General features: G+C 46.4%; 8 protein-coding genes and 2 long non-coding RNA genes across 26 annotated transcripts; 4 read left to right on the forward strand and 6 right to left on the reverse strand.

The window, feature by feature from the left end:
• Positions 1-5,759: 5,759 nt before the first annotated feature.
• mrpl27 (mitochondrial ribosomal protein L27) lies at positions 5,760-24,558 on the reverse strand. Its single transcript, XM_041217062.1, has 4 exons — positions 24,244-24,558; positions 16,805-16,930; positions 11,762-11,829; positions 5,760-6,026 (listed from the first exon to the last, which is right to left on the reverse strand). The coding sequence occupies exons 1-4, from the start codon at positions 24,284-24,286 to the stop codon at positions 5,820-5,822; spliced, it is 444 nt and encodes a 147-aa protein (XP_041072996.1). The 5' UTR covers positions 24,287-24,558; the 3' UTR covers positions 5,760-5,819.
• Positions 24,559-25,018: 460 nt separating this feature from the next.
• On the forward strand, positions 25,019-56,427 carry eme1 (essential meiotic structure-specific endonuclease 1). Its single transcript, XM_041216577.1, has 9 exons — positions 25,019-25,236; positions 28,959-29,871; positions 31,426-31,562; positions 34,320-34,409; positions 36,637-36,758; positions 41,483-41,600; positions 42,367-42,482; positions 44,229-44,418; positions 54,430-56,427. Exons 2-9 carry the CDS (start codon positions 28,998-29,000, stop codon positions 54,595-54,597), a joined length of 1,815 nt encoding a protein of 604 aa, XP_041072511.1. The 5' UTR covers positions 25,019-25,236; positions 28,959-28,997; the 3' UTR covers positions 54,598-56,427.
• A 3,581-nt stretch (positions 56,428-60,008) lies between these two features.
• On the reverse strand, positions 60,009-94,180 carry lrrc59 (leucine rich repeat containing 59). Of its 3 annotated transcripts, none has more exons than XM_041217375.1 (7): positions 93,937-94,180; positions 92,940-92,999; positions 90,413-90,571; positions 72,868-72,972; positions 64,567-64,639; positions 63,587-63,757; positions 60,009-60,399 (listed from the first exon to the last, which is right to left on the reverse strand). In XM_041217375.1, the coding sequence occupies exons 1-7, from the start codon at positions 94,063-94,065 to the stop codon at positions 60,158-60,160; spliced, it is 939 nt and encodes a 312-aa protein (XP_041073309.1). In that variant the 5' UTR covers positions 94,066-94,180; the 3' UTR covers positions 60,009-60,157. The 3 variants fall into 3 exon arrangements, with proteins under 3 accessions (XP_041073309.1, XP_041073310.1, XP_041073311.1); XM_041217376.1 differs by having other exon boundaries at positions 63,599-63,757; positions 93,937-94,174; XM_041217377.1 differs by lacking the exon at positions 72,868-72,972 and having other exon boundaries at positions 93,937-94,174.
• On the forward strand, positions 65,295-93,534 carry LOC121293909. Its single transcript, XR_005946638.1, has 3 exons — positions 65,295-65,478; positions 68,024-68,136; positions 93,368-93,534. It is a non-coding gene; the product is annotated as an uncharacterized LOC121293909 (long non-coding RNA).
• Positions 94,181-122,476: 28,296 nt separating the features above from the next.
• On the forward strand, positions 122,477-367,524 carry acsf2 (acyl-CoA synthetase family member 2). Its single transcript, XM_041216824.1, has 16 exons — positions 122,477-122,697; positions 170,236-170,434; positions 183,056-183,184; positions 191,041-191,094; positions 207,574-207,692; positions 218,985-219,147; positions 232,804-232,899; positions 236,048-236,196; positions 246,210-246,301; positions 254,561-254,637; positions 348,629-348,736; positions 352,350-352,501; positions 354,285-354,426; positions 360,295-360,405; positions 362,555-362,623; positions 365,438-367,524. The coding sequence occupies exons 1-16, from the start codon at positions 122,477-122,479 to the stop codon at positions 365,495-365,497; spliced, it is 1,941 nt and encodes a 646-aa protein (XP_041072758.1). The 3' UTR covers positions 365,498-367,524.
• On the reverse strand, positions 262,437-287,080 carry chad (chondroadherin). Of its 2 annotated transcripts, none has more exons than XM_041217373.1 (4): positions 286,202-287,080; positions 273,809-273,972; positions 267,561-267,703; positions 262,437-265,736 (listed from the first exon to the last, which is right to left on the reverse strand). In XM_041217373.1, exons 1-3 carry the CDS (start codon positions 286,970-286,972, stop codon positions 267,565-267,567), a joined length of 1,074 nt encoding a protein of 357 aa, XP_041073307.1. In that variant the 5' UTR covers positions 286,973-287,080; the 3' UTR covers positions 262,437-265,736; positions 267,561-267,564. The 2 variants fall into 2 exon arrangements, with proteins under 2 accessions (XP_041073307.1, XP_041073308.1); XM_041217374.1 differs by having other exon boundaries at positions 262,437-265,739.
• Positions 367,525-377,339: 9,815 nt separating the features above from the next.
• LOC121293972 lies at positions 377,340-397,699 on the reverse strand. Its single transcript, XR_005946660.1, has 3 exons — positions 397,546-397,699; positions 382,804-382,870; positions 377,340-377,871 (listed from the first exon to the last, which is right to left on the reverse strand). It is a non-coding gene; the product is annotated as an uncharacterized LOC121293972 (long non-coding RNA).
• On the forward strand, positions 379,690-599,186 carry rsad1 (radical S-adenosyl methionine domain containing 1). Of its 10 annotated transcripts, XM_041217466.1 has the most exons (11): positions 379,690-379,864; positions 384,661-384,818; positions 422,732-422,864; positions 429,642-429,716; positions 431,654-431,858; positions 574,784-575,149; positions 577,972-578,035; positions 581,533-581,680; positions 591,774-591,828; positions 596,535-596,638; positions 598,256-599,186. In XM_041217466.1, exons 3-11 carry the CDS (start codon positions 422,812-422,814, stop codon positions 598,416-598,418), a joined length of 1,233 nt encoding a protein of 410 aa, XP_041073400.1. In that variant the 5' UTR covers positions 379,690-379,864; positions 384,661-384,818; positions 422,732-422,811; the 3' UTR covers positions 598,419-599,186. The 10 variants fall into 10 exon arrangements, with proteins under 10 accessions (XP_041073400.1, XP_041073399.1, XP_041073397.1 ...); XM_041217465.1 differs by lacking the exon at positions 384,661-384,818; XM_041217463.1 differs by lacking the exons at positions 379,690-379,864; positions 384,661-384,818; positions 422,732-422,864 and adding an exon at positions 426,297-426,547 and having other exon boundaries at positions 429,583-429,716.
• Positions 599,187-607,106: 7,920 nt separating this feature from the next.
• On the reverse strand, positions 607,107-736,745 carry LOC121293974 (phosphoinositide 3-kinase regulatory subunit 6-like). 5 transcript variants are annotated; one of them, XM_041217475.1, is made up of 21 exons: positions 736,675-736,745; positions 696,350-696,514; positions 693,015-693,107; positions 688,826-688,933; positions 685,676-685,767; positions 683,868-683,933; positions 681,372-681,504; positions 677,418-677,487; positions 665,443-665,626; positions 661,002-661,158; positions 656,216-656,302; positions 631,234-631,693; positions 630,041-630,143; positions 629,450-629,572; positions 619,440-619,550; positions 618,846-618,936; positions 615,925-615,989; positions 613,044-613,134; positions 611,310-611,380; positions 608,850-608,968; positions 607,107-607,929 (listed from the first exon to the last, which is right to left on the reverse strand). In XM_041217475.1, exons 2-21 carry the CDS (start codon positions 696,360-696,362, stop codon positions 607,776-607,778), a joined length of 2,391 nt encoding a protein of 796 aa, XP_041073409.1. In that variant the 5' UTR covers positions 696,363-696,514; positions 736,675-736,745; the 3' UTR covers positions 607,107-607,775. The 5 variants fall into 5 exon arrangements, 4 of the variants coding, with proteins under 4 accessions (XP_041073409.1, XP_041073410.1, XP_041073411.1 ...); XM_041217476.1 differs by lacking the exon at positions 736,675-736,745 and adding an exon at positions 698,601-698,622; XR_005946661.1 differs by lacking the exon at positions 607,107-607,929 and adding an exon at positions 612,681-612,860 and having other exon boundaries at positions 608,900-608,968.
• Positions 736,746-789,359: 52,614 nt separating this feature from the next.
• Positions 789,360-896,699, reverse strand: pik3r5 (phosphoinositide-3-kinase, regulatory subunit 5). Its single transcript, XM_041216624.1, has 19 exons — positions 896,512-896,699; positions 869,054-869,160; positions 862,035-862,135; positions 854,455-854,523; positions 852,346-852,484; positions 832,823-832,892; positions 829,051-829,225; positions 827,423-827,576; positions 811,452-811,535; positions 810,646-811,354; positions 807,839-807,983; positions 802,413-802,544; positions 799,845-799,973; positions 798,150-798,243; positions 797,000-797,076; positions 795,308-795,401; positions 793,502-793,584; positions 792,293-792,408; positions 789,360-791,120 (listed from the first exon to the last, which is right to left on the reverse strand). The coding sequence occupies exons 2-19, from the start codon at positions 869,145-869,147 to the stop codon at positions 790,973-790,975; spliced, it is 2,613 nt and encodes an 870-aa protein (XP_041072558.1). The 5' UTR covers positions 869,148-869,160; positions 896,512-896,699; the 3' UTR covers positions 789,360-790,972.
• Positions 896,700-929,736: the final 33,037 nt, after the last annotated feature.

Here is a 929,736-nt window from a genome sequence, read left to right on the forward strand (position 1 = left end):
TCCCAGCTTTTATACTCAATACCCCTGCCAATGAAGGCAAGCATGCCATATGCCTTCCTGACTACCTTATCTACCTGCGTTGCCACTTTCAGTGACCTCTGGACCTGTACACCCAGATCCCTCTGTCCGTTGATGCACTTAAGGGTTCTGCCATTTACTGTATAATTCCTACCTGTACTAGACATTCCAAAATGCATTACCTCGCATTTGTCCGGATTAAACTCCATCTGCCATTCCTTCACCCAAGTCTCCAAATGATCTATATCCTGTTGTATCCTTTGATAATCCTCTTCACTATCTGCAACTCCTCCAACCTTAGTGTCGTCTGTAAACTTACTAATTAGCCCAGTTACATTTTCCTCCAAATCATTTACGTATACTACAAACAGCAAAGGTCCCAGTACTGATATCTATTCAGAAAAGCACCCTTCCACTGCTACCCTCTGTCTTCTATGACCAAGCCAATTCTATATCCATCTTGCCAGCTCACCTCTGATCCCGTGCGACTTTACCTTCTGTACCAGTCTGCCATGAGGGACCTTGTCAAAGGCCTTACTGAAATCCATGTAGATAACATCCACTGCCCTTCCATCGAATATCATTGTTGTCACTTCCTCGAAAAACTGGATCAAGTTAGTGAGACACAACCTCCCCTTCACAAAACCATGCTGCCTCTCACTATTACGCCATTTCCTTCCAAATGGTAGTAAATCCTGTCACGAAGAATCTTCTCCAATAATTTCCCTACCACTGATGTAAGGCTCACCGGCCTGTAATTTCCTGGATTATCCCTGCTACCCTTCTTAAACAATGGAACAACGTTGGCCATTCTCCAGTCCTCTGGGACCTCACCTGTAGTCAGTGAGAACACAAAAATTTCTGTCAAGGCCCCAGCAATCTCCTCCCTTGCCTCCCTCTGCACTCTGGGGTAGATCCCATCTGGCCCTGGGGACATATCCACCTTAATATTCTTCAAGACGCCTAACACCTCCTCTTTTGATCTCAACATGATCCAGGCTATCTACACACTCTTCCCTAGACAAATTGACCGCTATATCCGTCTCTTTGGTGAATATTGATGAGAAGTACTCATTTAGTATCTCTCCCATTTCTTCTGGCTCCACACACAGATTCCCACTTCTGTCCCTGAGTACCCTTTCCCTGGCTACCCTCTTGCTTTTTACATATGTATGAAAGGCCTTGGGATTTTCCTTAATCCTGGTTGCCAATGACTTTTCATGACCCCTTTTAACCCTCGTGACTCCTTAAGTTTCTTCCTACTTTCTCTATATTCTCCACGAGCTTTATCTGTTCCCAGCTCTCTAGCCCTTATGAATGCTTCTCTTTTTGACTAATCTCACAATCTCACGTTATCCAAGGTTCCTGAAACTTGCCATACTTATCCTTCATCCTAGCAGGAATATGCTGGTCCTGAATGCTTATCAATTGATGTTTGAAAGCCCCCCACATGTCAGTTGTTCTCCTTGGAACAAATAAGATTGAGAGAAGATTAGATAGAGGTGTACAAGATTATGGATTAGGTAGACAAGGAAAAATTCTTCCCATTAGCTGATGGTAGGAGGACTAGGGGACACATTTAAGATTTTGGGCAAGAGATGCAAGGGGAAATGTGAGGAAGAACATTTTTACGCAGCGAGTGGTAATGACCTTGCACTCACTGTTCATGAGGGTGATGCAAGCGAAAACAATCAAATGATTTCTAAAGGAAGTTGGATGGGCATTTGAAGGAAATTAACTTGCCAGGGCTATGGGGATTGAGCAGGGGAGTGGGACTAACTGGGGATTGCTCCATAGGGAGCCAACATGGGCTCTATGGGTCAACTGCCCTTCTTCTGTGCTGTAAATGACTCTATCCTCCTCCCACTCCACTGATCAGTGCTTTGGCCTTCTGGGAGGATTTTGGCTTCCCTCCAACATCAAGGACTGAGTGGGCCCTGTCTCCTGTGAGCCCTGACTTGCTCACATCCTGGGATGGGTATGGGGACACTGCCTGAAAGGACAAAACTCTGGAAGCTCTTTAGGAGTTTGTCTAGCTTGGGGACACAGTGCCATGCCCTCCAAAGGGTAGGTTTCAGTAGTGAGAGTCTTTGCCTGCTCTGTTGTACTACCCATAGGGGCAGCCTTGAGGGGACTACTCATATGGAACCCTATTAGACCTACAGGGTTCCCTTGCAATCTCCAGCATTTGGGTCTGGAATGGCCTGTTTTGTTGCAATGGGAACACACCAGTCTTCTTTTGGGCTGCAGGAGGGCTTCTCGCACCCTTCTTTGTGCTTTCTTTCTGGGTTGGTGGGGGGCGGGGGGCAAGAACCTCCTGCTTATCTTTCCAATGTTCATGGGAATGGTTTGGAAAGGGTCTTCCTGAGTTTCCAGGCCTATGGGTGATATTGTAGCTGTCTACTGTGACTGTGGCATCCCTGGCTGTGAGGATTCTCTGCTCTTCTAAGTGCATCTGCATGTTGGAGGGCAAGCAATTTTTGAATTCCTCCAACAATACCAATGCATGGAACCCCTCATAGATGCATGGGATTCTTAGGAATCCTACCCAACTGTCGAATGCAATTTGCTTCAGCCATTTGAACTTGATGTCGGTTTGTGTGGGCTCCTTACAAACATTCTGGAATTGCTGTCAATATGCCTCCAGGAGTAACTTGTAGGCACTTAGGATGGTAGACTTGCTGCTCATAATTCATGGACACATCAAGAGACAGCATGGAGTAGACCTCTTGGGCTCTCCCTGACAGCTGCCCTTGAATTAAAAAGGTCCAGATATCTGATGGCCATTTTAGCTGAAGTGGGAATTTGGGAGTGAATCTAGCATACTTGAGGGCCTCAGGGTAATTCTGGGTTAGGGAGATAGGAAGTACTACCTGGCAGAGAGAGATTTTCCCTCGCAGCTTCCAGCCGTTTGGTCTCTCTCTCCTTTTGAACTGTTAGCTCCATTTCCAATTTTTGGAGCTGGAATTCTCTTTCCCTTTCTTGTTTCCTCTCATGATCCTCTCTTTCTCTCTCTCGCTCTTTTCCTCTCAAATTCTAGCTGAATTCTGAGCTTTGCCAGCTTGAATTTAGCTAGAGGAAGGGATTTAGAGTCATGGTGTGCTCTATATCTAACTGCTCCATTGGTAACATGGGGTCCAAACGTTCAACCAACAACTAGATCAGTTCCCTTCTCTTCACTTTACTGTGTAACATTAACCATTACCTCATAGCTACAGTTTTAAATTGCTCAGCAAGTGCTGACCAATCACGAAATCACATCTAACAGCAGACGTTTTGTTTTGGGTTTCGACTTCAATGTTAGAAATGGCCTACACCTCAATTACCCAACCAGTGCAAAGAATTCATTTGATCTGCAATAGATAACCAGTAGCCCTGTGGTCCCAGGTTTCTTGCTTCGCATTGCTTATAACAAATGAATGGAACAACAGGAGCTGATCACCAGTATAACATCCAGTGAGTCAGTCAAAAGCTATAGAGAACTGAGAATCTCACTTATTTTTTTGTTTTGAAACAATTTATATTTTCTATGAGCATTGTATTAGTCTTTTTAATGCGTCTTACTGTTCCTGTGTAATCATCTTACTCGTACCCAACTCTTGTTAGCTTTAACTTGAACATAATGGTTTGTCCGCAACAGTCTTTAATGCCTTTCGGAGGAGACAGAAGCTTATGGTGGGTATTTAATGCAATGTTTCATGGTTAAGGAGTCATTAGACTCTAGCATTACCACACTCGCAGCTTCCATCAGGGTGCGGGTTTTACTGCATCAGAGACTCTGGCTGCTTATGAATATGCTTATAATTGAGAGAGAGGTGGGGGGGGGGGGCGGGGGGGGTAGTGGCAGCGGTAGAGAGAGGCCAAACACATCATGGACACTGAACAGCTTGCTGGGCTGGGCTCACAGTTGAAGAACACACAGTGGAACAAAGCTTGCTGACATATCTGCAACCCAACATGAATCAGCGCTTTCAGGAGAGGAGAAAATTGGGGTGGCGGAAAGGAGGGAGGGGCGGGGAACTTATTTTAAAAAAAGCAATACGCATACTTACAAGGAAAGTGGACCACTGCTTCAGTTTATACAAGGAACATATATATATATATATATATATATACACACACACACACACACACACACACACAGAATAGACGGTTCCAAGTTCAATTGCCAGTCATTGTCAAGTTAACTTATTTCAGTCAGGGATCCTAATTATAGTTAGAATTTCCATTCCTGATTGCCACCAGGCCAAAAAGTGAGCTTGTTGATGTCAGATGAGGGCTGGATTGGGCCAGACTGTAATCCCATCTGTTAGGGGAAAATTAAAAATGCTATAGGAGAACACTAAGAATTTACTGAAGAACACTTAAAATCCCAGGCAGACATGGCTGCCAAGCATATTAAGAGTTGACGATTACCAGATGAACATTGCACAGCCTTGAGAGTCAGACTAGAAACACAAGTAAGGACATAAATTAGATTAGATGTACTCCTGTCTCACATAGGGAAGGGGCAGATGGTTTTAGCTTAGGTATGGGAAGATATACAATGGAGAAAGAGGGGGCTTTGATGAAACACAAACAGTCGAGCTGTGAGAATCAAGGTCTTTGCGTACGTGTTTTAATTTTGATTGGATAATATAATTATGTATACACCTTTAGAATAATTGGTTAGCAAAATCACATGTTTATGTACTCAATAGGATAGTTTTAACATGGTACCTGTGTCAGTTACCGATTGGATGTACTCTAATGTATTATGATAAGAAAAAGTACAAAGTAATGAAATGTAATCAATCAGGGAGCTGGGTCTTCATTCTTAGGAATGATTGCAGCTCCCTTGCATATGCTTGAATAAAACCGGTTAAAGGAAGCCCTGGTGTCTGTGGTCGCTGTGTGATCGGGGATTGTAATTTCTCCTCTTCAACTGGCCTATGTGGTAGTTTTTGGATTGGAGGGAGTACCTTCTTCACCATCTAAGAAATCAAGTAATCTGCTGACTAAAAATGAGAACATATGTAGGAATATGGGGTAAGGACAGGGGAGTGGGACTAATTGGAAAGCTCTGTCAAAGAGCCAGCACAAGCATGATAGGCCTCCTTCTGTTATGCAAGATTCTACCACATCCTCAGGGCAGGCTCACAAATGAAGAGTGACCTGGGGAGGTGCACTAGAGAATATCAGGTCCTTGTCGATCTGTACCCTAGCCAGTGTCAATGCTTGACTAAGAGTGAGGAAACTTGGCCTAAAACAATGGATACACACTTGCAAACAAGTTGATAACACCTCTGTGCTGATGTCCGGATGTTGTGTGCGAGTATCCTCTCCAATGGCATTTCAGATAATGGGGATAAAAATATGAACCAATGTAATTCTAGTTACAATTAGAATATTACACAAAAATGGTTCAGAACAGGAATCTTGCCCTACTATAACTGAAGCTGAAATACAATGGCTGAGATTTTCCAGTCCTGTCAAGGCAGGACCAACCGCGTGAAAGTCCATTGACTTTTGGGCGGGGCTGGATGATCCCAGCAGTGGGCAGGGTGGGAAATTCCCATCCACTGTATACTGTTCCACTGCCCTGTACCACGTGGAAAACAATACTATCACTACCAAGAAAACAGATGTTACTGACAAAAAGTGTTACAGCATCAATCTATCACAGATGATCATTCAACATCACCAGAAGGAACCTGTTAAAATCTTATGGAATTCGTGGAATTCAAATAAAGTTGCTGTCAGGAGTTCATTGGTCATTTAATGGCCAACAATCTGTTATACAAGAAAACCATTCCACAGGATCAAAGCATATCCACCAGCTTAAAGCAACCTTCCTGCCTGTTGGGGATCACATTGATAAATGTCTTGTAAAGAACTGCCCCCTTTGGGAGGCGAGAGATCACTTTCATAGTCTCCAAGCTGCGGGGTGGTGTGATGTAGATCTCCTTAGTATAACGGACAATGCCATCCTCAAGAGCAACGAGAGTCTTGTTCCGACCTATTGCTACCTGTAATAAGAAGACTTCATGTAAATGTTCACATGTAAAGGTATTGCAAGATTAATATTGAACCATACACATCAGCAAGCGCTATGTTCAATTAGCTGGGAAGCTGGGATAACTGAAGAGAAAACAAGCCACAACTTTGATCTCTCAGTGATCTTTGCTGGAGGGTGAATGTGTATGGATATCAGGCGACGATTAGATTGGGCTCTGCTGTGATGTCTTGCTTGATCAAGAGCCTCCCAGTTCCCAACATCCAGACTCACATATCAAGAACAGTCTCTTGGGACAAAGACCTGGAACAGCTGGCACACAGCACCTTAAAGATTACCCCAGCAAGAGCCAGTGCCTTTAGATGAGGGGAGAATACGGGACCAAACAAGTGTCTGGTAACAAACAAGAAACTTACATTTATATAACATATTTCATGTCCTCAGGATGTCAAAAGCACTTATGGCCAATTATTGTTGAAATCCAATCACTGTTTTAATCCAGGCAAATGCAGTCAGCCAATCAGCACACAGCATTGTTAAAATGACCACATAATCTGTTTTAACTTTGCTGATTGAGGATTAAATATTGGCCAGGACGCGGAGAACTCCACTGCACTTTTCTAAATAGTGCCATTGGACTGCTTATGCCTGCCTGATAGAGCCTCAGTTTAAAGACAGAACATCTGATGGTGCAGCATCCCCTCGGTTCACCAAGGAGCCTTATCCCCAAAACAATCCACACAGGTTGTCAAAGCAGTTTACAAAAATAGAAAGGAATTTATAATTCTTTTTCTTCATAGTAATGAAATGGGAGCAAAGGTTGATTTCATCCATAGCCCTAACCCAGTTCAAGAACATCATATGGACTCATTCCACCTTTGGCTGATTTGGGGGAAACACATGGCTCACAGTGGCAAGGACTCTCTGGATTCTCCTCTTTACAAGTTGCTCCTCTACATTAACCTCAATGGCCTGAGAGTTCAAGCACCTTCTTTCAGTTAGAAATCTCACTCACTGTCAGCTGCCATTCATTCTCAGAATTGGTAGCCTTCCTTTTAAATAACAAATGAATGGAACTGCAGCTGTTTCAGCTGCAGTTCCTCTGGTGTAGGTACACCCACAGTGCTGTTAAGGAGGAAGTTCCAGGATTTTGACCCAATGACAGTGAAGAAACAGCAATATAGTTCAAATTCAGGATGGTGCATGCATGGGGATGGTCCCCTTGGAGGGGAATTTGCAGGTGGTGGTGTTCCCATAAGTTTACCACCTACAAGAGCAAAGGTGACAGAGGGTTTGGAAGGTGCTGTTATAGGAGACAATAGTACATTGTTGCAGAGCATCTTGTATATGGTACACATTGCTGTCACTGTACACCAGTGGTGGAAGGAGTGTTTAAGGTGGTGCATGGGTGCTGATCATGTGGGCTGCTTTGTCCTAGATGATGTTGAGCTTCTTAAGTATTGTTGGAGTAGGATTTATCTAGGCAAGTGGAGAGTATTCCATCACACTCCTGGCTTATGCCTTGCAGATGGTGAAAAGGCTTTGGGGAGTCAGGAGCTGAATTACCAGCTTCTGACCTGCTCTTGTGGCCAGTGTTTAGATGGCTACTTCAAATAAGTTCCTCGTTAAAGATTGTTAGTGGGAGATTCAGCAATGATAATGCCATTGAACATAAAGGGGAGACGGTCGGATTCTCTCTTTTTGGAGATGGTCATTACCTATCACTTATGTGGCGTGAGGTGTGAATGTTACTTGCCACTTATCTGCCTAAGCCTGAATGTTATCCAGGTCTTGCTGCATATGGACACAGACTACTTCAGTATCTGAGGTGTTGCAAATGGCACTGAACATTGCGCAATCATCAGCTAACATCCCCACTCCTGACTGTATGATTGAGGGAAAGTCATTGACGGAGGAGCTGAATGGTACATTCACAACATTACCAAAGAGGTTGATTATCAGCCTTTAAATCCTTCCAATAATGCTGATGGCAGGCGGTAAGAGTTGGGGAGCTTCCTGGTCAGCCATCTACAGAAGGAAATGATAAACCACTGCAGTACCTTGCCAAGCATAATCATAGACCAACACAGAAGTCTGTGGTTGCCAATGCCCTTTCAGGGCATGGTACCTGAAAAGCGAGAGGGCTCCTTGAGGCCACACTTAGCCAAATGCTGCCTTGATGTTAAGGGCAGTTGCTCTCAGGTCACCTCGAGTTCAACATTTTTTGTCCATGCTTGGACCAAGACTGTAATGATGATTGGAACTAAGTGGTCCCGGCAGAACTCAAACGGGGCACTGGTGAACAAGCTCATGCTGAGTACATGTCACTTGATAGCACTGTCAATGACATCTTCCATCACTTTGCTAATGATTGAGACTAAACTGATGGGGTAGTAACTGGCCGGATTAGATTTGTCTTGCTTTGTCGGGTATTATGCCCAGTGAAAGCAATTCGTATTTATAACTTAAAACATGGATGGTGTTCCTGAGGAAGCTTCTGGAACTGTCTTTTAAAACTTAAAAATGGACACCACAAGGTGGCTAAGATCGCTGTCAAGAATCAGGTGACTTTTGCTTATTTAGCACAAACTACCTCAAGCTTCTGGAAAGTTCTAATTGAATCACCATGGGTGGAAGCCTTCCTCTGGAATGGGCATACCAAGAAGAATGCTACCTGTGGTATTTACAGATGTTACTGTCTCGTCAATTGATCTCTGGACTTCTTGTCTCCAAGGTCATTGCTTCACAGAAGAGAGCTGAAGACATCAATTATCCACAGGATAATACTCCTATCCATCTCCTATTGTATATCAATACGTTTAGATTTAAACCAATCTGGATGCACAATGGTCATTGATCATGTGACTGAAACTGGCCTCCAATACTAAAATCCTTTTTCATCCCAAGACCCAGGAAAAGACTACAGCAGTCTGCAGAAAACACTAAAAGAGACAGCAGCTACAGAAAAGGCAGTGTCATCTTTGCCATTTAAGAACCTGGAGCCTTTGAAAGTCTCCCAGCATGATTCCAAGACTCTAAGTCCATCTGTAAAGAAATCTGACCTTCTGATATGAAAACAACAAGTGCCTAGTTTTGCAACCTGCTGAATATTCATCTCTTTGAGGGAATCCTGCAGCAATCTGGATATCTGACTTCAGCTATTTGAACCCATCTGAACTACAATCCAAGAGTGGAAAAGGACCCCTTTCTCTACCCAGCCCAAAATGATTGATCTCCTACAACAAGCCTGTGAGCTGTTAACCATTCTTTTGGTTTAACATTTATAGCAGTCACTTGGGTAGCATAGTACTCGAGTTTGCTGACTAAAACGGACATGATGTGAAGTTTTTCGCCTAGCACTCAACCCCAGGTTAGATGCAAGAATGCCAAATTTCAAAGGGAACAAAAATTTAAACTGCATGAGAAAAGGGGTGCTTACTGGGTAAGATGTTGCCATGGAAAATGTGAATGCACTAGGGAGCTATTATTCCCCAATAAACAAAATAAATTGAAGCGTGGGCTTTTGAATAAAAGCTCCCTAATGCATTCACCATGGCAACGTCTCAAACAATCTGAGCTGACTTGCCAACCAATCTGAGCCGACTTGCCAACCAATCAACACTCCTTTTCTCATGTAGTATAAATTGTTGTTCCCTTTGAAATTTGGCATTCTTGCATCTGTCCTGAGTGCAAGACAAAAAGCTTTCTCAGCACGTCTCCTTTTACAGCAACACTCATAGAAGTGCACCATCTTCTTTAATTGTATCTTTATTTTGTGTGTGATGTGCGACTAACATAGCATTTAGACTTTACTTTTACTTTTTAAACCTACAAATGTCTACTGATGGTTCTTTAAATTGACCACAAGCTAAATGGGGTTTAGAAACATACATGTCTACCTTTCCAAAACAACCACACTGACTGAAGACAGTGAGGGAAAGGAATTGGGTGTTTCCGTATTTTTTCTCCTACCCTGTCTTTAACAGTGGACAGGATACCTGGCCAATTTTCCATATTGTCAGATAGATGCCATTATTATAACTGTACTGCCACTCTTAGTGCTTCTTCAAAGTGGTGTTCAACATAGAGGAACACTGATTCAACAGCTGAGGGAGGGCAGTAGATGGTTGATTACAGGAGGTTTCCTTGCCTATATTTGATCTGATGCTGAGACCTCATTGGGTACGGAATCAATGTTGACTCCCAGGGCCACTCCCTCCCAACTGCATACCACAATGCTGCTGCCTCAGCTTTGTCTGTTCTGCTAGTGAGACAGGACATAGGAGGGATGGTGATGGAGGTGTCTGGCATCTGTATGTTATGATTTGGTAAGTATGACTGTTTCAGTCTGTTGCTTGACTAATCTGTGGGACAGCTCTTCCAATTTTGGCACTAGTCCCCAGATGTTGGTGAGGAGGACTTTGCTGGATCAGCTGAGCACGATGTGCCTCATTTGATTCTATTGCCAACGTCAATGCCAGATAGTCTGTCCAATTTTCTTCTTGAATTTTTCTGTAGCAGTTTGAGGTTTGATACAATGGAATGGCTCACTCGGCCAGTTCACAGGGCAATTAAGAGTCAACTACATTGCTGTGGATCTGGCGTCACATATGGGTCAGGACAGCAGGTTCCCTCTCCCAAAGGACATTAAGAACTAAATTGTTTTTTTAAAAAAACGACAATCCAGTAGTTTCATGATCATTATTGAGACAAGCATGTTATTCCAGATTTATTAATTATTTGAATTTAAAATTCTCCCCACTGACATAGTAGAATTTGAACTCATGTCTCTGGAGCATCAGCCCTGGCCTCTGGATTACTAATCCAGTAACATTACCAGTGCGTTACCATTCCCCTCCTGCTTTGCCAATCCCATCATCTCTTAACACAGCACTCCATCTGCCTGTGCTACCCACCCTGTTCTCAGTCACCTGGTTTGTTCTCTGCCAGCCTGTGCTGCTGTTTGATCCCCATGACCCAGAACTGCTAGATGCCAATTTCCTGTTCTCGACACTAAGATAACCCTGACTGCTCAGACTCCAGTAATATCCCACATTTCCCTCTCCCCACACCAAATGCACTGTCCTGCTCCCAGTTTAAACAGCTTTACAAGTACTCCAGTTCATTCCTGGTCTAATCCTTCATACTTGAATTAAAAAAAGTGGGTCTAAATTAACAAACTAACACTCCAGACAGCATTCCAATTGTTAAGAATCCCCATGATTTCTTCCACCCTCCGGCACGACTGGCCATTAAGAATGACTGCCATTAAAGGTGAGAGAAAGAGAAAATGTGGGGGGAAAAAAACGGCATAAAAAGTCTGTTATCTGGAAGGATCCGAAAATGAAATGAGTTAGAGTCATTTTGGCACAGAAGGAAGCCATTTGGCCCATTGAGTACCAAGTCTTTACCACTTGTTGCATTAAAAAAGTTCCTCCTCACATTCCCCCTGAATCTCTTGCCCAAAACCTTAAAACTGTGTTTGTTGGTCCTTGTTACATAAGCAAATGAGAACAGTTTTACTTTGTCTACCTTATCCAAATCGGTTATAATATTATACACCTCTATCAAATCTCTCCTCAATCTCCTTTGCTCCAAACAACCTTGCAACTAAAATCCTTCATCCCTGGAACCAATCTAGTAAACCTGCTCTGCACACTATCAGGACGTTTAAAATCGTTCACAAAAATAACATATATGAACCGTCTCCATTACGTTGCCCTAAAGGCTGGTACATTAGTAACTTACATTGGCTCCTGGATGCCATCGAATCAGGCGCTGAGTTGCCAGAATGTTTCCAGTATGAACAAAATCCCCTATAAGAATAAAGGCAAATAGTCAGTCATTACTCCAGCTCAAGGGGAGGCTGATAACAGCAGTGCTCCAGTAAGGGAGCAAAGTAGTCTATTCCCCATAGCTAAAGCCATTAAATATCTGTAACAGGCTCCAGCTTGCTCTCATTAATATTACTAGATTGCACTTCAGGTGTTCCAGTTGGTCTGGGAACCTGAAGCAGGGAAAAGGGAAAAAATAATCAGTCAGTATTTCTAGTCCTGATGACTATCTAGTATCTTTACTGGACAGTGTGTGAGAAACAACTGTGCGATCCTCCACAGTTGAACAGCCCAACGTTCATAGCAAGCTAGAAAAGTGGCAAAAAGTTAATATTTTAAAATTAAATTTAGTTGAAGAATTTTCCCAACAGCATTTAGTTTAAAAGCAGATTTTAAAGACATAGAAAATATCACAGAATCTCACAGTGCAAAAGAGGCCCTTCGGCCCATCGAGTCTGTACCAGCACGTGAGAAACACCTGACCTACCTACCTAATCCCATTGACCAGCACTTGGCACATAGCCTTGAATGTTATGACGTGCCAAGTGCTCATCCAGGTACTTTTTCAAGGATATGAGACAACCCGCCTCCACCACCTTCTTAGGCAGCGCATTCCAGACTGTCACCACCTTCTGGGTAAAAATGTTTTTCCTCACATCCCCCCTAAACCTCCTGCCCCTCACCTTGAACTTGTTTCCCCTCATGACTGACCCTTCAACTAAGGGGAACAGCTGCTCCCTATCCACCCTATGTCCATGCCCCATGTTGCACACCTCGATCAGGTCACTCCTCAGTCTTTTCTGCTCCAATGAAAACAACCCAAGTCTATCCAACCTTTCTTCATATCTTAAATGTTTCATCCCAGGCAACATCCTGGTGAATCTCTTCTGCACCTCCTCCAGTGCAATCACATCCTTCCTCTAATGTGGTGACCGGAACTGCATACAGGACTCCAGCTGTGGCCTCACTAAGGTTCTATACAACTCCAACAATCAGCTAGGTAAATGTGGCTGAGTGACACGACACTGTCCTTTCTGGCTCTTGTAAAGACCTTCATGTTAGAAAGAACATGTGTTTATGCAGAACTTTACAACAATGTTCCAGATGTTCCAATACGATTCACATTGAATGATTTTTGACAGCTGAGTAAAAACAGCCACAAAGACTGTATTGTATTATGCTGCAGATAAGTTCAGCAATAACAAGTTACTGCTGTTCTTTCACGGGATGTGGGTGTCATTGGCTGGGCAAGCATTTTTATTGCCCATCCCTAACTGCCCTTGAGAAGGTGATGGTGAATTGCCTTAATGAACCGCTGCAGTCCCTGTAGTATAGGTACATCCACAGTACTGTTAGGGAGGGAGTTCCAGGATTTTGACCCAGTGACAGTGAAGGAATGGTGATACAGTTCCAAGTCAGGATGGTGTGTGGCTTGGAGGGGAACTTTCAGGTGGTGGTGTTCCCATGCAATTGCTGCCCTTGTCCTTCTAGGTGGTAGAGGTCATAGGTTTGGCAGGTGCTCTCAAAGAAGTCTTGATGAGTTGCTGCAGTGCATCTTGCATATGGTATACACTGCTGCCACTGTGCATCGGTGGAGGAGAGAATGAATGTTGAAAGTGGTGGATGGAGTGGCAATTAAGTGGGCTGCTTTGTCCTGGATGACATCGAGCTTGAGTGTTGTTGGAACTGTACTCATCCAGGCATGTGCTAAGTATTCCAGCACACTCCTGACTTGTGCCTTTTAGATGGTGGATAGGCTTTGGTGGACAGGGCCTGGGACACTACCCTGAGGAACTCCTAAAGTGATGTCCTGGAACTGAGATGATTGATCTCCAACAACCACACCATCTTCTTTTGTGATAGGCATGAGTCTTCCTCCCAATTCCCATTGACTCCAGTTTTGCTAGGGTTTGTTGATGCTACACTCAGTTAAATACATGTCAAGGGCAGTCACTCTCACCTCACCTCTTGAGTTCAGCTCTTTTGTCCATGTTTGGAATAAGGCTGTAATGAGGTTAGGAAGCCAGGGGCCCTGGTGGACCCAAACTGAGTGTCAGTGAGCAGGTTATCACTGAGTAAAAATCACTTTAAAGCACACTGGATTGTACAGATAGCACTGTACAATTAGTGTAAAATCACCAGTCTGTCCTGATGCTAGGGAAGGCCACGGTGAATTAGTAAGAGCAGAAGTGCACTGATGGCCACAGAAAGAATGTGGTGAATCATTAGCCCAACTGTGGCTAAAGCCAACAGAGTAGACTCACTTATATTCATATTTACTGCTACCATTGCACAGCAATTTCCTTCTATAGGGCTATCAGATATATGAATCACTCCACAGTCAGAACTGAGCTGCTCAGATGAGCATATCATGCCCTTCTCTTGCTGATAGTCCCTAAAGAAACATCTTTGACATTATTAGATGTTGATACAAACATTGAAACAGAAGTCACAGAGGATTAAGCTTTGTTACCAGACAAAATTATGCTTGCAATATTCACCTTTCCCCAGTAAAGGTACCCATGTTTAGTCAATGACTATTAGTGATGCTTCAAGTATTTTTCAGGAAAGGGATTCAGTTTCTTGGCCTATTGGGAACAGTTCTACTGTAAAAGGGATGGGTTGCACTTCAACAGGACCAGTACCAGTGTCCTCAACAAGCTGACTAGTGTGGTTGGGGTTGGTTTAAATCAAACCGGCAGAGGAGTGGGCACCAGCATATAGAAGTAGAAGGAGGAGTAAGGTGCATGAAGGAGTGAGAGTGTTGGAAGTTGGGGGTGGAGAAAGTAGTAGTATACTAGAAGCAGACCGAGAAGGACCATGAGGAATACAAAGACAGATTTACAGAGCATGTATGTAAATGCACAAATTGTGGCAAATAAGGCTGGTGAGTTACAAGTATATACAACTGTGTGGGAAAATGATGTAGTGGCTGAAAAATGGTGAGGACTGTGCACTTAATATTCAAGGATAAGACAGAGAAGTGAAAAAAGGGCAGTTGGTGGCAGCACTGCTTAGGGAAGTGGTTGGAGTGTTGGAAAGAGAGTATTTCTTTGAGAGAGCAAGGGCAGAATCCAACTGGTTAGAATCGAGGAGCAAAAAAGGATATGATCACATAGCTGGGGTTATTCCATAGACCTCCATGTAGTGAGAGAGAGAGAAACAGACAAGAAAATCTGCAAGGAAATGACAGATGTGCAAAAACTATAGAATGGCAGCATCGGGAGTCTTTAATTACCCAAATATCGATAGGGATAATGTCAGAGTAAAGGGTAAGGTGGGGAAGGAATTTCTGAAATATAATTTCTGAAGTTCAGAAGAACTTCCTTGACCAGTATGTTTTTGGGCCAGTTAGGAAGAAGGCATGGCTGGATCAGGTGATGGGGAATGAGGTGGGCCAAGTGTCTGTGGGGGAATGCTTGGGTAAGAGTGATCAAAGTATCTTTGTATTCCTCCTTTTTCTTATTAGTCTGCTCCCATCTAATATGGTACTACTTCCTACTCTAGTATTATTGAATACTCTCCTCTTTTATGCACCTTATTCCTCTTTTCCACTTCTATATGCTGGTGCCCATCCCCCTGCTAACTTAGATAAACCCTCCCCTACCTGTCCTTGTATCCTTTCTTGAATAAGAACATTTGCCACTGTCCAATCCTCTGGCACCTCTTCATTACCTCGGGTCCTTCCTCTATCCTCACTCCCACTTCCTTTAGCAACCTGGAAATGCAAGCCATCTGGACCAGGTGACTTATCCGCTCTAAATTCCTAATAACTACAGTTTCTATTCAACCTCAATGGGGGTAACATTTTAGAGACAATGGGCAGAATTTAGCCCTTGACTGGCGGGCAGGCCCCACCGGCTCGGCAGTGGGCGGGCAGCCGAACCCCGCCGCCATTTTGAGTGGGCGGGCCAATTAAGGCCCGCCCAGCAGCCTGCCCGACAGGAAGCACTATGCGCTTCCTATTCCAGGAAGGAGAGGGAATCCCCAACCGTCAAAGTGCGCTTTGTGCATGTGCCGAAAGAGCACACTGCTCCCTGAGGCAAGTCCTGTCTCAGGGAGTTTAGTGAAAGGTAAGTAAAGTCAATAAATAGAGACATTTTAAAATTATTAACATGTCCCCCTCATGTGATGTCTCATAAAATATATTAAAAAGATGGTAATGGAACTTCATCCCGCCAGTGGATGAAGTTTCATTAATAATCTACAGGCCGCTGGGGCTCCTGGCCTGCCCGCCAGCCTTAAGGTTGGCCAGGCAGGGCATTTAACTATCTTAATGAGCCTGTCAACGGCCTTAATTGGCCATTGACAGGTCATCCGGCAGACAGCTGATTTCGCTGTCTGCCCGCCTTCCTTAAGATTTAAATGGCCCGGGATGATGTCGGGAATTCCTCCTGACATCGTCCGGCATCTTTTTCCCCTCGGTGAGTGGGCCCCGCCCCCAAATCGCCGAGGGGAAAATCCTGGCCAATAATCAGGAGACACTTGGAAAGGCTTGAGTTAATTAGTGAGAACAATCACTGATTTGTAAAAGGCAGAATGAGCTCGACTAATTTAATTGTTCTTTATAGGAAGTAACACAGATAATGAAAGGAATGCAATGGTTGGTGTCTATTTGGATTTTAAGAAAGCCTTTGATAAAGTACTACATAAAAAGGCTTATTATTAAATTAACAAAATTAGGCAATGGAATAGGAGGCCCAATGTCAACTTAGATAATAAAAAATAATTTGGCTTAAAGGCAACAAACTGCTGTTTTTCCATGCTGGAGGATGTTAGGCAGTGGTGTGCCCCAGGGATCTACTAAGGCTACTGTTTTTGATATTTCGGAGGTGTGATTTTTAGCTCTCAATGAAACCAGGTTTTAAACTCAATGATAGTTCCTGCCACCATTGCCAAGTATGCAGCATCATTCAGCTCCCATGGAAAAACATTGCCAGTCAAGGTCAATATATACCATCTGCCTTCTTCCATCCGTAACGTTGACCTGGGCTCTTGCCACCCAGATTTTTGGAACTGCCTCCTGCCTTTTTGGATGCATATCTCAACGTAATAAATGCCGGCTGTGGAAAAGCCAAAAATCCTATGGGAATATTAAAAGGAGAAAGCATGTTACTATAACAAAACTATTACATTAGAAGATTAAAAATATTCAAAGGGAAATTTCATTTGGAAATTCTTTAGATTGATCTATTGTTTCTAATTTACATATCTTTAGTGGAGACAGTGGTGTAGTGGTAATGTCACTGGAATAAAAATACAGGGGCCCAGGCTAATGTTCTGGGTTCAAATCCCACCACGGTAGCTGGTGGAATTTAAATTCAATTAATAATCTGGAATTGAAAGCTAATCTCAGTAATAGTGACCATGAAACCATTGTTGATTGTCGTAAAAACCCATCTGGTTCACAAATCCCTTTAGGGAAGGAAATCTGACATCTTTACCAGGTCTGGCCTACATGCGACTCCACAGAGACATAGGAAAGTTACGTCACAGTAAGAGGCCATTCAGCACATCGTGTCTGCACCAGTCAAAAAAAAAGAAACTAGCCGCTCATTTTAATCTTACTTTCCAGCACCTGGTCCGTAGCCTTGCAGGTTAAAGCTCCTCAGGTGCAGATCCAGGTACCTTTTAAATGAGTCGAGCGTTTCAGCCTCAACCACCAATTCAGGCAGTGAATTCAAGATGCCCACCTCCCTCTGGGTGAAAAACCTTTTCCTCAAGTCTGCTCTAATCCTTCTGACAATCCCCTTAAGTCTACGCCCTCTGGTAATTGACCCCTCAGGTAAGGAAAACCAGTCTTTCCCATCTATCCTATCTAGGCCCTTCATAATTTTGTACATCTCAATTAGGTCACCCCTTAGTCTCTATCCAATAGCCTATCCAAAATAAAAACATAAAATGCTGGAAAAATTCAGCAGGCCTGGCAGCATCTGTGGAGAGAGAAACAGAGCTAACATTTCGAGTCTATATGACTCTTCTTCAGAGCTAAAGAGAAGCAGAAATGTGATGTGATGGATTTTATACTGTCTAAGAGGGGGTGGAGCAGGTGAAGCAAGATAGAAGGTCAGGGATAGATGGGAGAAAAGGAGAGATTGACAAAGATGTTATGGGTGCAAGACAAAGGGAGTGTTAATGGTAGTAATAAGGACTAAAGAAGATACTAATAGTGGCAGAATGTGTTAATAGCAGAACAAGGGTGAGCACTCTGTGAAAGCACAAAATAGAAACAAGTGACATATGGCCCTGTGGGGGTTGGGGGAAAAAAGATTTTAAAAAATTATGAATAAATAAAAAATACATTTTTAAAAAATTAAAGTAAATATTAAAAATTGAAATATATTTTTTAAATTGGATTAAAAAAGGAGGAAAGTGTTCATGGTCTGAAGTTGTTGAACTCAATGTTAAGTTCAGAAGGCTGTAAAGTGCCTAATCAGAAGATGAGATGCTGTCCCTCCAGTTTGCGTTGGGTTTCAGTGGAACACTGCAGAAGGCGAAGGATGGATATGTGGGCATGAGAGCAGGATGGTGTGTTGAAATGGCAAGGTACAGGGAGATCTGGATCATGCTTGCAGACAGAGCAAAGTGTTCTGCAAAGCAATCACCCAGTCTGCGTTTAGTCTCCCCAGTGGACCAAATTGAAGGAGGTGCAAGTGAAACGCTGCTTCACCTTCAACAGCATCCACAGTATTTTGCTTTCATCCTAGCCTATCCAATCTTTCCTCATAGTTGCAATTTTCAAGCCCTGGCAACATTCTTATAAATCCCCTCTGTATTCTGTCCAAAGCAATTATGTCCTTCCTGTAATATGGTGACCAGAATTGTACACAAAATTCTAGCTGTGAATTATACAGTTCCAACATTACATCCCTGCTTCTGTAGTCAATACCTCGTCCAATAAAGCATTTCATATGCTTTGCCACCTTATCCACCTGTCCTGCCGCCTTCAGGGGTCTGTCGACATGCACTCCAAGGTCTCTCACTTCCTCTCAATATCCTCCCATTCACTGAGAATTCCCTTAATTTGTTTGCCCTCCCCAAATGCATTACCTCACACTTCTCTGGATTGAATTCCATTTGCCACTTTTCCGCCCAGTCAACCAAGCCATTGATATCCTTCCAGAGACAACAGCTATCCTCTTCACTATCAACTACATGGCCAATTTTTGTGCCATCTGCAAATTTCCCAATCATGCCTCCCACATTTAAGTCCAAATTGTTAATATATACAACAAACAGCAAGGGCCCCAACACTGAGCCCTGTGGAATGCCACTGGAAACCATTTCCCACTCGCAAATACTTCCATCAACCATTTCATTCCTGTTGCTAGATTCAACTTGCCACTTCCCCTGTATCCCAGGGGATTTCATTTTTTTCACCAGTCTACCATGTGGGACCTTGTTAAATGCTTTACTAAAATCCATCTAGACAACATTCGCTGCATTATCCTTATCAATCCTCCTTGTTATTCCTCAAAAAATTTGATTGTTATTAAGACATTATCTTTCTCCAACAAAACCGTGTTGACTGCCCCTGATCAATCTGTGCCTAATTGACAGTTTATCATGTGTTTCAGAATTGATTCCAATAATTTGTCCACCAAAATCAGACTGACTAGCCTTTCATTATCTAGCCTATCCTTCGCATTCCTTTTAAATATTAGTACAACCTTCGCAGACCTCCAATACTCTGGTACCTCACCTGTATCCAGTTAGGATTGGAAAATGATCCTCCAGGCCTCCGCTATTTCCTCCCTTGCTTCTTTTAACAGCCTGGGAGACAATTAATCCAGTCCTGGTGAATTATCCAAGAATGTCAGTCCCTCCAGTGCTTCTTCTCTCATTATGCTTATTGCATCTAAAATTTCACACTCCTCTTTAACTAGAATGTCTGCATCTTTAACTGGAATCTCTCTCCTTAATGAAGGTAGAGACAAAGTACTCATTGAGAACCTTGCCCACAAATTCTGCATCAACGCATAGGTTACCATGTACATCTCTGATAGGTCCTACCCTTTCCATAGTTATTCTTGTGCTCTTAATGCATGGGTAAAATATCTTCGGGTTTTCTTTGATTTTACCTGCCAATATTTTCTCGTAACCTCTTTGCTTTTCTAGTTTCTTTTTTTACTTCACCCCTGTACTTTCTATACTCCTCTCGGCTTTCTACAGCATTAAGCTTTTTATGACTGTCATAAGCTCTCTTTCTGCTTTATGCTTCTGGATAACCAGGGGCCTCTAGATTTGGCAGTACCACCCTTCTTTGTTGGGACATGTCTATACAGTACCTGTAGAATCTCGCTTTGAATGCCTCCCACTGGACTGTCACTGATTTCCCTTCAAGTAGCTGTATCCAGTCCACTTTTGCCAGTTCACCCCATAGCTTTGTAAAGTTTGTCTTTCCCCAACTTAGAACTTGTTCTATCTTGTCATTTTCCATAATGATGCTAAATCTAACTGTATTATGGTCACTATCTCCAAAATGGTCCTCCACTGCTACTTCATCCACTTGCCCAGCTTCATTTCCTAAGACTAAATCTAGAATTACGCCCACTCTCATTGGGCTTGTTACGTGCTGACTGAAAAGGTTTTCTTGAGTGCAGTTCAAGAATTTTGTGCCCTTCACACTGTTTGTATCTCAACTGATATTAGGGTATTTGAAATCTCCAACAATTACTGCCCTATTGTTTTTGAACTCAGAAATGTGCCTACATATTTGGTCTTCTAACTCCTTTCCATTATTTTGGGGTCTATAGGACACTCCTAACAGTGTGGCTGCCCCTTTTTTATTCCTGAGCTCAACCCATATGACATTATTTGATGCGTCATTTAATATATCATTCCTCCTGACAGAAGTAATTGATTCTTTAACCAATACTCCTACACCCCCAACTTTTTTATCCCCCTCTCTATCCTGCCTGAAAACTATATCCAGGGATGCTGAGCTGCCATTTTTGCCCCTCTTTACGCCAATTTTCCATTATAGCAATGATATCAGACTGCATGTGTCTATCTGTGCCCTCAGTTCATCGGCTTTATTTGCTTATACACCTTGCGTTTACATATATACCTTTTAATGATGTCAAATTCCTGTGCTGTACACTTTTTAAACTTGTGCTTTTTCAGTCTTTCAGAGTCACTAATTTTCCATCTCCTGTTCCTGACTCCAGACCCACAGCAATGTGGTCGACTTTTAACTGCCCTCTGAAATGACCTAGCAAGCCACTGAGTTCAAAGGCAATTACGGGTGGGAACAAATGGTGGCCTTGCCAGTGATGCTCACATCCCATGAAAGAATAAATTTTTTAAAAATTGTAAGAACCAGAAACACAACGCAAATTAGGAAATGACACCAGACCAAGAGAAGAATGGAGTTAAAATAAGCAGCTCAAAATTGGAGACTGAGTTGGATAACATGAAAAGAATGACAGGGGAACTTTTACTGTGGACAAGTGATGATAGGCATGAAGGAAATTTGGATGATACATGTACACCATAAATAACATTGGAATAGCCTAGGATCAAGTTGAAAGTGTGTCCAAATAAGCTCAACATGCCTAATCAATGCAGAGAAACATGAAGAAAGCAGTCAGCACAATGCTTGACACATTTCGCTCCTTTAAAGATACAATATAAATGCATTTTGTTATTTGATCCCATTCCCTGTTATTCCACTTCAACATATAACTCTAGTAATATTCTGGATTTTCCAGGTCCATTTCACCTTATATAGTTTCAGAAGATGTAAAAGGCAGAGGGGCAAGAGTTCCAACAATGTGTTCAGGAAAATTTATACAGCAGTATGTTTCCAGTTCAATGAGAAAGACCTGGTTCTTGGAATGAGTTGAGCAAAGTGACAGTAGGGGAACATTTAGGAGATAGTGATTGTTGTATCATAAGGTTTAGATTAGCTATGGAACATTCCAGAGAAAGAATAATTAACTGTGGAAAAGCCAACTTCAGTGGTTTAAGAATGGATCAGACCTAGATAAATTGGAATCAAAGGTTGGCAAGCAAAACCATAATTGAATAATGAGCTGCCTTTAAAGAGACAGCTCAGACACAGTCAAGGTATATTTCCTCAAGGGAAACAAATCCACAGCTCCCCGGATAACAAAAGAGATAAAGAATGGGAAGAAGAAAAAAAGTGCTTATGACAGATATCAGCTGGCTAATATATCTGACAGCCAGTTTGAATATAGAAGGGTCAAAAGGAATTTGAAAAAGCAAAGGAGAGAAACAAGGAGAATGTACGAAAGGCAACTGGCAGCTAACATAGAAGGGAATCCAAAAGTCTTTTATAAACATACAAATAGTAAAAAAGGTGGTAAAGAGAGGAGTGGGGCTAATTAGGGATCAAAAAGGGGACACATGGAGGCAGGGAGCATAGCTGAGGTTTTAAATGAATACTTTGCATCTGTCTTTACTAAGGAAGATGATTCTGCACAGGTCATGGTGAAAAAGGTAATTCAGACACTAGAGTTTAAATTCGATATGGAGATGGTATTGGATCCGCTGTCTGTACATAAAATTGATCAGGTATCAGGACCAGATGAGATGCATCCAAGGGTACTGAGGGAAGGGAGAGTGGAAATTGCAGAGGCACTGGCCATAATTTTCCAATTTTCTTTCAACTTGGGTGTGGTGCCACAGGACTAAAGTATTGCAAATGTTACACACTTGTTCAAAAAAGGTGCAAAGATAATCCCAGCATCTACAAGCCAGTCTGTTTAATCTCGGTGGTTGGGAAGCTTTTAGAAACAATAATTTGAGACAAAATGAATTGTCACTTGGACAAATGTGGGTTAATTAAGGAAAGTAAGCACAATTTGTTGACAGCAAATTGTGTTTAACTAACTTGTTTGAGATTTGTGATGAGGTAACAGAGTGGGTTGATGAGGATAATGCTGTTGACGGTTTGCGAAGATTAACCGCAGCTTCTCCAGCCTTGGACCAGGGAGATGAGCACAGCCATCTTACAGACCCAGCGGGCTGCACTGGCTCAACAACGTTGCGAAGTGCAAGTGTTAAAGCTGTTCCAACGGCGCATTCCCTTTAAGCTTCCCTCACAAGAATAATAGATATTTTTCTATTGATGTGATGTACATGGACTTCTAAAAGATATTTGATAAATTTTGCACAACACTTGAGCAAAGTTAGAGCTCATGGAATAAAAGGGACAGTAGCCACATATGGCCAAGTGACAAGAAACAGAGTTGTGGTTAACGGCTGTTCTCAGATTGGAGGAAGATTTATTTTGGAGTTTCCCAGGGTGTTAGAACACCCTCTATTCCTGGCACATATTAATGACCTAGACCTTGGTAGACGAGGACAATTTCAAAAGTTGTGAGCAAGACAAAACTTGGAAGTTTCTGTGAACTGTGAGGATAGCGTAGAACTTCAAAAACATATAGACAATTTAGTGGAATGGGCAGACATGTGGCAGATTAAATTTAATGCAGAGAAGTGTGTAGTGATCCATTTTGGTAGAAAGAACATGTAGAGGCAATATAAAATAAAGGGCACAATTCTAAAGATGGTGCATGACAGAGGGACCGAAGTGTCTATGTGGCAGGACATGTTGAGAGAGCAGTCCAGGCTTTGTCAAAAGGCGCAGAGAATCCAAACGGAAGAAAGTTATGGTAAACCAGTTCTGATGAAGAGTCATATGGACTCGAAACGTTAACTGTATTCCTCTCCACAGATGCTGTCGGACCTGCTGAGTTTTTACAGCTATTTTTATTTTTGTATCAAACACTGGTTTGGCTTCAACATGAGTGCTGCGTACAGTTCTGGGACACCTTAGGAAGGATGTGAAATCATTAGACAGGGTACCAAAAGGTTCATGAGAACGATTCCAGGAATGAAGAAATGCAGTTATATAGATAGAATGGAGAGGTTAGGACTGTTCTTCTTGAACAGAAGGTTAAGAGATTTTATTGATATTCAAAATCATGAAAAGCCTGGACAGAGCAGTAAGGGAAAAACTGTTCCCATTGGTGGGAGGATCAAGAACCAAAGGGCACAGATTTAAGGCAACTGGCAAAAGAAAAAAAGGGACATGAGGAAAAGCTCTTTCATACAGCAAGTGATTAGGATCTGGAATGCACTGCCTGAGTGTGTGGCGGAGGCTGGTTCAATCAAGGCATTCAAGAAGGAATTGGATTATTAGCTGAAAATGAAGGAGGTGAAGGCTACAGGGAGAAGGCGGGGAATGACACTAGGTGAATTACACTTCCAGATGGCTAGCATAGATACGATGGGCCGATTGGCTTCCTTTAAGGCTGTACCCATTCTATGATTCTAAATTTATACGATTAACTGCAGTTTCTCCAGCCTGGGACTACTTCCCAGTCTCTGGGACAAGTAAGTCGTGTGTGTGCAGCGTTAACTCACCGCTTTGAGCATAGGCTCTGACCAAGGAGATGAGCACCGCCATCTTATTGACCTCTGACCCGGCTGGGCTGCACTGGTTCAACAACGCTGCGAAGTGCAAGGGTTAAAGACCATTCCAACGGCGCATTCCCTTTAAACTTCCTTCACAAGAATAATAGATATTTTTCTAACTTTACAAGAAAAGTAAATATTTTTGTGCGAGTTTTTCTCCTCTCAGCCAATGCAAAAGAAAAAAATTTCAAACTCAGCATTGGATTTTGGCTCGGCTGCTGAGAATGTGCGCGACCCCTTTAACAGGCACTTCCTCTGAGCTCACACAAGCGCGAGGCCGCCGGCTGGTTATGCTGCGCATGCGTTAGTTTGACAGGCGCTGAAAAAGTAAGAAACCGAATTTAGAGCAGCGAGTGGCTGTTGTGTCTTTGGAGGTGATCAACAGGTCTAACTAATTGGATATAATTTTGTGATTGGGATATTAAGTATTCAAAATTCCTAGCAACAAAATTCGACATTGCTTTAAAAAGACACGTCATCCTTCACCTATAAATATTTCTAACAAGTCTTTATTTCAATTTATACCTTGAAGCACTTTCTGGCCATACGGGTATGAATATGGTTTCCTGAATGGTCATCTAGACTGACCTTCAAATCAGTCCTGCATTTCTATTGGATTGTACTAATCGGATTTTAGACTGAGCTGATTGGATGATGGGGCTTGTTCCTGAGCCACTGGGTGGCGAGTAGGTGGGGCTTATTATGCGCAGTGGCGGTTTGGAGAGGAGCGCGCGCCCATCTGCCCGCACGCCGGCGGGAGCAGCGGTACTTGAGGACCTTGCCCCAGGCGGATCCCCACTCTCCCAGATCCGTGCCCCTGGTGGACACACAACCCCTCCCCCCCACCACCACCGGTCCCTCGCCCACACCTGCAGTCGTTCACTGGGTCCACTTAGGAGTGGCCGAGTCGGGGTTTTGCCTCATTCTGTGATGGCGGCCCAGGTAGGATCAGCCTTTAGTTAATTACTTCAGTACCCCAATATCATCCCCTACACACTCTTTATCATTATACATAAATGTACAGTTAGTTTATATTTTACCACGCTTTACACATATATTCACCTCAACGCAGATTTATATATGCATGCGTTTATAAGGCACATAATAAAATTCATGGTTCCTTTATTGCTGCAACTATCTTACTTTAGGCCAGGCATGATTCCTTCCACTTGAGTTAAAAGCAAATTGTGTTTAACTAATTTGCTTGAGTTTTTGTTGAGGTATCAGAGCGGGTAGATGAGGGTAATTCGATTAATGTGGTTGGTGTACATGGCCTGCCAAATCTATTTGATCAAGTACTGCATAACAGGCTTGTGAGCAAAGTTGAAGCCCATGGAAATAAAAGGGACAGTGTTAGCATAGCTGTCTTGAAACAGAATAGTGAGGAACAGTTGTTTTTCAGACTGGAGTGAGTTATAAAGTGGGGTTCCTCAAAGGACCACTGTTTTTCAAAAGGGAATTAGATAAGTGAAGAGAGAAAATTTGTTAGGTGTTATGAATGCAAGGCTTTGTAAGATGATTGTTTTGGGACAAGGTAAAATGGGGTAGTGAAGAGAGTCATGTGATCTGTTCCAAGTTCTACCTGACAACTAGCCTGGATGACTTGGTCATATGATGACAGGAGGTCCATGGTGAGACCTACTAGGAGCAAAGTATAAAACGTTTACACTTAAAAACAAAGGCAAGAGCAGCTATGGTGACTAGATAGACTTTCAGTCTCCGAACCTTTCGGACTGAAAAGGAGAGAAATGTCTGACTCAAAAGCTGTGTGGTCAGCGGAGAGAATAAGGCTGTGTGTTCTCTCAGAGCTAACAATCAAAAATGTAGGAGGAAGGACGGTCAAAAAAACATAAACCGAGGCAATCTAAGAAATCTGGATGATTCACCCTGATGTGGCCGGTTGGAGGAGGAGGATTGTGGGGAAGGATCGCTGGAGTGGGCCTTATTGCTGGTACTTGGTTTGAGACTTCTCTAAAAACTGAGCAATGTGAGAGAAATGCCTTATGAAGGTCATTCAAGGCTATGACTTGGCAAAACATGGAGAAGCAAACCCATCGGAATTTGGGAGTGATGTTGGACTGGTTCCTGTAAAAACTGCAATTCTGTGGAGGGCAGATAGTGAAGGATAACTGGTGTGGGGTTTTCAGTTGTTTAAAAAGTTAAAAATGGGATATTTTTTCTGTACTTTAGAGTAAATAAGTAGGGTTTAGTCAATGTTGTTTGTTTTGTAACAGTAGAAGCCTTAATTTGAAATCTTGTCATGTAATCCTTTTAAGTTGGTCACTGGGAATCCAAAAGTTCTCAGTCTCTACAGGATCGTAACAAGGTTACAGGGAAAGGACAGGGGAGGGCCATTTGTTGAGTTCTTGCAGAGAGCTGGCATGGACACAACATGCATAACAGGGGAGGTGATGGCATAGTGGTATTGTTACTGGACCAGTAATCCAGAGACCCCAGGGTAATGCTCCGGGGGTCCTTGATTGCTCTTGACTCCTGCCATGGCAGATGGTGGAATTTGAATTCAATAAAAATCTGGAACTAAAAGCCTAATGATGACCATTAAGCCATTGTCGATTGTTGTAAAAACACACCTGGTTCACTAATGTCCATTAGGGAAGGAAATCTACTGTCCTACACGTGACTCCAGACATACAGCAATGTGGTTGACTCTTAAATGCCCTCTAAACAAGAGCAGTTAGGGATGGGCAATAAATTCTGGCCTAGCCAATGATGCCCACATCCCATGAATGAACTAAAAAAAAAAGCTGAATGGACTCCATGATTCTTGTTGCCTCCGGTGCTATAATTTCCATATTTCAATGCCAGTTATATTAAGCAAAGGCTGCTTTTAGTTACTTGTGACTTTTCAATTCACCTGAAATTTTTCTGAATGGACCTTTTATTTGACACATTCGTTCATATACTTAAAGATTAGTTAGAAAATTGTTCACTCCATTCCAATACACTAAAGGAAATGCTTTTTAGTAATCAGTCAGCATCTTTGTGAGGTACCAGAAAACTGAGCAGCAAAGAGCCTCTTCCTACAGCCTCCAACTCTAATTCGTTCTTTCTGGGGACATCATAATAGATTCCCACCTTCCTATAAGCTTCCAGTTTTTGCATGCACTTTAGCATTACCTGATTACTATTTCCTTGCTTAGTTCTCCTTGGAAATGCCCTGCAATAAGGGACATTTTTTAAAAACTTAATTTTTAAAAAAGCTGCTAAATGTAGATTGCTGCTGTTTTACTCCCAGCCCAAGACAGGATTAATGGATAACCACAGAACTGGTCCTCCTTCCTCCAGGTTCCACCAGAATGAATTGCTGTCCTACTTAACGATCTCCGTCAAGACCAATAACTTTTAAAGAGAGAGGAATTTTCCCAGTGACCAACTTCAAGGATTGCATAGCAAAATTTCACATTGTAAGACTTTTACTGTAGCCAACATTAAAATCGACATGGACTAAACATTACTTAGTAGGGAGCTAATACAATAAACTACAGAAAAGAAATTTGTTTGTAACAACGCAATCAGAAACTCCATGCTGCATTTATACGTTACACTACATTCTCTGTGGACATGTAGTCTGAGTTAAAAGCCCAAAGCGTTTCTTGGTTCTAACATGATCTCTTCTCCCTGCATCACCAGGGTGAATCTTCCAGTGTCTTTTTAAACAAAATCCCCTTCGCTCAACCCTATGAGGATAATCACATTGACCTCCTATTGTGAGGTACTTTCTGGGATTCTGTGGTCTTTAACTCTTCATAATTCTTGTTTCCTTGAACATGGGATCCCTCCCCACTAGCCCCATGCTTGGTGGTTACCCCAAAAGCAGTTCTTTTCTTCTGCTTAACATAGCAGCACTGGTTTGGGTCTTCCTCCCCGAACTCTTGGCTTGACTCAGTCTGGCAACAGTAAGGTCAGCTGCCCCTTCCTTTGTGTCCAGGTGTTAAAGCTGGCACCTTAGTCAATAATTTTTGGCCTGGGCCCTTGTCCCCATGGCAATCAGACCACATGGCCTGGTCTCTTGGCAGAACTAGTATGAAGTCATATGGGTTTGTCTCTGGGCAGAACTAGTAAGAAATCACACCCCCTGTTCTTCAAAATACTCCATTTTACCTTAAAATAACATAACCATCTTATAAAATCCAGCAGTCATAACACCCTAACTAGGCCCTCTGTGACTTTGAATGTACGAGTATTGCTTATAAATATCAATGGCTAAGCTCCTCTCTCAAACCAAGTTTCTGATCATTCATTTGTACATCTTATGGCTGCTTCTAAATGCAATTTTTGATGTTCTCTGCAAGACTTTTAATCATGATGGCTCATGGTGACCTTTTCATCTTTGAGCCTTGGGTGTGTTAGATGGACTAACCAACAAATTACTCTCTTCGGTTAATTCAGAATGCAGGAAGGGAGTGTTGAGGAAGAGAATCTGCTGAAGCTGAGCTGTGTTGTTAGGGTAGAGTGCCTGACTGTGTGCCTCTAATCTATGCTGTATTTGACCTGGAAGTGCTAGATACAGATACTGGATGTCTGTAGTGGGAAGTATTCTATTCCTCAGCACAAGCATTTTTCACCTTGAGCAGCACAAAATGCACCAAAAGGTCTGTAGAACCCTCTATTTATGCCACTTTCATATTTTTTTTCTATTTGAGGTTTGATAGCTTGGAGTTAACCGGGGATGCTGTGGTGTGATGATGGAAGAAGAAGCTAGTGACACTGACGTAAATAATGATTCACTCGAGCTGCCTGTTTTCAGCTTCACTGGCCTTCGAAGCCACACAGCCTATGATGGCATGCTGGATTCAGTTGTCATAGAAGACTCAGTCCCTGAAAGCTGTGACCCTCTGTTGGCCAAAACTAGATGTTCTCAGCGGAATCTCAGTCATTCTGTTAAGTGCTTGCCTAAGGAAGTAGTAACAGTTGTGAGTAGCGAGAGTGATGGTGATGAGGATCTAATTATTCCTTTATATGATAGACTGAGGACAAAGCTCACTGGGAACCAAGATGTTGAGAAACCTGATCACTCAATTTCTAAATTTAGTCAGGAAAATTCCAGCCATAATTCTGTGCTTGGGGCTTCAATTCCCAATAACCCTCAACTTAACCAAATCGATCCTGAAATTAAGAAGACTGATGTTGTGCTCAATAAGGACCAATCCACGGGAACTACATTCATTAGACAAAGAGCTTTTGCTTCACGCTCAACATGGGACATTTCAGACTCAGATGAGGGAGATCAAGTGTGCATGTTGCAACCAACAAAATTACATGATCCTCATTTAAATTCAGCTCAACTGAGTGTTAGGAATGCGCCATCTTCCAAGGATGTGGCATCAGATCAGTCCCACCCACAGAAAAAAATTAAACGGAATGTAGCAGAAATAGAAAAGGCTCAACAGGAGGCACTGAGAAAACGTCAAGAACGAGAGCAGCAGCGAGCAGAGAAGGAAATTATTCGTCGGCAACGGGAAGAAGAAAAAGTGATGAGAAAGGAGTTAGCTGGCATTGAGAAGATGTTGAGACCAGGGGAATGTCTGAAACACATGTTGATCTCCATTGATCCAGGTGAGTGGTTTTTAAAAAAAAAAGTTTGGATGTAATGAGAAAGCAATGATAGTTATTAGATCAGAGCTTAAGTTAGCCTTTGTTAAAAAGACTTATGCCATTTAATAACAATGCAAATACATTTTGAAGCACTTGATTATAGAGTAGTTACAGCGCAGAAGATCATTCAGCCCATTGTATGTGCCAGCTCTCTGCAAGAGCAACTCAGCTAGTGCCACTCCCCCACTCTGCTAGTGCCACTCTGTAACCCTTCAAGTTTTTTTCAGATAATTGTCCAATTTCCTTTTGAAAGCCATAGTTGAATCTGCCTTCACATTCTTGGGCAGTGCATTCCAGATCCTAATCACTCATTGTGAAAGTAAGTTTTTCCTCATGTGGCCATTGCTGCTTTTGCCACTTGCCTTAAATTGGTGTCATCTGGTTCTCGATCCTTCTGCCATCGAGGGCAGTTTCTCCCTATCTACTCTTGTCCGCACCCATGGTGATTTTGGTCACCCTGTATTCATGTTTCCACTTCAGCTCGGCTTCTCTAGCCCTTATCTGGTTGGTTTCTTGAGCTTCATCCTACCTAAGCTCCAACTCATTCAAACCTCAGCCACCTGCATCGTATGAAATTGCTGTAATATGAAGTGCCTCTTGGCTTCTACTAACCCTCTGTCTTTGATGCATGTCCTTCAGTCACTCCTGAATTTAAGTTCAAATGCTTTGTTCGTATTCAGAAGTTCCTCTGTGGACTCATCTCACCTTACCTTCTATTCCTTAACTTATCTTTGAGCCATTGTGTGTTGGCTGCAACTCTGGCCTTTCAATTCCAGTCTGTTAAATATTCTCCCACCACTGCCTCTTCCATGTCACTACTGGTGGCCAAGCCATAAAATCATCAACCCTCTGCATATGGCATTCTTTTCCTAACCCCTTTCAGCTTGTTATAATCTCTCCCCACCTTCAAAAATCTCAATGCTCCTTCAATCACTTCCCCTAAATTCTTACTGCTGCTCCAGTTCAGTTCTACCTCATCCTCAGGCTTATGCTTTGGGGTATTTCACTATCTTAGAAATGCTGTATACATACAAGTTGTTAGATTTAATGCTATGCATATAGTGTTGTTAATCATCATGTACAGTGTATCTAGTATGGATGCTACTACATCCCTAAAGGCTATTCCAGAATCCAGAGTAGGACACAGACACTTTTTTTTTTGTTTTTCTTCCCATCTACCGCTCTGACCTAGTTAGGACCACACTTTCCTCCTGGGCCAAAATGTTGAAATCCTGTCTAAGACTTGACCATGGCACTGCTGCATTGTCTTGCCATCCATCATTTGAGATGTAGAACTGAGGACCATTTGCCTGATCCTAGTTAACAACAATCACATACTACTCTAAAAGTAATTTAGGAGAAGGTTTCTTAAAATTACATTTAAGTTTAACATTTTTGAAGTTGTTAATTGGTGACAGGAGTGCAATACCCAGCATTTTTTTCCCAATATCTTGATGAAACCTGACAATTGCTGCTGCACATGTGAGCATGATGTGTATCTGTTTCACTGCACAGGGCTGCTTCAGGTAGAAGGAGGTGGACAATTGCTGAGTACTCTACAGGCCATGGAGGTTAGCTGTGTAATAGAAAATCAGACTATTCCCCACAGTGTGACCTGGAGGAGACAAATTCGCATTGTAGGTCAGCAGATGGTATGTGATATTTGTGTGTTCTGCATGTTGGGGTTGGAAAAACTGAAGTTAACTGATGAATTATTCTCTATATCCAGAATATGTAATGGACTTAGGAATTCCTGTTAAAAATTAGAAAATATCACGTTGAAAATTCTGTCTGCTATCTATGAAGCCTTACATCGATCAAGATGTAGGGATGCTGCAATTGTCCACACCTCATCAGTGAGAGGAGAACAGTTTAGCTGGGGTTCTGCTCCTGACTACACTATCCAGTGGCTTGTGCATTTTGGATAAAGACTGATTGGGTTCAATTATGATGTTGCAGTATCACGACCACAGTGGAAAACCGGTCGCTATTCATGATTTAACTTGTGCTCAGTTGCATGTGAGTGGAGGACAGTCAGAACACTTGGAGGCATGATCAAAACATAACTTGAGGAAACTTTTGCTTCTGTGTCTCTGATCCTTTGGTAGTTCACCCTTTATTCTCCTGGTTTAAGTACTGGCTCAGTGTCATAGGAAATAGGAGCAGGAGTAGGCCATTTGGCCTGTTGAGCCTGCTCTCCCATTCAAACAGATCATGGCTGATCATTTACTTCTTCACCATTTTTCTTCACTATCCCCATATCCCTTGATGTCATAAGTATCCATGAATTTGTCGATTTTTGTCTTGAACATGTTCAGTGATTGAGCTTCCACCGCCCTCTGGGGTAGAGAATCCCAAAGGTCCATTCACCCTCTGAATGAAGAACTTCAGATGGGAAGAATGTCTTTTTGGCTTGACAGCAGCATCCTGTCACACAAATGAGTAATATGGTATGTGAATTTCAGTGCTGGCGTGATGGCACATATGTGGGCCATACGCCCTAACAACTGGTGGATCGTATCAAACATCACGTCCCTTCGGTTGTTCGCAACAAAGTACAAACCATTTCCAACCACCCACCCCGTGCTTGCAAAACTCAAAGAAGTGTCCAGTTAGATGTGATTCCATGATTAGGCAACAGTTGCTAAACAATCCTCATTGTGCTAAGAATTAGACTGAAAATCAGTTTAAGATTATCAGTGGGGCTCACAGTGTGACTCACTTACCAAGCTACATATATTCCCACACAGGGCCCTGTCCTTTGCAGACAGGTGGAGTATGTCCACACATTGTGCCTTTTTCAGCTAAACAGAAGCTTGGGCGACAGCCATTCCCTCATTCATTCCCCATGGCAGTGCCTTGACCTGCCTGGTTTGAAATTGAACAAAAACTTGGCAGTTAACTGTTCCCTGGTGCATTCGCCATGGCAATACCTCTATTAATGAGCCCATTTGCCAACCAACCAGTACCCTCTTCTCATGCAGCATAAATTGTTGTTCCCTTTACTTTGGTATTCTTGTGAAAATGTCCTGAGGAGTGCAAGATGAAAAGCTTCAACAGTATGTCTCTTTTCTCTGCAATGCTCAAATTCTGTACTTCCAAACAACTTTTATCTAGGTATGCAACTTCACATTTAATTACTTTTGAGTTTATTGGATCCATTTCCCCTGCATCTCCAGATGCTGGTTTAATCTATTTTCTTTGTTTAAGACCCTGACTGCTGCACATTATTGTAGCTCTGCAAATTGCATAACTGTGTTCTCCAAGTGACATAAACAGAAGGTGGAGCCCAGCACACATCTCTGAGGGATTCCACTCATTGGGCCCTGTTAGGAAAGGTCCCACTTTAAAGCACCCTTTTTCTGATACTCCTTCAGTTAACTTGTGATCTGTCTTTCAATATTTCCCTTCATACCTACTTGAAATCATGTGTTTGTCTTGCAGGAATTTCACCATCTAAAACAAAAATTGTGTCCAATCTTATTGGATCTCCAGGTCTAGTGGCCACCACCACTGCTGTTAGACCTACATGGATGTTCAGTGTCCTGGGATTGCTGCCTGTCGCACCCAATCCTTTTTAATTGCATTTATATAATTGCTTTTATTCTCCTATCCAAGCATCACTCCCATTTGGGGTCCTCAGTTCTCCATCCACCTTTTTCTATTGATGTAACCCCATTTTTCCCCCAGAAGATGAGGCCTAGAGGGCTCCTTACTGCCCTGCTTTCTCCTCTTACAATCTTCAAGCTTTTAAAACCTCGATAATTTGGTGCTTTACCTTGCATTCTCGTTTTTTTTCATTTGAACCTTGATGTCTTGCCCTTTGGCTTCGACACTTTACCATAATGAAAAATTGCTGAGAAAAGAAACGTGTCTAAACTTTCCGTCTTCCACTAATCAGGGCACTCACAGGAATACCAATATAAGGGGAAAACAACAATTTATACTGTGTGAAGAGTATGTTGATTGGTTAGCAAGTGGTGTTGCCATGGAGAATGCACCACTGGTGACTGATGGTTAACTGCCAAGCTGCCTGATTTAAATTTAAAAAAATGCTTGACAGTTAACTGTCAGTCACCATCAGTGGTGCATTCTCTATGGCAACACCACTTGCTAACCAATCAACACACTCTTCACACAGTATAATTTTTTTTTCCCTTATATTGGTATTCCTCTGAGTGGCCTGATGAGTGCAAGACGAAAAGCTTAGACATGTCTTTTTTTCCAGCAATACTCAAGCTCTGTACTACTAAACGACTATAATGAAAAATAAAAATCTCAGTTCAACAGTTGATGTATCTGCAGCCTGTGCAATGGTCTCACAGGCTGGCTCAACACCAGCCAGACAATTCCATTTTGTAACTTGTTTCTATACTTTGATAAAATGTGTCCTGGAAACTATCTTACAGAATGAAAAGACAGACTGGGTGGATGAGCTTCATGTTCTGATCTACATTCCACTGGAGGAGTTTGTTTCTATGGTTCACAACTATAAACAGGTAACATTACACATTAAAATTGTATAAATTTTCATGTGTTTCAGCCCTCTGACACCTAGAATGGCCAAAGTCAGGTACTCAAATGCTTCTCATAGTTTGGTTGTTTTCTAGAATTCACTTTTTTTTTAATAGTCATAGAGGTCTACAGCACAGAAAAAGGCCATTCAGCTCATCGAGTCTCTGCTGGTCAAACAAGTACCGAACTATTCTAATCCCATTTTCTAGCACTAGGCCCATAGCCTTGTATGCCATGGCATCACAAGTGCACATCCAAATACTTCTTAAATGTTATGAGGGTTTCTGTCTCTACCACCCTTTCAGGCAGTGAGTTCCAGATTCCCACCACCCTCTGGGTGAAAAAATTCTTCCTCACGTCCTCTCTAAATCTCCTGTCCCTTACCTTAAATCTATGCCCCCTGGTTTTGATCCCTCCACCAAGGGGAAATGTTCCTTCCTGTCTAACATATCTATGCCCCTCATAATTTTATACACCTCAATCATGTCCCCCTCAATCTCCTCTGCTCCAGGGAAAATAACCCCAGTCTATCCAATCTCTCCTCAACTAAAACTCTCCAGCCCAGGCAGCTTCCTGGTAAATCTCCTCTGCACTCTCTCTCGTGCAATCACATCCTTCCTATACAGATTCCAGAACTGCACGCAGTACTCTAGCTGTGGCCTAACTGGCGTTTTATACAGTTCCAGCATAACCTCCCTGCTCTTATATTCCACGCCTCAGCTAATAAAGGCAAGGATCCCATACGCCTCCTTAACCACCTTATCTACCTGTCCTGCTACCTTAAGGGATCAGTGGACACCAAGGTCTCTCTGATCCTCGGTACTTCCCAGGGTCCTACCATTCCTGCGCCTTGTTTGTCCTGCCCAAGTGCATCACCTCACACTTAATGTTGAGAATCAATTTTATTAGTAATTTCTGTCTTGACCAGAAACCCCAGAAATCAATTCTTCATTTAAAATCATGCCGGTTAGATTTGGTTTCTTCACCTGCAATTTCTAGCTAACAGGGCTGGCAAAAACTTTCCAGATGGCCCGGTGAGAATACAAGATCTTGGGTTTGATTCCTGCTCTCTATCAAGACAGCTAATTTTAGCTACAAAATCAGGTGTCCCCAAGGCTAATGAGGGAAAAAAAATCAACTCTGGCGCGCTCTCCCTATTTATAACTAGTGACTGCTGGTAAGGAGCATGTTTGAGCACCAAGTGAAGATTAGATTAGGCTGTGATGCCCTAAATGGATGAATAGCCTATTAACACTTTCTGGCTAGGCTCATGCCTGAAGAATGGCCAATTGGTGATACGCCTTCACCTGAGTCAATGAGGTAAGAAGCCTGATCCTAGCCTCCGGCCAGGCAAGGTCATAGTGAACCTCTTGCAGCAATGGCAGATTCAGGTTTTAGTTTTTCTTGGGAAAAATATCTAAACGATGTTAACTTCATTTGATGCATTAAGATTACGTGCAAAACACTGAGGAACAAAAAGAATTGCTGAATACATTTTCCAAAACACTAATACAAATCCTACAGTCTAATGTAATAAAAGCAGAATTCGATGGGAAGAAATAGCTGTTAGTTTCTGCTTTCAGATGGAATACGTGCCATAAAACACCATTAAAATTCTTGGAATTCCATGTAATTAAGCAACTTAATGGTCCCTGTTGGAACTAAAATAGCCTGGCGATAAAGGATCGAACACTGGAACCTAGTGTTTAACCAAGTTAAACCTTCCCTCTAAAGTGGACATAAAAGATCCCACAGCGCAATTTGACAGAATGACAGGGAAGATATCTCCAGCTAATATTTACCCATTGATTTACGTTACAAAAATGAATTACTTTGCCATTATCACATTGCAGTTTGTGGGAGGGTGGTGTGTGCAAATTGGCTGTTACATTTCCAACATTACAACAGTGACTACACGCCAAAAGTACTTCATTGGCTGTAAAGTGCTTTGGGATGTTCTGAGACTGTGAAAGTTGTGTTGTCGTCTTCATAAACATTTATCTATAGAGACACACATTGTATATTGTGCACCTCCAACCAGCAGCTGCACTTTGTGCCTGCTCCAAATTGTATTATATACAAATGTGTATATAGATATATGTAAGTATACCTACACAAGTCCCCAGTGAGTACCCAACACCTGACCACAATTAACAGTCCTGGTTATAATACTCATTAAACTGGCACACTTCCCTATTATTTCCCATCCAGGAAGTGCAAGGTGCTGTTACTGAAGGCCAGGTGACATTACAGAGTTTTGCTCTTGATATCCTCCAGAAAAGTGTTCAGAGAGTTCCATGTTTGGTTGTTGTGGATTTGGAAAAGTACTTCAGGTGAGAACTGCACTGAATCTTTTTTGAAGTGTAATACCCTAAAGCAGCCTTTGTGTGCTGCAGCTCTGCCATCCTTTCAGACTGAGGAAAATAGTTGTATTTTTGAGGAGTAGATCCATAGTTAATGTGGTTAATGGAGATTGAAGTCTGATTTAAAAAGTAACCCAGTTGTTTTTAAATGATGCCCGCCCTGAGGCTGAGCCAGGAGATATTCCTTGAGATCAGTTACTTCTTACTGGTCCACTGTCAGTGGCTGACTTCAAAAGCAACAATGCGTGCTCCTCTGCACTGAAACACAGGAACTGTCATAAAACCAAATGTTACCCCCTACACCAGGATCTTTTATTTTCTGCAATAACCTTTGATGTGGCACCTTATAAAATGCCTTCTGGACATCTAAGTATGGTACATCCGTTGGTTCCCCTTTAAGCACAGCACATGTGACTCCTTCAAAGAACTCCAGCAAATTGGTTAAACATGAATTCCTTTTCACACACCCATATTGACTCTGCCTGATTGCCACAAATTTTTCTAAGTGCCCTGCCTTAAAATCTTTAATAACTTCTGACATTTTCTCTACAACAGATGTTAAGCTGACTGGCCTGTGGTTTCCTGATCAGATTATTTCGCACACTATATCTCACAAACTCATGAACGGGCCTAAGGCTGTAACTTTTCACAGAATCTCACAGTGCAGAAGAGGCCCTTCGGCCCATCGAGTCTGCACCGACACATGAGACACACCTGACTTACCTACCTACCTAATCCCATTTACCAGCACTTGGCTCATAGCCTTGAATGTTATGATGTGCCAAGTGCTCATCCAGGTATTTTTAAAGGATGTGAGGCAACCCGTGTTCACCACCCTCCCAGGCAGTGCATTCCAGACTGTCACCATCCTCTGGGTAAAAAAGTTTTTCCTCACATCCCCCCTAAACCTCCTGCCCCTCACCTTGAACTTATGCCCCCTTGTGACTGACCTTTCAACTAAGGGGAACAGCTGCTCCCTATCCACCCTGTCCATGCCCCTCATAATCTTGTACACCTCGATCAGGTCACCCCTCAGTCTTCTCTGCTCCAACGAAAACAACCCAAGTCTATCCAACCTCTCTTCATAATTTAAATGTTTCATCCCAGGCAACATCCTGGTGAATCTCTTCTGCACCCGCTCCAGTACCATCACATCCTTCCTATAATGTGGTGACCAGAACTGCACACAGTACTCCAGCTGTGGTCTGACCAAGGTTCTATACAACTCCAACATGACCCCTCTACTTTGGTAATCTATGCCTCGATTGATAAAGGCAAGTGTCCCATATGCCTTTTTCACCACCCCACTAACATGCCCCTCCACTTTCAGGGATCTATGGACACGCATGCCAAGGTCACTTTTGTTCCTCAGAACTTCCTTGTGTCATGCCGTTCATTGAATACTTCCTTGTCAAATTACTCCTTCCAAAGTGTATCACCTCACTTTTCAGGGTTAAGTTCCATCTGCCACTTATCTGCCCATTTGACCACCCTGTCCATATCTTCCTGTAGCCCAAGACACTCAACCTCACTGTTAACCGCCCAGACAATCTTTGTGTCATCCGCAAACTTACTAATCCTATCCCCCACATAGTCATCGATGTCGTTTATATAAATGACAAATAATAGGGGACTGAGCACAGATCCCTGTGATACGCCACTGGACACTGGCTTCCAGTCACTAAAGCATCCCTCTGTCATCACCTTCTGTCTCCTGCAACTAAGCTAATTTTAAATCCACCTTATCAAATAACCCTGTATCCCATGGGACCTTGTCAAAGGCTTTTCTGAAATCCATATAAACTACATCAACTGCACTACCCTCATCTACACACCTGGTCACCTCCTCAAAAAATTCAATCAAATTTGTTAGGCATGACCTCCCTCTGACAAAGCCATGCTGACTATCCCTGATCAAACCTGAAAGGTGCCCAGTCTACTTCAGATTACCTTGGAAGGGCAAGGTATCTGAAAAATTTGATCAACAAGTGAAGTTTCACGCTGCTGCTTGCAATAGCAACGAGTGATACTTGCCACTAACAGGATGTTACCGTCAAGCCAAAAAGATGTTCTGCCTATCTCTCAAATGAGTAATGTGGTATGTGAACTTCATTGCCGGTGTGATGCTAAGTATTTAAGCCGTACATCCTGAAGACTGGCGGATCATATCAAACAGCATGTCTAAGCCGCTGCACGCAATGGGCAAGTTACAGACCGTACCCAACCAGCCTTTGCTTGCTAAACTCAAGCACATCCAACATTAGATGTGATTCTGCAATTGGACAATATTTGCTAAATAATCCTCAGTGTGGTAACAAATGCAGTGGCAACTAATTTGATTCAGTCAGGCTCGCAGTGTACTGGAACAGTGTACAGTATATGCTCAGAGTTGTGGGAGGAACTTGCAGTGAGGAGGTGGGGGAGAAGGATTCAGTCCCATGTATGTACCAATGGCATAGATAAGACTAGGAAAGGGGTCCTGCATTGTTATTGAGGAGCTAGGCACCAAATTAAGCAGAACCTCAAAGGTAATAATCTCTGCATTTGGTAGTACAGAACTTGGATATTGCTGAAAAAGAAAGACATGTCAAAGCTTTTTGTCTTGCATTCATCAGGACACTTTGAAAGAATACCAATATAAGGAGAAAACAACAATTTATACTGTATATTAAGAGAGTGCTGATTGCTTGGCAGGTGGACTCTGATCGATAGAGGTGTTGCCATGGAGACTGCACCAGTGATGGGGACTGACAGTTAATTGCCAAGCATTGTTTGAAATTTAAACCAGGCAACTTGGACCTGATTGGTCAAGGCATTGCCCTGAAGAATAAGTCAGCGAATGACCGTCACTTATTTTGTTTAGCTGAAACAGGCGTAATGTGCTTACATGATCTTTCTCTCTGCAAGGAACAGAGTCCTGTGATTAATATATATAGCTTCCAATACACGCAATTGACTCATTCCTCAGGGCAATGCCTTGACCGATCAGGTCCAAGTGGCCTGGTTTAAATTTCAAACAATGCTTGGCAATTAACTGTCAGTCCCCATCACTGTTGTAGTCTCCATGGCAACATCTCTACCGATCAGAGTCCACCTGCCAAGCAATCAGTACTCCATATACAGTATAAATTGTTGTTTTCTCCTTATATTGGTATTCTTGCAAAGTGTCCTGATGAGTGCAAGACAAAAAGCTTTGACATGTCTTTTTTTTTCAGCAATATCCAAGTTATGTACTACCAAATGCAGAGATTATTACCTTTGAGGTTCTGCTTAATTTGGTGCCTAGCTCCTCATTGACTATGCAGGACCCCTCCTAGTCTTACCTATGCCATTGGTATGTACATGGACCTGGATGACTGAATCCTTCCTCTCCATCCCTCACTGCAAATTCCTCCCCAACCCTGAGCAGATGTCTCAAACCCTGGCACCAGGCAGGCAACACAGCCTTTTGTATTCTTGCTGCAGGGAACAGTGTAAATTCACCTTGCTATACTGTCCCCTATTGTACCAATACATTCCTTTTTGTTCCCCCCACTTGAAAGGCTTCCTGTACCATGGTGCCATGACCGGTCGGCTCATCCATCCTGCAGCCTCCACTCTCATCCAAACAAGTTGAAAGAACCTTAAACCTGTGGATGGAAACAAAGGCGGAGGCTCCTGCCCTCTTGAGTCCCCTTACATGCCTCACTCACAGTCACACTCCCCTGCCCCTGACCAAATCATAAGATCCTGTCCTAAGAGGTGTGCAAAGTATTCAGTTTCCCCCTCCCTGATGTCTGCGCAGCTCAGCCTGCAGCTCAATGACTGAGTCGAAGCTCCTCAAGCCGCAAACACTTATGCGGACGTGTTTGCCCTGAATCACGCTGGCATCCAGGAGCTCCCACATGCTGTAGCTGACACATTGCCTGCCCTGCCATTCTTAATGTGTTTTTATTAACTACTAAAATTATTGTACTCAATTCTTTTCCTTTTACCAGTTTGTATTCTTTTCAAACTTTAGGACTAGGATAGACCTTAACCACTCACCAAATATAAACAGCTAGCTTCTACCCCTGTAGTAGAGCAAGAACCAATTCCTACAGGGTGAAAAAGTTACATAAGGCAAAAGAGCCCCTGCTTCCCTTCCTCACCTAACTCCCTTAAACGCCCAACTCCAGCATTCCATGCTAAGTCACACTAAAATGTCTGTTTATATATCCTTCTGAAATTAAGGAGTTAGCTAACCCTAGTTAAAAGCTGGTTTAGGCTACTTTCCTTAATTAGCTAACTTTGCTGCTCTTTTAGTAGAGCCCTGAAAACCTGCTTAAGGCTGGGAAATTCAGAATTTAGACAGTAAATTTCAGTTAAATGCTCAATACAAACAAAATTAGACTTTCACAAAGAGACTAACACTCCTTTACTCATCCAATCTGTCAGCAATCAATTTCAGCTAGGCCAGCAACTGTGACTTGACTGATGGTCTCAGCACCCCTGGGCTAAAAAGAAGCAAAACCACTGATCGCTATTCAGTGACCTGTGCTGGTATTTGTACATGACTGGATGCAGATACTGTAGGATTTAGCTGTGATGTTATCTAAGATTGAATAGTTTGCTGATAATTGCTGGGAATACATGTTAGGAATTGAATGACATCTAGCTTTTAGCTAGAGCAGGAGAAATGGAAAATGAAAACATTTTCTCTTTTGTTTCTGCAGGCCACAGAAGAAGCACAGGTCACAGCAGACAGCGTCCAGTGAAGAACGAGACAAGCAGAGAAAGGCAAAGGGCTTTGATCAGCATATGCCGCTGATATCACGAGTGGATGTAGAAGTAGTGAGTTTTCACTGGCTTCAGGGACAAGCTGTTGCTTTGATTTCACAAAGCATCAATGTAGTAGCTCAGCAGAGATTACACAAACTATATCATTAGGAAGCAAAAGTCTATGGTGAGAAACTGAAACAAAAACCATAAACTCAGCAAACAATCATGGATCAGGCAGCATCTGTGGGGAGCACAGGGGAGTTAGCACTAGGTATGGGCGCTTTGTCTTGAGCATTATCCTATCTGTTGTCTCCACACACATGCTTCCTGAACTGCTTAGTGTTTCCAGTATCTTGTGTTTTTTTTGTTAATGGTATATTTATTTCCATTCAGTACCTCACTAGTGATGGGAAGTATTGGTAGGCTATTTGACCGTGGAGTCCATCTTTGCTTAGTCTGGTTCTGTCTTTGAGATGTTTTATGTTAAAGCTGCTATATAATACAGGCTATTGTTGTCCCTGCATGCTGAGATTAGCTAGTTCACTAGAGCCCAGGGGAATATCCACGAAAAAAAACCAGTTAGGCCCAATTGCAGTTCACTTTGGACAGTACACATGTATTTTCAATTGGGTCAGCAGGGCTCAGGCATTAGATTTGCTGCTGTCAAATAGCCTATTGGTCGAGACAAATTACCCGAAACCTGTGGAACTTTTTGTGTGGAAATAAATATCCTTCAGGATAGGAGAAATAGGGTTTAAAAAAAATTCTATTGTATATCGTTTAGCCTGATTTAAAATCATTGTGTAGAATTTTTACTTGCTTTTCCTCCTTGTCTCAGGCTCTCGTGCATTTGCAGCTGTCTGTCGGGGCTCAGCTCCAATTGTTGGAGACTTGGAAGGAGTTTGCAGATTTTATCAGCATGTTCACCAAAGCTGTGGCTGAGGCCCCGTTCAAGTAGGTGCTGAGCTTGAGCAGAATTTCAGCAACAAAAATGTGTTCTCTGAAATAAGTTTGACAGCACCAAATCAATTCATATTATGTACGATCAGACAGCATAAAACTTCCCTCACTTAGAAACTAAATTTGCATTCCCTCTCCAAGCATCTTCAGGGTGGCTGGTGTGGGAAGTGGAAAAGGGCACGATGATGAGATAATGGGCTCCCTCCTGAAACAGAATAAGGATGTGGGTTGATGGACATGATTGCTATGGTGGAATAGTTTGCTAATGCTTATGAAGATAGCTAAAGGCTCCCTGCACCCTTGGAACAGTGTCCCATAGTCAGAGCCTTAAGGGGAAAAAACAAACCAGAGCAGTTGTTGTGATATTTGCTTGTAACATGACTGTCTAATAAGCTTTTTAATTGAGTGCCGTAAATGATTTTTTGGATCTTTCTCAAAAAACAATAGCAGTGGCACACATCAATTAGTTAGCTATGGGGCACTTCACAGGATATTGGTCCAAATCCTCCGCTTTCTGGATTGTTGGAAATGGAACGCACGTCAGGACCCTGCGTAAGTCCTGATGCTTGACATATGTGGAAATTGCCTGGGATGTTCCGCAAATGTCACCAAACCTGAGCTTAGGATATTTGGACCACACACGCGGGCCTTAGCTGAATACTTGCCCCAACCCTAACTTGAACCGACTACCCCCCACCAGACCAGTCATGACAACCCACCCCCTGAACACCCAGTTACCTCCTCCAACCAGCTGACTACCCCCCTACCCACCAATCACACGCCTACAAGGACTGGATCTTGTAAAACTTCTGCCTTAATATGGCAACTCTGGTCATTTTTTTTTAAAATGGCGTGTCTTTTCCTTCCCTGGCTCCTTTGACTTGCCCTGGAGTACCTGCCCTGACCATTCTTGCTTCGGCCAGGATTGGAAGACCCTGGAAGAAAATGGGTGTTATTGTTGGGTCAGAAAGAACATGACATCAGCAGTACTTGCCATTGACCGGAACATCTAGGCCATTGTTAGTTGGGCCCTCATTCCTCCTTTGAAACAAGCAGAACTGAATAAAAAATTCAGTGCATTGCAAGGCCTATGGTATAGCAAGTACCTAAAACCACTTTAATTCTTGCACACTCCACACCCAACTCTGAGAATTCAACAACCATTTTAAGGAATGGCTGGTTTGAGTGATTTTAGTACATATATAGCTGAATCGTCCTGCTTTGTATAGGATCATTCCCAATGGCCATTAGTCAGGATTGCAAAGTATGATTTTTTATAAAGGCTATATTGCTTACTGATTCTACTATAATGTGTATTGTGACAGCATTTACACAACAACTTCGTGTCTGTATTCTTTATACAGTGCCTGTATTTTAAAATAAATTAATTGGCTGTAAAACACTTGAGGATATTGAGGTCCTAAAAGGTGTTATACAAGTACAAGCCTTTCCTTTTAATCTGAAGTAGATCAGAGATAAAAATACTAGAGAAACACAGCAGCTGTTTGAGCATCTCATCAGAGGTGAAAGATTAGATGCTGATGACCAACTGTGTATTTCAAGCTGTATTTTTTCTGCATGCTATAAACCTAAAAATAATTTTGCTTAAAATAACAGTCTGTTTTGCAAATTGGTTGGGGGAAGAAGTGACTCCATTTCTTTCAGTTAGTTTATACATAGTTGAATTTAGAGACAAACTGACACAACAGGGTGTTGATGAAATATTTGCTGTCTTGCCAGGAGAGGACGGGAGAACAAGGGATTCTCCGTCTACTTGGAGGGTGATGGGTCCAGAGGGATGAAGGCAGATCGTTCAGGGAAAGGTCTCCTGAGCATTTGGAAGAAACAGATCCAGCAATTAAACAGAGTTAGCTCTGAGATGGCAAATGCCATAGTGTCTGCCTATCAATCACCATGGTTACTTACTCAGGTACAAATTGTCATGATTACCTTTTCAGTGAACTAGTACTGTTATTAAAGTTAATGGTAATTGGTTGGAAGGTAGGAGATGGTAAGTAAGGATAGATGTGCGTGTTAATTCCAATAATTGTGTTGAGGAAGAATGAACCTGACTAGCCTGTCCCAAAAAATGGGTTTATTTTCAAGACAGCAAAGTACAGTCACAAACTCTCCCAATTCCTCCCAGATACCTAGAGTGAACTGGTTTATGTACTCTTGCAATGATTCTCTAATCCCTCCCCAATTGGGGACAGCTGTGCTTAATTACCAACTTAAAGCATGAATTCTATTGCAGCACAATTTCAACATTAACAGATTAGAAAAAAGACACGAGTGCATTTCCTCTTCAGAAAAAAATAAAAAGCGAAGATAGAAAAATAAATCATCCATTTTCAAAAGAAAAATTTAGTTGTCCTTCTAATACCCCTGACAATTTTTCACTGCAAGCACTCCTTTTGGTGAAACAGTATGATAACTGATGGCTTGTATCAATCCACTGGAGCTTCGCGATTTCCTTTTCCTCCACCATTTGTTTTAGACTTGCATTATCAATTCATAATCTTTTTTACACTCCACAGTGAGAATCCAAAGGGACCAATTGTAAATATAATATTCTATTGGGGTATTTCACTCGTTTCCCCCGTGTAGTATTTTCCCTAACATTTTAGATAAAAAGAATGCCATGTGAACTGCCTCTCCTAGTGCAAAAGTCTCTGAAGCCAGGATGCTTTTTACTCCTTGCCTTATTTTCTTTGCTTCCCAAGTCAAGGGACAACAGTTCTCGTTTTCACCCACAAGAAATATTATAAAACCTGCTGCATTTGAAAACCCATCAACAGGTTTGCGTGAGAGGCATCACTGAACACAATCAAGTTTATGTTCTTAGGGTCATCCAAAGATGGAAACTTGAGTACACATTTCTCCATATTTAACTCAATATTTTGTTCGCCTTTAGATATGCTGGACCTTGATGTTTCATTATAGTACTCTCAATTCAAGAACATCAAAACTCGTCCGAGTGCCCAGCCAGACTTTGCAGTTGCTCTGTCTCATCCTTGGAAGCATCAGAATCTTGTTGTGACTAACATTTTCTAAATGTGATTGCTGATGCTAAGTAACCTCAGACCTATACTGTTTTATTTCTAATCTATTTATAGGCCCCGTTAGCTTGACTCCCAACCTTAAGTTATGTCCTAATTTCGTCTATAACTGTCTTGAAACTCACTGGTGCCACCCCATAGGCAGTCATCAACATGCATCAAGAAGATGCCTGCCAGTTTCCTGCTATCGTATCAGTAAGACATGGCAGGCTCTGTCTTCAGTTGGAGTCAACCCAACTTCAACAACACCAACTGAACTGGTGTCATTGAAATCCTATGCACTTACTCAGGCTAATGTCAGTCTAATGGCCCAGCATATCTCTCAATTTACCATTACCATCAAGCCAGGGGATCAACCCTATTTCAATGAAGAGTGCAGGAGGGCATGCCAGGAGCAGCACCAGGCACACCTAAAAATGAGGTATCAACCTGGTGAAGCTACAACACACAGGGCTACTTGCATGCCCCAGCAGAAGCAGCAAGTGATAGAGCTAAGCGATCCCACAACCAACGGATCAGATCTAAGATCTGCAGTCCTGCCATATCCAGCTGTGAATGGCGGTGGACAATTAAACAACTCACTGGAGGAGGTGGCTCCACGAATATCCCCATCCTCAATAATGGACGGTTCCAGCACATCAGTGCAAAAGATAAGGCTGAAGCATTTGCTGCAATCTTTAGCCAGAAGTGCCAAGTGGATGATCCATTTCGGCCTCCTCCGGGGTTCCCCAGCATCACAGATGCCACTCTACAGCCAACTTGTTTCACTCCTCGTGATATCAAGAAATGGCTGAAAGCACTGGATAGTGCAAAGGCTTTGGGGCCTGACAATATTCCAGCAATAGTACTGAAGACTTGTTCTCCAGAACTTGCCTCGCCTCTAGCCAAACTGTTCCAGTACAGCTAAAACACTGGCATCTACCTGGCTATGTGGAAAGTTGTCCAGATATGTCCCGTACACAAAAAGCAGGACAAATCCAACCCGGCCAGTTACGCCCCATCAGTCTACTCTCGATCATCGGTAAAGTAATGGAAGGAGGTCATCAACAGCGCTATCAAGCAGTACTTGCTTAGCAATAACCTGCTCACTGATGCACAGTTTAGGTTCAGCTCTTGACCTCATTACAGCCTTGGTTCAATCATGGACAAAAGAGCTGAACTCCCGAGGTGAGAGTGACTGCCCTTGACATCAAGGCAGCGTTTGACCGAGTGTGGCATCAAGGATTCCTAACAAAACGGGAGTCAGTGGGAATCATGGTGGTTGGGGGGGGTGGGATCTCTCCACTGGATGGAGTCATACCTAGCACAAAGGAAGATGGTTGTGGTTGTTGAAAGTCAGTCATCTAGGTTCCTGGACATCACTGCAGGTGTTCCTCAGGGTAGTGCCCTCAGCCCAACCATCTTCAGCTGTTTCATCAATGACTTTCCTTCCATTGTAAGGTCAAAAGTGGCGATTTGCAATCAGCGAACAGTGTTCAGCACTATTCGTGACTCCTCAGATACTGAAGCAGTCCATGTCCAAATGCAGCAAGATCTGGATAATATCCAGTTGGGACTGACAAGTGGCAAGTAACATTCTCGCCACACAAGTGCCAGGCAATCACCATCTCCCAACAAGAGAGAATCTAACCATTGCCCCTAGATGTTCAATGGCATTACCATTACTGAATCCCCCATTATCAACATCCTGGGAGTTACCATTGATCAGAAACTGAACTAGACTAGCCATATACATACTGTGGCTACAAGAGCAGGTCAGAGGCCAGGAATGCTGAGAATTCTCCTGACTCCCCAAAGCCTGTCCACAAGGCACAAGTCAGGAGTGTGATGGAATACTCTCCACTTGCCTGGATGCATGCAGCTCCCACAACACTCAAAAACTTGACACCACCCTGGAAAAGCATTCCGCTTGTTTGGCACCCCATCTACAAACATTCACTCCTTCCACCACCGACGCACACTAGCAGCAATCTATGCCATCTCCAGGTTGAACTGCAGGAATTCACCAAGGCTCCTTAGACAGCACCTAACAAACCCACACTAGAAGGACAAGGGCAGCAGATAGATGGGAGCAGCACCACCTGGAAGCTCCGTCCAAGTCACTCACCAAACTGACTTGGAAGTATATTGTTGATCCTTCACTGTCGCTGGGTCAAAATCCTGGAACACACTCCCTAACAGCAATGTGGGTTTACCTACACCACATGGACTGCAGTGGTTCAAGAAGGCAGCTCACCAGCACCTTCTCAAGGGCAACTAGGGATGAGCAGTAAATGCTGGCTCAATGAAGTGTGGGATTCAGCAAACCCCACATCCTGTGAATGAATAAAAAAAACTTGCAAAGTTTTCCCTCCACTTCTGGTGACTCCTTAGGAGGTTTGAGAAACACTTCCCTCTGGAAGTGGGGATCACCCTGCCTTGTCCTTCTAGCGGGTAGTGGTCGTGGGTTTGTTAGATGCTGTCTAAGGAGCCTTGGTGAATTCCTGCAGTTCAACCTGGAGATGGTACAGATTGCTGCTAGTGTAGTTTATATCTAGTGACTTACATTCCCACGAAAACATCACCAAAAAGGACAATTTTTCAAAATTACCGTCCCTGCTGTGGGTGAGTCCATCCTGATTTCTTTTTCTGTTAAGCATTCTTCAAATCCCTGGGCCATTGACCTAGCCTTGGTCTTATAAGTGCCATCTGGTAGGACCTTTTCTGTGCAGGCCCACCTACCTGATAACGCTGGCTGACCCCTATTTGAGACTTGTGAATACACACCAATCTCCCTCGAACTGTCCAACTACCTCTGTTTAGCCTCCTGTATAGCTTTATTCCCTAACTTGTCAGCTGTTACAAAAACCCCTTGGTTGTAGGGACTCCTGCTTCTGCTACTTTGTGGTAATGATTCAACATTCTCCACTTTACTATGTCGTCTAGTCAGGCCGTGACTCCTACTTGCCTGTTTGCCTTTTCAGGCTCCGACTGTCAGACCCCCTGCTTACTCCATCAGAGGCCCTATCCAATATACATGAACACTTTCTGCCCCAGGATTCAACACCTGATCCAATACTGCAGCTTCGGCCATGCTTCCTCCTTTTCCATTTCTCGCACTCAGTTTTCCCAGTCTATGGCCTTCACTACTTGTCCATCATCCTGGACATTCAGCCAATTCTTATATTTTCGAGTAGATTTTCTTGCCTATCCACTATTGTTGCATCCCTCCAGTTATCCAACCCATCCCTCCAGTTATCCAACCCTTCTGGATGATGATACCTGGGAACCCACGTCGGGCAGCTGACCTCTGAACAAAATAGCCCCTTCCTGTTTACCACAATCTGATGCTCTACTGATATCTAATTCCCGATCCATTATATCTTGTCCCTCTGGCTGTGCCACATGATGAGTATGCGACACACATGGTGCTTTGTCATCTTCTATCACGTCATTATTTGCAAATTCATAATTCATTCCAATTGTGAAGAACGGGCCTCTATTGTTTGATTCCCATGTTGAATACTCAGTTTTCCCTTCAAGTCCTAAAACTTCCCCTGGGCGTTTTCATTCCCTTTACAAATCCCCCTCTCAATAATAAACCAGATAACTTGGATTCGACCTCAAACAGTCTGATGTGGTGTTGTAATTCTTTCTCGTAATTCTTTCTGAAACCTTTGCTTTGATGAAAGCTTGCCTGCAAACGTAGCATTCAAGTGGGTAGATAAAACAGTTCCTTCAAGAGCAGGGAGAGCATCCGCTAGCACTGAAGGCAACTTGGGATTTCTTCCGTATACCAACTGGTACGGACTAAACCCCTCAACCCAATCATTTGCAAAGAATTCTTTGCATGTACTGTCCAAGCCAACGGCGTTTGCAACTTGCAATCTGGCTGTTTAGCCAGTATCTTATGCGACATGCCATCTATCCTGCTCTCTCTCACCATTGCCAAATGGGCTCTCAGCCACAGTATGCATGACTATAACATTCAAATTTTCATGTCCTGAAATTCATCATTCGCAAATTCCCATCCATTATCCATCAGGAATTTTGTTGGTCTCCCTAATTCAGTACCCACCCATTTCTCCATGACCTGATTGACAAGTTTGTCCTTTTAAGTCCATTGCCAGTACATCATTAAATTCCCTGGCCAGTGGAAGACTCACAACAGGATGTGGCAGTGTCCTTTGATATTTAACACAAATGTCACATTGAGCATGACTTGCTCAATAAGGTTGTTGTATTTTTTACATTCCACAGTAGAGCTTTCAACTCATGTAATGCTGGGTGTGCAAATTGTCTACGCAACTTCCAAATAATCATCTGTCCACAAAACTTTTATCCCCAGAAGTTAACAAAACTGCTTGAACTCTGACGAAAAATATCTGGCTTCCTTAATGAGCAGGCAGTAATGGCCTGACTGAGTAAAATGTAGATCCATTGTTTCCCCGAACACCATCACCCCTGTCATTCTCCATGTCTATGCTTCTTTCATCGAAGACCTGCTCAACTATAGAGGTATCTCGCTAGACACCACATCAATACTGATGAAAAGATTGATCCCAGCTATCTTACAGGGGAGGATTACTCTTTTGGACGACATTAGTGTGTTATCATCCCCAACCTAAAGCAGGTGGAGCTTCCATAGTCCTTAACCGTCTGCCGATCAGTCTCAATGAGAGATTCCTGGTAGCAGTTAAGCCAATCCACCCCGCACAGTGGAAGTACAACCGCTATCTAAAACTGCACAATTGAATAAATCGGCCATGAAAATACTCATCATGGGATTCAAATTCCCAGTAAGCAACACAATTCCTTCACGGCAGTCACCTTCTTCGTTTTCAGCCTCCGAATTATCTGTTTCATGCATTATTTCAAAAACGTGATTCTTTTGCTGTGGCCGGTTTGTAATCACACCGACTAACCATTTCTCAGGTTCAAGCACCTACAGTCGCCATCCCATACCCGTTTTTTGTCTCGACTCCCAAATGGCCTAAAATTTGACTGCCGAATGGCAGCCCAGTCTTTGTACTGGAATCTGCGTTAAATATTTTGGCCATCTCATAATTCGACCACCATGGAATCATCCATCCGTTACTTTACCACAGAGTTGCCTGTATTTGATAGAAAAGTGGCTAGATATGCCTGTTTTTCGAAAACTTTTTTAGGGCAGCAGCCATTTGATCTGGGAGAGAATCTTTCCTATGGAATTGAATTCTCATTAATGCCAAAGGTCTAGCGACATGAGAAATGCGTGCACAATTGATTAACTTAAATGCCAATACAGACTCTGGGATTTCAAGGTTAAAGTTTTTCTTACTCTTATACCACTTATCAAAGTCCATACTATACTCCTCCATGAACTGATCATCTGTTTCCTTAAATCTATCAAAGATCAACCATGCTTCATATGCTTCCAACAAATCATTCTGTAACTGAGTTTATTAGCAGCAGGTTGCTTTTTTTTGAGGATAGAGATGGAAAACTTCTTATTCAGCAATCAATCATCAAAGCTTAATGTTCATCTTCTGCTACCATTTTGATACCAATAATTGTATGTTGAGGAAGAATGAGTCTGAAGCTAACCTTACCTTTAAAATGGGTTTATTTCCAAGGCAGCAAAGTCACAGGCTCTCCCAGTTCCTCCTAGACACCCAGAGTGAATTAGTTTATGTACTCTTGCAACGATTTCCTAATCCACCCCCAGTTGAGAACTGCCATGCTTAATTACCAACTTAAAGGGCATGTATTCTTTTCAGCACAATTTCAACACTAACAGTGCATATTCTCGCAAATGTGAAGGGTAGTGTTCCCCAGGGACTTACTGAGGTAATAATATAGAAGCAAAATACTGTAAATGCTGGAGATCTGAAATAAAAACTGCTGAGAAGACTCAGCAGGTCTGGCAGCATCTGTGGAGAGAGAAACAGTTGATGTTTTGATAGAGCAGATGAATGCATGGCTAGAGAGATGGTGCAGGAACAAGGGCTTTAGATTCGTGGGACATTGGGACAGGTTATTGGGGCGGTGGGATCTATACAGATCAGGCAGATTGCACCTTGACCCAAGATCAATGCCCACTTAGGGTGCTTTGCCAGTGCTGCTGGAGAGAGTTTAAACTAACCTGATGGGGATGGGAACTAGGATGTAGCATTAGAACAGAAACAAGGTGTACTTAAGGATTGGGAGAGACAGGTAACACTAGAGTAAGAGCTAAGCCCCAGGAGGGATCAAAGAGCAAATACAATGTATTTATCTAAATTAGGTTTGCAGTGCATGAATGTAAATGCACAAAGCTTGGTAAATAAGGCTGGCGGGTTCCAGACAAGAACATTGACTGACCTGTACCCACCAGTACTATACCCCAGTGTTATGCAGTGACAGACCCATACCCACCAGGACTGAACCCCAGTAAGTTCATTCCAGACACCAACCAAGTTTGGACGGATGCAATGTATATTTGTGCTACTGGGTGTTTTTTCACATTCAAGTGAGCACGGTGTCAAAATTTCACGTAACTGTTCGTACGCCATGAAATGCTTTAAGGTATTTCTAAGAAAGGTGATTAAAGCTGCTACGTGTATAGACCATAAGACATAGGAGCAGAAATTAGGCCATTCGGCCCATCGAGTCTGCTCTGCCATTCAATCATGGCTGATAAGTTTTTCAACCCCATTCTCCCGCCTTCTCCCCGTAACCTTTGATTCCCTTACCAATCAAGAACCTATCTATCTTGGTCTTAAGTACACTCAATGACCTGGCCTCCACAGCCTCCTGTGGCAATGAATTCCATAGATTCATCACTCTCTAGCTAAAGAAGTTTCTCCTCATCTCTGGTCTAAAAGGTCTTCCCTTTACTCTGAGGCTGTACCCTCTGGTCCTAGACTCTCCTACTAACGGAAACATCTTCTCCACGTCCACTCTATCCAGGCCTTTCAGTATTCTGTAAATTTCAATCAGATCCCCCCCTCATCCTTCTAAATTCCATCAAGCATAGACCCAGAGTCCTCAAACATTCCTCATATGTTAAGCCTTTCATTCCTGGGATCATTCTCGTGAATCTCTTCTGGACCAGAGCCTTATAAAGCCTCAGCAGCACATCCCTGCTTTTATATTCTAGTCCTCTCGAAATAAATGCTAACATTGCATTTGCCTTCCTAACTACTGACTCAACCTGCAAGTTAACCTTAAGAGAATCCTGGACTAGGACTCCCAAGTCCTTTGCACTCCAGATTTTTGAATTCTCTCCCCATTTAGAAAATAGTCTATGCCTCTATTCTTCCTACCAAAGTGCATGACCTCACACTTCCCCATGTTATATTCCATCTGCCACTTCTTTGCCCATTCTCCTAACCTGTCCAAATCCTTCTGCAGCCTTCCCGCCTCCTCAATACTACCTGTCCCTCCACCTATCTTTGTATCATCTGCAAACTTAGCCAGGATGCCCCCAGTTCCTTCATCTAGATCATTAATGTATAAAGTGAAAATTTCTGGTCCCAACACTGACGCCTGCAGAATTCCACTAGTCACCGGCCGTCATCCTGAGAAGGACTCCCTTATCCCCACTCTCTGCCTCCTGCCAGACAGCCAATCTTCTATCCATGCTAGTATCTTGCCTCTAACACCGTAGGCTCTTATCTTACTGAGCAGCCTCCTGTGCGGCACCTTGTCAAAGGTCTTCTGGAAGTCCAAGTAGATAACATCCATTGGCTCTCCTTTGTCTAACCTACTCGTTACCTCCTCAAAGAATTCTAACAGATTTGTCAGGCATGACTGATGAAACCATGCTGACTTTGCCCTATTTTATCATGCACTTCCAAGAATTCTGAAATCTCATCCTTAATAATGGACTCTAAAATCTTACCAACAACCGAGGTCAGGCTAATCGGCCTGTAATTTCCTGTCTTTTGCCTCACTCCCTTCTTTAACAGGGAGGTTACATTAGCAATTTTCCAGTCCTCTGGGACCCTCCCTGACTCCAGTGATTCTTGAAAGATCACCACTAACGCCTCCATTATCTCTTCAGCGATCTCCTTCAGAACTCTGGGGTGGAATCCATCTGGTCCAGGTGATTTATCCACCTTCAGAGCTTTCAGTTTTCCTAGCACCTTCTCCTTGGTAATGGCCACCATATTCACCTCTGCCCCCCGACTCTCTTGAACTTTGGGGATGTTACTCGGGAATTCCACTGTGAAGTCTGACGCAAAGTACCTATTCAGTTCCTCCGCCATTTCTTTGTTCCCCACTACTATTTCTCCAGCATCATTTTCCAGCAGCCCAATGTCCACTTTTGCCTCTCTCTTACCCTTTATATATCTAAAAAAACACTCTTGCAATCTACTTTTATATTACTGGCTAGTTTACCCTCATATTTAATCTTCTCCCTCCTTATTTATTTTTTAGTTGTCCTCTGTTGGTCTTTGTAGGCATCCCAATCCCCTGGTTTCCCACTGCTCTTCGCCACATTCCGTGCTTTCTCTTTAGCTTTTATGCTGTCCCTGACTTCCCTTGTCAGCCATGGTTGCCTCGTCCTCCCTTTAGTATGCTTTTTCTTCCTAGGGATGAATTTTTGCTGTGTCTCCCAAATTACTCCCAGAAACGCCTGCCGTTGCTGTTCCACTGTCTTTGCTGCTAGGCTGATCTCCCAGTCAATTCTGGTCAGCTCCTCCCTCATGTCTCTGTAGTTGCCTTTATTCAACTGTAATACCGTTACATCTATTACCATTGATGCATCCGTATACAAGTTGATATTCTCTTTTTAGTAATATTTATATATTTTCCCATAGAATGCATCTGAGGCACAATATTACTGAAGTTGATTCTTCTCGTATATACGTTGTATATGGGTGAAATATTGATGCATTACATATATTAGGTCAGTTGCTTGTTTTTTCTCTGGTTAGGCATACCGAATGTGCAGTTCTGAACAAGAAAAGGAGAATCTGCTTGCTGATATCCCCGTTCGACGTGGAGAGGGAGTAACCTCAACGACACGAAGGATTGGACCAGAGCTGTCAAAACGGATCTATTTTCTGATGACTTCCACGGAATCTGAAATTTTTCTTGACTAACAGAGTAGCGACTTCTTCCCAGGACTTAGTGCAGAAGCATCTGGAATCATTTAGCTTTTTGATTCCTTTCCATTGAATATCAGCATTTCCCTTCCCTTCAATGACTGAGTCATTACTAAATAAGCTGATGGCAGATCAATGGTCTTGAGAATTGGTTTGTAGTTTCACAGTAGGAGCATATAGAAACCAATTGCCACAGCTTAAGTTACCACCATAGCAGTAGTATAGTCTCAGTACATAGCAAATTTACAATTCCACTTTGATTTAGTTTTCATTGGTGGGTTTTAGTTCTCATACACACATATGTTAGGACATTTACCTCCATCTTTCATAATCCAGGTGTGCTGGCTGCTGAGCATTTGAAAATGAGACTTGCTCTTTTTGTGCTTTGTGCCACTTGTTTCCCTGGGCTCCTCACCAAAGTTGTCATAAAGCCAGGAGTTTGGAGAGGCATGAGTGACCTCTCTACAGAGACATTGTAAAGAACAGTCAGTGCACACCTACTTTTGTACTCTAGCACAGTGATCCAACTTATGTATCACTTTGAGACTGTTTGACAAATTTGAAGGCTGGCTTGTTCCCTGATTGGCTGATGGGTAAAGACGCTGCCTTGTGTGGTACTGAACCACATAAATCACAAAGTCTCAGCTTTGGTTGATAGTTTGTGCTGGTGGAACTAATCTCAGCTAGGGCAGCATTTGGAACACCCGAGTCCTTCAGCTGAGGAAAAGGTTGCCCAGGGATCCACACTCTGTCCAGTGACCCTTGTGTGGACGTCGGGTGAGGATGAGATCAGGCTGTACTTTGATGCCTTCACATCTGTCATTCAATTATTCTTTTACTTTTCAGTTTCCAATTATAAAGCGTTTTTTTGGGTGAGTTACTGGGACAATTATGAACTGAACCCAGCAAGAGTCAGAGTTTTAAGGGGAGAAGAAAATGTGCGTTTCTTCATCGCATTCAGGATGAAAGAGTAGATTTTTTATAAAAGATAGTGATTAAGAGTAAATGTGTTGGTAAAGCTTTTGATCATTTTCTGCATTAAACTTCATGATCATTTCATAGAATCTTAGAGTCAGAGATATTAGAGCATAGAAAGAGGCCATTCAGTTATCAAGGCTCTCTAGAGAAACCCAGTTAGTCCCATTCCCCAGCTCTAGGCCCTAGCCCTTCATGATTTTCCTCAAATGCCCATCCAATTTTGAAATCATTGATCATCTCTGCTTCCACCACCCTCGTGTGTAGTGAGTTCCAGGTTATTACCACTCACTGCATAAAAAAAGTTATTCCTCACATTCCCCTGCATCTCTTGCCCAAAATCTTAAAATTTGTGTCCCCTAGGCTAGTACTATCTGCTAATGGGAACAGCTTTTCTTTGTCTATCTTATCTAAACCTGTCATAATCTTGTACTGAGGCTCCAGAAACAGAATTATCCCTTATCGTTCCTGCTCCCCATCTTACAAATGTGATGTCTTGTTATTCAATAGCATCCATATCCACCTCTCGCTTTACATGCCACGAATTTTGCCACTCTATCAAATACTGCATGGCTAAGAATTAAGATCTTTCTGCAGTATTCCATCATACACTCCCACAGTGGATTTAACGTGGGTTAAATACAGAACCAAGTTTTTTTTTAAACCCCTCTTATTCGTTCATGAAATGTGGATACCTGTGGTAAGATCTGCATATATTGTCCATCCCCAATTGCCCTTGGGAAGGTTGCTCTGAGCTGCCTTGAACCATCCTAGGCACAGCCACAATGCTGATGGGGAGGGAGATTCAGGATTTTGACAGTGACAATTACCAGAAGAGTGAGATATTTCCGAGGCAGGATGCTTTGTGAGTGGGCGGGGGGTGGGGGGGAGGGGTGGTTGTGCCGATTTTGCAGATGATGGTGTTCACAACCATATGCAGCCGTTGTCCTTCTAGGTGGTAGAGGTTGCAGTTTGGAAGGTGCTGTGAAAAAACATTGGCAAGTTTGCAGTACATCTTGTAGGTGGTACACACTACTGATTTTGTGCATTGGTGTCCTTGGAGCTCAGGTGATTTGACTTCCAACAATCACAGCTGTCATTCTTTGTGCTAGGTATGACTCCAACCAGTAGAAAGATTTTGCCCGATTCCTATTGATTTCAATTTTGCAAGGCTTCTTGATGCCACACTCTGCCGAATGCTGCTTTGATTTCAAGGCTGTCATTTCTCGCTTCACCCCTGGACGTCAACTCTTTTGGCCATGTTTGGACCAAGGCTGTAATGAGATCTGGAGCCAAGTGGCCCTGGCACAACCCAAACTGAGCATCGGTGAGCAGGTTATTGTTGAGTAAATACTGTTTAATAGCACTGTCTGTCAATGACACCTTCTGTCATTTTGCTGATGATTGATAATAGACTGATGGGATGCTAATTGACCCGATTGGATTTGACCTTTTTGTGGACAGGACATACCTTCGTAATTTTCCACATTGTCGGGTATGTGCCAATGGTGAGCTGTGCTGGATCGGCACAAGTCTTAGTATTACAGTCAAGATGCTGTCAGGGCCCATATCCTTGACTCTTTATATTGCCTCCAGCCGCTTCTTAATAAATGTGGAGTGCATTGAATTAGATGAAGACTGGGATCAGTGATGGTGGACAACTCTGGACAAGGCCAAGATGGATCATCCACCCAAAACAATCTTCAGCCAGAAGTGCCAAATGCTTCCTTGTCTTTTGAAGTCAATTTCAGTGGGGTGAGAATGGATCTGTCCTAGGTAGATTAAAATCAAAAATTCTCACACCTGGAGTACTGTATACACTTATGATTTCCTTATTTAAGGAAGGATATACTTGCATTGGAAGCAGCTCAGAGAAGGTTCATTCAGCTGATCCCTGGGGTAAAGGAGTTGTCTTATGAGGAAAGGTTGGGCATATACTCATTGGTGTTTAAAAGGATGAGAAGTGATATTGAAATGTTAGACCCTGGGGGAAATGAAAACAAGGCGGAAAAAACTCAGGTCTAGCAGCGTCTGTGGAGAGCGAAACCGAGTTAATATCCCAGAAGCATTGTTGCTGACCTATCAACGGACACCCACTGTATCTGTGTCTATAACCACAATGCACAAAGGCCTTCAAAACAAGCACTCATGAGTTTTGCAGCCTTACAAACCATCTAGTCATTAGATTTAACATCTGGCTAATATCAACTGTTGCATTGAAATAAATAGATGGCTTGTTATAAATTGCATCTCAACATCCTTTTCTTTCATTTAATGTGACACAAGTTTATTTCAAAATATCATCCAGTGAGCCCCAAGTGCTAGTCCATTCTTTTGAGCCCACACTTTCTACAAGGTGTTATCCCCCTGCCTTTGGTTCATGTGGAGCTTGGATGCTGCCTTTCTTACTCTAGTGTATTAAATAGCTGTAGTCTGGGCCTCAGGTTACCCACACCCACCTGGGGCCCAGCACAGTTCAGGCCATTTGCATCTTTGCAGGTGCTGCCTCATCCAAGAGCAGGGTCCAGTTTTTGCGTTAATGTCAAAAGGGCTGAGAATATGTCTTCAGCTGTGGAAGTGCCCTGAGAGGAGCTCCCATTGCTTGAAGCCTGTCCCTCCTCTGCTCTTTGAGGCCTCACATTAAATCCTGTGGTCACCTGGAGTGGTTGAGCTGGCAATGGTGAGATACATGGATGAGGCCATGATGTAGATGTCCACTCACAAGCTCCACATCCAGTTTGTACTATGCCACATCTGTCTTTCCATTAGGATTGCCTCTTTCTCAATGGAGGAAGCTGTGTGCTAATAAACCAGAGATATGGCACCACTCATGTCATGAATGGATTCCCCCATCGTTTGCACATAGAACTTCACTGCCTCTAGAAAATCTGACAGATCCTCACGCATTTGATGCACCAGCTCAATCCTGTGCTGCTTTGATGGTAACACCTCAAGTCTACTCTACCACAGAATGGTGATATCTGCATGGAGTTGAGCATTGCTGGGGCTTTTCTCATTCCTCAGGGAAATGGCTACAGCTGTCACTGCCTCTGCTATCTGTGAAATGCTCATCAGATTGTACTACCCATTCTACTTGTACAACAGACCCTACCATCAGTGCATCTGTGCTGGTGGGGAGTGCACAGGAATAAAGTGTCTTCAGATGGTGCTGCATCCTGTGAGCTGGCTGTCTCATTGGTCTGTTCCTAATATCCTGCTGGACCTGGTGGAGATAAAATATTAAAATGAAACATGTTCCTTCAACCAAGGCTTCTTGCTTCACCGCCTTGGTGGTGGTAAAGGCCCACACCCATGCCAAACAAGGTGTAGAGAATTTTGGATGGAACTGTATACCCTCTCCATTCCCCCTACACCTGACTTGCCCTCAGCAGCAGACTCACAAGCAGTGACCCATCTGATCTGCATCGCTTTCTATCCCACTGGTGTCACCAGTGATAACAGCAACTCCACCTCTGGCCTGTTGGCACACCCTGGCATTCTGAGCACACTCCTGCAAGCACGAACATTGGCAGTAAGTACTATCTTCTAGCACCTATGTGCTTGTCACTGAGCCAATGTAAATGTGCAGCACCATGCTGCTGCAATGGCATGGTGTATTTCAGCCATCTCAATGCAGCATTCACCCATACCTAAGCATGGGTCTCGGCTGTATGATAATTGGAAGCCTGAACTTTAACATTGGCACCTGCTGCTGCTCCTGGAATCAGATTTCATCGCTGTGCTTCCTGTTACCAGCTGTTAACACAACTCATCTTTCCAGACTGCAGCAGGTCAATAAATCTGTTGCTCCACTAGATCCATGTTCTGGCACCTCAGCTGCTCACAATGTCTGCCTCTTCTATCTGTGCCTTCTTGGTGACACTTCCTGGCCTCCTTACTTTTGTTGGGCCAACAGCCCAAGAATGATATAGTTCATCAATAGGATTGTCAAATTATGTGTCCAGTCTCCTCCTCAACTTTTCACCTTTTACAAGCCCAGGGTCAATGGCAGCTTTTACTGGCATCTCACAGTTACCTCAGTACAAACCAAGGATTAAATCTTCTGATCTGCTAAGAACAAAAAAGTACAGTACAGGAACAGTCCCTTCAGCCCTCCAAGCCTGCACCGATCATATTGCCTGTCAAACTAAAACATTTTGCACTTCCAGGGTCCGTATCTCTCTATTCCCATCCTATTCATGTCAAGCTGCCTCTTAAACACCACTATCGTACCTGCTTCCACCACCACCTCTGGCAGCGAATTCCAGACATTCACTACCCTCTGCGTAAAAAACTTGCCCCACACATCATCTCTAAAGTTTTCTCCTCTCACCTTAAATCTATGTCCCCTAGTAATTGACTCTTCCACCAAGTCAATTGGGAATTTAAAGCAGAACATTTAAAAGGCAATACAAGCACTGAAGACAAAAAACTGGCGAATGCAAAATAATTTTTATTGTGTAGAATTTAGGTAGGGCAAGTGAGTGGCATACTCGCCCTTTTAAGGGTTTATGTGCTATATAAGAACACACAAATTAATCAATTCCATAGGAATTTCACTGACTCTTCAACTGGCGATTGGTCATGGAAATGGGATGCTACGTAGAATCCTCTGGAGAACCTCGTTTCCCCGAAGTGCATGAAGTGTGTCTTCGTACAGATGGTTCACAGCGCTACACAGCTGCTCAGGTGGGAGTTCTGTTCTCCTGCACATCACCACAGTGATTACTGTGCATAGCAGCAGAAAGAGCAGCACCTTCAGCAGCACTTGGTGGAATAAGTGTCCCTTTTGAGAAGCTGACGGACCGGCAGAAGAAACTGGTTCTAAAAGGGATTATGGGATGGAGAAAAAGCAATGATTTAATGAACACGTGTATACTTGAACATAGTTCCCAACCAATAACTTTCTACTGTTTTGATTGAGAAATTGTGATAGCACAAGGCATGGCCCAAAAAAACACAGGCGATGATCTAGTATTAAGAACTAGGCACAATTCTTCTCCATGGTTAGGCTCTGTCTTCACTACAGAGGGAGTAGCTGGAAAGCCATTTTACAGACTGCTCAGATTTGACAGCTTTTGTTTACTCTTTCATGTGATCTGGGTGTTGCTGGTCAAGGCCAGCATTTATTGCCCATCAATAACTGTCCAAACAAGGAGCCTTCCTGAGCTGCTGCAAACCAACTGGTCTAGGTGCACCCACAGTGCTGTTAGGAAGGGAGTTCCAGGATTTTGATCCGGTGACAGCAAACAACTCATATTTCCAACTCAGGATGGTGTGGGGCTTGAGGGAGAACTTGCAGGTGATGGTGTTCTCATTTGTCTGCTGCTCTTGTCCTTCAAGGTAGTGGCGGTCATGGGTTTGGAAGATGCTGTCAGAAGCTTAGCAAGTGCATCTTGTAGATGGTACACATTGCTGCCTCTGTGCATTGCTGGTGGAGGGAGTGTATGTTTAAGATGGTGGATGGAGTACCGATCAAGTGGTTGACTTTGTTCTGGATGGCATTGAGCTTCATGAATGTCGGCAGAGGTGCACTCATCCAGGCAAGTGGAGAGCATTCCATCACACTCCTGACTTGTACCTTGTAGGTGGTGGACAGGCTTTGGGGAGTCAGGTGGTGAGTTATTTGCTACAGATCATTGATGAAACAGTGGAAGATGATTAAACAAGAGTTGGGAGGTACCCCCCAGGCAGGATGGTACCACCTATTATTCCCCCGAGTGAAGGTGCCTTAGCCACACCAAGCATAACTTTAAGACTGACCAGAGTTAAACCAACATATTCCCTGCTGTGGTATCCAATGTTAGTGTTCCAGCAATCCCCATCACTGGCACCAACATTATTCCTTTTGTTTTGTTTATCAATGAGAGATTTGTCCTTCCAATTTGCACCTTTCTTACGGAAACATTGGCCTAGCAAATGTGCATTGGTGTTTTTATTGCCATGAACCATCTCATCTTCTCACTCTCTTGCCCACTACCCATACCATTTAAGATCCATTTTTAAGCAAATATCTACTTCCCTTTCAAAATAAATTGTGGATTTTGCTTCAGGAGAGGGTTGCAGCAGAGAATTCCATGGTCTCACCAGCTTCCATGTAAAGAGGTTTTTCTCGATTCCTCTAATTTCTTTTGTGATCATCATAAAGGCATGCACTCTGCTGACCAATGAAAATCATCTGATCGTATCAGCAAATTAGAGTCCATGGAATAAAAGAACAGTAGCAGCATGGACACAAAATTGGCTAAGTGACAGGAAAACTAAGTAGTTGTAACCAGTTGTTTTTTTGGATTAGGGGAAGTTATATAGTGGGGCTCCCCAGAGGTCAGTATTAGGATCCTGTTTTTTTTGATATATTACAAGTAACCTAGACTTAGACATGCGGGGCACAATTTCAAAATTTGCAGATTACACAAAATTTGGAAGTATTGTGAATTGTGAGGAGGATAGTGATAAAATTCAAGAGGGCATAAACAGGCTGGTGGGACACAACAATAAGTGGCAGATGAAATTTAATGCAGAGAAGGGTGAAGTGATTCATTTTGGTAGGAGGAACTGAAAGAGGCAATATAAAATAAAGGTACAATTCTAAAAGGGTGCAAGATTAGAGGGACCTCGGGATGTATGCAGATAAATCATTGAAAGTGGCAGGGCAGGTTGAGAAAGTCGTTAAACAAAGCTTATAGTATCTTAGGATTTATGATAACCCTATATAAAATACTGGTTCAGCCTAAACTGCAGTATTTTGTCCAGTTCTGGGGTCACACTTTTAAGAAGGATGTGAAGGCATTAGAGGATGCGTAAAAAATTCATGAGAATAGTTCTAGGGATGAGGAACTTTGGTTACATGGATAAATTAGAGAAGTTGAGGCTGTTCTCCTTCGAAGGATTAAAAGAAGCAAAAAGAGTGCTGGAAATTATCAGCAGCCTGGCAGTTTCTGTGGCGAGAGAAACATTTCAAGTCAAATATGACTCTTCTTCAGAATGTCTGAGTATTTCTAGTACTTTTCAATTTTGTTTCAGATTTCCAGCATCGGCAGTATTTTGCTTTTATTTAAGATTAAAAAGGAGATTTAATCAATGTGTTCAAAATCATGAAGGGTCTGGACAGAGTAGATAGGGAGAAACTGTTCCTGTTGGCAGAAGGGTCAAGAGGCAGAGGACACCAATTGAAAGTGATTGGCAAAAGAAGCAATGGAGATATGAGGAAAATCTTTTTCATGCAGCAGTTAGAAATGCACTGCCTGGAATGCGGTGAAGTCAAATTCAATTCTGGCTTTTAAAAGAGACTGGGATTATTATCTGACAGGGGAATGGAACTAGGTGAGTTGCTCTTGCAGAGAGCTGGCAAAGACATGACAGGCCAAATGGCCTCCTGCTATGCTATAACCATTAAAATTTTATGATCGTATGCTATTTAGCTCCAGCTTTTCAGATCTTTCTTCATATTATGCCTAAAATGTTTAGAATAGAATGCCCAGCCACACAGGCCAGACAGCTAAGCTCAAATCTGTGACTGAGTTTGCCAGTTATACAGCAGGCACACTATGGCATGCTAAGACTAGCAAGGAGGAAGGAAACAAACAACATGAACTGGTCTTCCTATTGCTGCTTGCCATCCACTGATTCCTGCATGTGTGGACACAGTCAGGACAGGTCAGGCTGAGCTTTTAAAGGCTTCGGCAATCGAGAACCTGTTAAAATGCATTCTTAGCTCCAATGGAACAACTATTGTAGTGGAGATGTCTGGTACCCATGAAACACACATCCAGCAAGTGATCAAGCCTTCAGGAGGACAGGGAACAGCAATGCTAAATTGGGGAAGGAAAATTATTATTTAAGCAAGTGATTTCAATTTTCAGGAGCTTACTGAGAGAATGATGAACTTGCTTTGACCTGCCCATTTCTAGTAGTTTGCATGGCTCATGGAGCAGATGCAATTCTGAGCAAGATGCAGTTTGCAGTTCTGCAGGAACTTACACAGCTCACCTACTTCCCACCTTTCACTTACTTTCCAACATACCAGTAGGTTTCTCCTCCTTTGGCTCGTTGAATCTCTGTAATTTCTGTGCATCATACTCCTTCCTGCGCCTCTCCTTCTCCTCCATTTTCTCTCGTTTACGCAGCTCTCGTTCCCTTGCTTCTTTAGCCTTTAATTCTGCTTCACGTCTTTTCTCCAACTCTGCAACAACAGACATTTAGCTGTAAAGTGGCAGTTAAAGCTTTTGGATGCTTTCTGGTATTGTTTGTCATTTGTTCTATGATACAGTGCTACACTCTTGCCTCCAAGTCAGAAAGTTGCGAATTCAAGTCCACTCTAGACTTGAGTACATAATTCAAGCCGATATTCCGGTGTGTTACTGGGGAGTAAAGCACTGCTGGAGGTGCCATCTTTAAGAGGAGATGCCAAACCAGGGCCCATGTGTGTGTTCATATTGATGTAAAAGACCTCCACAGCATTAGACAGAAGGAATTCCTGCACTGTCATGGCTAGCATCTATTCCTGAGCTAATATCACCAAAACTGATCCTTTATTCAATTTGCTGCTGGCGTAGTGCTCAAGCTGGCTGCAGAATTGCCCTACATTATAACAATGAGTACACTTCAAAAACCGTTCAATGTCTGTAAAGCATTTTGAGTAATCCTGAGGACATGAAAGTTGCTACATAAATGCAACTTTATAAGCATGGGCCTGTGTGATATAGCATCTCTGTAATCAGTGACGTCAAAATCAGCGATGCAATCACAATGCTCTGAATGGATCAGCTGCCAGCAGCTTTTCCCAAGCCAGGTACCGAGCAACAGATTTCCCATTCTCACATTGTGTTCTTGTTTAATCATCCTGACCAATGGCATGGAAGATCTAGTAAATGACTTCGACCTCAAGCTGCTGCACTAGTTTATTTTGTTCATAACAATAAATAACGTTACGTCCCAAAAATCTTCTCTCTGCTACTTTTTTGTACCTTTCTCGCTGAACAATAAGCTTACCCCTTTCAACCTGCAGCCGCCGCTGTTTCTCACGATCTTGTTCAGATTGAATGGTTTTCATATACCGCAGTACCTGTAGTGTCAAAGAGTGAAAACAAAGTTAACAATGGATTTTCATGAACTGAATCATTACCCACTGTAGATTTGCACACCAGATTCCTGCAAATTAACTCTTGAACAGTGCACATTGTGTAAAAGAAATACTAGTTTAAAATATCCTCTTTCACTAAAATTACTGCCCTAACACTATTAGTGGCAGACCAGCACACAGTACTCCACTGTTAACAGTGACAGAACTGCACCCATTAGTACTGTACTCCAGTGCATGACAAGCACTGGACTTTACAAGGTTATGTTTTAAAATGTTTAATTTAAAGTCTTGGATAGGGGGAATGGTGATCATTCTAAACTTCTATCTGGAGACAGGCCCATTTGATCTGGTTGTCATGGGGAAAGAAACCAAAACCTATTGAAAAAGTGATAATTTTCGCACCTTGAAACAGGAAAAGGGACAGCTGTTTTTGGGAGATAAACACAGAAACATGGGCAGGGGAGAGGAAATGGGACGGGAGAGAGACAGAGAAAAGCGCAAAGCAGCTACCGCTATGAAAAGCGAGGTGAACAGTTTTTGTGTTAACAACTAAGCAGAATGCTTGTAAAGGTTGATTCTCTATTTGAAAGGAAAAGGACAAGACCGACAGAATCTTTGGAGATTTAAGGAACAAGTGGTCACCAAGGTGGGCCTTCCTGATGCAATTCAGTTCTAGAATACTCAGGTTGAGTACAACAATTTTCAAAGGACACTAGAAGATTCAACATGAAGATTCAACACCTGAAGTGAGCCCCCTGGAAAGCTGGAAGTAACTTGGGACTTAATCTTGTATTGCTTCAGAACCTTCAGCAAAAGCAGATGTAAGATGCACCTCAATTAGATTAATTTGTTAATGCAGAAACACTTTTACTTTAGTTTGGTGTATTGGTTGCATGGTTAAGTAATGTTTGATCTATGTTGATTTTAATTTGTTAGTTATAGTATAAGTATTCAAACTGAATAGACAAGATTTCAAGTTATTTACATCGGTTGCCAGGAAATTTGTCTTTTGGAAAAAGTTGATGATCTTTACAGGGTTCATAACAAGTGTTATACAGTGACAGACCTGTGCCCACATTACTGTACCCAAATTATACAGTGACGGACCGGTAATCACTAGTACTGTGCCCATGTTATACAGTGGCAGACCTGTACCCACCAGAACTGTACAATGTTACAGTGACAAATGTGCTCCCACCAGTACTGTTCTCCAGTGTTGCACAATGACAGACCTGAATCCACAATATACTGTACCCATGTCAGTGACAGACCTGTACCCACCAGGACTGTATCCCAGTATTATACAGTGACAGACCTATCAGACCTATACCTGCCAGTATTGTACCAATGTTATACAATGACAGAACTGTACCAGCCAGTACTACCTGTGTTACATTGAGACCTTTACCTAGTGAGTGCTGTAACCCAATGTTGTATACTGACAGAGCTGAACCCAGCAGTACTGTACCCAATGTTACAGTGACAGGCCTGTACCCATTAGGACTGTAGCCCAGTGTTAGGTGAGACCTATACACACCAATGTAGTATCCCAGTGTTATACAACGATAGTCCTGTACTCGCCAGTACGGTACCCATGTTATATTGAGACCTTTACCCATCAGTACTGTAACCCAGCGTTCTACAGTGACAAAGCTGAACCCATCAGTACTGCACCCCAGTATTTTACTGCAACAGAACTGTATCCACTGTAACCCTGTATTTTACAGTGACACCCACCAGTACTGTACCCTAATGTTATAAAGTAACAGACTTCTACCCAACAATGCTCCACTCCAGTGTTATTCAGTGACAGACCTGTCCCCATCAGTCTCTCTCCGCCCCCCACACACACACCTTAAACCAGCTTATATTTCAACTCTTTCTTGGACTCGAACTCAAGTTCTGTCGAAGGGTCATGAGGACTCGAAATGTCAACTCTTTTCTTCTCCGCCGATGCTGCCAGACCTGCTGAGTTTTTCCAGGTAATTCTGTTTTTGTTTTTGTTACCCCAGATTTATACCATTTATATCCTGTTTTTGGATACAGCCCAAGTTTAAGGACTATATCTAGAGGAATACAGCTGGTAGTTTTCAGAGTTCTAAAAGTGTCCTGTCTGTGCTTTTCTGGGATCATTTTGTGACTGGATACAATTTCAGCTTAACTAACAATGCTGTCCATTTGTCACCTAGGTTGTCAAAGATAGAAATATAGATTTAGAGTAAACTAGCAAGAGGCATAAAAACAATTAATGGTTATGTAAAAAGAGTAGTGAAAGTAAAAATGGCTCTTTCAGAGAGTGACAGGAGAAATTGTAATGGGCAATAAGGAAATGGTAGAGATGTTGAATACTTTGTATCTGTCTTCACAGTAGCAGACACAAAAAACATTCTGGAAATAGTGGGGAACCAAAGGTCCAGTGAGATTGAGGAACTTTAAGAAATCAGTATAAGTAAATAAATATTCTTCAGAAATTAGCTGATAAATCCCATGGACCTAATGGCCTAAACCTAGGGTTTTAATAATAATAAAAACAAAAAAAAAACTGCGGATGCTGGGAATCCAAAACAAAAACAGAATTACCTGGAAAAACTCAGCAGGTCTGGCAGCATCGGCGGAGAAGAAAAGAGTTGACGTTTCGAGTCCTCATGACCCTTCGACAGAACTTGAGTTCGAGTCCAAGAAAGAGTAGAAATATAAGCTGGTTTTAGGTGTGTGTGTGTGTGTGTGTGTGGGGGGGGGGGGGGGGGGGGGGGGGTGGAGAGAGAGAGGGGGGGTGTGGTTGTAGGGACAAACAAGCAGTGATAGAAGCAGATCATCAAAAGATGTCAACAACAATAGAACACATAGGTGTTAAGGTTGGTGATATTATCTAAACGAATGTGCTAATTAAGATTATTTTTAAATAACTTAAAATCTTTTACGCTCTCCCCACCCCCACTAGAGCTATACCTTGAGTGCCATACCATCCATTCTTAATTAGCACATTCGTTTAGATAATATCACCAACTTTAACACCTATGTGTTCCATTGTTGTTGACATATTTTTATGATCTGCTTCTATCACTGCTTGTTTGTCCCAACAACCACACCCCCCCTCCACTTCTCTCTCTCTCTCTCTCCGCCCCCCCCACACATTAAAACAGCTTATATTTCAACTCTTTCTTGGACTCGAACTCAAGTTCTGTCGAAGGGTCATGAGGACTCGAAACATTAACTCTTTTCTTCTCCGCCAATGCTGCCAGACCTGCTGAGTTTTTCCAGGTAATTCTGTTTTTGTCTAGGGTTTTAATAGCTGTGGTAACAGAGAGAGTGTGAGCACTGGCTCTGATTTCTAAAATCACCTGGATTCTCAAATTATCCTTGCAGACTGGAAGAGAGCAAATGTAACCTCGCTATTGAAGAAAGAAGGGAAAGAGAAAACTACAAAAGGCTTGTTAGCCTGATGTCAATAGCAATGGAAATGCTACTTTATTGACAAGGTAAGGGGTACTTTGAAAACCATAGGACTGTGCAGAGTCAACATAGATTTAGGGAAGGATTTGACAAATCTGTTTTTTGAGGTTGCAATTAGCAGGGTAGATAAGGGGGGAAACCAGTGGATGTAGTGTATTTGGATTTTCAAGAAGCATTCAATAAGGTGTTACACAAGAGTTAATACACAAAATTAGGGCTCATGGAATTGGGAGTAATACATTAGCATAGATTGAGGGCTTGTTAACAGATTTAAAAGGGGAGTAAATTAGGTCATTTTTGGCAACAATAAAAAGCTAGGTGAAAAAGCTGTGAAGTCACAAAGAGACTGCAAAGGGACATTGACAGCGTAAGTATGTGGGCAAGAACATGGTAAATGAAATATGTTGAAAAATGTGAAGTTATGCACTTCTGTAGGAAAAATAGAGTCATGGAATCATATAGTCATTACAGCACAGGAGGAGGCCATTTGGCCAAGGAGTCCATGCTGGCTCTGTAAAGCAATTCTTTCAGTCCCATTCTCCAGCTATATACCTGTAACCCTGCAAGTTTATTTCATCGAGTGACTATGCAATTTCTTTTGAAACCATTGATCGTCTCTGCTTCCACCACCCAGTGACAGGCAGGTTATTACTGAATAAAATAAACAAACTCAAAGAGGATAAAATCCCTTTCCCAATGGATTGCATTCACATATCTTAAAAGAATCTAGTGGAGCTAGCAGAAGCATTACTACATTTATCAAATACAGGTACAGGACCCCTTATCCAGTGTCCTAAAATCAGGTCCTGCCCTGGAAACTACAATCCACATCAGGCATTGCTGTCCATCATAGCTGGGTGGCAACGTGGTGATCCCCTGTTCTTTGGGTCTGGGATTAATGGCAGAAGCTGCCTGGTTCACCCTTCGCCCTCAATTTCCCCGTCCCAGCTGGGTGCAGCTCGACAGAGAAATCAGCCCAGCTTCAGTTATCCCAATCCCCACCACCACACCCTGCCCCAAGTCCAAAATCCAGAAAATCCCCATAATTGGTACATATCCAGTAACAAGCTTCCTGGACATGGGGTCCGGTCTCTGTAAATCATTAGAAAAAGATGTATTGCCAGAAGACTAGCTGACAGCTAGTGTAATTCCTGTATTTATAAAGGGAGACGGAACATACCCAGGAAACTACAGACCAGTCAGTTTAACATTGGTGTTAGGAAAAATAATAGAATCCCTACTAAAGGAAAGAATAGAAGAGCATTTAGAAAAGAAAAATATAATAAACAGTCATCTTGGTTTCAAAAGGGAAAATCTTGCTTGATCAAACTCACTGAATTTTTTGAGCTGGTAACAGAGTAATGCAGTGGTGGTAACTTATCTGGATTTTTTTTTAAAGACCTTCAATAAGGCTCCCCATAAGGGACTAATGAACAAGACTAGAGAATGTGGAATCAGGGGACAAGTGGCAGAACGGATTGGCAGCTGGCTTGAAGACAGAAAGCAGAAAGTGGGATTGGTCACTTGGTAGCACAGAAGTATAGCTGAAAAAAAAGCACCTCGAGTGCCTGAGCAGGGTCATTTTCCAGTCATTAACCCAACCCCTGCCATCACCCTTGAACTCCTCCCACCAATTGAAATTAGAGCTCGGTGGGAAACAGCTCTTAAGTAGTCTTTAATTGGTTACTTAGGGGCCTAAATGGGGCGGGCGGGGGGGGGAGGTGGGGGCAGCCTAGGCCTCTCACATCCCACCGTAAGATTGCCCAGAGGTCAGGGGCTGACATGAGCCCAGTGGGAAGGTCATCTGGAGATTTTTATGGCCACCCCACCAGCGGGAGAATGTAAAATTCTGCCCGTAAAATTCGTCAGGAGATTGGCATGAGAAATGCTAAGAGGAATTTTCCCCTGGCTAGGAGTCTGGAGCGGGAGGTTACAGTCTCAAAATAAGGCATTGGCCATGCAGGACCAAGATGAGAAATTTCTTCAAAGGGTTTTGAATCTTTGGAATTCGCTACACTAGGAGCTCAGTATCTTCAAGACTGAGGTTGACAAGATTATTGGGATCGGGGAGCAAGGGGATGTGAAAATAGAGCGGATAGTTGGAATTCAGGTAAACAATCAGCCATGCTAGCATTAAACAGCAGAGCAGGTTCGAACAACAAAGGTCCCAAAGCACTTCACAGGAGTGTTATAAAGGATGATTTGACAACAAGCCACATAAGGTGGCATTAGGGCAGATGGCCAAAGAGGTTAGTTTTAATGCATATCTTAAAGAAAAGGACAAAGAGGAAGAGAGGCTGAGAAGTGTCCAGAGTTTGGGGCCCAGACAATTTAAGTCACAGCCATCTATAGTGGAGCAATTAAAATTGGGAATGCTCAAATAGCTCCACGGGTTTTGGGACTGGAGGAGATTATAGCGATTGAGGGGTGAGGTCATTGAGCAACTTGAAAACGAGGGTAAGAATTTTAAAGCGACAGGGAGCCAATGTAGGTTAGTGACCACTGGGATGATGGGTGAACAGGAGTCCTGCGGAGGTCCCAGGCATCACAGATGCCAGTCTTCAGCCAATTCGATTCACTCCAATGTGATATCAAGAAATGGCTGAAGGCACTGGATACTGCAAAGGCTACGGGCCCAGACAATATTCCAGCAATAGTACTGAAGACTTGTGCTCCTGCAATTGCCACAGCCCTAGCCAAGCTGTTCCAGTACAGCTACAACACTGGCATTTACCCGACAATATGGAAAATTGCCAGGTATGTTCTGTACACAAAAAGCAGGGCAAATCCAACACGGTCAATTACCACCCCATCAGTCTACTCTTGATCATCAGTTAAGTAATGGAAGGGGTCATCATCAGTGCTATCAAGCCGCACTTGCTTAGCAATAACCTGCTCACTGACGCTCAGTTTGGGTTCCGGCAGGGTCACTCAGTACCTGACCTTGTTACAGCCTTGGTTCAAACATGGACAAAACAGCTGAACTCCGGAGGTAAGAGTGACTGCCCTTGACACCAAGATGGCATTTGACCCAGTGTGGCATCAAGGAGCCCTGGCAAAACTAGAATCAATGGGAATCAGGGGGAAAGCTCTCCGCTGTTTGGAATCAATACCTATCACAACGAAAAATGTGTGTGGTTGTTGGAGGTCAATCATCTCAGTTCCAGGACATCACTGCAAGATTCCCCAGGGTAGTGTCCTAGGCTAAAACATCTTCAGCTGCTTCATCAATGACCTTCCTTCCATCATAAAATCAGAAGTGGGGATGATTGCACAAGGCTCAGCACTATTCCTGACTCCTTAGATACTGAAGCAGTCCATGTCCAAATACAAGACCTGGATAATATGCTGGCTTGGGATGACAAGTGACAAGTAACAAGTCACACAAGTGCCAGGCAATGATCATCTCCAACAAGAGAGAATCTAACCATTGCCTCTTGATATTCAATGGCATTACCATCCTGAATCCCGCACTAAAAACCTCCTGGGGGGGTTACCATTGACCAGAAACTGAACTGGGCTAGCCACATTAATACCGTGGTGACAAGAACAGGTTAGAGGCTAGGAATCCTGCAGTGAGTAACTCACCTCCTGACTCCCCAAAGCTTGTCCATCATCTACAGGGCACACATCAGGAGTGTGATGGAGTACTCCTCACTTGCCTGGATGAGTGCAGCTCCTACAACATTCAAGCAGCTCAACAACTTCCAGGATGACGCAGCCCGCTTGACTGGCATCCACAAACATTCACTCCCTCCAGCACTGAGAACAGCAATATCTACACGATGTACTGCAGGAGCTCACCAAGCCTCCTCGGACAGCACCTTCCAAACCCACGATCGCTAACATCTAGAAGGACAAAGGCACCAGATAGATGGGAACACCACCACCTGGAAATCCCCTCCAAGTCCCTCAACATCCTGATTTGGAAATATATTGCTGTTCCTTCACTGTAAAAATCCTGGAACTCCCTTCCTAACAGCACTGTGGGTGCACCCACACCACATGGACAGCAGCGGTTCAAGGAGGCAGCTCACCACCACCTTCTCAAGGGCAACTAAGGATGGGCAATAAATGCTGGCCTAGCCAGCGACACCCACGTCCCATGAATGAATAAAAGAACTTCAGTGGGAGCAAGGGTACAGACAGCAGAGTTTTGGATGACATGTTTATGGAAGGTAGAATGAGAGAGGCTAGCCAGGAACACCGGAATGCTCAAGTCAGAAAAATTTAGCAGATGAGCTGATGCAGGGCTGTGCTGGGCTATGCTAGCGATGGAACTAGTCGATCTTAGTGATGGCACGAATATGTGGTCAGAAATAGATTTCAGGGTCAAACATGAAACCACGTCTGGTTCCGTCTCAGCCAGCTGCAGTTTGAAAGGCCAAATGCCTACTCCTGCTCCTATTTTTTCTGTTTTCATGTCATGCTTTGACAGCTTGAAAACCAGTTGCAGAAAGGGTTACTTCAAACAAGGTGAATTACATTTGTGCAGCTGACGACAAGTTAAAAATATGAGAATGCTGTTTTAGCGGAGTAGGCTTACTGCTGGTCCTAGTTTGTGCATTCATAATGACTTCACAAATAGAGTTGTGCACAGCTGTGCACCCTTCCCCAAATGACCAAATAGCCTCTTCCAATTTGGGCAGTGGTTGTCTTAGCGATCCACAACTTGGAAATAAAACAGCTAGTTGTATGGTGCCAAATGCTGAAACTGTGATTATGTTATCTTTGTGAGGATAAATCCTGAGGCTTACATTGGCTGCACTCTGTTTGCACTGCTTCTCATCCAGGCAGTCACCTGCCACCTTCTCAAGCAATGGATCAAGTGGATTGCCTTTTAAATCCAACCATTTCAAGTTCTGTAGAGAGAAAGGGGAATCAGTTAGCCTCATTGCTATCTGTGGGAAATTGCTGTCTGCATATTAACTACCACATTTCAAAAATTACCACAGTGACTGCACTTCAAAAGTATTTCATTGGTTGTAAAATGCTTTGTAATGCCGAAGTGGGGAAAGGTGCTATATAAATGCAAGGTCTTTGCTTTCATGATAAATGCTGCCCTTAATCCTTTCACCACAATAAAGTGTTCCCCATCTTCCCTGGGGCTTGACAGAACTAGATCCATGTGTTGGTAACATGTGAGGTAATACATTTCAGCAGCAACATAAAAACTCTCAGTACAATGCCAGGTTTTCATCGTCATAGATTTTTTTGCTCCCGAATTTTAATTACTGCTAATTATTAAGGTGAGTGAGATGGCACGATCCAACGGCCTTTTCCCTCAGGGAAAACCACCAAATTCCCACTCAGAAACCACACAATAGCTGGTGCAAAATATGGAAAACTCTTACACAAGCATGTAGGGAATGATTTACTGATGTTTACCAAGTTAGATTGCTGGAAGAGATGGAGCTTTACTGTTCACGGAATCATCACGTCTCCTCACAAATTCCCCAGGGTTCTATCCCAGTGACAAAAACCAGGTATTTGTGCTGAAACTTTAGTACTTGCTCCTTTGTCACAGTAGAGGAGTAGTCAATCACTACTAATCTCCCTAGTGCATATTAATCACCTTGATCTTGCCATTTCACATGGCCTACTCCCATTGTTTCAATCATAGATAAGGTCATCTTTGATCATTTTATATCACTCGCCATCCACACCCCACCTCTCCCCTCAAACCTACTTCCACCTGTGAACTGTCCAGCGAAAAAAAAATACCCCAATTCACTTACAACTACACTTTCAAAATCCCAACTGTTCTCCACAATATTTCTGCAGCTGCTGATTTCTTCAACCAAAAAGCTGACCGCCATCTTCTATAACCTAGTCCCAAATGCAATCATTTCTCCCTCTCACCCTAAGTATTGCCCCTGCACAGCCCACATCCCCACTGCCTTAAGTTCAACGAATGCTGATTTGAAAGGATATGGCAGACAACTGGTTTAGCCATTCCATGATAATCCTGGAATGCAAAGATAACCCGCCAGCTTCTTTTCTCTGCTACACACTGCCTTCTTAAATGTCACTCCCCGTCCTCCAGCCTCAGCTCCAACATGTGTGAAGAGCTCACCGACTTTGTAATTAAGATCGACACCACCTTATCAGCTGCTTCTGTCCCTTCCCTCCTTCCCCTAGCGCAATGTGCCAAACATCTTCCAAGGCTCTCCAGTCCTAGAGTTGTATCTCTCTCTAGTTTCTCTATCTCACCTCTTTCTCTCTGAGCTCATCTTGTCCACCAGATCCACCTCCTGATCCTTCAAACTTATTTTCACTAACCTGCTGACCACCTAACTTCTCTTCCTGGTCCCCATATTGGTTGATATTATTAATGGTTCTCTCTCAAGTACTGCCCCCCTCTCCTTCAAAACTATCATCACCCCTCTATTCAAATAAGCAACAGCAATAGGTCTTGCAAATCCATCTCCAATCTCCCTTTCTGCTTCAAAGTTCTTGAACGTGTTGTCACTTCCTAAAGTCTTGCTCATCAGTCCCAGAACTCCATGATTGAATCCTTCCAATCAGGTTTCCTCCCCAGCCAAAGTACCAAAACAGCTCTCATCAAAATCACAAATGACATCTTATGTGTATGTGACAAAGGAACATTTTCTCTCCTAGTCCTTCTCGACCTGTCAGTAGCTTTTGATACAGTTGACGACACCATCCTCCTCCAATGGGTGGGACGGTTCTGACCTGTTCCGTTCTTACCTATCTAGTCCAGCCAGAGAATCACTTACAATGGCCTCTCTTCTTGCTCCTACACCATTTCCTCCAGTGTCTCCCAAAGATCTGTCCTTGCACCTCCCCCCACTTTGCTCCTTTATCTCATCTACATGCTGCCCCTCAAATATATAATCCAAAGACATGTTAATTTATACATGTACACTGACAACACCGAGCTCTACCTCACCATCATCTGTCACAGCCCCTCCACTGTCTCTGAACCATCAGAATGCTTGTCTTCGCCCACCTCCCTCGCCATCCCATGCCCATAACAAATGACCAGAAACTTCTTCCAGTTAAATATTAAGAGGACTGAGGTACTGTCTTTAGTTCCTGCCAAAACCTCCACTCCCTAGCCACCAACTCCATGCCTCTTCCTGTCTGTTCACAACCTTGGTGCCACATGTGACCCCCAAAGTCAGCTTCTGACCATGTGTCCAAATGCAGCAAGACTGGACAATATCCAGGCTCGGGCTGAAAAGTGGCAAGTAACATTTGCACCACACAAGTTGAATGTGATCATTAAAAACAAAAACAGAATTACCTGGAAAAACTCAGCAGGTCTGGCAGCATCAGCGGAGAAGAAAAGAGTTGACGTTTCGAGTCCTCATGACCCTTCAACAGAACTGAGTGAATATAAGAAGAGGGGTGAAATATAAGCTGGTTTGGGGGGGGGGGGGTGGTTGTAGGGACAAGCAAGCTATGATAGGAGCTGATAATCAAAAAATGTCACAGACAAAAGAACAGAGGTGTTGAAGGTGGTGATATTATCTAAACGAATGTGCTAATTAAGAATGGATGGTAAGGCACTCAAGGTACAGCTCTAGTGGGGATGGATCCCCACCAGCTTTCTGTTTCTTCCACCTTCCTTTTGTTTTTTCCAATAATTTATATAGATTTTTCTTTTCCCACCTATTTCCATTATTTTTAAATCTTTTATGCCCTGCTAGTCTTTCCACCCCACCCCCATTAGAGCTGTACCTTGAGTGCCCTACCATCCATTCTTAATTAGCATATTCGTTTGGATAATATCACCACCTTCAACACCTCTTTGTTCTTTTGTCTGTGACATCTTTTGATTATCTGCTCCTATCACTGCTTGCTTGTCCCTACAACCACAACACCACCCCCCCACCCCTTAAACCAGCTTATATTTCACCCCTCTTCTTATATTCACTCAGTTCTGTTGAAGGGTCATGAGGACTCGAAACGTCAACTCTTTTCTTCTCCACCGATGCTGCCAGACCTGCTAAGTTTTTCCAGGTAATTCTGTTTTTGTTTTGGATTTCCAGCATCTGCAGTTTTTTGTTTTTATTTGAATGTGATCATTGCTTGACATAAGAGAGAATCCAACCATCACCCCTTGATGTTCAATGGCATTACCATCACTGAATCCCCTACTATCAACATCCTTGACCAGAAACTGAACTGGACTAGCCAAATAATATTCTGGCTACAAGAGCAGTTCAGAGACTAGGAATGGTGCGACAAGTAACTCACCTCCTGACTCCCCAGAGCCTGTCCACCATCTCTACAAGGTCCAAGTAAGGAGTGTGTTGGAATATTCCCCACTTGCCTGGATGAACTCAGCTCCCACAACACTGAAAAAGCTGGACACCATCCAGCAGCCCGCTTGACATCCGCACACATCCACTCCCTCTACCCTGATGCACAATAGCACTTTCAAACCCACGACCACTACCACCTAGAAGGGCAAGGGCAACAGAAACCACCACCTGGAGGTTCCCCTCCAAGTCACTCACCATTCTGATTTGGAAATATATCACCGTTCCTTCACTATTGCTGGGTCAAAATCCTGGAGCTCCCATCCTAGCAGCGCTGTGGGTGTACCTATAATACATGGACTGCAGCAGTCCAAGAAGGCAGCTCACCACTACCTTCTCAAGGGCAACTAGGGATGGGCAGTAAATGGTGGCCCAGCCAGTGAAGCCCACATCCTGTGAATGAATAAAAAAATTTTTTTCCATGTCAACACTAAGGTTGCCAATTTCCATCTCCAGAACATTGCCAAACTCCACCCTTGCCTCAGCTCATCTGCTATTTAAACTTTCATTCATGCCTTTGTTATCTCTAGACTTAACCATTCCAATGGACTCCTGGCCAGCCTGCCATATTCTAAAACAAAAACAGAATTACCTGGAAAAACTCAGCGGGTCTGGCAGCATCGGCGGAGAAGAAAAGAGTTGACGTTTCGAGTTCTCATGACCCTTCAACAGAACTAGGTGAATCCAAGGAAGGGGTGAAATATAAGCTGGTTTAAGGTGTGTGTGTGGTGGGGGGGGGGTGGTTTGGGTGGGGGGAGAGAAGTGGAGGGGGGTGGTGTGGTTGTAGGGACAAACAAGCAGTGATAGAAGCAGATCATCAAAAGATGTCACAGACAACAGAACAAAAGAACACATGAAAGAATACATGTTGTCTGTGACATCTTTTGATGAACTGCTTCTATCACTGCTTGTTTGTCCCTACAACCACACCACCCCCCTCCACTTCTCCCCCCCCCACCTCCCCCCACCCCACCACACACACAGACACCTTAAACCAGCTTATATTTCACCCCTTCCTTGGATTCACCTAATCCTGTTGAAGGGTCATGAGGACTCGAAACGTCAACTCTTTTCTTTTCCGCCGATGCTGCCAAACCCGCTGAGTTTTTCCAGGTAATTCTGTTTTTGTTTTGGATTTCCAGCATCCGCAGTTTTTTCATTTTTATCTCTGTGTTTAACTGACTGCCACTGCTCTTCAAGAAATGCCTTCCTTGAAGAAGTTTTGTTCGTCTCTGCGACAAAATTTCCGTATCTCTCTTTTGCCCTGCTCACCTTCATTGCTTTCCATTTCTCTCCTGGTGTTTGACAAGGTGTTTACTAAAACACCGCTTTCACAGCCATATCTCCTTTCTCAGTGACTGTCTCCGTCTCCGACTTACCCAACGTGGATTTCAACAGAAATTCCACCCCACATGTTTCGAACCCACCCAGGATTACAGGTATCTCCGGGACATAAAGCGTTCCTCGGACTGCTGTTCCCGTCACATTCTGAGATCCACACTCAGTGCCATGCGCCGCCATATGAACACACTCGACCTCTCCCTCCAGCAGCACCGCCGTACCCTTTTTCAAAGCTGCGCATGCCCGTTTCATTTTATTCTTCGCCCCAAGAAGAAACTTTTTCTCTTTCTCTGAAGTGCTAAGGAACGCAAGCTCCAACAATTCATCGACACCAACACCCATCTAGGACCCTCCACCCCTGCCTGTCCCTCCGTCCCCACCCCATCTTCCGATCCCAGCCCCAGCCGTGTATTCACTATACCCCCTGACCTTCCCCTCTCCGATACTGAACGTTCAGTGCTCAGCAAAGGACTTAGTTTCATACCCCTACACCCTCACCTCAATGAATTTCGGGCTCGGCATGATGCTAAACTCTTCTTCCGCCGTCTTCGTCTCCGGGCTCACTTCTTTGGGCAGGAGTCCTCTCCCCATTCAACGGATCCTTTCACCCACTTCCAATATTCTCCCTCCACCTGGACCCCTCCCTCTGGATTCTTACCTTCTCTTGATCTTTTCATTGAGAACTGCCGGCGCGACATTAGTCTCAATTTCTCTGCTCCTCTCACCCATTCTAATCTCTCTCTCTCTCTGAACTTACTGCACTCCATTCTCTCAGGTCCAACCCTGACATTGTCATCAAACCCGCTGACAAGGGTGGTGCTGTTGTTGTCTGGCGCACGGACCTCTACCTCGCGGAGGCTGAGCGTCAACTCGCAGACACTTCGTCCTACCTCTCCCTGGACCATGACCCCACCACTGAACATCAAGCCATTGTTTCCAGGACTGTCACTGACCTCATCTCCTCTGGGGATCTTCCTCCCACAGCTTCCAACCTGATGGTCACCCAACCTCGGACGGCCCACTTCTACCTCCTACCCAAAATCCACAAACAGAACTGTCCCGGTAGACCGATCGTGTCAGCTTGCTCCTGCCCCACAGAACTCATTTCTCGTTATCTTGACTCCCTTCTCTCTCTCCCCTTGTCCAGTCCCTTCCCACCTACATCCGTGATTCCTCTGACACCTTACATCACATCAACAATTTCCAGTTCCCTGGCCCCAACCGCTTCCTCTTCACCATGGACGTCCAATCCCAATACACCTCCATCCCCCACCAGGATGGACTGAGGGCCCTTAGCTTCTTCCTCGAACAGAGACCCGAACAATCCCCATTCACCACTACTCTCCTCCATCTGGGTGAACTTGTTCTCACACTGAACAATTTCTCCTTCAACTCCTCTCACTTCCTCCAAATAAAAGGTGTGGCTATGGGTACCCGCAAGGGCCCCAGCTATGCCTGTCTCTTTATGGGGAATGTGGAACATTCCTTGTTCCAGTCCTACTCCGGCCCCCTTCCACAACTCTTTCTCCGGTACATCGATGATTACTTCGGTGCTGCTTCATGCTCTCGTCGGGACTTGGAAAAATTTATTAATTTTGCTTCCAATCTCCACCCCTCCATCATTTTCACGTGGTCCATCTCTGACACTTCCCTTCCCTTCCTTGACCTCTCTGTCTCAATCTCTGGTCATAGACTGTCCACCAATATCCATTACAAACCTACCAACTCCCACAGCTACCTTGACTACAGCTCCTCACACCCCGCTTCCTGTAAGGACTCCATCCCATTCTCTCAGTTCCTTCGCCTCCGTTGCATCTGTTCCAATGATGCTACCTTCAAAAACAGTTCCTCTGACATGTCCTCCTTCTTCCTTAACCGAGGTTTTCCACCCACGGTCATTGACAGGGCCCTCAACCGTGTCCGGCCCATCTCCCGCGTATCTGCCCTCACGCCTTCTCCTCCCTCCCAGAAACATGATAGGGTCCCCCTTGTCCTCACTTATCACCCCACCAGCCTCCGCATTCAAAGGATCATCCTCCGCCATTTCCGCCAACTCCAGCATGATGCCACCACGAAACACATCTTCCCTTCAGCCCCCCTGTCGGCATTCCGTAGGGATCGTTCCCTCCGGGACACCCTGGTCCACTCTTCCATCACCCCCTACTCCTCAACCCCCTCCTATGGCACCACCCCATGCCCACGCAAAAGATGTAACTCCTGCCCCTTCACCTCCTCTCTCCTCACCGTCCAAGGGCCCAAACACTCCTTTCAAGTGAAGCAGCATTTCACTTGCATTTCCCCCAACTTAGTCTACTGCATTCGTTGCTCCCAATGTGGTCTCCTCTACATTGGAGAGACCAAACGTAAACTGGGTGACTGCTTTGCAGAACACCTGCGGTCTGTCTGCAAGAATGACCCAAACCTCCCTGTCGCTTGCCATTTTAACAATCCACCCTGCTCTCTTGCCCACATGTCTGTCCTTGGCTTGCTGCATTGTTCCAGTGAAGCCCAACGCAAACTGGAGGAACAACACCTCATCTTCCGACTAGGCACTTTACAGCCTTCCGGACTGAATACTGAATTCAACAACTTTAGGTCTTGAGCTCCCTCCTCCATCCCCACCCTCTTTCTGTTTCTTCCCCCTTCCTTTTGTTTTTTCCAATAAATTATTTAGATTTTTCTTTTCCCACCTATTTCCATTATTTTTAAATATTTTTAAATGTTTTATGCTCCCTCCACCCCCACTAGAGCTATACCTTGAGTGCCCTACCATCCATTCTTAATTAGCACATTCGTTTAGATAATATCACCAACTTCAACACCTATGTGTTCTTTTGTCTGTGACATCTTTTGGATGATCTGCTATATTTCAACTCTTTCTTGGACTCGAACTCAAGTTCTGTCGAAGGGTCATGAGGACTCGAAACGTCAACTCTTTTCTTCTCCGCCGATGCTGCCAGACCTGCTGAGTTTTTCCAGGTAATTCTGTTTTTGTTTTTGCTTCTATCACTGCTTGTTTGTCCCTACAACCACACCACCCCCCTCCGCTTCTCTCCCCCCATCCAAACCCCCCCCGCCCCCACACACTTTAAACCAGCTTATATTTCACCCCTTCCTCGGATTCACCTAGTTCTGTTGAAGGGTCATGAGGACTCGAAATGTCAACTCTTCTCCGCTGATGCTGCCAGACCCGCTGAGTTTTTCCATGTAATTCTGTTTTTGTTTTGGATTTCCAGCATCCGCAGTTTTTTTGTTTTTATCTCTGCCATATTCTACCCTTGATAAACTTGACGCCAACTAGAACTATGTTGCAGTGTCCTAATTCACAGAGTTCCATTTTCCCATCATTCCTATCCATGCTGATCATTCATATCCGTGCTGATCCACACTGGCAACCGGTTAAGCGTCACCTTGATTTTAAAATTCTCATCCTTGTTTTGAAATCCCTCAACAGTGTCACCCTTCCCCATCTCTGGAATCTCCTCTAGTCCCATCATCTTCTGAGATCTCTGCACTCCCCTAATTCTGGCCTCTTGACCATCCCAGAGTTTAATCGCATCACAATTAGTGGCCACACATTCAGCTGCCAGGGGCCTAAGATCTGAAATTCCTCCCTAAACCCCTCCCCATCTCTTTCCTCCTTTTAGACACTTCTTAAAACCCAAGTCTTTGACCAAGCTTTTGATTACTGGCCCTAATATCTCCTTAGGTGGTTTGGCATCATGTTCTGTTTACAAGTCCTTATGAAGCACCATAGGCTGTTTTATTACATGACAGGAGTTATACAACTGTTGAATCACAGCAAATATATCCAGTTTCACTCGAACAGTTGGCTAGTTCATTGAAAGAGGAGCTAAGTTATTCAGTTCAAATACAAGCATGTGTGTCTGACTGATCATGTTTTTAAAGATTTAACAGACCATTATTCAAATACTATTTAGCTCTCGTTCCTGTTTCATAGTGACTGGTTTGGTCTAGAGTTTAGGCAAGATTTTGACTGGAACTGCTGAAGAAAGTAAGATAAACTAGACACTTTATATCAGTGACATGGGAAAGATTTTAAAAAGTAATGGTTTGATAGAATATACATAGCTTGTCACTTGGGTGGAGACCAAAACCATGGCCATAAACAAAAGACAGTCATCAAGAAATCCAATAAGGAACTCAGAGAAACCTCATTACTCCGAGAGTGGTTAGAATGTGGAACTTGCTACCACAGGAAATGGCTGAGGAGAATGCAGATAACTTTAAGGAAAAGCTAGGTAAAGAAAGAAAACAGAAGATTTGTTGATATGGTGGGTGGAAGCTCACATGAAGCAAAAAATGTCAGCATCATTCAAGTGAGACAAGTGGCCTGTTCTCCACAGAACCATAGAAAAGTTACAGCGCAGAAAGAGTTAATTCAGCCCATTGTGTCTGCACAGGCCAAAAGAAAAAAAAAAGCGCTCATTTTTAATCCCACTTTCCAGCACATGGTCCGTAGCCTTGCAGATTACAGCACTTCAGACGCAAATTTTATTTTTTAAACATTCATGGGGTGTGGGCTTCACTGGCTGGGCCACCATTTATTGCCCATCCCTAGTTACCCTTGAGAAGGTGGTGGTGGTGAGCTGCCTTCTTGAACCGCTGCAGTCCATGTGGTGTAGGTACACCCACAGTGCTGTTAGGAAGGGAGTTCCAGGATTTTGACCCAGTGACAGTGAGGGAACAGCGATATTTTTCCAAGTCAGGATGGTGAGTGACTTGGAGGGGAACTTCCAGGTGGTGGTGTTCCCATGTGTCCGCTGCCCTTGTCCTTCTAGATGGTAGTGGTTGTGGGTTTGGAAGGTGCTGTCTAAAGAGCCTTGGTGAATTCCTACAGTGCATCTTGTAGATGGTACATACTGCTGCTACTGTGCATTGGTGAGGGAGGGAGTGAATGTTTGTGGATGTGGTGCCAATCAAACGGATTGCCTTGTTCTGGACGGTGTCCAGCTTCTTCAGTGTTGTAGGAGCTGCACTCATCCAGGCAAGTGGGGAGTATTCCATCACACTCCTGACTTGTACTTTGTAGATGGTGGACAGGCTTTGGGGAGTCAGGAGGCGAGTTACTCATCACACAATTCCTAGCCTCTGACCTGCTCTTGTAGCCACAGTATTTATATGGCTGGTCCTGTTCTGTTTCTAGTCAATGGTAACCCTTAAAGTGTTGAAAGTGAGGGATTAAGTGATGGTAATTCCATTGAACATCAAGGAGTGATGGTCGGATTCTCTCTTGTTGGTCATTGCCTGACACTTGCGTGGCACGAATGTTACTTGCCACTTGTCAGCCCAAGCCTGGATATTGTCCAGGTCTTGCTGCATTTGGACATGGGCTACTTCAGTATCTGAGCAGTTGCGAATGGTGCTGAACATTGTGCAATAATCAGCGAACGTCCCTTCTGACCTTATGGATGGAAGGAAGGTCATTGATGAAGCAGCTGAAGATGGTTGGGCCTATGACGCTACCTGAGGAACTCCTGCAGTGATGTCCTGGAGCTGAGATGACTGACCTCCAACAACCACAGCCATCTTTCTTTGTGCTAGGTTCCCCTGATTCCTATTGACACCAGGGCTCCTTAATGCCACACTCAGTCAAATGCTGCCTTGATGTCAAGGGCAGTCACTCTCACCTCACCTTGAGAGTTCATCTCTTTTGTCCATGTTTGAACCAAGGCTGTAACGAGGTCAGGAATTGAGTGGCCCTGGCGGAACCCAAACAGGGCATCAGTGAACAGGTTATTGCTAAGCAAGTGCCACTTGATAGCACTGTTGATGACCCCGTCCATTACTTTACTGATGATCGAGAGTAGACTGATGGGGCATTAATTGGTCAGGTTGAATTTGTCCTGCTTTTTGTGTGCAGGACATACTTGGGCAATTTACCACAGAGCCGGGTTGAGCTGGACTGGAATAGCTTGGCTAGGGACGCAGCAAGTTCTGGAGCACATTGCCGGAATGTTGTCTGGGTCCATAGCCTTTGCAGTATCCAGTGCCTTCAGCTGTTTCTTGACATCATGTGGAATGAATGGAATTGGCTGAAGACTGGCATCTGTGATGCTGGGGGCCTCCGGAGGAGGCCGAGATGGATCATCCACTTGGCAATTCTGGCTGAAGATTGTCGCAAATGCTTCAGCCTTATCTTTTGCACTGCTGTGCTGGGCTCCTCCATCATTGAGGATGGGGTTATTTGTGCAGCTAACTCCTCCAGTGAGTTGTTTAATTGTCCACCACCATTCACGACTGGGTGTGGCAGGACGGCAGAGCTTAGATCTGATTTATTGGTTGTGGGATCACTTAGCTCTGTCTATCACTTGCTGCTTATGCTGTTTGGCACACAAATAGTTGTAGCTTCACCAGCTTGACACCTCATTTTTAGGTGTGCCTGGTGCTGCTTCTGGCATGTCCTCCTGCACTCTTCACTGAACCAGGGTTGATCCCCTGGCTTGATGGTAATGGTAGAGCAGGGGGATATGCTGGGCCATGAGGTTATAGATTGTGGTTGAGTACAATTCTGCTGTTGCTGACAGCCCACAGTCCCTTGTGGATGCCCAGTCTTGAGTTGCTAGATCTGTTCGAAATCTATCCCATTTAGCATGGTGGTAGTGCCACACAACACGATGGAGGGAATCCTCAATGAGAAGATGGGACTTCGTCTCCACAATGACTGTGCAGTAGTCACTCCTACCGATACTGTCATGGGTAGATGCACCTGCGGCAGGCAGGTTGCTAAGGATGAGGTCAAGTGTGTTTTTCCCTCTTGTTGGTTCCCTCACCACCTGCTGCAGACCCAGTCTTGCATCTATGTCATTTAGGGCTTGGCCAGCTCGGTCAGTGGTGGTACTACCGAGCCACTCTTGGTGATGGACATTGAAGTCCCCCACCTAGAGAACATTCTGCACCCATGCCACCCTCAGTGCTTCCTCCAAGTGATGTTTAACATGAAGGAGCACTGATTCATCAGCTGAGGGAGGGCGGTACGTGGTAATTAACAGGAGGTTTCCTTGCCCATGTTTGGCCTGATGCCATAAGACTTCATGAGGTCCGGAGTCGATGTTGAGGACTCCCAGGGCAATTCCCTCCTAACTGTATGCCACTGTGCCACCACCTCTGCTGGGTCTGTCCTGCCGGTGGGATAGGACATACCCAGGGATGGTGAGGAGGAGTCTGGGACATTATCTGTCAGGTATGATTCCGTGAAGATGATTATGTCAGGCTGATGCTTGACTAGTCTGTGAGACAACTTTCCCAACTTTGGCACTAGCCCCCAGATGTTAGTAAGGAGGACTTTGCAGGGTTGACAGGGCTGAGAGTGCCGTTGTCGTTTCTGGTGCCTAAGTCGATGCCGGGTGGTCCGTCCGGTTTCATTCCTTTTTTTGTGTCTTTGTAGCGGTTTGTTACAACTGAGTGGCTTGCTAGGCCATTTCAGAAGGCATTTAAGGGCCAACCACATTGATGTGGGTCTGGAATCACATGTAGGCCAGACAGGGTAAGGACGACAAATTTCCTACCCTAAAAGACATTAGTGAACCAGATGGGTTTTTACTACAATTGACAATGGATTTTTAATTCCACCTGCCATGGTGGGATTCGAACCCGGGTTACTAGTGCAGCGACAATACTACTACGCTATCGCCTCCCCGATCCAGGTACCTTTTAAATGAGTTGAATGTTTCAGCCTCAACCACCAAGTCGGGCAGTGAATTCCAGATACCCATCACCCTTTGGGTAAAAGAGCTTTTCCTCATGTCCCTTCTAATCCTTCTACCAATATAACCTTAAATCTATGCCCGCAGCTAGGGGAAACAGGTCTATCCTGTTTAAAAACAAAAAAATAAAGACAAAAACAAAAAACTGTGGATGCTGGAAATCCAAAACAAAAACAGAAATACCTGGAAAAACTCAGCAGGTCTGGCAGCATCGGCGGAGAAGAACAAAGTTGACATTTCGAGTCCTCATGACCCTTCAATAGAACTAAGTAAAAATAGAAGTGGGGTGAAATATAAGCTTGTTTTAGGTTGGGGGGGAGGGGGAGCCCCATCTTAAACCAGCTTATATTTCACCCCTCTCCTATTTTTTACTTAGTTCTATTGAAGGGTCATGAGGACTCGAAACGTCAACTTTGTTCTTCTCCACCGATGCTGCCAGACCTGCTGAGTTTTTCCAGGTCTCTCCTGTTTACCCTATCTAGGCTCCTCATAATTTTGTACACCTCATTTGGTCACCCATCAGCCTCCTCTGTTCTAATGAAAAAAACCCTAGCCTATCCAATCTCTCCTCATAGCTGAAATTTTCAAGCCCTGACAACATTTTTCTAGATTTCCTCTGCACTCTCTCCAGAGCAATTATGTCCTTCCTGTAATGTGGTAACCAGAACTGTACACCAAATTCTAGCTGTGGCCTAACCAGCATTTTATACAGTTCCAGCATTACATCCTTTCTTTTGTATTCATTACCTTGTCCAATATAGGAAAGCAATCCATATGCTTTCTTTACCACTTTATCCACCTGTCCTGTCACCTCCAGAGATCTGTAGGCATGCACTCCAAGGTCTCTCACTACCTCAGCCCCTCTCAATATTCTCCCGTTTATTGAGCATTCCCTTGCTTTGTTTGCCCTCCCCAAATACATTACCTCACACTTTTCCAGATTGAATTCCATTTGTTACTTTTCTGCCCACTCAACCAAACCATTGATATCTTTCTAGAAACAACAGCTATTTCCTTCACTATCAACCACATGGCCAATGTTTGTGTCATCTGCAAATTTCCCAATCATGCCTCCCACATTGAAGTCCAAATCATTAATATATACAACAAACAGCAATGGCCAACGTTGAGCCCTTGGAACACCACTGGAAACTCCTTTCCATTCTCAAAAACATCCATCGACCATAACCCTTTATTTCCTGTCACTGAGCCAATTTTGGATCCAACTCGCCACCTTCCCCTATTTCCCATGGGATCTCACTTTTCTGACCAGTCTATGTGGCCTTGTCAAATGGCTTACTAAAATCCATGTAGACAACATCCACTGCACTACCCTCATCAATCCTCATTACTTCCTCAAAAAACTCGATTAAGTTAGTAAAACGCAATCTTCCCCTAACAAAACCAAGTTGACTATCCCTGATCAATCTGTGCCTTTCTAGGTGATAGTTTTTCCTGTGTCTCAGAATTGCTTCCAATAATTTGCTCACTACCAAAGTCAGACTGACTGGCCTATAATTTTCTGGCCTATTCCTCGCACCTTTAAATATTGGTAGAATATTCACAGACCTCCAATCCTCTGGTACCTCATCTGTATCTAGTGAGGATTGGAAAATGATCCTCAGAGCATCCACTATTTCCTCCCTGGCTTCCTTTAACAAGCTGGGATACAATCCATCTGGCCCCGGTGATTTATCCAACTTCAAAGATGCCAGTCCCTCCAGTACACCCTCTCTCACTATGCTTACTGTATCGAATATTTCACACTCCTCCTCAACTAGAATGCCTGCATCATCCCTCTCCTTAGTGGAGACAGAGACAAAGTACTCATTCTTGTGCTATAAATTAACAATAGTGTAGCTAACTATTTTATACTATGCCTGGAGATAGCACAGTGCAGTGCAAGAAAGCCACAGATTAATCAAAGACAGTCAGCATGGATTGTTTAAGGAAAGCAGGTCTGGTAAAGCAGGTCTGAGTTTCACCAGCACTTTCTATTTTTATTTCAGATCTCCAGCATCTGCAGTATTTTGCTTTTATTTGTTAAGGAAAGGTCAGGTCTGACTAACAAGAATTTTTTGAGGAGTAACAAGGAGAGTTGATGAGGTTAGTGCATTTGATGTGGAGTTTAGTTAAGGTCTTTGATAAGGTCCCATATGGCAGCTTGGTCATGAAAGTAAAAGCTCGTGGAATCAAAGGCAAATTGGTAAGTTGGATCCAAAATTGACAGAGGCAGTAAGCAAATGTCGATGGGTGTTTTTGTGACTGAAAGGCCGTTTCCAATGGGCTTCCACAGGACTCAGTGCTTTGTCTACTACCTTTTGTGGTATATATCAATGATTTGAACTTGAATGATTAAGAGTTTGCAGATGATACAAAAATTGACCTTGTGGTTGATAATGAAGAAAGCTGTAGACTGCAGGAAGATACCAATGGACCAGTCCGGTAGGCAGGACAGTGACAAATGGAGTTCAATCCGGGGAAGGTAAACAAGGCAAGGGAATACACAATAAATACACTAATATACTGAGAACATTGGCATGCATGTCCACAGACCTTGAAGATGGCTGGGCAGATAGATAAAAGTGGTCAAAGAAGGCATTAGGGATACTTGTCTTGATGATCTGAGGCATAGAATACAAGAGCTGGAAGGTTATGCTGGAACTGTATAAAACACTAATTAGGCCACAGCTATAGTACTGCATGCAGTTCTGGTCACTGTACTATAGGAAAAGTGTGACCACACATGAGAGGATGCAGAAAAGATTCACAAGGATGCTCCTTGGACTGAAGAATTTTATGAGGAAGGCTGGAAAAGAGGAGGCTAAGAGGAGATCTAATTGAAGTGTATAAAATTATGAGGGGTCTATATAGTGTGGATTGGTTATTCCACTTGGTTAAGGGGTCCCATAACTAGGGAACATAGATTTAGTGTAAGAGGTAGGAGCTTTAGAGAGGATTTGAGGTTAAAATCTTTCACCTAAATAGTAGCAAGGATCTGGAACTCACTGCTTGAAAAGGCAGCAAAGGCAGAATTCCTCATAGAATTTTTAAAAATACTTAGATATGCACTTGAAGTACTGTAACTTAAAAGGCTACAGACCAAGAATAGGAAAGTGGGATTAGACTGGGTGGCTACTTGTTGGCCAGCGTACATATGGTGGGCCGAATGTCCTCCTTCCATACTGTGAACTTATGATTCTATGTTTTCTAAGGGTTGTTGCAAATGAACAGTCGACTTATTGCTATTAATCTGTTATTCTATTACTTTTTAATAAATTACCACCTTCCAAATGAGATGTTAATTACAGGCCCCATCTGCCTTCTCAAGTGTACAGAAAAGATCCCATATCAGTATTATAGCAGTTTTCCCGTGTTTTGGCCAAGATTTACTCCTCAATCAATATCACAAAGAGAGATTACTTGGTCATCGTTACATTACTGTCTGTGTGCAAGTTGGCTGCAGAGTTTCCTACATTAATTACAACAATGACTACAGCCAATGAAGTACTTTTGATGTGTAAAGTACTCTGAAGAGCTACCAGTGATCATGAAAGAAGCTATAGAAACGCAAGTTTTTATCAAAAGCACAAAAGGCAGCCTAACTTAAAGTCAATCAACCACTTTGGAAGATGAGGAACCTTCAACATAGGCACTGAAGCAGAGTCAGTGGCTGAAGGAATCTAAAAAACAGCCCTCTATTTAATATGCCTGCTTCATCAATCTTATATGGATATCAGAGCAAGTGAGAACATTAACTAGGACACAGAGCACTAGAGTTGACCGACATGCAGTCAAAAAAAACACAAAACCATCTGGAACAGGAGGAGTAGAAGAAACCAAAATGTAGCAATCCCTTCTTATCCATTGCCTATGCATTGACCAGCTTTAGCTGGTTGGTTATTGATTGTAAGATTATCAGACTACCCATTCAATTCCAGCACTAGATAAATTCCTACAGGTCTACTGTGGAAAAATGCAAAAAATAATTCTGGTTCCTGTTAGTGTCTCTGACTGAGTCCTTCAGCCTCCCTCACTGAAGAACTGTGACACTCTGCTGGATAGTGAACTGAGCTAAACTCCACATCAAGTTCATTGCCTGGACTATCTTGTTCTACCTCCAGAATACAGACTGATCTGAGTCTTCATTGCACTGAATGTTTAAACCCTTAATTACACTGAAGATCAATTTCTGAAATGCTTTTGTCACCAGCCTCAACTCCACCCTACTAAACCTTCAGTGAGTCAGAAATTTGTGGTTTGAGTTCTCTCCTACACACAGTTTCAACACCACCTCAAACTTCATAGGCTCTTCGAGAAATTGTTCAAGATCCTTTGAGGAATAAATGAACAAAATCTTGATAAATCAAAGTTTAGAAACAGAAGACGTGAGCTCAAGCTTGAAAACTGCAGAGTTTAGGTTTAGCTTTTTGCTGAAGCTGTGGATTGGATATCACAGGGAGTGGATGGAGCAAAGAGTTTAGGACAAGTAAAGAAAGAATTGGACAATGATTCGAGGGAGTTTGTGATTGATCGGTGTTAGTTTTTGACAATGTATAAAAGGAGCTTCTGGACTCCTGTAAGCATGAATTTTAACAGAATGCTGATTATAGGAGGAAGGTAGTATTGATACTCTGAGAAAGAATGTGTTAAGAGTATGAGGCCAGGTGATTATTTTGGATTTCGACACAGCAAGTCTGAGGGGAGAGAAAAAAAACACGTCCAACAAGGCATTGTAGGTCAGACAGAACAAGAGAGGAAAGTTAGCAGCATTGGCCAAAATAGTGAAAACAAACACTACAATGATTCTCTTCCCCAATGCATGACCTGGGTTGGTACTGATAAAATGTGAATAGTGTGATTGGAGGCAGAAGGGGAGACAAATCGGCAAACTGAAAACAAGTTTTTCTCTCTTGCCTGAGGTATTAGAGCAGGCTCCCTACCTTGAGCTGAGCAAAACTGACAGGCAAGTTAGTCAGTTTGTTGTTGTACAGGTCCAAATGCTGCAGGTTATGGAGACGCCCGAAATCTGAAGGAAGCTCCTGCAATTTATTCTTGCTGAGGTCGAGTTTGATGAGGTGAATCAGGCTGCAGAATTCTGGCTGCATTTGACGAAAGCAAGGTGTTTCAAAATTGAGGAATAAAACAAAAAAAAAAATCACTAAAACACAACAGTGGCTCTGGGGAAATCCCATAGGGGGCTTGGATACCAGTAAAACCGGTTTCATTTGAGCTGCACACCCCAGTCATTGATACTCTCACATTCTTCTCATACAAAATCCTACACTCAGCTTCCCACCACAATGCTCAAGGGAGACAAACCATCACCTGTATTGCACCAAACTAACCAGCCATCAGGGAGTGGGACACCGCAGTCAGCCAAAGTGTCCCTGAGCTGAGAAATGAATATGAAAAGTCAGCCAGGATTCCTGCTCCTGATCGTTAGCTACAATGTGCATGTGGACCTTAAGTGAGGATGGGATTAGAATCAGCTATGTTTCCCTCCATGGTCAAAGAGAAAAAGAACCTGCAATTATATCACATTGTTTATAACATTAGGAGTACATTTTAAAATGTGGTCACTGAGTAATGTAGGAAGTGCAACAGCCAATTTAAGTGCAGCAAACTCTCATGAACAGCAATCAGATAAAAATTGGTCAGGACACCAAGAGGATTTTTCTGCTATTCTTTGAGTTACTGGCCACATGATCTTTTATGTGTACCCGAGAGGGCAGACAGGGCTTTGGTTTAACTTTTTATCCAAAAAAAGCCACATTTGACAGTGCAGCACTCCTCCAGCACTGCAATGGCAGTTTCAGCCTAAATTTCATGCAAGTGTCTGAAGTGTGACTTCAGCTCACAACCTTCTGACTCAGAGCTGAGACAGTCCTGCACACTACACCATGGCAGACAGCTGCAGCATGCTGATTGCCTAGACTCAGGCATGAATATTGGGTTAAACCACAGATCACAAAAAGAGTCATAAAGCCCGTATCAATGTAATCAGAAGGAAGAAAACAAGCAAAAAAGTGTTCATCCACAAGGAATGTGATGGGACAGTGTAGTGGGAGCCTTACTCTGTAGTTAACCTGTACTGTCCCTGCCCCAGGAGAGAGAGTGCCTTGGCTTGATTCACATACAATGAAACAACTCTTTGATGAGGTGCTGGAGGTCACCACAATCTAAAGAACTCTAAAACAGTAGGATTGAGCTCCTTCAATGTGGTAGGGTCAAAAAAGAAAACGTAAAAACTAGAGAAAGCTGACAACATTTTGTGTGCAACAAGAATTGAAAAGTAGAGAAGTTTAACTAAACTTATATTGAATCTTGGTTAGAAACCATGTGGAATACTGTAAACAGTTTTGGTCACCATATTAAAGGATGTAGGGGCACAACAGTGAGTGCAACAAAGATTCACAAGGATGATACTAGAAATACCCTCAGGAAAAAAAGTGCTGTTCCCATTAGCTGATGGTACAAAAATTACAGACACAGCTTTTGGGCAAGAAATGCAGTGCGGGAGGGGACGCGGGGAGGTGGGAAATGTGAGGAAGAACTTTTTTTTGCACAGCAAGTGGTTATAGTCTGGAACTCGCTGTTTATGAGGATGGTGGAAGTGGAGATGATCAATGATTTCAAAAAGAAATTCATGGGTACTTGAAGGTCATAAACACGCACAACTATGGGGATTAACTGGGGAAATGGGACTGACTGGATTGCTCTGCAGAGAGCTGGGAACAGACACAATGGCTGAACATCCTCCTTCTGTGCTGTCAAATACTTTGAGAGTATTTAAATGTAAGCTGCATGAACACGAGGGAGAAATGAGGAGAATGCTGATAGAGTTAGTTGAAAAGGGCTGGGAGAAGGCTGAAATGGAGTATGAACACTAGCACGGACTGGTTGCGCCGAATTGTTAGTTTCTATGTAATTTCTACATATACCAGAAGATGCCTTCTGAACATACTATATATGTGCTGTAATCTGACTGCTTTGTTGTTTTTGTAAAAGCTGAGTTTTCATAAACATGGAGTCTCCAAGCTGTATCCCATGACAATCACACAAGGGTATTGTCACTCCCTGCAATTTATTTTAAGCCAATATTCTTTCTCCCTCTCCTGAAGGTGTTTTTCTGAGTGAGGGCTTTTTAGTTAGATCCAATTCTCCTTCCTCCTTCCCCAATTCCCTCCAGCTCAAGAATGTTTTTGCAAACATCTCGATATCCCAGAGCTTTCCCATTATGATTGCTGAGCTACAAAATGCCCCCTCCCCTGACAACAGTAAAGTTGTTGTTCCGAGAATTCATGCCATGCCTCACTGAACTAATTGCTACCTTCTCCTTCACCCTTTGTCCCACAGCCCCACAACGCACATAACACATGCGCACACTTTGCAAGCACTGATAACCACCCACAGATGCAACTGCCCCACAATGCACATGCATAAAATGCATCTTTTATAAAGCCTTACCGGCAACATGACAATACAATTACAGGACAGATCCAGGATGGTGGCCTTGGGCAGGGCTGCCTGCAAAAACAAGACATTACTGCATATTGAGATTTGACAGAATTACAACACAGCTGCTGCACAAACAGGAAACGAACTCGGGATCTTCATGGACTTGAATAAAATATAAAACAGATAATCATTTCATAAATACACACCAATCAACTTGGCTGCAACTCCCTCAATTTATCCAGTCATAGGTCTTCTGTAGCAATATGAGGGAGTGGGGCCTTACTGTAAGCCTAACCATAACATTTGATGGGGATAGTGTAGAGGGAGCTTTACACTGCTTCTGACTTAAAGCTGTACTTGCCCTGAGAGTGTTTTGAGGGGATAGTGTAGGAGCAGCTTTATTTTGGATCTAACCCTGTGCTATATTTGTCTCCCAGGTCAGTGTAGGAGAGCACTGTGATTGATGTGGATCCCGGGTTTACAAACGCAAAAGAAATAAACATCCTTCGCCTTGATGAACACGGTAATAAGAGATTTTAAAAGACACTACTGGCCGGCTCAGTGCAGACAAGCACTTTTTTGTTATTTTAAATAAGAATATTCTGCATTTACCAAATTGTTAACTTGTTAAAACAATGTAAATACTGTTATTGCGACTGAGACCTTTCGGCCAGCACTGAGACACAGCTTGTTCTAGTGTGGTTCTCTGCATACAAATGCTGGGATTCCAGTCAGCTGGGCACTGGAGCTAACTTCAGGCCAGGCACCAGCCTCAGGAACCCGGGCTGTACTTTTATCATCCTCAACCTCCCCTCGCCAGGCAGTGAACACTAACTGGGCCGCGGTACCCAGAAAATACATCCCAGGCCCTTCTTCAAGGATGAGCACAGAGTCGGCAAGCTGACAGACTACAGGAGGCATCACATATGCCAGCCCTGTCCTCGCCCAGACTCTGCACCAGGGTCGCTCTTTATTGCGGGTTTGCCCCCTCCCCAGCCGCACTCACCAGCTCCCGAGTCGGGACCTCACTCAGGCCGCTCAAGCTCAGGTCCAGTTCGTTTCCATCCAGCCGCTCCCGGAGGCTCGGGTTCGGGTTCGGATTCGGCTTCAGCTGCTTCCCGCTGTTCTTTGGCATCTCCTCTCCTGGGCGCCGAAAACCCGGCTCCTGCCTGAGATTAGCGCCAATTCCCGGGCCCTCCGCTCCTTCCACAGCGGCGGCTACACGTCACACCAAACCCTCGGGGACAGACAAGGAAATCGTGTGGAAACAGGAGGAGCCACTTGAGCCCAACTCAGTCCACAGCGCCCCGGTCATCCGGAAGGAGCAGTGAGAAACTGCAAACCCCAACGACACCACTATACCCTCCTCCAAACTTGGATATAAACATCAATCTCCTATCCCCTCCTAATATAAACCAAATATAAACTTATCTCCAAGCTCAAATACAACCCATTCTCCAAACTTAAATATAAACATAAATGTCTATTCAATTCAGCCCCACATCTCCTATCCTATCCCAATCGCCAAACTCAAATATGAACTCCAATTTCTAAGCCAAATATTCTAAACCCCAATCTCCTGTCCATATAAAATAATAATCAAAAAAATGACAGAGAACTGTTGTCGCACAGCAGCAATGTGATAATTACCAGTTAATCTGATTTTGTGAAGTTGACTTGGGGATAAATGTTGGCCACAACACAGGAGGGACCTCCCCTACTCATTTGAAAATGTTGCCATACTATATGTTCACCTAAGAAGGCTTATAAAATCATGAGAAATATAAGCAAAAGTAGGTCATTCAGCACCGATCCTTCTCAGCCATTCAATAAGATCATAAGTGATCTAATTGTGGCCTTAACCTTTGACTTCCTTGTAGATCAAAAATTTATCCGACTTAGTTTGATGGGACAGTGTACAGGGAACTTTACACTGTATGTAACCCTGTGCTGTACCTGCCCTGGGACAGTGTAGAGGGAGCTTCATTGTGTATCTAACTCATGTTGTACCTGCCCTGGGAGTGTTTGATGGGACAATGTAGAGGGAGTTTTACTCTGTAATTCATCCATGTCATACCTGCCATTGCGACATGTTTGATGGGACAGTTGCATAAACACTGAACTTTACAAGATCATTGTGTTTTAAAATGTCCCCTTTATAAACACCTCAATTTAGACATAGGCCTATGTGAAACAAAAACAGAATTACCTGGAAAAACTCAGCAAGTCTGGCAGCATCGGCGGAGAAGAAAAGAGTTGACGTTTCGAGTCCTCATGACCCTTCGACAGAACTTGAGTTCGAGTCCAAGAAAGAGTTGAAATATAAGCTGGTTTAAGATGTGGGGTTGGGGGGAGAGAGAGAGAGAGAGAGAGAGAGAGAAGTGGAGGGGGGTGGTGTGGTTGTAGGGACAAACAACAAACAAGCAGTGATAGAAGCAGATCATCAAAAGATGACACCAACAATAGAACAAAAGAACACATAGGTGTTAAAGTTGGTGATATTATCTAAATGAATGTGCTAATTAAGAATGGATGGTAGGGCACTCAAGGTATAGCCCTAGTGGGGGTGGGGAGAGCATAAAATATTTTAAAATACTTAAAAATAATGGAAATAGGTGGGAAAAGAAAAATCTATATAATTTATTGGAAAAAAAACAAAAGGAAGGGGGAAACAGAAAGGGGGTGGGGATGGAGGAGGGAGCTCAAGACCTAAAGTTGTTGAATTCAATATGCAGTCCGGAAGGCTGTAAAGTGCCTAGTCAGAAGATGAGGTGTTGTTCCTCCAGTTTGCATTGGGCTTCACTGGAACAATGCAGCAAGCCAAGGACAGACATGTGGGCAAGAGAGCAGGGTGGAGTGTTAAAATGGCAAGCGACAGGGAGGTTTGGGTCATTCTTGCAGACAGACCGCAAGTGTTCTGCAAAGCGGTCGCCCAGTTTCCGTTTGGTCTCTCCAATGTAGAGGAGACCACATTGGGAGCAACGAATGCAGTAGACTAAGTTGGGGGAAATGCAAGTGAAATGCTGCTTCACTTGAAAGGAGTGTTTGGGCCCTTGGACGGTGAGGAGAGAGGAAGTGAAGGGGCAGGTGTTGCACCTTTTGCGTGGGCATGGGGTGGTGCCATAGGAGGGGGTTGAGGAGTAGGGGGTGATGGAGGAGTGGACCAGGGTGTCCCGGAGGGAGTGATCCCTACGGAATGCCAATATGGGGGTGAAGGGAAGATGTGTTTGGTGGTGGCATCATGCTGGAGTTGGCGGAAATGGCGAAGGATGATCCTTTGAATGCGGAGGCTGGTGGGGTGATAAGTGAGGACAAGGGGGACCCTATCATGTTTCTGGGAAGGAGGAGAAGGCATAAGGGCGGATGCACGGGAGATGGGCCGGACACGGTTGAGGGCCCTGTCAACGACCGTGGATGGAAAACCTTGGTTAAGGAAGAAGGAGGACATGTCAGAGGAACTGTTTTTGAAGGTAGCATTATCGGAACAGATGCGACGGAGGCGAAGGAACTGAGAGAATGGGATGGAGTCCTTACAGGAAGCGGGGTGTGAGGAGCTGTAGTCGAGGTAGCTGTGGGAGTCACCCACTTTCACCCTGCTTTTTGTTTTGATTATAGGTCTTCACTGTTCTGTATGAAATATTGGAGGGCAGCAGCAAAGCTCTCAATGGGGATAATAGTTTTACCAGAGCTGACTAAACTGTTTAAAGGGGTCAGAAAGGGGAATCTCTGGAATTCTGTATCTTCCAGACTGAGAGAAACCTGACCTGAGGGAGAGGGTAACCTTGTTGAGATGCACCTTGCTGGTGATAATTGTATCCGTAAAAACTCAGGCGAGTGGTACAGTTGCTGAAGCACACTGCAAGTTTCAATATCACATGGCAGGGTGAGGTGACTGGAGAATTGGGAGTTACTTTGAGATGGTTCCTTTAATGCAAGATATCTGCCAGAAGTGGCATTGAGTAAAAGCATTTTGGTTGTGTTAGTGAATGCAAAACTTACCTTTTTCTTTAGTCTGATGTACTAGTTGATGGTTAGTTAACGTTTGATATATGTTGATTTTAGTTTGTTCATCACAGTAAGAGTCTTAAAAAGTGAAATCTTGTCCATCGATTTACTTCTGTTTGTTGTTTGGTAAATTCATCTGTTAAGAGATATGGGCCTCCACCCAGGATTGTAACAGTGTAGCGCAGTCTTGCCCAGGCTTTTCATGGTTGGGGGGGGGGTGTGTGGTGTGATGTGTGTTTTTCATTTTTTCTCATTCGAAGTGCCAATAAACAATTTTCAGAAAGTTAAGGTTTGGCACAAAATTAAACATGAATTTCATAAAAAAGGTGAGGTATGAAGAATTGCTGAGCAAAAATTAAGCAACGCCAAAGCAATAAAATGATAATTTTAAAAAGAAGTAATGAATGAAGATGACCATTAGATAGCAAGGAGGTCAGAACGATTGTCTCCGGTTCACTACCATTCTCAGGGTGCTCATTCTTGCACTCACATAGTAGGTGAGAGTGTGTTACTGAGGTTGAGTGAGAACCCTCAGACTGGACAGTGAGCCAGACGCACACATTCTCACGTAGACATTCACTCTCCCTCTCTCACACATGCACACACATTCTTTCTCTCTCACACACACACACGCATTTTCTCTCTCATGAACACACACATTCTTTCTCACACACAAATTCTCTCTCCCACACATACACACGTGTTCTCTCTCTCACACGCACAAACATGCGTTCCCTCTCTCTCACACACACACACACACACACACACACACACACGTTCTTTCACTCATACAAACACACATTCTCTCACTCACACACACATTCTCTCTCACACACATCCATTTTCTCTCTCTCACATACACACACAAACACATTCTCCCTCTCTCTCTCACAAACACACTCTCTCTTCTCACATACACACTCTTCTCACACACACATTCTTTCTCTCTCACACACACACTCTTTATCTCTCTCTCACACACAGACACACATTCTCTCTCTCTCATACACACACAAACTCTCTCTCACACACACATTCTCTCTCACACACACATTCTTTATCTCTTACACACACATCCATTCTCTGTCACTCTCACACACAAACACAATCTCTCACACACATTCCCGCTCTCTCTCTCACACATTCTCTCTCTCATGCATACACACACCTCTCTTTCTCACACACACATACATTCTCTTTCACACACAAACATGTTCTCTCTCACACACATGTTCTCTCCCTCTCACATATGCATATTCTCTCTCTCACAGACACATTCTTCCTCTCTCACAGACAGATTCTCTCTCTCAGACATACACACTCTATCACAGCACTCTCTCATACACACACACATTCTCTCTCACACACACAGATGCACACAATCTCTCTCATACACACACATACACACACATATCTCTCTCACATACACACATCTCTCTGTCTCACACACACAATCTCGGTCTCACACACATTCTCTCTTACACACACACAAACTCTCTCACACATATTCTCTCTCTCTCATACACACACATTCTCTCTCTCTCTCACATACACAAAAACCCTCTCTCTCACGCATGCACATTCTCTCTCCCACACACACACGTGTTCTCTCTCTCACACACAAACATGCGTTCCCTCCCTCACACACACACACATACACGTGCTCTTTCACTCACACAAACACACATTCTCTCACTCACACACACATTCTCTCTCACACACATCCATTTCCCCTCTCTCTCACACACAACAAACACATTCTCCCTCTCTCTCTCACAAACACACTCTCTCTTCTCACATACACACTCTTCTCGCACACACGTTCTTTATCTCTCTCACACGCACACAGACGTGCATTCTCTCTCTCTCACATACACACACATTCTCTCTCACACACACACACTCTCACACAAACATTCTCTCTCACATGCACATTCTCTCTCACACACTCATTCTTTATCTCTCACACAGACATCCATTCTCTGTCTCTCTCACACACACAAAAACACAATCTCTCACACACATTCCTGCTCTCTCTCTCTCGCACACACATTCTCTCTCTCTCTAACGCATACACACACACCTCTCTCTCTCTCACACACATGCACATTCTCTCTCACACACACACATACATTCTCTCTCACACGCACATTCTCTCTCACACACACATTCTTTATCTCTCACACACACATCCATTCTCTGTCTCTCTCACACACACACAAACACAATCTCTCACACACATTCCCGCTCTCTCTCTCACACACACATTCTCTCTCTCTCACACATACACACACACACCTCTCTCTCTCTCACATGCACATTCTCTCTCACACACACATACATTCTCTCTCACACACAAACATATTCTCTTTCACACATATGTTCTCTCCCTCTCTCTCACACACGCATTCTCTCTCTCTCACATATGCATATTCTCTCTCTCACACACATTCTTCCTCTCTCACACACATTCTCTCTCTCTCAGACACACACACTCTATCACAGCACTCACATACACACATTCTCTCTCACACACACAGATGCACACATTCTCTCTCTCACACACTCACATTCTCTCTCTCACACACACACTCAATCACACCACCCCATACACACACACTCTCTCTCAGACACACACACTCAATCACACCTCTCTCTCATACACACACACTGTCTCTCTCAGAAACACACAATCTAACACACCGCTCTCTCATACACACACATTCTCTCTCTCACACACACACATCTATCTGTCTCACACACACAATCTCTCTGTCTCACATACACACACTCTCTCTTACACACACACACACATACACACACAATCTCTCTCACACATATTCCCTCTCTCTCTTACACAAACACACATTCTCTCTCTCACACACACACATATCTGTCTCACACACACTCTCTCTCTTTCTCTCACATTCTCTCTCACAGACACATTCTCTCTCACACACACACTCTCTCTCTCACACACTCACTCTCTTTCTCTCACATTCTCTCTCATATACACATTCTCTCTCACACACACACGTTCTCTCTCTCACACAAACATTCTCCCTGTCTCACACACACACTCTCTCTCCCACACACACATACACACAATCTCTCTCTCACACATTTCCTCTCTCACACACACACACGTGTTCTCTCTCTCACACACACAAACATGCTTTCCCTCCCTCACACACACACAAGCATTCTTTCACTCACACAAACACACATTCTCTCACTCACATACACACATTCTCTCTCACACACATCCATTTTCTCTCTCTCACACACGCACACAAATATATTCTCCCTCTCTCTCTCAGAAACACTTTCTTCTCACATACACACTCTTCTCACACACGCATTCTCTCTCACTCACACACACATTCTTTATCTCTCTCACACGCACTCAGACCACATTGTCTCTCTCTCTCTCACACACACACATTCTCTCCCACACACATACATTCTCCGTCTCACACACACATTGTCTCATTGTCTCTCACATTCACATATCCATTCTCTCTCTCACACACTCTCTCTCACACACACATTCTCTCTCACATGCGAATTCTCTCTCACACACATTCTTTATCGCTCACACACATCCATTCTCTTCCTCTCTCACACACACACAAACACAATCTCTCACACACATTCCCGCTCTCTCTCTCACACACACCTTCTCTCTCTCTCTCACGCATACACACACACCTCTCTCTCACACATACAGATTCTCTCTCTCACACATACATACATTCGCTCTCACACACGTTTTCTCCCTTTTTCTCACACACGCATTCTCTCTCTCTCTCACATACGCATATTCTCTCTCTCACACACACATTCTTCCTCTCTCACACACATTTTCTCTCTCTCAGACACACACTCTATCACAGCACTCTCTCATACACACACATTCTCTCTCACACACACAGATGCACACATTCTCACACACTCACACACATTCAGTCTCTCTCACACACACACACTCAATCACACCTCTTTCATACACACACACTCTCTCTCTCAGACACACACACTCAATCACACCTCTCTCTCATACACACACACTATCTGTCTCAGAAACACACACTGTCTCTCTCAGAAACACACAATCTAACACACCACTCTCTCATACACACACATTCTCTCTCTCACACACACACATCTATCTGTCTCACACACACAATCTCTCTGTCTCACATACACACACTCTCTCTCACACACACTCTCTCTTACATACACACACACACACAATCTCTCTCACACATATTCCCTCTCTCTCACACACACACACACACATTCTCTCTCTCTCACATATACACCTCTCTCTCACACACACACATTCTCTCTCTCTCACACACACACACATTCTCTCTGGCTCACACACACACACTCTCTCTCTTTTTCTCACACATTATCTCTCATAGACACATTCTCTCTCTCTCTCTCACACACACACTCTCTTTCTCACACACACACACATTCTCTCTCACACACATACATTCTCTCTCTCACACACACATTCTCCCTGTCTCACACACACACTCTCTCTCTCATACACACACACACAAGCACACACAATCTCTCTCACACACATTCCCTCTCTTACACGCATACATTCTCTCTTACATACACAAAAACCCTCTCTCTCACGCATGCACATTCTCTCTCCCACACACACACCCGTGTTCTCTCTCTCACACACAATCATGCATTCCCTCCCTCACACGCACGCACACACACACACACACATGTTCTTTCACTCATATAACCACACATTCTCTCACTCACACACACATTCTCTCACACACATCCATTTTCTCTCTCACACACACATACACAAACACATTCACCCTCTCTCTCACACAAACACACTCTCTCTTCTCACATACACACACTTCTCGCGCACACATTCTTTCTCTCTCACACACACATTCTTTATCTTTCTCACACGCACACAGACACACATTCTCTCTCTCTCATTCACACACTCTCTCTCTCACACACACACATTCTCTCTCACACACACACATTCTCTCTCACACACACATTCTCTTTCTCATACACAGACGCACATTTACTCTCTCACACACACACACACACACACACACACACACACACACACTCAGTCACACCACAGGTTAGCGTGGGGGGGGGGGGGTGGATTCAACTTCATGGAAAATTATGAAAAAAACTGAAAAGTAAGGAGAGCCCAGGAGAGGCTATTAAAGTCTCCAGAACACAAAATAGGACAGAGTGTTTGGAAAGGGCTAGGAATCTAACTTCAAGCACATCAGATAAAGGGACGACAATGAGAAAGGGGACGGGAAATACAGGACTGAAGTTGTTGAATCTGAATGCACGTAGTATACAAAATAAGGTTAAATGAGCTTGTGGCGCAGATTGAAATTGGCAGGTATGACGTGGTGGGCATTACAGGGACATTGCCACAAGGGGATCAGGACTGGGAGCTAAATATCCAAGGATACACATCCTATTGAAAAGATAGGCAGGTTGGCAGAGGGGGTGAAATTAAATCGATAGCAAGAAATGATGTAGGGTCAGATGATGTAGAATCTGTGTGGGTAGAGTTGAGGAAACACAAAGGTAAAAAAACCACGGTGGGTGTTATGTATAGGCCTCCGAACAGTAGTCAGGATGTGGGGCACAAGATACACCAGGAGATAGAAAAGGTGTGTAAGAAAGGCAAGGTTACAGTGATCATGGGGATTTCAATATGCAGGTAGACTGGGAAAATCAGGTTGGTAGTGGATCCCAAGAAATGGAATTTGTGGAATGTCTACGAGATGGTTTTTTGGAGCACCTTGTGGTGGAGCCCACTAGGGAACAGGCAATTCTAGATTTAGTGATGTGTAATGAGGCAGATTTGATAAGGGAGCTTAAGGTGAAGGAACCCTTAGGAGGAAGTGACCATAATATAATAAAATTTGCCCTGCAATTTGAGAGGAAAAAGCTGTAATCAGATGTAACGGTATTACAGTTGAATAAAGGCAACTACAGAGGCGTGAGGGAGGAGCTGGCCAGAATTGACTGGGAAATGAGCCTAGCAGGAAAGACAGTGGAACAGTAATGGCAGGAGTTTCTGGGAGTAATTTGGGAGACACAGCAAAAATTCATCCCTAGGAAGAAGAAGCATACTAAAGGGAGGACGAGGCAACCATGGCTGACAAAGGACAGGGACAGCATAAAAGCTAAAGAGAAAGCATACAATGCAGCGAAGAGCAGTGGGAAACCAGGGGATTGGGAAGCCTACAAAGACCAACAGAGGACAACTAAAAAAGAAATAAGGAGGGAGAAGATTAAATATGAGGGTAAGCTAGCCAGTAATATTAAAGAAGATAGCAAGAGTTTTTTTAGATATATAAAGGGTAAGAGAGAGGCAAAAGTGGACATTGGGCTGCTGGAAAATGCACTAGAGAAGTAGTAGTGGGGAACAAAGAAATGGCGGAGGAACTGAATAGGTACTTTGCGTCAGTCTTCACGGTGGAAGACATGAGTAACATCCCCAAAGTTCAAGAGAGTTGGGGGGCAGAGGTGAGTATGGTGGCCATTACCAAGGAGAAGGTGCTAGGAAAACTGAAAGCTCTGAAGGTGGATAAGTCACCTGGACCAGATGGATTCCACCCCAGAGTTCTGAAGAAGATAGCTGAAGAGGAGTTAGTGGTGATCTTTCAGGAATCACTGGAGTCAGGGAGAGTCCCAGGGTACTGGAAAATTGCTAATGTAACCTGTCGGTTTAAGAAGGGAGTGAGGCAAAAGACAGGAAATTACAGGCCAACTAGCTTGACCTCGGTCGTTGGTAAGATTTTAGAGTCCATTATTAAGGATGAGATTTCAGAATACTTGGAATTGCATGGTAAAATCGGGCAAAGTCAGCATGGTTTCATCAAGGGGAAGTCATGCCTGACAAATCTGTTAGAATTCTTTGAGGAGGTAACGAGTAGGTTAGACAAAGGAGAGCCAATGGATGTTATCTACTTGGACTTCCAGAAGGCCTTTGACAAGGTGCCGCACAGGAGGCTGCTCAGTAAGATAAGAGCCCACGGTGTTAGAGGCAAGGTACTGGCATGGATAGAAGATTGACTGTCTGGCAGGAGGCAGAGAGTGGGGATAAGGGGGTCCTTCTCAGGATGGCGGCCGGTGACAAGTGGAGTTCCACAGGGGGTCAGTGTTGGGACCAGAACTTTTCACTTTATACATTAATGATCTAGTTGAAGGAACTGAGGGCACCCTGGCTAAGTTTGCAGATGATACAAAGATAGGTGGAGGGACAGGTAGTATTGAGGAGGCGGGGAGGCTGCAGAAGGATTTGGACAGGTTAGGAGAATGGGCAAAGAAGTGGCAGATGGTATACAATGTGGGGAAGTGTGAGGTCATGCACTTTGGTAGGAAGAATAGAGGAATAGACTATTTTCTAAATGGGGAGAGAATTCAGAAATCTGGAGTGCAAAGGGGCTTGGGAGTCCTGGTCCAGGATTCTCTTAAGGTTAACTTGTAGGCTGAGTCGGTAGTTAGGAAGGCAAATGCAATGTTGGCATTTATTTCGAGAGGACGAATATAAAAGCAGGGATATGCTGCTGAGGCTTTATAAGGCTCTGGTCTGACCACATTTAGAGTACTGTGAGCAATTTTGGGCCCCGTATCTCAGGAAGGATGTTCTGGCTCTGGAGAGGGTCCAGAGGAGGTTCACGAGAACAATCCCAGGAATGAAAGGCCTAACATCTGAGGAACGTTTGAGGACTCTGGGTCTATACTCGATGGAGTTTCGAAGGATGAGGGTGTATCTGATTGAAAGTTACAAAATACTGAAAGGCTTGGATAGAGTGGACGTGGGGAAGATATTTCCATTAGTAGGAGAGACTAGGACCCGAGGGCACAGCCTCATAGTAAAGGGGAGACCTTTTAGAACAGAGATGAGGAGAAATTTCTTTAGCCAGAGAGTGGTGAATCTATGGAATTCCATTGCCACAGAAGGCTGTGGAGCCAGGTCACTGAGTGTATTTAAGACCGAGATAGATAGGTTCTTGATTGGTAAGGGGATCAAAGGTTAGGGGGAGAAGGCGGGAGAATGGGATTGAGAAACTTATCAGCCATGATTGAATGGCGGAGCAGACTCGATGGGCCGGATGGCCTAATTTCTGCTCCTATATCTTATGATCTTATGGTCTCTCTCTTATACACACACACTCTCTCTCTTAGACACACACACTCTCTCACACCACTCTCTCATACACACACATACACACACATTCTCTCTCTCACACATACATATCTCACTGTCTCACACACACAATCTCTCTGTTTCACACACACAAATTCTCTCTCACACCCACACAATCTCTCTGTCTCACACACACAAATACTCTCTCACACACACAATCTCTGTCTCACACACACAAATTCTCTCTCACACACACAATCTCTCTCACACATATTCCTTCTCTCTCACACACACATTCTCTCTCTCTCACATACACACCTCTCTCTCACACACACACATTCTCTCTGACTCACACACACACACACTCTCTCTCTTTCTCTCACACATTCTCTCTCACAGACACATTCTCTCTCTCTCATACATACATTATCTTAGTCACACACACACATTCTCTCTCACACACACATTTTCTCTCTCACACACACATTCTCCCTGCCTCACACACACACTCTCTCTGTCACACACATGCACACACAATCTCTCTCACACACATTCCCTCTCTTACACACATACAATCTCTCTCCCTCTCTTACATACACAAAAACCCTCTCTCTCATGCATGCACATTCTCTCTCTCACACACACACACTCTCACACACAAACATTCTTTATCTCTCACACACACATCCATTCTCTCTCTCACACACGCACACACATAAACACAATCTCTCACATGCATTCTCTCTCTCACACATGCAAATTCTCTCTCACACAAACAAGTACGTTCTCTCTCTCTCACGCACATGTTCTCTTCCTCTCTCTCACACATGCATTCTCTCTCACACACATTTTCTCTCTCACACACACCTTCTCTCTCTCACACACATGCACATTCTCTCCCACACACACATATTCTCTCTCACACACATGTTCTCTCCCTCTCTCTCATACATGCATTCTCTCTCACACAAACAAGTACATTCTCTCTTTCTTACACACATGTTATCTTCCTCTCTCTCACACGTTCATTCTCTCTCACACACATTCTCTCTCTCTCTCACACATACACACACACCTCTCTCTCTCACATATGCATATTCTATCTCTCAAACACACATTCGCCCTCTATCATAAACACATTCTCTCTCTCTCGGACACACACTCTATCACACCACTCTCTCACACACACATATACACACACAATCTCTCTCTCACACACACACTCTGTCTCACACACACACCACTCTCTGTCTCACACATACATTCCCTCTGTCTCACACACACACGCTCTCGCTAACACACACACACAATCTCTCACACACATATTCTCTCTATCACACACACATTCTCTCTCTCTCTCACATACACACACACCTCTCTCTCACACACACACATTCTCTCTGTCTCACACACACACTCTCTCTTTCTCTCACACATTCTCTCTCACAGACATATTCTCTCTCTCACACACAGACATTCTCTCTCACACACATACATTCTGTCTCTCACACACACACATTCTCCCTGCCTCACACACACAATCTCTTTCTCACACACACACACACTATCTCTCTCACACACATACATTCTGTCTCTCACACACACACATTCTCTCTCTCTCATACACAAAAACCCTCTCTCACGCATGCACATTCTCTCTCTCTCACACACACACACTCTCACACACTTTTCCGCTCTCTCACACATACACACACCGTCTCTCTCTCTCACACATGCACATTCTCTCTCACACACACACACATATTCTCTCTCACACAAACATTCTCTCACACACAAACATGTTCTCTCCCTCTCTCTCACACGTGCATTCTCTCTCCATCAGACACATTCTCTCTCTCCCTCTCATGCACACACACACTCTATCACACCTCTCGCTCATACAAACACACACATTCTCTTTCACACACACACATATTCTCTCTGTTTCTCACACACACACAGTCAATCACACCTCTCTCTCTCACACACACACTCTATCACACCACTCTCTCATACACACACAATCTCTCTCACACACATTCTCTCTCTCATACACAAAAACCCTCTCACGCAAGCACATTCTCTCTCTCACACACACATTCTTTATCTCACACACACACATCCATTCTCTCTCTCTCTCACACACATACACACACACCTTCTCTCTCTCTCATACATGCACATTCTCTCTCATACACACACATATTCTCTCTCACACATATGTTCTTTCCGTCTCTCTCACACACACATTCTCTCTCTCACACGTTCTCTCTCTCTCACACTCAAGTACATTCTCTCTCCCTCACACACATGTTCTCTCCCTCTCTCTCACACATGCTTTCTCTCTATCTCAGACACATTCTCTCTCTCCCTCTTATGCACACACACTCTCTATCACACCTCCCTCATACACACACACACATTTTCTCTCACACACACATATTCTCTCTGTTTCACACACACACAGTCAATCACAACTCTCTCTCTCACATATACATTCTCTCACAGACACACACACTCTATCGCACCACTCTCTCACACACACACAAATTCGCTGTCTCACACACATTCTATCTCTCACACACACACATATCCAGTCTCTCTCTCACACACAAACACTCTCTCTTACACGCACATTCTCTATCACACACATATTCTTTACCCCTCACATCCACATCCATTCTCTGTCTCTCTTTCACACACACAAACACAATCTCTCACACACATTCCCGCTCTCTCTCTCTTACACACATATTCTCTCTCTCATTCATACACACACACCTGTCTCTCTCACACACATGCACATTGTCTCTCTCACACACATACATTCTCTCTCACACACAAACATATTCTCTCTCACACACATGTTCTCTTCCTCTCTCTCACACACACATTCACTCTCTCACACACATGTACATTCTCTCTCTCACACAAACAAGTACATTCTCTCTCTCTTATGCACATGTTCTCTTCCTCTCTCTCACATGTGCATTCTCTCTCACACACATTCTCTCTCTCTCACACATACACACACACCATCTCTCTCTCTCTCACACATGCACATTCTCTCACACACACACATATTCTCTCTCACACACATGTTCTCTCCCTCTCTCTCACACACGCATTCTCTCTCTCTCACATATGCATATTCTCTCTCTCACACACACATTCTCCCTCTCTCACAGACACATTCTCTCTCTCAGACACAAACACTCTATCACACCACTCTCTCATACACACATATCCACACACAATTTCTCTCTCATACACACATCTCTCTGTCTCACACACACATTCTCTCTGTCTCACACACACATTCTCTCTCTCACTCACATACACACACTCTGTCTGACACTCACACATTCTCTCTCACACACATACATTCTCTCTCTCACACACATATACTCTCTCTCACACACACATTCTTTATCTCACACACATCCATTCTCTCTCTCACACACACACACACACCATCTCTCTCTCTCATACATGCACATTCTCTCTCACACACACACACACATTCTCTCGCACACACATGTTCTTTCCCCCTCTCTCACACACACATTCTCTCTCTCACACATTCTGTCTCTCTCACACACATGTTCTCTCCCTCTCTCTCACACATGCTTTCTCTCTTTCTCAGACACATTCTCTCTCTCCCTCTTATGCACACACACACTCTATCACACCTCTCTCATACACACACACATTCTCGCTCACACACACACATATTCTCTTTATTTCACACACACACAGTCAATCACACCTTTCTCTCTCACACGTACATTCTCTCTCTCAGACACACACACTCTATCACACCACTCTCTCGTACACACACACATATTCTCTGTCACACACACATTCTCTGTTTCTCCCACACATTCTCTCTCACACACACACATATCCAGTCTCTCTCTCACACACACAGACTCTCTCTTACACGCACATTCTCTCTCACACACACGTTCTTTATCTCTCACACACACATCCATTCTCTGTCTCCCTCTCACACACACAAACACCATCTCTCACGCACATTCCCGCTCTCTCTCTCTCACACATGCACATTCTCACTCTCACACACACATACATTCTGTCTCACACACAAACATATTCTCTCTCACACACATGTTCTCTTCCTCTCTCTCACACATGCATTCTCTCTCACACACATTCTCTCTCTCTCACACATATACACACACCTCTCTCTCTCATACATGCACATTCTCTCTCTCACACACACACACACACATTCTCTTGCACACACATGTTCTTTCCCCCTCTCTCACACATACATTCTCTCTCTCACACGTTCTCTCTCTCTCACGCACAAGTACATTCTCTCTCTCTCACACACATGTTCTCTCCCTCTCTCTCATACATGCTTTCTCTCTTTCTCAGACACATTCTCTCTCTCCCTCTTATGCACACACACTCTATCACACCTCTCTCATACACACACACATTCTCTCTCACACACACACACATATTCTCTCTGTTTCACACACACACAGTCAATCACACCTCTCTCTCTCACACATACATTCTCTCTCTCAGACACACACACTCTATTGCACCACTCTCTCATACACACACACATATTCTCTGTCTCTCACACACATTCTCTCTCACACACACACATATCCAGTCTCTCTCACACACACACACACACTCTCTCTTACATGCACATTCTCTCTCACACACACATTCTTTATCTCTCACACACACATCCATTCTCTGTCTCCCTCTCACACACACAAACACCATCTCTCACACACATTCCCGCTCTCTCTCTCAAACATGCACATTCTCTCTCTCACACACACACATTCTCTCTCTCTCACACATACACACACACCTTCTCTCTCTCTCACACATGCACATTCTCTCTCACACAAACAAGTACATTCTCTCTCTCTTATGCACATGTTCTCTTCCTGTCTCTCACACGTGCATTCTCTCTCACACACACACATTCTCTCTCTCTCACACATACACACACACCATCTCTCTCTCTCACACATGCACATTCTCTCACACACACATATTCTCTCTCACACACATCTTCTCTCCCTCTTTCTCACACACGCATTCTCTCTCGCTCACATATGCATATTCTCTCTCTCACACACACATTCTCCCTCTCTCACAGACACATTCTCTCTCTCTCAGACACACACACTCTATCACACTACTCTCATACACACATTTACACACACAATCACTCTCTCACACACACATCTCTCTGTCTCACACACACATTCTCTCTTTCTCACACACACACGCTCTCTCTCTCTCACACACATACACACAATCTCTCTCACACATATTCACTCTCTCTCACACACACACATTCTCTCTCTCTCACATACACACACTCTCTGTCTCATACACACATTCTCTCTCACACACATACATTCTGTCTCTCAAACACAACATTTTCCCTGTCTCACACACACACTCTCTCTCACACACACAATCTCTCTCACACACATTCCCGCTCTCTCTCTTACACACACATTCTCTCTCTCATTCATACACACACACCTCTCTCTCTTTCACACATGCACATTTTCTCTCTCTCACACACACACATACATTCTCTCTCACACACAAAAATATTCTCACTGTTTCACACACACACAGTCAATCACACCTCTCTCTGTCACACATACATTCTCTCTCTCAGACACACACACTCTAGCGCACCACTCTCTCATACACACACACATATGCTCTCTTACGCACACACATTCTCTGTCTCACACACAAATTCTCTCTCACACACACATATCCATTCTCTCTCTCACACACACACACACTTACACACTCTCTTACACGCACATTCTCTATCACACACACATTCTTTATCTCTCGCACACACATCCGTTCTCTTTCTCTCTCTCACACACAAACACAATCTCTCACACACATTCCCGCTCTCTCTCTTACACGCACATTTTCCCTCTCTCTCATTCATACACACACACCTCTCTCTCTCACACATGCACATTCTCTCTCTCACACACACACATACATTCTCTCTCACAGACATGTTCTCTTTCTCTCTCACACACACACATTCTGTCACTCTCTCACACACACACTCTCTGTCTCACACACAGACATTCTCTCTCACACACATACATTCTGTGTCTCACACACACATTCTCCCTGTCTCACACACACACTCTTTCTCCTCTCACACACACAATCTCTCTCACAAACATTCCCTCTCTCATACACAAAAACCCTCTCTCTCACGCATGCACATTCTCTCTCTCACATACACATTCTTTATCTCACACACACATCCTTTCTCTCTCTCTCTCACACACATGCATACACACCATCTTTCTCTCTCATACATGCACATTCTCTCTCACACACACACATATTCTCTCTCACACATATGCTCTTTCCCTCTCTCTCACACACACATTATCTCTCTCACACACACATTCTCTCTCTCACACACAAGTACACTTTCTCTCTCACACACACAGATGTTCTCTCCCTCTCTCTCACACATGCTTTCTCTCTTTCTCAGACACATTCTCTCTCTCCCTCTTATGCACACACACACTTTATCACACCTGTCTCATACACACACACATTCTCTCTCACACACACATATTCTCTCTGTTTCACACACACACAGTCAATCACACCTCTCTCTCTCACACATACATTCTCTGTCAGACACACAAACACTATCGCACCACTCTCTCATACACCCACGCACATTCTCTCCCACACACACATTCTTTATCTCTCACACACACATCCATTCTCTGTCTCTCTCTCCCACACACAAACACAATCTCTCACACACATTCCCGCTCTCTCTCTCTTACACAGATTCTCTCTCTCATTCATACACACATACCTCTCTCTCTCACACATGCACATTCTCTCTGGCACACACACACACACATTCTCTCTGTCACACACATGCACATTCTGTCTTTCACACAAACAAGTACATTCTCTCTCTCTTATGCACATTTTCTCTTCCTCTCTCTCACACATGCATTCTCTCTCACACACATGCTCTCTCGCTAACACATACACACACACCTCTCTCTCACACATGCACATTCTCTCACACACACACACACATATTCTCTCTCACACACATGTTCTCTCCCTCTCTCTCACACACGCATTTTCTCTCACATATGCATATTCTCTCTCTCACACACACATTCTCCCTCTCTCACAGACACAGTCTTTCTCTCTCAGACACACACACTCTATCACACCACTCTCTCATACACACATATACACACACTATCTCTCTCTCACACACACATCTCTCTGTCTCACACACACATTCTCTCTGTCTCAAACACACACACTCTTTCTCTCTCACACACACACACACAATCTCTCACACATATTCACTCTCTCTCACACACACACATTCTCTCTCTCACATACACACACTCTCTGTCTCACACACACACACACAATCTCTCTCACACATATTCCCTCTCTCTCACACACACATTCTCTCTCTCATACACAAAAACCCTCTCTCTCATGCACGCACATTCTCTCTCTCACACACACTTTCTTTATCTCACACACGCATCCATTCTTTCTCTCTCTCATACACATACACACACACCATCTCTCTCTCTCATACATGCACATTCTCTCACACACACATATTCTCTCTCACACATTTGCTCTTTCCCTCTCTCTCACACACACATTCTCTCTCTTACATGTTCTCTTTCGCTCACACATAAGTACATTCTCTCTCCCTCACACACATGTTCTCTCCCTCTCTCTCACACATGCTTTCTCTCTTTCTCAGACACATTCTCTCTCTCCCTGTTATGCACACACACACTCTATCACACCTCTGTCATACATACACACATTTTCTCTCACACACACACATATTGTCTCTGTTTCACACACACACAGTCAATCATACCTCTCTCTCTCACACACACATTCTCCCTCTCTCACAGACACATTCTCTCTCTCTCAGACACACACACTCTATCACACCACTCTCTCATACACACATATACACACACAATCTCTCTCTCACACACACATTTCTCTGTCTCACACACACATTCTCTCTTTCTCACACACACATGCTCTCTCTCTCTCACACACACACATACACAATCTCTCTCACACATATTCACTCTCTCACACACACACGTTCTCTCTCTCTCACATACACACACTCTCTGTCTCACACACACATTCTCTCTCACACACATACATTCTGTCTCTCAAACACACGCATTTTCCCTGTCTCACACACACACTCTCTCTCACACACACAATCTTTCTCATACACATTCCCGCTCTCTCTCTTACACACACATTCTCTCTCTCATTCATACACACACGCCTCTCTCTCTCACACATGCACATTCTCTCTCTCACGCACACACACATACATTCTCTCTCACACACAAAAATATTCCCTCTGTTTCACACACACACAGTCAATCACACCTCTCTCTCACACATACATTCTCTCTCTCAGACACACACACTCTATCGCACCACTCTCTCATACACACACACATATTCTGTCTTACGCACACACATTCTCTGTCTCACACACACATTCTCTCTCACACACACATATCCATTCTCTCTCTCACACACACACTTACACACTCTCTTACACGCACATTCTCTATCACACACACATCCTTTATCTCTCACACACACATCCGTTCTCTTTCTCTCTCTCACACACAAACACAATCTCTCCCACACATTCCCGCTCTCTCTTACACACACATTTTCCCTCTCTCTCATTCATACACACACACCTCTCATTCACACATGCACATTCTCTCTCTCACACACACACATATTCTCTCTCACACACATGTTCTCTCCCTCTCTCTCACACACGCATTCTCTCTCTCTCACATATACATGTTCTCTCTCTCACACACACATTCTCCCTTTCTCACAGACACATTCTCTCTCTCAGACACACACACTCTATCACACCACTCTCTCATACACACATATACACACACAATCTCTCTCTCACACACACATCTCTCTGTCTCACACACACATTCTCTCTGACTCACACACACACACTCTCTCTCTCTCTCACACACATACACACACACACACATAATCTGTCACACATATTCACTCTCTCTCACACACACACATTCTCTCACTCTCTCACACACACACACACACTCTCTGTCTCACACACACACATTCTCTCTCACACACATACATTCTGTCTCTCACACACACACATTCTCCCTGTCTCACACACACACTCTTTCTCCCTCTCACACACACAATCTCTCTCACAAACATTCCCTCTCTCACACACACACATTCTCTCTCACATACACAAAAACCCTCTCTCTCACGCATGCACATTCTCTCTCTCACACGCACATTCTTTATCTCACACACATACCTTCTCTCTCTCTCACATACACACACTCTGTCACACACACACACTTTCTCTCTCACACACATACATTCTGTCTCTCACACACACACATTCTCCCTGTCTCACACACATACTCTCTCTTTCACACACACACAATTTCTCTCACACACATTCCCTCTCTCACACACACACATTCTCTCTCTCTCATACACAAAAACCCTCTCTCTCACGCATGCACATTCCCTCTCTCACGCACACAAACTCTCTCTCACACACACATTCTTTATCTCACACACACATCCAATCTCTCTCTCTCTCACACACACTCTCTCTCACACACATTCCCGCTCTCTCTCTCTCTCTCACACATACACACACATGTTCTCTCCCTCTCTCTCCCACACACATTCTCTCTCTCACACACACATTCTCTCTCACACACAAGTACATTCTCTTTCTCACACACACATGTTCTCTCTCTCTTACACGTGCTTTCTCTCTTTGTCAGACACATTCTCTCTCTCCCTCTCATGCACACACACACTCTATCACACCTCTCTCATACACACACACATTCTCTCTCACACACACATATTCTCTCTGTTTCACACACCCACAGTCAATCACACCTCTCTCTCTCTCACACGTACATTCTCTCTCTCAGACACACACAATCTATTGCGCCACTCTCTCATACACACACACATATTCTCTCTCACACACACACTCTCTCTTACACGCACATTCTCTCTCACACATACATTCTTTATCTCTCACACACACATCCATTCTCTGTCTCTCTCTCACACACAAAAACACAATCTCTCACACACATTCCCGGTCTCTCTCTCACACACACATTCTCTCTCTCTCACACATACACACACACCTCTCTCTCTCACACATGCACATTCTCTCTCACGCACACACATACATTCTCTCTCACACAAAAACGTATTCTCTCTCACACACATGTTCTCTCCCTCTCTCTCACACATGCATTCTCTCTCTCTCATATATGCATATTCTCTCTCTCACACAGACACATTCTCTCTCTCTCAGACACACACTCTATCACAGCACTCTCTCATACACACACATTCCCTCTCTCACACACAGACGCACACATTCTCTCTCTCACACACACACACACACACACACTCAATCACACCTCTCTCTCATACACACACATCCTCTCTCTCTCTCACGCATACACACACACCTCTCTCTCTCACACATGCACATTTTCTCTCATGCACACACATACATTTTCTCTCACACACAAACATTTTCTCTCTCACACACATGTTCTTTACCTCTCTCTCACACACGCATTCTCTCTCTCACATGCGTATTCTCTCTTTGACAGACACATTCTCCCTCTCTCACAGACACATTCTCTCACTCTCAGACACACACTCTATCACAGCACTCTCATACACACACATTCTCTCTCTCACACACAGACGCACACATTCTCTCTCTCCCACACACATACACACACACACACACACAAACTCAATCACACCTCTCTCACACACATTCTCTCTCTCACACACATTCTCTCTCTCACATACTCACATTCTTATACACACATCTGTTCTCTCTCTCTCTCACACACACACACTTTCTCACACACATTCCCGCCCTCTCTCTCACACACACATTGTCTATCTCTGTCACACGTACAAAGACACCTTCTCTCTCTCTCACACATGCACATTCTCTCTCATACAGACATATTCTCTCTCACACACAAGTTGTCTCCCTCTCTTTCACACATGCAATCCCTCTTTCACACACGCATACTCTCTCACATATGCATATTCTCTCTCTCACATATACATTCTCCCTCTCTCACAGACACATTCTCACTCTCTCAGACACACACACTCTATCACAGCACTCTCTCATACACACATATACACACACAATCTCTCTCTCACACATACATTCTGTCTCACACACACATCTCTTTGTCTCACACACACATTCTCTCTGTCTCACACACATGCTCTCTCTCACACACACATACACACACTCACACACAATCTCTCACAGACATTTTCTCTCTCTCTCACACACACTCTCACTCTCAAACATACACATTCTCTCTCACACACATACATTCTGTCTCTCTCACACACACATTCTCTGTCTCACACACACATTCTCTCTCTCACACACACATATCCATTTTCTCTCTCTCACACACACACTCTCTTTCTCTCACATATTCTCTCACACGCACATTCCTGCTCTCTCTCTCACACACACATTCTCTTTCTCTCTCTCAAACATACACACACACCTCTCTCTCTCACACATGCACATTCTCTCTCATGCACACACATACATTCTCTCGCACACACAAACATTTTCTCTCTCACACACATGTTCTCTCCCTCTCTCTCACACACGCATTCTCTCTCTCACGTGCATATTCTCTCTTTGACAGACACATTCTCCCTCTCTCACAGACACATTCTCTCACTCTCAGACACACACTCTATCACAGCACTCTCATACACACACCTTCTCCCTCTCACACACAGACACACACACACACACTCAATCACACCTCTCTCACACACATTCTCTCTCTCACACACACATTCTTATACACACATCCGTTCTCTCTCTCTCTCTCACACACACACACACTTTCACACACACATTCCCGCCCTCTCTCTCTCACACACACACATTGTCTCTCTCTGTCACACATACAAAGACACCTTCTCTCTCTCTCACACATGCACATTCTCTCTCATGCACACACATACATTCTCTCTCACACAAAAACATTTTCTCTCTCACACACATGTTCTCTCCTCTCTCACACACGCATTCTCTCTCTCACCTGCATATTCTCTATTTGACAGACACATTCCCCCTCTCTCACAGACACATTCTCTCTCTCTCATACACACACATTCTCCCTCTCACACACAGACACACACATTCTCTCTCTCTCTCACACACACACACACACACACTCAATCGCATCTCTCTCACACACAAACACTGTCTCTCTCACACACACACATTCTCTCTCTCCCACACACATTCTCCCTGCCTCACACACACACACACTCTCTCTCTCACACACACACACACACACACACACACACGATCTCTCTCACACAAATTCCCTCTCTCACACACACACATTCTCTCTCTCTCACATACACAAAAACCCTCTCTCTCACACATGTACATTCTCTCTCACACACACAAACACACACACACACATTCTTTATCTCTCACATACACATCCATTTTCTCTCTCTCACACGCACACACACACACATAAACACAATCTCTCACACGCATTCTCTCTCTCACACATACACACACACCTTCTCTCTCTCACACACATGCACATTCTCTCTCACACAAACAAGTACATTCTCTCACACGCATGTTCTCTTCCTCTCTCTCACACATGCATTCTCTCACACACACACACACACCTTCTCTCTCTCTCACACATGCACATTCTCTCTCACACACACATACATATTCTCTCTCACACACATGTTCTCTCCCTCTCTCTCACACATACATTCTCTCTCTCTCACATATGCATATTCTCTCTCTCACACACATTCTTCCTCTCTCACAGACACATTCTCTCTCTCTCAGACACACAATCTATCACACCACTCTCTCATTCACACATTTACACACACAATCTCTCTCTCACACACACATCTTTCTGTCTCACACACACATTCTCTCTGTCTCACACATACACGCTCTCTCTCTCACACACACACAATCTCTCTCACACATATTTACTCTCTCTCTTACACATACATTCTCTCTCTCTCTCACATACACACACTCTGTCACACACACACACACACTTTCTCACACACATACATTCTGTCTCTCATCCACACACATTCTCCCTGTCTCACACACATACTCTCTCTTTCACACACACACACATACTCTCTCACACACACACATTCTCTCTCTCGCTCATACACAAAAACCCTCTCTCTCACGCATGCACATTCTCTCTCTCACGCACACATACTCTCTCTCACACACACATTCTTTATCTCACACACACATCCAATCTCTCTCTCTCTCACACACACTGTCTCTCACACACATTCCCGCTCTCTCTCTCTCACACATACACACACATGTTCTCTCCCTCTCTCTCCCACACACATTCTCTCTCTCACACACACATTCTCTTTCACACACAAGTACATTCTCTTTCTCACACACACATGTTCTCTCCCTCTCTCTTACATATGCTTTCTCTCTTTGTCAGACACATTCTCTCTCTCCCTCTCATGCACACACACACTCTATCACACTTCTCTCATACACACATATTCTCTCTGTTTCACACACCCACAGTCAATCACACCTCTCTCTCTCACACGTACGTTCTCTCTCTCAGACACACACACTCTATTGCACCACTCATACACACATATTCTCTCTCACACACACATTCTCTGTCTCTCACACACATATTCTCTTACACACACACAAATCCATTCTCTCTCTCTCACACACACTCTCTCTTACACGCACATTTTCTCTCACACACACATTCTTTATCTCTCACACACACATCCATTCTCTGTCTTTCTCTCACACACACAAACACAATTTCTCACACACATTCCTGCTCTCTCTCTCACACACACATTCTCTCTTTCTCACGCACACACATACATTGTCTCTCACACAATAACATATTCTCTCTCACACACATATTCTCTCCCTTTCTCTCACACAATCATTCTCTCTCTCTCATATATGCATTTTCTCTCTCTCACACAGACACATTCTCCCTCTCTCACAGACACATTCTCTCTCTCTCAGACACACAGTCTATCACAGCATTCTCTCATACACACACATTCCCTCTCTCACACACACACACACACACACACTCAATCACACCTCTCTCTCATACACACACAATCTCTCTCTCATACACACTCAATCTCTCTCTCACACATATTCCCTCTCTCTCACACACACACGTTCTCTCTCTCGATCACATACACACATCTCTCTCACACACACATTCCCTCTGTCTCACACCCACATTCTCTCTCTCCCACACACACATTCCCTTTCTCTCTCACACACACGTTCTCTGTCTCACACACACATACACACACAGATTCTCTCTCATACACACGCGCACTTATTCTATCTCTCTCACACACACACATTCCCTCTGTCTCACACACGCATTCTCTCCCACTCCCACACAAATGCACACATACGTTCTCCCTCTCTCTCACACACACATATACACACATACACACATATTTTCTCTCTCTTACATGCACACACTCATTTTTCTTCTCTCACACACACATGCACACACATTCTCTCTCCCCCACACACACCTACCTTTTCTCTCTGTCTCTCACACGCACAGGCACGCATGAACACACACGCATTCTCTCTCAGACACTTGCACACTTATTCTCTTTCTCTCACACACATACACACACATTCTCTCTCTTACACACACACATATTCTCTCTCTGACACACACATATTCTACCTCTCACACACATACACAGTCTCCCTCTCTCACACATGCACATATACACAGATTCTCTCTCTCTTTCACACACAAACTCATTCTCTTTCTCTCACACAAATGCACACACATTCTCTCTCATACACACACGTCCTCTCCCTCTCTCTCTCGCATACGTATTCTGTCTCTCACACACTCATTCTCTCTCTCTCACACACACATAAATGTGCTTTTACACAGTCTCCCTCTCTCATACACACATATACACACACAGATTCTCTCTCTCTCTCACACACACACTCATTCTCTTTTTCTCACACACATCCACACAAGTTCTCTCTCACTCACACACATTCTCTCCCTCTCACAAATTCTCTCTCACACACACACACATGTTCTCTCCCTCTCTCACACATGCATTCTGTTTCACACACACACACCTCTCTCGCTTTCTTGCACACACACACATTCTCTCTCACATGCACATTCTCTCTCTCTCACACACACACTCATTCTCTCTCACCCACAATGTCATGAAGCTATTAAAGCATATAATGTTTTTTGAAATTAGTTTTTTAAAGAATAGAGGTTTAGTCTGTGACTGTGTCTGTTTTAATTGGATTAAAGCCATCTAGTCTGGGTGCTTTGATGTTTAGTAGTTTTGAGGTACATTTGCATTTTTTTGACTAGAGCATTCACGGGTGGGAGTGAAACCTTGCACCTAGCTAGGACAGACCACACAATGTTTATATTCCTAATAAAATTGGTATTATGAAAGGAGTTCAAAGGTGATACAATGAGAATTTACATTCAAAGTGAAGTGCTGGGAATAACCTGAGAGGAGTTTGTGTGTGAAAGGTAGAGGAATGTAACATCAAAGACTGTAAGCCTACAACTGTCTGCAAAGGAAGCAAAGTGGAAGGAACCTCATTTTGAATTTGTAAGGTAAAAATGTTTTGTCTGGTTAAAGTCTATGGGTTGTTGTTACCTTAGTGGAGATCAGTTTGGAAATTTGTTAAAAGTTATGATTGTAGTAATTGTAGCCATGTGTATATGTTTAAATTGTTGTAAAATAATAAATGTCTAACTTAGTTTGATATAAAACCTCTCGAGAACTGGTGGTCTTATTCCTGAATTCAGAGCTGCATCTCAAACATACCAGTTGAAAATATAGGTTATGACAGTTGTTTAAAGTTCCCCCCTGGGATTTTAAATTGCTCAGCCTTTAAAACCTGCTGCGTCATAACACACACTCATTCTTTCTATCTCACACACTCTCTGTCATTCATTCGCTCTGTCACACACGTTCTCCCGCTCTCTAGTGATCCTATGAACAGCAAAGGCAGGAGGGGAACGTCCTAGGTTTGCAGGAGCAGTTCCTTTCAGAATTTTCCACTTCAGTTCCCAGCATTTTAAAAACTGGCGCCGGGGGGGACACACATAGAGAGGCATGGTGAGCCGCGTCCGGCCATTTTGGACAGGCCTGGTGAGGGAGCTTCACTCTTTAGCTAACCCCTTATTTTACCTGCCCTGTGATATTTGATGGGAAGGGTGTATGAACAGTTGAATTACTATCAGTCCAGGCTGAACGGTATGGGTTAGTGAAGTTAGGAAGTTACGCAGATTAACAAACTCGTAACCGCGCTTGGGACATCTTTAAAAAACAGATAAGAGGCAATTGGGACTCTTATTTTTTCCTCTAACTGTCTCTACTTGTGTCTTACTTGTGAGTTTACCACTTATTTTAGTGGCCGTGGCAGCCTGTTTGTATACTCAGAATCTAAATTGGATAGCTCTTTCAATGAGCTGGCGCAGGCACGATGGGCCAAATGGTCTTCTTTGGCAAAAAGCAAAAATCTGCGGATGCTGGAAATCCAAAACAAAATCAAAAATACCTGGAAAAACTCAGCAGGTCTGACAGCATCTGTGGGGAGGAACATAGTTAACGTTTCGAGTCCGAATGACCCTTCAACAGAACTAAGTAAAAATAGAAGAGGGGTGAAGGGTCATTTGGTCTTCTTTGGCACTGTGGTGACTGATTCTGGAAATCAATCTCAGTGCTGCGGTATAGTTGGAGCAAGAGGCTATGGAGGGAGTTTTTCTGCTGTGGAAGGACTGTGGTGTGCTGCACCGTCCTTCCTCGGCCGACATTCTGGAATTCCAGCTGCTGCTAGCTGCTTTGCCCTTTCCTATCGAGTTTAAGGAGGCTGGACCCTGCCTGTGGCCAAAGAGCAAAGGTCAAAGCTGTTTGAGTGGTCTTCAAAGTGGCGTCACAATCACACCTCCTGATTTGCAGCAAGGCTTTCATTCAGGGGCATGTGTTCCATGCCTGTTGGTTTCTCTCCGCACGCCCTGCTGGCAGCTGCCAAACCCTGAATGGTCCGCACAACTGTCAATCTTTCATGATCACAAACTGGTTTGAACCCTATAACTTTGTGCTGCTGGGAACTGGGAGTTTCCCGGGCTCGTTTCACTGCGGCTGTGGAATGATGGCTGTCGCGTTTATGTTCAGGAACTTCCCGCGGAGAAGCGACCCTCGCTCTTGGAGTCACAGCTGGCGGCTTCTCCGGGAGGATTTCTGGAAAAGCAACAGTTGGGCCAGGAGGACAGTAAACATGAAAAGGTAGAGAGAGCAACTGGCCGCGGGCATGTCACTCAGTTTGAAATGCAGGGCGCTTGTCTGATATCCATCTCTAACCACTTTCTGACTCACTAATTCACTGCGTATGACAAATTCATTCTGCTGTACAGGCAACTTTGTTGTCAGACTCCTGGTAGCCCCAGTTTTTGGAAGACCCATTTGGCTGATCTCCGGGTAAGTGGTTGTGTTTTGAGGATAGTGGCTGAAGTACTGGAATTGCTCAACATGTTTCAGGGTCTCTCCTTCAACATATGTGGAATATTTGGCTGATCAAGTGTCAATTGATTGAGTTTTGTTTTGACAACATTCAAGGAAAGATTTCTTCTGTACAGAATTGAAGAGATCAAGTGGCTTGCAAAAGGTGCAGAGTGGGTAGAATACTGCATTCATCCGCAAACTACAGATCATATATACCCATGTTGGTCATATTGTACAGAGGAATTGTTGTTACCACACCCCTGTACTGCAGTCAGACCTGGACTGTGTATCAGTGACATTATGATTGACTACCCTCAGAGAAGAAATTCCATCAGCAATGTCTTTGTTGCTTCCGTCGGATTTAATGGGAGGACCAACAAATGCTGGTGTCTTTCTTGGAGTCAGGTTCACAAGCATTTGGGCAAAAGTCCTGCAAAATCAACTTTGATAGACTGGCCACTGTATCCTGTCATGAAGCCACTAATATATATGTTATTGGAAAATATTTTTCTTTTAAAATACAGGTTTAGTCTGTGGGTGTGTCTTAATTGCATTAAAGCCAGCTAGCCTGCGTGCTTTGATGTGTACTAGTTTTGAGATGTAAGAGAGTAAAGTGCATTTGCATTTTTTTTAATACAGCATTCAAGAAGTGGGGTGAAATCTGGCACTGAGCGAGCAGAGGCCGAGCAATGTTTATATTACTAATAAAATTGGAACTATGAAAGGGGTTTTATTGTTAGAAAAGGTGGAGTTCAAAGAGGCTGGCGATAAGACAACCATAAGAAGTAGGAGCAGAAGTAGCTCATTTGGCCCATTGAGTCAGCTCCGCCATTCAATGAGATCTTGACTGATCTGATAATCCTCAACTCCCACTTTCCTGCCCAATCTCCATAACCCTTGATTCTCTTGCTGATTAAAAATCTATCTCAGCCTTGAATATACTTAGCGACGCAGCCTCCACAGCTCTCCGTGGGAAAGAATTCCACAGATTGACTGCCCTCAGAGAAGAAATTCCTCCTCATCTCTGTTTTAAGTGGGCGCCCCCTTACTCTGAGATTATGCCCTCTGGTCCTAGACTCTCCCACAAGGGGAAATAACCTCTCACTATCTACCCTGTCAAGCCCCCTAAGAATCTTATATGTTTCAATAAAGTCACTTCTCATTCTTCTAAACTCCAATAAGTACAGGTCCAACCAACTCAACCTCTCCTCATAAGAAAATCCTTCCATCCCCAGGATCAATCCAGTGAACCTTCTCTGGACTGCCTCCAATGCCAGTATATCTTTCCTTAGATAAGGGGACTAAAATTGTTCACAGTATTCTAGGTGTGGTCTAACTGGTGACTTGTATAGTTTTAGCAAGACTTCCCTACTTTTATACTCCATTCCCTTTGAAGTAAAGGTCAACATTCCATTTGCCTGACCTATTACCTGTTGAACGTGTATGCTAGCTTTTTGGGATTTATGCACGATGATCCCCAAATCCCTCTGTGCTGCAACTTTCTGCAGTCTTTCTCCATTTAAATAATATTCAGCTCCTCTATTCTTCCTGGCAAAGTGCAGAACCTCACATTTTCCCACATTGTATTCCATCTGCCACATTTTTGCCCACTCACCTAACCTGTCTATATCACGGAAGCAGAGTATAATCCAGCATAATCACGTGAAGAGATTCAGATACCCTTCAGATATCCCTCCCATCGACCCCCTGCACCCCCTCCCTCCTCTTGTGCCCCCTTCCCCTCATCTTGCCTCCCCATGGAATGTGCTGCCTGAAAAAAACATGGATGCAGATTCAGTAGCAACTTTCAAAAAAAGACTTGCCTTTATGTAGTGTTTTTCACAACACCATATGTCTCAAAGTGCTTTATAGCCAATGAAGTATTTTTTAAGTGCTGTCACTGTTGTATGCAGGAGTTGTATAAATACTTGAAGGGTAGATATATACAGGGCAATGGGGACAGAGCCGACAGTGGGATTAATCCGACACCTCTAGCTTCTGTGTTGTTTCATTCTGTTCTGTAATTTCATGTGTTGTTCCAGGCATCTCTTTTGGGTATTGTGCAACAAAACCTTTCAGTTAACTTGCACATTGAGTTCCGCCTAAGTCTGTTGTTCCTCTCTATTGGATCCCTTTTGCCATATTACCTCATATGGTATCTCCCCTTTATTCCTGAAATTGCCTTTTGTCATGAGGATTTCCTGTCTTTGTACTGCAATGAGATGAATTTTCTCGAACCTTCATTCTCCTTTCTGTGGTTCAACTCTCCTTTTTTACTTTAAATGTACATAATTAATCAGAAATTTAATCTATTCTTTCCTTTCAACTGCCCTTCTACCTCTCATTATTCTTTTGTACCATCTTGGTTATCAGATTCTCATTTCTCAAGGCTTTTACTTTTTGGGTATTATATAGTTGCCATGCCATGATCAATGCTATAATTACTATTGCCAATTGAGTAACTACTCCTCCTATTTAGACCAGTCAAGCCTAGGGATTAATTCCTTACACTAATTCCCTCTGTTCACAGTTTCCTAATTCCTTGTTCTACCTGTTTATTATTTTGTAGCATGTGCACAACATGCTTTTGTGAGGCTCTTGTTGTTATGACCGATGCAGTTGGTAAAGCAGAATTATTCAAAAATCCCAGAGGGAAACTTTAAACAACTGTCGTAACCTATCAGTTTGAGTGTTATGTTTGAGATACGATGCTAAATTCAGGAATCAGACCACCAGTTCTTGAGGTTTTACATTAAGCTAAAGGAAACATTTTATTAATTTGCACAGGGTAAAATATATGTACACATGGCTACAAATTACTACTATCATAACTTTTAACAAATTCCCAAAATGATCTCCATTAAGGTAACAGCAACCCATAGACTTAACCAAACACCAGGCAAAGCATTTTCACCTTATGAAATCAAAATGAGGCTCTTTCATTTTGGATGCTGTGGAGCCAGTTGGAGGTTTGCAGCTGCCTTTTGATCTCACATTACATCTCCTCTGCACACCTGAAAACTACTGAAGTTATACCTACCACCACTGATTGAATTCAAATTCTCATTGTCTCACCAGTCTCTGTGAACTTCATCTTTTAACAATTTTCTTAGTACCAATTTTATTAGTAATACAAACATTTGGCTTGGTATGTGCTAGCTAGGCATCAAGTTTTCATCCCAGTTCTTGAATGGTCAATTCAAAAAAAGCAAATGCAGGCTATCTCTCTTCCATATCAAAACCAGTACCCATCAAAGCACCCAGAATAGCTGGCTTTAATCCAATTAAGACACAGCCACAGACTAAACCTCTATTTTAAAAGAAAATATTTTCCAAAATATATACATTGCTTCATGACACTTGTTCTATGGATTTTAGCACATGGATAGACAGGATAGACATTGGGTCGTAACTTCCGAGATCCAGGGCAGTTTATCTGGGGGATATTCCAGAGCTGTGCTGGGGAACTCCCCCACCACCCCCTGCTTTACTGGAAGTTCCCAGGGAAGTTCAAACTTCCTTTGGGCAATTGCCCTGCACTGGGAACCATCCGTAAATGCAATTTAAACCAGTTCAGATGGTTCCAACTGTCATACAAAAATAGTTACCCAGAGAGAGTTTAAAAAATTAAAGCCACTTCTAGCTTCTGGGTAACTACTGAACTGACCTCCCCCACACCGCGCCCCCCAACATGGGACTTTCCCCACGCCTTCACTACCACCACCCGGCAATCTCCGCAACCCCTATGGGACTACACGCCCCCTCTGTCCGCACCCCCAAAGCCTGACCTGAACACCCTAGTCCTGAGCTGAATCCACCCCGCCCGCTCCAAAATCCTATCCACTTACCTTCTCCCTGGCTTGTCAAAGACCTTTAAACTTGGCTGGACCTTTTAAACCTACCTGGTTATGGCAACTAGTGCCTTAAAAAGGGGATGTGGCTTACTTACCTGTGACTGAGCTGCCTATGTCTGTAGGCCTCAGAAACCTGCTGCGCTGCACAGACCTTGCCCTGTCTGAGTGGGAAAGTTGGGTGAGATAGGATCGCCTGGGTTTCAGGTAAGTAATTTTGAGTGGAGTGGCAATCTGATTCAATTGCTACTCCACCGGAAGTTATAGCCCATTGTTTACCTAATGACTGATTCTGAGAGATGGTTTGGATCACCTCATTCTCCAAGGGCAGCTTCACTTGGAAGTGGGTTACATTGTGCTGGTGCATCAACACCAGTATTTTGTCACCAATTTGCATTTTTTCAGTTGGGCCACGTTGTGTTGATGTTTTGACATGGAGTACCTTGTTGGATCCAATTGTCATAAAGGTAGTTATGCTGGTCACTCAGTATTTTCCCATGCCTTTATAGGCTATATTTATCTGTTCCTCCTTCCAGAGTCATAGACACATCTTATAATTGGATGATACCTCATTAACAATAACATTTTAATATAGCATCTTTAACGTAGTAAAGTGCCCCAAGGTGCTTCACGGGAGTGTTTTTAAACAAAATTTGACACTGAGCTGCATTAGAGGTATTAGGGAAGATAACAAAAAGTTCAGTCAGAGGTAGATTTTAGTGAGTGACTTTGAAAGAGGGAAGAGAAGAAGAGAGGGAATTGGGGCTTGGCAGCCTAAGGTAGGGCCATCAACAGTGGAGCAATTCAAATTAGGAGAGCTCAAAAGACCAGATTTGGAGGAGCACAGATACCTTGGAGGGCTGAAGGAGATTAGAGATGGGGAAAGGTGAGGCCGAGATTAGAGATGGGGAGGGGTGAGGCTGTGGAGAGATTTGGAAATGTGTACGGGGATTTAAAATCAAGGCATCGCTTAACTGAGAGTCAACACAGGTCAGTGAGCACTGGGATGATGGGTCAACAAGGCTTGGCCCGTTAGGAAATGGATAAAAGAGTTTTGAATAATATCAAGTTTACAGACGGTGGAAATTGGGAGGCCAGCAGGGAGTGGAATGTTGCTGTATCACATGCCCCCAGATCCAAGTTGTTCTGTTTATGGCACAGCATTCTATGCCCGGTCCTACCCAAGTTCTGTCATTCTTTGTCAGAGGGGCTGAATCTACTGGTTGTATATTGGGCCTATTCCAGACCTCTAATTAGTTCAGTAGACTCTGCCTTCTACACTTTCCAACACTGGCTTCCATTTTGTGTTCTTAAAGATAATGCTAGTACCACAGGATGATGATTGTCATTACTCTCTTTGCTCGGAGCTAACAGTGCCATCCCCAATTGGCACATCAGATCATAATCAGTGTTGTCATTTCCACCAAACCACTTCTTTAATTGCTCTTCATGGATAGAGGAGGGGATACAGTTGTTTTCCATAACAACAACATATTTATATCACACCTTTAATGTAACTCTTTCGAGTACAAACACGTTTTCCATCTGTTCCTATTCAGATGAAGTTACGTTGTTTCATAGTTTGCCATTGTGAGATTTGAACTCTTGATCTTGGGGTTACAAGCCCAGTACCATAACCACTTGGCTATTTAGGCCAAGCACCACACCTTTAATGTAATCAAACATCCCAGTGTGCTTCTTTGATTATATTAATTGCAATGCTGCATACAAACTGCATGTGATGCCTCTAGTAGGTGTTGGTTCTGGTGGAGCTTGTTGTTTGCCTGTATTATTCATCATATAGAATCATAGTTCCAAGCATAGAAGGAGGCTATTCATGTTGTCAAGTCAGTACCAACTCTGCTAGTCCCACATAATGTCTCTCTCTTCACACTCACCAGAGGGTGATTTGTTTGTTTCTCACCTTCACCTTACAATGTGGCCTTGCCTTTTTTTTAAGCAATTTTCTCTGTCTCATTTCAAATTGCAAAATTTTCAAACAGTTAAAATATCATATTTTCAAAAATAAAGGGTCATAGCCTTGTGACAGGCACAACCTCCAAGCTTTTCCCTTGGTGCTGGTAAGAACAGAGATCATATTAGTCACACAGATAATCTCCAATTTCTCATGCAAAGCTTTAGAAACATAGAAAACATACAGCACATAAGGAAGCCATTAGGCCTATTGTGTCTGTTTCGATTTAAAGAGTTACCTAAATAATGTTTTCAAGAAGTTTGACTGAGTCCACAAGTGACGTGAGATAGATGGTATAGTTTTGATAAAAAGTGACGTCAGCACAAAGGTGAGAACTAATTGGTGAGTAGTGGGTAAGTTTTTTTTTTCTCCAGTTCAAAATAGATTAAGCTAAGGAAAGGTAAGGTTCTAGTTTTTGTTTAGAGTACATAAATAATTTAACTCTTTTTACTGTATTTAACTGAAAGTAAGGGTTTTTTTCAACTAGAGACATGGCAGGGCAGCTCACTCCCATGTTTTGTACCGCCTGCAACATGTGGGAAGCCCTAGGCGCGTCTTACGCTGTGCCCGACCATGTGTGCAGGAAGCGCCACCAGCTGCAGCTACTTGAGCTCTGAGTTGTGGAGCTTGAGCGGTAACTGGAGGCACTGAGGCTGAGAGTTTTGTGGATAGCATGTTTTTAGATGCGGTCGCTCCACAGAATCACAGTGCAGAAGAGGCCTTTCAAGTCTGCACCGACACATGAGAAACTCCTGGTCTTATTAAATTTCTATAAACTTTTATTTCTCTACATTTTAAATAGATAGTCCTAAGCTGTCATTTTACTGAAATTTATTCAAGTTGGGAGTTCAAGGTTCAGATGGGAATTCTGAAGAGCACTTTGGATTTACCAGCGCTTGGCCCATAGTCTTGAATGTTATGACATGCCAAGTGCTCATCCAGGTACTTTTTAAAGGATGTGAGGCAACCCGCTTCCACCACCCTCCCAGGCAGTGCTTTCCAGACTGTTACCATCCTCTGGGTAAAAAAGGTTTTCCTCACATCCTCTCCTGCCTCTCACCTTGAACTTATGCCCCCTCGTGACTGACCCTTCAACTAAGGGGAACAGCTGCTCCCTATCCAACCTGTCCATGCCCCTCATAATCTTGCACACCTCGATCTGGTCGCCTCTCAGTCTTCTCTGCTCCAGTGAAAACAACCCAAGTCTATGCAAGCTCTCTTCATAACTTAAATGTTTCATCCCAGGCAACATCCTGGTGAATCTCCTCTGCACCCTCTCCAGTGCAATCACATCCTTCCTATAATATGGCGACCAGAACTGCACACAGTGCTCCAACTGTGGCCTCACCAAGGTTCTATACAACTCCAACATGACCTCCCTACTTTTGTAATCTATGCCTCGAATGATAAAGGCAAGTGTCCCATATGCCTTTTTCACCACCCCACTAACATGCCCCTCCGCCTTCAGAGATCTATGGACACACGCCAAAGTCCCTTTATTCCTCAGAACTTCCTAGTGCCATGCCGTTCATTGAATATTTCCTTGTCAAATTACTCTTTCCAAAGTGTATCACCTCACACTTTTCAGGGTTAAATTCCATCTGCCACTTATCTGCCCGTTTGACCATCACCTCTATATCTTCCTGTAGCCCAAGACACTCCACCTCACTGTTAACCATCCGGCCAATCTTTGTATCATCCGCAAACTTACTAATCCTGCCCCCCCAGAGTCATCTATGCCATTTATATAAATGACAAATAATAGGGGACTGAGCACAGATCCCTGTGGTACACCACTGGACCCTGGCTTCCAGTCACTAAAGCATCCTTCTGTCATTACCCTCTGCATCCCATCACTAAGCCAATTTTGAATCCACCTTATCAAATTACCCTGTATCCCATGTGCCTTTGCCTTCTTTATAAGTCTCCCATGTGGGACCTTGTCAAAGGCTTTGCTGAAATCTATATAAACTACATCAACTGCACTACCCTCATCAACACACCTGGTCACCTCCTCAAAAAATTCAATCAAATGTGTTAGGCATGAACTCCCTCTGACAAAGCCATGCTGACTATCCCTGATCAAACCTTGCCTCTCCAAGTGGTGATAGGTTCTCTCCTTCAGAATTTTCTCCAATAGTTTCCCTACCACAGACGTGAGACTCACTGGCCTGTCGTTCCCTGGCTTATCTCTACAACCCTTCTTAAATAGCGGGACCACATTAGCTGTTTTCCAGTCCTCCGGCACCTTCCCCGGTGGCCAGAGAGGAATTAAAAATTTAGGTCAGAGCCCCTGCGATCTCCTCCCTTGCCTCCCTCAGCAGTCTGGGACACAAATCATCTGGACCTGGAGATTTATCCACTTTTAAGCCTGCCAACAGCTCCAATACCTTGTCACTCCCTATATCAATTTGCTTAAGAGCCTTGCAGTCTCTCTGCCCGAGTTCAATACCTTCATCCTCATTCTCTTGGGCGAAGATGGATGTGAAGTATTCATTCAACACTCTAGTGATGTCCTCTGGCTTCACCCACAGATTGCCCCCTTGGTCCCTTATGGGCCCTACTGTTTCCCTGGTTATCCTCTTCCCGTGGATATACTTATAGAATATCTTGGGATTTTCCCTACTTTTACCAGCAAGAACTCTCATATCCCCTCTTTGCTCTCCTAATTGCTTTCTTAAGCTCCACCCTGCACTGTCTGTACTCCACTAATGCCTGTGCTGATTTGCTTCCCTTGTACCTGTTAAAAGGCTCTCTTTTCCTTCCCATCGTAACCTGAATATCTCTGGTCATCCATGGCTCTGTGGGTTTGTTACTCCTTCCTATCATCCTAGAGGGAACATGTTGAGCCTGTACCCTCCCCACTTCCTTTTTGAACACCCCCACTGTTCCTCTGTAGATTTCCCCACAAGTATCTGTTCTCAGTCTACCTTGGCCAGATCACAGCTTATGGAAGTGCAGACAGAGAGGGAATAGGTGACCACCAACCAGAAGAAAGGTGTCAGGCAGGTAGTCCGGAAATCCACAGGGTGCATCTTGCTCGAGAACCGTTTTCCTGTGTTTGAAAATGGTGAGAGTGATGGTTCCTTTGGGGAGTGCAGCCATGCTCATGGCACTGTGAGTGACTCAGCTGCACAGTGGGGGAGGAAAAAGAGGGAAAGAGCAATAGTGGTAGGAGACTCGATAGGAAGGGGAACAGACAGGTGTTACTGTGGCTGTAGATGTGGCTCCAGGATGGTATGTTGCCTCCCTGGTTCCAGGGTCAAGGATGTCATTGAATGGCTGCAGGGCATTCTGAAGGGGGAGGGCAAACAGGGTACATATCGGTACCAACAACAGAGGTAGAAAGAGGGATGAGGTCCTGCAAACAGAATTTAGGGAGCGAGGAAACAGATTAAAAAACAGGACCTCAGAGGTAGTAATCTCTGGATTACTTCTGGTGCCACGTGCTAGTGAGTAAAGAAATAGGTTAGTCCAGATGAATGTGTGACTGGAGAGATGGTGCCGGAGGGTGGGCTTTAGATTTCTGGGACATTGGGACAGTTTCTGGGGACGGTGGGATCTGTACAAGGTGGACGGTTTGCACCTGAACCGGAATGGGACCAGCATCCTTGCGGGGAGGTTTGCTAGTGCTAATGGGGAGAGTTTAAACTAACTTGGAAGGGGGATGGGATCCTGAGAGGAGGTTCAGCAGGGGGAGACGCACAGCCAAAATTAGAAGTGAGAGGAAGTGAGCCTGGAAGGGATAGAAATTATAGGCCAGTTAAGGCACAGGGGAGTTTGGCAAGGTTGGATGGTGTTTATTTTAATGCAAGGCGTCTGACAAATAAGGCAGCTGAGTTGAGGGCACAAATTAACACATGGGAGTATGATGTCATTGCGGTCACAGAGACTAGGTTGAGAGAGGGGCAGGATTGGCAGCTCAATATTCCAGGATATAGGGTCTTCAGGCGAGACAGGAAAGGAGGTAAAAGGGAAGGGGGTATCGCAATATTGATCAAGGAATCGATTACAGCAGTAAGGAGGGATGACATCATGGAAGGCTCCTCAGATGAAGCCATATGGGTAGAACTGAAAAACAAAAAAGGAGCAACCACATTGCTGGGAGTGTACTATAGGCCTCCAAACAGTCAGAGAGAAATAGAAGAGCAGTTATGTAGGCAAATTTCAGACAAGTATAAAAACAATAGGGTAGTAATAGTGGGGGATTTCAATTACCCCAATATTAATTGGGTTAGCCATTGTGTGATAGGTTTAGAGGGAGCAGAATTCTTAAAATGCATCCAGGAGAGCTTTTTAAGCCAGTATGTAGAAAGTCCTACAAGAGAGGGGGCGGTCCTGGACTTAATTTTAGGGAATGAAGCCAGGCAAGTGGTAGAGTGGGGGAGCATTTTGAAGATAGTGTTCATAACTCTGTTAGATTCAAGGTTGTTTTGGAAAAGGAAAGGATGGGCCGGAAATCAGAGTTCTAAATTGAGGGAAGGCCGATTTTAATGACACCAGATATGATTTGGCCAGAGTGGACTGGGAGAAGCCACTTTTAGGTAAACCTGCGTCAGAGCAGTGGGACTCATTTAAGAAGGAAATAGGGAGGGTACATGGCCAACATATTCCAGTAAAGACAAAGGGTGGGACCAACAAATCGAGGGACCCCTGGATGTCGAGGGATACAGGATTGCATAAAGAGAAAAAGGGAGGCTTATGGCAGATACCGAGGGCTCAAAACAGCGGAAGCCCTAGAGGAGTATAGAATGTGTAGGGGGGAGCTTAAGAAGGAAATTAGGAAAGCAAAAGGGGGCATGAAAAAACATTGGCAGGTAAAATCAAGGAAAATCCAAAGTTATTTTACAAGTACATTAAGAGTAAGAGGATAACTAGGGTAAGAGTAGGGCCTATTAAGGACCATAATGGTAATTTTTGTGTGGAGCCAGAAGACGTAGGTAGGGTTTCAAATGAATACTTTGTATCGGTGTTCACAAGTTAGAGGGACAACGTGGGTATGGAAATCAGGTAGAAGGACTGTGATATAATTAAAGAAATTAGCATAGATAGGCAGGAGGTTCTAAGTGGTCTGGCAGGCTTAAAAGTAGATAAATCTCCAGGCCTGGATGAAATGTATCCCAGGCTGTTGAGTGAGACAAGGGAGGAGATAGCAGGGGCGCTGGCAATAATTTTCAATGCCTCTCTGGCCACTGGAGAGGGCCAGAGGACTGGAGGACAGCCAATGTGGTACCGTTATTCACAAGGGGAGTAAGTGATAAGCCAAGGAATTACAGGCAAGTCAGTCTAACCTCAGTGGTGGGGAAACTATTGGAAGCAATTCTGAGGGACAGAATTAATCTACACTTGGAGAGGCAGGGATTAATCAAGGACAGTCAGCATGGTTTTGTTAAGGGGAGGTCATGTGTGTCCAATTTGATTGAATTTTTTGAAGAGGACACCAGGTGTGTAGATGAGGGCAGTGCATTTGCCATAGTCTACTTGGACTTCGGCAAGGCTTTTGATAAGGTCCTGCATGGGAGACTGATAGAGAAGGTAAGAGCCCATGGGATCCAAGGCAGTTTGGCAAATTGGACCCAGAATTGGCTGAGGGGCAGGAAGCAGAGGGTGATGGTCAAGGGGTATTTTTGTAATTGGATGCCTGTGTCCAGTGGGGTTCCACAGGGATTGGCGTTGAGTCCCTTGCTGTTTGTGGTATATATAAACTATTCAGACTTGAGTGCAGGAGGGTTGATCAGTAAGTTCGCCGATGACATGAAAATTGGTGGGGTGGTAAATAGTGAGGAGGATAGCCTTAGATTACAGGAGGATATAGATGGGCTGATCAGTGGCAAATGGAATTTAATCCAGATAAGTGTGAGGTGATGCACTTGGGCGGGACAAACCAGGCACATGAATGCATGAAGAATGGTAGGACCCTGGGAAGTACCGAGGATCAGAGGGACCTTGGTGTGCATGTCCACCGGTCCCTTAAGGTAGTGGGACAGGTACATAAGGAGGTTAAGAAGGCATATGGGATACTTGCCTTTATTAGCTGAGGCATAGAATATAAGAGCAGGGGAGTAATGCTGGAACTGTATAAAATGCTGGTTAGGCCAGTTCTAGAGTATTGCGTGCAGTTCTGGTATCTGCATTATAGGAAGGATGTGATTGTGCTAGAGAGAGTGCAGAGGAGATTTACTAGGATGTTGCCTGGGCTGGAGAGTTTTAGTTATGAGGAGAGATTGGATTGACTGGGGTTATTTTCCCTAGAGCAGAGGAGATTGAGGGGAGACATGATTGAGGTGTATAAAATTGTGGGGAGTATAGATAGGGTAGGCAGGAAGGGACTTTTCCCCTTGGTGGAGGGATCATTAACCAGGGGGCATAGATTTAAGGTCAGGGCAGGAGGTTTAGAGGGGATGTGAGGAAGAATTTTTTTCACCCAGAGGGTGGTGGGAATCTGGAACTCTGCCTGAAAGGGTGGTAGAGGCAGAAACCCTGATAACATTTAAGAAGTATTTGGATGTGCACTTGCGATGCCATGGCATACAAGGCTATGGGCCTAGTGCTGGAAAATGGGATTAGAATAGTTAGGTACTTGTTTGACCGGTGCAGACCCGATGGGCCAAAGGGCCGTTTTCTGTGCAGTCGACCTCTATGACTCTATTTACAAGGCATAATAGCATATTTTTCAGGGACACTAATACTCTGTGTCCCTGAGAAATTCTCTCTTGAAGCCCCTGATGTCACTCTTACATCATTAATATCATATGGCTTTATTAATATAACCATTAACCTCTACATCTCCCCAAGTATAATCTCAAAGCTGTTCAATTATTTTTAAGTTATTTACATTCCAGCCATAATCCCCCAAAGTCATAACGTTGCTGGCTGAGCCTGCCAGTTGCTTTGACAACTTTCCCTGATCTTGCCTTGAGTATCCTTGGCTGTGCAAAAAGGAAATGGTGGAAAAACTCAGCAGGTCTGGCAGCATCTGAGGAGAGAGAAACAGAGCTGGAGAAACATCATTCGGACTCGAAACATTAACAGTATTTCTCTCTCCACAGATGCTGCCAAACCTGCTGAATGCTCCCAGCATTTTATGTTTCTATTTCAGATTTCCAGCATCTGCTGTATTTTGCTTTTATCCTTGGGTATATGTGTTTCCTGGACCTGAGTGTCATTGCAGGGGGTGTTTGCGGTAGAGACCGTGTCATCAGTGTTGTCATGATGAAATTGGAAAGATTGGCTGCTTGTAGCATGTAGGGGAATCACACCTGTTCCTTCTGAGATCCCAAGTGATGTGTTGAAAAAGTTCGACTGTGGGTGCTGTGTGATTGTACCTGGAACTTGACAGTGTCTGATCCAGACCTTTTGCCCTGATTCTAATGTGGTCGTGCACTTTGTCGGCAGTCATATCAATTTGACTGCCTCTCTTTGAGCATTTGCTCATGTCAACTTACACGGCCATGATCTCATAAACTGACATTGGGACTGAGTTGTGTTGGAGTGAAGGAAGCTGGGTTTTCAGCCTTCTGCCTATCAGTAATTCAGCTGGCGAAAAGCCATTCGTTATTGGCGTGGCTCTGTAGTTGAGCAAGGCTAGTTGTAGGTCGTTGTTATTTTCATCAACATTTTGATGGTTTTGACCCCATATTCTGCTTCAGAGCTTTTACTACCACTTCCCCGGTTGTGATATAGTCTGCTGATTTCCAGCCAGTGAGAGTAATAGTCGATAACTAGAAGATAGACTTTTCCTCTGAAGTCAAAGAGATCCATGCCAAGTCTTTGCCAAGGCCTGGAGGGAAATGGCGAAGGTAACAACAGTTTGGTTGGTTATTGGCTGTTCATAGTGCAAGTATGGCACTTTGAAGTAAATGTTTTGAAAGATTTGGAAATTCCAGGTCACCATACCGATTGTTGTGCCCATGCACTTCATTTGCCAATGTCCAAGTAACCAGTGTGGAGTTTATGAGCCTTTCATTAAAGACAAGGAAATCATCGACAATCATGAGATGCCTGTTTGTGGTATTGTCTTAATGCCTGATTGCTAGGGGTATATTCAGGCCAACCTTCATGGCAGTATGTCAGATCTAGCTGCATTCCAGGCTTTTTAGCTGGACTTTCCTGATCTCCTGGAATCTGCTTAGAGGCCGTAGGGTGCCTGTAATCTGAAGAATATGCTTCCATCTTGGAGATGAGTGTCAAGTGATATACTGTAGCTCTCGACAGCGTGTTGGCTGTAATCTGACTTTTTGCCTGGTCTGTACTCCATGGTGTAGTCATAGCACATTAGTCTCAGCTGGAAATGCCTTGGTAGCATCTTACCAATCTCCTTGGATTTCAGAAGAGTGACCAGAGGTTTATGGCCCACCTCAATCCTAAATTGCAACCCCATTAAGTAATCGGAAATTTTCTTACAGGCCCACATCATAGCTGACGCCTCCTGTCCAATTGTTGCATACCGCTGTTCTCTTTCTGTTAACCATCGAGAAGCATGATAAACCGGTTTTCTCCTGCCATCCTTCTGGATCTGCAGCAGAACTGTTCCAAGCTCCATCATTGATGCATCAGCTGCCATTGTCATAAGATGCTACCAAGGCATTTCCAGCTGAGACTAATGTGCTACAACTATACCATGGAGTACATGCCAGGCAAAAAGTCAGATTACAGCCAACACGCTGTCGAGAGCTACAGTATATCACTTGACACTCATCTCCAAGGTGGAAGCATATTCTTCACTGATTACAGGCACCCTACAGCCTCTAAGCAGATTCCAGGAGATCAGGAAAGTCCAGCTAAAAAGCCTGGAATGCAGCTAGATCTGACATACTGCCATGAAGGTTGGCCTGAATATACCCCTAGCAATCAGGCTTTAAGACAATCCAACAAACAGGCATCTCATGATTGTCGATTATCACTGGCAGTTTTGGGTTGTAATGTGTGAGCACTTTGGAAGAAACTAGCAGCTCCTTGATCTTGAGAAAGGCGTTCTTCTGCTTGACTCCCCAATATCACTATTGCTCTTCCCTCAGCAGGTCTCTTACAGATTCATTCACGGCAGACAGGTTTGGGATAAATTTGCCCTGAATGACCATGCCTAAAAATTGCTGGATGTCAACAATACTCTTGAGCTGTGGAAACTCTTTAATTACCTTGGTCTTTTGGGGATCCACCGTTATCCCTTTTTGGTGGATGATGTGACCTAAAATCTAATGGTGGTCTTCCCGAATTCACACTTTATCATTCAGAGTGAGGCATGCTTGTTGAAGCACTTTTAAATGCACCACCCCCCACAAACTCAATGGTTGTGTTCTTTTTTAGTAGTACCATGTATGAATAAATCATCCATGTGGTAAATAATGCCTTCTTTGCATTTGAGGATGTTGGACATATTGCAATGAAAGATTTCAGTGCAGAGGATCTGCTGAAGGGAAGGGGATTGAAACAAAAGCGACCAAAGGGAGAAATAAATCTATTTAACAACCTTGATTCTTTGTCATTGGGAATCTGCCAAAACCCACTGTTGACATCCACCTTCGTAAAAAGGACACTTTTGGGCAACTTCAAACTGTCATCAACAAAGGACATCGGGGTATCTCCCTTTGGACAGCTTTATTTAGTTGTGTCAGGTGAACACAGAGCCTGATGTCGCTGCTAGGCTTAGGGATGGTAACTAAAACTGAACGTCACTTTCACAGAATCACACAGTGCAGAAGAGGCCCTTCGGCCCATCGAGTCTGAACTGACATGTCAGAAACACCTGACCTACCTAATCCCTTTTACCAGCACTTGGCCCATAGCCTTGAATGTTATGACGTGCCAAGTCCTCATTCAGGTACTTTTTAAAGGATGTGAGGCAACCCACCTCCACCACCCTCCCAGGCAGTGCATTCCAGACCATCACCACTCTGGGTAAATAAGTTTTTCCTCACATTCCCCCTTAAACCTTCTGTCTCTCACCTTGAACTTATGTCCCTTCGTGACTGACCCTTCAACTTGTAGGCACTGTAACAGGAGAGAGAACTCATTGATGCAGCATCTTGTCGATTTGCTCTTTGACTTGCCGGATCAGCGGATGTGGCACCCTCCTAGGAGTTAATAGAGAGATGGGTTTGGCATTTGGGAGCAGAGCAATATGATACTCACTTTTGACCTTTCCTTGTCCATGGAACAACCCAGGAAATTCATTCCTAACAAAAGATCCATTGCTCAGTCGTGTTACCTCTTTGAACCTTTGTACCAGACCAAGGCCTGAACACACTGCTCTGCTGAATGGGGAAAGTTGCTGATTCTGCAAAAGAGAAAGAGTTTCATTAGTTTGCCTCTATGTTTAAGGCTCATGGTGATCCTTCATTTTAAGGTCTGTGCCTCCTGGCCCTTGTAGTTTTATTTTTGATGGCTGAATATCCACATTATTAAGCCAGTCCAGTTACGATCTTATCAATCAAACTGCAGTCCCTGTGTCCAGCTTAAATTCTATACTATCACCCTTTGGCATCCAGTTCTACAGAGTAGAACTGCTTATTTTTTTTTAAATTCATTCAAGGGATGTGGGCTTCATTGGCTGGGCCAGCATTTATTGCCCATCCCTATTTGCCCTTGAGAAGGTGGTGGTGAGCTGCCTTCTTGAACTGCTGTAGTCCATGTGCTGTAGCTACACCCACAGTGCTGTTAGGGAGGGAGTTCCAAGATTTTGACCCAGCGACACGGAAGGAATGGCAATATATTTCCAAGTCAGAATGGTGAGTAACTCGGAAGGGAACTTCCAGGTAGTGGTGTTCCCATGTGTCTGCTGCACTTGTCCTTCTAGATGGTAGTGGTCATAGGTTTGGAAGGTACTGCCTCAGGAGCCTTAATGAGTTCCTGCAGTACATCTTGTAGATGGTACACACTGCTGCTCCTGTGCGTCAGTAGTGGAGGGAGTGAATGTTTGTGGATGTGGTGCCAATCAAGCGGGCTGCTTTGTCCTGGATGGTTTCAAGCTTCTTGAGTGTTGTGGGGGCTGCATTCATCTAGGTAAGTGGGGAGTATTCCATCACACTCCTGACATGTGCCTTGTAGATGATGAACAGGCTTTGGGGAGTCAGGAGGTGAGTTACTTGTCGCAGGGTTCCTAGCCTCTGACCTGCTGTTGTGGCCACAGTATTTATATGGCTAGCCCAGGAGATTGATAGTAGGGGATTCAGTGATGGTAATGCCATTGAATGTCAAGAGCAATAGTTAGATTCTCTCTTGTTGGAGATGGTCATTGCCTGGCACTTGTGTGGCATGAATGTTGCTTGCCACTTTTCAGCCCAAGCCTGGATATTGTCCAGGTCTTGCTGCACTTGGACATGGACCCCTTCAGTGACTGAGGAGTCACAAATAGTGCTGACATTGTGCAAGCATCAGCGAACGCCCCCACTTTTGATCTTATGGTGTAAAAAGGTCATTGATGTAGCAGCTGAAGATGGTTGGGCCGAGGACACTACCCTGAGGAGCACCTGCAGTGATGTCCTGCAGCTGACATGATTAACCTCCAACAACCACAACCATCTTCCTTTGTGTTCGGTATGACTCCAACCAGTGGAGAGTTTTCTCCCTGATTCCCATTGACTCCAGTTTTGCCAGTGCTGCTTGATGACGTGCTTGGTCAAATGCTGCCTTGATGTCAAGGGCAGTCACTCTCACCTCACCTTGGGAGTTTAGCTCTTTTGCCCAATTTTGAACCAGGGCTGTAATGAGGTCAGGAGTTGAGTGGTCCCAGCGGAACCTAACCTGGGCATCAGTGAGCAGATTATTGCTAAGCAAGTGCCACTTGAAAGCACTGTTGATGACCCCTTCCATTACTTCACTGGAGGAGGAGGCTCCATAAATATCCCCAACCTCAATGATGGGGGAGCCCAGCATGTCAGTTTACTGATGATTGAGAGTGGACTGATGAGGTGGTAATTGGTTGGTTTGGATTTGTCCTGCTTTTTGTGTACAGGGCATACCTGGGCAATTTTCCACATAGCTGGGTAGATGCCAGTGTTTTAGCTGTACTGGAGCAGCTTGGCTAGGGGCGTGGCAAGTTGTGAAGCCCAAGTCTTCAGTACTTATGCTGGAATATTGTCAGGGCTCATAGTGCAAAGGCTATCTACTGCCTTTAGCCGTTTCTTGAAATCATGTGGAGTGAATCGAACTGGCTGAGGACTGCGTTGCTGGGGACCTCCAGAGGAGGCCGAGATGGATCATCCACTCAGCACTTCTGGCTGAAGATTGTAGCAAATGCTTCAGCCTTAATTTTTCCACTGACATCATTGAGGATGGTGATATTTGTGGAACTGCCTCCTCTTCCAGTGTGTTGTTTAATGGTCCACCACTATTCATGACCGGATTTGGCAGGACTGCAGAGCTTAGATCTGATCCATTGGTTGTGGGATTGCTTAGCTCTGTCTATCATTTGCTGCTTATGCTGTTTGGCATGCAAATAGTCCTGTGTTATAGCTTCACCAGATTGACACCTCATTTTTAGGTATGCCTAATGCTGCTCCTGCATGTCTTCCTGCACTCTTCGTTGAAGCAGGGTTGACGCCCTGGCTTGATGGTAATGGTAGAATGAGGGATATGTCAGGCCATGAGGTTACAGATTGTGTTCGAGTACAATTCTGCAACATGGAACAAGTAACAGATCACCCTGTAGGGAATGGGGTGGGGGGAGGGGCAGTGGCGGGGGGAAAAAAGGATAGAAAATGGGATAAAAAAGGGGATAAAACCATGGATAAATGAGTAAAAATAAGATATAAAATAAAAATGAACTCTCTCCTCCATCTTCACCCCCTTTTAAATCCCCTTTTTTCGACTTTCATTTTTATTTTTTATCCCCATCCCTTACAGGCTCATCTGTTGCTTGTTCCATGTTGTTCTTTCGCTCAAAGCTACTCTTGTTCTGCTATAATCACATCTTGTATTCTCACCTTTGTGCCACTATTAGCACTTCTTTTAGCATTAACCACTAGCCTTAACATTCCCTTTGTTCTTTAGTTCATGACATCTTTGTCAGTTCCTCTTTTGTCTCCACTTATTGCTGGCTTTCTATCAGCTCCACCTGCCCCAACCCCCTTAAACAGTATAAATTGCATTACATTTCCACTTCGCTTCAGCTCTGAAGAAGGGTCACACGGACTCGAAACATTAACTCTGTTTCCCTCTCCATTAATGCTGCTAGACCTGCTGAGTTTTCCCAGCATTTTCTGTTTTTGTTTTGGAATCACAAACAGTTCTTTAACATCAAGGCATCATTCTGAGGATAGGGACAGTGTAGGGGGTTCTCAACTTTTTATGCTTGTGTGGGCTCCCTGCTAAATTTAAAAAATTCCACAGACTCCCTGTAAGGCAACTATTTTTCGAAGTGTGGCTCCTGTTATATAGTTTAAAAACTCAGCAAATTCACACACACAAAATCAGATGGATCACCATATATGACGTGAACTAAACTCCAGGCTCACTCCCCAAGATAAAAGGGCAGCTTTAAGGCTGCCTGCACCTAGTATGAGTGACACCCCTGGCACTTGGACCTGTGCCGTGCATTGATCTGTAAACAGCTGCCAAGATATCCAGCGGTCAGCCGAATGGAATGATAGGTGACATCAGCTGAAAGTTCACAGACATTCTCTGATCAATTCTTAGCCCATTTATCCCACAAAATAGGCATCAAAGCCCTCTGAGCTTACCAGGTGTGCACTGCACTGTCTGCTGGAAAATGAACCTGCGGTCCACAACAGGAGGAGGAGAGGGGGCAGAGTGCCCTCTCTTCCAACAATATCCTTTGGCCAGCCAGAAACTGGAAATGACTGAACATACCACAAGTGTGAAAACCAGAAGAGCTGCAAGAAGCAGGAAAGCATGCAACGATCTTCAAATCTCAAATAAGTTTTAAAAAAAGTTCTTTCACAGGATGTGGGCATTGCTGACTAGGCCAATATTATTGCCCTAATGGTCTTGAGATGGTGGTGGTGGTGAGCCACCTTCTTGAATCGCTGCATTTCATGTGGTGTAGGCACACCCACAGAGTTGTTAGGATGGAAGTTCCAGGTTTTTGACCCAGTGACCTATTTCCAAGTCAGGATGATGTGTGGCTTGGAGGGACACTTGCAGGTTCTGATGTTCCCATGAATCTGCTATCCTTGTCCTTCTAGGTGGTAGAGCTCGTGGGTTTGGAAGGTGCTGTTGTTTGGGCCTTGGTGAATTGCTGTAGTGCATCTTGTAGATGGTACACACTGCTGCCACTGTGTGTTGGTGGTGGATGGGTGCCAATCAAGTAGGCTACTTTGTCCTGGTGGTGTCAAGCTTCTTGAGTGCTGTTGGAGCTACACTCATCCAGGCAAGTGGAGCGTATTCCATTAAACTCCTACCTTGAAGATGGTGGACAGGCTTTGAAGAGTCAAGAGGTGAGTTAACTACCACAGGATTCCTAGTCTCTGACCTGGTCATGTGCACACAGTATTTACATGGTTGGTCCAGTTCAATTGTTGGTCAATGGTAGCTCTCAGGCTATTGAAAACAGGGGATTCAGCGATGGTAATGCCATTGAATCTCAAGGGGAGATGGTTAGATTCTCTCTTGTTGGAAATGGCCATTGCCTGGCACTTGTGTGGTGGAAATGTTACTTGGCACTTGTCAGCCTAAATATAAATGTTGTCCATGCCTTGCTGCATAAGGACATGAGTATCTGAGGAGTCACGAATGGTGCTGAACATTGTGCATTCATCAGCAAACATCCCCACTTCTGGTCTTATGATGGAAGGAAGGTCATTCATGAAGCAGCCGAAGATGGTTTGGCCTCCGACAATACCCTGAGAAACTCCTGCATTGATGTCCTGGGACTGAGATGATTGACCTCCAACAACCGCAACTAATCATCCTTTGTGCTAGGTGCGACTCTAACCAGTAGAGAGCTTTCCCCCTGATTCCCATTGACTCCAGTTTTGCTCAGGATCCTTGATGTCACACTCGGTCAAATGCTGCCTTACATACAAATTATGAATTAGGATTAGGAGCAGGAGTAGGCCACTTGGCCCCTCAAGCCTGCTCCGCCATTCAATAAAATCATGGCTGACCTGATTGTAACCTCAACTCCACATTCCCACCTACCTCAATAACCTTTCACCTCCTTACTTATCAAGAATCTACCTACCTCTGCCTTAAAAATATTCAAAGACTTTGCTTCCACTGCCTTTTGAGGAAGAGAGTCCAAAGACTCATGACCCTCAGAGAAAAAATTTCTCCTCATCTGTCTTAAATGGGTGACCCTTTATTTTTAAACAGTGACCCCCTTGTTCTAGATTCTCCCACAAGAGGAAACATCCTCTCCATACCCACCCTGTCTAGATCTCTCAGGTACTTGTATGTTTCAATCAAGTCACTTCTTACTCTTCTAAACTTCAGCAGATACACCCCTAACCTTCCCGATCTTTCCTCATAAAACAACCTGCCCATTCCAGGTATTAGTCTAGTAAACCTTCTCTGAAATGCTTCCAGCGCATTTATACCCTTCTTAAATAAGGAGCCCAATACTGTACACAGTACTCTAGATGCCCTCTCACCAATACCCTGTATAATTGAAGCATAACATCCATACTTTTGTATTCTATTCCCCTTGCAATAAACAAAACCTTTCCTAATTACTTGCGGTACTTGCATACTAATCATTTGCGATTCGTGCACTCGGACAGCCATATTCCTCTGCATCTCAGAGCTCTAATCTCTCACCATTTAGATAATACGTTACTTTCTTATTCTTGCTGCCAAAATGGACATTTTTACATTTGCTAGATCTTTGTCTGCTCTCTTAACCTATCTATATCCCTTTGTAGTCTCCTTGTATGCTCTTTACAGCTTAATTTCTTACCTATCTTTGTGTCATCAGCAAATTTGGCAACCATACCTTCGGTCCCTTCATCCAAGTTATTTGTATAAATTGTTAAAAGTTGAGGACCCAGCACTGATCTCTGTGGCATACCACTCATTACATCTTGCCAACCAGAAAATGACCCATTTATGCCCACTCTCTGTTTCCCGTTAGCTAGCCAATCTTCTCTCCATGCCATATGTTACCCCTACACTATGAGCTTTTATTTTCTGCAATAACCTTTGATATAGCACCTTATCAAATGCTTTCTGCAAATCTAAGTACAGTACATCCACCGGTTCCCCTTTATCCACAGTACGTGTTACTACTTCAAAGAACTCCAATACATTGGTTAAATATGATTTCCCTTATACAAAACCATGTTAACTCCGCATGATTATTATGAATTTTTCTAAGTGCTCTGTTATAACGAGTTTAATAATAGCTTCTAGCATTTTCCCTATGACAGACGATAAGCTAACGGGCCTGTCGTTTTCTGTATTTTTAACAAAGGAGTTATATTCGCTATTTTCCAATCTAATGGAACCTTCCCTGAATGTAGGGAATTTTGGAAAATTAAAACCAACGCATCAACTAACACACGAGCGACTTATTTTAAGATCCTAGGATAAAGTCCATCAGAACTTGGAGATTTGTCAGCCGACAACTCCAACAATTTGCTAAGTACCACCTCCCTGGAGATTGTAATTTTCCCCGTGTTCCTCCCTGCCTTCCAATTCCTGATTTACAGAATTTCTGGGATGTTACTTGTATTGTCTTTAGTGAAGACTGATGCAAATTAGCTGTTAAATTAATCTATCAAAACCTTATTTTCCATTATTAGTTCTTCAGACTCACTTCCTATCAGACCAGCGCTGACTTTAACTTTTTATTTAAATATCTGTAGACACTTATTATCTCTTTATATTTCTAGCTAGCTTTCTCTTGTACTCTAATATTTCCCTCCTTATTCATCTTTTAGTCTTTCTTTGCTGTTCTTTATATTCTGTCCAGTCTTCTGACCTGCTACCAATCTTTGTGCAATTATATGCTTTTTCTTTAACTTTTTTAGCTAACCACGGATAGCAGGTCCTCCCCTTGGAATATTTCCTTTTTGTTGGAATGTACCTATTCTGTGTATTCGGAAATGCCCCTTTAAGTGCCTGCCATTGCACCTCTATTTACCTATCCCTTAACCTCATTTACCATTTCACTTTAGTAAGATCGGCTTTCATGCTCTCATAACTGCCAAGTTGAAAATACTAGTCTTGGAAACACTTTTCTCTCCCTCAAACTGAATGTAAAATTCAATCATATTATGATTGCTGCTATGTAGGGACGCCTTCACCATAAAATCATTAATTAATCCTGACTCATTGCATAATAACAGGTCTAGTATAACCTGTTCTCTGGTTGGCTCCAGAACATGCTGTTCTAAGAAACTACCCTGAAAACATTCTATGAATTCCTTATCTAGGCTACCTTTGCCCATCTGATTTTTCTAGTCTATATGTAGATTAAAATCCCCCATGATTATCACTGTACCTTTCTGAAAAGCTCCCATTATTTTTTTTCTTTATACCCTGTCCTACTGTTTGGTTACTGTTAGGGCCTGTACATATCTCCCACAAGTGACTTCTTGCATTTACCATTTCTCACCTCTACCCAAACCGTTTCTACATCCTGATTTCCTGAACTTAGGTCATCCGTCTCTATTGTGCTAATGTTGTCATTAATTAACAGATTAACGTCCACCACATTAATCACCCATCACCTTTTCCTACCTTTCTGTCCTTCCTAAATATCATAGACTCTTCAATATTCAGGTCCCAATCTGTCATCCTGCCGCCATGTCTCTGTTATAGCTTTCAGATCATACTAATTTATTTCTATTTGCGCTATGAGTTATCTGTTTTGTTTCAAATGCCACGTGCATTCGGATACAGAGCCTTTAGTTTTGTCCTTTTATTATTTTTGTAACCTTTAGCCAATCTGCTGATTTACTCTTAGATCTATACTCTTTGTCTCTTCCGGTCATGGTCTGTTTACCCTTTACCATATTAATACCTTTCTCTTATGCCTTATCTCTACTCTTTGATCTGCCACATCTTCTCAAATTTGATCCCTTTCTGCCAATATTTAGTTTAAAACTCTCATTATTATCATTAAAACCCTGGTCATGTGGCTTGCTAGAACTGATCCTAGGATAGCTCAGGTGTCGCCCATCTAAAAGTTCAGCCGCCACTTTCTCCAGTACTGGTGCTAGAGCCCCATAAGCTGGAACCTACTTCTCCCACACCAGTCCTTAAGCCATGCATTCACCTCTGTAATTTTATTTACCCTACGCCAATTTGTATGTGGCTTTTTGAAGTTCTGCTTTTTAATTTAGTGCCTAGCTGCTCATACTGTCTATGCGAGATCTCTTTCCTAGTCTTACCTATGTCGCTGGTACCTACATAGACCATGACTACTGGATCCTCCTCTTCCCACTGTAATTTCCTCTCCAGCCTTGAGCAGATATCCCAAATTCTGGCAGTGGACAGGCAACACAGTCTTCTGGACTCTCGCTCTTTGCTGCAGTGTCAATTCCCACCACTATTCCCACCCCTAGTACCACTACATCACTTTGTGCTCCCCCTGCCTGAACAACTTCCAGTACCATGGTGCCATGGCTTGTCTGCTTAGCCACCTTGCAGACCTCGCTTTTGTCCACACAGGTTGCAAGCATCTCAAACCTGCTTGACAACTGCAAAGTCTGAGGCTCTTCTACTACTGTCTGCTCAGTCCCTTTACCTGCCTCACTCATGGTCACATCCTCCTGTCCCTCACCGCTGACCAAAACAGACAACTCTATTTTAAGAGGTGTGACCATCTTCTGGAACGAAGTATCCAGATATTTCTCCCCTTCCCTGATGTTATGTAGTGTCTGCACTTTGGCTTCCAGATCAACAATCCTGATTGAGAATTCCTCTAGCTGTGCACATTTTCTGCAGATGTGTTTGTCCTAGATTGCCTTAGCGTCCAGCAGCACCCACATTCCACAGCTACAATACACCTGTCCTGCTATTGGTACTTATGTTATTTAGTTAATTTAATTTAATTACTTTCTTAATTAACTTGGAATAATTTCTACGTATACTACAATGTACTGTGCTTATTAAATGCTAGTACTGCCTACAGCTAACAGTTATACATTTCTTAATTACACAGGTATGTGTTTTAGGAATTTATCTAAATTGTTTTACTTCATTTAATTTTAAAGTTTTAGTTTTTATTTAGTGTTATTTATTTTTTACTATAAGGTATAGATCTACCTTAACTTCAACGAGGTCTGTGAGGTGGATAAGCAGGCTGGCCATGACACCATGGTACAGGAAGTTGTTTGGGCAGGGTGAGCACAAAGTGATGTAGTGGTACTAGGGGACAGTATAGTGATGGAAATTGACACTGTACCCTGCAGCAAAGAGTGGGAGTCCAGAAAGCTGTGTTGCCTGTCTGGTGCCTGAATTTGGGATATCTGTTCAAAGCTGGAGAGGAAATTATAGTGGGAAGGGGAGGATACAGTAGTCATGGTCTATGTAGGTACCAGCGAGCTATTAGCACACTGTCCCTTACATCAAGTGCCTACCGGCCAATCAACTTAGTAGTTTCCTGTGATGGCAGTTTTTGTTTTACTCAGTTTCTTCAAGTCTCTCTCTTGATTTCGCTCTCTTTCCCTCCTCTGTGCAGCTTTGTGGGCTCTTTCTCTCTCCAAACTCTACACTACTTTATGGTCTCTCTGTCTCTCTCTCAACTCTGCCTCATGGATGCCCAGTCTTGAGTTGCTAGATCTGTTCAAAATCCATCCTATTTAACATGGTGCTAGTGACGTACAACATGATAGAAGGTACCCTCAATGCGAAGACAGGCAGTTATTTTCCCAAGGACTGTGTGGTGGTCACTCCTACCAATACTTTCATGGACAGATGCATCTGTGGCAGGCAGGCTGGTGAGGATGAGGTCAAGTATGTTTGTCCCTCTTGTTGGTTCTCTCACCACCTGCCGCAGACCCAGTCTTGCAACTATGTCCTTTCGGACTCAGCCAGCTCGGTCAGTGGTGGTGCTACTGGATCACTCTAGTGATGGACATTGAAGTCCCTCACCCAGAGTACATTCTAAGCCCTCAGTGTTTCCTCCAAGTGGTATTCAACATGGAGGAGCACTGATTCATCAGCTGAGGGAGGGTGGTACGTGGTAATCAGCAGAAGGTTTCTTTGCCCACATTTGACCTGATGCCATGAGACCTCATGGGGTCGAGAGTCAATGCTGAGGACTCCCAGGGACTCCCTCCCGACTGTATACCACTCTGCTGCCACCTCTGCAGGGTCTGTCCTGCCGGTGGGACAGCACATACCCAGGGATGGTGATGGTGATTGCCTGTAAGTTATGATTTGGTGAGTATGACTATGTCAGGCTGTTGCTTGACTAGTCTGTGGGGCAGCTCTCCCAATTTTGGCACAAGGGCCCCAGATTTTAGTAAGTAGGATTTAGCAGGGTTGACAGGGCTTTGTGTGCCGTTGTTGTTTCTGGTACTTAGGCTGATGTCAGGTGGTTCATCCGGTTTCAGTCCTTATCAGTTGCGTGCCACAGCTTAACAGAACTTGTCTGCCACCTCCCCTCAGCACTGAATGGCACTACCTCTACAAGTGTGGCTTCCAGTTGTGGACACCACTGTCAACTTAACCAGCTGATTCCTTAGATGGAAGGCAAGGAGCAGATAAAATGGATGGGGCCTCAACAGAGCTGAAAACCCAGACATTTGAAGGAAACTGCTGGGATGCCAGGATACTGAGGTTGACCAGATATCCTGGTTTGACCGGGACCATCCGGCTTTTTCACTATCTAAGTGGCGTTATTCTAGAATTACATTGCTTAAAATCTAAACCAATACATTCAAAAGCCCCATAAGCCTGACTCCGAATCTTAAATTCCACTTTAGTCTTATTAATAACATACTTCTCAAGGGCTGATTTTACAGTTTCTGGCGGGAGGTGGCACAAGAGGTGTGCAGTCCGCTCGCTCTCGTCTTCGCCTTTTCGAATGAAGCACTGGCTGGCCAATTAATGGTCGGCCGGCGAGAGTGCAGCTCAATTATGTTATGAAGGGGAGCTCCGTGCCCAATCGGGCACCTATGGTGGGACGTCCAGCGGGAGAGGTGTTAGACCATGAACCGGAGGTCGGTTCTCACCACCAATTTAAAAGCCCAATTCTCTGTCACACTCTTCTTAATTATTACGACCGCCAATAAAATCTACTAACAGCCAAAAGCTGCTACCTTCAACTGCAGACTGTGCTGCTGCTTTCAGCCCTTTTCATCTGCCCTTATGCCGTCTCCTCATACTTGGCATAACTCACTCCCAATGTATTTCCTGCATAACAAATGAAAAAGTGGTCAACAAAAAATTGCAGTTGATTTAGCTTTTTAACAAGCTCAATAGCTTGTTAATTGTTAGGCGGGCAGGCTTCCGATTACAGCCCTTCTGTGGTAAAGAATTCCACAGATTGACTACCCTGTGAGAGAAAAAATTCTTCCTTATCTTTGTTTTAAATGGGTGCCCCCTTACTCTGAGATTATGCCCTCTGCTCCTAGACTCACCCACAAGGGGAAACAACCTCTCAGTATCTACACTGTCAAGCCCACTAAGGATCTTATATGTTTCAATAAGGTTGCCTGTCATTCTTCTAAACTCCAATAACTACAGGCCCAACCTACTCAACCTCTCCTCATAAGAAAATCCCTCCATCCCTGGGGTCAACCTAGTGAATCTTCTCTGGACTGCCTTCAAAGCCAATATATCTTTCCTTAGATAAGAGGACCAAAATTGTTCACAGTATTCTAGGTGTGGTCCAACTAGAGCCTTGAATAGTTTTAGCAAGATTTCCCTATTTTTATACTCCATTCCCTTTCAAATAAAGGTCAACATTTAATTTGCCTTCCCTATTACCTGTTGAACTTGTATGTTAGCGTTTTGGGATTCATGTGCGAGGACTCCTAAATCCCTCTGTGCTACAGCCTTCTGCAGTCTTTCTCAATTTAAATAATATTCAGCTCCCCTATTCTTCCTGCCAGAGTTCACAACCTCACATTTTCCCACATTATGTTCCATCTGCCAAGTTTTTTGCCTACTCACTTAACCTGTTTATATCCCTCTGTAGACTCTTTGTGTCATCCTTACCACTTGCCTTCCCACTTGTTTTTGTGTCATCCGCAAACTTGGTGATAGCACATTCACTTCCCTCATCTAAGTCATTAAAATATATTGTAAATAATTGAGGCCCCAGCACTGACCCCTGTGGCACTCCACTAGTTAAAGGTTGCCATCCCAACTCTGTCTTCTATTAGTTAGCCAATCATCTATCCATGCTAATATACTACCCCCAACACCATGGGCTCTTATCTTATTAAGTAGCCTGATGTGTGGTACCTTATCAAACGCCTTTTGGAAATCCAAATATATTACATCTACTGGTTTCCTTTTATCTATCCTGCTTGTTACCTCCTCAAAGAATTGTAATAAATTTGTATGGCATGATTCCCCTTCATGAACCCATGCTGACTCTGCTTGATTAGATTATGTATTTCTAAATGCTCTGCTATTACATCCTTTAAAATAAACTCCAACATTTTCCCAATGACAGATGTTAAGCTAACTGGCCTATAGATACTTGTTTTTTGTCTCCCTCCCTTTTTGAATAAGGATGTTCCATTGGCCATTCTCCAATCTCTGGGACTTTTCCAGAATCTAAGGATTCTACCAGTGCATCCACTTTCTCTTTAGCTACTTCCTTTAATATCCTAGGATGCAACCCATCAGGCCCAGGGGATTTATCGGCCTTTAACCCCATTAGTTGCCCTAGTACTTTTTCTCTAGTGATAGTTATTGTATTTTTTTTCCTCCCCACCCCCTCCCAAATCCCTTTTGCCCCTTGATTATTTAGTATTTTTGGAACGCTATTAGTATCTTGTACTGTGATGCAAAGTATTTATTCCTCTGCCATTTCCTGGTTTCCCATTATTATTTTCTCAGCCTCATTCTCAAAGGGGCCTATGTTCACTTCGGCCTGTCTCTTCCTTTTTATATATTTACAGAAGCTCTTATTGTCTGTTTTTAAAATACTTGCTAGTTTACCCTCAAAGTTTATTTTCTCCCTCTTTATTATTTTTTTTGGTCATATTTTGTTGGGTTTTAAAACTTTCCCAATCCTCTGGCTTACCACTAATCTTTGCTAAATTGTATGTTTTTTCTTTCAGTTTGATACTGTTCTTAACTTCCTTGGTTAACCATGGTTGGTTTATCCCCTTCCTTGATTCCTTCTTCCTCACTGGGATATATCTTTTTTGTGAGTCATGAACTATTTTCTTAAACATCTGCCATTGTTCATCAACTGCTTTTTCTGCTAAAACGCTTTTCCAGTCTACTGTAGCCAATTCTGCCCTCATTCCATTGTAATTACTCTTATCTAAGTTTAGCACAGATGTTTCCCAACTAAGTTTCTCACTCTCAAACTGAGTGCTAAATTCTACCACATTATGGTCACTGTTTACTAGGGGGGGTCTTTTACTCTGAGATCATTTATTCGACCTGCCTCATTACACATCACCAGATCCAAAATAGCCTGGTCCCTGGTTGGATTCACAACATAATGTTCTAAGAAACTGTCCCGAATATACTCAATAAATCCTTGCTTGTGTCTACCTCTGCTAATTTGATTATCCCAATCTACATGAAGATTAAAGTCACCCATGATTAATGTACTGTCTTTTTTACATGCCCTCATCTCCTGATTTATATTCTGTCCTACAGTATAGCTACTGTCAGGGGCCTATAGACTAATCCTACCAGTTTTCCCCCTTTTTATTTCTTACCTCCACCCATATGGATTCTACATCTTCCGATCCAAGATCCTTTCTTGCTTTCGTACATATTCCAACTCATACTAACAAAGTTACCCCATCACCATTTCCTTTCTGCCTGTCCTTTCAAAAAGTTACATACTCCTGAATATTTAGTTCCCAGCTTTGACCTCCTTGTAACCACGTCTCCATAATGGCTATAAGATCATACCCATTAGCCTTTATTTGTGTCGTTAATTCATTTATTTTGTTCCCCAGTCAGTCTAACCTTGGTGGTGGGAAAGTTACCAGAAAGAATTCTGAGGGACAGAATGTATCTGCATTTGGCGAGACATAGATTAATCAGGGATATTCAGCATGGATTTAAGAGAAGGTCACGTTTGACAACTTTGATTGAATTTTTTGAGGAGGTAAGCAGGAGTGTTGATGAAGGTAATATATTTGATGTGGTCTACATGGACTTTAGCAAGGCTTTTGATAAGGTCCTTCATGGCAGACTGACAAAGAAAGTGAGAGTCCATAGGATCCAAGGCAAAGTGGCACCTTGGAGCCAAAAGAGGCAGGAATCAGAGGGTGATGGTAGAGGGATGTTTCTGTGACTGGAAGTTTGTTTCCAGTGGGGTTCTGCAGGGCCTAGTCCTGGGGCCCTTGCTGTTTGTGGGGCACATAAATGATTTGGACTTAAATGTAGGGGGTATGATCAAGAAGTTCACGGATGATGCAAAAATTGGTAGGGCGTTAATAGTGAGGCGGAAAGCTGTAAACTGCAGGAGGATATTAAAGGACTGGCCAAGTGGGCAGAGCAGTGGCAAATGGAATTCAACCCGGAAAAGTGTGAGGCAATGCACTTGGGGAGGGCTAACAAGGCAAGGGATTACACTATGGAGGGTAGGATCCTGGAAAGTATTGGAGATCAGAGGGACCTTGGTAAGCATATCCACAGATCTCTGAAGGTAGCAGGGCAGGTCGATAAGGTGATTAAGAAGGCATATGGGATACTTGTCTTTATTAGCCGCAGCACACAATACACAAGCAGGATATGCTGGAACTATATAAAAACTCTGGTTATGCCACAACTGGAGTACTGCATGCAGTTTTGATCACCACGTTATAGGAAGGATGTGACTGCACTGGAGAGGGTGCAGAGGAGATTTACCAGGATGTTGCCTGGGCTGGAGGATCTGAGCTATAAGGAAAGATTGGATAGGCTGGTGTTATTTTCCTCGGAGCAGCGAAGGTTGAGAGGGGACCTGATAGATGTGTATAAAATTTTGAGGGGCATAGATGGGGTGAATAGGAAGGCACTTTTTCCATTAGTAGAGGGGTCAATAACCAGGGGGCATAGATTTAAGGTAAGAGGTAGAAGGATAAGAAAGAGTTGAGAAAATTTTTCATCCAGAGGGTGGTGGGGGTCTGGAACTCACTGCCTGAAAGCGTGATTGAGTCAGAATTTCTTGTAACAATTAAGAAGTATTTAGATTTTCACTTGCGTTGCCATAGCCTCCAGGGCTATAGGCCGCGCTGGAAAATGGGATTAGTGTAGTCAGATCTTTGTTGACCGGTGTGGACGCGATGGGCCGAATGGCCTCCTTCTGTGCTGTAAACATCTGAGTCTGAGTCTAAATCAGCTATTGCCTTACTGCCTTTTCATTCCCCATGACCCTGTCTTTTATAATACAGGTACACTGCCTCAAAACCTTGGGACTGATTCCCATGCCAACGTATGGATTTTGCTGGTCTTTGGGTTGGGCGGTTAGGTTCGGGTGGGTCAGATTGGGTCAAGGGTCACTCAGACCACTCAGATCGCAGGAAAAGACAGGCGCATGAAAACTAGTTAGTATGTCACCGCACCAGTGCAGCACCTAGCCAAACCTACCAATAAGTTATCTTACTCCTGTTAATTAAAATTATGTACAGCAAGTTAAATAATGGCTGGACTTGAGACAGTGTACCATGCACCAAATCTTCTGAATTAAATTGTGCCTGAGATGGTCTTATATGTTGCCTCAGTGCTCTCTAAATCTTTTCTGAGACCCCAACTTGATGAAGCTTGTCCCCCAGCATGGAAAACATTCAAATGTACAGAAAAAGAAATAACTGTCATGCATTCTAGAACAGAATGACTATCACACAGCATAGAAGACAACTTGGTCCTTCACTCAGACTAATTGATTAATCCTCCAAACACCTGGATTGAATTCTTTGTATGAACCACCCATGCTAGGCCGGTTAATTTTCAGGCTGGCTGACCAGCTAAAATTTTATGCAGCATTTCGTTGATCACCGCTGATTACTTTCACAGAGTCCATTGTTGGAAATGACTTTCAACTGGAATATTCACGCACTGATGTTCATGTTTTCCCACATGTCTCTAATCTAGTCATTGGTAAATCCACTCCATTATCAGTAGGAAACTTCACTGGTTTCTTCATGGTTTTGTCTATATTAAGCCTTTTGTCCTTACTAAGTATTATTGTAGAAAGACAATCTACAAAATGTAGAATGAGAATATTTGTCATTGTCCCAGACCTTTAAATCCTTGTAACTACCTTATTAAAGTCTTGTGTCAATGAAAGGCATACAATAGAACATAGGAGTGTCCTCTACTTACCTTTTATAACAGATTTCACACTTCTCACTAATCTCTTCTGTTAGCCTTATATACTTTTCAGCAGCCACACCTACATCCTTTAGCAGGATTTTCAATCTTTGCCAAGTCGGATGAACAAATTGTAACTTTACGACAATTTGCTTTATTCCTTTCTGATTCTTAATGCTATTGATACTTGCCTAGCACTCTGAGAAAAGTCAGGTTTTGTTATGGGGATAAATAATGGTTTGACTGGCTAAATTGCAGATCAACTGACATTCCAAAAAAAGCCTTATCAAGCTCCATGTCAAGTTTCGTTTGTGCCCATAGAAGGTTTACTCAACAGCATAAGTATCTCATTGGGGACTACATCAGTACTTATAAAATGGCATACACCAACAATTTTGCATGGTAATACAAATCTCGTTAGTGATTTCAATATGCCATAATCACCAAATGTAAAACAAGTCATACTTTTATATTCCTTAGCTTTGTCTATCCTCACTACTAAATGAATCAAGGTAACATTTTAACTAATCTGTTCATCCAATGTCAAAGTGCAAGCATTACCTAGCACTGCACAGTTATACAACTCTGTGACTGACACATTCATTACAGGACTAAAACTCTGTCACCAGTGTAATTTGTTTGGCTTGATCATTATTTTCATTTCCTTCCTCAAATTTTCTACAATTGTGTCATTTGGAGGACCCTACCCCTCTCTGCTTTGGGCAGTTCACAGAGATGCTTTGAATCATGCATGAAGGCTTATGGTATACAAAACCATGCAGAAATGAATAGGAACCAGACTTGGGAACCAGTGAAGTTTCTTACTGAAAATGGAGTAAATTTACCAACAACTAGATTAGGGATATATGCAAAAACATGAAGATCAGTTCACGAATATTACAGTTGAAAATCATTTCAGCAATGGGCTCCGTAAAAGGAACCATGCTGTAATCAATGAAATGCTGCATAACATTTTAGCTGATCAGCCAGCCTAAAAATGAGGTATCAACCTGGTGAAGCTACAACTCAGGGTAACTTGTGTGCCAAAGAGCGTAAGCAGCATGCAATACACAGAGCTAAGCGATCCGACAACTAACCGTTCAGATCTATGATCTGCAGTCCTGCCACGTTCAGTCATGAATGGTGGTGGACAATTAAACAGCTCACTGGAGGAGGAGGCTGCACAAATATCCCCATTCTCAGTGCAAAAAGATAAGGCTGAAGCAGCCAGAAGTGCCGAGTGGATGATCCATCCCAGTCTCCTCAGATGGTGCCCAGGATCACAGATGCCTGTCTTCAGCCAATTGAATTCACTCCACTTGATATCAAGAAACGGGTGAAGGCACTGGATACTGCAAAGCTATGTCCCTGACAATATTCCGGCAATAGTACTAAAGACTTGTGCTCCAAAACTTGCCTCGCCCCTAGCCAAGCTGTTCCAGTACAGCTACAACACTGGCATGTACCCGACTATGTGGAAATTTGCCCAGGTATGTCCTATAACAAAAGGCAGGGCAAATTCAACCCGGCCAATTATCACCCCATCAGACTACTCTCGATCATCAGTAAAGTGATGGAAGGGGTCATCAACAGTGCTATCAAGCAGCACTTGCTTAGCAATAATCTGCTCACTGATGCTCAGTTTGGGTTCTGCCAGGGCCACTCAGCTCCTGACCACATTACAGCCTTGGTTCAAACATGAACAAAAGAGCTGAACTCCAGAGGTGACATGAGAGTGACTGCCCTTGACATCAAGGCTGCATTTGACAGAGTGGCATCAAGGACCCCTAGCAAACTGGAGTCAGTGGGAATCGGGGGTTGGGGGGGGAACTCTCTGCTGGTTGAAGTCATATCTAGCACAAAGGAAGATGTTTGTGGTTGTTGGAGGTCAGTCATCTCAGTTCCAGGACATCACTGCAGGAGTTCTGCAGGGTAGGGTCCTAGGCCCAATCACCTTCTGCTGCTTTATCAATGACCTTCCTTCCATCATATGGTCAGAAGTGGGGCTGTTTGCTCATTATTACACAATTTTCTGCACTATTTGCAACTCCTCCGATACTGAAGCAGTCCATGTCCAAATGCAGCAATACTTGGCCAATATGCAGGCTTGGGCTGACAAGTGGCAAGTAACATTTGCACCACACAAGTTCCAGGCAATGACCATCTCCAACAAGAGAGAATCCAACCACCGCCCTTGATATTCATTGGCATAAACATCACTGAATCCCTGGGGGGTTACCATTGGCCAGAAACTGACCTGGACTCGCCATATAAATTCAATGGCCACAAGATCAGGTCAGAGGCTAGGAGTCCTGCAGTGAGTAACTCATCTCCTGACTCCCCAAAGACTGTCCATCTATAAGGCACAAGTCAGGAGTGTGATTGAAAACCCTCCCCTTGCCTGGATGAGTGCAGCTCCAACAACGCTCAAGAAGCTTCACACCATCCAGGACAAAGCAGCTTACTCAATAGGCACATCATCTACCACCTTAAACATTCACTCCCTTTGCCACCAACTCACAGTAGCAGTAGTGTATACCCTCTACGAATGTACTGCAGCAACTCACCACCACTCCTTTGACAGGCAATGGCTGGTATTTAACAAAGTATTATATGGTTTACAACAAATATACATTCCTCTAAGACATAAAAACCCAACATGAAAGGTGAATCAACCTTGACTAACAAAGGAAGGTAGATATTGCATTAGATCAAAGGAAGTGGCTTACAAGGTTGCTAGAAAAAGTGGTAAGCCTGAGGATTGGGAGCAGTTAACAAGCCGGCAAAGGAGGGCCAAGAAACTGCTAAAGAAAGGGAAAAGAGAATATGAATGCAAGCTGGTGAGAAACATAAAGGCAGACTGTAAAAGCTTCTTTAGGTATGTGAAAAAGAAAGGACAAATTGCAGGCGGAGGCAGGAGAATTTATAATGGAGAATAGGGAAATGGTGGGGAAACTAAACAAGTACTTTGTGTCTGTCTTCCCAGAAAATCTCCCAGAAATATTAGGAAACCAAGGAGCTTGTGAAAATGAGGAAATGAAAGAAATTAGTATCTATTTAGAGGTAGTACTCGAAAAATAAATTGGATTGAAGGTTTATAAATTTACTGGACCAGATGTTGAAGGAGGTGGTTATAGAGAGTAAAGGTTGCATTGGTGATTATCTTTCAACATTTTATAGCAGGGGTGGGGAACCTTTTTCTTATTGTGGGCCACACACACATATAAAAATCAACAGTGTGGGTGGAGCTTTAGTACATAAAACTGCATTGTCAATCCTGTAATCTGCTGATTTGAGCCGTTCCCTCAGAACAGCAACCATAGTCAATAATAGTTCTCAGCATTCCTGCTGTCGTTCTTTTGTTTAAATTAGACGTCAAGTTTCCCCACCCAAAAGTCTGATGCTGCTTAAAGTTCACCTGGGCTTAATTGTTTTCATGCGCCATCGTGGTCAGTAACGGAGACGAACGAGCCCTGACAGAGTGTTGCAGACTGGCACATTCCAAAGTCCAGGACTACGTGCTGAGGGATGCACTAAAGCTTGGGGCAGCTGCCGCAAAGGCGCAATGGGGAAAGGTCGCTGTTTAAGACCTTTCTGCCACTGTGCACCGAGGGACTGGGAATTGATGAGAGCCCCTTGGGCTGTACATCTCAAAATGAATGTATGCAGTGAATACTAAGTGCATTATAAATGTATTGAAGCACCTCAAAGTGCAAAATGATGAATGTTGATAACTCCAATACCATTGTCTGATTGTCTGCATTGACCATATTGAAATGATTGTAATCATTGATTGTATTGATGCACCTTGTGATACATGTGTAAAAGTTGAATCTGATTGTACTTAAGTGATGGTGATTTTGAAATGTTTTGGAATATTCTTCCAGATATTTTATGAATAAAGTATATTTTTCAAAAAAAATGAGCAGTCGTGCTGTCAGGATGAGTTCGTACAGATCTCACTAAAAGAATGAGACAGCAAGAAAGCCCAAAATCAGTTAGGCAATAGAAACATCTAGGACTGTATTTAGACTCTGCACAAGACATCTGAGCTAATTTTAATTTTTAGCAATCTTGCTGCGGGCCAAATGAAATTGAGCAATATGCCCCTTCCGGCCCACAGTTGTAGGTTCCTTTCCCCTGTTCTGTTGATTCTGGAAAGTTCTTCCAGACTGGAAAGTAGCAAGTGTAACCTCACTATTTAAGAAGGGAAGGAGAGAAAATGGAGAACTTATCTGTTAGTTTTGATGTCAGTAGTAGGGAAAATGCTAGAATCTATTATGAAGCATATGATAACTGGACACTTAGAAAATAATGATATGATTAAGCAGAGTCAGCATGGAAATCATGTTTTACTAATCTGTTGGAATTTTTTGGGATGCTATTTGCAGTCGATAAGAGGGAACCAGTGGATGTGGTGTATTTGAATTTTCAAAAGACTTTTGATAAGGTCCCACAGAGGAGGTTAGTAAACAAAATTAGAGAACACGAGATGGTGGTAATATACTGGTATGGTTTGAGAATTGGTTAACAGACAGAAACAGAAAGTAGGAATAAATGGGTCATTCTGCAAGGGTTAGTACTGAGGCCACAGCTGTTCACAAACTATATAAATGGTTTGGATGTGGGGACCAAATGTAATATTTCGAAATTTACTAATGAGACGAAACTAGGTGGAAATACAAGTTGTGAGGAGGATGCAAGGAGGCTCCAAAGAGATTTTGTCAGGCTGTGAGTGGGCAAGAACATGGCAGATGGAATATAATGTGAGTAAATGTGAAGTTATCCACTTTGGTAGAAAAAAAAAATGCAAAGTATTTCTTAAATGGTGAGAGGTTGGGAAGTGTTGATGTCCAAAGGGATCTGGAAGTCCTTGTTCATGAGTTACTAAAAGCCAGCATTCAGGTGCAGCAAGCAATTAGGAAGGCAAATGGCTTTCATCACAAGGGGACGAGCACAGAAATAAAGATGTCTTGCTGCAATTGTGTAGAGCCTTGGTGAGACTGCATCTTTGGTATTGCAGACAGTTTTGGTCATCTTCTCTAGGGAAGGATATGCATGCTATAGATGGAGTGTAACGAAGGATCACCCTGGGAAGGCAGGACTGTCTTGTAAGGTGAGATTGAGAAAACTGGGCCTGTATTCTCTAGAGTTTCGAAAAGCGAGAGGTGACCTAATTGAGACTTACAAAATTCTTGCAGGGCGTGACAGGGTAGATGTAGATGGGATGTTTCCTCTAGCTGTGAGTCTAAAACCAGAGGACACAGTCTCAGAATAAGGGGCAGGTCTTTTAAGATGAGGATTTTTTTTTCACTCAGAGTGGTGACTCTTTGCAATTCTATACCCCTGAGGGCTGTGGAAACTCAATCATTGAGCATGTTCAAGACAGAAATTGATAGATTTCTGGATACCAATGACATCAAGGAATATGGGGACAGTGGGGAAAAAATGGCAGAAAAATAGATGATCAGCCATGATTTGTTTGAATGGGGAAGCAGTCTCGATGGGTCAAATGGCCTTCTCCTGCTCCTATGTTCCTATAAAATGCTATTATATACTTCATCAGAACTGGGCGACTATATTGTATGTTCCCTTTTGAGGCATTTTCTTTGCAAATTTTAGTACCTCTGCCCATCTGTTAATTTGTTTCTTCAGGCGTGTTCTTCCCAGTGATGTTTACTCTTTTCACATTTTTGCCCAGTATTTAATCCTCACTGATTTCCCTGAGGGCTTTGAGTGGCCTAATTTTTATTCTTAAAGGTCACCTTCAAAAGTGAATTATTTGATTCTTGATCAGAGTTGTGTATGCAGTTTAGGTTACAGGCTGAGGTCCCATTGCACTTGTAGTATAACTTTGTTTTCCTATGTCACAGTCAAAATCAGTGGATTTCAGCATTCACAGGGAAAATAATCTGAGTTGTGGAATGCGATTCCCAAAATATTAATAAGCTTGGAATTTAACTGATTATCACATCGAGCTTTGGTCTCACATCTTAGGGTGATCTGATTTGTTTGTTTATTTACATTGTCCACCTTTCTAGCAAGCTTTATGGGTTTGACATCAATGAACTTCCATTGTCTAGCTTCAGTTCTCAGCACCCAGAGAATGCAGCTGAGTTGCCGGGATGGTTTGTATTAGCAAACTGGCCCTTCATTTTCTTACAAGTTGGCAGCTTGAACAAAGTTAGGATTTTGGGGTACAAGTAAACTTGCAATTTGCCATTCTTTTTGGTTATTAATGAGTTTCTGCTTTTGCCGTTTTTCATTTTAGTGCTATTTTATATGTTTGCCAGACTTCCAGGGCATTTCATCGCATTGATCAATTACCAGGATAAATAATCTTGATCCAGTGTTCCCTCGAAATAAACCCATGTATTACTGTGTTCTTGATCCTGTGTTACTTTGGCCATTTACTTTCAGCTCTCCTTTCACTAGATTGAGTTCCCACATGTCTAAATTTAGCTGCACTTCATTTAACACCATTGCTAATCAGTGTACCTATGTATGATACTGGGAGGACTCTACCCTTTCCTGGGGTATCCAACCACTCATTATAGCTAACTGCAGTTTAGGTTGCAATCTGGTCTGAAGAAAGGGGGGAGGCAGTAGTGTAGTGGTATTATCGCTAGACCAGTAATCCAGAGACACGGGTTCAAAACCCACCAATATAAATCTGGAATTAAAAGTCCAACAATGACCACGAAACCATTGTTGATTATCGTAAAAACCCATCTGGTTCACAGGTTTCCTTCCCTAAGATTACCTGGTCTGACCTACATGTGACTCCAAACCCAAAGCAATGTGGTTGATTCTTACCTGCCCTCTGAAATGGCCTAGCAAGCCATTTAGTTGTATCAATATGCTAAAAAGGAATGGAACCAGATGTACCACCTGACCTAGGCACCAGAAATGATAATGGTAAACTCAGCCCTGTTGACCCTGCAAAGTCGTCCTTACTAACATCTGGGACTAGTACTAAAATTGGGAGAGCTGTCATAGAGACTAGTCAAGTCTGTCTCACAGACTAGAATTGCCTAACATAGTCATACTAATGGAATCATACCTTAAAAGCAATGTCCCAGACACCACCATCATCATCCCTGGATATGTCCTGTCTCACCATCAGGACAGACTCAGAAGAGACAGTGGCACAGTGGTTTACAGTTGGGAAGGAGTTGCCCTGGGAGCCCTGAATATCGACTCTGGCCCCCATGAAGTCTCATGGCGTCAGGTCAAACATAGGCAAGGAAACCTGCTGCTGTTTACCACGTACTGTCCCCCCTCAGCTGATGAATCATTACTCCTCCATGTTGAACACCACTTGGAGGAAGCACTGAGGGTGGCAAGGGTGCATAATGTATTCTGGGTGGAGGACCTAAATGTCCATCACCAAGAGTGGCTTGGTAGCACCAGTACTCACTGGGCTGGCCGAGTCCTATAGTGGGTCTGTGGCAGATGGTGAGGGAACCAACAAGAGAGAAAAACATACTTGACCTCATCCTCATCAACCTACCTGCCACAGATGCATCTGTCCATGATAACATCGGCAAGAGTGACTACCACACAGTCCTTGAGGATACCCTCCATCGTATTGTGTGGTGCTACCACCGTGCTAAATGGGAAAGATTATGAACAGATTTAGCAACTCAAGACTGGAGGTGCTGTGGACCATCAGCAGCAGCAGAACTGTACTCGAACACAATCTGTAACCTCATGGGCCAGCATATCATCCACTCTACCATTACCATCAAGCCAGGGGATCAACCCTGGTTCAATGAAGAGTGCAGGAGGGTAAGCCAGGAGCAGCACCAGGCTTACCTAAAAATGAGACAACACAGGACTGCTTGCCAAACAGCATAAGCAGCAAGTGATAGACAGAGTTCAGTGATTCCACAATCAATGGATCAGATCTAAGTTCTGCAGTCCTGCTACACCCAGTTGTGAATGGTAGTGGACAATTAAATCACTGGAGGAGGAGGCTCCACAGATACCCCTATCCTCAATGATGGAGGAGCCCAACACATCAGTGCAAAAGATAAGGCTGAAGCATTCGCAACAATCTTCGGCAAGAAGTGCCGAGTGGATGACCCACTCGGCCTCCTCCGGGGCCTCCAGCATCACAGATGCCAATCTTCAGCCAATTCAATTCACTGCACATGATATCAAGAAATGACTGAAGGTGCTGGATACTGCAAAGGCTCTGGGCCCTGACAACATTCCGACAATAGTACTGAAGACTTGTGCTCCAAGACTTGCCACGGCCCTAGCCAAGCTGTTCCAATACATCTACAACACTGACATCTGCCCGGCAATGTGGAAAATTGCCTAGACATGTCGTGTACACAAAAAGCAGAACAAATCCAACCTGGCCAGTTAGCGCCCATCAGTCAACTCTTGATCGTCAGCAAGTGATGAGAGGGGCCATCAACAGTGCCATCAAGTGACACTTGCTTAGCAATAACCTGCTCACTGATGCTCAGTTTGGGTTCCACCAGGGCCATTCAGTTTCTGACCTCGTTAAGCCTTGGTTCAAACAAAGAGCTGGACAAAAGAGCTAAACTCCCAAGGTGAGGTGAGAGTGACTGCTCTTGAAATCAAGGCAGCATTTGATCAAGTGTGGCATCAAGGCATCCTAACAAAACTGGAGTCAGTTGGGCATCGGGGGGAAAACTGTCTGCTGGTTGGAGTCATACCTAGCATAAAGGAAGACGGTTGTGGTTGTTGAAAGACAATCATCTCAGTTCCAGGACATCACTGCAGGAATTCCTCAGGGTAGTGTCCTAGGCCCAACCATCTTCAGCTTTGTCATCAATGACCTTCCTTCCATCATAAGGTCAGAAGTGGGGATGTTCGCTGATGATTGCCCAGTGTTCAGCACCGTTCATGACTCCTCAGATACTGAAGCAGTCCATGGCCAAATACAGCAATATTCAGGCTTGGCCTGATAAGTGGCAAATAATATTTATGCCACACAAGTGCCAGGCAATGACCATCTCCTACAAAAGAGAATCTAACCATCTCCCCTTGACATTATCCTCAATGACTCCTCCCCCCCACCCCCCCCCCCCCCCCCCCCCCCCCCCCCCGCCTCTCTCTCTCTCTCTCTCTCTCACTCTTCCCCCCACCCCCCCCACCCAAACAACATCCTGGTATTACCATTGACCAGAAACTGAACTGGACTAGCCACATAAATACTGTCAGTGTTGTAGCTGTACTGGCACAACTTAGCTTGGCAAGTTCTGGAGCACAAGCCTTCAATATTATTGTTACATGAGCATGTCAGAGCTTAGGAATCCTGCGGCGAGTAACTCACTTCCTGACTCTGGAAAGCCTGTCCACCAGCTGCAAAGCAGAAGTCAGGAGTGTGATGGAATACTCTCCACTTACCTGGATGAGTGCAGCTTGAATAACACTCAAGAAGCTTGACACCATCCAGGACAAAGCAGCTCGCTTGATTGGCACCACATCCACAAACATTCACTCCCTGCACCACCAATGCACAGTAGCAGCAGTGTGTACCATCTACAAGATGCACTGCAGGAGCTCACCAAGGCTCCTTAGACAGCACCTTCCAAACCCACGACCACTGCCATCTATGCTTTTGATTGCAAGGCCCATGAGCCAAGGGCGATTCTCAGGAACACCAAGTGCGGTTCCCCGACTCCATTTTGGTAAATTAATGGGGCCTCTAATCTTGTTGAGTGCCACGAGATTAGTTTTAATGTTGTTTCCTGTATGGCTGATCCCACTTTGGAGCAGCCTCTCGCCGATCCCCAACCTCTGGGTTGCAATCTACCCCCCCACTCCCTTGAGTTGTGTCCTGTTTCACTGTCCCTGATCCAACCTCACACTTCCTGACTCACCCTCTCGCCTCTTCCCTTTCCCCGACCTGCATTTCCATTCAAGATCCAGATCCGATCTGAAGCCAGAGCTCCAGCATTGTGGAAGTATGTGCCCCAATAGTGAGAAGTATCAAGCTGGGGCTGTTATCATCTATGTCTTTTTTCAAATGACTGCTGAAGCTGCTCTACCTTGCTCACAGTGAAGCTTCAGGAGAGGGAAGCAGCAAGTGGAAGCATTTAAAACAAAACATGGATTGTAGCAGCCCCAGCTCAGTGCCTCTCCACCATCAGCATTCGCATTTCCACAGTGTTGTAGCTCTGACTTTGATCGGATCAGGTTCTTAAATGGGAACGCAAGTCCTGGAAAGGGAAGCAGCAAGAGGGTGAATCAGGGTTGGGAGGTACTGCGAGAGGGTGGGTCAGAGAAGGAGAAGTGGCAATAACTGGAAGTTTGAGTAAGGGGAGAGACCCCAAAACTGAGGGTTGTGGGGGAGGAGGAGCAAGGAGCAGGAGTTTCAGGAAGCAGGATTGGTAGCAGGCAGGAGATGCTGTAATGGAAAGTTACATTTTTCTTTTTAAAATAAAATAAGTTTAAAAATATGATAGTTATTTAATTTACCAATGTAGGAATTTAGCTCTTCCAGTTTTGCATTATTCAGCTTTTAAATGTTTACTTGTATAGATGCATTTTTAATTCCTTAGATTTTCCTGGTTATTGTTTATAAATACTATATATTTTTAAAGTGTACATGTGTATTTATTTTGAAGTTTTTTTTGTTATGTGCGTCGCTCTGTAACATTACACCATGATGGAATAGTAAGCAATGACAATTTAGTCAATGTGGCTCCCACATTACAGGTTTTTTGCTGCAGTGACCCTTGCTTGAAAAATAGTGAAGATCACTGACCTAGAAGGACAAGGGCAGCAGATAGATGGAATCATCACCACTTGGAAGTTTCCCTTCAAGCCACTCACCATCCTGACTTGGAAATATTCCTTCACTGTTGCTGGGTCAAAATCCTGGAACTCCCTCCCTAATAGCACTGTAGGTGTACCTACACCACATGGACTGCAGCGGTTCAAGAAGGCAGCTCACAACAACCTTCTCAAGAGCAACTAGGGATGGGCAATAAATGCTGGCCCAGCCAGCAACACTCGCATCGTATGAATGAATATAAAAAAAACCTGAAAGTTAACTCTTTGCTGTCTCCACAGTTCCTGAGTATTTCCAGCATTTTCTGTTTAGTTTCAGATTTCCAGCATCTGCAGTGTTTTGCTTTTGTTTCAAGATTTTATAATTGGGAAACATCTTGTTTGGGACCCTTCACCAGAAGGGTTTGATTTGATGATACTATCTTGCCATTTTCCATGCTGAAACTACTTAAAAATATGACTTATAGTCACTTCTTTTTACTCCCCTCTACGAAGGAAATGCCCAACCACCTCCCATGTGGTTTATGGCATCGATGTGAGCTGGATTTGTCTGTGAATGTAAGATTTGTTGCGTCCAGATAAACACTCAACTTTGCGTGGAAACAACTATCAGCTTTAAATTTGCAGGCCCCCTAGAGTAAAATGAGACCTTGGAGTGCAATTTCTAAAATGTGCTTACTCCCATCAGGGGACTACCTTGCTCAGGTAATGATATGTTAGCCCCATACATACTGAGTACACCAATGGTTGAGATCACTCGCAGTGTGGGTTATAAAATATACCAGTTCACAAGTTAACATGAATGTAGCTGATGTTTGATTTCCAATGAGAGGAATGGGGTTGATGCTGTAATCAGGATGGAAACTGAGGGATTTAACAGGTGGATATTGAGCTTGTAAGTGATGACATGTTCAAGAATTTGGCGAGGAGAGGAAAGGCAAATCAGAGACAGGAAGAGTGATGGATCGAGGGTGATTTTTTTTTTAAGGAGAGGAATAATGACCACGGTTTTAAACTGGATAAGGACAATACTCAGGAAAGGGAACTCCTTTACGTGGGGGGCCAAGACAGCAAGTTAAGTGGGAAGGGGATTGTTATGAATAACAGTGAATGTTATGAGTAAAAGGAGCAAGGAGAAGGATTTAGAAATATGGACTTAAAACTGCAAAGATTAGGGCTTCAGTAGGTGGAATAAGGAATTTCTGGCTGGGAACCAGAAATTCCTGTTTGTTGGGAAGTCTCACATTAACTGAACATAGATGAGATATGTTTGTTCAATACTTTATGTAGACTTGTTTTTAACTTTTGTGGTAGTCGTGTAATGGGCAAATGTGCTACTGTTCATAAACATCTGCGACCTTAGACTTAAAATAGTGCTCAGTTCCATTCAGTATTCCTGGCGGAACATGGAGTTGGTTCACTTTAGCTGAATTTTTGGTGTGGCCCACACCAGTAATGTATGACCTGTTCCTTTTGGTTAATAAAGAAATCTCATTTGCAGGATTTTACGGTCTGTTTACCGTTGAATCTGTGGCTTATCGATAAAGTGTGTTAAAAAAGATTATGTTGTGGAATGTTTTCATTGAGAGTTCTGTTCCACATTAATGACAAGTCTCATAAATCAGTCAAACAAGGGGGAGGTAGTGGCATTTCCGTGGATGATCTCAATCCTGGAGACTTCAAAATCCATGAATGCTTCACACTTATCGTTCCAAATGAGTGTGGAGGGGTGGAGAAGAGGAACCTTGAGTTTGCTCTGCCCTCCAGGATGATCCTGGGTAGCAGGTGGCTTTGGTTAGTGCAAGTAAGAACACAATAATACTTAATAAAGTCAAGCCAGGTCTTGCAATGGATGACAGACTGGACATGAACCAGTTATACGCAAGTTTCTGCCCCATGAGTTGCGGGAACAAAGATGGTAACTAAACCAAGGGAATAGCATGGGTAGCAAATGGGGAATGATTTCAGAAGAGCAAGGCTGTCAAAGAGAGGCTCAGAGAAGATGAAGATTGAATTGGTGTAGAAGTTGGGGAAATCTTTTACAAACAGATGTTAATGAGAGTAAGGCAATGTGGGTAGTAAGGGACATGAGGAAGTTGTCTAAGGTAATCTTGCTGGTGATTGAGATCTTGTGATTTTGAGGGATAATGAAGTTGAGCTTGTGGCAGTGAATATGTGAAGAGCGATTGAGAGTTGTCCAGGAGTGTTTTGAGATCATAAAGGAACTTCACTTCAAAGCTAAGGAGACAAGGGAGGACTACCTCATGTTGTCAATATCTAGTTCATGGTTCATGTTAATATTTTAGAGGTAATTTTTAGTTCTGGGAAGATTGAAGTTGTAAAAGGCATGGTAATTAAAATGCTGGGTTTTAGAGATTGCAAAACCATATCAAGAAGTGGCAGGTCAAAAGGTGAATCATGTTCGTTTGATAAAGTCAGAATAGAAGAAAGACTTATAAAGCAGCTGGTGGACTTATTTAGCTGAAGAACTGGAGACGTGTTTTCTAGACTGCTTGCAAAGAAGTGCAGTCCACAGAGATGTTTTTGCTTTGGGAGCTAAATGATTTTAAGAGCATTTAGTGAACCCTGAAAGGTTATAAAACCTATTTAATCAGATCAAAAATAAATTGTAAATAAGGGATAATTAACTTAAAGGTCAGTTTGAGGACAGCCCAATGCAAGCTATGTTGCCATGCAGATGGGTGAAATTTAGGAATGTTCTCTGGTTTCAATTTATCTGGGTGTTTGCTTGAAAAGTTCGTTGCAGCTTGGAACTGGTGTGTGCAGTTTGCAGTTCACAGAAAAGTTAGCCAAAGTAGGTGACAGTTTTTTAGACCCACATTGTCAGCAGAGCAAACCACTAACTTCATCATTGACCACATGGAAGGCAGGTGTCTCAGTTTGAATTTTGTAAGGGAACAGAAACTGGAAGATTGCCTAGTTTGAAGCTAGGTGAATCTACAGTGGGCCTCAGTGTCTTATTCCAAAGGAATTAATCAGCAGATTAGCTTGGAAGTATTGGAAAAGTAACCAGGACAAGGGGCTAAGTAAGGTATCCACAGTTGAGAGTGTAAATTAAAGTTTGAACTCTGAGAATGGCTGGAGCTGAGGAGTATTAAAGATAGTTCCTAGAGGACTGTGGCATACTTATGGGTGGTTGTTTACAGAAGTAAATAATGTTAAGATTTGATCGGGCTCTACAAGGTTGGAAGGATGTTCCCTTTGACTGGGGCACCTAGAACCAGGGGGCATAGTCTCAGAATAAGAGGTAGGCCATTTAGGACCAAGATGAAGAGGAATTTCTTCACTCAGAGCATGGTAAATCTTTTGAATTCTCTATCACAGATGGATGTGGAAGCTCAGTCATTGAGTTCAAGACAGAGATCGATGGATTTCTAAATAGTGGAGACATCAAGGGATAGGGGGATAGTGCGGGAGAATGGGGTTGAGGTAAAAGATCAGGCATGCTCTAATTTTGAATGGCGGAGCAGGATTGTGGGACCAAATAGCTCGCTCTTGCTCCTATGTTCCTATGATTTACAAGCAAATTCTTGGGGGAAGTAAGAAGTAAACCCGAGTGCATAACATACACAGTTATAAATCATATTATTAGTGGTTGTTTTATTTAATCCTGTTATATACAATAAAGTTTGTGTTTTGTCAAAATGAAGTGAAATCTTATGGTGTAGTTCTATTGGTTAAACTTAGGTGCTGGGATTTTTATTTAAATATTAACTGTCCATAAACTCTCTTTCACTGAGGAAGTCTGCATGGCTATGGTGGGCAGCACATGATGAGAATTTTGAGTAAGGTGAGAGGATTGGAACAGGATGAGGTGATTGAGGAAGGAGAAACTGTCAGAGGGAAGATAGTTGATTTGAGTGACAGGGAGCACTGTTCTGGGAGAGGTAGTGACTGGTGGACATGATGGAGGATAGTGAGGAAAGAAGAAAGGAAGGCTGCAGATCATTCAAAAGGAATTCAAGCTTGGTGATAAGAGAGAAGGAAGCTGGGAAGCATAATTGAGGGAACCAAGATGCTGAGAATAGCATGGAATGAGTAATGGAGGAAAATAGGACTGAGAAGTAGCTACAAAAATTAGAGCAGAGGTTGGGGTCTCTGGTCTTGAATGGAAGTGGAAATGTGAATGCCAGTAGACACTGTCCGATAACAATGAAATAATCTGTTTGGGATGTTGTTGTGGGGCAAATATTGGTCAGGACACCCCAGTACTTTTTCGAATAGTACTGCTGGGGATCTTTTATTTTCACCTGTGAGACCGGCAGGTCCTGGGTTTAACGTCTTATCTAAATGCATTGTAACATGATTGAATGCCCTGTGTTAATATCTCAATTTTCCTTTCTTTGTTAGAACACATCATTATTCAGATGTTGTCCCAATGAAGCCGATTCTCACCACCAGTTACATTCATGGTGCCATGGATATGCCACTCAGCCCCAAAAGCATTGGTCAGTGTCTTGAAGACATAGTCAATAAGTACCCTGATAAAGAAGCACTGGTGTTTCTGGAGGATGGAGTCAGGAAAACGTTTGGACAGTTGAAGCAGGAGGTGAGAACACTGCTTCTACTTAATGGTTCTTCATATTTTTCTTCCCTCCTTGTGTTTAACCCCATTTGGACCATTTTAAGGTTTGTACCTCCTCCTGAATACTTTTTGCTGTTCCAGTACACAGTGCGGCGGTTAAACATAGTTTAACATGGCAAAAGGAGAGGAATGTTGCTCTACAGGGATAAATGATTTGGACTCTGGAATTGGAAGTATAGTTTAAAAATTATGGACAACTCCAAATTGGAGTATAGAGATATACAGAGGAGGACTGTGCCAAAATACAAGACATTCATAAACTTCCTATGTGGGCATAGAAATGAAGTTCAACAACAGCAACAACTTATATAGCGCCTTCAACACAATGAAATGTCCCAAGGTGCTTCACAAGAGCATTATAAAATGAAGTATGACACTGAGCCATAGAAGGAGCCAAATTAGATCTGATGACTGAAAGCTTGATCAAATAAGTTGGTTTTAAGAAGTGTCTTAAAGGAGGAAAGGGCGCTGGAGAGGCAGAGAGGTGTCGGGAGTAAATTCCAGAACTTGTGGATTAGGTAATTGAAGGCATGGTCACCAAAGATGAAACAATTATAATTTGGAATACACAAGAGGCCAGAATTAGATGAATACAGATGTCTTGAACAGTTGTGGGGCTAGAGGAGAATATAGAGAAAGGGAGGAGCAGGGTCATGGAGGGATTTGAAAATGAGGCTGAGAATTTTAAAATCAAGACATTGCTTGATCAGGAATTGATGTCAGTCAGTGAGAACAGGGGTGATAGGTGAACAAGGCTTGCTGCAGGTTAAGACCTAGGCAGCAGAGTTTTGGATGATCTCAACTTTACAGAGGGTGGAATGTGGGTGACGAGCCAGAAGTGCATTTGAATAGTCAAGTCTAGAAGAAACAAAGGCAAGGATGAGGGTTTCAGCAGCAGATGAACTGAGTCAGGACAAAATCGAGCGATGTGGAAAGGAGGTGGAAAGAGGCGGTCTTAGTGATGGTTCGAATATGAAATTGGAAGCTCATCTCAACATAAAATGATACACCAAGGTTTCAAACAGACTGACTTCATCTCAGACTATTGACAGGGAGAAGGATGGAATTGTAGCTAGGGAATGGGAAGTGAAACCATTGCAAGTGATTTTCTGGCTACAATTAGATAAGAATGGAACCAGGTGAGAGCAATCCCAGACAGATCGGGAAAGGTGAGGAGTGAAAGTTTACCTTTGTCACAGTCACATAGGATGTCATTTTGACTGTGCAAAAGCTCTGTTTTGGTACTGTGGCAGGGGTTCAAACGTAGAATTCTGGGAAAAATGGGAATAGATTTGGGAGGGACAACACATTTAAGGATTTGGAGTGAAAAGGGAGTTTGGAGATGGGATTTGGGGATGGGAGTTTGCAAGGATAGAGGGGAGGGATGATGGTTTTTTGAGGGGAGGGATGATGGTTTTTTGAGGGGAGGCGATGACGACAGCAGATTTAAGGGAGAGGGGGACACCACCTGAAGAGAGAGAATTTCAATATAGATAAGTACGAAAATGGTACATTTTGGTTCGAAGAATAAACAGGCCGCCCACTCCTTGGAAAATTACTGTCTAAATGGTGTGGAGGAACTGTAGGTCCCTTACGGTCAGAAACAGGGGAATTTATAATGGGGAACAAAGAAATGGCTGACCAACTAAATACATACTTTGGTTCCGTCTTCACAAAGGAGGACACTAATAACATACCAGAAATGTTGGGGAACACAGGGTTTAGTGAGAGGGAGGAACTGAAAGAAATCAGTATTAGTAGGGAAATGGTGTTGGGGAAATTGATGGGATTGAAGGCGGATAAACCCCAGGGCCTGATAATCTACATCCCAGAGCGCTTAAGGAAGTGGCCCTAGAAATAGTGAATGCATTGGTGGTCATCTTCCAAGATTCTATAGACTCTGGAACAGTTCCTACAAATTGGAGGGTAGCTAATGTAATCCCACTATTTAAAAAGGGAGGCAGAGAGAAAACAGGGAATTATAGGCCAGTCAGCCTGATGTCAGTAGTGGGAAAAATTCTAGAATCCATTATAAAAGATTTAATAGCTGACATGTGGAAAACAGTGGCAGAATTGGACGGAGTCAGCATGGATTTATGAAAGGGAAATCATGCTTGACAAATCTATTGGAATTTTTCGAGAATGTAACTAGTAGAGTTGATGAGGGGGAGCCAGTGGATGTGGTTTATTTGGATTTTCAACAAAGTCCCACATAAGAGATTGGCATATAAAATTAAAGTGCATGGGATTGGGGGTAGTGTATTGAGATGGATAGAAAACTGGTTGGCAGACAGGAAACAAAGAGTGGGAATAAACGGGTCTTTTTCCAAATGGCAGGCAGTAACTAGTGGGGTACCGCAGGGATCGGTTATTCCGCAGGGATCCCAGTTATTCACAATATATATTAATGAATTACATGAGGGAATTAAATGTAATATCTCCAAATTTGCAGATGACACAAAGCTGGGTAGGAGGGTGAGCTGTGAGGAGGATGCAGAGATGCTTCAGTGTGATTTGGACAAGCTGAATGAGTGGGTAAATGCATGGCAGATGCAGCATAATGTGGATAAATGTGAAGTTATCCATTTTGGTAGCAAAAACAGGAAGGCCGATTATTATCCAAATGGCTATAAATTGAGAGAGACCTGGGTGCCCTAGTACACCAGTTGCTGAAGGTAAGCATGCAGGTGCAGCAGGCGGTAAAGAAGGCAAATGGTATGTTGGCCTTCATAACCAGAGGATTCGAGTACAGGAAGAGGGAAGTCTTGCTGCAATTGTGCAGGGCCTTGGTGAGACCACACCTGGAATATTGTGTGCAGTTTTGGTCTCCTTATCTGAGAAAGGATGTACTTGCTATAGAGGGAGTGCATCGAAGGTTTACCCGACTGATTCCTGGGATGGCGAGACTGACATATGAGGAGAGATTGAGTTGATTAGGATTATATTCGCTGGAGTTCAGAAGAATGAGGGGGGATCTTGGAGAAATCTATAAAATTCTAACAGGACTAGTTTTGATATGTAAGAGAGACAGAGTGCATTTGCATTTTTTTGAATAGAGCATTGAAGAAGTGGGGTGATTTCTGGCACAGCGAGCAGAAGCCAAGCAACATGTTTATATTGCCAATAAAATTGGTGCCTAAAAAGGGGTTTTACTGTTAGAAGGAGCTGGTGATACAATGAGAACTTACATTCAATGGGCTGTGCTAGGTATAACAAGGCAACTGTTTTGTGTGCGTAGACCAGAGGCAATGTAAGATCAAAGCAGCTGTAAGCCTCCAAATGTCTCCACAGGAACCAAAGTGAGAAGAATCTCGTTTTGAATTTGTAAGGTGAAAGTGCTTTGCCTGGTGTCTGGTTAAGTCTATGGCTGGTGTGCAGCTTTACCAACTGCTCGGTCAAAAGAATGTGGCTGGTTCAGTTCAGTTTCTGGTCAATGGTAACCCTGTTGATAGAGGGGGATTCACTGATGGTAATGCCATTGAATGTCAAGGGGAAGTGGTTAGGCTCTCTTTTTTTATTATTCATTCTCGGGATGTGGACTTTGCCGGCTAGGCCAGCATTTATTGCCCATCTCTAGTTGCCCTTGAGAAGGTGGTGGTGAGCTGCCTTCTTGAACCACTACTGTCCATGTGTGTAGGTATATTCACAGTGCTGTTAGGAAGGGAGTTCCAGGGTATTGACCCAGTGACAAAGAAGGAATGGCGATATATTTCCAAGTCAGGATGGTGAGTGACTTGGAGGGGAACTTCCAGGTGGTGGTGTTCCCATCTATTTGCTGCCCTTGTCCTTCCAGATGGTAGTGATTGTGGATTTGGAAGGTGCTGTCGAAGAAACCTTGGTGAATTCCTGTAGTGCACCTTGTAGATGGTACGCACTGCTGCTACTGTGTGTTGGTGGTGGAGGGACTGAATGTTCATGGAAGAGGTGCCGATCAAGCGGGCTGCTTTGTCCTGGATGGTGTCAAGCTTCTTGAGTCTTGTGAGAGCTGCACTCATGCAGGCAAGTGGGGAGTATTCCATCACACTCCTGACTTGTGCTTTGTAGGTGGTAGACAGGCTTTGGGGAGTCAGGAGGTGAGTTACTTGCTGCACGATTCCTAACCTCTGATGTGCTCTTGTAGCCACAGTATTTATATGGCTAGTCTAGTTCAGTTTCTGGTCAATGGTAACCCCGAGGATGTTGATAGTGGGAGATTCAGTGATGGTAATGCCATTGAACATCAAGGAGCGATGGTTGGATTCTCTTTTATTGGAGATGGTTATTGCCTGACACTTGTGTGGTGCAAATGTTACTTACCACTTGTCCAGGTCTTGCTGCATTTGTACATGGACAGTTTCAGTACCTGAGGAGTCACAAATGGTGCTGAACATTGTGCAATCATCAGCGAACATTTGACCTTATGATGAAATGAAGGTCATTGATGAAGCAGCTGAAGATGGATGGGCCAAGGACACTACCCTGAGGAACTCATGCAGTGATTTCCTGGAGCTGAGATGACTGATCTCCAACAACCACAACCATCTTGCTTTGTGCTCGGTATGACTCCAACCAGTGGAGAGTTTTCCCCCTGATTCCCATTGACTTCAGTTTTGCTAGGGCTGCTTGATGCCACACTCGGTCAAATGCTGCCATGATGTCAAGGGCAGTCACTCTCACCTCACCTTGGGGGTTCAGCTCTTTTGTCCATGTTTGAAACGAGGCTGTAATCAGGTCAGGAGCTGAGTGGCCTTGGCGGAACCCAAACTGGGCATCATTGAGCAGCTTATTGCTAAGCAAGTGCCGCTTGATAGCATTGTTGATGACCCCGTTCATTGCTTTACTGAAGATCGAGAGTAGACTGATGGGGTAGTAATTGGCTGGATTGGGTTTGTTCTACTCTGTGTACAGAACATACCTGGGCAATGTCCCACATAGTCGGGTAGATGCCAGTGTTGTAGATGTACTGGAACAGCTTGGCTAGGAGCGCGGCAAGTTCTGGAGTATCAGTCTCCAGTACTTTTGCCGGAATGTTTTCAGGACCCAGAGCCTTTGCAGTATCCAGCACCTTCAGCCGTTTCTTGATGATATGTGGAGTGAATTGAATTGGCTGAAGACTGGCATCTGTGCTGCTGGGGACCTCCAGAGGAGGCCGAGATGGATCATCCACTCAGCACTTCTGGCTGAAGATTGTAGCAAATGCTTCAGCTTTATCTTTTGCACTGATGTGCTGGGCTCCTCCATCATTGACGATGGGGATATTTACGGAGTCTCCTCCTCCAGTGAGTTGTTTAATTGTCCACCACCATTCCCAACTAGATGTGGCAGGACTGCAGAGCTTAGATCTGATCCATTGGTTGTGGGACCACTTAGCTCTGTCTATTGCTTGCTGCTTATGCTGTTAAAGCTTTACCAGATTGACACCTTATTTTTAGGTGTGCCTGGTGCTGTGCCTGGCATGCCCTCCTGCACTCTTCATTGAACCAGGGTTGATCCCCTGGCTTGATGGTAATGGTAGAGTGGGGGATATCCCAGACCATGAGGTTACAGATTGTGTTTGAGTACAATCCTGCTGCTGCTAATGGCCCACAGCGCCTCATAGATGCCCAGTCTTGAGTTGCTAGATCTGTTTGAAATCCATCCCATTTAGCATGGTGGTAGTGCCGCACAACACGATGGAGGAAGGGACTTGGTCTCCACAAGGACTGTGCGGTGGTCACTCCTCTCGATACTGCCATGGACAGATGTATCTGTAGCAGGCAGGTTGGTAGGGATGAGGGCAAGCGTGTTTTTCCCTCTTGTTGGTTCCCTCACCAACTGCTGCAGACCCAGTCTAGCAGCTACGTCCTTTAGGACTTAGCCAGCTCGGTCAGCAGTGGTGCAACCGAGCCACTCTTGGTAATAGACATCGGAGTCCCCCACCCAGAGTTTATTCTGTGCCCTTGTCACTCTCAGTGCTTCCTCCAAATGGTGTTCATCATGGAGGAGCACTGATTCATCAGCTGAGGGTGGGCGGTACGTGGTAATCAGCTGGAGGTTTCCTTGCCCATGTTTGACCTGATGCCATGAGACTTCATGAAGAGCAGACCTGCATGAGAAAGGCAGCGGCAGCAGGAGATTAAAACTGGCAGCAGAGAGCTCCTTCAACCTGTTTCTACCTGTCAGAGCTGAAGTCTGACGTGAAAGAAAAACGGATAGCTGATTGGTGGGTTTCTCTTCCATGTCTCTTTTGATTGGCCAAGTGGTTTAAATCAGGAGACGTTATTACAGCTGATGAGTACAGTTAAGAAATTCACTTTTAACATCCAAGTTAACTATTTAAATAGAATAGAGATGGCTGGGCAGGTGATGTGTTGCAGCTGTAGTATGTGGGAGCTGGTGGTAAGTCAAAGCTTAAGGGTCTTTATCTGAATGCATGCAGCATTTGTAACAAGATAGATGAGTTGACGGCACAAATAGAAATAAATGAATATGACTTGATAACTATTACAGAGACATGGTTGCAGGGTGACCAAGCCTGGGAACTCAATATTCAAGAATATTCCTGAACAACAGGCAAAAAGGAAAAGGAGGTGGGGTAGCTTCGTTAATAAAGGAAGGTATCAGTGCGGTGCAATAGATTGTGATGTGGAATCAGTTTGGGTGGAAATAAGAAATAGCAAGGGGAAGAAGTCATGGGTGGGAGTCATCCATAGGCCCCTGAAGAATTGCCTCACTGTAGGACAAAGTAAAATTGGGAAATAACTGAGGCATGTAAGAAGTCCGCTGTAATTGTCATGGGTGATTTTAATCTGCATATTGGCTGGACAAATCAGATTGGCCGGGGTAACATGGAAGACGAATTTGTAGAGTGCATCAGGGATTGTTTCCTAGGGCAGACCCTCCCTGGGAACAGGCTATTTTAGGTTTAGTAAGGTGTAATGAGGCGGGATTAATAAGAGATAACATAGTTAAGGATCCTCTAGGGAGTGGTGATCACAACATGGTAGAATTTCAAATTCAGTTTTGAGGGCGAGCAACTGGGGTCTCATACCGGTGTCCTCAACTTAAATAAGGGCAATTACAGAAGTATGAAGGCAGTTGTCTAAAGCTGGCTGGGAAAATGGACTAAGGGGATGGTCAGTGGAGGAGCAGTGGAGACAGTTAAGCAGATATTTCATAACGCTTAGCAAAAATTTATCCTGGTCAAAAAGAAGGACTCGTTGAGAAGTATGAACCACCTGTGGTTAACAAAGGTGGTCAAGGAGAGTTTCCAATCAAAAACTAAGGCATACAAAGCAGTGAAAACTAGTGGTAGGCCAAAGGTTTGGAAAAATTTTAGGAACCAGCAGCGGATGACGAAAAAGCTAATAAAGAGGAAGAAAATTGACTAAGAAAGTTAATTGGCAAGAAAAATAAAAACAAATAGCAAGAGCTTCCACGGGTATATAAAAAGAAAGAGAGTGGCTAAAGTGAGCGTGGGACCCTTGGAGGATGCGACTGGAGAATTGGTAACAGGGGACAGGGAAATGGCAGATAATTTAAACCTATATTTTGCATTAGTCTTCATGGTGGAGGACACTATAAACATCCCAAAGATATCAGATAAGCAAGGAGCTAATGGGAGGAAAGACCTTGTAATAGTCTGTATCACGAGGGACAAACTAATGGGACTAAAGACAGGCAAGTCGTCAGGACCTGATGGCCTGCATCCAAGGGTTTTAAAGGAAGTGGCCTTTAGGTTTAGTACGGTGTAATGAGGTGGGATTAATAAGAGATAACGTAGTTAAGGATCCTCTAGGGAGTGGTGATCACAACATGGTAGAATTTCAAATTCAGTTTTGAGGGCTGATAGTGGAGGCACTGGTTGAAATATTCCAGTACTCACTGGATTCCGCTAATGTGATACCCCTGTTCAAGAAAGGAGGAAGACAAAAATCAGGAAACTATAGGCCAGTCAGCCTAACATCTGTCGCTGGGAAAATGCTAGAGTCCATTATTAAGGAAGAAATAGGACATTTAGAAAAGCTTAACGTAATCAAACAGAGTCAACATGGTTTTGTGAAAGGGAAGTCATGTTTGACAAATTTGCTAGAGCTCTTTGAGGATATTACATGCAGAGTTGATAAAAGGAAACTGGTAGGTGTAGTGTATTTAGATCTCCAGAAGGCATTCGATAAGGTGCCACATGAAAGGTTACTGCACAAGGTAGGAGCTCACGGTATTGGGGGTAATGTATTAGCATGGATTGGAGATTGGTGAACAAACAGAAGACAGAGTCAGGATTAATGGGCCTTTTTCAGATGGAGTGCCTCAAGGGTCAGACCTAGGGCCTCAATTAATTGCTATCTATGTTAATGACTTGGAGGAGAGGGCAGAGTGTAATGTATCCAAATTTGCTGATGATACAAAAATAGGTGGGAGTATATTAGGAATCTGCAAGGGGATATATACAGATTGAGTGAGTGAGCAAAAACTTGGCAGATAGAGTTTAATGTAGGAAAGTGTGAGGTCATGCACTTTGGTAGGAAGATTCAAAAGGCAGACTATTATTTAAATGGAGAGAGACTCCAAAAAAGTGCAGCACAGAGGGATCTGGGTGTTCTTGTGCATGAAACACAAAAAGTTAGCATGCAGGTGCAGTAAGTAATTAAGAAGGCAAATAGAATTTTGACCTTTATTGGTAGGGGGTTGGAGTTTAAAAATAGGAAAGTCTTGTTACAAGTGTATGACCTTATTGAAATGTACAAGATTCTGAGGGGGCTTGACAGAGTAGATCTTGAGAAGATGTTTCCACTAGTGGAGGAATCTCGAACGGGGGACATAGTTATAGAATAAGGGGACACTCATTTAATACTGAGATGCAAAAGAATTTCTTTTCTCAGAGAAGGTAGTAAATGTCAGAAATTCTCTACCCTAGAGATTTGTGGAGGCTAGATCACTGAAAGTAGTTAAAGAGGAGGTAGATAGATATTTGAAATATCAGGGAGTTGCGGGCTATGAGGAACTGACACGAAAGAGGAGCTGAGGCCTGGGGCAGATCAGCCATGATCTTATTGAATGGCAGGGTAGGTTTGAGGAGCCGAACGGCCTACCCCTGCTCTTGTTTCTTATGTTCTTATGACACTTAAGAGTTCCCAAGCACTGTTTTCTATAGTTTTGAATGCATAATAGCACTTATTCCATAGGAGAAGCACCCTAATGCATCTCAGCATTTACACAGTGCTGATCCATGAAATGGTCAACTTACCTTTGCAAAATGAAATTCAATCATTGCAGAAAAAACTCATCTAACTTAAATGACAGCATGGACAGTGACATTTGAAGCTGTCAAATAATTTAACATGTACCTCTAAGAAGGTTCCCAACACCTCAGTAAGGTTCCCCCAAGGTTCACAACAAAGTGGGTTTTCAGATACCTTCCAAAATCCATCTGACCCAATGAAAATTCTGAGGGATAGGAGAAATAAATTACCCTTCGGGCTTTCAGTGATGACCCCAGCATCAAAGTTTTTGCCATTCCTTAACCCATTCTCGCTCCCACAAGGCGATGAAATCTGGCCCAACATTTCAGATCTGTGATCTGTCATTAGAACTCAGGTCATTTACCTCGAATGTTTACTCTGTTTCTCTTTCCACCAATGCTGCCAGCCATGATGAGCATTTCCAACATTTTCTCTCTTTTCTTAGGGCTGAACGCTGATCTCTGTGATAGTGGGGATCTGAGGAGGAAGCCACAAATGATCATACATTCAAGCACTCATGGCTGAAGATGCTTGCAAACACTTCACATGTGTCTGGAATCCACCATAATTGTGGATGCGATACTCATAGAGCCACCTCCTTCAGCTAGTTGATTAATTATCCATTTCACACTGGATTGCAGTTCTCATCTGATCACAGAATCTCACAGTGCAGACGAGTCCCTTTGGCCCATCGAGTCTGCACTGACAAGTGAGAAACACTTGACCTACCTACCTAATCCCATTTACCAGCACTTGGCCCATAGCCTTGAATGTTATGACGTGCCAAGTGCTCATCCAGGTACTTTTTAAAGGATGTGAGGCAACCCGCCTCCACCACACTCCCAGGCTGTGCATTCCAGACCGTTACCACCCTCTGCATAAAAAAGTTTTTTCCCGCATCCCCTGTAAACCTCCTGCCCCTCACCTTGAACTTGTGTCCCCTCATGACTGACCCTTCAACTAAGAGGAACAGCTGGTCCCTATCCGCCCTGTCCATGCCCCTCAATCAGGTCGCCCCTCTCTTCTCTGCTCCAACGAAAATAACCCAAGTCTATGCAACCTCTCTTCATAACTTAAATGTTTCATCCCAGGCAACATCATGATGAATCTCCTCTGGGTGCCCCTCCAGTGCAATCACTTCCTATAATGTGGCAACCAGAACTGCACACAGTACTCCAGCTGTGGTGTCACCAAGGTTCTATACAACTCCAACATGACCTCCCTACTTTTGTAATCTATGCCTCGATTGATAAAGGCAAGTGTCCCATATGCCTTTTTCACCACCCCACTAACATGCCCCTCTGCCTTCAGAGATCTATGGACACACGCACCAAGGTCCCTTTGTTTCTCAGAACTTCCTAGTGTTATGCTGTTCATTGAATATTTCCTTGTCAAATTACTCCTTACGCTTTTCAGGGTTAAATTCCATTTGCCACTTATCTGCCCATTTGACCATTCCGTCTATATCTTCCTGTCGCCCAAGACACTCAACCTCACTGTTAACCACCCGGCCAATCTTTGTGTCATCTGCAAACTTACTAATCCTAACCCCCATGTCATTTATATAAATGACAAATAATGGGCCCAGCACAGATCCCTGTGGTACGCCACTGGACACTGGCTTCCAGTCACTAAAGCATCCCTCTGTCATCACCCTCTGTCTTCTACAACTAAGTCAATTTTGAATCTACCTTATCAAATTACCCTGTATCCCATGTGCATTTGCCTTCTTTATAAATTTCCCATGTGGGACCTTATCAAAGGCTTTGCTGAAATCCATATAAACTACATCAACTGCACTACCCTCATCTACACACCTGGTCACCTCCTCAAAAAATTAAATCAAATTTGTTAGGCATGACCTCCCTCTGACAAAGCCATGCTGAATTTCCCTGATCAACCTTGCCTCTCCAAGTGCTGATAGATACTCTCCTTCAGAATTTTCTCCAATAGTTTCCCTACCACTGACGTGAGACTCACTGGCCTGTAGTTCCCTGGCTTATCTCTACAACCCTTCTTAAATAGCGGAACCACATTAGCTGTTCTCCAGTCCTCTGGCACCTCCCCCGTGGCCAGAAAGGAATTAAAATTTTGGGTCAGAGCCCCTGTGATTTCCATTATGTGTTTGCTTAGAGATCTGTTTATAGAATATTGCTTCCACTGTTGTGCATATGTGTGAGTCTTGTGTGGTGGCTTCAATAGGCTGAACTTGACAAAGTACTGTGTGTAACCTGTGGGGGAATTTGCAGATGGTGGTGTTCCCATGCACCTGCTGCCTTTGTCCTTCAAACTGGTAGAGATTCCAGGTTTGGAAGGTGCTATGAAGGAGACTCTCCAAAGCCTGTCCACCATCTAAAAGACACAAGTCACGTGTGTGATGGGATACTCCCCACTTGCTTGGATGAGTGCAGCTCCCACAACACTCAAAAAGCCAGACACCATTCGGGACAAAGCAGCCTGCTTGGTTGGCACCACATCCACAGTATTCACTCCCTCCACCATTGGCGCACAGTAGCAGCAGTGTGTACCATCTACAAGTTGCACTGCAGCAAGTCATCAAGGCACCTTAGACAGCACCATCCAAACCTATGACCTCTATCATCTAGAAGGACAAGAGCAGCAGATAGATGGGAATACCACCACCTCGATGTTCCCCTCCAAACCACTCACCGTCCTGACTTGGAAATATATCGCCGTTCCTTCACTGTCGCTGGGGCAGAATCCTGGAGCTCCCTTCCTAACAGCGATGTGGGTGTACCTACATCCCATGGACTACAGTGGTTCAAGAAGGCAGCTCACCACCATCTTCTCAAGGGCAAATAGGGATGGGCAATAAATGCTGTCCCAGCCAGCGAACCCCACATCCCGTGAATGATTTAAAAAAAGGAGCCTTGGTGAGTTGCTGCAGTCCATCTTGTAGATGGAACACACTGCTGCCACTGTGTGCTGGTGGTGGAGGGGGTGCATGTTTAAGATTGTGGATGAGGTGCCAATCAAGTGGGCTGCTTTGTCCTGGATGATGTAAACCGTCTTAAGTGTTGTAGCTGCACTCATCCAGGCAAGTGAAGAATATTCCAAAACTCCTGACATGTGCCTTGTAGATGGTAGACAGCCTTTGGGGAGTCAGGAGGCCAGTTAGTCACTGCAGAACTCTTGACCTCTGACCTGCCCTTGTAGCCACAGTATTTATATGGCTAGTCCAGTTCAATTTCTGGTCAGTAGTAACTCCCAGGATGTTGATAGTGGGGGATTCAGCAAATTCAATAGACCAGCAAGAATAATTAATTGCAGCCAGTCTCTAAATTGGCATGGACTGACTGAATCACTACTCCAGTTCCTTTCCAGTCCCTCTGAATTCTGATGATGTAACATTTGGTTTTCACAGGTCGACCAACTGGCTGCAGGACTGCTCGCCGTCGGACTGGAGAAAGGAGACCGACTGGCCATGTGGGCACCAAACATGTATGAGTGGGTGTTGATACAGTTTGCAACAGCGCAAGCTGGCATCATAATGGTAAGTAATAAAAGGTTCAATAATGCAGGCATGGGCCAGGCAATGCTCATGATGCCAGCTGCTCAATGTAAAATGTAAATAGGATTTTTCTAAGCAGTGTCCCTATCTCCTGAGGTGCTGCCTTCATTCATGGGGTTGCAGGCCAGAAAGGGGAAGATTGTCAGAGCAATGTCTGCACTATTAGTCACCCTAATAAAGCCTCCGTAAATAGCCATCAAAGTTCTCTGAGGAAATGTGTACAGTAACAGAAATCTGGAGAGAATTACAGCAGTTACCTTGTTTTTATAGTAAATAAATTGCTTGTCTCCAGGATTGGTATAATTTGCTTTACTGAACAGCAGTAGGTAAAGGGCAAAAGAGGGGGCACTGACCATGGTCATGGTGCTGAGAGAGGGAGTCAAGAAAGGTTACAGTGGGGAGAGTGTCAGATCGATCAAGTGGGTGCATACACATTGTATGCTTTGGATGCCAGAAAAAAAAATACGTGTTGGTTTATTGAATGATGACAAAGTACAAACAGCTTTATGAGGGAATCGTAGCATAGGTTTCATACAAACTACTTGTTTGGTGGGTATCACTGCTTCTGGGAAGGAGCACAGTCTGTTCAATAGGGACCTTGTATACCGTTGAGACCAGGGCAATGGAGCAGTAGCTGTTTGGAGTCACATGGTTTCCATGGCTTGACAGTGGCTACTATCTTGGATTGGCCCCAGAGGTTGATCGACAAGGGAGTGGAGGGTTATGGAGGGCAGAAAGCAAAGTGGATTTGAGGCCACAATCAGGTCAGCCATGATGTCACCGAATGGCAGACCAGGCGCGAAGGGCCGAATGGCCTATTCCTGCTCTTATTTCTTGTGTGTGGAATGCTGCCTGTGCTGTGGATGTTGGTATACAGGTTTGCTAGCCACTTCCTTCCCCGTGATCCAATGTTTTTCAGGAATTCTGGGTAAGTTCCATCATTCCTGCAAGGTCAAAACAAGAGTGAATCACACACACAAACTAGCGAGTACTACCTGGGACAGCAGAGCCAACACAATACGTACTGCTTACTTGCCATGGTCTACCCAGTGGCTGAGTACTGCTCCTCAACCAGGAGCTGCCACCCAAGGGTGGTAGATAAACACCTCCGGAAAGTTGTGAGGATTATTTCTGGAACAGAATCACAGAATGCAGAAGAGGCCCTTTGGCCATCGAGTCTGCACTGACAAGTGAGAAACACCTGACCTACCTACCTAATCTCATTTACCAGCACTTGGCCCATAGCCTTGAATGTTATGAAGTGCCAAGTGGTCATCCAGGTACTTTTTAAAGGTTGTGAGGCAACCCTCCTCCACCACCCTCCCAGGTAGTGTATTCCAGATCATCACCACACACTGGGTAAACACGTTTTTCCTCACTTCCCCGCTAAACCTCCTGCCCCTCACCTTGAACTTATGTCCCCTTGTGACTGACCCTTCAACTGAGGGGTACAGCTGTTCCCTATCCACCCTGTCCATGCCTCTCATAATCTTGTACACCTCGATCAAGTCACCCCTCAGTCTTCTCTGCTCCAACAAAAATAACCCAAGTCTATCCAACCTCTCTTCATAACTTAAATGTTTCATCCCAGGCAACATCCTGATGAATCTCCTCTGCACCTCCTCCAGTGCAATCAAATCCTTCCTATAATGTGGCGACCAGAACTGCACAAAGTACTCCAGCTGTGGCTTCACTAAGGTTCTATGCAACTCCAACATGACCTCCCTACTTTTGTAACCTATGTCTCGATTGATAGAGGCAAGTGTCCCATATGCCTTTTTCACCACCCCACTAACTTGCCCCTCTGCCTTCAGCGATCTATGGACACACGCCAAGGTCCCATTGTTCCTCAGAACTTCCTAGTGTCATGCTGTTCATTGAATACTTCCTTATCAAATTACTCATTCCAAAGTGTATCACCTCACACTTTTCAGGGTTAAATTCCATCTGCCACTTATCTGCCCATTTGACCATCCCGTCTATATCTTCCTCCTATAGTCCAAGACGCTCAACCTCATTTAACCACCCGGCCAATCTTTGTGTCATCCGCAAACTTACTAATCCTACCCCCCACATAATCATTTATGTCGTTTATATAAATGACAAATAATAGGGGACCGAGCACAGATCTCTGTGGTATGCCACTGGACACTGGCTTCCAGTCATTAAAGCATCCCTTTGTCATCACCCTCTGCTTCCTACAACTAAGTCAATTTTGAATCCACCTTATCAAATTACCCTGCATCCCATGTGCATTTGCCTTCTTTATAAGTCTCCCATGTGGGATCTCGTCAAAGGCTTTGCTGAAATCCATATAAACTATATCAACTGCACTACCCTCACCTACACACCTGGTGACTTCCTCAAAAAGTTCAATCAAATTTGTTAGGCATGACCTCCCTCTGACAAAGCTATGTTGACTATCCCTGATCAAACCTTGCCTCTCCAAGTGGAGATAGATTCTCTCCTTCAAAACTTTATCCAATAGTTTCCCTACCACTGATGTAGTTCCCTGGCTTATCTCTACAACCCTTCTTAAATAGCGGAACCACATTAGCTGTTCTCCAGTCCTCTGGCACCTCTCCCGTGGCCAGAGAGGAATTAAAATTTTGGCTCAGAGCCCCTGCGATCTCCCTTCTTGCCTCCCTCAGCAGTCTGGGACATAAATCATCCGGACCTGGAGATTTGTCCACTTTTAAGCCTGCCAACACCTCCAATACCTTGGGACATTGAAACCAACACAGCTCGAGTGGCTTCTTGTGATCTGTTCAATTGAACCTCCTGATTTCTGCAGGGAAAATATCCTCCTCAATTGCCCATTTGCTACCGAAGCATTCCCATTGAAACTTGGCTGTAAAAAAAAAAAATAAATAAAACCCACACACCCATCTCAAATCCCATAGCCCCCACTGGAACACATTCCGCACCTTACAAACTAACGACAGTCCCATCTCCCGAAGGCACACCTCCTAGTCGACTGCAAACATCATCATCTACACCATCCAGGTCAGTTACCAGATTGAAGTCTCAGGCTTCAAACTTCCAGGGAATATCCAGTGAACTGTCAACCGCTTGTGGATGGGTCAGGGAAGATGTGGATCATGAGGAGCAGCTCAAATTGTGAATGTGGCCATCCAAGTCAGACCATTGCCCACATACTGAACTTCTGCTCTTAGAGATCCATTCCTGGTGGCATCACAACCATTCACATTGCATCCGCTGAAGCTGTTGGATGGATTGTTAACCTTGACATTGAACTATAACTGCTTCCCTAGCCAGATGAATAAACAAAAAGCATAGTTGCTGGGCCAGTAATTCGAAGCTCTGGACTAATGATCCAGAGACATGAATTCAAATTCCACCACATCAGCTGGAGTATTTAAATTCAACTAATTAATTAAATCTTGAATTACAAAAAACATTAGTCTCAATAATGGTGACCGTCAAACTACCGGAATGTCATATAAATCCATCTGGTTCACAAATGCCCTTTAAAGAAGGAAATCTACTGTCCTTATCCAACCTGGCTATATGTGATTCAACACCCACAGCAATGTGGTTGACTCTTAATTGCCCTTTGAAATGGCCTAGCAAGCCACTCTATTGTATCAAACCACTACAGAAAATATAATAAAAATAAAGTTAGATGGACCACCTGGGATCAACCTAGGCACTGGAACTAAGAAAGACAAACCCTGCCTGTCGATCTTGTGAACTTGTACCATAATTGGGAGAGTTGTCTCGCCGACTAGTCAAGCAACAGCCTGACAGTTGTACCCACTGAATCATATCTTACAACCAATGTCCCAGACTGCCCCATCACCATCCTTGGGTTCAGTCCTTTTCCAGCAACAGGACAAAACCACCAGAGGTGGTGGCACAGTCGGGAGGGAATGCCCGAGAGTTTTAATTGACTCCAGATCCCATGAATTCTCATGGCATCAGGTCAAACATAGGCAAGGAAACTTTCTGTTGATTACCACTTACAGCTCTTCATCAACTGGTGAATCCATACTCCTCCATGTTGAACATCACTTGGAAGAAGCACTGAGGGTAGCAAGGGCACAAAATGTACTTTGGATGGGAGTCTTCAATGTCCATCACCAAGATCGGCAGATTGCACTACTACTGATCGAGCTGGCTGATCCCTAAAGGAACATTTGCTAGACTGGCCTGCAGCAGGTGGTGAGAGAACCACAAGGAGGAAAACCTACTTGACCTCACCCTCACCAAGCTTCTTGTCACGATACATCTGTCCATGACCGTTTTGGCAGGAGTGACCACCTTGCAGAGACCAAATCCCAACTTCACACTGAGGACATCCTCCATTGTGTTATGTGACAATACTACTAAATGGGATAGATTCAGAACAGACTTAGCAGCTAAAAACTGGGCATCCATGAGGTGCTGTGGGCCATCAGCAGCAGCAGAATTGTATTCTTGGAGTGCAGAAGACATCTCTGGGGATAATGGTGGATCTCAGGTCTCGTGTTCACACACATCCCCAAACTCTGAGATGGTTGTGCCATCAATGGAAAATTGAGGAGAGGGTAATTCAGCAAAGAGAAAGTCACGGATGTGCTGTCTGATCCGAAAATGGGAAGATTTTTGATGCAGGGATGCAGAGGATGAAAGGGGATTGAAGGAAATGAACTCTTAGAACCATAGAAAAGTTACAGCACAGAAGGAGGCCAAACGGCCCATCTTGTCCATGCCAGCCCAAGGATACCCAGGTGCCCTTTCTAATCCCACCTTCCTCCACCCGGCCCATAGCCCTGCAGCTTACAGCACTTAAGGTGCAGACCAGGTACTTTTTAAAAGAGTTTAGAGTTCTGCCTCTACCACCAACTTGGGCAGCGAATTCCAGACACCCACTACCCTCTGCGTAAAAAAGTTCTTCCTCATGTCCCCCCTACACCTTCTGCCACTTATCTTGAATCAATGTCCCCTGGTTCAAGAATTCTCCACCAAGGGAAAAGATTTTATCCTGTCCACTCTATCCATTCCCCTCATAATTTTGTATTCCTCAATCAAGTCACCTCTCAGCCTTTTTTGTGCTAAGGAAAATAACCCCAACCTATCCAATCTCTCCTTGTAGCTACACTTTTCTAACCCTGGCAACATTCTTGTAAACCTTCTCTGCACTCTCTCCAGAGCTATTACGTCCTTCCTGTAATGTGGTGACCAGAACTGCACACAATACTCCAGTTGTGGCTTCACCAGTGTTTTATACAATTCCAACATTATATCCTTACTTTTATATTCTATACCTCTGCCAATGAAGGAGAGCATTCCATATGCCTTCTTTACAACCTTGTCCATTTGAACTGCTGCCTTCAGGGACCTGTGTACTTGTACGCCAAGATCTCTCACTTCATCTACTCCTCTTAGTATATTCCCATTTATTGTGTAATCCCTGTAACTGTTTGACCTCCCTAAATGTATGACCTCACACTTCTTTATGTTAAAATTCATCTGCCACTTTACTGCCCACTCCACCAGCCCATCTATATCGTTTTGGAGATTATGGCTATCCTCTACACCATCCACTACTCGGCCAATCTTTGTGTCATCTGCATCTTGCCCTACCATTCCCCAGTCAGCTGCATGGAGTGAGTGCACTGTCTCCAGAATCATGATTCAAAATAGCTGGTGGAGAAAGAAAGAAATCTGAGCATTTTAGTGCAGGCACACCGAAAGGTTCATGAGCAATGCTATGAAGCAATAGCTGGAGTGAATATGGTGTTAAGGTGCATCATAGAAAAGAAAAAAAAATAAAGACTTGCATTCACAATCATCAGATGTCCCAAAGAGACTCTCAGCCAATTGAATACTTTTGCAGCGTAGCACTGTTGTAGGAAACATGGCAGTCAAGTCGCACACAACATGCTCCCACAAACAGCAATATGATAACCACCAAATAATCTATTTTTGTGATGTTGATTAAGAGGAAAATATTCACCAGGATACTGGGCAGAACGTCCCGACTCTTCGAAATGGTGCCATGGGATCTTATTACTTCTACCCGAGAAGCCAGAAGAGACTTCGGTTTGACGTCTCATCCAAAAGATGGAATATCCAAGAGCACAACACTCCCTCAGAACTGCACTGGAGTGTCAACCTTGATTTTTGTGCTCAAATTTGTGGAGTGGGACTTGAATCCGGAACTTTGTTACTCAGAGGTGAAAGTGTTGACTGATCCAATGTTGACTTCTGCTTCTGGTTTTCTTCTGAGACTGTTCTGTGGCCTTTGTTTGATTGTCTAATCTGTTCAAGCTATGGCCTGTATTTGCACTTTTATATCTGTCAGGACTATTTCTGTGAGATTGCCCTTTTACACTATTGGGGGTTCCTTCACCAGGATGTAATTGTTTTCTGATGCAAGAGTCGTCGGTCCTTCATTGTCACCAGGTCAAAATCCTGAAATTCCCTTCCTAACAGCACTGTGGGTGTACCTACAGCACATGGACTGCAGCGGTTCAAGAAGGCAGCTCACCACCACCTTCTCAAGGACAACTAGGGATGGGCAATAAATGCTGGCCCAGCCAGTGAAGCCCACACACTGTGAATGAATAAAAAAAAAGTTACTCCAGGACTCACTGTCATTACTCACACTGCACTTTCTTACTCTGCATTCTTTCATTCCATTCTGTCAGTCCATGGATCTCACTTCTTGGCCATCATCCTGATCATTCAACCAATATTTAATATAAAATAAAAGCAAAATACTGCGGATGCTGTAAATCTGAAATAAAAACGGAAAATGCTGAAAATACTCAGCAGGCCTGATAGCATCTGTGGAGAGAGAAACAGAGTTAATGTTTTGAGTCTGTATGACCCTTCTTCAGAGCAATATTTAAACTTATCAGTAGCTTTTCTTGCAAGTCCCACAGTTGCTGCATTCCTCTGTTCACTGAAGCCCTCTGGAATATATGTCACTCATGGATTAAATCAACAGTTGCAATGAGACAAGGAAACTGATTAAATTAATCTAGTTGTGTAAACATTGATGAGTCTTGCACTAAAAGGTAATATTGGAGGAATCTCCTTATGTGGCAAGAATTTGAACAATTTCTGTTTTACTGGTATTATTGATGTAGCAATAGCTAGAACAGGTTTGCAAAAACTGATTAATAATAATTTGGAGAACCTTAACCATTCTTCTGGTTAGGATCTTGGGTCTTATTTCCCAACTGCTAGCCTTGTTGATCGTTTTAGCCCTTCCCTGACTGCCATTCCATGCCCCACTTCCATCCACTTACCCACATTCCAAAGACTGTTCCTGGTGGTGACTTGCCACCTGAAATCCTGCTCCTGCCTGCCAGCCAGTTATAATTTCTTGCTGGGATCAGATGAGAGGCTCACTGCAGGTACGCTGATAAGGTCCAAGAGTTAAATCTCCCAGGGCCCGTGCTGCCAGAGAGGATGGGCCCTGTAACCTGTTTCTACCCTGGTCCACCTGATCCACAGCCTTAATTGAAATTATTACTTTTCTTTCAATCACGCTTGATGCCTGATTGTGAGCTTAGTGACAATGTTCCCTGACTTTAGTGGTCACTGGGTAAAAATGAGTAGTAATTTTTTTCTTTAAAAGGCTAGCAGATTTTAAAGTTCCCAACTAATTCCGAGACTGAATGGTGAAGAATTGATTTTTAAACTCTCATTGCACCAACTGATGGGCAGCCAAGTTGACCAAATGGATTCTTGCTATAGAATGATACCCTGTAAATCAAATCAAGATGCTGAGGTTGCTTAGCACTGTAAATTTGACCTCCAGTATATAGATTCTGTTAAATCTTGCTTTTTCTTAACTCCAATCTCCTCTCCTTTTGTTACAGGCTAACATTAATCCAGCCTATCAGGCTCGTGAGGTGGAGTTTGTTCTGAGGAAGGTAAGCTGGGTTTGATAGTCTGCTGACTATAGGAATCCTTCACAGAGAGTTTATCTTTCTGGTGTCTCATTAGGTGAATGCACCTCACTAATTTCTGGGGCTTGTGCCAAAATTGGGAGAGCTGTCCCACAAAATTAGTCAAATAACAGCCTGACACAATCATATTCACCAATTCATACTTTACAGCCTATGTCCTAGCCTCCTCCATCATCCATTTCCTGTCCCACTGGCAGGACAGGTGAGAGGTGGAAGTACAGTGGGTATACAGTCTGGAGGGAGTTGTGCTGGGAGTTCTCAACATTGACTCCAGAGCCCATGAAATGTCATGGCATCAGGTCAAACATAGGCAAGGAAACCTCCTGCAGATTGCCACGTACTGTCCTCCCTCAGCTGATGAATCAGTGCTCCTCCATGTTGAATACCACTTGGAAGAAGCACTGATATTAACAAAAGCACACTATGTACTCTGGGTGGGACATTTCAGTGCCCATTACCAGAGTAACTGAGTAGCACACCTAATGACTGAGCTGGCCTAGTCCTGAAGGATACATGTGCAAGACTGGGCCTGTGGCAGGTGGTGAGGGAACCAAGAAGAGGGAAAAACCTACTTGACCTCACCCTCACCAAACTGCCTGTCACAGATGGATCTGTCCATGTCAGCATTACCACACAGTCCTCGAGGAGACAAAGTCCTGTCTTCGTACTGAGGATACCGTCCATTATGTTGTATTGCACCACAACTGTGCAAACTGCGATAGATTCAGGACAGATCCAACAGCTCAAACTTGGGCGTCCAAGAGGTGCTGTGGGCCATCAGCAGTAGCAGAATTGTGTTCAGCAACAGTCTGTAATCTCATGGCTCTATCCCTCACTCTACTATTACCATCAAGCCAGGAGATCAACCGTGGTTCAATGAGGACTGATGGGGATTGTGCCAGGAGAAGTACCAGGCAGAACTAAAAATGAGGTGCTAATCTGGTGAAGCTACACCCAGGACTACTTCCTTGCATGCTAAACAGCAGAAGAAGCATGCGATAGACAGAGCTAAGCAATCCCACAACCAGCAGATCAGATTAAAGCTCTGCAGTTCTGCCATATCCAGTAGTAAATGGAAAATTAAGCAACTAACTGGAGTAGGAGACTCTACAAATATCCCCACCCTCAATGATTGGGGAGCCCAGCACACCAGTGCAAAAGATAAGGCTGAAGCATTTGCAACAAACTTCAGTCAGATGTGCAGAGTGGGTGATCCATCTCGGCCTCCTCCTGAGGTCCCCAGCATCACAAATGTCAGTCTTCAACTAATTTGATTCACTCCACGTGATATCAAGAAATGGCTGAAGGCACTGGATACTGCAAAGGCTGTGCACCCTGACAATATTCTGGCAATAGTACTGAAGACTTGTGCTCTAGAGCTTACCATGCCCCTAGCTAAGCTGTTCCAGTACAGCTATAACATTGGCATCTACCCAGCTATGTAGAGAATTGCCCAGGCATGTCCTGTCCACAAAAAGCAGGACAAATCCGAACCAACCAATCATCACTCACTACCAATCATCAGCAAAGTGATGGAAGTTTTTGTTGACAGTGTTATAAAGAACACGATCATAAATAAAGCAGCAGGTATAGACCATAAGGCCCATTGAACCTGCTTCATCAATCAATATGACCATGACCGATCTTGGGCTTCAACTCCATTTTCCCACCCGTTCCCAGCCTTAAATATATTCAATGATGGAGCATTCACAACCCTCTAGGGTAAAGAATTCCAAAGATTCACAACCCTTTGAGTGAAGTAATTTCTCCTTATCTCAATCCTTAATGATCTGCCCCTTATTTTGAGACTGTGCCCCCATGTTTTAGGTTACCCGACCAGCAGAAATAATCTCTCAGCATCTACCCTATCAAACACCTACTGAATTTTGTAGGTTTCAGTGAGGTCACCTCTTATGCTTCTAAACTCCAGAGAACATAAGCCCACTTTACTCAGCCTCATCATAGGAAACACCGTCTCATGCCAGGAACCAATTTGATAAACCTTTGCTGTACCCTTTTCAATGCATGGATATCCTTTCTTAAATGTGGAGATCAAAACTGCACACAAAAACCTGTACAATTGTAGCAAGACATTCCTATATACATGGTTTGTAATTTTGTTCCAACTTTAAATACTATTTGGATCTCTCTTGGGTAATTTGTGGCTTGTTCTGGTTTGGGAAGGTTTCCCACTATCTATGAGTGATTTTGGTCTAACTCCAATATGTTTCTTTAATAACTCATCTATTTATACCATTGTCCATTCTAAGTTTCTCATTAAGCACATCTCTCTCTTGTATAGTGGTGATCCAAGGTGCAGCTTTAAGAGAATGTGAGCAGATTGACCATGTGACAGTATTACCCAAATGCTGTGTAGTGTGGGCTACAATGTTAATCAGTAACAAAAACAGAATTACTTGGAAAAACTCAGCAGGTCTGGCAGCATCGGCGGAGAAGAAAAGAGTTGACGTTTCGAGTCCTCATGACCCTTCAACAGAACTTGAGTTCGAGTCCAAGAAAGAGTTGAAATATGCAGGTCTGGCAGCATCAGCGGAGAAGAAAAGAGTTGACGTTTCAAGTCCTCATGACCCTTCGACAGAACTTGAGTTCTGCCAGACCTGCTGAGTTTTTCCAGGTAATTCTGTTTGAGTTTAGAATAGGGTCTGGTTGGAGAAGCGCACATGCATTAGTGCTCTGTGACTTGTGTTAATAAACAGTATGTGCTTCATCATACATTGGTTTCTGTGTCTGCAGTATCTTGTTTGCCAACTCACTCACTAGTAGTGCAATCGTATTCACTGAGCAAAGCGACCCGACAGAAGGAACATAGCATATACTGGTGATGAGGCAAAAAAATGACCAGTCGACACCAAAGAAAGCCATAAAAATTAAACAGAAGTAAATCAGCCGTACCTTGCACGGCGATTATAAGTACAGCCTTCATCATAGTCGCCGAAGATATCTCCCTCCAGTATGCCACAGTTTGGCCGTATCGAATATTTTGATCACACCACTGATGACTGGTCACATTATATTCTTTCGTTTTCTTTTTGGCCAACAACGTATCGGGGGAGCAGAAGTGGTAAGTGACCCTCTTATCGATACGTGGCAGTAAAACATACAGCCTAATTCGTAGTCTAATGGCACCCAACGCCCCAGATTCAAAGAGCTTTGATGAGTTGGTGAATAATGTGAAAAGCCACTTTTAGCTGAAACTGTCGGTAATAATGCAGAGTCTTAAGTTTAATTCAGAGTGTCGCGCCCCTGGAGAGACAGTCTCTTGCTATGTAGCAGCCTTAAAACAATTGACAGAGCACTGAGAGTTTGGGACACCGATTAGTGGCATGTTAAGAGACCTATTAGAATGTGGGATTAATGAAGACACCATTCAAAAACGTTATCAGAAATGAATTTAGACTTCAGCAAGGTGCTGGAGTTGACACTTGCAATGGAGAATGCAGTCAGGGACTCAGAAGCAATCAAGGGAGTACAAAATGGCACTGTCCTTTCCATCAAGAGGGAAGCACCAGTTAGAAATGGCACAGAAACGCAGGACTCCACGTAAAGGCAAGAAACAGCCACCATTAACAGACCAGCAAAAAGCAATGGTTTAACAGAGAAAACCGACAATAATAACGGCAGAAATGGAACCTGACAGCCTGCAAGCGAACAACAATTTAAAAGAATCGAGTGTTTCTACTGCCATCATAATGGCACATCATATGATATTGTAAAGACAGATTAAGACAAAACTTTAAACAGAAAAGTAGATATCGTGAAATCCGCATAATAGAGGAACCAGAAGAAACAGAGTCAGATATTTACTCACTACACAACTTAAAAATGGGTAACACAGAGCCAATCTATGTGACAGTGAAAGTCAATGGGAAACCCGTCCAAATGGAGTTGAGTACAGAGGCATGCACGACAGTTATAGGGCTACATAGGTTCATATATCTGAATGGAGGAAACCACTCACTAAATCTGGAAAATTCAGATGCTAAATTAAAGACGTATATTGGTGAAGATACACAAATAAGAGGTATATGCAAGGTTCCAGTACAACATGGAAATCAGCCTGTTAACTTATCCTGACAATGACAGCAGGAGAGGGTCCAAGTCTACTTGGTCGGAACTGGCTTAAGGAAATAAAGTTGGAGTGGACCGAGATTGTTCAGCTCAGAATGAAGGATCTGCAAGAATTATTATAGAAATATGCCTCCATTTTCAGAGAGGAGCTTGGAAAAATTCAGGGGCTGTAAGCTAAATTCCACGTGGATCCTGGGACAACTTCCAGATTCTTGAAGGCGAGGCCAGTCCCCTATGCATTACGAGAAAAAGTTGGCGCTGAATTAGACAGATTGGAAAGATTGGGAGCCTTACAACCTGTACAATTTTCTGAATGGGCAGCGCCCATAGTTCCAGCACAATAGCCTGACCAGAGGTGTGGATATGCGGGGACTACAAGTTGACCGTTAAGTGGCCAGACTCGACAGGCATTCTACATCGAAAATTGATGAATTGTACTGCAAGATGGCAGGGGGATCTGTATATACGAAGCTTGACATGAGCCATGCTTACAGCAAGCCAACCTAGAAAAGGCCTCTTGGGATTTTGTGACTATCAACACACATAGGGTAACCTGGTATATTGGTAAATCCCTTCAGAGTCTCATCAGCTTGTGCCATTTCCCAACGGACAATGGAAAATTTACTTCAAAATTTGCCCTATGGTGTGGTTTATCTCAATGATGTCCTAACTGATGTAGAACACCTAGCTAACCTGGAAGAGGTATTGAAGTGTTTCTCACAAGCCAGAGTACACTTGAAAAGAGAATGTATCTTCCAAGCAAAAGAGGTGATTTACCTGGGTCATAGGATTGGCTTGCAGGGCCTTCACCTAGTAGAAGAAAAGGTGCGATCTATTCGTGAGGCACCATAGAACTCAAGCCCTTCTTGGGAATGATTAACTATTTTGGCCGTTTTCTCCCAAATTTGTCAACAGTATTGGCTCCATTATATGGTTTGCTCAAGAAAAACCACAGGTGAACTTGGCAAGCTCCACAAGAGGCTTTTACAACAGATGCTACATTCATCAGCCCTGTTCAACCCAAAGAAAGAATTTTGACCTTATGAAATAGGGGCAGTAGTCTCTCACCAGATAGCGGATGGCTCCAAATGGCCCGTTGGTTATATCCTAAGAACACTCGGTGTTGCAGAACGAAGATACTCGCAAATAGAGAAAGAAGGCTTATCCATCGTAGTTGGTGTGAAGAAGTTCCACCAATACATTCATGGTTGCCACTTCACCATTGTATCCAACCAGAAGCCACTACTAGGCTTGTTTGGGGAAGAGAAGGCAACACCACCATTGCCTCTGCATGTACCCAAAGGTGGGCACTGATTCTAGCTGCTTATGAATATACTTTTATCCATTGGCCGGGTAGCCTGATTGCAAATGCCGATGCACTGAGCCGATTGCCTCTAAAAGACAGCACTGTGAACGTCCCAATTCCTCAAGAACTTGTCGTGTTATTAAACCTTCTGGATTCATCACCAGTACATGACAAGCAAATAAGAGAATGGACAGACTTACAGGGATGGTCTAACGAGCCAAACCCTTGACAAAATGAAGCCCTATTTTCATCGGAGATATGAGCTCACCTGTCAGGATGGCATCTTGCTGTGGGGAACGAGAGTCATTGTGCCTCTGAGAAGAAGAAAGCCATTTTTGACCAAATTGCATAGTGCTCATCTCGACACCTCTAGAATGAAAATGTTGGTGCGCAGCTACTTATGACAGCCAGGGATGGATCCAAAAATCAAAAACTTAGTCAAGAGCTGCGTACAGTGCCAACAGAAACAGAAATTGTCCCCTTCTGCTCCATTGCATCCCCAGGAATGGCCAGGAAGGCCATGGGTCCGCCTCCACGTGAACTATGTGGGGCTTTTTTTGGGCACAATGTACCTCTTGATTATAGACGTTCAACCTAAGTGGATGGATGTATACAACGTGAGATCAGCCACATCTGCCACCATAGTCGGATTGCGTCAGAGTTTTGCGATACATGGGTTACCAGAGATAATAGTGTCTGATAATGGAACGGCATTCACCAGCGGGGAATTCCAAAAATTTACAAGTCTCAATGGCGTAACGCGTGTTAAGGCCTCAGCATACCACCCTGCATCCAATGGTTTGGCCGAGAGGGCAGTCCAGACCTTCAAGTCTGGAATGAAAAAACTGGACGGAGACTCTATTGCAACTAGATTATCATGTTTCCTACTCAGCTATAAGACTACGCCGCACACGACCACCAGTATTGCCCCCCCAGAGTTATTAATGAAGAGACGTCTCCGGACATGTTTAAGTTTCATAAAGCTGAACTTAGGGGGGAGGGTAGAGAAGTCAGGAGACCCAGAAAAATGGACACGATTACCACAGTTGTAAAAGAAACGTCACTGTTGGAGACACAGTTTTTACAAAGAACTTTGGAGATGGGCCCAAATGGCTATCAGGTGAAGTTAGTGCTATGACAGGGCCCCTTTCCTATCACATATTGGTCGAAGGTCAGATAATTAGTAGATCACCTCAGGAGAAGGGAAACAGATCTACAAGAAAAGATGCGCCATGCATTCCCGTTGGAGTCTACACCACATGCGGAAGGAACTCCACTTGGTGTGGAAGTGCCTGTAGGATCCATTTAGCCTGAGAGAGTTGAAGAAACAAACTTAGAAGTTCCTACTGGAGAGCCTAGTGGATAGATAACTCCTGAGAGGGAGGCCTCAGATAAATCATCCGAATCCGTGGAACTACAATGTTCAACACATTTGAAGAAGCCTCTAGAGAGGCTGAATATGTAAATAGTTTGTTTATGTAAATAGTTGATATATTGTAAAGATTGTAAATTGTACTTTCGAGTAAAGGGGGAGGGATGTGGTAATCTGAGGTGCAATATACCTTTAAGAGAATGTGAACAGATTGACCACGTGACTATGTATTATCCAATTGCTGTTTAGCGTGGGCTACAATGTTAATCAGTAATTTAGAATAAGATAAGCACACGCATGTTAGTTCTCTGTGACTTGTGTTAATAAACAGCATGTGCTTCATCATACATTGGTTTCTTACATTGGTCATCTGCAGTACCTTGTTTACCAACACCAGTAGATAGGTGTGCAACCGTGTTCACTGAGCAAGGTGACCCGGCAGAAGGAACACAACATACAGACTATTCCATCTCCTCTTAGTTTCTTGCCCATGTCTGCTGATGTCACTGTTACATCAAGATATACACAACTATCTCATTACCACAACTATTAATGCATTGTTCTAATTCCCCCCAAGTATAATCTCCCCTAAAATCTGAACTTCACAGGTTAAGCATTTGCAGTGCTATCATAACTCTCTCTGATCTTGTTCTTGTCACAGTTAATTGAGGATGATCCTTAATCGGTTCGCTGACTGGATCACCATTTTGAGGTGATTGATGTAGTCTTTGTTTCATCATCCCAGAGCTTGTGATATTCAAATTCATTTGTTATTTCAGCCTCTAATAATGTTGGAACAGTTCTGAACGTACCAAATGGAGTTTGAACAAGATAGGAATGTGGTTGGTCTGTTTGTTTAGACTTCCAATCTTCAGACTTTCAATCTCTAATCCATACTTTCTGACCTGGTACTAACGTTCGCTCTCTGCCTAGGGTTGTACCAGTTCTTCTGTTCTTCTCTTTGATCATTCTCTATATTTCTTACTGTCTTATGATCGTCTGATGTTACATTCAGTTTTAAGTTCTGTTTCACAGAATCATACAGTGCGGAAGAGGCCCTTCGGCCCATCAAGTCTGCACCGACACGTGAGAAACACCTGACCTACCTACCTAATCCCATTTACCAGCACTTGGCCCATAGCCTTGAATGTTATGACGTGCCGAGTGCTCATCCAGGTACTTTTTAAAGGATGTGAGGCAACCCGCCTCTACCACCCTCCCAGGCAGTGCATTCCAGACCGTCACCACCCTCCGGGTAAAAAAGTTTTTCCTCACATCCCCGCTAAACCTCCTGCCCCTCATCTTGAACTTGTGCCCCCTTGTGACTGACCCTTCAGGGGAACAGCTGCTTCCTATCCACCCTGTCCATGCCCCTCATAATCTTGTACACCTTGATCAGGTCGCCCCTCAGTCTTTGCTCCAACGAAAATAACCCAAGTCTATCCAACCACTCTTCATAACTTAAATGTTTCATCCCAGGCAACATCCTGGTGAATCTCCTCTGCACCACTAATGGAATTTATGCTTTTAACCTTCGGCCCATAAGCAACTGTGCTGGTGAAAAGCCATTAGTTAAGGGTGTTGCTCTATAATTCAGCGAGGCTAAATGCCAATCGTTATTCTTAGTCATTAGCATCTTAATGGTTTTCACTGCTCTCTCAGCCTCTCCACTCACCTGTGGATGAGGGGGAGAACTAGTAATGTGACTGATTCCACAGCTTTTTGAAAATTTCTTGAAGTATTTGTTCATGAACTGTGGGCCATTGTCCAGTAACCCATGCATTGAAAAGATATTCTTCAGTGCTCTTATAACAGTCTCAGCCATGTGGAGCCTGGTAGCTTCTAATCACCGTCAATAATAATTCACTGTGATAAGGTACACTTTTGATCTAAAGTTAAAGAGATCCAGTCCCAATCTTTTCTAAGGCTGTCTGGAAAACTGGACAGTAATAAAGGTTCTATTGGTGTTTGGGCATTTGTTGCACAAGTATGGCATGACTTTCTGTCATATTGACTTCTTGAAATGCTTTTGAAATTACTGGCCACCACACAGATTGATTTGCATGAGCTCTACACTTTGATGTATCCAAGTGACCACCATGGATTCTATGAAGAATCTTCTCCCTCATTCATAGGCTTGGGTATTATTAGTCTATGGTTAGATACTAGAAGATCATCACTAGTTTCTCCTGTTCGTGGTACTTAAGTAAGAGCTGATAGTTTGGACTATATTGTGACAAAAGTTCTTGGCAAAATTTCTTAACCTGGATGCACGCCGTATCTTCCTTTTGTGCTTTCCTGATTTTGTGTAGTTTTTTTCTCAGAGGTGGGTGGAGAATTGGTTATGATTGATTAAAATGCTTCCACCCCAGAATTAAGCGCTGAGTACCGCTTGATCAACCGTAGCTCTATATAATGTACGTGGAAAAACTCAGCAGGTCTGGCAGCATCGGCGGAGAAGAAAAGAGTTGACGTTTCGAGTCCTCATGACCCTTCGACAGAACTTGAGTTCGAGTCCAAGAAAGAGTTGAAATATAAGCTGGTTTAAGGTGTGTGTGTGGGGGGGCGGAGAGATAGAGAGAGAGAGAGAGAGGTGGAGGGGTGGGGGGGGGTGTGGTTGTAGGGACAAACAAGCAGTGATAGAAGCAGATCATCAAAAGATGTCAACGACAATAGTACAATAGAACACATAGGTGCTGAAGTTGGTGATATTATCTAAACGAATGTGCTAATTAAGAATGGATGGTAGGGCACACAAGGTATAGCTCTAGTGGGGTTTTTTTTAAAAATAATGGAAATAGGTGGGAAAAGGAAAATCTTTCTAATTTATTGGAATAAAAAGGAAGGGGGAAACAGAAAGGGGGTGGGGATGGGGGAGGGAGCTCACGACCTAAAGTTGTTGAATTCAATATTCAGTCCGGAAGGCTGTAAAGTGCCTAGTCGGAAGATGAGGTGTTGTTCCTCCAGTTTGCGTTGGGCTTCACTGGAACAATGCAGCAAGCCAAGGACAGACATGTGGGCAAGAGAGCAGGGTGGAGTGTTAAAATGGCAAGCGACAGGGAGGTTTGGGTCATTCTTGCAGACAGACCGCAGGTGTTCTGCAAAGCGGTCACCCAGTTTACGTTTGGTCTCTCCAATGTAGAGGAGACCACATTGGGAGCAACGAATGCAGTAGACTAAGTTGGGGGAAATGCAAGTGAAATGCTGCTTCACTTGAAAGGAGTGTTTGGGTCCTTGGACGGTGAGGAGAGAGGAAGTGAAGGGGCAGGTGTTGCATCTTTTGCGTGGGCAGGGGGTGGTGCCATAGGAGGGGGTTGAGGAGTAGGGGGTGATGGAGGAGTGGACCAGGGTGTCCCGGAGGGAGTGATCCCTACGGAATGCCGATAAGGGGGGTGAAGGGAAGATTTGATTGGTGGTGGCATCATGCTGGAGTTGGCGGAAATGGCGGAGGATGATCCTTTGAATGCGGAGGCTGGTGGGGTGATAAATGAGGACAAGGGGGACCCAATCATGTTTCTGGGAGGGAGGAGAAGGCGTGAGGGCGGATGCGCGGGAGATGGGCCGGACACGGTTGAGGGCCCTGTCAACGACCGTGGGTGGAAAACCTCGGTTAAGGAAGGAGGACATGTCAGAGGAACTGTTTTTGAATGTAGCATCATCGGAACAGATGCGACGGAGGCGAAGGAACTGAGAGAATGGAATGGAGTCCTTACAGGAAGCGGGGTGTGAGGAGCTGTAGTCGAGATAGCTGTGGGAGTTGGTGGGTTTGTAATGGATATTGGTGGACAGTCTATCACCAGAGATTGAGACAGAGAGGTCAAGGAAGGGAAGGGAAGTGTCAGAGATGGACCACGTGAAAATGATGGAGGGGTGGAGTTTGGAAGCAAAATTAATAAATTTTTCCAAGTCCCGACGAGAGCATGAAGCGGCACCGAAGTAATCATCGATGTACCGGAGAAAGAGTTGTGGAAGGGGGCCGGAGTAGGACTGCAACAAGGAATGTTCCACATACCCCATAAAGAGACAGGCATAGCTGGGGCCCATGCGGGTACCCATAGCCACACCTTTTATTTGGAGGAAGTGAGAGGAGATGAAGGAGAAATTGTTCAGTGTGAGAACAAATTCAGCCAGACGGAGGAGAGTAGTGGTGGATGGGGATTGCTCGGGCCTCTGTTCGAGGAAGAAGCTAAGGGCCCTCAGACCATCCTGGTGGGGGATGGAGGTGTAGAGGGATTGGACATCCATGGTGAAGAGGAAGCGGTTGGGGCCAGGGAACTGGAAATTGTTGATGTGACATAAGGTGTCAGAGGAATCACGGATGTAGGTGGGAAGGGACTGGACAAGGGGAAAGAGAAGGGAGTCAAGATAACGAGAAATGAGTTCTGTGGGGCAGGAGCAAGCTGAGACGATCGGTCTACCGGGGCAGTTCTGTTTGTGGATTTTGGGTAGGAGATAGAAGCGGGCCGTCCGAGGTTGGGCGACTATCAGGTTGGAAGCTGTGGGAGGGAGATCCCCAGAGGAGATGAGGTCAGTGACAGTCCTGGAAACAATGGCTTGATGTTCAGTGGTGGGGTCATGGTCCAGGGAGAGGTAGGAGGAAGTGTCTGCGAGTTGACGCTTAGCCTCCGCGAGGTAGAGGTCAGTGCGCCCGACAACAACAGCACCACCCTTGTCAGCGGGTTTGATGACAATGTCAGGTTTGGACCTGAGAGAATGGAGTGCAGTAAGTTCAGAGAGAGACAGGTTAGAATGGGTGAGAGGAGCAGAGAAATTGAGACGACTAATGTCGCGCCGACAGTTCTCAATGAAAAGATCGAGAGAAGGTAAGAATCCAGAGGGAGGGGTACAGGTGGAGGGAGAATATTGGAGATGGGTAAAAGGATCCGTTGAACTGGGAGAGGACTCCTGCCCAAAGAAGTGAGCCCGGAGACGAAGACGGCGGAAGAAGAGTTCAGTATCATGCCGAGCCCGAAATTCATTGAGGTGAGGGCGTAAGGGTATGAAAATAAGTCCTTTGCTGAGCACTGAACGTTCAGCATCGGAGAGGGGCAGGTCAGGGGGTATAGTGAATACACGGCTGGGGTTGGGATTGGAAGAAAGGGTGGGGACGGAGGGACAGGCAGGGGTGGAGGGTCCTAGATGGGTGTTGGTGTCGATGAGTTGTTGGAGCTTGCGTTCCTTAGCACTTGAGAGAAAGAGAAAAAGTTTCTTGTTGAGGCGTCGGATGAGCCGAAGGATAAAATGAAACTGGGGGCACGCGCAGATTTGAAAAAGGGTACGGCGGTGCTGCTGGAGGGAGAGGTCGAGTGTATTCATATGGCGGCGCATGGCATTGAGTGTGGATTTCAGAATGTGACGGGAACAGCAGTCCGAGAAACGTTTTATGTCCCGGAGATACCTGTAATCCTGGGTGGGTTCGAAACATGAGGGGTGGAATTTCAGTTGAAATCCACGTGGGGTAAGTCGGAGACGGAGACAGTCACTGAGAAAGGAGATATGGCTGTGAAAGTGGGCTTTAGTAAACACCTTGTCAAACACCAGGAGTACGCTTCCTGTAAGGACTCCATCCCATTCTCTCAGTTCCTTCGCCTCCGTCGCATCTGTTCCGATGATGCTACATTCAAAAACAGTTCCTCTGACATGTCCTCCTTCTTCCTTAACCAAGGTTTTCCACCCACGGTCGTTGACAGGGCCCTCAACCGTGTCCGGCCCATCTCCCGCGCATCCGCCCTCACGCCTTCTCCTCCCTCCCAGAAACATGATAGGGTCCCCCTTGTCCTCATTTATCACCCCACCAGCCTCCGCATTCAAAGGATCATCCTCCGCCATTTCCGCCAACTCCAGCATGATGCCACCACCAAACACATCTTCCCTTCACCCCCCTTATCGGCATTCCGTTGGGATCACTCCCTCCGGGACACCCTGGTCCACTCCTCCATCACCCCCTACTCCTCAACCCCCTCCTATGGCACCACCCCATGCCCACGCAAAAGATGCAACACCTGCCCCTTCACTTCCTCTCTCCTCACCGTCCAAGGACCCAAACACTCCTTTCAAGTGAAGCAGCATTTCACTTGCATTTCCCCTAACTTAGTCTACTGCATTCGTTGCTCCCAATGTGGTCTCCTCTACATTGGAGAGACCAAACGTAAACTGGGTGACCGCTTTGCAGAACACTTGCGGTCTGTCTGCAAGAATGACCCAAACCTCCCTGTCGCTTGCCATTTTAACACTCCACCCTGCTCTCTTGCCCACATGTCTGTCCTTGGCTTGCTGCATTGTTCCAGTGAAGCCCAACGCAAACTGGAGGAACAACACCTCATCTTCCAACTAGGCACTTTACAGCCTTCCGGACTGAATATTGAATTCAACAACTTTAGGTCGTGAGCTCCCTCCCCCATCCCCACCCCCTTTCTGTTTCCCCCTTCCTTTTTATTCCAATAACTTAGAAAGATTTTCCTTTTCCCACCTATTTCCATTATTTAAAAAAAAAAACCCCACTAGAGCTATACCTTGTGTGCCCTACCATCCATTCTTAATTAGCACATTCGTTTAGATAATATCACCAACTTTAACTTTAACACCTATGTGTTCTATTGTACTATTGTCGTTGACATGTTTTGATGATCTGCTTCTATCACTGCTTGTTTGTCCCTACAACCACACCCCCCCCCTCCACCTCTCTCTCTCTCTATCTCTCCGCCCCCCACACACACACCTTAAACCAGCTTATATTTCAACTCTTTCTTGGACTCGAACTCAAGTTCTGTCGAAGGGTCATGAGGACTCGAAACGTCAACTCTTTTCTTCTCCGCCGATGCTGCCAGACCTGCTGAGTTTTTCCAGGTAATTCTGTTTTTTGTTTTGGATTTCCAGCATCCGCAGTTTTTTTGTTTTTAGCTCTATATAATGTGTCTGCTGTGATCTGCGTTTTGGCACATCGGCACATGCACAGCTGGAAAATAATGTATCAGCCTAAGTCTGAAACGTTACATGCGTAGAGGCATTTTGACATTTTCTATGGAATTCAGAAGGGTGAACAACAGTTTATGGTCTGTCTCAATTTGAAATTTGCAACCTTAGTCTCTTGCACTGTTACATCATGTTACACATCATTATCTCATTACCATAACTATTAACCCATTATTCCTGTACTCTAATCCCCTTGCAATAAATTTGTTTTTGCAATGTTGTCAAGTCCTGAGTGGGACTTGAATTCACAACCTTCTGACCCTGTGGCAAGATTGCTACCAACTGAGCCATTTGTCTTCCTAATTGCTTGCTGCACCTGCGTTCCTTGTATGAGCACACCCAAGTCTCTTTGAACATCACCACCATCTTTTGAGTGGCCCTTACACATCAATAACCTGCTCACCAGCGCTCAGTTTGGATTCTGCCAGGGCCATTTAGCTCCTGACCTTATTACAACTTTAGTCCAAACATAGACAAAAGAGCTGAATTCCAGCCATGAGGTGAGAGTGACTGCCCTTAACATCATGGCAGCATCTGACTGTAGCATTAAGGAGCCAAAGGAAAATTGAAATCAATGGGAATGAGGGGGAATACTTGAAGTCATGTCTAGCTCAAAGAACGATGGTTGTGGTTGTTGGAAGCCAATCACAGCAGTCCCTGAAGTCACTGCAAGAGTTCCTTAGGGCACTGAACTCAGCCCAACCATCTTCATCTGCTTCATCAATGACCGTCCCTCCATCATAAGGTCAGAAGTGAGGATGTTTGCCAATGATTGAACAAAGTTTAGCACCATTTGCGACTCCTCAGATACTGAAGCAGTCCGTGTCCATATGCAGCGAGATCTGGACAGCATTCAGGTTTGGGCTGATATATGACAAGTAATATTCATGCTACACAAGTGCTAGACAGTGACCATTGCCAACAGGAGAGAATCTAACCATCTCCCTTTGGCATTCAATGGCATTATCCATATCATTAACATCCTTATGGTTACCATTGACCAGAAACTTAACTGGACCAGTCATATAAGTACTGTGGTTACAAGAGCAGGTCAGAGACTAGGAATTCTGCAGCAAGTAACTCACCTCCTGACTCCACAAAGCCTCAGTAAGAGAAGTACCATAAACAAGGAGCACAGTGTTAGTTATATGTGTGGAGATCAGATGCAAGATTCTTATTCAACAGGATACATTTTGGATGTGGTTTGCCACCTCTTTTTGCTCTGTCTCAGGGTATTTAGTAACCAGTTATATAGCTTTGAAACTGTTCCTTCATGGTACAATGGAAGATTCATCTCTTCAAATTCAAAACCTCATTTCTTTCACTTGCATTTTCTAACCTGGTCTCCATTCAGGTCTAACTGGAAAATCCCTGGATGACTTGTCCTGGTGGCTGAGACTCAGGGTGGGGAAGTGAAGGTGGAGACAGTGACTGTGGTTGGGGTCTTTTTTTATTTGTTCCTGGGATGTGGGTGTCACTGGCTGGGCCAACATTTATTGCCCATCTCTAACTGTTCTCATTCAGAGGGCATTTTTAAGAAGTAACCACATTACCGTGGGTCTGGAGTCACATGTAGGCCAGACCAGGTAAGGAGATGGTGACTGAGAACGGGATTGTGGTGGGGACGGTGACTGTGGTCAGGGTTATGGTGGGGACGGTGACTGTGGTCGTGGTTGGGTGAAGACGGTGACTGTGGTCGGGGTTGTGGTGGAGACGGTGACTGTGGTCATGGTTGTGGTGGACACGGTGACTGTGGTCGGGGTTGTGGTGGACACGGTGACTGTGGTCGGGGTTGTGGACACGGTGACTGTGGTCGGGGTTGGGTGAAGACGGTGACTGTGGTCGGGGTTGTGGTGGGGACAGTGACTGTGGTCTGGGTTGTGGTGGGGACGGTGACTGTGGTCGGGGTTGTGGTGGAGACGGTGACTGTGGTCGGGATTGTGATGGACACAGTGACTGTGGTCGGGATTGTGGTGGGGACGGTGACTGTGGTCGGGGTTGTGGTGGGGACGGTGACTGTGGTCGGGGTTGTGGACACGGTGACTGTGGTCGGGGTTGGGTGAAGACGGTGACTGTGGTCGGGGTTGTGGGGACAGTGACTGTGGTCTGGGTTGTGGTGGGGACGGTGACTGTGGTCGGGGTTGTGGTGGAGACGGTGACTGTGGTCGGGATTGTGGTGGAGACGGTGACTGTGGTCGGGATTGTGGTGGGGACGGTGACTGTGGTCGGGGTTGTGGTGGGGACGGTGACTGTGGTCGGGGTTGTGGTGGGGACGGTGACTGTGGTCGGGGTTGTGGTGGGCCGGTGGCTGTGGTCGGGGTTGTGGTGGGTCGGTGACTGTGGTCGGGTTTGTGGTGGGTCGGTGACTGTGGTCGGGTTTGTGGTGGAGACGGTGACTGTGGTCGGGGTTGTGGTGGGCCGGTGACTGTGGTTGGGGTTGTGGTGGGGACGGTGACTGTGGTCGGGGTTGTGGTGGGACGGTGACTGTGGTCGGGGTTGTGGTGGGGACGGTGACTGTGGTCGGGGTTGTGGTGGGGACGGTGACTGGTCGGGGTTGGGTGGAGAAGGTGAGTGTGGGGAAGTTGTGTGGAGGTAGCAATGAGGGTGGCAGGGTCGTGTGGGGGCTGTTGTGGAGTTGGTAACTTGGTATTCTGACAATTTGAAATGCTCTTGAGTAATTTTACATGTTCATTTCTCTTTCCAGATTGGCTGTAAGGCTTTGGTCTGTACCACAAAGTTTAAGACCCAAGTATACTATGACATCATTAAGCAGTGTTGTCCAGAGCTGGACAAAGCCACTCCAGGGAATCTGAGGAGCAAAAGGTACACGCTGCTCATCAGACACAGAAGCTTCAATTTAACTCGGAGCAAGAACCAGATAGGAGCCAGCTGTTCTCTGCCCCACAAGGACAGGTTCAACAAGAAACTGACCTGCCTGAGCCTCTTCTGACCCCAATTCCTCTTCCCCTTGTCTTCAACTGATGGAAAACTCATAGCGCCTCCTCTGTTCGAACAAACAGCTTGAGTTACGGGCGAGGCCAGATGATGTCATCAGGACCCAATCTGTATAATTAAAGAAGGATCATGTGGCTTTGAGACAGCGGGACCAAAGTTGGCATTGGCAATTGAGCCAATAGAGTCATTTATGGTATAAGTGACGGCCATTCTACCCGTCGAGTGCATGCAGGCTCTTTGCAGAGCAATCAAGTCAGTCCCACTCCCACAGTCGTTCCTTGTAGTCCTCTGTGTCCATCCAATTTCCTTTTAAAATCATTGATTGTTTCCATTTCCACCACGCTCGTGGACAGTGATTTCTATGTCATTACTACTTGCTATGTAAAAAGGATCCTCCTCACAATCCTCCTGCATTTCTTGCCCACAGTCTAAATCTGTGACCCCTGGTCCTTGTGCTGTTAGCTAATGGGGAGAGTTTTTTTTGTCTACCTTATCCAAGCTTGTCATGATCTTGTACACCTCCATCAAGTCTCCCCTCAATCTTTTTTGCTCCAGGAAGAACAAGCCCAGTTTCTCCAATCCTAATCCTGCAGCTAAATTTCCTCATCCTTGGAATCATTCTGGTAAATCTCCTCTGCATCCTCTCAAGGACCTTCACCCTAAAGTGTGGTCACCAGAACTAGATACAGTAATCTAGTTGGAGCTTTATAAAGGTTCAGCATAACTCCCCTGCTTTTGTACTCAACGCCTCTATTTATGAAGCCCAAGATTCCATATGCTTTGCTAACCACTCTCGCAATATGTCCTGCCACCTTCAAAGATCTATGCACGAGCACCAGGTTCCCCTTTTCCCGCACACTTTTTAGAATTATGCCATTAAGTCTATATTGAGCCTCCCTATCCCTTCTGCCAAAATGCATCACATCTCTGCATTAATTCCTACTGCCATTTGTCTGCCCACTTTACTAGTTTGTGCCGTGCTGCAGTAATTTGTAGCATTCTCACTGTTTGCCATTCCTCCAAGTTTAATATCTTTGGCAAATTTTGAAACCCTATTCTTGTCAATTCCAAGTCATTTATATATAGCAAAAAAAGCAGTGCTCCTAGTACTGACCATTGGGGAACACCATTGTCTACCATCCTCCTGTCCATAAAACAAATACCTACCATAAAAACATAGAAAATAGGAGCAGGAATACGTCATTCAGTCCTTCAAGCCTGCTCTGCCATTCAGTATGACCATGGCTGATTCTCTATCTCAATGCAGTACTCCCACTCTCTCCCCATACCCCTTGATGCCTTTAGAGTCCAGAAATCTATCCATTTCCTTCTTAAATATATTCAGTAACTTGGCCTCCACAGCCCTCAGTGATAGAGAATTCCTCAAGTTCACCACCCTCTAAGTGAAGAAGTTTCTCCTCAACTCAGTCCTAAATGGTCTACGCCGTATCCTGAGACTGTGACTCCTTGTTCTAGGTTCCCCAGCCAGAGGAAACACCATCCCTGCATCCAGTCTGTTCATCCCTATCAGAATTTTATATGTTTCAATGAGATCTCCTCTCATTCTTTTAAACTCCATGTCTCACTGCTTTCTGTCCTTAAACCAATTTTTTTCCCCAATTACACATTGGCCATCTTATTCTATAAGACTCAATTATGTTAACCAGCCTTTTATGTGGTATCTTGTCAATTGCTTTCTTAAAATCCATATAGACAACAATCCCTTCATCAACCTTCTCTGTTACTTCATTAAAATATTCAGTTAGATTTGTCAAGTGCAATCTGCGTTTTACAAATCCATGCTGGCTATCCTTAATTAACTTGGACCTGTATAAGCGCCTGTTGATTTTTTTTCCTGATTAAGGATTCCCATCATTACCCATCACTGACATTAGACTAACTTGCCTGTAGTTGCTAGGACTGTCATTGCACCCCCTCTTGAATAAGGGTGTCATATTTGTGACTCCAATGCCCTGGCACCTCCCCCATATCTAGGGTAGCATGAAAAATTAAGGCATGCCCTTCCGTTACCTCCACCCTGGACCAGATGACGTATCCACTCTGAGCATAGCCAGTCTTTCCAGTACCTCTTCCCTCTCAATTTTCACACCATCCATTGTCACCACTATCTCCATTTCTACTGATACTTTGTCAGATTCGTCTTTCTTAATAAACGCAGGTATAAATAACTTATTAAGTATTCTAGCCTTATCCTGCACCTCTTAGCCAAATCACCATTTTTGTCCATAATAAGACCCACTCTACCTCTTACTACCGACTTTCTATTTACATGTTGGCAGACAATTTTTGGGTTCCGTTTTATGTAGACTCCCATTCTATTCTCATATTCTCTTTTTGCCATTCTTATTTTCTTCTTCACCTCCCCTTTCAACCATTGTATTTGACCTGGTTTTCACTTGAAGAAGTCACCTGACATGCATCACACATCCTCCATTTTTGTTTCATCATAGTCACTTCCTTGTCATCCATGGAGTGCTGCTTATTGCTGGCCTACCTTTTGCCCTTGATGGAATGTACTTGGCCTCTACCTGAAGCATCTCTTTCTTAAAGACCACCCATTATTCCTTTGCAGTATTTCCTGTCAGTCTGTGGTTCCATTTTACCCTGGCTAGATTCCTTATCACATTGAAATTAGTCCTCTTCCAGTTTAGAAGATCTATATTGGATGTGCTTCTCCATTACTAAGCTAAAGCTTATAATATGGGGGAGACAGTGGTATTGTCACTGTTCTGGTATTCCAGAGACCCAGGGTAATGCTCTGGGGACCCAGGTTCAAATCCCACCATGGTTGATGGTAAAACTTGAATTCAGTAAAAAAAAATCTGGATGACCACAAAACCATTGTTGAACAAGGGCAATTAGGGATGGGCAATAAATGCTGACCTAGCCAGCGATGCCCACATCCCATGAACAAATTTTAAAAAAACCAACTCTTACCCAAATGCTCCCCCATAGACGCTTGGCCCACCTCATTCCCCTTCACCTTCCAGTTTGACTGAGAACTATCACCACTCTTTAACTCTTGCACATCTCTGTGATTTCCCTGACAAATTGTTCTTCTAAATCTCATTATTTGGAATACCCTATAGAATACCCAAAGTAGCTTCACAACTCTAAATGAACTCTGTCCATGTCACCTCAAGGAAATCCTCTCATTCCGATACTACAGTTGCCGATTAATCTTAACTGCTTGCCAGCCCAATTTCTATCAGGTGAACAGGGTTCAAATTGTCCCAGATATCCAATGCCAATTGTCTTGCATGTTCTAACATCCTCATTTATCTTACATTGACAGTACTGGTGCCAGAAGCAGCACTGTAAAATAAGCAAAGGATTCAGTTTTGGGCACTACACCTCAGGAAGGATATATTGGCCTTGGAAGGGGTGCAGTGGAGCTTCAGCACTCAGAAAGATACCAGGGAGTTTAATTGCAAGGACAGTTGCATAGATTATACTTGTATTCCCTTGAATATAGAAGATAAAGGCTCATCTAACCAAATTATTTGAAATGATAAAGGGATATAACAGAGAAACTGTAACAAGGGACCATAACTTTAAAATTAGAGCTAGGTCATTCAAGGGTGATATCAGGAAGCACTTCTTCACATAAGGGGTAGTCGAAATTAGGAACTATCTCCCCCAAAAGCAATGGATGCTGGGTTCAATCAATCTTTTTCAAACTGAGATGGGTAGATTTTTGTTGAATGAGGTGTAAAGGGATGTGCTGTAAAGGCAGCTAAATCGAGATGAGATACAGCTCAACCATAATCTAATACAGCGGTGTAACCAGCATGAAGGCTCAGTAGCTAATGCGCAGCGTAGCTGGAAGCATCAGGATACCCTCAGAAGGGGATCTCGCCAGGTGTGCTGACTGTAGGATATTGGTAGCAGAGCATACTAGACTGCTTACCCAGAGGCCTGGGCTGTGACTTCAGATCCCTTCATGGCAGCTGGTGGAACTCAAATTCAATAAATTAACAAATCTGTAATAAAATACTAGTCTCAGTAATGATGATCATGAAACTACCAGACTGTCATAAAAGCCCATCTGACTGACTAATGTCCTTTAGGGAAGGAAATCTGCCACCCTTACGCTGCCTGGCTACATTTGACTCCAGATGCTCGGCAATGTGGTTGACTCTTAACTGCCCTTTGAAATGGTTTAGTAAGCCACTCAATTGTATCAAACCACATGAAGGCAGCATTTGAACAATTGTAGTTGTTGGAGGCCAATCATTTTAGCCCCAGGACATCACTGCAGGAGTTCCTTGGCCATCCATCCTCAGCTGCTTTGTCAATGACCTTCCCTCCATCATAAGGTCAGAAAGGGGATTTTTTTGACGATGGCACAATGTTCAGTATCATTCACAGCTCTTCAGGTACTGAAACAGTCTGGGTCTATATGCAGCAAGACCTGGATAGCATTCAGGCTTGGGCTGACAAGTGGCAAGTAACATTTGCACACAAGTGCCAGGCAATGACCATCCCCAGCAAGACAGAATCTAACCATAGCCCCTTGACATTCAGTAGTATTACCATCTACAACCCCCACCATCAAATTCTTTGGAATTCCCATTGACCAAAAACTTAACTGGACCAGCGATACAAATACTATGGCTATAAGAGCAGGTCAGCGGCTGAGATATCTGAATAACTCATATACTGACTCCCAAAGCCTGTCCACCACCCTCAAGGCCCAAGCCAGGAGTGTGTGGAATACTCTATTTTTCTGGATAAGTTCTGCTCCAACAACACTCAAGGAGCTTGACACCATCTGAGTCAAAGCAGTCCCCTTGATCGGCACCCCATCCATCACCATAGACGTTCACTCCCTCCACCACTGACAGCAGTGTGTACCATCTACAAGAAGCACTGCAGTGACTTGCCATGCCTCCTTCGACAGCATCTTCCAAACAATCTAGAAAAACAAGGACAGGTCATCCAGCATGAGGACACAATAAAGTTCTCCTTCAAGCCACACATCACCCTGTCTTGGAACTACATTGCCGTTCCTTCACTTGTCACTGGGTCAAAAACCTGGAACTTCTTCCCCACAGCACATGGATTGCAACAGTTCAAGAGGGTGGCTTAGCACTCTCTTCTTGAGGGCAATAAGAGATGGACAACAAATTGCCTTGCCAGCAACATTCATATCCCATGAATGAATAATTAAGAAAAATCTATTCATTACAGCAAAAAAAGACATTGCTCCATCTGTGGGCAGACTGTATGTAGAATTGGCCATATATGGCATTACCCTGACATCAGGAGAAAATCCCACCCACTCTGGCCATCAGTGCAACCATTATTAGTCCTGCCTTTGTGAGGTTTCCACACATGCAACAATTAACTGTATCAAGATGGTGTCTTTAAGACTCATCGACGTTCACAGCACAGAAGGAGGTCATTCAGCCCATCGTGTCCGCACCGATCAACAAAGATCTGACTACACTAATCCCATTATCCAGCGCTTGGCCCATAGCCCTGGAGGCTATGGCAACGCGAATGAATATCTAAATACTTCTTAATTGTTCTGAGAGTTTCTGATTCAACCACCCTTTCAGGCAGTGAGTACCAGACTCCCATCACCCTCTGGATGAAAATTTTTTTCCTCAACTCCCCTCTTACCTTCTACTACTTATCTTAAATCTATGCCCCCTGGTTATTGACACCTCTACTAATGGAAAAAGTGCCTTCCTATCCACCCTATCTATGCCCATCATAATCTTATACACCTCTATCAGGTCCCTTCTCAACCTTCGCTGCTCCAGGGAAAACAACCCCAGCCTGTCCAATCTTTCCTCATAGCTCAGACCCTCCAGCCCAGGCAGCATCCTGGTAAATCTCCTCTGCAGCCTCTCCAGTGCAATCACATCCTTCCTATAATGTGGTGAGTAGAACTGAACGCAGTACTCCAGTTGTGGTTTAACCAGGGTTTTATGCAGTTCCAGCATAACCTCCCTGCTCTTCTATTCTATGCCTCAGGTAATAAAGACAAGTATCCCATACGCCTTCTTAAGCACCTTATCTACCTGCCCTGCTACCTCAGGGATCTGTGGATATGTACACCAAAGTGCCTCTGATCATCAGCACTTTCCAGGGTTCTACCATTAATAGTGTAATCCCTTGCCTTGTTAGCCCCCACCAAGTGCATTACCTCACATTTTTCTGGTTGAATTCCATTTGCCACTGCTCTGCCCACCTGACCAGTCCATTGATATCCTCCTGCAGTTTATGGCTATCTTCCTCACGATTTACCAACCTACTAATTTTCATGTCATCCATGAACTTCTTGATTATACCCCCTACATTGAAGTCCAAATCATTAATGTACACCACAAACAGCAAGGACTCCAGCACTGAGCCCTGCAGAACCCCACTGGAAACAGACTTCCAGTCACAGAAACATCCCTCTACCATCACCCTCTGATTCCTGCCTCTCAGCCAATTTTGGCTTCAAGGTGCCACTTTGCCTTGGATCCCATGGGCTGTTACTTTCTTGACCAGTCTGCCATGAGGGACCTTATCAAAAGCCTTGCTAAAGTCCATGTAGACCACATCAAATGCATTACCCTCATCGACACTTCTGCTTACCTCCTCAAAAAATTCAACCAAATTTGTCAAACACGACCTTCCCTTAAAAATCCATGTTGACTATCCCTGATTAATTTGTGTCTCTCCAAGTGCAGGTACATTCTGTCCCACAGAATTATTTCTGGTAACTTCTGGTCCCCATCACCGAGGTTAGACTGACTGGCTTGTAATTTCCTGGTCTATCCCTTCCTCCCTTTTTTAATAATGGGTCAACATTAGCAGTCTTCCAGTCCTCTGGCACCTCACCTGTGGCCAGAGAGGATTTGAAAATTACTGCCAGGGCCCCTGATATCGCTTCCCTTGCCTCCCCCAACAGCCTGGGATACATCTCATCTGAGCCTGCGGTTATATGTACTTTTAACGCCACTAAATCCGCCCCTCTCTCTGTGTTAGTTTCCTGTAATATTTCACAGTCCTCCACTCTGATGTCTATACCTGCGTCGTCCTTTTCCATTGTGAAGATCGATGCAAAGTATTCATTGAGGGCTGTACCCAAATCTTCCAGGTCCACACACACATTACTTCCATGGTCCCTAATTGGCCCTACTCTTTCCCTAGCTATTCTCTTGCTCTTTATATATTTAAGAAACCCCTTTGGGTTTTCCTTTTATTCTACCCACCAATGCTTTCTCATGCACCCTCTTAGCTTTCCTAATTTCCTTTTTAGGTTCCCCTCTGCACTTTTTATACTCTTCTAAGGACTCTGCCGTATTGAGACCTCGATATCTGCCATAAGTTTCTCTTTTTTTCTTAATCCTAACATTTATGTCCCTCGACATCTCGATCCCCCCTTTGTTTATACGGGAACATATTTGCCCTGTACTCTTGCTATTCCCTCCTTGAATGCCTCTCACTGCTCTGACACAGTTTTATCTTCAATTAACTGCTCCCCGTCCACTTGGGCCAAATTGTATCTCACCTTAGTGAAATTAGTCTTTCCGCAGTTTAGAACTTTTAATCCCGGCCCAACCTTCTGCTTTTCCATAACTATCCTAAATCTAACTGAGTTATGGTCACTATCTCCAAAATTCTCCCCTACTGATACGCCTTCCACCTGCCTGGCCTCATTTCCGAATATTAGGTGCAGAACTGCCCTCTCCCTTGTTGGGCTTTCTACGTACTGGCTAAAAAAGTTCCTGGATGCAACTTAAGAATTTTGCTCCCTCCCTACCTTGCACACTAAAACTAGCCCAGTTAATATTTGGATAGTTAAAATCTCCTACTATTACTGCCTTATTATTCTTACATTGCTCTGAAATTTGATTACATATTTGATCCTCTATCTCTTCCTGACTGTTTGGGGGCCTATAGTACACACACAATAGCGTGTTTACTCCTTTTATGTTTTTTACTTCTACCCATATGGCCTCATTTGATGATCCTTCCAGGATATCATCCCTCCTCACTGCTATAATTGATTCCTTGATCAATATTGTGACCTCCCCCATCTATCCCCCTTTCTATCTTGTCTGAAAACCCGATTACCAGATAGGTTGAGCTGCCAATCCTGGTCTTCTTTTAGCCAAACTCGGTCATAACTATGATATCATACTCTCACGTTCCTATCTGTGCCCTCAGCTCATCTTGTCTTATTCCTCAGGCTCCTTGCATTAAAATATATTCCATTTAGTCTTGCAGAACTCACTCCTTTCTTATGTAGCCTATGTTTCCTCTGCCTTTCAGACTCACTAGCGTTTTAACTTCTAATTCCATCTCAGCATCTCTCCCCTCTGAACTGCTTTTCAGGATTCCATCCCCCTGCTAGTTTAATTTAAATCCACCCAACAGCATTAGCAAACCTCCCTGTGAGGATGTTGGTCCTGTTCCTGTTCAGATGTAACCCGTCCAATTTGTACAGGTCCCACACCCTCCAGTAATGGTCCCAATGCCCCAGGAATCTAAAGCCCTCCCTCCTGTACCATCTGTCCAGTCATGCATTCATGACTCTATCCTTCTGTTCCTATACTCACAACTGCGTGGCACCGGGAGTAATCCAGAGATTACTACCTTTGAAGTCCTGCTTTTCAATTTCCTACCTAACTCCCCAAAGTCTGCTTGCAGGACCTCATTTCTCTTTCTTCCTATGTCATTGGTCCCAACATAGACCAGGACCTCTGGCTGTTCATCCTCCCCCTTCAGAATGACCTACAGCCGTTCCATGACATCCTTGACCCTGGCACCCAGGAGGCAACACAACATCCTAGAGTCATGTCTACAGCCGCAGAAACACTGATCTACTCCCCTCACTAACAAATCCCCTCCCACTATTGCCCTTCCACACTACTTCCTCCCCACCGGAGCAGCTGAGCCACCCACAGTGCCATGGCCTTGGCTCTGGTTGGCTTCCACAGAGGGCGAAAAATGGTTTGCGAGCGAGATGCACTCGGAGGGATACCCTCACTACCTGCCTGGTCCCCTTTTTCTGTCTGGCGGTCACCCATTCCCTCTCTGCTTGCACTTCCTTAAGCTGCAGGGTGACTATGTCCTGAACCGTGCTACCCACAAACCTCTCAGCCTCGTGAATACACCGTAGTGCCCCCAGCTGCCGCTCAAGCTCCAAAACCCGGTGCTCCAGTTGGAGGCACCTCCTGCACACTTGGTCATCCAGACCGCCAGGAGCATCTAGGATTTCCCACGTAGGGCAGGATGTGAAAATCACAGGACTGAACTCCCCAGACATATCTTAACTAAATAGAATATGGATCCTTGCTTTTATTTTACCCTTACTCCTCCTTGTGTATAGACTAGATGTTAGATCCTCTAGGTGCTGCTGACTGCCTGTCCCCGGGGTCCTTCTCTCGCACATTCCTCTAGGTGCTGCTGACTGGTTTATTTGTAGGAAACAGAGGGTGATGACAGAAGGATGCTTCAGTGACTGGAAGCCAGTGTCTAGTGGCGTACCACAGGGATCTGTGCAGGGTTCCCTGTTATTTGTCATTTATATAAACAACATAGATGACTGTGTGGAGGGTAGGATTAGTAAGTTTGCAGATGACACAAAGATTGACTGGGTGGTTAACAGTGAGGTTGAGTGTCTTGGGCTACAGGAAGATATAGACGGGATGGGCAAATGGACAGATAAGTGGCAGATGGAATTTAACTCTGATAAATGAGGTGATACACTTTGGAAGGAGTAATTTGACAAGGAAGTATTCAATGAACAGCATGACACTAGGAAGTTCTGAGGAACAAGGGGACCTTGGTGTGTGTGTCCATAGATCTCTGAAGGCAAAGGGGCATGTTAGTGGGGTGGTGAAAAAGACATATGGGACACTTGCCTTTATCAATCGAGGCATAGATTATAAAAGTAGGGAAGTCATGTTGGAGTTTGCATAGAACCTTGGTGAGGCCACAGCTGGAGCACTGTGTGCAGTTCTGGTCGCCACATTATAGGAAGGATTTGATTGCACTGGAGGAGGTGCAGAGGAGATTCGCCAGGATGTTGCCTGGGATGAAACATTTAAGTTATGAAGAGAGGTTGGATAGACTTGGGTTATTTTTGTTGGAGCAGAGAAGACTGAGGGGTGATCTGATCGAGGTGTACAAGATTATGAGGGGCATGGACAGGGTGGATAGGGAGCAGCTGTTCCCCTTAGTTGAAGGGTCAGTCACGAGGGGGCATAAGTTCAAGGTGAGGGGCAGGAGGTTTAGGGGGGATGTGAGGAAAAGCTTTTTTATGCAGAGGGTGGTGACGGTCTGGAATGCACTGCCTGGGAGGGTGGTGGAGGTGGATTGCCTCACATCCTTTAAAAAATACCTGGATGTGCACTTGGCACATCATAACATTCAAGGCTATGGGCCAGGTGCGGGTAAATGGGGCTGAGGTAGGTAGGTCAGGTGTTTCTCATGTGTCGGTGCAGACTAGATGGGCTGAAGGGCCAGTTCTGCACTGTGTGATTCCGTGATTCTGTGACTGCCTGCCCAGGGGTCCTCCTTTCGCACTCTCCTCTTGGTGCTGTTAACTGCTTGTCCCAGGGGTCCTCCCCTCGCACTCTCCTCTAGGTGCTGCTGACTGCCTGTCCCAGGGTCTTCCTTGGGTGTTGAATGTATGGTGGTTTACATTTCAGGCACCCAGTGTGAGAATCAAACATTCTCAGTGCAGGTACAGCATGGGGTAAGATACAGAGTAAAACTCCCTTTTGACTGTTCCCATCAAACACTAAGGGCAGGTACAGCATGGGTTAGATAGAGTAAAGCCCAGTATATTCTGCTTCATTAATGTGTCTTGGCTCAACCTCAGAATAATGCTGTTTATATCTATTTACCATTCCAGCTAAGGTAGTGTGGAATTAAAGGTGAATCAGTGCTCTTAGCCCATGTTCACTGTGATTGGATTGACTATATGGATTCACTTGGTAGGTTACGGTCAGCAGAGACTTTCATCATATGAATGCAAAAGAGGTTTGAAAGGGCAGTGTCCATCTCCTGAATCTCTCAGTGTGTACTACAGCTACTGCTGTGAAAACTTGTAGTCAGTGTTGGAGAACTCCTCAGAGGCTGTGTGATATGAACACTGCTGATTGTTTTTGGGTTGTGTTTGTTCAGTCTCCCAGATCTTAGGACGATCATCATGATTGGCGGTAAGCTTCCAGGAACATACAGCTTTCAAGAGATCTTTGAAGCAGCTTCAAGCAGCCACCATGAGCAACTACTGGACTTGCAAAAGAAAATCTCATTTGATGATCCAGTAAACATCCAGTTTACCTCGGTAAACCAGTTTTACTTTCATCCCTTCAGTTAGACAAGACGATTTTTGAAAAGTTATGATAATGTTCTAATACTGTTTGCAGTCAGAGTAATGCGACAATAAGAATTGGGAAAAAATGCACTCTAAGTGGTAACATTCTGAATGAAGTAAAGGAACAAAGGCAACTTGGTGACTCAGGTTTTCAATGGTGACAATGCAAATTGATTAGGTCACAAAAAGGCAATTCCAATCCTTGGTTTTGTACTTGAAAGCATAGAATACAAAAGCAAGGAGATAATTTCGACTTGTATTAAACCTTAGTGAGGCTGCAATTTTTAATACATTTCCATGATGTGGACCTTGCTGATAAGGCCAGCAGATTTTGTCTATCCTTACTTTGCCTGAGAAGGTGGTGGTGTGCTGCTGCCTTATACTACTGGGATTTTTTCTTTCTAGTAATTTTGAGTGGATTGCTAGGCTGCTTCAGAGGACAGTTAAGGGCATGTAGGCCAGGTCGGGTAAGGATAGAAGATTTCTCTCTGTAAATGGAAATAGTTGGGTTTTTACAACAATGACAGTGACCTGGATACCTTTACTGACTTTCAAAAAGAAACCAAGTTGAAATTCTCAAACTACAATGGTGTGATTTAAACTCTTGTTTTTGGATTCCAGGCCTCTAAATTACTGACCCAGTAACATAAGCACCACCATGTTCCTGTACTGTCATGCTCACCAAGTGACCTTCGACATCATCTTCCACACCTGTGACCTCTACCACCTAGAGGACAAAGGCAGCAGATGTATGGGAACATCAGCACCTGCAATTTCCCCTGAAGCCAAACTCTACCCTGACTTTGAACTATATCGCTGTTCCTTCACTGTCATTGGGTCAAAATCCTGCAACTCCCTCCCTGAGAGCACTGTGGGTGTACCTATTACCAGTGGTTCAAGAAGGTGGCTCACCACCACCTTTTCAAGGGCAATTAAGGATGGCCTTGCTAGCGATGTTCATATCCCAAGAACAAATTAAAAGAAAGCCCTGCCTTGCATCGAATTTTGGGCACAGAATTGAAGGAAAGATAAAATCACTGGAAAAGAGTCAGAGTAGATTCACAGGTTAGTTAACCAGAGGTGATGGATTCCAGTTGTAGAGAGAGACTGGGGATGTTGGGCTTTCTTTACTTGAGCTGAGAAGGCTGAAGGCTGACCTGAGGGAGAATCCTTCAAGGTTCTGAAGTGTTCTAGTAAAGTAGATAGTGAGATTACCAACCACGATTGGATCCCACTGATCTTTGAAATCCTGAGAAGCTGGCACAATTTGAAGGTAATCACAAAGAATTAAAAGTGACTTTAAAAACAATTCAGAATGTTGCTTGAAATGAAAATTCTCTGTTGAAACCTGTGATTGAGGGAGTTTGGCATTGAACTTTGAAATCTAAAGAATAGGGGGTTTGTTAAACACTCAGGAATCAAGGGCTCCAGCTGGTTAGTTTAGACTCTTGCTTTCAATTCAGCCAATGGCAAGAAAATTCCCCAAGGAAAGAATGTTAGCTCAGCTTAACCTGCCTCTGGCACACATTTGACCTGAGATGATGTCTCTATTGACTTTGTCCAATTGATTAATGGATGGTCAGGATAGGTCTGACTGTACATTGTTCCAATTATGAAGTTTATAACGTTATTATGTTTTGGGAATGTGTATTTAAATTTAGGGTAAAAATGAAGGGGATCATGTGATCCTTGCTAATGTTGGCCTGCCAACAGGTCCGTCTGATGGGGCTGCTAAAGATTACTGGGAAAGCTTACTGTTTTAATGGGAAAAGATGCATGGTATTCATATTTGCAGATGTTATGATCTCCGGAGAGACCGGTAACTTTTAAAGTGAAGTTCGAATCTCCAGTTAACATCTGAAAGAATAACACATCAGGACTTCACGTTTTACAACTTTTATTGTATCAGATGACTAAGAACACTACTGACTAAACACTACTCACTTTTATAGGTGATTTGTACTTTAAACAATAGAGCGAAATTGTTCTAGAATTGCACAAAGTGTGGTAGCGGGCAAGAAAACAGTCGTTTTACTCGCCGGCTGCAATGGCAGGTTTTCACGTCGTATTGTCCCATTTCTGCCTCATTAATTATGCAGCTACTGAAAACACGCTTTCTCGCTGGTGTCGGCCTCTGATTTGCCTGCCACACCCTTACCTCACCACTTCCTTTCCCAGGGTGCCATATTTAAATTTGCAGCTGCATGCACACCTCTCAATGCTTGCAGCACAGGACTGTTCTGGTAAAAACATGGCCCCAAAAGCCAAGAAGAGTGCAGCTCCCCGATACAATGACACATCCCTGGGACCTTCTGGATGCCGGGGAGGCCCTCCATGATGTCCCTTACCTTTGCTCTGGCCACAGGAGGCCCATCAGTCTCATCACTCTGGCTTGGGAGGCGGTGACAGTGGTGGTTGGTGCCAACGCTGCACAGAAGAGGTTGGCCATCCCGTGCAGAAAATGGATAAATGATCTCATCCGTGCCTTCAGGATAAGGCAACCATCTTATCACTCTAAACTCTCACACTCACAAGGCCATCACACATTCACTGGCATCTCACTCGCTGCCAGCTCAAGGGACATCACCACTCACTCTCTCACACATACCCTCACATCTCCATCTGGCCTCATCTCCTCTTGAGGCTGCCTCCTCAGCCCTCACCATTTTGAGGTCACTTGCATAGATCAACATGTGCCCCCACACACACCCTAAGATACCCCCCTTCCCCAGTACAACGCTTGCACTGCAGCCTTTTCCCTTGCCTGAGACCACTTCTCCCCCTTCCCCAAGCAAGCCCTAGCACTGTAGCTGTTCAAAAGCCTGATGGCTGGTCTGGTAGAGAGCTTCCCATTAGCCCCCACAAAAGTGATGTGATTCTGCCTGCAAAACCTGGCGCTGATGACTGTGAGCATTGCCCAAAGCAAGGTAGGCAAACAAACCTTGAGGTCCTGTGCCTAATGCAGCTCGCCAGGTGCATACCGCTTATAGTTGCGAAACACGTCGACATACAATCACACAAACGTGTCCCGAAGATCCAGTGTCGGGGGATGATTCCGGCGAGCAGGGCTTATAATGAGGTGCTAAGGTATTGAAATTAGGATCCTAATGTGCGGTGGTGGGAATCGTGGCCTGCCATTGACAGGTGGAGTGGACAATCACAAACCAGTTTCATGATAGTGTGAAACTGATTTTTGGCCTTCTCACCATATTGTCATCTGCCTACCCGCCAAGACGCTCGATGACAATGGGACCAGAATCTTCCGGCCATAGAAATAAACTGTTCCTTTTTACTTATCACACATTGCACTCGCCGTGGAACTACTGTTCTCATTGCAAACAGTGCACAGCTGCACCCAGCATCCAATGACTTGTTCCCTTTTTAAGATTGCCAGCTGGGTTTATCCTAATCCCAGAACTATCTCTCACAGGGTGTACTTTGAACTGTCCATTTGACTCTAGGTAGTCTAGAGTTGGGGTCTAAAGAATAGCTAATCGGAATTTCTGCCTTGGTACAAGACCCATGTTATTTAAGTCGTCATGGGGAAGGATGCAGAGGAAACCATTGCAAAGAATGGGTTACAGATTTTCCTAAATTATCACTGGATATCACAGACACAGTTAGCCTGCTGGGCCCGGGAGAGGGATAGAAGCAAGAGACTGAAAATCTCTATGGCTCATTGTGTCAGAATGTGGGTGGATGCCCATGCTCAGATTAAAAAGACCAAACTTGTGAGGAATTAAAACAAGGCTGGAAGATTCACCTAGCTTAGCTAGAGGGAGGATCTCCTGTAACACTCTGTGTGAAAGAAAGTTCTAGAGTTAAAAGTTACTAGACTGTAAAAGGAAAGTAACAGATGTAAGCCCTCGGGACCAAAGACTCACTCTGAGCTGACTTGGGGGGACTGAATATCTACTTAAAGGACAGTGTAACATATAAGTCTAAAGTTTGTTTTTTCAGTTGTGTTAAAAATACAAGGAGGTATTCTTTTCTGTGATTTAAAGTATTAATTGCCTACTGTCCTTTAAGTAGACATTCAGTCCCCCCAAGTCAGCTCAGAGTGATTCTTAGGTCCCGAGGGCTTATATCTGTTATTTTCCTGCAAAGGTAGTATTTAGTCAGTCTAGTTTTTAGTATTTTGTTACAGTAAACGTCTTAAAACATAAAATCTTAATATGTCATTCTTCCAGCTATTAACTGGAAGTTTTTTTTTAAAGTTATTTGTCTCCACGGGGATTGTAACATCATGTTTATCAACAAAGTGTCTCAAGATTTAGTGGATAATGATGCCAGGCTTGGAGACCCAGGATAATACTCTAGGGAACTTCTACAGTTCAGTTCCCAATCTCTGCTGAGTGAACTGACCGCAGCAAGCAACAGCAGTTGGGATGTTACAATTGGCCTCAGTCTCCTGTGCCCAAGGAAGGAGTCGATCCAGGTTTCTGCTTCTGGTCACTGTGGGCCTATCCCTGTTAGAAGGTGTGTGTATGGATGGCCATTACACAGACTCATCTGTGACAGTCAAATATCCTGCCGGCTTCAACAGGAAAAATTGTCAGCCACACTTGAAAGAGCCACCAGTGGTGAAGCTCTACTTGTGGAATGGTAACCCAGTAGGTGTCAGGACCTTAAGTGATTTAGCATAACTTCCTAGTTAATTATATAAATTAAAGTTATAGTGAGGGGCGGCACTCATTCGATAATTTCTTTTGCACATATAAAGAGACATGCTCTGAAGAAGGATTGTAGACACTCGAAATGTCAACTCTGTCTCTCTCTCTGCAGATGCTGCCAGACCTGCTGAGTTTTTCCAGCATTTTCTGTTTTAGATTCAGCTTTCCAGCATCCATAGTATTTTGTTTTTACCCGAGAGCATTATCCTGGGTCTCCAGTGACAATACCACTAAGCCAACACCTCTCCATGGGGAACTTCAATCTATACACAGACTTGGCAAACCTCATTAGCAGTAATGCTGTAGAGGACGAATTCCTGCAATGTATATGAGATGATTTTCTAGAGCAGTCTGTTCAGGAACCAACTAGAGAGTGGGCTATTTTAGGTCCAGTATTGTGCAATGAGACAAGGCTAATTAATTATCACATTGTAAAAGAGCCTTTCGGGAAGAGTGACCATGATATGATAGGATTTTAGTTTAAGTTTGAAAGTGATGTAGTTCAACCTGAAACTAGGGTCTCAAATGTATAGTGTATGCTGGAAATAAAGAATTGTTCACTTTATTGCAGCTATAGTTTCAGCTTGTGATTTTGCTTGTCTTTGCCATATTGCCAATGAACACTGCAGCAGACTTTGACTCATTCTTCTAAATGCCAGAGAATAAAGACCCATTCTATTTAATCCTCCCACATAGGACAATCCCTCCATCCCAGGAGTTAATTTAGAGAACATTTGTTGCACTCCCTCTATGGCAAGTATGTCCTTCCTTAGGCAAGGAGACCAAAACTGCCTACAGTACTCCAGGTACGGTCTCTCCAAGGCCCTATACAATTGCAGCAAGACGTGTTGGCTCCTGTGCTCTAGCTGGTTTGAAACAGGCCAAATAAATGCACCACAGAAGCCCCAAACATAAAATGGATCTGTAAATTTTAGGGATTTACGGCCCAATTGCTCAGAAATAATTTTGATTTTATTCATTGTTTTTAATGTTTTGATTCAGCATTAAAAAGGTTAACTCCATGAGATACCAAATATTTAGCCAAACATTTAGAGCCAGTTGGAATGCTATTTGAAGCCAATGGGAAGTGACTGAGTACATTTCCTAAGGGTTCACATGCTGTTGATGGTTCTAAATGGATTGGAAGATAACGCAGCCACTATAGACTTTTTAAAAATATTCATTTATGGGATGTGGGCTTCGCTGGCTAGGCCAGCATTTATTGTCCACCCTTAATTGCCCTTGAGAAGGTGGTGGTGAGCTGTCTTCTTGAACTGCTGCAGTCCTGTGATGTAGATACACCCACAGTGCTGTTAGAGAGGGAGTTCCAGGATTTTGACCTGGTGACAGTGAAAGAACAGCGATATATTTCCAAGTCAGAGTGGTGAGTGACTTGGAGGGGAATTTCCAGGTGGTGGTGTTCCCATCTATCTGCTGCCCTTGTCCTTCCAGATGGAGCATTCAAGGGTTTGGAAGATGCTGCCTAAGGAGCCTTGGTGAGTTTCTGCAGTGCTTCTTGTAGATGGTACACACTGCTGCTACTGTTTGTCGGTGGTGGAGGGAGTGAATGTTTGTGGATGTGGTGCCAATCAAGCAGGCTGCTTTGTCCTGGATGGTGTCAAGCTTCTTCAGTGTTGGAGCTGCACTCATCCAAGCAAGTGGAGAGTGTTCCATCACACTCCTGACTTGTGCCTTGTAGATAGTGGACAGACTTTGGGAGTCAGAGGGTGAGTTACTTATTGCAGGATTCCTAGCCTCTGTCCTGCTTTTGTAGCCACGGTATTTATATGGCTAGTCCAGTTCAGTTTCTGGTTACTTTTTCATGTTGCATCAGATTTGAGACTGTGAGGTTGTCAAGACCTGGCACTAGGCACTCCTTGCTAGGAGAATAGAACAGGATTTCATTCTGTGTATTCAGCAGGAGGCTTGACTGTACAGGGTATAAAGCTGCCATGGGCCCCATAATTAAGGGGGCTACATTTTATTCAAGAAGGCAGTTTTAATGACTCAACAGGTCATTCATTAAGGATAAGCAAATAATCTTTTATGTACTTCATTGCTTACTTCACTCTCTTCCTTGCTGTGCCCTGTGCTCACTGGCTGACTGTTGAGAGACTGAAAGGTTTGGGCCTAGGTATGAATGCACAAAGCTTCTACCACAGGAAACTGGAGCAGTCAGCTTAACTGATTTGCAAAGTTTCTGTTAATCATAGTGGCTAGAACTTGTAATTTTATGTCATGGGGAGTGGTTACAGAGAGATGTATTTTGGTGGAAAACTGGACTCTGTTCCTTTATGTTGTCTTCTTCTTGAGCCCTCTACCTGTAGGCAGGTCAGACCCACAGTGCCACAACATCTACCTTGGGTGGGGCAAGGAGGCAGGTCCCGAATCCACCCCAGCCAGAATGAGGATCAAACCCTGTGTTGTTGGTACTAGTCTGATCCACACCGGCCATCCAGCCAACTGAACCATCCTGCCCCCAAGGAGTCTGGGTTACTATGGCCGCTTCCAACTTTACATGTATATTGTAGCCTGGAGTTATGGTAAGTGATGGCAGAGGTTCCAGTTTCTTTCCAGCAAATGGCTGACCGGGAATCTCTTCCACTCTTCCACGTCAGCATATGTTGGAAGGATTTACAACTTGATACTCAGCCTGTTTGGGCGCTTTATGAACACATCTTCCTTGGCCATCAAGTCCTGGAGTGGGATTTAAACTCAGAGACAGGCATATTACCCAATACACTCTCCTTTTTATTCATGTATCTTATGAATTTTGCTTTAATTGGTTAGTTTACAGTCAGCCTTTTCTCAATATGTAGTGTTTTCCTGCCTGCCTTCCAAAGGGACAGAGAATGTACGTGATGGCAAGTGCGAGATGTGTCACATGTAGTAATTATAGTTTTGGAAAATATTGGACTTTAAGAATAATCCTGTGCTGTAAGATCACATGATCTGTTTAAACCGATGAGTTAGCAGTGCGGGGAACCTCTGCAGAGAGAGCACTTCTTTAGTCATGGAGTTTGATACACATGTGTAGTTGCTACTGTTGTCTTGTAAATAAAGTTAAATGTTTCCACTAAGAAAAGTTGTCTGAAGATCAACTCTATAACTGACTGGCGATGAGAATAAATCAGAATTGGTGCTGTACCTTGCCCAGCGATTGTGAGTATCCAAGTTCATTAAAAACAACAGAAGATATACTCATCTGAAATACCACAGTTTGGCAGAATCGATCCCCTTGAGCCAGCCACAGTCTCAGTGTATTGAAAGCCTTGCATTCTTCTTTCAAGCAAACAAAAAAAGTGGGGAAGAGAAGAAGAAAGCGATCCTCCTGAGTATTTGTGGGAGCATAACTTACAGTATGATTCAAAGCTTGACACCCCCAGTGCCCCAGATTCCAGGATTTTCAGTGAATTAGTAAATCTGTTAAGGGACATTTTCAACCCAAGTCCTCAGTCTCAATGCAGAGGTTCAGGTTCAATTCATAGAATAGAGAGACAGTTGCTACCAACATGGTGAAATTAAAACAACTAATGGAATATTATGATTTTGGTGAAACCCTGAATGAAATGTGCAGAGATTGTTTAGTATGTGATGTGCAGGAAGACATTATTCAGCGAAGATTGCTGGCTCAAAGTGAATCTTGCTTTTAAGAAAGGATTAGAAATAGCGCTGGTGATGGAAAACAATGTAAGGGATTCACAAGCAATTCAAAGGGGTGCAAAATGGCGTCATTCTCCAGATCAGACAGAAACGGTCAGCTGAAAGTAGCGTGAAAAGCCGGGAGTCCATCACGAAGCGGGAAACAGCCCCCGCTAACTGAAAGATGAGAGGAAACAGCTTAGCTAATCAAAAAATAACTTTCAGCAACCTGGAAACAATGATTTTTCTAGTGATTGGCAATATAAAAAAGTAGAATGTTATTTTTGTCACAGGAGTGGATGCAACGAGACAGCGCAAAGCAAGATTTAAACAGGCTTCCAAACAACAAACAAAGTCCAATGAACTCTGTAGTGTAAAAGAGTCTGAAACAACAAATTCTGACATTTATTCATTATTCAACATGAAAGTTGGGAAGCCAGCCAATATTTGTTATAGTGCAAATGAATGGTAAACCATTAAAAATGGAAGTAGACACGGTAGCTTCCACCAGTGTAACAGGAGAATACACTTTCAGATATTTAAATAAAGATGATCAACAATTAAAATTGGAACAAATATCTGCTAAGCTGGGAATGTGCAGAGGTGAAGAAATCCAAGTAAAAGGTAGCAACAGAGCAACTGATCATTATAGAAACTAATCAGTACAGCTACCAGTGATGGTGGTAGGAGGTGAGGGGCCAAGCCTTCTAGGGCAAGATTGGTTACAGGAGATTAAAGTAAGCTGGTTTGAAATTTTCAGTTGCGAACAGGTGGGCTAAAAGAGCTGCTAGAAAAATGACAGATTTTAAGGATGAACTGGGAAAAATCCAAAGCCTACAGGCCAAGATTTACGTGAATCCAGAAGTAACCCCTTCTTTTTGAAAGCAAGACCAATGTCATGTGCCCTGAGAGAGAAACATAGAAAATAGGAGCAGGAGTAGGCCATTCGGCCCTTTGAGCCTGCTCCGCCATTTATTATGATCATGGCTGATCATCCAACTCAATAGCCTGCTCCCGCTTTCTCCCCATACCCTTTGATCCCTTTCGCCCCAAGAGCTATATCTAACTCCTTCTTGAAAACATACAATGTTTTGGTCTCAACTACTTTCTGTGGTAACGAATTCCACAGGCTCACCACTCTCTGGGTGAAGAAATTTCTCCTCATCTCAGTCCCAAATGGTCTACCCCGTATCCTCAGACTGTGACCCCTGGTTCTGGACTCCCCCACCATCAGGAACATCCTTCCTGCATCTACCATGTCTAGTCCTGTTAGAATTTTATAGGTTTCTATGAGATCCCCCCTCATTTTTCTGAACTCCAGCGAATATAATCCTAATCGACTCAATCTCTCCTCATATGTCAATCCCGCCATCCCAGGAATCAGTCGGTTAAACCTTGCACTCCTTCTGTAGAGAGTACATCCTTCCTCAGATAAGGAGACCAAAACTGCACAAAACATTCCAGGTATGGTCTCACCAAGGGCCTGTACAATTGCAGCAAGACATCTCAATACACTACCCCCAATCCCATGCACTTTAATTTCACATGCCAATCTCTTACGTGGGACTTTGTCAAAAGCCTTCTGAAAGTCCAAATAAACCACATCCACTGGCTCCCCCTCATCAACTCTACCACTTACATCCTCAAAAAATTCCGGTAGATTTGTCAAGCATGATTTCATAAATCCATGCTGACTCTGTCCAATTCTGGCACTGTTTACTACGTGCTTAGCTATTAAATCTTTTATAATGGATTCTAGAATTTTCCCCACTACCAACATCAGGCTGACTGGTCTATAATTCCCTGTTCTCTGTCTTTATATCCCTTTTTAAATAGTGGGGTTATATTAGCTACCCTCCAAACTGTAGGAACTGTTCCAGAGTCTATAGAATCTCGGAAGATGACCACCAATGCATCCACTATTTCTAGGGCCACTTCCTTAAGTACTTTGGGATGTAGATCATCAGGCCTCGGGGATTTATCCGCCTTCAATCCCATCAATTTCCCCAACACCATTTCCCTACTAATACTGATTTCTTTCAGTTCCTCCCTCTCACTAAACCCTGTGTTCCCCAACATTTCTGGTATTTTATTAATGTCCTCCTTTGTGAAGACAGAACCAAAGTATGTATTTAGTTGGTCAGCCATTTCTTTGTTCACCATTACTAATTCCGCTGTTTCTGACTGTAAGGGACCTACATTTGTCTTCACCAATCTTTTTCTCCAGTTAGAGAGACTGGATGTCATAAAAGCGGTTCAGTTCTCAAGAATGGGCTGCACCCAGAGTCCCTGTCTTTAAACCAGAGCAGACCATTCGGCTGTGTGGGGACAATAAACTAATGCTCAACAGAGCAGCCAAACTGGACAGGTACCCTATTCCCAAGATTGAAGATCTATATGCCAAACTAGCAGGGGAGGCAACATATACAAAACTTGACATGAGTCATGCATATTGGCAATTGTAGCTGGACGATGCCTCCTGGGAATTCATCACCATAAATACCCACAAAGAACCTTTTACCGATATACACGCCTGCCCTTTGGTGTTTCCTCAGCCTGTGCCATTTTTCAGAGGGCAATGAAGAGCTTACTACAAGGACTACCTCAGGTTGTAGTCTACCTGGACGATGTACTGATAACTGGATTTACAGAAAAGGAACACTTAGCTAACCTAGAGGAAGTCCTGAAATGATTTTTTACAGCAGCAATGCGCCCGAAGAAGGAAAAATGCACTTTTCAAGCAAATTGAGTGATCTATTTGGGCCACCGGGTAGATGCTCAAGGGTTACACCCAGCTGAAGAGAAGATTAAAGCAGTAAGAGAGGCCCTGCACTCAAGAACACCTCTGAACTTAGATCATTTTTAGGGATGATAAATTATGTGCAATTTCTACCAAACTTATCCACAGTTCTGGCCCCTCTGCATTCACTGCTAAGAAAGAACCAGCATTGATTTTGGGAGGCACCCCAAAAAGAAGCCTTCATGAAAGTTAAACAGCTCTTACACTCTTCAAATTTGTTAGTGGGTTATGACCAGACGAAGGAATTGGTGCTAACCTGCAAGGCCTACCCCTATGGAGAGGGAATGGTACTATCTCACAAAATGGATGACAGCAAGAGAGGTCAATAAGCTATGTATCTAGGACACTTACCACAGCTGAGAAAGGATATTCTCAGATTGAAATGGAAGGTCTGTCGATTGTTTCTGGTGTAAAAAATTTCCTCCAATACGTGCATGGGCAATATTTCACTGTTGTACCAGACCACAAACCACCTTTGGGTCTGTTTAGCAAGGAAAAGGCTATAATCGCATAGCCCCTGCAAGAATACAAAGATGGGTCCTAATTTTGGCAGCAAATGAATACACTTTTTTATATGCCGATGTCCTGAGTCACCTGCCTTTGCAAGAGAATGATGAACGTGTCCCAGTTCCACAGGAACTTGTATTAATGATGAATTTTCTAGATTCCTTGCCAGTCTGTGCCATACAGATAAGAAACTGGATGACTCGTGATCCAGTCCTGTCTCGAGTGAGAGACCAAGTGTTACATGGTTGATCCCAGGAACCAGTCTCCAATGAATTGAAGCCGTTCTTCAACTGAAGACACAAGAAGGGCAGTCAAGAAGATATTCTATCATGGATTGCACAGATAGCAATTCTTCCACAGGGAAGGGAACTACTTTTACTTGAGCTACAGAGTGCCCATCCAGGGATCTCCCAAATGAAGACCATAGTACGAAGTTATCTATGGTGGCTGGGGATGGATGGATGGAGATATTGAAAATGTCATAAAACACTGTTTGCAATGTCAGCAGCTACAAAAGTTGCCGGTGGCAGCCCCATTGCACCCATGGGAGCGGCCTGGCAGACCCTGGGTGCGATTGCACATTGACTACATTGATCCTTTCCTTGGAATCATGTTTCTACTGATTATAGATGCTCATGCCAAGTGGTTAGACATTGGATGTAAAGTCACCAATGTCGGGCAATACTATAGAAAAACTATGCCAGAACATCGCCATCCATGGATTGTCAGAGGTAATCGTCATAGATAATGGCACTGCATCTACGAGCGCTGAGTTCCAGCGGTACTCAACGGTATCAATCATGTGAAGACCACTGTACCATCCGTCATCAAACAGACTGGCAGAAAGGGCAGTACAAACTTTTAAGGCGTGGATGAAAACGTTAACAGGTGATTTGACGGAGACCACATTTTCTCATTTTCTATTTCATTACAGAACAATCCCCCACACTACGACAAGAGCAACACCGGCAGAATTGCTGATGCGGCGCTGTCTTCGGACAAGACCTAGCCTAATACTTCCCAGTTTGGAGGGGAAAGTGGAAAAAAGTCAAGGGAGCCAAAAAACGACTCATAATTTGCATAGTCATGAGTGACAATTTACTGTTGGAGAAGCAGTATGTGTAAAGAATTTTCATGGCGGACCAAAGTGGTTACCTGGTAAAGTGAGCTGTGTGATTGGACCATTGTCGTACCACATGGAAATGGAGGGCCATATCACCCGTAAGCATGTGGATCACTTAAGAAAAAGAGAAATACCGTAACAAGATATTGTTCTATCTGTAATCATTACAGAACCACTGGTTCTTGTTAAAGATGCTCAACCAAGGACAGACATGCCTGATGTCTCTATCGGAGTGGAAGACACTGAACTGCATGTGCCTAATGAGGTACCTGATGTTAATGTGATTCCAGAGAATGTGTTTCCTACAAAAGAATTTGAAGGCGTGGAGCTGCGATGTTCCACACGGATCAGGAAAGCACCTGAAAGTTTGAACTTGTAATTTCATGACCTGTGTAAGTATTGTAATGTCATGAGATAAATATCCTTGTAAATACAAAATGTACAGAAAAGTTAAAGGGGGAGGAATTTAGTAATTATAGTTTTGGGAAATGTTGGACTGTATCTTTAAGGATAATCCTGTGTTGTAAGATCACATGATCTGTGTAAGCCAATGTGTTAGCAGCACGGGGAACCTCTACAGAGAGAACATGTCTTTAATTATGGAGTTTGATGCATATGTGTAGTTGCTACTGCTGTCTTGTAAATAAAGTCAAATGTTTCCACTAAGTAAAGCTGTCTGAAGATCAACTGTATAACACACATGTAACAAGGTGTATATTATGATCACAGAAACACAATGCCATTTAACTAGATGTTGAGCAGTAAAATTGTGTTCCAGAACATAAAGGACAAGAGGTCTACTTATGGTATCGACGAGTAACAACTCTGCATAAATAAATGTCTCCAATATATGTTTAACCAAGCACGTGTGTTTTCTCTAGGGTACCACAGGAACTCCCAAAGGAGTTGTCCTTAGCCACCATAATGTTGTCAACAATGCCCGGTTCATAGGATACAGGATGGGCTACAATTGGCGGGTGAGTTCATAGATCCTAGTTGCATTAAATTTCCTTCACTGATAATGTCTCATTTACAAACCTTTTTATTAACCTCTTTGGTAGCACACTTGTGAACTAATTTTAAACCTAACCACCACCACAGTTCTTGCTTTAAAATTTTATTTTTAAATTCATGAAACCTCAAAAAGTAGCTTGTTCCTGAAGTATGAGGACATACCAAATCATGGGTGAGGGAGGATTTAGAATATGTTGAAACGTGGGCTATCACATCCTCCTGTGGCTTTGTTTAATTGCCTTAAGGAGCTAGAGAGGAATTAGTGAAAAGCACGGTATTTCTTGCCCTTAACTGAGCAGTTTACTTGGCTACTTCAGAGGGCAGTTATGAGTCAACCACATTGGTGTGGGAGTGGAGTCACACACAGACATAGGGAAGAATTTTCCCACTGTCGGGGAAGTGCAGGAGCAGCCGTGGGCGGGTGCGCCTCTGATCGGCACCCCCGATTGGGGGCGCGCTGCCATTTTACATGAGTTGGGACCTGTCCATCACTTAAACTCAAGCCTTTATTAAAAATTTAAAAACCCTCATGAAACCTCATCCCACCCGTGGATGAGGTTTCATGCTTTTTCTGAAGCCCACCAGGGCTCCCGGCCTGCCCGCCAACCCTAAGGTTGGACGGGCAGGTCCATTAAAGAGGTTAATGGCTTTGTCAATGGCCTCAATAGGCTGTTGACAGGTCGGTGGGTGCACAGCTGATTCCGCTGCACCCTCGCCAACCTGAAAATGGAAATGAGGCGGGGGTGACGTCAAGAGTTCCGCCCGATATCATCCCGTGTCATTTTATGCGTCGGCGAGTGGGCCCCGCTCCCTGCTCGCCGACCTCAAGACCCTGCCCATAGACTAGATAAGGACAGCAGGCTTCATTACTGAAACAGTTGGGGTGTATTTTAAGAAAAAGCAAAATACTGCGGATACTGGAAATCTGAAATAAAAACAGAAAATGCTGGAAAAACTCAGCAGGTCTGACAGCATCTGTAGAAAGACAGAAACAGAGTTAATGTCTTGATAAAAGCAAATAAAAACAGAAAATATTATTAATATTTTGAGTCTGGTGTGACTCTTCAAAGCTAAAGTAGAAATGAAATAGAATTTATACTGCTGGAGGGGTGTGAAGCAGGTAAAGCAGAATAGAAGGCCAGGGCAAAGGAGAGATTGAAAAAGTGTCATGGACACAAGACAAAGGGAGTTTAATAGTAATGGTGAAAACTAAAGAAGGTGCTGTTAGTGGCATAGTGGTGAGAGAGCAGAATATGTTAATGGAAGTACAAATGTCAGTACTTTGTGAAAGAACAGATTGAACAAGTGACAGTTGTCCCTGTTGTGGGGAGAGTGGTGGTGGGGGTGGTGGTTGGGGAAAAGAATAAAAAAGGGATAAAAAAGGCATTTTAAAAAGGGATAAAATGAATAAAGGTAGAAAGAAATATATTATAAATAAAGTTAATACCACCACTCCCTCTCCCACCCCTCCAACAGGGCCATCTGTCACTTGTTCAATCTGTTCTTTCACAGAGTGCTGACCCTTGTACTTTCATTAACATATTCTGCTTTCTCACCTTTATGCCACTATCAGCACCTTCTTTAGTTTTCACCATTACCATTAACACTCCCTTTGTCTAGTGTCCATGACATCTTTGAGAATCTCACCTTAGCTCCCATATATTGCTGACCTTCTATCCTGCTTTACCTGCTCCAACCCCTCTCATTTCTACTCCTCTTTAGCTCTGAAGAAGTCATATGAACTCAAAACCTTAACTCTGTTTCTCTCTTCACAGATGCTGTCAGACCTTCTGAGTTTTTCCATTATTTTCTGTCTTTATTTGTTTTTTTTTACTGTTCCCGCCTTTTTATTTAAGAGTTTTTAAAAAATGGAATTGAAATTCTCAAACCTCCATGATAGGAGTTTTGCACAGCTTCTCTAGGTTATTAGACTCTGGATTATTAGTCTCCTAATATGACGCTACTGTTTCCCAGTTTTTCTTAAATTGGCCGCGGATTTGTCTAATTTTTGTAGCTCTTGGGAGATAGAAATTGATTGCTGATTGATATATGAGGTTGCACAATTGACTGATGGGTTGGGCCTGATTGATCTGATGATCAGGTCACAAGCTTCTGTAACTCTATACTGATGTCCTTCTCTCTTAGCCTTAGCATGAAGTAATTCCTTTAATTCCTTATCTTCCATGTTTTCAACTATACATGGTTTCCCAGCACTGTCATCACCAATGTTTCTGCCCTTCTGTCATCCTTGAATCTCACCCTTTATATAAATTCTTTCATTAACATGGCTTCCGTGACTGGAGCACAGTTTTTATTCTGGTTTCACCTGATTTGACCCCTTCAATTTAAATTTGTGACTTCAGTTCTTTTAAAAATCAGTGTTGGTAATCTACCCCCTCTGAGGTTGTTGACATCCCTGGGTGGAGTTGGTTCTGATATCCCTCCGAGGTTGATGATGATGGTCTCTGGGTAGGGTTGGCTGAGTTATTTAGGAATTCCAGTAACCTATTCCAAGCAGGATTTCTAGCATGAGGAGGCTTTATATTTTATGCAACATTTTTCTATAAAGTCCATTTGCCCTTCCTTATCCCAGCCACTTCTTCTGTCTCTGAATGCTGTACATGCATTGGGACTATTCTGTGTTCAGGCTGCCAACTCCTACGTCCCTGCATTCTTTTTACTGGTTCCCTTTGTGTTCTCGGTAGTCTAACATGTGCCAGAGTAAAAAAAGCTCCTCCAATGGCTAAAATAGTTTAAGCACAAATACGAGTTTAAGGGTCACTCCCTATTCCATCGTAAGATAGCTAATCTCTACCTAGGTCAAATGGGAAGCTGCAATTGGCGGTTCTGTAGGGATGCTGCCATTGGTTTCTGCCCATGGGCTAGAGGACAAACTATTAATTTCCAAGTTATCTGCTTAAATGTTTACAAATGTGATGTACCCTCAGGTGCATGCACACACTCACTGTGTCAGCTGCAAGAATGGTTGTTTGGGTGAAGTATGGTTGGTTTTCAGTGAACATGGAGTCACAAGAGGTGAGAGGAGAAGAGAACATTGGCAGAAAATAATATATTAACAAATTCTCTTGTTTCTTCCTCTGTTATTTTTAGAACGCTCGGTTGTGTGTTCCAGTTCCACTCTTTCACTCCTTTGGTTGTGTGGGAGGTACTCTGACCATGGTCATGTATGGGTGCCTGGCAGTTTTTTCCTCTCGAAGTTTTGATGGCCGGGCCGCTCTTCAGGCAATCCGGACTGAAAGGTATAACTGCAGTTACTGTCAGACAGAAAAGCAACAGTAAAGAGAGCCCTGCTGTAACTAGGCACCAGGCTCTCACTGGACATGATGAACACCACAACATAGACCAATGGCCAACTTCTTGGAGCCTGGTGGTTGCCATAGGGATGATGTTGTATTCAGGTATCAATAAGCTGATCATAGATCTCCCACTAAACCGTAATCTCACTTACACAGGTGGAAGGTTGATGTGGGAAAATGGAAAAAAACTGCTTTACTCTTACTACTTGGAGTTAAAGCATGCTGATGAAGGCAGTGTAGAGGGAGCTTTACTCTGTATCTAACCCTGTGCTGTAAATGCCCGGCAAATGTTTGATGGGGACAGTGTAGAGACCAATAACTTTAAAAAAAAATTTGAACTTCCAGCTGAAAGGATGACACAACAAGATTTCATGTTTTAAGTCTTTTACTGTAACAACCAGACTAAAAACACTGACTAAACACTATTTTTGTTAGGAACTTATACTTTTAACTACAGAATGGAACTTTCTCCTTTTACTTTTAACACACCTAAAAACCCACCTCACAAGTATACTTTACACTGACCCTTAGGTAGCCATTCGATTTTCCTGGATCTAGTCCAAAGCTCCTGAGAGTTTGCTTCCCTTCCTTTCCTTCCCAACCTTTTAAACCCAGAAATATCTTTTGCTTTGAGGGCTAGGTGAGTCTTCCACCTTCAGATGAATCGTCATGAGTTTGGTCTTTTCAATTTGAGCATGAGCTTCTACCTGTATTCCTGCTCGGTGAACCAGACTTTCGGCCTCTAGCTGTTCCCCCATCCAGATCCTGACAGACTCCCCGTGCCTGAGTTTCAGGGATATCTTAGAAACCATTCCCTCTCAGTCCATTTCGCTGACAATGTGAATGACTCGGGCCTTGTATCCAGGTAGAAATGCTGATTAAAAGCAAAATACCGCAGATGCTAGAAATCTGAAACAAAAAAAGAAAATGCTGGAAAAACCCTGAACAGGTCTAGCAGGTTTCTCTCGTGAAGAGAGAAACAGAGTTAACATTTCGAGTCTGTATGACCCTTCTTCAGAGCTTCTTCCAGCTTTGAAGGGTCATACGGACTCGGAACGTTAACTGTTTCTCTCTCCACAGATGCTGTTAGTCCTGCCGAGTTTCTCTAGCCTTTTCTGTGTTTGTTTTAGAAATGCTGCTTAGCTATCCTTGAGGCCACCAACTCTCTTATCTTGAAAGAAAAAGGACAGTTCAAAGTATAATTGTTTATAACACAACATTTGCCACACCTCCCTGGGACTTTGAAGACTACCAGTCAAACCACTGTAAACACGGGTGCTGCTGCCTTTGGGTCCAAAAGTGAATGCCTTATACCTTCTTTCCAGCAAAAGAACCTCCCTTTAATCTTTAGCAGCCGTATCAACAAGGCCTGCCATTAGGCAGACTTCAGAAAAGGCCACGACCCCCCTTCACCTTATCCTAAATTAAAGACAGTTTCAAAAACTTAATTTTATAAACTGCATAGGTTAGATACCCTGTTAAAAATAGGTTGTACCTATCCTGAGTGTGTTTGATGGGACAGAGGAGGGGAGTTTTACTTTGTATCTAACCTATGCTGTACCTGCCCTGGGAGTATTTGATGCTGGCACTAGGTTCCTCAATTTGACGAGCACAAAACAACACAAGTAAATTGTATACTTCAACAAAGTATTTACATAAGAAATAGGAGCAGGAGTAGGCCATTCGGTCCCTCAAGCCTGCCCTGCCATTCAATAAGATCATGGCTGATCAGCCCAGGCCTCAACTCTTCTTGTGCCAGCTCCTCGTAGCCCTCAACTCCCCATTATTTCAAAAATCTATCTACCTCCTCTTTAAATATTTTCAGTGACCTAGCCTCCATAGCTCTCTGGCATTGAGAATTCCAGACATTTATTACCCTCTGAGAGAAGAAATTCCATCACATCTGTTTTAAATGAGTGCTCCTTATTCTGTAACTGTGTCCCCTAATTCAAGGTTTCTCCCACTCATGGAAACGTCTTCTCAACATCTACCCTGTCAAGCCCCCTCAGAATCTTGTATGTTTCAATAAGATCACCCCTCAATCTTCTAGACTCCAGTGAATAAAGGCTTAACCTGTTTAGCCGTTCTTGATAAGTCAACCTCTTCATCCCAGGAATCAGCCTAGTGAATCTCTTTTGAACTGCCTCCAATGCCAGAATATCCTTCCTTAAATAAGGGGACCAAAACTGTACACAGTACTCCAGGTGCGGCCTCACCAACACCCTGTACAGTTGTAACAAGACTTCCCTATTTTTGAACTCCATCCCCCTACCAATACAGGCTAAAATTCCATTTGCCTTCTTAATTACTTGCTGCACCTGCATGCTAACTTTGTGTTTCATGCACAAGAACACCCAGATCCCCCTGTGCTGCACTTTTTTGGGGTCTCTCTCCATTTAAATAATAGTCTGCCTTTTGATTCTTCCTACTAATGTGCATGACCTCACACTTTCCTACATTTAATTCTATCTGCCCAGTTTTTTCCCACTCACTCAACATGTCTATATCCCCTTGCAGGTTCCTTACATCCACAGCACAATATGCCTTCCCACCTATTTTTGTATCATCAGCAAATTTGGATACATTACACTTTGCCCCCCTCCTCCAAGTCACTAATATAGATAGTAAATAATTGAAGCCCTAGGACTGATCCTTGTGGCGCTCCACTAGTTACGTCTTCCCAACCTAAAAAAGACCCATTAATCCCAACTCTGTCTTCTGTGTGTTAACCAATCCATGCTAATACATTACTCCCAATACCGTGAGCTCCTATCTTGTTCAGTAACTTTTTATGTGGCACCTTATTGAATGCCTTCTGGAAATCCAAATACACTACATCTACTGATCCCCCTTTGTCAACTCTGCTTATTATATCCTCAAAGAACTCTAGCAAATTTGTCAAACATGATTTCCCTTTCGCAAAACTATGTTGACTCTGTTTGATTGTGTTAAGCTTTTTGTCCCACTATTTCTTCCTTAATAATGGACTCTAGCATTTTCCCAACGACAGATGTTAGACTGACTGGCTTATAGTTTCCTGCTTTTTGTCTCCCTCCCTTCTTGAACAGGGGCATCACATTAGTGATTTTCTAATCCACTGGGACCCTCCCGGAATCCAGTGAATTCTGAAATATTTCGACCAATGCCTCCACTATCTCTATAGCCACATGCTTTAAAACCCTTGGATGCAGGTCATCAGGTCCTGGCGACTTGTCTGCCAATAGTCTCATTAGTTTGCCAAATACTATATCCCTCATGATAGAGACTGTTACAAGATCTTTCCTTCCATTAGCTCCTTGCTTATCTGATATCTTTAGGGTGTTTATAGTGTTTTAGTCACAGAGGATATTAATTAAGGCCATTCCAATATTGTGGGAATGATGGAAATGTGAATCAAACAAATTTGGGAGGTGGCATGATCAAAGATCTTGACAGAAAAGAAAGGTTGGTGTTGGAGTTGTAGTTTTCAAGAGCAGAAAGGTCAAGAATTAGTTTTTTTTTGAGGAGAGGGTGATGATGGCAGATGAAGATGAGGAACGAGGATAGGGAACCATTATAATATTGACTAACATGGGGACCAGGAGTGTAAATGTGGTGGTCAGCATTTTAATGGGAATATGGTCAAGATAGCAGATTGAGCTGGGTCTCGTGGCCTAGCAAGCCACTCAGTTGTATCAAACCTGCCAAAAAGTTGAAAAGGAATGGAATCGGACAGATGAACTAGCATTGACCAGGCACCAGAAACGATAATGGTAATTCAGCCCTGTTGACCCTGCAAAGTCCTCTTTATTTCTGGGGGCTCATGCCAAAATTGGGAGAGCCGTCACAGACTAGTCAAGCAACAGACCGACATAGTCATCCTCACAGAATCATACCTACAGATAATGTTCCAGACACCACTATCACCATCCCTGGGTATGTCCTGTCCCACCAGCAGGACAGACCCAGCAGAGGCGGGTATACAGGCACAGTGGTATACTGCTTGAGGGAGTTGCCCTGGGAGTCCTCAATATTGACTCTGGATCCCATGAAGTCTCATGGCATCAGGTCAAACATGGGAAAAGAAACCTCTTGCTGATTATCATGTACCGCCCTCCCTCAGCTGATGAATCAGCGCACCTCAATATTGAAACCACTTGGAGGAAGCACTGAGGGTGGCAAGGGCGCAGAATATATCTGGGTGAGGGACTTCAATGTCCATTACCAAGAGTGGCTCAATAACTCTGACCAAGCTGGCCGAGTCCTAAAGGACATAGCTGCTAGACTGGGTCTGTGGCAGGTGGTAAGGAAACCAAGGAGAAGGAAGAACATACTTGACCTCATCCTCATCAACCTGCATGCCACAGATGCATCTGTCCATGACAGTATTGGTAGGAGTGACCACCGCACAGTCATTGTGGAGGTGAAGTCCCGTCTTCACATTGAGGATACCCTCCATAGAGTTGTGGCACAACCACCATGCTAAATGGTATAGATTTTGAACAGATCTAGCAACTAAAAACTGGGCAACCATAAGGCGCTGTGGACCATCAGCAGCAGCGGAATTGTACTCGACCACAATCTTTAACCTCATGGCCTGGCATATCCTCCCAGTACCGCCAAGCCAAGGAATCAACCCTGGTTCAATAGAGAGTGCAGGAGGGCATATCTAAAAATGAGGTGTCGACCTTGTGAAGCTACAACACGGGACTACCTGCGTGCCAAACAGCATAAGTAGCAAGTGATAGACAGAGCAAAGCAATTCCACAACCAACGGATCAGATCCAAGCTCTGCAGTCCCGCCACATCCAGTGAGTCAATGGTGGACAATTAAGCAACTCACTGGAGGAGGAGGCTGCACAAATATCTCCAATGATGGGGAGCCCAGCACATCAGTACAAAAGATAAGGCAGAAACATTTGTGACAATCTTCAGCCTGAAGTGCCGAGTAGATGATCCATCTCATCTTTCTCCAGGGGTCCACAGCATCACAGATGCCAGTCTTCACCTAATTCGATTTGCTCCATGTGATATCAAAAAATGGCTGAAGGCACTGGATACTGCAAAGGCTATGGGCTGTGACAATATTCCAGCAATAGTACTGAAAACTTGTGCTCCAGAACTTGCCTTGCCCCTGACCAAGCTGTTCCAGTGCAGCTACAACACTGGCATCTACCCAGCAATATGGAAAATACAAAGAAGCAGGACAAATCCAACCCGGTCAATTACTACCCCATCAGTCTACTGTCGGTCATCAGTAAAGGGATCATTAACAGTGCTATCAAGCAGAACTTGCTTAGCAATAACCTGCCCACTGAGGCTTAATTTAGGTCCCACCAGGGCCACCCAGCTCCTGACCTCATTATATCTTGGTTCAAAAATGGATAAAAGAGCTGAACCCAAGTGGTGAGGTGAGGGTGACTGCCCTTGACATCAAGGCAGCATTTGACAGAGTGTGGCATCAAGGAGCCCTAGCAAAACTGGAGTCAGTGAGAATCTGGGAAAACTCCCTGTTGGTTGGAGTCTTACCTAGCACAAAAGAAGATGGTTGTGGTTGTTGGAGGTCAATCATCTCAGTTCCAGATGCAGGAGTTCCTCAGGATCGTGTCCGAGGCCCAACCATCTTCTGCTGCTTCATCAATGACCTTCCTTCCATCATAAGGTCAGAAGTGGGGATATTTGCTGATGATTGCGCAGTGTTCAGCATGACTCAGATACTGAAGCAGTCCATGTCCAAATGCAGCAAGATCTGGACAAGTGGCAAGTAACATTCACGCCACACAAGTGCCAGGCAATGACCATCTCCAACAAGAAAGAATCTTAATCTTTGCTCCTTGACAATCAATGGCATTAACATTGCTGAATTCCCCACCTCTTAACATCCTGGGGGTTACCATTGACCAAAAGTGGAACTAGACTAGCTATTTAAATACTATGGCTACAAGAGCAGGTCAGAGGCTAGGAATCCTGCAGTGAGTAACTTGCCTCCTGACTCCCTAAAGCCTGTCCACTATCTACAAGGCACAAGTCAGGCGTGTGACGGAATACTCCCCACTTGTCTGGATGAGTGCAGCTCCAACAACACTTGAGAAGCTCAACACCATCCAGGACAAAGCAGCTCACTTGATTGACACCAAATACACAAACATTCACTCCCTTCACCACCAATGCACAGTGGCAGCAGTGTGTACCATCTACAAGATGCACTGCAAGAACTCACCAAGCCTCCTTGGGTAGCACCTTGCAAGCTGACAACCATTACCATCTAGAAGGACAAAGGTAGCAGATACCTGGGAACACCGCCATCTGGAAGTTCCCCTCAAAGCCGCACACCATCCTGACTTGGAAATATATCACCACTTCTTCACTGTTGCTGGGTCAAAATCCTGGAACTCCCTTCCTAACAGCACTGTGAGTGCACCTACACTGCTTGGACTGCAGCGGTTCAAGAAGGCAGCTCACCACCACCTTCTCAAGGGCAATTAGGGATGGGCAATAAATGCTGGCCGAGCCAGCAACACCCACATCCCAAGAATGGGTAAAAAAAAAACGGAGGGGAGACGGGAGATAAACTGAAGAAAGGTGCAAGTTCAGGGTTAGGGTAGGGGTGGGAAGTTTGCCCTGGTGTGTAGTGGTGTCAATTCTATATCAATTGGGGGTTAATCATATTCAGGTAGTTGGCATTCAGTATATGAGCAGGCTTAAATAGTGATTGGTGGATTTGAAGTGCATGATTTATAATATGTCTCCCTGTGAATAAAAGCTTGTAAGTGTATAAAAACTATGCTCCAGTTCACACTCGCTATCTGAGTTATAACAATGGGAGAAGCAGCAGAGACAGCTTGATGAATGCCCTGCACTTTGATAACAAGTCCATGAGCTCCTTGCACTTTTGGAGGTTAGCGGGGAGCAGGGGATTAAGGTTAGTGGTGGTGAACTGAAGTCGGGTTAACAATGCTCTCCAGGATGATTATGGAGTATTCAGAATTTTAAGCAAAGGAGAGTGAGGTCCCATGGTGCTCGATGCGGTCAGACCAAATACAGTGAAGGATGGATTAAGTAGTTTTGTGCCAGTTACAATCCAGTCTGTCCTCCCTTGGACTTGAGGGAATGAAGATGGGGTTCATATCAGAGCCACAATCAGGGTGAGAAAGGCTAACTTTTACTGGGGCAGGAAAATCAGAAGTGTTGGTGAGAGTGTGATTGCAAGTGTCTGTGGAATGCAAGATGTTGATGCAATCATCCATTGGTTTATGGACAGCAAATACCTTATTCGTGAGTGAACAGACATGCTGGAGTATGTAGAGAGGGAGGGAAGTTTTGAGATTAACCCCTAGCTGAGTGAGAAGGTTGTTGCGAGATGAGGCTGTGGCAATTGGGGTTATTGCTGATATCGGTGGCAGTGATTGGTGCCTCACTGGACCCTTTGGAGAATGTACAGAGGGTAGCTGTGGGTTTTCCTGAGCGGGATTCAAGTCTGGGATAGCAGCAGGGCATGAATAATGTTTGGGATTATAGTGGTAACAGGGTTAAATACCTAAGAGGGAGAATTAAAAGGTAACATGATTGGGTGACAAGAAGGAGAGGAGACCGGAGATGAACTGACAGCAAAAGGAAGAAGGAATAATGGGCTGGAATGTGAACCAGCATCTAGAATGGACACATAGGCTGAATTTTCACCGAGTTGGGATGACTCGGGAGTCTTTTAAAAATTGCAGGCCAGTCCCAATTCCGGGATTCCCGATTCCACTCCCAGGCTGTCTGATTTTCAGGAGAATCTTGAAAGGGTGTAGTCTGATTCCTGTCAAATGCACGCATTTCATTTATGGACCTCATGCCCTCAATGCCCACTTCTGCCCTTCCTCCCGTCCCCCATGGCCCCTCATTCACTGTATAGAACCAATGAACCTATATTGACAGTAGGATGGGTTAATAAAAAGCTTTAAAAACATAATTCATTCATAATCTGCTACCATATTTTTTAAAAGTAAATTCACTAGAAGGCAATAAAAGTGTCAGTCATCCAGACCCTTTAAAGCATCAATAACAAAAACAGCAAGCCCTTGAAACCACTTAACCCTGTGTAAATAAACAATGTGAAATTGACCTCAGAAATCAAAGAGCCTGAGCTCTCAATCAAGCAATGGCTTCCCTGGGGCCTCCGTGTTTCAACATGAGTAATGGTTGTCAGGGCTCTCATTATGCATGCTTGGCTGAGAGCCCAGACAACCTCCAATCATAACCATCTTTCTTTATGCTAGGCATGACTCCAACCAATGGAGAGTTTTCCCCCTGATTCTTATTGACTCCAGTTTTGCTAGGGCTTCTTCATGCCACACTCAGCCAAATGCTGCCATGATGTCAAGGACAGTCACTCTCAACTCATCCCCTAAGTTCAGCTCTTCTGTCCATGAATGGAGCAAGACTGTAATGAGGTCAGGAGCTGAATGGCCCTGGCAGAACCCAAACTGAGCAAAAGTGTCAGGTTATTGCGGAATAAGTGCCACTTGATAGTACTGCCATCGACACCTTCCATCTCTTTGCTGATGATTGAGAGTGGACTGATGAAGTGGTAATTGGCCAGGTTGGATTTATCCTGCTTCTTGTGTACAGGACATACCTGGGCAATTCTCCACATTACTGGGTAGATGCCAGTTTTTTAGCTATACTGGAGCAGTTTGGCTAGGGGCATGGCTATTTCTGGAGCACAAGTCTTCATTGCTATTGCCAGAATGTTATCAAGGCCCATAGCTTTTGCAGAATCTAGTGCCTGCAGCCCTTTCTTGGTATCATGTGGAGTGAATCGAATTGGCTGAAAACTAGCATCTATGATGCTGGGGATCTCTGGAGGAGGCCAAGATGGATCATTCACTCAGCATTCACTCGGATTGTTGCAAATGCTTCAGCCTTGTCTTTTGCACTGGTGTGCTGCGCTCCCCCATCATTAAGGGTGGGGATATTTGTGGACCCTCCTCCTCCAGTTAGTTGTTTAATTGTCCACCACCATTCACGGCTGGACGTGGCAGGACTGCAGGGCTTAGATCTGGTCCATTGGTTATGGGATTGCTTAGCTCTGTCTATCACATGCTGCTTTTGCTGTTTGGCATGCAAGTAGTCATGTGTTGTGGTTTCACTGGATTGACGGCTCATTTTCAGGTATGCCTGATGCTGCTCCTGGCATGCCCTCCTGTACAAGTTCCTTTGCCTCCTGTGATGGCTGACTATTTCCTCCTCAAGCTCAAAATTTCTTTGCTCAGTCGATGAGCTAATGCTTGGTGTGGATCTCAAAGAGCTCAGGTCCTACATGTTATACATGCGACCAGATGAGCAACAGCATCTGCTAAATGTGAGTTTATTTTTTGGGTAGCATTCACCTGTCCAAACTATCCTTGTAAAATAATCTTCCTTGTACGCTGACAAGACCCCAATACTGAGGACATGGAGTTCCACAGAGTAAGAATAAGTTAGAGGGTTCAGTGTGATGTGAACACTGAGGACCACAGAAAGGGGTGAGGACCACAAGAAGGGGAAGTAAGATAGATGAGTTGAAGCTGAGAGGAGAGGAGAAGAGAAAAAGGTTCAGAGAAATGTTGAGCAGAATTGCACTACCAAAATAAATAGACCAGAATGGGAAAGAAAGAGATTGACATTTAGTAGGATTCAGCTGAAGAGGCATAGAAATGCAAAGAATTGTAAAATAAATTGTAATTGTAAAGTAGTTCCCTGGTGCATTTGCCATGGCAGCATCACAGCCAATCAGATGCGACCTACCAACCAATCAGCACCTTTTTCCCGTACAGTTTAATTGTTGCCCCTTTTGTAATTTGGTATTTTTGCATCTGTCCTGATGAGTGCAAGATGAAAAGCTTCAACAGCATGACTTTTTTCAGCAATTCTCAAGTTCTATATTACTAAATGACTAATTGTAGAATTGTACCGTGTTCTGACACTCTTGTGTGCTCTGCTTGTTTTCCTAGATGTACGGTCCTATATGGGACACCAACAATGTACCTTGACATGTTGGGCCAGAATGACTTCTCTGCTTTTGACCTCTCAACGCTGGAAGCAGGTAAGATGAAAGCTCCTGTATTTGAAAGGGAAGATATTTTGCCCCTTTCTCTTTTCAGGAACACAGTGTATTGCATGTATATTGGGGTTGGCCATTGGGTAGTTTGCTTTTAGACCTCTGACCTTGAATGGGGGTGTAGAGCTGTGTGCTACAACCCACATGTGGGATTTTTCGATGCAGCTCGGACTGATGAGGCAGAAGACTTTGTATGTTGGCTGCAAGGATTAGATGTGAAATGAGTTGTGCCGTCTCAACCAGTACAAAACTAGCAAATTACAATATTGCACAAAGACAAACAGGTGGCTATTGAGTAAAATGTAAAAATTCTCAGATAGAGCAAAGGGGGGTGATCTGAGTTGCCCTAAGTTCTGCTATTGCTAAATATGGGAAGCCTTCTCATCTAACATTGACACCCAGTAGTAGAGAGTCCTAAATGGACTCAAATTTGGAGGGGCTGGGGAGGAACTGAGGGAAGCGTTATACCTTTTCATCGATGCCCTGATGATCAGTCTTGTGGAAGTTGACAGAACCTCAAGGGAGCCTCACCATTGCACAGACTCTGCCCCAACTAACTTCCAATGTTTTACTCACTCGGGAGCTAATTCTGATTGTGTCATATCTGCTCGACTCATCCATTATTGGGCACTCTCCATATCAGATAAACTCCAACTGTTTTTCTGACTACTTGGATTAATGTCAAATTTTTGTTTAAAGAACATTGAGTAACATTGTGAGTCAGTTGGATTAACGTCAATGAAGATACATTCAGGAACATAGTGTAATGTGGGGAGAGGAGTTACTGAGTGACAGTGTGGGAAAGTTGGAACAACATCAGTAGAGAAACAGTAGTAATATGGGGCCCGGAGAAAAAGAGTTGCCGAGTGACAGTTTGACTACTGTGTTGTGAACTGTGAGGTGGATAGTGATAGGCAACTTCAAGGACATAAACAGGCTGGTGGAATGGATGGACATGTGGCAGATAAATATAATGCGGAGAAGTATGAAGTGATAGCAGGAACAAGGAGAGACAATATAAACAAGAGGATACAGTGCTAAGGAGATTCAGTTACAGAGAGACCTGGGGGTACATGTGCACAAATCATTGTAAGTGGCAGGTTAGGTTGAGAAAATCGTTAAAAAGGCTTTAGGTATCCTGGGTTTTATCATAAAAGGCATGGAGTACAAAAGCAAAGGAATTATGATGAACCTTATAAAACACAGGCTCAACCTCAATTGGAGTATTGTGGACCTACGTTAGAAAGGATGTGAAAGGTTGGAAAGGTGCAGAAAAGATTGAGGAATGGTTCTGGGGGGAAGGGCTTCAGTTATATGGATAGATTGGAGAAGCTGGGACTGTGCTCTGGCAGAAGAAAAGGCTGAGAGGAGATTTGATGGAGCTGCTTAAAATCATGAGGGGGCTAGACAGAGTTGATAGGAAGAAACTGTTCCCATTGGCAGAAAGGTCAAGAACCAGTGGACAGTGATTTAAGGCGAATGGTGAAAGAACCAAAGGAGGGTACAAAAGTTTTTTTAAAATCAGCGAGTGGTTAGAATCTGGAATGCACTGCCTGAGAGTGCAATAGAAGCAGATTCAATAGTGATTTTCAAAAGAGAATTGGAAAAGTACTTGAACAGAAAAAAACTTGCAGGGCTCTGGGACAGGGGGAATGGGACTAGCTGAATTGCTCTTGCACAGAGCCAGCATGGACACGACAGGCTGAATGACCTCATTCTTTGCTGTATGGATTCTGTGATTAACATCAGGGGAGATACAGATACATCAGAGGATAGGGGAGGGAGTTACTAGGTGACAGTGTGAGGAAACTGGATCTCAGTACCAGGGATCTGTGTAAGATATTGATTTCATTATCGAACACAAAACCCTGATCCAAATTTTATAATTCCAGGGCCATAAGGAACCTCAAGTTCCAGAGAGCTAGAATCGAGAATTTGTGCTTCGCTAGAAGTGGCACCATGAGGACCCATGCTCTAGATGCCACTGGGACCCATCACGTAAACCAGGGTTATTTGTGTCTGCCCTCAAGTGCTGCTTTGGGCTGCATTGGAGTGCTTCAGTTGGAGTTTGGTGAGAGAGGGGCTTTTAAGGGTTAATTTCTATCAAGAAAAACTCAGCAGCTCTGGCAGCATCGGCGGAGAAGAAAAGAGTTGACGTTTCGAGTCCTCATGACCCTTCAACAGAACTAGGTGAATCCAGGGAAGGGATGAAATATAAGCTGGTTTAAGGTGTGTCTGGGGTGGGGTGGAGGGGATTTGGTGGGGGGAGAGAAGTGGAGGGGGGGTGGTGTGGTTGTAGGGACAAGCAAGCAGTGATAGGAGCAGATAATCAAAAGATGTCACAGACAACAGAACAAAAGAACACATAGGTGTTGAAGTTGGTGATATTATCTAAACGAATGTGCTAATTAAGAATGGATGGTAGAGCACTCAAGGTATAGCTCTAGTGGGGTAGTGGGGGTGGAGGGAGCATAAAAGATTTAAAAATATTTAAAAATAATGGAAATAGGTGGGAAAAGAAAAATCTATATAATTTATTGGAAAAAACAAAAGGAAGGGGGAAGAAACAGAAAGGGGGTGGGGATGGAGGAGGGAGCTCAAGACCTAAAGTTGTTGGATTCAATATTCAGTCCGGAAGGCTGTAAAGTGCCCAGTCGGAAGATGAGGTGTTGTTCCTCCAGTTTGCGTTGGGCTTCACTGGAACAATGCAGCAAGCCAAGGACAGACATGTGGGCAAGAGAGCAGAGCGGAGTGTTAAAATGGCAAGCGACAGAGAGGTTTGGGTCATTCTTGTGGACAGACCGCAGGTGTTCTGCAAAGCGGTCGCCCAGTTTACGTTTGGTCTCTCCAATGTAGAGGAGACCACATTGGGAGCAATGAACGCAGTAGACTAAGTTGGGGGAAATGCAAGTGAAATGCTGCTTCACTTGAAAGGAGTGTTTGGGCCCTTGGACGGTGAGGACAGAGGAGGTGAAGGGGCAGGTGTTACATCTTTTGCGTGGGCATGGGGTGGTGCCATAGGAGGGGGTTGAGGAGTAGGGGGTGATGGAGGAGTGGACCAGGGTGTCCCGGAGGGAACGATCCCTACGGAATGCCAACAGGGGGGGTGAAGGGAAGATGTGTTTCGTGGTGGCATCATGCTGGAGTTGGCGGAAATGGCGGAGGATGATCCTTTGAATGCGGAGGCTGGTGGGGTGATAAGTGAGGACAAGGGGGCACTATCATGTTTCTGGGAGGGAGGAGAAGGCGTGAGGGCGGATGTGCGGGAGATGGGCCGGACACGGTGAGGGCCCTGTCAATGACCGTGGGTGGAAAACCTCGGTTAAGGAAGAAGGAGGACATGTCAGAGGAACTGTTTTAGAAGGTAGCATCATCGGAACAGATGCGATGGCGGCGAAGGAACTGAGAGAATGCGATGGAGTCCTTACAGGAAGCGGAGTGTGAGGAGCTGTAGTTGAGGTAGCTGTGGGAGTCGGTAGGCTTGTAATGGATATTGGTGGACAGTCTATCACCAGAGATTGAGACAGAGAGGTCAAGGAAGGGAAGGGAAGTGTCAGAGATGGACCACGTGAAAATGATGGAGGGGTGGAGATTGGAAGCAAAATTAATAAATTTTTCCAAGTCCCAACGAGAGCATGAAGCAGCAACAAAGTAATCATCGATGTACCGGAGAAAGAGTTGTGGAAGGGGGCCGGAGAAGGACTGGAACAAGGAATGTTCCACATACCCCATAAAGAGACAGGCATAGCTGGGGCCCATGCGGGTACCCATAGCCACACCTTTTATTTGGAGGAAGTGAGAGGAGTTGAAGGAGAAATTGTTCAGTGTGAGAACAAGTTCAGCCTGACGGAGGAGAGTAGTGGTGGATGGGGATTATTCGGGCCTCTGTTTGAGGAAGAAGCTAAGGGCCCTCAGACCATCTTGGTGGGGGATGGAGGTGTAGAGGGATTGGACGTCCAGGGTGAAGAGGAAGCGGTTGCGGCCAGGGAACTGGAAATTGTTGATGTGACGTAAGGTGTCAGAGGAATCACGGATGTAGGTGGGAAGGGACTGGACAAGGGGAGAGAGAGAAGGGAGTCAAGATAACGAGAAATGAGTTCTGTGGGGCAGGAGCAAGCTGACACGATCGGTCTACCGAGACAGTTCTGTTTGTGGATTTTGGGCAGAAGCGGGCCGTCCGAGGTTAGGTGACTATCAGGTTGGAAGCTGTGGGAGGAAGATCCCCAGAGGAGATGAGGTCAGTGACAGTCCTGGAAACAATGGCTTGATGTTCAGTGGTGGGGTCATGGTCCAGGGAGAGGTAGGAGGAAGTGTCTGCGAGTTGACGCTCAGCTTCCGCGAGGTAGAGGTCAGTGCGCCAGACAACAACAGCACCACCCTTGTCAGCGGGTTTGATGACAATGTCAGGGTTGGACCTGAGAGAATGGAGTGCAGTAAGTTCAGAGAGAGAGAGATTAGAATGGGTGAGAGGAGCAGAGAAATTGAGACGACTAATGTCGCGCCGACAGTTCTCAATGAAAAGATCAAGAGAAGGTAAGAATCCAGAGGGAGGGGTCCAGGTGGAGGGAGAATATTGGAGGTGGGTGAAAGGATCCGTTGAATGGGGAGAGGACTCCTGCCCAAAGAAGTGAGCCCGGAGACGAAGACGGCAGAAGAAGAGTTCAGCATCGTGCTGAGCCCAAAATTCATTGAGGTGAGGGCGTAAGGGTATGAAACTAAGTCCTTTGCTGAGCACTGAATGTTCAGCATCGGAGAGGGGAAGGTCAGGGGGTATAGTGAATATACGGCTGGGGCTGGGATTGGCAGATGGGGTGGGGACGGAGGGACAGGCAGGGGTGGAGGGTCCTAGATGGGTGTTGGTGTCGATGAGTTATTGGAGCTTGCATTCCTTAGCACTTGAGAGAAAGAGAAAAAGTTTCTTGTTGAAGCGTCGGATGAGACAAAGAATAAAATGAAACAGGGGGCATGCGCAGCTTTGAAAAAGGGTACGGCGGTGCTGCTGGAGGGAGAGGTCGAGTGTGTTCATATGGCGGCGCATGGCACTGAGTGTGGATCTCAGAATGTGATGGGAACACCAGTCCGAGAAACGTTTTATGTCCCGGAGATACCTGTAATCCTGGGTGGGTTCGAAACATGAGGGGTGGAATTTCAGTTGAAATCCACGTGGGGTAAGTCGGAGACGGAGACAGTCACTGAGAAAGGATATATGGATGTGAAAGCGGGTTTTAGTAAACACGTGTTTCAAAGCTGATGATCTGCTTCTATCACTGATGATCTGCTTCTATCACTGCTTGTTTGTCCCTACAACCACACCACCCCCCCTCCACTTCTCCCACCCCACACACACACACACACACACCTTAAACCAGCTTATATTTCACCCCTTCCTTGGATTCACCTAATTCTGTTGAAGGGTCATGAGGACTCGAAACGTCAACTCTTTTCTTCTCCGCCGATGCTACCAGACCTGCTGAGTTTTTCCAGGTAATTCTGTTTTCGTTTTGGATTTCCAGCATCTGCGGTTTTTTTGTTTTTAATTTCTATCAAGTCTAATTTCTTTCTTTAATTTAGCAACAAACTAAAAGCCGCTGTTTGGGTTGAGGGAAGGTGAGTTTTAGTCCAGGTTTAGAACAGGAGTTATGCAGGCTATGCTTGGAGTTACACCTAGTAAATTCATTAACTGGCGTAAACAAGTTTTCAGAAGCTAGATTCAGCAAGCCTTCTACAGTGAATGTAGAATGAATGTTTGCATTGCAAAAGTTATATATTCCTTTCTGGTGCAAAAACACAACAGGATAAGCGGCCCAGCCATGGGCTAACAAAAGAAATTAAGGATAGGATGCGATCCAAACAGGAGTCACAGAGGACAGAATTTTATGGCTGACATGTGGGTGGCAGAGCCTGCACATCAGCGCTTAAAATGCCGCACGCTGATGTCGGGCGAGTGTCCCGATGTCAGTGCGCAGCATCGCGATATTTAGCTAGGCGGGCACTATGAAGCGCAACGCATACCTGCCATTAATTAAAGGCCTTGTTAAGGCCCTTAACTCGGCAATCGATGCCGATTTTGAGGAGCCTGTGCGATCTTCACCTCGGCGTACCGGCCCAACGGGCAGGCGGGTGACTGATTTTTTAACAAATCTCATCTACGGGCGGGATATGTGGGCTCAGAGGGGTTGTTAATGTTTTATCTTAAGTATTTATTGCAGAAAGTGTTTTAAACTTGCCTGTGTGATTGTTAGCAGTTCAGATCGATTTCCAATAGCTTTCTAGATTAGGGAATGTTTCATTATCTGCGTCAGAGCGACATTTGTTGTTTATTTTGGTGGCAATAATGTCCACATTTATGACCATGGCTAAAGGCGTTTCCTTTATGCTGCATTTGTATGGTTCACAGACATATCACGAGTGTTTGAGTGGACATTGATGTTTCTGTACAAGGTCCTTAGTTGCAGCTGTTAAGGTGGAAGTGGTAGCACCTAAGTGCCACGTGTGGAAGCACCAGGCAAGGCTGGTCCTGCTGATCCATGTGTGTGGAGCTAGCTGAAGGTTTATTGGATTAAAGTGTCCCGGGTGTCCCTGCCTCCTTGGTGTAGTAGCGGGTCGGCGTGCTGCCCCTCATCATCACCCTGTGCTTCCTCATCCTCTGAGCCACTGCTGGATTCGTCATGTGCAGCCTCATCCACTGCGTCAAGGGCTTCATCGCCAACTGCATTCCCCCTTTCCAGCACAAGATTGTGCAGAGCGCAGCATGCTACCACTATCACAGAGACATGATCTGGAGAGTACTGGAGTACTTGTCTTTCAGTCAACTTTATATCCTGGCTATCACTGTCCCTTTTATTCCATGAGCTTGATCTTTACTGAAATTGGTGTTGCATCTTCAGAAGAGGCAAAGCAATTGCAAAGCTTGATTACTCAGTTGAACGCTTGGGTACTCACACTATACCAGATGTTAATTTTGATATTTTGGAGTTAAGTACTATGAGGAAACATACTGAAGTAGCGATGTTTTAAGAGCAAATAAAATATTAAAAACAATTAAATCTGGAGAAATGCATAATTAGGTTTCCATCCTTGGGTGATCCAGTGAACATGAAACCAGTCATTTTTAGTGATGCTTCACTTGCTCATCCTTCTGATTGGTATTTTAGTGCAGTTGGTTTCATAATATTTCTGACTGGTGGAAATGAGAAATGTTGTCCTCTTTACCTTGTTATGAACCCGGTGGAGTCCAACAAACCAAAAGAATCGAACTTTACCAAACGACCCAACAAAAAGCATTTGGACAAGATTTCACTTTTTATAATTTTATTATGAATCATACATTAAATAACAAATACAACAAAGATAGATTTCACAGATTCACTGGACAGTCTACAAATTTTAGCCATAAAGTCCTTCAAAGCTTTGCACTTTCTCAGGCAGAATTCCAGCTTATTTTCTTCAAAGGTTTAGCCATCAATTCTCATCCGACAGCTGCTCCCAGCCAACCCGAGTTCCAAGGGCACAGTCTTCGCCACAATGGCTCACTTCTGCAGAACCTCCCTCATGACAGCCTTGATAGCATGGATCCACCAGCATTACACCCTTTATCTGAACTCTCAGTGACAACTCTGTGCACTGTTTAGATGAGTCTGGGCAGTCAATTACTTTAAGTAACAGAAACAGTTGCAGGAACCCTGTAAGTTGTTTGTTGCTAGCTCCTGGATCCAGCTTTCGTTTTCTTCAGCCTGCCTGCACTGCACCACAGGGGTTATCTGAACTCAGATGACTGTGTCTTTCATTTGGTTTCAGCCAGCTTCAGTTTATTTTAATTTCCCTAGAAACCTGAAGGTTCAGTTCCCTTTAATGTTAGGGTCTGACCAGGGTCAGTGAATCTAACAGAACATTTGACAAGTCATGTGTTCAGACAACATGCTGCTCCTTTGGTCCCGCAAACCACGGATTCCATCACAATTGCTATTATATTTAAATATTTATGGCTAATGAAATCTTTGCAACTGATTAACAGGACAAGAGATGAATTTTTGTGATGTGTTTGTGAAATTCCAGGTCCAGTTCAGGATGTTGTGTCTCTTCAAACCTAACAGACAGAGCCTTGATAGGGAGCACTATGATCAGATGAGTTTGGGGAGGCTGACAGTGAATGAGGAATGATTAGCCTGGTTATTTTGGTTCACTTTTAGCCTCACTTTGCCAACCTATCAATTGCTGAACATCTCTTTTCCCCTTCTCTGGCAGCAATTGTAGCTGGCTCTCCATGCCCCATTGAAGTGGCCAAGAAAATCAGGGAGGAAATGAACGTCCCTGAACTTATCGTGAGTACCTTTAAGTTTCTGCTTCTACCTATTTTCTTGTTGTTTGACTTGACCAAGCTCTGGAACTGGGAAGGTTGCCTGACCTGAGCCCCGCTTAGACCCTCCCATTTTGAATGTTTTGGAGAGGCTGTTGATTGTTTCCTGGTGACAGTAATCATGCTACTTCTCTATAACCTCACTGAGAGTTGTCAAGTACTTGAACAGGATTTTGAGCATAGGAGTTGCTGGGTGAAAAAGGCCAAGGTCCAACTAATGCACCATCTATCACCCAGGTAGTCACATGATGCAGTAGTAATGGAGTTGTTAACTAATCAAAACAATTAGACTACAACAGACCCAGACATGAGGTGAGCAAAACCCCAATGTAGGAGAGCTTTAGGAAGCATAAATCCAAAGTAACCTGTTCCTCCCTAACGCTTAAGCAAGGAGTCAGGAGGGCTAAAAGGGGTCATGAAAACTCATTGGCAACCAGGATTAAGGAAAATCCCAAGGCCTTTTATACATAAGTAAAAAGCAAGAGGGTAGCCAGCGAAAGGATAGGCCCACTCAGGGATAGAGGTGGGAAGCTGTGTGTGGAGCCAGAAGAAATGGGAGAGATACTAAATGAGTACTTCTCATCAGTATTCACCAAAGAGAAGGACTGAGCGGTCGATTTGTCTAGGGAAGAGTATGTAGATAGCCTGGATCATGTTGAGATCAAAAAAGAGGAGGTGTTAGGCATCTTGAAGAATATTAAGGTGGATAAGTCCCCAGGGCCAGATGGGATCTACCCCAGAGTACTGAGGGAGGCAAGGGAGGAGATTGCTGGGGCCTTGTCAGAAATCTATATATCCTCACTGGCTACAGGTGAGGTCCCAGAGGACTGGAGAATGGCCAATGTTGTTCCATTGTTTAAGAAGGGTAGCAGGGATAATCCAGGAAATTACAGGCCGGTGAGCCTTACGCAGTGGTAGGGAAATTATTGGAGAAGATTCTTCGTGACAGGATTTACTACCATTTGGACGCAAATAGGCGTATTAGTGAGAGACAGCATGGTTTTGTGAAGGGGAGGCCATGTCTCACTAACCTGATCGAGTTTTTTGAGGAAGTGACAAAGATGATTGACGATGGAAGGACAGTGGATGTTATCTACATGGATTTCAGTAAGGCCTTTGACAAGGTCCCTCATGGCAGACTGGTACAGAAGGTAAAGTCGCATGGGATCAGAGGTGAGCTGGCAAGATGGATACAGAATTGGCTTGGTCGTGGAAGACAGAGGGTAGCAGTGGAAGGGTGCTTTTCTGAATGGAGAGCTGTGACTCTCCACAGGGATCAGTGCTGGGACCTTTACTGTTTGTAGTATACATAAATGATTTAGAGGAAAATGTAATTGGGCTAATTAGTAAGTTTGGAGGAGTTGCAGATAATGAAGAGGATTGTTAAAGGATACAACGGGATATAGATCGGTTGGAGACTTGGGTGGAGAAATGGCAGATGGAGTTTAATCCGGACAAATGCAAGGTAATGCATTTTGGAAGGTCTAATAAAGGTAGGAATTATACAGTAAATGGCAGAACCCTTAAGTGCATTGACGGGCAAAGGGATCTGGGTGTACATGTCCACAGGTCACTGAAAGTGGCAACGCAGGTGGATAAGGTAGTCAGGAAGGCAGGGGTATTGAGTATAAAAGCAGGGAGGTCATGCTGCAGCTGTATAGAACCTTGGTTAGGCCACACTGGAATATTGCATGCAATTTTGGTCACCACATTACCAGAAGGATATAGAGCGATGGAGATTGAGGGGCGACTTGATAGATGTTTACAAAATTATGAGTGGCATGGACAGAGTAGATAGTCAGAAGCTTTTTCCCAGGGTGGAAGAGTCAATTACTAGGGGACATAGATTTAAAGTGAGAGGAGAAAACTTTAGACGAGATGTGTGGGGCAAGTTTTTTATGCAGAGGGTAGTTAGTGTCTAGAATTTACTGCCAGAGGAGGTGGTGGAAGCAGGTATGATAGTGGTGTTTAAGAGACAGCTTGCCAAATACATGAATAGAATGGGAATAGAGGGATACGGACCCCGGAAGTGCAAAATGTTTTAGTTTGACAGGCAATATGATCGGCGCAGACTTGGAGGGCCGAAGGGCCTGTTCCTGTGCTGTACTTTTCTTTGTTCTTTGTTGTTTTCTTTGCTTAGCATATCTCAAATTACTGATGTACTTTATCCCAAATTTTATTCTCTGGAAAAAATCCATCTAATTCGATTGGATCAATCCCGACTGCCTCCACTATCTCCATAAGGAGCCTGTTCCAAAGATTTTTGCTCATGGAAGTTTTTAATTTTAGTTGGAGAGCTCAATGGACAGGATTTAGATGCTGAATTGAAAAGTTTGGTATCCTGACCATCAGTGTTTGAAGAGTTGGACAGGCTTCTCAACCTGGTTTTGTCTTAATTACTAGCAGAAAGAATTGGTCTTTGTGTAATTAATGGCCTTTCAGTTGAATTCATTTGCCTCAGACCCTGCAGGAAATTGCAAGCTCATTTGTAGCCAGATTTATCGACAATGCAAAGATGGGTAGGAAAGCAAGTTGTGAGGAGGTTAACTGACTGGGCAAAAAGTTGGCAAATAGACTATAATGTTGGAAAATGTGAAGTTGTCCACTTTGGCAGAAGGAATATTATTTAAATGGAGAAAGACTGCAGACTGTTGAGGTACAGAAGGATTTGGGTATCCTTGTGCATGAATCACAAAAAGTCAGCATGCATGTGTAGCAAGTAACTAGGAAGGCAAATGGAAAGTTGGCCGTTGTTGCAAGGGGGATAGAATATAAAAGTAGGAAAGTCCTGCTACAACTGTACAGGGCATTTTGTGAGACTACGCCTAGAGTACTGTGCCTCCTTATTTACGGATGAATATGCTTGCATTAGCGACAGTTCAGAGAAAGTCCACTAGGTTGATTTTTGTAATGAGGAGTTGTCTTACAAAGAAAGTTTGAGTTTAGAAGAATGAGAGGTGATCTTATTGAAATGTATAAGATTCTGAGGGGATGTTTCCATCGTAGGGGACTCGTGAACTAGAGGGCACAATTTCAAGTTAAGGGATCTCACATTTAAAACAAAGAAGGGGAATTTCTTCCCTCAGAGGTCTGTTAGTCTTTGGAATTCTCCAACCCCAGAGAGCTGTGGTGGTTGGGTCATTGGATATATTTAAAGCTGAGCTAGACAGATTTTTAATCTACAAGGAATTCAAGGCTAATGAGGCTGTCAGAAAAGTGGAGATAAGGTCACAATCAAATAATCCATAATTTTGTTGACTGGGGGGGACAGATTCAAATGGCCAAATTTTTCTTTATTCATTCATGGATGTGGGCTTCGCTGGCTGGGCAAGTATTTATTTCCCATCCCTAGTTGCCCTCAAGAAAGTGATGATGAGCTGCCTTCTTGAACCACTGCAGTCCATGTGGTGTAGGTACACCCTCAGTGCTGTTAGGAAGGGAGTTCCAGGATTTTGACCCAGTGACAGTGAAGGAACAGTGATATATTTCCAAGTCAGGATGGTAAGTGACTTGGAGGGGAACTTCCAGGTGATGATGTTCCCATCTATCTGCTGCCCTTGTCCTTCTAGCTGGTAGTTGTCACGGGTTTGGAAGGTGCTATCCAAGGAGCCTTGGAGAATTCCTGCAGTGCATCTTGTAGATAGTAGAAACTGCTGTTTCTGTGCGTCGGTGATGTAGGGAGTGAATGTTTGTGGATGTGGTGCCAATCAAGCGGACTGCTTTGTCCTGGATGATGTCAAACTTCTTGAGCGTTGTGGGAGCTGCACTCAACCAGGCAAGTGGAGAGTATTGTATCACACTCCTGACTTGTGCCTTGTAGATGGTGGACAGGCTTTGGGGAGTCAGGAGGTGAGTTACTTGTCGCAGGATTCCTAGCTTCTGACCTGCTCTTGTAGCTATAATATTTATATGGTTAGTCCAGTTCAGTTTCTGGTCAATGGTAACCCCCAGGATGTTGATAGTGGGGGATTCAGCTTTTTGTGTACAGGTCATACCGGGACAATTTTCCACATAGCCGGGAATATGCCAGTGCTGTAGCTGTACTGGAAAAGCTTGGCTAGGGGCGTGGCAAGTTCTGGAGCACAAGTCTTCAGTACTATTGCCAGAAAATTGTTAGGGCCTTTAGCTTTGCAGTATCCAGTGCCTTTAACCGTTTCTTGATATCACGTGCAATGAATCGAATTGGTATCTGTGATGCTGGAGACCTCCGGAGGACGCCAAGATGGATCATCCACTCCAAATGGCCTACTGCTGCTCTTATTTCTTATGCTAGGTGTAGCAGAGCCAAACACTGAGATGGGGGAGTTAGTGTTTGAGGATGAACCAACATTTAATTTGAAGGACAATGATAAATACAAACCTTTTATGGTTGCATCCATTTTCTGGCAAGATTTTGTGTTGATTATTTCTTTAGCATTATCTGTTCCAGGTGATGAAGCTTTTAAAGGAATTGCTTCTCTCCAGGCTGCACACTCTAGGCCTGGTAGAACACCTTTCAGTATCATTTTAGTGAGATCAGTGCCGTCTGAAACTGGGGTGAGTGAAGGCAGAGCAGAGCCGGGGCTGGATTAGAATCACATCTGAAGGTAGGACTGCAGGTTTTTAGGTTGGTGGACAGTGGGGAGGCCAGAAATTGACATTAATTTGAAAGCATAAAGATGAAAGTGAACAATATTTTTGCAGTTCCTAATTGATACAGGGACAGTCTCCAGAAAGGAGGTTGTGATTCTGGCTGTAGTCTCAGGTTGTGTAGGCTCTGAACCTGATATTGTGAAATGTCCTTTTCTGAAATTTCATTGTGCATCTGCAGGCATGATTTTTTAAAAAAATTCTTTCATGGGATATGGTCATCGCTGGCTAGGCCAGCCTTTGTTGCCCATCTCAAATTGCCCTTGAGAAGGTGATTTGTGAGCCACCTTCTTCAACTGCTGCAGTCCATGTGGCGTATACTCACAATGCTCTAAGGAAGGGAGTTCCAGGATTTTAATCTGGTGACAGTGAAGGAACGGCAATATAGTTCCAAGTTAGATGGTGTCTGACTTGGAAGTGGAGGTGTTCCCATGCATCTGCTGCCCTTGTCCTTCTTAGTGGTAGAGATCACTGGTTAGGAAGGTGCTGTCAAAAGCTTGGTGAATTGCTGCAGTGAATTATGTGTAAGGTATACACTGCTGCCACGATGTCCTGGTGTTGGAGGGCATGAATGTTTAAGGTGGTGGATGGGATGCCGATCAAGCGATGCTGCGTTTCCTGGAAGGTGTTCAGCTTCTTGAGTGTTGTGGGAGCTGCACTCATCCAGGCAAGTGGAGAGTATTCCATCTCACTCCTGACTTGTGCCTTGTAGGTGGACAGACTTTGGGGAGACAAGCAGTGAGTTACTCATTGCAGAATTCCCACCCTCTGACCTGTTCTGACACGTTAGGGGAATGGCTAGACAGGCATTACACAGAATTTACTTTTGCATGGAAGAAACTAAGAATGGGTGTACAGACTCAATGGAAACACACTGAGCAGGGGCTGGGTCAAAGACATTCCTGAAGGTGTTAGTGAAAACCAAGGAAGCCATAGAAAGGGAAGGATTATCTAAATGGGACACAGAGCGCCAGAAGAAAGAGATAATGATAGAAGTTTTAAATAGATTGGTTAGGCCACAGTTCGGATATTATCTGCCATATTAGGCACCTCATGAAGAAGGGACATTAAAACTGGAGAGATTGTAGATTCGCCAGGAAAATTCCAGGGTGGTAGTAGTAATGAGGTGATGGTAGAACTGTTTCCACTGGAGCAGAGAAGGGTAAGAGGAGATATAATTTGAGGAGTTTTAATTACTGAGTGCTTTGACTGACTGAATAGTGAAGAGAGGGTTGGTGATTAACCAGGGACAAAGATCCTGGAATCAGGATTGGAGAAAAGGTCCTGGTACTGGTGAGATTTGGAGAGGAACCAGGTGCCGTCCAGTGGAGATAAGAATAATGGTGCTAGAGTGCAGGAGGAGGCTAGTCCAGTGGACAGCCAGACATGGTAAATTGAAGAAATCTTTTAGGAGCAGGGCTTCAGGAAGAGGTGTGGAGACAAGGCAACTGAAGAAAACACTGTAAACCAGGAGGGTGGAGAGAAAATCAAGGGAGGCAAGGCATGGCAAGCTTGTACTAGGAACCAGGGGGGATTAAAATATTTGTTTGCTGAGGGTCAGAGGTTAGGAAATGAAAAAGGGAAGTGTGACAGGAAGTAGATGAAGGAAGAACAGCTAGGAGTACCGGAAGTCACAAGGGAGGAAGCAGCCAATACAGAGCAAGGTTTTTAGATTATTCTAGTTTACAGATTGGGAAATTTAAACTATGCAAGAGGAGGAATAGAGGAAATATTGGGCAGATCATCTTTCTCCAGGGAGTAGTGAGCCTCTGGAATGTTTCCTGCTGCTGTGGCAGGTGCTGACTCCGCATCACCTTCAAGAGAGAACTAGACTGGTTCCTGACTGGAACAGAGATTGGCATCATGGAGGATGTTGGTTTATTTATAGATCAGGCTTGATCCATGTGATCTCCTAAACTGATTTCCACTGCCGGGGGACAGGGTGTCAAGAGGCATTGTCCAAAGTATCCTCCCTTATTGACCTGAATTTGTTGTTTTGCCTGACTCAGGAGACTACTGTATACCCAGTGCCTAGTTATAATGCTTCAGCCATCATTGTGTGGGGCAGTCTTAATTGACCAGCAGGTCTTTACCCGCCCATCATTTTCATAAACAAGTTGATGCAGTATAAGGGTGCTTGGGTTAATGTGGGACTGGGGAAACAGTACCACCCACATTAGAATGTAGAGAATCACATGATGGTAGATTGTGTGTAGGGGGAGTCTGAGAGAAGTCAGCATGAAGGTAGTAGTTAGTTAGGGCTATATCTGTGTGTTAACAATAAATGGTTTATGTTCAACCACACAAACCTCTAGACCTCTTACTGAGACACCAGACAATCTTACAACAGTTGAAACCTTGATTTGTAATGTCACAAAGTGATTCTGTGTATGGGAAAATGTGGCAAAGCTGTGATAATAGAAAGCAAGCGTGATAACAAATGTGCAACAGTGCAAGACTTCCAATTGATTGATGTGTTTTGTCATATTTATTTAGGCTGAAATATTAACAATGACTTGGGAAATGCTTTGTTGCTAGATAACTCATTGTAAACAATGAGGACCCACTGCCCTGCACGGCTGAGTATCACACACTGACCCATTCATCCCAGGATTGAGCTGTGGGCTGCTGGGCTTACTTTTCTACTTCCTTTAGGTAAAATATAGACTTGGAAACAACCAAAACTAAACCTTCATCTAAATCTAAACCAAGCCTGTTGCATTAAGCTGCCTCAAAGCCACTTCAAGAGCTTGTTTGTTAATGGAATCTTCTCACTGAAGTAACCAGTCAGAGCCAGGGCAACAGTGTGGATGGTTACAATTTGCTCTGTTGCCCCTGAGCTAGGGAAGGGCAAGATCAAGGCAGGCTTTTGGTCATTGACCATTGCTAAAAGTTGTGGGCAACAGGTGAGGTTAGGATTGGATTGTGACACTCGTCTCCCTTAACTTCTCTTCTCCCTCCCTCCCCAAGCTGTTCATTTAGACAACCAAAACTTGCCTCTCATCTCAGTTTATCACATGAAAAATGGTCAGTCAGTTACTGGTGTACATGGTATCCCAGTGGGACTTAACTCCTTCAAGACAGGGAGTGTGAGGAAGCTATTGAAAAGTAAAATATGAGAAGTTTCCCTTTGAGTGATATTAAAAATATGTTTTTATTGATAGATTTGCAGCAAGTAAAGTGCAGAAGAGTTGCTCAGCAATTCACACTTACTGGAGATGAGAATGTCAGCTTGGCAGCAGAAATTATTCCCGAGACATCCTTTTAAGGCCCGTAATCTCTCTTGGGCTTTGTTAAGAGTGACCTGCACTAAGGTTCTACTAACCTTTTATATACAATGGTTTCAGCATGAAGATAAAATATTGCAGCAACCCCTCGCAGCAAGCGACACGCCATGAGATGGTAATTGCTCTGCTTCTCCACGATACTTCCCTCACCAACAAGGGTTTCTTTTAAAATAGATAAAATTGTGAACCTTCTCAATTGTTATTGCAGAGGAGAGGGTGCTCTGTGTCTGGTCGTGAGCTAATTGAAGGTTCTGTGTGCTCATGAACTTGGCCTGGAATTTCTTTCTTTAAGATGCCTCTGAGCTAGGTAAGAGAGTAGCAATATCAGAGTTAACTGGGACAGGTTTAGTCCATCTTTATGTTACAATGTAGATTTTGAACCATCTCAACTGAAGGATTTGTATGAAATAAAATTGGAGGTGGTGTTTTGGTGTTCAGTGTTGCCATCTCTGATGTTGCTGCTGTAGCTGCTCAATCAATTGCCCTGTTGTCATATTTTATCTTCATTCCTGGGATGTGAGCATTGTTAGCAAAGCAAACATTCTTTGTCCTTCTCTAACTGTGGTAGTGAGCCATCCTTGAACTACTGCAGTCCATGTGGTGTAGGTACACCCACAGGGTTGGTAGGGAGGGAGTTCCAAGATTTTGACCCAGTGACAGTGAAAGAACGGCGATATATTTCCAAGTCAGAATGTTGTGTGGCTTGGAGGGGAACTTGCATATGGTGGTGTTCAAATATGTCTGCTGCCCTTATTCTTTCAGGTGATGATCATGATGGGTTTGGAAGGTGCTGTTGTATGTTTAGGATGGCATACTTTTCCTTTCACTTTGAAGACACAGAAACAACTTAGGGCTCTCCTCTGTTTCTCTGTTATCTTGCATTTTTTTTCCTTTGAGTTCATGCAAACTTGCCTAGGTGCAGGGCCCATCAGACTGAAATCCAATGGACAAGGGGAAAGGTGAAATGGGGCACCTGAGATTCATACTTGGGACTTTTGGAGAGTCTGCCATCGAGAAGACAACTGAAGTAATGCTGAATGTAATAGACTGGGATCAGTACATCCTCTTGTAGGTCTGTACACTGACCCTGCAGAACCAGGTGTATAAATCTCTTCTTGTTAATTTGAAGTCACCATAAGTTGCTGTCAATATGTTGATTTAGGCTTTATCCGCAATGAGGCAACAACTCTTTCCCAATCTCCCAAAATACAAATTCCAAACAGAACGCATCATCCAATAAGAAATATAAAAATGCCAGAGCTCCAAAGGCTGGATTACTGGATGCCAAAGACTATAGGTTGGACATGATACTGTACATTGCCTAGCAATGCAGTAAGGACCTAGCCCACAATGCTCACTGTCATTTCTTTAAAGTAAATTCAAAGAGTGAGCTCATAACTTGTGATGTGGCCATGAATATGCTAAATAAATTGTTGAAATTAATTCATTAAGTTTTAAACCCGCAGATACATTAGGATTGTCCAGTCAATGTACCGGGACTTCAAGGTGTTTAAAGATGATGGTTACAATGTTCTGTTAACTCCTTGTGTCTGGTCTCCCTCACAGGTACAGGCTCATTGATCTCTCTGAAGAGGAGAGATTGACAATTCCGGTCATCCTGAAATCTCAAACCCTTTCAGCACGATGTTGGGAATCTGGCCAGGGCTTCCTCCTTATTATAAAAGTCACAGAGTCATAGAGGTCTACAGCACAGAAAAAGGGCCTTAGGTCCATTACTAGGGATACAGAGGGTCTTGAATAACCTGTGCAAACCAGACAGGCTTGAGGATGGACATTTGAGAATTTCACATTTAGTCACTTGGAGTAGGTGCATTTTGACCAGAGTTGATTGTGACTTGCTGTGGGGTTCTGATTAGATTGATTGGTGAGCACTCTAGATCCTGCCCTGCAATGCACAGTTGCACTAATCTCATATTCCCCACCAAGCTACCTGATAAGTATGCCACTCCATAAAGAAGAATGTTAAAGAAATACAATGATGGACTTTGTGATTATCAGGATAAGGGACTTTCATACTGAGTAATGAATCCCAGCATTGGGATCAAGTTATGACTCCATCTGGCTTTAATGCAGAGTAAAAATTTCCATTTCCAGTCTCCCTGGGCTTATCTGAGTGATATTGCCAACTAAGGACAGTTTTGTGCAGTAGGTCTTGTATACTGTCCAAACTCATTTCATATAGGACTCTTTTACAGGACAGGCAAGAGAAGCCAGGTGCACAAATGCTTCACCAGAGTGCATCCCTCCCTCGTACCCCACTTTGGGGGTAAATATAATGTTGCAACATTGGTGGTGCATTAGTGCAGACAACTCAAAAATCTTTGCTTCCTAACTCATTATATTTTGCATCTTTAAAAATACCATGGACCCACACTGAATCTAGTTTCAATTGGGTACCAGCTAATAAGAGGAGATCCTATGCAAGTTAAAAACTCGAGGATTGGGAATGGGAATGAGAGGGGAAATGAAGCAAATCTATCTCCCCCTGGACAGTAATTTGCTGAATAATTTGGAAGAACAGGCACTGGAAGCAGACAATTTGACATAGTTTCAAGAGGCAATTGAATGTATTTGTCAGACTAAGTTTTGGAATCATAAGAGCCACTGGACCCAAAGCACCTGTGCCTTTCCAAACAGATACTTCTATGGAGGAATAGGGTGTAGATTGAACTGGCACAGCAAGGGGGTGAGGGATGGAGGGAAGGAAGAGCATCCAACAGAGTATCTAGGTCCCAAGAAATGTCCTATATGAGTACATAAATATATATGTGAATATATATATATTAATACAGTAATCTTGACAAAGCCTGTGTACATCTACTTGAAGAGATACTTCTAGTTAGAAGCATGTTTGCCCCTTTTTTGTTTAAACTACTCGATTTCCTTTGCTGTTTTTAAGCGCTGAGATTTTTGAGTGAACACACTTGGACTGTGAAGAGGTATTGCTGCGCTGAAGCTGCATTCCATTACGTGCTCTTCAAAGCTATGAGGAATTTGTAGCTGATTCACGATTGCTGTGGAGAGTGACTGAGAAATTCCTTCTGTGTGCGCGGGAAGTGGCTGTGAGGAGTCAGCAGTTGGCATTGTCAAACGAGGAGTCAGTCTCCAGGACGGACATTCCCATCACCTACTGGACAAACAAAGCTTGTCAGAGTTAAGGCCTGGAGGAAGAGCTCTCAATCCCCCCACCTTAGTGCCACTTTTACCCTCATAAAGAAACAGCAGTAGGCCATTCATCTCCTCAAGCCTGATCTACCATTCAATTAGATCATGGATGGTCTGTAACTTAAGCTTGTTTACTCATCTTTGTTCCATATCCCTTGCTACCCTGACCCAACAAAAAATTATTGATCTCTGTCTTGATTGCCCCAATTGCCCCCTCTCAGCATCTACAGGCTTTTGGAGGAGAGAGTTCCAAATTTCCACTACCCTTTGTGTGAAGACATGCTTTCTGATTTCATTCCTGAATGGCTCACCTCTCTTGCTAAGGTTATGCCCCCTTGCCTGGAATTCCACCCCCACCCCCGCAAAGAAAATAATATATTTTTATCTATCCTATCAATTCCTTTTATCATCTTAAATACTTTTTCCAGATTACCCCTCAATCTTCCAAACTCAAGGGAATACGAGTTAAGTTGCTGAAGGTGCTGTAGGTACAGCTTCCTCAGGCCACAACAACCCACCAGAACCTCACCCAGCTGATAATACTTCGTGTATCAGCCCAGATGGTCAGGTTTAGCAAGCTATTGACTGTTGAGAACATGACAGGTTAGGCTGACCCAGACCCCACCTAGGTTGACCCCATTCCCTACCCAGGCTGGTCCAACCTCTACCCAGGCTGGTCCAATCTCTAGCAAGGCTGGTCCAATCTCCAGCCAGGCACAGGTTTACCTCTTCAGTACCCTGTAGCTAGAGCTCAGTGCAACAGAAATGCAAGATTGCAAATACAGGAACAGGCGGCTCACTATGTCTCCTCTCTTACCTAAAGCAGTTTGGAATAAGCACTCCCACCTCTCCTGACTTTTTGAAAAAAAGACTTGCATTTATATAGCTATTTTCATGACCACCAGATAGCCCATGATGCTAAATAGCTAAGTAAGTACTTTTGAAATGCAATTATTGTTGTAATCTAGGTAATGCAGCAGCAAATTTGTGCACAACAACCTCCCACAGTGTTGTGATATTGGTTGAGGGATAAATATTAATCAGGACACGAGGGATAACTCCCCTCTTCTTCTTCTCTGAAATAGGGCCATGAGATCTTTCACATCCACCACTTAGGGCCTCAATTTGATATCTCAATTGAGAGACTCCCTCAGTTTTGCACAGGAAAGACAGCCTGGATTGTTGTGCTCAAGTCCTGGAATGGGACTTAATTCACAACCCTCTGATTCAGAGGCAAGACACACAAGAGGACACTACTTCCCTATGATGTCATACCTGCACTTTCCAAGCATGGGCCATTGGGTGTTGACCCTAGCCGGACCTCCAGCTAATTTTCCATCTCCGGTTACAGCGTCACTTCTGCCACCCCACCAAAGATTGACTAACTCAAAATGAATGTGGAGTCAATGCTGAGTTTTCCCATATAGTTCAGTTACAAAGCATCCATTCTATTGGTGTTGACCCAGTCCCTTGCGTACCTGCTCAGAGTATGTTCTTTCTGTTGACCCAGTCCCTCGTGTACCTGCTCAGAGTGTGTTCTTTCTGTTGACCCAGTCCCTCATGTACCTGGTCAGAGTGTGTTCTTTCTGTTGACCCAGTCCCTCGTGTACTTGCTCAGCATGTGTTCTTTCTGTTGACCCAGTCCCTCGTGTACCTGCTCAGAGTGTGTGCTTTCTGTCGACCCAGTCCCTTGTGTACCTGCTCAGAGTGTGTTCTTTCTGTTGACCCAGTCCCTCGTATACCTGTTCAGAGTATGTTCTTTCTGTTGACCCAGTCCCTCATATACCTGCTCAGAGGGCGTTCTTTCTATTACGCTTTGCACGTCTTGGGCAAGTTCTGAAGGCAGAGGTTTCCCGGATCTGCTGACCATGGTACTGGGTTGGAGAAGCACAGGCTCCATCTGGACGATTCCTGCTGGTGTCCATCCATCTGTACGTAGGGAACAGGGAAGAGCAATTCATTATCCCTGACTTGTTCTTTTATAAAAGGACAGTGGTCTAAACAAAGATGAATAAGGGTGTCCAGGCAGATCATAGTATATGAATGAAGCTATAGCTGAGGGGTAATCAATAGCATTAAGGTACAGATCTATATGTATTAACACACATAATGAAAGAGGTGTCTGTGTGAAGTAACAGAACATAATGTTGTAGAAATTGCAGGATAACAGGAGGTAATTCAATCCAGTATGCCAGTACCCATACTAGCTCTTCCACTGGATCACTTTACTCGAACCTGTTCGAGTATCTATCCAAAATCTTTTAAATGGTGCTATTTTTCCTGATTCTATTGTCTCCTTGGAGTGAAACATTCCCTGTTGTAATAAACTTCTGTGTGAAAACATTTCTAACTTCCCTCTTCATTCTTCATGTGATAATCCTCATTCTATCCCCTTGTTTCCAATTCACCAACCCATAGAAATAACCCTTCGCTACTTACCCTTTTGAAACCATTCAGAATTTTGAAAACTTCTATTTGATCTTCCCCTAAACTCTTCTGTACCATTGAAAAAGCTCCAATTCTTTGAATCTACATAAGCTACCAACCCTGCATCACTGTCGCAATGTCTGCTGCACCTTTCTCACAATGACATGTCCAGAGTCACATGCCATGCTCCTAACTGTGCCTAACCAATGTTTTGTATACAAGCATCATTTCCTTCCTTTTACTTCCTTCCTTTATATTCAGTGACCCATGCATGAAATTCAAAAACTCTCTCCCCTTTTATAGCCTTTGCAATCTGCAATCTTACTTTGTAAAGACAAACACCAATATTCCTCTGTTCCTCATTTTACTTTGTTCTTTCCCCTCAAAATTAAGTATTTTCACGAAAGCTGCATCTGCAACATAATTTCCCATTCCACTGACCTTCCTGTGTCCACCTGCAGATTCCTGTATCTTCCTCACAGTTTGCTATGCCCCCTACTTTGGTTTCATTAGGAAACTTCAGCATCAGTCCTCTTGTGCATATGTCCAGGTTTTCTATTATAAAAAGAAACAACCCACCACCACCCGCATCTTACAATCTCAGGAACTTGCTGACCCTTTGCTTTCAGTGCCCAGGTCATATTTATATCCAGTGACTATATTTTCTTCAATATAGGAAAATAGACCCAACCATCTTCAGCTGCTTCATCAATGACCTTCCTTCCATCATCAGAAGTGGTGATGTTCGCTGATGATTGCACAAGTGTTCAGCACCATACACGACTCCTCAGACATTGAAGCAGCCCATGTTCAAATGCAGCAAGACCTGGACAATATCCAGGCTTGGGCTGACAGGTGGCAAGTAACATTCACGCCACACAAGTGCCAGGCAATGACCATCTCCAACAAGAGACAATCCAACCATATCCCCTTGACATTCAATGGCATTACCATCGCTGAATCCCCACTATCAACATCCTGGGGGTAACCATTGACTAGAAATTGAACTGGACTAGTCATGTAAATACTGTGGCTACAAGAGCTGGTCAGAGGTTAGGAATCCTGTGGCGAGTAACTCACCCCCTGACTCCCCAAAGTGTGTCCACCATCTACAAGACACAAGTCAGGTGTGTGATGGAATACTCCACTTGCCTGGCTAAGTGCAGCTCCAACAACACTCAAGAAGCTCAACACCATCCAAGACAAAGCAGCCTGATTAATTGGCACCTCTTCCACAAACGCTCACTCCCTCTACCACTGACACACAGCAGCAGCAGCGTGTACCATCTACAAGCTGCACCGCAGAAACTCACCAAGGCTTCTTAGACAGCGCCTTCCGAACCCATGAGCTCTACCGTCTAGAAGGACAACGGCAGCAGGTAGATGGGAACACCACCATCTGGAAGTTCCCCTCCAAGTCACTCACCATCCTGACTTTGAAATATATCGCTGTTCCTTCACTGTCATTGGCTCAAAATCCTAGAGCTCTGTCCCTAACAGCACTGTAGGTACTTACACCACATGGACTGCAGCAGTTCAAGAAGGCAGTTCACCACAACCTTCTCAAGGGCAATTAAGGTTGGGCAATAAATGCTGGCCTAGCTAGCGATGCCCCCATCCTGTAAATTAATTTTTTAAAAAGGAGCAGGAGTAGGCCATTCGGCCCCTCGACCCTGCTGCGGCTTCAAATTAGATCATGGGTGATTGTCTACCTCAATGCCATTTTCCCCCACTATCCCCATATCCCCTGGTATTATTAGTATCTAAAAAACTATTGATCTCTGTCTTGAACATACTCAATGACTGAGCTTCCACAACCCTCTTGGGTAGAGGATTCCAAAGATTCACTACCCTCTGAGTGAAGAAATTCTTCCTCATCTGAGTCCTAATTGGCTTGCTCCTTGTCCCTTGGTTCTAGACCCCACAGATGTGGGAAACATCCTTTCTGTATCTCCCTGTCTAACCTCTTAAGAATCTTGTAAGTTTCAATAAATTCACCTCTCACCTAAACTCTAGCGAATACAGGCCCAGTCTCCACAGTCTTTCTTCACAGACCAATCCCGCCATCCCAGGAATCAGTCTGGTGAACCCCCGCTACACTTTCTCTATGGCAAGTACATCCTTCCCTCATTAAGGGAACCAAAGCTGTACACAATGCTCCACATGTGGTCTCACCAAGGTTCTATACAATTGAAGCAAGACACCTTTATTCCTGTACTCAAATCTTCTTGCAATAAAGGCCAAGATACCATTTGCTTTCCTAATTGTTTGCTACATCTGCATTTTAGCTTCTGAACATTTAGCTCATGAACAGGAACACCCAGGTCTCTTTGGACATTAACACTTCCCAGTCCTTCACCATTTAAGAAATACTCTGCACTACTGTTCCTCTTACCAAAGTGGGTAATCTCACACTTATCTACATTATATCCCATCTGCCATGTTGTTGCCTACTCACTAAGCCTGTCCGAATCCCCTTGGAGCCTCTTTACATCATTCTCACAAAACATTCCTCCTAATTTTGTATCATCCACAAAGAACAAAGAAAAGTACAGCACAGGAACAGGCCCTTCGGCCCTCCAAGTCTGCGCCGATAATATTGCCCGTCAACTAAAACATTTTGCACTTCCGGGGTCAGTATCCCTCTATTCCCATCCTATTTATGTATTTGTCAAGCTGCCTCTTCAACACCACTATCGTACATGCTTCCACCACCACCTCTGGCAGTGAATTCCAGACACACTACCCTCTGCATAAAAAACTTGCCCCGCACATCTCCACTATACTTTTCTCCTCTCACCTTAAATCTATTTCCCCTAGTAATTGACTCTTCCACCCTGGGAAAAAGCTTCTGACTATCTACTCTGTCCATGCCACTCATAATTTTGTAAACTTCTATCAAGTCGCCCCTCAATCTCCATCACTCTAGTGAGCACAATCCGAGTTTCTCCAACCTCTCCTCATAGCTAATAACCTCCAGACCAGGCAGCATCCTGGTAAACCTCCTCTGCACCCTCTCCAACGCCTCAATATCCTTCTGGTAATGTGGTGACCAGAATTGCACACAATATTCCAAGTGTGGCCTATACAGCTGCAGCATGACTTCCCAGCTTTTATACTCAATACCCCTGCCAATGAAGGCAAGCATGCCATATGCCTTCCTGACTACCTTATCCACCTGCGTTGCCACTTTCAGTGACCTGTGGACCTGTACACCCAGATCCCTCTGCCCGTCGATGCACTTAAGGGTTCTGCTATTTACTGTATAATTCCTGCCTGTATTAGACTTTCCAAAATGCATTACCTCGCATTTGTCCGGATTAAACTCCATCTGCCATTTCTCCGCCCAAGTCTCCAACCGATCTATATCCCATTGTATCCTTTGACAATCCTCTTCACCATCTGCAAATCCTCCAACCTTAGTGTTGTCTGCAAACTTACTAATTAGCCCATTTACATTTTCCTCCAAATCATTTATGTATACTACAAACAGCAAAGGTCCCAGCACTTATCCCTGTGGAACTCCACTGGTCACAGCTCTCCACTCAGAAAGGCACCCTTCCACTGCTACCCTCTGTCTTCTATGACCAAGCCAATTCTGTATCCATCTTGCCAGCTCACCTCTGATCCCATGCGACTTTACCTTCTGTACCAGTCTGCCATGAGGGACATTGTCAAAGGCCTTACTGAAATCTATGTATATAACATCCACTGCCCTTCCATTGTCGATCATCTTTGTCACTTCCTCGAAAAACTCGATCAAGTTAGTGAGACATGACCTCCCCTTCACAAAACCATGCTGCCTCTCACTAGTACGCCCCTTTGCTTCCAAACTTGGAAATTTTACATTTTGTCCCCACATTCAATTTATTGATATAGATTGTGAACAGCTGGGGTCTAAATATTGATCCTTGCAGTACCCAACTGGTCTCAGCTTGCCAACCTGAGAATGACCTGTTTATTCCTGCTCTCTGTTTTCTGTCTGTTAGCCAATCATTAATACTTGCTATTATATTACCACCAATCCCATATGCTGTAAATTTGTTTGCTAACCTGGATGGGACCTTATCAAAAGCCTTCCAAAAATCCAATTACACCACGTCCACTGGTTCCCCCTTATCTGTGCTGCTGGAACATCCTCAAAAAAACTCCAGCAAATAAGTCCATGTTGACTCTGCCCAATCAGATCAGTATTTTCTAATTGTCCAATCAGCGCATCCTTTATAATAGATTCCAGTATTTTCCCTACTCCTGATATCAGGCTATCAGGTCTGTAGTTCCTCCTGCCTTCATTTTTTTAGAGCCACCTTATCTGTTGCCTTCTGAATGAAGTACTTTTGTGATAACTGTTGTTTTGTAGGCAAACATAGCAGTCAATGTGCACAGTAAGTTTCCACAAATAGCACAAGATAATGATCAATGAGTTTGTCAATAATATGGGTTAACTGATAAACATTGGCCAGAATACCAATGAAAATCCCATGCTCTTCTTCAAAATAGTGCCTTGGAATCTTCCATATCCACCTAAGAGGACGACAGCTCCTTGGTTTAGCATCTCATCTGACAGATAATACTTTCAACAGTGCAACACTCCCTCAGTACTACACTGGAATGTCAATCCAGATTGTGTGCTGAAGTTCTGGAGTGGAACCTGAAATCCTGACCTTCTAACTCAGAGACGTGTGTGCTACCAACTGATCAAAGTCTACATTTGATATGTCAAAGACAATATTTTTCCAATGCGTCGACTGGGGCTATGTTCCCTTCATCCCACTGAAATTAGCTCATTTTAAACTTTCTCTTTCACACCTCTTTTGTAGTTTCAGTGCGAACATAATTAGGTTCTGGGACCAATTTCCCAAGTATTGCATTAGTTGGCTTGCTTTATTATGCTGAATCAGATCTAATGATGCATCCTTCCTACCAGACATGGTGCATTTTAAGAACCCCTCTCCTTTTTGAGCTCAAACATTTCTACAAGTTTCAGCTTGGCGTAGTCAACATATTCCATAATCACAACGGTGTTACATGAAGGTAATTATTATGAATAGGAAACTGTGGTGATGGATAGGCAAGGCAAAACAAATGTAAAATCAAAGCTGAAATGGTAGCACTCTGCAGTGGACTGGAAGAGTGGCAATTGCTGGAGAGATATGGGAGTTGGCAGAGCAAAGAGTGTGAATGGTGAAGCCTTGTAGAATCATAGAATCCTAGAATGGTTGCAACATTTATTGTCCCAACTTTGAGCTCAGGTTCATTTGATTGAAAATTGGAGCCTTGACCATTTAGAAGTTTGCAAACTGGTCTACTATGTTTCTACAAACTGAGGCTTAATTAGGGACTTAAATGGGAGGAACCATGGGTCAGATGACATAGAGAGTCTGAGACAATGAAGGGCCCAAATTCTTGGGTGATAAGATTGTATTAAGTAAGGAGGTTAATGATCAGATTAAATATAGGCTAAAATTAAATAAAGCTTCTTAGAGAAAGTAGGTATCTATGGGAAACAATAATTACCACCTGGTCACCTTCAATCCTGTATTGTGAACAGTTCTATATTAAATAAAGAGAGGCAGGATTTGGTGCTGAACTCAGTAAATACTGTACCTTCGCACTGCAGCAAGTGAGCAGGTGCACTGCCAGCGATTATTGGAGAGAGTCATGTTCCTCATTTTGGTCAGGATGAGGCTTGAAGGTAGAGTCTCCAATTTGTTGTCATCCAGATGGAGGGCTGAGAGGGCGGTGACACCATTGAATGCTCCATCTGAAAACTAAACACAACAGTTTAGCTAGACCTAGTTTAATTCCACAGATTTTTCTAAAATGTGTATCTTGTATAAAATAGTTTCAAATTCAACAAACCAATCAAATGGTTTAAAGTCTCAAACTGCTGCTATCCCCAGAGGAATGGCAATCTGCCTACTCCACTCACTTTTGCAAGCTTTCAGTTTAACCACTAATAGAACAGTCATTGCCTGATTGATGGAATGATTAATGCTGAAGTGATGAGGAATTGGTCAGATGGTATTGTAATGTTTGATGGTGAAAAGATAGTGATGGGAATGGCATCAGTAATATATGGTATACGATTCAACATGGATTAGTAAAGGTCATGGAAGACCAAAGCTGAGGTGGTGGCAATGGCTGAAGAAGATCTACCCACTATATATTCTAAATCATAAGTGGGGGGTTGGGGGGGTTGCTATTCAGAAAAATTCATGGCAGGGTGACCAACAGTTTGTTGAAGGCCCAACCAGTGTTTTGACTGATGACCAGTCTCAGATAGCTGCAACACACTGTGGTAGGACATGGGCTTGTGCCTGATTACCCACAAATGGTGAGCTCCCAATTACAGCCATCTCACATTGTGCAGATACCAAGCAAAGTCTAGACATTCACAAGAGGAACAGAGAGGTAATAAAGGACCAATAATCCCATTCAGATATTTAATTTGAATAAGACCATTTCACTCCTCTGCAGATTCTGAGAGCACTCCATCTTCCTTGCCACCTTTGAGAGTGGAAATTCCAACTTGGTCCATTGGCCATGAGTGGAGGCAAGGAGGCCGATGGAGCAGTAAGTCAGCTGAGGACCATAGGTAAGCAGGACACAATGACCTGATGCCTTATTCTGAACACCACTGAATACCAGTGTCCTCTCTGGCTTCAATCTAGTCAATTATCACATTAACAGGAGCTCTTGAATGGATTGTAGAATTGGAATTTACTTACAGCCAATATGTGTAGGAATTCCTAATATGAAGTAAGTCTTCACTAAGTAGACTCTGCCATGTCATTCCTGCTATCCCATTGGACACCAAAAGGATGGAGCACTGTGATGTTCACTACCAGTTCTGACAACTATCATCAGTATAGAAACACAAGCAAAACTAAATGAAATTTCTCAAATGTTCACAGTGTGTAATATTTATTATGATTAAAGACAAACCTCAATGTTTAGCTGGTGGTTAGAGATTTTGATTTAGAATCCCCTCCAAGGGTTTGAGTTTTTGTTCTTTGCTGGGTGGCATACTTAGCAGCCATAGAGATTTGAGGGGGATGTGGAAGTCTAGAGATCCCAGCCTCTGTCAGTTGATTAAAGTGCAATTAGACTGTGACACTGAGCCTACCAGCATTTCAGTGCTAGTAGTAAGAGGAGGAGAAGACAGGGTAACTAATGGTACCAGGTGGACCATTTTAAATTAGTTATTTTCCACTCCTTTGTAATTCTCAGGGCATTGAGTCACCTGGAGGTCAGACCAGATAGCGGGAGGGTGGTGACTTTTCTCCTGAAGAACATTGGTGAGCCAGTTAACTTTTATAACATGTACTCATTCCAATTACAGGGCCTCGAAAGAGTCCTGTATTGTTATTTTTCATCACTACCTCCCCGAGTCGGGAGTGGGTAATTTGTGCGCCTGCTGCCTTCCTTGGATGTGGTAGCCGTTTCTCAGGCTCCCTCTCCAGAATCGAACCCTGATTCCCTGTTTTTCCAGGTAATTCTGTTTTTGTTTTAACTTTTATAACAGTTTGGCAGTTTCCATTATTCTATGCTTTTTGAACCCTGGGTTACAAGTACAGGGCCATAACTATGAGGTTACTCATTAAAGAGGTTGGAGTAGGGAAAACTGACTTATGTTAATTCGGAAAGAACAACAATTTCTAAATGAGCATTAATTTTGACATTTATTAATTATGCAGGTGAGGTTCTGATGAAAGCTCCGAGCTGGTACTAATCCACATATGTCAGCAGACTGCCAGCTTTAACTCCAGTCTGTGCTGACTGAGCTGATTTGAACGAGGCCAGTAGTTGACCTCTAATTGATCTCCACGTCTGAGCTAGAGAGAAGAAAAGAGTAGCCAGGGCTCCAACTCTGACCCATTACTGAGGCAAATGTGGATATTAAGTGAAAGGGTTCTCCTGTGGAGTTCCCTGTAGTTAAATCGTCTACCAGTATCCCCTGTCTAGACTTGGACTTGACCATGTTGACAAGGTACCTGAGAATACCAGCAATTTTACAATTGTCCCCAGAATCTTCAAATGAGAAAAACTGAAATTATATGCATGGATCTATCATGCTCATAGATGGAAGAATGTTCAGATTATATAGAGTTAATATACGGACCTCAGTAACTCTTCTGTCTTCAAATTTCAGTTTGGCAAAACTTGAACCTGGAAATCTGAAAACAATTTTCTCATCTGTTTTCAGTCTTGGCTGCGACTGCTGCCTGCGATCACTGACTATATTCTCGCACCAAAGATATAAAAATTGCCCTTCAGCGTGAAGTCACAGACACCATAGCAGCAGTTGGCTGTTTGTACAGGATACACATGGTTGCCTCCACAGCTAAACAAGTGGAAATTTCCACTGGAACTCCATCTTTGATGGCTGTTGTAGGTAGAGGGACATGAGGATGTGTCTTGATTGCAAAATCTAATTCTAACAACGAAAAGCATATCTTCAAATGTTTTGACAATGGCCTGTCTCTACAGTGGCAGAAGGGGAGATATAGGGTCAAACCCTAACTCTGCTGAGTTCCCTTTCTCAGCTACTGTAGTAAGGGTCAGGCTGTAACTGTGAGCTGGTGGCCCGCCTAATATCATGGATGGAGGTACCTAAACTCACAAGGCCAGAGTAAGGGAGGAAAACAGTTGGAACAAGAGGAAGAAATCAAGGAATAAAATTGGCTGGTGCAGACACAATGCACCAATGGCCTCCTTATGCACAGTAAAAATTCTGTGATAATTTCTGATATCTGATTTCTGCCAGATCAGCAGTAATGCATACTGTTACCTTAAGCCATTCATAGGGAGGTTAAGGCAAAATTAACAATGAGCTGGGCTTCTAATTGCCACCAATTAAAGACTACGGACTTCTGAGCTTGAGAAACACCAGAGAGAATTACAGTCAGTTGGTAGCATGTTCACTCCTGATTCAGAGAGTCACTGGTTCAATTCTCAATCCAAAGTTTGAGCCCATAATCCAGGCTGACGTTCCAGTGTAGGGCTGAGGGAGCGCTGCGTTGTTAGAAGGTCAGTACTGAGGGAGCGCTGCACTGTTGAAGGGTCACTACTGAGGGAGCGCTGCACTGTCGAAGGGTCAGTACTGAGGGAGCGTTGCACTGCCGGAGGGCCAGTGCTGAGGGAGCACTGCACTGTCGGAGGGTCACTACTGAGGGAACGCTGCAATGTCAGAGAGACGGTAATGAGTGTGCACACACTATCAGAGCATCAGTACTAATAAGTGATGCACCATCATATGGGTAGTACCGAGGCAGTGCTGCACTGTCAGAGCAGCTGTACTAAGGGAGTGCTGCACTGTCAGAGCAGTGTTCAGGGAGTGCCGCACTATCAGAGGAGCATTCCTGAAGCAGCGCCGCACTGTGGGAGGGACAGTATTAAGGAAGCACGTGCTGTCAGAGGGTCAGTGCTAAGGGAGTGACATACTTTCAAAGTATTAATATTAAGGGAGTGATACAATGTCAAAGGGTCAGGACTAAGAGGGCGACAATACTGAGGGAAACCACCTGATTTCATACTCCACTTCAAAGGGCATTAGGAATCAGCCAAGTAGCGTGGGATTGGAGACATGTAGGCCAGACTAGGTAGTGGTGACAGGTTCCCCTTCCTGAAGGACCTAAGTGAACCTTTTGGGTTTTGCCCCCAATCTAACAGCTTCATGCTCATGATCCCAGCCCACAAAATGCCAGATTATGGAATTCAATTTCCCAACTAGCCATGGAAGGATTTGAATTTATAATCTCTGGATCGTTAATCCAGGATCAGAAACACTAATCTGCAGCCCAGGTAGGCCGGGGTTATCCCTCATTATGTACTAATCTCTCGCAGGATGGGACCTCTTAGAAAATTGGCCTCAGTGCATTGGCTTAGAGAAGGGCAAGTAAGCATGTGTGTGTGTCTTTTTGTATACATCAAGTGATTGAATTTCCTCTGGTATCCTCCCCACATTCTGGCATTCATTGTCTGGGCTCACACGTGATGAATGGCCACGTAGATAAGTTACCAAAGGGAAGTAAGCCCACGGACTGGTACCCCAGCCCAAAGAGGCAACATTTTTGAACCTATGGCTCCCTAAGCTCAAGTCATGTCATGTGTAGCTGTTTGTAGACCAATTGCCAGAGATTGATTGTTGCAATTCGTTAACAATTCTATGATCATTGTATCATGTGACCACCAGGATTTTTGAAATTCATTCTCAGGGTATGTGAGTCACTTCCAAGGCCAGCATTTATTTCTCATCCTCAATTATCCTTGAAAAGATAGCGGTACAATGTGCTGCCTTCTTGAACCGTTGCAGTCTGTGTGGTGAAGATAGTCCTACAGTGCTGTTAAGTAGACAGTGTCGGGATTTGACCCAGTAATGATGAACAAACGGCAGTATATTTCCAAGTCAAGATGGTGAAGGAAACCGTCACCTATCTTTCATTTACATTCTTATGCATTACAGGCAGAGGAAAAATACTGAGCACAAATGAGAAGGGTGAAATAAAAAGAAATGGAGGAAGGAGTAAATTTTGATGGTTTGGTTGAAATGTAATGAAGTTATCGCCCTACGCTAAGAAAAAGACGAGTTGATCTCCCTTCCCTTCTCTGTTCTGTACACTTGAAGATGACGCAGAATTGTTCTCTATGGTCAAACCTCTGGAGCTAATACTTCAAAAGACTCCATGTCAGTTAGTCACCCTCTTGTAGACTGTGGTTATATTGCATTTGATGTGAGCTTGAAGTAATTGTGATGGACATTCCTGGAAGTGTTCTCACAGCTCAGAACTTTAATGTTTTTGGTGTCTTGAGTCATATTGCTATGTTCAAACAAATAATGCACCTGAAACCAGGTCTCTGATGTAAAAGTGGCAAGATAACTGAATTCCTAGACTCATGAATGAAGCTATTTGCCCATAGCTGGCAGTTTGGTTCATGAGTGCCAGGGCGTGTCCACATGCGAGTGGGCCTGTACAATGCATGTCTGGGGATCAAACCTCCTCTGTGTTCTTCTGAAGCTTTAGCCTGGGGTTTCGAGGGATCCAGTTTCTGTGTATTGTCATGACGAAGCACAGTTGAGGACTTGTGGATGGAGAGTCTATGTACTGACACGGACAGGCTTACACATTTGGCTCTCTTGTTCACATTGCTGCTAGCCAGCAATATGGGCGGTAAATGAAAAGCAAATTAGCACACAAAGGCCAAAAGTATGCTAACTCTCTTCACCACACACTAGACGCATCACATCGACCTGTAGGACACAAAATTATCATAAAAATTTGTTACGATTTCCGTCAGAATAGACAAAGCTGGCCAGTACTGGGATGGAACCCACAACTTTAGCGTTATTAGTGTCACACTATAACAATCTGAGCTTACCAGCTGATTGCCTTGTGGATCCCTCAGGAGAGTTTAAAGCTAAGGGAGTAAACCCTGACTAAAATCTAGATCAGAGTCGAAAGGTGGACTGGCATCTAAATATGTCACCTTTTGACAACGCATGCAAGCAAGCTGATGCCAAACATAGTGCTTTGCATTCCTTTCAACTCAACTGGGGCGGTCGAGAGGAGGACCCTGACATTTGGGCAGCCCAGGTTCTGCATAAATGTTGCCCAGGCTTGTGCTCTCGAGGGAACAGTCCAGTTCCACTGCAGAGCATTAACACAACAGTGGACAGAAGTTACGAGTGATGAGCCCAGCTCAGTTGGTGTAGACAACAGATGCTATGTGCTCCAGACGGTGGGAGGGACCATCATGTCCCACTGGCCAGCCCCATCCAACTGAAGCCGGGCAGCCCCCAACTAGTAAGGTGCTGACACATCAAATCCATCTGCTTCAATGGGTACTCGGAGCTTGGAGTCTCTGCTCAAAAAAGTGGATGGGATCCATTGCACCAGGCAAACAAAGAAAATCAAAAAGAAAGAAGATGCCAATTCTTGGATTGGCACGTGGGAAGGTCAGGACCATATGCACAGGAATGATGGCTGACTTGCAGCTGGTCGATAACGTGCACAAGACAGCTGTGATCAACACGGAACTTGATAGGCTGAACATTGATATAGCATCACTACAAGAGACCAGGCTCGCCAAGAGTGAATCACTGAAAGAAAAACATTACACGTTATATTAAAACATTACATCTAGCTGGGGAAGAGTTCAGAGGAAACCAGTGAGTGAGGTGTAGGCTCTGCTGTAAGGAACTTGCTACCCTCAACGATAGAACCCTGCATAAATGGTTCAAAACATGTTCTCTCCAACCACCTCTCAACTCAAATAGGGCTAGTTAACCTCATGAGTATCTATGCTCCACTACAGAGGTGAAAGACTAGCTCTATGAGGAGCTTGACACTGCTATCAGAAAAATCCCTACATCAGATTATCTTTACTTATGGGGGGGGTTTCAATGCAGAAGTGGGCATGGAGCTGGGACTTGGCCCTCCTGCCTTAGCTATCATGGCCTGGGAAAGATAAATGAGGCAGAGGCTACTTGAGCTTTGCTGCTACCTCACATTTTGTCTAATTAATACCTTTCAGAACAAACCATGCCACAAGGTGTCCAAGATCAGTGCATTGGCACCTGCTGGATCTGATCGTCAGGCGTGACTCTGAAAGGCATTCTCAACACATGTAGCTTGGCGCTGACTGTGATACTGATAACTCCATGCTGTGCACTAGGGTGAGGATGCAACCCTTGAAGCTTTTTCATTCAAAGCAGAAATGGCATCCGTGTATCAACATCAGTCATACTACCGACCCATATAAAAACCAACCAAAAAATCAACTCAATTGAACGGATGCTATCCGGCATTCCCACAAAGAATCAGGACAGAACAGATCATCTATAATAACATGCTCCCAACATTCGGGAAGCAAGAAAAAATACTGACTGGTTTGAGGCTAACATCACTGTGATGGAACCTGTCATTTAAACCAGGGGGTCTGCACTCATTAATTACAAGAGAGATCTGAGCGACAAGACTCTGAATGCACTAACAGCTGCTCAAAGTAAAGTCCAACGGACTGCTTGATGTGCGTTGATGATTATTAGCCACCGCTGTGCCTGAATATCCAGATGTCCTTTGACACAGGGAATGTCAGGATATGTATGAAGGGACCAAAAAGGCCCATCAGCAAAGGTAACGACTCCATTGAAAAAAAAGGCAAGGAGGTCATCACTGACAGCAATAAACAGTGGGAGAGATAGGTGGAATACTATCTTGTGCTGTTTTCAAGGGTGAACACTGTCACTGAGGAAGCTCTAGATATCATAGAAAGCGTGCCTGTCGTAGCAGAGCTGGATATTGAATCCATAGGGGAGGAGACCAGCCATGGACCAACCTATAGACTCGCTTGCCATGGACAAAGCTCCAGGTGCTAATGCTTTACTGCCTGAGCTCATCAAACATGCAACATCTGCATGAACTTCTCTGTTTCAGCTGGAGGAAGGGAGCAGTGCCCCAGGATATATGTCATACAAAGATTGTGACTCTGTACAAGAGCAAGGATGATCACAGCGATAGCAACAACTATCGAAGCACCTCTCTGCTGATCATCATGGGAAAAGTATTTTCCTATGTCGTTCTTGTCAAACTGCAGACCTTAGCAGAATGCATCTATTCCGAATCCCAGTTTGGTTTCAGAAATGGAAGATCTATAATTTACATGATTTTCGCAGTCCGGCAGCTGCAAGAGAAATGCCATGATCAAAGGAGACTATTATATATTACTTTCATTGATCTCAGCAGGGTATTTGACCATCTGAGCAGAAGCGGTAAATGTGAGTTGCTGGAGAAAATTGGTTGCCACCGAAGCTGTGCATTGTGTTCTCTTCCTGTGACTACATGATGGGTAAGGTCAGCTATATGGGGCAACTTTGGAATCTGAGTATTGTTGAAAATAGAGAAATTTTTTTGTTGAAGCTTTTTATCTTGCACTCATCAGGGCAAGTTGCAAGAAAATACCAAAATACATTGATATTTTCTTGCAAATTGTCCTGATACGTGCAAGAAGCTTCAACAAAAAATGTCTTTTTTCTGCAATACTGAAGTCCTGTATTACCAAACACCTATTAACATTGGAATCCTTTGCAATCCGCAGAGGGGTCAAACAGCGTTGTGTTTTGGCACCAACACTCTTTGACATATTCTTCTCTTTGCTGCTGTCATTTGTCATCTGCAGAGGGCATCTACTTACACACCAAAACTGATGGAAAGCTGTTCAGCCTTATCTGCCTGATGTCCAAGATAAAGGTGCACCACATCCTCTTTGGAGAGTTGCTCTACTCTGACAATGTTGCACTAACATTCCATACTGAGGAACACCTGCAGTTGCAAATAGATAGACTCTTTAAAGCCTGTAAAGAATTTGGCTTGAGCATCAGCATCAGGAAGACAAATGTCATAAAAACAAAAAAACTGCGGATGCTGGAAATCCAAAACAAAAACAAAAACAGAATTACCTGGAAATGTCATAGTTCAGGATGTTGCCATACTGCTATCTCTAAGCAATGACAATATGACCCTGGAGGTTGTTGATAACTTCACATATCTAGGCTCTACAATCACTAGTAATCTGTCACTTGACGCTGAAATTAACACTCATCGCAAAAGCTGCCTCTGTTATCTCCAAGTTCAGTAAGAGAGAGTTGGAATAATAGTAATAATAATAGACTGAGAACTGCGAGTCTATCAAGCCTACATCCTCAGCGCACTCCTCCACAGTGGTGAGACATGGACAACATTTGCTAGGCAGGAGAAAATGCTGTAGAGTTTTCACTTTCATTGTCTCAGATGTATCCTCAGCATCTCTTAGCAGGATAAAGTCACCAACTCAGAGGTCCTGGAGCATGCTAATTCCATCAGCATACACTCATTGATAAACCAATGACTTTCTGCACTAGTTTGGCCACAATGGCTATATGCCCAAAGACCTTATGTATGGTGAATTGGCCACTGGGTTAGGAGCTCCTGGGTATCCATACCTCCTCTACAAGGACACCTGCAAGTGAGATATGAAGGTGGCAGACATTGACACTGATAACTGGGAGATGGTTGCTGACAGCTGTGGCCTCTGGGGGCTGACTGTTTGGAAGGGCTTTGGAAGAGGTGAACAGAAAAAAATCAGCTGACTGAGAAGAGGGCACAGAGAAAACAGAGGCCAGTGAATCCCACACCTTCTCAGCCCACTGTCTTCAAGTTCAGCAGAGACTGCCATGCCAAAGTGGGGCCACTGAGTCACACCAGATGATGCTTAACACAGAGGTGACCACCATGGCATAAACTAACATCTTACAAGATGGAAGGCTGCCACAGACTCATGAGCCCCAGTTTGCTACTCTTACACTTGTCTGTGTGCCCACTTACTAAAATGGGTGGAAAATAATGGGCAGGTAAAAGCAGAAGTGGTTCTTTGCCTCTGTACCTGTACTGAACTCAGTCTGAATGTAGTCTGGAACAGTGTTAATGCCATTCACAGAGCAAATCATGCTTGCATGCTCTAGTAAACCTAGAATACTTCAAATAAACTCTGTCACTCTGCCTGGCAGTACATCTCCACCTCCGCATGGAGAAACAACATCTGAATGTTGTCTTTCTTTTAGGAGCACACACCAGTCAATGGCGAGCTTGTTATAGACCCCAATGGACACTTATGAAGCTGCATAGAGCTGGGCTTGTGTTTGAAGGGTCACTATAATCCATGCAGTCTCCTAAAAGGCACTTCTTTGGCTTTGGAGAAATATTTGTTTGTTTAGTTTGAAATATTTATGATAAATTAGGAGAAAAAAACTTTGGCAATTCACAGTTGTGCAGTTTTGTTAAACCTGTGTGGCCAGCCTGATGGATGTCAATTGGCTGTTCTGAGGGCACAATTGCTACCTGCCAGTTTGCCCTCTTGGATAAATGTCAAGGATCCCATGGCACTATTTTGAAGAAGAGAAGATGAGTTGTTGGCTTCCTCCTGAGATCCACACATCACCGATGTTAGCCTTCAGACAATTTGATTCACTCCACGTGATATCAAGAATGACTGAAGGTGCTGGGTGCAAAAAGGCAATGGGCCCTGATAACATCCTGCTGTAGTACTGAAGACTTGCTCCAGAATAAGCTGCGCACTGAATCAAGCTGTTACAATATGACTACAACACTGGCATCAATCTGAAAATGTAGAAAATTGGCCACTTAAAGCTAGAAAAATCCAACCCAGTTAATTACCCCTCCATCAGACTACTCTCAATCATCACCAAGTGATCCAAGGTGTCATCAAAAGTGCTATCAAGTTGCACTTACATAGCAATAACCTGCTCACTGACGCTCAGTTTGGCTTCTGCCAGGGCTGCTCAACTCCAGACCTCATTACAGCCTAGGTTCAATCAGGGACAAAAGAGGTGAGATTGACTATTCTTGACATCAAAGAAGTATTTCACCAAGTGTGGCACCAAGAAGCCCTAACAAGACTGAAACCCTGGGGAATCAGGGGAAAAGCTCTCCACTGGTTGGAGTCAAACCTAGCACAAAGGAAGATGGTTCTGGGTGTTGAAGGTCAATCATCTCAGTCCTGGGACACCACTGCAGGAGTTCCTCAGGGTATTGTCCAAACATTTTCAGCTGCTTCATCAATGACTTTCCCTCCAATATAAGATCAGAAGGGGGGATATTTGCTAATGATTTGCATAATGTCCAATGCCATTTGCAACTCCTCAAACAGCCTGCATGCAGCATGACATGGACAACATTCAGGATTGGTTTGAAAAGTGGCAAGCAATATTCACGCTACACCAGTGCCAGGCAATGATTTTCCCCAACAAAAGAAAATCTAACCATCTTCCCTTGGCATTCAATGGCATTACCATTCCTGAATCCTCCACTGTCAACATCCTGGGGGTTGCCATTGACCAGAAACTGAACTGGATCACCATATAAACACTGTGACTACAAGAGCAGGTTAGATGCTGGGAATTTTGCAGCAAGTAACTCACCTCCTGACTCCCCAAATCCTGTCTACCATCTACAAGACCCAAGTCAGGAGTATGATGGAATACTCTCCACTTGCCTGGACGAGTGCAGCTCCAAAGAAGCTCGACACCAAAGCAGCCTGTTTGATTGGCATCACCTTAAACATTCACTCCCTCCACCACTGACACACAGTGGCAGCAGTATGTACCATCAGTGTACAAGATGCACTGTGGCAACTCACCAAGGCTCCTTCGACAGCACCTTCCAAACCGTCGACCTCTACCATCTAGATGGACAAGGACGGCAGATGCACAAAGGCAACAATGCATGGGAACCCCACCACCTGGAAGTTTCCCTCCAAGTCACATACCATCCTGGTTTGGAAATATATTGCCGTTCCTTCACTGTCACTGGAACTCCCTTCCTAACAGCACTGTGGGTGCACCTACACCACATGGACTGCCATGGTTCAAGAAGGCAGCTCACCACCACTTTCTCAAGGGCAATAAATGCTGGCCTTACTGGAGATGCTTGCATCCCAAGAACAAAAAACATGTTGCTGCTACAAACTATGAATGTAAATGGAGAAGCTTTACATAGCAAAACACAGCACAGAGATACCACAGTCTGCCACCTAAATATGTGAAACCAGGAAAGCCAGGTAAGCCTGTAGTCTCAAAGCCAGTTCCTGACCTACCCTAGGAGTACAAGTCCTCTGGAGTGTTTGATTATTCAGTCTGCAATATCCTATCCTGTCGCTAACCAGCTATTATTACATTTCCTTTTCACTACTTCCGAGTTGTGTGTCTCGTTCCCCAGCACTACCTGAATCAAATAGTGAACATTGATTTGATAGGCTTGTCTCCTCAATCCCTGACAGGGCAGCTTCACTACACTTCTTTAAACAAATTAGAAGACATTAGTCAGTAAAATCAGAAACTGGGCTTGAAATATGGCAGCTGAGAGCTGACTCTGAGCAGACCAAACGGGATGTCAATGCAACCAGAACGATCTCGCACTGTACCAGGTAACAAGTGAATCTTACCCTCTCCAGCCCCATGTTATTGAGCCATAGGCGCTCGACATATCTCCCAAATGAGCGGAATGCGTTGTCAGGGATGGTCCGGATGGTGTTGAAGGAAAGCTTCAGTTCCTCCACCACCCTGAGTTTGCTGAGTGCTGCTGCCGGGTACGTACTCAGTTTGTTCTTATCCAGGTGAAGAGTTGCTAAATTCTCTACATCATCCAGGGCCCCGGGCAGAATGGAGGTCATGTCATTGCCACTCAGATGGAGCCATCTCAGTTCCTTGGCCCCGGCGAAACTCCCGGGTCTGATCTGGTGCATCCTGTTGTTGTTAAGCTGCAGCAGGAACAAGCTCTTCAAAGGTGTCAGAAGCCCTTTGGCGAGCTCGCTAATTCTGTTGTTGTCCAGGTAGAGGTAGGTTAATTGTGAAAGATCCTGGAAGGCCCCTGGCCTGATGGTATTGATCTCATTGTTGGACAGGTAGAGATAGACCAGTTTCTTGAGTCCACGGAAAGCATTGGGTGAAATCTCTCGAATGTGACAATCCTGAAGGTGAAGTGAAACCAGACTCTTCATGGAGCTGAATCCACTGGAAGGAAGGATGGGATAATTGTTCTGCTGCAGACTCAGGAGGCGGACTTTGTTGGGAACTCTTGGGATCTTTTTCAGTCCCCTGTTTTCACACACCACATGAAGCAGATCCCCGAGACAGTGACAACCACTGGGGCAGCGAGGAGCTGCAGTCACCATGGCCAGCAGCGGGGCCATCAAGAGCCAGCTGAGTTGCTGCATTGTCGGGGCTGGAGACTCACACCGAGGGGAGGGAGGGAGTGTGTGAGGGAGTTTGGACCCTGCAGCTCCGAACTAACCCGGCAACCCAGAGAACCGCTATTTATAACCTGCAAGCCTCTCTATGGAGAAAGGCGGGGACAGGCAGACAATTCCTTTAACATTGCAAACGCTGGCGGGAATTTCTACTTCTTATGTGTATAAGTAAGACAAGGCGTTGGTGATACCGCCGGACCAAACCTTGGAAAACTGAAACAGCCAGCCAAACTCTTGAGTTAAATCCATCGCCAGAAAATCTCGAGCAGATGATATCGGAATGTGCCACGATATCAGCCTGGCTCCCAAATCATCCCCATTTCAATACTAGAGAGCTATAGCAGAAAGATGGAAACAGAAGCTAGGGAAAAACTCAATTCCAAAAGCAAAATACTGCAGATGCTGAAAATCTGAAATAAAAATAGAAAATGCTGGAAGTACTCAGCAGATCCAGGCAACATCACCGAGAGAAACAGATTAACGCTTTAGGTCGAAGACTCTTGGTCAGAACTCTGAAAGTTCATCCACCTGAAATATGAACTCTGTTTTTCTCTCTCTGCACAGGGGGGACTCTTTTCAGTGTACGGCTCATTATCAAGCATTGATTCATGGCCAGTGCAGAGAGCTTCCATCCCTTAAGAAAGCTGGAATTATAAGACCAGCACCAAGAGCTATGCTGTGTTTTCTGGAAGTGGCTTTTAATTTAAACAAAACATTCACAAAAATAGTAAAAAATTATTTCCCTTCAAGTTTTCCTCTCTTTAAAATGTGAGGAAAAAGACTGTGACTGTCAGAGATTTGGCAGAGTTTGTGCATCGACCTTCTGCTGCTGGATCTGTGCCTTTCCTTCATATTTATGCAATCTGTGAAATGGCTTATTAATCCTCCAGATCTTAAAATGTACTGAAAAAAACGACTGCCCCATTCCAAAATAGTTTGCAAAGGCAAAGAAAGAACACATTTTACAGACAGAAAAAAACACATTTTTGCAAAGTTAGCTCACACTTATATAACCAATGTGGAATTCAAGCTTTCCTTGAAATGTGCCTTGCCAGGTTTATTTTCATGTTACCTTTTAAAAGATTTATTTAAAACTTTTCCCTTTATCTCCCGTCTCATTTATCTCGCTACTTCTTCACTAGTGTGATGGAATTTTGTCCATCAAGTGGTCACTAAGCAGAGTCACTGAACATTTGGTCAAATCTGAGCTGATCAAAGAGAGAGCCAGCAGGGATTTGTGAAGGGCAAGTCGTGTTGAAGGGACTTATTAATATTTTTGAGGAATGTGATAGGTAAGGGAATGTTTATGAATGTTATTTATATGGATTTCCAGAAAGCATTCAATAAGATTCTGCATAAAAGATTGTTAACAAACATGACAGCATATAGAATTGGAGGCAAGCTATTGGCCTGGATGGGAAATGGGTGGAGGGAGGAGGCAGCGAGTGGGGATACAGGGTATGTGCTTGAATAGACAGGATGTCATTAGTGGTGTCCCTGGGGGTCTGTACTGGGGCTGCAGTTTTTCACTACAATTGTATTACACTTAGATGGAGGAAGAGAGCCATACACCTGAGCTTACTGACAGCACTAAGTTAGATAACACAGTAAATAGTATATATGGGAGCAGAAGGTTGCAAAGGGACATTGATGGATTGGGTGAGAAAAACTGTGGAGGATAGAGTTGATATTAGTATACTTTCCATATGTGGAATGCCTCCTGGATTTCTGCAATATTGGCATGAAGGAAGAAAATCTATGTTACAGCTGACACTAATCAATCTCTACATGAAATTATAGCTTTGAACATGTTATTAGGCAGGCAAGCACAGCAGCATAGCAAGATCCCACAAAGCACAATGTAATGAAGGACCAATTAATCTGTTTTCAATGGAGTTGGCCAAAGGATAATTGTTAGGCAAACCCCAGGAGAATTCTTCAAATAACACCATGGAATCTGTAACAGCCATCTGAACAGATAGGTTTAAGTCTGAAAGATAGCACAGGTAGATTTTTGAGCTTTTATGCTAGATATGTAATTTGGGGTGGTTATTTGTTGGCCACTCCTACAAGTGGATCAGAATTCTCCTTTGAACTGGAATTTGCTTTTACCTGTCCAATACCCAGGGAAATGTAGCAAGGACCAGGAATTCAACAGTTAACTCTGACTACTCTATACCAACCTACTGGAATACATCATGCACTGTCATGTGGCCTTATCTTCAATAGGCAGATCAAACATGTACCCTAATAGATCAAGGCTTGATCTGTGAATTGGCATATGAATTTATTTAACACTAAACAGGTAACTGTGCAATTGATACAGTATATTTACAGTCATTAGAAACTTTGCTTTCCCAAATTGTCAGAACAATAAAGATGCTCCTGCTCTACACAACTCCTCTTAGAAACATTCACCTGTTGATGAATCATTCCCACAGAGCGCCCGTTTAATTGACAACAGAATGATTGTTGAGCTGACTGAAAGAAGTAATGGTCAGAAGCTCCTGGCCATAGAATTAACCAACAATGTTGCCCATGTTCCTCTCACTGGTCCAATGCACACCTTCATCCCAGACACAGCTGTTAATCACTGCTACCCCATGATGACAGCTACCTTGGATGTATGGAATTGATTGGGGTGGCTTGATTCATTGATCTGCAGCAAATACTATGAATAGACTACTGAATGGCCCCATGCAAGTATAGTGTAAACAATCAAATCATCGATACCAGACATTTCCCTACACATGGCTATACATAACAACCAGATGTAACAAGGGCCTTCACCAGAGGTGTGAGTATTAGCCAGACCATAAGAAACACAGAAAGAAGCCCAGAAATTGAACAAATGAAAGTGTGGAGTCTCAATCCTTGAAATTGTGAATTGTTTTCAGAGATCTAAAAAAGAAGTCAACTTTTTCCTTACTTTTCCATTCTGCCTCTTTTCTCTCTCTCAATCCAATCTTTCTTTCCCTCTCTTTATTTCTTTTCCTGTTCCTGATTTATCTCCTTCTCAGCCTTTCCGCTCTTTATTTCCAGTTCTTTAATTTCATTGGTTAAGGATATAATATTTGTCCTGTTGCTTGCCCAGTTGTTCAGTTTGGTCCTAGATATCCAGTTGTCCTCACTGCATCATTATCATCTTACACTTCCAACAAGCTGCGAGCGAAAATGTTTAAACCTGAAAGTGCAATTGTAACCGCTACTCATGGAGCATGCCGTGAGTTGCCCCCTTCCATCAAAATCTAGCCTGAAGTGTTGGAGGCTCTTCCAGCTCAGGAGTAAAAGTTGCAGTGAATGAGTTAAAGTTTTGCTGTGGTCTGTATTCCCAGTTGGAAGGCCTGTTTTTGAACTTGAATATCTCCATTGTGCCACTGTTCTGGATGAACTTGGCCAGCGGCTACAATCTTCCGTTCACTCACGATATTTCACATCTGACTATAAATGAGTACCAGCCTTTCAGCCCGAGTATTGCACCAATGCACCATACAATGTGAACTGGGAGTTATGTAACGTGCCTGTGGTTTGTGTCCACAGCTCACCTTTAAATTCAACACTGTGGGCAAACATTGCAGATTATTTATTGGTGGTGCAATTTACGTTGGAGAGTTGACTGTCTGGGAAAGTGAAAAACAAGGCTGAGTCTCCCAGTGCTGACTCACTAAGTAGGTTGAAACCTGTCCTTGCATTGGAGCCCGTGTGCATATGAAAGGGGGTCACACTGCCGGTGGTGGCATGGATGGCAAAATCTAGAACATACGGCATGCAGTTTTTGTATTGCAATTGTTGGGAAATGATACGCGGCCTGTTCCTGAATTCCCAGCAGATGGTGCTTTCTCTGCAATTCCAAAGTTGGGATTTTACCCAACAAGTCATTGTTAATGGACTGTGATCAGCAAGGTCCCCTACTTTCACCTCCATAATATTGGCCAGACCTTTTTGTCTCCAGATGGTTGTAACCCGGACGTTTCCCGGAGGATGCGATATGGGTGGGACCCCTCCGAAGTTCCAATGCAAGGAGTCGCAGGAATTGCCCAGGAAGTTTCAGCTTCCGATGGGCAATTCCCCTGCTCCCCGTGACCCCATGAAAAAGTCTCTGACTCTGAGAGTTAGAATCGGAGACTTCGGACAGTTCCGACTTAGTTACCTGGATCGTTACCAGGAAATGTTAGACTGCAAAAAACCAGATCTAACTCCTGAGTAACTATACAACTGACCACCACCCCTCTCATTCCCCCGCCTCAACACCTGCCACCACTCCACCTCGACCCTAACCCTCTGACGCCCCCTGATCTTTCAACCCCTCACTCAATCCCCTGACCCTCCCACAACTCCCCCCTGAAACTCCCCCGATCTTCCAACTCCCCACTGATCCCCCAACTCCCCTGTGACTCTCCAACACACACACGCACACACCAACACCACCCCCCCATCCCGGAGTTGATTCGACCTCACCACCCATCCTGCCACCCTACTCAGCTGGCACACTACCAGCTCTGTCACTCCACCCACCCTGCCACCCCACCCACCCTACCTTGCTGCCACTCTGCCACCCACCCCACCCTGTCACCTACCACTCTGCCACCCTACTCACCTGGCCACCTGCCACCATACCGACCATGCCATCTACCCCTATCCACCTATTCACTTACCCATATACCTCACTCACACTCATTCCCTAACAAACGGATAAGCTATTTAAATGTCCCAAAGCTTCTCATTGTGTCAGTGAATGAAGACTGATCAGAATATGGCAGCTAGTGCCGTAAAAAAAGCAGTATGGCTTGGCTTCCCTGACAATCCTGCACTGTGAAGGAGGATTTCCAGAACAGGTGTGCTGTGTATTTTTGAAGAGGTCCAGGTTAGAAGCCCAGCCAGAAATGCGAAGTTCCACCTTAGTGTAAGTAAAATAGGAGCAGTGTGGCAGTCCGACGATGGTTACCACTCCTCAGAAGATTCATCTGTCTCCATCCTGCCTCAGCTTATTTGCTGCTAAAACCCTCAAACTTGCCATTGTTACCTCTGGACTGAGCTAACTATTCCAGTGCTCACCTGATTGCTTCCCATGTTTTGCCCCTTTGTAAATTTGAGTTCATCCAAAATTCTGCTGCCCATATTATAACTCATACCAAGCCCGATTTCCCTATCTTCCCTGTTCTCGCTGACCTACATTGGCTCCAGTTAAGCAATGTTTTGATTTTTACAGTTATCATCCTTGTTTTCAAATCCTTCCATATATTTGTAATCTCCACCAACTCTCTGAGGCTTCTGTGACCCTCTAATTCTGGCCTTTTACACATCCCAATTTATATCACTCCAACATTGATGGCCTGTGCCTCCAGCCCTAAACTGTAGAATTCCCTGCTCTCCACCTCGCTACCTTTTTCTCCTTTAAGACCCTTCTTAGAATCTACCTCCTTTACTGAGCTTCTGGTCCTTTTCTGATATCTTCTTACATGGCTCGGTATCAAATTTTGTTTTATTGCACTCCTGTGAAGCACTTTAGGATATTCTAATACATTAAAGGGGCTATATTAATGCAAGTTGTTGTTTGGCATTGGTTGAGCATTAGACAAGGGCAGACATTTCAAAGTGTCTCACAATTAATGGGTTACTTCTGCAGTCCAGCCACTGTTGTTATATTGGCGTTTGTGTATTTTTTAATCAATACTTCTAAAATTCCCAATTAATCCCAATGATGTTTTTCTATGTTAAAGCCATTATATAAATGGACATTGTAGCTGTTAATTAGTGCATGGTCAAAAATCATAAATGGTTTTTGTCTCTCTAAGGCCTTGGCAGATTAAACAAGTGGGCAAAGGTGTGGTTAGATGGAGTTTTAATGTGGGCAAATTGTAATGGCATAGCTGATGGTAAATGCTGAGCTGCCCAAATCCCAAAGGGAAACTTGAAACTACTGCCACAACTGTTTTGCAATTTGTATAAATTTCAAGATGTGTGCCTTGATTTCAGTCGTAAAAAGACCACTGAGTCTTATAGGTTTCTTACAAAACTGAATTAAAGTTTTATTCATAGAAGAAATGATTTTAGGTACACACATAGACCTACAAATTACTACTGTGATAACTTTTAAATTCCCTAGTTGATCTAACTCCCAGTTACTCTTTTGTTAAGGCAACAGTAAGACACACAGATTTTAAAAGACCCAGGCAAAGTAACACACAATAACCTGAACAGCCGAATTCAAAGTAACTTTTCTTAACTTCAGTTCTTTATAGACAGCAGCTTGAGGCTTAGATGCTGCAGGCTTTTCACATTTGTTAGATTTTAGAATTCCTTCCGTTGCACACAGCCTTTTCTCCTTTATCCATATTTTCCCCTTTGAATGCAAATTCCCATTGTTTCACTATGTCTTTGGACTTTACCCATCTAATAATAAAAATCTCTCAGTACCAATTTTACCAGTAATCTTTGGGAAAAATAAACACACTGTTTCTTAACTTCTTCTGGCTAGGTGAAACATTTCACCCCTCCTTTGAAATCAATCTAGTCTGGTTCATTTAGAAATGCAAATGTTCCCTTTACGCCTATGTTTACCTACTTAACGTTTCAAATCTCGCTTATCTTCTGATACATTAAAGCCTTCAGACCAGCTGCTTTAATTCAATTAAGTCGCATACATGCACTCGCGCACACACACACGTACACACACACACACGTAGACACAGACCCCACTATTACTTTAAAATAAATTCCAATAACATTATGAAAATTATTATATCTTCCTGACAAAGTGTGAATCATCTGCTTTAGACCTAGCAAGGGAGATCACAGTATTTTCTAAATGGTGAGAAGCTGCTAAACTGTTAAAGAACAAAGAGATTTTGAAAAGTGCGCAAATCATGAAAAAGTGAGTGGACAGGAAAAAAAATAATTAAAGAAACAAATGGAATGTTGGCTCAAGGATGCTGGAATACAGAGAAGTGGAAGTTATGTTACAGCTGTGTACAGAACTCTGATTAAACCCTGTCTGGACACTACAACTGAGGAAGGATACGTTGCCTTTAGAGGGTACAGTATAGATTCACCAGGTTAACACCTAGGCTTAGAAGGTAAAATTGTAAGCACAGGTTGCCTGAATTTAGTTTAGAACCATAGAAAAGATACAGTGCAGAAAGATGCCATTCAGCCCATTGTGTTGCACCATAAAAAGAGAAAAAAAAAGCTAGCCGCTCATTTTAATCCCACTTTCCAGCCTCTGATCCGTAGCCTTGTGGGTTACAGTACTGCAGATACCTTATAAATGAGTTGAGCGAACTTAGCCAGTGAACTTCAGATACCCACCAGCCTCTGGGTGAAAATGTTTTTCCTCATGTCCCCTCTAATCCTTCCTCCAATCACCTTAAATCAATGCCCCCAGTAATTGACCTCTCAGCAAGAGGAAACAAGTTTTTCTGTCTATGCCATCTAGGCCCCTCATAATTTTGTACAACTCAATTAAGTCACCCCTCAGCCTTCTCTGTTCTAAGGAAAACAACCCTAGCCTATCCAATATTTCCTCTTGGCTGCAATTTTTAAGTCCTGGCAACATTCTTGTAAATCTCCTCTGCACTCTCTCCAGAGCAATTATGTCCTTATTGTAAGTGGTGACCAGAACTGTACACAAAATTCCAGCTGTGGCCTAGACAGCGTTTTATACAGTTCCATCATTACATCCCTGCTTTTATATTCAATACTTTGCCCAAAAAAGGAAAGCATTCCATATGGTTCCTTGACCGCCTTGTCCACCTGTCCTGCCACTTTCAAGGACCTGTGGACATGCACTCCACGGTCTCTCACTTCCTCAACCCCTTTCATTAACATCCCACTTATTGAATATCCCTTTGCTTTGTTTGCCCTCCCCAAATGCATTACCTCGCACTTTTCCAGATTGAATTCCATTTACCACTTTTTCGCCCACTCAACCAAACCATTGATATCATTCTGGAGTCGATAGCTATCTTCTTTAATATCAACTATACGGCCAATTTTTGTCATCTGCAAATTTTCCAATCATGCCTCCCACATTTAAGTCTAAATCATTAATATATACAACAAACAGCAATGGCCTCAACCCTGAGCCCTGTAGAATGCCACTGGAAGCCACAGTATCACGGTATCTTTACAGTGCAGAAGAAGGCCATTAAGCCCATAGAGTCTGCACTGGCTCACTGAAAGAGCATTCTACCTAATCTCACCCTCTTGCCTTATACCCGTAACCTTGCTGTCTTTTCAGGTAGCAATCTAATTCCCTTTTGAATACCTTGATTGAATACCTGCCTCTAGCACCCTTTCAGGAAGTTCGTTCCAGACTCAAACCACCCTCTGGGTGAAAAATGTTTTACTCCTTTTGTCAGTTATTTTGAATCTGTGCCCTCTAGTTCTTGATGTTCTCTTGAGTGGGAACAGCTTATCACTATTTGCCCTGTCCGTACACCTCAGGATCTTGAATACCTCTATCAAGTCTCCCCTCAGTCTTCTTTTCTCTAAGGAAAATAGTCCCAACCTCTCCAGTCTATTCTCAAAGCTACAGTTCCTCATCCCAGTAATCATTCTTGTGAATCTCCCTTGTACTCTCACCAATGCCTTCTCATCCATCCTCAAGTATGGCACCCAGAACTGGACGCGGTACTCCAGATGAGGCCTAACTACAAGTTCAACATGACCTCCTTACTCTTGTACTCAATGCCCCTATTAATAAAACCTAAGATAATATACGCTTTATCTCTCAACATGCCTTGCTACCTTCAATGACCTATGTACTAAACACAGAGGTCCCTCTGTTCCTGCACCTCCTTTAGAGGTTCTCCCATTATTTTATACTGTCTCACCATATCTTGCCTGCCAAAACAAATCACTTCACTCTTCTCTGCATTGAACTCCATCCGCCACTTGTCTGCCCAATCCACCAGCATGTCTATGTCCTTTTGAAGTTCAAGGCTATCCCCATCACTGTTGACAACATTTCCAATCTTAGTATCATATGCAAATTTTGAAATCATGTCCTGCACACCACAGTGTAGATCATTAATATATATCACAGAATCACAGAATTTTAACAACACAGAAGGAGACCATTTGGCCCATTGTGTCTGCACTGGTTCTCCAAATGAGCATTATGACCTAGTGCCATTGCCCTGCCTTTTCCTTGTACCCTTGCACATTGTTTCTATTCAAAAACTCATTTAGCGTCCTCTTGAATGCCTCGATTGAACCTGCCTCCACTGCACTTCCAGGCAATGCATTCCAGACCCAAACCACTCGCTGTGTGAAAAAAAATTTTCTCACGTTACATTTGCTTCTTTTGCAAATCACTTTAAATCTGTGCCTTCTTGTTCTTGATCATTTTATGAGCGGAGGCAGCTTCTCACTTTCTACTCTGTTGAGCCCCTTCATAATTTTGAACATCTCTATCAAATCTCCTCTTAGACTTCTCTCCATGGAAAACAGTCCCAACCTCTCCAATCTATCTTCGTAACTGAAGTTTCTCATCCCTGGAAACATTCTTGTAAACCTCTTCTGCACTCTCTCCAGTGTGTTCATATCCTTCCTATAATGTGGCACCCAGAACTGTACACAATACTCCAGCTGAGGTCTAACGAGTGTCTTATATAAATTCAGCATAACCTCCTTGCTTATGTTGAATTTATATAAGACACTTGTCCTATAACAGGAAGAGCAAGGGTCCCAACACTGATCTCTGAGGAACTCTTACCCTGTCGGAAAAACAACCATTTATCACTATTCTCTGTTTCGTGTCACTCTGCCAATTTCTTATCCAAGTGCCTACTTTCCCTTTTATTCCATGACCTAGAATTTTGCTTATAATCTGTTGTGTGACACTGTATCTAATGCCTTTTGAAAACCCATGTACACCACATCAACAGCATTTCCTTTATCAACCTTCTTTGTTACCTTCTCAAAAAACTCCAGCAAGTTTGTTAAACATGATTTTCCCTTGATGAATCCATGCTGGCTCTCCTTAATTATCCTGCACTTGTCTAGGTGATTATTGATTTTATCCCATGCTATAGTTTCCAGAAGTTTCCCTACCACTGATGTCAAACTGACTGGTCTGTAGCTGCCAGCTTTATCCTTGCACCCCTTTTTGAACAAGAGTGTAACATTTGCAGTTCTCCAGTCCTTTGGCATTTCTCCTGTGTCTAAGGAAGACTGGAAGATTATCACAGAATCACACAGTGCAGAAGAGGCCCTTCGTCCCATCAAGTCTGCATCGACACGTGAGAAACACCTGACCTACCTACCTCATCCCATTTACCAGCACTTGGCCCGTAGCCTTGAATGTTATGACATGCCAAGTGCTTATCCAGGTACTTTTTAAAGGATGTGAGGCAACCCGCCTCCACCACCCTCCCAGGCAGTGCATTCCAGACCGTCACCACCCTCTGGGTAAAAAACTTTTTCCTCACATCCCCTCTAAACCTTGAACTTGTGTCCCCTCGTGTCTGACCCTTCAGCTAAGGGGAACAGCTGCTCCCTATCCACTAGTTTATCTCTATTATCACTAGTGCCTCTGCAATTTCCACTCTCACTTCCCTCAGTACCCTTGGGATGCATCTCATCTGGTCCTGGTACCTTGTCTATATTAAGTAAAGATAACTTTTCCAACACCTCCTTCCTCTGAATTGTAAGTTCCTCTAGTGCACCAGTTATCTCCTCTCTCACCTCAGCCTGGGTAGCAAGTTCTTCTTTTGTAGAGACAGATGCAAAGTACTCATTCAACATCTCTGCTATTTCTCCAGTCTCCACATGCAAGCCCCATTTTTTGTCTCTAATTAGCTCTACTCTTTCTTTTATTACCCTTTTATTATTTACATGCTAATAGAAGACCTTGGGATTCCCTTTTATGTTCGCTGCCAGCCTCTTTCCATGCTCTCTCCTTGCTTTTCTTATTAGTTTCTTCACTTCCCCTCTGGCCCTTCTGTATTCAGCCTGATTCTCCATTGTATTTTCTACCTGATATCTGTTGTACACACACTTCTTCCTTTTCAACTTTACCTCTATCTCTCTCGTCAAACCATTTTCCATTTGCAAGAACATCCATCGGCCATTGCCCTTTGTTTCCTGTCACTGAGCCAATTTTGGATCCAACCTGCCACCTACCCCTGTATCCCATGAGATCTCACTTTCCTGACTAGTCTGCCATGTGGGACCTCGTCAAATGCCTTACTGAAATACATGTAGATAACATCCACTACACTACCTTCATCAGTCCTCCTTGTTACTCTTGTGTAAAAGATTTGATGGTGAGCTGCTGGTTTCAGATGAGAAAGCGATTCAATTCGGTCAACACAGAGAAATGTTTTCATCTGCTGAGAAATCCAAACCATGAGGATATGTTACATTTTGTTTTGTAATGGTCCTGTGAAATGTTTGGCGCATTTAAATATGTTCAAAGGACTATACAAATGTAAGTTTTGTATAATCTTAAAACCATAAAATTAGAACCAGGCCATTTGGGAGTGAAATCAGAAAGTTTTTCACAGACAGACTAATAGAAAAACAGAAAATTTACAGCACAGAGGTGGCCATTCAGCCTGTCATGTCTGTGTTGTTCAAAAAAATACCTATTCAGCTTAATCGCACTTTTCAGTTCTTGGTCAGTAGCCCTGTAGGTTACAGTGCTTAAAGTGCATATCCAAGCACTTTTTAAACGTTATGAGAGCTTCTGCCTCAACCACTTTTTCAGACAGTTCTCCTCAGCTCCCCTCTAACCCTACTACCAATTACTTTAAATCTATGTCCCCTGGTTATTGACCTCTCTGCTAACAAAAATGGCCCTTATATCCTATCTATCTTGAGCCTCATAATTTTATAAACCTCAACTAAATCTTCCCTCATTCTCCTCTATTCCAAAGAAAATAAGCCCAGCCTATCCAGCCTTTCCTCATAGATAAAATTCTCCATTCCTCATAAACCTCCTCACTACTCTCTCTAGTGCAGTCACATCCTTCCTGTAATGTGGTGACCAGAACTGCATGCAGTACTTTAGCTGAGGTCTAACTAGTATTTTGTATAGTTTTAGCTAAATCTCCCTACACTTATACTCTATGTCTTGGCTAATAAAGAAAAGTGTTCCTTCTGCATTCTTAATCAACTTATCTACTTGTCCTGCTACCTTCAGGGATCTGTGGACATACACTTCAAGCCCCCTCTGTTCCTTTACAGTTCTCAGTATCCTATCATTTATTGTGTATTCCCTTACTTTATTTATCCTCCTCAAATCCATTTGCCACATTTCTACACATCTGATCAGTTCATTGATATCTTCCTGTAATCTACAGCTTCCTTCCTCACTATCAACCATACGGGCCAATTTTCATATCATCTTCAAACTTCTCAATCATGACTCCTACAATAAACCTAAATCATTGATACATAGCAAGAACAGTGAAGGATCTATTACTGAGTCCCGCGGAACATCACTGGAAAAAGCCTTCTGGTTACAAAAATACCTATCGACCATCACCCTTTGCTGCCTGACTTTGAGCCAAATTTGGATCCAACTTGTCACTTTCCCTTAGATCCCAGAGCTGCTGTCATCGTCCCTCCTTGATACCACCTCAACAACTTAAATTGATTTAATCAGATACCTCCCCTTAACAAACCCACACTGACAGCCTTTGCTTAATCTTAAATGACAATTTATACTATCTCTCAGAATATTTTTCAAAAATGTTTCCACCACTGAGTTTTGACTGGCTGGTCTGTAATTCTTTCCTCCCTTTTTAAACAATGGTACAACAGTAGTAGCCCTCCAGTCCACCTGCACCACACCTGCAGTCAGATAGAATTGGATATCTGGAACTCTTTCCCCTCAAAGCTGTGGACACTAGGGGACAATTGGAGCTTTCAAAAGTGAGATTAAGGGACTTTTGTTAAGTAAGGATATTAAGGCATTTGGAGTGAAGGTGGAGAACTGCAGTTGAGATACAGGTCAGTGATGAAGAGCTGAATGGCCTAATTCTAATTATTCCAATCCTATGCAATTAAAAAAAAATTCTCAGGTTCTGGATATCAATCGCAAGGCTGTCATTTATTGTCCATCCTTTGTTACCCATAAGAAAGTGGTCATAAGTCACCTTCTTGAACCACTGCTTTCCATGCGGTGTAGGTAGACCCACAATGCCCACAGGGAAGGAGTTTCAGGATTTTGACCCATTGTCAATGGAGCATTGGCGATGTAGTTCCAAGTCAGGATGGTATATTCATGGGGTTCGGATGTTGTACATCACACAGCACCTATAAGCGTGGTGTCAGTGTGAAAGTTCAGCTCTGAATTCAGCACCGCACTCAGACGACACAGGTTATTTATCAATGCCTAGGTTTATGTTGGAGAGCAACTTGTCTGGGAAAGTGAAAAACAAAGTCAAGTCTCCCAGAGCAAAGTCACAGAAAGGGTCTTTACAGACACTATGGAGATTTCATTTCAAGAAACAAAATCCATTCGTAAGCACAGATCAAAATTCAGGCAGTGGGTGGTATTATGGCTTTGGAACAAGTGGGCATGATGCCATGATTCCACTCAGATTGCTCCAAACCTGGCTGACAATTTCACTTTCTTTCTGTTTTTTGATATTTTACTCACCATGTCTTTCTATATTATTGATTTCTTTCAATGTGTCCTGCCCTCCCCTGTGGTAGGCAATAGGGCTCATGGCCGTTACATTTTTGTGTTCATCATGGGACGTGAGTATCACTGGAAAGGCCAGAATATGTTGTCCATCCCTATTCGCTCTTGAGAAGTTGGTGGTGAGCCACCTTTTTGAACCGCTGCAGTCCATGTGGCGCAGAAGGCCTCAAGTGTATCAGTGAACACTGAATGTTCCCTCTCCAGGGACACCCAGGTGCATGGACCTGTTTATGGCCGCCTTGTTCTGGACTATGTGCTCAAGGTACTGAATCAATCAAGTCCCTCTACCAGTATATCCTTAACATTAATAATGCATTTAACATATTATTAAAGTGATGCAGCTGAAATGGTAGGATCTAGAATGCTACCCTGAGGAACTCCTGCACCAATGCCCTGGGGCATTTTCCCTTGACAACTATCTTCCCTTGTGCTAGATCTGACTCCCAACCAGTTTTGCTGGAGATCCTTCATGTTACACTTGGTCAAATGCTGCCTTGATTTCAAGGGCAGACACTTTAGTCTCAACTCTGGAATTTAGCTCTGTTCTCCATGTTTGGATCAAGGAGGAAGTCTGGAGCCTAGTGGACCTGGGCAGCCCAAATTGAGCGTTGGTTAGCAGCCATGTAAGTGCTGCTTGATAGCACTGCTCGATTACTGATGACTGAGAGTAGAATGAGGGGTGATAATTGGCCAGTTTGGATTTGTCTTGCTTTTTGTGACAGGATAAACCTAGGAAATTTTCCACTTTGCCCATTGATGCCAGTGTTGTAACTAAACTGAAACAGGTTGGCTAAGGGCGCAGCTAATTCTTGAGCACAAGTCTTCAGTGCTACGGCTGGGATGTGACATGACCCACAGCCTTTCCTGTATCCAGGGCATTCAGCCATTTCTTGATATCATTAGAATGAATCTAATTGGCTGTTGTCAGGAATCTTAAGAGGAAATGTAGACCAAAGGCGGCCATTCAACACATCAAATCCCTGCTGGTCAAAGAAGACATGTCTAGTTATTCAGTCTAATCCCACTTTCCAACTGTTGTTCTGTAGCCTTGTAGGTTATGGCACTTCAAGTGCATATTCAAGTACTTTTGAACGCAGTGAGGGTTTATGTCTCTAACATTCTTTCAGGCAGGAGTGCCAGAGCCCCACCTCCTTCTGAGTGAAAATATTCCTCCTCAAGTGCCCTCTACTCCTTCTGCTGCTTACTTTAAATCTATGTTCCCTGATTATTGACTTCTAATTTTTTTCTTGTTTTTATGCATTTATGGGATGTGGGCATCGCTGGCTGGACCAGCATTTATTGCCCATCCCTAGTTGCCCTTGAGAAGGTGATGGTGAACTGCCTTCTTAAACTGCTGCAGTCCATGTGGTGTAGGTACACCCACAGTGCTGTTAGGGAGAGAGTTCCAGGACTTTGACCCAGCGATAGTGAAGGAACGATGATATATTTCCAATTCAGGATGGTGAGTGACTTGGAGGGGAACTTCCAGATGGTGATGTTCCCATCTATCTGCAGCCCTTGTCCTTCTAGCTGGTAGCAGCCATGGGTTTGGAAGATGCTGCCTAAGGAGCCTTGGTGAATTTCTGTAGTGCATCTTGTAGATGGAACACACTGCTGCCACTGTTCATCAGTGGTGGAGGGAGTGAATTTTCGTGGAAGGGGTGCCAATCAAGTGGGTTGCTTTGTCCTGGATGGTGTTGAGCTCCTTGAGTGTATTTGGAGATGCACTCATCTAAGTGCGTGGTGTGTATTCCATCACACTCCTGACTTGTGCCTTCTAGACAGTGGACAGGCTTTGGGAAGTCAGGAGGTGAGTTATCTTGCTGCACGATTCCTAGTCTCTGACCTGCTCTGTAGCCACAGTATTTATGTGGCTAGTCCAGTTCAATTTCTGCTCAATGGTAACCCGCAGGATGTTGATAGTGGGGGATTCAGCAATGGTAATGCCATTGAATGTCAAGGGACGATGGTTGGATTCTCTCTTGCTGAAGATGGTCATTGCCTGGCATTTGTGTGGCGTGAATGTTACTTGCCACTTGCCAGCCCAAGCCTGGATATTCTCCAGGTCTTGCTGCATTTGGACATGGACTGCTTCAGTACCTGAGTCATCATGAATGATGCGGAACATTGTGCAATCATAAGCGAACATCTCCACTTCTGACCTTATGATGAAGCAGATGAAGCTGGTGGGGCTGAGGACACTACCCTGAGGAACTCTTGCAGTGAAGAAGAGTCGTATAGGCTTGAAACATTAACTTTTTTTTTCTCCACAAATGCTTTTAGACCCGCTGAGTTTTTCCAGCATTTTCTGTTTTTGTTTTGGATTTCCAGCATCCGCAGTATTTTGCTTTTATCCTGCAGTGATATCCTGGGGCTGAGATGCTGACTTCCAACAACCACAGTCATCTTCCTTTGTGCTAGATATGACTCTAACCAGCAGAGAGTTTTCCCCTGATTCCCATTGACTCCAGCTTTGCGAGGGCTACTTAATGCCACACTCGGTCAATTACTGCCTTGAAGTAAAGGGCAGTGACTGGTCACCCTCACCTAACCTCTGGAGTTCAACACTTTTGTCCATGTTTGAACCAAAGCTGTTTGGAGGTCAGGAGCTGAGTGACCCTGACAGAATCCAAACTGAGCGTCATTGAGCAGGTTCTTGCTAAGAAAGTACCGCTTGATAACACTGTTGATGACCCTTTCCTGACAATGGAGAGTAGAGTGATGCGGCGGTAATTGGTTGGGTTGGATTTGTCCTGCTTTTCGTGTATAGGCCATACCTGAGACACGTTCTTCCTATCCACGCTATCTGTACCTTTTTAGTGTGAACACATCCTTTCTATAATGTGGTGACCAGAACTATATGCAGTATTCTAGCTGTCGTCTAACTGGTGTTTTAAACAGCTCTAACATAACACTCTTATACTCTATACTACAATCAATAATAAAGGAAGATATCACATATGCTTTCTTAACCACCTTATTTATCTGTCATGCTACCTTCAGGGATCTGCAAACATACACTCTAAGGTACCTGTGTTGCTCTATACTCTCAGAATTCTACCATTTATTCTATATTCCCTTGCTTTGTCACTTCTCTCACTTCTCTGGATTAAATTCCATTTGCCACTTTTCTGTCCACCTACCCTACCCAAACAGTTTGACCTTACTTTTGCACTCAAATGTGCTCAAAAATGATCATAGGTCATTTGACATCAAATCTTCCAACTTCGAATGAGTTTTGCATTCAGCATTTTGCCATCATGTGTTGGTGCAGATTCGATGGGCTGAAGGGCCTCCTCTGCACTGATTCTGTGTGATCTTTGACATCAAATGCGATCAAATGGCAAAAGGCACTCAAAGGCATTGGGTGCGTTCCAAGCTATCAAATACACTCAAAGTTATCAAATGTGCTCAAAGGTGGCAAATGCGCTCAGCAAACTGCATTGAAAAATACAAGGAAATTAGTGATGTAAATAATATCTGAATTTATTCAGCTTTTTCATTTAATCCAAAAATCTTTCCACTATACAGTACATGCATGAAAGCTCCATCAGATCCCCATCAATTCTTAATTCATTATAAGGCTGGCATTTGAGGCCCCACCTGCCACTGGGATCATTCGGTCCCACCGAAAGTCAGTGGACTTTTGGCTGGGCCGCTGACTCTCCTGTGGTGGATCCCGCCATGAGGGGGTTGGAAAATCCTAGCCTTAGTCTTAGGGTCTATACTTTCCACACACACACCCCCCACCACCCACCCCCAGTCTCAGCGTCTAAACTCTACCTGCCCCACCATTCACCCCTATCGCAGGGTTGAAACTGTACCCCTTCCCTGTCTCAGGATCTAAACTCTCCCAAACCCCCACCCCACCAGTGCCAGGGTCTAAACTCTTACCCCCCGCCCCCAAGTCTCAGGACCTAAATTCTTTCTCCACTCCCGCTTCCCTCCAGTATCCGGGCTCTGGGCCCCACCAACACCAAACTCCAGGCTTTCCCCAGCCAAACTGTGGCAGCACCCCCCTGTCCCCTGGTGAACTCCAGTCCCCCTGGTCCCTCTGCTGAATTTCACTTCCCCCGCTGAACTTCAGGCTCTTTCTCCACCAACATCCCCACCAAACTTTGTGCCGCCTACCCAACCACTCTCTCTGTTTCCTCGCCTGACTTCTTGCTGCCATTGCTGCTCTCACGCTGTCTGGAAAACTGCAGCAGAGCTGGCTTCACCATCACTTCCAGTTCTGGCCAGTCCTGCAACCTGAGCTCTCTGGTTGTTTGGGAGGGGAAGAGAAGGGAGGAGAGAAGAGAGAGAGAGGAAGGAGGGATGGGGGAGAGAGGGAAGGAGTGGGGGAGAGAGAGGGGGAGGGGGTGGAGAGTGACGGGTAGGAGAGAGAGGGGTGACAGAGAGTGGGTGAGAGGGTGGGAGAGAGAGGGAGGGGATAGAGGAGGGAGAGGGTGGAGGGAAAGAGAGAGGAAGAAAACTGGCAATCTGAGGGTGGATGGTGGGTTTCAGAAGCGGGGGGTGGTAGAAAAAAATTGCTCTGAGGCTGGGTGGGGGGGAAGAAAACTGCTGCAACCCGGCTGGGTGGGGGGAGGGGAGGTGGTTGCAGTGACATGCTGCATTAATTATGAAAATGATGGCCTGGTTCTTCCCATGCTTGCCTTATTAGCCTGGGATAGATTTCATCTGGGTCTGGTAAATTATCCATTTTCAGGGATGCCAAAACACCTTAATATTTCCAGCTCTCAATGTTTCCTTTATCCAATGGGCATGATTTAATGCTTTTCCTGGAGGCAGGCTGGAATTGGGGGGTACCATATAATGGGCTGGGAAAGGTGCAAAGTGGAGATCCTGCTGCCTTCCCAACTCCCCCCAATTTAAATCTGGGGCTGGAAGGGTTGAGGATAGCCCCCACCTGGACATTGGGGCCTTAAAGTGGCCACTTAAGGGCCTCCATCCCACTCCTGCTGGTGTTCAACCAGCAACACACTGGGGCCATACCATGTGGGCATTTGGGGGTTGGGGGGGGGGGGGGGGGGGGGTGGGGGGGTGGGGGGGTTCTCTCCATTTTGAGCATTTGTGCCCAACAGAGGGACCTACCAGTGGCAAGGCAGGGACTTGACCCCTGCCCTTTACAATGAACCTCCTACCGCTTCACCACCTCCCCCCACCCCCCACACCCGCTTCCCCCTCATCAGGACCTCCCGACTGGCCCAAATGATCCTGCCCCACTCACCTTCATCTGGGCTTCCAAGGACGATCTCCATCCTCTGGCCAGTTTTCTGACAAGGTAGTGAACCCAGGACTTTCATGGCAACATTTATCACTGCCTTTGATCCACAAAATTTGTTGAGCTTCATTGAGCTCCTTTATAATTTTGAAGGAGTTTGACAGGGTGGAGGTGGAGAAATTGTTTCCATTTGTGAATGAGTCCAGGACAAGGGGGAATAATTAACAAATCAAATAAAGAGTTAGGAGGTAAAAGCAAAATACTGCGAATGCTGGAAATCTGAAACAAAAACAAAAATTGCTGGAAAACTCAGCAGGTCTGACAGCATCTGTGGAGAGAAACAGAGTTAACATTTTGAGTCCGTATGACTCTTCTTCAGAACTACTTCTTCAGAAAGAGCTAGGAGGAATTCCTTCATACAGTGAGTGGTGAGGATGTGATAATCACTGCCACAAGAAGTGGATGAAACTGAAAGCAATGCCTTCAGCTCTGAAGAGTCATATGGACTCAAAACTCTGTTTCTCTCTGCAGAAATTCTGCATTTTTCCAGCATTTTCTGTTTTTATTCGTTATTTAAGAATGTTCAATGCATGCATGCGGGAGAAGAGGTATACAGGGGCAGGGTGGGAAGAAATAATTAGAGCAGGAGGAGGCTCACATGGCGTATAAAACAGGGTTCCCGCCGGTCATGGAAAACTTGGAAAAGTCACAGAATTTGTAAATAATTTTTCCAAGGATGAGACTTTTCTGACTTTGGGTGGAACTCCAACTTTTTCCAGTGTCTACTTCCCCCTCTCTGTAATCATTTGGCTTACTTTACAGGTAAATAGACTCGTGATCCCATAAGCACTTTTCGAGCCACACAAAACTTCTACAGAACAAGATAATCTTGTGAGAAATTTAGGTTATTGGACAACGGACACACAATGCAAGGTTCCAATGCTGGTGTCAAGCTACAAGCACCAGACTTCGTGATGTATTTGAAAGAAAAAGTGGTTCTGAAATATTTCAATTCAGTTATGGAGAAGTCTTGGAATTTTATTTTACTGAAGGTGCAGGAACCCTGGTATGGACCGAATGGATCTAATGTCCTAGTTTTGGTGTCATAGATTCTGTATAAGTCTGTTGTGTGTCTTTTTATCACCTAGAAAACTGTGTAGGATTAGAAAGAACATACAGCTCAGTCATTCAGCTAACCAGACCACATCAGCATTTATAACAAAAACAGAATTACCTGGAAAAACTCAGCAGGTCTGGAAGCATTGGCGGAGAAGAAAAGAGTTGACGTTTCGAGTCCTCATGACCCTTCAAGGGACATGAGGACTCGAAACATCAACTCTTTTCTTCTCCGCTGATGCTGCCAGACCTGCTGAGTTTTTCCAGGTAATTCTATTTTTGTTTTGGATTTCCAGCATCCGCAGTTTTTTGTTTTTTATCTCAGCATTTAAACTCCATTCAAACCTCCTCCAACCCTTACTCATCTAAATCTACCACTATAACTCTCAATTCCCTTCTCCCTTGTATATTTGTCTAATTTCCCCTGAAGTGTATCAATACTAATCGCTTCAACCACTGCCTTTGGTAGCGAGTTCCATATTCTCACCACTCTCTGGGTAAAGAAGTTTCTTCTGAATTCCCTATTGGATTTCTTAGTGACTATCTTATATTGGTGGCCTTTAGTTATGCTTTTCCCCACAAGAGGGAACATTCTCTCTGTATACACATTTTTGAAAACCTTCAGTGGAATAAAACTCTTCTGAACCTAAACTTAGGCTGTGAACCCAAGTAAATTAGTCAGAATAAGCAGTGGTGGAACTGAAGAGGCAAAACACTGTCACACTGCAAACTTCATAATAATTAGCCCAGCAAAAGAGAAGGTTCTGCCTTGTATCTTTAATCATTTTTATTGAATACAGTGTGCAGCCATCTCACATTCACCCCAAACCTATGCCCTATATCTCAACCATCATAAGTATTGAACAACCAACACCTCATCATTCACTGTCTACTGTATCTTGGTCGAGTCTGGATAAACATGTCGCTAAACTAAGGATAATTCCAATTCAAACATAGAATTCCAACTTCCTAAACCACATCCCAGGCTAAGGATTCTTGATCCAAACATAACATTTAATTTAAAGAAAAACTTGGTCCGGGAATGAAATGTTCCCAGTTTCTCATTACTTAATCCTCAGTTCACTAAATATAGCTCTGAATTTGGGACAACAGCACATTTGAGAAGCCCAGTGCCTTTGTGTATGATGTGTGTTTGCAGAGAGCCTGCTCCAAACTCGTGGAAAGTTTTAAATCTTCGCTCTGTGAGACTCCATTATTGTAAACATTAACAGTGAATCCATTAGACTTTGTAAGTCGTTCTCTGTGTATAACCTCTTCTGATAAACATGCAAGAAACTTGTGGGAAAGTAGCTATTGAATGAAAGGAGAAGTACTCAGCCAGGCTCTGAGAGGGAAGCAGAGAGTGTCAATATTTGATTCATTCTTGGGGTATGGGCATCGTGGAAAGGCCCATTATTGTCTGTCCCTAATTGCCCTTGATATGCCAGCAGTCATGGAGTTACAGGGCTGAATGTTACGGGGGGTGGGTGTTCTTCTCGTGCCCCCGGAAAAAATGTCAGTTGCAAATTGACTGACATTAAATAAGGCCGCCACACAGTCATAGCATGTTTGGGCGGCCTTAAGGGGTGAGGGTGGGGCATCTGCCCCTCATTGGGTGGAAGTCCCACCCTCAAAAGCTGCCAGCCAAATCTGATTTGCCGGCAGCTTTAGCAGTCCCAGCAGTGCCAGAACTCAGTCATGGGTACTGCTGGGACTGCAAGAGAGAAGGAAGAAGCCTGCCGGTTGAAGACAACAATGGATCCCTGAGGACCCAGACTCAGGTAAGTCCAGGGTTTTGGACAGGTAAGGGTTGGGGAGCCTAGGGAGGAGGTGAAGGGGTTGGGGGTGTCGGGTTTTGGTGGCCAGGCGAGAAGTGACAAGGGGGGGTTGATGCACAGACCTGCTTTTTATCCAGTTGCGTTAAAATAATAGCCTTCCCACTCCCGTCTGCCTGCCCAAGCCAACTATATTATGACATGGACAATATAATATTTGAAGCAATTGGCTTGTTAACGAGCTTAATAATTCCTATTAATAATTTTTTTAAATGGTCGCCAGGCTGCCGATTTTGGCAGCCATCCATCTACAGTTTTATGGGGAACAGTCTGGGGGTGAGTGGGAAGGTGTTAGGCGAGCCATCTGTCATACTTTACATAATGACCCCCCCCCCCCCCCCCCCCCCCCCCCCCCCCCCACCCAAGCAGAAAACACACTGGGCTTAATGCCGTAAAATTCAGCCCATAGAGTCATTTTATGGCAGAAGTAGAGGCCATTCAGCCCATCAAGTCCATTTGGCTTTCTGTGGAGAATTCCAGATCAATCCCATTCCCCTGCTGTAGTACTGCAGCTTATTTCCTTCAAATGCCCATTCCGTTTCCTTTTGAAATCATTCATTATCTCTGTTTCTACCACCCTTGTAGGCAGTAAGCTCCAGGTGATTACCACTCGCTGTGTAAAAAGATTCTTCCTCATGTCCCTCCTGTATCCCTTGTCCAAAACCTTAAATCTGTGTCCCATAGTCCTTGTACAATCAGCTAATGGGACCAGTTTTTCCTTGTTTACCCTATCCAAACCTATCAAAATCTTGTACACCTCTATCAAATCCTCCCTCAATCTCCTTTACTTCAAGGAGAACAAACCCAGCTTCTCCAACTTAACCTTGTAGCTAAAATTCCCAAGGCCTGAAACTATTTTGGTATATCTCCTCTGCACCCTCTCAGAGACCCTCATATCCTTCTTAAAGTTTGGTGACCAGAACTAGACATGTTTAGTTTAGAACTGGATTAGTTGTGGCCTAATCAGGGCTCTAAAAAGGTTCAGCATAATTTCCCTGCTTTTGTACAACATGCCTTTACTTATGAAGCCCAAGGTCCCATATGCATTGCTTACCACTCTCTCAATGTGCCCTGCCATTTTTAAAGATTTATATACATGACACCCGAGCTCCCTCTGTCCCTGCACACTCTTTAGAACTGTGCCATTAAGTTTAGATTGCCTCTCCCTATCCTTTCTGCCAAAATGCATCATCTCACACTTTTCTGTATTAACACCCACTGCCTCCCTATTCTGCTAGCCTTTCTATATCATGTTGCAGGTGATTAGTATCATCCTCACTGTCTATCACTCCTCCAAGTTTAGTATCATTGTCAAATTTTGAAATTTTACTTTGCATCCCAATGCTCAAGTCGTTTATATAGATGAGAAAAAGCAGTGGTCCTAGCACTGACCCTTGGGGAATACCACTGTCTACCACCCTCCAGTCTGAAAAATAACTAATTACCACAACTTGCTGCTTCCTGCCCTTAAACAAGTTCTTTCATCTAAATTAACACTGATCCTCCTATTCCATGAGCCATAATTTTGTTAACTAGCTCATTATGTGCTATTTTGTCAAATGCTTTATTAAAATCCATATATAAAGCATCCATTGCTTTTCCTTCATCAACCTTCTCTGTTACTTCATCAAAAATTTCAATTAGATTAGTCACGCACTATCTGCCTTTTACAAATCCGTGCTGGCTTTCCTTAATTAACTCAAACCTCTCCATGTGCCTGTTGATTTTTCCCTGATTGTTGTTCCTAAAATCTTTACCCACCACTGATGTTAAACTTTGTGCTCTGCAGTTGCTTGGACTGTCCTTACATCCTTTCTTGAACATTTGCTCTCTCCAATTCTCTAGAACCTCCGAAAACTGAAAGATTAAAGCAAGCCATCCAGACCAGATAACTTATCCATTCGGAGTCAACCTTTCCAGTATTTCCTGACTCTCACCCTATTTTCACCCCATCCATTATATCTACAATCCCTGCTTCTGCCGATGTTTCCTCAGATTCTTTTTCCTTAGTAAACACTGATACAAACTACTCATTCAGTGTGATTTGGACAAGTTGAGTGAGTGGGTAAATGCATGGCAGATGCAATATAATATGGATAAATGTGAGGTTATCCACTTTGGCAGCAAAAACGGAAAGACAGATTATTATCTGAATGGCTATAAATTGAGAGGGGAATGTACAACGAGACCTAGGTGTCCTCACACGTCAGTCGCTGAAGGTAAGCATGCAGGTGCAGCAGGTGGTAAAGAAGGCAAATTGTATTTTGGCCTTCATAGCGAGAGGATTCGAGTACAGGAACAGGGATGCCTTGCTGCAATTAAACAGGGCCTTGGTGAGACCACACCTGGAATATTGTGTGCAGTTTTGGTCTCCTTATGAGGAAGGATGTTCTTGCTATAGAGGGAGTGCAGCGAAGGTTTACCAGACTGATTCCTGGGATGGCGGAACTGACATATGAGGAGAGATTGAGTCGATTAAGATTATATTCGCTGAGTTCAGAAGAATGAGGGGATCTCAGAGAAACCTATAAAATTCTAACTGGACTAGACAGGGTGGATGCAGGAAGAATGTTCCCGATGGTGGGGGAGTCCAGAACCAGGGGTCACAGTCTGAGGATACGGGGTAGACCATTTAGGACTGAGATGAGGAGAAATTTCTTCACCCAGAGAGTGGTGAGCCTGTAGAATTTGCTACCACAGAAAGTAGTTGAGGCCAATAAATTGTATGTTTTCAAGAAGGAGTTATACGTAGCTCTTGGGGTGGAAGGGATCAAAGGATATGGGGGAAAGCAAGAGCAGCTCGAAAGGCCGAATGGCTACTCCTGTTCCTATTTTCTATGTTTCTATTCTATCTTGCAAGCATATATCACCTTCTTTGTCTCTAATAGGACACATCCCACCTCTTCCCTTTAAATAAACAGCCATTCTATTTTCAAATGCTCTTTACCAGTCTTATTTTCTTCTTTCACTTCTCCTCTGAACCTTCTGTATTTGACCTGGTTCTTGCTTGAAGAATTCACCTGACGTGCATCATAACTCTTTTTGTTTCATCATATTCTCTATCTTCCTGGCCATTCAAGGAAACCTGGTTTTGGTTCCCCTACATTTTGCTGTTGTTGAAATATACCTAGCCTGTACCTAAAGCACCTCCTCCTTAATAATCACCCATTGTTCCATTACAGTTTTTCCTGTCTGACTTTGGTTCCATCTTACCCTGACTAGATCCCTTCTCATCCCATTGAACTTAGCCCTCTTCCAATTTAGATGTTCTACATTAGATTGTTTCTTGCTCGTCTGCATTAATATTCTAAATCTTATGAAACTGTGATCGCTCTTACACAAGTTTTCCCCAGACACTTGGTCTACTTGGTCCACCTCATTCCCCAGTACCAGATCCAGCAATGCCTCCTTTCTAATTAGACCAAGAACAAGGAAGATCTCCTGAATGCATTTCAGAAATTCCTCCCCTTCATTACTTTTTACTCTAACACTATTACAATTGATATTTGGGTAATTAAGTTTCCCCAATAAGACCACCAAATGAATTCTGTACTTTTCCCATCAAGGGCATCCCCTCTTTCCAACATTGCAATGTCTTCCCTAATCAGAATTACTGCCCTACCTCCCTATTTCCTTCCCTATCTTTTGTGAACACTTCATATCCTCACCATTTTTAAGCCATGTTTCCATTATTAACAGCTATTTCTTCGCGCATTTACATAAATGCATAATAAACCTATCTTTGTATTCCTCATAGTCTTTCTTAATCTGCTCCTCTCTAATATGGTAGTACCCCTTCTTGAGTACTGTTCAACACACTCACTTTAAGCACCTTATTTCTCCTTTCTATTTCTGCTGCCTATCCTCCTAATTTAGTTTAAACTCTCCCCAATCACACAAGTGAACCTCCCTGCGGGTCATTGCTCCCAGCCCTGTTGAGGTGCAAACCATCCCTTTTGAAAAGCTGACCCTGCCCTGGAACTGATTGCAATGCCCCAAGAATCTGAAGCCTCTGTCCTGCACCATGCCTCAAGCTACACACTGATCCTCTCTATCTTTTACTCTCTCTAGCGTGTAGCCCTGAGACTAATATAGGGATTGCTACCTTTGAGATCCAACTTTTTAATTTCATCCCTAGCTCCTCAAAATCTGATTGTAGGGACCTCAATATCTGCCCTCTCTATGTTGTTGGTACTAATGTGTACCACAACTCCTGCCTCACACCCTTCCCCTACAGAACCTTCTGCATCCTCTCCATGATGTTCTTTAAGTTAGCACTAGGGAGGCAACACACCATGCAGGGTTCACAATGATGGTTACAGAAATGCTTGCCTGTCCCCCTAATTGTGGCATTTCTCTTTGCTGTTCCATCCTGTGCAGTCTGTTGCCTATTAGTACCACGGTCTGGACTTCACTCCTTCAAAATGTCATCATTCCCAGTAGTCTCCAATGCTGAGTTCCAGTTTGAGTGTAACACACACACTGAAGACTCCTGTATTTTCTGTCTCTTCCTGATGGTTGCCCATCTATTATCCTGAACTCTTGCTACTTATGGGTGCCCACATCCTGGAACGTATGATCCAGCAAATACTCAAAATCCCTGATGACTGGCTCCAGCTGCCCCTTAAGCTTGGAAACCCTGAGCTCAGGCTAAAAATGCAGAGTGGTAATGTCACTCGTAATTCAGAGACCCAGGAATTTAAATTCAATTCATAAAAATCTGGAATTGAACACTAGCCTCAGTGATGGTGACCATGAAACCATCATCAATTGTTGTGAAAACTAATGCCCTTTAGGGAAGGAATTCAGCTGCCTTTACCTGGTCCAGCCTAATGTGACTCCAGACCTGCAGTAATGTGGTTGACTCTTAACTGCCCTCTGAAATGGCCTAGCAAGTCACTCAGTTCAAGGGCAAATAGGGATGGGCAACAAATGTTGGCCTTGCCAGGGTCACTCACAGCCCAAGAAAGAATAATTTTAATAAAGGCATTTCTTACACATATGGTTCCTCAAGACTCAAGAAGTGCCCTGATGTTCCCACATGGCGCAGGAATTGCAAGTAACAGAATGTTACACACCGACAGAGCTGTTTGGGTCTGTGTCATTGATAGGGATAGGGCACATCAGAGAGATACAGGACTTGCTGCCCAGTGTTGGTCAATGCAGAATCATCCAACAAGTCACCCTCATTAACATTTACCTGTTCCTCATAATTCTGGAAGTTTTGCCTCCAGAAGTTTATTCCACTTCTGTCAAGGAGAACTTTCTGGTCTTAACCATAGGTTTGGCTTTTGCAAGTGTCTTCTTGTTATACTCAGTTTAATTTGACGAGTTCAATTACACCTTTGTACTATTTACCAAGTTATCACTTCTTAAAGGAAATCCAGTAGATATCATCTACTTGGACTTTCAGCAAACTTTTGATAATGTACCAGACTCTTGGTTATTCCACAAGATGGAATATGTGTATCAGTCAGAATTTAACTTATTAAGAATTGGCTCTAATCCAGTAGCCTGAAGGTTGCAGCTTACAGATGCGGAGCAGCCTGGAAACAGGTTAGTAGTGATGCCCCCCAGTAATCAGCCTCTTCATTGGTCTCTTTACTGTGTTTATCAGTGACCTCGATAGCAGTGAGGTGAGAGTGATGCCCTTGCCATCAAGACAGCATTTGACCAAGTATGGTTTCAAGGAGCCCAAGCAAAACTGGAGTCAATGGGAATCAGAGAAAACTCTCTGTTGGTTGGAGCCATTCCTAGCACAAAGGAAGACGGTTGTGGTTGTGGGAGGTCAGTCACCTCAGCTCCAGGGCCTCACTGCAGGAGTTCCTCAGGGTAGTATCCTAGGCCCAACCATCTTCAGCTGCTTCATCATAAGGTCAGAAGTGGAGATGTTTGCTGATGATTGCACAATGTTCAGCAACATTCGTAGCTCCTCAGATACTGATGCAGTCCATGTCCAAATGCAGCAAGACCTGGACAATATCCAAGCTTGGGCTGACAAGTGGTGAGTAACATTCGCGTCACACAAGTGCCAGGCAATGACCATCTCCAACAAGAGAGTATCCAACCATCACTCCTTGATGTTCAATGGCATTACCATCACTGAAACCCCCAATATCAACATCCTGGACGTTACCATTGACCATAAGCTGAACTAGACTAGCCATTTTAATACTATGGCTTCAAGAGCAGGTCAGAGGCTGGGAATTGTGCAACAAGTAACTCACCTCCTGACTCCCCAAAGCTTGCCCACCATCTACAAGGCACAAGTCGGGAGTATGATAGAATACTCCCCATTTGCCTAATGAGTGCAGCTCCAACAACACTGAAGAAGCTGGACACTGTCCAGGACAAAGCAGTCCACTTGATTGGCATCACATCCACAAATATTCACTCCCTCCATCACCGACACACAGTAGCAGTAGTGTGTACCATGTACATGATGCACTGCAGGAATTCACCAAGGTTCCTTAGACAGTAGCCTCCAAACCCATGACCACTACCAGCTAGAAGACAAGGACAGCAGATAGATGGGAACACCATTACCTGGAAGTTCCCCTCCAAGTCACTCACCATCCTGACTTGGAAATATATCGCCATTCTTTCACTGTCACTGGGTCAAAATCCTGGAACTCCCTCCCTAATAGCACTGTGGATGTACCTACACCACATGGACTGCAGCAGGTCAAGAAGACAGCTCACCACCACCTTCTCAAGGACAACTAGGGATGGGAAATAAATGCTGGCCCAGCCATTGAAGTCCACACCCCGTGAATGAATTTTAAAAAAGAAATGGGAATCCTGTCAATATGATTAATGAGAACAGTAGCAGAGTGGTGCTGTTCTGGACCAATAATCCAGAGGCCTGGACTAATGCTGTGGAAACATAAGTTCAAATCCCACCCGTAGGAATGTTAATTCAATTAATTAAATAAAAATGGAATAAAAAGCTTTTCTCAATAATGGTGGCCATGAAACTACTGGATTAAAAACTCATCTAGTTCGGTAAAGTTCTTTTGAGCAGAAAATTTTACTAGGTACGGCTTAATTTTAACTTCAGAACCATATCAATGTAGTTGACTCTCAACTGCCCTTTGAAATGGCTTAGAAGTCACTCATTTGTATCAAACAGCTACAGAAAAATAAAGCAAGCATAAAACTGGATAGACCACCCGCCATCGACCTAGGCCTCGGATATAGCAAGGTGTACCCTGTCCAGTCAACCCTGCAAAGTCCTCCTCACTAACATCTTGGAGTGTGTGCCAAAATTTGGAGAGCTGTCCCACAGACTAGTCAAGCAAGAGCCTGACATAATTATACTCCCGGTCGATGGCCCAGAGGAGGTGACACAGTAATATCTGGTCAAGAGGGAACGGCTTTGAGAGTCCTGAACATTGTCTCCGGGTAACATGAAAACTCATGGGGCAGAATTTTCTGCCTGTCCGGCGGGCGGGTCCGACCCAATCTCCAGCGGGCAAGGAGCCAATCCCCGCTGGAGAAGCGGGCCCCGCTGCCATTTTACAAGGACGGGCCAATTAAGGCCCACCCAGCGTGACATCCGACGGGTAGTGCTATGCGCTTCCTGTGCAGGCAGGGGGGATTCCCCAAAAGCGAGAGTGCACTTTTTCGCGCATGCGCACGAAAGAGCACACATCTCCCTGAGGCTAAGTGCTGCCTCAGGGAGATCGCTGACACTTTAAAAACTATTAAAAATAGAAAAAAAAATCCTTAACATGTCCCCCTCATGTAACAATGTCACATGAGATGGGACATGTTCATAATTTACATAATAAGTTTATTAAACTTTTTTAAACTCTACATGAAACCTCATCCCGCCAGTGGATGAGGTTTCATGTTATTTCTATTGCCCGCCGGGGCTCCTGGCCCGTCAACCAGCCTTAAGAGATACTAAATTTGTACTTCTCATCAGCATTCACCAAAGAGAAGGACTTAGTGGTTGATTTATCTAGGGAAGAGTGTGTAGATAGCCTGGATCATGTTGAGATCAAAAAAGAGGAGGTGTTAGGCGCCTTGAAGAATATTAAGGTGGATAAGTCTCCAGGGCCAGATGGGATCTACCCCAGAGTACTGAGGGAGGCAGGGGAGGAGATTGCTGGGGCCTTGACAGAAATCTTTGTATCCTCACTGTTTAGGGGTGAGGTCCCAGAGGACTGGAGAATGGCCAAATGAAAAAAAAAAGTTTAAGGTGAGAGGAGAAAATTATAAAGATGTGTGGGGCATGTTTTTTTACGCAGAGGCAAGTGAGTATCTGGAATTCGCTGCCAGAGGAGGTGGTGGAAGCAGGTACGATAGTGGTGTTTAAGAGACAGCTTGACAAATACATGAATAGGATGGGAATAGAGGGATATGGACACTGGAAGTGCAAAATGTTTTAGTTTTGTCAGGCAATATGATCGGCACAGGCTTGGAGGGCCGAAGGGCCTGTTCCTGTGCTGTACTTTTCTTTGTTCTTTGATTGTATAATTGATCCTGTCAATGGCCTCAGTTGGCCATTGACAGGTCGGCGGGCGGACAGCTGATTTTGCTGCGGTCCTGCGTTCCTGAAAATTTAAATGGCCTGGAATGACGTCGGGGGTTCCCCCAATGTCATCCTGCATCATTTTACACGTCGGCAAGTGGGCCCTGCCCCCTGCTCGCCAACGGCAAAATTCTGCCCATGCTATCAGGTCAAACATTGGCCAGAAAACGTCCTGCTGATTACCACCAGTGCCCCTCCCTCACCTGTTTCCCCCATGTTGAACACCACTTGGAGGAAGCACTGAGGGTAGCAAAGGCACAGAATGCACCCTGGGTGGGGGAATTCAGTGTCCACCACCAAGAGTGGCTTGGTAGCACCACTACTGATTGAGCTGAAGGTGTCAGCTGCCAGCCTGGTGAGAGAACCAGTATAATGGAAAAATCTACTTGAACTCATCCTCACAGATTTACCAGTTGCAGATGTCTTTAAAATTATGAAAGGTTTCAATTGAGTGGATACAGAGAAAATTTTTGCTCTAGTGGTTTAGAGCATTAACGTAAAACCGTCACCAAGAGATCTAAAAGGGAATTTAGAAGAAACTTCTTTTACCTAAAGAATGGTGAGAATATGGAACTCACTGCCACAGGGAATGGTTCAAGTGAATATGTGGACATATTTAAGGTTAAGCTAGATAAGTAAATGGGGGAGAAGGGAATAGAGGGTTACAATGGTATATTTAGATGAGAAAAAATAGGAGGAGGCTCAAGTAGAAATGATGTGAGGAAACATTTTTTCACCCAGAGGTTGGTTGGAGTCTGGAACGAACTTCCTGAGAGAGTGGTGGAGGCAGGTTTGATCGAGGTAATCAGAAAGGAATTGGATGCTATCTGAAGAGAGAGGATGTGCAAGGTAATGGGGATAAGGTAGGAGGTGAGATTAGGCAAAATGCTCTTTCAGAGAGCCAGTGCAGACTCTTTGGGTTGAATTGCCTCCTTCTGCACTGTAAAGATTCTGTGATTCTGATTGGAGCATAATTGTGGGGATGGACTGGTTGTGCCGGAGGGCATGTTTCTGTGCTGTCCTGTGTTCTATCCTGTGGACTTATATTTAGATGCATTTGTCCATGACTCTATTAGCAGGAGTGACCACAAGTCCTTGTGGAAACAGTTTCTTCTTCACACCCTCCATTGTGTTGTGGACACTACCCACTGTGCTAAATATATTAGATTCAGCAGCTCAAAATTGGGCATCCTGCGGGAAATCAGCAGTAGCAGAATTCTATTCAACCTCATGGCCTGGCATACCTCCCACTCTACCGTAGCTATCAAGCTAGGGGATCAAGCCTGATCTAACGAAGAGTGCAGAAGAGCATGCCAGGAGCAGCACCAGGCATACCTAAAAATGAGGTGTCAACCTGGGGAAGCTACAAAAAGGGACTACATGCATGCTAAACAGCAGAAGCCGCATGTGATAGACAGAGCCAGGCAACCTCAGAACCAACCGATCAGATCAAAGTTCTGCATCATCCAGTCACAATTAGTGGTGAACAGTGAGACAACAAACCAGAGGAGGCTCCAAAATCAGCCCCATCCTCAATGATGGGGGAGTCCAGCTCACTTGTGTAAAAAACTAAGGCTGAAGCATCTGCAACCATCTTCAGCCATAAGCACCCAGTAGATGATCAATCTCAGCCTCGTCCTAAGGTTGCCAGCACCACAGTTGCCAATCTTCAGCCAATTCAATTCATTTCATTTATTTACAGCAGAGAAGGGGACCATTCAGCCCATCAAGTCCATGCCGGCCATGGAAACAATGCAGTGAGCCCCACGCCTCCCCTCAGCCCCCATAGCCCTTCAGTTTGAGTTTATTTCCTTTGAGTGCCCATCCAATTTCTTTTTGAAATCATTGATTATTTCCACTTCCACCACCCACAAGGGAGTTCCAGATCATTACTACTCACTGTAAAAAAAGTTCTTCCTCGCATTCCCCTGCACCTCTTGCCCAAAGCCTTAAATCTGATGTCAAGAAAGGACAAAACACACTGGAAGACAGCAAAGACAGTGGAACCTGATAATATCCAAGATTTAGTACTAAAAACTTGTTGCTCTAGAATTAGCCACACCCCTAGCCAAGCTGTTCCAATGCAACTACAACACTGGCATCTACCCGTCAATGTGGAAAAATGCCTAAATATGCCCAATCCACAAAAAGCAGGACAATCCAATGTAGCCAACTACTGCCTCATCGGTCTGATCTTCATCACAGCAAAAAGATGAATGGTATCATCAATAGTGTTATCAAGCAGCACTTATTCAGCAATAAGCTACTCACTGGTGCTCAGTTTGGGTTCCACTAGGGCCACTTGGCCCCAGAGCTCATTATAGCCTTGGTCCGAACATGGGCAAAACAGCTAAACTAAAAAAGCATTAGGTGAGAGTGGCTATCCTTGATATCAAGGCAGCATTTGGTCAAGTGTGGTATCAAGGAAACCCAGCAAAATTGAAGTCAATGGGAACCTGAGGGAAATGTCTCCACTAGTTGGAATCATACCTAGCACAAAGGAAGATGAAACAAAAACAGAAAATGCTGGAAAAACTCAGCAGGCCTAACAGCATTTGTGGAGAGAGAAAAACACAGAGTTAACATTTCGAGTCCTTCGGACTCTTCTTCAGAGCTAAAGAGAAGTAAAAATGTGATGAAATTTTTATTGTTTAAGTGGAGTGGAGCAGATGAAGCTGGATAGAAGGCCAGTGATAGGTGGAGGCAAAGGAAAATTGCTAGGGATGTCATGGACAAATGGACAATCATTAACACCCCTTTGTCCTTTTGTCCATGACATTTCTGGCAATCTCTCCTTTGTTCTTGGGGCGAAAGGGATCAAAGGGTATGGGGAGAAAGCAGGAGCAGGCTTTGAGTTGGATGATCAGCTATGATCATAATGAATGGCGGAGCAGGCTCGAAGGGCTGAATGGCCTACTCCTGCTCCTAGTTTCTATGTTTCTATGTCACTGAGCGGCTGCAGGACATTCTTCTTGGGGGAGGGTGAACAGCCAGATGTCATGGTCCATGTTAGTACCAATGATTTAGGCAGGAAAGAGAATGAGGTCCTGAAGGCAGATTTTAGGGAGCCAGGAAGGAGATTGAAAAGCAGGACCTCGAAAGCAATAATCTCAGGAATACTCCCAGTCCCACATGCAAGTGAGTATATAAATAGGGGAATTGAGTGATTGAACATGTGGCTGGAAAGCTGGTGTAGAAGGGAGGACATCTGATTTCTGTGGCATTTGGACTGGTTCTGGGGAAGATGGGATCTGTACAAACTGGACGGTCTACACCTGAACAGGACTGGGATGAAGATCCTCACAAGAGAAATTTGCTAGTGGCGTTGCAGGGGGTGAGGGGGTGTGGTGATTTAAGCTATGATGGCAGGGGATGGGAACCTGAGGGCAAATTCAGGGCAGGGAATGGGAGGTGGAGAATTAATGAGTGACCCTGAAAGACAAAAGAAGCACAGGTTAAAAAATGCACAGCAGAAGAATTTGACAGTGTTCAAAGGTATATATGTAAATGCAAAGAGTATAGCAAATAAAGCTGGTGAGCTGTGGGCACAGATACACATGGCAGCATGATATCATTGGCATAATGGAAAGTTGGCTTAAAGAGGGGCAAACATGGCAGCTCAATATCCATGGATGTAGACTTTTAGGAGAGGGGGAATAAAAAAAGATGGAGGTGTGGCATTATTGGTTAAAAAATCAATTACAGCTGTAAGGAAGGATGATAAACTAAATGAAGCACCAAATGAGACCGTATGGGTTTAACTCAGGAATAAAAAGGGGCAGCCACACTGCTAGAAGTGTATGATAGACCCCCAAATAGTGGAAGGGAGTTAGAAGAGTAGATATGTTGGCAAATTTCTGAGTGCAAAAACAATAGGGCAGTAACAGTTGGAGACTTCAACTACCTCAATATCAGTAAACAGTGTAAAGGATACAGAGAGCACAAAATTCTTGAACTGCATTCAAGAGAACTTTTCCAGCCAGCACATAACAAGAGGGGGCACAATCCTAGATTTAGTCTTGGGAAATGAAGCTAGCCAAGTGGATGAAGTAGCAGTGGGGGGATTATTTTGGAGATATTGACCATAATACAGTTAGATTTAGCATCATTATGGAAAAAGACAAAGATAGAACAGGAGTAAAAGTTCTAAATTGGGGGAAGGCAAAATTTACAAAACTGAGAGGTGAACTGGCAGAAGTGGACTGGATACAGCTACAAGAAGGGAAAACAGTGTCCAATCAGTGGGAGGTATTCAAAAGTGAGATTCTACAGGCACCGTATAGACATGTCCCACAAAGAGAAAGGATGGTACTGCCAAATCTAGAGCCTTCTGGTTTTCCAGAAGCATACAGGGTAAGATAAAGCAGAAAAAGAGAGCTTATGACAGTCACAAAAAGCTTAATACTGTATAAAGCTTAGAGGAGTATAGAAAGTACAGGGGTGAATTAGAAAGAAAATTAGGAAAGCAAATAGAGGATATGAAAAAATATTGGCAGGTAAAATCAAAGAAAATCCAGAAATGTTTTACCAATACATTAAGAGCAAGAGAATACTAAGGAAAGGCTAGGACCCATCAGAGATGTACATGGTAACTTGTGCTCTGATGCTGAAGATGTGGGCAATGAGTTCCAGGTTCTGCTGAATCCACATTCTAACGCAGTGAATGGTAATTACTCATATTCTCCCAGCATCTCTTGCCCAAAACCTTAAATCAGTGTCCTGTAATTCTTGTACCATGAGATAATGGCAACAGTTTTACCTTGTCTACCGTGTCCAAACCTGTCATAATCTTATACACCCCTATCAAATCTCCCCTCAATCTTCTTTGCTCCAAGGAGAACTAACCTAGCTTCTCCAGCCTAACCTTGTAGCTAAAATTCCCCATGCCTGGAACCATTCTAGTATATCTCCTCTGCATCCTCTCGAGGATCCTCACATCCTTTCTAAAGTTTGGTGACCAGGACTGGATGCAATGCCCTAGTTGTGGCTTTACCAGGGCTTTATAAAGGTTTAGCATAACTTCCCTGCTTTGGTATTCTACTTATGAAGCCCAAGATCCCATATGCTTTTCTAACCACTCTCTCAATATGTCCTGCCACCCTTAAAGTTCCATTCACATGCACCCCCGGTTCCTCCATCCTTGGACTCTTGTTAGCTCTGCTGTTAAGCCTTATTACAACCAGGTTAGGAGGGGTGAGCTGACTTCTCTCTTTGTCCCACTCCTGGGTTGGTTATAACAGAGAAATAAAAACAAAAACGCTGGAAAAACTCAGCAGATCTGGCAGCATCTGTGGAGAGAGAAACAGAGTTAATGTTTAAGTCTGAAGAAAAGTCGTGCCAACTGAAAACGTTAACTCTGTTTCTCTCTCCACGGATGCTGCCAGGCCTGCTGAGTTTCTCCAGGATTTTCTGTTTTTATTTCAGATTTCCAGCATCCGCAGTATCATCTTTCATCTTGGCTATAACAGAGTTTGAATTTAAAAATAATACTATACTGCCAATTAAATATGTACTTCATTGCATGTAGCTTAGTATAAGAATTAAGCCAGCCAGATTCCTTGAGTTAACAAGTAAGGAGTTAATTTTATTATAAAACTCACTCAGCTAAAGATACCGAAATTATTAACAAAAAGGTTTATAATGTATGAATATGTCCAACTTCCCACTAATGCAAAACACACACACACACACACACACACACCCCTTCCCCAGGCATGCACAAAAAATAAATTAAACTTTAAAGAGTATCAGATGTTAAATCCTGGCCAAGCAAAAAAAGTAAAGTCAGAAAAATTATTTACGGATTGTCTGAATGCTTGTTCACAGCTAGAGAGTTACTTTCCATATTGCAGTCATGGCTGGTTAATTATCTTTTCTCTTGAAAACTGTAGTGTTGAGTTGGAATCTTCTTTTAAGAACTCTCAGTTTACAGCAATGAGATTTTTTGGTGGGTTTTCAAATCACATACAGGGATCAGCTTTACTGAAAGAGGTTTCGGAGAGAGAGGGGATAAGGTTGTTGCCGCTACTGCCCCTGTAGCTGTCTCTGTCTCTGTCTGTCTGTCTGTTTCAAATCCAGTATACCCAATTTTATACCCAAGAGCTGGGTTACATGACTTCTCTCTGCCTTCAATCTGAGGCTTATCTTAACCATTGTCTCTGAGAGCTCCATAAATTTTGTGTCTCCTTAAAGTGGTTTTTAACATTCACAGATGCAACTTAGTAGCTGCTGTAGGCCAGTGTCCTCTATTCAGTTCAAAATGTTATTTTCAAAGAGTTGAATATATACCCAGGAGATGACATTACAAATTCTACATAGCACTTCTTTATAACATCCGATATGCTTTGCTAACTGCTTTCTCAATATGCCCCCCACCTTCAAAGATCTATGCACATGCACCCCTGGTCCCTCTGTCCCTGCACACTCTTTAGAACTGTGCCATTAAGCCGATATTGCCTCTGCCTATCCTTTCTCTCAAAATGCATCACCTCACACTTCTCTGTATGAAATTCCATCCATTACATGTCTGCCCATTCTGCTAGCCTGCCTATGTCTTCTTGTACTCCATTTGTATAATCTTCATTGTTCGCTACTCCTCCAAGTTTGGTATAATCAACAAATTTTGAAATTTTACTCCATATGTCCAATATCCAAGTCATTTCCATGTATGAAAAAAAGCAGTGGTCCAAGCTGTGGTGAACATCACTGTCCACAATTCCCCAGTCTGATAAATAACCACATCATAACTCGCTGTTTTCTGTCTTTAAATCACTTTTTTGTTCATATTGCCATCGACCCTCCAATTCCATGAGTCACAGTTTTGTTAACCAGCCTTTTATGTGGGACTTTGGATTTAAAAAAGATAGAACAGTGTATTTTCTTCCTCTGTATCATCAGCAAATTTCATTACAATGTACTTAGCCCCTTCATCCAAGTCATTACTATAGATTGTAAATCGATGAGGCCCTGGCACTACTCCCTGTAGCATCCGGCTATTTACAATTTTCTAACCTGAAAATGACTCATTTATCCTAACTTTCTGTTTCTTGTTAGTTAGCCAAACCTCTATCCATGCTAATGCATCACCCCCAACACAATGAGCTCTTATCTTATGCAGAAATCTTTTATGTGGAATCTTAGTAAATGTCTTTTGGAAATATACTCTGGGCGGACTTTTCTGTGCCCGCTGGCGTTGGGCATGTTCGGTGGCGTGAGCGGCCAAAAATCAGTTTTGAAACCAGTTTGCAATCATCCACTCAGCCCATCTATGGAGGGCTGCACTTCCCATCATCAGACTTCGGGAACCTCATTGTAATACATCTGCATATCATTATAAGGCCAACCCACCGGAATGAAGTCCCCCCTCAACCCTTGCTGGATCTTCCTTCCACGTTGGTGGGAAAACATGCCAGTGCAGAACTCGTCTTGACAAATGTGACATGTAGAAGTTACTGCCAGAGCCATGCTCATATCACGGACATCTGAGGAGCAGAAGGTGCTGGAGCCTGACAGCAACAGGAGGCTGGAGGAATGTCAATTGTGTGCCGGGTGGATCCTCATGGACATGGCTCTGCTTTGAAGCAGCTCATGGAAGTTGGAAAGTCACCGTTGAGGGTCTGCTCACAACGGGTGATGGTCGAGGTGGTGTAGAGGAAGGCCCAGCGGTATTGGGAAACAAAAGTGCACCGGGGGGTGGGAGATGAAGATCTAGGATCGACTGGGAGAGGAAGAGGTGTCAGGGGGTTGAGGTTGGGAGGGGAGGAAATTAAGGTGCCAGGATGGGGTGTGGAGTGAGGTTGGGAAGGGGGAATAAAGGTGTCAGGATGGGGAGGTTGCGAGTGAGTACAAGGGAAGGAGGGGGTAACAGGGGAGAAGATAACAACTGTGGAGGTAGGTGCACAGATTGTGGAAGGTGCAAGGGAAGCATTTCAGAAGGGGAAAGGAGTGTGGAGAGCGGATGGAGTCCGGGGAGAGGAAGGAGTGTGGAGAGGGGAGGGATTAAGGCTGGAGGAAGAAGTAAGGTTGGAGGAACGAGTCGAGAAGGGAAAGGACTACAAGTGGAGAAAGAAGTAAGGGTGTCTGACGGAGTCAGGAAGGGGGAAGGACTAAGCAGGGGTGCAGTCCGGGGGTGGGAGGACTAATGGAGAGGTGTGCGGGGGGGGTGAGGTGGGGTTCCAGTGGGGGGGAGGGGTCCAGGGAGGGATGTCCAGGTGAACGTGCAGGAGAGGGCCCTGATTAGTCTATGACTGCCTCCTGGAGAGTGAACTGAGGGTGGGCATCATACGAGGGAATGGTGAGAATGACCAAGGGCAGAGTAAGGTAGGAGGGTGAGGGTTCAACGGTAGTGGTAGAAGGGATGGCAAGGGTGGCTGGTGGGGTCTCGGAGGCAGACATGGACCCTGGGGGTGGGAAGGAGGAGGTCAGGGAGGTGAATGTGGATGGGGGGTGGGATTTTCAGGAAGGAAGGAAATGTGTACATTCACCTGGACATCCACCAAGGAAAAGGGTTGTGGCTGGTAGGTCAAGAAGAGGAGGTGGATGGTGATGCCAGGGGAGTCACAGTGATGGGGGAAAGGAAATGGGTGACTGGGGGAGGGGAAAATATGGCGGAGTACAGGAAAAAACCAAATCCAGACCATGCTGTCAAAGTCAAAAGTGAATGACAGTCATGAGACTGTCAGGTGCTGCATGGGGTGTGATCATTGGGTGGGTGGAGGTGCAGGTCCGCTCAGATGGGCAACTGAAAGTGAACCTCAGCAAGCAGCACTGAAAATGCTCAGGACATTGAGGTGAGTGTGTTACAGGAAGAATCTGTGTGTGTAGGAGAGTGCTTGCACGAGGCTCTGCAAGGCCCTGCCTCACACACACACACACACTTCTCCCTCCAGAATCACTCATGAGCCAGTTGCTCCCTCTGTGGTGACTGAGGATGAAGTTGAGGGGGTCACACGCAAAGATGACTCGGAGGGAGAGGGAGCCTCTGAGATTCCTGAATGGATGGCCCAGGGGTGTCCAGCTGGCTGCTCCTCCTCCCTTCGGGTACCCAGAGGCCTTAACCTGATTCTTTGAGGGGAAGGAGCACCTGGAGGTACGTCAAGATGCCCTATTTCCCTCTCACGTTGCCACTGTAGGAACCCACCCATGACTACCGCGATGGAGTGCAGGTCTGTATGCATCTGCTGACCAGGGCCTCCATGGTGCCCGCCATCCTCCCCATGGAGACCTCCATATACGCACATGTGAGCACCACTTCATCAAGGAGCAGGCAGACACACTCCTCTGACTCGTGTGCCACTCTGTTGAGGGCTTCCAACAGCTCTGTGTGATATTCCCCCACCTTCTGCTGACTCTCCAGGATGAGTTGAAAGGCCAAATCCAGAGGCTCATCATCTGATTTGGACTCACAGATGCCTCTTCCCCAGCAGGCCTCAGAGTGCCAGAGAGCTCGGCTGAACCTGCCTCCTCCTGCTGCGAACCTGTGTCCATGTGGTGACCATCAGATTGTGACTCCGAGCCTGCTGTAGGTCTAGGACCCACTGAGGTGTGTTTCTCTGCGCTGGTGGAAGGTGTGGGCAAGTGCTATGATGGGTCTTCCAGGCTGCTTATTTCCAGTTCTTCAATGGAGGAGGTGTCCTCTTGGCCGGAGGTGAGGATGTGGATGGAGCTGAGGGTCTGGCTGGTTGAGGGTGTCGGTTACTTGGCAGAGCTCCCTGTGAAAATAGAGATAATTAGTGCATGGCAGGAGAGTCAAAAGCAGGAGAGAGAGCACTCACATTTATATTGAGAGAGGGATGATGTGTTGCAGGATCCTTACGAGGGGGTTCACTGCCAACCTCACCTCACTGCAGGCAGGGCCCATGTCACCAGTCAGATGGCCCACTCCTCAAAGTGAGTGAAGGGCCTAATGTGGGCCACTCCACCCCTGGTCTGTGATCTCTCCCTGCTGATGTGAGCAGGCTTCTCCTGCATGAAAACAGATGGAGAGTGTGTGAGCAGGACACATGGCACTGCATGGAATGTTTGTGTAGTGAGCGGAGCCATGGACAGAAATGAGGATGTGAGCTCGAGAGGATATGAGCCTGATGGAGATGTAAGGGTGTGTGTGAGAGTTAGTGGTGTTGTCCCTTGAGGTTTGAGATCCCTGTGGATGTGTGATGGGTTTGTGAGTGTGAGAGTTGAGAGTGATGAGAAGAGTGAGTTACTCTGGCAGAACGAATGTGACCATTCATCCTGTAGTGGCACTGGGTGGTTGTCCTCTTGCAGGGCATTGGTGCTGACCACTGCTGCCACCACCTGCCATGTTGGATTGGTGAGGCAGCTGCCCATCCTGTGGCCAGAGCGGGAATAGAGGACATCATGGCAGGCCGCCACAGTGTTCAAAAGGTGCTCGAGGGACATGTCACTGAAACTGGGAGGCTGCAGTCTTTTTGCTTTTCGGGCCCATCCTGTCTTCCAGGCGGCAGTCCTGGGCTGGAAGCCTTGAGAGGTGTGCACCCAGCTGCATTTTAAATGAGGCGCCCAGCGTGATGCAGCAGCGAGGTAATGGCGTGGCGGGCAAATGAGAGCCAAGGAAACAACGTATTTCCCGGGAATGCATAATTAATTCGATGGATTTGGGACAATTCAGCGTGAGAAGCCATCATTGCGGCCAGCGGACAAAACGTCGTTTTATCCACCCGCTGCCACACTTAGTGTTTATCTGGGACAATTCCACCCTCTGGCTGGGATTTTCCAAATTCCTGCCCAAAGTCTTTTGGCTGCTTTCCAAATTTCCCAGTCCCACCCATGCCAATTCCTGCCACGGGCGGGACCGGAAAACCCCAGCCTACGTCTACTGGTTCCCCTTTATCCACCTTGCTTATTACATCCTCAAAGAACTCTAATAAATTTGTCAAACACAGTTGCCCTTTCATAAAATTATGTTGACTCTGATTAATTGTAATATGATTTTCTAAATGTCCTGCTATTAGCTCCTTAATAATAGTTTCCAGCATTCTCCCAATGACACACATTAGGCTAACTGGACTATTGCCTTCTGGCTCCCTCTTTTCTTGAATCGTGCTGTTACATTAGCAGTTTTCCAATCCACTGGGACCTTTCCAGAATTGAGGGAATTTGGAAGATCACAACCAATACGTCCACTATCTCTGCAGTTGCTTCTTTTTAGACTCCAGAATACAGGTTATGATGTCCAGGGGATATGTTAACCTTTCATCTCATTAGCTAGCCTAGTACATTTTCTCTCATGATAGTGATTGTTTTAAGTTCCACACAGCTTCCACCCCCCACACACCTGATTTCCAATGATTATTGAGATGCTTTTAGTGTTTTCTACTACAAAGATAAATACAAAATATTTGTTTGAAGTCCATTTCCTTGTTTTCCATGATTAGTTCCCCAATCTCATCCTGTAAGAGGACATGATGCCAGAATAAGTTGTATCTGATTTAAGGCAGAGTTGAGGAGGAATTTTTTTCTCTCAGAGCATCATGAATCTTTAGAATTCTCTACTTCAGAGAGCAGTGGAGGCCGAGTCATTGAATATATTCAAGGCTGAGTTCAACAGATTTTTGAGCTATAGAGTAGTCAAGAATTCTGGGAAACCAGCAGTAAAGTGGAGTTGAGCCAAGATCAGAAATGTAGAAACATAGAAAATAGAAGCAGGAGTAGGTCATTCAGCCCTTTGAGCCCGCTCCACCATTCAATATCATCATGGCTGATCCTTTATCTCAACGCCATACTCCCGCTCTCTCCCTATACCCCCTTGATGCCTTTAGCGTCTAGAAATCTATCTACTTCCTTCTTAAATGTATTCAGTGACTTGGCCTCTGCAGCCTTCTATGGTAGAGAATTCCAGATGCTCACCACCCTCTGAGTGAAGAAGTTTCTCTTTATCTCAGTCCTAAATGGTCTACCCCGTATCCTCAGATTGTAACCCCTTGCTCTAAACCCACCAGCTAGAGGAAACATCATCCCTACATCCAGTCTGTCCATCCCTATCAGAATTTTATATGTTTCAATGAGATTTATTGAATGGTGGAGAGGCTTGAAGGCCAAATAGCCAACTCCTGCTCCTACTCCTTATGTTCTTAGGGTGATAAAAGTCAGGATGGTGTATGATTTGGAGTGGAATTTTCAGGTAGTGGTGCTGTAATGTGCCTGATGCACTTGTCCTTGTAGGTGGTAGAGGTCGGGTTTAAGGGATACTGTTAGAGAAGCCCTGACGAGTTGATGCAGTGCATATTGTAGATCCTCAATGATGGGAGAACCCAGAACATCAGTGTCAAAGACCAAGCTGAACAGTTTACAACCATCTCCAGTCAGAGGTGCTGAGTGCTGAGCAGATAATCTATCGTGACCTCTCCCTGAAGTCTTCAGCTTCAGAGGAGCCTCTCAACAGCCAAGAAATCACTTAAGTCTCTGGATGAAGCAAAGACATTGGTTTCAACAACTCCAGACTGCAGTACTGAAGACTGGTGCTCCAGAACTAGCTGCGCCCCTAGCCAAGCTGCTCCAGTACAGCTGCAACACTAGCATCTACCCAACAATGTGCAAAATTGCTGGGGTATGTCCTACACACAAAAAACAGAAAAAATCCAATCCGGCCAATTAGTACCCCACCAGTCTACTCAGTCAGCAGCAAAATGTTGGAAGGTGTCATTGACAAAGCTATCACAGCAATAACCTGCTCACTGATGTTCAGTTTGGTTTTCGCCAGGACCACTTGACTTCTAACCTCATTATAGCCCTAGTCCAATCCTGGACATAAATGTTGAGTTGAAGTGTTGAGGTGAGAGGGGCTTTTCTTGACAGCAAGGCAGCATTTGATTGAGTGTGGCCTCAAGGAGGCTAGGTAAAACTGAAGCTAATGGGAATCAGGGGGAAAATTCTCCACTAGTTGGAATCGTACCCAGCACAAAGGAAGATGGTTGTAGTTGTTGAAGGCCAATCACCTCAGATCCAGCACATTGCTGCGGAAGTGCCTTAGTGTAGTGTCCTCGGCCCGACCATCTTCGGCGGCTTCATCATAAGGTCAGAGTGGGGATGTTTACTGATGATTGCAGTGTTCAGTACCATTCTTGACAGTTCAGATAGTGAAGCAGTCCATGTACCCTGACCCGGACAACACTTAGGCTTGGGCTGATAAGTGGCAAGGCTTGGCCTAAGTTCTAAATTACATTTTTGTCACGCAAATTACAGGTTATGAAAGTTGTGGACGTCTCCACTGACATTTAATGGCATTACCATTGCTGAATCCCTACTATTAACATCCTAGGGGGTTAGCATTGACCAGAAACTGGGTCACCCAAATAAATGCCATGGTTGCAAGAGCAGATCAGAGACTGGGAGACCTGTAGCGAGTAATACATTTTCTGACTCCCCAGAGCCAGACCACCATCCACAAGGGGCAAGTCAGGAGTGTGATGGAATACTCTCCATTGACTGGATGAGTGTAGCTGCAACAACACTCAAGAAGCTCAATACCATCCAGAATAAAGCAGCCCACTTAACTGGCACCCTATTCACTACCATAGACTTTCACTCCTTCCACTACCAAAACAGTGGCAGTAGTGTGTACCATCTACAGATGCACTGCAGCAACTCACCAAACCTTCAACACTACCTTCCAAACCCACAACTCTATCACCGAAAAAGATAAGGGCGGCAGATACATGGGAACAAAATTGTCTATGGTTCTGTCCTACTGATGAGAAAGAACATAACCAGAGTTGGTGATGGCAAATATTTAGATATTGGCTGAGAGGTATAATTCTGTTAAGTATGATTGTTTCTAGATGAATCTGTGGGGCAGCTTTCACAGATGTTAGTGAGGAGGACTTTAAAGTGTTGACTTGGCTGAACGTGTCTGGAGCTTAGTTTGTGTATTATAATGTGTTTTGATAAAACTGACTAGCTTGGTATCCATTTTAGATGGCAGTTAAGAGTCAATCACATTGCTGTGGGTCTGGACTCAACTATATGTCAGATGGGAAATTTTCACCATTAATGCAAGCCTGCTTGCATTTTATTCTGGATTTACTTAATTAAATTTAAATTCCCAATAGCCATCATGAGATTGGAGTTCGTGCCTCCAGGCACCAGGTAATTTGTACAGTATCATAACCATTATGCTGCATGCCATTATATGTGCATGTGTTCCGGCATGAATGCATGCGTTTCTGTGTGTTTGCCTGTGCACATGCATGTGTTAGTGTGCACACATGTTCCTGTGCTCGTGTGTGTGTTTGCACGTGTGTATGTTCATCAGTGCCCACACGAGTGTGCATGGGTGTGTTTATGTGTGCACATGCACGAATGCGTACCTCTGCAGATGTGTATGCACATGTTCATGTGCAAATGTGCAGGAGAGGAGGAATAGGTGCACACATGCATGAGTGGTATACGTTTATGTGAGCATGTTCACTTGCGTGCTTGTGTGTTGTGTATGGATATTTGCTTTGGTGATTCACTACTTGACCGAATGCCCTGACTGCACTCAGTCTCTGATCATGTAAAACGAACATTAGGGTGAAGACCTGAAGGTTCTCATGGAACAGTACCATGGCCAGAGTTAGAAGAGGAAGGGTTAACAGAAGAGAAACTTGGCAAAAACAAGTTAACTTGAAACAGAATGAATCACCATGAGGACTAAACATATCACGTTGATAGTTGGCTAAAGAAATAAGTCAAATCTTACAGGTGGGAATGAAAAGGCCGTGATGTAGAATGAAGATGGCTGCGGTTGACTCTTATGAAAGACCACTTTGTGGGAAGTTGGGAGTCTCCCAATAATGTGAGCGTTGAATAGTGCCTGGCATTCTGTGCAGAATAAGTGATAGTGTAATCCTTAGTCTGCAAAGGGGCTGGAAATTCTTGCCCATCTCACACTGGCATTCACCTCCTTTTCCATTTCTGCTTGATGAGCAAAATGGAAAATTCCAGCAAAACATTTTAACAAACAATGAATCAAGCTTTATTTCAAATGGCACCAAAGCAGTGGAAATAGCCTTAAAGAAACATTTTCATTTGCCTATTCTACCTCAAGAAGTCACAAAGGGGCCATGTGATCATGTGAGGTTGGCAGGTCAGAGTCTGGAGCATTAAAAGAATGGTGCTCTATCTAACCCGCGTTGTGCCTGCCCTGTGAGTGTTTGATGTGACAGGGTAGAATGAGCTTTACTCTGTTTCTAACCCTTGCTGTAACTGCCCTGGAGGAGGGAAAGGTGAGAGAGAAAATAGGGAACCACCGGCCAGTTAGCCTGACATCAATCATCAGGAAAACGCTGGAATCTGTTCTTAAGAAAATCATAACAATGCATGTAGAAAATCATAGTATGATCGGTCAAAGTCAATATGGTTTTACAAGAGGGAAATCATGTTTGACAAATTTATTAGAATTTTTTGAGGATGTCAGTTGTAGGATAGATAAAGGGCAACCCGTAGATATTGTATACTTAGATTTCTAAAAGCCATTTGATAAGGTACCACACTAAAGGTACACACACAGGATAAGGATGCAAGGAGTTGGGGTAATATATTAGCATGGATGGAGGAGTCGTTAACAGACAGGAAGCAAAGAGTCGGGATATATGGGGTATTTTCAAGTTGGCAGGCTGTAACTAGTGGAATGTCGCAAGGATCAGTGCTAGGGCCTCAGCTATTTACAATCTATATTAATGACTTAGATGAAGAGACAGAGAGTAATGTATCTAAGTTTGCTGACAATACAAATCTGGGTGGAAATACAAGCTGTGAGGTGGACACAGAGTCTGGAAAGAGATAGGGACAGTTTAAGTGAGTGAGCAACATGTGACAGATGGAATATGATGTGGGAAGGTATGAGGTTAATCACTTTGGTAATAAGAATAGAAAAACAGAATATTTTAGAAGGTGTGAAAGTTGTAAATGTTGATGTTCAGAGGGACTTGGGTGGTACCCGTACAAGGAACACAAAAAGTTAGCATGCACAAACAGCAAGCATTTAGGCAGACCAATGGCATGTTGGCTTTTATTGCAAGGGGACTGAAGTGTAAGAATAAAGAAGACTTGCTACAATTGTGCAAGGGTTTGGTGAGAGCATACCTTAGAGTGCTGTCTGCAGTTTTTGTCTCCATATCTAAGGATGTACATGCATTGGAGGATATATAACCAAGGTTCACTGGGGTGTTCACTGGGATGAGAGGGTTGACCTATGTTGACAGGCTGAGTAAATTGGGCCCCATACTCTCTAGTGATTTCACTGAAACATACAACATCCTGAAGTGGCTTGTCAGGGCAGGCATTGACAGGCCGTTTCCCCTGGCTGGTACTCTAAAACCCATGGACGCAACCTCAGGGTAAGGGCATGACCACTTAGGACTGAAATGGGAAGAAATTTCTTCACCTAAAGTGTTGTGAATCTTTGGACTTACCTACCCCAGAGAATTGCTGATACTCCATCCTTGAATATATTTGAGGCTAAGACGAGATTTTTGGTCTCAGAGAATCAAGGGATTATGGGGAGCAGGGGTAGAAAGTGGAGTTGAGAAAAAGGATCAGCCATAGTTGTGTTGAATGGGAAGCAGGCTCGATGGGCCATATGGCTTACTCCTGCTCCTATTTCTTATGGGCTGGATTCTCAGCTCGCCATGTGGGCACACGCCCGACATGCACGAGAGTGAAATAGCGTGCGATGGTATCGGGTGAGCCTCCCAATGTCATCACGCACTCACGCAATATTTCATATGCGGAAGTTGGCAGCACGTCCGCTGACAATTAAGAGGGCTGTTAAGCCTATTAATAAATTAATTAAAGTGAATTTTTCCCTGCCTGTCCAACCTTACAGTTGGTGGGTGGGTGAAAAGGCCAAGCAGCCTTTGGATTTTTGAGGAAACCTCATCCACGGAAGGGATGAGGTTTCCATTGTTAACTAAGAATAAAATAAAAAATTTTAAATCTAACTTTTAACATGTCCCTGCTCATGTGACAGAGTGTCATGGGGGACATGTTTACCTTAATTTTAAAATCTTTATTTTTAATGTTAGAAATCTTCAGCTCCCTGAGGCAGCTTTGTGCCTTCAGGGAGCTTTCACTGAGCGCTCGCTCTACTCCCACCCGGCCCTTCACCTCCCACCCCCCCTAACCCAGGCAGCACTGAGTGTATCAGTGCATGTTCCACGCTGGCTGGCTGCTAATTGGCCAGCCAGTGTGAAATCGCGACCAAGGCCCGATGGCGAGTGGTTGTCAGTTTTGCGGCCATTCCCGGGCCTGCCTGTCACGCCCGCCTGAAGTAAAAATCCTGTCCTATGTGCTTATGGGAGTTTTTGATGGGACAATGTAGAGGGATCTTTACTCTGTACCTAAACCATGCTGAGATGATTGGCCTCTGACAAGTACAACAGTTATGGCTTCAGGCAATGGAAGTTTTCATCTTTGACTTCAGGGCTAGGGCTTCTTTGTCTCAAACTCAATCAAATTCTGTTTTGATGTCGAGTGCAGATGTTTGATCAACTCTGGTTCAATAAGGTTTGCAGGAAAGTATATTACGAGCAGCACCAGGCATACCTAAAAATGAGGCAACCTGAAGCTACAACACAGGACCGCATGCATGCTAATCAGCAGAAGCAGCATGCTATAGACGGAGCTATGTGACCCCACAACCAACAGATCAGATTGATGCTCTGATTTGTTGGGTTCTGCCATCACTGAGGATCTACAAGATGTACTGCAGCAACTCTTCGAGGTTTCTTCAATAGCGCCTTCCAAACTTGTGACCTCTACCACCTTAGAAGGACAAGGGTAACAAATGCATGGGAACACCACCATCCGCAAGTTCCCCTCAAAGCTACACACCATCCTGACTTGGAAATATATTGCCCTTCCTTCACTGTGGCTGGGTCCACTTCCTGCAACTTTGTTCCTAACAGCATTATGGGTGTACCTACAACACATGGACTGCAACAGTTCAAGAAGGTGGCTCACCACCACCTTCTCAAGGGAAATTTAGATATGGGCAATAAATGCTTCCGCAGCCAGTGATGCTCACATCCCATGACCAAATTTAAAAAAAGAAATTTGAGACTTTGGAATAGAACTGTTATCAGGAGCCTGAGTTCCAAACTTGGCTCAGTAATGTTTCAGAATAAGTAGTAGGTCTATCAGTTCGCAACGTAAATCAGGATCTAATTTTCAACACTAATACTTTACTTCTGCTGGTTTTTAGGCAGAATACCTGGCCTCTTGTCAACCAACTCACCCATAGTCTCATCTTCCCAGTCCTTCAGCCAGGCTTCTAGATCTTAAGATCTAGACCTTAAACTTCTATCTGTCTTCTCACTAATGTGTTCTTATGGCTATTATCATCATGTCTACCTCTTCCAGAATATCCTATTAACAAATTGCTCTGGTTTATGGCCAGTGGAGCTGTTCTTTAGGAATTGTCTGCAGTTTTTCTCTGGTACAGTTGTTTCTTTCATTTTGCTGGTTCTTTGATCTACTCCAGTGACTAATGTTATTCTGGCTTCAAGTTTCAAATCTCTCTCTTCCCTTTCTGCCAGATCTGGCAGTTTGGTTTGCTTCAATCATTCTTACTGTCTGCTAATTCCCAGAACATTCTGAAAATTATAAATGGTATCTTGATAGGCCTGATGAATCTGGAGCCAACATATCCTTGCTCAGAACATCTGTAAATGATAGCTGCCAAACCTAACTTAACTAGAAAAAAGACACTACTTCCTGACTGTAATAAAAAACATTCTCTTTTTGATGCCTATTCAAACTTGTCTGATCACTGAGCTCCATTCTTCTTGGATATAAATCTCCTAGATCTCCTATAAGGAATGCTGAGCCTTTGGATTCATTATTTCACCTTTAATTCTAAACTTGATCACCCTGATAAAGACTGTCCCTCTGTACTGTTCAATTATTCTGGCCAACATCAGGTTTTGACTTCATTTGTTGGATTCTTCATACTCTTGACATCCAATAAAGTCTGTAATCCTGAGGGTATTCTTCGAAGCATATGAGAAAATGAGCCTTTCACTAAATACCTGGAAAACTAAGGTCCTCTTCCAAGTAGCTACCACACCTCCCCCAATCAATAAAAATAATTGGCAAGATCCTGGAAAATTTGGATCATTTTCCACATCTTGGGAGCCTCCTATCAATGAAGGCAGTCATAATCATTAATTATCAACTGCAATCTGCCAGCTCACAGCCTTCAGCCAACTGAGAAAAGTAGCATTTGAGGACCAGGATCTTAAATCTGAAACTATGGTCATGATTTACCGGGCAGCAGTGATCCCCACAACCTAGATGCTTTAGAGGCTCGGACAACCTAAAACAGGCATTTAAAAGCACTGGAGAAGTACCACCAGTGGTACCTTCTCAAGACCCTCTAAATCCTTGACAAGAAAGGTGGTCCAAGAGCAGTGTCCTCTCCCAAGCCAACATGCCTAGCATCAAGATGCTAATCATTCAAAACCTGCTCAGCTGGGTAAGACATGTCATGTGTATGCCTGACACCAGACTCCTGAAGCAGCTGCTCTACTTGGTACTCAGTCACAGCAGGAGACTCCACAGGAGGAATGCAGAAATGGTTTAGGGACACCCTCAAAGCATTCTTAAGAGGTCAAACATCCCCATCAACTCATGGGAGTCCTTGGCCTGTGACTGAATGAAATAGAGAAGGTATATTCAGGAAGGCACTGAACACAATAAAAGACTTAGTCGAGAACACACAAATGCAAAGTCGAGCTGTCGGAGACACTGCACAAATCTCCAAACAACTCATCTACCTTCAACCATCAATGCAAATTGCACATTGGACTTATCAACCATTGAACCAGAGTGGAAGCAAGTCTTCCTTGATCTCGAGGGACTGCCCAAGAAGAATAAACATCCTCAGATGCATTTGCCTAAACTTACCCCACTATATGCAGTATCTTAAATCACTTGTGCTCCTAGTCCTTCTTGGAAATGTGCTTATGTTCAGTCCATGTCTAAGAAAGGTAATCCCTCTCATCCTTCTCAGTCCTGCCCAATTGCCCTTATATTTGTTTTCTCTAAAGCGATAGAAACTGTCCTTGACATTATCTCAGCTTATCCATCCCCAATAGAGGCAAAGTAGGAGATGGTAAGAGAGGTGACAAAAGCTTGGCCACGAGAAGGGTTTTAAAGAGAATTTTAAAGGAGGAGAAGGCAGGGTGAGAAGTCACATGGATTAGCATGGGAATTTCAAAGCCGGGGACCTAGGCAGCTGAAGGCCCAGTTGCCAATGATGGAAAACAGGGTGGAGATACACAAGCATTGCGTTAGCTTCTGCAAATTTAACAAGCAGAATTCATCCCTTGGTCTGTTTACTCTAAGTCTTTTCACATTCTCCTTTGGTTTCAAATAGAACTCCCATATTTCCTCCATTGTTAAAGCTGTGTCATAAGATCAAAAGAAGTAGGAGTGGGCCATATGGCCCATCAAACTTGCTTCACCATTCAATAAAATCATGGCTGATCTGATTGTAGCCTTATCTCCACTTTCCCGCCTGCCCCTCATGACCCTTGACTCTCCTGTAGATCTAAAACCTGTCTAACGTAGCCTTGACCCAGCCTTCATTGCTCTTTGTGAAAGACAATTCCGAAGACTAACGACCCTCTGAGAGAAGAAATTTCTTGTTATCTCTGGCTTAAATAGGAGACTCCTTATTTTTAAACTATGCCCTCTTTCTTGATTTCCTCCATGAGGGGAAACATTCTCTCAGCATCTACCCTGTCAAGCCCCCTCAGAATCTTATATGTTTCAATAAGACCACCTCTTTCAGCCTTCTGAACTTCAATGATTAAAGGGCCAAGCTGCTCAATCAGGAATCAACCTAATGAATCTTCTCTGAACTACTCCTAATGCAAATATATTCCAACTTAAGAATGGAGACTAAAACTGTACTCTAGGTGTGGTCTCAACAATACCCTGGACAGTTGTAGCAAGACTCCCTTCCTTCTGGCCAACATTCCATTTGCCGTCCTAATTATTTGCTGTACCTGCAGGCTAACATTTTGTGATTCATGTACAAGGACACCCAGATCCCTCTGTACCTCAACATTGTGCAGTTTCTCCCTATTTAAATAATATTCTACTTTTGTATTCTTCCTGCCAAAGTGGTCAATTTCACATTTTCTAACATTATACTCCATTTGCCAAATTTTTGCCCATTGACTTAACCTATCCATATCCCTTTGCAGACTCGTTATTACCTCCTCACAACTTGCTTTCCTACTTATCTTTCTATTGCCAGCAAATTTGGCTAAAATATAGTCGGTACCTTCATTCACGTCATTAATATAGATTGTAAGTTGTTGTGGCTCCAGCACTGATCCCTGCGGCCTCCACTATTACAGTTTGCCATTCAGAAAATGACCCATTTATCCTGAGTCTCTGTTTCCTTTTAGTTAGCCATTCCTCTATCATGCTAATATGCCACCCACAACACCATCTTATGCAGTAACCTTTTATGTGGTACCTTATCAAATGTTTTTTTGGAAAGCCAAATATGCCATATCTACTGGTTCCACTTTATCCACTCAGTCACATCCCCAGTGAACTCTAATAAATTAGTCAAACACGATTTCCCTTTCACAAAACCATGTTGAATCTGTCTGATTTTATTATGATTTTCTAAATATCCTGCTACTACCTCCTTAATGTTGATTCTAGCAATTTCCCAATGACTGATGTTAGGCTAACTGGCCTATAGTTTCCTGCTTTAGTCCTCCCTCCTTTCTTAAATAAAGATGTAAGATATGCGGTTTTCCAATCCGTTGGGACCTTTCCAGAATTTAGTGAATTTTGGAAGATTACAGTCAATACATCTATAATCTCTGCAGATACCTCTTTTCAAACCCTAGGATGCAGGCCATCAGATGCAGGGGACTTGTCAGACTTTGTTTCCATTAGTTTTCTCATTACTTTTTCTCTGGTGATTATTTTAAGTTCCTTACTCCCCTTAGCCTATTGATTTTCTATTATTCTCGGGATGCATTTTGTGTCTTTTACTGTGAAGACAGATACAAAATACTTGATCGATGTCTCTACCATTGCTTTGTTTTCCATTATTAATTCCCCAGTTTCAGTGAGACTGCTCATTTTAGCTGCTCTTTTCCTTTTCATATACTTGTAGAAGCTTTTACTATCTGCTTTTATATTTCTTGCTAGTTTTCTCTCATACTCAAATTTCTCTCACTTTATTATTTTTTTAGTCATCCTTTGTTGGTTTCAAAAATTTTCCCAATCTTCTGGCCATCTTCGCAGCATCATATACTTTTTATTTCAATTTGATACTACCCTTAACTTCCTTATTTAGCCACAGATGGTGCATCTTTCTGGATATAAATGCAAGAATTTCTTTTTCTTTTATAAATTTTATAAATGGTGATCAGGTAGAACAAAGCCTAACTTGTAAAGACCTGATTTTAACGCTGTGTAAGTAGTAAGAATGGGGTGTTAAAATCAGGGCAGCATCCAGTTCACAAGATATATGTCCACTTTACTTCACGCAATGGCCAGAATCTTCTGAGCAGCGGCAATGATCATCAGATTGCAGCTTCACTAGTAAATTCCCCCCCAACTCGACGCTACTCCACATTTCTTGGAGGGGGGAGATGATAGTGTTGTGACCAATGCAGTTGGTAAAGCGGAGTTATTTTAAAAATCCCAGAGGGAAACTTTGAACAACTGTCATAACCTATAATTTTAAGTGTTATGTTTAAGATGCGACCTTAAATTCAGGAATCAGACCATCAGTTCTCGAGGCTTTACATTAAATTAATTAAAACATTTTACTAATTTACACAGGTTTAAGTGTATATACACATGGCTACAAATCACTACTATCACAGCTTTTAACAAATTCCCAAACTTGTCTCCATTAAGGCAACAACAACCCATAGACTTACCAAACACCAGGCAAAGCATTTTCACCTTACGAATTCAAAATTAGGTTCTTTCCACTGTGGAGCCAGTTGGAGGTTTGCAGCTGCCTTTTGATCTTACATTACCTCTCCCCAGCACACCCAAAAACTACTGAAGTTATACCTACCACCACTGATTGAATTCAAATTCTCATTGTCTCACCAGTCTCTTTGAACTTTACCTTTTAACAATGAAACCCCATTCATTGTACCAATTTTATTAATAATATAAACATAAGGCTTGGTGGCTGCTAGATAGGTGTCAAGCTTTGACACCACTTCTTGAATGCTGTATTCAAAAAATGCAAATACATTCTATCTCTCTGTTTACATCTCAAACTAGTACATATCAAAGCACCCAGACTAGCTCACTTTAATCCAATTAAGACACACCTGCAGAATAAACCTCTATTTTAAAAGAAAAATATTTTCCAAAATATTATATACATTAATAGCTTCTTAACAGTGGTCAGACAGGTCGGGGGACTAGTCAGGAGTAGTCAGGTCCAGGGGGTTGACAGGTCAGATCGGGGGGTAATCAGGTCAGGTTAGCAGATAAGTTGGGTTGGGAGTTCAGTCAAGTTGGGGTTCAGTCGGGTCGGGGGTTTATTCGGGTCAGGTGGGGTTGCAGTCAGGTTGGGGGTTTGGTTGGGTCAGGGTTCAGCCGGCTCGGGGGTTCAGCCATGTCGGGGTTCAGTCGGGTCGGGGGTTCAGTCGGGTTGGGGGTTCAGTTGGGTTGGGGGTTTATTCGGGTCAGGTGGTGTTCAGTCAGATTGGGGGTTTAGTTGGGTCAGGGTTCAGCCGGGTCGGGGGTTCAGCCATGTCGGGGTTCAGTCGGGTCGGGGATTCAGTCGGGTCGGGGGTTCAGTCGGGTCGGAGGTTTATTTGGGTCGGGTGGGGGTTCAGTCAGGTTGGGGGTTTAGTTGGGTCAGGGTTCACCGGGTCGGGGTTCAGGCGGGCTGGGGGTTCAGCCGGGTCGGATTCAGTCGGATCGGGGGTTCAGTCGGCTAGGGGCTCAGTCGGGTCGGGGTTCAGTGAGGTCAGGGTTCAGTCGGATTGGGGCTCAGTTGGGTCAGGGGTTTATTTGGGTCGGGTGGGGGTTCAGTTGGGTCGGGGGTTTAGTCGGGTCGGGGTTCAGTCAGGTCGAGGTTCAATTGAGTCAGGGGTTTATTCGGGTCGGGGTTCAGTCGGGTTAAGGTTCAGTCGGTCCGGGGTTCAGTCAGGTTGAGGTTCAATTGGGTCGGAGGTTTATTTGGATTGGGCTTCAGTCAGGTCGGGGTTCAGTCGGGTCAAGGTTCAGTCGGGTCGGGGTTCAGTTGGGTCGAGGTTCATTTGGGTCAGGGGTTTATTCGGGTTGGTGTTCAGTCAGGTCGGGGTTCAGTCGGGTCAAGGTTCAGTCGGGTCGGGATTCAGTCGGGTCGGGGGTTTATTCGGGTCGAGTGGGGCTTCAGTTGGGTCGAGCTTCAGCTGGGTCGAGGGTTTATTCGGGTCGGGGTTCAGTCAGGTCGGGGTTCAGTCAGGTCAGTGTTCAGTCGGGTCAAGGTTCAGTCAGGTCAGGGTTCAGTCGGGTCGGGATTTATTCGGGTCGGGTGGGGGTTCAGTTGGGTCGAGGTTCATTTGGGTCGGGGGTTTATTCGGGTCAGGGTTCAGCCAGGTCGGGGTTCAGTCAGGTTGGGGTTCATCAGGTCAAGGTTCAGTTGGGTCAGGGTTCACTCAGACTGGGGATCAGTCGAGTCGATGTTCAGTTGGGTCGGGTGTTTATTTGGGTCGGGGTTCAGTCAGGTCGGGGTTCTGTCGGGTCAAGGTTCAGTCAGGTCAGTGGTTTATTCGGGTTGGGTGGGGGTTCAGTTGGGTCGAGGTTCAGTCGAGTCGGGGGTTTATGCGGGTTGGGTGTTTTGTCGGGTCAGGGGCTCAGTCGGGTCGGGGTTCAAGTCAGCTCGGAGTTCAGTTGGGTTGGGATTCAGTCGGGTCGGGGTTCAGTCGGGGGTCAGGCGGGTCGGTGTTCAGTCGGGTCGGGGGTCAGTCGGGTCGGTGTTCAGTCGGGTCGGGGGGTCAGTCGGGTCGGGGTTCAGTCGTGTCAGGGTTTTAGTTGTGTCTGGGTTCAGTTGGGTTGGGATTTAGCCTTTTAGGTGTTTAGCCGGGTTGGGGGTTCACCAGGTCAGGTTGTGATTAGTTGGGTCAGGGGTTAGCCAGGTCTAGTTGGGCCAGGGGTTGGTCGGGTCATGGGTTAGTGAGGTCAAATCGGGGTTAGTCGGGTCAGGGGTTAGTCTGGTCGGGGGTTAGTGGGGTCGGGGATTAATGAGGCCGATGCTTAGTGGTATTGCGCGTTAATGGAGTCAGCGGTTAGCCAGGTTGGGAGTTAGTCAGGTCAAGCCAGGTCCAGGATTAGGCTGGTTGGATTGGGAAGGGAGTTACATCAGGCCACTTGGGTTAGTTGGGCTGTGTCAGTGGAGGTGTTCGGGGGTTTGGGTGTTAGTCAGGTGTTCCAGGTAGTCAAGTCAACTGGCTCGTCAGGTTGAATCTGGGGGCGGATAGTCTGTTTGGGCCTGGGAGGGTAGTCATGTCAGGCCTGTGGATTAGCTAGGTCAGGGAGAGTAGTCCTGTGGCTAGGAGGTTAGTTTGGTCAGAGGTTAGTGGGTTTTTGGGGGTGTGGTTTGGTTGGGTGTTGGTGGATAGTCGGGATGTCGGGGTAATTGGGGAGTTGGGCGAAGCTGGTGGTAGGGTGGTGGGGTGCTTCATGGGGGTGGTCAGTGGGGTGTTAATTGGTGGATCAGTTGTGTAGATACACAGTTTTTGAATTGGTTTTAACCTGTCTAATATTTCCTGGGTAACTATCTAGGATCAGCCTAAAGTCTGAGTTAAGAGTCAGAGACATTTATGAAAGGATCTGGGGAGCAGGGCGATTATCCCAGAAAGTAAAACATCCTGGGCAAGTCGCATGGAGGTCTTTCACAGGGTCCCAACGTGCATCTTCGATCATACATCAGGTCTCAGACGATCAGGAGGCCAGAAGATTTGGCCCATAATTTCGCAGGGCTTTTTTACCCAGCAAAGGAGGCCTCACTGACATAGAAAAGTTAAGCTCTGATAATGTCATTCAAACCCAGAGGCTAAATAACCCTGAGCCAAATGCACACACTGCAAGTTGTACCTGGGGTAGCATGTGAGAATGCTTCAGCAGCACAAGGGCCCTAGGTAAACAGGTGAAAGTTTACCTCATGGAACAGAAGGGATAGGAGTGATCCCACAAGTACCTGGAGGAATCCTTGGGCCTCAGCTGCCCTGGGATTCCTTCCTGCTTCCCTCTTAATGCATCTTGGACTTCACCCATCCCATCGATAGGCTTCTCCTAGGAACTGTTTCCTTGGGTCCTTATAGTGATCTGTAGCCATTTGATTTCCCACTACTGCCTTCAAAATCTTTCCAGTTTCCAGTGCGAGTCAAGCCTGGACACCAATAGACACCAAGATATAACCTGGCCAGGTTCTCGCATTGGCAGGTCTTAATGCAAATTCCCATGCATGGGTTTTAACGTCAGTGCTTACCAACCTGAAAATTGAAAAAATTGGAAATGTGAGTTTGGAATCCAGGGAAAGAGTGAAACAGAGTCGGCCAGAGTGATGAGTCTTTCATTCAATAGAGCAAGGATGCAGAGGAAGAGTATGTGAGACAATGAACTTAGTTTCTAATGCCACAAACACATTTGTGGCTTGTTCATTCTGTTTAATTTCAGCTCAGTCTAGGACTCTTTGTATCTAGGTCAGATTTCAAATAGAAACAAAACGGATAGTGGAAGAATATCAGATGTAGCTGATCCAGAGTAATAGGATTACCAGATATTGCATAAGCAGTTAGGCCAGATCTCTCTATAATGGGAATGTAGTGAATTGGGTTATTAGAATGTTGAGCTTTGATCTGTATTTTTCTGTAATGTGAGTAACACATTGGAATGTTATCTTTGGAAGGGATTTCTACACAATCCCACTGAATGGGAATAATTTATTAGAATGTTTTGCTTGGATCTGATTGGGATTTCTGTTGACTCCTGGCTGACAGTGGTGGTGTTGGGTATCAGCTGTTGAAGCAGACTGCAGCTGCTGTTTGTTAAAATTTATTTTACATCCCTTTGTATGGTAGAAATTATAGAGTATGAAACTCATGCCTGCTGCCTGTGTGATTCATACCACAGATGTTTATTGTGTGATACTTGGTATCCAATGGCACAAAACTCATTCAAAACTCTGCTGCCTATGTCCTAACTCCCATCATATCTTATTCACTCTTGCACCCTTTGCTCAAGGATCTATAATGGCCCCAGTCTGTCACCTTGATTTTGAAATTTTTATCCTTGCTTTAATATATCTCCTTTGTCCCTGTGTCTGTAACCATCTCCATTAGATTCAAGGTTGTTGTGGAAAAGGACAAGGATGGGCCAGAAAACAGTTCTGAATTGGGGGAAGGCCGATTTTAGTAAGATCAGATATGATTTGGCCGGGGTGGACTGGGAGCAGCTACTTTTAGGTAAATCTGCGTCAGAGCAGTGGGACTCATTCAAGAAGGAAATAGGGAGAGTACAAGGCCAACATATTCCAGTAGAAACAAAGGTTGGGACCAACAAATCCAGGGAACGCTGGATGTCGAGGGACATACAGGATTGGATAAAGAGAAAAAGGGAGGCTTATGGCAGATACCGAGGGTTCAAAACAGCGGCAGCCCTAGAGGAGTATAGAATGTGTAGGGGGAAACTTAAAAAGGAAATTAGGAGAGCAAAAAGAGGGCATGAAAATGCATTAGCTGGTAAAATCAAGGAAAATCCAAAGTTATTTTACAAGTACATTAAGAGTAAGAGGATAACTAGGGAAAGAGTAGGTCCCATTAAGGACCATAATGGTAATTTGTGTGTGGGGCTGGAAGACGTAGGTAGGGTTCTAAATAAATACTTTGTGTCAGTGCTCACAAGTGAGAGGGACGACTTGGGTATAGAAATCAGGCAGAAGGACTGTGGTATAATTAAAGAAATTAGCATAGAAAGGGAGGAGGTACTAAGTGGTCTGGCAGGCTTAAAAGTAGGTAAATCTCCAGGCTTGGATGAAATGTATCCCAGACTGTTGAGTGAGGTAAGAGAGGAGATAGCAGGGGCACTGGCAATAATTTTCAATACCTCTCTGGCCACAGGAGAGGTGCTAGACTGGAGGACAGCCAATGTGGTACCATTATTCTCGAGGGGAGGAAGGGATAAACCAGGGAACTACAGGCTAGTCAGTCTAACCTCAGTGGTGGGGAAACTATTGAAAGCAATTCTGAGGGACAGAATTAATCTACACTTGGAGCGACAGGGATTAAACAAGGACAGTCAGCATGGTTTTGTTAAGGGGAGGTCATTTCTGACCAGGTGTGTAGATGAGGGCAGTGCATTTGACATAGTCTACTTGGACTTCAGCAAGGCTTTTGATAAAGTCCCACATGGGAGACTGATTACAAAGGTAAGAGCCCATGGGATCCAAGGTAATTTGGCAAATTGGACCCAGAATTGGCTAAGTGGCAGGAAGCAGAGGGTGATGGCCGAGGGGTATTTTTGTGACTGGATGCCTGTGTCCAGTGGGATTCCACAGGGATCGGTGTTGGGTCCCTTGCTTTTTGTGGTATATATAAATGATTTAGACTTGAATTTAGGAGGGTTGATCAGTAAGTTCACGGATGATACGAAAATTGTTGGGGTGGTAAATAGTGAAGAGGATAGCTTTAGATTACAGGAGGATATAGACGGGCTGGTCAGATGGACTGACCAGTGACAAATGGAATTTAATCTGGATAAGTGTGAAGTGATGCACTTGGGCAGGACAAACAAGGCAAGGGAATACACGATGAATGGTAGGACCCTGGGAGGTACCGAGGATCAGAGGGATCTTGGTGTGTATGTCCACCGGTCCCTTAAGGTAGCAGGACAGGTAGATAAGGTGGTTAAGAAGGCATATGGGATACTTGCCTTTATTAGCTGAGACATAGAATATAAGAGCAGGGAGGTAATGCTGGAACTATATAAAACACTGGTTAGGCCACAGCTAGAGTATTGCATGTAGTTCTGGAATCTGCATTATAGGAAGGATGTGATTGCACTAGACTGAGTGCAGAGGAGATTTACCAAGAGGTTGCCTGGGTGGAGAGTTTTAGTTATGAGGAGAAATTGGGTAGACTGGGGTTATTTTCCCTGGAGCAGAGGAGATTGAGGGGAGACATGACTGAAGTGTATAAAATTATGAGGGGCATAGATAGGGTAGACAGGAAGGAACTTTTCCCCTTGGTGGAGGGATCAATAACCAGGGGGCATAGATTTAAGGTAAGGGGCAGGAGGTTTAGAGGGGATGTGAGGAAGAATTTTTTCACCCAGAGGGTGGTGGGAATCTGTGATCACTGCCTGAAAGGGTGGTAGAGGCAGAAACCCTCATAACATTTAAGAAGTATTTGGATGTGCACTTGCAATGCCATGGGCCTAGTGCTGGAAAATGGGATTACAATAATTAGGTACTTGTTTGACCAGCGCAGACTCAATGGGCTGAAAGGCCTTTTTCTGAGCTGTAGATCTCTGTGACTATGACCTCCATTGCCACAATGTCTGAGATCTCTTGTGCTCTTCCAATTCTGGGGTCTTGCACATCTCCAATTTTCACTGCTCTGCCATTGGCTATCTTGCCTTTAACTATCAGCTCTAAGTGCGGGATTCCCCACCTCTGCCTCTCAGAAACCACAACAACTTGCCCTTCCCCTGGGTTCCTACACTATGGGGCTGGAATCAGCCCCAGGGCAGTTATGAGTCTGAGCCATTCCATTGGGACCCTGTGGATCAGCCCTTCCCCTGGGGCCCTGCTGCTGCATTTCCTGATACTGGAAATGCTTTACAGCTAGTGAAGTACTTTTGAACTATAGTTACTGTTGTAATTTAGAAATTGCAGCAGCCAATTTACACACAGCAACCTCCCACAAACAGCAATGTGATGATCTGTTTTTGTGATGTTGATTCAGGAATAAATATTGGCCGGGACATTGGGGAGAACTCCTCTGCTCTTCTTTGAAATAGTGCCATGGGATCTTTTATGTCCAGCTGAGAGAGCAGACCAGAGAGAGAGAGTTGGTTTAATGTCTCAAATGAAAGACGGCACCTGCAACAGTGCAGCACTCCCTCAGTATTGCACTGGAGTGTCAGTCTTCATTATGTACTCAAGAGACTAAGGCCATGATGTTCTGGCCTTAGCACAACAGGTCCCATCATGGCAGATGAGCCAGCCGAAGGTCCATTGACTTTGGCGGGACTGGAAGATCCCACTAGCAGAAGGGGCCTGAAAATTCCAGCCTAATATAGGCAAGCTTGAAGACCAAGTATGCTGCAGGGGCATTCCCCTTTCCCTCAACCACTTTGGGTGGATCCATTCCATTCCCAGTTGCAGAACAGCTCTGCCTTCATCTCATTGCCTCCTTTATCAGCTTTTCATGATCATGTTGCTGGAGAGTCTATCACTGGTTGTCCTGAGAAGCTGGTGATGAGCTGCCCGCTTGAGCTACTGCTTTAGTACAGCTGAGCAGTTTGCTTGGCCACTTCAGAGGGAAATTAAGAGTCAACCACGCTGGTGTGGGACTGGAGTTACATGTAGACACAGACTGGGTAAAAATAGCAGGTTTCCTTCCCTAAAGGACATTAGTAAACCATTTGGGTTTATACAACAATCCAACAGATCCATGGTGACTTTTACTGATCCTGGCTTTTTATCTGGATTATTTCTAAACTCAATTCTCAAACAACCACTGTGGGATATGAAGTTATGTTTCTGGATTATTAGTCCATTGACATAGTCACTACACTAACATAGCCACTGAAACACAACTGAATGGCAATACAGAAAACCCGATTGTCTGGGTGGCTTTAGGGTAATTTTTGAACTTGTCACACCCAGCCACTAAGACCTAATGGGAAAATTCAATGTGATGTTCATAACTTTCCAACTTTTCTAACTTGTCTGTTACTAGTGCCAGTCACTGAGCAAGTGACATCCCTGGACAATGCAAAGGATAGCCCAGTTTCCAAAAGTCACAGGCTCGTACTTTCCACAGGAGGCCTGTCCTGATTATTCCATTTCCTCCCCCCCGCCCCCCCACCATTCCGTAACTTCAGTGTAACACCAGAGTTCACCTCAGAACTCATTCAATGAATCCATGTAGTGATGGGTCAGTGAACATGAGGCCATCACAGTCTAAACCAATGCCTACATCAGCAGAAAGATGGTTCTGTTATTGTGAATAACGGTGACATTCTGTTTTAACAGGGAGCATATGGGACAACAGAGAACAGTCCAGTTACATTTCAGGGATTCCCAATGGATGAACTGACCCGGAAAATAGAAACAGTTGGTTATGTTTCACCTCACGTTGAGGTAAGAATGTTCAGTTAGTTCCTGATGAACCGTATAAGTCAGATTGGCATGGGTTCACTTCTCTCTTCTCTCTCTCTCCATATACTCTTATCTTCTACCTCTTTTTTCTCTCTCTCTCCTATTCTCTGCTTTTGTCTTCTTACTCTTTTCCTTTGCTCTTTTCCACTCTTGTTCTTCTCCCTTCTTGTTCTCTCCCACTTTTGCTCTTTCACCCTTTCTGCACTTCTTTTATCACTGTTTCATTCCCTCTCTCCATCTTCTCTCATTTCTCTCCCTCTCACTTCTTATTCTTCTCTTTTTCTCCTTTTCTCGCTTTCATTTTTCTTCTGGTGCTCTCTCTCTCTCTCTATATATATGTCCTTATCACTACTTACTATCTCTCCATCATTTTCTTCTCTGATTGGTTTTATATTACATCGGACAACTCTGCCCACAGTATTGATGAAGCCTATTGCCCTGGCTCTTGGTTGTGAATGAGGCACCAATTCACTTCCTCAGGTCCTGTCCAGCTCTCTCACCAATCAAAAGTTGAGCTCAGCTTTGACCCAGTGCCACAGTCCCCATTGGCTGTGGCTCGCCTTGCTAGGATGTAGTGTTGTATCAAAGATCATGTAAAGCAGATTGCTGCAGTTATTCTTTCTTCCTGGTTGGTCACACCGATATCAATCCTTACTAAATGGCCATTTGCTTGCAGAAATCTCAATGGCTTGTATCGACCAGGGTTGCCAACTCAGCTTGGATAGATTTTATCAAATGACATTCCACCCCATACTCCAGTCATTGGGCATCCGGCATGCCAGTCTTCACAGGCGATGCTTTCTTGGGCCAATGGGAAAGCAAACCTACTCAGTCAAACAGCCTTTTCTTTCCAATTTTAATATTTTTATAGCTAACATAGGTGATTTTAATCTGCATATTGACTGGACAAATCAGATTGGCATGGAAGACAAATTGGTTAAGTGCATCAGGGATTGTTTCTTAGAGCAAATCGTTGCAGAACCTACCCAGGAACAGGCTATTTTAGATCTAGTAATGTGTAATGAGGTGGGATTAATAAGAGATATTGTAGTTAAGGATCCGCTAGGGGGTAGCGATCACAACATGGTAGAATTTCAAATATAGTTTGAGGGCGAGCAACTTGGATCTCAAACCAGTGTCCTCAACTTAAATAAGGGCAATTACAGGGGTATGAAGAAAGAGTTATTTAAAGTGGGCTGGGAAAATAGACTGAAGGGAAGGTCAGTGGATGAGCAGTGGCAGACATTTAAGTAGATATTTCATGTCATACAGCAAAAATTTATCCTGGTCAAAAAGAAGGACTCGATAAGAAGGATGAGCCCCCCATGGTTAACAAGACGTGGTCGAGGAAAGCATCCAATCAAAAACAAAGGCATACAAAGCGGCAAAAACTAGTGGTAGGCCAGAGGATTGGGAATTCTTTTAGGAACCAGCAGCGGATGACTAGAAAGCTAATAAAGAGGGAGAAAATTGATTATGAAAATAAATTGGTAAGAAATATAAAAACAAATAGCAAGAGCTTATACGGGTATATAAAAGGAAAGAGAGTAGCTAAAGTGAGTGTGGGACCCTTGGAGAATTGATAACGGGGAACAGGGAAATGGCACATAATTTAAACCGATATTTAGCATCAGTCTTCACGGTGGAGGACACTATAAACATCCCCGAGATATCAGATAAGCAAGGAGCTAATGGGAGGAAAGATCTTGTAACAGTGTCTATCTTGAGGGACAAAGTATTTGACAAACTAATGGGACTAAAGGCAGACAAGTCACCAGGACCTAATGGCCTACATCCAAGGGTTTTAAAGGAAGTGGCTGCAGACATAGTGGAGGCATTGGTCGAAATATTCCAGAACTCACTAGATTCCGGGAGGGTTCCAGCGGATTGGAAAACCGCTAATGTGATGCCTCAAGAAGGGAGGGAGACAAAAAGTAGAAAACTATAGGCCAGTCAGCCTAACATCTGACGTTGGGAAAATGCTAGAGTCCATTATTAAGGAAGAAATAGGACATTTAGAAAAGCTTAACCCAATCAAACAGAGTCAACATGGTTTTGTGAAAGGGAAATCATGTTTGACAAATTTGCTAGTGTTCTTTGAGGATATAACAAACAGAGTTGATAAAGGGGGACCAGTAGGTGTAGCGTATTTGGATTTCAAAAAGGCACTTGATAAGATGTCACATTAAAAGGTTGTTCCACAAGATAGGAGCTCACGGTATTGGGGTTAATGTATTAGTATGGATTGAGGATTGGGTAACACACAGAAGAAAGAGAGTCAAGATTAATGGGTCTTTTTCAGGTTGGAAAGACATAACTCATGGAGTACCACAAGGATCAGTCCTAGGGCTCCAATTATTTACTATCTATGTTAATGACTTGGAGGAGGGGGCAGAGTGTAATGCATCCAAATTTGCTGAAGATATAAAAATAGGTGGCAAGGCATGTTGTGATGAGGACATAAGGAATCTGCAAGGGGATATAGTCAGGTTGAGTGAGTGGGAAAAAAACTTGGCAGATGGAGTTTAATGTAAGAAAGTGTGAGGTTATGCACTTGATGGGAAAAATCAAAAGACAGACTATTATTTAAATGGAGAGAGACCCCAAAAAAGTGCAGCACAGAGGGATCTGGGTGTTCTTGTGCATGAAACACAAAGTTAGCATGCAGTTGCAGCAAGTAATTAAGAAGGCAAATAGAATTTTGGCCTGTATTGCTAGGGGGTTGGAATTCAAAAATAGGGAAGTCTTGTTACAACTGTACAGGGTGTTGGTGAGGCCGCACCTGCAGTACTGTGTACAGTTTTGGTCCCCATATTTAAGAAAGGATATTCTGGCATTGGAGGCAGTTCAAAAGAGATTCACTAGGCTGATTCCTGGGATGAAAGGTTTGACTTACCAAGAACGGCTAAAAAGATTAAGCCTTTATTCATTAGAATTTAGATGAATGAGGGGTGATTTTATTGAAACGTACAAGATTCTGAGGGGACTTGACAGAGTAGATGTTGAGAAGATGTTTCCACTACTGGGGGAACCTCGAACTAGGGGACATAGTTACAGAATAAGGGGATACTCATTTAAAACTGAGATGCGAAGGAATTTCTTTTCTCAGAGGGTAGTGAATGTCTGGAACTCTCTACCTCAGAGAGTTGTGGAGGCTAGATCACTGAAAGTATTTAAAGAGGAGGTAGATAGATTTTTGAAATAATGGGGAGTTGAGGACAATGAGGAATTGGCATGAAAGAGGAGTTGAGGCCTGGGGCAGATCAGCCATGATCTTATTGAATGGCAGGGCAGGCTTGAGGGGTCAAATGGCCTACTCCTGTTCCTATTTCTTATGTTTTTAACATACAAAAGGATGAAAAGGGAAACAAAAATTTCTTTGTGATTGCTCGCAGCTGTGTCCTAGAGATTAATCTTCAATTCCTTAAATGTCCAGCCCAATCCTAGAAGATTGGCAACACAAGGATTTAGGCAATGCATGAAAGCAAATTCCTTGCTCTAAAAAACACATGTGAAATTCAGATATTCATTTAGGGGAGATTGCCACATACTACTCCTCTGGCCTTATATCATGGCATTCTAACCTGTGTTACAGGCTAAAGTTGTGAATCCCCAAACTGAGGAACTCCTTCCTTTGAACACACCGGGGGAGCTGTGGATCCGCGGATACAACGTTATGTTGGGATACTGGGATGAACCAGAAAAGACAAAAGAATGTATCACAGCCAACGGCTGGTATAAAACAGGGTGAGTCAATTCTGCCTGGCTTGCAGTAGGTATTGAGAGTTCCTGGATGGTTGAATGAACAGTCAGCCAGCCTGTTGTGATACCAAGTTATTCAGACCAGGTTAATCACAGAGTTCATGTTTAGTCTCGGTCTTGGCCTATAATGCTTGATATCCAGGACTTTGGACAGAGGTGGACACTGGGTAACAACAACCATAACCTGTCTATATAAAGCACTTTGAACATGATGGGCAGAATTTTGCCCCTGCCCTGGGCAGGCCTCACTGGCTTGGCGGCGGGCAGGCAGCCAATCGCCGCCACCGAAATGGGCCCCGCCGCCATTTTAAGTGGCAGGGCCAATTAAGGCTATACACTTCCTGTACAGTGGGGGGGGGGGGGGGGGGGGGGGGAGGAATTCCCCAACTGTCAGAGTGCGCTCTCTCACGCATGCACGCGAAAGAGCGCACATCTCTCTGAGACTAAGTGCTGCCTCAGGGAGATCACTAACAGTGTTCCAAACTTCAAAAATAGAACAATAAAAAAATTATTAACATGTCCCCCTTATGTGACAATGTCACACGAGATGGGACATGTTAATAAATATCACTAAAACTTTATTAAAGTTTTTTAAAACAGACATGAAACCTCATTCCGCCGCCAGTGGATGAGGTTTCATGTTTTTTCAGAAGCCCGCTGGGGCTCCTGGCCTGCCCGCCAGCCTTAAGGTTTGACGGACAGGGCCTTTAATTATCTTAATTATCCTGTCAATGGCCTTAATTGGCTATTGACAGGTTGGCGGGCGGACAGCTGATCGCACTGTCCGCCTGCCTTCCTGAATATTTAAATGGGGCGGGATGACACCGGGGGTTCCTCCCAACGTCATCCATGTCATTTTCACATCGGTGAGTGGGCCCCGCCCCCAGCTCGCCGACGGAAAAGTTCTGTCCAATAAAATAGGGGCTTTATCAAGCAAAACCCAGCAACAGAGAAATGTATGTTGAGATGAATGTGGAGAAGCAGATTGAGCTAATTTATTCCAAGTGCAGAGTCTTCTGGAATATAGGCTAAGCAAGAATCTGCATATGTACATACATGCGCTCAACACCAGTAACTGAGAGCTGGGGAGCAGTGAGTATGTGTGCAGTCCTTGACTTGTAAATAAAGTGTGCATTTGGAACATACCCTCTCATCACCATCATTGCAAGTGCCAGAGATAGAAACCCTGTCATAGAGTCATAGAGTTATACAGCGCAGAAACAGGCCCTTCGGCCCATTGTGTCTATGCCAGCCATCAAGCACCTATCTATTCTAATCCTATTTTCCAGCACTTGGCCCGTATGCTATGGCATTTCAAGTGCTCATCTAAACACTTATTAAATGTTGTGATATCATTTATGATATTACCCAAAACCCTCATTTAGATTCCAGCCTGTAACTTAGTCCCAGATATTTGATGATCTCTGGTTATCCACTAACCTTGTTATTGTCATTTCCCCCTGCATCATTTATTTAATTAAGACATTGACCTCTACTGAGATGTCCCTTTAGGAATACTGAAGTCAGTTGTAGCATTAGTAAACTCACCATGGCTGAGAACAGTCAACTGAGCCCTGACCAAGAAGTAAAGCTGAGGCATCATGTTCCATGTGACTCAAACACACATTGACTTTACCAAGGGAAAGACAATAGCCCCCACTCTCCTGTAGTTCATTGCCCCACAGAAAGCCAGCAGTCAAACTGATTGCTGATGATTTTAGGTCAGATTTGGATAAGCAATGTTAACTAAATGGTTCTGTACTTCCAGTGATATTGCCACACTCGACCCATATGGTTACTGTCGGATTGTCGGTCGATGCAAAGACATGATCATCCGTGGAGGAGAGAACATTTACCCCACAGAAGTAGAAGAATTTCTGCACACACATCCCAAAGTACATGAAGTCCAGGTAAGTGACTGGAACTACAGACTGTACTAATGGAGGCATTGTATACCCACTGGCAGCAACTCTCACAGGTTGGGCCACTGACTATATGAGTGGAGGAGTAGTATTATCAATGGGACAAAATTAATTACCTCATGGAAAACATGGTTTAAAAACTGAGAACCAGCAGGGATGTATTAAAGGCAAATTGTGTTTAACTAACATGATTGAGTTCTTTGATTAAACATTAGAGTGTTGATAAAGGCAGTGTGGTTGGTGTTGTTTGTATGGACTTTAAAAACGCATTAAATAAAGTACTACAGAATAGACTTGTTAAAATTGAAGTTCATGGAATTAAAAGGACGGTGGAAGTGTGGATACAAAATTGGCTAAGTGACAGGAAACAGTGTAGTGGTGCATGGTTGTCTTTCAGACTGGAGGAAAGTATACAGTGGTGTTCCCAGGATTTGGTATTTGTATCACTGATCTTTTTTAAATATATTAATGATCTGGACTTGGGTACGGGGGGCTCATTTCAAAGTTTACAGCCGACACAAAGCTTGGAAACGTAGCAAACAATGAGGTGGATAGTAAATTAGGTGAGGCCTGACCAACCTGTGATAGTCAGGGGAACATAAGCAGGCTGGTAAAATAGGCAGACAAGTAGCAAATGAAAGTTAATGCAGAGCACTGTTTTTGTATACATTCATGGGATGTGAGCATCACTGCTAAGGCCAGCATTTATTGCCCAGCCCTAATTGCCCTTGAGGAAGTGGTGTTAAACTGCCTTCTTGAGCTGCTACAGCATTTAGTGTAGGTACACCGCAGTCCTGTTAGGGAGGGTGTTCCAGGTTCTTGACCCAGTGACAATGAAGAAACAGTGATAAAGCTCCAAATCAGGATGGTGTGTGAGTTGGAAGGGAACTTGCAGGTAGTGGTGTTCTCGTGCACTGCTGCCCTATTAGGTGGTAGAGGCTTGCAGGTTTGGAAGGTCCTGTAGTACATCTTGTAGACAGTACACACTGTAGCCACTGTGCGTTAGTGGTGGAGGGTGTGAATGTTTAAGGAGGTGGGTGGGGTCCTGATCATGTGGGCTGCTTTGTTCTGGATGGTGTCAAGCTCCTTGAGTTTTGTTGGAGCTACACTCATCCAGGCAAGTGGAAAGTATTCCATCACACTCCTGACTTGTGCCCTGTAGATGATCAAAGTGATGCACTTTGGCAAGAAGAATGAGGAGAGGAGGGGCAATATGAACTGAATGGTACATTTTTAAAGGGGTACAGGAACAGAGAGATCTAGGGGTTCACAGACAAGCTGTTAAAAAGCATTTGGGATCATGGCTTGATGAATAGAGACAAAGTACAAAGCAAGGAATTTGTGTTAAAACTTTCTAATTTATTGATTGGGCCTTAGTTAGAGTATTGTGTCAATTTTAGGCACCATACTTCAGGAAGGCTGGAGGTTTACTGGAGTGGTACTAGGTATAAAGTTAAATAGAGAGACTAGAGAAAGTTCTTTTGAACTGTTCCTTTAGATTGAAAAATTGCACTTGTTACTTTGCTGTTTAAGAAATTTAACCAGGGTATTATAGACCAGTTAGCCTAATATCTGTAGTTGGGAAATTGGGAGAGTCTGTAATTAAGATTAGGATAACGAACACCTTAAAAATTTTCAGCCGATCAGAGAGAGCAGGCATTGATTTGTGATGGTTAGGTCAGGCCTGACCAACCTGTGAGCATTTTGAAGAGGCTAACGAGAGGAATGTCTATGGATGTTCAGATGGACTTCCAGAAGGCATTTCATAAAATCCTTCATAACATACTGTTCGCTAAACTTAAAGCTCATGGAATTGATGGTAAATTATTGACCTGGTTAGAATATTGCCTGAGCAGCAGGAGAGCAAGTAGGGATAATGGGAAGGTATTCTCTTAGGCAGCATGTGAATAGTAGAATTCCACAACGATCTATGTTGGGACCTCAACTATTTATCATGTTCATTAATGAGCTAAATAATGGGATCAAAAGTGCATATCCAAATTTGGTCCAGACACATAGGTCATTAAAATGTCAAGAACAGGCACAGAAGATAATCGAAAAGATTAATTGGAATGCTGGCCTCTATATCTGGAGGACTAGAATACAAGGGGGTAGAAGTCATGCTTCAGCTGTACAAAGTCCTGCTTAGCCCCCACCTAGAGTTCTATGCGCAGTTCTGGGCACCACATCTTAGGAAGGATATATTGGCCTTAGAATGATAGCTGCTCACTGAGAGTTAAATTATGAGGAGAAATTACACAAACTATGGAATCATAGAATGGTTACAGGACAGAAGGAAGCCATTCAGCTTGTCATGTCTATACTGGCTCTCTGCAAAGTCAACAAAGATCTTGTGTAGACCCACTTCGCTACCTCTTGCCCATAACTCTACAAACTTTCTTATCTTCAGATAATTATCCAGATCACTTTTGAAATCCATGATTGAATCTGCCCCCATTGCAATCTCAGGCAGTGTATTCTAAATCCTAAACACTTGCTGTGCTTTTTCCTCATGTTGCCATTCCTTCTTCTGCCAATCACCTTAAATCGGTGCCCTCTTTCTAGAGGAGTCTAACCATATGGATTTTGTCCTTATCCCTCAAGGACGTCCTTTCTTTCCAATACTACAATTTTGCCCTAATCAGTACTGCTACCCCACCTCCCTTTTTTTCATCCCTATCTTTTATGAACACTTGTATCCTTATTGTCACCATTTTTAAGCCATATTTCATTACTGCCATGACATTGTAGTCCCACTTCGCTATTTTCCTTGTAGCTCCCCAATCTTCTTCACTACACTTTGTGTGTTGGCATACATGCATTCTAAACCTGTCTTTGTATTCCTTGGTAGTCCTTCTCAGCCTGCTCCCATCTAATATAGCGCTACTCCCTTCTCGAGTACTATTCAACACCTTCCTCCTCTTTTCTCCTCAATGTGCTGATTCCCATCCCACTGCTAATTTAGTTTAAATCCTCGCAAACCACACTGGTGAGGACATTGGTCCTAGTCCTGTTGACGTGCAACCCTTCCCTTTTAATAGGTGCCTCCTGCCCTAGAACATATCCCAATGTCCAAAGATCTGAAGCCCTCCTTCCTGCACCATGCCTCAAGCCTTACATTTATCCTTCCTGTATTCCTATTTCTACTCTCATTGGCAGGTGGAACTTGGGGAAAAATTTTCCCCTTATGGGCGGGGGGTGGAGGTGTGGGAGCGGATGCAGGCGGGGGCACATTGCCATTTTACATGGGCAGGCCAATTAAGGCCTGCCCAGCGTGACATCTGCCAGGAAGCGCTATGCGTCCCCTGTGCAGGCTGGGCAGGGATTCCCTCAGCCGGGAGTGCGCTCTTTTGTGCATGTGCGTGAAAGAGCGCACTGATCTCCCTGAGGCTAAGAGCTGCCTCAGGGAGATCAGCTCTGAATTAAAATTTGCAATAAAAATGATAGGAAAATTTCCATGACATGTCCTCTCATGTGACACTGTTACATGAGTTGGAACATGTCCATAACTTTAACTGAAACCTTTATTAAAAATTTAAATACCCTCATGAAACCTCATCCTGCCCATGGATGAGGTTTGATGCTTTTTCTGAAGCCCGCCAGTGCTCCCGGCCTGCCCGCCAACCTTAAGGTTGGATGGGCAGGTCCATTAATGATTTTAATTAGTTTCTCAATGGCCTCAATAGGGGCCATCATCCTGCGTCATTTTATGCGTCAGCAAGCCCCCACTCGCCAACCTGAAGATCCTGCCATTGAAGAGAGATTACTACCTTTGTGGGCCTAATTTTTAACTTCCTCCCTGCCTCCTGAAAGCCTGACCGTAGGAACTCAATACCTACCCTCTCTATTTTGTCGTGACTGACATATACCACAATTTCTAGCTCCTTCTCTTCCCACTGCAGAACATTCTGCACCCTCTCCACTATGGCCTTTACATCAGGGAAGTAACACACCATGCAGGACTCCCAATGACGGTTATAGAAAAATCTGTCAGACTATAACTGTGGCATCTCCTATAACAACTGTATTTCTATGCTTTGCTATTCCCTTCTCTGCAGTCCCTTGCCCATTGGTGCCATGGCCTGGATTGCACTCTTTCAAGGTGTTGTCATTCCCACCAGTCTGCAATGCTGAGTACGGGTTTGAGAGCAGTACACACCCTGAAGACTCCTGTACTTCCTTCTCTTCCGGATGGCCACCCATTTCCTATCCGGAACTCTCACTACCTGTGGGGTAGCCACCTCCTGGAACGTATGAATCAAGAACCTCTTTGATTCCCCACCGTGCCACTCAAGCTTGGAAACTCTGAGCTCGAGCGCAAGCACGTGGAGGCGCTTCCTACACATGTGATCCCCAAGACACATGACGTGTCCTGAAGTTCCTTTATGGTACATGAATTGCAAGCAACAGATCTCAACTGCACACCCACTTTAAGGTTACAGTTAAGTTAAATGCTAAATGCAAAACTTAACTAAATTTCAGAAAGAGATCAATCTTTAATATCCTTAAAATTCTTGCGCTCACCATGGAATTGGACTCCATGTTACTTAAAAGGAGCTTAATTCTGTATTGAGCCCATGTTGTACCTTCCCAGGAATGCTTGATGGGACAGTGCACTATCTTTATTCCTCTAGACTTTCTGCAGTATTGAACTATTGACATCTGACATAAGCGTTCGTTTTTGCCTATCTCTGTGTGCCCCTGTGTGCTCTCTGACATCCAGGGGAGGTCTAGACTTCTGAGTTTCACCTCTTTTCTGAGTTGTTCTGCACTATCCTTGAATGCCTCCCACTGTTTTACCTTCAAGTCGCTGTTTGCAGTCCACTTTTGTCAAATAACATTTCAGCTTAGTAAAATTGGCCTTTCACCAATTTCAAACTTTTACTCTTTGGGCAGAATATTCCATTAATCGTGTGGGTGCACGCCTGACACGCCGGAATATTAAATGATGTGCAATGACGTTGGGCGTGCATCCTGACGTCATCATGAAGTTGCATGTTATTTCATTCAGCGGGCATGCACCAAAGTCAACTGCGCACCCGCCAATAATTGATAGGCCCTATTAAGGCTATTAACCAGGTAATTAGCCAGAATTTTATACTTACAGTTGGCGGGCAGGTGAAAAGGCCAAGCTTTAGGAAACCTCATCCACGAGCGGGATGAAGTTTCCTAAAGCTTTTACAAATTAAATAAAAACCTTTTTTTTGAGAAATGAAAACATGTCCCATCTCATGTGACACAGTCACGTGAAGGGACATGTTTCATTAAATTTTTATTGTATTTTTTTTTTAAAAAGTGCTTCAGTCTCCCTGAGGCAGCTTCATGACTCAGGGAGATTGAAGTGCTCTTTTGCACACATATGTGAAAGAGCGCTGGACCCGACTCTCCCTCCTTCCCTCGCCCACACAGGTAGCGCTACACAGGGTGGGCCTTAATTGGCCTGCCCGTGTGAAATTGCGGTGCAGAGCCGATCACAGGCGGCAGTCGGATCTGCGACTGCCCCCGCCCCCTCCTGCCGAGCCCACCCAACGGTTGGAAAATCCTGGCCTTAGTTTCTTCATCCTTTCTCATAACTACTCTCAATTGAACTTAATTATGATCATTACTACTAAAATACTCCACCACCGATACCCCTTCCACCTGTCCACGTTCATTCCCTAAATCTTTAAGTCCAGAACCTTTTGTTGGGTTTGCTACACACTGGCTAAAAAATGTTCTCTTGAATACATTTTAATAATTCTTCTCAAGTTCTTCTTGCTCAGAATGAGTCGATGGCAAGGATGCAGGGTGGGCTGGGGAGTGTGGGGTGGAGTTGTGATGGTCTGATGAGGGCTAACTCCCATATTCTGTTGGCAGGTGATTGGAGTTCATGACAACAAGATGGGTGAGGAGCTCTGTGCCTGTGTGAAAGTGACAGATGGGATGAACTGCACAGCTGAGGAGCTTAAAGCTTACTGTAAAGGACAGGTACATGACTTTGTGGATCAAAATAATGTATCAGATTAACATTATAGAGAATGGCCTGTGCAACATCTTTTAGGACTATATTTACAATGGACATAGAGGCCTGGATTTTCATCCTGGAAGCAGGTACTGGGAGTCAGGGAAATTCCTGGCTTAGCCTGCCCGCTTTGGGAGAACGTGCCTGCAAAGGCCCAGGGACAGGTGCGGGCTGAAGTCTGGCCAGCTGAGCTGGGAAAAGGTTTGGAGGCAGCCATAGGGGCTGCCGGGTGTGGAAGCAGGCTGTTCAAAAAGCCGCCTTGGTGTAATGGGATTTAGTTAAAATAAGAACAGAAAAGCCCTCCAGCCCTCATCCCTCACCCCCTCACCCCCTCACCCTCCACACGTTCTCTCTCCACCTTCATGCCTCCCACACACCCATCCCTATGGCCTCTCATGGCCCGTATGCCAAGTTTTGCTCTTCCACTCACCCACTATGGCCCCTTATGCTCCCTATGCCAAGCTCATGTGGGGGGCATGAAAATCCAGGCAAGAGAGTTATTAGAGTAGATTTTGTGAGACTGTATTACTGCTGAGAGTCTCGTCAGTGGGAGAGCAGGTCAGAGAGTCTGGCATGTAGGTCAAGGTACTGAAGACACTTTGGGTGGAATTTAATCCAGCTTGTTGAGGCAGGAAATATGGTGGCCGGGCCAACTTGATCATAGGAGAGGCTGTGTGTCAGCTCCCAGTGGTGGGAAAACCTGCTGTGGCTAAGTCGCAGGGAATTTGGATATTTATGATAGCTGTGAGGAACTGAACTGGACCAGGCCAAATCATTTCTACTGAGTTCGCTGATCATCTCCAGAGTGCTGGGAGAGGACTGGTGCTACAATTGGCCTCAGTGCCAAGATGTGATCTCACTGCCCTATGATTCGTTACACACCCACCACAAGAAACTACATGTGGGGAACTCGTTCACTCTTGTCAGGATGTCATTAATGAGCCATTTGAGATCAGTTATCCTTGAGCTCTTCAGAATTTAGTGGTGGCTTAAGGGTTAAATCAGAGCTGGGAGACTTTCTCGTGCCTCTCTGTCAATTTTTCCAGCAGCCTGCTAGTCAGTACCTCATTGCCAGGCACTTTGTGCTCAATAGAGGGTTCTGGCTTCATGAAGGTGGGGACGGTGAAACCTACCCTTTGCCCTAGCCTCCAACCTCTCCTGTCCCCATGACCTTCCCTCCTGTCACCCCTGGTCCTCCCCACCACCCCACCCCACCCTCATAAATCTGAGGCCATGGATCCAGCAACATGAAATCCCTGCAGCATTACTGGCAGCAGCTAGCACCACTCCTGGTGGCGCTGCTGGCAATGGAGAGCTGCTAGCCTCTGATTGGCTGGCAGCTCTTGGTGGGTGGGATTTCTGTCATCAGTCCTAAATCGCAGAGAAGGCCCAGTACTGGCCCATTGAGTGTCTGAGAGGCACCAAATTCGGTCCGGCCTCCCCTGTGGAAGCGATGTGGGTTTCCCATCAGTTCAGCAACTGGTAAGCAGGAACCGCATCAGGAACATTAAATTCTGCACACTTTTACAGCAACTAAAATTGGTAAGTAGGAAACCAAAATCACCCTAAATTCTCCGATTGATTTTGCAAACAGAGAGATTGCAGCTGGCTGTGTGTCTCAGGGAATTTATCACATTCCTTTTCAAATTTGCAAAACATTTGGTCCCCTATAAAGTTAGAAGCCACCTCCTCAGAAAAGCTTTGGATGGTTTGGATCTCGTTCTATTCTTTGGGATGGAGTTGTAAATCACCAACTGATCACATCTTTACACAGAGAGTCAACGTTAATCCAGCAAACAGCAGAGCAGGAGTTTGCAGATTGTGGGATTAAAAAAACAATGCTTGAAAAACTCAGCAGGTCTGGTAGCATCCATGGAGAGAGAAACACAGTTAACATTTCGAGCCCATATGACTCTTCTTCAGATTTCCAGCATCTGCAGTATTTTGCTTTAATTATTGTAGATCGTGGGCACAAGCTGATGACCTAGTGTGCTGAGCATTTAGGTGAGAGTGAATGAGAAGGGATTGGTGTCTTGCGATTGGAGTGAATGAGAAGAACAGAGAGAAAAATTTAAGTAACATTTTGAAACTGTTCAATCTCTTTGCTCCTAACAGATCTCCCACTTCAAGATTCCGCGGTATGTAGTGTTTTTGGATGAATTCCCTCAGACCCCCAGTGGGAAGGTATGTACAATAGCGGTAAACCTGAAAAAGCAACATTAGTTTCTGATAATTGAAAGTGTAAAAGAGGAATACTTTATATCATCATCAGGACATAGAAAACATTTACCTGTGTTCGGGCTTCTAAAATTAATGTGAAGATTCCAAGGCTGATGCTGTAATTTCATTCCATGATATACTAATGGGTGGAACTAAAATACTTTTGTTGCATTTATTATGGAGTTACTTTTCAGCTCAGAAGCAGTATTTTCAGCTCTGAGCCAGAAGGTGAAGGCTCCAGATTTTGCTAGTAACACTGGTAGTTCTGAATACTGACATTCGGGTGGGCTGCTGGGTCCAATTGATATAAGTGCCCCCGTCCTTCCTTCTGCATTGTTAAGGGTAGGAGAGCCACTTTAAACTTCTGGGACGCATGACAGAAGGTACTTTATGAGAGCAACAATAGGAAGGCAACCTTGAATATGGCCCAAGCATCTTATATGTCAAACTTGAATTTAGACCTTCCCTGGGAACAGAACAGAACATGACGGATTTTTACAATAGCTCAGGCTGTGAGGAACTGAACTTGACCAGGTCTGATCATCTCTACTGAGTTCACTGATCATTTCCAGGGTGCTAAGAGAGGACAGGAGCTACAATTGGATTCAGTGCCAAAGTTGTGATGATACTGTTTCCCACTGCCCTATGATTCGCTATACACCCGCCACAAGAAACCACACTCAAAAGCCCTGCAAAACCAAAAAACCCAACACAATGCCCCACTCTAGAATCCAGTGCTCAAACCCCAACACAATGCCCCACCCTGGGACCCAGTTCTTAAACCTCAAAACAGCCTCACACCCTGACAGACCCAGTGCTTAAACCCCATCTCAATGTCCCAACCTGGGACCCAGTGTTAAAACCCCAACACAATTTCCCAATCTGAGCCCAGTGCTCGAAACCTAACACAATGTCCCACTCTAAGATAACCAGTGTTCAAACCTCGACACAGTGCCCCATTCTGGGACCCAGTGTTCAAACCCCAACACAATGTCCCATTCTGGGACCCAGTGTTCAAACCCCAACACAATGTCCCATTCTGGGACCCAGTGTTCAAACCCCAACACAATGTCCCATTCTGGGACCCAGTGTTCAAACCCCAACACAATGTCCCATTCTGGGACCCAGTGTTCAAACCTCAACACAATGTCCCATTCTGGGACCCAGTGTTCAAACCCCAACACAATGTTCCACTCTGGGACCTAGTGTTCAAACCCCAACGCCATGCCCCACTCTGGAATCCAGTGCGCAAATCCCATCACAGTGCCCCACCCTGAGAGACCAAGAGGTCAAACCCCAACACATTGTCCCACTCTGAGAGACCCAGTGCTCAAACCCCAACACAATGTCCCACCCTGGGACCCAGTGCACAAACCCAACACAATGTCCCATTCTAGAACCCAGTGCTCAAACCCCAACACAATGTACCACTCTGGAATCCAGTACTCAAACCCCAACACAATGTACCACTCTGGAATCCAGTACTCAAACCTCAACAAAATGCCCCACTCTGGGACCCAGTGTTCAAACCCCATCACAATGTCCCACTCTGCGACCCAGTGTTCAAACCCCAACACAATGTCCCACTCTGGGACCCAGTGTTCAAACCCCAACACAATGTCCCATTCTGGGACCCAGTGTTCAAACCCCAACACAATGTCCCATTCTGGGACCCAGTGTTCAAACCCCAACACAATGTCCCATTCTGGGACCCAGTGTTCAAACCCCAACACAATGTCCCATTCTGGGACCCAGTGTTCAAACCGCAACACAATTTCCCAATCTGAGCCCAGTGCTCGAAACCTAACACAATGTCCCACTCTGAGATAACCAGTGTTCAAACCCCAACACAATGCCCCACTCTGGGACCCAGTGTTCAAACCCCATCGCAATGTCCCACTCTGCGACCCAGTGTCCAAACCCCAACACAATATCCCACTCTGGGACCCAGTGTTCAAACCCCAACACAATGTACCACTCTGGAATCCAGTGCGCAAACCTCATCACAATGCCCCACCCTGAGAGACCCAGAGGTCAAACCCCAACACAATGTCCCACTCTGGAATCCAGTACTGAAACCTCAACACAATGTCCCACCCTGGGACCCAGTGCACAAACCCAACACAATGTCCCACTCTAGAACCCAGTGCTCAAACCCCAACACAGTGTCTGATCCTGGAACCCAGTGCTCAGACCCCAACACAATATCCCACTCTGAGAGACTCAGTGTTCAAACCCCAACACAATGTCACACTCTGGGACCCAGTATTCAAACCCCAACACAATGTCCCACTCTGGGACCCAGTATTCAAACCCCAACACAATGTCCTAATCTGAGAGACCCAGTGCTCAAACCCCAATACAATGTCTCACTCTGGAACTCAATGCTCAAAGCCCAATACAATGTCCCAATCTGAGTGACCCAGTGCTCAAACCCCAATACAGTGTCCCACTGTGGGACCCAGTGCTCAAACCCCAACACAATGTCCCACTCTGGAACTCAGTGCTCAAACCCCAACACAATGTGCCACTCCTGCACAGTGATTTAAGAGACATGTTGGGAAGATGAGTTATGAGGGTAAATGTGGGATTGAGGGAAATTGGGAGAAGTTGGGTGCTGGTTGTGCGTTATGGGGACAAGATGCGGTTGGGGATTATGGATCAAAGGTTGGTGGGTGTAATTGCTCTGTGGAAAGTGATATGCTTGTTAGCTCCAATTGAATTGTTCCTTTCTGGAGAATATCTTATTTGAATTAATATTTTTTTCTGTTCTTACAGATTCAAAAAAACAAACTGAAAGAGATACTGGAAAAAGAACTGGGACTTGCGCCTAAGTGAGGGATGCTCACACCATTGTCACTGAGGAAAACCAGAGCACACCATTCGTCCTTAAAACACTTTGATCCTACTGACCCAGAAACATTGCCTATCATAGATTACCCTCCCCTATCATAGACAAGCCTCCCTTATCATAGACAAGCCTCCCTTATCATAGACCACTCCCCTATCATAGGCTACCCTCACTTATAATAGAACACCCTCCCCTATCAGACCACCCCTCCCTATCACAGACTACCCTCCCCTATCGTGGACTAATCTCCCCTATCATAGACCACCCTCCCCTATCATAGACTATCCTCCCCTACTGTAGGCCATTCCCCCCATCGTAGACCATCTTCCCCTTTGGTATTCCGTCCTCCACTTTTATAGACTACCCTTCCCATCATAGACTACCCTCCCATATTGTAGACTAACGTCAGCTTTCATAGACTATCCTCCCCTATAACAGACTACCCTCCCCATCATAGACCATCCTCCCTATCGTAGACCACCTTCCCCTATTAAAGACCATCCTCCCCGATTATATTCTGCCCTCCCCTTTCATAGACTACCCTCCCATCATAGACTACCCTCCCCTATTGTCGACTAACCTCAGCTATCATTGACACCCTTCCATATTACAGACTACCCTCCCCATGATAGACTGTCCTCCCCCCATTATAGACCACCCTCCTACATCATAGACAATATTCCCCTATCATAGACCACCCTCCCCTGTCATAGACCACCCTTACTACCCTGCCCTATCATAGACCACCCTCCCTTATTATAGACCATCCTCCCCTGTCAAAGACAATCCTCCCCTGTCATAGATCACACTCCCCTGTTATTGACCCCCCTCCACTGTCATAGAGCACCGTCCCCATCATTGACAACTCTCCCCTGTCATAGACCACTCTCCCCTGTCATAAACAACTCTCCCCTGTCATAGACCACTCTCCCCTGTCATAAGCAACTCTCCCCTGTCATAGACCACTCTCCTCTGTCATAAACAACTCTCCCCTGTCATGAACAACTCTCCCCTGTCATAAACAACTCTCTCCTGTCATAGACCACTCTCCCTTGTCATAAACAACTCTCCCCTGTCATAGACCACTCTCCCCTGTCATAGACCACTCTCCCCTGTCATAGACAATTCTCCCCTGTCATACCCTCCCATCCCCTACCCTGGGTTCTTCTCCATTGTGGGCCCTACTTCATCATGGGCCCCACTGCAGCTTGGGCTCTACGCAATCCTTTGTCTAAACTCTCCCTGATTTCCAATGCCCCTCTGCAGAGTATTCATCCCTTCATCATCCAATTTCCAATATTCAATCCTTAGCCTGTCATCTGTCATATCAGCTCTCCAACGCCATTATTTGACATGTCATTTAAATGGTTGTTTGGTAGTGCAGAACTTGAGCATCACTGAAAGAAAACGCATATCGAAGATTTTCATCTTACACTCATTAGGACTTTTGCAAGATGTGAAGAAAGTATAAATTGTTGTTCCCTTTACATTAGGGGCAGAATTCTATGCCTCGCGGGCGGGCTCATGGCCAACCCGATAGGGCATAAAATAGCGCAAGAAAATGTCAGGCGAGCATCCCGACATCATTCCGCATGTGCGCAATCTTCAGGTTGGCGGGCACGCCCGGGTGTCAGAGCCGCGCCAGCCAACAATTAAAAGGCCACTAGAAACCAAATTGATCCCGATTTTACATTGCCCATGCGATCTTGCGCTAATTGCACGGACAAAACGGGCAGGCGAGCAGCCAACATTTTGCAAAATCTCATCCAAGGGCACGATAAAAAGGGTCTTCACCATTGCCAGTGTGAGTAGTGAGGAGTTTAGGAGATGTTTTGCTGCTGGTTGCCTATTTGAACTTGAGCTTCATCCCTGTTCTGAGCATCATCCGTAGCATTTCTAGGCTTCATTTCAGGACTCATTGGTGTCTCCAAGACCCCCAGAGCATTTTGACCATGTGGACTCTTCCAGGTATCTGACAGCTTTCTGTTACCCTGGGAATGGGCATTGTGGTCTCCGCTGGAGGCATCTCCTCTGAGGAGGAAGAGAGGGGCAGAGGGGAAAGGAGGCCAGGTGTCTCTATGCAGCTTCCAGGGTAGCGACCTGTGAGAGGAGAGACGCAGGCACAAGGGGCGCAGGGCCAGCAGGGAGTCCAAGGCGGAAGGGGCTACAAAAGATGCCACTATCCTGCTGCCAGGATTTACAGGCGGCGATGCAGCTACCTCAATATGTCTGAGGTGCAATGCTGAAGGAGGCTCCGCCTCTCCAGGGAGACCGTGACCTCCATTTGTCAGATGATTGGACCTAAGATCAGCTCCGACTGTGTGGGTGGACACCCCTTAGCAGTGACACTGAGAGTCACAGTGGCCCTCAACTTCTATGCCTCTGGCTCTTTCCAGGGGTCAGTGGGGGATCTTTGTGGAGTCTCCCAATCAGCTGCCCACAGTTGCATCAAGCTGGTGACAGAAGCTTTGTCCAGGTGGGCATCAGGGGTGGCTCTTTGGGTCCTGCGAATGAGTGCCTGCTGGTGAATCTAAGGGCGAAGAAGGAGATGTCATTAGTTTAAGTCATCACACTGTCACTATGCATTCCAGGCACCCTGGTGAGACAATGGAGATCTGCATAATTGTGCCATCATCTTTCAATGATCAATGGAGACCCCATGTTTTGAGGCTCCCATCAATGAAGAGACTACATAAGAATATTTGCACCATCGAAAACTCTCACCTGTGTGCACTGTACTCTTACCTTCATCTGACACCCCAGCCTGGGTTGACCGAGGTAAGATCTGCTTCCACCTCATGCCAAGGCTGCCACCTCCATCCACAATGTCTGAAATGACCCTTTCATTTGAACCCACTCAGTGCCTGTGCAATAAAGTTTAGAGCCAATCACGTCCGGCATTACATACTGGCGTACTCTGCACCAAAAAAAAGGTGAAGCATACTCAAGTCATTACAACAAAAACAAAATTTATGTAATTTTCACAATCAAAACAAATTAACATAACCTTCTCTGGTATTCAATTCCACACCAGTAAATATACAGAAAACATTGCAGATCAGATCACCCATGACCAGTCCCTCTTGTGCTCATGGTGCTTTAAACTTACATTGACAAGTACTATGTCTTGGTGCCTCCCCACCACCCCCAGCCTCTCCAGATCCAAGGCGTCATGCTAGAATCTTGTAAGGATTAGGAGGTTTGGGGTCCTCCGCCTGTCCGTGACCCCTCAATGTTGTTATGGCTTGTCTTCTCCTGAAAGGACAGAGGAGCATTGATTAGTCTACTCTCTACCTGCAGCACCATTGCAGCCTGGCCAACCCCAGCTGAGGAACACCCTGCAGGGCACATCCGAGTCATGACCCTCGAGCCGCAAGGCACTCAGTCCAAGCAGCCAGGGTTCAACCCTTTGGCCACCTCCAGCATCATTGACAGTTGGCACTCAGACTCTAACACCCCTGAGCTCCATGGTGGGGACGGCCAGCCCTCAACACTTCACCAAACTGATCCATGCCAACACGGTACTCACCCTTCCTGAGTGCAGCAGGTCGTTAAACCTTTTATGGCATTGCACCCATGTGCACGGCACAAAGTCATGGCTGCTGACCTGGGCTACCACCTCTTTAAAACAGAACCTTTTCACACACCTCTTACCTATAAATAAAGATTGATTAAATGAAATCAGTGTATTACAAAGATGTGATTCATTTTATTGTGTTGGGCTTGTATGACTAATACATATTTGATGTGGCCTCAACTCCTTGAAATGATCTGCTAAAAACTATAATAATTTGTTCTTGCTAATGTGTATTGTTCTGTGTTTTGGAGTAAATTATATAGCTTCACATCCCACAATCATTTATGAGATTGAATTTATATAAAATAAAAATTGATCCAATAGCTCCCATCTGTTCAGGTGTATTTTCTAATCTAAATATATAATGATATTTCTATTAAACTTCACTGCAGCAATGCAGTGTCTGGGCCATATTCAATGGACGCTCTGTATACTGACCCAGCTGACTACAACCAGCACACGGTTTTGAGGACAACTGCATCTGTAACCACTGATGCTGTGCTCCAGCTCCTTAAGGGCTCAGTCACTCTCTCCTCCATCTTCTTCGCTCTCCATAGGCCATCAGGCATACAACTAGGTCACCAGGATCTATGGTTCTGATGTGGTCCTCCTGTGGCATGAAAGAGAGAGAGAGACGTGGTTATCATGGCTGTACTTATCACCTTTCCTGACCCTGTGTGACCGCCCTTTAATGCTTCCCGGAGAGTGCTGGTCACCCCTGGGATGGCCAAAGATGAGTGCGTTGCATGGCTGCCCTGCCAACCTGCAACATGGGGGATACTGTTCCTATCCGGGACGCTGAGATTGCGAGGGGCTGTGAGCATCTCCAGCAGTGACTGCTACATGGCCAGTGTTGGCAAGGTGATTGTACACTGTGTGCAGTCCAAATGCTCCATGGTCCAGTAAAGTGGTCGCAGATGCTGGGATTGTGGGGGGGTAAGGTATGCAGCGCTTGGTGGTGCCTTGGTGCTTCCGTGTTGCTTGCATGGGTGGGCAGCCTCGGAGGCCGACTCCAATCAAATCACTGTGGCTGCACCTGAACACCTCGATTTCCTGTACACGGGGTCCAAGGCCAAGGCAGCAGTCCCCCCCACCCCCGGCAACAAGAATTGCCTCCCCGGCTGGGCAGCAGTTGCTCCCAGACACCCAGCCCCAACAACAATCACCTCTGAGACTGAACAGCAGTAGTCTCCAGACACCCCCGCCCAATAACAGTCGCCTCTGTGGCAGGGCAGCCCCCTAGCACCCCCAAAACCTGCAAAGCAACAAAACCTGGTGAGCTCTGCAGAATGATGCTGTTCACTCACCTCCAGTTCCCCTAAAGTGAAGGCCGCCGAGTGCATGTTGCTTGTGTGCTGTTGTGAAACATGTCGAACTGCTTTCCCACCGACGTGGACGAATGATCTAGCGGGGGTCCAAGAGCCTGGTGGGATGGTCTTTAATGATATCCTGATATATTACAATGAGCTGAAAGCAAAATACTGCAGATACTGCAAATCTGAAACAAAAACAAAAATTGCTGGAAAAACTCAGCAGGTCTGACAGCGTCTGTGGAAAGGAAGACAGTTAATGTTTCGAGTTTGTATGACTCTTCATCAGAACTGATCATCAGTTCTGATGAAGAGTCATTCGGACTCAAAACGTTAACTCTGTCTTCCTTTCCACAGACGCTGTCAGACCTGCAACTCAGCAAAACTCATTTCCAGCAATTTTTGTTTTTATTACAATGAGCTCCCTGACAACCGTTGGTGGGAAATATGGCCAGCCATTGGCAGGCTGAGCGGACGTTCGCAACCAACCTTCCCAACGTCGTGAAACCAATCACGCCACATTGTCCGTGCATGTCACTTATCACGCCCGCTGCCAGCATGCACAGAAAACTGAAAATGTGGTAAAACACTGTTTGCAACGTCAGCAGCTACAACAGTTGCCGGTGGCAGCCCCATTGCACCCATGGGAGCGGCCTGGCAGACCCTGGGTGCAATTGCACATTGACTACATCGGTCCTTTCCTTGGAATCATGTTTCTGCTGATTATAGATGCTTATGCCAAGTGGTTAGACATTTATGAGGTAAAGTCGCCAATGCCCAGCGCTACTATAGAAAAACTACACCAGAGCTTCGCCACCCATGGATTGCCAAAGGTAATCAATTGTCTTGGCTTTTTTAAAAATTCATTCACGGGGTGTGGGCTTTGTTGGCTGGACCATCATTTATTGCCCATCCCTAGTTGTTCTTGAGAAGATGGTGGTGAGCTGCCTTCTTGAATCACTGCAGTCCATGTGGTGTAGGTACATCCACAGTGCTGTTAGGGAGAGTGTTCCAGGAGTCCAGCAACAGTGAAGGAACAGTGATATATTTCCAAGTCAGGATGATAAGTGACTTGGAGGGGAACTTCCAGGTGGTGCTGTTCCCATACATCTGCTTCCCTTGCCCTTCTAGATGGTAGAGGCCATGTGTTTGGAAGGTGCTGTTTAAGCAGCCTTAGTGAATTCCTGCAGTGCATCTTGTAGATGGTACACACTGCTATTACTGTGCGTCAGTGGTGGATGGAGTGAAAGTTTGTGAATGTGATGCCAATCAAGCGGGCTGCTTTATCCTGGATGGTGTCCAGCTTCTTCAGTGTTGTGGGAGCTGCGCTCATCCAGGCAAGTGGGGAGTATTCCATCACATTCCTGACTTGTACCTTGTAGATGGTGGACAGACTTTGGGGAGTCAGGAGGTGACTTAATCATCACATGATTCCTAGCTTCTGACCTCCTCTTGTAGCCATAGTATTTATATGGCAAATCCAGTTCAGTTTCGGGTCAATGGTAACCCCCAGAATGTTGATAGTGGGGGATTCAGTGATGGTGATGCCATTGAACTTCAAGGGAAAATGGTTAGATTCTCTCTTGTTGAAGGTGGCCATTGCCTGATACTTGTGTGTTTCAAATATTGTCGGATATTGTCCAGGTCTTGCTGCATTTGGACATGGACTGCTTCAGTATCTGAGGAATCGTGAATGGTGCTGAACATTGCACACTCATCAGCAAACATCCCCACTTTTGACCTTATGATGGAATGAAGGTCATTGATGAAGCAGCTGAAGATGTTTGGGCCGAGGACACTACCCTGAGGAACTCCTGCAGTGATGTCCTGGAGCTGAGATGACTGATCTCCAACAACCACAACCATCTTCTTTTGTGCTAGGTATGACTCCAACCAGTGGATTTTTCCATTGACTCCAGTTTTGCTGGAGCTCCTTGATACCACATTCGGTCAAATGCTGCCTTGATGCCAAGGGCAGTCACCCTCACCTCACCTCTGGAGTTCAGCTCTTTTGTCCATGTTTGAACCAAGGCTGTAATGAAGTCAGGAGCTGAGTGGCGCTGGTGGAACCCAAACTGGGCATCAGTGAGCAGGTTATTGCTAAACAAGTGCTGCTTGGTAGCACTGTTGATGACCCCTTCCATTACTTTGCTGATGATCGAGAGTAGACTGATCGGGAGGTAATTGGCTGGATTGGATTTGTCCTGCTTTTTGTGCACAGGACATACCTGGGCAATTTTCCACATAGCCGGGTAGATGCCAGCATTGTAGCTGTACTGGAACAGCTTGGCTAGGTGCACGGCAAGTTCTAGAGCACAAAACTTCATACTATTGTCGGAATATTGCCAGGGCCCAGAGCCTTTACAGTATCCAGTGTCTTCAGCCATTTCTTGATATCACATAGTGTGAAACGAATTGGCTGAAGACTGGCATCTGTGATGCTGGGGACCTCCGGAGGAGGCCGAGATGGATCATCCACTCAGCACTTTTGGCTGAAGATTGTTGCAAATGCTTCAACCTTATCTTTTGCACTGATGTGCTGGGCTCCTCCATCATTGAGGATGAGGATATTTGTGGAGCCTCCTCCTCCAGTGAGTTGCTTAATTGTCCACCACTATTCACGACTGGATGTGGCAGGACTGCAGAGCTTAGATCTGATCCATTGGTTGTGGGATCATTTAACTCTGTCTATCACTTGCTGCTTGGCACGCAAATAGTCCTGTGTTATAGCTTCACCAGGTTGACACCTTATTTTTAGATATGCCTGATGCTGCTCCTGGCATGCCCTCCTGCAATCTTCATTAAACCAGGGTTGATCCCCTGGCTTGGTGGTAATGGTGGGGGATATACTGGGCCATGAGGTTACAGGTTGTGTTTGAGTACAATTCTGCTGCTGCTAATGGCCCACAGCATCTCATGGATGCCCAGTCTTGAGTTGCTAGATCTGTTTGAAATCTATCCCATTTTGCACGGCGGCAGTGCCACACAACACGATGGAGGGTATCCTCAATGTAAAGGCGAGACTTTGCCTCCACAGTGACTGTGCGGTGGTCCCTCCTACCGATACTGTCATGGACAGATGCATCTGTGGCAGGTTGGTGAGGATGAGATCAAGTATGTTTTTCCCTCTTGCTGGTTCCCTCATCACTTGCCGCAGACCCAGTCTAGCAGCTATGTCCTTCAGAACTTGGCCAGCTCAGTCAGTAGTGGTGCTACCGAGCCATTTGGTGATGGGCATTGAAGTCTCCCACCCAGAGTACATTCTGCGCCCTTGCCACCCTCAGTGCTTCCTTCCAGTGATGTTCAACATGGAGCAGCAGTGACTCATCAGCTGAGGGAGGGCGGTACGTGGTACCTCAGCAGGAGGTCTCCTTACCCAAGTTTGACTTGATGCCAAGAGGCTTCATGTGGTCCGGAGTTGATGTTGAGGACTCCCAGGGCAATTCTCTCCCGACTGTTTACCACTGTGTCACCACCTCTGCTGGGTCTGTCCTGCGTGTGGGACAGGACATACCCAGGGATAGTGATGGTGGAGTCTGGGCCATTATCTGAAAGGTATGATTCCATGAGGTTGACTATGTCAGGCTGTGGCTTGACTAGTGTGTGAGACAGCTCTACACATTTTGCCACTAGCCCCACAATGTTAGTAAGGAGGACTTTGCAAGGTCGACAGGGCTGAGATTGCTGTTGTCATTTCCAGTGCCTAGGCGGATACCGGGTGGTCCATCCAGTTTCAATTCTTTTTTGCACTTTGTTACAACTGAGTGGCATGGCTTGCTAGGCCATTTCAGAGGGCATTTAAGAGTCAACTACATTGCTGTGGGTCTGGAGTCACATGTAGGCCAGACCACAACAATTGACAATGTTTTCATGGTCATCATTAGACTTTTAATTGAAGATTTTTATTTTCGTCTGCTGTGGCGGGATTCAAACCCAGGTGCCCACAGCGCCACTACTCCATCGCCTCCCCTGGATAGCATTGCATTTACGAGCATTTACTGAATTCCAACGATTTATTAGCCTTAACGGTGTCAATCACGTGAAGACTACACTGTGCCATCCATCATCAAACGGACCAGCAGAAAGGGCAGTACAAACTTTTAAGGTGGGAATGAAAAGTTAACAGGTGATTCGTTGGAGACCAAACATGCTTGTTTTCTACTTCATTACAGAACAATCCCCCACACTACGACAGGAGCAACACCTGCAGAATTACTGATGAGGCGCCGTCTCCGTACAAGACCTAGCCTAATACTTCCCAGTTTGGAGGGGAACATGGAGAAAATTCAAGGGAACCAAAAAGCGACTCATGATTTGCATAGTCGTGAGTGACAATTTACTGTTGGAGAAGCAGTATGTGTAAAGAATTTCGATGGAGGACCAAAGTGGTTACCTGGTAAAGTGAGCTCTGTGATTGGACCATTGTCATACCACGTGGAAATGGAGCGCCGGGTGACCCATAAGCTTGTTGATCATTTAAGAAAAAGAGAGATGCCACAACACGATGATGTTCTACCTGTAACCCTTACGGAACCACTGGTTCTTGTTGAAGATGTCATCCAAGGACAGACATGCCCAACATCTCTGCTGGAGTGGAAGACACTGAACTGCATGTGCCTAATGAGGTACCTGATATTAATGTGGTTCCAGAGAATGTGTTTCTCACAAAAGAATTTGAAGGCGTGGAGCTGCGACGTTCCACACGGATCAGGAAATCGCCTGAAAGTCTGAACTTGTAATTTCATGACCTGTGTAAATATTGTAATGTCATGAGATAAATATCCTTGTAAATACAAAATGTACAGAAAAGTTAAAAGGGGAGGAATGTAAGTATAGTTTTGGGAAATGTAGGACTATACCTTTAAGAATAATCCTGTGTTGTAAGATCACATGATCTGTGCAAACCAATGTGTTAACAGCATGGGGAACCTCTATGAGAGAGTTCTTATTTAGTTATGAGTTACATGCTCGTGGCTGCTGCTGCTGTCTTGTAAATAAAGTTAAATGTGTCCACCTAGAAAAGTTGCCTGGAAAATCAACTCTATAATAATGGGCTTGTGAAAAGTTTGCAGATTATGTTCTTCATCTTCACTTCAAGACAGAGACAGACCACAAACCCTTATTGGCATTCTTAAATTCTAAGAAGTTAGCAAAAGTGCTTGTGAGTACAGTGATTCAGACTGAGGATGATAAGATTTGTTCCAGTAAAACAGCAGATGCATTGTCCCATATCTCAGGAATAATGTGATGTAGCCCTTTGCATTGACAACAACCACAATTCCACCAGCAACAATTCAGCAACTAAATGAAATCAGAGATGCACCGAAATCTGATGAATGTGCTCGGGTCAGAGAGTACTGTGTCAAAGGATGGCCAGCACACATGCTAAGCAATCCCATTCTCAGACAGTACTATGAACAGAGTGGATGTCTCAATGTAGTTGATGATTTACTCACCTATGACATGAGATTGGTCATTCTGAGAGTTCTGAGATTTGATATACTGGAACAATTGTACACAGGACATTTGGGCATCACAAAATGTCGAGCTAGAGCAAGATATTCTGTTTGGTGGCCAGCTTTCGCAAGCTTGCTGGAAGAGATTATATCAGACAGTATTACTAGTGCTATCCATCGTCATATGTCATATTCCTTTCCTTCAAGACCAGTGTCTGTCAGGGGAAGACCTTGGGATGGACCTCCTTGATCACAGAGGTAATATTATAATAACTAGATTGGTTGAATAGGATCTTCTCATATTTTCTTTCCCCATTTTGGCCTTGATTTTTACCTGGATTTTGTGCCTCCCCTAGGTGATCATGTGATTTATTTATTGAATACCAGGGGTATTTATTGTGATACACAAGGTATGGCAATTGTGTGGGACAGTCCGGATGGCTGAGAAGGTTTCTCCCTATCCACCATTGCTCATATGTCCATATGTTTTGTATTTTTAGTTGCTGCTCTCTGTTTGACTGGCAGCTTCAGAAATGGGTGACACTGTTGCAAACAGCAATTCTAATCAGGTTGGGGCCCAATTAACCTTTCTGCTCTCTGATCCCTCAATATTTATGAAGACCCTGCATCGCCCCTTACAATTGCTGGTCTGAGCTGAATCGGCAGAGCTTAGTCAGTTCAGCAGTTGGGAGGCCGAAGTTGGCCTGGGAAACAGAAGCAAAACCAGTCAGGCTCAGGAGCCAGTCACATCTGTGGGGAAAATGATGGTGATTGAATGGCAGTTGAGAATGGCCTGAACTGTGATGCCCTTGTGGTGGAATAGTGTACCAGGATGAGTGCCCAAACCTCAGCAAGGGGAGAACACCGGTGATGGAACATGGAGTTAATTAAAATTCCAGAAGCTGAGGATTTCCTTGAGGCTGATCCTCTTCTCCCACCCTAATGGTTACAACAGTGGAACTAGAATAGCTTGGATGGAATTCCAGACATAGACTCAATTTTAATGTCTTCAATGTTACTCAAATCCACTAAAAAAAAATTTTCAAATTTAATGCAACATCATGTTTATTATGTTAACGTCACAATATGTCCCACCAGCCACAAATTGTAAGGAAGAATCTTTTCACAGGCAAGCTAAATATACTTTCCTAACCATGCTCCACACTGGGCTGGACAGCCCATTGTCACACCATTCATAGCAGAAGCTACTAAAAAATTATGTAAGCTCCCAAATTGTCATCTGTCAGTTCAATATCGAGCTCCAATAATATCTATTCCAAAACAAAGTTTCAATTCGGTGATTTTTCCTTGCACTGTTCCTGCCTGAACAAAGTACCAAGGCAAACAAAAACAAAAATACCTGGAAAACTCAGCAGGTCTGACAGCATCTGCAGAGAGTAATACAGTTAACGTTTCGAGTCCGTATGACTCTTCATCAGAGTTCTGGTGAAGAGTCATACGGACTCGAAACATTAACTGTGCTCCTCTCCGCAGATGCTGTCAGACCTGCTGAGTTTTTCCAGGTATTTTTGTTTGTGTTTTGGATTTCCAGCATCTGCAGTATTTTGCTTTTATCAAAGTACTAAGGCAAGTGAGCACAGAAAGGACAACTGTCAGGGTGGAGTTGAATAGAAATAGAAATCCTAGAGTTTTATTCAATTATTATTAGAGATCAGAGAGTTTATATTTATATATATATTTTTATATATAGAAGTTTCCCACAAGAGATTAAATGGCTGCGTATAGTCCATGGGAGTATATCTGAACTTTGGGAGGAGATACTTTAATGCGATTGATACTTTGCTTGATGTTTTTTTCTGCTTCTTCTGTCCTGATGTTCTGATCAGCCGGGCTTCTTTTGATCTGGGAATGTGTACAAGTGAATGTTTTGGAGCTCTGAAGACATTGTTTGCGAATTGAACTTGACAAACGAACTTGTAAAGATGCCATGAAGCCAGGTGCCTCCTACCCATGGAAGTAGAGAGTGAATAAATTGTAATTTAGTTCTCCAAGTGATCCTGCAAAAAATGACAGCACTATTTAGAAATCTTTTTCTTTTACAGATAGAAAGAAAAAGTCAGCTAATCTTACAACTTCACCAGATTAACCTCCAAATTTACACGATAAACACCCTGTTCAACCTGAGTGTTAGCCAATCCCATACATATCCACCCAAAATCACTGGCACTGGGGAATATTCATTACTTCTAACAATCAAAATTTTCAGTCAAAATTTTAACCAGGGACAATCTCCTCACTGTCCCCAATTCACTCAGCAAGAGACCACTGTGTAAAAGATATGGCCAATGGAACAGCACCACATTGAAACAAGAGTGTGGGGGAAGGGGGTTGGTGGGGTGCGAGTGATCATATGAGATTAATATTGAGGCACATGTAGAGGGAGCTTTACCCACCCAGGGTAAAGGATCCCATGATTCAATTCAAACAAGAGCAGGGATTTCTCCTGGCCAATATTTATCCCTTAATCAACATTATTAATGAGATTATCTGGTGTTTAAAAAACACAACTACACTCCTGATACATCTTCCATTTTCCTCAGCTGAGGATTCTCCCCCACTGTGGTTGGCAGGGCCCTCAGCTGTGTTCAACCCATTTCCCAGACATCTACCCTCATTCCTTCCCCTCCCTCCCAGGACCATGATAGGGTTCCTCTTGTCATCACTTTCCAGCCCGTCTATCTCCACATTCAAAAGGTCATCTTCCACCATTTCACCCATCTCCAGCATAATTCCACCACCAAACACATTTCCCCTCCTCTCCCCTGTCAGCATTCTGAAGGGACTGTTCCCTCCAACCTCGTCTCTCCACAATCACCCCCAACACGCTTCCCTTGCAATCGCAAGAGGTTTAACACCTGCCTTTTTACTTCCTCTCTCCTCACTGTCTAGGACCCCAAACACTCCTTCCAGGTGAAGCAGTGATTTACTTGTTCTTCTTTCAATTTAATATACTGTGTTTGCTGTTCAAAATGTGGTCTCCTCTACATTGGGAAGACCAAATGCATATTGGGTGACAGCTTTGCAGAACACCTCTGCTCAGTCCACAAGCATGATCCTGAGCCTCCAGTTGCTTGCCATTTTAATTCCCCATCATGCTGTCACACTCACATTTCTGTCCTTGGTTTGCTGCACTGTTCCAGTGAAGTTCAACACAAGCTTGAGGAACAGCACCTCATCTTCTCATTAGGCACTTTACAGTCTTCTGGACTTAACATTGAGTTCAGCAATTTCAATCCATGAACCTTGTGAATTTTGATTCTGCTTTTTCCCATGTGCCAATCTGATTCTTGTCTTTGACATTTATGTTTGTGGACAGAGCTGCTCATTATTCTGCCTTTCACACTCACTCTGGATAAATGCTTTGTTTCTTTAGCACACCCTTTGCTTTTTGATCCATTACATCTTTGGCATTTAAGCTCTCCCACCCTCAAACCTATCCCAGACCTTCCTTTTTGTTCTTCCTCCCCTTCCCTCTTTCAACAACACAAAACTCATTGCATTTCTACCTTTCCTCATTTCTAAAGATGAGTCATATTTGACTGAAAACCTTAACTCTGTTTCTCTCTTCACAAATGCTGCCAGACCTGCTGAGTGTTTCCAGCACTTTCTGTTTTTATTTCAGATTTCCAGCATCTGCAGTATTTTGCTTTTGCTTTAGGAGGAATTTCTGAAACGTGTTCAGGAGAAATTACTCGATCAGCATGTTCCTGGCCCAACTAGAAAGGAGATATTGCTGGATCTAGTGCTGGGAAATGAGGTGGGCCAAATGTACCAAGTGTTTGTGGGGAACATTTGCGTAAGAACTATCGTTGTAGCATAAGGTTTAGATTAGTAATGGAGAAGAGAAAGAAGCAATCTAATGTCTAAATTAGAAGAGAGCTATCTTCAATAGACTGAGAAGAGATCTTGCCATAGTAAAAGGAAACCAAAGACTGACAGGAAAAAACTGCAACGGAGTAATGGGAGATCTTTAAAGAAGAGATGATTCAGGTACAAGCTCGATACTTTCCAACAAGGGCAAAAGATAGGAGAACCAAAGTGTTAGATGTCACCACATTTGTGTAACTAATAAGGCTTAAGTTATCAAATTGTACTACACATTGGCTTTGTGATGAAAAGTCTTAATTTGTATGCATGATTAGGATAATTTGTGAGTTTTGTAATATGTTGTAAGAAGTTTTAGAGTTGGTGTGTCTTTAAATGCCAAATACAGTTGATGTAGCTTTGAGAAAAAAAGAGTGAAGTTATGGTCAGGAAAGTGGTCACAGCCACTTTTAAAGTTAAGCTGAATGATTTTTAAAAATGAAATTAGACTAACTTTGGCATTTATATTGTATGAATGTAAGAGATGTAATTTAATAGTATAATCAGTTTTGAAATGAAATCAAAAATGAAATGACTCACTTAACATTTGTATTGGAATTCCATTTGTTGGAAGAGAGCTAGGAGTGGGTACTTGCTAAGAAGTTAGCACCAGCAAAGAACATTAGTGGTCAACAGTTATTTGTCCCAATTTGAGGGGTTGCCATAAGAACCCAGAAGTGACTAAAGTAATTGTCACAGATTGAGGATTGTTACAAGAATCCAGTATACAGATAAGTTTTAGGATCTAGTATTAAGGCTAAAGTAATTGCTTTTAAGAGAGAGTTGAATAGTCTTTGTTAGAAAACTGTCTTTATCAGAAAGGGAGAGAGAGAGGGAAACATTCAGCAGGCAGCTGTCAAGTGTGTAGCTTCAGCAATTAAGGTGGACTGGAAGATTTAGCAGCTAAGGTTGGGAAGTAGTGGGTTGAAAAAGAATCCACTACAATTGAAGTCTTGGAGTTGCAAAAGGATTTGTATGTAAGAGTTAAGTTGGCTAAGCTAAAATCGTGAAGGACGCCATGAGTCAAGAGACCAGGTTCAAAGAACCAAGAAGGGAAGACCCTAGAAATCCCGGTGTCTACAAGAAAGACAAACCGACACAGGTTGAACTTGTTTATCGTGCTATGCCTCAACTAGTGAAATGTTAAGTATCAAAATTTATTGTCCAATAAACCTTGTTAGTTTGCATTCTAAATTAGTGATTGTCCCTTTTGCCAATATGGTTATTCCTTGAAAAGAATTTTCTTACTCTGGGGTTTAGTATAAATTACTAATCCCTACTAAAGCCAGGGGTGACAAGGGAGATAAAGAATATGACTGGTGAGGAGAGAGTATGAGAATAGAAAGGCAGTAAACATAAAAGGCAACTCAGAAATCTTCTAAGGGCATGTAAGTAGTAAGAAAGTAGAAGGAGGTGGAGTTGCCTCCAGAGGATGATATATGCTTTAATGTACAGTGCAAAGCTACAAGATTTTGCATCAATCTTTACTGTGGACGAAGAATCTGACAAAATATCTGCAGAAGCAGACATTGTAGAGATAATGCATGAAGTATTGGCAAGGTTGGCTATGTTTAAGAGTAGATAAATCACCTAGTCCAGATGGCTTGCATCCCAAACTGCTAAAGAAGTGGGAATGGAGATGGTGATAGGGCTTGCCATACTGTTCCAACCTTCCCTAAACTAATCTAATTGAGTATTTTGATGAAGAGGGAGTTGATAAAGGGAATGCAATGGATGTTTTTTAAATGGATTTAAGAAAGCATTTGACAAGGTACCACTTAAGAGGCTGGTTAACAAAATTGAGGCTCATGGAATGGGAGGATCAAATTGGATAATAAATTGGCTTAAGGACAGAAAACAGTGTGTTGTGGCAAATGGTTATTTTTCAAACTAGAGGACACTAGATGGTGGTAATATCAAGGTTCATTGTTAGGACCACTGTTTATTTGCAAGATCTGTAAATGACTTGGATATTGGAATACAGAGTGAAATTTCAAAATTTTCTGATTACACCGAGCTTGGAGGAGAGGTGTGGCAAGCAATGAGGAGTATATTAATCAATTGCAACTGAAGTATAGATAGACTGGTAGAATGGACAGACAAGTGGCAGAGGGAATTAATACAGAGAAGTGTGATGTGATGCATTTTGGAAGAAGAAATAGGGAGAGAGAATATAGGCTTAATGGTATTGTTCTAAAGAGAGCAGGGACAGAGAGAACTGGTAGTACATGTGGATAAGCCTTTGAAAGTGGCAGGACATATTGAAAGAGCGGTGAGCAAAGCATATGAGAACTTGGGCTTCATAAATATAGGCCAAGAATACAAAAGCAGGGGATTTATGCTGAACCTTTATAAAACACTGCATTAGGCCACAACCTCCAAGATATCTGCCCTCATACAACTGTGGCCTCTTGAACATTCCCAATTTTAATCACAATTGCTGGCTCTGACTTCAGCTGCCAAGGTCCTAAGTTCTAGAATTCCCCCTGTAAACTTATCCTTCTCTCTTCCCCTCTTTCCTCTTTTAAGAACTCCTTAACAAATGTATTTAACTTAGCTTTTGGTCATCTACCCTAAGATCTGCTTATGTGGTTTGGTATCAAATTTTGTTTGGAAGAGTTCCTATGGGTTATTTTACCATGTTGATGGTGCTATATAGATGCAAGCTGTTGTTGTATCAAACCTGTGCTGTACCTGCCTTGAGAGTGTTTGATATTGACACAGTGTGATTGAGATGACTCTAATTTGGACCTTGAACATGGTAAAATATCCTGCAGTTCTTCATGAAATAACAAGGACAGTGTCAAAGGAATAGGTGCAAGTGACTAAATGGCTGTTGGAAGGATAAGTCTCGAAGAAGTTTTTGGAGATGGGGATGGAAGTTGATCGAAGGATGAAAACAAGTGTGTTCCATGATGGCTGAAGACTGACATCATTGTTGAACAAGAGGGAAGAGGCAAAATATTCAAAAGCATTAACATCCTCAGCTTAAACCCAAAATTCATTATAAAGGAAAAGATGGGTTTTTTGTGGGAATATGCAAAATAAGGGAAGTAGATCCATACCATGTGGAAGAATAGCACAGTTTCTTTGCTTGCAAGCTTTGTTGGTTACCTCATGTGATGGAGTTATCTGAAAGAACAAAATGCAACTTAATTTAAGAGGAGTTTAGTTGGTCCATAAATCCATCTCCTTCCACAATTCTAATCATAGACACATTTAATCTGCTGCTACAAACCTTGCACGTTCTCCTATCATGGATTCTACCTGCACCCAACCCCATTTCTGATGTTGGAAGAAATGAGTTGGAAGAAATGAGTTGAATGATATTTCTAAACTTAATTAATTAAATAAGACACAATAAAGATGGCAGGGGAGCTGATGTGTTGCAGCTGTCGGACATCTATAAGAGCCACAACAACCACATTTGCAGTAAGTTTCTAAAGCTTACGGAACTTCGGCACAGATTTGATGAGCTGGAGTCTGAGTTTCAGACGCTGCAATGCATCATGGGGAGAAAGTTACCTGGACTCGTTGTTTCAGGAGGCATTTACACCGCTTAGGCTGGGTACTTTGAATTTGGTTCACGGGCAGGGTCCCAAGGGTGTGACTGTGAATCACGCAGGTATGGGGATCCAGTCAATAACACTGGAGGAGCCTCAGTCTTTGTAATTGTCCAACAGGTTTGAAGTTCCTGCAGCTTGTGTAGCTGAGAGCAGGAACTGAAGGAGGATGAGCAGACTGACTACAACACCGTGATGCAGGAAACCATTCAAATGGGGGGAAGTTAAAAGGAATGTAGTTGTAGTATGGGGCAGTATAGTTAGGGAGATGGCTACAGTTCTCTGAAGCTGAAAGCGTGAGTCCTGAAGGCTGTGTTGCCTGGCTGTTGCCAGAGTTAAGGACACCTCCTCGGGACTGGAATGGTAGGGGAAAAATCTTTGAGCCAAAGACTGGTGTGGGAGAAATGGGTTTTGATCCATGGGGTACTGACACCAGTACTGGGGACAGAGAGAGCTGTACCATTGGGATGGCCTTCATCTAAATGAACGTCCTGGTGAATTGTATAAACAGGACTGTAAAGAGGGCTTTAAACTTTGGCCTGAATTTCACCCAAGTTGGCGGGGGTGGAAGCGGCTGTGGAATCCACCCCCAGCTGCAGTCACATTACAAACACGATTTCATGCTGGATGGCCAATTAAGGTCCGCCCAGTGTGAAACACGTCTTCTCAATGGTCGGGAAGGGCCGGGAGGGGGCGGGGGCCTGTCAGGCGCTGGGTCCAATGGCGACCCAACAGGCTCTTTAAAACCGCCAAAGGCAGCTCCCTGAAGGCTGCCAGGGGAGAATCTTTAGAGTCCATCTGGAGACTGGAACGATGGCCCCACCAGCAGTAGGAAACATCAAGCAGGTGGGTAAGCTGGGTGGGCATTTGGCCCCCTGTCTTTCGGACGAGTGCCTCGCGGTCCTCGTGGAGGAGGCCAGTGTCAGGTGCGACACTCTTGTACCCAGGGATGGCAGGAGGAGGCCATCAGACCTGAACAAAAAAGCCTGGGAGGAGGTGGCAGCCGAGGTCAGCGGCCACGATGTTGTGCAGCGTACATGGGCGCAGTACCACAAAAGGTTCAACGACCTGCTGCGATTGGTAAGAGTGAGTACTGAGTTGGCATGGATCAGTGTGGAGAAGTGTTAAGGACTGGCTGTCCCCCTGCCATGGAGCTCAGGGGTGTTAAATTCTGAGTGGCAATTGTCAATGACCGGAGTTGGCCAAGGGGGTGAGCCCTGGCTGCTTGGCCTGAGTTCCTGCGGGTCGAGGGCCATGACTCGGATGTGCCCTGCAAAGTGCTCCACAGATCAGGTTGGCCAGACTGCAATGGTGCTTCAGACAGAGAGTGGACTAATCAATGCTCATCTGTCCTTTCAGGAGAAGAGAAGCCATAACACCATCGAGAGGTCAAGGACAGGCAGAGGACCCCCCCAAATCTCTTAATTTTGATGAGGTACAAAATGGATGCCTTGGAGCTGGAGTGCCACTACCCACCTTAGTCAGCCCGTTGTGGAGAGGGAAGGTCTCTGGAGAAGGTAAGAGTGCAATGCACAGAGGTGAGAGTGTTGGATTGTGCAAACATTCTTGTGTAGTCTCATCATTAATGGGAGCCTCAAACCCTTTGATCATTGGAAGACAAGGGCACCATGATGCAGATGTCCATTGTCTCACCAGGGCGCCTGGCATGCACACGGTGTGATGACTTAAACTAATGACATGTCGCTCCCTGCTAGAATTGCCAGCTCGCCCCTGAACGCAGGGCCCCAAAGAGCCGCCCTTGATGCCAGAGGACCCCGTGCCTTTAGATGCACCTTTGTCACACACCTTCTCTGCACCAAGCACAAGCATAGATACCAGCACCTCGGTAAGCATTAGATCATCGGCTAGATTGTTGGTGCATAGCAGTGAGGACACTTCACACTTGCTTGAGGAGCGGGTGGAGGCAGAGAGTGACCAGGGTGCCGGCAGTTGAGGGACTGCTGGAGACCAGGACAATGCAGAATCGAAGGCAGATGACGAGAGTCAGGATTCGTCCATTAGATGGCAGATGCTGGATGTCTTGCGGGATGTGCAGGAGGATCTGGGAAGATCCATGAAGGTCTGCATGCCATGATCTGTGTTGTGGAGGAGTCCATGCGGAGCATGAGCACTGCGTTGACTGTCATGGTTGAGTGCACTGCCTCCTCCATTGAGAGAGTGGCGACTCTCATGGAGAGGCAGCTCCAGGGACAGAATCGGGGGTTCCTGGGGTTACACCCAGACTTGCAAGCCCCCACACAGGCATTGATTTTGGGAGATGAAGGAGGCACCCAGTATTCCAGCTAGGTGCCCATCCATCAATGGTGAGCAGGGAGGTCCAGAGTTACCTCATGTTGGCACATGAACTGCCTGTCTTCTCTGCGGGCTCCTTTCAGGACGCTCTGGTTGATGGCAGCAGCTCCTCTGCCCCTCTGCCAGTGACAGTGGCATCTGAGGTTGTGGTGGCTAGGGAGATGCCAGCTGTTGCACAGGCCGCCCCCTCCCTGGCGGGGCCAGCACAGGCTGCACTGGCCAGAGGATGACCAAGGTAATCAAGGTCAACAGGATAGCACAGTCAGCAGGCTGTCTCCAATGCCATTGCCAGCAAGTTGGGGGGCAACAAGACGCTGCACACACAAACGTAAGTTTAAGGCACTGTGAGCACAGAGGGATTGTTCACAAATGATTTTCTGTTCTGCCACATTTTGTTAATATGTTTACTGGTATGACCTTTAACACCATATATTGTTGTGTTCATTCAATGTGAGTACCAACATGATATAAATTTTGTTTGTGTCTTAATGGCCTGAGTATGCTTCACTTGTTTTGTAGGCGCAGGGTATACCAGTATCTCATGCTGGACGTGAGTGACTCTAAACTTTATTGCACAGGCGCTGAGTGGACTTTCGGTTCAAAAAGGGTGGAGGCGGCAGCCCTGCCATGAGGTGGAAACAGATCTTTGGCAGTATAGCTGAAGGAACATTGGATCAAGGTGTGCCTGGTGTCTCTGCCTCCCTGAAGGATCCAGAGGTCTGCACCGCACCCTCAGCGTTCTCCTCACTGTGCTCCTCTTCCGACTCACCACTGGATTCATCCTCTGTGTCCTGTGGAGCTGCCTCAAGATCCTCTTCCTCCAGTGGGTTCCCCTTGCCAGAGCCAGATTGTGGAAAATGCAGCATGCAACCACTGTCAGTGACACCCGCCTGGAGGGTATTGTAGTGCACCCCCTGAATGGTTCAGGCATTGGACGCGCATTTTCAGAAGACCTATGAAGACCATCCTTGTGGAGGCATGACTACTATTATAATGCTGCTCTGCCTCTGTCCTTGGGTGGTGGAGAGCATCATAAGCCATCTTTTCAGTAAATAGCCCTTGTCACCCAGCAGCTATCCATCTATTCGAGCTGCAGCACAGAATAGCCTTGAAGCTGCATCTTGTGGTCGCAACTATTTGGATATTCATCAAATGGAATCCCTTCCTGTTGACAAAGGCACCTGGCTGACACACTGGTGCCTTGATGGCCACATGCATGCAGTCAATGGCACCCTGGATGTGGGGGAACCCAGCAATCGCTGCAAACTCTCTGGCTTGCTCAGCCTGGCTGGCCTCGTCCATACAGAAATGAATAAATGTCAGTATCCGCCTGAACAGATTTTCTGTTACCAGCTTAATGCAACTGTGGACAGCTGATTGCGAGACTCCACAAAGACCCTCACTGACCCCTGGAAAGACCCAGAGGCAAAGAAGTTGAGGGCCACTGTAACCTTCAGGGCCACAGGCATGGGGTGTCCACCTGTACTGTTGGGGGTGATTTTAGACCCAATCATCTACCAAGTGGAGGTCATAGTCTCCCTAGAGAGGCAGAGCCTCCTTCAGCATTTCACTTTAGACATACTGAGGTAGCTGCATCACCGCCTGTAAACCCTGGCAGCAGGATAGCAGCATCTTCTGCAGTCCTTCTGCCTTGGACCACCTGCTAGTCCCTGTGCCCTTTGTGCCTGCACCTCTCCTCCCACAGGTCGCTCCCTGGAAGCTTCATAGAGACACCTGGTCTCCTCCCCCTTCTGCCCCTCTCTTCCTCCTCAGAGGAGGTGCCTCCAGTGGAGAGCGCAATCCCCATTACCAGGGTAACGGAAGGCTGCCTGATACCTGGAAGGGTCCACATGGTCAAAATCCTCTGGGAGCTTTGGAAATACCAATGAGTCCTGAAATGAAGCCTAGAAATGCTAAGGATGAAGCTCAGAACTGAGATGAAGCTGTCAAGTTCAAATAAGCAATGAGCAGCAAACTATCTCCTCAACTCCTCATTGACCACAATGGCAATGCTGCTGACCCTTTTTATCCTGCCCTTGAATGAGGTTTTGTTAAAAGTGGGCTGCTTGCCTGCCCATTTTGCCCATGTGACGAGCACAAAATTGCACAGGCAACGTATAATCACAAATAATTACCTTTTTAATAGCCTTAAGTGGCCTTTTAATTGTTGGCAGGCACAGCTCTGACATCTGTGTGTGCCCACCGACCTGAGGATTGCTCGGATGTGAGATGACGTTGGGATGCTCGCCTGACATCATCTCACGTTATTTCACATCTGTTCTGGTCGGGCGTGCGCCTGCCCATGAGACATAAAATTCTGCTGTATGTTGTGGGGAGGGTGGAAGGTTTACATGAGGGGCAATTCAGAACGTTAAAGAGAAGGGATAAGACAACAGTGCAGGGTAATGATACAGGTGATGATAACCAGAATGTGGATAGGAATGAACAGAGCAAATAAACTTAAGTGCGCACCAGCAAATAAGGTCAAAATAAGCAATCATGGTAAAAAGACAGAATTAAAGGCTTTTTAAAGGCTTGCAGCATTCATAACAAGATAGATGAATTGATAGCATAAATAGAAATAAACACATATGATATAATAGCCATTACAAAGACGTGGTTGCAATGTGCTGAAGGCTGGGTTCTGAATATTCAAAGGTTTCTGACATTTCCAAATGACAGGAAGAAAGGAAAGGAGGCGGGGTAGTTCTCTTAATGAAGGATGAGACCAGCACGTTAATGAAAAACGATCTTGTTTCAAAAAATCAAAATGTAAAACCAGCTTGGTTAGAGATAAGAAATAACAAAGGAAAGAAGTCACTGGTGGGAGTAGTTTAAAGGCCCCCTAAAGTTGCTACAGGTTACTATATATCAAGAAATAATCGGGGCTTTTAAGAAAGGTACTGTGATAATCATGGGTGATTTTAATCTTCACATCAGTTGGACAAATCAAATTGGCAACAGAAGTCTGGAGGATGAGTTTGTAGAGCATATCCGAGACAGTTTCTTGTAATAGTACAGGCTGGAACCTACCAGGGACCAGGCTATTTTGGGCCTGGTAATGTGTAATGAGACAGGATTAATTAAGGATGTCATAGGAAAGGATCATCTAGGCAAGAGTGACCATAATATGATGGAATTTCACATTCAGTTTGAGAGTGAGAAATGTGGGTCCATAATTAGCATCTTAAAATTAAATAAAGGCAATTACATAGGTCTGAAGGCGAACGTGGCTAAAGTGGACTAAGACAACAGGTTAACTGGTAAGACGGTGGAGATGAAGTGGCAGACCTTTAAGGAGATATTTCATAACAATCAGCGAAGATATATTCCATTGAGGAAGAACAACTCTACCAGAAAGATGCTCCACCTGTGGATAACTAAGGAAGTTAAGTGTGGTATCAAATTGAAAGGAAAGGTGTATAATGCCCCAAAAATTAGTGGTAGGGAAGATGATTGGGAAGGCTTTAAAAACCAGTAAATGAAGACTAAAAAATAATTTTTTAACTGGAGAAACTGGTGTATGAGCAAAAACTATCAAGATATATAAAAACAGACAATTAAAGCTTCTACAAGTATACAGAAAAGCAAAGAGAGCTAAGGTGAGCATTGCTGTTTAAAGGGTGAGGCTGAGGAATTAATGATGGGAAACAAGGAAATGACAGATGCTTTGAACAAATTTTATAACTATCTTCACAGTAGGAGACGCAAGATGATCCCAAAAATAGTTGGAAATCAAGAGGTAAAAGGGAGGTGGGAACTTAGAACAATCACTAACACTAGAGAAAAAGTAACGGAAATACTAATGGGACTTAAGGCTGACAAGTCCCCTGGGTCTGGTGACCTGCGTTATAGGGTCTTAAAAGAAGTGGTTGCAGAGATAGTGGACTCATTGGTTGTAATCTTCCAAAATTCCCTGGATTCTGGAAAGGTCCCAGTGGTTTGGAAAATCACAAATGTAACACATCTGTTTAAGAAAAGAGGCAGACAGAAAACAGGGAGCTATTGGCCAGTTAGCCTAACATCTGTAATGCGGAAATTGCTAGAATCCATTATTAAGGAGGTTATAGCAGAATACTTAATAAATCATAATACAATCAGCCAGAGTCAACATGGTTTTGTGAAATGGAAATTGTGTTTGACAAAAATACTAGAGTTCTTTGAGGATGTAACAAACAGGGTGGATGAATGAGAACCAGTAGACTTCAAAAGGCATTTGATACGGTGCCGCATAAATAGTAAGATACACAAGAGAAGAGCATATAGTTTTGGGGGTGATATATTAGCATAGTTAGAGGACTAGCTAACTAACAGGAAACAGAGAGTCAGCATAAATGAGTCATTTTTTGTTTGGCAAACTGTAACTCGTGGAGTGTCAGAGGGATCAATGCTGGGGCCTCAACTACTTACAATTTATATTAATGACTTGGACAAAGAGACTGACTGTATTGTAGCCAAATTTGCTGATGATACAAAGATAGGAAGGAAAGCAAGCTGTGAGGTGGATGCAAAGAATCTGTCAAGGGATATAGATAGGGTAAGTGAGTGGGCAAAAAATTGGCATATGGAGTATAATGTGGGAAAATGTGTGGTTGTCCACTTTGGCAAGAAGCATAGAAAAGTAGAATATTATTTAATGGAGAGAGACTACAGAATGCTGTAGTACAAAGGGATCTGGGTATCCTTGTACATGAATCACAAAAAGTCAGCATGCAGGTACAGCAAGTAATTAAGAAGGCAAGTGGAATGTTGACCTTTATTGCAAGGGGGATGAAGTTAAAAAGGAAGAAAGTCTTGGTACAACTGTACAGGGCATTGGTGAGACTACACCTAGAATGAGAGGTGATCTTATTGAAACATCTAAGATTCTGAAGGGGCTTGACAGGGTAGATAGAGAAGATGTTTCCAATAATGGGGGAATCAAGAACTAGGGTACACAGTTTCAAAATAAGGGGTCTCCCATTTAAGATGGATATGAGTCTTGGATAGACTTGGCTTGTTTCATTGGAGCAGGGAAGACTGAGGGGCAACCTGATTGAGGTGTACAAGATTATGAGGGGCATGGACAGGGTGGATAGGGAGCAGCTGTTTCCCTTAGTTGAAAGTTCAGACACGTGGGGACACATGTTCAAGGTGAGGGGCAGGAGGTTTAGGGGGGATGTGAGGAAAATCTTTTTTACCCAGAGGGTGATGACAGTCTGGAATGCGCTGCCTGGGAGGGTGGTGGAGGTGGGTTGCCTCACATCCTATAAAAAGTACCTGGATGAGCACTTGGCACATCATAACATTCAAGGCTACGGACCAAGTGCTGGTAAATGGGATTAGGTAGGTAGGTCAGGTGTTTCTCACGTGTCGGTGCAGACTCGATGGGCCGAAGGGCCTCTTCCGAACTATGAGATTTTGTGATTCTGTGATGAGGAGGAATTTCTTCTCTCAGAGGGCTGTTAGTGATTGGAATTCTCTCACCTAGCGAGCAATACAGGCTGGATCATTGAATATATTCAAGGCTGAGGTAGACAGACGTTTTGATTGGCAAAGGAGTTATGGGGGACAGACCAGAAAGTACAATTAAGGTTACATCAGATCAGTCATGATCTTATTGACTGGTGGAGCAGGCTTGAGGGGCTGAATGGCCTATTCCCGCTCCTATTTTTTATGTTTTACAACTCAGCATCTGGGTTGTTCCACACCAAACCTCTCACTCTATGCTCACAATCCTAGTAAAATAGACTACTCCATTTCATTTTATACCTTCCTCTAATGTCCTTAAAGCTCTCACACCCTTCTCATTGTTCAGGGTACTTGATATATCTGATCAGAGGAAGGTTAGTGATTATTTGGCTCAGTGTTTCACTATGATGCTCTCTGCTTTTGACCATTGCACTGCTTGTCTTGAATAAGTGTTCCAATCACTAACTCAACTACGATTATGCACTTGCTATCTAACTGCCCATATTCATCCACTCCTCCAGTACCGCACCAACATATGCCAACTAGTATAAATAGATTTTGTCTTATCAAACAAGCCCTCATGGTTTTGAACACTTCAGATCTCCCCTGGCCTTCTCCAGTGAAAAGAGGCCAAAAGGCTTTAGTCTCTCCTGAGATTTAAAAGCCTCTTGTCCTTAGGATCACTTTAGAAAGTCTCTTCTGAGCCCTCACCATGGCTGATGTCCAAAGTAAAATCCAAAACTGGACACTATATTCCATCTGCAGCTTAGTGAATCACTTGTATAATTTGACATCGCCTGTTTCCCTTTGTCTAAAACACTCTTTTTAGACTAGGACCCAATTGTGCTTTTCTTTATACAGTTTCAAAACCTTGTCCTCTCAATGGTAAAGAATTGTGAACCCATGGTACACCCAATTTTAACTCTATGCAAATGAGAAGGTTTTGACCTAGTTAAAATCAGTCTTTCTGCTCCTCTGCTGCTTTTAAAGTTTCATCATTTAGTATCTGCTTCTGCTCATGCAAAGAAATTGTATTACCTCACATTTCTCTAGAAGCTATCTGCCCAATGTCCTAATCTGTTTCTTCCTGGAGTCTCTTACATTCCTCTTCACACAGCATCTGTCACCTACCTGAACAACAACAATAGTCCTAATGACTGTGAAAATGCTGAGAGGTTACAGCTTTCAGTGGGAGGATGTGGCTTAACACAGAATAAACTAGTGCACAGATAAACTTGGTTATTAAGGAATGGATGTCTTCAACCAGTACAGGAGGTGGATACTCTATAGAGATTAGCAACTTGGCATGTTGGGCAGGCTAGAGGACCCTTCAAGGTAAAGATGATTGTAGACTCTTAAACGTCTACAGCACAGAGGAGACCATTCAGCCCATCATGTCTGCACTGATCAACAAAGATCTGACTACACTAAACCCATTTTCCAGCGCTTGGCCCATAGCCCTGGAGGTTATGGCAACGCAAGTGAATATCTAAGTGCTTCTTAAATGTTACGAGAGTTTCTGACTCAACCACCCTTTCAGGCAGTGAGTTCCAGACTCCCACCACTCCCTGGGTGAAAACATTTCTCCTCAACTCTCCTCTTATCCTTCTACCTCTTACCTTAAATCTATGCCCCCTGGTTACTGACCTCTCTACTTGTGGAAAAAGTGTCTTCCTATCCACCCTATCTATGCCCCTCATAATCTTATACACCTCTATCAGGTCCCTTCTCAACCTTCGCTGCTCCAGGGAAAACAACCCCAGCCTGTCCAATCTTCCCTCATAGCTCAGACCCTCCAGCCCAGGCAGCATCCTGGTAAATCTCCTCTGCAGCCTCTCCAGTGCAATCACATCCTTCCTATAATGTGGTGAGTAGAACTGCACATAGTACTCCACGTGGCCTAACCAGCGTTTTATACAGTTCCAGCATAACCACCCTGCTCTTGTATTCTGTGCCTCAGCTAATAAAGACAAGTAACCCATGTGCCTTCTTAAGCACCTTATCTACCTGCCCAGCTACCTTCAGGGATCTGTGGATATGTACACCAAGGTCCCTCTGATCTTCAGCACTTTCCAGGGTTCTACCATTAATAGTGTAATCCCTTGCCTTGTTAGCCCCCACCAAGTGCATTACCTCACACTTTTCTGGGTTGAATTCCATTTGCCACTGCTCTGCCCACCTGACCAGTCCATTGATATCCTCCTGCAGTTTACGACTATCCTCCTCACGGTTTACCACCCTACCAATTTTTGTGTCATCCACGAACATCTTGGTCATATCCCCTACATTTAAGTCCAAATCATTTATGTACACCACAAACAGCAAGGGCCCCAGGACTAGGCCCTACTGAACCCCACCAGAAACAGACTTCCTGTCACAAAAACATCCCTCTACCATCACCCTCTGCTTCCTGCCTCTCAGCCAATTTTGCATCCAATGTGCCACTTTGCTTTGGATCCCATGGGCACTTACTTTCTTGACCAGTCTGCCATGAGGGACCTTATCAAAAGCCTTACTAAAGTCCATGTAGACCACATCAAATGCATTACCCCCATCAGCACTCCTGGTTACCTCCTCAAAACATTCAGTCAAATTTGTCAAACATGACATTCCCTTAACAAATCCATGCTGACTATCCATGATTAATCTGTGTCTCTCCAAGTGCAGATGTATTCTGTCCCCCAGAATTCTTTCTAGTAACTTCCCCATCACCGAGGTTAGACCGACTGGCCTGTGATTTCCTGGTCTATCCCTTCCTCCTTTTTTTGATAATGAGATAATGTTAACAGTCCTCCAGTCCTCTGGCACCTCACCTGTGGCCAGAGAGGATTTGAAAATTACTGCCAGAGCCCCTGATATCTCTTCCCTTGCCTCCCCCAACAGCCTGGGATACATCTCATCCTGGCCTGCAGATTTATGTACTTTTAAGGCCGTTAAAACCACTAGTATCCCCTCTGTCTCTATGTTAACTTCCTCTAATATTTCACAGTCCTCCATCCTGTTGTCTATATCTGCAGACACGATGGGCTGAATGGCCTCCTTCTGTGCTGTAGATGTCTGAGTCTACAATCACCTTTACCTTGAAGGGTCCTCTAGTCTGCCCAACATGTCAAGTTGCTAATCTCTATAGACTTTAATAACCAAGTTTATCTGTACAGTAGTCTATTCTGTGTTAAGCCACATCCTCCCACTGAAAGCAGTAATCTCTCAGCATTTTCAGTCATTAAAACCATTGTGAAGACTAACGCAAAGTATTAATTGAGGACCGCACCCATGTCTTCCGGGTCCACACACATATATATTTAAAAAATCCCTTTGGTTTTTCCTTTATTCTACCCACCAATGCATTCTCATATACTCTCTTAGCTTTCCTAATTTCCTTTTTAAGATCCCCTCCTGCACTTTTTATATTCCTCTAAGGACTCTGCCATATTGAGCCCTCGGTATCTGCCATAAGCTTCTCTTTTTTTCTTAATCCTAACTTTTATGTCCCTTGACATTCAGGGTTCGCTGGACTTGATCCCCTCCTTTGACTTTATGGGAACATATTTGCCCTGTACTCACACTATCCCCTCCTTGAATGCCTCCCACTGCTCTGACACAGTTTTATCTGCAAGTAGCTGCTTCCAGTCCACTTAGGCCAAATCGCATCTCATCTTAGTAAAATTAGCCTTTCCCCAGTTTAGAACTTTTATTCTCAGCCCAACTTTATCCTTTTCCATAATTACCTGGAAAAACTCAGCAGGTCTGGCAGCATCGGCGGAGAAGAAAAGCATTGACATTTCGAGTCCTCATGACCCTTCCACAGAACTGAGTGAATCTAAAGACAGGGGTGAAATATAAGCTGCTTTAAGGTGGGGGGTGGTGGAGAAGTGGGGGGGTGGGGCGGTGTGGTTGTAGGGACAAGCAGGCAGTGATAGGAGCAAATAATCAAAAGATGTCACAGACAAAAGAACAAAAGAACACAGAGGTGTTGAGGGTGGTGATATTATCTAAACGAATGTGCTAATTAAGAATGGATGGTAGGGCACACAAGGTACAGCTCTAGTGGGGGTGGGGTGGAAAGGCTAGCAGGGCATAAAAGATTTAAAAATAATGGAAATAGGTGGTAAAAGAAAAATCTATATAAATTATTGGAAAAAACAAAAGGAAGGGGGGAAGAAACAGAAAGGGGTGGGGATGGAGGAGTGAGGTCAAGATCTAAAATTGTTGAATTCAATATTCGGCCTGGAAGGCTGTAAAGTGCCTAGTCAGAAGATGAGGCGTTGTTCCTCCAGTTTGCGTTGGGCTTCACTGGAACAATGCAGCAAGCCAAGGACAGACATGTGGGCAAGAGAGCAGGGTGGAGTGTTAAAATGGCAAGCGACAGCGAGGTTTGGGTCATTCTTGCAGACAGACCGCAAGTGTTCTGCAAAGCGGTCGCCCAGTTTACGTTTGGTCTCTCCAATGTAGAGGAGACCACATTGGGAGCAACGAATGCAGTAGACTAAGTTGGGGGAAATGCAAGTGAAATGCTGCTTCACTTGAAAGGAGTGTTTGGGCCCTTGGACGGTGAGGAGAGAGGAAGTGAGGGGACAGGAGTTGCATCTTTTGCGTGGGCATGGGGAGGTGCCATAGGTGGGGTTGAGGAGTAGGGGGTGATGGAGGAGTGGACCAGGGTGTCCCGGAGGGAATGATCCCTACGGAATGCCGCTGGGGTGGGGGGGGGGTGAAGGGAAGATGTGTTTGGTGGTGGCATCATGCTGGAGTTGGCGGAAAATGGCGGAGGATAATCCTTTGAATGCAGAGGCTGGTGGGGTGATAAGTGAGGACAAGGGGGACCCTATCATGTTTCTGGGAGGGAGGAGAAGGCGTGAGGGCGGATACGTGGGAGATGGGCCGGACACGGTTGAGGGCCCTGTCAACGACCGTGGGTGGAAAACCTCGATTAAGGAAGAAGGAGGACATGTCAGAGGAACTGTTTTTGAAGGTAGCATCATCAGAACAGATATGACGGAGGCGAAGGAACTGAGAGAATGGGATGGAGTCCTTCCAGGAAGCGGGGTGTGAGGAGCTGTAGTCGAGGTAGCTGTGGGAGTCGGTAGGCTTGTAATGGATATTGGTGGAGAGTCTATCACCGGAGATTGAGACAGAGGTCAAGGAAGGGAAGGGAAGTGTCAGAGATGGACCACGTGAAAATGATGGAGGGGTGGAAATTGGAAGCAAAATTAATAAATTTTTCCAAGTCCCGACGAGAGCATGAAGCAGCACCGAAGTAATCATCGAATGTTCCACATACCCCATTAAGAGACAGGCATAGCTGGGGCCCATGCGGGTACCCATAGCCACACCTTTTATTTGGAGGCAGTGAGAGGAGTTGAAGGAGAAATTGTTCAGTGTGAGAACAAGTTCAGCCAGACGGAGGAGAGTAGTGGTGGATGGGGATTGTTCAGGCCTCTGTTCGAGGCAGAAGCTAAGGTCCCTCATATCATCCTGGTGGGGGATGGAGGTGTAGAGAGGTTGGACGTCCAGGGTGAAGAGGAAGCGGTTGGGGCCAGGGAACTGGAAATTGTTGATGTGACGTAAGGTGTCAGAGGAATCACAGATGTAGGTGGGAAGGGACTGGACAAGGGGAGAGAGAAGGGAGTCAAGATAACGAGAGATGAGTTCTGTGGGGCAGGAGCAAGCTGACACGATCGGTCTACCGGGACAGTTCTGTTTGTGGATTTTGGGTAGGAGGTTGAAGCGGGCCGTCCGAGGTTGGGCGACTATCAAGTTGGAAGCTGTGGGAGGAAGATCCCCAGAGGAGATGAGGTCAGTGACAGTCCTGGAAACAATGGCTTGATGTTTAGTGGTGGGGTCATGGTCCAGGGAGAGGTAGGAGGAAGTATCTGCGAGTTGACGCTCAGCCTCCGCGAGGTAGAGGTCAGTGCGCCAGACAACAACAGCACCACCCTTGTCAGCGGGTTTGATGACAATGTTGGGGTTGGATCTGAGAGAACGGAGTGCAGTAAGTTCAGAGAGAGAGATTAGAATGGGTGAGAGGAGCAGAGAAATTGAGATGACTAATGTCGCGCCGACAGTTCTCAATGAAAAGATCAAGAGAAGGTAAGAATCCAGAGAGAGGGGTCCAGGTGGAGGGAGAATATTGGAGGTGGGTGAAAGGATCCGTTGAACGGGGTGAGGACTCCTGCCCAAAGAAGTGAGCCCGGAGACGAAGACGGCGGAAGAAGAGTTCAGCATCGTGCCGAGCCCTTATTGATGATCCTTCCAGGATATCATCCCTCATCACTGCTATAATTGATTCCTTGATCAGTATTGCTACCCACCCAACTTCCTCTTCTATCCCCCTCTCTATCTCGTCTAAATACCCTGTAACCATTGTACTTACTACCTGGCCAGAGCACCAAACACTGGGAGAGTTAAGAGCATCGCTCAAACATTCAAGAAGAACACGAAGTAACATTTCAACAAACAAATAGAAACACTATTCATTCTTACCTCAAATGGACTCATGATCAATGACAGTGATTCGCACACAATAAGTCAGCAGAGCAATGGCTCTATCAGAAGCCTTGATACCAGCAGATACAGAGCTGGTGAAGAAGGAGCAATCTGAATTACTGCATAGATGGTCTTTTAAAAGAGAGCATTCACACATAGCTGGAAATTCCAAGAAGGAAAACTACATAGTTCCTCCCTCAAATGGATTCGTCATTATTAGCACGTTAAAACTTTAGATTCCAAAAGTGATTGCGAAATTACTTAACCAAGATATGTTCAAATTTCCTGAAACAAGATTGTGCAATTCCTGGAAAGAAACAGTAAAATTCAGCAAGATATATTCAGAATCCAAACTGCGCTTGCTGTTAAAACATGGGGCTGAATATCACACTGGAGCTTGATGAGTGGGGGAGCTCAAAATCTAACGGGTGGCCTGCCAACCGCCAAACCATTAAAATCACTGACCAGTGAACAATTGGCACAGGGCGCAGGGAACACGGTGCCCTATAAAATAGAGCCCTTGGATTCCTTCATTCCCCATCTCAAATCCCTCATATGTGTATACGTTAACCTGAAGGTGACAAAATGCACAATGCAACTTTCAAGGATCATGTTTTGACTCCCTGAAGCAGAACCATGAATACATGCCCTGAAACAGGACCATGTACACACTCCCCGAAACAGAACCATGTGTACACTCCCTGAAACAGGACCATATACACACTCCCTGAAACAGGACCATGTGTACACTCCCTGAAACAGGACCATATACACAATCCCCGAAACAGAACCATGTGTACACTCCCTGAAACAGGACCATGTACACATTCCCTGAAACTGGATCATATACACACTCCCTGAACCATGACCATGTGCAAACTCCCTGAAACAGAACCATGTATACAATGATAAAAGCAAAAACTGCAGATGCTGGAAATCCAAAACAAAAACAAAAATACCTGGAAAAACTCAGCAAACCTGACAGCATCTGTGGAGAGGAGCACAGTTAACATTTCGAGTTCAAATGACCCTTCAACAGAACTAAGTAAAAATAGAAAAGAGGTGAAATATAAGCTGGTTTAAGGGAGGGTGGGACAAGTAGAGCCAGTGATAGGTGGAGATAACCAAAAGATGTCACAGACAAAAGGACAAAGAGGTGTTGAAGGTGGTGATATTATCGAAGGAATGTGCTAATTAAGGGTAGAAAGCAGGACAAGCAAGGTACAGATAGCCCTAGTGGGGGTGGGGTGGGGTGAAGGAATCGAAAAAGGCTAAAATGTAGATATAAAACAATGGATGGAAATACATTTAAAAATAATGGAAATAGGTGGAAGAAGAAAAATCTATATAAATTATTGGGAAAAAAGTGGGGTGATTGGAAAGGGGGTGGGGATGGAGGACAGAGTTCATGATCTAAAATTGTTGAACTCAATATTCAGTCCGGAAGGCTGTAAAGTGCCTAGTCGGAAGATGAGGTGCTGTTCCTCCAGTTTTTGTTGAGCTTCACTGGAACAATGCAGCAGGTCAAGGATGGACATGTGGGCATGAGAGCAGGGTGGAGTGTTGAAATGGCAAGTGACGGGGAAGTCTGGGTAATACTTGCGGACAGACTGAAGATATTCTGCAAAGCGGTCACCCAGTCTACGTTTGGTCTCACCAATGTAGAGGAGACTGCATTGGGAGTAACAAATGCAGCTGACTAAATTGAGGGAAGTGCAAGTGAAATGCTGCTTCACTTGAAAGGAGTGTTTGGGCCCTTGGACTGTGAGGAGAAAGGAAGTAGAGGGGCAGGTGTTGCACCTTCTGCGGTTGCATGGCAAGGTGCCTTGGGAGAGGGTTGAGGTGTAGGGCGTGATGGAGGAGTGGACCAGGGTGTCCCGGAGGGAACAATCCCTGCGGAATGCCACCGGGGGGGTGAAGGGAAGATGTGTTTGGTGGTGGCATCATGCTGGAGTTGGCAGAAATGGCGGACAATGATCCTTCGAATGCGGAGGCTGGTGGGGTGACAAGTGAGGACAAGGGGGACCCTATCATGTTTCTAGGAGGGAGAGGAAGGTGTGAGGGTGGATGCGTGGGAGATGGGCCGGACACGGTTGAGGGCCCTGTCAACTACCGTGGTTGGAAAACCTCGGTTAAGGAAGAAGGAAGACATCTCAGAGTAACTGTTTTTGAAAGTGGCATCATCAGAACAGATGCGATGGAGGCGAAGGAACTGAGAGAATGGAATGGAGTCCTTACAGGAAGCGGGGTGTGAGGAGCTGTAGTCGAGGTAGCCATGGGAGTCAGTAGGCTTGAAATGGATATTGGTGGACAGTCTATCACCAGAAATTGAGACAGAGAGGTCAAGGAAGGGGAGGGAAGTGTCAGAGATGGACCATTTGAAAATGATGGAGGGGTGGAAATTGGAAGCAAAATTAATAAATTTTTCCAGTACATCGATGATTACTTCGCTGCTGCTTCATGCTCTCATCTGATACAGGACCATGAACGTACTCCCTGAAACAGGACCATGTACACACTCCCTGAAGCAGGGCCATGTACACATTCCCTGAAATGGGACCATATACACACTCAATGAGACAGGGCCATGTATACACTCCCCGAGATAGGACCATGCACACACTTGCTGAAACATAGCCTTTTACTCACTCCACGAAGGAGGACCATACACACTCACCCTGACAATGGACCATGTACACACTCCCCAAAAGTTGACCATGTATAAACTCCCTGAAACAGAAACATGTAGTCACTCCCTGAAACAGAACCATGTGCACACTCCCTGAAACAGGATCATGTACACTCTCCCTGAAATAGAAACATGTACGCACTCCCTGAAACAGGACCATGTATACATGCCCCGAAGCAGGACTATGTACACACTGCCTGAAACAGGACCATGTACACACCCGCCGAAACAGGACTAAGTACACACTCCCTGAAGCAAGTCCATGTACACAGTCTCTGAAACATGATCATATACACACTCAATGAAACAGGACCATGTATACAATCTCCAAGATAGGGCCATGTACACACTCACTGAAACATGACCATGTACTCACTCCATGAAGAAGGAACATGTACACTCACCCTGACACAGGAACCATGTACACACTCCCCAAAAGTTGACCGTGTATATACACTCCCTGAAACAGGAACATGTAGTCACTCCCTGAAACAGAACCATGTGCACACTCCCTGAAACAGGATCATGTACACTCTCCCCGAAATAGAAACATGTACACACTCACTGACACAAGACAATGTACACACTCCCTGAAACAGGACCATGTGCACACTCCCTGAAACAGGACCATGTACACATTCCCTGAAAGAGGGCCACATATACACTCCCTGAAACAGGACCATGTATACATTCCCTGAAATAGGACCATGTACATACTGCATGAAACAGGACCATGTACACACTCTGTGAAACAGGATTATGTACAGACCTCCCGAAATTGGACCATGCACAAATTCCCTGAAAGTGGACCATGAACAAACTATCTGAAACAGGACCATGTACCCAATCCCTGAAACGAACATATACACACTCCCTGATACAGAACCATATATACACTCCCTGAAACTGGACCATGTACACACTCCACGAATGAGGACCATGTACACTCACCCTGACACAGAACCATGTACACACTGCCCAAAAGTGGACTATGTATACATTCCCTGAAACAGGATTATGTACGCTCTCCCCGAAATAGAAACATGTACACACTTCCTGACACAGGACCATGTACTTACTTTCTGTTTCAGGGCCATGTATGCATGCCCCAAAGCAGGACTATGTACACACTGCCTGAAACAAGACCATGTATATTCTCCCTGAAACAGGACCATGTACACACTCCCTGAAGCAGGTCCATGTACACACTCCCTGAAACAGGACCATATATACACTCCCTGAAACATGACCGTGCACTCACTCCCTGAAACAGGAACATGTGCACACTCCCTGAAACAGGACCATATATACACTCCCTGAAACAGGACCATGTATACACTCTCTGAAACAGGACCATGTATACACTCCCTGAAACAGGACCATGTACACACTCCCTGAAACAGGATTATGTACAGAATCCCCAAATCTGGATCATGCACAAATTCCTTGAAAGAGGACCATGAACAAACTATCTGAAACAGGACCATGTACACCCCCCCTTAAAACAGCAACATGTACACACTCCCTGAAACAGGACCATATATACACTCCCCTGAAACAGGACCATGTACCCACTCCCTGAAACAGGAACATGTGCACACTCTCTGAAAAAGGACCATGTACACACACCATGAATCAGGACCATATCCATACTCCCTGAAAGGGGATCATGTTCACACTCCCTGAAATAGGACCTTGTACATACCCTCCGAAACAGGACCATGTACAAATTCCCTGAAACAAGACCATGTCCACACTCCCTGAAACATGACCATGTACTCACTCCCTGAAACAGGAACATGTGCACACTCTCTGAAAAAGGACCATGTACACACACCATGAATCAGGACCATATCCATACTCCCTGAAAGGGGATCATGTTCACACTCCCTGAAATAGGACCTTGTACATACTCGCCACAACAGGATCATGTACACACTCCCTAAAACAAGACCATGTACACACTCCCTGAAACAGGACCATATATACACTCCCTGAAACAGGACCATGTACACTCACCCTGACAGAGGAACGATGTACACACTCCACAAAAGTTGACCATGTATATATTCCCTGAAATAGGAACATGTAGTCACTCCCTGAAATAGAACCATGTACACACTCCCTAAAAGGGGACCACGTTCACACTCCCTGAAATAGGATCTTGTACATACTTGCCAAAACAGGACCTTGTACACACTCCCTGAAATGGAACCATGTACAAATTCCCTGTAACAGGATCTTGTACACACTCCCTAAAATAGGACCATGTTCACACTCCCTGAAACAGGACCATATATACACTCCCTGAAACAGGACCATGTATACACTCTCTGAAACAGGACCATGTATACACTCCCTGAAACAGGACCATGTACACACTCCCTGAAACAGGATTATGTACAGAACCCCCAAATCTGGATCATGCACAAATTCCTTGAAAGAGGACCATGAACAAACTATCTGAAACAGGACCATGTACACCCCCCCTTAAAACAGCAACATGTACACACTCCCTGAAACAGGACCATATATACACTCCCCTGAAACAGGACCATGTACCCACTCCCTGAAACAGGAACATGTGCACACTCTTTGAAAAAGGACCATGTACACACACCATGAATCAGGACCATATCCATACTCCCTGAAAGGGGATCATGTTCACACTCCCTGAAATAGGACCTTGTACATACTCGCCGCAACAGGACCATGTACACACTCCCTGAAACGGAACCTTGTACGAATTCCCTGAAACCGGACCATGTATACACTCCCTGATACAGGGCCATGTACATACTCCCTGCAACAGGATCATGTACACACTCCCTAAAACAAGACCATGTACACACTCCCTGAACCAGGAATATATACACTGCCTGAAACAGGACCATGTACACACTCCCTGAAACAGGACCATGTACACACTCCCTGAAACAGGACCATGTATACACTCCCTGATACAGGACCATATACACACTAAGATAACAGCAAAACACTGTGGATGCTGGAAATCCAAAACAAAAACAAAAATACCTGGAAAAACTCAGCAGGTCTGACAGCATCTGCGGAGAGGAGCACAGTTAACATTTCAAGTCTGAATGACTCTTCAACAGAACTAAGGAAAAATAGAAAAGGGGTGAAATATAAGCTGGTTTAAGGCGGGTTGGGGGGGGGACAAGAACAGCTGGATAGAGGGCCAGTGATAGGTGGAGATGACCAAAAGATGTCATAGACAAAATGACAAAGAGGTGTTGAAGGTTGTGATATTATCTAAAGGAATGTGCTAATTAAGGGTAGAAAGCAGGACAGACAAGGTACAGATAGCCCTTTTGGGGGTGGGGTGGGGAGAAGGAACCAAAGAAGGTTAAAAGGTAGATATAAAACAATGGATGGAAGTACATTTAAAAATAATGGAAATAGGTGGGAAAAGAAAAATCTATATAAATTATTGGAAAAAATGGGGGGCGATCGGAAAGGGGGTGGGGATGGAGGAAAGAGTTCATGATCTAAAGTTGTTGAACTCAATATTCAGTCCGGAGGGCTGTAAGGTGCCTAGTCGGAAGATGAGGTGCTGTTCCTTCAGTTTGTTTTGAGCTTCACTGGAACAATGCAGCAGGCTAAGAACGGACATGTGGGCATGAGAGCAGGGTGGTATGTTGTAATGGCAAGCGACAGGGAAGTCTGGGTCATGCTTGCGGACAGACCGAAGGTGTTCTGCAAAGCGGTCACCCAGTCTGCGTTTGGTCTCTCCAATGCAGAGGAGACTGCATTGGGAGCAACGAATGCATAGACTAAATTGATGGAAGTGCAAGTGAAATGCTGCTTCACTTGAAAGGAGTGTTTAGGCCCTTGGATGGTGAGGAGAGAGGAAGTAAAGGGGCAGGTGTTGCACCTTCTGCGGTTGCATGGGAAAGTGCAGTGGGAGGGAGTTGAGGTGTAGGGGGTGATGGAGTAATGGACTGGGGTGTCCCAGAGGGAACAATCCCTCAGAATGCCGCCGGGTGGGGTGAAGGGAAAATGTGTTTGGTGGTGGCATCATGCTGGAGTTGGCGGAAATGGCGGACGATGATCCTTTGAATGCGGAGGCTGCTGGGTATATATACACACTCCCTGAAACAGGGAGGGAGTCGCTGGCCCACAGGAGCACGGCCAAAGCAAGCCGAGGTCTCAAGGCCTCGGCTCTCCGGAGAACGCATGCCAATGCCATCAGAGGCAGCAAGGTGAACCATTGCACAGGCTGTCTCCACCCTTCCTTGGATGTCAGGGCAGTTCCTAGAAGAATTGGAAGCCTAGAAAATTTTAGGAATTCTGATCACAAGTGTTTGAACGTGTGAACAAATATTGTCACTTTATAATCTGAAAATATATTCACTTTCACTGAATAATGTATAATGTTGTCTTTCAGCTCAACTTACAGGCTTCACGAGTCCTCCCCCTTCATAGTCCCCCACTAACAGTTCAGCTGCATCAGCCGGATCAGGAGTGATTCTGGAGAGAGAAGTGTCTGTGTGTGGCAGGGCCTTTCTGAGCCTTATGCAGGCATTCGCCCACGTTCATGGTGCCTTCGTCCATCACAGTCATCTCAATTTCCCAAACATTTTTAATGCTGCCTGCTGGGGTTCTCTTTCAGTTGTCCATCTGAGCTGACCTGCATCTCCGCCTTCCCACTGATCACACTCCCATGAAGCACCTGTGCCCATCCAACACGAGGCTCTGCTCACTTTCAATTTTGACAAGGATATTGTCAGCTCCCCCATCCTTTCCCTTCCCCCAATCACTGTTGATCCTCCCGGCATCACCTTCCACCTCCCCACCGTCACCTACCAACGAGAGCCCTTTTCTTTCCAGGATGTCTAGGTGAACATGCATGTTCCATACCCCATCCCAATCCACAGTGACCTCCCCCGGCCTCCTCCTTCCACTCCCTGGATCCATGTCTGCCTTCGAGCCCCCACCAGCCACTCTTGCCATCCCTTTGACGGTTGCTGACGTACCCTCACCTCTCACTGTTCCAGCTCGCTTTGCCCCTGTCATATTCATCATTGCCTCGTACCATGTCCACCCTCAGTTCACTCCCCAGTGGCAGTCATCAACTTCACAGACCCCTCTCTTACATGTCCTCCTTGACATTCCCCCCCTTACTCCTTCCTCCTCCCTTACTCCCCACTCCACCCTTACTCTTTCACCCCTCCAAACTCCTTACTCAACCTGAAGTCCTTCCTCCCATTCCAAAATCCTTCCCCCTCCAAAATCCTTATTCCCCCGACGTCCTTTCCCCCTTCAAACTCCTTCCCCCCTCTGACCTTCTTCCCTTACACCTACCTCCCCATGTACTGCATTCTCCCCCATTGCACCCCCTCCCTCTGTATTCCCTCGTCCCCCTCCCAACCTTAATCCCCTGACACTTTCATCCCTCCCTCCCAACCTCACCCACCCCAACACATTTGTTACCCCACCCCATCCCCAACCTCACCACCCATACCTTTGTCTCCCAGTCAAACCTAGACCCTCCTCTCCCATCGTCATCCCCCCCACCCCCATTAGTACACCTTCTTCTCCTCCCCCTTGCTGATCATCCGTAGCAGCCATGGCCAAGGCCATGATGTTTCGAAGCAGACCCGAGACATCAACAGAGACCTCTCACCTTCCATGAGCTGCCTTGCAGCGGAGCCATGTCCATGAGAATCCCCCCAGCATGTGATGCTCATGTTCCTCCAGGGTCCGGTAGCTATAGGGTTCAAGCATCCTGTTCTCCTTGGACGTCCATGATCTGTGCAGCCCCTAATGGTAAGTCCCAACTTCTGCATATCCCACTTGTCCAGATGTGTTCTGGGCCTGTGTGTTTTCCCGCCAGCGTCATGGTAAATCTGGTGCGGGGAGATGATTCCAGTCAGGCTTTACTTTGTTTCTCATTTGTGGGAAAAAATGGGTTCATGCCAGCCTGCAGTTGGATTGGCGTTCTGCCATGGCAGACACCATTGAATGATCCCTCTGTGCTTTCACACCGGCGTGAAACCGATTTTTGGCGTTCTTGCCATATTGTCCCTCCCTCGGCCCAACATGACACCCGACTCCATTGGGGCCGGAAAATTCCTGCCTAAGTCTTTGATCAAGGATGTGGCACTGGTGTATTTCTCAAACTGATAAGTGCAGAATCAAGCAGCACGTCTTTGAATTATTTCAATCTTTTTTATATCTCTCGCATTATAAGAATGCCACACACAGCCTGCTTACTCCAGGATTGAGCAAACAAATGTTTGGTAAACTCTGATTTTTTTTTGCAAAACCAAAGATTCCTCCTCAGAAATCCAAGAACTCTGTTTACTTTGCATGTTATGGCATGGTTGGAGAATTTGATTACAGAACTTGAAGTAATCTGTTGGTGGATCTTTTTTTTGATGATGCACACCACATATTTTGGCCTTTAATTCCATCTCCCATTGGCCCTGCCATTTTTGAAATTCCATTGCAGTTGATTAGTATCCTCCTCATTGTTTACTATTCCTCCAAACTTGGTATTAACGGCAAATCTGAAAGTTTACTCTGCATTCCAAAATCCAAATCATTTATACATGGTAAGATTAACAGTGGTCCTAGCACTGACCCTTTGGGGACATCACCAGGAACTACCATCCTCCAGTCTGAAAAATAACCATTTAGCACAACTTACTGTTTTCTGTCATTATGCCAAATTTTTTTATCCAAGCTGATATTGACCTTCCTATTCCATGAACTTCAATTTTGTTAGTCAACCTTATGTGTGATACTTTGTGAAATGCTTTCTTAAAATCCATTTAAACAACATCCATTGCATTCTCTTTATCAGTTATCCATCACTTCATCAAAAAAAGATTAGACAAAAAGATTAAATAAAGCATTTTACAAATCCATGCTGGATTAACCTTTAATTAACTCAAACTTCTTCAATTGTCTGTTGGTTCCCCGATTATTATTTCCAAAACCTTCCATTGATATGAAACTGACCATCCTGCACTAACCAGGAATGTCCTTACAAACTTTTTCGAATAAGCCACTCTATAATCCTCTGGCAACTCCCCTGTATCTAGTGAAGATTATGCCAAGTCCTTCTGCTATCCCCACCCCCACTTCCTTTAGCAACCTGGGTGCAAGCCAAACAGACCAGATGACTTATCCACTCTAACCATAGTCAGCCTTTCCAGTAGGAAAAAGTGGTGGAAGCAGAGTCTTTGAATATTTTTAAGGCAGAGGTGGATATATTCTTGGTAAGCAAGGGGCTGGTAGGTTATCAGGGGTAGGTGGGATGCAGATTTCAGGTTACTATCAGATCAGCCAGGATCTTATTAAATGGCAGAGCAGGTTCAAAGGGCTGAATGGCCTATTCCTGCTCCTTGTTCATATGTTTGTATTCATCCTGCCTATCAATTTTCACCCCATCCATAAACTGCCATTTCTGCTTCTACCAATGTATTGTCAGCATCCTCTTACTAAACAGCTGATACAAGGTTCTCATTAAACATTCTAGCCTTTTCCTGCTTACTATTTACATGCCGGTAGAAGATTTTTGTGTTCCCTTATTTGTTAACTGCCGTTCTATTCTCAGATTCTCTCTACACTTGCCCTCTCAACTTATTGTTATTGGCCTGGCTCTCATTTCAAGAGTTCACTAGACATGTAGCATATGCCTTTTTTTTCTGTTTCATTATATTCAGAATCACAGAATCGTTACAGTGTAGAAGAAGGCCATTCAGCCCATCGTGTCTGCACCGGCTCTCTGAGCATTTTAACTTAGTACCAATCTCCTGCCTTTTCCCTGTAACCCTGCACATTGTTTCTATTTAAATAATCATCTAATACCCTCTTGAATGCCTCAAATAAACCTGCCTTCACTACACTTCCAGACAGTGCATTCCAAACCCTAACTGCTCACTGTGTGAAAAAGTTTTTTCTCACCTTGCATTTGCTTCTTTTGCAAAACACTTTAAAACTGTGCCCTCTGGTTCTCGATCCATTTATGAGCAGGAACAGTTTCTCCCTATCTACTCTGTCCAGGCCCCTCATGATTTTGAAAACTTCCATCAAGTCTCCTCCTAGTCTTCTCCTCTCCAAGGAAAACAGTCCCAACTTCTCCAATCTTTCCTCATAACTGAATTGTCTCATCCCTGGAGCCATTCTCATAAACCTCTTCTGCACTCTCTCCAATGTGTTCACATCCTTCCTATAGTGTGGCACCCAGAACTGTACACAATACTCCAGCTGAGGTCTAACTACTGTCTTATATAAGTTCATCATAACCTCCCTGCTCTTGTACTCTATGCCTCTATTAAGGAAGCCTAGAATACTGCTTTAGAAACAGCTTTCTCTCCCGTCCTGCCACCTTTAATGATTTACGTGCATATACACCCAGGTCTCTCTACTCCTATATGCCCTATAGAATAGCATCCTTTATTTTATACTGTGTCTCCATGTTCTTTGTATCGAAGTGTATCACCTCACACTTCTCCCCATTGAGCTTCATCTGCCACCTATCTGCCCAATCCACCAATGTGTCAATGTCATTTTGCAGTTCTACTTTGTCCTCCTCACAGTTTACATTCTCTCAAGTTTTGTGTCGTCTGCAAACTTTGAAATTTTCTCCTGCACACGAAGATCTAGATCATTTATATATATATCAGGAAGAGCAAGGGTCCCAATACCGACACCTGGGGAACTCCACTACAAACTTTCTTCCAGCCCAAAAAATACCCATTAACCATTACCCTCTGTTCCCAGTCCCTCAGCTAATTTTGTATCCACGTTGCTACTGTCCCTTTTATTCCATGACCCATAACTTTCCTCACAAGCCTGTTGTGTGGCACTGTATCAAATGCCTTTTGGAAGTCCATATACACCACATCAACAGCCTTTCCCTGATCAACCATCTCTATTACCTCTTCAAAAAACTCCAGCAAGTTAGTTAGACATAATTTTCCTTTAACAAATCCATGCTGACTCTTCTGAATCAATCCCAATTTTTCCATGTGACTATTAATTCTATCCCAAATAATTGTTTCTAGAAGTTTCCCCACCACCAAAGTTAAACTGACTGGTCTGTAATTGCAGGGCAGATTTTTGCAACCTCTTTTGAACAAGAGCGTAATGTTTGCAATTCTCCAGTCCTCCAGCACTTCCCCTGAATCCAGGGAACATTGAAAGATTATTCCCAGTGCCTCTGCAATTTCCACTCTCACTTTTTTCAACATTTTTGGATGCATCTCAGCTGGTCTCACTGCCTTATTAACTTTAAGTAGTGACAGCTCATCCAATATCTCCTCCTTATCAATTTTAAACACTTCTAGTGACTGAGTTTCCTCCTCTGTCACCATGGCCCGGGCAGCATTTACCTCATAGGTAAAGACCGATGCAAAGTATTCATTTAATACCTCAGCCATGCCTCTTGCCTCTATGTGTAAATCCCCTTTTTGGATCTCTATCTCCCTGGTCATCCAAAGAGCCCTGCTTTTAGTTTTCCTGCTTTTCCCTCTTTTTGGAATGTATCTACCCTGTACCTGAAACAACTCTTCCTTAAAGGTCCCATTACAGTTTTTCCTGTCAGTGTCTGGTTCCATTTTACCTGGGCCAGGTCCTCTCTGACCCCATTGAAGTTAGCCCTCTTCCAATTTAGAACTTCTACTTTAGATTATTCCTTGCTCTTCTCCATTACTAATCTAAACCTTATGATACAATTATCTTATCCAAGAGTTCCCCCACAGACATGTGGTCCACATTCCCCAGCATCAGATCCAGAAATGCTTCCTTCCTAGTTTGACTGAGAACATGCAGGTTAAGGAAATCCTCCAGAACAGATTTCAGAAATTCCTCCCCCTCTTCACCCTTTACTCTAACATTAACCCAATCAATATTTGAGTAATTAAAGTCCCCAGTATCGCCACTCTATAATTCTTGCACATCTGTGTGATTTCCCTGCCAATTTGTTTCTCTATCCCTGTCTGTGGGTCTCTCTCCATCTCTCACTCACTTTCTCTCTCTCTCTCTCTCTTTTTCTCACTATTTGGAGATCTACAGAATACCCAACGTAGCGTAATCACCCCTTTCTTACTTCTCAGCTCTAACTAAATAGATCCTGCCCTTGTCCCCTCAGACATCCTCTCTTTCTAACACTATAATGACTTCCCTAATCAACACTGTCAACCCAGCTCCAATTTTTGCTTCCTCTGTAACACCACCCAACTCCTCTGTGCTCTGCCTCAGCCTATCTGTGTCTGAAATACTCACCCATGCTTTTGCTACTTCTGGACTTGACTATCTCGATGCTCTCCTGGCCCGCCACATGTCTTCAACACTCTGTAAACTTCAGCTCATCTAAAATTAAGCTTCCTGTAACCTTCTCACCCTGTTTTCAAATCCCTCCAAGATCTGGCCTCTCTTCTTCTGCTTCAGCTCCACAACCCCACAAGACATTTGCACTTTTCCAATTCTGGTCCCTTGTCCATCTCTGATTTCCATCACTAACCATTGACAGCTATGCCTTCAGAAGCTTGGGCCTAAGCTCTGGAATTCCATCCCTAAATTTTTCTGTACCTCTATTGCTCTCTCCTACTTTAAGATTCCCCTACCTAGCAGCAGACACACAGGAACAACACCACCTAAAAGGTCCCCTCCAAGCCACACACCATCCTGACTTGGAACTATACCGCCATTCCTTCACTGTCACTGGATCAAAATCTGGGAACCCCCTTCCTAACAGCACTGTGGGTGTCCCTACAGCACAGGGACTGCAGTGGTTCAAGAAGGTAGGTTCACCACCACTTTCTCAAGGACAATTAGGAATGGGCAATAAATGCTGGCCTAGCCAGTGATGCTCACATCCCATGAATGAATAAATTTTAAAAACGCTCCCAGAATTTCATAGTGAACTTTGTTACACTTCCAGTTCCTGTTTTAGCTGTTATTAATACTAACATCTGGCATCATAAGCATGATGACTAAAACCACAAAATCTTAAAGGAAATACGTAACACTCAGCTACCAGGAAAATGTCACTCAGTCACTCAGAATAGCTGGTAAACTACTTTGTACGGTTCAGTGCCTGAACATTGTGCACATAAGGTCAAGAGGAGGCCTTCAAGGTTGTTCCATTATTCAGTGAGATCAATGCTGACCTGTGACCAAACTCCAAATGCATGCCTTTGCCTAATATCCCTCAATAGCTTTGGTTAATAAAAATCTATCAATCTCAGAATTAAATTTAACAATTGATCCAGTATTAATTGCTGTTCTAATCTTCAAACACCATTTGTGTGAAGCTTTTCTTAAATTCACTCATGAAAGATCAGGTTTTAATTTAAACTATGGCCCCGAGTCCTAGACTCCCCAACCGATTGGAATAGTTTTTCTCTATCTGTATTAACTGTTCCCCTTAATTTTTTGAAAACTTTGATCAAACTACCCTTCTAATTAACAATCTAAATTCCTGGAATACAATCCAGGTTTGTGTAACTCAGAAAGCAAACTACTGTGGATGCTGTATATTTGAAATAAAAACAGATAAAGCTGGAAATATACAACAGCTAGGGCAGCTTCTGTGGAGAGAGAAAGAGTTAACATTTCAAGCTGATGATCTTTCATCAGAATTGGAAAAGATTAGAAATGTAATAGGTTTTAAACTATAGAACTATAGAACCATAGAAAAGTTACAGCACAGAAGGAGGCCATTCGGCCCATCTTGTCCATGCTAGCCCAAGGACACCCAGGTGCCCTTTCTAATCCCATCCTCCTACACCCTGCCCATAGCCCTGCAGCTTACAGCACTTTAGATGCAGATCCAGATATTTTTAAAAAGAGATTAATGTTTCTGCCTCTACCACCAACTTGGGCAGCGAATTCCAGACATCCACTACCCTCTGCGTAAAAAAGTTCTTTCTCATGTCCCCCCTATACCTTCTGCCACTTATCTTGAATCTTTGTTCCCTGGTTCTAGAATTCTCCATCAAGGGAAACAATTTTATCCTGTCCACTCTATCTATTCCCCTCATAATTTTGTACACCTCAATCAAGTCACCTCTCAGCCTTCTTTGTTCCAAGGAAAATAACCCCAACCTATCCAAGCTCTCCTCATAGCTACACTTTTCTAACCCTGGCAACATTCTTGTAAACTTCCTCTGCACTCTCTCCAGAGCTATTACGTCCTTCCTGTAATGTGGTGACCAGAACTGCACACAATACTCCAGTTGAGGCCTCAAGTGAAAATTAACAAGTGAAAAGGGGGAGAGTTGGATAAAGAACAAAGGGGAAAATCTGTAATAGGTTGGAGGGCAGAAGTGAATAAATGAAAAATGTTAGGTGGTGCAAGTCCAACCAGGGTGCCAATAAGTCTAAAACTGCGAAGAAAAGGAAACAAAATAGCAGCAGAGGTTATGGTCTGAAATTGTTGAATTCCCAATGTTGAGTCTGGAAGACCAGCAGGCTAAAATGCCCACTTCTGTTTACTGGGACATTGGTCCAGTAGTAGTGATGAACATTTGGCCTTCAAACCCTCACTCCTCAGCTGCCCATCAACCTCCCACTACCCCCCTCACATGACCCCCCCATCCATTTTTTCTCTAAATGAAAGCTACAGACCCATTTTTCAAATTTAAAGGGAAGTGCACATTTAAGTAATTTCAGATAATTCCATTTTGAATACATAATAGCACTTTTCCAATGGGAAAAGTACTCTAATGCATCTCAACATCCCAACACTTACACAATGATGATTAATGTAATGGTTGACTTACATTTGCAAGACAGAGCCTTACAATCAATCACTGCAGTAAAAGCATCTAACTTATAATACCGCATCTAACTATTGAAACTGAGAATGCAGATTGTTTTATACATTCCAAAGCCTGTGAAAGATTCCAGGAGAAGGTAACTTTTTTTTTGGTTCCTTACTTGTAACAGGGATTCCCCTGTAGTTCATAATTCCTCTGAGGTGCCCCCATGTCTACTTACGTTTGGGGCATATCTCCATGAAAATTGTGGGGGTGGGGGGGGGTGGGGGGGAGTTGGGGAGTTTGAACTGGACACCTCTGCAATGGAATCAGCAAGAGCAGAAGTGCTATATGTGTGACAGGCTACCCATACCCTTAGCCTGCACCAGAGAAAAATGTTGGAAACAAGAATGGGAATGGGAATCACAGAATTGGGTCCTGTTTGCCATTTTTAAAGGGCTCCTAAGTCAGCTCGACTTGAAAATCTGGACTGTTAACTCTGTTTCTCTCTCCGTGGACGCTGCTTAACTGGCTGAGTATTTCCAGCATTTTCTGTTTTATTTTATTATCTTCTTTTCTGTAATTCCACTCCTCATAATTTAATCCTTGAAGTCCAGAGATCAGTCTGGTAAATCTAGGCTACAGTCTCTCCAAGACCAACATATCCTTCCTAAGGTGTGGTGCCCAGAACTGTTCACATTACTTCAGGTGTGGTCTAACCAGGGCGTTTAGAGGTGAAGGATAATATATACCCCCTTGTATTCTAGTCCTTCAGACACAAATGCCAGAATTCCATTAACTTTTTGTACCATTCATTACATTTTTCTGATCTGTGTATGTGGAACCACCACCCTAAGATTTCTTTGGACCTCCACTGTTTCTAGATTTTCACCAATTAGAAAGTACTATGTTCTATTGTTTTTAGGTCTGAAGTGCAATCTTCTCTTTCAGTGTCAATAGTTAAATGCTATATTACAAATTAGATGCTTTTACTGCAGTGATTGATTATAAGGCTTTGTCTTGCAAAGGCAAGTTAACCATTACATTAATCATCATTGTGTAAGTATTGAGATGTTGAATTGCATTAGAGTACTTTTCCTATTGGAAAAGTTCTATTATGTATTCAAAATGGAATTACCTGTCATTATCTGAAGTGATTTAAATGTGCACTTCCCTTTAAATTTGAAAAACGGGTCTGTAGCTTTCATTTAGAGAAAAAAATGGAATTGGGGGATCATGTGAGGGGGCTTGTGGGAGATTAAGGGTCAGCTGAGGAGTGTGGGTTTGAAGGCCTGATGTTTGCCTATATTGAAATTAATTTGTTACAGTTTAGTGTCATTGGCAATATGTGACTCCCCATCCCCTCCCTGCCAATAATGATGTTATGATCCCTGTGGAAGCCAACAAACTAAAAGAGCTGAATTTATTAAATGACCCAAATGAAAAACCAATGGATAAGATTGCACTTTTTATAACTTGTATTTTAACAATCAAATCCAAATCGACTTAACTTAGTCGTGAAGTAACAGACAAATTGTAGTCAATATAAATTATAAATTACACTTTTAATAGCAGATGCAACAAAGATAGATCTCACTGATTTACTAGGCAGTGCACTTAACACATATGGCATCAATTCCAGCCACAAAGCCCTTCAAAGCTCTGAACTTCCTCCAGTAAAATTCCAGCTCCTTTCCTTCCAAGCTGGAGCCACCGATTCCAGTCCGACAACAACTTCACTCCCCTTGTGTTGTACAGGTATAATTTTCACCCAAAGACATACTTTCCAGCTCAGCTCTCAGCTGATCCAGCCTTCTTGGTCACCTTTTTCAGTTGTGCCATGAACTTCTTCTGAACCTGGCAACATGTTTTCACAGCGCATATGGGCGAAAGGAGGCAGTGGCATAGTCAAAGACTGGTATTCCAATCATTCCAGGGTGATCCTCTGGGGACCTGGGTTCAAATCCTGCCATGGCAGATGGTGAAATTTGAATTCAGTAAAAAAATCTGGAATTAAAAGTCTGATGATGACCATGAAACTATTGTGGATTGTTGTAAAAACCCATCTGGTTCACTAGAGAACCTTTAGAGAAAGAAATTTGCCATCCTCACCTGGTCTAGCCTACATGTGATTCTAAACGCACAGCAATGTGGTTAACTCTTAAATGCCCTCTGACCAAGGGCAATAACTGCTGACGCGGTCGTGAATTTTAATGTGCAGAGCTTGGATATTGTTCCTTCTCCTGAAAAGGTTTTCCAGTGCTGAGATTTCTCCTCAAGAACCAGGCAGTGGTATGTATCAGAATTTTCCCACTATTATCTCCCGAATAAACATGGCCATATTCCCGAATGCCGAGAGCTGCTACCCATGCATGTTTTTTTAAATTAATTCACGTGGTGTGGACATCAGTTGGTTAGGCCAGCATTTATTGCCCATCCCTAATGTGCACTGGCTGTTCACTCTGAGTCCACGTTAAATGGCATCACTTCCAATGAATACAGTAAGTAGTTGAGGCTCTAACAGCAGATCCTCGCAGGACACCAGGAGCTGAATTTTCAACTGCCAGTGGGGGTGGCAATGGGGTGTCTGTGCAATTTGAAAATCACATTCCCAGAGGGTGGCACTGGATCCTGCTGCCTCCAGAATGCAATGAAATTTTTGAAGGGATGGTGGGGTACATCATGCATCAATGCCTGTTAAACTCCTTGTGGAGCCAATTAAATCAGTTTGGGATTTTCAGTCAGCAGGCATGGGGAACACACAGTCTCTGAGCCATGTCTGAATGAACCTGGCATGTACAAAGCCAGGAGCCATCAGGACTATCACGCTCAGCTGCTCAACCAGTGACACCGAGTCACCACCGCTGGTGCTGAGGGGCTTGTATTTCTCAACAGTGAGAGGTTAAAGTCTTGAGTGGGGTGTAAGGCTGCTGGAATGACCAGCACAGAAGAGGTTTGAAGAGGAAGCCCCTGATGCTCAAACCATCGGCAGCTCAGGGACTGGAGATGGGAACAGGTCTGGGGCAGAGCAGTGAGGAGGAGCCTCAGCAAAGGCATTCTTCTGGTCAGGAGGAGGCACAGGAGCATAGAGAGGAGCTGCAAAGCTGAAGACGATGCTACCTAAGACATGGGGTGTACTGCCCACGAGTCAGTTACCTGAAAACGATAGAGCACCAGTGCGGAAGGAGAGTGCATTTATAGAGGCAGTTGGTCTCGGACATTTCTGCTCTGGTTGACAATGACGTCAAGCCTTGCAGCCCCCATGGGCCACCCCTTACCTAAAGCCATCAAGATCACCCTGGTTCAGAAGTTTTATTTATCCAGGGATCAGCCTGAGCCTGACATGAGTGGCATCTCGTAGTCACAGCTAATCACACCATCAGCTCCTATTCCACAGGGAGTGGGAATACAGAGGATTCGTGTACAGGAACAGAGATGTCTTGCTGCAATTGAAATGGGCCTTGGTGAGACCACACCTGGAATATTGTGTGTACTTTTGGTCTCCTTATCTGAGGAAGGATGTTCTTGCTATAGAGGGAGAGTAGTGAAGGTTTACCCGACCGATTCCTGGGATGGCGGGACTGACGTATGAGGAGAGATTGAGTCGATTAGGATTATATTCGCTGGAGTTCAGAAGAATGAGGGGGATCTCATAGAAAGCTATAAAATTCTAACAGAACTAGAAAGGGTAGATGTAGGAAGGATGTTCCCAATGGTGGGAGAGTCCAGAACCAGGGGTCACAGGCCGAGGATATGGGGTAGACCATTTAGAACTGAGATGAGGAGAAATTTCTTCACCCAGAGAGTGGTGAGCCTGTGGAATTCGTTACCACAGAAAGTAGTTGAGACCAAAACATTGTATGCTTTCAAGAAGGAGTTAGATACAGCTCTTGGAGCGAAAGGGATCAAGGGTATGGGAAGAAAGCGGGAGCAGGCTATTGAGTTGGATGATCAGCCATGATCATAATGAATGGCGGAGCAGGCCCTTTGGGCCTGCTCCTGCTCCCAGTTTCTATGTTTCTATCCATTTTGACAAGGATGGGTCAGGACAGGCACGGAGGCCATTGAGGATTGCTGCCATCAGTGTATCCCCTTAGGTCCAGTGGGTCATTGATTGTACCCACATAGCCATTAGGGCACCGATGGACCAGCCAACCAGATTCTTGAAGCAAAAAGGTTACTGCTCACTGAATGCCCAATTAGTCTGTGACCATACACAACATATCTCACAGGTCTATGCTCAGTTCCCGGGCAGTTATCATGATTCCTTCATCCTGCGAGGGTCCCAAGTGCCATAGCTCTTCAGGCCAATATCCAAACTTTGTGAGTGGCTTCAGGGGGAATAAGTGTTATCCTCTTATGAGGTGGCTCTTGACACCTGTTTGGTACCCAAACATGGAGCCAGAGAGGCACTACAATAAAAATCATCTACAACATGTACCTGGACCTAGCGGACAATCGGCATATTGATGATGTGTTTCTGTTGCCTTGAGCAGTCACGTGGTGCCCTCCAGTTCAAGCTAACCAAGGTGTCGTATTATGATTGTCTGCTGTGTGCTGCACAACATGTCTATTCGAAGAGGCCTGGTGCTGAATGACAAAAAGGGAATGATACGCTACTCTTACTTGGGGGATGATGGGGAGGAGGAAGAGGAGGGTGAAGCTCTGGAGAGAGGGTGCCAACACCATGTCAGTTCCCTCAGCAATCGGCAGGCTGGCATGGCTGCAAAGACCACATTGATTCCATAGAATCATTGAACCATAGAACACTACAGCACAGAAAACAGGCCATTCGGCCCTCCTAGTCTGTGCCGAAATATTATTCTACTAGTCCCATTGACCTGCACCCAGTCCATAACCCTCCAGACCTCTCCCATCCATGTATCTATCCAATTTATTCTTAAAACTTAAGAGTGAGCCCGCATTTACCACGTCAGATGGTAGCTCGTTCCACGCTCTCACCACTCTCTGAGTGAAGAAGTTCCCCCTAATGTTCCCCCTAAACCTTTCCCCTTTCACTCTAAAGCCATGTCCTCTCATGTTTATTTCTCCTAATCTAAGTGGAAAGAGCCTACTCGCATTTATTCTGTCTATACCCCTCATAATTTTGTAAACTTCTATCATATCTCCCCTCATTCTTCTACGCTCCAAGGAATAAAGTCCTAACCTGTTTAATCTTTCCCTGTAACTCAACTCCTCAAGACCTGGCAACATCCTAGTAAATCTTCTCTGCACTCTCTCAATCTTACTGATATCCTTCCTGTAGTTAGGCGACCAGAACTGCACACAATACTCCAAAGTTGGCCTCACCAATGTCTTATACAACCTCACCATAATATCCCAACTCCTATACTCAATACTTTGATTTATGAAAGCCAGTATGCTAAAAGCTTTCTTTACAACCTTGTCTACCTGTGACGCCACTTTCAGGGAACTATGTATCTGAACTCCCAGATCCCTTTGTTCCTCCAGACTCCTCAGTGCCCTACCATTTACTGTGTATGTCCTACCTTGGTTTGACCTTCCAAAATGTAACACCTCACACTTTTCTGCATTAAATTCTATCTGCCATTTTCTGGCCCATTTTTCCAGTTGGTCCAGATCTCTCTGCAAGCTTTGAAAGCCTTCCTTGCTGTCCACAATGCCTCCAATCTTAGTGTCATCAGCAAACTTGCTGATCCAATTCACCACATTATCATCCAAATCATTGATATAGACAACAAACAGCAATGGTCCCAGCACAGATCCCTGACGCACGCCACTAGTCACAGACCTCCAGTCTGAGAAGCAATCATCCACTACCACTCTCTGTCTTCTCCCACACAGCCAATTTTGAATCCAGTTTACAACCTCTCCATGGATACCAAGTGTCTGAACCTTCTGAACTAACCTCCCATGTGGGACATTGTCAAAGGCCTTACTAAAGTCCATGTAGACAACATCCACAGCCTTTCCTTCATCTACTTTCTTGGTAACCTCCTCGAAAAACTCTACAAGGTTCATTAAACACGACCTACCACGAACAAAGCCATGCTGACTATCCTTAATTAGCCCTTGGCTGTCCAAATAATTATATATCTGATCTCTCAGAAATTCATCCATCCTTTAACTGAGGGGCTCCGTGGCCCATGGCAGATGACTTCCAATCTCAACTTGCACCACAGGGACAAGTTTTCCAGCCAGCATATGGATAATCTCAGTGTCATCCACAAACATGGAGCCTGGGCTCTCCACCACCACCACTCCCCACCTCACAGACCTCGCACCTGCACCAAGCCCTGGACGTCCCCCTCACCCCTACCTCCCCTTAATCTTCTTTTCAGTCTCTACGACAAGCCATGAACAACAGAATTTGGAAAATATCAAAAAATATTATTATAACAACATAACTCAAATGAGAAAGGAACAAATAGAGCAAACATTACCCAGGTGATCCATCAAGTGTAGCTAACAGGTTGGTGCCTTGCACACGTGCCCAGTCCTACGGGTTACTTCCCCAATGGCTGAGAATGAGCAGGAGGCAGGCTTCTCCATTGTACTTACTTCAGGCTCAGTTCCCAAGGCTTCAGTCCTCATCTTGGACGTGGCCGTGGAGATCTTCCACAGGCTGCTGCACCTGCCTCATTGGAGGGGCAGCCTCTGTCACAGTGCCTGCAGCAGGTTTGTGTCCTAAGTCGGCAGGACTGAGAGACGATGCCTGAGGGGTGGCCTCATCATCCTCTTCGATTGCCTCAGCCCTTTTATGGCACCCTTGTTGGATGCAGCTGGCATCTACACCTCACATCTCTGGCCCACCAGCAACACCGAGTAATTAATGCTACAGAAAGACTCACTCTTCCTGCGCATGTCACGTGCTCCTGCACCCACTCTGAGTGGTTATGCATATGACTCTCCATGAGGGTGGCCACTCACTTAATGGAGGAGCTCATGTGCTCAAATCCCTGAGCGCAGGTGCTGCATGGTTATCCTTCATTCAACTTAAAAGCAAAATCCTCAGTTCTGATGAAGAGTCATCCTTGACTTGAAACGTTAACTCTGCTTCTCTCCACACATGTTATGGACTGGCTGAGTGTTTCCAGCATTTCCTGTTTTTACTTTGAACTCCTCCACTGACTGCCCATGGCTCTTTATCCCTGGTTCTCCAGGTATTTGATATGTGAGGTCCAGCATCTTCAGCATTCCGAGCATGGCTGTGTCTATTCTCCATCTCCTGAAGGGGACTGCCCACAGCTGACTCTGCCTCACTCTCCTCCTCCTGCTCTTTGGTAATGTGCTGCTCACCCAGCGCCTCCCATCATAACCTCGATTGTATCCGTACTGGTGGTTGGTGTGGAGTTAGGATGTGATGTTGTTGGCGTTGTGGAGTCTTCACATGTCAAGGAGACCAGTGATGTTCACGTTGGCCACCTTTGTGTGACCCAGGCTGTAGGCCCTGCAGGAGATAAAAGAAGAAGAAGGTATTGATAAGAATTCACCAACTCAGCAGGTGCATCAGCACAACCAAGCTCATAGCTAACAGCAGTCGGAGAGGCACAGTGTACAGGAGTCAGGAGTCTTTCCCATTCCCTTCACATGAAGATAAAGCTATCAAATTACTCTACTATTTTTGGCTCCCAGTCTTGCCATTGCTGATGTCCTGCTGCAATGGCACCCACGCATTGTCCAGCGCTGCCTCCATAGCTGTGAGTTGGTGCAAGTCAGGCACTCCTTTGCACATCATCTCTCAGGTATTGTGAGCTCTCTTCTCCTTCAGGGTGAGGGGAGAATGAGGTTTTAATAGATTGCCTCCCTCACCTCTCACTGTAAGGCGTTGACACGAGCTGTTACACTCAGCGGTGGTTCCTTCTCATTCTCGCCCCGCATGTCGGGGTGGCTGACAGCTTCAGTGATGCAACTGGGCACTCACACTGATAATGCTAGGGAGCACTATGGGCTCACAGTTTGCTGAGCTCTTGTGCAAGCTGCTGTATACAGAGTTAGCGGCCTGTCACCTGGGTGTCATTTATCAGTCATCTTATGAGGTCATTGAACCTCTTGTGGTACTGGACCCACATTCTCCTGGTCACACCATGACTGCTTATTTCTCTGCTGCCACTTCGAAACAGACCCTTTTGTATGCCTGGGGGTGGGATTTCTCCTGCCAGAGGCCAGAAGATAATTTCTCATCTCTCAGTGACAGCCTCCCTCAGACCTCCAAGGAGGCACCTGAAAATTGTGGGGTCAGCCAAAGTTGTTTACCCCTGCCAGCCCTGGGTTGCCCTCTCCCTGCACAGCCATGTCCTCAGCAAGCAGCAGGCCCAGTCATGGCTGCTGCTCACCCTAGGTCTGCTTCTGGTCCACAGTCCACCTCCAGCCCTCTCTCAGCGCCGTGGATTAGGAATTAATCCCGCGTCAATTAGATAATTTCCATTTGAAGATCACACTGACATGATGTGGGGTCAGCCAGAACTGATCTGGCAGCCAGGTTCCCAATCCCAGATTGAAAATTCAGGCCCATTGGCCACATTTTACCAATGAGAGTAAGAGATTCCCCTCAGCAATGAGTTCAGACTTGTTGAACCATGCAAAGGGGACAGGCTAATATCTCTGCTCATTGTTATGGAGTAGTCTCTGCCTCAGTACCTCAATCTCACACCAAGTGCAGGAATCATTAGAGCAGGAATGGGCTATTCAGCCCCTTGAGACTTTTCTTCCATTCAGTTATATCATGGGTATTATCAACCATTTCCAAATAGCTGCTGAACTTAATTGTGGCCTTTTGCTCAAGTGGGAGTGACAGGAAGTGTGTTCAGTGTAACTGTTACTGAGGCCCGCTTTCAATTCCATATTTTATTAATTGAATTTAAATTCCAACAGCTGCTGTGGTGGAATTTGAACCCGTGTCCCTAGAACATTAGGCTGGGCCTCTGGATTACTAGCCCAGTGACACTATGCCACTGCCCAATTTAATCAGAGAAGTGTAAGGCGTTGCAATAAAAATTGAAAGTGCTGGAAATACTCAGCAAGCCTGGCAGCATTTGTGGAGAGAGAAACAAGAGTTAACATTTCAAATCAACTATGATTCATTTTCAGAACTGAAGGAAGTTCTGGGGGAAGTAGTCACAGCCACAGATTTTCAGGGTCAGGTTGCTCATTGGCTGGAGGTTGGGTTGGGTGGCAAGCAGGAGCCATGAGGGCAATATTGAGGTGGGGCTGTGAAGGTGCAGTTTTCATTGAAACATACCAGGGCAGCTATTAATATGGCTGAAGGAAATGATGTAGCAGTGATCAAAGAAGACAGCTAGAGAGCCAGCACTTAGAGCAGTGCTGCCCCTAGTTTCTCTTACACTAATCTAGAGGTCCTCTTGGAGGCAGTGAGGTAGAGGTAGGCAGCCCTTCTTCCAGAGGGTGGCACAGCCACCCTCCCACACAAAGCTGGCATGGTTGCAGATGGCTGAGAATTGTGGCCAGGAGGAATTGGGTTAAGTATTGGAAAAATATCTACTTATTCATTCTGGCAATGTAAGCGTAAGGCCAGACCCTGATGACAGGCCTGTGGATATTCAACTTCCATTAGATCTGAGGAGCCTCATGGTACAAGCTGCTCCTGAACATGGGAAAAATGTGTTCCCAGGGTATTTACTGACTCCTCACAAGGTTCATAGCCACAGTGCTATTGAGGACCTTTCAGCACTGATACATGCAGCTTCCAATCTCAATGAGCCACTGGTATCAGCCACAGAGGCCAGTAGTGCCTTATGTCTCTCTTTTGTCCTTGCAGGAAACACGGTCACATAATACCCAAGAAAAGACCAACAGGAGGAGGGGTGGAGTGTACCTCCACATGGAGTCATCTGTCAGATGGTCCCCAGGAAAAAGTCAAGGAAAGAGAGATGGGGATTCCTGGTGTGGAGGTGAATGCAATCTGTAAATGAACAAGATGAAGTGTGTTATATAATGGGGACAATCAGAGACTTGGGGGGAAATGTAGTGTAAGGGGTGAATTCTAACTGTGTGATATGCTAATGGATACTATATACATTATCACAGGAAGTGATGCAATGTTCATGATCTCACTTGCTCTTGTTGACCACATGGAAAGATGAAGTCACCGTAAGATGTTTCTTAATAAAATTAACATTTTCCTTACCTCAGCAGACTCTGTAAATATTCTGTGTTAGCACAATGAGACCAAGAATATTATAGAGTGCACAGTAATGACAGTAACCAAAGGGTGGAATCATCCCAGATTTGTATTAAGTGTGGTCGCAGGTGGGAAAAGGGATGTTTTACTCACCAGCCGCAATGGTGGGATTTTGCACCATATCATCCCAATCCTGCCTCATTAATATGCATTCCCAGGAAACATGCCGTTTTGCTGGTGGGTGCCCTTCAATTCACCTGCCATGTCATCACCTCGCAGCTTCCTCATGCCAAACGCCATATTTAACGTGTAGCCGCGTGCACACCTCTCAGTGCTTCCAGCCTAGGACTGCTGCATAGAAGACATGGTTCCAAAAGGCAGGAAGTCTGCAGCCTCCCAATTCAGTGATGCATCCCTGGGATTCCTTCTGGACACTGTTGGAGCTTGCTGTGATGTCCTCTACCCCCGCTCTGGCCGTAGGAGGCCAATCAGTGTCACCACTCCGGCTTGGTTGGCAATGGCAATGGCGGACACACAGAAGAGGGGTTCACCATCCAGTGCAGAAAGGGCATGAATGATCTCATCTTTGGCGCCAGGGTAAGACAACCATCTCCTCACTCTAAACTCACACACTCACAAGCCCATCACACATTCACTGACATCATCACTCACTCTCTCACACACATACCTTCACATCTCCGTCTGGACTCATTTCCTCTGGAGACTGCCTCCTCAGCCCTCACCATCTTGAGGCTTATGATGATTTGTAGATGTATTATAATGAAGTTCTCCACATCCAACGGTGGGAAATGTGGTCCACCATTGACGGACGACTGCATGATGTCGTGAAACTGATTTTTGGCCTTCTCGCCATATTGTCAGCCCATGCTGCCAAACATGCCCGCCACCAGTGGGCATGGAAAATTCCGCCCAAAGACTCAGCTGCTTTGGAAAGCCTCAGAAGTTTCCAATCTCCATGATCTCTTCTTGTGTTTCCCACAGATTCTGACATAGAAGGGGAAGGACAGAATCCTGTGCCTGCACTGAGGAAAGTGCTGGATTACAAAAGTTGGAAGGTCATGTTGGAGCCTTGGTGAGGCAACAGCTGGAGTACTGTGTGCAGTTCTGGTTGTCACATTATAGGAAGGATGTGATTGCACTGGAGGGGGTGCAGAGGAGATTCATCAGGATGTTGCCTGGGATGAAACATTTAAGTTATGAAGAGAGGTTGGATAGACTTGGGTTGTTTTCGCTGGAGCAGTGAAGACTGAGTTGGCCACCTGATCGAGGTGTACAAGATTATGAGGGGCATGGACAGGGTGGATAGGGAGCAGCTGTTTCCCTTAGTTGAAGAGTCAGTCACAAGGGGGCATAAGTTCACAGTGAGGGGCAGGAGGTTTAGGGGGGATGTGAAGAAAAAGGGTGATGACGGTCTGGAATGTGCTGCGTGGGAGTGTGGTGGAGGCAGGTTGCCTCACATTCTTTAGAAAATACCTGGATGAGCACTTGGCATGTCATAACATTCAAGGCTATGGGCCAAATGCTGGTAAGTGGGATTAGGTAGGTAGGTCAGGTGTTTCTCATGTGTTGGTGCAGACTCGATGGGCTGAAGGGCCTCTTCTGCACTGTGATTCTGTGGAACTGTGCATTAGAGCAGACACTGTCACATCTTACCATCTCACCCTCAGACCCACTCACCTTGGTAGGTGGCCGTGCAATAGGGTGGAGAGCACTTCATGAGTAAGCAGGAGGAGGTGAGAGAGACAGAGGCAGCCTCTTTTAGAGGATAGAGAACACACACAGCCCTGCTCAGCTGGACGCAGATGTAGGGCAGGAATCACAAGAAAGGAGTTTCTCTTTAGATCAACAACAGCAAATTTGTTCCCACATGTCAGAGTTCCCTGAGGCAGTGCATCTGGCTCATGTGCACCACAATTGGGTGAGGTCATGTGCACATGAGCTCCACCAATGGGTGAGTGGCCAACCTCATAGAGAGTCATATGCCTGAGCTAGATGAGTCCTGACATTAATGGCATCCTGAAGAGACTAAGTTAAAGTGCTCAATGAGATGGTGCAGACATGATGGGTAGAATGGGCCTCCTTCTACACCATTAGAATTCTGGGATTCTGTGATGCAGGAACAGCACACTGACCTGCATAGAATCAATGCCACGGTTTTTAACATGGACCAGCCAGTGATGCTGGTGGTGTAGAAATGTATGGAGGGGATGCTAGTTGCATCCCCAGCTTGGGGCTCCCCTCCAGGCATCCGGAGTGCCCAGCAACAACTAAGGCAGTCACCAAGGAGGATGATGAAGCAACCCCTCTTGGGGCTCCTTCGTCATTATTGACTTCCTTGACCCTTCTGAGTGAAGGGTCCAGTGACAGAGGCCGCTTCTACAATGACGCTGGAACTGCAGCCTCTGGAGATGTCCCCGTGATCAACTCCATGATGAGGCAACGACAATGGGCATCTCAGCCATAAGCTGAGCAGACTGCCTCCTACACATTCGAGACCATAAGGGGAGAATGGCATAGAAGTGGCCAAGAGTGGAGGTCCCTGTGTTGGGTAGAGCACTGAGTGGTTTACCGGGATTTACCTCACCTGTAAATATGCACTTTTTTTTTCAACACAATATAAATATTGACACATGACCCCAGACATGAGAGCTTCCATTCTTTAATGGTGAGACAGAAAAAGAGGGAAGAGGTGGTGAGGCGAAGCAAAGGTCTTTGAAGGGGAGCTGCATTAAAACCACTGGACAGACATGGATCATTCATTGGTGGTAAGAGTTTACATGTTCAGGCTGAGCCTTTAATCGAAGTGTTAAAACAGGCAGATAAAGTGCCTTCAGTTAGAGGGGCTCAGTTGGAACATGCCTGAATCAGATGAGTCCTGACATTAATAGCGTCCTGAAGAGACCCTCGTGCCCCTTGACTCCTCCCTGTGCAGCCTGTTTTGTAACAGAATAGTAGGATTAGCCTGGGTGGAATAGTAAATGCTTTGTTATCGGGACTGAGCAGCAGAATGGAATTAAACTGGATGGGATATTAAAGAGTATGGGAGATATATCACTCTATGGTAACTGCAGCCAAGGATGTTCAGGTTGCTATGCTACTCCAGGGCAGTAGGTGGTGGTGTAGGGAGTGACTGGATTTGTTTGCTCATTGCCTGACCCCTCTCTGAGCTACCGTCTCTTCAGCTGCAGTTACATGGTGAAGGAGTGTTAGAGAGTTACTGAGCATGGGGGAGAGAATGGGCTGAGCGTGATTGCAGTTAATGGGGCAGATATGCTGCCTCCTGGCACAGCTGCTGCTCTGTGTCAGCCTCTGCAACGGGCTGTAAACCGCTTTGTGTCTCCACCATTGGTCAGGGGATTAGCTGGGGAGCAGGCACCAGGCCAGAGATACCTGGATGAGACCACTTTACATCAAGCTGCATTGTATATTCATGTGAGTAATGAAAGGGAGTGCGGTACCAGGCTTATGCTGAAAAACATAGAAATAAATGGCACAGAAGGAGGCCATCTGGCCAAGTGTCTCTGGCAGAACAGTTACCTAGCTTAATCCCATTTTCCTGCACTTGATCCATAGCCTTGTGGGTTACAGCAGCTCAAGTGCATTTCCAAGTGATTTTTAAAATGTTATGAGGGTTTCTGCCTCACCAAACTGTACTCACTAGCAAGTGACACTGAGTAATCTGGAGGTCACAACATGCTGTTCAATCTCTCCTAGAACCCTAAACTCTGCCTGCAGGACCTCAGCGCTCTTTCTACCTATGTCATTGGTACTGAAGAGGAGATGTTACACTCTCCCGATCTCGCAACGACCACACGAGACTCAGGCTTCCTTTAACTGGTTTTATTCAAAAATATGCAAGGGAGCCGCAATCATTCCTAAGAATGAAGACCCTGATTGATTACATTTCATTACTTTTGTACTTTTTCTTATCTTAACACATTTGAGTACATTTGAATGCATCCAATTGGTAACTGACACACCAGTGCCATTATCTCTATCCTATTGAGTACATAAACATGTGATTTTGCTAACCAATTATTCTAAAGGCTGTATACATAATTATATTATCCAATCAAAATTAAAACACACACAAAGACCTTGGTTCTTTCAACTCAAGACTGTTTGTGTTTCATCAAAGCCCCCTCTTCGCCCCTTGTTCATCTTCCCATATCTAAGCTAAAACCGTCCGCCCCTTCCCTATCTGAGGGGAGTACACTTAATCTAATTTATGTCATACCTTTGTCCAATCTGACTCTCAAGGCTGTGCATTGTTCATCTGGTAATCTTCAACTCTTATATCTTTAGCTCATTTGCTGTTCACCCCTCATCCCCTCCACCTCTCTGAATGTCCTAAAGACAATCAGTGACATCCTTGACTCTTGCACCAGGGAAGTAACATACCGTCCTGGAATCACATTTCCCTCTCTACCCACCCATCCACACGCTCCCTACCCACCCGTCCACGAGCTCTCTACCGTCCCGTCCACGTGCTCTCTACCGTCCCGTCCACGTGCTCTCTACCCACCCGTGCACACACTCTCTACCGTCCCGTCCATGCGCTCTCTACCCACCCGTCCACACACTCTCTACCATCCCGTCCACAAGCTCTCTACCCACCCGTCCACACGCTCTCTACCCACCCGTCCACACGCTCTCTACCCACCCATCCACGTGCTCTCTACCCACCCGTCCACACACTCTCTACCGTCCCGTCCACGCGCTCTCTACCCACCCGTCCACGTGCTCTCTACCCACCCGTCCACACGCTCACTACCCACCCGTCCACACGCTCTCTACCGTCCCGTCCACATGCTCTCTACCCACCCGTCCACGTGCTCTCTACCCACCCGTCCACGCACTCTCTACCCACCCATCCACACGCTCTCTACCCACCCGTCGACACACTCTCTACCGTCCCGTCCACACGCTCTCTACCCACCCGTCCACACGCTCACTACCCACCCGTCCACACGCTCACTACCCACCCGTCCACGCGCTCTCTACCCACGCGTCCACAGGCTCTCTACCCACCTGTCCACACGCTCTCTACCGTCCCGTCCACGCGCTCTCTCCCCACCCGTCCACACGCTCTCTGCCCACCCGTCCACGCGCTCTCTACCCACCCGTCCACACGCTCTCTACCCACCCGTCCACACGCTCTCTACCCACCCGTCCACGCGCTCTCTACCCACCCGTCCACACGCTCTCTACCCACCCGTCCACGCGCTCTCTACCCACCCGTCCACGCCCTCTCTACAGTCCCGTCCACGCGCTCTCTACCCACCCGTCCACACGCTCTCTACCCACCCGTCCACACGCTCACTACCCACCCGTCCACACGCTCACTACCCACCCGTCCACGCGCTCACTACCCACCCGTCCACAGGCTCTCTACCCACCTGTCCACACGCTCTCTACCGTCCCGTCCACGCGCTCTCTACCCACCCGTCCACACGCTCTCTGCCCACCCGTCCACATGCTCTCTACCCACCCGTCCACACGCTCTCTGCCCACCCGTCCACACGCTCTCTACCCACCCGTCCACGCGCTCTCTACCCACCCGTCCACACCCTCTCTACCCACCCGTCCACACACTCTCTACCGTCCCGTCCACGCGCTCTCTACCCACCTGTCCACACGCTCTCTACCCACCCGTCCACACGCTCTCTACCCACCCATCCACGCGCTCTCTACCCACCCGTCCACGCGCTCTCTACCGTCCCGTCCACACGCTCTCTACCCACCCGTCCGCGCGCTCTCTACCCACCCATCCACACGCTCTCTGTTCGCCCGTCCACGCGCTCTTTGCCCACTCATCCGCGTGCTCTCTGTGCGCCGTCTGTGTGCTCTCTGCCCGTCTGTGCGCTCTCTGCCCACCCACCCATGTGCTCTCTGCCCACCCATCTGCGCGCTCTCTGCCCACCCATCTGCGCACTCTCTGCCCACCCCGTTGTGTGCTCTCTTGCTCTCTGCCCACCCATCCGTGTGCTCTCTGCCCACCCATCTGCGCGCTCTCTGCCCACCCATCCGTGTGCTCTCTGCCCACCCATCTGTGTGCTCTCTGCCCGCCCATCGCATGCTGTTGCTCAATCTCTATATCCCGCATTTGTACACCTGAGCTATTGTAGCAGGAGGCAGTAAAAGATCAAGAGCAGGACTCCTGCCTGATTTCCAACCCCCTCACCCCGGTCCCTAACCTAGGGGCACTGCGGTCATTAGTGGCCTGAGTGTCACTGGCTTTGACCAGTTAGCTGGACTCGGGACCTCTCTGGTCTGTGTGAATCAGGCACCACACATGGTGTTGCATTTACCCAGTGAGCTGTGGGGGGAGATCAGCCCCTTCCATGGCTGATTGAGGAGTGGGAGAGTGAGCTCTGTCCATCTTCTCTGATGGGAATAGTCTGGGCCAGAGACACAATTGCAGTGAAGTGTTTTCATATATAACTTACATGTGTTTTGCCTTTCAGTGGCCGTACTGTGAGAGGAGGTGTATATACTGTAACTTTAACAAATACATCTCCCCCAGTGTCGATCATGATGCCATGAGGGATGGCCTGATACGAGAGACTGAAACGTTGCTCAGTAACAGCCGAGTGAAGGAGTAAGTTGTACGTGGGGACGGGGCTAGTGGATCATGGGGTGAGACATAGGACAGGCCTGCACGACCAGGCTGAAAGAGTGATGGAGAGGCGTATAGAAATTGAGAAGAGGTAATTAGATGCAAGTCAATAACTGTGGGACAGATTTACCCTGGCTCAGTTGGTTGCAACTCTCACCTCAGAGTCAGGAGATTGAGTTCAAGCCTGGGAGTGCTGCACTTTTCACTGTCCCATCAAACACTCCCAGGACAGGTACAATACAGGGTTAGATACAGAGTAAAGCTCCCTCTACACTGTCCCATCAAACACTCCCAGGACAGGTACAATACGGGGTTAGATACAGAGTAAAGCTCCCTCTACACTGTCCCCATCAAACACTCCCAGGACAGGTACAATACAGGGTTAGATACAGAGTAAAGCTCCCTCTACACTGTCCCATCAAACACTCCCAGGACAGGTACAATACAGGGTTAGATACAGAGTAAAGCTCCCTCTACACTGTCCCATCAAACACTCCCAGGACAGGTACGATACAGGGTTAGATACAGAGTAAAGCTCCCTCTACACTGTCCCATCAAACACTCCCAGGACAGGTACGATACAGGGTTAGATACAGAGTAAAGCTCCCTCTACACTGTCCCATCAAACACTCCCAGGACAGGTACAATACAGGGTTAGATACAGAGTAAAGCTCCCTCTACACTGTCCCATCAAACACTCCCAGGACAGGTACAATACAGGGTTAGATACAGAGTAAAGCTCCCTCTACACTGTCCCATCAAACACTCCCAGGACAGGTACAATACAGGGTTAGATACAGAGTAAAGCTCCCTCTACACTGTCCCATCAAACACTCCCAGGACAGGTACAGCACGGGGTTAGATACAGAGTAAAGCTCCCTCTACACTGTCCCATCAAACACTCCCAGGACAGGTACAATACAGGGTTAGATACAGAGTAAAGCTCCCTCTACACTGTCCCATCAAACACTCCCAGGACAGGTACAATACAGGGTTAGATACAGAGTAAAGCTCCCTCTACACTGTCCCATCAAACACTCCCAGGACAGGTACAATACAGGGTTAGATACAGAGTAAAGCTCCCTCTACACTGTCCCATCAAACACTCCCAGGGCTGATACAGTACAAGGTTATACACAGAATAATGCTCCCTCCACAATGACCCATCAAACATTCCCAGGATAGATACAGCACAGGTTAGATACAGAGTAAAGCTCCATCTACACTGTCCCATCAAACAGTCCCAGGGCAGGTACAATACAGGGTTATACACAGAATAAAGTTCCCTCCACATTGACCCATCTAACACTCCCAGGACAGATAACAGCATAGGTTAGATACAGAGTAGAGCTTCCTTATGTCGATATGTGGTTCAATATTAGACCATTTATGGTTCTTTCATTATTGCTGACATACTTACTGTTTGAGTTGTATAAGGTTTATTACTAGCATGAATCCATAGTGTTCTCTTGATTTTCTGCCCCCCACTGCACTCTCCTGTCACTAACCCTCCCACTGGACACACTCCAGCGGTCCAGAAACTGATCTAAACACATCAGGTTCATTCCTGGCTGCACTGTGTTCACTGATGTTAGCCAGGCTGACTGTAGGGCTTCATAATTGGCCTCAATGCCCCTGTAGTATGGAGCGTAAAGAGTTCCCATCATTGATCACAATCCAGTGTTTGGAGCACCCACTTGCTCGGCAGCTTCAAATCATCTGTCAGCATTCACTGCTGGAATCCTTACCTGCTGCCTGGGCCTTGCTGTGACTGATCAGGTGGCTGAGGGATTGAACCATGAGGGAGTGAGCAGGATATGAGAAGCAAAGCAGCCAGTTGGTACACAGTACAATGGCTATAAAGACTGGACCCCGTTCCCCCATGAGGTGCCGTTGTGCTCACTGTGATTTACTTTCAGGATCACTTCAGTATTCATCGGTGGGGGGACACCAAGCCTAGCCCGACCATCCACCATCGCCAGCATCTTGGAGACTGTTGCCAGAGCAACCCACTTCCCTCACAACTTGGAGATCAGCATGGAGGCCAATCCCACATCAGCTGCAGCTTCCAGGCTGGCTGAGTTCAAGGCAGCCGGGATAACACGACTTTCCCTTGGGATCCAGGTGAGGTTGGACCATGTGTCTGAACATTGGAAGGAGACAGGGACAGGATTGGATCTCTGTGCTTTTCTCTCACTCTGTCCTAAAGATTTGGACTCTTGTGGTTGGGTTTCCTGCAGCCCTCTACTCGCAGCTGAATGTTTTGACAGTGTAGGCTGAGGTCCACCATTTGCAGTTTCTGTGCTATGTGGGAACACCAGGATGCTTCACTGGGATAGCCATGTGTTAGGAAGTGCGTCTGATTACTCCAAGTCAAGTTCAGGGTTTCTAAGCTTGTGGAGCAGTTAGTGTCACTGTGGGGCTTACAGGAGGCTGAGAAGTTCCTAGAGTACAGGTTCCAGGAGGTGGTCACTCTGCAGTTACACAGGATTCAGCAGGATATTAGTTGGATGACAATCTGACAGGGCAGGAAGAGACAGGCAGTGCAGGAATCCTCAGAGAGTGTGGCGTTTTAAACAGACTTTCAGTGCTGGACACTAGTGAAGGTAATGACATCTTGGGGGGAGCGCAGTCACAAACACTGCACAGCTGTATGGGACAAAGGACTGCGCAATGGGACCAAGCAAATGAGAGAACAGGCATAGGTGGTTTTTATAGAGGAGTGGGGTGGCTAGATAGGTGTTTCTGCAACTGTTTCAGGTTGGCAGGCTGTATCTAGTGTGGTGACACATGGATCAGTGCTGGGGCCTCAACTATTTACAATCTATATCAAAGACTTAGATGAAGGAACGGAACGTATGGTAGTTAAATTTGCCACTGACACCTAGGTAGGTAAGTAAGTTGTTAAGCGGAGGTAGAGATTCTGCAAAGGGATATAGATAGGTTAAATGAGTGGGCAAAAATTTTGCTGTTAGAATATAATGTGGGAAAATGTGAACTTGTCAACTTTGGCAGGAAGAATAGAAAAGCAGTAAACTATTTAAATGGAGAGAGATTGCAGAACTCGACAGTACAGAGGAATCTGGATGTCCTGGTACATGAATCACAAAAAATTAGTATGCAGGTGCGACAAGTGAGGAAGGAAGGCAAATGGAAGGTTGGTGTTTATTGCCAGGGGAATGGAATATAAAAGTAGGTTAGTTTTACTGCAGCTGTATAGGGCATTAGTGAGACCACATCTGGAGTACTGTACAGTTTTGGCCTCCTTATTTGGAAAGGATATAATTGTTGAAAGCAGTTCAGAAAAAGTTCACTTGACTCATCTCTGGGATGACATAGTTATCTTATGAAGAAATGTTTCACCTATATTCACCGAAGGTTAGAAGAATGAGAGGTGATTTTATTGAAACATAGAAGATCCTAAGGGGACTTGATAGGGTGGAGACCGGGACGATGTTTCCTCTTGTGGGGGAGACTAGAACTAGGGGAAACATTTTAAGAATAAGAGGCCTTCCTTTTAAGGCTGAGATGAGAATTTTTTTTCTTGGGGGGTCATTAGTCTGTGGAATTCTCTTCCCCAGGAAATAGTGGAGGCTGGCTCATTGCCTATGTTCAAGGCTGAGTTAGATTTTTGATAGACAAGAAAGTCAAGGGTTATGGGGGAAGATGGGAAAGTGGAATTGAGACTGCATTCATATCAGAAATGATCTTATCGAATGGTGGAGCAGGCTCAAAAGGCTGAATGACCTACTCCTGCCCCTAAATTCTATTTTCCCATGATGTAAATCTTTCAGAGTTTGCGAGAGGGAAGTAATTCACTGAGAGGGTGCAGAAACTGTCGTCCATATAGGAAGCAATGACCCTGGAAGGAAACGGGTTGAGGCCCTGCAGTCAGAGTTTCAGGAGCTTGGGAGGAAATTAAAAAGCAGGACTCAAAGATCTGGATTACTGCCAGCCTTTTGTGCTAATGAATTTGGGAATAGCAGGATAAAATAGGGAAAGACTTGGTTGGAGAAATTGTGCAAGACTTCAGATTCAAGGGCATTTGGAGAAATTCTGGGACAGGAAGGGCCTGTTCAAGAGGGACAGGTGGCACCTCTCCAGACGGGCAGGAAGACTGATAAGTGCTGTGGGAGAGGGCACAAGGATGAAACATTAGAGAGGAGAAACAGGGTGCACAGCAGACTGGGAGAAACAGGGTGCACAGCAGACTGGGAGAGGCAAATAACACTAAAGAATACTTCAGAATTAGGAGCGATCAGACAGGGAGCAAATGCAAAGCAGTGTAGAATGGGTTTGGAGGGCATGTTTGTAAGTGCAAGGGAACATGGTAAGTAAGGTTGATGAGCTGCATTAAGTCACCACATAGACTATGATATAGCAGCCCAAATCTTCAGAGGTGGGGAGAGGTCTCCAACTTAACTTATGTCACTGATAAGCATTTGGACCCTGAGGAAATCCCAATGTGCACACAACCGAGGTACTTACGTGGGAAGTTCAAACTTTCATTGCCAGTTTTACCCAACCCGGATTGCTCTGTGATTCCAACGACAGTGGGATGAGATGGTGAGAACCACGGAGACATGGGCCTCCCCCTTCCCGGCAGTGTTCACCGCCCCATCCCCTTCCCGGCAGTGCTCACCGCCCCATCCCCTTCCCGGCAGTGTTCACCGCCCCATCCCCTTCCCGGCAGTGTTCGCCGCCCCTCCCCTTACCAGCGGTGTTCACCGCCCCTCCCCTTCCCAGCAGTGTTCACCGTGCTCCCCCCATTCCCGGCAGTGTTCACCGTGCTCCCGCCGTTCCCGGCAGTGTTCACCGTGCTCCCCCCGTTCCCGGCAGTGTTCACCATGCTCCCCCCCTTCCCGGCAGTGTTCACCGTGCTCCCCCCGTTCCCGGCAGTGTTCACCGTGCTCCCCCCGTTCCCGGCAGTGTTCGCCGCCCCTCCCCTTACCAGCGGTGTTCGCCGCCCCTCCCCTTACCAGCGGTGTTCACCGCCCCTCCCCTTACCAGCGGTGTTCACCGCCCCTCCCCTTCCCGGCAGTGTTCACCGTGCTCCCCCCGTTCCCGGCAGTGTTCACCGTGCTCCCCCCCGTTCCCGGCAGTGTTCACCGCTCCTCCCCCTTCCCGGCAGTGTTCACCGCTCCTCCCCCTTCCCGGCAGTGTTCACCGTGCTCCCCCCGTTCCCGGCAGTGTTCACCGCTCCTCCCCCTTCCCGGCAGTGTTCACCGCTCCTCCCCCTTCCCGGCAGTGTTCACCGCTCCTCCCCCTTCCCGGCAGTGTTCACCGCTCCTCCCCCTTCCCGGCAGTGTTCACCGCTCCTCCCCCTTCCCGGCAGTGTTCACCATGCTCCCCCCCTTCCCGGCAGTGTTCACCGTGCTCCCCCCCTTCCCGGCAGTGTTCACCATGCTCCCCCCCTTCCCGGCAGTGTTCACCATGCTCCCCCCCTTCCCGGCAGTGTTCACCGTGCTCCCCCCGTTCCCGGCAGTGTTCACCATGCTCCCCCCGTTCCCGGCAGTGTTCACCATGCTCCCCCCCTTCCCGGCAGTGTTCACCGTGCTCCCCCCGTTCCCGGCAGTGTTCACCGCTCCTCCCCCTTCCCGGCAGTGTTCACCGCTCCTCCCCCTTCCCGGCAGTGTTCACCGCTCCTCCCCCTTCCCGGCAGTGTTCACCATGCTCCCCCCCTTCCCGGCAGTGTTCACCATGCTCCCCCCCTTCCCGGCAGTGTTCACCATGCTCCCCCCCTTCCCGGCAGTGTTCACCGTGCTCCCCCCGTTCCCGGCAGTGTTCACCGTGCTCCCCCCGTTCCCGGCAGTGTTCACCGCCCCTCCCCTTCCCAGCAGTGTTCACCGTGCTCCCCCCGTTCCCGGCAGTGTTCACCGCTCCTCCCCCTTCCCGGCAGTGTTCACCGCTCCTCCCCCTTCCCGGCAGTGTTCACCGCTCCTCCCCCTTCCCGGCAGTGTTCACCGTGCTCCCCCCCGTTCCCGGCAGTGTTCACCATGCTCCCCCCCTTCCCGGCAGTGTTCACCATGCTCCCCCCCTTCCCGGCAGTGTTCACCGTGCTCACTCCGTTCCCGGCAGTGTTCACCGTGCTCCCCCCGTTCCCGGCAGTGTTCACCATGCTCCCCCCCTTCCCGGCAGTGTTCACCGTGCTCACTCCGTTCCCGGCAGTGTTCACCGTGCTCCCCCTTCCCGGCAGTGTTCACCGTGCTCCCCCCCGTTCCCGGCAGTGTTCACCGTGCTCCCCCCGTTCCCGGCAGTGTTCACCGCTCCTCCCCCTTCCCGGCAGTGTTCACCGCTCCTCCCCCTTCCCGGCAGTGTTCACCGCTCCTCCCCCTTCCCGGCAGTGTTCACCGTGCTCCCGCCGTTCCCGGCAGTGTTCACCGTGCTCCCGCCGTTCCCGGCAGTGTTCACCATGCTCCCCCCCTTCCCGGCAGTGTTCACCATGCTCCCCCCGTTCCCGGCAGTGTTCACCATGCTCCCCCCCTTCCCGGCAGTGTTCACCGTGCTCCCGCCGTTCCCGGCAGTGTTCACCGCTCCTCCCCCTTCCCGGCAGTGTTCACCGTGCTCCCCCCGTTCCCGGCAGTGTTCACCGTGCTCCCGCCGTTCCCGGCAGTGTTCACCGTGCTCCCCGCCGTTCCCGGCAGTGTTCACCATGCTCCCTCCGTTCCCGGCAGTGTTCACCGTGCTCCCGCCGTTCCCGGCAGTGTTCACCGTGCTCCCGCCGTTCCCGGCAGTGTTCACCGTGCTCCCCCCCTTCCCGGCAGTGTTCACCGTGCTCCCGCCGTTCCCGGCAGTGTTCACCGTGCTCCCGCCGTTCCCGGCAGTGTTCACCGTGCTCCCCCCCTTCCCGGCAGTGTTCACCGCCCCTCCCCTTACCAGCGGTGTTCACCGCCCCATCCCCTTCCCGGCAGTGTTCACCGTGCTCCCCCCGTTCCCGGCAGTGTTCACCGTGCTCCCCCCGTTCCCGGCAGTGTTCACCGTGCTCCCCCCGTTCCCGGCAGTGTTCACCGCCCCATCCCCTTCCCGGCAGTGTTCACCGTGCTCCCGCCGTTCCCGGCAGTGTTCACCGTGCTCCCCCCGTTCCCGGCAGTGTTCACCGCCCCATCCCCTTCCCGGCAGTGTTCACCGTGCTCCCGCCGTTCCCGGCAGTGTTCACCGTGCTCCCCCCGTTCCCGGCAGTGTTCACCGTGCTCCCGCCGTTCCCGGCAGTGTTCACCGTGCTCCCCCCGTTCCCGGCAGTGTTCACCGTGCTCCCCCCCGTTCCCGGCAGTGTTCACCGCTCCTCCCCCTTCCCGGCAGTGTTCACCGTGCTCCCCCCGTTCCCGGCAGTGTTCACCGCTCCTCCCCCGTTCCCGGCAGTGTTCACCGTGCTCCCCCCCCTTCCCGGCAGTGTTCACTGTGCTCCCCCCGCTCCCGGCAGTTTTCACCGTGCTCCCGCCGTTCCCGGCAGTGTTCACCGTGCTCCCCGCCGTTCCCGGCAGTGTTCACCGTGCTCCCCCCGTTCCCGGCAGTGTTCACCGCCCCTCCCCCTTCCCGGCAGTGTTCACCGTGCTCCCCCCGTTCCCGGCAGTGTTCACCGTGCTCCCCCCCGTTCCCGGCAGTGTTCACCGCTCCTCCCCCTTCCCGGCAGTGTTCACCGCTCCTCCCCCTTCCCGGCAGTGTTCACCGTGCTCCCGCCGTTCCCGGCAGTGTTCACCGTGCTCCCCCCCGTTCCCGGCAGTGTTCACCGTGCTCCCCCCGTTCCCGGCAGTGTTCACCGCTCCTCCCCCTTCCCGGCAGTGTTCACCGCTCCTCCCCCTTCCCGGCAGTGTTCACCGCTCCTCCCCCTTCCCGGCAGTGTTCACCGCTCCTCCCCCTTCCCGGCAGTGTTCACCGCTCCTCCCCCTTCCCGGCAGTGTTCACCGCTCCTCCCCCTTCCCGGCAGTGTTCACCATGCTCCCCCCCTTCCCGGCAGTGTTCACCATGCTCCCCCCCTTCCCGGCAGTGTTCACCGTGCTCCCCCCGTTCCCGGCAGTGTTCACCGTGCTCCCGCCGTTCCCGGCAGTGTTCACCGCTCCTCCCCCTTCCCGGCAGTGTTCACCGCTCCTCCCCCTTCCCGGCAGTGTTCACCGTGCTCCCGCCGTTCCCGGCAGTGTTCACCGTGCTCCCCCCCGTTCCCGGCAGTGTTCACCATGCTCCCCCCCTTCCCGGCAGTGTTCACCGTGCTCCCCCCGTTCCCGGCAGTGTTCACCATGCTCCCCCCCTTCCCGGCAGTGTTCACCGTGCTCCCCCCGTTCCCGGCAGTGTTCACCGCTCCTCCCCCTTCCCGGCAGTGTTCACCGCTCCTCCCCCTTCCCGGCAGTGTTCACCGCTCCTCCCCCTTCCCGGCAGTGTTCACCATGCTCCCCCCCTTCCCGGCAGTGTTCACCATGCTCCCCCCCTTCCCGGCAGTGTTCACCATGCTCCCCCCCTTCCCGGCAGTGTTCACCGTGCTCCCCCCGTTCCCGGCAGTGTTCACCGTGCTCCCCCCCTTCCCGGCAGTGTTCACCGTGCTCCCTCCGTTCCCGGCAGTGTTCACCGTGCTCCCCCCGTTCCCGGCAGTGTTCACCGCCCCTCCCCTTCCCAGCAGTGTTCACCGTGCTCCCCCCGTTCCCGGCAGTGTTCACCGCTCCTCCCCCTTCCCGGCAGTGTTCACCGCTCCTCCCCCTTCCCGGCAGTGTTCACCGCTCCTCCCCCTTCCCGGCAGTGTTCACCGTGCTCCCCCCCGTTCCCGGCAGTGTTCACCATGCTCCCCCCCTTCCCGGCAGTGTTCACCATGCTCCCCCCCTTCCCGGCAGTGTTCACCGTGCTCACTCCGTTCCCGGCAGTGTTCACCGTGCTCCCCCCGTTCCCGGCAGTGTTCACCGTGCTCACTCCGTTCCCGGCAGTGTTCACCGTGCTCCCCCTTCCCGGCAGTGTTCACCGTGCTCCCCCCCGTTCCCGGCAGTGTTCACCGTGCTCCCCCCGTTCCCGGCAGTGTTCACCGCTCCTCCCCCTTCCCGGCAGTGTTCACCGCTCCTCCCCCTTCCCGGCAGTGTTCACCGCTCCTCCCCCTTCCCGGCAGTGTTCACCGTGCTCCCGCCGTTCCCGGCAGTGTTCACCGTGCTCCCGCCGTTCCCGGCAGTGTTCACCATGCTCCCCCCCTTCCCGGCAGTGTTCACCATGCTCCCCCCGTTCCCGGCAGTGTTCACCATGCTCCCCCCCTTCCCGGCAGTGTTCACCGTGCTCCCGCCGTTCCCGGCAGTGTTCACCGTGCTCCCCCCGTTCCCGGCAGTGTTCACCGCTCCTCCCCCTTCCCGGCAGTGTTCACCGTGCTCCCCCCGTTCCCGGCAGTGTTCACCGTGCTCCCGCCGTTCCCGGCAGTGTTCACCGTGCTCCCCGCCGTTCCCGGCAGTGTTCACCATGCTCCCTCCGTTCCCGGCAGTGTTCACCGTGCTCCCGCCGTTCCCGGCAGTGTTCACCGTGCTCCCGCCGTTCCCGGCAGTGTTCACCGTGCTCCCCCCCTTCCCGGCAGTGTTCACCGTGCTCCCGCCGTTCCCGGCAGTGTTCACCGTGCTCCCGCCGTTCCCGGCAGTGTTCACCGTGCTCCCCCCCTTCCCGGCAGTGTTCACCGCCCCATCCCCTTCCCGGCAGTGTTCACCGTGCTCCCCCCGTTCCCGGCAGTGTTCACCATGCTCCCCCCCTTCCCGGCAGTGTTCACCGTGCTCCCCCCGTTCCCGGCAGTGTTCACCGCCCCATCCCCTTCCCGGCAGTGTTCACCGTGCTCCCGCCGTTCCCGGCAGTGTTCACCGTGCTCCCCCCGTTCCCGGCAGTGTTCACCGTGCTCCCCCCCGTTCCCGGCAGTGTTCACCGTGCTCCCCCCCGTTCCCGGCAGTGTTCACCGCTCCTCCCCCTTCCCGGCAGTGTTCACCGTGCTCCCCCCGTTCCCGGCAGTGTTCACCGCTCCTCCCCCGTTCCCGGCAGTGTTCACCGTGCTCCCCCCCGTTCCCGGCAGTGTTCACCGCTCCTCCCCCTTCCCGGCAGTGTTCACCGTGCTCCCGCCGTTCCCGGCAGTGTTCACCGTGCTCCCCCCGTTCCCGGCAGTGTTCACCATGCTCCCTCCGTTCCCGGCAGTGTTCACCGTGCTCCCCCCGTTCCCGGCAGTGTTCACCGTGCTCCCCCCGTTCCCGGCAGTGTTCACCGTGCTCCCCCTTCCCGGCAGTGTTCACCGCCCCATCCCCTTCCCGGCAGTGTTCACCGCCCCTCCCCTTACCAGCGGTGTTCACCGCCCCATCCCCTTCCCGGCAGTGTTCACCGTGCTCCCCCCGTTCCCGGCAGTGTTCACCGCCCCTCCCCCTTCCCGGCAGTGTTCACCGCCCCTCCCCCTTCCCGGCAGTGTTCACCGTGCTCCCGCCGTTCCCGGCAGTGTTCACCGCCCCTCCCCCTTCCCGGCAGTGTTCACCGTGCTCCCCCCCGTTCCCGGCAGTGTTCACCGTGCTCCCCCCGTTCCCGGCAGTGTTCACCGTGCTCCCCCCCTTCCCGGCAGTGTGCACCGCTCCTCCCCTTCCCAGCAGTGTTCACCGTGCTCCCCCTTCCCGGCAGTGTTCACCGCTCCTCCCCCTTCCCGGCAGTGTTCACCGCTCCTCCCCCTTCCCGGCAGTGTTCACCGTGCTCCCGCCGTTCCCGGCAGTGTTCACCGCTCCTCCCCCTTCCCGGCAGTGTTCACCGTGCTCCCCCCCGTTCCCGGCAGTGTTCACCGCTCCTCCCCCTTCCCGGCAGTGTTCACCGTGCTCCCGCCGTTCCCGGCAGTGTTCACCGTGCTCCCCCCGTTCCCGGCAGTGTTCACCGCTCCTCCCCCTTCCCGGCAGTGTTCACCGTGCTCCCCCCATTCCCGGCAGTGTTCACCGTGCTCCCCCCGTTCCCGGCAGTGTTCACCGTGCTCCCCCCTGTTCCCGGCAGTGTTCACCGTGCTCCCCCCGTTCCCGGCAGTGTTCACCGTGCTCCCCCCCGTTCCCGGCAGTGTTCACCGTGCTCCCCCCGTTCCCGGCAGTGTTCACCGCTCCTCCCCCTTCCCGGCAGTGTTCACCGTGCTCCCTCCGTTCCCGGCAGTGTTCACCGTGCTCCCGCCGTTCCCGGCAGTGTTCACCGCTCCTCCCCCTTCCCGGCAGTGTTCACCGTGCTCCCTCCGTTCCCGGCAGTGTTCACCGTGCTCCTCCCCCTTCCCGGCAGTGTTCACCGTGCTCCCTCCGTTCCCGGCAGTGTTCACCGTGCTCCCCCCGTTCCCGGCAGTGTTCACCGCCCCATCCCCTTCCCGGCAGTGTTCACCGTGCTCCCCCCGTTCCCGGCAGTGTTCACCGCCCCTCCCCCCGTTCCCGGCAGTGTTCACCGTGCTCCCCCCGTTCCCGGCAGTGTTCACCGTGCTCCCCCCCGTTCCCGGCAGTGTTCACCGCCCCTCCCCCTTCCCGGCAGTGTTCACCGCCCCTCCCCCTTCCCGGCAGTGTTCACCGTGCTCCCGCCGTTCCCGGCAGTGTTCACCGTGCTCCCGCCGTTCCCGGCAGTGTTCACCGCCCCTCCCCCTTCCCGGCAGTGTTCACCGTGCTCCCGCCGTTCCCGGCAGTGTTCACCGTGCTCCCCCCGTTCCCGGCAGTGTTCACCGCTCCTCCCCCTTCCCGGCAGTGTTCACCGTGCTCCCCCCGTTCCCGGCAGTGTTCACCGTGCTCCCCCCGTTCCCGGCAGTGTTCACCGTGCTCCCCCCGTTCCCGGCAGTGTTCACCGCCCCTCCCCCTTCCCGGCAGTGTTCACCGTGCTCCCGCCGTTCCCGGCAGTGTTCACCGTGCTCCCTCCGTTCCCGGCAGTGTTCACCGTGCTCACTCCGTTCCCGGCAGTGTTCACCGTGCTCCCCCCGTTCCCGGCAGTGTTCACCGCCCCTCCCCCTTCCCGGCAGTGTTCACCGTGCTCCCGCCGTTCCCGGCAGTGTTCACCGTGCTCACTCCGTTCCCGGCAGTGTTCACCGCTCCTCCCCCTTCCCGGCAGTGTTCACCGTGCTCCCCCCATTCCCGGCAGTGTTCACCGTGCTCCCGCCGTTCCCGGCAGTGTTCACCGTGCTCCCGCCGTTCCCGGCAGTGTTCACCGTGCTCCCCCCGTTCCCGGCAGTGTTCACCGCCCCTCCCCCTTCCCGGCAGTGTTCACCGTGCTCCCCCCATTCCTGGCAGTGTTCACCGTGCTCCCCCCGTTCCCGGCAGTGTTCACCGCCCCTCCCCCTTCCCGGCAGTGTTCACCGTGCTCCCGCCGTTCCCGGCAGTGTTCACCGTGCTCCCGCCGTTCCCGGCAGTGTTCACCGCCCCTCCCCCTTCCCGGCAGTGTTCACCGTGCTCCCGCCGTTCCCGGCAGTGTTCACCGTGCTCCCGCCGTTCCCGGCAGTGTTCACCGTGCTCCCCCCGTTCCCCGCAGTGTTCACCGCCCCTCCCCCCGTTCCCGGCAGTGTTCACCGTGCTCCCCCCGTTCCCGGCAGTGTTCACCGTGCTCCCCCCCGTTCCCGGCAGTGTTCACCGCCCCTCCCCCTTCCCGGCAGTGTTCACCGCCCCTCCCCCTTCCCGGCAGTGTTCACCGTGCTCCCGCCGTTCCCGGCAGTGTTCACCGTGCTCCCGCCGTTCCCGGCAGTGTTCACCGCCCCTCCCCCTTCCCGGCAGTGTTCACCGTGCTCCCGCCGTTCCCGGCAGTGTTCACCGCCCCTCCCCCTTCCCGGCAGTGTTCACCGTGCTCCCCCCATTCCTGGCAGTGTTCACCGTGCTCCCCCCGTTCCCGGCAGTGTTCACCGCCCCTCCCCGTTCCCGGCAGTGTTCACCATGCTCCCGCCGTTCCCGGCAGTGTTCACCGTGCTCCCGCCGTTCCCGGCAGTGTTCACCGCCCCTCCCCCTTCCCGGCAGTGTTCACCGTGCTCCCGCCGTTCCCGGCAGTGTTCACCGTGCTCCCCCCGTTCCCGGCAGTGTTCACCGCTCCTCCCCCTTCCCGGCAGTGTTCACCGTGCTCCCCCCGTTCCCGGCAGTGTTCACCGTGCTCCCGCCGTTCCCGGCAGTGTTCACCGCCCCTCCCCCTTCCCGGCAGTGTTCACCGTGCTCCCGCCGTTCCCGGCAGTGTTCACCGTGCTCCCCCCGTTCCCGGCAGTGTTCACCGCTCCTCCCCCTTCCCGGCAGTGTTCACCGTGCTCCCCCCGTTCCCGGCAGTGTTCACCGTGCTCCCCCCGTTCCCGGCAGTGTTCACCGTGCTCCCCCCATTCCTGGCAGTGTTCACCGTGCTCCCCCCGTTCCCGGCAGTGTTCACCGCCCCTCCCCCTTCCCGGCAGTGTTCACCGTGCTCCCGCCGTTCCCGGCAGTGTTCACCGTGCTCCCCCCGTTCCCGGCAGTGTTCACCGCTCCTCCCCCTTCCCGGCAGTGTTCACCGTGCTCCCCCCGTTCCCGGCAGTGTTCACCGTGCTCCCCCCGTTCCCGGCAGTGTTCACCGTGCTCCCCCCGTTCCCGGCAGTGTTCACCGCTCCTCCCCCTTCCCGGCAGTGTTCACCGTGCTCCCCCCGTTCCCGGCAGTGTTCACCGTGCTCCCCCCGTTCCCGGCAGTGTTCACCGTGCTCCCCCCTGTTCCCGGCAGTGTTCACCGCCCCTCCCCCTTCCCGGCAGTGTTCACCGTGCTCCCCCCTGTTCCCGGCAGTGTTCACCGTGCTCCCTCCGTTCCCGGCAGTGTTCACCGTGCTCCCCCCGTTCCCGGCAGTGTTCACCGCTCCTCCCCCTTCCCGGCAGTGTTCACCGTGCTCCCCCCGTTCCCGGCAGTGTTCACCGCTCCTCCCCCTTCCCGGCAGTGTTCACCGTGCTCCCCCCCTTCCCGGCAGTGTTCACCGTGCTCCCGCCGTTCCCGGCAGTGTTCACCGTGCTCCCCCCCTTCCCGGCAGTGTTCACCGTGCTCCCGCCGTTCCCGGCAGTGTTCACCGTGCTCCCCCCCGTTCCCGGCAGTGTTCACCGTGCTCCCCCCCTTCCCGGCAGTGTTCACCGCCCCATCCCCTTCCCGGCAGTGTTCACCGTGCTCCCTCCGTTCCCGGCAGTGTTCACCGTGCTCCCCCCGTTCCCGGCAGTGTTCACCGTGCTCCCCCCATTCCTGGCAGTGCGGATGTGATGCCAAGCAAGTGGGCTGCTTTGTCCTGGATGGTATTGAGCTTCTTGATTGTTGTTGGAGCTGCACTCATCCAGGCAAGTGGGGAGTATTCCATCACACTCCTGACTAGTGCCTTGTAGATGCTCGACTATCTGGGGTGGGAGGAGGGTGAACACTGCCGGGAACAGGGGGGAGCACGGTGAACACTGCTGGGAACGGGGGGAGCACGGTGAACACTGCCGGGAACGGGGGGAGCACGGTGAACACTGCCGGGAACGGGGGGAGCACGGTGAACACTGCCGGGAAGGGGGAGGGGCGGTGAACACTGCCGGGAACGGCGGGAGCACGGTGAACACTGCCGGGAACGGCGGGAGCACGGTGAACACTGCCGGGAACGGCGGGAGCACGGTGAACACTGCCGGGAACGGGGGGAGCACGGTGAACACTGCCGGGAATGGCGGGAGCACGGTGAACACTGCCGGGAACGGCGGGAGCACGGTGAACACTGCCGGGAACGGGGAGAGCGCGGTGAACACTGCCGGGAAGGGGGAGCACGGTGAACACTGCCGGGAACGGGGGGAGCACGGTGAACACTGCCGGGAACGGAGTGAGCACGGTGAACACTGCCGGGAACGGCGGGAGCACGGTGAACACTGCCGGGAACGGGGGGAGCACGGTGAACACTGCCGGGAATGGCGGGAGCACGGTGAACACTGCCGGGAACGGGGGGAGCACGGTGAACACTGCCGGGAACGGCGGGAGCACGGTGAACACTGCCGGGAACGGCGGGAGCACGGTGAACACTGCCGGGAACGGGGGGAGCACGGTGAACACTGCCGGGAACGGCGGGAGCACGGTGAACACTGCCGGGAACGGCGGGAGCACGGTGAACACTGCCGGGAACGGGGGGAGCACGGTGAACACTGCCGGGAACGGAGGGAGCACGGTGAACACTGCCGGGAACGGCGGGAGCACGGTGAACACTGCCGGGAACGGGGGGAGCACGGTGAACACTGCCGGGAACGGCGGGAGCACGGTGAACACTGCCGGGAACGGGGGGAGCATGGTGAACACTGCCGGGAACGGCGGGAGCACGGTGAACAGTGCCGGGAACGGCGGGAGCACGGTGAACACTGCTGGGAAGGGGAGGGGCGGTGAACACTGCCGGGAACGGCGGGAGCACGGTGAACACTGCCGGGAACGGGGGGAGCACGGTGAACACTGCCGGGAAGGGGGAGGAGCGGTGAACACTGCCGGGAACGGCGGGAGCACGGTGAACACTGCCGGGAAGGGGGAGGGGCGGTGAACACTGCCGGGAACGGGGAGAGCGCGGTGAACACTGCCGGGAAGGGGGAGGAGCGGTGAACACTGCCGGGAACGGAGGGAGCATGGTGAACACTGCCGGGAACGGCGGGAGCACGGTGAACACTGCCGGGAACGGCGGGAGCACGGTGAACACTGCCGGGAACGGCGGGAGCACGGTGAACACTGCCGGGAACGGAGGGAGCACGGTGAACACTGCCGGGAACGGGGGGAGGGGCGGTGAACACTGCCGGGAACGGGGGGAGCGCGGTGAACACTGCCGGGAACGGCGGGAGCACGGTGAACACTGCCGGGAACGGGGGGAGCACGGTGAACACTGCCGGGAACGGAGTGAGCACGGTGAACACTGCCGGGAACGGCGGGAGCACGGTGAACACTGCCGGGAACGGGGGGAGCACGGTGAACACTGCCGGGAACGGCGGGAGCACGGTGAACACTGCCGGGAACGGCGGGAGCACGGTGAACACTGCCGGGAACGGGGGGAGCACGGTGAACACTGCCGGGAACGGAGGGAGCACGGTGAACACTGCCGGGAACGGCGGGAGCACGGTGAACACTGCGGGGAACGGGGGGAGCACGGTGAACACTGCCGGGAACGGCGGGAGCACGGTGAACACTGCCGGGAACGGGGGGAGCATGGTGAACACTGCCGGGAACGGGGGGAGCACGGTGAACACTGCCGGGAACGGAGGGAGCATGGTGAACACTGCCGGGAACGGGGGGAGCACGGTGAACACTGCCGGGAACGGGAGGAGCACGGTGAACACTGCCGGGAACGGCGGGAGCACGGTGAACACTGCCGGGAACGGAGGGAGCACGGTGAACACTGCCGGGAACGGGGGGTGCACGGTGAACACTGCCGGGAAGGGGGAGGGGCGGTGAACACTGCCGGGAACGGGGAGAGCGCGGTGAGCACTGCCGGGAACGGGGAGAGCACGGTGAACACTGCCGGGAACGGCGGGAGCACGGTGAACACTGCCGGGAACGGGGGGAGCATGGTGAACACTGCCGGGAACGGGGGGAGCACGGTGAACACTGCCGGGAAGGGGGAGGGGCGGTGAACACTGCCGGGAAGGGGGAGGGGCGGTGAGCACTGCCGGGAACGGCGGGGAGCACGGTGAACACTGCCGGGAACGGGGGGAGCACGGTGAACACTGCCGGGAAGGGGGAGGGGCGGTGAACACTGCCGGGAACGGGGAGAGCGCGGTGAGCACTGCCGGGAACGGCGGGGAGCACGGTGAACACTGCCGGGAACGGGGGGAGCACGGTGAACACTGCCGGGAACGGCGGGGAGCACGGTGAACACTGCCGGGAAGGGGGAGGGGCGGTGAACACTGCCGGGAACGGCGGGAGCACGGTGAACACTGCCGGGAAGGGGGAGGGGCGGTGAACACTGCCGGGAAGGGGGAGGGGCGGTGAACACTGCCGGGAACGGCGGGGAGCACGGTGAACACTGCCGGGAACGGCGGGAGCACGGTGAACACTGCCGGGAAGGGGGAGGGGCGGTGAACACTGCCGGGAACGGGGAGAGCGCGGTGAGCACTGCCGGGAACGGCGGGGAGCACGGTGAACACTGCCGGGAACGGGGGGAGCACGGTGAACACTGCCGGGAACATCAAGAGGCAATGGTTGGATTCCACATTGCTGGGGTCTGGAGTCAAGTGTAGGCCAGACCAGGTAAGGACAACAGATTTCCTTCCCTGAAGGACATTAGTGAACCAGTTGGTTTTTACAACAATCAACAATGGTTTCATGGTCATCATTAGACGTTTAATTTCAGATTTTTATTGTATTCAAATTCCGCCATTACCCGTGGATTGTGGGGGGGTGAGGAAGGGGGTGAACACTGCCATCCCCTTCCCTCCTGGCAGTGTTCACTCTCCCACCAACCTCTTGCCAGCACTCATCGGCCACTATCCCTGCCCCACCTCCCACCAACAGTCCTCATCTTGGCAGTGCTCCCCCTCCTCCCACCCCAGACAGTGCTCAGCCTTTCCCACACTCCTCCCTCCGGAGTCACTTTCTAGAATCCCCGGTTTCTGTCCTGTCAAGGTCAGATTGGCGGGGAGTGAGGGGGAAGAGTTAAGTATTTTCATGGCATATTGGAGCTGAGAGAGGCTTAACACTGTGCGAGGAACACCGATGGAGGGTAAGGGAGGGGTGAACACTGTCGGGGCTGAGGAAAGGGGTAAATACTGTTGGGGGGGTAAACACTGTTGGGGGGTGAATACTGTCGGTGGATGAGGAAGAGGGTCAACCCTGCCCCCTCTGAGGGGATGAACACTGTCGAGGGGTGAGGATGGGGTAAACGCTATCAGGGGGCTATGGAAGGGGGTGAACACCATTGGCAGGTGAGGAAAGGGTAAGCACTGTCATGGGCTGAGGAAAGGCGTGAATACTGTTGGAGTGAGGGGAATGAACATTGTCGGGGGTGAACACTGTCCGAGAATGAGGCTAACACTGGCGAGGGTGAGGAGGATGGTGCACACTGGCAGGGGTGAGGGGGTTGAACACTGTCGAGGGGTGAGGAAGCGGGTAAATACTTGGTTTGGGGAGTGAGGGATGAGTGAACACTGTTGTCAGGGTGGGGGATGGCTGATCACTATTGAGGGTGAGGAAGTGGGTGAAAACTATTGCTGCGCTGCAGAAGAGGGTAAACACTGTCAGTGGGTGACGGGGATATGTACTGTCAGGTGTGAGAAAGGGAGTGAACACTGCAGGGGGTGAGGGGAGTGAACAGTGTTGGGGGGATGAGGAAGGTAAGTGAACATTGTTGGGTGAGGGGCGTGGTGAACACTTTCTGGGGTGAGGGGATGAACACTGTCGGGGGCTGTGAGGGAGGGGATAAGCACTGTCAGAAGATGAGGAGGGTGAACACTGTTGGAAGTGAAGGAAGGGAACACTGTCGGGGGTTGAGGGGGGTGAACATTGTTGGGGAGGTTGAGGAAGGGGTGAACACTGGGGTCGAGGAACAGGTGTACACTTTGGGGTGTGTGGAATGGGAAAGCACTGGGGGGTGTGAAAGACGGTGAACACTGTTAGGCGGTGAGGGCTGGTGAACACTGTCGGGGGGATGAGGAAGGGGCTGAACACAGAGGTGGTAAGGATGGTGAACACTGTTGGGGGGTGAGGAAGGGGGTGGACATCGTTAGGGGGTGAGGGAGCGGGTGAACGTTTCCTGAGGATGAGGGGGGTGACCACTGTCGGGGGTATGGAAGGGGGTGAACATTGTGGTGGTTGATGAAGGTGTTGAAGAAGGATGAGGGGTAAGGAAAGAGGTGAATACTTGGGGGGTCAGGAAGGAAGTAAACACTGTCGGGGGTGAGGAAGGGGGTGAACATTGTCAGGGGCTGAGGAAGGGGATGAACACTGTCGGGGATGAGGAAGGGGATGAACACTTGGGGCTGAGGAAGGGGATGAACACTGTCGGGGGTGAGGAAGAGGGTGAACACTGAGGTGGTGAGGAAGGGGGTGAACACTGTCGGGGGGTGAGGAAGGGGGTGAACACTGTCGGGGGGTGAGGAAGGGGGTGAACACTGTCGGGGGGTGAGAAAGGGGGTGAACACTGTCGGGGGGGTGAGGAAGGGGGTGAACACTGTCGTGGGGTGAGGAAGGGGGTGAACACGGTCGGGGTTGAGGAAGGGGGTGAACATTGTCGGGGGTGAGGAAGGGGGTGAACATTGTCGGGGGTGAGTAAGGGGGTGAACACTGTCGGGGGTGAGGAAGAGGGTGAACACTGTCAGGGGTGAGGAAGGGGGTGAACACTGTCGGGGGTGAGGAAGAGGGTGAACACTGTCAGGGGTGAGGAAGGGGGTGAACACTGTCGGGGGGTGAGGAAGGGGGTGAACACTGTCGGGTGGTGAGGAAGGGGGTGAACATTGTCGGGGTTCAGGAAGGGGGTGAACACTGTCGGGGTTGAGGAAGGAGGTGAACATTGTCGGGGTTGAGGAAGGGGGTGAACATTGTCGGGGGTGAGGAAGGGGGTGAACATTGGCGGGGTTGAGGAAGGGGGTGAACATTGTCGGGGTTGAGGAAGGGGGTGAACACTGTCGGAGGGTGAAGAAGGGGTTGAACATTCTTTGGAGTGAGGAAGGGGTTGAACACTGTCGGGGGTGAGAAAGGAGGTGAACACTGTCGGGGTGAGGAAGTGGGTGAACACTGTCGGTAGTGAGGAAGGAGGTGAACAGTGTCGGGGGCCGAGGAAGGGGGTGAACACTGTCGGGGTGAGGAAGTGGGTGAACACTGTCGGGGTGAGGAGGGGGTGAACACTGTCGGCGGGTGAGGAGGGGGTGAACACTGTCGGGGGTGAGAAAGGAGCTGAACACTGTCGGGGTGAGGAAGTGGGTGAACACTGTCGGGGTGAGGAAGGGGGTGAACACTGTCGGGGGGTGAGGAGGGGGTGAACACTGTCGGGGGTGAGAAAGGAGCTGAACACTGTCGGGGTGAGGAAGTGGGTGAACACTGTCGGTAGTGAGGAATGGGGTGAACACTGTCGGGGGTGAGGAATGGGGTGAACACTGTTGGGGTGAGGAAGTGGGTGAACACTGTCTGGATTGAGGAAGAGGGTGAACACTGTCAGGGGTGAGGAAGGGGTTGAAAACTGTCGGGGGTGAGGAAGAGGGTGAACACTGTCAGGGGTGAGGAAGGGGGTGAACACTGTCGGGGGGTGAACACTGTCGGGTGGTGAGGAGGGGGTGAACACTGTCGGGTGGTGAGGAAGGGGGTGAACACTGTTGGAGTTGAGGAAGTGGGCGAACATTGTCGGGGTTGAGGAAGGGAGTGAACATTGTCGGGGGTGAGGAAGAGGGTGAACACTGTCGGGATTGAGGAAGGGGGTGAACATTGTCGGGGTTGAGGAAGGGGGTGAACATTGTCGGGGGTGAGGAAGGGGGTGAACACTGTCGGGGGTGAGGAAGGGGGTGAACGCTGTCGGGGGTGAGGAAGGGGGTGAACACTGTCGGGGGTGAGGAAGGGGGTGAACACTGTCGGGGGTGAGGAAGGCGGTGAACACTGTCGGGAGTGAGGAAGGGGGTGAACACTGTCGGGGGTGAGGAAGAAGGTGAACATTGTCAGGGTTGAGGAAAGGGCTGAAAACTGTCGTGGTGTGAGGAAGAGGGTGAACGCTGTCAGGGGTGAGGAAGGGGTTGAAAACTGTCAGGGGTGATGAAGGGGGTGGATGCTGTCGGGGGTGATGAAGGGGGTGAACACTGTTGGGGGTGTAGAAGTGAGTGAACACTGTCGGGGGGTGAGGAAGCGGGTTAACACTTTTGGGGGTGAGGAAGGGGGTGAACACTGTCGAGGGTGAGGAAGGGGTTGAACATTCTTTGGAGTGAGGAAGGGGTTGAACACGTTCGGGGAATGAGGATGGGAGTGAACAGTGTCCGGGGTGAGGAAGTGGGTGAACACTCGGGGGTGAGGTAGGGGTTGAACACTGTCGGTGAGTGAGGAAGGGGTTGAAAATTGTCGGGGGTGAGGAAGCGGGTTAACACTGTCGGGGGTGAGGAAGCGGGTTAACACTGTCGGGGGTGAGGAAGGGGGTGAACACTGTCGAGGGTGAGGAAGGGGTTGAACATTCTTTGGAGTGAGGAAGGGGTTGAACACGTTCGGGGAATGAGGATGGGAGTGAACAGTGTCCGGGGTGAGGAAGGGGTTGAACACTGTCGGGGAGTGAGGAAGGGGTTGAGAATTGTCGGGGGTGAGGAAGGGGGTAAACACTGTTGGGGGTGAGGAAGGGGGTAAACACTGTCAGGGGTGAGGAAGGGGTTGAAAACTGTCGGGGCTGAGGAAGGGGGTGGATACTGTCGGGGGTGAGGAAGGGGGTGGACACTGTCGGGGGTGAGGAAGGGGGTGAACACTGTCGGGGGTGAGGAAGGGGGTGAACACTGTCGGTGGTGAGGAAGGGGTTGGACACTGTCGGGGGTGAGGAAGTGGGTGAACACTCGGGGGTGAGGAAGAGGTTGAACACTGTCGGGGGTGAGGAAGGGGTTGAAAATTGTCGGGGGTGAAGAAAGAGGTGAACTCTGTCGGGGGTGAGGAAGGGGGTGAACACTGTCGGGGGTGAGGAAGGGGTTGAAAACTGTCGGGGCTGAGGAAGGGGGTGAACACTGTCGGGGGTGAGGAAGTGGGTGAACACTGTCGGGGGTGAGGAAGGGGGTGAACACTGTCGGGGGTGAGGAAGGGGGTGAACACTGTCGGAGGTGAGGAAGGGGGTGAACACTGTCGGGGACGAGGAAGCGGGTTAACACTCGGGGGTGAGGAAGGGGATGAACACTGTCGTGGATGAGGAAGTGGGTGAACAATGTCGGTAGTGAGGAAGGAGGTGAACACTGTCGGGGGTGAGAAAGGAGGTGAACACTGTCGGGGTGAGGAAGTGGGTGAACACTGTCGGTAGTGAGGAAGGGGGTGAACACTGTCGGGGTGAGGAAGGGGGTGAACACTGTCGGGTGAGGAAGTGGGTGAACACTGTCGGCGGGTGAGGAGGGGGTGAACACTGTCGGGGGTGAGAAAGGAGGTGAACACTGTTGGGGTGAGGAAGTGGGTGAACACTGTCGGTAGTGAGGAAGGGGGTGAACACTGTCGGAGGGTGAGTAAGGGGGTGAACACTGTTGTGGGGTGAGGAAGGGGGTGAACACGGTTGGAGTTGAGGAAGGGGGTGAACACTGTCGGGGTTGAGGAAGGGGGTGAACATTGTCGGGGGTGAGGAAGGGGGTGAACACTGTCGGGGGGTGAGTAAGGGGGTGAACACTGTCTGGACTGAGGAAGAGGGTGAACATTGTCGGGGGTGAGGAAGTGGATGAACACTGTCGGGGGTGAGGAGGGGGGTGAACACTGTCGGGGGTGAGGAGGGGGGTGAAAACTGTCGGGGTGTGAGGAAGAGGGTGAACTCTGTCAGGGATGATGAAGGGGGTGGACGCTGTCGGGGGTGATGAAGGGGGTGAACAGTGTCAGGGGTGAGGAATGGGGTGAACACTGTCGGGGGGTGAACACTGTCGGGGGTGAGGAAGGGGGTGAACACTGTCGGGGTTGAGGAAGGGGGTGAACATTGTCGGGGGTGAGGCAGGGGGTGAACACTGTCGGAGTTGAGGAAGGGGGTGAACATTGTCGGGGTTGAGGAAGGGGTGAACATTGTCGGGCGTGAGGAAGGGGGTGAACACTGTCGGGGGTGAGGAAGGGGGTGAACATTGTCGGGGGTGAGGAAGGGGGTGAACACTGTCGGGGGTGAGGAAGGGGGTGAACATTGTCGGGGGTGAGGAAGGGGGTGAACACTGTCGGGGGTGAGGAAGAAGGTGAACATTGTCAGGGATGAGGAAAAGGCTGAAAACTGTCAGGGGTGATGAAGGGGTGGACGCTGTCGGGGGTGATGAAGGGAGTGAACACTGTCGGGGATGAGGAAGTGAGTGAACACTGTTGGGGGGTGAGGAAGCGGGTTAACACTGTCGGGGGTGAGGAAGCGGGTTAACACTGTCGGGGGTGAGGAAGGGGGTGAACACTGTCGAGGGTGAGGAAGGGGTTGAACATTCTTTGGAGTGAGGAAGGGGTTGAACACGTTCGGGGAATGAGGATGGGAATGAACAGTGTCCGGGGTGAGGAAGGGGTTGAACACTGTCGGGGAGTGAGCAAGGGGTTGAGAATTGTCGGGGGTGAGGAAGGGGGTAAACACTGTTGGGGGTGAGGAAGGGGGTAAACACTGTCAGGGGTGAGGAAGGGGTTGAAAACTGTCGGGGCTGAGGAAGGGGGTGGATACTGTCGGGGGTGAGGAAGGGGGTGGACACAGTCGGGGGTGAGGAAGGGGGTGAACACTGTCGGGGGTGAGGAAGGGGGTGAACACTGTCGGTGGTGAGGAAGGGGGTGGACACTGTCGGGGGTGAGGAAGGGGGTGAACACTCGGGGGTGAGGTAGGGGTTGAACACTGTCGGGGGTGAGGAAGGGGTTGAAAATTGTCGGGGGTGAAGAAGGAGGTGAACTCTGTCGGGGGTGAGGAAGTGGGTGAACACTGTCGGGGGTGAGGAAGGGGTTGAAAACTGTCGGAGCTGAGGAAGGGGGTGAACACTGTCGGGGGTGAGGAAGTGGGTGAACACTGTCGGGGGTGAGGAAGTGGGTGAACACTGTCGGGGGTGAGGAAGGGGGTGAACACTGTCGGGGGTGAGGAAGGGGGTGAACACTGTCGGGGGTGAGGAAGGGGGTGAACACTGTCGGGGACGAGGAAGCGGTTTAACACTCGGGGGTGAGGAAGGGGATGAACACTGTCGTGGATGAGGAAGTGGGTGAACACTGTCGGGGGTGAGAAAGGAGGTGAACACTGTTGGGGTGAGGAAGTGGGTGAACACTGTCGGTAGTGAGGAAGGGGGTGAACACTGTCGGGGGGTGAGTAAGGGGGTGAACACTGTTGTGGGGTGAGGAAGGGGGTGAACACGGTCGGAGTTGAGGAAGGGGGTGAACACTGTCGGGGTTGAGGAAGGGGATGAACATTGTCGGGGGTGAGGAAGGGGGTGAACACTGTCGGGGGGTGAGTAAGGGGGTGAACACTGTCTGGACTGAGGAAGAGGGTGAACATTGTCGGGGGTGAGGAAGGGAATGAACACTGTCGGGGGTGAGGAGGGGGTGAACACTGTCGGGGGTGAGAAAGGAGGTGAACACTGTTGGGGTGAGGAAGTGGGTGAACACTGTCGGTAGTGAGGAAGGGGGTGAACACTGTCGGAGGGTGAGTAAGGGGGTGAACACTGTTGTGGGGTGAGGAAGGGGGTGAACACGGTTGGAGTTGAGGAAGGGGGTGAACACTGTCGGGGTTGAGGAAGGGGGTGAACATTGTCGGGGGTGAGGAAGGGGGTGAACACTGTCGGGGGGTGAGTAAGGGGGTGAACACTGTCTGGACTGAGGAAGAGGGTGAACATTGTCGGGGGTGAGGAAGGGGATGAACACTGTCGGGGGTGAGGAGGGGGGTGAACACTGTCGGGGGTGAGGAGGGGGGTGAAAACTGTCGGGGTGTGAGGAAGAGGGTGAACTCTGTCAGGGATGATGAAGGGGGTGGACGCTGTCGGGGGTGATGAAGGGGGTGAACAGTGTCAGGGGTGAGGAATGGGGTGAACACTGTCGGGGGGTGAACACTGTCGGGGGTGAGGAAGGGGGTGAACACTGTCGGGGTTGAGGAAGGGGGTGAACATTGTCGGGGGTGAGGCAGGGGGTGAACACTGTCGGAGTTGAGGAAGGGGGTGAACATTGTCGGGGTTGAGGAAGGGGTGAACATTGTCGGGCGTGAGGAAGGGGGTGAACACTGTCGGGGGTGAGGAAGGGGGTGAACATTGTCGGGGGTGAGGAAGGGGGTGAACACTGTCGGGGGTGAGGAAGGGGGTGAACATTGTCGGGGGTGAGGAAGGGGGTGAACACTGTCGGGGGTGAGGAAGAAGGTGAACATTGTCAGGGATGAGGAAAAGGCTGAAAACTGTCAGGGGTGATGAAGGGGTGGACGCTGTCGGGGGTGATGAAGGGGGTGAACACTGTCGGGGGTGAGGAAGTGAGTGAACACTGTTGGGGGGTGAGGAAGCGGGTTAACACTGTCGGGGGTGAGGAAGCGGGTTAACACTGTCGGGGGTGAGGAAGGGGGTGAACACTGTCGAGGGTGAGGAAGGGGTTGAACATTCTTTGGAGTGAGGAAGGGGTTGAACACGTTCGGGGAATGAGGATGGGAGTGAACAGTGTCCGGGGTGAGGAAGGGGTTGAACACTGTCGGGGAGTGAGGAAGGGGTTGAGAATTGTCGGGGGTGAGGAAGGGGGTAAACACTGTTGGGGGTGAGGAAGGGGGGTAAACACTGTCAGGGGTGAGGAAGGGGTTGAAAACTGTCGGGGCTGAGGAAGGGGGTGGATACTGTCGGGGGTGAGGAAGGGGGTGGACACAGTCGGGGGTGAGGAAGGGGGTGAACACTGTCGGGGGTGAGGAAGGGGGTGAACACTGTCGGTGGTGAGGAAGGGGTTGGACACTGTCGGGGGTGAGGAAGGGGGTGAACACTCGGGGGTGAGGTAGGGGTTGGACACTGTCGGGGGTGAGGAAGGGGTTGAAAATTGTCGGCGGTGAAGAAGGAGGTGAACTCTGTCGGGAGTGAGGAAGGGGGTGAACACTGTCGGGGGTGAGGAAGGGGTTGAAAATTGTCGGAGCTGAGGAAGGGGGTGAACACTGTCGGGGGTGAGGAAGTGGGTGAACACTGTCGGGGGTGAGGAAGGGGGTGAACACTGTCGGGGGTGAGGAAGGGGGTGAACACTGTCGGGGGTGAGGAAGCGGTTTAACACTCGGGGGTGAGGAAGGGGATGAACACTGTCGTGGATGAGGAAGTGGGTGAACACTGTCGGTAGTGAGGAAGGAGGTGAACACTGTCGGGGGTGAGAAAGGAGGTGAACACTGTCGGGGTGAGGAAGTGGGTGAACACTGTCGGTAGTGAGGAAGGGGGTGAACACTGTCGGGGTGAGGAAGGGGGTGAACACTGTCGGGGGGTGAGGAGGGGTGAACACTGTCGGGGGTGAGAAAGGAGGTGAACACTGTTGGGGTGAGGAAGTGGGTGAACACTGTCGGTAGTGAGGAAGGGGGTGAACACTGTCGGGGGGTGAGTAAGGGGGTGAACACTGTTGTGGGGTGAGGAAGGGGGTGAACACGGTCGGAGTTGAGGAAGGGGGTGAACACTGTCGGGGTTGAGGAAGGGGATGAACATTGTCGGGGGTGAGGAAGGGGGTGAACACTGTCGGGGGGTGAGTAAGGGGGTGAACACTGTCTGGACTGAGGAAGAGGGTGAACATTGTCGGGGGTGAGGAAGGGGATGAACACTGTCGGGGGTGAGGAGGGGGGTGAACACTGTCGGGGGTGAGGAGGGGGGTGAAAACTGTCGGGGTGTGAGGAAGAGGGTGAACTCTGTCAGGGATGATGAAGGGGGTGGACGCTGTCGGGGGTGATGAAGGGGGTGAACACTGTCAGGGGTGAGGAATGGGGTGAACACTGTCGGGGGGTGAACACTGACGGGGGTGAGGAAGGGGGTGAACACTGTCGGGGTTGAGGAAGGGGGTGAACATTGTCGGGGGTGAGGATGGGGGTGAACACTGTCGGGGGTGAGGAGGGGGGTGAACACTGTCGGGGGTGAGGAGGGGGGTGAAAACTGTCGGGGTGTGAGGAAGAGGGTGAACACTGTCGGGGTTGAGGAAGGGGGTGAACATTGTCGGGGGTGAGGAAGGGGATGAACACTGTCGGGGGTGGGGGGGGTTGAACACTGTCGGGGGTGAGGAGGGGGGTGAAAACTGTCTGGGTGTGAGGAAGAGGGTGAACTCTGTCAGGGATGATGAAGGGGGTGGACACTGTCGGGGTGATGAAGGGGGTGAACACTGTCGGGGGTGAGGAAGTGAGTGAACACTGTCGGGGGGTGAGGAAGGGGTTGAACATTCTTTGGAGTGAGGAAGGGGGTGAACACTTTCGGGGTTGAGGAAGGGGGTGAACATTGTCGGGGTGAGGAAGGGGGTGAACACTGTCAGGGGTGAGGAAGGGGTTGAAAACTGTCGGGGGTGAGGAAGAGGGTGAACACTGTCAGGGGTGAGGAAGGGGGTGAACACTGTCGGGGGGTGAACACTGTCGGGTGGTGAGGAAGGGGGTGAACACTGTTAGAGGGTGAGGAAGTGGGTGAACACTGTCGGGGGGTGAGTAAGGGGGTGAACACTGTTGTGGGGTGAGGAAGGGGGTGAACACTGTCGGAGTTGAGGAAAGGGGTGAACATTGTTGGGGTTGAGGAAGGGGGTGAACATTGTCGGGGGTGAGGAAGGGGGTGAACACTGTCAGGGGTGAGGAAGGGGTTGAAAACTGTCGGGGGTGAGGAAGAGGGTGAACACTGTCAGGGGTGAGGAAGGGGGTGAACACTGTCGGGGGGTGAACACTGTCGGGTGGTGAGGAAGGGGGTGAACACTGTTGGGGGGTGAGGAAGTGGGTGAACACTGTCGGGGGGTGAGTAAGGGGGTGAACACTGTTGTGGGGTGAGGAAGGGGGTGAACACTGTCGGAGTTGAGGAAAGGGGTGAACATTGTCGGGGTTGAGGAAGGGGGTGAACATTGTCGGGGGTGAGGAAGGGGGTGAACACTGTCGGGGGTGAGGAAGGGGGTGAACATTGTCGGGGGTGAGGAAGGGGGTGAACACTGTCGGAGGTGAGGAAGGGGGTGAACATTGTCGGGGGTGAGGGAGGGGGTGAACACTGTCGGGGGTGAGGAAGAAGGTGAACATTGTCAGGGATGAGGAAAGGGCTGAAAACTGTCAGGGGTGATGAAGGGGTGGACGCTGTCGGGGGTGATGAAGGGGGTGAACACTGTCGGGGGTGAGGAAGTGAGTGAACACTGTTGGGGGGTGAGGAAGCGGGTTAACACTGTCGGGGGTGAGGAAGCGGGTTAACACTGTCGGGGGTGAGGAAGGGGGTGAACACTGTCGAGGGTGAGGACGGGGTTGAACATTCTTTGGAGTGAGGAAGGGGTTGAACACGTTTGGGGAATGAGGATGGGAGTGAACAGTGACCGGGGTGAGGAAGGGGTTGAACACTGTCGGGGAGTGAGGAAGGGGTTGAGAATTGTCGGGGGTGAGGAAGGGGGTAAACACTGTTGGGGGTGAGGAAGGGGGTAAACACTGTCAGGGGTGAGGAAGGGGTTGAAAACTGTCGGGGCTGAGGAAGGGGGTGGATACTGTCGGGGGTGAGGAAGGGGGTGGACACTGTCGGGGGTGAGGAAGGGGGTGAACACTGTCGGGGGTGAGGAAAGGGGTGAACACTGTCGGGTGTGAGGAAGGGGGTGGACACTCTCGGGGGTGAGGAAGGGGGTGAACACTGTCGGGGGTGAGGAAGGGGGTGGACACTGTCGGGGGTGAGGAAGGGGGTGAACACTGTCGGGGGTGAGAAAGGAGGTGAACACTGTTGGGGTGAGGAAGGAGGTGAACAGTGTCGGGGGCCGAGGAAGGGGGTGAACACTGTCGGGGTGAGGAAGGGGGTGAACACTGTCGGGGTGAGGAAGTGGGTGAAAACTGTCGGGGGTTGAGGAAGGGGGTGAACACTGTCGGGGGTGAGAAATGAGGTGAACAGTTTCGGGGTGAGGAAGGGTGTGAACATTGTCCGGGGTGAGGAAGTGGGTGAACAATGTCGGAGGTTGAGGAAGGGGTTGAACACTGTCGGCGGTGAGGAAGGGGGTGAACACTGTCGGGGTTGAGGAAGGGGGTGAACACTGTCGGGGGTGAGGAATGGGGTGAACATTGTCGGGGTGTGAGAAAGAGGGTGAACACTGTCAGAGGTGAGGAAGGGGTTGAAAACTGTCGGGGCTGAGGAAGGGGGTGGACACTGTCGGGGGGTGAGGAAGGGGGTGAACACTGTTGGGGACGAGGAAGCGGGTTAACACTCTCGGGGGTGAGGAAGGGGGTGAACAGTTTCGTGGTGAGGAAGTGGATGAACACTGTCGAGCGTGAGGAAGGGGGTGAACACTGTCGGGGGTGAGAAAGGAGGTGAACAGTGTCGGGGTTGAGGAAGGGGATAAACACTGTTGGGGATGAGGAAGCGGGTTAACACTCTTGGGGGTGAGGAAGTGGGTGAACACCATCGGTGGGTGTGGAAGGGAGTGAACGCTGTCGGGGCTGAGGAAGGGAGTGAACACCCTCGGGGGTGCGGAAGAGGGTAAACACCATCGGGGGTGAGGAAGGGGTGAACACTGTCGGGGTTGAGGAAGGGGGTGAACACTGTCCGGGTGTGAGGAAGGGGGTGAACACTGTCAGTAGTGAGGAAGGGGGTGAACACTGTCGGAGGGTGAGGAAGATGTTGCACACTGTCAGGGGTTGAGGAAGGGGGTGAACACTGTTGGGAGTGAGGAACGGGGTGAGCACTATCGGGGATGAGGAAGGGGTTGAGGAAGGAGATGAACACTGTCGGGGGTGCGGAAGAGGGTAAACACTGTCGGGGCTGAGGATGAGGATGAACAGTGTCGGGGGTGAGGAAGGGGGTGAACACTGTCAGGAGTGAGGAAGAGGGTGAACACTGTCGGAGGGTGAGGAAGGGGGTGAACACTGTCAGGAGTGAGGAAGGGGGTGAACACTGTCTTTAGTGAGGAAGGGGGTGAACACTGTCTTGGGGTGAGGAAGGGGGTGAACACTGTCTTGGGGTGAGGAAGGGGGTGAACACGGTCGGGGTAGAGGAAAGGGGTGAACATTGTCAGGGGTGGGGAAGAGGGTGAACACTGTCGGGGTTGAGGAAGGGGGTGAACATTGTCGGGGTTGAGGAAGGGGGTGAACATTTTCGGGGGTGAGGAAAAAGGTGAACATTGTCAGGGTTGAGGAAAGGGCTGAAAACTGTCGGCGTGTGAGGAAGAGGGTGAACTCTGTCAGGGGTGAGGAAGGGGTTGAAAACTGTCGGGGCTGAGGAAGGGGGTGGACGCTGTCGGGGTGATGAAGGGGGTGAACACTGTCGGGGGGTGAACACTGTCGGGTGGTGAGGAAGGTTGTGAACACTGTCAGGGGGTGAACACTGTCGGGTGGTGAGGAAGGTTGTGAACACTGTCGGGGGGTGAGGAAGTGGATGAACACTGTCGGGGGGTGAGTAAGTGGGTGAACACTGTCGGGGTTGAGGAAGGGGGTGAACACTGTCGGGGTTGAGGAAGGGGGTGAACATTGTCGGGGTTGAGGAAGGGGTGAACACTGTCGGGGTTGAGGAAGGGGGTGAACATTGTCGGGGTTGAGGAAGGGGGTGAACATTGTCGAGGCTGGGGAAGGGGGTGAACACTGTCGGGGGTGAGGAAGGGGGTGAACACTTTCGGGGGTGAGGAAGAAGGTGAACATTGTCAGGGTTGAGGAAAGGGCTGAAAACTGTCGGGGTGTGAGGAAGAGGGTGAACTCCTAGGGGTGAGGAAGGGGTTATAAACTGTCGGGGCTGAGGAAGGGGGTGAACACTGTCGGGTGAGTAAGGGGGTGGACGCTGTCAGGGGTGATGAAGGGGGTGAACACTGTCGGGGGTGAGGAAGTGAGTGAACACTGTCGGGGGGTGAGGAAGCGGGTTAACACTGTCGGGGGTGAGGAAGGGGGTGAACACTGTCGAGGGTGATGAAGGGGCTGAACACTTGGGGACGAGGAAGGGGGTGAACACTGTCGAGGGTGAGGAAGGGGTTGAACATTCTTTGGAGTGAGGAAGGGGTTGAACACGTTCGGGGAATGAGGATGGGAGTGAACAGTGTCGGGGGTGAAGAAGTGGGTGAACACTCGGGGGTGATGTAGGGGTTGAAAATTGACGGGGGTGAGGAAGGGGTTGAAAATTGTCGGAGGTGAGGAGGGGGGTGAACACTGTCAGGGGTGAGGAAGGGGTTGAAAACTGTCGGGGCTGAGGAAGGGGGTGGACACTGTCAGGGGTGAGGATGGGGGTGAACACTCGGGGGTGAGGAAGGGGGTGAACACTGTCGGGGGTGAGAAAGGAGGTGAACACTGTCGGGGTGAGGAAGTGGGTGAACACTGTCGGGGGTGAGGAATGGGGTGAAAACTGTCGGGGTGAGGAAGTGGGTGAACACTTTCGGGGGGTGAGGAGGGGGTGAACACTGTCGGGGGTGAGAAAGGAGGTGAACACTGTCGGGGTGAGGAATGGGGTGAACACTGTCGGGGGTGAGGAATGGGGTGAAAACTGTCGGGGTGAGGAAGTGGGTGAACACTTTCGGGGGTTGAGGAAGGGGATGAACACTGTTGGGGGTGAGAAATGAGGTGAACAGTTTAGGGGTGAGGAAGTGGGTGAACAATGTCGGAGGTTGAGGGGTGAGGAAGGGGGTGAACACTGTTGGGGACGAGGAAGCGGGTTAACACTCTCGGGGGTGAGGAAGGGGGTGAACAGTTTCGTGGTGAGGAAGTGGATGAACGCTGTCGGTAGTGAGGAGGGGGGTGAACACTGTCGTGGGTGAGGAAGGAGGTGAACACTGTCGGGGGTGAGGAAGGAGGTGAACAGTGTCGGGGGTGAGGAAGGGGGTGAACACTGTCGGGGGTGTGAGTAAGAGGTTGATCACTGTCGGGGGTGAACACTGTCGTGGGTGAGGAAGGGAGTGAATACTGTCGGGGGATGAGGAAGCGGGTTAACACTCTTGGGGGTGAGGAAGTGGGTGAATATTGTCGGGGCTGAGGAAGGGGGTGAACACTTTCGGGGCTGAGGAAGGGGGTGAACACCCTCGGGGGTGCGGAAGAGGGTAAACACCGTCGGGGGTGAGGAAGGGGGTGAACAGTGTCGGGGGTGAGGAAGGGGGTGAACACTGCCGGGGGTGAGGAAGAGGCTGAAAACTGTCGGGGCTGAGGAAGGGGGTGAACACTGTCGGGGGGTGAGGAAGGGGCTGAACACTGTCGGGGGTTGAGGAAGGGTGTGAACACTGTTGGGGGTGGGGAAGGGGGTGAGCACTATCGGGGATGAGGAAGGGGTTGAGGAAGGAGATGAACACTGTCGGGGGTGCGGAAGAGGGTAAACACTGTCGGGGGTGAGGACGAGGATGAACAGTGTCGGGGGTGAGGAAGGGGGTGAGCACTGTCAGGAGTGAGGAAGGGGGTGAACACTGTCGGCGGGTGAGGAAGGGGGTGAACACTGTCAGGATTGAGGAAGGGGGTGAACACTGTCATTAGTGAGGAAGGGGGTGAACACTGTCGGAGGGTGAGGAAGGGGTTGAACACTGTCGGAGAATGAGGAAGGGGGTGAACACTGTCGGAGGATGAAGAAGGGGGTGAACACTGTCGGAGGGTGAGGAAGGGGGTGAACACTGTCGGTGGGTGAGGAAGGTGTTGAACACTGTCGGAGGGTGAGGAAGGGGGTGAACACTGTCGGGGGGTGAGGAAGTGGGTGAACACTGTCGGGGGGTGAGTAAGTTGGTGAACACTGTTGTGGGGTGAGGAAGGGGGTGAACACTGTCGGGGTTGAGGAAGGGGGTGAACATTGTCGGGGTTGAGGAAGGGGGTGAACATTGTCGGGGTTGAGGAAGGGGGTGAACACTGTCGGGTTTGAGGAAGGGGGTGAACATTGTCGGGGTTGAGGAAGGGTGTGAACATTGTCGGGGGTGAGGAAGGGGGTGAACACTGTCGGGGGTGAGGAAGGGGGTGAACACTTTTGGGGGTGAGGAAGAAGGTGAACACTGTCAGGGTTGAGGAAAGGGCTGAAAACTGTCGGGGTGTGAGGAAGAGGGTGAACTCTGTCAGGGGTGAGGAAGGGGTTGAAAACTGTCGGGGCTGAGGAAGGGGGTGAACACTGTCGAGGGTGAGGAAGGGGTTGAACATTCTTTGGAGTGAGGAAGGGGTTGAACACGTTCGGGGAATGAGGATGGGAGTGAACAGTGTCCGGGGTGAGGAAGTGGGTGAACACTCGGGGGTGAGGTAGGGGTTGAAAATTGACGGGGGTGAGGAAGGGGTTGAAAATATTCGGGGGTGAGGAAGGGGGTGAACACTGTCGGGGAGTGAGGAAGGGGTTGAACTCTGTCGGGGTGTGAGAAAGAGGGTGAACACTGTCAGGGGTGAGGAAGGGGTTGAAAACTGTCGGGGCTGAGGAAGGGGGTGGACACTGTCGGGGGTGAGGAAGGGGGTGAACACTGTCGGGGGTGAGGAAGGGGGTGAACACTGTCGGGGGTGAGGATGGGGGTGAACACTGTCGGGTGTGAGGAAGGGGGTGAACACTGTTGGGGACGATGAAGCGGGTTAACACTCGGGGGTGAGGAAGGGGGTGAGCACTGTCGGGGGTGAGAAAGGAGGTGAACACTGTCGGGGTGAGGAAGTGGGTGAACACTGTCGGTAGTGAGGAAGGAGGTGAACAGTGTTGGGGGCCGAGGAAGGGGGTGAACATTGTCGGGGTGTAGGAAGGGGGTGAACACTGTCGGGGGTGAGGAAGGGGGTGAACATTGTCGGGGTGTGAGAAAGAGGGTGAACACTGTCAGAGGTGAGGAAGGGGTTGAAAACTGTCGGGGCTGAGGAAGGGGGTGGACACTGTCGGGGGGTGAGGAAGGGGGTGAACACTGTTGGGGACGAGGAAGCGGGTTAACACTCTCGGGGGTGAGGAAGGGGGTGAACACTGTCGGGGGTGAGGAATGGGGTGAACACTGTCGGGGTGAGGAAGTGGGTGAACACTGTCGGGGGTTGTGGAAGGGGATGAACACTGTTGGGGGTGAGAAATGAGGTGAACAGTTTCGGGGTGAGGAAGTGGGTGAACAATGTCGGAGGTTGAGGAAGGGGGTGAACACTGTCGGCGGTGAGGAAGGGGGTGAACACTGTCGGGGTTGAGGAAGGGGGTGAACATTGTCGGGGTGTGAGAAAGAGGGTGAACACTGTCAGGGGTGAGGAAGGGGTTGAAAACTGTCGGGGCTGAGGAAGGGGGTGGACACTGTTGGGGACGAGGAAGCGGGTTAACACTCTCGGGGGTGAGGAAGGGGGTGAACACTGTTGGGGACGAGGAAGCGGGTTAACACTCTCGGGGGTGAGGAAGGGGGTGAACAGTTTCAGGGTGAGGAAGTGGATGAACACTGTCGGTAGTGAGGAAGGCGGTGAACACTGTCGGGGGTGAGGCAGGGGGTGAACACTGTCGTGGGTGTGAGTAAGGGGTTGATCACTGTCGGGGGTGAACACTGTCATGGATGAGGAAGGGAGTGAATACTGTCGGGGGATGAGGAAGCGGGTTAACACTCTTGGGGGTGAGGAAGTGGGTGAAAACCGTCGGTGGGTGAGGAAGGGAGTGAACACTGTCGGGGCTGAGGAAGGGGGTGAACACCCTCGGGGGTGCGGAAGAGGGTAAACACCGTCGGGGGTGAGGAAGGGGGTGAACAGTGTCGGGGGGTGAGGAGGGGGGTGAACATTGTCGGGGGTGAGGAAGGGGGTGAACACTGTCGGAGGGTGAGAAAGGGGCTGAACACTGTCAGTAGTGAGGAAGGGGGTGAACACTGTCGGAGGGTGAGGAAGGGGTTGAACACTGTCGCGGGTTGAGGAAGGGTGTGAATACTGTTGGGGGTGAGGAAGGGGGTGAGCACTATCGGGGAGGAGGAAGGGGTTGAGGAAGGAGATGAACACTGTCGGGGGTGCGGAAGAGGGTAAACACTGTCGGGGGTGAGGACGAGGATGAACAGTGTCGGGGGTGAGGAAGGGGGTGAACACTGTCAGGAGTGAGGAAGGGGGTGAACACTGTCGGAGGGTGAGGAAGGTGGTGAACACTGTCAGGATTGAGGAAGGGGGTGAACACTGTCATTAGTGAGGAAGGGGGTCAACACTGTCGGGGGTGAGGAAGGGGGTGAACACTGTCGGTGGGTGAGGAAGGGCTGTCGGAGGAGGGTGAGGAAGGGGTGGGTGAACCACATGAGGAGGTGGGGAAGTCGTGGGTCGGGGGAGGAGTGGTGGGATGGGAGGGTGAGGAAGGGGTGGGGGAAACTGTGGAAGGGGAGGAGGTGGAGGAGGAGGGGGGGGGGTGAACGGGGGGAGGGGGGGAGGAACAGTGGGGGGTGAGGAAGGGGTTGTGGGAGGGGAAGGGGGGGGTGAGGAAGGGGTGGAAGGTGAATACACAGGTGGAGGGGAAGGAGGAGGGGTGGGGAAGGAGGAGGGGTGACGGGAGGTGAGGAGAGGGTGAGGAGGAGGTAGGGGTGAGGGAGGGTGGGAGGAGAGGTGAGGGGAGGGAGGAGGGTGAGGGAAGAACGGGGAGGAGGAACACTGGGGTCGGGGGGAGGAGGAGGAGGAGGGGGGAACACTGAAGGGGGAGGGTGGGAGGGGGAAGGGGGGAAAGGGAGGTGGGGGGTGAACACTGTCGGAGGGTGAGGAAGGGGTTGAACACAGTCAGGAGTGAGGAAGGGGTTGAACACTGTCGGAGGGTGAGGAAGTGGGTGAACGCTGTCAGGATGAGGAAGGGGGTGAACACTGTCGGTGGGTGAGGAAGGGGGTGAACACTGTCGGAGAGTGAGGAAGGGGTTGAACACTGTCGGAGGGTGAGGAAGGGGGTGAACACTGTCGGAGGGTGAGGAAGGGGTTGAACACTGTCGGAGGGTGAGGAAGGGGGTGAACACTGTCGGAGGGTGAGGAAGGGGGTGAACACTGTCCGAGGGTGAGGAAGGGGGTGAACACTGTCGGAGGGTGAGGAAGGTGTTGAACACTGTCGGAGGGTGAGGAAGGGGGTGAACACTGTCGGAGGGTGAGGAAGGTGTTGAACACTGTCGGGGGTTGAGGAAGGGGGTGAACACTGTTGGGGGTGAGCACTATCGGGTGTGAGGAAGGGGCTGAGGAAGGGGATGAACACTGTCGGGGGATGAGGAAAGGGTGAACACTGTCGGGGAGAGAGGAAAGGGGTGAACACTGTGGGGGGTGAGGAAGGGGGTGAACACTGTCGAGGAGAGAGGAAAGGGGTGAACACTGTGGGGGGTGAGGAAGGGGGTGAACACTGTCACGCTTGAGGAAGAGGATGAAGACTGTCGGGGGGTGCTTAAGGGGGTGAACACTTTCGTTGATGAGGAAGGGTGTGAACACTGTCGGGGATGAGGAAGGGGGTGAACAATGTCGGGGGATGAGGAAGGGGGTGAACACTGTTTGGGGGTGAGGAAGGGGGCGAACACTGTCGGGTGGTGAGGAAGGGGGTGAACACTGTCGGGGGTTGAAGGGGGTGAACACTGTCGGGAGTTGAGGAAGGTGGTGAACACTGACGTGGGGTGAAGAAGAGGGTGAACTCTGTTGGGGGGTGAGGTAGAGGGTGAACACTGTCGGGGGTGAGGAAGGGGGTGAACACTGTAGGGGCTGAGGAAGGGGGTGAACACTGTCTGGTGGTGAGGAAGCGGGTGAAGATTGTCAGGGGTGAGGAAGTGGGTGAACACCATCGGTGGGTGAGGAAGGCGGTGAACACTGTTGGGGGTGAGGAAGGGGGTGAACACCGTCGGGGCTGAGGAAGGGGGTGAACACCGTCGGGGGTGTGAGTAAGGGGTTGATCACTGTCGGGGGTGAACACTGTCGTGGGTGAGGAAGGGAGTGAATACTGTCGGGGGCTGAGGAAGGGGGTGAACATCCTCGGGGGTGCGGAAGAGGGTGAACACCGTCGGTGGGTGAGGAAGGGAGTGAACATTGTCGAGGGTGCGGAAGAGGGTGAACACCGTCGGGGGTGAGAAAGAGGATGAACAGTGTCGGGGGGGTGAGGAAAGGGCTGAACACTGTCAGGAGTGAGGAAGGCGGTGAACACTGTCGGGGGGTGAGGAAGGGGGTGAACACTGTCGGGGTTGAGGAAGGGGGTGAACACTGTCGGGGTTGAGGAAGGGGGTGAACATTGTCGGGGTGTGAGAAAGAGGGTGAACACTGTCAGGGGTGAAGAAGGGGTTGAAAACTGTCGGGGCTGAGGAAGGGGGTGGACACTGTCGGGGGGTGAGGAAGGGGGTGAACACTGTTGGGGACGAGGAAGCGGGTTAACACTCTCGGGGGTGAGGAAGGGGGTGAACAGTTTCGTGGTGAGGAAGTGGATGAACACTGTTGGTAGTGAGGAAGGGGGTGAACACTGTCAGGGGTGAGGAATGGGGAGAACACTCTTGGGGTGAGGAAGTGGGTGAACACTGTCGGGTGTTGAGGAAGGGGGTGAACACTGTCGGGCGTTGAGGAAGGGGGTGAACACTGTCGGGGGTGAGAAATGAGGTGAACAGTTTCGGGGTGAGGAAGTGGGTGAACACTGTCGGGGTGAGAAAGGAGGTGGACACTGTCGGGGTGAGGAAGTGGGTGAACAATGCGGGGGGGAATGAGGAATGGGGTGAAAACTTTCGGGGGGTGAGGAAGGGGGTGAACACTGTCGGGGGTTGAGGATGGGGTTGAACACGGTCAGGAGGTGAGGAAGGGGGTGAACACTGTCCGGTGTGAGGAACGGGGTGCACATTGTCGGGGGGTGAGGAAGGGGGTGAACGCTGTCGGGGGTGAGGAAGGGGGTGAACACTGTCGGGGGTGAGGGAGTGGGTGAACACTGTCGGGGGTGAGGATGGGGGTGAACACTGTCGGGGGTGAGGAAGTGGGTGAACACTGTCGGGGGTGAGGAAGGGGGTGAACAGTGTTGGGGTCTGAGGAAGGGGGTGAACACTCTTGGGGGTGAGGAACAGGGTGAACACTGTCAGGGGTGAGGAAGGGGGTGAACAATGTCGGGGGTAAGGAAGGTGTTGAAAACTGTCAGGGCAGATGACGGGGGTGAGTAATGTCTGGGCTGAGGAAGGTGGTGAACTCGGTCGGCGGTGAGGAAGGGGGTGAACACTGTCGGGGCTGAGGAAGGGGGTGAACACTCGGGGGTGAGGAAGGGGGTGAACACTGTCGGGGGCTGAGAAAGGGGGTGAACGCTGTCAGGGGTGAGGAAGGGGGTGAACACTGTCAGGGGTGAGGAAGGGGGTGAACACTGTCGGGTGCGAGGAAGGGGGTGAACACTGTCAGGCGTGAGGAAGGGGGTGAACATTGTCGGAGGGTAAGGAACGGGGTGAACTCCGTCGGGGGTGATGAAGGGGGCGAACACTGTCAGGCGTGAGGAAGGGGGTGAGGAAGGAGGTGAACAGTGTCGGGGCTGAGGAAGAGGATAAACACGGGGGGTAAGGAAGGTGGTGAACAGTGTCGGTGCTGAGGAAGAGGATGAACACTGTCGGGGGGTGAGGAAGGGGGTGAACACTGTCGGGGGTGAGGAAGGGGGTGAACACTGTCGGGGGTGAAGAAGGGGGTGAACACTGTCGGGGGGTGAGGAAGTGGGTGAACACTGTCGGGGGGTGAGGAAGGGGGTGAACACTGTCGAGGGGTGAGGAAGGGGCTGAACATTGTCGGGGGGTGAGGAAGGTGGTGAACACTGTCGTGGGTGAGGAAGGGAGTGAACATTGTCGGGGGGTGAGGAAGGGGGTGAACACTGTCGTGGGTGAGGACAGCGGTGAACATTGTCAGGGGTTAAGGAAGGGGGTGAACATTGTCGGGGGTTAAGGAAGGGGGTGAACACTGTCGAGGGGTGAGGAAGGGGCTGAGCATTGTCGGGGGGTGAGGAAGGTGGTGAACACTGTCGTGGTTGAGGAAGGGAGTGAACATTGTCGGGGGGTGAGGAAGAGGGTGAACACTGTCGGGGGTGAGGAAGGTGGTGAACACTGTCGTGGGTGAGGAAGGGGGTGAACATTGTCGGGGGGTGAGGAAGGGGGTGAACATTGTCGGGGGGTGAGGAAGAGGGTGAACACTGTCGTGGGTGAGGAAGGGGGTGAACACTGTCGTGGGTGAGGAAGGCGGTGAACATTGTCGGTGGTTAAGGAAGGGGTTGATCACTGTCGTGGGGTAAGGAAGAGGGTGAACACTGTCGTGGGTGAGGAAGGGGGTGAACACTGTCGCGGGGTGAGGAAGGGGGTGAACACTGTCGGGGGGTGAGGAAGGGGGTGAACACTGTCGAGGGGTGAGGAAGGTGGTGAACACTGTCGTGGGGTGAGGATGGTGGTGAACACTGTCGTGGGTGAGGAATGGGGTGAACATTGTCGGGGGGTGAGGAAGGGGGTGAACACTGTCGTGGGTGAGGAAGGGGGTGAACATTGTCGGGGGGTGAGGAAGGTGGTGAACATTGTCGGGGGGTGAGGAAGGTGGTGAACACTGTCGTGGGTGAGGAAGGGAGTGAACATTGTCGGGGGGTGAGGAAGAGGGTGAACACTGTCGGGGGTGAGGAAGGTGGTGAACACTGTCGTGGGTGAGGAAGGGGGTGAACATTGTCGGGGGGTGAGGAAGGGGGTGAACATTGTCGGGGGGTGAGGAAGAGGGTGAACACTGTCGTGGGTGAGGAAGGGGCTGAACACTGTCGTGGGTGAGGAAGGCGGTGAACATTGTCGGTGGTTAAGGAAGGGGTTGATCACTGTCGTGGGGTAAGGAAGAGGGTGAACACTGTCGTGGGTGAGGAAGGGGGTGAACACTGTCGCAGGGTGAGGAAGGGGGTGAACACTGTCGGGAGGTGAGGAAGGGGGTGAACACTGTCGTGGGGTGAGGATGGTGGTGAACACTGTCGTGGGTGAGGAATGGGGTGAACATTGTCGGGGGGTGAGGAAGGGGGTGAACACTGTCGTGGGTGAGGAAGGGGGTGAACATTGTCGGGGGGTGAGGAAGGTGGTGAACATTGTCGGGGGGTGAGGAAGGTGGTGAACAATGTCGGGGGTAAGGAAGGTGTTGAAAACTGTCAGGGCAGATGACGGGGGTGAGTAATGTCTGGGCTGAGGAAGGTGGTGAACTCGGTCGGCGGTGAGGAAGGGGGTGAACACTGTCGGGGCTGAGGAAGGGGGTGAACACTCGGGGGCGAGGAAGAGGATGAACACTGTCGGGGGGTGAGGAAGGGGTGAACGCTGTCGGGTGAGGAAGGTGGTGAACACTGTCGGGGGGTGAGTAAGGGGGTGAACACTGTCGGGAGGTGAGGAAGAGGGTGAACACTGTCGGGAGGTGAGGAAGAGGGTGAACACTGTCGGGGGTGAGGAATTGGGTGAACACTGTCGGGGGTGAGGAAGGGGATGAACACTGTCGGGGGCTGAGAAAGGGGGTGAACGCTGTCAGGGGTGAGGAAGGGGGTGAACACTGTCAGGGGTGAGGAAGGGGGTGAACACTGTCGGGTGCGAGGAAGGGGGTGAACACTGTCAGGCGTGAGGAAGGGGGTGAACATTGTCGGAGGGTAAGGAACGGGGTGAACTCCGTCGGGGGTGATGAAGGGGGCGAACACTGTCAGGCGTGAGGAAGGGGGTGAGGAAGGAGGTGAACAGTGTCGGGGCTGAGGAAGAGGATAAACACGGGGGGTAAGGAAGGTGGTGAACAGTGTCGGTGCTGAGGAAGAGGATGAACACTGTCGGGGGGTGAGGAAGGGGGTGAACACTGTCGGGGGTGAGGAAGGGGGTGAACACTGTCGGGGGGTGAGGAAGGGGGTGAACACTGTCGAGGGGTGAGGAAGGGGCTGAACATTGTCGGGGGGTGAGGAATGTGGTGAACACTGTTGTGGGTGAGGAAGGGAGTGAACATTGTCGGGGGGTGAGGAAGGGGGTGAACACTGTCGTGGGTGAGGAAGGGAGTGAACATTGTCGGGGGGGTGAGGAAGAGGGTGAACACTGTCGGGGGTGAGGAAGGTGGTGAACACTGTCGTGGGTGAGGAAGGGGGTGAACATTGTCGGGGGGTGAGGAAGGGGGTGAACATTGTCGGGGGGTGAGGAAGAGGGTGAACACTGTCGTGGGTGAGGAAGGGGGTGAACACTGTCGTGGGTGAGGAAGGCGGTGAACATTGTCGGTGGTTAAGGAAGGGGTTGATCACTGTCGTGGGGTAAGGAAGAGGGTGAACACTGTCGTGGGTGAGGAAGGGGGTGAACACTGTCGCGGGGTGAGGAAGGGGGTGAACACTGTCGGGTGGTGAGGAAGGGGGTGAACACTGTCGAGGGGTGAGGGAGGTGGTGAACACTGTCGTGGGGTGAGGATGGTGGTGAACACTGTCGTGGGTGAGGAATGGGGTGAACATTGTCGGGGGGTGAGGAAGGGGGTGAACACTGTCGTGGGTGAGGAAGGGGGTGAACATTGTCGGGGGGTGAGGAAGGTGGTGAACATTGTCGGGGGGTGAGGAAGGTGGTGAACACTGTCGTGGGTGAGGAAGGGAGTGAACATTGTCGGGGGGTGAGGAAGAGGGTGAACACTGTCGGGGGTGAGGAAGGTGGTGAACACTGTCGTGGGTGAGGAAGGGGGTGAACATTGTCGGGGGGTGAGGAAGGGGGTGAACATTGTCGGGGGGTGAGGAAGAGGGTGAACACTGTCGTGGGTGAGGAAGGGGCTGAACACTGTCGTGGGTGAGGAAGGCGGTGAACATTGTCGGTGGTTAAGGAAGGGGTTGATCACTGTCGTGGGGTAAGGAAGAGGGTGAACACTGTCGTGGGTGAGGAAGGGGGTGAACACTGTCGCAGGGTGAGGAAGGGGGTGAACACTGTCGGGGGGTGAGGAAGGGGTGAACACTGTCGAGGGGTGAGGAAGGTGGTGAACACTGTCGTGGGGTGAGGATGGTGGTGAACACTGTCGTGGGTGAGGAATGGGGTGAACATTGTCGGGGGGTGAGGAAGGGGGTGAACACTGTCGTGGGTGAGGAAGGGGGTGAACATTGTCGGGGGGTGAGGAAGGTGGTGAACATTGTCGGGGGGTGAGGAAGGTGGTGAACACTGTCGTGGGTGAGGAAGGGAGTGAACATTGTCGGGGGGTGAGGAAGAGGGTGAACACTGTCGGGGGTGAGGAAGGTGGTGAACACTGTCGTGGGTGAGGAAGGGGGTGAACATTGTCGGGGGGTGAGGAAGGGGGTGAACATTGTCGGGGGGTGAGGAAGAGGGTGAACACTGTCGTGGGTGAGGAAGGGGCTGAACACTGTCGTGGGTGAGGAAGGCGGTGAACATTGTCGGTGGTTAAGGAAGGGGTTGATCACTGTCGTGGGGTAAGGAAGAGGGTGAACACTGTCGTGGGTGAGGAAGGGGGTGAACACTGTCGCAGGGTGAGGAAGGGGGTGAACACTGTCGGGGGGTGAGGAAGGGGGTGAACACTGTCGAGGGGTGAGGAAGGTGGTGAACACTGTCGTGGGGTGAGGATGGTGGTGAACACTGTTGTGGGTGAGGAATGGGGTGAACATTGTCGGGGGGTGAGGAAGGGGGTGAACACTGTCGTGGGTGAGGAAGGCGGTGAACATTGTCGGGGGTTAAGGAAGGGGGTGAACACTGTCGGTGGTGATGAAGGGGGTGAACACTGTCGGGGGCTGAGGAAAGGGTGAACACTGTCGGGGGGTGAGGAAGAGGCTGAATGCTGTCGGGGTTGAGGAAGTTAGTGAACAGTGTTGTGGGGTGAGGAAGGTGGTGAACGCTGTCGAGGGTTGAGGAAGGGGGTGAACACTGTCAAGGGTGCGGAAGGGATTGAACATTGTCGGGGATGAGGAACGGGGTGAACACTGTCGGGTGAGGAAGGGGGTGAACACTGTCGGGGTGAGGAAGGGGGTGAACACTGTCGGGGGTGAGGAAGGGGATGAACACTGTCGAGGGTCAGGAAGGGGTTGAACACTCTCGGGCGTGAGGAAGGGGGTGAACACTGTCCAGGATGAGGAAGGGTGAACACTGTTGGGAGGTGAGGAATGTGGTGAACTCTGTCGGGGGTGAGGAAGGGGGTGAACAATTTCGGGGGTGAGGAAGGGCTTGAAAACTGTCGGGGTGGATGAAGTGGGTGAACACTGTCTGGGCTGAGGAACGTGGTGAACTCTGTCGGGGGTGTGAAAGTGGGTGAACACTGTCAGGGGTTAGGAAGGGGTTGAACACTGTCTGGACTGCGTAAGAGGGCGAACACTGTTGGGGGGATGAGGAAAGGGGTGAACACTCAGTGGTGAGGAAGGGGTTGAAAACTGTCGGGGCTGATGAAGGTGGTGAACACAGTCAGGGGTGAGGAAGGGGGTGAACACTGTTGGGGGGTGAGGAAGGGGGTGAGCACTGTCCGGGATGAGGAAGTGGGTGAACACTGTCGGGGATGAGGGGAAGTGGGTGAACAATGTCGGCGGTGAGGAAGGTGTTGAAAACTGTCGGGGCAGATGAAGGGGGTGAGTAATGTCTGGGCTGTGGAAGATGGTGAACTCGGTCGGCGGTGAGGAAGGGGGTGAACACTGTCAGGAGTGAGGAAGTGGGTGAACAATGTCGGGGGTGAGGAAGGGGGCGAACACTGTCGGGGGTGAGGAAGGGGGTGAACACTGTCGGGGGTGAGGAAGGGGGTGAACACTGTCGGGGGTGAGGAAGGGGGCGAACACTGTCGGGGGTAAGGAAGAAAGATGAACACTGTCGGTGGGTGAAGAAGGGGGTGAACACTGTCGGGAGCTGAGGAAGGGGGTGAACACTGTCGGGGGTGAAGAAGAGGGTGAACACTGTCGGGAGGTGAGGAAGGGGGTGAACACTGTCGGGGGTGAGGAAGGGGGCGAACACTGTCGGGTCGTGAGGAAGGGGGTGAACACTGTCGGGGGTGAAGAAGAGGGTGAACACTGTCGGGAGGTGAGGAAGAGGGTGAACACTGTCGGGGGTGAGGAAGAGGGGGAACACTGTCGGGAGGTGAGGAAGGGGGTGAACACTGTCGGGGGTGAGGAAGGGGGCGAACACTGTCGGGGGTGAGGAAGGGGATGAGCACAGTCGGGGGTGAGGAAGGGGATGAACACTGTCGGGGGCTGAGAAAGGGGATGAACACTGTCGGGGGTGAGGAAGGGGATGAACACTGTCGGGGGCTGAGAAAGGGGATGAACACTGTCGGGGTTTGAGGCAGTGGGTGAACTCTGTCGGCGGGTGAGGAAGGGGTGAACACTGTCGTGGGGTGAGGACAGGGGCGAACACTTGGAGGGTAAGGAAGGGGGTGAACACTGTCAGGCGTGAGGAAGGGGGTGAACACTGTCAGGCTTAAGGAAGGGGGTGAACTCTGTCAGGCGTGGGGAAGGGGGTGAACACTGTTGTAGGGTAAGGAACGGGGTGAATATTGTCAGGCATGAGGAACAGGGTGAACTCTGTCGGGGGTGATGAAGGGGGTGAACACTGTCAGGCGTGAGGAAGGGGGTGAACACTGTCGGGGCTGAGGAAGAGGGTGAACACTGTCGGGGCTGAGGAAGGGGCTGAACACTGTCGGGGGGTGAGGAATGGGGTGAACACTGTCGGGGGGTGACGAATGGGGTGAACACTGTCAGGGGGTGAGGAATGTGGTGTACACTGTCGGGGTTTGAGGATGGGGTTGAACACGGTCGGGAGGTGAGGATGGGTTTGAACACTGTCGGGGGGTGAGGAAGGGGGTGAACACTGTCAGGGTTGAGAAAATGGGTGAACACCGTCGGGGTGTGAGGAAAGGGGTGAACACTGTCGGGGGCTGAGGAAGGGGGTGAACACTGTCAGGGGGGTGAGCAAGGGGTTGAACACTCGGGAGTGAGGAAGAGGATGAACACTGCCGGGGAGTGAGGAAGGGGGTGAACAACGTCGGGGGTAAGGAAGGTGTTGAAAGCTGTCGGGGTAGATTAAGGGGGTGAATAATGTCTGGGCTGAGGAAGATGGTGAACTCGGTCGCCGGTGAGGAAGGGGGTGAACACTGTCGGGAGTGAGGAAGGGGGCGAACAATGTCGGGGGTGAGGAAGGTGTTGAAAACTGTCGGGGTGTGAGGAAGGGGGTGAACACTGTCGGGGGTGAGGAAGGGGATGAACACTGTCGGGGGCTGAGAAAGCGGGTGAACACTGTCGGGGGTTGAGGAAGGGGGTGAACTCTGTTGGGGTTGAGGAAGGGGGTGAACACTGTCAGGGGGTGAGGAATGTGGTGTACACTGTCGGGGTTTGAGGATGGGGTTGAACACGGTCGGGAGGTGAGGAAAGGGGTGAACACTGTCGGGGTTTGTGGAAGAGGATGAACACTCGGGGGTGAGGAAGAGAGTGAGCAGTGTTGGGGGGTGAGGAAGGTGGTGAACACTGTCGGGGCTGAGGAAGTGGTTGAACACTGTCGGCGATGAAGAAGGGTGTGAGGAAGGAGGTGAACAGTGTCGGGGCTGAGGAAGCGGGTGAACATTGTCGGGGGTTAAGGAAGGGGGTGAACACTGTCGGTGGTGATGAAAGGGGTGAACACTGTCGGAGGGTGAGGAAGAGGCTGAATGCTGTCGGCGTTGAGGAAGTGGGTGAACAGTGTTGTGGGGTGAGGAAGGTGGTGAACACTGTCGAGGAAGGGGGTGAACACTGTCAAGGGTGCGGAAGGGATTGAACATTGTCGGGGATGAGGAACGGGGTGAACACTTGGGTGAGGAAGGGGGTGAACACTGTCGGTGGGTGAGAAAGGAGGTGAACACTGTCGGGTGGTGAGGAAGGTGTGGAACAGTGTCGGGGGGTAAGGAAGGGGGTGAACACTGTCGGGGGGGTAAGGTAGGGGGTGAACACTGTCGGGGTTTGAGGAAGAGGATGAACACTGTCAGGCGGTGAGGAAGGGGGTGAACACTGTCGGGGGTGAGGAAGGGGGTGAACATTGTCGGGGGGTGAGGAAGGGGGTGAACACTGTCGTGGGTGAGGAAGGGGGTGAACATTGTCGGGGGGTGAGGAAGGTGGTGAACATTGTCGGGGGGTGAGGAAGGTGGTGAACAATGTCGGGGGTAAGGAAGGTGTTGAAAACTGTCAGGGCAGATGACGGGGGTGAGTAATGTCTGGGCTGAGGAAGGTGGTGAACTCGGTCGGCGGTGAGGAAGGGGGTGAACACTGTCGGGGCTGAGGAAGGGGGTGAACACTCGGGGGCGAGGAAGAGGATGAACACTGTCGGGGGGTGAGGAAGGGGTGAACGCTGTCGGGTGAGGAAGGTGGTGAACACTGTCGGGGGGTGAGTAAGGGGGTGAACACTGTCGGGAGGTGAGGAAGAGGGTGAACACTGTCGGGAGGTGAGGAAGAGGGTGAACACTGTCGGGGGTGAGGAATTGGGTGAACACTGTCGGGGGTGAGGAAGGGGATGAACACTGTCGGGGGCTGAGAAAGGGGGTGAACGCTGTCAGGGGTGAGGAAGGGGGTGAACACTGTCAGGGGTGAGGAAGGGGGTGAACACTGTCGGGTGCGAGGAAGGGGGTGAACACTGTCAGGCGTGAGGAAGGGGGTGAACATTGTCGGAGGGTAAGGAACGGGGTGAACTCCGTCGGGGGTGATGAAGGGGGCGAACACTGTCAGGCGTGAGGAAGGGGGTGAGGAAGGAGGTGAACAGTGTCGGGGCTGAGGAAGAGGATAAACACGGGGGGTAAGGAAGGTGGTGAACAGTGTCGGTGCTGAGGAAGAGGATGAACACTGTCGGGGGGTGAGGAAGGGGGTGAACACTGTCGGGGGTGAGGAAGGGGGTGAACACTGTCGGGGGTGAGGAAGGGGGTGAACACTGTCGGGGGGTGAGGAAGTGGGTGAACACTGTCGGGGGGTGAGGAAGGGGGTGAACACTGTCGAGGGGTGAGGAAGGGGCTGAACATTGTCGGGGGGTGAGGAATGTGGTGAACACTGTTGTGGGTGAGGAAGGGAGTGAACATTGTCGGGGGGTGAGGAAGGGGGTGAACACTGTCGTGGGTGAGGAAGGGAGTGAACATTGTCGGGGGGGTGAGGAAGAGGGTGAACACTGTCGGGGGTGAGGAAGGTGGTGAACACTGTCGTGGGTGAGGAAGGGGGTGAACATTGTCGGGGGGTGAGGAAGGGGGTGAACATTGTCGGGGGGTGAGGAAGAGGGTGAACACTGTCGTGGGTGAGGAAGGGGGTGAACACTGTCGTGGGTGAGGAAGGCGGTGAACATTGTCGGTGGTTAAGGAAGGGGTTGATCACTGTCGTGGGGTAAGGAAGAGGGTGAACACTGTCGTGGGTGAGGAAGGGGGTGAACACTGTCGCGGGGTGAGGAAGGGGGTGAACACTGTCGGGTGGTGAGGAAGGGGGTGAACACTGTCGAGGGGTGAGGGAGGTGGTGAACACTGTCGTGGGGTGAGGATGGTGGTGAACACTGTCGTGGGTGAGGAATGGGGTGAACATTGTCGGGGGGTGAGGAAGGGGGTGAACACTGTCGTGGGTGAGGAAGGGGGTGAACATTGTCGGGGGGTGAGGAAGGTGGTGAACATTGTCGGGGGGTGAGGAAGGTGGTGAACACTGTCGTGGGTGAGGAAGGGAGTGAACATTGTCGGGGGGTGAGGAAGAGGGTGAACACTGTCGGGGGTGAGGAAGGTGGTGAACACTGTCGTGGGTGAGGAAGGGGGTGAACATTGTCGGGGGGTGAGGAAGGGGGTGAACATTGTCGGGGGGTGAGGAAGAGGGTGAACACTGTCGTGGGTGAGGAAGGGGCTGAACACTGTCGTGGGTGAGGAAGGCGGTGAACATTGTCGGTGGTTAAGGAAGGGGTTGATCACTGTCGTGGGGTAAGGAAGAGGGTGAACACTGTCGTGGGTGAGGAAGGGGGTGAACACTGTCGCAGGGTGAGGAAGGGGGTGAACACTGTCGGGGGGTGAGGAAGGGGTGAACACTGTCGAGGGGTGAGGAAGGTGGTGAACACTGTCGTGGGGTGAGGATGGTGGTGAACACTGTCGTGGGTGAGGAATGGGGTGAACATTGTCGGGGGGTGAGGAAGGGGGTGAACACTGTCGTGGGTGAGGAAGGGGGTGAACATTGTCGGGGGGTGAGGAAGGTGGTGAACATTGTCGGGGGGTGAGGAAGGTGGTGAACACTGTCGTGGGTGAGGAAGGGAGTGAACATTGTCGGGGGGTGAGGAAGAGGGTGAACACTGTCGGGGGTGAGGAAGGTGGTGAACACTGTCGTGGGTGAGGAAGGGGGTGAACATTGTCGGGGGGTGAGGAAGGGGGTGAACATTGTCGGGGGGTGAGGAAGAGGGTGAACACTGTCGTGGGTGAGGAAGGGGCTGAACACTGTCGTGGGTGAGGAAGGCGGTGAACATTGTCGGTGGTTAAGGAAGGGGTTGATCACTGTCGTGGGGTAAGGAAGAGGGTGAACACTGTCGTGGGTGAGGAAGGGGGTGAACACTGTCGCAGGGTGAGGAAGGGGGTGAACACTGTCGGGGGGTGAGGAAGGGGGTGAACACTGTCGAGGGGTGAGGAAGGTGGTGAACACTGTCGTGGGGTGAGGATGGTGGTGAACACTGTTGTGGGTGAGGAATGGGGTGAACATTGTCGGGGGGTGAGGAAGGGGGTGAACACTGTCGTGGGTGAGGAAGGCGGTGAACATTGTCGGGGGTTAAGGAAGGGGGTGAACACTGTCGGTGGTGATGAAGGGGGTGAACACTGTCGGGGGCTGAGGAAAGGGTGAACACTGTCGGGGGGTGAGGAAGAGGCTGAATGCTGTCGGGGTTGAGGAAGTTAGTGAACAGTGTTGTGGGGTGAGGAAGGTGGTGAACGCTGTCGAGGGTTGAGGAAGGGGGTGAACACTGTCAAGGGTGCGGAAGGGATTGAACATTGTCGGGGATGAGGAACGGGGTGAACACTGTCGGGTGAGGAAGGGGGTGAACACTGTCGGGGTGAGGAAGGGGGTGAACACTGTCGGGGGTGAGGAAGGGGATGAACACTGTCGAGGGTCAGGAAGGGGTTGAACACTCTCGGGCGTGAGGAAGGGGGTGAACACTGTCCAGGATGAGGAAGGGTGAACACTGTTGGGAGGTGAGGAATGTGGTGAACTCTGTCGGGGGTGAGGAAGGGGGTGAACAATTTCGGGGGTGAGGAAGGGCTTGAAAACTGTCGGGGTGGATGAAGTGGGTGAACACTGTCTGGGCTGAGGAACGTGGTGAACTCTGTCGGGGGTGTGAAAGTGGGTGAACACTGTCAGGGGTTAGGAAGGGGTTGAACACTGTCTGGACTGCGTAAGAGGGCGAACACTGTTGGGGGGATGAGGAAAGGGGTGAACACTCAGTGGTGAGGAAGGGGTTGAAAACTGTCGGGGCTGATGAAGGTGGTGAACACAGTCAGGGGTGAGGAAGGGGGTGAACACTGTTGGGGGGTGAGGAAGGGGGTGAGCACTGTCCGGGATGAGGAAGTGGGTGAACACTGTCGGGGATGAGGGGAAGTGGGTGAACAATGTCGGCGGTGAGGAAGGTGTTGAAAACTGTCGGGGCAGATGAAGGGGGTGAGTAATGTCTGGGCTGTGGAAGATGGTGAACTCGGTCGGCGGTGAGGAAGGGGGTGAACACTGTCAGGAGTGAGGAAGTGGGTGAACAATGTCGGGGGTGAGGAAGGGGGCGAACACTGTCGGGGGTGAGGAAGGGGGTGAACACTGTCGGGGGTGAGGAAGGGGGTGAACACTGTCGGGGGTGAGGAAGGGGGCGAACACTGTCGGGGGTAAGGAAGAAAGATGAACACTGTCGGTGGGTGAAGAAGGGGGTGAACACTGTCGGGAGCTGAGGAAGGGGGTGAACACTGTCGGGGGTGAAGAAGAGGGTGAACACTGTCGGGAGGTGAGGAAGGGGGTGAACACTGTCGGGGGTGAGGAAGGGGGCGAACACTGTCGGGTCGTGAGGAAGGGGGTGAACACTGTCGGGGGTGAAGAAGAGGGTGAACACTGTCGGGAGGTGAGGAAGAGGGTGAACACTGTCGGGGGTGAGGAAGAGGGGGAACACTGTCGGGAGGTGAGGAAGGGGGTGAACACTGTCGGGGGTGAGGAAGGGGGCGAACACTGTCGGGGGTGAGGAAGGGGATGAGCACAGTCGGGGGTGAGGAAGGGGATGAACACTGTCGGGGGCTGAGAAAGGGGATGAACACTGTCGGGGGTGAGGAAGGGGATGAACACTGTCGGGGGCTGAGAAAGGGGATGAACACTGTCGGGGTTTGAGGCAGTGGGTGAACTCTGTCGGCGGGTGAGGAAGGGGTGAACACTGTCGTGGGGTGAGGACAGGGGCGAACACTTGGAGGGTAAGGAAGGGGGTGAACACTGTCAGGCGTGAGGAAGGGGGTGAACACTGTCAGGCTTAAGGAAGGGGGTGAACTCTGTCAGGCGTGGGGAAGGGGGTGAACACTGTTGTAGGGTAAGGAACGGGGTGAATATTGTCAGGCATGAGGAACAGGGTGAACTCTGTCGGGGGTGATGAAGGGGGTGAACACTGTCAGGCGTGAGGAAGGGGGTGAACACTGTCGGGGCTGAGGAAGAGGGTGAACACTGTCGGGGCTGAGGAAGGGGCTGAACACTGTCGGGGGGTGAGGAATGGGGTGAACACTGTCGGGGGGTGACGAATGGGGTGAACACTGTCAGGGGGTGAGGAATGTGGTGTACACTGTCGGGGTTTGAGGATGGGGTTGAACACGGTCGGGAGGTGAGGATGGGTTTGAACACTGTCGGGGGGTGAGGAAGGGGGTGAACACTGTCAGGGTTGAGAAAATGGGTGAACACCGTCGGGGTGTGAGGAAAGGGGTGAACACTGTCGGGGGCTGAGGAAGGGGGTGAACACTGTCAGGGGGGTGAGCAAGGGGTTGAACACTCGGGAGTGAGGAAGAGGATGAACACTGCCGGGGAGTGAGGAAGGGGGTGAACAACGTCGGGGGTAAGGAAGGTGTTGAAAGCTGTCGGGGTAGATTAAGGGGGTGAATAATGTCTGGGCTGAGGAAGATGGTGAACTCGGTCGCCGGTGAGGAAGGGGGTGAACACTGTCGGGAGTGAGGAAGGGGGCGAACAATGTCGGGGGTGAGGAAGGTGTTGAAAACTGTCGGGGTGTGAGGAAGGGGGTGAACACTGTCGGGGGTGAGGAAGGGGATGAACACTGTCGGGGGCTGAGAAAGCGGGTGAACACTGTCGGGGGTTGAGGAAGGGGGTGAACTCTGTTGGGGTTGAGGAAGGGGGTGAACACTGTCAGGGGGTGAGGAATGTGGTGTACACTGTCGGGGTTTGAGGATGGGGTTGAACACGGTCGGGAGGTGAGGAAAGGGGTGAACACTGTCGGGGTTTGTGGAAGAGGATGAACACTCGGGGGTGAGGAAGAGAGTGAGCAGTGTTGGGGGGTGAGGAAGGTGGTGAACACTGTCGGGGCTGAGGAAGTGGTTGAACACTGTCGGCGATGAAGAAGGGTGTGAGGAAGGAGGTGAACAGTGTCGGGGCTGAGGAAGCGGGTGAACATTGTCGGGGGTTAAGGAAGGGGGTGAACACTGTCGGTGGTGATGAAAGGGGTGAACACTGTCGGAGGGTGAGGAAGAGGCTGAATGCTGTCGGCGTTGAGGAAGTGGGTGAACAGTGTTGTGGGGTGAGGAAGGTGGTGAACACTGTCGAGGAAGGGGGTGAACACTGTCAAGGGTGCGGAAGGGATTGAACATTGTCGGGGATGAGGAACGGGGTGAACACTTGGGTGAGGAAGGGGGTGAACACTGTCGGTGGGTGAGAAAGGAGGTGAACACTGTCGGGTGGTGAGGAAGGTGTGGAACAGTGTCGGGGGGTAAGGAAGGGGGTGAACACTGTCGGGGGGGTAAGGTAGGGGGTGAACACTGTCGGGGTTTGAGGAAGAGGATGAACACTGTCAGGCGGTGAGGAAGGGGGTGAACACTGTCGGGGGGTAATGAAGAGAGTGAATACAGTCGGGGGTGAGGAAGTGGGTGAACAATGTCGGGTGGTGAGGAAGGGGGTGACCACTGCCAAGGGTGTGGAAGGGGTTGAACATTGTCGGGGATGAGGAAGGGGGTGAACACTGTCGTGGGGTGAGGAAGGGGGTGACCACTACCAAGGGTGCGGAAGGGGTTGAATATTGTCGGGGATGAGGAAGGGGGTGAACACTGTCGGAGGGTGAGGAAGGGGTTGAACATTGTCGGGGATGAGGAAGGGGGTGAACACTGTCGGGGATGAGGAAGGGGGTGAACACTGTCGGAGGGTGAGGAAGGGGTTGAACATTGTCGGGGATGAGGAAGGGGGTGAACACTTTCGTGGGGTGAGGAAGAGTGTGAACGCTGTCAGGTGGTGAGGTAGGGAGTGAACACTGTCGGGGTTTGAGGAAGAGGATGAACACTGTCAGGCGGTGAGGAAGGGGGTGAACACTGTCGGTGGTGAGGAAGAGTGTGAACACTGTTGGGGGGTGATGAAGAGGGTGAACACTGTCGGGGGGTGAGGAAGAGGGTGAATACAGTCGGGGGTGAGGAAGGGGGTGAATACAGTCGGCGGTGAGGAAGTAGGTGAACAGTGTTGTGGGGTGAGGAAGGTGTTGAACACTGTCGAGGAGTGAGGAAGGGGGTGAACACTGTCGGGTGGTGAGGAAGGGGGTGACCATTGTCGGGGGGTGAGGAAGGGGGTGGACACCCTCGGGGGTGAGGAAGGGGGTGAACACTGTTGGGTGTTGAGGAAGGGGGTGAACACTGTCGGACGGTGAGGAAGGGGGTGAACACTGTCGGGAGTGAGGAAGGGGGTGAACACTGTCACGGGTGAGGAAGGCGGTGAACGCTGTAAGGGGTGAGGAAACGGGTGAACACTGTCAGGGGGTAAGGAAGGGGATGAACACTGTCGGGTGAGGAAGGGGGTGAACACTGTCGTGCGGTGAGGAAGGGGTGAACAATTTCTGGGCTGTTGAGGGGTTGAACTCTGTCGGGGTGAGGAAGAGGGTGAACACTGTCAGTGGGTGAGAAAGGGGGTGAACACTGTCGGGGTTGTGGAAGTGGGTGAACACTGTCGGGTGGTGAGGAAGGTGTGGAACCGTGTCGGGGGGTAAGGAAAGGGGTGAACACTGTCGGGGGCTGAGGAAGGGGGTGAACACTGTCAGGGGTGAGGAAGGCGGTGAAAACTGTCAGGGGTGAGGAAAGGGATGAACACTGTCGGGGGTGAGGAAGGGGTGAACACTGTCAGGGGTGAGGAAAGGGATGAACACTGTCGGGGGTGAGGAAGGGGGTGAACACTGTCAGGGGGTGAGGAAGAGGATGAACACTGTCGGGTGAGGAAGGGGGTGAACACTGTCGTGCGGTGAGGAAGGGGTGAACAATTTCTGGGCTGAGGAGGGGTTGAACTCTGTCGGGGTGAGGAAGAGGGTGAACACTGTCAGGAGTGAGGAAGGGGGTGAACACTGTCGGTGGGTGAGAAAGGGGGTGAACACTGTCGGGGTTGTGGAAGTGGGTGAACACTGCCGGGGGGTGCGGAAGGGGGTGAACGCTGTTGGGGGGTGAGGAAGAAGGTGAACACTGTCGGTTGGTGAGGAAGGGTGTGAACACTGTCGGGTGGTGAGGAAGGGGGTGCCCACTGCCAAGCGTGTGGAAGGGGTTGAACATTGTCGGGGATGAGGAAGGGGGTGAACACTGTCGTGGGGTGAGGAAGGGGGTGACCACTACCAAGGGTGTGGAAGGGGTTGAACACTGTCGGGGATGAGGAAGGGGGTGAACGCTGTCGGAGGGTGAAGAAGGGGTTGAACATTGTCGCGGATGAGGAAGGGTGTGAACGCTGTCGGGTGGTGAGGTAGGGGGTGAACACTGTCGGGGTTTGAGGAAGAGGATGAACACTGTCAGGCGGTGAGGAAGAGTGTGAACTCTGTCGGGGGGTGATGAAGAGGGTGAACACTGTCGGGGGGTGAGGAAGAGGGTGAATACAGTCGGGGGTGAGGAAGTAGGTGAACAGTGTTGTGGGGTGAGGAAGGTGGTGAACACTGTCGGGGGGTGAGGAAGGGTGTGAACATTGTCGGGGGTAAGGAAGGGGGTGAACACTGTCGGGGGGTGAGGAAGGGGGTGGACACCCTCGGGGGTGAGGAACGGGGTGAACACTTGGGTGTTGAGGAAGGGGGTGAACACTGTCGGGGGTGAGGAAGGGGTCGAACACTGTCGGGGGTGAGGAAGGGGGCGAACACTGTCAGGAGTGAGGAAGGGGGTGAACACTGTCGGGTGAGGAAGGGGGTGAACACTGTCAGGGGTGAGGAAGGCGGTGAAAACTGTCAGGGGTGAGGAAAGGGATGAACACTGTCGGGGGTGAGGAAGGGGTGAACACTGTCAGGGGTGAGGAAAGGGATGAACACTGTCAGGGGTGAGGAAGGGGGTGAACACTGTCAGGGGGTGAGGAAGAGGATGAACACTGTCGGGTGAGGAAGGGGGTGAACACTGTCGTGCGGTGAGGAAGGGGTGAACAATTTCTGGGCTGAGGAGGGGTTGAACTCTGTCGGGGTGAGGAAGAGGGTGAACACTGTCAGGAGTGAGGAAGGGGGTGAACACTGTCGGTGGGTGAGAAAGGGGGTGAACACTGTCGGGGTTGTGGAAGTGGGTGAACACTGTCGGGGGGTGCGGAAGGGGGTGAACGCTGTTGGGGGGTGAGGAAGAAGGTGAACACTGTCGGTTGGTGAGGAAGGGTGTGAACACTGTCGGGTGGTGAGGTAGGGGGTGAACACTGTCGGGGTTTGAGGAAGAGGATGAACACTGTCAGGTGGTGAGGAAGGGGGTGAACACTGTCAGCGGGTGAGGATGGGGGTGAACACTGTCGGGGGGTGAGGAAGGGGGTGGACACCCTCGGGGGTGAGGAAGGGGGCGAACACTGTCGGGTGTTGAGGAAGGGTGTGAACACTGTCGGGAGTGAGGAAGGGGATGAACACTGTCGGGGGGTGAGGAAGGGGATGAACACTGTCGGGTGAGGAAGGGGATGAACACTGTCGGGTGAGGAAGGGAGTGAACACTGTCGTGCGGTGAGGAAGGGGTGAACAATGTCTGGGCTGAGGAGGGGGTGAACTCTGTCGGGGTGAGGAAGGGGGTGAACACTGTCGGGAGATGAAGATGGGAGTGAACACTTTTGGGGGTGAGGAAGTGGGTGGACACTGTCCAGGATGAGGAAGGACTTGAACACTGTCTGGGGTGAGGAATGTGGTAAACAATGTCGGGGGCGAGGAAGGCGTTGAACAATTTTGGGGGTGAGGAAGGGCTTGAAAACTGTCGGGGTGGATGAAGTGGGTGAACACTGTCATGGCTGAGGAACGTGGTGAACTCTGTCGGGGGTGTGAAAGGGGGTGAACACTGTCAGGGGTTAGGAAGGGGGCGAACACTGTCAGGAATGAGGAAGGGACTAAACACTGTCAAGGGTGAGGAAGGGGGTGAACACTGTCGGGGGGTAAGGAAAATAGTGAATACAGTCGGGGGTGAGGAAGTGGGTGAACATTGTTGGGGATGAGGAAGGGGGTGAACATTGTTGGGGATGAGGAAGGGGGTGAACACTGTCAAGTGTGTGGAAGGGGTTGAACATTGTCGGGGTTGAGGAAGGGGGTGAACACTGTCGGGAGTGAGGAAGGGGATGAACACTGTCGGGGGGTGAGGAAGGGGATGAACACTGTCGGGGGTGAGGAAGGGGGCGAACACTGTCAGGGGTGAGGAAGCGGTTGAACACTCTTGGGCGTGAGGAAGGGGTTGATCACTGCCGGGGGGTGAGGAAAGGGATGAACACTGTCGGGGGGTGAGGAAGGGGATGAACACTGTCGGGTGAGGAAGGGGATGAACACTGTCGGGTGAGGAAGGGGGTGAACACTGTCGTGCGGTGAGGAAGGGGTGAACAATGTCTGGGCTGAGGAGGGGGTGAACTCTGTCGGGGTGAGGAAGGGGGTGAACACTGTCGGGAGATGAAGATGGGAGTGAACACTGTTGGGGGTGAGGAAGTGGGCGGACACTGTCCAGGATGAGGAAGGGGATGAACACTGTCTGGGGTGAGGAATGTGGTAAACAATGTCGGGGGCGAGGAAGGCGTTGAATAATTTCGGGGGTGAGGAAGGGCTTGAAAAGTGTCGGGGTGGATGAAGTGGGTGAACACTGTCAGGGCTGAGGAACGTGGTGAACTCTGTCGGGGGTGTGAAAGGGGGTGAACACTGTCAGGGGTTAGGAAGGGGTCGAACACTGTCTGGACTGCGGACGAGGGCGAACACTGTTGGGGGGAAGAGGAAAGGGGTGAACACTGTCGGGTGTGATGAAGGGGGTGAACACTATCGGGGTGAGGAAGGGGTTGAAAACTGTCGGGGCTGATGAAGGGAGTGAACACTGATGGGGGTGAGGAAGTGGGTGAACACTCGGTGGTGAGGAAGGGTATGAACACTGTCGTGTTCTTGAGGACGGGGATGAACACTGTCGGGGGTGAGGAAGAGGGTGAACACTGTGGGGGGGATGAGGAATGGGGTTAACACTGTCGGGGGTGAGGAAGGGGGTGAACACTGTCGGGGGTGAGGAAGTGGGTGAACACTCGGTGGTGAGGAAAGGGATGAACACTATCGTGGTGTTGAGGATGGTAATGAACACTGTCGGGTGTGAGGAAGAGGGTGAACACTGTGTGGGGGATGAGGAATGGGGTGAACACTGTCGGGGGGTGAGGAATGGGGTGAACACTGTCGGGGGGTGAGGAAGGTGGTGAACACGGTCGGGGGTTGAGGATGGGGTTGAACACGGTCTGGAGGTGCGGAAGGGGGTGAACACTGTCGGGGGGTGAGGAATGGGGTGAACGCTGTCGGGGGGTGAGGAAGGGGGTGAACACTGTCTAGGGGTGAGGAAGGTGGTGAACACGGTCGGGGGTTGAGGATGGGGTTGAACACGGTCGGGAGTTGAGGAAGGGGGTGAACACTGTCTGGGGGTGAGGAATGGGGTGAACACTGTCGGGGGCTGAGGAAGGGGGTGAACACTGTCAGTTGTGAGGAAGGGGGTGCACATTGTCGGGGCTGAGGAAGGGGCTGAATGTTGTTGGGGGTTGAGGAAGGGGCTGAATGTTGTTGGGGGGTGAGGAAGGGGATGAACACTGTCGGGGGTGAGGAAGGCGGTCGAACACTGTCGGGGGTGAGGAAGGGGGTGAACACTGTCGGGGATGAGGAAGGGCGTGAACACTGTCGGGGGTGAGGAATGGGGTGAACACTGTCGGGGGTGAGGAAGGGGGTGAACACTGTCGGGGGTGAGGAAGGGGGTGAACACTGTCGGGGATGAGGAAGGGCGTGAACACTGTCGGGAGTGAGGAAGGGGGTGAACACTGTCAGGAGTGAGGAAGGGGGTGAACACTGTCGGGTGAGGAAGGGGCTGAACACTGTCAGGGGTGAGGAAGGCGGTGAAAACTGTCAGGGGTGAGGAAAGGGATGAACACTGTCGGGGGTGAGGAAGGGGTGAACACTGTCAGGGGTGAGGAAAGGGATGAACACTGTCGGGGGTGAGGAAGGGGGTGAACACTGTCAGGGGGTGAGGAAGAGGATGAACACTGTCGGGTGAGGAAGGGGGTGAACACTGTCGTGCGGTGAGGAAGGGGTGAACAATTTCTGGGCTGAGGAGGGGTTGAACTCTGTCGGGGTGAGGAAGAGGGTGAACACTGTCAGGAGTGAGGAAGGGGGTGAACACTGTCGGTGGGTGAGAAAGAGGGTGAATACAGTCGGGGGTGAGGAAGGGGGTGAATACAGTCGGCGGTGAGGAAGTAGGTGAACAGTGTTGTGGGGTGAGGAAGGTGTTGAACACTGTCGAGGAGTGAGGAAGGGGGTGAACACTGTCGGGTGGTGAGGAAGGGGGTGACCATTGTCGGGGGGTGAGGAAGGGGGTGGACACCCTCGGGGGTGAGGAAGGGGGTGAACACTGTTGGGTGTTGAGGAAGGGGGTGAACACTGTCGGACGGTGAGGAAGGGGGTGAACACTGTCGGGAGTGAGGAAGGGGGTGAACACTGTCACGGGTGAGGAAGGCGGTGAACGCTGTAAGGGGTGAGGAAACGGGTGAACACTGTCAGGGGGTAAGGAAGGGGATGAACACTGTCGGGTGAGGAAGGGGGTGAACACTGTCGTGCGGTGAGGAAGGGGTGAACAATTTCTGGGCTGTTGAGGGGTTGAACTCTGTCGGGGTGAGGAAGAGGGTGAACACTGTCAGTGGGTGAGAAAGGGGGTGAACACTGTCGGGGTTGTGGAAGTGGGTGAACACTGTCGGGTGGTGAGGAAGGTGTGGAACCGTGTCGGGGGGTAAGGAAAGGGGTGAACACTGTCGGGGGCTGAGGAAGGGGGTGAACACTGTCGGGGGGTGAGGAAGGGGGTGAACACTGTCGGAGGGTAAGGAAGGGGGTGAACACTGTCGGCGGGTGAGGAAGGGGGTGAACATGTCGGGGATGAGGAAGGAGGTGAACACTGTTGAGTGGTGAGGAAGGAGGTGAACACTGTCAGGCGGTGAGGAAGTGGGTGAACACTGTCGGGGGGTGAGGAAGGGGGTGCCCACTGCCAAGCGTGTGGAAGGGGTTGAACATTGTCGGGGATGAGGAAGGGGGTGAACACTGTCGTGGGGTGAGGAAGGGGGTGACCACTACCAAGGGTGTGGAAGGGGTTGAACACTGTCGGGGATGAGGAAGGGGGTGAACACTGTCGGAGGGTGAAGAAGGGGTTGAACATTGTCGCGGATGAGGAAGGGTGTGAACGCTGTCGGGTGGTGAGGTAGGGGGTGAACACTGTCGGGGTTTGAGGAAGAGGATGAACACTGTCAGGCGGTGAGGAAGAGTGTGAACTCTGTCGGGGGGTGATGAAGAGGGTGAACACTGTCGGGGGGTGAGGAAGAGGGTGAATACAGTCGGGGGTGAGGAAGTAGGTGAACAGTGTTGTGGGGTGAGGAAGGTGGTGAACACTGTCGGGGGGTGAGGAAGGGTGTGAACATTGTCGGGGGTAAGGAAGGGGGTGAACACTGTCGGGGGGTGAGGAAGGGGGTGGACACCCTCGGGGGTGAGGAACGGGGTGAACACTTGGGTGTTGAGGAAGGGGGTGAACACTGTCGGGGGTGAGGAAGGGGTCGAACACTGTCGGGGGTGAGGAAGGGGGCGAACACTGTCTGGGGTGAGGAAGGGGGTGAACACTGTCGAGGGGTGAGGAAGGTGTTGAACACTGTCAGAGGGTGAGGAAGGGGCTGAACATTGTCGGGGTTGAGGAAGGGGGTGAACACTGTCAGGAGTGAGGAAGGGGGTGAACACTGTCGGGTGAGGAAGGGGGTGAACACTGTCAGGGGTGAGGAAGGCGGTGAAAACTGTCAGGGGTGAGGAAAGGGATGAACACTGTCGGGGGTGAGGAAAGGGTGAACACTGTCAGGGGTGAGGAAAGGGATGAACACTGTCGGGGGTGAGGAAGGGGGTGAACACTGTCAGGGGGTGAGGAAGAGGATGAACACTGTCGGGTGAGGAAGGGGGTGAACACTGTCGTGCGGTGAGGAAGGGGTGAACAATTTCTGGGCTGAGGAGGGGTTGAACTCTGTCGGGGTGAGGAAGAGGGTGAACACTGTCAGGAGTGAGGAAGGGGGTGAACACTGTCGGTGGGTGAGAAAGGGGGTGAACACTGTCGGGGTTGTGGAAGTGGGTGAACACTGTCGGGGGGTGCGGAAGGGGGTGAACGCTGTTGGGGGGTGAGGAAGAAGGTGAACACTGTCGGTTGGTGAGGAAGGGTGTGAACACTGTCGGGGTTTGAGGAAGAGGATGAACACTGTCAGGTGGTGAGGAAGGGGGTGAACACTGTCAGCGGGTGAGGATGGGGGTGAACACTGTCGGGGGGTGAGGAAGGGGGTGGACACCCTCGGGGGTGAGGAAGGGGGCGAACACTGTCGGGTGTTGAGGAAGGGTGTGAACACTGTCGGGAGTGAGGAAGTGGATGAACACTGTCGGGGGGTGAGGAAGGGGATGAACACTGTCGGGTGAGGAAGGGGATGAACACTGTCGGGTGAGGAAGGGAGTGAACACTGTCGTGCGGTGAGGAAGGGGTGAACAATGTCTGGGCTGAGGAGGGGGTGAACTCTGTCGGGGTGAGGAAGGGGGTGAACACTGTCGGGAGATGAAGATGGGAGTGAACACTTTTGGGGGTGAGGAAGTGGGTGGACACTGTCCAGGATGAGGAAGGACTTGAACACTGTCTGGGGTGAGGAATGTGGTAAACAATGTCGGGGGCGAGGAAGGCGTTGAACAATTTTGGGGGTGAGGAAGGGCTTGAAAACTGTCGGGGTGGATGAAGTGGGTGAACACTGTCAAGGCTGAGGAACGTGGTGAACTCTGTCGGGGGTGTGAAAGGGGGTGAACACTGTCAGGGGTTAGGAAGGGGGCGAACACTGTCAGGAATGAGGAAGGGACTAAACACTGTCAAGGGTGAGGAAGGGGGTGAACACTGTCGGGGGGTAAGGAAAATAGTGAATACAGTCGGGGGTGAGGAAGTGGGTGAACATTGTTGGGGATGAGGAAGGGGGTGAACATTGTTGGGGATGAGGAAGGGGGTGAACACTGTCAAGTGTGTGGAAGGGGTTGAACATTGTCGGGGTTGAGGAAGGGGGTGAACACTGTCGGGAGTGAGGAAGGGGATGAACACTGTCGGGGGGTGAGGAAGGGGATGAACACTGTCGGGGGTGAGGAAGGGGGCGAACACTGTCAGGGGTGAGGAAGCGGTTGAACACTCTTGGGCGTGAGGAAGGGGTTGATCACTGCCGGGGGGTGAGGAAAGGGATGAACACTGTCGGGGGGTGAGGAAGGGGATGAACACTGTCGGGTGAGGAAGGGGATGAACACTGTCGGGTGAGGAAGGGGGTGAACACTGTCGTGCGGTGAGGAAGGGGTGAACAATGTCTGGGCTGAGGAGGGGGTGAACTCTGTCGGGGTGAGGAAGGGGGTGAACACTGTCGGGAGATGAAGATGGGAGTGAACACTGTTGGGGGTGAGGAAGTGGGCGGACACTGTCCAGGATGAGGAAGGGGATGAACACTGTCTGGGGTGAGGAATGTGGTAAACAATGTCGGGGGCGAGGAAGGCGTTGAATAATTTCGGGGGTGAGGAAGGGCTTGAAAAGTGTCGGGGTGGATGAAGTGGGTGAACACTGTCAGGGCTGAGGAACGTGGTGAACTCTGTCGGGGGTGTGAAAGGGGGTGAACACTGTCAGGGGTTAGGAAGGGGTCGAACACTGTCTGGACTGTGGACGAGGGCGAACACTGTTGGGGGGAAGAGGAAAGGGGTGAACACTGTCGGGTGTGATGAAAGGGGTGAACACTATCGGGGTGAGGAAGGGGTTGAAAACTGTCGGGGCTGATGAAGGGAGTGAACACTGATGGGGGTGAGGAAGTGGGTGAACACTCGGTGGTGAGGAAGGGTATGAACACTGTCGTGTTCTTGAGGACGGGGATGAACACTGTCGGGGGTGAGGAAGAGGGTGAACACTGTGGGGGGGATGAGGAATGGGGTGAACACTGTCGGGGGTGAGGAAGGGGGTGAACACTGTCGGGGGTGAGGAAGTGGGTGAACACTCGGTGGTGAGGAAAGGGATGAACACTATCGTGGTGTTGAGGATGGTAATGAACACTGTCGGGTGTGAGGAAGAGGGTGAACACTGTGGGGGGGATGAGGAATGGGGTGAACACTGTCGGGGGGTGAGGAATGGGGTGAACACTGTCGGGGGGTGAGGAAGGTGGTGAACACGGTCGGGGGGTGAGGATGGGGTTGAACACGGTCTGGAGGTGCGGAAGGGGGTGAACACTGTCGGGGGGTGAGGAATGGGGTGAACGCTGTCGGGGGGTGAGGAAGGGGGTGAACACTGTCTAGGGGTGAGGAAGGTGGTGAACACGGTCGGGGGTTGAGGATGGGGTTGAACACGGTCGGGAGTTGAGGAAGGGGGTGAACACTGTCTGGGGGTGAGGAATGGGGTGAACACTGTCGGGGGGTGAGGAAGGGGGTGAACACTGTCAGTTGTGAGGAAGGGGGTGCACATTGTCGGGGCTGAGGAAGGGGCTGAATGTTGTTGGGGGTTGAGGAAGGGGCTGAATGTTGTTGGGGGGTGAGGAAGGGGATGAACACTGTCGGGGGTGAGGAAGGCGGGCGAACACTGTCGGGGGTGAGGAAGGGGGTGAACACTGTCGGGGATGAGGAAGGGCGTGAACACTGTCGGGGGTGAGGAATGGGGTGAACACTGTCGGGGGTGAGGAAGGGGGTGAACACTGTCGGGGGTGAGGAAGGGGGTGAACACTGTCGGGGATGAGGAAGGGCGTGAACACTGTCGGGAGTGAGGAAGTGCGTGAACACTGTTGGGGATGAGGAAGGGGCTGAACACTGTCGGGCTAAGGAAGGTGGTGAACACTGTCGTGGGGTGAGGAAGAGGCTGAATACTGTTGGGGGTGAGGAAGGGGGTGAACACTGTCCAGGATGAGGAAGGGTGAACACTGTCGGGGGGTGAGGAACGTGGTGAACTCTGTCGGGGATGAGGAACGTGGTGAACTCTGTCGAGAGTGTGAAAGGGGGTGAACACTGTCATGGGTGAGGAAGGGGTTGAAAATTGTCGGTGCTGATGAAGGAGGTGAACACTGTCGGGGGGGGTGAGGAATGGGGTGAACATTGTTGGGGGTGAGGAAGTGGGTGAACACTGTCGGGGGGGTGAGGAATGGGATGAACACTGTCGTGGTGTTGAGGACGGCGATGAACACTCGGGTGTGAGGAAGAAGGTAAACACTGTGGGGGGGATGAGGAAGGGGGTGAACACTGTCGGGGGGTGAGGAAGGTGGTGAACACTGTCTGGGGGTGAGGAAGGTGGTGAACACTGTCGGGGGGTGAGGAAGGTGGTGAACACTGTCGGGGGGTGAGGAAGGTGGTGAACACTGTCGGGGGGTGAGGATGGGGTTGAACACTGTCGGGGGGTGAGGAAGGTGGTGAACACTGTCGGGGGGTGAGGATGGGTTTGAACACTGTCGGGGGTGAGGAAGGGGGTGAACACTGTCAGGGTTGAGAAAATGGGTGAACACAGTCGGGGTGTGAGGAAGAAGGTAAACACTGTGGGGGGGATGAGGAAGGGGGTGAACACTGTCGGGGGGTGAGGAAGGTGGTGAACACTGTCTGGGGGTGAGGAAGGTGGTGAACACTGTCGGGGGGTGAGGAAGGTGGTGAACACTGTCGGGGGGTGAGGAAGGTGGTGAACACTGTTGGGGGGTGAGGAAGGTGGTGAACACTGTCGGGGGGTGAGGATGGGGTTGAACACTGTCGGGGGGTGAGGAAGGTGGTGAACACTGTCGGGGGGTGAGGATGGGTTTGAACACTGTCGGGGGTGAGGGAGGAGGTGAACACTGTCAGGGTTGAGAAAATGGGTGAACACAGTCGGGGTGTGAGGAAGTGGTTGAAAACTGTCTGGGGTGATGAAGGGGGTGAACACTGTCGGGGGCTGAGGAAGGTGGTGAACACTCTCAGGGGTGAGGAAGGGGGTGAACACTCTCAGGGGTGAGGAAGGGGGTGAACACTGTCAGGGGTGAGGAAGAGGATGAACACTGTCGGGGATGAGGAAGTGGGTGAACAATGTCGGGGGTAAGGAAGGTGTTGAAAACTGTCGGGGCAGATGAAGGGGGTGAGCAATGTCTGGGCTGTGGAAGATGGTGAACTCGGTCGGCGGTGAGGAAGGGGGTGAACACTGTCGGGGGTGAGGAAGGGGATGAACACTGTTGGGTGTGAGGAAGGGGGCGAACACTGTCAGAATGAGGACGGGGCTAAACACTGTCAAGGGGGTGAACACTGTCGGGGGGTAAGGAAGATGGTGAATACTGTCGGGGTTGAGGAAGTGGGTGAACAGTGTTGTGGGGTGAGGAAGGTGTTGAACACTGTCGAGTGGTGAGGAAGGTGTTGAACACTGTCGGAGGGTGAGGAAGAGGGTGAACATTGTCGGGGATGAGGAAGGGGTTGAACACTGTCGGAGGGTGAGGCAGGGGGTGAACATTGTTGGGGTTGAGGAAGGGGGTGCACACTGTCGGGAGTGAGGAAGGGGGTGAACACTGTCAGTGGTGAAGAAGGGGTTGAACACTCTCGGGCGTGAGGAAGGGGTTGATCACTGACGGGGGGGTGAGGAAAGGGATGAATACTGTCGGGGGTGAGGAAACGGGTGAACACTGTCGGGGGTGAGGAAGGGGGTGAACACTGTAAGGGGTGAGGAAGGGGGTGAACACTGTAAGGGGTGAGGAAACGGATGAACACTGTCGGGGGTGCGGAAGTGGGTGAACACTCGGTGGTGAGGAAGGGGGTGAACATTGTCGTGGTATTGAGGAAGAGGTTGAACACGGTCGGGAGGTGAGGAAGGGGATGAACATTGTCGGGTGTGAGGAAGTGGGTGAACACTGTGGGGGGGATGAGGAATGGTGTGAACACTGTCGGGGGTGAGGAAGGGGGTGAACACTGTCAGGGTTGAGAAAATGGGTGAACACAGTCGGGGTGTGAGGAAGTGGTTGAAAACTGTCGGGGGTGATGAAGGGGGTGAACACTGTCGGGGGCTGAGGAAGGGGGTGAACACTGTCGGGGGCTGAGGAAGGGTGTGAACACTCTCAGGGGTGAGGAAGGGGGTGAACACTGTCGGGGGGGTGAGGAAGGGGCTGAACACTGTCGGGGGGTAAGGAAGGGGCTGAACACTGTCTGGGATGAGGAAGTGGGTGAACGCTGTCGGGTGGTAAGGAAGGGGCTGAACACTGTCCGGGATGAGGAAGTGGGTGAACACTGTCGGGGGTGAGGAAGTGGGTGAACAATGTCGGGGGTAAGGAAGGTGTTGAAAACTGTCGGGGCAGATGAAGGGGGTGAGCAATGTCTGGGCTGTGGAAGATGGTGAACTCGGTTGGCGGTGAGGAAGGGGGTGAACACTGTCGGGGGTGAGGAAGGGGATGAACACTGTCAGGGGTGAGGAAGGGGGCGAACAGTGTCAGGAATGAGGAAGGGGCTAAACACTGTCAAGGGTGAGGAAGGGGGTGAACACTCAGTGGGTAAGGAAGATGGTGAATACAGTCGGGGGTGTGGAAGTGGGTGAACAGTGTTGTGGGGTGAGGAAGGTGTTGAACACTGTCGGGGGGTGAGGAAGGTGGTGAACACTGTCGGGGGGTGAGGATGGGTTTGAACACTGTCGGGGGTGAGGGAGGGGGTGAACACTGTCAGGGTTGAGAAAATGGGTGAACACAGTCGGGGTGTGAGGAAGAAGGTAAACACTGTGGGGGGGATGAGGAAGGGGGTGAACACTGTCGGGGGGTGAGGAAGGTGGTGAACACTGTCTGGGGGTGAGGAAGGTGGTGAACACTGTCGGGGGGTGAGGAAGGTGGTGAACACTGTCGGGGGGTGAGGAAGGTGGTGAACACTGTTGGAGGGTGAGGAAGGTGGTGAACACTGTCGGGGGGTGAGGATGGGGTTGAACACTGTCGGGGGGTGAGGAAGGTGGTGAACACTGTCGGGGGGTGAGGATGGGTTTGAACACTGTCGGGGGTGAGGGAGGGGGTGAACACTGTCAGGGTTGAGAAAATGGGTGAACACAGTCGGGGTGTGAGGAAGTGGTTGAAAACTGTCTGGGGTGATGAAGGGGGTGAACACTGTCGGGGGCTGAGGAAGGTGGTGAACACTCTCAGGGGTGAGGAAGGGGGTGAACACTCTCAGGGGTGAGGAAGGGGGTGAACACTGTCAGGGGTGAGGAAGAGGATGAACACTGTCGGGGATGAGGAAGTGGGTGAACAATGTCGGGGGTAAGGAAGGTGTTGAAAACTGTCGGGGCAGATGAAGGGGGTGAGCAATGTCTGGGCTGTGGAAGATGGTGAACTCGGTCGGCGGTGAGGAAGGGGGTGAACACTGTCGGGGGTGAGGAAGGGGATGAACACTGTTGGGTGTGAGGAAGGGGGCGAACACTGTCAGAATGAGGACGGGGCTAAACACTGTCAAGGGGGTGAACACTGTCGGGGGGTAAGGAAGATGGTGAATACTGTCGGGGTTGAGGAAGTGGGTGAACAGTGTTGTGGGGTGAGGAAGGTGTTGAACACTGTCGAGTGGTGAGGAAGGTGTTGAACACTGTCGGAGGGTGAGGAAGAGGGTGAACATTGTCGGGGATGAGGAAGGGGTTGAACACTGTCGGAGGGTGAGGCAGGGGGTGAACATTGTTGGGGTTGAGGAAGGGGGTGCACACTGTCGGGAGTGAGGAAGGGGGTGAACACTGTCAGTGGTGAAGAAGGGGTTGAACACTCTCGGGCGTGAGGAAGGGGTTGATCACTGACGGGGGGGTGAGGAAAGGGATGAATACTGTCGGGGGTGAGGAAACGGGTGAACACTGTCGGGGGTGAGGAAGGGGGTGAACACTGTAAGGGGTGAGGAAGGGGGTGAACACTGTAAGGGGTGAGGAAACGGGTGAACACTGTCGGGGGTGAGGAAACGGGTGAACATTGTCGGCGGGGTGAGGAATGGGATGAACACTGTCGGGGGTGCGGAAGTGGGTGAACACTCGGTGGTGAGGAAGGGGGTGAACATTGTCGTGGTATTGAGGAAGAGGTTGAACACGGTCGGGAGGTGAGGAAGGGGATGAACATTGTCGGGTGTGAGGAAGTGGGTGAACACTGTGGGGGGGATGAGGAATGGTGTGAACACTGTCGGGGGTGAGGAAGGGGGTGAACACTGTCAGGGTTGAGAAAATGGGTGAACACAGTCGGGGTGTGAGGAAGTGGTTGAAAACTGTCGGGGGTGATGAAGGGGGTGAACACTGTCGGGGGCTGAGGAAGGGGGTGAACACTGTCGGGGGCTGAGGAAGGGTGTGAACACTCTCAGGGGTGAGGAAGGGGGTGAACACTGTCGGGGGGGTGAGGAAGGGGCTGAACACTGTCGGGGGGTAAGGAAGGGGCTGAACACTGTCCGGGATGAGGAAGTGGGTGAACGCTGTCGGGTGGTAAGGAAGGGGCTGAACACTGTCCGGGATGAGGAAGTGGGTGAACACTGTCGGGGGTGAGGAAGTGGGTGAACAATGTCGGGGGTAAGGAAGGTGTTGAAAACTGTCGGGGCAGATGAAGGGGGTGAGCAATGTCTGGGCTGTGGAAGATGGTGAACTCGGTTGGCGGTGAGGAAGGGGGTGAACACTGTCGGGGGTGAGGAAGGGGATGAACACTGTCAGGGGTGAGGAAGGGGGCGAACAGTGTCAGGAATGAGGAAGGGGCTAAACACTGTCAAGGGTGAGGAAGGGGGTGAACACTCAGTGGGTAAGGAAGATGGTGAATACAGTCGGGGGTGTGGAAGTGGGTGAACAGTGTTGTGGGGTGAGGAAGGTGTTGAACTCTGTCGAGGGGTGAGGAAGGTGTTGAACACTGTCGGAGGGTGAGGAAGGGGGTGAACACTGTCGGGAGTGAGGATGGGGGTGAACACTGTCGGGTGAGGAAGGGGGTGAACACTGTCGGGTGAGGAAGGGGGTGAACACTGTCAGGGGTGAGGAAGGCATGCACACTGTCGGAGGGTGAGGAAGGGGATGAACACTGTCAAGTGTGTGGAAGGGGTTGAACATTGTCGGTTTTGAGGAAGGGGGTGAACACTGTCGGGAGTGAGGAAGGCGGTGAACACTGTCAAGTGTGTGGAAGGGGTTGAACATTGTCAGGGCTGAGGAAGGGGGTGAACATTGTCAGGGGTGAGGAAGGGGTTGAACACTGTCAGGAGTGAGGAAGGGGTTGATCACTGTCGGGGGTGAGGAAACGGGTGAACACTGTAAGGGGTGAGGAAGGGGTGAACAATGTCTGGGCTGAGGAGGGGGTGAACTTTGTCGGGGTGAGGAAGTGGGTGAACACTCGTGGGGTGAGGAAGAGGGTGAACACTCGTGGGGTGAGGAAGAGGGTGAACCCTGTCGGGGGGTGAGGAAGGGGGTGAACACTGTCGGGTGGTGAGGAAGTTGGTGAACACTGTTGGGGGTGAGGAGGGGGTGAACGCTGACGTGGGGTGAGGAAGGGGGCGAACACTCTCAGGTCTGAGGAAGGGGGTAAACACTGTCAGGGGTGAGGAAGGGGGCGAACACTGTCGGGGGTAAGGAAGGGGGTGAACACTGTCGGGGGCGAGGAAGAGGGTGAACCCTGTCAGGGGTTAAGGAAGTGGGTGAACACTGTCTGGGGTTAAGGAAGGGGGTGAACACTGTCGTGGGGTGAGGAAGGGGTTGAACATTGTTGGGGATGAGGAAGGGGGTGAACACTGTCCAGGGTGAGGAAGGGTGAGCACTGTTGGGGTGTGAGGAATGTGGTGAACTCTGTCGGGGGTGAGGAATGTGGTGAACTCTGTCGGGGGTGAGGAATGTGGTGAACAATGTCGGGGGCGAGGAAGACGTTGAACAATTTCGGGGGTGAGGAAGGGCTGGGTGAACACTGTCTGGGCTGAGGAAGGGGTGAACAATGTCTGGGCTGAGGAGGGGGGTGAACTATGTCCGGGTGAACACTGTCAGGGGTGAGGAAGAGGGTGAACACTGTCAGGAGTGAGGAAGTGGGTGAACACTGTCGGTGGGTGAGAAAGGGGGTGAACACTGTCGGTGGGTGAGAAAGGGGGTGAACACTGTCGGTGGGTGAGAAAGGGGGTGAACGCTGTCGGGGGTGAAGAAGTGGGTGAACCCTGTCTGGGTTGAGGAAGGGGATGAACCCTGTCGGTGGGTGAGAAAGGGGGTGAACACTGTCGGTGGGTGAGAAAGGGGGTGAACACTGTCGGTGGGTGAGAAAGGGGGTGAACACTGTCGGTGGGTGAGAAAGGGGGTGAACACTGTCGGTGGGTGAGAAAGGGGGTGAACACTGTCGGTGGGTGAGAAAGGGGGTGAACACTGTCGGTGGGTGAGAAAGGGGGTGAACACTGTCGGTGGGTGAGGAAGTGGGTGGACACTGTCCAGGATGAGGAAGGGGATGAACACCGTCGGGGGGTGAGGAATGTGGTGAACAATGTCGGGGGCGAGGAAGGCGTTGAACAATTTCGGGGGTGAGGAAGGGCTTGAAAACTGTCGGGGCGGATGAAGTGGGTGAACACTGTCTGGGCTGAGGAACGTGGTGAACTCTGTCGGGGGTGTGAAAGGGGGTGAACACTGTCAGGGGTTAGGAAGGGGTTGAACACTGTCTGGACTGCGGAAGAGGGTGAACGCTGTTGGGGGGATTAGGAAAGGGGTGAACACAGTCGGGTGTGATGAAGGGGGTGAACACTGTCGGGGTGAGGAAGGGGTTGAAAACTGTCGGGGCTGATGAAGGGGGTGAACACTGTAGGGGGTGAGGAATGGGATGAACACTGTCGGGGGTGAGGAAGTGGGTGAACACTCGGTGGTGAGGAAGGGGATGAACACTGTCGTGTTCTTGAGGACGGGGATGAACACTGTCGGGGGTGAGGAAGAGGCTGAACACTGTGGGGGGGATGAGGAAGGGGGTGAACACTGTCGGGGGTGAGGAAGTGGGTGAACACTCGGTGGTGAGGAAAGGGATGAACACTATCGTGGTGTTGAGGATGTGGATGAACACTGTCGGGTGTGAGGAAGAGGGGAACACTGTGGGGGGGATGAGGAATGGGGTGAACACTCGGGGGGTGAGGAATGGGGTGAACACTGTCGGGGGGTGAGGAAGGTGGTGAACACGGTCGGGGGTTGAGGATGGGGTTGAACACGGTCTGGAGGTGCGGAAGGGGGTGAACACTGTTGGGGGGTGAGGAATGGGGTGAACGCTGTCGGGGGGTGAGGAAGGGGGTGAACACTGTCTAGGGGTGAGGAAGGTGGTGAACACGGTCGGGGGTTGAGGATGGGATTGAACACGGTCGGGAGGTGAGGAAGGGGGTGAACACTGTCGGGATGAGGAAGGTAATGGACACTGTCGGGAGGTGAGGAAGGGGGTGAACACTGTCGGGGGGTGAGGAAGGGGGTGAACACTGTCGGTTGTGAGGAAGGGGTTGCACATTGTCGGGGCTGAGGAAGGGGCTGAATGTTGTTGGGTGGTGAGGAAGTGGATGAACACTGTTGGGGGTGAGGAAGGCGGGCGAACACAGTTGGGGGTGAGGAAGGGCATGAACACTGTCGGGGGTGAGGAAGGGGGTGAACACTGTCGGGGATGAGGAAGGGGGTGAACACTGTCGGGGATGAGGAAGGGCGTGAACACTGTCGGGGGTGAGGCGTGAACACTGTCGGGGGTGAGGAAGGGGGTGAACACTGTCGGGGGTGAGGAAGGGGGTGAACACTGTTGGGGATGAGGAAGGGGCTGAACACTGTCGGGATAAGGAAGGTGGTGAACACTGTCGTGGGGTGAGGAAGAGGCTGAATACTGTTGGGGGTGAGGAAGAGGGTGAACACTGTCCAGGATGAGGAAGGGTGAACACTGTCGGGGGGTGAGGAATGTGGTGAACTCTGTCGGGGATGAGGAACGTGGTGAACTCTGTAGAGAGTGTGAAAGGGGGTGAACACTGTCATGGGTGAGGAAGGGGTTTGAAATTGTCGGTGCTGATGAAGGAGGTGAACACTGTCGGGGGGGGTGAGGAATGGGGTGAACACTGTCGGGGGTGAGGAAGTGGGTGAACACTGTCAGGGGTGTGAGGAATGGTATGAACACTGTCGGGGTTGAGGAAGTGGGTGAACACTCGGTGGTGAGGAATGGAATGAACACTGTCGTGGTGTTGAGGACGGCGATGAACACTCGGGTGTGAGGAAGAAGGTAAACACTGTCGGGGGGATGAGGAAGGGGGTGAACACTGTCGGGGGGTGAGGAAGGTGGTGAACACTGTCGGGGGGTGAGGAAGGTGGTGAACACTGTCGGGGGGTGAGGAAGGTGGTGAACACTGTCGGGGGGTGAGGAAGGTGGTGAACACTGTCGGGGGGTGAGGATGGGGTTGAACACTGTCGGGGGCGAGGAAGGGGGTGAACACTGTGGGGGGGATGAGGAATGGGGTGAACACTGTCGGGGGGTGAGGAAGGTGGTGAACACTGTCGGGGGGTGAGGATGGCTTTGAACACTTTCGGGGGTGAGGAAGGGGGTGAACACTGTCAGGGTTGAGAAGATGGGTGTACACAGTCGGGGTGTGAGGAAGTGGTTGAAAACTGTCTGGGGTGATGAAGGGGGTGAACACTGTCGGGGGCTGAGGAAGGGGGTGAACACTCTCAGGGGTGAGGAAGGGGGTGAACACTCTCAGGGGTGAGGAAGGGGGTGAACACTGTCAGGGGTGAGGAAGAGGATGAACACTGTCGGGGATGAGGAAGTGGGTGAACAATGTCGGGGGTAAGGAAGGTGTTGAAAACTGTCGGGGCAGATGAAGGGGGTGAGCAATGTCTGGGCTGTGGAAGATGGTGAACTCGGTCGGCGGTGAGGAAGGGGGTGAACACTGTCGGGGGTGAGGAAGGGGATGAACACTGTTGGGTGTGAGGAAGGGGGCGAACACTGTCAGGAATGAGGACGGGGCTAAACACTGTCAAGGGTGAGGAAGGGGGTGAACACTGTCGGGGGGTAAGGAAGATGGTGAATACTGTCGGGGTTGAGGAAGTGGGTGAACAGTGTTGTGGGGTGAGGAAGGTGTTGAACACTGTCGAGTGGTGAGGAAGGTGTTGAACACTGTCGGAGGGTGAGGAAGGGGGTGAACATTGTCGGGATTGAGGAAGGGGGTGCACACTGTCGGGAGTGAGGAAGGGGGTGAACACTGTCAGTGGTGAAGAAGGGGTTGAACACTCTCGGGCGTGAGGAAGGGGTTGATCACTGACGGGGGGGTGAGGAAAGGGATGAATACTGTCGGGGGTGAGGAAACGGGTGAACACTGTCGGGGGTGAGGAAGGGGGTGAACACTGTCGAGGGTGAGGAAGGGGGTGAACACTGTAAGGGGTGAGGAAACGGGTGAACTCTGTCGGGGGTGAGGAAACGGGTGAACGCTGTCGGGGGGGTGAGGAATGGGATGAACACTGTCGGGGGTGCGGAAGTGGGTGAACACTCGGTGGTGAGGAAGGGGGTGAACACTGTCGGGGGTGAGGAAGGGGGTGAACACTGTCGGGAGCGAGGAAGGGGGTGAACACTGTCGGGTGAGGAAGGGGTTGAACACTGTCAGGGGTGAGGAAGGCAGTGAACACTGTCGGGTGGTGAGGTAGGGGGTGGACACTGTCGGGGTTGAGGAAGAGGATGAACACTCAGGGGGTGAGGAAGGGGGTGAACACTGTCAGCGGGTGAGGATGGGGGTGAACACTGTCAGGGATGAGGAAGTCGGTGAACGCTGTCGGGGGGTGAGGAAGGGGATGAACACTGACGGGGGCGAGGAAGGGGGTGAACACTGTAAGGGGTGAGGAAGGGGGTGAACACTGTAAGGGGGTGTGAGGAAGTCCGTGAACGCTGTCGGGGGGTGAGGAAGGGGATGAACATTGTAAGGGGGTGAGGAAGGGGATGAACACTGTCGTGCGGTGAGGAAGGTGGTGAATACTGTCAGGGGGTGAGGAGGGGGTGAACACTGTCAGTGTGAGGAAGGGGATGAACACTGTCGGGTGAGGAAGGGGGTGAACACTGTCGGGGGGGTGAGGAAGGGGTTTAACACTGTCGGGTGGTGAGGTAGGGGGTGGACACTGTCGGGGGTTGAGGAAGAGGATGAACACTCAGGGGGTGAGGAAGGGGGTGAACACTGTCGGGGGGTGAGGAAGGGGTTTAACACTGTCGGGGGTGAGGAAGGAGGTGAACACTGTCGGGGATGAGGGAGGGGGTGAACACTGTCGTGCGGTGAGGAAGGTGGTGAATACTATCAGGAGGTGAGGAGGGGGTGAACACTGTCGGGGGGTGAGGAAGGGGTTTAACACTGTCGGGGGTGAGGAAGGAGGTGAACACTGTCGGGGATGAGGAAGGGGGTGAACACTGTTGGGGGCTGAGGAAGGGGGTGAACACTGTCGGGCGTGAGGAAAGGGGTGAACACTGTTGGGGGCTGAGGAAGGGGGTGAACACTCTCAGAGGTGAGGAAGAGGGTGAACACTTGGGGGCTGAGGAAGGGAATGAACACTGTCGGGGGTGAGGAAGTTGGTGAACGCTGTCGGGGGCTGAGGAAGAGGGTGAACACTGTCGGGTGGTAAGGAAGATGGTGAATACAGTCGGGGATGAGGAAGGGGGTGAACAGTGTTGTGGGGTGAGGAAGGGGGTGAACACTGTCAAGTGTGTGGAAGGGGTTGAACATTGTCGGGGTTGAGGAAGTGGGTGAACACTGTCAGGAGTGAGGAAGGGGCTGAACACTGTCGGGAGTGAGGAAGGAGGTGAACACTGTCGGGTGAGGAAGGGGCTGAACACTGTCGGGTGAGGAAGGGGGTGAACACTGTCAGGGGTGAGGAAGGGGTTGAACACTGTCGGGAGTGAGGACGGGGCTGAACACTGTCGGGAGTGAGGAAGGGGGTGAACACTGTTGGGTGAGGAAGGGGGTGAACACTGTCAGGGGTGAGGAAGGGGGTGAACACTGTCAGGGGTGAGGAAGGGGCTGATCACTGTGGGGAGTGAGGAAGGGGGTGAACACTGTCGGGTGAGGAAGGGGGTGAACACTGTCGGAGGGGAAGGAAGGGGGTGAACACTGTCGGGAGTGAGGAAGGGGGTGAACGCTGTCGGGTGAGGAAGGGGGTGAACACTGTCGGGTGTGGAAGGGGGTGAACACTGTCAGGGGTGAGGAAGGGGGTGAACACTGTCAAGTGTGTGGAAGGGGTTGAACATTGTAGGGGTTGAGGAAGGGGGTGAACACTGTCGGGAGCGAGGAAGGGGGTGAACACTGTCGGGTGAGGAAGGGGGTGAACACTGTTAGGGGTGAGGTAGGGGGTGGACACTGTCGGGGGTGAGGAAGGCAGTGAACACTGTCGGGTAGTGAGGTAGGGGGTGAACACTGTCGGGGGTTGAGGAAGAGGATGAACACTCAGGGGGTGAGGAAGGTGGTCAACACTGTCAGCGGGTGAGGATGGGGGTGAACACTGTCGGGGGTGAGGAAGTCGGTGAACGCTATCGGGGGGTGAGGAAGGGGATGAACACTGACGGGGGTGAGGAAGGGGGTGAACACTGTAAGGGGTGAGGAAGGGGGTGAACACTGTAAGGGGGTGTGAGGAAGTCGGTGAACGCTGTCGGGGGTGAGGAAGGGGATGAACATTGTAAGGGGGTGAGGAAGGGGATGAACACTGTCGTGCGGTGAGGAAGGTGGTGAATACTGTCAGGGGGTGAGGAGGGGGTGAACACTGTCAGGGTGAGGAAGGGGTTTAACACTGTCGGGGGTGAGGAAGGGGGTGAACACTGTCGGGGGGTGAGGAAGGGGTTTAACACTGTCGGGGGTGAGGAAGGGGGTGAACACTGTAAGGGGGTGTGAGGAAGTCCGTGAATGCTGTTGGGGGGTGAGGAAGGGGATGAACGTTGTAAGGGGGTGAGGAAGGGGGTGAACACTGTCGGGGGGTGAGGAAGGGGGTGAACACTGTCAGGGGGTGAGGAAGGGAGTGAACACTGTCGGGGGGTGAGGAAGGTGGTGAACACTGTCGGGGGTTGAGGAAGGGTGTGAACACTCTTGGGGTGATGAAGGGGGTGAACACTGTTAGAGGCTGAGGAAGGGGGTGAACACTCTCAGGGTTGAGAAAATGGGTGAACACAGTCAGGAAGTGGTTGAAAACTGTCGGGGGTGATGAAGGGGATGAACACTGTCGGGCGTGAGGAAGGGGGTGAACACTGTTGGGGGCCTGAGGAAGGGGGTGAACACTCTCAGAGGTGAGGAAGAGGGTGAACACTGTTGGGGGCTGAGGAAGGGGGTGAACACTCTCAGAGGTGAGGAAGAGGGTGAACACTGTCGAGGGCTGAGGAAGGGGGTGAATACAGTCGGGGATGAGGAAGGGGGTGAACAGTGTTGTGGGGTGAGGAAGGGGGTGAACACTGTCAAGTGTGTGGAAGGGGTTGAACACTGTCAAGTGTGTGGAAGGGGTTGAACATTGTCGGGGTTGAGGAAGAGGGTGAACACTGTCAGGAGTGAGGAAGGGGCTGAACACTGTCCGGAGTGAGGAAGGAGGTGAACACTGTCGGGTGAGGAAGGGGTTGAACACTGTCGGGAGTGAGGAAGGGGCTGAACACTGTCGGGAGTGAGGAAGGGGCTGAACACTGTCGGGAGTGAGGAAGGGGCTGAACACTGTCGGGAGTGAGGAAGGGAGTGAACACTGTCAGGGGTGAGGAAGGGGTTGAACACTGTCGGGAGTGAGGAAGGGGCTGAACACTGTCGGGAGTGAGGAAGGGGGTGAACACTGTCGGGGGGTGAGGAAGGGGCTGAACACTGTCGGGGGGTGAGGAAGGGGCTGAACACTGTCGGGAATGAGGAAGGGGGTGAACACTGTCGGGTGAGGAAGGGGGTGAACACTGTCGGGGGGTAAGGAAGATGGTGAATACAGTCGGGGATGAGGAAGGGGTTGAACACTGTCGGGGGGTGAGGAAGGGGCTGAACACTGTCGGGAATGAGGAAGGGGGTGAACACTGTCGGGTGAGGAAGGGGGTGAACACTGTCGGGGGGTAAGGAAGATGGTGAATACAGTCGGGGATGAGGAAGGGGTTGACCAGTGTTGTGGGGTGAGGAAGGGGGTGAACATTGTCGGGGTTGAGGAAGTGGGTGAACGCTGTCAGGAGTGAGGAAGGGGCTGAACACTGTCGGGAGTGAGGAAGGAGGTGAACACTGTCGGGTGAGGAAGGGGGTGAACACTGTCGGGTGAGGAAGGGGGTGTACACTGTCGGGGGGTGAGGAAGGGGTTTAACACTGTCGGGGGTGAGGAAGGAGATGAACACTGTCGGGGATGAGGAAGGGGGTGAACACTGTCGGGCGTGAGGAAGGAGGTGAACACTTGGGGGCTGAGGAACGGGGTGAACACTGTCGGGGGGTGAGGAAGTTGGTGAACACTATCGGAGGCTGAGGAAGAGGGTGAACACTGTCGGGTGGTAAGGAAGATGGTGAATACAGTCGGGGATGAGGAAGGGGTTGAACAGTGTTGTGGGGTGAGGAAGGGGGTGAACATTGTCGGGGTTGAGGAAGTGGGTGAACGCTGTCAGGAGTGAGGAAGGGGCTGAACACTGTCGGGAGTGAGGAAGGAGGTGAACACTGTCGGGTGAGGAAGGGGGTGAACACTGTCAGGGGTGAGGAAGGGGTTGAACACTGTCAGGGGTGAGGAAGGGGGTGAACACTGTCGGGAGTGAGGAAGGGGCTGAACACTGTCGGGAGTGAGGAAGGGGCTGAACACTGTTGGGTGAGGAAGGGGGTGAACACTGTCGGGTGAGGAAGGGGGTGAACACTGTCGGGGGGTAAGGAAGATGGTGAATACAGTCGGGGATGAGGAAGGGGTTGAACAGTGTTGTGGGGTGAGGAAGGGGGTGAACATTGTCGGGGTTGAGGAAGTGGGTGAACGCTGTCAGGAGTGAGGAAGGGGCTGAACACTGTCGGGAGTGAGGAAGGAGGTGAACACTGTCGGGTGAGGAAGGGGGTGGACACTGTCAGGGGTGAGGAAGGGGTTGAACACTGTCAGGGGTGAGGAAGGGGGTGAACACTGTCGGTAGTGAGGAAGGGGCTGAACACTGTCGGGAGTGAGGAAGGGGGTGAACACTTGGGTGAGGAAGGGGGTGAACACTGTCAGGGGTGAGGAAGGGGGTGAACACTGTCAGGGGTGAGGAAGGGGCTGAACACTGTCGGGAATGAGGAAGGGGGTGAACACTGTCGGGTGAGGAAGGGGGTGAACACTGTCGGGGGGTAAGGAAGATGGTGAATACAGTCGGGGGTGAGGAAGGGGGTGAACATTGTTGGTGATGAGGAAGTGGGTGAACACTGTCGGAGGGTGAGGGAGGGGGTGAACACTGTCGGGTGAGGAAGGAGGTGAACACTGTCAGGGGTGAGGAAGGGGCTGAACACTGTCGGAGGGTGAGGAAGGGGGTGAACACTGTCGGGAGTGAGGAAGGGGGTGAACACTGTCAGGTGAGGAAGGGGGTGAACACTGTCGGGTGAGGAAGGGGGTGAACACTGTCAGGGGTGAGGAAGGGGGTGAACACTGTCGGCTGAGGAAGGGGGTGAACACTGTCAAGTGTGTGGAAGGGGTTAAACATTGTAGGGGTTGAGGAAGGGGGTGAACACTGTCGGGAGCGGGTAAGGGGGTGAACACTGTCGGGTGAGGAAGGGGGTGAACACTGTCGGTGAGGAAGGGGGTGAACACTGTCAGGGGTGAGGAAGGCAGTGAACACTGTCGGGGGGTGAGGAAGGGGGTGAACACTGTCGGGGGGTGAGGAAGAGGATGAACACTGTCAACGGGTGAGGATGGGGGTGAACACTGTCGGGGGGTGAGGAAGTCGGAAGTCGGTGAACGCTGTCGGGGGGTGAGGAAGGGGATGAACACTGACGGGGTTGAGGAAGGGGGTGAACACTGTAAGGGGGTTTGAGGAAGTCCGTGAACGCTGTCGGGGGGTGAGGAAGGGGATGAACATTGTAAGGGGGTGAGGAAGGTGATGAACACTGTCGTGCGGTGAGGAAGGTGGTGAATACTGTCAGGGGGTGAGGAGGGGGTGAACACTGTCAGGGTGAGGAAGGGGATGAACACTGTCGGGTGAGGAAGGGGGTGAACACTGTCGGGGGGTGAGGAAGGGGTTTAACACTGTCGGGGGTGAGGAAGGAGGTGAACACTGTCGGGGATGAGGAAGGGGGTGTACACTGTCGTGCGGTGAGGAAGGTGGTGAATACTGTCAGGAGGTGAGGAGGGGGTGAACACTGTCGGGGTGAGGAAGGGGATGAACACTGTCGGGTGAGGAAGGGGGTGAACACTGTTGGGGGGTGAGGAAGTGGTTTAACACTGTCGGGGGTGAGGAAGGAGGTGAACACTGTCGGGGATGAGGAAGGGGGTGAACACTGTCGGGGGTGAGGAAGGGGGTGAACACTGTCAGGGGGTGAGGAAGGAGGTGAACACTGTCGGGAATGAGGAAGGGGGTGAACACTGTCGGGGGTTGGGGAAGAGGATGATCACTGTCAGGGGGTGAGGAAGGGGGTGAACACTGTCGGGGGGTGAGGAAGGGGGTGAACACTGTGGGGGGGATGAGGAATGGGGTGAACACTGTCGGGGAGTGAGGAAGGGGGTGAACACTGTGGGCGGGGTGAGGAATGGGGTGAACACTGTCAGGGGGTGAGGAAGGGGGTGAACACTGTCGGGGGGTGAGGAAGGGGGTGAACACTGTGGGGGGGATGAGGAATGGTGTGAACACTGTCGGGGGATGAGGAATGGGGTGAACACTGTCGGGGGGTGAGGAAGGTGGTGAACACTGTCGGGGGTTGAGGAAGGGTGTGAACACTCTCGGGGTGATGAAGGGGGTGAACACTGTTAGAGGCTGAGGAAGGGGGTGAACACTCTCAGGGTTGAGAAAATGGGTGAACACAGTCAGGAAGTGGTTGAAAACTGTCGGGGGTGATGAAGGGGGTGAACACTGTCGGGCATGAGGAAGGGTGTGAACACTGTTGGGGGCTGAGGAAGGGGGTGAACACTCTCAGAGGTGAGGAAGAGGGTGAACACTGTTGGGGGCTGAGGAAGGGGGTGAACACTCTCAGAGGTGAGGAAGAGGGTGAACACTGTCGAGGGCTGAGGAAGGGGGTGAATACAGTCGGGGATGAGGAAGGGGGTGAACAGTGTTGTGGGGTGAGGAAGGGGGTGAACACTGTCAAGTGTGTGGAAGGGGTTGAACATTGTCGGGGTTGAGGAAGAGGGTGAACACTGTCAGGAGTGAGGAAGGGGCTGAACACTGTCGGGAGTGAGGAAGGAGGTGAACACTGTCGGGTGAGGAAGGGGTTGAACACTGTCGGGAGTGAGGAAGGGGCTGAACACTGTCAGGGGTGAGGAAGGGGTTGAACACTGTCGGGAGTGAGAAAGGGGCTGAACGCTGTCGGGAGTGAGGAAGGGGGTGAACACTGTTGGGAGTGAGGAAGGGGCTGAACGCTGTCGGGAGTGAGGAAGGGGGTGAACACTGTTGGGTGAGGAAGGGGGTGAACACTGTCAGGGGTGAGGAAGGGGGTGAACACTGTCGGGAGTGAGGAAGGGGGTGAACACTGTCGGGTGAGGAAGGGGGTGAACACTGTCAGGGGTGAGGAAGGGGTTGAACACTGTCGGGGGTGAGGAAGGAGGTGAACACTGTCGGGGATGAGGAAGGGGGTGAACACTGTCGGGGGTGAGGAAGGGGGTGAACACTGTCAGGGGGTGAGGAAGGAGGTGAACACTGTCGGGAATGAGGAAGGGGGTGAACACTGTCGGGGGTTGGGGAAGAGGATGATCACTGTCAGGGGGTGAGGAAGGGGGTGAACACTGTCGGGGGGTGAGGAAGGGGGTGAACACTGTGGGGGGGATGAGGAATGGGGTGAACACTGTCGGGGAGTGAGGAAGGGGGTGAACACTGTGGGCGGGGTGAGGAATGGGTTGAACACTGTCAGGGGGTGAGGAAGGGGGTGAACACTGTCGGGGGGTGAGGAAGGGGCTGAACACTGTCGGGAATGAGGAAGGGGGTGAACACTGTCGGGTGAGGAAGGGGGTGAACACTGTCGGGGGGTAAGGAAGATGGTGAATACAGTCGGGGATGAGGAAGGGGTTGAACAGTGTTGTGGGGTGAGGAAGGGGGTGAACATTGTCGGGGTTGAGGAAGTGGGTGAACGCTGTCAGGAGTGAGGAAGGGGCTGAACACTGTCTGGAGTGAGGAAGGAGGTGAACACTGTCGGGTGAGGAAGGGGGTGAACACTGTCGGGTGAGGAAGGGGGTGTACACTGTCGGGGGGTGAGGAAGGGGTTTAACACTGTCGGGGGTGAGGAAGGAGATGAACACTGTCGGGGATGAGGAAGGGGGTGAACACTGTCGGGCGTGAGGAAGGAGGTGAACACTTGGGGGCTGAGGAACGGGGTGAACACTGTTGGGGGCTGAGGAAGGGGGTGAACACTGTCTGGGGGTGAGGAAGTTGGTGAACACTATCGGAGGCTGAGGAAGAGGGTGAACACTGTCGGGTGGTAAGGAAGATGGTGAATACAGTCGGGGATGAGGAAGGGGTTGAACAGTGTTGTGGGGTGAGGAAGGGGGTGAACATTGTCGGGGTTGAGGAAGTGGGTGAACGCTGTCAGGAGTGAGGAAGGGGCTGAACACTGTCGGGAGTGAGGAAGGAGGTGAACACTGTCGGGTGAGGAAGGGGGTGAACACTGTCAGGGGTGAGGAAGGGGGTGAACACTGTCGGGAGTGAGGAAGGGGCTGAACACTGTCGGGAGTGAGGAAGGGGCTGAACACTGTTGGGTGAGGAAGGGGGTGAACACTGTCGGGGTGAGGAAGGGGGTGAACACTGTCAGGGGTGAGGAAGGGGCTGAACACTGTCGGGAATGAGGAAGGGGGTGAACACTGTCGGGTGAGGAAGGGGGTGAACACTGTCGGGGGGTAAGGAAGATGGTGAATACAGTCGGGGATGAGGAAGGGGTTGAACAGTGTTGTGGGGTGAGGAAGGGGGTGAACATTGTCGGGGTTGAGGAAGTGGGTGAACGCTGTCAGGAGTGAGGAAGGGGCTGAACACTGTCGGGAGTGAGGAAGGAGGTGAACACTGTCGGGTGAGGAAGGGGGTGAACACTGTTAGGGGTGAGGAAGGGGTTTAACACTGTCAGGGGTGAGGAAGGGGGTGAACACTGTCGGGAGTGAGGAAGGGGCTGAACACTGTCGGGAGTGAGGAAGGGGCTGAACACTGTTGGGTGAGGAAGGGGGTGAACACTGTCGGGGTGAGGAAGGGGGTGAACACTGTCAGGGGTGAGGAAGGGGCTGAACACTGTCGGGAATGAGGAAGGGGGTGAACACTGTCGGGTGAGGAAGGGGGTGAACACTGTCGGGGGGTAAGGAAGATGGTGAATACAGTCGGGGATGAGGAAGGGGTTGAACAGTGTTGTGGGGTGAGGAAGGGGGTGAACATTGTCGGGGTTGAGTAAGTGGGTGAACGCTGTCAGGAGTGAGGAAGGGGCTGAACACTGTCGGGAGTGAGGAAGGAGGTGAACACTGTCGGGTGAGGAAGGGGGTGGACACTGTCAGGGGTGAGGAAGGGGTTGAACACTATCAGGGGTGAGGAAGGGGGTGAACACTGTCGGGAGTGAGGAAGGGGCTGAACACTGTCGGGAGTGAGGAAGGGGGTGAACACTTGGGTGAGGAAGGGGGTGAACACTGTCAGGGGTGAGGAAGGGGGTGAACACTGTCAGGGGTGAGGAAGGGGCTGAACACTGTCGGGAGTGAGGAAGGGGGTGAACACTGTCGGGTGAGGAAGGGGGTGAACACTGTCGGGGGGTAAGGAAGATGGTGAATACAGTCGGGGGTGAGGAAGGGGGTGAACATTGTTGGTGATGAGGAAGTGGGTGAACACTGTCGGAGGGTGAGGGAGGGGGTGAACACTGTCGGGTGAGGAAGGAGGTGAACACTGTCAGGGGTGAGGAAGGGGCTGAACACTGTCGGAGGGTGAGGAAGGGGGTGAACACTGTCGGGAGTGAGGAAGGGGGTGAACACTGTCAGGTGAGGAAGGGGGTGAACACTGTCGGGTGAGGAAGGGGGTGAACACTGTCAGGGGTGAGGAAGGGGGTGAACACTGTCGGCTGAGGAAGGGGGTGAACACTGTCAAGTGTGTGGAAGGGGTTAAACATTGTAGGGGTTGAGGAAGGGGGTGAACACTGTCGGGAGCGGGTAAGGGGGTGAACACTGTCGGGTGAGGAAGGGGGTGAACACTGTCGGGTGAGGAAGGGGGTGAACACTGTCAGGGGTGAGGAAGGCAGTGAACACTGTCGGGGGGTGAGGAAGGGGGTGAACACTGTCGGGGGGTGAGGAAGAGGATGAACACTGTCAACGGGTGAGGATGGGGGTGAACACTGTCGGGGGGTGAGGAAGTCGGTGAACGCTGTCGGGGGGTGAGGAAGGGGATGAACACTGACGGGGTTGAGGAAGGGGGTGAACACTGTAAGGGGGTTTGAGGAAGTCCGTGAACGCTGTCGGGGGGTGAGGAAGGGGATGAACATTGTAAGGGGGTGAGGAAGGTGATGAACACTGTCGTGCGGTGAGGAAGGTGGTGAATACTGTCAGGGGGTGAGGAGGGGGTGAACACTGTCAGGGTGAGGAAGGGGATGAACACTGTCGGGTGAGGAAGGGGGTGAACACTGTCGGGGGGTGAGGAAGCGGTTTAACACTGTCGGGGGTGAGGAAGGAGGTGAACTGTCGGGGATGAGGAAGGGGGTGAACACTGTCGTGCGGTGAGGAAGGTGGTGAATACTGTCAGGAGGTGAGGAGGGGGTGAACACTGTCGGGGTGAGGAAGGGGATGAACACTGTCGGGTGAGGAAGGGGGTGAACACTGTTGGGGGGTGAGGAAGTGGTTTAACACTGTCGGGGGTGAGGAAGGAGGTGAACACTGTCGGGGATGAGGAAGGGGGTGAACACTGTCGGGGGTGAGGAAGGGGGTGAACACTGTCAGTGGGTGAGGAAGGAGGTGAACACTGTCGGTAATGAGGAAGGGGGTGAACACTGTCGGGGGTTGGGGAAGAGGATGATCACTGTCAGGGGATGTGGAAGGGGGTGAACACTGTCGGGTGGTGAGGAAGGGGGTGAACACTGTGGGGGGGATGAGGAATGGGGTGAACACTGTCGGGGAGTGAGGAAGGGGGTGAACACTGTGGGCGGGGGTGAGGAATGGGGTGAACACTGTCAGGGGGTGAGGAAGGGGGTGAACACTGTCGGGGGGTGAGGAAGGGGGTGAACACTGTGGGGGGGATGAGGAATGGGGTGAACACTGTCGGGGGATGAGGAATGGGGTGAACACTGTCGGGGGTGAGGAAGGTGGTGAACACTGTCGGGGGTTGAGGAAGGGTGTGAACACTTTCGGGGTGATGAAGGGGGTGAACACTGTTAGAGGCTGAGGAAGGGGGTGAACACTCTCAGGGTTGAGAAAATGGGTGAACACAGTCAGGAAGTGGTTGAAAACTGTCGGGGGTGATGAAGGGGGTGAACACTGTCGGGCGTGAGGAAGGGGGTGAACACTGTTGGGGGCTGAGGAAGGGGGTGAACACTCTCAGAGGTGAGGAAGAGGGTGAACACTGTTGGGGGCTGAGGAAGAGGGTGAACACTCTCAGAGGTGAGGAAGAGGGTGAACACTGTCGGGGGCTGAGGAAGGGGGTGAATACAGTCGGGGATGAGGAAGGGGGTGAACAGTGTTGTGGGGTGAGGAAGGGGGTGAACACTGTCAAGAGTGTGGAAGGGGTTGAACATTGTCGGGGTTGAGGAAGAGGGTGAACACTGTCAGGAGTGAGGAAGGGGCTGAACACTGTCGGGAGTGAGGAAGGAGGTGAACACTGTCGGGTGAGGAAGGGGTTGAACACTGTCGGGAGTGAGGAAGGGGCTGAACACTGTCAGGGGTGAGGAAGGGGTTGAACACTGTCGGGAGTGAGAAAGGGGCTGAACGCTGTCGGGAGTGAGGAAGGGGGTGAACACTGTTGGGAGTGAGGAAGGGGCTGAACGCTGTCGGGAGTGAGGAAGGGGGTGAACACTGTTGGGTGAGGAAGGGGGTGAACACTGTCAGGGGTGAGGAAGGGGGTGAACACTGTCGGGAGTGAGGAAGGGGGTGAACACTGTCGGGTGAGGAAGGGGGTGAACACTGTCAGGGGTGAGGAAGGGGGTGAACACTGTCGGGGGTGAGGAAGGAGGTGAACACTGTCGGGGATGAGGAAGGGGGTGAACACTGTCGGCTGAGGAAGGGGGTGAACACTGTCAAGTGTGTGGAAGGGGTTAAACATTGTAGGGGTTGAGGAAGGGGGTGAACACTGTCGGGAGCGGGTAAGGGGGTGAACACTGTCGGGTGAGGAAGGGGGTGAACACTGTCGGGTGAGGAAGGGGGTGAACACTGTCAGGGGTGAGGAAGGCAGTGAACACTGTCGGGGGGTGAGGAAGGGGGTGAACACTGTCGGGGGGTGAGGAAGAGGATGAACACTGTCAACGGGTGAGGATGGGGGTGAACACTGTCGGGGGGTGAGGAAGTCGGTGAACGCTGTCGGGGGGTGAGGAAGGGGATGAACACTGACGGGGTTGAGGAAGGGGGTGAACACTGTAAGGGGGTGTGAGGAAGTCCGTGAACGCTGTCGGGGGGTGAGGAAGGGGATGAACATTGTAAGGGGGTGAGGAAGGTGATGAACACTGTCGTGCGGTGAGGAAGGTGGTGAATACTGTCAGGGGGTGAGGAGGGGGTGAACACTGTCAGGGTGAGGAAGGGGATGAACACTGTCGGGTGAGGAAGGGGGTGAACACTGTCGGGGGGTGAGGAAGGGGTTTAACACTGACGGGGGTGAGGAAGGAGGTGAACACTGCCGGAGATGAGGAAGGGGCTGAACACTGTCGTGCGGTGAGGAAGGTGGTGAATACTGTCAGTGGGTGAGGAGGGGGTGAACACTGTTGGGTTGAGGAAGGGGATGAACACTGTCGGGTGAGGAAGGGGGTGAACACTGTTGGGGGGTGAGGAAGTGGTTTAACACTGTCGGGGGTGAGGAAGGAGGTGAACACTGTCGGGGATGAGGAAGGGGGTGAACACTGTCGGGGGTGAGGAAGGGGGTGAACACTGTCAGGGGCTGAGGAAGGAGGTGAACACTGTCGGGAATGAGGAAGGGGGTGAACTCTGTTGGGGGTTGGGGAAGAGGATGATCACTGTCAGGGAGTGAGGAAGGGGGTGAACACTGTCGGGGGGTGAGGAAGGGGGTGAACACTGTGGGGGGGATGAGGAATGGGGTGAACACTGTCAGGGAGTGAGGAAGGGGGTGAACACTGTGGGCGGGGTGAGGAATGGGGTGAACACTGTGGGGGGGATGAGGAAGGGGGTGAACACTGTCGGGAGGTGAGGAAGGGGGTGAACACTGTGGGGGGGATGAGGAATGGGGTGAACACTGTCGGGGGATGAGGAATGGGGTGAACACTGTCGGGGGGTGAGGAAGGTGGTGAACACTGTCGGGGGTTGAGGAAGGGTGTGAACACTCTCGGGGTGATGAAGGGGGTGAACGCTGTTAGAGGCTGAGGAAGGGGGTGAACACTCTCAGTGTTGAGAAAATGGGTGAACACAGTCAGGAAGTGGTTGAAAACTGTCGGGGGTGATGAAGGGGGTGAACACTGTCGGGCGTGAGGAAGGGGGTGAACACTGTTGGGGGCTGAGGAAGGGGGTGAACACTCTCAGAGGTGAGGAAGAGGGTGAACACTGTTGGGGGCTGAGGAAGAGGGTGAACACTCTCAGAGGTGAGGAAGAGGGTGAACACTGTCGGGGGCTGAGGAAGGGGGTGAATACAGTCGGGGATGAGGAAGGGGGTGAACAGTGTTGTGGGGTGAGGAAGGGGGTGAACACTGTCAAGTGTGTGGAAGGGGTTGAACATTGTCGGGGTTGAGGAAGAGGGTGAACACTGTCAGGAGTGAGGAAGGGGCTGAACACTGTCGGGAGTGAGGAAGGAGGTGAACACTGTCGGGTGAGGAAGGGGTTGAACACTGTCGGGAGTGAGGAAGGGGCTGAACACTGTCAGGGTTGAGGAAGGGGTTGAACACTGTCGGGAGTGAGAAAGGGGCTGAACGCTGTCGGGAGTGAGGAAGGGGGTGAACACTGTTGGGAGTGAGGAAGGGGCTGAACGCTGTCGGGAGTGAGGAAGGGGGTGAACACTGTTGGGTGAGGAAGGGGGTGAACACTGTCAGGGGTGAGGAAGGGGGATGAACACTGTCGGGAGTGAGGAAGGGGGTGAACACTGTCGCGGTGAGGAAGGGGGTGAACACTGTCAGGGGTGAGGAAGGGGGTGAACACTGTCGGGGGTGAGGAAGGAGGTGAACACTGTCGGGGATGAGCAAGGGGGTGAACACTGTCGGGGGTGAGGAAGGGGGTGAACACTGTCAGGGGGTGAGGAAGGAGGTGAACACTGTCGGGAATGAGGAAGGGGGTGAACACTGTCGGGGGTTGGGGAAGAGGATGATCACTGTCAGGGGGTGAGGAAGGGGGTGAACACTGTCGGGGGGTGAGGAGGGGGTGAACACTGTCGGGGTGAGGAAGGGCATGAACACTGTCGGGTGAGGAAGGGGGTGAACACTGTCGGGGGGTGAGGAAGGGGTTTAACACTGTCGGGGGTGAGGAAGGAGGTGAACACTGTCGGGGATGAGGAAGGGGGTGAACACTGTCGGGCGTGAGGAAGGAGGTGAACACTTGGGGGCTGAGGAAGGGGGTGAACACTCTCAGAGGTGAGGAAGAGGGCGAACACTGTTGGGGGCTGAGGAAGGGGGTGAACACTGTCGGGGGGTGAGGAAGTTGGTGAACACTGTCGGAGGCTGAGGAAGAGGGTGAACACTGTCGAGTGGTAAGGAAGGTGATGAAAACTGTCGGGTTGTGATGAAGTTGGTGAACACTGACGTGGGGTGAAGAAGAGGGTGAACACTGTCGGGGCATGAGGAAGAGGGTGAACACTGTCGGGGGTGAGGAAGGTGATGAACGCTGACATGGGTTGAAGAAGAGGGTGAACACTGTCAGGGTTGAGGATGGGGGCGAACACTGTCGGGGGTGAAGAAGAGGGTGAACACTGTCGAGGGTGAGGAAGGGGGTGAACACTGTCAAGGGGTGAGGAAGAGGGTGAACACTGTCGGGTATTGAGGAAGGGGGTGAACACTGTCGGGGGTGAAGAAGAGGGTGAACACTGTCGGGTGGTGAGGAAGGGGGTGAACACTGTCGGGGGTGAAGAAGAGGGTGAACACTGTCGAGGGTGAGGAAGGGAGTGAACACTGTCGAGGGGTGAGGAAGAGGGTGAACCCTGTCGGGGGGTGATGAAGGGGGTGAACACTGTCGGGTGGTGAGGACGGGGGTGAACATTGTGGGGGGTGAAGAAGGTGATGAACGCTGACGTGGGGTGAAGAAGAGGGTGAACACTGTCAGGGGTGAGCAAGGGGGTGAACACTGTCGGGTCTGAGGAAGGGTGTGAACACTGTCGGTGGCGAGGAAGAGGGTGAAACCTGTCGGGGGTTAAGGAAGGGGGTGACCACTGTCGTGGGGTGAGGAAGGGGTTGAACATTGTCGGGGATGAGGAAGGGGGTGAACACTGTCGGGGATGAGGAAGGGGGTGAACACTGTCGTGCGGTGAGGAAGGTGGTGAATACTGTCAGGAGGTGAGGAGGGGGTGAACACTGTCGGGGTGAGGAAGTGGATGAACACTGTCGGGTGAGGAAGGGGGTGAACACTGCCGGGGGTGAGGAAGGAGGTGAACACTGTCGGGGATGAGGAAGGGGGTGTACACTGTCGGGGGGTGAGGAAGGGGGTGATCACTGTCGGGGCTGAGGAAGGAGGTGAACACTGTCGGGAATGAGGAAGGGGGTAAACACTGTCGGGGGTTGGGGAAGAGGATGATCACTGTCAGGGGGTGAGGAAGGGGGTGAACACTGTCGGGGCGTGAGGAAGGGGGTGAACACTGTGGGGGGGATGAGGAATGGGGTGAACACTGTCGGGGAGTGAGGAAGGGGGTGAACACTGTGGGCGGGGTGAGGAATGGGGTGAACACTGTCAGGGGGTGAGGAAGGGGGTGAACACTGTCGGGGGTTGAGGAAGTGGGTGAACACTGTGGGGGGGATGAGGAATGGGGTGAACACTGTCGGTGGGTGAGGAAGGGGGTGAACACTGTCGGGGGTTGAGGAAGGGTGTGAACACTCTCAGATGTGAGGAAGAGGGTGAACACTGTCGGGGGCTGAGGAAGGGGGTGAATACAGTCGGGGATGAGGAAGTGGATGAACACTGTCGGGTGAGGAAGGGGGTGAACACTGCCGGGGGTGAGGAAGGAGGTGAACACTGTCGGGGATGAGGAAGGGGGTGTACACTGTCGGGGGGTGAGGAAGGGGGTGATCACTGTCGGGGCTGAGGAAGGAGGTGAACACTGTCGGGAATGAGGAAGGGGGTAAACACTGTCGGGGGTTGGGGAAGAGGATGATCACTGTCAGGGGGTGAGGAAGGGGGTGAACACTGTCGGGGGGTGAGGAAGGGGGTGAACACTGTGGGGGGGATGAGGAATGGGGTGAACACTGTCGGGGAGTGAGGAAGGAGGTGAACACTGTCGGGGGGTGAGGAATGGGGTGAACACTGTCAGGGGGTGAGGAAGGGGGTGAACACTGTCGGGGGTTGAGGAAGTGGGTGAACACTGTGGGGGGGATGAGGAATGGGGTGAACACTGTCGGGGGGTGAGGAAGGGGGTGAACACTGTCGGGGGTTGAGGAAGGGTGTGAACACTCTCAGATGTGAGGAAGAGGGTGAACACTGTCGGGGGCTGAGGAAGGGGGTGAATACAGTCGGGGATGAGGAAGGGGGTGAACAGTGTTGTGGGGTGAGGAAGGGGGTGAACACTGTCAGGAGTGAGGAAGGGGCTGAACACTGTTGGGAGTGAGGAAGGAGGTGAACACTGTTGGGTGAGGAAGGGGTTGAACACTGTCGGGAGTGAGGAAGGGGGTGAACACTGTCAGGGGTGAGGAAGGGGTTGAACACTGTCGGGAGTGAGGAAGGGGCTGAACACTGTCGGGAGTGAGGAAGGGGGTGAACACTGTCAGGGGTGAGGAAGGGGGTGAACACTGTCAGGGGTGAGGAATGGGTTGAACACTGTCGGGGGGTGAAGATGGGGGTGAACACTGTTGGGGGATGAGGAAGGGGGTGAACACAGTCAGGCGGTGAGGAAGAGGGTGAACCCTGTCGGGGGGTGAGGAAGGGGGTGAACACTGTCGGGTCGTGAGGAAGGGGGTGAACACTGTCGGGGGTGAAGAAGTGGGTGAACACTGTCGGGGTTGAAGAAGAGGGTGAACACTGTCGGGGGGGGTGAGGAAGAGGGTGAACCCTGTCGGGTGGTGAGGATGGGGGTGAGCACTGTCGGGTGGTGAGGAAGGGGATGAACACTGTCGGGGGTGAAGAAGAGGGTGAACACTGTCGGGTGTGAGGAAGAGGGTGAACACTGTCAGGAGTGAAGAAGTGGGTGAACACTGTCGGGGGTGAGGAAGGTGATGAAAACTGTCGGGGGTGAGGAAGGTGATGAAAACTGTCGGGTTGTGACGAAGTTGGTGAACACTGACGTGGGGTGAAGAAGAGGGTGAACACTGTCGGGGCATGAGGAAGAGGGTGAACACTGTCGGGGGTGAGGAATGTGATGAACGCTGACATGGGTTGAAGAAGAGGGTGAACACTGTCAGGGTTGAGGAAGGGGGCGAACACTGTCGGGGGTGAAGAAGAGGGTGAACACTGTCGAGGGTGAGGAAGGGGGTGAACGCTGTCGAAGGGTGAGGAAGAGGGTGAACACTGTCGGGTGGTGAGGAAGGGGGTGAACACTGTCGGGGGTGAAGAAGAGGGTGAACACTGTCGGGTGGTGAGGAAGGGGGTGAACACTGTCGGGGGTGAAGAAGAGGGTGAACACTGTCGAGGGTGAGGAAGGGGGTGAACACTGTCGAGGGGTGAGGAAGAGGGTGAACCCTGTCGGGGGTTGATGAAGAGGGTGAACACTGTCGGGTGGTGAGGAAGGGGGTGAACATTGTCGGGGGTGAAGAAGATGGTGAACACTGTCGGGGGTGAGGAAGGGGGTGAACACTGTCGAGGGGTGAGGAAGAGGGTGAACCCTGTCGGGGGTTGATGAAGAGGGTGAACACTGTCGGGTGGTGAGGAAGGGGGTGAACATTGTCGGGGGTGAAGAAGATGGTGAACACTGTCGGGGGTGAGGAAGGTGATGAACGCTGATGTGGGGTGAAGAAGAGGGTGAACACTGTCAGGGGTGAGGAAGGGGGTGAACACTGTCGGATCTGAGGAAGTGGGTGAACACTGTCGGTGGCGAGGAAGAGGGTGAACCCTGTCGGGGGTTAAGGAAGGGGGTGACCACTGTCGTGGGGTGAGGAAGGGGTTGAACATTGTCGGGGATGAGGAAGGGGGTGAACACTGTCCAGGGTGAGGAAGGGTGAGCACTGTTGGGGGGTGAGGAATGTGGTGAACTCTGTCGGGGGTGAGGAATGTGGTGAACAATGTCGGGGGCGAGGAAGACGTTGAACAATTTCGGGGGTGAGGAAAGGCTTGAAAACTGTCGGGGCGGATGAAGTGGGTGAACACTGTCTGGGCTAAGGAGGGGGTGAACACTGTCGGGTGAGGAAGGGGTGAACAATGTCTGGGCTGAGGAGGGGGGTGAACTATGTCCGGGGTGAACACTGTCAGGGGTGAGGAAGAGGGTGAACACTGTCAGGAGTGAGGAAGTGGGTGAACACTGTCGGTGGGTGAGTAAGGGGGTGAACACTGTCGGGGGTGAAGAAGTGGGTGAACCCTGTCTGGGCTGAGGAAGGGGATGAACACTGTCGGGGGGTGAGGAATGTGGTGAACTCTGTCGGGGGTGAGGAAGGGGGTGAACACTGTCGGGTGACGAAGGGGGTGAACACTGTTAGGGGTGAGGAAGAGGGTGAACACTGTCAGGGGGGAGGAAGAGGGTGAACCCTGTCGGGGGTTAAGGAAGGGGGTGACCACTGTCGTGGGGTGAGGAAGGGGTTGAACATTGTAGGGAGTGAGGAAGGGGGTGAACACTGTCGGGTGAGGAAGGAGGTGAACACTGTCAGGAGTGAGGAAGGGGGTGAACACTGTCAGGGGTGAGGAAGGGGTTGAACACTGTCGGGGGGTGAGGATGGGGGCGAACACTGTTGGGGGATGAGGAAGGGGGTGAACAGTCGGGGGGTGAGGAAGAGGGTGAACCCTGTTGGGGGGTGAGGAAGGGGGTGAACACTGTCAGGTCGTGAGGAAGGGGGTGAACACTGTCGGGGGTGAAGAAGAGGGTGAACACTGTCAGGGGTGAGGAAGAGGGTGAACACTGTCGGGAGTGAAGAAGTGGGTGAACACTGTCGGGGTTGAAGAAGAGGGTGAACACTGTCGGGGGGGTGAGGAAGAGGGTGAACCCTGTCGGGGGGTGAGGAAGGCGGTGAACACTGTCGGGTGGTGAGGAAGGGGATGAACACTGTCGTGGGTGAAGAAGAGGGTGAACACTGTCGGGTGTGAGGAAGGTGTTGAACACAGTCAGGGGTGAAGAAGTGGGTGAACACTGTCGGGGGTGAGGAAGGTGATGAACACTGTCGGGTTGTGACGAAGTTGGTGAACACTGACGTGGGGTGAAGAAGAGGGTGAACACTGTCGGGGCATGAGGAAGAGGGTGAACACTGTCGGGGTTGAGGAAGGTGATGAACGCTGACGTGGGTTGAAGAAGACGGTGAACACTGTCAGGGTTGAGGAAGGGGGCGAACACTGTCGAGTCTGAGGAAGAGGGTGAACACTGTCGGGGGGTGAGGAAGAGGGTGAACACTGTCGGGGGGTGAGGAAGGGGGTGAACACTGTTGGGGGTGAGGAAGAGGGTGAACACTGTTGGGGGGATGAGGAATAGGGTGAACACTGTCGGGGGGTGAGGAAGGCGGTGAACACTGTCGGGGGGTGAGGAAGGGGGTGAACACTGTCGGGGGCTGAGGAGTAGGGTGAACCCTGTCGGGGGGGTGAGGAAGGGGGTGAACACTGTCGGGTGAGGAAGCGGGCGAACCACTGTAAGGGGTGAGGAAGGGAGTGAACGCTGTCGTGCAGTGAGGAAGGGGGTGAACACTGTCGGGGGTGAGGAAAATGGTGAACACTGTCAGGAGTGAGGAAGGGGGTGAAAACTGTCGGTGGGTGAGAAAGGGGGTGAACACTGTCGGGGTTGTGGAAGTGGGTGAACACTGTCGGAGGGTAAGGAAGGGGGTGAACGCTGTCGGGGGGTGAGGAAGTGGATGAGCGCTGTCAGGAGTGAGGAAGGGTGTGAACACTGTTGGTGGGTGAGAAAGGGGGTGAACACTGTCGGGGTTGTGGAAGTGGGTGAACACTGTCGGGGGTGTGAGGAAGTCGGTGAACGCTGTCGAGGGGTGAGGAAGTGAATGAACACTGACGGGGGTGAGGAGGGTGGGAACACTGTCGTGCGGTGAGGAAGGTGGTGAATACCGTTGTGGGGTGAGGAAGGGGGTGAACACTGTCGGGGTGAGGAAGGGGCGAACACTGTAAAGGGTGAGGAAGGTGGTGAACACTGTCAGGGGGTGAGGAGGGGGTGAACACTGTTGGGTGAGGAAGGGGTGAATAATGTCTGGGCTGAGGAGGGGGGTGAACACTGTCGGGGGTGAGGAAGGGGGTGAACACTGTCAGGGGTGTGGAAGTGGGCGAACACTGTCTGTGGGTGAGAAAGGGGGTGAACACTGTCGGGTGTGTGGAAGAGAGTGAACGCTGTCGGGGGTGAAGAAGTGGATGAACCCTGTCTGGGCTGAGGAAGGGGATGAACACTGTCGGGGGGTGAGGAATGTGGTGAACTCTGTCGGGGGTGAGGAAGGGGGTGAACACTGTCGGGTGAGGAAGGGGGTGAACACTGTTAGGGGTGAGGAAGAGGGTGAACACTGTCAGGGGGGAGGAAGAGGGTGAACCCTGTCGGGGGTTAAGGAAGGGGGTGACCACTGTCGTGGGGTGAGGAAGGAGTTGAACATTGTCGGGGATGGGGAAGGGGGTGAACACTGTCCAGGGTGAGGAAGGGTGACCACTGTTGGGGGGTGAGGAATGTGGTGAACTCTGTCGGGGGTGAGGAAGGGTGTGAACACTGTCGGGTGAGGAAGGGGGTGAACACTGTTAGGGGTGAGGAAGGGGGTGAACACTGTTAGGGGTGAGGAAGGAGGTGAACACTGTCAGGGGTGAGGAAGGGGCTGAACACTGTAGGGAGTGAGGAAGGGGGTGAACACTGTCGGGTGAGGAAGGAGGTGAACACTGTCAGGGGTGAGGAAGGGGGTGAACACTGTCAGGGGTGAGGAAGGGGTTGAACACTGTCGGGGGGTGAGGATGGGGGCGAACACTGTTGGGGGATGAGGAAGGGGGTGAACAGTCGGGGGGTGAGGAAGAGGGTGAACCCTGTTGGGGGGTGAGGAAGGGGGTGAACACTGTCGGGTGGTGAGGAAGGGGATGAACACTGTCGTGGGTGAAGAAGAGGGTGAACACTGTCGGGTGTGAGGAAGGTGTTGAACACAGTCAGGGGTGAAGAAGTGGGTGAACACTGTCGGGGGTGAGGAAGGTGATGAACACTGTCGGGTTGTGACGAAGTTGGTGAACACTGACGGGGGTGAAGAAGAGGGTGAACACTGTCGGGGCATGAGAGAGGGTGAACACTGTCGGGGTGAGGAAGGGGCGAACACTGTAAAGGGTGAGGAAGGTGGTGAACACTGTCAGGGGGTGAGGAGGGGGTGAACACTGTTGGGTGAGGAAGGGGTGAATAATGTCTGGGCTGAGGAGGGGGGTGAACACTGTCGGGGGTGAGGAAGGGGGTGAACACTGTCAGGGTTGAGGATGGGGGCGAACACTGTCGGGGGTGAAGAAGAGGGTGAACACTGTCGAGGGTGAGGAAGGGGGTGAACGCTGTCGAGGGGTGAGGAAGAGTGTGAACACTGTCGGGTGGTGAGGAAGGGGGTGAACACTGTCGGGGGTGAAGAAGAGGGTGAACACTGTCGGGTGGTGAGGAAGGGGGTGAACACTGTCGGGGGTGAAGAAGAGGGTGAACACTGTCGAGGGTGAGGAAGGGGGTGAACACTGTCGAGGGGTGAGGAAGAGGGTGAACCCTGTCGGGGGTGATGAAGGGGGTGAACACTGTCGGGTGGTGAGGAAGGGGGTGAACATTGTCGGGGATGAAGAAGATGGTGAACACTGTCGGGGGTGAGGAAGGTGATGAACGCTGACGTGGGGTGAAGAAGAGGGTGAACACTGTCAGGGGTGAGGAAGGGGGTGACCACTGTCGTGGGGTGAGGAAGGGGTTGAACATTGTCGGGGATGAGGAAGGGGGTGAACACTGTCCAGGGTGAGGAAGGGTGAGCACCCTTGGGGGGTGAGGAATGTGGTGAACACTGTCTGGGCTGAGGAGGGGGTGAACACTGTCGGGTGAGGAAGGGGTGAACAATGTCTGGGCTGAGGAGGGGGGTGAACTATGTCCGGGGTGAATACTGTCAGGGGTGAGGAAGAGGGTGAACACTGTCAGGAGTGAGGAAGTGGGTTAAAACTGTCGGTGGGTGAGTAAGGGGGTGAACACTGTCGGTGGGTGAGAAAGGGGGTGAACAATGTCTGGGCTGAGGAGGGGGGTGAACTATGTCCGGGGTGAACACTGTCAGGGGTGAGGAAGAGGGTGAACACTGTCAGGAGTGAGGAAGTGGGTGAACACTGTCGGTGGGTGAGTAAGGGGGCGAACACTGTCGGTGGGTGAGAAAGGGGGAGAACACTGTCGGGGGTGAAGAAGTGCGTGAACCCTGTCTGGGCTGAGGAAGGGGATGAACACTGTCGGGGGGTGAGGAACGTGGTGAACTCTGTCGGGGGTGAGGAAGGGGGTGAACACTGTCGGGTGAGGAAGGGGGTGAACACTGTTAGGGGTGAGGAAGGGGGTGAACACTGTCGGGGTGAGGAAGGGGCTGAACACTGTAGGGAGTGAGGAAGGGGGTGAACACTGTCGGGTGAGGAAGGGGGTGAACACTGTCAGGGGTGAGGAAGGGGGTGAACACTGTCAGGGGTGAGGAAGAGGGTGAACACCGTCGGGGGTTGAGGAAAGGGGTGAACACTGTCGGGGGCTGAGGAAGAGGGTGAACCCTGTCGGGGGGTGAGGAAGGGGGTGAACACTGTCGGGTGAGGAAGGGGGCGAACCACTGTAAGGGGTGAGGAAGGGAGTGAACGCTGTCGTGCAGTGAGGAAGGGGGTGAACACTGTCGGGGGTGAGGAAGAGGGTGAACACTGTCAGGAGTGAGGAAGGGGGTAAAAACTGTCGGTGGGTGAGAAAGTGGGTGAACACTGTCGGGGTTGTGGAAGTGGGTGAACACTGTCGGAGGGTAAGGAAGGGGGTGAACGCTGTCGGGGGGTGAGGAAGTGGATGAACGCTGCCAGGAGTGAGGAAGGGTGTGAACACTGTCGGTGGGTGAGAAAGGGGGTGAACACTGTCGGGGTTGTGGAAGTGGGTGAACACTGTCGGGGTGTGAGGAAGTCGGTGAACGCTATCGGGGAGTGAGGAAGTGGATGAACACTGACGGGGGTGAGGAGGGTGTGAACACTGTCGTGCGGTGAGGAAGGTGGTGAATACCGTTGTGGGGTGAGGAAGGGGGTGAACACTGTCGGGGTGAGGAAGGGGCGAACACTGTAAAGGGTGAGGAAGGTGGTGAACACTGTCAGGGGGTGAACACTGTCGTGCGGTGAGGAAGGTGGTGAATACCGTTGTGGGGTGAGGAAGGGGGTGAACACTGTCGGGGTGAGGAAGGGGCGAACAATGTAAAGGGTGAGGAAGGTGGTCAACACTGTCAGGGGGTGAGGAGGGGGTGAACACTGTCGGGTGAGGAAGGGGTGAATAATGTCTGGGCTGAGGAGTGGGTGAACTATGTCGGGGGTGAGGAAGGGGGTGAACACTGTCAGGGGTGAGGAAGGGGGGTGAACATTGTAGGGAGTGAGGAAGAGGGTGAACACCGTCGGGGGGTGAGGAAGTGGGTGAGCCCTGTCTGGGCTGAGGAAGGGGATGAACACTGTCAGGAGTGAGGAAGTGGGTGAACATTGTCGGGGGTGAGGAAGTGGGTGAACACTGTGGGGTGGGTGAGGAAGGGTGTGAACACTGGCATGTGAGGAAGGGGCAACACTGTCGGGGTTTAAAGAAGGGGGTGAACACTGTCAGGGGTGAGGAAGGGGGTGAACACTGTCGGTGGTAAAGATAGGGGTGAACACTGACGGGGGTGAGGAAGTGGGTGAACACTCGGTGGTGAGGAAGGGGATGAACACTGTCGTGGTGATGAGGAAGGGGATGAACACTGTCGTGTGTGAGGAAGAGGGTGAACACTGTGGGGGGGATGAGGAATGGGGTGAACACTCGGGGGGTGAGGAAGGCGGTGAACACTGTCGGGGGTGAGGAAAAGGATGAACACTGTCGGGTGAGGAAGGGGGCGAACACTGTGGGGGGGATGAGGAATGGGGTGAACACTCGGGGGGTGAGGAAGGCGGTGAACACTGTCGGGGGTTGAGGAAGGGTGTGAACACTCTCGGGGTGATGAAGGGGGTGAACACTGTTAGAGGCTGAGGAAGGGGGTGAACACTCTCAGGGTTGAGAAAATGGGTGAACACAGTCAGGAAGTGGTTGAAAACTGTCGGGGGTGATGAAGGGGGTGAACACTGTCGGGCGTGAGGAAGGGGGTGAACACTGTTGGGGGCTGAGGAAGGGGGTGAACACTCTCAGAGGTGAGGAAGAGGGTGAACACTGTCGGGGGCTGAGGAAGGGGGTGAATACAGTCGGGGATGAGGAAGGGGGTGAACAGTGTTGTGGGGTGAGGAAGGGGGTGAACACTGTCAAATGTGTGGAAGGGGTTGAACATTGTCGGGGTTGAGGAAGAGGGTGAACACTGTCAGGAGTGAGGAAGGGGCTGAACACTGTCGGGAGTGAGGAAGGAGGTGAACACTGTTGGGTGAGGAAGGGGTTGAACACTGTCGAGAGTGAGGAAGGGGGTGAACACTGTCAGGGGTGAGGAAGGGGTTGAACACTGTCGGGAGTGAGGAAGGGGCTGAACACTGTCGGGAGTGAGGAAGGGGGTGAACACTGTCAGGGGTGAGGAAGGGGGTGAACACTGTCATGGGTGAGGAATGGGTTGAACACTGTCGGGGGGTGAAGATGGGGGTGAACACTGTTGGGGGATGAGGAAGGGGGTGAACACAGTCGGGCGGTGAGGAAGAGGGTGAACCCTGTCGGGGGGTGAGGAAGGGGGTGAACACTGTCGGGTCGTGAGGAAGGGGGTGAACACTGTCGGGGGTGAAGAAGTGGGTGAACACTGTCGGGGTTGAAGAAGAGGGTGAACACTGTCGGGGGGGGTGAGGAAGAGGGTGAACCCTGTCGGGTGGTGAGGATGGGGGTGAGCACTGTCGGGTGGTGAGGAAGGGGATGAACACTGTCGGGGGTGAAGAAGAGGGTGAACACTGTCGGGTGTGAGGAAGAGGGTGAACACTGTCAGGAGTGAAGAAGTGGGTGAACACTGTCGGGAGTGAGGAAGGGGCTGAACACTGTCGGGAGTGAGGAAGGGGGTGAACACTGTCAGGGGTGAGGAAGGGGGTGAACACTGTCAGGGGTGAGGAATGGGTTGAACACTGTCGGGGGGTGAAGATGGGGGTGAACACTGTTGGGGGATGAGGAAGGGGGTGAACACAGTCGGGCGGTGAGGAAGAGGGTGAACCCTGTCGGGGGGTGAGGAAGGGGGTGAACACTGTCGGGTCGTGAGGAAGGGGGTGAACACTGTCGGGGGTGAAGAAGTGGGTGAACACTGTCGGGGTTGAAGAAGAGGGTGAACACTGTCGGGGGGGGTGAGGAAGAGGGTGAACCCTGTCGGGTGGTGAGGATGGGGGTGAGCACTGTCGGGTGGTGAGGAAGGGGATGAACACTGTCGGGGGTGAAGAAGAGGGTGAACACTGTCGGGTGTGAGGAAGAGGGTGAACACTGTCAGGAGTGAAGAAGTGGGTGAACACTGTCGGGGGTGAGGAAGGTGATGAAAACTGTCGGGTTGTGACGAAGTTGGTGAACACTGACGTGGGGTGAAGAAGAGGGTGAACACTGTCGGGGCATGAGGAAGAGGGTGAACACTGTCGGGGGTGAGGAATGTGATGAACGCTGACATGGGTTGAAGAAGAGGGTGAACACTGTCAGGGTTGAGGAAGGGGGCGAACACTGTCGGGGGTGAAGAAGAGGGTGAACACTGTCGAGGGTGAGGAAGGGGGTGAACGCTGTCGTAGGGTGAGGAAGAGGGTGAATACTGTCGGGTGGTGAGGAAGGGGGTGAACACTGTCGGGGGTGAAGAAGAGGGTGAACACTGTCGGGTGGTGAGGAAAGGGGTGAACACTGTCGGGGGTGAAGAAGAGGGTGAACACTGTCGAGGGTGAGGAAGGGGGTGAACACTGTCGAGGGGTGAGGAAGAGGGTGAACCCTGTCGGGGGTTGATGAAGAGGGTGAACACTGTCGGGTGGTGAGGAAGGGGGTGAACATTGTCGGGGGTGAAGAAGATGGTGAACACTGTCGGGGGTGAGGAAGGTGATGAACGCTGATGTGGGGTGAAGAAGAGGGTGAACACTGTCAGGGGTGAGGAAGGGGGTGAACACTGTCGGATCTGAGGAAGTGGGTGAACACTGTCGGTGGCGAGGAAGAGGGTGAACCCTGTCGGGGGTTAAGGAAGGGGGTGACCACTGTCGTGGGGTGAGGAAGGGGTTGAACATTGTCGGGGATGAAGAAGGGGGTGAACACTGTCCAGGGTGAGGAAGGGTGAGCACTGTTGGGGGGTGAGGAATGTGGTGAACTCTGTCGGGGGTGAGGAATGTGGTGAACAATGTCGGGGGCGAGGAAGGCGTTGAACAATTTCGGGGGTGAGGAAAGGCTTGAAAACTGTCGGGGCGGATGAAGTGGGTGAACACTGTCTGGGCTGAGGAGGGGGTGAACACTGTCGGGTGAGGAAGGGGTGAGCAATGTCTGGGCTGAGGAGGGGGGTGAACTATGTCCGGGGTGAACACTGTCAGGGGTGAGGAAGAGGGTGAACACTGTCAGGAGTGAGGAAGTGGGTGAACACTGTCGGTGGGTGAGTAAGGGGGTGAACACTGTCGGGGGTGAAGAAGTGGGTGAACCCTGTCTGGGCTGAGGAAGGGGATGAACACTGTCGGGGGGTGAGGAATGTGGTGAACTCTGTCGGGGGTGAGGAAGGGGGTGAACACTGTCGGGTGAGGAAGGGGGTGAACACTGTTAGGGGTGAGGAAGAGGGTGAACACTGTCAGGGGGGAGGAAGAGGGTGAACCCTGTCGGGGGTTAAGGAAGGGGCTGACCACTGTCGTGGGGTGAGGAAGGGGTTGAACATTGTCGGGGATGGGGAAGGGGGTGAACACTGTCCAGGGTGAGGAAGGGTGAGCACTGTTGGGGGGTGAGGAATGTGGTGAACTCTGTCGGGGGTGTGGAAGGGGGTGAACACTGTCGGGTGAGGAAGGGGGTGAACACTGTTAGGGGTGAGGAAGGGGGTGAACACTGTTAGGGGTGAGGAAGGGGGTGAACACTGTCAGGGGTGAGGAAGGGGCTGAACACTGTAGGGAGTGAGGAAGGGGGTGAACACTGTCGGGTGAGGAAGGAGGTGAACACTGTCAGGGGTGAGGAAGGGGGTGAACACTGTCAGGGGTGAGGAAGGGGTTGAACACTGTCGGGGGGTGAGGATGGGGGCGAACACTGTTGGGGGAATGAGGAAGGGGGTGAACAGTCGGGGGGTGAGGAAGAGGGTGAACCCTGTTGGGGGGTGAGGAAGGGGGTGAACACTGTCGGGTCGTGAGGAAGGGGGTGAACACTGTCGGGGGTGAAGAAGAGGGTGAACACTGTCAGGGGTGAGGAAGAGGGTGAACACTGTCGGGAGTGAAGAAGTGGGTGAACACTGTCGGGGTTGAAGAAGAGGGTGAACACTGTCGGGGGTGAGGAAGGTGATGAACACTGTCGGGTTGTGACGAAGTTGGTGAACACTGACGTGGGGTGAAGAAGAGGGTGAACACTGTCGGGGCATGAGGAAGAGGGTGAACACTGTCGGGGTTGAGGAAGGTGATGAACGCTGACGTGGGTTGAAGAAGAGGGTGAACACTGTCAGGGTTGAGGAAGGGGGCGAACACTGTCGAGTCTGAGGAAGAGGGTGAACACTGTCGGGGGGTGAGGAAGAGGGTGAACACTGTCGGGGGGTGAGGAAGGGGGTGAACACTGTTGGGGGTGAGGAAGAGGGTGAACACTGTTGGGGGGATGAGGAAAATGGTGAACACTGTCGGGGGGTGAGGAAGGCGGTGAACACTGTCGGGGGGTGAGGAAGGGGGTGAACACTGTCGGGGGCTGAGAAAGGGGGTGAACACTGTCGGGCGTGTGGAAGAGAGTGAACGCTGTCGGGGGTGAAGAAGTGGGTGAACCCTGTCTGGGCTGAGGAAGGGGATGAACACCGTCGGGGAGTGAGGAAGGGGGTGAACAGTGTCGGGTCGTGAGGAAGGGGGTGAACACTGTCGGGGGTGAGGAAGGGGATGAACACTGACGGGGGTGAGGAAGGGGGTGAACACTGTAAGGGGTGAGGAAGCGGGTAAACAATGTCATGGGGTGAGGAGGGGATGAACACTCGGGGTGAGGAGGAGGGTGAACACTGTCGGGTGAGGAAAGGGGCGAACACTGTAAAGGGTGAGGAAGTGGTGAACACTGTCTGGGCTGAGGAGGGGGGTGAACTCTGTCGGGTGTGAGGAAGGGGGGAACATTGTCGGGGGTGAGGAAGTGGGTGAACGCTGTCGGGGGTGAGGAAGTGGGTGAACATTGTCTGGGCTGAGGAAGGGGATGAACACTGTCGGGGGGTGAGGAAGAGGGTGAATACAGTCGGGGGTGAGGAAGGGGGTGAATGCAGTCGGGGGTGAGGAAGTGGGTGAACAGTGTTGTGGGGTGAGGAAGGTGTTGAACACTGTCGAGGCATGAGGAAGGGGGTGAACATTGTCGTGGATGAGGAAGTGGGTGAACATTGTCGGGAGTGAGGAAGGGGGTGAACACTGTCGGGGGTGAGGAAGGGGGTGAACACTAAGGGGTGAGGAAACGGGTGAACACTGTCGGGGGTGAGGAAGGGGGTGAACACTAAGGGGTGAGGAAACAGGTGAACACTGTCGGGAGTGAGGAAGGGAGTGAACACTGTCAAGGCTGTGGAAGCGGGTGAACATTGTCGGGGTTGAGGAAGGGGGTGAACACTGTAAGGGGTGAGGAAGGGGTTGAACACTGTAAGGGGGTGTGAGGAAGTCGGTGAACGCTGTTGGGGGGGTGAGGAAGGGCTTTAACGCTGTCGGGGATGAGGAAGGGGGTGAACACTGTCGGGGGTTGAGGAAGGGGTTAAACACTGTCGGGTGGTGAGGAAGAGGGTGAGGAAGGGGGTGAACACTGTCGGGGGTGTGGAAGGGGTGAACACTGTCGGGGGTGAGGAAGGGGGTGAACACTGTCAGGGGTGAGGAAGGGGGTGAACACTGTCAGGGGTGAGGAAGTGGATGAACACTGACGGGGGTGAGGAGGGTTGAACACTGTCGGGGGGTGAGGAAGGGGGTGAACACTGACGGGGGTGAGGAGGGGGTGAACACTGTCGTGCGGTGAGGAAGATGGTGAATACTGTCGGGGGGTGAGGAAGGGGGTGAACACTGTCGGGGTGAGGAAGGGGTGAACACTGTCGGGTGAGGAAGGGGCGAACACTGTCTGGTGAGGAAGGGGCGAACACTGTAAGGGGTGAGGAAGGTGGTGAACACTGTCAGGGGGTGAGGAGCGGGTGAACACTGTCGGGTGAGGAAGGGGTGAACAATGTCTGGGCTGAGGATGGAGGTGAACTATGTCGGGGGTGAGGAAGGGGGTGAACACCATCGGGGTTGAGGAAGGGGGCGGACACTGTCGGGGTTGAGGAAGGGGGTGAACACTATCGGGGGTGAGGATGACGATGAACACTGTCGAGCGGTGAGGAAAAGGTGAACAATCGGGGGTGAGGAAGAGGGTGAACACTGTTTGGGCTGAGGAGGGGGGTGAACACTGTCGGGGGTGAGGAAAGGGGTGAACATTGTTGGGGGTGAGGAAGAGGGTGAACACTGTCGGGGGTGAGGAAGGGGGTGAACACTGTCAGGAGTGAGGAAGGGGGTGAACACTGTCAGGGGTGAGGAAGAGGGTGAACTGCGTCGGGGGTGAGGAAGGGGGTGAACACTGTTAGGAGTGAGGAAGTAGGTGAACCCTGTCTGGGCTGAGGAAGGGGCTGAACTCTGTCGGGTGTGAGGAAGGGGGGTGAACACTGTCGGGAGTGAGGAAGAGGGTGAACACCGTCGGGGGGTGAGGAAGGGGGTGAACACTGTCAGGGGTGAGGAAGGGGGTGAACACTGTCAGGGGTGAGGAAGAGGGTGAACACCGTCGGGGGGTGAGGAAAGGGGTGAACACTGTCAGGGGTGAGGAAGGGGGGTGAACATTGTAGGGAGTGAGGAAGAGGGTGAACACCGTCGGGGGGGTGAGGAAGTGGGTGAGCCCTGTCTGGGCTGAGGAAGGGGATGAACACTGTCAGGAGTGAGGAAGTGGGTGAACATTGTCGGGGGTGAGGAAGTGGGTGAACACTGTGGGGTGGGTGAGGAAGGGTGTGAACACTGGCGTGTGAGGAAGGGGCAACACTGTCGGGGTTTAAAGAAGGGGGTGAACACTGTCAGGGGTGAGGAAGGGGGTGAACACTGTCGGTGGTAAAGATAGGGGTGAACACTGACGGGGGTGAGGAAGTGGGTGAACACTCGGTGGTGAGGAAGGGGATGAACACTGTCGTGGTGATGAGGAAGGGGATGAACACTGTCGTGTGTGAGGAAGAGGGTGAACACTGTGGGGGGGATGAGGAATGGGGTGAACACTGGGGGGGTGAGGAAGGCGGTGAACACTGTCGGGGGTGAGGAAAAGGATGAACACTGTCGGGTGAGGAAGGGGGCGAACACTGTGGGGGGGATGAGGAATGGGGTGAACACGGGGGGTGAGGAAGGCGGTGAACACTGTCGGGGGTGAGGAAAGGGATGAACACTGTCGGGTGAGGAAGGGGGTGAACACTGTAAGGGGTGAGGAAGGGGGTGAACACTGTCGTGCGGTGAGGAAGGGGTGAACAATGTCTGGGCTGAGGAGGGGGTGAACTCTGTCGGGTGTGAGGAAGTGGGCGAACACTGCAAGGGATGAGGAAGGGGGTGAACACTGTCAGGAGTGAGGAAGTGGGTGAACACTGTCGGTGGGTGAGAGAGGGGGTGAACAGTGTCGGGGTTGTGGAAGTGGGTGAGCACTGTCGGGTGGTGAAGAAGGTGTTGAACAGTGTCGGGTGAGAAAGGGGGTGAACACTGTCGGGGGTGAGGAAGGGGGTGAATACTTTCAGGGGGTGAGGAAGGTGGTGAACTCTGTCAGGGGTGAGGAAGGGGGTGAACACTCAGGGGTGAGGAAGGGGGCGAGCACTGTCGGGGGTGAGGAAGGGGGTGAACACTATCGGGGATGAGGATGACGATGAACACTGTTGAGCAGTGAGGAAGGGGGTGAACACTGTCGTGGGGTGAGGAAGGGGGTGAACACAGTCGGGGGTGAGGAAGGGGATGAACACTATCGTGGTGTTGAGGACGGGGATGAACACTGTCGGGTGTGAGGAAGAAGGTGAACACTGTTGGGGGGATGAGGAATGGGGTGAACACTGTCGGGGTGAGGAAGGGGGTGAACACTGTCGGGGTGACGAAGGGGGTGAACACTGTCAGGGTGAGGAAGAGGGTGAATATAGTTGGGGGTGAGGAAGTGGGTGAACACTGTCGGGGTTGAGGAAGGGGGTGGACACTAAGGGGTGAGGAAACGGGTGAATATAGTCGGGGGTGAGGAGGTGGGTGAACAGTGTTGTGGGGTGAGGAAGGTGTTGAACACTGTCGAGGGGTGAGGAAGGGGGTGAACATTGTCGGGGATGAGTAAGGGGATGAACACTGTCGGGGGTGAGGAAGGGGGTGAACGCTAAGGGGTGAGGAAACGGGTGAACACTGTCATGGGGTGAGGAAGGGGATCAACACTCGAGGTGAGGAAGAGTGTGAACACTGTCGGGTGAGGAAGGGGGTGAACACTGTAAGGGGTGAGGAAGGTGGTGAACACTGTCAGGGGGTGAGGAGGGGGTGAACACTGTCCAGTGAGGAAGGGGGTGAACAGTGTTGTGTGGTGAGGAAGGGGTGAACAATATCTGGGCTGCGGCGGGGGGGATGAACTCTGTCGGGTGTGAGTAAGGGGGTGAACACTGTCGGGTGAGGAAGGGGTTGAACACTGTCGGGGGTGCGGATGTGGGTGAACACTCGGTGGTGAGGAAGGGGATGAACACTGTCGTGGTGTTGAGGACGGGGATGAACACTGTCGAGTGTGAGGAATGGGGTGAACGTTGTTGGGGGGTGAGGAAGAGGATGAATACAGTCGGGGGTGAGGAAGTGGGTGAACAGTGTTGTGGGGTGAGGAAGATGTTGAACACTGACGAGGGGTGAGGAAGGTGTTGAACACTGTCGGAGGGTGAGGAATGGGGTGAACATTGTCGGGGTTGAGGAAGGGTGTGAACTCTGTCGGGAGTGAGGAATGGGGTGGACACTGTCGGGTGAGGAAGGGGGTGGACACTGTCGGGTGAGGAAGTCGGTGAACACTGTCAGGGGTGAGGAAGGGGTTGAACACTCTCGGGCGTGAGGAAGGGGTTGAACACTGTCGGTTGTGAGGAAGGTGTTGAACACTGTTGGGGTTGAGGAAGGGGGTAAACACTGTCCAGGATGAGGAAGGGGTTGAACACTGTCGGGGGCTGAGGAAGGGGGTGAACACTGTCGGAGGGTGAGGAAGGGGCTGAACACTGCCGGAGGGTGAGGAAGGGGGTGAACACTGTCGGAGGTGAGGAAGAGGGTGAACACTGTCGGAGGGTGAGGAAGGGGTTGAACACTGTCGGAGGTGAGGAAGGGGGTGAACACTGTAGGAGGGTGAGGAAGGGGACGAAACTGTCGGAGGATGAGGAGGGGGGTGAACACTATCGGAGGTGAGAATGGGGGCGAACACTGTCGGGGGGTGAGGAAGAGGGTGACCACTGTCAGGGGTGAGGAAGTGGATGAACACTGACGGGGGTGAGGAGGGTTGAACACTGTCGGGGGGTGAGGAAGGGGGTGATCACTGACGGGGGTGAGGAGGGGGTGAACACTGCCGTGCGGTGAGGAAGATGGTGAATACTGTCGGGGGGTGAGGAAGGGGGTGAACACTGTCGGGGTGAGGAAGGGGTGAACACTGTCGGGTGAGGAAGGGGCGAACACTGTCGGGTGAGGAAGGGGCGAACACTGTAAGGGGTGAGGAAGGTGGTGAACACTGTCAGGGGGTGAGGAGCGGGTGAACACTGTCGGGTGAGGAAGGGGTGAACAATGTCTGGGCTGAGGATGGAGGTGAACTATGTCGGGGGTGAGGAAGGGGGTGAACACCGTCGGGGTTGAGGAAGGGGGCGGACACTGTCGGGGTTGAGGAAGGGGGTGAACACTATCGGGGATGAGGATGACGATGAACACTGTCGAGCGGTGAGGAAAGGGTGAACAATCGGGGGTGAGGAAGAGGGTGAACACTGGGCTGAGGAAGGGGGTGAACACTGTCGGGGGTGAGGAAAGGGGTGAACATTGTTAGGGGTGAGGAAGAGGGTGAACACTGTCAGGGGGTGAGGAAGGGGGTGAACACTGTCAGGGGTGAGGAAGGGGGTGAACACTGTCAGGGGTGAGGAAGAGGGTGAACTGCGTCGGGGGTGAGGAAGGGGGTGAACACTGTTAGGAGTGAGGAAGTAGGTGAACCCTGTCTGGGCTGAGGAAGGGGCTGAACTCTGTCGGGTGTGAGGAAGGGGGGTGAACACTGTCGGGAGTGAGGAAGAGGGTGAACACCGTCGGGGGGTGAGGAAGGGGGTGAACACTGTCAGGGGTGAGGAAGGGGGTGAACACTGTCAGGGGTGAGGAAGAGGGTGAACACCGTCGGGGGGTGAGGAAAGGGGTGAACACTGTCAGGGGTGAGGAAGGGGGGTGAACATTGTAGGGAGTGAGGAAGAGGGTGAACACCGTCGGGGGGGTGAGGAAGTGGGTGAGCCCTGTCTGGGCTGAGGAAGGGGATGAACACTGTCAGGAGTGAGGAAGTTGGTGAGCATTGTCGGGGGTGAGGAAGTGGGTGAACACTGTGGGGTGGGTGAGGAAGGGTGTGAACACTGGCGTGTGAGGAAGGGGCAACACTGTCGGGGTTTAAAGAAGGTGGTGAACACTGTCAGGGGTGAGGAAGGGGGTGAACACTGTCGGTGGTAAAGATAGGGGTGAACACTGACGGGGGTGAGGAAGTGGGTGAACACTCGGTGGTGAGGAAGGGGATGAACACTGTCGTGGTGATGAGGAAGGGGATGAACACTGTCGTGTGTGAGGAAGAGGGTGAACACTGTGGGGGGGATGAGGAATGGGGTGAACACTCGGGGGGTGAGGAAGGCGGTGAACACTGTCGGGGGTGAGGAAAAGGATGAACACTCGGGTGAGGAAGGGGGCGAACACTGTGGGGGGGATGAGGAATGGGGTGAACACTCGGGGGGTGAGGAAGGCGGTGAACACTGTCGGGGGTGAGGAAAGGGATGAACACTGTCGGGTGAGGAAGGGGGCGAACACTGTAAGGGGTGAGGAAGGGGGTGAACACTGTCGTGCGGTGAGGAAGGGGTGAACAATGTCTGGGCTGAGGAGGGGGTGAACTCTGTCGGGTGTGAGGAAGTGGGCGAACACTGTAAGGGATGAGGAAGGGGGTGAACACTGTCAGGAGTGAGGAAGTGGGTGAACACTGTCGGTGGGTGAGAGAGGGGGTGAACAGTGTCGGGGTTGTGGAAGTGGGTGAGCACTGTCGGGTGGTGAAGAAGGTGTTGAACAGTGTCGGGTGAGAAAGGGGGTGAACGCTGTTGGGGCTGAGGAAGGGGGTGAATACTTTCAGGGGGTGAGGAAGGTGGTGAACTCTGTCAGGGGTGAGGAAGGGGGTGAACACTGTCAGGGGTGAGGAAGGGGGCGAGCACTGTCGGGGGTGAGGAAGGGGGTGAACACTATCGGGGATGAGGATGACGATGAACACTGTTGAGCAGTGAGGAAGGGGGTGAACACTGTCGTGGGGTGAGGAAGGGGGTGAACACTGTCGTGGGGTGAGGAAGGGGTTGAACACAGTCGGGGGTGAGGAAGGGGTGAACATTGTCAGGAGTGAAGAAGGGTGTGAACGCTGTCGGACGGTAAGGAAGAGGTTGAACACTGTCAGCACTGAGGAATTGGGTGAACACTGTCGAGGGGTGAAGAAGGGGGTGAACACTGTCGAGGATGAGGAAGGAGATGAACACTGTCGAGGATGAGGAAGGGGGTGAACATTGTCGGTGGGTGAGGTAGGGGGTGAACACTGTCGGGGGTGAGGAAGGGGGTGAACACTGTAAGGGGTGTGGAAATGGGTGAACACTGTCGGGGGTGAGGAAGGTGTTGAACACTGTCGGGTGAGGAAGGGGGCGAACACTGTAAGGGGTGAGGAAGGGGGTGAACACTGTCGTGCGGTGAGGAAGGGGTGAACAATGTCTGGGCTGAGAAGGGCTTGAACTCTGTCGGGGTAAGGAAGGGGTTGAACACTGTCGGTGGGTGAGAAAAGGGGTGAACACTGTCGGGGTTGTGGAAGTGGGTGCACACTGTCGGGTGGGGAGGAAGGTATTGAACAGTGTCGGGTGAGGAAGGTGTTGAACAGTGTCGGGTGAGGAAGGGGGTTAATATTGTGGGGTGTGTGAGGAAGGGCCTGAACACTGTCGTGTGAGGAAGGGGGTGAACACTGTCGGGTGAGGAAGGGGGTGAACACTGTCGGGTGAGGAAGGGGGTGAACACTGTCGTGTGAGGAAGGGGCGAACACTGTCGGGGGTTGAGGAAGGGGGTGAACACTGTTGGGGTGTGTGAAGGGGTTGAAAACTGTTGGGGGTGAGGAAGGGGGTGAACACTCGGGGGTGAGGAAGGGGGTGAACACTGTCGGGGGTTGAGGAAGTGGGTGCACACTGTTGGGGGTGAGGAAGGGGGTGAACTCTGTGGGGGGGATGAGGAATGGGGTGAACACTGTGGGTTGGGTGAGGAAGGCGGTGAACACTGTCGGGGGGTGAGGAAGGCGGTGAACACTGTCGGGGGGTGAGGAAGGGGATGAACACTGTCGGAGGTGTGGAAGTGGGTGAACACTGTCGGAGGTGAGGAAGTGGGTGAACACTTTCATGGGTGAGGAAGGGGGTGAACAATGTCGTGGGGTGAGGAAGGTGGTGAACACTGTCGGGGGTGAGGAAGTGGGTGAACACTCGGTGGTGAGGAAGGGGGTGAACACTGTCAGGGTGAGGAAGGGGTGAACACTGTCGGGTGAGGAAGGGGCGAACACTGTAAGGGGTGAGGAAGGTGGTGAACACTGTCAGGGGTGAGGAAGAGGGTGAACACTGTCGGTAGGTGAGAAAGGGGGTGAACAATGTCGGGGGTGTGGAAGAGAGTGAACGCTGTCGGGGGTGAAGAGGTGGGTGAACCCTGTCTGGGCTGAGGAAGGGAATGAACACCGTTGGGGTTGAGGAAGGGGATGAACACTGTCGGGGGTGAGGAAACGGGTGAACACTGTAAGGGGTGAGGAAACGGGTGAACACTGTCATGGGGTGAGGAAGGGGATGAACACTCGGGGTGAGGAGGAGGGTGAACACTGTTGGGTGAGGAAGGGGGCGAACACTGTCGTGTGGTGAGGAAGGGGTGAACACTGTCTGGGCTGAGGAGGGGGGTAACCTCTGTCGGGTGTGAGGAAGGGGGTGAACATTGTCGGGGGTGAGGAAGAGGGTGAACACTGTCAGGAGTGAGGAATTGGGTGAACACTGTCGGTGTGTGAGAAAGCTGGTGAACACTGTCGTGTGGTGAGGAAGGGGTGAACACTGTCTGGGCTGAGGAGGGGGGTAACCTCTGTCGGGTGTGAGGAAGGTGGTGAACACTGTCGGGGGTGTGGAAGTGGGTGAACCCTGTCTGGGCTGAGGAAGGGGATGAACACTGTCGGGGGGTGAACACTGTGGGGTGGGTGAGGAAGGGCGTGAACACTGTCGTGTGAGGAAGGGGCAAAACTGTTGGGGGTTAAGGAAGGGGGTGAACACTGTCGGGGGTGAGGAAGGGGGTGAACGCTGTCGGGGTTAAGGATGGGGGTGAACACTGTCAGGGGTGAGGAAGTGGGTGAACACTCGGTGGTGAGGAAGGGGATGAACACTATCGTGGTGTTGAGGACGGGGATGAACACTGTCGGGTGTGAGGAAGAAGGTGAACACTGTTGGGGGGATGAGGAATGGGGTGAACACTGTCGGGGTGAGGAAGGGGGTGAACACTGTCGGTGTGAGGAAGGGGGTGAACACTGTCAGGGTGAGGAAGAGGGTGAATATAGTTGGGGGTGAGGAAGTGGGTGAACACTGTCGGGGTTGAGGAAGGGGGTGAACACTAAGGGGTGAGGAAACGGGTGAATATAGTCGGGGGTGAGGAAGTGGGTGAACAGTGTTGTGGGGTGAGGAAGGTGTTGAACACTGTCGAGGGGTGAGGAAGGGGGTGAACATTGTCGGGGATGAGGAAGGGGGTGAACACTGTCGGGGGTGAGGAAGGGGGTGAACACTAAGGGGTGAGGAAACGGGTGAACACTGTCATGGGATGAGGAAGGGGATCAACACTCGAGGTGAGGAAGAGTGTGAACACTGTCGGGTGAGGAAGGGGGTGAACACTGTAAGGGGTGAGGAAGGTGGTGAACACTGTCAGGGGGTGAGGAGGGGGTGAACACTGTCCAGTGAGGAAGGGGGTGAACAGTGTTGTGTGGTGAGGAAGGGGTGAACAATATCTGGGCTGAGGAGGGGGGGATGAACTCTGTCGGGTGTGAGTAAGGGGGTGAACACTGTCGGGTGAGGAAGGGGTTGAACACTGTCGGGGGTGCGGATGTGGGTGAACACTCGGTGGTGAGGAAGGGGATGAACACTGTCGTGGTGTTGAGGACGGGGATGAACACTGTCGAGTGTGAGGAATGGGGTGAACGTTGTTGGGGGGTGAGGAAGAGGATGAATACAGTCGGGGGTGAGGAAGTGGGTGAACAGTGTTGTGGGGTGAGGAAGATGTTGAACACTGACGAGGGGTGAGGAAGGTGTTGAACACTGTCGGAGGGTGAGGAATGGGGTGAACATTGTCGGGGTTGAGGAAGGGGGTGAACACTGTCGGGAGTGAGGAATGGGGTGAACACTGTCGGGTGAGGAAGGGGGTGGACATTGTCGGGTGAGGAAGTCGGTGAACACTGTCAGGGGTGAGGAAGGGGTTGAACACTCTCGGGCGTGAGGAAGGGGTTGAACACTGTCGGTTGTGAGGAAGGTGTTGAACACTGTTGGGGGTGAGGAAGGGGGTAAACACTGTCCAGGATGAGGAAGGGGGTGAACACTGTCGGGGGCTGAGGAAGGGGGTGAACACTGTCGGAGGGTGAGGAAGGGGCTGAACACTGTCGGAGGGTGAGGAAGGGGGTGAACACTGTCGGAGGTGAGGAAGAGGGTGAACACTGTCGGAGGGTGAGGAAGGGGTTGAACACTGTCGGAGGTGAGGAAGGGGGTGAACACTGTAGGAGGGTGAGGAAGGGGACGAAACTGTCGGAGGATGAGGAAGGGGGTGAACACTATCGGGGGTGAGAATGGGGGCGAACACTGTCGGGGGGTGAGGAAGAGGGTGACCACTGTCGGGGGGTGAGAAATGGGGTGAACACTGTCGGTGGGTGAGAAAGTGGGTGAACACTGTTGGGCATGTGGAAGAGAGTGAACGCTGTCGGGGGTGAAGAAGTGGGTGAACCCTGTCTGGGCTGAGGAAGGGGGTGAACACCGTGGGGGTTGAGGAAGGGGGCAGACACTGTCGGGGTTGAGGAAGGGGGTGAACACTATCGGGGGTGAGGATGACGATGAACACTGTCGAGCGGTGAGGAAGGGGTGAACAATTGGGGGTGAGGAAGAGGGTGAACACTGTCTGGGCTGAGGAAGGGGGTGAACACTGTCGGGGTGAGGAAAGGGGTGAACATTGTTGGGGGTGAGGAAGGGGGTGAACACCGTCGGGGGGTGAGGAAGAGGATGAACACTGTCAGGAGTGAGGAAGTGGTGAACCCTGTCTGGGCTGAGGAAGGGGATGAACACTGTCAGGAATGAGGAAGTGGGTGAACACTGTGGGGTGGGTGAGGAAGGGCGTGAACACTGGCGTGTGAGGAAGGGGCAACACTGTCGGGGTTTAAAGAAGGGGGTGAACACTGTCAGGGGTGAGGAAGGGGGTGAACACTGTCAGGGGTGAGGAAGGGGGTGAACACTGTCGGGGGTAAAGATAGGGGTGAACACTGACGGGGGTGAGGAAGTGGGTGAACACTCGGTGGTGAGGACGGGGATGAACACTGTTGGGTGTGAGGAAGTGGGTGAACACTGTCGGGGGTGAGGAAGGCGGTGAACACTGTCGGGGGTGAGGAAGTGGGTGAACACTTTCATGGGTGAGGAAGGGGGTGAACAATGTTGTGGGGTGAGGAAGGGGGTGAACACTGTCGGTGGGTGAGGAAGGGCGTGAACACTGTCGGGGGTGTGGAAGTGGGTGAACACTGTTGGGAGTGAGGAAGTGGATGAACGCTATCGGGGGTGTGGAAGTGGGTGAACGCTGTCGGGAGTGAGGAAGGTGGTGAACCCTGTCTGGGCTGAGGAAGGGGATGAACACTGTCGGGGGGTGAGGAAGGGGGAGAACCCTGTGGGGTGGGTGAGGAAGGGTGTGAACACAGTCGTGTGAGGAAGGGGCAACACTGTCGGGGGTTAAGGAAGGGAGTGAACACTGTCAGGGGTGAGGAAGGAGGTGAACACTGTCGGGGGTAAAAATGGGGATGAACACTGTCGGGTGTGAGGAAGAGGGTGAACACTGTCGGGGGGTGAGGAATGCGGTGAACACTGTCGGGGGGTGAGGAAGGGGATGAACACTGTCGGGGGTGAGGAAGTGGGTGAACACTGTCGGGTGGTGAGGAAGGTGTTGAACAGTGTCGGGTGAGGAAGGTGAGGAAGGGGGTGAACACTGTCGGGGGGTGAGGAAAGGGATGAACACTGTCGGAGGTGAGGAAGTGGGTGAACACTGTCGTGTGGTGAGGAAGGTGTTGAACAGTGTCGGGTGAGGAAGGCGAGGAAGGGGGTGAACACTGTCGGGTGGTGAGAAAGGGGGTGAACACTGTCGGGGTTGTGGAAGTGGGTGAACACTGTCGGGTAGTGAGGAAGGGGGTGAACACTTTTGGGGGGTAAGGAAGGGGGTGAACACTGTTGGGGGGTGAGGAAGTGGGTGAACACTTTCAGGGGGTGTGGAAGGGGGTGAACACTGTTGGGGGTGAGAAAGGGGTTGAACACTTTCGGGGGGTGAGGAAGGTGGTGAACACTGTCGGTGGGTGAGAAAGGGGGTGAACACTGTCGGGGTTGTGGAATTGGGTGAACATTGTTGGTGGGTGAGGAAGTGGGTGAACACTGTCGGTGGGTGAGGAAGGGGGTGAACACTGTCGGTGGGTGAGGAAGGGGGTGAACACTGTCGGGGTGTGTGGGCGGGTTTGAAAACTGTCGGGGTGAGGAAGGGGGCGAACACTGTAAGGGGGTGAGGAGGGCGTGAGCATTGTTGGGTGAGGAAGGGGGTGAACACTGTCGCTGTGTGAAAAAGGGGGTGAACGCTGTCGGGGGTGAGGAAGTGGGTGAACCCTGTCTGGGCTGCGGAAGGGGATGAACACTGTTGGGAGGTGAGGAAGGGGGTTAACACTGTCGGGGGGTTAGGAATGTGATGAACACTGATGGGGGTGAGGAAGGGGATGAACACTGACGGGGGTGAGGAAGGTGGTGAACACTGTATGGGGTGTGGAAACGGGTGAACACTGTCATGGGGTGAGGAAGGGGATGAACACTCAGGGTGAGGAAGAGCGTGAACACTGTCGGGTGAGGAAGGGGGCGAACACTGTAAGGGGTGAGGAAGGTGGTGAACACTGTCAGGGGGTGAGGAGGGGGTGAACACTGTCGAGTGAGGAAGGGGTGAACATTGTCGTGTGGTGAGGAAGGGGAGAACAATGTCTGAGCTGAGGAAGGGGGTGAACACTGTCGGGTGTGAGGAAGGGGGAGAACATTGTCGGGGGTGAGGAAGTGGATGAACGCTGTCGAGGGTGAGGAAGGGGGTGAACCCTGTCTGGGCTGAGAAAGTGGATGAATACTGTCGGGGGGTGAGGAATGGGATGAACACTGACGGGGGTGAGGAGGAGGGTGAACACTGTCGAGTGAAGAAGGGGTGAACATTGTCATGTGGTGAGGAAGGGGTGAACAATGTCTGGGCTGAGGAGGGGGGTGAACTCTGTCGGTGGGTGAGTAAGGGGGTGAACACTGTCGGGGGTAAAGATGGGGGTGAACACTGTCGGGGGTGAGGAAGTGGGCGAACACTCGGTGGTGAGGAAGGGGATGAACACTGTCGTGGTGATGAGGAATGGGGTGAACACTCAGGGGATGAGGAAGGCGGTGAACACTGTCGGGGGTGAGGAAAAGGATGAACACTGTCGGGTGAGGAAGGGGGCGAACACTGTGGGGGGGATGAGGAATGGGGTGAACACGGGGGGTGAGGAAGGTGGTGAACACTGTCGGGGGTGAGCAAAGGGATGAACACTGTCGGGTGAGGAAGGGGGCGAACACTGTAAGGGGTGAGGAAGGGGGTGAACACTGTCGTGCGGTGAGGAAGGGGTGAACAATGTCTGGGCTGAGGAGGGGGTGAACACTGTCAGGACTGAGGAAGTGGGTGAACACTGTCGGTGGGTGAGAGAGGGGGTGAACAGTGTCGGGGTTGTGGAAGTGGGTGAGCACTGTCGGGTGGTGAAGAAGGTGTTGAACAGTGTCGGGTGAGAAAGGGGGTGAACACTGTCGGGGGTGAGGAAGGGAATGAACACTGACGGGGGTGAGGAAGGGGGTGAACACTGTATGGGGTGTGGAAACGGGTGAACACTGTCATGGGGTGAGGAAGGGGATGAACACTCAGGGTGAGGAAGAGCGTGAACACTGTCGGGTGAGGAAGGGGGCGAACACTGTAAGGGGTGAGGAAGGGGGTGAACAGTATCGGGGGTGAGGATGATGATGAACACTGTCGAGCGGTGAGGAAAGGGTGAACAATCGGGGGTGAGGAAGAGGGTGAACATTGTTGGGGGTGAGGAAGAGGGTGAACACTGTCAGGGCGTGAGGAAGGGGGTGAACACTGTCAGGGGTGAGGAAGGGGGTGAACACTGTCAGGGGTGAGGAAGAGGGTGAACACCGTCGGGGGGTGAGGAAGGGGGTGAACACTGTCAGGAGTGAGGAAGTGGGTGAACATTGTCGGGGGTGAGGAAGTGGGTGAACACTGTGGGGTGGGTGAGGAAGTGCGTGAACACTGGCGTGTGAGGAAGGGGCAACACTGTCGGGGTTTAAAGAAGGGGGTGAACACTGTCAGGGGTGAGGAAGGGGGTGAACACTGTCGGGGGTAAAGATAGGGGTGAACACTGACGGGGGTGAGGAATTGGGTGAACACTCGGTGGTGAGGAAGGGGATGAACACTGTCGTGGTGATGAGGAAGGGGATGAACACTGTCGGGTGTGAGGAAGAGGGTGAACACTGGGGGGGATGAGGAAGGGGGTGAACACTGTTGGGGGTGAGGAATGAGGTGAACACTGTCGGGGTGAGGAAGGGGATGAACACTGTTGGGGATGCGCAATGGGGTGAACACTGTCGGGTGAGGAAGCGGGCGAACACTATCAGGGGTGAGGAAGGGGGTGAATACTGTTGGGGGTGAGGAAGGGGTTGAACACTGTCGGGGTGAGGAAGGGGGTGTACACTGTTGGGGGTAAGGATGGGGGTGAACACTGTTGGGGGTGAGGAAGGGGGTGAACAGTCGGGGTAAGGAAGGGTGTGAACACTGTTGGGGGTGAGGAAGGGGGTGTACACTATCGGGGGTGAGGAGGGGTTGAATACTTTCGGGGGTGAGGAAGGTTGTGATTACTGTCAAGGGTGAGGAAGGGGGTGAACACTGTGGGGTGGATGATGAATGGGGTGAACACTCGGGGGGTGAGGAAGGCGGTGAACACTGTCGGGGGTGAGGATAAGGATGAACACTGTCGGGTGAGGAAGGGGGCGAACACTGTAAGGGGTGAGGAAGGGGGTGAACACTGTCGTGCGGTGAGGAAGGGGTGAACAATGTCTGGGCTGAGGAGGGGGTGAACTCTGTCGGGTGTGAGGAAGTGGGCGAACACTGTAAGGGATGAGGAAGGGGGTGAACACTGTCAGGAGTGAGGAAGTGGGTGAATACTGTCGGTGGGTGAGAGAGGGGGTGAACAGTGTCGGGGTTGTGGAAGTGGGTGAGCACTGTTGGGTGGTGAAGAAGGTGTTGAACAGTGTCGGGTGAGAAAGGGGGTGAACACTGTCGGGGGTGAGGAAGGGGGTGAATACTTTCAGGGGGTGAGGAAGGGGGTGAACTCTGTCAGGGGTGAGGAAGGGGGCGAGCACTGTCGGGGCTGAGGAAGGGGGTGAACACTATCGGGGATGAGGATGACGATGAACACTGTTGAGCAGTGAGGAAGGGGGTGAACACTGTCGTGGGGTGAGGAAGGGGGTGAACACAGTCGGGGGTGAGGAAGGGGTGAACATTGTCAGGAGTGAAGAAGGGTGTGAACACTGTCGGACGGTAAGGAAGAGGTTGAACACTGTCAGCACTGAGGAATTGGGTGAACACTGTCAGGGGTGAAGAAGGGGGTGAACACTGTCGAGGATGAGGAAGGAGGTGAACACTGTCGAGGATGAGGAAGGGGGTGAACATTGTCGGTGGGTGAGGAAGGGGGTGAACACTGTCGGGGGTGAGGAAGGGGATGAACACTGTAAGGGGTGTGGAAACGGGTGAACACTGTCAGGGGGTGAGGAAGGTGTTGAACACTGTCGGGCGAGGAAGGGGGCGAACACTGTAAGGGGTGAGGAAGGGGGTGAACACTGTCATGCGGTGAGGAAGGGGTGAACAATGTCTGGGCTGAGAAGGGGTTGAACTCTGTCGGGGTAAGGAAGGGGTTGAACACCGTCGGTGGGTGTGAAAAGGGGTGAACACTGTCGGGGTTGTGGAAGTGGGTGAACACTGTCGGGTGGTGAGGAAGGTGTTGAACAGTGTCGGGTGAGGAAGGTGTTGAACAGTGTCGGGTGAGGAAGGGGGTTAACATTGTGGGGTGTGTGAGGAAGGGCCTGAACACTGTCGTGTGAGGAAGGGGGTGAACACTGTCGGGTGAGGAAGGGGGTGAACACTGTCGTGTGAGGAAGGGGCGAACACTGTCGGGGGTTGAGGAAGGGGGTGAACACTGTTGGGGTGTGTGAAGGGGTTGAAAACTGTTGGGGGTGAGGAAAGGGGTGAACACTCGGGGGTGAGGAAGGGGGTGAACACTGTCGGGGGTTGAGGAAGTGGGTGCACACTGTTGGGGGTGAGGAAGGGGGTGAACTCTGTGGGGGGGATGAGGAATGGGGTGAACACTGTGGGTTGGGTGAGGAAGGCGGTGAACACTGTCGGGGGGTGAGGAAGGCGGTGAACACTGTCGGGGGGTGAGGAAGGGGATGAACACTGTCGGAGGTGTGGAAGTGGGTGAACACTGTCGGGGGTGAGGAAGTGGGTGAACACTTTCATGGGTGAGGAAGGGGGTGAACAATGTCGTGGGGTGAGGAAGGTGGTGAACACTGTCGGGGGTGAGGAAGTGGGTGAACACTCGGTGGTGAGGAAGGGGGTGAACACTGTCGTGGGGTGAGGAAGGGGGTGAACACAGTCGGGGGTGAGGAAGGGGTGAACATTGTCAGGAGTGAAGAAGGGTGTGAACACTGTCGGACGGTAAGGAAGAGGTTGAACACTGTCAGCACTGAGGAATTGGGTGAACACTGTCAGGGGTGAAGAAGGGGGTGAACACTGTCGAGGATGAGGAAGGAGGTGAACACTGTCGAGGATGAGGAAGGGGGTGAACATTGTCGGTGGTTGAGGAAGGGGGTGAACACTGTCGGGGGTGAGGAAGGGGGTGAACACTGTAAGGGGTGTGGAAACGGGTGAACACTGTCAGGGGGTGAGGAAGGTGTTGAACACTGTCGGGCGAGGAAGGGGGCGAACACTGTAAGGGGTGAGGACGGGGGTGAACACTGTCGTGCGGTGAGGAAGGGGTGAACAATGTCTGGGCTGAGAAGGGGTTGAACTCTGTCGGGGTAAGGAAGGGGTTGAACACCGTCGGTGGGTGTGAAAAGGGGTGAACACTGTCGGGGTTGTGGAAGTGGGTGAACACTGTCGGGTGGTGAGGAAGGTGTTGAACAGTGTCGGGTGAGGAAGGTGTTGAACAGTGTCGGGTGAGGAAGGGGGTTAACATTGTGGGGTGTGTGAGGAAGGGCCTGAACACTGTCGTGTGAGGAAGGGGGTGAACACTGTCGGGTGAGGAAGGGGGTGAACACTGTCGTGTGAGGAAGGGGCGAACACTGTCGGGGGTTGAGGAAGGGGGTGAACACTGTTGGGGTGTGTGAAGGGGTTGAAAACTGTTGGGGGTGAGGAAAGGGGTGAACACTCGGGGGTGAGGAAGGGGGTGAACACTGTCGGGGGTTGAGGAAGTGGGTGCACACTGTTGGGGGTGAGGAAGGGGGTGAACTCTGTGGGGGGGATGAGGAATGGGGTGAACACTGTGGGTTGGGTGAGGAAGGCGGTGAACCCTGTCGGGGGGTGAGGAAGGCGGTGAACACTGTCGGGGGGTGAGGAAGGGGATGAACACTGTCAGAGGTGTGGAAGTGGGTGAACACTGTCGGGGGTGAGGAAGTGGGTGAACAATTTCATGGGTGAGGAAGGGGGTGAACAATGTCGTGGGGTGAGGAAGGGGGTGAACACTGTCGGGGGTGAGGAAGTGGGTGAACACTCGGTGGTGAGGAAGGGGGTGAACACTGTCGGGGTGAGGAAGGGGTGAACACTGTCGGGTGAGGAAGTGGCGAACACTGTAAGGGGTGAGGAAGGTGGTGAACACTGTCAGGGGTGAGGAAGAGGGTGAACACTGTCGGTGGGTGAGAAAGGGGGTGAACAATGTCGGGGGTGTGGAAGAGAGTGAACGCTGTCGGGGGTGAAGAGGTGGGTGAACCCTGTCTGGGCTGAGGAAGGGAATGAACACCGTTGGGGTTGAGGAAGGGGATGAACACTGTCGGGGGCGAGGAAATGGGTGAACACTGTAAGGGGTGAGGAAACGGGTGAACACTGTCATGGGGTGAGGAAGGGGATGAACACTCGGGGTGAGGAGGAGGGTGAACACTGTTGGGTGAGGAAGGGGGCGAACACTGTAAGGGATGAGGAAGGTGGTGAACACTGTCGGGGTGAGGAAGGGGGTGAACACTGTCGTGTGGTGAGGAAGGGGTGAACACTGTCTGGGCTGAGGAGGGGGGTAACCTCTGTCGGGTGTGAGGAAGGGGGTGAACATTGTCGGGGGTGAGGAAGAGGGTGAACACTGTCAGGAGTGAGGAATTGGGTGAACACTGTCGGTGTGTGAGAAAGGTGGTGAACACTGTCGTGCGGTGAGGAAGGGGTGAACACTGTCTGGGCTGAGGAGGGGGGTAACCTCTGTCGGGTGTGAGGAAGGTGGTGAACACTGTCGGGGGTGTGGAAGTGGGTGAACCCTGTCTGGGCTGAGGAAGGGGATGAACACTGTCGGGTGGTGAACACTGTGGGGTGGGTGAGGAAGGGCGTGAACACTGTCGTGTGAGGAAGGGGCAAAACTGTCGGGGGTTAAGGAAGGGGGTGAACACTGTCGGGGTGAGGAAGGTGGTGAACACTGTCGGGGGTGTGGAAGTGGGTGAACCCTGTCTGGGCTTAGGAAGGGGATGAACACTGTCGGGTGGTGAACACTGTGGGGTGGGTGAGGAAGGGCGTGAACACTGTCGTGTGAGGAAGGGGCAAAACTGTCGGGGGTTAAGGAAGGGGGTGAACACTGTCGGGGGTGAGGAAGGGGGTGAACGCTGTCGGGGTTAAGGATGGGGGTGAACACTGTCGGGGGTGAGGAAGTGGGTGAACACTCGGTGGTGAGGAAGGGGATGAACACTATCGTGGTGTTGAGGACGGGGATGAACACTGTCGGGTGTGAGGAAGAAGGTGAACACTGTTGGGGGGATGAGGAATGGGGTGAACACTGTCGGGGTGAGGAAGGGGGTGAACACTGTCGGGGTTGAGGAAGGGGGTGGACACTAAGGGGTGAGGAAACGGGTGAATATAGTCGGGGGTGAGGAAGTGGGTGAACAGTGTTGTGGGGTGAGGAAGGTGTTGAACACTGTCGAGGGGTGAGGAAGGGGGTGAACATTGTCGGGGATGAGGAAGGGGATGAACACTGTCGGGGGTGAGGAAGGGGGTGAACACTAAGGGGTGAGGAAACGGGTGAACACTGTCATGGGGTGAGGAAGGGGATCAACACTCGAGGTGAGGAAGAGTGTGAACACTGTCGGGTGAGGAAGGGGGTGAACACTGTAAGGGGTGAGGAAGGTGGTGAACACTGTCAGGGGGTGAGGAGGGGGTGAACGCTGTCCAGTGAGGAAGGGGGTGAACAGTGTTGTGTGGTGAGGAAGGGGTGAACAATATCTGGGCTGAGGAGGGGGGGATGAACTCTGTCGGGTGTGAGTAAGGGGGTGAACACTGTCGGGTGAGGAAGGGGTTGAACACTGTCGGGGGTGAGGATGTGGGTGAACACTCGGTGGTGAGGAAGGGGATGAACACTGTCGTGGTGTTGAGGACGGGGATGAACACTGTCGAGTGTGAGGAATGGGGTGAACGTTGTTGGGGGGTGAGGAAGAGGATGAATACAGTCGGGGGTGAGGAAGTGGGTGAACAGTGTAGTGGGGTGAGGAAGATGTTGAACACTGACGAGGGGTGAGGAAGGTGTTGAACACTGTCGGAGGGTGAGGAATGGGGTGAACATTGTCGGGGTTGAGGAAGGGTGTGAACACTGTCGGGAGTGAGGAATGGGGTGGACACTGTCGGGTGAGGAAGGGGGTGGACACTGTCGGGTGAGGAAGTCGGTGAACACTGTCAGGGGTGAGGAAGGGGTTGAACACTCTCGGGCGTGAGGAAGGGGTTGAACACTGTCGGTTGTGAGGAAGGTGTTGAACACTGTTGGGGTTGAGGAAGGGGGTAAACACTGTCCAGGATGAGGAAGGGGTTGAACACTGTCGGGGGCTGAGGAAGGGGGTGAACACTGTCGGAGGGTGAGGAAGGGGCTGAACACTGCCGGAGGGTGAGGAAGGGGGTGAACACTGTCGGAGGTGAGGAAGAGGGTGAACACTGTCGGAGGGTGAGGAAGGGGTTGAACACTGTCGGAGGTGAGGAAGGGGGTGAACACTGTAGGAGGGTGAGGAAGGGGACGAAACTGTCGGAGGATGAGGAGGGGGGTGAACACTATCGGAGGTGAGAATGGGGGCGAACACTGTCGGGGGGTGAGGAAGAGGGTGACCACTGTCAGGGGTGAGGAAGTGGATGAACACTGACGGGGGTGAGGAGGGTTGAACACTGTCGGGGGGTGAGGAAGGGGGTGATCACTGACGGGGGTGAGGAGGGGGTGAACACTGCCGTGCGGTGAGGAAGATGGTGAATACTGTCGGGGGGTGAGGAAGGGGGTGAACACTGTCGGGGTGAGGAAGGGGTGAACACTGTCGGGTGAGGAAGGGGCGAACACTGTCGGGTGAGGAAGGGGCGAACACTGTAAGGGGTGAGGAAGGTGGTGAACACTGTCAGGGGGTGAGGAGCGGGTGAACACTGTCGGGTGAGGAAGGGGTGAACAATGTCTGGGCTGAGGATGGAGGTGAACTATGTCGGGGGTGAGGAAGGGGGTGAACACTGTCGGGGTTGAGGAAGGGGGTGAACGCTATCGGGGATGAGGATGACGATGAACACTGCCGAGCGGTGAGGAAAGGGTGAACAATCGGGGGTGAGGAAGAGGGTGAACACTGGGCTGAGGAAGGGGGTGAACACTGTCGGGGGTGAGGAAAGGGGTGAACATTGTTGGGGGTGAGGAAGAGGGTGAACACTGTCAGGGGGTGAGGAAGAGGGTGAACACTGTCAGGGGTGAGGAAGGGGGTGAACACTGTCAGGGGTGAGGAAGAGGGTGAACTGCGTCGGGGGTGAGGAAGGGGGTGAACACTGTTAGGAGTGAGGAAGTAGGTGAACCCTGTCTGGGCTGAGGAAGGGGCTGAACTCTGTCGGGTGTGAGGAAGGGGGGTGAACACTGTCGGGAGTGAGGAAGAGGGTGAACACTGTCGGGGGGTGAGGAAGGGGGTGAACACTGTCAGGGGTGAGGAAGGGGGTGAACACTGTCAGGGGTGAGGAAGAGGGTGAACACCGTCGGGGGGTGAGGAAAGGGGTGAACACTGTCAGGGGTGAGGAAGGGGGGTGAACATTGTAGGGAGTGAGGAAGAGGGTGAACACCGTCGGGGGGGTGAGGAAGTGGGTGAGCCCTGTCTGGGCTGAGGAAGGGGATGAACACTGTCAGGAGTGAGGAAGTTGGTGAACATTGTCGGGGGTGAGGAAGTGGGTGAACACTGTGGGGTGGGTGAGGAAGGGTGTGAACACTGGCGTGTGAGGAAGGGGCAACACTGTCGGGGTTTAAAGAAGGTGGTGAACACTGTCAGGGGTGAGGAAGGGGGTGAACACTGTCGGTGGTAAAGATAGGGGTGAACACTGACGGGGGTGAGGAAGTGGGTGAACACTCGGTGGTGAGGAAGGGGATGAACACTGTCGTGGTGATGAGGAAGGGGATGAACACTGTCGTGTGTGAGGAAGAGGGTGAACACTGTGGGGGGGATGAGGAATGGGGTGAACACTCGGGGGGTGAGGAAGGCGGTGAACACTGTCGGGGGTGAGGAAAAGGATGAACACTGTCGGGTGAGGAAGGGGGTGAACACTGTGGGGGGGATGAGGAATGGGGTGAACACTCGGGGGGTGAGGAAGGCGGTGAACACTGTCGGGGGTGAGGAAAGGGATGAACACTGTCGGGTGAGGAAGGGGGCGAACACTAAGGGGTGAGGAAGGGGATGAACACTCAGGGTGAGGAAGAGCGTGAACACTGTCGGGTGAGGAAGGGGGCGAACACTGTAAGGGGTGAAGAAGGGGGTGAACACTATCGGGGGTGAGGATGACGATGAACACTGTCGAGCGGTGAGGAAAGGGTGAACAATCGGGGGTGAGGAAGAGGGTGAACACTGTCTGGGCTGAGGAAGGGGGTGAACACTGTCGGGGGTGAGGAAAGGGGTGAACATTGTTGGGGGTGAGGAAGAGGGTGAACACTGTCAGGGGGTGAGGAAGGGGGTGAACACTGTCAGGAGTGAGGAAGGGGGTGAACACTGTCAGGGGTGAGGAAGAGGGTGAACACCGTCGGGGGGTGAGGAAGGGGGTGAACACTGTTAGGAGTGAGGAAGTGGGTGAACCCTGTCTGGGCTGAGGAAGGGGCTGAACTCTGTCAGGTGTGAGGAAGGGGGGTGAACACTGTCGGGAGTGAGGAAGAGGGTGAACACCGTCGGGGGGTGAGGAAGGGGGTGAACACTGTCAGGGGTGAGGAAGGGGGTGAACACTGTCAGGGGTGAGGAAGAGGGTGAACACCGTCGGGGGTTGAGGAAAGGGGTGAACACTGTCAGGGGTGAGGAAGGGGGGTGAACATTGTAGGGAGTGAGGAAGAGGGTGAACACCGTCGGGGGGTGAGGAAGTGGGTGAGCCCTGTCTGGGCTGAGGAAGGGGATGAACACTGTCAGGAGTGAGGAAGTTGGTGAACATTGTCGGGGGTGTGGAAGTGGGTGAACACTGTGGGGTGGGTGAGGAAGGGCGTGAACACTGGCCTGTGAGGAAGGGGCAACACTGTCAGGGTTTAAAGAAGGGGGTGAACACAGTCAGGGGTGAGGAAGGGAGTGAAGACTCGGTGGTGAGGAAGGGGATGAATACTGACGGGGGTGAGGAAGTGGGTGAACACTCGGTGGTGAGGAAGGGGATGAACACTGTCGTGGTGATGAGGAAGGGGATGAACACTGTCGGGTGTGAGGAAGAGGGTGAACACTGTGGGGGGGATGAGGAAGGGGGTGAACACTGTTGGGGGTGAGGAATGAGGTGAACACTGTCAGGGGGTGAGGAAGGGGATGAACACTGTTGGGGATGCGCAATGGGGTGAACACTGTCGGGTGAGGAAGCGGGCGAACACTATCAGGGGTGAGGAAGGGGGTAAACACTGTCCAGGATGAGGAAGGGGTTGAACACTGTCGTGGGCTGAGGAAGGGGGTGAACACTGTCGGAGGGTGAGGAAGGGGCTGAACACTGTCGGAGGGTGAGGAAGGGGGTGAACACTGTCGGAGGTGAGGAAGAGGGTGAACACTGTCGGAGGGTGAGGAAGGGGTTGAACACTGTCGGAGGTGAGGAAGGGGGTGAACACTGTAGGAGGGTGAGGAAGGGGACGAAACTGTCGGAGGATGAGGAGGGGGGTGAACACTATCGGGGGTGAGAATGGGGGCGAACACTGTCGGGGGGTGAGGAAGAGGGTGAACACTGTCGGGGGTAAAGATAGGGGTGAACACTGACGGGGGTGAGGAAGTGGGTGAACACTGTTGGTGGGTGAGGAAGGGCGTGAACACTGTCGGGGGTGTGGAAGTGGGTGAACACTGTCGGGAGTGAGGAAGGGGATGAAAGCTGTCGGAGGTGAGGAAAGGGGTGAACACTGTAGGAGGGTGAGGAAGGGGACGAAACTGTCGGAGGATGAGGAAGGGGGGTGAACACTATTGGGGGTGAGAATGGGGGCGAACACTGTCGGGGGGTGAGGAAGAGGGTGACCACTGTCGGGGGGTGAGAAAGTGGGTGAACACTGTTGGGCGTGTGGAAGAGAGTGAACGCTGTCGGGGGTGAAGAAGTGGGTGAACCCTGTCTGGGCTGAGGAAGGGGGTGAACACCGTGGGGGTTGAGGAAGGGGGCAGACACTGTCGGGGTTGAGGAAGGGGGTGAACACTATCGGGGGTGAGGATGATGATGAACACTGTCGAGCGGTGAGGAAGGGGTGAACAATTGGGGGTGAGGAAGAGGGTGAACACTGTCTGGGCTGAGGAAGGGGGTGAACACTGTCGGGGTGAGGAAAGGGGTGAACATTGTTGGGGGTGAGGAAGGGGGTGAACACCGTCGGGGGGTGAGTAAGAGGGTGAACACTGTCAGGAGTGAGGAAGTGGGTGAACCCTGTCTGGGCTGAGGAAGGGGATGAACACTGTCAGGAATGAGGAAGTGGGTGAACATTGTTGGGGGTGAGGAAGTGGGTGAACACTGTGGGGTGGGTGAGGAAGGGGGTGAACACTGTCGGGTGAGGAAGGGGATGAACACATTATGGGGTGAGGAAGGGGGTGAACACTGTCGTGCAGTGAGGAAGGGGTGAACAATGTCTGGGCTGAGGAGGGGGTGAACTCTCTCGGGCTGAGGAAGGGGGTGAACACTGTCGGGGGTAAAGATAGGGGTGAACACTGACGGGGGTGAGGAAGTGGGTGAACACTCGGTGTTGAGGACGGGGATGAACACTGTTGGGTGTGAGGAAGAGGGTGAACACTGTCGGGGGGTGAGGAAGGCGGTGAACACTGTCGGGGGTGAGGAAGTGGGTGAACTCTTTCATGGGTGAGGAAGGGGGTGAACAATGTCGTGGGGTGAGGAAGGGGGTGAACACTGTCGGTGGGTGAGGAAGGGCGTGAACACTGTCGGGGGTGTGGAAGTGGGTGAACACTGCTGGGAGTGAGGAAGGGGATGAACGCTGTCGGGGGTGTGGAAGTGGGTGAACGCTGTCGGGAGTGAGGAAGGTGGTGAACCCTGTCTGGGCTGAGGAAGGGGATGAACACTGTCGGGGGGTGAGGAAGGGGGTGAACCCTGTGGGGTGGGTGAGGAAGGGTGTGAACACTGTCGTGTGAGGAAGGGGCAACACTGTCGGGGGTTAAGGAAGGGAGTGAACACTGTCAGGGCTGAGGAAGGAGGTGAACACTGTCGGGGGTAAAAATGGGGGTGAACACTGTCGGGGGTGAGGAAGTGGGTGAACACTCGGTGGTGAGGACGGGGATGAACACTGTCGGGTGTGAGGAAGAGGGTGAACACTGTCGGGGGGTGAGGAATGCGGTGAACACTGTCGGGGGGTGTGGAAGGGGATGAACACTGTCGGGGGTGAGGAAGTGGGTGAACACTGTCGGGTGGTGAGGAAGGTGTTGAACAGTGTCGGGTGAGGAAGGTGAGGAAGGGGGTGAACACTGTCGGGGAGTGAGGAAAGGGATGAACACTGTCGGGGGGTGAGGAAGTGGGTGAACCCTGTGGGGTGGGTGAGGAAGGGTGTGAACACTGTCGTGTGAGGAAGGGGCAACACTGTCGGGGGTTAAGGAAGGGAGTGAACACTGTCAGGGGTGAGGAAGGAGGTTAACACTGTCGGGGGTATAAATGGGGGTGAACACTGTCGGGGGTGAGGAAGTGGGTGAACACTCGGTGGTGAGGACGGGGATGAACACTGTCGGGTGTGAGGAAGAGGGTGAACACTGTCGGGGGGTGAGGAATGCGGTGAACACTGTCGGGGGGTGAGGAAGGGGATGAACACTGTCGGGGGTGAGGAAGTGGGTGAACACTGTCGGGTGGTGAGGAAGGTGTTGAACAGTGTCGGGTGAGGAAGGTGAGGAAGGGGGTGAACACTGTCGGGGGGTGAGGAAAGGGATGAACACTGTCAGAGGTGAGGAAGTGGGTGAACACTGTCGTGTGGTGAGGAAGGTGTTGAACAGTGTCGGGTGAGGAAGTGGGTGAACACTTGGGGGTGAGAAAGGGTTTGAACACTTTCGGGGGGTGAGGAAGGGGGTAAACACTGTCGGGTGAGGAAGGGGATGAACACTGTATGGGGTGAGGAAGGGGGTGAACACTGTCGTGCGGTGAGGAAGGGGTGAACAATGTCTGGGCTGAGGAGGGGGTGAACTCTCTCGGGCTGAGAAAGGGGGTGAACACTGTCAGGAGTGAGGAAGTGGGTGAACACTGTCGGGTGGTGAGAAAGGGGGTGAACACTGTCGGGGTTGTGGAAGTGGGTGAACACTGTCGGGTAGTGAGGAAGGGGGTGAACACTTTTGGGGGGTAAGGAAGGGGGTGAACACTGTTGGGGGGGTGAGGAAGTGGGTGAACACTTTCGGGGGGTGTGGAAGGGGGTGAACACTGTTGGGGGTGAGAAAGGGGTTGAACACTTTCGGTGGGTGAGGAAGGTGGTGAACACTGTCGGTGGGTGAGAAAGGGGGTGAACACTGTCGGGTGTGAGGAAGAAGGTGAACACTGTTGGGGGGATGAGGAATGGGGTGAACACTGTCGGGGTGAGGAAGGGGGTGAACACTGTCGGGGTGAGGAAGGGGGTGAACACTGTCGGGGTGAGGAAGAGGGTGAATATAGTCGGGGGTGAGGAAGTGGGTGAACACTGTCGGGGGTGAGGAAGGGGGTGAACACTAAGGGGTGAGGAAACGGGTGAATATAGTCGGGGGTGAGGAAGTGGGTGAACAGTGTTGTGGGGTGAGGAAGGTGTTGAACACTGTCGAGGGGTGAGGAAGGGGGTGAACATTGTCGGGGATGAGGAAGGGGGTGAACACTGTCGGGGGTGAGGAAGGGGGTGAACACTAAGGGGTGAGGAAACGGGTGAACACTGTCATGGGGTGAGGAAGGGGATCAACACTCGAGGTGAGGAAGAGTGTGAACACTGTCGGGTGAGGAAGGGGGTGAACACTGTAAGGGGTGAGGAAGGTGGTGAACACTGTCAGGGGGTGAGGAGGGGGTGAACACTGTCCAGTGAGGAAGGGGGTGAACAGTGTTGTGTGGTGAGGAAGGGGTGAACAATATCTGGGCTGAGGAGGGGGGGATGAACTCTGTCGGGTGTGAGTAAGGGGGTGAACACTGTCGGGTGAGGAAGGGGTTGAACACTGTCGGGGGTGAGGATGTGGGTGAACACTCGGTGGTGAGGAAGGGGATGAACACTGTCGTGGTGTTGAGGACGGGGATGAACACTGTCGAGTGTGAGGAATGGGGTGAACGTTGTTGGGGGGTGAGGAAGAGGATGAATACAGTCGGGGGTGAGGAAGTGGGTGAACAGTGTTGTGGGGTGAGGAAGATGTTGAACACTGACGAGGGGTGAGGAAGGTGTTGAACACTGTCGGAGGTGAGGAAGAGGGTGAACACTGTCGGAGGGTGAGGAAGGGGTTGAACACTGTCGGAGGTGAGGAAGGGGGTGAACACTGTAGGAGGGTGAGGAAGGGGACGAAACTGTCGGAGGATGAGGAGGGGGGTGAACACTATCGGGGGTGAGAATGGGGGCGAACACTGTCGGGGGGTGAGGAAGAGGGTGAACACTGTCGGGGGTAAAGATAGGGGTGAACACTGACGGGGGTGAGGAAGTGGGTGAACACTGTTGGTGGGTGAGGAAGGGCGTGAACACTGTCGGGGGTGTGGAAGTGGGTGAACACTGTCGGGAGTGAGGAAGGGGATGAAAGCTGTCGGAGGTGAGGAAAGGGGTGAACACTGTAGGAGGGTGAGGAAGGGGACGAAACTGTCGGAGGATGAGGAAGGGGGGTGAACACTATTGGGGGTGAGAATGGGGGCGAACACTGTCGGGGGGTGAGGAAGAGGGTGACCACTGTCGGGGGGTGAGAAAGTGGGTGAACACTGTTGGGCGTGTGGAAGAGAGTGAACGCTGTCGGGGGTGAAGAAGTGGGTGAACCCTGTCTGGGCTGAGGAAGGGGGTGAACACCGTGGGGGTTGAGGAAGGGGGCAGACACTGTCGGGGTTGAGGAAGGGGGGTGAACACTATCGGGGGTGAGGATGATGATGAACACTGTCGAGCGGTGAGGAAGGGGTGAACAATTGGGGGTGAGGAAGAGGGTGAACACTGTCTGGGCTGAGGAAGGGGGTGAACACTGTCGGGGTGAGGAAAGGGGTGAACATTGTTGGGGGTGAGGAAGGGGGTGAACACCGTCGGGGGGTGAGTAAGAGGGTGAACACTGTCAGGAGTGAGGAAGTGGGTGAACCCTGTCTGGGCTGAGGAAGGGGATAAACACTGTCAGGAATGAGGAAGTGGGTGAACATTGTTGGGGGTGAGGAAGTGGGTGAACACTGTGGGGTGGGTGAGGAAGGGGGTGAACACTGTCGGGTGAGGAAGGGGATGAACACATTATGGGGTGAGGAAGGGGGTGAACACTGTCGTGCAGTGAGGAAGGGGTGAACAATGTCTGGGCTGAGGAGGGGGTGAACTCTCTCGGGCTGAGGAAGGGGGTGAACACTGTCGGGGGTAAAGATAGGGGTGAACACTGACGGGGGTGAGGAAGTGGGTGAACACTCGGTGGTGAGGACGGGGATGAACACTGTTGGGTGTGAGGAAGAGGGTGAACACTGTCGGGGGGTGAGGAAGGCGGTGAACACTGTCGGGGGTGAGGAAGTGGGTGAACTCTTTCATGGGTGAGGAAGGGGGTGAACAATGTCGTGGGGTGAGGAAGGGGGTGAACACTGTCGGTGGGTGAGGAAGGGCGTGAACACTGTCGGGGGTGTGGAAGTGGGTGAACACTGCTGGGAGTGAGGAAGGGGATGAACGCTGTCGGGGGTGTGGAAGTGGGTGAACGCTGTCGGGAGTGAGGAAGGTGGTGAACCCTGTCTGGGCTGAGGAAGGGGATGAACACTGTCGGGGGGTGAGGAAGGGGGTGAACCCTGTGGGGTGGGTGAGGAAGGGTGTGAACACTGTCGTGTGAGGAAGGGGCAACACTGTCGGGGGTTAAGGAAGGGAGTGAACACTGTCAGGGCTGAGGAAGGAGGTGAACACTGTCGGGGGTAAAAATGGGGGTGAACACTGTCGGGGGTGAGGAAGTGGGTGAACACTCGGTGGTGAGGACGGGGATGAACACTGTCGGGTGTGAGGAAGAGGGTGAACACTGTCGGGGGGTGAGGAATGCGGTGAACACTGTCGGGGGGTGTGGAAGGGGATGAACACTGTCGGGGGTGAGGAAGTGGGTGAACACTGTCGGGTGGTGAGGAAGGTGTTGAACAGTGTCGGGTGAGGAAGGTGAGGAAGGGGGTGAACACTGTCGGGGAGTGAGGAAAGGGATGAACACTGTCGGGGGGTTTGGAAGTGGGTGAACCCTGTGGGGTGGGTGAGGAAGGGTGTGAACACTGTCGTGTGAGGAAGGGGCAACACTGTCGGGGGTTAAGGAAGGGAGTGAACACTGTTAGGGGTGAGGAAGGAGGTTAACACTGTCGGGGGTATAAATGGGGGTGAACACTGTCGGGGGTGAGGAAGTGGGTGAACACTCGGTGGTGAGGACGGGGATGAACACTGTCGGGGGTGAGGAAGTGGGTGAACACTGTCGGGTGGTGAGGAAGGTGTTGAACAGTGTCGGGTGAGGAAGGTGAGGAAGGGGGTGAACACTGTCGGGGAGTGAGGAAAGGGATGAACACTGTCGGGGGGTTTGGAAGTGGGTGAACCCTGTGGGGTGGGTGAGGAAGGGTGTGAACACTGTCGTGTGAGGAAGGGGCAACACTGTCGGGGGTTAAGGAAGGGAGTGAACACTGTTAGGGGTGAGGAAGGAGGTTAACACTGTCGGGGGTATAAATGGGGGTGAACACTGTCGGGGGTGAGGAAGTGGGTGAACACTCGGTGGTGAGGACGGGGATGAACACTGTCGGGTGTGAGGAAGAGGGTGAACACTGTCGGGGGGTGAGGAATGCGGTGAACACTGTCGGGGGGTGAGGAAGGGGATGAACACTGTCGGGGGTGAGGAAGTGGGTGAACACTGTCGGGTGGTGAGGAAGGTGTTGAACAGTGTCGGGTGAGGAAGTTGAGGAAGGGGGTGAACACTGTCGGGGGGTGAGGAAAGGGATGAACACTGTCAGAGGTGAGGAAGTGGGTGAACACTGTCGTGTGGTGAGGAAGGTGTTGAACAGTGTCGGGTGAGGAAGTGGGTGAACACTTGGGGGTGAGAAAGGGTTTGAACACTTTCGGGGGGTGAGGAAGGGGGTAAACACTGTCGGGTGAGGAAGGGGATGAACACTGTATGGGGTGAGGAAGGGGGTGAACACTGTCGTGCGGTGAGGAAGGGGTGAACAATGTCTGGGCTGAGGAGGGGGTGAACTCTCTCGGGCTGAGAAAGGGGGTGAACACTGTCAGGAGTGAGGAAGTGGGTGAACACTGTCGGGTGGTGAGAAAGGGGGTGAACACTGTCGGGGTTGTGGAAGTGGGTGAACACTGTCGGGTAGTGAGGAAGGGGGTGAACACTTTTGGGGGGTAAGGAAGGGGGTGAACACTGTTGGGGGGGTGAGGAAGTGGGTGAACACTTTCGGGGGGTGTGGAAGGGGGTGAACACTGTTGGGGGTGAGAAAGGGGTTGAACACTTTCGGTGGGTGAGGAAGGTGGTGAACACTGTCGGTGGGTGAGAAAGGGGGTGAACACTGTCGGGTGTGAGGAAGAAGGTGAACACTGTTGGGGGGATGAGGAATGGGGTGAACACTGTCGGGGTGAGGAAGGGGGTGAACACTGTCGGGGTGAGGAAGGGGGTGAACACTGTCGGGGTGAGGAAGAGGGTGAATATAGTCGGGGGTGAGGAAGTGGGTGAACACTGTCGGGGGTGAGGAAGGGGGTGAACACTAAGGGGTGAGGAAACGGGTGAATATAGTCGGGGGTGAGGAAGTGGGTGAACAGTGTTGTGGGGTGAGGAAGGTGTTGAACACTGTCGAGGGGTGAGGAAGGGGGTGAACATTGTCGGGGATGAGGAAGGGGGTGAACACTGTCGGGGGTGAGGAAGGGGGTGAACACTAAGGGGTGAGGAAACGGGTGAACACTGTCATGGGGTGAGGAAGGGGATCAACACTCGAGGTGAGGAAGAGTGTGAACACTGTCGGGTGAGGAAGGGGGTGAACACTGTAAGGGGTGAGGAAGGTGGTGAACACTGTCAGGGGGTGAGGAGGGGGTGAACACTGTCCAGTGAGGAAGGGGGTGAACAGTGTTGTGTGGTGAGGAAGGGGTGAACAATATCTGGGCTGAGGAGGGGGGGATGAACTCTGTCGGGTGTGAGTAAGGGGGTGAACACTGTCGGGTGAGGAAGGGGTTGAACACTGTCGGGGGTGAGGATGTGGGTGAACACTCGGTGGTGAGGAAGGGGATGAACACTGTCGTGGTGTTGAGGACGGGGATGAACACTGTCGAGTGTGAGGAATGGGGTGAACGTTGTTGGGGGGTGAGGAAGAGGATGAATACAGTCGGGGGTGAGGAAGTGGGTGAACAGTGTTGTGGGGTGAGGAAGATGTTGAACACTGACGAGGGGTGAGGAAGGTGTTGAACACTGTCGGAGGGTGAGGAATGGGGTGAACATTGTCGGGGTTGAGGAAGGGGGTGAACACTGTCGGGAGTGAGGAATGGGGTGAACACTGTCGGGTGAGGAAGGGGGTGGACACTGTCGGGTGAGGAAGTCGGTGAACACTGTCAGGGGTGAGGAAGGGGGTGAACACTGTCGGGGGTAAAGATAGGGGTGAACACTGACGGGGGTGAGGAAGTGGGTGAACACTGTTGGTGGGTGAGGAAGGGTGTGAACACTGTCGGGGGTGTGGAAGTGGGTGAACACTGTCGGGAGTGAGGAAGGGGATGAAAGCTGTCGGAGGTGAGGAAAGGGGTGAACACTGTAGGAGGGTGAGGAAGGGGACGAAACTGTCGGAGGATGAGGAAGGGGGGTGAACACTATTGGGGGTGAGAATGGGGGCGAACACTGTCGGGGGGTGAGGAAGAGGGTGACCACTGTCGGGGGGTGAGAAATGGGGTGAACGCTGTCGGTGGGTGAGAAAGTGGGTGAACACTGTTGGGCGTGTGGAAGAGAGTGAACGCTGTCGGGGGTGAAGAAGTGGGTGAACCCTGTCTGGGCTGAGGAAAGGGGTGAACATTGTTGGGGGTGAGGAAGGGGGTGAACACCGTCGGGGGGTGAGGAAGAGGGTGAACACTGTCAGGAGTGAGGAAGTGGGTGAACCCTGTCTGGGCTGAGGAAGGGGATGAACACTGTCAGGAATGAGGAAGTGGGTGAACATTGTTGGGGGTGAGGAAGTGGGTGAACACTGTGGGGTGGGTGAGGAAGGGCGTGAACACTGGCGTGTGAGGAAGGGGCAACACTGTCGGGGTTTAAAGAAGGGGGTGAACACTGTCAGGGGTGAGGAAGGGGGTGAACACTGTCAGGGGTGAGGAAGGGGGTGAACACTGTCGGGGGTAAAGATAGGGGTGAACACTGACGGGGGTGAGGAAGTGGGTGAACACTCGGTGGTGAGGACGGGGATGAACACTGTTGGGTGTGAGGAAGGCGGTAAACACTGTCGGGGGTGAGGAAGTGGGTGAACACTTTCATGGGTGAGGAAGGGGGTGAACAATGTTGTGGGGTGAGGAAGGGGGTGAACACTGTCGGTGGGTGAGGAAGGGCGTGAACACTGTCGGGGGTGTGGAAGTGGGTGAACACTGTTGGGAGTGAGGAAGGGGATGAACGCTGTCGGGGGTGTGGAAGTGGGTGAACGCTGTCGGGAGTGAGGAAGGTGGTGAACCCTGTCTGGGCTGAGGAAGGGGATGAACACTGTCGGGGGGTGAGGAAGGGGGTGAACCCTGTGGGGTGGGTGAGGAAGGGTGTGAACACTCGTGTGAGGAAGGGGCAACACTGTCGGGGGTTAAGGAAGGGAGTGAACACTGTCGGTGGGTGAGGAAGGGGGTGAACACTGTCGGTGGGTGAGGAAGGGGGTGAACACTGTCGGGGTTTGTGGGCGGGTTTGAAAACTGTCGGGGTGAGGAAGGGGGCGAACACTGTAAGGGGGTGAGGAGGGCTTGAGCATTGTCGGGTGAGGAAGGGGGTGAACACTGTCGGTGTGTGTAAAAGGGGGTGAACGCTGTCGGGGGTGAGGAAGTGGATGAACACTGTCTGGGCTGAGGAAGTGGATGAACACTGTCGGGTGGTGAGGAAGGGGGTGAACACTGTCGGGGGTGTGGAAGAGGGTGAACGCTGTCGGGGGTGAGGAAGTGGGTGAACCCTGTCTGGGCTGCGGAAGGGGATGAACACTGTCGGGGGGTGAGGAAGGGGGTTAACACTGTCGGGGGGTTAGGAGCGTGATGAACACTGATGGGGCGTGAGGAAGGGGATGAACACTGACGGGTGTGAGGAAGGGGGTGAACACTGTATGGGGTGTGGAAACGGGTGAACACTGTCATGGGGTGAGGAAGGGGATGAACACTCAGGGTGAGGAAGAGCGTGAACACTGTCGGGTGAGGAAGGCGGCGAACACTGTAAGGGGTGAGGAAGGTGGTGAACACTGTCAGGGGGTGAGGAGGGGGTGAACACTGTCGAGTGAGGAAGGGGTGAACATTGTGTGGTGAGGAAGGGGAGAACAATGTCGGGTGTGAGGAAGGGGGTGAACATTGTCGGGGGTGAGGAAGTGGATGAACGCTGTCGGGGGTGAGGAAGAGGGTGAACCCTGTCTGGGCTGAGGAAGTGGATGAACACTGTCGGGGGGTGAGGAATGGGATGAACACTGACGGGGGTGAGGAGGAGGGTGAACACTGTCGAGTGAGGAAGGGGTGAACATTGTCGTGTGGTGAGGAAGGGGTGAACAATGTCTGGGCTGAGGAGGGGGGTGAACTCTGTCGGTGGGTGAGTAAGGGGGTGAACACTGTCGGGGGTAAAGATGGGGGTGAACACTGTCGGGGGTGAGGAAGTGGGCGAACACTCGGTGGTGAGGAAGGGGATGAACACTGTCGTGGTGATGAGGAAGGGGATGAACACTGTCGGGTGTGAGGAAGAGGGTGAACACTGTGGGGGGGTTGAGGAATGGGGTGAACACTCGGGGGATGAGGAAGGCGGTGAACACTGTCGGGGGTGTGGAAAAGGATGAACACTGTCGGGTGAGGAAGGGGGCGAACACTGTGGGGGGGATGAGGAATGGGGTGAACACTCGGGGGGTGAGGAAGGTGGTGAACACTGTCGGGGGTGAGGAAAGGGATGAACACTGTCGGGTGAGGAAGGGGGCGAACACTGTAAGGGGTGAGGAAGGGGGTGAACACTGTCGTGCGGTGAGGAAGGGGTGAACAATGTCTGGGCTGAGGAGGGGGTGAACTCTGTCGGGTGTGAGGAAGTGGGCGAACACTGTAAGGGATGAGGAAGGGGGTGAACACTGTCAGGAGTGAGGAAGTGGGTGAACACTGTCGGTGGGTGAGAGAGGGGGTGAACAGTGTCGGGGTTGTGGAAGTGGGTGAGCACTGTCGGGTGGTGAAGAAGGTGTTGAACAGTGTCGGGTGAGAAAGGGGGTGAATACTTTCAGGGGGCGAGGAAGGGGGTGAACTCTGTCAGGGGTGAGGAAGGGGATGAACACTGACGGGGGTGAGGAAGGGGGTGAACACTGTATGGGGTGTGGAAACGGGTGAACACTGTCATGGGGTGAGGAAGGGGATGAACACTCAGGGTGAGGAAGAGCGTGAACACTGTCGGGTGAGGAAGGGGGCGAACACTGTAAGGGGTGAAGAAGGGGGTGAACACTATCGGGGGTGAGGATGACGATGAACACTGTCGAGCGGTGAGGAAAGGGTGAACAATCGGGGGTGAGGAAGAGGGTGAACACTGTCTGGGCTGAGGAAGGGGGTGAACACTGTCGGGGGTGAGGAAAGGGGTGAACATTGTTGGGGGTGAGGAAGAGGGTGAACACTGTCAGGGGGTGAGGAAGGGGGTGAACACTGTCAGGGGTGAGGAAGGGGGTGAACACTGTCAGGGGTGAGGAAGAGGGTGAACACCGTCGGGGGGTGAGGAAGGGGGTGAACACTGTTAGGAGTGAGGAAGTGGGTGAACCCTGTCTGGGCTGAGGAAGGGGCTGAACTCTGTCAGGTGTGAGGAAGGGGGGTGAACACTGTCGGGAGTGAGGAAGAGGGTGAACACCGTCGGGGGGTGAGGAAGGGGGTGAACACTGTCAGGGGTGAGGAAGGGGGTGAACACTGTCAGGGGTGAGGAAGAGGGTGAACACCGTCGGGGGGTGAGGAAAGGGGTGAACACTGTCAGGGGTGAGGAAGGGGGGTGAACATTGTAGGGAGTGAGGAAGAGGGTGAACACCGTCGGGGGGTGAGGAAGTGGGTGAGCCCTGTCTGGGCTGAGGAAGGGGATGAACACTGTCAGGAGTGAGGAAGTTGGTGAACATTGTCGGGGGTGAGGAAGTGGGTGAACACTGTGGGGTGGGTGAGGAAGGGCGTGAACACTGGCCTGTGAGGAAGGGGCAACACTGTCAGGGTTTAAAGAAGGGGGTGAACACAGTCAGGGGTGAGGAAGGGGGTGAACACTGTCGGGGGTAAAGATAGGGGTGAACACTGACGGGGGTGAGGAAGTGGGTGAACACTCGGTGGTGAGGAAGGGGATGAACACTGTCGTGGTGATGAGGAAGGGGATGAACACTGTCGGGTGTGAGGAAGAGGGTGAACACTGTGGGGGGGATGAGGAAGGGGGTGAACACTGTTGGGGGTGAGGAATGAGGTGAACACTGTCAGGGGGTGAGGAAGGGGATGAACACTGTCGGGGGTGTGGAAGAGGGTGAACGCTGTCGGGGGTGAGGAAGTGGGTGAACCCTGTCTGGGCTGCGGAAGGGGATGAACACTGTCGGGGGGTGAGGAAGGGGGTTAACACTGTCGGGGGGTTAGGAGCGTGATGAACACTGATGGGGCGTGAGGAAGGGGATGAACACTGACGGGTGTGAGGAAGGGGGTGAACACTGTATGGGGTGTGGAAACGGGTGAACACTGTCATGGGGTGAGGAAGGGGATGAACACTCAGGGTGAGGAAGAGCGTGAACACTGTCGGGTGAGGAAGGCGGCGAACACTGTAAGGGGTGAGGAAGGTGGTGAACACTGTCAGGGGGTGAGGAGGGGGTGAACACTGTCGAGTGAGGAAGGGGTGAACATTGTGTGGTGAGGAAGGGGAGAACAATGTCGGGTGTGAGGAAGGGGGTGAACATTGTCGGGGGTGAGGAAGTGGATGAACGCTGTCGGGGGTGAGGAAGAGGGTGAACCCTGTCTGGGCTGAGGAAGTGGATGAACACTGTCGGGGGGTGAGGAATGGGATGAACACTGACGGGGGTGAGGAGGAGGGTGAACACTGTCGAGTGAGGAAGGGGTGAACATTGTCGTGTGGTGAGGAAGGGGTGAACAATGTCTGGGCTGAGGAGGGGGGTGAACTCTGTCGGTGGGTGAGGAAGGGGGTGAACCCTGTGGGGTGGGTGAGGAAGGGTGTGAACACTCGTGTGAGGAAGGGGCAACACTGTCGGGGGTTAAGGAAGGGAGTGAACACTGTCGGTGGGTGAGGAAGGGGGTGAACACTGTCGGTGGGTGAGGAAGGGGGTGAACACTGTCGGGGTATGTGGGCGGGTTTGAAAACTGTCGGGGTGAGGAAGGGGGCGAACACTGTAAGGGGGTGAGGAGGGCTTGAGCATTGTCGGGTGAGGAAGGGGGTGAACACTGTCGGTGTGTGTAAAAGGGGGTGAACGCTGTCGGGGGTGAGGAAGTGGATGAACACTGTCTGGGCTGAGGAAGTGGATGAACACTGTCGGGTGGTGAGGAAGGGGGTGAACACTGTCGGGGGTGTGGAAGAGGGTGAACGCTGTCGGGGGTGAGGAAGTGGGTGAACCCTGTCTGGGCTGCGGAAGGGGATGAACACTGTCGGGGGGTGAGGAAGGGGGTTAACACTGTCGGGGGGTTAGGAGCGTGATGAACACTGATGGGGGGTGAGGAAGGGGGTGAACACTGTCGGGGGTGTGGAAGAGGGTGAACGCTGTCGGGGGTGAGGAAGTGGGTGAACCCTGTCTGGGCTGCGGAAGGGGGTGAACACTGTCAGGAGTGAGGAAGTGGGTGAACACTGTCGGTGGGTGAGAGAGGGGGTGAACAGTGTCGGGGTTGTGGAAGTGGGTGAGCACTGTCGGGTGGTGAAGAAGGTGTTGAACAGTGTCGGGTGAGAAAGGGGGTGAATACTTTCAGGGGGCGAGGAAGGGGGTGAACTCTGTCAGGGGTGAGGAAGGGGATGAACACTGACGGGGGTGAGGAAGGGGGTGAACACTGTATGGGGTGTGGAAACGGGTGAACACTGTCATGGGGTGAGGAAGGGGATGAACACTCAGGGTGAGGAAGAGCGTGAACACTGTCGGGTGAGGAAGGGGGCGAACACTGTAAGGGGTGAAGAAGGGGGTGAACACTATCGGGGGTGAGGATGACGATGAACACTGTCGAGCGGTGAGGAAAGGGTGAACAATCGGGGGTGAGGAAGAGGGTGAACACTGTCTGGGCTGAGGAAGGGGGTGAACACTGTCGGGGGTGAGGAAAGGGGTGAACATTGTTGGGGGTGAGGAAGAGGGTGAACACTGTCAGGGGGTGAGGAAGGGGGTGAACACTGTCAGGGGTGAGGAAGGGGGTGAACACTGTCAGGGGTGAGGAAGAGGGTGAACACCGTCGGGGGGTGAGGAAGGGGGTGAACACTGTTAGGAGTGAGGAAGTGGGTGAACCCTGTCTGGGCTGAGGAAGGGGCTGAACTCTGTCAGGTGTGAGGAAGGGGGGTGAACACTGTCGGGAGTGAGGAAGAGGGTGAACACCGTCGGGGGGTGAGGAAGGGGGTGAACACTGTCAGGGGTGAGGAAGGGGGTGAACACTGTCAGGGGTGAGGAAGAGGGTGAACACCGTCGGGGGGTGAGGAAAGGGGTGAACACTGTCAGGGGTGAGGAAGGGGGGTGAACATTGTAGGGAGTGAGGAAGAGGGTGAACACCGTCGGGGGGTGAGGAAGTGGGTGAGCCCTGTCTGGGCTGAGGAAGGGGATGAACACTGTCAGGATTGAGGAAGTGGGTGAACATTGTCGGGGGTGAGGAAGTGGGTGAACACTGTGGGGTGGGTGAGGAAGGGCGTGAACACTGGCGTGTGAGGAAGGGGCAACACTGTCAGGGTTTAAAGAAGGGGGTGAACACAGTCAGGGGTGAGGAAGGGGGTGAACACTGTCGGTGGTAAAGATAGGGGTGAACACTGACGGGGGTGAGGAAGTGGGTGAACACTCGGTGGTGAGGAAGGGGATGAACACTGTCGTGGTGATGAGGAAGGGGATGAACACTGTCGGGTGTGAGGAAGAGGGTGAACACTGTGGGGGGGATGAGGAAGGGGGTGAACACTGTTGGGGGTGAGGAATGAGGTGAACACTGTCAGGGGGTGAGGAAGGGGATGAACACTGTTGGGGATGCGCAATGGGGTGAACACTGTCGGGTGAGGAAGCGGGCGAACACTATCAGGGGTGAGGAAGGGGGTGAATACTGTTGGGTGTGAGGAAGGTGTTGAACACTGTTGGGGGTGAGGAAGTGGGTAAACACTGTCCAGGATGAGGAAGGGGTTGAACCCTGTCGGGGGCTGAGGAAGGGGGTGAACACTGTCGGAGGGTGAGGAAGGGGCTGAACACTGTCGGAGGGTGAGGAAGGGGGTGAACACTGTCGGAGGTGAGGAAGAGGGTGAACACTGTCGGAGGGTGAGGAAGGGGTTGAACACTGTCGGAGGTGAGGAAGGGGGTGAACACTGTAGGAGGGTGAGGAAGGGGACGAAACTGTCGGAGGATGAGGAGGGGGGTGAACACTATCGGGGGTGAGAATGGGGGCGAACACTGTCGGGGGGTGAGGAAGAGGGTGACCACTGTCGGGGGGTGAGAAATGGGGTGAACACTGTCGGTGGGTGAGAAAGTGGGTGAACACTGTTGGGCGTGTGGAAGAGAGTGAACGCTGTCGGGGGTGAAGAAGTGGGTGAACCCTGTCTGGGCTGAGGAAGGGGGTGAACACCGTGGGGGTTGAGGAAGGGGGCAGACACTGTCGGGGTTGAGGAAGGGGGTGAACACTATCGGGGGTGAGGATGACGATGAACACTGTCGAGCGGTGAGGAAGGGGTGAACAATCGGGGGTGAGGAAGAGGGTGAACACTGTCTGGGCTGAGGAACGGGGTGAACACTGTCGGGGTGAGGAAAGGGGTGAACATTGTTGGGGGTGAGGAAGGGGGTGAACACCGTCGGGGGGTGAGGAAGAGGGTGAACACTGTCAGGAGTGAGGAAGTGGGTGAACCCTGTCTGGGCTGAGGAAGGGGATGAACACTGTCAGGAATGAGGAAGTGGGTGAACATTGTTGGGGGTGAGGAAGTGGGTGAACACTGTGGGGTGGGTGAGGAAGGGGGTGAACACTGTCGGGTGAGGAAGGGGATGAACACTGTATGGGGTGAGGAAGGGGGTGAACACTGTCGTGCAGTGAGGAAGGGGTGAACAATGTCTGGGCTGAGGAGGGGGTGAACTCTCTCGGGCTGAGGAAGGGGGTGAACACTGTCGGGGGTAAAGATAGGGGTGAACACTGACGGGGGTGAGGAAGTGGGTGAACACTCGGTGGTGAGGACGGGGATGAACAATGTTGGGTGTGAGGAAGAGGGTGAACACTGTCGGGGGGTGAGGAAGGCGGTGAACACTGTCGGGGGTGAGGAAGTGGGTGAACACTTTCATGGGTGAGGAAGGGGGTGAACAATGTCGTGGGGTGAGGAAGGGGGTGAACACTGTCGGTGGGTGAGGAAGGGCGTGAACACTGTCGGGGGTGTGGAAGTGGGTGAACACTGTTGGGAGTGAGGAAGGGGATGAACGCTGTCGGGGGTGTGGAAGTGGGTGAACGCTGTCGGGAGTGAGGAAGGTGGTGAACCCTGTCTGGGCTGAGGAAGGGGATGAACACTGTCGGGTGGTGAGGAAGGGGGTGAACCCTGTGGGGTGGGTGAGGAAGGGTGTGAACACTGTCGTGTGAGGAAGGGGCAACACTGTCGGGGGTTAAGGAAGGGAGTGAACACTGTCAGGGCTGAGGAAGGAGGTGAACACTGTCGGGGGTAAAAATGGGGGTGAACACTGTCGGGGGTGAGGAAGTGGGTGAACACTCGGTGGTGAGGACGGGGATGAACACTGTCGGGTGTGAGGAAGAGGGTGAACACTGTCGGGGGGTGAGGAATGCGGTGAACACTGTCGGGGGGTGTGGAAGGGGATGAACACTGTCGGGGGTGAGGAAGTGGGTGAACACTGTCGGGTGGTGAGGAAGGTGTTGAACAGTGTCGGGTGAGGAAGGTGAGGAAGGGGGTGAACACTGTCGGGGAGTGAGGAAAGGGATGAACACTGTCGGGGGGTGAGGAAGGGGGTGAACCTTGTGGGGTGGGTGAGGAAGGGTGTGAACACTGTCGTGTGAGGAAGGGGCAACACTGTCGGGGGTTAAGGAAGGGAGTGAACACTGTCAGGGGTGAGGAAGGAGGTGAACACTGTCAGGGGTGAGGAAGGAGGTGAACACTGTCGGGGGTATAAATGGGGGCGAACACTGTCGGGTGTGAGGAAGTGGGTGAACACTCGGTGGTGAGGACGGGGATGAACACTGTCGGGTGTGAGGAAGAGGGTGAACACTGTCGGGGGGTGAGGAATGCGGTGAACACTGTCGGGGGGTGAGGAAGGGGATGAACACTGTCGGGGGTGAGGAAGTGGGTGAACACTGTCGGGTGGTGAGGAAGGTGTTGAACAGTGTCGGGTGAGGAAGGTGAGGAAGGGGGTGAACACTGTCGGGGGGTGAGGAAAGGGATGAACACTGTCAGAGGTGAGGAAGTGGGTGAACACTGTCGTGTGGTGAGGAAGGTGTTAAACAGTGTCGGGTGAGGAAGTGGGTGAACACTTGGTGGTGAGAAAGGGTTTGAACACTTTCGGGGGGTGAGAAAGGGGGTGAACACTGTCGGGTGAGGAAGGGGATGAACACTGTATGGGGTGAGGAAGGGGGTGAACACTGTCGTGCGGTGAGGAAGGGGTGAACAATGTCTGGGCTGAGGAGGGGGTGAACTCTCTCGGGCTGAGAAAGGGGGTGAACACTGTCAGGAGTGAGGAAGTGGGTGAACACTGTCGGGTGGTGAGAAAGGGGGTGAACACTGTCGGGGTTGTGGAAGTGGGTGAACACTGTCGGGTAGTGAGGAAGGGGGTGAACACTTTTGGGGGGTAAGGAAGGGGGTGAACACTGTTGGGGGGGTGAGGAAGTGGGTGAACACTTTCGGGGTGTGTGGAAGGGGGTGAACACTGTTGGGGGTGAGAAAGGGGTTGAACACTTTCGGGGGGTGAGGAAGGTGGTGAACACTGTCGGTGGGTGAGAAAGGGGGTGAACACTGTCAGGTGTGAGGAAGAAGGTGAACACTGTTGGGGGGATGAGGAATGGGGTGAACACTGTCGGGGTGAGGAAGGGGGTGAACACTGTCGGGGTGAGGAAGAGGGTGAACACTGTCGGGGTGAGGAAGAGGGTGAATATAGTCGGGGGTGAGGAAGTGGGTGAACACTGTCGGGGGTGAGGAAGGGGGTGAACACTAAGGGGTGAGGAAACGGGTGAATATAGTCGGGGGTGAGGATGTGGGTGAACAGTGTTGTGGGGTGAGGAAGGTGTTGAACACTGTCGAGGGGTGAGGAAGGGGGTGAACATTGTCGGGGATGAGGAAGGGGGTGAACACTGTCGGGGGTGAGGAAGGGGGTGAACACTAAGGGGTGAGGAAACGGGTGAACACTGTCATGGGGTGAGGAAGGGGATCAACACTCGAGGTGAGGAAGAGTGTGAACACTGTCGGGTGAGGAAGGGGGTGAACACTGTAAGGGGTGAGGAAGGTGGTGAACACTTTCGGGGTGTGTGGAAGGGGGTGAACACTGTTGGGGGTGAGAAAGGGGTTGAACACTTTCGGGGGGTGAGGATGGTGGTGAACACTGTCGGTGGGTGAGAAAGGGGGTGAACACTGTTGGGTGTGAGGAAGAAGGTGAACACTGTTTGGGGGATGAGGAATGGGGTGAACACTGTCGGGGTGAGGAAGGGGGTGAACACTGTCGGGGTGAGGAAGAGGGTGAACACTGTCGGGGTGAGGAAGAGGGTGAATATAGTCGGGGGTGAGGAAGTGGGTGAACACTGTCGGGGGTGAGGAAGGGGGTGAACACTAAGGGGTGAGGAAACGGGTGAATATAGTCGGGGGTGAGGATGTGGGTGAACAGTGTTGTGGGGTGAGGAAGGTGTTGAACACTGTTGAGGGGTGAGGAAGGGGGTGAACATTGTCGGGGATGAGGAAGGGGGTGAACACTGTTGGGGGTGAGGAAGGGGGTGAACACTAAGGGGTGAGGAAACGGGTGAACACTGTCATGGGGTGAGGAAGGGGATCAACACTCGAGGTGAGGAAGAGTGTGAACACTGTCGGGTGAGGAAGGGGGTGAACACTGTAAGGGGTGAGGAAGGTGGTGAACACTGTCAGGGGGTGAGGAGGGGGTGAACACTGTCCAGTGAGGAAGGGGGTGAACAGTGTTGTGTGGTGAGGAAGGGGTGAACAATATCTGGGCTGAGGAGGGGGGGATGAACTCTGTCGGGTGTGAGTAAGGGGGTGAACACTGTCGGGTGAGGAAGGGGTTGAACACTGTCGGGGGTGAGGATGTGGGTGAACACTCGGTGGTGAGGAAGGGGATGAACACTGTCGTGGTGTTGAGGACGGGGATGAACACTGTCGAGTGTGAGGAATGGGGTGAACGTTGTTGGGGGGTGAGGAAGAGGATGAATACAGTCGGGGGTGAGGAAGTGGGTGAACAGTGTTGTGGGGTGAGGAAGATGTTGAACACTGACGAGGGGTGAGGAAGGTGTTGAACACTGTCGGAGGGTGAGGAATGGGGTGAACATTGTCGGGGTTGAGGAAGGGGGTGAACACTGTCGGGAGTGAGGAATGGGGTGAACACTGTCGGGTGAGGAAGGGGGTGGACACTGTCGGGTGAGGAAGTCGGTGAACACTGTCAGGGGTGAGGAAGGGGGTGAACACTGTCGGGGGTAAAGATAGGGGTGAACACTGACGGGGGTGAGGAAGTGGGTGAACACTGTTGGTGGGTGAGGAAGGGCGTGAACACTGTCGGGGGTGTGGAAGTGGGTGAACACTGTCGGGAGTGAGGAAGGGGATGAAAGCTGTCGGAGGTGAGGAAAGGGGTGAACACTGTAGGAGGGTGAGGAAGGGGACGAAACTGTCGGAGGATGAGGAAGGGGGTGAACACTATCGGGGGTGAGAATGGGGGCGAACACTGTCGGGGGGTGAGGAAGAGGGTGACCACTGTCGGGGGGTGAGAAATGGGGTGAACACTGTCGGTGGGTGAGAAAGTGGGTGAACACTGTTGGGCGTGTGGAAGAGAGTGAACGCTGTCGGGGGTGAAGAAGTGGGTGAACCCTGTCTGGGCTGAGGAAGGGGGTGAACACCGTGGGGGTTGAGGAAGGGGGCAGACACTGTCGGGGTTGAGGAAGGGGGTGAACACTATCGGGGGTGAGGATGACGATGAACACTGTCGAGCGGTGAGGAAGGGGTGAACAATCGGGGGTGAGGAAGAGGGTGAACACTGTCTGGGCTGAGGAAGGGGGTGAACACTGTCGGGGTGAGGAAAGGGGTGAACATTGTTGGGGGTGAGGAAGGGGGTGAACACCGTCGGGGGGTGAGGAAGAGGGTGAACACTGTCAGGAGTGAGGAAGTGGGTGAACCCTGTCTGGGCTGAGGAAGGGGATGAACACTGTCAGGAATGAGTAAGTGGGTGAACATTGTCGGGGGTGAGGAAGTGGGTGAACACTGTGGGGTGGGTGAGGAATGGGGTGAACACTGTCAGGGGTGAGGAAGGGGGTGAACACTGTCAGGGGTGAGGAAGAGGGTGAACACCGTCGGGGGGTGAGGAAAGGGGTGAACACTGTCAGGGGTGAGGAAGGGGGGTGAACATTGTAGGGAGTGAGGAAGAGGGTGAACACCGTCGGGGGGTGAGGAAGTGGGTGAGCCCTGTCTGGGCTGAGGAAGGGGATGAACACTGTCAGGAGTGAGGAAATGGGTGAACATTGTCGGGGTTGAGGAAGTGGGTGAACACTGTGGGGTGGGTGAGGAAGGGCGTGAACACTGGCGTGTGAGGAAGGGGCAACACTGTCAGGGTTTAAAGAAGGGGGTGAACACAGTCAGGGGTGAGGAAGGGGGTGAACACTGTCGGTGGTAAAGATAGGGGTGAACACTGACGGGGGTGAGGAAGTGGGTGAACACTCGGTGGTGAGGAAGGGGATGAACACTGTCGTGGTGATGAGGAAGGGGATGAACACTGTCGGGTGTGAGGAAGAGGGTGAACACTGTGGGGGGGATGAGGAAGGGGGTGAACACTGTTGGGGGTGAGGAATGAGGTGAACACTGTCAGGGGGTGAGGAAGGGGATGAACACTGTTGGGGATGCGCAATGGGGTGAACACTGTCGGGTGAGGAAGCGGGCGAACACTATCAGGGGTGAGGAAGGGGGTGAATACTGTTGGGGGTGAGGAAGGGGTTGAACACTGTCGGGGTGAGGAAGGGGGTGTACACTGTCGGGGGTAAGGATGGGGGTGAACACTGTTGGGGGTGAGGAAGGGGGTGAACAGTCGGGGTAAGGAAGGGTGTGAACACTGTTGGGGGTGAGGAAGGGGGTGTACACTGTCGGGGGTGAGGAGGGGTTGAATACTTTCGGGGGTGAGGAAGGTTGTGATTACTGTCAAGGGTGAGGAAGGGGGTGAACACTGTGGGGTGCTGAGAAAGGGGGTGAACACTGTCGGGGGGTGAGGAATGGGGTGAACACTCGGGGAATGAGGAGGGGGGTGAACACTGTCGGGGCTGAGGAAGGGGGTGAACACTGTCGGGGGGTTAGGAAGGGGGTGAACACTGTCGGGTTGAGGAAGAGGGTGAACACTGTCGGGGTGAGGAAGAGGGTGAACATTGTCAGGGGTTAGAGCGGTGAACAGTGTCGGGGGTTAGAGCGGTGAACAGTGTCGGGGTTTAGAGCGGTGAACACAGCTTTAGAATTATGGAACAATGGAGGAGTTATTACAGTACTGTGTGCTTAATATCGGCCTCCAAACAGTGGAAGCAAATGGAGGGGCAAATTTGAGAGAAATTACAGCAAGGTGCAATACTGCAGAGTAGTGATAATGTGAAAGTTTAATTAACCTAATATAGATTCTGATTGTAACAATGTAAAGTGCAAAGAAGGGAAGGAATCCCTGAATACTAACAAGAACTTAGTTCTGTTGGAGAGTCATACGGTCTCGAAATGTTAACTGTGTTCCCCTCCGCAGGTGCTGCCAAACCTGCTGAGTTTTTCCAGGTATTTTTATTTTTGTTTTGGATTTCCAGCATCCACAGTTTTTTGCTTTTATCTTAGAGATGTTGAGGAAGGTTAAGAGGAGATTGAGATGTTCAAAATCATTAATGACTTTGATAGAGTAAATAAAGAGAAAGTGTTTCTTGTGGCAGAGGGGTTGTAACCAGAGGACACAGATTTAATGTGATTGAGCCTCAGAGCTGGAGCCAGTAAATGTAAACATTAAAAATGATTCAGATGTGTCTGTCAAGGGAGGATTCCCTAATTTATAACTGGGGCCTTACAAAGGATGTGAGATCAGGAGTGTCATGGGAACTCAGTGTGACATCGACAGGAAGTGTAAGCTACATGCAAGACTTTAACTAGCACTCATTGTAAGACCAATTCTGTAAATGTGGCTTCTTTTTGAATCTTGATTGAACTCTCTTCCTCTGCTCCACCCCAACAAAACCCTGGCCTGATTTTCGGAGAGTATCCCTACATGCTCAGTGTGATCACATTCCACTGATGTAGACGAGGGGTCCAGGAACTGGGCAGAAACTCACTCATTTAGGACCTTTAATGCAGTATATGGTCTCAGGTTGGACCTGAAGCTAGCCTCTGCCTATGAAAGGCGAGTATGTAACTCAGTACCCAGCTCACTGTCTAATTGTGCACACTGTTCTCTTATTTACTTATAGGCTTTATGTGACCATGATCTGAAGATTCTGGGAAGAGACCACACGGCCCAAGAAGCCCTTTGGAGCCTGGAGGAGGCCAGCAAACTCTTTCCCGGTCATACATCTGTTGACATCATATTTGGGCGCCCAGGCCAGAATGTGGAATCATGGAAGGAGGAGCTGGAGGAGCTGCTAGCACTGTGTGACCATCATGTGTCGCTCTATCAGCTGACATTAGAGAGGGGGACAGCTCTTTACAAGCAGGTCCAGGAGAAGGTTCTGAGAATGCCAGAGCAAGAGGCAATGGCACAGATGTACCAGGCAGCAAGGAGCATTCTGAGGAAGGCAGGATTCCTTCAATACGAAGTGTCAAACTTTGCTAAAAATGTAAGAGATAGCTGTGTAACGGCATCTGGGTGGAGCAGTATGCTCAACACTCGCCTTTCGCCTGTTGGAGCTGTGTTCATATCCAGGATGTAATTCTCTGTCTGGAACAGCCTGTTTGGGCAGCCTGTAGTTGATTCCTATTGCCCCTGGGCCCACCTCACTTTGGGACCACTAAATGGGGGCATGTCACTGGGGCTGTTGTTCAAATAGAAATTTAAGGAGCATTTTGAAGCGCCAGCTGCACACCAGGAGATTTAAAAGTCCGGACAGTTCTATTCCATGGGGTGGAGGCACATTGTTAGAACAGTATGTTCAACTGTTTGCAGATGATATGAAAATTGGAAATGTTGTCAGCTGTGATGAGGGTAGGCTTGAACTTCAAAAGGACATAGACATATTGGTAGATTGGGCAGACAAGTGGCAGATGAAGTTCAATGCAAGAAGTGAGAGGAGATTCGTTTTGGCAGGAAAGATATGGTGAGACAGTATAAAGGGAGAGCCTCTAAAGGAGGTGCAAGAACAGAGGGGCCTCAGTGTATATGTACACAGGTCATTGAAGATGGCAGGGCATGTTGAGAGAGCAGTTAATAAAGCGTATAGCACCTTAGGCTTTATTAATAGGGGCATTGAGTGCAAGAGTAAGGAGGTCATGTTGAACTTGTAGAAGACATTAGTTAGGCCTCATCTGGAGTTCTGTCTCCAGTTCTGGCGCCATAATTAAGGAAGGATGTGAAGGCATTGGCGAGAGTACAGTGGAGATTCACAGGATTGATTCTGGGATAAAGAACTGTAGCTTTGAGGATAGATAGGAGAGGTTGGAACTGTTTTCCTTGGAGAAAAGAAGGCTGAGAGGAGACATAATAGAGGTATTCAAGACCCTGAGGGTATGGACAGAGTAAATAGTGAGAAACTATTCCCACTTGAGAGCATCGAGAACTAGAAGCCACAGATTCAAAATAATTGGCAAAAGGAGTAAATGTGAAGTGAGGAAAACATTTTTTCACTCAGGGTGGTTGGAGTCTGGAACAAACTCCCTGAAAGGGTGGTGGAGGCAAGCTCGATTGAGGTATTCAAAAGGGAATTGCATTTCTACCTAAAAAGTGAGAATGTGCCAGATTACGGGGATGAGGCAGAGGAGTGGGACTAGGTGGAATGCTCGTTCAGAGAGCCAGTGCAGACTCAATGGGCTGAATGGCTCCCTTCTGCATTGTAAAGATACTGTGAGTATAGAGGGAGCTTTATTCTATCTAACCTGTGCTTACCTGAAGATTCATTTGGAAGAGGAAGTAGATACAGGGACACTTGTTTAATGAGTGGTCTAGTTGGGTGACACAAGAAAAGATGTTGAACACAATGACAAAGCTCTGGAAGATGGCGGCTGGTCATCTTCTCGATATAGGGTGAGCCTGGCAACTGGGCACCCTTGGTAGTGTGATGTAGATGAAAATAGAGAAAGCATTTAAAAGGAGAGAGAACTTCCTTGTTCCTGTGTCATCAACATACCACCACCCCCCAAGCCCCTCCCTATTCTCCCTCCACAATGACTCAGCGAGTGAATGCATTGCCTGGTCAGTACTGAGCCCTACAGATCAGGGAAATAGCTGTGTTCTCTGCTGAGTTAGCTGATTTCAGTTTGAGCAGTGATGGGTAAAAGGAGTGTCATCATTGGCCTCAGTAATCCTGGGCTAATGCAATGTTAGAAATCGGCCACAATCCTGCTCCCCACCATTGCTCCGTGATTCCCACCAGGCAACGCGTGCTTAAACACACCCTGGTCCTGCCTCTTGCATACTGAAGGGACAGGCGGGTGGGGCAGCAGAGAGTAGCCCATACTTGTGGAGACTGCTCGCCAGGGAGTATCTTGCACCTTCAGAAGAGCAGGGGAGTAGGTTCGGAAAAAGGGTAGGCTATCCAGCCCCTCTGCCATTCAGTTAGATCATAGTCCAGAATTAGAGGTCAAAAATTTAAGGTAATTGGCAAAGAAACCAGAGGGGAGATGTCTCGTTTTTACACAGCAAGTTGTCATGATCTGGAATGTGTTGCCTGAAAGGACATTGGAAGCAGATTCAATATGAACTTTCAAAGAGGAATTGTATTTATACTTGAAGGCAAAACATTTACAGGGCAGATTGGGATTAATTGGAGAACAAAGGGCCAGGACAAGTATGATAAGCCAAAGAGCCTCCTCCTGTGTCTGGTTCTTTGAACAGTACTCATTATCTATCCATTACCTGTCTCTAAGGGGATTTAGTGGCATGGTGGTAATGCTCCTGGAATAGTAATTCAGAGACCCAGGCTAATGTTCTAGCACATAACAGCTGGTAGCATTTGAATTCCGTTAATAAATCTGGAATATAAAGCTAGCCTCAGTAATGGTGATTGTGAAACTATCATCAATTGTTGTAAAAACCCATCTGGTTCACTGATGGCCTTTAGGGAAGGAAATCTTCCATTCTTACTTGGTCTGGCCTACATATGACTCCAGATGAACAGCAATGTGGTTGACTCATAAGTGTCCTCTGCAATGGCCTAGCAAGCCACTCAGTTCAAGGGCAATTAGAGATGGGCAACAAATGCTGGCCTTGCCAGCGACACATACATCCTATGGAAGAATAAAGAAAAATTGTTAACAATCTTGCCTATTGAAAAGTGGCATTCCATAATAAAGTGTCTGCCCTTTAGGCTTCTGATCTGTTCTGTCTCACAGCACTCTCTGATGTGTCTGTATATGATATCCTTTCAGTGAGTTATGGGTTCCTGACAGAACTGCAGCTGTCCCTTGTGCTGTTACACTGCTTACCAGTGGTCTGTTTATTTCCCAGGGAGCTGTGTGTCTGCATAACCTGGGCTATTGGAGAGGAAGGCAGTATCTCGGTGTGGGTCCAGGTCAGTTATCCACAACTTCAATGTACATTCCTTGCACATCACTTATGAAACTTGCAGTGTATACAAGGATCACGTGGTGAACAGTGGGCAGTGTGTTACACACCTGTCCTTACCCTCTTGCACCAGGCTTCAGCTCCAGCCCAGGCTGCTGGAATGAATCCCCCCCACCCCTGGCAGCAGGAAGGCTCACAAGTGGACTTGGTTTGAACAGTCTGTGGTCAGGCTGTGCCAGACATGGACTCCCAGCACAAACTTAGCTTAAGTAGCACCAAGGTTGAGAAATTGAGACTTATAGTACTGATATTTCAGGTGCTATGTGACCTTTAAAGTTCCCAAAATAGCAGGCAGGACAGCACATGCACGTTGCCCATTGGGAATGCAATGCCTACCATATTGAGTAAAGACAATTAGAGGCATCTGGAAGCCAGCCTTAGACTGCTTGCCTACTTTAGGTCACCAGTGAGCTTCATTAGAAACCAGCTCCAGGGATCCTCAGCAACAAAGAAGGCAAAATTACTTATATCAGTGTGATGCAGGAGCAGCAATGTTCCATCTGACCTTACGCTCAAGGATCCCTTGATTGCTAGAATGATTAACGGAAGTTAAGTCGAGACCACATTACATTGAACTCAGTGTTAGAAATGTGTTAAAGTGTTAAAAATTGTTAGATAGCTGAAGAATCTTTTACTATTCCATGAAGCCTTCCTATATTCACTTTCGTTCTGGTTGTTTTTGTTGCCTGCTCTAGAGACTTGAGCACACAATCTAGGCAGACTCTCCCATGGCAGTACTGTGAGAGTGCTGCACTGTTTTCCAGCTGGTATGTTAAACCGAGGCCTCTGCCTACTCAGGTTGATGTAAAAGATCCCAGGTCATTATTAGAAGAGCTAGGGGAATTATTTCCAGTATACAAGGCCAAAATTTATCCAATAAATAACACCTAAAACAGATTATCTGGTCACTATCTCATTTATTTCTTTTATTCATTCTTGGAATGAGGGCATTACTGGTAAGATCACCATTTATTGCCCATTCCTGATTGCTTTTGAGAAGATGGCAGGGAGCTGCAGTCTATTTAGTGTAAATACACCCGCAGTGTTGTTAGGAAGGGAGTTCCAGGATTTTGCATGAAGGATCCTGTGACTGAAGGAACGGCGATTATAGTTCCAAGTCAGGATGGTGTGTGTTATGAAGGGGAAATTGCAGATGGTGGTCAACACAAAAAACAGAAACAGAAATACCTGGACAAACTCAGCAGGTCTGGCAGCATCGGCGGAGGAGAGCACAGTTGACGTTTCGAGTTCTCATGACCCTTCAACAGTTCTGTTTTTTGCTTTTATCTTTCCACTCATCTGTTGCCTTTTGTTCTTCTAGATAGTGGAAGTTGTGGGTTTGGAATATACTGCACTCTGCTGCAGTATATGCTGGAGTGAATGTTTAAGCTGGTGGATGGTGCTGATCATGCGGGCTCCTTTGTCTTGGATGGTGATGAGCTTCTTGAGTGTTGTTGTCCAGGCAAATGGGGAATGTTTGAGCACACTCCTGACTTGATGCTGGACTGGCTTTGGAAGCCAGAAGTTGAGTTAATTGTTGCAGAATTCTCAGCCCCTGACCTGCTCTTGTAGCCACAGAATTTATATGGCTAGCCCAGTACAGTTTCAGTGCAATGACATCCTCCAGGATTTTGATGTGGGGGATTCAGTGATGAAGGCAGTTGAATATCAAGGAGAGCTGGTTAGATTCTCTCTTGTTGGGGATGGTCATTGCCAGGTACTTGTGTGGCAGGAATGTTACCTGCCACTTATCAGCCCAAACCTTAATGTTGTCCATGTCTTCCTGCCTATGGATATGGACTCATTCGGTGTCTGAGGAGCCGCAGATGGTGCTGACCCTTGTGCAATCATAAGTGAACATCCCCATTTCTGACCTTACGATGAAGCAGCTGAAGGTGGTTGGGCCTAGGACATTACCCTGGGGAACTCCTGCAGCAATGTCCTGGGGCTGAGATTATTGACTTCCAACAACCACAACCATCTTCCTTTGTTCTAGGTATGACCCCAACCAGCAGAGAGTTCCCCCATAGACTTCAATTTTGTGTGGGCTCTTTGAAGATGCACTCGGTAAAATGCTACCTTGATTCAAGAATAGCCTCAATTTTGCGTGGGCTCTTTGAAGATGCACTCGGTAAAATGCTACCTTGATGTCAAGAATAGCCTCTTGATGTTGTCAGGGCACATTGTCTCTGTTGTATCCAGTGTATTCAGCCATTTGAACTCAGCCATTTTTTGATATGGTTGTAAATGGTTCAGCTTTATCTCTTGTACTGATGTGCTGGGCTCCCCCATCTTTGTGGAGCTGCATCCTTCAGTTAGTTACTGAATTGTCCACCACCACTGGATGTGGCAGGACTGCAGCACTTTGATCTGATCTATTGGTTGTGGGATTGCTTAGCTCCCATCTTTAGAATGCTGCCAACCTGGTGAAGCTACAACTCCTCAGTTTTAGAATGCCTGATGCTGTTCTTAGCATCATCACCTACATTCCCCATTGGCCCCTTTATAATGGTTGAGTGAGACATATGCTGGTTGGTTGAATACAATTCTAGTGCTGCGGATGGCCCACAGCTCCTCTTGGATGTCCAGTTTTGAGCTTTCAGATTTGTTTTGCATCTATCCCATTTAGCATGGTGGTAGGGCCCCACAGCATGAGGGAGAGCATCTTCAGTGTGAAGATGGGACTTCATCAGAAGGACTGTGTGGTGATCACTCCTACCAATACTATCATGGACAGGTGCATCTGCAGGCAGATTGGTGAGGATGAAGCCAAGTAGGTTGTTTGTGGGAGCTTACTGTGCTCAAATTGGCCACCATGTTTCCTATGTTACAACAGTGACTCCACTTCAATTCAATTCAATTCCAACTTTATTGTCCATTCGGAAATTCATTGTGGGTATGTCTGTTGTTCACCAAAAATCACAAACATTGAAAAATAAAAATTACACCATCACAAAAATCTGGCTCTGATTTAAAAATCGATGAAAACTTTAAGGAAGTAAACTGAAATGATAAGCAATGTAAACTCCCATGTCACCACTATGCACCACCATCTTACATCCATCCCAGCCTCTAAACTTAAACTTCTAAACTTAAACTCTGTCTGCTTTACGAGATGCTTGTTGATCCATTTTGTGAATGTCTTTTTCTGCACTCTGTCATACCCATCTTTGTATCTCGACAAAATAACCTGTTAGGCCTGAATATACTCCTCCTCCTCAGTGGAGGTGGTCAGTACCTGAGCTGGCACATAACCAACCATGGCGGCAGCGTTATGGCCACAGGCCTCGTCACCTCCCCGGTACCAGTGACACAGTACAATAGGCCTCTCTCCCACTCCTGTCCCTCTCTTTGAAAGTACCTAATTGGCTGAAAGAGCTTCAGGACATCCTGAGGTTGTGAAAGGTGCTATATCAATGCCAGTCTGTCTGTCCCTCCTCCTAGGTGCTCATGGCAGATTTGTACCCTTGGGTGAGGGTAAAACACAGAGAGAAGCCAGGATACAGACCCTGGAACCTAGTAACTGGCTCAGGGAGGTGAGACGGTTTGGTCATGGAACCAGGAAGAGGGTGCAGCAGAGCAAGCTGGACATGTGAGTGTGTATACTTTACATTTAATGAAATAGATATGGGAATAATTGTAAATCAGCTCTTTAAAACAGGTGCTCACACTTCACTGGGGGCTGAATGTACTCTTTCCAATCCTAATCAAAGTAAAGACTCCTCGAGCTGCATGTGTTGGTTTTATGATATTAAATGTAACAAATCATGCTGATGCTCTGGGGACACTGGTTCAAATCCCACCATGGCAGAACAAAGGACAAAGAAAAATACAGCACAGGAACAGGCCCTTTGGCCGTCCAAGCCTGTGCCGATCATATTGCCCGTCAACTAAAACATTTTGCACTTCCAGGGTCCGTATCCCTCTATTCCCATCCTATTCATGTATTTGCCAAGCTGCCTCTTAAATACCACTATCATACCTGCTTCCACCACCTCCTCTGGCAGCAAATTCCAGACACTCACTACCCTCTGTGTAAAAAACTTGCCCCGCACATCACCTTTATAGTTTTCTCCTGTCACCTTAAATCTAGTAATTGACTCTTCCACCCTGGGAAAAAGCTTCTGACTATCTACTCTGTCCATACCACTCATAATTTTGTAAACTTCTATCAAGTTGCCCCTCAATTTCCGTCACTCTAGTGAGAACAATCCGAGTTTCTCCAACCTCTCCTCATAGCTAATAACCTCCAGACCAGGCAGCATCTTGGTAAACCTCCTCTGCACCCTCTCCAATGCCACCATATCCTTCTGGTAATGTGGGACCAGAATTGCACGCAATATTCCAAGTGTGGCCTAACCAAGGTTCTATACAGCAGCAGCATGACTTCCCAGCTTTTGTACTCAATACCCCTGCCGATGAAGGCAAGCATGCCATATGCTTTCCTGACTACCTTATCCACCTGCGTTGCCACTTTCAGTGACCTGTGGACCTGTACACCCAGATCCCTCTGCCCGTCGATGCACTTAAGGGTTCTGCCATTTACTGTGTAATTCCTACCTGTATTAGACCTTCCAAAATGCATTACCTCACATTGGTCTGGATTAAACTCCATCTGCCATTTCTCTGCCCAAGTCTCCAACCGATCTATATCCCATTGTATCCTTTGACAATCCTCTTCACTATCTGCAACTCCTCCAACCTTAGTGTCATCTGCAAACTTACTAATTAGCCCAGTTACATTTTCCTCCAAATCACTTACGTATGTTACAAACAGCAAAGGTCCCAGCACTGATCCCTGTGGAACACCACTAGTCACAGCTCTCCATTCAGAAAAGCACCCTTCCACTGCTACCCTCTGTCTTCTATGACCAATCCAATTCTGTATCCATCCTGCCAGCTCACCTCTGATCCCGTGCGACTTTACCTTCTGTACCAGTCTGCCATGAGGGACCTTGTCAAAGGCCTTACTGAAATCCATGTATATAACATCCACTGCCCTTCCATCATCGATCATCTTTGTCACTTACTCGAAAAACTCAATCAAGTTAGTGAGACACGACCTCCCCTTCACAAAACCATGCTGCCTCTCACTAATATGCCCATTTACTTCCAAATGATAGTAAATCCTATCACGAAGAATCTTCTCCAATAATTTCCCTACCACTGACATAAAGCTCACCTTATTGATTAATTGAGTAAGGCAGCTGGTGGAATTTAAATTCAGTTAATAAGTCTCAGTAATGGTGACTGTGAAACTTGTCAATTGTCTTAAAAATCCATCTGGTTCACTGTAAGGGAGAAAATCTGCCATCCTCACTTGTCTGGTCTACATGTGATTCTAGACCCACTGCAATGTGGTTGTTTCTTAAATGTCCTCTGAAATGGCCCAGCAAGCCATTCTGTTGTATCAAACCACTACAGAAACATTGAATAATGAAACCGGATAGATCACCTGGCATTGACCTAGACACCGGAAATGATAACGGCACATTCAACCCTGCAAAGCCCCTCCTTACCAACATCACGCAACAGCCTGACATAGTCATACTCATGGAATCACATCTCACAGGCAATGTCCCAGACACCAGCAATACCATCCCTGGGTATGTCCTGTCCCACCGGCAGGGCAGACCCATTAGAGGTGGTGGCATGGTGCTGCATTGTTGGGGAGAGTTGCCCTGGGATTCCTCAATATTGACTTGGACTTCATGAAGTCTCGTGTCATCGGGTCAGACATGGGCAGGGAAACCTAATTATCGACCACTGCCTCCCCTCAGCTGATGAATCAGTACGCCACCACTTGGAAGAAGCACTGAGGGTACAGTGGGTGGAGGCCTCCAATGTCCATCGCCAATAGCACCACTATTGACTGAGATGGCCGAATCCTAAAGGACATGGCTGCTAGACTGGGTCTTTGGCAGGTGGTGAGGGAACCAGCAAGAGGGAAAAACCTACTTTATTTCCTCCTCACCAATCGACCTGTCGCAGATGCATCCATCTGTGATGGTATTGGCAGGAATGACCACTTCACAATCCTTGTGGAGACAAAGCCCCATCTTCGCATTGAGGATATCCAATCCAAAGTTGTGTGGCACTATCACCGTGCTAAATGGGATAGATTTTGAACAGATCTAGCAACTCAAAACTGGGCACCCATGAGTTGCTGTGGGCCATCAGCAGCAGAATTGTACTTAAACACAGTCTGTAACCTCACGGCCCGGCATATCCCGAACTCTACTATTATCATCAAGCCATGGGAATCAGCCCTAGTCCAATGGAGAATGCAGGAGCTCTGCCAGGAGTAGCACCAGGCATACTTAAAAATAAAATAAAAACAGAAAATGCTGGAAAACATCAGGTCTGGCAGCATTCATGCAGGGAGAAACAGAATCAGTGTTTCGAGCCCAATATGACTCTTCCTTGGAACTGATCAATTGGAAACAGAGGGAAACTCTGCTGGTTGGAGTCATACTTAGGCCCAACCATCAATGCTTCATCAATGACATTCCCTCCGTCAAAAGGTCAGAAGCGGGATGTTCGCTGATGATTGCACAGTGCTCAGCACCATGCATGACTCCTCAGATATTGAAGTAGTCCATATCCAAATGCAGCGGAAGCCCTGGACAACATCCAGGCTGGGGTGACAAGTGGCAAGTAACATTCGCAGCACAGAAGTACCAGGCAATGACCATCTCCAACAAGAGAGAATCTAACCATCACCCCTTGACATTACCATCTATGAATCCCCCACTATCAACATCCTGGGGTCACCAGAAACTGAACTGGATTAGCCATTTAAGTACTGTGGCTAGAAAAGCAGGTCAGAGGCTAGGAATCCTGCGGTGAGTAACTCACCTCCTGAATCCCCAAGGTCTGTCTGAAATCTACAAGGCATAAGTCAGGAATGTGATGGAATACTCCCCATTTGCCTGGGTAAGTGCAGCTTCAACAACACTCAAGAAACTTGACACCATCCAGGACAAAGCAGCCTCACTTGATTGACATCCCATCCACAAACATTCACTCCCTCCACTACTGACGCACAGTGGCAGCAGTATGTACCATCTACAGATGCACTGCAGAAACTTAGCAAAACTGCTTAGACAGCACCTTCCAAACCCACAACCACTACCATCTAGAAGGACAAGGGTAGCAGATACATGGGAACATCACCACCTGGAAGTTCCCCTCCAAGCCACTAACCATCCTGACTAGGAAACATATCACTGTTCCTTCACTATCACTGGGTCAAAATCCTGGAACTCCCTCCCTAACAGCACTGTGGGTGTACCTACACCACACAGACTGCAGTGGTTCAAGAAGGCAGCTCACCACCACCTTCTCAAGGGCAATTCAGCATGGGCAATAAATATTGCCCTAGACAGCAACACCCACACCTCTGAAAGAATAAAAGAAACAAATGAGCATCTTAGTAACAGGTCAGGTTGCACCTCAAGTTAGCAAGGCCATAAGGAAGCAAACCATGTCCTAGATTTTATTTCTAGAGGGACAGAGAGTTATGCTACACCTGCATTGAACCTTGGTTAGACCATACTTAAAGTACTGCGTGCAGTTCTGGTCGGCTTTTTATAAAAAGGATATAGAGGCACTGGAGAGGGTTCAGAGATTTACAAGGATATCAGAAATGTTGGGTATTTATATCACGCAAGGAATATTGAGTAGGCTGGATCTTTTTCTCTCTTGAAAAAAGAAGGCTGAGGGGTGACCGAGGTCTTTAAATTCTGAAAGGTTTTGACTGAGTGGTTACAGAGAGAATATTTCTACTTGTGGGAAAGAGCATAACCAAAGGCCATCAGTATAAGAAATACAATAGGGAATTCATAGACGTATCGAATGGTAACACTGCTGAAAGAGGCCATTTGGCTCATCATATCCAGGATAACTCTGTGGGAGAGCAATTCACCTAGCGTTACTCCCCTTTTCCCTGTGGCCCTGCAAATTTTTCCTTTTCAGATAATGATCCAATTTCTTGTTGAATGTGTTGATTGAATCTACCTCCACCACAATCTCAGGCAATGCATTCCAGATCCTAACCAAAGGTTTGCCTCATGTCGCTATTATTTCTTTTGCCAATTACCTTAAATCTGTGCCCTCTGGTTCTCGATCTTTTCATGAATGGGAATAGTTTCTCTCCATCTACTATGTCCAGATCCCTGACAATTTTATATACCGCTAGCAAATCTTCTCAATCTACTCACCTCCAAGGAGAACAGTCCCGGCTTCTCCAATATATCTACATAACTGGAGCTCCTCATCCCTGGAACTATTCTCATGAATTTTTTCTTCATGATCTCTAATGTCTCCATATCCTTCCTAAAGTGTGGTGCCCAGAACTAAACACAATGTTCCAGTTGAGGCCGAACCAGTGTATTATACAAGTTGATCATAATTTCATTGCCTTTGTATTTGACGTCCCTATTTATAAAGCCCAGGATCCTGTATGCTTTATTAACTGCACTCTCAACCTGTCCTGTCAGCTTCAGTAAATTATACACATATATGCCTCAGGTCCCTCTGTTCCTGCACCCCTTTTAAAATTGTACTATTCATTTTGAACCAAATCATTTCTAAAAGCTTCCCATTCGCGAGATTAAAATTGACTGGCCTGTAGTTGCTGGGCTTACCTTTATACCCTTTTTTGAATGAGGATATAACATTTGCAATTCTCCAGTCCTCTGAGACCAATTCTCCATCTGAGGATGATTAGAAAATTATGGCCAGCACCTCCACAATTTGGACCCTCACTTTCGTCAGTGCCCTTGAATGCATCTCATCTAGCCCTGGTGTCTTATCAAATTTAAGTACAGTCAGCCTATTCAATATCACCTCCTTATCAATTTTAAACCAATCAAGTGTACGAACTACCGTAAATCCTGGCTTATAAGTCAACCTGGTGTATAAGATGACACTATTTTTCTAGTCCCAAACTTTTTGCATAAGTTGACCCCCGCTTTTCAGCCACACTATGCTATACTCAATTAGTTTAGCCAGCCTCAACTTTTCACCACAAATGTATGTTTTACCTTACCTTATAACTGGGCACACAGGATCAAGCAGGGCTGTGTTGCAAAGATGATTGGGAGTTTAAGATGGCCACTCTTTGCTTCAAATGCTGATGACATTTCAAATTGGTGACCACCCACACTTCACAGTTCTCTTTTATACTTGGCACATAAGTCAACTCCTGTTTTTAGAGGGATTTTTCAAGGTTTCAAAGGCCGACTTCGATACTGACATCCAAGGCACCTCCTCTTCCACCATGACCTGGGCAGCACCTTCTTCCTTGGTAAAGACAGTTATAAAGTATGCATTTAGTATCTCAGCCATGCCCGTTGCCTTCAAGTGTAGATGCCTTTTTTGGTTCTTAATTCACCCTTTTATTATTATACACTGAAAGAAGATTTTTGGGTTGCCTTGTATGTTTTCTGACAGTCTCTTCTCACACTCTCTCTTTGCTTCTCTTATTTGCCTTTCAATTCCCCAGTGAACCTTCTGTATTGAACCTGATTCTAAATTGACATTTGTCATATGCACCCTTTTTCTGCTTCCTTTTACTCTTTCTCTTTTGTCATCGAGAAAGCTCTGGATTTGTTTGCCCTAACCTTCCACCTTGTGGGAATATACCTTGACTGTACCTGAACTATCTCTTCTGTAAACATAGAAACCAGGAGCAGGAGTAGGCCATTCGGTCCTTACAGCCTGCTCCGCCATTCATTATGACCATGGCTGATCATCCAACTCAATAGCCTGCTCCTGCTTTCTCCCCATACCCATTGATCCCTTTCGCCCCAAGAGCTATGTCTAACTCCTTCTTGAAAACATACAATGTTTTGGTCTCAACTACTTTCTGTGGTAACAAATTCCACAGACTCACCACTCTCTGGATGAAGAAATGTCTCCTCATCTTAGTCCTAAATGGTCTACCCTATGTCCCCTGGTTCTGGACTCCCCCACCATCAGGAACATCCTTCCTGCATCTACCCTGTCTAGATCTGTTAGAGTTTTATAGCTTTCTATGAGATCCCCCCTCATTCTTCTGAACTCTAACGAATATAATCCTAATTGACTCAATCTCTCCTCATATGTCAGTCCCGCCATCCCAGGAATCAGTCGGATAAACCTTCGCTGCACTCCCTCTATAGCAAGAACATCCTTCCTCAGATAAGGAGACCAAAAGTGCACACAATATTCCAGGTGTGGTCTCACCAAGGCCTTGTACAATTGTAGCAAGCATCCCTGTTCTTGTACTCGAATCCTCTGGCTATGAAGGCCAACATACCATTTGCCTTCTTTACTGCCTGCTGCACCTGCATGCTTACCTTCAGCGACTGGTGTACAAGGATACCCAGGTCTCGTTGCACATTCCCCTCTTTCAACTTATAGCCATTCAAATAATAATCTGCCTTCCTGTTTTTGCTACCAAAGTGGATAACCTCACATTTATCCACATTATACTGCATCTGCCATGCAATTGCTCACTCACTCAGCTTGTCCAAATCACATTGAAGCATCTCTGCATCCTCCACACATCTCACCCTCCTACCCAGATTTGTGTCATCTGCAAATTTGGAGATATTACATTTAATTGCCTCATCTAAATCATTAATATAATGTAAAGGCAGCCCATTGTTCAGTACAGTTTTGCCTGACAACATTTGATTCCAGTTGACCTGAGTCAGATCTATTCTCACTCTAGCGAAGTTGGTTCTGCTCCAATTTTTAAAATTCATTCATTTATGGATGCAGGCATCACTGGCTAGACCAGTTAGCCCATCCTTAATTGTCCTTGAGAAGGTGGTGGTGAGCTGCCTTATTGAACCACTGCAGTCCATGTGTTGTAGAAAAACCTGCAGTGCTTTTAAGGAGGGAGTTCCAGAATTTTGACCCAGCAACAGTGATATAGTTCCAAGTCAGGGTGGTGTGTGGCTTGGAGGGGGACTTGCAGGCGGTGGTATTCCCATGTATCTGCTGCCCTTGGTGGGAGAGGTTGCAGGTTTTTTTTCTTCTTCTGGATCACTTCTTGTCCTTTTCCTTAATCAATCTAAATCTTATGCAATGATCACTGTCTCCTATATGTTGCCCTACTGTTACTTGATACACTTGTTCCAACTAATTCCCAAGAATCAGATCCAGCAGTGCCTCCTTTCTCATTGTACTGGAAACGTACTGATGTAGAACATTTTCCTGAACACACTCTAGAAACTCTTGCCCCTCTCTGCCCTTTAAACTACTACCATCCCAGTTTATATTCAGATAAAGTCCCCCACTATCTATAATTCTTGGACTTCTCTCTAATTTCCTTGCAAATTTGTTCCTCAGAATCTTTCCCACTAGTTGGTGGCCTATAGAATATACCGAGCAGTATAATTGTGCCTTTTTTGTTCCTTCGTTCTAGCCAAATAGATTCTGCCTTTGACCCCTCAGGGACATCCTCTTTCTCCAGCATGGCAATGTTCTCCTTAAACAATTCAAACACGCCCCCCCTCCCCCTTTTTTTCCTTCCCTATCTTTCCTGAACACTTGTATCCAGAAATATTTGATACCCAGTCCTGCCCTTCTTTGAGCCAGGTCTCCATTATCAACACAACATCATATTTCCATGTGGCTATCCTATGTGCCTGTAGCTCACCAACCTTATTTACCACACTCCACGCATTAACATCCATGCACAGTATGTTAATTTAGACTTTATTACTTTCTCACTCTGGCCCCATGTAATTTCTTACTATTTCCTATTCTATATTCTACATCTGCATCTCCCAATTCTTTGCGTACCTCGGTCTCCCCCTCTAGTATTGCATCCTGGTTGTCACACTGCTGCTGAAATAGGTTGAACCCTCCTTAATAGCAAGGAAATTGGTCCCAACTCTGTTTAGGTATAACCCATCTGGCCTCTATAGGTTCCATTTTTCCCAGAACTGGCCCCAGTATCCCAAAAATCTAAAGCCTCCCTCCTGCACCATCTCTCCAGCCATGCATTCATCTGCTCTATCCTTCTATTTCTATTCTCACTACCACTCCAGAGATTAATACTTTTGATGTTCTCCCCCCAACCCCCTGCCCCGAGAGTGCACTACAGCCATTCAGTGACACCCTTGACCCTGGCACCAGGGAAGCAAATACCAACCTGGATTCACATCTGCAGCAGCAGAAACACCTGTCTGTTTCCCTAACTATTGAATCTTCCATCAGTATTGCTCTTTCAGTCTTCCTTGTACCCTGCTGTATAGCTGAGCCACGTGTAGTGCCATGGACTTGGCTCTGGCTGCACTCCCCAGATGTACTAACATTCTCATCAGTATTCAGAACTGAATACTGGTTGGAGAGTGAGATGTACTCAGATGCTCTACCTGCCTGTTCCTTCTTGACTGTCTGGTGGTTACCCCTTCCTTCTCTCCCTGCATACTCTCAAGCAGCAGGTAACTACATCTCTAATAGTGCTATCCACAAAGCTCTCAATCCCATGGATGCGTTGCAGTGATGCCAGTTGCTGTTTAAACTCCAAAATTTGGAGCTCAATCTGCTGCAACTGACCACACTTCCTGCACAAATGGTTATCCAGTACACAAGAAGGATCCTAGAGTTCCCACATGGAACAAGAAAGAAACTTCTTTATCCAAAGGGTGATGATTATGTGGAACATGCTACCACAGGGAGTGGTTGAAGTGAATAGTATAGGTGGATTTAAGGGGAAGCTAGGGAAACAACTGAAGGAGAAGGGAAAGGAGGCTGAAGTGGAGCATAAACACCAGCATGGGCTGAGGGCCAAATGGTCTGTTTATATGCCTCTTATTTCATGTAATCCTATATGATAACAGAAATACCTCTCTTGAAAGGAAAATGAAACATTGCAATCAATACAAATTCATTCTTTTATAAATAACTGTTATAAGAGCCATTTAAAAAAAAAGTTATTATTCTTTGGTTGGAGGCCCAATCATTTATTGCCCATCCCTAATTATCCCAGAGGAGTTGGTGGTGATACCTTCTTGAACTGCTGCAGTCCATGTGGTGTAGGTACACCCACAGTGCTGTTAGGGAGGGAGTTCCAAGATTTTGACCCACTCACAGGGAAGGAAAGGCGATACAATTCCAAGTTCAGACAGTTTGAGAGACTTGGAGGGCAGCTTGGGTGATGGTGTTCCCAGCATCTGCTGCCCTTGCCCTTCTAGGTAGATTAAGTTGAGAATTTGGGAGGTGCTGCGGAAGAAGCCTTGGCAAGTTACTGCAGTGCATTTTCCCATTGAGAGTTCTTCCAGTCTGATCATGATCTCTTTGTTCCAGAATAGCTCTGAATTTTGAATGGTTTCAGCTTCTTGAATGTACCTGAAAACAGTTTCAAATATCTCCTGGATGTGAATGACTATTGGCCACATTTGAAAACAACTGCCCGTCACACAAACAACTGGCAAAACCTACTCTGATAGTGATTAATTACATGATGGAGTGGGAGCTTTACTCTGTATCTAACCCATGCTGTACCTGCCCTGGGAGTGTTTGATGGCACAATATAGAGGGCGCTTTACTCTGTATTTTACCTGTGCAATAACTGTCCAGATAGTGATTGTTCATACTAGCTGCCTGAAGTGGAAATTATTCAATTCACAGCATGAACATCCTCATCAAATTGAACTTGGAGTTTTTATGTGTGTTTCTTGTAGATTGGAGGAATTACTGGTGATGGGACTTCGAATGAACGAGGGAATCTCACACCAGGTAATTGAAATGAGAAATCTTTAAATCTGTTAATCCTGATTGCTGTGACTTCCACCAGTTATGGACTGAGCAAACTACAGTCTGAACACTGCGCAACAGCAATTCAGTTTGATGCTCACTGGGTTATGTACCCTCAGCCAATGTAAGGTCACTGGTTCAGAGCCTAAACATGGCAGTGATATCAAGTGATATTGATAATCTTTATATGTGCTTAAGAAGTCAGTGTACTTGTGTTCACACAGAAGCAATCACACCCAATTTCACATTTGCTCAATCATAGAATTACACACCGCGGAAGGAGTCCTTTAGGCTCTTCATGTGTCTGCAGGTTATTGAAAGAGTTATCTAATTAGTCCCACTTTCTGCTCTTTCCGCATAGCCCTGAAAATGTTTCCTTTTCAAGTATCTGTCCAATTCCCTTTTGAAAGTACTGCTGAATCTGTTTCCATCATCCTTTCAGACAGCATCTTCCAGTTCGCAACTCACTGTAAAAAGAAAATCTCCTCATCTTTCCTCTGGTACTTCAGCCAATTACTTCAAATTTGTGTCTTCTGGTTTCTGACCCTCCTGCTAATGGAAACAGTTTCACCCTAACTACTCTATCAAAACCCCTCATACATTTAAATAACACGATTAAATCCCCCCCTTAGTCCTCTCTACTATAACAAGAACAATTCCAGCTTTTCCATCTCTCCATACAATTGAAGTGCCTCATCCCTGGAACCATTCTCATAAATCTTTTCTGTGCCCTCTCTAAAGCCTTCAAATCCTTTCTATAATGTGGTGCCCAGAATTGGACACTTCTCCAGCTGAGGCCTAACTGTTTCTTTTCTAAAGGTTTCACATAATTTGCTTGTTTTTGTGCAATCACCCTGCATTTACATACCAGGACAATGATGCACCATTTCAGATGTGCAAGTTGTTTCTTTTTAAAGTAAAGGCCTGCATTTATACACAACCTCCAGATGTCCCAAGTGCTTTACAGCCAATGATGTACTTTTGAAGTGTAGTCATTGTTGTAATGCAGGAGTAACAGCAGCCAGTTTGCACACAAGACTTCACATATTGCATTATTACAGATTAATGACAAGAACATTTGTTTCTAGTGATGTTGGTTGAGGATATATATTGGCCAGATTTTAACATCTTTCCATCTGTGAGAGATGACTAGAATGCAGCCTCAGAACCTTGGTGAGGTCAGATGAGACCACCTGCTGCACTTCCTTTGATGGCTGAACAAGCTAATTCTGGAAAAGCAAAGTTTTCCACAAGTACCATGTATGCAAGTTGTCCTTTGCCGGTGGTGTGGGATGATCTCTGCTGACACTTTGTTTGCAGGGCAGGCATCTACTTTGGAGCTTCTGAAAGCACATGTCATCATGATAGCAAACTCCTGCCCAGAGCTGGTGTCACCATTTACATTGGTTATCAGCCTTTCAGCTGATAATCAGTTATCAGAATTTCCCACCTCTCATGATTGAGGTTGTGGGCTTTCATTTCTCTTTTGACAGCATCTTTGAATCAGAGCTTTGGACTCTTTGGCCTCTTTGCATGGGCTACCTTCCCATTTAAGCATATCCTTGAGGATACAGCCACCTCCCATCCTGTGCACATTCTCAAGCCATTGGAGCCGCCTTTGCTTGATTAGCTTAGCATGTTTGCCCTAGAAAGAACTGTTTCATTGGCAACTTTGCCTTGATACCTGTGATAACACCCCTGCTCTTCTTCAAATAGTGTTAATTATATTCACTTAAGAGGGCAGATAAGGCCTTGGGTTAATGTTTTATCTGAAAGACAACACGTCTGACAGTGCAGAGCTCCATCAGTATGACACAGGGAGTCTTGGCCTAGAGAGGGTTTCGAATGCATGACTTTCTGACTCAGGAAAGAATGCTACCAACTGCCTGCTGACATTTTATATCCCTAAGCTATCCACTGTTAGATAAGATGGGACCGGTCATGTCTGTCACCTTGAACCAGAGAATGCCCCCACTCCTCAAATTTGCCTCTCTGAAGTACTTACTTGTGGGAAAACCGGAGTCTTTGGAAAGGGGGGCTTTAATGTATTCCTGTGCTCTCCCTGCTGATTAGTGACAGTAGCACAGTGCTATTAGTAGAAGTATATTTATTTGGTATTGTGCTCAACAATGTCTCATTTTCATATAACCTCCCCCTTCCCTGTGTTACTGACCTCAGAGTGTTTTTCACAGTGAAAATCTAGGGTTCATATTTAGCCTCATCTGACAGCCCCATCTAGAGTGTACAATTTCAACTTCAGATCACAGATAACTAAATAGGCAGTTGACTAGTCATAAGTATTTTTAAGATAGTTTATTGAGTTTGTTAAGAAACAACAGTTTAGATATGACAGGAAAACAATTATATGACTGTTAAAAGCTTGTGATAACAGCATTCCACTCTCTAGTCAAAGCAAACTTTTCCCCCGGCCTCTCGAATGTCCTCCTCCTCCTCTGGTCCATCTAACATCTGAAGAAGGTAGCTGCTCAACGAGCACTGCCACCTCAGCAGCCCCCAGCCTCACCTCAGCCCACTATCACAGTATGACACCAATCTACCCACCCCTTTTGTGAGCGGTAGCTTGCCCAGTGTCAACCATCTATCTATTTTGACCAGTGGATCCAGGACAGGTACTCCAAACGTCAGGGTGTTTGTGAGTTACCCTGCTCGAGGTCAGCTTTTTAGTTTACACCTTGCTGAGGGTCACATCCTGGCCCTTTTTAAACAATTGCATAGATAAGGGGTTCAGAAGACATTATCTTAATTTAGGAATGTCAGCATGAACTAAGTGACCTTGCCTGTTTCCACAGACTGTTTAAAAATTGTTGCCTCTTTAGAAAGCTTTTCAGGGGGTGTTATATTTTGCAAAAAATATGTTTATTCAAGACCCCAATTCCTTACAAGAGTGATGTCTGAACTCCTAGACACTCTTGTGATCAGAGGCACTGTTTTAAACTGCAAATTGATAATCTTATTGTCCACAAGACAGGTGAATGTTTCCACTGATGTTTGGCTAGATGTTTCCACCTGAATGTATTTTTTAAATGATGATGGACCTGAAGTGTTTTTCTAACTGTTAAATTTAATGAATTGGAAAAAAGCCAAAACTTCTCTTCCAGCTCAGCTATTCCTTATTAACAATGTTCAGCTAAATGATGGCCCTCCCCAGCCACCATGCTTCAGTGATACCCAGGCCTGGCTGAGGGTGGAGGGACAAGGACAAATGGAAGGGAGTGAGGTGTCCGGCAGCTACACTATGCTCTGTGCCCCACCCCCACACGTCAGTAATGAGGCATACATCCAGGGAAAGCTGATGGGAGATGGATCTATCTCAACATCCCCCAAGTTCTCAGAGTTTCAAGAGTTTAAATTATGAGGAAAGATGTAGGAAAATCTCGAATAAAAACAGAAAATGCTGGAAATACTCAGCATGCCAGCCTGCATCTGTAGAGAGAGAGAGGCAGTTACCATTTCAGATCAATGAACCTTCATCAAATGAAACATTAGCTCTGTTTCTCACCACAGATGTTACCTGACCAGCTGAGTGTTTCTAACATTTTCTGTTTTTATGTCAGATTTCCAGCATCTGCAGTATTTTATTTTAGTAATAGGGCAATTGTATTTGTCTTCCCTGAAAACAAGGAGTTGTTCAGTTGAACTAATGGAAGTTTTCAGGATTATAGCAGGAATTGAGAGCAGGAATTTGGGCAGGTTACTCAATGGTGGTGCGTTCAAACACCAGGGAAACGGAATTTGAGACTAAGAGGAGAATTCAGGAGGAATTGTTAATTATGGGGGTAATTATGTGGAATAAGTTAATAGAGAAGACTATTGAAGCAGCCAGTCTCAATGGGACCATGGGCGAATTGGATTGTTGGAGAGAGAGAGACTGAGGAATTTGAGGAGAAAGTGATGAGATAGAGTCATAGAATTATTATAGGACAGAAGGAGGTAATTCAGCCCAACGAGTCCATGTTGGCACTCTGTCATGTAATCAAGTCAGTGGATGAGGGATGTGGGGAGAAAGTGGGTATATTGGGGTGAGACATATGGGGAGAAGAAAGGTTGGGTGGGATTGAGGGATAGGGGGAGACGGTGGGTATTTGGGGTTGAGGGATATGAGGATATGATGGGGATGAAGGATACGTATAGGTGAGAGCCTGGCAATGTCTCAACTTTTAAAAATGATCACCTTTGTTTTCAAACCTCTCCACAGCCACCTTCTTTATCTCTGTAATCTCTTCTAAGACCTCTGCCCTTCTCCAGCCCTGGCCTCTTAATCCCCAGTTTTCATCACTCTGGCATTGATGACCATGCCTGGATCCCATGCTCTAGAATTCCCTCCCTAATCTAACTGCCCCTCTCTCCTCCTTTAAGCCCCATCTTAAGCCTACGTCTCTGGCTAAGCCTTGGATCACCAGTCCTGAGATCTCCTTAAGTGATTCAGTGTCAAATTTTATTGGCAAACTTTCCTGTGAAGCTTTGGGATATTTTACTGCCTTAAATGTGCTACATAAATACAACTTATTATGGGGAGAAGGTGATGAGAGATATGAAGGCAGATGGGGATGAATGAGGGTTATGAGAGGAAAGGTGGGGCAGTGGGCTGATGGAAAGAGATTTGGGTGATATCAGCATGCTGCTCTCTCTTCAGCTGTGACTCATTTTGAAAAGCTTCTGTTTGCCAGTTGTGGTTGCAGTGTTCATCTGGCTTCAGTCTACAGGAGGCACTTGGGGATACAGCTGAAGTGAAGCAGTACCTGGAGGAGCAGCTGCTTGTTCTGGATGACAGGTAAACGCTGCTGGTTTATTTTCTAACCTTGAAGATTTTTTTTCTGTGGAATTTGTTTTGCTCCCTGTCCCCTCTAGGAGGAGATGTCGCTTTTTCAGGATACATTCCCACAGACAGTCCAGCTCTCCAGTCTTTCACCTCAAACAGTCTTTCTCCATGAGTGGGTGCAGATAATGAATATTGGTAAGATGTTCAACAGGTGAAGCAGAGCCTCACCAAGCCTAATCGGGGGTTAGGGTTAGGGTTAGCCTGATCTTTGGTTTTATCTCTGGTTATTATTGGATGGAACAGAGAAAAATACTGTTGGTGGTCGAATTTGCAGGTGTACCTTTCGACATCCTACAGATTTCTTATCTGCTAGTGGGCTTTGGCGGGTTTAGAAGAATGAGAGGCGACCTTATTGAAACATGTAAGATTCTTAGGGGGCTTGACAGAGTAGATGCTGAAAGGTTGTTTCTCCTTGTGGGAGAGTCTAGGACCAGAGGGCATAATCTCAGAGTAAGGGGGCGCCCATTTAAAACAGAGATGAGGAGGAATTTCTTCTTTCAGAGGCTAGTCAATCTGTGGAATTCTTTACTTGCAGAGGGCTGGAGAGGCTGGGTCGTTAAGTATATTCAAGGCTGAGATAGACAGATTTTCAATCAGTAAGAGAATCAAGGATTATGGGAAAAAGACAAGAAAGTGGAGCTGAGTATTATCAGATCAACTGTGATCTCATTGAATGGCAGAGCAGACTCGATGGGCCGAATGGCCTACTTCTGCTCCTACGTCTTATGGTCTTATGGCAGTGATTCACTGCTGTCAGCAGGGGCAGAGGCAGCAGCATTAGTGTGTGCTCAAACTGGGGAGGTGGACAACCAGCCATGTTTCCCCACTTGTGGATGCTCTTAGAATTTTCATCACTCTTTGATTTAGGAGTAATTTCAACCTGTGTATGTCACAAATCACAAAAAGAGTCCAAGTGGTTGAGTAGTACTTTCATTCCTTCATGGGACTTGGGCATCACTGGCAAGACCAGGATTTGTTGCCCATCCCTAAATTAAGTTAATATTTATAATATTGGGTGAGGGACAGCAACTTGATAAAACCGCTAAAATAAAATCAAAATACTGTGGATGCTGGAAATCTAGAATAAAAAGAGAAAATGCTGGAAGAACTCAGCAGGTCTGGCAGCATCTGTGGACAGAGAAACAGAGTTAATGTTTTGAGTCCAATATAACTCTTTGGAACTGGTTCTAAAGAAGAGTCATATTGGAATCGAAACCTTATCTCTGTTCCTCTCTCCACAGAAGCTAAACCTACTGAGTTCTTCCAGAACTTTTTTATTATTCATAAAACCATTGTCTGCATCCAAAACAAAGCACATTAAACAGTAGCCAGTGTGGGACGAGGGTCTAAGTAAAAAAGGTCTTCGCAATGTCCTTCACTTCTGGGGCATGAGTTCAAACCCAGCCCAACTCAGTGAGGTGTTTGCTAGCTCATGGGTCCTATGTGAAATGTATGGATACCTTCAGACTCTCTTATGTGTGAGCATGGTAACTTGGCATGAAATTGATCTGAGGTAGGGTGAACTGCTGCCAATTTCAGGCTCGATTTCTGTTTCTCGTTTCTCTCTAGGGGGCTGCGGTGTTCGTGGGAAGGTCTGGCATTACTTGACACTCTGCTGCCCACTCTTCTACACCAACTACAACTTTCCTACCAGAAGTCAGTCAATCGCTCGCTGCCTTTGACTTGTTTTGTTCCTCAGGCATCAGGATCAACAGCAACATCTCGCACTTAGAGAGAAAAACAAGTAATAGAGAAAAATATCCTGAGGGGTTTCATGGGAAAAGTTAGTTAGAGAAAGTGCGAGAGAAAACAGACACTGAGCCAAGAAGATATTAGTAACCAAAAGCTTGATCAAAGGCAAAGGTTTTAAGGACAAACTTGGAGGAGAGCAAGATAGAGTGGCAAAGAGGATTTTGGAGGGAATTCCAGAGCTCGGGGCCGAGGTATCTGAAAGCATAGCCACCAAACAATCTGGGGGATGCATAGAGGCCAGGATGAGGGGAAGGGAGAGAGTTGGTGGGATGGGGATGGGGAGCGGACTTGCAGAGAACAGAGATAGAGAGGGGTGAGAACATGGGGAACTTTGAACATGAGGATGAGCATTTTAAATTGCTTGGAGAATGAAAAGCCAATGAGTAGTGAGCCCAGGGGTGAAAGGAGAATGGGAATTGGTCAAATAAGATACAGGTGCCAGAGCTTTGGGAGTTTTTGCAGATGGATAGCAGGAGGTTGGGCAATCCTGCAGGTGGTTGAGGTTTTCAGTGGCAGGTGGCTGTGGTGATGGAGGAGGTACATCATGTCAAATGCTGCAAACAGGTTCAAGATGAGGAATAATGCACCACGGTCATGTACATGGGAATGCCCTCATCTCGTCTCTGTCGGTACCGCATTCTGTAGGCTATATCAGTAGAACAGAAACAGTAGCTGCACGTGCACTGTTTAAATGCAGCATTACTGGCTTTATGTCAAAAACTCTGCAAACTTCAATGGATTAAACTAATTTGCAAATTAATACAAATATTTTTTGTGTTACTGTTCTGTTTAAATGTTTGGTCATTTTGTCTGAACTTCCCTGCCTGTTCAAACCCTAATACCCACTTTATGCACCATTTCTAGCCTCAATTCCTCTTCTCTCTGGTTATCTTTGCCTCTATGCTACCACACCCTCACAGGGATGGCAGATAGGAAGCTATGTCAAGGGACAAGTTGGGCCCAGTTAATGTTCTGGGGCCATGGGTTCAAACCCCACCACAGCAGCTAGTGGAATTTTAAGTTCAATTAATAAATCTGGATTTTAAAGCTAGCCTCAGTAATGGTGACCATGAAACCAATGTCAATTGTTGTAGAAACCCATCTGGATCTCTAATGTCCTTAGGGAAAGGAAATCTGCTGTTCTTACCTGGTCTGATCTATGTGTAACTCCAGACCCACAATGTGATTGACTCTTAAGCATCCTCTGAAATGGCCAGGCAAGCAACGCCATCGTACCAAACTACTACCAAGTCAAAAAGCAATGAAACTAGAACTTTGCCTCTGTCACACCAGTTCTGATAATGCCACTTTCCAAAACAGAGCTTCTGACATGTCTTCCTTCACACCCACGGTGGTTGATAGGACCCTTAACCGTGTTCGGCCCATCTCCCGTGCCTCTGCCCTCACAACTTACTCTTCCCCCCCCAGAACCATGATAGGGTCCCCTTGTCCTCACTTTTCAACCCACCAGCCTCTGCATTCAAAGGATCTCTCCTGCCATTTCTGCCAACTCCAGCATGATGCCATCACATCTTCTCTTCACACCCCCTGGCGGCATTCCGCAGGGACCGTTCCCTCTGGGACACCCTGGTCCACTCCTCCATCACCTCCATCACATGGCGCCTTCCCATGCAATTTCAGAAGGTGCAACACTTGCCCCTTTACTTCGCCCACCCCTCACCATCCAAGGACCCAAACATTCCTTTCAGGTGAAACAGCACTTCACTTGCACCTCCTTCAATTTAGTCTCTACTGCATTCGCTGCTCCCAATGCGGTCTCCTCTACATTGGAGAGACCAAACGCAGACTGGGTGACTGCTTTGCGATCTGCTGGCAAGCACAACCTAGACCTCCCTGTCACTTGCCATTTCAACACATCACCCTGCTCTCATGCCCACATGTCTGTCCTTGGCCTGTGCAATGTTTCAGTGAAGCTCAACGCAAACTGGAGGAACAGCACCTCATCTTCTGATGAGGCACTTTACAGCCTTCCGGACTTAACATTGAGTTCGACAACTTCAGATCATGAACTCTCTCCTCCATCCTCACCCCCTTTTTGATCCCACCACCAACACCACCCCCACCTTTTTTCTTCATTTTTATTTTTTCCCCACTTATTTTCATTATTATTATTTCCATTTTTATTTATTGCTTTATCCTCAGCTTTTAGCCTTTTCAATCTTTTTTCCCACCACTGTCTTCTCCACCCCACCCCCACTAGGGCCACCTGTCACTTTCCAGAGTGCTGACCCTGGTCCTGCCATTATCACATTCTGCTTTCCACTCTTAATGTCACCATTAGCACCTCCTTTAGCCAGAACCACCACTATTAACAAACCTTTGACCTTTTGTTTATGAAATCTTTCCCAATCTCTCCTTTGCCTCCACCTTTCGCTGGCCTTCTATCAACCTTCACCTGTTCTGCTCCCCTTAAACAGTAGATATTTCACCACATTTCTACTTCCCTTCAGCTCTGAGGAAGTGTCATACGGACTTGAAGTGTTAACTTTGTCTTTCTCTCCATAGATGCTGTCAGACCTGCTGAGTTCTTCCAACATTTTTTGTTTTTGTTTCAGATTTCCAGCATCCGCAGTATTTTGCTTTTAAACTAGAAGTACTGCCTGGCATCAACCAGCTATCCGAAATGGCAACAGCACACTCGGCCCTCTTGATTTGCAACATCCTCCTTCCTAATATCTGGAGGCTTGTGCCAAAATCGGGAGACTTGCACAATCTAGTCAAGCAACAGTTTGACATAGCCATCCTCACGGAATCATACCTTACAGACCAATGTCCCAGACACCACCATCACCATCCCTGTCCTGTATCATCAGCAGGACAGACCCAGCAGAGATGGCGACACTGTGGTATATAGTCAAGAAGCCCTGGGAGCCCTCAACATTGACTCTGAACCCCATGAAGTCTCATGGCATCAGGTTAAACATGGGCAAGGAAACCTCTTGCTGATTACCACGTATCTCTAACCCACCTACTCCGCCTCCCTGCCACTCCGTCACCCCACCCGTCAGTTGATGAGTCAGTATTCCTCCATGTTGAACATGAATTAGAGAAAGCACTGAGGGTAGCAAGGGGAGAGAGTTATACTCTGGGTGGGGGACTTCAGTATCCATCATCAAGAGTGGCTCAGTTGTACCAATATTGGCTGAATCCTGAAGGACATAACTGCTAGACTGGCAGAGGTGAGAGAAGCAAGAGCGACAAACCTACGTGACCTCATCCTCACCAATCTACCTGCTGCAGATGCATCTGCCCATGACAGGATTGGTAGGAGTAAACGCCACATGCTCCTTGTGGAGTCAAATCCTGTCTTCACATTGAGAATACCCTCCATTGTGTTGTGAGGCATTACTACCATGCTAAATGGGATAGATTTCGAACAAAACTAAGCATCCATTAAGCGCTGTGGGCTATTAGCAGCAGAATTGTACTCAACCACAATCTTTAACCACATGGCCCAGCATATCCTTCACTCTATCAAGCCAAGGGATCAATCTTGGGCCAGTAAGGACTGCAGGATAGAATGTCAGGAGCAGTAGCCAGCATACCTAAAAATGAGGTTCAACCTGGTGAAGCTACAACACAGGACTACTTTCATGCCTAACAGCGGAAGCAACATGTGATTAAGCTAAGCTATCCCACAACCAACAAGGCAGTTCAAAGTTCTGCAGCCCTGCCAAAGTAAACAACGAACAGGAGGGTCCACAAATATCCCCATCCTCAATGTTGGGGGAGCCTAATACATCAGTGCAAAAGACAGGGCTGAAGTGTTTGCAGCAATCTTCAGTCAGAAGTACCAAGTGGCTGATCCATCTCGGCCTCTTACTGAGATTGTTTTGCAGTACAGAGATCGTGATTGGCTGAGTTTGCAAAGCAGATGAGTTGAATGGAGGAGGGTTTTGGAACTCACTGCCTGAAAGGGGAGTAGATGTAGAAACCCTCAACTCATTTAAAAGGTTATTGGATATGCACCTCAAATGCTGTAACCTGCAGGATTACAGACCAAATGCTGGAAAGTGGGATTAGGGTGGGTGGCTTGTGTTCTGGCCTATCAGTTGCAAATTTTCTATGATTAGTCATATAAGGCACTCACAATTATGTCATCACTGGGTTTTCATTCAATTTCTGCATATTTTCTACAAAATGCTCACTTTTTGAAAATTGGAACATTGATTTTTGTGTTAAGTGGTCTCTAAACTAATAATGGTGTGCAGTTGAAACACTTTCAAGCAAGGGTCTATGGAGATTCTGCCCACAGTGTAAAATGGGGAGCTGGTACACCAGCCTGAAGACTTCTTCAGTTTTCAAATACAGGGGTTCAGACCTCGAGGTCTACGTTCAATTTCATTTTCATAGTTTGTTATCAGCAATTCAGCCAGCCATTTGGCAGTGTGCCAAGCAGCCTGCATGGGTGTGTGAGGGAATGTATAATCTTCAGCAATGCTGCATGATTGGTTGACTGAGCTACAACCTTCTGTGAATGAGTTGTCACCCATCATGAGAAAAAATAGCTGCTTCATGGTCCTCTGCAGAAAAGCATCATTCCCACTCCTAATCTCAGCTATAGCTTCTATAACAAACATTGTGACTTGGGCACCACAGCTATCTACAGCCCATTTATAACCACCTATTTTTCCTATCCAGATTTACCAAGTTGGGGAATCAGAGTTCAAACAAACTCATTGCTGCTCAGTGTTCTGCTTTCACACAGATTTGTGGCCATGCTGAGGCAGTGCACAGCATCAGAAGAACAGCACAAACTGGCCCAGATGACGGAGATGGCTCTCAGAGTAACACCACATCTTTTTTTATTTTCTGCAGACACAGTCAGTGAAGAAAATTCCACCAGCCACAGGATCAATTCAAACTTGGATATTCAGAAAGATAAAGTCGAAGTAGTTTTATTGAAAAAAATCAAAGGTTTTCAGTAGTAGTAAACAATCTGGTTATACTTTAACCAAGTAAAAATACTTTTATTTACAGAAACATACTTTAATAAATACTATACATCTAGGACACACAAATGTATATCATAGTCTTAGTTTTTAGACATGTGGCCTCGTGGTAAATCAAACAGCATAATGGAATTAACAGTGTAAAACATCATGGAGAAAAATTTACTCTTTTCATTATTTATAGTGAAATCATACTTCCAAGCAAGAAGAGCGTGTTCATGACTTTACTACAAGTAGTGAACAGAGGAAATAATTTCTCCCTCACCATCATCCTCTGCCCCCATACCCCAAGTGCACTTAAACTCATGTAGTGAAGTCAAGTAACTTTCTAGTCACATGGTCCATTAATATTCATTCTGAATCTGAAGAGATGCTTTGTCTTTTACTAAAATCGCTGCAATAATATAACACCTATATTTTTGATGCTTTTTGTTCCTGCAATTTTTTAATGAATACTTGTCATTTTTCCCCCACAGAATTATTTTGTAGTCTATAGTTCTAATGTATTAGCAATTATATTCTAGCTATAGGTGACTAACATAGATCTTCACCTGCTGTTTCAGGGCATACAAGAGTTGGAGGAAACCTTTTCGGTTGAATTGAGACAAAATAAATCACTTCATATGAGTTCTGAGGATCTTTTTTGTTGAAAGTTGTATTTTTCTTAATAAGCACATAAGAAATAGGAGCAAGAGTTGGCCCCTCAAGTATGCTCTGTCATTCACCAAGATCATAACTGATCTGATCTTCTTCTGAACTTCATTTTCTTGCCTATTCCCCGTAACATTTAACTCCACTATATTTCAAAAATCTGTCTATTTCAGCCCTGAATATATTTAATGACTCAGTCTGTGGGGTGAGAAAGCACACTTTCTGGATTATTCAAGCCTTCCCAAATAAGTTTTCCCTCCTCATGAAGGCCATTGGAACACCATCTAACTAAGCAGAATTTCTGAGGATTTCATTACAGTCTGTGTGTAAAAAAAACAGTTCAATGATGACTGATTACAGTTGTTGGTTCAGACTGTGGCTGAATAATACTGATAGTTATAAACTCAATTCACAATTACTCTATTTACAATGCTTGATTCCACTGTGATGATCTTAATTCATTCTGGATTAAGTTAACTGTATTGAAGCTTTGTGACAAACTTTTGACAGTGAAATATTGCAAGTTTTGTATGCAGAGATGAATACTGACATATCTTTTGAAATATAGGGAAGGATTTTCACCCCAATATCAGTGGAGTGGGGGGAGAATGGACGTGGGCAGGTGTGTAAATTTTTGCTGACACCATCCTGCCCTTCAGCCATTTTGCTGAGGGCGGGGTTAGTGGTGGAACAGCTCACAACTCTCAAGAAGCTTGACACCGTCCAGGACGAAGCAGCCTGTTTGATTGGCACCACATCCACAAACATTCACTCCCTCCACCACCGACATACAGTAGCAGCAGTGTACCATCCACAAGATGCACTGCAGGAATTCCTTCCAAACCCATGGCCACTACCATCTAGAAAGGGCAGCAGACACATGGGAACACCACCACCTGGAAGTTCCCCTCCAAGCCACATTCCATTCTGACTTGGAAATATATCGCTGTTCCTTCACTGTCACTGGGTCAAAATCCTGGAACTCCCTTCCTAACAGCACTGTGGGTGTACCTACACCACATGAACTACAGCGGTTCAAGAAGGCAGCTCACCACCACCTTCTCAAGGGCAACTGGGGATGGGCAATAAATGCTGGCCCAGCCAGCGATGCCCACATCCCATGAATGAATAAAAAAAAGCTACCCACCCAAAAGCAACAGGTAGCTTGTTAGGATAATTTAAGGCCAATCAATGCCAATTATCAGGAGCCGACTGGAGGCAGCCTCCTGGCAACAGACCAGGGGCCAGCACTCCAGGATGCCTTTGAGGTAGGGTTGCCAACTGTGATTAAATGTATTCCTGGAGGTTTCATCTTATGACTTGCCTCACGCTCCAGCCATTAGTCGACAACACATCCATCCTTATAATGCATTGCCTTCTTATGCTAATTAGAAAGCAAAAGGACGCATTACCCAATTGGATGATGCTTCTCCCCTGCCCCACAATTTTCAATATTTTTATATCTGGTAGGGAAAAATGTTCAAAGAAAATGCAAAAAAATATTTTTTTGATGCCTGATTTTTTTTTCCAGGGTTGCACACAGCAGTGCCCTGGAGATCTGGAGACTCCAGGTTAATCCTGGAGGGTTGGCAACCCTACTCTGGATGGACTTCACCCTAAGGTCTTGAAAGAAGTGTCTAGTGAGATAGTTGATGCACTGGTTTTAATTTTCCAAAATTCCCTAGATTCAGGCTAGATTCCATCAGATTGGAAATAGCAAATGTAACTCCTTTATTCAAAAAGGGAGGGAGATAGAAAGCAGGAAACTATAGGTCAGTTAACCTAACATCTATCATTGGGAAAATGTTAGAAGCTATTATTAAAGATATTATAGCAGGGCACTTAGAAAAATTCAAGGCAATCAGGCAGAGTCAACATGGTTTTGTAAAAAGGAAATCATGTTTAACCAATTTATTGGAGTTCTTTGAAGGAGTCACATATGCTGTGGATAAAGGAAATTGGTGGATGTACTGTACTTAGATTTCCAGAAGGCATTTGATAAGGTGCCACGTCAAAGGTTATTGCGGAAAATAAAAGCTCATGGTGTAGGGGGTAACATACTGGCATGGACAGAAGATTGGCTGGCTAACAGGAAGCAGAGAGTTGGCAAAAATGAGTCTTTTTCTGGTTGGTAGGGTGTGATGAGTGGTGTGCCACAGGGATCAGTGCTGGGGCCTCAACTGTTTACAGTTTGTATAAATAACTTGAATGAAGGGACCGAAAGAATTGTTGCTAAATTTGCTGATGACACAAAGATAGGCAGGAAAGTAAATTGTGAAGAGGAAGTAAGGATGCTACAAAGTGACACAGATAGGTTAAGTGAGTGGGCAAAGATCTGGCAAATGGAGTATAATGTGGGCAAATGTGAAATTGTTCATTTTGGCAGGAAGAATAAAAAAGAAGCTTAATTTCTAAATGGTGAGAGATTGCAGAGCTCTAAGATTCAGAGGGATCTGGGTGTCCTAGTGCATGAATCACAAAAGGTTAGTATGCAGTTACAGCAAGTAATTAGGAAAGCTAATAGAATGTTATCATTTATTGTGAGGGAATTGATTACATAAACAGGGAGGTTATGCTTCAATTATATAGGGCATTGGTGAGACCATACCTGCAGTATTGTGTACAGTGCTGGTCTCCTTAGTTAAAGAAAGATGGAAATGCATTAGGAGTAATTCAGAGAAGGTTTACTAGACTAATCCCAGGAATGGGTTTATGAGGAAAGGCTGTACAGATTAGGCTTGTATCCACTGGAATTTAGAAGAGTAAGAGGTGACTTAATTGAAACCTTTAAGACCCTGAGGGGTTTTGACAGGGTGGATGTAGAGAGGAACTTTCCTCTTGTGGGAGAAACTAGAACTAGAGGTCACTGTTTAAAAATAAGGGATCACTCATTGAAGAGAGAGATGAGGAGAAATCTTTTCTCTCAGAGGGTTGTGAGTCTTTGGATCTCTCTTCCTCAAAAGGTGGTGGATGCAGAATCATTGAACATTTTTAAGGCAGAGCTAGACTCTTGGTTAACAAGGGGGTGAAAGGTTATCAGGGAAATGCAGGAATGTGAGGTTGAAGTTACAATCAGATCAGCCATGATCTTACTGAATGGCGAAGCAGGCTCAAGGGGCCGAGTGGCCTATTCCTGTTCCTAATTTGTATGTTAATATGTATGTAGGCTGCAGCTCCTTCCATGCTGAAGGGCCTCCATTGGCTATCCAGCTTCAAGAGTCCTCCCCCATCCTTATTGGACGACTATCACAGCTTCTGGCCACTGATAAGCCAATTCAGACAACATTTTTGTTGGGTGACTACTCCCAACACAGCACAGGGTCGGGACCCCCATTTGACTCCCAACATCAGGGTCTTGAACCAAAATGCAAGATACTTCCCATAGTGTCAAAAATCATTCCCAGATGAAAAGTTTACTTCAACAGCAATGCCCCTCTATTACGATATACTGCTGATAACTTTCAATTAGCTTTGAATTTCTCCAACCAGAGTCGGTATTATTCATTAGATTCATTTTCCCTCCTTTGGCCTTCCAGGCTTGAAGGAAATGTCCATAATATTGTTCAGTTCAATTGTTCTTAAACAATGCTTAACAAATAAAGGGCACTCCTGAACAACTGAACTTTTAATTGTGACTATGTACTCTACTGTTCTAGCAGCTCCATGAGATTGTTTTTTCAAGCAAAGTGAACTGTTTCCCAGGTTGAATCAGTTTACAGGATACCTGCAAATGTGTTGATTGGTAACAACAGGCACTTTGGCATGTACTTAGTTAATCCAATGTTTTCATTTTCATTCTGACTGAATCTCAATGACCTCATTTTATGGAAGCAGTATCCAGGTTCCAGACAAGGCGACACTTCAATGCTGCATTAGTTTAAAAAAAAATCAATGAGCATTATTTATCAAATTCTTAAATTCAAACATTTATTTCCTTAATTTTTTTTTAAATGCCAAATTGAACCTTAAATATAAAAAAGTCTAAAGTCAGGGTGAAGATTAAATCCAACAAAATACAGGACTGAGTAAAGAAAAAACTATCGACCATGGGAACTCTCTGAAGAAGAATGGAATGAAGTGGGACTAAATAAAGATTTTTGTTTAATGAGCACTGGGCAGGGCACTGCATCAGGCATTTATTCACAGTGGGCAAAGGGGAAAAAAACTTGCATTTATATAGTGTCTTTTATGACCACCAGCCATTCTAAAGTGCTTTACAATCAGTGAAGTGCTATTAAAGTATAATCATGTCAGTAAAGTATGTCAGAGACACGGCAGCCAATTTGCACACAGCAAGCTCCCACCAACAGCAATGTGATAATAACTAGATAATCTGTTTTTGTGATGTTGATTAAGGGAGAAATATTGGTCAGGAAACTCCCCTGGTCTTTGAATCGTGCCAAAGGATCTTTATGTCTACTTGAGAGAGCAGACAGGGCACCAGTTTAGTAAATCTTATTGTCTCTGAGACCCCTGTTTCTGGGTCATTGTTTCTTATATGGTTGCAAATTATGGCACACAGCACCCTGCACAGATTCCAGGTGGAAAAAGGGTATCAGCAGGTCATTGATATAGGCCTGTCTCCAACTTTTGGAGTCGGTAGGCCTGAAATGAAGAAAAATGTTCTTTTTGAGGAATTTAATATTTTCTGACTAATCCAAATGGATTAATTTAAATTTTTAAAACTGACGGCATCCAAGTATAACTATAGTAAAGAGCTTTATGCCTGAAACAAGTTTAAAACGGTCAACACATTTAAATATTTAAACTGTACGTCTACTACCAACCTAACAACATCCTTATATATCCTCCTAGAATCCTTGTCCAGGCAAACAACCAAGGATTTTCCGCAGCTATCCTGGACTTCAATCTTTATGTGAGATGTTTTGATCTTGATGTTCTCAGTCTGTAAGGAATAGGTGCTCATTAGCTTAGTTGCAGAAAAGCTAAAACTTGTCAAATTAGAAAATTAGAAATTCTTAAAAAGTTTGTTTAGATCATCAAAGGACAATATCAAAACCAATAACTACAGTTTGTTTTATGAACCAACATTATCTGGATTGATAATTTTGCTGAATCAAGTTTTCAGGGAGGAATTTTAACCCTCCCCAAAAATGTACAGGTTTGGGTTGAGTGGGAGGTTAAAAATCTGAATTCCAACCCCAAACCAACTTCAACCCACCTACAAATAAGGTCTCTTCTTGGGTGTTTGTATCTGATTTGGGAGCCACTCTAAGTTGGTCATTTGGTTCTTCATTGTCCATTTGAGTTAACATTTCATCAAAAAAATTAAGGAAGTTTGCCAGGCAGGATCTTACCTATCTAAAAAGCAATATTGTTTTACATAATTTCTATTATTCGCCTTTGATGACCTTTGATGATTGATGACATTATTTCACCAGATACTAAAGGACATGTAATTGCTTGGATCAAATTTGTCACATCCTTTTTAACTGGATATTTGTTATGTTAGTTTGGTTTCCAATCTAATGGTAACTGTCCAACATTCATTTGACTTTTTCATGATTGTTCATGTTTAACACACTTAATTCCTGATCTCCATCTCATTGATAAAGTCCCCAAATCTCTATTGATAACTTCTGACATGAAAAAAATGTTGCTCTATGTTCTCTAGCTAATACTTCAATAAAGTATTCACTTAGTGTAATAATTCTCTGCTAATCTTTAGCTTAATCTCCATTAGCATCCTTTAATTTTCTCACATTCTCTGTAACTGTTCGTAGTTGCTCAATTAAAAGGTGAGCATATTGAACAAAATCAAAATGGCAAAAGATGACAAGGATCAATCTTCAGAAATTTGTCAAGTTTCTGAATGGATTGTTTTGAATTTTTGAGTGGCTGATGGGTGGTGTCCATGATATGTTTCTGGAATCTTGCTCCATTGCTCCATAAAAAAAATCATGTAAAAGTTTTTGGATTGTTTTAGGAACAGCTAGCATTTGTCTGTATAGATAAGGACCACAGCTTTAAGTTGCTCAACACCAGAATACACAGTGGAGCATTCGCCCAAGTGTCCCTTAAAATTGTAATCAGGGTCTTAGCTAAGTCATAGGATCCCAACTTGCATAACAAAGAGGCCTTCAGCCTGAAATAAGTGGATGCTCTGACTCGCGCAAGGCAAGGCCCTTTCAAAATGGAGGTGATTGGAGCATCATCATTAACAGGGCAATAAGCCTACCAATCATTGAGCCATCATTTCAGCCTATCCTGCCACTCCTTTTTTTCCTCTTTGAACAGTCTGTTCCCACCTACATCATGACTCTCCCAAAACCGTTGGCCTTTTTAACAGTTTCCAGTTTTCTGGCGCTACCTCTCTTCCTTTTCACCATGGATGTCCAATCACTCTACATCTCCATCTCCCACCAGGGTACCCTGAGGGCTCTGTGCTTCATCCTTGAATGGAGGCCCAATCAGTACCCATGCCCCATCACCCTGCTCCCCCAGCTGAACATCAACATTCCCCTTTGATTCCACTCGCTTCTCTTAAAAACTGTTGCTAACGGGAAGCTGCATGGGTTCTAGCTATTTCTGTGGATTAGTCTTTGTTCTAGTTCTATTTAGGTCTCCTCCTTCACCTCTTTTTCTGAGATATTGATTACAGCACTGGTGTTGTGCTCTGCTCTTGCCCCAAACTTTACTTCTAATTCCCACTCTTCCCTCGCCTTCACATGTTTCATCTCCAACTCCTTCCTTCTCTTCCTACTGCAGTGGGATTTGAACTTATGTCTCAAGATTATTAACTCAGCCTGCTGGATTATTAGTCCAGTAACATTAATATGATACAATCAATGTCTTGTCTGAAGACAAGGATGAGAATTTTGTAGTCAAGGCGTTGTCAGAATGGGAGCCAATGTACATCAGTAAGCAGAGGGCTGCTGGATGAATGGGACTTGGTGTGAGTTAGAATATGGGCAACAGAGTTTTGGATGTACTCAAGTTTATGGAGGGTGCCAGGTGGGAGGCTGGTCAGGAGGCCACTAGTATGGTCAAGTCTAGAGATAACAAAATGATGGGTCAGACTTGCAACAGCAGATTAACTGAGGCAGGGTGGAGACAGCAGCATCAAACCATTTGTCTCATTGCTATCTACAGGATATAGATAGCCCAAAACACCTACAAATGTTTCCTGCATTACTAGTCAATACACTCCAAAAAGTCAGTCATTATGTGAAAAACTTTTCACATGTTTTTGATATAGCTACTGTTGCACAACAGTTTACACTTACCAAAGATATTTTTCCAGATAAGTTCATTTTATTCGTTACCCCTGAGATATTTACATTCAGGCAAACAATATCTGCAAAACAGAAGTGTGTTATACCCAGAGGTTATTAAATTAAATGGTTATACAACATTTTATGGCTATGCTTTAATGAAACTCAGTTATAACATCATGGGCAGAATCTTTTGCTTGGCGTGTGGGCGCTTGAGTGTAAAGTAGCATGCAATGACCTCATCCAAGGGCGAAATGAGGTTTCCGTCATTAAATTTTAAAAAATAAAAATCTATGCGCAGAATTTTAATAATGTCTATGCTCAGGTGACTGCTTGTGTTGCGTGGACATTTTTTTTACCGGATTTAAAAATCTTTATTTGTCAGTCTTCAGGTCCCTGCCTTCAGGGAGCTTTCTGAGGGCGCTCCCCTGCGCCAGTGCTGACTTCAGCGCTCGCCCTCCTTCCACTCCCAACCCAGGCAGTGCAGAGCATATCAGCGCATGAAATCTTGGTCGGGGCCGATCGTGGGTGGCAAACCATTTCCCGGCTGCTCCTGGGCCCGCCGGCTGCGCCCACCTGCGGAACTCAAAATTCTGGCGCATGTTATACAATCTTCCAGTCATTCTGCAGTTCTTAGACAATTTTCTACTAACTTCCAATTTATTTCACAATGAAACCTGTCAAATATTGGTTTTCTTGTACAAAAGACAATGGCTACCATCATCATCACTGAACTAATAAAAGACCTTAGCAACACTTCAGTTATAATGGCATTTAGAAGATCATATCACACTTTAATGAGAGATAGTTGGAACCACCAGTCTAGCTTTCATAACATTGAAGATTTGTTTAAATTGATCGTGACAGGTTAACATGTGACAGTATTGTTGGAAACATCTCTAATCCTATATTCTTATAAATTTATAGTAACAAATATATTCATTTGTTTTTGTCATTTTAATAAATAATTTTTCGTCTCTTTAAAACAGTATTATACAGACCTTTGACAAAGTACAGGAGCATAATTGTAATATTTATGTCATTAGGTCTGTTTGTTATCCAAACATTGGAGTCAAAGTTACTGAGACTGGGACAGAAGAAGTAGGTTTTGTTCAACTGTGCAAGATTAAAAACCCACATAGGTAATTGAGACATTGAGAATAAATTTAAATAAAACAGGAGTCTAATAGTGAACTGCAGATACGGAGGTCAACTTTAAAATTATAGATTGCAAACTATTGATCGTCAACGTCACCCCCAGTTTTCAGGTTTCCTTCACAATCGGAAGGACTTTAGAAATTCAATGACAAAAATAACACAAGTCTTAATATTTTGATAGATTGATTTTGCGAATGTTCTTTGGGCGGAATAGTTGTCACATACTTTTGGTGAACAGTTTTAAATTGTCTTAGTAGGGTGCCGAGAACCAACTACTAGGTCAATAAGTTGGTGAGTTTCTTCCAATCCTTTTTTACACCACTTAATGTTTGTTCAAGAGAAACAATTGGAGAGAACTGGGAGCAGATCGATTCCAGGCATTTTGCTGTTGAACAGCATGCGACACTGTAAGAAAGGAGTTAAAAGGGGAGTTCATAATATTTAAATTAGCTAAAACTAAAATCAAGCAACTGCAAAAATGAGAGACACCAGGGTCTTAAATACCTATCCATTTAACCAGCACAAAGAAAATCAACAAACTGAACTGCAAACCAAGTCATGGCTGCTGCTAATGGATTTTTATCATACCTTCAGCCCCAGTTGAAGGAATTGCTTTCATCATTAAACCATTGCAACGACTTGTAAACTGTCTCATACTTTCCCTGTTGCTCAATGCAATCTGCAGTGACAATAAATAGAAAATGTTGGTCGCAATGTCAATTTTGAATTTGGATGCATTCAATAAACAACAAAGTCTAGGGGCACAATTTTAACTCTTGCTAGTGGATGCGTTTTGAATGAGTTAAAATCTTGGATACTTCAAAGTTGATTTTCACCCAAGAAAAGGCACTGTGCTGTTCCAGCACACTGGCATTTACCCAACAATGTGGAAAATTGCCCACGTACATCCTGTACACAAAAAGCAGGACAAATCCAACCCTGCCAATTACTGCCCCATCAGTTTACATTCAATCTTCAATCAGGTGATGGAAGGGGTCATCAACAGTGACATCAAATGGCACTTGTTCACTGATGCCCAGTTTGGGTTCCGCCAGGGTCACACAGCTCCTGACCTCATTAGAGCCTTGGTTCAAACATGGACAAAAGAGCTGAACTCCAGAGGTGGGGTGGGCAATTTTTCACATAGCCAGGTAGATGCCAGTGTTGTAGCTGTACTGGAATAGCTTGGCTAGGGACGCAGCAAGTTCTGGAGCACAAGTCTTCAGTACTATTGCTGGTTGTTGGAGATTAATCATCTAAGTTCCAGGACATCACAGTTCCTCAGGGTAGTGCCCTAGGCTGAACCATCTTCAAATGCTTCATCAATGACCTTCCTTCCAGAAGTGAGGATGTTTGCTGACGATTGCACAGTGTCCAGCACCATTTGCAATGACTAAGAGAGTGAAGCAGTCAATGTTCAAATGCAGCAAGAGCTGGACAATATCCATACTTGAGCTGACAAGTGGCAAGTAACATTCATACCACACAAATGCCAGGCAATGACCCTTGACATTCAATGGCGTTACCATTGCTGAATCCCCCACTGTCAACATCCTGGGGTTACCATTGACCAGAAACTGAACTGGACTAGCCATATAAATACTGTGGCTACAAGAGCAGGTCAGGGGCTAGGAGTGCAGCAAGTAACTCACCTCAATACTCCCCAAAGCCTGTCCACCATCTACAAGGCACAAGTTAGGAGTGTGATGCAATACTCCCCACTTGTCCAGATGAGTGCAGCTCCACCAACATTGAAGAAGCTTGTCATCATCCAGGACAAAGCAGCCCGCTTGTTGGTACCCCAACCAGAAACATTCACTCTTTCCACCACTGATGCACAGTGGCAGCAGTGTGTACCATCTACAAGATGCACTGCAGGAACTCACCAAGGATCCTTAGACAGTATCATCCAAACCCACGACTGCTACCACCAGAAGGACAAGGGCAGCAGATAGATGGGAACACCACCACCTGGAATTTCCCCTCCAAGCCACACACCACCCTGACTTGGAAATATATCACCGTTGCTTCACTGTTGCTGGGTCAAAATCCTGGAACTCCCTTCCTAACTGCACTGTGCATGTACCTACAGTACATGGACTGCAGCAGTCCAAGAAGGCAGCTCACCACACCTTCTCAAGGGTAACTAGGGATGGGCAATAAATGCTGACCCAGCCAGTGAAGCCCACACCCCGTGGATGAATTTTAGAAAAAAATTCTCAGTAAAAACGTCGACTGATATGAAGCTATCTCTTCAGTATAATCTCCTGCAAATTGGCTGATATGGGAAAACTTGGATATAAAACCAGTTATCTGAATAAAGTCCCAATGTGTGCAATTAGCTAAATGATGAGGCAATTACATTACCTGTTAGTAGCCTTTTTTTTTAACCAGGATAATGACTGTCTGACATACCTCACATTTCGAATGTTGAAATGCTATTTTCTTCTTTGTGGTCAATAATATTCCTTTCATTCTGGCATAATTAAAGGTCTTGATGTACTTAATCAAATGAGGAGTGATCCTCTGCTTCCAGTTGGAAACCACTTCCATAGAGCATGGGTTGAAGACAAAGTTAACACATAGTAGTCCCATTTCTTTGACTTGTGCTCCCTGTGAGCACATAGTGCTGGAGACATAGGGTCACCCCTGTTGGAATGCAAGCAGCTGCATCTTACCTATGTTGGGCGCGCTGGGTGGTAGTGGGCGGGGGCGGGCACAGTGCCGATCATTGCCCATGATCAGCTGCGCGCTGCCATTTTACATGGGTGTGACGCCCGGCTGGTAGTGCTCAGTGCTATCTGTGCAGGCGGGGGAAGGAGGGAGAGTCGGAGTCTGTGCTCTTGTGCGTATGTGCGTGAAAGAGCACAGCAATCTCCCTGAGGCACAGTGCTGCCTCAGGGAGATTAAGTTGACAGTAAAACTTTTTAATAAAGGAGGAAGAAAATTATTTATTTCCCATGGGACATTTGTGAATTGTGCAAAATTTAATTATTATTTTATAAAACCTTCAAGAAACCTCATCCCGCCCATAAATGAGGTTTCCTGAAAAATGCGAAGGCCGCTTGGGCTCTTTGCCTGCCCACCAACCTTAAGATTGGACGGGCAGTGTTGCTAACATGCTTAATTGGTTTTTTAATGGCCTTAATCGGCCATTGACAGTTCGGTGGGTGCGCGGCTGCCTTTGGCGCGCGCCCACTGAGCGAAATATCTAAATGACACACGATGATGTCAGGATGCAAGCTCAACGTCATCGCGCGTCATTTTGCACATCGGCGTGTCAGGCCTGCACCTGCACCTGCATGCTAACGGCAATATCCTGGCCATAGTGTAAGATCATCATATCGCCAACTGCACGTATCAGGATTCATTGATGTATTATAAATTTTATTTTGCAGGTATTCTGATGTCTGCTTTGTATATAAACACAACAACAGCTGTTGATTGGTTGGGATGTTTTGACTTTTACCTTTTTGTATGCAACTTGTACCCCCAGTCCTTCTGATGTCATCTTCTTTCGTGTCAATGTGACTTCTGTAAGAATATTGCCAAACTGTACAAATTGTTCTTATCATCATTGTATGAAACTGAATAGTCACTGGGAAGGTAACAAACCTGAACTTAAATAACTAAGCACCACATCTTCCATGAAAATCTTTTTGCCAAACTTAAATCTATGTTTAATGTAGATTGTGTTGAAATATATCACTTGATAGCGGACATCATTGTGATGCTTAATTTTTCTCCCAAATTAAAATTTCTCTCTGGCGTAATGTTGTGTCCCTAGAGGTACACTCGTTTACTGCCAGGAGGTACATTAGTGCATAACACATTATTTTCAATGGTTTAATCACTCTAGGACACACCAGAATATATTTAGAGCGGATTTGGCAAATGCTTGGCAGCAAATTGCTTGTTCACATCATCTGAGGAACAGTGCACCGAGTGAGATCACCCCCAAAAAAAGTGGTTAGGGGGATGGGAAGAGAATGCCAACATAAATCTGGCAAATCAATAATAGAACAATAACTGAATATCATCAATAGTCTTAAAACCTGCAGCAAAACGAAGCTGAATCTGACAGACTGTGAGCAGTAAGAGGAGCCTGTTCATTGTAATAATTTATAATAAGAATCCATTGCATTTTGGTACACTAAATCTAATTGAAATAGCTCAATCTTCTGATAATTTCAATGTTTTGTGGGGTTAATAGGTAGAACATATACTTAGGCACTTCAGGATCCTTCTGGTAATCGATTTTAAATTGAAAATAACTTGTATTAATGTTCTCAGGAAATAATCAGTTCTCGGATCAAAACTGATCCATAAGGTATCTGACAATTAGTCACATGGTTTCCTGTTATTGCTGTTAATTGGTCACTTAACCAGTCAGGCACCATCACCATTGTGATATGACTCTGAAGAAGGGTCATTCAGACTCGAAACGTTAACTCTGTTTCTCTCTCCACACATGCTGTCAGACCTGCTGAGCTTTTCCAGCATTTCCTGTTTTTATTTTACCATCACCACTGTTCTCTTTTTGCCAGTAGATGGCAGTTGTCAGCAATGTACAAATGTGGTGAATGCAAATACATTGGTAACAGTGTAACTTCACATTAATGAGTGGAAAATTTAGTCAAAGAAAATTGACAACTTGATGACATTCTGTGAAAACGTACAGATGTAAACCTCTCTATTTTGTAATCTATACCCAATTAATTCACTTTCTTCTCTGCATTTAAAGATTGGGCGGGATTTTCCACACCCGTCCGCCGGGATCTTCTGGTCCCACCGCATGTCAATGGACTCCTGGCTGGGGTGCCACCCCACCCACGGCAGTCCCACCCACAATGGGGCTGGAAAATCCCGGCCAGATTTGGAGTTTGGTGTTATTCAAAAATTAGATAAAGTTGAATTATAATATTAAAACCAAGCAAATATATAACTTGTGAAAGGGGAAGCCTCTCTCATAACAATTTACAGCTATTTAAACAGTGTACCCCAATTTAACTATATTAAACTGCTGTTCAAAAATATACAAATGCAGAACTACAACAGTGAAATGCACCAGCTGTCTTTTTTTCTTTGTTCTTTCATGGGTTGTGGGAGTCACCAGTCCAACATTTGTTGCCCTTGGATTGAATAGCTTGCTAATCCATTTCAGAGGGCAGTTAAGAGCCAACCACATTGCTGTGGGTCTGGAGTCACATATAGGCCAGACCGAGTGAGCATGGTAGATTTCCTTCCCTAAAGGACACTTATGAACCAGATGGGTTTTTACAACAATTGATGATCGTTGTCATGGTCACCATTACTGAGACTAGCTTTCAATTCCAGATTTTGTTAATTGAATTTAAACCATCTGCTGCTGTGGTGGGATTTGAACCTATGTCACCAGAGCGCTAGCCTGGCCTCTGGATTATTAATGCAGTGATGTCATAGAAACATAGAAACTAGGAGCAGGAGTAGGCCATTTGGCCCTTCAAGCCTGCTCCGCCATTTATTATGATCATGGCTGATCATCCAACTCAATAGCCTGCTCCTGCTTTCTTCCCATATCCTTTGATCCCTTTTGCCCCAGGAGATATATCTAACTCCTCCTTGAAAACATATAATGTTTTGGTCTCAACTACTTTCTGTGGTAACAAATTCCACAAGCTCACCGCTCTCTGGGTGAAGAAATTTCTCATCTCAGTCCTAAATGGTCTACCCCACATCCTCAGACTGTGACCCCTGGTTCTGGACTCCCCCACCATCGGGAACATCCTTCCTGCATCTATCCTGTCTAGTCCTGTTAGAATTTTATAGGTTTCTACGAGATCCCCCCTCATTCTTCTGAACTCCAGCGAATATAATCCTAATCGACTCAATCTCTCCTCATATGTCAGTCCTGCCATCCCAGGAATTGGTCAGGTAAACCTTCACTGCACTCCCTCTATAGCAAGTACATCCTTCCTCAGATAAAGAGACCAAAACTGCACACAATATTCCAGGTGTGGTCTCACCAAGGCCCAGTACAATTGCAGCAAGACATCCCTGCTCCTGTACTCAAATCCTCTGTAATGAAGGCCAACATACCATTTGCCTTCTTTATCGCCTGCTGCACCTGCATGCTTACCTTCAGCAACTGGTGTACTAGGGCACCCAGGTCTTGTTGCACATTCCCCTCTCTCAATTTATAGCCATTCAGATAATAATCTGTCTTCCTGTTTTTGCTGCCAAAGTGGATGACCTCACACTTAACCACTGTATACTGCACTCAGCTTGTCCAAATCACATGTCACTACTACACCACTGGCTTCCCCCATCTGACCACTCTACAATGTGCAAACACATTAATAATTTTACTATAGCCATGAGGTGCCCAATATTTTCTCATAAATAACTTACCTTTAGCACACTTCAATTTTGGAAGGTCTGCATCAAGCTGAATGAGAAAAACATCATCCACACATTCAACTGTTTCATCTGTAAAAGTAAACTGTGACACAGAAAGACACCAATTCAATTATAACAAATAAAATTTGACTGAGCTCGTGCAATTTGGTCCTTGACCAAAACATCAGTATAATTCAGAAGTTCATTCTGAACTGTTACTTTACAAATGGAAAGAATAGGTAAGTACAATTCACAAAGCTAAAGCCAACTTACTTCCTATTCTCCACTTGAAATAATTTTATACTGAAATTAGACATCCTGTTCAGAAGAGGCCTTTGCCTGTAGATAGCTGAACAGACATTTGGATGCATGGACGCATCACACAATCCAGATATCACAACTTGCAGCAAAATATGGCACTGTACACCAATCCAGATTACCAATCTATAAAAATAACTGTCTGTGAAAAAATAGCATTTTATAATACTTTGAAAATCTCATTCAGCATTCACACTGTTCAAATTTTGGTTAATGTAACAGAAATGTGATATAGAATTCTGGAACTGATTAAAATATATTACTTAAAATAGAGATGAAAGTACTCACCACTACACTGTAGATTTGAAAGCAAACAGGCTGATATCCCATTCGTAAATAGTATGAGGTAACATCTACAATAAATGGATCTGCAACAGACTGTTGTCCAAATGATGTTGACTGTGAAAAGTGTTTAAATCTGTTAGCTTAAAAAGTGGCTAGAAATGGAACAAACAATTCTTTAATTTGTTATTTTCCAACAGATTAACAGTTAGAAATCAAAAAGCCCGAGACTTAAAATACATTTAAATGATCAACAATAAGGGTTTTGAGTTATTTTTTGTTGCAGATTAATTTATTCAGACACCATTTGCATTAAATTGCTATTTTCTTTCACATTGTAGTTTGACTATTATTTGTATCTAGCCATTTCTCCATTCTATCTCCACAAAATAATTAACTTAGAAATGGACTGCAACTGCTCATTGTTAACAAGTTTATGGTTTCAATAACCAATTCTTCTGAAAGACTGGCTATTTCTTCAGCTGCTGCTGTACAACAATTCCCAACATTGTGGCTTTATATACCACAAAAAACACCATAATACATTAGGAGTCAATGTAAAATATTCATATTAAATTATTGGTCACTGTTTCATTTTAACAAATGCATTAACCATTTATTTTAAATTGGTTAATGCCTTTGTTAGAACAGTGAACAAATGAATTTAATAAGAAAGCATCAACATTGTGATTTCAAACCCTGGGAAGCAGGTGTGATTTTCATGTTCATTACAAGTTTATCTATGAGGTCTAATCAAAAGTATTGTTCAAATCAAGCAAAAAAGGCCCTCAAATATAACTGCAATAGGTTGTGTTCCATATCACACAATTACTCCATATGAAATCATCCATATAAAATGATCTCTTCTTTCAGGTCAATTCCATCTCCAAGGTTCTGACATACATTTAAGATTAGACACCACGGGCAGAATCATCTCAGATTTGCACTAAATGCAGTAGCAGGTGAGTAAAATGACATTTTACCCTCCGTCAGCAACGGCAGCTTTTCACACCGTATTGTCCTGAACCTGCAGCATTATTTATGGAATTCCTGGGAAACACGCCGTTTCCATGATGGGCAGGCTCTCATTTGCCCATCACGCCATTGCCTCGCCACTTCAGCCTCTCAGTGCTTCCAGGCCATGACTGCTGCAAAGAAGACATGGCAAAAATACTGCAGCCCCCAGGTTCAATGATGTGTCCCTCGAGCACCTTTTGGACGCAGTGGAGGCATGCCATGATGTCCTCTACCCCTGCTCTGGCTGCAGGATGGGCAGCAACATCACCAATCCAGCTTGGGAGGCAGCAGTGGTCAGCACCAACACCCTTCAGAAGAGGACAGCCACCCAGTGGCGCAAAAGGATGAATGATCTCCTCCGTTCCGCCATCACTCTGAACTCACACGCTCACAAACCCATCACACATCCACAGGGCCCTCACTGCCAGTTTAAGGGACATCACCATACACTCTCTCACACACATCTTCATTGTCCTAATCCCGTCTGTGGGACCATTCACCACCCACACAAGCCAGGCATACTTATCATCTGGTCTGGCAGGCATCCTGCTTACACTCTCTCCATCTCTATTCATGCAGGACAAGCTGGCACACAAGAGGGAGAGGTCGCAAGTCAGTGGAGAAATGCCTGAAATCAAGGTCCTCACTGACTTTGAAAATAGAGTCATCCAGCTGGCTAGCGATGATCTGGACCATTCCTGTGCTGATGGTGAGGTCAGCAGTGGTCTATCAAGTGAAGGGCCAGCAGTGCAACATCCATCAGATAACCATGCCGTGAGTGATGTGTCCTGTTTCACAGGCCACTACAATGCACTAACTATCTCCCCCTGCTTCCACAGGCACATCTGGGAAACAGCCGACAGAGTCCATGACCTAGGGCCACCAATCAAGGCCCAAAGAAACCTCTGAAGAGGAATCTGGAGGCACCCTCCTTGAAGTCCCATCACAGCGCTCACCCACACCCTTCACCAACGCAGACACACACCTCCGTGGAACCTAGCTTTAGAGTTGCCTTGCGATCACAATCTGGTGAGCACGTCACACTGCCTGATCCACTGCAGGCAGCGGCAGCGACTTGCCAAGTGTCCGGCACTCGGAGGGCTGCTGGAGGCCAGAAATTTGCTGAGTCCAAGTCAGATGATGAGCCTCTGGACTCGGTCCTGTCTCAGTTGCTGGAGCTGCAAAGACAAGCTCAGGAACATCAGGAACGGATGTCCGCTGCACTCCTCAGATTGCAAGGCACAATGGAGGAGTCTCTCCGCCTTCTCGCTGAGGTGATAGTTCCGGTTTGCCAATGCACCAAGGTCAACACTAATAGGATGGCGGCCGCCATGGAGACCTTGGTCCAGGACTGCACTGCTGCGCGGGCTTAACTCCATCGCTGATGCCATAGTTGGTCTCCAACAGTGTAATTTCAAGAGGGGTGCAGGCCAGCTCGATCTCACTCCAGCTACCCCTTCTCCTCAAGGAGGCAACCACAGGGAGGAGGGTGAGCAGGTGTACCCCCAGGGCCATCCATCAAGGTGACTCCAGAAGTGTCCAGCTCATCCGAATCCCCTCTTCCTGTGACCTCAGCAGCTCCAGCTCCACAGGCCCAGGAGAGCGCCACTGCCACAGAGCAGGACCACGAAAGCAGGCCAGGGCCCTCCAAGTCTTGGCCCTCCAGAGGACACCTGCCAATGTCATCACAGACAGGGCGTAGCAGTCAGCAGGCTGCCTCCACCCCTGCTGAGGATGCCCGGGGAGCGCTAAGACATAGCAGCAGGGTTAGGAAAGTTAAGATGATGGAGCTGCATAGCCTGGGCACAGTGTTAACCACTTGTACATATTGTTCATTATTGTCAATAAACTCCCAAGAATGTCTCCCTGCCTATGGCTCCTTGTTCTGATAAGCAGTGTTAGTGTCTCTCAGATGTGAAACCTTTCTGCACAAGATAAAGGCAGGTATCTCAGTCCAGGGCCTCTTCCCTGTGCTTTGTGCAGCCTTCAGTCCACTCACTGGGTACATTACTGATGCCTGTACCTCGATGGTGCTTGTCGTTGCTGCCAGAATGTCGTGGACAGGCATCACTGATTTCCATCATTCTCTGTGTGGGGCTGGCCCCCATCTCTTCAGCATATGTGACCAGTGCCGCTGTGCTCCTGAAGCGGTCAGGTACTGAAGGTGGACAAAGGATCAGATGCTTTTAAAATTTCATGGCTGCATCTCTATGATATGACCCTGATCACAGGGCGCAAGTGAGCTGCACTCGGCCAGACAGGAGTCAGACACTCTCAGAGTCAATGTGCAGATCTGTGGAGTGTCCTCACTGCATGTCGTCATTATCCTCCTGCAAACGAGCGACTATTAGGGCCTCCACTGCATCTCCATGACAGGAGCATTATCAGAGAGAGTATGTGCACTGCCATAAGTCAGACTGGAGTCAAATGTTCAAAGGTGCAATGTGAGGATCAATGGTGTCCGCATATCGTCATCATCCTCCACAAATCTGGCAGCTATGAGGGCCTCCCAAGCGCGCCTGCCTCATCTGGCCAGAGCGAGGGCCTCATCCCCACCGTCATCACCTTCAAGGGCCTCCTCAGCCCTATCTCCATTATCATCCTCCTCATCGGAGGAGACCTTCAGCTCCTCCATCTCCTCCTCAGCCAGCTCCTCTCTCCGTAGCAGTGCCAGGTTGTAAAGGGTGCAGCAGACGACGACGATGTGTGACACCCTCTGTGGACTGTATTGCAGGGTTCCACCAGACCGGTCCAGGCACCAGAACCTCATCTTCAGCATCCCGGTAATTTGCTCCACCAAGTTTCGAGCTGCAGCATGAGCCTCGTTATACCTTCTCTCTGCTACAGTCTGAAGCCACTGCACAGGTGTCATCAGCCACGTCCTCTGTGGGTAGCCCTTGTCCCCTAGGAGCCATCCCTGCAGCTTCTGTGGACTCTGGAAAACGTCAGGGATCTGTGACCGACTGAGAATATGAGAGTTGTGGACATTCCCAGGAAACTGTGCGCAGACCTGCAGGACGTGTTTGTGGTGGTCACACACCAGCTGCACATTCAGCAAATGGAATCTCTTGTGGTTGACACATTTGACCATGTGTTGCAATGAAGATCTGAACGCCACATGAGTACAGTCGATGGCGTCCTTTCTTGTGGGAAACCCGAGATCTGGGTGAATCCAATCGCCCTTGCATCCTGGCTGGCTTGGTGCTGGGTGAGATGCACAAATTTGTGTGCCTTTGCGAAGATGGCATCCATGACCTCATGGATGCATTTGTGGGTGGAGGCTTGTGATATCCGACAGAGGTCACCTGTGGAGCCCTGAAAGGATCCACTGATATAAAAATTGAGCGCCGTGGTTCTTTCACAGTCACTGGCAGTGGATGCCCTCCATGTCCCCTTGGTACCAAATCCTGCAGTAGCTGGCAGATGTGGCCGACCAGTTCCCTAGACATGTGCAATCTTTGGCAACACTGGTTCTCAGTCATCTACAGGAATGAAAGGTGGCATCTATACACCCTGGGTGTCACAAGGCCCAACCAGCTTTGGCACTTCAGCAGTGTCTGCAGGAGCCCAAGCCTCTTCCTGAGCGTGCTGCTCCTCCCTCTGTGCAGCCAGGTTCCTCAGTCGCTCTCTTCTCCCTCATCTTGGCTCTCTGTACGCCACGAGGCATACAGCTAGATCATCAGGCTCCATGATCCTGATGTAGGGTGAAAGAAAGAGATGCGTGGGTTAGCATGGGTGTACTAAGAACCTCTCCTGGTTAAGTCTGAAGACCCCTTAACACATCCCAGAGAGTGCTGGTCACCACTTGGATGGCCAGAGTTTAGTGTGCTGCATTGCTGCCTGAAACCCCACCCACCTCCGCCCCACTCCACCTGACCAATTGGCAGCAGCTTTGCCCACTGGACTACATGCTGTGCTCTCAGCTCAGGCACAGGCATTCTCCTAACCCACACTGCAAGGCTGCACTGTTAGCTTGAACCATGGCGGAGGCTGGTCCAAGCCGGGATGATGACATTGTAAGGGGCTGTGAGCGCCTCCAGCAGTGACTGCCCCATGGCCAGCTTTAGCAAGGAGTTTGTACAACGTGTGCAGACGTCCAACTGTTCTGCTGTCCACTAAAATGCTCGTTAGTTTGCAGTCTGTGCCCGAGGGGTGAAAAACTCTGGAGCACTTGGTGGCACTTTGATGCCTCTGCGCTGCTTGACTGGGCAGATAAGCTGGAGGCCTGACTCCAAGCAGTTCAATGTGATTGTAAAAACAAAAAACTGCGGATGCTGGAAATCCAAAACAAAAACAGAATTACCTGGAAAAACTCAACAGGTCTGGCAGCATCGGCGGAGAAGAAAAGAGTTGACGTTTCGAGTCCTCATGACCCTTCGACAGAACTCTGTCTAAGTTCTAGTTCTGTCGAAGGGTCACGAGGACTTGAAACGTCAACTCTTTTCTTCTCCACCGATGCTGCCAGACCTGCTGAGTTTTTCCAGCTAATTCTGTTTTTGTTTTCAATGTGATTGTGCCTAGACTGTCTCAGCTGCAGAGGAATGGTCACTTTATACAGGGTTTCCCTAATGCATAGCTACTTCTTTCGCCTACACCACTCCCACCCAACATGTGCTTATGCACCACCTTCAACCACAGAGCAGCCCTTGCTGCCCCCTCTCCCAAACACACTTCATCTGCAGGGCAGTCCTTGCCCCGTCTCAATGAGCCTCAATCACAGGGCAGCCCTTGACCCCCCTGACAGGCCTCAACCATAGGGCAGCCTTTGTCCCTTGCTCCCCACCACGCCATCGCCCCCCCCACCCCTCCTCTCCGCCCACAACCTGCCTCAACCTTGAAGTCCAACAGGCGACTCGGGTGAGCGATCCACAATGTTACTGTGTACTCACCTCTGAGTTCCCCTCAAAGTTCAGCCCGCCAAGTGCATGCCTTTTATGTGCTGTTGTAAAACATGTTATCATGATTGTGAGTGGACGATCCAGCGTGGTGGAGGTAAGATTCGGCTGGGCTGGGCTTATAATGACACGCAGATGTATTACAATGAGGTTTCCGATGTCTGATGATGGGAAATGTGGCCTGCCATCTGCAGGTGGAGCAGACGATCTCAAACTGGTTTCATGATGTCATGAAACTGATTTTTGGCCTTCTCGCCATATTGTATGCTCATTCCACTAAACATGCCCAACGCCAATGGGCACAGACAATTCCTCCCAATATTACAATGGTACTGTAGTTGCCTTTGCTTTTGAAGTTACATATGCACTGCTCCCAAGTCTTTGGTTATGCGTATGTTTAAAATATTATCTTCCTTTGCATTCCACATTTTTCTGTGGATGTGAAGGTTCTAGTTTTAATTACAAATATTAATTGAATTCCCAGTTCTAGTCTATCTTTTCCCAACCATGATTACATACAGGAGTGGGAATGTATAGACCAATCAACGCACATTCAAAAGCCATTTTCATATTTATGACTATTGAATAATGAGTCTAAATCATTTAATGTTAACTTAAATTGCACAGTGTTATTTCGTCAGATCTGTTCTTTCCTAGTCATTTGTTAAGACAGCATTTTATTTTTTATACAGAGCACTGAAGATACTATTAAAAGTCTGATCAGGAGGCTACTTCATAATAACCAAAGTACTACTTTTCTCTGGCTATATCAATCCATCTTAAAACAAATTGCACCCAATTGCATGAGCTTGAGTGAGATTGCAAATTGAATGTTATTTTGTGTCAAGCTATAGGCAAGGTTGTGCTGTGGCCTTGTAGGTCTAGATATGGCTCCCCTCTCACCTTGCTTGATAGGTAGATAGATGTCCTGTCCAGAAGACAGGAAGGAAAAAAATGTGTATATCATCCTGGCTACTTTATAAAATTATTGTTTTTTTTTAATGGACAAATGACTGGACTGATAAAATAGCTGCTGCTGACCATATGACAGTAGTTCTGGAAGTTTCTAAGCAGTTTAAACATGGACAAAGGCTAACACATCAAACCCATGGAATGTAACACTCGTTGCATTGTATAAACATTCCAGCCAAACCAACACAAAGGATAGTAGATGAGACATCTGCACCAGCCAGACAAAGGCAGAGGTATTTGTAACTTCTCATCTCCAATGTTGTGTTAAAGTTTCTACAGTTACCTGCTCAAAGCACAATGGGTTTTAACAAGAGCTGAATATCTTGAACTGAAACCACCCTGTAACATGACCGAAACTCGAGCTGTTTGAATTGCTTTAATTATACAACTTACAGATTCCATCTTCAGTCTGCTATTTAACATCTAACAGGCAGGCCATACAGAAGCAAGCTCTGGCCAGGTTGGACAACTAGCCCCCATCTAACCTGACTCTGCTGGCTCTGTTGTACTATCACCTACACAACTGATTCAGCCTCTGTGTACCACTTCATCTTGGGGCATCAACACCAATGGAAAAGCGAATCTTACACCACCAGTCTACGGCCAGTTGAACTGTGTGGAAAACCCTCATTGAACTTTGATTCTGCACTCTGAACTCAACTGAAACCGTAATTCTTATTTTTATCGTGGTCTTTGCTCTGAGCCCCTTTCTTTCCCTTATCCTGCTCTTGTATTGCTGAAAAAAGGCATTTTGTGAAAGCTTTTTATCTTGCACTCATCAGGACAAAAAGCTTTGACAGAAAGTCTTTTTTCAAGTTCTGTACTACCAAACGACTATTTGTATCCCTCATTTATTGTATAAATGCAAAAAGGAGCAGACGTTGTGAAACCCCTTTCTGCGCATTATGTGTAAAATAAGCTACCCCTCTTATTTTTACCTTATCTCGAATTGTCTGTGGGGTTATTAATAGAGAATCGGATCACTCCAAACCCAAAAGGTTGGGGAAAATACTTACAATGGTGGGAATCAAAAATCCAAAACACCTTTTTGTTTATGGATGGGCTGTTCTAAATCAAACCCCCTCCCCGCCCCCCACCGTCCTGTCTGTAACAATAGGCATTTTGCATGCCCTAGTTGATACGCATTCAAATTTGGTAGGTGGGTCCATTACAATAGCCCAGTCACATCCCAGTACAGGTCCATCTCTGGTTGGATCTTGTGTCAGAATTACAGGTGAAAAGGGAAACACAGCTGTGACCTGAGAGAACTGGTTCTTTGGCTATTATAAAACAGCCTTTTGATCAAGAAGATAGAAGCAGATCAGACTTTTTACAATATCTTGAATGCTATGTATAAAAAAATGCTATATTGGTAAACAAATGACTTGGAACAGATCAGGTGAAACCACATTGTGTAATTTAAGTTAATATGAAATTCTTTAGTCTGCTAGTTTCATGGAAATGTTAACTTATTTTTGTAACGTCCATGTTAAGATAGAAGAAGAGAAATATCATAATGACAGGTTAATGTGCTTATATGTAAAAATTGCAGTGTGATTTCACCCCACAGGAGCTTACATTACATTACGTTAAGGTCAAGTTAGGAACCAACACCACATAAAAATGATGAAACAGTTTTAAATTATTATGAGTTAGAAATCACCTTCAACAATGATAGTAAATGAATGGTTTACAAAGGGCAGAATTTTACCCTTGATGGCTGGGCAAGCCCGACCGACTCGGCAGTGGGCAGACAGCCGATCGCTGCCACCAAAATGGGTCCCGCCGCCATTTTAAGTGGGCGGGCCAATTAAGGCCCGCCCAGCGTGCCGCCCAACGGGAAGCGCTATGCACTTCCTGTACAGGCGGGGAGGGGATTCCCCAACTGCGAGCGGCGCGCTTTTGTGCATGCGCGTGAAAGAGCACACATCTCCCTGAGGCAAAGTGCTGAAAGGCTGGCAAATATAAAATACAGAACAATAAAAAATTCTTTAACATGTCCCCCTCATGTGAAAATGTCACATGAGATGGAACATGTTAATGAAATAAACAAAAACTTTGTTAAACTTTTTTAAAACTGCTATCAAACCACTGGATAAGGTTTGTAAAAAAAATCACCTACCCGCCTGCCCGTTGCGCCAGTGCGCCAAGCTGAAGTTCGCACGGGCCCCTCAAAAATCGTCGACGATCGGCAAGTTAAAGGCCTTAACGAGGCCTTTAATTAATGGCGGGCGCACGTCCCTCTTCATAGCGCCCGACCGAAATATCGCAATGCCGCGCGCTGACACCGGGATGCTCGCACGACATTTTAAGCGCTGACATGCAGGCTCCACCACCCACCACTCGCACACCAGCCAGAAGCTTCTGCCCATCATTTTCCTACTTCCTTTGCTATTTTAACAGATTTGTTAACCTGTTTAAAAAGTATTAACAGTATTAACCTGGTGAATTTTTCTCACTTGATTCACTGCATTCCATATAATTGATTTAGAATACAGTCTGCTGATTTTAGGACTTAGTGCAGGTGCAGACTCCACATTCTGATGATATTTCGAAGGCTGCTTCAAAGGCTACTTACGTAAGGGGAGAAAGGTTGTGTTCACAAGCAGGTAGTGTTAGAATTTGGGTAGTCAGGTAGTGAAGGATAGAACTGGAGCCTAATCTAAATCATCTAATAAAAGTACAGGCTTTTATTTACAGAGAGGCACATTACATATTGTGCACCTCCAAACAACAATCACAGATGCTGGAAACCTGAAACAAAAACAGAAAATGCTGGAAAAATTCTGCAGGTCTAGCAGCATCTGAAGGAGGGTCATACAGACTCAAAACGTTAACTCTGTTTCTCTCTCCACAGATGCTGCTAGGCCTGCTGAGTTTTTTCAGCATTTTCTGTTTTTGTTTCAGGTTTCCAGCATCCACAGAATTTTGCTTTTATCTTAAACACAATTTCAGCCTGCTCCTGTATATATGAGCATAACAGTCCCCTTCAATGTCTACCTTCTGAATACAATTAAATACCCAATAATATGCAATTAACAGGTAGCCTGCTATGTTCCTTCTACAACAATCTTTCACTTAATATTGCATATCAATAGGGCACAATAAAGGTGAAATCTGAAATGTTCTTACCATTCTAGCCAGTTCAGGTATCATATTGCGCAGGCTGTTGATGTTGCTGTTATACCAAGGATCTATGCTACCCAAATACCTGGACACCTCACAAGAAAGGTCACTATGCAATAAAGGGATGACCTAAATCAAAGTATCAAAAAGAACTTTCACTATTATTGATTTATAGATACTGACAGTATGTCTAATTTTTTTAAAGTAGGTAAGAGTAACTCTGGTCATTTAGTAATTGTTTGCAACACAGTTCACGTTAACTACATTAAGTCTGTAGCAATATTTCTTCAATAACATTAGAATATGAAGAGGCTTAATTCCTTATTCAAACATGGAGATTAGCTCTAAGCAGAATTTTTAACAATATAATGGACTTAATGTCAATAGAAAACTTGTATTTTTGCAGCAAATGATCACATCCCTCAAATCCATCAAAGCGCTTTAACACAGCTATATCGCAAATTATCCTGGTTTGTTCAGGGTCAATTGTATGGTATTATCAGTCATATAGTCAGCAGGGACCAATCAGATCTGATATATGAAGATTAGAATTAATCTTACAGAAAATAATAATTGAAAAACAGCTCAGACACACACCTTACCAGCAGACACTGGGATCTGCTTCTCATTTGTAACAGGGATGTAGTAGAACTGTAAGTTTAGTTTTGTGGTCAGAATACATCTTCTTGTTTCTCTTTTCCTAAGTAACAAAATTAAAGTAAAATATTTTTGTCATTGTTTTAAGCAACAGCCCAGCATTCATGATCATTTTGAGTGCATTACTATTGTTAGTTTTAATAAATCTATATTTTTGTTACTTTGAGAAGATTTTTAATGCAATCATTTGGCAGCCTTAAATCATGAAACTGAACAAAAATTTGGTTTGACCATAAACATAAATAGAAACCAATGGAAATGAAACTACAAAATTTTGGTTACATTTCTACAAAAATTATGAATACAGTCAAAAACCCAAAGTTTCATTTGAAATTCTTATAGTATCAAGATGACTTTAGGAGAGGAATCATTAACATGATGATTATTCCGTGGCATTACTAAAAGGGAAGTATAATAAAGCATAATAAAACATTCCTGAATCACAGCGCATTTGAGGTTTTAAGATGACAGGCCTGGCACAGCTCTGACAATGGTTCATTTCTGGTTCTGCCAAACAACCATCTTGAAACTCTGAGCATGCTTGTAATTTCACACAGGAACTAATTGTACCTGTTGTGACATGTGAGCCCAGCAGACACAAATGAGCCTTAAAATAATGTTAATTCTCAGCTGGGGTGATGTTTGTAGAGGGTGCTAAGCTTAACTTAAATGGCCCTAGGCTAGGGAGGGGGTGCAGCTCACAAAAAACAAAAATCAGAATTTCTACTCCTGATGACTTTCCATTGACTTCAACTGAAAAATGTGCATGTGTGGACATCAGTAAAATTAAACTAAACTGGGCTGCGATGCTCACCACAGACATTCATTGTCAATTGTCAGAGGTGTCAGAGAATGCCACAAGATTACAGAACAAGATTACCTAGCACAATGCAGCTGTTGAGGGAAGAAATTAAAGAGATGAAAATGCCTATCTAAAAGAACGAGGGCCAGTAATCATTTAATTTATAAAATTACACACTACTGCTTTAACGTAAACCAGTGTACAATTTAACAGGAAACGCGATGCAAATATGGAGTAGAATAAAGCCAGAAGCAGATTCGGATACCATCTAAAAAGGGGGACTTTTCTTATTTTGTAAATTGTTTATATAAACCATGCTCAAAAAAAATACCTCAAAGAAAGAAAAGCCTTTGCTAATCTTCCCAAAATGCAATCGTTCCCAATCACCATAACACGTGCAGTGTTAGGCTTTGGTTGTTTGAAGTTAAAAAGCATCGTATTGCAACCAAACTTCCGCTGAAGTTTTATATTGGCTCCTGTTACTGTATTATCATAAATCTCCGAAAAGCTCAGCATGTTATCTGAATCATAACTTTTCTTCTTTATGCAGGGTCTTCTGACCAACTTGGTCTGTTCTTTTTCATTGGCTCCTGCAGGTGACACATCATTTGAAAGAGGTGGATCCCCACAGTCTCTGACGATACCACTGTCTGTTGACAGAACTGATAATCTTGTTTGCTCAAAGTTATGACCATCTATTGGCTCACTCATTTCAGAATTGTCAGAGTCACTATTAACGAAATCCTGACCACTGCCAAATCGATTTTTAACAAATTGCACCAGTTCCTTCCCTGCAAAAAATACAACAACAACATGAGCCAGAGGCAAAACACTGAAGTTGATGCGCATTTTTGCATGACATTTGGCATATGTTACCAACGTTAAATACTAGCAGGTTTTTTTTGTATATGAAATGGCAAAACAGGTCACAGACAAATACATGTACAACAAGGGCAGATTCTTACAAGTTCTCACAAAATTAACTGTTGTTTGCTGGTAACAGAGAAAAACTGAGACAATAGGTTAGCAGTAGACAACCATTATCCCTCAGCTTAATCAAGCCCAGCATGGGATGTTTAGCTCATTATTTGAATTTCTACAGACAAAAGCCAATCCCATATTTTGTTGTGGGAGTGTTCCATAATGGGTAGAAATGATTGTGAAACTTCAGTGCTGCTACTGTATGTGGACTGAAGGATGCTGAATGCTAACATGCTGTTGTAGTAGTTTCCATGTTCATTATGTTCAAGGCATAACTATGTGGTACCAAATTAAACAACTGCAACTCTTATGGTACTGTTGTGGTCAGAATCCTATAGAGGGCTTCCAACTGAGACAAATTCCTTTAAAACTAATGAAGGCAGATTCTGGTGTAGTGCCGTCCACCATTAAATCCACTCGTCTGCATGGCTTTAGCACTACATTTAGTACATGAACAAGACACAAGTACCTACCAAATTGGGGTGCAGCAACCCATCTATGAGTCATATAAACTTTGCAGAACACCAAAGTTGACAACAATGACAGAAAGCTTCCATGATGTCTGCCATCAATTTTCTGGTCATTTCCATCAAGTGTATGCCCCTGGACAGATTAGCTATGATGTGCCTTTCCAGCACCATCTGCCTATGTTAGCTGGCACAGATTGGGTGCAACTCCTAAGCCAAGGGCAGGACATTAAGACATCATAAACTATGATAGCAGAGCTCAAGGCATTTATCGACATCAAATTTGAGAAGAGTAAGTCTTTCGTACTTGCCTTATTCTTAAAGCAGTATTAAAGATAGCAATCCAACGACTTCAAGAAAATGTAGTTCACTACCTTGTGCACATAATCAGTAGCAATTACCTAACTAGAATATCAAATCCAATTAAAAAATAGAATTTTAATTAGGAGGCAAATTGAGAATAGACAGGGTACTACAGTAAAGAGCATGGGAATCAGAGTACATCACTCTCTTGAACGTCTTACCATGCAGTTATGCTACAAGGGTAGAGACCAAAGAATGGTCACTTGACGTAGTTAGAGTATGAGGTTTGCAAAGATCAAAAGAGGAAAAATATTTGTTTTAACTTTTGGGTAGCATTTTGATCAAAACTTCTTTATACAAGAATTCATACAGCTAATCTTTGGGAAATAATGAACAATTCTTTACTAATGGGGACAAGAATTTCAAATTGGGGAAAAAAAGACATTCCCATCGGAGCTGACAAAAAACAATGTACTGCACTAAATGACTGGGTTGCAGGGTGGAACATGAACCAGCAATTGCCAATGTTCCTACAAGGTTCACTTCTAATGTATATCATTATGAAACCCTGCAATATGCAACAGCATTTGAAGTAGAGACCCAGATTGCAGTAATATAGAGCATTTTGCACAGATGACAAAGTCAATGGAAGAATAGCTAAGGCCAGCATTGCTTTTAACAAGCAACTAAAAACTGTCTGGGAGTGAAGCGGAAAGTGAAGGCATACAGAGTGATTGTTCTTCTTGTAGTATTAGGGTGATCAGGGTTGAAAGGGTTTATGTATGGGTCTGGAGAAACAATGCTGCCCACATGATGGTGTAAGAGACACATGACCAAGAGTCGAGAGGGAGAATGCTCATGGCTTAGACTGAGTAACCACCTAGTCTTTACATCTGTAAATAGTTATGTTTATCAAATAAATCAGTTAGAGTTCAGACATACCTATGTGTCAGCAATTGTTCCTTAAGCAGTCACAACCAACATACAACAGGGTGACAGCTATGCAGGACACTGAAATCTCCAAAAATCAACTTTAAAGAAGTTTACAAGTCTGACCTAGAAAACAGGCACCAAAACCAAAGACTTTGGTAAGACAGTTGAAAATCTCCAAAAGAGCTCCATGGAAACCATGGAGATTGAGAGGCAGAAAAATCAACTGTTCCAGAGTCCGAGAACTTAGCGACAACTGAGGAAGGATGAGCAAGTCTTGAAAAAGGGTCAAAATCTTCAATTTAACAGCACAATAAGCAGGCAACACTGGGCAAATTCCATCTTTAGTGAGCACGGGTTTCGATGCATCTCAGTCCAGGTCCCAGGTCAGCACCTATTACACATGGGGACTGCGAGGCAGCAATGGAAAAATATAAAAATTAAAAATCAGCTGCGTAAACACGATTCCTCAGAGGAAGGGTAGCAGCAAACAGAGCTTAATAGAAACTTCCAGCAATTAGTCTAAAAACTCTGCAAAGTTTAAAGAATGATTACCAAATGGAGTCAGTGATCATAGCAGGAATCAGTGAAAGGATGACCACATTACTGCTAGAGATGTTTAAAAAATTAAGACAAAACTCCTAGAAGCAGCTACGAGTTCCAAATTCACATTCCATGAGAGATTTGGGCATACGGAAGGGTCAAATCAAGCACAATGGAGGAAGAGATTTTTAAGATTCTGAATTGCTTCAGGATTGGGCAATAAGCCTGAGGCTGTACTCTTCATTAAAGTGCTTTATTGGAGCAATTGCAAATGATGTTATAGCAAGACATCAATGAAACATTCTTTGATAATTTTTAACCTATGGAATAACAAGATTTTAAAAGCCAAATTCAACACAAGGGCCCAGAAACCAGAGGCAGAATTTTCTGCCTGTCGGGTGGGTGAAGCAGGAGCAGGTGTGGGCAGGCGCAGGCCCGATCGTCGCTCCCAATCGGGTCCGCGTCTCCACTTTACGTGGCCGGGCCAATTAAGACTCGCCCATCATGAATCGTGGCTCCCAAGGACAGCGGGAGTGGGCGGGCGGCAGTGGGACTGCAGTGACCACCGGGTCCAACGGCGACCCGGGCGGCCTGTTTTAAAAAGTTGCTCCAGCCTTTCAAAGGCTGTGAATCACGGCCAGAGGAAGGGCTCCCCAGAGCGCTGCTGGTGAGCCGCCCAGGCAGAGGGTAGGGCTGGGGGGCACTGTGCCCCTTGTTTTTCTGATGATTGCCTTGCTGCCCTCCTCAAGGAGGTGACAGCACGGCGGGAGGTGCTCGTATCCCAGGACGGGAGGAGGAGGCCCCCCCAAATGCCTGGGAGGAGGTGGCAGAGGTGGTGAGCTCCCGCGATGTGGTGCGGCAGTGCACCTGGACTCAGTGTCGCAGGCGCTTCAACGACCTGTTGCACTCAGGAAGGGTGATTACCATGTTGGCATTGGTTACTTACCCAGCAGGTAGGCTTCCCCCCTGGCGTCACCTCCCCAGTGCCCCCCACCACCCCGAGCCTGAGTGTAGTGACTGCATTGAATCATTGACCTTCGTGTCCTTCTCCGGGTGGCCCAACAGATATTGCCCATGCCGAGGTCACCCTGAGAGGATAGTGAAGAGCTGGGTTCTGCACCTGCAGTACGTGGTACACTGAGACCCACATTATTGTTTTGGGGACAACCTGGAGGAGCTGCACCAAGGCGCAGTGCTGAAACTCCAGGACATGTCAAAGTCAGGGTGATGACCTGCTGGGAGGCGAGCTTCAAGGTGGCGTTGGCACCAATCGATCTGCTGTCCCCTGCGCTCCACATGCTTGCATTTCCTTGCTATGGAAGGTTAGACTGTGTGGTGCCTAATGTCATGTAGGCAGCATTTGGCCAAGGGGGTTGGGGGGTTGGAGACAGGCTTTGTGAGAGTGGCCGGCAGCAGGAGGGTGAGGAGGCACTGGAGCTCTGCAATGTCCCACTCTGGTTGGGGTGGGCCGTCCACGAAGAGAATCCAGGTACAGTTAGCACTAATCAATGCTCTTCTCTCCTTTTCAGGAGAAGAATGCACATGATTTCGCCAAGCGGGTCAGGACTGGTGGCGGGCTGGCACAGTTGGCAATTCTCAGCCACTTCAAGCAGGAGGCCCTAGATTTGGAGAGGCACCATGTGCCCAGGTCCACCGGTGTCAGTGACACTGGGATGCCACGGGCAGGTATGTTTGCCCAGCACTGAGGTCACCATTGTTGTCCCAACAGCCATGGCAGTGCTGAATGTTCAGTGATTGAAGTTTGCAACATGACTTGACCATTGCTTATGGAAGGATGAGCGCATAATGATCCAGGGGACAGGGTTGCACAACGACATTGTCTCAACGTTAACTGATCCAATGTCCTTATTCTTCCTTTCAGCATCAGCAGAGCAGGGCTGGGAGGAGGAGGAGCAGAAGGTGCCCCCTCTCACATCTGAGGGCCCTGAAGTCTCACCAGCGTCACATCATCTCTGCCAGGCAGGCACCAGCACAGATACTAGCATCTCAATGGGAATTAGAACATCGGCTGGTGTCCTGGGGCACAGTGGTGAGGGCACTTCATAGTTGCTGGAGGAGCTGGCAGAGACAGAGAGTGCCCATGGCACCAGCAGTCGGAGGACTGCAGGGGACCAGGCACATGCTCAGTTGGTGCCTGATGATGTGCCTCTGGAGTCGTCCATGACGCAGCAAACACAGGAAATGCAGCTGGGTGTGCGGGAGCATCTGGTGGGGATACATGAGGCTATGCTCAGCTTGCTGTCCATGGTGGAGGAGTCTATGCGGACGATCGCCGAAGCAATGAGCCTTATGGCCGAGCGCCATGTGTCCTCCAGGGCGAGAGTGGCGACTCTTGTGGAGAGGCTCCTCCAGGAGACCCATCAGGGCTTCCTGGGGATATGCTCGGACCAGCAAACCCTCACATCAGCATCGACTTCAGCTGGTCAGTGCCAGTGTGGAAGATGGTCTGGGCTTCAGTTTCCCAGCTTGATGCCCATTCATCCATGGCGAGCAGGGAGGTCCAAAGCGTCTTCACATTGGCGCAGCAGCTGCCTGTCATCTCTGCAAGCTCCTCGCAGGGCACTCCAGATGAGGGCAGCAGCTCCTCTGCCCCTCTGCCAGTGACTTGCATTCGGTGAGACTGCGACGACTGGGGAGATGCCAGCTGTAGAACTGGCAGTTGCCTCCTCAGAGGGGCCGGCATAGGTTCCACGGGCCAGAGAGTGACAGCCAAGGTCATCAAGGCCAACAGGACAGCAGAGTCAGCAGGCTGTCTCAGATGCCAGTGCCAGCGAGGGGGCAGCACCAAGACGTAGCACCTGAAAATATAAACATAAGGCACCTTAGGCACACCACGGGTTTATCACTGGTGCTTTTGTGTTGGCCCGCAATGAGGTCTTCCTGAGTTGGTGAGATTTTTAATATCTTTGTTATTTTGTTTCATTAAGTTTCTTTGGGTGTAATGTTAAATTCAGACATGTGACCATGGCTGAGGGTGCCTCTTTTCTTCTGCAGGTGGATAGTTACCAATAATGCTTTGTGCGCTTTGTGGGACATTCAGCTTTATTAAAAACGCCCTTAGTTATTGTTCCTAACCAGGCAGATTTTGCAATTAGGCATTGAGTATGGAGCCTGGAGCCCAGGCTTGTCCTGGAGATCCATATGTGGTGAGCTAGCTGAAGGTTCGTTGGATTAAAGCCTCCTGGGTGTCCCTGCCTTCCTGGAGTGTACCCGGGTCAGTGTCTACCCCCTCAGCATTTCCCTACGCGTGCTCATCCTCGGAGTCACTGCTGGACTCATCGTGTGCAGCTGCAGCCACTGCGTCGATGTCTTCATCGTCCACAGCATCCCCCCTTTTCAGCACAAGATCGCGCAGAGCGTAGCAGCAACCACTATCACCGAGACACGATCTGCGGGGTACTGGAGTGTGCCCTCTGAGTGGTCCAGGCATCGGAAGCACATCTTGCGAAGATCAATGGTTCTTTCCACCACAGCCCTTGCGGTGCCCTGGCTCCTATTGTACCGCTGCTCGGCCTCTGTTCTTGGATGGTGGAGAGGCTTCATGAGCCACCTTCTGAGGGGATAGCCCTTGTCACCCAGTAGCCAACCATCCAGCCAGGCTGGAGCACTGAAGAGCCCCGGCACTTGGGAGTGTCTGAGGATGTAGGCGTCGTGGGAGCTGCCTGGGTACCTTGCACAAACTCGTAGAATCAGCATCCTGTGATCACACACTATCTGTACGTTCATGGAGTGGAAGCCCTTCCTGTTGACAAAGGCACAGGGCTCACCTGCTGGCACCTTGATGGCCACATGTGTACAGTCTATTGCACCCTGGACGCAGGAGAAGCCAGCAATGGCCGTTGAGTCTCTGGCTCACTGTATCTGACTTGCCTGGTCCCAACGGATGTGGATGAAGGTCAATGAACAGAGCGTCTGTAACCTGCTTGACACAAGTGTGGACAGCTGATTGGGAGACACCGCAAAGATCACCCATCGACCCCTGGAAGAAGCCAGAGGCATAGAAGTTGAGGGCAACTGTGACCTTCAGAGCCGCTGGCATGGGGTGTCCACCCACACAGTTAGGGGGGATCTCAGGGCCAATCATCTGACAGATATAGGTGACTGTCTCCCTTGAGAGATGGAGCCTCCTTCGGCACTGCACCTCAGACATATTGAGGTAGCTGCTTCGCCGCCTGTAAACCCTGGCAGCAGGATAGTGGCATCTTCTGCGGCCCCTTCCACCTTGGACAACCTCTTGGCCCTGCACCCCTTGCGCCTGCACATGTCCTTCCAAAGGTGGCTCCCCTGGTAGCCGAATATGCACTCCTGGCCTCCACCCCCTTTCAGCCCTCCCTTCCTCCTCAGAGGAGGTGCCTCCAGTGGAGAGTTCAGCTCCCATTCCCAGGCTACAGGAAGGCTTCCTGAAATCTGCAGGCCCAAAAAAGATTCCTCACTGCAGAGTGCTGACCTGAAGGTTGTGAGTCCGGACCAAGCAGCTGGTAGGCATTTTGATGTATTGCAGATCACACAGGCAAGTATCAGTAACTTTGAAAAATCAATATTTGACAGTGCACACTCGTGACCCCACTGAGCCCTCTTATCCTGCCTATGGATGAGGTTTATACAAATATGTGTCCTACCCGCCTGCGTGTTGCACCGACCCGAAGATTGCACGGGCGCCGAAAAATCGCCATCGATTGGCACCTCAAGAGCCTTAAGTGGCCGGTTAATTAATGGCGGGGGCGCATCGGAGATCAACGCACGCCCGCCCAACAAAATATCGCGATGGTGCACGGTGACGTCGAGATGCTCGCCTGACATCACTGCGCATTATTTTACACGCCCGCCCCCACCCCCACACCCCAACGGGAAAATTCTGCCCCAGGTGAACCCGCAGATACTTTTAGCAATGGCTTGGTTCGACTGGCTGAAGGTTGCAAATATGGTGATCTTGAAACTGAACTATTTTGAAACCTCATTGTAGTCAGTGGTTACTGATGACACCCTATCTGACCTACTTCAATCCAAAGAAGACTTAACCTTGGAGAAGGCAATACAATTGGTGAGACAAACAGAAGTCCATAAACAATATAGAACCATACCCAGATGAAGGGGGAAAAAATCCTTGGCTCAAAGAACCTCCAATGATGGTACAACTTATTGAGTAAAATAATTTCTTTTTTTTAGTCATTCATGGGATGTGGGCATCGCTGGCTAGGACAGCATATATTGTCCATCCTTAATTACCCTTGAGAAGGCGGTGGTGAGCTGCCTTCTTGAACCGCTGCAGTACATGTGGTGTAGGTACACCCACAGTGCTGTTAGGGAGTGAGTTCCAGGATTTTGGCCCGGGGACAGTGAAGGAACAGCGATATATTTCCAAGTCAGGATGGTGAGCAGCTTGGAGGAAAACTTCCAGGTGGTGGTGTTCCCATGTGTCTGCTGTCCTTGTCCTTCTAGATGGTAGTGATCATGGGTTTGGAAGGTGCTGTCTAAGGAGACTTGGTGAGGTCCTGCAGTGCATCTTGTAGATGTTGCAAACTGCTGCTACTGTGCATCGGTGGTGGAGGGAGTGAATGTTTGTTGATGGGGTGCCAATCAAGTGAGCTGCTTTGTCCTGGATGGTGTCGAGCTTCTTCAGTTTGGAGCTGCACTCATCCAGGCAAGGGGAGAATATTCCGTCACGCTCCTGACTTGTGCCTTGTAGATAGTGGACAGGATTTGGGGAGTCAGGGGGTCAGTTAACAAGATGTTAAGGAAAGTATCAAACTTAAGGAAAAAGCATACAACTCCGCAAAGATGAATAGCAGGACAGATGATTGGACAGAATATAAAGAACAGCAGAGAATTACTAAAAGATTCATCAGGAGTTAAGAATTAGAGTATGAGAGGAAGCTAGCTAGAAATGTAAAAATGGATAGCAAGAGTTTCTACAGGTACTTAAAAAGGAAAAGAGTAAGCAAAGTGAGTGTTGGTCCTCTACAAAATGACAGTGGGGAGTTAGTAGTAGATAATAAGGAAATGGCGGAAGAAATGATCAAATATTTTGCTTCTGAATTCACTATAGAGGATACAAAAAACATTCCAGTAATAGTGTAAATCAGGAGGTGAATGGGAGGAAGGAACTTGGTGAAATTGAAATCACGAGGGAAGTGGTACTGAGCAAATTAATGGTGCGATATAAAAGCAAAATACTGCGGATGCTGGAAATCTGAAACAAAAACAAAAAATGCTGGAAAAACTCAGCAGGTCTGACAGCATCTGTGGAGAGCAAGACAGAGTTAATGTTTCGAGTCTGTAGAGCTGGAGCTGTACGCTGGTAAGTCTCTGGGTCCTAATGGTCATCCTAGGGTCTAAAAAGATGTGACTAATGAGGTAGTCGATGCACTGGTGTTAATTTTCCAAAATTCACTAGATTCTGGAAAGGTTCCATCAGATTGGAAAGTTGCAAATATAACTCCTCTATTCAAGGAGGGAGGGAGGCAGAAAACAGGAAACTATAGGTCAGTTGCTTGATGTCTGTCATGGGGAAGTTATTAGAATTGATCATTAAGGAGGTTATAGCTGGGCACCTAGAGGAGCTCATGGCAACTGGGAAGAGTCAGCATGGTTTTGTGAAAGGAAAATCATGTTTAACCAATTTATTGGAGTTTTCTGAAGGACTAATGTGCACAGTGGATAAAGGGGAGCCTATAGATGTACTGGACTTGGATTTCCAGAAGGCACTTGATAAGGTGCCACATCAAAGATTATTATGGAAACTCAAAGCGCATGATGTAGTGGATAACCTATTAGCATAGATAGAAGATTGGCTGGCTGGCAGAAAGCAGAGGGTAGGCATAAATGAGTCTTTTTCTGATTGGCTGGATGTGACGAGTGGCATCCCACAGGGGAATGTACTAGGACCTCAACTTTTTACGATTTACATCAATGACTTAGATGAGGGGAGTGAAGACATGGTAGCTAAATTTGCAGATGACACAAAGATAGGTGGGAAAGTATGTTGTGAAGAGGACATGAGGAGGTTGCAAATAGATATACATAGGTTGAGTGAGTGGGTAAAGAGCTGGAAAATGGAGTTTAACGTGGGAAAATGTGAAGTTGTTCACCTTGGCAGGAAGAACAAAAAAGCAGAGTATTACTTAAATGGAGAACGGCTGCATAAGTCTGAGATGCAGAGGGATCTAGGTGTTCTAGTACATGTGTCACAAAAAGTTAGCATAAAGGTCCAGCAAGTAATTAAGAAGGCTAATGGAATGTTATCCTTTATTACAAGAGGGATTGAACATAAAAGCAAAGATGTCATGCTTCAATTATACCGGGCATTGGTGAGACTGTACCTTGAATACTGTGCACAGTTTTGGTCTCCTTATTTTAGGAAGGATGTAAATGCATCGGAGGTGGTTCAAAGGAGGTTTACTAGATTGATACCTGGAATGTAAGGTTGTCTTATGAGGGAAGGTTGGACAGACTGGGCTTGTTTCCACTGGAGTTTAGGAGACTTAGGGGTGATTTGATCGAAGTATACAAGATCCTGAACAGCTTGACAAGATGGGCATTGAAAGGATGTTTCCTCTTGTGGGTGAGTCCAGAACTAGGGGGCACTGTTTTAAAATTAGAGGTCGCCCTTTTAGGACAGAGATGAGGAGAATTTTCTTTCTTTCTGAGGGTTGTGTGACTCTGGAATTCTTTACTTCAGAAGGTGATAAAGGCAAGGTCATTGAATATTTTTAAGGTAGAGGTAGATAAATTCTTGATAGGCAAGGGAATCAAAGGTTATTGGGGTTAGATGAGAATGTGGAAATTGAAACACAAGATGATCAGCCATGATCTTATTGAATGGCTTGAGGGGCCGAATGGTCTACTCTTGTTCCTATTTCTTATGTTCTTATGAGTTATTAGCCACAGGATTCCCAGCTTCTCACCTGCTCTTGTAGCCACAGTTTTTATATGGCTAGTCCAGTTCAGTTTCTGGTCAATGGTAATCTCTAGGATGTTGATAGTAGGGGATTCAGTGATGGTAATGCTATTGAATGTCAAGGGGCAGTGGTTAGGTTCTCTCTTGTTGGAGATGGTCATTGCCTGGCACTTGTGTGTGTGAATGTTACTTGCCACTTGTCAGCCCAAGCCTGGATATTGTCCAGATCTTGCTGCATTTGGACATGAACAGCTTCAGAATCTGAGGAGTTGCAAATGATGCTGAACATTGTGCAATCATCGGTGAACATCCCCACTTCTGACCTTATATGGAAGCAAAGTCATTGATGAAGCAGCTGAAAATAGTTTGGCCAAGGACACTATCCTGAGGAACTCCTGCGGTGATGTCCTGCAGCTGAGATGACTGACCTCCAACAATCACAACCATCTTCCTTTGTGCTAGGTATGACTCCAACCAGCGGAGAGATTTCCCCTGATTCCCATTGACCCGAGTTTTGCTAGGATTCCTTGTTACCACACTCAGTCAAATGCTGCCTTGATGTCAAGGGCAGTCACCCTCACCTCACCTCTGGAGTTGAGTTCTTTGGTCCATGTTTGAACCTAGGCTGTAATGAGGCCAGGACCTGAGTGACCCTGGTGGAACCCAAACTGGGCATCAGTGAGCAGGTTATTGCTAAGCAAGTACTGCTTGATAGCACTGTTGATGTCCCCTTCCATCACATTACTGATGATCGAGAGTAGACTGATGGGGCGGTAATCCGAGTTGGATTTGTCCTGTTTTTTGTGTACAGGACATACCTGGGCAATTTTTCACATTGCTGGCTAGATGCCAGTGTTGTAGTTGTACTGGAACAGCTTGGCTAGGGATGCAGCAAGGTCTGGAGCACAAGTCTTCAGTACTATTGCCGGAATATTGTCAGAGCCCATAGCCCTTGCAGTAACCAGTGCCTTTAGCCATTTCTTGATATCGTATGCAATGAATTGAATTGGCTGAAGATTGGCATCTGTGAAGCTGGGGACCTCTGGAGGTGATGAGATGGATCATCCATTCAGCACTTCTGGCTGAAGTTTGTAGCAAATGCTTCAGCTTTATCTTTTGCACTTATGTGCCGGGCTTCCTATCATTGAGAATGAGGATATTTGTGCAGCCTCCTCCTCTATTGAGTTGTTTAATTGTGCATCACCATTCATAACTGTGACAGGACAGCAGAGCTTAGACCTGATCCGATAGTGTTGGAATCATTTGCTGCTTATGCTGTTTGGCGTGCAAGTAGCTTCATTGGGTTGATAGGAATGCTTAGTGCTGCTCCTGGCATGCCCTTCTGCACTCTTCATTGAACAAAGATTGATTTCCTGGCTTGATGATAATGGTAGAGTGGGTGATATGCCGGGCCATGAGGTTACAGATTGTGGTTGTATACAATTCACAGCACCTCATGGTTGCCCAGTCTTGAGTTGCTACATCTGTTCTACAGGCATAGTCGCCTATCTCCTCATGCAGTAAGGGACGGGCGAGGAGACAGGCAGCTACGCCAGAGTGAGACGGAGACTGAGTGAGTAGCGAAATGGTTCACATGGTAAGTTCTGGTTAAGTCTTTTTCAGATTTAAATATAGATTGGGAATCAAGCACTGACAGTGAACTAAAAACCTGCAGGTTGAACAAGTAGCTACCTGGTCATGGTAGTTAACTGTCAAGCAACTGAAAACAATTGTTTTAATTGGTGTTAATTACTGTAGCAGGAAGCTAAACTAGCTAGTGACTCATCAGAAGGTCTCAAAAAGAGACAGCCTTTTCAAACCTCATGATCAGTAACTCTTTCGAGTACAAACCCGTTTCCATCTGTTTCAGATGAAGTTACATTGTTTCATAGTTTGCCATTGCTCATGATCAGTAACTCTTTCGAGTACAAACCCATTTCCATCTGTTTTCAGATGAAGTTACATTATTTCAAAGTTTTGCCATTGTGAGATTTGAACTCTTGATAATCTTTTAAATGAAAACCAAATCAACAAAATTGGGATAAATCAGGCACAGCCCCTAATTCAGGTCAGCTGAAAAAACCAAGAACAAAGTTTAAAGGAAACTTACAAACTTTAAATCAAAATGTGATTAAAGGGATCAACAAAACACCCCAGTCCCCGCGGTGCCCACCGAGCACGGAAGGCCTCGAGCGTGCCAGCAGACACCGCGTGCTCCCTCTCCAGGGACATCCGGCAGCGAACGTAGCCGCGGAAGAGGGACAAACAATCGGGCGGGACTCCCCCGTCGATCGCCCGCTGCCTGGACCTGTTAATGGCCAACTTGGCCAGGCCCAGGAGCAGGTTCACGAGGAGGTCCTCCTCCTTCCCGACCCCCTTCCACACCGGGTGCCCATAGATCAGGAGCGTGGGGCTGAAGTGCAAACAAAACATCAATAAAAGGTTTTTCAAGTAACTAAAAAGGGAGTGCAGCCTACAACACCCTATGTATACATGGTCCACGGACTCCACAAGACCGCAAAAAGGGCACGTGTCCTGAGAGTCCGTGAACCTATGCATCCTCTTATTATAGGGGACTGCTGCATGCAACACCCTCCAACCCAGGTCCCCGATAGAAAGGGGGAGGACACCTCCGTAGAGGGCCTCCCACTGGGGCCTCCGCCGCCGGACGGCAACAAGGCACGCCAGGGTGTGTCCGGTCGACGGACAAGGGCGAGAAAATGGAAGGCGTGCAGCAGCAGTCCAAACAAAAAGCCCCTCTTTGCCGTGCTAAAAGGCACGGAGGGCATGTCCCCGAGGCGGCTCATATTGCGGGGCACCAGCACCCGAGGGAGGGTTCGGGGCTTGGGGCCAATGTGGAATTCTGTCCGAACAGGGGAACGTTCAGACGGAAGACCACCGCACACCTGGGCCACCTCAAGACCCAAAATAACATCGGGTCCGAGCACGACCGTTCTCAGGTCTTGGATGGCATCGGCTGCGACCTGGACACTCACAGAAGCGCGTCGCGCCAACTCCTGCGGGAGCATCCAGCCCAGTCCTCCGCCACCCAGCACGTCCCCGATCCTGGTCACCCCTGCAGCCACAGCCCTCCTCTCCGCCAACCACTGAAAAGGACGGAGGGGCGGATTCCTGAGCAGCGGCTCTCTGACGATAGCCGCTACTCCTGACGGGGGAGAGCTGCGTCGCGAGGCGACCACTTTCCAGACTTTGATCAGGTCCTGGTAAAAGACGGGCAACGCCTGCAAGGAGCTACCGAGGCCCAGCTGTTCTATAAACAGGAGCTGCACGTCATAATTCAGGCCGTGCACCTGACGGAAGAAATACGTCGTCAGGGCACACCATCTAGGAGGAGGCTCGACGTAGAGGTATCGCTGCAGGGTCTGAAGGCGGAAAGTCGCCACCTGTGTGCGTAGGCACACTAGCGCCTGACCACCCTCCCTAAGCGGGAGACTCAGAACCTCGGCTGCGACCCAGTGCAATCTTTTGTCCCAGAAGAAGTCGACTAACAATCTCTGGATTCTTGTGACAAAGTCCGGGGGAGGGGTAAAATTACATCGGGTCCGTTTAGATGAAGTTACATTGTTTCATAGTTTGCCATTGTGAGATTTGAACTCTTGATCTTGGGGTTACAAACCCAGTACCAGAACCACTTGGCTATTTAGGCCAAGCCCTCATGATCAGTAAGGGGCAGGTGATTATGTCGGAGTCTGAGTAAGTAGCAAATTAGGTTCATGGGGGAAAGAGGTGTGGGAAGACGAACAGCCCAGAGGCTGTGGTCCACATTGGGACCAATGACATGTAGGAAAAGGGATGAGGTCCTGAATGCAGACTTTAGGGAGTTAGGAAGGGAATTAAAAAGCAGAACCTCAAGAGCAGTAATCTCAGGATTACTCCCAGTGATATGTGCTAATGAGAATAAGAATTGGAAGATTGAGCAGTTCAACATGTGGCTGGAGAAGTGAGGTAGGAGGGAGGACTTTAGATTTCTGAGGCACTGGATCTAGTTCTGGGAGAGGTGGCACTTGTACAAGGACAGTTTAACACCTTAACAGAACTGGGACTAACCTGTCTTGGGGAGGTTTGCTGGTGCTGCCGGAGAGGGTTTAAACTAGATTGACCAGGGGTTGTGAACCTGAGGGGAAATTCAGAGAGGAGAAAAACTGGCAGTGGGAAGTAGAGAAGTGTTAACTGATAAGGAGCATATAACAGAGAGTAGTATCAAGGTAAATAGAATACTTGGAGGGTTTAATAGAATTAGAGTAAGTCTTTAGATGAGGTCAGATACCCAGGCTGAGGTGAGATAGGAGGTAACTGGTATATTAGAAGAATTTGCAAATGAGAAGGAGGGGGTTTTAGAAAGGCTATCTTTACTTAAAATTGATAAGGTACCAGGACAGGATGAGGTGCATCCTAGGGTCCTGAGGGAAGTGAGTGGAAATTACAGAGGCACTAATGATAATCTCCCAGTCTTCCTTAGAAACAGGGGTGCTACCAGAGGACTGGAGAATTGCAAATGTTACACCCTTGTTCAAAAAGGTGAACAAGGATAAAGCTCGCAACTACAGGCCAGTCAGTTTGACTTCATTGGTAGGGAAACTTGTGCAAACTGTAGTTCAGGACAAAAATCAATAGTCACTTAGACAAGTGCAGGAAAGCCAGCATGGATTCATTAAGGAAAAATCATATTTTGCTGAAGTTTTCTGAGGAGGTAACAGAGAAGGTTGATAAGCACAATGCTGTTGATGTGGTGTATATGGATTTTCAAAAGGCATTTGATACAGTGCCACACGACAGACTTGTGAGCAAAATTCTAGCTCATGGAATAAAAGGGAGAGTAGGCACTTGGATAAGAAATTGGCTGAGTGACAGGAAACAGTGGTTAATGGATGTTTTCCAAATGGCAGGAAGGTTTGTAGTGGAGTTCCCCAGGGATCAGTGTTGGGACCCTTGCTCTACCTGATATATATTACTGTGGTGTTCAGGGCATGATTTCAAAATTTCTAGATGATGTGAAGATGAAGTTCAATGCAAAGAAGCGTGAAGTGATTCATTTTGGCAGTCGAATGTGGAGGGACAGTATAAAACAAAGGAAGAAACTCTTAAGAAGGCACAGGAACAGAGGGACCTCAGTGTATATGTACATAAGTCATTGAAGATGGAAGGGCATGTTGAGAGAGCAGTTAGTAAAGCGTATAGTATGTAAGGCTTTATTAAAAGAGGCATTGAGTACAAGAGTAAGGAGGTCATGTTGAACTTGTGTGAGACACTAGTTTGGCCTCATATGGAGTACTGCGTCCAGTTCTGGGCACCATACTTGAAGGATGTGAAGGCATTGGAGAGAGCACAGAGGAGATTCACAAGAATGATTCCCAAGGTGAGGAACTGTAGCTATGAGGATAGATTGGAGAGGATGGGACTGTTTCCGTTGGAAAAAGAAGGCTGAGAGGAGATTGACCAAGGTATTCAGATTCTGAGGGGTATGGACAGGGTAAATAGTGGGAGGGAGAACTAGAGGGCACAGATTCGAAATAATGGGCAAAAGGAGTAAAAGTGATGGGAGGAAAGTTTTTTTCACCCAGAGGGTGATTGGAGTCTGGAACAAACTTCCTGAGAAGGTGGTGGAGGCAGGTTTGATTGAGGTATTCAAAAGGGAATTGGCTTGTTACCTGAAAAGAGAGAATGTGCGCGGTTATGGGGATAAGGCAGGGGAGTGGAACTAGGTAGAATGCTCTTTCAGAGCCACTGCAGAGTCGATGGTTTGAATGGCCTCCTTCTGCATTGTGAAGATACTGTGTTCGAGATCTATCCCATTTAGCACGGTGGCAGTGCCACACTGCATGCTGGAGGGTATCCTCAATATGAAGACAGGACTTCATCTCCACAAGGACTATGCAGTGGTCACTCCTACCAATACTGTCATGGACAGATGCATCTGTGGCAGGCAGGTTGGTGAGGATGAGGTCAAGTATGTTTTTCTCTCTTGTTGGTTCCCTCATCACCTGCCACAGACCAAGTCTGGCAGCCACGTTCTTTAGGACTTGGCCAGCTTGGTCTGTAATGGTGCTACTGAACCACTCTTGGTGATGGACATTGAAGTCCCTTGGCCAGAGTATTTCTGCACCCTTGCCACCCTCAGGGCTTCCTCCAAGTGGTGTTCAACATAGAGGACACTGTTTCATCAGCTGAGGGGAAGTGGTACATTGTAATCAGCAGGGGGTTCCTTCCCATGTTTGACCTGATGCCATGAGACATCATGGGGTCCAGAGTTGATACTGAGGACTCCTTGAGCAAAGACTGTCAAAAACTCCAGGGAAGAAGACACCATATGGAGCGAAGTTCAGGACACCATCATACCAAGCTAGCGCTGAGGTGCCAAAAAGCCCCACAGATGTGAGAAGTGTCCTGTAAGCACTGCAGAATTCTTTCATTGCAAAAGGTTTGGACACTTTGGGAAGATGTGTAAAACTAAAAGCTCTAGATATATGGAGGATAATGTGAGAATCTTCACACACAGGGCCATCAGTGAAATTGAATATCAACAAGAAATAAAAGTGTTTCCTGGCTGAGATCAAAGACCCAGATATACATTCTAGAATGTGGGTATTTTTTTCAATGAACATATCACTAATTTCAAATTGGATACAGGAGCAAGTGTCTGACAACGAACCTTGCTTATTAACGCACACCTGAAGCCAGCCCAGTTATATGGTCCAGGAGGGCTCAAGCTACAGGTCAAAGGTACGTTGCAAGCAACACTCCAATACAAGAACAAAGATACAGGAAACAATAAATGTTCTTCACAATCAGGAATTCACTCTTCAAAGTCAAAACGCCTGCGTGAACCTCAATCTCATCCAAAAGGTTGAGGAAATTAATCAGCAAGGATCTGGGTCTGACTTCAAAAAGGACTTTCCAAAACTATTCACTAGTCTGGGAAGACCATAATTTTGAGGAAAGATGATAAACCTGTGTCCTTTCATACCCAGGAAGGCTCCACATCCACTGATGAAACAGGTCCAATTGCAACTTGACAAGATGACCAAGATAGGAGTCATCTCTCCCATCAAGCCTGCAGAGTGGTGCCCCTGGATGGTTCTGCTTTCTAAACCAATCGAGTCCCTTCAAATTTGTGAGGACTCAACTTAATAAGGGTGTGGTTAGGGAAATTCACGCAATGTCCTCTGTGGAATACAGTTCAACTAAGCTGTCCAAGAGTACTATGCTCTCAAACAGAGTGCCAAAAGCAGCTTTTGACAGATGCCATTAGATGAAAAATATAAATTAACAACCTTTATTAATCCATTCAGCAGATTTTGCTTTAATTGTGTGGCATAACCTCAGTGCACAAAATTCTTCAATGAATAATGTCTAACATCTTGTAGGGTCTTAATGGCATAATATGTCACATGGATGACATCCTTGTCCACAGAGCAACCACTGAAGAACACAAACTGAGGATTAAAGCAGTTTTGAATTGTCTGCAGGGAGAAGGCCTGACCATTATCGATAAGTGTGAATTCTCCAAAATGACCATTTGATTTTTAGACCACATTGTGAGTAGTATGGGCATAATGGTAGACCTGCAAAAAACATTGGCCATCAGTGAATTTGATCCCTGAATCCATCCCAGATCTTCAACTATTCCTGGTATGGTAGATCAGCTGGCAAAATTTCTGCTGAAGCTAGTGGAAATCATGGAGTCTTTAAGAAACCTATTGAAGAAGGCTTAAGCATGGTGCTGGGACACACAAAGAGCTGGCATTCCACCAAATTAAAGACATGCTGCTCTCACCAGATATCTTGGCTCATTATGACCCATCCCTACCAACCACAATCGCAGCTGATGCCTCATCTACAGGGCTGGGGGCAGTACTGTTTCAAGAGCAACTAAATGGGTGCTGCAGACCAATCTATTATGTGTCTCAGGCACTATCCAACACTATAGAGAAAAAGGCTCTCCCAGGCACATGGGCTTGTGCGAAATTCCCTGATCATGTCATCGGACTAAAAGTTGTGATTGAGACAGACAAACTACAAAGCATTAGTCTCATTACTGGACATAAAGGAGCTTGCCAGAATGCCAACAAGAATGCAGAGATTTCGCTTGATGTTAATGCTCTTCGCCTATGGAACAGTGTATGTCCAGGGCAAGCTATAAATGACAGCTGACACACTGTCCATGGCCACTGTTCTCCACACCACAGGATATCAACCTAGTCAACAAGAGAGTACTGTTCTCAGTTCGTGGCAGCGTAATTGCCAGCAAGCTCAAAATAAACAACAAATACGCCAAGAGCAGATGTAGGATAAGGACTGCATTTGCCTTTGTGCATGCAAGGTTGAACACAGCAGTGTGCCAGTGGAATAGTAATGAAAATATACTTCGAGCAAAGAAATCACCACCATAACTGATCTGCTGGTGTATGACGAGAGGCTGGTGATTCCGGTCTCACTCTGACCAGAGATTCTAGAAAGAAAATTTACCAGGGCTGCATAGGTATCACCTTATGCAGAGCACGAGCCCAACCTGCTGTGTGGTGACCGGGAATATCGAGATCTATAGAAGAAATGATTTGTGCCAGCTGTGCACATGCATAGACCAGACCAACAGGAATCCCTTATTTCCACTCAATTCCCTACTAGACCATGGGAATGTCTAGGAATGGATCTGTGTATGTACAATTTAAGATTATCAGGGGAGCTCATAGTGCGACTCACTTACGCATGCCAGAAACCACGTACTTTCACACGCAGGGTCCTGTCCTTTGCAGACAGAAGAAGTATGTTTGTATATTACACCTCTTCCAACTAAACAAAAGCTTGGCGGTCAACCATTCCATGGTTCATTCCCCATGGCTGTCTTGATCAATCAGAGGTGACCTGCCTGGTTTAAATTTGAAGCAAAGGCTTGGCAGTTAGCTGTTCTCTGCTGCACTCTCCAAGGCAACAACTCTGCCAATCAGAGTCCACTTGCCAACCAATCAGCTTTCTCTTCTCATGCAGTATAAATTGTTCCCTTTACTGTTGGTTTATCTTGCATAGCTGTCCTGATGAGTGCAAGATGGAAAACTTCAATAGCATGTTTCTTTTTCTCAGCAATACTCAAAGTTCTGTACCACCAAATGACTACTTGAATGTTTCTTCTGGAATGACCAGAACTGAGTACAGCATTCAAGGTGCATTTTGATCAAATGCCATAAATGTATCCACCTCCTCCAACAAAAATCCTATTGTTTTGTCTACGTAGTTCAGCACCTGTTCACTTTGATTCCTGCTCAACATCGACTGTATATATTTTTTGTCGAGTGCATTAAGACTCCTTTATCTCTTTCAGTTTCATCCTATTCCTGAGAATTTATTTGTTTTAAGACTTTTTAGCCCTTTATAAGATTTCCATCTCCTTTCCAAATTGATTAACTCAGCTAATGTTTAGTTTTTTTCTGATATTGTAGAATCTTTTATAGAGGATTCAGACCATTGACTATTTCTTCCCACATCATATTCAACAATTGCATGTGAAGTGTTTCAGGCATTTTAAGAGATATGATAAAATGCTATGTAAATGTAAGTTATTCTTTTAAATTACATGCACAGTGTGACATTGATAATGTCTGGTAATGTGTCTTATAAAGTGAGGCTGAAAATTATCAAAGCTCCTCCTTAGGGGAAGGTGGTGGTATGGTGGTGACACTAGTAATCCAGAGGCCCAGGTTAATGCTCTGGGCACATGGGTTCAAATCCCACCACTGTTGCTGGTGGCTGATGGAATTTAAATTCAGTTAATAAAATCTAGAATCTAAAGTTAGTCTCAGTAATGGTGACCATGGAGCTATCAACCCATTTGGAATTGTTGTAAAACCCACCTGGTCGACCAATGTCCTTCAGGGAAGGAAATCTGCTGTCCTTATCTGGAATGGCCTACGTGTGACTCCAGATCCATAGTGATGTGGTTGACTCTTAACTGCCATCTGAAAAGGCCCAGCAAGCCATTCAGTTCAAGGGCAATTAAGGGTGGGCAACAAATGCTGGCCTAACCAGCAATGCCCACATCCCACCAAAGAACTTTTAAAAAAGAATTTTTAAAAAATGAAGTGCATCGAAGGGCCGAGGGATCTGGGTATACAGGTCCACAGGTCACTGAAAGTGGCAGCGCAGGTGGATAAGGTAGTCAGGAAGGCATATGGCATGCTTGCCTTCATCGGCAGGAGTATTGAGTATAAAAGCTGGGAAGTCATGCTGCAGCTGTAGAGAACCTTGGTTAGGCCACACTTGGAATATTGCGTGCAGTTCTGGTCGCCACATTACCAGAAGGATATGGTGGTGCTGGGGAGGGTGCAGAGGAGGTTTACCAAGATGCTGCCTGGTCTGGAGGTTATTAGCTATGAGGAGAGGTTGGAGAAACTCAGATTGTTCTCACTAGAGTGACGGAGATTGAGGGGCGACCTGATAGAAGTTTACAAAATTATGAGTGGTATGGACAGAGTAGATAGTCAGAAGCTTTTTCCCAGGGTGGAAGAGTCAATTACTAGGGGACATAGATTTAAGGTGAGAGGAGAAAACTATAAAGGAGATGTGCGGGGCAAGTTCAAAAAGGTCATGGCTGATCTGACTGCAACCTCAATAATTTTCTTTGTTCTATCTTTGTTCTTCTTTTAACTTGTGGAGCTTAAAAAATAGGGACAGACATTTAAGGAGTGAAATTATTATGCAAAGGACGGTAGAAGTTCGGAAATCTTTTTGGCAAATGACAATTGATGCTAAATCCATTGTTCATTTTAAAACAGATTGAGAGATTTTTGTTAACCAGGTTAAATTAGATATCGGCAAGTATCTGTTTAAGTCATTTGTTAACCTGAGTTTACTAATCTGATACTAGACCTGATATTGTGCAACGAGATGGGATTGATTAATGACCTCATAGTGAAGGCACCCTAGGGAGCAGTGATCATAATATGATTGAATTTTACATTCAGTTTGAGGGAGAGAAGAGTCCAAGACTAGTGTTTTTTCAACTTAAATATTGACAATTATGAGGGCATGAAAGCAGAGTGAACTAAAATGAACTGAGATAGGCCAATAGAAATGCAATGGCAGACATTTAAAGGGATATTTCAGAATACACAGAATAGATACATTCCAATGAGAGAGAAATTTCAAAGGGAGGACCCACCATCCATGGTTATTTATAAAAAAAATCCACGATAATATCAAATTTAAAGAAAAAGCATTTAATTGCATAAGGCTGAGTGGCAAGTCAGACAATTGGACAAACTATAAAAAGTAGTAAAGAATGAATAAAAGATTAATAATATGGAAAAATTTGAGTTTGAGAGGAAGCTAGCTAGAAACATAAGAACAGACAGTAAGAGTTTCTATTGTTAAAAAAGAAGAGTTAACAAAGTGAGCATTGGTCCTATAGAAAGTGAGTCTGAGGGATTAATAAGGAAAATAAGAAGATGACAGATGAATTGAAAGATATTTTGCATCGGACTTCATTAAACTGCATACGAGTAACATCCCAGAAGTAGCTGTAAATCAGGAAATGGAAGGGAGGGAGGAACTCAAAAAAATTACCAGGGAAGTGGTGCTGAGCAAATTGATGTAGCAGAGGGCTGACAAGTCCCTGGGCCCTGAATGACTTCACCCTAGGGTCTCAAAAGAAATGGCTAATGAGGTGGTTGATGCATTGGTTTTAATTTTCCAAAATTCCCTACATTTGGGGAGGGCTCACTTAGCTTGGAAATTAGTGAATGTAACTCCTTTATTCAAAAAGGGAGGGAGACAGAAAGCAAGAAACTACAAGCTTAACATCGTCATAGGGAAAATGTTAGAAGCTATTATTAAAGACATTATAGTGGAGCACTTGGAAAATTCAAGGTAATCAGGCAGAGTTAATATGGTTTTGTGAAAGGGAAATCATGTTTAACCAATTTATTGGAGTTCTTTGAAAAAGTAACGTGTGCTGTGGATGTACCGTACTTAAGTTTCCAGAAGGCATTAGATAAGGTGCCACATCGAAGGTTATTGCAGAAAATAAAAGCTCATGGTGTAGAGGGTAACATATTGGCATGGACATAAGATTGGACAGCTAATACGAAACAGAGTAGGCATAAATGGGTCATTTTCCGGTTGGCAAGATGTAATGAGTGGTGAGCTACAGGGATATAGGCTGAGGCCTCAACTTTTTACAATTTATATGAATGACTTGGGTGAAGGGACCAAAGGTATGGTTGCTAAACTTGCTGATGACACAAAGATAGGTAAGGAAGTAAGCTGTGAAGAGGATATAAGGAGGTTACCAATGGATATAGTATAATGTGGGAAAATGTGAAATTGTCCACTTTGGCAGGAAGAATGCAAAGAAGCACATTATCTAAACGGTGAGAGATTGCAGAGGGATCTAGGGCTCCTCTATGTAGTCAGGTCCACTGGTCACTGAAAGTGGCAACACAGGTGGATAAGGTAGTCAAGAAGGCATATGACATGCTTGCCTTCATTGGCAGGGGTATTGAGTATAAAAGCTGGGAAGTCATGTTGCAGCGGTATAGAACCTTGGTAAGGCCACACTTGGAAAATTGCGTGCAATTCTGGTCGCCACATTACCAGAAGGATATGGAGGCATTGGAGAGGGTGCAGAGGAGGTTTACCAGGATGCTGCCTGGTCTGGAGGTTATTAGCTATGTGGAGAGGTTGGAGAAACTTGGATTGTTCTCACTAGAGCGACGGAGATTGAGGGGCGACTTGATAGAAGTTTACAAAATTATGAGTGGCATGGACAGAGTAGATAGTCAGAGCTTTTTCTCAGGGTGGAAGAGTCAATTACTAGAGGACACAGATTTAAGGTGAGAGGAGAAAACTATAAAGGAGATGTCCAGGGCAAGTTCAAAAAGGTCATGGCTGATCTGACTGCAACCTCAACGCCGCGTTCCTGCCTAAGTTTGCTTTTATCATTGGGATATGTATTCATATCAAATTAAATAAAATCAGAAGTGAAACCTGTTTAAAACTAAATATCAGAGGGTAGTGAGTGTCTGGAATTCGCTGCCAGAGGAGGTGGTGGAAGCAGGTACAATAGTGGTGTTTAAGAGGCAGCTTGACAAATACATGAATAGGATGGGAATAGAGGGATACGGACCCCGGAAGTGCAAAATGTTTTAGTTGACAGGCAATATGATTGGCACAGGCTTGGAGGGCCGAAGGGCCTGTTCCTGTGCTGCACTTTTCTTTGTTCTTTCTTTGTTCTCATGCATGAATTGCAAAAGATTAGTATGCTGGTGCAGCAAGTAATTAGGAAAGCAAATAGAATGTTATCATTTATTGCAAGGGGAATTGAATACAGAAGTAGAGGTTATGCTTCAGTTATACAGGGCATTGATGAGACCAATGTATTGTGTACAGTATTGATCTCCTTATTTAGAGAAGGATGTAAATGCATTGGAAGCAGTTCAGAGAAGGTTTACAAGAATAATACCTGGAAAGGGAGTGTCATCTTATGAGGAAAGGTTGCACAGGCTAGCCTTACATCCACTAGAGTTGAGCAGAATAAAAGGCAGTTTTGGCAGAGTGGATGTGGAAAGGATGTTTTTTCTTGTGGTAGAATCTAGAACTAGGGGTTACTGTTTAAAAATAAGGAGTCACCCATTTAAGACAGATGAAGAGAAATTTTTTTCTCTCAGAGGATCGCGAATCTTTGGAATTCTTTCCCTCAAAAATGGTGGAAGCAGAGTCTTTGAACATTTTTCAGGCAGAGCTACATGGATTCTTGATAAGCAAGGGGGGTTGAAAGGTTATCAGGGATAGGTGGGAATGTGGAGTTTGAGGTTACAATCACATCAGCCTTGATCTTATTGAATGGTGGAGCAGGCTCGAGGGGCTGAGTGGCCTACTCCTGCTCCTAATTCATATGTTCGTATGATAAATTCTCTTCCAGAACAAATCTGTCAAACAGCAATGGCCTACACCTGTAAAATAACAAATTAAAAACCTTCATCCTTACATTTCAATAATTATATATTTCATTACCATTTTAGAAAGATTCTTATTTGTACATTTGAAAAGGCTCATATTAATTCAGAATGCTGCATGAAATATTTTTTTAAATCAAATATGCACAATACATCTCATAATCCTATCACAGACATTACAGCATTCGAACAAAATACACTCACAGAGTAGGTCATCTTCTTTCCACATGAAAAAGCTTATCTCTGGGTTTGGCAGTAGAATATTCTGCAGCCTGTCATTTGGAGCAGCCACTAAAAACATCAATTAAAAAAAACTACTTCAATATCTATGTTCTCACGTTGAGTCCATTTGTGCCATAAAATAGCACAATATAAATAAAAGTTCTATCTTGGAAATGGTTGCAGATATAAGTTTATGAATGCTTAACATGATTGGTTAAGTGGGCATCCCTCTGTAGGCATAGTAAATAAAATAATCAAGATCTGCAGTCCTCCCACCAGTTGTGAATGGTAGTGGACAAATAAACAACACGTGGGGTGAGGAGACTTCATGAACATCCCAACCCTGAATGATGGGGGAGCCCAGCAGGTCGGTGCAAATGACAAGGCTGAAGCATTTGCAACTGTCTACAATGATAAAGTGGGTGGTCCATCTCAGGTAGCATTTAATCCAGTGTGGCATCAAGGAGTTGTAGTGAAACTGAAGCCAATGGGAATCAGGGGAAAACTCTCCACAGGCTGGAGTCATACCCAGCACAAAGGAAGATGGTTGTGGTTGTTGGAGGCTAAACATTTCAATCCTAGGGTATTGCTGCAGGAGTTCCATGGGGCAGGGTCCTATTTCCTATCATCTGCTGCTTCATCTCCATCATCCTTCTCTCCATCATCCTTCTCTCCATCATGAGGTCAGGGTGGGGATGTTCACTGATGATTGCACAGCATTCAGTGCCATTTGCAACCCCTCAGATAATGAAGCAGTTCAAGTCTGCATGCAGCAAAAATTGTACAACATTAAAGCTTTGGCTGATAAGTGGCAAGTAACATTCATGCCACAAGTGCCTGGATCAAAACCCTGGCATTCCATATTTAACAGCACTGAGCAAGTACCTTCAGCACATGACTGCAGTGGTTCAAGAAGGCGACTCATCACTAGTTTCTCAAAGGCATTAGGATTGGGTAATAAATGTTGGCCTTGCTAGCAATGCCCACATCCCATGAATGAATAAAAGAAAGCCACCCAAATACAACAGGTGTTTGGGCAGTGATTTCTACATCAATATCATTTGGAAACTTGCTGTTGGAGTTTTTGTCTCTATTTTGAATGAAATATATTTTCCCCCTCATTTTGCCCCTCTACAGTTAAATCATGGCCCTTAAAATCTGTGGGGCTACTCCCTGGTGTCAGTGCTGGGATCTGTTTGCCATGGTTACTGCTGACTTCACCATTCTCCATAGACCAGGTGATAGGGCCAAGAAAAGCTGGCTTCTAATATTTGTCATTGCATTTGTAACTATGGTCTTGATCCCCACCTGGACCCCCTAGGTGGGTCCCACTTACTCTGAGGCCTGTGTTGGCTTACTCGTGAGACCAGGTGGACTTCCATTAACTCCAGGATTTGGGAACCATGGCCTTTGAGGCTCTTCGCAGCTTATCCCTCTGTAACATCAATGGCACATTGGTGGGGGGTGGGGGGCAGGTGGTGTAGAAGCTCCATCCTATTAGGTCATTCCAGAATGATCTCTGGAAGCTGACGGTCTCCGTTGGCCGAGTTTATGGTCATTCCAGAGAACTCCGACCATAATTAAGCTGGTGTATTTTAGGGGCCCTTATTTTTTAACAGACTAAGCAGATTAAGCAGATGTCACTCCATCCAATTCTATATGGTGCATAAGAGGGGCATGGATTCACTCCCTCTCCTTGTTTAAATGGTATACTTGATTTAATACACCATAAATTGCCTGCCAGAGATTGCATCTTCATGAGCAGAAAATGTGTATCACACCATTTCACAATTTACTGCAATTGGTACATTCATTATGGGCTGAATTTTGCCCCTGATGGGCAGGCAGCCGATTGCCGCCGCCGGAGGACTGCAGGGGACCAGGCACATGCTGAGTCGGGCACTGATGATGTGTCTCTGGAGATGTCAGCCATGCAGCAGCTGCAGGACAAGCGGCAGGACGCGAGGGAGCATCTGGCAGGGTTGCATGAGGGTGTGCTTCAGTTGGTCTCTGTGATGGAGGAGTCCAGGCAGAGTGTCAGTGAAGGCATGAACCTCAGGACAGAGCTTCAGACTTCCTCCACTGAGAGATTGGCAACTCTCATGGAGCGGGGCCTTCGATCGGATGGAAAATCTTCTGATTGGGTTACGCTCTGCCCTGCAAGCCCTCACAGTGGTGATGACCACAGGTGGTTATTCCCAATGTGGGAGATGTTCTGGGCACCAAGGGTCGCCACTCGATGCCCAAGCATCTGTAGGGAGCAGGGAGGTCCAATGTGACCACACGTCAGCAGCAACTGCCTGTCGTTGCTGTGAGCTCTTCTCAGGGCGCTCCGGATGAGGGCAGCAGCTCCTCCGCCCCTCTGCCAGTGACCGTTGCATCCGTTGAGGCTGCGACGACTGGGGAGGTGCCAGTTCTGGAACTGGCCACTCCCTCCCACGCGGGGCCATCATGGGCTCCACGGGCCAGAGGACACCAGCCAAGGTCATCGAGGCCAACAGGACAGCAGAGTCAGCAGGCTGTCTCACAAGCCACTCCGAGTGATGGGGCGGCACCAAGACGTAGCACCCGTAAACAAAAGCATAAGGCACGTTAGGCACTCCACGGGTTTGTCACTGGTGATTTGGTGTTGGCCTTAGATTAGGGAAAAAAATAGTTATGTACGTCTGAGCTACGTTTGTGTTTGATGTTGGACTGAATAAAGTCCACTTTTCTGACCATGGCTGAGGGTGTTTCCTTTATGCTGCATTTGTATGTTTCAGACATCTCATGAGTGTTTGAGTGGACATTGATGTTTCTGTACTAAACCCTTAGTTGCAGCTGATGAGGTGGAAGATGTAGCACCTAAGTGCCACGTGTGGAAGCGCCAGGCAATGCTGGTCCTGCTGATCCATGTGTGTGGAGCTAGCTGAAGGTTTATTGGATTAAAGTGTCCCGGGTGTCCCTGCCTCCTTAGTGTAGTAGTGGGTCGGTGTGCTGCCCCTCATCATCGCCCTGTGCTTCCTCATCTTCTGAGCCACTGCTGGATTCGTCATGTGCAGCCTCATCCAGTGTGTCAAGGTCTTCATCGTCAACTGCATCCCCCCTTTTCAGTGCAAGATTGTGCAGAGCGCAGCATGCTACCTCTATCACAGAGTCGTGATCTGGGGGGTACTGGAGTGCACCCCCTGAGCGGTCCAGGCAACGGAAGCGCATCTTGAGAAGACTGAAGGCTCTCTCCACCACAGCCCTTGTGGTGCCCTGGCTCCTATTGTAGCGCTGCTCAGCTTTGTTCTTGGATGGCGGAGAGGTGTCATGAGCCACCTTCTGAGGGGATAGCCCTTCTCACCCAGCAGCCAACCATCCAGCCGAGCCAGAGCACTGAAGAGCCCCGGCACCTGGGAGTGTCTGAGGATGTAGGCATCATGGGAGCTGTCTGGGTACCTTGCACAGACTTGTAGAATCTGCATCCTGTGATCACACACTATCTGCACGTTCATGGAGTGGAAGCCCTTCCTGTTGACGAAGGCACCGGGCTCACCTGCTGGTGCCTTGATGGCCACATGTGTACAGCCTATTGTACCCTGGACACGGGGGAAGCAGCAATGGCTGCGAAGCCTCTGGCTCACTGTATCTGACTTGCCTGGTCGCAGCGGAAGTGGATGAAGGTCAATGCCCGTCTGAACAGAGCGTCTGTAACCTGCTTGACACAAGTGTGTACAGCTGATTGGGAGACACCGCAAAGATCATCCACTGACCCCTGGAAGGAGCAAGATGCATAGAAGTTGAGGTCAACTGTGACCTTCAGAGCCTCTGGCATGAGGTGTCCACCCACACAGTTAGGGGGGATCTCAGGACCAATCATCTGATAGATACAGTTGACTGTCTCCCTTGAGAGACGGAGCCTCCTTTGGCATTGTACCTCAGTCATATTGAGGTAGCTGCTTTGCCGCCTGTATACCCTGGCAGAAGGATAGTGGCATCTTTTGCGGCCCCTTCCACCTTGGACAACCTCTTGGCCCTGCGCCCCTTGTGCCTGCGCCTGGCCTCCCAAAGGTGGCTCCCCAGGAGGCTGATTGTCCACTCCTGGCTTCTCCTTATTCTATCTCTCCCTTCCTCCTCAGAGGAGCTGCCACCAGTGGAGATGTCAGAACCCATACCCAGGCTAAATGGAAGCCTCTGGAAAGCTGCAGGCCCGATAAAGATTACTGTCTGCAGACTGTGAACTGAAGCTTCAAAATACAGAGGAAGTTATTGGGAATCGATCTGAGCTGCTAACAATCACACAGGCAAGTTTAAAACACTTTCTGCATTAAATACTTCAGAAAAAACATGAACAACCCCCCCTGAGCCCACATATCCCGCCCGTGGATGAGGTTTGTTAAAAAATCAGTTACCCGCCTGGCCGTTGGACCCATGCGCCGAGGCGAAGATGGCACGGGCTCCTCAAAATCAGCTTCATTTGCCGAGTTAAGGGCCTTAACAAGGCCTTTAATTAATGGCGGGCATGCATCGTGCTTCATAGCGCCCACCCACCTCAATTTTGCGATGCCACACACTGACGTCGGGACGCTCGTGCGGCATTTTAAGTGCTGACATGTGGGCTCCGCCACCCGCACATCAGCCAGAAAATTCTGCCCTCTGTGTTCAAGCTGTTAAAGTTTTCAATGAATTCTGTGAACACTTGTTCATTAATCTTAACCTTATTTTTTGATATTCTTCAGTGTACTTTGTCAGATGCATTTGTAACTATGGTCTTGCAATGAATTAACTGTTGGTTCTCAACTACCTTGGTGTGTAGAGCTAATTATTTTCTGGTAAAGTTGTTGCAACTTGCTAATGTGTTTCTTCTGGGCTGTCGTCACCTCCTCTGATGAAAAACAAGACTGCTCTGTGATAGCAACCACTTCCTGGAAATAGAGCTCAATCATGTTGTAAGGCTTATTCTGTAAAAAGAAAAATGCTATTGATATTGGTCATCATGTGCTTATTAATATTTAACTCCAAACAGTTAATAAGCTTTAGTACTGCACCAAAAGAATGAGCCTGCTCAATATACTTTGCAGTTCAAAAGAAAGCCAGGCTGCAAAACCAGCATCCTAAAAGATGCTGGAAATCAGAAATAAAAACAGAAAATGCTGGAAACTCGCAACAGGTCTGGCTATATCAGTGGCATGCTGACAAAACGTCACTGACCTGAGCTCTTAACTCTGTTTCTCTTGCCACAAATGCTGCCAGATCTGCTGAGACTATTAATCTAGTTGTAGTGGAAAACTTTAGTGGATGGAGTGGACTTTTGTGGTGGTCACCCACATACCTTCCTCCCACTTGCCTAGTCAATTGATATACGCAACAGGGAGAAAATAGCTCAAAATGCATTCAGCCACAGAAGGTGTGAACAGAGTTGTAGGTTAAATATGTGACCTTCTCAAAAACCCACACTGTGCTGTAAAGATGTGACTATACTGTGAGGTGGCAATTCAACAGTGATGCAGCATTTCTCAATGTTTCATAGCCAAGACAAGCATTTAAAATAAACTAACATCCCCACTTTCAAGCTGAATCTTGAACAGAATAGTTTTAGGTGCTGCTGATGTTTTGTGTTGTAAGTTATTAGGTGTTCTCATTTTTGCCTCAGTGCACGGCAGAACAAGAATGAAAAGAATGAATTGATGGTGTTAAAGAATGTTTAAAATAAATCATAAATAAAAGATTAGTGTCTCCTTTCCTCAGTTTCTTCTAAGGGCTAGAAAACATCTGTAAAATATACCAGGAATTGTTATTAGTGGGATTTGTAGCTTTTTCATAATGTCATCTTGATACAACGTCAGTCCTTGCTGACCACTTTTTAATGGTGGGGGTTACAGTCCCTTTGGAATGTTGAAAAATGAAGGGAAATCTATTTGATGGTAGCATTACGCTGGAGGTGGGGGAAATGACAGAAGATGATCCATGAATATGGAGCCTGGTGGGGTGGAAGCTGAGAGTAAGTATCGAGTATTGTGGTTCTCAAAGGAAGGGGATGGGGTGACAGGAGAGCAGAAGTGCAGGAAATTGGATGGACATTGTCGAGGTCTTGCCAATCAAGGAGAATGTGGAGGGAAAAGTAGGATGTATCAGAAGCACAGGTATGGAAGGTGGTATCATACGAACAGGTGAGGCAGAAATGGAGAAACTGGCAGAATAGAGCCCTTACAGGAAGCAAGTGTTGTCAAGGTAGCTAGCTGTGGGAGGCAGTGGGCTCTCATTGTTAGCAGGGCCGGTCTCATTTTCTTTTCTATTTCCACTCTGTCAATGACATTCAATTAATAAAATTCTGAATTAATTTTTCCACTGTGGACTACTGTGTATTGGCTTGAGATCACCTGATGAGTGACTGAGGTTAACTGCCTTATTTCACTTAAAACCTTTAATGGTCATCTGAGAGAAGAAATCATTGTGAACACGAGTTCCAGAAAGCACAAAATGTAGCCAGGTTTGTAAAAAAAAAATCCAATTAAAGTGACACTTGAGCACTCTACATTCTTCCAAGTATTTAACTAAAATGAAAAGTAATTAACAGAATTGTCATCATAATATATCTGGAAGGGGGGCGGGGGGGAAGAAGAAAGATACCTTGTCAATACAAAGTGCAGTGGGCATCACTCCCACACCCATTACTCTTGTCAACTCATGTTTTCCCCTCGACCACCACAGAGCATGTGCCAAAATGGCAGTGATAGATGCAACTGAATGTGCAGAATTTCTCATCAGCAGTCAGAACAGGGTGAGGAATCATGAGGAACTTGAAGATACTGAGGTAATTATCACTTAGTTTCTTATGGCAAATTAAATCCTTGGGGTATACAGTATTTCCACTATGCATAAAGTTAAGGATTTATTTTGTTTAATATATTAAACCAATGAATAAAATAAAAATTATTTACTCTTGATGTCAATTCATCCGATCAAGAAAATCACAGTTCAGTTAATTTGTGGAATTGTGTTTTATAAACAGTCTAGGGGACCTGACAATGCTTTGAAAATTTAATCTGACTGTTCAAATTAACTTTGGTGCCACCTCACACATTTGGCTCATTCCATAAGGCATCAGAGAGGAAACAATCTCACACTGCTGGATATTTGGGGACTATTTCTTTCCTGATTTTGTGTAAATTTCTCTATCAGTAATTTACTAAAACTCTTACATCTGTTCACACTTCCTATCAGATCCTTTGACCTCCTGTTGGCTGATTTTTCACCACACATTTTAGTGTCAGTTTTATCTATTATAATTTTTTTAATCAACATTTCAAATCATGTCATCTACAATTCTCTCCAAATGCTTTCTAAATCTTTGTTCCTGCAGCCCTTCTGCTCACCTCAATAATTAAAAACGTCTGATCTTCAAAATGAGGGATTTATTAAATAAAATATTTTAAAAATAACACATTTCACACAAGATTGCATGTATCAATTAAACAGCCCTTTATGTTATTTAATGCCTTCATTATTTTTTTCACTTTAAGACTTCAGATTTTCACAAGAGTTAACATTTTTAGCTAGAGTGTGGGCTGAATTTGCATCGTACTATCTGAGTATCGGTTGTATCTGTTCAATCATCTATACTGGGGGTGTTTTTTTCTTTTAGCTTCTAGAATTTTTTGATGAAATGATTTTCAAAATTATTTGAAGAAAATCTAGAGAGCAAATTCAAAAGCTTTATTGGGGTGAAATTCATATGAATCTTATTAAACAAAGAGGCTATGGATATGTGTGTGGCAGAAGAAATAATGTGATCTCATCACATACCTACTGTAGCCTTTATTTTATGTTCTGTGAACTTTATAAACTGGAAGGAAAGACTCAAAATAGAGGCTGCATCCTCTGGCTCAGTGGTTGCACTCTTGCCTCTGAATCACAAGGCTCAGGGCTCAAGTCCCACTCCAGGACTTCAGCACACGATCAAGGCTGACACTCTGGTGCGCTACTGAGGGAGTGCTGCACTGTTAGAAGTACAGTCTTTTCGATAAGACATTAAATCAAGGACCCATCTGCCTGTTCAGGCAAATGTAAAAGATCCCATAGCACTTTTAAAGAAGAACAGGGAAGTTACCCCTGCTGTGCTGGCCAATATTTATCCCTCAGCCAACACCACACAAAAAACTAGCTGGTCATTATCATAAGTGCTATATGAATGCAAGTCATTTTTTTCTTCCTTTCCCACTCTCTAACCCCACTTCACCTGAAGACACAGGGGATTGACTAATATACATATTAGAGATGAACCTTCACAGAATTTCTCCCACTTGTCTGACATAACATTGGCACAAGAGCTGTGAAACCTCAGTAAAATGGCACAAGCAGCTACTCTACCAGGTTATGGCAGAAGGATGCAAGTGCAGGAAGCAATTAGGAAGGCAAATGGCATGTTGGCCTTCATTGCAAGGGGGCTGGAGTACAAGAATAAAGAATTTGTGCTACAGTTGTACAGGGCTTTGGTGAGATCATACCTGGAATACTACCTGCAATTTTGGACTCTGGATTTCATGAGGGATATATTTACATTGGAGGAAGTGCAGCGAAGGTTTATTAGATTGGTCCCGAGGATGAGAGCTTTGTCCCATAATGAAAGATTGACTAAATTGGGCCTATACTCTCTGGAGTTTAGAAGAATGAACATATGAGATTCTGAAGGGCCTTGACATGGTAGACAGGGAGGCTGTTTCTCCTGGCTGTCGAATCTAGAACACAGGGGCACAGGCTCAGGTTAAGGGGTCAATCATTTAGGACTGAAATGAGGAGAAACATCTTCACTCTTTGGAATTCTCCACCGCAGAGGGTTGTGGGTGCTCAATCACTTAAGTCTTAGAAAGACAGATTTTCTCTCAGGGAACCAAGGGATATGGGGAGTGAGCCGGAAAGTGGAATTGAAGATCAGCCATGATGGTATTGAATGGCAGAGCAGGCTCAAGAGGCTGTAAGGTCTACTCCTGCTCATATTTCTTATAACATCTTAATAGTGGGAGAATCCTGCATGGAGATACACTAATTATATATAACATTTGCATTTGTGTGGTTCTGGTGTGGTCCTACCTTAAGTTTAATTATTTGGAATAGTATAACAGATCAAGAAAACAGATTTTAATATCCAAAGTCTCAACTGCAGATTAGAACTAGCCCTTTAAAATTTACCTTTGACATTCAGTACTCTATAAATGAAAAGATTAATTTTGAACAATCATACTGACCTGCAAGACTTCATCCAGTCTGCTTATATGACAGTTCTCTCCCAGGGCTGCTTGGATGGTATGTTTTATCACATGACCCATATTAACTGTGACTATCTCATTTGGGTTCAGTGAATGGATTTTATTGTAAAGAGCATTGCAGACTTCTTCAGAGATAACATCAGGATCAGCGAATACAAAAGTCCTGAAAAAGAAAGATTTATCTAGTCAATGAACTTCAACTTCTTTTGACAGGCATTAATTACCTTTAAAAGCACAATATCACATAACTTTGCTCAATTGTTAAAATTGTATACCATTGAGAAACATCTCACTCCAAATGAAGTAATGCATTGAATTATCAGATTTTAGGCATCAAATATTTCTCCAAAATTAAGCTAATGAGGCTGAACTCCCGATAAATGCAAGTCCATTTAAAACTTTTTTGTTTCTAGAGAAAGCAACAACTCCCTTGCTCTCACAGATTAGATGAATGAAAAAGCTTGCTACCTAATAGATAATGGGTGAGTTACAGGGCTCACTAGCACCTGTTATTTGGGCAATATAAGTGTCGTTAAATGTCAGCCATGCCGAGTGTACACAATTTCTAAGTGAATATGCCAAACACATTGAAATCCCCTATCTATTTTTGGGATTATTCGATTTAACACTCTGGGCAGAATCATCCCAGATTTGCACTAAGTACGGTAGTGGGTGGGTAAAACGACCGGCTGCAATGATGGCTTTTCACACCGTATCATCCCAAACCCGCCACATTATTTATACATTCTCGGGAACCACCATTTCCATGGCGGGTGGGCTCTTACTTGCCCGCCATGCCATCACCTTGCAGCTTCATGACACCGGGCGCCATATTTAAAGTCCAGCACTCATCTCAATGCTTCCAGCCCACGACTGCTGCAGGGAAGATGTCCACAAAAGGCACAAGACTGCAACCCCCAGCTTTAACGAAGTGTCACCGGAATGCCATTTGGATGTCGTGGAGGCCCGCCACAGTGTCCTCTACCCCCGCTCTGACCACAGGATGGGCAGCTGCCTCACCAATCCAGCATGGCAGATGGTGGCAGCCATCTGTGCCAATGCCCTGCAAAAGAAGACAGCCACCCAGTGCCACTACAGAATGAATGGACTCATCCGTTCCACCAGGGTAAGTCACTCTTCTCATCACTCTCAACTCACACACTCACAAACCCATCACACATCCACAGGGATCTCACACCTCAAGAGACAACACCATTAACTCTCACACACACCCTCGCATTTCCATCAGGCTCATATCCTATGGAGCTTGCATCCTCATTCTGTCCATGACTCCACTCATCACACAAACATTCCACGCAGTGCCATGTGTCCTGCTCACACTCTCTCCATCTGTTCCCATGTAGGAGAAGCTGGCTCACATCAACAGGGAGAGATCCCAAGCCAAGGGGTGGATTGGCCCACATTAGGCCCCTCTCTCACTTTGAGGAGCATATCATTGCGCTTAACTTGAACTTCTCTTCCTCTGGTTAATCTTTTGTGTTTTGTCTTATTTTGTTGTTCCTACAACAGTCAATGCTCCTCTTGCTCATTATAAGATTCAAACAAAAGAGCTATTCTCTGTTCACTGCCATATATCCCCATTTAGTTGAGATCAAGAGTACTCACACAATCTCCTGGTCTAACTAGTTCTTTCCTAGGGTTTCAAAACTTTGAAACTCTTTACATTCCTCAGTTTTTCCTTCTTCCTAAAATCTTTTAAAGCACAATCGTAGTATCAGCTAATAAGTTTCTAATGTACCTCATCTTCTCATTTACTGTTTCAACCTTTCTGCTATCCTGCACTTTAACTCTCTGACCTTGGTTTCTCAACAAAACAAGTTGGGTAATGTTACATATTTGAAACCTTTTTATGGTTACACAAGAACAATAATCTAGATGTAACAAAACTGACCATCATGGAAATGCAAGAAAGTCAAAACAATTTTTTAAAAAGGAGAAAGCGCCCAAAGTGCAAAGACAAGGGGCTGGAGAGGGGAGGGGTGGAAGACTATCTGCACCCCCAGAAGGAAAGTTGACCAGCAGCCAACGCATCAGAAAGAAGCTGTCCCCGCAGCCATAATACACTGGGGGAGAGCTAAACTACATGAGACTGAGATGTCCCCTTAGTGGGAGGCAGTCCTGCCCTTGAGAGCTGCCGGCAATCTGATTGGCCAGCAGCTCTAGCAGTGCCAGCAGTGCTAGAGCTCAGTAGTGCACACTGCCAGCACTACAAGGAGGAGCAGGAAGGAGAGTGATAGCTGCTGGAGACAGGAATTCTCTGGGCTTTTAGGGCAGGGAGGAATCTGAGAGTCCAGGGAGCAGGGAGAGGGGGTTGGGTGACTGGGTTTTGGAGGATAGGCAGAGAGAAATGAAAGGGGGTGCGACATCATGAGGGGTTGCCCCTGAGAAGCATAGGATGCCCCGAATGATGTGCCCTCCTTTCTGCCTGCCCTTTATCAAGCTGGCCTCAAAAAAAGGACTGCCCACTTCCGCCCGCCTGCTAACACCGACCATATTACACGGGTAGTATAATATTGTGGTCAATTGGCTTGGTTACAAGCTCAGTTGATGTTTAATTATTTATTTAAATATGGCAGGCAGACTGCCAAGTTCAGCGCCCACCCACCTACCGTATTATAGGGGGCAGCTCAGGAGTGGGCAAGAAGTGGTGGGCTGGGCACCCCTTGTATTTTGTGAGCCTTCCTGCCAAAACACAACCAGTAGGGAGCTGTTAAATCCAGCCCAAAGATGTAGAAAATTAAATGGAGTTTACAATGTAACTCAAGCACCATGGGATTCCATCTCCAACATGCGAAAAATGGAACCATTATTCTAGTTAACAAATTGTCTAAATTCTATAGGACATTTTATTCAAAAGCAAATACTGATAACATACAGTCATGACATTTCTATAGACAATCACATTTAATTTACTGGTTAAGGGGTCATGTAATCCCTTGGAGTATTACATGTGTAATTGTTAGGGGGGAAATAAAAGAATACAGTAATGGTTAAGGGACTTGACTTAAAATATCCCAGCAGCAAAACCACAATTGCTAAGTAGTTAACAGTTAAAGGTCAGGCTGGGATAGAGAGAATGCTAAACCTTGCACATTCTCAGGGCTTGAGTATCAGCAAGGCCATACTGGATGCAAATATGATAGATTGAGTGTTTTGGGAGTCAGTCTGGAGTCTTAGATTGAAAAATAACCAAGATTAGGCCTGTTTATAGTAGATAGGGGAAGAACAGCTGATCCTAGTGGAGATTGGAGGGAGGGTCTCTGCCAGGGTGAAGGCAGGCACAGATGACGTAACCTTTGTGACCAGAGATTTCTCTGCTTAACGTAAACCTATATGTTAACGAGATCGGAATCTGGAGGATGTTCATGTACGTGACCAATAATGTATAAATATGTTGAACATTTATAGCTTAGCAGAGTGCTGTCTCAGGCTGTCTTGAGACAGTGTTCTCCTTGCATTTGCTCGAATAATTGATCGTAACCTGTGCCTGAGTCTCCTGTGGTTCGTTTGTCAAAGTGACCACAACAGTAATATTAAAGGGTAACCTGGGACTAAAGAACAGCTGCTACTATTATAGAAACACATTCAGAGGAGAAGCAATTTTATATTCTCCTGATGCAAAGAAAAATAAGTCTTAGCAGTAAAAGGTAATAGAGAGCAAAAATAAACAAATTTGACAAGTAAACATCAGTAACTGTCCGAATGTCAGTAAATGATCGAGAAGCTGCTTGAAACACAGGAACAGAAATAGAAAAGGAAGACAGGAAAGAACTTTAAACCAATCGAGAAAGAAAAAGTCCACCCAAGTCCACAGAAACCACACTGCCCAGAGTTAATATGTATTCAACCCTCACACAACTCTGTGAATCCCTATTTTAGAGAACATTTATTTCCTTTTCTTTCCTGTTTTTCCTGAAAATAAAGCAGTTTTATTCAAAAAAGATCAGTCATGTTTCTCAAATGACATTGATCCATTTCCTTTCAATTAAGGTTCATTCCAACTCAATCTTGAAATTTGTTCTACAAATCCATTATCCTTAGGGAAAAACATTTATTTTCTAATCTAAACAATTAAGAGACACACGGAGAAGACAAATCTTTCAGAGGCAGAGAAAAATAGACATTTTTTAAAAAGGGGGGAGAAATAGCAGAAAAACAAATGTGCAAACACTTAGATTTGGAAGTGAATTGACAAGGAATGAGAATGCCCAGAAGACAGAATAACCCAGAACATCAACAAGGTCATTTAAGCTGGTGTTATGCAGTCAGATAAATTAATCCCCTGTCAGGAAGGTATAATAATTTTCATAACGTTATTGGAGTTTATTGTAAAGTAGGATAATAATTGCGTGCGTGTGACTTAATTGAATTAAAGACAGCTGGTCTGAAGGCTTTGATGTAAGAGAAACTAGGTTTGAAATGCTAAATAGGTAAACATGGGTGAAGATTTAGAATGTGAGGTGTAAAGGGAATATTTGCATTTTAAAATATACCAGAGTAGCTTGAATTCAAAAAAGAGGGTGAAGTGTTACACCTAGCTAGAAGAAGTTAAGAAACAGTGTGTTTATTTTTCCCAAAGATAATTGGTAAAAATAGTACTCTGATAGATTTTTATTATTAGAGAGGTAAAGTCCAAAGAAATAGTGAAACGATGGGAATTTGCATTCAAAGGGGAAAATATGTATAAAGGAGAGAAGGCTGTGTGTAAGGGCAGGCATTTTAATATCTAACACAAGTATGAAAAGCCTCCAGCATCTAAGCCTCAAACTGCTGTCTCCAAGGAACCGAAGCTGGGAAAAACTCACTTTGAATTCGACTGTTCAGGGTATTGTGTTACTTTGCCTGGGTATTTTAAAACCTATGGCCAGAATTTTTCTATCGGCGAGTTGGGGGTGGGGCCCGCTCGCCGACGCAAAAATGAGGTGGGATGACGTTGGGGGGAACCCCTAATGTCATCCCATCCCATTTAAATATTCAGGAAGGTAGACAGACAGTGAAATCAGCTGTTCACCCGCTGACCTGTCAATGGCCAATTGAGGCCATTGACAGGATAATTAAGACAATTAAAGGCCCTGCCCATCCAACCTTAAGGCTGGTGGGCAGGCCAGGAGCCCCAGCGGGCTTCTGAAAAAAACATGAAACTTCATCCACCGGCAGGATGAGGTTTCATGTCTGTTTTAAAAAGCTTTAATAAAGTTTTAGTCATATTTATTAACATGTCCCATCGCGTGTGACATTGTCACATGAGGGGGACATGTTAATAATTTTTTTATTTTTCTATTTTTAAGTTTATCAAACTGTCAGTGCTCTCCCTGAGACAGCACTTGGTCTCAGGGAGATGTGTGCTCTTTCGCGTGCATGTGCCAAACAGCGCACTTTGACAGTTGGGGAGTCCCTCCTCCCCTCCCCGCACAGGAAACGCATAGCACTTCCCGTCGGGTGGCCCGCTGGGCAGGCCTTAATTGGCCCGCCTACTTAAAATGCCGGCGGGGCCTGTTTCGGCTGCCTGCCCGCCACCGAGCCGGTGGGGCCCACCTGCCCATCGAGGACCAAGTTCTGCCCTATGTGTCTAACTGTCGCCTTAATGGAGGTGTAGCTGGGAGTTAGATTAATCAGGGGAGCTGGAAGTTATCATAGTAGTAATTTGTAGCCCTATGTATGTGCTTAAAATCTTTTTCTTTTATTAATAGTGTCTAATATGGTTTTGTAAATACCCCCTAAGACTCGGTGGACTTACTACTGAACTCAAGGCACGCATCTGTAAATAAATGTACAAATTGCAAAACAGTTGTGGCAGTTGTTTCATGTTTCCATTTGGGATTTGAGCAGCTCAGCATTTACCATCAGCTGTGCCATAACATTCCCACTGGTATTTCAGACACACAATGCTCCTGTGTAACACGATAGCACAGTACTTGAAGGAGTGGGTGGAAACTTGTAAAGCAAGCCTACAAAGAAACTGAAAATAGTAGCATTAGCCTGTGGGAGTAGTAAATACTTATTGAACGTATTGCAAAACTGAGGTCACTGTTAGATATCTGCCATGGAGAGCTCATGTGGTTTTGTGGCATTTTTAAAGAACATCTTTAAGCTTCCCCATGGGCATCAGCACCCTGTTCACACTCAAATTAATAGAAGCACAAATAACTGTTAACACTGCACTTTGCTGAAGGGGCATTAACCAATTCAGGATTTTAAAACATATATTGCCATTCTCCTAATAGTCATTACTCTCATGCAGAACCTTAAAACCCTGAGTTAATAGTATGAAATCACCAGATATGTGGCATCAGTGGTTCATTGTCACTCAAGAGATATCCCTGAATTGGTAACCAAAGTTCATTCAACTTTGTTACAGTAGTAAGGTAGAGGACGGAACCAGCATCTCAGACATTAACGAGCAGGTACACTATGCGGAACAGGTCATTGAGATTCTGTAAAGCACACAGCTTTAATAGTAGGAGATGGCTAGATTGGTGAGACAGGTTAGTTGGAGCACAATCAGACATTCACTGTGGAATCCCTGTGAGCTTTTCCTTCTTTTCTTACAGACTCATCAGAGTAACAGAGACAGAGGATAATCAAGTGGAGGAAAAGTAAAGTAATTTCCTCTTCATCGACTACGTCGACAACAAGGCAGAGGATTAGAAAGATCAGGCCATATCAGAGTACCTACAGCAAGATCCTATCCCATGTTCCTCTGCCAACACCATGATGACAGCCCCCGCTCTTGTATACCCTTGCACCAGCTTAAACACATTCAAACGGTGGATTTCAATCGTGAAAGTGAGAATGTGACACCAGGTGATTCACAAAGCACAAGAGACTTGAAGGAACAGGGAGTGGAGGTCAAAGAGAAGGCTTAAAGTCATAGAACCCATGAAATCATCTGAAAACTAGGAATCTCACAGTTATGTTGAGTTTCTGAGGTCAGTCTCCAGCAACTGACATGTATGACTGAAGTCTATGGCCCTTATTTGTGGTAACATAAGGGAAGATTTATCTTGTTGCAGGAATCAATGTAGCTGTGTCAGCTAGAGCGGAATCATCAGGCTGCCTGGGCAGAAGCTCCACAAATAAGGCCAGAGACGGCTCCCTACAGGACCAACTGCCATGAGAGGAGGACCTCCTCAGTTACGTGAGTATTTTGTAGCACAAGAGTAGCCAACCACCTAGTGCAATGCAGCAATCACAAAGGAATCTTCCAATGATGGTCTACTCCATGCTGTCTACCTCCAAATCAGGTAAGACCACCTCCTCAGGAATTGTCATGCCCAGACTTCTTTTGAATGGCACAATTATACAGGACATAGGTCAATGCAGGATATGCAATCTGGAGAAATTACAAAGCCCCTTTAAGATCCCAATGGTTCTCTCTGGGACTACTCTGATAGAGCCATTTGTCTGTTTCTAAAGAGTGTTTGGCACTTTCTGTTTCTCCTCCTTTGTGATGTTGCTTAATTTCAGTGTCTGTTTCAAGTTCCTTCCTTAATTTGTTTGTTCTCATTATCCTTTTAATCTTCAAAATAAAATCTATTTCTTTGAAAAACAATATGCCTGCTGTGAACATTACTTCTTGATTTATTGCAGATATCTGGCTACTGTACATTTTCTCTCTAACTGTATCAAACATCAACTACGTGAACTGACTAGACTCTCCAAAATGCCCATAATGAACTTCAGTGCTATTGTCCCATTTTCTATTCTCTATTTGACTGTTAAGAAATAAGAACTCCCAACAGCTTGCTTACTGCAATAAAAATTTCCATTAGCACAGATAAACAATCTGCACAGGGTTTATACAGCCATAATTTGATGCTGTGCAGGACACTTACAAGTTTCCTGAGCATACAATGCCATTTTTGCTGATGTTAGAATCTGCTCTGAAAATTGTGAGAAAAGCAGTTTTTCTCTATTGTTATCCAGGACTGGAATCACATTTGTCTTCACAACCATGCCACACTGAGGGCAGAATCATCCCAGATTTGCAGTAAGTGCAGTAGTAGGCCAGAAGAAGAACATTTTACCTGCCGGCCATGGTGGTGGCTTTTCACGTCGTATCATCCCAAACCCGCCTCATTAATCATGCGTTCCCAGGAAACACGCTGTTTCAATGGCGGCTGGGGCTCATTTGCCCACCACAGCGTCACCTCGCCGCTTCCTCAAGCCGAGTCACATATTTAAAGTGCAGCCACTGGCACACCTCTCAGTGCTTCCAGCCCAGGGCTGCTGCACAGAAGACAAGGCCCTGAAAGGCAAGAAGACTGCAGCCCCCAGGCTCAATGACGCATCCCTGGAATGCCTTTTAAACACTGTGGAGACTCACCATGATGTCCTCTATCCCACCCTGGCCACAGAGGTCCAGCAATCTCACTACTCCAGCTTGGTAGGCAGTGGCAGTGGTGGTCAGTGCCAATACTGCACAGGAGAGGCTTGCCATCCAATGAGGAAAGAGGATGAATGATCTCATCCCTTCCGCCAGGGTAAGGCGACCACCTCATCACTCTAAACTCACACAATCACAAGCCCATCACATAGGGTAGAAATTTTCCTATGGCTGTTCGGGAGCTGACGCGGGTGGGTGCAGAAATGATCGCCGCCAGCAGTTGGCTCATGCCGCCATTTTAAGCGAACGGACCAATTAAGGCCCACCCAGCGTGAATCGTGGCTCCCGAGAACAGCAGGAAGAGGCAGGTGACGGTGTGTCCAATGGCGACCCGGCAGCCTGTTTACAAGCAGTGCAGGCAGCCTCCCAAAGGCTGCCAACGATAGCGCACAGGAGGATGTCAGACAGCACTCTCGGAGAGCAGACCAGGCAGGAGGGCAGGTTGGAAGGGCAGTGTGCCCCGAGATCTTCAGATGAGTGCCTCGCTGCTCTCTTCGAGGAGGTGGCAGCACGCCACAACATCATAGTGCCAAGGGACTGGAGGAGGCCTCCCCCCCCCTCTCCACATGATGAAATATGCCTGGGAGGAGGTGGCAGAAAGGGGCAGCTATCACAATGTGGTGAGACGCATCTGGGTGCAGTGCCGCAAGCGAATCAATGACCTCTTGCGATCGGGAAGGGTGTGTACCATATGTTGGCATGGGTCACTTAGCACAGCAATTAGATTGGCCCCTGTGGCCCCACAGCCCCCCAACTCAGAATTTTGTTTTTGTATTCATTCATTCATTCACGGCATGTGGCTTTCGCTGGGTGGGCCAGCATTTATTGCCCATGCCTAGTTGCCCTTGAGAGGGTGGTGCTGATCTGCCTTCTGCATCCGCTGCATATGGTGCAGGTATACCCACAGTGCCGTTTTGGGGGCGAGATCCAGAATCTGGAGCCAGGCGCAGTGGCGGAGCGCCGAAACATTTCCAAGTCAGGATGCTGACTGACTGGGAAAGGAACATCCAGGTGGTGGTGATCCCATCTATCTGCTGCCCTTGTGTTTCTAGGCGGTAGTGCTCCTTGATTTGGAAGGTCTTACAGTGTAAGCAGCAAATGTGATGGAGGCAGCATCCAGGCAAGGGGGTCAGCCCCCTGTTTGGAGTGAGTGTATGACAGCTCCAGGGTCACGAATCAGATGAGCCCTGCGACATTTCGCTCCGCTGGGGGTGGCCAGGCTGCAATGGCAATGCAGGTACAGAGTGGAATAATCAATGCTCCTCTCTCCTTTCAGGAGAAGACAGCACAATGATGCTGAGAGGCTGCGGACTGGCAGAGGGCAGCCCCACCTTCTCATCATGACCAGATATGAGCAGGAGGCACTGGAGCTGGAGAGGCGCCATGCACCCAGGTCAACCAGCCGTGGTGACATTGGGGTGCCACTGGGGAGTAAGAGTGCCGTGCACTGAGGTTACAATGTCTGTCAATGCAAACATCCCACTGTTGACTATTTATTGATTTCAGCATCCAACATGGGTTGCCCATTGATAATGGATGGAGGAGCGCATCCTGATCCGGGTGCCAGGCATACACATTAACAGTGTAACAACTTCAACTAATCAAATGTTCTTGTTCTTCCTTTCAGCCTCATCAGAGCATGCCTGGACTCAGGAACGACCCCCACTGACCCCTGAGGGCACTGGAGATACAAACGCACTAGTGTCACACCATCTCAGCCAGGCAGGCTCCAGCGCAGATGCCAGCACCTCAGTGAGGATAAGATCAGCTAGTATCTCGGTGCACAGCGGTGAGGGCACTTCACATTCGCTTGAGGTGCAGGCGGAGGCAGAGAGTACCCAGAGCGCCAGCAGTTGGAGGAATGCTGGGGACCAGGAACATGCTCAGTCGGTGGCTGATGATGTGCCTCTGGAATCGTCCCTGAGGCAGCAGATGCTGGAAGTCCAGCAGGGTGTGCGGGAGAATCTGGCGGAGATATATGAGGGAATGTGTGCCATGGTCTCTGTGATGGAGGAGTCTATGCAGAGCATGATCTTGGCTGAGCCAAATGCCTCCTCTATGGACAGAATGGCGACTCTCATGGAGAGGGTCCTCCTGGAGAACAATCCGGGCTTCCTGGGGATGCGCTTGGACCTGCAAGGCCTCACACCGGCAATGACCTCAGGTGGTCAGTGTCAGTGTGGGAGATGGATTGGGCACTCAGCATCCCAGCTGGGTGCCCATCCATCAATGGTGAGCAGGGAGGTCCAAAGCGACCTGACACTGGCGCACGAGCTGCTTGTTCCCTCTGTGGGCTCCTCTCAGGGCGCTCCATCTGACGGCAGCAGCTCCTCCGCCCCTCTGCCAGTGACCATGGCATCTGATGAGGCTGCGGCGACTGGGGAGATGCCAGCCTTGCCCTGGCCGCTCCCTCCCAGCCGGGGCCAGCACAGGCTCCAAGACAGCCAAGGTCATCAAGGCCAACAGGACAGCAGAGTGAGCAGACTGTCTCGAATGCCAGTGCCAGCGAGGGGGGAGCACCTAGACATAGCACCCGCAAAGGAAAACATAAATCACCTTAGGCACAACACGGGCTTATCACTGGCGGTTTTCTTTAGCCCCACCTTTAAGTTGTTTTTAAGTTGGTGTGCTGTTCAATGTACTTTGATTTCTGTATGCAAGTTGGCAATCATTAAATGTTTTGGTTCTTAACAAGCCTCTGGGTGCTTCATCAGTTCTGCAGGTGAAGGGTAACCCATGATGTTTTGGGTGACTTGTTTGTCATTGAGATTTATTGACAAGTCACATAGTTAATGTTACTGACCAGGCAAATGTTGCTCTCAGGTTTCAATTATGGAGCCCTGACATGTGGTGGTTGGTTCATCTTTGGTGGACTAGCTGAAAGAGCGATCAACTTGTGCCCTCACACACACCCTGGGTTACCCTCCTTCCCCAGTAAGCCCTAGCCCTGCAGCCATTGAAAAGCCATTCCCACCTTACAGCTGGTCTGGTAGGTACAGTCCTGTCCATGAGTCCCCCTAAAAGTGATGTGGTGCTGTCTGTGAAGCCTGGCGCTGATGACTGTGAGTGCTGACTGAAGCAAGGTAGGTAAACAAACCTCGAAGTCCCGAGCGAAGGACAGATCGCCAGTTGCATGCCACTTAGGTACAGCTGTGAAACACGCTGACGTGCTTGGATGATCCAGTGTGAGGGGAATGATTCCGGTGAGCTGGGCTTATAATGATATACAGATGTATTACAATGAGATTCTGATGGCAGGAAACAGGGCTATTGACGGGCAGAGCAGACAATTGCCAACTGATTTCACGACGTTGTGAAACTGATTTTTGGCCATCTCGCCATATTGTCCACTCACACTGCTAAATGTGCCCGCCACCAACGACATGGAAAATTCCGCCCTGAGTCTCCAGCCCCTGGAAAGGGACCATGGAGCCTGTCCCCTACATATAAATGATCCCAAAGCTCAAAATATGTGATATATGCTGCACTACTGCCATTTATTCTATAAATACTTTTATCCAGTTATCATCTATTTGATCATACTTACTTTTCCCAGTGTGGAGATGTGTCATTTTTCAGACCATGTTCAGAAATAATTAACCTCTGGTATAATATACCTGTAAAAATAATAGGCCTTAATGAGAGTTGATGGTACATATCTCCAAGTTTAATAAAACTATTTTATCCAATTGCCTATCAATACAAGTTTGGTAATATCTTATTTAGGACAGACAATTAGAGCTGATCTTTACTTTAAGAAATATCAATGTTATAACATATTCATTCATGAAAAAACATATTTAACAGAATAAAATTATTAGTTAGGAGGCTCAAATTAGGTAATTATATGAATGGACATAGTACACATGGGGTCGTAACTTCCAAGCTCCAGAGCATTGTATCTGGGGAGTACCCCAAAGATGCGTTGGGGAAACCCCACCCCCAAGAAAGAATTGCATGGCAATTGCCCGTGAAGTGCAAACTTCCCATGGGGAATTGCCCTGCACCGGCAACCGTCCGAAAATTGCAATTTAAATGGCAAACTTCAGATGGTTCTGACTGACTGACATCAATAGTTAGCCAGAAACAGTTAGAAGAATTAAAACCACTTCTAGCTTAGAGTCATAGTTATACAGCACAGAAACAGGCCCTTCAGCCTATCGTGTCTGTGCCGGCCATCAAGCACCAATCTATTGTAATCCTATTTCCCAGCACTTGGCCCTGTGAACTACGGCGTTTCAAGTGCTTATCTAAATACTTCTTAAATGTTGTGAGGGTTCCTGCCTCTACCACTCCCTCAGGCAGTGAGTTCCAGATTCCAACCAGCCTCTGGGTGAAAAAATCCCTCCTCAAATCCCCTCTAAACCTCTTGCCCCTTACCTTAAATCTATGCCCCCTGGTTATTGACATCTCCGCTAAGAGGAAAAGTTTCTTCCTATCTTACCCTATCTATGCTCCTCATAATTTGTATACCTCCATCAGGTCTCCCCTCAACCTTCTCTGTTCCAAGGAAAACAACCCCAGCCTATCCAGTCTCTCTTTAAACACTTCAGCCCAGGCAACATCCTGGTGAATCTCCTCTGCACCCTCTCCGGTGCAATCACATCCTTCAAATAGTGTGGCAACCAGAACTGCACAGTACTCCAGCTGTGGCCTAACTAGCATATTAAACAGTTCCCATATAACCTCCCTGCTCTTATATTCTATGCCTCAGCTATAAAGGCAAGTATCCTGTATGCCTTCTTAACCACCTTATCTACCTGTGCTGCTGCCTTCAAGGATCTATGGACATGTACACCACGCTCCCTCTGATCCTCTGTACTTCCTAGGGTCCTAGTATTCATTGTGTACTCCCTTGCCATGTTAGTCCTCCCAAAATGCATCACCCCACACTTCTCAGGACTAAATTCCATTTGCCGTTGCTCTGCCCATCTTACCAGCCCATCTATATCGCCTGGGTAACGGTTATACATACCCACAACAACCCTCTAAGGGGATCCCCCACATCCCCAGGACTCCCCCTGATTACCCCCCCTCCAAAACAGGCCTTTCCACCACCCATCCACGCTCCCCCCCTCCACATTGAGGGGCCAACTGCCCCCTTGTCTCACTTCAGGGGTTTCTAAATGCTCTGGCCAGAAATTGACAATACAATCTCTTTTTGCAATTTTTTTTTGCCCATTTTTTTCTCCATTCTTGAGTATATTTAAGAATTATTTCAACTTTTTGATACATTACCATCAGACGCTATTGTTAATTTAATCTTACTGATGCCTGTCAGTAAACTCTGCAGCTGTGTTTATTTGGCTTCATCTGTTCTGGTCATTCTAAGTTACACTTCCTCAGAACTAACAGGATTAAGACCAACCTGGTGGGCAGGACTACACGATATTTTGTGGCATGTGGAGAACGACAATCACAAGAGTTAAACCCAATTTCTATAGGCAGGATTTTTACCTTGTCAGGCAGGCATGGCGAGGGAGCCCGGCAGCGGTCCTGAAGCCAATCGCTGTCGGCGATCAGGCCCCGGCATCGACTTCACACTGGCTGGCCATTTAACGGTCAGCCAGCATGAAGCACGCACTGCAGCGCTGAGAGCTGCCAGGTTGGGGGCGGGAAGAGGGCGATCATGGACGTTTGCGCACACACATGTTATGATATGCACCTGTCAGGGTGCTGAAGATTTTTAGAATCAAAAATAAAGAACATACAGACGTTAAAAACTTGTCTCCTCGTGTGATTCTGTCACATGAGCAGGGGCATGTTGTAAATGATATTTCAAAACCTTGATCTTATTTTTAATTCCTCGCCCTGCCCGTGGATGACGTTTCATAAAAAATCCACTTGACCTTTTTGACGTTAGATTGGACGGAGAGTGAAAAATTGCATTCAATTAATACTTTAATGGCCTTAATAAGTAACTGTTAACTGTTGGCGGGCACATTGCCAACTCCTGCATGCGCCTACCAACTGAAATATCACGCGAGTGCGCAATGATGTCGGGATGCTCGCCCGTCATCACGCATCATTTTACGCTTGAGCAGGTAGGGCATGCCCGCCCACTCAATGAAAAATTCAGCCCTATGTTCCTCTTTGCGAAAGATATTTACAGAGCTGAGGAGATATTTCTTCACAGGGCAGGGTTTTCCAGCCCCGCCAACCGCCGGGATCATCCGGTCCTATCAAAAGTCTAAGGATGTTTGGCTGGGCCACCGCACATGGGGCCAGGAATTCCCGGCCATGGTCTCATCTTATAGAATCAGTTAGTCAACTTCAGTGTGACTATCTCTGTCCCATCAGCCACGTAATCATAATTAGCTGACATTTAATGAGACACACATAATTTGCAGTAAAATCACTTGGTATCCTAGCTATAGATCAGTACCCTGTCCAATTTACATCAGAGCTGAAGAGGCTAAACTAAATCATAATAACCCCCAAATAATAGTACAGCTAAAAAATTAGAAGTCATCATTTGTTAAATACAATATTCACTAAAAGTAAGAACTCCTGTTATTTATTTTAAATAATCTTATGACTCTGTGCCTCTGTAGGTGAACATTTTCCCTTCTCATCATGTTAATTTGGTAGGTTACACCTATAACTAGATACTAATGACCGGGTCGACACTTTAATCATACATGCCAGATCTTGGTGCATGTTAAATTTTACCTTGATAAAATAATATGACAGGTGTGTACTTGTATAACACAATAAGGTGGGTAAAACTTCAACAGGCAGTGCAGGGACTGACTGTTTGTGAAAAGAGTGTTTATAATAGTTTTCTTAATTAACCCTGTAAGTAAGGCATGTTAACATTATAAAGCCAGCTGTTGATAAGTAACTAATAAAAATGGTTGTGCATGTTACATTCCAGCACTTGGTATTACCCTGATTCATTCATCTTATACTTATATAGATAGATATTTAGTTCTGTTGCCAAATTTCATTAGGATAACTGTAGGTATATATAAAAATCAGCCGGCAGCTTGTCCAACTAAAATCAAACCATCTATTAGAATACTGGCTTGCAGGTTTTCTGAAGCCAAGTGGGAAGATTCCCTTCCACACATCTGCCTCTCCATTAGTGAGCCAAGCTGGCTGGTCAACCATGGTGCTTTGAAGTACTATGGATATGCTCATTTGGATATTGGAATACTGAGCTAGTCGTAAAAGATTGGCTTGTTTCAAACTTGCATCACCTGGTGAGTCCCCTTGAGCTACTGTGGCCATAAGGAACCTGCTTGATGGAGACTGTTGGAAGCTGCTTTTTCCCACAAGCTGAGGTTTGAAGAGTTTGTGGAGACATGCAGTGCAATTCTGGAATTTAGAATGAGGGGGGAAAGGAAAACTTTTTTTTCCTGAAGCCCAGCTTTCACTCACCAGCTGGTGGTTATACCTACACTTATAGGGAAGCAATACATTAAAGGGATTAATTATGATAATTGTATCCTGCAGTATTTAAAGGTTTTCTTTCATCACTTAGAGTGTATTCGCATACCTGGTGCTTTTCTTTCAGCTTTTAACATAATCGCATATTCATGTGCAAGGGTGCAATAGGGTTTGGCGAAGGATAGCAGCTTTTTGCAAAATTTATATGCTTTTTCGTGAAGATCATCAGGAATATACACAGCCTGGAAAGGAAAACAGTTCATGACCAATGGAGTTGTCAGAAATTGTGTGTTAATTATATAATCGTTTATTTGATGAGAAGTAACTTGGCAAATTCATTAAGCAAAATGGTGGCAGTTAAGTGTGGCCACAGCAGACACAAACTTGACATGCAAACTTAAAATGAGAAATTGAGAGAAGACAATAAAGCAGTATGAAATGAAAATGAAAGGTGGTTTTTGACGTGCTAGAGACCAAAATATACAATTGGGATTTACAATCGGTGAAAGTCTTAGGTTTTGCTTTTGTTATTCCCTCCATAAATTTAGTTTTAAGATATGCTTCACACTCCCAACCACAGCAGGATTTCTGCATTAAGCTCAAAAATGTAATAATATTGCAATGTTGGAAATTATCCCAAGAAGACAAATGATTGAGAAATGCATTGTCAGACACACAGCATTATCAGATAAAATCTACTACTTGCTACCTGCTAAAAGGTCCTGGGGCACTAGGCATGTTCCTCTATGAGGTTCCAACATTCACCCCTCAGCCAGCATTGCCAAAACCAGGCTGACTGGTCAATTATCTGAATGTTATCTGGCTATTGCCATGGGCAGATTGGCCACCATTTTGGTCTATATGAGAGCAGCTGTGACACTTCAAAAGTAACTTGTTGGTTGTAAAACACTTTGGTGATCCTGAGGATACAAAAGTTGCTAAAAGGGCAATTTTTTAAAATGTTAATGTAACTACAGTATCCAAAATAAGAATACTTCCTAGAAGAATTAATTAAAATCTTACTTTAGACATCCCCAAAGGATGCAAACAAACAAATTAGAAAGTTGTGTTCCAGCTCTACCGCCGCCCCCTCCCCCCCCCGCCTTAAACCAGCTTATATTTCACTTTTTTTCTATTTTTACTTAGTTCTGTTGAAGAGTCATACAGACTCGAAACATTAACTGTGTTCCTCTCTGCCGATGCTGCCAGACCTGCTGAGTTTTTCCAGGTATTTTTATTTTTGTATTGGATTTCCAGCATCCGCAGTTTTTTGCTTTTATCTAGAAAGTTGTAGGATCTGCCCATATCAAACTAACAAAGTTGTTTCAAAAACAAAAACAATTGGAGATTAGCATCCACAATTTCTACAAGGATGGGGGCATTTGATTGACAGGAAGGTTTTATTAAGGATTGCTGTCAGTTGAATTTTCTCCTACATCTAAAACTAAAGAGATTGTATCCCTCCATTTAAATATATTTGCACTTTTGAAATGTCAGAGTTTTTGAAGGTGCAAATTATACTTGCACATTTCTTTTAATATAAATTGACTCAAATAGAACTACATCAAATACCTCATTAGAATGGAATCTATACACAGCACTTGTTTGCTCAGGTAAAATGTTGCACAGTTTTTAAAAACAATCTGAGTACATGACAACTTTTTATGCATTTTTATCTTACATCCTTGGATGTTGTATCAAATGAAAAGCAAAAGTGATGAAAACTGTCTGTGTGTCTGCTTGCTTGAGCAGACTAAGTTACATTGGAGAACCCAGACTGTTCTTTTAATGTATCATAACTCTTTATGCTTTGCAATGGAGCTTAAAAAAGATAACAATTATAGGGACTATATAACATTACTGTTCAGTAAGCTTGACAGTTTTAAAAACAAGACAAATTACTTCCTGGTATGTTGCTCAATCTTTTCAGGATTTATCCACTGAGTTTGGACAACAGATTCATATCTATCATGGAAGCAAATATGGAAGACACTGTTTTCAATGTCATCCACTGACATCTCCACAGTTCTTTTATTTAAAGGTAATGAATTGCCAGCAGCTAAGACCCTTCTTTCAGCCATTATAAGGAGTTAATGAGATCAGGCTGGTGATGACCCCGCCTCCAATTGTCCCTCCCTCTCTTGTCTCGAGTACGGGTCTTCCATTGGAGCAAATCTACCAATGTGATGTTTAACTGTGTGATCTCCAGAAGAGACTCTTATTTGGTCAAGAAAGCCATTTATAAAAAGCCGCATGTACATGCTTTACACATCTCAAAAAATCATTTGGAATCTTAATGAGTTGCGAATGAACTTCTAGTTGTGTCATTTGTTGTGGTCCAGTGACAAACTGTTGAAGCGGTGTTTTGAACAGCACTTGCCCATAATTTCTTAAGTCAATTCCTAGTGGATAGATTTTCAAAACTGCACTGCTGGGGTTAAATCTGGCTCATATAGCAATGAATGTTGAGGTTCCACCAATGTTTAAATATTAAACATATTAAACTTGTATGCTAAATAACAATTTAAAAATTACACTGTCAAAAATATTTATTTTACACTTATCTTGCAAATCAAATATCAACCAGCATTCACTCTGTACCCACCTGAATAATAGCATACATTAAAATGTTCAGTAAAGGTAGAATGTAGTGCTTACTGTTTTTCTTCGCCTGTTAAAAGAAAATCCAGTTATCTTGGGATTCAAGACTTAACACCTCTTTAGAATCAGGCCATTAACAAATTAAATGTAGCTCATATTTTCTATTTTATTATGTATTTTTTATATGGGATATAGAGTTGTGTGTTCAAAAGGAAGGATTGCCTGGATGGGGAATAGAGTACAGAGAATCAACATTTGCCCTCAGTAGTCAAATACATGCGCAAGTTCAATGCACTCTACCCCTTAAAAATATCTTAACCTCGAATTTGGGGGGGATGTGGGGTTTGAGGGGACATTCCCTCCATTTACTATTTATAATAACATCATAAACGTATGTATAAAACAGAATATGAATGATCTTGCTACAAATAGAAAAAAATCTTTTACCACACACTCTGATTTTGTCATTTCTTACTCTTCATCTCCTGGGAGGCAGACTGGCAATTTAATCCCTTTTTGGAGTTGCATACGGACATTGGATTGTCAAGCGAATTTTACTGAATATGACCAAAGTTCAAATACTAAAGTTCATAAACTTAGTAACATTACTGAGACCCAGATTGATCGAATCTTACCTCAGGCAGTGGTCTGACTTCAGAGTTTAGGTAATTATACTGGCTACCACGATTCATTCCTAATTCCACATGCCTAAACCTTTGGCTTGTGTCTCCTCTGACAACTAATGCTTTAACATTGTAATCACTGACCCTTGTATATCTAGTTTTGGGGCACAGGCACTATGCTTCTATTATTAATTTAAAACCTCTTGTTTCCTTTTAGCCACTATTTTTATCCAATGCCCAAGCAGCAGCCAATGTGTAGTGAGATGTAGTTTTTCTGAAGTTGGTAGGTGGTAGAACGTTTGTATTCTAATTAATACATTGTGGCAATGTCTGATATGAGTGGCCCTCCTTTTTAAACCACTAAAACCTTCAAAATCAACATCTTCACAAAATGTTGCTGCTAAGGTCAATGACAACTGGTAGGGTACTGCAGTTGCTTGCTTCTATGCAAGATGGTTGAAGGATCTGTTCCATGGAATACCATGGGCAGAATTTTGCCCTTGGCGGGGGCGGGCGGAAGTGGTCTGGAAGCCGACCACTGCCCGCGATCAGCACTGCACCGCAACTTTACACAGAGCAGGCCAATTAAGGCCTGACCAACTTGGAACACGGAGCGGCAGCACTCAGTGCTCCCTGTGCGGGTGAGTGGGCCAAGCCTGAACTTCACGCACACCCACGAAAGAGCACTTCAATCTCTCTGAGGCATGGAGCTGCCTCAGGGAGATGAAGTTCTGTTAAAAAAACTAATGAAAAAAATAAAAATGTCACAAAACATGGCCCCTGACAGAGTCACATGAGCAGGGGCATGTTTTTAAGTCAAGCGTAAAATTTTTATTTTATTTTCATTTGCTTTAGGAAACATCATCCCGCCCATGGACGAGGTTTCCTAACAAGTGCAAAGGCTGCTTGGTATTTCCGTGTAAATTTGAATTGAATTACCTTATTAATGGCCTTAATAGGCCTTTCAATTGTCAGTGGGCCGCCGCCAACTCTGGCACGCGCCCACTGAACGAAATGTGGCGGGACTACACGATGATGTCAGGGCACTCGCCCAATGTCATCGCGTGTCATTTTACGCTCAGCTGGGTTGGGCCTGCGCCCGCACGCCGAGCTCAATGTTCTGACCCAGGGGCTTATCAGTCTTTCACAACCATTGGAAAATCACGTTTTCTTTCAAATAATTTCTCACCAGTTCCAGTTCACTAATAAGAATTTTAACTAGAAAAATGTTGTTGTACGGATCTCGTTCAGTCTTCTTATGCAATGTCCATCTAAACATACCTGTAGAAAAAAATAAATACAATGGTTTTATTGTTGACAAGAATTCAAATAAATGTATTTATGCCTGAGAAGGTAGGGCTGATTTTCTATCAGAAAGCCAGAAAGATAAAATGGTTCTAAAAAGCAGAGTTAAATGTAAACAATCAGGGTCCCTGAGCAAAACACGGAGGCTCCGAAAATATATTCTCTTTTCAAATATGAAAATTAAAGTTTCCAGCCATCTGAACAGCATTCATGCACATTAGGCATTGTATGTTTAAGAATATGTGATCATGGTAGCTTTTTAATGTGATTTATATTGATGCCATAAAAAGTTTTTAAAGAAATAACGCACAGTGCAGATCTCAATCAGGTAAAAGCAAAACGAGATTAAAAAAAAGCATCAAAACACAAGAAAGATAATACTTTCTGTTTCACCTAAAAGTCTAGGCTTAATTTTACACACGTTTTGAACCAGCATCACTGCAGGAAAGTTGCATGCACGGCTTGTTAGCCTGGGGCAGATCTATTATAATGAACTGAGATGCACTTCGGGGCAGGAATCACTAGAAGGGCATAAGAGAAAGGAAATTATGTGAGAGCGTAATTGTCTGTGTAACGCAGGTACACCCGAGTTTACCTTGTTCTTTTACACTGGGTATTCGTCTTACAGCCCAGTTAAAAATATCTCTGAACATAAATACAGAAGAAATTTCATGACCTTTTTAGCTTAAAAAATAGTTATTTACGCTCTGTGAAAGTTTAAATGTTTTAAACAATAAAGAATTATAGCTATCGGAGCAGTTATGTTGTCTGGCAAGTACCAAATGGTTCCAGCGACATACACTATATATTTCTATCTATACATGTCTTTATAAACCTGAAATTACATTAAGACAATGTAGGGCTTTAAAATAATATTCTCCAAACTGCAGTCTTATTTGAGGTTTATTAAGTTTGTACTAACACAAGATAGTTTGTTCACAGTACAAGTTAAATAATCTGATTAAACTTATATTATCTGTGTGTTACCATTTTGAAGAACTGGATAATGTGTCTCTCTCTCCACTCCCCCAATTTCTTTTTAATGTTCAGCTCCATTCGTGACTCCTCAGATGCTGAAGCATCCATATCCAAATTCAGCAAAACCTGGACAATATTCAGGCTTGGGCTGACAAGTGACAAGTAACATTCGCGTCACACAAGTGCCAGGCAATGACCATTTCCAAAAATGGAGAATCCAACCATCGCCCCTTGACATTCAATGGCATTACCATCACTGAATCCCCTACTATCAACATTGACCAGAAACTGAACAGGACTAGCCATATAAGTACTATGGCTACAAGAGCAGCTCAGAGGCTGGGAACTGTCAATGAGTAACTCACCTCCTGACTTCCCAAAGCCTGCCCACCATCTACAAGGCCCAAGTCAGGAGTGTGATGGAATACTTCCCACTTGCCTGGATGAGTGCAGCTCCCACAACACTCAAGAAGCTTGACATCATCCAGAACAAAGCAGCCTGCTTGATTGGCACCACATCCACAAATATTCACTCCCTTCACCACCAATGCACAGTAGTAGCAGTGTGTACCGTCTACAAGATGCCACTGCATTAATTCACCAAGACTCCTTTGATAGCACCTTCCAAACCCACGAACACTACCACCTAAAAGAACAAGGCAGCAGGCACATGAGAACACCACCACCTGGAAGTTGCCCTCCAAGTCACTCACCGTCCTGACTTGGAAATATATCGCTGTTCCTTCACTGTCGCTGAGTCAAAATCCTGGAGCTCCCTCCCTAACAACACTGTTGGTACACCCACACCACATGGACTGCAGCAGTTCAAAAAGGCAGCTCACCACCATCTTCTCAAGGGCAACTAGGCATTGGCAATAAATGCTGGCTCAGCCAGCAAAGCCCACATCCCATGAATAAATAATAGAAAAGCACGTTTGCGGCCCAAGCCTCAACATGGTCCTTAGCACTCTGTGCAGAATGCTTGCCAATGATCATTGTCCTTTTTAAAAGCAGGCTATTCTAAAGATGCCTTTGTCAAAGTTGAAAGATCAAGGCTGCTGAATTGGATTGGTAAATGCACAGGTACTTTATTCACAGTAATCAGTGAGAACTATTTTTGTATTTCTATTTTTTCAAGAGTTTAAAATAGTTTGTAGAAATGAACCACTTTCAATTGTGGGAATTCCATCCATTCCATAACTTTGCATGTGACCGGTGTTCCTTCATCTCCAGTTCATAGAATCATAGAATAATTACAGCATAGAAGAAGACCATTCAACCTGTCATGTCTATATCAGCTTTCTGCAAGAGCAACTCACCTGGTCCCACTCCTGTGCCTTATCTTTGTAGCCCCGCATTTTCTTTCTGCTTAGGTAATTGTCCATTTCTCTTTTGAAGGCCTTGATTGAATCTGCCTCCATTACACTCTCAGACAGTTCATTTCAGACCCTAACCACTTGCTGCATAAAAAAGTTTTTCATCATGTTGCCGTTGCTTCTTTTTCCAATCACCTGAAGTTGGTCTCCTCTGGTTATCCATCCTTCTGCCGACGAGAACAGGTTTCCCTGTACACTCTGCCAGGCCCAACACCTCTATCAAATCTCTCCAAGGAGAGCAGCTCCAGTTTCTCCAATCAATCCCACAGAGATCAATTTCCTGATCCCTGGAATTATTGTCGTGAATCTTTTCTGCACCCTCTCTAATGCCTTCATATCCTTCCTAAGATATGGTGCCCAAAATTAAATGCAAATATCCAGCTGAGGCCAAACCTGTGTCTTATCAGGTCAGTTACACAACGGGCTTAAAAAGGCATTTCAGGGATTTTGTATAAATGTGGCTTCAGGTAGAACTATGATTTAAATTAAATATTAAGCATATTATTCTTCAATAAAAAGGCACAATTATAAGACTGTCAACCAAATATCAGTTACAGCATTACACCAATGGCTGATTAATCTTTCAACCAGCTATCTCTGGAATTTGATTTAGACAATGGTTAACTTTTATTTAACCAGTAACCTTGAAAATTTTGTCTCAGACACAATAGATCCCCTACCTCGACTGCACTGGAGTCCTGAGCCTCCTTGGTCCAGTTCCCGTATAATGGCTTTTACACTGCGCTGAATGTCAGCTTCAGCATTTACTGCTGTACCAGGGCTTCCAGCTAAACAAACAAAACAAAATAAAACACATTTTACTGAGAAATATCATAAACACCAACTCCTATAGTCTCCAGTCACCATGGAAATGGGGAAACAGTCATTAAAAAGTGTCAGGAAAATGTTTGTCACAGACTAATTTATTACAACATTTTCTCATCGGGGATCTGGAGCAGCAGAGAGTTAGCTAAAAAAAGAAAAACATTATGAGGGGAAAGTAGGGAGTCTGAGAAAATTGGAGATAAAAGGAAGTAAATGAAAGGGAAACAAGAGAAATAGCGAGAGAAAGAGCAGAAGAGGAACACAGAGACCAAAAGCAAAGCCACAAGTGAGACAGGGTGGCAGCAGGAGGTACATTAAAAATATATAGAATAAATCCCAGGGGGAGAGGTGATGGCATAGTGGTACTTTCACTGGACTAGTATTCCAGAAACCCAAAGTAATGCTCTCGGGACCCAAGTTCAAATCTCACCCACAGCAGAGTTTGAATTCAATAAAAATCTGAAATTAAAAGTCTCATGATGACCACTAATGCCCTATAGGGAAGAAAATCTGCTGTTATGACATGTGACTCTTAAATGCCCTCTGAACAAGGGCAATTAAGGATGGGCAATAAATGCTGTGCTAGCCAGCAATACCCACATCCTGTGAACAAATAAACAAAATCCAGATTTAAAAGCGGAAGAAGAAAATCTTTGTGAGCACAAATAAAAATAAAGAAATAAATAAGGCCAGATTTGCAAATGCTGTTGGGGTCAGTAATAATCTGGGCACAATTTAAAAATCAGAGTCCCAGACTGGGGCACACGTCAATTTTCAAAGGAGGGTTTGGGTGGGGGAGAAACAGGGTACTCAATGGGCTCCAATTAACCCCCACCTTAAGCTCCTTGAGTAGTTGTTAATGAGGGAGGTTGAGACTACACTTTTCAATACAGTCAGGTGCATATATAGTGCACAGCTGCCAGGTTCCGAATGGGGTGAAGGAAAAGTTTTTTTATGAATTGAAATTATTGGGCCCAGACATATCTTGTGCAAAATTGGGCGCATTAGCTCTGATTTAGCTGTGTAGCCACTTTCTAAAGTGTTTATGCTGCTGGCCCTGCAAGGTGCTACCTGTTCTCTGCAGTAAGGCGGTGGCAAGCCCCATCATGCTGCTGTCTGCATTTTCCATTCACACACTGCAGGCAGCTCCTAGTAATAACTTGGCACCATTAACTGGGTGTGGAGCTCGCCTCTGGCCCAATTAGGGCATTTACATTTCAAAATAGTATCATGTGAGCAACGTAGTTGAGGCGCAGGGTTGGGACCCGGAATTTATCCAGGGCTGAAACTCCGGCCCATAGAGTGATTCATAGTACATTCATACTGTTCTACATAGTACATTAGAAAAGCAAAACAAAATTCAGGCCAACAAAGGAAATCATTTGAGGATGTGAGAGTGCTATTGTTTGCACTGATTTTTTTTCACATTATCACTTATGGTTCACGAATGGTTCTAAGGCTGATTTGAAGTCATGAATGCCACTGTTTCCAATGGAAGCACTCTGGAATAGTCCCTATCATTGATGATACTAGAGTGGGATAAGGGGGCCCAGCTGAAGAGTCCTCATATCCGTAATCAAATTTATGTTTTTATAAAAATGTGAAACAATAATGAGCATAATTTCTTTCAATATGGAATAGTTAAATTCAACCAAATATGGTTCAGAGTTGTCTTCCTCTTTGGTGAAAATGAGAAACAGGGAGACAGTTTGCTTCTCTAATTGTAGACAATATGATTATGAATTCCTTTATCATTATAAATCCATGGAATTCATCAATTTAGTTCAGGAGCTCATTAGGTATGACGTTTGAGTCGGCCTCTCCATGAGGGCAGTTCACCATGCCGAATGAAAGGATTTATGCTAAAATGAAAGCAAAATTCTGCAGATGCTGGAAATCTGAAATAAAAACAGAAAATGGGAGCTCTGAAGAAGGGGCATACAGACTCAAAATATTAACTCTGTTTCTCTCTCCACTGATGCTGTCAGACCTGCTGAGTTTTCCAGCATTTTCTGTTTTTATTGTGGAAGGATTTACAATTTGTTTGCGATAGGACCTTCAATAATCAAATCAGTGAAGTGAAAGACATTGATAATCCAGATGCTCCAGAGTTGAGTATGTTTTTACATTGGGTTGCAACATGAAAACAGACCATTTAATCCAACAAGTCTTTGCTGGTGTTTAACTTCCACACAAACAATAATCTTAATCCCTCATTCTCACCGTATTTGTCAACCACTTCATTAATCTCTAAATCCAAAGTGAAACTAAGATTTCGTAATTGGATTCCTGGTTGTGAGGTTACTAGGTTCAGAGAAGTTAAACTTTGACTGAGTTTGCTGTGGAGCTGAAAACTAACTGGGGTGGTGTCAGGTTCCAGTCTAAGCAGGCACAATTCAGAACACAGAAGTCATGTAAAGGGAAGCAAGCAAAGCTCTGTATGAATAGATCAGTTTTCTGTTTAGCAGTAAAAAGAAAATGCAACTCCAGACGTTCACGGTGAAGCAACATTCCAGCAAGCTGAAAGGGACTGAATCCTAAAAGTGGGTGTGAATAGCTCAGTCATGTAAAAGAAGACCAGACCATGAACTGGGTGTATTGGTTGCCTGGTTGTAAAGGAACTCTGAAAGACTATGCCATCAGGACTATCATGACCTGAGTGTGACAGGGTATGTAGATGCACACCTGGTCAGTGTTAACCATACCCAGGGACTCCAGACAGAACACAGCAGCTGATGAAAGTGACTCAGGAGCCAAATCTAATGAGTACGAAAAGCGAGAGATCCTACATACAGGAGGCTGAGTTAGAGAACTTGGGAACTGTGCGTATTGTCAAATGTATACAAGGAGTGCTTGGAGTCCTGTAAGATGTATCTGTGTTGTATCTACTATGTAAAGTGAAATTTACCTTTGGATTTGAATTATAATTTGGCTGTTAACTGATGCTTGAGTTATATTGATTTTGGTTTGATTGGTACAGTAGAAGTTTTAAAAAGTGATATCCTGTCCTATGGTTATTTCCATTGATATCGTGGAGATTCCTTTCTTTTAGAAAGTTATCATCTCTATGAGGATTGTAACATTCTTCCAAATTGTGCCAGCTAACTTATTTAAGTTCATTTGTAAGCCTTTCAATTATTGGAAACAGTCTGTTTCTGCATATTCTGGCCCATATCTTCAAATCTGTACATGGATTAGTGTCTCTCATCACTCTCCACAGGGGAGTTATCTATATATTGATTGGTGTCTCTCAGTCTCTCTCTCTCAGGGAGTTATCTATACACTGATTGGTGTCTCTCAGTCCCTCTCTCAGGGAGTTACCTGTACACTGATTGGTGTGTCTCAGTCCCTCTCTCAGGGAGTTACCTGTACACTGACTTGTTTCTTTCCGTTCTCCTCCTTTATGGAGCTATCCATATATTTATTTGTTTCTTTCAGTCCCCCTCCTTCATTGGACTATCCATACACTAACTGGTTTCTCTCAACCCCTCTCCTCTATGGAACTATCCGTATGCTGACAGGTTCTCCCAGTTCTTCTCCTCTATGGAACTATCCGCACACTGACAGGTTCTCCCAGTCCCTCCCCTCTATGAAGTTATCTGTACACTGACTGGTTTCTCTCAGTCCCTCTCCTCTATGGAACTATCCGTAAGCTGACAGATTCTCCCAGTCCCTCTCCTCTATGGAACTATCCGTAAGCTGACAGGTTCTCCCAGTCCCTCTCCTCTATGGAACTATCCGCACACTGACTGGTTTCTCTCAGTCCATCTCCTCTATTAAGTTATCCGCACACTGACAGGTCTCCCAGTCCCTCCCCTCTATGAAGTTATCTGTACACTGACTGGTTTCTCTCCAGCTCTCAGCTCAGAGTTATCTATACTCTGACGGAGGCCTCAATCCCTCTCCCTCAGGAAGATTTCTGTAGATTGAATTGCCTCAAACCCTTTGTTACTGGGCCCTTCGGAAGAGGCAGTGAGAGTGTGTCTGTTGCCGTGAATTCTTTTATTAACATGGTCTTAAGACTTTACATGCATAGTCACCTACCCCCGCTACTTGTGCAGTACTCCTGTGACAACCTTGTGTCTTCTGCATCTTTTTTCTCCCATGGTGCTGCAGTGTCTTTCTCTGGATTCTTCCCTGCAACAAGTGTGAATAAAAATAATTTCATTACGTAAATAAACTCAGAGTAGAAAAATGTTATGAACTCCTTTTCCACACATTGATTCTCTATTTCAGGGACACTAATTTCCTATCTCTCCCATGAAAACAACCAAGCAGTACCATTAACCTCTTTTTAGCCTTCAAACCTCTTGATATACTCTTCTCAAGCATAAGCAGCATAGAATGCTATAGTCAGAAGGAGGTCAATCCACATTGCCCATGTTGGCTCTTTGAAAGATTCTATCCGATTAGTCCCATTCCCCTGTTCTTTCCCCATAGTCCTGCAAATGTTTCCCCTTCAAGTGTTTATTCAATCCCTTTTGAAAGTTACCATTATACTGGTTCCACCACTTGTTCAAACAGTGCATTCCATATCATAATGACTCACCATGTAAACTATTTTTCCTCATGCCATCTCTGGTTCCTTTGCAATTACCTTAAACAAGTGTCCTTTTGTTACGTACCCTTCTGCCATTGGAAACAGTTTGTCTTAATTTAATCTATCAAAACCCTTCACGGTTTGAACACTACTAGGAATTTTGCCCTTAAATGTTTTAGAAATATAGAACCTTACAGCAGAGAAAGAGGATGTTCAACTCATGCCAGTTAAAAGAGTTGTCAATATAGTCCCACATCCTAGTTTTTTTCCCATAACACTGAAAATTAGTTATCTTCAAATATATGTCATTCTCTGCCCTAAGAAGAATCCAAAGTTTTCTAGTCTCTCCACATAACTAAAGTGCTATTATAACAAATCCCCTCTGCAACTTCTCCCAAAGTCTTGAAATCCTTCCTGAAGTATGATGCCCAGAATTGCCACAATACTTCAGTTGAGGCCTAAGCAGTGTTTTATAACATTCTTGTTTGTTGCACCTTAGTCTCTACCTATAAAGCTAAGGATCTCTTCTGGTTTTAAACAGCCTTCTCAACTTATAACCCACTCTTAACAGTAACATTTTCCATGATGTCAGAAGTGTTGTATTACACCAAAACTCTCCTGATATAGCCCATATCACTCAAAAACAATTCCTCCAATAAAACTAATACGCCTCACAGTAACTGTTTAATAGACTCACACCCCTTACAGGAACAATCCCCTGGGATACTCCACATTTCTCACAGTAATAGCATTTGAGATTACAAAGCCCTTACAGTACAGTTCTCTGAATATGTAACAGATCCGCAATAGTACCATTTTGATATAAACCATGCCTCTTATACTCCAAGATAACATTTTTGTTACCTTTCATCCAGCTAGGAGTCATTAATCAACTGTCTGAGCCCCAGTTTTAATCAACTTCTTCAAATTGAGCAATAAATGCTGGCCTAGCCACACATCCCCTGACAGAATAAAAAACAGTTGAGAAAATTGGGATGATACAACTATAAAAGAAGTTAAAAACAAAAAAACTGCGGATGCTGGAAATCCAAAACAAAAACAGAATTACCTGGAAAAACTCAGCAGGTATGTGGAACATTCCTTGTTGCAGTCCTACTCCGGCCCCCTTCCACAACTCTTTCTCCGGTACATCGATGATTATTTCGGTGCTGCTTCATGCTCTCGTCAGGACTTGGAAAAATTTATTAATTTTGCTTCCAATCTCCACCCCTCCATCATTTTCACGTGGTCCATCTCTGACACTTCCCTTCCCTTCCTTGACCTCTCTGTCTCAATCTCTGGTGATAGACTGTCCACCAATATCCATTACAAACCCACCGACACCCACAGCTATCTCGACTACAGCTCCTCACACCCACTTCCTGTAAGGACTCCATCCCATTCTCTCAGTTCCTTCGCCTCCGTCGCATCTGTTCCGATGATGCTACATTCAAAAACAGTTCCTCTGACATGTCCTCCTTCTTCCTTAACCGAGGTTTTCCACCCACGGTCGTTGACAGGGCCCTCAACCGTGTCCGGCCCATCTCCCGCGCATCCGCCCTCACTCCTTCTCTCCCTCCCAGAAACATGATAGGGTCCCCCTTGTCCTCACTTATCACCCCACCAGCCTCCGCATTCAAAGGATCATCCTCCGCCATTTCCGCCAACTCCAGCATGATGCCACTACCAAACACATCTTCCCTTCACCCCCCTTATCGGCATTCCGTAGGGATCGCTCCCTCCGGGACACCCTGGTCCACTCCTCCATCACCCCCTACTCCTCAACCCCCTCCTATGGCACAACCCCTTGCCCACGCAAAAGATGCAACACCTGCCCCTTCACTTCCTCTCTCTCACCGTCCAAGGACCCAAACACTCCTTTCAAGTGAAGCAGCATTTCACTTGCATTTCCCCCAACTTAGTCTACTGCATTCGTTGCTCCCAATGTGGTCTCCTCTACATTGGAGAGACCAAACGTAAACTGGGCGACCGCTTTGCAGAACACCTGCGGTCTGTCCGCAAGAATGACCCAAACCTCCCTGTCGCTTGCCATTTTAACACTCCACCCTGCTCTCTTGCCCACATGTCTGTCCTTGGCTTGCTGCATTGTTCCAGTGAAGCCCAACGCAAACTGGAGGAACAACACCTCATCTTCCGACTAGGGACTTTACAGCCTTCCGGACTGAATATTGAATTCAACAACTTTAGGTCGTGAGTCCCCTCCCCCATCCCCACCCCCTTTCTGTTTCCCCCTTCTCTTTTTTTTTTCCCAATAAATTATAAAGATTTTCCTTTTCCCACCTATTTCCATTATATAAAAAAAAAACCCACTAGAGCTATACCTTGAGTGCCCTACCATCCATTCTTAATTAGCACATTCGTTTAGATAATATCACCAACTTTATCTTTAACACCTATGTGTTCTATTGTACTATTGTTGTTGACATCTTTTGATGATCTGCTTCTATCACTGCTTGTTTGTCGCTACAACCACACCAACCCCCTCCACCTCTCTGTCTCTCTATCTCTCCGCCCCCCACACACACACCTTAAACCAGCTTATATTTCAGCTCTTTCCTGGACTCGAACTCAAGTTCTGTCGAAGGGTCATGAGGACTCGAAACGTCAACTCTTTTCTTCTCCGCCGATGCTGCCAGACCTGCTGAGTTTTTCCAGGTAATTCTGTTTTTGTTTTATAAAAGAAGTTCATAGTTTTTGAAGGGTCTGGCTTTAAAATTAACAACAAGTCACACTTCCGAGAGTAAACAATTTAGTTTCTGCGAATAGAAAGTGCAGGAAACAGTATTGGAAGTTTCAACATAACTTAACCAGAACTAACCTTTTGGCTCCATTGTTAAAGTGCTGCTTTAGTGTCTTCAATGGGATGGAATAGGAGCATGCAAGAGACTGATCGGGAGAAAAGCCTGGTTTCCTGATTATTCTGTTGATTATGACTGTGGATCCTGATGTTGTCTACATTTTTTCCTTTTGTCACCACTTACAGCTACAAAATAAAAAAAGATACAATTTTATAGCACAGAGCTTATTGAAACTGTGTTTGTAAAGAAGCTCCAGCTGTTAACCCCATAGGTTTAGGTTCAGCACACAATACCATGCTTTTCTGTGAATATGTTTTTTTTTACATGCAAAATCATAACAAACACAACCACACTGTGGCTAAAATGGCAAGTTTTTGCAAGAAATATCTTAGCTAGGATACAATCTACTATTTGGAAAACTGTACAATCTTCAATATGTTGTACAGGAAGCTGGGGTGGGGAAGTGGAAGCAGCAGGTATCACATGTGGTTTGTGCAGAGGTATATGAAAAAGTTCACAGTGCAATGGTAATACTACCTGCATCTCTAGAGAAACATTAGATGTTGCAAAGAAATGATACTCGTGTAGACACCCTTGTCATTCTGGACCAACTCGTTTTGTTTCTTTACATCCACTAACAGATTGAAATCAGCATGGATTTGACAATAATTAAACAATTGTGATCAGGAATAGCTATTTTTGCACTCAAATTTATAAATTAAACAATAATTTTACATAAACTCAAATATTTTACCTGCAATTTGCAATTTTCCTCCCTCAATCTCAATATTTATTTTAGTTTTAATGTTGCTGCCTGTTCTGGGTCTTTTATGCTTAGACACACGTTTCCCTTTCTAAGTTTTTTCTGCAAAGATAAAATAGGCAAGATTCTTTTCTTTGACGCCAGCAAAAATTAGCCAAAATAATGGACAATGATGGAAAATTTAGGTTGTGAGTCACTGTACAGCTTGCATTTCCCTCCCCCATCTCCACTGGTACTTCCGCTGGACTGTCACTTTTTAAAAGTGGTGGAGCTTTGTTTTCTGCTGAATCATCCACCCTATCTGCCGGTGTTCCCACAATTTCCCAGGGATGGCATGTGGAAACTGGCAAGGATTTTAATCTTACTGCCCAGAGAGCCAACCCCATGAAGGGGCATAGCCTTGCAGTGGCCTCCATTTTGATCCACATTTAGCTAACAGTATCGACCTTGGCCTTAGTCATAGGGCAAGCCACTGGGTGGATCTTATGTGCTGCTTCTGTGTCTTCAGCTACCTCCCCTGGTCCTGCAGCAGCAGCTTCACTTTAGCCAGATTATCTAGCCAGACACTACGTTAGCAGTTAGAATCCTGCTAATGCACATGAGTCCCTATCAGGAGCTAGGTTGGATTGTGGTGCTATCAAAGAGGCCAGTGTTATCCTTGTAGCAATGGAGAATTCTGGTCAATGCTTTTATCTAGTTGAATATTGGCTTTAAAGGCAATTCCAGTCAATGATAAGCAAGATTTGAAAACTGACTTAATCAACTCTACATCAAAGCTGATGATGTGGCAATCACCTGTAGATCCCTGGAACAATAAACAATAAACATTAGAAATTCAATTTTGAAAGTATATTTCAAAACCACCATAATAAAAGATCCCACACTATGGATGAAGGATATTGGCATACAATTGAGAGTCCCCAAAAAGTGCTTTTACACCATTATGCCTTTCCTGATTGGAAGATAAAAGCAGTGATACATTCTGGACCAGTGAACTAAGAAGAGGAAGACTGAACTCTGTTCACCACAAATTTGTAAATGGACCATGAACTGTTAATCAATAATCTTCAAAAACTCGACTTAAGTTTTGATTTAAATATGAGTAACATTCACAGCTTTGAAAACAAATGAAATATGTAGGTAAATATGGTCAATTTATATCATATTAATAGTCATATAAATGCTAAACACCTTAAAAAAATCAAGAACAAGAGATGGCCATTTGAACCAATTCCTCTATTCACCAGTCTAGATACAGAGTTAGAAAGAAGTCAAAAAAGAAAGTGAGCATTAACTGTTTATGCACCGTGATAATAAATGACCAATAGTACATATTTTCTCGAGATTAACAAAGGAAGAGGTTAGCTTTATTATTCTTAATCTGATCTAAATAAAATAATAAAATATGCATGCATGTGCACGCACACACACACGCACATATTACAAAGTGGGGAAGGATAGGTTCGGTAAAAAGAATAGGATAGGTTTAAAAAAGTAAAAGCGTTTACAGTCTGTGGTTTGGTGACTCGGCTGGCTTCAGGCTGAAATCGATGGTCTCAATGTTTCCGATTTAAAGGTGTAGATGACCAAGTTGATTGCTCTTCGGGAGATGGTAGCGCTGGGTTGGATTCTTTTCAGAAATCTCTGTCTGTAGCAGGACATCCCTGGATGATCACAGTCAGCAAGCAGGCCTCAAAGTTACCAGGTGAGTTGGAGAAAAAAGAAGGCAGGAGGGACCCCATTTAGGTCTTTTCCCTAAGCTGTTTGTTTTCATTCATGCTGAGGAAGACATGTGCTTTAAACATACAGATGGTTGGCTTGTCATGCGACCTTTCTTTTCCAATTGCCAGGGGAATTAAAACAAGACATATTCCAAAGGTGACTTGATGAGCTTGTGTCTGGAAGATAACTTAGCCAGGGTCCCATTCTCCAAGCAATTAATCTTAATGGCACATCTCCAGCAGTTGAAGACCTCATTGATTGCCATAAATGCCTTGCTAATGAAACAGGAGATGTAAGCCGTTCACACTCTCCTGAAGTCATTGCCTTTGATGGGTTTTGCAAACAGACTGACTCCACTTATTTGGAATGTGGAACATATAGTCATGCAAATTGGAGTTAGCCATCTTGTGCTGTGGGTTCAAGCCAATTTACTCTCTGTGTTTAAGGCTGTTTTTAAAAGTTCAATTCAGGTTTCCAGCTAGTGATTAAAAATTATTGATGTAAAGCACATCTTCGTGACAACATGAAATCTCCAATGTGATGTAGCTCCCTGCTGTATGCACCTGTCATCACACCTATAAAAACTACAAGCTGGCAGTTATGTATTAATGCATATCATGGTAATATTAACTCTGCCTTACTTCTTATACTGCTTTTGAAGGAGAGGGCAATGTGTACCAATAGGAAAAGAACAGGTAACAACAACAACAACAACAATAATTTGAATTTATATATGAACATAGGTGCAGGGGTAGGTTATTCCGCACCTTGAGCCTGCCCCACCATTCAACTAGATCATGGCTGATTTTCTACCTCAATGCCATTTTTCCCACATTATCCCCATATCTTTTGATATCTTTAATATCTAGAAATCTCTTTCTTGAATGTACTCAATGATTGAGCCTCTACAGCCCTCTGAGTTTGAGAATTCCAAAGATTCATTACCCAGTGAGTGAAGTAATTCCCCTTTATCTCAGTCCTAAACTTTTATTCTGAGACTGTGTCCCCTGGTTCTAGACTCCATCCCCAGCCAGGCGAAACATTCTTCCTGCATGCAACCTGTCAAGCCCTATAAGAATTTTATAAGTTCCAATGAAATCACCTCTCATTCTTCCAAACTCTAGAGAATATAGACCCCGTCTCCTCAATCTCCCCTCATGGGACAATCCTGTCATCCCAGAGATTAGTCTGGTGAACCTTCGTTAGACTTCCTTTATGGCAGGTATGCGGTTCAATTAAACAGTAGCACATCCCGAGGTGTTTCACACAAATGGCTATTGATCAAAATTTGACAGGTCTGCATTCTGGCAATAGCTGAGCCCATTCATGAAAAGGCTCTGGAAACTGTGGGAAGCAGGTCCACTGAGGATCAGAGTATCATGGAACTTTCAACACAGGAAGCCATTCAGCCTGCTGTGCCTGGGCTGACTCTTTAAAGAGCAGCTATGCTTAGACCCAGATGCCCGCTTTTTGTCTGTATCCCTTCAAGTTCCTCGTCCTCAAGTACCTGTCCAATTCCATTTTAAATTTATTTATGGAAACAGCTTCCACCGTCTTTTCAGGTTCAAGATCCCAGAGTTCAAGATCCCAGCAACTTCCTGAGTGAAAAAAAATTTTCCTCTTCTCCCCTGGGTCTTTTACATTATTTTAAATCGATGACCTTTGGTTACTGACCCACTCACCCAAGGGAATAGCTTTTCTCAATCTGCTTGATTAAAATCTCTCATCCTCTTGAAAACCTCTGTAACCTTTTCTGTTCCAAGGAGAACAGCCCTAACGTTTCCAAACTCTCGTCTACACTGAGGACCCTCAACCTTCATGACATCCTGGTAAGCCTCTTCTGTACCCTTGTTAAGGACTTCAAATCTTTCCTGAGGTGTGATGCTTACTCCAGCTGAGGCCTAAACAGTGAATTATAAAGTTTTAGCATGATCCCTTTACTTTGATATGTTTTGTCTCTATTTATAAACCCAAGTAGCCCATTTGCTTTTTTTAACCACTTTGTCAACTTGCCTGCCACTTTTAAGGATTTGTATATATGGCCAGCAAGTTCTCTTTGCTCATGTACACTTTTCAAAACTCTGCCATTTATAGTGTTCTGACTTTCCAAAGTGCATTACTTCACACTTGTCTGCCTTGATTTCTATCTACCGTACTTCTTCCCATGTCATCCTGAAGTCTACAATTATCATTATCACTATCTGCTAGATTGTCAAGTTTTGTAGCTTCGAGAATGTCAGAGATAAGGATGTAGAAGTATGGGTGCCAACTCAGTGCCTGTGTGACACAATTCTTGCCTTCCTTTTTATCCAACTGTTTCCTTCTGCTTTTAAAAGGATAAAAACATATGATACCATTTTGGCTTTGTTCCCTCCTATTCATTAAGGTGTACCTGGATTCCCTTTGTTGTATCAAGTTCAGGATTGAATGAGGACTAGTACTCTTTCATGAGTGCATCCTTATATCTTTGAGCAGCATTCTTAACACTGGTCCAAGCTCCAAAACCAATTTCAACCTATCAATGAGGACCTCCATGTAATTACAATTACAGGCAATTGTTTTGTCTGATTTCCATAATTTGGATGTTGATTTTTCCAAGGATTGGCAATGGGTTTCCAGATTAACATTTCAGGAAAATATTGTTTTCTTATTGGACAATTTTCCCAAATGTTTTCTTCTATACTTTTGATGATATAATGGATTCCGAAATGTGAGTATCTGATTCAATTATGCTTTTAATACTTCAGTGCATACAAGGATCCCAATTTCTTATTCCCCTTTCCTGTTACGTAATATGTAGGTATGTGAGTCTCTTCTTTATTTGTTTTACCCTGTGATCTGATTTCTTACTCAGGTTCCTTGTTGGACAGACATGGGGCTGGGACTTTACGATTGCAAATGCATTAGCTCTGGCGTGATGACATCAAGTTGTGAACTTAATATCAGCACGCCAGTTTCTTATAAAACAGTAGGTGAACAAACATCAAAACCAGTAGCCTGCCAGCCATTTTAATAAAAAAAAATAGGCAGTTGAGCTTGTTAACAAACCAATTGACCCGAATATTATGCTGCCTACACCATAATGAGGTTGGCGTGGGCAGGCGGGCAAGAGTGGGGAGTCCAATTTTTCACCATGTCTGGAGCTATACTCACACAAACGTAAAATTCACTTCTGGAGTTTTGTCTTTTCTCCTATTGATTCCTCACAGTACTATGATTTAGCTTGGGGCCTTCTTTTCTTCTCCTTGCCTCCAACCTAGCATCAACTGATGGCTTCCAGCAACACTTCGTTAAGTAGCCAGAATTTGTGCAGTTATGACATCTATTCTTCAAACAGAAACATGGATCTAGATGATTATTTTTTTACCACACCTCCAGCATGGCTGGGTAACTAGTGGACCACAGTAGACCCAGTGGCCTGGGTCAGATCTAGCAGCAGTCTCCATCCAATATGTTATTTTGAGAGCTCTAATAGATATGTATTTGTCTTCTAACCAACAGTTTCCTCTGTTTTGACGTTTCCTTCAAACTGTCGACAAAGTGATCGTTTAATGCATTGTTGAGAAAACCACCAGAGCTACATGTTTCATACAGTTTACTCAGTTCTGCTATAAACTGAGACACGCATTTTTATTATCACTTTGTCTCTTCTGCTTGAACTTGAACTGTTTTGTGACAATGAGTGGCTTAAACTAATTCTTCATAGATGAGTCTTTCAGATGGGAAGCTACAACCTGATCCTTCATCAATGTATGTGTTGCAAATGGAACGTTAACTCTGTTTCTCCCTCCACAGATTCCGCCAGGTCTGTTGAGTTTTTCCAGCATTTGCTGTTCTTATCTCAGATTTCCAGCATCCACAGTATTTTGCATTTATCTTAATAAATGAATGAGAAACATCTTTTCAAGTGAGCTATCTTGAGGGGGGGAAGGGAGAAGCACTTTATACTACATACACTTAGAACCATAGAAAAGTTACAGCACAGAGGGAGGCCATTCAGCCCATCTTGTCCATGCCAGCCCGAGGACACCCAGATGCCCTTTCTGATCCCACCTTCATCCACCCGGCCCATAGCCCTGCAGCTTACAGCACTTTAGGTGCAAATCCAGGTACTTTTTAAAAGAGATTAGAGTTTCTGCCTCTACCACCAACTTGGACAGCAAATTCCAGACACCCACTACTCTCTGCATAAAAAAGTTCTTCCTCATGTCCCCCATACACCTTCTGCCACTTATCTTGAATCCATGTCCCTTGGTTCTAGAATTCTCCATCAAGGGAAACAATTTTATCCTGTCCACTCTATCTATTTCCCTCATAATTTTCTTTAGTGAAAACTGAAGAATTACACCATGACCATGTGAAGAGTCAGCTGTAGGCTGTAGTACTCTCACAAGTCAGAATGCTATGGATTCAATCACCACATAATCACTGATATAATCAGGGCTGATACTTCAATGCAGTACTGAGGCAATGGTGTCTTGTCAGAAGCACAATCTTTCAGATGAGGCATTAAGCCAAAGCCCCATCTGTACATTCAGGTGGATAGCAAAGATTCCAATATTCAAGGTAGAACCAGAAGGGTGTTGTGATCAATGTTTATTCCTCAACCAAAACCAAACACCAGTCTGAGAGATTATAGATTATTTGGGGCAAAATGGCTGTTGTGTTCTCCATAACCCTGACCACAGTTCAGATGTATTTTTTTCGGTTGTGCAGTACTTTGCAATGTTCTTAAGGATGTGAAAGGTGCTATATATTATTTATTTTATCATTATTTCATATGCTTCATATATTATCAAAGATCAAAATTGTTTGTGAATATTTGCCTTGAAATATAGGAAGTCCCAGAATAGACCACCGCTTACCCAGATGAGTGCAGCTCTAACACAAGAAGCTCGACACTACCTAGGTGAAAGCAGCCCATTGGCACCCTATCCATCACCCTAAACATTCACTCACTCCACCACTGATGCACACTGGCAGCAGTGTGTACCATCTACAAGATGCAGTGCAGCAACTCACCAAGCCTCCTTCAACAGCATCTTCCAACCCATGACCTGTACCACCAACAAATATGCCATCAGAGCATGAGAACACCACTATATGCATGTTCCCCTCATAACCAGACATCATCCTGACTTGGAACTATATTGCTGTTCCTTCACTGTCACTGGGTCAAACTCCTGGAACTTCATCCTGAACAGCACTGTGAGTGTACATATATCACTGTCACTGGGTCAAACTCCTGGAACTTCATCCTGAACAGCACTGTGAGTGTACATATATCACTTGGACTGCAGCAATTCAAGAATTGCTCACCATCACCGTCCCAAGGGCAACAAGTGAAAGGAGTACATTCAGTAGAGTGCATACCTCTGTCAGGCTGTGTTAATTCAACATTAATACAATTACACAGCTCTTGCTTGAGCTTTTTCCCTGCCTAGTTGATGCTCTGTAACTACAAAGCTGAAACACACATATTTTTATTCAGAGCTTCCATCTCACTGAGGGGCATTGGGCTAATCCACATCCAACAACCTTCACTGAAAACTCTGCTCATATTTTGACAGCTGTGACAAATTCCACCACAGTAACTGAGACAATCCACAACATTCTAAAACATTCTAAATATTCTATATGAAACAACATTCTAAAAGAAAAGTCAATTTGCCCTACCTCCTGATGTTAATGGGTACTTAAAAAAATTCCAGGGTCTGGATCTGCTTCTTTGCCAAAAACTAATCAGCTCTTCCTTGGACCATTCCCAACCTGCATATCATGTTTCACTGAAATTTTTTCGTTAGTTTTTGAGTTATTTATTTACAGACAAACAGACTAACATTAGCTCCGTGTAACTAGGGATGGGCAACAAATGTTGACATTGCCAGTGATTCAAACATCCATGAATGAATAAAATTAATTTCTGGACAGCCTGGGAGATGCATGCTGATGCTATTTTCTATGTTTATCACATTACAATAGCAATTACACTTCAAAAGTACTTCATCAGCTGTAAAGCATTTTCCTGTGGCCATGCAAGGTTTTACATTAAAGTCTTTCTTTCCTTTTCTCGTTCTTCTTTCTCCCTTCCTGTTTCATATGGATGGGGTGGGTGTTGCTGGGTCATTAAAATACTTAGGGAGGATGACCCACACCTATAATGCCATTTTAGACAAACTTACCCTGTTCTTCTGGCACAATGTCACTCTGTGAATAGACCCATGGCACCATACTAAAATCAGCAAAATGTTCGTAACAGAACCAATGGACAGTTTTGCAGAAGTAACCAATCACCACAGAAGGAGATGACTTCTCGCCATTGGGACCTTCACCATTCTTGAAATTCTTTCAGCTGGGCTTTAATACCTATGTGATTGGAGGAATTCAGTAGTTACCTGGTAACTCCTCCAGACCCATAGCTGAGGTGGCAAAGAGCAAGCAGAGACTTGCTGAGTTGCTCCCCGCCCCCATTCATTACCTGCAGAGCATTTCAGACATAATGGAAACCTGGCATATCCAAATCCCACCTCAAATTCCACCCTCTCAGCAGGTGATGTGCTTGCTCTCTGCTCTCCCAGCCCAGTAGAATTTTTTGTCTCATAGCTTTAAAGACCAATCAAAATCCAATGTAAAAACCTTATAAATCTTTAACTCAGGCCCCTCCATGTGGCCCCTGTAACAATTGTTGAAAATGCTAGTAAGATGGCTCAGTAAGTTTGAAGATTTCTTCAGGGGCCTGCTCTTTCAATCACTGCCTATTGTTCTCCCATGTTTGCTGCTGATAGGCTCAGTATTGAACCTATCAGCAGCAAACATGGGAGAGAAACAGGCTGTGATTGGAGGAGTAGTGCACACCAGCAACCACGAGTATTTGAGGATAGAGAGAGAAAGAGAGACACACTCTGGAGTGCACAGTCAGCATGCTTTCCAAAGGCTGCCGTGCTCTGGCTAGGCTGCAGGCACTGCCCACCCCACCCCCTTCAGCTTCAGACGCTTTCCATGCTGTCGGTGCCCTGGCCTGGATGCATTCCCTCGGATCTCCCCTGGTACCCCCAGCTCTTTGCCCTCCCCTCGATGGGCACCCTCTTTCAGGCGCACTTAAACCTCAGGTTTCGCCCAGCTTTCATCACACCCCATCCCCAAGCCAATTTTGTCAGTGATATTGAGTGAGCGCCAGGGCGGGTGACTGAGTGAGCGCCAGGGCGGGTGACTGAGTGAGCGCCAGGGCGGGTGACTGAGTGAGCGCCAGGGCGGGTGACTGAGTGAGCGCCAGGGCGGGTGACTGAGTGAGCACCAGGGCGGGTGACTGAGTGAGCGCCAGGGCGGGTGACTGAGTGAGCACCAGGGCGGGTGACTGAGTGAGCGAGTGAGCATATACACACACGTGTGTGAGAGAGAAGGTGAGCGGCACATGTATGAGAGAGAGGGTGAGAACACACATGTCTGTTAGAGACAGGGTAAGAGCTCATGTGTGAGAGAGAGGCTGAGCGTGTGCATGTGTGAGAGAGAGAGAGGATGAGGACACGTGCCTGTGAGAGAGAGGGTGTGCAGCACATATGTGTGAAATGGGGTGAGCACATGTGTCTGTGTGAAAGAAAGGTTGAGCACATGCGCCTGAGAGAGAAAGTGAGTAGCACATGTGTGTGAGGATGTATGCACATGCATGTGTGTGAGAGGGTGAGCGTACATGTGTGAGAGAGGGGGTGAGAACATGAGTGTGACAGAGAGGGTGGGAGCGCGAGTGTGAGAGAGGGTGAGAGCGTGAGTGTGAGAGAGGGTGAGAGCGCGGATGTGAGAGTGAGGGTGAGCAGCGCGAGTGTGAGAGAGAGTGTGAGCAGCGCGGGTGTGAGAGTGAGGGTGAGCAGCACGGGTGTGAGAGTGAGGGTGAGCAGCATGGGTGTGTGAGAGTGAGGGTGAGAAGTGGGAGTGTGTGAGGGTGAGCAGCGCGAGTATGAGTGTGAGGGTGAGCAGGGCGGGTGTGAGAGTGAGGGTGAGCAGCGCGGGTGTGAGAGTGAGGGTGAGCAGCGCGGGTGTGAGAGAGAGGGTGAGCAGCACGGGTGTGAGAGTGAGGGTGAGCAGCGCGGGTGTGAGTGTGAGGGTGAGCAGGGCGGGTGTGAGAGTGAGGGTGAGCAGCGCGGGTGTGAGAGTGAGGGTGAGCGGCGTGGGTGTGAGAGTGAGGGTGAGCGGCGTGAGTGTGAGAGAGAGGGTGAGCAGCGCGGGTGTGAATGTGAGGGTGAGCGGCGTGGGTGTGAGAGTGAGGGTGAGCAGCGTGAGTGTGAGAGAGAGGGTGAGCAGCGCGGGTGTGAGAGAGAGTGTGAGAAGCGCGAGTGTGAGAGAGAGTGTGAGCAGCGCGGGTGCGAGAGTGAGGGTGAGCGGCGTGGGTGTGAGAGAGAGGGTGAACAGGGCGGGTGTGAGAGAGGGTGAGCAGGGCGGGTGTGAGAGTGAGGGTGAGCGGCGTGGGTGTGAGAGAGAGGGTGAGCAGCGTGGGTGTGAGTGTGAGGGTGAGCGGCGTGGGTGTAAGAGTGAGGGTGAGCGGCCTGGGTGTGAGAGAGAGGGTGAGCAGCGCGGGTGTGAGAGAGAGTGTGAGCAGCGCGAGTGTGAGAGAGGGTGAACAAGGCGGGTGTGAGAGAGAGGGTGAGCAGCGCGGGTGTGTGAAAGAGAGGGTGAGCAGGGCGGGTGTGAGAGTGAGGGTGAGCGGCGCAGGTGTGAGAGTGAGGCTGAGCGGCGCGGGTGTGAGAGTGAGGGTGAGCGGCGTGGGTGTGAGAGTGAGCGGGTGAGCAGCGCAGGTGTGAGAGAGAGTGTGAGCAGCGTGGGTGTGAGAGAGAGTGTGAGCAGTGTGGGTGTGAGAGTGAGTGTGAGCAGCGCGGGTGTGAGAGAGAGGGTGAGCAGCGTGGGTGTGAGAGTGAGTGTGAGCAGCGTGGGTGTGAGAGTGAGTGGGTGAGCAGCGCAGGTGTGAGAGTGAATGTGAGCAGTGCAAGTGTGTGAGAATGAGGGTGAGCAGCGCGAGTATGAGAGAGGGTGAGCAGCGCGGGTGTGAGAGTGAGGGTGAGCAGCATGGGTGTGAGAGTGAGGGTGTGAGAGTGAGGGTGAGCAGCGCAGGTGTGAGAGTGAGGGTGAGCAGCACGGGTGTGTGAGAGTGAGGGTGAGCAGCACGGGTGTGTGAGAGTGAGGGTGAGCAGTACGAGTGTGTGAGAGTGAGGGTGAGCGGCATGGATGTGAGAGTGAGGGTGAGCAGCGCGGGTGTGAGAGTGAGGGTGAGCAGCGTGGGTGTGAGAGTGAGGTTGAGCAGCGCGGGTGTGAGAGTGAGGGTGAGCAGTATGGGTGTGAAAGTGAGGGTGAGCAGCGCGGGTGTGAGAGTGAGTGTGAGCAGCGCGGGTGTGAGAGAGAGGGTGAGCAGGGCGGGTGTGAGAGTGAGGGTGAGCAGCACGGGCGTGAGAGAGAGGGTGAGCAGCGCGGGTGTGAGAGTGAGGGTGAGCAGCGTGGGTGTGAGAGTGAGGGTGAGCAGCGTGGGTGTGAGAGTGTGAGCAGTGCGAGTGTGTGAGAGTGAGGGTGAGCAGCGCGGGTCTGAGAGTGAGGATGAGCAGTGCCGGTGTGAGAGAGAGTGTGAGCAGCGCGGGTGTGAGAGTGAGGGTGAGCAGGGCGGGTGTGAGAGTGAGGGTGAGCAGCGCGGGTCTGGGGGTGAGGATGAGCAGTGCCGGTGTGAGAGAGAGTGTGAGCAGCGAGTCTGTGAGAGAATGTGAGCAGCGCGGGTGTGAGAGAGAGTGTGAGCAGCGCGGGTGTGAGAGTGAGGGTGAGCAGCGCGGGTCTGGGGGTGAGGATGAGCAGTGCCGGTGTGAGAGAGAGTGTGAGCAGCGAGTCTGTGAGAGAGAATGTGAGCAGCGCGGGTGTGAGAGTGAGGGTGAGCAGCATGGGTGTGAGAGAGAGGGTGAGCAGCGCGGGTCTGGGGGTGAGGATGAGCAGTGCCGGTGTGAGAGAGAGTGTGAGCAGCGAGTCTGTGAGAGAGAATGTGAGCAGCGCGGGTGTGAGAGTGAGGGTGAGCAGCATGGGTGTGAGAGAGAATGTGAGCAGCGCGGGTGTGAGAGTGAGGGTGAGCAGCATGGGTGTGAGAGTGAGGGTGAGCAGCACGGGCGTGAGTGTGAGGGTGAGCAGCACGGGCGTGAGTGTGAGGGTGAGCAGCACGGGCGTGAGAGAGAGGGTGAGCGGCGTGGGTGTGAGAGTGAGGGTGAGCAGCGCGGGTGTGAGAGAGAGGGTGAGCAGCACGGGTGTGAGAGAGAGGGTGAGCAGCATGGGTGTGAGAGGGTGAGCAGCACGGGTGTGAGAGAGAGGGTGAGCAGCATGGGTGTGAGAGTGAGGGTGAGCAGCACGGGTGTGAGAGAGAGGGTGAGCAGCACGGGCGTGAGAGAGAGGGTGAGCAGCGTGGGTGTGAGAGTGAGGGTGAGCAGCACGGGTGTGAGAGAGAGGGTGAGCAGCACGGGCGTGAGAGAGAGGGTGAGCAGCGTGGGTGTGAGAGTGAGGGTTAGCAGCGCGGTGTGAGAGAGAGGGTGAGCAGCGCGGGTGTGAGAGAGAGGGTGAGCAGCACGGGTGTGAGAGAGAGGGTGAGCAGCGCAGGTGTGAGAGTGAGGGTGAGCAGCGCGGGTGTGAGAGTGAGGGTGAGCAGCACGGTTGTGAGAGTAAGGGTGAGCAAGCGTGAGTGTGAGAGAGAGTGTGAGCAGCGTGGGTGTGAGAGTGAGGGTGTGCGGCATGGGTGTGACAGAGTGAGCAGCGCGTCTGAGAGACTGAGGGTGAGCAGCTCAGGTGTGAGAATGAGGGTGAGCAGCGCGGGTGTGAGAGTGAGGGTGAGCAAGCGTGGGTGTGAGAGAGAGTGAGAGCAGCGTGGGTGTGAGAGTGAGTGTGAGCAGCGCGGGTGTGACAGAGAGAGTGAGTAGTGCAGGCGTGAGTGTGAGGGTGAGCTGCATGGGTGTGAGAGTGAGGGTGAGCACGCGCACCTGTGAGCAATAGTGTGAGCAATACGTGTGTGAGAGACAGTGTGAGCATGCGTGCCTACGAGAGGGTGAGTGGTGCACGTGTGAGAGAGGGTGGGTGACGTGTGTGTGAGAGAGGGTGAGCGGCACGTGTGTGAGAGAGGGTGAGCAGTTCGTGTGTGAGAGAAGGTGAGCACACACGTGTGTGAGAGAGGGTGAGCAACGTGTGTGAGAGAGGGTGTGAGCACGTGTGTGTGAGAGTGGGTGAGCATACGCATGTGTGAGAGAGGGTGAGCACACGTGTGTGTGAGAGAGTGTGAGCAAACATGTGTGAGAGAGAGGATGAGCACACGCATGTGTGAGAGAGGATGAGCACGCATGTGTGAGAGAGGGTGAGCATGCAAATGTGTGAGAGTGTGAGCAGCACGTGTGTGTAAGAGAGAGTGTAAGCACGTGTGCCTGTGCATGCATGTGTGTGAGAGAGGAGGAGAGAGTGTATATCTGGCTTTCTCCTGGTCTCAGGGTTCTCATTCACTCTCATCCCCACATACCAGCAGGCACTCTCAAGGTGGGTGAGTGACTAAACACTCTGAGGCTGGGTGTGAGCTGGACACACACCCTCTCACCCTTTCATACTCAAATGGTCATCTTTATTTATTACTCATTTTTTAATTTTCAATTTACTGTTGTGAGGTTTTTTTACCCAGCAAGTTAATTCGTATCATGCATCAACTTTTTAAAAATAAATTCACGTCTGCACTGGAGTGCTGCTTTGGGCTGCAGTAGAGTGCTAAAGCTGGAGTTTGGTGACTAAGAGAGTTTGGTGAGGAGGGAACGAGGTGATCCTTTGAGCACCGTGAGTATGGTCGGGCAAGTATTTACTACTTTTATCGCTTATAGTTTTTAAGGTCTTATGTTGTGGTTCATCGTTTGTAAGGGCTATATTCTGTAACCACGAGGAGCAGGGAAGAAGGCCCCTAGAGTAATTGATATTATTTGATATTAAGTACCTTCCAAAAGGTTTAATTTAATTTAAAGGGGTAAGTCATGGCAGGAGAGCTCAAGGCCATGGTGTGCTCCTCCTGCTCTATGTGGGAAGCCGGGCACATTGTGCCCAGGGCCAGAAGTGTCTCCAGCTGCACCTCCTGGAAGCCCAGGTTTCGGAGCTGGAGAAGTGGCTGGGGACACTGTGGAGCATCCGCGAGGCAGAGAGTATTGTGGATAGCATGTATAGAGAGGTGGTCACACCGCAGGCTAAGAATCCATAGACAGAAAGGGAATGGGTGACCACCAGGCAGAGCAAGAGTACTAGGCAGACATTGCGGTAATCTCCTGTGGCTATTCCGCTGCAAAACAGATATACCGCTTTGGATACTGTTGAGGGGAATGGCCTCTCAGGAGAAAGCAGCAACAGCCAAATTCGTTGCACCACAGTTGGCTCTGCTGCACAGCGGAGTAAAAAGTGTGGGAATGCACTAGTTATAGGGGATTCAATTGTAAGGGGAAAAATAGGCATTTCTGTGGCTGCAAACGAGACTCCAGGATGGTATGTTACCTCCCTGGTGCTAGGGTCAAGGATGTCTCAGAGTGGCTACAGGACATTTTGAAGGGGGAGGGTGAACAGCCAGTGGTCCTGGTACACATTGGTACAAACAACATAGGTAAAAAAAGGGATAAGGTCCTAAAAGCAGAGTATAAGGAGTCAGTAAGTAAGTTGAAAAGGAGGATCTCAAAGGTAGTGATCTCAGGATTACTACCAGTGTCACATGCTAGTCAGAGTAGAAATAGAAGGATTTTTCGGATGAATACGTGGTTGAACAGGTGGTGTGTGGGGGAGGGTTTCAGATTCCTGGGACATTGAGACCAGTTCAGGGGGACGTGTGACCAGTACAAACTGGACTGGTTACAGCTGGGCAGGACAAGGACTGACGTCCTAGGGGGAATATTTGCTAGAGTGGTTGGGGAGGGTTTAAACTAAAATAGCAGGGGGATGGGAACCTGTGCGAGGAGTCAGAGAAAGGGGAATCAAGGACAAGAACAAAAGACAGAAAGGGGAATAAGAAAAGTGATAGGCAGAGCAATCACGGGCCAGAATCAAAGAGGGCCCCAGTGAAAAATAGTGGCAACAGGACAAGTAATGTTAAAAAGACAAGCCTTAAGGCTTTGTGCCTTAACACGAGGAGCATTCGCAATAAAGTGGATGAATTAACCGCGCAAATAGATGTAAACAGGTATGATATAGTCAGGATTATGGAGACATGGATGCAGGGTGAACAGGGATGGGAACTGAACATCCAGGGGTATTCAGTATTTAGGAAGGACAGACAAAAAGGAAAAGGTGGTGGAGTTGCATTGCTGGTCAAAGAGGAAATTTATGGAATAGTGAGGAAAGATATTAGCTCCGACAATGTGGAATCTGTCTGGGTAGAGCTGAAAAACACCAAGGGGCAAAAACTGTAGTGGTGATGTTAGGAATGGCATTAAACAGGAAATTAGATATGCAAGCAATAAAGGAGCATCTGTAATTATGGGTGACTTTAATCTGATAGATTAAATAGATTGGGCAAATCAAATTAGTAACAATACCAGAGAGGAGGAATTCCTGGAGTCTATACGGGATGGTTTTCTGGACCAATACATTGAGGAACCAACTAGAGAATGGGCCATCCTAGACTGGGTATTTTGTAATGAGAAAGGAATAATTGGCAATCTGGTTGTGCAAGGCCCCTTGGGGATGAGCGACCATAATATGATATAATTCTTCATCAGGATGGAGAGCAACGTAGCTGATTCTGAGACTAGGGTCCTGAATCTTAATAAAGGAAACTACGATGGTATGAGACGCGAGTTGGCTATGATGGATTGGGAAACGTTACTTAAAGGGATGACGGTGGATAGGCAATGGCAAACATTCAAAGAGCACATGGGTGAACTATAACTATTGTTTATTCCTGTCTGGCGCAAAAGTAAAACAGGAAAGGTGACTAAACCATGGCTTACAATGGAAATTAGAGATACAAATTGGCCAGAAAAAAACAACAGACCTGAGGATTGGGAGCTGTTTAGAATTCAGCAAAGGAGGACCAAGGGATTGATTAAGAAGGGGAAATTAGAGTACGAGAGTAAGCTTGCAGGGAACATAAAAACTGACTTTAAAGGTTTCTATAGTTATGTGAAGAGAAAAAGATTGATGAAGACAAATGTAGGTCCCTTACAGTCAGAAACAGGGGAATTTATAATGGGGAACAAAGAAATGGCTGACCAATTAAATACATACTTTGGTTCCGTCTTCACAAAGGAGGACACAAATAACATACCAGAAATGTTGAGGAACACAGGGTTTAGTGAGAGGGAGGAACTGTAAGAAATCAGTGTTTGTAGGGAAATGGTGTTGGGGAAATTGATGGGATTGAAGGCCGATAAATCCCCAGGGCCTGATAATCTACATCCCAGAGTACTTAAGGAAGTGGCCCTAGAAATAGTGGATGCGTTGGTGGTCATCTTCCGAGATTGTATAGACTCTAGAACAATTCCTACAGATTGGAGGGTAGCTAATGTATCCCCACTATTTAGAAAGGGAGGTAGAGAGAAAACAGGGAATTATAGACCAGTCAGCCTGACGTCGGTAGTGGGGAAAATTCTGGAATCCATTATAAAAGATTTAATAGCTGAGCACTTGGAAAACAGTGGCAGAATCAGACAAACTCAGCATGGATTTATGAAAGGGAAATCATGCTTGACAAATCTACTGGAATTCTTCAAGAATGTAACTAGTAGAGTTGATGAGGGGGAGCCAGTTGATGTGGTTTATTTGGACTTTCAGAAGGCTTTCGACAAAGTCGCACAAAAGAGATTAGCGTGTAAAATTAAAGCACATGGGATTGGGGGTAGTGTATTAAGATGGATAGAAAACTGGTTGGCAGACAGGAAACAAAGAGAAGGAATAAATGGATCTTTTTCTGAATGGCAGGCAGTGACTGGGATACTGCAGGGATCAGTGCTGGGACCCCAGCTATTCACAATATATATTAATGATTTAGGTGAGGGAACTATATGTAATATCTCCAACTTTGCAGATGACACAAAGCTGGGTGGGAGGGTGAGATGTGAGGGGGATGCAGAGATGCTTCAGTGTGATTTGGACAAGCTGGGTGAGTGGGCAAATGCATGGCAGATGCAGTATAAGGTGAATAAATGTGAGGCCATCCACTTTGGTAGCAAAAACTGGAAGGCAGGTCATTATCTGAACGGCTATAAATTGAGAGAGGGGAATGTGCAACGGGGCTTGGGTGTCCTTGTACACCAGTAGCTCAAAGTAAGCATGCAGGAGCAGCAGGCAGTAAAGAAGGCAAATGGTATGTTGGCCTTCATAGCCAGAGGATTCAAGTACAGGAGCAGGGATGTCTTGCTGCAATTGTACAGGGCCTTGGTGAGGCCACACCTGGAATATTGTGTACAGTTTTGGTCTCCTTATCTGAGGAAGGATGCACTTGCTATACAGGGAGTGCAGCGAAGGTTTACCTGAATGATTCCTGGGATTGCGGGGCTGACATATGAGGAGGGATTGAGTCGGTTAGGATTATATTCGCTGGAGTTCAGAAGAATGAGGGGGAATCTCAAAGAACAAGAACAAAGAACAAAGAAAAGTACAGCACAGGAACAGGCCCTTCGGCCCTCCAAGCCTGCGCCGATCATATTGCCCGTCAACTAAAACATTTTGCACTTCCAGGGTCGGTATCCCTCTATTCCCATCCTATTCATGAATTTGTCAAGCTGCCTCTTAAACACCACTATCGTACCTGCTTCCACCACCTCCTCTGACAGCGAATTCCAGACACTCACTACCCTCTGCGTAAAAAACTTGCCCCACACATCACCTTTATAGCTTTCTCCTCTCACCTTAAATCTATGTCCCCTAGTAATTGACTCTTCAACCCTGGGGAAAAGCTTCTGACTATCTACTCTGTCCATGCCACTCATAATTTTGTAAACTTCTATTAAGTCGCCCCTCAATCTCCGTCATTCTAGTGAGAACTCATAGAAACCTATAAAATTCTAACAGGACGAGACAGGGTAGATGCAGGGAGGATGTTCCCAATGGTGGGGGAGTCCAGAACCAGAGGGTCACAGCCTGAGATACGGGGTAGACCATTTAGGACTGAGATGAGGAGAAATTTCTTCAGCCAGAGAATGATGAGCCTGTGGATTTCACTACCACAGAAAGAAGTTGAGGCCAAAACATTGTATGTTTTTAAGGAGTTAAATATAGCTCTTGGGGCAAAAGGGATCAAAGGATATGGGCAGAAAGCAGGAACAGGATATTGAGTTGCATGATCAGCCATGATCATAATGAATGGCGGAGCAGGCTCGAAGGACCGAATGGCCTACTCCTGCCCCTAGTTTCTATGTTTCTCCTATGTTTTATGTTTTGTTTTCTATTTAATGTTTGTGAAACCTTACCTTTCTGAGAAAAATCAAAATATTGCATCCCATGAGAGAAGGTTGGACAAGCCTGCTTTAAATACTTTAGTTTCTCAGCACATTCCCGGAAAGTGGAAATCAAAATATGATTGGATTCCTGAAGCTAGTATTGTCCTTCACAAGTTACTGACTGGACACAGAATCTTTAGCTAGCTGCACCAATTCTTAGAAGAAAATGCCAAATGAGTATAAAGCTCATCCAATCTTGGCTTCTCTTCCAACATATTTAATACCAGAGGAGGAGGAGAAAGGAAAGACAGACCTGTTTCCTTGTCAACTAGATGACAAAAGAAATAAACATTAAAATAGAGCAGGAAAGGGAGGTTTATGACAAATATCAGGAACAATGTTCAGTTAATAAGCAGGAAGATTGTGGGAAGGACAGAAGAGAACTGAAAAAGATAACCTCTTGTTTTGAGAAAAGATTAGTGTGAAACATTCAGTTGAACCCTAAAACATTAAATAAACACATCAAGTGTAAGTGGTCAGCTGGGGGATCATTTCAGCCTATTAAGGATCCCAGAAGGGAAATCTTCATGTAGAGGCAGTGGATGTGGCCAATATGTGGTGAGGTCAGCCGTATGTGGAGAGTTCGGCCAGTATGTGGAGAGGTCGGCCAGTATGTGGAGAGGTCAGCCAGTATGTGGAGAGGTCGGCCAGTATGTGGAGAGGTCAGCCAGTATGTGGAGAGGTCAGCCAGTATGTGGAGAGGTCAGCCAGTATGTGGAGAGGTCGGCCAGTATGTGGAGAGGTCGGCCAGTATGTGGAGAGGTCGGCCAGTATGTGGAGAGGTCGGCCAGTATACGGAGAGGTCGGCCAGTATACGGAGAGGTCGGCCAGTATGTGGAGAGGTCAGCCACTGTACAGAGAGGTCAGCCAGTATGTGGAGAGGTCAGCCACTGTACAGAGAGGTCAGCCAGTATGTGGAGAGGTCGGCCACTGTACAGAGAGGTCAGCCAGTATGTGGAGAGGTCAGCCACTGTACAGAGAGGTCAGCCAGTATGTGGAGAGGTCGGCCAGTATGTGGAGAGGTCAGCCAGTATGTGGAGAGGTCAGCCACTGTACAGAGAGGTCAGCCAGTATGTGGAGAGGTCGGCCACTGTACAGAGAGGTCAGCCAGTATGTGGAGAGGTCAGCCACTGTACAGAGAGGTCAGCCAGTATGTGGAGAGGTCGGCCACTGTACAGAGAGGTCAGCCAGTATGTGGAGAGGTCAGCCACTGTACAGAGAGGTCAGCCAGTATGTGGAGAGGTCGGCCACTGTACAGAGAGGTCAGCCAGTATGTGGAGAGGTCAGCCACTGTACAGAGAGGTCAGCCAGTATGTGGAGAGGTCGGCCAGTATGTGGAGAGGTCAGCCAGTATGTGGAGAGGTCAGCCAGTATGTGGAGAGGTCGGCCAGTATGTGGAGAGGTCAGCCAGTATGTGGAGAGGTCAGCCAGTATGTAGAGAGGTCAGCCAGTATGTGGAGAGGTCGGCCAGTATGTGGAGAGGTCAGCCAGTATGTGGAGAGGTCGGCCAGTATGTGGAGAGGTCGGCCAGTATGTGGAGAGGTCAGCCACTGTACAGAGAGGTCAGCCAGTATGTGGAGAGGTCGGCCAGTATGTGGAGAGGTCAGCCACTGTACAGAGAGGTCGGCCAGTATGTGGAGAGGTCAGCCACTATACAGAGAGGTCAGCCAGTATGTGGAGAGGTCAGCCAGTATACAGAGAGGTCAGCCAGTATACAGAGAGGTCAGCCAGTATGTGGAGAGGTCGGCCAGTATGTGGAGAGTTCAGCCAGTATGTGGAGAGGTCAGCCAGTATGTGGAGAGTTCAGCCAGTATATGGAGAGGTCAGCCAGTATGTGGAGAGGTCAGCCACTGTACAGAGAGGTCAGCCAGTATGTGGAGAGGTCAGCCAGTATGTGGAGAGGTCAGCCAGTATATGGAGAGGTCAGCCAGTATGTGGAGTGTTTGGTCAGTATATGGAGAGGTCAGCCAGTATGTGGAGAGTTCGGCCAGTATGTGGAGAGGTCAGCCAGTATGTGGAGAGTTCGGCCAGTATGTGGAGAGGTCAGCCAGTATACGGAGAGGTCAGCCACTGTACAGAGAGGTTGGCCAGTATGTGGAGAGGTCAGCCAGTATACGGAGAGGTTGGCCAGAATGTGGAGAGGTCAGCCAGTATGTGGAAAGGTCGTCCAGTATGTGGAGGTCGGCCAGTATGTGGAGAGGTCAGCCAGTATGTGGAGAGGTCGGCCAGTATGTGGAGAGGTCGGCCAGTATGTGGAGAGGTCGGCCAGTATGTGGAGAGGTCAGCCACTGTACAGAGAGTTCGGCCAGTATGTGGAGAGGTCAGCCACTATGTGGAGAGGTCAGCCAGTATGTGGAGAGGTCAGCCACTATGTGGAGAGTTCGGCCAGTATGTGCAAAGGTCGGCCAGTATATGGAGAGTTCAGCCAGTATGTGGAGAGGTCGGCCAGTATGTGGAGAGGTCGGCCAGTATGTGGAGAGGTCGGCCAGTATGTGGAGAGGTCAGCCACTGTACGGAGAAGCTAGGACGTTCTCCTTGCAACAGAGTATGTTAAGATGTGACCAAATAGATATTTTCAGGATGATGAGAGGTGGTGATAGAGCGTGACAGAGGAACACTGTTCCCTCTGGTGAGTGGGGCAATGGCCAGAGGTCAGATTTTACAAACATATGGCAAAAGGTCTAGGGAGAAAATGAAGGGAGTGTTTTTCACTTAGACAGCTACTGGGGTCTGGAATGTTCTACCTGAAAAGGTGGTGGAAGTTGCTCCCAAAAATAGCTTTAAAAGAGCTTTGGACAGGGATACTTGAGGCTGAAGAACTTACATATTCTCATAACTGTCTGGGCTGAATGATCTAATTTTATGCTGTGGGTTTCGATATTTCTATCAGCTGTGAGGGTGCAAAAATGAGGAAGATGATAATGATAAGAAGGGAGAGGAAGTCAAATTTATACCACCAATAAGTCCCTTGACCAATATCCTGTTCCAGGTTCCTCTGACATAACCACCTCAGTCTCAGTTCTTGCATCATTCGCTTACTTATTCTCATGCACCAGCTCAGATACTTCAACCTGGGGGGAAGTGGATGGTGCTAGTCCATAGATAGCACCGGGTAGCTCACAGTACAACTGTAGCTGAAGGAAGGGAGAGTGGGCCTTCCCAGCGAGGTTCCCATGGTTTCAGAGTCAGGGGGTCTGGGACACAAGCTTAAGTAAGGGAGGGAGGGTGGGTTTGGTGAGAATGCTATGGGGGGGTGGGGGGTGGTTCCCAGCCCTTGGGAAATCTAGCAGCCCAAGGAAGGCCAGGATTTATTTGAGGAGCAGACCAGGAGGGGCAGAGGACCTTGACTCTTCCTCCGTAAACTTACCTCCTTTCCTGGATTTGGACACACCCTCCACCTGACCTCTCTCCAATGCAAAGACCAGCCTGAGATCGGAACCTTCCCTTCTTCCTGCACCCCCTCCCCCTGTGTCAAGGATCTACTAGTAGGTGCTGGCTCCTTGCCTGGGGCTGTGGTCTGTTCTGGAATATTTCTTGCCAAACCTATCAATCAGCATGATTTCAGCATGATTTGGAGGGCAAAACTCTGGCCACCAAACCTGCCCCTGTCAACACTGGGGCCAAACATTCCTTCTATTGGACATCAAGAAAACTCAAACCATCTTTCTTCATGCCCCTTCCATAAGCTTCCATGTTTTATCATTGACTTCATCACTAAGCACTTGTTCAGGCTGAACCAGACCAGACTTAGTGTCCAGGGGCTAGGATTAGAGGAGCTCAGATATGTGGGAGGGCTGTGGGGCTGGAGGACAGGGACAGGGAGGACAGGGATAGGGAGGACTGAGGCCATTAAGAGATTTCAAAACAAGGCTGTGAACTTTAAAACTGATACGTCGCTTGTCTGGGAGCCAAATTGACCAGCAAGCACAAGGTTGATGGGTGAACAGAACTTGGTGTGAGTAAGCATATCGACAGCAAAATTTTGGATAACCTCAAGTTTATGGAGGGTAGAATGTGGGAGGCCAGGGAGGCGTAGATTGAGAAAGTCAACTCGTGGACGTTGGACTCAGCAGATGAGCTGGGGCAGGGGTGCATTCAGGTGATGCTACAGGAGGTGCAGATCGGCAGTCTTAGACGTTGTGTGGATGTTTTGAGGTTCAACTTAGGGTCAGTTTTAACACCAAGTTTGTGGACCATCATGAAAGGTTGTGAAGCACTATTTGCAGAATAGATCTTCATTTTAAATATTGGTGGGATTTCCAGTTCTTATATTTGTCTCCCAAAGTTTCTGCTTGGTAACACAAAATGAAGAATGAGCTTGCATTTATATCACAGCTTTTATGATTGCAGGACAACTCAAAGTGCTTTACTGTCAATTAATTATTTCTGAACTAAATCATTGTTTTGTTACCAGACATGACATCTGTAAATAGCAAGGTCTCAGAAACAACAATCAGAATAATCTGTTTTATGATGGTTTTGGTTGAGGGATAAACACCAACATGTATTTCAAAGGGTGCTATTGGACCTTTCACATTCGCCTGAGGGGCATACAGCTTGGTTTAACATCTTATCCCAAAGACAGCACTCCTTCCAAAGCAACTGTACTACACTGAAGCATCAATCTAGATTATATCATCAAGTCTTTGGAATGGGCCTTAAACCCATAACCTTCTAACTCAGAAATGAGTGTGGTATTACTTAGGCAAAGCTGACATTTACAGCAATGAAACCATTACTTTGGTTTTTAAAAACAGAAAAAAATCATGAAAATATAGAAATCATGTCACACACCATGTAACATATTGGGCACAGGTTTTTCACAACTGCATGGGTCAGACTTACTCTTTCCTGCATACTTTTACATCTAGTAAAAGTGCTGGTTTGGTCACATCAGTATGCCGAAAATAGAAGGTAAAACCAACATCCTGCATTTGTAGGAATGCGTCATTCCCAACATAGCAGTGACACTAACAACTGCTAAATCAATCTCATAGTAAGTTGTTAACCAGACATTCATAAGTAGAAACTACAGACAGAAAAATAATTCTTTATCATTAGGGGGCCAAGCAGATTTAACTGAAACCAGTTGCACCCTTTCTCTATGATATTCATGTTAAATTACAAGGAGGAATATATATTTAACAAACATTTAAAAGATTTCTAGATTTTAGGATACCTAACAGAATACTCCTATGGACATCTCAAAGGATTTATCTGAGGAACCTCCATGTTCTGCTGTTGTCATTTTACTCAGTTTAAAGTTGGGTATTCACGATCAGCCATACAAAAGTCAGATAATGGAAGGGACAGCTTAGTGGATTGTTGTATGTTATATATTTATTAATTTACATTCACAAAATGTTGGTAAAATAGTTACCATAAAGTCAAGTTGTGAAACATGGCATTCACCGTAGTACAGGAAGTGTAGTAGTAGTAGGAAATGTCAAAATGTCTTGAAGTTGATCACGTACATATGATTATTTAATTCATTCACAAGTTTGCTGCTTTTAGTGCATCTCTCCTGCTCAAGATATTGCATGTTAGGGAAAGGTAGAGGGGAGAGATTTTAATATACGGTATTATTTGGACCCATAATGCCCTTTCAGCAATAATGGTGAAAGTGGAAGCCATAATGGCTATTAAAGTGAAGTGGATAAATATATATTTTTCAAACCTTGAAAGAAAAGGTATGGGCAAAAGGTAAGAGAATGAACCTATGATGATTATTCTTTCTGCATGAATGGCAATGCTGTAAAAGCCTATTGGGTTCTATTGGGAGTGCATTAGGACACTATTGAAGTTCTGTAAAATGTTTTTTGTGAGGGTCTAATAGGTCATTCACAAGCCCTTGTCAGGAATGCAGAATTCATAACATGGTTTAAATAACACATGAAAAGATGAATTTCAAATATATAAGAATGGCTTTTGAGGATAATTGAATGCGGAGATCCCCATATCATTTTTCTTGGTAAAAGGAAGCCCAAGGGTTAGCCAATATCTTTGAATGTGTTCAATGAACACAATGAAGTCATATATTTGGCAATGAATTCAAAGGCAAGTAATCCTATGAAATCCTGTCTGCACTCAGACTATTCAACCATTAGCTTGTCCCATGGCAACTTGCAACAAAAATATAAACTTTCCTGAATCCTGGTCAAAATCTCAAACAGGTTCCTTGTTCCTTGTCATTTGAGGTGGAGTGAAACATTAGCTTTTAATTCTAAAATATTTACAATTCTGGTACGTGCAAAACCAAAACCAGAGCCATTGTTCATAACTCAAACTTTTACCCACGTCCTCAAACACAAATTCAAATGTTTGACATGGTTTCCCATAATCCTGGTAAAACCAGTAGCATTTTAATCCAAGGCAAATAACTTTTGTTTAAGAACAACTGAAAATGTTTGGTTGCATCATACATTTGTTGCTGTTTCTCAGTCTTTTGGAAGTATTCATTTGTTTTGCACATGCTTGGCAAATTTACAATATTTCAGAATGTTAACATGGCTCTGTTGCCAACATCAATTCTAATTCAGCACAAGCTGGACATTTGGGCAAGTGACCTATTAAACAAGTTAACTAACTTTTGAATGCGATGGTTGGAACTTTGTCTCTTCTTGATAGATGAGCTAGAATGGGCTGAATAGTCTTCCCCATCCATCTCGAGCTTGTGATCCTGTTCATTATGCTCAAGTGAGATACAGCTTGTTGTGATTCAAAATTAAATTATGCTGTTCACTGGATAAAAGGGACAATGCACTTGCACCTGGTAGTGGGGAACAACTATCCCAGTATTGACTAATGTACACTGGATGCATTGTTTATTCATCAACTTTATATAAGGGCAGGGAAAGTAAGAAGGGGCAACTATTCAGACAGGTAAAGTGGACAGATGGTACTTTTTTCTCAAACAAATGATAGACCACAAATGTATATGTCATGTTTGTCCTGATGCTACATTTCTGGCCAAATATATTTCAAAATAAGCCAAATATGGTCTAAGGAACTTCACATCTATAAATGTTTCTCAATGATGGCACACCAGGGAAAATATTTCACACCAGGGAAAAACTATCATAACTCACATTCAGTGCTTATGTATTACAGGCTTGTAAACTCTTGGAAAATGATAACACAAATAGAATCTGCTATAATTTCCCAATTAGAATGTTTAAAGAAAGTCAGACTCTGTATCCTACGTGTCTACTATTTTTGTTAAAATCTTTTCAAATTGGAAGAGGTTTCTATCAAACAATCTGCCAATTCTCCTGAGTCCTCAGGTCTGAAATGGTGGTCAGAGCAGAAGGAAAGCCAGCTGAAGGAAAGATAACTTAAATTTTAAATTATATCAAACAATAAAATGTGCATTGCCAGCCATGGAAATATTTTCCAGTCATCACAACGATGATTATGAAGACTATTTCTCACAGTTCCTCTAGAGCCAAATGGCACCCAAGTGCTTGTAATTAGCACTGATTAGGATTAATAGAAAGATGCACGGAAATAATTATTAGGACATTACTTCCCTAAATTATGAGTACAATTTTAACATATGCTGGCCTTGGACCCCAGCCTATTGTGTGCATTGCACAGTCTCCAAGTTATAACCATGGCTTTATATTACATTAAGCTCTGCTCCCCAGCTGGATAATTTGTAATATGATAAAAGTGCAGGTGAGAGAGAGAGAGAGACAGTTGGGTCTCTGAGCATTAAACTTGTTCAATAAATTGGTTTAAAAAGTGCACAACCATATTTTGAACCACCTGTGCCCTTTTCAAAGGTGCCTATGCACTGGGCTGAAGTTATACTACAGCCCACTTTGAAGCCAAAATGGTGCAAAATAGAGATAACTATGTGGTTTAACATCTTTAGTGCTTTAAATGCTTTTGTGTATTTGGGAGCTATTCTCAGGTTATGCAGCCACTTTCATGTTGATAATGTGGATGCCAAAATGATTTGCATCAGTGCAAAAGCAATATTGTAATGCCATGGCAACAGAGTTAATATAATGGCTGACTTGGAGTTGGACTCAGCTACACAAGTATCGTTGCAGCTGCTGATATAACAAGGAGCAAGGAATACATCTTTGTCCTTTGTGTAGGTCTGCCATCAGTTATGTGATTATCAATCATGACCTACTGAAAAACCTACTGAACCATAAAATATTCAGGTATGCTATTTATGTATTTACACAAACATTAGATGGACAGAGGGGAAATTTTTAAGGTGGGGGAGTGGGTGGAATTGGGTGGGTGGGGGTTAAATTCACCTAAAATTGGAAGTGTGTCAGGAAGCAGACTCCAACCAACTGACTTTTGGTATTTACTCAGACAGGACAGGACATGGGAAACTAACACACTCCAGGAGGCGGGTTGGAATTTTAAATATGCGAACGAGGCTAAAAGCCACGGATTTCGCTGTGGCTGGTCAGGTTTCCTGGTCTTGGGAAATCCAACAGATGCAACAAAGAAGACTAACGAGTCCTCCATGAGGCCAGGAGGGGCAAGAGTGCTTCCTCCCAGCCCATCAAGCAACCTCCACTACCACCATCATAACCCCAGCACATTGCACACACCCCCTAGCCCAGGATCAGACCACCTCTTGAGGATTAAACCCCTGTACCTCCTGGACCGAGAATTGGACCTCCTCCCACCCTGGGATCAGACACCTCTTCCCCAGCTCTGAGATCAGACACCCCTCCTCCACAGGTCAGGGATCGAACCTACAGCCTCTTGTTCAGATGATTGAAAAAAAAAGTACTATTATACTAGCCACCTGAACCATGTCATGCTCATGCCCAGTGGCTGAACATGTTTGGGCCCCATTCTTCAGTGCAGAGAGCTGGTGCAGATACGATGGGCTGAATGGCCTCCTTCTACACTGTAACAATTCTGTGATTCTGTGATTCAGAGTTAGCACTCTTCAAGGGATAGGAAGCTGCTGGGAACTAATGGTTGCCAAAGGGAGGAAACATGCTGCTCCAAAATTTAGCGACACCTCCCTCAAGCGCCTACTGGGCGCAGTGGAGGCCCACCGCAAAGTCTTCTACTGCCGCTGTGGGCAAAAACCAGCAAGCAAGGTCACCAACCCAGTATGGGAGGCAGTGGCAGCGGTGGTCAATGCCAATGTCCTGCAAAAGATGACAGCCACCCAGTGCAGAAAGAGGATAAATAGTCTCATCTGTTCCGCCAGGGTAAGTCACTCTTCTCATCACTCTCAACTCACACACTCAAAAACCCATCACACATCCAGAGGGATCTCACACCTCAAGAGACACCGCTAACTCTCACACACACCCTCACATTTCCATCAGGCTCATACCCTCTGGAGCTCGCGTCCTCATCCTGTCCATTGCTCTGTTCACCACACAAACAATCCACGCAGTGCCATGCACTAAGTGCTCACACTCACTCCATCTGTTTTCATGCAGGTGAAGCCTGCTCACATCAGCAGGGAGAGGTCCCAGCCCAGGGGAGAGACCTGTCACGCACTTTGAGGAGCATGCCATCGTGCTGACTGGAGGAGGTGTGGACCCTGCCTTCAGCAATGGTGAGGTCAGCAGTGAACACCCACCTGAGGATCCTGCACTGGATCATCCCTCTTTCAATGCCACTGTGAGTGGTCTCTCTCCTGATTTTGACTCTGCTGTCATGCACTAATTATCTCTACTTTGGTTCACAGGGAGCTCTGCCAAGCAACCAACTCCCTCAGCCAGCCAGACCCTCAGCTCCATCCACATCCTCATCTCCAGGCAAGAGGACACCTCCTCCATTGAAGAGCTGTAAATAAGCAGCCTCACCCCTGCCCCTCAGCTGATGAATCAGTACTCCTCCCTGAATACCACTTGGAAGAAGCCCTGAGGGTGGCAAGGGTACCAGATATACTTTGGGTGGGGAACTTCAATGTCTATCACCAAGAGTAGCTCAGTATACCACTACTGACTGAGTCCTGAAGGACATTGCTGCCAGACTGGCCTGCGGCAGATGGTAAGAGACCAACAAGAGGGAGAAATCTATTAGACCTCATCCTCATCAATCTACGTGTCACGGATGCGTCTTTCCATGACAATATTTGTAGGAGTGACCACTGCACAGTCCTTGTGGAAATGAAGTCCCATCTTCACATTGAGGATACCCTCCATTGTGGTGCATGGCGCTACCACCATGCTAAATGGGATAGATTTCAAACAGATCCAGCAACTCAAAACTCTAGTTCAATGAAAACGTTGGGGGGGCGTGCCAGGAGCAGCACCAGGCATATCTAAAAATGAAGTGTCAACCTGCTGAAGCTTCAACACATGACTACTTGTGTGCCAGCAGCAGAAGCAGCTTGCGACAGACAGAGCTAAGAGATCCCACAACCAACTGATCTGATCTAAGCTCTGCAATCCTGCCACATCCAGCCAACTAACCAGATGATGCGGCTCCACAAATATCTCTAACCTCAATGATGGGGGAGCCCAGCACATCAGTGCAAAAGACAAAGCTGAAGCATTTGCAACCATCTTCAGCCAGAACTGTCGAGTGAATGATCCATCTAGGACACCTCCTTTGGTCCCAGCATCACAGATCAATTTGATTCACTCCAAGTGATACCAAGAAATGGCTGAAGGCATTGTATTCTGCAAAGGCTATGTGCTCTGGTTGCATCCCGAGCCAAGCTGTTCCAGTGAAGCTACAACAGTGGCATCTACCTGGCAATGTGAAAAATTGCCCAGGTATGTCCTGTTCACAAAAAGCAGGACAAATTGAACCCAGTGAATTATCGTCCCATCAATCTACTCTTGATCATCAGCAAAGTGATGGAAGGTGTCATTGAGAGTGCTCTCAAGTGGCACTTACATAGCAATAACCTGCTCACTGACATTCTTTTTAGGTTCCGACCAGGGCCAATCAGCTCCTCACCTCATTACAGCCTTTGTTCAAACATGGACAAAAGAGCTGAACTCCAGAGGTGAGGTGAGAGTGACTGCCCTTGACATCAAGGCAGCATTTGACCGAGAGTGGCATCAAGGAGCCCTAGCAAAACTGGAATCAATGGGAAACCGGGGGAAAACTCTCCAAAGGTTGAAGTCTTAGCTAGCACAAAGAAATTTGGTTGTGACTGTTGGAGGTCAATCATCTCAATTTCAAGACACTGCTGAAGATGTTCCTCAGGGTAGTATCCAACCACGTTCATCTGTTTCTTCCAACATAAGGCCAGAAGTGGGGATGTTCGCTGATGATTGTGCAATGTTCAGTACCATTCACGACTTCTCAGATATTGAAGCAGTCCGTGCCCATATGAAGCAAGACAATGTCCAGGCTTGGGCTGACAAGTGGCAAGTAACATTTGCACCACACATGTGTCAGCAATGATTATCTCCAAAAAGGGAAAATCCAACCATCTCCCCTTTACATTCAATAGCATTGCCATCGCTGAATCCCCCACTATTGTTATGATCCCAGTTGAGATTACTCCTGGACAAACCTGATCCCAGGGTGGACAGAACCTAACTTTTATTTGTTTGTTTAGATACGTGGACAGTAGCTACTGAACAGAATCACAGGAGTCAGCTGATGAACTTTTAACAAAAGAATAAAACATTTATTCAACAAGAAAAGATGAGCTATATTACAATACTCCTTCGCCCACGACTATATCTTTACAGATATATACAGATTTGTAAGGATAAAAAGTTACAAAAGCTATCTTATACTGTAATGTTCACAGCAAATACACAGTCCATGTAAACCAATAGGCACCTTGTGATCAGACACACCACAGTCTGAAATCAACTGACAGATGCCACCTCAACCAGATGCTATGTCTCTTCAACTCCCTGCAGACACTTGTCACACCATTAGCCAACTAGTCTCACTGAACTCTGTCTTTTACACAAGGTTTTCCAACCTCCACGCTCTGAAAACTCTCCTTGAAATCTTCTCCCAAACCAACACTTTCTCTCAGATGCCTTCTACAAGGGTCCACCTCCAAGGTTTCGAACTCTCCTGATGTTCCTTTTCCCTGGGTCACCACATGCATTCAAGCTGTCTTCCACACGCTCTCTCTCACCAACTCAGCCGTCAACAGTACACCACTGCTTCACACATCCATAGTAAAGGTTCATGGACCTGCAGCCGTCTCCTTGAATCTTCTTGCCTCTTGAAAGCTGTTCTCACTTTAAATCTGCTTCCTGTAGCTTTTGTCTCTTTAAATCTGATGCTTGGAGCCTTTCTCTCTGTCCTTCACTATTAACTTCACTTAATTGGACCTTTTCCAGGTTCCTGTCCTTCCTTTGACTAGAAGGTCTTTTTTGGGACTTTCTCCTCTTCCACTCTCCTGGATTTGGGGAATTTCTTCTTCAGCTTGGGCCTGGCTATCTGTCCCTCTGAGGTGGCTTCTGTTTGGCAGCTGTCTTCAAACTGAGCTCAAGACTGCTGTTTCTGTTGGAGGGAGCTGCCTCTCTAACCCCTGTTGCTAGACAACAGTCCAGTTTCTCTACTCATGTTTGTTTAACTTAGCTGTCATAAAACTCTCATTAGAAATGCAGGCACCTTTTAAAGTGAAAATGAAGCTCAATTTGACCTTTCTTAACACAGATACAGAAATACAAATCAAACTTAAACATTAAAGCTAAAACTCATTCCTAACACCCACAAATGCCAATATAACGTACTTTCACTATCTCTATTTCCTAACACTATCAACATCTTGGGGGTTACCATTGACCAGAAACTGAACTGGCCATATAAATAGTGAGCAGGTCAGAGGCTAGGAATCCTGCAGAGAGTAACTCATCTCCCGACTCCCAAAGCATGCCCATCAACTCCAAGGCACAAGTCAGAAGTGTGATGAAATACTCTATTTGCCTGGATGAGTGCAGTTCCAATAACACGCAAGAAGCTCAGCACCATCCAGACCAAAGCAGCCCACTTGCTTTTCACCCTATCCAGCCCCTTAAACATTCACTCCCTCCACCACCAATGCACAGTGGCAGGAGTATGTATCATAGACAAGATACACTGCAGCAACTCGCCAAGGCTCCTTCCACCTCCTGAGCTCGAAAGACAAGGGCAGCAGACACATGGGAAAACCACCATCTGTAAGTTCCCTTCCAAGCCACACACCATCCTGACTTGGAAATATATCGCCGTTCCTTCACTGTCGCTGGGCCAAAATCCTGGAACTCCCTCCCTAACAACAATGGGTGTACCTACACCACATGGACTGCAGCGGTTCAATAAGGTGGCTCACCACCACCTTCTCAAGGCAATTATAGATGGGGAACAAATGCTGATTTTGCCAGTGACACCCACATCCCATTCTCTTTCCTTCACACTTTCCTATCTGTTTTGTCTCTGTATCCCTTCTTGAGCTCTCTTTTTTAAATCTTGCATTATACTTATTCATAAACCCTTTAACCCACCCATCTAGGCTTCTTAGTTTGAATGCGCACTCATGTGCGACAGCCTTGATAACGATCCTACCTCTGAGTGAGGAGGTTATGTATTCAAGCACCACTCCAGAGGGGAAATTGAACACAGAACCTAGGCCAACACGTCAGGTGCAGTACTGTGGGAATGGTGCACTGTCAGTGGTGCCATGTTTCAGATGAGAAATTGAACTGAGATTATGCCTTCAATCTCAAGTCGGAGTAAATAATCCCTGGACACGTTTCAAAGAAACAGGCCCCAGTGCCCTTCAAATATGTAGATTGTCTGGTAATTTATTACACTTCTTTCTGTGGGATCTTACTGTTTACTGTTTGCAAATTTACTGTTTGAATACTGGCCATGTTTCTCTACATTATAACGGAGACCACACTTCAAAAATAATTAATTGGCTCTGAAATGCTTTGAAACATACTGTGATCATGAAAGATACTGTATAAACTCAAGTCTGTTCTTCCTTGTTTTCTCTTTAAATTTGTTCTTGAATATGGGTGTAGCATTGATTGCCCATTCCTACTTTTCTCAGCAGTGGTTCAGTTTGAGTAGAGTGTTTCCTTTCAATTCCAATACTACTCACAGTACCTCACAAACCTGAAACCTTCCCTCCTACACCATTCTTCCAATCATCTGTTTAGATCCACAGTATTCCACTGCTTGTCTGACTTATCATACGGCACTTGAGCTCTTGACATATGGTTCCTTCTTAATGATCATTGCACATTACACATTGCCTGCATAAAATGCCTACAAAAAAATCCTAACACTACTAGGTGCAATAACAAGAACTAATTGCTCCTCATCCCAACAATGCAAAAGGTACGTCACTATGGCACCACAAAGCCCACCTATTATTCTGGACTCTGACTTATGTCCATAGATATATCTGTTGACCCCCAGTCAACGTATTGCTCATCACAAGCACTCATTTGCTCCTGGTGCTTTGCAACTCCCCAGAGAGCATTTTGTTCCACGTGGCTATAACCCACATACAATCTACCAATTTTCTTGGAATATCTAAATCTCTCAGCTCCTGTTAAAAGTGGTTTTTATTCATTCTTGAGAAATGGGTGATGCTGGTAAGGCAGTATTTATTACCCACTGAGCCAACTGCATAGTGAGGAGTCACCTAAGTAGTGGTGATATGGATTCCCCACAAGTCCAGCAGTGTTTAATGTTTCTTTTTTGGAGTTTTTTTTTATTCATTCATGGGATGTGGGCATCACTGGCTAAGCCAGCATTTATTGCCCATGTTCAGGGTGCAGTTAAGAGTCAACAACATTGCTGTGGGTCTGGAGTCACATGTAGGTTTCTGGAATACCAGTCGAGTGACAAAACCCTATTTAACCTGGGCAGAGATTTATTGAAAATGCTTTTGTGGTGTGGTTGAAATTTATGCCCTCAAGACTGCAAGCTTAGTATTATAATTACTAGGCTGTAATCTTGTAATCTTAACCTCTGTCAGCTGTTATCCTGCCTGCCTGCTTCTTAATTACAAATGCTGGTTCCCTTTTCCTATCTTTTTCTTCCTCACCTTCTTTCCAAGGTGCACTCATACTACAAAACATCTGATTTCAAACTTCCTTCCCAGTCTGTTTCTCTCTGGTCCTCTTCTCCCATGACAGCGTGCCTTTCCCTTCCTCTGTTCATTTGCATCAAGTACTTTTCTTCCTGCTATTTCAGTTTGTGTTCTAATGTTTTTTTCTATCATTATTCCTGTAAGTTTCTCATCACCCCTGTTGTGCTCTTTTATGTTGTCTCCGTGATCCCCACTTTGAAGTGGTGGAGAGTCTTGTGAGCGATACCATCTCCTTACTTCTGGTAGCGCCAACCATGGCAGCAAGGCTGTGGGGTGATGCCAGACAATATGCCGTCCAAAAGCTGTTCAATGGCAGAACAGGCAAAGGATCACTGTGCGTCTCACCAGCTGGGAAGGTGGAAGGAGGAAGGCTGCAGCACAAAGGTGATTCCTGTCATTGTCAACTAGTACAGTATCCAGAGGAGAATGTTTAGTACTAGTGATTTAGCACAAGTGCTATTACAGCTGTACTAATGTATTTTCAAGTCTGGTACTGAATGGATTATGTATTGGGGTCAGTGTTGTCGATTAGAAAAGTTGGCCACGGTGTTGTATAGCAGTTTTTGTGACATTGTAATATGCATGTCCACTGCAATATGTAAAATGTGCAATTCGGGCAACACACCAACCCCATGTTGATAGTCTAGAAATTGTTAATGGAAAGGAAAGCCAAGACATTGTAAGCTTTTATAAGTAATTATGATATTTGAAGAATATATATGAAAAATATGCCATGTGTTGGAACTGTAGACACATCACCAAAATCTTATCACCAACCCATCAAGATCATGTGGACAAGGTGCCGATGTTTAACAAAGTCCATTTGCGAGTCTTGTGATGATGGGGAATTGCCCATGGGAACAGGGCTGTGAACCTGAGAGCCCCCAGTCAAGAATCTGCACACAGGCAACAGACGCCTGAAGGTCTTTGGTCACTTGTGTTGTGACCCGTGTGGGCAGCAGCAGCATCTGTGACTAAGCACTCCTCTTCAGGATATCCTCTGCTCACCCCAGAAATGAAAGGGGCTAGAAAAAGTGCCTGTTTTCTCCTGGCTGGGGAACCACCTTTGTGGTCAAAGAAAGAAAACTTTAAATTTTGCAACTTGGAATGTTTGAACATTCATGGATAATCTCAAGAGTGACAGTCCATAAAGAAGAACTGGAATCATATCACAAGAGCTATCAGGACTCCAAATTGACATCACGGCCCTCAGTGGGACCTGCCTTCCTGGTGAGGGGCAGCTGAAGGAACAAGTAGGGGTTACACATTCGACTGGAAAGGAAAGGGAAAAGACAGTGATCCTTGTGTCCACTGAGTTGGTTTTGCCATCCGGAGTGAAATCTTGGGTATACTGCCAGAACTCCCCAATTGTATAAATGAAAGACTCATAGTACATCACCCAAAACTCAGCAACAACCAATATACCCCCTTCAACAGTGCTTATACCCCGACTCTTGACTCCGACAACGCATTCGTTTCTGTGCACCTTCAAATTTCATGTAATGTTCTCATGTGTTTCATTACTGATGCAAGTTATCCCTCTCTTTTTTTAAAGCCAAAGGATAGGCAACAAAATGGCTACCAATAAGTACTAGATCATAAGTATGTACCAGGGTTGGGCTGGAAGGAGCTGTCTGCCAACCACCAGAACATATGTAGTTGAGAAAGTATCTGAGGTTCAAGTCAGGAGGGAGTAAAGAGTCTGGTACCTGGGCTGCGTTTTGGAAGGAATGAATAGTTTGCAGCTAGTAGTTATGGAATTTAGTGCCTGGCTTGAAGTACATATGTGTGAAAAGTCAATATATGGAGGCTGAATAGGGAGAAAGAGGGTTACTGGTGCTGGGATGGAGGTGGTTATGGTCTGCGGCTGGACAGCACTTGGAAATAAAGAGGAAATTGGGAAGTTGGACTTTAAAAAATATATACCACAGAACAGTGCTTAAATACCACAAATAAGAATGGGAAGTAGGACTTAAAACAAAATTAAAGAGAGTGCTATGTGACTTAGGTCTTTCTTTGTTCGTCAAAGTTGTAATGTTTATAGAACTCAAAGAAGGTATCAAAAAGACAACAATGAAATATAAAAACTGTTGAGACCAGGAACCTGTAGGTATCTAATAGCTGAAATTTTTAAAATGTAATGCTCTTCCTGATACGAGGCTGGCTCAGGGCTTTAAAAAAATGGAAGCACTGTATGCAACTGCTAAGCAAGCTAATGAAAAGCATTTTAAATGGAGTTCCCAACATGCTAATAGTCAGGAACCCTGAGCTGGACAGCAATGAAAGGTGAGAACCGGGAGCAAGGCCAGTGGAGAAACAAAAAACTGATTTTAAATGCTGTTCCTTACCAGGAAGCTGCAAGCCGACCATCTGATTGTTGAAAACAAATGATAGCATGCTTTTCATTCTGTGGGTATGTCGGATTCTTTCCTGCCTACCAGATGCTATTATGCAGGTAAGGTATGAAATACTAATTAATTTTACAAAAGCAGTTCACATTGGGAGATGGAACAACAGGTAGACCAGAGACCACAAAGGAAGAATCAGCCAGGAGTAAGTATATAAAAAGTAGTCCTGACATATAATCATGTCACAGGGACTTAAGTGTGAGCTATAGGCAACTTTTCAATATATTATCAGTCAACATCCCATGATATTGCAAAATGGGAAGTCAAAACCAAGTTTGGAATTCAGGTGAAGCAAGACTAGAGGCCAGAGGATAATTCTATCAGGACATGCAGACATAATTCTTTCTCCACTTTAAAGTCATATAATGTTCCCCATGGTAGAAGCATATAATTACAGCATGGCAAATCATACAGGCAGTTTCCATCAGAAATGTGGACGTGGGAATTTACAATGTTGATAGGAGGTGTGCACAGATATGTGTTTTAATATATTAAAGATTCATTATATATGCCAGGGAGGTGAAGACTTATGTGTGGCTAATGCTGGAGATACTGACGATCCTGACAAAATGCTTTGATTCCATACATTGGAAAATATTTGGAGCAGTCAATAGGAACAGTGCAAGTTATACTATTTTTCAGATGATTAATTTGTTTAAATGTTTTATTATATTATTGAAGTGTATGTTTAACTATGTCTGGTGAGACAGATGAGGAACTGTCATGGCAGTGGAATTACAACATTTTGAAGGATTTTATTGAAAGTAAATCGGCATGGTTTTCAACTTATCTTCCTCTGCGTTACCGCTACATGCCATTGCAATAATCCAGGTACGGTATGGAAACCAATTTAAGATTATCAGAAGAAGAATCATACGGACTTGAAACATTAACTCTGTTTCTCTCACTACAGATGCTGCCAGACCTGCTGAGATTTTCTAGCATTTCCTGTTTTATTTCAGATTTCCAGCACCTGCAATATTTTACTTTTATTACAATATTATAAAATTTGTCTTATATTTCAGAATTATGAATGGGTGGTAATGAGATCAAAAGTTCCAAAATGACTTCTTCATCTAAGTATATGGAGAAATATATAATGATTATTTTCCCTCAGTAAATTTCAACTTTGAAATTATTTGGGGAACAAGCAGAGTTACTATCTTTTGAAAGTTAGAACCAGATCTCATTTACATCTCAAAATCAAAAACAACAATAACAACTTGCATTTATATAGTGCCTTTAAGCTGATGAAACATCCAAGGCAGATTATAAAACATAAGGAAATATTGGGACAGATGTCCAAAAGCTCTGTCAAAGGGGTAGATAGGAAGCGTCTTTAAAAAAGAAAGCAAGTTAAAGAGACAGAAAGGTTTAGGGAGGGAATTTCCATGCTTTGTGGCTTGGTACATCAGAGTTTTCTATCATTTTACTTCAGCGGTGCTAAAGAAAAACTGTATATATATATATATATATATATAACCTTTAAGGGTAGCTAAGATTATCACTCAATAAACTCGCTGTGGGCAGATTACAATTATTAATCTTTCAGTACAGATGTTCTCATATATCAACCACTGCTGTGTGAAATCCCAATCAATAAAACAACATTAACAGCCCCAATAAACAACAGTAACAGCCCCAAAATAGAATTAAGTTGCCTCCAAAGATAACCAGAATGCTAATTATAATGCCTTATAATGCACCTTTGCTGAGATTCTCAGTGCACCACTGTTATAGAGTTGTCCGTATCAGCTAGTATTGGAGTTATCTCATTATAGTTTTGCTTTGACCCAGTAGCAGCATTACGATTTCTGCTGTCATTAGGCCTTTCTTCAAAAAAAACAAGTAAGTTATATATATTTTTCTGGTAATCGAAGTTAGAGATGAAGGTTGGCAGACAATGCTCAAATGGAGATCCATGAATTCCAAGCATGTCCATTCTCTTTTAAATACACCTGAATAGATTTAGAAAGGGTAGGTCATGCAAACCTGATTTAGAGTGAGCATGGCAATGTTTATGGATTTTTTTACGTGGACCACCAGAAGGTATTTGATAAAATTCCGCATAAGAGCCTGTTAGCTAAAGCTCACGGGATGTAATTGAGGGCAAATTAAGTCCTGATTAGGAAACTGGCTAAACAGGAAACAGAGAGTAGAGATAATGGGCAAGGTGTGACTAGTGGTGTCCCGCAAGAATCTGTGTTGTGTCCTCAACTATTCACTGTATTTATTAATGACAGATGATGGGATAGAAGGCCACCTATCTAAACTTGATGGTGATACAAAACTAGGCGACAATGTAAACAGTGTGCATTGAAACATGTAAACAGTGTGCATTGAAACAGAGATATTAATCAATTAAGTGAATGGGCAAAATTGTAGCAAATGAATTTTAATGTAGACATGTGTGAGGGTGTCCACTTTGGGTGCTTTATAAATGGTGAAAAGCTAGAAACAGTGAATGTTCAAAGAGAGTAGGGGATTCAGGTATGTAAAACATTAAAACGTCATGAGGTGTAGAAAATAATAATAAAAAATACTCATTCAATGCTAGCCAATATATGTAGAGAATTGGAATACAAGGAAGTAGAAGTCATGTCTCAGCTATACTGAGCCCTGGTTTGATCACACCTGGGGTACCCTGAGCAGTTCTAGGCACCACACTTTACAAAGGATGTATTGGCCTTGAAGCGAGTACAGTGTAGGTTTACCAGAATGATACCTTGGCAGCAAGGGTTAAACTATGAGAAGAAGTTACACAAACTGGGTTAATATTTCTTGAAATTTAGAAGGTTAAGGGGTGACTTGATGGAAGTTTTCAGGATATTGAAGGGAACAGATTGGATAGTTAGAGAAACTATTTCTACTGTTGGGTAGTCTAAGACTAGGGGCACAGCCTAAAAATTGAAGCCAAATCTTTCAGGAGTGAAGTCAAAAAATATTTCTAGACAATTGTGAAAAAAGTTTGGAAGTCTCATCTGCAAGTGGCAATTGACAAGATCAATTGTTAATTTTAAAAATTTACGATTTTTGTTAACCAAAGGCATATATCAAAGGTGAGCATATCGAGTTAGATGGATTAGTCATGATCTCCTTGAATGGCAGAGCAGGCTGGAGGGGCTAAATGGTTTACTCCTGTCCCTTCGTCAAGTTTCCCCGTCCTAGCCCAAGGATGTTGAGACCAAGTGCAGCAACTTTAATTTCCTCCATCTGAGCTAACTCGGAACGGGAGCCAGATTTCAGACCAATGCCAACACACTAGGCAATGGGGAGGTTGTACTGATTTCAAGGATATAACTTTATCTCAGATTAACATGCAAAGTAATCAAGATTCTCTCCGAGTTCAAAGTGCAACCTAGATCCCACAGGATTGCTGCTTTGCGATCGCTGCAAGATGTCTATTCATCGCGAATTTTTGGACAGTCACAAATAGAAAAACATAGTCCTCATGAAAAAAGGCGATAACTTTAAAGAAAACAAACTTCTGCTTCTGCAATTGTAACACATCTGTCTGAATTCCAAGCAGTTCAATTTGAAAAATGCAGATATTTTTAGCTGCTTTTCGCTCTTCCATCCCCGATGCACAATGCACGCGAAGTCTGAGTGGGAAATTGGCATTGGTTTAGCACTGAGAGAGAGAGAGAGAGAGACCTGAGTGGTTACTTATAACACCATTTCATTGCTATAACATTTCCGATACCAGCATCTGCTGCGACAGACAGTGCCGGGAAACATCAGCAGTCCGAAAATATTCCCATCTCTTCCTCGGTTCATTGTGTGTACACTTCTTTATTGTCGTTCTGTTTTGTGCATCTTTGCATCTATCCCAAGTAAATATTTCACAATGAATTACAACCTTAGAAAAATTACTAAAGCAAAGACAAAACAGATGACCAGCAGAAAGGAGAAAGTCGAAATAATAGTTTCACATCAAACATAAGTTTGAATAAAAACAGAAAAAGAATATAAATTGTGTAGGACTCACCCGTTCAAATCTGTCGTCAGCCGGAATTAGTTCACAGTTCCCAATCCCAGCTATGACTGTGACGGACTAACAGAGCGAGTTCCAAAGTGATTCGAATTCAGATCCTAAACCCAAGAGAGAGCCCCGCCTACACGCTGAGCTAACTGGTGATTGGAATAAAAATCCAAGCTAAACTTTTCATTGGTTTAACTTGGCGTCATTCAACCTCATTTCAGGAAGTACGTTTAGAAAAAAATACCAGAGTGAACTTCAGTTCATGTTTTTGTACAGCTTCATGTGTAATGTTAAACCCAGAAAATTAATGATTTGGAACAAACAGCCAATGATCCTGCAAATACTCAGCAGCTCAGGCAGCATCCTGTGGAGAGAGAAATAGAGTTGTCGTTTCAGGTCGATGACCTTTCATCAGAACTGCGAAAAGTTAGAGGTGGAATAGGATTTGCACAAGGGGTGGGTGGAACAAGACGGCAGGAGAGATTGAATGACAAGAGTTAGTTTTAAAAGGCCAACTGGTGATGCATGGTGCAAGGAAAGAAACAAAGACAAAAGTTATGTCTCGAGAAAGTGAGCTGCTGTCTGAAAGCAAAATTAAGAGAAAAACCAAAACATGCAAAGAAAAGCTAGAAACATTATGGTCTGAAATTGTTACACCCAATGTTGAGTCCAGAAGACTGTAAAGTGCTTAATTGAAAGATGAGGTGCTGTGCTTCAAGCTTACGTTGAGTTTCACTGAAAACATTGTAGCAGGCCAAGGACAGAGATGTCAGTGTGAGAGTAAGGTGGAGGATGAAAAAGCATCATGATTGCAGACTGAATGGAAGTGTTCCGCAAATTGATCACTTAATCTGCGTTTGGTCTGCTCAGTGTAGAGACAACCACATTGTGAGCAGCAGATACAGTAGAATAAACTGAAAAAAGTACACATAAATCGCTGCTTTATCTGGAAGGAGCGGTTAGGGCCTTGGATGGTGAGGAGAGAGGAAGTAAATATTTGTATAGAAAGGTGCTGTGGGCAGGGGTATACTGTGTTGTGGGTGATTGAGGAGTGGACCAGGATATCACAGAGCGAACAGTCCTTTCAATAGCTTACAGGGGAAGAGAGGGGAAGATGTGTTTGGTTGTGTCATCATGCTGGACGTGGTGGAAATGGTGGAAAAAGATCCATTCAATATGATGGCTGATGGAGTAGAGATGAGGACAAGGGCAACCCTGGTTCTGGGAGGGAGGGGAAGGGATGAGAAAAGAAGTGTGGGAAATGTGGTGGACATAGTAGAAGGCCAGTCAACCATGGTGGGGGAATCCTTGATTGAGAAAAAAAGACATCTCAGAAATGCTGGTGTGGAAGGTTGCATCATCAGAATAGATGCGATGGAGATGGAGGGACTGAGAGAATGGAATTATTGGTGGAGGGATCAATAGCCAAGGAGCATAGATTTAAGGTAAGGGGCAGGAGGTTTAGAGGGGAGGTGAGGAAGAATTTTTTCACCCAGAGGGTGGTGGGAATCTGTTATCACTGCCTGAAAGGGTGGTAGAGGCAGAAACCCTCATAACATTTAAGAAGTATTTGGATGTGCACTTGCAATGCCATGAGATACAAGGCTATGGGCCTAGTGCTGGAAAATGGGATTAGAATAGTTAGGTACTTGTTTGACCAGCGCAGACCCAATGGTCCGAAGGGCCTTTTTCTGTGCTGTAGATCTCTATGACTCTATGGCTATGACTACAATGTGAGAAAGTGTAGTTGAAGTAGCTGTGAGGGTCACTGGGTATTGTGAGTACTAGTTCATAGTCTATTGCCAGAAGTTGAGAGAGAGAAGTCAATGAAGGGAAGGGAAGTGTCAGAGAAAGACCACGTGAAACTGAGAGAAGGGTGTAAATTAGAAACAAAGTTGATGATGTTTTCCAATTCATGATGAGAGCAGGATATAGCGGTAATGTTCTAGAGAAAGAGCTGAGGGAGGTGGCCCAAGTAGGACTGGAACAAGTAATGTTCCATATATACCATAAAAAGGCAGGCATAGCTAGGACCCTTATGGATACCCATAGCAACATCTTTTATGTGGAGGAAATGAGATGAATTAAAGGAGAAATTGTTCAATGAAAGATGTCATCGACCTGAAATGTTAACTGTTTCTCTCACTGCAGATGCTGCCTGACCTGTTGAGTATTTCCAGCATTTGCTGTTTTATTTCAGATTTCCAGCATCCACAATGTTCTGTTTTTCAATTAATGATTTCTCCAAGATGTCAGAATGATCAACACTGAAGGATTCCTTACACTTGGTGGAGGTTGTTAGTCAAATGAAGAGAGTGGAACTGAAGCCCAAATTAGAGCTCACTGAAATTCATTGGCTTTTATCCAATATTTCAGCTGGGTTTTGCCTTAAGATTGTTTTCAAAGTCACCAAAATGCATAGAGTTTCTTTTTATATACAATGATGCCCACCTACTGATTGATGGACAAATTGATAGATAAATTGAAAAAAATTAACAGGTCCAAAGCTTGCCAACTATGTCAGGAATATAAATTACAAAGTTCGCTGTACTTAGTGTGATGCTGACATGGTTGAACCACAAGCTTGTTAAAAGAGATAGGTTTTAAGCTGAATCTTATGCAGGAGGTCTATGTAAATGCATATACCACTCTCAGGCATAAACTGCAGTGTGAGACTGACACCACTTCTTTTATGAGTTCTTTTAAGTGTTGGATTTAGGAATTATGCTGAAGCTTTAGCTCACAGCAAAGAGAAGGTGCATTACAATGCTACCAAAATTGTAGTGTAAACACCTCCGACAATGTATTTATAATGCAGTATTAAGTAAATTTGGGCTGAACTAAATCTGCATGTTAAAATTTCTAAACAAAGCACTGCTTGGCTAGAACCTTATAGCAGCTACTGATTTCAAACTTGTCAGTGAATCAGTAACGTCAGGAAAAATCTAAAATCATGACCAAAAGACTAAAGGAAGATCTTTTAATGTATGGAGTTCTTTGGATCTTGCCAGAGACAATGGCAGAAGAAAAGTGGATAAACATTTGAAAAAGATAAATTGAAAAGGCAATGAGAAAAGGCAAGGAATTTGGATTAAGGGGATACCTCTTTCTGAGAGCCAGGACATGAATGATGACTGTTACTGTAAAATTCAATCATTCTATTGCCAATTAAATTATGGAGACAGTATCAAGTTTCTGTAAAGCTTTCCTGTCAGATTTTGATAAGCTATTCACATCACAGGCCATTCCCAGAAATATAGAATTCGTAAAGTGACTTTTAAACACACAAATGAATTAATTTCAAATATATTGCAAATAAATGGATAGTTTATAGCATAGTATTTTGAAATTCTTTTTATGTTCTTGGTTAAAGGAAGTTGCCCAAGGTTCCACAGTCACTGCCTCTGAATATGTAAGATGAGTAATGTGCCACCGAATTCAATTTAAGCCATCTTGTGAAATCCTATCTGCATTCTTAAACTATTGAACCCATAGCAACTTGAAACAAAAATATAACTAAGACTTCCCTGAAATTCTGTTCAGAGCCTCCTTCTCACATACTTATCTAGCTTCCTCTTACATGCACCTATTCTATTTGGTTCAACAAATCCCTGTGGTAGCAAGTTCCACATTTTTACCACTCTTTGACTAAATAAGTTTTTTATGAATTCTGCAAGTTTCCCTTCAAATCACTCACCATCCGGACTTGGAAATATATTCCCTTCACTTTCGCTGGGTCAAAATCCTGGAACTCCCTCCCTAACAGCACTGTGGGTGTACGTTCTTACACCACATGGACTGCATCGGTTCAAGACGGCAGCTCACCACCACCTTCTCAAGGGCAATTAGAGATGGGAAATAAATGCTGGCCCAGCCAGCGACACCCACATCCCATGAATGAATTAAAAAACATTATTGGATTTCTTTGTGTCAATCTCAGCTTCTAGTTTCGTTCTTCCCCATGAGAGGAAACATTCTTTTCCTATCCACTGTAACAAAACCTTTCATAATTTTAAAGGCCGTTATTAGGTCGCCCCTCAGCCTCCCTTTTCCAAAAGAAAAAAACTCATTCTGTCAATCTTTTCCTGATATGTAGACCTATGCATCTCTTTTTGGAGGTGTGAGTGAAGGAGAGGGGAGAGGGGTTGGAGAAGGCAGCTTGCAACAGAGTCAAATATGCCAGGGGTTATCTTTGTAATTTGAATGAATCTGACATGGTGAGCAGACAGACAAGAGCAAGACCTGATAGCACCTTATGTGATCCATTCAGATCTGGCAATGAATGGCTAAACCAGTTGTCATCTTATTCATTTAAGCCTGTGTTCCTTGTACTTAAGGGACAAGAGATGAGGATCGTATCAGGGAAACAGCTAGAGTGAGAGAGTACTGGTTTTAGTGGAGACTGTGGCAACAAAAGTGGGGGTGGGGGGGGTGTTGAGCCTTTTCAGGACTTGCCAAAAAAGCGAGTGAGATAAAACTCATAAGTATCAAATACAAGATGGGAAAAGGTAAATTTGAAAATAAACAATAGCAGTATGAAATAAACAAGAGAGTAGGTTCAAAGGAGTAAAATGGAAAATTTAGGATGAATATCATGAAGCTTTGCACAAACATTGAGTAAAATATGGATTGGACTTCAGAGTAGAGCAGCTGAGACAAAAATCATTAAAGAAATATTTGGATATCATGCTGAGAGGGAGTGTAGGGATGAGATGGATGGATGAGTTGAAACAGACTGACTGATCTTCCCCACTTAGGTCTAGCTTGTGACTTTGTTCATTGCTGAAATAATTCTTCATTCAGAAATCCCTATTTGTACTTTGAAATTAAATTATGCTGTTCAGCTGGTATAAGGAAAAATACACATATATCTAACAGTATATGATGCTATTGGGTACTTTGCATTGTCATCAATTATGTTGAAGTACAGTCAAGCTGGGCTCATAAGGTAATGGCTGGAATTGTTCCTGAAATGTGCAAAGTCCATTAGCGGGTGGGAAAAACAGTGTTCCGCCCGCTGGCCACAATATCCTGCGGTGAATCGTCCACATCGCAGCTGATGAATTATTCATCCACAGGGAACGCCCTGTTCCACTGGCAGACAGCATCTGATTTGCCCACCCCACCATGACTTTAGCGCTCCCTAACTCTGGGTGCCATATTTAAACAGGGCCCCTGCACAGCAGGTCACACTCTCTGCAGCAGCTCCAATGAAGACGTGGCTCCCAAAGGCAGAAAGCATGCTGCATCCAAATTCAGTGACGCCTCACTGGGGCGCCTGTTGAACGCAGTCGAGGCCCGCCACGATGTCCTTTACCCCGATCTGGCCTCAGGCCTTCCGCCAGGTGACCAATCTGGCTTGGGAGGCAATCACAGCAGTGGTCAGTGCAAATGCCCTGCAGAAAGGTCAGCCACACAGTGCAGGAAGGGGATAAATGATCTCATCCGTTCTGCCAGGATAGGTCAGCCATCTCATCATTCTCAACTCACACACTCTCAAGTCCATACAAACATAGGAATTAGGAGCAGGGGTAGGCCACTCAGCTCCTCGAGCCTGCTCCACCATTCAACAAGATCATGGTTGATCTGAATGTAACCTCAATCCCACATTCCTGCCTACTCCCAACATACTTTCACTCCCTTGTTAATCAAGAATCTATCTAGTTCTGCCTTAAAAATATACAAAGACTTTGCTTCCACCACCTTTTGAAGAAGATTTCCAAAGACACACAGCCCTCTGAGAGAAAAAATTGTCTCCTTATCTCTGTCTTAAATGAGCAACCCCTTATTTTTAAACAGCGACCCCTCATTCTAGACTCTCCCACAAGAGGAAACATCCTCTCCACAGTCACCCTGTCAAGACCCCTTAGGGATCTCAAAGGTTTCAATTAAATTGCCTCTTACTCTTCTATATTCCAATGGATGCAAGCCTAACCTGTGCAGCCTTTCCTCATAAGACAACCTGCCCATTCCTGGTATTGATCTAGTAAACCTTATCTGAATTGCTTCTAATGCATTTATATCTTTCTTTAATTAAGGAGGCCAGTATTGTACACAATACTCCAGATGTGGTCTCACCAAAGCCCTGAAGTATAACCTCCCTACTTTTGTAATCAATTCCCCCCACAATAACTGATAACATTCTATTGCTTTTACCTACCTTACCAGCATACTAACCTTTTGTGATTCATGAACTAGGACACCCAGATCCCTCTGAATCTCAGAGCTCTGCACTCTCTCACTATTTAGATAATAAGCTTCTTTTCTATTCTTCCTTCCAAAATGAACAATTTCACATTCGCCCACATTATATTCCATTTGCCAGATCTTTGCCTACTCACTTAAGCTACCTATGTCACTTTGTATCCTCCTTACATCCTCTTCACAATTTACGTTCCTAGCTATTTTTGTGTCATCAGCAAATTTAGCCACCATTCCTTCAGTCCCTTCATCCAAGTCATTTATATAAATCATAAAAAGTTGAGGCCCCAGCACTCATCTCTGTGGCACACCACTTGTCACATCCTTCCAACCAGGAAAAGATATATTTATGCCAACTCTCTGCTTCCTGTTAGCTAGCCAATCTTCTTTCCATGCCAATATGCTACCCCATACACCATGATCTTTTATTTTCTGCAAAAGGATCTCACTTGCTGTCACCTCAAGGGACATCACCACTCAATCTCACACACCCTGACATCCACATCTGGCCTCATCTTCTCTGGAGTTTGCATCCTAGTCCTGTCCAGGGCTCTACTCGCCACCCACCATGCCAGGCATCCTTATTTATTTTTATTCATTCATGGGATGTGGGTTTCACTGGCTGGGCCAGCATTTATTGCCCATCCCTAGTTGCCCTTGAGATGGTGGTGGTGAGCTGCCTTCTTGAACCGCAGCAGTCCATGTGGTGTAGGTACACCCACAGTGCTGCTAGGGAGTGAGTTCCAGGATTTTGACCCAGCGACAGTGAAGGAACAGCGATATATTTCCAAGTCAGGATGGTGAGTGACTTGGAGGGGAACTTCCAGGTGGTGGTGTTATCATCTATCTGCTGCCCTTGTCCTTCTAGATTGTAGTGGTCGTGCATTTGGAAGGAGCTGTCAAAGGAGCCTTGGTGAATTCCTGCAGTGCATCTTGTAGATGGTGCACACTGCTGCTACTATGCATCAGTGGTGGAGGAAGTGAATGTTTGTGGATGTGGTGCCAATCAAATGGGCTGCTTTTCCTGGATGGTGTCAAGCTTTTGGGTGTTGTGGGAGCTACACTCATCCAGGCAAATGGGGAATATTCCATCACACTCCTGACTTGTGCCTTGTAGATGGTGGACAGACAGAATCAGGAGGTGGGTTACTCGTCACATGATCCCTAGCCTCTGACCTGCTCTTGTAGCCATAGTATTTATATGGCTAGTCCAGTTCAGTTTCAGGTCAATGGTAACCCCCAGGATGTTGAGAGTGGGGGATTCAGTGATGGTAATTCCATTGAACATCAAGGGGTGATGGTTGGATTCTCTCTTGTTGAAGATGGTCATTGCCTGACTTTTGTGTGGTGCGAATGTTACTTGCCACTTGTCAGCCCAAGCCTGGATATTGTCCAGGTCTTGCTGCATTTGCACATGGACTGCTTCTGTATCTGAGGAGTCGCAAATGCTGAACATTGTGCAATTATCAGCGAGCATCCAGACTTCTGACCTTATGATGGAAGGAATGTCATTGATGAAGCAGTTGAAGACGGTTGGGCCGAGGAAGCTACTCTGGGGAATTCTTGCAGTGATGTCCTGGAGCTGAGGTGACTGACCTTCAACAACCACAACCATCTTCCGTTGTGCTAGCTATGACTCCAGCCAGTGGAAAGTTTTTCCCCTGATTCCCATTGACTCCAGTTTTGCTAGGACTACTTGATGCCACACACTGTCAAATGCTGCCTTGATGTCAAGGGCTCTCACTCTCACCTTACTTAGGGATTTCAGATATTTTGTCCATATTTGAATAAAGTCTGTAATGAGGTCAGGAGCTGAGTGGCCCTGGCAGAACCGAAACTGGGTGTCAGTGAGCAGGTTATTGCTAAGTAAGTGCCATTTGATAGCACTGTTGATGACCCCTTCCATTACTTTACTAATGATGAAGAGTAGACTGACCGGGTTGGGTTTGTCCTGCTTTTTCTGTACAGGACATACCTGGGCAATTTTCTATATTGCTGGGTGGATGCCAGTTTTGTAGCTGTACTGGAACAGCTTGTCTAGGGGCGCGGCAAGTTCTGGAGCACAAGTCTTCAGTACTATTTCAGGAATATTGTCAGGGCCATAGCCTTTGCAGTATCCAGTGCCTTCAGCCCTTTCTTGATAATCATGTGGAGTGAATTGAATTGGCTGAAGACTGGCATCTGTGATGCTGGGGACTTCCAGAGGAGGCTGAGATGGATCATCCACTGAGCACTTCTGCCTGAAGATTGTAGCAAATGCTTCAGCCTTATCTTTTGCACTGATGTGCTGGGCTCTTCCATTATTGAGGATAGAGATAATTGTGGAGCCTCTTCCTCCAGTGAGTTGTTTAATTGTTCACCATCATTCATGACTGGAGGTGGCGGGATTACAGAGCTTAGATCTGATCCGTTGATTGTTGGATCGCTTAGCTCTATCTATCACTTGCTGCTTATGCTGTTTGGTGAGTAAGTAGTCCTGTGTTATAGCTTCACCAGATTGAAACCTCATTTTTAGGTGTGCCTGATGCTGCTCCTGGCATGCCCTCCTGCACTTTTCATTGAACCAGGGTTGATTCCCTGACTGGATGGTAATGGTAGATAGGGGGGATATTCTGGGCTATGAGGTTACAGATTGTGATTGAGTACAATCCTGCTGCTGCTGATAGCCCACAGCGCCTCATGGATGCTTAGTCTTGGGTTGCTAGATCTGTTTGAAATCGATCCCATTTAGCACTGTGTTAGTGCCACACAATCTTGGATGGAGGGTACCCTCAACGTGAAGGCAGGATTCATTTCCATAACGGCTGTATGGTGGTCAATCCTACCAGTACTGTCATGGACAGATGAATCTGCGACAGGCAGGTTGGTGAGGATGAGATCATATATGTTTTTCCCTCTTGTTGGTTCCCTCAACACCTGCCGCAGACCTAGTCGAGCAGCTATGTCCTTTAGGACTCAGCCAGCTCTGTCAGTAGTGGTGCTACATAGCCACTATTGGTGGTGGATGTTGAAGTCCCCCACCTAGAGTACATTCTGCACCCTTGCCACCCTCAGTGCTTCCTCCAAGTGATTTTCAACACGGAGGAGCACTGATTCATCAGCTGAGGGTGGGTGGTACATGATAATCAGCTGAAGGTTTCCTTGCCCATCTTTGGCCTGATGCCATGAGACTTCATGGGGTCCAGTGTCAATGTTGAGGACTCCCAGGGCAACTCCCTCCCGACTGTATACCACTGTGCCGCCACCTCTGATGGGTATGTCCTACCAGTGGGACAGGACATACCCAGAGATGGTGATGGTGGTGTCTGGGACATTATCTGTAAGGTATGATTTGGTGAGGATGATCATGTCAGGCTGTTGGCTGTTGGTTGAGTAGTCTGTGAGACAGCTCTCCCAATTTTGGCACTAGCCCCCAGATGTTAATAAGGAGGACTTTGCAGGGTTGACAGGGCTGACATTGTCGTTGTCATTTCTGGTGCCTAGGTTGATGCCGGGTGGTCCATCCGGTTTCATTCGATTTTTGTGACTTTGTAGCTGTTTGTTACAACAGAATGTCTTGCTAGGCCATTTCAGAGGGCATTTAAGAGGCAACCACTTTGCTTTGGGTCTGGAGTCACGTGTGGCCAGACCAGGTAAGGATGGCAGATTTCCTTCCCTGAAGGACATTAGTGAACCAGATGGGTTTTTACGACAATCGACAATGGTTTCATAGTCATCATTTTATTGAATTCAAATACCACCATCGGCTGTGGTGGGATTCAAACCTGGGTCTCCAGAGCATTACCCTGGGTCTCTGGATCACTAGTGCAGCAACAATACCACTGTGCCACACCTCCCCCCTTATCATCTGCCCCTGCACGTGTCTTGCTCGCACTCCCTCTGTCTGTCTTCCTGCAGAACAAGCTGGCTCACAATAAGGAGGCAAGGTCCATACAGGTAGTGGAGTTCCTGACGTCAAGGTTCTCCCAGGCTACAAGAACAAAGCCATAGAGCTGGCTGCAAAGGACGTAGACCATGCTTGCACTGACAGTGAGGTCAGTAGTGCACACCCAAGTGAGGATCCTGCACTGGAACATCCATCAGATGACCATACTGTGAGTGATTTCTCCTGTTTCAGAGCCACTTGTCAAGTACTAATTGTCACTTCTTTCTTTCGTAAGCACCTCTGGGAAGCTGCTGAGGCATCCCTGAGTCAGGTCCTCAACTCCAGCTTCGATGACACCTTGGATGAGGAGCCTGAGGACAGCACCTTTGAAGACCTGTCACAACACTCACCCATGCCCTCCACCAGCTCAGAGACACACACCTCAGTGGGAACTATTTCTAGGATAGCCTCGGGATCACAATCTGGTGAGCATAGCACACCATCTGCTCCACAGCAGGTGGAGGCAGGGACATCAGAGGTCGATGGCACTTGGAGGACTGCTGGACATCACAATTCTATTAAGGCTGAGTCCGATGATGACCCTCCGAACTCGGTCCTAAGTCAGTTACTGGAGATGCAAAGTCAAGCTCGGGAACATCAGGAAGGGATGTCTGCTGCACTCCTCAGATCACAACGCACGATGGAGGAGTCTGTCCACCTTCAATCAGAGGCGATAGCGCCGGTACATGCTAACGCACCGAGGTCAACACTGGGAGGTTGGCAGCTGCTATGGAGACCTTGGTCCAGAAGATCGGTCCTGCACTGCTGCTGGAGCTGTACTTCATTGCTGTAGCCATTGGTGGCATCCATCAGTGTCAACATTAGAGGGCTGTAGGGCATCTCGATCTCACTCCTGCTGCCCTTTCTCTTCAAGGAGTCAGCCAGGGTACCTCGGCCATCCATAGGGAGGAGGACCAGCAGCTCGACACCCCAAGGTCAGGAGACTCCAGGAGTCTTCAGCCAATCCAAATTCCCTCTTCCTGTGACACCATCAGCTCCAGCTCCAAAGGCTGAGGATGGTGCACCTGCCCCACAGCAGGAGATGCAAAGCATGCTGGGACCCTCCAGGTCTCAGCCTTCCAGAGGACATGCGCCAAGGTCATCACAGACAATAGGGTGTTGCAGTCAGCAGGCTGCCTCCACCTCCAATGTGGATGTCAGGGGAGCACCAAGATGTAGTTGCAGGGTTAGGAAAGTAAAGAAGATATAATTGCATAACGTTGGCAAGGATGCTAACCACAGGTATATAATGTACATTCACAAGTATAAACTAGCAATCATTTCATATCTCCTCTAGCCTATTCCTCCTTATGATGAGTTGTGTTACTGTCAATCATGTATGATACCTTGGTTTCTGCACCCACCTATGGCAACTGTCTCTATCCTGTGCAGCGTGCTGCTATCTCACCACTGTGAGTGTCCCGTTTCAACATAATGCTCCATGTCAGTAATACCTGCGCCTTCATATTCAGTGTGCTTGCAGATCGAAAGTTGTTCCCATGACTTGTAGGGTTCCGTTATGTGCATTCTTAGCTCTGAATGACTGAGGCAGGGGTGTGCCCCTATCTCGTCTGCATTCTTGACCGGTGTGCATGTGGTGTTTAAGGAGAGCTGTGCCAATGCATGGAGAAAGCTCATGTACCATCCAACTCCATGTGCCCACTGTCTCTCGGCAGGGTCATACTGATACAAGCCTATACACAGAGCTTATGTGCACTGCCCTCAGCTAAACAGGTTTCCGACATTTCCAGTGTCAATCTGCTGAGCTCAGCAAAAACTGAACAACCTTGATATCTGAAGGCGACGAAGCAATGGCACATTTGTGTGCAGGTGCTGAGACATCCAACCTTAAGCATCTCTCATCTTGTAGTTGTGGCTACTGCGGGAGAAGGATCTCATCACAAAATTGGTAGACAGCGCTGTGAATCCCATCGCCTTGACACTCCAAGAGGTTACTGATGCTACTTCAAAATGGTAATTTCTGGAGGCCAAAACAGTCTCTAGACATGCTCTGGAATCACACATCGTTTCTTCAGACAATGTGGAGGGGAGCAAAGAGATAGGAGTGAGTGATGAAGCAGAACTGTGCTTCTCATTAGAAATGGCACGTGCCCTTGTGCCCTTGAGGGCTTCATATTCTATGATTGTGTTGGTCCTTGCCATGGTTGTGTGTAAGAGGAGGCATCTCAAGATCAGGCAGCCAAGTGTCTGACCTCAGCTGGTACTCAGGTGCTCCGTCTCCATAGTAGGTTTAGGTGAAATGCAGCTCAGGATTCCTAACTTTAACTGCTGGGTGTCACTGTCATCTCAGGGAGTCTATCACAGGCAGCTTGGTCAGTCACAGCAGTGGTATTTCATCACTCAAGTGGCGTGTTTCTTTGTCACCAGTGATGGGACACATCGTGCGCGGCTGCATTGGTTCTGATGGATGAGGAGCCTTGCCAGATTGAAGGCCTGCAGGCACTAGGCCACTGAGGATCAAGCCAATGCCTCTGCATCTTGTTGGGTGCTGTTGCGACTGGGATGCTGAGTGGACATGTGAAGAGGCAGCACTTTCTGATGTCTGATGTTGGAACACCCTCCTCCAGGTAGCACCTCATCTCAGCACGGACGCGTGCCTCGGAGGCTTGTTCATCCTTCAAAGCACCAGGACTATGTGAGCATGCTGTGCACTGTCATCTGGAAGTTCATGGGAGAAATGAGAGGAGTAGCTATGCTGGTGGTCATGCCCATGATGGAGGTTGTCCAGGAGGATCCTCAGAGCATCTCATCATCCTCCTCCTGAAATCTGCTGGCAATGAGGACCTCACGAGCACACCTGCCTCATCTGGCCCATAGAATGACCTCTTTACCTGCATCCTCAGCTTCCAAGATCTCATCATCATCATTACCTTTGAGGTCTTCCTCACTGGAGGAGGCATGCAGCTCCTCCATCTTGTCATCTGCCAAATCTTCCCCTTTTGCAGCGTCACGTTGTGCAGTGCACAGTGAGCCACAATGATACACGAGATTCTCTGGGGATTGTATTGGAGTGCTCTGCCAGATCTGTCTAGGCATTGGAATCGCATTTTCAGGATCCTTATTGTGTGCTCCACCAATGTCCAGGTTGCAGCAAGAGCCTCGTTGTACCTTCTCTCACCAGGAGTCTGAGGTTACTGCATGAGTGTCAACAGCCATGCCCTTTGCGGGTAACCCTTGTGCCTGAGGAACCAACTCTGCATCCTATGTGGTCCCTTGAAGATGTCAGGGACCTGAGAACTACTCAGGATGTACGAGTCATGGATACTACCTGGGAATCTGGTGCACACCTGCATGAAAAGTTTGTTATGGTCGCGCACCAGCTGCACATTGAGTGAGTGGGTGCCTTTCTGGTTGACGTACTGGACTGCTTGTTGCCAGGGAGATTTTATAATCACGAGTGCAGTCAATGGCACGCTGTACCTGTGGGAAACTGGAAAGCTCTGCAAAGCCCAGTGCTCCTGGTTCCCTGGATTGTTTGATCTCTGATGAGGACAAAATTGTGAGTCTTTACAAAAAGGGCATCTGTGACCTCCTGGATGCATTTGTGGGCGGACACTTGGGAGATGCTGCAGAGGCCCACGGTGGACCCCTGAAAGGAGCCACTGGCGCAACAGCCACTGGCAATGAATGCCCTCCAAATCTCTTTAGTGCCAAATCCTGTAGAATGTGGTAAATGTGAGTCACCAGATCCCTTGACATGCAGAGGTGTCTGTGACACTGGTTCTTGCTCATCTGCAGATAGCACATGTAACATCTATACACCCTGGGTCCAGCGAGGCGCCTACGAATTATGGCTCTCTGAGGATAATCATCTGCATCCGGAGGAGGACCTGCTGCCCCTTGGTCTTGAGGTTTCTGCTCCTCCCTTTGGCAAGCCAGGTGCCTAGGTCACCTCCTTCTTATTCTTCTCTGCTGCCTATAAGCAATAATGCAGACAACGATAACACAGGATCCATTGTCCTGATGGTCTCCTCACTGCAGTATCAGTGAGAAACACACAAGAGTCAGCATTTGTTGCCAAAGGTCCACTTTCTATCTGATTGTAGGCTCAAGGCCTTTTCACACATGCCAGAGAGTACTGGCCCCTGAAATGATGCCCAATGCAGGACACACATGAATGTTCACCATAAAACCCCCACCAGCCCACATGACCGACTGGCAGCAGTTTTGGCCTGGCAACTGGTGTTCTGCTTTCAGTCCAGGTGCGTGGATCATCATGACCTGTACTCTAGGACTGTGCTGTTTGGACTAAACCTGAGCATTAATGTTCAGTGAGTACAGGAGATTAATTTAGGGGGTTTGCAGTCTTCTCCTGTGAGTGGCTCATGGCCATATTTCCAACAGGGTTCTCAAGCTTGTCCAGTTGCCAATAATTCTGCAGTTCCATAATACTCTGGTGAATTTGAAGGCTGCAAATGGGGGGTTAAAACTAGGGGAACATTCATTGCCACTTTGAGGGATCAGTATTGCATGAATAGGCCTTATCGCTTCACTTTACTGACTCCCTGCATGTTAATTGAACCTAATCTGTCTCTGCTGTGCCTCTGTCTTCATTTTGGAATCAATTCAGTTGGGAGGCCCTTTAGTCTACCCCTAGTCATGTGTCTCAGTGCAACCTTCCCCACTCGTTGTCCCCAGTGCAGCCCTTGCCCTGCAGCCCTTTCCCTTTCCCTTTCCTCAATCCCATCAGGCCCCTTCTCCAGTGAATCACAGAATTTTAAAGGCACAGAAGGAGGCCATTTGGCCCATCCTGTCTGCACCAGCTCTCCAGATCAGCATCATCACCTAGTGCCATTGCCCTGCCTTTTCCCCAAAGCCCTGTACATTGTTTCTATTCAAATAATCATCTAATGCCCTCTTGAATACCTCAATTGAACCTACCTCCGCCACACTTCCAGGCAGTGCATTCCTGACCTGAACCGTTCATGTGCACTGATCCCTGCGGTATCCCACTAGTCACTGCCTGCCATTCAGAAAAAGATCCATTTATTCCTTCTCTTTGTTTCCTGTCTGCCAACCAGTTTTCTATCCATCTCAATACACTAACCCCAATCCCATGCGCTTTAATTTTACACGCCAATCTCTTATGTGGGTCTTAGTCGAAAGCCCCCTGGAAGTTCAAATAAACCACATCCACTGGCTCCCCCTCATCAACTCTACTAGTTACATCCTCGACAAATCCCAGTAGATTTATCAAGCATGATTTCCTTTTCATAAATCCATGCTGAATCTGCCTGATTCTGCCACTGTTTTCCATGTGCTCAGCCATTAAATCTTTTATAATGGACTCTAGAATTATCCCCAATACCGACATCAGGCTGACTGGCCTATAATTCCCTGTTTTCTCTCTACTTCCTTTTTTAAATAGTGGGATTACATTAGCTACCCTCCAATCTGTAGGAGCTGTTCCAGAGTCTATAGAATCTCAGAAGATGACCACCAATACATCTACTATTTCTAAGGCCACTTCCTTAAGTACTCTGGGATGTAGGTTATCAGGCCTTGGGGATTTATCAGCCTTCAATTCCATCAATTTCCCCAACATCATTTCCCTACTAATATTGATTTCTTTCAGTTCCTCCCTCTCACTAAACCCTGTGTTCTCCAACATTTCTGGTATATACCATGACTGTGTCCAAACCAATTCTTTTCTGAAGGTAGCTCATTGTTCAGCTACAGTTTTTCCCACCAATCTTTTGATCCAGTCTATCTGGCCCATATCTCCATTCTTGGCCCATCAAAGTTGGCTTTCACACAGTTAATTATTATTACTCTGGATTGCCTATCATCCTTTTTTATCATAATCCTAAAACATCCAATACAATGATCACTGTGTTCTAAATGTTCCCCCAGTGACACTTGATTGACTTGGCCAACCTCATTTCCATGAACCAGCTCTAACAGTGCGTCTTTCCTTGTTGGATCAGACACATGCTGCTGTAGAAAATTTTCCTAAACACAATCTAGGATTTTTTGCCTCTCTCCACCCTTCACACTCCCACTGCCCCAGTCTATGTTCGGGTAATTAAAGTCCCCCGTTATAACTACTCCATAAATATCTGCATCTCTCTGTAATTTCCCTGCAGATTAATTCTTCTACATCTTCTCACTATTTGGTGATCTATAGACTACACCAAGCTATGTTATTGCACTCTTTTTGTTTCTTAACTCTAGCCAAATTGATTCTGCCCTTGAACCCTCTGGAACATCCTCTTTCTCCAGCACTGCAATGCTCTCCTTAACCAATACCACCACCCCTCCCCCGTTCCTTCCTTTCCTATCTTTTCTGAACACCTTGTACCCGGGAATATTTAACACCCAGTTCTGCTCTTCGTTGAGCCAGGTCAGTGCAGCCCTTGTTCTGCCGCACAGTAAAAGCCACCCGCACCTTAACCCTTGCAGTGGTACCTGTAGAGACTGGCATTGAGACCCCCCACCCCCCAGCCACCGCCCTGAAATCAGTGCGTGCAGCCTGCGAAGCCTGGCACTGATCCCTGCAAACACTGCACAATGCAAGGTATGCAAACTCGCCTCAGAGACAGGGGCGAAGTGCAGGTTGCCAGCTGCAGTTGTTTAAATTCTGTTGTGAAATGTGTTGTTCTAATTGTGCGACATGGCCTCTTCATCCAGCCTGGAGGGATGATTCCGATGAGCAGGCATCATAATGGATGCTGATTTATGCTAATGTTTGCGACATTCAGTGGTGGGAAACACGGCCCACCATTGACGACAGAAGTGCACAATTGCTTCCTCATTTTATGTTGATTTAAAACTGGTTTTGGGCCTTCTAATTTAGTCCTTGAGCCTGCCGTGATTAGGAGTGGAAAATCCCAGTCAATAGTTCAAATTAAGCATTTTTTTCTTATAAATGCCATATGAAAAATGTTTAGTCTTGTTTTTTGCTCCATTTTGGGGATGTAAAATATGCTACATATTCTGTTTTCGGTAAGTTCTCTCTATCACATCACCTCATACCTGTTTAACTTTAAACAACATTGAACCTTCACCTCCAATGCATTTCTCATAGACTTATAGACACTTACAGCACAGAAGGAGCCCATTCGGCCCATCATGTCCGTGCCAGTGAACAAAGATCTCATCGCCTCTTTATTCATCCACTATTGACACGCGCCCAATCCTTATGCAATGTGATGTGGGTGTCTCAAAGTCACCTTCACTGAATACACTGCATCTATCGGGTAAAGATACTCATAAGTCTCTTCTTGCTCCTTATAGGACAAGTGCAAAACACAAAAGAGAGGCATAAGATTTAGGTGAGCCATCACAAATAAGACAGCTCACAGAGGAAGATTTCCTGGAAATAGCAGTCACATCTGCATTCCTTCCAGTTGAAGCTGGAAAGGCATGGAGCTCACACATAGCTGGTGACAGAATTACAAATATCTCTGACACACATGTTGCTTTCATTTAATCAATGACTGGATTAAGAGAATGGTACGGTGATTGTCAAGATTGTGAATTTGCTACCACAAAATCATATCTCTCTCTTGTGTCTTCCAGGGCCTTATCCATCCAACAAGTGTCACAGGACATCCATGAAGATGGCCCCTCAGAGGGCCTTTATCCTTCTAAAGTATGCACAGTCAAAGGACCTACAGCAATGCACCAGCACAGACATTCACGCTTGGATGAGTCCACTTGGACAGTTAATTCACACCTCAGAAGTGATCACGAGGAGACATTAGTGGTAGTGAGAGACATAAGGCATCTGCATAAGGGGACTCATCCTCTCCTGAGTTCTTTTCTCAACCTTGATACAACTGAACACTAGGAGCTAATGCTGAGAAGGAGAATGTTAGATGTGCATGAGAAACACTGTCAGGTACTGACAGACATAGAGCGGAGTAGATGAAGTCAATGCTGGTGGGTTTGTGGCAAGAATGTCTGCTGTGGAAACAGCTGAGTCTGTCTCCATGGAGCTTTAAGCAAGGCTCTCAAATGAGTGATTTAGGCTGTGACCACAGCTGTTCAGACTTCTGATAGCAAGTTGTCTGCTACCTTAAACACCCTCATAGTCATAGAGGTCTACAGCACAGAAAAAGGCTCTTCGGCTCATCGAGTCTGCACCGGTCAAACAAGTACCAAACTATTCTAGTCCCATTTTCCAGCACTGGGCCCATAGCCTTGTATGCCATGGCACTGACAGACATCTTATCCGTGGCCTCACGTGTCACTCACCTCTCCCAATCTGGGTCAGCAGGAGAGTGGCAGGAGTAATGTGATGCCAGTCTAGGATAGGGATAATGTTAAAAGGAAATATGGAAGTGGGAACTCAATTTCTTCATTATGTTTGGGATATTTTGTAATGTTAAAAGTGCTATATAAATATAAGTTTTTGTTATTTCATACTAAATGAATCTTTGCAATATTTCTCTCGTCAACCACCCCATGAATGTCAAGAAATTTATTAATTTCTGTCATAAATACAAGTCAATCTCATCACTGCCATTTAGGGCTGTTTTTCATGTTGTAAAGACACTGTTAATGACATGATTTATGTTCCTGATGTGCCATTCAATCTCAAAGGTTCAGAAAGGGAACAATTGAAACTATGGAGTCTTACTCAAGCAAGTAATACCCTACTGGTGCTTAGTTTCTATTTCAAATCCTGTATCAATTTGACTTTGCTTTGTTTCCTTCTCTATTCCCAAATTTAATCTGTTAAGGAGAAAACAACCTTTGGCTAATTCGAGACATAAGTCTGGGAAATTCCCCTCTGAACCCCAAAGGCAACCATGAAAGGACCAAGAAGCACCATGATTGGTAATCAGACATGTTTGTGCTTGCTAAAACATGAAAGTTCCCTTTTGACTGAATGCAGTGAATCTACATTGAATATGCTCATAACTTACTCCTCAGGTCAATGTATCTCTATGAAAAGGAGCACCTCCTAATTCTGTAGCTTGTATTTCTAACTAGTTGGATCAGTTGTAATTCTTTCACTATTTTAAAGAATTCACTCACACCTCCCTATCCTGTACACTTTTTACGCAAAAACCTCCAGCTCTCTAGCCCTGTCCTGGTACCTAAGAACCCTAGCTTAAACAAGGTCTCAATCTTATGGGACTCCTTTGAACCTTTTTCAGGATCTTTAAATCATTCATTGGGGGGATTTTTGTAGAGCCCACAAGAGCAGGAAAGGTGATGTGTGGGGTGAGTAGATGAGATATGAAATCTTGACTTCCTGATGGCAGGGATAAGGGGTGGAATTTTCTGTGACAGGAATTGTAGCAGGCAGGGGCATTAAATTTGGCACGATGGAGAAAGTAAGCTTCCCACTGGCGGGAAATTAGTTTGGAATTTTGTTCTCCTGACTTTGATGGCGGGTTCAAAGGCGCTCAAGTTTCCCGTTGAGTTGTCGGGAACCACATTTGCATTCATTTGCATCTCATGAATGCTTGTTAAAAGGCCAACTCGCTGGACTGACAACCCCGCTCCAAATTCAGTACCCCATCAGTGAATTATTAGAACGGTCTGTTTCCCGACAGTGCTTGTGGTATGCACCTGGCGAGCTTCACTTTATCAACAACTTTGATGCGCGTAGATGCTGCTTTCGCCTGTGAGCACTCAAGCGCTTTACTCACCGTCAAAATTGGGAGAACAAAATTCCAAACTAATTTCCCGCCAGTGGGAAATTTACTTTTTCCATCATGGCAAATTTAATGCCCCTGTCTGCTACAATTCCTGCTGCTTGTGGGAGCAGAAAATTCCATGCCTTATCTCTGTATTTCAACCTGCCATCAGGAAATCAAGATTTCGTATCTCGCCTAGTTAAGTCAGCTCACACATCACATTTCCTGCTCTTGGGGGCTCTACAAAACTCCCCCAATGAATGATATAAAGACCTTGCAAAAGATTCAGAGGAGTGCCATAAGACTGAGACCTTAGCTGTGTTTAACATCGTCCCTGCGAGATTTCAGGTGCTTGTATCACAAGCTGCACCAAGGCTGTACAAGCGAGGCAGGCTTAAGGAGGAAGGGTGAAGGAATACCTGGAGAAGGGGGGCTGGTGTCCGGGGAAGGTGGGGTGTCTGAAGAAGGTGGAGAGGGGGAAATCCGGGGAAGGGGGGGAGTGTATTAGAGGGCAGGGTCGGCGGTGTCGACAGTGGAATCCTGGGAGGAGAGCTCAGGGTACTGGTGGTAGGAGGGAACAGTAACAGTCAGAGAGGGAAGTGGCAGGTGGTAGGGTGGCAGGTCCAGGGTGAGAGTCTGGTTGGTGAAAGTCTCGTTGGGTGGGTCACGGAGAGGGTCAAGGCAGGTAGCTCAGGTAACAGGAGGGGGCAGGGTCAGAGGAGGAAAAGCATGTGGAGGTACGTGGATCGTTCTAGGGTCCAGGGTAACAGGGGATGTTCAAGAGTGACAGAGGGACAAGGAATGGGGGTGATATTGAGTGGGTCTATGGTAATGACTGGAAATTGAAAAGTGAACTTAGGCCCTTTAGGGAATGAGGCAGGGGGAATAATAATTGAGAAGCAGGAAATGGCAGAGGAGGGGAATAAATACTTTGCTTCAGTCTGCACAGTAAAAGATACTAATAGCATTCCAAAAATACTAAATAATCAAGAAGCAAAAAGGGAGGATGAAATAAATACAATATTATCACTAAAGAAAATGTACTAGGGAAACTAATGGGGCTAAAGGCCGAGAAGTCGTCTGGGTTGCATCCCAGAATATTAAAGGAAGTAGCTACAGAGATAGTGGATCGTCCAAGAATCCTTAGATTCTGGAAAAGTCCCACGTTTTGGAGAACGGCCAATGTAACAATCTTATTTGAAAAAGGAGGAAGACAAAAAACAAGTAACTATAGGCCAGTTAGCTTAACATCTGTCATTGGGAAAATGTTAGAATCGATTATTAAGGATGTAATAGCAGAGCATTTAGAATTACACAATCTAATCAAGCAGAGTCAGCTTGGCTTCATGAAGGGAAATCGTGCCTGCCAAATGTATTAGAACTCTTTGAGGAGGTAACAAGCAGGGTAGATAAAGGGGAACCAGTAGACGTAATATATTTGGATTTCCAAAAGGTGTTCGATTGGGTACCGCACATAAGGCGGTAATTATAATAAGACAAGAGCCCATGGCATTGGGGTTAGTATATTAACATGGATAGAGGATTGGCTAGCTAATAGAAGACAGGGAGTTGGGATAAGAGGGGCATTTTCAGGATGGCAACCTCTAACTAGTGGAGTGACACAGGGGTCAGTGCGGGGGCCTCAATTATTTACAATATATATTAATGACTTGGATGAGGGAAGTGAATGTACTATCGCCAAGTTTGTGGATAATGAAAAAATAGGTGCGAGGGCAAGTGATGAGGATGGCACAAGGAGTCTACAGAGGGATATAGACAGGTTAAGTGAGTGTGCAAAAAACTTGGCAGATGGAATATAATGAGGGAAAATGTAAGGTTATGCACTTTGGCAGGAAGAATAGAGGAGCTGAAAATTATTTAAATGGGGAAAGACTGCAGAAGGCTGCAGCACAGAGGGATTTGGGAGTCCTTGCGCATGAATCCCAAAAAGCTAACATACAAGTTCTACAGGTATTAGGGAAGGCAAATTGAATGCTGACCTTTATTTCAAAGGGAGTGGAGTATAAAAATAGGGAAGTCTTGCTAAAACTATACAAGGCACTAATTAGACCACACCTAGAATACTATGAACAATTTTGGCCCTCTTATCTAAGGAAAGATATACTGGCATTGGAGGCAGTCCAGAGAAGGTTCACTAGGTTGATCCTGGGTATGGAGGGATTTTCTTATGAGGAGAGGTTGAGTAGGTCGGGCCTGTACACATTGGAATTTAGAAGAATGAGAGGCGACCTTATTGGAACATATAAGATTCTTAAGGGGCTTGAGAGGGTAGATGCTGAGAGGTAGACTCTGAGAGTCTAGGACCAGAGGGTATAATCTCAGAGTAAGGGGGCGCCCATTTAAAACAGAGACGAGGAGTAATTTCTTCTTTCAGAGGGTAGTCAATCTGTGGAATTCTTTACTGCAGAGGGCTGTAGAGGCTGGGTCGTTAAGTATATTTAAGGCTGAGATGGACAGATTTTTAAGTAAGGGAATCAACTGTTATGGGGAAAAGGCAGGAAAATGGAGCTGGGGATTATCAGATCAGCCATGATCTCATTGAATGGTGGAGCAGACTCAATGGGCTGAATGGCCTACTTCTGCTCCTATGTCTTGAAATAAAGGCCAACATTCTATTTGCCTTCCCTAATACCTTATGGTCTAAGTTGGTGTGTGACAGGTGGAGGGTTGAAGGTGGTGCAGCATGTCTGGAAAGTTATGTGCACCATTTTCTCAAGGGTGTTCTTGACCACACGGTTAGTCAGTCAGTGAGATCCCTCAGACTGGGTGGAGGGTCGTTTTGGCTGAGTGGAGCTCAAAGTCAGCATAAATGGTCGACTAAAAGGACACCCTAATAAATATGAGGTAACTGGATGTCAAAGATGTTCACTTGTGTTCTCCTCTCTATGGTGAAGCCGCATTGCAACAGGTTTGTTTCCAACTCCTGAATCCAAGCAAGGCGTGGGGCTGCCGCTCATTCTGTGTTACTTGCTATCGGCTGCAGTCAGAGGCAGGGATACAGGGATGGAAGGAGGTGGATGCCTCCAAGGAGCACGGCTGGTGGAGGCCAAATCAAAGCTCTGAACCTCCAACCTCCCAAGTGAATGGTCATGGCTGACAAGTTTCTACAGAGTTTTGAGGGTGGTGGAGACAAGCAGAAGGATGTTCCCGTGAGGCTTCTTGCACGTGGCTCCCATCACCTGGTCAAAGAGCAATGTCTCCATTCATGTGTGAACAGGAGGAACAGCCATCTCTGGTCCTCCAGGATGTCCTTTACCTGGAAGGGGTGGAATGGGGATGCCATGTCTAGATGGAGGTCAGGTGAAGGGCTTAGCACTTGCCTGCCGGCTTTCAGATGGAGAGAAACCTGTAAAGGACATGTTCACTAAATGTATCACTTCAACTTGTTCACTCATCCACTGAGGCGTCGATGATGCAGGCTGCAGGCAACCCTGCCTTGGTAATGGCTCTCACCCAGATGAGGAGAAGGAGGTTCCATTGCTGTTTGGCACAGGACCAGGAGGAGCAAGGGCCTGAGCAGCAAGAGGGAGCTGAACTTCTATAAGGTCAAGAGGCTGGCGAACATGGGCCACTGCAATGGCGAGCATTGGCCTGACCATAGATGTACCACTGGCAGTGTTCTTATCTAGAGATGAGAAAAATCAATGCCGGAGGTGCCCTCATATGTCCCAAGATGTGGTTGCTTACATCTATGAGCTTCTCCAGTACAATCTCCGGCCTCAAGGACTCTGGGGGAGTAGTGCAGGGAGGTTCTGGCCTGCCATGAGTGAATGTGTTTTCAGGTGCCCTTTAAATATTGCACAAGGACCTTCGACCCTATGAGGTAATGGCAGATTGGGAGACTCCCTGCCTGCCCTACCATGAAATTTGCCAAGTGCCTCACTGATGCATAATTAATGAGCTGAAAAGCGAAGATCACACATGTACATCTGCTCTGCCACCCAGCGGGAATCACACCGATTTTTCCGTGCCCCACCCACCCTGCCCATCCAGCCCCGCCCAATCACCACACTTCGTCTCCGGAACAGAGAATTCTGCTCAAAGTCGGTAGTGCTTTGAGGTTCACACGCACCTGTAGCGGATTCGTACTTGTAATACATTTGCATGCCGTGAATACTCATTTGTATAAGTTTTTAAAAATATGTCTTACCTTCTAGATAAAGTCAGCGAAAAAGGAGAATCTCGTCACATCCTTTGTTTAAAGGTGGTGTGCACCAGTTGACTTTGTGCGGTTGTCTGTAAGGTCAATGGTTTTCCTTCTTTAACTTTACAGCGTAAGAGAGGAGAGCAGGAGAATGGCATCTTGCACGGAGGCACCGGACCGGCAAGGGTGAGTCAATGGTGGGGAGCAGTTGTGGAATGCGGTTGGGAGTATGGAGAAGCAGAAGAGGGATCGAAAGGAGGACAGAGGTGGGGCTGGAGACATGTAGGATTGAAGTGGGCAGGACCTGGTGTCTTGGCTATGGTGGCAGGAACAGTCGATCCAGGTAAGAAAATGAAGGGACTAAAGAGTGGTGTAAGTACTGTCCAACTGTGTTTTTATCTCAGAGTGTTGCTGGCTTACAGGGCTTTGAGTTCACATACGACATTTTAGTTATCCCCATTGAGAGTGAACATGGACAGTGCATTGAAGGGAGGGCCAGCTGAGCCTGCAAGTTCAACTATGCCCCACAGAGTGGCAAGTACAACACTGGACACAAACCTGAACATTCAAAAACACATAATTGATTTTTCCACAATAAAGACATGTCCCTAACTCCCCTGTGACCATCAATACGTGTCAATCATGAGGCATGCCAATATAAAAACATAAGAAATAGGAGTGAGAGTAGGCTATTCGGCCCCTCAAACCTGCTCGGCTGTTCAATAAGATTATGGCTGATCTGCCCCAGGCCTCAACTCCTATTTCGTGCCAGCTCCTAATGGCCCTCAACTCCCCGATATTTCAAAAATCTACCTCTTCTTTAAGTGATCTAGCCTCCACAGCTCTCTGGGGTAGAGAATTCCAGACATTCACTATCCTTTGAGAGAAGAAACTCCTTTGTATCTCAATTTTAAATGAGTGTTCCCTTATTCTATAACTAATGTCTCCTAGTTCGAGATTACCCCACTGGTGGAAATATCTTCTCAACATCTACCCTGTTAAGCCCCCTCAGAATCTTGTACATTTCAATAAGATCACTCCTCATTCTTCTAAACTCTATGAATAAAGGCCTAACCTGTTTAGCTATTCTTGATAAGTCAACCCCTTCATCCCAGGAATCAACCTAGTGAATCTCCTTTGAGCTTCCTCCAATGCCAGTATATCCTTTCTTAAATATGGGGACCAAAACCATACACAGTGCAGCTTCAACTTGTTACAGTTGTAACAAGACTTCCCTATTTTTAAACTCCAACCCCCTAGCAATACAGGCAAAAATTCTATTTGCCTTCTTAATTACTTGCTACACCTGCATGCTAACTTTTTGTGTTTCATGCACAAGAACACCCAGATCCCTCTGTGCTGCATTTTTTGGAGTCTCTCTCCATTTAAATAATAGTCTGCCTTTTGATTCTTGTGACCTCACTTTCCCACATTAAACTCCATCTGCCAAGTTTCTGCCCACTCACTCAACCTATCTATATCCCCTTGCAGATTCCTTATGTCCTCATCATAACTTGCCTTCCCACCTATTTTTTGTATCGTCAGCAAATTTGGATACATTACACTCTGCCCTCTCCTCCAAGTCATTAATATAGATAGTAAATAATTGAGGCCGTAGGACTGATCCTTGTGGCACTCCACGAGTTGTGCCTTTCCAACCTGAAAAAGACCCATTAATCACAACTGTCTGTCTTGTGTGTGTTAACCAATCCTCAATCCATGATAAGACGTTACCCCCGACACTGTGAGCTTCTATCTTGTGTAATAACCTTTTATGTGGCAGCTTATCAAATGCCTTCTGGAAATCCAAATACACTACATCTACTGGTCCCCCTTTATCAACTCTGCTTGTTATATCCTCAAAGAACTCAAGCAAATTTGTCAAATATGATTTTCCTTTCACAAAAGCATGTTGATTCTGTTTGATTGCATTAAGCTTTTCTAAATGTTCTGCTATTTCTTCCTTAATAATGGACTCTAGATTTTCCCAATGACTGATGTTGGGCTGACTGGTCTATAGTTTCCTGCTTTCTGTCTCCCTCTCTTCTTGAATAGGGGTGTCACATTAACGGTTTTCCAACTCACCCGGAATCCAGTGAGTTCTGAAATATTTCAACCAATGCCTCCACTATCTCTGCAGCTGCTTCCTTTAAAACCCTTGGATGTAGGCCATCAGGTCCTGGTGACTTGTCTGCCTTTAGTTCCATTAGTTTGTCAAATACTTTGTCCCTCATGGTAGAGACTGTTACAAGATCTTTCCTCCCATTAGTTCCTTGCTTACCTGATATCGTTGGGATGTTTAGAATGTCCTCCACCATGAAGACGATGCAAAATATTGGCTTAAATTATCTGCCATTTCCCTGTTCCCCATTGTCAATTCTCCAGTCACATCCTCCAAGGGTCCCACGCTCACTTTGACCACTCTCTTTGTTTTTATATATCCGTCGAAACCTGTGCTGTTTGTTTTTTTTTTGTTTCTTGCCAATTTACTTTCTTCATCAATTTTCTCCCTCTATATTGGCTTTCCAGTCATCTGCTGCTGGTTCCTAAAAAATTCCCAATCCTCTGGCCTACTGCTAGTTTTTGCTGCTTTGTATGCCATAGTTTTTGATTGGATATTCTCCTTTGCCACCTTATTTACGTTGGGGACATTGGTTTGAGACTGAGTTGCTTGCCTTCAAACTGTATTTGAAATTCCACCATGTTGTGATCGCTAACCCTTAGAGGATCCTTAACTACGATATTTCTTATTAATCCCATCTCATTACACATTACTAGATCTAAAATAGCCTGTTCCCAGGTAGGTTCTGCAATGTATTGCGCCAAGAAACAATTCCTGATACACTCTACAAATTCATCTTCGTGTAATCCTTGCCAATCTATTTTGTCCAGTCAATATGCAAATTAAAATCACCCATGACAATTGTAGCACCTGTCTTACATGCCTCCATTATTTCCCAATTTATACGTTGTACTACATTTAGGCAACTCTTCGGGGGTCTATGGACCATTCCCATCCGTGACTTCTTTCCCTTGCTATTCCTTATTTCCATCTAAACTGATTTGACTTAACGACCTATTGCACCTATATCACTACTCACCAACACACGGATACCTTTCTTTATTAACAAAGCTACCCCACCTCCTTTTCCTTTTTGCCTATCTTTCCCGGAATGTCGAATACCCTTGAATATTGAGTTCCATAAGACCATAAGACATAGGAGCAGAAATTAGGCCATTCGGCCCATCAAGTCTGCTCCGCCATTCAATCATGGCTGATAAGTTTCTCAACCCCATTCTCCTGCCTTCTCCCTGTAACCTTTGATCCCCTTATCAGTCAAGAACCTATCTATCTTAAATCTTAAATATGCTCAATGAGCTGGCCTCCACAGCCTTCTGTGGCAATGAATTCCATTGATACACCACCCTCTGGCGAAAGAATTTTCTCCTCATCTCTCCCAGTCTTGGTCATCCTGCGACCATATCTCTGTAATAGCTATCATGCCATATTCATTATTTCTATTTGTGCCATCAACTCATCTATCTTGTTACAAATGCTGTGTGCATTCAGATAAAGAGCATTGACTTTTTACCATTATTGCTCATTCTGGTTCTGGTTTCTGCTGCATTCTTCTGCTTATATTTTCTGCCCCTTCCTGTCACATTTTGATTACTGTTCGCCTCTTCATTGCCCTGCACCACTGCTCTCTTGTTTCTTTTTGATTTTTTAAACTTCCCTTAGATTGAACCAACCACCCCCCACCCCCCCACCCCCACCACCCCAATAATTAGTTTAAAGTGCTATCTATGACCCTAGTTATATGATTCACCAGGACACTGGTCCCAGCATGGTTCTAATGAAGTTAGAATTGTTCCTCAGTGGAACAGCTTTCTCCTTCCCCAGTACTGGTGCCAATGCCCCATAAATCGGAACACATATTTGAGTTATACGTCCAGTCTCCAACAATCCAGAGGCCAGAAGGTTACCACCTGACTCAGAGGTGAGAGTGCAATGACTGAGGCACAGTTGACACACAGACAAGGGAGAAAGAGGCACAAACAGAATCAATATGGTTGGAACTCAAAGATTTTAAAAAAGGTGTTTATCCCATTAGTCGGGGTGTATCACAGTCTACCAAATTATGAGAAGGAAATTGAGGAGCAAATCAGCAGACAGAATAGAGGGATAAGCAGGAAAAAGGAGATTAAGGTGTAGTGAAATAGGGAGGGTAAATGTGAATAGAGCTATTTGCTGTGTGGAATGTAAACACTGATAGCTGGCCATTTCCTTGTTGCCATTCCGGTATATGTCTGTGTGTGTCCAAGGATATTCCCTGGTTTCACTGTGGCAAATTTCTAGTTCTGCACTATTGAAAGGCTTCAGCGGAACTCATGGCAGGTGAAATTCAATACGAGGTAAAGGCCCCAAACCTTCGCTATGGTAAAGGAAACAAGGAGTTTGATTACTTTATCTAATTGGAGCGGTTTCAGTTGGACGTTAAGAGTTATAAAAAAAAGTTATCCTGTCCATTTGGACTGCCAAAGAATTCTGTACAGTGGATCAACCTGGACTTGGACGGCTGCTTTCTCTACATCAGTGAGCTGCCCTATCCGTCCATGGAATTTGAGAACAGGATCTCTGGTCATGGATAGGGTGAGTGGGACTTCTGCTCTATTGCTGTCACCATGCTGATGGAGAGAAGCCCAAAGGAATTTCTGTGTCATTTTTTTCCCATCACCAATTGCACTTGTTATTGTAGGGTTAGGAAAATATTTATTGGCTTTTTCTACTTTCACATCCCTAGTATTCTGGGCTTTGCACAGACGATGAGCTAAAAGAGGATGGGTTCATTATCTCTCAAGCTCTTCTGGCTGGCTTTTCATATTGTGCAGTCCATAAACTTGAGAACATTCAAAACTCTGCTGATCATATACTAATTTGCACCAAGTTTCTTTCATCCATTAACCCATTGCACACTGACCTACATTGGCTTTTGATCACCAATGTTGTTATTTTAAAATTGTCATCCTTGTGTTTCTACCCCCCTTAGTCTAAATATTTCCTATCTCTGTGACTTTTTCCAGCCCTATACCCTTCCAAGGACTCTGCTTTCCTCCAATTCTCATCCCTTGTGCCTCCCCTACCTTGTACACTCCACCATTGGCAGCCATGTCTTAACTTTCGAGATCCTAAATTCTGGAATTACCTCCCCAAACTTCCCCAGCTCCCTCTCCTCCTTTAAGGAGCCCCTTAAAATCTACCTGTTTGACCAAGATTTTAGTCACCTGCCCTCCTTCTTTGGCTTGGTGTCAATTTCTATCTTATTATGCTCCTGTGAAGCATTGTCATCTCAATAGCTTTGCTTGGTGAATTGAAATGTCTGGCTCACTGCTCAGCTACATAGATTTCCCAATCTTCTGAATTGGTCTTCCATTTTTCCCATATACTTTCTAAAAGCTTTCAAAGTAAACTCCTCCCTCACTAACATATGGACTAAGTCGTTTGGCATGTGCTACTGATAGTATTTGGAGAGGTATTCAGTTCAGCCCAGCAATCAATTTTTGGATTTATTGGAGCTACCTGACATGTACTCCCACTCACACTGAAGTGATGAAATAAACTGGTAAGATGATTCAATCCATTAAACTACTTGGAACGCATGGCGATTGATTTTAACCTATAGCCAGCTGGTGGAGAAGGACATGGGATTGATACCGGCACAATATTGTGTGGTTGTAGAGGACAGGAGCCCTGGCTGGATAAGGCCCAGATGATTTTACTGGTGCCCTTTTCAGAATCTGTGGCTTTATTGCAGGTGAAACTGTTCAGTGAGTGCCCAGCGCAAGATCCAATCAGCTCTATTCTAAAGTGGTAATAGGGATCCAATGTAAGAGTTGGGATCCTGAAATTTTGTAATTTATTGCTCATGGGATTGTGGCATCACTGGGTAGCCAACATTTATTGCCCATCCCTAACTTCCCTTGTTTAAAGGGCATTTAAGTCAACAACATTGCTGCGGTCATGTAGTCCAGACCAGGTAAAGACAGCAGATTTGCTTCCCTAAAAGACATTAGTGAACCAAATTTTTATCATCAGGCTTTTTAATTCCAGAATTTTATTGAATTCAAATTTCACCATCTGCTGTGGTGGGGTTCAACCCCAGGTCCCCATAATACTACCTCAACCGTGTCCGGCCCATCTCCCACGCATCCGCCTTCACGCCTTCTCCTCCCTCCCAGAAACATGATAGGGTCCCCCTTGTCCTCACTTATCACCCCACCAGCCTCCGCATTCAAAGGATCATCCTCCGCCATTTCCGCCAACTCCAGCATGATGCCACCACCAAACACATCTTCCCTTCACCCCCCCTATCGGCATTCCGTAGGGATTGGTCCCTCCGGGACACCCTGGTCCACTCCTCCATCACCCCCTACTCCTCAACCCCCTCCTATGGCACCACCCCATGCCCACGCAAAAGATGCAACACCTGCCCCTTCACTTCCTCTCTCCTCACCGTCCAAGGACCCAAACACTCCCTTCAAGCGAAGCAGCATTTCACTTGCATTTCCCCCAACTTAGTCTACTGCATTCGTTGCTCCCAATGTGGTCTCCTCTACATTGGAGAGACCAAACGTAAACTGGGCGACCGCTTTGCAGAACACCTGCGGTCTGTCCGCAAGAATGACCCAAACCTCCCTGTCGCTTGCCATTTTAACACTCCACCCTGCTCTCTTGCCCACATGTCTGTCCTTGGCTTGCTGCATTGTTCCAGTGAAGCCCAACGCAAACTGGAGGAACAACACCTCATCTTCCGACTAGGCACTTTACAGCCATCCGGACTGAATATTGAATTCAACAACTTCAGGTCGCGAGCCCCCTCCCCCATCCCCACCCCCTTTCTGTTTCCCCCTTCCTTTTCTTTTTTTTCCAATAAATTATATAGATTTTCCTTTTCCCACCTATTTCCATTATATAAAAAAAATTTTTTTTTTTACATCTTTTATGCTCTCCCCACCCCCACTAGAGCTATACCTTGAGTGCCCTACCATCCATTCTTAATTAGCACATTCGTTTAGATAATATCACCAACCTTAACTTTAACACCTATGTGTTCTTTTGTACTATTGTTGTTGACATCTTTTGATGATCTGCTTCTATCACTGCTTGTTTGTCCCTACAACCACACCAACCCCCTCCACTTCTCTCTCTCTCTCTCTCTCTCTCTCCGCCCCCCACACACACACCTTAAACCAGCTTATATTTCAACTCTTTCTTGGACTCGAACTCAAGTTCTGTCGAAGGGTCATGAGGACTCGAAACGTCAACTCTTTTCTTCTCCGCCGATGCTGCCAGACCTGCTGAGTTTTTCCAGGTAATTTTGTTTTTGTTCCCCATAATACTAGTCTAGTGACAACACCACAATGCCACTGGGGCCAAACCACTTAAAAACAATGTACTGGACCAACCGTCAGGGTGAAAAGGACGTTAAATTTACCAACATCACTTTTAGATGGTTTATTGCCTCTTGGTTTCTTGGTCAATTCAAATAAGAATCATAGTCCTTATCCATTTTCATCAAAGCTGTGCCTTAGAAATGGTTATAAGAGGGTTTTCCCTGCACATACAAATGCAAGCAAAAGCATATTGTTGCCAGTGTCATACTAATTGTATGACCAACATGTCAAAAGTCAGCCTCAGTTTCTGGTCAATTAGCTGGTCAAACTTAATAGTACCCTGGACAGCTGAGCACAAGCCTAGCTCAGGTGTCAGATTAACTTGATTTTGAGTTTTTATTACGAGACATGTGACCTTGGTGGAACTTCAGTCCTAAAGAATATTCCCTTCCTGTAAAGATGATCATCACTGGATGGTCATCTGAGTCTTTGAAAGTAGACAGCAGGCAACAGGAGCTCTTCAAGAGCAACATCGTAAGTAGTGCAATTCATCATAAATAAACTGTGAGCAAATTGCTACTTTCACCATCTACCATTGAAAAGGGGCTCCACCAGTGGGTGGTAGGGGCCCGATATTAGCTGAGAGGCGGGGAAGGAACTGGATTGTTTTTCTTTCGGAAATCTGAATTGAATGGTAGGATATCATTAACGATTTTTTATCTTCATTTCCCAGCCACAGCCAGTCATATTGAGAGGTTAGAGGCTGTCAGGTGGATAGGCCTTTAACAGCAGGCCACAGGTGGGGAACAGAGAGTGGGAGGGATCAGGGAGACTGGGTTGGTCGGAGGTCATGGCTTTGGGCAGGGGCGGGTGTAAAGAAGGTAAGCTGGTTGGTCATTTAAATATTATAGTGAGGCAGCATTTAATTATTCTTCCAGATGTAATTTGTGCCGGTTAACTTTCCTGAATGTCAGCAAACCCAGCAGTTTAAGAGAGACAAAGACTTCATGGAAGTATTGAATGTGCCCACAGCACTGCTTGTGGTTCAGGTGGAGGCCAGTCCACCAAGCTTACTTGCTTCCCTGTCATTGGACCCCCTAGACCCTACAGAGGCTATTTCTACCTAACATAGTCCCACTAACCAAGTGCAGGCTCTCTACTTGCTCTGGGCTGTGGCTTCTCAAGAGTGTTTCCTGCTCAACAGGATAGCAACACCTTACAGGTGAGCTAGCTTTTGGGCAGGGAACCAGTTGGGAAATTAAGGACACAGTATGCAAAACCCAACACCCACCTCTCACAAAACCTGCCCTAATCATGATCAGGACCTTTGCTTCCTATCCTTTAACCAGTTCCTGATTCCATTGCGTGGGTTTACCCTGAATCCCCACAGCTTTCCGTTTAACTGATAGCTTTCTTGTGTGAAACTTTTGGAAGTTGAGGTTTACCACAGTCCGTTCAAATTGTCACTTCCTCAAAGATCAAGAGTGTTGGCCAGACAGCATTTTCTCCTGGTCCCTGATCTTTGCTCTTCTCAAGTTTACTCTTGACGATTTATATTTTACACAGAATAAAGCAAGGCTTATCGGTTGTTGTCTATGTCTGGTTTGATTCCCTTTATGAATACGCATTGGTTAGTTTTCAATGTTTTAGTACCTCCCCAGTGTCCAATGATTTCCTCAAAATGATTGGCAGTTTTTCACAAATCCCTTTCCTCAGCTGCTTCTGCAACTCTGGGACAAATATGTATAACATGCTTTCTTTGAAAATTGCTCTTTTTAAGGAATATAGGTGACATTCTTCTGCTAATCCAAATCTTTATGAAGTTGGCTGCTTCCCTTCATAATTAGCAATCTGCTAATGAAATTTCAGTCTCAGAACTCACACTTCTCAAAGCTTTAATTTGGTGTATTGGTCTGTTGATAACTCAGTAGACCAGGTCTTGGGATCTCCAAGCCTTGGACTCACTGGCTTCCCTAAGCCACACCTCCTACATCGCTGGCCTTGTTTGAGATAGAGGAAGTTGACATCCCATACAAGGCCCCATGGAAATTCCATGAAAAGCTGAGAACCAACATCCAGGTGAATGTCCATGTCACAGCCTTTCCGCTACAGGGTTTACTATGGGGCTATGGCACATCAGTTGAAGATTTTTCAACCTTTTTATTTATATGTATAAATGGGAGCTTTGTGATCATGGCAGGGTCCAAGCTAATATATCTGGTTTTGGATTCCAACAAAATGACCCAGATCTTCTAGCCTCAGTATAGTCAGAGATGATTCTAAGGTGTGCTTTGGAATTCTGTGAAACTGCCGATGTAGCGGCTCCATTGGAATTGCTCAGGAAATTTGAACTTCTGAAGGGCAATTCCCTTGCTCCCTGGGACCCTCCACAAATGTCTCCAAATCTAAGTTAGAATCGGAAACTTGGGACAGTTCCACGGTACCTATCTGGAAAGTTACCCAGGAATGTTAGATGAAAAAAATCCTCATCTAATTCCTGGGTAACTATACAACTGACACCCCTTTCCCACCCATGCAACTCCTCCCTCAAACCCTCGACTATCCCCCCCAACCTGCTGACTACCAGACTACCCTCTGAAACTCCAGTTCCTCATCAACCCAACCTGACTAGCCGCCATCACCTGACTACCCCCTGACCATTTGACTGCCCTGACGCCGCTGACCTAACTAGCCTCCGTCCTGACAACCCCTCCTGATCTGATCCAATTACCCGCTGACCTACCTACCCACCTCACCCACCTGCCATCCAATCCACCTGCCACATTACCTACCACAGCTCTACCCAGCTGCCACCTTACCCACCTACCAAACTACCTAGCTGCCAACCGACCCAGCTACCACATCATCCACCTGCTTCCTATGCAGCTGTTATCCTACCCACTTAGCTCATCTACCTTAGCCACTTACACAACCACACATTCATTCACTCACTCATACACTAACACATTGAAAAGTTGTTTAAATGTCCCAGCCTTTCAGTGTTTTAGCGAATACTTACCAGAAAACAGCAGCTGTGCTATAAAAAGGGGGCTTGGCTTTGTCTTCCCACTGACGATCTAGTATTATGAAGAAGCAGTTCAATGGAAGACTGCTCCACATTCTTGAAGAAGCAGGGATTGGAAGGCCCAGCCAGAAATGTGAAGCTCCGATGGTGATTGTCTTTCCATGGGAGATTCGGGCCAGTGTAATCCCTACTTGGATTTCCTCACGATCCAAACTGACAGCAGATTGAAATACTAATCCTTCCACATGGCAGGTAAATTTTATAATGGCTATCCAGTCAATAGCCTCCTGACATGCTGAGTGGGGAAATGAGGTGCCTCCCACAATAGATCTTAGGGAACAGATTGACGTGATATGATTGAAACTCACAGTCACAATCGTACTTCTGGTTGTCCCTCATCTTTCATCTATGGAGCAGGTGATCACATTGTCCATGTCCTTGTGGATTTGGTGGAGTGCTGTCCACTGTCTTTGAGAGAGCTCTTAGCGAGGGACTTCAGTTGTTGGGCTTTTTTGCTGCCTTCCATCTGCTATTGGGCTGATACCAGCTGCATGAATATTAGTTGCTTTTTCCCAGACTGGCAGGTGCAAATTTAAACATTTTCTTGGTAGGTTTTTCCAGTCTTCATGAATGGGAAGGTCAGTGTTGTTCATAACTTTATCCACCTCAGAAGCATAATGACACTACAGTGAATGGCAGAACAACAACTTGAGAAGTACTGGAAGCCATTCAGTTAAAGTAGACTTAGGCATCCCTGACATCAGCTTCATGGCAGTGTTTAGCTCCATGTCCATGATCTTTATGTGGCGACTGTAGGACCAGAAGCAGAGCAGTATTCTACAGAGTAGACTAAGACCACTGTTGAGATGCAAAGTTTTGCAGCAGTGTTTCCCCCATGACAATCCTGGTTTTTAATTCTTGGCTGCTGTTGATAAATGAGGCTGATTGGAGGAACCTCTTTCTGGGTATTTTGGGTGGTGATCATGGGTCATGGAAGTTTGAAATAATCTCTATGAAAGATACATTTAGACTAATCACTGAACTTCAGAAGGATTAAATGAAAAATTAACTAATTAGGGATAAGCATTACATTTTGTATTGGCAGTAACCACAGGGCAGTCTTACTATTTACATGTCAGGAGCAGGTGACATAGTGGCAATGAAAGTGGACAAGTAAGCCAGAGGCCTGGGTTAAGGCTATGGGGATATGGGTTCAAATCCCACCACGGGGTGGAATCATTCCAGATTTGCACAGAGTGCGGTAGCTGGTGGGAAGAATGACGTTTTAACTGTTGGCTGCAATGGTGGCTTTTCATGCCATATTGTCCCAAACCAGCCGCATTAATTATGCATTCCCAGGAAACACGCCATTTCCATGGCGGGCGCCCTGTCATTTGCCCACCACACCATCACCTCGCAGCTTCATCATGCCAGGCGCCATATTTGAAGTCCAGCTGTGTGGACACTTCTCAGTGTTTCCAGCCCACGACTGCTGCATGGAAGACATGGCCCCAAAAGGCAAAAATACTGCAGCCCCCCCAAGTTTAGTGACGTGTCCCTCGTGTGCCTTTTGGACGTAGTGGAGGCTCGCGTGTTGTCCCCTACCCCAGCTTTGGCCACAGGATGGGCTTGGGAGGCGGTAGCAGTGATGGTCAGTGCCAATGCACAGCAAAAGAGGACAGCCACCCAGTGCCGCAAGAAGATGATTGATCTCCTCCATTCCGCCAGGGTAAATCACTCTTCTCATCACTCTCAAGTCATACACTCACAAACCCATCACACATCCACAGGGCCCTCACTGACTGCTGGTTCAGGGGACATCACCATTCACTGTCTCATACACACCTTCGTTGTTTTCATCCCATCAATGGGACCACTCACCACCCACACATGCCAGGCATCTTATCATCTGGCCTGGCAGGCATCCTGCTTACACTCTCCCCATCTCTATTCATGCAGGACAAGCTGGCACACAACAAGAGGGAGAGATCGCAGGTCAGTGGAGAAATGCCTGAAATCAAGGTCCTCACTGATTTTGAAAACAGAGCCATCCAGCTGGCTGGTGAGGATCTGGACTGGTCCTGTGCTGACAGTGAGGTCGGTGCTGCTCTACCAAGTGAGGGTCCAGCAGTGCAACATCCATCAGGCAACCATGCTGTGAGTGATGTGACCTCTTTCACAGGCCACTGCCATATACTAATTATCTCTCCTTGCTTTCATCGGCACATCTGCCAAACAGCCAATGGAGTCAATGACCCAGGGCCTCCCAAGAAGCCCCGAGGAAACCTCTGAAGAGGAACCTGGAGGCACCCTCCTTGAAGTCCAGGCACAGCACTCACCCGCACCCTCCACCAGCACAGAGACACACACAATGGTGGGACCTGGCTTTACAGTAGCCTTGGGATCACAATCTGGTGAGCAAACTGTACTTTCTGATCCATAGCAGGCAGCTGCAGGGACTTCCCAGGAGGACAACTAGAGGCCAGAAATTTGCTGAGTCTGAACAGATGATGAGCCTCTGGACTCGGTCATATCACAGTTGCTGGAGCTGCAAAGGACAAGCTGAGGAACATCAGGAAGGGGTGTCCGCTACACTCCTCAGACTGCAAGGGACGATGGAGAAGTTGGTCTGCCTTCAGGATGAGGTGATAGCTCCGGCATGCCAAAACACCAAGGTCAACATTGGTAGGATGGCAGACACCATTGGAAACCTTGGTCCAGGACATCACTCCTGCACTGCTGCCCAGGCTGAACTCTATCGCTGAGGCCATAGTTGATTACGTGAGAGGGGTGCAGGGCAGCTCGATCTCATTCCAGCTACCCCTACTCCTCAAGGAGTCAGTCTGGAGCTCTTGGGCACCCATAGGGAGAAGGATGAGCAGGTGTACCCCCGCCAGGGCCATCCATCCAGTTGACTCCGGCCCATCTGAATCCCCTCTTCCTGTGACCTCAGCAGATCCAGCTTCACAGGCCGAGGAGAGCGCCACTGCCAAACAGCAGGACCCGAAAGCAGGCCAGGGCCTTCCAAGCCTCAGCCCTCCAGAGGACGCCCGCCAAAGTCATCACAGACAGGGCGCCACAGTCAGCATTCTGCCTCCACCTCCGCTGTGGATGTCCAGGGAGCACCAAGATGTAGTGGCAGGGTTAGGAAAGTTAAGGAGAATTAGTCGCACAGCCTGCCCATGGGTGTTAATCACCTGTACATACTGTTCACTATTGTCAATAAACTCCCAAGAATGATTCCCTGCCTATGGCTCCGTGAGCAATGTTCGTGTCACTCAGGTGTGAAACCTTGCCGCACAAGATAAAGGCAGGTATCTCAGTCCAGGGCCTCTTCCCTGTGTCTGTGCAGCCTTCAGACCAAAGTGATGGTCCAGCCTCACACTCCCTGGAAACATTACTGATGCCTGAACCTCGGTGGTGTTTACCATTGCTGCCAGAATGTTGTGGGCAGGCATTTCAGAGTTCTCTCATTCTCTCTGTGTGCTCCCAGCACCGTCAAAGTGGGGCTGTCCCTCATCTCTTCAGCATCTGTGACCAGTGACGCTGTGCTCCTGAAGGGGTCACATGCTGAAGGTGGATAAAGGATCAGATGCTTTTAAAGTTTCATGGCTGCATCTCGATGATATGACCTTGATCACAGCGAGGTGCCCTGGGCCAGACAGGAGTCAACATTCTCAGAGGTTATGTGAAGACCTACGGAGTGTCCTCACTGCATGTCATCATCATCCTCCTGCAATCAAGCGACTATTAGGGCCTCCATTGCATCTGTATGACAGGAGCGTTATCACAGAGGGTTTGTGTGCTGCTATAAACCAGGACTGGAGTCAAACGTTCACAGATGCAATGTGAGGGTCTACGGTGTCTCCTCACTGCATGTCGTCACCATCCTCCACAAATCTATGAGGGCCTCCCAAGTCCACCTGCCTCATCTGGCCAGAGCGAGGACCTCATTGCCATCATCATCGCCTTCAAATACCTCCTCACCTTCATCACCATTGACATCTGCCTCATTGGAGGAGACCTCCAGCTCCTGCATCTCCTCCTCAGCCTGCTCTTCTCCCCATTGCAGTGCCAGGCTATAAAGAGGTGCAGCAGGCAACAACGAAACATGACACCCTCTGTGGATTATATTGAAGGGCTCCACCAGACTGGTCCAGGCACTGCAACCTCATTTTCTGCATTACGATGGTTTGCTCCACCAAGTTGTGAGTTGCACCATGAGCCTCGTTATACCTTTGCTCTGCTGCAGTCTGAGGCAGCTGCACAAGCATCATCAGCCACGCCCTTGTCTCTCAAGAGCTTTCCCTGCAGCTTCTGTAGACCCTGGAAGATTTCAGGGATCTGTGATTGACTGAGAATGTAGGAATCGTGGACACTCCATGGAAATTGTGTGCAGACCTGCAGGGTGTGTTGTGGTGGTCGCACACCAGCTGCACATTCAGTGAATGGAATCCCTTGCGGTTGATATAGTTAACCATGTGTGTCGATGGAGATCTGAGCGCCACATGAGTGCAGCACCTGTGAGAAACCCAAATCCGGGCACATCCCAGCACTCTTAATTCCTCATTTTCCTACTTCTGGGTGAAATGCATTGTGTTGTGTGTCCTCGCAAAGACAGCATCTGTAACCTTATAGGTGCATTTGTGGGTGGAGGCTTGTGATATCCCACAGAGGTCACCTGTGGAACCCTGAAAGGAGCCACTGCTGTAAAAATTGAGCACCACTGTCACTTTCACGGCCACTGGCAGTGGATGCCCTCCATGTCCACGTGGTGCCAAATCCTGCAGTAGCTGGCAGATGTGACCAATCAGTTCAGCGACACTGGTTCTCGGTCATCTGCAGGAATGAAAGGCAGTGTCTATAGATGCTTCCAGAGGGTGCTGCTCCTCCCTCTGCGCAGCCAGGTGCCCCAGTCACTCGATTCTCAGTCACCTTCGCTCTCTGTATGCCATGAATCACACAGCTAGTTCACCAGGCTCTATTCCCAACTGCTCCTGCCCACCCTTGCCAAGCCTGCCTGACGAGGGAGACATCCTCCCCTAAGTGTAATAAACAGATTTTACAGTTAGGGGATGGCAGGTCAGCTTGGCCAAGTGGAGTGTACATCCTGCGGGTTTGTGTGAAGTTGTGGATGCACCATGTGTCCCTGACAAACACATTTGTAGGAAGTGTCAACAGCTGCACAAGCTTGAGCTCCGGCTTAAGTCATTGTTGTGCATCTGTGAGGCAGAGGACTATGTGGATAGCACGTTTAGAGAGGTGGTCACACTACACTTCAGATGCGTATAGCTAGGGAGGGAATGGGTGACCGCCAGGCAGCCTAAGAGAATCAGGCAGGTAGTGCAGGAGTCCCAATCTATCTTGCTTGCTAATCGGTTTTCCATTTTGGATGCTGATGAAGGTGATGGTTCTTCAGGGGAGTGCAGCCACAGCCAAGCCTGTGGCACCCACGGGTGGCTCAGCTGTACCAGGAGGAAAAAGAATGGAAGGGCAATAGTGATAGGGGATTCCATAGTCATGGGATCAGGCAGGCATTTCTGCAGCAGTAAACGTGACTCCTGTATGGTGTGTTGCCTCCCTGGTGCCAGGGTCAAGGGTTTCACGGAGCGGCTGCAGGACATCCTTCGGGAGGAGGGGAATCAGCCAGAAGTCGAGGTCCACATTGGTACCAACGACATAGGTAGGAAGAGGGATGAGGTTCTGAAAGCAGCTTTCAGGGAGTTAGGAAGGAAATTACAAAGCAAGACCCCAAGAGCAGTAATCTCAGGATTACTCCCAGTGCCACGTGCTACTGAGCATAGGAATAGGAGGATTGATCAATTAAGTAGGTGGCTGGAGAACTGGTGTAGGAAGGAGGGTATCAGATTTCTGATACACTGGGACCGGTTCGGGGACAGGAGGGACCTGTACAAGCTGAATGGGGTACATCTTAACAGGACTGGGACTGATATACTCACAGGGAGATTTGCTAGTGTTGTTGGGGGTTGTTTAAACTAGCTTGTTGGGGGGGGGGGGGGGGGGGGGCCTGAGGCGTCGCCAAATTGGAAGAAAGTAAAGTTGGTAACAGGAAGCATAGTGCGACTAGAAGGCAGGAGAAACAAAGTAGAGCATTGTGTGTGCTTTGAATGCAGAATGATGTCAAAAAGACAAAGTTAAAGACATTCTATCTGAATGTGCGCAGCATTCACAATAAGGTAGATGATCTAAAGGCACAAATAGAGGTAAATGGATAAGATATAATTGCTATTACAGAAACATGGCTGCATGGTGACCAAGACTGGGAACTGAATATTTAAGGATAGCTGTATGATTCATGGCGTACAGAGAGTGAATATTTAAGGATATTCAACATTTAGGAAGGGCAGACAAGAAGGGAAAGGAGGTGGGGTTGCACTGATAATATGGGATGGGATCAGTGCATTAATGAGGGAGGATCTTAGATCAGAAGAACAATGTGTGGAATCTGTTTGGGTGGAGCTAAGAAACAGCAAAGGGCAGCAGACATTGGTTGGAGTTGTTTATTGGCCACCAAACAGTAGTGGTAATGTGAGGCATGGTATTAATAAGGAGATGGGAGAAGCATGGCAATACAGTAATCATGGACGATTTCAATCTGTATATAGACTAGGTAAACTAATTGAGCACTAATTCTGTGGAAGACAAGTTTCTGAAGTGTGTTAGGGGTGATTTTCTGAGCAGGATGTTGAGGAACCGACTAGAGGACAGGCTATTTTAGATCTAGTATTATGCATTGAAATAGGGCTAATTAATAATCTTGTTGTTTCAGAATCTTTAGGGATGAGTGACCACAATATGATAGAATTTTACATTATGTTTGAAAGTGAGGTCGTTCAATCTGAAGCAAGGATGTTAAAATTGAATAAAGGAAATTATGAAGGCATGAGAGACAAATTAGCTGAGGTGGATTGGGAAAATACATTAGAAGGTATGACTGTACATAGGCAACAGATAGTCTTCGAAGAACTATGACATAGCTTACAGCACGTATACATTCTTTCAAGGTGCAAAAACCCCAAATAAGTCAGTCAGCCGTGGCTGACAAAGGAAGTTAAGGATTGTATAAGATTAAATGAAAAGGCTTTTAAAGATGCCAGAAGTAGTAGTAAACCTGAGGATTGGGAGGATTTTAGAATACAGCAAAGGAAGACCAAGAAATTGCTAAAGAAAGGGAGAATAGAACATGAATACAACCTAGCAAAAACATAAAAACAGACTGTAAAAACTTCTATAAGTACATAAAAAGGAAATGTTTGGCTAAGACAAATGTGGGTCCATTACGGGCAGAGTCAGGAGAATTTATAATGGGGAATAGAGAAATGGCAGAGAAGCTAAATGATTACTGTGTCTGTTTTCGTTGAGGAAGATAAAGGAAATCTCCCAGATTTTATAGATCCAAGGGACTAGGGAGAATGAGGAGTTGAAGGAAATTAGTATTAGTAAAAAGGTTGTATTGGAGAAATTAATGGGACTGAAAGTTGATAAGTCCCCGGGACCTGATATCCTGCATCCCAGAGTGTTGAAATAGGTAGCTATGGAGATAGTGGATGCATTGGTGATCATTTTCCAAAATTCTATAGATTCTGGAATGGTTTCTGAAGATTGGAAGGTAGCAAATGTCACTCCACTATTTAAGAAGGGAGGGAGAGAGAAAACAGGGAAACACAGACCTGTTAGCCTTACACCAATAGTAGGGAAAATGCTTGAATTTATTATAAAGGATATGATAAATGGATACTTGGATAATCATGATCTGACTGGGCATAGTCAGCATGGATTTGCGAATGTTTGATGAACTTGTTGGGGTTTTGTGGGGATGTCACTAACAAAATTGATAAAGGAAAGTTGATGGCATAATATTGGATTTTAACAAGGCTTTTGATAAAGTCCCCCACAGGAGATTGATTAGCAAAATTAAAGCACATGGGATAGGACTAACATATTGGCATGGATTAAGGATTGGCTAACAGGCAGAAAACAGAGAGTAGGAATAAATGGGTCGTTCTTGCATTGGCAGACTGTGACTAGTCAGGTACCGCAAGGATCAGTACATGCGCTCCAGCTGTTCACAATATATGTCAGTGATTTGGATGTGGGGACCACATGTAATGGCCAGAATTTTTTGCTCAGTGTGCGTCCGACATGTTCGAGTGTAAAATGATGCACCTGACATCATCACGCACTTGCCCAATATTTCGCTCAGCGGGCACGCGCAGGAGTCAGCAGCGTGTCCGCCGACAATTAACAGGCCTGTTAAAGCCATTAAAATATTAATAGAATTCCCATTAAATGCAATTTTTCACTGCCCGTCCAACCTTACAGTTGGTGGGCATGAATTGGCCAGGTGGCCTTGGATTTGTTATGAAACCTCATCCACAGGCGGGATGAGATTTCCAACAGGAATTAAAAATAAAATAAAAACGTTGAAATCTCATTTATGACATGTCCCTGCTCAGGTGACAGAGTCACATGAGGGGACATGTTTTTAACATTTTTAAATTCTTTATTTATGTTTTTAAAAATCTTCAGCTCCCTGAGGCAGCTCTGTGCCTTCAGGGAGCTTTTAGTGCATGCACCTGCATACGCACTCTCCCTCATCCCACCCCCACCCTGGTGGTGCTCAGCGTTTCAGCGTAAAGTGAGGCTGGCCAATTACCAGCCAGCCAGTATGAAAATGTAGTTGGGGTCCGATCGTGGGGGCAGTCAGCTTTGTGACCACTCCCGGGCCCAGCCATCCGATGAGGTAAAAGTGCTGTCCAATATTTCCAAGCTCATGGATGATACAAAGCTAGGCGACAATGTATGTTGTGAGGAAGATGTAAAGCGGCTATAGGAGGATTTGGACACACTTTGTGACTGGACAAGAACATGGCAGGTGGAATATAATGTGAAAAAATGTGAGCTTACCCACTTTGGTAGAAGGAACAGTTATGTAGTGTATTTCCTAAATGGTAAGAGATTAGAAAGTGTAGATGAACAAAGAGACCTGGGTGCCCTTATCCATAAGTCACTGAAAGCTAACATGCAGGTGCAGCAGGCAATTAGGAAGGCTAATGGTATCTTAGCCTTTTCACAAGAGGATTTGAGAACAGGAGAAGTGAAGTCTTGCTTCAATTGTATGGAAGCTTGGTTAGACCGCACCTGGAGTACTGTGTGCAGTTTTGGTCCCCTTACCCCAGAAAGGATGTTATTGCCATAGAGGGAGTACAACGAAGATTCACCAGACTTGTTCTGGGAATGGCAGGAAGGCTTATGAAGAGAGATTGGGCAAATTGGGCCTGTATTCTCTAGAGTTTTGAAGAATGAGAAGTGATCTCATTGAAACCTACAAAATACTTAAAGGAATAGTCAAGGTTGATGCAGGTAAGATGTTTCCCCTGGTTGGGGAGTCTAGAAGCAGGGAACACAAATCCAAAATAAGGGGGAAGCCACTTAGGACCCAGATGAGGAGAACTTTCTTTCCTCAGAGGGCTGTGAATCTTTGGAATTCTCTCCTCCAGAGGGCCCTGGAAGCTAAGTCATTGAGTATGTATAAGGCATAGATTGATAGATTTCTGATTAATAATAACATAAAGGGTTATGGGAATAGTGTGGGTAAAAGGCATTGAAGTGTTCGATCAGCCATGATCGTATTGAATGGCAGAGCAGGCTCGACAAGCTGATTGGTCTTCTCCTGTTCCTATGTTCCTAATGCGTGGCCCTTCCTCTCACCCACCACCTCCCCCACCCTACGTACACTTGTGCACTACCTTCGATCGCAGGGCAGCCTTTGCCCCCCCGCCCCCCCGCAAAGTTGCCTCAACAGCAGGGCAGCTTTTGCCCACCTCCAACCCAAAATGCGCTTCAGCCTTCCCCCCGCCCCACCACCACCCCACAATGTGCCTCAAACTTGAAATCCAACAGGTGACCCTTGCCAGTGCTTTGCAATGTTACTGTGCACTCACCTCAGAGTTCCCCTCAAATTGCAGCCTGTCAAGTGCATGCCTTTTGTATGTTGTTGTGAAACTTGTCGGCGTGCAATCACACCGATGTGGGCGGGCGATCCAGCAGTGGGGGGATGAGTCCAGCAGGCTAGCCTTACAATGATATGTTGATGAACTACAATGAGGTTCTCGACACCCGATGGCAGGAAACGTGGCCCACCATCGACGGGCTGAACGGACAATCGCAAACTGTTTTCACGACTTCGTGAAACCGATTTTTGGCCCCCTCACCGCATTGTCTGCTCCTGCCACTGAACACGCTCGATGCCAGTGGGCACTGACAATTCTGCCCATAGTAGCTGGAGGAATTTAAATTCAATGAATAAATCTGGAATATAAAGCTAGTGCCAGGTAACATTGACCTGTTATTGACTGTTGCCTGTAGGGAAGGAAATCTGCCAACCTTACTCAGCCTCGCCTGGGACTCCAGACCCACAGCAATGTGGTTGACTCTTAACTGCCCTCTAAAATGACATAGCAAGCCACTCAGTTTAAGATCAATTAGGGGTGGGCAATAAGTGCTGGCCTTGCCAGTGACACGCATATCCTATGAAAGAATAAAGAAAAAAAATTCTTCAATGGGGCAGGACATGATTAAAATCTGAGACCTGCCTCAATTCATATTTACTTCCAGTTTTAACGGAGGTGGGCTGGAGGTTTGGTGTTCAATCCTCCCTCCAATACTGGTCAGTCATTTAACTATGTTAGTGAGGCTGCATGCCTCAGATTTTAGCAGCTATTTGTCATGGTTTTGGGTAGGTTTTGCCAATTGGACCAGATTTGCCAGGCCTCAGGAAACCCAGCAGCTGAAAGGAGGTGTGAAAGGCTGGAATCAGAACATTTTAATACAATTTGTGGGTCAAGAGAAGCAGAGATGCCTCCCACCCCTAGTCCAGCTCACAAGCTACCTTCCAGTGATGTTTTCAACCCCAGCCCCCACTCCCCAAGCTGTAACCTCCCATCCAACGCACATCTTCACATGATCTCTCTGTTTCCTTCTTGCTCTGTTCTCTGGCTATGGTCTTCCCAGCTGACAGGCAGCCACACTCTGAATCTGACCAGCTGCTGGACACCATGACAGCTGACAAACTTGAGTTCTGTTAATTTATAATTATTATTAGTATCAGTAATAGCGACCATGACTCGATTATCGTAAAAATCCTTCAGGTTCACTAATGAAGGAAGCTTGCTGTTCTTGCTCAGTCTGGCCAAATGGGATCCCAGACTCTCAGTAATGCGATTGACTCTATCCTGCCCTCTAAAATGGCCTAGTAAGTCACTCAGTTGACAAAAAGTTGGCTCACCAGATACAAATTGAGATGGTTTTGCCAGCAATGTCCACACCCCGAGAATAAGTTTTTTAAAAACCCAACACCCCCTTCCTTCCCATAACCATAGAGACAACAAGCGGAAGATTACATTCGGACTGCATGTGTCCCGACGTCATCGTGCAGTCTTGCAACATTTCATTCGGTGGACGCACACTGGAGTCGGCTGCACACCCGCCGATAATTAAATGGCCTATTAAAGCCATTAACAATCTAATTAAATTCAAATTTATGCTGCCCGTCCAACCTAACCTAAATGTAAATGGACCTTTACATTTTTTAGGAAACCACGAGCAGGATGAGGTTTCCTAAAGCAAATAAACATTAAATGGAAACTTTATTTTTGAATTACAAACATGTCCCAGTTCACATGACAGAGTCACATGAGGGGCATGTTTTATTAAATTTTTATTCTCTTCCTTGTTTTTTACACACCGCTTTAATCTCTCTGAGGCAGCTCTGTGCCTCAGGGAGATTGAAGCACTCTCTCGCGTGCATGCGTGAATTGCGTGCCAGGCCCGATCTCCCTCCACCCCCCCCCCACCCCCACCCCCCCCCACCCCCCCACCCCCCAACCCCCCACACCTGCACAGGCAGTGCTGAGCGCTGCCGCTCACATATCATGCTGGGCAGGCCTTAATTGGCCCGCCAACATGAAATCGCGGTGCGGAGTCAATCGTGAGCTTCCCGACCACCCCCACCCTCCCCCGCCAAGGGCAAAATCCTGCCCAACCTCATTTTATTCAGGAACAGACAGAACTTCCATCTTGTGTTAACATAGGCACACAAACACACTGCAAAGTCTGTTTAAACTATCAATATGCTTTATCCTTAAATCAGTGATCAAGGTGTATATTCTACTGTTACAGTGTACCTTAACCATTCAAATATATACAGTTTAGTGTGCAATCCATTACCTTAAAGACAGTGCAATTTATCTCTGGAAGTTTTATATAACAGCCCTACTACGAGGGAAAGAAATATACTCCCAGCACACTTTTTGAAGCTATTAGTATACTGTGGCTGCCATTGAGGAAAACAAGAGAAGAGTTCAGAATAGAAATATAATTATTGCACATTTTACATTCTCACTGAGCTGACTGGAGTTATAATTTCAAATTGTCAGACAAATTGTTGCCACTATTTGGTTTATAAACATAGGGGCCAGTTTGGTCAATTCAAAAAGAGTCAGGTTCCTTTACCGTAGTCAGGAATTTCCACTATGAATGCATTCTGATCATATTTGCCGCAGAGAACAATCACTTATAACTTCAATTTTTCAGAAGGTGGTTACTTTTCAATCAAGCTTCAAACTCCAGCCAAATGTACACAGCATGAAGATTGTTTTTAACTGAATAATGGATCAAAATTCATTTTCAAAACGCACACATCGGTAACTTAGTAGCTTCCAAAATGCCCATTTGCCAGAATATGCAAATAGTCATAACCTCGAACTAAAGAAATGTGCAAAGTCACAGAGAGAATGAGGGAAATTTTCCTCTTGGTGATCTGTATGTAAAGAATGTATTCTTGTTTTTTTGACACAGAAGAATTTCTCTTCAATGTCTTAATTCACAGTTTTCTTGAAATTTCTAACAAAGCATAACCCCTTTTGCACTCCAAAAATAAATAAAGGAAATTGAAATAATTTTGACCCATTATCATTAACAATGACACTAGTAAACATCATCAAAGAAATAAGGAGCTTTACAATACAATACTGGTCAGTTTTACTACACCAGCACTAAATCCTGGTAAAATGCTTAATTAGGTCCTTAGCCAGTTTAAACACAAATCAGCATTTCAATGGGTTGGTTTTTATCTTGAAAAGAACAGCCAATATTAATTAACCCTCAGTTCATTGTATCTGAATTTAAATCAAATGATTTTATTGGGCAAGTTCACTGGGACTTCAATGGAAGCCAGGAGAGATATGAAATAAACTGCTAATTTACCCCCATTAATTTCTTTCCCAGGAGTTTATAAGTGTGCACAAGATAAATTATCTGCAGAATTATTTGTTTGAATATCATGAATATTTACTGGGAAGCAAGACAATGGAATTCTGCACCAGATGTCTGTTTACCTTGATTCAACTCCTTTATCTGTACATTAAGGAAGTTATAAAATTTACTACAGTTTATCAAGCAGATTATTTACACTGAATTAGAATATTGGATTCTGTTTTACATGCATTATTTGCATAGTACTGCAAGATATTCTATACTGGAGAACTAGTTTACAACAGTTTTTTATTCAAGTTTTGTCTTTTCTTTCAATTCCTTCTCCAACCATCCCAATTTCACATACCATTGAAAGAATAGTACTCATTTCTTATCATTCCTTCCCTCAAGGTTGTAATTTCTGCCTAGTACCGATATGATGATATTGCAAACAGAATATACATCTTATAATATTGCAACTTATAGAATTACATGGAATATAACAACAATTCGACCCAACCAGTTCATGTCCTTTCCGTTTCTTCCCCCTCCTTTTTGTTTTTTCCAATAATTTATATAGATTTTTCTTTTCCCACCTATTTCCATTATTTTTAATGTATTCCACCGATCATTTATCTATACCTTTTATGCCCTTTTAGTCTTATTTCACCCCACCTCCATTAGAGCTACCTTGCTTGTCCTGCTATCCATTCCTAATTAGCACATTCTTTTAGATATCACCACCTTCAACACCTCTTTGTTCTTTTGTCAGTGACATCTTTTGGTTATCTCCTCCTATCACTGCTTGCTTGTCCCAAAAACCACCCCCCACCCTTTCCTCCACCCCCCACCCCCCCCCACCCCCCACTCTTAAACCAGCTTACATTTCACCCCTCTCCTATTTTTACTTAGTTCTGTTGAAGAGTCATGAGGACTCGAAACGTCAACTTTGCTCTTCTCCGTCGATGCTGCCAAACTGGCTGAGTTTTTCCAGGTATTTCTGTTTTTGTGTTGGATTTCCAGCATCCGCAGTTTTTTGTTTTTAGTTCATGCCTGTCTTTATTCTCTACTTGAGCCCCCTATTCGTCTTCATCTAATGCTATCAGAATTACCCTCCATTACCTTCTCCTTCATTTATTGATCTAGCCTCCTCTTAGATGCATCTAAGCTATTCACCTCAACCATTCACTGTGGTAGTGAGTACCATGTTCTTACCACTGTAAAGAAGTTTCTTCTGAATTGGCTATTTGCTGTCTTGATAACTATCTTGTACTGATGGCCTCAAGCTTTGCTATTCCCCACAAGTGGAATTCTCAGTCTGACTCTGTTTACTCCAGCAAAACCTTTCATAGTTTTAAGGATCTTTACTGGGTCACCTCTCAGCCTTCATTTCTCAAAAGGAAGGAGAGCCAGCCTGTCAATCCCTTCCTCAAAGGTATAACCTTGTATTTCTGAGATCCCACTTGTAAATCTATTTTTGCTTCATCCCTGGTCCCTTTGTCCTTTCTTATAATATGGCATCCAGAGCTGAGTATGGGAGTGATGTCCAGCTTTGATACAATTTTACCATATACCTTCTCTGTTTCAATTCTATCTCTTTAGAAATCAACCCCAGTGCTTGGCTTGCTTTTTTCATAGTTTTGTTAATCTGTGTCACAACTTTTAGTGATTTGTGTATTTGTGCTCCTTGCCCACTTAGATTCTTGTTTTCCAAGTATGTGACCTCCTCATCCTTTTTCCTAAAACATAGTACCTCACACAACTCGTGTTGAAATCCATTTTCCAATTATAAGCCTACTCTGCAAATTTATTCATGCCTTCATGTAATTTGTTGCAGTCCTCTCGGTATTGCTCCCCCCACCCCCGCCACCCACAATTTGGTGTCATGCAAATTTAGAAATTATGCTTTAGATTCCAAAGTAAGGTAACATAGATTATGAACAACAGATGTTCCTGCATTGATTTTTGTGGGACTCCCAATACTTCTGTCACTCTGATTAGCTATCCTTTACCCATAATCTCTGCTTTCTATCTTGCAGCCGGCTGGATATTCATTTTGCCACTTGCCTCCTGACTCTCCATGCTTGAATTTTATTCATTAGCTTATTATGTAGCACCTTACCAAAGGCCTTTTGGAGATCTAGGTATGTTACATCTACTGAATTACCCTTATCCATCCGCTCTGTTATCTCCTTTCTTATATATATAGGTATAATGCTATCTATACAGCAGTCCTTTGGTACTACAACTACCTAATCAATAAATACGTGTAATAACACCTTTACTATCCCTCCTAGGTTGTTTTAAAAATGTGTGGATGCAACTTGTCCAGACTAGGAGTTCTAACCTTTTTGTGTGTGATTAGTTTTTTAAGTACTTTTATTTTTTTCTGAAGAACATTTTTCATTTCTAAACTCATCTTCTGATATCATGTCCACCTGATCTGTCTTCCTAATACTGAAGCAAAGCAATTATTTAATATTTCTGCCATTTCACCATTGCTGTCGGTGATTTTATCCTGACCGTCCCTTGATGACCCAATTCTCATTGAGACTTTCCTTTTTTATTTATGTGCCTGTAGAATATCTTACTATTTTGTTTTATGTTCATTAATAATTTAATTTCATAATTCCTCTTTTCCTTCCTAGTTTTCTTTCTTTACTCTCTTCTAGTCTCCTTGTCATGCATTCCCATGCTGTCCATAGTGCATGCCCCTTTCCTTAACCTCAGTTTTCCCTTTGTTTTTGTTTGTCCTTGGTGTCTTGTTTAGTTTGTTATACCTTTTAGTTGAATGTATTATTCCTGCACTTTGCTGAACACCATTTCAAATGTTTCCCATTGTTGTTCTCAGCCCATAAAAATCAGCTTTTCTACAATCTATTAACCCAGTCTTTGTCATGCTTATACTCTTTTCAGTAATAACCTTAAAGCACATTATGTTATGGTCACTATTGCATAGGCGTTCCTCAACTTCTGTTTCTCTTATCTATTCTGGTTCATTGCCCATTACTTGACCCAGCAGCAAATCGTGCCTTTTTGGGCTTCTCACACCCTGGGTTACAAAAGAGTCCTGTACATATTGGGCCATAACATCTGGCTAGTGTCAGAAAGCTTAAGCCCGCAGGAATTAGGACAAAATCAATACCTACTTACCTAGTCTTTAAAATTACATTGACACTTCCGTTCACCGGAGCTGCTTGGGGCCTGCATCAGGAGGCTCCTCATAGGGCCCAGCGAAGTCTGGCTCCAGCAAATTCAAGGAGGCCATGCACCTTTTTTAAATGGCACTTGCTGCCGCAAAGCAGGTAAGTTTACAGGGCCAGGGAAATTGACAGACCGGGGCAAGATAAGTGTCTAAGGTAAGTGGATAGGATTGGGGGGTGGGGGTGTGTCTGGTGGCTGTCTGGATGGGTGGGTTGGAGTTCCTAACGGGTTGGGGGGGGTCAGTTGGAGGTCCAGGGGCATGAAGGGGTCCAAGGAACAGGGGGTGGGAGTGGGGGTGTCAGAGGTTGGTTGGAGGTCGAGGGGTGGGGGGGGATCCCTGGTTTGGGAGGGGTCATGGGTGGTGGGGTAGGGTCAGGTCGGAGGTCCCGGGGGTTCGTCGGGTGTCAGGATCCGAGGTCCGGGAGGGGGTGGTTGTGGGGGCTGTCCAATATCCGAGGGATTTGCTGGGGGGCGGTAGCCTGAGGTTGTGGGGGGTGGTCCACGATCAGAGGGTGGTGAGTGGGAGTCAGAGGTCCAGGGGGAGGTGGGGAGTGGGGGGGTTCGTTGGGTGGTTCAATGTTGGGGGTGGAGGTTGGAAGTCAGTGGGGAGTTGGGAAGGGGGTGTTTTGTTCAGGGGTGGAGGTCAGTTGAAAGTTGGGGAATGGGTTTTCGGAGGTCAGGGAGTGGTGTTTGGAGGTTGGGGGGGGATGTGGGATCGGGGGATCAGGGTGTCTGAGGTCGGGGTGGAGGGATCAGAGGTCAGGGGCTGGAGGTTTGGAGGTTGGGGGCGTTGGAGGTCAGGGTTGGAGAGTGTCAACGGTCAGGAGGAGTCCCATGGGGGGATGGCATTGGGGGTGTCAGGGGAAGTCTCTTGGGGTCGCTCTGGGCCTTTACAAAAGTTGCTCAGAAGTTAGAAGGGGTTTTAATTCTTCTGACATGTTCTAAGTAACTATTGGTATAACCCCGATGGAACCATCTAAAGTTTGTGATTTAAACCCCATTTTTGGATGGTTCCCAAAGCAGTGCAATTGTCCAGAGGAAGTTTGCACTTCTGGGCAATTGCCATGCAAACCCTTACCTGGAAACTTCCCAGAAGGATTCCCCAGTGTTTCTTTGTGGTACCCCCCCAAATCGAATACTGGGGAGCTCAGAAGTTACAGGCCAATGTAGGAACTCTATTCCCTTACCCACCTGGCCTACCTCTTCTGGCCAATTAATTTCAGGATAGTTCAAATCCCCCATTGATTATTTTTTAAAATTAATTTTCCTAATTTATTTCCATATTCCTACCTTCATCTCCCTTCTACTATTAGGTGGCCTGTACACTACTCCTACCAGTGTGATTGATTCTCTATTATCTTTTATCGCTATCCAGGTGGACTGTATTCCAGTATTGATGCAGAAATTTTTTCCACTACCATTTTGTTATCTCCAGTAAGTACAGACACTCCACCTTCCCTTTTCCTTCCCTTTATTTTCTAAAAATGTTATACCCTGTAATGCTTAATTCCCAGCCCCAATATTTCTATAGCTATATTTTAGTAATCGTAAGTTACATTTCGTTCCTTACAACGTATTCTTGCCTCTAGTTTCCCTGTTTAATTATGGACACAGTGCAAATTGGTATTCAAACAGTTTAACTCATTGTTAATCGCCTCACTTCAATTTTAATGATTTGTTTCATAGCTTTTTATTTACTGGCCATTAATGTCCTCCCTTGGTTTAATCTGTAACTTGGGCTCTTTTTCTGTTTCATTTGTATTTAAACTTGCTTCAGTGCTTATAGATCCCTCCACCACACCTCCCTGCCACCACACCCCCTGCCACAATCCATTTTACTAGTTTAAAGCCTTTGCCACCTCCCTATTCCTGTAACTCCAGTTCAGGTGGAGGCTTGTACCACCAGCGCAGCTCCCTCCTGTCCCAGTACTGGTGTCAGTGCCACATGAAAAGGAACCGCTCTTTCCCAAATCAGCCCTTTAGCAACATGTTAATTCTTCTAATCTCTCGAAATTGTTACTCTCGAGGCCCTGCCATTTAAATTAGTTCCTGGTACTGTCTCAAAAGGACCTTCTTCCTGTTCCTACTGACTTTAGTGATCCATCAAGAAAAAACACACTGGCACCCTTTCCAGATTCCTTTCTAGCTGCCTTAAGATATCCTCTACCCTAACATGTAGGCAATACACTTTTTGAGACTCTCATTTGTGGCTCCAGAGGATGCTATCTATCCTCCTAATTATAAAATCCGCACTCTGCACTGCATTTCTATTCTGCTCTTCCCTACAGCTTCTGATCCAGAGTGCCTTAAGGACTACTATTCTAGGTGTCTTCCCAACAATCTTTCTCCTTGCCTTCGTTGGTAGCAAGTGCTGTTAGACAGGAACTGAGTCTGAAAATTCCTTCATAACCTCTCCAAAGTCCCTGCTACCTGGGCAATTATGCCTGTGCTTTCCTCTGGACTGTGGTCTGAATAAAACAAGGTAGAAATTCTTCCCCCTCCATTATGTTTGAGGGTGTCTCAAACTCTAACTCAATGACTCAGAGCCAGAGTGACTCAAGGCACAGATGTTTTCTGCAGCTGTAGAAATTGAGGATAGTCTCACTATTCACGAACACCCACTTACCACAGTGCGGTCACACAGCCTGCCCTACCATCTATAGTATTTTTCATTTATTTGTTTATTGATAGCCTGAATTAAAATTAGGATAACTGCCATTAAAAAAATACTATTTACTCACTCATAAGCAAATAACATCAATCACCAACATACTATCCTGTGATGTTGCTGGCCTTGGAGTTATTTATTTCAACCGAATGGAAAATCTCACGTGTTTGAATCCTGGTTTAATCATCCTAATTTTCACCTTATCTTAGTCCATATTAGTTTATAGTTAATTACCTTTTAGTCTGTTTTATGCTTTTGTTTTGATTGTTTATTTTCCCACACACTAATTTGCAAGTATGAAATGTAAAATGAAGCACCTCTTTCCCACCGCTCCAAGTTCCTACTCCTACCAAATTCTGCACTTCGCACTCCGCCCAGTTAACGTTGTGATCTGTGGTCTCGCTGTGCTGCAATGCATCAGTGCATGGGAGGAAGCATCAGACTGCTATCCTTCAAGAATTTTATACTTGCACCACATGAATATGCAAGTCAAGGCCAATGACAGCACCTGCTAAATTGTGACAGTGAAGTTCCAATTTCTGAAACAGCTCCAAAACAAATAGCCACTAGCTGTCTCAGAACCATCCTGTCTCTTCCCTCCCTAGCAATTTTATTAACAATGGCTAGAAAGCAACCTATGTGGCACTGTTTGTGCCACTTGCATCACAATTTAGATTGGCACGCCTTTGCTACTTCATCTTTTGTGAGTTCCGATGAAAAATATCAAATCTATTAGTGCCAGCACATTATCTAAAATCAGGTCCATCGTTTTGCTGCAACAAAATTTTTAGCCAGTAGTGCAATAGAGACAACGTGTCATCATCTGCAGTTCCTACGGCAAAGCTCCACTGAAGGTTACAATTGGAAGACAGAGAAGCGAATAGAACTTTGATGGCTGCTGCTGCATCTGAAAAGAGGTGTGTTTCTTCAACTTGTGAGGCACCCTATCCTCAGGCTTGTAACACACAGACACTTCACATCTAAACAAGACAAAACAATGTAATTACAAGTTAATTTTTATATCAGGGCATCGAAACTGGAAAAAGCAGAACAATTTTGTACAAACTAGTTTAGGCAGCATGTCGTGGCTGCTAATTTTAAGCCAATAAGCTCCACTTTACTTCCTTTATGTAAACTCTAACTGGTTTTACTAAAGGTCTATAGCCTCCTTAAAATGTTTTATTTCACGTATTTCAGTTTTTAAGGTGCTTATGTATGAAAGTACTTTGAATTGTCACATGGTTTTTGACTGGGATAGAATGTGTATATATTGTGATACACATTATATCGTGGATGCGCCAGAGAGACTTCACCTGTCCCTCATTGTTCGTATAGTCATAACTGTCCCTTCTTATTTTCTTATCAATGCAAATTGTTGGTTTTTTTAACCAAATGAAGAGAGGCCAAAGCAGGTTTCAGAATGAAACACATGTATACTAAGATAAGAAGGCATTTTTAGGGAATGGTACAGTGACAATTACTTTTATGTTTCAGTGAATCTTTGTGCTAATTGGAATGAGGAATGAGAAATGGAAACAACTTCCAATTTCAGCCATTTCCTGTTGGTATTTGCTTGCTGAGGGATGCACTAAAGCTTGGGGCAGCCGCTGCAAAGGCGCAATGGGGAAAGGTCACTGTCTAAGACCTTTCTGCCACAGTGCACCGAGGGACTGGGAATTGTATTGCCCCCTCGGGCTGTACAACTCACAATGAATGTACGCAGTGAAAACTAAATGTATCACAATTGTATTGAAGCACCTCAGAGTGCAACATGATCTATGTCGATAACTTGTACACCATTGCACTCTGTCTGTCTGTAATATTCACTGATTGTATTGAAGCACCTCATGATCTGTGTGGAAAACTGGAATATGATTGCATTTTTGTGATGACCATTTTGAAATGTTTTGTAATGTTCTTTCAGGTATTTTATGAATAAAGTATATCTTTCCAAACAAAAATAAACACTTCCTGTTGGTATTAAGCACTCTCTAGTTAGGTATAGTATGAGAGATGTGATAGAAATGCCACATACATGCAAAGTTTATAAATGCATTGCAATAAGTCGATGGTTTCTGCATTTATACTTTTTATATTAAAATGAGTTTGCAAAAAATAACAAATGGTGAAAAAAATGAAATAATTCTCCTACCTTGTTACACTCTGAAGAACCTTTTGCTCATCCTGGTCCAGACAAACTGCAAATGTGGTATTATTAACCCCTATTATCTGTACCTTGTCAATCTTGATTTTGGTTATACTTATTTGCTAAAATGACAAAAAGAGATGTACATCCAATAAATAAGCTGATTCATCAAACATTCTGTGGAAGATATACTCAGTACCAAATGTTCTGATCAAAGTTAATTTCCTTTCCAAACCTATTATTTGGATTTACTAGCAAACATAAACTTGAATCCTGGTCATTTAGGAGTCATGCTTGTCCCAATAGGACAGAGGGAATATTTTGGTTTGAGTTATACACACTATGAGGCACCATTGTTCTATACCCCCTGTCCATCCTGAGTTAATTGATGCCAGTTAAGGCAGCAAAATGGTGGCTCTGTATGAGGGAAGGAAATGTCAGCCATATGAATACACAAAAACCCCTTCTGGAAGCGCATGAGCAACCATATTGTCAAGAATGATCCTGAAAACCCAAGCAAATAAAAGCAAAACCTCCAACATTAATTGGGAGCAGAAAACATTTTCCCTGACCGCTGGAATTTCACAGACCACGAATGTACCCACTAGGTCACCAATGTTAAAAGGTGCTGAATCAACAGGACACATGCCAGGAAAGCACGACCAGCAGACTCGCAGAGATCAATCAAGTAAATAGTTGCTGCATAATTTTGGGAGGGCAGCAGAAGGAAAGGTCAGTACTCGAACAATGAGAACTAAAAACAAAAACACGCATTTCTGGCTGTGCTGTGACAGACAAAAAATTGCAACCCCTCAGTTGCAAACTTACTGCTGAGCACCAAAAAAAACTCGATGTGTGCACACTATCAGCTGCTAAAAGGGACAGTTGCAACTAAAACCACAGTACTTTAGTTTCTGCCAATAATCTAAAACTAGTTACAGGTTTGTCATCATTAAGTATTAATTAGATTTGACCGTCATCTCATGCACTGATCATTTTATAAAGGTTTCATTAATCTAATTAGAGACATGACTTTAAAGGGGTAATTTTGCATGATTGTGCAATGTCGGGAGCCTTACTGCGACCACATATTGTAAATGATTTTCTGATTATTTCTAATTTGTGCTCCGAGTGTAAGAGGCTTCGCACAAGGACCACAACTGTGCAAAATTACCCTGTTTTGAGATTCTAACCTCACGACAAGTCTGTACTTACCTGATTATAACTTTTTTTGGATTTAGAGTTCTGTCGCTTCACCACTTCAGTCATAGAAAGATGAAGATATTCTGTATTGGATTCTAAGGAAAATATTAATTTATTTTTTAAAGAAACTAATTATTCTGCTTAAAAATGCAGTCAGAAGCTCTAGATTTAAGTTTTAAAACACACACATCTTCACGTCTTCTTGGAGACTGGTTGTAGTCCCAGCAGTGGCCACTAATGTCTCCTGGAGCTGCTGGGGCTACAGAGCTGCTGGCCAATTTGATTAGCCAACAGCTCCCCAGGGCAAGACTTCCTGTCCCTGAAGGGCAGTCGTCCCACTCCGATCCAATTAAGGCCACCGCCAATGTAATGTCGCAGTGGGGCAGCTACATCTCATGGTCGACGAGGTACCAACAGAATTTTAGGTCGGGGGAGGCAAGTAATCTATCGTCCCAACTGTAAAATCCTCCCTCATGTGTGAAGCTTAGCCTCACATTCCTATCCCAGAGGTACTAAAGCCAATTGTATTGGGCAAACATATCCAACCGAGATAATATGACACAGTGCACACCTAGAACGGAACTTGGGACCTTGTGTTGTTTTGGCACAACCAAATGAGCTGATTAATCTAATTTGATCATGCATCTCATACATCAACTAAGGAAATCCAGCTGCCTAGAGTATTGGTGTCAGGTGTAGGTTACAGAAAGACGGCACTAACATTGGTGCCGCACAAGGGCCAGTCAATGACCATCTCCAACAAGAGAAAATCTAACCATCAACCCTTGACATTCAATGGCATTATCGTTGATGGATCCCCACTGTCAACATCCTGGGGGTCACCATTGACCAGAAGCTGAACTGGGCTAGCCATATAAATACTGTAGCTCAAGAGCAGGTCAGAGGCTGGGAATTCTGTGGTGAGTAACTCACCTCCTGATTCCCCAAAGCCTGTCCATCATCTACAAGGAACATGTCAGGAGTATGATGGAATACTCTCCATTTGACTGGATGAGTGCAGCTCCAACAACACTCAAGAAGCTCAACACCAGGCCAAAACAGCCCACTTGATTGGCACCCCATCCACCACCTTCAACATTCACTCCCTCCACCACCGATGCACAGCAGCAGTGTGTACCATTTACAAGGTGCACTGCAGGAATTCACCTAGTCTCCTTTGACAGCATCTTCCAAACCCATGACCTTGACCATCTAGAAGGACAAGGGCAGCAGACACATGGGAAAAACACCAGCTGGAAGTTCTCCAAGCCACTCACCATCCTTGACTTGGAAATATATCACTGTTCCTTCACTTTTGTTAGATCAAAATCCTGGAACTCTGTTCCTAACTGCACTGTGGGTGTACCTACACTAGAGTGGTTCAAGATAAAGGCTCACCAGCACTCCTCAAGGGCAGTTAGTGATGAACAGTAAATGCTGGCCCAGCCAGCAATGCGATCAGCCCGAGAAAGAATAAAAATAAATCACTTTTCTGCTTCAGTTCTAAATTATGTTCCTTAAAATGGTTATCGGATACTATGCTGGTGCCTTACAACTCGAGTATGTGAAATGTTGCAAAACACAAGCCATTTTAGCAAACATATCTTTGTCAATGTAAAAGAGTCCTCTTTGAGTACAATCTATCCATGATGTACAAACACTTAAAATCTTTTTGGTAATGAAATTAAACAAATTTCTCAACACACTGATAAATGCTATTTACAGAAATGTAAAATGGCTAGCTGGAACAACTAAAGATATACAAGGTCATATTTTTGATATCATCAAAGTAAATTGGTTGCCATGAATAATTATTACCTAGTTCATCATATTTGTTACAGGCCTTGCTAAGGTTTACAGATGTGCAGTTTTTGTCCACATTGTTCCACTGGCTTCTTCGGCTGACTGTTGCCTAATAAAAGACAAAAGAAATTACTATTAAAAAGTGAGGTGACATATCACTACTCTGTTTTTCTTTACACTCAATGTGCACTTAAATGGAGAATTTTAGAGTTGTAGATGTGTTGATTGAAGTCTGTAATTTAACTCACCGCACGCTTAATTGAAATAAGACGGACTGTGGATGATGAATAATTTTTTTAATTAGTTTCTCTGCAGATTCAAAGGTAATTATGAGGATACCACATTCTGTGAAACACCTGATTATAGAGGAATCTAAGACCTCTCTGTACCAATAGAGCTGCTCTAATTCATAAAAGAAAGAACTTGTATTTATATAGAGCCTTTTGGGACTTCCAAAGCAGCCAAAGAAGCACCATCACTGGCATCTCACTCACTGCCAGCTCAAAGACCATCACCACCCATTCTCTCTCTCACGTACCCTCACATGTCCATCTGGCCTTATCTTCTCTGGAGACTGCCTCCTCAGTCCTCACCATCTTGAGGCCACTTGCACAGATCACACCCTGGGATACCTCCCTTCCCCAGTACAGCCCTCACTGCAGCGTCTTCATTTGCCTGACACCACTGCTCCCCCTTCCCCAAGCAAGCCCCAGCCCTGCAGCTGTTGAAAAGCCACCAATATATGGCTGATCTGGTAGGTAAAGACCTGCCTTGAGCACCCCTAAAAGTGATGTGGTGCTGTCTGTGAAGCCTGGCGCTGATGACTGCGAGTGCTGATCGAAGCAAGATGGTAAAACAAACATTGAGGTCCCGAGCGAAGTGCAGCTCGCCAGGTGCACATTGCTTATGTGCTGTTGTGAAACACATCGGTGTGTTTTCCATCGGCGTGTTCGGACTATCCAACGGGGTGGCAGGGGGGATGGGGCGGAGGGGGGTGCAGTGGTGAGTCCAGTGGGCTGGCCTTATAATGATGTGCTGATATGTTATAATGTGGTTCCCAATGTCTGATGGCAGGAAATGCAGATGAGAAAACAATTGCAAACTGGTTTCACGCTATTGTGAAACCAATCACGCCATATTGTCTGCTCACGCCACCGAACATGCCCGACACCAGTGGGCACAGAAAATCCCCGCCTAAGTGTCTCCAGCAAACTAATTTTTAACCAAACTTTCAGTGACATTCCCTAACTTTTCTTCCTTTTCCTACTTCAAGCTATTTGACTATGGGCTAAGTGCTGGTAAATGGGATTAGTTGGTAGTTCAGGTGCATCTCACGTATCAGTGCAGACTCGATGGGCCAAAGAGCCTCTTCTGCACTGTGATTCTGTGATTAAGTGTTCAGCTTTTGGAACAACTCGTTGTGAAAAATATAATGTGGATGTTGGCTGCCATGTTGACATTACAACAGATACCATCCTGACGACAACATTATTACTGTGATTCTTTATATTTGTGGCTTAGGTTTTTATGAAAATCACAAGGTAAAATAAATAATTATGCCTGTTGCAATCAGTAATTAATATCAAGTTGTCAACCTCACCCTCCCCATGCCTCATACTATGCTGTCCGTTTATTGTTCTCTAGTAACACTAAGTTGTTTAGAGCAGCATTATTCAAGTGTTGCATCATATATATATTGAATCAAACCTTGCAGTAGGCAATCTGCAGTGCCAATGGGACCGCTTCTCTGTCACCATCAATGCCAAGCCTTTTACTCCCGGGCCCTGTGTTGTTTTAGAATAAAAAAGAACCAAGTTTAACAAGCTTATTAAACAAGTTCATGCATCCACAAATCCTCCACGAGGCAAACCTGTTAATCCACATTTCAGCTTTTAGTTATTTAATATAATTTGTTTAGTAGTTTTTTTCTCTTATGCCAATCTTCTGATATTGTGATCTTAGACTGCAGTAGTGCCAGCTTTGCAACATTCAGGAAGTTACAACAATGGATTATCACCAGGATCTAAATTGGTGCAGACATATGATAATAATGTGGAACAAAAACAGAAACAGAAATACCTGGAAAAACTCAGCAGGTTTGGCAGCATCGGCGGAAGAGAGCACAGTTGATGTTTCGAGTCCTCATGACAGCCTGTTGAAGGGTGAAGACCTGCTGAGTTTTTCCAGGTATTTCTGTATCTGTTTTTGTTTTGGGTTTCCAGCATCCACAGTTTTTTGCTTTTATCTTTATGATAATAATGTGGTGCTAGCTCATGATTTATTCATGCCAAATAAACTTCTTCAAAAGTTTCTGTAACATTTACAGTTACACCCAGCAGATTTCCCGTTTCAACATGGTCTCCTCCCTTCTGATCAGAAGCAAGCATGTTTCTGCAGATTGACTCAGATTTTATCTGAATCAAAATTCTGCTTAGATTAGAGTCTGGATGTTGCATTAAATTACATATTTATAACGATATAGCTTGAAAGAGATTAAACATTCTACATTTCCGAACACATCTATTTCAGGCTTTTTAAAAAAAATCACAATATTAAAGGGGCACATGACTGGATAGCTATTTGTATTGGTTTTTAGCCAGGAAGATACCATTGCCATTAACAATAGCAAGCATTCATCCTGCTGCAGAGTGCCATGGTCACCAGAGACTGAGGTTAAACATTTCCTACCTCTTCGAACTCTTGGATTAGCTAAAAGTTGTTCAATGCAACAACTCCTCCCTGGTTAATGTGCCAAAAAAGTGTTAACGGCAAGCATCTTCCAGGGTAGCACCACACCAAACTTACTGGAAAGATATGATGGAGAATTCTTTTGAATTTCACAAATAAAAAAGCACACCTGAAGCTTTAATTGCTCTTGTAGCAGCAGATTGTCCCAGTTCAAGCGAATAAACAAAGACCTCAGATCTCTTCTCACCCCCTGCCAAAGTTAACTGTTAAAAGAAAGTGCAATTTATCTTAATTATTTCCATGCTTTTTGCGCATAAACACAACAGTTTTCACGTACACTCCGACTTGCCCCGCAAAACGATCAAGGAACAAGAATATGGTAGCGCAGTGAGTCATTGATTAAATTTGTACATATTATATACATTAATTAGCAGTTCAACTGAGCGAGCAACTAATTATTTTGGTAGATCTATAAGACTGCTGAAACAATGCTTCTGTCACTCTTGTGAACTAAAATAAAATGACAAGTCATTTATCATATGTGAGATGGGGAAGTTACATCTGACCAAGAGTTCATTTATCTGGGGAATCCGCTCTACAAGAAGAATAAAGGAAGTAAAGAATCAAGCATTCATATCCGTTCAGCAGCTGCAGCATTTAACTTGGTAAAAGACTCAATCTGCTGTAGGAAAGATGTCAAGTTGAGGAATAAATATTGACCAGGACAACAGGAGAGCTTCTTGCTCGGCTTTGAATATTGTGATGGGATCTTTTATATCCCTTTTGCCTTTTCAGGTAGATCACGTTTTGAAGTCTCATCCAAAAAGCCGGACCATCAACACTTTTAAAAAAATTATTCTTTTCATGGGGCTATGGGCATCGCTGGCTAGGCCAACATTTATCGCCTGTTCCTAATGTCCCTTGAGAAGGTGGAGATGAGCTGCCAGCACTCCCTTCGTACTGCACTGAAGCATTAGCATAGAATACATGCTCCAGTATCTAGAGTTACACTTAAACTCACAGCCTTCTGGCTCAGTTGAGAACACTGTCACCAAACCTAGGCTGACACAGCTGTATTATGAATACTGTGCTCTACACATACTCACTGGAACAGGAATAGAATCAGAGGACTGACTCATCAATCATTGATTTTTTTTTGTTCTTGGGATGTGGGGTTCATTTATCACCTATCCCTAGTTATGTTAAGTTAGTGGTGGTGAGTCATTGATTAATAGCAATTATTTGCATAACTGAGTAGCTCACTGAGCCATCTAGAATAGGTCTCTTCATGGCGGGCATTAAAAGTGAACCTATTCACAGTGTGGGCTAGAGCCAGATTAGATAGGGTTGGCAGGTCTGTTATTTTAATGGTGAGATTTGAAGTCAGCGCTTTCAGGTTTCTAGTCCAGTACCATAATCACAACACAGACATAACATCCTTGAATGCAATGTTCTTTTCATCCACAAATGAATCCCTTGATTATTCACATAAAGCACTCCCCCAGACTCAACACACTGTCAAATGCAAGCATCCAAGAAATGCCATAAAAATTGCTTTAATGTGATCACTCAAGGAATTCCCAATCGACAAGTTTTTGGGAAAATCAATTTGCACTACAAGGAAACATAAAAATCCATCACAAAATATAAAGGAAATGAATACAAATATGTAATTCGCTGAGGAAAAGTATAAAATGGCAATGCAAATAAATTGATTAAAATAGCTGCTTATTTTGTTTCCATTAACACACCACCAAAAAAAAGGTCAATGGTCAGCTTTTGACCAGTGATTTAACCTCATTGTCCTAATAACTTAGTGACATCAAAAGTGGGCAAATGCTATGAACGCAGAAAGCAGCTCTACCTCTGCTTGGTAAAGCTGGACCAGCACTGGATTGGCAGCATTCCGACAGTAATAAAGGATCAGGTCACCCAAGATGGGAAGCTTCTCCTGTGCCCTATCAGCAAGGTCATTTTCAGATTTGGAAGGCTCCTGCAAATAAATAAAATAATAAATTAATAGGTAATTTTAAAAAGCCTTTTATGTGGTAGCAGTAAGATTCATAAGATACACTAATATATTTATAGCTTTATTAATATGTTCTGAATTATTGATAATTTCATTCAAAATGATTAACTAGACATCCATGACATTTTCCATCAAGTTTTTAAAAATAATGTCTAATTCTTTCTGTAATTGTTTTTATACTCATCTCCTAATTGAAATCTTTCTCACTCCCTTTTTTCACTATTACTGTCAATAAAGGTGTCTCAATTTATTATCTTTGTATCTCTCAATGTCTTCAACTTATCCCACTCTTTTACTCTCCCTCTTTCACTCTGGCTCCTTGATCCTTTTGTATGTCTCTCACACACTTGATTGGGATGGTCCCTAGCTTTCAGTGGGTAAAATTTCAGGAAGCACATGTCAGAGCTTGTGCTACAACATTGTTGCCCAGTTTCTCTGCCCTACACTCCCAGTGAGCATGGTTTCCCATGGGCGTGCACAATCACGCCTTGCATTCTGTTTCTATTCTTGCATCCATCTTTCTATTTCTTTATGTCTCTCACTGTCACATTTTCTTCCCACAATGGCCTGGAGTCACACTTGATACATCAATCTCTAATAAGCACAGAGGTTATCTTGTCCCGCCTTAAATACAAATGGGGGAACGGATATAAAGGAATTGAAGTAGTTTCCTGGGTCATTAGGGTTGAGGGTGACCAAGAGATTGGGCCTGGAAGACAGCAGGATTTTGCTAAGGTCAAACAATGGTCTTTATCTTGTTCCATTTTGAAAATTGCCTTAACATTTTTATATAGCAGGAATGCACAATTTCAAACATGCTCTTTATTGTAACAGAATCTTGGTAACAGAAATAAAATACAGAAGGGAGCAAATTGCAACTTGCAATAATGATCCTTTAATATTTTCCACCAGCTAACAAGGTTTTTAACTGGAATGACTATTGAAAAATTTGTTAAGTCACAGGTAAGGGCATACATTTTTTTCTAAAGGTTGTTAGGCAACAACCAAAGAAAACCAGGTTTGGCCACCAGGCCCATGACATCCTTGTGAACTGTGATGGATAAACACAATGACATCCTTAATGATCGAGGACAATTCCCAAGCAAGTCATAGGGCAGGATTTTGCCGTCGGTGAGCGGGTGGGGCGAGGCCTGCTCGCCAACGCATAAAATGACGCGGGATGACGTTGGGCGGAATTCCCAACGTCATCCCAGCCCATTTAAATTTTCAGGAAAGTGGGACCGCAGCAAAATCAGCTGTGGGCCCGCTGACCTGTCAATGGCCAATTGAGGCCATTGACAGGATCATTTATACAATTAAAGGACCTGCCCGTCCAACATTAAGGTAAGTGGGCAGGCCAGGAGCCCCGGTGGCTAATAGAAAAAACATGAAACTTCATCCACCGGTGGGATGAGGTTTCATGCAGGGTTTTAAAAAGTTTAATAAAGTTATTATGTAAATTATGAACTTGTCCCATCTCATGTGATATTGTCACGTATAGCATTCCTGCTATTTAAAAATGTTAAGGCAATTTTCAAAATGGAACAAGATAAAGACCATTGTTTGACCTTAGCAAAATCCTGCTGCCTTCCAGGCATGATAGGGAATTTTTTTTTTCTATTTTTCAAAGTGTCAGTGATCTCCCTGAGGCAGCACTTAGCCTCAGGGAGATGTGTGTTCTTTCATGCGCATGCGCACAAGAGCGCACTCTCGCTTTTGGGGAAACCCCCCTGCCCGCACAGGAAGTGCTTCCCACTGGACATCACGCTGGGCAGAGCCTTAATTGGCCCACCTACGTAAAATGACGGCGGGGCCAGCTTCTCCGGCGGGGATCGGCTCCCCGCCCGCCAAAGATTGGGTCGGGCCCGCCCACTCAACAGGCTAAAAATTCTGCCCAAAATGTCCCAATCAAACTGATCTCAGGACCAGAAAAAGAGATCAGGAAAAAAAAATATGAGTTTAAGAAGGGAACTAAGATAAGGCATCAGATTATTCTAAAGTAGTAGCACAGGACATATTTGGACATGAAATGGTCCAAAGATATAGGAATTAGTTGCCTGTCCACCAGCCACACACTAACCTAGACTTGCACCATGTTTAGTTCATGAACTGTTGCCATGTCACTGCAGATAAACTCCTTTCGCAATCTCTCATTAATTGCCACATTCACCATGTATGAACAGGAATAGTTTACAAACAGCAAACAACAATACAAGTAAAAAGCAGCTCTTAAGAAAATATATAAAAAAGGTGACTCTCTTTTGACTGGGGGACGATAGACTGCATATGAAGCCAGATGCTGAGAAAAGGAAAGTAAGAGAGAAGAAAAGAAACAAAAATATCCCAAGAATGATACAGGAAATAATTCTAGTGTTAATTGCACAAAGCGAGGCTTACTCTTACCTGGCAAAGCAGAGTTGTTGGCAAGGTCAGTAAGTCTAGAATATTTCGTTCATACCAGGAATCCAACATGCCAATATACTGAGCAATGTTATTGGTGCTATCTTTGTCTGTTGACTCAACTGAACTGAAGTCCTAAAGTAATAACAAGCTAGTAAGCATTGGCAATTGAGAAATACATTTCATTTTTAACTAATTATTCTTTGTTCACAATATCTAGAACTTGTAGACCGTCAGATCAAACCAAAACGAATAGTTGAATGAATTTCACAACATGCTGGGAATCACATTCACATTCAGTAAGAAAAACTTTATGGCAGAATTGTCCCAGGTTTGCACTAAGTGCGGTACCGGGCAGGTAAAACCACATTTTACCTATCGGCTGTAATAGTGACTTTTCACGTATTGTCTGAAACTCACCACATTAATTATGCATTCTCAGGAAACATGGTGTTTCCATGGTGGGCAGGCTCTCATTCACCCGCTGCACCATTACCTCACTGCTTCATCACGCCTGGCGCCATATTTAAAGTGCAGCCACATGTACAGGTCTCAGGGCTTCCAGCCCACGACTGCTGCACGGAAGACCAGGTGGCCCCTAAAGGCAAAAAGACTGCAGCCCCCAAGTTTAGTGATGCGCCCCTCGAGCACCTTTTGAACACTGTAGAGGTCCACCATGATGTCCTCTACCCTTGCAGCCAGCAGGAGGGGCCACGGCGTCCCCAATCCAGCATGGCAGGTGGTGGCAGTGGTGGTCAGCATAATGCCCCTGCAAAAGAGGACAGCCACCCAGTGCAGGAAGAGGATGAATGGACTCATCCGTTCCACCAGGGTAAGTCACTCTTCTCATCACTCTCAACTCACACACTCACAAACCCATCACACATCCACAGGGATCTCACACCTCAAGAGACAACACCATTAACTCTCACACACACACCCTTACATCTCTATCGGGCTCATTCCCTCTCGAGCTCACGTCCTGATCCTGTCCATGGCTCCGCTCACCACACAAATATTCCACGCAGTGCCATGTGTCCTGCTCACACTCTGTCCATCTGTATTCATGCAGGAGAAGCTGGGTCACAACAGCAGGGAGAGATCCCAGACTGGGGGCGGAGTGGCCCACATTAGACCCCTCACTCACTTTGAGGAATGTGCCATTGCGCTGACTGGTGAGGACATGGACCCTGCCTGTGGTGACGGTGGGGTCGGCAGTGAACAGCCTCATGAGGATCCTGCACCACATCATCCCTTTCTCAATGCCACTGTGAATGCTCTCTCTCCTGCTTTTGACTCTGCTGTAATGCACTAATTATCTCTACTTTGGTTCACAGGGAGCTCTGCCAAGGGGCCAACCCCTCAGCCAGCCAGTCCCTCAGCTCCATCCACGTCCTCATCTCCAGTCATAGGGGACTCCTCCTCCATCGAACAGCTGGAAATAAGCAGCCTGGAAGACCCGTCACAGTGCTTACCCACACCCTGCACCAGCGCAGAGACACACACCTCGGTGGGTCCTAGATCTACAGCAGGCTCGGGGTCATGATCTGGTGGTCACTGAACGGACACTTGTCCGCAGGAGGAGGAGGCAGGTTCAGCCGAGCTCTCTGGCACTCTGAGGCCTGCTGGGGAAGAGGCATCTGTGAGTCCGAGTCAGATGATGAGCCTCTGGGTTTGGCCTTGCAACTTATCCTGGAGAGTCAGCAGAAAGTGGGGGAATATCACACAGAGCTGTTGGAAGCCCTCAAAAGAGTGGCACACGAGTCAGATGAGTGTGTCTGCCTGCTCTCTAAGGAAGTGGTGCCCTCATGTGTGCATTTCCATGGGGAGGATGGCGGACACCACAGAGACCCTGGTCCAGTAGAATGCAGAGATGCGCACAGACCTGCATTCCATCACGGGAGCCAAGGGTGAGTTCTTGCATTGGCAACGCAAAAGGGAAATGGGGCACCTCAACGTCCCTCCAGGTGCTCCTTCTCTCAAGGAGTCAGGCCGAGGCCCCTGGGACCCGAAGGCAGAAGGAGCAGCAACTGGACACCCCTGGGTCATCCACTCAGGAATCTCAGAGGCTGTCCTCTCCCTCCGAGTCCCCTTTACCTGTGAGCCCCTCAACCTCATCCTCTGTCACTGCAGAGGGAGCAGCCGGTCCACGAGTCATTCTGGAGGGAGAAGTGTGTATGTGGTAGGGCCTTTTGGTGCCTCATGAAGAGATGAGGTCAGATGGAGATGTGAGGGGTATGTGTGAGAGAGTGAGTAGAGATGTCTCTTGAGTTGGCAGTGAGTGAGATGCCAGTGAATGTGTGATGGGTTTCAGTTTTTGAGTTTAGAGTGATGAGATGGTTGCCATACCCTGGCGGCAGGGATGAAATCATTCACCCCCTATCTGCATTGGGTGGTCAACCTCTTCTGTGAACCATTTGCACTGGTCACCACTGCCTTCGCCTACCAAGCCAGAGTGGTAATGCTGCTGCCCATCCTGCGGACAGAACCGGGGTAGAGGACATCACTACAGGCCTCCCCGGCATCCAGAAGGTGCACAAGGGACGGATCAGTAAACTTGGGGGGGTCATCTGACTCGGACCTCACAGTCTTCTTGCCTTTCGGGGCCATATCTTCTTTGCAGTAGTCCTGGGCTGGAAACAGAGGTGTGCGCCCGGCTGCACTTTAAATATGGCACCTCTTGTGATGAAGCAGCAAGGTGACGGCATGGAAGGCAAATCGGAGCCTGCCTGCCATCAAAACGGCGTGTTTGCTGAGAATGCATGATTAATGAGGCGATACGGCGTGAAAAGCCTCCATTGGGGCTGGTGAGTGAAAGGTCCTTTTTCCCGCCCACTACCACACTTGGTGTATAGCAGGGACGATTCCGCCCTCAGACTTTACAAAATTGTCCAAAAGTCTGTCATGATCTCAGACAGCTAAAGTTCCTTGCTCTGGTCACTGGGTGGCTCTGCAAACCCCTTTTTAAATATCTTCCACAGTTCATTTGCATCTTCCATATTTAGTTTTCTTCTGCAGATACATAGTCAAATTCTTTTTGTATTTTTTATGCTTTTATACTCCAACATTTGTTTTTCATTTCTCCCTTCCAGCATTTTTTTTCTGCTGAGACTCTCGCTTCCCTCCTTTCCAACACCTATGACAATTTGGACCTCGGATCACCAGCTCACCCTCTTGTCTTGTTGCTCCTCACCCTCTCCCTGTTCCATTGGTCGACTATTTTTGCTTCTTCTCACAGGCCTAAGACCTGGATTTGCTTCCCCAATTTATCCAGCATCTTTTCAGGTTCCCAATTCCAATCTCTCATTGGTTTCCAAATGCACTTCCCTAGTCTCTCAACTCTTCCACAACCCAATTTTTACAGACCCCAACAATTTAAGTACAGACTCAAACCAGAAGTTTCAATTATTATACATGGGGAATACCATGGATACCAATGCATGAGCAAGAAGAAAAGTCAATGCAGGTTTACGAGCACATAGATAAGAATGGAACCAGGCGAGGGTCCCACCCAGCTGGATAACAGTGCCATGGTGCTGGGTGAGAGTGATGTGGTCAACGGTGTGAAAGGCTGCCAAGAGGCCGAGAAGGATGGAGAGGGATAGTTTATCTTTGTAAAAGCCACATAGGATGTTGTTTGTGACTTAGATAAGAACTGTTTCTGTACTGTGGCAGAGATGAAAAGATGATGGGAGGGATTCAAACATGGAGTTCAGGGAAAGATGGTAACAGATTTGGGAGGTGACAGTATGCTTAACGAATTTTGAGAGAAATGGAAATAATGTGGTAGTTTGCAAGGCTGGAGGGGTCAAGTGTTGGTGTAGTGAGGAGAGGGGTGATGGCGGTGTATTTGGAGGAGCTGGGAACTGTATCTGAGGAGAGAACACCATTAATAATATCAACTAACATGGGAGCCAGGGAGGGAAATTAGGTGGTCAGAGTAAAGTTGAGAGAGCAAGATGTGGGTCTCAGGACAAGGCTAGCAAGGAGAGGACAAGAGGGGAGAGAAAAATTAGCAAAACGAGTGAGTTCAGGGCTAAGACGGGGGAATCTTTAGAGGAAATTTGGCCTGGTGAGCTAGTGGAAGGATGTTTAGTGACAGCGCCTGGTGATTGGATGGTCTCAATCTTAGTGACAAAGAAGTTCATGAGCTTCTAGCACTTGTTGAGAGTGACAGGAGACCGGGTAACTGGAAGTACTCTTTCCCTCCAAAGGGTAGAGGACAGCCTTCTTCCTCTGCACCTCTTCCACATGACCACCAATGTCTGGGAACCTGTGCACATCTAACCTAGCCCCTGAGCCACCATGAAAGCTGCTGTGTGTGTGTCAGTTAGCACAATCCACATCTCCAGTGGAAGTGGGTGTGTGCAGCCAGATACATTGCTCCCTGAAAATTATGTCTAATCAGCACTTGAGTGCCAAAGCTGCAGGCGGCTGTTTCAGCATCTGCAAGCAGTTCAAACTATGGTCATGAACAATTTGGACCAAAATTTATGCTAAAACCAGGCTTTCAAATACAAGTCTTATTAGCACACCACCTATATTGCATCTGTTTTCATGCTTACATCAAATTACCACCATAATATTTGCCAACTGAAATATGTTACACAAAGGAAAAGCCTGCAATTAGATAGAACCCATCATGACCATAGGATGTGAAAGAGAAGGGGAGACACTTGGGGCAAGATTTTGGGTTTTGTATCAGGACTCCAAAGTCAAGGTCAAATGGGTCACAACTCCTGCTGTGAGGGAAACAGCCAACCCCACCAGTAATTTTTCCCAAATTGGCCAACTTATAGCCAGAGGGCAGGCTTGTTGTCCAACCAAGGATAGTTCAGGTAAGATCAAGAGAGGGCATCTGTATTTTAAGGTATCTTCTCTGCAACTTTTAAAAGTTTTAAATTAAATACAGGTCTCTGCAACTGTAGTGGAGGAAGATCCCTTCAGAGGGTAGCCTGTGGTCAGGCAGGCAGGGAAGGCCTTAAAGCCCACCTCGAACATTGGTCCCACTGGTAGGTTCTTGGGAGGCCTCCTTCAGGCAGCTGGCCTTGTTCCTGATGCCTGTAGGTTGACTGGAAAACTCCGGTCAGTCTCTAACAATAAGCCATAATAGGTCATTAACTCCCCTCAATTGGCTACAGGCTGCAACCCTCTGGTAAAATGGCCTAGAGAATGGGATGGTACCAGCAAGCCAACATGCAGGTGCAGGCCTGCCTCCTTCCATATTCACTCCCATGCTCTTGGCCCCTGAGATCCTTACTGCATCACTAAATGCAATGAAGCCTGGCCTAGGGGTATAAAAAGATCAAACAATATTAAATAAAACTTATGCAACATCATTAATATAATGAAAGCCATTGAAGCACTGGACACTCTAAGGTCAAACTTTTTATGACTTATAATTGGATTGAAAAAATACAACTCATTACCAGTTGTATGGATGGTCTCTGCTGGTTGTCTGTGGGGGAGCTTGTAAACTGTACCGGGCTACTTAGTGAATTTCTTTGCAGAGGAATATAAAAAAATTGCATCCTGAAGTATTTTGTGAGAAAGGGACATTTGCTCTCCTGCAACCTGAAAGAAGAAATGGTTATTATTAGATTTTATTGACCTAATTTGTAAAGAGTGACCATAACATCCTGCCTTGTCTCTAGTTTACTTTGTGACTATTCAGCAATCATTTTTTATGGTAAAGCAGTGTTTTATTTTTTCATGTACATATTGCCTCAGACATATTAAAGCCTATTCCGTTTGTACTTTGATAAAAACAGGCTGAATCCCAAAATTTAAGTGTTCTGGGAATAAGCTTGTCATTGAGGCAGTAAGAGGTTCATCACTAGATTCAAGTATCCATGTAGTAATGTTATAAACATCAGTATAGCCTTTACCATGAGTAAATGAGTCCATCTCAGACAAAAATACAGCAAGTTCCAAAAAAAAAGAGCAGTCTAAAGAAAAAGTGGATTATTGATAAATCTGACACAATAAACATGAACAACTTAAATCGATTTACCTCATAATTCTGAATAGAATAGAAAATGGAAGAAAACTAATGACCTATTTATTTGGGTCACCCAAACATTTACACTTAGCCAGAATTTCAGAATTGGCTGCCAAAACAAAGTATTTAACCTACCAAATGTCTGATAGAAACAAAATATTTCAAGTCTTTTGAAATAGGTCAGCTGGAACAATGACAATGCTGGCAATGCCATATGTTTACACCTGGGATAGAACTCTCAGAACCAGTACAAGGACTGTTTGCTGACTGCTAGAGAGGAATTGCTATGCAAAAAATTGTAGACCTTTTTGCAATGACTTGGTAAATATTCCATCAGGATGAGTTTAGGGATATCCACTGAAATGTCCTTTGTTGACAACGTAACTGCCGGCCTTGGATAATCTGCAGCATCTTAATGAGCAAAGCTTTGAATGAGATGGCACAGCCTTTATTTCTTTTCTTAATACTTCGGTTCCTTTTCTTGATGAATAAAACTACATGGTATTTATTTTGTTTGTTTTGTACATGCCTCCATTTCCATAACAAGGGTTATGGTGCATCATGCATGCAAGACCAATTTTATGAACTGTTTTAATAAATACATCAATCAGTTATACAGACAAAGTTGAAGATGAAATTTCTCATTTCAAACTATGCATGTAAGAAGCAACATGGAGTGACAAGGTGAAAAAAGTCCTTAAATATGTATCACTCATGGAATACAGGATGAGGCAAAATAGAAAGTCCGCTCCAAGTCTGTTGCTTGACTTTGTAACCTTGGAGGCCAAACTGGCCCAAAGAATAATACATTTTGAATCAATCCCATCAATTTCATGCACTATATTTCCATTTTGGAGGATTTGAATATGACAAAGTATTCTCCTGTACCATTATAAACCAACATATTCTCTACACTCAGTAGCACTGTAGTGGGTGGAGCTGGGCTCTTTTTCTGGTTGAGGTGGTGCATAACTGTAAAGAAAAGGTCTAAGGAAACACATCAACATCCATGGACAGCAACAAATTAAACCAGTAACAGAATGGAGTACATAAGATGTGGTAAATGTTAAGCTTTAGCCCTTGTGGAAATAGTGAATAATGAAGCCTTAGGCATAGCAGTTGCTTATCTTGCATGATTTCCTATCCATTAAAATTAACATAAAATTAGTGGGGGAAGGGGTGATGTGCACTCAGCTTTGTTGCCTAAATTTCTGATATTCACTTTCATTGTGCGTGGGGAAGTGTCCTTGTTACGTAACAGTTGTTAATGGAGAGTAGTTTCCACACTTGAAGATAATCATTGGGTGCAGGAAGGTGGGTCACTTGATTTCAGCACAGTGTTAGTGATGGTGAGGAGAGATATGGAACATTGCCCTTTGTTACCATTTTGCTTAATGATCTAATGGAAAGGGAATGAATATACACTGAGATCTACACGGTTGGTGCCTCCACTTGAGCCTTTAAATCCCTTTAATATCAGGTTGGCCATGGCTTACACAGGATTACATAGGACATAGAGCACAGAAATATATCATTTAGCTTAATCATTCCATGCCGGTGTTCATGTTCCACTCCAGCCACCTCCCGTCTTTATTCACTTAACTGTATCAGATAGCTCTCTATTCCCTTCTCCTTGTTATACTTGTCTAGCCACTCTTTAAATGCATCCAAGCTATTCACTTCAGCCACTCCTTGTGGTAGTAAGTTCTTACCACTCTATGTGAAAATAAGTTTCTTCTGAATTGCCGAGTTGATTTCTTGGTAACTCTCTTATATCTTAACTTGTATCTCTAGTTTTGCTTTTCCCCGCAAGTACTCTACCAAAACCTTTCATAATTTTAAAAATCTCTACTAGGTCACCACTCAGTTTTCTCTTGTCAAAAGAATAGAGACCCAGCCTGTTCATCCTCTCCCTGCACTTCTGCTAATAGTCTCGGAAATCATTTTTGCACTTTCTCCTTTTTTATATTATGGCAATCAAAATTGTATGCAGTACAATGGTGAGGGGAAGTCATGTGCCAAATGATAACTCACAAACTTCAGATTGCCAGCTTCTTCCCAGATCTAATATTAGGAATTATTTGACATTTCTAAACCAGTGGGATCTATTATAGATTTCTCAGAAGCTCAGAGTTAGAGAACAAAACTGAATGTTACATGTTCTGAGTAAGATGCTGACTTCACTCAGCTTTCTCAAAACTAATAACCAGACTGGGGGCTGTGAGCATCTCTTACCTGAGGTTGCTGTAGGCTCTTGCGACTTTCCCTAGAATCCTGTCAGTACCAAAAACAACAATTCGCAGTGTCATGGTTTTACACTCATCCTCGAAGCTGAGGTACGGTCTCCGTTTGAAGCAGGTGTTATGTAGTAACTGTCGTTCGGAGTGATAATTGTAGGTTGCATGCTGTGGCAATGAGTTTGAGCGTCTGGACTTCATCGGAAGTTTACGTTTGACCTCAGTGCAGCCCAAGCTTTCTGCTCGACGAAGAGGTAAGGTACTCGATGACAAAGTATAGCTGCTCTTACACAGGTTTGAGAAGGATTTGTTTAAACAATATTTTGGGTCCGCTTTGTGCGTAAGGCTATTCCTAGCTTTGAAAAAGTTAGATATTTTCTTTGTTAATTTTTTTCCGACTGTATTGCACTTTTCCTCTTTCTGGTCTGACAAACCTGCTGTCTCAGATGAACTTTCATCTCCATCTTCGATATAACCACTGTCCATATAGTCTGAGAGATTTGAAACAAATGATTTCATGAAGTTTTTAGATGTTACAGATATTGAGGATATCACAGAATCTCGCTCATTTCCACTTGCATCCTCCTCCCCTTCCCCTTCCTCGTCCTCCTCCTCAAACTCTTCTTCATCATTCTCATTGTCATTCAACGGAAATAATGCAGTATCAGGAATCTCACACTCTTTCAGGAGAACCTCGCGTAAAACATCTAAAATAAAACGACAATATCAGGTTATAGCAGGGCACACTGATGCATTTGTAATTATTCTATCTGATTGAAGACAATCACCTTGCTGGCTGCTTACCGAAATTATCCTTGTCCCATTGGTAGCTGTAGCAATTGGCAACTGGCAATGAAATTGTTTGCAACTTAACCATCGCATTCTGGGCTATTGGAGATAATAAGAAATTGTTAATCATTTTATTTAATTTAACGAAAAGTGACAATTAAATGCTAAGTAGTGAAGTAATTCATGTTTTAAATAATACACATTTTCAAAACACTTCTTTCATAAGGGCAGTACCACTTTAACACAAAGTAAAATTGAATTATCAGGTCCAACTGTGCAAGGCCCCAGCTACAGGTGGGACCTCACATGCAGCAGCTGGCATTTTGGAGACTTGTGGGTGCACAGCCTTTTCAATTATGGATGGAAAATAAACAACAGCAGCAACAGCATATAGGGAGAAAAACATGCTAATGTGATACACAGACATATCAGATAAAAATTGCCACTGAGCCAAAAACAGGGGATACTAGGAAGGGTGTCTAAAAGCTTGATCCAAGAGGCAGGTTTTAAGGTGGCCAAGTGTGTATGGTTTTCTGTAAATCACTCATTGTGAAAAAGCCTTGATGGTGATGCTTGGCCCAAGATATATTAGAGCCACATCCATGGGCTTTTACCCCAAGATTTGGGACTTAAAATTCCACCTCTAGAATTAGGGCGGAATTCTCTGCGCCTGTTGGCATTGGGGGTCATGGCGGGCCTGAGCGGACAATATGGCAGAAAGGCCAAAAATCAGTTTCACGACATCATGAAACCAGTTTGCAATCGTCGGCTTCACCCATCAATTGCGGGCCGCGTTTCCCACCGCTGCATGTCCGGAACCTCATTGTAATACATCTGCATATCATTATAAGCCCAGCGCCCAGAATCATTCCCTCTCGCTGGGTCATGTGGGCTCATCGACGTGGACGCACACTGATGTGTTTCACAACAGTATTGAAAAGGCATGCATCTGGCGAGATGCACCTCGAGGGAAACTCAGAGCTGAGTGCACAGTAATGTTGCACAATGTTCACAAGGGTCAGCTTTTGGACCTCAAAGTTGAGGTGCCGAGCATTCAGGTGAGGGCTCAAGCAAGTTGCATTTTCCCAGCTGGCTGACAGTGCGGTGCTGGGGCAAGGGCTGCACAGCAGTTGAGGAGAGTTTGTGGGGGTGGGGGCAAGGGCTGCCCTGAGGTCGGTGGTAATGCACAAGTACGTGTGATGGGGGGAGAGGGAAGGGGCCACGTGTGAGGGAAACCTTGTATAAAGTGACCATTTCTTCGCAGCTGGGATAGATCAGGCGCAGCCACATCAACATGTTTGGAGTCGGGCCTCTAGGTTATTTGCCCACTCAAGCAACGCAGAGGCCTGAAAGTGCCACCAAATGCTCCAGCGGCAGAATTTTCAGCTCAGCGGCTGGGTGCAGTTGGCGGGCCCAGGATCGGCTGGGAAACAGGCCACCGCCCGCTATTTCACAATGACGAGCTAATTAAGGCCTTTCTCACCATCAGCCAAGCTATGTCTTGGTGCTTGTTGGAAAGTTCTGGCGTTGAGGCATTCTGGCAAATGACTTTGACAGTCTGCTCGAGGAACCATCCGACAGGATCCACCATCTCCTTTTCCTGCAGGGCCTCTAAGACGCTTTGTGCTGACCACTGCCTGATGGACTTGTGGCCAAAGGTGTTTCTCTGCATAAATGTTTCCACGAGGGACAGGTGGTATGGCACAGTCCAACGACGTGGAGTGTTCTGCGGCAGCGTGGCCAGACCCATCCTTCGCCATGCCGGGGACAGGTAGAACATCAGCAAGTAGTGACACTTGGTGTTTGCGTGCCAAAGGTCTACACACAGCTTGATGCAGCCACACACAAAGGTGGCCATCAGGATGAGGGCAATGTTGGGCACATTTTTTCCTCCCTTTATTTAGAGGCTTGTACATCGCATCCCTGTGAACACGATCCATTTCCGACTTTCAGATAAAGCGGAAGATGACTCAGGTGATCGCCACTGCACAGGAGTGAGGAATAGGCCAGACCTGTGTCACGTACAGCAACACCATGAGTGTCTCACACCAGATGACCAGTTCTTACCCACAATGGAGAGGGAGCGTCACTCCCACATGCCCAGTTTTCCTTTCACCATAGCCACTCGCTTCTTCAGTTTCTAACACATGCCCTGGTCCCTCTGAACCATATTCCCAGCACCTTCAGGCCGTTTGACCTGACAGTGAAGGGGATAAAGGATCGGTCAGCCCAGTTCCCAAAGAACAGGTCTCGCTCTTGCCACGATTTACCTTGGCTCCCGAGGCCAGTTCGAAATGCTCGCAGATATTAATCAGTCTGCACGCCGACAGTGGATCCAAGCAGAAGACGGCGACATTGTCTATGTACAGGAAAGCTCTAACCTGAGTGCCTCCACTGCCTGGGATCATCACTCCTCTTATGCCTGGGTCCTTCCTGATGGGCTCAGCAAATGGTTCTGTGCAACACACGAACAGGACAGGGGAGAAAGGGAAGTCCTGCCTGACTCCAGATTTAATTGGAAAGCTTTCTGATTCCCAGCCATTGATTGAAACTGTGCTACAGATGTTTTTGTGGAGCCGTTGGATCCAGTTGTGGATTCACTCCCCAAATCCCATTTTGGACAGCACATCCACACTGTAGGTGTGCGATACTCTGTCAAAGGCCTTATCCTGGTCCAGGCTGATGAGGCAGGTGTCCACACCCCTGTCCAAAACATAGGCAATTGTATCCCTGAGTAGCACAAGGCTGTCAGAGATCTTCCTGCCGGGAACAGTGCAGGTCTGGTCAGGGTGGATCACCAACTCCAGAGCAGACTTCACCTGATTGGCAATGACCTTGGACAGAATCTTATAGTGCACATTCAACAGTGAAATGGGTTGCCAATTTCTAATTTCCTTCCTTTCCCCCTTCCACTTGTAGATGAGGGTGATGATGCCTTTCCTCATGGATTCTGACATGCTGCCGGCCAGAAGCATACTCTCGTACACTTGTAGCAGGTCTAGGTCAATCCAGTCACACAGAGCTGAATACAACTCAGCCAGTAAGCCATCGCTTCTGGCAGTTTTACTCTTCTTGAAGGACTCAAGGGCCTTAGTCAGTTCACCAGGAGTTAGTGGTTTGTCCAGATTCTCCCGTGTACTGTCGCCTAAGACCTCCGTGATAGAGGACAGGAAGGACTGGGAGGCCACGCTGTCTGTGGGCTTCACGTCATACAATCTGGCATAAAAGAATTTGCTGATCCTCAAAATGAGCCGTCTTCTTCCTTCAGGCTGCTGACCACAGAGCTCTCTCTGTGTACCTTTTGGAAGAAGAAACGTGAACACGCCTCATCCTGCTCCAAGGAGCGGACTCTGGACCTTGGAGGCCTCCGAGGCAAAGGGTGAAGCTTGCTAGCTCTTCACCTCTTGGAGGTCCTCTTTGACATTGACCCCGATCAACTGCAGCCGGAGCAGGTTCTGCATGCTTTTCTGGAGTCGGTACATTTCCCTCTGTTTCTTTCTAGCCAGTGCAAGATTGATGTCCTGGGCCAAGGTCTCCATGGCGGCCGCCATCCTACCAGTGTTGACCTCAGTGCGTTGACATGCCAGGCCATCATCTCAGTTTGAAGGTGAACAGACTCCTCCATGCCTTGCAATCTGAGGAGTGCAATGGACATGATGTTCCCGAGCTTGTCTTTGCAGCTCCAGCAACTGCGACATGACAGAGTCCAGAGGCTCATCATCTGACTCAGACTCAGCAAATTTCTGGCCTCCAGTAGACCTCTGAGTACCGAAAACCCGCTGTGGATCACACAGTGTGATGTGCTCACCAGACTATGGCCCCCGAGGTGACTCTAAAGTTAGGTCGCACACATCAGAGATGATCCCATCTGTTCGCTGGTGGAGGGTGTGGGTGAGTGCTGTGACGGGACTTCAATGAGGGTTTCAGCAGATTCCTCTTCTGAGGTGTCTTCCGGGCTTGAGTCAAGGACCTAGGTGATGGACCCCCTCGGCTGTTTCTCAGATGTGAAAACAGGGAGAAATGATTAGAGTATGGCAGCTGCCTGTGAAACAGGACACATCACTCACAGCATGGTTATCTGATGGATGTTGCACTGCTAGATCCTCACTTGGTTGAGCACTGCTGACCTCACCATCAGCACAGGAATGGTCCAGATCATCGCTGACCAGCTGGTTGACTCTATTTTCAAAGTCCATGACAACCTTGATTTCAGGCATACCTCCAACAGTCTCAGACCTTTCCCTCTTGTGTGCCAGCTTGTCCTGCATGATTAGAGATGGAGAGAGTGTAAGCAGGATGTCTGCCAGGCCAGATGATAAGTATGCCTGGCATGTGTGGGTGGTGAGTGGTCCCAGAGCGGGATGAGGACAGTGATGGTGAATGTGATAGAGTGAATGGTGATGTCCCTTGAACTGGCAGCGAGTGAGATCCCTGTGGATGTGTGATGGGTTTGTGAGTGTGTGCGTTAAGAGTGATGAGAAGAGTGACTTACCCTGGCAGAACAGAGATCATCATTTATCTTCTCTTGGCACTGGGTGGTTGTCCTCTTTTACAGGACGTTGGCACTGACCACCACCTCCCAAGCCAGAGTGGTGATGTTGCTGCCCCTCCTGTAGCCAAGTCAGGGGTAGAGGACATAACAGCGGGCCTCCACTGCGTCCAAAAGACATTGCAGGGACCCATCACTGAACCAGGGGCCTGCAGTCTTCTTGCCTTTCAGAGCCATGCTTTCTGAGCAGCAGTCCCAGGCTGGAAGCATTGAGAGGTGTGCACACGGCCACACTTCAAATAGGGTGCCCGGCATGAGGAAGCAGCAAGGTGTGGCGGGCAAATCGGAGGCTGCCTGCCAGCGAAACAGCATGTATCCCGGAAATGTATGATTAATGAGGTGGGATAGGGACAATACAGCGTGGCCGGCGGGTGAAACATTCTTTTTCCCGTCTGCTACCGCACTTAGAGCAAATCTGGGGCAATTCCACCCTTAGTACATGAAGTTTTCCTCTCTTTGGCAACTCTTGATGGTTACAAAGAAAATTACTTCTGTTAACATTAATATAGGCTCAAGTGATTTTCACAGGTGAAATCCTACCTAAAGTTAACATAAGGAAGTGCAGTAATGAAGGTGTAAGGAATCAGAGGGTGGAATTTAGTTAAGCTACTGGGAGTCAGAAACAAGGCAGGTGTAGGCATTTAATTATGTGGGAGGCAAAATGTCAGCTTCCCAGTGGCGGGATGAAAGTTCGGAAGTAAGTTGCTAGAGGATAAAAGGCAGATCCCAGTCCCCAACAGCAAGCAGGCAGGATCGATTTTTATTGCATTAGCACATCATGCAGTAAAACGCAATAAAATGAGTGGCCGCCAGATTAAATTGCACCTTTGCATTGAAGTCAGCAGCAAATGAGAAACACATGCCTTCAGATTTATGGCTGGTTAAAAGTGACAGGCACACAAGCATACAAACAAATATATGAACAAGGAGTAGGAGTAGGCCATTCGGCCCCTCAAGCTGCCCCGCTATTTAATAAGATCTGATAGTAGCCTCAAATCTGCATCCTGCCCACCCCTGATAACCTATCACCCCCTTGCTTAGCAAGAATCTATCCACCTCTGCCTTAAAAATATTCAATGATTCTGCTTCCACCACCTTTTCAGGAAGAGAGTTCCAAAGACTCACAACCCTCTGAGAAAAAGAATTTCACCTCATCTCCATTTTAAATGGATAACCCGTTATTTTTAAACAGTGACCCCTGGTTCTAGATTCTCCCACAAGAGGAAACATCCTCTCCACATCCACCTTGTCAAAACCCCTTAGGATCTTATACGCTTCAATTAAGTCACCTCTCACTCTTCTAAACTCCAGCAGATACAAGCCTAGTATGTCCAACCTTTCCTCATAAGTAAACCTTCTCTGAACTGCTTCCAGTGCACTTACATCCTTCCCTAAACAAGGCAACCAATACTGTGCACAGTACTCCAGATATGGTCTCACTAGTGCTCTGTATGACTGAAGCATAACCCCCCCCTACTTTAATAGTCAATTCCCCTCACAATAAATGATAACATTCTATTAGCTTTCCTAATTACTTGCTGTACTTGCATACTAACCTTTTGTGATTCATGCACTAAGACACCCAGATCCCTCTGCATCTCAGAGCTCTGTAATCTCTCACCATTTAAATAATATGCTTCTCTTTTATTCTCTCTGCCAAAATGGACAATTTCACATTTTCAGACATTATATTCCATTTACCAGATCTTTGCCCACTCACTTAACCTATCTATATCTTTTTGTAGCCTCTTTCTGTCCTCTTCACAAATTACTTTCTTACTTATCTTTGTGTCATCAGCAAATTTGGCAACTATCCTATCCATCCCATCATCCAAGCCATTTACAGAAATTGTAAACAATTGAGGTTCCAGCACTGATCCCTGTGGCACACTGCTCGTTACATCCTGCTAACCTGAAAAAGACGCATCTATGCCTACTCTCTGCTTCCTGTTAGGCAGCCAATCTTCTATCCATGCCAATATGTTACCCCCTATACCATGAGCTTTTATTTTCTGCAACAATCGTTGATGTGGCACTTTATCAAATGCCTTCTGGAAATCTAAGTAAAGTACATCCATCAGTTATCCTTTATCCACAGCACATGTTAGTTCCTCAAAGAATTCCAATAAGTTGGTTAAACATGATTTCCCTTTCACAAAGCCATGGTGACTCTGCCTGATTACCTTGAACTTATCCAAGTACCTTGTTATAACATATTTAATAATAGCTTCTAACATTTTCCCTATGACAGATATTAAGCTAACTGGCCTGTAGTTTCCCACTTTCTGTCTCCCTCCCTGTTTGAATAATGGAGTTGCATTTGCTATCTTCCAATCTAATGGGACCTTCTCCGAATCTAAGGAGTTTCGGAAAATTAAAACAATGCATCAACTATCACACTAGTCACTTCTTTTAAGACCCTAGGATGAAATACACCAGGACCTGGGCACTTGTCAGCCCACAGCTCCAACTATTTGCTCAGTACCGCTTCTCTGGTGATTGCAATTTTCCTGAGTTCTTTCCCTCCCTTCCATTACCTGATTCATAGCTGCTCCTGGGATGTTACTTGTATCCTCTATAGTGAAGACTGATACAAAATACCTGTTCAATTCATCTGCCATTTCCTTGTTTTCCATTATCAGTTCTCCAGATTCACTTTCTATAGGAAAACAAAACAAAAACAGAATTACCTGGAAAAACTCAGCAGGTCTGGCAGCATCGGCGGAGAAGAAAAGAGTTGATGTTTCGAGTCCTCATGACCCTTCGACAGAACTTGAGTTCGAGTCCAAGAAAGAGTTGAAATATAAGCTGGTTTAAGGTGTGGGGGGGGGGAGAGAGAGAGAAAGTCTCTCTCTCTCTCTCTCTCTCTCTCCCCCCGTCCCCCCACACCTTAAACCAGCTTATATTTCAACTCTTTCTTGGACTCGAACTCAAGTTCTGTCGAAGGGTCATGAGGACTCGAAACGTCAACTCTTTTCTTCTCCGCCGATGCTGCCAGACCTGCTGAGTTTTTCCAGGTAATTCTGTTTTTGTTTTGGATTTCCAGCATCCGCAGTTTTTTGTTTTTATTTTTTTTGTTTTTATCACTTTCAATAGGACCAATGCTCACTTTGTTAACTCATTTCTTTTGTAATATTTATAGAAACTCTTACTATCTTATTAGCTTTCTCTTATATTCAAATTTTCCCTCCTTATTAATCTTTTAGTCATCCTTTGTTGTTCCTTATCCTCTGGCCTTCCACCTATCTTTGCACAATGATATGTACATTTTCTTTAAGTTTGACACTATATTTAACCTTTCTAGTTAACCACAGATGGTGTGTCCGTCCCTTGGACTTTTTCTTACTCATTGGAATGTACCTCTTCTGTGTGTTCTGAAATATCCCCTTAAATGTTTGTTACTGCATCTCTATTGACCTATCCCTTAACCTAATTTGCCAATTCACTTTAGCCAACTCTGTTTTCATGCCCCCATAATTGCTCTTATTTAAGTTTAAAAACATAGTCTTGGACCAAGTCCTCTCTCCCTCAAACTGAATGTAAAATTCAAGCATATTATGGTTGCTGCTGCCTGGGGGCACCTTCACAATGAGATAATTAATAAATCCCATCTCATTGCACAATACCAAGTCTAGTATAACCTGCTCTCTGGCTGGCTCCAGAACATGCTGTTCTAAGAAACTACCCCGAAAACATTCAATGTACTCCTCATCTAGGCTACATTTGCCCATTTGACTTTTCCAGTCTATATGTAAATTAAGATCTCCCATGATTGTCGCCATGCCTTTCTGACAAGCTCCATATGCTCCACACTACCATGTGGTTACTGATAGGGGGCCTGTACAAGACTCCCACAAGTGACTCCTTGCCTTTACCATTTCTCGTCTCTACCCATTTCCACATCCTGGTTTCCTGAACTTAGCTCATCCCTCTCTATTGTGCTAATACTGTCATTAATTAACAGAGCCACCCCACCACCTTTTCCTCACTTCCTGTCCTTCCTAAACGTCCTATACTCTTTAATATTGAGGTCCCAATCCATGTCCTCCTGCAGCCATATCTCTGCAAAGGCTACCAAATCGTAATTATTTATCTTATGTGCGCCCTCAGTTCACCTATTTTGTTTTGAATGCTTCAGATACAGAACCTTTAGTTTTATCCTTTTAATCTTTTTATAAACTCAAACCTCTTGCAGCAGGCTATGTAGTCTTTCTGGTAGATTTGGAGTGAGTAGGAATTGCTTTTCCTGAATGGCGAACTTTGTTAGACTGGGGGAGGAGGCTGAGCTGCTGCATTAAGCACAGGTGACAGCTGCCCATGAGGGATGTCAGGGCATGGTTGTCCATGGGAGGGAGAGTGGTGCCCCTCCAGGGAGGTTTGGACATGATTGTCTGAGGTAGGGAGGTTGGGACATGGCTGTCCAAGGGAGGGAGGGTGGCACCTCTCTAGGGAGGTAAGGGCATGACTGCCTGAGGGAAGGAAATCGGGTCATGGTGGCCCTAAGAAGGTCATGGGGGACAGAGGGAGGGAACTGGATGATAGAGAGAAGGTCAATCTCTACCTAAGGCAAATCAAACACTATAGAGGAGAGAAAAAGGATGATTGAGGGCAGGTCCATTGTCAGGTTGAGAGAGTCGAAAGCAACTTGAGGGCAGGTGAAGAGGGATAGACAGAGGGGTAAGGGTGATAGTTAGTAGGTTGAATGTGATAGGGGCAGGTCTAGGGTACCAGGTGGTGGTAATGGATTGGGAGGGCAGCTCGAGGGTGATGGGGGCGAGGTAGCTCTAGCTTGATAGAGAGTTGATCAAGGCTGATGGTGGGAGGCTTGAGAGTTGCTGAAGGCAGGGCTCGAGTGGCCAAAGGAGAGTTGAGAATGATGGCAGGGTTATCAAAGGTGATGGCTTGCAGTTCCAGTATCAGAATGAGAGTATCCAGGGACATAGCTGCCAGAGCAGAGGGACGTGGCTGGAGATCAGGTCGAGGAGGTAGCTGGTTATGGTGGGGTAGGTGGAGTCCAGAGTGTGTTCAAGGCACGGCAGTGGTCTCCCTATTTTTCCACAGTTACCAAGTTAGAAAGGACGGCCAAATAGATTGTGCCTGCCAGACCCTTGCTAGCCTTCTGTCTGCAGTTCACTCCAGGCAGACAGGATGGCTCTCATGCACCCAGTGGGCAGAATTTTGCCCTCGGATGGCATGCGGGCCCCACCGGCTCAGTGGCAGGTGGGCAGCCGACCCCCGACACTGAAACGGGGCCCGCCGCCATTTTAAGTGGGCGGGCCAATTAAGGCTCACCGAGCGGCAACCCTGACAGGAAGCACTATGCGTTTCCTGTTGCAGGGGGGAGGGATTCCCCAACTGTCAAAGTGTGCACAGCTCCCTGAGACAAAGTGCTGCCTCAGGGAGATTCGTGACAAGTAAGTTAAGTGTAAAAATAGAAACATTAAAAAATTATTAACACGTCCTCCTCATGTGACAGTATCACACAAGATGGGACATGTTAATAAAAAACACATAAACTTTCATTACTTTTTTACAAAATGGACATGAAACCTCATCCCGCCAGTGGATGAAGTTTCATTAATAATCTACAGGCCGCTGGGACTCCTGGCCTGCCCACCAGCCTTAAGCTTGGATGGGCAGGTCTTTAATTAGCTTAATGAGCCTGTCAATGGCCTCAATTGGCCATTGACAGGTCGGCGGGTGGACAGCTGATTTCGCTGTCCGCCCACCTTCCTAAAGGTTTAAAGGGGCCGGGATGATGACGGGGATTCCTCCCAATGTCATCCTGCGTTATTTTCCCCTCGGCGAGCGGGCCCCACCCCCAAATCACCGAGGGGAAAATCCTGGCCAATGTTTTTTGATGCTATGGCAGAGGAGGAGAGGAACTGGCAGAGGATGGCCAAGCGCATGGCCCTGCCAAAGCCTCACACACATCTGACTTGGAAGGAGGTCACATACGACTCAGTCACACACGCTCCAATCCTGGCAAAGCCTGGCTAAGAACACTATGCATTCTCCTGTAAAATATGGAACGCCTCAGCAACAGACACTGCTGAGACAATGGCATCTGAGGGGTGATAAGGAGGTGAGCAACATATAATGGCTTGCCAGCGAGGGTACAATCCCCTGATCTAACAAAGATTGACAAACATAGAAACCGCTACATGTCAAGAAGCTCAGATTTGCCACTATCTCCAAGGCTTAATAATAAATGGTGCATCCATAACCTCTACATCAGCCACCATTGAATTTCAGTAAAGTACCAAGACCTTAAAAGCCTCAGTCTGGTTTCAAAAGTCCCAAAGTGACCATTCGACACACATGATTAAAGTGCTCAAAATGAACTTACAATGTCATAGAATGTGCATTAGAAGGCTTTCCGCTTGCTTTTTCTTCTACAACACCTTGGTACGACCCTGACATGTGCAGCCTGCTAAGTGCTATACCGCGTTGCCTATGACAGCCTGGTGATCCAAGGCCTAGAGGCCTCCGGCCTGTTGAGAGTCTCCTGCGCAGGTGCACGTGGACCATCTTTGGCCTCCCCTGCTGGAGTCACCAGAGTCACTGACAGAGGGGTGAAGGAGCAGCAATGCTCGGAGCACCCTGAGATGACACCACTGCAGCTGCTGTTTAAAAAATTCATTTATGGGACATGGGCTTTGCTGGCTAGGCCACCATTTATTGCCCATCCCTAGTTGCCCTTGAGAAGGTGGTGGTGAGCTGCCTTCTTGAACCGCTGCAGTCCATGTGGTGTAGGTACACCCACAAGTGCTGTTAGGAAGGGAGTTCCAGGATCTTGACTCAGAATCAGTGAAGGAATGGCGATATATTTCCAAGTCAGGATGATGAGTGGTTTGGAGGGGAACTTCCAGGTGGTGGTGTTCCCATCTATCTGCTTCCCTTGCCCTTTTAGATGGTAACGGTCATGGGTTTGGAAGGTGCTGTCTAAGGAGCCTTGGCAAATTCCTGCAGTGCATCTTGTAGATGGTACACACTGCTGCCGCTGTGTATCGCTGGTGGAGGGAGTGAATGTTTGTGGATGTGGTGCCAATCAAGGTGGGCTGCTTTGTCCTGGATGGTATCTAGCTTCTTCAGTGTTGTAGGAGCTGCACTCATCCAGGCAAGTGGGGAGTGTTCCATCACACTCCTGACTTGTGCCTTGTAGATGGTGGACAGGCTTTGGAGAGTCAGCAGGTGAGTTACTCACTGCAGGATTCCCAGTCTCTACTCTTGTAGCTACAGTATTTATATGGCTAGTTCAGATCAGTTTCTGGTCAATGGTATGTTAATAGTGGGGGATTCAGTGATGGTAATGCAATTGAATGTCAAGGGACAATGGTTAGATTCTCTCTTGTTGGAGATGGTCGTTGCCTGGCACTTGTGTGGTGCAAATGTTACTCATCACTTGTCAGCCCAACCTCCCTGCCAGTGTGCAAAGACACCTCCCTGACTCCAGGAGGAGAAGGTGCACCTAGAGGGAGTTTCCAGACACTATACCATGGGGCCATCCTCATCCTTTGTTCTGAGCCATTTTTGAATTGCACGACAGCAAATGATTGAGATCCACAGGTGGGCAGAGGGTGGCAGCATTCCAACTCCAAAATCCCCCTCTCAGACAGGCAGACCGATACTGCTGGCTGGCTGGGTGCCATTTAAATATGGCAGACCTGTGACTGAACAGCGGAGTCAGCAACTTCCTGTCGGCCCCCACTGCATAATTAGCCGGGCCCCTCAACTTTGCATGGTTAATTGGCTGGCCATTGCATGAGTGTGAGTGCCAACCTTCCTGCCTCTGAGCAGAAGTCCCGTTCACTTCTGGTCCCACTGTCAGACACTCACTGTGCAGGATTCATCAAGATTCTCATAGTGTTGTCATTCACTGGGATATAAGTTCAAATCTGTTGCACTTGTTTTGCAGACACAACAGGGGTACATTAACCAATTTAAGACAGGCTGGTGCCTGATCTGCATACTTGTGCCCTTTCTTTTGAGGAGGCTCTGGCAACTTCACTTTATAGGTAAATGCCTCATTTTAGATTGAAATGAGATTCCAGCACCCATTTTTGACCTGCATTGGTAAATTCAGTTGGATTAGTCATAGCCTGCCCTGGGTTTCAAGCTCTTGAGAGGGGAGTATTGCAAACCCCTCCAAAGAGGGCCTCAAAGCTTTGTAAAATGTTTTTTTTGTACGGATTCAGACAGACCAACTTCTCCTGTCTGAACTGAGCACCTGCAGGCTCCCTGGTTCCCGCTGCCATTCCTGGACATATCATTAGGTCTCACTGTCGGTCAAAATTGGTTCAGACCTGACTAATGACATGGCATCCAACTGTCACCCTGAGCACCCCCGACTACATTGTAATTGCACCCAGTATCCGGTGCTGTCTGATTTTTACCCTATCGGAATTAGTTTTGAACTCTTGAGACAACAGAGGCTGCTCCCCAGCTAAAGAATGCTGGGAAACTCAGCAGCATTAACTCCAGCACCCTGGACAAAGGTGCTCAAGGGTAATACCAAAGAGTGTATATTTGTCCACAAATAAATGTGTTAACTGTTCCATTAAAATAGATGTCGGATTTTTTATTGACCATGTTAAATGTTGAGTTACTAATATTCCATTTGGTTTTAAACAACTAATATTTTCAAATAATAACATTTTTTCATGCAAGTCTCAATCCTACTTGTTATTGCTGAATGCAAAAAAAATCTCGCTTATCAGATCCACACACATTACGTGGGGAGAAGAGCGTGGGGAGAAGAGCGTGGGGCGACGAGTGTGGGGCGACGAGCGTGGGGCGACGAGCGTGGGGCGACGAGCGTGGGGAGACGAGCGTGGGGAGACGAGCGTGGGGAGACGAGCGTGGGGAGACGAGCGTGGGGGGACGAGCGTGGGGGGACGAGCGTGGGGAGACGAGCGTGGGGAGACGAGTGTTGGGGGACGAGCGTGGGGGGACGAGCGTGGGGAGACGAGCGTGGGGAGACGAGCGTGGGGCGGTGAGCGTGGGGCGGTGAGCGTGGGGAGACGAGCGTGGGGGGACGAGCGTGGGGGGACGAGCGTGGGGAGATGAGCGTGGGGAGAAGAGCGTGGGGAGAAGCGCGTGGGGAGACGAGCGTGGGGCGACGAGCGTGGGGCGACGAGCGTGGGGAGACGAGCGTGGGGAGACGAGCGTGGGGAGACGAGCGTGGGGAGACGAGCGTGGGGAGACGAGCGTGGGGGGGTGAGCTTGGGGAGACGAGCGTGTGTAGAATGGCAGTTTTTGCTCATCAAGCAAATCAACATGGCCACAATGCAGTGAGTCAGGAAAAAAACATCACTACATCTAGGAACAGTATAAACATCCAACTAACACCAAACTATATCTCCAACTCAGGAGAAAATCAACATAAGATTAATGAGTACAGCTGCTCCAATTCATAATATCAAACTCAATGTGCAACATCCAAACCTGTGCATAACAGCCTGGTGACATTTAATTCCTTTTCAGTCTTCAGTTGAAAAAATCAACTTGCCTTTTCACAAGCCCTTAGGCTGCAATGAATTATCATTCCACGTTTTAAGCAAGAATGCTGCTTCTAACCCTTCTCCCCTGAAGGTGCTGGTCTTCGCTGGTTCCACAGCTGCTGGGTGTCTCCACTACCCTACCCAAGTGGCTTCAAGGCTGAATCTAGGCAGTTGAGTGTTAGCAAACTATTCAACGGGTGAGACGTCAGAGCCAAGCTTGGCCATATCCTCCGCTATTGCACACACTGCTTGCTTTCCAAATTTGGATCAGGATTTGGAATTCTGGCTTTCCCTCCTGAGCCCTGGGGTCGCTGAAACCAATTGTAGGGCCTGTATTACCACCTTTCAATGTCTGAGAGCATATGTACCATATAAAATTTAACCAGAATCAGTTATGATGCTGAACAGAAAACTTAAGGAAGACTAACAATACACTTGTGTGAACATAACATAACACTGATTTTAACTCCAGGGTTAGTACAGAAACTGACTAGAGAAAAGTCTATATGAAAACATTTCAAAAATACCAGAGAGTTATTTTCAGCCCATGAATACTGAAACCACAACAACACAAAATTGGTGCTGTCCTGCATGAAAACTGCAAGTGAAGACCAACAGGAAGGTAAAAATCAAGGAATTGGAAGGCTGGTATCTGACTCTCATAGGGCAGGATCTTCCGGTCTCTGAGCTGAGGCGGGTCCCGCTCGCCAACGTGTAAAATGGTGCGGGGTGGCGTGGGGTGGAACTCCCAATGTCACCCCACGTCATTTCCATTTTCAGGTCAGCGGGGGCACAGACGAGTCGGATGTGCACCCGCCAATCTGTCAACGGCCTGTTGAAACCAGTTCAGCTCATTAAAGGAGCTGCCCGTCCAACATTAAGGTTGGCAGGCAGGCTGAGAGCCTAGGCAGGCTTGTGAAAAAACATGAAACCTCATCCGCTGGCAGGAGGAGGTTTCATGAGGGTATTTAAATTTTAATGAAAGGTTCAAATACAAGTTATGGACATGTCCCAACTCATGTGACAGTGTCACATGAGGAGATATGGCAGGGAACATTGTTAAACTCCTTTGTTAAAAGTTGAAAATCTGAGCCGACCTCCCTGAGGCAGCACTTAGCCTCAGGGAGAGCTGTGCGCTCTTCCGCGCACATGCATAGAAGAGTGCACTCCTGGCTGAGGGAATCCCTCCCGCTTGCATAGGGGGCGCATAGCACTTCCTGGCAGACATCACGTGGGGCGGACCTTAATTGGCCCGCCCACGTAAAATGGCATTGCGCCCCCAACTGGGGGCATCAATTGGGAACCCGCCCACCCGTGCCCAGTCCCGCTCTTCCCCCCCAACAGGGGGAAAATTTTGCCCATAGTTAAATAATAGAAAATTCACAGATTTACTTGCTTTTAAAAATTAAATCACCTGAACATTTTAATTCCAGTCTTGTAACCATTTGCATTATCATTAATTAATCAGCACAGATCGAGTACTCACATAAACATGGAAAAGTCATAGAAAAGTACACCTGTTGGAAAAAGAAGCACAGCAAATGCTGGAAGTACAAGTCAGACCCACGAGCATCTGGAGCAAAAAAGGCAATTAAATGTTTGAACCTAGCCTAGATTTTCTGATCAGTGTTATTCTCATGTCACAGTTAGCCTTTTTATTATAAACCAATTGAGCACATGATAAAGTAATGCCAATCAGAAACTCTTAAGATCTTTCATCAGAACCGTTTTTTTGTTGGATGCTGATCTGTGTCTTTTCTCTGTTTCTCATTCATAGTGTTAGCAAGTGTTAGTTATTCACTGTGTTAGTTAGCATTCACAGCGTTAGTTAGCATTCACAGCGTTAGTTAGTGTTAGTTAGCATTCACAGCATTAGTTAGCATTCACAGTGTTAGCGCACATTAGTTAGCATTCACAGTGTTAGCGCGTGTTACCTGCTTTTGGGAGGAGTCCAAATCTTTCTTTTATCTCCTCTAATTTGTTCACTAAATGTTCCTTAGCTTTGGCAGAATCCTTCATGGTTGCTGTGACCTCCATAATGTCAGAACAATTTGAGAAAATGTCTAGGAGTTCGTCGGCAGTTTTGGACTAAAGAAAAGCAAAAGAGATTTATGTAGAATTCCAATTTTTTAACAGTAGAATTTACAATTATTTAATATCATAAATAAAATTAATTATCTGTCTATTTGGGTGGATGTAAAAGGTCCAATGACACTATTCAAAAAGAAGGAGAGTTCTCCTGGTACCTTGGACAATGTTTATTCCTTAACTAGCATCAGCTAAACCGATTAACTGGCCATTGACTGTGTGTTGGATCCTGCTATGTGCAAATTGGCTGCCACATTGATAACAACACGTACAATGACTACACTGGAAAGAGTTATTAGTTTGCTGTGGAGAACATTGAGATGGCTTGAGGATTTAAAAGGTACTATATAAATGCAACTTATTACCTTCCTTTAAAATTTACAGGTGTTTTGTTTCAATCTTACTGTAAGTCTGTGCACTTGTGACCCTTCAACAGCTAGACCCTCAACTGTACCGAGGTGAATAACTCAGCCCCAAATTTGTGGCTAATATGAATGAGTGACTTTCATTCTATGTATATTTATAGGTATTTCTTTTATTAACGAGAGACACAGCAGATGTTCAAAACAGTATGTCTGGCCATTTATCCGTATGAAGTCTTTTACGATTTATTACATCGACATTCTCTTTGGATTTGACATTACTTCATATCATTCTCCAACTGAACGCTGTACTAACTGGGGCATTTCAATTATATTATCTGAATGGAAAAATACCAGACACAAATTCTGCTGTAGTACTCAAGGGTTTCAATAATTTTTAAAAAGTCACAATTTCATTATTATTGAATTATAGAATTGTTACAGCACACAATGAGACAATTCACCCCATTGTGTCCCTCCTTCATGTAGCCGGGTTCCTCACTGTCAGGCACTGAGCCAGGGTGGAGGGATGAGGCCGTTAAGAAGATCTTAATTTTGGGAAGGTGGTGGGGTCCCCACCCGGCATTCTCCCACGCAATTAAAAGCCCTGCTCGTCTCCTAACTCACCTGGGGGGAGGGCATTAAATGCTACCCTTTACTTAATTTTGCCTCTCCTTGTTCTTCCTCTCAAAATGTATCACTTCACACTTCTCTGCATTAAATTTAATCTGCCATCTGTCTGCCCATTCCATCACTATGTTTATGTCCTCTTGAAGTCTATCACTATCCTCCTCACAGTTCACAATGCTTCCAAGTTTTGTGTCATCTGCAAATTTTGAAATTGTGCTTTTTACACCCAAGTCTAGATCATTTATATAGATCAAGAAAAGAGTGGTCCTAATACTGACCCCTAATATAGATCAAGTAAAGAGTGGTCCTAATACTGACCCCTAGGAAACCCCACTGTACACTTTCCTCCAATCCGAAAAACAACCTCCTGTTTCCTATCACTCAGCCAGCTTTATACCCATCAGAACAACTTCTGTTATATTCCAGGGTCTTCAACTATGAGTCATTACACATTCATTAGCATTAACTAGACGGATCTTTACCTCAAGAGCATTTTGAATGTCATTCAAATTGTACTTGGCACCAAAAACTGCCTGATACATGTGCTTAACCAGGGTGATGTAAGAGGTTCCCAGAGACTGTTTGTTGTTGCTAATCCTCTCGGCAACTTCCATAAACTCACTCGATACCTCGGCAGAATTAAGTAAAAGCACGGTTCTAGAAGAGGGAGAGGAATAAAGAAAAACACATGTACAGTTATGGGTACAAATTCAATTGTTTCTACAACAAAGCACTTAAACAACAAATTCAGACCGATTCACTTCATCCCTGGCAATAAATTTAATTCCACCAGTTGTTTTTTCATGGGAAAGGGTATCAAAAAATCTAGCTCTCCTGTAGGCTGGGTGCCACCAAGGGTCAACATTCTGCCACTTTACCACAGAAACATTGTCTGATGTCTAGTTTCGATGATTCACTCTCTGTTGGCTGTAAACTGTTACATGTAATTAATTTGGGCAGTTTTTAACCAGGTGAACTTATATACTACTATTGCTTAACCCTGAAGTGTCATACTCAGGAAATGGAAAGACAGGACCAAGACAACAGCTAAAATTAAGAGTTAAACACAATGTTTGGGGGAGATTAATATCTGATGCAGGAGAACTGAGTGCCTGAAAGGGAAAACCAGCACAGATAGTCTCTTAAAGAGCTGCTTAAAGAGGAGGAGAAAATAAATATTTTCTTCATAAGAATAGAACTAAAATTTGAATAAAATAAGCTATTATTTAAACTGCCTGATCCTCAACTTCCTCAAACAGTTGAATTAGCTGTCAGCGTAGAGCTTTAGTAAGAAATGTATTTTCTTCTGATACAAAGTAATACATTATTTAGTTAAAAATAGAAACTAACGCTGGAATTAAAACCATGGCCTGAATTTTCCCCCCATCAGTCATGCACAATTGGCTGGCCCGGGATCAGTCAGGAAACCGACCCCCAACCACGATTTCACCCTGGCTGGTCAATTACCGGCCAGCCAGCATGAACCGTGTGCTGAAAAGCTCAGCGCTGTCAGGGTGGGGGTGGGAAGAGGGCGGGCCACCACATCGCCATGGGCACAAGTCAGCACTTCCACTGAGCTCCCTGAAGACAGGCAGCTAACTCAGGGAGCTGCAGGCCTGCAAATCATGAAATAAAGCACTGAAAAGCTGCAAAACAATATCCATGCATTACAATCAAGCACCTGAAAGCAGACCTCATAAAGATGCTGTCCCCAGATATTTCCTTCTATTTTCTTCCTAATGAAGGTTTCATCCCACCTTTGGATGAGGTTTCATGAAAAACATAAAGGCCGCCTGGCCGATTGGCCTGTCCATCAACCGTAAGGTTGGACAGGCCACGAAAACTTGCGGACAATTGCGCCATTATTGGGGCTTAGTTGTCTGCTTAATTGCTGGCGGGCGCGCTTCCAACTTTTGCGCCTGTCCACCAAGCGAAATATCACACGAGTGCAGGATGCCATCGGGACGCTCGCCCGACGCTGGGTGATTTTATGTCCGATCGGCTTGGGCTCACACCCACTCGCAGGGTGTAAAATTCTGCCCAAAATTGGGTGATTGAAAGTATTTTAAATGCCAGTGGAAAAGTTAGTTTTTCACTTAAAGCCTCATAGTTTGGCTTTGAGGCCATAACTATTTTCCTTTTGCTGATTTGCATGGAGGTGTGACTTACACATGGAGTTAGCTTCCTTGTCAACAAGAAGTAAAATGCTAAAACAAAATACTGAGGATGCTGGAAAGCTGAAATAATTACCTGGAAAAACTCAGCAGGTCTGGCAGCATCGGTGGAGAAGAAAAGAGTTGACATTTCTAGTCCTCATGACCCTTCGACAGAACTAGGTGAATCCCAGGAAGGGTTGAAATATAAGCTGGTTTAAGGTGGTTGGGGGGGGGGGTGGTGGTGTGGGTGGGTGGGTGGGTTGGGGGAGAGAAGTGGAGGGGGATGGTGTGGTTGTAGGCAAAAGCAGTGATAGAAGCAGATCATCAAAAGATGTCACAGACGGCAGAACAAAAGAACACATAGGTGTCGAAGTTGGTGATATTATCTAAACGAATGTGCTAATTAAGAATGGATGGTAGGGCACTCAATGTATAGCTCTAGTGGGGGTGGGGGAGCATAAAAGATTTAAAAATATTTAAAAATAATGGAGATTTATTTCCATTATTTTTAAATATTTTTAAATCTTTTATGCTCCCCCCACCCCCACTAGAGCTATACCTTGAGTGCCCTACCATCCATTCTTAATTAGCACATTCGTTTAGATAATATCACCAACTTCGACACCTATGTGTTCTTTTGTTCTGCCGTCTGTGACATCTTTTGATGATCTGCTTCTATCACTGCTTTTGCCTACAACCACACCACCCCCCTCCACTTCTCTCCTCCAACCCACCCACCCCCCCCCCCCCCCCCCCCCCCCCCCCGCCCCCCTCCACCACCTTAAACCAGCTTATATTTCAACCCTTCCTGGGATTCACCTAGTTCTGTCGAAGGGTCATGAGGACACGAAACGTCAACTCTTTTCTTCTCCGCCGATGCTGCCAGACCTGCTGAGTTTTTCCAAGTAATTTTGTTTTTGTTTTTAATTACTTTAATTGGCTACTTGCTACTTGTAGGCCCTGCCCACCCCCTCCACACCACTCCCCTCCACACTCTTCCCCCAGCAGGCCCCCACCCCCGCCTCCATTTCTGCTGCCAGGTAAATGGCCTAGGGATAGAATGGAATAGGGAACCAGCACCCACCCACCTCGGGCTAAATATTCTGCCCTATAACTCGGTTTCTCTTTCCACAGGAGCTGCCAATCCTGCAGACTACTTCCAGAAAAAATAGTTTATTGCCAGTAGGTGGCAGAGTTGAGATAACAACTTACAATAATATATTGACCCTGAAATTCTGCCAGAGTTTTGTCATGCAGTCTCCCACAAAAACTACCAGAGAATTGGCACTACTATCCCCTTAGTAATTTGCAAGGCCCAGAATTTCTATTCACCTTTTAAAGTGCAAATGAGGGGCAGGGAACAAGGGGATCGACTCGCAAAGCAAATTCTAGAAGGGTTAGCACTGAAGAATACTGACAAAAAAAGGTATGGCCAACAATATCACAATGCAAGGAATTCCAGGCCCACAGTTATTCTTTAAATGGACATTTAATACCTCAATGTTTCAAACAAAATGACAAATTTCATGCTCATTAAAGAGCATTGGTATCCTTTAAATAAATTGTTAAATCAAAATGTTTGCTTGTTTTGGTGATTCAGATGATGTTAAAAGAACCGTGAGATCTCAGTGTCCTCGCTTTTTAATGTCAAAGGCAGCTGAAACAGTGATTTATCTCATTTCTGTTGTGGGACATCGGTGTGTACAAAAGGTCTGCCAGCTTCATCTACATAACAACAGTGACTGCGTTCCAATTACAATGTATGTGATGTGCTTTGGACCAGCTTTGAGAGGAATCCTATGGTACAATACAAACTTATGCTCCTTTTTCTTTTTAACTACATGCAATACAAAAGTGGGAAAAGTGATTTATTATCATTCAGATCCGCTCATAAGGCCACAGGTATTCTATCTCCAGGAACTTGTTTGCACACTTTTACACAGGTTGGATGTCACAACATAATTGGCAATAATAGAAATCTGTAGGGTATTTTATGAGGCCATATCATATATAACTGACTATGAATATGGGTGACTGTTATCTGAATTAATGGCAAAATAAGAACACAAGAGCACTTGTCAAATTATCTGGTCCTTACATTGTTTTGTTTTGAAGATTTCTGGTTGTTAATCCTTGTTCTGCTCTTACCAACCTCTGGAATGAGATTCCTACAAGGTGAAACAATCTGTTAATACCAGTTAGGTTTCTGAGGTCAATTAATCATTCAAACAACAATGATTGTCAATTATGAAGAAAATGACACACTTTTAGAAAGGATAATTTATTCAAAGCATCGCATGCTGTAATTAATTCTGATGTATAAATTCTGGCAGATCAATTTTTATTGAACAGTTAAAGTTAACAGCTAAAGTCTTTTTTCTCTAAATAAAAAATAGTCCAAATTAAATATATCAAACATATCTCTAAAGCATCCGCATAATTTTGAAATGGCCCTTTTGGATTTGATTAAGCAGACACCTTCCATTACATTAGAAATGATGCCAGTTGGGCACCTTTTACCTACTTCAGTGGTCATTCAATCAGGAATACTTATTTGACTGAATTGGATTTCCCCTATACATGTGCACAATGATTGGTCCAGTAGAAATGGCATCAAAGTGAAACCTCCACGAAGTGACTCCATAAAGCAGTTTCTATGTACTGACAGTTGAAGTGATCAATATAAAGACTTTGCTGAGACTAGACAAACTGAAAAAAACCCCAGTAAGGTTGGGTCCAAGAACTCAAATCTCAAGTTTAATCAGTCATTTTGAACTTGATGATCAGTGCATTGCTAAGGATAGTGTCAGTTTTGAAGAATCATACTTATTGTACAACTATATATATGTCTTGGCCTGTGATCTTTAATCAAATGTCATCACTTAAATAGGAAATATTCAAGAATCATGACGTGAAGTTTCCAGGAGCAGGCTCCTGTTTTGCATCTTGTGTAATGAACATGTTGACCTTAAAAATGGGTTTGCAGAAATTTTAATGGAGGAGATATTTTTATGATTTGGAGTCATCCAATTTTTAACCAAAATGTTTGAATTTCAAGCTGTCAATTCTTGGTTGGATAAAAATGCAAGTCAACAAGGCTTCAATTCAGCTTTTTGTGGGCTTGTTGAATTATGTTCATCAATAAAATTGCAGAAATTAAAACATAGCAAACAGTGTAATTAACATGGAGTTAACATGGACGGTTGCCATAGCAACAGGAAATGAGAACCAAGTTAAAATTGCCAAACGTATCTGGACAGCCTGAAGTTCTCTAATTTGGCACTTGTTCTGTGAACAATTACCCTTTTAATATTACAGTAGCAGATAGGGGTGGATTTTTAAGGGGCTGAATTACCCACCCACCAATAGAAAGATCTGTCAGCACCACACCAGTGAGAAATCCAGCTGCCCCGCAGCAATAATATCCCTGGAGTGGCCTTAATTGGATTGGATTGGGATCTCCGCCCCTCCGCCGCCCGCGATCGGCTCCGCGCTGCCATTTTATGCGGGCAGGCCAATTAAGGCCCGCCCAGTGTAATACTGGGCTGATAGGGCTCCGTGCTATCTGTGCAGGCAGGGGGAGGAGGGAGAGTCAGGGCCACTCACAAGCACGAAAGAGCACAGCAATCTCCCTGAGGCACACAGCTGCCCCGGGGAGATTGAATGGATGTTAAAATAATTAAATGAGTGATTTAAAAATGTGTCTAAACATGTCTCCCGTGTCACATGAGTTGGGACATGTTTTTATATTTGTGAAAGTTTATTTATTTATTTAATAAAAACTTCAGGAAACCCTGCTTGTGGATGAGGTTTCCTGCAAAACATAAAGGCCGCATGGGCTTTTCGCCTGCCCTAGAGGTGGACACACAGCGTTCACAAGTGCTTCAATTAATTTCTTAATGGCTTTAACAGGCTGTTTATATTTCGGCGAAATATCGCGATGGTGCGTAGTGACGACAGGACACACGCCCGACATCATCACCCGTCATTTTACACATCATTGTGTTGGGCCTGCCCCCACACGCCAATGGAAAAGTGCTGCCCAAGGAGTCCTACCCGAAGGAGCTGCCGACCATTCTGATTGGCTGACAGCTGTGTTGTCTCGGCAGCACCAGAAGAGAGTATTGGCCACTGCTGGGACTATACCAGTACCAAGGAAGAAGTAAAGATGGATACCGGACTGAAGGATTTTGACAGGCATGGCTGGAAGACCCCAGCAAGTATGGGGGAGGGGTGGGTGCAGGGGATTGAGAGGCCAGGGGGAGAGATAAAGGTAGGTGCCATCTTGGGGGCAGGAGGGGGATTTTGCCCCCCCGGTGGTACTCCCCTTCCTGCCCAACAACAGAAGGTGCAGTAAAAGCTGCCATGTTCGCCATGCCTCTGCCTTCCCCTGCAGACTGAGGTGAAATGAGGCCCTCCTCTGGCCATTAATTATCCACTTAAGGGCCTCAATAACCCTAAGAGAGGGTGGGCTGCTTGACAACCTACCCAACCCCCAGTATGTTGGGGAACAGGTCAGGGGTGGGCAGGAAGGTGGCAGACTAGCAACCAGCTTTATTTTGTTCATCACCCCCACCTTCAAATATGTCAGCGGGGGCCCCTAAAATTCACCCCATAGTTTCTCTGGATTGAGATTGTACTATTGCTTAATGTAAAAGACAGTCAACTCCATGTGGTCCATGCCTTAGTCAGGTGTAAATTGGGATATGTGTATCCTAATGGCCCCAACAGGGCCATCATCCTGGGGTTCTTCATTTGTTTGGAAATGCTGAAAGAGATTTTCCAAATCAACAGCCTCACTCATGTTTATCAATTTCAAAAATAGAACATCACTGGTCTTTTTTACCCAATCTTCTATTCCATAAACAGAAGACGTAGACTTACATTATACATTTTCATTAATAATCCAAATGAATATTTGATTGTTTTAAAAGCACAAGGCTCAATGGATTTGTTTCAAGATTAGTGAAACTGAATAGACCGCTAAGATGTACTGCAGGAATTCACCAAGGCTCCTTTGACAGCTCCTTCTAAATCCACAACCGCTACCATCTAGAAGGACAAGGACAGCAGATAGATGGGAACACCACCACCTGGAAGTTCCCCTCCAAGTCGCTCACCATCCTGACTTGGAAATATATCACTGTTCCTTCACTATCATTGGATCAAAATCCTGGAACACCCTCCCTAACAGCACTGTGGATGTACCTACGTCACAGGGACCTCACTGGTTCAAGAAGGCAGCTCACCACCACCTTCTCAAAGGCCACTAGGGGTGTGCAAAACATGCTGGCCCAGCCAGTGAAGCCCAAATCCCCTGAAACAATTAAAAAAAAGAGTATCTGTGCAAATGGATGAGTCAATAGGTACATGTGTAGGTGGGTAAGGGGTAAGGTGAATCCCATAAATGTCAAAACCAGAAACAAAGTTATTATAGTGTAGTTTGAACTAATTCAGCCAAGAAGTTATCAGAAGGGTAAAAGGAACAAAACAGAAGCAAATTTTCTGCTACAGAAATAGCAAAAATAGAGGCTCCAAATTCCCCTAAACATTACCTTATTGTTTATCCATTGACAGAGATTGCTTACATATTCTGAATTGCTTGGAAATTTTCACTTCTGCTTCCCATTTTAAATATTTAAATTAGGACTCATGAGAGTACATTCTAGTGAGATTCAGCTACAAGTCAAACTGCATTTTTTCCTACAGTTACACAATGAAGTGAATTAAAATTAATTCTGATGAACCTTCCAAAGGTTCCAGATCAAAATCTTAAGGATCTAGAGGATACTTGTTGCTCGCAATCAAATTCTATTTTTGTTTCCGTTTAATTTGCTGATTGAAGGGTAATAAAATATTAGGTGATCATGATCATTGTAACAAGTTTAACTGAATAATGCATTTATGGTCATCATCATCATGATCTAACCCATTTGTTTGCACTGTATCAATCAGCATGAGCACACATGTCACGTTAGCATGTATAAAAATTCTAGATTAGAGAGTGGCTGGGACCATTGCGTTAACTCCTAGGAGATGGAATGCGATAGGTCTAGGCTACCTATTACCAACACCAAAACAAGACAGCAAAACCTTTTCCATTGGCTAGGTACCTTGGAAGACAAGGCAACATAGATCTCTGTTAGCAGCAGTAAGACTAGGCACAGCAACTGATAAGTGAGGAATATCCCGATTTTGTGTTCAAATATGCTCCTGTTTTTCAAGCAGTAGGTCCACCCAAGTGGTGGAGCTGTGCATGGAGTTCAGCAGATCATGCAAATGATTTAGTTGAAGGAAACTGAGTACACCCTTTCCATTTTGAAGTGCAATTTATCTGAGGTTCACTATGTCTGTTGGGCAGCAGAGAAGAAAATTTATGTTTGTTAATGTGATTAGAACTTGAATGATTGAAACTGGTGACAGAAGTTAAGGAGATACCAGCATAAAATGAGAAAGTGTCAAGAACTATTAGAGACTGGAAGATTTTGCAGGCACTACCCCACAAACCACTCCAACTCTCCACCCTAACCTTAAGCCCATCCACCCCCAGATCAAAAGAGATTTTAGCTCTTTGAACCCTTAAGTACCTGCAACATTTAATGCTGTAGCAATAAGATTGCTTAATACAGCCACCCCACCCTTCTTTTTTTCCCTTCCATATCTTTCCTGAATACATTGTAGCTCGGAATATTAGGTGCTCATTCCTCCTTTTGTCTGAGTCAGGCCTTCACTATTGCCATAATCCCATGTGGCTACGTCTGCCTGTAGCACACCCACCTTATTTGCCAAGCTCCAGGCCCCTCATAATCCTATCTAGGCCCCTCATAATTTTGTACACCTCAATTAGGTCACCCCTCAGCCTCGACTCTTTTAAGGAAATCAACTCCAGCCTATCCAAATTTTCTTCATAGCTGCAATTTTCCAGCCTTGGCAACATTCTTGTAAATCTCCTCTGCATTCTCTCCGGAGCAATTATGTCCTTCCTGTAACGTGGTGACCAGAACCTTCCACACAAAATTTCAGCTGTGGCCTAACTAGTGTTTTATACAGTTCCAGCAGTACATCACAGCTATTGTATTCAACACCGCACCCAATAAAGGAAAGTATTCCATATGCTTTCTTTACCATCTTATCCACCTGTCCTGCCACCCTCAGGTGTTTGTAGACATGCACTCCAAAGTCTATCACTACCTCAATACCTCTCAATATTCTCCCGTTAATTGAGTATTCCCTTGCTTTGTTTGCCCTCCCCAAATACATTACCTCACACTTCTCTGGATTGAATTCCATTTGCCACTTTTCCGCCCACTCAAACAAATCATTTATATCATTCTGGAGACAACAACTCTCCTCTTCACTGTCAACAACACGGCCAATTTTTGTGTCATCTGCAATTTTCCCATTCATGCCTCCCACATTTAAGTACAAATCATTAATATATATAACAAACAGCAATGGTCCCAACGCTGAGCCCTGTGGAACACCACTGGAAACTCCTTTCCATTCTCAAAAACATCCATCGACCATAACCCTTTATTTCCTGTCACTGAGCCAATTTTGGATTCAACTCACCACCTTCCCCTATTTCCCATGGGATCTCACTTTTCTGACCAGTCTGCTATGTGGGACCTTGTCAAATGCTTTACTAAAATCCATATAGACAACATCCACTGCACTACATTTATCAATCCTCCTTGTTACTGCCTCAAAAAATTCTATTAAGTTAGTAAGACACTATCTTCCCCTAACAAAACCACGCAACTGTCTCTGATCAATCCGTGCCTTTCTGAGTGACAGGTTATCCTATCTCTCAGAATTGATTCCAGTAATTTGCCTACCGCCAAAGTCAGACTGACTGGCCTATAATTTTCTGGCCTAGCCCTCACACCCTTTTTAAATATTGGTACAACTTTCACAGACCTCCAATCCTCTGGATTTGGCAGCACCACTCCTTTTTGTGGGGACATGTCTACACTGTGCCTGCAGAATCTCACTTTTGAATGCCTCCCACTGATTGGACAGTTTTCCCTTGCAGTAGGTGTATCCAGTTCTCTTTCTCCAGCTCACCTCTCAGCTTTGTAAATTTTGTCTTCCCCCAGTTTAGAACTTTTACTCCTGTTCTATCTTTGTCTTTTTCTATAATGATGCTAAATCTAAATGTATTATGGTCAATATCTCCAAAATGGTCCCCCCACTGCTACTTCATCCTCTTGGCCAGCTTCATTTCCCAAGACTAAATCTAGAATTGCGCCCCCTCTTGTTATGTGCTGGCTGAAAAAGTTCTCTTGAATGCAGTTCAAGAATTTTGTGCTTTCTGTACCCTTCATACTGTTCACATCCCAATTGATATTGGGGTAGTTGAAGTCTCCAACTATTACTGCCCTATTGCTTTTGCACTCAGAAATTTGCCTACATATTTGCTCTTCTAACTCCCTTCCACTATTTGGGGGTCTATAGTACACTCCTAGCAGTGTGACTGCCCCTTTCATATTTCTGAGCTCAATCCATATGGCCTCATTTGATGCTTCATTTAGTACATCATCCCTCCTCACAGCTGTAATTGATTCTTTAACCAATAATGCTACACCCTCAATGTTTTTATCCCCCTCTCTATCCTGTCTGAAAACTCTATATCCAGGGATGCTGAGCAGCCATTTTTGCCCCTCTTTAAGCCAACTTTCCCTTATAGCGATGATATCAGACCATGTGTCTAGCTGTGCCCTCAGCTCATCGGCTTCATTTGCTATACTCTTCGCATTTACATATAAACCTTTTAACACTGCCAAATTCCTGTGCTGTATGCTTTTTAACCTGTGCTGCTTCTGTCTTTCAGATTCACTCACAAATTCTCCTTTGCCCATTCCCTGCTCTGAATTTGTCCTCAGGTTCCCAGCCCCTTGCCGATCTAGTTTAAATCTCTCCCCATCCAACAGCACTAGCAAAGATCTTCGTCCCAGTCCTATTTGGGGTAGACCATCCAGCTTCTACAGGTCCCACCTTCCCCAGAGCCAGCCCCAATGCCTCAGAAATCTGATGCCCTTCTTTTGTGAGAGGTGACCGAGTAGGTACTATTGATAGGGTTGATCAGCAAACACTTCTTAGGTGGAAACTTTTAGTTTATTTACAAAGGTTCTCAACAGCAACAACATGTGTGCCTCCAACTCAAACAACTGACGACTGAGGTAGTCCGCGCTAATCTGCTATTGGAATCTGAAGATCATGTGATCTTTCTTTATAAGCATTATCCTTAAAGGCATATTACACACTAAATAAAACCATAATTATCACATCCTTCCACCTTTACTCAGATATACATTTTATATTTACAAGTACAATTTTCTCATGACAACAAAATATATATACTGTTAAGTCATTCACAGACTCAATCTTTCTGGGGGTTTCCTTATGCATGTAGAACATCTCAGCTCTACAACTTCAGGTACTTTGTCAGGAACCTCCTTTTCCGGAGTTGCCCGAACATCAGCACCTGCAGTTCTGTATCCTCAACTCTTACAGGAATATCAGTCTGTCCTGGGTTGAGAAGTCTCAACAGGAAACGTTGGCCTGGTCGTGGACACTGGTAGAATAATTTCTTGGCGATCGGTTTCTCTCTTCCTGAAATGATCCACACGTCTCTGTATGATGCAGCCTTCCACCTCCATGTGGTGAAACAGCACTCTAGTCACTGCACTTATTTCACCTGGTAACCACCTTGGCCCTTCTCCAAAGTTCTTCACGTATACCGTTTCTCCCATGGTAAATTTCTTCTCATGACTATGTCAGTCATGTCTTTCTGGCTTCCCTGACTCCTTTCCACCTTTTTCTCTAAATTCAGCATCATTAAACTCAATCTCATCCTGGGATGGCATTTCATCAATAACTCTGCTGGCGTGACACCTGTTATAGTGTGAGGGGTGCTCCTATAATGGAAAAGAAAGCATGCTAGCTTGATTGCTAAGGAATCTCCAGTTCACTTTTTCATGCATACCTTGAATGTTTGAACTGCCCTTTTGGCCAGTCCATTTGAGGAAGGGTGATACGGTGAAGTTTTTACGAGTGATATCGTTGAGGCTAATAAACCGTTGAAACTCAGCATTCGTAAATGCCGTGCCATTATCAGAAAGGATTACTTCTGGTAGACTGTTAATGGTAAAACTTTGACGTAGCCTCTCAATTGTAGCAGTCAACGTTGGTGACTTCACCTCATATATCCATCCATTATGAGTGGGCATTGACAATGAGCAGAATTATTGTTCCCATGAAAGGTCCCACATAGTCATTGCGTAACTGCGCCCATTGTCTTCCTGGCCACTCCCAAGGGTATAACAGAGCTGTTGATTGTAACTTTTGCAGTTGCTGACATTGCACACAATTCTTGACTAAGCTCTCTATTTTGTGATCCAACCCAGGCCACCATAGGTAGCTGCATGCTGTGGTCTTCATTTGGGATATTCCTGGATGTGTGCTGTGTAGTTCAATTTTTTTAAAATTCATTCACGGGATGTGGGTTTCACTGGCTGGGCCAGCATTTATTGCTCACCCCTAGTTGCTCTTGAGAAGGTGGTGGTGAGCTGCCTTCTTGAACCGCAGCAGTCCATGTGGTGTAGGCACACCCACAGTGCTGTTAGGAAGGGAGTTCCAGGATTTTGACCCAGCGACAGTGAATGAACAATGATATATTTCCAAGTCAGGATGGTGAGTGACTTGGAGGGGAACTTCCAGCTGGTGGTGTTCCCATCTATCTGCTGCCCTTGTCCTTTTGGATGGTAGTGGCGGTGGGTTTGGAAGGTGCTGTCGAAGGAGCCTTGGTGAATTCCTCATGCCCTCCACAATAAGATGCCATCCTGGCTGATTATTTCATGCCTTCTGTTAAAGTACGGTTTCATTTCATCAGATACGGGGTCTTGTGACTAACCATGAAGCACTTGTTCTCGTACTTCAGATAGGTTTAGGTCCCAACTTGTCCAGTCCCTAATCTGTTGAGCGCATACTAGCGAGGAATCTAAGAAGTTAAACAATAAAACAAGTTCCTGCGGAATTGGGAAGTCCTTGTCATTTTCTTGTAAAGGCAAACGGCCGAGTGCATCAGCATTCGCAATTTGATTGCCAGGCCTATGTATGAAAGTGTATTTGTATGCTACCAGGATTAAAGTCTTATTTGTGTTTCTGTGTCTTCTTTCTGTGTGCCTTCTTCTTTCTAGCGCTGACTTTAATCTCGGCCTTCTTATCGACTTCAATATTGACCCGACTTCTCTCAGAAGCAAACTCGACTTGAGTGAGCTCAGTGATTGAGTCTTCCAAAATTTCATTGTGTGTCTTCTTCTTAGAAAATTCTTGCACTTTTGCTTCTAAAGTCTCTTTGGCTTCATTTAGCTGATTCTCCAGCTCATCGGTCTCTTTTTTGTATTTGTTTGCTGCCTCCTGGAAAATTAAGTATTGTTGCATCTTCTCTGCCAACTCATCCTTCAGTTTATTCAGAGAAGTGCTGCATTCTTTTTGTTTCTTTTCGTACTTTTCCAAGGATATAAACATTGGCCAGAGGGAATCTTGTAGCGTGTGAAGGTCTTTCTGCAGGTTTACTTTCTCCTTTCGAAGGGTGCTCGTCTCATCTCAACCTCTGTCATTAAGCAGGGTCTCTTTGAGTTCCTTTTGTTGTTCTTCCAGGTTTTGGCTTAAGACAGCCTGCATTTCTTCAGGTTGTTGAGTTCTTACACACTCCTTTTTCAAAACAGGAATGCATCCAGCTTCCTGTTAGAACCTCAGTGCCCACCCAAGGCTGATTTCCCTTAGCCAATTTCGCCCTAGGCCCAACTCTGCCTCTCAATACCAACACTGGTCACTTTGCCGATTGGCTACCATAACAGACAGTTACTCTGCTTATGCCTCTGACTTAAATGTCTTCACCCGTGTATGTTTTTAATTGGCAGTTGTTTCTTCTAATTTTAATTGGTGTTCCCCGTTATTCACATATCGGAAGGTATGTTCCTCAATTACTGTAGTGCAAGGCCCTGTGTCCACTTCCATTTTAATAGGTCTGCCATTTGCTTTCACTGTTACAAATATTGATTCTATCTTTCCAACCTTCAGATTAAACAAAAAGTAAATATTTCAATTTGTTGTTTCAGGGTCTTCTAAGTTGTAGATCTCATTTTTTTCCCTTTTTTTTAAAAGCCTGTTTGAATCTTTCCTTGCACTGTCTCATTATATGTCCATTTCTGCGACAAGAATAACATTTGATTTTTTAAACTGCCAATCCTTAAAAGACTGCTTGTTTCCACCTCTATTGAAATTATTCTTTGTATTCTCTACTCAGTCATTTTTCGGCTAGCGGGGACTGTTTCCTGCTTCTCAGCAGAGTCTTGCATTTCCATCGAAACATAGAAATTAGGAGCAGGAGTAGGCCATTCGGCCCTTCGAGCCTGCTCCACCATTCATAATCATGGCTGATCATTCAACTCAATAGCCTGCTCCCGCTTTCTCCCCATGTTCTTTGATCCCTTTCGCCCTAGAGCTTTATCTAATTCCTTCTTGAAAACAGCTCCCTTTCTGCTTGAGTTCTTACACACTCCTTTTTCAAAACAGGAGTCTGCTCATCCCCTTTCCACCTAAGTCATTATACCAACATGGACCACAACCTCTGGCTAATCGGGGGCACAAATAGTGTATGTGAATAGATTAGTGGGTAACATAAGAGGGAATGCAGAAGTCTTTTATAAACATATAAATAGTAAAAAGGCAATCAAAGAAAGGATCAGGATGACAAGGGGCTAAAAAAGAAATCTTGTGGAGGCAGAGAATTGCTGAGATCATAAATGAGTATTTTGCTTCTATCTTTATGAAAGAAGAGAGTTGCTGTTAATGACACAGTGCACACAGAGGTAGTAGATAAATTGTATGGGATAAAGATAAATAAAACAAAGTACTTCAATGATTGACAATGCTCAAAGCAGGGAGATCACCTTGTCTACAAGGGTTACAACCTCTGTTGCTGGAAGAAGTGAGGTTGGAAATTGTGGAGGCTCTGGTCACAATCATTACTAGGAGTTTGGTAGCAGAGTGGGTATGTTACCAGACTAGTAATCCAGAGGCCTAGGCTAATGATCTGATGACATGAGCTCAAATCCCACCATGACAGCTGGGAAATTTAAATTCAGTTAATTAAATAAAATCTGGTAGAATAAAAAGATAGTCACCAGTAATGGTGACGAGCAAACTACTGAACTGTTATAAAAACACAGCTAGTTAATATTCTGTAGAGAAGGAAATCTGCTGTTGTTACACAGTCTGACCTAAATGTGACTCTGGATCCATAGCAATGGGGTTAATTCTTAACTACCTCTGAGAAAGCCTAGCAAGCCTCTCAGTTGGCTCACCAACACCTATGACTCATAATGAATGTATGTAGCGAATACTAAATGTATCATAATTGTATTGAAGCACCGCAGAGCGCAACATGATGTATATTGATAACTGCAATACCATTGCACTGTTTGACTGTCTGTAAAGGTCATATTGAAATGACTATAATATTCATTGGTTGTATAGAAGCACCATGTGATCCATGTGTTAAAGTTGAATATGATTGCACTTTTTGCGATGGCCATTTAGAAATGTTTGGTAATGTTCTTTCAGATATTTTATGAATAAAGTATTTTTTTCAAAAAAAAACCTTCTCAAGGCCAATCAAGAATGGGCAATAAAAACTGGACTTACCAGCAATGCCCTACGCTGTGAATGAATAAAACAAGCTTCCAATCCTCCTTCAATATGGAGTAGTACTAGAGGACTGGAAGACTTGTAAATGTTACACTCTTGCTCAAAACAGGGAGGAGTGTTTTACTGAACAAAGCAGCCTAATGTCAGTGGTGGGAAACCTTGTAGAGACAATAATCAGGGGCAAAATTAATTGAAACTTAGAAAAATATGGGTTAATAAATGAAAGTCAGCATGGATTTCTTAAAGACAAATCATATTTGACAAGTATGACTGGGTTCTTTCATGGAGTAATAGAGTGGGTGAATGAAGGTAATGCATGTGGGCTTTCCAAAGGTATTTGATGAAGAATCTCTTAATAGACTTGTTAGCAAAACTGAAACCTAAAAGGGGATCCAGGGAGCAGCGGCATGCGGATATGAAATTGGCCAAGGGACAGGAAGATGACAAACGGTTGTTTTTCAGACTGAAGAGAAGTGTCAGTTATGTTCCCAAGGGGTCAGTGTCAGGATCTGTTTTGTCCTGGAATTGAGTATACTGGGCATAATATCATAATATCTGAAGACACAAAACTTGCAAATATACAAAACAGTGAGGAGGGTAGTAATAGGCTTCAGGGAGTCATAGACTGGTGAAATAGGCAGATGCATGGCAGATGAATTTAACTTATAGAGTTATTCAAGAAAGGGTGTAAGGACATCCCAAGTAACTACCAGCCAGTCAGTTTAAGGTTTTGGAAACACTAATCAGGAAAAAATTAACAGGGAGGTTTAAGTTAATTAAGGAGGGCCGCATAGAAACATTTTTTTATGCAACAAATTATGATGATTTGGAGGACACTGCCTGAAAGGGTGGTGGACATGGATTCAACAATAACTTACAAAGGGGAATTTGATAAATACTTGAAAAGAAAAAGAAATTATAGGGTCTGCAGAAAGAGCAGGGACAAATTGGATAGCCCTTTTCAAGAGCCAGCACAGACAACATGGGCCATATGGCCTCCTCTCTGTTCTATCATTCTATCATTCAATAATTTTTGGCAGTTTTATCTGCAATTACTGACCTCATTTAGGGGAGTTAAATAAATTGAGTTTGAGGTCTGTGATAGTACAAATTGCGCATGGTCTATTCAACAAAGTGAAGGTTGAATTTCTTTTATGCATCCCAATTTCTTTATGTTTTGTTTAACAAACACAAACACAAAAAATAATTTGACTGTTGACTATTGGAGAACCTGGGCAGGGCTAAAAACATTTGGTACAACCCAGTTTTGCTAAATCACATAGGAGGTCAGAGCATACAGCATGAATGTATAAAATAACCACAAGCATTTACTCTATTTACACAGAATGAATGTCTTTTTCTGAGATGACTTTTAAAATTCATATCATAAGGATCACAGACCTCTGAACTAAATGAGCTCATGTGAATATCCAAAAAGGAGATATACCAGAATAAGTGAGCCACTTCATGTAAATAACAACTATGAATAAAAATAAGGGGACTCGGTTTGACCTTCAAAGTTCCCTTTCAGTGGAGCAATACAAATTTACTTTTCATTTTCCATGCAAATGGATGTTACATGAGGGGGTTGAAAACAGAAGTGAAGTCTACGATCCTGGTGGAATTCAAGGCCTCAACCTTTTTAACTATTTGAACAGTTTCAGAGTTCCCATGCTTCAGGAAATATAAGAAAATATCCTGTTATATTAGATCGATATTATCTGGACTTGTACATTTATTCCACATAAAACATGCCAACTTTGTACTTGACTTGTTTAAGATCTCCACCATGGGTAGCACAAGAAGGCAGGTCCGGAATCCACCCCAACCAGAGCAAGGACCAAACTGCATGCTGTTGGCACCAATCTGATCCACACTGGCCGTTCAGCTAGCTGAGCCAGCTGTGGTCCCCCCTCCCCAACATACAATTTTGCATGAATGTTGTGGGCTGGAGCTATGGACAGTGATCCAATTTCTACCCACCTCGTGGCTGACCAGGAATTTCTCCCACTCTTACAGCCTGTCATTAGTGTATGTTAGAAGGATTTCCAAGTCAGTCTGTTTGGCTATATCATGAACGCCCCTTCCTTGGCCATCAAGTCCTGGAGCTGGATTTTATGCACCTTGACGGTGGGTGGGAGTTGGTGCCGGGAGGTGGTGACCCGCTGACTCACGCCCCCCTCCTTTTAAACACAACGCATATTATGTGAATCAGTCAATTAACAACCAGCAGTCAGGCTGCCAGCCAACGGCATTAGTAGAAGGTGGGTCTCTCACACAATGGGCCACTGAGGGCAGGACGTCTGGGCCCTGCAGGTGGCTGAGGGCAGGACGTCTGGGCTCTGCAGTGGCTGAGGGCAGGACGTCTGGGCCCTGCAGGTGACTGAGGGCAGGACGTCTGGGCTCTGCAGGTGGCTGAGGGCAGGACGTCTGGGCTCTGCAGAAGACAAGCTGTGACCTGGAAAGGAGGTCACAGCCACTTATTTAAAGGGATCCCTGGCTCAGGACTGTGTCAGGTGTACCAGAGATCATTGCTTGAGGATTGTGAGAAGAATTTGGAGCTGAATATAATTATTGGAAAACATTTCCAGAGATGAATGAATGTTTTTATTTATGTTTGATGGTTTTGACTGATGGGAAGGTTTCAGGATCTTTGGTAGGGAAGGGACGACTTGGAATGCAGTTGAATTATAACCCTGATGAATCCCTCAGATATAGAACATCAGGCTGTTCACTCTCTGTATCTCTCCAAAAATGGCCAACAGAAGGGAGCCAGGTGATGGGGAGGGTAAAAGGTCCAGTACGACCCCAAGGTTTGACAATGACTCCCTGCCACCCCTCCTCCAGGCAGGAGATCCTCATGCAAGGTGACTGAAAGAAAAGGCCACCAAGCCTGACCAAAGCAGCCTGGATGGAGGTCACAGTGGAGGTGAGCAGCCTCAAGGTGGTCCAGCGAACCTGGGTTCAGTACTGAAAATAAGTCAAAGGCCTTCTAAGATCTGGAAAGGTGAGTGAGGCTCCACCATGGAGATATACAAACACTGAAGGTTTATGGAAAGTTTCATTAGGGTATTGTCTTGTGCGGTGCCCAAAAATGTGAGACGGCGTGACGCACAAATGTCACTCTACATGGCACTGAGGCCTATGAAAGGCTGTCGGGGGCTGAGGGGTGGGAAGTGCAAAAGGCACAAAAGGCACAGTGCAAATCACTGTGTAGACACTGCAGCCTGTGGAGTTCACATAAGCCATACGTATGAACATATAATTCTACAGAAGATTCAAAATCGTGACAATATTGCACTTAAATTGCAGGAGAAGAGGCGCACAATGCCAGGGAAAGAAGCAAGACTAGAGGCAGTGTGCCAAACCTGGCAATGCTTACATCCATAGAGAATCTGGGCATGAGTGAGTGGAGCCAGTCCATTGGTAGAGGCAAGATAGGAAGAAGGCCCTGGGATGGTGAGATTGTGGGTGACATTCTACCAAGTGTAAGAGAGATGTGTTAGGAGGGCTAAGGGGACATTTCATGATGCCTGGTATATGAATGAGGCATTCACTGTTTGTGAGTTTAAGGGTTCTCATGCATAGAGGATTAACAAGTAACTGCATGTTGCAAGTTATAAAATGCAAACAATTAGTCACATCTCACAATGCTTGCAGTGCTATCAATGCAGACGTTAGTCTATGCATACTCACCCCAAAGGCTGAAGATGGCCTTAACCATCCCTATTTTTGTTTCCTACACAGATGCAACATCGACAGCTCTCACCACAAGTCCCGAGAGTCCCAGACCAACCTCTGAGCAGGAAGAGGAAGCCTTAGAGGATGCAGTGTCATATCCTTGCTCTGCACCCAGCACCAGTGCAGATACCAGCACCTCGGAAATAAGGGAACCACAAACTGGTGAGGGGGCATCACAGTCACATGTGCAGCTGCCAGAGGCTGAGATGGAGCAGCTGCCTGGCAGCTGGAGGAGTGCTGGAGTTGACCAAGATGCTGAGTCCCAGCCTGATGGTGAGACTCTGGAAGGCAGAAGCTGCTGGACATCCAGCATGAGGTATCTGGAGCTTTAGCAGAGATACTGGAGACATAGTGCACTCTGGCATGGATTTTAGAGGTGTGCATCCAAGCCACGAGTGCCGTGATCACCAATCTACAGAACATACAGCTTCCTCATTTGACAACTGTCTTGGAGTGCTAAATCCAGCACAAGGAGCCCAGCACATCAGCACAAAAGATAAGGCTGAAGCATTTGCCAGAATCTTCAGTCAGAAGTCCTAAGTGGATGATCCATCTCAGCCTCCTCCTGAGACCCCCAGCATCACAGATGCCAGCCTTCAGCCAATTAGATTCATTCCATGGGAGATCAAAAAACAGCTGAAGGCACTGGATACTGCAAAGGCTATGGGCCCCAACAATATTCTAGCAATAGTACTGAAGACTTGTGCTCCAGAACTTGCCGCGCCCCTAGACAAGCTGTTCCAGTATAGCTACAACACTGGCATCTACCCGCTATGTGGAAATTTGCTCAGGTACGTCCTGTCCACAAAAAGCAGAACAAATCCAACCCAGACAATTACCGGTCCATCAGTCTACTCTTGATCATCAGTAAAGTGAAGGAAGGGGGTCATCAACAGTGCTATCAAGCAGCACTTGCTTAGCAATAACCTAATCACTGTCACTCAGTTTGGGATCCACCAGGGCCACTCACCTCCTGACGTCATTACAGCCTTGGTCCAAACATGTACAAAAGAGCTGAATTCAAGAGGTGAGTTGAGAGTGACTGCTCTTGACATCAAGGCCACATTTGACCAAGTGTGGTATCAAGGAGCCCAAGCAAAACTGAAGTCGATGGGAATCGGGGGGAAAACTCTTTGCTGGTTGGAGTCATACCTAGCACAAAGGAAGATGGTTGAGGTTGTTTGGAGGTCAACCATCTCAGTTCCAGGACATCACTGCAGGAGTTCCTCAGGGTAGTGTCCTCGGCCCAACCATCTTCAGCTGCTTCATTCATGACCTTTCTTCTGTCATAAGGTTAAGAATGGGGATGTTCGCTGATGAGTGCACAATGTTCAGCACCATTCACGACTCCTCAGATACTGATGCAGTCCATGCCCAAATGCAGCAAGACCTGGGCAATATCAAGGCTTGGGCTGACAAGTGGCAAGTAACATTCATGCCACACAAGTGCCAGGCAATGACCACCTACAACAAGAGAGAATTCAACAATCACACCTTGTCTTCAACGGTATTACCATCACTGAATCACCCACTATCAACATCCATTACCATTGATCAGAAACTGAACTGGACTAGCCATATAAATATGATGGCGACAACAGCAGGTCAGAGGCTAGGAATTTTGAGGCGAGTAACTCACTTCCTGCCTCCTCAAAGCCTGTTCATCATCTACAAGGCACAAGTCAGAAGTGTGATGGAATACTCTTCATTTGCCTGGATGAGTGCAGCTCCAACAACACTCAAGAATCTCAACACTATCAAGGACAAAGCAGCCTGCTTGATTGGCACCCCATTCACAAACAAACAAACATAGTCAGAAGCTTTTTCCCAGGGTGGAAGAGTCAATTACTAGGGGACATAGATTTAAGGTGAGAGGAGAAAACTTTAGAGGAGATGTGCAGGGCAAGATTTTTACGCAGAGGGTAGTGAGTGTCTGGAATTCGCTGCCAGAGGAGGTGGTGGAAGCAGGTACGATAGTGGTGTTTAAGAGGCAGCTTGACAAATACATGAATAGGATGGGAATAGAGGGATACGGACCCCGGAAGTGCAAAATGTTTTAGTTTGACAGGCAATATGATCGGCGCAGGCTTGGAGGGCCAAAGAGCCTGTTCCTGTGCTGTACTTTTCTTTGTTCTTTGTTCATTCACTTCTTCCACCACCAACACACAGTGGCAGCAGTGTGTACCACCTATAAGGTGAACCGCAGGAACTCACCAAGCCTCTTTGGACAGCACTTTCCAAACCCACGACCACCAGCATCTAGAAGGACAAGGGCAGCAGATAGATGGGAACACTACCACCAGAAGATCCCGTCAAGCCACTCACCATCCTGACTTGGAAATATATTGCCGTTCCATCACTGTCGCTGGGTCAAAACCCTGGAACTCCCTTCCTAACAGCACTGTGGATGTACCTACACCACATGGACTGCAGCGGTTCAAGAAGGCAGCTCAACACCATATTCTCAAGGGCAACTAGGGATGGGGGGCAATAAATGCTGGCCTAGCCATGAATTAATAAAAACAAATTACTGAAGCAATCGGGTCTGTAAATTCGGACATGCACTCCATCGCCTGTCTCTGAGCGTAGGGGCTCAGAGCTTGGGCGAGAGGGGAACAAGGAGCCTTGAGTCACTTCCAGCTCCTGGTCCCTCTCAGGAAAGCAGGTAGTGCGAAATCGACCTCATGGTGGAGGGTGAGCAGCAGTTAATACCAACATAAAAACAGAAAATGCTGGAAAAGCTCAGCAGGTCTGACAGCATCTGTAGAGAGAAAAAGAGTTAAGGTTTTGAGTCTGTATGACCCTTCTTCAGAGCTCTTCCTTCACTGTCGCTGGGTCAAAATCAAGAGCATTTTCTATTTTTATTTCAGATTTCCAGCATCGCAGTATTTTGCTTTTATCTTAGCGGTTAATAGCATCTGGGGGAACCTCTCAGAGCACTTCTGATGGGGACAGCCTCTCCTCTGCCTCTCTGTCATTGGCACAGGTACCTTCACAGGCCACATCAACACATGGGCCCTCTGTCATTGTGCAGAAGACTCCCACCATGCCGAGGCCCTCACAGCCTCAGGCAACCAGAGGACAGCCACCCAAGTCACTGCAGACAAGGGGCATAAGGGTCAGCAGCCTCTCTCCAACACAGCTGGCAGTGAGGGGGGAAGCACTACACCATTACACCCATTAGAGATTCAAGAAAACCCCACAATAGTTACACTTGAGTGCACATGGTTGAATTTAATGTTTGTATTGTTTACACATGTTGTTGAGTTTCTGTGCACATAAATGATGTCTTGTTTGAAAGTCTTCCAAATGATCACTGGTTTATTTGTTTGTGAGAATGCATGGAGATGGGTTCCATTGATGCCCTTATTTAAATGTGTAATCATGCACCCAAATAAGTTTATGGTTTAGATATTTGAGACTGTCTAAGATGAGCAATTAGTTTTCCTGTGATGAAATAGAAAGAAGAAGGAAATGCTGACCATGATGATGAGATATTTGGATAGACTGAGCTAACTTGTCAGGATTAGAACTCCCCTGTCTCTCACCCATACAGATGCTCCCTGAAGTCCTTGAACAACTGGTTGGAGCGGTTCTCCCTCCTCTTCCTCTAACTCCTCAGAAGAATAGATTGTCTTCCGCGAAGCATCCTCTAAGAGAGGATCGCCTCTCTGCAATCTACCTGATTATAGAGTGCACAACAAACAACCACCAGGAGGAACAATCTCTCAGGCTTGTACTGAAGAGATCTGCAAGATTAGTTGAGGTAACTAGATGTCATTTTGAGCAGACCAATGGTCTGCTCGATGATGGCCCTGGCCGTGTCATGGCTCTCATAGTATTGTCACTCAGGATCGGTCCTAGAATCCAGATAGGTGTCATAAACCACTTCTTCACCCAGCAGCCATCCTTTCAATGCATCCGGCCCACAATACATTCCGCCCACTGTACATTGGGGTCAAGTTCACGACAGGACATTACACTTCTACGGGACTACAGCATTTTCAGAGAATAAAATTCAGCCCCTAGGACTTGATCCCTGACCTTCTGGCTCACTCACCGCACCACAAGACCTCCGCTTAATAGATAAAAAGCCTTTTTAAAAATTATATTCTTTTATAAATGTAATTACAGAACTGTGGTTTGATGGTAAACTGTTCTTACCTGGTGCCTTCATTTCATCTTGAATAAATACTAGAAGGTCCTTGCAAATATTACAATATGGCACAGGCCATGTCAGAAGGCCGTGGTAGATATTGTATGCCTTCTTCAGCAGGTTACATTCTGGAGGAAAATATGGAGTCTGCAAAGGACCACAGAGCAGATTCAATAAATGTGCAAAGACTGTAAAGTACTCCATGAAAACAGTAATGCTTTAAAGGAACTACATTTCATTCAAAAATTCTCTTCATTCCCTGAATATCTTACAACTTTAAAAAAAAATCAAATGATCTGCTCTTTGGTGTCTTCAAGCACCATTCAATAACTTCTTTTTGAGATGTTCAAGAATGACTGCGGGACAGAATCTAGCAGTCATTCTTGGTAGATAAGAGCAGCAATGGAGTGCATTTATACAGCACTTAAATATAAAAAAAATGTCAAAAGCACACACAGGTGTGAAGAGAAAACAGAAACTGAGGCAAAGAAGGAAAGGTGATCAAAGGCTTGGACAAAGAGTTGGGTTTTAAGGAGGGTGTTACCGAGGAAAAGGAGAGGCAGATAGTAAAGATGGAGAATGAGGCCTAAGCAGTTGAGAACACACCTACCAATTATGGTGGAAAGAGATCAAAGATGGGGTGCACAAGGGGCCAGAGGCAGTGAAATGGAGAGTTCAAGGAGCAAGGGGGTGGAAGGGCTTGAGAAGTTAGTGATTGGAATAAGTGAGGCACAGAGGGATTTAAAAACAAGGAGAAGAATTTTAAATTTGCAATGTTGGAGAACTCCCCCACCCCAAACTCTGGTCTCCAAGATCATCCTTTCGAAAGTGTAGTGTCCGGTATTGGATATAATGGGTCTGAATTTCCATGGAGTGGCAATCACAGTTGGGTTGCTACTCCGTTCCTAGTTACTGATCCCAAAACACTGCCAAACCTTTCTTGCCTGACCTTGCGGCTTGGGCCAGATGAGAAAGGTGCAGTGCAGCAAGTTCCCAAGGCCTTTTGTCGAGGACAGCTGAGTCGGAAGTAAGGAAGATCCGTACTTTTTTTTATAGCACTAGCCATTGTAATGCAGGTAGGTTTAAAGGTCCAGCCCCTTTCAGAAGCCAGACAGAAGGTAAGTGTATAAGGTAAGTGGGTAGGATTGAGGGGGTTGAGGTGGGGTGTTGGGGGATGGGTAGGGGCAGATAGGATGAGTAGAAGGATGGGAGTAGGGGAAGGGTGGGTCTGGGCGTAGGGGATTGGGTGGTCAGGTGGTTAGTGGGTGTTGCTCAGTAGGGAGGGGTCGGGTGCTCAGTGGGGGATGCGATCAGTGGGAGAGAGTCAGGTGGTCTGAGAGGTGGTCAGTGGGGGTGGGCAGTGGTCCATGGGAAGGGTTTTCGGGGGTTTGGGGGGGTAGCCAGGGGCTGGAGGTGTAATCTGCAGCTGGGGAGGGTAGTCGGAGGGACTGGGAATGGTGGTTTGGGGGAAGGGTGGTAGTCAGGGGTGGAGGGGTAATTGGGGGATGGGGTGCAGTCAGGGGAGTAGGGACGATAGTTTGGGGGTGGGAAGGGTAGTCGGGGTGTAGAGGATAGTCGGGGTGTGGAGGGTAGCTGGGGTGTGAGGAGGGTAGTTGGGGGTGGGTAGGGCAGTCATGGGGGCTGGGGGATAATTGATGGGGTGGGGGTGGCAGTGGTGGATCGGGGCTGGGGGGAGTCCTGTGAGGAGCTGGGAGTTGCGGGGGTGGCGGGTGTCATTACTATAGTTACCTAGAAGTTCAAAGTGGTTTTAATTCTCCTAACTTTTTCTGGGTAACTATTATGGTAAGACAGTCTGAACCATATGAAGTTTGTGATTTAAGTTAGCGTGTCAGATGATTTCCAGTGCAGGGCAATTTCCCAATGGAAGTTTGAACCTCCTGGGCAATTGCCATGCAATCCTTATGGGGGGCTCCTGAGGGGGAGTTCCCCAATGCATCTTTAGGATATGTAAACTTTTTCCTATTAAGGACCTAATTCAAGGAAAAGTTAAAAATCACAATCACTTTTGAAGAATTGCAATCCTTTTATAAATCATTTTTGCATGCTTAAACAATTACATTTTTAAATTACATATGAAACATATCTTTAGCACTTACTCGTAAAGCTGCAGAATAAAACATTAAAGCCAGTGGCACCAATAAGTCATACTGACACATTTCCTGCACCTGCAAAACATATTTCACACACGTAAGACATCATGTTATTCTCAAAAGTGATTTTTCATTTCTTCATAGCACATCTTAGAAAGAAATGATTCAGTAACACTTGTGAATAAATTTATCTGCCAAGTACCTTGGTGTTTTTTTTTGTTTTATTCTAAGGAAATTATACCTTTTTTCACAAATATAAATTACTGAAATAGGGTGTTGTGTTTTGGTGCTTTGACACACCATGCCTCAAACCAGCAGGATGCAGGCTGATGTGTACAATTTACCACATAATGGGAGGGGGTGGGGGGGGCTTCCTCAGTTCATTGTAAAAATACTCTCAGGGTTTTACTACAACAGTAAAGAGAGGTCACCAAGGTCAGTAACCCGCAGAAGGAAAATAATACAAAGAAAATCTTGGGACCTACTCATGCAGCCTTGATTACAAAGATTAAATGACCAAGATGGAGGTGTGAGAGCTGATTCGCCATTGACTCTCTCACCTGGGATTGGTGGATGATTAAAGAGCAGCAAAATCCTTGTGTTAGGGAGGCTCGTGTACAGGATATCACTAGCATAGATCACCTGGGCTGAATGGCCTGTTCTGCTGCTGTAAAATCTATGTAATTGTAATTTTAACAAGTATAAAACCAAAAATTAGATTGAAAAATTAATATTTTTTATCCTTATTGTTCCTTAAACTGGATGAGTTGATCAAGCTTTTTGGTGACACTCCTCAGGGCTTTCTCATCCCTTGTTTTTGCAGGCAGAAATTCATGCATGGATGTAGTTTTACCAAATATCTGATATCTCATCAAAATGGTTTGTGTGTCAGACAGGGTGGCTACCCCATCTTGGCTACCCCAGTGGTGTCCTCCAACCCCTTCATCCAAACAAACCAAGGTTAATGCGAGCTACTGATTTTTTTTTGCCTAAGGTAGTAGAACCATTTGTAATAATCCTACAGACAACAACACAGGATTCTGGAACACTTAGCTAGTGGGTTAGCAACTGTGTCACAAAGAATGGCAATGAATTTACAGCACAGAAACAGGTCACTCAGCCCAATTGGTTTACGTCAGTGTTTATGTTCTTCTTATCCTACTTTATCTAAACTTATCAACATAACCTTTTATTTCTTTGTCTCTCACTATTAGTTTTCCCTCAAATGAATCTTAGATATTCATCTCAACTACCCCATGTGGTAGCAAGCTCCGCATTCTCACCATTCTCCTTCAATAAAGTGATTTTTCCAGAATTCCTTATTGGATTTAATATCCATATTTATGAGCCTTAATTTTGAATTCCTTGTTGCCTACCACATACACCATAACTTTCATAACTTTGAAGACTTCTATTTGGTCACCCCTTAGCCTTCTATTTTCTAGAGAAAAGAGTCTCAGCCTTTTGACACACTGAATACTGCCCCTGGCTGAAATCTGCAGAGGCCAGGAATTGAAGACTTTGTAGTAGTTACTGACTTTTGGCATTGTCAATTCTACATTGTTGCTCAGTCATATCAACCACAAACTCTGGGTTAATCATAACTCTATTTGCAAAACTGCACCTTTGAAAGCTGAACAAATGAATGTGTAGTTTACACAAGAGGTTTTGCCCCTCCCATATTTCACATCACTGTTATTCAACTAGACAATGAGTAGCATTTCTTAATAGTCAGGAAATCGCATCCAATGATATTGTCACTTTCTTGCAATCTAAACTCTGATTATCTCATTCTCACCTGTATAACTTAGTTAACCCAGAGAAGGGACCTATGGACAAAATTTTTAACCAGCATGTAACAAGCCCAACGAGAGGGGGCGTAATTCTAGATTTTGTCTTAGGGAATGAAGCTGTCCAAGTGGATGAAGTAACAGTGGGGGGACCATTTTGCACATAGTGACCATAATACAGTTAGATTTGGAACCAGTATGAAAAAGGACAAAGATAGAACAGGAGTAAAAGTTCTAAATTGGGAGAAGACAAATTTTACAAAGCTGAGAGGCGAACTGGAGAAAGTGAACTGGATACAGCTACTGGAAGGGAAAACAGTGTACAATCAGTGTGCGATATTCAAAAGCAAGATTCTACAAGCACAGCGTAGACATGTCCCCACAAAGAAAAAGGATGTACTTCCAAATCTAGAGCCCCCTGGTTATCCAGAAGCATACAGGGCCAGATAAAGCACAAAAAGAGAGCTCTTGACAGTCACTAAAAGCTTAATACTGTAGAAAGCCTTGAGGAGTATAGAAAGTACAGGGGTGAATTAAAAAAGGAAATTAGGAAAGCAAAGAGAGGATATGAAAAGATATTGGCAGGTAGAATCAAAGAAAACCCAAAGATGCTTTACCAGTATGTTAAGAACAAGAGGACAACTAAGGAAAAGGTAGAGCCTATCAGGGATATACAAGGTAACTTGTGCATTGATGCAGAAGATGTGGGCAGGGTTCTCAATACTTTGTCTCTGTCTTCAGTAAGTAGAGAAGAATGATGTAGATATTCTAGTTAAAGAGGAAGAATACAAAACATTAGATACAATAAGTATAATGAGAGAGGATGTACTGCATGCCCATAGGTCACTGAAGGTGGCAGGACAGGTGGATCAGGTGGTAAAGAAAGCATATGGAATGTTTTCCTTTATTCGACGAGGTATTGAATACAAAAGCAGGGATGTAATGATGGAACTGTATAAAACACTGGTTAGGCTGCAGCTGGAATTTTGTGTGCAGATGGGTCTGTCTTCCCTGGAGAAAATAAGTTTGAGAGGAGACTTGATGGAGATATTCAAGATCCTGAGGGGTATGGACAGGGTAAATAGTGAGAAACTGTTCCCAGTCAAGAGAACATGAAGAACTAGAGGGCACATATTCAAATTAATGGGCAAAAGGAGTAGAAGTGATGTGAGGAAAAATGTTTTCACGTAGGAGTTGGTTGTAGTCTGGAACAAACTTCCTGAAAGGGTGGTGGAGGTAGGTTCGATCAAGGTATTCAAAAGGGAATTAGATTGCTACCTGAAAAGAAAGAATGTGTAAGGTTACAGGGATAAGGCAGGGGAGTGGGATTGGGTAGAATGCTCTTTCAGCGAGCCAGTGCAAACTCGACGGGCTGAATGCCTTCCTTCTGCACAGTAAAGATTCTGCGATTCTGTCCTGGTCACCACATTACTGGAAGGACATAATTGCTTTGGAGAGTGCAAAGGAGATTTACAAGAACGTTGCCAGGGCTGGGAAATTGCAGCTATGAAGAAAGATTGGGTAGGCTATGTTTATTTTCCTTAGAAGAGAGGAGGCTAAGGGGTGACCTAATTGAGGTGTACAAAATTATGAGTGGCCTAGATAGAAAAGACCTGTTTCCCCTAGCTGAGGGGTCAATTACCTGGGGGCATAGACTTAAGATGATTGTCAGAAGGATTAGAGGGGTCATGAGGAAAAGCTTTTTCACCCAGAGGGTGGTAGGCATCTGGAATTCACTTCCCGAATTGGTGGCTGAGGCTGAAATGCTCAACTCATTTAAAAGGTATCTGGATCTGCATCTGAAGAGTTCTAACCTGCAAGACTACAAACCAGGGTCTGGAAGGTGAGATTAAAATGAACGGCTAGCTTATTTTTTCCTATTTTTATGGTTGATGCAGACTCGATGGGCTGAATAGCCTCTTTCTGCACCTTAACTTTGGGTTCTACAATTCAACAGGCACTTGGGAAATGTAATGCTTCACCTGTTGTGGTTATGATCTCAACAACAAACATGCACCATATAGAGTGAGTATGCTGTGGTGAGATCTTTACCAAGAATCGTCACGCTAACCTAACAGAGGCACGTTTGTGTTTCAAAGTGATGTTTATATCAGAGCTGCAAATTTGCAACTAGTTTGCATTTTGAGATAAATGCCACACATACAGTATATCTGCCCTATAACTTTCTCCAACAGTCAGCACAGAGTCAGGCTTTAAATCAAATTTCATACCTTGGAATCTGCAACACCATAAAAACAGTTTTTACTTTGAAGTTGGGGAGTCCCATGGAGGGTCGGGCACGAGGTGGGTGGGTCGGGCGCGAGATGGGTGGGTCGGGTACAAGGCGGGTGGGTCGGGGCGGAGGGTCGGGTTGGGGGGCGGGTGGGTCGGGTACGAGGCGGGTGGGTCGGGGTGGAGGGTCGGGTGCAGGGTGGGTGGGTTGAAGCGGGTAGGTTGGGTGCGAGGTGGGTGGGTCAGGGCGGAGGGTTGGGTGCGAGGTGGGAGGGTCGAGGCTGGTGGGTCAGGGCGGAGGGTCGGGTGCAGGGTGGGTGGGTCGAGGCGGGTAGGTTGGGTGCGAGGTGGGTGGGTTGAGGTGGGTAGGTTGGGTGCGAGGTGGGTGGGTCAGGGCGGGAGGGTCGAGGCGGATGGGTCGGGTATGAGGCGGGTGGGTTGGGCTGTCAGTATTATAGTTACCCAGGAGTTAGAAGAAGTTCTAATTCTTCTAACATCTCCTGAGTAACTATTCTGGTGTGACAGTCAGAACCAGCTAAAATTTCTGATTTAACTCAGACGCACGGTATTTGCCCATTGGATGTTTGAACTTCCCAGGAAATCCTTCCAAGGGCACTTCCGGGTGGTCCCCTAGCGCATCTTCTGGGGTATCTCCTGGGTATGGCACTCCGGAGATCAGAAATTCTAGGCCAATTAAGTTGTATTATTTCTTAATTTTGATTTGATTTGGTCAGGAATGTGAATTGAATTCAAACCAAATACTGAATCCTAAAATAAAACCCCAATTTAAACTGAGCATGACAGTTTAATCCAGTCATACATCAAACTAAAAATATCCACCTCCAAATTGTTATTTCCAACTGTGTTTTACAGCAGGGAATTCACTTTGACCATATTATTTTTCAGTGATAAGTTTGTGGGGTACACTTTTTAAGGCATGAGCTAAACTCCTTGAATATGTTAATTAGTCTACTAATACCTGTTGAAGGGCCCCTTATCAAAATGAGTTCTCAATCTGTGGGAGAAGCATTGGGCCTGTTACTCTCTGGACTCTTCAGTGACTATCAACCAAAGGAAACTTTGACAATGTTTTATGAATCTTTTCTGTAGATCCAGGAGGATGAGTGCACCCTTGACTCCACAGACACTGTGATCACCTTACCCTCTCAGGTCTCATTTTAATGTGGTGGTGGTGGTGGTGGTGGTCGGGGGCGGGGGTGGTGGTCTGAAAAGAGAACTAATCTCATATGCTGTTTTTAAAAAAAAATCATTTAGGGGGCACCGCTGGCTCAGCCAGCATTTTTGCCCATCACTAATTGCCCTTGAGAAGGTGGTGATGAGCTGCCTTCTTGAGCCGCTGCAGTCCATGCTGTATAGGTACACCCACAGTGCTGTTAGTTGGGGCGTGGGGGGCCGCAGTTCTAGGATTTTGGCCTAGTGACAGTGAAGGAACAGTGATGTATTTCCAAGTCAGGATGGTTAGTGACTTTGGAGAATTAATGATATCCTTTTACTCCCCAAAGAGATCATAGACTCATAGGGCAGAATATTTTGCTCGTCAGGTGGGTACACACCCGACCCAAATGAGCGTAAAATAACGCACGATGGTGTCAGGCGAGCAGCCCGACATCATCACGCACTCGTACGATATTCGGTCAGCGGGCGCGGGCGGGAGTTGGCAGCATGTCCGCTAACAATTAACGGGCCTATTAAGGCCATTGAAGTTCTAATTAAATGAAAATTTTCACTGCCCATCCAACCTTTTGGTTGTTTTTTATAGAATTTATTTGAAGACGTAGACAAATAATTACAGGTGGTAATCTATGCATAATTGAACATTTTAAAGAACATTCAGTCCAACCTTATGGTTGGCGGGCAGGCGAAAAAGGCCAAGCGGCCTTTGGATATTTTGTCAAACCTCATCCACGGGCAGGATGAGGCTTTGATCAGTGATTTTAAAAAAATTTCAAACTAATTTCTAACATATCCCTGCTCATGTGACAAGTCTTATGAGGGGACGTGTTATTAACATTTTTAACTTCTTTATTTTTGACTTTCAAAATTCTTCAGCTCCCTGAGTCTCTATGCCTCAGGGAGCTTTTAATGCTCGGACCTCCGTTCTCACGCTCCTTCCGCCCCCACACCGGCAGCACTGAGCCTTTCAGCTCACATTTCACTCTGGCGGGCTGTTAATTGGCCAGCCAGCGTGAAATCGCGGTCAGAGCCCAATCGCAGGCAGCAGCCGGCTTCCCAACCTCTCCCAGGCCTGCCTACCAAGCCCGCCCGACCACTGGAAAATCCTAGCCATAGACTCATTGACGTTTACCGCACAGAAGGAGGTCATTCAGCCCATTATGTCCGTGCTGGTCAACAATGACCTGACTACACTAGTGACATTTTCCAGCACTTGGCCCATAACCCTGGAGGCTATGGCAACACAAGTGAATACCTAAATATTTCTTAAATGTTACAAGAGTTTCTGGCTCAACCACCCTTTCAGGCAGTGAGTTCCAGACTCCCACCACCCACTGGGTGAAAAAAATTTCTCCTCAGCTCCCCTCTTAGCCTTCTACCTCTTACCTTAAACCTATGCCCCCTGGTTATTGACCCCTCTACTAATGGAAAAAGTGTCTTCCTCTCTACCCTATCTATGCCCCTCATAATCATATATACCTCTATCAGATCCCCTCTCAACCTTCACTGCTCCAAGGAAAACAACCTCAGCCTTTCCAATCTTCCCTCATAGCTCAGACCCTCCAGCCCAGGCAGCATCCTGGTAAATCTCCTCTGCAGCCTCTCCAGTGCAATCACAACCTTCCTATAATCCTTCCTAATTCAGTTCTAGAATTTACACCCCTCCCCCAACCCCAACAACCTCATGAATCTTTGGTGAATTGCAGAAGTACATTCCTATGGTACATTAAACTGAGGTATCTTTTTGTGTGGACTGTCAGTTGATAAATGTTCCAGAACACATCACAAAAGTTGTTAACGGTATGTTAATGATACTGTTAAAATACACAGATGAAGGCATTGTTTAATGAAATACTTAGGGACTGGGGTAGTAGACAGAAAGCAGACATATGTAATGCTGCATTCTGTAAATGAACCTATAAAAGGATTGGTGACTATGTTCATTCTTCATCATCTGGCTTGGGATCCATTTAACAAAGGGAAGGTTAAACCTTGATATTCTGACCAATGTTTCCCCTAGCACACACATAATGGGGAACGCTCCAAATTATTACGGGACATAATCAAATGAATGCATACATTGTAATTAATCCAAAAATACATATATGAAATATTAATCCACAAAATCAAATTTCAAATGCAAAATTAAGTAGCTCAACATGACTAATAATGTTTCTGATTATCAAAGCATCCTGTAAAATATTGCATGTGTATGTTGCCTATAGGAGATTGTGTGAGAGTGACGCACTATACTGGGTTTCATTTTTTGACTAAAACATGCACTGTAAACTTCACAAACCAAACTGTTCAATTTCATATGGAGAAAGTGTCTGTAAACCTTGCTGAAATGGGCTATTTTTTCTCCCTTACCTCCTGGGTTTTAAGCAATATCTTCTCAATGAGGATTAGAAAGCTGTGGGGATCTCTACTCACAAGTTCTTCCAGGCTCCAACGGTTTACACAGAGCCCAGCTGAAAAAGAAAACCAGGATTGTTGGCAAATTAACAGCAGCAATAACTTAATGTATTTATATAGTGGGGTCAACTATAAGCTTTTTCCTGCCAGATGGGAAATGGGTGGCACTGGATCAGTTGCCTGGTTTGCATGTTGCCTGATTCACCTTACCATTGACTTCATCGTATCAACTTGGACAATGTGGTGACATAACTGCCAAGCTGTCCACACAACATCTATACGTAGCATTTCCAGGTAATGATCACTGGATAGCAACCAGGAGAGGAACCATGACTCTAACTCTAGCCTCTAGAGCATCCCCAATTTTAATCATTCCACCACTGGCAGCCATGTCTTCACCTGTCAAGCATCTTTATCTCTGAAATTCTCTCCCTAAACCTTTATGCCGGTCTCTCCTCTTTCAAGGCACCTCCTTGACACCTACTTCTTTCACCAAGCTTTTGGTCATTTGTTTTAATCTTACTTTATGTAGCTTTGTGTCAGATTTTGCCTTTTTAAGCTCTTGTGAAACGCTTTGCCAAGTTTTTTGATATTAAATGTGATATATAAATGCAAGCTATTTAGTTCCCAAGGGGATTAAAATCAACTTTAATGTCTATAATGCTCCACTGGAGGTCAGCTAATTCTGTATCGAATTGAGATCGAGTTTTGGAGGGTGGAAGTCTATTGACTCAGCCCCAATGTATCTTGGACACTTACCAACTTATCAGGAAAAGTGAGCTATCACTGCTCAAATAAAATATTTTTTAAAATGTCAACAGAAACAAACAGAAAACCATAAAAGAATATGAAAGTGAATCATAATTTCATATAATGATTTAACTTTCAGAATGATTAATAAAAGTTGGGGAAAACTGCTTTTGAACTGCTCAAATATTAAGTGTTCCGGACAGATTCATTCTCTGTTTTGTCATTGCAAAATAAGTGAAAGCTGGAATTCTGTGCAATGTTGTGTAGAATTGATACTATCTGAATATTTTACCAGCACTGTTGAAAATTTCAGCCTAGTTCCCATTTTCCACACAGATGTGCTAATATGGACCAATCTTACTGGTGCTGAGTAATTATTGCAGTTTCAGAACTGTCTTATGTACTGTCAAGGCACTATTTACAGAATCTGTTACTGTAAGTTTAGAACTAATTTTACACAGATTTGTCCTGTGGAAAGCCAGAGTTTTTTTTTACGTAAATGAAAGAAGTCATTGTGCTGATCACTTCCCTTTAAGATGGACATCATACTCCAGGCAGGGACTTTTCCTAGTGAATTACCCAATCTAATGAAATTGACTGGGTGAAGGAATGTGTAGAAGGAAATAAACTGCATGATTTAACATTTATAACAGTACATTCCAGTACCCAAATTGCAGGATGAAAAGAAAAAGCTTGCAATTATTTAGTGCCTTTCACAACCTCAGGGTGTCACAAAGAGCTTCACAGTAAGTTAAGTATTTTCAAGGTGTAGTCACTGTTTTAATGTAAGGAAATTTAGCAGCTAATTGGTGCACAGAAAGATTCCACAAACAGCAATGAGATAATGAATTAATCTATTTTAGTGATGTCAGTTGAGGGAAAAGTATTGGTCCCGATATTAGGAGCCCTCCCCTGTTCTTCCATGGGATCATTTATGTCCATCTGAGATGGTGGAGATGCCAGTTGCAGTTACCATTGTAATGCTCCCTCAGTTCTAGATGTTAGTGTCAGTCTAGATTATGTGCTCAAATCTCTTGAGTGGGACAGCAACCTTTTGACTGAGCCTTCCATTGAGCCAAGACTGACACCTATATTATATACTGTTCTTATGATAATTAAATACCTGAACAAAACTAGTCAAATAGCTATATTTAAAAGATTTTAAAAAGGGGATAGTGTATAAGTTGAATCAATCAAGCTTTAAAACTGTCTCTTTAGGCCAGTAACTGATTGAAGTGCTAATATTAATAAGTCATTATAATCAGCTTTAGCAACATTTGGTTTGTAGGCAAATCAAATACTTTTGCAAACAGACCCAAACAAGTCACGTTCCAGAAAATTTTCTTGTCATCAAACTTATATGCATCTTCAGAACATTCTGTGGGCACGGACACATATTCATTCCTCTGTGTGCATGGAGGAGGAGATGTAAATGGTGATAGTGAAAGATATCGCGTGTGTTCTTAGAAGTGGAGAGGATGCATGCTTTAAAATAGCATCTTTGTAAATAATGCATATAACACTTGGCAAAATTGATGATAAATTACAAACCTATCAGTTCAATGTTAGTTGCAAAAGTGTGTGCATCTCATCAACTTATCAACTCCCCATCTTACACCCACTGCCATTGTGGTTTGAGCAGAACGTAGTGAATGTATGTTCACTGAATATGTTCAAGTGATACAAAATGCTGTTCATTACCTGAAATATATCAACTTACCAGGAATTCATATTAATGTAGTTGACTGCAAAGTTATAGTTAGTTTAATTTATGCACAAGAGGATTTTTAATGATATTTTCATACTGCTATCATAATTTTAACTGACTTTAATCATTGACATCAATATTGTTCACACCAGGATGGAAAAATAAATGTTGGAAAAATTTGGCTCTTCACCTTAACAGGTAGCAAAGGAAGGAACTTCCTAGAGGTATTTAAGATACCAAGTGGAAGAGAAAAGATTGATCCTGTGTACAAACCTAGTGCCAGCTTTTGCAGGGTGGTTACAGGTCGGTAGGTCTGAAGAAATCTTTGAAGTCATACATAGCTTAACTGTAAGTCTGTATTGACTCTTAGAGCTACTTACAAATATACAGTAAAGGGTACAGGCGAAGAGCTATCTCCATGTTTGCTGGTACACACAGATCTGTCCAATGCCTCTGCCAGTTGGTAGCACTCTTGCCTCTGAGTCAGAAGATTGTGAGTTTTGAGTACAAAAATCTAGACTGCCACCAGGATTGAGGGAATGCTGCACTGTTGGAGGTGCTGATTTTCAGCTGAGACATTAAACCAAGAGCCCACCTGCCTTCTCCAGGTGGATGTATAACACTGAATGGCACTATTTCAAAGAAGTGCAAGGGAGTTATCCCCAGTGTCCTGACAAATAGTTAGCTCTCAATCAACATCTAAAAAAAAATTATCTGATCATCATCGCATTGCTATTTGTGGGACCTTGATGTGTGTAAAATTGGCTGTTGCGTTTCCTGCATTACAGCTGTAATTATAGTTCATAAGTATTTCATTGGCTGCAAAGCACTTGAGATATCTTGGGAACATAAAAGATCATATAAATGCATGTCCTACAATTTTTCACAATTTCAAGTTAATCCATAACTCAAGAATGAGTGTGCAAAAACTCCCTTTAACATCCCCGTTAAAAAAAAAACTTATGGTAAACAAAGATAAAGGCAAAATACTGCGGATGCTGGAAATCTGAAACAAAAACAAAAAATGCTGGAAAAACTCAGCAGGTCTGACAGCAGCTGTGGGAAGAAAAACAGAGTTAACGTTTCGAGTTCATATGACTCTTCTTCAGAGCTCAGTATGGTAAACAATTTGGCTTTATGCTCCTCTGGGGCTAGGGCTTTAGGCACTTCTGCTGAAGCTACTGTTTTACATGGAGTCAAAATCCATGCTGATTAGACCTGGTCTTTTCCTTTGTCATACCACATTTCCACTTTCTACATCAATTGTATTGTAATTAATATGAAACCATACATGTATGTTATTTTTATGTTATCTGCTTTAGGTTTCTCAAAAGCTTTTTTTTACACAAATCAAGTACATAATCTGTTGCAATATTTTTCCTAAGAAATGATTGCATCTTATGAAGCCAAAATTTGGAATTATGTATAGGAAAATAATATCAAACACTTTTCACCCATCTGTCTGAAGGACCATTGTTCTTTGTTCAGCTGTATTTCCGATTGAACTAATACTATTTAAAGTGTGTATTATCAAATTATTCAGAATTGCAAGGAATACAAAGAACAAAGGATGAATTATACGAATGGTGCAGGTGGTGCAAGTATCCAAACCATAACAGGATGTGTTTAGTCAAATCACATTTGTATGTTATCTCAATTCAGAAATTAACCTATTTTCCTCTGCACACCTACAATTCATACATAAACAGAGGTCACACAGTAGAGTAAGTAACCAGGATCGAGCCTAGAGAAAATGGAAGAAGTACAAACATTGGAAATTTAAGAAAAGCATTCCAGAAGCATGCAGCATATTGAATTTGAGAGAGAAAAACAATAATATTAGAGAACAAGACAGCGTTCTACTCATCTTTCTCTTTCAGCTGCTGAATAATTTATTGTTCTTTTCCAGCATTTCTGGCTTTATTTTTGGTACAGTCTGTTTAATTTAAGTGGATATTTTCTCTAATTGAACTCGATTTTTTGTTGATCCCACAATTTTGACTGACACAACAATCTATTCAGATTGTGCAATGGTGTGGTAGGATACAGATTTGCATTCATGTTTTTTTTATACAATAAGTTCCAAATTTTGAGTACGCTATGCTGAGGGTGGCGGCAAGCAAAGTCTCGGTATGTTCCCTTACAGTGAGGCAAAGGGAAGCTGGAACATCATCCCAAACCAGCCTCGCATGCCTTTTGCTTACCATTTAACTGATCCCCTTGTCTGCAGAATAGATTGTTTTGAATCAAAATTCAATCCTCGTGTTAAGAAAATTGGACAAATATAATTTGGAAATCAATTACTGAAAAATGTGCTAAACTATGGTCTTTCATCAGACCAGAAACTCTGTTTCTCCCTCCACAGATGCTGCCAAAGCCACTGAGCAATTCCAGCAGCTTTTGCTTTTATTTCAAATTCGCAGCATGAGAAGTATTTTGCTTCTGTGCTAAAGCATGGGTTTCTTTATCTTTAGAGAAACTGCAACAAAATTTAAATCATTTAAGGGAAGCTGGGGGGGTGGGGGGTGGGGGGGTGCATACAGATCCCCCGAGGCAAAGTGCTGCCTCAGGAGGATTGGCTCAGATTTAAAAGTTGCATGTCACACGAGTTGGGACATGTCCATAACTTTTACTTAAACATTTGATAAAAATTTTAAAAACCCTCCATGAAACCTCATCCCACCCATAGATAAGGTCCCGTGCTTTTTCCGAGGCCTGCCTGGGCTCCTGGCCTGTCCGCCAGCCCTAAGGTTGCACGGGCAGGTCCATCAATCAGGTTAATTAGTTTTTTAATGGCCTTAATAGGCCGTTGACAGTCTGGCGGGCGCACAGCCAATTTGGCTGCGCAGCCACTGAACTGAAAATGTAAATGACACGGGGTGATGTCAGGACGCACATCCGATGTATCCCTGCGACAGTTTACGTGTTGGCAAGCAGGCCCCGCCCCTGCTCGCCGACCAGAAAAATCTGCCCATTGATTTGCACAAGACAACTATGCTTATGGGCCAATCAAACGTTTTTACTTTACCAAACTACATCCAACAAATGACCCAAATCTGAAAATTCCATTTAGAAAAACTTGCTCTAAGACAACCTCGGCAGCACTTTTGCATGAGTCAGCAGTTTGCGGTTTCAAGCCCCATTCCAGGGACTCAAAAGAATAATGGAGACCTTGTGTAATTGTGGTCAGGAATGGGAACTAACCATTTCTGGCCACAAAATAATCAAAAAGGATAGGTAAAGGGAGAAAAAAGAAGAGCGTGTGGAAGTATTGATCAAGGATAATGTTACAGTTCTATAGAGGAATGATATACTAAGGGTTCGAAGGCTGAATTGATTCTGCTGGGGTTGAGGAACAAAAAAGATGTGTATGGGATATTGACTTTGAAGATAGGGACATTGAATACAGAGACAAGGAAGCCATACTAAACCTTTAGAAATGACTAGTTAGGCCTCAGCTTGACTATTGTGTACAATATATGGTAGCAGACTTTAGGGAGAATATCAATGCTGTGGAGAGGGTGTATCAGGATGATACTAGAGATGAGGGATTTTAGTTATCTAAAGAAATTGAAGAATATGGGATTGTTCTCCTAAAAACAGAAATTAAGTGGAGACCTAGTAGAAGCATTTAGTCCGGTAATTGAGTTGGTTAACCAGAAGTCATCGATTTCAAATAATTGACTAAAGAATGAAAGGGGACATGAGAAGAATTTTTTTCACACAGAAGGTTTTTAAGATCTGGAATGAACTACCTGAAGCAGTAGTGGGAAGAGATTGATAGAAACTTTCCAAAGGCAATTGAACATGCGCTTGAGAAGACTAATTTGCAGGTTTATGACTAAAAAGTTGACATGTGAGATTAAATTGAACAGCTCTTTAAAAACGTTGACAAAAACATGACAGGCTGAGTGGCCTCCTTCTGTGTTGTAAGATTCTATATTAGAAATGTTTTGGAAAAGACACCTCAGGGTAAATTTTCATGAATGACTTCATGTTTGCTGAACTGACAATTTCAGAAAAGGATGTAGGAACATTTCAGGATGTTACACAGTGTTTTGCTGTGTAAATCTCATCAGCAAGTTTCAGTATGAACAATAATTAAATCATTTCCGTGCATTAAATCCAGTGTCTGATGTATTGTAGTCAGGATTGTGTCCATTGGACAGATTTCTCTTATAAAGGTCAAGTTTGCGTCTGACCCTTATTATTTTGCATCTTAGATCAGTCCAATCCAATCTTTAGTAGGGCACAGGGCAGTACATGTCCATCATCTGGAGACATTCAACAGAGCAACGAATTCATGCTTCCTAATGTTCAATAAACTAACTTCTGGTTTTTCAAAGTAATAACATCCTATTTCAGAAGCAAGCTAAATGCTCAATGGTCTATAATCATATTTAACTATCTCATCAGCTATTGTAAATCCACATTGAAAGAATATGGGCAATAAATTTGAAATTCAAAACTGTAACCAAACTATAGCAGAATTATACTTTGAAATGAAGTGGCTCACCCTTCCAATTAGAAGAGATAGTTCTATCCAATCCATGTAAACATCTCTCCAGGGCATGATGGATCCGATCCTCTGTACAGGAGGTATGCTGCATTTTATATCATCTCCTTTAAAGAAAAGTAAAGAAAGCTTATGGACATCATTACTGTCTAGTTGGTTCAATAGAGGAGAGATGCCGACTCAAAACTAGAATAATCATAATAAAAAATCAATGACAGACACTCTCAGAAATACTTACAATGCAGAGCTTAAATTTTTAAAGTTCACTTTCCACTGCTGTTGACTGTTTCTCAATGCGCCTTTCTAATTTTAATGGGCATTTTCTTGAAATTTCCTCAATTTCATAATCTCAAGTAATGCTACTAAAGTCAGGAAGTGATGTGTTGCAGAGCCAACTGGTGTATGATGTCATGGTGTCGGGTACACAATGTCCAAACAGAAAGTCATACAGGTGAGCTCATCATTTAACATATTAGAATGAGTTTTGTCATTTTGTGCTTGGTTAAGCTAGTTAGAAGGAACATACACAAAAATTAATTGTGCTATATTTGGGAGGGAAGACCAAAATTGTTGGGTTTTGCTCATTTGAATCATACAACTCTGCTGTTCAACCATTGAGGTGTTGGGGGTTGCTTATATTAACATTTGTTCAGACATTTAGAACCAAAACTTCACTTCTTTTGCAGTTTATAGAGGTTGTTTGGTCATGGGTGTCATTTAATAGGAAAAGGTGAAAAGGAACCTGACACAATAGTAGCCATTGAAATAATTAATTCTTTGGCAATGTGTACTTGCATTGATATTTATATACCTATTCCAACTTCCTCCCACCATGAGCACAGTTGCCACAATGCAGACAAATACTCTAAATATCTGTTACATGTCTGAACTCCACCGAGTAGTTAATATTGTCATATTGCGCTAAATAGCTTTGTGCATACAAACATGGGATCATACAAACATATGAATTAGGAGACGTAGGCCATTTGGCCCCTCGAGCCTGCTCCACCATTTAATCAAATCATGGCTGATCTGTTTGTGTTTCAAATCCCACATTCCCATCTATTCCCAATAACCTTTGATTCCCTCACCTAACATGAATCTGTCTACCTCTGCCTTAAAAATATTCAATGACACCGCCTCTACCACCTTCTGAGGCAGAGTTCCAAAGCCGCACAATCCTCTGAAAGAAAAAAATTCTCCTCATCTCTGTCCTAAAAGGGCACCCCCTAATTTTAAAACAGTGCCCCCTAGTTCTGGACTCACCCACAACAGGAAACATCCTTTCCATGTCTACCTTGTCAAGGCCATTCAGGATCTTGTATACTTCAATCAAACCACCCCTCACTCTTCTAAACTCCAGTGGAAACAAGCCCAGTCTGTCCAAACCTTCCTCATAAGACAACCCACTCATTCCAGGTATCAATCTAGTAAACCACCCCTGAGTCACCTCCAATGCACTTACATCCTTCCTTAAATAAGGAGACCAAAATTGCACACAGCATTCGAGATGTGGTCTCACCAATGCCCTGTATAACTGAAGCATAACATCCTTACTTTATCACCACCATCAACACCCCTTTGTCTTTTGTCTATGACATCTTTGGCAATCTCTCCTTTGCCTCCACTGGCCCTCTATCCAGCTCCACCTGTCCCACCCCCCACCCCCCCCTTAAAAAGCTTATATTTCACCTCATTTCTTTTCTATTTCTCTTTAGTTCAGATGAAGAGTCATATGAACTCAAAACGTTAACTCTGTCCTCCTCTCCACAGATGCTGTGAGACCTGCTGAGTTTTTCCAGCAATTTTTGTTTTTGTTTCAGATTTCCAGGATCCGCAGTATTTTACTTATATCTTTACTTTTATGTTCAATTCCTCTCATAATAAAGGATAGCATTCCGATAGCCTTCTTAATTACTTGTTGTACCTGCATGCTAACATTTTGTGACTCATGTATTAGAACACCTAGATCCCTCTACACCTCAGAATTCTGCAGTCATTCTCCATTCAAGTAATACTCGGCTTTTTTATTCTTCCTGCCAAAGTGAACAACTTCATATTTTCCTACATTGTACTCCATCTGCCAAATTTTTGCATGCTCACTCAACCTATCTATATTTGCAACCTTCTTATGGTCTCTTGACAACCTTCCTACCTATTTTGTGTCATCTGCAAATTAGCTACCATGCCTTCACTCCCCTCATCTAAGTCATTGATTAAAAATTGTAAAAAGTTGAGGCTCCATCACAGACCCTGCAGGACTCCATTCGTCACATCCTGCCAATCAGAAAAAAATGCAAATCCATCCTTGACAGTTACGTGGACATACGTAGCCCAGATTTTGTGGTAAAAATAACGATGGTGCTATCAACACTGGCTGTTATTAAAGATTAAATTTGATGCCAACTTCTGGTGACTGTACATGCAGAGATAAACACAGAAATCAGGAAGTTACTGTCCAGATTGCCTTATTCCACAGTCGCTTCACTGCACCAGTATCTTGTCTAGATACTCACCATTCAAATGCAGGAAACATTTAAGTTGCTATATTTTTATCCAGTTTTTGATAATGTAGGTTTCTTTTAGAAAACTGTGGGAAGATTTCAGTGTTTTCACAAAATAGTTCAAAAATTCACTTATGATTGTGTTACAAACAGTGAACAAATGAAATTTTCCCATCATGTTCCTGGCAGAATTTTTGTGGTTTATTTGGAAGATGGTAAAATTAGTGTACTTTTATTTGTTGCCAGACATTATATTTTTCTTTTGTTTATTTTTTTGTGTGCACAACACGATGGGCACCACTGGGTCCAGTGGATCACTTTCCAGGGCTATCTGGAATGGTGCTGGAAACCTTTGCAGTCTCAGTCAGAGATGGGAATGCTACCACAAACCCTCCCGTTCACTCCCTTCTTCTGATATTATACAAAATTAGTACATGAATACTTAGCACATACTTACTATGCTCCATTGGACAGAGGAAGCTCATAGCAAAACATTAATATCTATAAACTAACATTGCATATGGTGATTCCCAGGCCTAGATGCCTTAAATTGTTCAATTATATTCTTTATTTCTTTGGTCTATGGCATAGACAACAGCTATTCACCAACTATCCATCACAAGTTTGAAAATTTAACCATGCTTGATTTTCGGAAACTTGACTATGTGGAAAAGTGAGCATCACACAAATGTTTACAATCAGGACATCTCAAACTGCTTATTTCAATTATTTAAATTTAGAGTTTCAAAACATTCGTCAACTAAGGAATTTATGGCCAGCTTTTGCTAAACTTACCCAATAATAAATAAATACGTTTCAATCCAGTTAATTACAAATTGCAATATTCTGCGTTTAACACAATGTATGTTTGGATAGGAATGGTTATTCATCATAATGTCAGAGACAATAAATCCAAAAAAGTGCTATTCTCACTGCACAATTACTGACCTAGGATGAATAACATTTCCTCTGTCAAGACAACATAACATAACCTCTCATCATCAGAATAAACTCTTATAAAAATCAAACACTTATAAAGAATGTGATTAAGGTTAAAATTCTGATTTGGTCTATCCAATCAGTCAATTTTAACAATATTAATTAAACACCGAAATGTTGATAACATAATTAGGAACATTGGTCCAGAAGAATTACTGAGCCTGAGAACTAATATTGACTTAGCACAGTACTTATCTTCACTGATGATAACCTCTTCCATAGTAAATCCTTATTGTCCAGATAATGTCAACAGCACTAACTTTTTAAATGATTCAAAAATCAACAGAAACGGTCAGTGCAAAATGAAAGGAAGTCAATGGTTTGACTTGTCAAAGGCACCTGATGGGTTATAACCCTTGTTATTAACATAGATAAATTCTGCAACAATTCCTTCGCAAACATCTCAGAATATGGGGATTATTTTGTGTAGCTGTAGAAAGGTTTTTTGTCCTGCACTCGTCAGGACATTACGCAAGAATACCAATACAGGGGGAAGACATCAATTTATACTGTGTGTGAAGAGACTGCTGATTGGTTGGCAAGTAGATTCTGATTGGTAGAGGTGTTGCCATGGAGAATGTACCAGTGATGTTGACTGACAGTTAGCTGCCAAGCAGTGTTTGAAATTTAAACCAGGCATCTTGACCCTGATTTGTCAAGGAAGTTCCCTGAGCAATGAGTCAGTGAATGGCTGTCACTTATTTTGTTTAGCCCAAACAGGCGCAATGTGTATACATGTTCTTTCTGTCTGCAAAACAGAGGGGCCTGTGTATTATTATATGTAGCTTCCAGTACAGGCAAATGCACCACACTGAGATCTGATGGTTATTTAGCAAATGTTGTCCAATTGCAGAATCACATCTAATGTTGGACACTTGGTGGAATCATCCCAGATTTGTATTAAATTCCGTAGTGGGCGGGAAAAACAATGTTTTACCTGTCAGCCACAATGGCAGCTTTTCACGCCATCTCGTCCCAAACCCACCACATTAATTATGCATTCTTGAGATACATGATTGGGGGCAGCTTCTGATTTGTCTGCTGCACCGTCACCTCGCCACTTCATCACACTGGGCACCACATTTAAAGTTCAGCCATGCTCAATGCTTCCAGCCCAGGACTGCAGCAAAGAAGACATGGCCCCGAAAGGCAAAAAGACTGCAGCACTTCTTTTAACCATTGTCTACTCCTGTTCATCTGAAGTCAATTATTTCAAATTACTGAGGTATTTGATTTCTTTTAGGACAAGGAATACTTTGAATCCAAAAGAGTAGACTATAGTTGTGCTGACATCACCAATCCTTGTACATCATCTGATCTCAGCAAAACTCAAGAACAACTGACCCTGACTGTGGTTGGTTGCTTGTTCACACTTAATCCCTATTGTATGAGTTTCACATGCAGAGGAAAACTTTTCTAATTCAGCAAAGTTTTCATTTTGTGACACTCTTCACTTCCATAAGACAATAAATTCTCATTCTTCCTCAGATACAGTTTCTATATTTTACTTGCATGTGCATTTTGCCAAAAGGAGTGAATCAATACTGAAAGACTAGGCACATTCATATTTCTTATACTAAATGTATAAACAATGATATTCAAAGGGAGCCGTTGCTTTAAATCCAGCTTGCCATTATATTTTCAACATGACTGGATGTTTAAAAGGTTCCAAGTAGGGGAGAGCAGTAAACATTCATAGGTAAAAGTCATCCTACATGACACTGTTTGGTAATCAATTGACTCATTGGCAGATGTTGCTTGCCATTACCACAGTCATGACAAATTGGTTTGTCCTATGTTTGGAGGATATGTACTAATTTCCTCAAAATGACTAAAATCTATTTCCTCCATGCAGTCTTTGTGTTAAACATTCAAAGTTAGCAATTGAAGCTGCAAACAGCAAAACTACAATGGCTTATGATTGGCGCCTACATATCAAAGGTGTGAGATAGCCCCGAATACACACAAAGTTGCCATTTTAAAAATACTTACATGAAATTATAATTTTAGTTTGTCTTCCAACTTGGCGATTGAAAAGTTTATCTTTCCTTATTGTGTCTAGTGACACCAATATACTAACAAAAATTGCCCTTATTTCTTTATTTATGAGGCGTGGGTATCTTGAAGGCCAGTATTTCTTGCCCATCCTTAATTACACTTGAGAAGGTGTTGATGAGCTTCCTTCTTAAACTGCTGCCATCTGTGTGGTGCAGGTATTCCGATAGTATTTTTAGGGAGCGTGTTCCAGGATTTTGATCCATCAGCGATGAAGGAATGGTGATATTTTTCCAAGTCAGGTAATATGACTTTGAGATGGTGGTGTTCCCATGCATCTGCTGCCAATTGTCTTTCTAGGTTGTGGGGATTGCAGTTTGTAAGTGCTATCAAAGAAGCTTTGGCAAGTTGCTGCAGTGCATCTTGTAACTGGCACACACACTGCAGCCACTGTGTGTCAGTGGTGAAGGAGTGAATGTTTAATATTGTGGATGGGATGTCAATCCAGTCAGCTGCTTTATCCTGGATGCTATCAAAATTCCTGAATGTTGTTTGAGCTGCACTCGCCCAGGCAATTGGAGTATATTTTATCTTACCTGTTTTGTAGATGATAGAAAGGCTTTGAGAAGTTCAGAGTTGAGGTACTCACCAAACAATATCTGGTCTCTGATTTGTTCTTGTAGCCACAGGATTTATTTGGCTGGCCCTGTTATGTTTCTGGACAGTTGTGGCTCAAGAATGTTGATAGTGGGGCTTTCAGAAACGATAATATTGTCACTGTCAAGGGAAGGTGGTTAGACTCTCTTTTGATGCAAATGGTCATTGCCTGACAATTATGTGGCACAACTATTAACTGACATTAAAGTTCAAACCTTAATATTGACAAGGTCTTCCCTGTATGCAGGCACAGACTGCTTCAGTATCTGAGAATGGAACTGGATGCTGTACAATCTTTAGGAAACATCCCATCTCTGACTTTATATTGGAGGAGAGGTAATTTATGAAGCAGCTGAAGATGGTTTAGCCTGAGACACTGCTCTGAGGAACTCCTGCAATGATGTCCTGGTCGACCTCCAACAATCACAATCATCTTCTTCTGTGTTGGGTAAGACTCCACTCAGTGGAGAGCTTCATCCTGATTCCCATTAACTTAAATTTTACTAGAGCTCCTTGGGTGCCATGCATGGTTAAATGCTGCTTTGACATCAAGGAAAGTCACTCTTACCTCATCACTTGACTTCAGCTCTTTTGTCCATGTTTGTTACCAAGGTTGTGAACAGTGTGATTCAGCCTCAGGCAGTTGATGCTGAGTCAAATGTTAATTTAAATCTGAGACAGATTTATTACAACCAAAGGTAACAAGAGATATTGGAAAAGCTGAGTATATGGAGTTAGGTCACAGATCAACAATGATTTAATTGACTGATTGAGTGGTAATTGGTCAGGTTGGATATGTCCTGCTTTTGTGGGTAGGACATATGCCCCTGTGCAATTTTCAGATCGGTGCCAGTGTTGTAACTGTACTGAAACAGTTTGGCTAGAGGCATAGATTGTTCTAGAGCAAAAGTCACTACAGCTGGAATTTGGTCAAGGCGAAAAAAAAGCCTTTGTTGTATCTAGTGCACTCAGCCTTTTCTTGATATCGCACGGAGTCAATCGAATTGGCTGAAGATTGGCATCTGTGATGTAGTGGTACTACCAAGCTACTGAACCACTCTTGTGGTTCATATCATGTGACAGGAAGTGCGCAAAGTTTTAAATGATTATAATGCTAATGGTTACTTCCCAACCTTTTCGCTTCCACTTTTTCCAACAACAATTTGCATCTTTCTAGTACCTCATACAAAAAAAATCTCTGACTGCTTTACAAAAGAGTAAAGAGAATGCATAAGAACATAAGAAATAGGAGCAGGAGTAGGCCATTCAGCCCCTCAAACCTGCCCTGCCATTCAGTAAGATCATGGCTGATCTGCCTCAGGCCTCAGCTCCTCTTTCATGCCAGTTCCTCACAGCTCTCAGCTCCCCGATGTTTCAAAAATCTATCTACCTCCTCTTTAAACACTTTCAGTGATCCAGTCTCCACAACTGTATGACGTTGAGAATTCCAGACATTCACTACCTTCTGAGAGAAGAAATTCCTTTGCATCTCAATTTTAAATAAGTGCCCACTTATTCTGTGACTATGTTCCCTAGTTCGAGATTACCCCATTAGTGGAAACATCTTCTCAACATCTACCCTGTCAAGTCCCCTCAGAATCTTATACACTTCAATAAGACATGCCTCATTCTTCTAAATTCTAATGAGTAAAGGCCTAACCTGTTTAGCCATTCTTGATAAGTCAACCCCTTCATCCCAGGAATCAGCTTACTGAATCTTTTTTGAACTGCCTCCAATGTCAGTATATCCTTTCTAAAGTATGGAGATCAAAACTGTACACAGTACTCCAGGTGCGTAGGATGAACAGTTGATGAAGGGCAAGGTCAGAAGCTGGGTCAAAGAGGTTTTTAAAAGGCTTTGAAGGGGAAAACAAGTAACAAGATGAAGTGGTTCTTGGATTGAGTTTTAAAACATTGACTGAAGGAGTGGACATTGATGGTGAAGCAGAGAAATAATATAGCATCAGAGGAATGGAGAACATGGGCTGGAATGTACAACTGGCAGCAATCACGAAGATTGGCGGATGTGACATGGTATTTGCCAGCAATCTGTACTTCATCAAACAATACAACACTGATTTAGAGGAAGGAATGAAGAATTATATATTCATCTTTACAGATTACAGTGAATTAGGAGTCACAGTAAATTGTATCAATGGAAGCTAGAAATTACAAAAGGACAAGAGTGGATGAAGTGAGTTGGCAAATCTTTGCAGGAGAAGTACACTGAGGGGAAATTTGAGATCATTGACTTTAGATGGAAGAAAACAAATCACAACACATTCTTAATAATGAGAGATTAGGGACAGTAATGGAGCATAGAGATTTAGGTGTACATGTGCATAAAAGCTCATGCACAGATACAAAACATAATCAAAACGAATAATTGAAATTTTGGCTGTATTCCAATTCCCTTGAGAAAAAAGTGAAGGAAGTCATAATTCAATTGCACAAAGCTTTGGTCAGACCCCATCTGAAGTATTGCACTTAGTTTTGGGCATCATACTTCAGGGATGATATATCGGTCTTGGAGAGGATGTAATAAAGATTAATCATAATGATACCAAGGCAAAGCACTTTCTCTGAGCAAAACATTAAACAGAATGAAAAGTAATGAGAGAGTGAATTCTCCAATTCAAATCATACTCAGGGAGATTTCTATTTCACTAATTCCGTTGTTAATGAAAATTCTGACCAGCAAAGTTTATGCAGGAACATTCTAAGTCATTTTAAGTGCTCATTTCAAACAGTCATTAATCAGCGAGTTAATATTAGTAAATTCACAGGAACATGATGGACAAGGAAGTCAGTAAACATGTAAAAGATGCTTTGTTATAAATCATACTTTTGTACAACTTGAATATTTAATCAGGCAATTCTAACCACATTCTTGCACTGACCTATCTACTACAACAATCTGAGACTGTAAAATGTATATAACACTGCTGTAAGTTGATTCAAATTTTCACAAACCATACCCCTCATACTGTACTGGAGTACAAATTCCCCACAGAACTGTGAAACATTTTATGAAGGATGGTAATTCTCATTTCATTTTCTCTGTGAGAAAGATCCAGGCACATCTATAAAGTATTGTGTTATTACCACAGCATGGAGACAAATCATCAAAAAAATCAATATGACATAATAAAAAGACAGTTTGAATGAACAGCAGTTCCACAATCACTAAGGCTACATTCACTGCTACAGTAAAAGAGTAAATTCAGCCTGAATCCAGAGTAGAGTTTGACCTGACACTAGAGTGAAGTGGAGTGACACTCCCTAATGGATGCAATTTTAGTCTACTTCCTTTTGGAGTAATTTCAGGTTTTGACACACAATTTACATTCAAAGTCAAAGCAACATTGTCTAAACTTTGTACTGACTGTAAACTTGTGAATGCACCATAACAAACTGCTCAAGTTTGGTAATAATTTGTTGTTGGTTTTCTTGGCTTCATTTCTCCAGTCTCCTCCAATTCAGATGCAAATCGCCGGTCCCACCTGCCAAGGGACTGGAACTTCCTGCACAAAGTCAACAGACTTTAGGTTGATCCATCAAATTTTCTGTCCTGCCCATGACAATTCCCATTGTGGGTGGGAATGGAAAACCCTGGTGTCGTGTTAGATCTACAACAACAAAGGCCTGAATTTCACTGGGCGCCCCCCCCACCCCAGGTGGTGAAAATGGAGGCAGAGGGCTGGTAAAATAGTGAAGAACCAAGTAGAAGCAGCTCCCTGATGCTATCCTATCACCAGTGAAGATTCCCAGTAGTGGGTGGACGGCAGGCTGGGGTATGGATCGGCTGGCCACCTCCATGAAGCAGGCAGCTGATTTGAAAAATTAAGGCCCCAAAAAGGGGTCATTAAGTGGGGGCTACCAGTGGCAGGGTGGCCCCCATTACATAGGAAGGCTGCCAGCTTCAAAGAGGCCCACGCCCTGCAGCAGTCTGGGGGGGGTGGGGCGGTGGGGGGGGGAAAATGGCCCAAAGAGAGGTCTCCGGGCAGGAAAGGCAGCCCCGGATAGGTCTGAGGGAACATAAGCAACAGATTAAAACAAAATATCAAGACATCAACTTCACAAAATAGTGAAAAAGTGGAATGGGGCTCTTTGGTGGAATTCTGGAGCACCCCATGAATTAGGTCTCGTTGTACTGGAGGATCTTTGTGTACCTTTGCAGCTGATCAATGACTTACATTGTGTAGTGTCACTACAATGCATTTAATTGCCAGAACTTCGCAACTATTTTAAGAAAACAAAGTTGAAGCAAAAATCAGGAAGTATGAGAAATTGATAAGACAAGGAAATGGAGGCTTAAGGTGAAACTTCCCTGTATGGGTGCCCAACAGGAGCAGAATGCCTGACATATACTGTGTCAGTCACTAAAGAGGATCCCATTATATTTTTTTGCCCTGGATTTGGATATCATGGCTTATATCTGCCCTGACTGGATGTGTACTTGAAAATCGGGCAGGATAGATGCATTCAAGAACATCCGAGGGGTGGGGTGAGGATATTAATGATTCAGCATTAAAATGGCTTGTTCCTCCATTAACCTCTCACTTCATGTAAACTCTGTTAAGCCATAATCATAGCCATTACCTTGATATTGTGATACTGCCATCTCACATGCCTGACTACTCCCATGCTTTCTCTCACAGATAAGACCATCTCTGACCAATTCCTTCTATCTCCTGCTCCCCACATCCTGTAAGCCCTTTCCATCTCTACTTCCTTCAGTGACCGCTGCTGGAAAAACTGTCCCCCGTGGCACTTTTGAATTCTCAATTCCTAACCTCCATCTTTCCTATGGCCATGCCACATCTGCAGCTGTCAATCTGCTCAACCTCTCCATCACCTCCAATAAATTTTTCCTGAATCAATCTCTTGTTCCCTCCCATCTTGAACATTCTTCCTGCTATCTTCACTTCCTCAAGTCTAAGAGACACAGGCTTGTGTGTATCTTGTACCAAATCAGTTGAGTTATCCATCACCAGATGTGGGTGGACCACATCAAGCACCATTGGATCTCCCTTCCTCCTGCCAAAACTATTACTGCTCCACGATTATACTGACAACCGAAAATAACTCCCGACTCTCTTCTCTGTGAGGAACAATTCTTTTAAACCCTTATCCTAAGCTCTCTCCACTCTTGCATCCGTACTGAGTATTTTGAGTTAATGGATTTCATTGTCACTAAGATTGAGCCAAGTCATTCAGCTGTCTCTCCTGTCCACCCCCCACTTCCTCTTCCCCACCAGCCAAAACTTGCCCCAGACTTTCCACTGCGCGAGTCTTTCTCTACTTTCTCCCATATTTTCCTTGATGCCTTCTTTAATATCTAGTCCATTCCCATTAAATGACTCACCACCCAACTTCTCTTTATGTCCCCCATGCTGAGTGACACGGTACACTCCTTACTTTCCTCAAGTACCATTTTCTTCCCCTCCTTTAAAACTCTTGTCATCACCAGCTTCCTTATAAAATCAACTGTTAATACCATCATCCATGAAAACTATTTTTTCTCCAAGTCCTTGAACGTGTTGACACCTCCCAAGTCCATGCCCATCCCTGTACCACCATGCTTGAATCTCTCCAACACTGAAAGAGCTGTAATCAAAGTCACTAATGATATTCTCTGTAAATATGTTGCAGTTTCCCTCCTCATCCTCCTCCATCTTTGACGTGGACCATCCACCAATGTCTTTCAATCATTGTTCAGCTCAATGGATTTGCCTTCTTACCTATCCAGTCATCCCCAGCAATAGCTACCATTCCTGCTCCTACTCAGTGTTTCTAATCCACTTCAGGCTGATCTCATCCATTGTACCAGGCAAATTTCACTTTATCCCAAGCCCTACTGCCCATATTTTAGCCCATACCAAATTCCACTCACCCTTCCCCCTAAAGTCATTGGCTCTTGATCCTCCAATACCTCCAATTTAAAATCCTCATTCTCATGTTTCATTTTTTATGGCTTTATCCTTTCTATATTCAACCTACTGTAACCAACTTTACCCCTTTCCCACCAGAACTCTCCATTCCTCTGATTATGGCCTCATGTATCCTTCCCCTCATCCCACTTTAGTTGCTGTGCTTTCAGCTGCCTAGGCCCCTTTGCTAACTCTTCCATGTCTGTCTTCTCCCTTATTGCTGAAAAAAGAGACTTTTTTTGTCAAAGCTTTTCGTCTTGCACTCATCAGAACAATTCACAAGAGAATACCAATGTCAGGGGAAATAACATATTTATACTGTATGAGAAGATAGTGCTGATTGGTTGGCAAGTAGACGATGTTGCCATGGAGAATGCACCACTTGATTGTGGCTGACAGTTAACTGCCAAGCAATGTTTGAAATTTAAACCAGGCAGCTTGACTCTGATTGGTCAAGATATTGCTATGGGGAATTAACCAGCGAATGGCTATCACTTATTTTGTTTAGCTGATTCAGGTGCAATGTGTGTACATGTTCTTTCTGTCTGCAAAGAACAGGGCCTTGAGTATTAATATATGTAGCTCCCAGTACACACAAATGTGCAACACTATGAGCCTGACAGGCAATCTTAAATTGGTTGTCAGCATAATTTTTAGCACACTGAGGATTATTTAGCAAGTGTTGTCCAATCGTGGAATCACATCTAATGTTGGACACTGTGTTTTGAGATTTGCAAGCAAAGGCTGGTTAGGTATGACCCATACCTTGCCCATTGTGAACAACAGAAGGGACATACCGCTTGATACAATCTCCTTTAAAGCCTATTCAACCCTATTCAAGACCCTCCTCAAGACTCACTTCCTTGGTGAGCCTTACATCAGTGGTAGGGAAATTATTGGAGAAAATTCTTCGTTACAGGATTTACTACCATTTGGAAGCAAATGGGCGTATAAGTGACAGGCTGCATGGTTTTGTGAAGGGGACATCATGTCTCACAAACTTGATCGAGTTTTTCGAGTAAGTGACAAAGATGATCGACGATGGAAGGGCAGTGGATGTTATATACATGGATTTCAGTAAGGCCTTTGACAAGGTCCCTCATGGCAGACTGGTACAGAAGGTAAAGTCGCATGGGATCAGAGGTGAACTGGCAAGATGGATACAAATTGGCTTGGTCATAGAAGACAGAGGGTAGCAGTGGAAGGGTGCTTTTCTGAATGGAGAGCTGTGACTAGTGGTGTTCCACAGGGATCAGTGCTGAGACCTTTGCTGTTTGTAGGATATGTAAATGATTTGGAGGAAAATGTAACTGGGCTAATTAGTAAGTTTGCAGATGACACTAAGGTTGGGGGAGTTGCAGATAGTGAAGAGGATTGTCAAAGGATACAACGGGATATAGACTTGGGCGGAGAAATGGCAGATGGAATTTAATCCGGACAAATGCGAGGTAATGCATTTTGGAACGTCTAATACAGGCAGGAATTACACAGTAAATGGCAGAACCCTTAAGTGCATTGAAGGGCAGAGGGATCTGGGTGTACAGGTCTACAGGTCACTGAATGTGGCAACGCAGGTGGATAAGGTAGTCAGGAAGGCATATGGCATGCTTGCCTTCATTGGCAGGAGTATTGAGTATAAAAGCTGGGAAGTCATGCTGCAGCTGTGTAGAACCTTGGTTAGGCCACACTTGGAATATTGCGTGCAATTCTGGTCACCACATTACCAGAAGGATATGGAGGCATTGGAGAGGGTGCAGAGGAGGTTTACCAGGATGCTGCCTGGTCTGGAGGTTATTAACTATGAGGAGAGGTTGGAGAAACTTGGATTGTTCTCACTAGAGCGACGGAGATTGAGAGGCGACTTGATAGAAGTTTACAAAATTATGAGTGGCATGGACAGAGTAGATAGTCAGAAGCTTTTTCCCAGGGTGGATGAGTCAATTACCAGGGGACATAGATTTAAGGTGAAAGGAGAAGACTTTAGAGGAGATGTGCGGGGCTAGTTTTTTACGCAGAGGGTAGTGAGTGTCTGGAATTCACTGCCAGAGGAGGTGGTGGAAGCAGGTACGATAGTGGTGTTTAAGAGGCAACTTGACAAATGCATGAATAGGATGGGGATAGAGGGATACGGACCCCGGAGGTGCAAAATGTTTTAGTTGACGGGCAATATGATCGGCGCAGGCTTGGAGGGCCGAAGGGCCTGTTCCTGTGCTGTACTTTTCTTTGTTCTTTGTTCTTGACCAAAGATTTGATCACCTCTCTAGATAAATCGATTGACTTGCTGGCTAATTATGCTTTTGTGAAGCACCATGGAACTTTTTCTTCCATTAAAGGTGTGATTTAAATCAAGGCTTTGTTGTCATGTGCAAGATGATTGAAAACCAAAAATGGCTATCTCTCCTGGTGGCAACAACATGTCAAAACTCTTCCAAATTATTATAAGCACAACTTGTTAAAATAAAACAACAAATTGAATTAGTTATGATCTTAGTTTTGCACAAAAACTGACTTCTGCATTTGTACGCTGCAGAGGCTGTTGAATACTCCTGCTAGTTGGAAAGGAGAAGTGACCCTTGTTCCAAGAGGAAGTTATGAAGTGACTTCCTTTTTCAAGGATATAATACATTCTAAGAACTATACACTTTTGTTATTTAGATTGTGTAGCTTCTTACCCAAAATTGCAATCAGGTAGACAGGATTTAATATTGTTACACCCAGGCGATGAGCCGGGTCGAATGGCTGTCCCCTCTTTTCCCTTTCCTCATTTAATTGCAGTAGGTTTTTTAGTTTGAAATTATATACTTGCCAATTCAGTGAGTATGTAGCTGTTTACGTGCTGTGACCTCAAAAAAAATTAGGGCAGGTTTTCTTGAGTTTAACAAAAAAGGTTAGCTTTATTATATTTAAACCGATCTAAGCAAAATAGTAAGATACACTTTGACATTCACATACACACAAATATAGATTATAAATGGGGAAGGACAGGTTGGTCAAGTTAGAGTCCATAAAAAGTATGAGGAATTGTTATGAAGATATGCTTGTCTCAAATAGTGATTATTAATTCATTGGCTGGAAATTTGGAATTAAACTTTTAAGAACAGACTTTAAGAACAGGCTCAAAAGGATGACCGGAAATCACAGCCAAAAAATGGCTGCCCCAATTTACATCACTATGCATTGCACATTCCACTTCATTGGAATGAGGACACTGAGTCTGTGAAGGCCCCACCAGAGACAATAAGCCTCTGTCATTAACAAGGCATTAAGACAAGCAGCTGAGTTTCAACTGTTGGAGATGGGACATTAAGTCTAATCACTTGGTCCATGAGACAGTGGCTAAGGTAACTTTGCAATCATGAGTCTCTCCAACAGTGGAGAGAGCAAATCAGATGATCAGTAACTCTCTCTTGTGCGCTCGAAAAGACACATTTTGCCGAGAGTTGATTCTGCAATGCTGATGACTGAGGACAAGCAGTTGAAACTGTTGAGCTTTGCAGTCTCCCCCTCTCTCCCTTTCTCTCCACCCTTCCTGGTAAACTCTGAACCCTGTTTGCTGATTGAGACCAACCAGAGGCATATCTACTGCAAACAGAGACCTTTTAAAACAGAAATTCTGCTCAACACCACAGTCTCCAGAGGAACAATCAATTTAACAGGCAACAACTTTAAATCAAAGCATCAGGACCACCGAAGAATCATCTGACCAGCAGAGCCACCGAGCCACTGACTATATATTCCTTTTACTTATGGACTCTAATTTGATGAACCTATCCTTCCTCACTTTGTAATCTGTATTTGGGTGTGGGGGCCTCCAATTGTGTGTATGGCCAAAATTTTCCATTTGGCAGGCGGGCAGAGCAGGAGTGGACACAGGCCTGATCGGCACCCGCGATCAGGGCCGCGCCGCCATTTTGCGCGGGCGGGCCCATTAAGGCCCACTCAGCACATTTCCGACTCCAGTGGATAGCGGAATTGTGTGGGTGGCGGCGGGCGTATGCAGACCACCGGGTCCAATGGCGACCCAACAGTATGTTTAAAGGAAGGCCTGGTAGCTTCCTGTAGGCTGTTCGCAATGGCCACTTCAAGTCACACCGCAGGGGGTCTGCTCAGCAGGGCACTCTGGAGGGAAGGGCAGAGGAGAAGGGCCAGGCTGCAGGGTCAGCCACAAGAGCAGGGCAGGCTGCAGGGTCAGCCACAAGAGCAGGGCAGGCTGCAGGGTCTGCCACAGGAGAAGGGCCAGGCTGCAGGGTCTGCCACAAGAGCAGGCCAGGCTGCAGGATCTGCCACAGGAGCAGGGCCAGGCTGCAGGGTCTGCCACAGGAGCAGGGCAGGCTGCAGGGTCTGCCACAGGAGCAGGGCCAGGCTGCAGGGTCTGCCACAGGAGCAGGCCAGGCTGCAGGGTCTGCCACAGGAGCAGGGCCAGGCTGCAGGGTCAGCCACAGGAGCAGGCCAGGCTGCAGGGAAGGCCAGCGGGAGGCCAGTGTGCCCCTCGTTTGTCTGATGACTGCCTTGCTGCCCTCCACCAGGAGGTGGCAGCACGGTGGGAGGTGCTGGTTCCCTAGGGTGGGAGGAGGAGGCCCCCCTCACATGATGAAGCGTGCCTGGGAGGAAGTGGCAGAGGTGGTGAGCTCCCGCAATGTGGTGCGCGCACCTGGGTCCAGTGCCGTAAGCACTTCAATGATTTGTTGCACTCTGGAAGAGTGAGTACCAGATGCACTGGGCATTTAACCCAACAGGTAGCCTTAAACTTTGAGGCCCGCTCACCACCCCCCCACCCAACCCCCACCAAGGCTTACTGTCGTAACTGCATTGAATCATGTTGGGCATTTCTCGTATGCTGGGTGAGCAAGCAAATAGTGCCCATGCTTACATCAGCCTGAGTGGTTCATGAGGAGATGAGTTCTCCCCTGCACCATGTGTTGCTCTTAGTCGCACATGACTAGTCTGGGAGCAACCTGCAGGAGATGTAGCTAAGTGCATACTCAGAACTCCAGCACAAGTCCTATTCACAGTGATGAGATTGTGGAAGGGGAGCCTCAAGGTCTCATGGCCAAGAGCCATCTGCTGCCCTCGGCGCCACATCTAGTTGCACCTCCTTGCTATGGGAGCTAAGACCATGTGTTTCCTAAAGTGATGGACACAGAATTGTCCAAAGTGGCCATTGAGGGGGGGAGGGGGGGTGGTTGGGAGCAGGCGTACTATCTTTGTGTGACTGATCAGCAGTAGCATGGAGAGGAGGCACTGGAGGCCTGATGGAGGCATGTGCAGTGTGCGTGTGCAGAGTCCATGTGTGATTAGCCACAATGAATGGTCTGTTTTTCAGGAGAAGAATACTCACAATGCCAGTGAGCGATCAAGGACTGAAGGAGGCCAGGCCCAGCTGATGATTTTGAGCTGATTCGAGTAAGCGGCCCTGGACCTTGAGAAGAGCCATACGCCCAGGTCTACAAGTGTCAGTGAAGCTGTAGTGGAGCCAGGTATTTGAGATCAACTGTGACATCCGTTCTGTCTTCCCACCATCCATAGCACTGATGATTGTTTGAATCGTTATTGTAGCAACATTCCTCATTCACAGACTGATAGAGTCAGACGTGTGGGTCATAGACAAAGGTCCATCGGCCCTTCGAATCTACTCTGCTCCAGGGGAAATATCCCCAGTCTATGCTATGTCTCCTCATAACTCCAACTCTCCAGGCCAGCATGCATCCTGGTCAGCGACCTCTGCACTCTCTCTACTCCAATCACATCCCTCCCGTGAAGCGCAGATCACAACTGAACGCAGAACTATAGCTGTGGCTTCAGCAGCATTTACTGCACTTGCCACATGACCTCCCTGTTCCTATATTCAGTTCCTCGGCTAATAAAGGCAAGTATGGCATTTACCTTCTTGAAAGCCTAATGTACCTGTCCCACTACCTTAACGGACCTATTGACATGCCCAGCCAGGTCCCTCTGATCCTCCTTACTTTCCACGGTCCTACCATTCCTCGTGTATTCCCTTGTTTCTCCTGCCCAAGTGCATCACCTCACACTTATCCACATAACATTCCATTTGGCATTCCTTAGGCCATCTGACCAGCCTGTCTGTATCCTCCTGTAATGTTTGGGTCGCCTCCTGACTATTTGTCACCCCACCAATATTCGTCTCCGTAGGTTCTGGAAGGTTGAGCACATAATGAGCCTGGGGGAAAGGGATGAAGTGTGTCACTGTGTGGACGCTAACTGATCCATTGCCCTTGTTGTTAATTTCAGCACCATCAGAGCATGGCTGCCAGGAGGAATTGCAGATGTCCCCTCTCACACCTGAGGGGCCTCAACTGTCACCTGCGTCACACCATTTCTGCGAGGCAGGCACCAGTGCAGATATTAGCACATCGGTGGGAATTGCAACATCGGCTAGTGTCCCGGGGCACAGTGGAGAGGGCGCTTCACAATCGCTGGAGGAGCTGGCAGAGACAGAGAGAGCCAATGGCACCAGCAGTCAGAGGACTGCAGGGGACTAGGGACATGCTGAGTCGGGCTGTGATGATGTGTCCCTGGAGTTGTCCGCCACGCAGCAGCTACAGGAAATGCGGCTGGGTGTGCAGGAGCATCTGGGAGTGTTGTTGAGTGTATGCTTCGCTTGGTGTCCATGGTAGAGGAGTCCATGTGGATCATCAGTGAAGCAATGAGCCTCATGTCAGAGCATCGTTCTTCCTCCATGGAGAGAGTGGCGACTCCCGTGGAGAGGGGTTTCCAGGTGAACAAGCAGCTTCTCCTGGGGTTACGCTCGGACCTGCAAGCCCTCACAGCGCCAGTGGCCACAGCTGGTCGTTGCCAATGTGGGAGGTGGTGTGGGCTTCAAGCTTCCCAGCTCAGAGCCATCCATCGATGGTGAGCAACGAGGTCCGGGATGACTTCATGTCGGTGGAGCAGCTGCCTGTTGTATCTGTGGGCTCCTCCCACGGCGCTCTGGATGAGGGCAACAGCTGCTCCACCCATCTCCCAGTGACCGTTTCATCGGGTGAGGCTGCGATGACTGGGGAGATGACAGCTGTGGACCTGGCAGATCACTCCCAGGCGGGGCCAGCACAGGCTCCACAGATCAGAGGATGTCCACCAAGGTCATCGAGGCCAACAGGACAGAAGAGTCAGCAGGCTGTCTCAGAAGCCGCTCCGAGCGATGGGATGGCACCAAGACATAGCACCTGTAAATGTTAGCATAAGGCACCTTAGGCACACGATGGTGCTTTTGTGTTGGCCCGAGATTAGGGTATTATTACTTCTTGATGTTTGAAAAACGTTTTGCTTTCATTTTGCTTGACTATATGACGGAGAAAATTAAATCCAGATGTGTTTCCTTGGCTGAGGGTGGCTCCTTTGCGCTGCATTTGTATGTTTTACAGACATGTCATGAGTGTTTGAGTGGACATTGAGGTTTATGTCCAAAGCCCTTAGTTGCAGCTGATGAAGTGGCAGATCACAGAATAACACAGTGCAGAAGAGGCCCTTCGGCCCATCGAGTCTGCACCGACATGTGAGAAACACCTGACCTATCTACCTAAACCCATTTACCAGCACTTGGCCCATAGCCTTGAATGTTATGATGTGCCTAGTGTTCATCCACGTACTTTTTAAAGGATATGAGGCAAGCTGCCTCCACCACCCTCCCAGGCAGCACATTCCAGACCGTCACCACCCTCTGGCTAAAAATATTTTTCCTCACATCCCAACCTAAACCTCCTGCCCGTCACCTTGAACTCGTGTCCCCTTGTGACTGACCTTTCAATTAAGGGTCTGCTCCCTATCCACCCTGTCCATGTCCCTCATAATCTTGTACACCACGATCAGGTCGCCTCTCAGTCTTCTCTGCTCCAACGAAAACAACCCAAGTCCATCCAACCTCTCTTCATAACTTAAATGTTTCATCACAGGCAACATCCTGGCAAATCTCCTCTGCACCCCCTCCAGTGCAATCACATCCTTCCTATAATGTGGTGACCAGAACTGCACACAGAACTCCAGCTGTGGCGTCACCAAGGTTCTATACAACTCCAACATGACCTCCCTACTTTTGTAATCTATGCCTCGATTGATAAAAGCAAGTGTCCCGTATGCCTTTTTCACCACCCCATTAACATGCCCCTCCGTCTTCAGAGATCTATGGACACACACACCAACTTCGCAGGGGATAGCCCTTGTCACCCACCAGCCATCCATCAAGCCGAGCCAGAGCACTGAAGAGCCCCGGCACCTGGAAGTGTCTGAGGATGTAGGCATCGTGGGAGCTGCCTGGGTACCTTGCACAGACTTGTAGAATCAGCATCCTGTGATCACACACTATCTGCACGTTCATGGAGTGGAAGCCCTTCCTGTTGACGAAGGCACCGGGCTCACCTGCTGGTGCCTTGATGGCCACATGTGTACAGCCTATTGTACCCTGGACACGGGGGAAGCCAGCAAAGGCCATGAAGCCTCTGGCTCACTGTATCTGACTTGCCTGGTCGCAGCGGAAGTGGATGAAGGTCAATACCCGTCTGAACAGGGCGTCTGTGACCTGCTTGACACAAGTGTGGACAGCTGATTGGGAGACACCGCAAAGATCACCCACTGAGCCCTGGAAGGAGCCAGAGGCATAGAAGTTGAGGACAACTGTGAGCTTCATAGCTGCTGGCATGGAGTGTCTACCCATACGGTTAGGGGAGATCTCAGGGCCAACCATCTGACAGAAATAGTTGACTATCTCCCTTGACAGTCGGAGCCACCTTCGGCACTGCACCTCAGTCATATTGAGGTAGCTGCTTCGCTGCCTGTATACCCTGGCAGCAGGATAGTGGCATCTTCTGTGGCCCCTTCCACCTTGGACTACCTCTTGGCCCTGTGCCCCTTGTGCCTGCGCCTGTTCTCCCAAAGGTGGCTCCCCTGGAGGCTGATTGTGCACTCCTGGCCTCCTCCTTATTCTATCCCTCCCTTTCTCCTCAGAGGGGCTGCCTCCAATGGACATGTCAGAACCCGATTTAACAGGTCAACAGATATCCTGATGTACAGAGCAGTTGTCATCTTCACACTCCTGTACTGCAGTGAGACTTGGACTGTGTATCAGTGACACATAAGAGCGCTAGAGAAATTCCATCTGCAACACCTCTGCCACACTCTCCAGATTCAAAGGGAGGACAGTCGAACAAATGCTGAATGCTCCACAGCATTCAGGTAAAACTCCTACAAAATCAACTTTGATGGACTGGACACAGTGTGGGTGGCCAAAAACTGTCCCCCCCTTCAGGTCCTGTTTTCTCAACTCTCAAATATTCAAGGTTCCAGGGGAGGACAAAGAAAACGCTTCAAGGACTCCCTGCAGGTCTCCTTGAAGGGCAGCAGCATTGACATTAATGACTGGGAGGAACTTGCTACCAATTATTTAGAAAGGCAACAACTTGTCCATCAACTGCATTACACTTTGAGTCACAGTATCTTTTGAGGCAGAGCAACAGCAGCAAAGGAAAGAAAAGAAAGCAAATCCTACACTCCAGGTCCTGCTACCTCATGGGACATCCTGTGGGTCAAGAATGAGCCTGTTAAGTCACATGGAGACCCTTGGCTGAAACTCATGACACTCAATAGATAGCATTTTCTAATTGAGGGACAGCCAATGAGACGCCGCTGCCAACCTACCCCCTACAGTGACAAACACCAACACAAATTCCACCAGGTTAGTTATTGAGGTGCAAGAAGGATTACAGGTTGGAGCACAGAACAGGTGTGAGGAAGAGAAGGTTCACATGAAACTGGAGGAAAGGTAACTTGCTGAAAAAGTTTCTATTTTTGTAAAACGGATAAACAGTTGCCAGTGCCCTGAACATGCTCCATCCCAGATGCTGCACTAAGTTTACGGTCAAATGCTACTAACTGCCTTGTAAGCCAACACTATTCAATTGTGCCAAATGCGAATAGACCTCCATTGGCAACTTTGCATAGCCCAGCATGTTTCTTTCTCATCTGGGAGGCCAGATTAAGATATCTTTTAGCTGCTGAGCCCAAAAGTTTGAACTACACAGCACCTGTCTACAAACATAACATGGTTAGTTTGATGTCAGTAGTTCAGTGTACCAAACAACCTGCACACACAGGGACATCTACAAAGACATCCATAACTCATATCTTTGTATGAGTGTCTGATCAAGCTGGGAGATCACCATGGAGAGCACCATCACTATAGAGCCTCCTTTAGTTAAGGTTCTAAAATCAGGAATAGATCTCATCATGCCTGCTTTGACTGAGGCTTTGAACACCTTGGGCTTTAACCTACAAATCTGTCTTGTCTGGATTCCCCTTGGTGGCGAACCAAATCCAGCGGCAATTTGTCAACCTGTCTAATGATCTGTTCTCAAACATGCATTTAAGGAATGTTCAGAATCAGGGGAAGGGCATGAGCTATCGTTCAGGATGAAGTCATTAATTACAGTGTGGCCCTAAGTAAATTGCTCTTGAAGAAAGTCAGCATGAATATGACAGGCTAAATGGCCTCTTTTAATGCTGTAATCATTCCATGATTCCATGGTTCAGCCACCTACTCAAGTAACTCCCAAGGTGTCACATTGCATAGGCCCAGGCAGTTGCTGCATCAATATCCAAGCTACCTATAGCTTCAAGATATAGCAACTGGCTCTGCAAAGGAAGACCGGAAGGAGAAGGGCTGCTTGCAGACAGCCTTGCTCTGCTCATGGGATCAGGCTATAATTAAGCTACCTGAACCTCAGAGAAATTAGTGGAAGAGATGATTGAGATTCACACAAGATGCAGTGACAAATATGCAACACTGTCATTACATCAGCAGGACCTGCAACCCATAGACACAGCTGTCACTGCTTTTCAAATGGTGGTTCAAGTAGCCACAGCTCTGGATCCTATCCATCAGGGTCATTTCAGCCTGAAGATGGGCATATCTGGAAAATCAGTCAGGCTGCAGTGTATACCTGCATCAAGCAGGCCTTGGATGTCCTATTTTCAAAGGTTAATGATTTTATGTTCTCCATAGATGCTAGGAGCCAGAAACCAAGAAGGCTTGTCACCTTTGTGAACCACAAAGGGTTTTACTCTCTTGATGTCCAGCTGCTCTTTGACTATTGGCAGCACATTCCAGGTAACTGCTGTGATGCATCTTGCTGCAGTTTAAGATTATTTTTGGCAAGGGGCAACACTGCACAGATTGGCTGCTGGGAAACAGAGATTACAGTCACAACAATAACTTTGTCATACAATGAGAAGAGCTACTTCTGACCACAGGTGGAAGAAGTATTTCCCCCACATGATGAAGGGGAAATATGGTGACCACATGATGTAGCAACATCAGCCTGCAAGACAGAACTGTTTACCAGAAGCTCACTGGCCATTGCTCCATTCAGAACAAGTCCCCCTACCCTCTAAGAAAGAACTTCCATCCCACTTGTCGTGTTCAATAGTTCTGTGTTTCACTATGTGAGTCTGTTTACTACTGATGCACACTGTGCTTGATTAATGTGAACTCAGAGAAAAGTAAGCAAATTGTAGAAGCTGCTGAAAACTAGAGCTGTAAACATAGAGCAGACATTTAAAAAAAGTTATTATAAATAAAGTTTCTACACACATAGAAACTAGTCTGTCATCTCTGCATAACTCGGAGTTATAAAATATACAATACCACTGCCTACCTGGCTTTGCTGAGTTCACACCCACTACAGGTATGACAGGCCAAATGGCTTCTTTCAGTCTGTCAGAGATAAAACAGTTCCCCAACATCAAATGAAAAGGACAGTGGGTAATTTTAGTTTTGTGCCATAAGGTGAAATGGGCAATTATGAATCAAAAGCCCATTTTACATCTCTGATTTTTAGTTCCATTGACTTCACTTAACTTGAACTCATTGACCTTATTGTACCACTCCTATGAGATTCATTTCCCACTAGCTGCAGCATCAGAGTGACAGGCTGCTAATGCTTACACTAAAGCACTGATGAGGCTCATGGTCAATTACCTGAGTGGGCTCAACAGCAGACTGCAGCACCTCTGCTACTGCTGGGAACTCTGGCCCAGCTGGTTTCTGGGCATCATGAAGTGCATTGGCAGGAGAGCAGGAATCCTAACAATGTGAGATAGAGCAGCATGAGCCACTCACACCACCACTCCCACTGTAATGAATTCCCAATTGCTTTATTGGTAATCAGAATATAAGACATCTATGTTGTGATTGGAGGTAGAGGGGATGGTGGAGCTCAAAACCAGATTAGCTTGATCTTCAATCAAAGATGTTAGCGCTGGCACCATAAGATTCCTCTGGCAGAACTTTAAAAGTCTTTTACTACGTTGTTAAGTCATAAAGAAATTAAGAAAGATAGGCTTGCACCTGTCTTACTTATATAGCACCTTTGACTACCTCAGGAATTCCCAAAGTACTTTACAGCTAATTAAATACTTTTGAAGTATAATCACTGTTATAATATGGGAAATGTGGGAGCCAATTTGTGCACAGCAAGCTCCCACAAACAGTAATGACCAGCTAATATGTTTCAGTGATGTGGATTGAGGGATGAATATTGGCTGGGACACCAGGAATAGCCCCCTACTCTTTGAAATAGCTCCATGGAAACATTCATGTCTATCTGAGAAAGCAGGTGGGACCTTGGTTTAATATCTTATCCAAAAGAAGGCCTTCCCAACAATGCAGCACCCGCTAAGTGCAGCACTGTAATATCTATATAGGAGTCTCTTAAGTGGGATTAAACTCACAATCTTGTAAATTGGAGGTGATAGTGCTACCAGCTGAGCCATGGCTGACAGAGATAGCATGCCTTTGTTCCCTATATCAACATTTAACAGCACATTGATTTGTTTTTCAACTTAAAGCAACTGTTTTCTCTTAACTCACACTGTATAAAATCATGTATTAAACCATTTTGTCCTTAGGCACTGTGGTGCAAATTAGAAACAAAATGAGGTGACTCAAATTGTCTCTGGTCACACGCACATGAAAACTTACACCTGCACCATTGTTTTCATTCGTATTTGTATACTTTATTTACATGGGTCTGCAGTTTTATTTGATAATTATCTAACTGGCAGATCCTGTATCATGACCTAATTGCAACTTTTGCTATACACTACCAAATTTGTTCATTAGACAAAATCTTCAACAGCCTCTCTGACCTACCTTTCTATTTCTCAGTCTAATTCTGTTGCATAAGTTAGCTTCAACTATATTCATCATCAAAAAAGACTCCCTCTGAACATGTATCTCATAGCTATGGTCTCTGTTGGCCAGAATAGGGATAACCCTCAGTTTCTTTCCAAATTATCGCTTCCTGTGCAGAAACATGTCAATCATTCAAGTAATGACTAACTTCAGCTTTCAAACAGAACACAACTTTGCTTTCATAAATTAACTATAAAATACATTTCTACAGCAATGTTTTAAGTGGAGAATATTTTTCCAATTAGTAGGGATGACATATTGGAACCGTGGTCTTGAAATTTGATGCAATCGATCATCAGTTTGCAAACTCCCCTGCTTATAACCATTAGCTTCATTTACAAAATTAATTTCAAAATCATTTACAATTGATAACCAGAGCTATTTAAGTGGGCAGAACAGAGCTTTCCTGTTTGTTTTCTGGTATAACAGGAGTGTTTTCCACCTAAGTTTGAATGTATAATGAGGTTAATTTGTATTTGAGCAGGAATTAAATATTTTCTTCAATTTCTGTTTTTAGTGTAATTTGATTTGTTCACAAAATGAGGGATGTCAGTGTGGAGAAAGAATGTGGCCCCTTTCCTCCTCAAGACTTTATAAACCTGATGTTAAGGTCAACTAATTCCCAGTCAGGTACAGTACATGTTGGACAGAAATTTCATGTTTTTCTGCTCTGCCCAAATTATGTGCCTCTATATTGATCTATTTTTTTTCATTCTTTCATGTGATGTGGGCGTTGCTGGCAAGGCCAGCATTTGTTACTCATCCCTAATAGCCCTTGGACTAGCCCTTGCTAGGTCATTTCAGAGGACAGTTTAAGAGTTAACCACATTGCTGTGGATCTGGAATCACATGTAGGCCAGACCAGGTAAGGCGAGCAGATTTCCTTCCCTAAAGGACATTGATGAACCAGGTGGGTTTTTACAACATGACAGTTTTATGGTCGCCATTACTGATTCTAATTTTTAATTCCAGGTTTTATTAGAGGAAATTGAATTTAAATTCTAGTTGCTGCGGTAGGATTTGAATCCGTATCCCCAGAGCATTAGCCTGGGTCTCCGGATTATTAGTCCAGCGACATTATTACTATGTCACTGTCTCATCCATTAGCTAGATGGCTAGTGTGTGGTTCAGAATAATTTCAACAGTGCAGATTGGATTCCTGTTCTGGCTGACATAGAATTGGGACCTGCCTCCTCACTCTGCCCCTGGGTGAAAGGCAATGACAAACCACCAATGACTAAAATGGCTCAGGATGAAGCATCAGCAGACAATGAGCCAGGGATCAGGCAGGGCACACATGACAGGCGGAATTTTATGGGGGCAGGGCCATAAAATGCAATGAGCCATTCAAAAGACCATAAAATCCCGTAAAATTCCACCCGACTTGCCTATCTAGGAAAAATACCCTCTAACAGGTCATTATGTGCCTTTTATAATGCAAGCATAATCCTCTCTATGGCTGCCAAATTTTGTGTGTCACTTAGTGGTGAATTATAAGTAGCTTGGTGCTATAAATTCATGGGCTACTACTGCTAGGAGTAGTGGCACTATAACTGCATTTAAAAAAAAGAGCAGTTTCCAACACACTGACCCTTCATACCGATAAGTCTTAAATTGGACTTCCTCACATATCTGGACCATTTAGAATTATTGTAGGCAGAGAGATGATATTCTCATCCCTTCAGCCCAGACTCATTATCATATAGAACCTGGGGTAATGAAAGTAGTTTGCTAATGCAGCACACCACTTTCCCCCGCTCTTTTGTCTGAGCCTATTTTATATTGCTTGATGTTGCAAATCTAAAACTGTGCTTCAAGATGCCACATTAAGCAACAACATTAATATTTTAAGGGCTAAATATTTTAAGATTAATTTAGCCTAACCTGAAATAATAATGTTTATAGCACAATACCTTTTACTTTCAATTGAATTTTCAAGAAAGAGTTATTTCAGTGATCTGTTCAAATGGTGCTTTTACATATAATTAGAGATTAGTAGTATACTATGGTGAATAGAAAGTGCTATTTATTGCACCTGATTGCAGCTGGTTGAATATGTTTCAACAACCCCTACCTCACCCCCCCGCCCCAACAATTTGTCATTATTCTATATTTGAATGGTTCACAATGGCAAGAAACTGAAAAGAAACAATATGCCAAACTTACCTGAAACCTTGAAGACATTAGGAGACTTCCCATTCCCACTCGGTCAGTTCCCTCTAATGTTTTTCTTGACTACAGGGTAGTTTCACACAGTTGTACAGACCCAATGGGCTGGAGTTTAACCACATCCTAGATTAAGATGATAGTGAATAAAAAAAAATAAGCTGGCACAATGAGATCCAAGGTTTGTCTGATACGTATGCAGTTAGAACAAACAGGAACTGAGAACATATATAGCCTCATTTACAGGAAATAGAGGGTGGAGGCTTCTAACCAACGGGGAAAGAGGAGCGGAGTTTACAGTCCTAATCCAATCAGTTTATACTTGCTTTTTATGTGGTATGAATCCATTTTTGCATTGAGTGTTTTAGTTCACATGATGTGGAGTGTTGTTTTGAATATGTTGTGAAATCAAACCTGTGGTTGAAAATTTTTCGCTATACTTTGAAAGTACCTCTTCATACAAAAACTCATAATTAAAGAATTTGTTAGACCAGGCTTTTAACAGAGGCACTATTATTCATCAGCGATGCCCTCACAAGGTCCTCCAAATCTGGTGGCAAGAAAGGCAGACCTACAGCAGCGTTATCTCCCAAGCCAACATGCTCAGCACCAAGGCACTAATCACTCTAAAACAACTCCGCTGGACAGGACATTTGTATGCCTGACACCAGACTCACAAAGCAACTGCTCTACTCAGAACTCGGTTGCAACAGATCCCATGTGACAGAGTCTACAGATCGCGCAATAGACTTATCAGCCATCTTAGAACTCATTAGCCGGGATTTTCCATGCCTGCCGGTGTCGGGTGTATTCGGTGGCATAAGCGGACAATATGGCGTGATTGATTTCCTGATGGCTTGAAATCAGTTCATGATCATCCGCAACCCGACAGCAACGGGACACTGGAGGAACATCCCTGGCATGCTGGGTGGATTCTCATGGACATGGCTCACGGAAGTTGGAAAGTCACAGTTGATGTTCACAATGGATGATGGTCAAGGGGGTGGGAGAGGAAGGTCTAGGATCAGCTGGGAGAGGAAGAGGTGTCAGCGGATGAAGTTGGGAAGAGGAAATGAAGGTGTCAAAGGGGGATAAGGTTGGGGCGGTATGAAGGTGTCAGGAGGGGTGAGGTTGGGAGAGGGAAGGGAGAACAGGGGAGGAGGGGGTAATGGGGGAGAAGACAGCAACTAGGCAGGTAGGTATAAATATGGTAGAAGCTGTAAGGGAAGAAGTGCGGAGAGGGTAAGGAGTGTGGAGAGGGGAGGGTATCTGGGGGAAGGAAGTGGTGCAGAGATGGAAGAGTGTCCGGGGGAAGAAGACGTGCGGAAAGGGGAGGGGGTTCCAGGGGAGGAAGGGGTGGAGAGTGGAGCGAATAAGGGTGGAGGAAGAAGTGAGGCTGGAGGAAGAGGTAAGGCTGGAGGAAGGAGTTGGGAGGGAGGAGGGACTAAGGGTGGCGGAAGAGGTAAGGGTGAGGGAAGGAGTCAGAAAGGGGGAGGAATTAAGTGGCGGGGAGTCTGGGCAGGTTGGGAGGATTTGAAGGGGTGGGGGAAGGGGTTCCAGGGGGCAAAGGGGTTCCGGGGGGGAAAGAAGTGCAAAGGCGGGAACGGGTGCAAAGGTAGGGAGGGCTGCAGTGGGGAGGATGTGCAGGTGAATGTGCACCAGAGGGGTTGGATAGGTCCATGTCTGCTTCCTGGGGAGTGAACTGAGGGTGGGTGTGGTATGGAGGAGGGATGAGAATGACCGAGGGCAGAGTGAGGCAGTAGGGTGGGAGGGTGAGGGTTCAATGGTAGCGATGGAAGGGACAGCGAGGGTAGTTGGTGGGGACCTCGAGGCAGACACGGACCTTGGGGGTGGGAAGGAGGTGGTCAGGGAGGTGAATGTGGATGGGGGTGGGATTTTTGTGAAAGAAGAGAACGTGCACGTTCACCTGGACATCCCCAAATGAAAAGGGCGGTGGCTGGTAGGTAACGGAGGGAGGTGGAAGGTGATGCCGGGGGAGTCAACTGTGATGGGGGAGAGAAAATGGGTGACTGGGGGAGGGGAATAGATGGGGGAGCTGACAAAAAAATGAATCCAGACAATGCTGTCCAAATCGAAAGTGAAATGAGAGTTGTGGTGGGCAAGATCAGGTGCTGCATGGGAGTGTGATCAGTGGGTGGTTGGAGAAGCAGGTCAGCTCAGATGGACAACTGAAAGTGTACCCCAACAGGCAGCATTCAAATGCTCAGGACATTGAGCTGAGTGTGAAATGTGATGGATCTGTGTGCGTGAGATAGTGCTTGTACAAGGCTCCGAAAGGGCCTGCCACACACACACACACACACACACACGCGCTTCCCTCCAGAATGACTTGTGGGCCGGCTGCTCCCTCTGCAGTGACAGAGGATGAGGTTGAGGGGCTCACAGGTAAAGGGGACTCGGAGGGAGAGGACAGCCTCTGAGATTGCTGAGTGGATGACCCAGGGGTGTCCAGTTGCTGCTCCTTCTCCCGTCAGGTACCCAAGGGCCCTGGCCTGACTTCTTGAGGAGAAGCAGCACCTGCAGGGATATCAGATTGCACCATTTCCTTCTCATGTTGCTGCTGCAGGAACTCCCCTATGGCTCCTGCGATGGAGTGCAGGTCTGCATACATCTCAGCTTTCTGCTGGACCAGGGTCTCCATGGCGTCTGCCATCCTCCCCATGGAGACTTCAATGCACTCACACGTGGGCAGCACTGCATCAAGGAGCAGGCAGACACACTCCTCCAACTCACGTGCTACTCTGTTGAGGGTTTCCAACAGCTCTGTGTGATATTCCCCCACCTTCTGCTGACCCTCCAGGATGAGTTGCAAGGCCAAATCCAGAGGCTCATCATCTGACTTGGACTCACAGATGCCTCTTCCCCAGCAGCTGGGGAGCTCAGCCAAATCTGCCTCCTCCTGCTGCGGACATGTGTTCGTGTAGTGACAACCAGATTGTGAACCCGAGCCTGCTCTAGGTATAGGCCCCACTGAGGTGTGTGTCTCTGCGCTGGTGCAGGGTGTGGGTAAGTGCTGTGACGGATCTTCCAGGCTGCTTATTTCCAGCTCTTCAATGGAGGAGGAGTCCTTTTCACTGGTAATGAGGATGTGGATGGAGCTGAGGGATTGGCTGGCTGAGGGTGTCGGTTGCTTGGCAGAGCTCCCTGTGAACCAAAGTAGAGATCATGAGTGCATAGCAGCACAGTCAAAAGGTAAGGAGTTGCGTTGAGAGAGGGATGATGTGGTGCATGATCCTCATGTGGGTGTTTGCCACCGACCTCACCATCACTGCAAGCAGGGTCCATGTCCTCACCAGTCAGCGCAATGGCACATTCCTCAAAGTGAATGAGGGGCCTAATGCGGGTCTCTCCACCCCCGATCTGAGACCTCCCCCTGCTGATATGAGCCAGCTTCTCCTGCATGGAAACAGATGGAGAGAGTGTGAGCAGGACACATGGCACTGCGTGGAATGTTTGTGTGGTGAGCGGAGCCATGGACAGGATGAGGATGCAAGCTCGAGAGGATATGAGCCTGTTGGAGATGTGAGAGTGTATGTGAGAGTTAGTGGTGTTATCCCTTGAGGTGTGAGATCCCGGTGGATGTGTGATGGGTTTGTGACTGTGTGAGTTGAGAGTGATGAGAAGAATGAGTTACCCTGGTGGAACGGATGAGACCGTTCATCCTTTTTCGGCACTGGGTGGCTGTCCTCTTTTGCAGGGGCATTGGCGCTGACCACCGCTGCCATGCTGGATTGGTGATGCTGCTCCCGTCCTGCAGCCAGAGCAGATGTAGAGGACAAGCGTGGCATCCAAATGACATTCCAGTCACATGTCATTAAACCTGGGGGCTGTAGTCTTCTTGCCCTTCGTGGACATCTTCCCTGCAGCAGTCGTGGGCTGGAAGCACTGAGATGTGTGCGTGCAGCTGGACTTTAAATATGGTGCCTGGTGTGATGAATCAATGGGTGAATGATTCCCTGCCATGGAAATGACATGTTTCCTGGGAATGCATTAGTAATGCAGTAGGTTTGGGATGTGAAAAGCCGGCAGGTAAAACATTGTTAGTGCAAATCTGGGCTGATTGCGCCCATCGAATCAGAATGAAAGCAAGTCATCCTCGATCCCAAGGGACTGCCTAAGAAGATGATTACCGAGCAATAAAAAGTAGAAATTTGGTAATAGTGTTTTTAAAGTTTAAAGTGAGAATAACAATCCACAAAATTAGTTCTTCTTGGGTAATGCTTCACACCTCATTCCACAGTTGTGACCTAGTTAACATATCCAACTGTTAAAAAGTAAAGTATCTCTTTTATCTCTGTTGACATATATTTGTAATTCTCTGTCGAATATATTTCTATCTAAAACCCCATTTAGACTACTAAAAGTGGTATGATTGTGCATAAACTAGAATTTAGTCAGTACAAACATCTGGCGACTAAACACCCTGTCTCCAAATACAATTATTCTGTCTTTTAGCATATCTTGCATTTGCTCTGTCCATATATGGAGGGAAAGTTACAGAAATAGTAAGCTTTAGAGGGGAAACTGTGAGAGAGAGAGATCAACGTGTAAACGTGGCTGCAGGGAGTCAGCGAGAGTGTAGAGAGTGAGGCTGAGGGCAAATAGTGTCAGAGAACATCAGCCTTTCAGAGGTTACATTTTTAAATAAAGAGTCAGACAGCCTGGAGGTAAGGGAGCATGAATCAGAGAGAGTTCAGCTGCAAAGCATCAGAATGGTGGCAGAGTTGTAAGGAACAAAGCTCTGAGAGTAGGCTTCAACTGGAGAGCCCAGTGATAAGGGAGTGCAAGCATCAGGTAGGTGGATAAAAAAAAAATAAGTGAAGCAGCTAATTCATGGGTAGCTGATGAGGTTTTTTTGTCCAAATCAGGGACAAGTCTTCTGCTTATTTATGTAAAGTTTAGATAATATTTGAGTAAATTAAGGCATGGCAGGACAACTCAGTCCCATCGCATACACATCCTGTGCAAAGTGGGAACTTCAGGATGCTTCTCATGTCCTGGATTCCACCTGTGCTGGAAGTATTGGCAGCTGGAGGAGCTCAACCTCCAGGTTTCAGGGATTGAACAGTAGCTGGTGTCACCGCAATGCAACTGTGAATCTGAGAGCTATATGGATAGCACATTTCATGAGGTAGACAACCTGCAGTTTAGGGGTGGGTAGGTCGGGAGGGAATGGGTGACAGCCAAACAGATAAGTAGGACAGGCAGGTAGTGCAGGAGTCCCCAGGGTTCACCTCACTTCCCAACCAGTATTCAGTTCTAAGTGAGGGAATTGGTTCCACTGGGGAGTGCAGCCAGGGTCTAGCTGAAGACACCAAAGGCCAAGCTGCATGGAGGAGGGAGGAGAACGAAGGCTAGAGAAACAATAGTATTAGATAATTCAGTAGTTAGGTGCATACGGGCATCTCTGTGGCCACAGATGTGATACAGGTATGTTGTCTCCCTGGTGCTTAGGTCAAGGATATTACTGAATGGCTGCAGAGCATTCTGAGTCCAGAGGATGAAGAGCCAAAGGTCATAGTTCACATTGTTATCAATGACATAGGCAGAAAGATGGATGCTGTAGACAGATTTTAGGGAACTAGCAGACAGATTGAAAAGCTGGATCTCAAACATAGTAATCTCTGAATTACTTCCAGTGCCAAACACCAGTGAGCATAGAAATAGGAGATAGGCTGCAGAGATGATGCAAGACGGAGGGCTTTAGGTTCCTGGGGCAGTGGAGTGAGTTCTGGTGGAGGTGGCACTTGTACAAGCCTGACAGGTTGTACCTCAACAGACCCAAGATCAATATCGTCATGGGGTGGTTTGCTATTTGGTGTGTGCTCAAATCGGCTTGGTAGGGTGATGGGTACCATGGGATAGATTTAGAAGAGAGAGAAGTAAAGCTGAAAATGGAAGACAGAAAATGTGTAAGCAAGTCTTGAAGGCAGGGGAAGCAAAGGCCAGAAAATAAACAACAAAGATGTTGGTAGTGCTCAACAATGCAAGGAGACTAGTGAATAAGGTGGATGAGCTGAGGTAACAGATAGACACTCGGAAGCATGATAAAAGAGCTATTACTGAAACATGGATTAATAAAGGGCAGGAATGGAAGCTCAACATCCCTGGTTGCATGTTTTTCAGAGGACAGTGATAAAGAGAGTGATAAAAAAGGAGGTGGGTTGCAGTACTGACTAAAGAAACAATTACAACCATGAGGATGATATACTAGAAGGGTCATGAAATGAGGCCATATAATTTGAACTGAGAACACAAAATGGGCAGTCACACTGCTTGGAGTTTACTATAGGTACCCAAACAGAAGGAGATAGAAGAATAAATATGTGGACAGATTTCTGAGAAGTGCTATAATTTAGCAAACGTTTGAAGGTAAATCAGTGGCAGAGCAGTGGGAGGTACTCAAGAAGGAGATAACAAAGATTCAAAACAAATATGTTCCCACAAAGAAAAAGGGTGGGTCTCTCCATCTAGTATCCCTTAGATGTCATACAGAGTAGGATAATGCAACAAAGAGAAGTTTATGTTGGATACCAGGTGGCCAATACAGCAGAAAGCCTAGAGGAGTATAGAAGGTTCAGGGGTGACATTGGAAAAGCAAAGAGCGAGCATGAAAAAACATTGGCAAGTAAAATCAAGAAAGAACAAAGATGGTTTAGACATTGTTATCAATGGGGGTTTTGTAAGAGGGTTACGTTTTAAGCTGACCCTTTAATTTGAGGTAAAATGGGGAAAGGAAAAGGATCATGTGAACTGCTACCAGTTATATCTGACAATGAAACTGTGTGACATGGTTACCATGGAGACAGGGGACCCAAGTCTGATGTTATTGAAATACATGCATTAGGTTTAACACATGAAAACAAAGGCAGAAGCAGATGTTCTTGTTATTGTCTCAGAGACTTTGAACAAGAACAGAGAGAGAGAGAGACAACAGAGGCTGGTTTAAAAAGAGAGAAAGGGATAGACCGAGTCATTCTAATCTTAGTAGTGGAAAAATAGTATTCTTAACCATCCTTTATGCAGGCACAATATTTTATCAAAGATGGGGGTCAGCATATTTTTGTACAGGGAATGATGTGTCTGATTAACTTGATTGAATTTTTTGAAGCATTAACAAGCAGGACCAATAGTAGTCCATTTGATGTAGTCTACATGGATTTTAGCAAGACTTTCAACAAGGCAGGAAACAGTCCAAAGACATAGCAGACTGATCTGGAGAATAAAAGCCAATGGGATCCAAGGGAAAGTGGCAAGTTGGATTCAAAATTGGCCAAGTCGCAAGAAGTAAAGGGTAAAGATCAGTGGGTGTTTTTGTGACTGGAAGGCTGTTCCCAGTGGGATTCCGTAGAGCTCAGTACTGGGTGCTTTGCTTTTTATTGTATAAGTCAATGATTTACTGTTGAATTGTCGGGGGCATGTCTAAGAAGTTCTCAAATGATACAAAAATTGGCCACATGGTTGTTGGTGCGAAAGATAGCTGCAGGAAGATAGCAATAGTCAGGTAGAAAGAAAAGTGGCAAATGGAATACAATCTTGAGATATGTGAGGTAATAAGGTAGTAAGGAGGGCAAACAAGCCAAGGGAATACCTTGGAGTGTATGTCCACAGATCCCTGAGTTAACAGGACAGGTAGATAATGTGGTTAAAAAGGCAAGCCGGATACTTTCCTTTATTAGCCAAGGTAGAGAAGCTAAGAGTATGGAGTGGGGCATGGAGGGGGTAGTTGTGCTAAAGCTATATAAAATACTAGTTAACTGTGAGGAAAGATCGGATTTGCTGAGTCTGTTCTCTTTGGAATAGAGGTGGCTGGGGAGTGATTTAAATTGAGGTGTATAAAACTATGAAGGACCAAAGTAGAATGGATTGGAAAGACCCATTTCCTTCGCAGACAGGTCAATAACCAGGGGTCATAGATTTAAAGTAATTGGTAGAAGAATTAGATGGTAATTGAGGAGGAATCTCTTTTCTTTTCACCCAGAGGGTGGTGGGGATCTGAAACTCATTGCTGAAAGGATAGCAGAGGCAGAAACTCATCACATTTGAGAAGTGTTTGGATACGCACCTGCAGAGGGAGCTAGAAAGTGGGATTAGGCTGGAAAGTTCATTTTGGTTTGACACTGACAGGATGGGCCAAATGGCCTCCTCCTGTACAGTAAATTTCTATGATTCAATGAAATGCAATCCATCAAATGTATACGGCATACAATTCTTGATCTGATATACGATGGGTCCTTTTCTACCATCCCTGGTTCATACAATTTGTTTTCAGCCACATCAGTATTCTGGCATTGGCTACAAATCGCAGGTAGCAGTTGGCAAATGACTGGCTGCTAGAAAACACAAGAACTGTTCTCAGTGTTTGGGCTGCCAAGCTAGTTCATCACATGTGTAACCTTTCATTGACAAATTTACCATGTTGATTCAACTTTAACGTGGTACGCAAGTATTTGCATATTTCCCTGTTTACTCAGGCCTACATTAAAAATACTGACAGAAACGGACATCACTTTTAGCTTGATTTCTCACAATCATTCCATTTTTATCACAATTACAAATTTATGCTTTTTATTAAGAAGTTTGAAGTGTTGTTATCTTTCCCTATTAAAGGGAGCAGTATTGCCGACATTTCTCCCACAGTGCTATTGTCAACAATTATTCCATTGTTCTTTTACCCCAGAGCTTTCCTTATAATGAGTGGCAGCCCTTTAAGAGCTACATTATCCGCCTCTATGACACCCATAGCAAATCTTGGCACATCCAACCCTTTATGCAATGACCTTGGCAGCCCCAATTTTGCCAGTACATCAAATTGCGGCTGCATATGTAGAGGTACAAGTTTGCTAAGAGAACACTTTATTTCTGTTCCAGAACTTTCCATGATTTTGAAGCATGAGGAATGAGTAATCATGAAATATATGTTCTGAATTGTTTTTCATTTCCAAAACCACTCAAAAGAAGAAAAAACAAATTGGCCCGAATCTTCTGTTCAGGGTTGGAACCCCTAATTCCGACCTTAAACAGACAAAAAAATACACACTTGCCTTCCTCCTTTATTTCAGCATGGTCTTCACAATGGAGGATCCTTCCAAAGTTACTCGGCACAGGAAACTTTGAAGAGGGCAGCAGAGAGAATCCACACAAAATCTGTCAACCCTTTTTATTGCACTAGCTGCTGTATTCTAGTAAGTAGAGTTTAAATGCCCCCAAAGCTTCTTTGAAATGCTACAGAGAGCAGCTAAATATGTAAGGGGGTGGTATGGATAACAGGATGGGGCGGGTAAGGTAAGTGGGTAAGGCGGTAGGCTAGATAAAGGGGTGGAGTGGGTAACGGGGTAGGGTGGGTAAGGTAAGGGGTTACGGTAAGTAAGGTAAATTGGAGTGGCTGAGGAGGTAGGGTGGTGAGGCTGGGTCATGTCAGGTTGGGGTAGTCAGGGCATTGGGAGGGAGTCAGATTGTGGGGGTAGTCGGAGAGTCCGGGAGGTGATCAGGGGTCCGGGTTGTTGGGTGGTGAGGTCAGGTTATGTGGGCTAGTCAGATGGTAAGGGGAGAGTCAGGTGGTGGAGGGGTAGTCGGAATGTTGGGGGGAGTTGGGTGGTCCAGGGTGGGGGAGTGTTGGTAGTGGGATGATAGAGCTAGTCAGGGTGGGTTGGGGAGGGTGAACATCAGGGTGGGGTAGGGGGTGTCGGTGTGAGTGATTGAGAGTTTGTTGTATAGTTAACCAGGTGTAAACCAGGTAACTATTCAGGCAAGTAAGTCGGATTTTTGCAAATTCTCCAACAGTAACTCAGAGGTTTTCAGACAGCACCGGGGAGTAGGGCATTTGCCCAGGAAGTTCAAACTTCCTGGACAATTCCATGGAGCAAGTGCATCAGGATCCCATCAGCCATATTGCAGAATGGGTCCCATATTGCATCCTGTGGGGTACGTCCAGTCGCTGACTATTGATAGATCGGAGGATCTGGGCCTATGAGATTATTCAATGTGTCTAGCCCTGTGCACTTATTCATAGGAAAAGCTACAGCTGGCTTAGAAGCACTTTCAGAGCCCAGATTTTTCAGGTATGCCAACCTGAATAACCACAAAAGAAAGATAACATCACAAGAGCTTTCTTTCACATTAAATTTGCAGAATACAAAACCATTGCAAACCTTTCAAATAGAAAGATGCACATATATGCTTCACCTATTCATTTTCAGTAATGTGCCATGTAATTTGAATTGATTCCAATATCTGTAGGCAGTTACTTTAGGAAGCTGCATATCTGACTCTTTAGTTCATGGGATTTGTTGGGGTTGGGAGGGATTCAATTCCCTGAATGAATCAAGTTGATAGAAAGAGGAATAATGAGAACTGAAGTCAAAAAACAGGAAGCCATGTGAAACCAGATGAGCCTGTAACTGATCAATGCCGTTCTGAAACTGCTGCTAACCATTTGAAAACTGCAATAAACACTTTTACCACATGAAATATGCTGAGGTTAAAAACTGATGATACAGAGCTTATTGGAGTGCTTGTGTCAACACACAACAGGGAACTAATTTCTATAGAAGGTAAGGCACTTTTATGGATAATGCATAATGTCTACATGAAATCAACTTGTCCTTCGTAGTATTTGCTTAATATCTTGGGTTTTCTAAATTTTTGGCTGCAACTAAATTTGATTAGATATCTTGGTCCATGTGACATTCAGCATGAGATCTTTCAAGGTATAGAAGCAATAAGCCGAGAAATTACTTTTTTGCAAAATATTGAATTACCATTGGTTGGTGGGAGAGGAGTGTCTATTGAATTCACCAAGTCTTCAGATTGATGCTGTATGTTAAATTAAAAAGGGAAGCTTCAGTTCCCTGAGACCAATATCCTCTTGTTGAAATTTTACACAAACAACAAAGGTTCACAATTGCATTATTCTCCTCTACGTGCAATAAGGAGGATTTATGGTGCAGTGGGTAGCGTCCCTACCTGTGGGCCAGTAGCTCTGAGCTCAAGTCCCACTTCAGGACTTGATGACCATAATGTGGCCAAACAGGTTGATTATCAGCCTGCAAACCCTTCCAATATGACTGACAGCAGGTGGTAACAGTGGGAGAGTTTCCTAGTCAGCCACACCGCCAAAGGTAAAGGCTACAACAGTACTTTACCAAGTGTAATCATGGACCAATCCAATGGAAGTCCATGGTTGCCAATGTGCTTTTAGGGCATGATGCAAGGAGGAGGATACATGCAATAGTTCTGATCACTGAAAGAATTATCTATAATAAGTTACTTCTAGAACTCATGTGGCACTCTTTTCTAAATAATTTTCAGATACTTCACTGAATATTCAGTTCTTTTGATTGGAGTACCTCGAGCTTTAACTCTAAGAACTCTGAACCAGACCCTGTCATATTATTTGTCTTTTTTCCTTCATTAGGAAGGTAAAACTTTAATACTAAAACCTTTGAGTATTGGGAGTCCAAAGACTAATTCAAATGGCTGGGATTGGCAAATTAGACTCTTCATAAATGGATTTCATTGTTGCAGTATCACAACTGAACATTCAGTATGGTTGCCTATTAATCACTTTAAATTATACAATGCAACCATACTATCAGGAATCGGATCATCTGATTCCCAGGTTATTGACAGGCAAGTAAAGGATATGTTTCAATGATGTCTTAGTATTGAGTCATATAACCAGAGATTCCTGGGCTGTGCAGAGCCAGCTGATTTCATCTGAGATGGTGGTGGAGGTTCTGGAATTAGCATCTAGTCCCACTGAGCTAGGAAGAAGGATAAAAATGAGCCACAATTGCTTTCCATCATTCCATATTTCTGGGAAGTGCATATAATGCAGACGTCAGGATAGCCCAGGACTGGTCTTGATTGTGATGAACCTAAAATTGAATAACCTACCAATACCCACCTCCTAATACACTCTTGAAGGATGGTCACTTTAGTGAGTCACCAAGTGCTCACTGAAGTTATAGCCTTTGCCAGAGTGAAGGAGAGGCGATTAAAATTTAAAAAAGAAAATCCTAAATTCTAACAGCAAACCATCAATACAACTTCACTGTTGTATGATAACATATTAAAATAAATCTATTGATGAAAAGCACTTCATTAGGATGCATAAAATGAGAGAAAAGAAAATCAAAGTGAATCAGTTAATAACTTGTTCTGCGGGGAGGAGGAGCAAAAATAAAGCCAGAATTCTGTACCAACAATTCTTTTAGCCAAGAAAATATGATGTTAGCTTCAGTAGCAGGTGCCGGAGGAGTGTGCAGCTGATCCAATTGCTGTAAAGTGACACAAAACACCTTTAATCATCTAATGTACACAGTCACCAAGTGTCTAAAGTCATAGTGACTCCATAAGATACATATGAAAACAAGCTGGCCTTCCATGTAAGTCAATCTTGGCAAAAGGATCCCATTTTGAAACACAGCTGCAAGAAATTATGATGAGCATCTCTTGGCATTTCTGACTTTGGGTATCTTTGCTTGAACACTGCTGTCCTCACTTAGGAACTAGCTGGAAGGAACCAAAAGTTTGATACTACAGGGAACCAAATCGACAAAGATTAATAAATGAGTGGTGATACAGTGCAAGGTAATTCTTTAAAACCACTAGACTTCCAAAATGGGAACTGGCAGTGGAAACTTGGGCTGGATTTTTCAAGCTGGGATAAAATTCCGTCATTTGGGCTGAAAGTGAGAGACCGCCCTTCACCGATGTGACCATGGGGGTTGCATATTTTCTAGAAATGACCGATTAGGAGGCCGACTACAGGATGCAAATTTTTCTTTCCTGAACTACTGTGGCATTGGTCAGCTTTTTGCTGGCCTGATTGGTTCACCTTTCAGTACCTGGATTGGCCACTTGGTTATAACCATCCAATTGGATAATCAGGGATTCCACTCCAGCACAGCCCCACTCTCTCCCTCTTATTCTGTCTTCCTTTTCTAACTGTCTCTCTCTCTCTTCCCTTTCTCACTCTGTCTCTCTCCCCTTTCCCACTCTGCCTCCCTCTCTTTCCCTCTTTCTTATTCTGTCCTTCTAATTCTCCTCCTTTTCCCACTGTCTTTCACTCTCTCCCCCTTTCTTATTCTGTCCTTCTAATTTTCCTTTTCTCACGCTGTCTCTCGTCTTTTCCCACTCTGTCTCTCTCACTCTCTCTCCTTTTCCCACTCTGTCTCTCTTGCTCTCTCCCCTTTCCCTCTGTCTCTCTCCTTTCCCACTCTGCGTCTCTCTCTCTCTCCCTTTTCCCACTCTGCCTCCCTCTCTCTCACCCTTTCTTATTCAATCCTTCTAATTCTCCTTTTCCCACTCTGTCTCTCTCCTTTTCCCACTCTTTCTCTCTCACTCTCTCTACTTTCCCCACTCTCCCCCTCTCCTCCCTTTCCCACTCTCCCCCTTCCTACTGTCTCATTCTTTCCCCTTTCTCACTCTTTTCCTTTTGTCACTCTGCCTCTCCCTCTCCCCCTTTCTCATTTTGTCCTTCTCATTCTCCTCCCTTTCCCACTCTCCTCCCTGTCCTCCTCTTTCGCTGTCCTCCCTTTCCCACTCTCTCACTCTTCTCCTTTTCCCACTCTGTCCTTCTCACTTTCCTCCCTTTCTCACTCTGCCTCTCTCACCGCTGCTTAACTCCTAAAAATTACCCATGTGACCTCCAAAAGGTCATTATCCTTGATTCTTTTGTAAACATTTCACATTCAAATCAAAGTGACCAATATTTTCAGAGCAGTAAACTGCGAGTTCTTTTTTAACTTTTTTTTTTAACCAAGCAAATCCCTCCATTCCGCTGCCCACACAAACCACATTCAAACTGAGCGTATCCCTGCAACCCCTGATTATTCAAAGTGTTTGGCCAAATGGCCAATGAGGGCTCTGAAAGACAAACCAATCAGGACAGCAAAAAGCTGTCCAATGCCAAGCTAATTTGAGATGGGGAGGAATTTCTTCACTCAGTGGGTGGTGAATCTTTGGAATTCCCTACCCCAGAGGGCTGTGGAAGCTCAATCATTCATTGTGGTCAAGACAGCGATCGATAGATTTCTGGATACTAATGACATCAAGGAATATGGGGCTAGTGAGGAAAAATAGTGTAGAGGTAGATGATTGGCCATGATTAGTTTGAATGGTGGAGCAGGCTCAATGGGCCAAATGGCCGACTCCTGCTCCTAAGTTCCTAATTTGGGGGTAAGAAATTGCCTCTGAGACAGCTTAGCAATTGAGGATGGTTACCTGTTTCCCAGGGCTGCTATCCCAGTGGACCGGTAGCTCGGCAGTGACATCACTTGGCAGTGCCAATGTTGAGGTTGCAGGATGAGGTGAGAGGGCAATTAAATGCTGAAGCAGCCTTGAAGGTGAGGTAAGTTCTTTTCGGCAAACTAGGCAGGCCCCAGTGATCAAGAGGGGTGGAGACAATTGGTGGGGAGGAGTGAGGGGGTGATATTGTAGCAGCAGAGCCATAGCTATGGGGCTGCCATTACTGCTACGGGGGGTGGTGAGGGGGGAGTTGAGAGGAGGGTGGGGTAGAGAGGGGACACACCATGGGTCATGGGGTAGCCATTTACAAGCAGCCCCTCACCAAGTAACCCACTGGGAGGTCATCAGTGTTTACCTGGCAGTCTTCCCATGCAGTCGCAGCCCTTCCCCATGCCGGTAAAATACCGACACAGTGCAAGGTGGTCCTTAATTGTGGGCCACACCACAGAGGTTCCTGCCACTAGTAATATGTCCTGGTGACGGGAAGGCATCAGGTTCCTCTCCCAACACCTCCCTTCCTGCCACATTACCAGCCCTCCCTCTTACCCCATCACAAAAGTGTTGATCAAATCCAGCCCTCTGAGTTTAACATTTTTTTAAACCTACCACTAACAGACCAGCACAGGTACTGTTTAAACTATGTGTAGGAGCTTGATCCAAGACAATTTGAATCAATGGGCTGAATCTTGTGGAGGAGACGATGGATTTGACTGGCCACCTGGAGAGCCGGTGAGAGATCTGCCTTGCCTCCTTTGGACAAGGCCCACCAAACCAGGAACCAATCAGGCAGTTGAAAGGCCATTGGTTGTCCTTCCCCAGGATCAGGATCCCAGGGCACAGGAAGTCCTGCCTACCGAGAGCTGGCAGCTCTTTAGCTCAGCAGCGTTACTGAGGTGGTGGTGGCTGCTGCCAGAACTCCACTCACCGGAGGCTCAGGGCCACGGCACAATGCAGGTCAGAGGTAAGTAATGAGTTTCTAAGGATGGGGCTTACGGGGTAGGGGGCTGTAAGGGGGATGGCAGCAAGGGCAAAGGTGGCTCACAGTGATCCCCCGCTTCCTGATGCTGGGTCCCTCAATCAGGCACTCAATGTCTTTGAAGGAGGAACCTCCCCCCACGCCCATCCCCTGCCCGGAGATGACAAGCAGCCTGCAGAGGTTTACTTGTTGTGCTTCCTGCGTGGTGACATTCCTACCCACAGATGGGTTAATCCTAGCGGCAGTCGGATGAAGCCCTAAGTAGATATTAATTGTTCACTCAAGGGCCTCAATTGGTGGCCGGGCAGGAAGGCCTACCATGACAAAAATTAAAATAAAAATACCTGGAAAAACTCAGCAGGTCTGGCAGCATCTGCGGAGAGGAACACAGTTAATGTTTCGAGTCCGTATGACTCTTCACCAGAACAAACATGAGCCTTCCCTCCCCGGACTTAATTTTAGCAGAGGCAGGAAGGCCACAGGGTGCTCACCCTCACTCCCGATTAAATGTCCTCCATGCCTCCAAACTAAAGAGGGCAGAAGGTTCTGCCCAATATATTGGGATGGCAAACATCTGGCTGAGCAAATATGAAAAATCTGCTGTAGTGAGGAAATTTAATGAATGACTAGTGAGACCTGGACTGGGGAAGCTGATAATCTTATGAGTTCATAGTATGAAAAGAATCATTAAATGAGGTTCAGACTCAGTTGCTGGAAGCAGTTGGTTTTTCTAATTTTTGCACTACACATTTCAATTATCAATGGAAGACCAAGCTTAAAGACTGTTTGCTGGGTGATGTTCAGTGTAGGTGGCGTTATTTAATTCAGGAGTTGGAATAATAAGATATAATCAAAGCCAATTATAACACGGATAAATGTTTCATGAGTTTAATCCTGAAATATGTGGGAATTTTATTGAGGAAGCAACAAGCAAGGAAGATTGCCTGTTGTCTGTTGGCTTATACCATTATTGTATTTTCAAAATTATGAGATATGGATCAATAACATTACCAATATTGATGGAATGCCCCATTGAATTACTGTGATAATGATTAAATTTTAAAATTGAACATTTGTCAGTGTGGACTTTTTAACACAAGCGCACCACCTAGTGGATCACCATGAGAGCAATATTTGTTAGGATACATTGAATAAAATGTTGCTAAAGTACAAAGTAATTAGTTGTTACCATGATGCTAAGGCTGTGCTTTTATTTTAACCTTATTTTGTGAAACCTGAGTATTTTAACAATAAAATATACTCATTTCCATATCTTAATTTGAACAGTGATGGCAAAAGAATTATACCAAAACTACATATGTAAAGACAACAAAAGTACTCCCAACTGGATTTTGATGTGCACAGTGTTCACATCATTGCCTAGCATGGTGGATTGGTGGTCATAATCTGATTACAGAAATGTTTCTTTCTTGTACCCTGAATGTGCTAAAATGAGCCTAGAATTTTTGTGGTCGTTAAAGTGAATGAATTGGGGAGGAAAGGAAAATCAGGATTTAAGAAACTCTCCATATAAAGAGTTCTTGGTGAGAAGGCAAATCAAAGAAACAAACCATCAACTCATTCAAAATGAAAAAGCTCTTCAGCATGGTCCAAAACATGACGGGTAGAATTTTCCATTCTGGAGACTAAGTCCAGTGATGGTCGGGAAAGTCGGCATGATTCCCACACGGGCAATCTTCCACTTTTCAGCTCGTTAACTATGCATCCGCAAGGAGCTTGATGAATCTTGTGGCGTGTTACTTCAAGGGTTCGAAGGTCCTGGTGCCATATTTAAAGGGTGCCTGGAAATACATTCACTCATGGCAGGCCAGGAGCTCCTTGCACTACTCCCCCAGGGTCCTTGTGGCCACAGTCGTACTGAAGACGGCTGCAGATTTGAGCAGCCATATCATGTGGCATACGAGGGGATCTCCAGCATTGCCCTCCACTCATCTCTAGATAAGAACACTGCCAGTAGTACACCCACGGTCAGGCCAATGCTCGCCATTGCAGTGGCCCATGTTCGCCAGCCTCTTGAACTTATAGAGGTTCAGCTCCCTCTTGCTGCTCAGGCCCTTACTCCTCCTGGCCCTGTGCCAAACAGCAATGGAACCTCCTTCTCCTCATCTGGGTGAGAGCCATTACCAACGTAGGGTTGCCTGCAGCCTGCATCATCCATGCCTCAGTGGATGTGAGAACAAGTTGAAGTGATACATTTAGTGAACATGTCCTTTACAGGTTTCCCTCCATCTGAAAGCCGGCAGGCAAGTGCTAAGCCCTTCACCTGACCTCCATCTAGACATGGCATCCCCATTCCACCCCTTCTAGGTAAAGGACATCCTGGAGGACCAGAGATGGCTGTTCCTCCCGTTCACACATGAATGCGAATGGAGACATTGCTCTTTGACCAGGTGATGGGAGCCATGTGCAAGAAGCCTCACAGGGACACTCTTCTGCTTGTCTCCACCACCTTCAAAACTCTATAGAGAGACCATTGTCTTGGCAGCATAGAAAGACTAACCACATGATCCCTTGTCAGCCATGACCATTCACCCAGGAGAGTGGAGGTTTGGAGTTGCAAGTTGGCTGCCCTCCACCAGCCGTGCTCCTTGGAGGCATCCACCTCCCTCCCTCCCCTCATCCCTGCCTCTGACTGCAGCTAATGGCAAATGGCACAGAATGAGCGGCAGCTCCACACCTTGCTGGAATCTTGATGTTATGAGATCCAAGAGCCAGGATCAAACCTGCTGCAATGCGGCTTCACCATCGAGAGGGGAACACAAGTGAACATCTTTGACATCCAGCTACCTCATAACTATTAGGGTGTCCCTTTAGTTGACCACTTATGCTGACCTTGAATTCCACCCACACGAAAAGACCCTCCACCACTTTGAGGGATCTCACTGACCGACTAACTGTGTGGTCAAGGTCAGTATGGAAAAGTGATGTGCTTCACCTTTCAAACTCGCTTCACCACCTTCTACCCCTGCCTCCCCATCACCCACCAACTTCCCCCCATCACCATGGACCCACCCAATTCTTCTCCCCTCTGTCACCCTTGAACCTTCCCTCCCTTATCCTGTACCCTATCACAAGCCACTTCCACCTGCCTTTCCTCACCTCCGAGCTGACACTTGTTACTGTCCCCATGTCCATCCTGACCCTGCCCCTCCTGTTATCCGAGCCACCTATCTTGTCCCCCTCTTGACCTAACTTCACTTACCAGACACTCACCCTGGACCACTCACCCTAGCACATCTACAGACCTCAATATTCAACAGGTGCACACCATTTATATACATTTGGAAGCAAACCCTTCTAAATTCTTGATGGCAGGGCACAGTTTAAAGGGGGAACTTAATTCCAGCCAATTGGCCTTTTAATGAGCATTCATGAGATGCAGATGAATGCAAAAATGGTTCTCAACATAGATCAGCCAGAAACTAAAACCGTCTTCAACCTTCAACTCCAAGTCTTGAGAACAAAATTCCAAACTAATTTCCTGCTGGCAGGAAACTGGCTTGTTCCATCACTCCAAATTTAGTGTCCCTGCGCATAATGATTTCCACTGCTGTCAGGAGCGGAACGTTCTGCCCTATGTATTCCTGACCTGGGAAAGTCAGGCTTTCTAGTAGTATTGGTGTCAGCATGTAGAGCCATCAGGAGCATTCGTTGATTGCTGAACCCTCACATCCAATAGGTCTCGGCCTGTAGGGATGCTTACACCGAACTCACAAACAGCATGTTGTCTCAGGTTTGTTCAGTTCAAGGGATTATGATCACTCCATAATTTTACCAAACATCTCTCAGGGTGAGGGTGGAAGATATCTGAGCATGCAGGCTTTCTGCTACAATATTGACAATTAAGGACAAAATTCTTCTGTGTGCACAGAGGGTGCAGAGAGTTAAATGGGGGTTAAATTATCTGTCTTTCCTGGTATATTGTTAGGAACACATAGCTTTATTCCATATATTTTCTTGAAGTTCTGATGGGTTACTATGTGCTAAAAATACCACCAAAAATGTTGGTCAACTCGCTAATCACTTAAGAACTATTCATGTTTCAGATGAAACATTGTTCCATAGTTTGCCATTGTGAGATTTGAACTCTTGATCTTGGGATTACAAACCCAGTACCATAACCACTTGGCTATTTAGGCCAAGCTTTAAGAACTATTCATAGTGCATTGAACAAAGAATCCGTGAAAGTTGGCAGAGGAGTTGTGGGGGGGGGGGGGGGGGGGAAAGGTGGGTTGGGGGGTGGTGAATACTAAACCCAAATTGATAGTTTGAAGTTCTGCATCTCATTTCAGATCTGAGGGCAAGAAACATAGAAACATAGAAAAATAGCAGGAGTAGGTCATTTGGCTCTTCGAACCTGCTCTGCCATTCAGTATGATCATGGCTGATCCTCTATCTCAACGCCATTTACCCACTCTCTCCCCATACCCATTGATGCCTTTAGAGTCCAGAAATCTATTTCCTTCTTAAATATATTCAGTAACTCGGCCTCCATGGACCTCAGTGGTAGAGAATTCCACAGGTTCTCCACCCTCTGAATGAAGAAGTTTCTCCTCAACTCAGTCCTATCCCTTATCCTGAGACTGTGGCCCCTTGTTCTAGACCCCCCAGCCAGAAGAAATATTTGTATGTGTATCTGAAATCTCCTGTAAAATGGCAAGATGAATGATGACAATCGCTCTGAATAAACACAACCTGTCACTTGTGTAATATACGTTTATGTCATATGAGTTTATTGCTGATGTTGGTTGATGCAGTAAACTGCTGGAATTACAGCACAATGAGAAGCAATGAAGAGCGGTGACACCTAGTATACTAAGCCAAAAGTAGATAATCAAGTAGAACATTGAAGACATGTAACAAAAACAAAAATAGCTGGAAAAACTTTGCAAGTCTGACAGCATCTGTGGAGAGGAAGACAGAGTTAACATTTCAAGTCCATATGACTCTTCATCAGAACTAAAGAGAAATAGAAATGAGGTGAAATATAAGCTGTTTAAGGGGGGTGGGACAGGTAGGGCTGGATAAAGAGCCAGAGATAGATGGAGGCAAAGGAGTGATTGCCAAAGATGTCATAGACAAAAAGTTGAAGGGGTGTTGACGGTGGTGATATTAGCTAAAGGATGTACTAATGGTGACATTAAGGGTGGAAAGCAGGATGAGCAAGTGACAGATGGCCCTAGTGAGGGTGGGGTGGGGGGAAGGGATCGAAATAGGCTAAAAGATGGAGATAAAAAAATGGATGGAAAAACTTTTAAAATAATAATAGAAATAGGTGGGAAAAGAAAAATATATAAAGAAAATATAATGATAACTGCTTTGGTGCCGCTTCATGCTCTCGTCTGGACCTGGAAAAATTTATTAATTTTGCTTCCAATTTCTATCCCTCCATCATTTTCACATGGTCCATTACTGACACTTCCCTTCCCTTCCTTGACCTCTCTGTCTCAATTTCTGGTGATAGACTGTCCGCCAATATCCATTACAAGCCCATTGACTCTCACAGCTACCTCGACTACAGCTCCTCACACCCTGCTTCCTGTAAGGACTCCATCCCATTCTCTCAGTTCCTTCACCTCCGTCGCATCTGTTCCAATGATGCCACTTCCCAAAACAGTTCCTCTGACATGTCTTCCTTCACCAAGGTTTTCCACCCATGGTGGTTGACAGGGCCCTCAACCGTGTCCAGCACTTCTCCCGCGCATCCGCCCTCACACCTTCCTCTCCCTCGCAGAACCATGATAGGGTCCCCCTTGTCCTCACTTATCACACCACCAGCCTCCGCATTCAAAGGATCATCATCCGCCATTTCCGCCAACTCCAGCATGATGCCACCACCAAACACATCTTCCCTTCACCCCATCTGTCAGCATTCCGTAGGGAGCGTTCCCTCTGGGACACCCTGATCCACTCCTCCATCACCTCCTACACCTCAACCCCCACCTATGGCACCTTCCCATGCAACTGCAGAAGGTACAACACCTGCCCCTTTACTTCCCCCCTCCTCACTGTCCAAGAGCCCAAACATTCCTTTCAAGTGAAGCAGCATTTCACTTGCATTTCCCTCAAGTTAGTCTACTGCATTTGCTGCTCCCAATGCGGTCTCCTCTACATTGGAGAGACCAAATGCAGACAGGGTGACCGCTTTGCGGAACAACTTTGGTCTGTCCGCAAGCATGACCCAGACCTCCCTGTCACTTGCCATTTCAACACACCACCCTGTTCTCGTGCTCACATGTCTGTCCTTGGCCTGCTGCAATGTTCCAGTGAAGCTCAACGCAAACTGGAGGAACAGCACCTCATCTTCCGACTAGGCACTTTACAGCCTTCCGGACTTAACATTGAGTTCAACCCCTTCAGATCATGAACTGGCTCCTCCATCCTCACCCCCTTTTCGATCCCCTTTTTTCTAATATTTGTTATATATGTATTTTTCTTTTCCCACCTATTTCTATTATTGTTTTTTAATTTTTTCCATCCTTTGTTTTATCTCCACCTTTTAGCCTATTTCAATCCCTTACCCCCACCCCACCCCCACTAGGGCCATCTGTCACTTGCTCATCCTGCTCTCTACTCTTAATGTCACCATTAGCACATCCTTTAGCTCATAGGACCACCGTCATCACCCCTTTGACCTTTTGTCTATGACATCTTTGGCAATCTCTCCTTTGCCTCCACCTATCACTGGCCCTCTATTCAGTTCTACCTGTCCCACCCCCCTTAAACAGCTTGTATTTCACCTCATTTCTATTTCTCTTTAGTTCTGATGAAGAGTCATATGAACTCAAAACTTTAACCATCTTCCTCTCCACAGATGCTGTCAGACCTGCTGAGTTTTTCCAGCTATTTTTGTTTTTGTTTCAGATTTCCAGCATCTGCAGTAGTCTGCTTTTATCTTATTGAAGACATGTAACCGGCCATTCCAAAGCCCCAATAAACTCTCCAGTATTCCATAGCTGAGGCACTTTACATCCAAATAAGCATACAGCGATATAGCTGCTGCTGCCTGAAATACACAGTTCATTACATCTGCTTATTCAATGTATATTGATCTCCTTAAAGAAATTAATCTGCTTTCAACATAGAATACCAAGACCAAATAGGCAATGGGACGCAACAATATAAATTGCTCACTTTTTTGACCAAGTCACCATGGAAGTCACCATGGGCATGTCAAGGGTCTCACAAGCTGGAGAATAGGAGAAACCTCCTGGTTTGTACAATTATTTCAGCAGATACAGAGGTACAGTGTGCTGCCTCAAAACATGTCTCTATTGTTGACACACCAACATATCTGAATGTGCAGCATGATCCATGGGAAAACCAAGTTTGAGGTTCTGCTCAGCAATAACCCTAACCACAGAACTCTGAGGCATCATAACATTAAACAAGCATCACTTCAGACAAGTAGCTGCCAGAGGTTGGACTTAGAAAAGGAAGCATAGGATGAGTTACGTCTCAATGGTGTAAACATGAGTAGAGGTAGAGGCTGAAGAAAAGCAAGCTGTTATTGAGTGGAAGCATAGCATGGCACTATCCCTCAAATCCCATTGTGATTCCGAGCACGCAGGAACAGAAATAAAATAGAAGATCTCTCATCTGCACAAACTTGTCTCTTTTTGAATATATTACAAAAGGGGTTCAGTAGCAAGCCAGTTAATTGTAATGTCATGTATTAAGGGAACTCTGCCTTACTGACTCCTTTGAGTAGTATGGTATCAGTGACATGCTCTGGAGGCCTCAGGCACACAGGCAGCATGCACAATTGGAGCATTTATACAATCAAATTATTCAGGCCCACATTCCAAGACACAGTGGAAGTTGATTTGGACACCCTTGCTAACACATTAGGAATGCAACAACTTTGTACACAGATCAAGGTGCAATAATATTCACTCTTGCACTGAAAACACAGAATCTATCAGCAGAATGTATGTAGAAGCACAAGAACAGTTGGATGTTCTTTGGTGTCTTTGGACAAGCAGCAAACCCCCCCAAAACATACAGGCTGGTCCAGTCAGAATAGAATAAACTATTCCTGACGCTTAGACAGAACTGTCTGTGGTGAGCAAAGCAACCACCAAAATCACAAACAAGTAATCAGGATAACTCTGCATCTATTCCTACTAATAGCATATCACTTAGGAATAGTACAGTAAAATGATTACAGTATTAGCATTTATAACAAAAAGGGAACTATGTCAGAGCAGTGTGAGGCATTCGAGGAGGGAATAGTGAGAGTACAGGGCAAATATGTTCCCATTAAGACAAAGGGGTGGGGGGGGGGGGCTAAGTCCAGAGAACCCTGGATGTCAAGGGACATAAAGGGTAGGATTAAGAAAAAAAGAGAAGCTTATGACAGACACTGAGGGCTCAATACAGTAGGGTCCTTAGAGGAGTACAAAAAGTGCAGGGAGGAACTTAAAAAGCAAATTGAGAAAGCTAAGTGAGTGCTTGAGAAAGAATAAAGGAAAACCCAAAGGGGTTTTTAAATATATAATATATATGATCAAGAGAATAACTAGGGAAAGCATAGGGCCAATTAGTGTCCATAGGGGTAATGTGTGGACCGGAAGACATGGGTACAGTCCTCAGTGAATTTGCGTCAGTCTTCACAATGGAAAAGGACGGCGCAGGTATAGACATCAGGGTGGGGGATTGTGAAATATTAGAGGAAATTAATATAGAGAGAGAGGAGGTACTAGCGGGTATAGCGACCTTAAAAATACATAAATCTGCAGGCCCAGATGAGATGTATCCCAGGCTGTTGAGGGAGGCAAGGGAAGAGATATCAGGGGCCCTGGCAGTGATTTTTAAATCCTCCCTGGCTGCATGTGAGGTATCAGTGGAGGACTACTAAGGTTATGCCATTATTTAAAAAGGGAGGAAGGGATAGACCAGGAAATTACAAGCCAGTCAGTCTAACCTCGGTGGTAGGGAAGTTACTAGAAAGAATTCTGAGGGACAGAATGTATCTGCACTTGGAGATACATGGATTAATTAGGGGCAGTCATCATGGATTTGTTAAGGGAAGGTAATGTTTGAAAAATTTGTTCCAATTTTTTGGGGAGGTAAATAGGAATGTTGATGAGGGTAATGCATTTGATGTGGTCTACATGGACTTTAGCAAGGCTTCTGATAAGGTCCCTCATGGCAGACTGGTCAAGGAAATAAGAACCCATGGGATCCAAGGCAATGTGGCATGTTGGATCCAAAATTCATTGAGAGGCAGGAAGCAGAAGGTGATAGTAGAGGGATGACTGGAAGTCTGTTTCCAGTGGGGTTCCAGTGCTGGAGCCCTTGCTGTTTGTCATGTACATAAAAGATTTTGGTTTAAATGTATGGAGTATGATCATGAAGTTCACAGGTGACACAAAAATTGGTAGGGTTGTAAATTGTGAGGAGGATAGCCGTAAACCGCAAGAAGATCCCAATGGACTTGTCAGGTGGGCAGAGCAGTGGCAAATGGAATTCACTAGGAAAAGTGTGAGTTAATGCACTTGATGGGGGCTAACAAGGCAAGGTATTACACTATTAATGGTAGGACCCTGGAAAGTGCTGATGATCAGAGGGACCTTAGTGTACATGTCCACAGATCCCTTAAGGTAGTGGGGCAGGTAGTTAAAGTGGTTAAGAAAGCATATGGGATACTTGCCTTTATTAGCTGAGGCATAGAATCCAAGAGTAGGGAAGTTATGCTGGAAATGTATAAAATGCTGATTAGACCACAACTGGAGTTCTGGTCACCACATTATAGGAAGGATGTGATTGCACTGGAGAGGCTGCAGAGGAGATTTACCAGGATGCTACCTGGGCTGGAGGGTCTGAGCTATGAGGAACAATTGGATAGGCTGGGGTTGTTTTCCTTGGAGCAGCGAAGGTTGAGAGAGGACCTGCTAGAGGTGTATAAGATTATGAGGGGCATAGATAGGGTGGATGGGAAGGCACTTTTTCCATTATAGAGGAGTCAATAACCAGAGGGCATAGATTTAAGGTAAGAGGTAGAAGGATAAGAGGAGATTTGAGGAGAATCTTTTTCAGCCAGAGGGTGGTGGGAGCCTGGAACTCATTGCCTGCAAGGGTTGTTGAGTCAGAAACTCTTGTAACATTTAGAAGTATTTAGATATTCGCTTGCGTTGCCATAGCCTCCAGGGCTATGGGCCAAGCGGTGGAAAAGGGGATTAGTGTAGTCAGATCTTTGTTGACCAGCACAGACACGTTAGGCAGAATGGCCTTCTTCTGTGTTGTAGACGTTAGTGAGTCTATGGGAAAGAACAATGGCACATAATACTAAGTACACAGTTACCATTACTGAAATAAGGACACAACAGTTTTCCTATAGCCCCAGTATTATTTTATTCATGGGATGTGGGCATTACTAGCTAGGCAAGCATTTATTGCCCATCCCTAATTGCCCTCGAGAATGCAGTGGTGGTCTTCTTGAACTGCTGCAGTCCACGTGGTGTAGGTACACCCACAGTGCTGTTACGGAGGGAGTTCCAGGATTTTGACCCAGTGGTAGTGAAGGAACGGCGATATATTTCCAAGTCAGGATGGTGTGTGGCTTGGAGGGGAACTTCCAGATGGTGGTGTTCCCATTCATCTGCTGCCCTTGTTCTTCTAGATGGTAGCGGTTATGGGTTTGGAAGGTGCTAAGGAGCATTGGTGAGTTTCTACAGTGCATCTTGTAGATGGTACACACTGCTGCCGCTGTGCGCTGGTGGTAGGAGTGAATGTTTGTGGATGTAGTGCCAGTCAAGCGGGTGGCTTTGTCCTGGATGGTGTCGAGCTTCTTCAGTATTGCAGGAGCTGCACTCATCCAGGCAAGTGGAGAATATTCCATCACACTCCTGACTTGTGCCTTGTAGATAGTGGACAGGCTTTGGGAGTCAGGAGAAGAGTTACTCACTGCAAGATTCCTAGCCTCTGGCCTGCTCTTATAGCCACAGTATTTACATGGCTGGTCCAGTTCATCTTTCTGGTCAATGGTAACTCCCAGTATGTTGATAGTGGTGGATTCAGCGATGTTAATGCCATTGATTGTCAAGGGCTGATGGTTAGATTCTCTCTTGTTGGAGATAGTCATTGCCTGGCACTTGTGTGGCATGAATGTTACTTGCCACTTGTTGGCCCACACCTGGATATTGTCCAGGTCTTGCTGAATTTGGATATGGATTGCTTCAGTATCTGAAGATTCGAGAATGATGCTGAACATTGTGCAATCATCAGCAAACATTTCCACTTCTAACCTTATGATGGAAGGAAAGTCATTGATGAAGCAGCTCAAGATGGCCTAGGACACTACCCTGAGGAATAGATAAACATTAGCAAACTGCATTGTTTCATGAAAATAAAGTCCAAATACATGTTAAGTGCTATAACAATTGGATTAGACCACTTCATCCATCAAGCCTCATCCACAGCCTCAAAGGGAAAATATCCCCAGTTGGAACCTCTCAGTCTTGTACGTCTTCAGCCTGGCACTCCCTTGAAACACTGCATTGGCACATAGAATCTGTTGGTCTTGGTTGAAAGCATTGATTTATCTCCATTTGTTTTGTGTCCTTGTCCTGTGTAAATTAGCTATGCCTACGTAACAAAATGATTCTACATCAAAAATTCATTTATTAATTCATTCACTTCTATATTCTACACAATAAAGATATTTGGCAAATCTGTTCAAAAGTTTCACTTCTATGAATTGACAAAGTTAAAGGTAATGAATGTTCATCAATTCTACTGTAAATTCTTTAAAATGAATGACATATACACATATTGCCAGATATTGTTTCAAAATAATGGCATCTGAAGACTGCACATTGTTATCAATGTGTAACTTGTAGTGAGGAAGACACAGCCCTTGAATTTCAAATCACAAGTTTGCAAAAAAAAAGCATCCAGCCCTTAACGTCCCTGTGATTTTTATGAAGTTGCTCTATTTGCATATTAGTTGACCAACTACACTTAACGCAAAAAATTTGAGTAATTATCATAATAATCCTTGAAGCAACATAGTAATTATTAATAAACTATATCAGCCTCTCCCGCCCAAACATATTCCTTCTAGTTCTAAATTGATCTGGAAATGTAAAATAAACATTTTATTTATTACTTTTCCTCTTTTTTATTTCTATTTAAGGGGGATTTACTTGCATTGGAGGCAGTTCAGAGAAGATTCACAAGGTTGATTCTGGGATGAAGCTGTTACTTTAGGAGCAAAGGTTAAGCAAGTGGGCCTTTAATTATTAATGATTAGAAGACCGAGAGGTGATATTATTGAAACATAAAAGATTTTGGGGGTGGGGAGGGTTGACAGGGTCGATGCTGAGATGTTTCCCCTCCTGGGGGAATCTAGAACCAGGGGTATAGTTTCAGAATAAGGGGTCGTCCAATTAAGGCGAGATGAGGAATTTCTTCTCTCAAGGGGTCGTGAATCTTTGGAATTTTCCACCCGATGGAGCAGTGGAGGCTGCACCACTGAATATGTTCAAGCCTGAGATAGACAGTTTTCAGAGAGGAGTCAAAACCAGCCACTAGTGCAGGCAAGCCTGTGTATCTGGTGCCGTTCCCCACCCCGGATAATTGGGGCAGTTTAGTGGCAGGAAGGATATCAGGCTGTAAAACCACCTGCTAAATCCAAATAAAATTATGGTTGAGGAGTTAAAGGAAAATAAGCAGGAAAGTGAAGCCAAGATCGGATCAGCCATGATCTTACTGAATGGCACAGCAGACTCAAGGGGCCATATGGACTACCCCTGCTCCTATTTCTTATGTTCTTATAATATTATTTCCCTCTCTTTATAACGATTTCATTCTGATTGAAGATTGGCTGGGAATTTGTGGTTGTATTGCCAGTGCTCTTGGTTATTACTGTGTAAAACCGACAGCAAATTCTGACATCCACAATCAAAAACAGAAATCCAAAAGATACTGTTCCTGATCCCTGTTGTAGTATTCACTGGCGGAATTTTAAAAAAAATTCATTCATGTGGGTGTCACTGGCTAGGCAAGCATTTGTTATCCATCCCTTGTTCAGAGGATATTTAAGAGCCACTAGTGGCTGGTTTTGACTCCTCTATGAAAACTGTCTATCTCAGGCTTGAACATATTCAGTGGTGCAGCCTCCACTGCTCCCTCGGGTGGAAAATTCCAAAGATTCACGACCCCTTGAGAGAAGAAATTCCTCATCTCGCCTTAATTGGACGACCCCTTATTCTGAAACTATATCCCTGGTTCTAGATTCCCCCAGGAGGGGAAACATCTCAGTATCGACCCTGTCAACCCTCCCCACCCCCAAAATCTTTTATGTTTCAATAATATCACCTCTCGGTCTTCTAAACATTAATAATTAAAGGCCCACTTGCTTAACCTTTGCTCCTAAAGTAACAGCTTCATCCCAGAATCAACCTTGTGAATCTTCTCTGAACTGCCTCCAATGCAAGTAAATCCCCCTTAAATAGAAATAAAAAAACGAGGAAAAGTAAGAAATAAAATGTTTATTTTATATTTCCAGATCAATTTAGAACTAGAAGGAATATGTTTGGGCGGGAGAGGTTGATATAGTTCATTAATAATTACTATGTTGCTTCAAGGATTATGATAATTACTCGACTTAATTTTTTTGCGTTAAGTGTAGTTGGTCAACTAATATGCAAATAGAGCAACTTCATAAAAATCACAGGGATGTTAAGGGCTGGATGCTTTTTTTTTGCAAACATTGTTGAGACACATGTATGCCAGACTAGCTAAAGGGCATTAGTGAACCAGATGGATTTTTACAACAATTGACAATGGTCACCATTAGACTTTTAATTCCAGGTTTTAATTAAATTCAAATTCCACCATGTGCTATAGCAGGATTTGAACCTGGGTCCCCAGGGCATTACACTGGGTCTCTAGATCACTAATCCAGCAATAATACCACTACACCAAAACCTCCCCTTAAATCATTAGAAATCATTGATTTGTCATGAACTTCAGCTATTTATACATTATTCTCACTAAAAAAAAGTTTGTTCAATCAGGAGTAACTGAGTTTTAATGTTGTACTAATTATTGCTGAACAACCTCCCTGGCCTTAATTTTACAAGTTTTTCTTCTGATATTTGTTTCTTCCATTAACCCCAGGTACATGTCCCAATCTGTATTTCACTTTCTGTAAAATGATTGAAATGTGATTTATATTACCTATTGTTTACTTCCTGCTTTGCTGTCTATGAGAATTATTTAATCTAATTGGCTTATCAGCCTGCCTGCTACTTTGGTGGATGCCACAGATCCCATGTAGATGCCAGGGAATTTAAATTGACATCAGAAATGAGGGAATCTAAGCTCTAGAATCTGGTCTTTGTGAGCAGCCTTCTGACAGCTCAGCAGCAAACACTGTTCCTTTGCAAAATTTGGGTCAAATAATTCATTTGCTCTAATTTTCTATCCTTCATAAACCACCTTCTGTTTACTTCTAAATTCTTAAATCTCTTGATTAAGGAGATGCACTGTTGGCCCCACCATTCATCAAGGTTCCAGACACCCTCTCAGTGCACTCGCAGTACCGCTAACAGCTCATACATCCAACAACTCTGTGGGGGAAGTGTTTTGTCACTTCTTAACAATTAAGAATACACACACAGCTTTCTGCTTCTGAACTCCAACTTCCTGTAAGAAAGAACAGAAGGTTCCTCTATTCCTTATTTTCCACCAGATGGCAATCCATATGGGACATAACACACCCTACTGGCAAGTTTTATATAACAATTCTTTTTAACTGAAACAGCCTTTTACAAAAAAGCATAAATATTAAACATAAACATCACAGTGGGCATGAACGTTTAAAACATCAATGTGCATGAACAATCCTGACTAACTGGACATGTCCTGAAATGCCCCGCTGCAATGAAATCTGGCCCATTATCTTTAGATAAAGGGCTTCATATGCAGTGAAAAGGAGGATAAAGAAGGTTCTTATTCCAAAGAACAGACCTACTAGAAACAAACTGGTATTGTTCCTCAAGAGAGCTTTAACATATTCACCTTAACTTCTGGTTTACCTCAAATTGAACTTTCAATGGCAGGTATCTGTCTAGACATGAACTTCCTGTGCACACTTTGTATCTACTAGTCTGAGATTTAATGAGTCTGAAAACTCTATTTTAATTGTAACTGTCTTGTACTTAGGAATATCAAATGTAGTTACAATGATTGTTACATATGTTATATAAATGAGGAAAAATCTGAACATTTTATCAAGTCTGTATTTGCACCTGAAAGTAACTGTACTGCAAGAGTGAAAATTGCTCCAATCTTTTAATCCACATATAGCACCAAATACTCTCAAAATAAGTACACAACAGTTTGGTTGCTATGTTGGCCTCTTCCTTAGTGTAGAGCCTGTCTGTAAATTGAAGACCTTCTTGTCCTGATTTCTCCTGGAAAGTAAATGGTGAATGCCAGAATCATTCTGTCAAATCAACTGTCAACAAGGGGACCACCAGTATTACTTATTTGCATTTGATTGTAACAGGTCCAAAAGATCCTAAAATTCAGGTCCCAACATTAGAAATATGCTTTTGTTGCAAGTAACAGCAATGAAAGCCTTTCACAATATTTTCCCTACTTTTCTCTTTTTCCCTCACTATTTCCTTCTTCAACATCCTCTCCCTCCAGTTTGATCAAAATATCTTGAACAGATGGCTCGGTCTGCATGGGTGGGGGAGAGAAAAAGGTAGAGAGGAAATTGGTTTGGCAAGGTTTAGCTTTATCTCCAACAGTGAAATAGTGAAGCATACTGAGAAAGAGAATTCAAACGTGAGATCTCTGGATTGAAACTAACATCTCTCTGGGTCGTGAATCCAGTACTCTGCCAATACAAACCACCTCCTTATTAACTTTTCCATTCAACTTCATTGCAGTGAGAATAAAAATGACTCCCTGTGGTTTAAAACACTTGCTGGAGGCATCATTTAGTCACCAAATGAAACATTTACTTAATTTCCATTATTTTCAGTTGAAATCAGCATCAGGGATTCTTTCCAGCACAGCTAGATCAAAAAACATTGCACTAATCTTGTGATATAAAGTTCTGAAGCAGCTTAAATAACAACTCACTGATATCCCAGCAACACAGCTGGGGTGAACTGTTTAGAAAGTGGAGAGAACATACTGAGGCTTTAGGGATATCACTGGGCCTTGATCATATAGATGTTGTGAATCAAGGTGGAGGGAACAGGTCATAGTTGAAGCCCAGGGAATGTCATAGGTGCATTTGGAAGGTGTAGAGGTACCTTATCCCAGGCTGTCATACCCTGTGCTGATTGTACATTTGACAGGTCCATATTAGGGAAGATACATGTCATGGCCAGTGGCTGGAGCAGAGGTAGTGTCCAACAGTGGGTCTTGGGGTGGGGTTCAACTTGTGGCTTTGGCTGAGACCGGCTTTGAAGTATAGATGATCTGGCTATGAGAAGAGTGGTCAGCCTTTGAGGAGGCTGGATATATCGCTAGATGACAAGGGCAGCATTAGTAAAGACTAATGAGAAGGTATTACTCCAAAAACAATGAGGAAGGATTTGGTATTCACATGACCTCCATTGGACCAATTGGGTCATCAGGAAACAAGAACTTGAGTATTGATAATTATAGAGGTGAGAATAACCATAAACATTCAAACTCTTCCATCATATAATTTAGATCACAAAATCTTTTAAGAGCATTATAGGCAGGAAGATGAAGAGGTGAGTGTGCACTGAAAATTGGCTGTTTTTTTAAACCGCTTTCATGATAATGTTCTGATGCTATATCACAAATTGACAGATTTATCAATTTCACAACATGCCATGGTGGGATTTGAATATGGAACCGCTGGATGCCCGGATCAGCAACATAGCCACTAGACTACCATATCCACTTGCTTCATACTCTGTCTAATCCATGCTGATCTGGGTGCTGTTAATTCTGGATAGTGGTTTGCAAGCACTGTCAAAACATTATATTACCAACATGCTTAATGGGAGAAAACGCAAAAGGTATAAAAATCCAGTTTAGCTGCAGGTGAAAATGTTAAATTGTCTACCAAGATTATTTGCTGCTTCTGAGTCAAATGTTTCCATGGGCAGAAACTGAAGTAGTCTGAACAGTGGGTTGAAGTAATTTCACACATTTGTCAAAAATCTAACAAAGCCTTTGGGAAGGTTTGATAAGTGTCAATAGATAAAAAATACAGTTCACACCAGATGTACTCCTGAAAGGAACTCAGTGCGATGAAATAAATTTACATATTAGGTTTGATGAGAACCAAATATTTGAAATTGATTGTCACCAATTCTACAATTCAGACTTCTCCCTAGGCTCTTTGCTCATGATCACTGCGTACATATTTTCCATAAGCCTTAACCTTTAAAACGGAATCTCATATAAAGCTCCAAAGAGGGGTCACACAGACTTGAAATGTGAACTCTGTTACTCTCTCCACAGATGCTGTCAGACCCGTTGAGTTTTTCTAGCATTTTCTGTTTTTATCTCACATGAAACCACTGGTTCGTGAAGTCTCAGCTGCTGCTCCACATGGTCAACATCTGCAACAGGCAACTCACTGATTTGGCAGAAAATTGGCTCTTTCAGCGATAGTTTCCTCCTTATTAATGGAACTGGTTAGAACTTCATAGCTTTACTTATTGCCTAACAATACTAACCAGCACAGAAACTGGAACTCTTGCTGCCATTACACTGATCCAACAAGCTGAATACTCTACCCACATATTAACTAAGGGTCTATTTAATAGGCTTTCAAGCCATGAATGGGGGAAGCCCTGACCTTTGTATACTGCTACAGGTCAGGTAGGATAGAGTAGTGGTTGACGCTACTGGACTAGTAATTCAGAGGCCTGGGCTAATAATCCAGAGTCCACTCCAATGATAGCCATTTGAGAATTCAAATTCAGTTTAAAAAATTTTGAAAG

This window comes from Carcharodon carcharias, chromosome 22 (genome assembly GCF_017639515.1).
Source record: "Carcharodon carcharias isolate sCarCar2 chromosome 22, sCarCar2.pri, whole genome shotgun sequence".
Taxonomy (NCBI): Eukaryota; Metazoa; Chordata; class Chondrichthyes; order Lamniformes; family Lamnidae; genus Carcharodon; species Carcharodon carcharias.

Coding starts and splice junctions, on each gene's coding strand:
- mrpl27 (XM_041217062.1), bottom strand. CDS start 24,286: ATGGCGGTGCTCATCTCCTTGGTCAGAGCCTATGCTCAAAGCG. Junction 16,931..24,243: donor CAGAGCCTATGCTCAAAGCG/GTGAGTTAACGC, acceptor ATATTCCCATAG/GATTTTTGGCTTTTCCACAG. Junction 11,830..16,804: donor CGGATGGAAGAAGGCAGATG/GTATATATTGAC, acceptor TTATTCTTATAG/GGGATTTTGTTCATACTGGA.
- eme1 (XM_041216577.1), top strand. CDS start 28,998: ATGATGGAAGAAGAAGCTAGTGACACTGACGTAAATAATGATTCACTC. Junction 36,759..41,482: donor GATTTGGAAAAGTACTTCAG/GTGAGAACTGCA, acceptor TTGTTTCTGCAG/GCCACAGAAGAAGCACAGGT. Junction 42,483..44,228: donor GTGGCTGAGGCCCCGTTCAA/GTAGGTGCTGAG, acceptor CTGTCTTGCCAG/GAGAGGACGGGAGAACAAGG.
- lrrc59 (XM_041217375.1), bottom strand. CDS start 94,065: ATGCCAAAGAACAGCGGGAAGCAGCTGAAGCCGAATCCGAACCCGAAC. Junction 63,758..64,566: donor GCGGCTGCAGGTTGAAAGGG/GTAAGCTTATTG, acceptor CTGTTGTTGCAG/AGTTGGAGAAAAGACGTGAA. Junction 60,400..63,586: donor ACCTACTGGTATGTTGGAAA/GTAAGTGAAAGG, acceptor AATCCCTTTTAG/AACCAGTTTCTTCTGCCGGT.
- acsf2 (XM_041216824.1), top strand. CDS start 122,477: ATGATCACAAACTGGTTTGAACCCTATAACTTTGTGCTGCTGGGAACT. Junction 183,185..191,040: donor CGCAAGCTGGCATCATAATG/GTAAGTAATAAA, acceptor CTTTTGTTACAG/GCTAACATTAATCCAGCCTA. Junction 219,148..232,803: donor TAAACATCCAGTTTACCTCG/GTAAACCAGTTT, acceptor TGTTTTCTCTAG/GGTACCACAGGAACTCCCAA.
- chad (XM_041217373.1), bottom strand. CDS start 286,972: ATGCAGCAACTCAGCTGGCTCTTGATGGCCCCGCTGCTGGCCATGGTG. Junction 273,973..286,201: donor ATAACATGGGGCTGGAGAGG/GTAAGATTCACT, acceptor TGTTGTGTTTAG/TTTTCAGATGGAGCATTCAA. Junction 267,704..273,808: donor TCACTTGCTGCAGTGCGAAG/GTACAGTATTTA, acceptor CCCTACGTACAG/ATGGATGGACACCAGCAGGA.
- rsad1 (XM_041217463.1), top strand. CDS start 426,386: ATGCTGCCTCCTGGCACAGCTGCTGCTCTGTGTCAGCCTCTGCAACGG. Junction 431,859..574,783: donor GACTTTCCCTTGGGATCCAG/GTGAGGTTGGAC, acceptor ATTTACTTATAG/GCTTTATGTGACCATGATCT. Junction 578,036..581,532: donor GTATCTCGGTGTGGGTCCAG/GTCAGTTATCCA, acceptor CCCTCCTCCTAG/GTGCTCATGGCAGATTTGTA.
- LOC121293974 (XM_041217475.1), bottom strand. Junction 630,144..631,233: donor AAGGCTTTTCTTTCTTTGAG/GTATTTTTTTTG, acceptor TTTGTTACTTAG/GAAAAGAGAAACAAGAAGAT. Junction 619,551..629,449: donor TACCTGAACTGGCTAGAATG/GTAAGAACATTT, acceptor CACTTTTCACAG/TCAACATCATTTGGACAACA.
- pik3r5 (XM_041216624.1), bottom strand. CDS start 869,147: ATGCAGCATACCTCCTGTACAGAGGATCGGATCCATCATGCCCTGGAG. Junction 862,136..869,053: donor TATCTCTTCTAATTGGAAGG/GTGAGCCACTTC, acceptor TTTCTTTTTCAG/CTGGGCTCTGTGTAAACCGT. Junction 799,974..802,412: donor CAACAACTCTGCTTTGCCAG/GTAAGAGTAAGC, acceptor ATTTATTTGCAG/GAGCCTTCCAAATCTGAAAA.